A 1153433-nucleotide genomic window follows, 5' to 3' on the forward strand; every position below is an offset into this window, starting at 1 on the left:
ATTTGCTACCTGGCCGGACATACCCTACAGCACTGACCCCAGAGGTGAAGGTGATGGCAGCCCTGCACTTCTTTGCTACTGGTACCTTCCAGCCCACCGTGGCTACAGTAGGTGGTATGTCGCAAACTATGTTTAGTCGTGTGCTACGTGATGTCTTGGAGGGGATGTTGCATTTCCTAGACCTGTACATCAAGTTCCCTAGCCCAGCTGAACTCCCTGAAATAAAGGATGCCTTTTATACACTGGGGAGGATGCCGAACGTCATCGGATGCTCTGGTGGTATGTCTTGCAGACATGTGTATCACACATGTCTGTGCGCAGTTCCCTGGTTCTGCGCACAATGCCTACATAATGAGGAGTAGTCGCATTGCAACGCTGATGTCACAGATGCCAGATCAGCGTGCCTGGCTTGTCGGTGTGTACTGACTTTTTATCATTGTGTGTGTTTGGCAATGTTGTATTCCGCACTCCTACAAAACTCAGCTACTTGTTCATTTTTTTGCGTGTAGGTGACTCTGGATACCCCAACATGCCGTGGTTGCTGACACCCCTCAGGAACTCTGTGACACCAGCCGAGATGCGCTACAATGAGGCACATGGTCGGAGCAGGAGGGTGATTGAGCCGACATTTGGCCTCCTGAAAAAGCCGCTTTCGCTGCCTGGACAAGACTGGAGGGGCCCTCCCATATGAGCCTGCAAAGGTGTACAAAATTATCCTTGTATGCTGCATGCTATATAATATGGCAGTGCGGAAGAAGGTGTCTCTCATCCAGGATGACGACAACCAACCTCCGCCACCAGTGGAGGATCCCGGCCTGGGCCACGATGCCAGTGATGATGAGGATGAGGGTGACGTCCACTCACAGCTCATCAACAACTTCTTCACCTGAATGTGAGTTTCCAGGGTTGTTATGTCAATGTATGGAGTTAGCCTGGAATGTGTTGTGGCTGCTCTGTTGCTGTCTGAGTGTGTCTGTGTGCCACTTGACTGGATACGTGCAGTGATGTGTCCATTCAGGTGGTGTGTACTCCACAATAGGGTAGTACTGTTAACTTGTTTCTGTGTAGATTTCTTGTGACATGTTTTTTGCATGTGTATTGCATTTCTCTCCTGTTCTGCTGTGCTTTTGACTGTTTCTTGTGTCTGTCCTTCCCAGGGTAATTTGCCTGTTGTTTGGTCAACACTGACCCCCAACACCCCGAATCCGACACCAGTATGGAAGTAGTCAATTGACATCAAGTGATGTGACACACACCCCTGGACTACAATTCTCAGACACTCTGCTACCGTGTGTCCACCGTAACGTACAATTGCCTTGCAACTATTTTAGAATAAACATGTTGCTGATGTGTAATGAACCTGCGCTATGCTTTGTTAGGTGCGTTGTCTGTCCTCCCACATCTGAGTGACATTTGCATACCTCACCTGTGGACTTGTTACCACTGACTGTGGATAGGTGTTGTGTTTGTGCATACCTATGTGTGTCAGGTCAACATCATTGTGTGGGATGAGTAACATGGCCATGGTGAGTATGTGTTGTGTTGCCATAGTGGTGTGTCTCTCTCACATGTGTCACATCACCATGACTCACCTAACGTTGGTCACATTGTTGCAGTATTTGGCATGCACTGTGTTGTGTAGCAGATCGACATCTCCATGACACATGACAAGTTGGAATTACAACAGAGGCAAGTATGGTGTACTGGAGAGTTTATTTTCGAACATGTGTGAGGAAAATGCACAGGATGGTGGGTGCTGTACATTGGGTTTTGAATCCAAAGTTCACATTAGAGTTGGAAGTGCTGGTAGATGAAATGTGCAGAGTAAAGTCCACAGTCATCTGCTACATTGGACCAACATGAACCCTCCATGTCATGTGGGCGAGTTGTGTGCGATTGAACAAGGTGAACGGGTTGCGCACAAAGAACATTGTCCAGAACAGGTTTAGAGGCCCTGGGGGATGTGCTGGGACATCTGCCTCTCACATGTCCTTCTTCGGATGACCCCTCTTCTTCTGGGGGGGAAACCTCAGGTGCAGGCCTCTGCGGTGCAGGGGACTCTCCGCCAGAGTCCTCCTCCCTCCCTGTGGCGCTGGCAGATGGTGTTGCAACAGATGTTGTGGCCACACAGGGAGGTGTGGACAGGTTTGTGCTGATCTGGCGGAGGCATTGGAGTATGTCCCGATGCACCGCAGTAAGGGCATCCCACTTTGCCTCCATGCGGGCATGGTGGGCAGCCTGCTCCTATTGTATTTCCTTGAGGATCCCCACAACCTGGCCAAATCCTCCGGTGCTATCCTGGTACGCATCTATGATGCGTGCCAGTTGGGGGTCATCATGCAGTCCAGACCCCTCTGCAAAGCACGCCCTCTGCCTCCCACCCCTCCCAGAACCCCTATCCACACTGGCAGGACCAGCAGCGGGACGCACAGGTGACACTGGGACCCCTTGGGTGGTGTTGCTGGTGGTGTTTGCTGTAGCTTCCAGGGGGTCCTGTGTCCCTGTGCTGTGGGTGTTCCAGTGGCCTTGGTCTATCCGTGTTGGCGGGGGTGCCCTGTCAGTTTCCAGATGCTGGAGGCATGGGTACAGGGGGTGCAGATGTTGATGCTGCTGGTGCTGCATGATGACTCACACTGGAGGGGCCAGGTTGGTCGTCGTCATCCGAAGAGGACAGAGACAGAGTCAAACCAGAGAGCTCAGTGTCCACCAGAGTCTGGGACTGGGAATGCTCTTCATTTGGTGCTGGGTTCCCAGCACCACCTGTGTTTGGAAGAGACTCACAATGTAAGTTATGTTTCTACAGGCATCAATGGTTCACAAACATGACATATTCTAATGTACGAATGGATGCCTGCCTGTACACTGCTTTTTTCTGGCTTGTCATGGACAGAGTTTGATATTGTTGTTGCACATTGCCCAGCCATGAAGAAACATTTCAATGTGCATGTCGAAGTGTGTGCAGGCCCAGCTCATGGATAGATTTGTCTGTACATGACCATTGCTACTCAAGGGCCATCACGTTTCTGACACAGGTGTGTCATCCCTGTACACATGTGAGCTTTAACAAAGACATATGTGCTATTCCACTGGGGATATGTTGTACTATTGGGGCATGTGTGGTAGCAGAGTTTGCTAGTCTTTGTGTGCCACATTGGTGTATTGGTACGACATGGTCACAGTCCGGTATGCCTGTGATCTCTTTGGAGGAAGTGTTTTCTTCCAGTGTTCCTAGTTCCCATCTCATTTCATACAAGTGATGATGTCACCACCGTTAATGTTTCTGGTGCTGAGTTTGGTACGTGCATATGTGATTTGACTTGTCAATGTTCCACATGTTGACAAGGATTGGGCAAGGTAGCACTCTGGCTTTTCAATGTTCATGAGAGTGAGGGCCGGTGTTGTGTGTGTTGCAGTTTGGCTGCTGTGAGTAGCATGTCTCCTCCGATGCTGTCCATGTTTGACCTTGTGTCTACAGTGTCTATGTCAGTGAGTGGTGTGTTGTGTGAAGGATGCCTATGTTTCAGCACGATGTAGGGGTGGAATGCAGCTCACAACAGCACCGAGTGTGAATGTGACCATGCTATGGTGTCGGCTATATTGGTGTGTCCATTCCATTCACTGTCAGATGTCCCCTGTCAATGATGTATATGTGAATTCCTGTGTGTTTTGTACAATGTAAAGGCTGTCCACATTGGTCATCTGCAAGACACACCTCCCCTGCCCGGCCAGGGGGCACCGCTGGACACTGCATCTCCAGACAATGATTTAGAACATATGGTTGCAATGGCTGTGTGTACGACCGGGTTTTGTTTGGTCAGTGCATATGTGTGATTGTCAGCCACATCATTTCTCAGGCCCAGTGTCAGACATCTTGTCAGTCCCTTCCCACTCCCTGTGAGGCAAGCATGGTTCAGTGTGAAGTTGCTGGGCCATGTGAGTGGGTGTGGATTGTCTGTGACTGCAACTCCCATAATACTCTTGGCTACACCCTCCTTCCCAGCATGCCCATACTTCCTTCCTTTTGACTCTGCTTCCCTGTGAGGGAGTGTGACAGCAATGGCAAGACGGCTGACTGTGAAATCCTGGTGTTTGTTTGGCTACAAGTCCACAGAGAGTCCCTGTGCCTCACACAACAGCACCCAGTACGGGGTATCTTTTGCTGATATTTCACTGAGGTGTGGGTCAATGCTTTCTATCCGGTGAGTTGTGTGGAGTTTGTGTTGAGGGAGGGGGTGTCTCCACATGCTGGTAAGTATGGTCAAGCTGTCATTCCTCCTTCCCACCTGGCCAGACATCCCACCATGAAACATGCTTTCATTGGAGGGCGTGCAAGTTGTCTTTCAGGATGTCAGTCAGTGGTGTCCTGCTTCTGATTTGCACACAACCCCTGTGGTCCAGGCACTTGTTATATCGCGCCTGGATTACGGCAATGTACTTTATCTGGGGGGCAGTCAGGAACTTTTGAACAAGCTCCAGATGGTTCAAAATTCCGTTGCTCGCCTTCTTTGCCACGTCCCTAGGAAAACTTCCATTTCTCCTTACTTTCGGAATCTGCATTGGCTTCGCATTGGAAGCCGTATCAAATTCAAGACCTTGTGTCACATTTTTAAAATTAAGCAAGGTTCTTCCCCTGCATATTTGCAGGAACCTATTCGTCCTTATGTTCCCTCTCGATCCTTACGTTGTTCCACCTTAGGCAATCTAGAACTACCCAGATTCAAACTAGAATGGGCGGCCGTTCCTTCCCATGTCTTGGGCCTAAACTCTGGAATTCTCTCCCTAACTTCATGAAACATGAATCCTCTTATCTCAGGTTCCGCCGAGATCTTAAAACTTGGCTCTTTTCCCAGTAATTAGCTCAGCTTACTTAGTCTACAGCTGTGGACACGCCTGCGCCGGGAAACCCTGTTAAGGGTAGCTGTGCGCAATATACATTTAATTTATTAATAATAATAATAATAATAATAATACTAGGGCCTTGTGCTCCCCACAGCAGAACCCAGTGTCAGCCATCTTGTCAGTCATTTTCCACTCCCTGTGATGTGGGCATGGTTCAGAGAGGTCTTGATGGGCCAATCAGGAGGGGGAGCATTATCTGTGACTACAAACCCCATCGTGCTTTTGCATACACTCACTTCACCTGCATCCCCACTATTCCTTCCTGTCAGTCAGCTGCACTGTGAGGTAGTGTGTTTGTGGTGGCAAACTGTCTGGCAGTGTTTATTTTGCTTTGTGACACTGCCTTGCTTTATTTGTTTGTAGATTGGTACATGTAATGACACAGTTCCAAGTCACTATGAGATGGCAGGTATTGTGTTTGTCTGACTAGCATACATATCTTGGGATGATTATCTATTGGTTACTGTGGCTTTGCTTGTGGTGCATAGTTTCACTGTCCCCTTGCCACAAAATATTGTGTATGTTGTTTGTGTACTCACCAGGCTCTGGTATGTCTGTTAGACCATGGATGCTCTCTGGTGGTAGGATGTCCCGCACCTTCTCCTCCCTGGTCCTGAAGTAGACTGGTTTGGCAGGAGGGCCACCGCCGGTGCACTGACTCAGGGCGTTATCTTTTTCAATGAGTTTCTTGACCCTCCTGCACACGTCATACCACCTGTTCTGGATATCGTCCTTTGTGCGCCTTGCTGGTGTTTGTGCGTTCACCTTGTCCACAATCCTCGCCCACATTTTGGTTTTCTGTGACATGGGGTCCTTTGGACCAATGTACCAAACAGATGTGGCTCTACTCTATATAATTAGGTTTCACATCCACGTAAACTCAACTCAACCCCAACCCAGAAAGGAACAGAATCTGAGCAGACCGTGGAATAAGATCAGCCTAGATTCTTTTTCTACACATTTTGGACGATATAAGACTGGCCCTTGATCCAAGACAATCCGCCATCCTGATTTTACTTGATCTGTCTGCTGCCTTCGACACCATCTCACATAACATTCTCCTAAAACGCCTAGCTGAGGTCGGTGTCGGGGGCTCAGCCCTACTTTGGATAAAGAGCTACCTGACTGGGCGGCTCTCAAAGGTCCAAATAGGAAAATTCTCCTAAAAAAATCAGGAAATCGATAAGGGTGTCCCCCAAGGATCCATATTAAGTCCAACGCTCTTCAATTTATACGTGTCCCCACTAGCAAAGGTAATCAAACCGTGTCTTATCCAGACGACACACAGCTGCTAATTACCCTAGGACCTGACTCCACCAACATCAAATTTAGATTCCAACAATGTATGCTTGCAATAAAAGATTGGATGACAAACAACTATTTGTTACTCAATGCAGGCAAAACGGAGATACTGCTCTTTGGAAATGCACACAAACACTGGACAGATGAATGTTGGCCGCCGGCCTTAGGCCCCTGCCCCCCACCTAAGTCTGCAGCCCGTAACCTGGGAATAATGTTAGATAACAGACTTTCCATGGCCGACCACATTAACAACGTGGTACGCACCAGTTTCAGGCTCATGCGAAATCTTAAGAAAATCTTCAAATGGATTCCCCTCCCTTCCCGCATGCCCTTGATTCAGGGACTAATCATAAGCCGCCTGGACTACGGCAATGCACTTTTCGCCTCCATAAATGAAGCCCTCCTGACTAAACTCCAGGTCCTGCAAAACACTGCAGCCAAGATGGCTCTCGACCTTCCCCCGTACCCTCTCTGCCCTCTGTCTTAGGTCATTACACTGGCTCCCCATAAAAAAAACGCATTAAGGTCAAACTATGCTGTCTGGTCCATAAGACTCTCAATGGTCAAGGGCCAACATACCTAGCTAAAAAGCTGACAGATTACTGCCCGACTAGAACACTCAGATCTACTAGCAGGCACCTCATTACTGTTCCCAAAGTGCGCACAGTTAGAAACGGTGACAGATCCTTCTCTAAAATAGCCCCAGAGACCTGGAACATTCTACCTTTATTCATCAGGCTAGAACCTAATCACCAGAAGTTCAGAAGAAACCTAAAAACCTGGCTATTCTAGCACTGCCTGACCACGTGTCTACCTAACTGAGTATCTGCAGGCGCTATGAAACCTACGGGTGATTTATGCGCCTTACAAATACCAAAATACATACATACATACTCTGATGATCTCGTCTACCAGCACTTCTAACTCACTATCTGTGAACTTTGGATTCTTCTTTGGGGGCATGGTGATGGGTGGTGGTGGTGGTGATGTGTATGAGGGTGCAAGTGAGGGTGGGCTAGTGTTGGTTTTGCTAGCTGTATGTGTGTGTGCTTTTGGTGAGGTGCTGATGGTGTGTGAGTTGTGTGATGGGTGAGTTGTGAGTGTGTCTGTGGTTGCTATGTGATGGTGTTTGCTGTTGTTTGTGTCTCCTATTTGCAAGGGATCATGGTAGTGATTGAAGTCCTTTATATAGTTGGAGTTGTGGGTGTGTCTTTGTCCCTGGTTTTTTTAATTTGATATTTATTGGCTGTGTCATTGCTTGTTTGGTCCTTTTTTGTCTTTTTTCTTTTGGGTTTTGTTGGGATGAAGGAGACGTTCTTCTGATGGAAACGGACGCTGATGTTGGCTCGTGCGGGCTTCTCCACCTCCTTCACGCTGACTATCTTCTGTGTTTCATACGCGTTGGTCGCGGAGATCTCTATTACTTGTGGGCCTGGTTTTCTGTGCGTGTCGGTCGTGCGGCTTGGTCCCCGTGCGAGTCGGTCTGGTTTTACACGCATTGCATCGCACTGCGCGGGTCGGACATCGCGGGTACGTGTCGGTCGGGTTCATTCCGGGTTCGTGTCGGTCAGTGAAACTCACGTCGGTTTTCCGGCCGGATCACTATTTTCCGTACGGCTCGGTCGTACGGCTTGTATTCCGTACGTGTCGGTTGTGATTCACACGCATTGCATCGTACTGCACAGGTCGTGCGGCGCTGGTCCGTGTCGGTCGGTCTCCGGTCCAGGTCCGTGTCGGTCGGTACGATTTGCGGCCGGAATCGGAATTGGCCCCAGAATAGTTAAATAAGAAAATGCCTAGTTTCTAAAATTGGCATTTTCAAACACACAATTTAAAAACCATCTCCCTAAAAAGATGTGCTATTAAATTTTGAGTTCAGAGACCCAAAACTAGGCCTGGGCTAAATTTCCGTTCCGCTCGTGGAAATTGCGAGAATTTGACATTTTCGTGTTCCGCGGAGAGCGCGAAAATGTAAAAATTTCCGCATTCCGTAGCTTAGCGATAATTTGTTTCTTGCTCGCGCTGTAAAATAATACATTCTTGCGTGCGCGCGATCGCCTTACCTGAATCCCCGCGTTCGCCGACAAGTTTTCCCGATCCGGTCGCGTTCTCCACGAGATGTTGGATTGTTGGTAGCCATTTGCGCTGTCTCGCGACAGTTCGCGCCCGCAGTAATGTCATTGGTCGCGCGATCACGTCTTTCTTCTCGCGATCATGCACCGCGAGAAGAGTGAAAACAAGATGGCCGCGTCCGCGAGCAACCGCATGGGTAAGTTGGCGAGCCGCGACCATGCAGAAATACCGCAAACGGGCAGGAAAAAGACTTCCGCATCTTCGCAATATTTCCGCGTGTTTGCGGAGATATTTAACATTTTCGCGATAATTTGCGAAAGTCACTTTCGCAAATTCGGCCCACCCCTACCCAAAACTTAGTTTCCCTATCTTGTCCTAATGGAAAGTTATGCTTGTAAGATGTTAGAAAGCAACTCGCGTGTTAGCCTATGGGACAGATAGCCTTTCAATAATGAAAAACTAAGGTGCTGATTACGATGGCGTAACGATCGGTGGCGACTGTCACGCCATCGTAACGTGAATTACCTACCACGCTATTACCATGGCGGTGGGTATCGCGGCGGCCGGAAAATTCATCCCGTTGCGGGCCCCTGGGAGGTGGGGGGTGCACTTGGGCGGTGCCTGCCACGTTGTGCATGGAAATGCACAACATGGCATTTTTACCATTGCTGCGGGTGCTGCAGCCAGCAGCACCTGCCGCAATGTTAAAATGCCGGATGCGACTGCTGTGGTGGCGGTCGCATCATGATCATGGGTGCGGGACCGCCGCATGGCAGGAGGGCGGTCCCATTCCCACTAGGATGGCAGGCGGACTCAGGCCTAAATTGGTAGATTTTCACTATCAGGACATGTGACACACACCAGTACATGTCCTACTTTTCACATACACTGCACCCTGCCCATGGGGTTACCTTGGGCTTACCTAAGGGGTGTCTTATATGTTATAAAAGGGTAGGTTAGGGCCTGGCAAGTGGGTGCACTTGCCAGGTCAACATGGCAGTAGAGAATGTGCACAGACACTGCTGTGGCAGGTCTGAGACTCCTTTGAAAGGCTGCGTGTGTTGTTGGCACAATCAGTGCTTCAGACCCAATAGCAGCATTTGTTTTACAGGCCCTTGCACATTTAGTGCACTTTACTAGGGACTTATCAGTAAATCAAATATGCCAATCATGAATAACCAATCATGATACCAAGTTACACAGAGAGCATATGCACTTTAGCACTGATTAGCAGTGGTAAAGTGCCCAGAGTCCTAAAGCCAACAAAACAGGTCAGGAGAAATGGGAGAAAGAAGTGAAATGTTTGGGGATAACCCAGCAAAAAGTACAATTTCCAACAGACAACTACTCCCAATCATGTGACCAGAGGCAGGCTGCAAGCACCAAATGGCACAGGCAAGAAAATGCCTACTTTCTAAAAGTAAAAGACACACAATTGATGGACGGAATGCAGAACAAATCAAAACATTCACCCCCAGTCAAGAGATCTGGGTTAAAACCATCATTCTTTTGCTCACCGTGCCACCCCAGTTTAGACCTGGCCATATGCAAATCAGTCTTTACCCTGTGCCTCATGGGAACAGTCCAGCCCGCACTGCCAAGCCAGGTTCTCTCTGGACTGGAAACAAGCATCTTAGGACCGGTTTTGACAATTGATTTATGCCCAGGTCTCTGTACTTGGGTGAATGTATGACATTGTTCTGCATTCTGTCCATCAACTGTTGTTAGGTCTCGCCTGAGACAGCGCTTTAGCGCTGCTCTGGCGAGACTTATAGTAAGCGAGTTTTGGAAGTGCAAACAGTGCTTTTCAGGCCGCCAACTACAGTGCATGTGCTCCGGGCACGCGCACCATTTGGCAGCCTGAAAAGCACTGCCTGATCACTTCCTTTGATGTCCTCAGTGAGCCGCGCGGCCACGGAGGACATCAAAGTGCACACCATTTGCACTGTGCCCGCCCCCACTCCCTCCTCGTAAACTTCAGTGCGCGCTTGTCATTTTTACACTTTAGCACTCGTGCTTTTGTGGCATTTGAACAGCAGCGTGTTTCCCCTTATGATTTTGTGGCTGCTAAAAAACATTGTGCTTCTCCTTTATAGTTAAATACTTATTTACGTCGGAAAAGGGCAAGTTAGCTTGTGTGCACGTTTAAAAGTTTTACCCACCTCCTCCCTCCCGTCTATGCCTGCTCCGTCCACAAATCACTCCCAGTCCCTCCCCCGTCACTACTGTTAAAACCACCCTTTGGCATTTGATGTCCGCAATTCATTGTCATCGGTGTTTCTAACTGGCCTCCCCCCAGGATCGGCTCAGAGTCTCTGTGCAATGGATTCCACATTTTCCATGCTTGTATTTTCCGCAGTGTTGTTTGCTGTTGTTTCGACTAATGTTCACACATTCACTTACATCTGTTTTTTCTTGAGAGAGTGATTCTCTGTTTCTTTTACCCCTCTTTTAGCTGTTTGATTGACTTTTCACCTGTACATTAGCTTGGCAGCGGTGCATATATGGTGGCCATTCCACTAGGACTAATTGCAGAATATAAGGGATATATTGTTCCTGCAGTACATTTTGCTTCAGCTGCTGATTAGTGGGAAGCCTTCCAATTGGACATTGGCTCATAATATATTTTTTCCCTTTTCACAAATATTTTCCTACGATACGAACTGAAACTTTCTATACTATGAATTAGGTTAAGAAGAATGCACTTTAACACCTACAGCAACACTGATTACTTGTTTAACTTCACACTATTATTCAGCGTGGCGCCTATTTTCTAAGCGCCGTGCTTTCAACTTTTAAGCTCCATCTCCCCGTAGGCAGCCCTCCCTCCCACCACCAAACACAGGCTGCCTATGGAACTCTCCTCCCACCCCTGCTGCCAGGTTGAGGAGTTCATCGGTCGCCCGGTGTAGACTCTTCCGCTATGTTTTGCTTGCAGCTTGGACGCTTTGCATTTCTCCGTAGGGTGCCCTCCCACCACTTCGCACCTCCCTCCCACCTCCCCCGCTCAGCCGGACTCAGCCTCTCCCGGGATCACCTCTTGCTGCAAGAGCCATTGTGATCAGCTGCTGAGCTGATATTGTCTGATATTTTTCTTTATATAGCTGTAAAGAGGTGATTATGCAGCCAGGTATCGCTTTTTTGCACTTCTATGGCGATAATACCTGCAGTATATGGTATGGTACTTAGGGTAACCAGATAACACATAGCTGTTACCATAATAGGGGATATAGAAACTACAACTGCAGTGACTCAACTGCATGAATTCGAAATAAGTCTCTGGGAAGGAAGAAAGGCACATTATGTGCATGTTTTGACCCCCTAGTTCTTTTGAAAGATGCAAGCAGGCCTTGCACACGTCTTCAAGTAAAACTATTTTTTCACGTTTCATTGACTCTCTAAGAAGGTTGCCTAGTGTTGTCTTCACAAAAGACAATTGCATTTTCCTTGTCTCACTGACATGAAGCGGCTTAGCAGGAATGCCAGAGTTTAGATGCACCCGATTTTAAGTTGAGGTACCTAGGTCCGTGCCTCTTAAAAAAACCTTTGCTTTGATTTTTTTCAATCAATGTAGGTTTTGCCAGCTTGGATTTATGTGTGAAAAATGATTGTAAACCTAGATTAACATGAAGTGCCTAATTAGTAATATATATCAGCACTTTACTGTGAAGTGGGCTCGCTGTTTGAGGGTAAGGGGAGGTGAAATTGCAGTGTCTTCCCATACAAACAACGCGTGTGAAATTCACTTGCAGGTGCACATAGTTTGTCATTGTATGTTCACTTCCTTTGATGTCTGAGAACTAACTAGTGGCTGCGGTCAAGCAATAGTGCTCATCAGTCTGAAGCATAACAAAATATACAAAATTCCAGCTATCACCTAAATGTTGCTTCCAGAAAACATTGTGAATATAGTAGGTGTTCAAAAATAAAACAAACCACTATTCTTACTGAAAGAATAATTTATTGTTAACGAATGTTTTTCTTCTGTTAGTGAAGAAAGTGGTACAACTGTATCTTTACTCTGTGAATTTTTACAGCCCTATCTTTGGGAGAAGCACTTAATACATTTTTATATGGTTGCAATAGCACACATTACAGAACAATGTGCACTACATAATTAAGCATATGTCATCAAACGACATCATGATACCAAAATGACCACTGCATCTCAGTATTTTGCTGTGCACCGTTTTTAAACTGTAGTTTACTTTATATTATTGTCTAGTGAGTGTAGGTGTGCGGTGTACAGCTTCCTTACACAGGAGTAATGAGGCAGGTGGCAGGGACATACAAACAGCCTTCTTTATTTTGTAAGCTTCAGTCATAAAGGAAACAGATATGTCCAGCTCCTCTGCCACAGCAACTCCTGCACAGAATGCTGGACAGTGGAACCTCACTGTGTCACCATCTACCACCCTCTACATTCTATGTACGCTCTTATAATGCACATCTCTGTGTCAGTCTTTCATTTCCACAGCTACAATGCTCAATTAGCAAGTGTTAGCTGGGAACAGACAACAGGCGCCACTGTGGCACAAGGCCGACAGAGCCATCCTCTTTGAGTAACCTCTCCTTTCTCCTATAACAGCGCTTGCATCCTGCTTCTCCAGGACTCCAGCCTCTCTGCTGGAAACAGACAGCAGGCGCCACTGGGGCGCAACATAGACAAAGCCATCCTGATTGACGAATGATTTAGGATTTAGACGTATTTAAAAGAAAACAAACACAGAGAGCAAAAGCAACACACAGACATCCGCCTTAATTGATGTTTCCCCTCTAAGGGACTTAATTTACGCCAAACTCACATTTTTCTGATCCACCAAAAACCTGTACTTTTTTAACGGATTCTATCTTGCACAGTATTGTTAACATAAAATATATTTTATCCTAAAGATGTTTGATTATTTGTCGCATTTCACACATTTTAAGTTAGAATCGGGAACACAGCCCATTGCACAGAATGTTTCTATAAGGAAACTGTCATTTCCATTTTGCAGCTTCATCCCGTCACTCACTTACAACAGCACACACTCCACTACCTTATTGTCTCTTCCCTTCTCTCACTCTTCCTTCTCTAATTCTCGGTATGCTGACATAACTTTAATCTAATACTATTTTGGAGCCTTTCTTTCTCTCTCACCCCTTTATCTGCTTTGCTTTCAAAACAATAAATTCACTTTCATTCCACTGATTCCTCTCTGTTACCTACGCTGCTTTTTTCTGTACATAGCGTTTCATATATTGCTCATGTCGCTGCTGCAGTCAAACAGATAACATAACACATACTTTGACATACTCACTTACATACATTCACAGACTTTTACATGCACCTTACCAATAACATCAGAGTGCTCCATGACACCCCTGGCTTCACATGCACCATATCAATCACATCAGAATGAACCAAAGGGTTGCAAAGTGACACACATCACTTTCTGCGGATGCAATCCGCCTTATGGGGAGGACTGCAAAGGGTCCGCTCCCCCGCCTGGAATATGCCCACCCGCCCCCAAGCGCGCGCCCCATGCTCCGCCGGGCTTGTATTTTTTTCCTTATTTTCTAAAACTTTAACCGCGAGGCATGCACAATTAACTCACTCTCACTGAGTCACTCTATCACTAATTAACTCACTCAGTGAGTCACTATCTCACTAATTGACTCACTCTCACTAATTGCCTCTCTCTCACAGACTCACTCTCACAAACTCACTCACTCTCTCACTATTTGACTCACTCACACTGGCTCACTCTCACTGACTCACTCACTATTTGACTCACTCTCAATGACTCACTAATTGACTCACTCTCACTGACTCTCTCCCTTAATAATTGACTCACTCTCACTGGCTCACTTGCTCACAAATTTACTCACTCGCACTGAGTCACTCTCACTAATAGACTCACTCTCACTGACACTCTCTCTCTCATTACTCACTCTCAATAACTCACTGTCACTAATTGACTCACTCTCAATGACTCACTCGCTGATTGACTCAGTCACTGAGTCACTCTCTCACTAATTGACTCACTCTCACTGACTCACTCTCTCATGACTCACTCTCACTGACTCAATCTCACTCGTTGACTCACTCTCACTAACTCACTCAGTCACTAATTGACTCACTCTCAATGACTCACTAATTGACTCACTCCCACTGACTCACTCTCTCTCTCATGCCTCACTCTCACTGACTCACTCTCACTAATTGACTCACTCTCACTGACTCACTCACTAATTGACTCACTCTCACTGGATCAGTCTCACTCACTTACTCTCACGGACTCACTCATTGACTCACTCTCACTGACACACTCTCACTGACACTCTCACTAATTGCCTCACTCTAACTGACACACTCACTAATTGACTCACTCTCAATGACTCACAAATTCACTCACTCTCACTGACTCTCTCTCTCACTATTCTACTCACTCTGACTCTCTCTCACTAATTAACTCACTCTCACTGAGTCACTCACTCACTAATTGACTCAGAGTCACTCTCTCACTAATTGACTCACTCTCACACTAATTGCCTCTCTCTCACAGACTCCCTCATAGACTCGCTCTCACTGACTCACTCACTCTCTCACTAACTGACTCACTCTCACTGGCTCAGTCTCACTGACGTACTCTCAAGGACTCACTAATTGACTCACTGTCACTGACACACTCTCACTGACACACTCTCACTAATTGACTCATTCTCACCGACACACTCACTAATTGACTCACTCTCAATCACTCACAAATTGACTCACTCTCACTGCCTCACTCTCTCTCTCACTAATTGACTCACTCTCACTGACACTCTCACTGGCACACTCTCACTAATTGACTCACTCTCACTGACACACTCACTAATTGACTCACTCTCAATGACTCACAAATTGACTCACTCTCACTCACTCACTCTCTCTCACTAATTGACTCACTCTCACTGACACTCTCACTGGCACACTCACTAATTGACTCACTCTCTATGACTCACAAATTGACTCACTCTCACTCACTCACTCTCTCTCACTATTCGACTCACTCTGACTCTCTCTATCAATAATTTGACTCACTCTCACTGAGTCACTCACTCACTAATTGACTCACTCACTCACTGAGTCACTCTCTCACTAATTGACTCACTCTATCACTAATTGCCTCTCTCTCACAGACTCCCTCATAGACTCACTCTCACTGACTCACTCTCTCACTAATTGACTCACTCTCACTGGCTCAGTCTCACTGACTTACTCTCAAGGACTCACTAATTGACTCACTCTCACTGACACACTCTCACTGACACACTCACTTATTGACTCACTCTCACTAACTCACTGTCACTAATTGACTCACTCTCAATGACTCAGTGCCTACCAAAAAAACCAAGCATTTGCAATGCAATTGGTCTCGCATTTAAGCAAGTTGGAGCGATTTGCATTGTAAATGACAATGTCTTTTATTTATGTTTTGGTTTCTTAAAACAAATAAAAGGCATAGTCATTTGCAATGCTAATAGCTTAAACTCTCACAAATGCGAGACCTATTGCATTGCAAATGCTTGTTGCACTTGTCACCTGAGTGGGACGGGCATGTCTAGACGTGGGTCCCGTGCTCTCCATGCCACTGGACTCAAGCTATCCTGGCTGATGAGGGCTGAAAGCCCGAAACCGGTGTTAGGATGCTTGTTTCCAGTCCAGCGAGGACCTTGCCTGGCAGTTCGGGCTAGACTGTTCCTATTGGGTGCAGGGTCAAGACTGATTTGCATATGGCTGGGTCCAAACTGGAATGGCATGGTGAGCAAAAAAACATGGATTTAGGCTCAGATCTCTTTACTGGGGTGAATGTATGACATTGTTCTGCATTCTGTCCATCAATTGTTGTTTTTGTACTTTCTAAAAGGGGCATTTTCAGAACTGTAATTTAAAATCTGACTTCACCATAAGGTAGGATTTTAAATTTGAATTTCAGAGACACGAACATGAACTGCTTATCTCTTACCATTCAGTAATTAAACATATAAAATGTAAAAAGGCAACTTCAATGTTATTCTATGAAAGAGATACAACTCGCAGCAGTGAAAAATAAATTTAAGAGATTTTCACTACCTGGACATGTAAAACTTAAAGGTGCATGTCCAACTTTTTAAATATACTGCACCCTGGCCTTAGGGCTGTCTAGTGCCTACCTGAGGGGTGACATATGTGTATTCAAAAAGAAGGTTTGGGTCTTGCAGAAGGTTTATTTTACCAGGTCAACATGGCAGATTAAAACTGAACACACAGGTTCTGCAATGGCAGGCGTGAGATGTGTTTCAAGGACTACGTAAGTGGGTGTCACAATCAGTGCTGCAGGCCACTAGTAGCATTTAATTTACCGGCCCGTGGCACATGTAGTGCACTTCACTAGGACTTATAAGTAAATTAAATATCCCAATTGGCTATAAGCCAATATTACTATGTTTTAAGCAGAGAGCACAAGCACTTTAGCACTGGTTGGCAGAGTCCGAAGGCCAACAAAAACAAATTCAGAAAAAGAGGGGGAGGAAGGCAGAAAGGGCCAGGTCCAACACCCAGCATTACTGATTGCATAGCTTCTTCAGGACACATATTGGTTTAGATGCACTGCAAAATAGGGCATTAGAGCCATATGTAATACTGCTTATTATTTGTGTGATAACTGCATAATAAACTGCCTGTCTATCTTAACCCAATATGTCTACAATGTTTCACTGACACAACATCGATGTAAGCAATATCGATATTAAAAAAATTGAGTAAAAAATATAGACAACAGGAATATTGACTCCTATACTTAAACAAGTAAGTACAAAAAAATCGACTAAAAAATAAATATTGATTAAAAAAACTAAAGATGTATAAAATATCGACTTTTATATAAATATAAAATAAAATTATATATATTAAATATTTTAAATGTTAAATATAATTTTAGCAAAATAAAAAATTTACATATATTTTAAAGAGATATAACAAACTTAATAAAAAAAGACAAACACACAAACATAATCATTTATACACATATATTTACTTTACAAACAACTAATAAACTATTATTTTTAATTTATGCTAACATTTTAAAATAATATAAAAATGAAAAATATATATTAATGATTTAAAATATAAAAAAAACAAAAATCTATAATACATTAAAACATCTGGGTGCCGATTCCGATCCTGTAAAACCCGGGTACGATTCGGCGTACGGAGCGTATTCTCCACGATTCGTCCGGGGAAATCCACCGAACAATCCAGCAAGTACGATTCGTACAGAAATACCATTTCCGTACGAATCGTACAAAACACCGTACGGCTAAAAAATACCTACGAGTCTGAACCTGGACAGCGCGTACGCGACGTCCGTACGGAGTCAGGCAGCGTTTTACGGACCAGCAAGTACGATTCGTCCCTACGTCCCTCCGCACAGCTATTTTTTTTACGGTAGCCAAAAAAAGCCGGAAAACTGAGTCCGACGTGAAAACGGAGCCCCGGTACACGACGGACAGCCATGAACCCCATCCTATGTGTCATCCCGGCCCTCTTAGCCTACGACCTAGTGCACCGAACCCGACGCACATGCCACAGAAGGTGAGAACAACACCCAGGGGCCAAGGGGGGGTGAGGGGCAGGAAACATACCCCCTACCCAAATTAAAACCTACAATATTGAGGACATACATTACCTCAAGGGTCTGGTCACTCTGGGTGGTGTGTCCACCAATCCCTGCGTCATGCAACAATGGAAGTGTACATGTATGTGTACCCCTATGGCAACACTACAATAGTGATACGCACCGTACTCACACATACATAGCGTGGGTACGGTCCGTAGAACTATATCAGTGGTGCCGTGGGGGTACGCGTGGTACGGACCGTACACACGCCCTCAGAGCGTGTGTACGGTCCGTATCACCATTGTAGTGGTACCGTAGGGGTACGCGTAGTACGGACTGTACACACGCCCTCAGAGCGTGTGTACGGTCCGTAACACCATTGTAGTGGTGCCGTAGGGGTACGTGTGGTACGGACCATACACACACCCTCAGAGCGTGTCTACGGTCCGTATCACCATTGTAGTGGTGACGTAGGGGTACGCGTGGTACAGACCGTACACACGCCCTCAGAGGGTGTGTATGGTCCGTAACACCATTGTAGTGGTGCCGTAGGGGTACGCGTGGAACGGACCGTACACACGCCCTCAGAGCGTGTGTACGGGCTGTACCACGCGTACTCCTATGGCATCACTACTATATTGATAAGGACCGTACCCACACATACATAGCGTGGGTACGGGCCGTATCACCATTGTATTTGGGCCGTAGGGGTACGCGTGGTACGAACCGTACACACCCCATGAATGCGGGGGTACGGTCCGTATCACACGTACCCCTACGGCACCAGTACATTTGGGATACAAGGCGTACACACGCCACGAATGTTGGCCTACGGCCTGGTGCAGCATATTACCTCTATATTGGTGTGTGTGTAGGCCCAGGACAGCAGTGTATTGCACCAAGGGGTGGGTGGCTGCATAGGATTCCCAGCAGTGGACAGACATGTGAGGGGTGGGACAGAGGACTCCCAGCAGTGGACAGAGACATGGGGGTGGGTGCATATCACTCCCAGCAATGGACAGACATGTGAGGGGTGGGTGCAGAGGACTCCCAGCAGTGGCCTGCAATATGAGGGGTGGGTGCATATCACTCCCAGCAGTGGACAGACATGTGAGGGGTGGGTGCAGAGGACTCCCAGCAGTGGACAGAGACATGGGGGTGGGTGCATATCACTCCCAGCAGTGGACAGACATGTGAGGGGTGGGTGCAGAGGACTCCCAGCATTGCCCTGCAATATAAGGGGTGTGTGCATATCACTCCCAGCAGTGGACAGACATGTGAGGGGTGGGTGCAGAGGACTCCCAGCAGTGGACAGAGACATGCAGGTGGGTGCAAATCACTCCCAGCACTGGACAGACATGTGTGGGGTGGGTGCAGAGGACTCCCAGCAGTGGACAGAGACATGGGGGTGGGTGCATATCACTCTCAGGAGTGGACAGACATGTGAGGGGTGGGTGCAGAGGACTCCCAGCAGTGGCCTGCAATATGAGGGGTGTGTGCATATCACTCCGAGCAGTGGACAGACATGTGAGGGGTGGGTGCAGAGGACTCCCAGCAGTGGCCTGCAATATGACGAGTGGGTGCATATCACTCCCAGCAGTGGACAGACATGTGAGGGGTGGGTGCAGAGGACTCCCAGCAGTGGACAGAGACATGGGGGTGGGTGCATATCACTCCCAGCAGTGGACAGACATGTGAGGGGTGGTGCAGAGGACTCCCAGCAGGGCCTGCAATATGAGGGGTGTGTGCATATCACTCCCAGCAGGGGACAGACATGTGAGGGGTGGGTGCAGAGGACTCCCAGCAGTGGACAGAGACATGGGGGTGGGTGCATATCACTCCCAGCAGTGGACAGACATGTGAGGGGTGGGTGCAGAGGACTCCCAGCAGTGGACAGAGACATGGGGGTGGGTGCATATCACTCCCAGCAGTGGACAGACATGTGAGAGGTGGGTGCAGAGGACTCCCAGCAGTGGACAGAGACATGGGGGTGGGTGCAGAGGACTCCCAGCAGTGGCCTGCAATATGAGGGGTGGGTGCATATCACTCCCAGCAGTGGACATACATGTGAGGGGTGGGTGCATATCTCTCCCAGCAGTAGACAGACATATGAGGGGTGGGTGCAGAGGACTCCCAGCAGTGGCCTGCAATATGAGGGGTGGGTGCATATCACTCCCAGCAGTGGATAGACATGTGAGGGGTGGGTGCAGAGGACTCCCAGCAGTGGACAGAGACATGGGGGTGGGTGCATATCACTCCCAGCAGTGGACAGACATGTGAGGGGTGGGTGCAGAGGACTCCCAGCAGTGGACAGATACATGGGGGTGGGTGCAGAGGACTCCCAGCAGTGGCCTGCAATATGAGGGGTGGGTGCATATCACTCCAGCAGTGGACATACATGTGAGGGGTGGGTGCAGAGGACTCCCAGCAGTGGACAGAGACATGGGGGTGGGTGCATATCACTCCCAGCAATGGACAGACATGTGAGGGGTGGGTGCAGAGGACTCCCAGCAGTGGCCTGCAATATGAGGGGTGGGTGCATATCACTCCCAGCAGTGGACAGACATGTGAGGGGTGGGTGCAGAGGACTCCCAGCAGTGGACAGAGACATGGGGGTGGGTGCATATCACTCCCAGCAGTGGACAGACATGTGAGGGGTGGGTGCAGAGGACTCCCAGCATTGGCCTGCAATATGAGGGGTGTGTGCATATCACTCCCAGCAGTGGACAGACATGTGAGGGGTGCGTGCAGAGGACTCCCAGCAGTGGACAGAGACATGCAGGTGGGTGCAAATCACTCCCAGCAGTGGACAGACATGTGTGGGGTGGGTGCAGAGGACTCCCAGCAGTGGACAGAGACATGGGGGTGGGTGCATATCACTCTCAGGAGTGGACAGACATGTGAGGGGTGGGTGCAGAGGACTCCCAGCAGTGGCCTGCAATATGAGGGGTGTGTGCATATCACTCCGAGCAGTGGACAGACATGTGAGGGGTGGGTGCAGAGGACTCCCAGCAGTGGCCTGCAATATGAGGATTGGGTGCATATCACTCCCAGCAGTGGACAGACATGTGAGGGGTGGGTGCACAGGACTCCCAGCAGTGGACAGAGACATGGGGGTGGGTGCATATCACTCCCAGCAGTGGACAGACATGTGAGGGGTGGGTGCAGAGGACTCTCAGCAGGGCCTGCAATATGAGGGGTGTGTGCATATCACTCCCAGCAGGGGACAGACATGTGAGGGGTGGGTGCAGAGGACTCCCAGCAGTGGACAGAGACATGGGGGTGGGTGCATATCACTCCCAGCAGTGGACAGACATGTGAGGGGTGGGTGCAGAGGACTCCCAGCAGTGGACAGAGACATGGGGGTGGGCGCATATCACTCCCAGCAGTGGACAGACATGTAAGGGGTGGGTGCAGAGGACTCCCAGCAGTAGCCAGAGACATGGGGGTGGGTGCAGAGGACTCCCAGCAGTGGCCTGCAATATGAGGGGTGGGTATATATCACTCCCAGCAGTGAACATACATGTGAAGGGTGGGTGCAGAGGACTCCCAGCAGTGGACAGAGACATGGGGGTGGGTGCATATCACTCCCAGCAGTGGACAGACATGTGAGCGGTGGGTGCAGAGGACTCCCAGCAGTGGACAGAGACATGGGGGTGGGTGCAGAGGACTCCCAGCAGTGGCCTGCAATATGAGGGGTGGGTGCATATCACTCCCAGCAGTGGACATACATGTGAGGGGTGGGTGCATATCACTCCCAGCAGTAGACAGACATATGAGGGGTGGGTGCAGAGGACTCCCAGCAGTGGCCTGCAATATGAGGGGTGGGTGCATATCACTCCCAGCAGTGGATAGACATGTGAGGGGTGGGTGCAGAGGACTCCCAGCAGTGGACAGAGACATGGGGGTGGGTGCATATCACTCCCAGCAGTGGACAGACATGTGAGGGGTGGGTGCAGAGGACTCCCAGCAGTGGACAGATACATGGGGGTGGGTGCAGAGGACTCCCAGCAGTGGCCTGCAATATGAGGGGTGGGTGCATATCACTCCAGCAGTGGACATACATGTGAGGGGTGGGTGCAGAGGACTCCCAGCAGTGGACAGAGACATGGGGGTGGGTGCAGAGGACTCCCAGCAGTGGCCTGCAATATGAGGGGTGGGTGTATATCACTCCAGCAGTGGACATACATGTGAGGGGTGGGTGCAGAGGACTCCCAGCAGTGGACAGAGACATGGGGGTGGGTGCATATCACTTCCAGCAGTGGACAGACATGTGAGGGGTGGGTGCAGAGGACTCCCAGCATTGGCCTGCAATATGAGATGTGTGTGCATATCACTCCCAGCAGTGGACAGACATGTGAGGGGTGGGTGCAAAGGACTCCCAGCAGTGGCCTGCAATATGAGGGGTGGGTGCATATCACTCCCAGCAGTGGACAGACATGTGAGGGGTGGGTGCACAGGACTCCCAGCAGTGGACAGAGACATGGGGGTGGGTGCAGAGGACTCCCAGCAGTGGCCTGCAATATGAGGGGTGGGTATATATCACTCCCAGCAGTGAACATACATGTGAAGGGTGGGTGCAGAGGACTCCCAGCAGTGGACAGAGACATGGGGGTGGGTGCATATCACTCCCAGCAGTGGACAGACATGTGAGGGGTGGGTGCAGAGGACTCCCAGCAGTGGACAGAGACATGGGGGTGGGTGCAGAGGACTCCCAGAAGTGGCCTGCAATATGAGGGGTGGGTGCATATCACTCCCAGCAGTGGACATACATGTGAGGGGTGGGTGCATATCACTCCCAGCAGTAGACAGACATATGAGGGGTGGGTGCAGAGGACTCCCAGCAGTGGCCTGCAATATGAGGGGTGGGTGCATATCACTCCCAGCAGTGGATAGACATGTGAGGGGTGGGTGCAGAGGACTCCCAGCAGTGGACAGAGACATGGGGGTGGGTGCATATCACTCCCAGCAGTGGACAGACATGTGAGGGGTGGGTGCAGAGGACTCCCAGCAGTGGACAGATACATGGGGGTGGGTGCAGAGGACTCCCAGCAGTGGCCTGCAATATGAGGGGTGGGTGCATATCACTCCAGCAGTGGACATACATGTGAGAGGTGGGTGCAGAGGACTCCCAGCAGTGGACAGAGACATGGGGGTGGGTGCAGAGGACTCCCAGCAGTGGCCTGCAATATGAGGGGTGGGTGTATATCACTCCAGCAGTGGACATACATGTGAGGGGTGGGTGCAGAGGACTCCCAGCAGTGGACAGAGACATGGGGGTGGGTGCATATCACTTCCAGCAGTGGGCAGACATGTGAGGGGTGGGTGCAGAGGACTCCCAGCATTGGCCTGCAATATGAGATGTGTGTGCATATCACTCCCAGCAGTGGACAGACATGTGAGGGGTGGGTGCAAAGGACTCCCAGCAGTGGCCTGCAATATGAGGGGTGGGTGCATATCACTCCCAGCTGTGGACAGACATGTGAGGGGTGGGTGCACAGGACTCCCAGCAGTGGCCTGCAATATGAGGGGTGGGTGCATATCACTCCCAGCAGTGGACAGACATGTATGGGGTGGGTGCAGAGGACTCCCAGCAGTGGACAGAGACATGGGGGTGGGTGCATATCACTCCCAGCAGTGGACAGACATGTGAGGGGTGGGTGCAGAGGACTCCCAGCAGTGGACAGAGACATGGGGGTGGGTGCATATCACTCCCAGCAGCGGACAGACATGTGAGGGGTGGGTGCAGAGGACTCCCAGCAGTGGACAGAGACATGGGGGTGGGTGCATATGACTCCCAGCAGTGGACAGACATGTGAGGGGTGGGTGCACAGGACTCCCAGCAGTGGACAGAGACATGGGGGTGGGTGCAGAGGACTCCCAGCAGTGGCCTGCAATATGAGGGGTGGGTATATATCACTCCCAGCAGTGAACATACATGTGAAGGGTGGGTGCAGAGGACTCCCAGCAGTGGACAGAGACATGGGGGTGGGTGCATATCACTCCCAGCAGTGGACAGACATGTGAGGGGTGGGTGCAGAGGACTCCCAGCAGTGGACAGAGACATGGGGGTGGGTGCAGAGGACTCCCAGCAGTGGCCTGCAATATGAGGGGTGGGTGCATATCACTCCCAGCAGTGGACATACATGTGAGGGGTGGGTGCATATCACTCCCAGCAGTAGACAGACATATGAGGGGTGGGTGCAGAGGACTCCCAGCAGTGGCCTGCAATATGAGGGGTGGGTGCATATCACTCCCAGCAGTGGATAGACATGTGAGGGGTGGGTGCAGAGGACTCCCAGCAGTGGACAGAGACATGGGGGTGGGTGCATATCACTCCCAGCAGTGGACAGACATGTGAGGGGTGGGTGCAGAGGACTCCCAGCAGTGGACAGATACATGGGGGTGGGTGCAGAGGACTCCCAGCAGTGGCCTGCAATATGAGGGGTGGGTGCATATCACTCCAGCAGTGGACATACATGTGAGGGGTGGGTGCAGAGGACTCCCAGCAGTGGACAGAGACATGGGGGTGGGTGCAGAGGACTCCCAGCAGTGGCCTGCAATATGAGGGGTGGGTGTATATCACTCCAGCAGTGGACATACATGTGAGGGGTGGGTGCAGAGGACTCCCAGCAGTGGACAGAGACATGGGGGTGGGTGCATATCACTTCCAGCAGTGGACAGACATGTGAGGGGTGGGTGCAGAGGACTCCCAGCATTGGCCTGCAATATGAGATGTGTGTGCATATCACTCCCAGCAGTGGACAGACATGTGAGGGGTGGGTGCAAAGGACTCCCAGCAGTGGCCTGCAATATGAGGGGTGGGTGCATATCACTCCCAGCAGTGGACAGACATGTGAGGGGTGGGTGCACAGGACTCCCAGCAGTGGACAGAGACATGGGGGTGGGTGCAGAGGACTCCCAGCAGTGGCCTGCAATATGAGGGGTGGGTATATATCACTCCCAGCAGTGAACATACATGTGAAGGGTGGGTGCAGAGGACTCCCAGCAGTGGACAGAGACATGGGGGTGGGTGCATATCACTCCCAGCAGTGGACAGACATGTGAGGGGTGGGTGCAGAGGACTCCCAGCAGTGGACAGAGACATGGGGGTGGGTGCAGAGGACTCCCAGCAGTGGCCTGCAATATGAGGGGTGGGTGCATATCACTCCCAGCAGTGGACATACATGTGAGGGGTGGGTGCATATCACTCCCAGCAGTAGACAGACATATGAGGGGTGGGTGCAGAGGACTCCCAGCAGTGGCCTGCAATATGAGGGGTGGGTGCATATCACTCCCAGCAGTGGATAGACATGTGAGGGGTGGGTGCAGAGGACTCCCAGCAGTGGACAGAGACATGGGGGTGGGTGCATATCACTCCCAGCAGTGGACAGACATGTGAGGGGTGGGTGCAGAGGACTCCCAGCAGTGGACAGATACATGGGGGTGGGTGCAGAGGACTCCCAGCAGTGGCCTGCAATATGAGGGGTGGGTGCATATCACTCCAGCAGTGGACATACATGTGAGGGGTGGGTGCAGAGGACTCCCAGCAGTGGACAGAGACATGGGGGTGGGTGCAGAGGACTCCCAGCAGTGGCCTGCAATATGAGGGGTGGGTGTATATCACTCCAGCAGTGGACATACATGTGAGGGGTGGGTGCAGAGGACTCCCAGCAGTGGACAGAGACATGGGGGTGGGTGCATATCACTTCCAGCAGTGGACAGACATGTGAGGGGTGAGTGCAGAGGACTCCCGGCATTGGCCTGCAATATGAGATGTGTGTGCATATCACTCCCAGCAGTGGACAGACATGTGAGGGGTGGGTGCAAAGGACTCCCAGCAGTGGCCTGTAATATGAGGGGTGGGTGCATATCACTCCCAGCTGTGGACAGACATGTGAGGGGTGGGTGCACACGACTCCCAGCAGTGGCCTGCAATATGAGGGGTGGGTGCATATCACTCCCAGCAGTGGACAGACATGTATGAGGTGGGTGCAGAGGACTCCCAGCAGTGGACAGAGACATGGGGGTGGGTGCATATCACTCCCAGCAGTGGACATACATGTGAGGGGTGGGTACATATCACTTCCAGCAGTGGACAAACATGTGAGGGGTGGGTGCAGTGGACTCCCAGCAGTGGCCTGCAATATGAGTGGTGTGTGCATATCACTGCCAGCAGTGGACAGACATGTGAGGGGTGGGTGCACAGGACTCCCAGCAGTGGCCTGCAATATGAGGGGTGGGTGCATATCACTCCCAGCAGTGGACATACATGTGAGGGGTGGGTGCAGAGGACTCCCAGCAGTGGACAGAGACATGGGGGTGGGTGCAGAGGACTACCAGCAGTGGCCTGCAATATGAGGGGTGGGTGCATATCACTCCCAGCAGTGGACATACATGTGAGGGGTGGGTGCAGAGGACTCCCAGCAGTGGACAGAGACATGGGGGTGGGTGCAGAGGACTACCAGCAGTGGCCTGCAATATGAGGGGTGGGTGCATATCACTCCCAGCAGTGGACATACATGTGAGGGGTGGGTGCAGAGGACTCCCAGCAGTGGACAGAGACATGGGGGGGTGTACATCATTATCACATGACCACAACCCCATGGGTGTATGTAAGCATCACTAACTGTGGACAATGATGATAGTGCCATAAGAACACATCACTGACAGCAGTGTCCCACTTCCAGGAGGATGGATGTCACTCCACCACTGCATGACACACCACATGAGGGTGTGAGGACAAATAACACATGCATACCCACCCCTGGCGGATGCAGCACAATACACACACTGAGATCATGCCAAAAGACTGTATAGTCAGTCAGTCAAAAATAGCTTTATTCTGTTAATAGTTAAAACCATCAAAGCATACAACAAAATTTCATTGGCAAATAGTTACAATCAAAATAATCTACAAAATCTATTCAGACAAACACACGATTAACAATATTTCATAAATACAAATTTTAAACAAATAATTGGCGAACAATCACATTAAAAAGTATGTCAGCCCTAAAATTATAAAATTGTTATATTTTCAAGAAAGAAGAGCAAAACCCAAATCTCCAACTATCGAACAGACTTAAAAATGTGGGAAGGATTTACAAAGCTACATTCGATTTCTACATCTAATAGCCCCAGTAAGATAGCTGGCTACTCCGAAACATACCAATGGAGAACCTAGCATTTGTAGATAGACCAATGCGGGCCTCACTTGCTCAAAATGGCAGTTCTTGAAGATAGGGCAAATGAATTTCTTATGTTGTAAAGTATAAAATGTACAAAAGAAAACCATATGCAGCGTATTTTGTTCTGAGGCATTATCACAAGGACAGGGACCCAAGGTACCCTCTTTAAAGAAACCCTTCGGGTGAGCTAAAAGCCAAGGTAGCATGCCGTGTTTAAACCTTGTCAACAAAAACAGATGGAATGAATTATTTATATAGGTCAAGTATGGCTGAATCTCTCTGCCAATACTTAACATGACAAAACTCCTAACAGACGGCTTGCCCACTTCCCCATCTTCCCTCAGCAACCTTGCCCTACACATGAACTGCGACTTAAAGGCTTTTATTTCTAGTTTGCTCATCGCGCTTGGACTATCAAATAAATCCAAATAGCCAAGTATCTCTAAATTGGATTTAATGTATCGCAGCCAAGGAATACACAAGGCTTTATCGAGGGCCAGACAATCTTGAATAATGAGCTGGTTTAGGCTTGGTGGATGCTGAGCCCAAACTCTTAACCAACCCATTAATGGGGCAACAGAGATCTGATCAGTTAAGTACCCAGCCCCCAAATCTTCATGGATATTAAAAACTGGAGCAGATGCGGGTAATGACAGCAATTTCCGGAAGAAGGCATTTTCTACTAATTGAATCTCTACCGACGCCTTATAACCCCAGACCTCACTGCCATATAGGGCCATAGGCACGCACATGGCGTTATAAATCTTCATAATCGCGGGCAAGGGTTTACAACCCAGCCGTTTTGCAAAGCCCAACAGGGCTCCTGTTGCCCTAGCGAGAATATTCTTTTTCTGGGCACGTTGCATGACCCAGGATCTCCTATCATCAAAGATGATCCCCAAATATGGAAAGGTCTGCACTTTAGTAAGCTCCTGCCCATTACAGAAGAATTTTGCCTTTTTTGCCCCCCCACAGCCAATTGTCATAGAATGTGATTTTTTAAAATTTGTTACTAAATCCAAAGAAACCATAAAATCGTTAAATCCATTTAAAAGGGTTTGTAGGCCTCTCGCAGTTCTTGCCAGCAAAACCGTGTCATCCGCATACAATAAAGCAGGAATCAATGTTGTACCTGCTCTTGGTATATCTTTACAGAGTGAGGACAAGACATCCCCTAGTTTATTAATATAGAGCGAGAAAAGCAAGGGCGCAAGCATACACCCTTGTCTTACCCCACGCTTCACCTGCCAAGCTTCTGATAGATTCCCATCCACGCTATAGCGGACGGCAGCAGTAGTATCCTCGTGCATAAGTGCCAAAAACGCAATCAGCACAGGATCAAGCCCCATCACTACCAGGGAAGCCCATAGTTTTTGCCGATATACAAGGTCAAAAGCAGTAGACAGGTCCATAAATGCTAAATGTAAGACCCCCTGCTTCGCGACCGTGTACTTCCCAATTATAAGGTGCAGATTGAGGCATTGACCCACAGTACTCCTTCCTTTTCTAAACCCAAATTGTAGGTCCGAGATAATGGAATTATCCTCCAGCCAAGTTGTTAGTCTGGCGAGAACAACTTTGCCCATTATCTTCATAGCGGAATCTAAAAGAGAAATAGGCCGATAACATGCCGGATCCTCTCTTAAGCCTTTTTTAAATAATGGCACTATCACAGCTTTACCCCAAGAATGGGGAGCACCCGCCTTCGATACAGCATTAAAAACTGAGGTTAAAAGCTTCGCCCAATACTTTGAATCTGCCTTATACAAATCTGCAGGAACACCGTCGGGGCCAGGTGCTTTGCCCTTTGCCATAAACTCGATGGCGTCCTGGACTTCTACCTCATTAAAATTGAGTTTCGATGCCAGATTAATATCCCCATAATTTACTGGATTTTGGTCTGGAATTTCAGAATAAAGCCCACTGAAATGAGCCACCCATTTATCTGGGGGAATAAAGCAGTCATTATTTGTGTTCTCCAATTCATTAAAAAGTGGACTGTTAATCACTTTCCAGAATTGGGTACTACTTTTTAAAACACTAGCGTTTGACAATTCCTCCCACGCCATATTTTTTAATTGAATTTTCCTTGCCTTTATTGTTTTTTTATAGGATCTTCTTGCCTCCACAATCCTACTGGCATCTTTCCCACTATCTTTTAATGCCAATAAGAGAGCGGAATGCGCACTACAACATGCCTGGTCAAACCAGTTTTTAAACTTCTTAGGTCTTGGTTTCCCATCGAGGGTTAAATTATCCGCTACCTGTTTAGTTATTCTCTCGAAGGCACCAAGAATATCCACTGGATTAGACTCTATTGCCAAGCATATATTTAAATCCACCAAATTACTATGATACAATTTCTCAAGAAAATCAATCGGAGTAATAACATCCCATCTCAGACGTCTTCCCTGTTTAATAGGGACTAAATTTAAATTAGAGATGGCAGACAGAGGATTTGACCTAGTCACAGCATTAATATTGATTTCCATAGACAGAGGATTATGATCGCTTAAGGCATTTGGAGTAACACGAAAAAAACCTATCCGATCCTTCAAAAGACAGGAAATAAAGATATAGTCAATAATACTATTGTGGCCCTGACCAGTAAATGTGGGAACAGGAGACAAAGAATCCTGCATCGGAACAAATAAATGAAAGGCAGATACAATACTCTCTAGGAACATCCCACCCTTAGAATGATCAAAGTGGGCTTCCTCCTGAGGGCAATAGACATGATTAAAATTTCCAAAACAATTGAGTTGGCATACATGAATATTAAAATCGCCAAAAAGTAACAAAAGATAAGGTGTAACATTATTTGCATCAAACTCATCCAAAAAAGTGGATAGTGCTTTTAAGTGTTCCAATTCATCCAACCTGGTGAATGAGTTATAGAAATTCACAACTAGTAGTGTCGGGAGATTATCACCTACTAATTTAACCGCCAATATATTAGGTGAACTAGTCACTACGAGTTCTGCACTATACAGTAACTTAAGACTAAATAGTAACAAAAGACCACCCCGAGGTCTCCACGACGACGAAGACACAGCATATTTATTAAAAGACTGATACCCATCTAAGTAATAAGGGTCTTTAGCCTCCCACGTCTCTTGCAAGGCAATTATATGAAAAGTAGAAAGAAAAGACTTCCAACATATATCACCTCTTTTCGCTCTCAGCCCAGCTATATTCCATGACAAAGTCGTGACCTTATTTACTGGTGAAGTTGCCCCCCCCAATCCCCTATCTTGTAACACAATGTTTCCTGTAAATAATGGCTGGGAGAAGGGTTCCACGGTCTCACCAGTTACGGAGACCCTAACAGTCGCATAACTAGATACACCAGAAGGAACCATTTCACTCTCATCTACTCGAGCACTCTTAGTTGTTATCTGATTAATGCCATCACCCTGAAATGTCATTCGAGATAAGGGACTATCACCAGGACCATAAAGATCAATATTATGATTAACAGTCGTCACAATCCCCACTTCTTCAGTGAGCGACCGACTAGGCTCACTAACAGGGGCCTGGATATGGGCTACACTAAGTCAGTCATTAGCATCCAGAGAACTGAGGACCTCATATCTATTACTAAGGGTCAGAGTCCTATTCACAGGGACAGAGTGAGAAGTAAAACCACTATTTCCAATCCACCTCTGAGTATAAGGTGGATAAAAAAAAACCAGCGGAAGGACATTGACATAGTCCTGATGTAGTCTGGTCGACCCTGCCTGTCTAAAAATGTTGGCTACCAAATCAGGGGAACTAAAGCTCACAACAACACAGTCACCCTTCAGTATCTTATTGGACTTCCCAACCCAGGGAACCTTTCTAACCATCTTAAAACACTCAAATAGGTGACTCCCCAAAACTGTCTTTCCTGCTAAAAAGTGGAGGGCTTTATTTCTTAAAGAGGACCAATTCTCTTCCTTCCCATCAGTAAGTGTCGGAACATTTGCCAGGATGACAGTATACGGGCAAGCCTCCGGTGGCAAATGCAAAGGGCGTTCTCTAAATACCTGAGTAGGGGATGAGCTTACTCTCCTTGTCATATCCCCAGATCTCAAATTAGCGCAACCAGGGGGGCCCACAAATACTGAGGGTGGATTAGTGGGGCCTGCAGCAGTGGTTACCATGGACTCAGCTAGGTCGGAAACTCTGGATATTACTCCACTTAAGGTGGGCCTCTCCAGTAAATTGCGATTTAGCAATAATGTTTCTTGGCCAGCTATGTGCCGCTCAATCAAAGTGAGTCTATCATCAATGTTATTAAGTCTATTCATAACTGGCAACAGAGTTGCTTATAATCGCTCACCCATAAGCTGTAATAAATCAGCCAGATTAAATCCAGCGGTATTTAAGGACCCCTGTTCAATATTTGCATCCAACCCATGGAGCTCATCACCCGGGGCCTGGGAGACCACAGTACATTCCTGGGGGACTAACCCATGAACAGACTTTAAGTTCCTTGGTTGTTTTGCTTTTTGGAGATTTCCATTAGGGCCTTTAATCGCTTTTCTTTTACCCTTGTTTATTTTGGTGGTAGTAACAAGAGAGGCTCGTGATTGCCCAGATCGTGTAGCTGGAGGTGAGAGAAAGAGACTAGGAGTGTTTTCAGATGCCAGTGGGACAACAACACTAGCTTCTGACGCAGACTCCACAGAGGAGGAACGACCAACCTGTCTCACATCAGTGTCTGTAATAGGTGCACCAGGTTGAAATTCAAAATTAGGCAGTGATAATGGTTCCAAAGAAATCCTCCTCTCTACAATTTCAATTTCTCTAGCAACAACAGTTTCAGCTTTCTTCAAAAATGCATCCAAAGTCCCAGAGCCCCCTTTTGCCGAACACTTATTGTTACTTTTAGCCATAACAAATACGAATTTACACAAATATATACAAGCGTGGCAGTCCAAATTTTGAAAGAGAGCAACCACTTTGGGCACAGCTACACACTAGCGTGCTAAATAACTCCTCCCAGAAACCTTAGTTGCTATACCAGCGTAACAAGGCTCCCAATGACCTGGAACACAATATACAGACTATACAAAAGCAAAACACTAACACCAAATACCGTATTGTGACCCCAAGCCGTTAGGGGGTAGCCCAGCCCAGCCTCTGCCAGCCCCAGACGGCCACAGACGGCCCGCCCTTTGCCCGGGTTTAGCCCGGCGCCGCCCGCGCGCGGTCCCACGATGCGGGGGGCGGAGTTATTTTAAAGCGCCTTCGGGCGTGAAATGCAGGGTGTCTGGTTCCGGGAGTATTAGCAAAGGAGCCTGGGTATTGTAGTCTGGTGAACCCTCCACACAGCGGTCGCCGTATATCCCAGTGCGACGGCGGGAGGGGAAAGATCTGCACCACAACAAGGACTCGCCAGCCCCCTGGAAAGAGCAACAGGTAAAGGAAACACCACCGTCAGTATAGTGCGAGCGAGCAGGGAAACCCGCTCTGCCGGGGGCGGAGTTATTTTAAAGCGCCTTCGGGCGCGAAATGCAGGGTGTCCGGTTCCGGGAGTATTAGCAAAGGAGCCTGGGTATTGTAGTCTGGTGAACCCTCCACACAGCGGTCGCCGTATATCCCAGTGCGACGGCGGGAGGGGAAAGATCTGCACCACAACAAGGACTCGCCAGCCCCCTAGAAAGAGCAACAGGTAAAGGAAACACCACCGTCAGTATAGTGCGAGCGAGCAGGGAAACCCGCTCTGCCGGGGGCGGAGTTATTTTAAAGCGCCTTCGGGGGCGAAAAGCAGGGTGTCCGGTTCCGGGAGTATTAGCAAAGGAGCCTGGGTATTGTAGTCTGGTGAACCCTCCACACAGCGGTCGCCGTATATCCCAGTGCGACGGCGGGAGGGGAAAGATCTGCACCACAACAAGGACTCGCCAGCCCCCTGGAAAGAGCAACAGGTAAAGGAAACACCACCGTCAGTATAGTGCGAGCGAGCAGTCATGTCACTGCCTACTAAACTAAGAGAGCCAAAGGGAACACACACTGTCAGGCACATCCCAGGACTGATAGGAATGTTCAGGTGCTGGGCCAGCCACCAAGATGTTGTCTCTCATGGAAGGACTAGGGTGGAGTTCCCACAGATACAATGCCCACAATTGTGAGTCAGGTGCCCAAATACCCTGCAGAAAAAGTACCATTTGTGTGCTAGGCCGCGAGTACAAACATGCATAGTGCTGAAAAGGGAGAATTTCTCCATGAAGGCATTTCAACATACTCATTACACAAGTACAGTGACTAGCAAGGATGGCACAGATGATGCAGCCGGAGACATTGCTGAGCAGACATGGCCATAGTTGAAGGGATCCGTCACCAACAAAGGCAATGTAGACACAGGTCAGCACAACAATTGTGCAACTCTTTGCAGGGAAGATGTCAGGTGCCACAGAGGAAGGAACACTCCTTGGGACAATGTCTCAAAACCAAAATAACACACACTACCAATGATTCTTTGCAGAGACCTTGTGATGGCACGCAGAAACCATAGTCCACCTCATGACCATCAGAGTAGAACATTTCTCAGAACCATAACACATTACCACAACACCAACTCCAGGAGCCTCAGCACCAACATCAATACCTGAAATGCAATAGTGTGCAAAGTAAAAATAAAATGCTTTATTCAGCATTAAAAGAAATAATGAATTGACACTATATACAAAGGCCAATGGCCAGTCCACAATAGAAGTCCTTGGGGGGACACATGGGCACACGTCTCCCCTAGCTTGCCTGCACATTGGAACCCTCAGGTTCGTCGACCGGGGGGAAGGGCATCATGTGGGGAAGGACCAGGCACCGCAGGGACAGGAGGGTGAAGGGCAGGTGTGGTGGGTGCAGGGGTGGACGTCTTCAACGCAGGGGGTGGGCAGCGGCAAAGGTGGATGTGAGCACATCGCTGCACACTGCTGCCAGGGCATCCAGGGTAAGCCCTGCACCGGAAGAAACCCCAGGGCCAACGGAGGGGGGGTGGCCGAGGGATGGGGTGCAGCACTCGTGGGGGAGGTGGTGGACAGGGGGGGGACTTGACTACCCTGCCCGGGGACTTCCTCGCCCGCTTGCAGGGTGGTGTCACAGTGAGGGTGATGGGCAGATCTTCGGATGTCAGTTTGGCAGGGGAGCCAAGGGGAGTGCTTTTGGAGGGACTGGGTTGTGAGGCCTGCAGACTCAGACTGTGGCTGCGTGTATGTCTTTTTGCCCGTGACCCAGTGGGTGTGCCTATATCCCCCTAAGTGTGCGTGACAGGAGGTGTGCGCTTGCCCTTACTTGGTGGTGTGCTGCCTGTGTCTGGTGGGGTGCGTGCTTGGGAATGTCTGGGTGTGCATGGGACAGGTATGGGAGAGGGAAGTATGGATGGGGCTGAGGTAGGGAGGGGACGAAGCGCTGCAGGAGACTCACTGCTGCCGTCAGTGAAGAGTCCATGGACCGCAGAAACCTGCGTTGTTCAGACATCGATGCTGACATGCCCTCCATGAATGACACCATCTGTGTTAGCAGTGTGGTGTGGCCATGGAGGACAGTCAACACCGATGCCTGCCCAACCTGCAACTGCCGCAGTATGTCCACAGACTCTGCACTGAGGGCAGCAGGGGTGACAGGGGCAGGGGGTGTGGTGCCTGTCCCGAAGGAAACATGGTGGTGCCCTGCACGGACAGAAGGGACCGGAGCAACTGGGAGGGCGGTGCTGGGAATGGAGGAGGCGGGGACAGATGTTGGGCTGCTGCCAGGTGTTTTAGCAGCCTCCGCCCCCTTGATGAGGTCAGCCTTGGACCTGTCTGCGTCGTAGTTGGAATCGCCACCAGACAGGTCCTCTGACTGACTCCCCTCGCCCTCCGTGCCACTGGCTCCCACAGACTCGCCAGCACTGGTGGCACTGGTGCTGGGTCCCTCATCCAGGTCCGTGCAGGTGTCTCCCTCGGTTTCCAATGATGATGCTGTGGGCAAGGTGAAGATACAGAAAAACATCAGTCACCTGCATACATCTGACACATGAGTACAAAAACAATAGGTCACAGTGCATATCAGGCAATGCATCATGAGTAACAGCTAGATTACTCCGCACATATGTAAGCCCTGTACTCCCCAGTTGGTAGACCCACCATGGCACTTGGACACAAGGAACAATAGGACACACCAACCCAAAACTTGAATGAGAAAACACTGAGTAGCTAGTGTCTGGGAACAGGTGAGCACAGCAATACAATGAAGTCATGCCACCTCTTGTTTACCCTGAAAGAAACAGTAGTGGTGCACCCAAGGCAAAGTAACACACCTCAATACCAATTGTGTCCCCACACTCAGAGACCTGTAAGTACTTTGGAACACAAAACGAAAAAAAGTTGGTCCCTTGGGAATCACAATACTTGACACAATCGACATGGTCAGAATGTGGGAATGTGCCATTTTGTGAACAGAACACACATGTGCCTTCATAACAGATGGCTCCCAAGGAGGTGCACACAAATCTACATTTACCCAGTCATTGAAGAAGCTGGCAGCCTTCTTTAAAGAAGCCACTGTTATAAAGAAATATTGTTGCAGAAAGTACATATACATGGGCCCACGGAGGGCTTGATGACTTGACACTCGTAAGTTGGTATCACCAACAACCAAGGACTTACCCAATTTCCACAACACTGGGGGAACATGTATATGTATAATCTGAAAAACAGCCTCATTAGAACAGTGCCTTCTTTTAAATTGTGCCAGCGTGTTCCCTGAAAGTGTAAAGGTGGTTTGGTGTGCACTTCCTTGGGAGACATCTGTCATGCAGGCACATTATTGTTCTTAACAACAAAACATCAAACTAAAGCATAGAAAACATGAAGACCTGTTGACAAGTGTTGTGAGTGCCAAGGTACAATACCTTGTGAGTGGCACACATGTCCAAACCCAGGACAATGCATGAGCTAATGGGCCGCTATTGTGTTGTAAAAAGGCATACCTGCACTGAGGAGACACCCCCATGGCAAGCCAGAATGTCCACACAGATGTCAGCACACAAAGACCAAACTACGTAGCATCTTGACCACACACTGGTGCAAAAAATGAATGAGCAGGAATCATGTATTTAAACAACTGACACATGCTGCAAAGCACAAACATTAAACCCTGCACAACATCACTGGGACACTGCATGTTGAGTCTCTGTCCAGCCAATTATCACACACAGGTCAGACCTGGCAAGGAGACATAAGGTCTGGCCATGTAGGCCTTGCCCGCACAAATCCCCCATACCTGAGACAATGTGATTGAGACAGATCAAGAAGTGACACCTCTTAATCAGGCTTTACTAAAATGTGCAGCAAGAATTCCCAAATGTACTCCACATCACCTCCTGAGGCTGCCAACACATATTTGTGACTAACAACCATCGACAGATAGTTGTGAATAGACACACAGGCACTGCCCAGTGTGAGTATGCACAAGCCAAATGGGGTCTCCCTGTCCAGTGGACACATGTAGCACACTTTGGATAAATACAAATGAAGCCAGGGAACAATGCCACAGAGGCAAACATATGCTGAACACACTGAGAATGGACACAGTGTTGGATGACATACATGATTACGAGGCAAGGGTGTCTCAGAGGACTGTAGTGGGCACACTGCTCCTTGTTCCTGGAATGATCTGACTGTAACATGAGCATCCGTCCTGGCACTATGCATATCTCCCACTCATGCACATCATGTCTGAGGCCACAACATTGGTCATGCATGCTGCAAGGGTGTTCATTTGAAACCTCACACTCCCATGTTGAGACTCATCATCAGTACCAACAAATATGGACCCCCAACAGAGTGAACAGGACAGAGCACAGGCAAGGTAACAACACATGTCACAGACCACCCTCCCACATGATGCAGAAAGCAATGTGCAATTGGATCAACTGGCAGGCTAGATGACCATGTGCAATTGTGATTACACACAGACCAGGGAACACATGTCAAGCAGGGGAAGGGACGAATAAGAGCACCGGTTGACTTTGGGGAACAGAATATGCACTGCACATATAAACCCTGGCAGTGTTTCCAGCCTACAGAGCACTTCCAAAAGCTGGGGACACACAACACAACAAACAGTCAGGTACCTACCCCCTCCTTGCTGCTGTCCCTCCTGTAACTGCCTATCCAGGTCAGGGAACACCACCGCCAGGACACGCATCATGTGGGTGGCCAGGCGTCGGCGCCTGCCATGGGGGCGTGGAGGTGAGAGCTCCAGCTGGACCCGGGCGATCCGCCGGGTCCAGCACCGGATGTCCTGCCACCGCTTTCTGACTTGGGCTAGGCACCGACTGCGACCCCCCGCCACTCTCACGGCCCTGACGATCCACTTCCAGATCCCCCCTTCTCGTAGGCAGTTACCTGTGAGGATGACAGAGTAAGACAACATCACTACACCTGCTCCATGTCACACAGACACACATTTGAACATCGATGATATGTTGAAAAGGGCATAGGATGCTGCCAAGGAATCCCATCTTACTCATATCGACATTGGCCTCTGTGATAGCCCCAATGCACTACATGGCATTGAAACTACACAGGTGGCAGGAGTGGTGCGACACACTCCCTGATCATGGCACACACTGTGCATCACATGCAACACCAGGCTGATGGACAGCACCTCAAAGAAGTTACATGCCCCAGCCCACTGACGCAACCTCAGCAGAGTTCACAGACACACACAGGTACAGATCAATCACCTGCCATTGGCAACAGCGGATACATACCTCACTCTGCACATGTGCCACTTGCTTGTGGGGTGTCACAGGTGTCGGTCTAGCTCAGCAAGTCAGACACACAGCACGGCATACTTCTCACATCAGATGGGTAGAGCTGTTGCCTCCTCCATGCAGCTGTGGTGCAACACTTCACATAGACACTCACCCACATGACAAGGAACCTTCACATATCAATGTTCAGGAGGGCGTACACATCACTTGGACACTCTCACCACAGCTCCCCTCAACTCATACACATCTGTGGGTACAGTCACCTGTCACACCGGGGGGACCACTGAATCACCTCAGGACAATAGCCAAAAAATGCCACCAAGGATTTGCCAGGCTGAATGTGTCATGCACTATGCAGTGAATGTCACAGTAAGCACAATGCAAGTGAGGAGTGCACACAGGAATTACTTCATGCTCTGCATGACAGACATAAGCCTTTCCCTCCCCAGGACCCACTCTAAACCTCATTGCATGTCTGTCACACCTGGACACAATACCAGAAGTGACAGCCACGAAAAAGGTGCACAGTCAAAGGTAGTGGGGTCAGCACTCACCTGCTCCCCTGGTCTCCCATACAGGCTGGGGTACTGTGGGAGGAGGACATTCAGCAAGGCCTCATTATCCTCAAGTGTGAATGGTTGGGCCCTCTCCACAGTCCGCGACATGGTGCCAGAGGAAGCACAGACAGCAGCAGTGTGGTTGACAGGAAAGTTGTGCAGGCAAGAGCCCTTTCATGGGTTCTGGCTAACTTATATCTGTCTTGCTGGGGGCTTTCATTTACAGGAGTACAGAGTGATTGGTCAGACTCATTTGCATCCTACGTTTCCTCCAATCCCTTTAAACATACACCAATGACACGAATTTGCATGGTTCAAATTTTGAGCATCATAGCAAGGCAAACACCACTTTGCAACATTGTAATTTTTGGGCCAACTTACTTTTCAAGCCCACACGATGGCCACATTGCAACTGAAATCTCTGTATCCATGACAACCAGCATGCATTTTGGGCCTAATACTTGTCCCCTATGTAATTTTTGATAAAAAAAAACATGTACGGTGCGTTTCACATGTACCCGTACATGTACGGCACCACTACAATAGTGATACGGACCGTACACATGCTCTGAGAGCCTGTGTACGGTCCGTATCACTTTAGTAGTGGTGCCGTAGGAGTACGCGTGTGTGTACGGTCCGTAACACACGTACTCCTTCGGCACCACTATTATAGTGATACGGACCGTACATACACTCTGAGAGCGTGTGTACGGTCCGTACCACACGTACTCCTACGGCACCACTACTATAGTGATACGGACCGTACATACGCTCTGAGAGCGTGTGTACGGTCCGTACCATGCGTACTCCTACGGCACCACTATTATAGTGAGATGGACCGTACACACGACGTGTGTACAGTCCGTAACACGCGTACTCCTACGGCACCACTACAATAGTGATACGGACCGTGCACACGCTCTCAGAGCGTGTGTATGGTGCGTTTCACACGCTTACACTGGTGATAGAAGGCGCACACGAAAGGAATGGAGGTCTCCGACTCGCACAAGGCTGTACATCAAGTCATTGTCATTGCAGACTTTCATGTGCAGGGCCTAGGTGTGTCAGGCAGTGAAATTGCACATGTCTCCTCATGTAGTTGCACAATTGATGTGTGATGACCTGTGTACACATGTCATGTGTGATGGGGCACTATGTGGCACACTTCCCCTTCACACTTTGCACATGTGTGCCTGTGGTACAAACGCGTCAAGCACATCATCACTGGTATGGCACAGTCACCACCACCCGCAACTGTCCCCTGATGCCAGGGACAGGGACACTAACAACTGACATTTCACAATCAGCGTTCCCTGATGTGACTATGTCATGTGTGTGTCATGTGTTCCCATGAGCTTACTGTTACTGTTCCGTCAACTACATCTGCTGTTGCTGCATCCAACGTGTGTCTGTGTGGAGATGGGCATGGCACACATCTACGCACACCATGCCACATGTGGATTCCCACGTAAGCAGGGTCTGTATGCATCGGACATGATACTTTCACATGAGGACATATCTGCGTCGTCTCAAAGTCTGTGTTTTCTGTTTTCACGTGTACCCCTTCATCGCAATGTGTGTGATTTGTACATTTGACATTCCATGTGACCTGTGCGTCTAGCTTGCCGTCAGCTCTCTGTATGAGATGACATCCTTTAAATGCAGCTATGTGGATGTATGTCACTCCTGTGATGTCTCTGGCTGTTCACTCAGACTGGACTCAAGCTCGTTTCAGGGCATGTCATGTAGACTTGCCAATCAACGGGTGTATCTGGCTTTTCGTAGGAGTATCACCAAGCTAGCATACGTGTCCTGGATGTATTGCACACACCAGACTCTGTATTTAGCAGATGTGTAGTAGCAGTTGAGCATGTGCTCTGTTCATTGACATTGATGTTGTTATGCTCTCAATCTTTGTCATTCATCACAATTTTCTGCAGGGCACCGCCTGTCCCCCGACCAATGCCAGACTTGGGTGCCATGAGGGAACGTGCCTGCATCCGACGTTACAGATTCACTCAACAGTTGATTGAGGACTTGACCGCCAAGGTGGCACCACACCTCCAACCGCGACACAGGTATCCCACTGCGCTGACCCCCAAGATGAAGGTGATGGCAGCCCTAAATTTTTTTGCCACAGGTACGTTTCAATTCACCATAGCTGATGTTGGTGGCATGTCACAGACAATGTTCAGCCGTGTCCTGCGTGATGTTTTGGCAGCCATGATGAATTCATCCATTTTCCGACTCCTGAGGAGTTGACAGGTGTCAAGGGTGATTTCTATGCCCTGGGAGGGATGCCCCATGTCATTGGGTCCATTGATGGGACACATGTGGCTTTGGTACCACCACAGGCACAGGAGGTAGCCTATCTAAACCGTAAACATTACCACTCTAAATGCCCTTGTGGTGTGTCTTGCTAACATGCTTATTTCCCATGTCTGTGCATGTTTTCCAGGGTCAGCACACGATGCCTACATCATGAGGCGTAGCAGGGTGCCACAAATGATGCTGCTGCTGCACAACGAATGAGCATGTCTTTTTGGTGGGTATACTCTGTTTGTCCTGTGTGTTGCGGTATCTCTGGCTCTTACGGCATCTCCTGACCCACTTATTTACATGATGTTTCCATGTAGGGGACTCTGGCTATCCCAACATGCCATGGCTGATGACGCCTCTCCGCAACCCAAGATTAGCTGCAGATCACCGGTACAACAATGCACATGGGCAGACCAGGCGAGTGATTGAGAGGACGTTTGGCCTCCTGAAGAGCCGATTCCGGTGCCTTCACAAGACAGGCGGGTCCCTCCCATATGCACCGGCGAAGGTCTGCAAAATCTTCCTCGTGTGCTTCATGCTGCACAACATGGCAGTGGAGAAGGCAGTGCCACTCATCCTGGAGCAGGATGAGCAGGAACATCCACCCGTGGAGGATGAAGGGCTTGGTCACGAGGCAAGTGAAGAGGAGGAGGAGGAGGAGGATATCCGGAGTCAGCTCATACGCAACTTCTTCTCATAATGGTGAGTCACTGGGTCTGAGTGTGCACGCTTGTAGCCTTGGGTGGCATGTGTTGCAATGTGTGTGTCCAGCTGACTGTATGCTAAGTGACTTAGATGTGTGTTCTGATGTGTCACTCGAGTGATGATGTCATTCCACACATTTTAACAGGGACACTTTCCTTTAAATTTGCATGGGGACAACATTGTTCCTGTTTAGTAAATGACCATGTATGTGGAGAAAAATCTTTTTAGCTGACTTCTTGTGTGTCTGTCATTCCCAGGTTCTTGCGCATGTTGTCTGCTCGTGTCATCGTTGTCCTCCTGCTATTCCTCATGAGTATTGCAACGTGTGCTGAATCAGCGTTCCATGCACGGACATGGGGAAATTTCATTTTGGGTAAGGATTGCAGCAAGGCATTTTGGGGGTGGTACGTGTTTGGAATGTGTGGGGACTGCTTCTGTGCATGTTGTGTTACCATGCATACATGTTGACTCACCATGGGGCACATAACATGTAGCATGACTCCCATGAATTGACAGTCACTCTTCGTGACAGTCATCTGTAATGGTTTTTGGACTCTGATGAAGGCATCAATGTGTGTAAAAATTCCCTCTGAAACATACGGGATGCTACGGGTGGACATAGTGTGGGACATCCCCATGACGGGTTCAATGGGGAATTGCAGCCTCTCCGTGTGCAGCAGGAGGTGTTTGGGTCATCCCCTTAACGTGTGTGCCAGTTCATTTGGATTTACAACATCCCTGTTGTGAAGGGGGTGTCCAGCGTAGGTCCCACATGTTCAGTCAAATGACCTGTGAGTCTGTTCATATTGATGCATTTCCCTCAGTGTGAGCTTGAGTAATAAAGGTGTTCCTCACCCTCCGAAGTGCCTCATCTCTGTCAATGCAGGACTCTTGCCACTTTGCATGCGTCACCTCTGGCATAGTTGTCAAAGATTGTGCATATGGGTGTATGTGTAGTTCGGCAACATGCATGCAGTTCTTAATGGATAATAATCTCTATTGTGCATGAAGTCCATGGTTGTGTATGTATTTGGGCAGGTTGCTCCCACCAACGGGCCGTCAACGCCTGTTGAGGGTGTGTCTCCTGTGCGCAGCTCGGCCTTCTGTTTCCTGATCCTGTGTCAGTCATCTTTGGTGATTGTTCATCCATTTTCTCTGGGTGAGCCATGAGTAACCTGACACTCCTTCCTTTACATGCACCTGTTGCAGTTGTCCTTTCTGATATCCTTGTCTTTGTGTGCTACTTTTGGCCTAGTTTCCAGTACATGCCGCCTGCTGCTGCGTGCCCTGCGGCAAGGGCCCACCAAGTTCCCCGATTCTGCAACCCACACGCCTCCAAGATGCTCCTCCCTTCCTCCCTCCACCCATTAATTAGGCTGTCATCAGCTTGTCTGTGCCACTGTTGCAGCCAGGCGGTGCCAAAGGCAGGACCGTCAGCGCACGCAACGTGCACATTGCACGACCCTCATGTCCTTGCATGACCCACATCACACAACAGTCTCATGTTGCAGCCACCCTCCAAGCAATGTCCAAGCGAAAATCAACCGCCTGCTCTCAGGCATAGCCTAAGCGCACACACCACACCTTTGCATGCTGAGTGTGCAACTCCAACTGCCTACACAGAGCTGCCCCGCCTTCCAGGCCCTGTCACTCCAACCAGGTCATGTCCCTCCTACTCCACACCAGCTCCGTCCAACAGCACGCCATTGGACTCTATTGCCTCCTCAACACAACAGGCCCACACATCACCATCATGACAGTGACCTGGATGAAAGCATCCTCAGCACACAACTTCTTCATTGCCATCTCAGACGGATACAAGAGCACCCGCAGGGACGGCACTTAACAATCCCGGAGGATGAATTGATATCTATTCCCAAGTACGCACTCAGGGTCACAAATCCGGTTTGGCACAAAACCCCTGCAAACCCTCAGAGTAACACTCATCTACAGATCTCCAGGCCTACATCCTCAATTCCGCAAAGCCATCAACACGTCCATCGTCATGCACGCCCTCACATCCACAGGATACATGTGGCTGTGGGCCAGGAACTTCTGGCTGGATGAGAACAACACCAGCATCCATCATGGGTCCATCCACATTAGCATCCACATCTCCGACGGGCAACACACTGCCACACCCCCCCACTACCATTCCCACAAAGATGCTTGATGTAAGTCAACACAGACATGCTGTGTGGGACACTGGAACCAACTCCACCGCCACACCCTGCAACCTCACACACTGGATCAGCAACTGATCCAACAATATAGCCACGTTGACGGACTTTCCTGTGACGCACATCAACAATTAAGCCACATGGGACAAGGCAGACCAACTGGACTCATACAAGTGAAGCAGGACTCCTGTGCACAGCTTGCAACAAAAATAACCATCAGTGGCCTTAAAACCCTGGAAAACAGCACACACAGCCATCACCATATCATCAGCAAGAACAATTGGAGATCCTTCAGATGGGGACGAGGCCAAAAAACGGCACGACATCAAGGAGCTCATCAGCATCGTGAGAGCACTGACATAAGCTCTCCATCCAAAAGACACCCCACTCTTGCAAGACTGAGCCAATCCCTTGCAACTTTCTACCACTGCAAGCTCATGGACATACACGCAAGCCTTGGCACACAGAGGCAGAACGCACTATTATACGCGTGACCAACCACCCTCAGGTTTTGGACTTCCATCATCAGCAGATACAACCCCCTGCTCATGTGCAACATCCCCTGGGGATCTCCATCAGGACCCTTCCCACACAACATCTCAACCACATAATTCCCCATCCTTGTAGCCCCGTCCAGCACGTCATGTATGTATCTTTGGAGTTAGCCACATTCCATGGTAGATAGAGGCATGCAGTGACCCAGGCCCTTCTTAGACAATGGACGGCAGGAACGCTGGCTCTCAAGGAACCTCACCGTGCTTCCCTAGCCAGCAAATGTCATCAGGAAGACAGTCAACGAGCAACTGACAAACTTTCTCCATGCAAAGAGCTCCAGGCAACCTGCACAAGACCGTCTTCCACAGTAATCACCCCACTGCAACCGTCATCATTGCCACCAACACCGACAACTTTGCCCTGCTCAACAATGGTGAGGCCACCCCCCTTGACCTCTCCACAGCATTATGCATGATGTGCTCACACACTTTCAGCTCACACATCTCCAACACTGGTATCCAGGGGATGGACCAGGATGAAATCACCAAGTGGCTCACAAGCAAGGCCATGAGAGTGGGATTCAAGCCTTCAGCATGTAGTACAGTGGCGTCATCTGGCACATGGCCCAGGGCTCATCTATCAGCGTGTCAATCTTCAATGTGTCCATGACCCCCCTCTCCACCATCACATGTGCACACAACCTCATCATCATCTCGTATGCCATTGACAGCCAGCTGCTCCTCACCACACAGCCGATGCCAGTTCCAACCTTCAAGAAGGCATGAGGTCCGTTGATGAATGGCTGAACATCAGCCACCTGAGGCTGGACTTGTACAGGACTGAGGTAATCATCTGAGGATTGTCCCCTTACAGCTGGGTCAACTCCTTGTGTCCCACCCACCAGGGCACTGCACCAGAACCCAGTGGCCACGCACACAAGATGGTGTGCATCATGGACTCGTCGCTCACAATTGCCATGCAACTCACCAGCATCTATTACTCATGCTGCAACACCCTCCGTATGATGCACATGACCCACAGATAGATCCACTCCAGGGCAAGACAGACCATCCCCCAGGTCCACGACACCAGCCGTGTCAACTACAGCCCCGCCCTCTACGGAGCAAGTACAGCCAAACTCCCGGAAATCTTGTCCACATCCAGGGTGCATCTGCACACCTCAGCTTCAACATCCCGCGCCCCAGCCACATCACCTTCCACCTGAGATAGCTGCAATGGATCACTGTCTGCTGCAGGATGATCTTCACACTCCTCACCCACACTCAGGAGGCAGTCCACAACCCCAGACCCCAAACCAACCTTGGACGTCTGTCATCCAAGACCCCGTTGGGCCAACTCCGTGCATCCAACCTTGCCCTGGCCAACATTCTTCACATCCACCGAAGTCCAGCATGCAGGACATAGTTCTCCCACCTGGCTAAACATACCTGGGACTCCCTCCCCGGGCACCTCCACATGAGCCATGACCTCTACACCTTAATGATGCTGTTCCAAATTGGTCTGTCCGCACAGCATTGCAAGTCCCCCCTCTGCAGCTTGAGGCCATCACAGGTGAGTATTGTGCTCCATGTCTGTATTGGATGATACATTGTGACCCATGTGTGTCCTGTACCGGACTCAGGTCCCAGGGTATGGATGGCTGGAGTTAGTTCAACACTCAGGCATAGTTTGACATTTCCCCACACATATGTTGTGGACTTATGCAAAATCACTGCAACATCTGATTAAAGAAATTTAGTTTTATTCTCGGTGGGGGGCGTCTATTGTGGGTAAAAATAGGTGCTATACAGTGTGCCTAGAATCCAAAGTTCACAGGGGGAGATGGGATCCTTTGCATTTGAAGTCATCAGAGTCCAGAACACAGTGTTTGTCATCATTGGTCAGACTGTGACCAGCAAGTCCATGTGGCAGAGAATGTCAGTGAATGAGGTGCTGCTGTTGCGCATGAAGGCCAAGTGCCAGGCCAGGTGACCTGGGAGATGTGGATGGTCCGCTGCCTCTCACGGTCTTCTCCGTGGATGACCCACCTTCCTCGTGGGACCCTCAGAAGCAGGCCTTGACGATGTTTGGGACGCTCCGTCGGACGAATCCTCCTCCTCCTCCCTCCCTGTGTCTGGTGTTGGTCTTCGCCTGGTGGCACAGGGAGGGTTGGCCATGTTGTCAGCGATCCGACGGAGTGAACGGCTTTTGTCCGTTTGCACCGCCAGGAGCTCAGCCAGTCTTGCCTCCATCCGTCCTTGGTGTTGTTGTTGACTGGTGTGTTGCTCGGCCTGCTGGTTCCTAATCTCTGTGAGGGTCTCCACTACCTGGCTGATGGCCCTTGTGTCACGCCGGTATGCCTCCATGATGTTGCGTATGTGTGACATACCGGTCCCTTCAGCTGGCTGGTCAGGTTCTCACCTCCGCCTGCCTCCACTCCCACCACCCCTGCCCACATGAGCCTGGCCTGCCGTTGTGGGCACATCGGGTCTATGGGACCCCTGAGGGATGGCAGTTGCGGGGTTGTCTGCCTCCTCTTGGGTGCCCGGCGAACCTTGTCCCTCCAGGTCAGACTGGCTCAGTTGTTCAGTGCGGGCAGGCCTCCCGGGTGTCTCCTGGGATGTGGCAGGAATGGTGGTGGTGGTTGGCACAGATGTACTTGAGGCAGATGCTGCAGGGGCTTGGACACCAGAGTGTCCAGGTGGGTTGGGGTCATCCGCGGAGTGTTGAGAGGCGTCGCTGCCAGTGGGATCAGGTTCCTCCCGAGCCTGGGACTGTGATTCTTCCCCCCCATTGTTGGGGGGAGATCCATGACGTTGCCCTGTGTGTGAGAGAGAGACAATGTTAATGCTGTTTCATGCGACATCCATGTTTCATACATATTCAAGTTGGCACAGTTCCTCCAGGTAGTTGTATGTGCCTAGCATTCCCCTCACTGTTCACTTGTGGATGGGTATGTTGCGTGGGACAGATTGATATGTTCTCCTGAGTGTTTGACATGTAGATTTTTGGCTTGGATGCTTCTTTGGTTATGGATTGATCTTGTTGTGTCACATGTCCATTGTGAGAGTGGGTAAATCCATTGCCTGCCCCGGGGGTGTGTGCTTGTGTAAGGGGTGTGTGTGAGAGAGAGACAATGTTAATGCTGTTTCATGCGACATCCATGTTTCATACATATTCAAGTTGGCACAGTTCCTCCAGGTAGTTGTATGTGCCTAGCATTCCCCTCACTGTTTGTTGGAAGGCGGGCCTCGGGGGGTCGGAGAGACCACCCAGAGGGGCCCCCACACTGCACGAAGTAGCCGAGCGCTGCTGAGAAGCCTCCGGGGAGAGGTCCTTCTCCTATAACGTACTAGCACAGTAACACCACCACACAGGACTCAAGGGGATTCAGCAAGACGAGCAATTCTTTATCAGTACTTATGAAGTTACGATTATCAATATTTACAAGGGGGGGATCGAGAGATCCACAAGAGTCTCAAAGTCTTTGGTAGGGACGGGGTAGTGGGGCAGTCTTTAGCAGCAGCTTGGTACGAGGGTACCTGGGGCCCAGTTCTTATCCCCACGCCGGAGGGCCTCCGGATCTCGGAGGGGTCGAGCCGCGACGGCGTCAGCAGGGCTCTGGTGTTCAGTCCGTGGAGTTTGAGTCGCGACCAGGTCAGCAGGGCTCTTACAGTGTCTTGGTTCAGCTCGAGCCGCGACGACGTCAGCAGGGCTCCGAGGGAGGTTTCAGCGAGGTTGGGCCGCGACAGCGTCAGCAGGGCTCCGATGTTCCGTGAGGCTTCGTGACCTCAATAAGGTGGAGCCGCGACGCAGTCAGCAGGGCTCGTGGTAGAGTTTCAAGCAAGAGTTCTTCTCCGTTGGGTCGGCCGCGATTCAATCAGCAGGGCTCTCGACTCCGGGAAACAACTGCTGTCCTGTTGCAGGGTCGCTCCAGATATAGGTCTGGAGCCCTTTGATGTCCGGACCCTTGCGCCCGGGGGGGAGGAGAGGCCGGGCCGGGAGAGGCCAGACGCCCAGCGGGAGAGGCGCCAGGCCCAGGAGAGCTGTGGGGCGATCGCACCTAGGTGTGGGAGGACGGTTGGGGGTCCCATCGATACTGCCCTCCGCCGGGAGTGGGGAAGTGTTCACGTGGTACCCCCTGGCCAGTCGGTGGTGCCTGGATGTCGGGGCTTGCTGGGGCCGAGGCCGGGTTGAGCGGAGTCACGTAGGCTGGCGCGCAGAGTCACGTACAATCCAAAATGGAGGAGCCCCGAGGTGCAGGGGACCTCGTGCGGCTTGGCGAGGGGGAACAGGACCACGCCACGAGGCCGGCTCCAACAAGCGTCCCCCCCAGCTGAAGGCAGGGAGAGTCACCCATCTCCTTGGGGATTCTCCTCGTCGAGGCGGAAGAAGCGGGATAGGCCGTCGGCGTTGGCGTGGTCATTGCCGGGCCGGTGTTCGACGGAAAAGTCCATCCCTTGCAGCGAGATGGACCACCGCAGCAGCTTGGGGTTCTCGCCTCTCATCTGCATTAACCACCGCAAGGGCCGGTGGTCGGTTTGAACCCGGAAGTGGGTGCCGAAGAGATAGGGCCGGAGCTTCTTGAGGGCCCACACGACAGCGAAGGCCTCTCGCTCGATGGTGCTCCACCGCTGTTCCCGGGGCAATAGCCGTCGGCTGATGAAGGCCACGGGTCTGTCGAGTCCCTCCGCGTCTGCCTGGGACAGGACGGCCCCAATTCCATATTCGGAGGCGTCCGTCTGCACAACGAACTCCTTGCTGTAGTCAGGGGCCTGTAGCACGGGGGCAGTGCACATCGCCGTCTTGAAAGTCTCGAAGGCCGACTGGCAGCGGGGTGTCCAGTGCACCTTCTTGGGCTGCTTTTTGGACGTGAGCTCTGTGAGGGGGCCAACAATGCTCCCATAGTCTTTGATGAATCGCCGGTAGTACCCGGTGAGGCCCAGGAAGGCCCGGACAGCTGTCTGGGTGGTGGGGGGTTCCCAGGCCTGGATGGCATCAACTTTTGGTTGGAGGGGAGCCTCCTGATCGCTCCCCACCTGATGGCCCAGATAGGTCACCGATCCTTGACCTATCTGGCACTTGCTGGCCTTGATCGTGAGCCCGGCCCTTTGGAGGGCGGCCAGGACTGCCTTGAGGTGCCCCAGGTGCTCAGCCCAGTGGTTGCTGTACACGGCAATGTCATCCAAATAAGCCGCGCTGAAGGCCTCTAGCCCGGCCAGAACCTTGTTCACCAGTCTCTGGAAGGTGGCCGGGGCGTTCTTCATGCCGAAGGGCATCACCCGAAAGTGGTAGTGCCCATCAGGGGTGGAGAAAGCGGATCTCTCTCGGGCGCCGGGGGTGAGCTGGATCTGCCAGTACCCGGCAGTGAGGTCAAAAGTACTCAGGTAGCAGGCTGCTCCTAAACGGTCGATGAGCTCGTCGGCCCGGGGAAGGGGATAAGCATCGGTCTTGGTAACAGCATTCAGACCCCGGTAGTCCACACAAAATCGTAGCTCCTGGGGATTGCCTGGGGCGGCGGCCTTCGGTACCAGGACAATGGGACTGGCCCACGGGCTGTCGGAGGGCTCGATGACCCCGAGGGCCAGCATCTTTGCCACCTCGCCCTGGATGCAGGCCCGCACCCGGTCGGGTACTCTGTAGGCTCGGTGTCGCACGGGGGGACTATCCCCAGTGTCGACGTCGTGGACGCACCATGGGGTCACCCCCGGAGTGAGGGAGAAGAGGGCTGCAAAGGGCTGCAACAGCTGCTGACAGTCGTGGCGCTGCTCCGGGGTCAGGGAGGAGGCGATTTGGACGCCTTCGATGGACCCATCGTGGTCGCTGATCCGCAGGAGGTCGGGTAGGGGTTCGGAGTCGTCTTCGCCCCCATCGTCGGTTGCCAGTAGCAGGCTCAGTTTGGTCCGGGCAAAGTGGGGTTTGAGCCGGTTAGCATGTAGGACCCGGAGGGGGTTCCGGGGGGACTCTAGGTCGATTAGGTAGGTGACGGGGCTCTTCTTCTCCACCACCTTGAAGGGCCCAGTCCATTTGTACTGGAGGGCGCAGGGGTCAACCGGGGCCATGACCCAGACTTGCTGGCCTGGCTCAAACTCAATGGTAGAGGCGTTCCGATCATACCATCGCTTCATGTCCTCCTGGCTGGCCTCGAGGTTGGCTTCGGCCAGGGCTCGGAACCTGTGGGTCTGGTTTCGTAGGGTCAGGAGGTATCGGTATACGTCGGGAGGGGCATCTTGGGGCTTCGTCTCCCAGCCCTCCTTGACCAGGCTGAGGGGTCCGCGGACCGTATGCCCATACAACAGTTCGAAAGGGCTGAACCCCAGGGACTTCTGCGGGACCTCCCGATAGGCAAACAGGAGGCACGGCAGCAGGACATCCCATCTCCGCCTTAGGGGCTCTTCCAGGCCCTGGATCATTCCCTTTAAGGTCCTGTTGAACCGCTCGACCAGTCCGTTCCCCTGAGGGTGGTATGGGTTGGTGAATTTGTACGTGACCCCGCACTGCTGCCACAGGGACCGCATGTATTTAGAGATGAAGTTCTTACCCCGGTCGCCCACCACTTCTCGGGGGAATCCCACTCTCGAGAAGATCCCCATTAGGGCCCGGCCCACTACGGGGGCCGTCACAGTCCGAAGCGGGATAGCCTCAGGGTACCTGGTTGCGTGGTCCACGAGGACCAGGATGAAGCGGTGACTCAGGGCGGTCCGGGGGTCCAGGGGCCCTACAATGTCTATCCCGACCCGTTCGAACGGGGTGTTGAACGTTGGAAAGGGCTGGAGGGGGGCTTTGACCCGCCCCCCCGCCTTCCCGCTGGCTTGGCAGGTCTGGCAGGACCGGCAGTGGTTGTCCACGTCTCTCCGCATCCGGGGCCAGTAGAAGTGGGTCACCAGGCGGCTGTAGGTTTTGTCCTGCCCCAGGTGCCCGTCGAGGGGCACATCATGCGCTAGGTTAAGGAGGAACTCCCGGAATCGGAGGGGGACCACCAGCACGCGACTGGCCCCCAGTTCTGCAATCTTCTGTTCGCTGTACAGTAGGCCCTCTGCCCAATAGACCCAGTGCGTTCCGGTCTGGTCACCGTTGGCCTGCGAGGACGCCTGCTGTCGGACCCCTTCGAGGGAGGGGCAGGTCTTCTGTTCCTGCTGGAACTGCTCTCGGGTGGGACCCCCGTCATGGCGCCATTGGGCAAGCGCTGGGAGCGCTTCGTGAGAGGCGATTTCGTCTGGGGAGGGTTCGGTGGATCCGGTATCAGCGTCCGCTTCTCCCTCGCTGGAGGCGGGTGGTGGCGCGGGCCCCTCGGGCCTGGTGGGGTCGGATGCTATGGGCGAGCGTGGGGCCTGGGTGGCCATGGACCGGGAAGTGGCGCAGGCCCATTCGGGTAGCCCCAACATTCGGAGGTGCTCTCGCCGCTCCACCTGAGCCCAGGGAGAACTCTCTAGGTCGTTCCCCAGGAGGCAGTCCACCGGGGCGTCGTCGCGGACAGTCACCTTTAGTATGCCCGTCACCCCTCCCCATTCGAAGGGGACCTAGGCCATCTGGCACATGCTTTCGCTGTTGTCGGCCGTCCGGACGGGGCATAGTACATTGGGCAGGATCTGTTCGGGGGTCACCAGGTGGCAGCGGACAGCGGTGACACTGGCTCCGGTGTCACGGAGGGCCTCGGCCCGTTGTCCATTGATAGTGACCCACTGCTGGTACTTCTGGGTGTTGCTCGGGATGGGTGTTCGGGGCACCATTTCTCGGCTGCCCAGGCAGACCAGGGACATGGCCGCCGGCTCTCACTGAGTGGTTCCTCTGTTGAGGGGTTCTTCCTCTTCCTCCCCTTCCCCCAGGGCGGCAGCCGCCAGCTCTCGGGGCGGGGGCCCGCCGGCCCCACTTCTTCGGTTCATGGGGCAGGCCGGGTCGCAGGCATAGTGTCCGGTTTGTTGGCAGCCGTAGCAGGTTATCGAGGGCCGGGGTCCGGCCCGGGCTGGTGCCGTCCCTCTTCAGGCCAGGCTCGGGGAGAGGTGTTGCTGAGGCGGCCCTCGAGGCGGACTTCGGGGTGGCCCGGCGGGGATGTCCCGATTCCGGTTCGACCCTCCTCCTCCGCCGCGCTCGCGGGGAGGTCCGGTGGTGTTTCTCTGGTACTCCCCCATCGAGTTCCGGGGGACTCGGGTGTTGACCCATCGATCGGCCTCGGCGGCGAGCTTCCGCGGTTCGGTCAGCTTGCTGTCGAGGAGGTGTTGTCTTAGCTCCACGAAGCAGTTATTGGAGAGGTGTTCCCAAATAATGAGGTCGACCAGCTGCCCGTAGGTGGTGACCTTGCTACCCTTGATCCATCCTTCTAGGGCCCTGCTGAAGAAGTCCACATATTCTACCCACGTGGTACCGGGGATTTTTTTGCAGTCTCTGAAACGTTGGCGGTACATTTCCGCGGTTAGTCCGTAGCGGGTGAGCAGGGCCTACTTCATATGGTCGTAGGAGGTCACCACCTCTTCTGGTAGCTGGAGCAGGGTGTCTCGGCCCTCGCTAAGGAACCGCCCCCACAGGCCAGCACCCCAATCCTTCCGGGGCACCCGATGGGAGGTCATGGCCACCTCGTACGCCTTGAACCACTGCTGGATGTCGTCGTTTTTATAGTATTCTTTGACGACATCTTTGGGGATAAGCACCTTGGCTTCGGCGGGGGGTGGAGCGTCTCTATTACTGGGGGTGCCGGTCTCCCCCTTCTGGGCCTTGAGTTCGAGTTCTTTGAGGCCCCGCTCGTGTTCAAGGGTCAACCTTTTTTCTTCCAATTCTCAATGCCGCTTTTTCTCCTCTATCTCTTCCTGCAGCCGTAGCTGTTCTAGGGCCATTTTCTTTTCGGCCAGCCGGAGTTCGCCGTCCAGCCGAAGTCGTGCAAGCTCTAGTTCGTGGGTCCGGACCTTCTCCCGCTCTTGTATTTCCTCCACAGAGAGGCCGGTTCCCAGGCTGTCTCTCCCTCCGTTCGCCGGGGTCGGTGCGGGTGGTGTGGCTGCATTTAGGGGCAGGGGCCCTTCGTTCTGGGAGGGGTCCGCCTCGGACTCTATCCAGGTTCTCAGGGCTTTCTGCATCTCTTCCTTGGTACCTAGGCCGGTGGTTGCAATGCCCTTGTCTTTGCAGAACTGTTTTAACTCTTTGTGAGTATACTCTTCCAACCGTTCTGGTTGGAACTCCATGGTCGCGGTGGTTTCCTGGTTGCTCATGGTCTCTGTTCGTCTGGATGGATAGCGAGTGGGTTACTTGCTTGTACGAACTGCGTTCGGCTCGTATCCCGTCGCTGGCCACCAAATGTTGGAAGGCGGGCCTCGGGGGGTCGGAGAGACCACCCAGAGGGGCCCCCACACTGCACGAAGTAGCGGAGCGCTGCTGAGAAGCCTCCGGGGAGAGGTCCTTCTCCTATAACGTACTAGCACAGTAACACCACCACACAGGACTCAAGGGGATTCAGCAAGACGAGCAGTTCTTCATCAGTACTTATGAAGTTACGATTATCAATATTTACAAGGGGGGGATCGAGGGATCCACAAGAGTCTCAAAGTCTTTGGTAGGGACGGGGTAGCGGGGCAGTCTTTAGCAGCAGCTTGGTACGAGGGTACCTGGGGCCCAGTTCTTATCCCCACGCCGGAGGGCCTCCAGATCTCGGAGGGGTCGAGCCGCGACGGCGTCAGCAGGGCTCTGGTGTTCAGTCCGTGGAGTTCGAGCCGCGACCAGGTCAGCAGGGCTCTTACAGTGTCTTGGTTCAGCTTGAGCAGCGACGACGTCAGCAGGGCTCCGAGGGAGGTTTCAGCGAGGTTGGGCCGCGACAGCGTCAGCAGGGCTCCGATGTTCCGTGAGGCTTCGTGACCTCAATAAGGTGGAGCCGCGACGCAGTCAGCAGGGCTCGTGGTAGAGTTTCAAGCAAGAGTTCTTCTCCGTTGGGTCGGCCGCGATTCAATCAGCAGTGCTCTCGACTACGGGATACAACTGCTGTCCTGTTGCAGGGTCGCTCCAGATATAGGTCTGGAGCCCTTTGATGTCCGGACCCTTGCGCCTGGGGGGGCGGAGAGGCCAGGCTGGGAGAGGCCAGACGCCCAGCGGGAGAGGCGCCAGGCCCAGGAGAGCTGTGGGGCGATCGCACCTAGGTGTGGGAGGACGGTTGGGGGTCCCATCGATACTGCCCTCCGCCGGGAGTGGGGAAGTGTTCACGTGGTACCCCCTGGCCAGTCGGTGGTGCCTGGATGTCGGGGCTTGCTGGGGCCGAGGCCGGGTTGAGCGGGGTCACGCAGGCTGGCGCGCAGAGTCACGTACAATCCAAAATGGAGGAGCCCCGAGGTGCAGGGGACCTCGTGCGGCTTGGCGAGGGGGAACAGGACCACGCCACGAGGCCGGCTCCAACACTGTTCACTTGTGGATGGGTATGTTGCGGGGGACAGATTGATATGTTCTCCTGAGTGTTTGACATGTAGATTTTTGGCTTGGATGCTTCCTTGGTTATGGATTGATCTTGTTGTGTCACATGTCCATTGTGAGAGTGGATAAATCCATTGCCTGCCCCGGTGGTGTGTGCTTGTGTAAGGGGTGTGTGTGACAGGGCCTGCTCATGGGTGTAGTGTGATTTGGCTGTGGGTCTCCCAGGTGATGTATCTGTCCCCTCATGGTGCATGCTGCCATGACAGTGAGTGTGAGTTCCTGTCCTAGATATCTGAGCTTGTGGTGTTGGTGTTTGAGTTTACAGTGGTCACAGGAGGGCCTTGTGCTGCCTACAGCAGGCCAAGTGTCAGCTACCTTGTCAGTACTTTGCCAGTCCCTGTGCATTGAGGATGGTGCATCGGTATGTACCTGGGCCATATGGGCTGAGGGCAATGGTGTCTGATTCAGAGTTGAACAATGTGTTTGGTGAGACCCACCCTCCCAGCATCCAGGACATCCAGTCTTGGGTTTGTGCTTCGTGTAGCCTGGGATATGGCATGGCCTTGCTTTGTGGATGGGGCATACACATGTTAGTGATATGAGCGTTTTTTTTTAGTGTGGTGCTGTCCGGTGAGGGCTTGGGGGTAGTTGCGTGCATGTGGTATAGTTGGGGTGTGGATGCCATTACCCCCATGTTACGTAAGTTGTTTGTGTACTCACCAGGCTCTGCAACTCCTCGACTTTGTGTACTCCCACGGAAGCAGGGCCATCACCTTCTCCTCCCAGGGATGGTAATGTACTGGTCTGCGGGGCAGCCCACCTCCAGTGATGTTGCTCTGGGCGTAGTCCTCGTTCATTTTGCGCTTGACTGCCCTCCGCAGATCGTACCACCTGGCTTGGCATTCATTCCTGGTCCTTCTGATGGGCGCAACATCATTCACCCTATCGACGATCCTCTGCCACAGGCGTGATTTTTCGGCTATGCTGGACTGTCTGACCAATGTTCCGAAGAGCTGTGGCTCGACTCTGATGACTTCGTTGAGAAGGATGTCCAGCTCCTCCCTTGTGAACTTTGGATTCTTGTCTGTGGGCATGGTGTGGGGTGAAGGTGTGGATGGTTGTGGGTGTGTGGGTGTGAATGTGAAGGTGTGTGTGGGAATGTGGAGAGGGGGTTTGTGTGAAGGAGTGTGTGTGAAGGTGTATATGTTAAGGTGTATGTGTGCAGTTGTTGTGTGGAAATGTGGATTTTCCTGATCAGTTATGTCCCCTATCTTGGACCCCAACGGTTCTATATGCATGTTACAAGTACATGTATGTTCCCTCCAGTTCCAGTTTCTAAGACGCAAACATATGTGTGTCTACGGTCGACATGTTCTCTGTCAGATCCGCCATCGATGGGCTGGATATTCGATTCCTAAGTATGAAAGGCCACCGACTTTATATGGCTAAGTTACTCCATTTTTACAGTTCAGGCAAGTAGGCCCGATTCTGTCCTCAAAGCCTTTCCCTGCTCTCTGTCTCTGACAGCTTCAGCTTGAGCTCGCATCTGTATCCATGAACTTTGTCCTACTCCCTGTGCAGCTAACGGTGCCTGCCTCGGCCAGTTTTCGCCTGCCTGCCAAGAAGCTGTATTTCACCTTCGAATTATCTATTTTGCTCTTCTGCCGATGCATTCCTGTCTAGTGATTTAGGTAAACATTTCCTTTAGCTCACAAGCAAAGGACTCAGCCTTTCCGTCCTCCTGCAAGTGATTCATAGCCCTGCTGCCATGGAAAGTTTTCTGCCCCTCGCATCTCATATAGACACTTAGACGCTTGTACACGCACACACAGTTAGTATAGAATAGATTCTGTCCGAGAGTCCTTCCTTGTGGATAACATAGTTCTCTAAACATAGGATGTTAGATATGATTTGGGATTAGGTTGACTTGACCCCCCAGACTTCTCGTCTCCACATGTAGAGCTAAATGTCAAGTCCCTTCACCCCCTAGTTGCACGTCACTCACACGTCATGCTGCTGCGCGCGCATCTATACCAAGTATTATCTTATAGATCCACCTATGTCTGATAATCCTAACCAATCATGTTTCTTTTATTCCTTATTACGCCTAGTTTCGATTACGTACCTGTTATGTCACTTTTCTTATCAAATGTTACGCCTTCTACATTCGTTTCATTGTAATGTACTTATTATAAAAATGCATGTCTGTCAATAAAGTATTGTACTTCACTTCCTGAACCCTCGTGGTGATGGAACCTGAAGGCCGCGACTCGAGTCGGCCATTTTTGATGGAATAAAGCCCATTTAGAAAACCTCTTATACCACGGATTCTGCCTCTTGTTATTTTGAGCTATTTTACTTTATTTTAAGATTCCGTATGAAATTCAGTCCGGTAAAGAAGATTTTATTTACCACATAATGGCGCCCGAATAGGGACACTTTCTCATCTCACGCGCCGGCGGTGCGTTGCAGGCCCGGTCTCCTGCCACAGCTGGACGGACCATAAACGCGTACCAGCAGGATTTCCTGTAAGCTCCCTCCGGTCAAGCGGGGGCGACTGAGGCTGCGATCAACCCAGACGAGGCGGTGAGAAGTGCGAAGTATCCCGACCAGAGCCTAGCTGAGAGAGCAAGATCCGAGGTATACAGAGGCCCACCAGGTTTCTCGTAATCCCGATGTCCAGAGGGTCCGCTGTCCGCAGTCATCGAGTCCTGTCCATTCTCTGAGGCCTTCCGTTTCAAGGAGCTACTCGGTGAGTACCATCGCCGGGGAGGCGTGTTGACGCGCACATAGGTTGTGCCGGTCAAGACGGATTTGGGTACACAAATCCGGTCTGCACTGTTTAGCAGTGTATATGTACTGTTTAGCAGTATATCAAGTATTCCGAAGTATGCAGTTATTGTCAAGAATTCAGCGTGGTGATTAGTTAGGCAGACTGTCATCATTGTCGGTCATTGTTAAAATATTTAATGTTCAATATTTAAAGTGTTTAAATGTCTTGCATATTGTGGTATGAATGATTGTTCATTGTTCACTGTTCATTATTGTGTTTTTCGTATTAAGTAAATTCAAGAGTAAGTATCAGATCAGTTGTCAATATGCCGCTTTTCTCGAAGTTAAGACAGATTACTACCAGAAAAGGGGTGCTTGAAGAAGCGGTTCCTATTCCTCCTAGGGACACTCCAGGGCATTTCATGTACCATAAGCATGGCTTAGATGCCATATTGTTTCTTGATCTATGGGTAGATTATACCAAGGGATTGCCGGAAAGTCAAAGGTGGCCCGTAGCGGGAACCTGGGATGCAGAGTGCATCATGAAAGTGGAGGAAGAGTTATGGAAAAGAAAGGTCAGACAATCACAGAAAGACGCTGTTGAGTTATGGCGTAAAGAATCTCATAGACGAACAGAAAAAGCACGTAGACAAGAAGAGAGGAGTAAAGAAAGTTCAAATAAAGCTCAAGAAAATCTATTAATTGAGGAAGGTATCCGAGTGAAATCAGAACAAGTAAATAGACAAAGAAATGCTCTTATGAATGGTATGTATCCCCTTCTAGCCGAAGGACTACCTAAGGCTGCTCCAGAGATGCCAAAAGACTTGCCACCCCCATTATTTCCAATTAAGGTACATCCAAAAGGGCATCCCAGAACCGCAGAAGATGTTTTTCTTTCCTCATATCTAGACGACGCAGCTCCCGAGTATGCTAACGCCGCACCACATAGACCGTCTGGTGTAGGGGTTCAACGTCAGGATCAGGTATCTGTCCCCGTGCAACAGCAAGTCCCGACACAAGCTTCGGCAAGCACATCTGTTTCCGCATCTGTCTCCGCAGTCGACTCTACAGAGGTATCGACACCCATAGTTGCTGTGTCACGTTCAACGAACCCATTCACACCCGACGCCCCAGATGGGGCCACGGGAGGTGCTAGCAGTACCTTTACACCACCCAGAATAAATAAACTTGTCTTTCAAGAGTCAGCACATTCACGTACACCTAAATTCGTAAGTGAACGTACGCTTAAAGAACTCCTTGTAAATTGTAGATATGACCCGGTGGTTGGTAAAGAGGATGAAATGGTCCTGGCATCATTACGTATCAGGCGAGCCGCAGAGTATTTAGCGAGGTTACCAGGGATGATTACGCATCTAGATAACATATATCATTTTGTTCAAACAGGACGAGATCCAGGATGTATTAACAGAGCTATGGAATTCCAGAAAGTAGAGATACAGGGGGAACTGTTACGTTTCCTCATAAACTGTGTGATCAGAAATCAAGACCGTCCGGGGGTAGACCCGAATGCAATGCTTATTCTTACAAAATGGAGTCAGAATATATCAGAAGGGAGACACGATAAGCAAAATTGTATAATAGCCATGTGCCGAAAAATCCGTAAAGAAATAGAGCGTATTCATGAAGAGAGATTGGGAACAGACGAGTTTGAGCAAGATGAAGTGTCCGAATCAGGGAATTCCGCAAGACAGTCAGAGACCATAGCCTATGTAGGCAGAGGAAGATCCTGTGAAAATACTAGATGTTTTTCTGATCCCATACACTCTGTATGTCCAAATAATAGCAGAACGTATCCGACACCTGTAATAAATCTGAAGTCTCCTGAACATTCGTTTCAAGCTGCAGATAAACTACTACGAGAACGAAGGGGTTACCACCTCCTCGATTCCATGGATGAGCAAGAATTAGCCAGATCAGCCGTTCACTGGATTGACAGTCCTGAAAAATACGGTGATGAGACCGTAGCACACACGTTTTTTAATCTCAGTACAGATGAACAACGTTTAGCTGGAATCTATATGATTCAGCAACTCCTCATATTATATAAGAGCCAACATGCTGACCCTGGTCCTTTACCTGATATATTAACGGAACTACTCACGAACAGATGGAGAGGTTCTAGTAACAAGCTAATTAAAGAGATATTAGTGTCACGTAAACAGTATGTCCTTTTTGTAAGTCCGGATTCTCTCTCGCTGCCCCGCAGGGAAAGAGCGCCGTACTATATGGATAGACAAAATCCCTTACGAGAAGTGCACCCAATAAAAGGCGAAGACAATGAGTTTCACCGTGTATTTGTTTACACACCCATATCAAAAATGGAATTATTAGAAATGAAGAAAGTAGTACCTAGTCATGATAAAGACCCAGCGGGTTTCCACCGAGAAATTAAAGACATGTTACTGATGGGAGAGTACACCTTTCCTGATATTATGACGATATTAAAGGTGCTTTTGCCTGCTGGCATTTATGAAAAATTGAAAGAAAAAGAGTGGGAAGTGGGAGACCAAAAGATAGACTGGACAGCATTAGCAGAGGAAGAAAGGGGCCGAACTGCAGGTTCAGGGCTCGGGGATAAAGTTAAACTGTTACCAGGTTTACTAGTACAGGTACTGCCACGTTTATTAACTACAAAAAAGGAAGATTGGGGTGCAATCACAGCCTGCAAACAAAAGCAAGATGAAGACACAAGCGATTATTATGCTCGATTTGAAAAATGTTTTGGTATAAATAGTGGTATAAAAGCAAGTAGTGACTCATATCCACATTTATTTGTGACAAAATTAGTGGAAAATGCATTGCCTCCAGTAAAGAATAGAATATTGAAATTCGAGAGTACCTGGCAAAGTAACACTCCGTCGCAAATGCTACAAATGTTACAGTATCATCACAATAGAATTAGGGATGAACAAGAACACGAGCATAGACGCATGAAGGATACAAAAATGAAAATGCTAGTTTCTCAGACAGTACCAGCAGATGGTCACAAAAAGGGTGTGACACATTCTGGTGATTCTGCAGTTCCTGTAAAGGGAACCTGCAATTACTGTAAACAACTAGGCCATTATGTACACGATTGTCCAGTCCTGAAACGTAATATAGCTACAGGTATTGCAAAGGAGAGACCACGATTAGTTAGACAAGATCAGAATGAACAAGGAGCTATGCAGCATGGACAGTCCATGCCAGCCTCACAGCAACCCATACAGTTTGTGCCAGCTGCACCACCGTTGCCTGCTACTGCCACACAAACCACAACACGACAAATGTATCAGACTGCACAGTATGAATACCCTGAGTATCAGCGTTACGCATGAACCAGCCTAGAGAGGGAAGTTGACTTACCGCTTATCGAGATCCCTGTAGATCAAGAAGGACCTTATGTACATAGTGAATTATTAGGTCAAGATAGAAAATTCTTACTCGATACAGGGGCAAGTCGAACAACCATAAAACGTAGTGAAGTTCCAGGGGCACCCCTCTCAGGCTCTCAAAATGTTTCCCTTGGTTTTTCAGGAAAACCTATTGTTAATGAAGTATCACAGCCTCTACCACTTACGATAGGACCTTTGACACGAACTACAGATTTATTGCTTACTAAATCATGCCCAGAAAATCTGTTAGGAATTAAAACTCTGAAAGCACTAGGATCCATAATATGTTGTTCTCCGGAAGGAGTAAGGTTGTTTTTACGTGATTTTAAAGGTCACTATGTGTCTAGAGACATGGATCCCCGACTACAGACTTTACCAGTACATCTATGGGCACAAGGCCCTACGGATGTTGGCTGCATGAACATTACACCCTATCGAGTCACACTGAAAGCAGGAGTGGTACTACCACGAATGCGACAATACAAGTTACCGCATGATGCTGTAGTGGCTTTGCTGAAAATCATTGATGAGCTGATTGTCCAGGGAGTAGTTGTAGAAACAGACTCCAATGTATGTAATTCACCGATAATTCCGATTCTTAAACGAACTGATCCTACTGCCCCACCAGTGTACCGATTGGTTATTGATTTGCGTGAACTAAACAAGTGTATTGTACCACAATTCCCTGTGGTCCCTGATATATCATCATTGTTGACAGCAATTGATTCCGAAGCAACATTCTTTACTGTAATTGATCTCAAGAATGCCTTTTTCAGCGTCCCAATAGATCCGGAAAGCCAATACTTGTTCGGATTCAGTTTAAATGGGCGCAGTTTTAAATTCTCACGCGCTCCCCAAGGATTCACAGAAAGCCCCAGCATCTACAGCCAAGCACTGAAACGAGAACTTGACAGTATCCACATGCCAGTCAATACTGCACTGCTTCAATATGTCGATGATCTGCTGATCACCGCGAGAAGCGGACCTGAATGTGAAAAGGCTTCTCTGACAGTTTTACATTTTCTAGCCGACAAGGGGCACAAGGTGTCTCCTTCTAAGCTGCAATTCTGTGTCCAGCGAGTTATTTATCTTGGTCACTCGCTGTCCAAGGAGGGAAGGCAGCTTACACCAGATCGCATCCAGTTAATTGCTAACATGTCAATACCCCAGACACAAAAGGAGGTGCGGGCTTTCATAGGCCTCACTTCATATTGTAGGCAGTGGATCCCTCAGTACGCATTTCTAGCAAAACCACTCATTCAGTTAACCACACAGGAGGCAGCCACATCGACTGTTCTCCCTTGGACTCAGGAACATACACAAGCTTTTGAAAGCTTAAAGAAAGCTTTATGTCAAGCACCGGTTTTAGCAACACCATGTTATAGCAAACATTTTACACTCTTTGTTACAGAACGCGAAGGTACTGCCTTGTCAGTACTCACTCAGGATCAAGCAGGATCACGCAAGCCATGTGCTTATTTTTCCAGTACATTAGATCCCGTAGCTCAGGCTTTGCCTGCATGCCTGAAATCAGTGGCAGCGACAGCTTTAGCAATCAGACAAAGCGATGCCATAGTGTTAGGACATCCATTGACAGTACAAGTACCACATGCAGTAGAGGTTCTTGTGAACCGAACACAAACACAACACTTGACCATAGCAAGACTTACCGGTTATGAACTGACATTGTTTCAACCACACATAGAGATCCGACGGTGTAATACATTGAATCCTGCTACACTATTACCTGTAATTGGAACAGACCCACTAGCTCATGATTGTGTTGAAATCATTGAAATAAAGACGAAACCTAGACAAGACTTGACAGACGTTCCATTGTTAGATCCAGACCTGACGTTGTATGTAGACGGATCGTGCATGAGAACAAGTACAGGAAATTTAGTGGCCGCGTATGCAGTCACAACAGACACTAAAGTTATTGAGACAAATTGTATAGATACTTTGTCAGCCCAAGCAGCAGAACTTATTGCTCTAACACAAGCCTGTATTCAAGCCACAAATAAGAAAGTTAATGTATACACTGACTCACGTTATGCATTCGGAGTTGTACACGACTTCGGCGTGCTGTGGCGAGAGAGAGGTTATTTAACTTCCCATGGTGCCCACATTCAGCACGGACCCCTCATTCATGCTTTGTTAGACGCAATACATCTACCCACTGCTATATCGATTATGAAATGTAAAGCACACACGAAGGTTACTGATACCATTTCTCAAGGCAATGATTTAGCTGACAGAACAGCTAAACAGACTGCTCAGAATCGCACATTAGACATGACAAAGCCAATAGTTCAGACACCAACACAGTGTATGACAATTAAGGATCCCGCACTTGACGTAATTGACATACAGACACATGCCACAGCAGAAGAAATAAAGAAGTGGACTGAACTAGGAGGGATCCAGACAGATCAAGGATGGATGACGAAGGAGAAATCTGTATGGTTTCTCCCTGATTCCATGGTTCAAGCCATTATAGCTACAGTTCACAGTCCAGCACATTTAGGAGAGAAGGCTATGCTAGACAGCATTCAGCACATTTGGTTCAACAAACATTTACGAGCAGCAGCTAAACAAAAAGTTCGTACCTGTATGATATGTTGTCAGTTTAATCCAGGAAAGAGTGTTCCCGTAGAGCAGGGTGGATTTCAGCCTCCTGACCATCCTTTTGAAGTCCTCCAGATGGATTATATTCAGATGGAACGTTGTCGAGGATTCAAATATGTTCTCGTAGTTGTCTGCGCTCTCTCCCGTTGGACAGAGGCGTATCCCGTATCAGATTACACTGCCCCGACTACTGCCAAGCAGCTAGTTCGAGAATTCTTCCCACGGTACGGTTTACCACGTGTTGTATATTCAGATAACGGTCAACCTTTCTCATCCGAATTAATGAAACATGTCTCACTTTTGTTGGGATATCAGTGGAAATTCCACTGTGTCCGACACCCCGAGGCAGCAGGTCTCGTGGAACGACATAATCAACTTTTAAAAATCAGACTGTCTAAAATATGTCAGGAAAAAGGTGTGGACTGGATAGTAGCTTTACCAGTTGCGCTATTTTACATGAGGATGGTAGCACACTCTCGAACAGGGCTATCCCCTTATGAGGTGATCTTTGGTAGACCACCGAATATGTGGGGGACGCCTATACCCCGTAAAATAACTGATGTTGACTGTAATATGCTGACAGATTACCTGGCTTCCTTGATGTCTGCACTACAATCTTGTCGTTCACAGGTAGTCGCAGCTTTTCCCGACAACACCGAGGTGAAACCTCATGATGTAATTCCCGGCGATTATGTTCTCGTCAGGAATTTCGATCGGAAAACCCAACTGGAGCCAAGGTGGAGGCTTCCTAAGTTGGTCCTGCTGACGACCAGAACAGCTGTGAAGATCGAAGGGAGAAAAGGCTGGGTGCATTCCAGCCATATCAAGAAATTTCATGGACTTCCTCCTGACACAAACAGTACTCCCCGTGTGTCTTCCCCCATTGACTCAAAGCTACCCTTGGCTGAGGCCAGTAGCACCGAACTCTATAAGCAGAAACTCAGGTCCAGATCCAAACTGTCGGACGATTTGATTGTTTAAGTCCTCTCCAAGGTGAAGCGGTTGAATCTGTCCCGACATGTATCCCTTAGGTCTGAATGATGTAGAGTCCAGAATCATAATGAAACGACATGCTTATTGTAAATTACTGCGTAGCCACTGTATTGTGACTTTATTAATTTTGTTTTCCTTGAGTTTTTTAATAGTTACTGCAAGTATATTGTTGCATGTGTATTATCCTGTTTCTAAACGTGCTTTCAATATAACTGATGAACATTCTTTTAGTGACCTACCCCCACATGAGTTGTCCTATAGACTTGCGCTGCGCAATAACACATTCATTAGTATGTTACATCATTCCCATCAGACTAGTAATGCCACCAATTGTTGGGTGTGTGGCCGACTCCCTCCCTATCAGAATAACAAAGGAGTTATGCCTTTCTTTCCACATCCGTTCACACACAATGGCTCCTGTGGAGCATGGTTTAGTTTATTAAATTCCATAGACCCAGACACAGCAGTTTATCAACAACATTGGATATGGGGAAATCTGAATCTAGTTTTATTCAAAGTCTGTCACCCCAATAAGGAGGGTCACCCCAGTAGAACAGGAACTGATTTAGAAAATGAAGTGTATAAATTAGGTAATTTTACGCCTAATCTTATGATTTTGAATGTCAAATCCGAAGTTGAACTAATTCTGCCCACTATGTCAGTATTTCCAGTTAAGGGTGAATTATGTGTAAGAAAAGTTGGTTCCATACATATGGGCCATAGCCAATGCGTTACTACAGTAGAATATAGTGATCAAGGTAAATCTTCATTTAGAGCTTCTCGCCATTCTTACTTTATATGTGGTCAGACTGCATATATGCGTCTGCCTCTAGATTGGGATGGTACCTGTTACATAGCATTCCTTTTGCCACCTGTTTTCCTAGCCCCCCCTGATTATTATCGAAATGTTCATTTAGTACACAATAGAGAGCGAAGAGATCTCCCAGTTGTCGATTATACTGAGACGGCATGGGACAAGTATGTAGATTTCAATAAAGGTATCTTTCCCTATATAGGTACAATATCAAATAGTAAGCTGATACGCAGACTAACCAAGACTCTTGAAGCTGTAGTAAACGAGACTATAGCCGCCCTAGGCAATCTGACAGAAGAACAATCAGTGATGAGAATTGTTGTTCTCCAGAATCGTCTTGTCCTTGACGTCATCCTGGCCGATAGGGGCGGAGCTTGCAGGGTCATCGGATCCAGCTGCTGCATATTCATACCAGAAAATTCGCCATCTGTATATAAAGCTATAACACGCCTTCATAAGATTGTAAGCCAGATACACGAAAATCCAGGCACTTGGACGTGGTCCGGGTGGTTTTGGAGTGTGATATCAGCCTGGGGATGGAGAGTTCTATCCTTCCTAGGTATTGGCCTTCTTATGCTCTTCAGTTGTTGTTTATGCCTGCAATGTGGACCAGCGATTTGTGGTCTGTGTGCCACATCATGCATTCCATATCACAGTTCTCGTTCAAAATGCTGGAAGAAGAAGGAAGAAGAAATGATGCTCCATGAGCAAATCGATGGAATGATGAAGATTGATATCTCTTGAAGGGCAAGTAGGGGACAAGGAGGGAATGTGGAAATGTGGATTTTCCTGATCAGTTATGTCCCCTATCTTGGACCCCAACGGTTCTATATGCATGTTACAAGTACATGTATGTTCCCTCCAGTTCCAGTTTCTAAGACGCAAACATATGTGTGTCTACCGTCGACATGTTCTCTGTCAGATCCGCCATCGATGGGCTGGATATTCGATTCCTAAGTATGAAAGGCCACCGACTTTATATGGCTAAGTTACTCCATTTTTACAGTTCAGGCAAGTAGGCCCGATTCTGTCCTCAAAGCCTTTCCCTGCTCTCTGTCTCTGACAGCTTCAGCTTGAGCTCGCATCTGTATCCATGAACTTTGTCCTACTCCCTGTGCAGCTAACGGTGCCTGCCTCGGCCAGTTTTCGCCTGCCTGCCAAGAAGCTGTATTTCACCTTCGAATTATCTATTTTGCTCTTCTGCCGATGCATTCCTGTCTAGTGATTTAGGTAAACATTTCCTTTAGCTCACAAGCAAAGGACTCAGCCTTTCCGTCCTCCTGCAAGTGATTCATAGCCCTGCTGCCATGGAAAGTTTTCTGCCCCTCGCATCTCATATAGACACTTAGACGCTTGTACACGCACACACAGTTAGTATAGAATAGATTCTGTCCGAGAGTCCTTCCTTGTGGATAACATAGTTCTCTAAACATAGGATGTTAGATATGATTTGGGATTAGGTTGACTTGACCCCCCAGACTTCTCGTCTCCACATGTAGAGCTAAATGTCAAGTCCCTTCACCCCCTAGTTGCACGTCACTCACACGTCATGCTGCTGCGCGCGCATCTATACCAAGTATTATCTTATAGATCCACCTATGTCTGATAATCCTAACCAATCATGTTTCTTTTATTCCTTATTACGCCTAGTTTCGATTACGTACCTGTTATGTCACTTTTCTTATCAAATGTTACGCCTTCTACATTCGTTTCATTGTAATGTACTTATTATAAAAATGCATGTCTGTCAATAAAGTATTGTACTTCACTTCCTGAACCCTCGTGGTGACGGAACCTGAAGGCCGCGACTCGAGTCGGCCATTTTTGATGGAATAAAGCCCATTTAGAAAACCTCTTATACCACGGATTCTGCCTCTTGTTATTTTGAGCTATTTTACTTTATTTTAAGATTCCGTATGAAATTCAGTCCGGTAAAGAAGATTTTATTTACCACAGTTGGGGTGTGCTCTGTAGCTGCAGTGAGTCTGTTGCAAAGGCTCATGGTTTGTGTGTGTGGGCCCTTTTTATTGGTCCATTTGTGGGTGGGCCTGAGTTTGAATTTTTGGTGGGTGTGTCATAAGAGGTGGTTGTAAGTTTGGGCCTCTGTTTACCTGTTTGGATGTGCCAGGTCAGTCATTTGGATGTTTTTTGTACTGTAGACGTGTTTTGTGGTGTTGTGCGAGTCGAATTGACCCTCCTTGTGCTATTATACAGTGTCCTGGTTCAGTACGAGTCGTTTTCGCGTATATAAGGTGGGTCCATATGTGAGGTTGTTGTACCGTGCTCGCATACGCAATGTCATTGTAAAGTCCGCACATACGCGATGCTGGGGGGACGGTGCTGGGGTACGGTGCGTAAAAGTACGGTGCTGGGGTACGGTGCGTCCAAGTACGGGGCTGGAGTACGGTGCTGGGGTACGGTGCGTCCAAGTATGGGGCTGGGGTACGGTGCTGGGGTACGGTGCGTCCAAGTATGGGGCTGGGGTACAGTGCGTCCAAGTACGGGGCTGGGGTACGGTGCGTCCAAGTACAGGGCTGGGGTACGGTGCTGGAGTATGGTGCGTCCAGGTACGGGGCTGGGGTACGGTGCTGGGGTACGGTGCGTACAAGTACGGGGCTTGGGTACAGTGCGTCCAAGTACGGGGCTGGGGTACGGTGCTGGGGTAAGGTGCGTCCAAGTATGGGGCTGGGGTACGGTGCTGGGGTACGGTGCGTACAGGTATGGTGCTGGGGTATGGTGCGTCCAAGTACGGGGCTGGGGTACGGTGCGTCCAAGTACGGGGCTGGGGTACGGTGCTGGGGTACAGTGCATACAAGTACGGGGCTGGGGTACGGTGCTGGGGTACGGTGCGTCCAAGTACGGGGCTGGGGTACGGTGCTGGGGTACGATGCGTACAAGTACGGGGCTGGGGTACAGTGAGGACATGGGGGTACGGTGCTGATATACGGGGGGTACGGTGCTGACATACGGGGGGACGTGCAGACATACGCGGCGGAAGGGGGGGGGGGCTGTACGACTCGTATCCCAGGCACAAGTTTACCCAGGATACGAGTGGTACAGAGTTCCCTCCGTACGGGACGTTTTACATACGCTTGTATATGCGGAAGGGCGTTACGGATCGTACTTGTGCGCTCGGACTTCAGTTTTACTATTTGTATGTAAAACTGTCCGGGTACGTCTCGTAGACCTTTTCCCGAAGTGATTCGTATGTATTTTTCATGTACGAATCGTACTTCACCAGTGGGACGGGACTTGTACGATTCGTACGTAAAAATATACGGATACGAGTCGTACGGGAAATAATTTTACCCGATCGGAATCGGCACCTAAACTATTAAAAAATATTTAAACTTACATTTCAAAATACAATCAATGCAACAGTAGAGGAAAAGTTGGATAGCAAAAGTGTATAAATAACTATTCCCACTCCATTGAGTGCAACAGTAGGGTACGTGTTGGATAGCGGAGGAATTAAATTTACTATTCCAACTCCAGTGACTGCAACAGTAGGGAAAGTGTTGGATAGCAGAGGAGTACAAATTACTATTCCCACTCCACTGAGAGCAACAATAGTGAAAGTGTTAGACGATGGGCAAAAATTACTATTCCCACTCCAACTAGTGCAACAGTAAGGAAAGTGTTGAATAGCGGCGGGGTAAAAATGACTATCCTCACTCCAAAAAGTTCAACAGTAGTGAAAGTGTTGGATAGCAGAAGTGTAAAAATTATTATTCCCACTCCACTGAATGCAACAGTAGGATAAGTGTTGGATAGCGGAGGGGTAGAACATTTTATTCCCATTCCGGTGAGTAGAACAGTAGGGAAAGCGTTGGATAGCCGAGGGGTAAAAATGTCTATTCCCACTCCAAAAAGTGCAACAGTAATGAAAGTGTTGGATAGCAGAGGGGTAAAAAATACTATTCCCACTCCACTGCATGCAACAGTAGGATAAGTGTTGGACAGCGGAGGGGTAAAACATTTTATTCCCACTCCGGTGAGTTGAACAGTAGGGAAAGTGTTGGATAGCCAAGGGGTAAAAATTACTATTCCAACTCCAGTGAGTGCAACATTAGGGAAAGTATTAGCTAGTGGAGAGACAAAAATTACTATTCACACTAAAACAGTTACAAAAATATGTATATTGAAATTAAAAAAACAAAAAAAAAACTATATTTAAACAATGAAAAATAAAATATATTAAATATATTTAAAAAACATATTATAATATTAATTACATATAAAAAAACAATAAATATTATATAAAATAAAATAATTTAAAACAATTAAAAAATGATTCTTTTAGAGTAGAAAATATTTACAAACAAAAAAATTAATCAATACATAAATATATTTATTTAATTTCCTACCCTATAACACCACACCAAAAACAAAACACTTCAACATTTTACATTAAATTAACTTCCAAAATTAACATGATTAATAATCAATTACAAAATATTATTATTAAACAAAAAAAATATTAAACATTAATTGACTAAACACACTTTAACACTATAATATCCACAACACACCTAAATTAAACTATAAAATAATAAAACACAATTAAAAGTTATATTTAAATTAAAAAACATTACTATTAACAACTAATGATAAAGTAATTAAAATGTATTTATTACCCACCCGTTACCACTTCAAAAGTAAAAACAACACACAAAAAATAAACTACCCAAAATAAGTATCAAATAATTAACATCAATTAACAACTATTTATTAATTAACTAAACACAAATGAATTCCCACCCTTTTCTCCTATAACTCCACAACACACACCTAAAATGAATTACACAATTACCATAAAAACATTTAAATTCATTTAATTATTATCAATTAACAAAATATTAATAATAAAAAATAAATAAACTACTTAACACCCTTTACTCCTATAAACCCCAAATCACACACCTAAAATTAATTACACAATTTCCATAACTATTTACAAATTAATTAATTCAAATTAATCAACAACCAATTCTTAATTCACAAATTAAAAATACATTACTTCCCACTCTTTACACCTATAACCTCCACAACACACGACTTAAATTATTTACAAAATTACCATAACTAATTACCAATTAATTAATTAAAATTAATTACCAGCCAATAATTAATTAGTAAATTAAAAATAAATTACTTCCAACACAATACTCATATAATCACCACAACAAACACCTAAAATATTTACACAATTATCATAATTAATTGCCAATTAATTAATTAAAATTAATTAACAACCAATTATTAATTCATAAATTAAATATAAATTACTTCCCAGCCATTACACCTATAAACACCACGACACACACCTACAAATAATTACTTAATTACCATAATTAATTACCGTTTAATCAATTAAAAAATAACAATTTTCACTTGATTAATTATACATTATTTTATGCATTTAAAACTCTAAGATCTCAATCAAACAAATATTAATTAAATAAAAATTAATCAATTTATTTAAATGTAAATACATTACTTCCCACCCTATTCCCCTATAAACTCACAACCCACTACGGAACTATACATGTAAAATTGAAAATGTAACACATATATTAAATTTACATACAATTTTTATACAAAAAACATACATCACATACATATAAAATATATACTAAAATACATAACATTAATTTAAAAAATGAAATTTTTAACAACAGAGGGGGTGATTAGGATGGCGGCCGGACTTTAGTCCGCCCGCCATCCTCGCGGTGCTGGGACCGACCGTCAGATGTGCGGCGGTCCCGCACCGCTAATTAAGAAGTGACCGCCACCCTGGCGGACGCATTCCGCATTGTTGACATTGTTGCCAAAGTGCCATGTTGTGCATTTCCATGCACAACGTGGCAGGCACCGCGCGGTGCCTGCCACCTTGTGCATGGGAATGGAGGGGGGTACCATGGGCAAGTTCACCCCCCTGGGGCCCGCACCGGGCCCTCATTGCAAATCCCTGCCAGCATTTCCATGGCGGCACAGCCGCCATGGAAAGGCCTTTGAGACCCAGCATCCTAATATGGATGGCAGTGCCTGCTAGGCACCGCCACCATATTGAGGCCCAAGTCCGCCTGGCCGGCAATCGGAACGATTGCCGACCGGCATAAAAGACGCAGACGCACTTTGCATCCGCCGCGATACCCCCGCCATTATAATATGGCAGGGGGTAAACCAGGTTGGGATGGCGGGCAGATAAATCTGCCCGCCATCCTAATGACCCCCTAATTTTTGCAAACGATATTAAACACTTTGATATTTTTGAAGTCGGTATTACTTACCTTAAGTCGATATTCTTAACCACGATATTCTTGCTGTCGATATTTCTGAACCATAATATGTTTTACTCAATATTTGTGCAACTCAATGTTTTTTATTCAATATTCTGTCTGCATACCATCTACAATGTCTAAATATTTTACAGAGTAGCATGCTACCTGCCTGCAAAGTATTTCAGAGTCTCCTCAGGGGTAGACCAATCTATATAAATGGTACTATAGTACATGAGGACTACAGTGCGTGCACAGGATTGGCAGCCACCTTGTGATGTATTTTCTTAAAAACCAATCAAGACGCATTAAAAGATGGCTAGTAGGCATGCTTGCACATGCAGGGCATCCATTTTAGAATGCATTTTGTAAAAAAAAAAAATATGGCTTTTTGGTTTGCTCATATCTTTGACGTTGTTTGACAAATCTGAAAAAGTCCTTTTTGTTTGTCAGCTCCTTCAGGGGAAGTTTGGGAATGATTTGTCATGTGAGGGCTGAGAAAATTGTGGAATCCCAAAAACGTAAACACAACTTCCCGATGTAATTTCTATAGGGATTTTTGAAATGCGCTACTGCCAAAAGGGCTGAATGGAATTATTCCAATTTTGACAAGAAGCTATATCTTGGTCTAGAAAGTGTGCTTTTTGTGATTTGGTGTAATTCCATTTAGCAATTTTTGAGAAATTAAGGCAAAAAAATATTTTCATATGTGGCTGGTCCTGTGAGCACAACTTAAAAAAATAGTCCCGATTGGCCGAGGGAGCATTTTTTCCTTTCAGCCACCTCGCTCTGGCAGGAGTGAGAGTCCAGTGGGAGCAAGGGCTCCGATTAGCTGGTGGCAGCATGAAAACAAATGTTGCCTCAGCCATTACAGGACTTAGGGGCTGATAGCCTGTCGGTGGCAGTCTCCCCGCCATTGTAGTCAGTGGTGGTCCCCCCGCTATCGTAACCATCGTAACCAACTTTACCGCCCACCATATCATAATGGCAGATGGACATGTGGTGATTGTAAAGACTGACCGCAATGCATCCGACGGGCACCTTGAGCCCGCTGGTGTGGGGGAGGGGGGGAGTAGTCCCTACAATGCTGGCGCTGCCTACCAGGCACTGCTATAGGGATTACGATGTCCCTTTCCGCCAGCTGTTTCATGGTGGGTTACCCGCCATTAAAAAGCTGGCAGAAAGGGACATTGGGGGCCCATAGCGGGCCCCCCTTCCACCCTAGCCCTTGGATGTGGGTGTTGGGGGGCACCTATGGTGCCCTCCTACATATCCCTGTACCATGTGGCAGGCACTGCATGGTGCCTGCCATGTAGTGCAGGGTATATGTAACATGTTTCGTTTTTACATTGTGGCGGGTGCTGCAGCCAGCAGCACCTGCAGCAATGTAAAATATAGGCATTTTGACTGCCGTGGTGGCAGTTGCATTGTAATGCCTACTATGGGACTGCTGACAGCATGTGGGGCGTCCCAATCCCGATACGATGGCGGACGGACTGAAGTCTGTCCACCATCGTAATCAGCTTCTTAGTCACCTGTACTGAATTGTTTTAAAAAATACAATATAAGGGGTCAGGGTATGGACACACTGACCCCCTAGCCCTTGCAGAGGGGGATCCAGGGCCATAGACTGATAATATATATTTTTTCTCAATGCTGCGGTTCGTGGTTAAAAAAAAGGAATGGCGCCTACAACGATTTTAAAAATTAAAATGACCCCCGCTGTGGGCCAGGGCCCGGAGGACAAAACATATTTTATATCATTTATTATTTGGGGTGGGGGTTATGCGTGGGACCCCTCTCTCAAGCAAAGTCTATCCCATGGGATCCCAACCCTCAGAGTCCGTGATATTATTCAAACGGGAGGGGTGTGCAAGGCCCCCCAAGACTTGCAAGGCCATGGCAATCCCATTCCCTGAGCTGATGTTTTAAATAAGGGGATGGGACATGCACCCCACTCCCCGAGACTGTCTGAGGCCCCAGGGACCCTAACCCCCAGGGCCATTAATAAAAAAGGTAGATGGGGGTGTGTGGCATTCCTCACCTAACCTGCCAAGGCCCCAGCATCCCTATCCCCTGGGGGCCAACAGATATATTTGAGGAGGAGAGAGAGTGTGGCCCACTCCACAAGCCTCGTAATGTCCTGGGGGCCCCATCTCCTGCGGCCCCCTACATTACTCTGTCCTGGATTGCCAAAATTCTCTTGCTGCTTGGGAGCACATGTTTGTTTCCTGCTGACGCTCTTGTAGGCAGGTAAATAGAGGATGCTTCTTTTCAGCATAAAAATAATTGCTCTGCCGGGACAGGAGCAATGCCGGCTCGTGATTCACGTTGTTTATTGTGGGTCCCTTGGATTGGCACCAGGGCACCCACCCAGGGCACAGGGTGATGGGGTCCATATGCCAGTATTGGCTCAGGAAGGTAGGCAGTGAGCCTACCTCCCCTTAATAAATGTATATGGCCCGAGGGATTGGGTCACCAGATCCTGTAAAGGCCTAGGGAGGGGTCAAGCCCATCCCATACCTTTAAAGAAAAAAGAAATGCTGGCACCCAAGATGGTCACAGTCAGGGGAGCCTGTGGGATTGCACCGGGAGCACAGGAAGGTTCACCTGTGACCCACAAGGTGAAAAACAGATCTTGCCCCGAGTGAGCACCAGACACCCAAAATACACTACTGAAAAAAGCAAGAGATGCTCGTTTATTATTCACTGCTCCTAGCAAGAAGTGCCCAATAATGTCCTATGGCATTTTAACAAAATATATGTTCATGCTTGTGGAGCCCTAGAAGAGTCAGGTCCCCACCAAAACCGTTCTTAATGTTCTGTGGGGGCTGCAGAAAGGGCAGTAGCCCCCAGAAACATAAAACAGCAATGAAAATAAGTCTCCTGGGTCACTAAATCCATGACCAAGGAGAGCTTCCCAATGTGTTAAAAGCAGTCCTTACAGGATCTCTATGCTCTTCAATGAAGAGCCCTTTTGTGGACATTTCTGTAGTTGCACTTTGTGGCTTACAAAATGTTAAAAAGGACAAAAGGTATGTTGATTTTTTTAATAAAGCTTTATTACATTTTTTAATGACAATCACTTTTATTAAACAGTGTGAATTATTAAAAAAAGCATCCAGTATAATTCTTGGTAACTCTCCGACACAAAACAATACCAGTGCTTTATATATTTTGATATACTGACCCCTTCATAAAACCAATAGACCAACTTTGTATATATTGGTTTTATGACCATTTAACAAGTCAGTAGCTCTGCGTTACTTAAAATAGCACACCTTGTATTCAGCCATGTGTGCCCACAGGAGTTTGGGAAGCAGGTCCTGCGCCCAACCCCGTGGTGCATGGCTTGTACACAGAGGAGAGGGGTTGGGCACCAGCAGGGTTGGGCACAGATCCTTGACTCTGACCAATTGCATCCCACATATGGCCTAACGCTGTTCACAACATGGGGTTCGCTGTCCACAGCTGTGCGCGGAGTGGGCTTGGCGTTATGTATGGTAACAAAATATAACTTTACATTTTGAGAAAAACTAGAAATTCACTGAAAAAAGGTTAAAGTGTTGTTATAGTTAGCAATGGTAATAATATCCTACTGTCCATTCAGAAAAACCTTGGAAATTCACAGAAAAGGCCAAACGTTAAAGGTACAATATAGTTAAGTGAAAACATCAGCAAAAAGCATATTGTTTTAAACTAACCAAACCACTGAAATGCACCAGTTATAACCATCGCAAGTAATTATAACTAATAGCCTAAGGTAACTAGAACTCAAACCCTCGCCATGCATTGCTATGTCCTATATATATATATATTCACTGAAAAACCATAGGTTTCAGGCACGTTATAGTTAGGAATTAGCATTTAAAAAACCTTAGAAATTCACTGAAAAAACCATAGGTTTCAGGGGCGTTAAAGTTAGCTGGACTTTTCACTCGTACAAAACCATTGAAATTCCCCCGTTATAGTTAGTTCAGCTAACTATAACTCGTGCGCCCGCAACGCACTGCTGATGACATCACATATTACATCACTCATGACATGGTCAGTGACATCACTCATGACATCACTGATGACATCTCAAATGACATCACTGATGACATCACTGATGACATCATCCAGTGAATGTGTGTTTTTCTGAAAATTACATATGTTTTATATATGTATATCTCAAGGTCGATGGAAGAATAAATGGGTATATAAGTGTCTAAATGGATGATTTGTTTATGAAAAATTGATTGTATAACTGACTGATTAAGTGTATCTTAGTGAATACATGGCTTAGTGAGTAATGTTTAAATATGTAAATATCTGTATCAGTCTCTCACTTTGTGTATAAGTGGCTGCATGGGTTGGTGAGTAGCTACATGAGTGTCTATATAGGTTATTAGTTGGTTTTTTGAGTATCAGTATGAGTGTCTGAGTGTCTGTATGGTTCAGTGGGGGTATTACGTAGTGCATAGTTGCATGAATGAGTGACTCACTGTTTGTATGTGTTGAAGACAGCATGTGTGCAGGACTGTATGGGTGGATGAGTGTGTGCATGGGTGTATTAGTGAGTGAAAGACTGTCTCAATAGTGTCTTTATGAGTAAATACATATGTTTTAAACTAGTATATGTGACTATTGGTGTATATAAGTGAGTATATGTGAGAGTGAGAGATTGGAAGAGTTCCAGTATGAATAAGTATGTGTTTCTATAAGTGATTGTTTAAAAGACTAAGGTGCCGATTACGATCCTGTAAAAACCGGGTACGAACCGTCGGACGGAGCATATTCTCCGTCCGACGCGTACCCGGTCGTAACAATATACAAACATGTAAGTACGATTCGCACGGAAATCCTATTTCCGTACGAATCGTACAAAACCCCGACCGACGAAAATAAACATACAAATGTGATCCGGGAAAGCGCCGACGTGACGTCGGGACGCACGCAGCCTGCCATTCACGAACCAGGAAGTACGATTCGCACCGACGTCATCCCGCACGCAGAATATTTTCCGGCAGCCAAAAACTGCCGGGAAATCAGGATGACGCGAACAAGGAGTACCTGCACGCGACGGACAGACATGGACCCGAACCTACGTGTCATCCCGGCCCTCATAGCAGTCGACCTCCTCTACAGGTTGCGACGCAGACGCCGCAGAAGGTCAGAACAACAAAGGGAGGGGGGAGAGGGGGGGGGGGCAGGAGCAGGGGCAGGCCACAAAACCCTTACCAAAGTCACAGAGCACACATGCCCTGGACATACCTGACCCCCAGGCCCTGGTCACTACGAGGGGGTGGGGGCGTGTCCAGCAAAGCCAGCGTCCACCACAACGGAAGTGGTTGACGACGCGAACCGGCAACACAACAATACAGGTACGTCCCGTACCCACACCTTAAGAGCGTGGGTACGAGTCGTACCACGCCCACACCTACGTCACCCCAACAATGGCGGGACGGCTGTACCCACGTGGCAAAGGCCTGGGTACGGCCCGCACAAGCATTCCACAGCGTGGGTACGGATATGTACGGACCGTACCCCCGCCCCCGTATGCATGGAGCGTACCCCCCACCCCAACAGTGTAAGTACGACCCATACCCTCACCCGCGTATGTATGGAGCGTACCCCCACCCCAACCGTGTATGTACGACCCGTACCCTCACACGCGTACGTATGGAGCATACCCCCCATGCCAACAGTGTACGTACGGACCGTACCCCCACCCCGTATGCTTGGAGCGTACCCCCACCCCAACCATGTATGTATGACCCGTACCCTCACCCGCGTACGTATGGAGCGTACCCTCCATGCCAACAGTGTACGTACGGACCGTACCCCCACCCCGTATGCATGGAGCGTACCCCCACCCCAACCGTGTATTTATGACCCGTACCCTCACCCGCGTATGCATGGAGCGTACCTCCACCCCAACCGTGTATGTACGACCCGTACCCTCACCCGCGTACGTATGGAGCGTACCCCCACCCCAACAGTGTATGTACGACCCGTACCCTCACCCGCGTATGTATGGAGCGTACCCCCACCCCAACCGTGTATGTACGACCCGTACCCTCACCCGCGTACGTATGGAGCGTACCCCCATGCCAACAGTGTACGTACGGACCGTACCCCCACCCCATATGCATGGAGCGTACCCCCACCCCAACCGTGTATGTACGACCCGTACCCTCACCCACGTATGCATGGAGCGTACCTCCACCCCAACTGTGTATGTGCGACCTGTACCCTCACCCGCGTACGTATGGAGTGTACCCCCACCCCAACAGTGTATGTATGACCCGTACCCTCACCCGCGCATGTATGGAGCGTACCCCCACCCCAACCGTGTATGTACGACCCGTACCCTCACCCGCGTGCGTATGGAGCGTACCCCCATACCAACAGTATACTTACGGACCGTACCCCCACCCCGTATGCATGGAGCGTACCCCCACCCCAACCGTGTACGTACGGACCGTACCCCCACCCCGTATGCATGGAGCGTACCCCCACCCCAACCGTGTATGTACGGACCGTACCCCCACCTGCGTATGCATGGAGCGAATCCACACCCGTGTATGTTCTAAGCATACATATCCTGAAATAGGAGGGTTGGGTGCAGAGTCCTCCCAGCAGTGCCCAGTCATAAGAGGGGTGTGTGCAGAGTCCTCCCAGCAGTGCCCAGACACAGGAGGGGTGGGTGCCTAACACTCCCAGCAGTGCCCAGACACAGGAGGGGTGGGTGCAGAGTCCACCCAGCAGTGCCCAGACACAGGAGGGGTGTGTGCAGAGTCCTCCCAGCAGTGCCCAGACACAGGAGTGGTGGGTGCCTAACACTCCCAGCAGTGCCCAGACACAGGAGGGGTGTGTGCAGAGTCCTCCCAGCAGTGCCCAGACACAGGAGGGGTGGGTGCCTAACACTCCCAGCAGTGCCCAGGCACAGGAGGGGTGTGTGCAGAGGCCTCCCAGCAGTGCCCAATCACAAGAGGGGTGTGTGCAGAGTCCTCCCAGCAGTGCCCAGACACAGGAGGGGTGGGTGCCTAACACTCCCAGCAGTGCCCAGACACAGGAGGTGTGTGTGCAGAGGCCTCCCAGCAGTGCCCATTCACAAGAGGGGTGTGTGCAGAGTCCTCCCAGAAGTGCCCAGACATAGGAGGGGTGGGTGCAGAGTCCACCCAGCAGTGCCCAGACACAGGAGGGGTGTGTGCAGAGTCCTCCCAGCAGTGCCCAGACACAGGAGGGGTGTGTGCAGAGTCCTCCCAGCAGTGCCCAGACACAGGAGGGGTGGGTGCAGAGTCCACCCAGCAGTGCCCAGACACAGGAGGGGTGTGTGCAGAGTCCTCCCAGCAGTGCCCAGACACAGGAGGGGTGGGTGCCTAACACTCCCAGCAGTGCCCAGACACAGGAGGGGTGTGTGCAGAGGCCTCCCAGCAGTGCCCAGTCACAAGAGGGGTGTGTGCAGAGTCCTCCCAGCAGTGCCCAGACACAGGAGGGGTGGGTGCCTAACACTCCCAGCAGTGCCCAGACACAGGAGGGGTGTGTGCAGAGGCCTCCCAGCAGTGCCCAGACACAGGAGGGGTGTGTGCAGAGTCCTCCCAGCAGTGCCCAGACACAGGAGGGGTGTGTGCAGAGTCCTCCCAGCAGTGCCCAGACACAGGAGGGGTGGGTGCAGAGTCCACCCAGCAGTGCCCAGACACAGGAGGGGTGTGTGCAGAGTCCACCCAGCAGTGCCCAGACACAGGAGGGGTGTGTGCAGAGTCCTCCCAGCAGTGCCCAGACACAGGAGGGGTGTGTGCAGAGTCCTCCCAGCAGTGCCCAGACACAGGAGGGGTGTGTGCAGAGTCCACCCAGCAGTGCCCAGACACAGGAGGGGTGTGTGCAGAGTCCTCCCAGCAGTGCCCAGACACAGGAGGGGTGGGTGCCTAACACTCCCAGCAGTGCCCAGACACAGGAGGGGTGTGTGCAGAGGCCTCCCAGCAGTGCCCAGTCACAAGAGGGGTGTGTGCAGAGTCCTCCCAGCAGTGCCCAGACACAGGAGGGGTGGGTGCAGAGTCCACCCAGCAGTGCCCAGACACAGGAGGGGTGTGTGCAGAGTCCTCCCAGCAGTGCCCATACACAGGAGGGGTGGGTGCCTAACACTCCCAGCAGTGCCCAGACACAGGAGGGGTGTGTGCAGAGTCCTCCCAGCAGTGCCCAGACACAGGAGGGGTGGGTAACTAACAATCCCAGCAGTGTCCAGACACAGGAGGGGTGTGTGCAGAGGCCTCGCAGCAGTGCCCAGTCACAAGAGGGGTGTGTGCAGAGTCCTCCCAGCAGTGCCCAGACACAGGAGGGGTGGGTGCAGAGTCCACCCAGCAGTGCCCAGACACAGGAGGGGTGTGTGCAGAGTCCTCCCAGCAGTGCCCAGACACAGGAGGGGTGTGTGCAGAGTCCTCCCAGCAGTGCCCATACACAGGAGGGGTGGGTGCCTAACACTCCCAGCAGTGCCCAGACACAGGAGGGGTGTGTGCAGAGTCCTCCCAGCAGTGCCCAGACACAGGAGGGGTGGGTGCCTAACACTCACAGCAGTGCCCCTGCAAAGAAAAGGGTGGAGTACCCACAGATCCAATGCCCACAAATGTCAGTCAGGTGCACAAAGATCCTGCAGTACATGTACCACATATGTGCGAGGCTGGGAGTATACACATGCATAGCGCCGAAAAGAAAACATGTCCACATGAAGTCATGACAACAGTCTACATACACAAGTACAGTGACCACCAAGGACGCCACAAATGATGCAGGTGTAGACATCGCTCAGCATGCATGGCCCAAGTCTAACGAGTCCGTCACACACCCAGCCAATGTAGACACAGCTCAGCACCACAAATTGGAAAGACCCTGCAGGGAAGATGTCAGGATACACAGAGGAAGGAACACACCTTGGGACGATGTCACCATGCAGTAACTGCTTACATGAACAAAGTTATGTAGCCAACAGCTTGTGATGGCACACAGATACCAGGATCCACCCTATGACCAGCACAAGACTACAATTTCCACACACCCAACACATAATCACCACCCAAAATAATGGGACAGGTCCACCAACAGCAATACCAGACAGACAGTAGTGTACTAAGGAAAAATAAAATTCAGCATCCAAAAATCTGCTTGTCCCCTGAAAGTTCAAAATGTACAATGCCCATAGGGCAATCCAAAGTTCAAATCCAGGTGGGGGACACAGTGGGACGCGTGTCCCCTAGCTTGCCTGCACAGTCAGACTCCTTTGTCTTCCAGAGGGGGGAGGGCATCATGTGGGGGGGAAGGACCAGGCACCGCAGGGACATGAGGGCGAAGGGTAGGCGTCGTGGGTGCAGGGATGGAGGACTCCACCACAGGGGGTGGGGCAGGGCCAAAGGCGGAGGCCAGGATGGCGCTGCACACCTTAGCAAGGTCCTCCAGCGACTCCCCTGCACCCGAAGGAACCACAGGCCCCAAGGAGGGGGGGGGTCAGAGGGATGGGTCGCAGCGCCACTGGGGGAGGGTGTGGACAGGGGGGGGGACTCAACCACCCTGACCGGGGACTCCCTTGACCACTTGCGAGGTGGTGTCACTGTGGGGCTCAGGGACAGATCGGCCATGAAGGAGTCTTTGCCGGATATGTGGCCAGGAGAGCTGAGGGGAGGGGATTTGGAGGGAGTGGATTTGATGGAATGCGGACTCCCACTCTGGCTGCGTGTCTTACGTTTGCCCCCCGACCCAGTGGGTGTGCCTACTTCACCCTGTGTGTGCGTGCCAGGAGGTGTGCGTTTGACCTTCCCTGCTGGTGTGGTGCCTGTGTCTGTTGTGGTGGGTGCATGCTGACGTCTGGGTGTACGTGGGACAGGCATGGGAGTGGGAAGTGTGGATGGGTCAGGGGTAGGGGGTTGGACGAAGCGCTGCAGGCGACCCACTGCTGCAGTCAGTGTCGAGTCAATGGACCTCAGCAAGTTGCGTTGGTCAGCCTGCGATGAGAAAATGCCCTCCAAGTATGCCTCCATGTTGTTCAGCACATGGCTGTGGCCATGGAGGACATTAAGCATCGCAGCCTGTCCAACCTGCAACTGCCGCTGGATGTCCACAGACTCGGCATTGGCGGCAGCAGTGGAGACAGGGGCAGGGGGTGCGGTGCCTGGCAGGAAGGAGACATGTGGTGACTGGGCACGCTGGGAAGGGACACGAGCAAGTGGGAGGCGGCTGATGGCAATGGAGGGGGCGGGGAGAGATGTTGTGCCGCTGTCAGCTGCTGGTGCAGCCTCCGCACACTCGGAGAGCTCATCCTCGGACCCGTCAGCTTCATATTCTGTGGTGGCACTGGACAGGTCCTCGGCCTCACTCTCCTCCGCCTCAGTTCCACTCGATGTGCCAGCCACGATGTCACCGCTGGCACTGGTGCTCGGTCCCTCCGCTCCGTCTGTGCTGATGTCTCCCTCCTTGTCCCATGACGATGCTGTGGGCAAGGTGAAGAGACAGCAATTAATCATACACCTGTATACATATGTCACATGAGTCCAATCTACATAGGTTACAGTGCATAGCCTGAAAAGAAAGATGAGTAACATCTACAAAACAAGGTACATATGTAGGGCATGCAACACACAGTTGGTTGACCCACCATGCCACTGAAAAACTATGGAGAGCATGGCACAATAGCAAATGACATGAAATGAATGTTGACAGAGGAGCCAGGCCCTGGGGACAATCCAGCACTGCATCTGCACCACACAGCGTTGCCAAAAATAGGGATGAGCAGGGACCATATCCATGAACTTGAGGCACATGCTGCATAGGTAATACTGAAAACATGCCCACCATGACTGGCTCACTGCACCTTGAGTGTATGTCCAGACAAACATCACACACTGGCCAGACCTAGCAAGGAGATATCAGGTTTTGACATGTAGGCTTTGCCCGCACCAACCACCCCCTACATGAGACAATTAGTTGAGACACAGGAAGCACTTACATCTCTTAGTCTGGGTGAAATACACATGGGCTGCATAAATGCAAGATTGGACACCAAATACCCAAGGTGCGCATGTCCAAATAATCATGTACAAATGGTCATCATCAGATGATTGTAACAAGACACACAGGCACTGTCCACCGTGAGTATGAACAAGGAAAATCAGGTCAGGCTGTACAGTGGACACTTGTACTACATTTTACGTCACTATACATGGTGCCAGGGGACAATGGCACAGAGCACAACCTATGCTGTAGACACTGAGAGTGTCCACATTTTGTGATGACACACATGACACCTATGAAAATATGCCCCACGGGACAGTAGTGGCTACACAACTCCATGGTCCTGAATGGGAATGACTGCAACACACGCCACCATCCCTGCACCATGCGTATCGCACACTTGTGCACATCATGTCACAGGCCACAACATAGGACATGCGTGCTGTAAGGCATGACACTTGAGAGACTAACTCCCATGTCTGGACTCAGCATCAGTGCCAACTGACATGGAACCCACAAGTACTGAACTGGACAGGGCACAGGCAAGGTCCCAAAACCTGTTACACACCACCCCCACACATGATGCTACAGGCATTGTTCACATGGATAAAGTGCCAGCCTAGATAACCTTGTGAAGGAGTGACTACACACAGACCAGGGAACACATTGCAAGGAGGGGAAGGGAGGCAGGAGAGCACCGCTATACTGTGGGTAACAGGATCTGCACAGCACCTTTAAACCCTGGCAGTGTATCCATGCAACTGTGCACTTACAAATGCTGGTGACACACAACAAACACACATGTACCTACCCCCTTCCTGCTGCTGCTTCTCCTGTAAGCGCCTGTCCAAGTCTGGAAAGACCACTGCCAGCACACGCTTGTGGATGTGGGTCAGACGGCGGCGCCCGCGGTTCTTATGGGTCTCAGGTGAGTCCCCCAGCAGGACCCGTGCGATCCTCCGCATCCAGCACCGGATATCCTGCCAGCGTTTTCTCACCTGGGCCAGGCGCCGCTTGCGACCCTCCGTCCTCCTCACGGCACTGACGGCATTCATCCAGATCTGCTTCTTGGCAGAGGCGCCTACCTGTGAGGATGAACAAGTGACACTACATCAATACACCTGTCACATGTCACAGAGACACATATTAGAACTAATTTGCTGTTTACAACAAGGCATAGTATGCATCCAACGCATTGCACCTTTGTCATAGGGACATGATCCTCTGGGGAAGGGCAAAAGCAGTACGTGCCATTGAAAGTACACAGGTGGAATGAGGGCAACGACACAATCAATGATCCAGGCTCACACTGTGCATCACAAGCTACACCAGGATTATGTGCAGCACCTCTAAGCAGTCACATGCCACAGGCCACTGACGCTACCTCAGCAGAGTACACAGACACACACAGGCACAGGACATTCACCTGCCATTGCCAAATGCAGCGACAAACCTCACTCTGCACATGTGCCACTAGACGGGGGGCTCACAGGTGTGGGGCTGGCTCTGCACATCAGACACACAGCACTGCTCCCTGCTCACATCAGATGGGCAGGGTATAACCATCCCTCATGCAGCCCGGGGACTTACACACACACCGATGTCCAGGGTACGAACACATCATGTGGACACTCACTACAGGTACACAGAACTAACACACATCTGTGGGTACAGTCACCTGTCACACTGGGCTGACCACATAATCAAATGAGGACTGTAGAGGCTACATTCCCAGGAGGACAAGACAGGCAGAATGTGGCATGCACCATGCAGTGATTGTCACAGTAAACACAATGCAAGTGAGGACGGCGACATGCACCACAGCATGCTCTGGCTGGGAGACATCAGGCATTCCCCCCCCTGGGACCCCCCCTACAGTACATAGCATGTGTGTCACACCTGGACACAATGCCAGAAGTCACAGTCACAAAAAAGGGACACAGTCTGTGCTAGTTGACTCTGCACTCACCTGATACCCTGGTCGCCCATACAACAGGGGGTACTGTGGGAGGATCACATCCAGCAATGCCAGGTTCTCCTCCAGGGTGAAAGGCTGTGCCCTCTCCACAGACCTTGACATGGCTCCAGGGAATCAGGAGCGGCAGCTGGGTCGTAGAATCCAAAGATGTGCAGGCAAGTGCTCCCTCATGGGACCTGGCTGCCTTATATCTGCCTTGCTGGCCTGTTTCATGCACAGGAGTACAGAGTGATTGGTCACTCACATGTGCATCCTATGTTTCCTCCAATCCCTTCAAACCTAGCACAGTCAGTGGGTTTTTATTGTTTTTTTTCTTGAGCATGATGTCAACTCCAGAACCACATTGCAACAAAGTAGATTCATTCAAACTGACTTCTGCTGTGCACCTGCAGAAAAAAATTCATACTTTAAACTTGGTCTCCATGACAACCAGCATGCATGTAGGCCTTTATACTTGTCCCTCATGTGTCCCCTATGTAATTTGGAGTTTCACACACAGGTACGGTGCGTACCGGGGCCCTAGGGCACCCCAAATGCATAGCAACGGCCCGTACAGGCATGTGTACGGTCCTTATCACTATGGGTGTGCTCGCGTATGCGTACCCATAGTGATAGTGAGCGTACAGGCGTGTGTACGGTCCGTATCACTATGGGTGTGCTCGCGTATGTGTACCCATAGTGATAGTGAGCGTACAGGCGTGTGTACGGTCCGTATCACTATGGGTGTGCTCGCGTATGCGTACCCATAGTGATAGTGAGCGTACAGGCGTGTGTACGGTCCGTATCACTATGGGTGTGCTCGCGTATGCGTACCCATAGTGATAGTGAGCGTACAGGCGTGTGTACGGTCCGTATCACTATGGGTGTGCACGCGCATGCGCACCCATAGTGATAGTGAGCGTACAGGCGTGTGTACGGTCCATATCACTATGGGTACGCATACGCGAGCACACCCATAGTGATAGTGAGCGTACAGGCGTGTGTACGGTCCGTATCACTATGGGTGTGCTCGCGTCTGCGTACCCATAGTGATAGTGAGCGTACAGGCGTGTGTACGGTCCGTATCACTATGGGTACGCATACGCGAGCACACCCATAGTGATAGTGAGCGTACAGGCGTGTGTACGGTCCGTATCACTATGGGTGTGCTCGCGTATGCGTACCCATAGTGATAGTGAGCGTACAGGCGTGTGTACGGTCCGTATCACAATGGGTACTGTTGGAGGGAGGACCACCGGGGAGTCGGAGGGACTACTCCGGCACCTTCCTACCGCCAAGTTATAGCCGAGCGCCGCTGAGAAGCCTCCGAGGAGAGGTCCTTCTCCTATAATCGTACTAGTCCCAGTAACACCACCACACCGGACTCCGTATCAGTTGCTTATCTTGGTTCTTTATATAAAAGGAGTAAGTTTCAATATTTACAATGGGATCGAGTGATCCGGTAAGAGTCTCAATGTTCTTGGAGGGATAGGGTAGCGGGACAGTCTTGGTACCGGTCAGGTACGGGGAGGCTCTGCGCCAGACCTTGGGTGCTGGCCTCAGAGCGGCTCGGACGTGGAGAGCCGCGACGGCGTCTGCAGGGCTCAGGTGGTAGTTCCGCTTGGATCGAGCCGCGACACAGTCAGCAGGGCTCCGGTAGTAGGTCCGCTTCGGTCGAGCCGCGACGAGGTCAGCTGGGCTCTGATGGTCTGTTGCAACAAGGTAGGGCCGCGACGGCGTCAGCAGGGCCCCAAGGGTTCGTGAAGGTCTTGTAAGCACGATGGAGCCGCGACGTCGTCAGCAGGGCTCAGCAGGTAGTTTCAGGCAGAGTCTTTCTCCGTAGGGTCAGCCGCGATCCGATCAGCAGGGCTCTTGACTCCAGGATACAACTGTCCTCTCGTTGTCGAGTCTCCCCAGATATAGGTCGTGAGCCCTTTGATGTCCGGACCCTTGCGCCCAGGAGGGCGGAAAGGCCGGGTAGGGCGCGGCCAGACGCCCAGCAGGAGAGGCGCCAGGCCCCAGAGAGCTGTGAGGCGGTCGCACCTAGGTGTGGTAGGACGGTTGGGGGTCCCATCGATACTGCCCTCCGCCGGGAGTGGAAAGGGCTCACATGGTATCCCCCGGGCCAGGGGTGGGCGCCTCGATGTCGGGCCTCGCTGGGACCGCGGTCGGGTAGCGCAGGGTCACGGAGGTGGTCACGTGGAGTGACGTGTAATCCAAGATGGAGGGGCCCGAGGTGCATGGGACCTCGTGCAGCTGAGCGAGGAGGAACAGGACCACGCCACGAGGCCGGCTCCAACACGCGTCCCCCCCAGCTGAAGGCAGGGAGAGTCACCCATCTTCTTGGGGGTTCTCCTCGCCGAGGCGGAAGAATCTGGACAGGCCGTCAGCATTGGCGTGGTCGTTGCCGGGCCGGTGCTCCACGGTGAAGTCCATCCCTTGCAACGAGATGGACCATCGCAACAGTTTGGGGTTCTCGGCCCGCATTTGCATGAGCCACCGCAAGGGCCGGTGGTCAGTCTGGACCCTGAAGTGGGTGCCGAAAAGGTAGGGCCGGAGCTTCTTGAGAGCCCATACCACAGCGAAGGCCTCCCGCTCGATGGTGCTCCACCTCTGTTCTCGAGGCAGCAGTCGGCGGCTGATAAAGGCCACAGGTCGGTCGAGGCCCTCTGCGTCCATCTGGGAGAGGACCGCCCCGACCCCGTACTCGGATGCGTCGGTCTGCACCACAAATTCCTTGCTGTAGTCAGGGGCCTGTAGCACCGGGGCAGCACACATGGCCGCCTTGAGGGCTTCAAAAGCGGTCTGGCAGCGGGGCGTCCAGTGCACCACCTTGGGCTGTTTCTTGGAAGTGAGCTCCGTAAGGGGCCCCACAATGCTGCCATAATCCTTAATGAATCGCCGGTAGTAGCCTGTGAGGCCTAAGAAGGCCCGGACAGCGGTCTGTGTTGCGGGGGGCTCCCACGCCCGGATGGCATCGACCTTCAACTGGAGGGGCGCTACCTGACCACTCCCCACCTGGTGGCCCAGATAGGTCACAGATCCTTGACCGATCTGGCATTTGCTGGCCTTAATTGTGAGCCCGGCTTTTTGGAGAGCGGCCAGGACTTTGCCGAGGTGTCCCAAGTGCGCCTCCCAATGGTCGCTGAAGACCGCAATGTCGTCGAGGTAGGCCGCGCTGAAGGTCTCTAGCCCGGCCAGGACTTTGTTTACCAGTCTCTGAAAGGTTGCTGGGGCGTTCTTCATGCCGAAGGGCATTACCCGAAAGTGGTAGTGCCCATCGGGGGTGGAAAAGGCGGATCGTTCCTGGGCGCCGGGAGTGAGCTTGATCTGCCAGTACCCAGCGGTGAGATCAAAGGTGCTTAGGTAGCGGGCGGCCCCTAAGCGATCGATCAGCTCGTCTGCCCGGGGCAGGGGGTGGGCGTCGGTCTTGGTGACTGCGTTCAGGCCCCGGTAGTCTACACAAAATCGGAGTTCCGGAGAAGTACCGGGGGCGGCAGCCTTCGGCACCAAGACCACCGGGCTGGCCCACGGGCTGTCGGAGGGCTCAATGACTCCGAGGGCGAGCATCTTGGTGACCTCGGTCTGTATGCAGGCCCGGTCCCGGTCGGGTACCCTGTAGGCGTGATGTCGCACAGGGGGGCTGTCCCCGGTGTCCACGTCGTGTACGCACCAGGGGGTCACCCCGGGCGTGAGAGAGAAGAGGGCAGCGAAGGGTTGTAGCAGCCTCCGGCAGTCATGGCGCTGTTCTGGGGTCAGCGTGTCGGAGAGGTGGACTCCCTCTAAGGAACCGTCTTGGCTCGAGGACCCCAGGAGGTCGGGCAGGGGCTCGGAGTCGCTTTCGCCCCCATCATCAGTAGCCAGCAACAGGCTTAGTTCAGTTCGGGCAAAGTGGGGCTTGAGCCGGTTGGCGTGTAGGACCCGGAGGGGGTTCCTCGGGGACTCCATGTCGACTAAGTAGGTGACGGGGCTCTTCCTCTCAACCACCTTGAAGGGCCCGGTCCATTTGTCCTGCAGGGCGCAGGGGTCCACGGGTGACATGACCCAGACTTGCTGGCCTGGCTCTAACTCGATGGTCGAGGCGTTTGCGTCATACCAGCGCTTCATGTCTTCTTGGCTGGCTTCGAGGTTGGCTTCTGCCAGGGCCCGGAACTTCCGAGTCTAGTTCCGCAGGGTCAGGAGGTACCGGTAGACGTCGGGGGGGGCATCTTGGGCGTTCGTCTCCCAGCTCTCCTTGACCAGGCTGAGGGGCCCTCGGACGGGGTGCCCATACAACAGCTCGAAGGGGCTGAAGCCCAGGGATTTCTGCGGTACCTCTCGATAGGCGAACAGGAGGCAGGGCAGCAGGACATCCCACCTCCTCCGCAGGGGCTCTTCCAGACCTTGGATCATCCCTTTTAGGGTCCTGTTGAACCGCTCGACCAGTCCGTTCCCCTGGGGGTGGTAAGGGGTAGTGAATCTGTAGGTGACCCCACATTGTTGCCAGAGGGATTTCATGTACTTTGAAATAAAGTTCGTACCCCTGTCGCTCACCACTTCTCGGGGGAACCCCACCCTGGAGAAGATGCCCATCAGGGCCCGGTCCACCACTGGAGCTGTCACGGTGCGGAGTGGGATGGCCTCCGGGTATCGGGTGGCGTGGTCGACCAGTACCAGGATGAAGCGGTGTCCCAGGGCGGTTCGGGGGTCGAGGGGCCCCACGATGTCGATCCCCACTCGCTCGAACGGGGTGTGGACGGCTGGAAAGGGTTGGAGGGGGGCTTTAACTCGACCCCCAGTCTTCCCACTAGCCTGGCAGGTCTGGCAGGACCGGCAGTGGTGGTCCACGTCTCTCCGCATCCGGGGCCAATAGAAATGGGTCACTAGACGGCTGTAAGTCTTGTCCCTCCCGAGGTGTCCGGCGAGGGGCACGTCATGCGCCAGGCTCAGGAGGAACTCCCGGAACCGGAGGGGAACCACCAACACTCGGCCGGCTCCCAGCTCGGCGACCTTCTGCTCGCTGTATAGTAAGTCATTGTCCCAATAGACCCAGTGGGTTCCCGTGGGGTCCCCCGAGGCCTGGGCGGCCGCTTGCTGTCGGGCCCCCTCGAGGGACGGGCAGGCCTTCTGTTCCTGCTGGAATTGTTCGCGGGTGGGGCCCCCATCGTGGCGCCACTGAGCCAGCTCGGGGATCTCGCTGAGGGAGGCGGCCTCGTCGGGAGACAGTCCGGATGGCCCGGCCTCATCGTCGGGTTCCTCCGTGCCGGAGGAGGGTGATAGTTCTGGGCCCGTAGGCTGGTCGGTGGCCGCGGCAGCGGCGGGTTGGGCGGTCATGGACCGGGTGGTGGCGCAGGCCCACTCAGGCAGCCCTAGCATCCCCAGATGTTCTCGGCGCTCCACCTGGGCCCAGGGGGAGCTCTCTAGGTCATTCCCCAGGAGGCAGTCCACGGGGGCGTCGTCGCGGACAGTCACTTTTAGGGTGCCGGACACTCCTCCCCACTTGAAGGGGATCCTGGCCATCCGGCACATACTTTCGGTGTTGTCCGCGGTCCGGACCGGGCATAGGACATGGGGCAGGATTTGTTCGGGGTCACCAGGTGGCAGCGGACAGCAGTCACGCTAGCCCCAGTGTCTCGGAGGGCTTCGGCCCGTTGTCCGTTGATGGTGACCCACTGCTGGTACTTCTGGGTGTTGCTGGGGATGGCCGCTCGGGGCACCATTTCTCGGGAGCCCAGGCAGACGAGCGACATGACAGCCGGTTCCCACTCGGGGGACCCGTCCTCGCGGTTTTCCTCCTCTTCTCCTCCTTCCCCCAGGGCAGCGGCGGCTATTTGTCGGGGAGGGGGCCCAGCGGTCCCGTTTCGTCGGCTCACGGGGCAGGCCGGGTCGCTCGCATAGTGGCCAGTCTGCTGGCATCCGAAGCAGGTTACGGTTGGTCGGGGTCCCGGTCGGGCGATGGGGGTCCCCCTTCGGCCCATGGTCGGGGACGTGGGGTTGGCGGCTTGGCCTCGTGGCGGGCTTCTGGGCGGTCCAGTCGGGAAGTCTCGGCTGCGGTGGGACCCCCCCCTCCGCCCCGCTGGCGAGGGGGTCCCGTGGTACTCCGTTGGTAGTCCCCCACGGGGTTCCGGGGGACCCGGGTGTTGACCCATCGGTCTGCTTCCGCGGCGAGCTTCCGGGGCTCGGTCAACTTACTGTCCAGGAGGTGTTGCCTTAGTTCTACAAAGCAGTTGTTGGCGAGGTGCTCCCAGACAATGAGGTCGAACAGCTCATTGTACGAGGTGACCTTGCTTCCTTTTATCCACCCTTCAAAAGCCCGGCTGAAGAAGTCCACGTACTCGACCCAGGTGGTACCGGGGAGCTTCTTGCAGTCCCGGAAGCGCTGCCGGTACATCTCGGCGGATAGTCCGTAGCGGGTGAGTAGGGCTTCCTTCATGTGATCGTAGGAGGTCATTTCTGCGTCGGGGAGTTGCAGCAGGGTATCACGGCCCTCGCTGAGGAACCTCCCCCACAGGCCGGCACCCCAATGCTTCCGGGGTACCCGATGGGAGATCATGGCTACCTCGTAGGCTCGGAACCACTGCTGGATGTCGTCGTTCTTGTAGTACTCTTTGACGACATCCTTGGGGATATGAACTTTTGGCTCAGTCAGGGGCAGGGCGTTCTGGGCCCCGGGGGTGCTGGTCTTCCCCGTTTTGGATTTCAGTTCGAGTTCTTTGAGGCTCCTCTCGTGCTCGAGGGTCAGCCGTCTCTCTTCGAGCTCCCGATGCCGTTTCTTCTCCTCGATTTCCTCTTGCAGCCGTAGTTGTTCCAGGGCTATTTTCTTCTCCGCTAGCTGGAGCTCGCCATCCAGCCGGAGTCGTGCGAGGTCCATTTCGTGTGCCCGGACCCTCTCCCGTTCTCGTATTTCTTCGTGGGATAGGCGGGCTTCGGGGATGCCTTGCCCCCCATCTGTCGGGGTTATGGTCGGTAGGTTTTCGTCCCGGGCCGAGGTCCCTTCGGTGCGGGGTGGAGTGGCCTCGGCTTCGGCCCAGGCTTTCAGGGCTTTCTGCATTTCTTCCTTGGTGCCCAATCCTGTGGTTGGGATCCCTTTGTCTTTGCAGAATTGTTTTAGTTCTTTGTGGGTGTATTCCTCCAGCTTTTCCAGCTGGAAGGTTGCGGCCACGGTTGCTTCTTGACCGTCCATGGTTAGGTAGTGGGTGCGTTACTTGCTTGTACGATTGCGTCTGGCTCGGATCCCGTCGCTGGCCACTAAATGTTGGAGGGAGGACCACCGGGGAGTCAGAGGGACTACTCCGGCACCTTCCTACCGCCAAGTTATAGCCGAGCGCCGCTGAGAAGCCTCCGAGGAGAGGTCCTTCTCCTATAATCGTACTAGTCCCAGTAACACCACCACACCGGACTCCGTATCAGTTGCTTATCTTGGTTCTTTATATAAAAGGAGTACATTTCAATATTTACAATGGGATCGAGTGATCCGGTAAGAGTCTCAATGTTCTTGGAGGGATAGGGTAGCGGGACAGTCTTGGTACCGGTCAGGTACGGGAAGGCTCTGCGCCAGACCTTGGGTGCTGGCCTCAGAGCGGCTCGGACGTGGAGAGCCGCGACGGCGTCTGCAGGGCTCAGGTGGTAGTTCCGCTTGGATCGAGCCGCGACACAGTCAGCAGGGCTCCGGTAGTAGGTCCGCTTCGGTCGAGCCGCGACGAGGTCAGCTGGGCTCTGATGGTCTGTTGCAACAAGGTCGGGCCGCGACGGCGTCAGCAGGGCCCCAAGGGTTCGTGAAGGTCTTGTAAGCACGATGGAGCCGTGACGTCGTCAGCAGGGCTCAGCAGGTAGTTTCAGGCAGAGTCTTTCTCCGTAGGGTCAGCCGCGATCCGATCAGCAGGGCTCTTGACTCCAGGATACAACTGTCCTCTCGTTGTCGAGTCGCCCCAGATATAGGTCGTGAGCCCTTTGATGTCCGGACCCTTGCGCCCAGGAGGGCGGAGAGGCCGGGTAGGGCGCGGCCAGACGCCCAGCAGGAGAGACGCCAGGCCCCAGAGAGCTGTGAGGCGGTCGCACCTAGGTGTGGAAGGATGGTTGGGGGTCCCATCGATACTGCCCTCCGCCGGGAGTGGAAAGGGCTCACGTGGTATCCCCCGGGCCAGGGGTGGGCACCTCGATGTCGGGCCTCGCTGGGACCGCGGTCGGGTAGCGCAGGGTCACGGAGGTGGTCACGTGGAGTGACGTGTAATCCAAGATGGAGGGGCCCCGAGGTGCATGGGACCTCGTGCAGCTGAGCGAGGAGGAACAGGACCACGCCACGAGGCCGGCTCCAACAGGTACGCTTACGCGAGCACACCCATAGTGATAGTGAGCGTACAGGCGTGTGTACGGTCCGTATCACTATGGGTGTGCTCGCGTATGCGTACCCATAGTGATACGGACCGTACACACGCCTGTACGCTCACTATCACTATGGGTGTGCTCGCGTATGCGTACCCATAGTGATACGGACCGTACACACGCCTGTACGCTCACTATCACTATGGGTGTGCTCGCGTATGCATACCCATAGTGAGACGGACCGTACACACGCCTGTACGCTCACTATCACTATGGGTGTGCTTGCGTATGCGTACCCATAGTGATACGGACCGTACACGCGTGCGTACGCTCACTATCACTATGGGTACGCATATGGCAGCACTCCCATAGTGATAGGGAACGTACACAGGCCCTCTCAGCGAATTTACGGTGCCTTTCACACATCACAGTGGTGACAGGCAGCACACAGGAAGGAATAGAGCTGACATACTTGTCCATGGATGGACATCAAGGCATTGTCTGGGCAGTACTACATGTGTGGGGCACAGATGTGAAAGGCTGTGATGTGGCACATTACTCCTGAGTCGAGAAGGCAACAGATGTATGATGAGATGTGTACAGATGTTATGTGTGACGGTGCAATGTGTGCCAGGCATGCCCTTAACTCCTTTGACATGTGTGCATGTCGTACTGCACACTTGGGATGAGCGTCACTGGCATGGCACAGTCAACAACACACGCAAGTGTCCCCTGATGCCCGCTACAGGGGTTACCACACCAGACATGTGACTACCCACGGTGCACGATGTGTCTATGTCATGTATGTGTGGTGTGTTCCCATTTGCTTGATGTTGGTGCTCCCTCAAAAGCATCAGCTGTTGCAGCAACCAACATGTGTCTGTGTGTAGATGGACATGGCACACTGTTACGCACACCAGGCCACATGTGGTATCGGATGTGAGGTGCGTATGTATGCATGGGACACGGAGTAGCGTAACAAGGACATGTCTGCATCCTCTCAATGTATGTGTGGTGAGTCATTACATGTACACCTTATTGGCAAGGTGTGTGGGCTGTCCTAGTGTAATGTCATGTGACCTGTGGCTCTAGTGTTCCGCTACCTGTCTCTGAAATCGACATCCTACTTCTGCTGATGTGTTGATGTATGTCACTCCTGTGTTGCGTCTGGCTGTTCACTTACACTGGGACACAGCTAATCCCATGCCATGGCATGTGGAGGTTCACAATCTCCGTGTGTAGCTGGGTCTTGGTAGGAGTGTCACCTGGCAGCCATACCTGTCCAGGGCATGTGGCACATACCTGACTCCGTATGTAGCATATGTGTATTGACAGATTAACATGTGCTCAGTACAAATCAATTGTTGTTGTAGTGCACTCACTCTTCCTTGTCACTTCCAAATTACTGCAGAGCGCCGCCTCTTCCCCGACCAATTCCGGACTTGGCTGACATGCGGGAGAATGACTGTATACGGTGCTACCGCTTTCCCCAACCGTTGATTGAGGAGTTGAAGGCAAGGCTGGCACCACACCTGCAACTGCTGCACAGGTATCCTACGGCACTGACACCCAAGCTGAAGGTAATGGCAGCCCTACATTTTCTTGCCACGGGTACCTTTCAATATACCATAGCTCATGTTGGTGGCATGTCCCAGAGCATGTTCAGCCGTGTGCTGCATGATTTCTTAGAGGCCATGTTGCTTCACCTGGATGAGTTCATCCATTTCCCAACCCCTGAAATGTTGACTGGGGTCAAGCGTGGATTCTATGCCCTGGGAGGGATGCCCCATGTCATTGGGTCCAAAGATGGGACACATGTGGCTTTGGTACCACCACAGGCACAGGAGGTAGCGTACAGGAATCGCAAACACTACCACTCCATCAATGCCCTTGTGGTGTGTCTGTCCAACATGGTGATTTCACATGTCTGTGCTCGTTTTCCAGGATCAGCACACGATGCCTACATCATGAGGCGTAGCAGGGTGCCTGAAATGATGACGCAGCTGCGCAACGAACAAGCATGTGTTGTTGGTGGGTACACTCTGTCTGCCCTGTATTTTGCGTAGACTTCCAGCACGACCGCTTCTCCTGTCCTACTTATGTCCATGTGGTTTCCATGTAGGGGACGCTGGCTATCCCAACATGCCATGGCTGATCACACCTCTCCGCAACCCCATCACGCCGGCCCAGCTCCGCTACAACACCGCCCATGGCCGGACAAGGCGAGTGATAGAGAGGACATTTGGCCTCCTGAAGAGCCGATTCAGATGCCTCCACAAGACCGGCGGCGCCCTCCCATATGCCCCGGCGAAGGTCTGCAAAATCTTCATGGTCTGCTGCATGCTGCACAACATGGCAGTTGAGAAAGCTGTGCCACTCATCCTGGATCAAGATGATCAGGACCATCCACCCGTGGAGGACGAAGGGCTTGGCAATGGGGCTAGTGATGTGGAGGATGTGGTTCCGCAAGAGGACATCCGGAGTCGGCTCATACGCGACTTCTTTGCTTAGTGGTGAGTACCAGTGTCTGTGTGTGCACGCATTGGTCCCCGTGTGGCATGTGTTGTGTCACTGGAGTGATGGTGCCAGTGATGAGTGTATTTCCCCAGTCATAATTGTGACCTAGCATGTTGTCATCCTTACATGTGTCGAGTACATGCACATGCAAGTGGCTGTGCTTTTTGTGGCTGACTTCTTGTGTGTCTCTCATCCCCAGGTACTTGCGCATGCCGTCTGCTAGTTGCATTGTTGTGGCACTGCTATTCCTCATGGACACGTCATCGTGTGCTGACTCAGCGTTACACGCACGGACAAGTTTGGAAGTCTCCTTAGGGTAAGGGATGCATCAGGGGTGTATTGGGTGTGGCAGTTGTTTACGATGTGTGCACACTGCCCCTGTCGATGTTTGGTTCCTCTGCAGACATGTCGCATCACCATGGGACACATGACATGTAGCTGGGTACACCTGAATAGATGGTCAGACTTGTTGACAGTCATCTGTGATGGGAGAGTGGATTGTGATGATGGCATCAATGTGTGTAACACTGCCCTCGGACACATACGGTTTGCATTGGCTTGACATGGTGTGGGACCTCCACATCAGAGGATCAATGGTGTATGGCAGCCTCTCCGTGAGCAGCAGGGGCTGTTTAGCTGTTAGCCGACACTTGTGTGCCAGTTCCATGGCTATCACGCATTTGTGCTGCAGAAGGGGGTTCCAGTGTTGGACCCACATGTTACTCCACACGACCTGTTTATGTGTAGTCCGAGTTGCCTCTGCATTCCCGAATACATGAATATTAAAGGTGTCCCTATTCCTCCAAGGTGCCTATTCTCAGTCAATGCTGGTGTGTTGCCACGGTGCATACGGCATGTCTGGCATGGTTTTCCGTGATAGTGGCTATGTGTCTATGTGTCGAGTAGCAAGATGCAAGCTGTTTGTGTGGGATTAGACTGTGTATTGTGCATGATGTCCATGACTGTGTGGGTATTGTGACATGTGCCATCCCCATGCATCCAACGTTGGCCAGGCCACCATTCTCTGCATCCACCTGACTCAAGCTTGCAGGACATGGTTCTGCCACCTGTCCACACATACCTGGGTGCCCCCAGGACACTCCACATGATCCCTGACCTCTGCGCATGGCTGTCGCTGTACTCAATATGTCTGTGGCACGGTTGTGCGGCCACCCCCTCAGCTGGTTGGGCCCATCACGGGTGTGTATGGTGCTCCATGTCTGTGTTGCCTAATACATTGTGACCCATGTGTGTCCTGTGCCAGACTCAGGCCCCAGGGTGTGGATGGTTGAAGTCATATGAGAACTCAGGCATGGTTAGACTTAACAAGACACATGTAAGGTAATAATGCAAAATGTAGGCATCATCTCTTTATCGTGTAAATTTTTATTTTTGTTTGGGTACGTGGGGGGGGGGGGGGGGGGGTATGACATGAGGGGCTTTCCGGGTGTGTGGAATCCAAAGTTCACTAGGGGAGTTGGTGACCTTGCCATTGGAAATCCTCAGAGTCCATGCCACAGTCTTTGTCAACATTGGTCAGACAGTGACCAGCAAGTCCATGTGGCAGGGAATGTCTTTTGCTGATGTGCTGCTGTTGGTCCAGTGGGCCAGGTGCCAGGCCAGGTGTCCTGGGAGATGGTGCTGTTGCGCCGACCCTCACGGTCTTTTCCGTGGATGACCCGCCCTCCTGCGGGAACCCTCGGAAGCAGGCCGTGACGATGTTTGGGATGCTCCGTCGGATGTCTCCTCCTCCTCCTGATCCCTCCCTGTGGGTGGTGATGTTCTACGCCTGGTGGCACAGGGAGGGTTGCCCATGTTGTCGGCTATCCGACGGAGTGTACTGTGAATTCCCGTGAACACCGTCACGAGCTCAGCCTGTCTGTCCTCCATCCGCCCTTGGTGTCGCAGTAGACAGGCATGTTGCTCCGCATGTTGCTGGGCCTGCTGGGTCTTGATCTCCTCGAGGATGGACACAACCTGGGCCATGCCCGTGGTGTCCTGCCGGTATGTGTCCAGGATGTTTCTGACATGGGAATATACCGGTTCCGCAGCCAACTGGTCAGGCTCGCGCCTCTGCCGTCCTCCACTCCCACCACCCCTGCCCACTTGTACCTGGCCTGCCCTTGTGGGCACATCGGGTCTCCGGGACCCCTGAGGGGTGGCATTAGCGTTGTCGCCTGCCTCCTCCTGGGTGCCCGGTACACCGTGTTCCTCCTGGTCAGCCTGGCTGCGTCGTGGTGGTGGGGCAGGGATCCTGGTTGTCTCCTGGGATGTGGCAGGAGTGGGGGTGGTGGTTGGCCCAGTTGTACCTGACGCAGGTGCTGCAGGTGGTTGGACACCAGAGGGGCCAGGTTGGTCGGGGTCTTCCACAGAGTGGTGAGAGTCGTCGCTGCCGGTGGGTCCGTCATCCCGCAGAGCCGGGTCCTGTGAGTCTTCCCCCCCAGTGTTGGGGGGTGATCCACGATGTTGACCTGTGTGTGAGAGAGACAATGTTAATTTTGTTCCATGCAACATCCATGTTTAATTCGTTTCTAAGTTGGCACATTTCCTCTGGGAATTTGGATATGTCTTGCATTCCACTCACAGTGCACTTGTGCATGGGTATGTCCCTTGGCCACAGCTTTTGAGACTTTACCTATGTGTGGCACAGTCTTACTTGCTGCGTCAATTGTGACTGCAGTCAGCAGTGGAGTGAGCAGGTGTGGCGAGCCATGCATTGGCGCCTTCCGTGTTGCACTGTACGTGGGCACATGGAGTTGTTCCACACACTTATATAATGCAGGTAGCTGGCGTTGTGCTCGTGCACAGGTTGAGACATGGCCCTGTGTTTTGCCATGGAGAAGAGAGGGGGATTCAGGCACTGGCCACCCTTGTCTACATGCACGCAGTCCACCTGCTGACAAGCAGACATTCCCACACCCCACAAGGCTGAATTGGTCTCCCTGTGTGTCCCTTTCTCACTCCCTCTCTGTCCCCCTCTCCCTCCCTCCCTCTGTCAGCCTCCTCCCTCTGTCCGTCTCCCTGTGTCTCCCTCCCTCTCTCTCCCCCTCTCCCTCCCTCTGTGTGTCACCCTCTGTCACCTCAGCCCAGCTTCCTAGGCACACACTTTTAGCAGATCTTTGAATGGCCCTTGGCTTGTTCATGTGAGTTTGTTTCTGATCTCCAGGCACCCATTGGGTGTAGTGTCTGTGTCTGCGCTGCTGCTGTGGTGGTGTGTGCTGCCACTCTTTCACAGTGTTGGCTGTTCATTAGCTGCTGTCATGTGCAAAAACGTACCTTCACCCCCATGTCTTAATGCAAGGCGTCCGCCATTTGCTGGCAAGTCTTTCCTGTGTGGGGACACACTGTTTGTCTGGCTGTGAACTAGGCCATATGGGCAGAGGGCATTGTTGTCTGCTTCTGAGTTGCACTATGTGATTTTTGGGGCCCACACTCCCGCCATCCGGCTTACCGTGTCTTGTGTTGGTGTTTTCTGTGGCCTGTGACTTGGCATTGTCCAGCTGGGTGCATGGGGCATGGTGGCGCTAGTGGCATGTGCGTGTTCATGAAGTGTGGTTGAGTCATGCGATAGCTTGGGGTGGTTGCGTGACTGATTGTGAGTTTGGTTGTGGATGACGTTCCCTCCATGTGAGGTGAGTTGTTTGTGTACTCACCCGGGTCTCAGAGTCCTTCTAATCCGTCCACTGACACCACCGGCAGTATGGCCATCACCCTCTCCTCCCAGGGATGGTATTGTATGGGTCTGCGGGGCGGCCCTCCTCCAGTGATGTTGGCCTGGTTGTGGTCGTCGGTCATTTTGGCTCGGACCCTCCTCCGCAGATCGTACCACCTGGCTTGGCATTCATGCCTGGTCCTTCTGGTGGACGCAACAGCATTCACAGCATCGACAATCCTCTGCCACATGGCTGTTTTTTCGGAAATGCTGGTCTGTCTGACCAATGTTCCAAAGAGGTGTGGATCGACTCTGAGGATTTCGTCGACAAGGACCTCCAACTCTTGGCTAGTGAACTTTGGATTCTTGTTAGTGGGCATGGTGAGGGGTGTGGGTGTGGATGGTTGTGGGGGGTGTGGGTGTGGATGGTTGTGGGTGTGTGGGTGTGGTTGTGCAGGTGTGTGTGTGAATGTGATGAGGGGGTGTTTGTGAAGGTGGGTGTGTGAAGGTGTGCAAGTGTAAGGTGTAGTAAAGGTTCAAGTATGGTGCTGTAGGTTGTCTGTGGGGTCTGGCAGCAGTGAGTCTGTTGCAAGGGCTCATGGTTTGTGTGTGTGGGCCCTTTTTATTGGTCCATTGGTGGGTGTGGCTGTGTTTGAACTTTGGGTGGGTGTGTTATAAGGAGTGGTTGTATTTTGGGCCTCTGTTTGGGATTTTGGCAGTTGCAGGTCAGTGAATGTGTTGTATTTGTGCTTGTTGGACATGTTTTGTGGCTTTGTGCCATTCGAATAGTGTATTCTTGTGTTGTTGTGCTTTGTCCTGGTTGTGTACGTGCATTTTTAGCGTGTGTATGGTGTGTACTTCGGCAATTTTGTTGTACAGTGCTGTCCTTGGGCCCGATTCACAGAACTAACTTAAGACAAAATCCTAAACTTACTACCATTTTGGTATTCACAGAAGGCACTTACTCATTTTGGTATTCACAGAAGGCACTTACTCATTTCGGTATTCACAGAAGTTAGGAGTCCTAACTTTAGGACTCCTAAATGCCTTCTGAGAATACCGAAAGCCTTAAAATTAGGATTTTTCTCAGTTTAGTAGTAGTATAGTTAGGACTCCTAACTTTAGGACTCCTAAATGCCTTCTGTGAATACCGAAAGCCTTAAAATTAGGATTTTTCTCAATTTAGTAGTCCTAAGTTTAGATTTAAACTTGGCAGTTTGTACGGCACTTGTACGATTCGTACGGTAAAAAGACCGGATACGAGTCGTACGGGGAAATTTTTTACAGGATCGTAATCGGCACCTAAGTATGTGTACGTTTCTGTAGAAGTAAGTGTGGTGGTGTGTGTATAACTGTATATGCAAGTAAATGGATGTTTGATTCTTTATTAGCATAAGTGACTATGTGTGTGAGTAATTCTATGGATGAGTGGCGTTGTGTAACAGGATGTATAGGTGTATGTGTACATATGATGAGTGACTGTATAGGACTGTTGGTGAAGGAGTGGATGTGTATGTGGATCTTAGAATTACTTAATAGGTTGTTGTAACTGGTATTGGTATGTCCACTGTTTTGAAAATGTTAGTTTCTATTTTTGAATGTGTTTATCAAAGGTTATATTAGGGGGAGAGGAGGTCTGCCACTCTATCACAAGGATGATGTCATCAGTGATGTCATTTGAGATGTCATCAGTGATGTCATGAGTGAGGTCACTGACCATGTCATGTGTGATGTAATATGGGACGTCATCAGCAGTGCATTGCGGGCGTGCGAGTTATAGTTAGCTGAACTAACTATAACAGGGGAATTTCAATGGTTTTGTACAAGTGAAAAGTCCAGCTAACTATAACGCCCCTGAAACCTATGGTTTTTTCACTGAATTTCTAAGGTTTTTTAAATGCTAATTCCTAACTATAACGTGCCTGAAACCTATGGTTTTTTCAGTGAATTTCAAAGGTTTTTTAAATGCTAATTTCTAACTATGCCTACAGAGATAGGACATGTGAAGAAAGAAGATAAAACACACAGAAAGAAAAAAGAAGAAATGCAGAAAGAAGCAACAGAAGTCCTCAAATACGAAGAAAAGTGCAGGAAGAAGGATAACGTGCAGAAAGAACAAACAGAATATCAGAAAGAAGCCTTGTTGCAAAATCATCCTGTACCCTCAACTTTTTCAGATGGATACTGGTGGTAACTGAGTCTGACTAACCAGTCCTAGAGCCAGTGCTATGTTAAAAGACACTCAGAATACAGTGAACACACCTACATACACTAGGGAACACTATGCGTTGGGGTTCCCCTGTGATTAGCATGACCTCCTCTGTAAGCCCCTAGTATATAATAAGGCAGGGGATTAAAACTACCTCTTAAAACGCACCATAGGGCGTGTTTGCACACGTCACCTCAGACCCCGTCCCCTCCCTTCCCCACTGTGTAAACACGCCCTGTGGCCGTTTTTTAAATTGGGAGATTAAGTCCCCTTGAATCCTGAGGGTCCCTAGGGGCAAAATAGCCCACTAGGTACATCCAGTAAGCGCTATTGCAGAGAGGTGTAAATAGGGGCACGGCCTGCACCACCTCTCTGCAACGCAGAGCAGTGGCGCTTACTGGAAGCACCTGGTGGGCTAGTTGGCCCCCAGGGTCCCTCAGGATTGAAAGGGAATTATTTCCCCAACTTAAAACACGCCACAGGACGTGTTTGCACACGTCACCTCAGGCCCCGTCCCTACCCTTCACCACTGTGTAAACGCGCCCTGTGGCCATTCTAAGTTGAGAGATTAAGTCCCCTTGAATCCTAAGGGTCCCTAGGGTCAAACTAGCCCACTAGGTACCTCCAGTAAGCGCCACAGAGCTGCGTTGCATAGAGGTGTAAAAAGGGGCGTGGCCTCAGAACACCTGTCTGCAACGCAGCTCCCTGGTGCATACTGGAGATACCTGTTGGGCTAGTTGGACCTCAGGGACCCTCAGTATTGAAGGGTAATTAATTCCCCAACTTACAACTGGCCAGGGGGCGCATTTGCAGAGTGCTGCAAGGAGGGGGCATGGCCTCCGGCGCAATGCCGGTCTTTTATTTATTTCATTTTTTGAAGAAGTAGGGCTGTGTGGCCCCCCTTCTTTTTCTAATTTATTGGCCCTGGGGACCCCATCCCCCAGGGCCTGCACCCTAATTGTTTTTGTTGAAAAAAATTAATTTGGCCCTCCCAAGGCCTTAATCGGCCCCAGGGACCCCAACACGGCCTTTTTTTTTTTTTATTCTTTAGGAGGGGGGCTGCGTTGCACCCCTCCTCAGGCCACTTATGGCCCCGGGGACCCCATCCCCGGGGCCGGCCTTTGTTTTTTATTATTTAAAAAAAATATATATTTATAGAAACACCTAGGACATGCTGGACAAACCGTATGTACCTATCACCATGACGATTTGCGTGATATTCATTAAAAGGCGACTATGCATACAATGAATCCATGTGGAATGTATTTACACCGCTAGCGAACCTCTGACGTGTCTGACGCCCTACCGTGCCTAATCCCGGAGCCCCCGCCGGTGGGAACTCTCCAAGTAGACACCCTTGTCATTTATTTATACAAACATGGGTAGCTATTGACGGGCACATTTAATACACAGGCACACCAAGCCATTCAGAGGGGATTCGACAAAAATTCGACCAAACTATGCAAGAAACCCCCTCACAGTTAATAAAACACACATCCACCACCAAATGTCTAATACTTTTTATTTTACTCTCTGGAAAGGAGACAAACCTCACTTGAGAGTCACAGCGTGCTCCTGGCTGAGCCCAATGCTGTGTTACACCCACCAGTGCCTGCCGAGTGCCTCACACCTCTGTGTTGTATTCCACCCACTAGTACGTATGCTATGACACTCTCTAGCCCATGTGCACTGTAACACCACCCCGTGAATATGTCATGCCACACTTGCCTTCGCACAGGTTATATTGCCCCATCTAACGTGCCTTCCTCGATGCCTATGTTATAACGCACAGCGCTATGCCATACATATTACAATCTGGGATCCATATCTTTGTCACAGTGCATATGCAACGTTACACTCCCCAACACATATTTTATATTACAACTTTAGAGACTAGTTTGGTTACACAACACTGCCCTGTGCATATTACACTCCAAGGCGCATATCGCATAGCACGCTCTAGTGCCTGTGCTATCTCGCGCTCTCCAATGAATCTGTCATTGCGCACAATGTATTGCATATTATATTTCACGCTCCGGTTCATCTTATATCACACTTTCTGGTGCATAATTTATACCATATACTATATCTAGCTTTCATTTTCAATCGTGCTCTCAGGACTATGTTCTATATAACACTGCGTCCACCTATCCTTTTCACAGCATTACATTTTTGCGATGGGGGTAGAGGGTCAGGGTTTTTTTCTGCCAAGTGAGCCCAGAGTCACAGTCACAAACGTCCTCTTCTTCCTGAATAAAAGTGAGATTATGCTGCATACTTGTTCATATTTTAAGTAATTCGCACAGACACACATTTTAAAAACAATAAAGTTCCTAACACCCACCTTCTCTGAACAGTTAGCTTGCTGCCCCATCCACCTCCTCCCTATCCTCTGTTGTCTGAATCCATGGACTAGCCTCCTCCCTCCTGCCATGCATGGTCTTATCTGCTGCCACTGCCCTCCATTTAGCATGATATACCAGTCCACACCTCCTGCCCTCCATTTCCCAATTCTATGGCCCATCAGTGACCTCCTGCTTAGCCTCTGTGCTTAGCTTGCTGCCCCTATTCTCCTTCCCCCTGCCCTCCGATGTCTTTGTGTATGCCCCTGCTGCATCCTTTTTGCCCACCATGTTCCATGGACCTGCCACTCCTATCTACTCTGAGTGTTCTGTTGAGCTGCCACTCCCCTCCCACCTGCCTAGCATTGTCAGATGACTGTAACCTGTCCCTGCCACCTCCACCCTGCCTGTCCACATGCCATGCTCCTATCCCCTTCCTCCTCTCCTCCATGGTCCATTTTACTGCCACACCCTTCTGCCCTCCCTGGTCTGTTGTGCTGCAACTGCTCCTCCTGCCTGCCCCGCGCGGTCTGTTGTGAGGTCCCTTCCCCTGAACTCTCTTGTCTGTGCCCAGGTCCTGACCCTCCCTTCTATCCTCCATGGTCCTTTGTGCATGCCCCTGCACCCTCCTTCTTGCCCATCATAGCCATTGTGCTGCCACTAACCCTCCCGCTTGCCATGCATGGTCTTCTGTGCTGCCATGACCCCTCCCACCTTCCCTGTGTGGTCAGCTAGCTGCCCCTGACCCCCTCCCACCGTCCCTCCATGGTCTGTGTGTATGCCATCATAGTCAAGTCAAGTCAAGTCAAAAAGCACTTTATTCGATTATTTAAAAATCATAAAAGTATACTATACAGATACATAATGTTAAAAATTTCCAGAGCATATTATACAAATAAAATTTAAATATATAAAAGGTCTATGACATATACATATAAATCCACACAAATATACACTTAAAATTTATAGTAGCAGATGTTTCATGATTCATAACCCCAAATGTTCATATATTACAAGAGAATTGATTTAAATTATGTTATTTGATCTCGAGTAAACATTTACTGAACCAGCTCCTACATTCATCTGGAGTCTCTTCCTTCTAGCACGGATTGAAGCAATCAGAAAATTGGCTACACCAAACATCACTAAAGGGGTCTCCATTAATTGAAGATAATACAGTGCGGGTTTAAACTGTACAAACCCCTTTTCCCTTAACAGTGGTCTAATAAACTTTTTCCTACTTTCTGCAAAGAAAGAACAGAAAAACACAAAATGTGTCTGATCCTGGTCGGAAAAATTATCACAATCACAAGGTATATTTTCCTTTGGGTTACACCATTTATCGTAAGTACCCAACAGAAAATGGGCTTGATTAAATCTAAATTTTGTTAGAAGCCACCGGTGATAGGGTCTGGTAACAATAGACAAGTAGGGTTGGATTGACAAGGACGAGATCAACAAATAGTGTGACCTAACTGTTGGCTTAGTGATTTCCTTTGCCTCTCGTTCTAATTCTCGTGATTTTATTAATTGAGTTTTTACCCAAGTAATATCTTCCTTGGTAAGATTTTCCGGATTCAAATATAATTCAGGGCGACCCAGAAGTACTGCAGATGCTTTAATAAAAGTCAACCACAAAATGTCCGCCACTCTATCCCTCCCCATACAATCACTAATAATCTTGTGGTTTAGTGTAAGGTTGGGGTTCAGCCAGGTTCTGATCCATAGTAAAAGGGGAGCCAAATTTAGCATATCTGTAATGTACCCTATCCCTAGCTCCATATGAGCTGCAAAGGATGATGTAGATTGGGGGAGACCCAAGACAGATCGAAGAAATTTATTTTCTTCTCTCTGTATCGGGGCTAGATCTTTATAGCCCCAAATTGCTGCCCCATACCTTGCTATGGCTAGGGTTTTTGATCTATAGATCGTTATTATGGCCTCAGCTGGTTTGCCACCCAATCTTTTCGCAAAGCCTAATATAGCCGCCGATGATCTTTTCACGGCTGCTACTTTATTAGCAACTTGGGGTGCCCAAGACCCTGTGTCATCAAACACTACGCCAAGATAGGTGAACACTTTCACTCTCGTTATTACTAAGCCATTACAAGAGAAGGTTTTCATGTTCTTCCTACCTTTCCCTATGGCCATGACATGCGATTTCTCTACATTTGTCACGAGGTCCAGATTTTGCATAAAATCCCCAAAAGAATTTAGCAGATGTTGTAGACCTACAGGGGTCCTTGACAGCAGCACCGTGTCGTCAGTGTATAATAAGACCGGCACTGGGGTTCCCCCCATGCGTGGGACATCAACGGATGCAGCCGCCAAGGTAGAATCCAGTGAGTTTATATATAGAGAAAATAGCATTGGGGCCAGGATACACCCCTGGCGGACTCCCCTGCCGGACTTGAGACCAGCGGTACACTTCCCGTCTTGTGTCATACGAATGACCGCAGTTAAATCTCTGTGGAGCTCTGCCAGGAAGTTCACCAAGGCCCGATCTAAACCCAGCTCCAGGAGCATTGTCCACAGTTTCGACCTATTAACTAGGTCAAAAGCCGTGGACAAGTCCATAAAAGCTAGGTAGATTGCCCCTTTTGTCGCTACAGTATATTTGCTGACTATTAGATGTAAATTCAGGCACTGGTCTTCGGTGCCTCGTCCAGTTCTTAAGCCGTACTGTGCATTACACATGATGTCATTATTAGTAACCCAAGAGGAGATCTTAGACAGGATGACCTTCCCTAGTATTTTAAATGACGAGTCCAATAATGATATGGGCCGATAGCATCTAGGGTCCCCCCTCTGGCCCTTCTTAAAAATCGGGACAATAATAGCCCGTGACCAGGAAGTAGGCAATCTACTATTATCAGTGCAAGCTATATTAAAGAGCTATATTAAAGACATTAGTGAGAACTACAGACCATATATTAGGTGCTTTAAACATGTCAGCTGGTACCCCGTCTGGGCCAGGGGCCTTATGAGCAACCGTGTCCTCTATGGCCTTTTGTGTTTCTTTAATTGTAAACCTCAGTGGGGGCTCCAATTGGTCGCTCACTATCGGAACAAAAACATCTGCTGGGAGGCCACTACCATAGATTTTCCCAAAATGGTCTAGCCATTCACGTTCAGATATATTTAGTTCAAGCGGGGTATTTTCCTTATCATTAAAAAGTGGAAAATTGACGATTTCCCAGAATTTGGAACTATTCCTAAGACTGGCCTTATCATACAAGGAGTCCCAAGCGTTTTTTTTTATATCATTCTTCCTGGACTCAACAGTCATTTTATAATGTTTTCTTAACCTGGCCACTTCCTCGTTATCTCTGGGTCTCTTTTTTAGTTCCACCAGTAGGTCTCTATGGGCTTTTGAACACTTTGAGTCAAACCACCCATGTGGTTTTTGCTCCTTATGTGATGTCTTACATGTTAGGTCCACAGCCACTTGCTGGCATATTAAGTCAAATGGGGAGATAATATCCCCACCCAGCCTTAGCGGATCCAAACAGATATTAATTTCCTTGCCCACCTTATCACTTAGTGTAGTATAAAAAGCCTCTGGGATTATTTTACTCCATTTTAGCCGTCTCCCCTGATCCTGAATGGTTAATTCCAAGGGAGGTACTATATTTATATTTTCAATAAGTAAATATGGATTGTTATTACGTAATTCCAATAACACTGGGTTATGATCACTAAATGTAGCGTGTATTGCATTGTAAAAGATGACATTTTGCAGCAAGCCTGGAGAGACAAATATAAAATCTATAATAGTGTTACTGTTCCTAGCACTATATGTTGCTACCCGGTCATTGATGTCAGAAAACTCCGGTTCGGCTAGATCAACATCGGACAGTAATTCTTCTAGAGCAGCCCCCTTTGTTGAGTGTTCAAAATGTGAGTAGGGCAAGAAATCAATATCTGTTATATCCCTATACTGGCAGTTTAGCTGGCACAAGTGTATGTTAAAATCCCCGAGGAGGATTAAATGAACAAAAGTGTTTTGACCTTTCTTATAATTCGTTAAAAACTTTGCCAATGCATTAATGTTTTCATTACAATGCGTACCACATGGGGCATTATAAAAGTTAACATACAAGATTTTATGTTTGTTTGGTAAAGTAAATTCCAGAGCTAGAAAATTAGGGGATGTGGAGCTTAGAAATTTTGCGGTACCCATATGTTTCACAGAAATTAGGAACAAAAGCCCCCCTCTGTCTCTCCCTGAACTTGTTGCTAGGGCTGCTTCGGAATACGATAAATATCCATCTATCCAAAAGTTGCATTCCCTATCCCAGGTTTCCTGGAGTGCCACTACTTCATACTCCTTAATTTGTTCCAACCATATGCTGTCGGCCCTCTTAGAACGAAGCCCTGCAATATTCCAGCTTATGATTTTAACTGATTTCCCAGCTCCCCTGTCTACAATAGGGAAGTCATACATCTGTGACTTAGGGTCAGCGTAGCAGGTCAGTCAATCATTTTCATCCAGATGAGATAAGGCTGTGTATCTATTTGTTAAATCGAAGGTGGCCCTATTAGTTGGTCTGTTGACATCAGTATGTCTTGGGATGGAACCTGGTGTCTGCAGGGCCCAAGATGATAAATCAGTTGGGCATCTCGGGGCTTCTTGTTGACCACCATCACACAAGAATGATTTGGGAGGGTTTGGCCGAGGATAAAAATAACCTAAAGGAACCACACGAACCCCTCCTGCCTTGATAATAGTAGCATCCCAAAACAGGCGAGCAGCCACATGGGGTCTATTAAAATTTACAATGATACAGTCTCCCGGTAACTTTTTTAACGTGTGGCCCAACCAGTTGACTCGTCTCGCCGTCATGATGTGAGTAGATATATTTTTTGGGCCTGTACAGTTTTCATCACACCATAACTTGATATTCTCTAATAGTGTACCCTGTGACTCTTCCTCCTCTGGGCTTAAAGGTGGGATATTTACTAGGACGGCGACGAACGGAGTTGCCTCAGGTGGTAGATCAACACGGGGCTTTATACGTAACCTTGTTACTCCCTGTGGGGTTCCGCCTTTATTCGCAACAGTATTTGCCAAGGAGGCATTGGGGCTGCCCTCTTCATGGCCCAGTTCCCTAAGATCCTTATTCTTAGTTAGAAAAGTAACTATTTTAGGTGGTTTTGGGCGTGTTTGAGTGTGTGGAGGTGAGGGCCGACTTAAGACTAGAGGCTTGTCGTTCCCTGTCACTTCCATAGGTGGATCATGGTCAACGGAAATCCCTAATATTTTAGGTTGCGGGCAATCCGGTGTTATTAGTGGTACCAGCTTATTTATCTGATCACATTTCCCTAATATTTCCGACACACATTCTCTCAAGGTCTCAATGATATCGTTTGCAATGTGGACAAGGGTAGTTTCTAACTTGTCCGTAAGTACTTTTTCCACCATATCCTTCAAGCGTATTTCAAAGTTACTTATATCTGGGCGCGATTTTGAGAAATAGTGCACATTCTTCTTTAATGGTCTCCTTGGCAGCCTTTTAGCGCGCTTAATGGCTGTGCCGGTGGCCTCTCGTGTGGGGCTTGGGACAGTGTCTGTACACGATGGAATGAGCACCCCGTGGGTTGTTGTAGTACATTGGTCCTGAGGTAATATATCCCTAGCAGGAACGATTTGAATCACCGGTTCCAGAGGTATGACTTGTCTGCTGGGCAATGGGGACACAAGGGAGTCCAAACATGTTTTTTCCAACCCTAGTTCCCGTTCTTTCTCCGCAATCTCTTGATTGAGTTTCCCCACGGCAGAGGTAAGGTACGACATGATGTTATTTGATGTAGTAGTTATACGAGGTACCTTCACTTTCCCCGTCCCCCCGAGGGTTGATGATGGCAGTTTGCGCTTACCCATGGTATGGCGTTGTGCTCAGGGGGTGAGCCCGTCCCGTCCCTTGTCGTCCACTGATGGCCACAGATGGTTCCGCCCTTGTCCCGGGCTTTGCCTGGCGCGTCCCGTGTGCGTCCCGCGACGCGGGCCTCAGCTGTTCTTATGGGCAACTCCTGGCGCTGCGTTCAATGTGTGCGCCGCCGCTAGTGCTACCAGGAAATGGAGTCCCGGGGCAGCGAGGCTGACTCTGGCACCCTTTGACTCTCGGCGGTGGCGGTAGTGGCGTGGATCGATTCTGTGCAGGTTGTACAGGTAAGTGTCTCTGCTCCCCCCCGCTCTGCCGCCCTCAGCTGTTCTTATGGGCGCCTCCTGGTGCAGGCGCTGCGTTCAATGTGTGCGCCGCCGCTAGTGCTACCGGGAAATGGAGTCCCGGGGCGGCGATGCTGACTCTGGCACCCTTTGACTCTCGGCGTGGCGGTAGTGGCATTGATCGATTCTGTGCAGGCTGTACAGGTAAGTGTCTCTGCTCCCCCCCGCTCTGCCACCCTCAGCTGTTCTTATGGGCGCCTCCTGGCGCAGGCGCTGCGTTCAATGTGTGCGCCGCCGCTAGTGCTACTGGGAAATGGAGTCCCGGGGCGGCGACGCTGACTCTGGCACCCTTTGACTCTCGGCGGTGGCGGTAGTGGCGTGGATCGATTCTGTGCAGGCTGTACAGGTAAGTGTCTCTGCTCCCCCCCGCTCTGCCGCCCTCAGCTGTTCTTATGGGCGCCTCCTGGCGCAGGCGCTGCGTTCAATGTGTGCGCCGCCGCTAGTGCTACCGGGAAATGGAGTCCCGGGGCGGCGACGCTGACTCTGGCACCCTTTGACTCTCGGCGGTGGCGGTAGTGGCGTGGATCGATTCTGTGCAGGCTGTACAGGTAAGTGTCTCTGCTCCCCCCCGCTCTGCCACCCTCAGCTGTTCTTATGGGCGCCTCCTGGCGCAGGCGCTGCGTTCAATGTGTGCGCCGCCGCTAGTGCTACCGGCAAATGGAGTCCCGGGGCGGCGACGCTGACTCTGGCACCCTTTGACTCTCGGCGGTGGCGGTAGTGGCGTGGATCAATTCTGTGCAGGCTGTACAGGTAAGTGTCTCTGCTCCCCATCATAGTCTCATTGTTGTTCTCCATGGTGTGTCTTGTTTCTAGTGCCCATCCTGCCTGACCTCCATGGCCATATTGCTGCTCCTGCCCTGACCCTTGCCCCCAGCCCTCTGTTTCCATGTGCAGACCCCTATTCCCTCCCTCCTGGCTTGTCTGTTCCATTGTAATGCCCCTGATCCGTCCCTCCTGCCCTTTATGGTCTGTTATGCTGTAGCTTTCTCTCCTGTCTGTCCATTATGGTCAGCTAGATACCATTGCCTCTTTCCCCTCTGTTCTCTGTTGTCCATGTGCATGGTCCTGTCCCCTCCCTATTGCTTTATATGGATTGTTGTGCTGCACTCCCGTCCCGCATGCCCTGTGTGGTGTATTGTGCTGCTGCAAACCCTGATGCCTGCCCTGTAGGGTCAGGTTGGTGCACCTCTCCATGTCCCTCCTGTCCTCTGTTATCCGAGTCCATGTCCCTACCCCAATTCCTCCTGCCTACCATGATCCAATGTACCATACCATACTTGCGAACATTTTGAAATTGGTAAGAGGGAGATTTTGTAAAAAAAACTGGGGTATTGATTTTCCCCTTTGAGTTACATTGAAAAAGAGGAGACAGATCAAATAAAGCCCATTTGAGCTAAAAAACATTGGACGTTTCCTGGCTGAAACGGGTCTGTTGGCATGTATGGTTGTACTACCACTGCCTCTTCCTTCTGCCCACAATGGTCTATTATATTGCCACAGCCTCTCTTGCCAGTCCTGTATTGTTGGTGTGTTGCCCCTGCCCCCCTTCCCACTGCCCTCCATAGTCTGTTGTGCTGCCACTGCCCTTCTTGCCTGCCCAGTGTGGTCAAATTGTTGCCTCTGCACTCTCCTACCTGCCTTCAATTTTCAGAGTCCGTGCCCCTGGCCTCTGCCTCTCAACAGTATCCCAATGAACAACTAGATTGCTAACATTCTATATTTATTACAAAAGTGTGGAACGCCTGATATCATCTTGATGTAATCAAAACTGTAATACCTAGAGTATTTCCTTTTGAAATTACATATATGAGAGGGTTTTATTTGCATCAAAATTATGGTTAGTGCTCTAAAGAACTAAAATGAGGACATATTTTCTGAGTTTTCAAATAGCGACAAAGAACTTTTAAATTATTTGTAATCTTTATGTTTTTTTATCCAGTTGACCACTTGATTAAATGTTGCACCTAGGGGAGAGGATGTGGTGTTACTTCTAGAGCTGCAGACTTTGCAACTGGGGAACCAGGTTGGAGTTTTTGCTTCAGCTCGACATTCTGTGAATCTGGTCAAATCACTTAATCTCCCCATGTCTACAACCAAAATGAATTTGATCTCGTGTGATGTAACCAATGCTCATGTAAAGCACTCCAATACCTGACAAGTCTGCACTATATAAAACTGCAAATACACAAAAAATAAGTGTTTTGCACACTTCTGTCATTGGGCTACATGTGGGCTACATCTGGGTGATATTTGTGCTGCATTTGGGCTCTTTTGTCTCTGGTGGCCATCTTGGGAGATTTATTTGTTATGAAGTTTCCTAATTTCCTCATTTACTGCAGTCTCCTCAGTAGGAAATGCTTTCAGTTTTTTACTTTGATTCCATCAATAAGGTATTCAGATATGTCAGACATTTGCCATACATTCTGAATGTTAGCACTCTAGTTGCTCATTAGATCACTGTAGTAAAGCTACTGCTCACCACGGAAGTCTGCTGCTGGTATTAAAAGTGCATGTTTCAGTCTGCATATCAGAATTTTTTAATGAAATAGAAGAGGATTTGAGAAGTCACTTAAAATGTGCCCTAATTTTTCTTTCTTCAGCACTAATCATAATTTTTATGGCAAAATGAACACCCTCATTGTGTTCCTTTTTAAATTAAAAGTTTTAAGTGTTACCAGTTTATTCCAATCAAGATGGCTTCAGGTGTGCCATACTTTTGTCTTAAGTAAAACAGTAAGCGCTCTAGTTGTTCTTAAGAACACTCTGGGACATTCTGTCATTGGGCTATACTTGGGCTACATCTGGGTGATATTTGGGCTACATTTGGGCTCTTTTGTCTCTGGTGGCCATCTTGGGAGATTTATTTGTTATGAAGTTTCCTAATTTCCTCATTTACTGCAGTCTCCTCAGTAGGAAATACTTTCAGTTTTTTATTTTGGTTCCATCAAGAAGGCATTCAGATGTGTCACACATTTGCCATAAATTCTGAATGTTAGCTCTCTAGTTGCTCATTAGATCACTGTAGTAAAACTACTGCTCACCAGGGAAGTCTGCTGCTGGTATTCAAAGTGCATGTTTCAGTATGCATGTCAGAATTTGTTTACGAAATAGAAGAGGATTTGAGAAGTAAAAATGTGCCCTAATTTTTCTTTCTGCAGCACTAATCATAATTTCTATGGCAAAATGAACGCCCTCATTTTGTTCCTTTGTAAATTAAATGTTTTAAGTGTTACCACTTTATTCCAATCAAGATGGCTTCAGGTGTGACATACGTTTGTCATAAGTAAGACTGTTAGCGCTCTAGTTGTTCGTCAGAACACTCTGGGACATTCTGACATTGGGCTATACTTGGGCTACATCTGGGTGATATTTGGGCTACATTTGGGCTCTTTTGTCTCTGGTGGCCATTTTAGGAGACTTATTTGTTTTGAAGTTTCCTATTTTCCTCATTTACTACAGTCTCCTCAGTTGGAAATACTTAAATTCAGAATGTTAGCACTCTAGTTGCTTATTAGATCACTGTAGTGAAGCTACTGCTCACCAGGGAAGTCTGCTGCTGGTATTGAAAGTGCATGTTTCAGTCTGCATGTCAGAATTTTTTAATGAAATAGAAGAGGATTTGAGAAGTCACTCAAAATGTGCCCTAATTTTTCTTTTTGCAGCATTAATCATACTTTCTATGGCAAAATGAACCCCCTCATTTTGTTCCTTTTTAAATTAAATGTTTTAAGAGTTACCACTTTATTACAATCAAGATGGCTTCAGGTGTGCAATACGTTTGTCATAAGTAGGACTGTTAGCGCTCTAGTTGTTCTTTAGAACACTCTGGGAAGCTGCAGTAGAACACAAAGGAATCAACTGACAGTCTCTGCCCTTGCTGGGTGTACATGTTTTACTGAGAATGTCAGACTTCATTCTCACATGACTGAGAAAGATAATGTCAATTTACAGAAAATATGCTCTCAGTTTAGCTTATAGATCACCTTCCAAACCTCTGTGGGAAAAGCATGAGAAAATAGTTTTCTCTCAAACATGATTCATGATATAACAGCAGAAGGCTTTTTCACATAGTAAAATCATGAGTGATGTAATATGTGACGTCATCAGCAGTGCATTGCGGGCGCGCAAGTTATAGTTAGCTGAACTAACTATAACGGGGGAATTTCAATGGTTTTGTACAAGTGAAATGTCCAGCTAACTATAACACCCCTAAAACCTATGGTTTTTTCAGTGAATTTCTAAGGTTTTTTAAAATGCTAATTCCTAACTATATCAGGCCTGAAACCTATGGTTTTTTCAGTGAATTTCAAAGGTTTTGTAAATGACAATTTTTAATGTATTAATTGTTATACTGATTATTTTGATACTGATTTCCTACATTTTTTTAAACTTTATTTTTAGATTTTTTATTTTTTAAATTACATTATAATTACATTATACATTACATTACAAAATATACTTTCTCAGAGCAAATTACTTTAGTATAAATACTTTGCAAATAGGCAATAGACTTCTAAGTACAGTAGTTACAGTTGTTGCAATGGGCAACACAATTTCAAACACAATGCAACATTGAGCTCAATGTGAATTATTAGTCAAATGCAATTAGTTACTTTATGGATTACTTTTCTAACCACAGGACTGGATCCTAGATTCAGTCCTTGGACATCTCCTGTAAACAGTTGAGCAAAAGCGTTTTGGTTACAGTAGTTATTTTTAAGGAATATTATTGTATTTTAAAAGTTGACACTTAGAAAATGTTTCGCATAGAATCACCAATGTTATCCTATGGCTGAAAATTCACTTAGCAGGTAAGTAGTGTTATCGTTACTTTTTCTTACTCAGTGGTGGATCCTGGATCCAGCACTGGCCAATCTCCTGTAAACAGTTGAAAGAATGTGTTTAAGTCATACAGACGATTTTTTAGGAATATTTTTAATTTGTGAAAATAGACACTTAGAAACTTTTCTGCTCAAAACCACACACTGGATTCCTATGGAATGAAATAAAAGTTACTGGTAAGTACGCTTTGAATAACTTTTCAGAGTCAGTGCTAGTCTAAAAGATGCAGCACTGGGTTCTTTCCTGATGAAAGGTGAGTAAATCGGAATTCGTAGTTCAGCTAATTTTAGAGGAATATTTGTATGTTTCAACAAGCATTTGCAATGCAATAGGTCTCGCATTTACGCGAGTTTAAGCTATTTGCATTGTAAATGACACTGCCTTTTATTTAAGTTTTAAAAAAGAAAACAAAAATAAAAGGCATTGTTATTTTTAATGTGAATAGCTCAAACTTGCGTAAATGCGAGACCTATTGCATTGCAAATGCTTGTTCTGCAAATGTAGAGGGGAGTAGAATTACGTGGTGTCAAGTAGAGTGGAAATATGCAGAGTGAAATTATGATGTGTGGGGTGAAATTATGTGGCATGAAAGTATGTTGAGTGGCTTGGAACTGTGTGGCATGGAGCTGAATTGTGAGATGTGGAATTGATTGGCGTGGTGTGGCATAGACTGCAATTGTATGGAAATTAATTATGTTACCTGGAGTTAAATTATGTGGCATGGTGTGGAATTAAGGGATGTGGTGTGGAATTAGTTGGCATGGCGTGGAGTAGGATTATATGGTGTGGTGTGGAATTGTGTGGAGTGGAATTGTGTGGCATGGAATTGTGTGGCATGGAATTGTGTTGAGAGGAATGGAAGTATGTGTCATGGAATGGAGTGGAAATATGTGGCATGGAATGAAATTATGTGGTGGAGTTGAATTATGTGCCGCTTAGTGGAATTATGTTATTGAGTGGATTCATTAATAGTGGAGTGGAATTATGTGGCATGGAATTACGTGCCATGGAGTGGAATTATGTGGTATGGCATGGAATTAATTGGTGTGGATTTGTGTGGTGTGGCCTAGAATTGTGGGGTGTTGAGGGAAATTGTGAGACATGGAATTGTGTGGCGTGGTATGCAATTGTGTGACATGGAGTGCAATTCTGCGGAGAGGAAGTATGGGGATGGAGTGGAATTATGTGATGTGGTGTGGAATTATGGGGTGTGGTATGGAATTATGTGGCATGGAATTGTGTGCCATGGAATGGAATTATGTGGTGTGGATTTATGAGAAGTGGAGAGCACTTTATGTGGCATGGAATTATGTGGAGTGGAATTATTTTGCATTCACTGAGATAGACATGTTACTGTGTGGCGTGAACTACAATTATGTGACGTGGTGTGCAATTGTGTGGAGAGGAATTCAGTGGCATGAAGTGGAATTATGAGACATGGTGTGAAATCAAGTGGTGTGGCATAGAATTAGGTGGCAAGGAGTGGAATTATGCTCCGTGGAGTAGAATTATGAGATGTGACATGGAATGGTCTGGCATGGAATTGTGTGGTGTGGAATTGTGTGGTGTGAAATTATGTTGGTTTGGGGAGATTAAATTTAGGTGGTACAGTGTGGTACAATGTGGAATTATGTGGTATGGAGTGGAATTATGTCTCATGGAGTGGAGTTATGTAGCATGATGTGGAGTCATGTGATGTTGCATGGAGTGAATTTATGTGGCATGGAGTTGAATTGTGTGGCATGGAATTGTGGGGTGTTGACTAGTGGAATTATGTGGTGTAGAGTAGAATTAGGTGGCGTGAAATTATGTGGAGAAGAATTGTGTTGCATGGAATTGTTTGGCATGGTATTGTGCGGCATTGAGAGGATTGGAATTATGCGACATGGAGTGGAATTATGTGGCTTGGATTGGAAATATGAGGGTGGAGTGCAATTAGGTGGCATGGAGTTGAATTGTGTGGTGCAGAATTGTGTTGCACGGAGTGTAATTGTGTTGACTGGAGTGGAATTGTGCAACGTGGAATTGTGTGGCGTGAAATGCAATTGTGTGATGTGGAGTGCAATTGGGTGACATGGAGTGTCACTGAGTGGAGTGGAAATCATATAGCATGGAGTGGAATTATGTGACATGGTAATGAATTGTGTGGTGTTGAGTGGAATTGCGTGCCGTGGAATTATGTGGCATGGAGCCGAATTACATTACATGGATTGGATTTAAGTGGCGCAGAATTATTTGGCATGGAATTGTGTGGCATGGAATTGTGTGGTGTGAAATTGTATGGCGTGCAATTGTGTGCCATGGAGTGAAATTTTGAGACATGGAATTGTGAGGAGTGCCACTGTGTGACATGGAGTGCAATTGTGTGGAGTGGGATTAAGTGATGGGGAGTGGAATTATGTGACGTGGTGTGGAATTATGTGGTGTGGAGTGAAAGTGTGTGGCATATAGTAGAATTATGTGGCATGGATTTATGTGATGTGCAATTGTGTCGCATGGCAAGGAATTGTGTTGAGTTGAGTGGAAATATGTTGAGCTGAATTATGTGGCGCGAAAGGGAAGAGGCATTATGTGACACAGAGTGGAATTATGTTGTAGGGAGTGAAATTGTGTGGCATAGTATGTGGCATGATGTGTAATTATATGTTGTGCACTGAAGTGGAAATATGTGGTATGGAGTAGAATTATGTGGCATGGAATTGTGTGAGTGGAAATTTGTGGCATGAGTGGAATTATGAGATGTGGAATTGTGTGGCATGGAACTGCGAGGCCTTGAGTGGTGTGGAATTATGTGGCATGGGGTGAAATGATGTGGTATGAATTGGATTGAAAATATGTGGAGTGGAATTATGTGACTTGGAGGGGTAATATATGGCATGAAATTATGTGGTGTGGAGTTGAATTACGTTGCGTGGAACTTGGTTGCGTGGGATTCTGTGGCGTGGAGTCGAATTGTGAGACATGGAATTGTGCAGCATGGAGAGCAATTGTGTGGCATGAAGGGCAGATGTGTAACTTGGAGTGCAATTGTGTGATGTGGAATGCCATTGTGTGGAGTGGAGTCATGTAGGGAGGAGTGGAATTATGTTACACTTTGTGGAATTATGTGGTGTTCTGTCAAATTATGTGGCATGATGTGGAGTGGCATTATGTGATATGGAGTAGAATTATGTGACATAGAATTGTGTAGCATGGCGTGGAATTGTGTTGCATTGAGTGGTGTAAAATTATGTGACATATAATAAAGCGTAATTATGTATAGAGGATTTGAATTATGTGGCATGGAGTGGAGTGGAATAATGTGGCATTCAGTGAAGTTCTGTGGCATGCAAGGGAATTATGTGGCATGGAGTGGAGTCGAATTATGTGCAGTGGAGTGAAATTGGGATGCGTAGAGTGAAATCATGTGGCGTGGAACTGTGAGACATGGAATTGTGTGTTGTATAATTTTTGGGCGTGTAGAGGAACAGTGTGTTGTGGTGTGGAATTGTGTGGTGTGGATTTGTGTAGCGTGGAATTGTGTGGCATGTAATTGTGGGATGTGGAATTGAGTGGTGTGGGATTGTAAGGCATGGAATGGCATGGAGTAGAATTGTGTGAGATCGAGCAATAAATATAGGTAGTCAAATCAAACAGCAGATGGTGAAAATACGAGTGTTTGTTTATAAAGAAAACGTGTTGGTGGAAGGTGGCTTCGACACTGAAAATAAAGGGAGTGCCATGTGTTGTGTGAAATATACTTCAATAAAGGTATCCTGGCTATTACAAATAAGAAGAGAGGAATATAAACACGTATATGCTTTCAAAATATATGCATTGTAAATATCAGTAAAAGTACATTATTTTTTAAATGGGGTACCAGGTTGCATTTTATATCATAGTGGCCTTGCAAGTACGTTTCCTACAATCGTGTAACAACAGTTGGATAAATGAGTCACCCGGCCAAGTGTGCCTGCTCATGTTTAAAGTATAGACTGGGAGGGGTGGGATGAAGCTATAGGGCCAGTGAATCGAACAAGCCCAACTACGAAGACTAAGAGATCGCACACGGTGGCAGACCAGACAAGCTGTGCAAGACCCATTTAATGCCACAGGGACCTACTTTATACAACTCACACGAAGAAAACACATGGGTGAAATATCAATATCTTGTTTTCTGTGTAAACCAGCAGCTCCTGTATTCGGTTTTGTAGCGCTGCGGTAATAGGCGCTACCAACGGACACGAATCGCTCCCTTTGAAAAATGATTATAAAGTACGGCATAGCGAAGGAACGTAAAATACACATTCGTTCTTCGTTGTATTAGGAGAGGGGGGTACTGGAATCCCGGCGGGATTATAAAGTCACTCTGACGGTTTCTGGTAGTTGTGCACTAGAAGAAGCTGTTTTTCACACTACTGGCATGAAGCTGGTTCCCTGCCAGCTTTTAAATGCTGCACCACGGTTTTTGCACAGCGTGCTCTGCCTCCAGATCAATATTGACAAGTAATGGAGCACACATCTGGCACTGTGAAACATTTAGTCACAGACGGACAATAGGCCAGGGGACACATCTGAACTATTTACAGCCACAGCCAGTTTAACAATTTCTTAGCGAAGGCAATCCATCCTGTCACGATTACCACCCATTTACGGCAATAAGCTTTATCAGGTCTTATTAGAAGTAAGAAACCAAAAATCACACCAGTCAAAAACGAGGCCACCAAGTTAGAAACCAAGGACAATGTTGACGCTGCTGCTAGTGGATGCCAATGTCAATTTAATGAACACTTATGCAAAGTTTATTTTGAATGGAACCAGGCTTTGAAGATGAAGATCATCCTGAAGGCCACGGATTTATGAGGAAAGTTGCGAAAGGAAACGCAAAATAGTTGCTCAAGTGCTGACCTTCACATCATACCTGGGTGCAAGTAGAAAACTCATGGGTCTACGGTAGTCCAAAGGACACCAAAAGGCCAAATTAAAGGCTGCTCTTCAACATACAATAAATATAAAACACGAATGTGTTGCCCACCTGCTCTTCTTGGTTTTATACTGGAAATATTCTTAAAATGAGTTTAATGCAAACTCATATACTATGATCACTGTGGAAACCTCTTATATAAGCAAACATTAATTAAATGGAACAGAAATAAGAATTGCAAATAATCTCACATATGCGCAAGTGAAAATTGCATGCACAGCTCCCGTGGTCAGAAATAAGGGAACAGAACACTACAGACTTTAGCGAGTGCACTGCATATCCTTAAAGCAGCGGAGACTCCTCGGCTAAGGCGGTTGGGTGGCACTCCTCTACAGTTTGAGCAGCAGAAATAGGAAAAATAAAATGATAACTAGGTTATTTTATTTTTCTGTTGTCAGGTAGGTTTACTGGGCGGGGCTTGGCTGTGTCACAGTCAGCAGGGGGTGAGGGTGAAGAGTGGTGGCCACTTCAGTGCGCATGAATGTTTAGCCACCAGGCTGTAATGCACAGCCTGGTGAGGCTCCCACTGACTGAGCGCAGAACCATGGCGCTCAGACCAATCAAAACGCAGCGTTGTAATTGGCTTTGGGGAGCCTGGGCCTGTTTCCTGCTTCAAGCATGAACAGAAGCGGATGACGTTAAGCAAGGCGGCAGTCCTGGAGCAAGGTAATTTTATTTATTTATTTTCCCCAACCCTACCCATGCTACTCGGTGGCAGCCACCACTAAAATGCACAATTAAACTTGAAAGCCACCGAGGTCTTATTTATGTATTGAAACATTGTTTTTAAACTGTCAACACAATGTCCATTTATTCCCAATATAATATTCACATATCACCTAAATACGGGAAACGAAAAAACAGAGCATCGTGAAAACAACTTCCAGGGTGTCAAGTCACTTTAGACTATTACACTGCAGACGGGCGATTTTAAAATGCACCTACCACTTGGTCAAACCATGTTAAGCCATGAAACTCGTTCGCAGCAACAAAGGGAAACAGCCAATTAACACACTGTTTTGATAAGATCCGCAAGCTAACCATTGTAAGGCCTTCAGACACAAGCAAGTCTTTGTGGCAATAAAAAGCTCCTTGGTAGCAAGGAAAATTGGAGGCGAGCCAAAATATCCACATGTGCAAACAACTTCTCTCTGCATGTGGCTCGTTTCCAACTGGCAGAGATGAGCCAGGGCTACATTTCATTATGGGAGTGGGGGTAAACAATTGCTATTCAACCAGCTACTTGGACGTTAGATAAAAAAAGGCACCAATTGTTTGCGGGCAAGTGCAGCAACACGGAAAACGTTTTCTTAGCATTATGTATCATGGTGTTTCAAGTGCCACATTTAAAAGTGTGTATCATGGTGTTTCAAGTGCCACATTTAAAAGTGTCCGCGGCAGATTGTCAGGTTCTCAATACAATGTTGAAAGCGAAACGACGCAGATCTAACCTGCTTTGTATTTATTTCAGTGATGCGGGCGCTACTGATAGCTACCTTTCCATTAGGCTGGGTCATTAATTGCCATGCAGCAGGCCTTCATTTTAGATAAAAATAGGAGAAAACACGGCACTTGACTGAAAATAGAGGACTGAATCTCCAAACATGTCTGCCAAGATCTACTTAGTCTCCATGGGAACATGTGAAAAGTACCTACAAGAACTCTGTAAGTGTGTCAACACCACCACCTGAATACGGAACCGTACATCATTCCGTTAACAGATTCGCGCCAAAAACTAGAAAGCAGCTCATCTTCATGTCACCTACACAGACTCTTCACATCACAATACTAAACAACTTAAGCTAATTCTACAGGTCAATGTTTTTATGTTGCCAACGCGGCCGCGAAAGTGAAAGTGATCGCAATCGCGATTACGATCGCGTGCAGCGGAGGGCGCGCGTGCACGTTCACGTGCACTGTAGCTTTAGGCCACGGCAGCACTTTGAAAAAGCCCGTTTACAAAATGTCTCGGCCAGATCAGCGCAAGCGCTGAATCAGGCGAGACCTAAAAATGGACACTTAGAAACTTTTCTGGTAAAAACCACACACTGGATTCCTATGGAAGGAAATAGAAATTACCGGTAAGTACGCTTAGAATTACTTTCCAGGGTCAGTGCTGGGCTAAAAGATGCAGCACTGGGTTCTCTCCTGAGAACAGATGAGTAAATTGGAATTTGTAGTTCAGCTGATTTTAGAAGAATATTTGTACGTTTCAAAAATGAATACTTAGAAACTTTTCTGCTGAAAACCACGCAATGGATTCCTATGGAAGGCAATACAAGTTACTGGTAAGTACGCTTAGAATTACTTTTCAGGGTCAGTGCTGGGCTAAAAGATGCAGCACTGGGTTCTCTCCTGATAACAGGTGAGTAAATCGGAATTCGTAGTTCGGCTGATTTTAGAGGAATATTTGTACGTTTCATAAATGGACACTTAGAAACTTTTCTGCTGAAAACCACTCAATGGATTCCTATGGAAGGAAATACAAGTTACCGGTAAGTACGCTTAGAATTACTTTTCAGGGTCAGTGCTAGTCTAAAAGATGCGGCACTGGGTTCTCTCCTGATAACAGGTGAGTAAATCGGAATTCGTAGTTCAGCTGAATTTAGAGGAATATTTGTACGTTTCAAAATTGGACACTTAGAAACTTTTCTGGTGAAAACCACACAATGGATTCCTATGGAAGGAAATACAAGTTACTGGTAAGTACGCTTAGAATTACTTTTTAGAGTCAGTGCTAGTCTAAAAGATGCAGCACTGGGTTCTCTCCTGATAACAGGTGAGTAAATCGGAATTCGTAGTTCGGCTGATTTTAGAGGAACATTTGTACGTTTCAAAAATGGACACATAGGAACTTTTCTGCTGAAAACCACACAATGGATTCCTATGGAAGGAAATACAAGTTACCGGTAAGTACGCTTAGAATTACTTTTCAGGGTCAGTGCTAGTCTAAAAGATGCGGCACTGGGTTCTCTCCTGATAACAGGTGAGTAAATCAGAATTCGTAGTTCAGCTGAATTTAGAGGAATATTTGTACGTTTCAAAATTGGACACTTAGAAACTTTTCTGGTGAAAACCACACAATGGATTCCTATGGAAGGAAATACAAGTTACTGGTAAGTACGCTTAGAATTACTTTTTAGAGTCAGTGCTAGTCTAAAAGATGCAGCACTGGGTTCTCTCCTGATAACAGGTGAGTAAATCGGAATTCGAAGTTTGGCTGATTTTAGAGGAATATTTGTACGTTTCAAAAATGGACACATAGGAACTTTTCTGCTGAAAACCACACAATGGATTCCTATGGAAGGAAATACAAGTTACTGGTAAGTACGCTTAGAATTACTTTTCAGGGTCAGTGCTGGTCTAAAAGATGCAGCCCTGGGTTCTCTCCTGATAACAGGTGAGTAAATCGGAATTCGTAGTTCGGCTGATTTTAGAGGAATATTTGTAGAATGGTGAAGGAAGGGGGCGTGGCCTGAGGTGACGTGTTCAAACACGCCCTGTGGCACGTTTTAAGTTGGGGAATTAATTCCTCTTCAATCCTGAGGTCCCCTGGGGCCAACTAGCCCACCAGGTACCTCCAGTATGCGCCAGGGAGCTGCATTGCAGAGAAGTGTTCAGAGGCCACGCCCCTTTTTACAACACTCTGCAACGCAGCTCCGTGGTGCTTATTGGAGGTACCTGGTGGGCTAGTTGGCCCCTAGGGGACCTCTGGATTGAAGAGGAATGAATTCCCCAACTTAAAACGCGCCACAGGGCGTGTTTGCACACATATCACCTCAGGCCCCGCCCTCTACCTTTACCACTGTGCAAGCGCGCCCCGTGGGGTGTTTTAAGTTGGGGTATTAAGTCCCCTTGAATCCTGAGGTCCCCTGGCGACCAACTAGCCCACCAGGTATCTCCAGTATGCGCCAGGGAGCTGCGTTGCAGAGAGGTGTAAAAAGGGGCGTGGCCTCATTACACCTCTCTGCAACGCAGCCCCTTGGTGCATACTGGAGGTTCCTGGTGGGCTAGTTGGCCCCCAAGGACCCCCAGTATTCAAGGGGAATTAGATCCCCCTCTGCAAACACGCCCCGAGTGGTGCAAGTAGGGGGCGTGGCCTCCGGCCTGATTCCTTCTTTTTTTTCTTCTTTTTTTAGAAGGGGGGCTGTGTAGCTCCCCTTCTTTTTCTAATTTATTGGCCCTGGGGACCCCATCCCCCAGGGCCTGCCCCGAATTTTTTTTTTTATAAAAAAAACCCAAAAATCGGGAAGGGGGCCGCGTGGCCCCCCTCCCGAGGCCATAATTTGCCCCGGGGCATGGCCCTTTTTTTTAATAATTTTAGTTTTTTGGAGAGGGGCTGCCTTGCCCCCCTCCTATGGCCCCTTTTGGCCCCGGGGACCCCATCCCCCGGGCCGTTTTTTTTTTTTAGTTTTAAGGATGGGGGCCATGTGGCCCCCCTCCTGGGCCACTACTGGCCCCAGGGACCCCATACCCCGGGGCCTGGCCACCTCGTTGGGGACCATGGGGGGGTCCACAATCCCCCACGGTTCCAGCCGGCTCCCCGCCTCCTGCGGGAGCCGGCATTGCTTTTCCACATGGGGAGCAGCTAACATGCTGCTCCCCATGTGGAAAAGCAATCTGCTTTGCTTCATTGAAGCGAGAGCAGGTTTCCCTGCTCTCGCTTCAATGAAGCAAAGCAGTTTGCAATGGCAGGGTGGGAGCTGCGAGGCTCCTGCCCTGCCATTGCAAACAGCAGTGTCCCGGGGGTGGGCCCCCCGGGACACTGCAGGAGCCGGCCCTGGGGGGTGGCGGTCCCCAGGGCCATCATTGGCTCCAGGGGGGGTGCGCAGCCCCCTCCCACTTAATTTAAAGCCCCGGGAGGTAGTGGTCCCCGGGGCTTGGGGGTCCATAAAGGACCCCTTATGTTAAATGATTAGTGCCCCGGGGAGGTGGCGGTCCCTGGGGCGTGTGGGGGGGCTCGAGTCCCGCACACAGGGTTTTTTTTTTTTTTTTTTAAAACAAGCCCCGGGAGGTGGCGGTCCCCGGGGCTGCGGGGGGGCCATGAGCCCCCTGCATACATTGACATACAGCCCCGGGGGTGGCAGTCCCTGGGGTTTGGGGGGGCCTTTGAGCCCCCCTACCCATGTATAATAAAGCCTCGGGGGTGGTGGTCCCTGGGGCTGGGGGGGCTGAGAGCCCCCCCCATTATTCAGATAAGCCCCAGGGGGTGGCGGTCCCCGAGGCTGAGGGGCCCCTCTAGGCCCCCCATTATAACATACATATTGCCCCCGGGACTTGGCCCCCCCGGGGGCTAAATAAAACGAAGCACGGGAGTTCGCGCTTCGTTTTTTTTTCGTAAGCGGGATGCGCGGATCCTAAGCGCATCCCGCAATTTTTTAAACCAGGCCTAGGAGGTCAGGGTATTTCTACCCTGCCCCCTTGTCGCGTTTTGCGCCTTTTTTGGGGGGTTTTAAGATGGCTGCCAACACTTCCTGATTCAGAGTGTTGCAGCCAATTCGCATTCAGCTCGTGCTCGGGAGGGTGCGGGGAGGGTGCACGGATCCTCCGACGCCATAGATATATCTATCTATTTAACTCTAATTTTCTCAGGAACTACTGAACGGATTTACACCATTTAAGCAAAAGGCACGAGTCTGAACTGAGGACTACCTCTTTGCCAAATTTGGTGTATTTCCGTTCAGCAGTTCGGGCTGTAGCTGCATCAACAGGTCCTATGGGAAAATGCATGGGGAAAACATGTTTTGGGACCCCCCTTTTTGCTCGGCCCCCACTTGACGAATCACCGTGAAATTTTCAGGATAGGAGCGGACGGGAGCTGGCCAAAAGTTTGGAAAATTTCGTGAAGATTCGTCAATCGGCACCAACGTTATTCCAAATAGAATGTTGCGGATTTCCTATGGAAAATAGGTCCTAACTATATCTACCTACTGGCGACTGCCAGTAGGTAATATATATATATATATATTCACTTAAAAAACCATAGGTTTCACACATGTTATAGTTAGGTGGACATTTCACTCATAAAAAACCAATGAAATTGCCCCGTTATAGTTAGTTCAGATAACTATAACTCGCGCGCCCGCAATCCACTGCTGATGACTTCACATATTACATCACTCATAACATGGTCAGTGGCATCACTCATGACATCACTGATGACATCATCCTTGTGATAGAGTGGCGGTCGCACGAGTTATAGTTATCAGATTTTTCACCGTGCGCGCACCCCGCGATTTTTAAAAAAAAAATTACAATGTTTTTTTTCACCCTTTGGGGTCCTTCAGGGACCCCCTGACAAAGGCTAGGGGGTCAGGAACTCTCTACCTTGCCCCCTTTTCACGTTCGCCACCTCTCTTTTTCAGTGTCGCACCCAAAACAAACAAAATGGCGGCCGACACTTCCTGATTTCGACCGATTCGAACGTTGACTGACATGTAACCACCAATCAGAATTACGCTCGCAAGGGTGCGCGCACGGTGCGCGCTTATAGATATTTATGTACTTTTAACTGCAATTTTCTCAGGAACTACTGAACAGATTGACTCCATATATGCAAAAGGCACATGCCTGACCTGAGGACTACCTCTCTGCCAAATTTCAAGTAATTCTGTTCATCCGTTCGGGCTGTAACTTCGACTAAAGGTCCTATGGGAATATGCATGGAGAAAACGCGTTTTGGGACCCCCCTTTTTTCTCGGCCCCCGCTTGACGAATCACCCCGAGACTTTCAGGGTAGGAGCTGAGCGGAGCGCCCCATTAGTTTTGAAAATTTCGCGAGGATTCATCATCCGGCGCCAAAGTTATTCAAAATAGAATTTTGAGATTTCCTATGGAAACTCGGTCCTAACTATAACTATCTACTGGCGACCGCCAGTAGATAATATATATATTTATATATATATATATATATATATATATATATATATATATATATATATCACAAAAGGATCCCAGAGCTACAACCATCCACACGAACGGCGTAACAACAGGAAACAGACTCCGCAGGCAAAGTTGATAGTTAGTGATGATTATTCCAGCATCAAATCTCCAAATGATGCGTTTCGGCCGCCAGACATGCGGCCTTGATCACATAGCGCTGTAATGGTGAGTGAGTGCAATATATACAAGCGGTGGTGGCAGTATTTTCACTATGTTCATCGTAATGACTGCACTGTTTTGCAACGTGTGGTGACTATGGGTAAATGCAGTAAGTCAACTGTATTGCATCACAAAATTTTACTACAGTGAGTAAGGCCAGTGTATTTTTACTATGTTCATCGTAATGACTGCACTGTTTTGCAACGTGTGGTGACTATGGGTAAGCGCAGTAAACCAACTATATTGCATCACAGAATTTTTACTACAGTGAGTGCAGCCAGTGTAAACAGACTATATAATGCCATCTGTCTAACCAAGCCAGTGATTGCCTGAATCATACTGCAAATACAGCATGGTTACCTATGTGGGGGCTACCGGTATCTACAGCTAACAAACAGAAATTTGCGCGTGTTACTGCTGTTACGGACACATTGTCACACGTGAGTACCAGTGTGTGTAGTGCGAGCTGCTGTATTCGATGTTAACTGCTATGTCGCTCTAAGAAGTACACGATTAAAATTAAAAGACCGCAACTTAGAGTTACCCTTGATGGCAGGGCATCAAGTAAATCAAAGTGTAATCATGTACATGAAGAGACACTGGCTAGTCGTGAATTGTGCATGTCCTACTGCGAGATAATGCATGCTGCGAAACAGGCTACATAACAGCATAAATGCAAAGCTATCTGCCACTAAAATAACACTGATTAGGGGTGTGAGAGAGGGTGGAGTGTGCCTGTAGGCGTGTATATACGAAATGAGGAAGGTGTATGTGCAGTTAAAACATATACAGTGCGTTTTACAGTTGTGATTGTACCTCCTCATAAGCATTTGTTAGACATCTAAATGCAAAGTGTGATATGTGTTAAATACATGTGCAGAAAAAAAACTTTATGTTGCCTACCAAAATTGTACATAGCATAGTTCACATAGAGTTCATAGGTATGTAACATGATGTATTCTGAAAAAGTTACTAACTGATTCATGTTCATACGTCTGCATGGCATGTGTAAATATATTGACCATCCTTTCGCAGCATGTGATAAGTGTTGATACTGCAAGTGCTCGCATTCCTACATATAAGCCAATGATGAGGCATGCACAATCAGGCCTATTGAATGGAAAACCTGCAGTATGTAAAAGTACCCTACACTAGGGGGGTCATTACCATGGCGGTCAGATGGCTGTGGTAGTGGGACCGGCCACCTATGAGGCGACCTACCCACCAGCTGCATTACGATGCGACTGCCACTGCAGCGGTCGCACCGGCCACACTTTACATGCACCCGCTGCAATGGTAATAGGGCACTGTTTACATTTTCCTGCACTATGTGGCAGGCACCATGCATGGAAATGTTGAGGCCCCTCAACCCCCTAGAGAAAGTGCTCAGGCCGAAGGGGGACCTGCTACGGGCCCCTAAGGCCCCTTTCGCCAACTTGTTCATGGCGGGTTAACTGCCATGAACATGCAGGTGAAAAGGGATATCATAATACCAATGGTGGTGCTTGGCAGGCACCGCCGCAATGCTGCCCAATGTTGCTGCTCTGACAGGCGGTCGGAAAAGGACCGCCTGTCGGAACAGTGGCGGTCAGTCTTTCTGACCGTCATGCTTCACCAATGCTTCTCCCCGCCATCGTCATTATATGGCAGCCGGAAAAGCGTTATGCGACGGTGGAGGGCCCGCCACTGACAAGCTGTCAGTGGCGGGCCTTCTGCCATCGTAATCAGGCCCTTAGTCTTCAAATTAGCAGAGTGGTGTACATTATTTAACAATGCAAACAATCATGCTGTTACTTGAACCCTCTGTGAGTCACCCATAGATTATACATTCTATAACAATATATAATGTCACAGAACGTTTAGAAATAAACATCTGCACTTCATAAGTCACCAGTTTACATAGAAATTGTTGATAGCACTACCTGAGAACTCATTAACCTTAGTTTGTGTACAGAAATCCACAGACTTATAGGTATTGTGAGAAGTTTCAGAGTTTTCCATGTTTTGTCAACAGGACTTTGAATTAACCCACAACCTATTTGAAACGTGTGCCTTCAACTCATGCAATTTCTGATCAATCTCTACCTTGTTTAAAGGAAGTACTGCTTCCACTTAGTTAAGTGTGCACTGTTTAACTTCAATCGTATTGAATCAGACTTGTTTCCAGTACTACATTGTTTCTTTTTCGTACAAGTATGTAAAGTCAATTTATGCTGTATTTTTTATGGGTCCTTTACTACCTAACTTGTTATTTTCAAATAATCAAGTCTTTTATAGAGCTATTGGACATCTCAAATGACATCATTGAAGACAACCTACTGCTGTTTGATTTACTCTACTGTTAGAAATGGGGATTCTGGTTGTCAGAGTATGCACCCTGCACAAGCAGGTACCACCACTCTAGTCAGGGTAAGCTAGATACACACTAAACGATACACTGAGCCTACCCTCTGATAGCTTGGTACAGAGCAATCAGTCTTATCTTGAGAGGCTATGTGTAACTATTTGTGCAACAAACTCACACAGTAACACAATGAAAACACCACAAAAATATTCCACACAGGTTTAGAAAAATCGACAATATTTTTTTGAATAAAACAAGACCATAACGTCCAAAAATCTAATAAGTAGAACTGTAGTTCTGAATTTTTTAAAGAATAAATCAGCAAGTAGTGCTTAGAAGCAAATAGAGCTTAGGGGTTACTTGAGGTTGTGCTGGACCGCGGTGAATCCAAAGTTCAGGCCAACTGTGATGGAGAGCAGGCCGGCTACAGGACTCACCCAGGTCCTGCTGAAAAAAGACCTTGGCTAGAGCAAGGATCAACATCGATGGCTCAATGCATCAGTTCCAGTCCACACAGGTGATGAAAGCTTAGTCGACAACCCCCTTTACAATGCAAGTGCTGTGTCATTATCAAGCCTCGCTGTCTGTCATCGTTGAGCCATGCAGTCCGTTTTGGTGGTGTCATCAATCGGTTCCTGCATCAAAGGGAAATTCTATGGTTCTGATTGGTGCAAAATCGTCACTGCGTTGACTCTGTACACAAATGTTCACAGAGACCTCACTCACTCTACAGAGCCAAGCCCCTTTTCATGGGCAAGCTCCTTCTATGCACCAACTTCACCCTGTTCACAGCTCTTCATGGAGAGCCCACTTCCTCCATGCACCCAAGCCCCATTATGTGGCCAAGCACCTACTATGCAAAGCCTTTGCCCTGTGTACAACTGTTCACAGAGACTGACTCCCTCCAGATACACTAAGCACAGTCTGCACCCTGTACTGAACTATTCGCAGTTATTCTACCTCTTGTGAGCAACCAACCACACATGGGTGGGCTAGTAGCTGCCACACACTGTATTCATCCTGTGTACAACCCTTCACAGAGAGCTCACTCCCTACAGACACCCAAGCCCCAATTGGTGGCCAAGCTTCTACTATGCGCAACCTTTGCTCTGTACCAAACTCACCATTGGTAACCACCTTTTTTTGGGCAATCATCAAGTCACTAGTTGCAATTCCTGTTGTGCACAGTCTTCACCCTGTGCTCAACTGTTCAAAGAGAGCTCACTCCCTTCAGACACACAAAACCCATTTTAAGGCCAAGCATGTTGCTTGCTCTCATTAGCGGTAAAGAGCTTTCCTGCTTTGACTCAATCAAGATAGCTTCAGGTTTGCCACAGGTTTGGCATGATTTTTTAATGTTAGCGCACTAATTGTAGTGGTAGAACACTAGGGAAGGCTGCAGTAGAACATTGGGGAATCAACTGTACATATGTGACATAGAATATCAGACTTTATTCTCTTTTGAAAAATTTAATTTATCTGAAAAATGCAGCATAATAGTGTCTATAATTCATTAAGACATTTTTAAAAAATGTATTCATATTTTACAAATTCATATTCAGGATAAAGCTTAGAAACATATATACTGACATTACGTGTGAATGGAATTATCCCAGTTAAAAAATGTAAACAACATCGCTAAAATCTGAACAATACATTTTCTCCTATCTCTACTTTTGGCAGATAGAGCTCATAACCCCCCTAGTTCCAGCTCTCCCTCCTCTTTCCCAATTCAACCAGATTTTGTTATAGCGCTCGATAGTGCCCACTCTTTTTGCATTTAGATTCTCATGGTTTTTGACCTTGCACATCTTATTACTCCATTGAGGCAATGGGGAAACCTCTGACAACTTCAAATTTGCTAATATCAACGACTTTGCTACTAATGTAGCTATGAAACAGAACTGATTTAATTGGATAGGACGATTATTAATACCAGAAGGGGTGCCAAAATGGGCCCCCAGCGAATAGGGTGGTAGCACTCGACCTACCCGGTTGGTAATTTCGTTGAAAATGCTAGTCCAGAATCCATTCAATCTAGGACAAGAAAATGAATATCATGTATAGCCAATTGCCTGGCTGAGATCTGCATCTAAAACAACAGGCATCAGCATCTCGGTACATCCTTTCCAATTTAACTGGAGTGTAATTGACATCCATTTACAGAAAAAAGCCATGTGTTTAAAATTGGCCACCCGAATGACTTTCCTACTGAGCCGTAATCCCAATGTGCCATCGTAATGTCACAACCTGTATCAATGGTTATTTTGCTAATTTGAGTCAGAATAAACTTGGGTCTGAAATTTTGAAGCAAGATTCTCTACCAATTGCCGGTCCCATTAAGCCCCAAAATAAAGAAAAGGCTCAACATATTTTCTCCCCTACTTCATTTTCGTCAACTGTGTTGCTTGAGCATGAATGCTGTATTTTGGAATAACTGAAAAAAAATGGACTAACTGATGTATTTTTTTGTGGTTAAGCATTTGCCATGTAATACAATGATTATTCTGAAAGAAATCAGCTAATCTATGAAAGCATTATACAGTAGCATTAATATTTTGGTTGGGAATAAAATCAAATGGGAAGTGCTCTTTGCAATCCTCTATAAATTTGCATTTCCAGTAAACTTTCCGCATTTGCTGAGAACATTGTGCACTGGGTCTAAGGCTACCATTATTATTAATAATCTGCCAGCTGCTGACAAAATCACTAAACGTGCACCCGCTAAGGGATCCCTATGTCTCCTATCTTGTTTGCGCTATTTATTGAGCCATTAGCCTGTGCTATTCAACAGGAACAAACAATTGTACAATGTGTCACATGTAGAATGTGTCAACATACATGGAACACACTGTTAAAATTGTGTACAACATACATGGAAAACACTGTTAAAATTGTGTACAATTGAATTTTTGTATTTACATTTCTTTTTGAAAGCATATGGTGCAACGATTAGGTGGCACGGTTGTTTATTTTATGCGACCCCCAGCGCTCTCTTCTTTTTAGCTTGAATATATATTATTAATAAGACATCACGAGATTCTTGGCTTTCATGATTTCACATTCGCAGATTGCTTTGCAGATCTTCGTGATCTGATGCACAAGTGAGTGCTACTTATATGAATATTTTCTTTAATAGACCCTTAGTGGGTTGATGAGCTATTGTTTCCAACCGTCATAATCACCTTCAGTACTGCTGTACTTCAAATCATAGGAAGTACATAATTGCCTACTTTTTCAGGTATTATAAATGGGACGTAGAATACCTTATCTCTTTTTGGACCATAATTTTTTTTTGATCTGGATGTCCACTTTTTTCTCCTTTGATACTCCTATATACAGATCATGTCTGAACTGAGAGCATTTGTAATACTAATGAGGATTATATGTTGTGAAACTTGTCCGATGATTCTTTGGATGATATATAGGCTGCTTTTCCATATGAAAAACACAATACCATAACCTATTGGAAATAAATGTTAGGAATGGATATAGGCAGGGAGCATCTTAATACAGGATAATAATTCCAGTATTGAGAGAAATTGTCATCATTAGAGGTAGAATTGCCTCATTATCTTTTTATCATGTTTATGTCTATCTGGCCTTTCTTATTTTATATTGTATAATATAGGGCTTTTTCGAAAGACCTTGTGTAAATATATACATATAATTTTTGAATAATTTCTATAATTTTTTTTCTAACTGTTTTACAGCCCTGATGACGTCCATCTATTGGACGAAACGCATTGGCTGGGCTTTATGCTTCTGATTGGAAATGAAAATAAATATTATATGAAGAAAATACATTTCAAGACTCCTCGCACTTTAATTTAGTTTCAAATCGCATGAATTTGATATTGTTTATAAACTATAAATGTACTATATTTGATTATATGCTCCTTTTCATTATTTCTTTATTCTAAGAGATGTTTTCTTCTTGTATAGTGTGACTTCTATGCAGTGGGGAGCTGGCGTCTGGATGGGGCAGGTTGCCAGAGCCGACACCTGAGTAATCCCCTGAGAAGGTGTGGGCGTCCAACGCTGCTAGACTCATGGAGTAACTTTTGCTCTGCAGTTAGGTCGTGGTCAAGGGGGGCATTACTGACTCCACAGCCACACACAATCTGTGTAGGAGGCACCCCCCACCCCCCTCTTTTTGATCGGTGAGAGGGCTAATGGTACCCTTCTCTCGTCAATAAGTTTGTGTACTCACCCCACATCACCATCACCCCTGGTCCTGATGAAACGACAAGGATATTACTGACCACTCAAGGCGTGAAACATGTCGACCTTAGCCTAGTTACCCAGACACATTACGTCTCTATTGGTAACTGTTAACCTACGGGTTTTTTACTGTACCAAGGGCACCTCTTTATTAAATAACTCCTCTGTGTTTGGTAACCCTTAGGTATTTTTAACTTAAACTGCACGCACTACCATCACTTCTCACTTGGTACTTATTTCCACATACCCACATGCACCCATCGTCAGTTCTCTAAAAGATCTCCGCTAAAGAAACGAGGAGCAACTGCCCGATGATGAAGCATGACATCCTTTGGGGTGTGTGAGGGCAACAAGAGACAACTTATGCCTCCCCCCACCTCAAGTACCAAGTCTCTGACCTAACTTCTCCCTCTTTTTCCCACCCCTGACCCTTTTGCATGTGTAGGTTGTCCTTCGACCACACTCACCACGGAACAGTGCCTCCTGTGTGATTACCTCATTGATTTTTCGGAGCATAGGCACTGGACCATTAACTAGCTCCTGGTCCCCCCTCTCCTTTATATTTTAGTTATGAAAAGTGGAGCATTACAGTTTAAACACTCATGGGTACTAATATACTGGTGCAGCCATTTAAGCCTACACTGCGGTTTCTCTAAAAAATAGTACATTTACAGTTATATTCGAAAAGTCCCACAAAGGATCTCAACTGATCCTTGTTTCTGGGAGAAGGTGCAAACTCTATGTCACTAACCAAACTCTTCAGTGGCTGATGCTCAAGGCTGAGATGTTGTACCCTAAGTATTCTACCTGCTCTATTAAAAACACACATTTTTCCTTCCGCAAAGTGAGACTCACATCAGCAAATTTCCTCAAAACAGTTCTCAAAACACAGTTATGTTCTTCAACAGACTTCCCAAAAACTAAGATGTTGTCCTGAAAATATACTACATTCTCTACTCCCTTAAAAATGTGTGACACCATCCATTGAAAGATGCTTGCCGCTGACGACAGTCCAAAGGCAACCACATGAACTGGAATGTCCCTTCCGTGGTGATGAAGGACGTGAAATGTTTGGACTCATCATGCAACCGTATCTGATGATAAGCACTCTTGAGGTCAAGTTTTGAAAAAAACTTTTCCCATTTGAGTGGAGACACCAACTCTCCTATATTAGGCAAAGGAAATGTATCAGCAGTCACACACCGGTTGAGAGACCTCAAGTCTAAACAGAAGCTGAGCCTTCAGTCAGAGTTCTTGGTGATAACCACTGGAGCAACCCACTTGGATGCCTCGACCAGTTAAATCACTCCTGCACCCAACATCTCACGTATGAGATCTTTAACACCATCACGCATGACCAGAGGTAATCTCCTCAATTCATGCTGTACTAGCACAGCACCTTTCTTCAACTTGATTTTATGTACATAGCCCTTGAGCTGTCCCAATTCCTCTCTAAACACATTACTAGCATCATGCAGAACGTTTCCTATATATTTATCTTCAACCACCATAACTTGTGTGGGGACCCTGGGATTCACTATGATGTGGGGGACATATTTGTGAACCTATCCAAGACTGGGAGGCCCCTATATAGCCACATAGATTTTACCTTGTGTTGATCCGTTAAAAAATGAGATATTAGATGTAAAATACCCAATTATGTCAATTGACTCCCCTTGATATCCACCTGGGGAAATTTTCTTGGGCAACAAGGTCCTATATTCCCACAGGGTCTCATACAAGTTCCTCAGGATGATGGTATATTTAGACCCTGTATCCACCATTAGATAAATATCTTTACCATCTAGTCGAAACATAACTTTATGCCTGTTGAGCCTTTTACTTTCTACTGATGCATCATTCCCATCATCAATGCTCAAAATTCTATCTTTACACTCAACATTACTGCTAGCATGAAACAACACCACTGCAACCACACCACATGTTTTGCCTTTGCACATTCTGGCATAGTGCCCCATGCGTCCACATTTTAAACACTCCTTGTTAATGGCAAAACAGAATTTCCAGTCCGCAGAGTGGTTGACACTACCATATCTGTAGCACGCCCTGGAAATAGATGGTCTGGATTGAATAGTACGCTTGGTGTTCTAGTTCTTGTTCTTGACCACAGCTACAGAGCTCATCACTTCACCAGTCACCATATTTTCCAGTTCCTTGCAGGATCCCTTGTCTGATATTTCTGGTATTTCTGATCCACAATTGCATTTTTCTAACTCTTTAATGCAACTTTCAGATTGCTCTACAACTTTGGACAGTTCAATGGCATTTTTCAGAGACGGATTCTTGCCAGCCCAGAGTCTTTCTTGAACCTTCTTATTATTACCTTGCACAATGAACTGATCCCTGATCAGTTTATCAGTCATAATGCCAAACTTACACTTGATAGATAATTCTCTCAACCTTGCTATGAATTCGTCAATAGACTCCTCCGACCTTTGGTGTTGTGTATTAAACTTATATCGATTCATGACCAGATTTTCTTTCTTGGCTTATCTGACTTCTAACCTAAAGACAGCTTCTTTGTATTCATTAGGCAGGGGTTGGCCATTGATTTGTAAAGCCTGAGGTAAATACCTGAAAATCCGATGACCTTCTTTGCCTAAAGTACTTAAAAGGTGCGTTTTTTTCTTTTTTAAGCTAAACTCTTGTCCCTCCAGAGCATCAAGGTAAGTAAAAAAAATTAAGATCCAATCTTCCCATGGTATAGGTGGAGACCCTGACTGTGACCAAAAGGTTGGTGGTAGCACTACTGCAGATTGTGATGTTGCCATTGAAATCCCAAAAAGGAATATATATCACAAACAAAGTATGGAGCACCAGTAACCATATATGCACCAGGACCACAACAGAAAATTCTTGAAGAGAAACAGAAGTAACCAGCGTTCCAATTGTAAACTTGAAAGACTCACCACGATGAAAAACTGATTTGCCCAATTATCGGTGTACACATTGGAAGTCTGTGGTATGCATACAGTTTCCAGGGGCCATATTATCAAGGAATGGTGATAATATTACCGCCGCTTTAGCGGCAGGAAACTGCCGCTAAAGCGGCGATAATGGGCTTGATAATATGCCCTTGTGAATTCCCATAGAAGCCCAGGTTCACACCAGAACATGGGCTTCTTGGGAATTCACAAGGGCATATTATATCAAGCCTCAAGGAACGCTAGGTGGTAGGAAATTTGTGTCAGTCCGGTGATGCCACAACTTTCCCACACAAAAATGTGTGTGAAAAGTGATTTTTTCAGCAAAATTTCAGGATTACAGGGGATTCTGGGTAAGAAAACTTTAGGGGATCCACGCAAGCCATACCTCCCTGGAATTCTCCGGGTGTCTAGTTTTCAGAAATGTATGGGTTTGGTAGGTTTCCCTAGGTGGCCGCCGAGCCCCAGGCCAAAAAGACATGGGACCCCCCTTGCAAAACCAGTTCGTTTTGTGATAGGCAATTTTGATGTCGCCTCAATATGTTTTGGGCCCTTGCCTATCGTGGGTACTTGGGCCTCCCACACAAGTGAGGTACCAGTTTTATAGGGAGACCTGGGGGAACGCTGGGTGGTAGGACATTTGTGTCAGCCCGGTGATGCCACAACTTTCCCACACAAAAATGCGTGAAAAACTTGATTTCATCTGCTAAATTTCAGGTTTGCAGGGGATTCTGGGTAAAAAAACGTTAGGGGATCCACGCAAGCAATACCTCCCTGGAATCCCCCGGGTGTCTAGTTTTCAGAAATGTGTGGTTTTGGTAGGTTTCCCTAGGAGGCCGCCGAGCCCCGGGCCAAAAACTCATGGGACCCCCCTTGCAAAACCAGGTCGTTTTGTGATAGGCAATTTTGATGTCCCCTCAATAAATTTTGGGCCCTTGCCTGTTGCGGGTACTTGGGCCTCCCACACAAGTGAGGCACCATTTTTATGGGGAGACCTGGAGGAACACTGGGTGGTAGGAAATTTGTGTCAGCCCGGTGATGCCACAATTTTCCCACACACAAATGTGTGAAAAAAGTGATTTTTTTCAGCAAAATTTCAGGTTTGCTGGGGATTCTGGGTAAGAAAACGTTGGGGGATCCATACAAGCCATACCTCCATGGAATCCCCCGGTTGTCTAGTTTTCACAAATGTGTGGATTTGGTAGGTTTTCCTAGGAGGCCGCCGAGCCCCGGGCCAAAAACTCATGGGACCCACCCTTGCAAAACCAGGTCATTTTGTGATAGGCAATTTTGATGTCGCCTCAATACGTTTTGGGCCCTTGCCTGTTGCGGGTACTTGGGCCCTCCACACGAGTGAGGCACCATTTTTATCGGGAGACCTGGGGGAGCACTGGGTGGTAGGAAATTTGTGTCAGCCCGGGGATGCCACAACTTTCCCACACAAAAATGTGTGAAAAAAGTGATTATTTCAGCTAAATTTCAAATTTGCAGGGGATTCTGGGCAAGAAAACATAGGGGGATCCACACAAGTCATACCTCCCTGTAATCCCCCAGGTATCTAGTTTTCAGAAATGTGTGGGTTTGGTAGGTTTCCCTAGGTGGCCGCCGAGCCCCGGGCCAAAAAGTCATGGGACCGCCCTTGCAAAACAAGGTCGTTTTGTGATCGGGAATTTTGATGTCGCCTCAATACGTTTTGGGCCCTTGCCTGACGCGGGTACTTGGGCCCCCCACATGAGTGAGGCACCATTTTTATCGGAAGACCTGGGGGAGCACTGGGTGGTAGGAAATTTGTGTCAGCCCGGGGATGCCACAACTTTCCCACACAAAAATGTTTGAAAAAAGTGATTGTTTTAGCTAAATTTCAGGTTTTCTGGGGATTCTGGGTAAGAAAACGTTGAGCGATCCACGCAAGCCATACCTCCCTGGAATTCCCCAGGTGTTTAGTTTTCATAGATGTATGGTTTTGGTAGGTTTCCCAAGGAGGCCGCCAAGCCCCGGGCCAAAAACTCATGGGACCCCCCTTGCAAAACCAGGTTGTTTTGTGATAGGCAATTTTGATGTCCCCTCAATAAATTTTGGGCCCTTGCCTGTTGCGGGTACTTGGGCCCCCCACACGAGTGAGGCACCATTTTTATCGGGAGACCTGGGGGAGCACTGGGTGGTAGGAAATTTGTGTCAGCCCGGTGATGCCACAATTTTCCCACACACACATGTGTGAAAAAAGTGATTATTTCAGCTAAATTTCAAGTTTGCTGGGGATTCTGGGTAAGAAAACGTTGGAGGATCCACACAAGCCATACCTCCCTGGAATCCCCCGGTTGTCTAGTTTTCACAAATGTGTGGATTTGGTAGGTTTTCCTAGGAGGCCGCCGAGCCCCGGGCCAAAAACTCATGGGACCCACCCTTGCAAAACCAGGTCATTTTGTGATAGGCAATTTTGATGTCGCCTCAATACGTTTTGGGCCCTTGCCTGTTGCGGGTACTTGGGCCCCCCACACGAGTGAGGCACCATTTTTATCGGGAGACCTGGGGGAGCACTGGGTGGTAGGAAATTTGTGTCAGCCCGGGGATGCCACAACTTTCCCACACAAAAATGTGTGAAAAAAGTGATTATTTCAGCTAAATTTCAAGTTTGCAGGGGATTCTGGGTAAGAAAACATAGGGGGATCCACGCAAGTCATAACTCCCTGGAATCCCCCAGGTATCTAGTTTTCAGAAATATGTGGGTTTGGTAGGTTTCCCTAGGTGGCCGCCGAGCCCCGGGCCAAAAAGTCATGGGACCTCCCTCGCAAAACAAGGTCGTTTTGTGATCAGGAATTTTGATGTCGCCTCAATACGTTTTGGGCCCTTGCCTGACGCGGGTACTTGTGCCCCCCACATGAGTGAGGCACCATTTTTATCGGAAGACCTGGGGGAGCACTGGGTGGTAGGAGATTTGTGTCAGCCCGGGAATGCCACACCTTTCCCACACAAAAATGTTTGAAAAAAGTGATTGTTTTAGCTAAATTTCAGGTTTGCTGGGGATTCTGGGTAAGAAAACGTTGAGCGATCCACGCAAGCCATACCTCTCTGGAATTCCTCAGGTGTTTAGTTTTCAGAGATGTATGGGTTTGGTAGGTTTCCTTAGGTGGCCGCCGATCCCTGGGCAAAAAAGTCATGAGACCCCCCTTGCAAAACCAGGTCGTTTTGGGATCGGCAATTTTGATGTCGCCTCAATACGTTTTGGGCCCTTGTCTGTCGCGGGTACTTGGGCCTCCCACACGAGTGAGACACCATTTTAATCGGGAGACCTGGGTGAACACTGGGTGGTAGGAAATTTGTGTCAGCCCGGTGATGCCACAATTTTCCCACACATAAATGTGTGAAAAAGGGGATGTTTTCAGCAAAATTTCAAGTTTGCTGGGGATTCTGGGTAAGAAAACGTTGGGGGACATGCAAGCCATACCTCCCTGGAATCCCCCGGGTGTCTAGTTTTCAGAAATGTGTGGGTTTGGTAGGTTTCTCTAGGTGGCCAACGAGCTCAACCAGGTTGGTTTGTGATAGGTAAATTTGATGTTGCCTCAATAGGTTTTGGGCCCTTGCCTGTTGCGGGTACTTGACCCACCCATGCAAGTAAGGTACCATTTTTCTCAAAAGACTTTAGGGAAACTCGTGGTTGGTGTAAAGTTGTGGATCCACGCAGATTCCAGAACTTTCCACCACAGAAATGTGAGGAAAATGTGGTTTTTTGACTTTTTTTTAGGTTTACAAGGGATTCTGGGTAACAGAATCTGGTGAGAGCCAGTCAAGTCACCCCATCCTGGATTCCCCTGGGTGTCTAGTTTTCAAAAATGTATAGGTTTACTAGGTTTCCCTAGGTGCCGGCACAGCTACGGTTCAAAAACTACAGCTAGGCACTTTGTCAAAAAAGGCTCATTCTTCACTGTGAAATTGTGGTGTGTCCACAATGCGTTTTGCGCCGTTTCCTGTTGCGGGCACTAGGCCTACCCACACAAGTGAGGTACCATTTTTCTTTGAAGACTTTCGAGAATGTGGGGTGGGTGGAAATTTGTGGATCCACGCAGATTCAAGAACTTTCTACCACAGAAATGTGAGGAAAATGTTTTTTTTTTACTTTTTGTAGTTTGCAAGGGATTCTGGGTAACAGAATCTGGTGACAGGCAGTCAAGTTACCCCATCCTGGATTCCCCTGGAAGTCTAGTTTTTAAAAATGTATAGGTTTTCTAGGTTTCCATAGGTGCCGACAGAGCTAGTGTTAAAAAACTACAGCTAGGCGCTTTTCCAAAAAAGGGTCATTTTTCACTGTGAAATTGTGGTGTGTCCACGTTGCGTTTTGCGCCGTTGCCTGTCACGGGCACTAGGCCTACCCACACAAGTGAGGTACCATTTTTCTTGGAAGACTTTGGGGAACGCGGGGTGGGTGGAAAGTTGTGGATCCATGCAGATTCCAGAACTTTCCACCACACAAATGTGAGGAAAATGTGTTTTTTAACATCTTTTTAGGTTTGCAAGGGATTCTGGGTAACAGAACCTGGTGAGAGGCAGTCAAGTCACCCCATCCTGAATTCTCCTAGGTGTCTAGTTTTCAATAATTTATAATTGTGCTAGGTTTCAATAGGTGCTGGCAGAGCTAGGGTTAAAAAACTACAGCTAGGCACTTTGGAAAAAAAGGGTAATTTTTCATTGTGAAAATGTGGTGTGTTCACATTGCGTTTTGAGCCGATTCCTGTTGTGGGCACTATGCCTACCCACACCAGTGAGGTGCCATTTTTATCGGGACCCTTAGGGTAATTCAGATTTGTAAAGCAACTGTTATTAACTATTGACTTTCGATGCATTTCTGCCTTCCTAATGAAAGACAATGTGTAAAAAAGAAGTAATTTTGAAAAATGATCGATAATTCTAATGCTAGTATGAGTATTCCCAATTTTGGAAATGTGCAAATATCTACTATTTCTAAACTCTGTGGGCCATATGTATGAAATACGCGTTTTGCGATTCTCAAATTGCGATTTTTAGGGAATCGCAATTAGAGAATCGCAAAATGCAATGTATGTAGGATTTGCTAAATATTTTGTGAATCCTACATATTCCTTATTTGCAAATCGCAAATTGAGATTCTCAAATAAGGAATACCTTTCCATTCATTCCTATGGGCTAGAAGGCCCATAGGAATGAATGGGAAGACATTCTCAATTTGTGACTCCCAATTAGAGAATCGCAAATTGAGAATGCAATTTCAAAGTTGCAAGGGTGTCAATAGGACACCCTGTTGCACCCCCGAAATAAGCATGTGTGCACATGCGGCGCACATATATGCCATAAGGGCATGTATGTGCGCCACATGGCACTTTAAAAAATGCGAAAAAGTGAATTTTTCAAAGAAATCGCAAATTACCACCTACCTGAAGTTGGTGGTAATTTGCAATTCCTTAAGCCAAAATCACACAACTTGGGTGCTTCCTACATTGCATTTAAGGAATCGCAATTTGGGATTCCTTAAATGCATTCGCAAAATAGGGAATCGCAAAATTTGCGATTCCTTATTTTGCGAGAGGGTTTTTGTGTGGTACATTGCACACCGCCTAAATTGTGATCGCAAACGTGAGCAAAATTTGGCTTCATACATATGGCCCTATATTTTGTTCCCATTTCAGAAATACATAGGTGTCTTAATACCGATTTCTCCATGTATACATTTTCCCACAATAATTGCTATATACCTGGTACATTATAAAAAACCATTGCAAGTCGCTGCTCAGTTTTTGGCTCTGGGTTCGTCTGGTCCTTGGTGAACCTACAAGTCCTATATATCCCCACAACCAGTAAGGTCCAGCGGATGTAACGGTATATTGCTTTCAAAGAGCTGTCATAATTAGAAGTTACAGGTGCAAATGTTGACACAAAAGGCTGGTTTTTTCATCTAACTTTCAATTTTTCCTATATTTAACTGTTAGTTTCTATAAAGAAACCTTGAAGGATCTACACAAATGACCTCTTGCTGAATTCAGAATTTTTTCTTCTTTTCAAAAATGTATAGCTTTCCAGGATCCATTATTGCTTTCATACCCATGTCTACCATTAAAAGGAAAGAGGTTGAAAGCACAAAAAATAACACAAAATAGGCTATGTCCCAGAAAAATGCCAAAACTATGCAAAAATGTTTGGATTTCTGATAAAAGTCTGCCATTCCCTAAAAGCTGGGAAAATGGTGATTTCAGCCCCACAAACTTTTGTGATACCATTTGTAGGGAAAAACCCAGACACTTTTCATTTGCAGCACTTTTTTCCCATTTTCCCCCCAAAATACAGAATTTAGCTGTTTTTTGGCTAATTTCTGGGTCCCCTCCAGGGAAGTCCACAAACCCTGGGTACCTTTAGAATCCCCTGGATGTTGGAAGAAAAGGACGCAAATTTGGCGTGGATACCTTATGTGGTCAAAACGTTACAGGGGCCTAAGTGCGAACTCCCCCAAATAGCCAAAAAAAGGCTTAGCACAGGGGTGGGGTGGGGGGGAGGCCTAGCAGCGAAGGGGTTAAAAGTGTGTGTGTTTTGGAGCTGCATGCATCCTTGTTAGTAATATCTTGATCCAATGCAAAGGCTAGAAGCACTGAGTGACCTGCAGCATCTTGTGTAGATTTCTCATCCCCCTATAACTTAGGACAGTGCCTTGGAGTAAGATATTTTTAAAGTTCCTCTTGAGAGAGGTTATATTTGCATTTTTATTCTCTGAAGGAGAGGATTTTTTATTACTGAAAAAAGTCTTGCTGTTTCGAGACTGTCGCAGATTATCCAAGATTTCATGTAGAGCAGCATGGTTTTCATGGAAGTAAAATGATTAACTCATATAGAAACCTCAAATGACGTATAGAATTTAATTTGACTTGTGAGTGCTTGTTTGGGGAAGGCCATTGTGCCTATAAGCTCGAGATTTAAGGGCAATATTAGCAAGGGCTGGTGATATAATTATCGCCGCTTTAGCATCCGTTTTTGGGCGAAAAGCGGCGATAATTATATCGCAGTATCATCAAGGACACACTAGCGCGTGTTATCTTGATGTAGAGTTTGTTTTTTCACAGCCTCGCATCGCTAATGAGATGCAAAGAAGGCGTGGCTGTGAAAACAACACATGTTAATATCATGAAGGCAGTTTTGCGATATTAACAAGGAGGTGGAGCGATAAAAAAAATCACGCTTCCTCAGCCTTAACTCAGGAATTTGACATCTGTTTAAATTCCTGACTAAGGCATACTTTTAATGGGAGATGGATTATGCTGATAGGACCACAGGGTCGTATAAGCAATGTTATCGCTGTTTTCAATGGAACATCGCTGGAAAACCAGCGATGTTCCATTCAAAACACCGCGATCGCTGAAATATTATCGCCATAGTGCTATGCGTTGTAAATATAGCGTTATCATGGCGATAATATTCAGTGAAAGCCGGCAATAATATTTCTATCGCTATGTACGGCCAGCGATAATTATCGCTGGCCGTTGATAATATGCCCCTAAGTCTTTCCTCACATAGTAATATAAGTACGAAAAGGTGTATTTTGTATGGCCTCCTGATTCAATACTCCCCCGTTTTGAAGATGAAATACTGCTTGTTTAAAACTGTGTCCATCTGCAGAAATATAAACGCATGTGAGATTCTTTGAAGTTAGGAAAGTATTACTCTCCTTTCCTAACAATAATGTGTAGTTCACCTATGGATAGCGAAGAGATGCAAATAATGAAATGAGTGGATGTTCAAGTTTAATGTACAAGAAATCTTGCCTGACTCACACGCATTTTGAAAATAGAACCTTGGCATGAGGTATTTTTATTTTATTAATCTGACCCTTAAATACCCACGCTGAGTTTCCGCCACTGCTCAGCCTGTTTTCAAGGACCTCTTGAGATAGTCATTGTTTACTCGTGATTTAAGTTGCACTTCTGGGAATTATTATTCCTAAATATGTCAGTTGCTTTAAATTCTCATTGTGGGCACAATTATACATACTAATTTCTATTCACCGTTTTGATATTTCACAGTGGACTAATTATTACTGTTATTTGGAAGCTGCATACCACACCCATTTTGTATTTCCTTTGAAAAATATCTAAAGCACAGTGCGCTGTTCCTCGTGGTTTGTCCATTTTCCCGTGGCATGAAACACCTTGTTAAATGTAATTTTTGAGATTTCTGGGTCCTAGCATTGTTCTTGTGTCACGTCCTGCTCCACGTTTCTCCTTCGCATGTATTCCACTGTGCTCGTTCATTAGCCATTGCATGTTGTTTTTTGTTATGTTAGTTATAGATATGTTTTTAAATTACATTTGCATGACATAATGCCACTTTTGCTTGTCATAACAGTGGGTGGACACATAAACATAATGTCACTTTTGGTTGTCTTAGCAGTGGGTGGACAATCTATCGCGGGTTACTCTAGAAGGTGATGGGGTGTGCTTCACAGAAAGGCTTAGGAGTTTTTTGACATTCCCAGCCTCAATCTCTACACCCTCACCTATAAGACAAGTCTCTTGAACTCCCTGCCCATGGCTGCTGTCCCAAGCCATCACAATTGATTACCCCGTAACCTTCTTCTACGCCGGCCGCCACAAGTGCTTACCACCATGACCACAGTCTCAGTGAGTGTCCAAGCTCCCGGCACTGCTGGATTCAGGACTTACCATGGTGTGAGCTGTACTGTATGCTCATATCTCTTTGAAGATTTTACACAATTATTTTTCCGAAAAACCGAATAATTCCTGCTTTTTTCAGTTTGCTCTTTTCTGCTGCTGTTTTAAATTGGATCTTTTTTAATGCACGAGTGAATGGACAGATTATGACCATCACTGACCTGCCCCTGAAATCCCTGTCACATGTAGTTCACTAAGGTTGGATACAAGTGCCTGATTGATTTCGTCTTGTGTCTTTTTTCTCCGAGCTTACACCCAGGTTTACTCATGTGAATGAAGTGTGTGCTGTCTAAATATCCTTTGTGTTCCACTCTCAAACAGCAGCGCTGTTAGAATCTATTCATTTTAGTTTAAGGGTCACAATGACACTTGGTGGTTAATGCTTACATTGGGTAGCCCCACCCACCCCCCAGCGTTGCTTGCCCACTCCATCTGCCTCCTACACAGAACAAGGACAAAGTGCACACTCTCATGGAATGGGCCACTTTGTTTGTTCCACCACTCTGGGATGGGGGGGGGTTGCTGCTTGTGCATGCTCCTCCCACCTCCATTTCGGGTCCCAATGCATGGCTGCGGACAAATACAGCCCCTTTGTGGAGCTACACATATAGCCCCCAGAACAAGGTGCAATGGGGACACATCAGACACCACATCAGGCTTAAAGACCCAGAAATATCCCTCTGGAAATAGTGGGTCCCTCAAGAGCATTGCAGGGGACTCTTTCTACAGTATAGTCACAGGGTCGCCATCAAACAATCCTGAGTCGGTCTTGCTAAGTCCACCCAATACAGTGAGACCCGTTAGACCCTCATATATTTATATATGCATGTGGGGCTAGAGGGAGGTATCTCAGGCTTGGGGATTTTTTTTTCTCCTTAACCCCCAGGAATGGAATAGACAGCCAAGTGATTCAATTTGTGGGTCCGTGGCAGGATAGCAGGATTATGGGCACATACCTTATGTGTATGCCCCCCCAGCAGAGAGTATCCTGGTAAGGGGATTTGGAGATCCTGAACCCTTGTGGTGTCTCTCCCACTCAGCCATCCAAGGTGGTTCCTGTATCCGCTGAGGTAGGCAATGAAGCACCCAGCTCTAGCTTGGCTTCAGTAGCAAGAGTTTGGTGATGCTTTTAGAGTGAGGTTGTTGCTTAAGACGTGCCCCTTACTAAGTGCTGTGATCTTTTTAGCCTGCTGCCACTGAGCTAAGGAGGCCTGAAGAAACACTGGCTTATCGTTAGCCAACAGTGTGGCACTCGTCACTGTCCCATCGAGAGTCTATGAACTAGAATGCCTCTGAAACCCAAAATGAATTTCCATTGCCTGCTCCATTTGAACCTAGCCTAAAGCAGCTGTTATAAATGCTAAAAACTCTAAGAGGACATCAAATTTTACCACTCCCTTTGGGAGACATTTTGGTCCATCAGGTATGATGTATGCAGTGAGGAGTCCTAACAGAAATAGACCATCCAACAAGGATGCGGAGGCAGTGACTCCTACCTCAAAATACTGTTTTTATTTTCTCATCATTGGTCGACCATCTGTTTCCTGGGTTAATCATCCCAGCGAGTTGTTGTTTAGGACTGTTGTTTCTCTCGATCCAGCGAGCTACCAGAACACCCAGAGATGGATAACGACAACAATTTCCAGCCCCCAAACAATTTTCCTTTCATACTAGAAGGCCATTGGGAAATACTGTTTCATTTTGCCTTGCACCCTTTCCAAATCCATCCTTTACCTTCCTAATAATGTCACCAGTTTGGGATTGAGGAGGGTGCTCCATCCCTAAAATTACTGCCACTGCAATGTCCACCATCTTAGCTATGATGTGGCTCACTTGCCTTATAAGCCAACTGACATCTAAAAAAGCAAGTGTGTATCTATCCTATAGGAGAGTAGTGCATTCAACCTGCTCTGCCTGTACCATATTGACAGCATGTTCTCCACGCTCCACCATTGGTTAGTAAGTGCACTGGTGGTCTAAATCATTCAGGGTCAGGGCCTGACTGGGAACCTAAAGCAATCAAAAAATCAAAGGAGGGAGTGAAGAGGAAAAAGGTAGAATCATCCTCCTCTTGATACTGTTATCCAACATAGGGATTCTACCATGTATTATGTGAATATATATGCACCCATGTGTGTGCTGCTATTTTTATTTTTATTTGAAGTGTTTAGTCATACGTGAAAAATGGTGCAAAAGGATCAGAGCTCTTTCTCTCAATTTGTGGGAAGGGCAATGTTTAAAACAATTGTAAAATACCCCTCACACACTGAAACCTGATTCAGTGTCATGCTTCATCATTGGGGTCTTCCCGCCCTTCTACGGGATGGGGCATGCTACGACTTACGTAGACGCAGGAACACTTTATTCAGTGACTGGTGAGTATGTGTAGTGCGTGGGATCGTGAATGAAAATGTGAGATGGATAAACATTCTCTGGCTAGTGGAACGAAAATACTTTATTGTCTTCCCTGGCTGAGAATCGTAAAAGTGGGGAGGTGTAGATGGTGTCACCTCCTACAAGGTCGACATGTTTCAGAAGCCATCCCTTTGGCTTTCTTCCTGAGGACCAAAAATACTATCCCTGTTACACCTCAATGGGTGATAGAATAAATGTATATATGCCTGGTAGTCACAAACATTGTCCTTTGTTCCCTGTTATGGGAGTAGAAAAATATACCACTTGTATATCTTAAGAATCTGAAAAGAAAAATATTTTGGATGAATTATGGCTTTCATCATTTATCTTTATCTATTCACATCACCATCACGTGGAAAGTTTTAAGCTTTTTTGTGATATATTTCTCTTGTGCAACTCTGTTGTAGGTAATGGTACCATTTGGTAAATATCCTCTACTCATAAATCATATGAAAGAACTCTCCTTGTGATTTCTAGTGCCCAGTATCACATTTATTCAACATTCTTTCAGACATATGTATCTCCTAGCAAGATACATCTTATGTTACAATACATTCATACATAAAGGAAGTATTTGTACACTACTGTTGTGCCCCAAAAGGTTACAGATTGATGTTCACAGCAAACGAGCACTCACATTCATACTCCCATGACGAGCCGTGGAAAAAATGGGAGATGTTTGGCAAAAGTCTGTGCACTCGTCCTTTTAAACTGTGATCTCATGGTGTGTCTTTTTAAAAAAAAAAATGGTATTCATGCTCTCAAAAGGACGTGCCATAATAATACATACTTTAGAATTTTATCGTTATCGCTCCATGAGCTCACACGCGCGGTGTAGGGCGCCTTCAAATAGACACTGTGGGTATTTTAAAAGAACAGAAGGAAAAACAAGGTTTTAACGCCAGAGTGGTTTTTAAACAAACAAGCGTGGTCTCTTTGGCTTTTTTAAGGACATGCCATTGTCCTACTTACATGCTGGAAGGAGCGCGATCACCAAAGAAAGTACCTTCTCGTGGCTCGTCGGAACCTAACTGAGGTTTGCCAGAGCCCGGTCTTTTAAAGTGCAAGGAGGCATACTTGATAGGAAACAGGTGTGGCTGGAAACACTAGACCTTGAAATTTTAAAGCTGGCCGCCGGTAAATGGACCCAAAACAGGGTTCATTTTGATCCACTTCCTGTTGGAACGATTAACACTGAATCGGTTTGAGGCTTATTTTCGAGGAGTTTCAAAAGGCAGCCAAATGGAGGTTGAATTCAAAGGAATTATTAAACAAAAAAGAAAAACTAATTGTTGTGCTAGAGATGCACGATGGAGTCATCGCAGATGTGCGTTCATGTATGTGGGTTTTTTGAAAAATGGAAAACCTAATGGAAAAAAAGGTAGAGAATAAATCCCAGCAGTAGAACGCTCGAGGCTGGAAAAATATTAACTGGAAACATTTTCCTGTCAGAGGATAAGGATTTAAAAGCAAAAACCATGTATATTTAAAAATAGAGTGTGTGTACACTCAGGTTTAAAAAATTATAGTTTCTCTAAAAAAGAAAGAAAAAGGAAGAAACCCAGTTTCCAAGGGCATAAACCTGCTATTTGTTCAGTATTAGTTATGGCAGTGATTGTAGTACTGTATAATCCTTATGAGTCTGGCAACTTTTTGGTTGCTCATTAGTTACCAGCTTAAAACTTTCCACGTCATGGTGATGTGAATAGATAAAGATAAATGATGAAAAGCCATTAATCCAAAATATTTTTCTTTTCAGGTTCTTAAGATATGCAAGAGGTATATTGTTCTACTCCCATAACAGGGAACAAAGGACAGTGTTTGCGACTATCAGGCATATGTACATGTATTCTATCACCCATTGAGGTGTAACAGGGATCGTTTTTTTGGTCCTGAGGAAGAAAGCCAAGGGGATGGCTTCTGAAACATGTCGACCTTGTAGGAGGTGACTCATTATAGTACACTATCTACACCTCCCCACTTTTACTATTCTCAGCCAGGGAAGACAATAAAGTATTTTCGTTCCACTAGCCAGAGAATTCTTAGCCATCTCACATTTTCTTTTCACGATCCCACGCACTACACATATTCACCAATCACTGAATAAAGTGCTCCTGCGTCTACGTGAGTCGTAGCATGTCCCGTCCCGTAGAGGGGCGGGAAGATCCCAATGATGAAGCATAACACTGAATCAGGTTTCAGTGTGTGAGGGGTATTTTACCAGTTTTTGAAACATTGCTCTTCCCACAAATTGAGAGAAGGAGCTCTGATCCTTTTGCACCACTTTTCACGTATGACTAAACACTTCAAAGGAAAATAAAAATAGCAGCACACACATGGGTGCATATATATTCCCATAATACATGGTAGAATCCCTATGTTGGATAAAAATGGGAACCTAAAGCAGCCCTGGTGAATTTTGTCAGACCAGCCCCGATACAATATATAGCGAGCAAGTCCAGAGAGCGAGGCTGACCACTAAAAGAGGTTTGGGGTGGGGGGGGAGTTCTATCCCAAGAAAATTTGAGAAAAATTATGCATTTTACAATACAGTGCACAGTGCACCAGGATACGGCAATCTTTACTGTGGCTCTTCAATGATTCCCTCACTATCACCCTCCAACAGTGCCTCTCATCTCTTCCATAGCCCCTCTCTCACATGTATTTCATTTGTTTTATAGTGCCTCTCATACCAGTTTACGGTATCGAATCATTTTACCTCACACACACACATACAGACACAATTAATCATAAGTGTATAAATTAGAGTATAGAAAATGTTACGTACAACAAAGGGGACTACAAGGTATAGGATTCACATCCATACAGGTAGGCATTTTTTAAGTGCTTGATCTGGGGAAGCACAAACTCAGTATTCAGAACGTACCACAGTGGTTAGGGTTAACGTTACTAATGCGACTTTTCTACCTAAACTAACCCTTTTTAGCAAAAGTAGGATACTGAAAGACTGGGAAAAAAACATTGCTTTCTAATCCAGATTATGAATATGATTTATGAACTGCACAGCAACAAAATGATCTCAGTGACAAAAGCAGTAACCCACTGAGCTATGCACATAAAATACTGTTCTTTGATCTGCATGGTACACATTCTTTGCAACAGGTATATTAACCCTCTGTGCTACTTTAGATGAGCCAACATTGTCAGTAGGCTAGGCAAAACCATGGGTAAGCTTCATGTGTGGAAATAATATCACCAATATAAATTATATTTTTCTGTGGAAGTACAATACAAAAGGGGAAAAGAAAGTCTTTTTACGTCATTGTGAGTAAAGATGTATATTTTATTCAATTCATTCAATTATTTTGTTTAACTCATACCATCTTTACCATAACAAACATTAAGAACAATAATTAATTACAAATAAAAGCATAACAATACCTATCCCCACATTTCTTCAGCTCAGCAAGTACTGCCCAATAGTTATCTATTTTAAAATACAATTGGAAATCTTTACAATCCATCACATTCATTGGATCCATCACACAATCCTACACATAAGGTAAAAATCCCTCCACTCTAGGAATTTGAAATACTCATACATAGTAGTTAAACAATGTACTAATTAAACAAAGATCAGTTCTTAAGGCCATTCCTGGAGATATTTTTGAGACATAATTTGTTTTCTAAATGTTCTTCTCTGCCTGTTTACATTTACACAGAGCTTTAGATTTTAATAGTTCGTAGTTATACAACAAGCTCATGTTTTTTCAATCATGTTTGCAACAGCATTTCCATTAATTGATAATCTGGGGTTGCATCTACGTTAGATATGTTTTACAGCAAACAAATGATGGACGGAATGCTGACAATGCAAACATTCTGCCCCAGTCAAAAGATCTGGGTTAAATCCATTGTTCTTTTGCCCACTACACCACCCCAGTTTGGACCCAGCCATATGCAAATCAGTCTTGACCCTTTGCACCATGGGAACAGTCCAGACCGAACTGCCAGGCCAGGTCCTCCCTAGACCAGAAACAAGCACCCTGGGACCAGTTTCAGGGTATGTCACCCTTCTCCAGCCAGGTTAGCTTCCAGAGGCACAGTGAGCAAGGGACCCACATCTGGGCATACCCATCCCACTTAGGGCGAAAAGTGTTACAGCAAACAAATGATGGACGGAATGCTGGCAATGCAAAACATTCTTCCCCAGTCAAAAGATCTGGGTTAAATCCATTGTTCTTTTGCCCACTACACCACCCCAGTTTGGACCCAGCCATATGCAAATCAATCTTGACCCTGTGCCCCATGGGAACAGTCCAGACTGAACTTGTTTGCGGTCCTCTCTGGACCGCAAACAAGCATCCTGGGACCAGTTTCAGGGTATGTCACCCTTCTTCAGCCAGGCTAGCTTGAATCCAGTGGCAAAGTGAGCAAGGGACCCACGTCTGGGCATACCCATCCCACTTAGGGCGAAAAGTGTTACAGCAAACAAATGATGGACGCAATGCTGACAATGCAATCATTCTCCCCAGTCAAAAGATCTGGGTTAAATCCATCGTTCTTTTGCCCACTACACGACCCCAGTTTGGACCCAGCCATATGCAAATCAGTCTTGTCCCTGTGCCCCATAGGAACAGTTCAGACCGAACTGCAAGGCCAGGTCCTCCCTGGACCGGACACAAGAATCATGGGACCGGTTTCAGGGTATGTCACCCTTCTTCAGCCAGGCTAGCTTGAATCCAGAGGAACAGTGAGCAAGGGACCCACGTCTGGGCATACCCATCCCACTTAGGGTGAAAAGTGTTACAGCAAACAAATGATGGACGGAACGCTGACAATGCAAACATTCTCCCCCAGTCAAAAGATCTGGGTTAGATCCATTGTTCTTTTGCCCACTAAATGACCCCAGTTTGGACCCAGCCATATGCAAATCAGTCTTGACCCTGTGCCCCATGGGAACAGTCCAGACCGAACTGCCAGGCCAGGTCCACCCTAAACCGGAAACAAGCATCCTGGGACCGGTTTCAGGGTATGTCACCCTTCTACACTAGACATGGCATCAGTCCACATGCTACTTAAAAGGCATGTTATATGTAAAGGTCACTCATATGCATCAGTATTTACTTACTATTGCCTACTGCCCGTCTTGGGGTATAGGCCATCGACCTGGACTCTCCAGCCATCTCTTTCCTGTGCTTTTTTTTCAATCTCCAGGTCTAGCCCATCTTCTTGCTGTCAGTTTTGAGGATCGGCATCTGGTGTTTCTTGGCCTTCCTCGATTCCTTTTCCCTTGAGGGTTCCAGGTCAATGCTTGCTTGTGGTGTTTGATGCGGGCTTGAGGAGGGTGTGACCTATCCTACGCCTTTTCATGATATGTCCTATACCATGGAGTTGGAAAGTCTGCTGCCATAGGTCGTTATTGCTGATTGCAGAATTTTCCTCAGACAGGTGTTGATGAAGGTCTGGACTTTGTTGGTGGTGGTCTCTGTTGTCCTCAAAGTTTCTGCTCCATACAGAATGACCAATTTTAATGTTGGTGTTAAAAAGCCTAATCTTGGTTTGCAGCGTTAGGTCCTTGGAGCTCCAGATCTTCTTTAGCTAAATGAAGGCAGCCCATGCTTTGCTGATTGTTGCCTTGGTATCGGTGTCTGTGTTGCTCTGCTTGTCAATGGCTCTGCCCAGGTAGGTGAAGGCCTCAACCTCTTCCAGTTTATCGCCTGCAAGAGTGAATGCCGTTTTGCTGGATGGGTTAGCCTTCAGGATCTTGGTTTTTCCTCTGTGGATATTGAGGCCAAGTTGTGCTGATGTGGCTGCCACATTGTTGGTCTTCTCTTGTATCCACAGATGGGTATGGGAAAGTAGGTCAAGTTCATCTGCAAAGGCAACAGTTGTAAAGGCCAATCTCTAATATTCTTTGATGCAACTTCCATGTAAAATGTCTTTTGTTGCTTCTTTTTGTGAAACTATCACTTTAGTTCTCAGTATTTTAATCTTTAAAAATGCATTCACTGTATGAAGAAAAACTATCCAGAGCATGCTGTAAACCTATCTGATTAAATAAAGTAAGGTGGTATCATCTGGGTGATAGATGCTTTCTACAGACTCTATGCAAGATTAGGAAGAGAAACAATGAGCCTTGTTAAGCACGGTCGGGGAATCAGTTAAATGAATTGCAAATAATAAGGCTAAGATAGCTGTAGCACATTTAGTATTTTTATTTTCAGCAGCAAGAATTAATTTTCCACAGAAAGAATCCCTGTCCTGGAATCTTTACAAAGTTCAAATATTAAAGAAAATAATAACATAGAGATACCCTTTGCAACACCTTGCTCCATATAGATTTCTGTAGCCTGAATCAAATCCTGTGGTCAGTCAATCTAAGTTTCTTAAAGAGGCCTTTTTGTTTATAAGACCTTTTTTCTATCAGCAGTTTCAATAGCAAACAATGATCATCCTCGAATGATTCTTCTTGAACTCAATTTCCAAATTTCAGCAGCATAGCATCTTTAATTAACTGTAATTACTGACTGATCAGTAGATGATTAGCAATCATTTTCCTCAGGTATCCATGAGAGTAATCATGGTATCATTTTCAAGTTTTAGCTTGTCACCTTTCTAATAGATTAGGATTCAAATGCTAACCTTCCCAAACTTAGGGACAGTACAGTGCTTCATAACTTGTCTCATAAGAGGCTCAAAAAGTGATGCCCAAAATTAATGTTGCTGTTTGAATGTGTGTACAGTAATTCCAACAGGACCCTTAGTCATAGAAAGCTAGAGTGCTTTAATCATGGCTTCCATTGTAGTTTTCAAAGGGGGACAAAAGCTCTGGCTCAATCAAATACACCTAATTCACTTCATCCACACAAACATTCTGGTCCAGATCTTTACTATTATTGCTATGGGATATCAGATATTTTCAATATATGTGTTATTAAAAAGGGTATTCAATCCAAAAGGTTTTTGGAGAATTGCCCTCAACCACTATAATGGCATGCCTTATGATAGGGTCATCACTCCTACTGTTGGTAATACTATGACAGCACTAACTCTATTAGTCTGATTAAATAAAGTAAGGTGGTATCATCTGGGTGATAGATGCTTTCTACAGACTCCATGCAAGATTAGGAAGAGAAACAATGAGCCTTGTTAAGCATGGTCGGGGAATCAGTTAAATGAATTGCAAATAATAAGGCTAAGATAGCTGTAGCACATTTAGTATTTTTATTTTCAGCAGCAAGAATTAATTTTCCACAGAAAGAATCCCTGTCCTGGAATCTTTACAAAGTTCAAATATTAAAGAAAATAATAACATAGAGATACCCTTTGCAACACCTTGCTCCATATAGATTTCTGTAGCCTGAATCAAATCCTGTGGTCAGTCAATCTAAGTTTCTTAAAGAGGCCTTTTTGTTTATAAGACCTTTTTTCTATCAGCAGTTTCAATAGCAAACAATGATCATCCTCGAATGATTCTTTTTGAACTCATTTTACAAATTTCAGCAGCATAGCATCTTTAATTAACTGTAATTACTGACTGATCAGTAGATGATTAGCAATCATTTTCCTCAGGTATCCATGAGAGTAATCATGGTATCATTTTCAAGTTTTAGCTTGTCACCTTTCTAATAGATTAGGATTCAAATGCTAACCTACCACCCCATCTACCACATCGCTGCACTCGCGCTGATACTAGCACAGAGTATTTTAATGCTGCCTGGTTTTTGTATTTAGGTTCGTTTTTCTGTTTGATTTTTCCCTGCTTTTAGCCTGCTTGCCTGTAGCCTGCGCCCCTCTCTCCCCTTACCCGCATTTAAAAAACGGCATTTTCTGCCTGCTAAGCACCACCATTTCGGTGGGTCCGGGTCCTGGGGGTCATTTTGGGCGCCATCTTTGTTTGGGACACCTCAGCCAGCGGCGGCCGCCATCTTGGAGCGGACTCGCATGCTCAGGGCTGATTGGAGAGCCTATTTAAAGTCGCTCCCTCACGCGCAGCGTGACGCGCAGGTGGACGCCTTCGCTTAGCCTGAGTCATGCCGGAGTCCTGCCCGTCTGCGCCCGTCAGCGTCCCGGAGGCGACGGGGCGGCGGGGGAAGCTGGTCCGGTGACACACTGGCTGAGATGATCTGTTATACCTCTGCGAGGTTGCGGGATTTGCGGGGCCTCTCTAGCTCCTGCCGTTCCGTTTTCCCGGGGCGATTTAAGGGTAAACGCCGTTGTCCGTGTTGTGGCTGGACGCCTTTCTGGACCCATGTTAATGTTCCTCGCCCTGCAACGGCTGGCGCACAGCATCTTTGTTTGCTGTTGAATACAAGGTCGGTAGGCTGCCATGCCCTGCATATTTACGATCTCCTTGTTAGGGAAAATCCCCTTTGCCTGCTACTTACCGAAACCTGGTTGGGAGAGGCTTCCAATCCGGATGTCTTCTCAGCCATTCCTCCGGCGTACAATATCTTCCGGCAGGATAGAGTGAAGGGTAGAGGCGGGGGAGTGGCGGTAGTGGTGAAAAAGAGCGTTTCCTGCTCAGTTCTTCCTCTTAATTCCATCTTGAGCGCTGAGTCGCTCGCCTTCACGCTCAGACTGTCCCCGGGCCAGGCCCTGAAGGGGTTGTTGGTCTACAGGCCACCAGGCCCTTTGGGTTCCTTCCTGGAAGATCTGCAGACAGCTGTCTCTGAGTTGGTGCTGACCTCACAGCACTGCGTCATGGCTGGTGATTTCAACCTCCACCTTGACGTAGCGGATGACTCGGATGCGGTCAAACTGTTGGATATTACATCTCCACTGGGATTGTTACCGTTCGTGTCGGGGCCAACCCATGAGAAGGGGCATACCCTGGATCAGGTGTTTTCATCTGTCCCTCTTACGGAGGTTGACACCCTGCCGGTGCTCTGGTCCGATCACAGGCTGATCAGATTTTCGGTGCTGGAGAGTGCGCGGCCGGATAACAGTGCCTCAGTCTTGTCTAGACCGACCTCGAGAGCGCTGCACAGAGTGACACCTGACATGCTGGAACAGGCGCTTCTGGATCACCCATGCCATCTTTCGGGCGATCTGGATAGCGACACTGAGGCTCTGCAGCGGTGGCTCATTGATAGGCTGGACGATCTGGCCCCCAAGGTAGCCCTCCGATCCACGGTGGCACGGCAATCTGCACCATGGTTTACGGAGGCTCTTCGTGTGGCTCGCAGCCAATGTAAGGTGGCCGAGAGGGCCTGGCGACGTTTGTATGATGGGGAGGCTAAACTCGCCTACAAGGCGGTGGTGAAGGCCTACCATCGGGACATTCTGGGAGCTAAGAGGGACTATTTGGCTAGGAGGATCGAGGCTTCCGTGAACTCCTGTAAGGAGATCTTCACCATTGTGAAGGAGTTCACGACCCCTAGTTCCTAATCGCCCCCTCTAGTTTCTTCAGATACGTGGGCAGGTGATCTGGCCGGCTTCTTCACTAATAAGATCAAGGCGATTCAGGCCTCCTTTGTGGAAGGACCGGAGGATGGAAGCGGCGTCACCGGGGCTGGGTGCGGATTTCCGCACACACCGACGGCGGTGCTGTCTGATTTTCCTGCTGTTTCCAGCGATGTGTCCAGGCAGCTGTTGGCCAATTTGAAATCTGGCTCGCCACTTGACCCCTGCCCCGCCAAATTTTTGGCTGGGATGGCGGAGGTGGTGAATCCGCTGGTTAATCCCATCCTCAACGCCTCGCTGAGGGAGGGGAGGGTCCCCAGCTCTTGGAAGAGAGCGATGGTGATCCCCCTCCTAAAGAAACCGGGTCTCGACGTCGAGGTTCTGGCCAATTATAGGCCAATTTCACTTCTTCCGGCCCTCACGAAGATCACGGAAAAACACGTCCACGGTGTCCTGTCGCGCTTTCTGGAAGCTAACAATCTGCTCCATCCATCTCAATCCGGTTTCCGTCCTAATTTTAGTACGGAAACGGCATTGCTAGAGGTCACTGAGATCATCAGGGAGACTCTTGATGTCGGCGGGAGGGCGATGCTGGTCATGTTAGATCTATCGGCGGCCTTCGACACCGTCCCCCACAGGGCGCTCTTAGCGAGGCTTTATGACATCGGCCTTAGGGGGACGGCGCTCAGGTGGTTTACATCCTTCCTTGAAGGCCGCCGCCAGACGGTCTGGGTTTCCCAGAGCTCTGCCGAGATGCCGCCATTGGGAGTTGGGGTTCCACAGGGATCTGTGTTGAGCCCCACGTTGTTTAACATCTTTATGTCCCCTTTGGCGGCCTTGGTGGAAGCATATGGGGCCCAGATCATCTCTTACGCCGACGACACGCAACTCCTCTTCACATGCGGGAAAGACCAGGAGTTTGATGGAGGGAGAATTCGGGACTGTCTTACATTGGTCTTTGACTGGTTCCAACGGAACAGTCTAAGGGCCAACTCGAGCAAGTCCGAGGTTCTGTTTTTTGGTTGCGGTGTCGATCCTGAGTGGCAGCATTGGTGGCCGTCCGACATGAGCCCTCCTGCACAGTCTTCCTTGGTGGCTAAAAACCTGGGTGTCAAGCTGGACAACCAGCTATCGCTGCGAACACACTTTCTGGGTCTGGCTGGCACCTGTTATGGAATTTTGAAAATGCTCCGTAAATTCCTGCCCCTGCTGTCTGAGGAGCACAGGCGTATTACTGTGCAGGCTCTCGTCGGTTCGAGGCTTGATTATGCTAATGCCCTCTTCCTTGGCCTCCCTGATTACCTAGTTCAGCGCCTACAGGTGGTACAGAACTCTGCCGCCCGGGCTATCTTTGGCCTGCGTAGACGAGCCCGAGCTTCCGGGCTGCTTCAGGCGCTACATTGGCTGCCTGTCCGGAAGCGGATCCAGTTTAAATCCCTGACTCTGATGCACAAAGCCCTGTTTGGATCAGGGGCTGGATACCTGCGGCGGAGACTAGCCTTCTATCGACCAGTCCGCTCCTTGCGCTCGGAATCCCTTTACAAAGCGGTGGTCCCTCGGGTGAGGAAGGCCCGCACGGGAGGGCGCTCTTTCAGCTGCAAAGCCCCACAGCTGTGGAACTCGCTTCCTCTTTCGCTGCGCAGCACTGTCAATTTGTTCCAGTTCAGGAAGAGCCTGAAGACCTGGCTTTTTAATCTTTAGGCTGTTCTTATTGCTTCAGTTTCAGTTCTTTTTCTCATTTTTTTGCTGTGTTGTGTTATTTTTATTCTGAGATGCAGGTGGAAAGCGCCGGGACACTCTTTTCGAGTAGCCGTGCGCTATAAAAGAACGCTGTAACATAACATAACAACATAACCTTCCCAAACTTAGGGACAGTACAGTGCTTCATAACTTGTCTCATAAGAGGCTCAAAAAGTGATTCCCAAAATTAATGTTGCTGTTTGAATGTCTGTACAGTAATTCCAACAGGACCCTCAGTCATAGAAAGCTAGAGTGCTTTAATCATGGCTTCCATTGTAGTTTTCAAAGGGGGACAAAAGCTCTGGCTCAATCAAATACACCTAATTCACTTCATCCACACAAACATTCTGGTCCAGATCTTTACTATTATTGCTATGGGATATCAGATATTTTCAATATATGTGTTATTAAAAAGGGTATTCAATCCAAAAGGTTTTTGGAGAATTGCCCTCAACCACTATAATGGCATGCCTTATGATAGGGTCATCACTCCTACTGTTGGTAATACTATGACAGCACTAACTCTATTAGTCTGTTTTCATTCCATCAGCTGTCAACCTTTCTTTATTTTTATCACTATCTTGAAACTCTTAGATCACATGCAAAAATGCTGATATAGTCATGGCCGATATATCTGTAAGATGATGTTTGTTTTTTATGTTATTGGGTACAACCATTACAATATGGCACCTTACAGTACTAGCTTATTGTTTAAAAAATGGATGCTTAATTTGAACATGTGGGTTGAGCTTACACATTTTGTGCTTTGTTCGTTTAATGTGATGGTATGCTTAGTGTCTCCAAACCCTGTTTTATTATGTATGTAAATATAAGGTAAAATCAGTGGTAAAGTAGTATTAAAATAAACTAGGATTTGATCATTTGTTAGAAGAGGACTTTGAACCATAATTATCAAGAGAAGTCACACCAGATTGCATAACCCCTTGAACACAGTCGGAGAGTGGATATCAGAATATGTACTGAAGGAGTCCTTCACATGGAGCACATAGGTCACTTCGGCGGAAGAGCTCTGTAAAAGAATATCTGCAGCCAATTATTCAGAGTTATGCTGTGTGATCCATCCTATGAAACTCGCAGAGCAGGTTTTGCTATTTAATGCTTTTGCTGAATTAACATAGTGTTTAGAAATAACATTTGGGAAGTATGATGTCAGAAACAAATCAACAATGTTAGAAACATTTAGTTTGTTTTTGTTGACTGTTCCATGCTTAACCGCTTTTGATTTCACATTTTGTGTGGTTACCATACATATTTTATGAACTAGACTGAGGATTTTCAAATAAACTTGTCTCCTTTCCTTAGTGGTAGCTTTGAATGTGTTATTTATAAACAAAAGATTATTTGGATTGCCACTGTCTTTGAACTAATTTATAGGGACTGGCAGTAACATCAGATAATATCCTGCACAAGATTTCTCAGCAGACTAGCATCATCGCTGAGGTCTTACTCACTTTCTAATTCATTGTTGGTGCTTTGAGCTAAGGGCCGGATTTAGATCTTGGCAGACAGGTTACTTCGTTACAACGGTGATGGATATCCCATCCACAGAAATATACATTCAATTATATCCTCCGGGATACATTTTTTAGGGACGTGATATCTGTCACTATTTTGACAGAGTAACCCGTCCGCCAAGATCTAAATTAGGCCTCAACTCCTTGCTTCAGAGGGCTGGACATCCATCTCCTGCAGCTCTGGGAACCCCCAGATTTCATATTATTTGGCTCCCAATGTGGGGGCCTCTAATTTGTATTGATGTTTGAGTAGTTTTGGATGACAGTCTAAAAAAGCAATTATTACAAATATAGAGAGATGTCTGTAGTAATATTAATACCTCCTTCAAAATGAATAGGAAACTCCTATTTCTGCACATTATAGGGCATATCAGTACTTAGAATTTCCTTTGACCTACCAGGAGCACTAACATTGGTTTGGTGGTCAGTTATCACACAATGCCAGACTAGATCCCCTTAGTAGTAAAGAGACCACCTGGCCTGTATTGGTTGGGTACACACCTTATCCTATTCCACAGCAATTACAGACTGTTGAAGATGTAAGATTATAATATCAAATAGAATCTGTGTACAGACAACTCAGACAGTTTGTACAATAGAAACTAACAGGCAGAACAGTTCCTGTAGGACCTGAACCACAGGGGCAAGTTGCAATACATAGTCCATAGACCATCAATGCTATTATGAGCAAGTTGCCTGAAACACACAATGAAATTGCCATCTGGATTGCTTGCAAGACCAATCAGTTGAAAGCAGTCTATCCTCACACGAATCCCCATCACAAGCATAAAATCCTGATAATTTGTCTTCCTCTTGAGATGGTGCCATGTGTAGAGGAGTGCAACACCTGGGGAAGCTCCTTTTTGTGTATTTTCACTACTATGCATAGCACACTCTCATTAGCGGTTCTTCCTGATGTATTAAGACAAGTACACAATGAGCAAGGATTTGCTGTAAACACTAGGTAATTTTGAAACTGTTTCCTCTAACATTCTTAGCAACATCAACACAGAAGAAGTGGCTTTGGCCAAATGCCAAAAACTTACAGCTGTTTCTGTTCAAGAGCATGAATGTGAGTTATCAAAAATCATGTTGGAAGCATATACATATGTGAGCTAAGACACCCTCGGATCATGAGCAGTTAAACTTCACCTAAAAACAAAGGACACGGTTGGTCATTCAGGCAAATCCAAACTATGACTCAAACTAAAAAGAAGCAAAGAGTGACACAGAAGAAATGGACTAGATTCCAACCCAAGAATTTAGTAGGGGTGGTTACAATTTTAGGGGCCTTGATAACACTACAAAGCCAGATCGGGATCAGTATTCTGATCACCATTCGTTCCTTTCTTTTCAGGACTCTGAGAATAAAAGGGCAGAGAGAACTGGATGGACTGAATATGTGGCTTAGGCACATATGGTGGTAACTTTCTGATCCAGTACCTCCCACACCACATGGACCATGGACACACTCCTCCTGGAGCCCCAGGACCCGGGTAAGGCCACACAGCCATTGGGGACCCAGGGGAATACAGTGGCCTCACTTGAGGGGCTGTTGAGCATGTTTTGGGACTCCACTAGGAGCATACTTTCAAGCGCTGCCAAAACAGCTAGATGGTGGCCACCTAAGAGGGCCCGGCCCTATGCAAGCAGTGCGATAGAAGAGAGGAGGCTCGGCTGGGTTTATGAGCCCTTGTGCTGCCTCTCTGCCCCCTGTGGAGCTTGAAGGTACTCGGGCTGAGGGGGGGACAGAGATCTTTGGGGCCAAGTTGGAAAGGGGCCCTGCATCACCTGCTGGATTAGAGATGGCTGTGGTGCCCAAAGATATTGAAGGCAGGTGCCCAGAACTTGTAGTGGGGCTCCCTGTGCAAAAGGTGGAGTGAGTGGCTGGGTGGCTTTCTGGTGACCCCTGCACTCGATTGAAGGTACATGAGTGAGGTGTGAGGGGTGCTCCTGACAAAAGGGCTTCTGCCATGTCCTCTGGGTTTGGGGGCCAGCAGCAGTGTCGGGGGGATGGCAGTCCCAATGGGACACAGACATGCGCTATTGGCCCTAAACAATTCCCACATTGTGTGAGTAGGAGGTCTGAAGTGGACAGCGACCCCAAGGTTTGGGGATGCCCACAATGGCCTGGACCAAGGCCTCTGAACAGCTTTGTCCTGAAGGCTCTGCCCAGAGTGGGAATGGAGACAGAGGCCCTATGAGGGACAGCATGGTCCATGATCTGGGGACTCACACAGTCATAATATCGGCAGCCATAATTGAGACCAAAACTGTCCTGGATCACAAAATTGACTCTGTGGCCCAAGATGTAGGACTTTTGAGAGCTGACCATGGGAAACTGGTGGATAGGGTCACCGAAATGGAATCTACCTTGGCTCAAATTAGACCTACGGTTACAGAGGGCAACATCTGCCTCTGGGCACTAGAGAAGGCTGTAGCTAATCTGGTGGGTAACATTGACGACCCCAAAGGATTCACTCGCTGTAACAACGTTCTCCTGGTGGTAGTCCTAGAGAAAGCAGAAGATCCAAGCATGGACCTGTTCCTCTAAGAGTGACTGTCCTCAGTGATGTTGGGGGAGAACATCCAAATAGTTCACAGCGGAATGGGCCCATATGCTTCATGGATGCCCATTTGCACAAGAGACAAAACCATGGCCGAAAGAGAAAATATCCTACATGTGGCGAGAACTCATTATACATGGCGCATCAAGGGGTAATCATGAATGTTTACCCTGACAATGCCACGGCGGTGTAAAGACATTAGGAGTCTTTCCTCTAGGTCGAATTGCATCTGCAACAGTTGAATCTTAAATATGCGCTCTTGGTTTTGGCAAAACTTAGGATAGTGGACCAAGACGTGTCTCACTTTTTCACGTCAGTGGCAGAGATGTGGGCCTGGCTCGAAGCTGGTGGGTACCCATAGCCAGAGAAGAGGAAGGATGTGCATGAAACAAGGCTGACAGGAAGTCTAACACGCCACTGACTGCGCATGTGCCCCAGTGATGGCTCCTACTTGAGAACAGGTTTAGTTCAAGAGATAGAAGATAGTGGCCAATCTACACCACAGATCAACCCTGGTGGTTACTAACAGGTGGGAGGCACTGGATGTGGAGAAAGAGGGTTCAGATTATGAGCAGTAACCCAGGTGGAGAATGAAGAGACTCTATCACCACCAATTGTGACGCTCATGGCACAAAGGAGATTATTTGACTTGGAACGGTGAGCTCGATAGTGTTTTTGGAGTGGCCCACCTGGGCACGTGAGTGCTTCTACAGATGCCACATATGGACTTTTTACTACCATTCCACGGATGACTCCCCGCGATTGACTACCTCTGTGTTGTTGCTGTTGTTTTTGTTCATGTGTCAAATGTTTGAAGTGACGGGGCAACAGACACCTCAACAATTGAGAGTAATTCTAGGATTGTAGTGTAAGGTTGAAGGGAGAGGGGTGTTTGCGGGGGGGTTTGAACATGAAGTGATAGGTATCTACCACCACATTTACCACGCAACCATTACAGGGGAATATATCCAAGACACCCATGGCTGGTACCCTGACACAATGTAATTTGCAGGGTTAATACTTAGAGTACTGTCCTGGAAAGTTAACAGTGTTGGGTAACAGGCTGAAATGCGAAATTGTGGCCAAATACTTGATTAGGAATGACCCAGACCTGGTCCTGTTGCAAGAAACACACCTGGTGGGCAATACATGCAGTTTTCTTACCCAGGGACATTACCGACTGTTGGTACATGCTGGCTTTTCAATGGCGTCAAGGGGGTGGGAATCCTGGAGTGTAGATCACTGCCTTTTTTATGACATTAAAACCTGGGCAGATGCACATGACTGCTACGCAGCTGTGAGGGCAGCTGGTTTGTCTTGCTCCTTGCGGTGTCATCCTGGTACTTTCCCTATGGGCCTCCTGCAGCTAGGCACCTCGATAATGGAGGTCCCTGATGCTTTGCTAATAGCCAAGGTGATCTCAACTTGATGCTGCAGGGTGACACAGACAGGACAAACAAATCTGGGATTCCCCCCAGGGCAGACACACATGTTAAAGGAGTTCTTGGATGCCACAGGAATGGCTGACATTTGGAAGGAACAAAACACAAAGAGGAGGCAGTACTCTTAACCCTCCAACTCAATGCAGACAATGTCTCAGCTGGATTGTCTGCTGGTGCCAAGCCATTGTCTGGGGGACTTTTGGGGAACAGACTTCCTGTCCAGGGGTATTTGAGACTAGGCCTGGGCTAAAATTTCGTTCCGTTCGCGGAAATTGCGATAATTTGACATTTTTGCGTTCCGCGGAGAGCGCGAAAATGTCAAAAATTCCGGTTTCCGCAGCTTGGCGATAATTTGTTTCTTGCTCGCGCTGTAAAATGATACATTCTCGCGCGCGCGCGATCGCCTTACCTGAATCCCTGCGTTCGCCGACAAGTTTTCTTGATCCGGTCGCGTTCTCCATGAGATGTTGTATTGTTTTTAGCCATTTGCGCTGTCTCGCGACAGTTCGCGCCCGCAGTGACGTCATGCGTCGCGCGATCACGTCTTTCTTCTCGCGATCATGCACCGCGAGAACAACTCAAAACAAGATGGCCGCGCCCGCAAGCAACCACATGGGTAAGTTGGCGACCCGCAACCATGCAGAAAATCTCGCGAACATGCCGGAAAAAAACTTCCGCATCTTTGCGATATTTCTGCTTGTTTGCGATAATTTTAAACATTCTCGCGATAATTTGCGAAGGTTAATTCCGCAAATTCCGCCCACCCCTATTTGAGACCACCCCCCCATGGTGACAATGCTCCAGATGGTACTGCCCCAATTGAGTGGGGGATGGAGGCTAGACCCCTGGGAGCAGACAGACTGGAGCACACGCAATTCAACAATACAAGCCACTGACCACTACTTTGAGATGAATACAAGCATAGTGGATTTCACAATTACTGTTTGGGAAGCCTGAGGGGACACCTGATAGCACACGTCACAGGGAAGAGGTGGGAGAGGGAGAAAGAATGTAGGGAACTCGAGACCAAGTTGATGCAGGGCTAGGCAATATATATGGCACACACCACCGGGGAACAGGCACAGCAACTGGTGACATTAAGCGAGGACTAGAGAAGGCGAGGCCACGGAGGTGAGGCGCCAGTAGTGGAACACTAGGCAAAATTGGGCAGGCTTTCTCGGGCTAGTTAGGTGGGGTCTACCGTTCAAGGGAAGACCTGGGGGGCTTTGTGGGTCTCATTGGGGACCTCCCCATTCCATGACTGGGGGAGGTGACCTGTAAATTGGTGGATATTGAAATTACAAAGTGTGAAATCTTTGATGCTCTAATCCAACTTAAGGGTATGAAGTTCATGAGCCCAAATGGGTTTCCCAACAGAATTCTTTAAATATATAATATCTCGCATCACGGCCAGCTTTGTATGACATTTTTAGAGAGACCAAGGAGAGAATTATTTAGGCAGACATTGTCCTCATACACAAAGAGGGAAACCACCAGAAGACTTTGCTTCATATAGGCCAATCTCCTTTCTTAATATAGACACCAAATTTCTGGAAAAGGTATTGGAGAACAGATTGATGAGAGTGGTGGATTCTACTATAGCCCCTGACCAGTCAGGGTTTATGTAGTACAGAGCAACAGATACAAGTTGAAGAGCTTATTTGACTGCCTAGCACGAAGATGTCATATAGGGGAACTGGCGATAGTGTTGATGCTGGCGCCAAAAGGGTGTTTGACTCAGTAGAGTGGCAGTGCCTGATGGTGGTCTTGCAGTGAATGGGCTTTGCTCCATCATTCTGAGTTACTATACCGGAACCACTAGCCCAGGTCAAGATCAAGGGTATGAAGTCAAGGGAGTTCAGGATGTGCAAAGGTTCACAGCAGGGATGCCCCCTACCCTCACTTTTATTCACTGTAGCGATAGATCCCCTGGTGATGTAGATGCATAAGTCAGGAGCTTGAAATGGGATCCAGACTGCAAAGATGTGACCTTGCAGTATGCGGATGATGTACTGATTTACCTAGCTGACCTGGAGGTCTCATTTCCATGCATTCTTTAGATCCTTGATGTGTTTAGTACGTACACTGGGATAGACATTCTTTGCGTTTACACTGATGTACTGGACCCCATCAAGTAGCTTGGGTAGTCCCTCTGAAATAGGAAACAATTGGTTTTAAATATCTCGGCATTATGTCACTGCGAAATGAGAACTATTCCTCTGGTAATATCTGGAGTAGATATTAGACAATTTTAAGGGGGCAGTGGTACACTGGCTAAAGCTCCCTATCTCCATGTTGAGCTAGAGTGCCCTGTATAAGGTGATTTATTCTTACACATATTACAAAACACCTCATTGGAAGTCCTGGACAAGTTCTTTTGAGACGTAGTCACAGTGACTAGACTGCTGCTGTGGGATGGGGCCTTCCAAGGATAACTTCTCTTTGTCTTGACAAGGAAGCCAGTAGATGGGGGGGGGTGTCCTTCCCTAACCTGAGGCTGTATTACTGGGCAGCCCAGTTGCTGACAATCAATGGTTGGACATCCATGACGCAACAGTAACCACACACATACACGGACAGGAGAGCCATTGATCCAGGAGGGTACCACTGTTAACTCAATGGGATGGGCAAGAAAAACTGATTGTCAGTTCTTGCCACTGTAGTGGTCAAGATTTAGCAATAGGCAATGAGGGTACTGGAAAGAAAGGACCGAGTAATGCTTGAAACACTACCCTGAGAGTCTGCTATATTGGCACAACTGCAACAGGACCTGCAAGAAATGAGACCTGCTGGGAATTTCCAAAATGGGTGATGTTTGTGAGATGGAGAGATTAAACTATACCCACGTACACCGTCCAACCCCAGCAAGATTGGCGGTCCGAACGCCATTTTTCAAGATTGTCAGATTGCCTTTGCAAGAAGCACTGGTGAACCGCAGACACCGCCAGCCAACTCAGACTGTGGTGGCCGCTGAATAGGCCAGTGAGGCTGTTCAACTTTTCCGTTTTGCTACTGTGAGGAGTATGCTGGACTTGAGAACCAAAAATTTGGGTCTCTACTCTAATGATTTTATCCACTATGACTGTCAACTCTAGTTTAGTGATGCATGTTTTTTTTGCCAGGCATGATGAGAAAAATAGTTGTGAGTGAATATATGAAATCTAAAACAAACAAGTTATACAGGGAAAAAGGTACCAAAAAATTCAGGTAGTGGAGAGTGCTGAATGGGAAGTTGAAAATGAGTAGTTGAGAAAATGGCTGCCTGTCTTGTGGGTTGCAGTTGGAAAGCAAAAGGATGCAGGTCAGGGATAGGATGTGTTTCATAGTGGGATTTGCAGGTGTGTTCACTTGACATAGCACATCAGCTGTGCTGTTTTTAAATCCATCCAATGATTACTGTTGTGATATTTGTTTTTACACTTACCATGGTGGTCTAATGCTGTTGGATAACTGCTGTTTGTTAACCACCACTGGGAGACTCCGAGTATGACTGGGTAGTCATAATATGCTCAGAAAGTGGACCACAGACCCGAAGGCATGAAAAACGCACCACCAACATTGCAGACCGCCGTGGTCCCAGCATGAAGACCGCCGCAGCCGGCGTTTCAGACAGCACAACTCGTAATATGGCGGGAGGTAGACTGCCGGGACAGGGGTGTATTAGAGGATGCGGACCCGGCAGTCGGACCACTAAACTCGTAATCAGGGCCTAGATCTAATTTCTTCATAACAGTCTCTCAAAAATTATAAAATATTACAGTTGAGTTGTTATGTCACAGTGCTTGCTGCGAGGCACGAGCAACTATGGTGAACGACAGGTCAAAGAGAATAATTACAGCTGCAGTTTAAATTATGAAAATAATTTTTTTTTTTTTTCTTGTGAACTGTTTTTCGAAAACAAAGAGTGATCAGCACAAAGGAGAGAATTATGGCAACATGTTTATTTTTTGCCCACTTAAGATTGTCACAAAAAAGGCAAAATGTGTCTACTGGTTTCTACACATTCTGGGTTAGAGCATTTTTTAAATCTGACTTACATTAAACTGATTCTAACAACTTTTTTGCAGCAAATTACTACAAGATTTTTAAATATATTAAATTGTACATTAGTTTCTGCTTTTATTTGTCATGTCTCCAACCATGCAATTTCTTTCACATGAAAGACCAAGACACCATGGATTTAAGCAGCTTGTGGAATGGAATAAAGGGCCAAATGTACTGAGGATTTTAATGTTTGGAAATGCTCTAATTTGGCATCTGTAACCATGTAAAATGTGTTCTGTTCTGTATTTACCCCATTTTAGAAGTTGGAAAGGTTTTTCCTACTTCAAAAATGCTATTCCGAATGAATACTGACTTGGTATATGGAAGGGAAATGTTGTAGGTGCCTCTTCCAAATACTGCATCAGTATTTTATGTATTAATGCTTTGCGAGCAACATCTGGTTGCAAACCATTGATATTTTACCATCACCTCAATGCAGGTGGTAATACATCCATAAAAAGTAAGGGGAACTCATGGGATCCTGTGCCCTTTGTGAATGTAAAAAACAGTGTCCCTTTTCCTTTAAGGAAAACGGGCTGCAGTTATTAACAAGCATTGGCAAAGCCAATTTGTTTCATCGATGCGATTTTTATTCGCGTTGTCAATGTTTTATGAAAGATGTTGCACAGCAGTGTGGGCTGCTGTGCAACATGCCTCAAAGTAAATAAATATAAAGTACTATGGTGTGCCCAGCGCTGACCACTTCATGGCGCTTTTTTTGTTTACTTTAAGCCATTTTGCACATCAGCCTGCCTGCAGTGTAACATTATTACAAACCATCCAAAAAGTCAAATAACTCTGTGCAAAGTAAAGTTTTATCTGTTTAGAGAATATCCAGACAAAGGTCCAAATCAAATTGTCTCTCGTTCTATTGTTAGTAATGCTGTTACAGGAACATATGTAAATAAAGCAACATCATCTTCATATGTGACCATCTTTCTTATTTAACCATTTAGAGAAACTTGACATGTGTCGCCAGATTGACTCCGTTGTTGGCATCCCATTGTGGTATAAAAAAAACATGTTGCAGGAAGTCAACCCAATTAACGATCCATGGGGAAATCATATTCGCTATGGTTTGTGTGTATGCATTGGTGTAAACATTTATCAATGATATTGAGCAAAGGTGACTCAAAATTATTTTTCTTTACAAATATTGCGATATGGGTCTCCTTCCATGGTAGTGGTACTGGATGGCTATTCTCTATTAATTTAGTCAAATACATGAACAAGGGAATTATAATTGTTAAAAAGGTTTTATAAAACTCCAGAAGGATCAAGTCTGGACTGACTCCTTAATTGTCATGTGAAACTCCTCTTCTAGAAATGGAGTCTTCAGAATATTAAGTTGCGTAAATCTTATTGGTTGAATTTGAGAATCTTCTAGTGATTGGTCATCTCTATAGAGTTGTTCATTATATTTTCGAAAATTAGAGATTATGTTTGCACTCCCCTGAACAATATTCTCCAAAGAGTTTCGAATACCTTGTATACAGTTCTTACTTAGGGTCTCAATAAATTTCAAAGCTAGATATTACCCATGCTTTCACCGTTTTCAAAATGTTTCAATTTATTTGTCTGGTACTGATTAGTTGCCATATCACATATTTGATTTTAATTAACATTTTTAACACCTTACATGTATTTAGAATTAGTTCTTGAGTGGAGAGATTATTTTGCATACTCAGACAATATGCATGCTATAATTCTAATCTTTGGAGTGTGTCTCTTAGTTCATTGGTTCTTTGTCGCTCCATTTATCTCTTGAAGTGCTGTATGTAACGGTAGTGCCTCTAATGATAGCTTTCATACAATCTAATACCATACAAGTTGATGCAGTGTATAAATTCATATTGATATAATATTCTAAGGTATTAGATATATATGTTCAATAAATTGTGTCATTAAGAATGATTCTGTAAAGAGTCAATCGCATAGACCGTGATACTAAGTATAGGTTATCTCTTTTCATATTTAGTACAAGTGGATTCTGATCAGATGTTTTTACATATATGCATATCGTATTAAACTTGTGAAATTAAACATGGCATGATTTGTAGATTGAAGAGTGTTAGACCTAGCATCCTTGGTGTGGTTTCCCCTAACGTTTTGCCTTCATATCTCCTGTTGTTGCTAACTTTGTTTTTGCTGGCCCTAGGAGACTGCACATTTTGCCACTGCTAACAAGTGCTAAAGCACTTGTGCTCTTTCCCTAAAATATGGTAACATTGGTTAATTCCCAACTTACATATTTAATTTACTTATAAGTCTCAGTAATGTGCCTACCTTGACCTCTGTATGTACAAAGGAACCCTTACCATACCAGCCATCCCATACCATGCAGCAAGAAAGAAGTACCCACCACCAGTGTAGCTTTCATCGGGGAGAGATTAACCTTGTTTAGAAGATATAGAAAAAGAAAGGCTAATCCATGTCCTGATAAAGAGAGTGAATAGAAAAGAAAACAAGCAGAACATATCTTCATAGCTCCTCATTGCTGAGTGTTTACATGGTAGACGTTTTAGACGCATTATGCAAACTCAGTCTAGGTTAAATGCTCAGCCATTATCTGAGAGTCGCTCCTAGACCATTTTTTCAACAGCATCTCCACCTGCTGAGGATGAGTACAGAATTGGATGCAGGATTTATATATACTCTTAAAACAAGTGGGCTCCTATAAAAATATCTGTGCTCCAACAAACTGGAATTTGGGAAATATTTTTCTGCGCTGCTATGATCATAGAAGTCCAACCTGATGAAGAACATATATATGCCATCCTTAGCAGGCTTTTCAAGTTCTGGAGCCTGGTAGAGTAGTTGTCAAGCAAATCCCTAGGAGCTAAGTTCCTTTGATCCCTCTTTGGTCTTTTGAAGGAGAAGCGATTAGCCATCTAAACCTGACAGTCAATGTCCAACTTCTCGAATTCAATGAAAACCGTTTGAAACAGGTGTACAAAAAATCTTCTAGGGTCATCCCCCTCTGCACCCTTCTCAATATCTAGAGCTCACAAGTTATTTCACTGCATGTGATTGTTAATGTCCTCTACTTTATCCATAAGACTTTGTGTTTATTTTTGTTGGTGTTCCATCAATTCCTTGATAGTACTTGCAGCTTCTTCATGTTTATGTGCTCTTTCTTCCCGTTTAAGTAGGCGCTCGTCAAATACAGACATTTGTTTCAATAATAAACAATATCCATATCACTGCTTGGGTTCAGAATTATTTGCGATTCAAGATGGCGCTTACATGCTAGGGAAGGGCTGTCTCAGGAAAAAGATGCAGTAGTTGAAACTTTTAAATACCACGAAAATTCATGCCCCGAGTGGATTGACACTAGTGCTGAAAGTGCTGCTACCTGTGGTTTTGAAGAAGGGAACGAGGATCCCCTCACAATGAATCCTTTCAGGGCCAGACTGGTAACCAAAACTAGCCCTGGCAAAGTGCTCGACAGGCCCCCTCGGGGGTTGGGGGTGTCGCCGAGCTCTTTGCCAGGGCCGGTTTTCGGCCGATTTTGTTACAGGGCCGATTTTGCAGCTATGCTGCAAAAACGGCCCTGTAACAAAAACGGCCCCCACCCGTGCGGCCCACCGGGGGATTGCCCGGTGCCCACTATGGCCAGTCTGGCCCTGATTCCTTTGGATGTTCTGGACCCTAATGAGCCTTTTGGCGCCATGTGGTGTGGTGCCTTTGTGGTGAGGCAGCTGATTTCTGATTTGTGCGCTTTCCTGGTGTTTGTGTGTGTGTGTGTGTGTGTGTGTGTGCATGTGTGTGTGTGACCTTATGTCTTACGTACTGAGACAGCTCTGGATGTTCCTCACTGGCATGACTGACTGGAGGTTACTGTAGTACAAGAGATCTCAGCAGGAAAGAGAGCACAAATGCTATGGCTGTGATCTCCTCAAAAATGACTCAAGCGACAGTAGAAGAGTCTGCAGAGCAGAGGTTGGCTCAAAAGCCATCACAAAAATGTGGAGCATGCTCATCTGGCAAGGTGGAAATCTCTTGCTGTTTTTTTTACCCGGGGAAAACACAGGCAAAGTTGAGGTTTGTGAATCCAGCAGCTATGCAAGTGGTGCATGGGTACCCGAGTTAGGACGGCACTTAGGAAGCGGCTAGAGCCAGGAAGCTCGGAAGGCTGATCAGATGAAGAGGAGCTGCTCACATTTGGAGACTTTGCTGCAAATAGTTGATGCAGCACCCATCCTTCAAGTAACACCAACAAACCTACTAAAGGGCCCTAGAGAAGTTGACTGTGAATCTAACATTAAAAGTAGTGAGTGTACTATGGTAACAACTGTGACTCCTGCCAATGATGCCCTTGATTCTTCTTCAGATATTTCAGGTCATATCTCTCAGCTCTTAGTTACTTGGGTGGGCATCACTATCACTCTTGCTATTGCTCACCCTTGTAAGTGAACGCTGACAGATCCCTCTGAATCTGCTCTGATGCAACTATTGGTCTTAACACCCACCATAAGCCCTTCTTTATCTGATAGCCTTGGTCTCAATAGGCAGCTCCAATAATCCAATTTACCTACTGACAGTTCATTAGACAACTTTAAGAATGACATATGCTGTCAGTGCCTAAAAATAATAATGGCCATTTAACACAAAGTAATATGGATGTGGTGACACAAGCTAAGACTGTAGTGGTTCAGACACAGATAACAGATTTTCACAGAGCCAACTTAATTGAACAGAAATGATTGAAAAGCACTCAGGAAGCTTTTTTTCATTGTCAGAAATATCCAACTTAAGTTCTGAGTCAAATTAAGAATTTGACCTCTACTAATCTCCAGGGCCAGACTGGCCATAGCGGGCATCGGGCATTTCCCTGGTGGACCGCTAGGGTGGGGGCCGGTTTTGGCCCCCCTGGGGGCTGTTTTTCTTACCGGGGACCGGCAATATCGGCCTATGTAACAAAATCGTCCGAAACCGCTCGCCCGCATCCCCCCCTTCCTCTTGGGGGCCAAACGAGCAGTTTGCCAGGGTCGGTTTCGGTTCCCAGTCCAGCCCTGCTAATCTCTGTCAAAAATCAGTGGTAGCCTGTGACTTATTAGGGGATATTATGGAGGAAATATTGCTTGCAGCAGAGGGCTATGACAAGGTTGACCAAATGATGGATACTTCTAAAAAAAGCGGCAGATTTCTTACTGGAAGCTCAGAAGAGGACAAGGAGGAGTAGAATAATTTGGTTTGGACAGCGCAGCTTAGCATTTGACACCCACCTCCAGGTCACATTATTTTCAAAATCAATCTGTAGGGGTTCTCCAAGGCTTAAAAAGGTTATTGAATCCCAAACAGATTTTCCAAAGATTGCCAATCACAAATAACCAATATATGGTTTAAAGTAAGAGAAGAAGAGCATAAGTAAAGCAACTTGCATGTCACAAGTAGCAAAAACCACTCTCAATTACGATATTTGTAACTGTGTAGTCACATGCCTCTGTTGGTGTATGTGCAACAAGCATTGTGTAAAATAAAGAAAAACAACACCTTCAAGCAAACATGTGATGACAGATAGCATACACTGTGCCCAGAAGGGTTAACTAACCCTATTTGGGTCTCAGTAATGCACCCTCAAGAGAAGGCAGATCAAACACTAATTAGCGTACTATGAGAAACAAGTGGAAAGATATCAAAAACGGAAGCAGGCACCTCACCGTAGGAGCACTCAAAGTGGCATTTTGAGTCCTGTTGAGGGAACTCAAATGCCAAAACTTACAGGAAATCCATGCTGTTTGTTTGAAGGTGTTGCTTTACCCATGCTGTTCTTCTCTGTTATCGGTCCATTTTTATATACATCAAGGTATTACTTTATACCGCAAATTGGTTATTTTTGACTGGTAATCCTTGGAAACACATAATTTAAGATTCCAACCACTGTGTCGATTAGGGAAAAACTGGTCCTAAAGAATTGCCACTTGATCATTAGTGAATTTAATCGTCAAGAAACATTTTGACCTGCTGAGCTATCAAAGGTCATTGTATCCTTTGATAGCGAACACCATTTTAATTAGCCAAGTGGACTCATTTATTAAACTCCCCTAGAGGACCACTGTCTATTTTAATATACACTTCTCCTTCACATATGTACATCTTCAAACACTAATCTACATTACTAGCCCCACACCCACACTTCATATACAGCATTTGTATACAAAAGATGTCTGGCAGAGAGCCCCTTTGTGGGTCCCCATCAGGCATTGCAGTGATGGCCTAATGATGAGCATGCCCTATGATGAAGCATGACACCCTTCTGGAGGCCTGAGGGCTTTTGCCCATGAGGGATCAGTCACCGATCTGATTCCTCAGTTGATAACCATACCTATTTCCTCTAACTAATTCTTCTTTAAAAAAAGAACTGCATACCCTTGTTGTGAAATCCTACAGAAGTGGCAGCACTGTCTTCAATCTACGAGTTGCTTTACACACATCGTGAAGAATGTAAAAAAGATGCAGCCGTATTTTGTCTCCGGGCATATCTCATGAGCATCGACACTCCTTACCTACACCCTTCCAGAGTTCCTAACTGAAGGTACCATTGACTGCGAAATAGATGATGGAAACAATGGACTAAATAGCCTGGAATAAAACTCCAAATGTAGATGGTTTCCTTTCTTACTTTATAGATCCCCCTTGACCCTAGACTTTCCAAAGTGTATGAAGCTTCCAAACAGCTACGTAGCTTGCAGGGTTTCCTGCATGAGACACGGATAGTGGTCCTTCCTAAACAAAGCAGAGACACTTTAGACGTACAAACATATCGTCCTCTGGCAATGTTGAACAGGGACTACAAGGGCTATATTTATCAAACATTCATGCAATGCAGCAAGCCACATTGCTTCGCTGTCCTGTGAGAAAGGACTGAAATGCACTGTATTCACCATTATGCAGCACATTACCGTTCTTCACTTGGGCTGGCACACTTTTGGCTGCTTAGCACCAATGCAGACACCCTTGCATCATGTTGCAAGCAGGCAGGATTTTTTTGTACAGGAAGGGACACAAAAACAATCCTCAGAGGCATTTCATCTGTCTAAGTGTTCTGCAGAAGAGGAAACATCGAGCAGAATTAAAGATATTTCTTCTTGTTGCACCTGTCATGGGCAGACGTACCATTCAGATGTATTCCCAGGTCTACCAATGTTCGTAAATCTGGGAATGTGTGAGAATCCATTGGTGGATGTGTAGGAACACCCATGCTCCACCAATGGCATGCCTCCCTGCCGCAGAGTAAAGCAAGGCAGCAATTTGCTCCACCTTGCCTCACTCTAAATGTATCAAGACAGTCAGGGCCATGCAAGGTGGCCTTGCATGGCTTGATAAATCTTATTTAGGTTTAGGTTCACCCTTGCGCCCCCTTGCATGGTGCAAGGGCAATGCAAAGCCTTGATAAACATGCCCCCAAGATCTTAGGGAATATGCTTGAAAATAGACTCCTCACAGTCACAGCCTCATTAGTACACCTAGATCAAAAAAACTTGCCATGGAGAAGCACGTTCCTCAATCTGACAGACTACACCTGAGAAAACAACACCTGGAGTATGGTGCTTTCTCTTGAAATTGTGAAGGACCTTGACACCCTTCTGAGTCCTTATCTTAAGTTGATACTAGAAACCCAGGTGATAGGTCCCTCCCTCTAGCAATTGCTTCAGTAACTGTATACAAAACTAGTAACACAGGTGCAAAAAAGCCAGGTGATATCTGAACAATTTTCAACAGATGGAGGCATTAGGCATGGGTGCCCTCCATCGCCATTATCTTTGTGATTGCCGTGGATCTGCTGGCTAGTCTTCTGCACAGCAGAAAGGCAAAGTGGGGAATACGCCTTTGAGGAAACTGGCAGATTTTTTCCCTATATGTGGACAATGCCCTTGTTTATTTCAAAAGGCCTGTATCCTCTCCCAGAAGTGATAGACATTTTAAACAAATCCAGAGATAATTTTGGTTGAGGATCAATTGGAGCAAATTTTGTCTGTTTCCCCTCCAACATGGCTGGAGCAAGAGCACATTGTGCTTCCATTAGGAGGGATAAAGTTGAAATCTCATTCCTTTAAGTAACTGGGGGTATTTGTCTACCAACCCGGTGCTGATCTAATAGACTGGAACTTGGCAGATCGATCATGGTGCCAATCAGGAATGTTTTGGGTGTCTTTGCTGCTGTTCCCCAAGAGAAGGATAGAGGTTTCCAACATGGTGGTCCTTCCCAGATTACTTTACTTTTTGTCAACCCTCCCGGTCTAATTGCTCACGCAGATTGTTTTGTTGACTTAGACAGGATCCTCTCTGAATTGATAAGGGGAACTGGTGGGAAGCAAGCAGCTCTGCACAAATTGCAGAATCTAATTGATACTTGATGGCTGGAGGCTAGCAACTACGAATCATAGTATGCAGCAGCTCAGTTGCAGTGGGTGGCTGGATGGCGACATTGATGAACTGGACCTGGGGAGGGAATGTGTATTTGGGACACTACATATCCCGGAGATATTTCATTGGCTTATGCCACCAGGGGCGGGGGAACATGGGGTTCACTAATTGGGGGAGATAGCAGACATTGTTGGCATTGCTATATACACCCCAGGCATCATGCACATCCAAATGCATTAGATATCATGCTTTGGTTCGTCCCTCCTTTTCGGTCTTTAACAACCACTCACGAAAACCATCCTTGAGGCTGACTTATTGACAATGGGCATCCTCTTTATACATAGGACTCTCCACACCCTCCAAGATGTCAAGGATGAGTACAGGCAGGGACCAAGTCAATGTATCACTTACAATGTCTTGGTACACATGTTTGGATGTTCAGGTAGAAACCTTCACAACCCCCACCCTTCAGTAACTCCTCACGCATGGCCGAATGGAAAAGGTGATCATCACATTATATGACTCCTTAACTACCCTGCCTGCAATCCCAACATCGTCATTTAAGGCCAAATGGGAACAAGACACAGGTATAGAAATAGCTCACAGGAACTGGTCCCACACCCTGGAATTTGCTCTCAGCCTCTTACATTGCCCACCTGAAGTACACCCAATTTAACTTTCATGCTTATCTGACCTCCAAAAGCATAGCTCATATGTACGAGGGAGCAGACGCCAGATGCCCCCATTGAGACCATCTGCAGGCAGGGTCATATGGTAGTACAATGTACTGTTATATTGTTGCACTGGGAGAAGACACTTATGGCACTTGTAAAATTGACAGGAAATACAGCACACCTGGAAACCGCACTGCGTCTGCTGGGCCTACTGTTCAGATCAAAGGGAACCAAATACCTCAAGAGATTCATAGAGCGGAAATACCCTAAAGTCCCCAATGTGTGTCTGCGGCTGAGGAATGTGTTGAGGCGGGTCATGGCTGAGTCCAACACTCTATTCACCTTGAAAAAGGGAGAGTCAGGAAGGCAGGTAGGTATGGTATGGAACACATTTATATTAGCACTGGAAGCTAAGTCAGATGAACGTCCTTCTTAAGGTACCCTTGGATGTCACCAAGCACAGCTGACAGGTTACAATGTGGGCAAGATTGCAAAGGACCTCTTCACCATCTACATGTATTATTTACATGCAGGCCCGAATCTTAGTCTGAATACATAGGTCAGGTCTACAGGTTATCCCATAGTTTGAAGGATCATGGAGACATGAGAGTTGGTTGGAGAGGCCTCTGATAAACAATGAAGTACATCGGAAGTGCAACAAATTGCAGCCTAGTTTTTAGTTTCGTGTTTTTATTAATCAAGTGTGGTTTTCCCCACCTCTCTTTTTGTTGTTCTTGCTCCTGCACATACCAGAGATGTGTCCAGCCAACTTTCCCCCTTACACCTACATTATGTGCTAACCACCATTTGAACCAGTCCTAAGGGGCATATTGTAAAGGCTGCATCCATGTTGGCTGATAGCTACTGGTTTTCTCACTGAGTTCTGTTAAAAACCTGTATTGTTTATTGTGTTAAATAAACTGAATAAAAAACAACTAAGGAAATCAATGATCGTTAATATGACTAGATTGTAGAGATTTAATCGCATTACGCTTCTTCATGTTCTCCTTTATGTCATTGGGTTCTTCTTTATTATGTTTTTTATTTGGATGGGGGATGGATTCGTGGTAACCTTGCTATCATGTGGAGCTCCTCCTTCTTTCTCATTGCTGGGAGTTTTTAAACATATTTTAATAAAAGTTATTACAAAATAATTTACAAATAACTCAGATTAAATTGTCAAGTTAGTAAATTAGATGCAGTATTTTTCTAATATAGTAAGCAAGTATATTTCATTACACTAGTCTCTTGTTAGCTACTTTGTTTACCCTTTGAATTACAAGATACAGCAGCGTAGCTTTTCCATGCAGCCAAACTCTATAGGGTGGGTTAGGGCATCATGCTAATTAACCCTGGGCGTAGTTCACGAAGTAGCACTACGCGAAGCTACGCAAAGTGCACTTTGCACTACGCGAGCTACGCGTAGCACTTCGCGAACTGCGTAGTACCCTGTTCGCATTGTGCAAGATGTCGTTTTCAATGATTGCACAGTGCGGACAAGCAACCGGCACTGTGCAATCATTGAAAACGGCATCTTGCACAGTGCGAGCTGTAGTTTTCTGCCACTCAAGTAGATTTTTACTCGAGCGGCAGCTTTCTCAACGCGGACTGGTAGTTTCTCATCGCGAGCAGTCGCGAGCATACGCGACCACTCGCAAAGAGAAACCTGACCTCCTCGCATTGAGAATCTCGCCGGGAGGTTTAATTTCCACGCTCGCGATCGCCAACTTGATGTTGCTGATCGCGAACGAGGAAAAAGTGTCGCCGGGATGTCATTTTGCTTGCTCGCGGTCGCCAACTTGACGTTGAGGACTGCGAGCAAGCAAAAAATGACCGCTGCACTATGCAACACTACGCTACGCGTGTTCGCACTGTGCTACGTGCAATTCGCGTAGTGCGAAGTAGCGTAGTGCTTTGCCCAGGCTTAATGCTAATGCACATCAAGCAAACAAAAATCATAGTTTAGCCCGTAAGATTAATATTGTTTTTGTTCTTTTGCCGCCTAATCAAAAAAAGAATTTGAACCAGCGTGCTATCATGTTAAGTTAGACTTTTTATTTTTAGCTGTGCATTGACTCTTCAAGAATTCTAAGGTTCTAGAAGACGAACAGAAAGTAATTATCCTATTCATAAATCCAAACAGTACACAAATAATTTGTGATGAGTCAATTTAGGTTTTTAAGATGTCATTAATTTGATATGTGGCCAGGGCCCTTTATGAGTTTGTTACTTTACAATGCTGTCGGTGTAACAACATTGTTCATGATTTAAGAATTAATTATTCTCTCCTAAACCTTCGACCAATACCTTCTCCTACTTAGCCCCCGCTCCTGCCTGTCCAGCAATAAAGAAGGGGCAGCCTTCTTTAGTAAATAATGTATGCTTAGGTTGCCAACCTTGATTAGTCTTCCACTTCTTTACTCGTTCATGAGGTGTGTACGTCACTACCACACTAACCACTGCAACAGAGCACTGTACATCTCAAGCACAACATGCTAACCATTACAATGCATTCTTATAATGTGTATGGTATGTATAATTACAAAACAAGTCAACATAAATATTTTAAATGTATTGAAATCTAACATTTTACGTTGGACTAAATTCAGCATAATAGAACAAAATACAATTTGCTTTTTCTCCAACAGGTACTTAGGGAAACACACAAATATTAACATGATGCCAAATGGGAAAGAATAGGAGTTGGTGACATCATTTTACTCATATAACCACATCTTCGCTTTGCACATGTTGTGATATATAAATTGCTTGGTATTCTCTGGTTACCCTCTTTTTTTGGTGTCCACACAGACAGTGCCCTGCTACCCCTCTGACAAGACTGGTGCTATGTAGCTGACCTAGACTCTCATTATGAGTGGCCTCCTAATTCCAATGATGCTGGTAACAGCAGGTACTGACCAAATCGGAATTATGAGTTTTTTAATTTATTTCCATCTATGCACCCAGGGTCTGGAACAACATCTTCATATCCATCAGGATCGCCACAACATTGCTTCAACATATGAAAGAGTTGAAGATTCACCTCTTTAAAGAGCAATACATCACAATGCGTTACCCGTCCACAACTCAGCTTCCTCTCCTTTTACTCACTGACTCTAAGCTTGCTTTTTTAATTTTTTTTATTTTTAAGAGTTTTATATAGTGCAAACTAGACCCGAGGATATCGGGTATCAGAGCGCTTTACATGAGCACCAGTTTCGTTACAGATGGACGCATTCATTTTTGTTAGGCACGGGGAGATTAAGTGATTTGCCCAGAATCACAGGATGTTGAGCATCGTTGCTGAGACTCAAACCCAGTTCGTCAGCGTTGAGGTCAACTGCTCTAGCCATACGGCTACATCCTCTCCCATGTATATCTGAAAGCCCCAACAGGAGAAATAAAAGCAGTAATGTGACAATACTCTGGTGTCTATTCAATCTGATGACATGCCTTGTAAAATCAATGGTCAAAAAAGACTTTGTACCATCCAATTTCGCCAATAATTCTGGAATACGTGGAAGGGGATGCCAATAAACCAAAATCTGTTTATTAAATGAACGAAGACACCCATTCAGCCACATTAGCTGTCGTCCGTGTACTGCACTTTGGTGCATTTTGACTAGATTCTCGCTATAGAAATACCATTTAAATACATGCATTTTACCTGGTGATTTAGCTGCTGAAAGCAGCCAAAAACACCAAGTGAACGTCCAGCCCACAATGAGGAATTACTGGGGAAATCAGACCCAGAAAAATTCAATTCTCGAGTAAATCCTCATTTCTTACTGGAGCCTCAAGTTCCAACTCATAGTGGGCTAGATTTCTCCCTACTACCAAAATTACCCTCGGTATCTGTAACTCCAGGTGTTTTGGAAATCCGGCCCATTTCCTGGGTCACTCATAGTGAGGGACAATATTCTTTGTTCTAAGTATTATTATAGTTTGTGCACCTATCTCTCATATGTCCTTTTCCATCACACATGTAGGTGCTGTGCCCCACGGCAAGATAAGAGCCTCTATCTCGTCAGTCAAGCCCAACCCTAAAACACTTCACAGATAGGACCACACAAATACAAAACTCTAACAACCAGGCACTTCAGAAGAGTATAGCATGCCACTGGTTGGAAAAAACCCTTCAGAGTTCAACATGGGAGTAAGAAGTGCTCTATAAATGCTATTATACAATACAGAAATTACCTTCTACCCTTGAGGTACACATACAAGGAGTGCCTGAGTATTATATATGCTGTCTTCCTCAGACCAGTGTTTGGCTTGCAAGTTAATTTTTGGATGGTTGTAAAAGTCCAAGTAATAAATACAGATGCCCTTATTTCTGTATTTATCTTGGCACATTTTGTTCCCTTCAGAAACTGAGGTCAAACATCAGGTCGTATGTCTGAAAAATGAATTCTTATTTTTTTAACACGGGGATTGGTGTTTACAAACTCAGCTTACTTTGCAGTCAAGTAAAGAAAAGTAAAGTGAATTATGTGAGAAACTTGCTGGGTTACAGGGAGAGTGAATGCAAAGACTGTAGGGTGTCATCATTTGTAAAACACAATAAAATGTAAACACCTGTAAATAAGCTGTACACATTCAGAAGTTAGGAAAGCAAAAGTGAAGCACATTTTATTGTAATTTCGATGTGTGATCGAAACAAAGATTTGTTTTGTAATTTTATTAGCTTAAAAAAATCAAGACACAATTTTAGCAAATGATAAATATTCACTGAAACCCGATTTCCACACAATATCATTTGTGCACAATATAGTTTTATCAGTAACATTGTATGTCTGTGCAAACTTAGTGGCCATTTCAACTTTAAAATGTTCTATCTGTGATTGACAGTGCACTACCACATGATGCTCTAGTTACAGAAAAAATTTCCCACCTCATGGCCATTAAAGCTTGGTCGTGAAAGTTTGTTGTTCTAAAAATTGGGTGGTGGATCTAAAATGTTTAGGAATTGCTGCCTCAGAGAGAAACGCTTCTTGCTTTTTAATACATGATTGACAGACTACTTCAGTGTGAAGTATAGAATCAGAGAAAGAAGAAAGTGCAAACAAAAGAGTGCCTTTGACATTGCTTTTCACTGCTCTTGTTCGAGGGCCAGCCATTTGAGTAAAAAGGTCAGCAATCATTTTTGTGAGCAATTGATGTTTTGTTTTCTTTCTGCAGTAGGCTCTAGTGCTCTGAAAACGTTCCTTCGCAATTAAAATGCTTACACTTGAGTAGCAACTGGCAAGCACACAGAGACGCGCATAAGAAAGCCCCAGTGAACAGAATGTGCTGGAAATTCATCAATAGATTTACAGCTCCAATACATCAACTGGGCCAGATCTTTCTATCAATGGGAAATATGAAACACATAGTTTTTTCCTCATTTTTGAGTGATGAGTGGTGGGCTATTAAGTTGTTGAACCATTATCCATGTACTCTTTTCCTTGAAATGCCATCAAAGAATTTTATTGTAGATTTTTTATATTTTTGCCTTTTAATTGTATGTATTTATTTATGTATCTTTTATGATCTACTTTTAGAAGATCGAATAAAGAAAGATTTGATTTGATTGATTGAGTGCTGAGTGTTGTGCCTAACCGTCGGGTTTTAATTTGCATCAAAAGGTTTGCATGCATACATAATACCAGTTGAAAGACAATTCCTCTTTTACTGCTTGGTCTCCTGGATTGTTCGCAATGTTTGGAGAATTATTTTGCTGGTGTTAAGGCTCTGTGCAATATGTCACTGCTATAATGTTTAACAGTATGTGATTTGTGTGGCTGAGCATGCCTTGTGAAATTGGTTATACATAATTGCCTTATTTAACTTTCCACTGAGAGCAGGGTAATTTGCATAGGAAATACCCAACGTTGTGGAAGTTAAATATGATATGTGGGCTGAAGCGCATATATAGACGACCCTAATTTATCATTTTAAGTCTATGGTTCCAGAAAATACAATTGTGCACTGCTTCTTCTATTTTTACATGCATTTATTGCACACTTGGACTAGAGGTGGTTAGGGCTGTTATGTTTCATGTGGGTACCCTAATATAGGGCCCGGATATTATCATACACTGAGGTTCTGTAGCGATCCGAACCCGTGAATTCGGTATCATAGTACTGACACGATTTTGGTATCAATGAACCGCAAATGATCCATTATATACATGACAGTGTTTTCGCTGCGCAACTAGCATGAATTCACTGGAAAATAGGGCATTCTGTCAGTAAAGTCATGGCACCCATTTTTAGTTACGGCATCCATTTTGTTTCTTGCCCTCACATAGCCAATGAACGGACGATGACCCCGGCAGGATCACCTTGTTAAGGACACGTAAGCTCGAGCCCCGAGAAAGGCTGACGCTACATGACTAGGCAGAATCAAGCTGCCTCCCTTGCCTGAGGCCAGTCCTGCTATACTGGTTCTCGTGTCCGTTGTCCTGACTGAAGGCCGAAGACGATTGCCCTGCCCGTTTATGATCCATAAACACCTCTTATCCTACATTTCAATCCTTTGCACCTGGCTCTGCTCCTTTCTTTCTGGGCTTTTACAATGGGGAGGTTACGATTTTTATGATGGGGAGGATCAAGTAGAGAATGAAGAACTGACAAGAGAGCCTGATCGAATACCGAAAACCTACAACTAATCATTGTTTGATATTTATTTATTATCTGTTTGGGATACCGGGTTGGAGATGAGAAATATTCGTGTAATGTTGCCCCAAGACATTTTTCTTGTATTTAAGAAACAACCCACTTAATGCAATTCGAACAGTCTCCTAGATTCTGCCTCTGTGTGGTTCCTATGATTTCTGTATCCCTGCAGTAAATAAACCTTGGTCTTTGACGCCGCCATCGAGAAGCCCGTGTCTCTGTTTGTTTGTGCACCGGGACAGGGGGAACTCAGGGGTCTTCGGGTGTTGTTTCCCTGACACCTCTGGACTCTTAAAAGTCCAGAACCTCAACACCTTCACCTATATTGTCTCCCTTATACTGCACAGTAACAAGCCTTTAGGATTGAACGTTTACCTAGTCCTAGTCCTGGGTGCAGAAGGAGGGCTTTTCCTGAACAATAGCGTCCTATAACTTCATCAATGGACTCATCCAGTATGAATGAATATTCATGAGGGTTCTTGGAAACCAGGCAGGGGCTACACACCACTTGCATAATATCTACGTACAAGGTTCATCCCATACGTCATACTCAAATCCAACAGTGACTAATACAAGAAACAAGGGACACAGAAATCCTAGATACTTTTAGTATAAATACAGCACATCTTGCTAGGGTTGGCAGAGGGAACCGATACTTCCAGGCCAACACACTGACCAGAGACGCTGGGGCTCCTGCATGCAGACGCTCAAGCTGACAGTGGTCTAACACATCCCTTGTGGGGTGTCCAACTCGAGGCCAGGACGGGATCCCACACTCTCTCACTTCAAGTAATGGGGTTATACTAAATCCTAGAGGGATTCTTGGCTTCACACCTACTCACATGCTAGGTACACTTAGGTATATCTAGATAGGCATCATAGGAGTACTCACACTTTTATCCTGCATTTTATATTCATATATGTATTCATGATTATTGCAAGATGGTAGAACTGTACTATCCTTTTATATTCACTGTACTGCTAAGCATATATATCTGATCCTGTCTAACGGTTGTTGAAGCACATCTATTATACACTAGAAGAACAACTGTGCAATAAATTCTTATTGTAACATGCTTAACTGTTTCTTCTGTGCAACTCTCTGAGACCGAATAAGTGAGCACGAGTGACTGAGCGAAAAGTAGTATATTGTTTCCATAATCCTGAAGGATCAGGGTTGTCATGTTCTGAAGTTGCCAGAAACTATTCTCTCCCCGATAAGAGGAGACTCTAGTGGCAGTGTCAGATAGCTAATGCAAACAGGCTAATATTCTTTGTGGGGGTGCACGGAACCAGCCTGCCACCAATCCCACAGTTTATGTTATTCAAACGCTCAGGTCCTGCATGGGTAATATAGGAACTACACGACATGGCACCACCAACGTTGGTTGGGTACTTATTTAACAGTGGAATCTGAGTAGTTCGGTCATGCTATTCTCAGAGGCCCCTACTCACAAAACGCCAGAGACATCTGGAGCGGGTGGGCACAAAACTCCGCCACAGCTGAGTTGGCGAGATATCCTATTTATTGGCTGTTGGTTATTCAAGCTTGAAAGACACAGTGTTTCAAAAATTGTGCAAATAAAACCTTATATTAAGCTCCCTTGAACAAACTTCTTCTTTACAAAATGACTAAGGACAGAGATAACGCAAGAGTAGATCTACTAAATTTAGACATACAGTCACCATGAAACTGTAAGAAAATGGTTTAACTTCCAGGAGTTGCTTAGTAGGTTTCGTGATTAAGGCACATGCATCAAATAAAACTGAGGTATTTTATTCGTGGGTTACATTCCCAGCAGCAGATGCAAGAACACAGACATTTCAATTTACACAGACGGAGATGCACCATTGGAATATGGCCTGTTTGAGGACATAGAGATTCCACTCACGTACCAGGAACATTTAAACTAGTTTAAAGCATCCTACCCCACATAAGAAGTAAAGAAAGATTAGGCTTGCTCGGAGGAAAAGGGGCAACATGCCCCACTTTAGAGGCCTACATACCACATCCTAACATTGACACAATGCCACAGGCAGACTTACTCATACAACACAATGATTTAATTAAAATCCTTAGAAACTTGACCCAATTCGTCATGAGGACTTTCACAGTCCAGCCAATAACAGTTGCAACAATTGGAACAAAATTTCAGGGTACAGCAACTAAAATTACACCACAAACTTTACAAGCGGTAATGGGCAAAATGCACACAAAACGTGAACAAATGCCATTCTGGGTAGCTCAGAAAATAACTCCGCTCAAGGCAGTATTCCTCAATGCTACCCCGTATAAAAAACACAGAATGCTCACAATCTGCTTGCCCATGGGGATAACACCACAAGCAGAGGATTGTACCACTTGGGGTACAGTCTTTGCTGCCATATATACCATAACTCATGGTATTCCTTCATTAGCGTTGATATCAGATGTATTAAGACAAATACAAAACAAGTACGGAGCAGAACCTGCTTTGAACTTAGGGATGAAGTTACTAAATAACTATGACCAGGTCTCAGCCATAATACTAGCTAATACTAAAGGGGAAGCAGCTTCAGTGGCAATAATCCAACGCCTAGGGGAGTTCAGTCCATTAGATCAACAACACGAACTACCCAAAATAATTGAAATTGCATATGCAGAATTAGGCAGAGATAGTCTAGATGGGAAAGCTTTAAAACCACAACTGATGGGAAGTCCTGAAAAGGACACTTCCAAGCAGACACAGGCTTCTTCTAAAAAGAAGTGGGATAATAAAAAACAACAAAACTTTAAAGGAAACAGATCTCAATCCCGAGGCAGATCTCCTCAACAGGAGCCCTCTGAAAAGAAGTATAATCTCAGGAATAGGGAAAATATTAGGAAACCTGACAGGTATCAAGATACTGATACACGTCCCTCTCGTGCCTTTCAGGGTTCATCGAAAAACTCTGAGAGAGAAGGACGGTCAGAACACAAGGAAGAGCATACAGAGACAAACAGCACGCTCAAGACCATACTTCGAAAAAAGAAGAATAGCCCAAATCAAAACCTCAGTTTAAGAAGAAGAAAGCTGCAGGCCTGAAGATCAGACATGCCCAGAATTCTGAGGACACAACTTCTGAACGGGGAATGAGCTCTGATGATGCTAGACAGTGCGGCAGAAGTAACAATAGCTCACCAGAACCTGAAGGAATTTCTGGTGACAGTGGACTTGAATAATTACATGACGGTGGAAACACCAGATACGAGGGTGAGCGTCCCACATAAGTTACCTGAAATAACACTCCGGATGGAGGGGGACATGCCCAGGAAAGTAAAAGGTCTCTTCTGGAAGAACCTGTCATCTGGTTATTGCATCCTATGAGCCGAACAAGATTGGGAGCCAGCATTCGTTATGGAGTGCCCTTGGGGAGAAACGATAATTTTTCCAGCCTTCTTCAACCTCATTCCCATTCATCTTAAGCACACATATGCATGGGAGTGGGCAGTTTCCCTAGCTCCAGCATTGCACAAAAATCACGCCAGATGGGATGAGGATTCATGCCACCACGTGATCCCGTTAAAAGTTTCACTAAATTCACAGAAACAATATCCAATAAAGCAAGAAGCTAAAAAACAGGTCAGGGAGATCTTAGATCAACTTGAATATCAAGGGGTCATAGAAACATGCACCTTCTCCTATGAACAATCCTTTGTTTCCAGTCATGAAACCCGACAATACATATCGTCTAGTTTTAGATTACAGACATTTAAACACATGCACAAAGACTCTCGCTGTCCAAAATGCAGATAGTGCCGCATAAATGAATAACATTGTGGGGAAAAAATACAAAACAACACTTGATATCTCAAATGGATTTTTCGGCAAAAATATAGTGTCTGAAAGTGGGTATTTGACTGCATTCTCAGCGTTAGGGTCCCATCGGCAATATTGTCATCTCCCCCAGGGTTATAAGAACAGCCCGGGGTTATTTTCAGCAAGAGTAACTGAGTTACTACAAAATTTGGAAGCATTGTCCTATGTGGATTATATTTATCTGACGGACGATGTCTTAAAAAGGCACTTTACCAGGGGGAGTACCATAATTATGGGATTCGCCTCTGAGGGCTACAAATGTAATTTAAAAAAACCAAAAATAGCCCACCTCAATGTCTTGTTTTTAGGATATGAGCTTTCAAGTGAAGGGAAAAGTCTGGCAGCTAACTTTTTAGAAAAGTGTGCTCTGATCTAACCGCAAAAATCATTAAAAAATCTACAATCAGTACTGGGATTCCTAAATTTCAGCAGAACATACATTTTGGATTACGCAGAAAGAGTAAAACCTTTCTACAACTTAATAAAACCTGACTTTTCATTTAGACAATGGACACAGGAACACACAAACATCCTACGTTCACTACAGGAAGACATGATAGCTTCAAAATACTTACAGACATGTGTAAACGTATGCAACTTAGTGATCCGTGTACTTAATCTTCAATGAAGGCGAAACAGTACTAATTGCTTACAAATCACACCTGTACACAAATGCAGACATGCGTTTCTCCTCAACAGAAAAAATCCTGACAGCTGTTCAGACCGCTGTAGCAAGAGAAAGAGCACTGGCTCAGGGAAAACGCATAATTGTCGTAACCCCGGTACTGGCTTTAGAAGCCGTTACAAAGGCTAGCATTCAAAATGCAAAAGCCTTACATCCGAGATGGATACAATGGGCCAAATCTCTTACTGCAACGGATGTTGAATACAGATTTGATCCAAGTCTAAAAGCACAAGCATTCCTACAATACGAACAAGAATATCCTCTACCTGATGAAATAATGCCTCTAGATCAGTATGAATATATTATTTACACTGATGGATCTGCTCAACCGGCCATAGGGAGTAAGCAACAATACAGCGCAGCATGTGCTATCGTTAAAGTTTGCATGTGGGATGGAAAGATTCATCCAAGTTGCACTAAAATGCAATCTCTAAGAGACTGCATGGCACAGTTGGCAGAGTTAAAAGCACTAATTCTGGCACTTGTAAATACGGATCTCAAATTCCCCACACTATTTGTGTGTGATTCCTTTTACTGTGAGCAGTCATACAATGAATATTTACAACTTTGGGAACAAAACGGGTTCAAAGATGCAAAAGGTGGCATAATCAAGCATAAAATGCCATGGGAACAGGTAGTTGAGTTGAAAAACGAACTACCACGGACTCACGTGATACACACACTGAGTCATCAACGTTATGACGTTCACGTTGAAGGGAGTTCATTGGCTGATGAAGCCGCGAAGGGGTCTGTATGCACAGCTTCCGTAGCTGCAATCAATTTTTCAAAAAAGAGGACGAAACCATCAGAGTCCTGGGTGAGGCACTCGATGGTATTAATTGGGACTACCTGACACCTAAGGAATTTATCTTGGAATGTGCCACTTTAGCACTTAAACAAAACTTTTTTGAGTACAAGGGAAACATCTATTTACAGTCAACCGAGACTTTCATGGGCAGTACATTTGCCCCTAGTGTAGCGGGTCTCTACGTTCATGATTTTGAACGTAGATACATTCAAAGTGTCACCAATCCGTATTCCTCTTCCATTATTTTTTGGAAGAGATACATTGACGACATCCTCCTTGTTTGGAAAGGTACACAGAGCAACCTCCTGACTTTCCTACAATGGTTAAATACCTTGAATCCTAACTTAAGATTCACTTACACCTGCAGCTCACAATCCGTCGTGTTCCTGGACGTCGTGATTTCTAAATCCAATGGGTGCCTAACAACTAAAACCCACTATAAACCTACAGCCAATAACAACCTTCTTGACTTCTCCAGTTTCCACCCTAGACCCTTACGAGAAAACCCACCCTATGGCCAATATCTCAGGATCAGGAGAAATTGTAGCAATTTGGAAGACTTCCGAAAACAGTCCACGGACCTCACCACCAAACTGAAACATAGAGGATACCCAGAGGATAAGAGAGCGCGGAACCAACCAAGAGAGGCGCTTCTGGAAGATAACCCTAAGGAAAACAAAGAACTGCCTTTGACATGCGTAACAACCTACAACAGCGCATCAAACTGTGTCAAAAAAGCTGTCAACAAACATTGGGGAATCCTCACCAGTCACAATCGAAATTGGGACAAACCGCTTTTCTCCTTTAAAAAAGGACGCAGCCTAAAAGATACCCTAGTCCATACACGTCTCAACGATAACCCTACAAGAGATCTAACAATAACGGAGGCATGGGGTCTACCCAAAATCATGGGTCATTTCCCATGCACCAACTGCAGCATCTGTCATTTGACTAAGCATACTAAGGTTCTAAATTTGGAACATGGAAAAATATGGACACAAAAAGCCCACACTAACTGTAACTCCACTAACGTGGTCTATTTGATAACATGCCCGTGTGAGTTACGTTATGTGGGCATTACAACGAGAAAAGTGAAACTACGAATTGGAGAACATCGCAGCAACATTCGTTGTAGTAGAATCACCACCAAATTAAGTGAACATTTCATACAGTGTAACCACACTGCCAATGACCTCAGATGGACAGTTATCGAACATGTGCAAACAGAACGCAACTCCCAGAAAATATTTTTCGAAAAAGAAAAGAGGTGGGTGTACCGGCTGGGCACTCACAACAAAGGGTTAAATGATAACATCCCCTGGGCGTCAGTTCAAAAACACTAGTCACACCACAGACTCTGAGCCTTATTAAGTTATAACAATCATCTGTTCCTTCCCCCATTTTTTCTCCTGGGAATTAAATAGAAAGGACGTCAATCTTCCTGGGCAGGGGCGCTTCTGCATGATACAGGGTAATAGTCCTTTAAACATTAAATTTACAAGAAGCCTCCTATCCCTTTATGAGCAATACGTGCCTTTCATTTTATGGTGCATTAAAGTTTTATAGGTCTTTATGACTCTTACTGACCAAACACACATGCACAGCGATGTCTCCTTACGAGCTCGCGTATATATCTGCGCTTAATCAATTTGCAATTTTTCTTGAAACATACCCCCCTTTTTTCTCTGACAACCATGTCCACCTTATTGTAGTGTTTATGATCTACCCACTCCAAGTTTGTCATAACTGTTGGCCCCATTTGGGGACTTCACTCGTTTGAAGTATCCTCCACAGAGATACTCAGCAGTACACACCTGCTTTTTTATCTCCCAGTAAGGATTGTTTAAAGATTGAATAAAGTTGTATCCTGCTCTGATGTCAAACTCAATTTTTTTGACAATTAGATTCACTTTACTGTGATCTCTTTCACTGTGGTCTACCCACTCCATGTTGCCATCAGTGCCCCCCATTAGAGACCACATTTGCTTTGTTAGTATCATCTACAATGACAATCAGCAATAAACACTTGCTTTTCTGCCCCCCTGTAATGATTGAATATGTTGTACTCTGTTTTGATGTCAAAATACACCTTCTGTCATTACGACGCTAACATCGAGCGCGCTGTTTCCCTGGCAACCACACATTTGTCACTAACCGTCCGATTGGTCCAGGGTTGAAGGTCTGAGCAATCTGATTCAGGATTGGCTTTTGTACTCTACCACCATTGGCACCCACGTGATCACGTCACTCGTGACGTGACTCCGCCTACCTGGCAGCCTCCGGTAACTCAGTTCAAAACAGGAGCTGCTTTCCCCGTTACTCTGTCATCGGGGTCCGGTTCAAGAGGGTACTTGTAGGCACTAAGCGGGTGTCAAGCACTGAAGGCGTGAGTCCTCCTCCTCCACCTGACCAGATAAGTAACGCGGCACTTTGTTTCTTCCTGTAATAACCGCGCTGTTGTTTCTCTCTCTTTCTTTTCAAACCCTTAGGGTGTGCCATTGTTGCTACCACCCCCCTCCCGAGACCCATGATGCAGTTAGTGACTGCATCTTATGTGAGACTTCTTCTTCTTTCATCTTTTTTATTAACACTCAGTGCCCAAATACGCTATACTTATAAAGCTTTACGCTCAGTGTTTCTCACATAATTTTTGGCTTATCGATGCTACTCACGATGGGCATATTCCTCGACTTTTTTCTGTGAGTTTCTTCCACCGAATTGATTTTGGTTGACCACCTATAGTGCACATTGATCCTGATAAGCAGCACGTATTGTTAAGTGTTACTGCTTATGTGCACTGCGTAGAGCATCAATATTTATATTTTCATCTGTGATTTGCGGATTGAATTACGCCTAACGACTATGTTTGTCTTCTTTTTTATGTGTGTCTGTGTTTGTTATGTCCAACTAGAATAAACTCTGTTCCTCCCACGCACGAGGGATACCAGGTGACACGTGTATATAATTTGTTTACACTTTTTACCCCTTTTTTTCACACTTAGCACCTCAGGTCAGGGTGGGCCTTAGCGCGCCCATTCCTCCGGGGTCTACACTTATTGGTCCTGAAGAATGCCCATTTAAATTACAAACACATAGACAGAAACATGTTGACCACCTCATAAGTGGACTCTGCTGAACAATTTATTCAGCGTTTTGTCCTCCACCTTGTTTTTAATGTGTCCGATTGGCTACTAATAAAATTTAACCTATTTTTGACACAATCATGATACTTTTAATACTAACTCCCTCACTATTCACCATACACGAATAACCAGCTCCGCAGTAATTCTGGCATTGTAGCACACCAGGGTGGCACTCGGCCTCTCCTGGTTGTGCCCAATGATGAAGCATGTCACCAACCAGGTTGGTGAGTGAGGGCTTTATAAAGATCCAATTCGGATTCTTCTGTCGTGCTCTACAATTTTTGTTTGCAAGGCATACTCTTTTGTTGATATGATATTATTTTTCAAAAAAGAGGATAGACAGTAAGATTATGGTTTCTGTCATTGCTTCACGCAACAGCAGCTCAGAAGTACCAAATAAATTTCCACTCAAGTACTCCTACAAGTTAGATGCAAACAACATTCCATATGCTCAGATTCCTGAAGTGGGGGACAGAGTAATACCAAATATGGATCATAGACAAGGTTTAATTATTGCAGCACACAAGGGTTTGGGCTCTGCGCATACAGGCGTTACAGTGACTATTTCATTATTGAAACAGCGCTATTGGTGGCCAGGACTTACAAAACAAACTAAAAACTATGTCTTGAAATGTGACATCTGCCAGCAGATGAAAGGCTCCACAATAACACGCCCGGCACCGACACCATTATTAAAATCAGACAAATCTCTCGCTAGTGTGTATCTGGACCACTGCGGCCCCTTACAATCTGATGGGGCTTACAAGTATATCTTGGTGGCAGTGGATTCATGCTCCATATTCCTATGGGTGTGGTCTCAGCGCTTGGCTGATGCTCGAACTGTTATCAAAGATTTGCAAGTCTTTATAGGGACATACGGAGTTGGTACGTTACATTCTGACCGTGGCCCTGCGTTTAGCTCTTGGGCTTACAAAGAGGCAATGGAAAGTATTGGCATAGCATTGTGGTACTCCTCTACATACCATCCGGAGGGAAATTCGGTTGTGGAGAGGAAAAACTGGGACTAAAGCAAGCTTTAATAGCTAGGGTATTAGGCAAGGACGGTATTTGGGTCAATCATTTATATGGGGTACAGCGAGCTCTCAACAACCAGCCAAGAAGTTCTCTAGGGGGTGTCACTCCTTACGAGGTCCCATTTGGGACGAGAATGTGGGTACCTGATCTTGATTGTGAAGTCACAGTGGCAGATGAGAAACAATTTGATATCCATGATCGTTTGTCTGTTTTACTGGATCTAAATGAATCCAGGACACAACAAAGTAACGTCCACCTGAAACAGAATGCCACTGGAGAAGTCAAGGCAGTCACTGCAAGACCTGTCTGGATCCCAAACTTCGGGGATCTGGTCAGAGAGAAAATTGAGGATAAAAAAGAATTTGGGCCATCCTACAGAAAGCCTGTACCGGTCCTAGCAGTACAAGGAACAAGAACTGTACTTCTGCCACCTCTTGCCAGGAAAAAGGAGAAAATATTTGTCTCAATTGACTTAATCATACCACGCTATGTGGCCGATACTAAGCAGTAGGCCTCGTGGACTCCACAGTAGCAGACGCCCTCCTTGAGCTGCAATCCAAGAAGTTCGAACAGAGAGACTCATCACGTTCGAAGAGCCTCCTGTAGGGAATGAAGCACTATGCAACAATGCTATGGAACTCGTTCCCCTTGAACCTGAAGTTCAACTTCAAAACCAAACTCAAAATAATTCACAAGTTGCAATAAGACCAAATACAGATATCTACATCAACATGCCTCGAAGGATTTCAACAAATCCTGATGCAATTCCTACAATTGATCGAACTGCTTCTGGCCACTTCATGAACTTTGATATGTTTTCTTTGGATCCAAGTGAACCTGAAACGATGCCAGCCCAAAAATCATGCAGGCAGCAAGTTAAAGACTTTTTGAACTTTCTTAGGAAGACTTACCTGGTATCGCCTTGGGTAGAACTCCGGGTAATGATTGGGATACCGTTCTTTCTTTTCTGCCTGGGTTCAGTTATAACTTTTAGTATGCTAATTAATGGACGATACCTTCAACAAAGCTCTACAGCCCGAAAAGTTAATTTGATTTTGAAACCACATCAGTCCTCACATCGGGAACAAAGAAACTTGTCATCAGTGAACATTACAGCAGTTCCTATACCGAACGGTATAGTATGGGACAAGGTTGATTTTGATATATTCGGTGCAACCGAACTTTTAAAACTTTCTCATGTATTTAAAATTTCATAAAGTGATATCATTACCTCCAGTACACTGTCTGATGATTGGGACTCTAAACTGTTAACAACATGTTGTCTGATTTAGAGAAAACTGCTGCATTTCCTAATGCTGAAATGTTAGAAAGTTCTTCAGATTATGACACTTTGTACTGTTCGCAGCATTATGGTCCCCATTTCTTACACAAGTCTATAACACCTAGAAATGTTTTTGAGCACCACCAGTGGGAACATTGCCCTACACCACCAAAACGTAGTTTGCAAACATTTGCACAGAAATTCTCATACTTTTCAAGATTTAACACTTCTGACCCGACGTCATTGTATTATAAAGTTACACTGACATCGGCACTGAAAATTATGCTGACAAACACCAAACAGATTTACTCTGCTTCCTTTATCGCCCAATTGTCTGAACAGGGTTTTGACCCATGGAAGGACACAATAGACTTAAAATCAGTCTAGGGTTCTAGAGACAGGCAAGTCTAGGGAACAGAAGCGCTATTTAGAGCATGCCTCATTCCACAGCAGGTGATATTTCTAATGATACTTTGCAACAGACATCCTGTCTTGGACTAGCCAAGAACAAGGACCTGAACACACCTCGGTTTTCAACACCATCACAGATGGAGGGGTGGCAAAATTCAACCTCACAGGAAGTGGCAAGAGTAGGTGCATTTTACTGTACAATAGATCAGACCCTAATTGGAAAGACTGGTTGGTTTGGCCCTTAGACACAAACAGATTTCAGCAAAGATTCTGGGGTACCACCGAAGGGTTCAGTATCCTTAGACCAGACCCACGCTATGTACAAAGAGAACACCCAGGGGTAGTGACATCCTACAATGTTGGGAAGTTGTGCCTTGATTGGCTAGAAACCTCAACACTCACAGAGGTGAAACAACACTTATCTTTACTCATACATGATATGGATCTTAGGGATTTGTTTTTAGGTCCCAGGAAACTACGTCAGAAACGTTTCATATATGCTGGCATTAATGCTGCCTACAACTAAATCTGGAAAATATCCCAGCAAGAGGCCGCAGAGAGACTACGGGAAATAGACCATATAAATCTAGAAAAATCTCTAGCAGTGGTAGACAATGGGTTAACAACTTTAACCTCCAGGATATATTCATTAGGCAACATTGTCTGCGATAGACATCCTGGAACAAGATTTGGCCATATTACAACACGGGCAATCTCAGTTACGTTATATTATGTTGTTAAGCTGGACGCTGCAATCTTTGTGTGCAGGCTATGTGCTGTGGCGTTTTATCAACAGTACGCTTTTGTTTTCTGAATACAATCTAACAGATAAACAGGTAGAAATGGCAAAAGGGGAGCTAAATATACAATGCTGCATATTGAAAAACTGGATAGATTACCATTCACAGTGGCAGAATCTCCACACACAGAATGGCTAATCCATGGCCACATAACTCTACCGGTCACTACTTTTCAGTTTCAATATTGCCTTGAGCAAAGGCAGGCAGGCAAATATGAACAAATGGGTAAGAAATACATTAAGGAATCTTGGGAGCTACCATACAGATTTCAATGCCAGTGTGGGGATCGAGAAGTATTTCTAAGTGGTACAATCTGCAAGAAAGCTTTAAGCGGTTCTCTCATGTGCCAGGATATTTCCCTGCACGGATCATGTAATGGTTCAGTAGTGAACCTGTCCTGCCACATGAAAGGGACTCCAGCTGCCCTGATTACCCCGGTATTCTAGCTGTTCTCAAAGGGGAGTTACTTGATGCTGAATGATCAAGGTTGCTGTGGGATACTTCCTGGCATTGCCTATCTGGTCGCTGTGAACTCCAGGGTTACTTGCTGTATCCAAGTATTGTTTTCCCCAATAAACACAGTCAGGGAGGAGCCATTATGGCCTTCGTTGAATGTTTCCTTTATATAGTTTGATACTTTGAAAAGACTGAAAGCCATGCTTTTACAGCAAACCGTACCCTTACCTCCACCCGAGAGACCTTTGATCTTCAAATCGCAAGGACCTCGACTGAGATACAGGCACTTATACGTACAAACTGCCCCTTTCATTTTGCAGAAATGGTGGGGCGTATCTTTAATATGTCTGATACGAGTGGTATGGTACACCTATTTAAGACCATAGGGGCAGGATTTCTAAGCACCTTTCAGACAGTCCACGGAGTTATTCCAAATTTTATGCACTCTGTATAAGGAAACATTTTGGAGGTCTTCCACTGATCCTGCTCTAAATTGCAGGAATCCTGATTGTCATTTTTTTGCTACGCAATGGACGGCCCAATCATCAACAAGATGGTGAAAGTGCTCCTGAAGCGCAAATAGCATGAATGCATGGTACAACATCTGGGCACACCTCGCCTACGGGAACTGGGCGCTTCTTGGTTCCTATCATTTACACCAGTCTGGATGGACTGCATCTTACCTGTTCTTAGATGTCTGTTTTGTATAGAAGAATACGTGTTGGATCTTTTTTCTGACTCTTGCATCGGATGCGCCTACAGACTTGAATACCAGACTGGAACCCGTAAGTCTCATGCTCTGCAAGGTCCCCAGCGTATTCCTGTCCTGATGGCTGCATTTCTCGAGAACCCGCAGGTGCCTTTTGCTACAACTTGGTTGAGCATCAGCTCTTCCACTAGCCCTCAGGTATCGACTACAGCACCAACTGCCTCTACACCAGCTATTGGCAGTACTGAATATCATCTAGGCTCCATTGATGTACTCTGCGAGGTGTTACAGAGGCCATCCTCTGCAGCAGCAGACAACAACGAAGTTGCGTCTTCCATCCAGGACACTTAATCTATAATTGGCTCGTTGTGTGCTGGGAAAGAATTAGGATTCTTCCTTTTTGTTTCAAAACTCGACTAAATTTGTAACATTTCCTCAGAATTGACACATGTAGCTGGCAAAGCATGGCCTTCTGACGCTTGTAGTGGTTCAACTTATATAAACAAACTCAACTAGAACTTTGGCTTAGAGTGACATTTTCAATAATAACTTATGGAAATAGCCCCCCCCCCCCCATTGGACTTTTTGAATGGTTTTAAAGACATTATTTTATTAAACTCACTCACTCAGTTTTTATGCGCTGCTATCTAGTACAAAGAATAGTTCGCTACCATTTTTATCATTATTGTCTGTTCGGAAGAGGAGTAGGTGTTATGTTTCATTTAGGTACGCTAATATAGGCCCTTGAAATATCATACACCTTCAACTACATTGTTTCCCTTATACTACACAGTAACAAGCCTTTAGGATTGAACCTTTGCCTAGTTCTAGTCCTGGGGCGAGAAGGAGGGCTATTCCTGAACAGTAGAGTCCTATAACTTCATCAATGGACTCATACAGTATGAATGAATATTCATGAGGGTTCTTGGAAACCAGGCAGGGGCTACACACCACCTGCATCATATCTACGTACAAGGTTCATCCCATATGTCATCCTCAAATCCAACAATAGCTGATACAAGAAACAAGAGACAAAGAAACACTTGATACTTTCAGTATAAATACACCACATCTTGCTAGGGTTGGTAGAGGGAACCGAGACTTCCAGGCCGACACACTGACCAGAAACTCTGAGGCTCCTGCATGCAGACTCTCAAGCTGACAGTGGTCTGACAACATCCCTTGCGGAGTGTCCAACTCGAGACCAGGATGGTGTCCCACACTCTCTCACATCAGGTAATGGGGTTAGACTAAATCCTAGAGGGATTCTTGGCTTCACAACTACTCACATGCTAGGTACACTTAGGTACATCTAGATAGGCATCATAGGAGTATGCGCACTTTTATCCTGCATTTTATATTCATGTATGTATTCATGATTATTGCAAGATGGTAGAACTGTACTATCCTTTTACATTCACTGTACTGCTAATCATATATATCTGCTCCTGTCTAACTGTTGTTGCAGCACATCTATTATACACTAGAAGGACAACTGTGCAATAAATTCTTATTGTAAACCGCCCAACTGTTTCTTCTGTGTAACTCTCTGAGACCGAATAAGTGAGCACGAGTTACTGAGCGAAAAGTAATATATTGTTTCCACTATCCTGAAGGATCAGGGTTGTCATGTTCTGAGGTTGCCAGAAACTATGTTCTCCCCGATAAGAGGAGACTCCAGTGGCAGTGTGAGCTAGCTAATGCAAACAGGCTAACATTCTCGGTGGGGGTGCATTGAAGCAGTCTGCCACCAATCCCACAGTTTATGCTATCCAAACCGCAGGTCCTGGATGGGTAATATAGGAACTACACAACAGGGTGCTTCACACAGGATAAGAATTATACACTGGAAGTCATCTGTATGATAAACTGAATGAAACTGAAACCCTTACAAAATGGAAGTGAGTCTGAGATGGGTTTTTGCCTAAGTGGTGGATACATATTATTGTTTGGCCAGAAATTGACTGTTACCATAGGGCAGTAATAGTTATCGTTGTTCTTAGTTTAGTTGGTGCTTATTTCCATATGGATCAGGTAGCTCTGGAGAATGTTTGTTTAGAACAGTGGAGGTCCTGAAATTTTGACCTTCCAAAAGGGCTCCAGCTCCTCAGGCCTCATGAGTCTCCTGAGATGTTAAGTAGTTTGACAGAAGAAGGTAGACTGCCATTGTGGATGGCTTTGTGGACCATACAGAAGTTTTTTTTTTATTCATGCTGCAATGAGGTGCAAGTCGAGGTCACTCAGGATAGGGGTCTTGTGGTTGAATATACCCACTGACTGGGTCAGCCTGATGGGCGACTGCTATACATATTCAAGACCAGAGACGGAGGTTGAGAACCAGTGAATGGCTATATTTTAAGCTAGCCCTAAGTTTGCCTTGTAAACCGGGGCGTATGAAAATCATTTAATTTGCATTTGCATAATTAGAATACATTTCTCAAAGAATGTGTGAAATTATGTGTAATTATACAAAATGCACACCAGCAATTAGCACAATATTTTGGTGTGCAATGCACTCTCATGTGGGGCAGTGCTTCATGCACACCTGGAATCTAGTAATTGTCTTTTACCCTTACTTTTGAATTCGTAAAGTTGTGCGTGCAGATCAGGTATCGGTCACTGATCCATGAGCGTGTGGGTGAACAACTAAAAATGACACCCCCCTTGGGGGGTGTCACCTCAATGCACAGCGTTATGTCAGTTGATGTACTTTAAATCAGTTTAAGGTAGATTAGTCTGTTTTCATAAATTGTATTTTATTCACTTTAAATGTTGTTTATAATCCACATTAATTGGAACTGAAAATTGTGGAGCTGAAAACTCTAAGTTATTTTCCAAATTATTCCAAATTAGTAATCCTAATGCATTTTGTGCTGCTGGGAGCCCTACATCAGGGGGATATTAAACTCCGGTATGCCGACTCGTGCTGTTAAAATGTCGTCTTCTCGGTGTTAATGAATGCAAAGGTTACATGATCATTCCTCTCGCCCGGGAAGGTGTAGAACCTTCCCGGGCTCCCAGCAGCCCGAAATGCATTGGGACTACTAATTTGGAACAATTTGGAATATAACTTTGAGTTTTCAGTTCAAATTAATGTGGATTATAAACAACATTTAAAGTGAATAAAATACAATTCATGAAAACAGACTAATCTGCCTTCAACTGATTGAAAGTAAATCAACGGAAATTATGCTGTGTATTGAGGGGACCCCCCCCCCCCCAAGGGGCGTGCCATGCTTAGAAATGCACTCTCATGTCCTTGTTCGACTGAAGGATTCATCTTACACAAAATAAAGCATAAAACATAAAATTGCCTCAAATATGAGCTACTTGCGTTCTGATCATTTGAATGAAGCTGAATTATTGCGGTGAACAGCATGTAGTTACATGAAATGGCAAAAATGCTTAATGTCGGTAAATTTGCATAACAAGCATAATACAAAAATACTTAAAATGTGCAGGATTACATCAGCATAATGGAAAATTCCATTCAGACCTACTTGTATGCCAGCATGGATTGGGGCTTAATGTATAAATGAGGGACAATGTGGATGGGTGCCACTATTCCAGTGACTCTAATTATCATGCCACATTAGACATGCATCAATCAATCAATCAATCAATCAATCAATCAATCATTTGTAAAGCGCACTACATACCCGCGAGGGTCTCAAGGCGCTGGGGGGGCCGCTACTGATCGAACAGCCAGGTCTTGAGTATCCTCCTGAAGGTCAGCAGGTCTTGGGTCTGTCGTAGGCTCAGTGGGAGGGTGTTCCATGTCTTGGCGGCGAGGTGGGAGAAGGATCTCCCGCCGGTGGTTGTTCTTCGGATGCGCGGGACGGTGGCAAGTGAGAGGTCGGCAGAGCGTAGCTGGCGGTTGGGGATGTAGAAGGAGAGCCGTCTGTTGAGGTTGGCTGGGCCGGTCTAGTGGAGTGCTTTGTGTGCGTGGATGAGGAGCTTGAAGGATATCCTCTTGTTGATGGGAAACCAGTGCAGGTTTCTCAAGTGGGGGGTGATGTGGCTGTGTCATGGTACGTCGAGGATCAAGTCGTGTCGAGGCGCTTTGGATGCGTTGTAGTCGTTTGATGAGCTTGGTCGGGGCACCCGCATAGAGGGCGTTTCCGTAGTCGAGTCTGCTGCTGACAAGGGCCTGGGTGACTGTCTTTCTTGTATCTGTCAGGATCCATCTGTAGATCTTGCGGAGCATGCAGAGGGTGTTGAAGCAGGAGGAGGAGACCGCGTTGACTTGCTTGGTCATTGAGAGCTCTGAGTCGAGGATGATTCACAGGTTGCGTGCGTGTTCGGTGGGTGTCGGGGCTGCCCCCAGTGCCGTCGGCCACCAGGAGTCGTCCCAGGGTTGGAGCCGAGGATGAGGACCTTCGTCTTGTCCGAGTTCAGCTTCAGACGGCTGATCTTCATCCAGTCGGCGACGGCCTTCCTTCCTTCGTGGAGGTCGACTTTGGCGGTGATGGGGTTCTTGGTGAGGGAGAGGATCAGTTGAGTGTCGTCAGCATAGGAGATTATGTTGCGGTCGTGCTGTCAGGCGACGTGTGCGAGCGGGGCCATGTAAATGTTGAACAGTTTCAGGCTGAGGGAGGATCCCTGGGGTATGCCGCAGATGATCTCGGAGGCTTTGGAACGGAATGGGGGGAGGCGGACACTCTGGGTTCTACTGGAGAGGAAGGAGGTGGTCCATTCCAGAGCCTTGTCTCAGATCCCTGCGGCGTGGAGGTGTGCACGTAGTGTGCGGTGGCAGACGGTGTCGAATGCAGCGGAGAGGTCTAGGAGGATGAGTGCTGCGGCCTCACCGTTGTCCAGCAGGGTCCTGATGTTGTCGGTGGCGGCGATGAGGGCAGTCTCGGTGCTGTGGTTGCTGCAGAACCCTGACTGGGAAGGGTCCAGGATTCTGTTTTCTTCGAGGTATCGGGCTAGCTGTCTGTTGACGATTTTCTCGATGACCTTGGCCGGGAAGGGGAGCAGAGAGATGGACCAGAAGTTCTTGAGGTCTCTTGCGTCTGCCTTAGGTTTTTTGAGTAGGGCGTTTATCTCGGCAGGTTTCCAGCTCTCTGGGAAGGTCGCGGTCTCGAGGGAGAGTTTGATGACATTGCGCAGGTGGGGTGCGATGGAGCTGCTTGCTTTGTTGAAGACGTGGTGTGGGAATGGGTCTGACGGAGAGCCGGAGTGGATTGTGCTCATGGTCTTGATGGTGTCATCGATGCTCACGCTGGCCCAGGCTAGCAGGGGGTCGTGGTCGATGGTGTGCGGAGGGTCTGTTGTGTTGCTGTCTGTTGGGGCTATCTGGGTGTTGAAGCTGTTGTGGATGTCTGCTATCTTGTGGTGGAAGAAGGTGGCGAGGGAGTCGCACAGGGCTTGCGGCGGCGGGATTATGTTGGTGTTGGAGCTGGGGTTGGAGAGTTCCTTCACGATGTTGAAGAGCTCCTTGCTATTGTGTGCGTTGTTGTCGAGGCGGTCTTTGAAGGAGGTCCTCTTGGCCGCCCTGATGAGGTGGTGGTGGTTGCGGATGGCGTCCTTGTGTGCTGCGTGGCTGTCCGGAATTTGTTCACTGTGCCATTCCTTCCCAAGTTTCCAGCAGGCTTGCTTGGAGGCAAGAAGTTCTGGGGTGAACCAGCTGGCCCTCTTGCTGGTGTCTCTGTGGGGGGGTTTCTTCAGCGGAGCGAGGGTGTTGGTGCAGTCCCCGATCCAGCGTCTGAGGCTGTGGGCAGCGTCGTCAGTGTTGGAGGTTTCGGTGGGTGGGCTGAGAGCGAGGTTTGCATGTAGTTGGTCTTCAGTGATTTTGCTCAAGCAGCAGTGGGGGATCTGTTGGGTGCGTTGGTGTGTGGTGGTTTTCTGGAAGGCGAAGTGGATGAAGCAGTGGCCGGTCTAGAGGAGTTCGGTGGTGTGGCTGACAGAGATGTGCGGGCTTGAGGAGAAGACGGGGTCGAGCTTGTGGCCGGCCGAGTGGGTGGGCGTTGTGATGAGTTACTTCAGTCCGAGGTTGGTGAGGTTATTGATCAGGGTTGTGGAGTTGTTGTTGTTGTTGTTGTTCTCAAGGTGAAAGTTCAGGTCTCCGAGGAGGATGTAGTCGGTGGAGGTCAGGGTGTGCGTGCTGATGAAGTCGGCGATGGAGTCGCTGAACTGGGGACGGGGTCCGCGGGGTTGGTAGACGAAGGTGCCTCTGAGGGTGGAGATAGGGTCTGTGTGGATCTGGAAGTGCATGAGTTCGGCGGTTCTGAGCACGTCGTCGGTGCTAGTCGAGACCCTGATGCTGTTCTTGCGGACGATGGCGATTCCTCCTCCGACTCTGTTGGTGCGGTCTCTTCTCGTAGCCGTCTAGGATGGGTATGGCGATGTCGGGTGCGGAGGAGTCGTTCAGTCAGGTCTCTGTCAGGAAGGCGACGTCCGAGGATGTTGTGTCGAGCAGGTCCCAGAGCTCGACGGTGTGTTTGCGTGCGGAGCGGGTGTTCAGTAGTATGAATCGGAGGTGGTTGGGGTCTTTCTTGGCGGGTGGTTCGTCGGCTCTGAGGCTAGTGTAGCTGCAGTTGCGGCAGGTGAAGGGACCGTGTGTGTGTTTCGGGGCGGCCTTGAAGCAGGTGTGGGTCCATCCGGAGTTGAGAGCGTACAGAGTGCTGGCGTCGTAGTGGCGGCGGTCGTCGTGGCGGGTACAGGGGCCAGGGGTTCCTGCGCTGGGCGCGGTCCAGGCATGACTTGTCTCACGGATGTCAATGCACCTGCTTCGGGGAGCAGGAACACTAACGTGTTTTAAATAATAACCACTCTGCTGAGATGTGTAATCTGGGTGGTGACAATGACACATGGCCCCACAAAAGACTGATCCTTACCTTTTGAGTGGAAATTCAAAATGTCTATTCCTGGAACAGAAACCTAGTAAATCATAGAACCCTCTCAAACATTATTTTTCGCAGCAGGATGGAAAGGGAACACAATGAGATTGTATGTTCTCTCATTTGTTAATTTGTATGAGGCACTAATCACCTGAGAGGATACCCAGGCACTTGGGCAAGCTGTGTAAATGTATAATACCAAGGAGCTTATATGAAGAGCCAGGTCTCCAACTTCTTGCAGAACTCAAGGAGTGAGGAGGAAGTTCTGATGTGTTGAGGGCGGTAGATCCATGCCTTGGGTGCGATGTAGGAGAATAAGCGACTTCCAGGTTTGCCTTTGGGGATGCAGGAAGTGTGTGTAGAGCTTAGGGTCTGGTGGGTTGGTGAAAGTGTATGTGGCAGTTTACTTATTCTGGTCCTGTGCTGCGTAGGCCCTTGTATGTGTGTGCGAGAGAAGCTGGAATTGGCTGCACTTGTGAATGGGGAGCCAGTGAAGCTTTCTGGGGTGTGGTGTGATGTCGGAGGGGCATGGGAGGTCGAGTCTGAGTCTTGCAGCTGCATTGATGATGGTCTGGAGTTTGTGTAGGAGTTGTTTGGAGATTCCGGCATGGTGATGAGTGTTTGCGTGACAGTCCGCCTGGTGTTCTGAGGCAACCATTTGAAGATCTTTTGCAGCATGCATAGAGTGTGGAATCAGGAGGTGCACACTGTTTTAACTTGAGCCATCATGTTGAGGTTGTCATTGAGGATGATCCCTATATTTCCTATGAGATCTGACAGTGTTGGTCCTATCTCCGATAGCCACCGCCAGGTGGAAACCCATGGGGAAGATTTGATGCCAAAGGTCGGTAATTCTGTATTGTTGGATTGAGCTTCAGGCAGTTGGTTTGCATCTAGTCTGCTACCATGTTCATGCAGTTGGTGAAGTTGATTCTTCTGGTGTTTGTCTTGTCCGTCAGGGAGAGGATGAGTTGAGTTTCATCGGCATAGGTGATGACGGTGATGTCTTGTGATCGGCTGATGTTTGTGATCGGATGATGTTGGCAAGTGATGTCATGTAAATGTTGAAAAAAGAGGGGCTGAGGGACAATTCCTGTGGTACACAGCATATCAGTTTCTTGGTGTCTGATGTGAAGGATGGCAGCCTGACTCTTTGGTTTCTTCCCATATGGAAGGAACAGATCTATTTAAGAATAGATCCTTGTACGCCAATCTCTTGGAGTCTTCTGATGAGGGTGATGTGGGAGACAGTGTAGAAGGCCACAGAGTGGTCGAGCAGGATGAGGGACACTGTTTCTGCTCAGTCCACGATGTTTTAAATGTCGTTGGTGGCTGCAATGAGTGCTGTTTTGGTGCTGTGGTCTTCTCTGAATCCTGATTGTGTGTTGTCTAGAAGATGGTGAAGTTCGAGGTGGATTTGTGAGTTGCTTGTTAATGGCCGTATCAATCTCTGAGACTGGATAGGGGAGCAGGGAGGTGAGTCAGAAGTTGCTCAGTAGATTCAGGATAGCTGTTGCCTTCTTGAGGACGGTATTGATTTCTGCAAGTTTTCACTCATCCGGGAAAGTGGTGGACATGATGGAGGTATTGATGATGTGGGTCAGGGTTGTGCTGATTGGTGATGTTCCTAGGTTGTAGATGTGCTGGGGGCAGGGGTCTGTTGAGGCCCCTTAGTGGATGATTGGCATGATTGTCACTGCATATTTTCTGGTGAGGGTTGTCCATTTGGTCAGGTGGCTGTCTTAGGTGTTGGTGGGTATATTAGCAATGAGTTCTCTGGGGGGGAGTTGGTGTGCACAGTTGCTGTAGCTGGTTGCAATTTTTCTGTGGAAGAAGTTGGATAGGTTGTATCAGAGTTGTTAGGTGGCAGCAATGTTGTTGACAAAGGCTGAGGGCGAGGTGAAATCCTTGACGATCGAGAAGATCTCCTTGCAGCTGTTGAAGCTTCCTTTGATGTAGTACACTAATGCTTTTTTCTTGATGTCTCTTATTGTTTGGTGATAGAGTCTGAGTGCAGACTTGTTGGTAGTTCTGTCGGTGGTGTTGTGGCTGGCTCTCTATTTTCTTTCTAGCTGTTCACAGTGTTGTTTGGTGTCTCAGAGGTCTTCTGTGTACCAACTGCCTGCTTGTTAGATCTACCATGCTTTTGGGTTTGATGGGTGCAAAGGAGTCCATGCAGTTCTTGATCCAGTTGTTGAAATTGTTGATGTTCCTGACGAGGTTGTCTGTGGGGCTAGACTGATCAGTGCTGAGGGCGCTGTGCCAGTCTGCTTCTGTGATTTTGCCTCAGCTATGGCATGGAATGCTGAACCTGGTAGGGGTGTTGATTTGAGGTGTGTTAATTTGGAAGTGGATGATGGAATGGGAAGTCAAAATGAGCTGTGTGGTGGAATTGTATTTGATGCTGTTGCCTGCAGTGAAGAAGGGATCCAGTGTGTATCTTGCAGCATGTGATGCTATGTGATAAGCTGTGTGGGTCCTATGTTGCTCAAGCTTTGGAGGAATGCTGTGGAGCAGGGGTCACTTCAATCTCCCAGGAGAAAGTTGAGGTCTGTTGTAGGCTCTGCAGTCGATGGTGAGCAGAGAGACAAATTCGGTGATGAGGTTGGTAAAGGTGGCTCATAGTCTGGGTGGTTGGTAGATGAGGGTTCCTTTCAGGGTGAATTTTTCAGAGATTTGCAGCATGAAGTGCAGGTGTTCCATGCATGGGGTGGTGTTCTCTGTGGATGTTGTGCATTTGATGGATTTCTTGTAGAAGAAAGCAAGTCCTCCTCCTTGCTTGTGAAGGTGATCCTGTTGAGCGATCTTGTAGCGCACTGGCATTGCCGTAGTGATGTTGGAAGCTGATGAGGGGATGAGTTGCGTCTCTGTGAAGAAGAGGATTTTGGGTGCATAGTTGCTCAGAAGGTCCCATACTTCGGTTGTGTGTTTGCTGAGTGATCGCTTGCTGAGAAGCATGTATGCAAGTGGATGTTGATGTGAGTGTTTGCTGTGGCCTATGGTGTAGGGTGGGTGTGTAGGCATTGTTGGTGCTTGTGTGGTGTGCGTGTTGGGAGGGGGTATTGAAGGCATTGTTAGCATTTGTGTGAGAGGTGTGGATGGCTGCTGAAGATCTAGCAGTGGGTACAGGTGAAAGTTCTAACTGTGGTGTGAGGTGCAGCACAGTTCGGTCAACAGCAGTGCCTGAACTGGAATACCAGGCTCGTGGAAGCAGACTACAATCATCTTGAACGAGTGATTTTGGGAAGGTGTACAGTAAAGTGAAGGGGAAGTGCTTTAAATGGAAGCTGGGTTTCTTTGAGAAAGATTCCAGGATTGCCTATGGAACATTTTTCAATCATTGGCTAGGGCACAGAATAAGAATGACACTGCACCACCATCTCCTCAGATATTTCTGGATATTTCTGGATATTGGAAGGACACATTTTCTATCTGACTGCTGGTGAAAGATGGCAAAAAGATTTGTGACTCTTGCGGACACACATGGACTAGAACTGCTTTCCATGGGTCATCCAAGTGCAATTGTATTGCTGCTACAAGGAAGCAAGAGATTGAAGCACTCCCTGTTCTGAAGAAAATCCAGCTGGCTGGTTGTCTGTGGTCCTTGAGGGAACCCTGGCTAAAGAAATACCTGGGGGCATATCCATGAGGGCCTTGCATCATGCAAGCAGTACGCAAATCAGCATATGCACAATGCACAGCACAAAGTCATATTTATGAAGCCCAACAAAACCACCTTGTGTTGCTTTGAATGGATTCACAAATTTGGAGTAATGCAATGATTTATGATTTATGATTTATAAAGCGCACGATTATCCGGAGGCGTCTTGGCACTAGACGGAACTGTAGGGAGCAAATGAGGGCAAAGTACGAATGATCATTGATTAAATAACCAGGTTTTGAGATTTCTCCTCAGAGCATGAGTGAGGGTGCAGTTTTCAGAGTTAGTGGTAAACGATTCCAATGACTGACTGTGAGCCTAAAAGAGCTTCTACCACCAAAGTAGCATGCTTAAAGGGGCTGACTTTCAATAGATTAGCTGAACCAGAGCGTAAAGTTTTGCCAAGAATATACAACTCAAAACTTTTAGTAAAGAAAGAAGGGCTTTTCCATAGAGAGCTTTATAGGCTAAACAAAGAGCCTTAAAGATGATCCGATGAAGTTGTCTAATAGAGGCCCTGGCTGATTGATGTTTAAGAATTCCCAGAATGCAATTATTTTTTAAGCGGGCTCTTTGAAAGGGTAATAAAAAGGCTGTGGCAGTAGTCCAATTGTGACAGAACTAGGGTGATAACCGCCCCTTTCAGTAGGTCAGCCGGAATAAATTTAGCAATTTTCTTTAACATTTTAAGACGAAAAAAAGAAGAAGAGGTGATTTGATTGATTTGAACTTTATAATTTAGTTCACTGTCAAGGATGAAGCCTACATTTTTTACTTTGTGCATTGGCTTGTGAGCAATACCCAGGTCCGCAGGCCACCAGAGAGGAGACAGAATGGCTGGATAGTTCCCGAATTGGAAGACTTATTTTTTGGAAGAATTAAGCCTTAGGTAATGGTTAGCCATCCAATTCCACACAGCCTTCATGCAGTTATTAAACATGGCACCAGCAGCACTCACATCATTAGCCAGTGGCATTATGATCTGAGTAAGATGCCGATGACAATCTGAAACATTTAATCTGAGACACAAGTGGGCTGACATAAAGACAATCCCTGACAGGGACAATCCCTGAGGAACCCCACACGGGTGACTAAAAGAACCTGAAACAATGTCGCCAAGGAATACCACTTGTTGCCATCCTGAGAGGAATGATTTAAGCAGCGCACATGCCAGGTCTCCTATCCCTAATTCCCTCAAATGGTTGATCAGTAGTTAATGGTTGACCGTATCGAAGGCTTCAGAGGAATCCAGCAGAATCAAAACTGCATTGCCTCCATGGTCGAAAGATGAACACATTTCCACTGTGGCTGTAAGCAGTGCAGATTCAGTGCTATGATTTTCCCTGAAGCCAAACTGAGATGGTTGTCCTCTAAAAAGGAGGAAAATTGATGGTTCATGACTTTATCATCTACTTTCACCAGAAAAGGGAGTCTAGCAATCGGTCGATAGTTGTTGGGATCAATAGGATTGATCATGGTACTGATGCTGCTTTCCAGGTAGTAGGAAAAATCCCAGTATCAATCATTGAAGAGAAGACCAGAAAAAGGTATTGTGCAATGACTTCAGGAGCCAAAGGAATAATCTTGGGGGGCACGGGTCAGCAGAAGATCCAGCTTTCACCTGTGGAATGAGTTCAATAATCAGTGATACTGAAGGGGTGTTGTTGTGCTTGATGCTAATTAGATTGTGACTAGGATGGGGTGCTCCCATTGAACGGTTATGGTTTGTAAAATTCTAGTAAATATTGAGCACTTTATCCTGGAACGTGCTAGCTAAAGAATTGCAAAAACCTTGATTGAGACATGCCGTGTCTGTTCGTCTAATAGTGGTCAGCTGTTTTATGGTCTGGAACAGAGTTTTGGAGACATTACTAGCAACTTTTATGTGTGAAGTGTAGTAATCGCTTTTGACCTCCAGAATAGATTGTTTATAACTACTCAGATATGATTTGTATTCATCTTTCTCTTCCCTCCTATATTTAGTTTGCCACTTGCGATCATGTCTGCAACATTCTCGTTTATTTAATTTATGCGAGTCATTATACCAAGGCTAGGAGGATTTTTTATCAGTTGTATTGACACTTCTGATTGGCGCAATGATATTAAGGGCTGAGATAATGCAGCACAAATTGCTGTGTTGCCTTACTCTGCACAAGGGAGGTGTTCCATGGTCATTGCAGTGGGTGTTCTCACGCAACTTCTATGGTTTTTGATGTATTCCCAAATTTATAAGGACCTGCAAACCTGGGAATGCATTAAAATCTTATGCCTCCACAGGTGAGGAGCACAAGTAGAAATGTCTTAATTTCTCCTTGTTTTTTCCTCTTTTTATATGTGCTGCATTCTGCAGCACAAATAGAAAGAAGAAAATGCCTTTATGGATTATTTTTGTCCTGGAAGGAGCCCCTTCCCGCACAAAAAACATTCTGCCATAAACACAGGCACCGTTGCACCATGGTTCTAGCACAGGTGGAAAGGATAGGAATGCACCATATTAGATAAATATGGTGCACTACTGCCCTTTCACTGTGGCGCAGGGCAGTGCAGCCAGGTAAATTCTACACTGCCCTGCACCACCAGTTGCATAAATATATTCCCTGGTGCCTTTCAGCTTAATCTGATGACCTGGGAGAGGATCATTGACATAATATCAATGCATGCAAAATCAAAACACAAAAATATTGGAAATTAAATATTGATAACAAAAATATTGATTGCCAATGCAAAACCTCAAATATCAAGAACACAAATATCGATGCTGTTAAAAGTATTAATTTTAACCTATAACGAAAACGAAAATATTGGAAACCAAAATATTGTTACCTTTAAATAAACATATAATATGAAATATCGATTCACACAATGACAACTGCAATATTATCGTCAAAATAAATAAATAATCATTTATGAATATATATAAAAAACATTTCATACACATATACAAATTAAATAAAAATATGTTAGATGAACAAAATATTTACCATTCACTCCCAAAAATGTTATAACTAAAATATTAACGTAACCGAGAACAAAATTAGCATTAAGTACAAATATTTAAACACTAACCTAAATGTTGATAAATGTGTATATATAAATGTATAAAAAAAAAAAATATATATATACACACACATATATATATTCACTGAAAAAACCATAGGTTTCAGGGGTATAACACCCCTGAAACCTATGGTTTTTTCAGTTAGCTGGACATTTCACTCGTACAAAACCATTGAAATTCCTCCGTTATAGTTAGTTCTACTAACTATAACTCGCGCGCCCGCAATCCACAGCTGATGACGTCACAAATTACATCTACTAGATGATGTCATCAGTGATGTCATCAGTGATGTCATTTGAGATGTCATCAGTGATGTCATCAGTGATGTCACTGACCATGTCATGAATGATTTAATATGTGACATCATCAGCAGTGGATTGCGGGTGCACGAGCTATAGTTAGTAGAACTAACCATAACGGAGAAATTTCAATGGTTTTGTACGAGTGAAATGTCCAGCTAACTATAACACCCCTGGAACCTATGGTTTTTTCAGTGAATTTCTAAGGTTTTTTAAATGCTAATTCCTAACTATAACATGTCTGAAACCTATGGTTTTTTCAGTGAATTTCTAAGGTATTTTAAATGCTAATTGCTAACTCTAACATGTCTAAAACCTATGGTTTTTTCAGTGAATTTCAAAGATTTCTTAAATGACAATTTTTAAATGTATTAATAGTTATATTTATTTTTTGATACTGATTTTCTACATTTTTTTAACTATATATTTTTACATATTTTATTTTTTAAATTACATTATATATTTTTAATATAAATGGGAAAAACCCTTTTTTTCAAATATTGAAACTCTAATTTTTGTTGTTGTTTTATATATTTGTTTTAATATATTTATATTATTTTCTTTATTGTTATTTTTTAAAATTTTTTGGGGGAGTCGCGCACCCAAAGCACACCTTTCTCGATCGCTGCGTGGAATCTAGCCACCATTTTAGGAAAGTTGTGTAGGATCCGCGATGGGTGCGTATTTTCCTGCGCAATTGCTATGTGACTGGTACGTGACTCCAGGCGCATACGCTACACAAACGTACTACTTTACGCGATGCTCGCGTGCTTGTGCGTGACGTCATATACGTGTTCGACGAGTTAGGAGTCGCGCACCCAGCGCGTGCAAGCCAGGGGGCCGTGCTGAGCGCCGCACTGGGAGCGCAACTCCTAATTTGCCCGTAAAAAAAAAAATTAGCACCTATCACTAATTTCTATTCTCCCCGGGGACCCCATCCCCCGGGGCCTAAATACAACATTCGGGACCATTTTGCACACTTCTGTCATTGGGCTACATGTGGGCTACATCTGGGTGATATTTCTGCTGCATTTGGGCTCTTTTGTCTCTGGTGGCCATCTTGGGAGATTTATTTGTTATGAAGTTTCCTAATTTCCTTTCAGTTTTTTACTTTGATTCCATCAAGAATGTATTCAGTTTGTTCACACATTTGCCATAAATTCTGAATGTTAGCACTCTAGTTGCTCATTAGATCACTGTAGTAAAGCTACTGCTCACCACGGAAGTCTGCTGCTGGTATTAAAAGTTCATGTTTCAGTCTGCATGTCAGAATTTTTTAATGAAATAGAAGAGGATTTGAGAAGTCAAAATGTGCCCTAATTTTTCTTTCTGCAGCACTAATCATAATTTCTATGGCAAAATGAACCCCCTCATTTTGTTCTTTTTTAAATTAAATGTTTTAAGAGTTACCACTTTATTCCAATCAAGATGGCTTCAGGTGTGCAATACATTTGTCATAAGTAGGACTGTTAGCGCTCTAGTTGTTCTTTAGAACACTCTGGGAAGTTGCAGTAGAACACAAAGGAATCAACTGACAGTCTCTGTCCTTGTTGGCTGTACATGTTTTACTGAGAATGTCAGACTTCATTCTCACATGACTGAGAAAGATAATGTGAATTTACAGAAAACATGCTGTCAGTTTAGCTTATAGATCACCTTCCAAACCTCTGTGGGAAAAGCATGAGAAAATAGTTTTCACTCAAACATGATTCATGATATCCCAGCAGAAGGCTTTTTCACATAGTAAAATCACCTTAGAACACACCACAATTCCTAAAATGAGTATGGTACCATCAACAAATAATTTATAATGTAACTAAAGTTTTAAAACCGTCTATCAATGCTTTTTAATGAGGTGCTATCATGTATATTGGTCCCAAGATGGCTGCCAACACTTCTTGGATGAAGTGCTGACAGCCAATCAGATCTCACGATGAGATGTGTGGTTAGGCTCCGCCCAGATATATATGTGAATTTACTTTTGATTTTCTCAGGAACTACTGAACAGATTTACACTATTCAACCAAAAGGCACAAGTGTGAACCAAGGGCTACCTCTTTGCCAAATTTGGTGTAATTCCGTTCAGCAGTTCGGGCTGTAGCTGCGATGAAAGGTTCCTATGGAAAATTGCAAGGGGAAAACACGTTTTGGGACCCTCTTCTTTCTTGGCCCCCACTTGACAAATCACCCCGAGACTATCAGGTTTGGAGCGGACCGGAGCACCCCACCAGTTTTGAAAATTTTGCGAAGATTCGTGAACCGGCGCCAAAGTTATTCCAAATAGAATGCTGCGGATTTCCTATGGATAATAGGTCCTAACTATAACTACCTACTGGCCTACCACCAGTAGGTCAAATAAACAAATATATATATATATATATATATATATATATATATATATATATATATATATTACCTACTGGCGGTCGCCAGTAGGTAGTTATAGTTAGGACCACGTTTCCATAGGAAAACCGCAACATTCTATTTTGAATAACTTTGGTGCCGGACGACGAATCCTCGCGAAATTTTCAAAATCGGTGGGGCGCTACGCTCCGCTCCTACCCTGAAAGTCTCGGGGGGATTCGTCAAGCGGGGGCTGAGATAAAAGGGGGTCCCAAAACGCATTTTTCCCATGCATTTTTCCATAGGACCTTTAGACACAGCTACAGCCCGAACGGCTGAACAGAGTTCCTTGAAATTTGGCAGAGAGGTAGTCCTCAGGTCAAGGAAGTGCCTTTTGTAGGTTTGGTGTAAATCTGTTCAGTAGATTCTGAGAAAATAGCCTTTAAATCAATATATATATCTGAGCCAGCTTACGGTGCGCTTACGGTGCGCTTACCGTACGCGTACAGTGACGTGCGCGAGCGCGATTCTGATTGGCCGTTAGATCTTAGTAAACATTCGAATCGGTCGAAACCAGGAAGCGGCGGCCGCCATTTTCTCTCTCGCACTCTGACAGGGGGTTGAAAAGCAAAGGGCAAAAACATGTAAAGGGGCTGTTTAGTCAGCTCCCAAGCACCTAGCCATGTTGAGGGAGTCCCCAACGATCCCCCAAAGCAAAAAAGGCAATTTTATTTTTTTGGAAAATTTCGCCGATTACGCTTACCGTACGCGTACGGTAAAAAAAAATAAAAAATAAAAATAATTATCCACACTCTCCTCACCCCATGTGCAAATGGTGCCCGAAGGGCACCATTTGTGCATGCCATATCACAACAACGAAAAACTAATATATAACCTGTCACAACGATGCTCATCATATGTCCTCCATGTGCGCACGGTGCGCGAAGCGCATCGTGCGTTCATGGCCATCTAGCGTAACGTGGGCACGTGGTGCGCGAAGCGCACCGCCTGCTCACTGTGCGCGCACGGTGCGCGAAGCGCACCGTGCGCACACGGAACGAACTGCGTTAAGTGGGCGCGCACGCCACGAATGGCGTAAAGTAACTTAGCATTTAAAAAAACGTACAAATTCACTGAAAAAACCATAGGTTTCACACACGTTATAGTTAGGAATTAGCATTTAAAAAACCTTGCAAATTCACTGAAAAAACCATAGGTTTCACACATGTTATAGTTAGCTGGACATTTTATTGATAAAAACCAATGATATTCCCCCGTTATAGTTAATGCAGGCAACTATAACTCACGCGACCGCAATCCTCTGCTGATGACATATGTGTCTTTATGAAAAAAAAATATTTGTAATATATGTATAGCTAAAATTTAATGGAAGAAGACATGGGCAAATAAGTGTCTAAATACAGTATTAGCATCAGCAGAGGATTGCGGTCGCGTGAGTTATAGTTGCCTGCATTATCTATAACGGGGGAATTTCATTGGTTTTTTATCAATAAAATGTCCAGCTAACTATAACATGTGTGAAACCTATGGTTTTTTCAGTGAATATATATATATATATATATATAATATATATATATATATATATATATATATATATATATATATATATTCACTGAAAAAACCATAGGTTTCAGGGGTGTTATAGTTAGCTGGACTTTTCACTTGTACAAAACCATTGAAATTCCCCCGTTATAGTTAGTTCAGCTAACTATAACTCGCGCGCCCGCAATGCACTGCTGATGATGTCACATATTACATCACTCATGACATGGTCAGTGACATCACTTATGACATCACTTATGACATCTCAAATGACATCACCGATGACATCATCCAGTGAATGTGTGTTTTTCTGAAAATTAAATATGTTTTATATATGTATATCTCAAGTTCGATGGAAGAATAAATGGGTATATAAGTGTCTAAATGGATGATTTGTTTTTGAAAAATTGATTGTGTAACTGACTGATTAAGTGTATCATAGTGAATACATGGCTTAGTGAGTAATGTTTAAATATGTAAATATCTGTATCAGTCTCTCACTTTGTGTATAAGTGGCTGCATGGGTTGGTGAGTAGCTACATGGGTGTCTATATAGGTTATTAGTTGGTTTTTTGAGTATAAGTCTGAGTGTCTGCATGGTTCGGTGGGGGGGGTATTACGTAGTGCATAGGTGCATGAATGAGTGACTCACTCTTTGTATGTTTTGAAGACAGCATGTGTGCAGGACTGTATGGGTGGATGAGTGTGTGTATGGGTGTGTTAGTGAGTGAATGACTGTCTCAATAGTGTCTTTATGAGTAACTACATATGTTTTAAACTAGTATATGTGACTATTGGTGTATATAAGTGAGTATATGTGAGAGTGAGAGATTGAAAGAGTTCCTGTATGAATAAGTATGTGTTTCTATAAGTGATTGTTTAAAAGACTAAGTATGTGTAAGTTTTCGTAGAAGTAAGTGTGGTGGTGTGTGTATAACTGTATATGCAAGTAAATGTATGTTTGATTCTTTATTAGCATGAGTGACTATGTGTGTGAGTAACTCTATGGATGAGTGGCATTGTGTAACAGGATGTATAGGTGTATGAGTACATATGATGAGTGAGTACATGTATGAGTGACTGTATAGGACTGTTGGTGAATGAGTGGATGTGTATGTGGATCTTAGAATTACTGAAGAGGTTGTTGTAACTGGTATTGGTATGTCCATTGTTTTGAAAATTTTAGTTTCTATTTTTGAATGTGTGTATCAAAGGTTATATTAGGGGGAGAGGAGGTCTGCCACTCTATCACAAGGATGATGTCATCAGTGATGTCATTTGATATGTCATCAGTGATGTCATGAGTGATGTCACTGACCATGTCATGAGTGAGGTAATATGTGACGTCATCAGCAGTGCATTGCGGGCGCGCCAGTTATAGTTAGCTGAACTAACTATAACGGGGGAATATCAATGGTTTTGTACGAGTGAAAAGTCCAGCTAACTATAACGCCCCTGAAACCTATGGTATTTTCAGTGAATTTTTAAGGTTTTTTAAATGACAATTGCTAACTATAACGTGCCTGAAACCTATGTTTTTTTCAGTGAATTTCAAAGGTTTTTTAAATGCTAATTTCTAACTATGCCTACAGAGATAGGACATGTGAAGAAAGAAGAAAAAACTCACAGAAAGAAAATAAAGAAATGCAGAAAGAAGCAACAGAAGTCCTCAAAGACGAAGAAAAGTGCAGGAAGAAGGATAATGTGCAGAAAGAACAAACAGAAGAGCAGAAAGAAGCCTTGTTGCAAAATCATCCTGTACCCTCAACTTTTTCAGACGGATACTGGTGGTAATTGAGTCTGACTAACCAGTCCTAGAGCCAGTGCTATGTTAAAAGACACTCAGAATACAGTGAAAACACCTACATACACTAGGGAACACTATGCGTTGGGGTCCCCCTGTCATTAGCATGACCTCCTCTGTAAGCCCCTAGTATATAATAGGGCAGGGGATTAAAACTACCTCTTAAAATGCGCCACAGGGCGTGTTTGCACACATCACCTCAGGCCCCGTCCCCTCCCTTCCCCACTGTGTAAACACGCCCTGTGGCCGTTTTAAGTTGGGAGATTAAGTCCCCTTGAATCCTGAGGGTCCCTAGTGTCCAACTAGACCACTAGGTACCTCCAGTAAGTGCCACAGAGCTGCGTTGCAGAGAGATGGAAAAAGGGACACGGCCTAGACCACCTCTCTGCAACGCAGCGCAGTGGTGCTTGCTGGAAGCACCTGGTGGGCTAGTTGGCCCCCAGGGTCCCTCAGGATTGAAGGGAAATTATTTCTCCAACTTAAAACGCGCCATAGGGCGTTTGCACACGTCACCTCAGGGCCCTGTCCCCTCCCTTCCCCACTGTGTAAACACGCCCTGTGGCCGTTTTTAGTTGGGAGAATAAGTGCATTTGAATCCTGAGGGAAACTAGGGTCCAACTAGCCCACTAGGTACTTCCAGAAAGCGCCACAGAGCTGCGTTGCAGAGAGGTGTAAAAAGTAGCACGGCCTGCATCACCTCTCTGCAACGCAGAGCAGTGCCGCTTACTGGAAGCACCTGGTGGGCTAGTTGGCCCCCAGGTTCCCTCAGGATTGAAAGGGAATTATTTCTCCAACTTAAAATGCGCCACAGGGCGTGTTTGCACACGTCACCTCAGGACCCGTCCCCTCCCTTCACCACTGTGTAAAAGCGCCCTCTGGCCGTTCTAAGTTGAGAGATTAAGTCCCCTTGAATCCTAAGGGTCCCTAGGGTCAAACTATCCCACTAGGTACCTCCAGTAAGCGCCACAGAGCTGCGTTGCATAGAAGTGTAAAAAGGGGCGTGGCCTCAGAACACCTGTCTGCAACACAGCACTCTGGCGCATACTGGAGATATCTGTTGGGCTAGTTGGCCCTCAGGGACACTCAGTATTGAAGGGGAATTAATTCCCCAACTGACAATCGGCCAGGGGGCGCGTTTGCAGAGTGCTGCAAGGAGAGGGCATGGCCTCCGACACGATGCCGGTCTTTTATTTATTTTATTTTTTTAAGAAGGAGGGCTGTGTGGCCCCCCTTCTTTTCCTAATTTATTGGCCCTGGGGACCCCATCTCCCAGGGCCTGCACCCTAATTTTTTGTTGTTGAAAAAAATAAATTTGGATGGGGGCCGCGTTGCCCCCCTCCCAAGGCCTTAATTTGCCCTGGGGACCCCAACCCCCATTTCCTGGCCTTTTTTTTTTTATTCTTTAGGAAGGGGGCTGCGTTGCCCCCCTCCTCAGGTCACTTATGGCCCCAGGGACACCATCCCCCGGGGCCGGCCTTTGTTTTTTATTATTTAAAAAATATATATATTTATAGAAACACCTAGGACATGCTGGACAAACCGTATGTACCTATCACCATGACGATTTGCGTGATATTCATTAAAAGGCGACTATGCATACAATGAATCCACGTGGAATGTATTTACACCGCTAGTGAAGCTCTGACGTGTCTGACGCCCTACCGTGCCTAATCCCTGCGCCCCCACCGGTGGGTACTCTCCAAGTAGACACCCTTGTCGTTTATTTATACAAACATGAGTAGCTATTGACGGGCACATTTAATACACACGCACACCAAGCCATTCAAAGGGGATTTGACAAAAATTCGACCAAACTATGCAAGAAACCCCCCTCACGGTTAATAAAACACACATCCACAGCCGGATGTGTAATACTTTTTATTTTACTCTCTGGAAAGGAGATGAACCTCACTTGAGAGTCACAGCGTGCTCCTGGCTGAGCCCAATGCTGTGTTACACCCACCAGTGCCCGCCGAGTGCCACACACCTCTGTGTTGTGTTCCACCAGCTAGTGCATATGCTATGACACTCTCTAGCCCATGTGCACTGTAACACCACCCCGTGAATATGTCATGCCACACTTGCCTTCACACGGGTTATATTGATCCATTTAACGTGCCTTCCTCGATGCCTATGTTATAACGCACAGCGCTATGCCATACATATAACAATCTGGGATCCATATCTTTGTCACAGTGCATATGCAACGTTACAGTCCCCAGCACATATTTTATATTACAACTTTAGAGACTAGTTAGGATACACAACACTGCCCTGTGCATATTACACTCCAAGGCACATATCGCATAGCACGCGCTAGTGCCTGTGCTATCTCGCGCTCTCCAATGAATCTGTCATTGCGCACAATGTATTGCATATTATATTTCACGCCCCGGTTCATCTCATATCACACTTTTTGGTGCATAGTTTATACCATATACTATATCTAGTTTTCATTTTCAATTGTGCTCTCAGGACTATGTTCTATATAACACTGCGTCCACCTACCCTTTTCACGGGCATTAGATTTTGTGATGGGGGGTGGAGGGTCAGGGGGTGTTTCTGCCAAGTGAGCCCAGAGTCACAGTCACAAACGTCCTCTTCTTCCTGAATAAAAGTGAGATTATGCTGCATACTTGTTCATATTTTAAGTAGTTCGCACAGACACACATTTTAAAAACAATAAAGTTCCTAATACCCACCATCTCTGAACAGTTAGATTGCTGCCCCATCCACCTCCTCCCTATCCTCTGCTGTCTGAATCCATGGACTAGCCTCCTCCCTCCTGCCATGCATGGTCTGATGTGCTGCCACTGCCCTCCATTTAGCATGATGTACCAGTCCACTACTCCTGCCCTCCATGGCCCAATTCTATGTCCCATCATTGACCTCCTGCTTCGCCTCTGTGCTTAGATTGCTGCCCCTATTCTCCTTCCCCCTGCTTTCCGATGTCTTTGTGCATGCCCCTGCTCCATCCTTTTTGCCCACCATGTTCCATGGACCTGCCACTCCTATCTACTATGAGTGTTCTGTTGAGCTGCCACTCCCCTCCCACCTGCCTAGCATTGTCAGATGACTGTAACATGTCCCTGCCACCTTCACCCTGCCTGTCCACATGCCATGCCCCTATCCCCTTCCTCCTGTCCTACATGGTCCATTTTACTGCAAAACACCCTTCTGCCCTCCCTGGTCTGTTGTGCTGCAACTGCTCCTCCTGCCTGCCCCATGCGGTCTGTTGTAAGGCCCCTTCCCCTGAACTCTCTTGTCTGTGCCCAGGTCCTGACCCTCCCTTCTATCCTCCATGGTCCTTTGTGCATGCATGCCCCTGCACCCTCCTTCTTGCCCATCATAGCCATTGTGCTGCCACTAACCCTCACGCTTGCAATGCATGGTCTTCTGTGCTGCCATGGTCCCTCCCACCTTCCCTGTGTGGTCAGATAGCTGCCCCTGACCCCCTCCCACCTTCCATCCATGGTCTATGTGTATGCCATCATAGTCTCACTGTTGCTCTCCATGGTGTGTCTTGTTTCTAGTGCCCATCCTGCCTGACCTCCATGGTCATCTTGCTGCTCCTGCCCTGTCCCCTTGCCCCCAGCCCTCTGTTTCCATGTGCAGACCCCTATTCCCTCCCGCCTGGCTTGTCTGTTCCATTGTAATGCCCCTGATCCGTCCCTCCTGCCCTTTATGGTCTGTTATGCTGCAGCTTTCTCTCCTGTCTGTCCATTATGGTCAGCTAGCTACCATTGCCTCTTTCCCCTCTGTTCTCTGTTGTCCATGTGCATGGTTCTGTCCCCTCCCTATTGCTTTCTATGGATTGTTGTGCTGCACTCCCATCCCGCATGCCCTGTGTGGTGTATTGTGCTGCTGCAAACCCTGATGCCTGCACTGTAGGGTCAGTTTGGTGCACCTCTCCATGTCCCTCCTGTCCTCTGTTATCCGAGTCCATGTCCCTACCCCAATTCCTCCTGCCTACCATGATCCAATGTACCATACTTGCGAACATTTTGAACTTGGTAAGAGGGAGATTTTGAAAGAAAACTGGGGTATTGATTTTCCCCTTTGAGTTACATTGAAAAAGAGGAGATTGTAGACAGGAGACAGATCAAATAAAGCCCATTTGAGCTTAAAAACATTGGACGTTTCCTGGCTGAATCGGGTCTGTTGGCATGTATGGTTGTACTACCATTGCCTCTTCCTTCTGCCCACAATGGTCTATTACATTGCCACTGCCTCTCTTGCAAGTCCTGTATTGTTGGTTTGTTGCCCCTGCCCCACTTTCCACTGCCCTCCATAGTCTGTTGTGCTGCCACGGCCCTTCCTGCCTGCTCAGTGTGGTTAAATTGTTGCATTTGCACCCTCCTACCTGCCTTCAATTTTCAGAGTCCGTGCCCCTGGCCTCTGCCTCTCAACAGTATCCTAATGAACAACTAGATTGCTAACATTCTATATTTATTACAAAAGTGTGGAACGCCTGACGTCATCTTGATGTAATCAAAACTGTAATACCTAGAGCATTTCCTTTAGAAGTTACATATATGAGAGGGTCTTATTGGCATCAAAATTATGGTTAGTGCTCTAAAAGACTAAAATAAGGACATATTTTCTGAGTTTTCAAATAGCGACAAAGCACTTTTAAATTATTTGTTACCTTTATGTTTTTTTATCCAGTTGACCACTTGATTAAATGTTGCACTTAGGGGAGAGGATGTGGTGTTACTTCCAGAACTGCAGACTTTGCAACTGGGGAACCAGGTTGGAGTTTCTGCTTCAGCTCGACATTCTGTGATTCTGGTCAAATCACTTAGTCTCCCCATGTCTACAACCAAAATGAATTTGTTCTTGTGTGATGTAACCAATGCTCATGTAAAGCACTCCAATACCTGACAAGTCTGCACTATATAACACTGCAAAAACACAAAATAATAAGTGTTTTGCACACTTCTGACATTGGGCTATATTTGGGCTACATCTGGGTGATTTTGGGCTACATTTGGGCTCTTTTGTCTCCGGTGGCCATCTTGGGAGATTTATTTGTTATGAAGTTTCCTAATTTCCTCATGTACTGCAGTCTCCTCAGTAGGAAATGCTTTCAGTTTTTTACTTTGATTCCATCATGAAGGTATTCAGATATGTCACACATTTGCCATAAATTCTGAATGCTAGCACTCTAGTTGCTCATTAGATCACTGTAGTAAAACTACTGTTCACCATGGAAGTCTGCTCCTGGTATTAAAAGTGCATGTTTCAGTCTGCATGTCAGAATTTTTTTTTTTTTTTTTTTTTTTTTTTTTTTTTGTTTTTTGAAAAAGTTTTATTAAGCAATAATTCGGTTACAAGTACGGGCCTACAACCACCCGGGCCGGCCGCTAGGTACAGAAGGAATTCTACACATATCAAAGCTACAATCAGTTCCCAGGGCACTGCCCTGCAGTGGCTCCAGATAGTTCTCGAGGAACAGGAAGCGTAAGTCCAACAATCACAAAAACAAAAGGACAAACAATACACAACAAAAGGCGAGTTATGAGGGAAACCAGTGCGGGTCAGGCTCCCCCCGGGAAACTCCAGTCAGGACAATTGAGCAAACCGCTAAAGAGAGGAGTACCGGGAGGCCGGGGACGGAGGGGGGGGGGGGGAGGGGGTCAAGGAAGATGAACGTCCATATGTAGTTGTTCCAGAAGGCGCCAGGAGCCATCAAGGGTCAGGGGGACATGGCGATATCAGTATCTACCAGGGGGGGTGTACAGATGCCTCCGCGATACGCGTTCCATTGCCCCCAAATTCTACCCCATGCCCCCGGCTTGCCACGGGCCACATACACAGTCTTCTCCCTAAACATACACCAGTCCATATTCTCCTTCCATACTGACACGGTGGGCGGCCGTTGAGCGCCCCAAAGTTGCGCTATGTCCCTCTTGGCAATCATGTTCCCTAGGGCCGCCCACCGAGTCTGAGCCGCGCTGTAGTCATTGGGCTCCCACACATTCAGGACACAGCGACGCACCTCCGGCAGCAGCACAACCCCGGTGACCTGTCCCATAACCGTGTGGACCCGGCGCCAGTAGTCCGCCACCTCGCGGCACTCCCAAAGGATATGAAGAAAGGTGGCGCTGAGCCCACAGCCTCGCTTACAGAGCCCGTCGCCGGAAAATCCCATCGAGACCAAGCGCGGACCCGTCACATACACCCGGTGGAGAATCTTGAGCTGTACCAACCGAAGACGAGCCGGAATGGCAACCTCCTTGGGGGACGACAGTGCAGACTGCCAATCTTCGTCGTCCAATTCCACCCCGTCCCCAGTCCAAGCCTCCCGAAGGCGAACAAGAAGGTCCGCCCGGTGATTAATTAATTTTTTATAAATTAAAGAAATAGTACTATCAGGGACATGTCCATCAAGTATGCGGTCCTCGAGGGGCGAGGAAACAGGGATCTTGGTCCCCTCCCCGAAGACCGAGAGCAGGGCGTGTCGAACCTGGGCGTAGCGGAAAAACTCCCTGTCGGTCAGCTCGTATTCGGCCTGGAGCACCGCGAAAGTCTTTACCGCGCCCTTGTGCCACAGGTCTCCCACTTTGCTGATACCAATCGTGTCCCACTGGTCAAACCCCTTCGTGGTCCACAAGCTACCCAGGCGGTCGGAAGCAAACAAGGGAGTAGCACATGTTAATCGCTCACTCCAGCCCATGGCCGCAGTGGCGGCCCTCCAGGTCTGCACCGCAATCTTAGTAGGACCCGTAAGGGTCCGGCCAGCCAGGCGGGAATAAAGTGCCCTGTTGTAGTTCCCGCCGGGAAGCAGGAACTTGTCCATCTCATACGCCGGATTCAAGCCGGGCGCATACGTGGCGTGGTTAATGGCAGATAGCTGCGAGGCCCAATAGTACCTGCGAATGTCAGGAAGCGCGATGCCCCCGTCATACCAGGGGAGAGTGAGCTTGGCAAGAGCAATACGCGCCCGCCCGTCCCACACCAGTCTCCTCTGCAGGCTCTCCACCTCCCGAAAGTAGACCACTGGGATAACATCGAAGGAGTTCTGGAGTGCATAGAGGAACCTGGGAAGGGACATCATTTTAAACAGCGCGGCCCGACCCAGCGGGGACAGGGGGAGCCTGCACCACCGGGCCGTGTCCTCCCGCAGCCGCCGAAGTGGACGCAGGAGATTCTGCTCATAGCGAGCCACCGGGTCCAGCGAAACGTATATCCCCAGGTACTTAAAGCCGCTCAGAGATATCTGAATCGGGAGCCGAGGCGGCAGGAGAGGAGGACCACCAGAGATGGGATAAACGCAGGATTTGGACCAATTGATCGTGAGACCCGAATTGTTCCCAAAGGAGGTCAGAACGTCAAAGAGGACGTTGAGTGACTGCCGCGGTGAGGTGAGATACAGGAGAATGTCGTCCGCATACAGCGAGACCCGATCTTCGAAGCCCGGGCCCCACCGGATCCCTCTAAGCGAGGGCTCCCAACGGAGCCAGGCAGCGAGTGGCTCCAGGGCGAGAGCAAAAAGCAACGGGGACAACGGGCACCCCTGCCTCGTGCCCCTGCCGAGGGCAAAGGGCCGAGAGACCCGCCCATTCACCACCACTTGAGCCATGGGTCCCGTGTAAAGGAGCCTCACCCAGCCAATAAATCCCTCTCCAAAGCCGAATTTATCCAAGACGGCCCAGAGGAATGGCCACTCAATAGTATCAAAGGCCATCGTGGCATCCAAAGAAACCAGCACGGCCGGTTCGGAGAGGAGCTCCGCCCTGGCAAGAGCACCGTGAAGACGCCGCAAGTTAAGAGCGGTGTTGCGGTGCGGGATAAAGCCGCATTGGTCCGGATGAATAAGGTCGCACACGACACTCAACAGTCGATTGGCCAGGACTTTCGCCAGGATTTTGGGCTCCGCATTGAGCAGTGAAATGGGCCGGTAAGAAGTACAGCGGTCTCGCGGCTTGCCCTCCTTGGGGATAACGACTATAGTGGCCAAGCGCTGGTCGGCCGGAAGGGAACCCGCCGCGAGAGAGTCGCGGAACATGCGGCTGAGGAAGGGCGCAAGCTTATCGGGACGCAATTTGTATAGTTCAATGGGCAAACCGTTAGGACCCATAGCCTTGCCCGAGCGAAGGGAACGGATCGCGGTCGCTATTTCATCCGACGACAAGGGAGCGTCCAGCCGCTCCCGGTCCTCAACGGACAGGCCGGGCAGAGCAATATCTCTCAGTAGGAGGCGAGAGTCAGCCTCATCCCTGTCAGTCACCGGGGAGTACACCACCCGGAGGTGGTCAGCGAAACATTCCACAATCTCATCCGGCTCAGTCACACACACACCGTCAGCAGCACGCAACTCGGGGACCACACGATTCACTCTCTCCTTTTTGTCCAGCCACGCGATCAACTTTCCCGCCTTGTCCCCCGCGTCATACAACCGGCCCTGCTGCTCCCTATACATAGTTTTGGCCGCGTCAGTGACCAGGGACCTATATTCGAACTGTTTCAGGCTAAGGGCATGTAGCCCGTCCGGAGTAACCTTCGCCTCCAGGGCCGACTCCAACCCCGAGATGTCAGTCTCCAGCTTCACCACCGCCTCGCTCCTAACCTTCTTGGCCACCACTATCTGGGCGAGGGCGTGTCCGCGTATCACAGTTTTAAAGGCTTCCCAAAGGGACAACGCAGACGACACCGACCCCTCGTTTTCACTGAAGTATTGGTCCATGGCCCTAACCAGGCTGTCACGAGTCGCAGGGTCCCGCAGGTACCAAGGGTTAATAGGAGCTACCCGCCCTGCAGACCGCGACCCGGTGTCAAAGAGAAGCCACAGCGGAGAATGGTCGGAGATACCACGCGCCAAGTGTCTGACCTCTCGAATCCGACCAGTCTGCGCCGCGGGCATAAGGAAGTAGTCCAGCCTAGAGAGACTCCCATGCGCCCCCGAATGAAAGGTGAACTGACACTGGGTCGGATGCATTAGTCTCCAACTGTCCACCAAGCCGAAGGTCTCCAACATCCCACCCAGCCACGACTGGGCAGCGGGGAGGGTCCTCGGTGGGTGACGATCCAGTTCACCCGAAACCACAGAGTTAAAGTCCCCGCCCATGAGCAGGAGGCCGTCCGGAAGGTCAAGCAGCATTCGACCCAAGTCAGTAAAGGTGGAGTTCTGGAGACCCGGGGGGACGTAGACCGAAACCAGGGTAAGGGGCTGCCCCTCCCACCTCCCAATCAAACACACATAGCGCCCTCTGTCATCCGAGACTATCCTCGTGATCTCCACCGGAAGGGAGGTTCGCAGGAGAATGCCCACCCCCCTGGAGCCTGTTGTGAAACCAGAATGGGCTACAAGGCGGTATCCCCCCCTGTTCATCGCATGGCAGACATTGCCGACCAAGTGCGTCTCCTGGAGAAACACCACATCAGGAGTCACACGACGCAAACATTGCAGTACAACACCCCGCTTAATACGATCCCCCAACCCATTGACGTTCCATGACATAAGCCTCAACCCGTCTCCCCCCATCCCCCCCAATAGATCAAGAGGCCCCCAGCCCGCAGCACGGTTCCCAAATATGGACAAAAATCAATACCTCGCCCTGTAAACAAAAAACACACAACAAAACAACCCCCCTTCCCCCCCAACCCCACCCCAAGTCCAACTCCCCCCACCCTGCACCCCTGCGGGCCAATGACCCCCCCCAACTTGCAGTGTGCCTGTCGCCCCCCTAACCCCATTCTACAAAAAGACCCCGGAGGAGGAAAGGGACCCGAACCCGCCCGCGCCCCTCACGGGTCCTGGTAAAACACAGTATGCAAAAGAAGTAAGACCCAACTGTACAGTGCAAAACCGCAAAAGCAAGGACCAAGTGTCAGTCTAAGGGGACCCGTCACCTGCGGTGCCCCCAGAGGGCCCGGGCCGGCCACCCCCGTCCGGCAGCGAGTCCAGCCAGTCACTTGCGGCCACAGGAGAGTCAAAAAAGGCTGTCCGCTCTCCATGCTCCACTCGGAGTTTCGCCGGGTAGATCATCGAATACTTCAGGCCCAGCCCGCGGAGACGGCGCTTCACCCCTTGGAATCCCATCCGCTGTTTCTGGACCAGTTGCGTGAAGTCCGGATAAAAATTGATGGTCGAGTTCTCGTAGCGGACCGGGCCACGGGTCCGTGAAGCCTGCAGAATAGCGTCGCGGTCCCTGTAGTGGAACAGTTTAGCCACGATAGGCCTCGGGGGGGCCCCCGGCCGCGGCCGGCCGCCCGGAACTCGATGGGCCCGCTCCACGGTGAAGAATTTACTTAGGCCAGCCGGGGACAGCTGTTGCAGGATAAGTTCCTCGACCACGAGGTCCACCGGGCGGCCGTCTGAGGACTCCGGTACACCAATGATGCGGATGTTGTTGCGTCTGGCCCGTCCCTCGAAGTCCTCAAGCCGCCGGGCCATATGGTCGTTGACCACTCTAATGTCCCCAAGCGCGGCCCGCAGATCCGACACCTCAGCACCCAGGGTGGAGGTCCGTGTATCAAGGGCCTGGACCTTCTCGTTGGTTTTGGAGAGGTCGGCCCGAATCAGGGTGACATCGATTGCGACAGTGTCGATCTTACGGGCCAGGGCCTCATATTGCGTCGCGATGGTTTCCCTGATGCCCTCGATGGCGCCCATAATGTCCTGCAGGGAAAGTTCCGCAGAGATGGTCGTGCCTCCCCCCGCAGCATCCGGGGAGAGGCCAGTAGCGCCAGGGGGCCCCCTGCCCTGGGTGTAGCGGTCCATGTTGTTGCTCTGGACCGCTCCCCCGCGCAGAGAAGCCTTGGTCTTGCGCCCCTCCGGACCCCCCTTGCCCGCCATGCGAGCGCAGTCTCTCAATGGGACCTCCGATCAAAAGGTTTGCGGGCGCCAGCAAAAGGACCACAAACTGCCGATGTGGGGGTCGGAGGCGTCAGGCCCACCAGTAGCAAATGGAAGCAAGCCTCGGGCAGAGGCCCAGGAGGCACCTCGCCACCTTGAGCACGCACGCCAGCCGATCTCCTGAAGGCCAAAATCGAAACCGAAAGCGCTGACTCGGCAACTGGCACCGCGCTGAGGCCGCTGTTGTTCAATCGCAGCCCGGCCCCACGGGTCACCGTCACCCCGGCCACCTCCGCCGGGTGGGTCCCAAAAGTTCCGACGACGACAACTCAGGATTCCCAGGTCCAATTAGAGTTTTAAAAAGAGATATAAGATCAGCTGGTCTTCATCTCCCAAATTCCATAAACCAAATCAGGATAATCTCAGGATATATTCCGAGGAGCAGAAAGGGTCCGGGGAGCCCTGTGCTCACGCGACCATCTTAGATGCGCGCTAGGCTCCTCCCCATGTCAGAATTTTTTAATGAAATAGAAGAGGGTTTGAGAAGTCACTCAAAATGTGCCCTCATTTTCTTTCTTCAGCATTAATCATAATTTATATGGCAAAATGAACCCCCTCATTGTGTTCCTTTTTAAATTAAATGTTTTAAGTGTTACCAGTTTATTCCAATCAAGATGGCTTCAGGTGTGCCATACATTTGTCATAATGAAGACAGTAAGCGCTCTAGTTGTTTTTAAGAACACTCTGGGACATTCTGTCATTGGGCTTTACTTGGGCTGCATCTGGGTGATATTTGGGCTACATTTGGGCTCTTTTGTCTCTGGTGGCCATCTTGGGAGACTTATTTGTTATGAAGTTTCCTAATTTCCTCATTTACTGCAGTCTCCTCAGTAGGAAATACTTTCAGTTTTTTACTTTGATTCCATCAAGAAGGCATTCAGATGTGTCACACATTTGCCATAAATTCAGAATGTTAGCACTCTTTTTGCTCATTAGATCACTGTAGTAAAGCTACTGCTCACCAGGAAAAACTGCTGCTGGTATTGAAAGTGCATGTTTCAGTCTGCATGTCAGAATTTTTTCATGAAATAGAAGAGGATTTGACAAGTCACTCAAAATGTGCCCTAATTTTTCTTTCTGCAGCACTAATCATACTTTTTATAGGTAAATGAACCCCCTAATTTTGTTGCTTTTTAAATTAAATGTTTTAAGAGTTACCACTTTAATCCAAGCAAGATGGCTTCAGGTGTGCCATACGTTTATCATAAGTAGGACTGTTAGCGCTCTAGTTGTTCTTTGGAACACTCTGGGAAGCTGCAGTAGAACACAAAGGAATCAACTGACAGTCTCTGCCCTTGTTGGATGTACATGTTTTACTGAGAATGTCAGACTTCATTCTCACATGACTGAGAAAGATAATGTGAATTTACAGAAAATAATCTCTCAGTTTAGCTTATAGATCACCTTCCAAACCTCTGTGGGAAAAGCATGAGAAAATATTTTTCTCTCCATCATGATATCCCAGCAGAAGGCTTTTTCACATGGTGAAATCACCTTAGAACATACCACAATTCCTAAAATGAGTATGGTACCATCAACAAATGATTTATAATGTAACTAAAGTCTTAAAACCTTCTATTAACTGCAATGCTTTTTAATGAGGTGCTATCATGTATATTGGTCCCAAGATGGCTGCCAACACTTCTTGGATGAAGTGCTGACAGCCAGTAGATAATATGTATATATATATATATATATATATATATATATATATATATATATATATATATATATATATATATATATATATATATATATATATATATTACCTACTGGCGGTCGCCAGTAGGTAGTTATAGTTAGGACCACGTTTCCATAGGAAATCCGCAACATTCTATTTTGAATAACTTTGGTGCCGGTCGACGAATCCTCGCGAATTTTTCAAAATCGGTGGGGCGCTACGCTCCGCTCCTTCCCTGAAAGTCTCGGGGGGATTCGTCAAGCGGGGGCTGAGATAAAAGGGGGGTCCCAAAACGCGTTTTTCCCATGCATTTTTCCATAGGACCTTTAGACAGGGCTACAGCCCGAACGGCTGAACAGAATTACTAGAAATTTGGCAGAGAGGTAGTCCTCAGGTCAAGGAAGTGCCTTTTGTAGGTTTGGTGTAAATCTGTTCAGTAGATTCTGAGAAAATAGCCTTTAAATCAATATATATATCTGAGCTAGCTTACGGTGCGCTTACGGTACGCTTACCGTACGTGTACGGTGGCGTGCGCGAGCGCGATTCTGATTGGCTCTTAGATCTTAGTAAACATTCGAATCGGCCGAAACCAGGAAGCGGCGACCGCCATTTTCTCTCTCGCACTGAGAGTGATGTTTAAAATATAAAGCACAAAAACATGTAAAGGGGCTGTTTAGACAGCTCCCACACACATAGCAATGTTGAGGGAGTCCCCAAAGATCCCCCAAGGCCAAAAACGGAATTTTTATTTTTTCGCTAATTTCGCCGATTACGCTTACCGTACGCGTACGGTAAAAAATTATTAAAAAAAAAAAATTATCCACACTCTCTCCACCCCGTGTGCAAATGGTGCCCGAAGGGCACCATTTGTGCATGGCTTATAACATATACGAAAAATTAAAACATTACCTTTCAAAACGAAGTGCATCATGTGTCCTCCATGTGCGCACGGTGCGCGAAGCGCATCGTGCGTACATGGCCCATCTAGCGTAAAGTGGGCGCCGGTTGACGAATCCTCGCAAAATTCTTAAAATAGGTGGGGCGCTCCGCTCCGCTCCTTCCCTGAAAGTCTCGGGGGGATTCGTCAAGCGGGGGCTGAGAAAAAGGGGGGGTCCCAAAATGCGTTTTCCCCATGCATTTTTCCATAGGACCTTTAGTCCGAGCTACAGCCCGAACGGCTGAACAGAATTACTTGAAATTTGGCAGAGAGGTAGCCCTCAGGTCAGGGATGTGCCTTTTGAAGGTCTCGTGTAAATCTGTTCAGAATTTCCTGAGAAAATAGCATTTAAATCAATATATATATCTATAGGCACGCTCCGAGCGCGTACCGTAAGCTTACCGTACGCGCACGCCACCGTGCGCGAGCGCGATTCTGATTGGTTGTTAGATCTTAGTAAACATTCGAATCGGTCGAAACCAGGAAGTGTCGCCGCCATTTTGTCTCTCGCAGTCTGAGGGGGTGAAAAACAAAGGTGGATAACGTGTAAAGGGGGCAGGCTGGACAGTTCCTGACCCCCTAGCCTTGGTCTGGGGGTCCCAGAAGGACCCCCTAGGGCAAAAATGTATTTGAAATTTTTTATGAAAAATCGCGGAGTGTGCGTAGCGTACGCGCACGGTAGAAACGGAAAAATTCCGCGAACTACGTAACGTGGGCGCTCGGTTTTGTACGAGGGAAATGTCCAGCTAACTATAACGCCCCTGAAACCTGTGGTTTTTTCAGTGAATTTCTAAGGCTTTTTAAAGGCTAATTCCCAACTATACCGTGCCTGAAACCTATGGTTTTTTCAGTGAATTTCAAAGGTTTTTTAAATGCCAATTCCTAACTATAACGTGCATGAAACCTATGGTTTTTTCAGTGAATATATGTATATATATATATATTCACTGAGAAAAACAGAGAAATTCCCCCGTTATAGTTAGTTGAGCTAACTATAACTCGCGTGCCTGCAATGCACTGGTGATGATGTCACATATTACATCACTCATGACATGGTCAGTGACATCACTGATTACATCACTGATGACATCTCAAATGACATCACTGATGACATCACTGATGACATCATGCAGTGAATGTCTATTTCTGTAAAGTTTAAATATTTTTCATATATATCTATGCCAAGGTGTATTGAAGAATGAGTGGATTTACAAGTGCCTGAAATTATTATTTAGTAGGTGCGTGACTGACTGTATAAGTGAGTGATTGAACATGTGTTACTGAATGTATGCGTTAGTGACTAAACTGTGTGAAAGTCTGTATTAGTGTCTCAGTTGGTGTATAAGCGGCTGCATGGGTTGGTGTGTAGCTACATGAGTGTCTATATGGGTTATTGATTTGTTATCTGAGTATCTGTATGAGTGCCTGAGTGTCTGTGTGGGTGGGGGGTGTGTGACTCTGTGCATACATGTCTGAGTGGGTGATTCACTAGTTGTATAGATTCAAAAGTACATCTGGGAAGGGCTGTATAGGTGAGTTAGTGTGTGTATGGGTGTGTTGGTGAGTGAATGAATGTCTCACTGGTATACGTGTGAGTAACTACACATGTTTTAAGGCAGTATATGTGAGTGTTGCAGTATATAAATGACTATACGTGAGAGTAAGTTATTTGAAGAGTGGGTGTATAAAAGAGTGTCTGCTTGTATCAGTGATTGTATAAGACAGTAAGTATGTGTTAGTATCTGCATAAATAAGCGATGTGGTGTGTGTATAAATAACGCAGTTGCTGTGTATAACTGTATACATAAGTAAATGGGTATGTGATTGATTCTTTGCATGACTGACTAGGTGTGTGAGTAACTCTATGGATGAGTGGCAGACTGTGACTGTATGTATAGATGTATGAGTGCATATTATTGTACTGTATTGATGAATAACTGCATGTATAAGTGAGTGGATGTGAGTGTAGACCGAGGAAATAGTGGGTGGTATGTAGTATCTGGCATTGTTGTGTGTATGGTTTCAAAAATAGTAGTCTGTATTTTAGAGTGCATGTATCAAAGTTTTTATTAGGTCATCAGTATGTGCATAAGATTATCACATGGATGATGTCATCAGTGATGTCATCAGTGATGTCATTTGAGATGTCATCAGTGATGTCACTGACCATGTTTTGAGTGATGTAATATGTGACGTCATCACCAGGGCATTGCGGGCGCGCGAGTTATAGTTAGCTCAACTAACTATAACGCCCTGGGGCTTGAAATAATTTGGGGGGGCTCTCAGGCCCCCCCAGCCCCGGGGACCGCCACCCCCCGGAGCAACTTGTAAATGTGTACTTACTTGCACCCATTGGGGTGAACCACTCAAGAACTCCATGTACCAGCTTCCCCAGGGGCGACCCGGAGGAGGGGCTAGCGGAGTGCGGTCCATTGCGATTGTTTCTACAAATATGGCTCCCTTGGGCTTTGAGCTGACGAGCTCCTGGACGACGCACCTGCGTGCCTGTGCGGGCAACAAGGCCTTTGACGGTTGTTTGGCGGCCCTCTTTTCCACCCCTAACTATTTTCTCTACTGAGGAGGGAAGTTATCCCGAAACCCGAGCCATGTCTCGGGCGATATTCTAAAACCCGGGACATGTATCGGGTCTAGAGATCATCAGTCCAACAAGTACTTACTTGCACCCACTGGGGTGAACCACTCAAGAACTTCGTGTTAGAGATCATCAGTTCAACAAGTACTTACTTGCACCCATTGGGGTGAACCACTCAAGAACTCCATGTACCAGCTTCCCCAGGGGCGACCCGGAGGGGCTAGCGGAGTGCGGTCCATTGCGATTGTTTCTACAAACTTGTAAATGTGTGCCCACCCACGGGACACTGTAGTTTGCAATGACAGGGTGGGAGCCTCGCGGCTCCCGCTCTGTCATTGCAAACTGCTTTGCTTCATTGAAGCAAGAGCAGGGAAAGCATGTTAGCTGCTCCCCATGTGGAAAAGCAATGCCGGCTCCTGCAGGATGCGGGGAGCAGGCTGGGACCGTGGGGGGATTGGGGACCCCCCACGGCCCCCAACGAGAGGCCAGGCCCCCGGGGATGGGGTCCCCGGGGCCATAATTGGCCTGGGAGGGGGGCCACGCGGCCCCCCTCCACCATTATTTTTTTATTTTTTTTTTAAACAATGGCTGGCCCCAGGGGATGGGGTCCCCGGGGCCTTAAAGTGGCCAGAGGAGGGGAGCTACGTAGACCCCCTCCATAAAAATATTCACTAATTAAAAAAAAAGGGCCATGCCCCGGGGCATGGGGTCCCTGGGGCAAATTATGGCCTCAGGAGGGGGGACACGCGGCCCCCTTCCTGATTTAAAAAAAAAAAAAAGAAATTGGGGACTGGCCCTGGGGGATGGGGTGCCCACGGCCAATAAATTAGAAAAAGAAGGGGGGACCCCCTTCTAAAACAAAACAAGAAAAAAAAGACGGGATCAGGCCAGAGGCCACGCCCCCTCCTTACACCACTCTGCAAACGCACCAGGGCGCGCCCCCTGGCGCGTTTTCAGAGGGGGAACTAATTCCCCTTGAATAATGCGGGTCCATGGGGGCCAAATAGCCCACCAGGAACCTCCAGTATGCGCCAGGGGGCTGCGTTGCAGAGAGGTGTACTGAGGCCACGCCCCTTTTTACACCTCTCTGCAGCGCAGGTCCATGGCAATTACTGGAGGTACCTGGTGGCCTAGTTGGCCGCCAGGGGACCTCAGGATTCAAGGGTACTTAATCCCCCAACTTAAAATGCGCCACGGGGTGCATTTGCACAGTGGTGAAGGTAGGGTGTGGGGCCTGAGGTGATATGTCTGTAAACACCACCTGTGGTGCGTTTTAAGTTGGGGAATTCATTCATCTTCAATCCAGAGGTACCCTAGGGGCCAACTAGCCCACCAGGTACCTCCACTAAGCGCCATGGAGCTGCGTTGCAGAGTGTTGTAAAAAGGGGCATGGTCTCTGAACACCTCTCTGCAACGCAGCTCCCTGGCGCATACTGGAGGTACCTGGTGGGCTAGTTGGCCGTCAGGGGACCTCAGTATTCAAGGGGACTTAATCCCCCAACTTAAAACACACCACGGGACGCGTTTGCACAGTGGTGAAGGTAGGGGGTGGGCCTGAGGTGATATGTGTGCAAACACGCCCTGTGGCGCGTTTTAAGTTGGGGAATTAATTCCTCTTCAATCCAGAAGTCCACTAGGGGACAACTAGCCCACCAGGTACCTCCAGTAAGCACCACGGAACTGCGTTGCAGAGTGTTGTAAAAAGGGGCGTGGCCTCTGAACACCTCTCTGCAATGCAGCTCCCTGGCACATACTGGAGGTACCTGGTGGGCTATTTGGTACCCAGGGGACCACAGGATTGAAGAGGAATTAATTCCCCAACTTAAAATGCGCCACAGGGCGTGTTTGCACACGTCACCTCAGGCCCCGCCCCTTCCTTCACCATTGTACAAATATTCCTCTAACATCAGCCGAACTACGAATTCCGATTTACTCACCTGTTATCAGGAGAGAACCCAGGGCTGCATCTTTTAGCCCAGTACTGACCCTGAAAAGTAATTCTAAGCGTACTTACCAGTAACTTGTATTTCCTTCCATAGGAATCCATTGTGTGGTTTTCGCCAGAAAACTTTCTACGTGTCCAATTTTGAAACGTACAAATATTCCTCTAAAATCAGCCGAACTACGATTTCCGATTTACTCACCTGTTATCAGGAGAGAACCCAGTGCTGCATATTTTAGCCCAGCACTGACCCTGAAAAGTAATTCTAAGCGTACTTACCAGTAACTTGTATTTCCTTCCCTAGGAATCCATTGTGTGGTTTTCACCAGACAAGTTTCTAAGTGTCTATTTTCACAAACTAAAAATATTCCTAAAAAATCATCTGTATGACTTAAACACATTCTTTCAATTGTTTACAGGAGATTCACCAGTGCTGGATCCAGGATCCACCACTGAGTAAGAAAAAGTAACGATAATACTACTTACCTGCTAAGTGAATTTCCTGCCATAGGATAACATTGGTGATTCTATGTGAAAAAGTTTCTGTCAACTTTTAAAATACAATAATAATCCTTAAAAATCACTACTGTAACCAAAAGGCTTTAACTCAACTGTTTACAGGAGATGTCCAACGACTGAATCTAGGATCCAGCCCTGTGGTTAGCAAAGTAATCCATAAAGTAACTAATTGCATTTGACTAGAAATTCACATTGAGCTCAATGTTGCATTGTGTTTGAAATTGTGTTGCCCATTGCAACAACTGTAACTACTGTACTTAAAAGTCTATTGCCTATTTGCAAAGTATTTAAACTAAAGTAATTCATTCTGAGAAAGTATATTTTGTATTGTAATGTATAATGTAATTAAAAAAATAAAATATCTAAAAATAAACAGTTTACAAAATGTAGTAAATCAGTATAAAAAAACCCGTATAACAATTAATACATTAAAAATTGTCATTTACAAAACCTTTGAAATTCACTGAAAAAACCATAGGTTTCAGGCCTGATATAGTTAGGAATTAGCATTTAAAAAAACCTTTGAAATTCACTGAAAAAACCATAGGTTTCAGGCCTGATACAGTTAGGAATTAGCATTTAAAAAACCTTTGAAATTCACTGAAAAAACCATAGGGTTCAGGCCTGATATAGTTAGGAATTAGCATTTAAAAATCCTTAGAAATTCACTGAAAAAACAATAGGTTTTAGGGGTGTTATAGTTATCTAGACATTTCGCTCGAACAAAACCATTGAAATTCCTCCGATATAGTTAGTTGTACTAACTACATCTTCCGCGCCCGCAATCCACTGCTGATGATGTCACATATTACATCATTCATGACATGGTCAGTGACATCACTGATGACATCTCAAATGACATCACTGATGACAGCACTGATTACATCATCCACTTGACACTCAGACACACCTCATCATACACTAGTATAACGTTTCATCACTCACTGTAAAATAGAGAGTGCCAGATTTAAAACCATTGACACACCAATACAAGTTTTTAAAAACCCACTCAGTGATTCCTAGATCTATAAACACATCTAATCACTTACCTATAGATTCACTCATACATGCTGTCAATGATCAAGAGAACACTATCAAATATACTTATACACCTATATCGACATTACACACCAGCACACATCCTAATCACTTATGAAGTCATCCTACTCACTTATGCAAACAATGGATCATACTTACTTTTACTTAGCTATACACTTATAAAAACACCAGTTCATCTATTCATATAGATAATAACTCATACTTACTGTGTTATAAAAACACTATTACAAGTAAACAGTTATCCATACAGTCACTCATACAATCAGTCTTATGTATACTTATTTATATACAACAACTGACACATACACTGGTTTTTATTTTTCTAGTTTGTTGGACATGTACCATTGCGACATATATTTGCTCATCGCCACACCCATAAAGATATTCACTCACCCAAACAACTGTTATAACATGTAGTTTTAACTTCATATACCTACTGAATCAACTATTCACACATCTTTGGGCAGTCACACCCCCCCACCGAACCACACACACATTCACTCTCCCATACAAATACTCAGTTAACTAATCAATGAATAATATAGACTTTCACGTAGCTAGTAACCAACTAGTGCAGCAGTTTACACAACAACTGACAAAGTGATACAGATATTCACACAGTTTAGTCACTATCCAATATATTTAGTGAGACACTATAAATTAGTCAAGTAAACAGTCAATCACACTGCTACTAAATCCTCCATCCAGATATTTATATTTATATATCCACTCATTCTTCAATGCAAATTGATATATATATAATACATATTTAAATAACGAACCAAACCACATTCACTGGATGATGTAATCAGTGATGTCATCAATGATGTCATTTGAGATGTCATCAGTAATGTCACTGACCATGTCATGAATGATGTAATATGTGACATCATCAGCAGTGGATTGTGGGCGCGCGAGATGTAGTTAGTACAACTAACTATATCGGAGGAATTTCAATGGTTTTGTTCGAGTGAAATGTCCAGCTAACTATAACACCCCTAAAACCTATTGTTTTTTCTGTGAATTTCTAAGGTTTTTTAAATGCTAAGTCCTAACTATATCAGGCCTGAAACCTATGGTTTTTTCTGTGAATATATAGATAGATAGATAGATAGATAGATAGATAGATAGATAGATAGATAGATAGATAGATAGATAGATAGATAGATAGATAGATAGATAGATAGATAGATAGATAGATAGATAGATAGATAGATAGATAGATAGATAGATAGATAGATAGATAGATAGATAGATAGATAGATAGATAGATAGATAATATATATGTATGCCCTACTACCAAATAAACAAAGCAGCACAACCTCTTAAACCATATAAAACATAGAACATATAACTACTACCCCAAAAAATAACCATAGACTTTGAGCAAGCCATGATTCAAACCGTTCTGAAAATGTACCCTCACACAGCCATACATGATTGTTCTCATCATTTCAATCAAAATATTTGGAGACACCTCCAGAAATCTACACTAAGTGTAGAATCTTCTACAAACAGCTAATTTGTCTTTGAAATTACAAATTTATAGCTCTAGCCTATGTCCCTGTCACAGAGTTAGCCAACCACTATATTTTACTAATAGAAAGCCCGTTATGCCAACAAAAGGAAGACAGTATTTGTCCCCTAATGGACTATTTGAGAGACATTTGGGTTGGCAGACTGAATCGCTCCGGGCACAGATGCCAACCCAAATTCCAAAAACCATGGGAGAATTTCTATGACAGCACCTTGTCACAGGAAGCCAAAACAAACAACACAGTGGAGGGATGGCACAGTGGCATCCAGTCCACACTAGGCAGAACCCAACCTACACTCTATAAATTTATAGAAGCATTACAAAAAGAGCAAAGCTACTAAAAACTATGAATGGAGCAATTTGATAGCCAAATCGGTACTAAACTTAGCAAAAAAACAAATGTACGAGATGCTACAATTTAAAGTCAAACTTTTCATAAATAATAAAGGAGTACATTATGTAGAAATCATAATCAAACTGCCAAATTCCTTAAAAACTATGGCAAATTTTAAACCAACATATCAATCTTTTTTATTTAAAATAATATATCATTTTAGTACATCAATCAAAATACGATTAAACTTCCAATGCCAATAAAGACTGCTATAATAAAATTGATTATCAAATTCTTTTTTAAATGTAACCATCACCAACCAATAATTACAACACATAAACCAAACAACTCCACATAATAATCACACAATATTTACACAAAAAATATAGTATCACATTTCCCAAGCAAATGAAAATAAATAAATGAAACTTTCTGTTTTGTAGCTGCAGATCTTTATTTGTATCCACGTAATAAAAAAAAGAAATGGGAATAATATTGGGCCAGATTACAAGTTTTGGCTGTCTGACCACCATACTGCCACGTGGGCGATGCCATGAAAACCGCTGACGCGGTGGTCTCCCACCCACCTCATTACGATGCATGCAGCCTGAACCGCTGACTGCTGTTGACTGAGTGGTTCCCGCCTGTGCTGAAGCAGACTGTATTGTTGGCTATGCGTACTCCGACACAGTTGTAAACACAGTTGTACCGGGGTCCGCAGCAGTGGTTCCCCAACAGCTGTAGACCGCTGTGGTACGCTTGAAGCAAAGCACCACAACAGTGCCCTTTGGCTGGATTAAAAAACTACACAGGAGAAGGCCTTTGGCCAAGTGGACACACCTGCAAATCACATAATAAAACACACCCCATCTCAGACCATGATCCTTTGCCTCACTGTAGCACATTAAGACAGAGCAGCAAGGTTCATCACATAAGGCTTCCCTTTTTTGCCACTCTCCCATTTAACACCTCCACACACTTTTTTTTTATTTTTCAGGAATATCCCTTGGTGTTTTTTGTTAGTCATTGTCACCCACTTTCATTTCTGGTTATGTTACGCACAAAAAATAGACGTTTTTCAGAGGCTGTGTTGTCAGTCATGGTGGATGAAATCATAAGAGCAGAGTCCCAATTGTTTGGAGCCCAAATCCAACATACTCCTCTCAGAAGGAAAATAGAAATGTGGACAAGCATAGTTGACAAAGTGAATGATGTACGTACCAGCCTGCACACATAGCAGGAAATTAGGATGATGTAGCACGACCTGAGGGTGAAGGTCCGTTCCCTGGCCTCCAAGCATCACCTGGAGTCCCAAAAGACTGTCCACCCAGTGCCTCATTACATCTCTTTCCTTGGGAGAACAAGATCTATGCCACTCTGTATTCTGAGGACTTGACAGGAATAGCTGGGGGAGTGGAGTCTGGTAAGTTACACCTCACTAACTCTCACAACACTTCAATGTGCTGTATGCTCTCTTCTCAGTTTTTGCTATGCTTTTCTCTATCCACTTTCCTAGCATGCAATACTCAAAGTGTCAGAGATATTTGATTGTCAGTTTCAATGTGTATTGTTGCATATACAATCACATGTATCAATCTCCATTACATGCCACATGTTGCAATGCTGTCTGTAAGTGTATTAATATTAAATTATCATCTCAGGATCCATGATATGTGTCAATATATAAATGTGTGGGTCAGCCCAACTGCATTTTGACAATAGGTATGATACACTAACGATTTGTGATGTGTTAGGAAGCAGATCTAGAAATTAATACAGCTACCGTGCAGCCCTGTTTCTGTAACTCTAAACAAGATGCAGTAGTGTTGCTTGCCCATTCTCACTTGTCAGCAATGATACAACTGATGTTCACGTCTCATGGAGTTAACTATTTGTCAAGTATGGGGAATTAGAGATTGAAATGACTACAACTACAACTACTATGAGGGCCTGTTTCTGTAACCCTACACAAGATGCAATAGTGTTATTTGCCAATTCTCACTTATCAGCCATGTTACAACTGATGTTCACCTCTCATGCGGTTAACCATTTGTCAAGTGTGGGGAAGTAGAGATTGAAATGACTGCAACTACTATGAGGGCCTGTTTCAGTAACAGAAAACAAGATGCAACAGTGAGTTTGCCCATACTCACTTGTCAGCCATGTTACAACCGTTTTCCACCTCTCAATATACTTACAATGCTCAGACTCAGAGACATGCCTGCTTACTTAGCTTGATGTTGTCCTGGTCTCCTCAACTTAAACTACTGAGGCATGATTGACACCATAGCAAGTGTGTACCACAAATATATAGAAGGCATGAAGGTAACTCAACTGATTAGAAGTGTCAGGTGACCCATTGACTCTGGACTGCTCACTTGATGACTAATCCTAAATAAACAACCAAGTTGTGTGTTCACCTGCAATGTATATAACTAGGCCTTGCAATGGTCAAATACACATATTATTTCTACACCGTCTGGGCTTAAATGTTTGGGAGATGTCATTTCATTCCTCAATCCAAAATGCAACATATCAGCAAAGCAAATTAGCTGCTCAATTTTGCTGGATGTATTGAATGTCACCAAATGTCTTGTAAACAACTTCAATACCAAGGAAATAGATCACAATATTACTCTCTGCCAATTTTGTATTTAACTAGGTCTCTAGTTACTCTGACACAAACGATATGGATGTACACACCACACCTCCACCAATAACAATGGTCTCTATTTTTCAACAGGTCAATCTAGCACAGCACCTGGCCAGAGCTAGGCCACCGAACAGACTCCCACTCCACCCCAGGATCAAGCCCTCAGTGATGACAACACTCCTGGAGATGTGGACATGGATGTCCTTCCTGGCACATCTGGTCAGCATTAGCGGAAGGCAATACCAGGTCTTGCTGTGTCCTCAACAACCCCTCCCACTCCAGCTGCAATGCTTAAGCCAACCCCTGCCCCCCAACCTGAGTACCTAGCACAATCACTAACCTCTTGCACCCCAGTCCTAGATTCTGAGGTGACAATCACCAACCCAGTCACTTAGGACCCAGGATCCAGTGTAAGGGTGCAGCCTGGGCCAAGGGCACAGGCCCATGTGGGTAGGGTGCATGTGAAGGTAAATGGGCTCACTGAGTGAGGCCACTGGGGATACTTACACCCAGGTGACCATTGACCTAGTCTTTGGAGCCTATCAGGACACCCAAGGCGTGATTGACCAGTTACTAATGGAAATCTGTGGGATGAAGCAGCTGCAGAGGGACACACTCCAGGAGCTGAATACCCACAACGCCAACATGGGCCAACTCATTGGGGGGCTGCAGGACATCAACACCACCCTCTACAGAGCTTTTCCACCACCATCTACCCCTTCCTGTGGACCAACTACATCTGGGCCATCTACATTTGTGGCAGCCAGAGAAAGGGACACCCTGTCAGATGCAGACACATCTGCAGACTCCTCTGTCTCAGCAGCAGTGGATCCTCCTCCCCCGCAGGAGGGGACATTCATCCAAAAATCCAGGAGGTATGGATGGCAAAACACCCACCACCACCAGTGAGATTACTCCTTCCTAATTTCCTCAAATACGTGCAACACATTCAAATTGTGGACTATTTCTGGACACTTTTCCATTTCTGATAGGAATAGTATTTTAATTTTTGGACTTCAGACAATTTGGCATCTACAACTATGGTCTCATTCACCATGACTGACATCTTTACTTTTGGATTTCCTTGCTTGGTTTTGCACAGTGGTTGTTTTCTCCTTGTTCATTGCAATAAATGCACTACTCACAAACTCATTGCCTCCTGTAGTATTTTTCACATTTAGCAATGTATATATGTACTCCCATGTCAACATTACAATGCCAAATCAAGCTACTTGTGTAAGAATGGATATGTCGAATGTATACAATGTTTACCTCAGGATCACAAGCATGTCACACCAACACATACATACAAGTGTCTGGTCTTAGTTCCAATCATAGCCGGACATGATGTCAGAAACATAGCAAATCACACATGACTCAAATCTTCTGTGTTAGTGATAAGATTTTTCAGATGTAGACCATAACAACAAGGAAGGAGGAGATTCATCAGACAATTTCATATTGAATTTTCAAAATAAAATTATTCCATGTCATCAGCTGGAGACATATCACCTACCTCACAAAAGGAATGCCATATCATTTAAACTAACAAACAGACACCCAGGCAGCACAACAGCTTCTGATCACCAATCAAGTGTTGCACCATCTGATGGAATGTCCTAAACAAATAAGCACTTTGGCCTACGATGAGGAGACACGTCAACAGCTACATACAGTTTATACACAATGAGGAATTAGCCAAAGCGAAGGGAGACTAGCATGATGTGGGCTCACAACATTTTGTTGGAGCACATGAAGGCACACATATTGCATTAGTACCACCGCATGACAAGGAGCAAGTCCAAAGGATTCCTCATTACTTCCATCCTATCGCTGTGTCAGCTGTCTTGGTAAAGCTTTTACAACCCAAAGTCTGTGAAAGACATTCCCGGGAACAATCCATGTCCATTTCGCACATCCAAACAGTATCATATACCTGATAATGTCGCAACTCTGAAATATCCAAATGAAGCTGACAGGGTGAAGGTACCTAAAACAGACCAAACTCAAGGAATCAGCCATTAAACCATACATATGACACAAATCACATTGTCAACTTCTGGAGTGCACAGTCCATGACAAAAGTCTAAGCTAAACAAAGCAACACCAACAAAGTGAGCATGTATAAAAACCTTGTTTCACAAACACCTTTCAGCAGATTTTCCCAGAGCTTTAGATTCCTAATATGTTCCCTAACATCCTCCTCACATCATCACAGCAAGATTTGCTTTAATAGTCAGAGTCATGACATATCACAACATACATACACGAAGAAATTGTCGATGAGATCTTGACACAAGTCAGCTCCTACCTCTTCATCACTTTCATCATCATTTGGCATTTCAGGATCCTTGCCCAGTGGCACCTCATGGTCTTCATCCTCTGCGATATAAGCGATGTTCCGTTGCAGGGTGATGTTATGGAGTATGCAGCAGGTCACAGTGATTTGACACACCTTCATGGATGAGTAGAGGAGCGCTCCCTAGTCTTGTCCAGACATCTGAATCTGGCCATCAGGAGACCAAAAACCCAATCCACAGGCTGCTGTGCTCTTCCATGGGATTTCTTTAAGCGGTCTTCCCCTGGCATAGTTGGATTCGTCAGCGGAGCAAACAACCATGGACGGTTAGGGTATGCTTAGTCTCCTAGATGGAAGACAGACAAAAGTGTAACAATAAGTTACACATTTTCTGATGATACACCCTGACATCACCCACACAAAGTTAGGACACATCATACTTACCAACAAGCCAGGCTCTCTCCAGTAGTAGTTGTGACATCACCTGGGGTATGTTGCTGTTCCACAGTACGGAGGCATCATGGGCTGATCCTGGGAACTGCGTACAGAAGTTTGAGATGTACAAATCAGGCAAACAGACAACTTGCACATTGATAGAATGGAATTGTTTCCAATTATGGTACACTTGTTCCTTGGCTTGTGGTGGCACTAAAACAATATGGGTGCCATCAATGGTTCTAACCACATGTGGGATGCAAATAAATCCATAGAAATACACCTTCATATTGACTAAATCCTCATTTCTCTGGAACTGGGTGTAGCTGTCAATGTGATTCATCATTGCTGAAAGCACATCTTGTAGTACACCACTGAACATTGGCTGTGAAATACCAGCAGATATAGCCACAGTGTACTGGAAAGAACCTGTGGCCAGAAAATTAAATACTGCCATAAGTCTCACAATAGGAAGAATACATTTGGGATTAGGGTTTTGAGGAAGGAGGTCAGGCTCCAAATAATGACAAATCCTGCAGGTTTTGCCTATTTAAACAAAACTTCTTGATGACATGCCTTTCTTTCAAGGTTTGAAGGTCTGGAAATGGGTGGTACACTGAAGTCTGACATCTCCTCCCTCTTGCAGGGTACCTATGTGTGGGGTGGAGACAATGTAGAACAATGATCGCAGTGTCCAGAGAAACATATATATTTAGTTAGCCAACAGCAATGTGACAAGACATTACTGGTTCAGAAAACATTAAACATAATTCCCATTGTGCCCTTCACATGTGTCTGTAACATAAATGTGGACATTAGACAATCAAAAATGTGATATTATCTCAATAATATGTTTAGGTCAAAAACCGTCAACTGCGGTGTAGTGTGCACAGCGCACATTTTGCCTTTATGCACAGTAATGCACTACAAAGATGATTTGTGTTCTGGAAATTACATGGTAATGGGGTAGTCCAAATATAAACATGTTAGCCTTCATTTGGTGTGGTGATGACACACATAACAGTCACCAATATTGTAGTTGCAACCCCTAAAATGGAAATGCCTGGCCTCGCATATAGGACATTTGGAAGGTACCACCGCTGGCGGAAGTCAGCTGCGCAGTGGACAGTTTCATCCACAGCCGACACACAACCTTCAAAGGTGTTTTGGCAATTAGGAATGCAATCTATGAATGGCATTATCACCTGCACCAAGCAGGCTTGTATATGTTCAAATGTCTATATGAAGTCTTATGCTATATGAATTTGGAGTACCTATCTCCTAAAACGTTGTCCCTCAATGTTTCATGGCTACTTTTCTATGCAACATGTGATACATAACTAAACTACCCCAGTACAGTTTTCATTAGACTTTTCAGGTAGTGGACATATGATGAAGTTTCAAGTCGTCGACATGGATTGCATAACGGAGGCTGAGACAAAGGTCTCAGGGGTGGAAGACACCATACCCATGCTCCAAAATAAAGTCGCCTCCCTGGAGCAACAAACCAAGGGCCTGGCCTTGTGGGTCGAAGACGCAGAAGTGCGGGCGAGACAAAGCAACCTCCGTTTTGTGAGCTTCCCCAAGAACTGCGAGGGGGATGACATCTGAAAGTTTCCCACATGATGGCTCATCTCCTGGATCCCAGAAAATGCACACTCTGCGTGTTTTGTGCTCGAATGCTCACAGGGCCCTGCAGCAGCAACCTCCACCTGGAGCTAGACCATGTTCCATGATTGCATGAGTCCATAATTTTCACGACCAGTATATCATCTTGCAGCAGGCAAGGCTTAGATCGGACCTATGTTATGATTCCCATCCAATCATGATCTTCCCGGATTACACAAAAATGGTCTAGCAGCAGCATCAGTCCTTTACTGCCACAAAAGCCAAGCTCCGTGACCGCAAAATTCCATATATGCTACTATACCCACCTACCAGCGGGTGGTCCTGAACTCCTGTACCATCTTCTTCGACACCCCGGAGGAAATTGTCACATGGACTGGTGAACAACGGACCTTGAAATCCCACACTCCAAAGAAATTCTGACTCTTCGATGGGAGAATTCAGCAGTTCACAGTCAAAACCTGCAGATAAATGAAGACAACGCTCCAGATCCATGTGGCGCTCCAAAAATACCAATAACCCTGGAAATACGCTGCCCAAAAAGAGGTGACACTCACAGTCCTGCAGACTGATCTCCCTGGGAGTGCAGCCCTGGTTCCCTTAATACAAATATGATTGCATTCAGGACAAGCAAGGGCCAATTGCCTTGGAGTGCTCTGGACCCTCACAGAACTTGGGACACTATGGGGACTTTGGGGTCCATTGGAGAGACCATACTCTGCCTCCCCATTGGTGGTGGGGTGCGGCACTTCCCGCAATAGATACTTCAGTTGTTTTGAGGTATTGGGGTGGGATGGGAGGAGGTGGGGCAGTTACAGAGGTTTTTGTTTGTAGTTTTAAGACACAAGTTCACTGCGTAGGTTTAGGGTCACTGAAATTGCGCTGCCTTGAACGTCCTGTGATCGCGGTTCAATTCCATATAGCACGATGGGGGCAGATATTGTAGCACACTCCGCCGGGCAGTTATATGTGGTGAGCTGAAACACAAGGGGCATGTTGAACAAAATTAAGCGAGGCACAGTGCTTCGTCAGGCCAAGCATATTGGTGCAGATGTCCTCCTATTGCAAGAGACACACATGCAAAGCACAATTACTCCCTGTCTGCTCAGATACGGGTAAGTACACACATTCCATGCAGGCTTTATGTGGGGCTCACGGGGAGGAGCTATCCTGATACACCGAAGGGTTGCGCTTACGCTGATGCAAAAGTGGGTGGACATCCATGGTAGATACAAATTTGTGCATGGGATTGTCGCCGGGGGACATAGAGGTGCCAATTACGATCCTGGAAAAAATGTCCCCGTACGACTCGTATCCGGTCTTTTTACCGTACGAATCGTCCAAGTGCCGTACAAACTGCCAAGTACGATTCGCATGGGAAAAAATCCATACGAATCGCATTGGGAATAATTCCCCACACGTCCTCGGGTCGGAAAATGTGCCGACACGTCCCCGGACGATTTACCGTACAAATGTGAAAAGTGAAGTCCGACCGCGGAAGTACGATCCATCCCGTGCGTCCGATGTTACAACCGGATGGAAAAAACACCGTCCGCACCGAACTCCTATAGCAACCATGGAGACATGTGCCCGCATACGCGCCCAACACCCCCCCAGCCCCGTATGTACGTGCCCAACCCCCCCCAGCCCTCGTATGTATGTGCCGAACCCCCACCCGTGCATGTACACCCCCGTACGTACGGACCGTACACCCACCCGTGTATGTATACCCGTGTATGTATGAGTCAAACCCCCACCCATGCATAAACACCCGTGTACGTACGAGTCGAACCCCCACCCGTGTACGTACACCCGTGTACGTGCGGCCCGTAACCCCACCCGTGTATGTACACCCGTGTACATACGAGTCGAACCCCCACCCGTGTATGAACACCCGTGTACGTACGAGTCGAACCCCCACCCGTGTATGAACACTCGTGTACGTACGAGTCGAACCCCCACCCATGTATGAGCACCCGTGTACGTACGAGTCGAACCCCCACCCGTGTATGAACACTCGTGTACGTACGAGTCGAACCCCCACCCGTGTATGAACACCCGTGTACGTACGAGTCGAATCCCCACCCGTGTATGCACACCCGTGTACGTACGAGTCGAACCCCCACCCGTGTATGTACACCCCCGTACGTACGCCCCGTACCCCCACCCGCGTATGTATGCAGCGTACCCCCACCCCAACCGTGTATGTACGGACCGTACCCCCACCCGTGTATGTATGGAGCGTACCCCCACCCCAACCGTGTATGTACGGACCGTACCCCCACCCGCGTATGTATGGAGCGTACCCCGACCCCAACAGTCTAAGTACGGAGTGCACCCCAGGCCCCAACACCAGCACCTTCACCCAACATCGCGCATGTACGAGTCGTACCAAGCCAGAGACAAGGACAGCACTGTACAACAAAATGGCCGATGTACACACCGTACACACGCTAAAAACACACGTACACAACCAGGACAAAGCAAAACAATACAAGAAGACTCCATTCGAATCGCACAAAGCCATAAAACATGTCCAACAAGCACAAATACAACACATTCACTGACCTGCAACTGCCAAACTCCCAAACAGAGGCCCAAAACACAACCACTCCTTATAACACACCCACACAAAGTTCAAACACAGCCACACCCACCAATTGACCAATAAAAAGGCCCAACACACACAAACCATGATCCTTTGCAACAGACCCACTGCTGCCAGACCACACCGAGAAACAACTGCACCATACTACAACCTCCACTACACCTTACACCTGCACACCTTCACACAACCACCTTCACAAACACCCCCTCATCACATTCACACACACACCTGCACAACCACACCCACACACCCACAACCATCCACACCCACACCCCCCACAACCATCCACACCCACACCCCTCACCATGCCCACTAACAAGAATCCAAAGTTCACTAGCCAAGAGTTGGAGGTCCTTGTCGACGAAATCCTCAGAGTCGAGCCACACCTCTTTGGAACATTGGTCAGACAGACCAGCATTTCCGAAAAAACAGCCATGTGGCAGAGGGTTGTCGATGCTGTGAATGCTGTTGCGGCCACCAGAAGGACCAGGCATGAATGCCAAGCCAGGTGGTACGATCTGCGGAGGACGGTCTGCCGCAAAATGACCGACGACCACAACAAGGCCAACATCACTGGAGGAGGGCCGCCCCGCAGACGCGTACAATACCATCCCTGGGAGGAGAAGGTGATAGCCATACTGCCGGTGGTGGCAGTGGAGGGAGTAGAAGGACTCCGAGAGCCTGGTGAGTACACAAACAACTCACCTCACATGGGGGGAACGTCATCCACAACCAAACTCACAATCATGCACACAACCACCCCAAAGCTATCGCATGACTCCACCACACTCCATAAACACACACATGCCACTAGCGCCACCATGCCCCATGCACCCAGCTGGACTATGCCAAGTCACAGGCCACAGAAAACACCAACACAAGACACGGTAACCCGGATGGCGGGAGTGTGGGCCTCAAAAATCACATAGTGCAACTCAGAAGCAGACAACAATGCCCTCTGCCCATATGGCCTAGGTCACAGCCAGACAAACAGTGTGCCCCCACACAGGAAAGACTTGCCTGCAAATGGCGGACGCCTTGCATTAAGACATGGGGTTGAAGGCACCGTTTTGCACATGACAGCAGCCAATGAACAGCCAACACTGTGAAAGAGTGGCAGCACACACCACCACTGCAGCAGCGCAGACACAGACACAACACTGAATGGGTGCCTGGAGAACAGAAACAAACTCACATAAACAAGCCAAGGGCCATTCAATTATCTGCAACAAGTGTGTGCCTAGGAAGCTGGGCTGAGGTGACAGAGGGTGACACACAGAGGGAGAGAGAGGGCGAGAGAGAGGGAGGGAGACACAGGGAGACGGACAGAGGGAGGAGGCTGACACAGGGAGGGAGGGAGAGGGGGACAGAGAGGGAGTGAGAAAGGGATACACAGGGAGACCAATTCAGCCTTGGGTGGCGTGGGAATGTCTGCTCGTCAGCAGGTGGACTGCGTGCATGTAGACAAGGGTGGCCAGTGCCTGAATCCCCCTCTCTTCTCCATGGCAAAACACTGGGCCATGTCTCAACCTGTGCACGAGCACAATGACAGCTACCTGCATTATATAAGTGTGTGGAACAACTCCATGTGCCCACGTACAGTGCAACACGGAGGGCGCCAATGCATGGCTCGCCACACCTGCTCACTCCACAGCTGACTGAAGTCACAATTGACGCAGCAAGTAAGACTGTGTCACACATAGGTAAAGTCTCAAAAGCTGTGGACAAGGGACATACTCATGCACAAGTGCACTGTGAGTGGAATGCAAGACATATCCAAATACCCAGAGGAAATGTGCAAACTTTGAAACTAATTAAACATGGATGTTGCATGGAACAATAATAACATTGTCTCTCACACACACAGGTCAACGTCGTGGATCACCCCCCAACACTGGGGGGGAAGACTCAAAGGACCCGGCTCTGCGGGATGACGATACCACCGGCAGTGATGACTCTCACCACTCTGTGGACGACCCCGACCAACCTGGCCCCTCTGGTGTCCAACCACCTGCAGCACCTGCGTCAGGTACAACTGGGCCAACCACCACTCCCACTCCTGCCACATCCCAGGAGACACCCAGGATACCTGCCCCACCACCACAACGCAGCCAGGCTGACCAGGAGGAACACGGTGTACCGGGCACCCAGGAGGAGGCAGGCGACAACGCAAATGCCACCCTTAGGGGTCCCGGAGACCCGATGTGCCGACAAGGGCAGGCCAGGTGCAAGTGGGCAGGGGTGGTGGGAGTGGAGGACGGCGGAGGCGCGAGCCTGACCAGTTGGCTGCGGAACCGGTATATTCCCATGTAAGGAACATCCTGGACACATACCGGCAGGACACCACGGGCATGAGCCAGGTTGTGTCCACCCTCAACGAGATGAAGGAGACCCTCGAGGAGATCAAGACCCAGCAGGCCCAGCAACATGCGGAGCAACATGCATGTCAACTGCGACACCAAGGGCGGATGGAGGACAGACAGGCTGAGCTCGTGACGGTGCTCACGGGAATTGACCGTTCACTCCGTCGGATGGCCGACAACATGGGCAACCCTCCCTGTGCCACCAGGCGAAGAACATCACCACCCACAGGGAGGGATCAGGAGGAGGAGGATACATCCGACGGAGCATCCCAAACATCGTCACGGCCTGCTTCTGAGGGTTCCCGCAGGAGGGCGGGTCGTCCACGGAAAAGACGGTGAGGGTCGGTGCAACAGCACCATCTCCCAGGACACCTGGCCTGGCACCTGGCCCACTGGCCCGACAGCAGCACATCAGCAAATGACATTCTCTGCCACATGGACTTGCTGGTCACTGTCTGACCAATGTTGACAAAGACTGTGGCATGGACTCTGATGATTTCCAATGGCAAGGACACCAACTCCCCCAGTGAACTTTGGATTCCACACACCCGGAAAGCCCCTCTTGTCATACCCCCCCCAACACGTACCCCAACACAAATAAAAACTTACACGATAAAGAGATGATGCCTACATTTTGCATTATTACCTTACATGTGTCTTGTAAAGTCTAACCATGTCTGAGTTCTCATATGACTTCAACCATCCACACCCTGGGGCCTGAGTCTGGCACAGGACACACATGGGTCACAATGTATTAGGCAAGACAGACATGGAGCACTATACACACCCGTGATGGGCCCAACCAGCTGAGGGGGTGACCGCACAACCGTGCCGACAGACATATTGAGTACAGCAACAGTCATGCGCAGAGGTCAGGGATCATGTGGAGTGTCCTGGGGGGCACCCAGGTAAGTGTAGACAGGTGGCAGAACCATGTCCTGCAAGCTTGAGTCAGGTGGATGCAGAGAATGGTGGCCTGGCCAACGTTGGATGCATGGGGATGGCACATGTCACAATACCCACACAGTCATGGACATCATGCACAATACAGAGTCTAATACCACACAAACAGCTTGCATTTTGCTTCTCTACACATAGACACATAGCCACTATCACTGAAAACCATGCCAGACATGCCGTATGCACCGTGGCAACACACCGGCATTGACTGAGAAGAGGCACCTTGGAGGCATAGGGACACCTTTATTAGTCATGTATTCCGGAATGCAGAGGCAACTCGGAGTACACATACACAGGTCATGTGGATTAACATGTGGGTCCAACACTGGCACCCCCCTTCTGCACCACAGATGCGTGATATCCATGGAACTGGCACACAAGTGTTGGTTAACAGCTAAACACCCCTGCTGCTCACGGAGAGGCTGCCATACACCATTGATCCTCTGATGTGGAAGTCCCACACCATGTCAAGCCAATGCAAACGGTATGTGTCCGAGGGCAGTGTTACACACATTGATGCATTCATCACAATCCACTATCCCATTACAGATGACTGTCAACAAGTCTGACCATCCATTCAGGTTTATCCAGCTACATGTAATGTGTCCCATGGTGATGCGACATGTCTGCAGAGGAACCAAACATCGACAGGGGCAGTGTGCACACATCGTAAACAACTGCCACACCCAATACACCCCTGATGCATCCCTTACCCTAAGAAGACTTCCAAACTTGTCCGTGCGTGTAACGCTGAGTCAGCACACGATAACGTGTCCATGAGGAATAGCAGTGCCACAACAATGCAGCCAGCAGACGGCATGCGCAAGTACCTGGGGATGAGAGACACACAAGAAGTCAGCCACAAAAAGCACAGCCACTTGCATGTGCATGTACTCGACACATGTAAGGATGACAACATGCTAGGTCACAATTATGACTGGGGAAATACACTCATCACTGGCACCATCACTCGAGTGACACATCCACACACACCTCTGACTCACGTGGCATACATGCAGATGGACACACACATCGCAACACATGCCACACGGGGACCAATGCGTGCACACTCAGACACTGGTACTCACCACTAAGCAAAGAAGTTGCGTATGAGCCGACTCCGGATGTCCTCTTGCGGAACCACATCGTCCACATCACTAGCCCCATTGCCAAGCCCTTCGTCCTCCACGGGTGGATGGTCCTGATCATCTTGATCCAGGATGAGTGGCACAGCTTTCTCAACTGCCATGTTGTGCAGCATGCAGCAGACCATGAAGATTTTGCAGACCTTCAACGGGGCATATGGGAGGGCGCCGCCGGTCTTGTGTAGGCACCTGAATCGGCTCTTCAGGAGGCCAAATGTCCTCTCTATCACTCGCCTTGTCCGGCCATGGGCGGTGTTGTAGCGGAGTTGGGCCGGCGTGCTGGGGTTGTGGAGAGGTGTGATCAGCCATGGCATGTTGGGATAGCCAGCGTCCCCTACATGGAAACCAAATGGACATAAGTAGGACAGGAGAAGCGGTCGGGCTGGAAGTCTACGCTAAATACAGGACAGACAGAGTGTACCCACCAACAACACATGCTCGTTCGTTGCGCAGCTGCGTCATCATTTCAGGCACCCTGCTACGCCTCATGATGTAGGCATCGTGTGCTGATCCTGGAAAACGAGTACAGACATGTGAAATCACCATGTTGGACAGACACACCACAAGGGCATTGATGGAGTGGTAGTGCTTGCGATTCCTGTACGCTACCTCCTGTGCCTGTGGTGGTACCAAAGCCACATGTGTTCCATCTATGGACCCAATGACATGGGGCATCCCTCCCAGAGCATAGAATCCACGCTTGACACCAGTCAACAGTTCAGGAGTTGGGAAATGGATGAACTCATCCAGGTGAAGCAACATGGCCTCTAAAAAATCATGCAACACATGGCTGAACATGCTCTGGGACATGCCACCAACATGAGCTATGGTATATTGAAAGGTACCCGTGGCAAGAAAATGTAGGGCTGCCATTACCTTCAGCTTTGGTGTCAGTGCCGTAGGATACCTGTGCAGCGGTTGCAGGTGTGGTGCCAGCCTTGCTGTCAACTCTACAATCAACGGTTGGGGGAAGCGGTAGCAGCGTATACAGTCATTCTCCCGCATGTCAGCCAAGTCCGGAATTGGTCGGGGAAGAGGCGGCGCTCTGCAGTAATTTGGAAGTGACAAGGAAGAGTGAGTGCACTATAAGCGCCATGAAACCGCATGGTATAAGTGCGCTCAATAAATGTTTTTAAATTCAAATTCAAAATTCAAATTCAAATTCAAATTCACTACAACAACCATTTATATGTACTGAGCACATGTTAATCTGTCAATACACATATGCTACATAGGGAGTCAGGTATGTGCTACATGCCCTGGACACGTATGGCTCTTCAGGAGGCCAAATGTCCTCTCTATCACTCGCCTTGTCCGGCCATGGGCGGTGTTGTAGCGGAGTTGGGCCGGCGTGCTGGGGTTGCGGAGAGGTGTGATCAGCCATGGCATGTTGGGATAGCCAGCGTCCCCTACATGGAAACCAAATGGACATAAGTAGGACAGGAGAAGCGGTCGGGCTGGAAGTCTACGCTAAATACAGGACAGACAGAGTGTACCCACCAACAACACATGCTCGTTCGTTGCGCAGCTGCGTCATCATTTCAGGCACCCTGCTACGCCTCATGATGTAGGCATCGTGTGCTGATCCTGGAAAACGAGTACAGACATGTGAAATCACCATGTTGGACAGACACACCACAAGGGCATTGATGGAGTGGTAGTGCTTGCGATTCCTGTACGCTACCTCCTGTGCCTGTGGTGGTACCAAAGCCACATGTGTTCCATCTATGGACCCAATGACATGGGGCATCCCTCCCAGGGCATAGAATCCACGCTTGACACCAGTCAACAGTTCAGGAGTTGGGAAATGGATGAACTCATCCAGGTGAAGCAACATGGCCTCTAAAAAATCATGCAGCACACGGCTGAACATGCTCTGGGACATGCCACCAACATGAGCTATGGTATATTGAAAGGTACCCGTGGCAAGAAAATGTAGGGCTGCCATTACCTTCAGCTTTGGTGTCAGTGCCGTAGGATACCTGTGCAGCGGTTGCAGGTGTGGTGCCAGCCTTGCTGTCAACTCTACAATCAACGGTTGGGGGAAGCGGTAGCAGCGTATACAGTCATTCTCCCGCATGTCAGCCAAGTCCGGAATTGGTCGGGGAAGAGGCGGCGCTCTGCAGTAATTTGGAAGTGACAAGGAAGAGTGAGTGCACTATAAGCGCCATGAAACCGCATGGTATAAGTGCGCTCAATAAATGTTTTTAAATTCAAATTCAAAATTCAAATTCAAATTCAAATTCAAATTCACTACAACAACCATTTATATGTACTGAGCACATGTTAATCTGTCAATACACATATGCTACATAGGGAGTCAGGTATGTGCTACATGCCCTGGACACGTATGGCTCTTCAGAAGGCCAAATGTCCTCTCTATCACTCGCCTTGTCCGGCCATGGGCGGTGTTGTAGCGGAGTTGGGCCGGCGTGCTGGGGTTGCGGAGAGGTGTGATCAGCCATGGCATGTTGGGATAGCCAGCGTCCCCTACATGGAAACCAAATGGACATAAGTAGGACAGGAGAAGCGGTCGGGCTGGAAGTCTACGCTAAATACAGGACAGACAGAGTGTACCCACCAACAACACATGCTCGTTCGTTGCGCAGCTGCGTCATCATTTCAGGCACCCTGCTACGCCTCATGATGTAGGCATCGTGTGCTGATCCTGGAAAACGAGCACAGACATGTGAAATCACCATGTTGGACAGACACACCACAAGGGCATTGATGGAGTGGTAGTGCTTGCGATTCCTGTACGCTACCTCCTGTGCCTGTGGTGGTACCAAAGCCACATGTGTTCCATCTATGGACCCAATGACATGGGGCATCCCTCCCAGGGCATAGAATCCATGCTTGACACCAGTCAACAGTTCAGGAGTTGGGAAATGGATGAACTCATCCAGGTGAAGCAACATGGCCTCTAAAAAATCATGCAGCACACGGCTGAACATGCTCTGGGACATGTCACCAACATGAGCTATGGTATATTGAAAGGTACCCATGGCAAGAAAATGTAGGGCTGCCATTACCTTCAGCTTGGGTGTCAGTGCCGTAGGAAACCTGTGCAGCGGTTGCAGGTGTGGTGCCAGCCTTGCCGTCAACTCTACAATCAACGGTTGGGGGAAGCGGTAGCAGCGTATACAGTCATTCTCCCGCATGTCAGCCAAGTCCGGAATTGTTCGGGGAAGAGGCGGCGCTCTGCAGTAATTTGGAAGTGACAAGGAAGAGTGAGTGCACTACAACAACCATTTATATGTACTGAGCACATGTTAATCTGTCAATACACATATGCTACATAAGGAGTCAGGTATGTGCTACATGCCCTGGACACGTATGGCTGCCAGGTGACACTCCTACCAAGACCCATCTACACACGGAGATTGTGAACCTCCACATCCCATGGCATAGGACTAGCTGTGTCCCAGTGTAAGTGAACAGCCAGACGCAATACAGGAGTGACATACATCAACATATCAGCAGAAGTAGGATGTTGATTGCAGAGACAGGTAGCGGAACACTAGAGCCACAGGTCACATGACATTACACTAGGACAGCCCACACGCCTTGCCATGAAGGTGTACATGTCATCACTGACCACACATACATTGAGAGGATGCAGACAGGTCCTTGTTACGCTACTCCGTGTCCCATGCATACATACACACCTTACATCCGATACCACATGTGGCCTGGTGTGCGTAACAGTGTGCCATGCCCATCTACACACAGACACATGTTGGTTGCAGCAACAGCAGATGCTTTTGAGGGAACACCAACATCAAGCTAATGTGAACACACCACACATACATGACATAGTCACATCGTGCACCGTGGGTAGTCACATGTCTGGTGTGGTAACCCCTGTAGCGGGCATCAGGGGACACTTGCGTGTGTTGTTGACTGTGCCATGCCAGTGACGCTCATCTCAAGTGTGCTGTACGACATGCACACATGTCAAAGGAGTGAAGGGCATGTCTGGCACATATAGCACCATCACACATAACATCTGTACACTTCTCATCATACATCTATTGCCTTCACAACTCAGGAGTAATATGCCACCTCACAGCCTTTCACACCTGTGCCCCACACATGTAGTACTGGCCAGACAATGCCTTGATGTCCATCCATGGACAAGTATGTCAGCTCTATTCCTTTCTGTGTGCTGCCTGTCACCACTGTTATGTGTGTAAGGCAGCGTACATTCGCCCTGAGGGCGTGTGTACATTCCCCATCACTATGGGAGTGCTGCCGTAGGCCTACCCATAGTGATAGTGAGCGTACGCGCGGGTGTACGGTCCGTATCACTATGGGTACGCATACGCGAGCACTCCCATGGTGATAGTGAGCGTACGCGCGGATGTACGGGCCGTATCACTATGGGTACGCATACGCGAGCACACCCATGATGATAGTGAGCGCACGCGCGGATGTACGGTCCGTATCACTATGGGTACGCATACGCAAGCACACCCATGGTGATAGTGAGCGTACGCGCGGATGTACGGGCCGTATCACTATGGGTACGCATACGCGAGCACACCCATGGTGATAGTGAGTGTACGCGCGGATGTACGGGCCGTATCACTATGGGTACGCATACGCGAGCACACCCATAGTGATAGTGAGCGTACGCGCGGATGTACGGTCCGTATCACTATGGGTACGCATACGCGAGCACGCCCATGGTGATAGTGAGCGTACGCGCGGATGTACGGTCCGTATCACTATGGGTACGCATACGCGAGCACACCCATAGTTATAGTGAGCGTACGCGCGGATGTACGGTCCGTATCACTATGGGTACGCATACGCGAGCACACCCATGGTGATAGTGAGCGTACGCGCGTATGTACGGTCCGTATCACTATGGGTACGCATACGCAAGCACACCCATGGTGATAGTGAATGTACGCGCGGATGTACCGGCCGTATCACCATGGGTACGCATACGTGAGCACACCCATGGTGATGGTGACCATACGCGCGGATGTACGGGCCGTATCACTATGGGTACGCATACGCGAGCACACCCATAGTGATAGTGAGCGTACGCGCGGATGTACGGTCCGTATCACTATGGGTACGCATACGCGAGCACGGCCATGGAGATAGTGAGCGTACGCGCGGGTGTACGGTCCGTATCACTATGGGTACGCTACGCGAGCACACCCATTAGTTATAGTGAGCGTACGCGCGGATGTACGGTCCGTATCACTATGGGTACGCATACGCGAGCACACCCATGGTGATAGTGAGCGTATGCACGAATGTACGGTCCGTATCACTATGGGTACGCATACGCGAGCACACCCGTGGTGATAGTGAACGTACGCGCGGATGTACCGGCCGTATCACTATGGGTACGCATACGCGAGCACACCCATGGTGATAGTGAGCGTACGCGCAGATGTACGGTCCCTTTTTTGTGACTGTCACTTCTGGCATTGTGTCCAGGTGTGACACACATGCATTGTACTGTAGAGTGGGTCCCAGGGGGGGGATGCCTGATGTCTCCCAGCCAGAACATGCTGTGGTGCATGTCTGCTGTCCTCACTTGCATTGTGTTCACAGTGACAATCACTGCATGGTGCATGCCACATTCTGCCTCTCTAATCCTCCTGGGAATGTTGTTTCTACAGTCCTCATGTGATTCTGTGTTCACCCCAGTGTGACAGGTGACTGCACCCACAGATGTGTGTTTGTGTCGTGCAGCTGTGCTGAGAGTGTCCACATGATGTGTTTGTACCCTGGACATCGGTGTGTGTGTAAGTCCCCTGTCATGTGGGTGGGTGCATATGTGGAGGGTAGCACCCCAGCTGCATGAGGGATGGGTATACCCTGGCCATCTGCTGTGAGCAGGGAACAGTGATGTGTGTCTGCCGTGATGAGCCATCCCCACACCTGTTACCCCACCCAGTCTAGTGGCACATGTGCAGAGTGAGGTTTGTAGCTGCAGTTGCCAATGGCAGGTGAATGTCCTGTGCCTGTGTGTGTCTGTGTACTCTGCTGAGGTAGCGTCAGTGGCCTGTGGCATGTGACTGCTCTGAGGTGCTGCACATAATCCTGGTGTAGCTTGTGATGCACAGTGTGAGCCTGGATCATTGATTGTGTCGTTGCCCTCATTCCACCTGTGTACTTTCAATGGCACGTACTGCTTTTGCCCTTCCCCAGAAGACAATGTCCCTATGACAAAGGTGCAATGCATTGGCTGCATACTATGCCTTGTTGTAACCAGCAAATTTGTTCAAATATGTGTCTCTGTGACATGTGCCAGGAGTATTGATGTAGTGTCACTTGTTCATCCTCACAGGTAGGCGCCTCTGCCAAGAAGCAGATCTGGATGAACGCCGTCAGTGCCGTGAGGAGGACGGAGGGTCTCAAGCGGCGCCTGGCCCAGGTGAGAAACCGCTGGCAGGATATCCGGTGCTGGACGCGGAGGATCGCACGGGTCCTGCTGGGGGACTCACCAGAGACCCATAAGAACCGTGGGTGCCGCCGTCTGACCCACATCCACAAGCGTGTGCTGGCGGTGGTCTTTCCAGACTTGGACAGGCGCTTACGGGAGAAGCAGCAGCAGGAAGGGGGTAGGTACATGTGTGTTTGTTGTGTGTCACCAGCATTTGTAAGTGCGCAGTTGCATGGATACACTGCCAGGGTTTAAATGTGCTGTGCAGATCCTGTTACCCACAGTATAGCGGTGCTCTCCTGCCTCCCTTCCCCTCCTTGCAATGTGTTCCCTGGTCTGTGTGTAGTCACTCCTTCACAGGGTTATCTAGGCTGGCAGTTTATCCACGTGAACAATGCCTGTAGCATCATGTGTGGGGGGGGTGTGTAACAGGTTTTGGGACCTTGCCTGTGCCCTGTCCAGTTGAGTACTTGTGGGTTCCATGTCAGTTGGCACTGATGCTGAGTCCAGACATGGGAGTTAGTCTCTCAAGTGTAATGCCTTACAGCACGCATGTCCTATGTTGTGGCCTGTGACATGATGTGCATGAGTGTGCGATACGCATAGTGCAGGGATGGTGGCGTGTGTTGCAGTCAATCCCATTCAGGACCATGGAGTTGTGTGGCCACTACTGTCCCCTGGGGCATATTTTCCTAGGTGTCATGTGTGTCATCACAAAATGTGGACACTCGCAGTGTCTACAGCATAGGTTGGGTTGTGCTCTGTGCCATTGTCCCCTGGCACCATGTATATTGACGTAAAATGCAGTACAAGTGTCCACTATACAGCCTGACCTCATTTTCCTTGTTCATACTCACGGTGGCCAGTGCCTGTGTGTCTTGTTACAATCATCTGATGATGCCCATTTGTACATGATTATTTGGACAGGCGCACCTTGGGTATTTTGGGTCCAATCTAGATTTTTTCCAGCCCATGTGTATTTCACCCAGACTAAGAGATGTAAGTGCTTCCTGTGTCTCACCAAATTGTCTCATGTAGGCGGTGGTTGGTGCGGGCAAGGCCTACATGTCAAAACATGAACTCTCCTTGCTAGGTCTGGCCAGTGTGTGATGTTTGTCTGGACATACACTCAAGGTGCAGTGAGCCAGTCATGGTGGGCATGTTTTCAGTATTACCTATGCAGCATGTGCCTCAAGTTCATGGATATGGCCCCTGCTCAACCCTATTTTCGCCAACGCTGTGTGGTGCAGATGCTGTGCTGGATTGTCCCCAGAGCCTGGCTCCTCTGTCAAAATCCATTTCATGTAATTTGCAATTGTGTCATGCTCTCCATAGTTTTTCAGTGGCATGGTGGGTCAACCAACTGTGTGTTGCAGGGCCTACATATGTACCTTGTATTGTAGATGTTACTCATCTTTCTTTTCAGGCTATGCACTGTAACCTATGTAGATTGTACTCATGTGACATATGTATACAGGTGTATGATTAATTCCTGTCTCTTCACCTTGCCCACAGCATCGTCGAGGGACACGGATGAAGACATCAGCACAGACCGTGCGGAGGGACCGAGCACCAGTGCCAGCAGTGACATCTTGGCTGGCACATCGAGTGGAACTGAGGCGGAGGGGAGTGAGGCGGAGGACCTGTCCAGTGCCACCACAGAATATGAAGCTGACGGGTCCGAGGCTGAGCTCTCCGAGTGGGCGGAGGCTGCACCACCAGCTGACAGTGGCACAACGTCTCTCCCCGCCCCCTCCATTGCCATCAGCCACCTCCCACTTGCTCGTGTCCCTTCCCAGCATGCCCGGTCACCACATGTCTCCTTCCTGCCAGGCACCGCACCCCCTGCCCCTGTCTCCACTGCTGCCGTCAATGCCGAGTCTGTGGACATCCAGCGGCAGTTGCAGGTTGGTCAGGCTGCAATGCTTAATGTCCTCCACGGCCACAGCCAAGTGCTAAACAACATGGAGGCATACTTGGAGGGCATTTTCTCATCGCAGGCTGACCAACGCAACTTGCTGAGGTCCATTGACTTGACACTGACTGCAGCAGTGGGTCTCCTGCAGCGCTTCGTCCAACCCCCTACCCCTGCCCCATCCACACTTCCCACTCCCATGCCTGTCCCATGTACACCCAGACGTCAGCATGCACCCACCACAACAGACACAGGCACCACACCAGCAGGGAAGGTCAAACGCACACCTCCTGGCATGCACACACAGGGTGAAGTAGGCACACCCACTGGGTCGGGGGGCAAACGTAAGCCACGCAGCCAGAGTGGGAGTCCGCATTCCACAAAATCCACTCCCTCCAAATCCCCTCCCCTCAGCTCTCCTGGCCAAGAGTCGGATACAGGGTCAGTCATGCCCAGTCTGTCCATCAGCCCCAGTGTGGCACCACCCTGCAAGCGGTGGAGGCAGGACACCGGCAGGGGAGTTGAGTCCCCCCCTGTCCACACCCTCCCCCAGTGGCGCTGCGACCCATCCCTCCGACCCCCCCCCCTCCTTGGGGCCTGTGGTTCCTTCGGGTGCAGGGGAGACGCTGGGGGACCTTGCTAAGGTGTGCAGCGCCATCCTGACCTCCACCTTTGGCGCTGCTCCACCCCCTGTGGTGGAGTCCTCCGTCCCTGCACCCACGACGCCTACCCTTCGCCCTCATGTCCCTGCGGTGACTGGTCCTTCCCCCCCACATGATGCCCCCCCCTCTGGAAGACAAAGGAGTCTGACTGTGCAGGCAAGCTAGGGGACACGCGTCCCACTGTGTCCCCCATCCGGATTGGAGTCATGGACTGCCCTATGGGTCTTGTATATATAGACATTTATAAGTATTATTACTTAGATCCTACTGAATAAAGCATTTTTTTTTAAATAGTACACTACTGTTTATCTGGTATTGCTGTTGGTGGACCTGCTCCATTATTTTGGGTGGTGGTAATGTGTTGGGTGTGTGGGAATTGTAGTCTTGTGCTGGTCATAGGGTGGACCCTGGTATCTGTGTGCCATCACAAGCTGTTGGCTACATAACTTTGTTCATGTAAGCAGTTACTGCATGGTGACATCGTCCCAAGGTGTGTTCCTTCCTCTGTGTAACCTGACATCTTCCCTTACGGGTCATTCCAATATGTGGTGCTGAGCTGTGTCTACATTGGCTGGGTGTGTGACGGACTCGTTAGACTTTGGCCATGCATGCTGAGCGATGTCTCCACCCGCATCAGTCGTGGCATCCTTGGTGGTCACTGTACTTGTGTATGTAGACTGTTGACATGACTTCATGTGGACATGTTTTCTTTTCGGCGCTATGCATGTGTATACTCCCAGCCTCACACACATGTGGTACATGTACTGCAGGGTCTTTGTGCACCTGACTGACATTTGTGGCCATTGGATCTGTGGGTACTCCACCCTTTTCTTTCCAGGGGCACTGCTGTGAGTGTTAGGCACCCACCCCTCTTATGTCCGGGCACTGCTGGGAGTGTTAGGCACCCACCCCTCATGTGTCTGGGCACTGCTGGGAAGAATCTGCACCTACCCCTCCTGTGTCTGGGCACTGCTGGGAGGGCTCTGCACACACCCCTCTTATGTCTGGGCACTGCTGGGAGTGTTAGGCACCCACCCCTCTTATGTCCGGGCACTGCTGGGAGTGTTAGGCACCCACCCCTCCTGTGTCTGGGCACTGCTGGGAGGAATCTGCACCCACCCCTCCTGCATCTGGGCACTGCTGGGGGGACTCTGCACACACCCCTCTTATGTATGGGCACTGCTGGGAGTGTTAGGCACCCACCCCTCCTGTGTCTGGGCACTGCTGGGAGGAATCTGCACCCACCCCTCTTATGTCCGGGCACTGCTGGGAGGACTCTGCACCCAACCCTCCTATATCAGGATATGTACGCTTAGAACATACACGGGTGTGGGTTCGCTCCATGCATATGCGGGTGGGGGTACGGTCCGTACATACACTGTTGGGGTGGGGGGTACGCTCCATGCATACGCGGGTGGGGGTACGGTCAGTACGTACACTGTTGGGGTGGGGGGTACGCTCCATAAATACGGGGGTGGTGTTATGGTCCGTACGTACACTGTTGGGGTGGGGGGTACGCTCCATACATACGGGGGTGGTGTTACGGTCCGTACATACACTGTTCGGGTGGGGGGTATGCTCCATACATACGGGGGTGGTGTTACGGTCCGTACGTACACAGTTGGGGTGTGGGGTACGCTCCATACATACGGGGGTGGTGTTACGGTCCGTACGTACACTGTTGGGGTGGGGGGTATGCTCCATACATACGGGGGTGGTGTTACGGTCCGTACGTACACTGTTGGGGTGGGGGGTACGCTCCATACATACGGGGGGTGGTACGGTCCGTACATATGCTGTTGTGGTGGGGGTACGCTCCATGCATACGCGGGTGGGGGTACGGTCCGTACGTACACTGTTGGGGTGGGGGTATGCTCCATACATACGGGGGTGGTGTTACGGTCCGTACGTACACTGTTGGGGTGGGGGGTACGCTCCATACATAGGGGGGTGGTATGGTCTGTACATACGCTGTTGTGGTGGGGGTACGCTCCATGCATACGCGGGTGGGGGTACGGTCCGTACGTACACTGTTGGGGTGGGGGTTACGCTCCATACATACGGGGGTGGTGTTACGGTCCGTACGTACACTGTTGGGGTGGGGGGTACGCTCCATGCATACGCGGGTGGGGGTACGGTCCGTATGTACACTGTTGGGGTGGGGGGTACGCTCCATACATATGGGGGGTGGTACGGTCCGTACATACACTGTATCCGTACCCACGCTGTGGAATGCTTGTGCGGGCCGTACCCAGGCCTTTGCCATGTGGGTACGAGCCGTCCCGCCATTGTTGGGGTGACGTAGGTGTGGGTGTGGTACGACTCGTACCCACGCTCTTAAGGCGTGGGTACGGGACGTACCTGTATTGTTGTGTTACCGGTTCGCATCGTCAACCACTTCCATTGTGGCGGACGCTGGCTTTGCTGGACATGCCCCCACCCCCTCGTGGTGACCAGGGCTTGGGGGTCAGGTATGTCCAGGGCATGTGTGCTGTGTGACTTGGGTGGGGGTTTTGTGGCCTGCCCCTGCTCCTGCCCCCCACCCCCCTTTCCCCCCTCCCTTTGTTGTTCTGACCTTCTGCGGCATCTGCGTCGGAGCCTGTAGAGGAGGTCGACTGCTATGAGGGCCGGGATGACACGTAGGTCCGGGTCCATGTCTGTCCGTCGCGTGCAGGTACTCCTTGTTCGCGTCGTCCTGATTTCCCGGCAGTTTTTGGCTGCCGGAAAATATTCTCCGTGCGGGATGACGTCGGTGCGAATCCTACTTCCTGGTTCGTGAAAGGCAGGCTGCGTGCGTTCCGACGTCACGTCGGCGCTTTCCCGGATCACATTTGTATGTATATTTTCGTCGGTCGGTGTTTTGTACGATTCGTACGGAAATAGTATTTCCGTGCGAATCGTACTTCCATGTTTGTATATTGTTCCGACCGGGTACGCGTCGGACGGAGAATATGCTCCGTCCGACGGTTCGTACCCGGTTTTTCCAGGATCGGAATTGGCACCATAGTGTTCAGCAGCATCTATGCCCCACCGTCCCTTGTCCAGACCTTTCTAGACCACCTGGTGGGTATCTAGGTCGCCTTGCCCGATGGGCTTGCAGTGGTTGGTGGAAATTGAAATTATACGATGTGCCCTGACATGGACAGGTGGCGCCCTGCTGGTATCACCACGAGATCCTCTGAGTCTAAGTTACAGACTATGGTTGACATGGTGGGATGGGTGGACACTTGGAGGGTACATAACCCCACAGATATCAGCTACACATTCTACTCAAACTCTCACTCCTCGTATTCCAGGATAGACTACATATTCGTTCCCTGCACTTTTCTACACAGAGTACCGATGGCGACAATCCTTCCCAGAGGTCTCTCAGATCATTCTCCTGTGGCAATCCAGCTATTGATAGGTCTGAGTCGACCTCCTTTCAGATGGTAGCTATCCGTGTGGCACCTACAAAGTTCGGCGTACCGCACACATAGTCACAAAGCGCTCCAAGAGAACATGGCACACAACGAGGACTCAGCGACTTGCCTTCTGTATCCTATGGGAGGCAATGAAGCCCACAATGCGGGGAGTAGATATGAGCTTCTGTGTGGCAGAGCCCAAGTGACGGAGACAGTCGCTCATTCAGTAAGAGGCACAACTCATGACATTGGAACATAGGGCTTGAGGCTAGGATAGGGATGTGGTGCTTCGGCAGCTGTGCTTGACACAGCAGCAATATCATAGTGAGCTGATGGTTGAGGCACGGGGAGCATGGCTAGCTACGCAGAGTAGGATCTATCATTGGGGAATAAGTCTGGGAGACTCCTCTATAGGTAATGCCAACAGGCGCAGGAATACATTCCCCTTCCAGAAATTTGTGATTCTCCCCGGGTCTCCCCCTCTCCCTATACGGCCACTCAACTATTAACAAGATGATATATCTTCCACGGCTCCTATATTAGCTACAGAACCAACCCTATCCCATTCCACAGACATGGTTTAGGCAGATCAATTCCATGCTGAATGGGTTTCTGTGGGCAGGGGGGCGGTCAGACTGGAGCTTCGCACCTACTTTCTCTCCACTTACTGTGGGGGCATCGTGGCCGCAGACAAACAGTAGTACTTTGCGGCCTCTCACTTGCAAGTACTAAACGTCTGGTGGTATGGTTGGCAAGCTGGACCTGCGTATGCCATGGAGATATGGCTGCTAGGGGACCCCTCGCTATACAAATTTCTGTACGGACGTCCATACATTCAGGCTCTTCCACCGGCCACTAAAGTAGCGATGACAACATGGAGACAGTCCCTTCGCCACATAGGTTGGCAGAACTGTCTCACGCGTGAGGCCCAGCTATGGTGCAACCGCCTCTTTCCACACTTACAACATCTACAGGGCTTCCAGTAGTGGGACCGGATTGGGATTTCCTCTCTGCGTGACGCCCTCCAGGGAATTGTTCTTAAATCCTTCTCTTAATTACAAGAGGAATTTTCCATGCCACGCACCCAATTTTAAAAATATTTACAATTTTGTCATGTCCTAGCGCCATATCTTAGGAACCTCACGTCCCTCCCTGGGTTTAGCCCACTGGAAGGGAAACTCCTAATGGGAGACCTTCAGGACTATGAAATCTCCAAAATATACCAGACGCTAGTCTACATTAGAGACTCTGAGAGAGACCTGGCAGGGGGACATAGGTCCCATTGATGATGACCTTTGGAGAGAGGCCCTGGAGTCCAGGGGGGTGCAGTCTCCTTTCACTTACGGTTGATCCAGCTAAAATACCTACACAGAAAATATTACACACGCCTGAGGTTGTGGAAAACGTGTTTCACAGTATTCCCGGCGTGCCTGCTGTGTAGTGCAGAAGAAGCCACATTCTTACACACGGTATGGACGTGTTCAGACTTAGACAGGTTCTGGAAGGGGGTATTCTTGTGCCTGACTGAGTGGTTTGGATGGCCCCTGCATAGTAAACCATGGCTTGCTCTACTGATCTTTACTGAAGACGTCGGGTAATAGGTACAAACGTCACTTGCTGTTTCTAGGGTTGACCTTGGCTAAACACGACATAGCATGCTCTTGGGAAGCAGAATCCCTGCCCTTACTGGGAGTTTGGAAGAGGGGATTGGACTTCTGCATGGGGCTGGAGGAGCCTGGTGTTATGGCTAGGCGGTACCCCCAGAAAACATACATGCATATGGAAGGGCTGGGCAGACTTTAGAGGTATTGTCTTGGGTCCACCAACACCACAGCCCACATCATCAGACTTAGAAGTACTGCCCTCAGGCTAATATATCGATTTTGCTTACTGTTAACCAAAAGATGACAGGGACAGATTACCAGGGTAGCAACACAGGGACATGGTCAACTGATAGCGAGAGTATTTCTGTTTCCTTTCCTTCCATCGCAGCATTTATTTGTCATGTTATAAAATGCTATGTGGTACATAAATGCCTATGCTTTATACTAGCATGTATATGTATAATATGGCTCTTCGGGCACAATACTGGCAAAAACTAATAAAAAGTATTATTTAAAAAAACAAATTGTCATCAGTGTGCAATTGGGACTTGCATGTGGCATGATTTCTACTACAGCGCAAATTGATGGTACATTGCTCTTTAACTTGGCCTTCATGACATCATGATCTGTTATAAGGAAAATGTATATATTTTTTAATCTGGGCCTAGTGTGAACTTTGTGTAAATGTGAAAATTGTATCCATCCTATTTGGTAACATTTTACTATGGAATACTATAAGTTCCAAAGTGAACAAGGTGATCAACTATCCTAGTATGGACATAAGGATGGAGTCCATCAATGCATTTCGATCTGTCTGGGGTCATGACATAAGTGGAACCAACTGTTTGCACGTTATGTAGAATGCATGCATGTGCTCATGCTAATTTTGAGGCCTATATAGTGACCCATGAAGCTGGTATGATATGTGCACTTAATAAAGATTTTCTGTTGACATGTGATGGCCAGGTGTGGAGACACAGTTGCAATAAACCTATTTTACATGTCATTTCAGATTTATAAAGGGCAAGTGAAGGGGAAGGGACCGACATCATTGGGGATGCTGCTGGTCACAGTGGTTCCGGATGTGACAGCACAGACACAGAGGGACCCAGTGAGCAGGAGGGTGTGGTGAGTGCCAACGAGGACGCAAGCTAAAGTTCTTCATCATCTGAGTCATCCTCCCATGGACACTCTGAGTGGTGACAGACCCCACAGGATGAGCTCCACCTTCATCCTTGTTTGCCACTCCTAGCTCCATCGCCACCCTCACTGTTGCTCCCCAACCAGTTGGCCGGGTCCATTCCCCTAGGAGGGAAGCCGTCTCCTTTGCTCCAAGCAGAGCAGCCCCTGCCCCTGCTACCCTCGGCCCTGAGTGAGGAGCCTATGGAACTTCTGAGGAACATATCCGTGGGTCAGATTGCACTCCTGAATGCCATCCAAGGGCAAGGCAGCCAGCTGGCACAGATGTTGGCCTACCTAGAAGCCATCCACAGTGCTATGTCTGCCTACAGAGGATTTTTCAGGCTCTGGCCTCCTCCCTCATTGCAGCCTTCCACCCATCCCAACCTTCCACCTCACCTCCTGCCCCTTCCTTATCAAATTTCCTATTCCCATGCCTGTCCCGAGCACACTCACACATCCACAGGCACACACTTCATACGACCCAAGCACAACACACAAACAAAAACAGCAGAAAAGATGCAGCATGCAACCACTCAACAGACACTCACCCCCTCACTACCACAACCCCCAAAATACATCCAGACAGCACACTCACACCCACAGACCTAGCTCCAACCACCATCATTCCTGCAGACACCACACCAAAGCCCCATCCCCATCCCCAACCACCAGCATTCCCTCCGACACCACACCAACACCCACAGTCCCATCCCCAACTACCAGCATTCACACCAACCCCACAACAACACCCACAGACCCATCACAACACCTAACATACTATGTATGTCCACATCACACACACTCAAAAAATGCAAACGCTGACAGTCAACCACATAACAGACACCTACAGAACACACAGAAGATACAGCACACACACCTCTCACTTCCACGCCCTCTGCCTTTGAAACCCAGCTCCCTCCCTAACATCCTGCCCATTCCCTGGTGTAAATATCTTATTTACCCTTGCCCTTAACCCCATGAAATCTGCCTCCCCTCCCAAAGTCAAAAAAACCTCTTACAAAACCTAACCCATCCCTCACACATACAAATCCACTTCAGAAAACATGATTACTACCCACTAAACCCAGGCATACCCCTTAGAAGTCCAAGAAAACCACTTCCACAACCAAACCCACTTCTCCCTAAACCGCCCCAGTACCATATTCGAGGTGCCTGCCATGCCAAATAGATGCCTGTTTGTGAATAGGTTCCCTGGCAGTGTCAGTAAGGTCAAGTTTAGTGGCACAGCAGTGTGCTGTGGCACAGATTGAACAAAAGGACTGTCCATTGGCCTTTGTTTTACTTGATGCTTTGTCATACAATCATTAAAGTTTTGCTTAGTTTGGAAGACATTAGTCTTGCCATTACTTTTCAAATTATTTGATGTTATTGGATAGTTAGTGATGTGTGATTATAGTTGTGTTTGCTTCATCACTGATTGCTGATCCAGTTGAAGTGGTTAGTATGATCTGACCATGGAACCAGTGCTGGAGTTACACAGGACAAGGGGAAATGCAGAATGTATAGATATGTGGGATGAAATTCAATTGGGGCTGACATTGAATTAGGTGTTATATTATATGGAAAGTATTTCAGATTGGCCTGGCCAATGTCAACATCATTTATGTTGCGCTTCTCCCTATGATGTAGGTTGGATATGTGTTTGATAGTGCTCAAGTTAGATATTTGCTTATTCAGACATGGAGAGTGTTCAATTGTTATACCTTTGTAGACATTTGCATGGACATGTCCATTTTCCTGTGTGTACTTTACACCTATTTTATCTAAATGTGCGATAAATGCTGTTAGTGCCATGCTTGCTTTCATGACTTGCACTTACTTACACATGCATGGCACTTGGGTATACTATTGGTTGTCCCTGATAGACTTCAATCAACGGGTTCTGTGTATATAGAGGTTTTAAGGCATGTGAAAAGTGGACTGTGGCCCAGGGCCCCAGCCTTTCAGGATTCCCCCTGGTAGAGGCATAACTATGTGCAGAGAGTGCTTCCATTGTGCCCTTTGAATGCTTCTCACATTGATTATTTGTAATCCCATTTACTGAAATTACCTTTTAATCTGGCTGATGTGTGAAAGTTCCATACAGAGATTTAGCAGAAAAGGTGTGTTTCAGTTTCATGACACATTCATACAGATGTGTTTTGATATCACAACAGGACCTAGGATGTGGGCAATGTGAGGGTGCCAAAGAGATTAATAGTTGTGATATTGATGAGGAGATGCTGTAGTGTGCCATTTTTTAATGCCCACATCAACATTACTGATAATGAGATATAAACACATGTCTATTTGTGTATAGTGTGCCTGTGCAGTGTTAGTGACCTTACTAAAGAGGGCATCATAGAGCTGTAATTGGGTCCTACATTGAAAACAATTCCGAACATGGGTCCGAAGACAAATATTCCGAACATGGGCCCACAAAATATGTTTGACCCAGGTACCCCAACCCCTTGCCAGGCAAGCCAACTATTTGCTTAGGAGTCGATGGAGACAGGTAAAGGTATAGCTTTCCGTCGGTTGCATCCATGACGGTGTCATTCTTTGATGCCATCAAGCAGGGACAGCAGAGGAAGGATGTGTAAGATTGGCTCCACGATGGCACAGAACATGTGGAGGTGAATACAGGTGAGTATTGACATTATATATCTCCCTGTCCGCCAGCTTAGATGTGGTGGTTGGACCGCCCCATTCAAGTTGGCTGGAAGGCACCTCGTAATTGGGTCGGCGGTTGCACTGGCAGTCCGCCCCCCCGACAGGCTCATTGGCCTATCCCGCCGCAGCGACGGTCAAGATTTCCTGGCAGTGGGACCATGGCACTCTTTTGTCTATGCATCTTAATATGGCAGTCGGACCACCAATGGTGCGGCGGTTAATCCGCTACCACAGCAGTACCAAGACCACCAAACTTGTAATCAGGCCCATTGTCTAAATAGACCACGCCAAACATTTCTAAAACAAAACAAATCCAACAGAAAACCCTCAGAGCAATCTGAAGTGCCAAGAAACCATAAAAAACCTGAAAAAGTATTTGAAAAAAGAAACACCCCAGGAAACCAGAATAAAAGAAGTAACACGCCTTGGTTTATTATAATCCCATAAAGATTTCCTTAAAAAAAATGTAAACTTGCAAAGCCCATAGGACACGCTTAGTTGACAAAAACCTGTAAAGTAAATTAAAGAACCAACCTGCAAAACACCTTGCAGTTCCAAAATTACATATACGTAACAGTTTTCAAAATATATCTACAATAACACAATTTAACATAATATAGCAATACATTACTAAAACAGTGTACAAAAAAACTAAACTACAAACTAGTGAAAAACAGTAACACTGATACATATAAATATAAATATACAAAGCCCCCACAAACAACACTATAACTAACTTGTAGACTCCCGCCCTACACCCTCACCCTCAAAACTTTTACAAAATTGTTCAAAAATAACTGACCCGTTCTGACAAACAGCAGCACTTTACCATGATTTGGTTTGAGGAAAATAGATTAAAATGATCACAAATAGGTTACAAAATGAAAGGTAGTGTTAAAAAGAAAATGCCCACTTAATGAAACAAACAAAGAAGACTATTTCTCAGAGAAATAAATGGCAAATATTGTATAAATGTTGAATAAATGTATAAAAAATTGCAGAAATTATTAAACATGTAAAACATGTTAAAGAATGTTGTGATAAAATGTAGAATATTCGTAAAATATAAATTAAATGATAGTATACAATATATACAATTATTCAATATATACTAATAAATCGTGTTAAAATAATGTTGCAAAAATGTATATAAAAGAAGTCAAGAAATGTTAAAAATCTGTTAAACAATGAAAAATGAGAGTTGTTTATTTGCAGCATACAATAGTAGTGAAATATAATTTTAACCTGGTTTTAGTCATTAGTAAATTTGATTAAAAATTAAAAATTAAACAATCAATAAACATTGGAAAATATGTCACGTATATATTATACAAAATATGTAATTAGTAATATAATGGGTTAAAAACGTACAACAAATTTTTAAAGCATATTTTGATTCAACAATAGTGCTAAAATAACACAATGTATGTCAAAGTAAAGTTAAATATAATATTTCAGAATAAAAATCTTAACTTAAAGAATCACACTCCAACATAAATAATAAAAAAAACGTTGGGTGACATTTACTACTCCCATTCTAATCTAACCATATTTGAGGGAAGGGTTTGGACACTATAGGGGTGACACTTACTATTCCTGCTTCAATGTAAACCTATTTGGAGAGGTTGTAGCACACTAAAGGGGTGACCTTTACTACTCCCATTCCACTACTCCCACTCCAATATAAAAACATTTGGGGCAGATGTTGGACACTAAAGGGGTGACATTTACTATTCCACTCTACTCTAAATCATACTGGGAGAAAGCGTTGGAGACCTAAATGGTGACATTTTCTATGTGTACTCCAATCTAAGGCTATCTTAAGAAGGTGTTGGACACGAAAGATGTGACATTTACTATATCCACTTCAAAATATAACATTTTACACAGAATAATACAAATGAATCATTTTAAATACAAAATCAATACTCCATTTTCACACACATTTTCTTTATTGTAAAATAAAATAAAACATTAACTCTTAATAAATTATATATATTTTTCAAAATATTTGCTACTTTTCATGAAGTTTAAACCATAAAAGAACAAACAAAATCATAATAAAAAATCAACAATCATTGCCACAAAAGTATTAAATACATTTTTTATAAATTACAAAAATGTAAAATATTCTTTAAAAAAGGATTTAAATATTACAATGAAAAAATGTAAAATATTTCTATAATTATATAAAATTTGTTACAAAATATTTAAATGAAAACATTTTACAGAAAATATTTCCAGATATTTGCCTTTATTAAAAGTTGTGTTATATATTTGTAAATGTTATACCATGTTTTTATTGATATTTCATACCAATAATATATATCATAATTAATTTGAAATTAATATTGAAATTAAAATGTTTAAAACATATTAGTATAACAAAATAAATATTAAAATTCAGCATTATTACTTTGCATCTCTTTAAATTATAAATATATAATTTAACTTAAAATATAAATGTTTTAACAATTTCTCAACCCTTATCCCCTAAATCCCAATATCCCGCCACTAAAGAAAAATTAATACAACTTAAAAGAATAAAAACAATGTCATAACTAAAACTGTGTATCACTAAAAACACAAATAAATAAAAATAATCAAGATATACAATCAAACCGGCTACAATAAATTATATACTAATTAACACAAGCAATATTACATACAAAAATATTTTCTACATCTATATTTATTACAACGATATTAAAAACAACACTAAAATTATATTTTTTCCATCAGTATTCCTATGTACAACATTTTTAACAGCCCAATATTCTTGACACAATATTTTTGTATCACAATATTTTTTTCCAATATTTTGTTCAAATACCCTGGGAGCTGTAGGAGAGACAAAGAATTATTTTCCGAGCATCAAGAGGTTTTTCAGACCCTGTCATTTTTTCGATCTCCAAAGGTGGTGGATAAGGTACTACGGTTAACACATGAAGGGTGCAACCTTGGCAGGTAAGATTTCCAGGTTTGTCCCACTCAGAGGATGGTGCTGTAAAGAAAATAGCTTAATTGTGACAATTCAATGTCAGGATCCGGCATTACGAAGCACTTCCCAACTACAGAGTTAGACTTGCTCTACTCTACTTTATGAAACAAGACATTAGCAAAGTGCTAATGTAAAATCTTTGACTGGTGTGGCCCAGTAGGCTTACCCAACCCATGTTTAATTATGCCTGGGTACCGGTCTACCACAAACATTAATTTGCATTTGCACTTGACCTTTTCTTGGTGATTTGTATATAACACTTTTGAATTGTCTACCACCACTTCCCTTTTTGTGTTAATTTGATCATTTTTAGATCTGATTGACAGTGTAGCTGTTTCAAGATCGTATTGTCCTGATTATGACTTTGGCAGTGCAGCGCCGGATCTGCTCTGCTCTGCTATTGCACCACCAAAGCTATGGTCGGGCCGCTTGCCAGATTAGGAGTTGTCTCCTGCCTGGCGGGCTTTTTTTGGCATTCCCACTGCGGTGCCTCTAAAAATGGGCACTGCAATGGGAACGCCAAAAACAGTTCATGCACAACATGGACTGAAAAGACCATGCCATGCAGGAACTGGTGTGCATGCAAACCGAGGAGCACATGTTGTGCCCCCTGTGTGCATCAATAGGGCATAAGGCAGCAGGGTGGAGGAACCACAATGAAAACCCTGGTGGAGAGGAAACTCTTTATATGTTTGGCACGACCGCAGTGTTCCCGCCAAGCATATTGATGTCTATACATCACCAGAGAAAGGTGGGTCACTGGTGGCTGCAGTGGGACAATGGCGGTCCGACTGTCCTTATTGAAATAGGGCGGTCAAGAGAATGCCACTGCCGCGCCCCCACATGTCTGGTGGCCCGTGGACCACATACTTTTATTTAAGCCCTATGTGATCAACAGTAAAAGAGACTAAAGAGCACATTTCAGAGAGGGACTTTGGCTGCACCAACATGTTGATTTTCTTTCCTGGATTTGATTGGACACAAGTTGTGTGCTTCCACTGAAAACATGTGAACGTTTGTCAGAACTGACATCCTTGGTGTGTTATTCACCCAAACCTTTTGCCTTCATCCCTCCTTTTTTGCTGAATTCCTTTCTGTTGGCTTTATGGCTCTCCACACTGCTAACCAGTGCTAGAGTGCATGTGCGCACTTGTTCAAACATGATAACATCGCCCCACAGCGTATTAGCACAATTAATTTACTTGTAAGTCCCTAGTAAATGGTAGTACATGTACCCAGGGCCTGTAAATTAAATGCTACTGCACCATTGATTGTGCCTCCTACTAAAGTAGCCGTTTAAAACATGTCTCAGGCCTGCAACTGCAGCCTTTAGTGCATTTTTAAACTGCCATTTGGATCTGGCAAAATAAAGGTAGGGCCTAAAGGCTCATGGGGCAGGGTACGTTGTATTTCAAAAGTATGACATGTGTCCGTAGGTTTTACATATCCTGGCATTGAAATACTCCTAAAGTCATTTTTCACTGTGTAAGGTCTATCTCTTCGATTGATTAACACTGAATTATCTTATTACAATTAATAAATGATTTCATTGAATTGGGAGCGGATAGAAACATACAGTTTACTCTCAAGTCAATTGTAATTTAAAATCCTCTTTAATGGCAAAATCGAATTTTAAGTCACAATTCTGAAAATGCCACTCATACAAAGTTGTCATTTTCATATCCTAACCATTTGTGCCTTATGAATGGCTCTGTTGTTTGGGTTTGTGTATTCCTTCTAGACAGTGACACGAAGGCAACTAGTTGTGGGCAGAATAGGCCATTCTACCAGGATGCCTGTGGTTGGAGCTTAACCCTGCCCTATTAGCACCTCCAAGGGCCTCCCTTCAGCACACACAGATGAACCTGACACCAGCCTTTTGTCACCCCAGACTTCTTGGATCCTTAACAGGGGAAAGGAAGAACTCTACAGAACCATATGTGGGGGATAGTAGAGGGTGTTCCCCACACACAAAGGCTTGCACCAGGTATAAATATTGGACCCTCAGGCCAACTCTTTTGAACATTCATGGACCTGTGGATATTACAAAACAAGGATTGCATTGCTGCCAAAGGACTGTACTGCTGCTCGTGGACTGCCTTGTTGTCTGAAAAGGAGGACTGTACCTGCTTACCTTCATTCCAGGCGGACATGAGTGACTCTAAGGGGCATATTTACAAGCCCCTATCACCACCACCACGTGACTTTCTTTGACATTGTGTTGGCGATAGGGGCCTCGCCTTATTTACACGGCAGCGTTAAGTCACTTAACGTGGCTTAACGATGTCTTGTAAATAAGGCACCCTTTCACGCTGTATTTATAGTGAAATGGGAGGGCAATGGTTGTTGCGGTGGGCGTTCCACCGCAACACACATTGATTTTGACGCTGCCTCCTATTTGAAAGGGCAGCGTAAATAGGAGGTAATGCCAAAATTAAGACCAGGGAAAACCTGGTCTTAAACACGCAAAACGAGGAGAAATGTTTATTTCTCCTCGCTTTTGCTATTTCTATGTGTGCTGCCTTGTGCAGCACATACAGAAACAGCAAATTGCCTATGATTGTTTATGTGCAGGAATATCCTCCTTCATGCACATAAACAATAATTTTCAAACAAATTCCATTTTGCAACTTCTATGTGTGCTGCATTAAGCAGCACACATAGAAGTTGCACAAAACAGCATTTAAAGATTGTTTATGTGCAGGAAGGAGGACCTTCCTGCACATAAACAATCTTCCCCTCAGCACATGCACCTAGCTGGTGTTAAGCAGCTAAGGTTAGCACCAGCGCAGAGGGAAATGCAGGGCTGCACCATATCCTAGCAAATATGGTGCAGCCCTGCATTTCTAAAGTGACGAATCGTGTTGTTAGCCTTCTTGGTTTAACAACACACTTCGCCACTTTATTGTAAATATGCCCCTAAGAGTCAGTTGACTGACCTCCTGTGTGAGCTACAGGGACACAACAAGCTCCAGAGAGCTTTGTGCAATCGCCCAAATAACCAACTGCAACTGACTTGACCTGCAACTATACCTGCATGAGCCCTGCAGGCCTCTGCTGGTGTGAGTGCCTGATCCCCAAGGAGTGATTTCCTAAGTCTTGTATTCTTTGCTGGCATCAGAGTACACTCCTCTACAAGAAAAGGAAAAATCTCTCAAGTTTGGTATCTTTGCGACCGCAAACGAGCCTCTTCATGCTGAGACTCAGCTGCCTTGGATGACCACTAAAGCAAAGCTCGTGTGGAATCTCCACTTTGCGCTACAGTGACTGCCAACGACTACCGTCAACACACAATCTGCACTCTGGCAATGCTCATTTCAGACACCCGACACCCTCTTCACACTACAATAATGACAGCCTGCGATGTCCGGCCTGCTCTTCGTGTTACAGCAATGGCCATCGGTGATGCGCTCCCTGCTCTTCTCAGTCTCCTCCACCGTGAATGTACCTCTTTGTGTAGGACTTTGAGTGGGACTATTCTTATTCCAGGATCTGACCCTCACTCCATCATGATCAGCCTGCGCTTGTGACTGTGCTCGGTCTCAAATGACTAGATGACCACAGATGGAGCTTTGTGCTTTTAGGTATCATTTACAGTAAATACTTGTATATACACGGTCCATTCATTGGGTTTTTGTTGCTCTGGTACCATTTTATTTATTAAAATGTATTCTATTTTTCTTGTGTTATGTTTTTACTTTAGAACGGTTTGTATGCCTCATTAATACAGTATACATTGTCTCCAAGTTAAATCTGACTACTTTGTGACAAGTACCAGAGGGTTAAGCAAAGGCTAATTGAGTGACTTTTTGTTGTTTACTCTGACAATGATTCTGGTTGTTGTCTGAGTGGAGCTTCCACCTCCCTCAACCAATAACCCAACTTCTTTCAACATTCTTCCTATTGTAGTTGTCACACTGTTCACAAACTCCCTTCCTGGTGTTTTTGCCAATGAGTTGACAGTATAAAACCTAACCTTCAGGGTACTGAAGTAGAAAAACAAAGGCTGCATCAGGGTGATGTGTTGGGCCCAGAACTGAGCACCCCAAAAATATAATATTCAATAAATCAATGTCCAACCAATGCATTTTCTTTAAAGGCAAAAACACTTAATGCACACACAATTAAATACTATACTCCCCAAAAATATTTTGAAATGATGCCAGGTACAAGTAGAAATTGCAACACATCCCATATCATAGTGGGAAATGAACCTTGGAAATATCTGCTCATGATATGTGTGAGTTTACATGTGGCAATTTGGGATTCGTCAATCCTAATAACAGTAATGCTATTGAAAAAAATGAGGCTATTTACAATAAAAAAGTTAATCTTGCAGGCTTGCTTAAGGCATTCAAAGTATAAAAGGAGAGGGCTTCTGCCTTGTAATATCAGATCAGATCAGAAAATGTGTTTATTTAGACTGTGTTCTATGAAACATTCCCATAAAAACATCCTAAAATAATATTACAATAAAAGGGTTAAAAAGAGACACATCCAAAAATAATGTATACAATGAGATACGAGGAATATATTGTGATTAGGAAAATCTCTGAGAAACCTGCTTGTTTCCTTACATATTACCTGACAAACCTTTGAAATTCCCTGTATCACAAAATCTTCCAATTGCACACGTAACGACCAAGAACCTCATCTTAACCAGCAAACTGCGGGCCAGGTCACAGTTTGTAATTCCATATTTAATAAATAGTGGTTTTAAAAATGCTTTCTGCTTATCTAAAAACCTTAAACAATCCAATAAAATGGGTACCCCATTTAATTTTTTCTCCACCCAATATGTGCACATAAACTGCTCATTTCGTATTACTTCTATTGCCTTCCTATCTACATAACATGGGTTTAACCCAACTCCCTGGTCCTTTTGTCAGTGAGTTGACAGTAGAAAACCTGACTTTCAGGGTACCGAGGCAGAGAAACAAAAGCTGCCTCAGGGTGATGTTGTGGGCTCAGAGCTGAGGACCCCACAAAAGTAATATTCAATGAATCAATTTCCAACCAATGCTTTTTCTTCAAAGGGGAAAACACTTTAATGCACACACAACTAAATACTAGGCTCAAAATAATAAATATTCAAATGATACCAGGTACGATTAGAAATTGCAACTCTTCCTTTAGGGGCTTAGAAGGCTAACCAGGGAGCAAATCACATGCCATAAAGAAATATCACAGTGGGTAATTCACCCTGTAAATGTCTGCCCATTTTATGTGTGAGTTACTATGTGGCGATTTGGGCATCGTCAGGCTTCAATCCTGAAAACAGTAATTCTATTGGAAATCATAAGGCTATTTACAATAAAAATGGGTAAGCTTGTGGCCTTGCTTAAGGCATTCAAAATATAAAATGAGAGGGCTTCTGCATTTCTCACGCATGCAATATCAATAAAGCAAGCTTGTTGACTTTGAGGCAAAAATATATAAATATGAGCAGGGACCAGGTTGTCTTTCTTTAGAGAGATCCATAAACATTTCAGAAAGACTCAAAGTATATATTAACATGAAGTTTGTATCTCTGTCTCCATATTGCAAGCTTTTCAGGTGCCCGACTAATAAAATGGACAAAAGTATGAAAAGTATAAAGAAAAATCTTCTTACTTCATTTGACACAGATTTCACAATGTAACTCCGCTTCCTATTGTTTTTTTTCTGATTGTTAACCATGTAAAGCCCCTTCCTATTGTATTTGTCCTGCAGGTGACAATGTATAACCTATTCATATTTTATTTGCTAGAGAATTCATCATGTAGAACATCTTTCCATTGCATGTGTCAAAGTGCACAATGTAATTCTGATTCAAATTATATTTGTCAGAGAGTTCACAATGTAAAAGCCCTTCTCTTGTATTTGTCACCAGTGGCGGCTGGTGACATTTGAAAGTGGTAATTGAAAGTGGTGAGGTGTAAAACAATTGTCGTACTTCACTGTGGCGAGCGAGCATAGCAAGCGAGCCTGAACCCCCAATGGGGGTTCATGGAAAATTTTGAAAAAAGAGTGGGCAAATTGTGCCGTTTTAAGCAATAAGCAACTCCAATATGCACCAACCTCAAATGGGCCTAGAGCCCCAGACCCCGGGAAACCTACTAAATCTCAAGCCTAAACCCTACAAAACTAGCCTCAGTCTTTTCTATTTTCTGGCTTTGCTACCGTTCCAGAACTCTATATATGACGACTCCCCATTGCAATAGATTGAGACAAATGGGTGGTAACACAAAATAAAGAGGTGCACAAATCAACTCCAACATATAGTTACCACCTAGATGGAACAGGCGCTGCCTTCAACATGTGGGTAAAATAAAATTTGAATTTGCTAAAGCAAACAGCCTTTTATCATTTGGAGGACGATATGGTTGAGTAAAAATAATTATGGAAAACTAACACCTCTTTTTTACAGCTCTTAGGAGCAACAAAACAGTAACATGAAGCACTCTACTTGTTATTATAAATCTACTGAGCAAATTAATGATATATGATGCCTCTAAGAGATACACAAATGTCTCTTTAAAGTCTTAATAGAACGTGGAATCCTCCCTTGACTCCCACCACCCACCTGTTGCCAATTGCCAATTCTGTAAGCTTGTATAGCCATGGTCCGAACACCAAAAGAGATGACCACGTGGAAAGCTGATTCTAGGCTTATGGGACCAGAAACAGCGGCCATTTCAAACGCTTTCATAAACCGCTGACAGCTCGAAAGCGACATACCTCTGGATTAAGTTGTGCAAAAAACAATAAATGTACAGAAACATTCATCAGCAGTGCTCCTCATCATGCGCAGCATTCTGTAAGATCGTTCTTGAATGCCAGAGCCAGTATTTCATATAAGTGTTAGGCTAGTGAGAGCCTGCCAGTCAGGTCTCGTGTCTCTTTAAACTGGAAGTCTGCCTCACAGGCAGTCTCCCTTCAGACACTGTCCAAACCGGCCAGTTAGCCTCAAGTGCGCACATTGCGTGCTGCATCCTGCCAACTTGGTGCCTTCATCCCCAACACTAAACCCAGGTCCGTTCAGACGGCAACCGGCTCCTGGCACCAGATCTCAACAAGCCCCATCATAGATGGAAAGCGGGTTTTCCGGTCCAGTTCCTTGCACTGCATTCTGGTACTTGCAGTCCTGGGTTTGTAGCAGGGCAAACAGATCTAGTAGTACTGACGGCACTCGCATTTCCTAGGTCCATGTGAGTAGCCCATCCAGGCCAGATTTGTTTCTTTGCATTGTGGGATTTGCAGTCCCAGTATAATGGGGTGAAGAGCACTACAAACACCAGAATAAAAATATCAAACCTCAAACTCGTGGAACTGGGAACCTCGAGAGCTCTGCAACGCAAACATACTAAACGCAACTGATTAAATCATTTTGAACCGCCTGCAGCTCAAATTCAAAATATCTACAGGGATCTAGCTTTACCATGTGAGTCAACAGGAGTGTAAGCTCAGTAAATAAACACAGGTGCCTCTGCTAGATGCTGCAAGGCTTACCACAATCAGTGCATTTCAATACATCTGCAATTACTGGAGGTGATTTCACCACCGGCTCATCTGCCTCGTTCAGCTCTGCTAGCAAGCAATTGACTGCTGCAATGACATTCACAGCAACTCTGCCTTAAACTAGCGACTTTCGAATAGATCTCTTAAAGACGAACAGCCCTGTTCCAGCTTTACTGCAAGGAAGGAAGTGGTTATTTATCCGGCTGCCTGACAACCAGTAGATGATCGCTGCTCTTTCGGCGGCCTGCTAAATAGCGGAAAACGTCAGTCAGTATCTGTCACTTTATTATACAGTATTGTATTTACATAGCACGCGGACATGGTTAGAGATCAGCTAGCTTCACAAACTGGCAAATTGTTATCATGTGTGGACCTTCAGCTTGTCCTAGCTCTTTTTTTTAACTCAATATGTTGCATTCTGGTACTTGTAGTTTCTTGTTTAACATAGTAAGTACCAGCCCAAAAATCACAGCATGCAAAGTGCTATTGGCTAAAAAGAAAAGCCAGGACTGTGCAGTGGCGTCACCCTGTTGCAGGGATTCTGCTCATGCACAGAACTATGCGCAGGAAACCAGGACCTCAGTGAATTGCGGTGTACCAAAAACTCACCTTAGTACCCAGAACCCCAATCCGACTAGCATCAGTGTCCCATTCGTTATCGGTATCCTCTCGGAGCTCCCAATGTATAGACAACCCAGAACAAGCGACTTAGAGTACTCTCAGGAATGGTGGGAATCAGAAATATCTGTTTGTTATTATTCTCATATCAGTCCACAACAAGAGTAATCAGAGACACGGTAAAGTTTAAAATGTTTATTTTATAAACTACGTTTCCTAAGATGCAGTACTTTGGCTAACATAAGCAGACAAATGATTAAAATTAAAACCATCAGCATTGTTACAATACCATAGAAAATGAAGGGAGAAATCATATTACAAATGACAGTGGAATACAACCACCCTCCCTTCGCTAGTGAGCTAGTATTATTATACTAATAGAAGGTCTCTAGGTTTGAATGGGGAACCCCATACCGTAAAGATCAGCTTAGGTGAATCACATCACAGGATCAGCTTTGCTCTGCGCCTGGAAAAGTTCTTCTCCAGAATGTGTGTCTAATGCATGCAAACTGCAATATTAAAGGCTCTCGACTTTCAGATATTTGCAGCTGAGTGCGTGTTATGGCTAGAGCGTGGGCCGATCAACCTGAACTCAAAACATACATTGTTTGGTGGCTCAGACTGTTTCTGCACAGAATGTTCAGACCAAGGTTGCAGTGCATGTCTAGGGATGTGAACAACAGACAGTTCTCATGTGAAGAAAAGGCAAGCAAGCAGTTTTCAAATAATAACATGTACCTGCAGTATCGTGTGCAAAAGCAGCAAAAGTGGCAAGATGGCGTTTCTAACATCTAAGGCGCTTATGCTAACATAGCAATATATGTATCTAAAACGCAGCCTCCACTACAACCCACGTAGTGCGCCGAGGTCCTGCCCCCAAAACACTTTGGTGCCGATCACGATCCGGCAAAAAATTCCCCCGTGCGACTCGTATCGGGTCTTTTTACCGTACGAATCGTACAAGTGCCGTACGAACTGGCAATCACGATTCGCATGGTAAAAAGTCCATACGAACCGCACTGGGAATCATTCCCCACACGTCCTCGGGTCGGAAAATGTGTCCGACACGTCCTCGGACGATTTACCTTACAAACGTGAAAATCCAAGTCCGACCGAGGAATCACGATCCATCCCGTGCGTCCGAGCGTACAACCGTATGGAAAAAACACCGTCTGCACCGAACACCTATAGCAACCATGGAGACATGTGCCCGCATACGCGCCCAACACTCCCCCCAGCCCCCGTACGTCTGACACGTACCCCCCCGTATATGTATACCCCCACCCGTCTAGGTACACCCCAGTACGTTCCAGTCGTACCCCCACCCCAGTACGTGTCGTACCACCGTCAATGTACACCCCCCCACCCCTGTACGTGTCGTACCACCGTCAATGTACACCCCTCCACCCCTGTACGTGTCGTACCACCGTCTATGTACACCCCAGTACGTTCCAGTCGCACCCCCACCCCAGTACGTGTCGTACCCCCCGTGTACCTACACCCCAGTACGTTCGAGCCCCACCCCCACCCCAGTACGTGTCATAGCCCCGTCTACCTACACCCCAGTACGTTCCAGTCGTACCCCCACCCCAGTACGTGTCGTACCCCCCGTGTACCTACACCCCAGTACGTTCGAGCCACACCCCCACCCCAGTACGTGTCATAGCCCCGTCTACCCACACCCCAGTACGTTCCAGTCGTACCCCCACCCCAGTACGTGTCGTACCCCCCGTGTACCTACACCCCAGTACGTTCGAGCCACACCCCCACCCCAGTACGTGTCATAGCCCCGTCTACCCACACCCCAGTACGTTCCAGTCGTACCCCCACCACAGTACGTGTCGTACCACCGTGTACCTACACCCCAGTACGTTCCAGTCGTACCCCCATCCCAGTACGTGTCGTACCACCGTCAATGTACACCCCCCCACCCCTGTACGTGTCGTACCACCGTCAATGTACACCCCCCCACCCCTGTACGTGTCGTACCACCGTCAATGTACACCCCCCCACCGTTGTACGTGTCGTACCACCGTAAATGTACACCCCCCCACCCCTGTACGTGTCGTACCACCGTCAATGTACACCCCCCCACCCCAGTACGTGTCGTACCACCGTCAATGTACACCCCCCCACCCCTGTACGTGTCGTACCATCGTCAATGTACACCCCCCCACCCCTGTACGTGTCGTACCACCGTCAATGTACACCCCCCCACCCCAGTACGTGTCGTACCACCGTCAATGTACACCCCCCCACCCCTGTACATGTCGTACCACCGTCTATGTACACCCCAGTACGTTCCAGTCGTACCCCCACCCCAGTACGTGTCGTACCACCGTCAATGTACACCCCCCCACCCCTGTACGTGTCGTACCACCGTCAATGTACACCCCCCCACCCCTGTACGTGTCGTACCACCGTCAATGTACACCCCCCACCCCAGTACGTGTCGTACCACCGTCAATGTACACCCCCCCACCCCTGTACATGTCGTACCACCGTCTATGTACACCCCAGTACGTTCCAGTCGTACCCCCACCCCAGTACGTGTCGTACCACCGTCAATGTACACCCCCCCACCCCTCTACGTGTCGTACCACCGTCAATGTATACCCCCCCACCCCTGTACGTGTCGTACCACCGTCTATGTACACCCCAGTACGTTCCAGTCGTACCCCCACCCCAGTACGTGTCGTACCACCGTCAATGTACACCCCCCCACCCCTGTACGTGTCGTACCACCGTCAATGTACACCCCCCCACCCCTGTACGTGTCGTACCACCGTCAATGTACACCCCCCCACCCCTGTACGTGTCGTACCACCGTCAATGTACACCCCCCCACCCCAGTACGTGTCGTACTGAGGAAATATGAATTTTGTGATCAGTTATGTCCCCTATCGTAGACCCCAACGGCTCCATGTGCATGAACACAAGTTGGTCGCACACTGCTCGTCACACCAGCAAGTTGCCCCAAAGGACTGTGGTGAATGTAGTGGCGACGGCGGGTACGCCTATGCCACGATGTGTAAAAAGAAAACAGTATGTGTTGCATTTAGCCATCCCTGGACACGTGTTTCGAGGTAGTTGCCTCTCGTCAGCAGGGAGCAGGACAATGTAAAGGGGTGCCGAGTGGACTGCCAAAATGTAATTAAAACAGGTCAAATACCTCTCATGGCGCGCAGGTGCAGAACCAGGGCTCGTCAGCCCGTTAGCTCACGGGAGCCGTAATAATTTGAACACAAGTTGGTCGCACACTGCTCGTCACACCAGCAAGTTGCCCCAAAGGACTGTGGTGAATGTAGTGGCGACGGCGGGTACGCCTATGCCACGATGTGTAAAAAGAAAACAGTATGTGTTGCATTTAGCCATCCCTGGACACGTGTTTCGAGGTAGTTGCCTCTCGTCAGCAGGGAGCAGGACAATGTAAAGGGGTGCCGAGTGGACTGCCAAAATGTAATTAAAACAGGTCAAATACCTCTCATGGCGCGCAGGTGCAGAACCAGGGCTCGTCAGCCCGTTAGCTCACGGGAGCCGTAATAATTTGAACACAAGTTGGTCGCACACTGCTCGTCACACCAGCAAGTTGCCCCAAAGGACTGTGGTGAATGTAGTGGCGACGGCGGGTACGCCTATGCCACGATGTGTAAAAAGAAAACAGTATGTGTTGCATTTAGCCATCCCTGGACACGTGTTTCGAGGTAGTTGCCTCTCATCAGCAGGGAGCAGGACAATGTAAAGGGGTGCCGAGTGGACTGCCAAAATGTAATTAAAACAGGTCAAATACCTCTCATGGCGCGCAGGTGCAGAACCAGGGCTCGTCAGCCCGTTAGCTCACGGGAGCCGTAATAATTTGAACACAAGTTGGTCGCACACTGCTCGTCACACCAGCAAGTTGCCCCAAAGGACTGTGGTGAATGTAGTGGCGACGGCGGGTACGCCTATGCCACGATGTGTAAAAAGAAAACAGTATGTGTTGCATTTAGCCATCCCTGGACACGTGTTTCGAGGTAGTTGCCTCTCGTCAGCAGGGAGCAGGACAATGTAAAGGGGTGCCGAGTGGACTGCCAAAATGTAATTAAAACAGGTCAAATACCTCTCATGGCGCGCAGGTGCAGAACCAGGGCTCGTCAGCCCGTTAGCTCACGGGAGCCGTAATAATTTGAACACAAGTTGGTCGCACACTGCTCGTCACACCAGCAAGTTGCCCCAAAGGACTGTGGTGAATGTAGTGGCGACGGCGGGTACGCCTATGCCACGATGTGTAAAAAGAAAACAGTATGTGTTGCATTTAGCCATCCCTGGACACGTGTTTCGAGGTAGTTGCCTCTCGTCAGCAGGGAGCAGGACAATGTAAAGGGGTGCCGAGTGGACTGCCAAAATGTAATTAAAACAGGTCAAATACCTCTCATGGCGCACAGGTGCAGAACCAGGGCTCGTCAGCCCGTTAGCTCACGGGAGCCGTAATAATTTGAACACAAGTTGGTCGCACACTGCTCGTCACACCAGCAAGTTGCCCCAAAGGACTGTGGTGAATGTAGTGGCGACGGCGGGTACGCCTATGCCACGATGTGTAAAAAGAAAACAGTATGTGTTGCATTTAGCCATCCCTGGACACGTGTTTCGAGGTAGTTGCCTCTCGTCAGCAGGGAGCAGGACAATGTAAAGGGGTGCCGAGTGGACTGCCAAAATGTAATTAAAACAGGTCAAATACCTCTCATGGCGCGCAGGTGCAGAACCAGGGCTCGTCAGCCCGTTAGCTCACGGGAGCCGTAATAATTTGAACACAAGTTGGTCGCACACTGCTCGTCACACCAGCAAGTTGCCCCAAAGGACTGTGGTGAATGTAGTGGCGACGGCGGGTACGCCTATGCCACGATGTGTAAAAAGAAAACAGTATGTGTTGCATTTAGCCATCCCTGGACACGTGTTTCGAGGTAGTTGCCTCTCGTCAGCAGGGAGCAGGACAATGTAAAGGGGTGCCGAGTGGACTGCCAAAATGTAATTAAAACAGGTCAAATACCTCTCATGGCGCGCAGGTGCAGAACCAGGGCTCGTCAGCCCGTTAGCTCACGGGAGCCGTAATAATTTGAACACAAGTTGGTCGCACACTGCTCGTCACACCAGCAAGTTGCCCCAAAGGACTGTGGTGAATGTAGTGGCGACGGCGGGTACGCCTATGCCACGATGTGTAAAAAGAAAACAGTATGTGTTGCATTTAGCCATCCCTGGACACGTGTTTCGAGGTAGTTGCCTCTCGTCAGCAGGGAGCAGGACAATGTAAAGGGGTGCCGAGTGGACTGCCAAAATGTAATTAAAACAGGTCAAATACCTCTCATGGCGCGCAGGTGCAGAACCAGGGCTCGTCAGCCCGTTAGCTCACGGGAGCCGTAATAATTTGAACACAAGTTGGTCGCACACTGCTCGTCACACCAGCAAGTTGCCCCAAAGGACTGTGGTGAATGTAGTGGCGACGGCGGGTACGCCTATGCCACGATGTGTAAAAAGAAAACAGTATGTGTTGCATTTAGCCATCCCTGGACACGTGTTTCGAGGTAGTTGCCTCTCGTCAGCAGGGAGCAGGACAATGTAAAGGGGTGCCGAGTGGACTGCCAAAATGTAATTAAAACAGGTCAAATACCTCTCATGGCGCGCAGGTGCAGAACCAGGGCTCGTCAGCCCGTTAGCTCACGGGAGCCGTAATAATTTGAACACAAGTTGGTCGCACACTGCTCGTCACACCAGCAAGTTGCCCCAAAGGACTGTGGTGAATGTAGTGGCGACGGCGGGTACGCCTATGCCACGATGTGTAAAAAGAAAACAGTATGTGTTGCATTTAGCCATCCCTGGACACGTGTTTCGAGGTAGTTGCCTCTCGTCAGCAGGGAGCAGGACAATGTAAAGGGGTGCCGAGTGGACTGCCAAAATGTAATTAAAACAGGTCAAATACCTCTCATGGCGCGCAGGTGCAGAACCAGGGCTCGTCAGCCCGTTAGCTCACGGGAGCCGTAATAATTTGAACACAAGTTGGTCGCACACTGCTCGTCACACCAGCAAGTTGCCCCAAAGGACTGTGGTGAATGTAGTGGCGACGGCGGGTACGCCTATGCCACGATGTGTAAAAAGAAAACAGTATGTGTTGCATTTAGCCATCCCTGGACACGTGTTTCGCGGTAGTTGCCTCTCGTCAGCAGGGAGCAGGACAATGTAAAGGGGTGCCGAGTGGACTGCCAAAATGTAATTAAAACAGGTCAAATACCTCTCATGGCGCGCAGGTGCAGAACCAGGGCTCGTCAGCCCGTTAGATCACGGGAGCCGTAATAATTTGAACACAAGTTGGTCGCACACTGCTCGTCACACCAGCAAGTTGCCCCAAAGGACTGTGGTGAATGTAGTGGCGACGGCGGGTACGCCTATGCCACGATGTGTAAAAAGAAAACAGTATGTGTTGCATTTAGCCATCCCTGGACACGTGTTTCGAGGTAGTTGCCTCTCGTCAGCAGGGAGCAGGACAATGTAAAGGGGTGCCGAGTGGACTGCCAAAATGTAATTAAAACAGGTCAAATACCTCTCATGGCGCACAGGTGCAGAACCAGGGCTCGTCAGCCCGTTAGCTCACGGGAGCCGTAATAATTTGAACACAAGTTGGTCGCACACTGCTCGTCACACCAGCAAGTTGCCCCAAAGGACTGTGGTGAATGTAGTGGCGACGGCGGGTACGCCTATGCCACGATGTGTAAAAAGAAAACAGTATGTGTTGCATTTAGCCATCCCTGGACACGTGTTTCGAGGTAGTTGCCTCTCGTCAGCAGGGAGCAGGACAATGTAAAGGGGTGCCGAGTGGACTGCCAAAATGTAATTAAAACAGGTCAAATACCTCTCATGGCGCGCAGGTGCAGAACCAGGGCTCGTCAGCCCGTTAGCTCACGGGAGCCGTAATAATTTGAACACAAGTTGGTCGCACACTGCTCGTCACACCAGCAAGTTGCCCCAAAGGACTGTGGTGAATGTAGTGGCGACGGCGGGTACGCCTATGCCACGATGTGTAAAAAGAAAACAGTATGTGTTGCATTTAGCCATCCCTGGACACGTGTTTCGAGGTAGTTGCCTCTCGTCAGCAGGGAGCAGGACAATGTAAAGGGGTGCCGAGTGGACTGCCAAAATGTAATTAAAACAGGTCAAATACCTCTCATGGCGCGCAGGTGCAGAACCAGGGCTCGTCAGCCCGTTAGCTCACGGGAGCCGTAATAATTTGAACACAAGTTGGTCGCACACTGCTCGTCACACCAGCAAGTTGCCCCAAAGGACTGTGGTGAATGTAGTGGCGACGGCGGGTACGCCTATGCCACGATGTGTAAAAAGAAAACAGTATGTGTTGCATTTAGCCATCCCTGGACACGTGTTTCGAGGTAGTTGCCTCTCGTCAGCAGGGAGCAGGACAATGTAAAGGGGTGCCGAGTGGACTGCCAAAATGTAATTAAAACAGGTCAAATACCTCTCATGGCGCGCAGGTGCAGAACCAGGGCTCGTCAGCCCGTTAGCTCACGGGAGCCGTAATAATTTGAACACAAGTTGGTCGCACACTGCTCGTCACACCAGCAAGTTGCCCCAAAGGACTGTGGTGAATGTAGTGGCGACGGCGGGTACGCCTATGCCACGATGTGTAAAAAGAAAACAGTATGTGTTGCATTTAGCCATCCCTGGACACGTGTTTCGAGGTAGTTGCCTCTCGTCAGCAGGGAGCAGGACAATGTAAAGGGGTGCCGAGTGGACTGCCAAAATGTAATTAAAACAGGTCAAATACCTCTCATGGCGCGCAGGTGCAGAACCAGGGCTCGTCAGCCCGTTAGCTCACGGGAGCCGTAATAATTTGAACACAAGTTGGTCGCACACTGCTCGTCACACCAGCAAGTTGCCCCAAAGGACTGTGGTGAATGTAGTGGCGACGGTGGGTACGCCTATGCCACGATGTGTAAAAAGAAAACAGTATGTGTTGCATTTAGCCATCCCTGGACACGTGTTTCGAGGTAGTTGCCTCTCGTCAGCAGGGAGCAGGACAATGTAAAGGGGTGCCGAGTGGACTGCCAAAATGTAATTAAAACAGGTCAAATACCTCTCATGGCGCGCAGGTGCAGAACCAGGGCTCGTCAGCCCGTTAGCTCACGGGAGCCGTAATAATTTGAACACAAGTTGGTCGCACACTGCTCGTCACACCAGCAAGTTGCCCCAAAGGACTGTGGTGAATGTAGTGGCGACGGCGGGTACGCCTATGCCACGATGTGTAAAAAGAAAACAGTATGTGTTGCATTTAGCCATCCCTGGACACGTGTTTCGAGGTAGTTGCCTCTCGTCAGCAGGGAGCAGGACAATGTAAAGGGGTGCCGAGTGGACTGCCAAAATGTAATTAAAACAGGTCAAATACCTCTCATGGCGCGCAGGTGCAGAACCAGGGCTCGTCAGCCCGTTAGCTCACGGGAGCCGTAATAATTTGAACACAAGTTGGTCGCACACTGCTCGTCACACCAGCAAGTTGCCCCAAAGGACTGTGGTGAATGTAGTGGCGACGGCGGGTACGCCTATGCCACGATGTGTAAAAAGAAAACAGTATGTGTTGCATTTAGCCATCCCTGGACACGTGTTTCGAGGTAGTTGCCTCTCGTCAGCAGGGAGCAGGACAATGTAAAGGGGTGCCGAGTGGACTGCCAAAATGTAATTAAAACAGGTCAAATACCTCTCATGGCGCGCAGGTGCAGAACCAGGGCTCGTCAGCCCGTTAGCTCACGGGAGCCGTAATAATTTGAACACAAGTTGGTCGCACACTGCTCGTCACACCAGCAAGTTGCCCCAAAGGACTGTGGTGAATGTAGTGGCGACGGCGGGTACGCCTATGCCACGATGTGTAAAAAGAAAACAGTATGTGTTGCATTTAGCCATCCCTGGACACGTGTTTCGAGGTAGTTGCCTCTCGTCAGCAGGGAGCAGGACAATGTAAAGGGGTGCCGAGTGGACTGCCAAAATGTAATTAAAACAGGTCAAATACCTCTCATGGCGCGCAGGTGCAGAACCAGGGCTCGTCAGCCCGTTAGCTCACGGGAGCCGTAATAATTTGAACACAAGTTGGTCGCACACTGCTCGTCACACCAGCAAGTTGCCCCAAAGGACTGTGGTGAATGTAGTGGCGACGGCGGGTACGCCTATGCCACGATGTGTAAAAAGAAAACAGTATGTGTTGCATTTAGCCATCCCTGGACACGTGTTTCGAGGTAGTTGCCTCTCGTCAGCAGGGAGCAGGACAATGTAAAGGGGTGCCGAGTGGACTGCCAAAATGTAATTAAAACAGGTCAAATACCTCTCATGGCGCGCAGGTGCAGAACCAGGGCTCGTCAGCCCGTTAGCTCACGGGAGCCGTAATAATTTGAACACAAGTTGGTCGCACACTGCTCGTCACACCAGCAAGTTGCCCCAAAGGACTGTGGTGAATGTAGTGGCGACGGCGGGTACGCCTATGCCACGATGTGTAAAAAGAAAACAGTATGTGTTGCATTTAGCCATCCCTGGACACGTGTTTCGAGGTAGTTGCCTCTCGTCAGCAGGGAGCAGGACAATGTAAAGGGGTGCCGAGTGGACTGCCAAAATGTAATTAAAACAGGTCAAATACCTCTCATGGCGCGCAGGTGCAGAACCAGGGCTCGTCAGCCCGTTAGCTCACGGGAGCCGTAATAATTTGAACACAAGTTGGTCGCACACTGCTCGTCACACCAGCAAGTTGCCCCAAAGGACTGTGGTGAATGTAGTGGCGACGGCGGGTACGCCTATGCCACGATGTGTAAAAAGAAAACAGTATGTGTTGCATTTAGCCATCCCTGGACACGTGTTTCGAGGTAGTTGCCTCTCGTCAGCAGGGAGCAGGACAATGTAAAGGGGTGCCGAGTGGACTGCCAAAATGTAATTAAAACAGGTCAAATACCTCTCATGGCGCGCAGGTGCAGAACCAGAGCTCGTCAGCCCGTTAGCTCACGGGAGCCGTAATAATTTGAACACAAGTTGGTCGCACACTGCTCGTCACACCAGCAAGTTGCCCCAAAGGACTGTGGTGAATGTAGTGGCGACGGCGGGTACGCCTATGCCACGATGTGTAAAAAGAAAACAGTATGTGTTGCATTTAGCCATCCCTGGACACGTGTTTCGAGGTAGTTGCCTCTCGTCAGCAGGGAGCAGGACAATGTAAAGGGGTGCCGAGTGGACTGCCAAAATGTAATTAAAACAGGTCAAATACCTCTCATGGCACGCAGGTGCAGAACCAGGGCTCGTCAGCCCGTTAGCTCACGGGAGCCGTAATAATTTGAACACAAGTTGGTCGCACACTGCTCGTCACACCAGCAAGTTGCCCCAAAGGACTGTGGTGAATGTAGTGGCGACGGCGGGTACGCCTATGCCACGATGTGTAAAAAGAAAACAGTATGTGTTGCATTTAGCCATCCCTGGACACGTGTTTCGAGGTAGTTGCCTCTCGTCAGCAGGGAGCAGGACAATGTAAAGGGGTGCCGAGTGGACTGCCAAAATGTAATTAAAACAGGTCAAATACCTCTCATGGCGCGCAGGTGCAGAACCAGGGCTCGTCAGCCCGTTAGCTCACGGGAGCCGTAATAATTTGAACACAAGTTGGTCGCACACTGCTCGTCACACCAGCAAGTTGCCCCAAAGGACTGTGGTGAATGTAGTGGCGACGGCGGGTACGCCTATGCCACGATGTGTAAAAAGAAAACAGTATGTGTTGCATTTAGCCATCCCTGGACACGTGTTTCGAGGTAGTTGCCTCTCGTCAGCAGGGAGCAGGACAATGTAAAGGGGTGCCGAGTGGACTGCCAAAATGTAATTAAAACAGGTCAAATACCTCTCATGGCGCGCAGGTGCAGAACCAGGGCTCGTCAGCCCGTTAGCTCACGGGAGCCGTAATAATTTGAACACAAGTTGGTCGCACACTGCTCGTCACACCAGCAAGTTGCCCCAAAGGACTGTGGTGAATGTAGTGGCGACGGCGGGTACGCCTATGCCACGATGTGTAAAAAGAAAACAGTATGTGTTGCATTTAGCCATCCCTGGACACGTGTTTCGAGGTAGTTGCCTCTCGTCAGCAGGGAGCAGGACAATGTAAAGGGGTGCCGAGTGGACTGCCAAAATGTAATTAAAACAGGTCAAATACCTCTCATGGCGCGCAGGTGCAGAACCAGGGCTCGTCAGCCCGTTAGCTCACGGGAGCCGTAATAATTTGAACACAAGTTGGTCGCACACTGCTCGTCACACCAGCAAGTTGCCCCAAAGGACTGTGGTGAATGTAGTGGCGACGGCGGGTACGCCTATGCCACGATGTGTAAAAAGAAAACAGTATGTGTTGCATTTAGCCATCCCTGGACACGTGTTTCGAGGTAGTTGCCTCTCGTCAGCAGGGAGCAGGACAATGTAAAGGGGTGCCGAGTGGACTGCCAAAATGTAATTAAAACAGGTCAAATACCTCTCATGGCGCGCAGGTGCAGAACCAGGGCTCGTCAGCCCGTTAGCTCACGGGAGCCGTAATAATTTGAACACAAGTTGGTCGCACACTGCTCGTCACACCAGCAAGTTGCCCCAAAGGACTGTGGTGAATGTAGTGGCGACGGCGGGTACGCCTATGCCACGATGTGTAAAAAGAAAACAGTATGTGTTGCATTTAGCCATCCCTGGACACGTGTTTCGAGGTAGTTGCCTCTCGTCAGCAGGGAGCAGGACAATGTAAAGGGGTGCCGAGTGGACTGCCAAAATGTAATTAAAACAGGTCAAATACCTCTCATGGCGCGCAGGTGCAGAACCAGGGCTCGTCAGCCCGTTAGCTCACGGGAGCCGTAATAATTTGAACACAAGTTGGTCGCACACTGCTCGTCACACCAGCAAGTTGCCCCAAAGGACTGTGGTGAATGTAGCGGCGACGGCGGGTACGCCTATGCCACGATGTGTAAAAAGAAAACAGTATGTGTTGCATTTAGCCATCCCTGGACACGTGTTTCGAGGTAGTTGCCTCTCGTCAGCAGGGAGCAGGACAATGTAAAGGGGTGCCGAGTGGACTGCCAAAATGTAATTAAAACAGGTCAAATACCTCTTATGGCGCGCAGGTGCAGAACCAGGGCTCGTCAGCCCGTTAGCTCACGGGAGCCGTAATAATTTGAACACAAGTTGGTCGCACACTGCTCGTCACACCAGCAAGTTGCCCCAAAGGACTGTGGTGAATGTAGTGGCGACGGCGGGTACGCCTATGCCACGATGTGTAAAAAGAAAACAGTATGTGTTGCATTTAGCCATCCCTGGACACGTGTTTCGAGGTAGTTGCCTCTCGTCAGCAGGGAGCAGGACAATGTAAAGGGGTGCCGAGTGGACTGCCAAAATGTAATTAAAACAGGTCAAATACCTCTCATGGTGCGCAGGTGCAGAACCAGGGCTCGTCAGCCCGTTAGCTCACGGGAGCCGTAATAATTTGAACACAAGTTGGTCGCACACTGCTCGTCACACCAGCAAGTTGCCCCAAAGGACTGTGGTGAATGTAGTGGCGACGGCGGGTACGCCTATGCCACGATGTGTAAAAAGAAAACAGTATGTGTTGCATTTAGCCATCCCTGGACACGTGTTTCGAGGTAGTTGCCTCTCGTCAGCAGGGAGCAGGACAATGTAAAGGGGTGCCGAGTGGACTGCCAAAATGTAATTAAAACAGGTCAAATACCTCTCATGGCGCGCAGGTGCAGAACCAGGGCTCGTCAGCCCGTTAGCTCACGGGAGCCGTAATATTTTGAACACAAGTTGGTCGCACACTGCTCGTCACACCAGCAAGTTGCCCCAAAGGACTGTGGTGAATGTAGTGGCGACGGCGGGTACGCCTATGCCACGATGTGTAAAAAGAAAACAGTATGTGTTGCATTTAGCCATCCCTGGACACGTGTTTCGAGGTAGTTGCCTCTCGTCAGCAGGGAGCAGGACAATGTAAAGGGGTGCCGAGTGGACTGCCAAAATGTAATTAAAACAGGTCAAATACCTCTCATGGCGCGCAGGTGCAGAACCAGGGCTCGTCAGCCCGTTAGCTCACGGGAGCCGTAATAATTTGAACACAAGTTGGTCGCACACTGCTCGTCACACCAGCAAGTTGCCCCAAAGGACTGTGGTGAATGTAGTGGCGACGGCGGGTACGCCTATGCCACGATGTGTAAAAAGAAAACAGTATGTGTTGCATTTAGCCATCCCTGGACACGTGTTTCGAGGTAGTTGCCTCTCGTCAGCAGGGAGCAGGACAATGTAAAGGGGTGCCGAGTGGACTGCCAAAATGTAATTAAAACAGGTCAAATACCTCTCATGGCGCGCAGGTGCAGAACCAGGGCTCGTCAGCCCGTTAGCTCACGGGAGCTGTAATAATTTGAACACAAGTTGGTCGCACACTGCTCGTCACACCAGCAAGTTGCCCCAAAGGACTGTGGTGAATGTAGTGGCGACGGCGGGTACGCCTATGCCACGATGTGTAAAAAGAAAACAGTATGTGTTGCATTTAGCCATCCCTGGACACGTGTTTCGAGGTAGTTGCCTCTCGTCAGCAGGGAGCAGGACAATGTAAAGGGGTGCCGAGTGGACTGCCAAAATGTAATTAAAACAGGTCAAATACCTCTCATGGCGCGCAGGTGCAGAACCAGGGCTCGTCAGCCCGTTAGCTCACGGGAGCCGTAATAATTTGAACACAAGTTGGTCGCACACTGCTCGTCACACCAGCAAGTTGCCCCAAAGGACTGTGGTGAATGTAGTGGCGACGGCGGGTACGCCTATGCCACGATGTGTAAAAAGAAAACAGTATGTGTTGCATTTAGCCATCCCTGGACACGTGTTTCGAGGTAGTTGCCTCTCGTCAGCAGGGAGCAGGACAATGTAAAGGGGTGCCGAGTGGACTGCCAAAATGTAATTAAAACAGGTCAAATACCTCTCATGGCGCGCAGGTGCAGAACCAGGGCTCGTCAGCCCGTTAGCTCACGGGAGCCGTAATAATTTGAACACAAGTTGGTCGCACACTGCTCGTCACACCAGCAAGTTGCCCCAAAGGACTGTGGTGAATGTAGTGGCGACGGCGGGTACGCCTATGCCACGATGTGTAAAAAGAAAACAGTATGTGTTGCATTTAGCCATCCCTGGACACGTGTTTCGAGGTAGTTGCCTCTCGTCAGCAGGGAGCAGGACAATGTAAAGGGGTGCCGAGTGGACTGCCAAAATGTAATTAAAACAGGTCAAATACCTCTTATGGCGCGCAGGTGCAGAACCAGGGCTCGTCAGCCCGTTAGCTCACGGGAGCCGTAATAATTTGAACACAAGTTGGTCGCACACTGCTCGTCACACCAGCAAGTTGCCCCAAAGGACTGTGGTGAATGTAGTGGCGACGGCGGGTACGCCTATGCCACGATGTGTAAAAAGAAAACAGTATGTGTTGCATTTAGCCATCCCTGGACACGTGTTTCGAGGTAGTTGCCTCTCGTCAGCAGGGAGCAGGACAATGTAAAGGGGTGCCGAGTGGACTGCCAAAATGTAATTAAAACAGGTCAAATACCTCTCATGGTGCGCAGGTGCAGAACCAGGGCTCGTCAGCCCGTTAGCTCACGGGAGCCGTAATAATTTGAACACAAGTTGGTCGCACACTGCTCGTCACACCAGCAAGTTGCCCCAAAGGACTGTGGTGAATGTAGTGGCGACGGCGGGTACGCCTATGCCACGATGTGTAAAAAGAAAACAGTATGTGTTGCATTTAGCCATCCCTGGACACGTGTTTCGAGGTAGTTGCCTCTCGTCAGCAGGGAGCAGGACAATGTAAAGGGGTGCCGAGTGGACTGCCAAAATGTAATTAAAACAGGTCAAATACCTCTCATGGCGCGCAGGTGCAGAACCAGGGCTCGTCAGCCCGTTAGCTCACGGGAGCCGTAATATTTTGAACACAAGTTGGTCGCACACTGCTCGTCACACCAGCAAGTTGCCCCAAAGGACTGTGGTGAATGTAGTGGCGACGGCGGGTACGCCTATGCCACGATGTGTAAAAAGAAAACAGTATGTGTTGCATTTAGCCATCCCTGGACACGTGTTTCGAGGTAGTTGCCTCTCGTCAGCAGGGAGCAGGACAATGTAAAGGGGTGCCGAGTGGACTGCCAAAATGTAATTAAAACAGGTCAAATACCTCTCATGGCGCGCAGGTGCAGAACCAGGGCTCGTCAGCCCGTTAGCTCACGGGAGCCGTAATAATTTGAACACAAGTTGGTCGCACACTGCTCGTCACACCAGCAAGTTGCCCCAAAGGACTGTGGTGAATGTAGTGGCGACGGCGGGTACGCCTATGCCACGATGTGTAAAAAGAAAACAGTATGTGTTGCATTTAGCCATCCCTGGACACGTGTTTCGAGGTAGTTGCCTCTCGTCAGCAGGGAGCAGGACAATGTAAAGGGGTGCCGAGTGGACTGCCAAAATGTAATTAAAACAGGTCAAATACCTCTCATGGCGCGCAGGTGCAGAACCAGGGCTCGTCAGCCCGTTAGCTCACGGGAGCCTGTAATAATTTGAACACAAGTTGGTCGCACACTGCTCGTCACACCAGCAAGTTGCCCCAAAGGACTGTGGTGAATGTAGTGGCGACGGCGGGTACGCCTATGCCACGATGTGTAAAAAGAAAACAGTATGTGTTGCATTTAGCCATCCCTGGACACGTGTTTCGAGGTAGTTGCCTCTCGTCAGCAGGGAGCAGGACAATGTAAAGGGGTGCCGAGTGGACTGCCAAAATGTAATTAAAACAGGTCAAATACCTCTCATGGCGCGCAGGTGCAGAACCAGGGCTCGTCAGCCCGTTAGCTCACGGGAGCCGTAATAATTTGAACACAAGTTGGTCGCACACTGCTCGTCACACCAGCAAGTTGCCCCAAAGGACTGTGGTGAATGTAGTGGCGACGGCGGGTACGCCTATGCCACGATGTGTAAAAAGAAAACAGTATGTGTTGCATTTAGCCATCCCTGGACACGTGTTTCGAGGTAGTTGCCTCTCGTCAGCAGAGAGCAGGACAATGTAAAGGGGTGCCGAGTGGACTGCCAAAATGTAATTAAAACAGGTCAAATACCTCTCATGGCGCACAGGTGCAGAACCAGGGCTCGTCAGCCCGTTAGCTCACGGGAGCCGTAATAATTTGAACACAAGTTGGTCGCACACTGCTCGTCACACCAGCAAGTTGCCCCAAAGGACTGTGGTGAATGTAGTGGCGACGGCGGGTACGCCTATGCCACGATGTGTAAAAAGAAAACAGTATGTGTTGCATTTAGCCATCCCTGGACACGTGTTTCGAGGTAGTTGCCTCTCGTCAGCAGGGAGCAGGACAATGTAAAGGGGTGCCGAGTGGACTGCCAAAATGTAATTAAAACAGGTCAAATACCTCTCATGGCGCGCAGGTGCAGAACCAGGGCTCGTCAGCCCGTTAGCTCACGGGAGCCGTAATAATTTGAACACAAGTTGGTCGCACACTGCTCGTCACACCAGCAAGTTGCCCCAAAGGACTGTGGTGAATGTAGTGGCGACGGCGGGTACGCCTATGCCACGATGTGGTAAAAAGAAAACAGTATGTGTTGCATTTAGCCATCCCTGGACACGTGTTTCGAGGTAGTTGCCTCTCGTCAGCAGGGAGCAGGACAATGTAAAGGGGTGCCGAGTGGACTGCCAAAATGTAATTAAAACAGGTCAAATACCTCTCATGGCGCGCAGGTGCAGAACCAGGGCTCGTCAGCCCGTTAGCTCACGGGAGCCGTAATAATTTGAACACAAGTTGGTCGCACACTGCTCGTCACACCAGCAAGTTGCCCCAAAGGACTGTGGTGAATGTAGTGGCGACGGCGGGTACGCCTATGCCACGATGTGTAAAAAGAAAACAGTATGTGTTGCATTTAGCCATCCCTGGACACGTGTTTCGAGGTAGTTGCCTCTCGTCAGCAGGGAGCAGGACAATGTAAAGGGGTGCCGAGTGGACTGCCAAAATGTAATTAAAACAGGTCAAATACCTCTCATGGCGCGCAGGTGCAGAACCAGGGCTCGTCAGCCCGTTAGCTCACGGGAGCCGTAATAATTTGAACACAAGTTGGTCGCACACTGCTCGTCACACCAGCAAGTTGCCCCAAAGGACTGTGGTGAATGTAGTGGCGACGGCGGGTACGCCTATGCCACGATGTGTAAAAAGAAAACAGTATGTGTTGCATTTAGCCATCCCTGGACACGTGTTTCGAGGTAGTTACCTCTCGTCAGCAGGGAGCAGGACAATGTAAAGGGGTGCCGAGTGGACTGCCAAAATGTAATTAAAACAGGTCAAATACCTCTCATGGCGCGCAGGTGCAGAACCAGGGCTCGTCAGCCCGTTAGCTCACGGGAGCCGTAATAATTTGAACACAAGTTGGTCGCACACTGCTCGTCACACCAGCAAGTTGCCCCAAAGGACTGTGGTGAATGTAGTGGCGACGGCGGGTACGCCTATGCCACGATGTGTAAAAAGAAAACAGTATGTGTTGCATTTAGCCATCCCTGGACACGTGTTTCGAGGTAGTTGCCTCTCGTCAGCAGGGAGCAGGACAATGTAAAGGGGTGCCGAGTGGACTGCCAAAATGTAATTAAAACAGGTCAAATACCTCTCATGGCGCGCAGGTGCAGAACCAGGGCTCGTCAGCCCGTTAGCTCACGGGAGCCGTAATAATTTGAACACAAGTTGGTCGCACACTGCTCGTCACCCCAGCAAGTTGCCCCAAAGGACTGTGGTGAATGTAGTGGCGACGGCGGGTACGCCTATGCCACGATGTGTAAAAAGAAAACAGTATGTGTTGCATTTAGCCATCCCTGGACACGTGTTTCGAGGTAGTTGCCTCTCGTCAGCAGGGAGCAGGACAATGTAAAGGGGTGCCGAGTGGACTGCCAAAATGTAATTAAAACAGGTCAAATACCTCTCATGGCGCGCAGGTGCAGAACCAGGGCTCGTCAGCCCGTTAGCTCACGGGAGCCGTAATAATTTGAACACAAGTTGGTCGCACACTGCTCGTCACACCAGCAAGTTGCCCCAAAGGACTGTGGTGAATGTAGTGGCGACGGCGGGTACGCCTATGCCACGATGTGTAAAAAGAAAACAGTATGTGTTGCATTTAGCCATCCCTGGACACGTGTTTCGAGGTAGTTGCCTCTCGTCAGCAGGGAGCAGGACAATGTAAAGGGGTGCCGAGTGGATGCCAAAATGTAATTAAAACAGGTCAAATACCTCTCATGGCGCGCAGGTGCAGAACCAGGGCTCGTCAGCCCGTTAGCTCACGGGAGCCGTAATAATTTGAACACAAGTTGGTCGCACACTGCTCGTCACCCCAGCAAGTTGCCCCAAAGGACTGTGGTGAATGTAGTGGCGACGGCGGGTACGCCTATGCCACGATGTGTAAAAAGAAAACAGTATGTGTTGCATTTAGCCATCCCTGGACACGTGTTTCGAGGTAGTTGCCTCTCGTCAGCAGGGAGCAGGACAATGTAAAGGGGTGCCGAGTGGACTGCCAAAATGTAATTAAAACAGGTCAAATACCTCTCATGGCGCGCAGGTGCAGAACCAGGGCTCGTCAGCCCGTTAGCTCACGGGAGCCGTAATAATTTGAACACAAGTTGGTCGCACACTGCTCGTCACACCAGCAAGTTGCCCCAAAGGACTGTGGTGAATGTAGTGGCGACGGCGGGTACGCCTATGCCACGATGTGTAAAAAGAAAACAGTATGTGTTGCATTTAGCCATCCCTGGACACGTGTTTCGAGGTAGTTGCCTCTCGTCAGCAGGGAGCAGGACAATGTAAAGGGGTGCCGAGTGGACTGCCAAAATGTAATTAAAACAGGTCAAATACCTCTCATGGCGCGCAGGTGCAGAACCAGGGCTCGTCAGCCCGTTAGCTCACGGGAGCCGTAATAATTTGAACACAAGTTGGTCGCACACTGCTCGTCACACCAGCAAGTTGCCCCAAAGGACTGTGGTGAATGTAGTGGCGACGGCGGGTACGCCTATGCCACGATGTGTAAAAAGAAAACAGTATGTGTTGCATTTAGCCATCCCTGGACACGTGTTTCGAGGTAGTTGCCTCTCGTCAGCAGGGAGCAGGACAATGTAAAGGGGTGCCGAGTGGACTGCCAAAATGTAATTAAAACAGGTCAAATACCTCTCATGGCGCGCAGGTGCAGAACCAGGGCTCGTCAGCCCGTTAGCTCACGGGAGCCGTAATAATTTGAACACAAGTTGGTCGCACACTGCTCGTCACACCAGCAAGTTGCCCCAAAGGACTGTGGTGAATGTAGTGGCGACGGCGGGTACGCCTATGCCACGATGTGTAAAAAGAAAACAGTATGTGTTGCATTTAGCCATCCCTGGACACGTGTTTCGAGGTAGTTGCCTCTCGTCAGCAGGGAGCAGGACAATGTAAAGGGGTGCCGAGTGGACTGCCAAAATGTAATTAAAACAGGTCAAATACCTCTCATGGCGCGCAGGTGCAGAACCAGGGCTCGTCAGCCCGTTAGCTCACGGGAGCCGTAATAATTTGAACACAAGTTGGTCGCACACTGCTCGTCACACCAGCAAGTTGCCCCAAAGGACTGTGGTGAATGTAGTGGCGACGGCGGGTACGCCTATGCCACGATGTGTAAAAAGAAAACAGTATGTGTTGCATTTAGCCATCCCTGGACACGTGTTTCGAGGTAGTTGCCTCTCGTCAGCAGGGAGCAGGACAATGTAAAGGGGTGCCGAGTGGACTGCCAAAATGTAATTAAAACAGGTCAAATACCTCTCATGGCGCGCAGGTGCAGAACCAGGGCTCGTCAGCCCGTTAGCTCACGGGAGCCGTAATAATTTGAACACAAGTTGGTCGCACACTGCTCGTCACACCAGCAAGTTGCCCCAAAGGACTGTGGTGAATGTAGTGGCGACGGCGGGTACGCCTATGCCACGATGTGTAAAAAGAAAACAGTATGTGTTGCATTTAGCCATCCCTGGACACGTGTTTCGAGGTAGTTGCCTCTCGTCAGCAGGGAGCAGGACAATGTAAAGGGGTGCCGAGTGGACTGCCAAAATGTAATTAAAACAGGTCAAATACCTCTCATGGCGCGCAGGTGCAGAACCAGGGCTCGTCAGCCCGTTAGCTCACGGGAGCCGTAATAATTTGAACACAAGTTGGTCGCACACTGCTCGTCACACCAGCAAGTTGCCCCAAAGGACTGTGGTGAATGTAGTGGCGACGGCGGGTACGCCTATGCCACGATGTGTAAAAAGAAAACAGTATGTGTTGCATTTAGCCATCCCTGGACACGTGTTTCGAGGTAGTTGCCTCTCGTCAGCAGGGAGCAGGACAATGTAAAGGGGTGCCGAGTGGACTGCCAAAAAGTAATTAAAACAGGTCAAATACCTCTCATGGCGCACAGGTGCAGAACCAGGGCTCGTCAGCCCGTTAGCTCACGGGAGCCGTAATAATTTGAACACAAGTTGGTCGCACACTGCTCGTCACACCAGCAAGTTGCCCCAAAGGACTGTGGTGAATGTAGTGGCGACGGCGGGTACGCCTATGCCACGATGTGTAAAAAGAAAACAGTATGTGTTGCATTTAGCCATCCCTGGACACGTGTTTCGAGGTAGTTGCCTCTCGTCAGCAGGGAGCAGGACAATGTAAAGGGGTGCCGAGTGGACTGCCAAAATGTAATTAAAACAGGTCAAATACCTCTCATGGCGCGCAGGTGCAGAACCAGGGCTCGTCAGCCCGTTAGCTCACGGGAGCCGTAATAATTTGAACACAAGTTGGTCGCACACTGCTCGTCACACCAGCAAGTTGCCCCAAAGGACTGTGGTGAATGTAGTGGCGACGGCGGGTACGCCTATGCCACGATGTGTAAAAAGAAAACAGTATGTGTTGCATTTAGCCATCCCTGGACACGTGTTTCGAGGTAGTTGCCTCTCGTCAGCAGGGAGCAGGACAATGTAAAGGGGTGCCGAGTGGACTGCCAAAATGTAATTAAAACAGGTCAAATACCTCTCATGGCGCGCAGGTGCAGAACCAGGGCTCGTCAGCCCGTTAGCTCACGGGAGCCGTAATAATTTGAACACAAGTTGGTCGCACACTGCTCGTCACACCAGCAAGTTGCCCCAAAGGACTGTGGTGAATGTAGTGGCGACGGCGGGTACGCCTATGCCACGATGTGTAAAAAGAAAACAGTATGTGTTGCATTTAGCCATCCCTGGACACGTGTTTCGAGGTAGTTGCCTCTCGTCAGCAGGGAGCAGGACAATGTAAAGGGGTGCCGAGTGGACTGCCAAAATGTAATTAAAACAGGTCAAATACCTCTCATGGCGCGCAGGTGCAGAACCAGGGCTCGTCAGCCCGTTAGCTCACGGGAGCCGTAATAATTTGAACACAAGTTGGTCGCACACTGCTCGTCACACCAGCAAGTTGCCCCAAAGGACTGTGGTGAATGTAGTGGCGACGGCGGGTACGCCTATGCCACGATGTGTAAAAAGAAAACAGTATGTGTTGCATTTAGCCATCCCTGGACACGTGTTTCGAGGTAGTTGCCTCTCGTCAGCAGGGAGCAGGACAATGTAAAGGGGTGCCGAGTGGACTGCCAAAATGTAATTAAAACAGGTCAAATACCTCTCATGGCGCGCAGGTGCAGAACCAGGGCTCGTCAGCCCGTTAGCTCACGGGAGCCGTAATAATTTGAACACAAGTTGGTCGCACACTGCTCGTCACACCAGCAAGTTGCCCCAAAGGACTGTGGTGAATGTAGTGGCGACGGCGGGTACGCCTATGCCACGATGTGTAAAAAGAAAACAGTATGTGTTGCATTTAGCCATCCCTGGACACGTGTTTCGAGGTAGTTGCCTCTCGTCAGCAGGGAGCAGGACAATGTAAAGGGGTGCCGAGTGGACTGCCAAAATGTAATTAAAACAGGTCAAATACCTCTCATGGCGCGCAGGTGCAGAACCAGGGCTCGTCAGCCCGTTAGCTCACGGGAGCCGTAATAATTTGAACACAAGTTGGTCGCACACTGCTCGTCACACCAGCAAGTTGCCCCAAAGGACTGTGGTGAATGTAGTGGCGACGGCGGGTACGCCTATGCCACGATGTGTAAAAAGAAAACAGTATGTGTTGCATTTAGCCATCCCTGGACACGTGTTTCGAGGTAGTTGCCTCTCGTCAGCAGGGAGCAGGACAATGTAAAGGGGTGCCGAGTGGACTGCCAAAATGTAATTAAAACAGGTCAAATACCTCTCATGGCGCGCAGGTGCAGAACCAGGGCTCGTCAGCCCGTTAGCTCACGGGAGCCGTAATAATTTGAACACAAGTTGGTCGCACACTGCTCGTCACACCAGCAAGTTGCCCCAAAGGACTGTGGTGAATGTAGTGGCGACGGCGGGTACGCCTATGCCACGATGTGTAAAAAGAAAACAGTATGTGTTGCATTTAGCCATCCCTGGACACGTGTTTCGAGGTAGTTGCCTCTCGTCAGCAGGGAGCAGGACAATGTAAAGGGGTGCCGAGTGGACTGCCAAAATGTAATTAAAACAGGTCAAATACCTCTCATGGCGCGCAGGTGCAGAACCAGGGCTCGTCAGCCCGTTAGCTCACGGGAGCCGTAATAATTTGAACACAAGTTGGTCGCACACTGCTCGTCACACCAGCAAGTTGCCCCAAAGGACTGTGGTGAATGTAGTGGCGACGGCGGGTACGCCTATGCCACGATGTGTAAAAAGAAAACAGTATGTGTTGCATTTAGCCATCCCTGGACACGTGTTTCGAGGTAGTTGCCTCTCGTCAGCAGGGAGCAGGACAATGTAAAGGGGTGCCGAGTGGACTGCCAAAATGTAATTAAAACAGGTCAAATACCTCTCATGGCGCGCAGGTGCAGAACCAGGGCTCGTCAGCCCGTTAGCTCACGGGAGCCGTAATAATTTGAACACAAGTTGGTCGCACACTGCTCGTCACACCAGCAAGTTGCCCCAAAGGACTGTGGTGAATGTAGTGGCGACGGCGGGTACGCCTATGCCACGATGTGTAAAAAGAAAACAGTATGTGTTGCATTTAGCCATCCCTGGACACGTGTTTCGAGGTAGTTGCCTCTCGTCAGCAGGGAGCAGGACAATGTAAAGGGGTGCCGAGTGGACTGCCAAAATGTAATTAAAACAGGTCAAATACCTCTCATGGCGTGCAGGTGCAGAACCAGGGCTCGTCAGCCCGTTAGCTCATGGGAGCCGTAATAATTTGAACACAAGTTGGTCGCACACTGCTCGTCACACCAGCAAGTTGCCCCAAAGGACTGTGGTGAATGTAGTGGCGACGGCGGGTACGCCTATGCCACGATGTGTAAAAAGAAAACAGTATGTGTTGCATTTAGCCATCCCTGGACACGTGTTTCGAGGTAGTTGCCTCTCGTCAGCAGGGAGCAGGACAATGTAAAGGGGTGCCGAGTGGACTGCCAAAATGTAATTAAAACAGGTCAAATACCTCTCATGGCGCGCAGGTGCAGAACCAGGGCTCGTCAGCCCGTTAGCTCACGGGAGCCGTAATAATTTGAACACAAGTTGGTCGCACACTGCTCGTCACACCAGCAAGTTGCCCCAAAGGACTGTGGTGAATGTAGTGGCGACGGCGGGTACGCCTATGCCACGATGTGTAAAAAGAAAACAGTATGTGTTGCATTTAGCCATCCCTGGACACGTGTTTCGAGGTAGTTGCCTCTCGTCAGCAGGGAGCAGGACAATGTAAAGGGGTGCCGAGTGGACTGCCAAAATGTAATTAAAACAGGTCAAATACCTCTCATGGCGCGCAGGTGCAGAACCAGGGCTCGTCAGCCCGTTAGCTCACGGGAGCCGTAATAATTTGAACACAAGTTGGTCGCACACTGCTCGTCACACCAGCAAGTTGCCCCAAAGGACTGTGGTGAATGTAGTGGCGACGGCGGGTACGCCTATGCCACGATGTGTAAAAAGAAAACAGTATGTGTTGCATTTAGCCATCCCTGGACACGTGTTTCGAGGTAGTTGCCTCTCGTCAGCAGGGAGCAGGACAATGTAAAGGGGTGCCGAGTGGACTGCCAAAATGTAATTAAAACAGGTCAAATACCTCTCATGGCGCGCAGGTGCAGAACCAGGGCTCGTCAGCCCGTTAGCTCACGGGAGCCGTAATAATTTGAACACAAGTTGGTCGCACACTGCTCGTCACACCAGCAAGTTGCCCCATGTGCATGCTATAAGTACATGTATGTTCCCTCCTGCTCCAGTTCTGAAGACGCAAATATATGAGCATCCACCGTCAACATGTCCTCTTTCAGATCCGCCATGAATGGGTCAGATATTCCATTCCTAAGTATGAAAGGCCACCGACTTTATGTGGTTCACTTTCCACATTTTACAGATTCAGGCGAGTAGGCCCGAATTCTGTCATCAAGCCTTTTCCTGCCTTCTGCCTCTGAAAGCTCCAGTCTGAGCCTGCATCCGTGACCATGAACTTTGTCCTACTCCCTGCGCGGCTAACGGTGCCTGATCCACCATATTGCCTGCCAAAAAACTGTATTTCACCTTCGAGATTTTCTCCTTCGCTCCCCATCCGATGCATTCCTGTCTAGTAGTTTAGGTAAACATTCTTCCAGCTCCCGTGCAAAGGGTCAGGCCTCGCTGCCCTCATGCAAGTAATTCATAGCCCCGTTACCATAGAATATTCCTACCCCCTCGCATCTAGTGTAGACACTTAGACGCTTGTACACGCACTAACAGTCAGTATAGTCAGTATAGAATAAGATTCTATCCTAAGAGACCTTTCCTTTTGGATAACACAGTTCTTTAAACATAGGATATTAGATATGATTTGGAATTAGGTTGACATAACCCCAGACTTCTGTCTCCACATGTAGAGCTAAATGTCAAGTCTCCTTCACCCTCTAGTTGCACGTCAATCACACGTCATGCAGCTGCGCGCGCATCTCTGCCACATATTTCTGCTGACATTGCAGGATTCTTTTATGGATCCACCCACTTGTAACATCATGTTTAAATGACGTATTTTAGTTACACCCATGTTTAGTTACGTATGTACAGTTTATCTGAAGTTATCAGCTGTCACGCCTCTTGCATCTGTTTCACTGTAATGCATTTTTCTATAAAACCGCTTAACTGTCAATAATATATGTTCCTTCCTTCTTGACCTTTCGTGGTGATGGAATAGAAGGCCCACAATTCGAATTGTGTTCCTTTTTATAGGAATAAAGCCCTTTTAAACCCTCTAATACCACGGATTCTGCCTCTCATTTTACTGAGTTATTCTTAGACAGACTTTACCGCATAAAAAATAGTACCGGTAACGAAATATTTACCACATAAATTGGCGCCCGAACAGGGACACTTTCTCATCTCACACGCCGGCGGTGCGTTGCAGGCCCGGTCTCCTGCCACAGCTGAACGGACAACAAAAACGCGTATCTGCAGGATTTCCTGTGTCTCCTTCCGGCCAAGCGGGGACGACTGAGGCTGCGATCAACACCCAGACGAGGCGGTGAGAAGTGCGAAGTATCCCGACCAGAGCCTAGCTGAGAGAGCAAGATCCGAGGTATACAGAGACCCGCCAGGTTCCGAAGTTCCGAGTCCAGTCGAGTCGAATCCAGTCCGGTCCAGTTTCAAGTTCAGTTCCGAGGCCTTCCGTTCCGAGCTACCCGGTGAGTACCATTACCGGGGAGGCATTTAACGTGCACATAGTCTGTGCCGGTCAAGACGGGTTTGGGTACACAAATCCGGTCTGCACTGTTTTAGCAGTGTATCTGTACTGTTTAGCAGTATATATAGTATGTTGTGCATATAAATAAATATTATCCAGTGTCAGTATAATGTCAGTAACTAGTTTCTTATTAGTTTTCATTGTTCGTAAAACTGTTAAGCGTTAAATGTTTTAAATACGTTCTAGATATTGTGGTATGAATGACTGTTCATTATTGTGTTTTCTCGTATAAAGTGTGTTCTAGAAACAAGATCTAAAAATGCCGCTCTTTTCGAAACTAAGACAGATCAAAACTAGAAAAGGTGTACTTGAAGAAGCTGTTCCCATTCCACCTAGGGATACTCCAGGATACTTTATGTATCATAAGCATGGCCTAGATGCCGAATTATTTCTTGATTTATGGGTAGATTATACCAAAGAATTACCAGAGAGTCAGAGATGGCCCGCAGCGGGGACCTGGGATGCAGATTGCATCATGAGAGTAGAAGAAGAATTATGGAAAAAGAAAGCCAGACAGTCACAGAAAGATGCCATTGAATTATGGCGTAAAGAATCATATAGACGTACAGAAAAAGCACACCGACAGGAAGAGAAAGGTAAGGAGAATTCAAATAAAGTCCGAGAAAATCTATTACTTGAGGAAGGTACCCGAGTAAAATCAGAACAAGTAGATAGACAAAGAAACGCCCTTATGAATGGTATGTATCCACTTCTGGCCGAAGGGTTACCTAAGGCTACTCCGGAAATACCAAAAGACTTGCCACCCCCATTGTTTGCGATAAAAGCACATCCCAAGGGGCATCCCAGAACCGCAGAAGATGTTTTCCTCTCCCGCTATTTAGATGACGCAGCTCCCGAGTATGCTAATACCGCACCACATAGACCGCTTGCCGATGATGCTCATCGCCAAGAACATTCGTCTGTACCTCCGCAACAACACGCTTCGACACACATTCCGACAAACACATCTGTTTCTACAGCTTTTCCCACAACGACGGTTGCTGTCTCACCCTCAACAAATCCTTTCACGTCCAGCACCCCAGACGGTGCTACAGGAGGTACGACAGACATTTTTTCTACACCACCCAGAGGAAATACATTTTCCCTTAGAGATTTAGCCCTCCAACGTACGCCCAAACTAGCCACTCCCGACATGCTTAAGGAACTTCTAGTAGATTGTAGATATGATCCTGTGCCCGGTAAACGGGACGAAATGCTGCTGTCATCATTACGTATTAGACGAGCTGCCATATATTTAACGAAGTTACCAGGAATGAATACACATTTAGAAAATATATATCACTTTGTCCAGTCAGGGCGAGGTCCTGAAAGTATTAGCAGAGCCATGGAGTACCAGAAAGCGGAGGTACAGGGACAACTGTTACGTTTCCTCATAAACTGTGTAATTAGAAATCAGGACCGGCCTGGGGTAAATCCGGAAGAAATGCAAACACTTGTCACTTGGGGTCGGAATATATCAGAAGGAAGACATGATAAACAGTTATGTATAGTAGCTATGTACCGAAAGATCCGCAAAGAGGTAGAACGAATACACGAAGAAAGATTAGAGGTAGACGCCGCTGATCTAAACAGAGAGGAGGAGGAGCAAGAATCAGAGCAAGTAGACACGATAGCTTATGTAGGTAAAGGAAGACCCCATAATAATACCAGAGGTTTTAACGACCCAATACGTCCAATACGTCCAAAATATAATAGACATTGTCCAAACCCTATGCTAAATACAAAATCCCCTGAACACTTATTCCAAGCCGCTGATAAATTACTCCGAGATCAAAGGGGGTACCACGTGCTCGATTCCATGGACGAACAAGAATTAGCCAGGTCAGCAGTACAGTGGGCTGACAGTCCCGGCGAATACAATGATGATGTACTTGCACACACGTTTCTGAATCTAGACCCATATGAACAGCGTTTAGCTAGTATATACATGATTCAACACCTCCTTATATTATATAAAGGCCAACACTCCGATTCAGGACCCTTACCTGACATATTGACAGAACTGCTCACGAACATATGGAGAGGGTCAGGTACTGATTTAATTAAGGAAATACTAGAATCCCGAAACCAATATTTAAATTTCGTATGCCCAGAACACGTCTCAGTTCCCATAATGGGAAGAAAAATGTATCACATAGATAGACAGAACCCGTTACGCGAAGTGCACCCGATCAGAGGTGCCGACGATAATTTCACACGTGTGTTTGTATACACACCTATAACTAAACTGGAATTATTAGAAATGAAGAAAGTAGTACCCAGTCATGACAAAGATCCAGCAGGTTTCCACCGTGAGATAAAAGACATGTTACTCATGGGAGAGTATACCTACCCCGACATTATGAAAATATTAAAAGTCCTATTACCCGCAGGTGTTTATGAAAAACTCAAAGAAAAAGAGTGGGAGGTAGGAGACCAAAAGATAGATTGGACAGCATTAGAAAACGAAGAAAAGGCCCGAGCTGCAGGAGCAGGGCTTGGGGATAAGACTACAGCACTAGCAGGATTACTAATACAGGTATTGCCACGTTTATTAACTACGAAAAAGGAAGACTGGGGTGCAATCTCAGCCTGTAAACAAAAACCAGATGAAGACACTAGTGATTTCTATTCCCGATTTGAAAAATGTTTTAGTATAAATAGTGGCATAAAAGCCAGTAGTGAGTCATATCCACATCTGTTTGTGACAAAATTAGTTGAAAATTCTCTGCTACAAGTCAAGAATAGAGTATTGAAATTCGAAAGTACCTGGCAAGGTAATACCCCATCACAGATGTTACAGATGTTACAATATCATCACAATAGAATTAGAGAAGAACAAGAACACGAACAACGACGTATGAAAGATACGAAAATGAAAATGCTTGTTGCACAGTCAGTTCCAGCTGATAGTCATCAAAAGGGTGATTCCACAGGTCCTGCAAAAGGGACATGCAACTATTGCAAACAACCAGGTCATTATATACACGATTGTCCAGTCCTGAAACATAATATAGCCACAGGTAGAACACATGAGAGACCACGTCCCCCCAGACAGGATCAGAATCAACAACAGACGCCTCAGCAGGCACAACCTAGGTTAGCTCCGCAACAGCTGGCTCCGCAACAGGCAGCTCCACAACAAATTGTAGTACCACCACAAGCGCAGCCTATTGCTGCAACTCAAGCAACAACACAACAAATGTATCAGTATGCACAAACAGATTATCCCGATTATCAGCGATACTCATGAGATAGCCTAGAGAGGGAAGTTGGCTTACCCCTTATTGAGGTTCCTGTAGACCAAGAGGGACCTTATGTACATAGTGAACTATTAGGGGAAGACAGAAAGTTTTTACTTGATACAGGGGCAAGCAGAACAACTATAAGACGTAGTGAAGTTCCAGGGGCACCCCTCTCAGGCTCACAGAATATTTCCCTTGGATTTTCAGGAAAACCTATAATTAATGATGTAACACAACCTCTTCCACTTACAGTAGGTCCATTGACACGTACTACAGATTTATTGCTTACTAAATCATGTCCAGAAAACTTGTTAGGTATAAAAACATTGAAAGCTCTAGGAGCCATAATATGTTGTTCTCCGGAAGGAGTACGACTATTTTTACGTGACTTTAAAGGTCACTACGTATCCAGAGACATGGATCACCGACTGCAGAATTTACCTACACATTTATGGGCACAAGGCCCCACTGATGTTGGTTGCATGAGCATTACACCATATCGAGTTACACTGAAATCAGGAATAGTACTACCACGAATGCGACAATACAAGTTACCACCAGATGCTGTAGTGGCTTTACTGCAAATCATTGACGAGCTCATTGCACAAGGAGTGGTTGTCGAAACAGACTCCAATGTATGTAATTCTCCGATAATTCCGATTCTTAAAAGAACGGATCCAAAAGCTCCACCTGTATATCGATTAGTTATTGATCTGCGCGAATTAAATAAATGTATTGTGCCACAATACCCCGTGGTCCCAGATATCTCTTCATTACTCACAGCTATTGACTCAGAAGCAACGTTCTTCACTGTAATTGATCTCAAGAATGCTTTCTTTAGTGTCCCAATTGATCCGGAAAGTCAATATTTATTCGGATTTAGTTTAAATGGACGAAGTTTTAAATTCACACGCGCACCTCAAGGATTTACAGAAAGCCCCAGCATCTATAGCCAAGCACTGAAACGAGAACTTGACAGTATCCACATGCCAGTTAACACTGCCTTGCTTCAATATGTCGATGATCTGCTGATCACCGCCCGAAGCGAACATAAATGTGAAACCGCGTCACTTACGGTTCTAAAATTTCTGGCCGACAAGGGGCACAAGGTGTCCCCTTCTAAGCTGCAATTCTGTGTCCAGCGAGTTGTTTACCTTGGGCACTCGCTGTCCAAGGAGGGAAGGCAGCTTACATCCGACCGCATCCAGTTAATCGCTAACATGCCACCACCCAAGACACAAAAAGAGGTACGGGCTTTTATAGGCCTCACTTCATACTGTAGGCAGTGGATCCCTCAATATGCATTTCTAGCAAAACCACTCATCCAGTTGACAACACAGGAGGCAGCCACATCGACTGTCCTCCCTTGGACTCAAGAACATACACACGCCTTTGAAAGCTTAAAGAAAGCTTTATGCCAAGCACCTGTCCTAGCAACACCATGTTACAGTAAACAGTTTACACTCTTCGTTACAGAACGCGAAGGTACTGCCTTGTCAGTACTCACTCAGGAACAAGCAGGATCACACAAACCATGTGCTTATTTCTCTAGTACATTAGATCCAGTAGCTCAGGCTCTTCCTGCGTGCCTGAAATCGGTGGCAGCAACAGCTTTAGCAATCAGACAAAGCGATGCCATAGTGTTAGGACATCAATTGACAGTACAAGTACCACACGCAGTAGAGGTTCTTTTGAATCGCACACAAACACAACACTTGACTATAGCGAGACTCACCGGTTACGAATTAACACTGTTTCAGCCACATATAGAAATCAGACGTTGCAATACGTTAAATCCTGCCACACTGCTACCAGTGAGCGGAACAGATCCATTAGCACATGATTGTGTCGAAGTCATTACTATCACGACGAAACCCAGACAAGACTTGACAGATATCCCTTTGACAGATCCGGACTTGACATTGTATGTAGATGGGTCATGTATGAGAACAAGTACAGGAGAGTTAGTGGCCGCTTACGCAGTCACAACAGACACTGAGGTCATTGAAACAAATTGTATTAACACTTTGTCAGCCCAAGCAGCAGAGCTCACCGCTCTGACACAAGCCTGTATTCAAGCCACAAATAAAAAAGTCAACATATACACAGATTCACGTTATGCATTCGGAGTCGTCCATGACTTCGGCGTACTGTGGCGAGAGAGAGGTTATTTAACTTCTCACGGTGCCCACATTCAACACGGACCCCTCATTCAAGCCCTATTAGATGCGATTCATCTACCTACTACAATATCGATTATGAAATGCAAAGCCCATACAAAAGTTACCGATATCATTTCTCAGGGTAATGACCTAGCTGACAGAACAGCTAAACAGACTGCTCAGAATCAGACTCTCACAACTGACATGACAAAGACAATAGTTCCGACACCAACACATTGCATGACAGTTAAGGATCCCGCCCTTGATGTAATTGACATACAGACACACGCTACACCAGAAGAAATAAAGAAATGGACTGAATTAGGAGGGATCCAAACAGATCAAGGATGGATGACGAAGGAAAAATCTATATGGTTTCTTCCCGACTCAATGGTCCAAGTTATCATTAACACTATATATAGTCCAGCGCACCTAGGAGAAAAAGCTATGCTAGACAGCATTCAACACATTTGGTTCAACAAACATTTACGAGCCGCAGCTAAACAAAAGGTTCGTACCTGTATGATATGTTGTCAGTTTAATCCAGGTAAAAGCATCCCCGTAGAACAGGGTGGATTCCAAACTCCCGATCATGCTTTTGAAGTCCTCCAGATGGATTATATCCAGATGGAACGATGTCGAGGATTCAAATATGTTCTCGTAGTTGTCTGTGCTCTTTCCTGTTGGACAGAAGCATACCCGGTTTCAGATTACACTGCCCCGACTACTGCCAAACAGTTAGTTCGAGAATTCTTCCCACGGTACGGTTTACCACGTGTTGTCTACTCAGATAACGGCCAGCCGTTCTCATCCGAACTAATGAAACACGTTTCCCTTCTATTAGGATATCAATGGAAATTTCACTGTGTCCGACATCCCGAGGCAGCAGGTCTCGTAGAACGCCATAATCAAACTTTGAAAATTAGATTGTCCAAAATATGTAGAGAAAAAGGAGTCGATTGGATAGTAGCCTTACCAGTTGCGCTCTTTTACATGAGAATGGTAGCACATTCTCGAACAGGGCTATCCCCGTATGAGGTGATCTTCGGTAGACCACCAAATATGTGGGGGACGCCTATACCTCGTAAAATCCCTGACGTTGACTGTAATATGCTGACAGATTACCTGGCTTCTTTGATGTCTGCACTACAATCTTGTCGTTCACAGGTATCCGCAGCTTTTCCCGATAACACTGAGGTGAAGCCCCATGACGTGGTTCCTGGGGATCTGGTGCTGGTCAGGAACTTTGACCGGAAGCCCCAACTGGATCCTAGGTGGAAGTCACCGAAGTTAGTTTTACTTACCACAAGGACAGCCGTGAAAATCGAGGGAAGAAAAGGATGGTTGCACTCGAGTCATATCAAAAAAATTTATGGACTACCATCCAATATAGAGACTAAACCCTGTATTTCCTCAAAGACAGACTCAAAGCTCCCCTTGGTTGAGCAATCGAACTCAGAAATCTATAAACTAAAATTGAGGTCTAATAAGTCAGACAATTTGATTGTTTAAGTCCTCTCCAAGGTGAATCGGTTGAATTTGTCTCTGACATGTATCCTCTGGACCGGAATAGAGAAAGAAATAATCAAATGCTGCTCAAGAAGCAAGCGTATTGTAAATCATTTCGTAGTCATTGTACAGTAACATTATTAATTTTGTTTTTTCTAAGTCTTTTGATCATCATTGTCAGCATCCTATTGCACATGTATTACCCTATTCCTAAGCATGCTTATAATATAACTGCAGAACATTCTTTTAGCGAATTTCCTCCGCATGAGTTGTCCTATAGATTTGCGCTGCGCAACAACACTTTTATTAGTATGTTACATCATTCCCATCAAACCAGCAATGCCACAAATTGTTGGATATGTGGCCGACTCCCTCCCTATCAGAACTATAAGGGAGTCTTGCCCCTCTTTTCCTATCCGTTCACACACAATGGCTCCTGTGGAGCATGGTTTAGTTTGATTAATACCCTAGATTCAAATTCCACAGTTTATCAAGACAACTGGGTATGGGGAAACCTGAACCTAGCTTTACTTAAAGTCTGCTACCCTAACAAGGAGGGACTTCCCAAAAGAACAGGAACTGATCTAGAAAATGAAGTATATGGATTAGGTAATTTTACACTTAACCTCATGATCCTGAACGTTGAATCTGAAGCTACACCAATCTTGCCCGCCATGTCAGTATTCCCAGTAAAAGGGGAATTATGTATAAGAAAGAATGGTTCCATACATATGGGCCATAGTAAATGCACCACTGTAATAAAATTCAGTGATCAAGGCAAGTCTACATTTAGAGCTTCCCATCATTCCTACTTCATATGTGGCCAGACCGCATATATATGTCTACCTTTAGATTGGGATGGTACCTGTTACATAGCATTCCTTCTACCACCTGTTTTCCTAGCTCCTCCTGATTATCATAGAAATACCCATTTAGTACACAATAGACAGCAGAGAGATCTCCCAATTGTCGATTACACTGAAACAGCATGGGAGAAATACACAGATTTCAATAAAGGTTTCTTTCCCTATATAGGTACAGTCACTAATAGTAAGCTGATACGTAGATTAACCAGAACCCTTGAAGCAGTAGTGAACGAAACTATTTCCGCCCTAGGCAATTTAACAGAAGAGCAGTCTGCTATGCGGATTGTTGTGCTTCAAAATCGTCTTGTCCTTGACGTCATCCTGGCCGATAGGGGTGGAGCTTGTAGGGTCATCGGATCAAGTTGTTGCATTTTCATACCAGAAAATTCACCGTCAGTATATAAAGCCATAACCCGCCTTCATAAGATTGTAAGCCAGATACACCAGAGTCCAGGCACCTGGACTTGGTCCGGTTGGTTCTGGGGCGTGTTGTCAGCCTGGGGATGGAGAATACTATCCTTCCTAGGTATTGGCTTTCTCATACTATTCAGTTGCTGCTTATGTCTACAATGTGGGCCAGCGATTTGTGGTCTGTGTGCCACCTCGTGTATCCCACATCCAAGTTTTCGCTCGAGATCCCGGAAGAAGAAAGAAGAACAAATGATGCTATATGAACAGATCGATGGATTGATGAAGATCGATATCTCCTAAGGGTCCGAAGGGGACAAGGAGGGAATGAGGAAATATGAATTTTGTGATCAGTTATGTCCCCTATCGTAGACCCCAACGGCTCCATGTGCATGCTATAAGTACATGTATGTTCCCTCCTGCTCCAGTTCTGAAGACGCAAATATATGAGCATCCACCGTCAACATGTCCTCTTTCAGATCCGCCATGAATGGGTCAGATATTCCATTCCTAAGTATGAAAGGCCACCGACTTTATGTGGTTCACTTTCCACATTTTACAGATTCAGGCGAGTAGGCCCGAATTCTGTCATCAAGCCTTTTCCTGCCTTCTGCCTCTGAAAGCTCCAGTCTGAGCCTGCATCCGTGACCATGAACTTTGTCCCACTCCCTGCGCGGCTAACGGTGCCTGATCCACCATATTGCCTGCCAAAAAACTGTATTTCACCTTCGAGATTATCTCCTTCGCTCCCCATCCGATGCATTCCTGTCTAGTAGTTTAGGTAAACATTCTTCCAGCTCCCGTGCAAAGGGTCAGGCCTCGCTGCCCTCATGCAAGTAATTCATAGCCCCGTTACCATAGAATATTCCTACCCCCTCGCATCTAGTGTAGACACTTAGACGCTTGTACACGCACTAACAGTCAGTATAGTCAGTATAGAATAAGATTCTATCCTAAGAGACCTTTCCTTTTGGATAACACAGTTCTTTAAACATAGGATATTAGATATGATTTGGAATTAGGTTGACATAACCCCAGACTTCTGTCTCCACATGTAGAGCTAAATGTCAAGTCTCCTTCACCCTCTAGTTGCACGTCAATCACACGTCATGCAGCTGCGCGCGCATCTCTGCCACATATTTCTGCTGACATTGCAGGATTCTTTTATGGATCCACCCACTTGTAACATCATGTTTAAATGACGTATTTTAGTTACACCCATGTTTAGTTACGTATGTACAGTTTATCTGAAGTTATCAGCTGTCACGCCTCTTGCATCTGTTTCACTGTAATGCATTTTTCTATAAAACCGCTTAACTGTCAATAATATATGTTCCTTCCTTCCTGACCTTTCGTGGTGATGGAATACAAGGCCCACAATTCGAATTGTGTTCCTTTTTATAGGAATAAAGCCCTTTTAAACCCTCTAATACCACGGATTCTGCCTCTCATTTTACTGAGTTATTCTTAGACAGACTTTACCGCATAAAAAATAGTACCGGTAACGAAATATTTACCACAGTACCACCGTCAATGTACACCCCCCCACCCCTGTACGTGTCGTACCACCGTCCATGTACACCCCAGTAGTTCCTGGCGCACCCCCAACACAACCTCCTAAGTACGGAGCGCACCCCATGCCCCAACATCACAACCGCATGTACGAGTCGTACAAAGCCACACACAAGGACATAATCGTACAACCACATGGCCCATGTACACACCGTACACACGCTCAAAACGCACGTACACAACAAGGACAAAACAAAACAACACAAGAATACACCATTCGAAAGGCACACAGCCACTAAACATGGCCAACAACCACTAAAATAACACAATCACTGACCTGCAACTGTCAAAAACAAACAGAGGCCCAATACACCACCACTCCTTATAACACACCCACCCAAAATTCAAACACTGCCACACCCACCCATGGACCAATAAAAAGGGCCCACACACACAAACCATGAGCCTTTGCAACAGACTCACTGCTGCCAGACACCACAGAACCAGACTACAAGCTACACCACACCTTACACTTGCACACCTTCACACGACCACCCTCACAAACACCCTCTCATCACATTCACACACACACACAACCATCCACACCCCCCCCAACATCCACACACCCCCCCCACCCACACCATCCCCACCCACACCCCTCACCATGCCCACTACCAAGAATCCAAAGTTCAGTCACCGAGAGTTGGAGGTCCTTGTTGATCAAATCCTCAGAGTTGAGCCACAGATCTTTGGAACATTGGTCAGAAGCACCAGCCAGGCAGCCAAAACAGCCATGTGGCAGACCATCGTCGATGCTGTGAATGCCGTTGCGGACACCAGGAGGACCAAGCAGGATTGCCAGAACAGGTGGTACGATCTGCGGAGGAGGGTCAGAGCCAAGAGGCAGGAGGAACACGACCAGGCCAACGCCACCGGAGGAGGGCCCTCCCGCAGACCCGTACAGTACCATCCCTGGGAGGAGAGGGTGATGGCCATACTGCCGGTGGAGGCAGTTGAAGGAGTAGAAGGACTCCGAGACCCGGGTGAGTACACAAACAACGCACCTCACATGGGGGGAACTGCAACCACAACCAAAATTACTAACAGGCACGCAACCACCACAAGCCATCGCATGACTCAACCACACTCCATGAGCAGGCACATGCCACTGCTGCCACCATGCCCCATGCTCCCAGCTGGACAATGTCAAGTCACAGGCCACAGAAGACAACAACACATGACACGGCAACCCGGATGGCGGGAGGCTGGGCACAAAAAATCACATAGTGCGACTCCAAAGCAGACAACAATGCCCTCTGCCCATATGGCCTAGGTCACAGCCAGACAAACACTGTGTCCCAACACAGGAATGACTTGCCAGCAAATGGCGGACGCCTTGCATCAACACATGGGGGTGAAGGCACTGTTTTGCACATGACAGCAGCTAATGAACAGCCAACATTGTGAAAGAGTGGCAGCACACACCACCACAGCAGCAGCGCACAGACACACAGCAGACAAAATGGGTGCCTGGAGATCAGAAACAAACTCACATCAACAGGCCAAGGGCCACTCAAAGATCTGCCAACAGTGTGTGCCCAGGAAGCTGGGCCAAGGTGACAGAGGGTGACACACGGAGGGAGGGAGAGGGGGACAGAGAGGGAGGGAGAGGGGGACAGAGGGAGGGAGAGGGGGACAGAGATGGAGGGAGAGGGGGAAAGAGAGGGAGGGAGAGGGGGACAGAGAGGGAGGGAGAGGGGGACAGAGAGGGAGGGAGACGGACAGAGGGAGGAGGCTGACACACGGAGGGAGGGAGAGGGGGACAGAGAGGGAGGGAGAGGGGGACAGAGAGGGAGGGAGAGGGGGACAGAGAGGGAGGGAGAGGGGGACAGAGAAGGAGGGAGACACAGGGAGAGCAAATCAGTCCTTTGGTGTGTGGGAATGTCTGCTCGTCAGCAGGTGGACTGCGTGCATGTAGACAAGGGTGGCCAGTGCCAGAACCCCCCCTCTTCATCATGGCAAAACGCAGGGCCATGTCCCAACCTGTACACGAGCACAAGGACAGCCACCTGCATCATATAAGTGTGTGGATCCACTCCATGTGCACATGTACAGTGCTACAAGGAAGGCGCAAATGCATGGCTCGCCACACCTGCACACTCCACTGCTGACTGCAGTCACACTTGACGCAGCAAGTAAGACTGTGCCACACATAGTTAAAGGGGCCAAATTGGTGCCCAAGGGACACACCCATGCACAAGTGCACTGTGAGTGGAATGCAAGACAGATCCTAATTCCAAGAGGAAATGTGCCAACTTTGAAACGGATGAAACATGGATGTTGCATGGACCAAAATTAACATTTTCTCTCTCACACACAGGTCAACGTCGTGCTGCACCCCCCAACACTGGGGGGGAACACTCACAGGACCCGGATCTGCAGGAGACCGATCCCACCGGCAGCGACCACTCTCACCACTCTGCGGACGACCCCGACCGACCTGGCCCCTCTGGTGTCCAACCACCTGCAGCACCTGCGTCAGGTACAACCGTGCCAACCACCACCCCCACTCCTGCCACATCCCAGGAGACACCCAGGATCCCTGCCCCAACACCACAATGCAGCCAGGCTCGCCAGGAGGGACACGTGTCCCGGGCACCCAGGAGGAGGCAGGCGACAACGCCAATGCCACCCCCCAGGGGTCCCGGAGACCCGATGTGCCCACAAGTGCAGGCCAGACGCAAGTGGGCAGGGGTGGTGGGAGTGGAGGACGGCGGAGGCGCGAGCCTGACCAGTTGGCTGGGGATCCGGTATTTTCCCATGTCCGTAACATCCTGGACTCATACCGGCAGGACACCACGGGCATGGCCCAGGTTGTGTCCGTCCTCGAGGGGATCAAGGTCCAGCAGGCCCAGCAACATGCGGAGCTAATAGCCTGTCTACAGGTACACCAACTGAGGATGGAGGACAGACAGGCTGAGCAAGTGACGGCGTCCCAGGGGATTCACGCTACACTCCGTCGGATGGCCGACACCATGGCCGACCCTCCCTGTGCCAGAAGGCGGAGAACATCACCACCCACAGGGAGGGATCAGGAGGAGGAGGAGGAAACATCCGACGGAGCATCCCAGACGTCGTCACGGCCTGCTGCTGAGGTTCCCCGCAGGAAGCCGGGTCGTCCACGGAAAGGACCGTGAGGGTGGCTGCTACATCACCATCTCCCAGGACACCTGGCCTGGCACCTGGCCCATTTGAGCAACAGCATCACAGCATCAAGAGACATTCTCTGCCACATGGCCCTGCTGGTCACTGGCTGACCAATGTTGACAAAGACTGTGGCATGGACTCTGAGTATTTCCAATGGCAAGGACACCAACTCCCCTACTGAACTTTGGATTCCCTAATCCCGGAAAGCCCCTCACTTTGTCCCCCCCCCCCCAATAATAAATCACACTATTAAGAGTAGATGCCTGCTGGTAGCATTATTACCTAACATGTGTCTTGTACAGTCTAAACATGCCTGAGTCATCTGTTCACTTCAACCATCCACACCCTGGGGCCTGAGTCTGGCACAGGACACATGGGTCACAGTTTATTAGGCAAGACAGACATGGAGCACCATACACACCCGTGATGGTCAGAACCAGCTGAGGGGGTGGCCGAACAACCGTGCTGACAGACACATTGAGTACAGCAACAGTCATGCGCAGAGGTCAGGGATCCTGGCCAGTGTCCTGGGGGGCACCCAGGTATGTGTAGACAGGTGGCAGAACCATGTCCTGCAAGCTTGAGTCCGGTGGATGCAGAGAATGGGGTCATGGACAACGTTGGATGCATGGGGATGGCACATGTCACAATACCCACACAGTCATGGACATCATGCCCAATACACAGTCTCAGCACACACACACAGCTTGCATCTTGCCACTCGACACATTGACACATAGCCACAATCAGGGAATACCATGCCAGACATGCAGGATGCACCGTGCCAACACACCAGCATTGACTGAGAAGAGGCACCTTGGAGGCATAGGGACACCTTTATTAGTCATGTTTTTGGGATTGCAGAGGCAACTTGAAGTACACATGAACACATCATGTGGAGTAACATGTGGGTCCAACACTGGCACCCCCCTTCTGCAGCACAAATGCGTGATAGCCATGGAACTGGCACACAAGCGTCGGCTAACAGCTAAACACCCACAGCTGCTCACGGAGAGCCTGCCATACACCATAGATCCGCTGATGTGGAAGTCCCACGCCATGTAAAGACAATGTTAACCGTATGTGTCCGAGGGCAGTGTCACACACATTGATGCCATCATCACAATCCACTGTCCCATCACTGATGACTGACAACCAGGCAGCCCATCTATTCAGGTGTACCCAGCTGCATGTCGTGTCCCATGGGGATGCCACATGTCTGCAGAGGAACCAAACCCCGACCGGGGCAGTGTGCACACATCGTGAACAACTGCCACACCCAATACACCCCAGATGCATCCCTTACCCCATGGAGACTTCCAAACGTGTCCGTGCCTGTAACGCTGAGTCAGCCCACGATGTCATGTCCATGAGGAATAGCAGTGCCACAACAATGCAACCAGCAAACGGCATGCGCAGGTACCTGGGGAAGAGAGACACACAAGAAGTCAGCCACAAAAAGCACAGCCACTTGCATGTGCATTTACTCGACACATGTATGGATGACAACATGCTAGGTCACAATTATGACTGGGGAAATACTACCATCACTGCCACCATCACTCCAGTGACACACCCACACACACCTCTGACCCACGTGCCATACATGCAGGTGGAGACACACATCACAACGCATGCCACACGGGGACCAATGCGTGCACACTCAGACCCTGGTACTCACCACTAAGCAAAGAAGTCGCGTATGAGCCGAGTCCGGATGTCCTCTTGCGGCTCCACATCCTCCACATCACTAGCCCCATTGCCAAGCCCTTCGTCCTCCACGGGTGGATGGTCCTCGTCATGTTGATTCAGGATGAGTGGCACAGCTCTTTCAACTGCCATGTTGTGCAGCATGCAGCAGACCATGAAGATCTTGCAGACCTTCGCCGGGGCATAAGGGAGTGCACCGCCGGTCTTGTGGAGGCACCGGAATCGGCTCTTCAGCATGCCAAACGTCCTCTCTATCACTCGCCTTGTCCGGCCATGGGCGGTGTTATAGCGGAGCTGGGCCGGCGTGATGGGGTTGCGGAGAGGTGTCAGCAGCCAAGGCATGTTGGGATAGCCAGCGTCCCCTACATGGGAAGCACATGGACATCGTTAGAACTGGTGAAGCGGTCGTGCTGGTCGGCTATACAGAATACAGGACAGACAGACTGTACCCACCAACAACACATGCCCGTTCGTTGCGCAGCTGCATCATCATATCAGGCATCCCGCTACGCCTCATGATGTAGGCATCGTGTGCTGATCCTGGGAAACGAGCACAGACATGTGAAATCACCATATTGGACAGACACACCACAAGGGCATTGATGGAGTGGTAGTGCTTCCGATTGCGGTACGCCACCTCCCGTGCATGTGGTGGTACCAAACCTACATGTGTCCCATCTATGGACCCAATGACATGGGGCATCCCTCCCAGGGCATAGAATCCACGCTTGACCTCAGTCATCTGTTCAGGGGTTGGGAACTTGATGAAGTCATCCAGGTGAATCAACATGGCCTCCAAGAAATCATGCAGCACACCGCTGAACATGCTCTGGGACATGCCACCAACATGAGCTATGGTATTTTGGAAGGTACCCGTGGCAAGAAAATGTAGGGCAGCCATTACCTTCAGCTGGGGTGTCAGTGCCGTAGGATACCTGTGCTGCGGTTGCAGGTGTGGTGCCAGTCTCGCCGTCAGCTCCAGAATCAACGGTTGGGTGAAGCGGTAGAGCCGGATCCTGTCATTCTCCTGCATGGTAGCCAAGTCTGGAATTCTTCGGGCAAGAGGAGGCGCTCTGCAGTAATTTGGAAGTGACAAGGAAGAGTGAGTGCACTACGAGAACAACTCATGTCTACTGAGCACATGTAAATCTGGCAATACACACATGCTACATAGGGAGTCAGGCATGTGCTACATGCCCAGGACACGTATGGATGCAAGGTGACACTCCTTCCAAGACCCAGCTACACACGGTGATTGAGAACCTCCCCATGCCACGCCATGTTAATAGCTGTGTCCCAGTGCAAGTGCACAGCCCGACGCAAGACAGGAGTGACATACGCCCACACATCAGCAGAAGTAGGATGCCGATTGCAGAGACTGGTAGCGGAACACTGGAGCCACAGGTCACATGACATTACACTAGTCCAGCCCACACACCTTGCCATGAAGGTGCACATGTCATGACTCACCACACATTCCTTGTGAGGATGCTGACATGGCCTTGTCACGCTACTCCGTGTCCCATGCATACATGTGCACCTCACATCCGATAACACATGTGGCATGGTGTGCGGAACAGTGTGCAATGACAATCTACACACAGCCACATGTTGGTTGCTGCAACGGCTGCAGCTTTTGAGGGTGCTACAACATCAACCTGATGTAAATCCCGGACACATATATGACATAGTCACATTGTGCACTGTGGGTAGTGACAAGTCATGTGTCATGACCCCTGTACCGGGCATCATGGGACACTTCCGTGTGTTGGTGTCCGTGCCATGCCAGTGACGCTCACCCCAAGTGCGCAGTCCCACATGCACACATGTCAAAGGAGTCAAGTGCATGCCTGGCACACATTGCACCCTCACACAGTACACATGTACACATCTCATCATACATTTGGTGCCTTCTCCACTCAGGAGGCATGTTCCACATCACAGCCTGTGACACCTGTGCCCCACACATGTAGTAATGCACAGACGATGCCTTGATGTCCATTCCTGGACAAGTATGTCCATCCATGGACAAGTATGTCCGCCCTATTCCTACCTGTGTGTCGCCTATCACCACAGTGATGTGTAAAAACCGCCGTACTGCTGCTGAGAGGGCCTGTGCATGTTCCCAAATCACTGTGGGAGTGCTGCCGTATGTGTACCCATCGTGATGGCGAGCGTACAGGCATTTGTACGGTCCGTACCACTACGGGTACGCATACGCGTGCAGACCCATAGTGATAGGGCCGTACACACGCATGTACGCTCACTATCACTATGGGTCTGCACGCGTATGCGTACCCGTAGTGGTACGGACCGTACACTCGCATGTACGCTCACTATCACTATGGGTCTGCACGCGTATGCGTACTCGTAGTGGTACGGACCGTACACTCGCATGTACGCTCACTATCACTATGGGTCTGCACGCGTATGCGTACTCGTAGTGGTACGGACCGTACACTCGCATGTACGCTCACTATCACTATGGGTCTGCACGCGTATGCGTACTCGTAGTGGTACGGACCGTACACTCGCATGTACGCTCACTATCACTACGAGTACGCATACGCGTGCAGACCCATAGTGATAGAGAGCGTACATGCGTGTGTACGGTCCGTAACACTACGGGTACGCATACGCGTGCAGACCCATAGTGATAGTGAACGTAGGCATGCATGTACGGGCCGTTGCCATGCATTTGGGGTGCCCTAGGGCCCCGAAACGCACCGTACCTGTGTGTGATGCTCAAAATTACATAGGGGACAAGTATTAAGGCCTACATGCATGCTGGTTGTCATGGAGACCAAGTTCAAATTTCGAAATTGTTCTGGAAGGTGCACAGCAGAAGTCAGTTGGAATTCTTCTACTTTGTTGCAATGTGTTTGTGGGGCTGACATCATGCAGGAGAATGAAACCGATAGAGAACCCACAGACTGCTAGGTTTGAAGGGATTGGTGGAAACATAGGATGCAAATGTGAGTGACCAATCACTCTGTACTCCTGTGCATGAGACTGGGCAGAAGGGCACATATAAGGCAGCCAGGTCCCATGAGGGAGCACTTGCCTGCACATCTTTGCATTCGTCGACCCAGCTGCTGCTACTGATTCCCTGGAACCATGTCAAGGGCTGTGGAGAGGACACAGCCATTCACCCTGGAGGAGAACATGGCTCTGCTGGATGTGATCCTCCCACAGTACTCCATGCTGTATGGGCGACCAGGGTATCAGGTGAGTGCATAGGCCACTGCCACAGACTGTCCCTATGTTGTGACTGTGACTTCTGCCATTGCGTCCAGGTGTAACACACATGCCATGTACTGTCGGGGGGTCCCAGGGGGGGTGTGCCAGATGTCTCCCAGCAGTGCCCTGAGACAGGAGGGGTGGGGGCCTATCACTCACAGCAGTGCCCTGAGACAGGAGGGGTGGGGACCTATCACTCACAGCAGTGCCCTGAGACAGGAGGGGTGGGGGCCTATCACTCACAGCAGTGCCCTGAGACAGGAGGGGTGGGGACCTATCACTCACAGCAGTGCCCTGAGACAGGAGGGGTGGGGGCCTATCACTCACAGCAGTGCCCTGAGACAGGAGGGGTGGGGGCCTTTCACTCACCGCAGTGCCCTGAGACAGGAGGGGTGGGTGTGATGCACAGTGTGAGCCTTGATCATTGATTGTGACATTGCCATCATTCCACCTGTGTACCCACTGTGGCACGTAATGCTTTTTCCCTCACCAGGGGATGATGTCCCTATGACAAAGGTGCAATGCGTTGGCTGCATGACATGCCTTGTTGTAACCAGCTAGTTTGTACCCATATGTCTCCCTGTGACATGTGGCTGGTGTATTGATGTGGTGTCACTTGTTCCTCCTTACAGGTAGGCGCCACTGCCAAGGAGCAGATCTGGCTGACCGCCGTCAGTGCCGTGAGGGGTGTGGATGGTCGGAGGCGGAGCCTGCCCCAGGTGAGGAAACGCTGGCAGGATATCCGGTGCTGGACGCGGAGGATTGCACGGCTCCTGCTGGGGGACTCACCTGAGAGCCACAAGAACCGCGGCCGCCGCCGTCTGAGCCACCTCCACAGGCGTGTGCTGCCGGTGGTCTTTCCAGACCTGGAGAGGCGCTTACAGGCGATGCAGCAGCCGGAAGGGGGTAGGTACATGTGTGTTTGTTGTGTGTCACCGGCATTTGTAAGGGCACAGTAGCATGAATTCACTGGCAGGGTTTAAAGGTGCTGTGCAGATCCTGTTTGCCCCAGTATAGCGCTGTGCCCCTGCCACCCTTACCCTCCTTGCAATGTGTTCCCTGGTCTGTGTGTAGTCACTCCTTCACAAGGTAATGTAGGCTGGCGCTTTGTCCACGAGAGCAATGACTGTAGCATCATGTGTGGGGGTGGTGTGTAACAGGTTGTGGGACCTTGCCTGTGCACTGTCAAGTTCACTGCATGTGGGTTCCATGTCAGTTGGCACTGATGCTGACTCCAGACATGGGAGTTGGTCTCTCATGTGTCATGCCTTACAGCGCGCATGTCCTATGTAGTGGCCTGTGACATGATGTGCATGAGTGTGCGATACACATAGTGCAGGGATGGTGACGTGTGTTGCAGTCATTACCATTCAGTAGCATGTAGTTGCGTGCCCACTACTGTCCCCTGGGGCACCTTTTCCTCAGTGGTGTATGTGTCATCATTAACGTGGCCAATCTCAGTGTCTACAGCGTAGGTTGTGCTCTGTGCCATTGTCCCCTGTCACCATGTATATAGACGTGCTATTTTGTACAGGTGTCCACTGTGCAGCCTGACCTGATTGTCCTTCTTCATACTCACAGTTGCCAGTGCCTGTGTGTCTTGTTATACTCATCTGAGGATGGGCACTGGTACCTCATTATTTGTACAGGCGCACCTTGGCTGTTTGGCGTACACTCTTGCTTTTTGCCTGCCCCTGTGTGTATCACCCAGACTATGAGATGTTGGTGCCACCTGTGTCTCAACAATTTGCCTCGTGTAGGGTCTTGTTGGGGCGGGCAATGCCTATGTGTCAAATCCTGATTTCTACTTGCTGGGTCTGGGCAGTGTGTGATGTGTCTGGACACACACGCAATGTGCAGTGACCGAGTCATGTTGGGCATGTTTTCAGCATTACCTATGCAGCATCTGTCTCAAGTTCATGGATATGGTCCCTGGTCATCGGTATTTTCGCCAACGCTGTGTGGTGCAGATGCAGTGCTGGATTGTCCCCAGGGCCTGGGTGCTATGTCAGACTCCGTTTCCTGTGTTTAGCTATTGTCTCATGCTCTCCATGGTATTTCAGTGGCATGGTGGCTCAACCAACTGTGTGTTTCATGCCCTACATCGGTACCTTGTTCAGTAGATGTTAGGGATCTTCCTTTTCAGGCTATGCAATGTTACCTATGTAGATTGGACTCATGTGACAGATGTGTACAGGTGTCTGATTAATTTCTGTCTCTCCACCCTGCCCACAGCATCGTCGGGGGACACAGAGGGAGACATGGACACAGACCAGGCGGAGGGACCGAGCACCAGTGCCAGCCGTGACATCGGGTCTGGCACATCGAGTGGGACAGAGGCGGAGGAGAGTGTGGCCGAGGACCTGTCGACTGGCACATCAGACTACGAAGCTGACAGGTCCGAGGAGGATGTCTCCGAGTGGGCGGAGGCTGCACCAGCAGCTGACAGCGGAACAACACCTCGCCCCACCCCCTCAGTTTCCATCAGCCGCCTCCCACTTGCTCGTGTCCCTTCCCAGCGTGCCCGGTCACAGCATGTCTCCTTCCTGCCAGGCACCGCACCCCCTGCCCCTGTCTCCACTGCTGCCGCCAATGCAGAGTCTGTGGACATCCAGCGGCAACTGCAGGTTGGTCAGGCTGCGATCCTTAATGTCCTCCATGCCCACGGCAAAACCCTCACCAACATCGAGGCTTTCTTGGAGGGCATTCATTCATCGCAGGCTGACCAACGCAACTTGCTGAGGTCCATCGACTCCACACTGACTGCAGCAGTGGGTCTCCTGCAGCGCGACCTCCCCCCACCTACCCCTGCCCCATCCACACTTCCCACTCCCATGCCTGTCCCACGTACACCCAGACGTCGGCATGCACCCACATCAACGGACACGGGCACCACACCAGCAGGGAAGGTCCACCGCACTCCTCCTGACACGCACACACAGGGTGAGGTAGGCACACCCACTGGGTCGGGGGGCAAACGTGTGACACGCAGCCATAGTGGGAGTCCGCATTCCACCCAGTCCACTCCCTCCAAATCCCCTCCCCTCAGCTCTCCTGGCCACATCTCCCCCAAGGACACCTTCATGGCCGCTCTGTCCCTGAGCCCCACAGTTACACCACCACGCAAGCGGTCAAGGAGGTCCCCGGTCAGGGTGGTTGAGTCTCCCCCCCGTCTCCACCCTCCCCCGGTGGCGCTGCGACCCATCCCTCTGACCCCCCCCCTCCTTGGGGCATGAGGTCCCTTCGGGTGCAGGGGACTCCCTGGAGGACCTTGCAAAGGTGTGTAGTGCCATCCTGGCCTCCGCCTTTGGCACTGACACACCCCCTGTGGTGGAGTCCTCCATCCCTGCACCCACAACGCCGCCCCTTTGCCCTGATGTCCCTGCGGTGCCTGTTGCTTCCCCCCCCCTGATGCCCTCACCAGTGTGGAAGACGATGCCATTTGACTGTGCAGGCAAGGTAGGGGACACGCATCCCACTGTGTCCCCCATCCAGCTGAGAATCATTGACTGCCCTATGGGCTTTGGGAAGATTGAACTGCCTGCGATCCACGGACATTGTGCTCATGCTGATTAAAGCTTAATTTTGTTTTCATTATCACACTACTGCTATGCTGGTATTGGTGTTGGTGGGGCTGCTACATGGTTTTTGGTGGTGTGTAAGGGTTTGGGTGTGTGGGATATGTAGTAGTGTACTGCTCATTGGTGGGACCCTGTGATCTGTGTGCCATCACAAGGTGTTGGCTAACTTTCTTTGTTCATGTAAGCAGTTACTGCATGGTGCACTTGTCCCAGGGTGTATTCCTTCCTCTGTGTACCCAGCTTTCTTCCCTGCAGGGTGTTCCCAATGTTTAGCGCAGAGCTGTGTCTACATGAGCTGTGTGTGTGACGGAGCCCTTCTACTTTGGCCATGCATGCAGGGCCATGTCTCCACCTGCAACAATCGTGGCATCCTTGGTGATCACTGTACTTGTGTGTGGAGTCTGTTGACATGAGTTCATGGGGACATGTTCCCTTGTAGCCAGTATGCATGTGGATAATTCTGGCCTCACATACATGTGTTACACCCCTCCTGTCTCAGGGCACTGGTGGGAGGACTCCACACCCACCCCTCCTGTCTCAGGGCACTGCTGGGAGGACTCCACACCCACCCCTCCTGTCTCAGGGCACTGCTGGGAGGACTCCACACCCACCCCTCCTGTCTCAGGGCACTGCTGGGAGGACTCCACACCCACCCCTCCTGTCTCAGGGCACTGCTGGGAGGACTCTGCACACACCCCTCCTGTCTCAGGGCACAGCTGGGAGGACTCCACACCCACCCCTCCTGTCTCAGGGCACTGCTGGGAGGACTCCACACCCACCCCTCCTGTCTCAGGGCACTGCTGGGAGGACTCTGCACACACCCCTCCTGTCTCAGGGCACTGCTGGGAGTGATGGGCACCCACCCCTCCTGTCTCAGGGCACTGCTGGGAGGACTCCACACCCACCCCTCCTGTCTCAGGGCACTGCTGGGAGGACTCCACACCCACCCCTCCTGTCTCAGGGCACTGCTGGGAGGACTCCACACCCACCCCTCCTGTCTCAGGGCACTGCTGGGAGGACTCTGCACACACCCCTCCTGTCTCAGGGCACTGCTGGGAGTGATAGGCACCCACCCCTCCTGTCTCAGGGCACTGCTGGGAGGACTCTGCACACACCCCTCCTGTCTCAGGGCACAGCTGGGAGGACTCCACACCCACCCCTCCTGTCTCAGGGCACTGCTGGGTAGACTCTGCACACACACCTCCGATTTCAGGATATGTACGCTTGGCACATACACGGTGGGGGTACGCTCAATGCATTCGAGGTGAGGGTACGAGTCTACTTGCACTGGTGTGGTGGGGGTACGCTCCATGCATACGCGGGTGAGGGTACGGGTCGAACTTACACTGTTGGGGTGGGGGTACGCTCCGTACGTCCGCGGGTGGGGGTACGGGTCGTACTTACACTGTTGGGCTGGGGGGTACGCTCCTTGCATTCGCGGGTGGGGGTACGGGTCGTACTTACACTGTTGGGCTGGGGGGTACGCTCCATGCATACGCGGGTGGGGGTACGGGTCGTACTTACACTGTTGGGCTGGGGGGTACGCTCCATGCATACGCGGGTGGGGGTGCGGGTCGTACTTACACTGTTGGCATGGGGGGTACGCTCCATGCATACGCGGGTGGGGGTACGGGTCGTACTTACACTGTTGGGCTGGGGGGTACGCTCCTTGCATACGCGGGTGAGGGTTCGAGTCGTACTTGCACTGTTGGCATGGGGGGTACGCTCCATGCATACGCGGGTGGGGGTACGGGTCATACTTACACTGTTGGGCTGGGGGGTACGCTCCATGCATACGCGGGTGAGGGTACGGGTCAAACTTACACTGTTGGGGTGGGGGTACGCTCCGTACGTCCGCGGGTGGGGGTACGGGTCGTACTTACACTGTTGGGCTGGGGGGTACGCTCCTTGCATTCGCGGGTGGGGGTACGGGTCGTACTTACACTGTTGGGCTGGGGGGTACGCTCCATGCATACGCGGGTGGGGGTACGGGTCGTACTTACACTGTTGGGCTGGGGGGTACGCTCCATGCATACGCGGGTGGGGGTGCGGGTCGTACTTACACTGTTGGCATGGGGGGTACGCTCCATGCATACGCGGGTGGGGGTACGGGTCGTACTTACACTGTTGGGCTGGGGGGTACGCTCCTTGCATACGCGGGTGAGGGTTCGAGTCGTACTTGCACTGTTGGCATGGGGGGTACGCTCCATGCATACGCGGGTGGGGGTACGGGTCATACTTACACTGTTGGGCTGGGGGGTACGCTCCATGCATACGCGGGTGGGGGTACGGGTCGTACTTACACTGTTGGGCTGGGGGGTACGCTCCTTGCATACGCGGGTGAGGGTTCGAGTCGTACTTGCACTGTTGGCATGGGGGGTACGCTCCATGCATACGCGGGTGGGGGTACGGGTCGTACTTACACTGTTGGGCTGGGGGGTACGCTCCATGCATACGCGGGTGGGGGTACGGGTCGTACTTACACTGTTGGGCTGGGGGGTACGCTCCTTGCATACGCGGGTGAGGGTTCGAGTCGTACTTACACTGTTGGGCTGAGGGGTACGCTCCTTGCATACGCGGGTGAGGGTTCGAGTCGTACTTACACTGTTGGGCTGGGGGGTACGCTCCATGCATACGCGGGTGGGGGTAGGGTCCGTACATATCCGTCCCCACGCTATGTGATGTTTGTGCGGCCCGTACCCAGGCCTTTGCCACGTGGGTGCGATCTGTCCCGCCATTGTTGGGGTGACGTGTGTGGGCGTGGTCCGACTCGTACCCACGCTCTTCAGGCGTGGGTACGGGACGTACCTGTCTGGTTGTGTTGCCGGTTCGCGTGGTGACGGACTTCCGTTGTGGCGGTCGCTGGCTTATCAGGACACGCCCCCACCCCCTCGTGGTGACCAGGGCATGGGAGTCAGGTATGTCCAGGCCATGTGTGGTGTGTGACTTATGTGGTTGTTTTGTGGCCTGCCCTGGTCCTGCCACCCCCACCCCACCCCACTTTCCCCCCTCCCTTAGTTATTCTGACCTTCTGCGGCGTCTGCGTCGTAACCTGTAGAGGAGGTGGACTGCTATGAGGGCAGGGATGACTCGTAGGTTCGGGTCCATGTCTGTCCGTCGCGTACTGGTACTCCTTGCTCGCGTCGTCCTGTCGCGTACGGGTCCTCCTTGATCGCGTCGTCCTGTCGCGTACGGGTCCTCCTTGGTGGCGTCGTCCTGTGTGTCCGTCACGTACTGGTCCTCCTTGTTCGCGTCGTCGTCTGTCCGTCGCGTAATGGTGGTCCTTGTTCGCGTCGTCCTGATTTCACGGCAGTTTTTGGCTGCCGCAAAATATTCACCGTGCGGGGTGACGTCGGTAAGAAATCGTGATTCCTGGGTCGTGAATGGCTGGCTGCGAGCGTCCCGACGTCAGGTCGGCGCTTTCCCGGATCGCATTGGTAGGTGTTTTTTTGTTCGGTCGGGCTTTTTTACGATTCGTACGGTAATGGTGTACCCGTGCGAATCGTAATTCCTTGTTTGTGAAAATTGACGACCGGGTACGCGTCGGGCGGAGATTGTGCTCCGTCCGACGGTTCGTACCCGGTTTTTGCAGGATCGTGATCGGCACCTTTGTTCGTCGATGCCAGGATTCTATGCTGATGTTGGACGCAGTAATTTCAGAATGGCTTTTTGGCTTTTTGTTTTTTTCTAAATTTGTCCTACCGCATCACTCTGTAGAAGAACGAAGCTTGGCTTGAGTTTAAAAAAAAATTAACATCTGTTTGAAAACGAAACAATTTTTCCTTAGCAATATTTTACCGAAGCGTGCCAGCAGAGACAGCAGGGCTGAGACACATTCTGTGCACTGGGTCGGGCGTGGGGAGAGGATGGGTGAAGATGAAGTCTTACTCACAAACAGTCGCGGCTCGCGCTCCAATACTCACGGGGGGTGTTGGGGGTCGCGCGCGGCGAGGGGGAGATTAAAATAAAGCACCCTTCTTAAGCAAACTAAACTTACCGGATCTGCGCCACCTCTGCGAGTCCTCCTGGGCCGGTGTCCGACTCCCGCGTTGGCGCCTTGGCAAGTACAGCTTTCTTTCAGCCAATCCAGACGCTGCTCCAGCAGCAGAGCCAGGATTGGCTTGAGTAGTAGTGCGCATGTTCTGTTTAGGGCTTAACAATTTTTGCGACCAGCACAAACATGCGCACTAGGCTGCTCATTAGAAGAGCAGCATGGAGCAACCCTTGCTCTTCTAATGAGAAGCCTAGTGTGCGCATGTTCAGGGCTGGTCGCAAAATGTTTAAGCTCTAAACAGAACATGCGCACTCGTGCTGTGCGCTCTGCCGACCACCTGTGATGTTATGGTGGTAGTTAATCACTTGCAGCTGAACTCTGTCCTGTAGTGCTGCCCCGTCCCCTTCTAAGCCAACTGCCTCCGGCTCTGGCTGGGATACAGGGATTGCATTGTTTGAGTGAGAGAGTCCCGTCCGAGTTAGAGAGGGACGGCAACGCTCAGTGGGGCAACGCCCAAGCGCCCTAATGGACGCACCGCCCCTGTTTGTCACAGTTCACAACAAAACATTCCTTAGTATTGAAGTTGCCAGAGTGTTTACATTTTAAATGTCTTCCTATTGTGATAATCATAGTTCACAACTCATTTCTTATTACATTTGTCAGAGAGTTCGCGAGGTACACCCCCTTGTGCAGTTTATGAGCTTAAACAGTGTTTAATAGTTTATGAGCAGTTAAAGAGCTCTCCAGTTTAACTTTGTATCGAAGCACATGCCTAGGTATTTATATTTTTCAACCACACCCACTCTATTCCCACTGAGGTCCAATTAAACCCTCCCTTACCTTCACCTTTCACCAGTATTTTAGTCTTGTCTAGATTAACAGTGAGCCTTTTATTCAAATAATAATCATGGAAAACGTCCAGTTTTTTTTTAACCCCCTTTCTGTCATGTCAACTATCACCAAATCATCAGCGTATACTAGACATGGGATGTGGGTACCGTTCACCTTGGGAAAAAGACCACATACTTAACTTAATGTTTTAGGTAAGTCAGCCGGAAACAGGGAGAATGTTAGGGGGGCCAGGACACAACCCTACCATAGGCCATTATTTATCTATATTTTCTTTGACACGTTTCCTCCGGTATCTAAAATCACTTGGGCCTAATTCTGATTATGTAGTTCCTGCCATAATAAGATGAGCTCCTTGTGAATACCGAGCTTCTTCAACATTGCCCACAGTAAGTTTCGGTCCACTGGGTCGAAGGCAGCACGGAAGTCAACAAAACAACAAAATAATAGACCCCTTAATTCTATTGACTTCCTTGCCATTACCCAAAGACCAAAACAGTGATTGATTGTAGGGCGGCCTTCCATAAAACTATCCTGCTTGACTGGAATGATGTTGCTTTCCTCCACCCAGGACTTCATTAGGCCTAATAACACTTTGAGTTTAAAGAAAAGTTTATTGGATATAAGTATAAGATACAACAGTAATATAATACAGTATATAGTAATAATAAAGAATAGAAAATATGTTGTATACAATAAAGAAAGAAGAAATAGGAAGGAGAAAAGGAAAAAGGGGGGGGAGGGAAAGTAAAAAGATATATATATCCTATAGTAATACAACTGAAAATATTGTTCAAAAATATAACATGTATATCATATTGATCTCACTACTACAAACTTAATTATATATTGAGAATAAGCACAGAATATAATAATATTTAATTAACCTTCATTTAAGGAGGTTTGGAGACTTCTTCTATGGCTGGAATATGTGATGGCAGTGATTGAGCAGACATATCTAGAAAATTGGTAACGGGTAGCTATAATAAGTCACGTTTAATGGCCAGTGTAATCGGGTGAACATGAGCTCTATCCAATCGGTGGTTATAACAAACACCATGCCACCAGGCCTGAAAAGAAACATTTGAAGCATTTTTCCACGATTTAGTGATTTGCTGAAAAGCAACAGCTATAAGTAAATCAATAATGAGGGTATTAAGGGAGGTGGAAGAGGACCAAATTTCTGCAACACTACCTAGAAAAATATGAGAAAAAGAAAAAGGGATATGTGTGTGAAATATTTTGTTAATTTGCTGCCAAACCCTAGTCCAAAATTGTTGAATAATTGGACTTGTAAATAACATAAATTTAAGATCTGCAACAGGGGCTGGACATGACCAACAGGTAGAGGGAGAGAGAGGGTTAATCTGATGCAATTTGGCTGGAGTAATTAAAAGTCTATTGTTAGATCTGGGGGTCTCTAGTTGGCAGAGGTATACACCTTAGACCAAATAGGGACCCTTGCTTCTAGTCAGGGTACAGGGACACACACGGTAGATAACCCCTGCTCACCCTCTAGGTAGCTTGGCTCGAGCAGACAGGCTTATCCCCAAGGCAATGTGTAAGGTATTTGCACGTAGACACCACAATGATCCCCCCTCCGCACACCACAAACTTAGACCACACAGGTGAGTTATATCAAAAATGATATATCTTTATCTAGTTTCCGCAGTTGAAATCAAGCATCACAGGTTTACACCATATTCGCTTTCTGGGTTGGCCGGGATCGTGAGACGATAGTCTCTAGTCTCTTGCATGATTCGATACTCACTGAGAATGAATCAGTTTGTAGGCTCTTGTTGTTTAGGCAGCTACGTTGCTCCGTCGGCGTCACTGCGCTCGTTATACAAAGCGCTCCTCTGGCTGTTCGGTGCAAGGTTTCCACAACTCCCTCGACGAGCCCTCAGTGACGATGTCGACGTCACCGGAGTCAGCCACTCACAGCGCGGCTTCGTAGAGCAGGGAAGTACGACTCTTGGTCTGCTTTAGGCCTCAGGGTCGCGGCAAGGCACGTGCCGATGAGCACGTCGGTCTTCTTGATGCGGCAACCAGTGTCAGGCCCGGATCAGCGCGGTACTCTCCAACAAGGCAGAGAGCAGCCCGCCCACTTCACCGGCAGATGTTGAGAAGCTTGGTAGAACAGTCCACGGTCCCTGCAGCACACAGCAGCGCAGGGGGGGGACACAGCAGAGTCTTGGGTTCAGGGCAACCTTTCTATCCCTGGGTTGCGAAACAGGAGGCCAGCTCTTCTCAGGCCCTTGGAGATTTGGTTCAAGACACAGCACACAGCAAAGTCTTGTTTGGTCAAGTGGGTAGAGTCAGCACACAGCAAGACCCCTTCTCCTCCTCGGCGTCAGTTGTACAGCAGAACAGGTCAGCCCTTAGAGCACACAGCAAGGCAATCTTCCTTTAGTTCTTCAGCGGTCCGTCTTTCAGCAGAGGTTCCTCTTGATGGTAGAATCTAAAAATCTGTTGTCAGGGGTCTTGTACTTATACCCCTAAAAGTCTTTGAAGTCTTTGTGCAAGTGGGTCCTGAGCCCGGTCTGATCCAGTTCTGGGTGTTGCTGGAGCACTTTGTTTTCCTGGCTTCTCCATTCTTTTCAGAGTGAGGGGCAGAGTCATCAGCCGCCCAGCAGGAGGTGGAGCCAGCAGTGTGGCAGGCAGGCACAGCCCTATTCACTCCCAGGTGCTATCTCCTCCCTCCGCTCTCCTTGCAAATGTCGCCATTCAGCAGAGGGCTGACTCAGCCAACCTCCTGGGGGATCCCCAGCCCCTGTCACTCTCAAGCCAAACAGTCAATCCACAAGCACGCCCAGGCACACAGAAGGGTCAGACAAGAGAACAGCTACTTCTCTAAAAAGTACTATTCTCCAACTCAGGATTTAAAAACAACCTCTCCTAAAAGATGTGTTATTAAATGCTGAGCTCAGGGATATCAAACACTCATGTCTTATCTTGTTCCTATGAGAAGATAGGCGGATAGCCATTGGCACCAGCCTCCCCCATGTTAGCCTATGGAGCAAGATAACCTTGCAGCAGTGAACACACAAAATGGCCGTTGTTCACTACCAGAACATGTTACCTGCACTAGTACATGCTCTACCTTTTACATACACTGCACCTTGCCCAGGGGGGTACCTTGGGCCTTCCATAGGGATGACTGACATGTATAAAAAGGGAAGGGTTAGGCCCGGTCAGTGTGGACACTGGCCAGGAGGACATGGAAGTCCGGGGACTGCAGGCAGGCCTGCGGTGGCAGGCCTGAGACACCATTTTAGGGCTACACAGGTGGGTGGAGCAATCAGCGCTGCAGACCCACTAGTAGCATCTGTCATCACCAGCCCTGGCACACACAGTGCACTTTACTAGGGACTTCATGGTGATACAGATATGCCAATCAGGTATATCCAATCAATATGATATTTTACACAGGGAGCACTTACACTCTGGCACTGATTAGCAGTGGCAGAGTGTCCAAAGCATCTAAACCAGCAAAAACGAAATCCATCACAGCATCAAAAATCCAGGTAGCAGAGGCAAAGGATAGGGGAAAAACTCACGCCAAGGATGTCAGGTCTAACATCTATTATATATGAAAAATAGTGTTTGTGTAGTATTTGCTGCCCTAGAAGATTTCCTTAATTTAGTCCAAATTTTATCCCATACTGAAGTGGAAAAGGAAGTGTTTAAATCAGATTCCCAACTAGATTCAACTGCAGATTTATCCCGAGTCTGAGCAATGTGTCTCAATTTATTATAAATTTGAGAAGCTGAAGTGTTCAATTTTAAGAACGAAATTTGAATCGGAGAAGGAGTGATCTGTGTGGAAGAAGTCATGAGTTTATCATAAGAACTTTGAGCTGCTAGGGTCAATAATATATATTTAGAATGATATGAAGAGGGAAGGGAATAACGCGTTTGCAATATAGAATAGGATATGCAGGTATCACCTAGAAAAAGCTGATGACTCCATTTAAGACCTAGATTGAACCAGTCTTTCCAAAAAAGAGTCCGATTTTTAATCTTAATGTGATTGTTATACCAAATTGGAGATTGCAAGAAACGGTTTCGGTCATCTAAACCATCTAGCATAAGAGAAGAATTTTACGAGTATGTTTAAGAATGGGAAGAGAACATTTTTGGGGGGTAGTAGATAAGGATAAAAACTCATCAAATGAGAAAGGATAAATGAAGTAAGATTCAATTTCTACCCACAAAGGTAAAGATAACAAATCAGTCGCATTCTGAGATAATAATGAAGAAGAATTCTTAAGAAAGAAGGAAGTATGATATGATGCAAAATCAGGGAAATTAACTCCACCTAAATGTTTAGGTTGTTTAAGTTTGGAAAAAGACATCCTAGATTTTTTGTTCTGCCACAGAAATTGTGATAAAATAGTATATATTTTTTTGTACCAGGATTTAGGAATGTTAACAGGAAGATTAGATTAAAAAAAAAAATTATAGGGACCAACATCATTTTTACAGAGTCTAGTCTACCCCACCAAGATAAAAACAAGGGGTACCATTGCGCTGTGGAGTTGGTTAAAGTTGACTGGAGATTCTTAAGATTGAGTGATACAGTATCTTTAATAGAAGGAGTGAACCATAGACCTAAGTATTTAATCTTAGTAGGACTCCAGTGAAAAGAAGAAGATACAAAATCAGCATGGAAACAGTATTTATTTAACGAAGAATTTCACATTTGTCTACATTGAGTTTGTATCCTGAAACTGAAGAAAAAGTAGAGACTTCTGAAAGAAAAGCCGGTAAAGAGGACTGAGGATTAGATATAAATAAAAGAATATCACCGGCATATTCCGAGATTTTTAAATGTTTATCGCCATAAGGAAAACCAGTAATATTTTTGTTCATCCGGATTTTAGATAAGAAGGGTTCTAAAGTCAAAATAAATAAAAGGGGAGAAAGAGGACAACCTTGCCTGACACCTCTGAGAAGTGGGAAAGAAGAAGAAACAAGTCTATTAGCTAAAATAAATGATCTTGGAAAAGAGTAAAGCAGCAAAATATAGGAAAGAAATTTAGGACCAAAACCAAACCAAGTAAGAGTCGAAAAGATAAACTGCCAATTAACTCTGTCAAAGGCTTTCTCAGCATCTAAAGCCATGGCTGCTAACATAGATTTATGGGAATGAGACTTACTAAGTACATTGAAAAAGAGACGGGTGTTGTCAGAGAGGTGGCGACCTTTAATGAAACCACATTGTTCTTTACCGATTAAGTGAGGAAGAATATTATCCAGATGAAGCGCAAGAATCTTCGCAAAAATTTTATAGTCCAAATTGATTAAAGAAATAGGTCTGTAATTTTTACATAATGAATGATCTTTACCGTCTTTAGGAAGGAGACAAATCAAAGCCTCTTGAAATGAACCTTCAGAACTCCGGGAAGTAATAAAAAACAAGAATAATCTGAGTAATTTGGGAATAAGTAAATTGGAAAAGTGAGTGTAAAACTCTATAGTAAAGCCATCAGGACCCGGAGCTTTCCCCTTTTTAAGTGACTGAATAGCGTTGAGAATATCTTTAGTGTGTATATCAGACTCTACAGAGGAGAAATCTACATCCAAAGAAGGAGGAGGAGGAATGGAAGCTAAATATTGATCAATGTCAGATAAGAGGGGTGGAGATTCAGGAGTGTATAGCGATTTGTAAAAATTGGAGAATTCCAAAAGAATGTCTTCGTCTTTATGGAGCACGGTATTAGATGAAGATGTGATAGATTCAATTTTAGTACGTTCTTTTTTAATTTTGAGATATTTAGCAAGAAGATTACAAGATTTGTTTTGTGCACTATAGTATTTAGCACTAGATTTAAGTAAATATAGATTTGCAGAATCAGTAGAAACTTTATTAAAAGAAAGTTTGGCGCTAATGAGTTCCTTTCAGGTAGACTGGCTTTTTGACAAGTAATAAAGGTGTTCCCGTTTTTTAATTTGTAAATTAAGTGCCTGAGATGAGAGAGAAGCTGCACGTCGCTTTTGGGCAACAAAGGATATGATAAAGTCCCTAGAAGCAGCTTTAAAGGAATCCCATACAAGTTGAGGAGATAACTGAGGGGATTCATTGTCTTCGAAAAATAAGGAGGCAAACTCGAGAAAGGCTGGTGTGAACTTAGGATCTAATAAAAGAGAGTTATTAAATCTCCAGCGTCTAGTACCTTTAATGGGAGAAAGTAGATCTAAACTTAAGGAAACCGGGGCATGATCAGAAATTAGTATAGAACCTATGTCTGAATGAGAAATGTGCTGAAGTAGAGCCCTGAAAATAAAGAGGTAATCTATTCAGGATTGCGAAGAGTGAGCAGGTGAATAATAAGTATATTCTTGTAGTGTGGGATGACAGAGTCTCCAAGAGTCTACATGAGCTCTTTGAGAAATAGTGGAAGTGAATTGAGAATGTATAAAAGAAGGGACAAATCTGGAGCTGGAGTTCCTGTCAATAAAGGGATCAACAACCATATTACAATCCCCACCAAAAATCAAATACTCATCAGTGCATTGCATGAAAAGGGAAAGAATTTGGGGCCAAAACAAGTTATCCTGCGAAGAGGGAGCATAAACATTAAAAATAGTGAGAGGAATCTTGTTAATCAGTAAGGAAATCACAACCCATCTACCATCAGAATCATTATCCTGTCTTATGAGCTGGACATCTAAGCGTTTATGACAGAGAATAGCAACGCCATTGCGTTTTCCTGAGCCCGGTGATGCAAAAACATGGCCTACCCTGTTCCGTCGTAATTTAGTTATTTCAGTATCCTGTATATGAATTTCCTGTAGAAGAGCAATATCTCCCTTTAAATTTGCAATATGTGACAAAACTCGTTGACGTTTGATAGGAGAACCCAAACCTTTAACATTCCAAGATATAATGTTTAACGACATTTAAATCTTATATAAACTTAGTCAAAACAGTTACAACAATTCAAAACAATTCGTAAAAGAATTTGCCATGCATAAAAGCAAAAACAATGTGAAGAGTGCAGCAAAATACGAAAAAAGATCATTATTATAAAAAGATAGCAGTGAGAAATACAGAAGATCATGAAACAGCAGAAAAAATTAGGATAAGGAAAGAGATGAGTTAAATGAGAAGCATAAAAGAAAAGCTGAAAATAGAGATGAAACAGAGGAATGAGGAGAGAAAGAGGGAAAGAGTGAAGATAACAGGAAACAAAAAGACAAAACAAGATTAACAGCTGGTAAAACAATACAATAATAGAAAGACATACCACAAAAGAACAAGAATGACGGGGTAGGTGGAGCCACATGGGGAGGGCCAAACGCCAGACGAGAGGTCGCAGGACGCGAAGCACACAAAGAACACCATCCAGGCGAAGTGAAGAACATTGAGAATAAGGGTGCACAGAAACCACAGCCTGGTGAAAAAGGGAAAAAATATAAGATAATAATTAAAATGAAAAATTATAATAACACCGAAACTTACGAACATGACTGAAACAAAAGAAATGCACACTTGCGGACAAATACATAACAAACATTAAACCATTGAGAGAAGGATATTCACGACATATTATGGTTTAGAGATGTCCATAGAAACTCCTTTACAAGAGTCCAAAAAGTGTGGAAGTACAGCAGGGTCTTCATAGTTGGTTGTTCTGTTGTTGTAAGTCACTTTGAAAAGACAGGGGTGAAATAAGCCATAACGAGCGTTCAAGCTGCGAAGAGCTGGTCTCATATCTAAAAACTTCTTCCGACGGTCAGCAGTTATTTTGGCATAATCCTGAGCAAAAAACAGATTGGAACCATTCCAAGAAATCTTTCCTCTCTGTTTGGCTGCCTGTAAGACTTTAAGTAAATCTGTATATTCTAGGAAATACAAAATTACTCCTCTGGGTTTCGTTGAGGAAGATGGAGAACGGGGGTTTTGGCCCAAACGGTGTGCACGTTGGATATTTAAAGGTGGAGAATCTGGAAGACCAAGGAGAGTTGGAAGAAAGGACTGAAAGTAGGATATTGCGTTAGTACCTTCAAGTCCCTCAGCCAGACCATAAATGCGCAGGTTATTGCGCTTATTACGGTTTTCTAACTGTTCAACTTGCTGTTTAAGATGATCAACCTCCCTATGAAGAAGAGGAACTTGCACCGCAAAGTTTTGCACAGAGTCAACTCTTTTCTCCAGAACATCAACTCGCTGCTCAGTGTGAGACCAATTATCTTCCAGGCTCTGCAGACGAATGTTAGTCTCTTCCATATAGGGTTTGAGGGCGCGAATCTCTTCAAGAAGAAGCTCCATCGACAGAGGCGAAGAAGAGTTAGTAGGAGAAGGAGGATTCGCTTTCCCTCGTTTTCTAGGCGCGAAGGGAACTGAAGATGGTATTTTGGACCCCTGTTTGGAGCTTAGTCGAGTCGTAGAAGAAGAGGGACCTGGTGTAGCCACACAGTCATTGGGGAGATCATCAGCATTTTCTTGTAAAATATTAAAAGGATTGAAGTCTTCCAGCGATGCACCACTGGGCTGCGGAGCTTCTTTACGGTTAGGTCGGGATGCTGCCATGGTCTAAACTGAAAGAAGATGGTAACCAGAACATTTTCAGAGAGTAAAATAAAGCTGTATGAAGCTACCAGACGTAGGACAGCACACATCGCCCCTATATGAGGAAAAAATGCTGGCGGCAAGTCCAAAAATTCTGAAACCAGAGAGCACTGACCCCCAAAGTGACCTGACAGCAGTGTATGGCAAGAGGGTAACAATCCTGTCCTGTCAGACTGAGTTTATGACGAACATTACACTGCCCCAATGTAAAAATAGCAAGCCATGGAATGTAAAAATGAAGGAGCTCATGGAAAGCATAATAAAAAACAGATTAGGGACTTATCTCCACAAAAACTGACATCCTCTGAGGTAAAAAGGCAGCAAGCATGAGAAACGCCTCATGAAGAAAAAACAAAATGGCGGCCGCGAGAGCATTACAGCAGTTATAAAGCCAAAAACGGAATCCTGAAGCTCACCATGTGTCGACGGCTATAGCGCATTCCATGGAGCCACACTTCCGACGATATCGGAAGCGGTTTCTGTGCGTTGAAATTGGGGGAAAATAGCCTGTAACGAGTCCTTCGCCTCACGCCACCGCAGAGCTCTCGGACACTGCTGCCATCCCCGAAGGCGCCTAAGCCACGCCCCCCTAATAACACTTTGGAGAAGACTCACATCAAGTTGGCTAATTTGCCTGTAATTATTGGGCAGTGTGGCATCATCCTTCCTGTAAATCCGCCTGATTATCATGCCTTTCCAGCTCTCAGGGAAACTCCCCGAGGCCAAGGCGTTTTGGAAGAAGATGCAATAAAAGCACGCCCCACAATTAAAGTTGTTTTCTTTTATTATTGCCAGGAGGTTATCTGGACCCACTGCTTTAGTTAGTTTGAGGGCCCGGATACTTTCTTTTATCTTCTTAAAGGAGAAGTACATCCCAATTTCATCATGAACCATGCCTTTATTATTCGGACCTAACCTTAAGAAGGGTTAAGTAAGAGTCAGTCATGTGTCGGGCTATACCTCACTCCAGAGTGACTCTGTCTTGGCCCTTCCAGTCTTTTTGAAGCGCTGTTTTGCCAGAAAGACTCCCAGTCCTGCACAGTTCGGCTCACTGATACTTCTGGTCGCAGGGATTATGCAACAGGAAATTTGCTTTCTGTCCTTTATAGTCCTTGCCCTTTCCTTTGCCCTTCGTGTGCTAGTATAAGTTTGTTTAGGGGCTAAGGGGGAGGGGGGCATTGACTCCGCCCCATAGTCAGTGCTTTATTTGAGACGGTGCTTTCCGTCTCAAATAAAGCAGCACCGGGGCTATGACAGTCTGCCACATGGTGGCGCTATCCTGCAAATTTAGGTATGAACACAACAACAGAGGGTTATTTATTCAATTTGCATTAATAATGACCAATATTTGCCTCCCAAGCCATTCTTCTGGCTTTGGGGGCCTGTAATAGTCTGACTTGTCACACTTGTAGGAGTGTGCAGGTTAGTAGCTGTGTATGTACTGTCGTTGGCAGCGCTGGCATGGGTTATGTGAGGTGCAAGCTGCAGTGGCCTCCCGACGAGAGCCCCGGCACTTATCCTTTTACAAATTAAGCACTGCCCATAGTGCCCAAAGTTGTCTGTGATCGGGGCGATTAACGATAACTTGAGTTTTTATGAATCGAAGATCTTTGTTTCTGATTTCTCTGCACTCCTGTCTTCTCAAAGCTTGTGCTGCTTCCATCTTGTTCCTAACCTTTGCTACCTCATTTATAAAGCAAATTACTTTGAACTGTGAGGTGGTAGTTTGCGTGGCGTTCCTCCCAGGGGTGTAAATCCACCGCAGCAGAGGCCTGAACTTGCCTGTGGGCTGACGGCTCCCAACACCTATAAACCACCGCTTCAGTCCATTCCCACTGCAGTATAAATTAATACATTGCTGATCGTTTCATATTTCTGCTTACTTTGCCTGCATTGCTGTTACATTTCACTGACTCTACCAAATTGAATACTAAGGATTTATACTATGTAATTTGTGTGTATCTACCATAAAATGTGGCTGGAATAATGTTTAGGAATACGATCTCCTGCAGTCATTTTTATTATGACTTGTCAAGCTGATTTATGAATGTATGTACATGCCGATTCCGACGAGTTGTAATCAGCATGATTGCCAACGCGGGTCTGCTGTATGGAAGCAGTTTCAAGCATGCTCAGCTGAGAGGCAAATGTAATCGGAATGACTGGTGCAAAAAAAGCAATTACGTCTTTCCCAGATCTTCCTGAACCTATTCTGCTCTTAGGGGCTGATAATGACCTGACAGGTCGTTCCGAGCTGCATAATTATTACTGCACCCCTCTGTTTTCCCCAGCAGAATTCAGGAGATCAAACCTACTGAAGTGTATTTGGGAAAAGGTCATGGAAAACACGAACCTAGCAAAATGTGGTGCCTGCAACGCAAATTCTACACTTTGTGACTTTTTTCCAAGTGATGAAATTGAATGATAAGCACCTGGTAAACATTTCACCCCGGGGTGATAATATTTATCATGTTCAATAAATACATCACGTTTTTCAACCTTCTTCGAGTCAGGTCTTTAGTTGAGCTGATGTGACTTATTCTGGTAGAGTTCCGGTAACTTAGAATGACATCAAGTCACCACCTCTGTGCACACCACTCACCACCTATAAACCAAGGGGCATATTTATGGGCCGCTTTGCGTGGGTCTTGCACCATGCAACTTGCCGAGCAACTTAATAAAAAGATTTATGAAGTCATGCAGGACCAACTTGCGTGGCCCCGATTGGCTTCATAAATCTCGAGTAATGCAATGCAGCACAAATCGCCCAGATTTGCCAGATTCCCAGATACACCAAAAACCTACGCCACCCCAGGTGAGGTGTAAGAAGGCTAAATAGCTTTATTTCTCCTCGTTTTTTTCCTCTTTCTCTGTGTGTATAGAAAGAGGAAAAAGCCTCAAGGGATTGTTTTTGTGCAGGAAGGTGCGTCTTCCTGCACAAAAACAATCCTACATGCAACAGAGTCATGATGCAAGGGTACCTGCTTTGGCCCTACAAAGCCAAAAGGGCACCAGGGTAGGGGAAAACACAGGAGTACACCGTATTGGATTAAATATGGTGCATTCCTGCCCTTTCCCTATCACACAGTGCAGCAAGGTGACTTGCTGCACTGCACTGTGTGTCTTGGCCATAAATATTGAACAAAGCATCGTGTTAGCAGATGTTAAAAAACACCTTTACGGCTACAAACCATTAAGGCATGTTTCTAGGGGTGTACCACACAAATCTTGATTCCGTACAATCTCGCTTTGCCACGTGCAGTACGTTTGACACTATTCATCCATGATATAAATATGTTGCCTGGCACAAGTCATTTTGATGTTCACAATTAGCCTCAGTATTTGAGTCCTCAGTGCAATGCACCTTTAGTGTCAATTCACCAAAAATACCTAAGGTAGTGGAAGTGGCATTGTGCATGTCTTAACCCATATAAGGTCTCTTGGTTGACTCTGTGTCCTTCCCATATTCCCTATCAGCCTCCTGTCTGTGCTGAGGTCGGGGAAAGAGCAAGGAGCAGAAATAAAACTGAGAAAAGAGCACATTGTTAGCCATGTTAACTCTCTGTTAAAGCTACTGCCTTCATTTTCCCTAAAACCAGGAAAATCAAAACAAGTCAGGGGTATTAGGGAAGTCAGAGGTAACAGCTGCTACCCCTGGCTGTCTCAAGATATGCCGCTGAATCAAAGCTTGTTGCGGCGGTGGTCCATGAGCTTCTGTGAGTCTTGGACCAAGGTGGTTGTGCTGCGTTGATCCTTTTGGACCCTTTAGACAATTTTGACATCCTATTCCATGATGTCATTAAAGCTAGGTTTCCTGCGAAAGGTGTCAGAGGAAGGGCTTTGAAATTGCATTCCTCCTGACCTCCTATCTTCAGAAAGAAATACAAGAGGTCAAAATTGCCTCCTCTTTTTCAGATGTTTTTCCCATTAATCATGTACTAACACTTTTCAATATTTATGTTGCTCCACTTCCATAACTTATTCAAACCTTTGGCCACTTCATGAAGTTTGCTGATGATACTAAGCTCATCATTCATTCAGACAGACCAAAGGCACTTTCTTAGGCCTCTTTTAAACCATGTCAGTCAGCCTTTGCTTGTTGGGGGAGCTGTAAGGCCTTAAAGCCAGATAAGGCTGATCTTTTTTTTAGCAGTTTTGTATAGCACAAACTTGACCCGAAGGTATTGGAGCACTTTACATGAGCATTAGTTACATTGCACAAGGTCACTTTCATTTTTTATTTTTAGGTAGAGCCTGCCAGTGCATGCTCTGCCAGTGCATGCTGTATTCGGAATATGGGCTATTGGGGACTTTGGACATGCCCACAGCTTTTGGTTGGTTAGTAGGTCTGCCTTTTAAAATTCCTTTTCTCTAGTTGGTTAATATTGTGCATATGTCCTGCCTTTCATGCTTGGTTTCCATCCAGCGGACATCACCAATTGATTCTTTTGGTTGGCCATCTCTTGACTCCTCGCTCGCACACCCTACCCCCCTCCCGTCTCACACAAATGCAGCATCCATCTATGTCCTTATCTGGAGGGGGAACACTTGGGCCCTTTTCTACAATCCACTGGCCGGCTGAAGAACGTCATGAGATCCTGGCTCAAGATCAAACAAGCATTTGCAATGCAATAGGTTTTGCAGTACTGAAAGTTTGAACTATAGGCATTGCAAATAATAATGCAACGCCAATAGCTCAAAATGTCAGTAATGCAAGACCTATTGCATTGCAAATGTTTGTTTTTTGCAGGCACAGGGATATTTAGTTATTTGCCTAGAGTCACAGAATGTTGTGCTTTTCTATGGCCGAAGTAACACCATATGGTGTGACAGCTGATGGCCCTCACTCTTGGGCCACCTCTGTCAACCGCAGAATGATGTTGAAAATCTCGTCTTTTACCTTGATGATAAGCTGTTTTTGTCTACTTAGATCAAAAACTATGTTTTTACATGTTTCTTCCAGCTCAAAATATTGAAGAAAATGTACTCTTGGTTGTCACGAGAGTCCTGAAAATGAGTTTCGCAAGCTCTTATTTTTTCTAGGATTGATTATTGTAATGCGTTTTACATTTGGTTTGATTAAAACATTTGTTCCAATTTTGGCCATCCATGCAATCTTTGGTCTTGGTAGGGAACATATATTACCCCTTATAAGTGGGCTCTCCACTGGCTTTTAGTAGAGAGGAGGCTATCCTTCAAGCCTCAATCTCTGCACTACACCACCTGGGACCCTCCTCACTACCCGGGAAGTTTAATAAATTCCTACCAACTCTCTCTCTCTCTCTTTGTTCAGTGCTAGATAACAATTTAATGTTGCCTTGCTTTAGGTAGCCCTGATTTGGAGGTGGTGGTTATAATTTCTTGGCAGCCACGCAAAGGATTTCACTCCCTTGTCCTCGTTAAGGCATTAATCGACATCGTTCTTTTAGAAAAATAATGTATAACTCTCCTTTTTCATTAGCTTTTGTCAGTCTTAATTGCGTCCTTAAACACCAGGACAGGGTTCTGAGTAGAAATTTGAACAATATAAAATCCCATAACATAACATGGCTTAGCATAAAGTAACATAACATAACATGTTCATGTTCTGTACTGTATTCTCCTGGTTTCCAATATACTGCTTGTGAGAAGCTGGCCAGGTATATGATGTCCATTATTGTAAGTGGGCACCTTGCACCACTCCAGACAACCCTTATGGTGATTTAAGAGGTCTCAGACAACCTTAGAAAGTTATCCAAGTGGTAGCTGTGGAGAGCAGCCTTCAGGATTAGTCTTGAAGAAGTGTAAGCAGCTTGTTTTACCAGAATGCAGCCTTATAGTACAAATTAAATGAAAGAGAACAACACAAGGTATTTATAAAAATATATATTTATTATATAATACTCTCTAGTACATTCCAGTATCTCCCACACAGAGATATACACAAAGTACGCAATACTATAGCAAATAAATTACAGTAAATAGCACTAATACACAGTGGGCCCCGGGGGGGGGGGGCGGGACCAAACCATATACTAAGAAAGTGGTATAAGAAGCACGACTCGAGTCAGGACAATGTCGAGAGGATGCAGAATTGCTGGGACCTCAAAGAACCACCCAAGGGGAGTAGATAGGGACCCCACGGAGAGCATGTGCAGTGTAAATACACGACAGAGTGCTCTGTGCAAGTCTATGTGCAAGTCGCTGTTGGATTTTTAAAGGTTAAAGACCCTTCCCAGTGGACCCTGAAGAAACCCTGTGGAAGACAGAAGGTTGGAGAGCCACCCCACCAGTAGATACTGTGATACCCAAGTTACATATCCCAGGGAAGCCGGGTGCATAGGTGTGAATTGGCGTCGGAAACCCCGTCAAACCCAATAGAGAACTTCAGGAAAGTGCCACTGCTGGAAGAGGAGAAAGTGTCAGTGGGAATCCGAACGTGGATTCTTGATGAAGAGTACATCAAAGCAGAGGGGACAGAGTCTGGGTTACTTGAGAGTGACCAGGGGCTTGGTAGACAAATGCCCACCGATGTCGGGTGCTTCAGGATAGAAATCGATTTCCTTGACTCTGCAGTTGTGGGGACCAGGCGATGCTGAGGATGACCAGGAGCTGGATACAAGCTGTCCCACGAAGGATATTGAGTGCTGAGTCGTCAGTGTCCTGCAGGAGCACCAACAGGCCTTGGTAAAAGCAACTCACACAGGAAGTCAAGAAGTTGCAGGAAGAGGACCAGCAAGGTCCAGGAGGCTCATTACATGCAGGGGAGTCAGGGCAAGCCCAGAGCAGTCAGAGGAGCCTAAAGAAGATATAGTTGACCCTCCGCAGGACCCACAGGGAGACCTCGGGCAGCTTTACAAAGCAGCAGGCCACGGATCACACGGTGCAATGTGATTGAAGATCTTTGCAGGAGAAGTTGCAAAGGGTTGGGGCTACTTGGAACCCAGTGCACTTGCTGCAGAATTGCCAACAAGCATTGGCACTTGCAAAAGTACGCGGTGCACAGAGGTTCGGGTATTGCAGCCTCCACGAGGGATTCTGACCTCAAACTGGGTGAGAGGGCAGCTCGGGCCTCGAGGGACGTAGAAACCCATCTCCTGTGTTGTTGAACCCTTCGGAGTCCGTAGGAGCTCAGGGTCAGCAGACTGGTCAGCAGTGCTGCGGTGCCTGCAAATGCTGGGGAGTGACTCCTTCACACCAGGGAAGATTATCTTCAGGTATCTTGGATGCTCCACAGGCTCAACTCGGATCCTGTATTGCACAGGCACAGACGAGGCAGCAGATTGAGTGGGAGACTAAGTCAGCCCCAACCAAAGTTCAGCGAAGTCCAGAGTGCCCAGACAGTCGAAGTGCAGTAAGTCAGTTCTGAATCTACAATGAATCTAGGGACCTACACCCATGTAATCCTTCAAGTACCCTAAGCAAAGGGTTGGGAAGATCCGGGGATCCTCCAAGGGGAGGGTCTGGACAGAGGGAAGGTTACTCCAATGTCCTTTGTCCAGTTTTCGCCAGAGCGGGGAGCCAACGGCTCCCAGGACTGGTTTGAACTGAACTATGCACAGGGACACCAAATGTGCCCCCAAGGCAGACTTTCAGGTGCTTTGCAAGCGCACCCACCCAGCCCTAATACACTCAATCTTGTCTGAGAGGTGGTCACACCTCCCTGTGACAGGATGCCTACTGTTCTGCCTCCCCCTACTCGAGCTTGGCTCAACAGCAGGAGGACAGAAATGTGTCTCTGATCGACAGCAACCATTTTGTACTGTCCGGGTCAATAAGGCTGGCACCGGGAACATTGAGTGCTTAACAGAGGGCTCTCCCGATAGGTGAAATAATACCTCCCACACCAGTTACCGGTGTGGGGGTATGATTCCTACATGTTTGACACCAAACATGATAGGGTTTGCTGCAGCCATTTTCGAGATGGTCATTGCGCGATCGTGTAATGCCTCTCTACAATAGTATATGGCTGCTTCACTGACAACCCAGGAGAATCGATTCCGTAACCTGCGGGGATTTTCTGCTCATGCAAGGACACCCTTTCACTTAGAACCAAGCACACCCCCTTCAGGATTGTAAAGGTCTGCTATAGGAGTGACTAATAGTTTTTTCTGCAGTGACCCTTAGATATAGTAAACCTATATCTTTAATAAATGGTGCATGCACCAACTTACACAGGCTGCAATGGCAGGCCTGTGGTTCCACTTTGCATGGTCTCTCATGGGTGGCATAATACATGCTTCAGGCCATGGGAGACCTCTGGGGTACCTATGTCCTGGGTACATGTGTACCATATACTAGGGACTGACAAGGGTACCCCAGTATCCAACCTGGAGTGTACAAAAGTACATAACATAGCAGTTTAGGGAGAAATCAGATAGACTGGGGTCCTGATTAGCAGGATCTCAGTCAGATGAGTCAAAAACAGCAGCACACGAAGCAAAAAGTGGGTGTAGCCATAAGAAGTAGATACTACTTTCCTACAGGGACCCTTAGCTTTGGATTGACAACACAGGGGGAGACTATGTATTCAACAGACTGAAAGCGGATATAGCTGTGTTTGTGGGAAAAAGCAAGTGGGATCATACATTTTTGGTCCATGGAAGATGTTTGTAGACTACATGGCACATATTATCCCAGGAGTCTACTTTGTGTTTGGGAAAAAGGCATATTAGAGATTGGCTGGCAAATGGCATGGTACATGTTATTTAGCTGTAGTGTTTCCCAAAATATTCCACTTGGAGGATTTGAAGGAGAAGTGAAAGTTGGACAGAAATGTGCATTGTGTGCTGGAGAGGTTGTGGGGGACATTTTTGGAGCTATGATACCAAGCTAAGGAGTAGTGTTGAGTGACATTAAGATTAGGAAGTTGACTACCATAGTTGATAAGCTATCTACCATTACTGCTATATCCCTATTGCTTATAGATGGTGTAATAGTTTCGATCAGGGCTATGGTGATGCAGAATCGACTTGCTTTCGTTGTTTTACTCGATGAAGAAGGCAGTGTCTGTTGATGCTGAAGGTCTAACAGTGTTCCTGACAGGAGCAAGAATTTACAGAAGTATATCAGCAACATTACTGATTTACATTAGGAATTGAATGACTTAGCTGCCAAAGGTGTTTGGGATAAACTTGGTGCAATTGGGAAGTGGTTTGCAAATTTAGGAAGTGGATTGTTTGGTTATATTGTGAGACCAATATTGATTGTTGCTATCTGCTTCATTGTTTTGATCGGAATGGTGAGAGGATATAATTGATACAGAACAAGGGAAAGGGAAAGCGCTCAGAGGGAAAAAGACAGGAAGATAGAAATGTTGCAAGACTACTTACAATTTTCGGAGGCATATGGAGGAATTTAGACCAAGAGAAATGGCAATAACATCTGTTTAGATCAGTCCTTCTGATTAAGATCTAATTGATTATCTGATAGGCTTATCTGATTAAATAAATGGGTGAATATTGTGATGACTCAATGTCACCAGATGAGAGGACTGATAGGGTGGAAACTTTACCCTGCATGGGGTACCTGTTTGGAGTGCGATGTAATCTCTTGTAGTACGCACTCACATATTATTCAGTGTTTTGGGTGAGACTAAATGTTAGAAGAAACGTGAATCAATTAACATGGCCATGAGAAATTAGTACAATTCAGTGTGAAGCTTAACAAATGATTTATAGAATTGTATCATAGCATACAAATGATGTAACACACTTATATAGGGCTCATTAGTGGTGTAACACACTGACATATTAAATGTATCCCGAATATTTCTTAGGCTAATGATGTAGTTGAAATAAACATATTAATATAGTTTAGAGAATGCTCCTACTTAACATGCTAATGGTTTTATGGAATTGCTAGCGTAAATAACATGATGCATTCATTATTTTAGCCTAAGTTGTAGGCTTGAATCTGCAGTACATTTTGAATGTTCTTGTTTCTGAAACTAATGCTCGGATTCTCTTGTGAAATTTATAGAATGTTGCTTGCTTCGTGCTATGCATTTCAGGTAGACAACGCTTGTTAGTAAAGCGTAAGGGTACTGTTCCATTAGATAGTTGCAGAACAAAGGAGTTACAGTTAGCTTGGCCTGGCGAAGATAAGGTGGAGGGAGGTGTGTTCACATGGAAAGGAGAAAAGACCAAGGACAAAATGTCGCAGAGGAGTGTACATGGAGGAGTGAAAGGAATCGTCATCATGGAAAATTTCATGACTGAGCCTACTGTAGAGGACGTGTGAGAAAAGCAGTATGTGACAACTTTGAGTATATGATGCATCGTAGAGAGTGTCAGTTACCCCATTCCTCTTTGCCTTCTCGACAGAGAGCACCTGAGTGCTAGCTTGCTCCTTTCCCACCCGTGACTTCATGTTGCTGACCCATCTTATGGTGGAGTGACTTTTCAGGAAAGCTCCAATTGCTGACACCTTTTCTCTTTCAAGCCTGTTGCTTATTTACTAATTTAGGGATGCCATATCTAGAGTTAGCGTAGGGATAGATAGAATTAAATACTGTACACAGACGAAGTGACGAAGCAGGGCAACCTTAACTTTTGCTTCCTGATTTCATGTATAATAGTCATAGAACTTTCTGTTCTTTTCATGTTGTATTGACTAAATCTTTCTAGGAAATTTGGATTTCATTTGTTCCTGCTGTATGTTTACACTCTTGTGCTGAGATTCATATATATCCAACTATTTTTGAATCTGTAATACATTTTGACTAACCTTCATTTGGTTGTCGATCTAAGTTATTGTGCAGCCAGAGCGAGTTACACTGTTTCTTAAATTGATATAAAAAAAGTTCTCACCTTTACAATTTCATGTTGCTAAAAAGAGCCATTGAAGGATTGACATCGGAGGAAAATGGAACAAATGGGCTCAGGCCCTTTCATATGAGGAGTAGGTGATGGTAAATGTGGTGGTCATGGAGGTGGTTGTAATGGTGGTAGCGGTAACAGAAGTGGCACTGGTAAGGATGGTTTTGGTAGAGGTGGTGTAATAATGCTGATATTGTAATAGTGGTGGTAATGGTGATGGTAATAATGGTGGTGGTGTCGTTGTAGTTGTGAAAGTGGCAGTAATGGATGTGATATTAATGGTGGTGGTTGCAATGGCAGTGGTAGTGGTGGTGGTAGTAGGTGTTGTGTTTTGTGGTGATGGTTATTGTGGTGATAATGGTGGGGCTTCCAGTAATGTTAGCGGTAATGGGTTAATGTTGGTGGTTGTGGTAAAGGCAGTGGTAACCGTGAAGGAGATGATATTCTCCTTGTTTATGCTTTGTTCGCCCGGAGATTATATTGGTGGTGTTAGTATAAGTAATGGAAGTGGGAAAGTTGTTAATGGTACTGTAACAATAGTATTATTAATAGAGATGGTGGTGGTGGTAATGGCAGTGGAAGTGATGGTGTTAATGATGGCAGTGGTGATAACGATAATGGTGATGGTGAGAATCAGTTCCGTCACAGCTTTCTGCTTCCACACTCAGAACTTCATATAGCTCCCAAGTAACACCAGAAAAATCATCACTCATGCCCTCATTCCAGCAGGCTGGATTATGGAAACACCCTCTACTCACCAAACAACGCAACAGAAAACTACAAAATATCCAGATTACCACAGCCAGGCTCAGTCTTAAACTTCTGCACAGGATTCACATTATACGACACCTCACGGATCTCCCCTAGCCCTAAATAAACAGGCATGCTCAGTTTAACCATTTACCCACACATTGAAAGCACTACAGAACACAGATTGCCTGGAAAGTCAAATCTTCTTTACTCAACCTGCTAGACTACTGCATGCCCACATCCCACTCACACACAGAAACAAAGTTGGAGGTTAAGGCTTCTCATATATCACTTCTAAAGCATGGTATGACCTCCCTCTACACATCACAACCTCCTCCTCTCCCTTTGTGTTCAGCAGGAAGCTGAAAACTTGGTTCTGTGAGTAACCCTTACCCACACCTTAGAGGTTGGCTAGTATACCTGCTGAGCATCAGGATACGCCGCAGATGATAGCACACTCTACAAGTATGCATAACACAACATAACAAAATGGTTGTAGTGGAAATGGCAGTGGTGGTAAAAGTAACGGTATTGCTGGTGGTGATAAAGGTAAGACTGCTGGTGATAGTAGGAATGCATTGTTTTCAAGATCTCAAAAGATTTTTGTGGAGTTGTCTTAGTTTCCTAGGCATGGAATTTAGAACCATGTTGGTGGGTAGCATGTTGTTCCTTGAAGGTGAAGGGAGGTTGGAGCTCAGGAGCTGGGAGAACAAGCTGGAGATAACTGTGAATGTATCTTGGACCAATAAAGATCATATTCCTTTCTACACTGCGTCAGAGTGGATCTTTACATTGGTGATGAGTTGAACCTGGTCTGCCCAGGGGGCAGAAAATTACTACCTCCAGCCCTGGATTTTGATCTACAGAGTAAAGTGGCAAAAAACGACAACAATTATTTATTCTGAGTGTCATCCTGCTACACAGTGTTACCAAAGGACTGTGAGTATCTTGGGTTTGGGCATCAGAGCGCAAACTTTTTGCTTTCTCTGCATGTACTTTTATCGCAATTAACTGTAGCTCCTGCCCGATGTTGATGTGCTGGGGTAGAGTGGTGTGCATCTGGTGACTGTGTGGCTGTGCTCTGTCCCAGTTTTTCAGTTTGGTTGTACATGTGCAAAAGCGGGATGGCAGCACCCATCGTTACGATAAATTGGTTACATATGATAGATTTGTCAAAGAACTGATGGCAACTTACTTTGAAACTCTGTCTCACGGTCCGTGGCTCCATCTACGTTCCACGCGACTCTGTATTGCTCCGTCTTCTGGTGGCCAGTTCCTCTAGAGACAGCACGTACCAACACGTACGGCGGTGGCCAATTTAGGAATTGGGTAAAACTTCCTTGTGGTCTATTGGCGCTGTGGAGTTCTCAGCAACATCCCTTCGGTTCGAGTAACCTGTTGCCACCTACTTCCTGCACAAAGTAACACGTCGAGCTTTGTACGGCACCGGAATTGGGTGTACTTCGTTTTATCACCAGCTCTCTAAAACTGATACTTACCTATGTTTGATTCCTTGATTGACGGACTTTCTCGGATTGTTCTACCAAGTGCATGCCACCTACACCAAGCTTACCCATGAAGTGTTGGTTTGTTGCTTTGATGTTCTTATTTTAATTTGTTGTATTAGTTTGATATTTATTTTAAACAACTTCTTTTACAGGTGGAACTTTTTAATAGACTGTGGTTTAACCATGTTATGTGATACTATATGTGCACTATCTGTAGTATATTTAGGCTATTCACATATATAGTAGGTATTTATTGTCATTATGGCTGACCAGGGTTTGTCTGTGCCACCCACCCTTCTTGCCACTCCTGGTAAGTCTCCCATTCCTTGAAAAATGGAAAAAGTAATTTCTCACCTATGTCTTAGGCTTAGCGCCCGCAGCTGACATATATGGTCCTGTTCGTAGGCAAGCTATCTTACTCCATCACTTAGGAGTTAAGGGGCAGGGTCTATATGAAGATCTCCCAGAGATTTCCTTGGGTATGGGAGATGATCAGCCAAATAATGTTTACGAGATGATAATGAAAACGTTGTATATGCGCGTCACTACAAAAGTTAATATTGTTTTGGAGAGACACACATTTTTCTGTTGTGTGCAAAAGATGGATGAGGATATTGCGACGTATGAAGTCGTGTTAAGGGGACTTTCCCTAACATGCCAATTTGAGGGGTTGGGAGATTCCCTTATTCGGGAACAGATTGTAAGGTGCACCAATAATAAGAGAGGAAGGGAAAAATTGCTTAAAAAAGACCCTACATTGGAGGAGGCAATTCAGATCGCTAAGGGGTTAGAGCACAATGACTTATGGATCAAGGAGATGGACAAATGTGCTAGTGCCATATCCTCAAAGGAACATGTCTCTAAAGTGCTGGAGGTGCATGCATCTATTTATGTGACAAAAAAGGTAAAGCCTAACATGAAACTACCTACTTCTAACAAACCTAGCGATACCTGGCGAGCTGCTTCTATCACCGCAGGATTCAATACAAGGGTAATCAAATGGTACCTTTGTGGTGCTCTTGGCCACATCGCTTCCAGTACCAAGTGCATGGCCAGGAATGTTACAATGTGATCATGTGGTAGGAAGGGACATCTTGCCAATGTTTTTAGGGCAATCCTCCATTCAGTCAAGTACAAGAAGCAGATGACACGTGTGAGAGTATCCAAGAATTGATGTTGAATGTGGAAGGCTGCGGTGTTGAGGGAGAATCTTGTGGTAGCCCTTGTGTACTAGATACCGATACTGTCATAGAGAGTACACACAAATTAGAGACGTTATAGGTTTGAATAAGTGTGATGTCAAGATGTTAGTCGCCTCTGGTAGTCTCTACACATTACTATCTAGGGAAATGTATTGCAAGACATGGAGTGATGAGGAGTTTTTGTGGGACAAGTCCGACATTAAGGCTGTTGGATACTGTGGGAACACTCAAGAGACTCTGGGGTGGAGGTGGAGGGTGATCAGCTTTAATGGGAAGAAGGTATACGGTTGAGTGTACTTAACGAAACTAGGCTCAGACTTACTAGGCTGGCGCCATCAAAAGGACCACAGCATCATCTTCAATCCTAATGCCACTGATCCAGTCATGACCACTGTTGTGCACAATATTGATACTTACGAGACAACCATAATGCAGAGATATCCTGAAGTATTCTCTGACACATTAGGGAAGTTTAAGGGTTACTCCTACAAAATATTTATAAAGAAAAATGCCATGCCAGTTGTGTTGTGCACAAAGTTAGGAACGTGCCACACTCAACGAAAGAACCCCTTCAAGAGGAACTCAAGAAGTTATTGGTACAAGGAATATTAGAAACCATTGAGGCCTCAGAGTGGCTGGCTCCCATCATAGTCGCACCAAAAGATGAGGGCAAAATTTGTCTATGTGTTGACTTGCGTGACCTGAACAGAAATATTTGAGTTGTTAGGCAACCCCTACCCAATATCTCTGAAATGCTAACGGCCATGGGTGGAGTGGACGTGTTTAGTGTGATTGACATGTCTGCAGCATACCACCAGGTTGTTCTCCATGAGGATTCTAGACTTCTCATGTTGTTTGTGACACCTCTGGGGGCATTCCATTACTGTAGGATGCCGTTTGGCTTGGCATCTGCCTCAGCGGTGTTCCAGAGTGTGACGCAGCAGATATTCGTGGGTTTGAGGGATGTTCCCTTGTTTCCAAGATGACGTATTGATTGTTGGAAGAGCTAGCGCGCATCATGATGAGGTGATGAAAGAGGTGTTGGGGCGAATGGAGAGTCATGGTCTAACAATATGGAAGGAAAAGTGCCAAATGAAAAAGAGTTACATGACTTATTTGGGGCACAAAATATCAAAGGCTGGAATCAAACCTAAGAAGAGGATTGTTTCTGCTGTGAAGGACACCCCTAATCCCCTAAGCAAGGATCAGTTAAAATCTTTCCTTGATCTTGCAGAATATTGGTCCAAATTTGTGGGTGGGTTATCTGAAATTGTTGAACCTTTGAGATTACTGATGAAGAAGGGCACTGTGTTTGATTGGGATGAGGCCTGCAAAGAGGTGTTCAATAAGGTGGAGCCCTGTATACTCCATGCCCTGACCCTAGGTCACTTTGAAGTCAGAGCCAAAACTTTTATATCCACTAATGCTAGTGTAGTTGGGGTTGGAGCTGTGATCACCATGTATGAAGGTCTCAAGAGGATTATAGAGTTTGCACCCAGAAGACTTTGGGATGCAGAGGTGTCCTAGTCAGTGGTTGAGAAGGAGGCTTTGGCATGTTGTTGGGGCATAACACATTTCAGGTACTTTGTTTGGGGTCTACCTTTCAAGGTCTGCACTGATCATAAGCCCCTTATTCATTTGTTTAAGGGTGGTAGGGGTTGAGAAGGAAGTGTGACTCCCAGGAACCCCAGATGTATGCTATCCGTTCTGGAATACAACTTTGAGGTGGAATATGTGAAAAGTTTGAAGAATGTAGTGGCTGATTATTTATCTAGGATGCCAGTAGATGAAGTTGGATTGGAAGTGGATGATGAGATTGAAGTGATGAGGGGCGGGATAGAGGAACTGGCCCTTGATAAAATGGAGTGGGCAACTGCCATGTTGGAGGACGATGTCTTACAGCATGTGATGAGGTACATGTCTGAAGTTTGGGAAGGGAGTCTTATGGAGGATGGTCGCTTCAAGGGCTTTTGCAACATGGAAGCTGAGTTAAGCATATGTAATGGAAGGTTGTTGAGGAGTAGTCAGTTTGTGTCACCGTTGGGACTCAGGAAGAAAATTGTTAACATAGCGCATGAGGGACATCTGGGTAGGAATATGACTAAGAGATGGCTATGGTAATCTTTTTGGTGGCCTGGCATGTATGGTGACATCGAAGACGTTGTGAGGGAAGGCTGCACACGTGCGAGCAGTGACTGGACTAAAATCGTGCAACAAACCCCCCTGGCCTGTGTGGCTCAGCCCAAATGGTCTTGGTAGAAGGTGGTGATTGATTTCTTGGGTCCAATATCCACACTTGTGTCAATTACTAAATTTGTGATGGTTCTGGTGGATTATCACTCCAAGTGATTTTTATTGAAACCACTGATTGCATTGACAATGGGAAGGTAGTAGGGTTTTTGGAGAGGGTGTTTATGAATGAAGGCATTCCAAAGACCCTAGTATCCGACAATGGTGTACAATTTGTGTCGAGGAAGATGTGAGAATTCCTGTGCAACCTGGGGGTCAAGCATGAAAATGTGCTTCGTTCAGGCCTCAAGCCAAAGGATTGGTTGAGAGAATCAACCGTTTGATTATGGAAAACATACAACTTTCACTCTCCAATGGGTTATCCTGGTTTGAAGAATTGAAGAAGTTGGTGTGGTCATATAGGGTGATGCCACACTCAGTGACTGGAGTGTCTCCCTTCATCTCTCTCAAGGGGCGAGAGCCTGGTGTGAAAGAGGTTCCAGGCTGACTAAAGGACAAAGACTGTGTGTGGGTCGATCGCGCTGCTATGGAGAGTGAAGTGACTATGAAGCAATTTGTTGCAATTGAGTATTATAATGCCAGGAAAGGTGTCAAGGTGCCTGGCATAAATGAGGGTGATTGGGTTGCAGTTAAAAGAAGCGGTATTGTCACCAAGGGTGAGAGCAAGTTTTCTGTACCCGTACAAGTAAAAGCTGTGAAAAAGAATATTCTCATTTTAGCTGATGGTTCTGCTTGGAGTGTGGGGAATGTCTCCACATGTCATGTTCTCCAGCCAATTCCTGGTGACTGGTGTTTTGTTCTAGTGACTAATGTCTTGTTTCCCAGCCTATTCCTCATTTACCACTTTTAACATGCCAGTCCATGCATTGTTTAGGGATTGACAATTTTGTTTATTGTGTATAACAAGGAAGATGTATGGAGCTGTCTTAGCTTCCTAGGGATGGAATTTAGAACCATGTTGGTGGGTAGAATGTTGTTCTTTGAAGGTGAAGGGAAGTTGGAGCTCAGGAGCTGGGAAAACAAGCAGGAGGTAGCTGTGAATGTACTTTGGACTAATAAAGATCATATTCCTTTCTACACTACACCAGAGTGGATCTTTACAATTATGTATAGGAACTATGTAACCTTCTGATAAACATTACCATCTGATGTGGCTGCTGTGCCATCTGTATCCCAAATACGCAGCCCAGCAAGAAATTTGAAAATAAAGGAGCAGAGGAGTAGTCAGAGGAGCTACCAGGCACATGCAGGAAAGAACAGAAACCAAGAGGGCTGCAAGCTGCTTTGAAGCTGTTACAAAGAGGGCAAGAAGCTGGGACCACCACAAGCCTAGGTAACAAGCAGGGTGAGATAGAGGAGATGCCAGGATTGCTGAGCTGCAGCAAAGCAGTGCCATGGAGAGTGAGGCATAGAAGAAACCAAGACCACATTGAGTCATGGTAACAAGGAATGAAGGAGCGGAGATCTTGAAAGATATTGGGTTAGCCATTTTGGGGTCAGTCTTTCCCTATCAGCAAAAACAAAAATAAAATTAGAAATTTGTCTTAATTTCAGGCTCGCACTCGAGCCTTGACAAAATCCGTTTAAAAGATGCTGCAATGAATAAATAAGGAAATAGGATTGTTTCTGTATACAATGCATGTATGAGACAAAAAAATGAATGTGAGATGAATAAATGTTCTTTTCGGATTTACAATAGTTTCTCAAGTATTGCAATGAAGTCATGTCGAAGGAGGTGCAATGATACTTTAAACATCCGCGTCAGAGATGTATACTCAAGGATTTTAAGAGATTTCAGTGACAAAGTTTGAAAGTAATGTTTGAAGAGGGCTGTTCCAAGCAATTATCGGCTGAAGGGGGATGACCCAAGGTCCACTCTCCACGCACTAGAAACAATGGGGCAGATTTATGAGCCCCTTGCGCCACTTTTGCGTCACTTTTCCCATGTTAAAAGTGACGCAAAAGTGGCGCAAGGGGCTCATAAATCTGCCCCAATAAGTCTTAAAGAAAACTGAGCTTTAACAGCAAACCTAAAAATGTGTTTGGTTAAGAAGCAGAAAAGGTATTGGTTACAAATTAACGCTCTTGAAGGTATTACACTTTCCACAGCACATTAGAAAACCTAAAGAATCTCAATTTCCCTCACAAAGACCTGATCCTCACTTCCTTAGTCAATTCACCATGGTGACAGCTGATGTTCTGTCCTCAAGGCATTCCGTTTCCCATGTCACATTTTTCCTCACTTTTTCTTGCACTAGGACAGCCTTATGTAATCAATGTCTGATACAAATACAGCATCATAACATACTACAATCTCACAAAACAAAACAGTTTTTAAACACCAATGGACTCTCCAATTTTACTCGTATCTTTTTACATCTTGCTCCTAATCATGTGGAATATTATAGCAAAATGTTATAAAATGTTGAGAAAAATTGCATGCACGTTCTCAATTTAAAATTTCACAAGTGAATTCCTGGCATACAAATGGCAGATGAGATCCTGGTTTGAAACTGGTTTGAGTAAAACATGTCTCCCGAGTGAGACATTTTCTGCATGAACCAGACTCTTCTAATCGAAAATTACACAAAATTGAGTTAAGCAAATTTTCAGAAAATTTTACAAGATGTTAAATTTTCACAAATTTCGCCGGCATAATTAAAGAATTTGCACAGGCTAATGTGACAGATCTCTATGTAAGAGTACTCAAACTATGTCAATTTTATGGTCAAATGTAAATTTTTCAATGCCTGACAGGAATTCACAAAGACTTTCCGGGCAGGTGTAAGCATTTTTGTGGGGTAGGAGATCTCTGTCACAATTGCGGAGTTCTTTGAGAATACCAAGGACCCCCTGTAAGGTATATAAGGTGATTCCTAGGACAGGGTAACAACCATTGTGAGTAATAAATTCCTAGGCAATCAAATAAGGATAAATATCACAGTAAATGTATTTTTTGAAGTAAACAAACAGTTTATCTAATAAAGCACAGTGTACCAACTCACAATTGTAATAATTGATGTATTGAAAATCATTTTTTATTTATGCGTTATTGGCCTTATGTTTTTTAAAAAAAGATTAGCTTTCTTTTTATAATAAAGAAAAAAAGTTTTTTACAATTGTGAGTTGGTAAACTGTGCTTTATTAGATAAAGTGTTTGTTTGATTCAAAAAATAAATTTACTGTGATATTTATCCTTATTTGATTGCCTAGGAATGTATTACTCACAACAATTGGGGAGTTCTCCACAGCTTAAATATTACTCATGTGGAAAGGGTGTGTTTCAAATCGTTGTTTGCCTTTAACGTTTTGGAGCACCCACAAACATGGAAGTTCATCAGCATTTCCAGACTACAATCCAACCACTTTCCATTACCCCTTATAGGGTGGAAAAGAGAACCGTTCACACTCCTATTTGTTGGGGGTCTGGGTGAAGGAGTTTGTTCATAGGGGAAAACAAACAAACAAAAAATGTGCATTTGGACTGGGGAATCCATTCCCCCTATGCAGGGTTCTCTTCCCTGGAGAACCCTGTACAGAAGGAATATATTGCCAAGTTGCAGATACTGTGATTTTTCTACAAATCCACAAGGACAGCTGAGGAAAACAAAACTTTTCGTACAGATTCTCTGAGAAAATGGTGAATTCCAAAAAGTTGTAAATGTGCACCTGCACCTAGAAGTCAATCTGGGGGTGCACACTGTGAATAGTGTCCTAAATTTCTTTGTTATTTCTCTTGCATAACTTCACTAAGCGAGTGCAGCCTACCTTGTACAACAAACTGAAATGTGGGCCTTCAGCCATATTTGGGGGATTGCTACCATTGTATTTGTGGGTTTACAGAAACAACTCCCCAGGGTCGAGGTTTATTGTTTCAAAACAAAAAAGAGTAGCCCTGAGTCACTGAGATGTCGCTCTCACCTCGTAGAGGCCATTTTTGTGGTTTCCTGTTTGGGACTGCAGACACATGGGGAACGGCACTGACACACAGAGGAAGGGAAATTGTTCAGACGTTTTCCCTGGAAGAACTACAAATAAGGAGGAAGACCGCATGACCTAATCTATTTCCCTAACTTAACCAGTCCAATCACAGGTAACTGTTTGATGTTTAAAAAGAACCCTCTCCCACACTAAACTTGTGTGGCATGCTTTATTATTAGGTCAGTTTCCGGTATTCCTAATGCTCCCGGATCGGCTCAACCACACCTTAAGCCAATGGGGAGGGGAGCTGTTAAATTTTTTTGTTTTTTAGTGATCCTGATAAAATAATTTAAAATAGCCTCTTAATCTCCTCCATGTTCCTTTATTTCTAAGGGTATCGGGGCTAAATTAAAAACAATAAATTACATGTTTGTAAATACGTATTGTCCATACGTCTGTTTAGGTCACCATGTTTCAAAATGTTCTCTTTCTGTCCTTTGGATCACTCAGCTTTTTTCAGGACCAAGTGGACCCCTTACTCCATCTAATCTTATTTGTGGGGCCCTTTTTAAGTCATCTACATTCACTTTTCCCACAGCACACTCATGCTTACAAACCGATTTGTTTGGTTGTTGTTTGTCCTTTTCTGATTGCTTGGGGATTACCTGGTGTGTCCACCTACAAACATAAGAAATTGTAAACTCCTTGTCAATAATTATGGGTGCAATCTTAAGAAATATAGACATCATGCACAGCTTGCATTTTACATACTTATCAACCCAATGTCTCATAGATATACTAGACCATTCTATCCCCATTTATTGCCAAGTCCAAAGGGATAGTTATCTATATGCAAAAATACACCTCTGTGCAATCTTGTGATTGTGATAAGCGTATACTTCCATCTCAAATGTGCCTACTCAGCCTCTTGTGTTCATAAATCACATTCATATCTTTAGATGTTTTTGTGGGGTGAGTGTTCACTAACATGCATTTACGCCCCTAGTCAATATTGTCCAATAAGCTAGGTTTGTGAGGTAAATACCTCATAGGAGAAAGAAGGAAGTAAAGCCTTTTGTCACACTCTTATTATGTTGTAGTGTCTGCCCATACAAGTTCATGATGTTGTACGTTTGTATTTCTCTTTTTACGAAAATGCATTTTTATAGCTTCATGACATCTTTTGTCGAATAAAGCTTATACAAATACATATTCTTAGGGTCAGAGGGGGAAAAACATTCACCGCATTAGTTTAAATGGAAGCTCCCCATTTTGTATGTCAGAACGAAAGAGAAAAAGATAAAGACCAGAGTTCTACTCATTACTCCACAGGTTCCACTGGCAATTGCACCTAGTCAAGACCTGCCTTCCCCCGAATGTTCCATCCCCATTCAGGGTCAGAATATTTACAGAGGTGCCTCGGTCCCAAGGATGCTTGTGATGGCACTACATCCTGTCACGTCAGTTCTTGTATGTCCATGGTAACAACTGTCAACCCTAGTGATCATGGGAAGTGTAGTCCCCTATTTTCCTTGGCTTTTCGGGACCCTTTACAACCTTGATGATCATTGGAAGTGTAGTCCTCACTTTTACTAGCATTTCATGACCTTTTATATTACAGCTCCCTCCTAGATTGAGATAATCGTAGGCCATGTTTTTACATATTTCTCCAATGCTCAAACTACCTATTTACTTGGTGTCGTCTCTACTCTTACTCCAGTTACTGCTTCACTGGTCCTCTGTAAATTCACATACTGATACGTTTACATCATGGTTACTTCCTAAATCAAGACAACCATGGGAAATGTAATCATATACTTCCCCAATAATGGAACCGACCCAGAAATATACAGACTCTTAATTAACATGACAGTATGGAGGAGGAGGGTCTGGATATCTGTTCTATTTATTTTATTTTGTCTTTTTTTCTCTTCATATTGCTTTGCTGGCACCCTATAGGTTTATTCAGGGGTCTTAGGGAAAATGATCATCTCTGGTCACCCATTTTTGTCCATGGTATCTCATCATTCAGACCGCAGACATTGGTGGATCTTTGTTCCTTCTCAAAGAAGACTCTCATTATGACCACTCATGACTCTTCAGTGATAGGTGTCTAACACATTCCATTTGAAATCATACTCAGTGTAGCCCAGTCTCAAAGAAGATTCTCATCATGACCACTTCTTGACTTTTCCTTGATAGGTGTCTAACACAGTCCATCGGAAATCATTCTCAGTGTGGCCCAATTCTATATGGTGGCTAGCCATTCTCTTTACTTTTTGTCATCTCAGGTTACTTCTGTGTTCCGCTATTCTCAGTTTTCAATTTTCCGCAGGTCATCCCAACATATCTGAGGCCACATGGACACATTATTAGATGGACCACATGGCTATAATTACAGTTGGTATTGTTGTGCACCCATACCCATATCAGCCCCAAATACAGGCTTTTTGCCTGTCTCATCAAGCAGTTTCCTGGTGATTGGGTTGGTGCGGTTAGGGAATTAGATTAGGTTATGTGGTTATCTTCCTCCTAGTTTGATTGTTATTTGGGGAAAACAAGACAGCTGTCCTCTAAGGACATTCTTCTTTCCCTTTTATTTGAATAATATTTTCCCTGGAAGAGCCAAGTTGATGCTGTGCCTCCAGATTCATGGAAGTTCTTTAATCTCTAAATAAAACAGCAGAGCCGCAAGTTTGGTGGACAGGGCATCCACCATTTTTGGTATATTCCCTGCATCTGCCAGACCTGTTTTATTTCCAACCTTCGTCTTTCATTTAATAATGCAGTCAATAGCGAGTGCTGTAGTCTGCAATGGAACCAGCTGAATAATGTGCCTTCTTATTGGCTTAGAACAGAGCTGAACAACTGTTTCTATGCAACTGTAGGGTCTAAAGTGCACATATTTAACTTAGAATGTTTCCTGTTAGTGCATGACCTGTAGATAGCACATCTTGGAAAAAAGTAAGTAGTGGCTTCCTCTCTGGCTTCCTCTCTGGTTCTGACCTATCCTCTCTACATTCCATGGGCTAACTTTGAGAAATTCTGATTTAAATGTATGCATTTAGAAAGTGGATTAGCACAAAAAAGATGCACAGCTATGTTCTACACGTATGCACACATTAACCATACGGCCCCAGAAATAAAATCATGCTGTCATGCTGACATCTAGTATCCCTACCAGGCAGTCTCATGAAAAAGTAGGTCTGTAACACATTTTAAAGCACAGGAAACAGACAGCGTTCTCAAACAAAACTACAAATTGTACGGCACAGCTACATAAAAATATTTACATCGTAGGGTCTCCATAAGGCAGCAGTATTGGTAAAAGATAAGAAATCAGGTTGAAAAATAATCCTGCAGAGGCTCTGTAAATCAAAAGTAGCATTTCACTTTAATGGTTTTGGCACTCCCATCACCTTTGCCCTCTTAACTGTAAATGCCAGTGGTGGTCCTTCCTTAGGGACGAAGGGGCCCGCCTCCCCACCTTTTTCCCTAACATGAAGAGTGTCTGTCAAGTTGAGCAAAGGTCTGTCTGACAGACACTTTTCTTTTTCAGGTCAGGCAGCCAGGCGCTCTACATGCTCTAAATACACAGGCCCCTGGCAGCCTGAGTTGACTTTTGCCAGGCTTAAGGTGCCACAGTCCTATGAGTATGACCTCCTCTGCCCTGCATAGAGCTGCAAGCTTTTCCCCTCATGACAAGCGGTGTCACTGATAGCCATAGACCTTTGCGCTTCAGGTTTAAGCCCTGAAGTTACCACGGCTGAGGGTCTATCACTGATTCCTCACCACAGAGTGGGGTGGTGTCAGCAAGTCTCACTGACCTTATCCCACTCTGTGAAGAGTAAGGGACTGCCGTCTCCTCTCATTGGCTGATCGTAGAGGAGGTGGCAGTCCCATCAGGACCTAGGCTTCCCTCTCACCACTCAAGACTCTGCAGGCAATACATTTTATGTTTTTAATGTTTGATTTGTGAGTCTGTGTGTGCATGTATGAGTATTTGTGAGTTTGTGCTGTTAATGGGTTTGGGCATTTGTGTGTGCATGTGAATTCAAGGGTGTGAGCACGCGTGCATGTGTGCGTGTGGCCCGATCGGCTCCCCGTCTGCTCAGTTACCGGCTGCCACTGGTAAACGGCCACCCTTAATGCTGCATCCTCCTCTCTCCTCCTCTTCGTCCCCTTATTCAGCATTACCCATTTTAAATCCCTGCACTTGTATCAATTGGTTGCTTCACAACTAGATTTGTGCCATGCAAGTTACAGACATACATCAATTCAACAGATACATATCAACATGGAACTCCTGCAGGAGCGAAATGAAAAAAGGCTGCAGGAAAAAGTGGCAGAAATTCATGAAAATTCCCTTCAAGAGTCCCTTCATGATGGTTTTTCGTCATATCTCAGAGGGGGTACCTTAATCTTCCATCAGGAATAAGCAATCATGAGGAAAAGATTAAAAAGTAAATTCCATTCTGAAATCACATTTCAACGTATTATGAACAGCTGAGCTGGCTCAGTGCAGAACTCCACGTCTGTTTGTATGCATTGAAATGTCTAAAACACACATGCATAACTCAGAATTCCTCTTTCAGAAAGCTCAACCTGAAATAGAAGGAGGCAAACCCTTCTCACGGTTGAAGTTCTAATAAATAGAAATATCCGAATTGAATGAATGCACTTCACTGCATGAACATAAAAATAGATACTAGAAATTAATCCACTGTAGCTGGTCATTGTACAGACTCAGCACTTTTAACAGCAACTGAAGTTTACTTTAAAAAAAAAAAGAAAAAATTAGGTGTTATTATACTAGGAAGGAAAATTCATAATACAATACATCAATCCAAACACGTATGGGGTGGAGAACACAACAAATACCACATAAATATGCCACGAATTGTGCAATCCTAAACTTATAGGGTCTAACCCAACAGAATCCTAATCTTTTTGCTCTTCCTCCAAATGCTTATAATGATAGCAGTAGTTCCATTCATTACCCGTTTGTTATGAATTCTGAGCTATTAAATACCACAAACATGTGTCCATGTTCTCTTTAAGTGTAATTGTTCCTTTGAGGAAAAATGTTTCTCCCTAAATATTGCCTACGTAATAGCAGTACTTTACATCAATCTCCAATTATCCCCAATTATATCACATTCTAAAGAGCTATATGTTATAAAATGCATGTGTGATCTTAAAGTGCAATTATTCTGGGCAGAGTAGATTCCTCCCAGAAATACCTCAAACATGGTTTTTGCATGTGTGATCCTAAACTGCAATTATTCTGGGCAGAGTAGATTCCTCCCAGAAATACCTCAAACATGGTTGCTGAACTTCACTTCAGTCCCTGATTATTACATATCCTAAAGTATATTAGTCTCAAGAAGTGACAGTGCTCCCTTAAAGGGCCAATGTCATGAATAAAAAAAAATCCCTAAGCAGACAGAACACTCATCGTTAAAGTGCCTTGACCTCTATAAATAGATCTATAAACAGCTGTACTGGAAACCTGACCCTACTCCTTCCAGTCCAATGTCCTCTATTCTTTTTACATCAGAAGTACGTCCGTAGGACTGCATGCACATGCGCAGTCCTACCATGATGTTTGTCTGACATAGAGGATTCTGCAGGACCACGGCGAGGAGGAGGAAGGCAGCCTGGAGTCGCCGCAATAAAGGTAAGTTAGTTTTATTTACCTTCATTTTCATTTTGATTTAGAAAAATATTTATTGAGGGCGTGAGGGTCCGGGGCTGAACTCCGCTCCGCTGCGGAATCGGACGTTTTGCATGAACTTCGCGTTCTACGCGGACCGCGGAGTATGCAAAAATCCGCAAGCTCCGCCAGTGGAGTGGAGTTCCTGCCCAGGGCTAGTTCTGACTTTATCACTTTTGTGGAGCTCAGATTCTACTAGTGGAGCAAGGCTGCAGGCTGTAGCTAAAGAGGACGCCATAAGACTGGACAACATTTCTGTGAGATCCTGCTGGATCAGATTTCCTGCTGCAGAAAAGAACACAGCAGGAGCAAAGTGGATGTTTGATCTGGCAATTCACCTTCATCAGATCAGCTTGATGGTTAGTCCTGGTTCCTTGTCAGTTCTCAGAGCAAAAAGTTGGCAACATTTCCAAGTCCAATGTTTTAGGAAGCTTCAGGAGGAGTACACTGGAAAAAGGTCCAGGACCTTTGGGGACAGTATCTGGGGGTCAAGACTCACTCAAGCAGAAGCCAGTAGCAGGATCCTGAGTAGGTTCAGTTGGAACTAGGCAACTAGGAATGCAGGTAAAGGCCTCTTAGTACTTGTTGTGTCCCTGTAGCCAAAAGAGGAGGTCAACTTTATGACCATCAGAGACCATGTCTTTGTTTTGGAAACAAGGTGGGGAACAGGTCCTGTCTTCAAGGCTCATCTCAGGTCAGATACAATCCTCTTCTGTTCTTCCACTAGTCGAAAATGGGACTGCGGAGGGTACTTGATATGCTACATTAATGCCCAGTGCCAGCCTGTGGTTAGGATAAACTCCAGGCCACCCCTTAATCAATGGGACAAAAGCTTTCAGAGGTAGCCCTACCACATTTTGCAGCACTTCCGGTGTGCTTTACTGTAAACTATCCCGCAATAGCTTTCTCTACATAAATACAACATTGTTCTCTTGTCAGAACTCCCTGTGCCCACCCAGATGCAAGGCTACAGTAATGGACAAACCCTCCCTTGTGGTCATTCAAGAACAGTTCTGGGGCAGCTCCCCCTTCCAATGGGCTCAGAGCCACAATGACTTGAAAGACAAAGTGAGACAGGCCGAGGTGCAAGATACATCCGGTAGTGACAGTGCAAGCATTTTTTCAAGCTCAGGAAGTGCTTGGTAGAACCACCCAGTAATTTCTAAGTCCTCAGCACACGTAATTAGTATAAACCTTCAATCTATATATTGTAAGGAAACATCAATACAATGAGAACAGAACACAAATTTTATATGAAAAGTCTTCTTCTTGTCTTCTTTATCGTTTAGGATTGTTCAAGCGAAACATCAAAGTCACAGCCAACACGTGTTTCGTCGCAATGGGAATGTAGTCCCACGACTTTCTCAAGGCTGTGTAAATGAAAATTATATATCACCTAGTGACATAAACCGATAAGGGTACATCAACAATAACCAATAGATACTTTTGCAAGAAAGAGAAACTGTAGAAAAATTTGGTGTTTGACGTCGGAATTCTTACATGTCTATGTAAATTGAAAATTAAAAGTAAAAGTAAGAATTAGCGTCTTGTAATACAGGACCCAAATGAATGGAGAGAGAAGAAGACGTAACCGTGAGTTTTACGTCTGGGGCCTACGCGTTTTTTGACGTCAAGTGAAATGGCACCAATGATCAAACTAGTCGTGAGAGAGTGAACCTTAAACCGCATGCCAACCGGTGCAGATTCCCATCGCAAAATAGGCATCAAGGCCTAATATTTACCTATCTTCTCACTAGAAGAATTCTGTTAAGTGGAAAAAGGAGCGAAATTATCACAATCACATATTGTGCCTCTGACTGTAAATTATCCATGCTACTGTCACACGTCTAAGCGGGAAAAACCTACTTGAAATGTGGTTGTAATTCCGTCCCACATGGGGGTCTGACGTCTAGGCGAGGAGCGGGGAAATTTATATTCCTGTAACCACAAGGCTCATGTGTGGCAAAATTCTGAAATAATAAAATGTACATGCATCAGTACTCCTCCAAGGTATCCGTAGCCTCAAAACGGCTCATACACTAAAACATATGTCAATGGGTTAATATCTCGTGGCGGGGCTAAAGTAAATGTTTCCAAATAAACTGGAATCCAACATCCTAACTGATTCAATTGCAAAATCAAGTCCTCAATCCGTGTCCACTCATTACACCTCTGTCATTAGACATAACCGACCGTCCCCTTACCTCCGATATCAGCCCGTATCCCGTGCCCTCGTCCTCGTGTATCCGGAGCGGTGCGGGTTCGCCGAGTACAGCAGCCCGTTGCTCGAGTGTGAATCGAGTCCAATCTGCGCTACGTGGTAATAGACTTCCGGGTGGCGTGTCACGTGGTGCGTTACGTTCCTGAACATAGAAACAGGACTCCACGGTGTCTCCCTACTATCTAATCATTACTGTGCACATATTCCTATATTATGTATACCAATTTGATTGAGAGCTCCCGAAACAATTGTAAAGACTCCTAACATACAATTAAATATTATACATATTCCGTTATGAATTCGTCAAATCTGTGCATTCGGTCTTCCGCACATGCCAAGCCATAATAGGTGCCTCCTATCCAATCTATAATCGTCTCTTATGTTCAAAAAAGAGCCTCCTGATAGCTACTAACACCAAATATATATAGAGTTGGCTTTTGGGTTATTACGTTTGCAAGCCGATTTTCGATTATTGAGATATAGGTAAAAGCGTATATATCTCAGATTAGTCGAGCCAGTAAGTAGGTGACTATGTCGTGAAATCGACGACTATAAATATCGGATGCATTCATTCAGATCATTGCCTCCTGATAAAAGTGCCTATAGTGTATCCTCAAGTCTCTCCATTAGTTAGGTCAAAGTACCGAGCGGCCAAAATATCACCCTAATCATAATAATCTGTATATGAGGTTTTAGACAGTCAAACAACCTAGCATTATAGACATACATTCGCTATATAATATTATGCAATTCAAGGACATATACATTTGAGTCATATATGATACATATAGTACCCACATTCTTAGATGCCAAAGTAAAGGTCAATCCGTCCATCAATACATACAAAGATCCACATTAGAGTCAATGTATTATTTACAATAGATACAGTTCTCATTTCGCAGGTGGGGCAACATAAAATTTATCTACCTAGAAAGTAGTGCAGCTCGTGATCAATATTTAAGCCACATTCTGTGCTCCTCAATTTCAAAATCCATAGTGCCTCTTTGCGTCTCAAAGTCAATTCACGGTTTCCACCCCTAGGGTGTCTAGGCATATGGTCAATTCCGTAGAATTGGAAACATTTGTTGGTGGTTTGTTCTGTGCAGATAGATATGTGTGCTGCTATAGGGTATCTCATATCCACATTTCGGACTGCTCGTATGTGTTCCCTGATCCTGTCTCGTAGTGGCCTGATAGTACTGCCAATATATCTCCTCCGGCATTTGCACTCTATAGCATAAATTACAAATTTGGTGAGACATGTAATGTTAGTCCTGATCTTGTAAGTTCTCCCACCTGGACCTTGAAATTCTGTAATTCTAGGGTGTGCCCACTTACATGCCGTGCATTGTCCACAGCCAGAGAAGCCGCAAGAGTGTAGAGTTAACCAATTTTCTCTATTCTTAGGTGTGGGATAGCTTGGACTAAGAATATTCTTCAGTGAGATCCCTCGTCTGAAGGTGATATCTGGTTTGTCATTGATAAACTCACTAAGGGATTTATCTGCCTTTAATAGGTGCCAATGTTTATTGAGGCTTCGTCTTAGAATACCAGACCAGTCGCTAAAGCTAGTAACTAGTCTTATCTTATTATCATCTTGGATAGTCACTGTTCTCTCTTTCAGAGTGTCTGCCCTTGTGACTGCATCAATCCTCCTCTCAGCTCTCCTCAGGGTCTCGCAACTATAACCTCTGTTCCTGAATCTGTTGAGGGTGCTCCTCTTGTGCAATTCAAAGTCACTGTTCGTACTACAATTGCGTCTCACCCTAACTAGTTCTCCATAGGGGATGGACCTAATCTGATGTTGTGGGTGTGAGCTGGATGCGTGTAGTAGAGAATTACAAGCTGTTTCCTTCCTAAACAATCTGCTCTGTAGACATCTGTTCTGTACATAAAATTCCACGTCCAGAAATGAGATTTTATCTTTACTCTGCTCAGTGGTAAAGTGAATATTCTGATCATTAGAATTAAGATGTGTGATGAATTCAGTGAGTTTGGTTTGGGATCCTGTCCATATCATAAAACAATCATCTATGTACCTCCCCCAGTATAATATCGAGTCATTCCACTTCGTGCCAGACGGGCCCCAGATCCTCGTCGCCTCGAACCATCCCATAAAGAGATTAGCGTACGAGGGAGAAAATCTGGAGCCCATCGCGACACCTTGTTTTTGTCTGTACCATTCTCCCTGAAATAGGAATACATTGTTGTCAAGTAGTAAGGTTACCATTTCCATTAGCATCTCAGTATGTTCCCAGGTGTCTGCTGGTCTCTTATATAACATCCTTCTAACCGCCAGAATTCCTGCCTCTCTCTTGATGCTAGTATAAAGTGCCGTAACATCAAGGGTCACCATAATCATGTCATCTTCCCAGGTGAAATCCGCCAAGGTGCTGAGAATATGTTTCGTGTCTCTGATATAAGATGGAAGGTTAACTACCATGGGTTTTAAGAATGTGTCTACGTATTCTGAAATTTTTTCAGTAGGACCCCCAATGCCCGATATAATGGGTCTTCCAGGGGGAAAGGGTAATCCTTTGTGGATTTTAGGCAATGTATATAGGCATGGGAACTTAGGCCTGTCTACTCTCAGAAATGTCAGTTCGTCTCCATCAATCAGGCCCTGTCCATGCCAACGCTTGAGGTGTGTGTTCATGTGGTCTGTAAGGACCCAGATTGGATTAGTATGTAGTGGCTCATAGCATTCCAGGTTAGCAAGTTGTGACCGGATTTCGTTGTTATAGTCTATACTTCGCATAATCACCATATTGCCCCCCTTATCCGCATCACGTATAATGAGGTCATTGTTGTTACTTAGGTCTTTCAGAGCCGTGCGTTCCCTCATAGATCAATTGTCTAACTTGGGTTTAGAGAAAGTGTTCTTATCCTCGTGTCTTTCTAAGTCTGCTAGTACTAATCTGTGGAATACATCAACATTGTTACCAGCAATCAGTGTCGGAGTCCACTTGGACTTGTCCTTTAAATTGCTAGATATATTGTAATCAGTGGTGATGCCTAAATCCCTCATGATAGCATCTGCGGTCACTGCTTCGTCTTCACAATCAGTTATTGACAAAAGCAGTCTAGTGTCTAAGATGTCTTGTATAGAATTTTCACTCAGTGGAGACATACCCAAATGCTTATTCATACTTTTATTGGCAGTATTCGTAGATTCAAAATGTTTCTTCAATTTCATGCGTCTCACGAATTTAAACAAATCGATCTTTACATCACATACATTACCCACAGTTTTTGGACAGAAGCTCATACCTCTGGTTAACACTGAGATGGCATCATTAGACAATTGTGTGTCACTTATGTTGATTATATTTATGTTATCTATTTCCTCCGGTCCCAGGACCTGGTCCTGACCCCTGGTGTGTCCTGTGCTCGTGCCTCCTCTCTTACCCCTCCTAGTTTTTCTCCTTGTGGCGGTCGTCTGTATTCCTTGTTGCCTTTCTTGATCCTTGCCACCTCCAATAAAAAACTACTCCCAGTATTGAGGGTATTGCTATCTTCCTCTACCTCGCTACTGCTTGTATGTGTTGTGTTTAAGGAGGTGGAACTAGAACCCAGTGAGCCACTGTCAGTTTGAATTAGTTGTTTAGACTTTGGTATAAGATGATCGTACTTTCTGGCGAAGGTGAAGATACGCCCTTCGCTATAGTCACGTTCATCCCTTCTCAGTTTGCGTGCCTTACGTATCTTTATCTCCGATACGTGGCGTTCAATTATATCGTTAAGAATAGAACCACCCAGGCCATCCTGCTCAAGTGAGCTTGGTGACATTCTGGCTTAATTTTTATCATGAACATGGTTGCTCAAGGCTGCTTAGAATTCCACATTTGAGAGGTTGCATGGCATTAACCAGGCATTTATGTGACATATTTCTAGAATAGGATTGTTACATTTAATCCAGGAAAGAAAGGAAACTCTTGAACAACTAGAAGAAGCCCTGTGGTAGAAACACCTCCTAGGAAAATCAGTAATGATTCCAGTATTGCTGAAAGTGGCCTAACTGAATAGGAGTCCCTATTTATTAGGGACTACCTGTGGCATTTCTTGTCAAGTGTCTTTTTCATTCATAATGGATCTGCTAACACTACCAAATACTTTACACCAGATTTCCTGTAAGGGCACACTAAGAAAAATTTCTAATTTGTAAAAAAATAAAATGAAAATAAGTGTAGTGGCCAAAGGTTTTTCAGAGGAGTCTGCACACTTGTTGGCAAATGCCAGGACTTTCTGAATACTGAACGATCCTAGTCTTGATTTGACCTATGCCTCTTTTTTCTACCAACATACACTACCTGTTTCTTTAACTTAGTCATGCAGGCTCGTTTTCATCCATGCTTATTCCCTTCTTCACTCTGTTCTTATCTTACTTATACCACCCAACACAGTTAACATGGGCCATTTCAAAGGAATTCAGATACACTTGCTCCTGCCTATGTTACCTATCCTCTAGTTGTTTCACACATCTCTCAGACACTATGGACTTCATTAAGAATGGCTGTAGGAGAGTAGGGTCTTCACATTATGTTGCCCCCACTTTTTACTGATGTTTACACTGGTTTCTGGCTATAGTCTGGCTGGGACCCTACTAATCAGGGCCCCAGCCTCTCTGTTCTCTCTAAACAACTTGGAGTGCATATTAGGTGCACTAGTGATTGCATACTGTGGTACCTTATGAGCCCCTAGTATACGGTACCTTAGGTACCAAGGGCATAGGTACTTCACAGGCCTACCAGGGGCTGAAGCATGTATTTTGCCACCTCTGGGAAGCAGACTAAATCTGACACCACAGGCCTGCTACTGCAGCCTGGGTGAGGTAGTGTTAGCACTCCTCACTGAGATATAGGTTCCCTATATCTCTCCCTGCACACACATTTAAACGTATCAGTCACCCCTAAGGCAGGCCCTATCAATCCTGAGGGCAGGGTGCTTGGTTTCCATGTGAGGGGTGCCTCTGCCTGAGCAGGGCCCCTCTGCAGCTCTCAGAATCCATTCTCTGGGGCTGTTTGTGAATGTGGTTAAACCATATACTCTTAAGTGCATTAAAACCTCGCAGTAAATGCTAACTCTGGGATGGCTGCATCAAAACATTGTCGTGTTTTGTGTCAAATGCTTTGGAATCATACCCCCACACCAGTAACTGGTGTGGGAGTATGATCCCACCCTTCTAGAGGGATAGACATGTACCTACTGTGGAAACACGGTAGAATCCTGAAGAGCCCTGCAATCACAAAATGGACGCCACCAGTCATACACACTGGGCTGCCCTCCTGATGATGACCGAAACTCGCAGTGGAGGAGGCCCAACAATAGGCATCCTGTCACAGGGAGGTGGGGTCACCTCCCAGACAGGGTTTAGTGTATTGAGGCTGGGTGGGTGCACTCCTAGAGTGCTTTGAAGTCCTGCAATGGGGGAGCAGTAGGCTCCTCTGTGCATGCACCAGTACAAACTGGCTCAGGGGCTACCTGCCCCTGCTCTGGCATGAAACTGGACAAAGGGAAGTGGGTGTAGCCACCCACTCCCCTGACCCTCCCATAGGTGGGGTCATAGAGCTAGTCCCTCCTTTCCTTTCAGTATAAGATAGGGAACCCTTGCCATTGCAAACTAGATATCCCTGGACGATGCTCTGAGGAAGAATCCTGGACCTTCGATGTTCCACTACCTCTGGAAAACTGAAGAATCTCCCTTGGAGTCAAGGAGTAACTCCCCTGCTTGGCAGGCACCCAATCTTGCAATCAACGGTCGCAAACTTTCCCACTCCCACCGGAGTTCGAAGTCACTGCATCCTAGAAAGAGGATTTCCTGGCTTCTCCAAGGCCATTTTGAGTCCCCAGTGACGCTGAGGCAAGTGGACCCCACGAGTGATGAGGAACAGCAATCCCTAGGTGCCGTGCACTATTTTAGAGTTCAACCCCTTCACGACATTCTATGAACTTGTGCTTTGGACAACGTGTTGTCCAAGCCTCCAGCAGGATTTCCACTGAAGATCAGAGGCCTACCCCATCCCGAGTGACTGTGGGCCCCTGTTGAGTGAATCCTCCCGAGGCGTCTTTGCGATCCCTTGCTGGTTGGCTTGTGTGTCCCCAGAAGACTTTTCTACAATTCCAAAGGGCTCCCCTGGTTGCACAGGCCTGCCTTGACTTACCCTTGCTCGGTGAGTCCCTCAGACCTTGCTGGTCTGCACCGCTGACTTTATACACTTTCCACAAGACTTGCTGTTGCCAAGGTTTGTTGGCTCCAATCTGGTCGCTGACACCACAGTAAGCTGCAGACTTTGGGGACATGCCGAATCCAGTTCCTGGTTGTCTTTGACACCTGCTGAACCTCGTGGCTGAAGAGTCAAGAGACCCGTGGATCACCTGAAATCACCCGACGACTGTGGGCATCCATCTTCCTTGCCCCGGGTCACTGGCAAGTGAGTTTGAACACTGTCCCCTCTGATTTCAGGTCTTCCTTCTTCTGAACCCAGCCTTGGTTTCCACCAGACACTTCTCCCGTCTTCACAAGCAGCAAGTCTTCTTTGGCTCCCATGAAAACGGCGCCGCGACCCGACACCAAAAGACACCTATGCACCCGGCTTCCCTGGGTGAGGTAACTCAAGCACTATGGTGCTCCTGTGGGTGTTGACTCTAGAACTACTTACCCTGTAAGTGACTTGCTTGTAGACTCTCCCAAAGTATCCTAAAACTCTAAATTTCCAATCGCGACTTGCTCCATTGAAGTCAGTTGGGATCCGCGGCTGTGTTCTCACACTGCATGCGTCTCCCGTGGGTCCTTTACTTACCTGCCTTGGGTGGATTAGTGAGGCCCCAGCACTTCTGAAGGCCCTAGACCTTGTCCCCTTGCAAGTCGTTATCTCTAAGTCTCTTTTTTAGTATATGGTCTGGTACGCCCCTAGGGCCCCAGCCATATTTGTGCTTAACTTGTTGTGAAATGTTGATTTGTGCATATGTCCTTGACTTCTAATCTCATAAATAGATTAGCAGAGAGTTGTTATTAATAAATACATAAATATTTGATATATATACCTGTGTGGTGTCCTTTCATTTAGTGATTCAAGAGATTATAAGGTAAAACAAGCTGCTTTACATTCCTCTAAAGACTTAGCCTGAAGGCTGCTCTCCACAGCTACCACTAGGATAGCTTTCTTAAAAGGTTGTCTTAAACCTACTTCCATAAGAGTCGAATTGTACTGGTGCAAGGTGTCCACTTTAACTATTGAACAGCATATACCAGGCCAACTTCTCACATTATTGGGCAGCGTGTGGGATTACAGCTTGCCATTGTTTTACCAGAAAATCTCTATTTGAATTACTAACTGAAAACCACTTTGGTTTTTGTTTTGTTTTGTATATTTGTACATGTGGAATATCAAAAATAAGTTTAAAAAAAAAAAAGAGATATAGGTTCCCAGAGTCTCTCCCTGCACACACATTTAAACCTATCAGTCACCCCTAAGGCAGGCCCTATCAATCCTGAGGGCAGGGTGCTTGTTTTCCATGTGAGGGGGTGCCTCTGCCTGAGCAGGGCTGCTCTGCAGCTCTCAGAGTCCATTCTCTGGGGCTGTTTGTGAATGCGGTCAAACCATATACTCTTATGTGCATTGTAACCTCGCGGTAAATGCTAACTCTGCGATGGCTGCATCAAAACATGGTGTGTTTCGTGTAAAACGTTTTGGAATCATACACCCACACCAGTAACTGGTGTGGGAGTATGATCCCACCCTTCTAGAGGGATAGAGATACCTACTGTGGAAACATGATAGAATCCTGAAGAGACCTGGCATCACAAAATGGATGCCACCAGTCACAGACACTGGGCTGCCCTCCTGCTGATGACCGAAACTCGCAGTGGAGGAGGCCCAACAATAGGCATCCTGTCATAGGGAGGTGTGGTCGCCTCCCAGACAGGGTTTAGTGTATTGGGGCTGTTTGGGTGCACTCCTAAAGTGCTTTGAAGTCCTGAACTGGGGGAGCAGTAGGCTCCTCTGTGCATGCACCAGTTCAAACAGGCTCAGGGGCTACCTGCCCCTGCTCTGGCGTGAAACTGGACAAAGGGAAGTGGGTGTAGCCACCCACTCCCCTGACCCTCTCATAGGTGGGGTCATAGAGCTAGTCCCTCCCTTCCTTTCAGTATATGTTAGGGAACCCTTGCCATTGCAAACTAGATATCCCTGGATGACGCTCTGAAGAAGAATCCTGGACCTTCGACGTTCCACTACCTCTGGAAGACTGAAGAATCTCCCTTGGAGTCAAGGAGTGACTGCCCTGCTTGGCAGGCACCCAATCTTGCAATCAACGGTCGCAAACTGTCCAGCTCCCTCCGGAGTTCGAAGTCCCTGCATCCTAGGAAGAGGATTTTCTGAGTTCTCCAAGGCCATCGTGAGTCCCCAGTGATGCTGAGGCAAGTGGACCCCACGAGTGATGAGGAACCGCAATCTCTGGGTACCATGCACTATTTTCAAGTGCAACCCCTTCACGACGTTCTACTAACTTGTGCTTTAGACCACGTGTGTTCCAAGCCTCCAGCAGGATTTCCACCGAAGATCAGTGGCCTACCCCATCCGAGTGACCATGTGCCCCTGTTGAGTGAATCCTCCGAGGCGTCTTCGCGATCTCTTGCCGGTTGGTTTGTGGGTCCCCAGAAGACTTTTCTACAAATCCAAAGGTCTCCCTGGTTGCTCCAGGCCTGCCCTGACTTACCCTTGCTGGGTGAGTCCCTCAGACCTTGCTGGTCTGCACTGCTGACTTTTTACACTTTCCACGAGACTTGCTGTTACCAAGGCTTGTTGGCTCCAATCTGGTCGCTGACACCGCAGTAAGCTGCAGACTTTGAGGGACACGCCGAATCCAGCTCCTGGTCATTGTTGACACCTCTTGGACCTCGTGGCTGAAGAGTCAAGACACCCGTGGATCACCTAAAATCACCTGACAACTGTGGGCATCCATCTTCCTTGCCACGGGTCACTGCCAAGTGACTTTGAACACTGTCCCCTCTGCTTTCAGGTCTTCCTTCTTCTGAATCCAGCCTTGGATTCCACAGGACACTTCTCCCGTCTTCACAAGCAGCAAGTCTTCTTTGGCTCCCATTGAAAATGACGCCGCGACTCGACACCAAAAGACACCTATGCGTCCGGCTTCCCTGGGTGAGGTAACTCAAGCACTACCATGCTCCTGTGGGTGTTAGCTCTAGAACTACTTACCCTGTAAGTGACTTGCTTGTAGACTCTCCCGAAGTATCCTAAAACTCTAAATTTCCAATCGCGACTTGCTCCATTGAAGTCAATTGGGATCCGCGGCTGTGTTCTCACACTGCATGCGTCTGCCGTGGGTCCTTTACTTACCTGCCTTGGGTGGATTAGGGAGGCCCCAGCACTTCTGAAGGCCCTTGGCCTTGTCCCCTTGCAAGTCGGTATCTCTAAGTCTCTTTTTTAGTATATGGTCTGGTACGCCCCTAGGGCCCCAGCCATATTTGTGCTTAACTTGTTGTGAAATGTTGATTTGTGCATATGTCCTTGACTTCTAATCTCATAAATAGATTAGCAGAGAGTTGTTATTAATAAATACATATATATTTGATATATATACCTGTGTGGTGTCCTTTCATTTAGTGATTCAAGAGATTATAAGGTAAAACAAGCTGCTTTACATTCCTCTAAAGACGTAGCCTGAAGGCTGCTCTCCACAGCTACTACTAGGATAAGTTTCTTAAAAGGTTGTCTTAAACCTAGTACCATAAGAGTCGAATTGTACTGGTGCAAGGTGTCCACTTTAACTAGTGAACAGCATATACCAGGTCAACTTCTCACAATGGCTCAGTCTGTGTGTGGGCTGATATATATCAGTTCTCACAAGATTCAATTCAGTTGGATTGGAATTTATTGAGTCCAGTAAATAGTTCCCAAGTAGGTGTTTGTCCTGGAGAAAGGGTAATAACATGGATTTTGTTACTTAATCCTCAAAAATCTGCATGTTCTGTTATAGTCAGACATTTTTCACCCGATAACATTGAACAGGTATGACCTGCCAACATTTATTGGGGGAAAACTGCAGGAGTGCATGGTAGCCAAATTCCTAATTGCGATATGTGCTGTAACAGGACAAGTGTAGTCACAATTTACTAGGCAACTTGTAATGAAGGCCTAAGACAAGAGAAACATTGAAATAGTGGTACATAGACCTTCAGCTGTAAGAAGTTTATTCTTTGGACTAAAGTTCATTATCCCCTCATCCCTCCCTCACTTTTAACCATGACAAAATTAGGTAGGCCTGTCTCCACACCCACCGATCACCACACTAAAGACACAAATCCGCAATCCACAAACTAAATTGGAATCATGGGCAAAACTACCATGATGGGTGGGGAGGAGCTGTTCCCTGCCCATTCACATTTCAAAGGACTGCCTCCAGCACACTGATGAAGGAGCTTTACACTGGCCTATTGTCACCCTATACCAATTGGAGCCTGGGCAGGGGAAGGAAGGGACTTTCCAGAACCCAGATGGTGGGTAGCCTAGATGTTTTCCTCACTTCAAAGTCTAGTATCAGGTATACATATTGGACCCTCAGGCCTCTACAGTACACTCCTGGACCTATGGAGGACCCACAGAAGGACTGCCTTGTATGCCAGAGGGCTGTTTTGCTGCTACCAGAGGACTTCTCTGCTGCTTGATACTTGCCTTGTATGCGGCGAGGACTACTCTGCTGCTTGAGGCTTGACTTGCTGCTTTAACTCAGGATTACCAACGGGCTAGTTGGCTGGCCTCTTGTGTGAGCCACTGGGACATAACAAGCTCCAGATACCTTGAACCCTACACATGGCCTCTGCTGGAGTGAGTCCTGAACGCCCCTCCCCCCAAGTGGTGCCAATTCAGTCTTGGACCCTTGGTTGTGATGTGGAAAGTGCTCCTTCTGACTAACCCTAAAAATTGAAACTTAAAACATTTTTCAGCAAAAAGTGGCCTGATAAACCGACAGATAACTGGGACCTACCTACACGCTGATCTGCCTGGGGTGTTTCGCAAGTCGACCTGACTTTTAGGTAGCTCATGCTACATTCTTCTCTGCAGCACCAAATCCTGTTCAGTGGCATCTTCGAGCAATGGTATCTGGCCTCATGGAGCATTAATCAGCTACAGCCTACAGCTTAGTACCGCTGGAGATTTTCGACTTCCCAAAAAGTGACATAGCCCAAACATGGAAATATTCACCTCCACTTTGTCTAGCGGCACCCCAGTGATGATGCCTCCTCCTCAGACATTGCAGTCTGCGTAGCCCTGCTGAATTTTACTACCGCAGGAACTTTTCTTTAAAATGTCTTCTAAGTCAGAAGGTAAGCAGAGATCGGGCTCAATCCTCCTTGTATTTCTGAACTACGCTCCTTTGGTGTTGGCCTTAACTTTTACTTTGCACAACCAAACACCTGCAGTTGAGGCTTTGATCTTTTAGGCACAAATGTTCACTCAAAACATTTTAAAACTCATATCTCCGGTTCCACTGATTGGATTTAATTAATTTTGGTGTCATTTTATTTATTAAAATCTATTCCATTCTTCGAAATTGGTGCAGTATTTTTCTTGTGCTGTGTTTTCATTTTATTACTGTGAGGTGTGGTGCAGGGGCCAGAGCAACTGACTCCGGAGTGTGGGGACGTTGGTTCGATCACCAGCAGCAGCTCAGCATCATGTGACTCTGGGCAATACCTCACTTGTTCTCGCCAACGGCCCCCAGTGCCTTAAAACCCTTTGTGGTGTTCTATTGTCATGGTTCTATGGCAACAGAGTGCCATGTTGTTTTGGTTCTGTTAGAATGTTAGGATTGTTAGTTGGAGTTTGCGGTCCTCTGCTTAGGACCTGTTCCTGTACTCTCCCACTGGTGTCCTTTAAATAAAAAAATAAGTATTAATTTACCCACTTGCCTTCCTGCCCTTCTTTACATTTTGGCGATGACCTGATGAACCTGCAGCGATTCTTCTACAGCTGGATGTTTCCTGCGTTATATCCTTGTTCCTGTTTCATCGGAGAACAGCTTCCCTGCTGTGGCGGTAAGGTGTGTCGGCCAGAAGAGCACAGCGTTACACTCACTTCTCTACTGCTACTGCTGCCAGGGTTAAAAGATTTTCCGACCGCCAAGTACCACCCAACCTCCAACAGGTACAGTGCACAAGTGTTTTACTTTGTGCACGCGCAGGTATTCAGCTTGAGGAGCCGCTCTGTACTCTGCGCGAGGAGCCGTTTCGGACTGAGTCAACCTAACCTCATCACACTTTTCCACGTGACTTCCTTGTGCCATCAATGACTTCTTTCTGTTTCAGTGGTTACCAGCCCATGCAGTTATGGGCTGCGCTGTTGTTCCGTCTCCTTGGTTACCATACCAAGGGATTGCTGTGTGTGCACCTTCTTCGCCTTGCACATCATTCCAGCTGACTATCAGTGATACGCACACCCACTGGCACATTTCTGCTTTCATTTACAACCTTCACCGGTGCTTTATTTCGCCTTTTTGTGCCAAATTTCATTTGTGTGTGCACCTACTATTGCACGGTGACACGCACACCTTCGTAAAATGTATTTCTTCTACTTGTGTGTCACTTCATAGCATGGTGATGCACACAATGTTTAACAAGTATCGTCTTCCTTGCACAGGGACACGCACACCTACTTACAATTTATACTTTCTACTTTGCATGTCACTTCCAAGTACAGTGATGTGCACAACCTTTTAATGTGTGCTACTTTCTACTTTTGCGTGTCATTTACAAGTACAGTGATACACACACCTCCAAGCAATTACTTCTCTACTTCCAGCAAGTCATTTTCTTCACGCAGTGATACACACACCTTTTATTAACTGTGTGATACTTTTGCCTTGTCCCTTGTCACCTTTTTATTACAAATCTTCCGTGTTCTCATTTTTTTTATTCTCTTCTTTCTTTCTTCTACAAAATGTGTGCACAAACCTTTTCTTTAAGTCCACCCTTACCATTTTTACCCACTCGGGTGGAACCACCCATGAAATGGCCAGAGTGGAAGGAGTACGTTCTTAACTATATTAGTGCCATTGAGGAAGATGGAGCCGATGAGTTTTCACCAGAAAGGAAGAAGAAAACACTTCTACATAATTTGGGACCAGGAGGAATACGAGTCTTAAATCAAATGGAAAAAAACCGAGAGTTGGTATAGAGCAAAATTTATTTTTAAATGCTTTAGAAGATTTAGACAACTATTACCATCCAACAGTTTGTGCAGCAATAGACAGATTTATTTATTTCCAAAGGAAACAAGGCAAGTCAGAGCCTATTGATGACTATGTTTCAGCTCTTTAAAAAAATTGCCATTTCCTACAAATTTGGTGTTCTTAATGACGATCTTGTAAGAGACCAAATTATCATGCACACCAATGACCCGAATCTTTAGGAGCGACTTTGGGTTAATGGCGATTCACCTCTTAAGAATGTTATTGCTCTTGCTAAAAAAAAGTGAAATGTCTAGGAGGTGTGCCAAGGCTATAGTAAATTCCTCCACCTCTTCTGATTTAGGAAGCAGGTGCTGTTTGTAAAATTACCTATAAGAGCAAAAATAAGGATGCAGACCCTCTCAAGAAGAAATCAAAAGCTTTGTTAAAAGGAAAAAACTTGTATTGTTACAAATGTGGTAGTAAGGAGCACCTTGCCAAGGATGAGAGATGCACTGCTTTACAAGCTAAATGCCTTTATTGTGGCATCACTGGCCATTTTGCTAAGGTGTGTAGACGTAAAACAAAAAAAAACGGTGTGTGGTAAAATTAGTTGTTGACTAATCCGAATCCGAACACTCGGATTAAGATGACCATGTATCTGGAAGTGTATTTTACATTGATGCACCTGTGCTTAATTTAGAGGGTTGTTCCAAATCAAAACCTATTTCTGAAATGCGAATTGGTGGTGTTAGAATTGCCATTGTTGCGGACTGTGGTTCCAAGTACACCATTATTAATGAAAACTTATGGCAAAAGGATTTTGTGCCAACCTTTTACTGTTTCTGACATACACCTCATCATCGTTACAGGACAGAAAATATCTATGTTGGGTTTCAGAGATCTTAATTTTGAATTTAAGGGCAGAGGTACTTGAAGCAAATTGTTCGTATCTGAAGTTGGACCGTCGGTCCTGGGTTGGGTAGACCAAGAAGCCCTGGGAATAATTATTAATCCTAATGAAATTGACCAAGTCCTTTTGCTAGACACATTTGAATGCATTACGGTGGAAGAGTTAAAACACATGTATCCCAGTGTGTTCTCAGGCACTGTTGGCAAACTTAAAGACTATGTGCATCGTATTGTGGTCAAAAAAGGAGTAGAACCTGTTTGTCACAAGGCTCGGAACATACCTCCTAGTGTGAAACAAGAAGTAGCTGATAAACTAGAAGGGTTATTAAGGAAAGGTTTTATTGAATCAGTGGAATGCTCAGAATGGCTTGCTCCCCTGGTAGTGGCTCGCAAAGCTAATTGCAAGATCAGGCTTTGCATTGATTTAAGAGACTTAAATAAAAGGATTGTGGTGGACAAGTTTCCCCTGCCTAAAATAAATGAGTTACTGAGTATTACCAAGGAAGTCAAATGGTTTTCTACCTTAGACTTGTCTTCAACATACCATCAAATAGAACTGCACCTGATAGCAAAAATCTCACTGCCTTAGTAACACCCATGGGATGTTTTAGGTTCAATCGCATGTAGTTTGGAGTCGCATCCGCCACAGCCATATTCCAAAGGTTGATGCACCATGTGACCTACTTCCAGGACGATATCCTGATTATGGGTAAAAGTAAGAAAGAACATGATGCCACTTTGAATTCAGTCTTGATTAAGTTGAGAGATAGTGGGCTCACAGCTGAACTGGAAAAAGGCACATTTTGCAGGCACTCTGTCTCTTATCTTGGGCACAAAGTGAGTGACAAGGATGTGTTTCCCAAAAGCAATACTATTAAGGCCATCGAGGAAGCTCCAGCTCCTACCACTAAAGACGATGTAGAATCCTTTCTAGGGTTGGCTGAGTCCTACTCAAAATTATTCAGGGACTTTGCTGAAAAAACCTTTGATATGAGACAATGGCTTAAAGTGCATCAAGAATTTGTTTGGAATGAGGGATTGCAGAATGAGGTCTTGGGCATTAAAAAAGACATTTGTAATGCTGTTTCCTTGCAAGGTTTTGCCACCAAATCCCACACCTTTCTTACCACTGGTGCTAGTGGCAAGGGCCTGGGTGCTGTTTTATCTCAGGTGTCATCAGATGGTAAATAAAGTACTATTTGTTTGCTCGAGATCTCTCACTGAAGCTGAATACTCAGTGATCAAGAAAGAAATATTAGCGTGTGTTTGGGCCACAAGGAAATTCAGGCAGTACTTGTGGGGGCCAAATTTACCATTCGCACGGACTACAAGCCATTAGTCAAGGTGCTTACCACTGGAGGTGCTGGAAGAGCCAAGCCACGCTTAGCTAGGATGTCACTTAATCTGTTAGATTATGCTTATGAAGTTACTTATTTGCCCGGCAGGAAGAATGTTGTAGCAGACTTCTTGAGCAGATCTCCTATTAATTGTTTAGAAGTTGATAGCAGTGGGGATGTTTGGGATAGTTGCAGTGTTGCTAGCATCGAACCTGATTTTGGTGAACAAGCTATTGGGCTAGAAGAGTAGCAATCTGCTTGTGCTGATGATGACATTTTGGACAAGGTTAAGGAATACATTTTGCTTGGATGGCCTAGGAAATGTGAAGTTAATGAAGCATGTATAAATTTCTGGGAGTTGAGAGATGAGTTATCGGTGTCAGATTTAGGATTTATTACATGTGGCAATAGAGTTGTTCCTCCCATTAAATTGCGCACAAGGATCTTAGAGTTAAATCATGAAGGACATTCTGGCATTGTGAAATCCAAGCAAAGGGTCAAGTCTGGTTAATGGTGGCCTGGCATTGACGCAGAGATGGAAACATTTGTACGGAATTGTGTCCATTGTGCTTCTGCCGATAAATCTCTGCAAACATTTACACCACCCATAGGTGATGTTGAACTACCATCTGGTCCGTGGTATAATTTGTACATTGATTTTCTGGGTCCCATCTTAGATAAGGAAGGTACCACCAAATGTATTGTAGTTTTGTTTGACCTATTCTCGAAATGGCTGGAACTAATGTTTTGGAGAAAGTTGACTCTTCAAGTATTGTGAAGTTTTTAGAGAAAACCTTCTTGAGAGAAGGGATTCCTAAATCTCTTTTGAGCAACAATGGTCCACAATTTACTGCTAAATTGTTTAGTGATTTTTTGTGTAGGAATGGTATTAATGAAAGGAAAACTACTGTTTACCACCCGTCTTGCAATGCAGCTGTTGAACGATTCAACAGGGTCATTATGGGTAGTGTCCATGGCGCTATCAATGCTGGCAAGAATTGGGAAGTTGATTTAAGCAAAATGATTTGGACTTACATGGTTTCAGTCCCTTTACAATTCTGAGCGGGAGAGACCCTTATTCTAAAGACAAAGTTGTTTGGATGTCTCAAAAGTATCAAACTAAATGATCTCCTGTTGTAGCCAGAAATAATGTGGAGAAAGCACAAGAACTCTACAAGACTTATTATGACCAAAGGAACAAGTTAAAGGGTTGTGTTCTCAAAAAAGAGGATTTATGAGTGTTAAGCTGTCTGGCAAAGTGTGCAAGGGGGACAGTCATTTTTCTCCTCCATTTAAGGTTTTGGAGGTGTTTAGGTGCTCAGCTAATCTGAGCGATGGAAAGGTATGGCATCTCAGCAAACTTGCTAAGTGTAATAGTTTATTGTCTGGGTACAATAACATTGTTGGATCTTCCAATTCTTGGTTGTTAGATGACTTGAATGAGGTGTCTGCTCCACTTGATTCCTCCCCTGTAGTTTCAGTTGATGGATCACCTGGGGGTTCCCATTTTCCAGCCTCTCTGGATACGTCCGCTGGGATGAACACACCAGCTTCTCAAGGTATGTCTGCTGAGATGAACATACCGCTCGATGTTGGCAGTAGTTGGGTTCCCAGGTTTGGTAGAGTGGTAACCATGCAAACCAAACTTAAGGATTTTGTTACTAAGCCTTAAGGTTTTGCTTACTTTGCTCTACCTTTTATCTCTTTTGTTTTGGTGTGTTTTTGTCACGGCGGCCGGGGAATTCTCTCCTCAGGATGACGCTGATGCTTAAAGGGGGTCCACCTCCCATCCGCCCCCAGTCCGGAAAGCGTGTAACACACACGGACTATGGAGACAGGTGGGTGAGGGAAGGAAGGGAAGGAGCAGCTGGGAGAGGGACCTGGAACGAAACAAGCACACCATAAGACACACGTCAGTAGTGGCCCTCCCGTTGCCTCCCCTCCATTCTGTAGTGAGTTCTCACCTGCTACCTTCCCACCCGTGTGACGGAGGGTTCTCCGGCCTGGGCGGTGTGAAGCTCAGTTGAATGCAAGCACTGACTTACAGCCGCAGTGCCAGGGCGGACCCTTGAGACGGGTTCGGAAGGGCAATGGGGCGCGGCCTCTCTGGGAGCAAAGACCAGCACTTAGACGGCAGTGCTTAATGCCCCAGAGCGCGTCCCGGATCAAGGTCACTCACGAAGAACAAGGAAAGCAGCCTCCCTGAAGGCTGAAGAAAAGAACAGTACTCACAGTTGCGTAGCACTGAGAATGGAGCGGGCGCTGCCACTCTGAACCCGGAACTCCGTGGGCAGAGGAGCGCCCTTGTTCGCGCTTCTACTCTGGACCCGGCACTCCGTGGGCAGAGGAGCGCACCTGTTCGTGCTGCCACTCTGAACCCGGAACTCCGTGGGCAGCGGAGCGCGTGAGTTGTCTTCAGGAACAAAACTGGAACGTTGAGGGCTTTCAGACGCGTACCAGCGTCGGGGCTCACCGGCGAGGTTTTCCCCTTCGCGCTACTACTCTGGACCCGGTGATCCGTGGGCAGAGGAGCGCCGGTGGTGGCTTCCGGGAGTCTGGGACGCTGAGGCTTGAGAGCTCCCTGAGGTCTTCCTCGCGTCGGAGGTGGCGGCGAGGTTGCACCGCTGGAGCAGGGGAGTCTGGATTCGAAGGACGAGGGTGAGGCCGAGGACACAGGACTGGAACGTTGCTTCCGGACCAAGAGTGCAAACTGGACAGGCAGGAATCATCGGCACCACTCGTTGTTCGTCGGCGGCTTTAACCGCTGTCGCGCTCGACGCAGGACACGTGGGGCGTGTTCCACCGGGCGTTCTGGGAAATGTAGTTCCCCCGGAGTTCGTTCGGCCGGGAAGGCGTTGCGGTGCTGCGAGCGGCGCGTTACCGGTTCTCGCCACCTGACAGTTTTACTTTTCTTCTAGCTACACCTTTTCTTTCCAATCGTTCTTTTCTCCCTTCCTTCCTTCCTTCCTCGTCTTTCCTTATCTGCATTTTGCTCCGCTTTAATGCTGTCAGAATTGTTATTACCACATTGTTATAATTAAGGGGGAAGGTGTGTGGTGTTCTGTTGTCATGGTTCTATGGCAACAGAGTGCCACCTTTTTTGGGTTCTGTTAGAATGTTAGGATTGTCGGTTGGAGTGTGCGGTCCTCGGAGTAGGACTGGTTCTGTGCTCTCCCACTTGTATCCTTTGAATAAAAAAAGAAGTATTAATTTACCCACCTGCCTTCTGGCCCTACTATACACCCTTGAGTGGTGATATGTTTGCGCTTTACAAATATGAAATAATTAATAAATTCTTAACACAGTGTCTCTGAGTTAATCCTGACTGCTTTTGTGCTAAGCTACCAGAGGATGAAGCACAGGTTAATTTAGTGACTTTTGTGGCCCAACCTGACAAGGATTGTGGTTGCTGCTTGTGAGGGGTCTCCACCCCCTTAATCAAAATGCCAATTACTTACAATCCCAAATCCTCAAATGTTTGAGGGAGGTGTGATGGTGTGGGACAATGCTGAATTGTGATCTGTATATATCAGTCAAGGAGGTTTTGGCAATAGGCGAACAGCTAAGAGTTTGGTCAATACATTATAATTTATATTTATTATTGTTATTCGACGATAAAAGGGCAAGTCCAATGGATCCTTATACATTTTTACCATAGTGGAGATAATGGCTGCGTTTAGAGATGAGGGAAGGAAACCCAGGGGTCATATCTACAATGACGGCGATAAATAAACGCAAAGCGCGCTTAGCGCTTTGTTATTTATCGCCGTCTATCTCTGGAATATCTCACCCTGGTAACGCGTTATTACCAATGCGTTACTCCAGGGCGATAAAAATTTCAGAGATAGTGGGGAAATCACCGTTTTGCAGGGAACATCGCTGGTTTTCCAGCGATGTTCCCTGCAAAACGGCGATAACCTTGCTGATACGACCCACAGGGTCGTATCAGCATAATTCACCCCAATGTTAGGGATAGGTAAGTCTGCTTTTTAGCAGATGTTAGTTTTTGGAGAAAACAGCGGTTTTCTCCAAAAACTAACGTGTGCTAAAATGCTGGGGCAGCCTTGTAAATATCGCGTTGTGAACATCAGCGATATTTACAAGGTTGTCCTGCCCAGTGATGCCCACTTTGTATCTCATTAGAGATGCAAAGGGAGGCGCTGGGTAAAAGGGTGCTAACATGCGCTAATGCATGTTAGCACCCTCTTGTTAACAGGGCGATAGTTTTATCTCTGCTTTTTTGGCTTTAAAAGCCAAAAAAGCGGAGATAAAGCCCTCGTAAATAAGCCCCTCAGTTCGAAGGATGCATCATATAGTATTGTTAATCCAGGGGCTAGTTGTTAAAAGCACATCGTGACAATCTCAGACAAAATTTGTCAGTCCAGCCTGATGTTTTTCCAGGCTGAAGGTTTTGTAGGGCCACCTTAATTTTCTGTTGTGTAAGAGGCATGCCCAGATTATGTCTAGTTTACCGCACCAGGGCGTGTAATCGGATTGGAATCTGAAATTCGTCTGTAATGGAAATAGGGACCACTGCCGGTGCTAGATATAATGTACAATAATAAAGTAAAAAAGCGTCATTAATGTCATATTGAGTAGAAATCACTGCCTCACTGGCCAAAGTTATATGAAGAGGAGCACTCCTTGCTGCATGTGGGTTAATCAAATGAGCAAGTGGACGACCAGTTTTGTTCATTATGTTCCTAGCCCGAAATGAAGAGCACTCATTGCATCTAAGCATTTCCAATCTATGAAAGTAGGTACATCTCTAGGAAATCAGGTCTTCAATATTGTCAGGGTTAGTGAGGATGAGTTATTTTAGATATCACATTGTAGATTCAAGAAGCAGAATATTTCTGGAAAGAGTCTGTCAGACACCCACTGTGTTTTGAATTTGTAGGCCTCCTGTAACCACTTTCAAACGAAGAGCAAGCCCCTGTTTTCACTGAAGAATGTATCTATATATTCCTGAGGTGTATGACATAAGATTGTGTCCTCCAATGTGCTAGTTTGTAAGCAATATATCGGTAGAGGAGTAAGCATCCTCCTGCAATTTAAAATAATACACATCGAGTTATGAAGTGTTTTAGGGTGTTAAGAAATAAGGATGGGCGTAACTTGTGTAAATTGTTGTAGGATAAGTACAGGAAATGAAAGCAAAATGATGTGAGATTATGCAAGATTACACTAAATTACACAAGGAGTTTACCTGAGCATATAGCGCTATTTTCTTAGAACTAAATGCAACAGAACAGCAGCAGCCAGCAGACACTCCCACTTGCTTAATGTTTTGTTTCTGTGCTCCTGCGGTAGGATTGTTTTGCCAAATTACTCAGAATTACGCAAACAGGCGTAGTCACAAAATTTGGGCTAATTTCATGTCAAAAGAGCAAAATGAAATTACCAAAGTTGCTCTGATTACTTCGGTACAGTTAAAATTTGGTGCAAGTCTATTTTGTAAAAGTAGATATGCGGGTAGGAAGATATGATGTTCAAACATATCTGTCCAGTTCAGAATTATATTGTGTACAAGAGAGTGGCAGGAAAATGCATGGTGGGTGGGGCAGCGTATACGCCAAGCATCACCCAAAGCCCAATGATGTAGCCATTGTTGAAAACCTTTGACATTTTGCACTGCTGGGGAGTGAGGGAGAGGGGCAGTGACCAATCCCAAAAGGTGTTAATCCCATACTAAATTAAAAGTCCCCTCCAGTAATCCAAAGGATAAAGATCCAATCTGAAAGGCGAGTCCACATTAAGGGTGGGCGTAGTTCGCGAAGTAGCACTTCGCGAAGCTACGCAAAGTGAAGTTCGCACTACGCGAGCTACGCGTAGCACTTCGCGAACTGCGAAGTAACATGTTCGCACTGTGCAAGATGTTGTTTTCAATGATTGCACAGTGCGGACAAGCAACCGGCACTGTGCAATCATTGAAAATGGCATCTTGCACAGTGCGAGCTGTAGTTTTCTGCTGCTCGAGTAGATTTTTACTCGAGCTGCAGCTTTCTCAACGCGAACTGGTAGTTTCTCATCGCGAGCGGTCGCGAGCATACGCGACCCCTCGCAATGAGAAACCTGACCTTCTCGCGTTGGGAATCTCGCCGGGAGGTTTATTTTCCATGCTCGCGATCGCGAACAAGGAAAAAGTCTCGCCAGGATGTCATTTTGCTTGCTCGCGGTCGCCAACTTGACGTTGAGGACCGCGAGCAAGCAAAAAATGACCGCAGCACTACGCAACACTACGCTACGCGTGTTCGCACTGTGCTACGTGCAGTTCGCGTAGTGCGAAGTAGCGCGAACTTCGCAAACTACGCGAGCGTAGCGTAGTGCTTCGCCCAGGCCTAGTCCACATACAACACCAAAGAGTGATTTGGTCAACAGTAGGCGCAAAAAAAGCAAGCGGTCGCCCAACAAGACAACCCTTAACTAGCACAAACCATCCATCTCTATCAATATGAATGGTATAGGCATTAAAGTGGATACCAGCTTTAGTAATCATCATCATAATAACTTTAATCCACAGTAGAACACCCCGTACATATGCAGAAAATCATGTACCAAATACTTGCCACCTAGCTTGGAGCTTGGAAACCTCTGAGGAAGGAGGCGAGTGAGTCTCCAGGTGAAACCAAATTTGAGCCTTCCAGCAGATCAACACAGAGTTCAGCTTTTAACGTTTTTGCAAGGAGTTTTTCCATCTGACATTCCAAGTGACTAATTAATATGGAATTGCGTACAAGAAAAGGTAATGCATGGTGGGAACAACACAACTAGGTACGACCCACTAGAAGGAAAATGTACATTTTGGAGGGGCGATGTGTAGAAGAGGGAACAGATTCAGACTGCTGGTTTAACAATGCAACCACACATTTCACAAAGAACCTCCAACTGACAGATTCCTCAACATGACCATTCATTGAAAAATTGAGGGTGAAGAATAAAGGCCAGTCTCGTGGCTAAAAAGTGCAAAGGGACATAAGGCTAGGTTGGCAGAGAGGGGACAGGGTTCACTGATGAGTATCGAGGAGTGGGTGCTCTAACACTACCAAGTAAAAGTGAACTTCAATCGACTTCTGGCAATGGGTTTTAAGGCTGTGAATCAAAGGTTGTGGGTGTTGATGAGTCAGATGCATGGATAGTCACTGCTTGTGTTTGCAAAGGCTGCATAGATCCTTTCTTAAAAACAGGCTTGCTAGTGTCTCGTAATGTGCCCATTTGGAACAGGCAGCTAGAGGTGGACTCAACATGAGCCCACAGAGAAGGAAACAGGTCAGGTGTGTGCAAATGAGAGAGCAGTGCAGAAAAAGGAGAAGACTGCTGTACCCACGGTGTAGGAAAGCATATCAAGAGTCAACTGGGCAACGAATCAGTGGGCACAAACAGGCCTGGCACTGAACGCCATCCAGCGACAACAGGAGGTTCCCAATCCAAAGTGCTGTGGTAAGTAGCAAAGGAACTATGATCAAGTGGCTCATCTCAAGGTGAGTTGGGGTAAATAATGTCGAGACTGACCAGATGTATATGCCTCCTGCACAGCCATGGCCACCTGGCAAGTCTAAGAGTGGCACAGAGGAGGCTCCATAGTCAGGTGGAAGGCGGCTGCGACTGGTGCATGCAGGGCCACTGTGGAGCACAATACCAAAAAGGCTAGAGGGTCAGGGTTAAAGTAGTCCAAGATCAGTCCTTCCACTAATCTGTCATGCAGTCCTACCTGCATGGATGACCGTCCCAGGCCCTGCACAAATATGAATCATCAACGTCCTGGGGAAGCAATTGAAGAGGCTGATCTTTTCAAGGCTCGACTGGCAGCCCAATATAAGACCCTATAGAAGCACAGCAGTTAAGCCAAGCAAACAATCCTTGTGCGTTTAAGCACAGATGCCAACAGCTGCTTATCGGGATTCACATAGGGTCCCTCGTTTGGAGGCACACTCCACTCCTTATGTCTTGCGGCAGTGCCAGCGGGGATGTGCGACCACGTTTTGCTGGCAATAATGTCCAGCTGGAGCCAAAGACTATGGGCTCTGGGTCCAGCTGTAGGAGCAGCGCAGGTCCCCATTTATTGAATTTGTTGCACTTTAGGGGCAGCAGCAGCAGCTCCTCCTCTAAGGCAGGGCTGCATCGCCCCACTGCTTTTAAGCAGTGTAAAAAAAGAAAAAAAGAAGTGATACTAACTTGACATTATTATCAATGTATTTGTTCCTGCTGAGGCAGCTTTGCAGGGAGGGGCTGCTCTGCTCTCAGAGCAGGGGGAGGAGTGGAGGCACTCTTTAAGAGCGCATGCCTGTTTGGCCAGCCCTCTTGGGCCGGCTAAACAGGCATGCGCACTTTGCTTGTACTCCACCCAGGCTGCATTACAGCCTTGGTGGAGAACATGCCCAGGCTCCCTGTCCCCATCTGAGTGCTGAACCACGGTGCTCAGACCAATAAAAATGCTGCATTGGAGCATTGTGGGAGCCTGGGTGCCTCCTGTTTCTGGCCCGATGGGAGAGATGGCAGAGGAGGGATGCGGCGATAACGTAAGTTATTTTTTTTACTCTGTCCCACTACCTGCGATCCATGCCAGCCACCACTGTTTAGGGGTCTCTGCAACTACAACATGGTTAGGAAAGGCCAGGCAAGCCAAACTACGGTAGCAATATGTGTGGCTAACATGGGTCTCATGGAGCCTGCCTAAGCCACGGCCATCCTATATTGTGTGTTCAAGCCATGATCCTGCGGAGTAGAAAAAAGGTAATGATTCAATTGCTTACTAGTAATTGCATTACCCTGAGTCCTAATCCTAAATGTAATTCATTACTTTCCTCCCTCCCTCCCAACCGGTTATTTCCAGGTTATCTAGTTTTTTATTGTGCAAGATGTTTTGTGCAACTAGAATGAGCGAAGTGGGGGGGGGCTCTTTTTAACTGTGGATGATATGGTGATTAGTGTCTGTAGAGGCAGGACTGCGTCATAAAGTCATTAATTAAAGGGAGAGAGTTGGACTCAGAGTAATGCAATTACTGGTGAGTAATTGAAGCATTCGCACATATGCTGGGGTAAAGAAGGTTTTAGAAGTCCACAGAAACAATGTCTCAGTATCTGCAGTAATCATAAAACATCTTTGACTGGCTGGATGCCGAGAGGTAGATAAGGGAGTCATTTTTTCTAAGACACTGCCTATGTATTCTTCCCACGGTATCAATAATTTATTTCCAGGACACAGATTATGTTGGCTTCCAGCACACTTTCTGTCACTAGTTGGGCAGAATCATTTCTTTTGAACAGAATCCAAGCGCACAAAATCGTTGACGAAAAATCTGTACGATGCCTGGATGTATTTCTTCCACAAAAGCCATTACAAATAACAATACCTTCCCTTATATTGCTAGCTACTCTGCTATGTATGGATTTATGACTTGTCTCTCGAGGGATTATCCAGTAACTCTTACAAATACAAAAAGATTGTACTTTTTCATCCACACAATCGTGGGAGCTTACCCTTCTGTCTCCGACTCGGCCCTGCCCTGATAAAATGAACTGTCTGGAGCTATCAAATGCCCCAGCCGCAGGTCTGGATGAAAACAATGTAGTGATGCTGGCTAAAGAGAGGAGTGGTAATAGCCCCCTGTAGCTTTATCATGGCAGGCGAGATATGGCGCTATTCGATTGTACACAGGATTGCAGCTAAATCAAGCGTGGTCACAGTAAATAAAACGATTCATTTCATAGTGCTATACACTTTAATGGCAGTCTATTCCACCTTCAGATCTTAGGCAAGGGCCACTCTAATATCAGTGTCCAAGAATAATATATCATGCAGCAACTGGAAATGATAGCTGTTAAGCATGGGACAGGAGCTATAGCAAATATATCAGGCAAGAAAAAAGCCCTCTTTCCAAGAGGGCTATGCCCCTTTGATGCAGTAAGTGTGAAGTTTAGGTTTTAAAAAAATGATGAACAGCTTCGCGGAAGCAGTAAATATCAAACTCCTGCAATGGCCAAAATAGGGTGGTAGGGGTTACTGAACTGCCCCACCCAATGCTCAAAGAAACTTCTCTTCACATGGTAAAGTCTGGGGCACTGACTCTCCAGTCCACTCCCACAAGACTTCTCGACCACTCAGTTTAGCCCCATGTCGCGCCCGCGCCGTCATACTGTCCTTGGCCACCTCTTTGCCAGCCAGCCGTATCTCCTGTGCCCCGGTACCGCATATCTGGGGACAATGTGAGGCACAGGACTGCAGGATGCCACAATGACTTGATGCTGCTGGATGTCCTTCTCAGAGAAATTAAATTTGAACCAACTTTTTCCATTTCAATGTTTGTCTCCTTGAATTAACTAAGTAGGGATAAAAAAAACTTCACCTCTCCTTAATGGAACCACACCCAATACAGTGGAGACAAGACCACTGTTTGGAGCATGTGGTTTTGAGAGAGGAAGGCAGGCAAAAGTGAAAGGGTGGGAGAGATGGAACAGGGGTGTCCCAAGGGAGAAGGTCAGTGCCATAGAACACCGCCACAAGAGATGAAGGCAGAAGGGAGAGTTGGGTGAAGGCTAGACCAGGAGAGTAGATGGAACCATGGCTAGACACATCAGCAGAAGAGCAGAGGGGCACCATGAGGTGATCTCTTAGGTGAAAATTGGTGACTTCCTTGAAAAGAGTAAGGCCGAACAGTGTCCACAGGCTAACACCATGAAAATATAAAAACAGCAGAAAGAAAGGGAAGAGAAGTGATTTGGAGTGATGCTGCAGTGTAGAAACTGTCACAGCAGAAGCACCGAAGCACCTTCTACCCAAAAGGTTTCAATTGTCTGGATAGAGATGAATAGGAGCTGAACACGTTGGCTGCTCATATTAATTAATATTCAAACACAGTGCATGAAAGACTGATTTTAACTGTCCATCTTTACATTACTGCCTTATGAATTTCAACATTGTACTGCTGGCACAAGGCATGGTATATAGTGCTAGGGAGAAACTCTTGAACACTATCTTTGAAAATACTAAGAGTAGGACCAAAATGAGCACACTTGTGTTGTCATAGAAATATTAATTAAAGGGGGAGGATTAGAATGGATTCCTTCAGGCCCTTCTCATTGAAAAATCAAACCCTGAGGGGAAATCCTGCATGTATAGTGAACAGAGGGATTTTTAACGCTTGCCACTGAAGGAAGCGGTTCTCAGCTGATCACAAGCTTGAAGCCTGCAAACCCGACACAGCCTTCCATCAAATTGGGTATTGGTAACATGTGCTATTTAGAAATTTCAGAAGTGTGGTGTGAAGATCTGAATATAAAAGCAAGTTCATATTATATTCCAGCCATCAATAATACCAAGCCTACGTTTGAGAAGCTTCACGTATTCCAAGACTTGCAGCCTGCACAATTTTAACTATGAAAGGAACTTCGAGCCCTCAGGAAGGGCGCCTCATAGGTCTGGCAGTAAAGATCTCTATTTGTCGCTAGAAGAGGCCTCTGGTCAAATATAGGAGAAAGGGTTTTTGATGTCCCAAGTGGGCACTGTCAACACCTTTACTGAGAATTTCAGGAAAGCAGTGTGAATATACTGATTAGTCTGCGCTTTATGCAGTAATATGTAGACATACTAAGTCAATTCAGGACAACAATGTACAAGGGGCCTCATTTAAAGAAATTATGCATTGTTGCCTCAGTGCAGCGATACTTCAAAATGACTTATGAAGCGCAGAGTGATTATTTTCCAACATGGAAGTGCCATATTTACGTTATTGCAAACCATGTCGCAAGCGGAGAGCAACGCAAAATAAAATGACGTTAGTGCCAGCGTAGTGGTGCAACAAAAAATGATGCATCTGCTGCAAAGTGTTGTGAGGCAGATTAGCGCCACGTAACGTCACCCAAACAGACACTGCAGCACGGCGTGAAAATGTGAAACATAAAAAAACTTTAAAACTTTACTAAAATGAAAAAAACTCAAAATAAAATACACTGAAGGCAGCCATGAAGCTGGGAGAAGATACCAGCGTCCAGGACAACAACGTCAGCACCAGCCAGGATGTCACGGCTGACTTGCTGGGGAAGAGGAAGAGTAGATCAAACTTCAGTGAAGAGGAAAATGAGATTCTGATAACGGAGCTGACAGACCACCAACACCAGCTGTTTGTCAACTCTAAATTGCCATTAGAAAAGAAAGAAGCCATATGGCAGGTCATATTGACCAAGATCAACAGTGTGGGCCAATCAAGTGGACAGTGACTGACTTGAAGAAACGGTGGAATGACATAAAGCGCAGGAAGAAGGCGAAAATGGCTAACTACCTGAAGGCAGCAGTGTAGACTGGAGGAGGGAGCCAGTTCCCCAGGAGAAGCTGTATGACCCAGAGGAGCGGGTGACAGCTGTCATTCCAGAGGAGTTGGTGGCAGGACTTCCAGGACAAGACAGTTCAGCCTCTGTGGAACAGCAAGATGTACAGGGTAAGTCGCAAAAAGGGCTAAAGTGGGCGAAAAGCACATGTTGGTAAGTCCAGCTAGCTCAGCATCAGCCCTGTTTGCGCTGTGTGCTGGGCAAATGGCATGTATTTGGGATCATGTACTGGTAATTATCAATGGCCTCATTTACTATATCTTGACGCATGGCAGTGCAGCAAGGCTTCCTGCTGCCGCTGCCATGCCTCAAAATTAAAAGGAAGGAATGTGCTGTATCTACAAGAAATGGTGCATTCCTGTCCTCTTATTGGATTTGGCCTTATTTGCAGGGCTGTCCCCAAACTTTTTTTCTGATTTTTTACTGACCTGTTGTTGTTGGCTATAGGACTCTGGGCACTAAACCACTGCTAATCAGTGCTAAAGTGAATATGCTCTCTGTGTAAATTGTGATTACAATTGGTTCTCCCTGATTGGCATATTTGATTTAATGGTAAGTCCCTAGTAAAGTGCACTGAGTGTGCCAGGGCCTGTAAATCAAATGCTGCTAGCGGGCCTGCAGCACTGATTGTGCCACCTGCATGAGTAGCCCTGAAAAGGTGTCTCAGAATGCCACTGCCTTGTCTGTGCGCAGTTTGCTAACTTGCATGTCGACTTGGCAAGTGCACTCACTCGCCAGGCCCTAATCTTCCCTTTTCTTACATGTAAGGCACCCTTATGGTTGGCCCAAGGTACCCCCCTGGGCAGGGTGCAGTGTATGTGAAAGGTAGGACATGTACTGGTGAGTGTGACATGTCCTGATGGTGAAATACTGCCAATTTCGATTTTCACTATTGAAAGGCTATCTTGCCCCATAGGATAGAATGGGAAATGCTTTGTAACATCTTACAGGTATAACTTCCCATTGGGACAAGATGGGGAAATAAAGTTTAGGCTCTCTGAACTCAGAAATTAATAATGCATGTTTTAGTAAAGATGTTTTTTAAATTGGGTGTTTGAAAATGCCACTTTTAGAAAGTAATAACAAGAAAGTGGGGAACCCAATCTACCCTTGGAGGCTTTGGCAAAACAACTAGTAGAAGGAAGGTAAAGGTGCCTTCAATGGATTTCATTAGATACTCTCAGGGATTATTATTGTTCTGCAGGAAGGGACACCTTTCTGCATAAAAACAATCATACCCGCAATGCAGGCACCCTTGCAAAATGAAGCAAGGGTGCCTGAACTGGCGCATGACAGCCATTTGTGTGCCAGCACAGGGAAAGTACAGGAAAGAGTTGTATCCCATACATAGTGCACATTCATGCACTGTTTGTTTTGCTGCAGGGCAGTGCTGCAAAAATGTTTGCAGTGCAGCCCTGTGTCAATACCTCATTGATGGGGCCTACTGCCCCCGGGGGTCATTTGGTACTGCAGCACATTGTAGGTGCTGGCTGGGTAGATACAACTGCCAGTGCGTGTGGATGTGAAAAATTGCATAGGAAGGATGTGAGAAGGCACATGTGCGAAGCAAAGTTGGCTCACAATTACACATGCCCTGCCGGGTCTGACAGTGTTATGCATGTTTTGTAGCTTGGTAGGCATGATGAAGAGAAGGCTATTGGGGCACAACATACCTGCATGTGATGTAGTACTGGTTGAAGATTGAGTATGTAGCATGGCCATGCACATATGGCAAAAAAGTCAAAGTCAGAGGATATGAAACAGGGATCAGTCAAGTTAAGAAAAACATTGTATGCCACCACAAAGCCCTTGAGTAGGGGATGGTGTGAGAATGAGGTGCATTGGCCCAGCTGTGTGGGAAACTGGGCCAGGTACATGTCACCATTACCAGCCCTACTGCCATGTGGGGTTCCAGTTAAGCCTCAGCCAACAAATACAGGCTGCCATGTCAGTCAATTGGATATGGGCACACAAACTGTTGGTGTTTTAGGCACACAAGGCTCAATGTAATATCAGGGTGACACCAGGATGTGGCAGAAAGGTGCATCCCGGTCCAAAACAAGAAGTGGCAAAGGAGACATGTACATGTCGAGGTGAGGGGGTCCCAGTCAAACTATGTGTTATAGTCAGAAGATGGAGTACTCACCCACTGATGATTTCTTGTGAGTGTCTGTGCTGGCAATCTAAATGGTTCCACTGGGCACATCCCCTTAGAGCTGCTACACTGTGCCCACTGCCTACTAATATGGAGCTGTGTGTGTGTGTGCACTTAAATCACATCAGAATCTACCTCTCAGAAAACCATCCTAAGACTGTGGCCTTACACAATCCTGCTGTGTATCAAGGTGTGCAGCTCGGTAGAGGACATGTGTGAAGTACAGACCCCCTGGCAACATGAATGTACATTGTGCATGCAGGACACCACAATAAGCCACAGTGCTGTGGTGTACTGTGAAAAATGTGGACTTCAGGTGTATAAATAAATATTTTCCCAACCCACATCACTTCCACATGAGCAAAGGGCACAGTAATGGTCACAGGGTATGCTGGTTCCACGGGGAATAATTTAGCGATGTGCATAGTAGTTTTGTCAAGATGCCCAATAACTGGGGGCATATACACAAGGCCAGTGCACCGCAGGAGTTTCACTTATAAGGCTGTTGTTGCTGTGCCCTGTGCCTATACATATCTACAAGGCCTGATATAGCCATCTTTTGTGGCTGTTCATGACTGTCTAGACATGGAGAGAGCCAATGCTGTGGAATTAGCAAAGTGCCTCACACTACGATGGATAGGTGTGCCATGGGGCTCATGGTGGGTGTACCCTGGTAACTGACATGGCATGTAAGACATTCCCAAAATCATGAAGAGCTGTACACCTGGAAATGCCTCAATATTAGACGCCTCACCAGAGGAGGTGTAGAGGAGGAACAAAAAGGAGCTATCACATCATTAATCCACAAATGTGTCTCTTGCTATGTATGCTGCATTTGGCAGCACAAGCAGAAACAGGAAACAACCTCCTTTTCCAGTTTCAGGTCAGGATGGTGCCCCTACCTGCAAATAATGAACAAACCCAACAACTCAGACACCCAAGCACCATGGTGCAAGGGTGCTTGCATTGGTGCATGGCAACCCTTTGTACACCTGCCCCATGGAAGAGGACAGGAATGCACAGTATGTCATAGATATGGGGCGGCAATGCCCTGTTCTGTTTGATGTAGGTATGTACGTCAGGATGCTGGTAATGCTTACCTATGCCATTAACTACTAAATGAGGCTATGATTGACAAGCCTTTGACTCTTGTGAGCAACTGACAAGGATCACCATGAACATACATATTTTCCTTTCCAGAGGAAGGAGCACCTGCTCCTGACCAGCTGCCTGACCTGGAAGTGAATCCTGCAGAGGATAACAGACTGCTAAGGCTTGATCAAGACACCCTCCAGGAAATCCTCGACTCCATCCAAATACCCTCTCCGGTCATGAGAAGGTTCAACAGCATTGCAGGGTCTCCAGATGAATTGCTTCTCACACACCAAACACCACCTGCCAGCCCATCCCAGCACAAAACTCTGAGGACCCTCAAACAGTTTTCCAATGTTGTGTGGTAGGTGTTCAGTGTGAGTTGGTAGATGAGGTGTGGGTCGGGATGGAGACTGTGGCTGCCACCATAGGATGCTGTAAGAGGCACCTACTCTCTGCTTCATGGCATGGACCAGTCCCTGGCTGTCTACGCTGGTGTCATAAGGCAGAACCATGAGAAAATGCCCTGCCAAAGTGGCACCTGCTAGGTTGACAACAGGTTGGGGGCTATCCATAACATCCTGGAGTCCATGGAGCATAAGCAGGACTCCTACATCACTACAATGGTTGGCTACCACTGCAATGTAGCTGCTGTGCTGTACAAAAGGGGGTGGTGATGGACGGAGCATCAGAACCAATCAAACACTCACACCCAGTCAACAGATCCGGGTTTGATCCATCACCGTTCTTCAGCCTACTCTGCCACCCCAGTTCAGACATGGCCATATGCAAATCAGTCTGACCCTGTGCCTCATGGGAACAGTCCAGCCCGAACTGCCAAGCCATGCCTTCCTTGGACCGGAAACAAGCTTCCTAGGACCGGTTACTGGCATTTCAGCCGTCTTCAGCCAGGCTTGCTTGAATCCAGTGGCAAAGTGAGCAAGGGACTCACGTCTGAGCATACCCTGCCAACTTATAGCGAGCAAAGCGGTACAAAAGGGGGTGGTGATGGACGGAGCATCAGAACCAATCAAACACTCACACCCAGTCAACAGATCCGGGTTTGATCCATCACCATTCTTTAGCCCAATCTGCCACCCCAGTTCAGACTGGCAAACCAGCTGATCCTTCTCAGTGCTTTGCTGCCTTACTTGTTGGCATAGGGAAAACCTGCTGTGAATCATGGGTCAACATCTTCAGCACCTGATGTGTGTGTGTCTCCGTCGGATCTGGGACCATCAAAAACAACTGCACAAGAGGCAACACACACACATCAGAGGAGGAAGATGTGGGCGTCTTTACTTTGCAAAGGAAAACAGCCCAGTAGCATATCTCTGTGCCACATGGACACTTTTTCCTATGCCCGTGATAATAGCCATGCCAGTGTACCTCTCAGCAGGTACTGTCCTCCATTAGCTTGCCCACCTGTTCCCCTTATCCCTGTGTGGACTTTCTTTCCTAATGGCAATTGAATTTTCCTCAATAAACAAGGAGGGACTATAGGGCTTTCCTCGTCGGAAGTAGGGTCCTCACACACCCAGCAAGCTAGGTGTCATGCTTCATCATATGGACCTTCTCCTCATCGGGTCGGCACTGCAATACCCGACGGGCACCCACAAAGGGGCTCTTTAGCGGAGATCTTTTGTTCCTGGCCGTATGGTGCAGTGCGTGTGAGGGGCCTAGTTGTGTAGATGTAGGAAAATGAAGGTGGTTTGAAACAGGTTGGATAGTCCAAAAGGCTGGCTATCCACCTGATTAAAAACAAAATAAGAGTGTCAGCTTCCTGACTAAGGGTTCAGTTCAGCTATGCTCAACTCTGACGGTCAACATGTTTCCTTGGCAATTCTTCAGGACCTAGTGCAAAAAAACTATCTACACAATGTGGTGGGTGCAGTTGCTACCTACCACGCCTAGTACTTTGGAAAACAGTCTCTCCACAAATGTTGGGTGACCTAACTCAGTACTGAAACATACTCCAATACGTGTCCGATGCGGTACCGGGACACCTATAGCCGGGTGTCGATTTTGGGTGCCGGAGTGGGCTGGAAAACCTACCCCTCGCCACTCGAACGAGGAAGGATTGGAATTGAATTTTCCTCCTCACTGGAACATACCTCTCCTCAACATGTCCCATGACATGTATCACACTTAAACTGAATTTGGACATCCAATGGCTCACAAAGTATGTTGGGGTTGTTGCCCTAAACACTGGCAGTTGCACCTTACTCCTTGGCTGGCATGTAAATAAATATAGTTTCACTTATCAGCATGTTGGATTTCTGGTTATGAGCGAAGTAACTAGTCCATGGTGGTAGTGCTGACCTTGAAGGCACTATGTGACATCTAGAATATGTAGGGGCATATTATCAATGGCCTCATCTCCGCTTTTTTGGCTTTAAAATCCAAAAAAGCTGAGATAATTTGTTCGCCCTATTTACAAGGCAGTGCTAACATGCATTAGCGCATGTTAGCAGCCTTTTTCCCGATGCCTCGCTTTGCATCTCTAATGAGATGCAAAGTGGGCGTCACTGGGCGTATCGTCACTGCATTACATGTAAATTATCGCCATGAGTACATCGCAATATTTACAATGCAACCCACAACACGGTTAGCGATTTAAAAAAACACGCTAACCATGCTTTTCTCCAAAAAGTAACTTCTGGTAAAATACTGACTAACCCTCTTTGTCCTATGGCAGGTGGATCGTGCGGCTGGGTGCACCTTCGCCTATTTACAAGGTTTACGCCATCTCTGTGGTTGTATCGCTGGATTTCCAGCGATATTCCTCTCACAACGCCGCTATCGCTGGAAATATTATCGCCCTGGTGATAGGTGTTGTTAATAACGCGCTATCCCGGCGATAACACCCAGTGATAGACGGCGATAATTAAAAGTGCTCTAAGCGCGCTTGGCGATATTGATCGCCATCTGTTGGTAATATGCCCCGTAGTGAGTCTGAGAGTCTGGCATAAATGTGTGCAGTGCATGCTAAATATACATGTGATCTATAACTACAACAAAACTATCAAGTAAGAATCCAAGGTCAAAATCGTGAAGTGCAACAATAGTCGATCAGTCAGTGTTAAGAGTAAATGTTGGTTTGGTGCAGGTGGCTGATACAACCATGCATATTAGCCTGGAAAAAAACTGTGAAGCTAAAATAAATTGGTGCTAGGGATAATGTGTAAGTGTGGCACCAAGCACTGCCTACATTAGTCACAATGGTCTTACTTCATTCATCCATACAATATATTTTGCATCACTTACATACACAGTGCTACTTCACATTAATACATGTTATGGGCTATGTGTCAATTCACAGCGATTGTCACTTACCGTGACCATTGACATTTTAATATTTCTAAAGTGACTCCATAGCAAACTAACAAGTTGTGACACCTTAGGTGCTCCACAGACAAACACACATATCTGAAAACTGGCAGCAACCCACACACCATGTGCATAACACAAGCTAAGCAGATGTCACAACTGACTAACATTAATGAGTAAGCTGTTGTGAAACACTTACACAGGGTTTATTAAATAATTTGAGTATATATAGTTGCCAGTAGGTAGTTATATTTCGGACCTTGTTTCTATTCAAAAATCGTTTTTTCTTTTGCCAATATCTTTGACGCCGTGGACGAATTATAGCAAAATTTTCCAAACTAATGACCAGCTCAGGTCAGCTCCTGTCTTGAGAGTTTGGGTGTGATTCATCAAGCATGGTCTGAGAAAAAAGGGGAGTCTCAAAACAAGTTTTCCCCATGTTAATACTGCTGATCCGAATTACATCAAATCAGGCAAAATGGTAGCTCTTGGGTCAGAAAGCGACCTTTTTTCTAAATGGTGTAAATCCGTTCAGAAGTTCCTGAAATATTCAAAAAATAAAAATAGCAATTCTGAGCACCAAGGAGGATTCACAAATCCTCCCAAGCACAAGCTTAATTCTGATTGGTTGCCAACACTCCATGCCAGAAACTGTTGGCAGCCATCTTGTGACTCAGTAACCCAGTCACATGAAAAAGGGAAAACAAGTTAAAAATGACGAATAAGGGGCAGGGTAGAAACACCCTAACCCCCTTGGCCTGCTCAGGGAGTCCCACAGGGACCCCCAGGCCCCAAAAAACATTTTTTTTAAATAAAATTTGGCAGGAGTCGCACTGGGTTTTCTTAAAGCTCCAGTGTGGGCCAGGTCCCAGGGCCAATATTTAATAATGGTGCGGGGAGCCGTAGGGCCCCCGCAGCCCCTGGGACTGCCACCTCCCCGGGGCTTTATCATTAATACATTTATTTAAAGTGTGGGGGGCTCTTGCCCTCCACACAGCCTCGGGACCGCCACCTCCCTGGGGCTTTTTTAAAATTAATGGTGTGGCAGGGTGTTCACCACCTCCCCGGGGCACACTTTATGCTAATGCGGGGGTCCGTTACGGACCCCCAGGGACCACCACCTCCCCGGGGCAAAGTACACGTTGGAAGGGGGGCCATGCAGCCCCCCTCCTGGAGCCCTAGATGGCCCTGGGGACCGCCACCCCCCAGGGCTGGCTCCTGCAATGTCCCGGGGTGCCCACCCCAGGACCATTGGCGTTTGCTGTGGCAGGGCGGGAGCCGTACAAACTCTGCTTTGCTTTTTGGAAGCAAGAGCAGGTTTAAACTAGGGGTGGGCGGAATTTGCGGAAGCCACTTTCTCAAATTATCGCGAAAATGTTAAAAATCTCCGCAAACAAGCGGAAATATCGCGAAGATGCGGAAGTTTTTTTCCCGCCCGTTCGCGATATTTTCTGCATGGTTGCGGGTCGCTAACTTACCCCTGCGGTTGCTCGCGGGCGCGGCCATCTTGTTTTCAGTTGTCTCGCGGTGCATGATCACGAGAAGAAAGACATGATCGCACGACGCATGACGTCACTGCGGACGCGAACTGTCGCGAGACAGCGCAAATGGCTAAAACAATACAACATCTCATGGAGAACGCGACCGGATCGGGAAAACTCGTCGGCGAACGCGGGGATTCAGGTAAGGCGATCGCGCGCGCGAGAATGTATTATTTTACAGCGTGAGCAAGAACCAAATTATCGCAAAGCTGCGGAATGCGGAAATTTTGACATTTCCGCGCTCTCCGCGGAGCACGGAAATGCCAAATTATCGCAAATTCCGCGAACGGAACGGAAATTTTGCCCAGGCCTAGTTTAAACCTGCTCTCGCTTCCACGAAGCAAAGCAGAATTGCTTCTGGGCAAGGGGAGTTCCATGTTAGCAGCTCCCCTTGCCCAAAAGCAATGCCAGCTCCCGCACGAGGTGTGGAGTCAGGTGGGACTGTGGGGAAATTAGGGCTTTCCCCACGGTCCCCAACTTGAGGGCAGGCTCTGGGTGATGCGGTCCCCAGGACCAAAAGTGGCCCGGGAGGGGGGCCACTCGGCACCCATCCCCTTTAATTTTTTATTTTTTTTAAACGGAACGCTGGCCCCTCTAAAATTTAAAATAAAGGCTGGCCAGGCCCCAAAGAATCGGGTCCCCAGGGTCCAGAAGTGGCCTAGGGAAGGGGGGCCACGCAGCCCCCCTCCCATAATGAAATAAAAAACTAGGCCAGGCCCCTGGGGATGGGGTCCCCGGGGCCAGAAGTGGCCTAGGGAAGGGGGGCCACGCAGCCCCTCTTCCGTAATGAAATTAAAAACTAGGCCAGGCCCCTGGGGATGGGGTCCCCGGGGTCGAAATTGGCCTCGGGAGGGGGCTGTGTGGCCCCCTTCCTGTTTTTTGTTTTTTTAAAATGGGTCAGGCCCTGTGGTATGGGGTCCCCAGGGCCATCAATATATTAAGAGAAGCTACACAGCCCCCCTTCTAACAAAAAAAAGCAAAGCCGCATCTCCCCAGACCCTGCCCCCTCCCTTTACCACTCTGCAAACGCACCTCCTGGCACGTTCTCAGTTGGGGGATTAAGTCCCCTTGAATCCTGAGGGCCCCTGGCGGCCAACTAGCCCACCAGGTACCACCAATAACGACGAATGTGTGACTATAGGTGCCCTCTACTCCCATGCCATTTCTAGAACTCTACTCAATAAACTTGATCTCATACATGAGTAAGTGTACTGGTCTACACCATATTAACAGGTGGAGTAACATTTAGTACAGTGGTAATACTAGGGGTATATGTGACAGCAAGGAAATTCAGCATAGGGGTCCATTTGTACTTATGAATGCTGGTAGAGAGACGGGATCCAGCAGAAACATGTTGACCTCTATGCAGAACGGAGGGGTGTAGAGTGCATAACTCACTCACACCACCACCATCTGAGGGTACTTCTTACCCTTTTTTCTAATCCTGACAAGGGAATCCAGAAATAAAATTGTTATGAGGGTATCCCTTTGTTAGTTTTAACATTTATTGTCTGCACCTATTCAGGATCCTTTTCTTTTCCTTTTTTATTTGTTTGTATTGTCAACCCCTCCCTATTGCTCCGCCTCTAGCATTGGTCTGCACTGAGGCATTTTGTAGCAGCTCTATGATGAAGCATGCCACAACTTCTTGTGGGTGAGGGCAGTTTTTACAAAGTGAATGTGCTCCTGATTCATGGTTTCATTTATTTCAAACTTATTTGAAATAACTGCAACTTGTATTTAGCTTACTTTCTTGTGTGTATGTGTATTGACTTGGAGGAGGGCAAAGTAAGGTGTACTCCTTCTTTCCCTTAACTTGTTTACAGTATCTCCAGTAAGCCCCACAGAGTGGGATTGCTGAGAGGTGGTCTGAGGCCACGCCCCTTTTTACACCACTCTGCAAACGTGCCTCTTGGTGCATTGCTGATGGAGCGATGAGGTCCTCTTGTGTCCTGGGGACCGAGGGACTAAAGTGGACTTCTTTCCCCGAGCAGCAGTGCACCAGGAGCCACATTTGCAGAGTGGTGTAAAAAGGGGCATGGCCTTTGAGCACTCTCAGCAAACAAGCTGCATGCGGCTTACTGGAGGTAACAGGAGGGCTAGTTGGCACCCAGGGACCCTCAGGAGGAAAGGGGACTTCATCCCCCAACCAAGAGCGTGCCAGGAGGCATGTTGGCAGAGCGGTGGAGAAAGAGGGCGTGGCCTCTGTCCACCTCTCAGCAAACCAACTGTGTGGGGCTCACTGGAGGTAGGAGGTAGGCTAGTTGGCCCCTAACCACCACCAGCAGCGAAGGGGACTTCAATCCCAATCCAAGAGCATGCTAGGGAGCGCGTTTGCAGAGTGGTGGGCAAAGGGGGTGTGGCCTGCTATGAGAACTTGGCAATCCTGCTGTGTGGGACTTACTAGAGGTAATAGGAGGGGTAGTTGGCACCCAAGGATGTCCTTTAGGGGCCAACTACCCCTCTTATTACCTAAAGTAAGTCCCACACAGTGGGACTACTAACACGTCTTCAGAGGCATGCCCCTTTTCTCCACCACTTTGCAAATGCACCTCCTTGCAGACTATGGGATGGGGGTTGAAGTCCTCTTCACTCCTGAGGGACTTTAGGGGCTCAGAAGCCCTCCTGGTACCTCCTGTAAGTCCTACGCAGCTGAATTCCTGAGCACTGGTCGGAGGCCCAGCACCCTTTTTTCACCACTCTGCAAACGTGACTACTAGTTAAAGAAGCATTTGCAATGTAATAGGTTTCGCATTCACGAGAGTAAGAGCTATTTGCGTTGTAAATGTAAAATTGTTTTAATAATGTTTCTTGGAGTAGAGCGGATGTACGTTGTGTGTAGTGGAATTATGTGGTAGTTGTACAGTGAAATTATGTGGATAGAAAGTATGTGGTATTTAGTGTGTAGGAATTATGTAGAGTGGGATTATGTGTTATGGAGATTAATTGTGTGGTATGATAGTCTGTGTTGTGGAGTTGTAACCTCTGGTTTAGTCTTCCTCGTTTCCATAGAAGCTAAACTATGAACTCAATGAGACAAAAAAAAAAGAATGAACCACTGAGGCGCACTTCTGGACCTAGTCAGAGGTATGAGCAGGGCCACTGGAATTTTGTGACTGGTTGGCTGCACCTACTTTTGCACAATTATACATTTACCACATTTGCCACATAATCCATCATCAGCTGCATAATCTGCCGATTTGAACAAAAAAAACAAATTTCTAGCTCAAACATTACCAAAAATGCAGCAACAAGTGTTACAGCATGATAAAAAGCCCTGTGCAAACCTAGTATGGTCACCTGTTCTTTATTGGTAAATGGGTGTATTACATTGGTACTAATAGTGTGTAAACCACTCTTGCTTCTTTCTGCACCTCTCTTGCCTCTTCTGCATCTTTGTTGCTTCTTGCTGCAACCCTCATGCCTCTTTCACACCACTATTCCCTCTTTCTGCACCCCTCTTGTTTCTTTCTGTATGCCTCTTGCCTCCTACTCCACCCCACTTCGCCCTAACTACATCTGTGTTGCTTCTGTATGCACTTCTCTTACTTGTTTCTGCACCTCTCTTGCGTATTTATGCACCCCTCCTGCCTCTTTCTGTACCTCTCACCATTTTGCGCACCTGTTCTACCCTTTTCTGCACCCGTCTTGCCTCTTTTTGCACCTCTGTTGGTTTTTTCTGCACTGCTCTTGCTTCTTTCTGCACCTCTCTTGCCTCTTTCTGCACTTCTCTTGCTTCTTTCTACACATCTGTTGCTTCTTTTAGCAATTCTCTTGCCTCTTTCTGCACTTCCCTTGCTTGTTTCATTACCTCTCTTGTGTCTTTCTGCACCTCTGTTGCCTCTTACTGTACCTCACTTGCCTCTTTCTGCTCCTCTCTAGCCTCTTTGTGCATTTCTCTTACCTGTTTCTGCACTTCCCTTGCGTCTTTCTGAACCTCTCTTGCCTCTTTCTGTACCTCTCTTGCCTCTTACTGCACTTCTCTTTCTTCTTTCTGTATCTCTCTTGCTTCTTGATGCATCATTCTTCCCTTTTTTGCATCCCTCTTGCCCTTTCTGCTGTTCTTTTGCCATTTTCTGCACCTCTCTTGCTCCTTTCTGAACCTCACTTGCCTCTTTCTGCACTCCTCTTGCGTCTTTCCACACCTCTGTTGCTTCTTCCAGCAATTCTCTTGCCTCTTTCTGTACTTGTTTTGCTTGTTTCTGCACCTCTCTTGTGTCTTTATGCATCTGTGTTGCGTCTTTCTATACCTCACTTGCTTCTTTCTGCACCCCACTTGCCTCTTTCTGCCCCCCTCTTTTCTCTTTCTGCACCTTTCTTGCCTGTTTCTGCACCTCTCTTGCCTTTTTCTGTAACCGGGTTGGTTCTTTATGCACTTCTCTTGCTCTTTCTGCACCCTTTGTGACTCTTTGAGCGCCTCTGTTGCTTCTTTGTGCACCCTTCCTCCTTCTTTCTGCACCCCCTCCTTCCTCTTTCTGTACCTCGCTTGCCTCTTTGTGCACCTCTTCTACCTTTTTCTGTACCGCTCTTGCTTCTTTTTGCACCTCTGTCGGTTCTTTCTGTACTGCTCTTGGTTCTTTCTACACCTCTGTTGCTTCTTTCAGCAATTCTTTTGCTTCTTTCTGTACCTCTCATGTCTCGTTGTACACCTCTCCTACCTCTTTCTGCACTCCTTCTGCCTCTTTCAGCACCTCTCTTGCTTCTTTTTGCTCCCCTGTTCCCTCTTTCTGTACCTTTCCTGCCTGTTTCTGTACCTCTCTTGCCTTTTTCTGTACCTCTGTTGGTTCTTTCTGTACTTCTCTTGCTCTTTCTGCATCCCTCCTGCCACTTTCTGTACCTCTCTTACCTTTTTTCGAACTCCTTCTACCTTTTACTGCACCACTCTTGCCTCGTTTTGAACCTCTGTTGGTTCTTTCTGCACTTTTCTTGCTTCTTTCTACACCTCTGTTGTTTCTTTCAGCAGTTCTCTTGCCTCTTTCTCCACTTCCTTTGCTTGTTTCTGCACCTCTCTTGCGTCTTTCTGCACCTCTGTTGCCTCTTACTGTACCTCACTTGCTTCTTTCTGCACTGTTCCTGCCTCTTTCTGCAATTCTCTTGCTTCTTTCTGAACCTCTCTTGCCTCTTTCTGCACCTCTCTTGCCTCTTATTGCACTTCTATTTCTTCTTTCTGTACCTCTTGTGCTTCTTTCTGTACCCTTCTTCCCTTTTTTGCATCCCTCTTTCCTCTTTCTGCTGTTCTCTTGCCATTTTCTGCACCTCTCTTGCCTATTTCTGCACCTCACTTGCCTCTTTCTGCACTTCTCTTGCTTCTATCCACACCTCTGTTGCATATTTCAGCAATTCTCTTGCCTCTTTATGTATTTGTTTTTCTTGTTTCTGCACCTCTCTTGCATCTTTATGGACCTTTGTTGCCTCTTTCTACACCTCATTTGCTTCTTTCTGCACCCCTCTTGCCTCTTTCTGCACCCATCTTTCCTCTTTCTGTACCTTTCCTGCCTGTTTCTTCACCTCTCTTGCCTCTTTCTGTACCTCTGGGGAAAGCTTGTAACGCGGATTATACTTACTTGCTGGGGGTGTTGGCGGACGCTTTGCTGGCCGGTCCTGTGGTCGCTGTCTCCCGGCTCTTCTGGGCTGCGTGTCTCCCCCGCCGCCGCCACAGCATCTCGCGGCTCGCAGCGGGGGGAGACTACAGCCCCCAGACTCCCTTGGGCCACCAAGGTCACCCAGGCGCCCGGAGGCGCTTAAAAACCATCCGCTTCCACTGGGGAGCGGGAAAGCTTGTAACGCGGATTATACTTACTTGCTGGGGGTGTTGGCGGACGCTTTGCTGGCCGGTCCTGTGGTCGCTGTCTCCCGGCTCTTCTGGGCTGCGTGTCTCCCCCGCCGCCGCCACATCATCTCGCGGCTCGGAGCGGGGGGAGACTACAGCCCCCGGACTCCCTTGGGCCACCGACGTCACCCAGGCGCCCGGAGGCGCTTAAAAACTATCCGCTTCCACTGGGGAGCGGGAAAGCTTGTAACGCGGATTATACTTACTTGCTGGGGGTGTTGGCGGACGCTTTGCTGGCCGGTCCTGTGGTCGCTGTCTCCCGGCTCTTCTGGGCTGCGTGTCTCCCCCGCCGCCGCCACAGCATCTCGCGGCTCGGAGCGGGGGGAGACTACAGCCCCCAGACTCCCTTGGGCCACCGACGTCACCAAGGCGCCCGGAGGCGCTTAAAAACCATCCGCTTCCACTGGGGAGCGGGAAAGCTTGTAACGCGGATTATACTTACTTGCTGGGGGTGTTGGCGGACGCTTTGCTGGCCGGTCCTGTGGTCGCTGTCTCCCGGCTCTTCTGGGCTGCGTGTCTCCCCTGCCGCCACCACAGCATCTCGCGGCTCGGAGCGGGGGGAGACTACAGCCCCCAGACTCCCTTGGGCCACCGACGTCACCCAGGCGCCCGGAGGCGCTTGAAAACCATCCGCTACCTCCTCGTCGCGGGACGCGCGCGGGCGTCGCCGGGCTAAGCCCGGGCATAGGGCGGGCCGTCTGAGGCCGTCAGAGGACGAAGGAGGTCGGGTTGGGACTACCCCTTAACAGTGTGTTACATTTGTCACATCTACTGGATCTACTGGAACTGGGGTGAGTCCTGTAAAGTACTTTAAGCAGTGTCGTCACATACCCATATGTGAGATGACGAAGCGGGCTTCCAAATCAAGCACAAGGGCAGCGGGCATGGGGACTTTGGACAATTTCTTAAAACAGGCTGAAACTGCTGTAGTTAATGAAATCGCCTTGGTTGAACGGCGACTGTCTCTTGACCCCATTGGACACCCAAATATTCCGCTACCTTCGGTAGATACTCCCTATTCTAGTGCACCCCCAGCTGCATTGTATCCCCGTGTGATTCCTAATGGGTCAATTGTGGAAGATTGTCAACCGATTGCTACTGCCCCCTTACACATAGAAAGCGCAGCCCCCTCACCTGTGGCCATACACACCAGACTGTCCAGGGCTAATAGCGATTTGCTGAGTAAAGGGGGGAAAATTGTCACGGGGAAAAGAAAGGCTAACAAAAATCCAGAGGGCAATCGGAAACAGGCGAAACAACCAAGGACTAATACTATCGCCTCAGGGTTGGATCGAACTAATAGTAGTTTTTCTCATCTAGATAGAGTGGAGCTGGATGAGAGAAGGTGTGATTGCTTTAATTCAGGCACGGACAAGAGTAGGGAGTCACTCATGTCGAGCCTTGTTACAATTATGGATGCTCACCTTAGGTCATTTACCCAGCCCTTAATGGATACTTTGAAGCGCATTGAGGACCGTATTAGTATTATTGAATCTCACTTTAGTACCAAGGTGCCCAAGACAGGCCCAAGTACCTTGGTAGGGGACACACTCAGTACAGTTACGGCCTCAGTTGATAGCTTGTTGAATTCAATGATTACTCCATTACAACAACCAGTTCTTCCTGCTGTGACTAACAGTTTGGGATCTAATATTCCCCCATCATCAAAAGACACCCTGGGAAATACACATGGAAAGGAAGGGCAAACACAGATTAAGGGGGGGGGGGCACACTCTTTAGCACCCCAACGTGGAGGGGATTTGTCATTACATTTACCGGTAGAGGCATGCCCTTACACTATAATCCTAGCTAACATTCCTAAATTAGAGCCCGAAAAAAAAGAACATTGGACCTCCCTGAAAAATAAGGCTCTCCACTATTTGTCAAATAAAACGGTCCTGGGCCACCATCTTGACAATCATTTTATGATGATTAGAAGGGTTCCATGGGTGGGCAAGACTGCTAAACACCTGGAGGGAGACTGTATAGTTGTAAGTTTCAGATCCCCAGGGCTGGTGAATGATATACTGAGACAGGCAGGGTCAGTGAGAATCCATAAAGAGTTTGTGAATGTTCTCCCCTTGGGTTTTTTCTACCCCCCATTTTATACTAGACCGATGGTTTTTGACCAACCCAATAGACTTGGCCCTAATAATTTTGTTGTCCCAGTCTCGAATAGATTTGATGTCTTTTCCAATTTGGAAGAAAACGAGTGACTAGGAACACGTGAACAAAGTATTACCCCTGACATACGGGCTGTTGTCCCTGAAGCCGTGATATCGCCAAATAATGTCCCCACTTTAGTAAGTCTGAATCAGGGATTACTGGGCCCCTCATCTAAACTGATTACCTGGAACATAGCAGGCTTAAAAAGTAAATTAGATGACCCTGCTTGGAGAGATCTAATCGGCCTGGGTGATATCATTGGCTTGCAAGAAACATGGGACACAGAGGATACGCTGAGTATTGATGGGTATGTTAGCTTTTTTGCATCTGCTACCCCGACTAGTATGGGGAGGGCGAAGGGTGGGTTGGTCACATTAATTTCGGCAAGTATTCCCGGGTCATTGACTCAATTAGAAACAGGCTCGCCAAATTGTTTGGCAATCCAAATTTCGACGATCGAGGGATCTGATGTTAATTTTTACAACTCCTATGACAGAGTTGCCACGACTGATCACCTGGCCGCGTTAAACTGTTTTTTGGTTAATCACAAGGAGAACAACAAAAATAATAGCAAGAATTGTCTCACCGTAATAATGGGTGATTTTAATATCCATGGTTGTTCTCTTAAGTGCTCTTCCTCGGATCCCTTGGGTCCGACTGAGTTAGGGGATGCACACTTCGAACACACAGTGGCGGGAGATTTTCTCGAAACCATACTGGCAGACCACGGTCTGCTACTCCCTTTTATGGAAGATGATAATATACCCACTTTTAAAGGAAATGGGAAAAATTCAGTTATTGATTATATTTTTGTTAGTTCAGTTTTTGGGGTTAGTATCAACAGCTACATGGCGACTTGGACCCATTTCAGTGACCATAACCCCGTGATCCTTAGTATTTTGAACCTCTTTAAAAAACCTGTTAAATCCCAAGTTAGCGTGGATAAATCTGATATCCGTCCTACAGATCAGGATCGCAGAATCAGATGGAACAAAGTTATTCCAGGCGATTTTTACAATAATTTAAAAAGTAAAGTAGGACCTGAGCTAAATACGTGCCTGGACTTTGACGCAGGGAATGATGAGGTTCTGGTGGCATACTCTGTAATCTGCTCACAGATCCTTGCAGACCTGAGTTGCCCAGGTAAACACAAGGATAAGGCCGAGCTGGGGTGGTTTGACAAAAACTGCTCAAATGCAAATAGAAAGCTGAAGGCCGCCCTGAAATCCAAGCCAGTGAATAGGGTTATTGTTGCTGGGTTGAGGAAAGAATATAATAAAATCCTGGATATTAGGAAAAAGAAGATTAGGGAGGACGCGTGGGAAGAACTCTCTTGCGTGGATGTCCTCAGAAATAGCGCCAAGTTTTGGTCAGTGGTAAATAAATCCTTCTTTCGTGACACATGTAATGACCAATTAGATTGCGGTATTGGGAAACAATCATGGCACTCTCATTTTAAATCAGTCTATGAAATGGGCACCTGTGGGGAACCGAGTATTTCTTCCCCTATTGTGAACCCATATACTTTATTAGTCTCTAAGACAGAGGTGGCTGAGGCCATTGGGAAAATGACAAGCAACAAGGCTCCAGGTCCCGATGGTGTCCCAGCGGACCTCTTTAAATCTGATCTTGAGACCTGGTCCATAGTATTAACAAATGTTTTTAATAGGGTATGTATCGCAGGAATTCCGGACACTTGGTCCGAATCTGTGATCATACCTATTTTTAAGAAAGGTAACAGGGGGGATCCTAGCTGTTATCGGCCTATTTCCCTTATTGATTCAGCAGTGAAGGTTCTGGGGCGTGTGGTCCTGGGCAGACTAACAGACTGGTTAGAAGACACGGATACCCTCTCGTGCCTACAATATGGGTTCCGTAAGGGTCGCAGGACCATAGACCAAAGCCTGAACCTTCACCTTTTAATAGGTAAATATACCATTGCTAAAAAAGGGACGTTATATCTAGCATTCATGGACTTGTCCTCGGCGTTCGATCGAGTGAACCGTTCGAAACTATGGGGGCTACTCCTTAAATGTGGCATAGATGCAAATATTGTGTATTTCCTTGCGGATCTACATAGAGATCTCACTGCCACTGTCAGATATGATCGCCTTGGTAACTGCACGGATAAGATCGGAATCACTAATGGCGTTAGGCAAGGTTGTATTTTAGCCCCCCTGCTTTTTACACTTTATATTAATGATTTGGGCTCTGTATTAACTGAGTCATGCAAGGATATCCCTAGGGCGGGTAAATACCTCATCCCGGCATTATTATATGCAGATGATGCCGCCCTTTTAGCACGAACAGCAGTAGGGCTTCAAAATCTTTTAGATTCCTTTGCAAAATTTATGATTGCAGTTGATCTTGGCGTGAATTTTTCCAAATCCCATGTGATGATCGTGGGTACTAAACCAAAGAAATTAAAGACTATGTTTTGTGAAGGCCATGTTCTATCCCGGGTTACGAGATTCCCTTATTTGGGGGTCATCTTTGATGATAAGTCTACTTGGGCCCCACAACTAGCAGCTAAACGTAATGCTTTTGCCAGGGCAACACTCGCTGTCCTAGAGTTTGTACGTACATTGGGGGTGAAACCTATGCAAGCTATGTTGAACATCTATGTAGCTAAATGTACCTCGATTGCATTGTATGGCGCTGATTTGTGGGGAATTAAAAACGCTTTAGAATTACAGGTCGTAGAAGACAAATTTTTAAAATCTTTATTATCCCTCCCCTGTTCAACCTCGGGCTATATTGTTCACCAAGAATGTGGGATAGACCATCTAGCGGACCGTATAGCTATAGCCCCATTTTTTAAATGGATTTCAATTTGGCTAAACCCTGAACTAGAGTTGAACCATGCGATCATAAAAGATTGCCTATCGCTAGAGTATGGTAAAACTATTCCCTGGTTGAACTATATCAAGAACTTAGCCAGGGAATTGGGTCGGCCAGATATATTTGATTATCCAAGTAACATATTAAAGGGGGACCTAAAATGGGCTAAAGATATCCATAAACAGAGGGCAATGCTAATAAGGGAAGAAAAGGAGTTACTTAAACCCACTGTAAGGGCTCATCAGTTGATCGTTACATCTAATAGTCTAGAGCCCTACCTGGGTATTGTTAACAACATGAATCATCGTTTTTTATTGATTAGGTTCAGAATGAACAAGTTCCATCTTCTACTTACTGATTCTCCTGGGTGGACGAAGGAGAGAGATCTGGAGATCTGTTCCTGTGACAGATTTTCCATCAAAGACACTACGCACTTTATCTTCTTTTGTAGCCACCTGTCTTTAATTCGTAAAAAATTTATTATCCCCCTTATAAAAAATAAAGGATTCAGACAGGTCAAACCAGCACTTTTGTATCTTCAGATGTTGGGTTCTCCTTGGGAGATTTTTAACATAGCTAATTTCTTAGTACTCTCAATGAGGTTAAGGAAAAAAATCACGTGGTCGTAGTGTCATTAATTTCTGAATTGTGACTAATTTTTATTAAATTATCTTTTAACATGTATGTAATACTATTTTAAATGTTTTTATAATGTTTGTATTGTCTTATGTTCATTGTACTTTTATGGTTTTTGCTATGAACCGAATAAAGTAATTTTGACTGACTGACTGACTGTACCTCTGTTGGTTCTTTCTGCACTTCTCTTGTCCTTTCTGCACCCTTTGTGACTCTTTCAGTGCCTCTGTTGCTTCTTTCTGCACCTTCCTTCCTTCTTTCTGTACCCCTCCTGCCTCTTTCTGTACCTCTCTTGCCTCTTTGTGCACCTCTTCTACCTTTTTCTGTATCGCTTTTGCTTCTTTTTGCACCTCTGTTGGTTCTTTCTGCACTGCTCTTGGTTCTTTCTACACCTCTGTTGCTTCTTTCAGCAATTCTTTTGCCTCTTTCTGTACTTCTCTTCCTTCTTTCTGCACCCCTCCTGCCTCTTTCTGTACCTCTCATGTCTCGTTGTACACCTCTCCTACCTCTTTCTGCACTCCTGCCTCTTTCAGCACCGCACTTGCTTGTTTCTGTACTTCTCTTTCTTCTTTCTGCACCCCTCCTGCCTCTTTCTGTACCTCTCATGTCTCGTTGTACACCTCTCCTACCTCTTTCTGCACTCCTTCTGCTTCTTTCAGCACCGCACTTGCTTCTTTCTGCACTTCTCTTTCTTCTTTCTGCACCCCTTCTGCCTCTTTCTGTACCTCTCTGCCTCTTTGTGCACCTGTTCTACCTTTTTCTGTACCGCTCTTGCTTCTTTTTCACCTCGGTTGGTAATTTCTGCACTGCTCTTGCTTCTTTCTGCACCACACTTGCCTCTTTCTGCACTTCTCTTGCTTCTTTCTACACCTCTGTTGCTTCTTTCAGCAATTCTTTTGCCTCTTTCTGCACTTCTTTTACTTCTTTCAGCACCTCTGTTGCCTCTTTCTGCACCTCACTTGCTTCTTTCTGCACCCCTCTTGCCTCTTTCTGCACCTTCTTTCTGCACCTTTCCTGCCTCTTTCTGCACCTCTCTTGTCTCTTTCTGTACCTCTGTTGCTTCTTTCTGCACTTCTCTTGCCTCTTTCTACACCCTTCGAGCCTCTTTCAGCACCTCTGTTGCTTCTTTCTGCACTTGTCTTTCTTTCTTTCTGCGTCCCTCCTGCATCTTTATGTACCTCTCTTGCATCTTTCTGTACCTCTCTTACCTCTTTGTGCACCTGTCCTACCTCTTTCTGCACCCTCTTGCCTCTTTTTGAACCTCTGTTAGTTCTTTCTGCACTGCTTTTGCTTCTTTCTGCACCTCTTTTACAGATTTCTGTATACCTCTTGCCTCTTTCTGCACCCCTCGTTCCTATTTTTCCACCTCTCTTGCTTCTTTCTGCACTTCTCTTGCTTCTTTCTGCACTGCTCTTGCTTCTTACTGTACCTCTCTTGCACATTTCTGTATCTCTCTTACCTCTTTCTGCATCCCTGTTCCCTCTTTCTGTACCTTTCTTGCCTGTTTCTGCAACTCTCTTGCCTCTTTCTGCACCTCTGACTTAGAGGTAGTTTTAATCCCCCTGCCTTATTATGTATTTGGGCCTTACAGGGGAGGTCATACAAATCACAGGGGTACCCCAACCCATAGTGTACCCTAGTATATGTAGGTGTTTTCACTGTATTCTAAGTGTCTTTAAGCATAGCACTGGCTCTGGGCCTGGTTAGTCAGAATCAGTTACCACCAGTACCAGTCAGCAAAATGTTGGGGGCACAAGATGATTTTGCAACAAGGCCTCTTTCTGCACCTTTGTTGGTTCCTTCTGCATATCTCTTGTTTCTTTCTGCACCTTTCTTCCTCTTTCTGGACTTCTGTTGCCTGTTTCTGCATTTTTCTTGCATCTTTCTGCAACTTTCTTCCTCTTTCTGCATATGTCCTACCTCTTTAGGCATCGTTAGAAATTAGCATTTAAAAAATCTTAGAAATTCACTGAAAAAACCATAGGATTCAGGGACGTTATAGTTAGAAATTAGCATTTGAAAAACCTTTGAAATTCACTGAAAAAAAACATAGGTTTCAGGGACGTTATAGTTAGAAATTAGCATTTAAAAAACCTAAGAAATCCACTGAAAAAACCACAGGTGTCAGGGATGGTTTAATTAGTTGGATATTTCACTCTTACAAAACCAGAGAAATTCAGCCGTTATAGTTAGTTGAGCTAACTGTAACTCACGCCCCCGCAATCCACTGTTGATGATGTCACATAATACATCATTCATGACATGGTCAGTGACATCACTGATGACATCACTGATGAATATTTATATAGGTAATCCTATGTACTATCACCTATACTAGTCTAACCAATATAAACTATCCCTATCCTGTCCTAACCTAATTTAACTGCACTATCCTAAACTAATAGTAATCTAACCTAATTTATCCTACTCTGAACAAAAACACAACAGACACATTGAACATCTACCCACTCCCCCTTATGACACAATTGCACATGGGACTAACAACAAATACAGCTATACACAAACATTAAGAGCTAAATAAATATATATTTTTTGTGTTTTTTCAAATTTATTGTAATTTGTTTTTTAGAACACAGACTAAACATCAACCCCCCAACTACTTATCACAATACCCACCCATATCCTCAACTAACACCGAACACGAGTAATACGGATATAACACACTAAACCTAAACTAGCCTACAACTATACTAATTACTAAACTAATCTAAGCAAAGAGTCACTAATATTGTACTAACACAAAACTGGGGAGGGCACGGACACTAGCGAAGGCCCTATATCTGCTGGTAGATGTGGTCCACAGCCTGCTCCAGGTGACTGACCTTCTTCAGCACTGTAGCCAGCTGCAACTGCACTCCTGACAACTGAAATCACATGTTTACCATGTCCAGAAGTTGTTGTGTTGGAGGAATACCACCCGGCTGTGCTGCCACTGCTGGTGAGCCAGAGCAGGGTCCAGATAGTGGGCCAGATGAGAGCCCAGTTAGTGAGGCAGAGGAGGGCCCGGGTAGTGGGAAAGAGGAGGGTCCAGTTAGTGGGGCAGATGAGGGTCCTGCTAGTGGGGCGGAGGAGTTGTCTTCTTCATGATGTCACGTCCCTGAGCTGGCAACATCCAGCTCCCTGCTGTCTTGGCACTCGGGTGCGTTTACCCCATCTTACTGTATGCCTTTACCGCCTTCCGGATATGGCAAAATCTCTCCAGCCTGATCCGGAAACCCTACTGCTCCTCTGAGGTTATGTTGGCTGTTGTAGAGGAAGGACACATGAATCAGACAAATCTTAATTGTCACACTGGAGCATGCACACATGCATCTTTCACTATTAGCACCACAAGTAGCATGTGCTGCCTTCCACACTGACATCTACGTAACATATTATGTACAGACATCATGACAAGTATGTAATTCCCCTAGGATAATAATAGTCAATCATTCTGGTCATGACCGTATGGGTACAGGAAAGGCCAGTGACAGGCCTCTTTGCCATGTTGCCATTTGCATGTGAGGCCAGATATCGGTATATGCTGTAATGTTCACTTGGAATTGTACACATAGTCCATCAATGTGCCCCCTTGGAGTTGCTTAGATACATGGCAGAGGGTACAATCTAGGCCCAGCAGATGAGTGAGATGTGTGATGTGTAGCAAGTACATGTATTGTGAGCCAGCATTTCTTCATTGTCATGGCATATACACAGGCCACACGCATAGCAGCATAGATTTTGTCATTGCCAGCTTTTATGAACATTGATAGGCTGTTGTGATCAATCTCACATGCAACTGACCTGCTGTTAACGTATTTCTTGGGATAGATAAATGACCATGCCAATGCCACTATGCCATAGTACACCTAGTTAAAATACCAAAATGAACAAGTACTCCATTATATACCCAATAGTGTGTTACAACATTCATGTACGGATTGCAACCAACATACACATCAACACAGACTTTGTCCATGTGATGATTGTGTTCATGCATGCCATAGAGTGCATATCTGAATCTGTCTGGAGCTGTATCTGTCAGGTATTTAGCAACTGTTGTTTAATAAAGAGGAATCTAGGTGATGACATATATACGAATTGATCAATTCCCTCAATCCCTTTTTAAAATGTACTAAAACAGTCTCTGACAGCACAGTTACTTTTTGGATGTCATGAGCATGGCAAACAAGGGACACCAGACCACTACTACTTTAAGAAAAGAAAGAGGTTGCAACAACCTTTTACTCTATGACAGCCACCACCCAAAAGCTCTCCATGACAATCTCCCCTTTGGAAAGTTCTCATGCTTACGACGCAACTGCAGTTCGACCAGAGACTATGAAAGAGAAGAAACCACACTAAGCAAGAATTTAGGAGCTTGCAACTATCCCACTTTGATAATAAAAAGAACACTGAACAGGGCAAAAAACAACCATAGGGAGGCTCTGCTCGAGCCTTGGACTAAACAGGAGGAGGACACAATTACACTCATCACCACTTTTACACCCAACTCTAACTCAAGAAAATTGTATGCAAACATTGGCGCATTCTCAGATCTGGATCTCTGAACATTCCGACACCTTGGTTTGCATTTAAATGTATGAGCAATTTCTGAAACCAGCTGGTATATCCAAGACCACGTGAAAATCCAAACAGGAACTAAGGACTCTTTGGCATATTCCAACGGTCTCAGGACACTTTCCATGTGGGCAATGGGGGTCTGTAACTAACAGGACCCTCAAAGGAAATACATCTGGATAATACTCAAACCTGGACCCGAAAGATACATACATATAGCAATACAAAAAATTGCATTTATTTGATCAAATGCTCATGCCAACTTCGAAATATTGTCATGACTACCAGAACTGTAAAAATACTCTTTACCGAACATCTCAGCAATATTTGCTGCAAAAGAGGCGCTACAAAAATTAGTTCTCTTTTTGTAGATAAACATCATACTCTTGAGGATCTGAGGTGGACAGCCTTGGAGGCTAACAACCAGTGGAACAAAAAGATAAAGTTTCAGAAGGAACAACGTCGGATATTCCGTCTATCCAGAATATGGTGGATTAAATGAGGAAATTCCCTGGAATTAACGTGATTAGTGACCAATACGATTTCCACCCATCCATGTATGAACACCTTAATACTGGCAGGAGATAAGATACAATTCTATATATACACAAGCCAGAATATCATCGGAAATTGGGTGTCCCTTTGACCACAGGGAAGGTCGATCATTGTCACACCTTACACACTTTACCCTGTCTATCAACAGGGATGTAGGCTGCTACCATGATGATCAAATTAGACTTAATAATTTCTCTTGACAAATGTCCTAATTATAAGACATTATAATCTTAAAATACACATAATACATCTTCTACTTTGTCAAATTTGAGTTGCTTCATTATAATGTATTGACGTGGTACCTATAATCAACAGGTACAAATATATATCTAGCCCAACAAAACAACCCCTCTAAGATGGCCACCATCATTCTGATAAACTTCAGCAACCTAGCCAGTAAAAGAATCTGAACGGCAAGACACACCGACCGTAGAGCCAGTGTGTACCCTCTGACTACACACCGTATCGGGAACAACGAGTATTGTATAGACATCTTGTGTCCAGTCCCAGCCATTCAGAATAGAACTTCAAATTGAAACATGAGCACACAAATAAAAATACGAGCCATGCATGTGACCCGCTCGTCCGTACTGAAACCACTCCACAGATTTTAATTTGCTTAAATACTCCTAATTGCCACACTCTCGCCGGAATTGATGAACCAGCTGAGTACAATTCAGATACAGCGGAAGAACATTAGATGGGAGTGCCCTACTTTAAAACCGTACCTTCACTCAACACCTACAGGCTGGCAGAGGAGGGTAGGTTTAGGGCAAAGCTCCCGCGAGGATCATGTGAGTTTTCATCTAAACTGTGTTTGTACTTTATATACTTACTTTACAAAATATTTTATGCTGGGTCTGTATTCACTGGCACTATTTGGTTTGGTTTGTACCAGTCTTTCTGCAGCTGAGTTGCGGACCTCTGCCTCACCTAAGGGGAATTTCTTCCCAGAACCCTGGGTAAGTTCTTAAGAATACCCTCCACATGCTTGCAAAACATTTACATTTTATCATGTGATGTCCTCAGATAAATATGAATGCATATACTGTGATGGTGTACACCTAACCGATTATGATCCCGTGCACATAGCCTGCTATATAGGAATGACTGTGCATTACAACTGATGTGTGTTTCATTGTCTTTTCTTAAGAAATACGTGCTTCCCTATTGCGTATTATCATATAATGGAGCACAACATAAAAACGGACCATAAAAAAATGTTTCAGTATATATCTAGGTCTGAAGGTAATTCCCTCATGGACACTATTCCCTTTTTCTAATATTCTAGGTGGAATCAACCTCACTGCATCAAAGCAGGTGCCGTGTTTTTTATTTTAGTGGGCACCCAATGCTTAATGCTGGCGCCCGTAACCTTACCATAAAGGGTAGGTAATATTCTGGTGCTGAAGAAATGCCAATTGACCCTCCAGGCAACTATGGCATGAAACATGCTTAACCCACTATTTCTTTCACATGATAGCTATTAGGGTACTTTATTACCTCAAGATAGCACCGTTGTTTTTATCCTGTCAAGGGACCCTTACCTGATTAAAAAATCCCTGGGTTCCCCTAGACTCTTTTATATCACCCCGGTCACCACTCTTTCTCTGACCCCTCACACACACTCATCTCACAGCATTCACATATCAAAAGATCTCCGCTAAAGAGCCCTTGGCGAGGAGCACTCTATGATGAAGCATGACACCATACCAGGTGAGTGAGGGCACTATAATCCCACCACACAGATCCCCTTGATCTACGTGGTTGGACATGTCTGATTCCACTTTAAATAAGGTCTACTTTGTCCCCTCAGAGGAACTACACCTATTGTTGTTTTGAGACATGTGGATACCTGCAGCATTAGAGTTGTGTGTAAGGGCCTGTATCCTGACAATACAGTGCACAGGTGCTTGTGCTACTTCACACATTGAACTTATGTGTCACCAGCACCTACAAAGCTATTGATAACTCCGCAAGCTGCCAGCATCCAGCTCCCTGCTGCCCTGGAGTTTTGGAAGTTTTTGTGGGATATGTGTTGATGCCTGGCTTTGATGACCATTCAAATAGTTCAATTTGATTGGCCACAATCTGCATATTATGACAGTGCTTGAGTCTTCACAAGTACATACGTAAACTTGGCCAGCCTGCACACATCCGACTATAGCCATGCTTGGTTGTCTCCTTCACTCAGCTACTTACATGTGACTGGTGCACTGTAAATAAACAGTGTTCATTCAAGGCCCATAAAGGCTCATTAAGTAAGGAGGATGCAGATATGCAACCAACACATATGTATGACTGTTTCTGGTTGATACACACACCATGTCCTACCTGTGGCCTGTTGACATGCAAGTGCACACCAATGCATCAGATATGTGAGGTGGGCCACACAGTTCAGAGTCAGTAATGACCTGGCAGGCGGGGTGATACTACTCCCAGCACAGTGCATCACCAATGGATCTCCCCTGCACTGCATGCTCAGCTCTGCTCATTATGAACCCCATGTTTGGCCCCTCTGTCATAAGCATGGCCTATTTTACGATATTGAGAAGCACTGCAGTGCATCAAGCCTTTTTCCAGCTTGGCCTAGCATTACTTTATTAGAGCAGGGATGTGCTGTATATGCAAAACATATAGCACATTCCTGTCCTTTTCCCCTGGCGTGGCACACCATGGGCATTCCAAAGCAGGCACCCTTGTTCCATGGTGTAAGGGTGTCTGCGTTGTAGTAGTGAATTCTTTTGTGCAGGAAGAGTCACCTTCCTGCACAAGCGGTGTTTTCCTCTTTTCATGTGTGCTGAATGAGACCAAAGGCCGATCTCCAATAGAGTTTCCTATGTCTGGGTCTTTTTTGAGTACATTCCAGTATTTGGTTATTCTTTTTTGGATTTCATAGCTTTCTTTGCTATAGGTGAGTATTAGTCGTGGTTGATTGTCATTGGATTTTGTAATGCTCTTTTGGCTCTCTGAGTTGTCATCTGTGTCTGTGCTGTTCTCTTGGCTTCTACTTTGCTCTTTTTTGGTCAGTAGTGTATCCGCTCTTGTTTTTTGTCTTGCTTTCATTTCGCCTCGTTTTATGTCTGCATATATATATCCACGTTGTTTGAAGCGTTCTTTTGTTTCTTCAAATTTCTCTTCCATTTCCTGCTCCTCCGAGCAGTTTCTTTTCATCCGCAGAAGTTCACCATTAGGTATGCTTCTTTTCAGTGCCTGGGGATGGAAGCTTAGTCCATGGAGCAGACTATTTGTTGCTGTTTTTTTGCGATAAACTGTGGTATGCAGTTGATTGTCTTTGACGTATACCTTTGTATCTAGGAATTCGATTTCTTTCGGGCTTATGTTGTAAGTGAGTTTCAGACCAACATCATTCTCGTTGAGCTCCGCAAAGAAATCTTGGAATTGTTTTTCAGTTCCTCTCCATAGTACAAATAAATCGTCTATAAATCGTAGCCAAAGGGCTACATTTGACATGTGATGGTCGTTTTCCTCTCTCCAAGCTATGTTCCTCTCCCACCACCCCATCATGAGATTCGCATAGCTTGGAGAGAAAGAAACTCCCATTGCGGTACCGCAGCATTGGGCATACATTTTTTTGTTAAATAAGAATATATTGTTGTACAGGCACATGGTAATCATTTCAATCAACATCTTGGAGTGCTCTAATTCATTCATAGGCCTCTGTTTGAGAAAGTAATGGATCGCGTTCAGTCCCTTTTGATGATCAATTGAGGTGTATAGTGACACCACATCAATGGTTACCAGTAGGTAGGTTGGTTGCCATTCAGTATTCGCAGAAAATCCCCAGTGTCCTTTATATAGGAGCTCAAAGTTGTTACAAGGGGTGCTAGATAGTAGTCTACATAAGTTGATATGTTTTCGTACAGGCTTCCACAGCTCGAGATGATTGGACGACCTGGTGGTTTGTTGAGTGTTTTGTGCACCAAGGGTGAAATATCCCCTTTTTTATCGTTTAAACATTCACTATCAGCGGTTTTATTTGAACATTCACCATCACTGATTTATTCGTGGTAAATCACCATCACTTTTTCACGTTACCTTGAAAACACGACCAACCGTTAAGTTCAGTAATATTGTTCATTTAGCGAACATTGATACATGGTGATCTGTTTAGCGTCAACTTACCTGTATTAGGCGTAGTCCTTTTTTCTTTTGTTTGACAGGTTGATTCCTCATTTTACAACTTATTGATATGTACATATTACTTTGCCACTTAGATTCCCCTGATGAAGGGCCAGAGGGGCCCGAAATGCATTGGGACTGAGTTTAACCTACGAATTGGGATTTAACACTGTGATGTCAGCCTATGAATGCAATTTCCAGCACTTGATTACATGAACTGATCTTAACTTCCATGAATTAAAGCTTGAAATTGAAGATTGACCTCTATGTTTCGTTAACCTTAAACAAATATTCCATTCGCTCCCAGCGAAGTATTTACGGCGCGCCCAGAGGGACGTTGACTGTTGTCAGCCAACGCATGTGATTCCCGAACTTCTGCGGATGAAAAGAAACTGCTCGGAGGAGCAGGAAATGGAAGAGAAATTTGAAGAAACAAAAGAACGCTTCAAACAACGCGGATATAAATATGCAGACATAAAACGAGGCGAAATGAAAGCAAGACAAAAAACAAGAGCGGATACACTACTGACCAAAAAAGAGCAAAGTAGAAGCCAAGAGAACAGCACAGACACAGATGATAACTCAGAGAGCCAAAAGAGCATTACAAAATCCAATGACAATCAACCACGACTAATACTCACCTATAGCAAAGAAAGCTATGAAATCCAAAAAAGAATAACCAAATACTGGAATGTACTCAAAAAAGACCCAGACATAGGAAACTCTATTGGAGATCGGCCTTTGGTCTCATTCAGGAGAGCGCCTAACCTCACTGACCACTTGATCAGAAGCCATTTCGAAAACAAAAAACCGGAAACTTGGCTACAGATGAGATCTAAGGGGTTCACAAAATGTACATCCTGCAAGGCATGCAAAATTGGTAAAAATCTGAAAAACTTGACTGACCCAACGGGCAAAGCTTTTGAAATAAAGGAAACCATTACATGTGAATCTACACATGTAGTATACATTCTCCAATGCTATTGTGGAAAACAATATATAGGAAGTACGATCTGTCCCCTCAAGAAACGTATATTGGAACATATCCGAGCGATATAAAATATGGACAATGCATATGCAATCGCGAAACACATGACTATGCACAAGGACAAAACATGGCTAGATATTAAATACTCAGGATTAATAACAGTTCCAACAAATGAACGTGGAGGAAACCGAGTACAAAAACTACGCCGTTTAGAGTCCCGTATGATCATGAGGTTCAGAACAAAACATCCGCTGGGACTTAATGGGGATGAGGAGATGTATGTCCATCTCTGAAAAGTGAAGGAGAGAGAAGAAACAAAAAAGATCAAAAAGCCTAAATTGCACTCAGCTGCTTGAAACCAAAAGTGCTCTGTTGACGAATTTTTAAACCATGCTTGCAGTTAAATCTCTTGTACACATCTAGACTGTGTTGATGAAGTGGGAAATACTCACACAGCAGTTGCATGAACAACAATGATGCTCGCACATTCTCTGTCTGACTGGTGACATGAGTAATCGAAAGCAGAGGAAGGGGCACTCAGCCCATTCATATTTGAACACTTAGTTTTCATTCTCACCCCATGTGTGATCATTTAAAATATATTGGACAAATCACCAATATCGGCACTTCCACTACTACAAGTGGATTCAGCCTATAACAACATGGAGGTTGATCGATAAAAATTAGATTTAATCTACTCTGCTTTCTGATGCTCAAACTCGCCATTTAAGTAAGAGAATCACTAGCGCGATATACAATAAAGCTTTGTGAATAATGTGTAAAAACTACCCAACCCAGAATGCACTAGTAAGAGCCTAAGCGTTTTTAAGAGGAAATTGAAAAAGGACTAAAATAACACTCTACCGTGATCAGGAACTACGGTTCGAAACGCGTGGGAGACAGTCACAAACTGAATAAACAACTCTAAATCATCAAGAGGTGTGCCGTGTATTTCATCTTTGAGCAAGATTTTTTACGAGACCCTGTCCTGGTCTCGACGCGGGCACCAGCTGGCTAAGGTGCTCTCACTGTCAATTGGACACTTTGCTAAAGGATATATATATATATATATATATATATATATATATATATATATATATATATATATATATATATATATATATATATATATATATATATATATAATATATATACATCTATATTTATTTATTTTGATCTACAAAAACATGAAATTACCTTAACTACTTCAATACCCATACCCCCATAAAGTTTCAAAATTACCCTTGCTACCCCAGGAACCCATACCCCCCAAACCCTAAAATTACCCTGGGCACCCCCAAACCCACCCTGAACCCTAAAATTACCCCTAAAATCCCAAAACACTCCCTGAACCCTACAATTACCCCTTGCACCCCAAAACCACCCTGAAACCTAAAATTAACCCTTACACCCCAAAATCGAAACACAAGCTGAACCCTAAAAATAACCCTGGCACCCCAAAACCCAAACACACCCTAAACCCTAAAATTATCCCTTGCACCCCAAAACCCAAACCCTAAAATTAACCCTTGCACCCCAAAACCCAAACACGCCCTAAACCCTAAAATTAACCCTGGCACCCCAAAACCTATACCCATCCTGAACCCTAAAATTAACCCTGGCACCCCAAAACCCATACCCACCCTGAACCCTAAAATTACCCATGGCACCTTAAAAAACCAATACCCACCCTATATCTTAAAATGACCCTTGCTACCCCAACACCCATACCCATCCTAAAACTTTAAATTACACTTGGCACCCCAAAACCAAAATCCTGCCTGAACCCTAAAATAAACCTTTGCACCCCAAAACCTATACCCCAAAACCCCAAAACCCAAACCCACCCTAAACCCTATACTTACCTTATACTTACATGTAAAACACATATGCCTTTACCAATCATGCCTTTACAACAAAATTCATTGTTTAGGCATGTGTGGTAAAAGTATATGCATTGTAATGCCATGTGTTGTAATGGCATTGCAATGTAATGGTAGTTGCGTTGTAACAAACGTGTTGTAATGTCAACGCATTGTTACATCCGCGTTGTAAAGTTTGTCTATCTTTCACTTCCCTTTTGAAGTGGAAATGCACCTGACTGCTTTAAATTAGGCCTGGAAGTGGGTTTCAGAGCTTGGTGACTTGTATTGAGAAAGAAGAGTTGCCAATGAATTTCTTGTAGTAAGGTGGTAGGATGGTCCATATGGGAAGCCTGGAGAGCAGTGTCCTGTTTTGTTTGTATTGCTTGAATTAACTTGTAAGAATAGTAAGCCTTAAGAAACCTTGTATGTCTTTACATAAACTTAATCGACCAAAACAGTTGGGCGGTGTCAATTTCCAGATTTTCAAGCCTATCATGCAGCGTTCTCTCTTAAACAATCACCTCTATTACTCCAAGATGATAATGAGGGTTCATCATTACCGTATGGATTTCCATTGAAAACAATTTTCTTCAACCTTTCTCCTTCCAATAATTTTTATCCTTTACACAATGCCCGGGAAACTGATCTCCAACTGTCCCTCGCCATTCCTACCTGGAACAGTTTTTGGATTAAGATTAGGAAATCTTCCAGGGTTGCTAATACTACCCAAACTTTATTTTACATTTATAACAGACTTTTACTGACTCCTGTCTCATTACATAAAATAAACCCTACTCTCTCTCCCTCATGCTGATCCTGTAATGCATCCCCAGCAGATTTACAACACATGTTATATGCATGTCCCCATGTTCATAACTTCTGGAAACAAGTTTGGAGACAAATCAATATCACACACAAATCCCGTTCACTTTTGTTAATATATTTCTAGGTAGTGTATCTTCTGAATGGGAATCACACTCAAATAATTTTCATATTATCGACCTACTCCTTGCATTTGCTTTCCAACAGATTACCAGGGCATGGAAGAATGCCACCAATATTTCTTATCAAGCCTGGTGGTATGGGATTTGTTTTAACCACAGGCTAGATAGAACGTATGTCTACCCCATTTCCCTTGCAATGAAAGGAGAATACCTAAGGTCACCTATTACTCATTTTCTAGATATATCTGCAAATACAGCACAAATCCATAATCCCCGAATTTAAGAAGTACCTAAATCCCCATGATTTCCATATGTCAAAAATATTTCCTTTTTATTCATCTTTCTTTCATTATGCAATTCAGTAGATATTAATAATTATATAAGTGGTTATGTTAAAAAAGAATATTATATGAATGTAATTTCCTACCCTCTTCCTTTTCCCTCTTTTCTCTCCCACTCCCTTCCCATATTACCATAACAGATTATACAGTTAAGATTGTATTTCCTATTTCTGTATTTTATTGTGATTTGTTATATTATATCAATACACTTCCTTTTCAAACTAAAAGAATAGTAATCCTTTTCCTTGTGAGTATCTGTGGATAATGCAGAGTGCCTTGAGCATTGCTCATCTAGCTTGAGATAGCCAGAAGAGTTTTTGCGGGATCTGAGTCATGGGTCCTCTTGGATGGAGGTGGAAAAGGAGTCTTACAGCAGCAGTTATGATCAGTTCTATTTTGCAGATGATGAAACTTATGGCTCCGAGAAATAGGCCATTGACATAGTCAGATTTTGAGATTACAAATGTGAGGAAAGCTTTTTGGTATTTTTGGCATCCAAGTTATGGGAAGATGTGTCACTGTGTTCTCAATCATGATGTAGTAGCTACTCTTTGTAATCGTGTTGACCTATAGCATGAAGGAGAGCTCTGAATCAATGATTCTTCCTAGGTTTCTGACTTTCCTTGATGAAATTGTAGGACCTCAAGTTCCTTAAGCCATAAGGTGATAGGTCGGTGTTTTTCCCTGGGTCATGATCTCTGTGTTTGCGGTGTTGAGCATCAGGTGGTTACTCATAATCCATGCTCTGATGGTGTTAAGGCAGTCATCATGTTTCAAATCACATAGGGTCTTATGGACCATCTATTTTTAGATTGATTTGTCTGTTATATGCATTGTTGTAACAGATGAGGTTGAATGATCTAATAAGGTCCGGTAAGGCGGTTAGGTAGACGTGAATAACAGTAGAGATATGATGGACCCCTGTTGGATATCACAGTGTTGGTTGTGTATGGCTAATGTAAAAGGTGGTAGGTATACAATGCTTTGCCTGTCTTTGAAGTAACAGGCAATCTGCTTTAGAGCATTTTTGCTGTATCGGAGATGAAAGAGTCTTTGCTGTAGTGTGTGGTGGTGGACAGGGTCAAATGCAGCTAATACATCTAGAAGCAAGAAGGCAGCCACTCCATTCTTGTCTTCTGTAAGCTTTTGGTCATTGCAAAAGGAAATGAGGGCTGAAATTGTACCTCTAGCTAGTCTGATTTGGGACTGTTTGTCTGCCACCAAGTAATTGTACCTCCATAAGTTTTATAAGTTGAGTAAAACTGCTCTTTGAAATGCTTTACAGGCCATTAGATACCGATCTGTAGTTTTCTGGGTCATTGGGGTAGAGGTTTTTCATTTGGAGGAGTGAAATAATGTAGAAGATTTTCAATTCAGGTGGTAAAGAACCTAGCACAAAGGACGTTTTAATAAGTTTTAGCCACCTCCCCTGCACAGATTGTGTAAACAATATATTTTTGGATGTGCTGGGTCTGACGGCAGTCCTGATAAACTAATAATATTGTGGAAAACTTTTTCTAGAAGGGTACTGAAAGTGTTAAGTAGGTGATGGAGGATTGCTTTTGTCTGGCATCATGGTGGTTGAGTTATACGTCCGGGAAGTGTTAGCTGTGTTTTCCTTAAGACAATTTTCTATCTTTTTAATTACTGAAACCCATCTAATGGAGCTTTGGTTAAAGAAAGCTTGCAATTGTGATGTTTCTGTGTTATGACACGCTGAATTGTAGAATTCTGCTGGAATATTGAGGAGTTCATTAGAAAGGGAAATCAGCTTCAATTTAGTGTGTGATATAGTGTTATCTTTCTGTTGTTCTGATGGCTCTTCTGAAGGTTCCGCGAGAGGCGTTGTATAATTGTTTCTCTTGATTTTCTCCATTTGCATTGTAGTATATTGATTGTTTTTCTTTTTTAAATGTTGTCATTATTCCATGTATTATTCCATGTAGTTTTTTTGTGTGGCTAAACCCAGATGTGCTCTTGATAAGTCTCTGGTTGCTTAATGCAGTGAAGTTCCAAATGCAAAAGGTGTGTATTTCTTGAATTGGAACATTTATTGGGGCTCATTTAAGATTGGTGATGCTTTTTTTTGAGGCGTAGTTTTTTTCCATTGTCTGTATGTATGTTTATTGTTGGTGCTTGTTGCTGTCTTTGAAGTGTTGTTATTAGCAGCTATGTTGTTAATGGAGGCAATTATGTTGTGATCTCTCCTGGTTACAGGGTAGTTGTCATTCACTGTGGCTTATCCCACTGGGCAAATATGACATCAAGAGTATGCTTGGCGGGCTGAGCTATAATAGGATCAATTTGTAAAATATTGAAGGCTTCAAGGTTGTCTGTGATGGCTGTGGTATCAGTTATCTTCTTCTTGTCAAACAGATGTTGAAGTCTTGTAGGATGTAATAGTTGGAGTGGCACAGAGGAGCCTTGCTCACAGTAAGTAGTAAGACCTTCTCTAATTTGTAATCAGTCACTGTAGCAATACACATATTCTAGCTAATGATGCTTGACTAACATGAAAATTAGGCGTTGCATCACAACTTTCTCAGCCAGATCCTCCCACTCCTAAACCAACCTAAACTTGGCCCTGATGACTTCACTTACTACCAAATATCACTCACATACCATTCATTGGCAAGATCATTGAAAAAGCAGTCTCTGTTCAACCTCAAGTTCACATTAATGTAAGTCATCTCCTGCATGGCTACCAGGCTGCATTCAGATCATTATGCAGTATTCAGGCCGCTATCTCAGACATCACAGATGATGCCCTCCTGAAGCCAGATGAAGATGACCTCTACCTCCTCATATTGCTTTACATCTTAACTGTCTTTGACACTGTTGTCCGTCTTACCCTCCTATGCACGCCGGAGTCTCAAATGGGATTCACCAGCATTTCTTTCATTGGGTCCCCTACCTTTCCAACTAGTTCCAATTTGTTCACATGGACACACACAGGTCTCAACAGAACCTTGTCACCTGAGGATTCCCACATCGGTTCCATAATGTTGTCATATAAAATGATGCTGATGCTCCAGACTTTACTTGCCGTCTTATGGTAAAAGAAAAAACTAAAACAGATTTAAAAACACCTTAAAAACTTGCAGATTTTTAAACAAACAAATTCATTCTTTGTGAACAGGAGAAACTCACGAGCAGTAGCTACAGTTTTGATATTATTCTGTATAAACAGGGATGTAACAGACATAAGCGATGAGGTAGTAGGGCTGGGTATACAAACAGAACATGATCATTATTTTGGTGCACAGATTACAGTATCTCCCTGCGCTTGGAGGGGGGGGTGGAGGACCAACTTGTCATTTAAAGGTAAAAGGTTCATGCAGAATAAAATCAACAAATGTCGAACCCCATGATCTAGATTTCAGGATAAATATTTCTGGGAAGCTCTTGGGTTACAGGAGTTATCTATTGTCATCACTCTTTACTTCATATTGTCTTCAATCTTTCCATCAGTCAGCAATGCTTGAGATCTCTTTGATAACTGATAGTGCAGCTAGTGCTTTTTATAAAAACTTTGAGTTCCATGGGTGAAAGAGAGAGCACTAGGTCCACTTGTGTGCAAATGACAATTACAATAATCAAATTATTTAAAAAAAATAAAAAATTGTATAAGTTAAAATATAATTAAAGTCAAACACTACTCACCCATGCTCACAATAAACCCAATAACCCCCAAAACATTCAATCGAAAACAAGTGTATGATTATATAACAAGAATTTGACATTCATTTATATGTACATATTTCCAAATATAGCTTAATAATATAATGCATAAAACATTATACACAGAACATTATAAACAGAAATGTTTTATTATTCTCTACTTTAAATATCATTACTATTCACAAACATTAAACAACATATACTTATCCTCTTTATTCTGTCTGCCAATATGTTTGCTCTGGTGATATTTTGACTACTGTATTATGATACAGCAGTATTTTACACATGCATTATATCCTATGGCATTTGTAACACAGCCATCAGGATATCCATCACGTTTGTGTTGGAGTATCTCATTCACTCGGATCTAAATCAGGCCCTAATTCCTTCTAGGGCAGTTCACTCTTAAGTCTTCATAATTTTTTCCCACAAAACTAATTCAAGCCAAATTTGCATCCTTTTTCCCCACATGTTTGGATTCTAAAGGTACACAGTGTTTATAGATTCTCTTGTAGGGAGCTGAGAAAATATCAGAAACGCATCAAAATTCTAGCTATTTTATCAGCAAATCACCAGCAACATGGCCTCCAAATGCAATGAGGAGATATCAAGATTTTTCTTTTGGATTTCATTCTTTGTGTTGATGTGGTAGTTAGTGAACTGCCCTAGAAGGAATTAGGGCCTGATTTAGATCCGAGTGAATGAGATACTCCAACACAAACGTGATGGATATCCTGATGGCTGTGTTACAAATGCCATAGGATATAATGCATGTGTAATACAGTGGACCGGATATCCATCAGCTTTACGACATAGTCCCGTCCACCGAGATCTAAATGAGGTCCTAATTGTTTTTGGTTGTTGTTTTATTTAAAATGGTGTTCTGACAATGTATTATGATACAGCAGTTTTTTTAAGTCAATATTCAGGTGCTATCCATTGTTAGAACACCATTTTAAATGAAACAACAACCAAAAACAATTAGGACCTCATTTAGATCTCGGTGGATGGGACTATGTCGTAAAGCTGATGGATATCCGGTCCGCTGTATTACACATGCATTATATCCTATGGCATTTGTAACACAGCCATCAGGATATCCATCACGTTTGTGTTGGAGTATCTCATTCACTCGGATCTAAATCAGGCCCTAATTCCTTCTAGGGCAGTTCACGCTTAAGTCTTCATAATTTTTTCCCACAAAACTAATTCAAGCCAAATTTGCATCCTTTTTCCCCACATGTTTGGATTCTAAATGTACACAGTGTTTATAGATTCTCTTGTAGGGAGCTGAGAAAATAGCAGAAACGCATCAAAATTCGAGCTATTTTATCAGAAAATCAAAATCACCAGCAACATGGCCTCCAAATGCAATGAGGAGATATCAAGATTTTTCTTTTGGATTTCATTCTTTGTGTTGATGTGGTAGTTTAGGAATTTGAATGCAGAATCAGCCAGCACCTATGGAAACCCGCAAACCGCAGACATTTATGAAATGGAAATACCCTGGGAATACCCGGCTAGCCTGGCTTGCATGAATCCCGTTATTTTTTTACCCAGAGTACCCTGCAAATCTCAAATTTTGGGGACAGTGACAGATTCTACTCAAGTTTCCATACAATAAAAGTTCTCTGGAAACTGACAAAAGTCGTACTATTGAATGTTCCCACATTTCTAATAAAAAGAGTACCCCACTTGTGTGGGTGGGCCTATTTCCTGTGACAGGAACCCGCTTAAAGTGCATTTGAAGTCAATGTAGTGTCAACGTGGATTTCACTTAGTAACAGTTTTTGTATATTTCCATGTGTGTGTTAAGTCCACCTACACACGGGGGGCACGTTTATATCAGGAAAGTCTTGGAATGGAGGCTGGTAAGACTTTGGCAATTGGCTGTAAAAGTCTAAGATTTCTGTCACTTACATATGTGAAAAACACTGTTTTTGACCCATTACACACCACCCTAAGCTCCAATGGGTTTCTGTGTTTCAGAAATGCTCAAGATTGGTAGGGTTCCATGGGTACAGTCTGACCTTGGACATTTTGTTGTCGCTCATCCAGACAACTCACACCACCCTGGATTCCCCTGGGTCTCTAGATTTCAGAAATGCTCAGGTTTGGATGGGTTTCCAGTGTGCCAGCTGACCCAGAGCCCAAATACTGAAGCCATTCATCATGGCAAACAAGAGGACATTGGCATTTATTTGGGAGTAATTTTGAAAACATGGGCTAGAAGAGGGGAGTAAACCTCTCTGCCATCATTTGGGGGCAGAAATATTCTCTGGTGCCTAGAAGTGGGGCCCAATGTAACATGGTCCAGCACTCACTTAATTCCTTGTCTCATATTTTCCATAGTAGTTTGGTGGGCAGATTGAGGTGTGAACCACCTGTTTACCCAGCCCAAGAGAGGGGGGGTCAAAAAGACCACCAGAACTCCCAGGGAAAAAAATGGAAAACAGAATAGGGTGTGGATCTTGTCTAGCCTGGCATTGAATGTATTTCAGGCCCTTAGGGGAAGATTGATGTTTCCCCTACTTTCTTCCCACCTCAGGGGCCAAAAAGTCCACTAGAAGCCAGGAATGCATGTCTGGTGGGTGGCACCAGCTCACTCAGGTTACATCCTTTGGGTACATGATACATTTTCTGCCATCCAGGGATGGCAGAATTGGGGGTTTACCCTCTCCCTGCTGACTCCCCCTATCAAAACGACACCAAAGGTATTGCTAATTTCCTCTCGCTTACCATGGGGATTTCTACAGTATTTGGGCTGAGGTACCAGGGAGCAAAAAAACTGGTGGGGCTCCAGGGATGGTGGTGTGACAAGATGTCATGACGGACAGGCCCTAATTCCATGTAAAAAAAAAAAAATCCTCGGCCTAAATTATACATCAGTTGCACCACCTCTTTTTGTTCTGTGGTGCACCCTTAGTTAGGTGTACCTGACATGGAACAGAACAGTGCGCTCCATTACAAAAATGTGAACATCTCGTTCTGTGCATAAATACATTAAAGATGTTAAATCATTTGAAGTTTACCCGATTTCAAATTTTCGTAGTTTAAAATTCAACAATAGAAGGACATGTGTATTTTAGAACTCATTACTAATAAATTACAAGTTAGCATTTGTAGAAAATTAGAAAATTCAGTGGGCTGTACAATGAGAAGCATATGTGTTTAAATAGATAGATGTAAATATAGATATGTCTATCTATATCTACTAATATAAATATATCCATATATCTAGCTATAGCTCTATAGATATACCAATATAAATATATCTATTGTACAGACAGTAATAGCATCTGTGTAGTTATGTTCAGGTATGAATTTCTATTGAAAAGCCTTTACATAACATGGTACACCTATCACTGCTTTGGAAATAATGAAAATAAATTCGAGCATAAGGAGGGGGGATGAGCATACCTTAACTTCCCACGGCCATGTTTGAGGGCATAGAAAACCTTGTTAACATTATTATTTCATGTGGCTTTTGGTTCAGGATTCATGGATTCTGGAGAGGATTTGTGAATCTTGGATTCTCCCTGGACATTGCAGATCATCCAGTGGGGTCTCAGGATATGAAAATGACACCTATAATTGAGGGCTGGTATGTGAACAGGGATTGGGTGCACAAAACAGCTTGGTGCATGGAGTGTCCCTGTAGCCAACCCCTGCTGCACAAGGCCAAAGAGCATGCAGGTGATTGCGTTTGGAGCCTGCAGCCACCCTCCCTTTCGCACTGCTGAAGGCTGTCCACGGCTGAGGTGGGGCATGACCGGGCATGAGACACGAGTGGTGGCTTGGTACATGACCCAACAAAGTCCTGCTGCCTGCCTCTGCTGCAAGCATTAGGCATGCACACAGGTTGGGAGCAATAATTGAGTCCAGGGCCATTAGCCAACATGGACTGCTTGGGGCCGAATGTTGTGCACAATGGGCATGTGCAAAGGTTGGGCATGTGCAAGGAGATAGGGGGACATCTCCCCCAATCTGAGTTTGGACAACTCAATTCTCTGCGAAGTGAAGTTGACAAATAGGTATGCATTATAGCATCAAAAAAGCCAAACATTCAAGTAAAAATCATAGTTAAATTGAAGTTATGTTTTAAATTCACTCTTAATATATCTTGAAAATTCACATGAAAAACATCAAAGTACAGTTAAAGTACAGTGATGCTTTTGAAGTAAAAATTAAACGCCCTGAAATTCCTCAATTGTATTTAATCCTGCAGTCCATAATTCGCAAGCCAAATGAAGTTCCTATGACCTCACACAATTTATTCCAGTAAGTAAGAACACCCGAGAGCACAGCATCTAAAATATCAATACAGCAAACCAAAGAAGTAATTGAAAATGTTAATAACATTAATGCATTTTTTTAAACATTTGGACTTTTGGAATAGTGTTTGGATATCATCAAACCACTGAATCACAGAGTCCTAAAATGTGTCTTGTGCAAAATGTGCCCTGGTTATAAAATGTCTCCTTATAGTGTGTCTGTGAATGCCATAGCCTTTGTCATATAACAGAGTACACTAAGGTCATGTGTACATCAAGAGAGCCGCATTGCTAACCCTAAATAAGGGCATCAAATCTCCGAGGGTACATCTTCTTTTGTCATTGCTGGGGGCTTATTATTTTCCATATTAGATATGTCTGATAATAAGCCCATATAAATGCATTGGTTTAAGATTTAGGCTCATTTAAAAATAAATGATAGACAATGCCAGGGAAAGCTTAAATATATAAACTAGAGCAGAAAAATCATTACACTTGTGTGTCTCCAACCAATCATTACTAATGGTTTATTATTTCTGCAAACCAGTCCTTGTTTACTTGTTTTCTGTAATGCTAAGTAAAGACCATGAAACCATTTTTCATTAAAGAGAATACTTTTGTGTTCGTGAACACTGTTTGAAAATATATATCCTAAATTCGCTCTTGATAATGTCCATTATTTCCAAAATGCATATGTAATTAGATACCATAGAGACCATTTTGCGGGCAAATATTTCAGGATTTGATTTCTGCCCGTTGGATAAATTTATTTAACCCTAGTTTTTTCCTTCAATGTATATTTGGACAAAATTAATGTACCTTAGGATTCTGTATTATGACAATTATGAAATGTAAGAATATAACCCACAAAAAAAGGATTGTTGAAGGGATTTATGTTCTGATACACCCCCAAAAGCCTCAAAATGTGCTTTTAATGTTAGCTACAAAGATTTAATCCCCCAGTGAACTGCTCATGGTCTCACATGTCATGGCACATGACGTTACCAATAGCATCAGAGATGTGTATTTCTTAAAACGTGGATACCGCTTTTAGCATCTTTTCTGCGAGTGTTTCCCTGCACGGAAAATTATACTACACCTGGGGCATTGTCTCTCACGATCCTATCAGCAGGCACATGTGCAAGGGCATAGCGCAGGCCTCTGTGGTGCATAGGCGCCTCTGTACTTCGGGGCCTCAAAATCACTCTAATGCTTTCATCTGCGAGATATGTGTATTTCAGGGGGTCTCTCATCAAATTCTACAGGGGACACCCCAGTATTTTACGTAAAGCCCTGCACCTGTGGGCCAGTGGTAGATCTGAAGACCAGGTGGAATAGATGTGGAGTGCATGTGTGATGCACGGTCACCATGTTGCCTTATGTGAATGCATCGCGTGCCCCTGGTTAAGCTGTTGTACGAGGGCTATGAGGTAGGAATCTTGGACTGAATATATTTTTATGTAACAAAGTGGGGATTCACATACAAGACGTTTCACTTTCAACAAAGTCAGTGGCAACACAGAAGGTAATTTTTGTATGACATTGCTGTCAGCTATATTGCAAGTTGAATTGACTCCGTAGGGGCTTCGCCTTTGTCTTTGCGCCACCCTTTCCGTGGTGTAGCAAGGGTGCCATGGGCCCAGTGCAGGCAATGAAAATGGACTCTAACTGTTGGTTGGGTAGTAAAATATAAGATTAATCAGGGGTTCATTGGCACCTCAGGCCTCTGCGCCCTGGTGCCACTGCACGCACTGCGCCACTGGTAGCTACGCTCCTGTACCCTTTCTTCCCTTTCCATCTGGCTGAGTGGACTTCTTTCTTCTCAAGTACCTTTTCTCCGAACTAAAACTGGTTCCCTCACCTTGGGTGCCTGTGCATCCTGGGTCTTTCTGAATCGGTAATCTGATCTGTTGGCTTTAGGGAGGTTTGAATGTACATATTTGAAGCTATTGTGTGCATGTCCTTATGTTATTCTTTATTTCCATTTAGCGTTCAATCCTCTTCCCTACCACCCATTCTTCCACCAAGATCTGCCATGGAGACAGAATATTAATAGCAAAAGAATGGTAGTTACAAACGGTAATACTTCTGTAAAAGAAATCGCATTAGCACTGTTAAATAAGTTGTCACAGCTAAATTTGTGCTGGTGGCTGCAGGTGCTAGGAGGAGGAAGTGAAGAAAAAGGTACGAGGTGAAATTAGTACTAATCAGGGTTAATTTTTGGAAAACATGGTATTCAAGAGGATTCAAGTGGGCTCCCAGGAAAAACCTCTGGTCCCTTAACTACACTAATAATATCAAGCAGCAATGTTATTATAATCCCAGACTTTTAAAGTGCGATTTATCACCTCTAAGGGTATCCAGGCACTGGGGGCCATCAGGGAAATTCAGTGAGCTATTTTCCAGAGTCAATTGATGCTGAGCTGCGATGACAGCGTTTACAACACAGTCATTGCCTCGCAGTTCATTTACAATGCGGTCGTTATAACAACCGCATTGTTAGAACGCAATGCCGTTACAGCGAAAGTCATTACATCGACTTGCAGTAGAGGGCGCTCTAACATAAGGAATAGTATAATTTACTACTCCAACATTTTCCCTACTGTTGCGTAGGCTGGAGTTGGAATAGCAAATTATACTATTCCTAATGTTAGAGCGCCATCTACTGCAAGTCAATGTAATGACTTGCGTTGTAATGGCATCGCGTTCTAACAACACGGTCGTTGTAACGATCGCAATGTAAAAGAACGTGATGTCATAGCATGCGTTGTAGCATGCTATATTTGTTGAACTGAGCTGCTGCAAACCGTGAGCCCCACGCTCTGTAGTCATCCGCTCTGGTCGCTGCACGACACCTCTCCCTTACCATTCACAAACTGCTTTTTGTAGTATGTTTTGTAGTAATAAAGCAGTGCTACAAATGCACTACACAATAATATTCACAAACATACGTGCAGCAGTTCTGCCTCAGCCTCTCCAATCCTGTTTCTCTGTGCAGACAACTCCTCCCGGAATGCAGAGTCTCCCCCCATGTCAGATATGGGGAGACCGGAAGGAGTGGCTAGAAAAGGGTTAATACCTACTCCCCTGGCACATAGGGCAAAATGAAATATGGCTCCACCAAGTAATTTGCACAAATGAAATATATACAAATGTGAAATCACTGTTAACTTAGTGATCCAATTTATAAGCACACATAGGGGTCGATTCCGATCCGGGTCGGACAGCTCTCCGAGAGCTGTTGGTAGCCTTACCTTGTGACCGACTAGTAACCAGAGCCAGTCTGTCCGGGCGAGGAAGTGCGATGAGCATATCTGACACAAATCCGACCGACACGTAGGCTGTGATTCAAGCTTCATTCTCCGTCCGAGCCTCCGAACGCCGAACCGAATCGCCCGGAAGCAGTATCCACAGCAGTTTCCAGCTGGACAAGTACGATGCGCAAATCATACGCGCGGATGGGTCGCCACATACAGCACATCACAGTATCCGGAAAAGAAGCATATCAGGTAGGATTCGCACCAGAACACAATCCACGGCTACGAGACAGACCAGGTAGCAACGGGTACGAGACGGAGCAACAAGCAGCGTGTACGAGATGAACACATCATGAATCCCATCGCGCAGGTCATACCAGTACTGTACATCTATGACCGGATCAGGGACAGACGCGGACGGCGCAGACGGTAAGTCAGACACCCACCACACAAACGACACGTACCCGCAAAATGTCACACACATCCAGGGGATCCATATCCTGGCCACTAGCAACAGGCCACCATAGGGGTTGCATGCCCAGCACCACTACTCATAGGGGACCTGTTGCCCATCACTCCTGCCACCCCTACCCATAGGGCTTATGTTGCCCATCACTACTGCCACCCCCACCCATAGGGCTCATGTTGCACATCACTACTGCCACTCCCACCCATAGGGCTTATGTTGCCTATCACTCCTGCCACCCCCACCCATAGGGGACCTGTTGCCCAGCACTACTGCCACCCCCACCCATAGGGCTTATGTTGCCCATCACTCCTGCCACCCCCACCCATAGGGCTTATGTTGCCCATCACTCCTGTCGCCCCCACCCATAGCGGACCTGTTGCCCAGCACTACTGCCACCCCCACCCATAGGGCTTATGTTGCCCATCACTACTGCCACCCCCACCCATAGGGATAATGTTGACCATCACTACTGCCACCCCCACTCATAGGGCTTATGTTGCCCAGCACTACTGCCACCCCCACCCATAGGGCTAATGTTGCCCATCACTACTGCCACTCCCACTCATAGGGCTTATGTTGCCCAGCACTACTGCCACCCCCACCCATAGGGGACCTGTTGCCCATCACCACTGCAATCCCCACCCATAGGGGACCTGTTGCCCATCACCACTGCCACCCCCACTCATAGGGAACCTGTCGCCCATCACTCCTGCCACCCCCACCCATAGGGGACCTGTTTCCCAGCACTACTGCCACCCCCACCCATAGGGGACCTGTTGCCCATCACTACTGCCACCCCCACCCATAGGGCTTATGTTGCCCATCACTACTGCCGCCCCCACCCATAGGGGACCTGTTGCCCATCACCACTGCCACGCCCACTGATAGGGCTGATGTTGCCCAGCACTACTGCCACCCCCACCCATAGGGGACCTGTCGCCCATCACTACTGCCACCCTCACTCATAGGGCTTATGTTGCCCAGCACTACTGCCACCCCCACTCATAGGGCTTATGTTGCCCATCACTACTGCCACCCCCACCCATAGGGGACCTGTCGCCCATCACCACTGCCACCCCCACTCATAGGGCTTATGTTGCCCATCACTACTGCCACCCCCACCCATAGGGCTTATGTTGCCCATCACTACTGCCACCTCCACTCATAGGGCTTATGTTGGCCATCACCCCTGCCACCCCCACCCATAGGATGGGTGATGCGCCACACATCCATCGTACACCAACATTAGGTATGTCAGCAAAATACATCCCCCCTAACATCATGACAACAGTGTTTAGTCTGTGACAAATGCCCACAACAGTGATTATGACTTCGAACATACAATGTAACTACCATCACATGTGTGACCAAAAACTGAGTGTGGCCTACACAAGGCAAGCATCACTATAGCACTGTTTCAATGTAAAACCAACACCCCCTCACTGTATAGAACAAAAGTTAAATGTGTGTTTCCAAACTGCAGCAAATGTTGAGCATTGTGGTGATGGGGTCTAAAACGCCCCTCATCACAGTGACCAAAAGGTAAGTTTCATCATGGTCAAAGCTGCAAATGCATGTATGATTCCTGGTCCCAACACATGAAACACTTTTGTGGCAAAGTAGTGGTTGTGTCCCATACCCACATAGATGTGGTGAGGCTAACAGTGCTGTGAAACCCTAACATACTCTCGGCCATGTGCAGAGAAGCAACATCCATGGGGGCTGACATTGCATACAGTGTACAATGACACGAAAGCAGAAGTGACCATCACAATGCATACACACATCTCGAAAATAGACACACAAATCAAAACATCCTGTGTAGACTGTAGGGGCCCGATTCACAGAACTAACTTAAGACAAAATCCTAAACTTACTACCATTTTGGTATTCACAGAAGGCACTTACTCATTTTGGTATTCACAGAAGGCACTTACTCATTTCGGTATTCACAGAAATTAGGAGTCCTAACTTTAGGACTCCTAAATGCCTTCTGTGAATACCGAAAGTTTTAAAATTAGGATTTTTCTCAGTTTAGTAGTAGTATAGTTAGGACTCCTAACTTTAGGACTCCTAAATGCCTTCTGTGAATACCGAAAGTCTTAAAATTAGGATTTTTCTCAATTTAGTAGTAGTAAAGTTAGGACTCCTAACTTTAGGACTCCTAAATACCTTCTGTGAATACCGAAAGCCTTAAAATTAGGATTGTTCTCAGTTTAGTAGTAGTATAGTTAGGACTCCTAACTTTAGGACTCCTAAACTGAGAAAAATCCTAACTTTAAGACTTTCGGTATTCACAGAAGGCATTTAGGAGTCCTAAAGTTAGGACTCCTAACTTCTGTGAATACCGAAATGAGTAAGTGCCTTCTGTGAATACCAAAATGAGTAAGTGCCTTCTGTGAATACCAAAATGGTAGTAAGTTTAGGATTTTGTCTTAAGTTAGTTCTGTGAATCGGGCCCTAGGTGTCAGGTCACAAACTCCCATTCCATGGCAGCAATGGGATCTAACAACCAGGATGAACGTGCAGAATGATGTGATATGACTCACAGGGACAGCAGGGAAAATCACAAAATCAACATCCAGACAATGGCCCACAACAGCAATACCATTGCACTGGTGTAGATGCACAAACACAAATAGGCAACCTCACACTGCACATATGACACAACATGTGTGTGTGAGTCTCAGTATCCCCAGGCAACTATACAACACATGAGGGGGCTGAACCACAGTGAGACAGATGTGGACACAGTGCCATACAAAAGTAACCCATCATTGGACCCCCCTTAGTGGGCAATTAGGCATTGTGAGATGAGAGGGAGCACAACAGACACATGTGACACAAGCTGGAATGAACAGCAACTAACACAGCAAGAGACTGACACAACAGCACTACCCCCATGGACCATACAGTGGGGTGACACAAGCATGCATGACATGTCCACTGTGATGACAAAGGTAGATGTTGTACAAACTGTGAAACCCAGACATGTGTCCTGTGCCACAAACGTACATCACACCTACACAAACACAAATCACTCAGCATGGCCCGTCATTCATGGACAAACTGGAGCTATGGGCCAACCATGCAAACATTTACATCAGTCCACCTTCAACACCACACACCCTGAACCGCACCAATGTGCATCTGTCAAGCCCACATGGACATGTGACATTGCACATGCACCCATGACAAACACAGTAATGTTGGGAGGAACTAAGATGCACAGACTCATTACACAAGGAGAGTCTACAACCCTGGTGAATGACAGACATACTGCACAGTATATGGTACATGACCATGACGTCAAAGCTCCCGTAACCTTCGGAATACCTGCCACAGTCCCAGGACAATGCAGAAGCCAAGGAGAACCACAAGGCACACATGCTGACACCTGCCAACATTGCAGCCCTGAACCGGACAAGTGGGAGCAGTCACACGCACATACACATGTCTCAATCACTGAAAGGTACCACCTAGGGACAACTACATGAACACATCATCACCACTCAGAACTGACAAATCCCAATGATGAAACACCAATTAACAGTAGTGTGTCATGCACCCACACATCTGGTAGCCCATGGCAAAGATGTGGGATGAACACAGTACAACTCAGCAAGCATCAACATCAGGAACATATCAAGGAAACACTGTCTGTGTATGAAAAGGGATGTGGACACACACACACATGCTCACACAACACACACCATGGGCCCAGGCAATGTCACGGAACAACACACTTACTTGAGGGGACTCAACTCCTGTGGAAGCTCAGCTGTGCCAAACATAGTCCCAGCAGGTTTCAGTCATGTCAGCAGAACACTTGGTCAGTCAGCCATCAGTTACCACACAATGAAGGCTCTGGTCACAACAGCCTGGGTACGGGAGTGTCCCTTAAGTCATCTGCACATACTCAATACATATGTCCAGCAAGTTGCACAGAGGACCCAGTTGCTCCTGCACCAATGATGCCCCCACAACTACATGTCCACTGGAGATGCGCCCACAGTCAGGGAAATAGACAAATTGGACAATGGGAAGCACATCATATGTGCATGTGTGCAAGCCACAGATGTGACCATGCAAATGAAATGTTCACAAATTCTTAATCATGACACACCCTGTTAGCTGCAAAGGATGACATAGCTACCAACCAGAATAGGATACATATCTCATGGACTACATGGAGTACCTCACATCAACACCTCAGTATTCAACATTGGAAATCCAGCATTACAACTACAAGGTCATGCTAAACATCATCAACATAATGTACAGCTAAATCAAATTCACAAGGATAAAGAAACAAGCTTTATTCAGCAATTTTTAAATGCAAAGTCCTTTCCAAACAAAGGCCAATGGCCAGGCCATATCCAAACGTCAACAATGTGATTTGAGTGACAACTGTCACACGTTGCATGCCTGCACTGGTAAGGACAGGGGACATCCCCTCGGAGGGGCATATATGGGGGCAGGCCAGGCACCGCAGGGACAGGATCAGGGCTCAGCAGAAGGAGGCAGTGAAGGTGTGGTGGATGCATGAGAGTCACTGGCAACTGCAGTGGAACTGACTGAAGTAGTGGGTGCAGTCACAACTGTGGGGCACAAGTCAGATGGGGTCGGGCAATGGGCAGGTCAGATGGAGTGGACTGGGTCCCCACTGCAGTGCCCAAGTCAGACGGGGTGGTCGTGGACTCCACTGCAGTGCCTAACTCAATGGAAGCGGAATGGGGTTCAGGTGAGGTCGGCAGGACAGAGGGGGGACACGGTCCCCACATCAGTGGCACAAACTGTCTGACTGGGGGTGGTGGGGGTGGAAGAGCAAGTGGTGGGGGGAGGGCCTGAGCATTTTGGGGATGGTGTATCTGTGGGTGGGGAAACCTGGGGCAGGGTGAGGTGGGGGAACCTATGGAGTGGTGGCCTGGGGGATGGAGGACGGAGACTTTGTCATGGAGCTGTGGGGCGGGGTGAGGTCTTGCTCTTCCAGCTCCGGGGGGACTTGCGGGTGGGGGCCTCAGTCTGACTGCGCCTGGTGGAGAGTGTCTGGGTGTGAGGGGCACTCCTCTCTGTGTGTGGGAACTTCCTCTTCCCCTTGTAAGCTGGATCAGCAGGGTTGGTGGGGAAGAGGTCAAGGTCACAGAGGAAGAGCTTCTGGGGAGATGGGGTTGCAGGTGAGTCAAGGGAATGGGTCTAGGAGGGAGAGGTATCGGAGGACTGCAGAGTGGTTATGGATGACTGTGTGTGTGTCTGCAAACCATCCCCTGTGAGTGTGGTATCAGTCCCCTGAGGTTGCTTGTGTGCACGTCTAGCCCTTGGTTTGGGTGTTTGTGTCCTGCCCATGTCTGTGGGTTTGTGTGAATGTGCTGGTGTGTGTGTGCTTGGGACAGGTAGGGTGCTAGGAATCGTGGGAGGTGCAGGGGTAGGGGGGGTGCGGGACTGTTGGAGGAGGGACACAGCTGCCATCAGGGAGGAGGCCACTGATTGATTGGTCCTCTGTAGGGCAGACATTCCCGATGAAATGCCCTCCATGAACGACACCAGTTGTGTCAACAGACTGGTGTGTGCATGGAGGACACTCAGCATTGATGTCTGCCCTACATGGATCTGTCGAAGCAAGTCCACAGACTCCTCACTCAGGGCAAGAGGGGACACAGGGGCAGGGGGTGCAGTGGCTGGCACAAAGGAGACATACTCCCGAACACGGGAGCCTCCACGGACCTCTGGGATGGGAGCCGATGGGAGGGGGGTGATGGTGGTGGTGGGGGTGGTGGCGGGGACAGCCTCACTAGCTGGGGTTTGGTGGCTGCTGACACCCGCCTCCATAAGGGAGTCATCCTCCGAGCTGCTGTGGCCCTCAGCTGGGGTGGATGGTGCTGAGGACTCCTCGGTGTGGCTCCACTCCCCCTCCGTGCCACTGGGTCCCTCCAACTCCTTGCCTTCTGTCCCAGTCAGGCTCCGTGGCTCCTCCTGGTCCATGGAGCTGTCCCCTCCTGTGGCCGTGGATGTATCTGGATAGAATTAGGAAAAAAGAACAACATCAGTCACCTGCACTGACTGCACACACCACAGTGATTACAGCACATCACAGGGCAAGCCCTGGCATCATCAGCTGAACACTGCTCCAAGTGCTCACACTGTTTAGAATAAGCCAATTGTCAGTCTCACCATCAACCATGGCTCTCATATCCCTCCTGGACTTGAGCCCATATGTCTGTTGCATGTTGGATGCTAATACCCCAATGTGCCGGCATGCACCACCTACACATTTGTTGGACATGCAAGTGAACATGTAGGAGTATGTCACTATACACACATCACATCTCTTGCCACTGACTCAGTACAGGTGTCAGGATGAAGGGATGGCCAGAGTCTCATTTCACATGCTTGTGATGCATACCAGCAACACACACTATGATGTTCTCATGTCCTGATAGTCAATGCCACAATGTGGTGCAAGGAGCACATTTGACCACAACGCAGGATCACTCATAGCAAGTTAAATGCCATGGCACTGGCATGCCTGGAAAGTCAGTTAACACTGTCTCCTGTCACAGGGGCAGGGCATCCAGACAACAACAGTATGCACCGTGTCACAATCATAGCTCATGGGTAAAGCAAACTCTGCAGCTGACAAGTGCACTTGTCCATCCCCTGCAAACAACATATCCCGGACCCAGAAGACCTCACATCATACAAAACAGACATACGAGTCTGCGAACACAACTCCCTGTACATGAGCACATCACAGTCTGCTGTGCATGAAACACAACTGCCTGAAGTTCACAGTTGCATACACCATTGTGCACTGTCAAGTGATCCCACACCTATATGTCACACAGGTCTTGTCTCTCATTGTCATATCTCAGATGTCCTGCTGACCCTCAAACTCATGAACACCCCAGTTGTCCGGAAAAGGAAGCCACACCACAATGACAAAGAGGCAGACACTTGAAGGCACATGTCACTAAGCACAACCTGTATGTTGATACACAGGAGTGGGATTACAGAGTGTTTCTAAATGCCCTTGAGTAGGCATGACTGCCCAGGTCTACGTGAAACAGTGTATAGCCCTGGACAGATGTCAGGTGGCTAAGCAAGTGTGACACACTTCATATACATACTCCTGAGGCCCACAAATTGGAGTCCCCTGCTGCATGGGTGTGTTTCAAATATCCCAGGTACATGTGGCGAGTCAGATCAGCAATTGGAACAGATATCAAGGGCACACACAGATCACATGTCAGATATCAGGCATTGTGTAAACAATTGACCCACCCATGAAACCCACAACAGAGTCACGGTAACAGATGCTGTCCGGAACCTGAAGCATAGCTGACTGCAGGGACTCTGTGCCCTAGTGACACAAGCCACAGACTGTAGGGTCCACACCTGTGGATCAGATGAGGAGGGTGCATCACACAATTGAGGGACATGAGTACTGGACTAAAAGACCTACATAATGTGGAAGTGTGACCAGGCCAAAAGACTGCAAATAGCATGTCAGACATAGTACACAGATTAGGCATGGCCTTACCCCCTCCTTGCTGCTGTCTGGCCTTCAGCTGCCCATCCAGGTCCGGTAAGACAACTGCCAGGATCCTGGGCATGTGGGGGGTCAGGGTCCGGTGTCTGCCCCACCTGCGAGGAGGCGACAGCTTCAGCTGGACCCTTGCGATCCTCCGGGTCCAGCCCCGAAGGTCCTGCCACCTCTTCTGGCAGTTGCGGATCTGGCGCTTGTAGACCCCCACCGATCGAACTGCCCAGGCGATGGTCAGCCATATCTCCTGCTTCTGGTGGGCATCAACCTGTGACAGTGACAAAGTTAAAAGTCCATTGACACACATGGCCCATATTTGTGCTGCACACAGTTGGATATACATGTCGTCATCACAAATGAAAATGAGTTACACAGGTAGTGCACCCATGGAAATGGACAGCTGCCCTGCATGTCTGACATGCTAACAATGCATGCTAGCATGGACAGCTGCCCTGCATGTCTGACATGCTAACAAGTGGGTGCTATATTTTAAAGCTTGTATTATATTTTAAAAACGCTTTTTAAACTGTTCTAGTTTTACCCCCACATTTTCGCATACCCGCACCTAAATCGAATTGATCACCTTGCCGTTTGAGCAGGGCTCTCTCTTTTCCTCGCCTCATTGAGCGCCATCTTGGGGGGCAGCAGAGACACATTTCAGGCGCCATATTGGTGAGCACTCTAGTGCTCAGGAATACGACGGACGCCTATTTTAGGCAGGAAATGCAAGCGCGCAGCGGGCGCGCCGTAGGCGCGCCAGAGGCGCGCCAGAGGCAAGCCCGTCTGCGCCCGTCCGCGCTCCGGATGCGCTCTTCGAGGTACACGCTGCCCGATTACCCAGCGAGGTACGTCGCATTTTCACCAGAGAACAGCTTGTGGATATAGGCAACAGTTTAGGTACCCACTGTGGGTAAAAGGGGCACTACAACGCCCAGTAGTTTAATCTGCGGGCTGATTAATTGTAGGTCGTTGGTAAAACACCACACGGAAATTGCTCTGCTGATTGACAATATGAAGCTTGATGCCCTGTTCCTCACGGAAACATGGATCAGGGCAGAATCGATAGTAGAGATAGGCCTCGCTTGCCACGAAGGTTTCAAAATCTTACATAACCCAAGGAAAGGAGGCAGAGGGGGAGGGGTGGGAGTGATATTTAGGGAAGAATTTAAATTCACCCTTCTACAGGTGGACGAGGTAGACGGCATTGAACTGATGGGACTCTCGCTGCAGGAAGCCAAGGGTAATCTATTTCAGGCTTGATCTGTTATCGTCCTCCAGGGAGTACCACTATGTATCAGTCCTTCCTGGATACCATTACCAACCTATCCCTAACACACTCTAATCTAATCATTCTGGGCGATTTTAACTTGTGGGAGAATGCAAATATGGGTAGCTATTTGAGAGATTTGAAATGCACTTGTACTAATTTTAATCTCCAACAATTAGTCTCCTCCCCGACCCACCAGGGAGGGCACAGTCTCGATCTCCTGTTTGCAAATGAGCTGAAAGTTGAAATACTAAACATTGTACCTCAAAACTGGACAGATCATTACCTAATTCATTTTAAAATGTTGCTAGCTGGCCGACGGGACCAAGTTAAAACCTCTGCGACTTCTCGAAGAGGTAGAAACTGGGCTCAGTTGGCCAAGACCGGTGCCCTCCTGATACCTCCTATAGGGAACCCCTTCCGTGCATCTAGCACAGTGGAGGAAAACTACACTATTTATCAGGAGTTCATTACGGATGCCCTGGACCAATTAATCCCTCTGAGGAATATAAAAACCAGAAATAAAATTTCTGCGCCCTGGTAAAATGAGGAACTGAAACAGTTACGCCTCCGGTGCAAGCAGGCAGAAAGAAAATGGAGGAAGGGGTACTTGGAGGAGGATAAGTTAGTGCTAAAGACGGCACAGACTAAGTACAAGATGCTTATTCTAGAAAGTAAAGCCACCTTCTACGCCAAAACTATTGTACAAGCAACAAATGGAACCAGAGAACTCTTTAAGATTGTTAGAGACCTCTCAGCTCCAACTTGCCTAGAAAACAAAGTGGAGGCTTCACAGAAGTTATGCGATGAGATCGCCACCCACTTTGAGGAAAAAGTGGCAAAGATTGTGGGCTCCTTCAAGGATAACGAAACTGCCACTCGGGTCCATGGGTCAGAGGTAACTGAAGGGGTCCCGGGTCAGCAATGCACCTTGGATAGGTTTCCTACCCTTTCAGACCCTGTCTTCAATTCTACGGTGCAAAGCATATCCTCGGGCTCACCACTCGACCCCTTGCCCCAGAAGGTGTGGAGATCATATGGCCGCCTGACCTTTCCTTGGTTGCGACAGATATGTAACCACTCTCTGGAAGAAGGTACAGTCCCAAAGGGCTGGAAGAAGGCGGTGGTGTCACCTCTGATTAAGAAGCCCTCTTTGGACCCGAATAACCCGGCCAACTTTCGGCCAATCTCCCTCCTTCCTTTTCCAATTAAAATTTTGGAAAGGGTCGTGAGCAGATCGCTCTCAGATTACTTGGAAGAGCATAACTTGTTGGATAGGGACCAGTTTGGCTTCCGACCCGGACATGGGACAGAGTCAGCACTGACAACTATGATGGATAATCTACGGATGCGGGCGGACAACGGGAGCACAGCGGTCTTTGTGCTCCTGGATATGTCGGCCGCATTCGACACGGTGAGTCATCCAATTCTGCTCGAGAGATTGGAGGGCATTGGGATAAAGGGACGGGCACTGCAGTGGTTCCGTTCTTATCTGACAGGGAGACAGCAGATGGTAACCTTGGGACCATTTACATCTAGGACTTCTTCTATAGCCCACGGAGTACCGCAGGGCTCCAGTATCAGCCCCATTCTTTTCAACATTTACTTACAACCACTCTTCTCTATTATTAAAGCATTCGGGGTTGAACTGGTCAACTATGCTGACGACACGCAATTGGTATTCTCCATGGAGGGTAAACATGCTGTCCCCACGGAACGATTCCATGAGTGCATGCGGCTGACCACAAACTGGCTGCAGCGTAACTCTCTACAGTTCAATGGAGGAAAGACTGAGATATTGTATTACTCACCAGCAAGAGTACCTCTACTTTCACCGGTGGAGTTCAGGCTTGCCCCAGAGGAAGATTCGTTGACCCCGACTAAGACAATACGCAACCTGGGGGTCCTTATAGATAACAACCTCCAAATGGAATCTCAGGCAGGCAAGACAGCCAGTGTGTGCTTTGGGCTACTGCGTTTGCTGCGCCAGATCTTACCGACTCTACCGAATGAGATGCGCTCCCTGGTCGTGAGCAGCACAGTGTTGAGTAGGATGGACTACTGTAACTCCCTGTATTTGGGGGCCCCTCAATATATCATTCAGGGGCTGCAAAGAGTCCAATCAGCTGCAGCCAAATTAGTGTTAAACCGTAGACGTGCTTCATCCTCTACTCAGGCTCTGAGAGAGCTTCACTGGCTGCCAATCAAAGAACGGATCCAATTTAAATCCCTCTGTTTGGTATATAGAGCAACACATGGGATGGGCCCAATACCCCCCCGGGAAAAGTTCACCTGGTACCTCCCACAGAGACAGCTTCGCTCTTCCAGTGCTAACCTGTTGGTAGTTCCTAGATTCAAACGGTCTAGGATGGGCGGGAGGGCTTTCAGCGTGGCAGGAGCCTTGCTGTGGAATGAGCTACCACAGAAGATTAGACAACTTGACTCATTAACCGACTTCAGAAAGAGCCTAAAAACATGGCTGTTTCCGAAAGCCTAATCCCCCGTCTGTTTATTATCTCGAACCGGTAATAGTTGTGCTATATCAGAGCGCCAGGATACCCGTAGGGTCACAGCAGCGCTATATAAGAATAAATACAATACAATACAATACAATGCCTGGGAAGTTTAAGCTTGCACAAATGCACTTTAGCTGCAGAACACCTGTTCATTACATGTACCTACACACTTTGGGGGATAAAAGTACTCAGTGAGTACGCTTGCCACTGGTGTACACACTGCTAGTACTGCTAGTCAGACAACATGCACAATTATGAAGGCAGTGGACTGCACACTCAGCTGCTCCCCTGGTTTCCCATACAGCTTGCTATACTGTGGAAGAAGCCCGTCCAGCAGGGCCTGGTTCTCCTCCTCACTGAAGGCTGGGGCCCTCTCCAGAGTATGTGCAATAACAGTAGCCAGAGGATGCAGAGACAGCAGCAGTGGTAGCAGAGATGTGGTCCAGTAGCATGTAGTGCAGGCAAGTGTGCTCCCTGGGGGCCATCCAGCCTTATATCTGTGCTGCAGAGGCAGAATCTGTGCCATGGGTCTCAAGTGATAGGTCCAACACGGTTGCATTCTATGAATCTGGCCAATCCATGGAATTGTACGACTCGTGCACGTCTTCCGCATCGTTCAAATCTTCACCTTCTAAAAAACCCTAGTAATTTGCCACATTGTTGTAGGCATCCAACTGAATTTCCAGCGCACGACTCGTACAAGTTTTTAATCCGCATCCGTATCCATGACAGTCCAGAGTCAATGGGTGCGCACGGCTCGGTCAACTGACTGTACAATGCGTAGTTTGAAAATACACACGCACCCATTTCCATACGATTCAATGGCCAAGGCGTACGCAGGTCTCGGTCCATGCCTGCACGACGCGTATGCATGATAGTCACCCGTGTCAGTTCTCATTGCAGTCAATGGCTAAGCGTATGCACGGCTCGGTCCTGAACTGTGCAATGCGTACGCATAGTCACTCGCTTCGGTTCTCATTGCAGTCAATGGCTAAGTGTACGCACGGCTCGGTCCTGAACTGTGCAATGTGTATGCATAGTCACCGGCGTTGGTTCTCATTGCAGTCAATGGCTAAGCGTACCCACGGCTCGGTCCTGAACTGTGCAATGCGTGCGCATAGTCACCACGTCAGTTCTCATTGCAGTCAATGGCTAAGCGTAAGGCACGGCTCGGTTCTGAACTGTGCAATGCGTACACATAGTCATCCCACGTTTGTTCTCAGTGCAGTCAATGGCTAAGCTTACGCACGGCTTGGTTCTCAACTGTGCAATGCACATGCATGATAGTCACCCGCGTCAGTTCTCATTGCAGTCAATGGCTAAGCGTACGCACGGCTCGGTCCTGAACTGTGCAATGCATACGCATAGTCACCCGCATCGGTTCTCATTGCGGTCAATGGCAAAGCGTACGCACAGCTCAGTCCTGAACTGTGCAATGCGTACACATGATAGTCACCCGCATTGGTTCTCATTGCAGTCAATGGCTAAGCATACGCACGACTCGGTCCTGAACTGTGCAATGCGTACACATAGTCACCCGCGTCGGTTCTCATTGCAGTCAATAGCTAACTGTACGCATGGCTCGGTCCTGGACTGTGCAATGCGTACGCATGATAGTCACCTGCGTCGGTTGACATTGGTGTTACTTTTTGACGGCTTCCACACCCAATTACTTGCCAGGGACTCAGGTGCACACCTACCACACTGCAGCATGTGCCACACTGTGTCCCATGGCATGTTAGGCTGCATTACCTGTGTGTTTTGGTGGGCAAAAATTTGGTTGGTTGTGTGGCACTCTTGTGCAGCCACTCCCAGGCTGTGCACGTGTTCATGGGGACAGAATCCTTTGTGTGTTTTGCACATTACCACTGTGATGTGCAACTGTGCAGTTATGGTCTTGAGTCATGGACACAGTTGCAGGTTGGATATGTCTAGGACATGTCACATGCACCCTGAATCCTGGGTGTGATGGTATGTATGTAACAGTGAGACCTATAGCCCCAATTCTGATGTATACCCACAGTCTGTGTGCATGTTGTGTCTCAGATGTGGATGATCAAATGTGCATGTGGTTTGTGCATCAACATTGATGGTGTGTGTGTGTCTACGAGATGTCCATGTAGGGCCTGCAGAGACAACAGTGGCCACTACCTGTGGCACTCACGGTTGTTTTGTGACGTGTACATGATACGCCATGTCATGCCAGTGTCCATGTGGCAATACAGGGACCCTGGGTATCTGCATGTCAAAGAGCTGTGATGCCTGGGAGACATCAGGCCTCACTTGTCACTGTGGTGTGTGTTTGTAACGTGACAGCAGTACATAGGTACTGTGACACAGCCTAATGATTGGCCATTGCACTACATGGAACTTATGTAGACATGTAGACTTGAGATGTGAGGTGATGTGCATGTATGTGACATATATATCTCAACCCTACAGCACACACCTCAGTACATTGTGTATTGTCACGATGTATCATGTGATATTTTGCTTGGCCATAGCCACATCGGTGGATGAATCGACAATCTTCCTTTGTTCATCTCTGTACTGCAGGGCACCAGCTGTCCATAGACCGTTCCCAGAACTTGAGACCATGCAGGAACACGACTGCATCCGACGGTACCGCTTCACCAGGCCACTGATTGAGGAGCTGGCGGAGCAGTTGGCGCCACATCTGCTACCTGGCCGGACATACCCTACAGCACTGACCCCAGAGGTGAAGGTGATGTCAGCCCTGCACTTCTTTGATACTGGTACCTTCCAGTACACTGTGGCTACTGCTGCTGGTATGTTGTAAACTATGTTCAGTCGTGTGCTACGCGATATTTTGGAGGGGATGTTGCTTTTCCTTGACCTGTACATCAAGTTTCCTAGCCCATGTCAACTCACTGAAATAAAGGATGCTTTTCATACACTAGGGAGGATTCCGAACATCATCGGATCTATTGATGTTACACATGTGGCCCTGGTGCCACCACAGGCACATGAGCAGGCATACCGGAACAGGAAACATTTCCACTCCATCAATGCTCTGGTGGTATGTCTTGCAGACATGTGTATCACATATGTGTGTGCACGTTTCCCCAGTTCTGCGCACGATGCCTACATCCTGAGGAGTATTCGCATTGCAACGCTGATGTCAAAGATGCCAAACCAGCGTGCCTGGCTTGTCGGTGTGTACTGACTGTTTACCATTGTGTGTGTTTGGCAATGTTGTATTCCACCCTCTTTTAAAACTCAGCTAATTGTTCAATTGTTTGTGTGTAGGTGACTCCGGATACCCCAACATGCCGTGGTTGCTGACACCCCTCAGGAACCCTGTGACACCAGCCGAGATGCGCTACAATGAGGCACATGGTTGGAGCAGGAAGGTGATTGAGCGGACATTTGGTCTCCTGTAAAGCTGCTTCCGCTGCCTGGACAAGACCGGAGGAGCCCTCCCATATGGCCCTGCAAAAGTGTGAAAAATTATCCTTGTATGCTGCATGCTACACAACATGGCAGTGCGGAAGAAGTTGCCTCTCATCCAGGATGACGATGACCTACCTCCGCCACCTGTGGAGGATCCAGGCCTGGGCCATGATGCCAGTGATGATGATGATGAGGGTGACGTCCACACACAGCTCATCAACAACTTCTTCACCTGAATGTGAGTTTACAGGGTTGTTATGTCAATGTACTGAGTTAGCCTGAAATGTGTTGTGGCTGCTCTGTTGCTGTTTGAGTGTGTCTGTGTGCCACTTGACTGGATGCGTGCGGTGATGTGTCCTTTCATGTGGTCTGTACTCCACAATAGTGTCGAACTGCTAACTTGTTTCTGTGTAGGTTTATTTTGACATTTTTTCTGCATGTGTATTGCATTTCTCTCCTGTTCTGCTGTGCTTTTGACTGTGTCTTGTGTCTGTCCTTCCCAGCGTACTTTGGCTGTTGTTTGGTCAACAATGACCACCAACACCGGGAATCCAACACCAGTGTGGAAGTTGTCAATTCCCATCAAGTAATGTGCCACACACCCCTGGACTTCAATTCTCCGACACTTTGTGACCGTGTGTCCCCTGTAGTGTACAATTACCTTGCAACTATTGTGGAATAAACATGTTGCTGATGTGTAATGAACTTGTGCTATGCTTTGTTAGGTGTGTTGTCTGTCTTCCCACATCTGACTGACATTTGCTTACCTCCCCTGTGGGATTGTTACCACTAACAGTGGATAGGTGTGGTGTCTGTGCATTCCAATATATTTCAGGTCAACATCAATGTGTGGGATGAGTTACATGGCCATGGTGAGTATGTGTTGTGTTGCCATAGTGGTGTGCCTCCCTCACATGTGTCACATCACCATGACTCACATAACGGTGATCACATTGTTGTAGTATTTGGCATGCACTGTGTTGTTTAGCAGATCAACATCTCCATGACACATGACGAGTTGGAATCACAACAGAGGCAAGTGTAGTGTACTGGTGAGTTTATTCACAAACATGTGTGAGGATAGTGCACAGGATGGTGAGTGCTGTACATAGGGTTTTGAATCCAAAGTTCACAGTAGAGTTGGAAGTGTTGGTAGCTGAAATGTCCAGAGTAAAGTCCACAGTCATCTGCTACATTGGACCAACATGAACCATCTATGATGCGTGCCAGTTAGGGATCATCATGCAGTCCAGACCCCTCTGCAAGGCGCACCCTCTGCCTATGACCCCTCCCAGCACCCCTATCCACACGGGCAGGACCTGCGGCGGCACGCACAGGTGACACTGGGCCCCCTTGGGTGTTGTTGCTGGTGGTGTTGTCCGTAGCTTCCTGAGGGTCCTGTGTCCCTGTGCTGTCGGTGTTCTGTGGCTTTGGTCTGTCCTTGTTGGCTGGGGTGCCCTGTCTGTTGCCAGATGCTGGAGGCATGGGTACAGGGGGTGCAGATGTTGGTACTGCTGGTGCTGCATGATGACTTACACTGGAGGTGCCAGGTTGTTCGTCGTCATCTGAAGAGGACAGAGACGGATCCACAACAGAGAGCTGAGGGTCCACCAGAGTCTGGGACAGGGACTCCTTTTCATTTGGTGCTGTGTCCCCAGCACCACCTGTGTTTGGAAGAGACACACAATGTAAGTTATGTTTCTACAGGCATCAATGGTTCACATACATGGCATTTTCTACTGTACGTCAGGATGCCTGCCTGTACACTGCTTTGTCCAAGGTTGTCACGGACAGAGATTGATATTGTTATGGCACATTGCCCAGCCAAAATGAAACATTTCAATGTGCATGTCAAAGTGTGTGCATGCCCAACTAATGTATAGATTTGGCTGTACATGGCCATTACTACTCAATGGCCATCACATTGTTGACACAGGTGTGTCATCCCTGTACACTTTTGAGCTTTAACAAGGACATACATGCAATTCCACTGAGGAGATGTAGTAAGATTGGGGCATGTGTGGTAGCAGATTTTGCTTGTCTTTGTGTGTCACATTGGTGTATTGGTATGCCTGTGATCACTTGGGAGAAAGTGTTTTTTTACAGTGTTCCTAGTTCCCATCTCATTTCATACAAGTGATGATGTCACCATTGTTAATGAGTTTGGTGCTGAGTTTTGTACGTTCATATGTGATTTGACTTGTCAATGTTCTCCATGGTGACATGGATTGGGCAAGGTAGCACTCTAGCTTTTCAATGCTCATGACAGTGAGAGCCGGTGGTGTGTGTGTTGCGGTTTGGCTGCTGTGAGTAACATGTCTACTCCAATGCAGTCCATGGTAGGCCTTGTGTCTACAGTGTCTATGTCAGTGAGTGGTGTGTTGTGTGAAGGATGCATATGTTTCAGCACTATGTAGGAGTGGAATGCAGCTCACAACAGCACCGAGTGTGAATGAGACCATGCTATGGTGCCGGCTATATTGGTGTGTCCATTCCATTCACTGTCAGATGTCCCCTGTCAATGATTTATATGTGAGTTACTGTGTGTTTTGTGCGATGTACTATATATGGCTCTCTACACTTGTCATCTGCAAGACACACCTCCACAGCGAGGCCAGGGGGCACCCCTGGACACTGCATCCCCAGACAGTGAGTTTTAACATATGGTTGCAATGGCTGTGTGTGCGGCCGTGTTTGGTTTGGCCAGTGCATATGTGTGATTTTCAGCCACATCATTTATCAGGGCCATGTGTCAGACATCTTGACCGGGCATCATCTTTGTGAGTGACTGGTACCACGTGTGGAATGTGTTTTAGCATAGTAGGTGTGTGTATGGCCAGCATCGGTGTTATTTGTTTTCAAGTCAGGACCTCCTTCTCCCCCAGGCCAGTTATCACATCAAGAAGCATGCCACCATTGCAGTGGGTGCAGGTTAACTTTCAGGATGTCAGTCAGTGCAGTCCTGGGGTTTGTTGTTGCCCAGTTCCCAGCATGGCCTTGTGCTCCCCACAACAGAGCCCAGTGTCAGACATCTTGTCAGTCCATTCCCACTCCCTGTGAGGCGAACATGGTTCAGTGTGAGCTTGCTGGGCCATGTGGGTGGGTGGGGAATGTCTGTGACTGCAACTCCCATCATGCTTTTGGCTACACCCCCCTTCCCAGCATGCCCATACTTCCTTCCTTTTGACTCTGCTTCCCTATGAGGGGGTGTGACAGCAGTGGCAAGATGGCTGACTGTGCAGTCCTGGTGTTTGTTGGTGCCCAGTTCCCAGCACGGCCTTGTGCTCCCCACAACAGAGCCCAGTGTCAGACATCTTGTCAGTCCATTCCCACTCCCTGTGAGGTGAACATGGTTCAGTGTGAGCTTGCTGGGCCATGTGGGTGGGTGGAGAATGTCTGTGACTGCAACTTCCATCATGATTTTGGCTACACCCCCTTCCCAGCATGCCCATACTTCCTTCCTTTTGACTCCGCTTCCTTCCCTGTGAGGGAGTGTGACAGCAATGGCAAGATGTCTGACTGTGAAGTCCTGGTGGTTGTTTGGCTACAAGTCCAAAGAGAGCCCCTGTGCTTCCCACAGCAGCACCCAGTGTGGTATATCTTTGGGTGATATTTCACTACAGTGTGAGTCAATGCATTCTACCCGGTTAGTTGTGTGGAGTTTGTGTTGAGGGATGTGTGTGCCTCCACATGCTGGTAAGTATGGTCAGAGCTGTCAGTCCTTCTTCCCACCCAGCCAGACTTCCCACCATGAAACGTGCTTCCATTGGAAGGCGAGCAAATTGTCTTTCAGGATGTCAGGCAGTGGTGACCTGCATCTGATTTGCGCACAAGCGCTACCAGGGCCTTGTGCTCCCCACAGCAGGACCCAGTGTCAGCCATCTTGTCAGTCATTTTCCACTCGCTGTGATGTGGGCATGGTTCAGAGAGGTCTTGATGGGCCAATTTTGAGGGGGAGCATTATCTGTGACTACAAACCCCATCATGCTTTTGGATACACCATCGCTTCACCTGCATACCCACTATTCATTCCTGTCAGTCAGCGTCACTGTGAGGTAGTGTGTTTGTGGTGGCAAACTGTCTGACAGTGTTTATTTGGGTTTGTGCCACTGCCTTGCTCGATTTGTTGGTAGGTTTGTACATGTCATGACACAGTTACACATCACTATGAGATGGCAGGTATTGTGTTTGTCTGACTAGCATACACATCTTGGGATGATTATCTATTGGTTACTGTGGCTTTGCTAACAGTGCATGGTTTCACTGTCCCCTTGCCACAAAATATTGAGTATGTTGGTTGTGTACTCACCAGGCTCTGGTATGTCTGCTAGACCATGGACGCTCTCTGGTGGTAGGATGTCCCACACCTTCTCCTCCCAGGACCTGAAGTATAGTGGTTTGGCAGGAGGGCCACCACCAGTGCGCTGACTCAAGGCGTGATCTTTCTCGATGAGTTTCTTGACCCTCCTGCACACATCATACCACCTGTTCTGGATATTGTCCTTTGTGCGCAACATTGGTGCTTGTGCGTTCACCTAGTCCACAATCCTCACCCACATCTTTGTTTTCTGTGACATGGGGGTCCTTTGGACCAAAGTACCACACAAACTCTGATGATATCGTCTACCAGCAATTCTAACTCACTATCTGTGAACTTTGGATTCTTCTTTGGGGGTATGGTGATGGGTGGTGGTGGTGAGTGATGTGTGTGTGAGGGTGCAAGTGAGGATGGGTGAGTCTCGGTTTTTCTAGCTGTATGTGTGGGTGATTTTGGTGAGGTGCTAATGGTGTGAAAGTTGTGTGATGGGTGAGTTGTGGGTGTGTCTGTGGTTGCTGTGTGATGGTGTTTTCTGCTGGCTGTTGTACTCTATTTGCAAGGATCATGGTAGTGATTGATGTCCTTTATATAGGTGCAGTTGTGGGTGTGTCTTTGTTCCAAGTTTTTTTTAAATATATGTATTGACTTTGTCATTGCTTGTTTGGTCCTTTTTTTGTATTTTTTCCTTTGGGTTTTCTAGGCATGAAGGAGACGTTCTTCTGACCGAGACGGACGCTGATGTTGTTTCGTGCGGGTTTCTCCGGGTCTTTCACGCTGACTTTCTTCTGTGTTTCCTACACGTCGGTCGTGGAGATCTCTATTGCTTCAGGTCCCTGTTTTCTGTGTGTGTCGGTCATGCGGCTTGGGCTCCGTGCGAGTCAGTCTGGGTTTACACGCATTGCATCGTACTGCATGGATCAGACATCGCGGGTACGTGTCGGTCGAGTTCATTCCTGGTACATGTCGATCGGTGCACATCGCGTCCTTTTTCCGGGCGAATCACTGTTTTCCCTACGGCTCAGTCGTGCGGCTTGTATTCTGTACGTGTAGGTTGTAATTCACACACGTTGCATCGTACTGCACGGGTCGTACGGCGCCGGTCCATGTTGGTCGGTCTCCGTTCCGGGTTCGTGTCGGTCGGTACATTTTGCGGCCGGAATCGGAATCGGCCCCAATATGCTTGCACATGTTTCAGCAATGCTGCATGTTGTGTACAAAAACAATATTAGTCACACAACAAAGATTCATATAGTGCAAAGATGGACTTAAGTATGGGCAATACATTACTCTGTCCAGGGTGAGAACACTCTAGTGATAAGTGGTAAATGTTTAAAATAAAAAAAATCGCCTTTTCTGGATTTATAAAGCTGAGTTCAACAGGTTATTTTTGTTTCACAGGAGTAGCTTATTCATCATCCTACTTTGTCCTTGTGAGGCTCACTTGTGCTGTTGAAATTTGAATGCATCTGAGCTGCTCAAATGGTAATCATCGTAACAAGGACACCAGTCAAAAATCTAGCGAGGTGGGTGCTGTGAAAAATAAATAATTTTTGGCAAACCCACCATATATTGCCTTATATGTAAAGGCAAGTGCCAAGCTATGTACTTTGCCTGTACTTTTTTTTATAAAGCATTGTTAAAAAAAATGTAATATCTATATGTCCATCGCTGAGTCTTTATTCATACATACACACTGGAGGTGTACTTAAATGCTTTTTGTTTGAGAAATCCTATTCCATGATTGATGACACTGCATCAGGATGTATTAAAGGTCATCTTGGAAGGGTTGTTTTGTTTTCTGAAACCAAAAGTATTCCACAATCGACACCAGGGCATATGCATTCATTGCAACATAAGGCATGAGCATGCATTGTGAGGCACCAGGGTCCATTTTGGCTTTATTATTATTCAGTTTCATTTAGCATTCAAAGATGGACAATGGCAATTTTTGAGCAGTAAACTAATTTAAATAACTGCAAGGGAGCATTAAAAAGTTAAGGGGCAAGTGTCTGGAAGCAATATATTGATATGCAACTGACAGGCCTGTGGGGAAAAACATATTTCTTAATAAAAGGAAAATTATAAAGAAAAAGTGGAGAGAAGTTGAGGACCGATGTGCAAGGGGAGGTGATGTGGAAATGGGGATGTGAGAGGGAGTGATGGGATGGAGAGGGGAGAGACTGTACAAATCAAACAGAAGTAAGTGGTTTGATAGCAGTGTGAAGCTGCTGTGAACTCAACAATGCATTTTTTAAAGTATTTAAAAAAACAATGAAGTAGGGACAGGGAGGAATGAGGGAGCAATTAATAAGCAGAGATGTATGAGAGGGTGATGCAAAACATACACCAAGATGTGGAGAGAGAGAAGAAAGTCATGTGATCCCATTAGTTACAACAAGGCGAATGAAAGAAGAGTTTCCGTAGTTAAAGGAATGCAGGTGTTAGAAATGGGGGTCTCTTTAGTTGGCAGAAGTAGGTACCTTTGTGCAAATAGGGATCCTTGCTTCCTGTCAGAGTAAAGGGGAAACACACTTTAGATAACCCCTGCTCAGCTCCTTGGTAGCTTGGCAGGAGGAGACAGGCTTATCCCAAAGGCAATGTGTAAAGTATTTGTACTCAAAACACAGTAATACATTGATAGCACCACAAATGGACACCACACCAGTTAAAAAAAAAAGTATCCTTATCTAAACTCAACAAGACCAAAATGACAAAAATCTAACATACAGGTAATAAGAATATGACCTTTAAAAGGTTTCATGCAACTGAGTCCATAGGAAACTATAGATGCGTGACTTCATATAAAGTACCTGTAAATACGACAAAATTCACAAGACCAAACAACTGCAGAGGAAGGGAAGCGTCGAGAAACAAAAGGGATCCGTCAGTTCCTGAGTCCTTTGGGTGGTGTTGAGACAGTTCTGCTGCACGCAGAAGAACCGATGCGTTGAATCGGGACTGTAGGAGTAAGTGATGAATCAACTCTAAGACGGTTTTGGTCCGTGGGTGATGTGCCAGAAAAACTTGTCGCCCAGGTACGATGCATGGGAATCGGGGATGCACTGGCGATTGATGCGTCGGCAGTTTCTTTAGCCACAATCCCACAATTCGTCGGTTCTTCCCCCACAGCGGTGCTGCATCAGAAAAACAGCCACAAGAAGGGCAATGAGTTGATTTCTTCAATTTCTTCAGGTTATTCCAGCTCCCAACAGCAGTATCAACCTCCAGAGGCCCAAACCTGGGATAGGTTCCTCCTGGCAGGTCAGAACTCTCAGCAGTAAAGTTCAGGGGAGCTGGGGGTGAGGTCCTTGTGTCCCTGAGACATCACAACAGAAGGCCAACACACACAGGCTCTGGGTGATTCTTCTTCAAGCAGGTTCACAGCAAAGTTCCAGTCTTTGTCCTTTCCTTTTCAGAAACAGCTGCTGCAGGCCAAACCCACACAGCACAAGGACAGTACTCCTCCTCACAGCTCTCCAGCTCTTCTCCTTGGCAAAGGTTCCTCTTGAGTCCAGAAGTTATCTAAAGTTCTGGGGATAAAGGTCCACTACTTATACCCCATTTTGTCTTTGTTCTCTTTGTGCAAAGGTCTCTGAGCCCAGTCTAAACCAGTTCTGTCCTCACTGGTGCAGTATGACAACAGGGGTGGAGACAGCATTTTGCAAGGGAGACAGGCCCTATTTAGGTGCAAGGAAACTTCTCCTACCACTTTAAATGCAGCCTATTCAGCTCAGCTCTGAGTCATCCAGGAAGGGCCAGGCATTCAACCACCCCCCCCAGTGGCTGTCTACAGATAATGCACATCCCCAGCCCTTGTCACTCCAAAACCAGGCAGTCAATCAACAAACAGGCAGAGGCACACAAAATGGTTAAAGAAGAAAATGCCTACTTTCTGGAAGTGGCATTTTCAAACACATAATTTTAAAGCAATCTTTACTAAAAGATGTGTTATTAAATTCTGAGTTCAGAGAGTCTAAACTTTATTTCTCTATCTTGTCCCAATGGTTAGAAATACTTGTGAGATGTTACAAAATATCTCCCATTCTATCCTATGGGGAAAATAGCCTTTCAATAGTGAAAAACAAACTCGGCTGTATTTCACTATCAGGACATGTAACACACACCAGTACATGTTCTGCCTTTCACATACACTGAACCTTGCCCATCGGGGTACGTTGGGCCCACCATATTGGTGCCTTACATGTAAGAAAAGGGGAGGTTAGGGCCTGGAAAATCGGTGCACTTGCCAGATCGATATGGCAGTTTGAAACTGCGCACAGACAATGCAGTGGCAGGTTTGAGAAACCTTTCAGGGCTACTCATGTTGGTGGCACAATCAGTGCTGCGGGGCCACTTGTAGCATTTGATTTACAGGCCCTGGCGCACTCAGTGCTCTTTACTAGGGGCTTACCAGTAAATCAGATATGCCAATTAGGGAGAACCAATTGTAATAACAATTTACACAGAGCATGCACTTTAGCACTGATTAGCAGTGGTAAAAGTGCCCAGAGTCTTAAAGCCAACAACAACAGGTCAGGATAAATAGGAGGAAGAAGCAACATTTTTGGGGATAACTCTGCAAAAAGGTCCAAGTCCAACAGTAAGTATACAATTCATTTAATGAGAATCATCATAAAACAGCTCTGCTCCTGATGATGGGAAACCACAAGACGAGGAAGGAAAGTCATTGAATAACAAGCAAGCAAAAGATAATGCCAAAAATAGCCAACCAAAGACCAATGAACCGATCCAAAGCCCACTCTAAGAGGCCCATTAGAATGTCAGACGGATCGCCACCGCCCGCATGGAGGTGGCGATCCGCCCGACATTCTTTCCCGCCTGCATGCCATTCTCCCCCCACCATATTACTATGGCGGGGGGACCCCGGCGGACGGAAAGACCGTCCGCCGGTTTTCTGCCGGTAGGCAATCCACCCAATTGCCTACCAGGCGTAAAAGCTGTTAATATGGTGGTGGGGTCTGGTAAACACTGCCATCCATATTAGAATGCAGGCAGGGACATGACTTTCCGTGGCGGCAACGCCACCACGGAAAGGCATGCGGTCTTCAACTTTCTGGGGGGTGCACATGGGGGGTACCTATGGTACCCCCCTGCATTTCAATGTACAGCATGGAAGGCACCGCGCGGTGCCTGTCACGTTGTGCATTGAAAGGCACAACTTGCTTTTGTGGCATTGCGGTGGGCGATGCTTTCAGCACAGCCCGCCGCAATGTTACAAATGGGGGATGCGCCCGCCAGTGCGGCGGGCGCATCCCAATTGTAGTTGCGGGACCGCTGCATGCATTGCGGGCGGTTCCGTTTCCCGGGGGTATGGCGGGCGCCCAAAGTCCGCCCACCATACTAATAACCCTCTTGGTATTGTACACAATAGGTCTTTCTACATTATACAGCTAAAGCTATCTATAGGTGACATGTAAAAAAGAAAAATGTACTATCAAGAGGGTGGTGAAATTATGAGAAGTCGTAGCAGACTTGTTTGAAGAAAATTTTCAGAAACTTCTAATTCAGGAAAAGGGCCAACAAGCGATCCATACATTTAAACAATTTATGATCTAAATGAGAAACAACAATTGGTTATGTTACTCTAGATAATGATGTGAAAGTAACAGAATGAGCAAAGTATATATTTACGATAAGCACAAAACTTGGAAAACAAACTTACCTGCATCCCACAAAAGATTAGCTGAATCAAGGGTGAGAACAGCAGGGCATCCGACCCTGTCTGTGAGATGCTTAGAGTGGGGCGCCTGCGCCACAGGCCTTTTAAAAATTGCTGTCATCATGTGAATGTGCCTGAGCAAGGTATGTGTCTACCATACATTATTACTCACTTCTCCAAAATGAGTTTTGCAGATTTAATTACAGTTCCTTGAATACATCCTGGTAGATCAACAAGCACATTCAGGTATCTCGATCCAACCTGATGTGAGGGTTGGACTTGGATTGTGAATCAGAAACAGCAGTCTATGCATTACATAGATGTTTTGACATATTCTCTGAAGACTTTGTCAAAAAGTGCTAAAGAGATTTGCAGTTAAAAAAAAAGGTTGTGCTCTACTGCGACATATGACTGCATGCCAAATTTGTTTTTGAAATGTGCAATGTTGTTTCTACTATCAGTGAGCTAAAGTATCAAAAGTTACTCAGGGAAAACTTCACTTAAACCCTTTTCGTGAGGACTCCTCCTACAATATGATTGCTATCATGTGCACTCTTTGCCAAATTCGGCATACTGTTTGTAAGTTGCATAACCATTTAGTTTGGAAGTCTTCATGTAGATTATTATTATTTTTTTGTTTAAAGGTTCTACTTTATTTTATTTTGCTTCTGTTGTGAAGTGATAATATTGAAGAATAAAATCAGGCTTTGCCTCTGGATACTACTATGAGCATACTGTGGTGGAAACTTCCACTGTTTTTTTTTTGTTTTTTTTTTTATTGAGACGAGCTTAGGATACATAAATTCATGGTTACATAATCTGAGAAGGAAAAAAGTAAAGAATCCAGTAATACATAATCAATTTGATAGCTTTCATTTTCAAAAATAAAACTTCGAATATAAGAAAGATTAGTATTTGGTGGCAACAGCAAATTTCATCATCCCCCAGTATTGATCTGGTGCAAATCATTTAAGATAAAGTACAATAATCAATACAGTTGCAAGTGTAAATAAATTTAGATAAAATGCAGCAGTATAAAGTGCAAGATATTTCTAAAGTACAATACGAATCGTCTAGAACATTTATATAAAAAGTGAGTACTGAAGTCCCTCTCTGAATTTTTCTAAAGTAAAATAAGCAATAAGCTTACAGATGTTCCTAAAATACGAAAAAAGTGCAACTATATAAAGTGCAAATGCTACTACAGTGCAATACAATATAACTAGAACATTAGTGTATAAAGTAAGTACTACAGTCCCTCTTCAAACTTTTCTAGAGTGCAATAACCACTGAACTTGCAAATGTTCCTGAAAAATATCCATAAAGTACAACAATATAAAGTGCAAGTGCTTCTACAGTACAATATAATACAGCTACAGCATCGATATAAAAATTGAATACTACAATCCCGCCTTCGATTTTTCTAAATCAATAAAAAAACTTACAATTCTTTTCAAATTTCCTGGATGCTCCAACCTGTCTGGCATAAGCTTTTTCAAATACCCGGGTCCTTTTCATTTTGTTAAACCATTTCAAATGCGAGGGGACTTCACTAGATTTTCAATTCTGGAGAATTAATGAATGAGCTATAGTAGAAGAAATAAATAGAAAACTTCAAATGGAGCATGCTTACCGATTGATGACTCAATATCAGCAAAAATTTCCTCCCAAAAGGGTCTCAGCTGGGGGCACCCGAAAAAAATATGGTGCCACCCACCTACCCCATATGCCTGGCAAGGAAAACAGTTATTCTCAGCTCCTGGAAATCTTTTTTCTAGAACGGCCGGAGTTAAATAGGAGAGCCATCGCGAAAGGAAGGCCATCCTTTTAAAATTCGCCACACGCAAAGATTTATTTCCTAGATGGCATATCGTATCCCAGTCCTTCGGGGAAAGGGTACACCCGGTCTCGTGATCTATTTTAGCTAAATGACTCACCGACACGGACATTTGGCCCTGTTTGTATATTAGCCGGTACCAATTCCCCACCCCGCTCACTCTGGCCCCATATAAAGCTACCATCAATGATCAGGGGTGTCAAAGACCGCATTCATTTTTTTTTTTTTAAAGTGGACGATTTGTAGATTTAAAAAAAAAGGGGGTTTTCGATGGCTTTCTGCCCGGGCCATTACCTCTTGCCAAGATATCACCCGATTTTGAATTATAAAATGTCTTAACTCGAGTAATCCACAACTTTCCCAATTTCTGGTATGTCGATATCGAAGTTGGAGACCACAGCTGGAAATTTCTCTCAATGTTAAGTATTGGAAACCCGAGGAACCCGTCTTTTAAAAAAATAACTGGAGTCTTAAAGCCACACCCTCCAAAGTCTTATATCTGGTTTTTTTTGGAAGCTTAGAGGTTTTTAAAAATACTGGAATTTGCGAGTCACTTTCTTGAATCATTTTATCTAAAAAAAAGCTATCTTTAATACGTTTAGATCCCATGAGTCCCGAAATTAAATCTATGAAGGCTGCCTCGTAATACGTTCTTAAATGAGGCAAGGCTTAGCCCCCTTGTGCAGTAGATAGTTAACCCGCTGTCATTTTGACCCTTGGTACTTTCTTTCCCAAAACAAATTCTGTAAATAGACTTTCTAGTTCTTTAAAAAAGGACATATTTATCCTAATTGGAACATTAGTAAAAAGAAATATGAGTAACGGGAGTATAGACATTTTAATTAACAAAACTCTTCCTACTATCGATAAGGGAAATAAAAGCCATTGTTCCAAGAGTTTCTTAATTTTCTCCTTCATCCTTAAATAGTTCAATCCAAATAGCAGATGATATTGGCTAGAAACATATATCCCGAGATATCTAATTGGGTCTGATTTAATTGCTTGCCTCCTCAAGCAAGGTGGAAGAGAACTTAAGTCTGCGTTGAGGGCAAGAACTTCCGTTTTATTAGCGTTTATTTTATAGCCACCGATTAACTCAAACCTTTTAAATTAAATTAAAAAACCAAATCGAAATTGTCTTTATCTGGGGTCAAGTATAAAATGACATCGTCTGCAAAGAGTTTCAGTTTAGCCATGCCAGAAATTGGAGGTTTAATCGCCATATTATTACGTATTTTAATTGCAAGTGGCTCGATAAAAAAAGTGAAAAGCAAAGGCGAAATCGGGCAGCCCCGTCTAGTCCTGCGATTTATTTTTGTAGTCCCAACTTGTTTTAAATTAATGACTACCTGGGCCGTGGCTCCCTGGTCTATATTGCGAAGCATATTGACCAACTGGACCGGGAAACCAAATCGCTCAAGAATGAAAAACAAGGTTCTCCAGTTCACGAGGTCAAACGCTTTCTCTGCATCGATCATAACGATGCAGGCCGGGGTTGAATTCATATTAAAGAAATCCAAAGCCTGTATTGGGAGCTGGGTATTCACCGTAATTAATCTGCCCGCTATAAACCTGGTCTGATCACTACCAATAGTCTCTTGAGCTGCAGATAAAAAACGCTCAGCCCAGACTTTCATGAGTATTTTATAATCTGAATTCAGAAGACTAATGGGCCTATATGAATTAACATCCGCCGGGTTTTTATCTTTTTTAACAAAAGATACAATAATTGATTCCTTAAAGCTTGTTGGAACTAGGCCACCTCCTTTTACGTAGTTAAATAATTTTTTCAAAGGAGTGATCAGCTCCCTAAAGAAAACCTTATAGAATTCAATAGGGAATCCGTCCTGTCCACATGCTTTAGCCCCCGCTGTTGCTTTGATGACTGTCGAAATCTCATCTGATTCCACATCTGATCCAACTAAAACCTTCCTGTTTTCTGATAATTTAGGAATATCCATATTTAAGAAATACTCCTGGATCTTCTCCTCCTCTACCAGATATTCAGTAGAGTAGAATTGGCGGAAGTGTTTCAGGAATATCTGGGGAATCTCACTACTATTGGCTACATCCAGACCTGTCAAGGGATCGGACATTTTTGATATTATGGCAGCTTCTTGTTTTTATCTGGCTGAGTTAGCCAGGAATTTACCTATTAACTGGCTTTCCTTATACACCCTTTGTTGGAACATTTGTGAGCTACAGATCTCCTCCAAAACAAAAAAAATCCCTCAGTGCTATTCTTGCTGGTTCTAGACGGTTAGGAAGCAACTGAAGTTGAAGAGCATATTCCTTTTCCACCTCTAGTTGTAGTTCAGCTATTTTTAGCCTCCGGGTTTTAGCTTGAGCGGCCGTAAAAGCAATTATTTGACCGCGGGCAGCTGCCTTGAACCCATCCCAGACTGCAAAGGGCTCTGCTGTGTTCTCATTGATATCAAATTATTCAAATATCCACTTTCTGAATTCCTTTACCCAGTCCTGATCCTGTAGGAGGAGACGGTCCAGCTGCCACCTGGGCCGCTCACTACGTTCACTCCAAAGTACCATTTCCAAGCCAACATATGCGTGATCTGAAAAAGGATTACACCCAATATCTGCCTTAAGAACTTGAAAAGATCTAGACATAAGAAAAAAATCAATCTCCGATGCTGTTCAAAAACGGTGCGAATAACAAGTGAAATATTCTTTATCAAGATTCATTTCCCGCCATGGATTTACCAATTGATACTCTGTTCAAATGGCTTCCACTATTTTTTAGTATTAGGTTTCAATTGTTTTTTATTTTTATCAGAGGTGTATTTTCTCAGGTCCTGTATGAAGTTGAAGTCCCCACCAAAAATAAACTGCCCAGGAGCCCCTAACATAAGCTCTTTTTTCTTGACCAATGCTGAGGTATCATCAGAGACAGGACCGTAATAATTTATAAAATTTAAAATGTTTCCTGCAGCCTTACTTCTACCCAAATCCATCTGCCATGAGTGTCCCAATGTATTTGTAAAAATTCCCAAGGAAGTTGTTTAGAAAAATAAATAGCGTCTCCTTTCATAGCAAGACCTGCAGATGCAAAAAAAACATTAGAGAAAACCCTGGGAACAAATAATTTAGGAGAATTAGATTTTAAATGTGTCTCCTGGAAAAATAGAACTTGAGGGTTAAAAGATGTCAACCATTTTATCAGAGCAGCATACTTCTTTTTGTTCAAAATTCCGTTTACATTCACTGATAGGATCTTACATTTACTGGTTTCCATTATTATATTTTTCTACCGACGTTTTCAATAGTACATTCTCAGTATCTTCTGCTCTTGCTCTTTTTTCTTTTTCCCCTGCAATGAACCCTATGTCCCCCCACCCTTCCACCGTGAAAAAAAAAAAATCCCCACCCCGAAATGTTGAGAAACCCCTTCCAACCACGCTAACCACATTTCGCCCCACCCAGCTACCCTCATGGGTGTCATGAAATTACACCCTAAGTGACCCCCGCCGACCCAAGAACCCCCCCCCACAAAAACGTTTCAAGGTAATCAAAAAGAGATTTTTTTTTTTTTTTAAATATCCCATCTGACTTCCTACGTCTGTAAAAAGAGTATCAGAGAGACCCCTCTATAATTTCCGAAAGTATTTATCTTAATACGAACTAACAGTAAAATATTCTTCTTTCAATTAATAATGAAAGTTATATTTTCCCTATCCAGCCCACTTTGTATCTTTTGGGGAAGGGAACCCTACATATTATCATTAGTTCTAGTAGCTCCACATACATTTCTATATTCAGTCGCCAGACCCTGCTTAAATTTCTTTTAACAGAGCCTGAGCCTCTTCGAGGTCTGAAAACATAAAGTACTTTCCCTTGACTAGAACTCTGAGTTTTGACTGCTGTGCAATTGAAGCTTGCGCGCTGTGAGCTTTAAACAAGTGCAACATTTTTACGAATTCTTTTCTCCTGCGTGCAGCAACAGCAGTCATATCGGAGAATATGCGACACTTATTAGTTTCATTCACAGAAACTGTCTCTGCTGGATAGCTTTTGATAAAATCCTCTCCTTTATTCGGAAATCCGCAAAGTTCAGCAAGATGGTTCTTGATATCGTAGAATTTGGGAAGGGTTGCACTGGGACTCTGTGGGCTCTTGTAATCGTAAGGTCCCCTTCAAACTCGGGAAGGACATGCCGTTTAATGAATGAATTTACCCATAGAATGGGTTGGGAGCCTTCAATCCCCTCTGGAACTCCAACGATCCAGAGGTTGGACCTCCGCGAGTGGTTTTCAAGCTCCTCCAGTTTATTCTCAAGGTAGTTCTTCCTTTTGGCTACTTCCTTTACCTCTCCCATGGCCATGGTCATCTGATCCTCCAATACCGATATTCTAGCTTCTGCTTCCTGCAGCTTGGCAGGAAATCCCAGCATCACTTTTTCAATTTTCCCCAGTCTCTGATGCAGAGCAGCGATTTCCATGTGTTGCGTTTTTTTTCATTTCGCGGACCTCTTCCAAGATTAAATTCAGCATTTCTTTGATATCTAACTGAAGAACCCCCCCAGTCTCCGCATCCAAACCATGATTGCTCAGTCGGCCGTCAGCTCTTCCGCCCTTACATCGAGCAGAGCCGGTACAGCTTCTGGCGGCAATTGCCCCGGAGATCTCAACTGAGATTGAAGTTGAGATTGAAGTTGAGGTTGGAATTGAGCCTGGGAGGAACTTTACCTTGGCGTGGTTTTTCCCGTTGAATTCATGGGGCTTGAAGATGTTGAAGATGTTGAGAGTACTGCCAATGTTTGTGCTGGAATTAAAACTTGCTGTGGATGCCGGACTCCCATGAGATCCAATTCCAAATTTCGTTGAGTTATAGTTATGTTCTGATCCTTGGGAGTCAGCTCTTCTTGTGGTCCTATTAAAGCCAGTCCTGACTCCAACACCAGAGCACTTGATGGTTTGGGAACTGAAGTCGCAGTTGGTGAGGGGGATTGTGACATTTGTAGAGTGGATTTCTTTATAAACAGCGGAAAATCCCTCACTCCTTTTGCACTATTTCTTAAGCCATCCTGTGTGGTTTCCCTTTTCTTTCTCCTTATTGGCCGGAAGTGCAGCTTTTTTTGCCCGAGCCTGACGTGTTTTGATTTTGAGGCAGGCCTCTGCCACAGTGCCTACTTTACTGGATTTATTTGCCATACCTACATCTTTCTGGGGTTTGCCCATTGTTGCTCCTTCCTCTTTTTTTTTTAAGTAGCTTTTTTTTTGCTTATTGTTTTCTCACTCTACTTTTTTTTTCCCTCCCCTCTTAGCCAAACATAATGGAAGTCCTGATAGAAACCCTCTCCTCTCTTCCTTCTTTTTTTTTCCACAAAAAAAAAAAATAGCCAGCAAAGTCTCTTTAGCGCTTTGAAGCCGGGCTCATAATGATCTTCCTACACATTTCTTGATTGTCCTGGCCATTGCTAGAAGGCGCACACCCCCTCCTCACCTCAATGACCCTCAATGAGCCCTCGCCGTCTACTTCTCTTCTGGCATTGGAGAGAGATCCTCCTCCTCATCTGATAATTACCCTTTAAATCTTCTGATCCATCAGATGTGCCCTTCCGCAAAAAAGGCTCCACAAAGCGTTCTATTTAAGTCTATTTGTTCCCCCGATATATTCAACAGCCATCCCTGCAGATGCCCCCATCAACTAATATGTTCCTTCTATTTCACTGGCGGCCTCACAACCCGAGATGGAAGGCAATTAGCAGCAGTCCTCCTCAGTCCATTACCGCAGCCAAGCAAATCAGGCCACAAGCGGGGAAATCACAAGAGTCAGCAGCAAGACAACTGCCAGAAAAAAACACAATTTTAGGAAGCTAATGTCTGCCTCCCCCTCACCTCCTCCGCGCCGCCGCCAGGACAGCAGAAAACATCATTCACTGCTCCGGAGGGCTCTCCACAAAATCCAAGGATTTCCCTAAGCTTCATGCGGCATCAGCACTCCGAAGCTTTAAGCGGACATACCTCGCCGTCTGACTCCGAAATCAGCTTCCACTTCCACTATCCCCGCACCTCGGGCGCTGTAGGGGAAGCGCTTTCAGCAATTAAAATGTCCGTAACCATGACGCTTTGCCTTATCGTGTACCCCAGACCACAACCTTCACCAAGACGCTGGCCAGGTATGTGCCGCCATTACCGGGGGTGGGGCCGCGGGTCACCTATGGCTATCCGGAGGCGTGGTTCTCCGTAGCCATCCTCCCATCTTCATGTAGATTGTTGAAGGGAAATAACATTATAAGCCATTAAACGTTTACATTTGTTGAAGCCTGAAGTTTTTCAAAGGTGCCACTATCACGAACAAAATGATGTCAGTTAACGTTAAAGCAGCACTGGACTGCAATAGACACATTTAGAAAATTCAGAAAATAAAATAGTACAAAGCTTAATTGTATAATTGCTGATTATGTGAAAAAACTGTTTTCATTCATATAAAATGAATAGCTCTGGAATAGATGTATGTTGATTGGAATGAAGAAATGCCTCAAGTCGGCTCAGGGCGATGCGACCGGTACTGCGGCATCCACCGACAAGGTCAAGGGGCCACATTTGCGTGACCGGCGAAATAAGAACAGCCACTTGAGACCTTTATGTGCTCCACATTTTCAGGGGATAATAACAATGGCATAGTAACTCTGGTGGTTAATGCACTTGATGGAGAGATCTGTGACTTGTCTAGTCACAGTTCTGACTCATGATAAAGCAGCATAGAGAGTTAAAGTTCCAGTTGCAAAGCACTATGTGAAACATGCCAGCACAGATTTGTTTTTTATGTTCATAGTTCAGTGGGTTACTGCTGTTGTCACAGAGAACCTCTTGTTACTTGAAGTTCATAATTTACAGTCCTAATATAGCATACTGAGCTCTGAATTGGCATCAAAACACTTCAAGCAAACTGCAAGTCATACGTTAAGAGCCTTATTGTCTTTTTCCCAATATTTCAAAGTTGCTAAATAAGGTACCTTTGTAAAGCAATACATTCTTCCTACAACATACACCCCCAATCATTGTGTTACATTTAAAATCCCCAGTTTGCACCTGGGTGAAAAGTGTTGTTGATTGTTTTACTTTCCAGCACAAATCATGAATTGCGTTGGAAAGTATCACTAAAGTAACGCATAGTAGCACTATGCCCTACTTTGCGTCAAATAGGCGTAACATTGCTGATACATTGATGTTCCCATGCACATGGCCATGGACTTTGTTTGTAGTCCATATCTACTAACTGTGGTAGAAAGGGATTTGAATGAAAAAAATTATGCCTCTTAGAAGCAGGTGTAAAGTTGGAGAAAAGACTTTGGATGTGTTGCACCATACAGCAAACATACAAAGTGACAAAATGTTAAAATTTGTCAAAGCATAGATCTGTGTCCTCAAATTGCCCTCTTCTAATGTAAACCCTATGCTTGGCATCACACACATACCCTTTCACTATGGTACATGGGTGTGTGAATTAGTGAAAAGCAGCCTAAGGTATGCCAGCACTAGGGGAGAGAGGAGCAGATAAATTGTCTTAGTAAATATGATGCTGTCGTGTCCTCTCCTTTTCATGCAATGCAAAGCAGTGCATCAAGAATGGATGACATATGCCTTCTACACATTGAATCCCTCATTGTCTTTAGAAATATTTCCTACACATCAATTTACCAAATTTGATCAGCAGCGCAGCTATTCCACAGCGCCTGGGGGCAGCCTTCATAACTGATGGACTGGGGGTGGTTATGGTTGAACTATTCTGGCCCCTAGAGGAGCGCCGAGCTACCGGTCGCCTGAGGTGGCTTCAAGAGGTGTAACTGTCCTGAACACTGGCTTAGGCCCTGCTGGAGGGCATTGCGGCTAATGACGGATATCTACTGGATCACCTCCATAATGATGTTGGCGAACAGAGCAAAGGCCCCAGCTCCTCCTCAATTCAAGACATGCTCCAAAAACCTGATTTCCTAGCCCATTGAAGGGGTAACCCCTGGCATTGCCTTCTGGTCTTGGGGGCAGAACAGACTCTTATACCACTCAGTGGTTAATTTGTAAAATGATAAGTGCTGGGGCTCTGGTCAGGAGGCAGCTTGCACCAGCCCATTCCTCATTTTAGCTCCGCCTAAAACGAAACCAACTACTAACTGGGTCTGGTGGCTTAGTGTGATAATGCGTCCACTGAAGGGGCTTGTGTTTGACCTCATGGTCACAGGTTCAAATACCGGCAGGTCCACTCAGTCTTTCATCCTTCTGAGGTTGATAAAGTGAGTACCATTGAATTGGGTAACAATAAACATCTGTTATTCAGCACCAAGATACCCTTCTAGGCGAATGTTTGCTTTGCAAATGCACATGTTAACCTTGAAAGTGGGGCGAGGATGTGGTGTATTGGCCAGAGCTGCAGACTTCAGAGCTGGGGAACCAGGTTCGAACCTTAGCGTCAGCTCAATATCCTGTGGTGCTGGGAAAATCACTTAATCTCCCCGTAAATGATTGTGTCCTTTTGCTCACTGAATTCTGGAAGGATCTCACCTTGCTTCGGCAAGAATTTACCAGGACCCACACTGAATTGGATCAGTCCTTGTGTCAAACTGACAATGGCGGAATCGACAGTGGTGGACCACACTCTTGAGAATATAGATTGTACGTCCCACATAGAGAAGCTGGAATAGGTGCAATCAGAGCTCCATGACAAGATCGAAGATCTTGAAAATCGCTCAAGATGCAAAAACATTCGGACCAGGGGACTGGCATCCACTATTCCTAAGGCAGATCTAGAGGCCCATGTCCAGGCTCTTTTTCCACATCTCTTGCAGCTGCCTGATGCCCAGCCACTGCTACTCGACCGCAATCAGAGGGTGTTCCCTAGCTTTCAGCAACAGAAGAACCTGTCACCTGAAACTCTTACCAGAGCACAATATTTCCACCGGAAAGAACAGATTCTATGAGCCACTGACAACAAGAACAGCTAGTATTTCGAGGCAATGCAATTTACCTGTATCAGGACATATCTGTACACACATTGGCCTGCCAGAAAGATTTCAAAAACATTACGCAGCAACCCAAGATTATGTATCACTGGGGCTGCCGCTCCACTCCACTTCACCTTCCACGACAAGAGGACTACTGCCCACTCATCTCAGGAGGCTCGCAAGGCCCTTGGACTGTCTCCCCCTTCCGACATAGAGCCTCTTCATGAGTCTAGAGACCGTGCATTGGTGGATGGGGGGGCAGTTGGTGTTTCTAACCTTCCCAAGAAGGCACATAATCAGTTGCCACAAGTAGACATGGACCATCTACACCTTGCTTGGATGAAAATACTCTGCCCTGAGCTTATTCTTGGTGCATGTAGGTCCATGGACAGCCAGCCTTATTGGCAATCAGTTGGCATATTTTCTCTCTTCTGCCGAACATTGATTCCTTTAATTGAAACTGACTGTGTGTACTAAGGGGGGGGGATACTCTACTGTGCTATTTCTAGTGTGAAGACCTATAGCCCTCATCGATGTCCGGTAGCCAGTTTGACGACTTGGTGCTTGGCTCCCAGCCTATGTTATTATTGTTATTTTGTTTGTTTTTCTTGACACACATGTTCCCTCGAATCAGATTGATGAAGTGGGGCCACACCCGGCATACTACAGCATCTACATGACCTGGGATTACTTACATGCATTCCCATGACCACTCTTCACATCATTTCCCCCACTCTGCAAGGCATGACTACCTCGCTCAAATGCAGGGCATTGACGAATTGCTTACGCCACAAGGAGGTGGATGTGGTATACCTTCACTAGATACACCTCCTCCTCACCAATACAAAACTTTCCCACTCCTATTGGTACCCCATGCAGTTCCACTCATCTTATGTCCATAAGCCCGGGGGTGGCTATTCTACTCCAACTTTACCTCTCATTTAAACTGGACAGTCCATACAGAGATCGGGAGGGGTGGCAGGTGGACCTGCATGTCATGTTTGGATCTACCCAGATGACTATCACTTCTATATATGCCCCTAACAGGGACATAGAGGAGTTCTACTCCGACTTTTTTCGGAGTCTCTCTCATTTTGCAAAGGGTGAGGTAGTAATAGGCAGGGACTTTAATATCCCACTGAACTCATGATTAGATTGCTCCCACCCCTGACAGGATGAACCTCAGACACCTACAGCTCTCCAGGGGATCCTGAACATGGCCCTCATAGATGCTTGGTTACACCACCACCCTCCGAACCATGATCACACATTTTATCTAATGTTCATAAGACATATTCCCGACTGAATTGTTGCTTGGTCTCTACTTGGTCTCTACTTCCCAGACTTGTGGACACTAAAATAGATGTTTGAGTCTTGTCTGACCACGCCCCAGTGTGGTTAACACTAGGTCCCGTTGTTCCTCAGCGAACATTTCAAAGGCCATGGATGCTCATTGAAGTTGAGCTTTGGGACCCAACCATTCGTGGCACATTAAAGATGTTATCAAGCATTACTTTCCCGAAAATTACGCTGGCGAAGTGTTTCCTGTGATCCTATGGGACGCTGTGAAAATGGTCTTCATAGGAGAGCCATAGAGCAACATTTTAACAAGCAGCTAAACTATAAAAGGAGAAACTGTAAATACAGACACAACATGCAGAGGTGAGATACAGAGAGAGAGAGGCTTCAATAGAACCCTATGGGCTTGTGGCAACTTCAGGGAAAACTTGAGCACATTTTGATGAAGGAAGCAGATAAAAGGCTGTTTTACATTAACCAAAATGAGTCCGAATGGGAGGATAAGGCAGACAGGCTCTTGGCCCATAAATTACGCATCAGCTCCACACGCAATCACATCAGGAAGATTGAGGATGATAAGGGCCACCAGAACCAGGAGACAGATTATATCATATGGGTCTTTCATCACTACTATTCCACTATCTATCAGGCCCAATACCTCAATGACCAACATCAAGATGTTTACCTCTTTAGTTACATGGTCCCTGATAAAGAAGAGGAGTAGCGCCTCCATTAAGACGACATTACCCCAGACGAGGTCTGGGCAGCAATTAGTAATCTCCCCTCATGAAAAGCACCAGGCCCGGTTGGGTAGTCGGCTACATTTTATAAATCTTACACCTCCGTTTTGACCGACCATCTGTTGACGGTGTTTAATTCTTTCCTAACATCCAGAGTGGTTACTAATACCATGCTAGAATCTCACATTACGTTCCTCCTGAAGCCAGGTAAACCCGCTACACACTGCTCCTCATACTGGCCCATAGCTCTGCTAAATTGTGATGTGAAATTGTTCGCTTCAATCCTTGTGGCCCGTCTCCATCACATATGGCTTTCTCTTATAGCTCCACCACGATTCAGTTTCATCCACAATAGACATGCAAATGACAACACATGCCTAACGGTGGCACTCATTGAGGTGGCTGAACGGCAGAAGCAACCAATGGCTCTCCTCTCCCTCAATACCGAGAAGGCGTCTGATGGGGTTGAATAGGTATACTTGTCCAAGGTTCTTGATAAGATCCACCTAGGGCCCAAGATGAAAACCTTAATTCATGCCAACTTTAAGAAGCCTGCTGCTAAGCTCAAAATGAGTGCCTCCTTTCCCTCACTGATTATGCTCACCAGGGGAACACGCCAGGGGTGTCCTTTATGCCCGCTAGTCTTAGCCTTCACAATGGAACTCATGATGATAGATGGCAGAGAGCATAAGGTGACTCGCTTTGCTTTATCACTGACCCAGACACCACCATGCCAGCACTGATGAGGGAGTTATATTTCTTTTCTCAAGCATCAGGGTTCAAAAGTAATTTTTCCAAATCACGGGGCATGGGAGTAGCAGACCCACTGAACAGCCTCGGGACCCCCATCCAGAGAGGCAGCTTACAATGGGAGACATCAACGATCACCTACCTGGGGATTCAGCTCCTACCATATAAGAGCGACATCTATAACAGCAATATCCCTCCTCTTCTTACTTCCCTTTTCAAAGACCTCTATAGGTGGGGTAAGCTAGAGGTATTCTGGCTAGACTGGCTTAATAGCCTGAAAATTAATTTCATGTCTCTCCTTTTGTATGTTCTCCAGACCCTCCCTCTTGCTTCCCCAAAGTGACTTGTAGACAGATTGCATTAAAATGCTTGACCTTGTGTTGTTAGCATGTCCCCGAGAGTAATGAGAGCATCCCTATGTCGATCCTGGTGGAGGCCTGTGTTTCCCACAGGATTGTGGGAGGCCTGGTTTTCACAGACTTATCCTTTTCCGCTAACCCCCTTGACTCACAATCCAGACTTTCCCCAGGGTACGGACAACCATGCCTCCTTTAAATGGGATCAGGGCCGCTCACTGGCCTTGTGAGACTTCTATGATGATGGGGATTTGCGGACACGGGGGGACTTGATTGATTAATTTGCAATGCCCAGATGAGACACCTATAGGTTAAGTTAGAATCCTAACAAGGGTTCAAGGTGACAGTACATACATCAAACATTGAACTACATACAGTTTTGTCTTGAACTCCTTATTTATGTATAATTCCTTCCCTCAGCCACTTGTTCAATTACACATTGTATTGTTGATCATTTTTGTGGTTTGTGTACTGTGTTGAGGGCCATTGTCCTACATGCTTCAGTATTTAAAGAAGTTTGTTAATACATTTTCAATGAGCTGTATTTACTTGTACATGGGTTACTTCTCTCTTTTTCCTCTGTCCTTTTTACTCACCCTTTTTCCTTTTTTCTATATTGACCTTTTTAACTGACAGATTCTTTGAGGTTTAGTGTGTAGTTTGATGTTTGATGTATGTATTTTCACCTTGAACCCTTGTTAGGATTTTAGTATTTGCCCCTGGTTCAGATTTTCAGAGTTGCCCCTGTTGTTCATAACCCCTACAGATTAAGTTAGGCACTACACTGGGCAGGTAGTCCTCCGGCACGCCTAGCTCTACAACAGGATGACACTCCAATCAAGACCCTGTATCTTAATAAATCTGCCACAGGGGAATATCATGGTTGTACCAATATATCTTGAACCTTGCTCTACCCAAAAAACATACCAATGTGCGGCAATGGAAGAGGGAATTAGCCACTGAGACGTCTGATGACACATGGGGTACAATATGGCAAAGAACAGCTAAATCTTGAATATGGCTTCATCACAAAGAGAACGCATATACAATACTGGCACGTTGGTACCTTACATCAGTTAGACTCACAAAGATGTTTGGTGGTTGCCACTTGTGTTGGAAGGTATGAGGCAAGCGCGGCACGTTTTTACACACTTGGTGGTCTTGTTTGGTAATCCAAACAGTCTGAGTCAAAGTCCTCTGAATGATACAAGCCATCATGAATGTCTCATTACCACACGATCCCACCTGGTGAACATAGGGCAGATGGACTCCTCCCCACGACGACTCCTGAGGGGTACTTATTCTTCCAGCAGTTATTAGCAGCTCGGTTCTTTTTTTTTTTTTTTATTGATTTTCACAGCAGCAAGTGAAAGTTGACCGAACACATTATTGTCCATTGGATTATACAAGAACATAGATACAACATACCAGGAAAATCAGGTTAATTACAAATTATAATTTAGCATTGTAACCATTCGTAAATTGGAGCCCAAAGTTTAAAGCCAAAATTCCTCTTTTTCGTCCCCTTTAAGCGATACACAGCATTCTCTAATTGATACACATTCAACAATTTAGTTTGCCATTGAGAGAATAAAGGGGGATCTGCATCGAGCCAGTGCGAGGTGATACAGTATCTGAAGATAGACATTGATATAAATAGAAAGCCCTCTTCAGCACGTGTGTACGGCCGAGCTGGATTAGATTGAATGCCAAGTATTACGAGATCAGCAGACAGTACTAGGGGAATATTCATTATTTGATTTAGAAACACTTGAACTTCAGACATAAATTGAGATAATTTAGGACATAAGAAGAACATGTGAATAGAGTTTGCACCTATACATCCAAAACGGTTACACTTGTCTCCAGCATTCCCTTTCCATTTTAATAACTTGGCAGGAGTATAATATAAATCGAAAGTACTCATAAAACTCTGGCTCTTTAGCGATCCGTTAATTAATACTTGATCAGACAGTACTAAGGTATCCAATACATCTATATTTTCAATATCCATCTCTTTTTGCCATTTTGCATTATAAGATACAAGATTGTCTTCTAAAACTTTAATCATTGCTTTATATATCACCCCAATTCTTTTTTGTTTCAAACAACATTCTAATACCTCATGTTTCTTAATTTTGTTAGAATTCACTAAATTTTTTGAATTTAAGAAACTACGTATTTGAAGGTATTTAAAAAAGTCTGCTTTAGGTAAATTATACAGTTGTTGAAGATGAGAAAATGTTATAAATTGTTCATTAGGAAAAAGATCCCCAAGTTGACGGATATTACAGTTTTGCCAGCGCTGCATAATATAATCGGAAAAAATTAATGGCAACGATGGGTTATCAAATAGAGGCGTATAAAAATTAAAGTTACTATCTAGATGAAGTCTTCGTTTGCACATTTTCCATAATTGGAAGACTGTTTCCATTATCTTGAACCTTTTTTTCTTATAGTAACTTGGTTCTAGAAAACGGACCAAACATCTTTGTGCTTGACTACCAAGAATCATTGTGTAAATTGAAGGATGTAAAAAATCATCCAGAACTATCCCCTCAAAAATTAAGCTGCTCATTAGTCTAAGTGATATCGCCATGTAGTATAAACGAAAATTAGGGATTCCCCAACCACCTCGAAGCGGGGGTAGAGTACAACTAATTAAAGACTTCCTTGCTCTTTTATATCCCCATAGAAATCTAGACGTTATCCTATCTAATTTAATAAAAAAACTGGATGGAAAAAGTAATGGTATAGTCCGAAAAAAATAAAGAAATTTAGGAAAAAAAAGCATCTTAACGACATTAGCACGACCATACAGAGAGAGGTGTAGATTATCTAACCTCTCGAGGGACCTATTCGTAGCGACGAGTACTGGGTCAAGATTAAGCCCGACAATATCTTCTACTTTAGGTGACAGAATCACACCTAGATACAAAGCCGTCTTAGATAATGGCAAACCAATTGGCGTGCCAGCAGCGGAGTGAATCATCTGTGTTTTTGAAGCAGCTCGGTTCAGTGGAAAAAATAACGGCACTTGTTCATGATCTTGTGGCCAAATTTGATGTAACATGGCGCCCTTTCATTACTTACATTTGGTGTCTACAAAGGACTGGGGGCTCGATATGACGATGTCTAGGACTCTGAGGGCATCTGAGATATATCATGAGCTCCTCAGGCACAGACAGTAGATCACAAGAAGCTGAAAGCCTGAATTGATTGCTACAGCTCATTAGGGCTGGATGGAGAACCCAGTGTTTTTCCTGTGTCCTCATTGGGCGGGGTTACACTAAATGCATAGTTATTGCTATTAATAAGAGTGTAAGGATTGTGTTACCCATGCTTTATTTTTTACACTGCTTCATCCGGAAATGTACTATGTGCCATGGTATTTTATTCAAAATCCCCCCAAAAATTTTAAATCAAAAAATTCTTTAATGAATTTAAAAAATGAAAATCACAAGTTTTGCGACCTTCTAAGTGAGTAGCAATTCAATCCTCTTTTTCTCTTCCCTAAAACGTAATCAGAACACAGGAGGCTGTTGAGGGACTTTGGATCAAATATGTTATGTCAGCAGGTGTAAAAAGGTTTGTGATCTCTAATCAATGTCAGTCAGCCTGTTCCTAGTGAGGAAAGGTCTGTTGCAGCACTTCGTATGATATTGAAATCAATGCTTGAAAACAATTACATGACAATGCTTGAATACACTTAGGACCTGATTCACAAACTACACTTTTGTAGTGACTTACTGTGAGAAATTGGGTCGTCATTTGAATGGGGGGTGACCCTGTTCAAGGAACAGCCACAATTTCTGTCCTGGTGAACCACAAAAGTCACTAAAATAACCTATGCCTAACCCTCGGGTAACTTGGCACAAAAGCAGTCAGATTTAATTTAAAGGAAATCTGTCAAGTTTTTATGCAGCACACAACCAGTAATAAAGTGAAAACACAACACAAGAAAGATCCCACACAAATTTAGAACTACACACTAAGAAAAATCCAATCAGTAGAACCTGAGTTATGAGTTTTTAAAGTTTAAGGTAGAAAATAGTACCTAGAAGATCAAAGCACCAACCGCGTTATCTAGTCGCGTGACACCTGGTCAAAGTCGAAAAACATATAGATGGTGAGTTGAATACAAGAAGTTTATTGGGTCTGGTTGATGCTTGCCTTCGGACTTAGAAGACATTTTAAACACAATGTTCTGAGAAGGTAAATTCAGAGGGGCAAGGGTGCAGGTGGTATCCATGGAAGTGGTGCCATCATCGGGGATCCGGTGGACGAAGTTGTAGTGAAGATTTCTACGTTGAGACTTTTTTCTATCTTAGATGTTGAAAATCTCCATTGGGATGAGGCAGGAGGCTGTAGCTATCAAGATTTTAATGAAGTAAAATACCCCTCAGACCAAGGACCCTCGAACAGGATTTGCTGCTGCGGAGAAGAATGCAGCGGGAACTGCCGCAAAGTCAGGCTGACTGGTGATGCAACTTGAGTGGATCGACTTTCAGGTTGGACCCAGTCTTCTCTCGGTCCACAGCGCAGTTTTTAGCCCAAAATTACCTACGTCCCACGTTTGGCCTTTGGCTATCTAGGCACATTTAGCACCACCACCAACACTCCAGGCCTGGAGGGACACCACTTGGGGGTTTCGAACTCACTCAGGCTGGATCCAGGTGCGGGTTCAAGATGGTTGGAGACTTTTCTGCCCTTGAGACTCTGTACAGGAGACCAGCCAACTAGCCCTTGGAGTTACTTTGACAGACCTGGGTTCAAGTGATAAAAGTCGGCTCAATTAGCAGGGAAATCCTCTGAGGGTGTAAAGCAGGCTCCAGGGAGCATAACAGTTGTTCGAGGTGCGGCAAATAAGTTTTGTGTTTTACACAGCTGGCCACAGTAGCAGGCACTCCATGGAGAGTACTTCCGCAGGTCCAGAAAGTGATGCCAGAGCACTGCAGGTGGAAGAGTGATGGGCACACTCTCTGAATGCGCATGACACTTTGGCATGTTCTCCAGTCAGGCTGCATTATAGCCTGAGTGGAGAACATGCCCAGGCTCCCACTGCCTGCCTGACCGCTGAACCACAGCGCTCAGACCAATCACAAGGCTGCATTGTGATTGGCTGTGGGGAGCCCGGGTGATTCCTGTTGCCGGACTTCAGATGAAGAGGATGGAGGGGAGGCAGCGGCCGGCTGGAGATAAAGAGGAGGGAAGAGAGGTTATGGCCGGCCAGCGGTAACCAGGTAAGTGTGTGTTAAAAAAAAAATCTTTTTCATTCCCCTCCTCCTCCCCTCCCACCACTTTCGTCAGGTAGCAGTCACTACTACTAAAGAGGGGGCCTGAGGGTCCTATTATTATACTGGATACTTTCTTTGAATTAGAAGTGTCTACTGAATTCCCTTTGAAGGGCTTGAAGTTTCCTGACTCCCCTTCCTTGGCTCCCAATTGGCTGCATGAACAATGCAGAGGTGATGGCAGAGCACAGCCTATTCTGTTGCAAATGAGTCTGTGTCCAGCTCCACCCCCCCCCTCCATCTTGCCAGTGAATGGCTCATTCAGGCACACCTAATCCCTCTATTGTGTGGCTGTCTAGGAGGAATTAACAAAGTATAACTGCCAACTACACCCAGTCATGTGGCTAGGACAGGCTGGAAGCACCAAATAGCTAGGGCAAGAAAATGCCAACTCTCTAAAAGTATAAACCAAAACTGGGTTCTGGCTCAAAAAAACTCAGCTGGACTGAGCCCAATTAACAAAAACAACGAAACATATTGTCCATACTGAGAATCACTAAACACAATCCCTTTTATAACTCCTATCATGAGAGGTAAAACGTGAAAGGAGGGCTTTAAGAATTGCCTTTTACTCAGAAAAACATTTATTGTTTATTTCTCATTTTTCTCATTTGTGCGCTCAACAATTATTCATTGCGCATTTACATTTTACAAAATACATCAAAATATAAATAGGTGAGGGGAAAAAAGATCCACATCTCTTACTAATCATATAATAAGCATATATCGTTCTTGTGCTGTTTCTAGCCCAGAAACAGGGGGAGAGGCCCCTATCCCTCTAGAGTGAAGTAAGATGAGTTCAGTGTGTCCGGGCAAGAGTATAGATTTGTTGGTCGATTGGGATAAAATATCCAATTGATGCAAGTATATCAAAAGAAAATGGTGACAAATTAGTGCTTTTATTTGTCTTTAAGGAAAGAACAAAGATGGTACAGCCAACACGTGTTTCGCCCTCTAAATGGCCATCCGGCCTAGGGCTTCTTCAGGGCGGGTAGTCAATTACTAGGATATCATAATGAGCGGGAGGGTTTGTCGACCCGAAGATTCTACTGTCTCGGCTAATGCCAGGTTGCGATGGGTTTCTGCGGACAAATAAGACAAATAAAAGCACTAATTTGTCACCATTTTTTTTGATATACTTGCATCAATTGGATATTTTATCCCAATCGACCAACAAATCTATACTCTTGCCCGGACACACTGAACTCATCAAAATATAAATACAAATACACTGAACAGCACAAAACAATAGTATTGATCCCCTATATAGAGGTTTTGAACTACATTCATTCATCAAACATTCTTGGCCTATCCATCCATACATACAATCGACATACACTAGACAAAGCGGTCCTAATGACACCTCTCCTTTTGAAATGAATTATTTTCCAAACTCTATATATGTTCTGACATTTTCTCTTTTTTTTATATACAATGAAAGAACAAAAAGAACGTTTTGAACAGAGCCTCTCAAATGGATGTAAAAAGGACCGAACTGGTCGACGCGTTTCGAACCTCTATCTTTTTGAGGTTCTCCTCAGGACCAACCAATTTCTGTCACAAAAAACAAAACCCTCTTTAGGAGGGAACAGCTTAGGAACTCTAGCAAGCCACCAGCGACTGAGCAAACCCACCTTAGAAAAGTATGTCAATGTGGAACCTTAACCTTCAATAACCTTCAATAACTCAAACAGCTTGCACTGGGGCTGCAAAAAACAAACGCTGTATCAGTGGAGAAATCTCGGTGAGCGGGCAATATTTTCTTTTTGACATCTTCGCAAACTCCATGGATATTACAAGCCGAATATAACTAATGGCGATATTTTACGCCTCTTGTTTCAGTTGCCGGCACGGGACTCCAACGAGGCACGACTACGCATCCAGTAAACTTACATAGGTAAGCGACCGCTTCCGGGATGCAATGGCTTAATTTACCCGCGGTATGATCAGACTATAAGAGGATATCAAAAAGTGTTCCCTTTCGTCCTTAGGAAGAAAAGAGGTTTGTTCACCGAGGGAGCCGGCTAAGGAGACAGCCGTCTCCTAATTGGGTAAGCCAATATTGGATGCATTTAAAGAGTTAGTTTGTAGTGATCCATTTATATTTCGGCTGATGCAATTCTATAACTTTTTATAGGACTCGGCTGTCCCATTAAGACAACAGATTCACTTCGAAGGGTGAGCAACATGGACATCTAAGTTGTTTCTATGTTTGTCATTTTAAACGTCTTTAACAGAAAGAAGGATGATATGAGTGGGAATTATTTGTTTGTTTTTTGCAGCCCCAGTGCAAGCTGTTTGAGTTATTGAAGGTTATTGAAGGTTAAGGTTCCACATTGACATACTTTTCTAAGGTGGGTTTGCTCAGTCGCTGGTGGCTTGCTAGAGTTCCTAAGCTGTTCCAATTATCTAAAGAGGGTTTTGTTTTTTGTTACAGAAATTGGTTGGTCCTGAGGAGAACCTCAAAAAGATAGAGGTTCGAAACGCGTCGACCAGTTCGGTCCTTTTTACATCCATTTGAGAGGCTCTGTTCAAAACGTTCTTTTTGTTCTTTCATTGTATATAAAAAAAAGAGAAAATGTCAGAACATATATAGAGTTTGGAAAATAATTCATTTCAAAAGGAGAGGTGTCATTAGGACCGCTTTGTCTAGTGTATGTCGATTGTATGTATGGATGGATAGGCCAAGAATGTTTGATGAATGAATGTAGTTCAAAACCTCTACATAGGGGATCAATACTATTGTTTTGTGCTGTTCAGTGTATTTGTATTTATATTTTGATGTATTTTGTAAAATGTAAATGCGCAATGAATAATTGTTGAGCGCACAAATGAGAAAAATGAGAAATAAACAATAAATGTTTTTCTGAGTAAAAGGCAATTCTTAAAGCCCTCCTTTCACGTTTTACCTCTCATGATAGGAGTTATAAAAGGGATTGTGTTTAGTAACTCTCTAAAAGTGGCATTTTCAAAACTGCAACTTAAAATCATTAAAGATGATTATTAATTATAACTTCTCAGTCACCAAACATGAAATGTTTACCTGTTCCCAATCAAAAGGTAGCACCTATTAAATGTAATAAGGCAACCCAATCTTACCGTATGGGAGAGGTAGGCCTCACAGTAGTGAAAAACAAATTTAGGAGCTTTTCACTACCAGGACATGTGAACTTAAAAGTGCATGTCCGATCTTTAAATTGCAATGCATCCTGCCCTATGGGCTACCTGGGGCCTACCTTAGGGTAACTTATATGCATTAAAAGGGGTGTTTAATGCTTGTCTAGGGGGTTATATTGCCAAGTCGAAGTTGGCTGCAATGGCAGGCCCGGTACACATTTTAAGGGGTTATTTAAGTGTGTGGCTATATAAGTGCTGCAGACTCACTAATAACATTTAATTCATGGGCCATGGTTATAAGTATACCACTCTGCAAAGGACTTATAGGAAAATTAAATTTCCAATCAGGTGTAAGCCAATGTTAACATGTTTTGGAGAGTGGGCACAAGCTCTTTATCACTAGTTAGCAGCGGCAAAGTGCACAGAGTCCTAAGGCCAACATAAATGAATTTCAGCAAAAAGTGGAGGGCAACGGCAATATGTTTGGGGGAAGACCCACTCTAAAGCTGACAGATCTAACACTTACACCATTGTAGTAAATCTAGCACTACACAAGGCCAACCACTGATAATTAACACCCTCCTATACAAAATAATGAAGGCAGTGACTTAAAATAAAATCCCAGCAGAAATATTGTTAAATTAAATTTAAGTTTTCAACATAGTTACAAATATAAATAAAGATAAAGTAATGATAAAAATATACATAAAATAGTATATATTTATTATTTATTTATAAAATATTTATAATTTTATAAATTATAGTTATAACTAAATAATAAATATATACTATTTCCATTACCTTCTTTCTATGGAGGGGATGTTGCAGTACCAGTAGTTGGCCATATGTAGTGCTGGGCTTACTACAAAAGTGTAGTTTGTGAATACAGAAAAGTAGTAAACTTACTCAACAGTGTAAACTTACTCAACAGTGCAAGTTACCTTCGTGAATCAGGTCCATTGATCTCTGAATGCTACAGATGGATGGAAAAGAGCCTCTTCATTCATTCTAACATATGGCTATGTCATGAGAGTTCTCATAGGTAGCCCAGTGCCGTAGTCCATAGATGTTACATTCTTGTTTTACTTTAGATGAATTTAAATCTGTAGAAGTTTAAAATAAAATATGCCTTAATCTCAATTAAAATCTAATTTGAATTCAAAATACTAAGGGGCAGATTTACAAGAAAGTGACGCATCTATAGAGATGCGTCACTTTCCTTGCACCACCCTAAAAAATGCTTGCGCCACGATGGATGCGCCCTATTTACAAAACGGCGCACCATGGCGGAAGGATTGACAGATGCGTCAGAAATTCTGACGCATTAGTTTGGGCAAAAGTCACGCATTGCTGGAGTCGAGTCGCAAGCACAACGCAACTCCAGCAATGCATTTTATGGCCTAGTCCCACTACACAGTGTCACTCCTCACGCCTGCTTCAAGCAGGCGTAAGGTTTTGACGCAGTAGCGTCCTAAAAGTGATGAAGTGAAATCTTGAAGACTTTTACGAGGCATTCCTGCATGGGAACGCCCCTCTGCATACATTATACCTGACGCAGGTATAATGTACGCAGGGCTTTACAACGTGACGCATCTCCTTACATGTGTCATGTTGTAAATTGGGTTCATTGTTAGCGCCGCCATTGCGTCAAAAAAAATGACGCAAAGAGGCGCAAGGGGCTTCTAAATCTGCCCCTCAGCGCGATTTACACTACAATGTTTATAAATTATGACTTCTGTCTTATGACAGATTGTGCAATCACATATAAAAAGACCGAGTCAAGTGCACACAAGAGATAATGAAGATGCCAAACATGTGCATTTTACCCAAAAGTATCAGAAATCATGTTTTAGTAAATGAGCAGATGAAAATTCAAGCTTACAAGCAAATGCTATGTGCTGTATGGCAGCAAAAGAGAAAGATCTGAGAGTGATGGCTTTAAATGAAAAAGCCAGACACCTCAGCCCTCCAGGGACTCTGTGTACATGAACGAAATGGGAAATGGTCTGCCCCGAGCTGCTATTGATTCAAAATCTGCTAAGGGATTCAGAGGAAGCCTTGATAGTTCTTGGGTTAACATGATTAATGTGCCAAAAAAGGGCTATGGGAAGTGATGACTGAGCAGGGAATTGTTAACCAGGGCCAGAGTCTCCGCACTGTAAGCGGTAATTTGAAATTACTGTTCTCAATGCAGTAGCCAGAAACCCCCCAACACACACTTGGAATCATCCATCTAATGGCACCATGCAAGCAAAGTTCGACCCTCCCTGGAAGAGATCCTATCCATCTTTCATCCACACTTTCAATCATCCATCTAACCTCTGTGCCTCCATCCACTTTCCTGTCAGCATTCCTCCTTCCTTCATTACACTCTTCCTTCTTACACCCTTCCTTTCACCCCTTCTTCTTTCAAGCCGTTGTTCCATTCACCCTTCCTCGCTCCCCCTTTGTTCATCTTCATCTTTATTATTTACCAACTTAATTTTGTATTGCTCTCTCGCCATCTCTTTCTAGTTGCTTCTCTCATTCCTTTTTTATCTCTTTGCATCCCTTCTCTTTTTCTCTCACTGTATATGGCAGCCCTCGGTCCCCATGCCTCAGCATTATACTTACAGTATTTTTTTATCAGCTTTTGTCTGGAAACACGCACAAACTGCTCAGCATTTAGTGTTACCCGAAATCTGTATTTATTACTGGTGGATTATAATTGTACTCAAACATGGAAAATTGAGCCCTCCATTGAAGACAATGGAGCAGCAGTAGTTTGTATAAAGTGGTATAGGCCCCTTGCTCTCAACATGACAATGTCCTAAAACATTAACTCAGCCTCACTCTTTCCCTTGCCTCTCCAAATTATATGAATGGGGCAGGGGAAAGTGAAAGGCAGACACACCTCAGCCCCCATCCACCCCTCCTCCCATATCTCACAGTGTCACTGTAGCCTCAGAAGGAGGGAGGGGACAATGCTGCTCAGCCCCTGAGTCTCCCTGGCTAGGTTGAATGAGGAAAAGCAGTTTAGCAGAGCCCAGTAAGTACCAGGCTCTGCTTGCGACTGTTATCTATTGGACATTCACAGCAACAGCTGTGAAACAAAGGGTTTGGTGCCCCTGGGCTGGGAGGCAGTTTCAATCCTCTCTGTCTCATATAGGCCTTTGTTTTTTTAATTAGAACATTCTGCCCTCGCGGGGCAGAATGTTCTCATAGCCTTACAGCGCTCCATAGCAGGCCATACAGACTATTAAAGGCCCTCTCACTTAAAGCACCTCACCTACGGGTCAAGTCATTAATGCTGGGGTGTGCCTTTAATGGCTGGTATAGCCCTCTATGGTGGGCTATAAGGTTATAGTAACATTGGTTACTGAAATCCTTACCTACGGTGCAAGCTTGAACTGTGACTGCCAATATTTAAATGAGCATTAACTTTTTATGTCTGGCTGACCTTATGAGATCAACCTTAAAAAGAGCTTTGAGAAGTACTACAGACACACAGGCTTTAGCTCCACCCACATTTAGGTAGACATGAGTACGCTTTGATTGAGCAGACGCTGTGTGCTTCCACAGAAAAAGTGCTTCTCTTCCACACAGTTGGGATTATTTTGTTTGTTTAGACAGCAGCAATATGGTCATCTAGTGAAGGCTCACTGAGATGTATAAAGTATCAAGTTTAAAATGGAATGGACTTGACCTTTCAGGGGCACAAACATGGTGCTGTAATTCTGTCAAAGTGTCTTGGATAAGTATATGATTCATGGTGTTTCTTTTTCTCTGGCAGAGGCACAGATGAGATGACGGCAGTCATGAGGAATACATTCATATTTTGCATTGCCAGCACCCTTCCCTTCCCTTTCTATTAGTAGCTGGCAGCACATATGTTGCCAGACCTTTTGTGATCACTTTCAGAGTACTACTGAGAGAGGGGCTTAGGCTCGACTCACTCTGATTCATGTTAGGCCCTACTGAGAGGGGGTTGCTACTGTTTTGACAACTCTAATTTGGTACATATTTGTAAATGTATAACTGTATGCATGATGGATGCCAGCTTATGCACACTCCAGTAGTCCTATGTTGGTTGTAGTGTTAAGCCAAAGGCAAAGGCTATCAGCCTTATTGGTTCACAGGGGAAAGTTATGTCAGATTCCACAGGTGTTATCTGTTCATAATGAGAAGTTATAACAAAGCAATGAGGCCTGAAATACTTGTTATAAAAAGTGTGTTTTATAGGCAATAGGCTTTTAAGGGTAGATTGTTATTACACTGCGCCAAAATCTCTAGGCAGTAATATTGTTTCATCAAATCTTATAAATTACTCTGGTAGGCAGGAGTTTTGTGGCCACATGAATTAAGCATTTTTGCGGTCGTAAACAGCTGATTGGTCCATTTCCGACCGCAAAAATGCTTTTACATATGTATGAAATACAAAGTGCAATTGGGTCACAAGTTACCGAATCGCAATTTGTATTTGAGTTTTGATATTTGGAAGGGGCGTGTTTAGGGCGTCCCTTCCAAATACCGAATCTGAATGGGATGTATGAATCTTTCGCGTCCGAATTATGGTAACAAAACATTACAGACTCCTCGAAGAAGGTGGTAACCGCTTCGCAAATGAGAAGGAGTCCCAGGGGCCCCTTCCCCTTTGAGAATGGAAAATAAATATTTTTAAGAGTAGGCACTGGTCCCATGGACCACTGCCTACTCTTAAAAAATGAAACTGCAAAGTTTCCTTTTTACTTTTTAAATGCATCTCCTTTTCCTTTAGGGAAACCGGCTGCATTTTAAAAAAAATACCATTTTATTTAAAAGCAATGACAGACATGATGGTCTACTGACCTCAGCAGGTCACCACCCCTGTGATGGCATCGATTCCTAATGGGTCGCAAATTGCGACTTACCTCATTAATGTGCATGAAGTAGGTAGACCCATTAGGAATCGCTAATGAAATTCAAAAGCGTTTCATACATAGGGAAGAGCGATTACCTAATTGCGAATAGTAGAAAATCGAAATTAGGTAATCGCTACTTGAAATAATGATACATGTGGCCCTTGGTTTTGAAAACCCACCCAAACAAACCATGAGAATAGAAGATTTGCAATATGATAATCCATATTAGGGTCTATTAGGAATGGTTTTATCTTGTTTTGACAACTGTCAATATGTACATGTTTTTTTTTTAATTAAAGTATACCTGATGGTGCCTTGTAGGAAAGCCTATGCCCAGCACATTAGATCTGACTTGGTTATGGTGACAAACCAATTCTAAAAGCTGTAAGCTTGATTGTTTGCTATGAACAGTTATGATAAAGGCAGTAGACCCCAAATATTATAGTCAACCAGCATATATGGCTAGATTGTTATTACTCTGTTTTAAAGCCTACAGGTGAGGGTTTTAGTAGATTGAATCTCACCTTTTACTGTAGTAGGCAAGGGTGATGGTGTTGTTTACTCCCCTGATATACCGTGGGTATAGAAGATTTGGCTGTGAGAATTCTTGTTAGAACCTCTTAAGAGAGATAGTATTTGCTATGCCAATTATAATTGTGAATATGTTTGTAATTGCATGACTTTTTGTCTGATGGTTGCCTTATGGAAAGCTAAGCTCAATACAGTAGGGCCTAGTTAATCATTGTGATGCCAAGGTTGTGTACTTGCCCCCATTCTTTTCCTACATTATCTACTGCACATTGATAAAAAAAAGCTGTGCCTGCTTTATTATATGAGGGCAACACAGTGCATCTGGCCAGGACTGCCAACGGCCTACAGAAACTGATTTCTAGCTTTGTGGCATTTATGAAGAGGCTTCATCTGGAAACTAACCTTTCCAAAACATTCATAATGGTGAATGACCCTAGAAATACTAAACGGACACCATATATATAGGAGGAAGAAAATTAGCCAGGGTTAGTTCTTTTTCATATCTTGGCTTGGATTTTGATGATGCCTGTACCTGGACTTAGAGGCAGAGGGGGACAATTTTCGCATGCTGTGGGAACCACTTTTGCCCTTGCTGCTGGCAATGTTTTTCCAATCTTGGAAATTTACAAAAGGAAATGTCTCCTTACTGTGACTTATGGCATGGGGGTCCAGGGCTGTAGAGACACAGGGGCTATTCAAGTGGAAGAAAATATATTTGTCGGCATCTGTGGGGGGTTTACCCTTCGACTCCTCATTTTAATTTACATCCAGGAATTAGGCCTGAATACATCCATGACCTTATTAATATAGCCCCATTGGTACTTCGGTGCTCAATGTGGGCGAATAAGGAAGCAGAGTGAACCGGGTTGTCATTAAAGATTGTCTTTCCTGTAACCATGGGTTGACCATCCCCTGGCTAAAATATATGAGACACCACTCTAGCCTTGGGCTGTGCCTACCCATTCGAGAAACCGGAGTGCATCACAAAAAAACACAAAACCTGGTTCCAGTTCTTTTTTAAGCATAAGCAGGCCACAATGGAGTCTGTGGAGGTGGTGAAGTCTGCAGTGTGAGAATATTGCATGATTCAGACAGCAGCTGGGATTACTCCTTATCTGCTCTTTGCACAGAATGTTTATTAACGAATATTATTGACCCTGTTTACATTAGGGTCGATCCGTTGGATGATATGCTTTCCAAAAGGGCAATACTTTCCTGCAGATATATGTATTTACCCATGCGATGAGCAATCAGCCCAGACAGTCCTAATTGCCCTTTGTTTTCTTCTACAATATTATCGTCCATGTACAAGGAGATTTTTATTGCCCTTGGTGTGTAGATACAAGTTTACCAAGTGTAAAGCTGCTTTGCTCTTCCTCCAACAACTCAATGACTATGATACCTGTTATTCAGTTGGTTCCTTCCTGAAAAGTAGCTTAAGACAGAGGAAAACCATATTGTTTTAATTGATGGTTTGTTATCCTATATTGTATTTTACATCTTTGCTTTTATTGCTTCCAGTTCTTGCCAACAAATGTAATATTGCATCTTTTGGAATAAGCCTTTTTAAAACAAGAAAAGGTGTTATAGTGTGATATCTTTTAAAATAAAAAAAGTATTGTCTATTTATTATTCTTTGTTAATCTGTCTGTAATTTGAAATATGTTAATCTTTTATGGCTTATCTTCTGATGAACGCATAAAGATTATATTGTGACAAACCAATTATAACAATGGGCCTGATTGGTTGACCAGAAAAAGTATTTCAGATGCCATAAGTTTGACCGATTTATTATGAAAAATAATAAAAAAAGCAGTATGCCTGATTTACTTTTTATTTAACATGAATGTTAAAGCCAATGGGCCTATAGGGGCGGATTGTTTTCGCCCTGTGTTAAAGCCTGCAGTCAGGTATTTGGCTACATGAAATCTGATAGATTACATTTTTAAGGAAGGGTTTTGGTATTAGTTATCTCTTTACAAAACCTAGGGCGAGACAATTTGCACTATAATATGTTTAGATAGACTCTCCTCTGAAATCCTGTTAAGCCTAACTGTCTGCCACTATGTGCCAATAAAACAATCAATCAATAATGCATATATCGCTAGAGATAAGATTTTCAATATAGATATATAGAGGGAATGTGAGTCAGTCCTCTTCCCCACTCATCCCACATAGACTTGATGTACGCTAACATGAAGTTAGTGCCTCTGCCAGACACGGCCTCTTTGGGGAACCCCACATGGGTAAAAATCCCCATTAGGACCCAGGCAACCGCAAGGGCCATCACCGACCTCATAGGGAGGGCCTGTGGTAGCTGGTGACATGGTCCAACAAGACCAGGATGAACCCGTTGCCTAAAGCTGTCTGTGGGTCCAAGGGACCAACAATGTCGATGCCCACCCTCCGAAAAGGGAGTGTCAATGACAGGGAATAGGTTTAGGGGAGCCTTGAGCTTTTTTCCTGACTTCCCACTGGTCTGGTAGAAGGCGTCTGAGGCCATCTTCTTCAATGGCCAATAAAAGTGGGTGACAAGCCTGGTGAAGGTCTTGTCTTGTCCCAGATGTCCTGCCAACGGGATATCATGAGTCAACCTCAATAGGAAGGCCCTGTAACACTGAGGGACCAACGCAACATGGCTGCTCTAGGTGCAGGAACCTGAGGTTCACTATAAATGAGGTCATTCTCCCAATAAATAGATAAGGTGATCTCCAAAGGTATCACCTGCAGCCCAGCCTGGCCTCATCTTGCCACCTGTTTCTGGACTTTTCAGAATTCTTCTCTGGTGGGCCCACCCTCAATCTGCCATTTAGCAAGCTCAGCCATGCATCCAGGGTGGCGGGGTCCTCCCAGTAGGCTCAGGAGCATCAACCTCAGGTACTCCATCATCCTGAACTGTTGGAGCTTCAGGGACTGGTTTCTCACGTCCTTTGCCCTTACTCTTCTTTGAAGCTGCCTGTGCCATTTTCCAGGCTCCCTTGAGTCCATTTCCAGGGAGTCATGGACCTTGTTGCCATATAGAACCATTCAGGCAATCCCAACATCTCCAAATGTGACTTGAGATCAAACTCTTTATTGATAGTGTGCTGCAGGTAATTGCCCAACAGACAATTTACAGGCATGCCTGGGCTCACACCTACTTTAAGAGAACCTGAGATCCCCCTCACTCAAAGGGAACCAGAGCCACTGGTAAATGACTCTTGCGGCTGTCTGTGACTATGACTTGGTGGAATGTGTTAGGGAGGTCCTCCTCTGAGGACACCAGCCGACACAACTAACAGTAGTCATGCTGGATCTATTGTCCCTCAGAGCCGCCACCCATTGCCCATTGATGGTGACTCACTGCCTACAATTACTTGCAGACAAATGGCCTTTTGGAAACATCTCCTTATCCCAAGGAACTCTAGGGCCTTTGCGAATTCCCCAAAGCTAACTGAGACCATCTCCTCTAACTGAGACCAGACTCACTAACCCTGATGTCTGCCCACTGGTGGGGGACTGTGCCCTGATTGTACATTCGGTGTCCCCCTTGGAGTTTCCATACTTCTAACACTCAGTACAGTGGTGAGCAAACCTCTCTGACTGTTTATCAAAGCACCCTTCCTTCTTGACTCAGGTTGGGACTGGGTACTGCTGTTCCCTTAGGAATTATATTGGGGCCTATGAGAGCTCCTTACTTTTTAAGTTTTTCTCCCCCTTTTTCTTCACGGGGAACCCCTATCCAACCTTTTGGGAGTCCCCCAAAGAAGCCTTTTTGCATACTCTGGTACTGGTCCAGTGGTCTACCTCCTCCACAACCTGTTGAGGTCAGTCAGCTTGCTGTCCACTAGGTGTTGACACAGCTCTGTAAAACAAATACTCAGCATGTGCTCCTTGAGAATCAAGTTGTCCAGCCCATTGTAATCATTAACCTTGCTGCCTTTCTCCCAGCCATACAGTGCCTTGCTAGAGTAGTCTGAGAAATCCATTCAAGACTGGTTTGGAAGCTCGTGGCTGTACCTCAACCTCTGGCAGTACTTTCATGGGTGTTTACCTGGTTTGGTTCTTTACTTTCAGAGTAAGAAGGGTACCCTTCCACACTGTAGGCATATGTTTCCACAAGTCACTCCCATGCTCCCCTCGGATCTTGGGTACCCTCAGGGTCACCTCAAAGGTGGAAAACCATTCGTCTATGTCATCTCCCACCACATATTTGGGCACCAGGTCTTTAGGAATGTAGACATTTTGTCTCCTACAGACAGTGTGCATATACTGCCACCCATTGCTGCAGGAATCTGATTGTTTTGCCTTAAGTTCCAGGTCTTTGGGCTCCTTTCATCAGAAAATCGCTCCAAAGCAGATTTTTCCTCCAAATTGAGCTTGGCCTTCTGTAGCCTGACCTTCCTCACTGCCTTCCTGTCTGCCAGCTCTTCTGGGGACAAGTCATGCAAGGATAGACTACTTCCTGTTCTGTCAGGGAGTTCCAAATCAGAAGATGGGTCATCTCCTTCATCTGAAGGCTGTATTTCAGTGCTGATATCCAGGTCCTGATCCTGCTCATCCACATCATTCTCATCATCCTGCTCCTCTGCTCCTGTTAGTGACTGGTGAACGTCCGACCAGGCCCTCAGAGCTGTCAACAGCTCCAACCTCTTGGTACCCTTATTGGTGAGGAGTTCCCTTTCCTTGCAGAACTACTTGACCTCAACCACAGTGTAATCTTTCAAGTTGGTCAGGTTGAATTCCCTTACTGCAGGTATGGTCACAGACAGTCAGTTAGTAGTAATGAGATAAGATTTGGAAAAAGCAAAAGAAGCCAATCGAGGATTCTTTTTTTTTTAAACTCAAAATGTTCTCTAATTATTTATAAGGGCTGGTCGTGTAACATAAAATTACTGTATAGCATTGCACAAACAAACATCCAAATCTAACCGCTGCCAACCAGCAGTCAGGCTTATCTTAGAGGCAGTGTGTAAAGCATTTGCACATAACCAACAGTAATACAGTGTAAGCACAACAAAAGGACACCACACCAATTTAGAAAAATATCCAATATTTTTAAATACTTAAGACAAGACCAAAAATGATAAAAATCCCCAATACAGTACTTAAAAATCTTTAGTTATCAAAATATGCTTCAAAAACAGTTCCTTGATGTCAATAGCTCCGTCTGGGGCTATCACGGCGTCGTGAGCTAACAAATCCAAACAGTTCTGGCTGACCGTGGCGTCGTGGGCCAGCTATGGTGTCGGGAAGACCCGCAAACAGTACCTTTCAGAAATGTAGGGCCTTAGCGACCTCTCCTTGAGCTTCCGAAAACACGGCATCCGCAGGCGTCGGTTCTGCAGGTCGGTGCGGGAGTCGTCGGGGCCCTTGAAGTCACATGCGTTGCAGGTCGCAGTGCGAGCAGCGGCTCGGTTGCAGCATCAGATGGCGTCGTTGGTGAGAACAGGGCCGCGGTGCGAAGTGAATGCGGCACTCGTCGTGATGCTGGCAGGTCGCGGTGCATGCAGCGTCATCGTTGCTGAAGCGCTGTCATTGGCTGACGAACTGGAGTCAATGGCATTGGCTTCAGTAGGCCAAGGCTGTGGTGTGGGATGATGGCGGTGCATCGTGTAACTATACGAGCGGTGCCCTCGAACCACGGTGCAAGCAACGGTGTCGAATTCGGCATGGAGCAGCATCGTCGGGGAGGCCAAGGCAGCGTCTTGAAGCGAGGCGGTGCAGAGTGCGGTGCCCAGAGGTTGCGGTGCAAGCAGCGGCTCGGTGGGGGCGTCAGCAGGCATCGTCGGTGAGACCAAGGTCACGGTGCTGCGTTGCGGCGGTGCCCTCTGCGCTACCTTCAGGACACGAAGTTGGCAGCGGTGTCTTAGGCGGCATTGGGTTACTTTTTCCTCTGTTGCAGCACAAAACACACAGTCCCCAGTGCTGAGGGCAGAAGAGCATGAAGTCTTTGCTGTTCCTGAGACTTCTTGAACAGGCGGCAAGCTCTACCTCATGCCCTTCGAGAAACTCACAAAGTAGATTGCAGAAAGTTCAGTCAAGTCCTTTCACTGCCCAAGACAGAAGCAGCCACTGCAGGCCAACACAGCAAAGCACACACAATATGGTAGTTCCTCTTCACAGCTTCTCCAGCTCTTCTTCTTGGCAGTCTTCTTAGTCCAAAAGAGGTCTAAAGTTCAGGGGTCTGGGTCCCAATATTTATATCCCAAAATCCTTTGATCTCTTAGGCAGAGAGTGCCTGTGCCCAGCCAGAACCAGTTCTGTCTTCTCTGGTGTGACTTCCTGGCAGGTGGTGGAGACGGGATTGTCAGAGGCAGACCAGGCCCTTTGAGGTGCAAGGAAATCTCCTCCCCCTTCCCCCATTGCACCCCAGGTCTATTCAGCCAATTCCTGACCCACCTAGACTATCTGGAGCCACTCCTGCTCCCCAGCTTTCTGTCATCCAAAACCCAGACAAGCAATCCACATTTCAAAAGAGGCACACGGGATGACTGAGCAAGAAAATAACTACTTTCTAAAAGTGGTATTTTCAAACACAGAATGTAAAACTCACCTTCACTAAAAGATGCATCTTTAGATTCTGAGTTCAGGCATACTAAACTTCATTTTCTTAGCTAATTCCCTGGGCCAGTTATGTTTATAAGATGTTATAAACAAACTTCCAATTCTGTCCTATGGGGAACAGATAGCCATGCACTAGTGAAAAACAAAATGGGCCATAATTCGCTACCAGGTCATGCCACACACAGCAGGGCATGTCCTACCTTTTACATACACTGCATCCTGCCCACAGGGATACCTTGGACCTACGTTAGGGGTGGCTGACATGTAAGAAAAAGGAAGGTTGGAGACTGGCCAGTGTGTGCACTGGCCAAGTCGACATAGCAGTTACAAACTGCGCACCGAGTCTGCATTGGCAGGTCTCAGTTACCTTTTCAGGGCTACGCACGTGGGTGGCACAATCAGTGCTGCAGGCCCACTTGTAGCATTTGGTTTACAGGTCCTGGCACACTCAGTGCACTTTACTAGGGACTAACAAGTAAATCAAACATCCAATCATGGAAACACCAATCCATAACAACATTTACCATAAGAGCACTTGCACTTTACCACTGATCAGCAGTGATCAAAGGGCGCAGAAACGCTAAGCCAACACAAACAGAGCCAAGAACCGGGAGGTGTGAAAGCAAAAACTCAGGGAAAACACGTCAAAAGATGCCAAGTCTAACACTGGGAAATGATTTATTTTCCCAGGTCAAAATGGCAGTTTAATACCTCACACTCAGGCTGCCAGGCCAGGCCTTAGACATGTTTAAAGGGCTACTTAAGTGAGTGGCAAAATCAGTGCTGCAGCCCATTAATAGCATTTAATTTACAGGCCCTGGGTACACGTAGTACAATTTTATTAGGGACTTATAAGTAAATTCAATATGCTAGCTGGGGATAAGCCAATGATACCATGTTCTAAGGACTGAGCACATATATATTAGCACTAGTTAGCAGTGGCAAAACCAGCAGAGTCCTACAGCCAACAAAAACGAGACCAGAAAAACATGGAGTAATGCAAAACGTCTGTGGGAAGACCATCCTAAGGCTGACAAGGTCAAACAGTACTGTATGGGAGAATGGTTTAGTCCACAACAGTCATTGGTTCTCTTGCCCTGTATAGGTCAGCATTTTCTGATCTCATTTGCGCATCCACCTTAAAATTAGTGGTAGGACGAGTTCTCCAGTTCTTTTATTTTCAATATTCTCCTTTTATATTTCCCCTTTCATTTATTTGCTTCTCCTCTTGTATTATAATGTTTCTCTAGAGAATACTACAGCTCTTCAAGCAGGGCTAACAGGCCACTTGCGTTCCACTCAAATTATCTGCAGTTCACTGCATCCTGCATGTTCAATTCCTCTAAACCAGGCAACCATTATGGAATGCTGTTGTCAATAGTGTATCATTGTTTTACCATTCCAAATTGGCAAATGTGTTGGTTCCAAATGTAGCAGCGATGTTGTTCAATACTACTGCAAGACAGACAACCACTGCTATTATGGGTGGGTTATTGCAAGGATACGCCTGCTGTGTTTAGACAGAAGCATATTTTTCCTTTTTTTACTTATGTTCTTTTAATATCTTGCAGTGGCTGTTGAGTTTGTGTTTCATTGTGGTTATGTCAGAGGATGAATGCGTGAATGAGTCAGTGGATGGGTGAATGGATGCATGAATGCAAATATGATTGACAATATATTGAGTGCCTAAAACAATCAATGACACAAAAGGCCTTTTCATTCATAAACCAGACCTATTGGCATTACAAATTCATGTTTTAATGGTTAGCAATTGTTTTAGAAATTGCTCCTGTTTGATGAATTTTGCATGCATGTGTGTAAGTGGACCAATTGAGGACACCATGCTCAAAATATTGATAATATTGATCATGCCATCTATGCTATATTACCTTTGTTCTTCCAAAATGCAGAAGAAGTCAACTTCTGCCTAACAATAATGCATTACTGGTGAAGTCCATCATCAACATTCACCTTTTAAATGCAGCAGTGCAAGTTAACCTGGCCCCAGGTTCCATGCTATAGGGAAATACTAAACAGTCCAGATTACAGCTTTAGCAAGCAGGTCCAGAGAGTTACTCTCTCTAGAATCCATTAATGCCTGTAACTAAAAACACTAGAATGCATCTGGGGCCCCATGCAGCTCCTATCATGCTCCATTGTGGAATCCACTTCCAGGGCAGTAAGCAGCGAGACATGCACGGAGTTGGCGGGCGTATTGGGCGACGTAGATCGTAGTGGTGCAAACTGAGATCAGCTTCAGGGAGGTAATGCTGAGGTAGTGGGGCTGATTGCTTAACTCTGTCTCGCAATCACCTCGTTAGTGGAATCCCGGATGTTAAATCGAGCGACCATTCGGATGACAAGCTGCGATCAGTCAAATCCCCCACCTCCCTCTGGTCAGTTAAGGACTGGTTCTGCATTTTTTCGCTTCAGGGTTAATATTGCGTTAATTGATTGCAGGCTCACTAGTGAAGGTTAGATTCTGGTAGAGGGGGCACATTGCTAGTTAAGCTGGCTTCACAGAACTGCAGTGAAGGGGCAAAAGCTTGAAAAAGAAAGAAGCCTCAGAATTCGCTTAAACCACTTCAAAGCTATTACAACTTGAAGCCATTGTAAAGTCATTGCGCATTCAGGATCCCTCAACAGGAAATAAAGTCGAGTTAGAGTGGAGAGTGGAAAGTGGAGTATTGGAAGGAGCTGAAGCAACCTATACGGGGTACTCTAGGTCCTGCTGCAGGGTGAGCATTAGCCAAGGAACTGCTGAAGCAGTCTGTGTAGCACAGATGCTACTTGTAGTTCTCCGGTGGCACCCTCCCCTCCCGATTTAGTGAATTTAGTGAAAGGAACTCACAGAGTTATCAATGAAATGCATTTCAAGGGACACATCAATGAGAACTCGTGCCATCAAGAACACAAAAGGCAATAACGGCCACATCAAGCCTGTTGGAAGTCTAGAGATTGAGGACCGACAACAAACAGAAATGCAGCGGACACCCTCCCCAGACGCACTCTTCCTGGAAACACCTATCCTAACAGGGTCAATTAGTGATCAGTGCTCAAGTCCTGATGACACTGAGTCTGCTATGTCGGCAACTGCAGCACAATTGCTGTTTCAATCTCCTTCCACCACCATTATGTCATCCATTAATGAAGCTAAACCGGCGTACCTCTGTTTTCAATTGAATGCCCTAAAGTGGTTCAAAGGGAGAGCAGGCTGGCTGATCAAGCGTTAAATAAGGGTGGAGAACAATGCAACATGACTTGGTCAGTTCCGGATGAGACAGTAAACCCCTCTCTAGCAAGTCCAAGCATGAACCAAACCATGACTTCTCCTACAACGACTATGTTTTATTTCCAGATGCCCTAATGGAGATAACACTGAAACAGATCTTTAGAGAAATGCGTGAGATGAAACTGTCCCAAGACGAGGCCAATAGAAAACTAATCAGTAGTTGTAGCAGATCAATGCCAGTTTTCAACAGCTGTCTTATCGCATGACCCAGGTGGAGCAAAGGGTCTGAGTCTTGGAAGACACGAGTAATGAGCAGCAAGGAGTAAATACCAAAATCCTATTGGAGCTTGAGGAACTTCAATTTAAGCTGGACGATGTGGAAAATAGGTCTTGACTTTAAGATTTGTGGGAACGCCGGAAGACCACGAGGCTGGTCGGACAAGTACAGCACTAATATCAGACCTTATTTTCAGGTATATACTCCCAAATAATGCAACAGAAGGAATAGATTTTAAATCTCCCAGGCACATAGGGTTCCAGCAGTTCAACCTAGCAATGCAAAGTATCCTAGAACGATCAAACCAACTTCAGAGATTTTGGGATCAAGGAGCAAATTTTGTCACATGCGATTAAGAACAAATCCTTCACTACCACAGACAACTTCACATTTTGAGTTTTTTCTGGCATGTTGATTTTGGCTGCATGACGCTGTAAGGAATTTGTGGGTCTAATAGACTTATTTAAGCGCCACAGAGCTCCGGCAGGCATCATCCAGCAATCCAAACGTAAAGTCTTTTTAAAGGGCCGTGTACATATTTTTTTAATCTGTTAAGCTGGCCAGACATGACTTGTATTCAATCAAGAGGGAGGCGGGAAAGTGGGGAGGTAAGAAATAGTACTCCTTGAAATAGCAGGTTTGTTGTAGGCAGTAGGCTGCTGTGAATGATTATTAGGGGAGAACTGTCTCTTTCTTCTTGGGGCTGGTGGGATAGGTTGTTAATTTGGGGGCCCAGGAAGGGTCGAGCTCCAGGGCAGGGAGGGGGAGCGGTGTGGCCACGGGGGTGTTTGAAGGGAAAAAAAAGAAAATTCAGGTAGCCAGATCAGGATGTGGCGATACTTTTTAAAAATTGGGTCTAAATACTGTATTAATAGGAAAGATCTTAGTAGGGTGAATTTGGGAATGAGGAGATACCAACAGGCTAGTACCAAGAAGGGTGACAAAAAGGAAAAGCATGTAGCCAGGTTGGGTCAAGGCTGTTGGTCAAATAGAGAGGGTCCTTTGACTTTTTATACAGGGAGGCTCAAGGGTATTGGGGTCAAAATGGAATTATGCCAGATGCAGAAGTAGAGAAGCTACAGAAATAGGGCAGGCTAAAGGGGTCAGAACACTATTAGGTATTTCCCAATGATTAGGAGGTTCACAAAAATTGCTTTGTGCAATATTAATGGGGTCAGTAATCAGGTCAAGGTTAGATCTGCACTTCAATTGCTAGTGTCAGTCCAATTTCATGTTATTATGTTCTAGGAAACCCATCTCAAATGGAAAGCGAAGATGCCAAAATGCCCAATTTTATTTCTCAATCGTTCTTCGCTTCAGCTGGAGCTGCGGCAATGGGGGTGGGTATATTGATCACCCAACGTTTTAGGGGGGAAGGCTTACAGGTCCTCAGAGATCCAAATAGGAGGTGGATAATTCTCAGAATAAAACTCAAAAATCAGTTGTTCAACCTTAGTCAGTTTCTATGGCCCTATTGAGGACGATATAGCTTCTCTTAAGGATCTATATGAGGCCCTTCTTTTTTTCTGGGCTTGTGGTGATAGGGGGTGATTTTAACATTTTGTAGGAAGTATGGTTGCACTCTTCTCATAAGAACAAACTTCAGACTAAACCCAGGGCTTTGAGGTTTGTCACCAAAATGATGAAGGACCTAGCGTTAGTTGGCCCCTGGCCGTTGGAGTAGCCGCAAACATGGGAATTTACTTGCTTTTTAAAAAGGTTGAACTCTGCTTTGAGGTTAGACTTTTTTTTTATTCCATATCAATGGGTCAGGAGGAACTCTGATATACTGTCAAATCATTTTTCAGATCATTCAGTCCTTTCCATCGAAATAAACATTGGTGAGGATCTGCTAGAAAGACCACGCTGGTCACCTGACAAGTCAATATTAATTGATATAGGCTGGGTTACGGTGGCATGGTTTGGGAGGCATGCACGGCATATAACAGAGACAAAGCAATTGCCTTTAAAGCCCAAGTATCCAGGTTAGGAAGGGAAAAAGTTCAAACACTACAACTTGATCTGGCTCAAGCAACACAGTATCATCAGTCAGGCCTCTCTCAAAGTTCAGGCCTTAGATTGATAAAGCTAGGCAGGCCTTGAAAGATCACTTTTCAGGTCAGACTGTAATTAATCAAAACTCAAGCTTCCAGCATCATTACAAAGAGAGTGAGCACACCGGCCAATGCCATGCATGGTCTGTCAAAAAAAAAGGCACAATAACGCGGTTATCGAATCAATTTATTATAAGGCTTGGGGTAGGACGGTTTACTCGCTGGATGATATTGATAGAGTTTTTTTAACACACTATACTAGTTTGTATAATCCTCTTCTACAGTGCCGTTAAATGCAGTAAATAAATATTTAGGGGCTATCAATCTTCACTCTTTGAGCAGAGAGATGAAAACAACAGTTGTCGCCCCATTACGTTTACTGAGGATCAGGATGCCATCAGGACATCTCCCAATGGTGAAGCTTGTGGGAATGATGGGCTGCCGGACGAGATGTATAAAATCTTCATGGGACAGATTATGGCATTTCTGGTTAAACTATTTAATGTAAAATTGGAGGGGTGCAAAGTACCCAGTTCATTTACCAAGGCGGTTATTGTTGGCTTTTTGAAAAATGCCAGATAGACCTGGTTCATATAGGCCTATCAGTCTTTCGCACAGCGATCATAAATTATGTATCAAGATTATTGCTGCTAGAATACTTCCGTTAGCTCAAGGGGTGGTCCATAGGGACCAATCTGGATTTCTACCTGGGAGAACTATCTTGGCAAAAACTAATTTCTTATTGCAGGCCATCAACTTCTTTTCTAATAACAAAGTTAAAGCAGCTATCATTATAATTGTTGCTGAGAAGACTTTTGACCTGGTTCAGTGGGAGATTCTCTTTGCCATTTTATCTAAGTTTAGTGTTCCTTCAAAGCTAGTAGGGCTTTTACAAAATCTCTATTGAGGAGCTCAAGCCAAAATTATGGCTAATTCACATTATGAAGGGACTCTTTCGGTCAGTAGTGGAACTTGCCAGGGCTGCCCCATGCCCCCGGTGTTATTTGCACTCTTCATCAAGCCTCTGGCCTCAGCTCTCCAGCAGGATCCTTTAATAAAAGCGCCTCTCCAGGGTGCACCCAAACTGAAATTATTTGCCAATGATTTGATCCTCTATTTGACGGCAGAGGAGGATAGTATCTCTAGAACATTCGACAATATCAAATCTTTTTCTGAAATGGGGGGGTTTTAGCATGAATCACTCTAAGTCATAAGTTCTTTTGTTTAGCTGCTCTGAACTAATACTACCAATTAAAATGTGATCTCAATTTCAGTCTTCAAACTCCTGTAGGTACTTGGGCATGTTTGATTCAAATGATTTCTCCGACCTTTATCAGCTTAACTATCTTCCAATTCTAATTAAAGCCCAGAACCAGCTGCATCAGTGGCAGTCATATCTGCTATCATCGAAGAGCAGTATTAATCAAGATGATGATTATGACCCTTTTTCTCTTTATCTTCTCCAACATCATAATCAAGGTGCCTCAGAGATTTTTTAATGAGCTTGACCAGACGCTGCGTCATTTTATCCGGTCTGGGAAAAAGCTCCATACCAAATTAGAAACTCTGCAATCACCTATTGAAGATGGTGGGCTAGCCCTTCCAAACTTTAAAAAATACTATTACACCTCATTTTAAGATTGGAACCTTCATGCGGTGAATCCCCTGAATTGTTGCGACTACTTTTATCCTGAGCAAATGTTTTGAGAAAGGGAAATGCACCTTTCCCCTTCTTAAAAGTCCTTAGGCTTCCGAAACGTTTTCATTATAAGTTCCATTTTATTGTCCTCTCAAGGTAGGTTCAATTGATGGAAGAGTATCTTTTCACGAATTTCATTCAGCTATACGATTGAAAAAGTGCGACCTTTTAGGTCTCCAGGTAGATAAGGAGCTCATTCATGACTGGGAAAAGCTAGGATCCTCCACTTTAAGGATTTTTATGCATCTGGAGCTCTGACATCCTGGAGCCAGGTGCAAATAAGTTATCCAGCGGATTATTGTTTCCTTGTTTTTCTCATATCTCAAGCTTCATCATTTTCTATAAAAATTGCAGCCCCTAAGTGACTCCTTAACTTTGAGCTATTAGCTAGACTTATTATGTTAGCGAACAGATTGTAGTGGGAAACGGGTATTGTACTTTGATGCATCAACTACAGGTCAAACTGGTACTGACTGCCCTCAATAAGATCAAGGTTCCTACATGGTGTATGATTGAACCATCTACCTGGAAACAATACAATCTGTGGGTCCGCAAAGCAATTAGAGGGGCACATTTTAAAAGAATGGCCATTTTCTCCAAATGGATGCTCTACTATATACCGGACGGCCTCCACTAAATGTTCCCTTCAGCAGCCAGGGGTGTTTTAGATGTAGGCTCCATATAGGAGATTGGCTTCATGTTTGTTTCACATGTCCTGCACTAGCTGACTTTTGGACCAAGATCTTTCAGTAGCTCACCACAACACTCCAAGGTCCTATCACACCTGATCCCTTTGGGAGCTCTTTGTGGGATTTGCAATTCTATGAATCTTTCTGTTCAGCAAAGGCAACTGTTTTTATAGCATCTCTTGTGGTAAAATCTCTTATTCTTCAAAACTGGGATTCAAGAGAAACTCCATATGATTCTTGGGTTTTCAAGATGTGACAGGTAAAAGCAGGGGAAAACTGTATGCTTTGAGAGTAGGGGCAGAACGGAAATTCCCCAAAATATGGGAAGGGGAGGATTAGTACCCTACTGTATCTTTCCAGTTTGAATGAATTTAGTATTTGTAAAAGTCACCTTCTAGTGATAGAACCTCATTTATCAATGACAGCTGTGGATTAGCCTTATCCTTTGAATGCTTTGTACTATATCCATGTTTTTTGTATCTACCTGTACTACTAAATATGATTCTTCAAACAAACACACTAGAAAGAGTTTGATGTAGTGCCCTAAGTGACAAGGGTATGCCTAGACATGTCCCATGCTCACTGTGCCACTGGAACTAAGTCACACCCAACTGACAAGTCATGTGACTCCCAATCAGGGTGAAACTGGTCTTGGGGGCTTGTGTTCCAGTTCAGGGAGAACTTGGCCTGGCTGGATTGTTCTTATTAGATCAGGGTCAAAACTAATTTGAATATGGATTGGTCCAATTGTGATGTGTTAGAACCCTGTTCAGAGGGCCACTGGGCATTCATGGGCTGCTCAGTCCAACCATGGTGGTTGAGGCTTTTTTCTCCTGATGTTCCAGAGCCCGGCCTCCTTTGGATTCTGAGCAACTGGGCCAAGTACCCCTTCTGCTCTTGACTTTCAGCGGTCAGCATGGTTGAGCAATCCAAGGCTCTCTTGGGGCAGGTGGATACAGGACAGTAAACATAGGCTCACAACTCAAAATGTCCACAGCAGCAGAAATAAATCATTGTCCAGCCAAATACTCACTTTTGTGAAAAAAAGAAGTATTTTATTTTTTCACTATTCCAAAACATAGGAAATATATGACATAGACAACTACACAATCCCCCCTTGAGGTCGAAGCTCTAGTGTGGAGATTCCCCATCTCACATCCTCATCAGGTTAGTGGTAGTAATTATTCACCATTCACTATTGGTAACATCAAGGGTATGGCCTCCTAGTAGTCCAAGTCTCAAGAGTTTACTACGACTCTGATGTAAAGTCAATAGTGTTCTAGCGTAAACACGTTCAAATTAGCAGCAAGTTCTCCCAGGGCCTCCAGTCCCAAAACTAGTCCTACCCACACCGAGAGGTGTTGATGAGTGACTTAAGTTCCAAAGTGCCCCCTGGACGCTGGCGCTCACAGTGGCTTAAGGCAAGTTCAAGTAAGTCATCCACATGCAGCCCAGACAGCTGTACTCAGCAGGTGCAGATTCTCTCACCCCAGGTCATGCTCCTGAAGCAATCGTCGGTGTCCTGCAGCTCCTCTTGCAGAGTAAATGTTCCTTTGGCTGCCGACCATGTGTGGCTGTGACAATCCTGTCTCGGGTGCCTTGCCTAGGTGAAGGTGTCCAGGTGCTCCCATGGCATCTTCACTGTACTGGTAGTCCCAGTGACCCTCTTTGATGTACAGGGTTACTGCAACTCATTGTCCACCGGCTCCACTGCACTACTAATGCATAAGGTTTTGGGCCATACCGCACAGCAGTCTTTTCTTCTTCAGCCCCTTCTGCCATACAGCATCACTGCAATGCTATCACACAAGACTTCCGCCCTTACCACACTGCAATCTTTTCCTCTGTGACTCCTCATGGCATATGATGTCACCGCACCTCTACCACACAAGGCTTCTGCTCTTACTGCATGGCAGTCTTTTCCTTTGCAGCCCCATCTGGCATACTAGGTTGCAGCACCGCTACTGCTCAAGGCCTCTACCCATACAGCAGAGCAGTCTGGCATATGGGGTTTGCCGTCTCAGTCCTGCACAAGGGCAATGACCTGATCAGTATAGCAGCCATTTCCCCATACCTTAAAACGGAAGTCCACTCAACAGGGCTCCCCTCTGGAATTCACTCCCTCCAACGCTCTCCTGTTTCTCACAGGGCCCACTGGTCTTGTCAAGAAGGCAGACTCTGGTGCTCCAGGTCCTGGGCAGTGGATTTGGATTGCCTGGCAGATGGGCCCTCAGCCAGCAGGGAGACTAGCAGGTCTTGGTCCCCAGTCCTGGTCACAGGCAGAAGTCTTATAGAGCTTCCCCTCATCCATCATGCAGCCCATCTGTCTGTTTGGCAGATGACAATGTTTGGGATCTTATCTTCCCCTCCTCATAGTCCATTTCCAAAGAGCAAATGGGATTTAGGGACTGAGTCTTTGAAGAATTATGTTGGGATTCTGCTTTTTTTGAAGTACATACTCCTTTGCTCCTTCTTAAAAAGCAATTTGTTACAGCAGGAGTGTCTCTAAAGCTGACAGTACCATAACACAAGCAAAGGGAGTGACTAGAGTTCACACCTGACTATCAGTTATAGTGACATGTGGATCAAAAGGTAACCCTCTGCCCCCAGCTCTACTCTTTATGATTCTCTCATCAGCCCCATCTCCTTTCTGAGATGTGCCCAGGCCTCTTCCTTGTGACCTCTCACTGAATCAAAGAGCACCCTTTGACATTTGTAAGGGGGCTGTCCCCCCTCCCCAGTGTGTGTCCTACCCAGCTTCCAGGAATGCAGCAATCCACAAATCGGTCTTGGGGAGTTTCTCTACCTCCTCGCCACATTTTACCAGGGAAACCTGGGTCTCCCAAAACCGAACGAAAGGGACCTCCATGTATTATACCGTTCACAGGCACACATATAGACAAAACAATCCCCAGCACACAAAAATGTCTTTTATAACAGAAATTGTATCCACAGTCATGTCCCTTTCTGTCTTATTCTTTTTATTGCAGACCCACCAATCTCAGCTGCCAACATGTGTTTCGTGGCTTGTCAGGTATCAGATCCCACGACTTCTTCAGGACTAAGAGATTATATATAACAAAAAATCTCTGCTGTAACTCTGTTACTTATCCTGTCTCCATTTACATCACCCTCATGACTTTAGTGCAATTCTCAAACCGTTTCACATATTCAAAACCATAATGTGACGTCGGTTGTGGAAATTCATGCATAATAGTAGCAACTCTTCATGCTTGATCATGTCAGAAATTCTAAATCTTTCTGTCAGGTGAGACTTGAAGACGTACCGCCCAAAGCACCCCTCATATCTTGCACTGAAGCCGCAGCCTCCCGAACCCGGAACCACCGGGGACCTACACTGTTTAACCCATGGTTCAGGAACTGTTCCCTGCAGGAAAACGGAGGCGTTCCCAAAGAAGGGGACCAATCGAACATCCATCAGGCCGAAGAAAAGGCGGGACAGGAAGAAGAGGGACGTCAAGAAGAGGAGACCGGAAGGCGGAACTCGGGAGAGTTGTTGAATGCCGAGACCAAGGAAACTAAGAAAACGCTGAGGAGAAGAAGTGAGGAAGCCAAAGAAGACGGGGGCAGTGATGAAGGAGACAAGGAGTGGTTCAAGGAGTGGTGGATTCCCCCCAGATGTGGTGGCGGATCCTGAACAAACTACTAAGTGTAAATATACTTCATACAGGTTACTTACCGTCCTCTCTCTTTTCCCTTTGAGCTTCATGGGGGACGGATGGCTGATCGAAGAGCCAACCAAACAAGACAAGAGAGAAAAGGGCCAGGGGACGACGCCCAGTGACCAGTCCCATTCTCGGAAAGACCAATTTGTGACAAGAACTGTCAATAAAACATAACCATTGACAAACCAATCATGTCTCATAGCTTCTATTTCTGCCCATCCCTCCCACAATTTCCAGATGACAGTATCATGATACACATAGTTCTGTTACATTGTCAATCATTTGTGATTAACCTCACTGAGCCTTTCCTATTATCTCATGAATCAATCCTCTCGGTGCTCCCTGCCACTCAAACCAGTATCTACATAAGGTGTGCCACCTATACCATGCCCATTTAAATTGTAGCATTCTTTCTATAAAAGAACAAATGAGAGAAATACCTTAATGTACAATAATTTGTGCCTAAATAAAAATTTCAAAAAGGAGAGAAATCATGTAAGGGACATTTATCCATTACCTCATCTATCATGGCTATTTTCAAAATATGGAGCCTTTATGAAAATCAGTGGAATACCTACTTTACTTCCAGTATTCAATCCAACCCAATGGCTACCATATCTGTTGCTTCTCTGTCTTGTCATCTCCTATTACGTCAGTATTCCTACAAAACGCAGAAGGCCCTCTGTTATAAAATAATATTATTTACGTCCCTCAGTATACAAACACAAACCTGTCACTGAAGTAAATCTGTTACAATCACGGCTAAATAGTTTAACAATGTATAAATCCTTACCCAAATATCTATCATGGGTGTCCGCCAAGGTTCCCTATGGCCACAAACATCCAAAGTGTACACTTCAAAATTCATCAGTCCATCCAATAATCCTCATCTGCTAGCAGAAGAAAATAAAGCACATTATGAGCCTAAGTTCAAAGGAAATAACCAACTGAGTCAAGGTGGTCTGCCCCCCCCCCCCCCCCCCCCCTGTCTGCGTGATACATTACTCACCGCAGTCGTGTCCAAACTGCTCATGGAAGCGAGTACGCACCGTGTCCTCGTTCAGGCGTGCTCCCGAACGTAATTCAAATGGAACTAACCGCGGTGTCGCCCGGAAATAGAAAGAGTAGACGGACCCATGATACTGGGTCTGCGTTAGGGTCCATCTCTATGTGTGGAGAATAGACTGTGCAAAACTAATTCAAGAGTCCAATAATCACCTGCATACATTTTGTGCAGTTATTACAAAAGATTAGGCAGTTAAGATAGATGCTAGGCACACTGCCCGGGTCCAAAGTTAGTACATGGCAAGTTCCCGCAGAATACCTGTCAATACACTATATAATGCTACACGGATCAAGTTGAACCCTAGTGTAAACAATGAAAAAATATCTTTTATAAATATAACTAGTGAGGACTTGAATATACGAAAAATATCAAAAAATATAAAAGCGCACATATACTTAGTGTTTGCATCCAGCGTACATGCTCTGCACCATACTGTATCCTCCATGTACTGTACCATTCAGAGGCACACATACATCCAGTGCTTGTATCAAACAGTCATGCACTACCCAGCACAGTAGCCTTTATGTATTGTACCACTCATAGGCACATATACATCCAGCATATGCATTTTATGTGCACACACTGTGCCCTTCATGTCTTGTACAACTCACAGGTACACACACACCCAGCACATGCATTTATCCTGCACGCAATGAACAGCACTACATCTCTCGGGTGGTACTGTACACTCATAGGCACATGTATGTCCTGCACATGCATACACCATATAAGCACCACTCACTACTGCATTATCCTTGCATTGCATACTTCTCAGGCACACATACACCCAGCGAAGATTCACTTCTGCGACCTTAGACACCAAAGGGGGCTGCAGACACAATGCCGCTATTTCCTGAGGCACTCTCAGAAAGGCCAGTAGAAACATCTACAATGGTATTCTTATGATTCAGGCCAAGAATCTCCAGGCCTTCTAGGAGATTTTCAGCATTTAAAAAAAGTCCTACAATATCCAAAATATCCGTTACTAAAGTCTGACCCTCTCAACAGACCTTTCCCTTCCCCCTTGCCACCAATCCAGGACCCACTTTTGTTCAGGAGTATACACTGCCAAGGGGCTTTTCAGGTCCCACAAGAAGAGAAACCAGTGATAACATCCCTCAAAGTTACCGTCAGGGGAGCTAAAAGAGAGATGGTGTATAAATCCATAGATGTGCCTGCCTTGTGCCTTGAATCCCTCCTCCCATTTGCTTTTAAAACATGTTTTACATAACACAAAAATGATAATGAGCTCTGGTGTCAGAGGGGTATTTGTGGTATTTCAAGTGGAACAGATTAGGGGAAAAACACCAATCTGCTCTCCCAAGGAAAGGGGTCAATCGAGAGACCCGTTTTGAGCCAGCATAAATGACTTTCCGCTCTGTTTCTATGTATTTGCTTTATAAAAGTGGTAACTGGTACTCTCGGTCAATTTCAGGTCTCCCAGGGGGAGCAGTTGTGGGTTTAACACCTCTAATCCGCTCCTTGAGGCGAGCTAAATATGTCCATGACGTAGGAGGAGGTTGGGGAAGATTCGAGCCCTACACATGGCATTTCCAGGCCTACGTTTGAATCTATAAAAGTCTTTATTTTCGTTCCCAGATCTCACTGAGTAAGCAAGTCACTGGTCAACACTGCGCTTGGCGAGGCTCTCAACCCTACAACATTTTGGAACAAAATCTCACTGTTCATTTCGCAAGACACATTTCAAAATCCATTTACTGAAAATAAATGGCTTCTACAAGTAGTTCATAGCTCATTAAATAAAAGGCATAGCAGCAACTGTAGCATTATATATACACCTGGCTCCAACTGAACATGAAGTGTAATTCAATCACAATTACATATGTTTATTACACCAAAGGACATAGAACGATCTTTTTCAAATATTAATGAAAATGTACGATCCTCAAGTTTAAGGTTACAACAACTCAGAACGAGCTGTATGTTATATTACACTCCAAAATTAATTTCCAGGTGGTCCTCTAATAATTCTTTAAATGATCGTACAAAATGCCCTAAATGCTCCGCTCACGCAGTAGACTTGGATCATATGTTGTTTTCTTGCCCCACTTTTGTAGATTACTGGAGGGATATTCAGAAGGTTCTTGAAATTAAACATATTCAGTTGCCTCCATTTTCTGCTGGATCGGTCCTATTAGATATATATCCTATTTCTCTCCCACAGCCTGCTCTGGCCTCAATTCTTATGTCCTGTGCTAAATTAACTCTGGCCAGAGCCTGGATTCGCCCTGACCCACCAACTGTGTGGGATTGGTGGGTGCTGGTAACCGAGATTCACTCGATGGAGTTAGCATTAGCTAATCTTAGGGGGACACGCTCTCTGATGAAATATAAAAAGAATTGGGGTACGTTTATGGAATAGTGTGATTTTTTCCCTCTGTTCTGGATTGTTTTTTATTCTCTCTTCTCCATTTGTCTTGTTTGCTTTTTCTTTTTTTTTAATGTATTGATTGTTAAAATAAATACATGTTTTAATGTATGCTCTATCCTTCAGCCTGTACTCAAATAAAAAAAATTAAAAAAAAAAAAAAAAAACACAATTACATATGTTATGTGGAAGAAACACTTTTGTCTCGACACATCAAATTGACATTTTCAGAAAACATCATACATTATCTTACAAAACACGTCTTCTATTTTTCACAAAAAAGTTCAATTCGGCTCCATTCTCTCTCCCCCCGCCCCCTTTTTTTAGTTACTAAATAACCAGACCCTACAAATAACAGCGCTCCAGTTAATTAAACCACAGCAACCTTCAAATAGTAAAAGTCATCATGTACTCACATACAGTACTGTTCTAGATGCAATAAATCTGACTCATAAACCTATGTAGACTAATCAATTACAGAGATACCTTACATATGCTACTGGTACCCATCAAGTGCGAGCGATGCCCACAGAATACCTGGATGCCCATCAAAAGCCATGTTTTTTAGCATATGCTGGGGTAAGCACAATGTCTAAGAATAGAATACAATAATATAGGACCACTGTTGGACTTGGCCCTTCTGGCAGGTTCACCCCTGAACTTTTTGCTTTTTATTGGTGACTTGGTGTGGTGATTTTCTTGGTTTCTGCGCACTTTCCCTGTGTCCCAGGGTAAAGTGCGTGCGTGCTCTGAGTGCATGTGGTGAGATAGGCCTGCCCTCCCATAGGAATGCATGGGGAATGTATGTGTCCCTAGTAGTTCCTGATGCGTGGGGTGTGCAGGTCCGAGTTTGGTATGTGCGGACTCGTGGGAGTGAATGCTGCGCGATGATGTGTGCGGCGTGCATGTACCTAGTGTGGAAGTGTCACTTCTACAAGTGGGCACTTCTGTGTGCAGTGTGTCTGTCGCGTGATTGGCTGGGCATGTCATGTGACGGGCTAGGGATTCCCCAGAGTCAGGATGAGTCACCCAGTGGTGAATGGGGAGATCAGCAGCTAGATGGGTGGGAGGAGTACACCTGGGTCCTGAATAGGACAGGGTTTTCCACACACAATGCTGGCCCCGCCAACTGCGGTGCGACTGACGACCCTAGCCCTGCCAATGAATAGAGTGAGGGGCTGAGCATATCAAGGGTGCTCCCCAACCAGCTGCGACTGGTTTTCCCCCTCTCCCTGAACCCAGAACAAAGGGGCTTGCTGTATAAAAATGGGGCTGTGTCCCCACAGAAACTGTTCTCTTCTTGGAGCCTGACAGAGGGGGGCTGGCTGCTGGTGGGGCCCAGGAGGGACCGCCATGGGGGCTACCTCCCTGCTGGAGGGCCCTGTGTGCTGGCCCCTGGGCCCTACCTTGCCCCCTGGATGCCCTCAGGACCGTGGGGACCTTTTTGCTGGTCCTTTTGCTTTACCAAGGCTTGGTGCAGCCTTCTAGCGCCCTGGAAGCGCTACCTTGCTTTATGTTGCCCGTAGGAGGAGCTGGGGCTGTGCAGAGTCGCGCTGCTGAGAGCAGGAGAGAGGGAATCCCCAGCTTAGGGATTCTCCCCATGTTGCGTGCTTTCGCGGGTGCCCACCCCGCTTATTTGGTCGTTAATAGCGGGAGCCTACTCCGCTTTATGTTGTTAAATATATGCAGGTGCCCACCCTGCGTCTTCGTCTCGACTTCCTAATTCATGCGGGTGCCCACCCCGCGACTTTGCCGTGATCAATGCGGGAGCCCACCCCGCTTATGTCCGCTTCATCTTTATTCTACGTTGCGGGTGCCTACCCCGCGATTCGCCTGTTGAAAATCACCGCTGCGGCCCGAGTCGCGGCAAAAACGGAAGTCAGGCGAGAAGGTGCCTGGCGGCGGGCGGGACTTCCGGTTTTGCAGAGGAAGTCCCGCGCACGCCCCGGCAGCCGGAGGAGACGTCCGGAGCCCCGTAGGCTCCATGCCGAAGTCCCGGTCCCAGAAGAGGGACCGGGCGATGAGCAGAGTGCCAGCGCCAGGAGTGAGGCGGGGCTCCCCAGAGCGAGGGAGAGCCCCGCGTTGCCGGCAGGAGGGAGAGGAGACAGAAGGAGTCCGATCACACAGCCCCGGTGAGTAGGGGCTATCTTCCATGTTGTGGGTGCCGGTCCCAGACCGGCCTATGTCCTGAGCGCCCCCCCCCCCCGATAGGGGGGGCGCGCTCCAACGACGGGGCACATCGTTGAAGAGCCTGTGAGGCTCCACCGAGGCCATCCTTATTTCAGAGCGCGAGTACGCTCCAAAGTCGGGGGCATGAGTGTTTTGAGCGCTAGGCGCTCCAACCTGGGGGCCATGTGATATTTAGAAGTCCCAGGGGGACTTGGGGGCCAATTGTTCTAGAGCCACGAGGCTCCAACGCTTGGGCACGATTGTTTCTCGAGCCTACCTGGCTCCCACAAGCCTAATTGTTTCTTGAGCCCACGAGGCTCCAACGGAGGGCGCCTGTATGTCGATTTAGAGCCCCAGACGGCTCCAACGCTGGGGCATAATGATTTCAGGAGCCAGTGTGCTCCAGGGGGACATGTCGTTTTAGAGCCTAGGTGGCTCCAACGTTTGGACAGTATTCCAAGAGCCTAGAGGGCTCCAAGGATTGGCGCAGTTTGTTCTGAAGGGCTGATGAGAGCCCTGCTTCATTTGCCTTCCCAGCTGCGCAGCACTTAGTGCCAGCTGCAGCGTTTAGGCCCTGTTCTTGTCCCCAGCTGCCCAGCAAGTAGTGGGCAGCTGCTACGTTTAGGTTTTGGCGCAACCTGGACTATAATGTTATTTTGGTGCTAGGAAATGTACGGTGTATAGTATATTTTGCGCTCCCTGTATTTCATACCTCTAAATGTGGTTAGTTCTGCCTAGGAGGTTGTTTTACCTTTTCAGGTTGATGGTAGGGAGAATGTACTTCCCTGTGTTATGTACGCCCCTAGAGTAGTTATACTTAGGTGGTTAGGTCTAATGCGTTAGACTACTGAGAATGTGCATAATGTATTTATGCCCCTGTGATAGATGCAGGATAGGTTTTACACCTGATGCTAGTGTGATGACGCTGAGGTCATTAGTGCGCCAGTAGTTACTGGTTGTGCTCTACAGTTACTTTGTGTTATGTTCTACGTTTACTATTGGTGATTTGTGCTATGTTCTAAGTGCTAATTCCTGACAGTGGTCCATGTGGCCCTGTCCCCTGTATATATGATCCCTTGTAAATTCTGCCCGTGCCTGTTGGCACATTGTAGAGTGTGTGTTTTTATCTAATGTGTTGTGTATAATACAAAGGCTATTTTTATAGAATACCTTGTGTGGAGTTTCCTTTGTGGTGGGCCTTGGGTGTTGTTGCTGGGTGCGCGCGCAAACGCTTTACACATCGCCTCAGGGATAAGCCTGACTGCTCGTGCCAAGCTACCAAGGGGGTGAACAGGGGTTATCTTTGGCGTGTAACTCCCCAGCCCTGACTAGAGTGGTGGTTTCTGTCTGGCTTTGGCACAAGCCCTAGCCAACCAGAAATCGCCATTTCTAACATTGGTGATCAGCGGTGGGATTTGGACTTGCGTTTGCGCTGTACCGCAGCAGCAACTGGCCGCACTACAAAACTCTGCATTTAGACAAATCACATGGTATAGGGATTATTGTTTTAAAGTTTGCTTTTAAATGTAATTTCTTTGGAAATGTGTTTCTTGTGCACTGTGAGTTAGGTGTCCCTAGCTCGGGAGGGTAGATCATCCCCCTTAGTGCGTTGTGTTTTCTGGATTCACCAGAGGGTGGGATCCAGTGGTGGCAGCAGATGTGTGTCCAGTGCATGTATTCCCATTCCCAGTTCCCGGGGTAGTGGTACCTGTGTCACGTGGTGGTCAGGTTGAGAAATCAGGGGCGGTAGAAACTGTCTTACCAGTCTTGGGAGGGGTTTGGGGATGAATGTGTAATGCGCTGGATGGATGTGAATGTCCCATTCCCAGTTCCCAGAGTAATAGTACCTGTGTCACGTGGTGGTCAGGTTGAGAAATCAGGGGCGGTAGAAACTGTCTTACTAGTCTGGGGGGTGTGTGTATGTGGATGAATGATGTGAGTTCTCTGAAATAAGGAGCTTGCTGGTTGATTGGGTGTGAGTTCTCTGGGATAGGGAGCTTGCATTGGGGAGTGATTCCAAAAGTAGTGGCTGAGGTGTCTTCCAGCCCAGCGTGGTGGAAGAGGTTCAGAGTAGCCCAGCTAGGTCTCGGTGTAGGGGCTCACGGCCTGTCTCTGCGGAGAAGGAGTGGGTGGGACTGCGTGTCTCCAGGTGCCCGAAACCCAGTGTCAGGGCCTGGATGGTTTCTTTAGGGAACATCAGGTCGGGGGCCTAGGCTGTACCAATAGGTCACTTGAGGAGGATCTCTCAGTGTCTAGAGGACGTGGAGCGTCTGTAATCAGAGCTCCAGTAGTCCTGGTGTCTGGCGGTACCGCTCCAGTTGGGAGGGTGCAGAAGTCCAGAGGGAGGGGTGAGAGGGGGAGGGATTCCCCAGTGGGAACCAGTAGGTCAGGGACCAGCCGGGAGGGCTGTGTCGCCACTGAGTGACCGTGGTGTCGCCACTTCTGTCCTGGGGGGTCTGCACGCACTGTCAGATGGACAGGAGGTAGTGAGATCAGCGCCAGGCAGACTGTCACACGACCCATTAGTTATGTGTCACCCTCGTTAAGTCCTGGTTCGCCAGGCATCTGACCAAAGGGTACGTCCCTCGGTTGGGGAGCCAGTAGTCGGTGTTTCCGGATCTGGACGTAAGGGCAGCTGTAGTCCTGAGGGCAGGTGGGGCTCATCTTAGGTGAAGAGACCCTACTCTACAGTGGAAGGGGGTGCAGAGGGAGGGAGTCCTTGCCTCTGACCCCTTGGATCCCAGGTGGTAGACCAGTTGGTGGAGAGAGGTCCTGAACTGGTGGGAGAGTTGTGTTCTGGTGGGTGCTTCCCTGGGAGGGTGCGGAACCCCAGAAGTAGAGGTAGGGTGGGGCATTCTTGCCCGTGACCTCTGGTCAGCCTGAGGGTGCGGACCCTAGGTTGAAGGATCAGTGGTAGTTGGGAACTACACTGAGAGGGAGAGTGGAGAATGGCTTGTATACCAGGGGTTACTACCCCCCACTCTGGGTTTGGCAAGGACCAGTGGTATCTGGGTGGCCTAGGGCCTGGTCCTGGCCGTGGACAACTAGGTAGTACCAGTGGGGTAGCCTAGTTGGGCCTGAGTTCTTTTCGGTTGTTTTTTTTTTCAGATGGAACCATGTTGATGGAGAACGGCGTAGAACAGGAGAGTGTCCCTGCAGAGCGGGCCTGCGTCCGTGTTCTATCGCCCCAAGCAGGGAAGACCATCACGGTGGTGATTGGTCTGCCCTGCGTTTTGGCTGGAAGGGGGTTGTGTTGGACTTGGCCCTTCTGGCAGGTTCACCCCTGAACTTTTTGCTTTTTATTGGTGACTTGGTGTTGTGATTTTCTTGGTTTCTGCGCACTTTCCCTGTGTCCCAGGGTAAAGTGCGTGCGTGCTCTGAGTGCATGTGGTGAGATAGGCCTGCCCTCCCATAGGAATGCATGGGGAATGTATGTGTCCCTAGTAGTTCCTGATGCGTGGGGTGTGCAGGCCCGAGTTTGGTATGTGCGGACTCGTGGGAGTGAATGCTGCGCGATGATGTGTGCGGCGTGCATGTACCTAGTGTGGAAGTGTCACTTCTAGAAGTGGGCACTTCTGTGTGCAGTGTGTCTGTCGCGTGATTGGCTGGGCATGTCATGTGACGGGCTAGGGATTCCCCAGAGTCAGGATGAGTCACCCAGTGGTGAATGGGGAGATCAGCAGCTAGATGGGTGGGAGGAGTACACCTGGGTCCTGAATAGGACAGGGTTTTCCACACACAATGCTGGCCCCGCCCCCTGCGGTGCGACTGACGACCCTAGCCCTGCCAATGAATAGAGTGAGGGGCTGAGCATATCAAGGGTGCTCCCCAACCAGCTGCGACTGGTTTTCCCCCTCACCCTGAACCCAGAACAAAGGGGCTTGCTGTATAAAAATGGGGCTGTGTCCCCACAGAAACTGTTCTCTTCTTGGAGCCTGACAGAGGGGGGCTGGCTGCTGGTGGGGCCCAGGAGGGACCGCCATGGGGGCTACCTCCCTGCTGGAGGGCCCTGTGTGCTGGCCCCTGGGCCCTACCTTGCCCCCTGGATGCCCTCAGGACCGTGGGGACCTTTTTGCTGGTCCTTTTGCTTTACCAAGGCTTGGTGCAGCCTTCTAGCGCCCTGGAAGCGCTACCTTGCTTTATGTTGCCCGTAGGAGGAGCTGGGGCTGTGCAGAGTCGCGCTGCTGAGAGCAGGAGAGAGGGAATCCCCAGCTTAGGGATTCTCCCCATGTTGCGTGCTTTTGCGGGTGCCCACCCCGCTTATTTGGTCGTTAATAGCGGGAGCCTGCTCCGCTTTATGTTGTTAAATATATGCAGGTGCCCACCCTGCGTCTTCGTCTCGACTTCCTAATTCATGCGGGTGCCCACCCCGCGACTTTGCCGTGATCAATGCGGGAGCCCACCCCGCTTATGTCCGCTTCATCTTTATTCTACGTTGCGGGTGCCTACCCCGCGATTCGCCTGTTGAAAATCACCGCTGCGGCCCGAGTCGCGGCAAAAACGGAAGTCAGGCGAGAAGGTGCCTGGCGGCGGGCGGGACTTCCGGTTTTGCAGAGGAAGTCCCGCGCACGCCCCGGCAGCCGGAGGAGACGTCCGGAGCCCCGTAGGCTCCATGCCGAAGTCCCGGTCCCAGAAGAGGGACCGGGCGATGAGCAGAGTGCCGGCGCCAGGAGTGAGGCGGGGCTCCCCAGAGCGAGGGAGAGCCCCGCGTTGCCGGCAGGAGGGAGAGGAGACAGAAGGAGTCCGATCACACAGCCCCGGTGAGTAGGGGCTATCTTCCATGTTGTGGGTGCCGGTCCCAGACCGGCCTATGTCCTGAGCGCCCCACCCCCGATAGGGGGGGCGCGCTCCAACGACGGGGCACATCGTTGAAGAGCCTGTGAGGCTCCACCGAGGCCATCCTTATTTCAGAGCGCGAGTACGCTCCAAAGTCGGGGGCATGAGTGTTTTGAGCGCTAGGCGCTCCAACCTGGGGGCCATGTGATATTTAGAAGTCCCAGGGGGACTTGGGGGCCAATTGTTCTAGAGCCACGAGGCTCCAACGCTTGGACACGATTGTTTCTCGAGCCTACCTGGCTCCCACAAGCCTAATTGTTTCTTGAGCCCACGAGGCTCCAACGGAGGACGCCTGTATGTCGATTTAGAGCCCCAGACGGCTCCAACGCTGGGGCATAATGATTTCAGGAGCCAGTGTGCTCCAGGGGGACATGTCGTTTTAGAGCCTAGGTGGCTCCAACGTTTGGACAGTATTCCAAGAGCCTAGAGGGCTCCAAGGATTGGCGCAGTTTGTTCTGAAGGGCTGATGAGAGCCCTGCTTCATTTGCCTTCCCAGCTGCGCAGCACTTAGTGCCAGCTGCAGCGTTTAGGCCCTGTTCTTGTCCCCAGCTGCCCAGCAAGTAGTGGGCAGCTGCTACGTTTAGGTTTTGGCGCAACCTGGACTATAATGTTATTTTGGTGCTAGGAAATGTACGGTGTATAGTATATTTTGCGCTCCCTGTATTTCATACCTCTAAATGTGGTTAGTTCTGCCTAGGAGGTTGTTTTACCTTTTCAGGTTGATGGTAGGGAGAATGTACTTCCCTGTGTTATGTACGCCCCTAGAGTAGTTATACTTAGGTGGTTAGGTCTAATGTGTTAGACTACTGAGAATGTGCATAATGTATTTATGCCCCTGTGATAGATGCAGGATAGGTTTTACACCTGATGCTAGTGTGATGACGCTGAGGTCATTAGTGCGCCAGTAGTTACTGGTTGTGCTCTACAGTTACTTTGTGTTATGTTCTACGTTTACTATTGGTGATTTGTGCTATGTTCTAAGTGCTAATTCCTGACAGTGGTCCATGTGGCCCTGTCCCCTGTATATATGATCCCTTGTAAATTCTGCCCGTGCCTGTTGGCACATTGTAGAGTGTGTGTTTTTATCTAATGTGTTGTGTATAATACAAAGGCTATTTTTATAGAATACCTTGTGTGGAGTTTCCTTTGTGGTGGGCCTTGGGTGTTGTTGCTGGGTGCGCGCGCAAACGCTTTACACATTGCCTCAGGGATAAGCCTGACTGCTCGTGCCAAGCTACCAAGGGGGTGAGCAGGGGTTATCTTTGGCGTGTAACTCCCCAGCCCTGACTAGAGTGGTGGTTTCTGTCTGGCTTTGGCACAAGCCCTAGCCAACCAGAAATCGCCATTTCTAACAACCACCTTATACAAAGGCAGACTACTCGGGGCTGAGAGCCAAATGGTTTTAACATGCTTGGGAGTGACAGACACTGTTTTACAGGGTACAGACAGAAACATGCATGCAAGAAGATATAACTATGCATGTACACAGAAACGCACATTATGACTCACAGATCTATTTGCTCTCTCAGCCAATCCTGTCCAGTCAGGTAATTGCAGGTCCTGTGACATGTACAGGAAATTAAGTGTCACTTCCTCCTTACACCAAGTAAGTGAGGGCTTGGGGAAATGCTGTTCCATAAAAGAGCTGCATCCACTTTCACCAGACTCCACAGCAGGTCAGAGCAGCAGAAATGGCTTTGAAAAGTGTGTAAAACGAGTAGATTTCAGAAGAGGCCAGCTGTCCACTACACAACACCCTTTATGACACCCAAAATGGTGTCCACTAGCAGGCCATTCTTTCCAAAAGTGGAGGGGTGGTGCAGTAGTGAGAACGCTCCTAACCTGTGGCAGATCTTTTAGCTAAGGAGATGGTTGGGTGCATCTCGATGCCAGGAGGGACTCAACATACCTCCATATATATTTTTTACATTTGTAAAAAAAATCTCTGGCATCTAGTAAGGCTTTTGGTTCACTTGACAGACAGATGGGGAAACAAGTTAATCAAATCCGCCCCTGTGTGGGCAGGAATGTCTTTCTATCAAAGGCGATGAGGGGTTGCAACTAAAAGACGGCCCCCATCACTCCTTTGATCTTTCATTTTTGTAAACCTCCCGCAAATCTAGTGGTATCCCTTTGCACCCCTGGATAGACAACTGTGGATAACCCTCCCAATCTGCTCTCCTCTGGGAGAAAGGCTTGCCATGCTTTGGAGGTGTGATCCTGTGCCAGAACGGTCAGACCCCTCCCACCATCCGCAATGTTTACAATCCCTGATGTCTAGTGATAGGAAGATAGATAAAGTTTATTGCATTAATCTTAACATGATTGCAATAAATGCACATAAGATAAAAATAACTAAATAAAAAAAAAATAGTTACTTGGATCCATAAAAGGTTATAAGGTTAATCTAGAATCTCATTACTTCGCTAATAAAAGTTGGAGCTTGATTAGTAAAACAATGACTAATTTCTTTTTTGGTGGCCCAAAGGGTTGCCTCATTAAACCATTTCTAAAGTTATTGTTTCCACAGACAATTTAGAACAAATGCAAAGAATATGTTCTATAGTTTCCCGTTTACAGCCACATGTAGTGACAGGATCCGTCGTTCTTGAATTGAGAATTCTAGGGTTTCTCAGCCTGAGCCAGAGGAATGCAAAATAATCTAAATCCCAAGTATTTCCTTTTCTAAAGAGACTCTAACTTGAGTCCCGGTACGGTTTCTTGTAATTTAAATTAATTTTAATATAAAGTTATAAAATAGATCAATCTGCTTATAATTCGATAAATGTTTCAAGATCTTCATTGCGGTAAATATGCCTCACGGTTTTTTTAACAGCTATTTCCGTTCAGTAGGAGGCAGGTATGAAAGGGTTCTCAGGTCTGGAGGATTGTTATGCCTAATTAAGTCTTTGATGTCATCTGAGTTGTGGCCAAAATATTTACATGTGTTTCGTTTTAGATCCTCGAAAAATAACCCTTTCACTGTGAGGCTGTTGGCGCTGATGCAGTCACACATATAGTTTATTACTGAGGTTTTATATTTAATTCTAACCTTATTTTACTTTGAGGAGTGGCAGTTTGTAGTTTTAGTAGTTGCCCGATATTGTACATAGAGATGCTTCCCAGCTCCATTATCATTTTGCGGTTAAATACCAAAGGTGCATAAAGCAGAGAGGCGGGTAAGCTTTGATGTTAATGCTGTCATAGATTGGTTTAGTTGCTCTTTCTCCAGACTGATTTGACAATCTCCTCAATGCTTTTCTAATTATATTCGACAATTGCTTCTTAATTTCCATGTGGGCTGACAAGGAAAACTTTGAATCGACACTCTCAAGTAAACATAGCTGTCGGTTTGTTCTAGAATTGCTCTTCCAAGTTCCTCCGAAATAAGTTTAGCTTTTTTTGTTTTTGAAAAGTTATTATCCAAGTAATTTTTTAGGTTGTAGACATTAAGGCCCTCATTATGATGTCAGGTGAACTGCCACCGACAGACCGTCTATACCGGTCCCCTTGACATACAGAGCATCGGTCCGACTGGAACCAAGATCCCGTTGGGGCGGCAGTTGAGCTCCAACCCTACAATGGAGGCAGTACCTTTCCGACGGCAGACGGAAAGGGACTTAGAGGGCCCCAAGCAAGCCCTCCCCTGCCCCTAGACCACTTTTCAGTGGCTCTGGAGGCACATGTAGTGCCCCCACACACATTTATGCATCGCTATGAGGAGCCTGGCACATGGTGAAGGGATGTTTGTAAACATGCCTTTTTGCCATTGGAGCTTGTGCTCCGGCCCTTTTCCGGGCCACAGCTCAAGCCTCAGTGGCAAAAGGCATGTTTGGCGGGCAGGACCACCGACTACCTGTTCTCCAGTCCCGTTCCTGCACCAATGGCGATCAGACACTCGTCCAACCGTCATCGTAATCAGAGACTACGTTTTGGTGGGCAAACCCTGAACTACATCCACGGTAACTTGGTAGGTCGCCGGAATACAGTGAAACAATAAAGGGGCTAAACTACATCAATTGAGACCTTTTGAAGTGTACACTTTTGTTGACAGGGTATTTCTTGAAGTTCATTTTACTCCTACCCATGAGTCTTTATGTAATTAAATCACGAAATGAATCAGGAAAGGATCAATGCTCCATTTAAAACATTTATTCCATGTCTTCCCCTGTTGATTTTATCAAAGAAAGAATTGTGATCGATAAAACAAGCATAAAGGGTGTTATGTTTGTGTTCTTGCTTTCTACGCTGAAATTGGTCAAAGCTGTAATGTCATCAATTGCCGTGCAGCCAGCTTGGAGTCCTGTTTAGGTGTATGGGATCAGGTGTTTCTCATTCGCCCAGTCAGGAAATTAAGTATATATTTGGCAAATCATTTTCCCTCACAGTTTAACAAGACTATTAAACTGCAATTTTAGGGTTAGACTTTTGTCCTTTTTTAAAGATAGAATGAATATTAGAACCTTTCACCTTTCCAGTACGCAGTAATAGACCCTCCAGCAATCACCTGGTCAAAAATAATGTGAATAAGATAATGTTCCATAGGATGGGGTCTGTTTCTGACACATCTCTTAGTAGCACATTTCAGACCCTCTGCTCTGAAAGGAAAGATTTTCTTATCAGTGAGATCATTTCTTTTACGGTAATTGTAAACATTGTAGGGCATATTTACAAGAGAATGTCGGAGGGCGGAGTTGTGCCAAATTTGACAGCGCTGCACTCCGACATTTTCAAAATGCTGGGATGCACCGTATTCACAAGAATACGGCACACTCCTGTGTTTCCTCTAGCACTGGTGCAAAAAAAGCTGCCTAGAGCCAGCATAGAGACCCTTCCATCATGTTGCAAGGTTGCCGACGCTGCAGGGACAATTGTTTTTGTGCCGGAAGGGACACCTTCCTTATCATAAACAATCAATAACTGCGATTTGCACCTTCTAGGTGTGCTGCAGCACTCATGAAAAGAGCAAAGAACGAGGAGAAATTAATTATTTCTCCTCGTTGCACCATTCTAACACCAAGTATTCCTTAGCGCTGCCTCAGCCATGTAAATTTGGGGCAGCATCAAAAAGCAATGGGGATTTTGGTGAAACATCCACAGCAACACCCATTGCATGCCCCTTTGCCGCAGAGGACTGAGGCGGAAAGGGGCATATTTACAAGGTGACGTTAAGCCATGCAAAGTGGCTTAGGGCCACCTTGTAAATGTAGATGATGGCACTGTGCCACAGGAGCATAAAAAAAGTGATGCTCCGGTGGCGGTGATGGCTTGTAAATATGCCCCTTTATTTTCATAATAAAAACATAGACATTTAACCCTAGCAGGTCATGAGAATAATGTTCCAATATAGGATACCCAGATGTCATTTGAGATAAAATACTTATTCACTGGTCTATATGCTCCTACCCCTTGTCCAATTAGTGCCCAGAATTGTGTAGCATTGTTTGCTCATATAGCATCACCAATTGTATACTAGCAAGTTCCTGTGAGTTCCTGATTATATATTTTATTGGAAATTTCATTGCTGGCTTCGCAGTCTTTATCATGTTATTACTGTCCACTGTACAAGTTCTTTTCAATAGAGCCCTAGAATGTGTCCAACATTGCTTTTTTACATTCGCTATTGAACTACTGATATTATTAGGAAAACAATTTGCTGTACTTAGCATTAGTCAAGTATACTGGTTCCTTTCATAAATTGACATGTCTGTTTAGTAGTTTGATCAGTTATACATCTACCATTTAAGGATCAATATCCTAAGTTGTTGAGTAGGTACATGTATGGTTCCTTATTGGCATACTTGTACTTTTAGATATATGGGCAGTATTTATAACCAGAGATTGTATTCCAAAACAAGCATTTGAAATGCAGTAGGTCTTGCATTTGAGAGAGTTAGAGCTATTTGCGTTTTAAATGACAATGACTCTTACTCATGTATTTTGGTTTGGAGTGGAGTGGGCGTATAAACAAGCATTTGCAATGCAATTGGTTTAGCATTTGTGAAAATTAGAGCTCTTGGTGTTGAAAATCACAATGCTTTTTATTGTTTTTATTATGCAGTTGAGGGATGATATTTGCATAGGGCTATTGCCATTTTATGACCTCCCGCGGCGCTGGAGAACCAGAAAATGTGAAATAGGTTATGAGGGAAGGGAGACGTGTAATATGCTGGCTGAAATTAAAAAAGTAACAACATCCTGGAAATATTAAACACTCGTAGGCGATGCAAGATTAAGTAAAGCATGTGAAATGTAAGCAGGAACGACATAGTTCCCTCGATGCTTTCACACTTATTATTTAGAAATCATTGAGTGTTTTTGCCTGAAAAGTTAGGAACATGACTACATTGACCTGTTTCAATGTCCATTGCTTAAATCCTTACAAAATATGGTTTAAAAAGACTATATCCCTGAGCACAAGGCCGCTGTACACATTTTATAAACTAAAATAAAAATAAACACTGATAAGGATCATATTTAAACGTTTACCACTTTAGGCATCAACCAGGTATTGCAGTACCTACAGGTATGGTGTATTTCCCCACCCAGAAAAACAATGTTGTTTAAAGAAAGAGGAGAAAAAGTAGTGCTTCACTAGCAAACTCTGTAAAGTGGAACTAATGTGTGTGGTTGTGAATAAAACCAATCTGACCATTGTGCGACCTCTCGGAAAAAAACTGAATACTTCAGGAGATTTTGAGAAACTGTGTATGAAACATGAAGCACCTCTGTGAAATGGGCTATGATACGCAAGCCTGAGGCAGACCCCAAGCAGTGTTGTGGGAGGGGCATGGGGACGGGACAGGAGATTAAGTGACAAACAGCTTCCCAAACAGAAAGTGCCTCTGTGAAATGGGCGCCAACACACAAGCCTGAGGCAGACCCTAAGCAGTGTTGTGGGAGGGGCATGAAGGACAGCACAGGAGATTAGGTGAGAAACGGCGTCCCAAACATGAAGCGCCTCTGTGAAATAGGCGCCGACACACAAGCTGCGAAGAGGTCAGTGTAATTAAAAGATCAGTCGAAAATGTAAGAGCGGCTGGAAAAGCAGTGGTGCTTATTATAATTGAAAGAAAATGTTTACTTTAAAAACAAGCACGGCGTCTGCGCAGTGGGCGCCGTGCTGATACATATGCCGAAGACAGACCCCCTCCCAAAAAATAGTGCGAACGAATAAACACTTGCCGAACCCGTGCTCCATTCTGTATGTCTTTGTCCACTGGGGCAACAATGCAGGAGAAAAAAAAAACAATTAAATAAACACTTGCCGAACTCGCGCTCCTCTCCGTAAGTCTTCTTTGTCCACTGGGACAATGCAGGAGACAAAATAAACAAGCATGGCGTCTGCGTAGTGGGCGCCGTGCTGATACATAAGCCAAAGACAGACCCCCTCCATAAAAAATAGTGCGAATGAAGGAATGTTAATGAATGTTAATTAAACAAGCATTGTCCCGGCTGCGCAAGTCATCCTGCCTGCAGTAGGAATCAAGCACGCCGCGCAAAAGTGAAAGCATTTTTGTAACGTGAGCCACACCTGCAACTCAGCATGCTGGCCTGCCAAAAACGTAAAACTAAGTTCCCCTGAAACACACATCAAACAGAATATTGGATGAAAACAGTACTTAGGCGCTGCTACTTCCGGACTAAACGGAAGTCAGTATCGGATCAACAACCAGTAAAAACCCACCTAACAAAAAGCATGCCAATGTTAAACAAATGGTGAGCAGCAGGACATATTAGCCTGAGTTTCACTCAACTTATGGATTACTTTAAGTCTCGGAGAGAAAGCACATGCGCTGCCTAGGCGAGACCTAAACATGTCTCGTGAATCTCCTATTTCAGAACAGTTACTTATAGGGAACAGATAGAGATTATAATTTCCTGTACACAAAATTTAACTCTGCGCATGGTGGTCGAGGATATGGTCTAATTGATCCAGAGTAGGCAGAGACTGAGATTTGTCTTTTAAAATGTATGAGGAAAATATATATGTACAATTACAATTTTGTTCTCATAAGATTCTTATAAGAGTCTTCAAGTGAAACTACCAAGATGTAATCCTATCCTAGTGTATTTCATAGCTAAGTTGTTACTAGTTAGAGTTATAAGACCTCCAGTCGAATGACCAGATGTATTTTTTGTTGCTATAATGTCATGTGTAGTGAAGCTAGATAGATTAAATGCTGAGTTTGTTCAGGATTCTTGATAACAAATCACTTGCTGAGTATATAAAAATGCAAGTAAGTCATCCCAGTATATATGAAAGTTTAATTCAATGCCTGAGATGTTTCAAGAGCAGATTGTGAATTCTAGATCTCGGTCTTAATAGAATTGTGTAATAGGTGAGAAGTCCTGTGTAAAATTAAGGTTGATCGGTGGGTAACATTAATTAAAGATGGAGTAACAACTCTCTAATCAGTTAACAGAGACTTATTTGCTGAGATGTGAACAATTCACATAGTCATGTGAGAATTCTGCTCCTTTCAAGTTATGGATTCTTTTTTTATATTGGCAACATAGATCCTTATTATTTGAGTGATATGGTTTAAGAATTGGTGAATATTTTTATTTAATTACTAATGATCCATTGCACCAAATCAGTAATCCTTGCCCATAATTTTGAAACTATAGATGCAACATCCCACATTTTGTGAGTGGTGTCTACCTCGTATTTCTGGCTATCCATACATTAAAGGCTGGTTAAACTGGTCAAGGTTACGGTCTGAAATTCAGGTAAGTGGTTTATTATTTTCAGCATATTGTGACAATTCAGTATGCTATGTGGGCCTTCAGACCTATTTGTTGGGCATAGGTCTAACTCCGTGGATTCATAGTTATCCCTGTAATCAGGCTGAAACATTGCATTTGAATTCTCATTATTGCCAGTATTAATTGGATTACTGATTTCAGAATTATTTGTCTGTAGATTGTATTTTTTATTTGAGCATGGAAATATGGAATCCCCTTGTGAAGTCTCAAATTGAACATCAGAAGATGGGCAGTTGAGCTCATACTACAATGAGGTGGCAGGGTGGTAAATGTAGTGTGCATTGGTTGGGGATTAGCCTGATAGGAAGCAGTAAGTTTTTTGGCTAGGAAAAAGAAACCATTAGCTTAGTTTGATTGCAGGCCTCTCTCCACTATTTTGCTGTACGTTGGATTTGGGGAAATCTGGGCATGACATGTCTGCAATTTTGTCAAGGGTTCTTTTGGGTACGCTCCAAGAACAAGATTTCTAAGTGATTCAATATTTTTTATAAGATTGAATAGAGCTTAATAGGTACATCAAGCGATGTTGATGGATTAGATTAACTGATTGTACTATGCTTAGCATCAGAAGTAGCTGCCTTTTTGGCTGAGCTTCTTCATCTTCTTCAATCTTCTATTACTTATATCCTCCTGAAAACGATTAGTTCTATCATCAACAACTGAGGTGCACAGAGGTTCTGAAGTGTCAACCTGGATTAGTGGTATGAAGTTTTCATTGATCTGCTGGTACAGAACAATTTAACCCCGCATCTTCTATCATAGTTTTCACTTCCTGGTAGATGCTTTTACCACTGAGATATTCTGAGAGGCATTATTAAGGTGAGCATTAACAGAGGTTTGTGCAATATGTTGCTGAGCTGAATCTTGGGTGGTTACTAACTGATTTTTAATTAGTAAAGGCAACAGTTGTAAGAAGTCAATAATATCATTGATGCAAAAAATAGTAGACCTACTTGATTCCACTTTAATAAATAGATTCTTAATTTTCTTTTGTGATTTAGATGAATCATGTTGAGTTTTCATATCCAGGTTTATGTTTTTTAAAATAGACACTTGCTCAGTAAGTATTTGTGATTGAGTTGTAAGAATGTCTGACATTTGCAAAAGGGTAGTACTGACAGCTTCTATAGCAGTTAGAATTGGATAGGTAAGAGGGGTTAATTCAATGTCCGGCTTTGGTAATATTGTGTGATCAAGCAGCCTACGAGGCTCCGTATCTTGGAGAAGAGTTGGCCAGATTTGAGATTAAACTGTTAGACCATCTTGCTCAGAGAGCAAAGATATGTTTTCAAAGAAGCTAACCAGATCATATGAAGTCTCCATGGATTCCACAGGTTCCATGTTCTCATCTATTCCATACATAGAATCTGTTCCACTCTAGTTGTCTGGGTTACTACCCTAAGTGCTACTGAAAAATAGAATTATATTTATCCCAGCTGTTGTTACTCCAGTGGTAGTTTGTGACAAATTGTGTGGCAAATTGACGGATTCAGCAGTTGATCCTAAATTTGGTGCTTCAGTGGTGAGTCAAAATCCTGAAGGCCCACAGTAGATTTTAGCACTGAAGTTGTTGGGATGGTTACGGTGGATAAGGGCGTGTTTAAACATTCACGTATTATTCACTGTGTAAAACCTGCTGGTGCTGTAGTAACTGATATTGAATGGGGTCTCTATCCAGACCAGTAGTTGGTTGAACATTTTAGATGTGGTGGCTGATGTAACTTGGTTCTTGCCGAGTTTGCATCAGGTGAGTTTAAAGGTGGTCTTCTGAACCTTTCTCATCCAAGATAATATATGTGTTTATGGAATTCTTGAGAATTTGTGGTTTTATGACTTTTTGGTCAGACAAAAGGATTGGCATTTACCGGATGTTTGTGTTCTTTCAGGAATTTGCTGCTTTCTGAGGTTGGATTTTCATAGTGCTAAAATCTAAGTGGTAAAAGAAAATGACATTTCCTGAAAAGTTGAATGTTTGTAGTACGTCATAGTGCTTAGTAGTTAACAGTAGAGAGAGAGCAAGAAGCTGAGAGGTTCCAAAAAGGCAGTCAAGAAATACAAGAGAACAAATCGTGCTGCAATTCTGATGCTAGGCTCCAGAGGATTCATAGGCAGAGCTCACGCTTGCCTGAATACATAAGTACTCATCAAGAATTGGACAGTGCAATGTGGACAAGCACTCAGCACCTGGGCCTACATCCAACCTAGTGACTCAGAAGACCCTACAGACCCAACAAAAGCAATCACTTATTCACCTACCTCCAGCTGCCTAATGGAAGGCAATAAGTCTGATCCGCCTGGTCTACCAGGCCTCAAAAGCTCTGAGATCCCGAGACACTGAGGTACCAGGACTCTGAAACGCCGTTCTGAGAGACCACATCAGGTTGCATGTTCTAGCCAAAGTGTAGTGAAACATCTGCATGCTTCTGCAAGGGCTCCAACCAAAGCTCTAACCCAAGTTCAGTGCTCAAGCTGCAGGTGTGTTACAAGCAAGCAAGTGGTGTCTGCAACAAGTGACAGAAAGCAACAGAGGCAGATGGGTGAGCAAGAAATTGGCTTAAGCCAACTAACCAACAGCCACCTACCAGCAGCACCAAATCTGAGTGAACTAAAACCAGTGAATGTCTTCCTTCTTGGTGAGTGCATATTGTGGGCAAACACCCCACGTATATATGATTCTTTGTACAGACATTTTGATGACACTATGGGCTGGAACAAGTGGGGAGTGCAACCTCATACCAAGAGAGGCAGTCTCCATCACTATTGCTAAGTAAGTAAGTAAGTAATAAGTTTATTGTACAGTTAATTAAAACCATTACAAAAATTGACCATCTCTTATTAACATGATAAAAAAAGGAAAGATAATCAGTTTAAAAAAAAAAAAAAAAAAAAGAACTCACATTTTAGAATTGCACGGAATATCCACTCCCCCTGCATTGGTGGCCCATAGTCTTAATTCTTCAGTTCTATTGAAAATATTAGCAGCAATTTGTTGGGTAACATTTCCCCCCCATTCAGAGTCTTAGCTGCAGAATGATATCAGGCCATGGCGTGCAGGATTAAACATACATGTATAAAGTGCAGAGTGCCGCCACAAGTATCAGAGTTGGCCATTTAGATGTCCTTTTGGTGATTTACTTAGGGCATTTTACTTGTGCTAAAAAGCATGAGATAATAAACTTAAAACACTGTTGCAGTACACTTATTTTTAAAACGAAGGTCAGCTACAGATAAGAACTTTACTAGGCGACAGCTTAGCTGAATGTCTTCACCAGAGAAGCTTGCAAGCACCGCTTGTCTGCACGACCGTAATTGTTTTTTGTTAAAAATAGGCCTAAGTAGTAACCGGCGTTCTCGCATCAGCTCACGGAAAATCGTTAGGATATGAACTATGTCCTCCTCTCCTTTACCACAAAGACGACACATTGCAGGTTTAGGAGGGCGCAGCCAGGGAGGCAGATGGTATGCCGTCGGTAATAAACCTAGCCGAAATTTCAGAAACTTTTCTTTAATGGTTCTAGAGAAGTTAGAAAGGAGATAGGCTTGAGGAGTCGCTTTCCCATAGGTTTGTATCGTGAGCCAGCCGTGTGAGCGTTTTGTCAAGGTCGCTTTATCTTGTAAAATGGACTCTTTTTTGACTATCTTGTTTACAATTTTCTTGAAGCTAGCCATGGTCCCAGGCAATGCCCAGAGTTGCCGTAGCCCCAGCTGGTCCAGTGCAGTATTCAAGTAATGTCTGGCTGGGCAAGAACCTGTTGTTTCCACTTCTCTCCACAAGTAAAAATTCAGCGTTCCTGGTTGCCCTTTTTTTATCTTAAACCAGGTTTTGACAAAGGCTCCTTTTCTGGCTAACTCCTGCCCTTGTATCCCAAATTCCAACCTCATTTGTGCCGGAGAGGTAAATCCAGGCAATCCAAAAATTATTCTCAATGCTCTTGTGATGGTGCCATTTAGAATTTCCGCATCCCTCCCTCTCATGGCTTCACTTCCGTAGGTGATTGATGGTATCAGTTTTGCCTGAATCACCTTGGTCAGTGGGAGATAACTTGGTCCAGCGGTTATATTCTTCAAATTTCTTAAAGCTACTTCTGTTATTAACCCCCTCTTTTTTATTGCATCGAGCTGAGCTTTGTAATTGCCTCTGCTGTCTAGCATAACCCCCAGATATTTATAGTCATGAACAACTTCAAGCTTGTGTTTTGCCAGATGCCAGTTGTATTTTGTTTTTATTTTCTGGTAATTTACACACATGACTTTTGTCTTATCTTGGTTAATAGTTAATTTGTTGTTTTCTGAGTATTGGGATGTGATGTCCAGCAGGCGTTGTAATCCTATGGGTGTCCGACTGATGAGAACTAAGTCATCTGCATATAGGAGGTTAGATAACTGGCAACCTCCCAGCTTCGGGGCATGCGCATTGCTTCCATTAAGTTTGATTGAGAGCTCGGCCATAAATAAGTTGAATAATGTCAGGTCTTATACACACCCTTGTTTTAATCCAGAGCTTGTATTCATCTTTTTTGATAGATGGTCTCCAGCCCCCAGCTTTACTTGTACCCAGGTGTTGCTGTGCAGAAGGATTAATTGTGTTAATAGCAATGGTGGAATACCTAGTTTTTTTAGTTTTTGCTACAGAATATTTCTATTGATATGGTCGAATGCGGAGCTGTAGTCGATAAAACAGATGTATAAAGGTTGTTTGATTAGAAGTGCAGCGTCCATCATTAGTGAGAGGGCAGAGATGTTGGTAACAGTACCCATGTCTCTTCAGAAGCCGGTTTGGTTGTAAGGAATTGCTTTAATTTCTGTAGACCATGTTATTAATTCTTGGAGGAGCACCTCGGCATAATATTTTGCGTCATTGTCCAAAAGAGCTACCAATCGGTAGCTCCTTGGATCATTCCTGTTGCCTTTTTTGTAAATAGGAGAGATTATCGAGCCTCTCCATGATGTTGGTATTATCGACGTCTGCAGGATTCTATCAAAAACCGGTTTTAGGGCAGTAGCCCAAAATTCAGGGTCTTGTTTGTATAATATCGGCGGAATCCCATTAGGCCCGGGAGCTCCTTCAAGTCTACCTTTCAAGATTCTTTTGTAAATTTGTGTGATTGTTGTTGTGATTGTACAGTTATGCACGTTTTCTGTGATCAGATTCAGCTGGGACGGTTGGGGTTCCATACTGGACACAGGAGTATTTGAGCCAGTTTGGGGGATCTGATTTTTATTAAAATGTGGTTCAAGGAAAGTAGTCCAAGCTTCTTTTGTGACGTTAGAACTGATACACTGTCCTTGAGGATTAGATAGGGCATTCATTTTCTTCCAGAATTGGGCGCTGTTGTTGTTCTTAATATCATGCAGGAGCTTGGCCCAAAGGGTTTCTTCTGCTTCCTTTTTATTTTGCCAGATGATTTTTTTCCGAGTCTCTTTCAACTGCCTCAGTTCTTGCAGTGCCGAAGGATCTTTCTTCAGTCTCCGCAATGTGGAGTTTATCCGTGTTTTTAGCTTTTTTAATTTGATGTTATTCCGTGTAGTAGGGCCTGGGCGGGGATTTTGCTGTTGTTTTTTACTCCCGTTTGAAGGATTACCCTTTGTAGCGCCATAGCTATTGCGTAGGGCGTTTATGAATGCCTCCCAGCATCCAATGATATCGGGGGTGGCTGCCTTCCCTTCTTCCCAGAGTTGTTTCGCTCGAGAGAGTAGACCTTCAGGGTCTTTAGTACTACATTTTACTCTTCTCTCATTGTTGGTAAATTCTGAGCAGAGTGTTTTTGCTGAGGTCACCTTACATAGTGTTGGCTCTTCTACCGTGATTTCCTGAGGTAGATGGTCGCTAAAATCTTCGCTCCCAATGCAAAAGTTTTTTATATTAGTGAACATGCTGCAAGAGCAGAATGTGTAGTCAATTGTTGACCTTGTTACAGTGTTATTGAACGTTGCTGTTTGCGGGCGATCTCCCGGGAATCTGCCATTTAATGCACGTACACCCAATTGCTCTAAAAACGATAGTAGATTTTTCGAGGTGTTAGTGGTTCTTCCAGCTGTGCTTACATCTTGGGGCATTTCCTCCCACGCAAATGGGTCCTCCTCTGGATAGATGTCGTTAGCTCGTCTCCTCAGCATGTTTAAATTGAAGTCTCCGGTGATTATCCAATTGTTTGTCTTCTCTCCTGTTATCATTTTCACCAACTCCTCCTTTAGTTGTTGGCTCCCTTTATTTGTGTCACGTGGGTGTAGGTAGAGATTTACAAGTATTATATATTCTTTACTTGTCTTCCCCTGTAGGGTAATTCGGTTTACTTGCATTTCATTTGGTGGCGCCAGATTGTGTGATAGAGGTTCTATTGCGTAAATGCTGTTTATGGAAGTATATGTGACAAGGCCTCCCTTGTTATGACCGAATTTTGCATTTCTAGTTGCCGGTAAATGGAGCATATTATAGCCATGCAGAGCCACAGGTAGTTCGCTCCATGTTTCCTGGAGCGTAATTATATCAAATTTCTGTAGATAGGCTAGCAGTTCTGGGTCAGAGGTTTTGTCTCCCAGCCCGTTGATATTCCAGGAACAGATTTTCAATGAGCTCTTGTGTGGGGGTTCATTATGTTTAATGTGTCATGGTCTTCCAGTTTTGGTGTTTATTGTCCTGGAGACCCTGCTCCATTCCAGTGTGGACCTGCTTCTGTCCACGGGTACCCTCAGTACATTGTGTTGTCCGTTTGCCCTATGTTCTATGCTTTTACTGCGTGCCCCTCGCAGAACTGAGAAAATTCGTGGGCTCAGAAGTTCATGACCGAGGTTTTCTTCTTGGTACATTAAATCGGCCAATAGGGGGTCGGGATACCTTGGTTTTGGTAGTGGTTGAAGTTTGATGCCCCATTCATTGAACCTGTTTTGTTCCTTTAAGACCCTCTCGGCTAAGTCTGGTGAGGCCCATACTGTTTTTGTTAACTCTGATCCTGGACAGTCAGGTGACTCTATAAACTCAACTGACTCCAGGTCAGTGGTTTTTATGTTCTCGAGAGTGTTAATGGACCTCAGTAAACGCAGGATGTTACCCCTGTTTAGTATGTCGACCCGACCCCTTGATGTGTACTCAGGGTGAAACATGATTGCTGTCATAGCGTCTGAGCGCCCTGTTTGTTGAGCCATGATGGGCTCTGCCGCTGTTGAGGTGTCTGTTGGCAGTGAAAGTCCACGTGTTGTCATAGTCAAGCCTAATGACTGGCTATCGCTTACTGAAGCTTTCTCCAAATTCAGTGCTGATGTATTAGTTATCACCTCCTCCATGCCAATGCTGCTCTGTGGGGCTGTTTTTTCTCCTACTAATTCCCTCGAGCCATTAGTTGATGGTGAAGCTGGGCCTTGCATTACCCTATTGAGAGTACAGTCCATTGTCTTTAGTATTGGAGGTTCCCCTGTAGAACTCTCGCTGTTGTTTCCTGGTTTCTGCCCCAGTCCATCACTAATCAAATCAATGGCAATGGTTTGTGCAATAGTTTCTAGTCCGTTTTCCTGTCTTAGGCTCTTTTTTTCCTCCCGCCCCAGGGCCATATCTTCTCCCTCGCTGCACATATGCACTGGTTGGGCTTCCCTTGGTTTGACCCGGGTCCTATCGGTTCTGTCCTTTTTGTGTGGCGATGCCTGCATTGGATTTTGGTTTCTCCCCTTCCTTCTGTTTTCTTTCCTGTTTAGCGGATAGTTGTGCCCCCTCGATTGGTGCCCGTTTTTCCAGAGAGTCGCTGGATTGGGCAGTGTTACTCTTCGGTGCTGCTGTTGCTCCTTCAGATAATGCGCTAGCGTTTGGCACTAGTATGGATGAGTCCCCATCCTCGCAATGCTGGTTACCATCTGATGTTGATGCCGCGCTTGCGGTTTGCTTAACCTGTGCCTTGCGTTTTTGAGGTTTGCTTAACTTGGTCATTTCTTGGCCAATAACGCTGGAGGGGATCTCTCCTTGCAATGATTGGGCAGGTACTGCTTTCCTAATGTCAGCATGGAGATTATCCAGTGCCGATGGTAATGTTGCTAGCTTATCTACAATTGTTATACAGGTGCAGCTGGCTTGGGTGAATTTTGTCTCTGACTGTGCCCTCTTGATCAAATTGTTGAGGTCAGCCAGCTTGTCATCAATACCAGCGACAAATATGGAGAGTGAGTTGAGGACTGACAGCTGGAGGTCCATCTTGTCTGAGTGGTACTGCAGTGCATTCACAGACATTTGCATTGTGTGCAGTAGTGTGGGCCAGATGTCGTCCTTATCCAATGATGTGTCTTTCCCGATGTGGGATTTTGGAGAATTGATGTTACTTCTTTCTGATTCGCCTCCGTTAGCAGCAGAATAGGACGCGACTAATCCCTCCCATTCTTCGGGTGTAAGATATGATGTTTCTAGTTCAATTTCCTGTGATATTGGTGGTCGTTCTATAATACCCTCAAGGTGTGGAGTGACAGGGCTGAGTTGGGTATTGGATTTTGCCCGGGGTAGTTGAGTGTGCACGACTTGTGAAGTTGGTGATATTTCGGCCTCTGTTTGTTTGATCGCATTGTGAGAGTCTATGTTATCGGCTTTGCTCATGTTAGACGTGGTCGTCTTAGCTTTGCACTCCTCCGGGTACTTGCATAATCCAAGTCTATCCAGTGCGTCCGATGAGTCCTGTACAGAGAAAAAACCCAGATTGGGACAGTTATCCTTGGGGTCATCTTCAGTATTGGCCCACGATGGCATATCCGGTTGCTGTAACGAGCCGTGAGCCACAGGGCTATGTTTCTGATTCCCAGGAGCCTTCGCCTCCCCTCCCAATTGCGATGGTAACATTTTGGACAGAGTTCCATCCTTATCTTGTTTGTAGTGGGTGGTGTTTTTAGTGCTTTCCCCCTTTTTTCCCTCTCTGCCTTCAATTCCTCCCACTGCGATGTCATCAAGTCCCAGGTAATTATCTTCCTTGAATACCTGGGTCCTTGCCTCCTTGGTTATGGCTTGTATGTATTTTCTCTCTTTAAGGCTTACATCGCAGATGCCCATGTCGCAGCTTTTTCCAGTAGCTGAGAGGTCTCTCCCGTCTGACCCCTGCTCCCATGCATTGAGAGGTTGAAGTGGGACCGGGAGGTTGGTTACTTTGCTACTGTTTAAGCACAGCACCGGCCCGGCATCTTTTAAAAAGGAGAATTTTGTGTATATTTTTGGTTGATATGTTAACTTGGGCCATCTGGAATCACAGCTTGCGCTGCTTGTCATTCCGCTTGATGAAGGTACGGGGCTGGTAAGGAGCGGGGAGATTAGATGCTGGGCTTCATCTATAGGTCTCATGAGTGCTTCGGTACTGCTCTTGTTTATGGACTTCTTGTTTGCCCTCCTGGTTCTTTTGGTAGGGTTAGCAGGTTCCTGTTGTCTTATCCTTCCGGATCGCATTTTGTGAGGGATACTGAGCACCGGTTTTAAGTTGAAACTACTATAAAAGTTCCTTTTGCTGTGTCTTTCATAAATTAATGTCCCCTCTTGATAGGTTGCATTTGACGCGCCTCGCAGCAATTAGGGGGGAGGAGGGAACGTGAATGACGTTTCTGCGTTTTGCGAGTTTATACTATGAGCCAGCGGATCAGTAACCAGTAGAGGCAGTAAGGTAGTAAGATAGTAAGTTAAAGTGCCTCACCATACAGTCCGCTGTAACTTACGCGCTGTTCTCCGTTTTCCTCCTCCACCGACTCCACCTTTGTTGATCCCTCTAAGGTCCTCAGGTCCACGGGTCTCGAATATCCCAGCCCCCTGGAGGCTGCCACAGCCTTTCAGCCTTTCCAGCCTTCCTCCGCTCCTTTCCAGCCACTGTTCCAAACACGGCACAGCACAGCGACTCTTACGGCTAACAGAAAAGATGAGAGCGAGAGAGTGAGAGAGCTCCAGCTCCAGTTCAAGCTCCAGTCAAGCAGTCAAAGCCGTCAAAGCCTAAGTTCCGGTTCCGAGCTTCCGTGCGGTGCGCTGCACTCAGTCTCTGGCTCCTCAAACTCCGTGAGCGGTCCCCCCCCTCTGGCAGCCTGCTGGCTCAGGATCAGGCGTCCCAGGCGCTTTTTCCAAAGCCCCGTGCTGCCACCCGGGCTCCGCTCTGCTCGCCTCAGCTCACCTCAACCCTGCCACTGCCGCCTGGATTCACAGCTCTGCCCCACTCTCACCAGCAGCTCCAGCGCTGCTCCAGCGCTTAGCTCCGTGCGCTTCTCTCCATGTCGTGAAGTTCGATTACGGTCTGCTCTCCGCAGTCTGCTCTCTGCCTCACTTGGCACTTGACTAATTACCTCCGTGGCCCGGTCTGACCCAACGGTCGTCCAGAGGCAGAAAAGTCAGCGGAGGCCAAGGGGCCAAGGGGCCAAGGGGCCAGGGGGCCAGGGGGCCAAGGAGCCAAGGAGTGAGAGCCGATAACCGGCAGCTGAGTGCTGGGAGCTGGGAGCTGGGAGCCGCCGCCGTCCTCACCTACACGCCGGACTGCTCGGCTCGTCTCGTCTGGATGGTGAAAACACGGACTGGAGTCACTGACAAGGAACTCAGGATTTTCTATGGGCTGGAACAAGTGGGGAGTGCAACCTCATACCAGGAGAGGCAGTCTCCATCACTATTGCTAAGTGATTCCATAAATCCACCTCCCCCTGTGAATACGCAGAATGTGTGTAAACTACCTAATCCGAGGGGAGCAGAGAAACTGGTAGTGGCATGGATGCAAGGAAAGTGTGCCCAAAACAAGATGTTTCTGGCCCCTCACCCTAACTAGTACTTCCATTCTTGGTGTGTAGTGATACTTTCCTATCCCTGTGGCAGGCAGATTGAGGGTATAACTGATGATACCTTGGGTAATGGGGGAAGCCAAGTACTGTGCTGAAGGGACACTTCCTTGCTTATGAATTTCAGCTCCATCAACAATCCCCTATCAGGAGGCAATTTTGGAGAGGTACCAACAGAAATAGGAGAGCCTCCTCTTTTAAAAAGTATAATGATACTGTGGTCAGAGTGCTAATCTATGCCTCTAAGAACTGATGTACTGCCACTGTCACCGAATAGTTCTAGAGGCATCCAGGAACATGATAAAGGATGTCAGCACACTGTAGACATAGTGTGTCATACAAGGAAAAAATCAATACAAGCCAGTGAGAGTGGAAGCAATTTTGATTCCACCCAGTAAGGAGGATCATAGGAGACGCCATACAGTGAACAAAGAACAAACAAGAAGATGTTCCCAACTGAATGTGAGCACATGAACTCCTCTGCCTCTGAATTCTAGATATGTGTAGCGGATATGGAGCTTAGACCACTGAAGGAGGCAACAAAATAGATCCAAGAGTGCATAGAAATAAACCATCCTCTCAACCACCACCATTTTGGGGTTTGACCTGTGAGGGGCACCAAAATATTTTTTGTTGATATGAGGGAGGAGATTACCTCTCACTGAATGAAGAAAAGAAAGCAGCCCTTATATTTCTTGATCTTCCCACAGTATTGGCCACTGTTGCCTATACAATATTGTAAAAGCAGCTAAAAATGGATGGGAATAGTAGGCCCTACTCCCCCGTGAATGAGCCCCGTGGGCTCATTCATTCCCCTCCAACAACTGTCAAAATTTCAGCCATAGGACAGATGATTTGACTCTCAAGAATCATGCCTACCCTGCCTCTCATTCATCGTCTAAGTAGGTCTATGGCACAACGCCTCATGCAGTAATGAGTACAATTCCAAATGTACGCAGATGAAATGCAAATCCATCTATAGCTAGATAACAGCCTCAAAGGATAATGTTACCTCATGCTCAGACAGTGCCCTTTAGTAGAAGAGCAGCTGTTTCCCATGCATGAATAGAACCGAGACTGAGATCAACTTATTGGAAGAGAGAGACCCTGTCTCACTCCCCTTCAATGATCCTACAATAGAATGGAACCCTACACAAATCACCTCAAAGCTAGAAAATAGAACTGCTATTTGTGACAATTCAGTGCTCAAAGGGATCAAGGGCATTAATCTTGAGCTCTCACCATTCTGAAAAATCCTCCTGCTACTTCAAATTGGCAGCTGGGTGGAGATGACCAGGCCTGCCAATCTCTGCCAGGACTATTGAAACATCATTTACATTGGCTTCCCCAAAACAAAGATTATAAAACCAGACAGCCTAAATATTCTTTCATCTTTGATAATGAGACCACATCAGGCTTGCTAAGAAAGTTCTTCACTTACCATACAAGTGCTTAAAAAGTTACAAAGGGCAAAAGGGAGGGTATTGCGGAGAGGACAATATGAAAAGATATGTAAAACATGGTCAAGATGGCTTCTACTCAAATTGCTTGCACTTAAACAATATTACAGTTCACAGAGATTCATTAAACTGCAGTAAAGATTCCATCCCCGCCAGGAAATGATAAATAACTCTCAACTTGAGAAAGATGTTGAAGGGTTTCTGGGCTCTAAACCTACATACTACGCATTGCCGAGATCTTAGGATGACCTAGTCAACAGCTACTATCTGAAATGTCTTTTTGGGGAAACATTACGTTATGTCCACTCATGCAATACCAAGTCAAAACAATGCCAGTTTAGGTTTTGTCAAGCTAGATTAGCTAGCATATCTCAATGCAGATTTTTGCAATAAGGTCTTTCTTGTTTGAGTTTGTATGCTCCCAAAGATTATGGATTGTAGTCCTAATCTCCTCAAAGGGTACTGTCTCTTCTTGCCTCCCTGACCTTTGGCCTGAGCTCAACCTTACTGCTCCTGTAAAACGAAGGCAACTCATTCTACTTGTAGTGATATCTTAAGCCCCCTGAGTCTGTATATAACATCTGCTCTGGGTTATGGTAGCCCCCCACAACCCACTTGACATATAAACCAGTGTGGTGTCTGTGCTTTCTGAGTTACTAACAGTCCTGTAAAGGAGTCATGGAGGCAGTGGTAATTCAAACCCAATTTTGTTCTTAAGAATATCACACACAAATACTATACTAAGAAAATACACTATGTTTAATAGTGTTTATTTCAACATTCTTATCCAGTTGTTTAGTACCACACAGAATAATTGGACCAGCACTAATGCATGGTACTAACAACGAAAATAATATGAATATTTCTAACATGACTGGAACGTTCCTAGTAACATAGCAATCTAAAGACTACTTCTGTGAGCTACACTATGAGAACATGGAGTAGTTAACTTGTCACTAGAGTTTCCTAGTAATCAGTACACGGCATACCTGTTCACAGTGGAGAACTGTGATTATCAGAGTTCAGCTCAGAGAGAGTGTCTCTTCAGAAGGAAAACACAGATGATCTGGGCTCAGCTCTGCTACTCTCTGTATTAGCTCTTAGCATAGGAATGGGTGTTGCGGCAGTCAATCAGCACCTCTTAAGATAACCAGATGTGAATACCTCTCTACCGCAGTGATAAATTCATGAGATATATGTGTGGATGACTACTGACACTTACCCTACATTGAGAGACTTTTAATTATTCTGAGACATAACCAGCATGAAACCGCATAATGACAATACTTCAATTAGGATTAAATGTTCACTCTCCACAATTTTTGCCAAACATTGGAAAGCAGATATCAAACAGCTTGTATCAGACTTATGTTACTTTGTGTGTTAGCAAAGTCATTATTTGGATAAATTAACAATTTCTCAAGTTCTGAAAAAGATAATGGCATGCTGCAAATGGGCCAAAGGCAGAGAGGGTATCTTATTGTGCCCAAAATGGAGTCTGGGTCAGGGATTTTACAACACAGCCAAAGGTGTTCTTCCAATTAGTCTTGCTAGTACTTCTTGAAAAATGTCTTGGATTCTTTTCTCCCAGCAAGAAATCAGCTTTCTCACCCTGAGAGTAGCATTTGGAGTCCAAGATTTAAGAGAAAGTAAGAACAGGCCTTTTGTGGCTGAGAGGAATTCTTTCAACAGTGGTCTTCTTCATCCTCCCTCCTCAGATTTCAGCATTCCTCCGAACTGTTACTGAAGGGAGCAGAGATTTTTAGAATTGAACTCTTTAGCAAATGAATGAATTTCCAGAAAAAAATTCAGAATGCACACTCACCCCAGCCTTCTTTATTAACAGTGTAATCCACTTCCTGTGACTTAAGTCGGGAACCTTTTTCCCAAATTATTATTTCACACCTTTTCAAAATGATGACAATGACCATTGTCTAGTTTCCCCTCTCCCAACTTCCTAGCTCTATCCAGAGACCATAATTTACCACTACAATGACAATAATGTATTTCAATTACAAACCAAATCTCAGGTATAGGATGTGGTACAACGTGGCTTTTTCTGAGCCAATGTGCTACGCTTTTGCCCCACGTGTGGGTGGTCCAAGCCTAGCTTCAGCCCACAAACGGCACGTGACTAATACAACACATATGAAGTTTTTGTGGACCCATGGAAAAGTCAAATATGCCAATTGCTTTGACTAAAATGGATAATTTCTGCTGTCACATTTCCTTTGTCCTTTAGCACCATAAGCAATATGAAATGCTCCGGGATTCTGTTTCAAGGAAGCGCAATAGGGCAGCTCTTCCTCTCTATCCCGTGTATATAAAAACATTGGATGATTGCATGCTAAGTCACAATAAAGAAAATAAGTAATCTCTGTTTTCGCTTCCTAGGTGCAATCTGGATCAGGTATATCCTCCCATGAGTGAGGCTAAAGTGGTTGCGTGCATCAAAGCAAAGTCGCTCAGAATCCTTTGATGACTTATGTAGGAAGGAGACAGCTGACAGCCCCTAACCTGCTTTTATAAGAGCATTCTCTGTCCCTGATTTTAGGTTCTTGGACATACTGTATCATACATGATTTGTACATTTGCATCCATTGATTATCATAGTCGACCAGCGTTCTTGTATCCAGTGCCACTCAGAAGACAGAAATTGACTCCACTCTGATCTTTCAGTGTTCACTGTTACCTTTCAACCATATTTGTTTAAGGTTATAAGTCCTCTCCAAGAGACTTCTTTGAAGGTTGAATAAAAACCAAAATTTAGATAATCCTTTCAAAATGGAATATGAAATTTGAGATCATAAAATGAGTTTCCAGAACTGGGTGATATTTCAATTGAAGTCTCTTATGAAGAAAGTAAAATGAGAAGATCATACTTAATGGGCAGCCATTTCAAATGTATGGCCCATGAATACCAAATTGTATTTCTCAATCTACAAGCACACTTTCTCAGATTTATTGAGTTGCTTGTGATCACAGACTCCATTACTGTCAGTCCATATTTGTTTCTTGGGGTGGTGACTGGTGTTTGTCGTAGGTAAATTAAAAAGAAATATGCAGTTGAGTAAAGTATACAAAAGAAATTCTAAAAACACTGAAAAATGAAAATACAGTTACAGTTTTGCATTTTCTAAATAAAGTAGACTAATGTGTCATAATATGGCATTGAGAATTAAGACCTCCTAGCACTGTCACATTTGCACTAAGGAAATATTGCAACTAAGCAATATTGTATTTTACATAAATAACTCTCAGCTAGCAGGCCACATCAACATAAAACAGGGAACTGTAAGCCAGATCTTGATAAAGAGGTGTAAACACTTTGGTCATATAAGTATAATGGCACTAACCCAGGAAACCTCTGAGCACAAAATGAATGGTTAAGGTCCATGCTGCCTAGCCCCTTTCAGTCTCTTCTTTAATCAGAAACACTATATGGTGTCCAGCCTTCAGGTTACTCAAAAGAAGATTGTAAATAGGGCACATATATCATTGAAATATGATCATAAATAATTAAAAATATTGAAATGTTTTAATTTGTAGTCAATTTGCAAAAACTACTAATATGTAAATTCATGAGCAACATAGTGTAGTGCTAGTGGCACTCTTATGGTTTGACACCACGTGATGACTTTTGACTACCATCATTTTAATTGACTTTTGGTGTTTTACTTTACCCTAGCCTGAATGTATGACATCCTGCATATGCCTTTTTCCCTTGAAGATTCAATCTTGCAGTCTTAAAGTGTGAGCTTTCACAGAATAGAGCAGCTTGCCAAGAACAGAACGTGTGGGATGTGCATATGAAGGCATGAGAGAGAGAAGTACAGTGTTATGAGCAGTGGGGTTCAAATGTGCAGTGTGTTGTATATTGAGAGATGAAGTATGTGATGCTATAGGCAGTGGTGCACAAATGTGTATGGTGTTGTACATTGGGAAGTATTATGACGTTCTTTCTATTGGCTTTGACATGGCCTCATGTCATCCTGAATTCTGACTCTGCCTTGCTCTGCATGCACAGGCAGGCCCCCAGATTGCTCAAGTTGTTTATCCACGTTCAAGGTTGTTTTGTTTTCTGCTGGATGGAGGCTTTCATAAGCTTTGCTGGGATAATGTGTGGGAAGGGTGCTTGGTACCTTTCAGAGCAGAGATTGTTGTTGCCAGACCAGTAAGGTCAGCTCAGTTTTTCGTAACAGAAGAAAGGGGGCGAGGTTTCTAGAACCTTCGCCTTACATTGAGTAAAAGGTTTTTAAAGCCGGAGAATGTTGACAGACAGCTTAGGAGCTCATTTGTGGGGCAGATGTATTGTCACAAAAGAATGGCACTTGAGTCCTAGTCACGAATCCATGCCTTGCTGTCAACGGGCTCCTCCAGCTCGAGTTGGCAAGGATGTTGAGTGAACGACCGATGAGGTGATTTGTTTCTGACTAGTGCCGTTGTGATGCATGGCTGTTTGTGCGTGCATGTTTCCAGTGGCTATGGTCATTTGAGGTGTTTTCTTTGTGATGTGTGAGTGAATGAGTCAGAGTGCACATCCAAAGTAATAATTTGATGTATTTAGTATATATATTGATATATCTTTCGGTTTTTTTTGCAGTATGGACAGTATTATTTGCTGATTGTGTATTGTATTATTATTATTCATGCATTTAACTTTTATATTAACCAAGTGTGTTAATATTGCTTGCATATAAATATATATCCCTATATATATTTGAATGTTACATCAGGGAAAACCTTTCTGTTAGAGAGCATTGCATAAATAAAACCCCAAGCCTTATTCTATATCTCCTGCCTTGTCGTACTTGTGCATATTACAAAATACTATAAAAATGCTACAGTGATAATACAAATGACACATTGCGATAAATGTGGGAAAGCATCATGTGGTAGAAAGATTTCAACCCTACCCATCTCTACATTTGTGGTCACTCATTTTAAGACTTGCAGTCTTGCTACTTATAATGGTTAATAGTGGAAATAGTATATTCTTTTCTTACTCAACAACCATGGTTAACAAATTATCATCAAGTAAGTAGTCTGGTGAAGTGTTTTAAAAGTTATTTATATTTATTTGCTCTACAACATCTATGTGTGCTCATTTGCTAAGATCCTAAAGATATATCAGGTGCGCATCCAAATGTATGCCAATTGTTAAAGCTGTCAGCCTTGGGGTGGTCTTCCCCCAGTTTTTGGCCTTCCTCCCCCATTCTTACTGACCTTGTGTTCACTGCCATTAGGACTCTGTGTACTTTGCCACTGCTACCCAGTGCTAAAGTGCTTGTGCTCTCCCCTTTAAACATAGTAACATTGGATAATACCCAATTGGCATATGTAATTTACTTATACGTCCCCAGTAAAGTGGCACAGCATGTGCCCAGGGCCTGTAAATTAAATGCTAGTAGAAGGTTTGCAGCACTGATTGTGCCACCCATTTAACTAGCTCCTTAAACACGTCTCAGACTTGACAGTGCAGCCTGTGCGCGCGCAGTTTTAAACTGCCATTTTGACCTGTCAAAGTAAACCTTTTGCCAGGCCTTAGGATAACATTGAAGTTACCTATTCACATTTTATAGGTGTAATTTCCAAATGGGTATAGGTAACCAGTTCGTGCTTGGTGTCTCTGGAATCACAAAATAAAATCCTCATTTATAGTGATGTCTGATCTTAAATTTTAATTCTGAAAATGCCACTTTACAAAAGTTATACCAAAGGGGATGATGGACGGAGCATTTGAGCAAATTAAACACTCAGAACGGTGATGGATCAAACCCAGATCTGTTGACTGTTTGATTGGTTCTGATTCTCCGTCCATCACCACCCCATTTTGTACCGCTTTGTTCGCCATAAGTTGGCAGAGTATGCTCAGACGTGAGTCCCTTGCTCACTTTGTCACTGGATTCAAGCAAGCCTGGCTGAAGACGGCTGAAATGCCAGAAACCGGTCCTAGGAAGCTTGTTTCCGGTCCAGGGAAGGCATGGCATGGCTTGGCAGTTCGGGTTGGACTGTTCCCATGAGGAACAGGGTCAGACTGATTTGCATATGGCAATGTCTGAACTGGGGTGGCAGAGTGGGCTAAAGAACGGTGATGGATCAAACCCAGATCTGTTGACTGGGTGTGAGTGTTTGATTGGTTCTGATGCTCCGTTCATCACCACCCCATTTTGTACCACTTTATAAAAGTTGGCATTTTTCTGCCTTAGCCATTTAGTGCCTGGAGCTTGTACCTGGGTCCCATGCCTGGGGGTAGCTGAACGATGTGCTTTGTACATTTCTCCTAGACAGCCACCACAATAGGGAGCTTAGGTGTGTCTTAATGGGCCATCACTGGCAGGGTTGGAGGGAGAAGCTGGGCACAGACCCACATACACTTGAATATTCTGTGTCCTGCCTCCACACAAAGGGCTGCATGTCCCCTGTAGTTAGTCTGGAGCCAGTACATGGGGAGGCAGGATGCCTGGGGACTTCAAAGGGAAACCTCTAGAAGCTTCTCCCCCACTTTCAAAAGCACAACTGGGTATAAATACTGGACCTTAGACACCAACTCTCCAGTACACTTCTGGACCTGTGGATACCCTGCCAGGAAGAAGGACTGCTGTGCAGCTACAAGGACTGTCCCTTTACTGGGCTGCTGCACTCAAGGAACTGTTGCCTTGATGTGCTGACCTGTTGCTTGCTGTCCTTTTCCCTGGAAAGAAGAACTGGACCTGCAACTCGATCTTGAACCCAGGATCCCAGAGTGACTCCAAGAGCTAGTCTGCAGACCTCCTGATCTAAGCCTTTGGGGAGATAAAAGGGTGCACAACCAGCACCTGGACCCAGCATCAGAGAGTTCCTGAACCCAAGTGGTGCCCCTCCATTCCAGGAACCTTGGTGTGTCTCAGTGAGTGTAAATCAAGCTTTTGGTCTCTTTGTGACCACGAACAGACCAGTTCACACCAAGACAGTGCAACTAGCACCGAAATTCAGCGCAATCCACCACCAGCCCGTCTCTCCACACAGGTGGATCAACCACTCACGGTGGCCCACCAATGTAAAGTTCCAGCCCGCCCTTCCTCGATGCCCGGCCGGCTCTTTGTACCCCGATCACAGCATCCCACAATGCTCTTCTTACTGCTCGCAGTCCTCTCCAAAGTGAACGGTACCCTAGGCACAAAACTTGAGAAGGTGAAACTTCAGTTGAACTAATCTGGGACTGTATCCGACCTACGCTCCAATAGGTCTGCCTGAACTTTTGACTTTGACCCGGTCTAGTTTGACCAGATTGCTGCTGTTGGAGCTTTGTGCTTTTAGGTGCTATTTTACAGTTTATTCTTTAAAAATGAATAACCTAGATTTGGCAGATTGGATTTATCTTGGGTTGGTCTTATTTCATTGAATGAATTCTGCTCTATTCTTTTAACATAGTGTGGGATCTTTTTGTGTGGGGTTTTTACAGTTTTACTGTTTCACGTCTTGTAAGTACGTAACAGACATTTATAAAGTGCAAACGTTCACCTTACAGGTATCTTTGGACTATAATGTATTTCCCCATCCCACTCCTCCATACAGTCCTAAAACTGATGCCCTAGGAAACTTCTTGATGGCCCCTGGCTATTTTGGGCAGAGGCATGTTTTTACATTTTGATCTAAAACCATTTAGATTTCCACTGGCCCTAATTGGTGCCAGGGTTGTATTCCACAGCTGAGCAGCCTTAGTCTGGAAGGTCCTACCATCAGTCCTGACTTTCCTATATTTTTGTACACAGACCAGATTGGCAGTAGCTGACCGTAAATTTCTCAATGGCCTGTAATATCTGAATTTCTTTTGTAGCCACACTGGACCAGTTCCTTTTAGTGCCTTATAGACTATGCACATTAGATTTAAAGATAATCCTCTATTTCAATGGCAACAAGTGTAGCTCTCTCAGCGTAGCTGTGGAGGAGGCATATCTTGATTTATTCATTTCTAATTTTGCTGCAATTGTTTGGAGCATATACAGTCTTTTTGAATCAAGTACTCTGGGGTTTCCAGGAGGAGAGCATTACAATAGTCTAGTCTACTCAACCTGTACTATTACTTTTCTAGCAATAGCACTTTTTTCCTGAGATTCCTTAAGATACCAAAGCATGTGGCAGCTGTTCTGTTGACATGAGTCGCTAAGGATAATCTCTCATCCATATAAACCCCAAAGTTTCACACTACTTGTGACATCTCCAAATTCTCTGAATCGGACCAAGGCCAAAAATCCAACAGGAATGAGCAAGAATGTTTAGATGGTGGAGAACATAAAAGTTCAGTTTTTCCTTCCTTGAATTTCAGAAAATTCTTTTTAAGCCAGCTAGCCATTGTCAAGTAGAACATAATGAAGTACTGCTACAGAGTTGTGGCTGTTGTTCTTAAGGTACATAATTATGTGTGTATCAGCAGCATAATTCACAAAGGAGATCCCATAAGATCTGATCAGAGTCAGCAAAGGGGTTAGGTATATGTTAAAGAGAATGAGGGCGGAGCTCTGGTGTACTCCCTGTTTTATTTTTTTTAACTCTACCTGGAATGGAGGGAGTTAGATAGCCTGATTTCTCTCCAACAGGTAGGACTCAATCCAGTTAAAAAAAGGTGCCTTCAATTCCTATCTCTTTGAGCCTGCGCATTAGCATTTGGAGGTTGACAGTGTAAAACGCATTTGAGAGATCTAACAATATATGAACTGCTGTTTGACCTCTGTCAACCGCCCAACTTCATTCCTCCATAGTCATGATCAAGGCTGATTCTCTTCCTTGTGCTGGTCTAAAGCCATTCTGTTCAACCTCTAAAATCTCATTTTTTCCCCGGGTAGTTCACCAGTACTTTGCTGATGTACTTGTCCATGTTTTCAGCTGGGTAGGGGAGTAATTATATTGGGCGATAATCATGTGGGTCATTTACATCTACATTTGGCTTCTTTAGTAGTGGGGTAGCCAGGGCGTTCTTCCAGGCTTCTGTGTTGCACACATACTTTACACATTGCCTCTAAGTTAAGCCTGACTGCTCTGTGCCAAGCTATCAGGGGGTTGAGCACAGGTTGATTTGGTGTTTGCTTGTGCCATATCCTGACAAGGATTGCGGTTGCTGCTTGACCATGGCTCACACCCTAATCAACCAACAACCCAATTTCTCACACAGATGATAGGCAAATAGATCTGGAAAATTGGCAACAAATAGCCTCACCTGTATCAATTATGTGGTTTTATTGAATGAAGGAAGGATTTGTGTGCAAAATCACAAGATTTAAATTGAGGTGCTAGGTGAAACAGTAACTAGTTTACAAGCAAAAAGAAACAGCAATGTTTACTTCATACTTGTTTGAGGGGATCAGATTGGTATGGAATCAACCTGGGATATTGTCCCCTTCCCTAGATGTTGAAGACATGAGGCTTGGCATTCAGGAGCTCACTTGTTTCCAAGATATTCTGAATGTTAAATGAGGTTTATCTTGCACGGTTCCAGACTTAGAAGTCAAAACATACAGTACTCTTTTATCACCAGTTTACAAACTAAAATCTGCATGGTGTAAACCTAATATTTTTGCCAACTTCTCTGCATGCCACAAACATGCATATTGGCACAAGGAGTCATTTTAACCCCTACTTTTCTGCAGTTTGAAGGAAGTTTCTATCTTATAATGTTAAAGAAGTATAAGCCAAGATATGCAATGCTCTTTCCTCACAGGTTCGCAACATTGAAAAATATAGTTGGAGTAAAACTAATTTTTCACATTTCTCTGCATGCCATAGGTGTAAAAATTAGGATAAGAAGCAGACTGATTTCCACAAACAAATCGTTTGAATTACATCTCTGTGAGCTACGGTTCATGACTTACAAGCAAAAACATGCCGTTATTTTCCTTCACATTTGATCGAAATGTGAGAGCATGGATTTTCAATCTAAAATGCTGAGCCCTTTCCTTTAATGCTATAGGCATGGAACTTGGCATGAGAATTAGTACACAGAAGGTGAATTATCTCCTTAGCATACTGTATTTTAAATAAAGTCTCTGTCTTTTATGGATCAAGAACTATAAGCTGATATATATGGTGCCATTTGTCAAGTGATTAAAATGCAAGATATTCAAGGAGTCAATCAAATATGAATTAGAAGTCAAAACAAACAGGGCCCAATTCATAAAGGGAAAATTCGACTTTTGGTCTAAGTTTAGACTATAAGTCTAACTTACTACTTTTCGGTATTCACAAAGGTAAGTTAAGAGTAGTATCTTTACGACTGTGGAGTTTCTGCCTTGGGGCGGAGTAGAAAAGCAAATAAAAGTATTGGGGTCTCAAGTTTGCAGGTTGTTACCCTGTCCAAGTAGACACTCTTCTTCCTAGTCAGGGTAAGGGGGATACACTTCTAAATGAACCCCTGCTCCCCCCCTTGGTAGTTTGGACTTTAAAAACTGTTTTGTGAAGTTGACAGCTCCATCCGGAGTATCACTGCGTTGTGAAGAACAAATCCAAACAGTTTTTCCTCACCGCTGCATAGTGGGCCAGGTACGGTGTCGGGAAGACCCGCAAACAGTTGGTGGCAACATCGGGCGTTGAGAAGACCAGGGTTGCGGTGTTGCAGTTCCCTCTGCAGTGCCTTCAGAACACAGAGCCAGCGGTGTTGTTGACGGCATCAGTTTGCTTTTTCTTCTGTTGCAGCACAAAACACACAGTTCCCCGTGCTGGTAGCAGATGAACTTGAAGTCCTTGTTGTTCCTGAGACTTTTTGAAAAGGGGGCAAGCTCTACCTCAAGCCCTTGGAGAAACTCAAACAAAGAAGTAGCAGAAAGTACAGTTCAGTCCTTTCTTTGCCCAAGACAGAAGCAGCTTCTGCAGGCCAACACATCAAAGCACTCAGCAAAGTGGTAGTCTCTCCTCACAGCTTCTCCAGCTCTTCTTCTTGGCAGGTTCCTTGATCCAAAAGAGATCTAAAGTCCTGGGTTCAGGTCCTCAATATTGATACCATAGTTTATCTTTGTTCTCTTTCTGGCAAGGGTCTCTGAGCCCAGTCTAAACCAGTTCTGCCCTCTCTGGCCCAGCTTCACTACAGGAGGTGGAGACAGCATTGTACTGCGGAGACACTGCCTATTCAGGTGCTAGTGAAAAGACCGCCCACCACTCTAAATACAGACCAGGCCTATGCAGTCCAACTATGAGTCACCCAGGAAAGACGGGACACACTTACACCCCCTTTATAACTGTCTATAGTGAAAGCACATCCCCAGCCCCTGTCATTCCAAAACCAGACAGTCAATACAAAAACCAACCGAGGCACACAGAATGGTTAAACAAGAAAATGTCTATTTTTTAAAAATGGCATTTTAAAATGCACAATTTAAAAACCATCTCCCTAAAAAGATGTGTTATAAAATTCTGAGTTCGGAGATCCTAAACTCAATTGTCCTATCTTGTCCCAATGTAAAGTTATACTTGGAAGATGGTACAAAGCAATTCCCATGTTAGCCTATGAGACAGGTAGCGTTTCAATAGTGAAAAACAAAATTGACAGTATTTCGCTATCAGGACATGTCACACACACCAGGACATGTCCTACCTTTCCTATACACTGCAACCTGCCCATGGGGGTACCCTGGGCCTACTTGAGGGGTGTTTTACATGTACAAAAAGGGAAGGTTAGGGCCTGGCAAGTTGATGTACTTGCCAGATCGACATGGCAGTATAAACTGTGCGCAGACACTGCAGTGGCAGGTCTGAGACACCTTTGAAAGGCTGCTTTTGTGGGTGGCACAATCAGTGCTGCAGGCCCACTAGCAGCGTTTGATTTACAAGCCCTGGGCACACAAAGTGCACTGTACTGGGGACTTAGTAGTAAAAATAATAATCCAGACATGGAAACACCAGTCCTTAAACACAGTTTACAGTAGGAGCACTTGCACTTCAACACTGAACAGCAGTGAGAAAGTCCACAGAGGCACTAAACCAGCGAAACAAAGTCAAACGTGCCATTACAAACAGGAGGCCAGAAAGCAAAAAGACAGGGTAAACAAGCAAAAAGATGCCAGGTCTAACAGCCATTCCAACACCTGCTTTTTCATGGCATTCGTTTTTGGCGCTGCCTCAAATTTACACCTCCTTGTATATCTGGGGTAGTGTCAAAAAGCAATGGGTGTTTCGGGTGGAATGGCCACAGCAGCACCCACCGCACACCCCTTTCACGCAATTACCTGCATGAAAGAGTAGCATATTTACAAAGCGGCGTTAAGCCACAAAATGTAGCTTAACGCCACTTTGTAAATATGGTGCAGGGGGCATACCGTCACCGGATCATCAAAAAAAGTGATACTCTGGTGGCGCTAAGGGCTTGTACATATGCCCCATAGTCTTCATCCAGAACGTGATAGCTATCATATGATAACATTACTAGATGTGGAAGGTAAATGTTTTTCTAAAAGTTTATTCAAAAAACTGGCAGATTGAGCAGCAAACAAGGAAATAATTGATTTCCATCAAATGTTTCGACACTGGCTGATAAACCTTGAGCAACATTGTTGCAGTCAACTGTCTTGTAAAAAACATATCACATGTGAAAAACAAAAAGTTATCAGCATTATTTTTATTGATTCTTCGAATCCATTTGGCAGAGTTGACTGCAACAAACTTTGGTCAAAACCCACACTCTGGGGGGATAGGAAAAATGCTTTGAAAATTGATCATTGAAATTAACTCAGAAATATGGATCCAGGTTTAACTGGATGATGGAAGACGCTTGACACCCTGAATTCAAACATGTACCGGCTTAAAACAAGGCTCAATAGTTGCACCACTTCTGTTCTCTCTATGTTTAATTGATCTTTATGAAACACCAAACAATAATGAAGGTGACTGCCCAAAACTTGGCCATGAAACAATACCATTCCTTGCAATGCAGATGACCTGGTTTTGTTTTCCAAGACCCAAATAGGATTATAATGTCAATTATCAGTTTTAAGAATATAATACTATCAATCCACTCACAGAATAACAAAAATCTTTTGAATCATATATGCAATGGTTCACTGACAAAATATTGAAACCACAAATATCGTGGGACATAAATTCTGCAACAAAAATATTACGTACAAAAATGTCATTCTCCTATACTCATAACGCAAATAACAAAAATATCAAAAACAAAATTATCGTTATACAGTAATATCAAACACAAAAATAACGTTTTTTCATATAAACAAAGTCAACATTAAATATTATTAACATTAAATAGTAACATAATGTAAATTAAATATATTTGAATCATTTCAAATTATATATGAATATTATACTTATTTTTAAAAACTCATATATATCTGTGCATCTGTATTCAAACATATATAATTTAAAATTATTATTCAAATAATAATTATAATGTATGTTACAATTTACAATAACGAATAACAAATGTTTATATATATATATATATTACCCACTGGCGGTTGCCAGTAGGTAGTTATAGTTAGGACCTATTTTCCATAGGCAATCCGCAACATTCTATTCCCAATAACTTTGGTGCCGGATGACGAATCTTCGCAAAATTTTCAAAACTTTTGGCCAGCTCCGGTCCGCTCCTATTCTGAAAGTCTCGGGGTGATTCGTCAAGCGGGGGCTGAGAAAAAAGGGGCTCCCAAAACATGTTTTCCCCATGCAATTTTCCATAGGAACATTTAGTCGCAGCTACAGCCCGAACTGCTCAACGGAATTACACCAAATTTGGCAAAAAGGTAGCCCTTGGTTCAGAGTCATGCCTTTTGGTTAAATGGTGTAAACCCGTTAAGTAGTTTTTAAAATATTAATGGAAAAAGAGATATATATTCGCAAAAATATATTTAAAATTAATATAAGTTTATTATAAGTACAAATATATTATTTTTATGAATATCTTAGATAGTCTCTTGCCCTAATATGTATATTAAACACACATATATATCATTTTAAACCTTTAAAAAAAATCGCGGGAGTCGCACACCCAGCGCGCCCCAGCACGTATATGGCATCACACGGGACCCGCCACCGCGCAAGCATCGTATACCATAATGTGCATGTGTCTTGAATGCGCGGGAGCAGGAGTCGCGGACTGGTCGCATACCAATCGCGCACATCACGTAATATTAAATGTATATGATGTAACTGAAAAACACGCAGCCGTCGCACACACTACGCGGATCCTTCACGACGTTTCTAAAATGGCGGCTAGAATCCACGCACCCACCGTGATGTGTACGCTTTGAGTTTTCAACTCCAAAAACATTTTGGAAAAAAAACAATTTAAAAAGAAAATAATATAAATATATTAAAATAAAAAAAGAAAACAAAAAAATTAAACATTATTTCAGTTTTAATTTTTTTTGCAATTTTCAGAAAAATATATAATGGTATTTAATGAATAAAATATTTATAAATAAACAGTTAAAAAACAGTAGAAAATCAGTACAAAAAAAATAGGTATAACTACTATTACACTTAAAAATTAGCATTTAAAAAAGCTTTGAAATTCACTGAAAAAACCATAGGTTTCAGAGACGTTATAGTTAGAAATTAGCATTTAAAAAAGCTTAGAAATTCACAGAAAAAACCATAGGTTTCAGGGGTGTTATAGTTAGATGGACATTTCAAACCATAGAAATTCCTCCGTTATAGTTAGTTCTGCTAACTATAACTCACGCGCCCGCAATGCACTGCTGATGATGTCACATATTACATCATTCATGACATGGTCAGTCACATCACTGATGACATCTCAAATGACATCACTGATGACATTACTGAGGACATCATCCACGTGACAATCTGATACACCTCATCATACACTAGTGTAACCTTTCATCAATCACTGTAAAATACAGAGTACCATATTTGAAACCATTGACACACCAATACCAGTTATTACATACCCACTCACTGATTCCTAAGTCTACACACACAACTACCCATTCAACAACAGAATCACTTATACATGCAGTCACTAATTAATAGAACACTATCAAATGCACTTATACACATATATAGACATTGACACATCAGCAGTCATCTTAGTTGGTTATGCAGTCATCCTACTCACTCATGAAAAAAATTAATCACACTTACATTTACTCACTTACACAATTATACACACAAAACCTCATTTATTCAAACACATAGTAACTCATAGTTAATATGTTAAAAAATCACCATTGCAATTATACACTCATTCATATAGTTACTCTCACAATCACTGGCTCTTATATATACTTATTTATATACACCAACTCTCACATACAATGCATTTTATTTTTTTACTTTGTTGAAGATGTACAACTAAAACATATATTCGCTCACCACACACAAATAAATACACTCAGTCACCCAAACAACTGTTTCCACATGCACTCTTAAACCTATACACCTAGTCAATCAACCATTCACACATCTATGCATAGAGTTACACACACCCCATCCAACCACACACAAACTCAGTGTCCCATACAAATACTCACCCAACTAATCAATAACTAATATACACACTCATGTAGTTAGTGACCAACTGATGCAGCATGTTATACAACAACAGAGACAGTGACGCACACATTCACATAGTTTAGTTACTAATCCATGTATTAAGTGAGACACTTTTAATTACTCACTTAAACAGACAGTCAGACAGCTACTAAATCCTCCATCCAGACAGGTATATATCCACTCAATCTTCAATATAGATTGGTATATATATAATACATATTTAAATTCAAACTAAACCACATTCACTGGATGATGTCATCAGTGATGTCATCAGTGATGTCATTTGAGATATCATCAGTGATGTCATCAGTGATGTCACTGACCATGTCATGAATGATGTAATATGTGACATCATCAGCAGTGTATTGCAGGCGCGCGAGTTACAGTTGGCAGAACTAACTAAAACTGAGGAATTTCTATGGTTTTGTACGAGTGAAATGTCCAGCTAACTATAACACCCCTGAAACCTATTTTTTTTTTCTGTGAATATATATATATATGTAGCACAAATCATTTGTAGTTACAGGAAAAGACACGGACGCCCAGTAAGATGCAGATAATATATTTAATGGCTGCACACACAATGCGTTTCAGCTTTTGACTTGATCACGCTCCAATATTCTGTAGTTACAGGAGAAGACACGGACGCCCAGAAAGATGCAGATAATATATTTAATGGCTGCACACACAACGCGTTTCAGCTTCCGCCTTGATCACGCTCCCATATATATATTCACAGAGGAAACCATAGGTTTAAGGGACGTTATAATTAGAAATTATCATTTAAAACACCGTTGAAATTCACTGAAAAGGTGCAGAAAGAGGGTACAGGGGTGCGGAAAGAGGCAAGAGAATTGCTGAAAGAAGCAACAGAGGTGTAGAAAGAAGCAAGAGAAGTGCAGAAAGAGGCAAGTGAGGTGCTGAAAGAAGCAAGAGCAGTGCATTAAGAACCAACAGAGATGCAAAAAGAGGCAAGAGAGGTGCAGAAAGAAGGAAGAGTAGTACAGAAAGAGGCAAGAGAATTGCTGAAAGAAGCAACAGAAGGGTAGAAGGAAGCAAGGAAAGTGCAGAAAGAGATAAGTGAGGTGCAGAAAGAAGTAAAAACAGTGCAGAAAGAAGCAAGAGAAGTGTAGAAAGATGCAAAAGAAATGGAGAAATTGGGAAGAGGGTGCAGAAAGAGGCAAGAGGGATACAGAAATTTGTAAAAGAGATGCAGAAACAAGCAAGAGAAGTGCAGAAAGAGGCAAGAGAATTGCTGAAAGAAGCAACAGAGGTGTAGAAAGAAGCAAGAGAAGTGGATAAAGAGGCAAGTGAGGTGCAGAAAGAAGTAAGCAGTGCAGAATGAACCAACAGAGGTGCAAAAAGAGGCAAGAGGGGTGTAAAAAGAAGGAAGAGAAGTGCAGAAAGAGGCAAGAGAATTGGTAAAAGATGCAACAGAGGTGCAGAAAGAGGCAAGAAGGGTGCAGAAAAAGGTAGGAGGGGTGCAGAAAGAGGCAAGAGGGAGACAGAAAGAGGCCAGAGTGGTGCACAAAGAAGGAAGAGAAGTGCAGAAAGAGTCAAGAGAATTGCTCAAAGAAGCAACAGAGGTGTAGAAAGAAGCAACAGAAGTGCAGAAAGAGGCAACCAATGTGCATAAAGAAGCAAGAGCAGTGCAGAAAGAACCAGCAGAGGTGCAAAATGAGGCAAGAGGGGTGCAAAACATAAGGAAGATAAGTACAGAAAGAGGGAAGAGAATTGCTGAAAGAAACAACAGAGGTGTCGAAAGAAGCAAGAGAAGTGCAGAAAGAGACAAGTGAGCTGCAGAAAGAAGCAAGGGCAGTGCAGAATGAACCACCAGAGGTACAAAAAGAGGCAAGAGATGTACAGAAAAAGGTAGAAGGGGTGCAGAAAGAGGCAAGAGAGGTACAGAAAGAGACATGAAAGGTGCAGAAAGAGGCAAGAGAGTTGCGCGAAGAGGGAAGAGGAGTGCGGAAAGAGGCAACAGGGATGCAGAAAGAAGCAAGTGAGGTGTAGAAAGAAGCAAGAGAAGTGCAGAAAGAGGCAAGTGAGATGCAGAAACAGGCAAGAAAGTTACAGAAGGAGGGAAGACGAACGCAGAAAGAGGCAACAGGGGGGCAGATAAAAGCAAAACAGGTGTAGAAAGAAGCATGGGAAGTGCAGAAAGAAGCAACAGAGGTGCCGAAGGAAGCAAGAGAACTGCAGAAAGATACAAGAGAGTTGCGGAAACAGGCAAAAGATGTACAGAAAGATGTAACAGAGGTGCAGACAGAGGCAAGAGAGGTGCAAAACAGGTAAACGGGATGCAGAAAGAGGCAAGAGGGGTTCAGTAATTTGCAAGAGGTGCAGAAGGAAGCAAGAGTGGCTTCCACACCATTAGTACCAATTTAACACCCACATTTAGCAATAAGTAACAGGTGACCATTCTAGGTTTACAAAGGGCCTTCCAACATGCTGTCACACTTGTCGCTGCATTTTTGGTAACTTTTGAGCCGTTAGAGCTAGAAACAAGGCTTTTTTTATTCAAATCAACAGATTAGGGAGCAGATGATGAATTATGTGGCTAATGGGGAAAATGTATAGTTTTGCAAAAGTCGGTGCAGCCAAACAGTCACATAATTCCAGTGGCCCTGCTCATACCTCTGACTAGGTCCAGAAGTGCTCCTCAGTGATTCCTTCTTTTTTTTGTCTCATTGAGTTCATAGTTGAGCTTCTATGGAAACGAGGAAGACTAAACCTGACATTACCACTCCACAACACAGACTACCATACCACATAATTACTCTCCATAACACATAATTCCACTCTACATAATTGCTATAGAATAAATACCACATACTTTCTATCCACATAATTTCAAGGCACAAATTACCACATAATGCCACTACACACAACATATATCCACACACTACATTTACATTGCCAATAGCTCTCACTCTCGCAAATGTGAAACATATGACATTACAAACACTTCTTTAATTGGTAGTCGTGTTTGCAGAGTGGTGGAGAAAGGGTGCTGGGCCTCCGACCAGCACTCAGGAATTCCGCTGTGTAGGACTCACAGGAGGTACCAGGAGGGCTTCTTGGCCCCCAAAGTCTCTCAGGAGTAAATTGGACTTTTTCCCCATCCCATAGTCTGCCAGGAGGCGCGTTTTCAGAGTGGTGGAGAAAGGAGGGGATGGCCTCCGAAGACGTTTTAGCTGGAGGTAACAAGAGGGGTAGTTGGCTCCCAAGGACATCCTAGGGAGGCAACTACCCTCCTATTACCTCCAGTAAGTCCCACATAGCAGGATTGCTAAGTTCTCAGAGGTGGCCATGCCCCCTTTGCCCACCACTCTACAAACGCGCTCCCTGGCACGCTCTTGGATGGTGATTGAAGTCCCCTTCACTTCGGGGGGTTCTTTAGGGGCCAACTAGCCTACCTCTTACCTCCAGTAAGCCCCACACAGTGGAATTGCTGAGAGGTGGACAAAGGCCATGCCCTCTTTCTCCACCACTCTGCAAATGCGCCCCCTGGTGAATTCTAAGTTGGGGGATTATGTCCCCTTGATTACTGAGGGTCCATGGGTGCCAACTAGCCCACCAGGTACCTCCAGTAAGTGCCACACAGCTGGAATGCAGAGAGGTGGTCCAAGGCCAGGCCCCTTTTTTTACACCACTTTGCAAATGGGCCTCTTGGCGCACTGCTGCTCGGGGGATGAAGTCCACTTGTGTTCTGCGGTCCTCAGGACACAAGAGGACCTCATCGCCCCACCACCAGTGTGCCAAGAGGAGCGTTTACAGAGTGGTGTAAAAAGGGGCATTGCCTCGGACCCCCATCCCCCGGGGCTGGCCCTTTGCATTGGGGACCGTGGGGAAAGCCCCAATGCCCCCACTGTCCTGCCAGCTCCCCGCGTCCTGCAGGAGCCGGTATTGCTTTTGAACAAGGGGAGCTGCTGACATGCAGCTCCCCATGCTCAAAAGCAATCCTGCTTTGCTTCTTTGAAGCGAGAGCAGAGCCGTGCTCCAACCCTTTCATAGCAAACAGCAATGTCCCGGAGGTGGGCACCCCAGGACATTGCAGGAGCCGGCCCTAGAGGGTGGTGGTCCTTAGGGTTATCAAGGGCTCCAAGAGGTGGGCCACATAGTACAAAGCCGCAGGGAGGTGGTTGACCCCCGAATTGTTCATTTAGTGCCCCGGGGAGGTGGCGGTACCCAGGGCTGGGGGGCTTGTGCCCCACGCATTTAATTTGAAAAGCCCCGGGGAGGTGTTGGTCCCCGGGGCATGTGGGGGTCTCAAGCCCCCTCACACACCTGTTTTTTTAAATAAAGAGAGCCCCGGGGAAGTAGCGGTCTCCGGGGCTGCAGGGGGGCCACGTGCCCCCACTTTTCATTTGGAAAGCCGGTGGCGGGTACCAAGTCACAAGATGGCTGCCAACACTGCCAGGTTTGGAGTGTTGACAGCCAATCAGAATGAAGCTCATGCTTGGAAGGGTTCGCAAACCCTCCTCGGTGCTCAGATATTGAAACTTTTCTTTTTCTAATTTCTCTGGAACTACTGTACGGATTTACACCATTTAAAACGAGCATTTGCAATGCAATAGGTCTCGCATTTGCGCGAGTTAGAGCTATTGGCATTGTAAATGGTAATATCTTTTACCCCTGTGCTTTGTTTGGGGTGCATTACGGAAGGTTTGAGCTATTGGTGTTGCAAGTAATAATGCAACGCTAATAGCCCAAACTCTCACCAATGCGAGACCTCTTGCATTGCATATGCTTTTTTTGTCTGGGATTACCAGGGAATCCCTGGCAGTCCCAAGCAGAAGCACAAATAAAAGACTTTACAGTTTTGGAGAAAACTACTGCTTTTTGAGTTTGTGTTTGAAAAACTGTTGCTGTAAGGGTGTGTTGTACTTGTCCCAGCAGAGCAAAGCCTCAGGGCCTGGCACGCGCAGATCTCTCATTATGGGGGGTTGAAGTCCCCGCAGCAGGGGGGCACATCCTCCCACTGCCCTGGCCAGAGAAGGCAGAGGGCTCTGTCCCTGGGCACCTGTGCATGGATGAATGGATGAGTGTAATCAACATGCAACCAGGTCAGGGAGTGCAATATAGAGCGTCACACTACAGTGACACCACTACTCTCTGAAGGTGAAAGGTAGCCATTAGGGTGCAGTGAAAGAACTAACAGGTAATGGAATGTAAACAGGTTTCTTTGTCAGCAATAAACTTTCCATGACTTTGAGAGAAGCACAAACTGCCCTTCTGGACTGACACCTTCTCTAGACATCCGATGCCCCCCACACACACACAGACACACACACACACTGTCTCTCACAGCGCCCTGCCGTCCCCACCATACATGTCAGACGTTGGAAGAAAGTCATCACAGCTATGCGGCCTGCGCTGCCACCTGCTGAAATCTGAGCCTGGGACCCGCTTCTTGTTGCCTCGGGGTAAATGATTCATGGAGCCGTCTCTCTCTTAACCCCTTCCACGGATGTCACCTGTGCAGAGCAGAGGCAGCCGCTGACCAGTGAAGCAACGCTCTTTGATCTTCCCCATGCCAGCCCTCGCCTGTCACCCACGCAGAGTTGTGTGGAGCTGTGCAGAGAGCTGTGCTGCCGGGCTGTAGCGGGCTGTGCCGCCGGCTCCTGTGAAGGAACTTCCCATCAGAGCAGTGCAGAGCTGTGTAGAGAGAGCTGTGCCGCCGGCTCCTGTAAACGGACACCCTATCAGAGCTGTGCTGAGCTGTTCCACCGGGCTGTGCGGAGCTGTGCCGCCGGGATCCTGTGAAGGAACTCCCTATCAGAGCTGTGTGAAGTCATTGTAAGTACCGAGAGCTCTCCAGAGATGGCTCCTGCTTCCATGTCCCATCCCAGGCAACAACCTCCCCTGCTCTCTCACTGTCCTCTTTCTCGGGTGGCTCTTTCACAGGGGCGCTGTCTCTTGAACAGCAATTTTGATGCTGCCTGTAAATGTGTAAACGTGTTGGGTTCTGCCTCTCGCTATGTGCAACAGGTAAACAAGGAAGCAGTGGGGGCAGGCAGGGTTGAGTCCAGGACTGCGTTTGGCAGCCGGGATGCACGTGCATGTTACTGCGCACTATTTTTAACATAAACAGGGTGCTCGGTAAACAAGGGAGCAGTGGGTGCGGGGAGGGGTGAGTCCGGGACTGCGTTCGGCAGCCGGGATGAGTGCGCAAAAAAAGCAGTATGCTCCGAGCATTATAGCCGGATACTGCATTGGGGGATGATACTGCATTGGGGGGGTGGTGCACATGAAGGAAGCACACAGCCATGGCTGGGATGCTCACAGGAGGGAGGGGGCACGGGTGGGGAATTAAAATAAACAAGCAGCATGCGCTGCCCACCCCTCGCGCACACCGGCTCCTTGCGCATGCGCCACTGCCATGTTTACATCAGGCAGAGACAAAGAAAAAGTGCAACAAGTGCAGACAAAAACTGTAGTTGGTGACCGCTGCTTCCGGACTACACGGAAGTCAGTTTGACATCAACAGCCAGTCAAAACCAAGCTAACAAAAGCTATACCAACATTCAGCAAATGGCAAGCGGCAGGAGAAAATAACGGCCCCTTGCAAACACATAGAGATTACTTTATGTCTCGCTGAGACAGCACATGCAGCGCATGCGCTGCCAAGGCAAGACCTAAAAAAGGCTCTTTCTAAACCAAGGCCTACCTTTTTGACAAATTTGGTGTAATTCCATTCAGCAGTTCGGGCTGTAGCTTTATCTAAAGTTCCTATGAAAATTAACATGGGGAAACGCTTTTTGGGACATCCCTTTTTTCCCGGCCCCCGCTTGATGAATCACCCCAAAACTTTTAAGAAAGGAGCTGACCGGAGCGCCCCATTAGTTTTGTAAATTTCACAAAGATTCGTCAACCGGCGCCCAAGATCTTGGCAAAAGAAAAAATATTTTTTGAATAGAAACAACGTCCTAACTATAACTACCTACTGGCGACCGCCAGGAGGTAAGATATATATATATATATATATAAAACAGTAAATCACAAACGGTAACAAATACATTGTGAAACATTCTAAAAAAAACATACCAATTTAATTACACAAAATGTACACAAAATAAAAAATTGCATTTTAATAATAATATATTACATATTGCAAACATTAATAAATACAATTATTTTAATGTTAAATGCACAGAAACATCATAATAATATAAATGCAAACAGTACAAACAAAACTTTAAAATTGTAGAAATAATACGTATACTATTCCCCCTCCAATCTCTGTAACAGTAGGGAAATTGTTGGACTCAGAAGGGGTAAAATTTTCTATTTCCACTTCAGTCAGGGCAACAGTAGGGAAAGCGTTGGACTCAGGAGGGTAAAATTTATTATTACTACTCCAGTAAACGCAACAGTAGGGAAAGTATGGATTGCTGTGGGGTAAAATGTACTATTCCCACTCCAGTCGGTGCAACTGTAGGGAAAGCATTAGACTCAGGAAGGGTACAAATTACTATTCCCACTCCAGTCAGTGCAAAAGTAGGGAAAGTGTTGGAATGTGGAGTGGGAAAATATACTATTCCCACTCCAGTTAGTGTAACAGTAGGGAAAGCATTGGACTCAGGAGGGGTAATGTTTACTAATCCCCCTTCGGTTTGTGCAACAGTAGGGAAAGTGTTGGATAGTGGAGGGGTAAAATGTACTATTCCCACTTCAGTCAGTACAGCAGTGTGGAAAGGGTGAGACTCAGGAGGGGTAACAATTTTTCTATTCCCACTCCAGTCAGTGTAACAGTAGGTAAAGTGTTTGGAATGTGGAGAGGGAAAATTTACTATTCCCACTCCAGTTAGTGCAACACTAGGGAAATTGTTGGATTGCGGAGGCATACCATTTACTGTTCCTACTCCAGTCTGTGCAACAGTAGAGAGAGAATAGTTCACTTAAAAAAACATTATTTTTACCAGCTACATTAAATAACAGCATATGTGAATATTTAAATTTCAAATATAGAATTTTTATGTTAAATGAAAAAATCAAATATGTATTGCAATATTTAATAAGTATTTTAAATTAAACAAATAATAATAATAATAATGTGATTAAAATACCACACTATATTTTCACAATTATAATATCCAACTTTAATGTTATTTACAATTAAAAAGTGTGACACAATTAACACATAACATAAGAAATAGCAAATTTTTTAAACAATAAATATCTATTTTTACTTTTATTATTACTTAAATGCCTTCCTACCCTATACCTCCAAAAAGTAAACAAAACACAACAAAAAAGTATATTATGTTTTAGTACAGAAGTAAGTTTATTGAAAAAAGTTTAAAATAACTATACATAATATAATAAGGTCATAAATATTCACAGGAGTTAGATTAAAAAGTAAGCAGAATAGTTGGGTGAACAAGTCAGGCTAACATGACTTAAGAAGAGAATAAAAGAAGGTAAATTAAATCGGTGTATACATGAAAGAATTACATTTCATACAAGGAATACGTTAATAAAATTGAAATGAACAAATTAATATATACTAATATGAGGAAGGTCATGGAGGTTTAGAAACTTCTTAACGAAGAGGGAAAAGGGGCATCTAGCACTAGCATCTATAAACAGTGTAATAGGTGACCATAAATTCATGTGTTTCGGAGCCATATGAATAGGGCGTACAAAGGCTCTATCTAATCTGTGATTATGACAGACGGCATACCATCAGGCTTGATAGGATCGTTTAGTAAGTTTTTGGTTATTTGTTGAAAGTCAACCGCTAACAATAGGTCTATAATCTTTGTGTTAGAATTGCTATAGTTCCGAACAGGAGCTAGACTCCCCAAAAACACATGAGTAATGGAAAAGAGAAATCTGGAACAAAAGATTAAGTTAATTTGAGACCAAACACTCTTGGGGAGTAACATGTCCAGCAAGTATCCGAAAGATGAGAGTGCCTTTTGTTTAAAGTAGCTGGGCATAATAGAAGTCTATTGTATATAAAAAAAAAAAGAGTGTTTGTGTAGTGTTCACTGCCCTAGAGGATTTCCTGAGTTTAGTCAAAATGTTATTCCATAAAGACGTTGACCAAGGTACCTCAAGATCCTGCTGTCAGGAAAGCTCAACTTTGGTTTTGCTTCATGCATTGTATGAGGTGCGTAAGTGATTGTAAATAATAGAGGCTTTGGGATTGATGTGAAGAAGAGTATGAAGCTTGTTAACCGTTGCAGGTGTATCAGCTCTAGGGGATCTAAATTGGGCATATGAATTATGAAGGGCTTGCTTCAGAAGGTTATATTTGGACGGAAATTAGTTAGGGAGGTCAAAAAGTTTAATAACTTGTGAAAAAGGCAGGAACTCATCTTGTATAAATAGTTGATGTACCCGGATTAAACCTTTCTGTCTCCAGGATCTCCAATGCAAAGGTTTACCGCATATCAATATCGCCTTATTAGAGTCTTAAACTGTAGGAAGTGGCGATGAATTGTATTCCAAGATTTTGCATGTGTATTTAAGTATATGGGTAGACAAAGATTGTGGTTTACGGGTGAAGGATACATATTCTTGAAATGAGAAGGGGGAAAGAAACAAATGTTCAAGTTCAACCCACAGAGGACAACCATCAAAAGATTTAGAGAGCCATCTCGGGGATTGACGGAGTAAAAAAGATTTTTGATAGGTAGGGAAATCAGGAAAATTAACACCTCCTTCCGATTTTGGGCGTGTCAGATTTAATAGTGACATGCGTGATCTTCTGTTATTCCATGAAAATGAGGATGGTACAGAGTTTATCATCGTAAAATATTTTGGGGGAATGGGTACTGGAATGTTTGAAATTGTATAAAGTATTATGAGGATTAGCATCATCTTTATAGTGTCTAAACGGCCCCACCAAGATTAATATTAGGGGTGCCATTTAGTAGTCCATGTGGTGATTCTTTTAATACAATTATCCATACATAGGGAAAGTTTATCTGGGATACAAGGAGTAAATTGTAAACCTAAATATTTTATATGATGAGGGTTCCATGTGAAGTTAGAAGCAACAAAATAGTTTTTAAAAAGTATATTTAGTTAAGGGTACTATTTCACATTTGTCCTTATTCAGTTTATATCCGGAGACAAAGGCAAATAATTCAACTTCTTATAAGAATGCGGGAATAGAGGACTGAGGTTGAGAGATAAATAATAATATGTCGTCAGCATACACTGCCAATTTAATTTGTGTACTTTTGAACTCTAATCCATGTATGTCCTGATTTTGACGTATTCTGGACCAAAAATGTTCTAAGTGTAAATTAAAGAGAAACTGGGATAAAGAACAACCTTGATGACCACCTCTACCTAGGTCAAAGTATGAAGACGTGTTGCCATTTGCACTTACTGCTGCTCATGGGCGTGAATAAAGAATTGATATAAAAAATATTTTGGGACCAAAACCAAACCATTTGAGTGTGTGAAAAAGGTAGGGCCATTCAACTCTATTGAATGCATTTCTGCGTCTAAAGCCTCTGCTGCCAGGGATTGGGTCAAATGAGGGGATTTAGACAGGATGTAAATAAATAAACGAGCATTATCTGTAATGAGGCGGCATTTAACAAATCCAGATTGCTCCGTGCCTAACAATTGGGATAAGTAGGACACCAAAAGTAAGGCCAAGTCCTTTGAATTATTTTTACAGTCAATATTAACTAGTGAGATAGGTCGATAGTTTTTACAGTATCTTGAGTCCTTCCCTTCCTTAGGGATAAGGCAAATTAGGGTGTCTGAAAAAGAACAAGAAGATCCTTTAGAGTGTAGATACAAATCTAGGAGATTATGTAATTTGGGAAGTAGCAATTGTGAGAAATGTAAAAAAAAAAACTCAGCAGTGAATCCATCTGGACCTGGGGCTTTATCTTTCTTGAGTGATTGTAAGGCAATGAGGAGTTTCCTTTGTGATAGATCGGATTCCAGCATTGTAAAATCTTGTCGATTGTCAGAGGATTGCTGAATATCAGAAAAATATGAAGCTTTGAGGGAGGATTTTCTGACGTGTGAAGTGTTTTATAAAAGAGATGGAATTCATTAAAAAATGTTGAGTCCTTAAATTTCAGTGTTTATTGCTCGTCCGCAATCGATTATATATTAAGTTTATTGTGTTTGACTTTCAAATAATTAGCTAATATTTTCCCAGCTTTGTTTTGGCCATTGTAAAATTTTGCACTAGACTTTAATAGATATGTTGAGGCATTGTCTGTTGATTCCTTATTAAAATGAAATTCACCATTTATAAGTTCAGATAAACAATCTTTTGATTTTGAATAATAATAGAAATGCTTCAATCTCTTTATCTTAGATAAAATGTCTTTGGTTAGTTCACGCAAAACTTTGCGTTTTTTGGAGACAAATCCAATGATAAAGTCTTGAGCTGCTGCTTTGAAAGTGTCCCAAATAACTGAAAAGGGCAAGGAATCAGTTTGATTAAGCAAAATATATTCATTAAAATTGGAAACAAAAGAGGAGGTACATTTTAGATCCAAAAGGAGAGCATTATTAAAACGCCACCTCCTAGGAGTATTAGGTTTCTGTAAAATATCAAGTTGGATGAAGGTGGCAGCATGATCGGATATTAGAATGGAGCCAATATCCACAGCTTTTAGGGATTAGGAAATAATATGGGATATAAAAAAATTATCTATTTGTCATTGGGTCTGATGAGCCGGAGAATAGTAAGTGTATTCTCTAGTGGTGGGATTACAAAGCCTCCAAGCATCAATGAGCTTGTACTGTTTAATAGTTCGAACAAATAATTTATGGGCCTTATGTGAGATAAAGGAAATCATTGAATTATGATCTATGAAGGGGTCTATACCTTGGTTGCAATCACCTGCAAAGATAAATTTATCATCATTGCAATATGTGATTTGTTGAGCCAGGAATGTCCAAAAAGAGGAATCTCCGGAGGTGGGAACATAGATATTGAGTAAAGAGATCAGAGCACTCCCAACCAACAATTTGGTGTATAACCATCGACCATCATTATCCGAGCTTTGAGAAAGCAATTTAACAGAAAACATTTTACGACAGAGAGTCAAACCCCATTTTGTTTCCATCTCCTGGTGAAAAATAGATCTCCCCTACTGATCCTTTCTTGATTCCCTTGCCGTAAGATGAGATTCTTGTATGCAAGCTATATCAGCCTCTAATTTAGCCAGGTGTGTTAAAACTCTTTGTTTTTTAATGGGAGAGTTCAAACCTCTGTGGTTCCAAGAGTCAAATTTCTAAGATATGAAAAAAAATAGACACCAAGGTGCCGATTACGATCCGGTAAAAAAATTCCCTGTGCGACTCGTATCCGGTCTTTTTACCGTACGAATCGTACAAGTGCCGTACGAACTGGCAATCACGATTCGCATGGTAAAAAGTCCATACGAACCGCATCGGGAATGATTACCCACACGTCCACGGGTCGGAAAATGTGTCCGACACGTCCTCGGACGATTTACCGTACAAATGGGAAAGGTGAAGTCCGACCGAGGAATCACGATCCATCCCGTGCGTCTGATGTTACAACCGTATGGAAAAAACACCGTCCGTACCGAACTCCCATAGCAACCATGGAGACATGTGCCCGCATACGCGCCCAACACTCCCCCCGCCCCCGTACGTCCGAGACGTACCCCGTGTATGTACACCCCCAACCGTGTATGTACACCCCAGTACGTTCGAGTCGAACCCCCACCCCTGTACGTGTCGTACCACCGTCAATGTACATCCCAGTACGTTCGAGTCGAACCCCCACCCCTGTACGTGTCGTACCACCGTCTATGTACACCCCAGTACGTTCGAGTCGTACCCCCACCCCTGTACGTGTCGTACCACCGTCTATGTACACCCCAGTACGTTCGAGTCGTACCCCCACCCCTGTACGTGTCGTACCACCGTCTATGTACACCCCAGTACGTTCGAGTCGTACCCCCACCCCTGTACGTGTCGTACCACCGTGCATGTACACCCCAGTACGTTCGAGTCCTACCCCTACCCCTGTACGTGTCGTACCACCGTCTATGTACACCCCAGTACGTTTGAGTCGAACCCCCACCCCTGTACGTGTCGTACCACCGTCTATGTACACCCCAGTACGTTCGAGTCGAACCCCCACCCCTGTACGTGTCGTACCACCGTCAATGTACGCGCCCAACAGTCCCCCCCGCCCCCGTACGTCCGAGACGTACCCCCGTGTATGTACACCCCCACCCGTGTATGTACACCCCAGTACGTTCGAGTCGAACCCCCACCCCTGTACGTGTCGTACCACTGTCAATGTACACCCCAGTACGTTCGAGTCGAACCCCCACCCCTGTACGTGTCATACCACCGTCAATGTACACCCCAGTACGTTCGAGTCATACCCCCACCCCTGTACGTGTCGTACCACCGTCTATGTACACCCCAGTACGTTCGAGTCGTACCCCCACCCCTGTACGTGTCGTACCACCGTCTATGTACACCCCAGTATGTTCGAGTCGTACCCCCACCCCTGTACGTGTCGTACCACCGTCTATGTACACCCCAGGACGTTCTAGTCCTACCCCCACCCCTGTACGTGTCGTACCACCGTCTATGTACACCCCAGTACGTACGAGTCGTACCCCCACCCCTGTACGTGTCGTACCACCGTCTATGTACACCCCAGTACGTTCGAGTCCTACCCCCACCCCTGTACGTGTCGTACCACCGTGCATGCACACCCCAGTACATTCGAGTCCTACCCCCACCCCTGTACGTGTCGTACCACCGTCTATGTACACCCCAGTACGTTCGAGTCCTACCCCCACCCCTGTACGTGTCGTACCACCGTCTATGTACACCCCAGTATGTTCGAGTCCTACCCCCACCCCTGTACGTGTCGTACCACCGTCTATGTACACCCCAGTACGTTCGAGTCGAACCCCCACCCCTGTACGTGTCGTACCACCGTCTATGTACACCCCAGTACGTTCGAGTCGAACCCCCACCCCTGTACGTGTCGTACCACCGTCAATGTACGCGCCCAACACTCCCCCCCGCCCCGTATGTCCGAGACGTACCCCCGTGTATGTACACCCCCACCCGTGTATGTACACCCCAGTACGTTCGAGTCGAACCCCCACCCCTGTACGTGTCGTACCACCGTCAATGTACACCCCAGTACGTTCAAGTCGAACCCCCACCCCTGTATGTGTCGTACCACCGTCAATGTACACCCCAGTACGTTCGAGTCGTACCCCCACCCCTGTACATGTCGTACCACCGTCTATGTACACCCCAGTACGTTCGAGTCGTACCCCCACCCCTGTACGTGTCATACCACCGTCTATGTACACCCCAGTATGTTCGAGTCGTACCCCCACCCCTGTACGTGTCGTACCACCGTCTATGTACACCCCAGTACGTTCGAGTCCTACCCCACCCCTGTACGTGTCGTACCACCGTGCATGTACACCCCAGTACGTTCGAGTCGAACCCCCACCCCTGTACGTGTCGTACCACCGTCAATGTACACCCCAGTACGTTCGAGTCGAACCCCCACCCCTGTACATGTCGTACCACCGTCTATGTACACCCCAGTACGTACGAGTCGTACCCCCACCCCTGTACGTGTCGTACCACCGTCTATGTACACCCCAGTACGTTCGAGTCCTACCCCCACCCCTGTACGTGTCGTACCACCGTCTATGTACACCCCAGTACGTTCAAGTCGAACCCCCACCCCTGTACGTGTCGTACCACCGTCAATGTACACCCCAGTACGTTCGAGTCGAACCCCCACCCCTGTACGTGTCATACCACCGTCTATGTACACCCCAGTACGTACGAGTCGTACCCCCACCCCTGTAGGTGTCGTACCACCATCTATGTACACCCCAGTACGTTCGAGTCGAACCCCCACCCCTGTACGTGTCGTACCACCATCTATGTACACCCCAGTACGTTCGAGTCGAACCCCCACCCCTGTACGTGTCGTACCACCGTCTATGTACACCCCAGTACGTTTGAGTCCTACCCCCACCCCTGTACGTGTCGTACCACCGTCTATGTACACCCCAGTACGTTCGAGTCAAACCCCCACCCCTGTACGTGTCGTACCACCGTCAATGTACACCCCAGTACGTTTGAGTCGAACCCCCACCCCTGTACGTGTCGTACCACCGTCAATGTACACCCCAGTACGTTCGAGTCAAACCCCCACCCCTGTACGTGTCGTACCACCGTCAATGTACACCCCAGTACGTTTGAGTCGAACCCCCACCCCTGTACGTGTCGTACCACCGTCAATGTACACCCCAGTACGTTCGAGTCGAACCCCCACCCCTGTACGTGTTGTACCACCGTCAATGTACACCCCAGTACGTTCGAGTCGAACCCCCACCCCTGTACGTGTCGTACCACCGTCAATGTACACCCCAGTACGTTCGAGTCGTACCCCCACCCCTGTACGTGTCGTACCACCGTCTATGTACACCCCAGTACGTTCGAGTCGTACCCCCACCCCTGTACGTGTCGTACCACCGTCTATGTACACCCCAGTACGTTCGAGTCGTACCCCCACCCCTGTACGTGTCGTACCACCGTGCATGTACACCCCAGTACGTTCGAGTCCTACCCCCACCCCTGTACGTGTCGTACCACCATCTATGTACACCCCAGTACGTTCGAGTCGAACCCCCACCCCTGTACGTGTCGTACCACCGTCTATGTACACCCCAGTACGTTCGAGTCGTACCCCCACCCCTGTACGTGTCGTACCACCGTCAATGTACACCCCAGTACGTTCCCGTCGCACCCCCAACACAACCTCCTAAGTACGGAGCGCACCCCAGGCCCCAACATCACAACCGCATGTACGAGTCGTACCAAGCCACACACAAGGACAGCACCGTACAACCAAATGGCCCATGTACACACCGTACACACACTAAAAACGCACGTACACAACCAGGACAAAACAAAACTACACAAGAATACACTATACGAATGGCACAAAGCCACTAAACATGGCCAACAAACACTACAAAAACACCTTCACTGACCTGCAACTGCCAAAAACAAACAGAGGCCCAAAACACCACCACTCCTTATAACACACCCACCCAAACTTCAAACACAGCCACACCCACCAATGGACCAATAAAAAGGGCCCACACACACAAACCATGAGCCTTTGCAACAGACTCACTGCTGCCAGACACCACAGAACCATACTACAAGCTTCACCACACCTTACACTTGCACACCTTCACACAACCACCTTCACAAACACCCCCTCATCACATTCACACACACACACCTGCACAACCACACCCACACACCCACAACCATCCACACACCCCCCCACCATCCACACCCACACCCCTCACCATGCCCACTAACAAGAATCCAAAGTTCAGTAACCGAGAGTTGGAGGTCCTTGTTGATGAAATCCTCAGAGTCGAGCCACAGCTCTTTGGAACATTGGTCAGACAGACCAGCATTGCAGCAAAAACAGCCATGTGGCAGACCATCGTCGATACTGTGAATGCTGTTGCGGACACCAGAAGGACCAGGCAGGAATGCCAAGCCAAGTGGTACGATCTGCGGAGGAGGGTCCGAGCCAAGATGCTGGAGGAACACAACCAGGCCAACGCCATTGGAGGAGGGCCCTCCCGCAGACCCGTACACTGCCAGCCCTGGGAGGAGAGGGTGATGGCCATACAGCCGGTGGAGGCAGTCGAAGGATTAGGAGGACTCCGAGACCCGGGTGAGTACACAAACAACGCACCTCACATGGGGGGAACGTCATCCACAACCAAACTCACAAACAGGCACGCAACCACCCCAAGCTATCGCATGACTCACCCACACTCCATGAACATGCACATGCCACTGCCGCCACCATGCCCCATGCACCCAGCTGGAGAATGTCAAGTCACAGGCCACAGCAGACACCAACACATGACACGGTAACCCGGATGGCGGGAGGGTGGGCCCCAAAAATCACATCGTGCAACTCAGAAGCAGACAACAATGCCCACTGCCCATATGGCCCAGGTCACAGCCAGACAAACAGTGTGTCCCCACACAGGAAAGACTCGCCAGCAAATGGCGGACGCCTTGCATCAACACATGGGGGTGAAGGCACTGTTTTGCACATGACAGCAGCTAATGAACAGCCAACACTGTGAAAGAGTGGCAGCACACACAACCACAGCAGCAGCGCACACACAGACACTACACCCAATGGGTGCCTGGAGATCAGAAACAAACTCACAGCAACAAGCCAAGGGCCATTCAAAGGACTGGAAAAAGTGTGTGTCTAGGAAGCTGGGCTGAGGTGACAGAGGGTGACACACAGAGGGAGGGAGAGGGGGACAGAGAGGGAGAGAGACACAGGGACACGGACAGAGGGAGGAGGCTGACACACGGAGGGAGGGAGAGGGGGACAGAGAGGGAGGGAGACACAGGGACACGGACAGAGGGAGGAGGCTGACACACGGAGGGAGGGAGAGGGGGACAGAGAGGGAGGGAGACACAGGGACACGGACAGAGGGAGGAGGCTGACACACGGAGGGAGGGAGAGGGGGACAGAGAGGGAGGGAGACACAGGGACACGGACAGAGGGAGGAGGCTGACACACGGAGGGAGGGAGAGGGGGACAGAGAGGGAGGGAGACACAGGGACACGGACAGAGGGAGGAGGCTGACACACGGAGGGAGGGAGAGGGGGACAGAGAGGGAGGGAGAGGGGGACAGAGAGGGAGGGAGACACAGGGACACGGACAGAGGGAGGAGGCAGACACACGGAGGGAGGGAGAGGGGGACAGAGAGGGAGGGAGAGGGGGACAGAGAAGGAGGGAGAGGGGGACAGAGAGGGAGGGAGACACAGGGACACGGACAGAGGGAGGAGGCAGACACACGGAGGGAGGGAGAGGGGGACAGAGAGGGAGGGAGAGGGGGACAGAGAGGGAGGGAGAGGGGGACAGGGAGGGGGACAGAGAGGGAGGGAGACACAGGGACACGGACAGAGGGAGGAGGCTGACACACGGAGGGAGGGAGAGGGGGACAGAGAGGGAGGGAGACACAGGGACACGGACAGAGGGAGGAGGCAGACACACGGAGGGAGAGAGAGGGGGACAGAGAGGGAGGGAGACACAGGGACACGGACAGAGGGAGGAGGCAGACACACGGAGGGAGGGAGAGGGGGACAGAGAGGGAGGGAGACACAGGGACACGGACAGAGGGAGGAGGCTGACACACGGAGGGAGGGAGAGGGGGACAGAGAGGGAGGGAGACACAGGGACACAGACAGAGGGAGGAGGCTGACACACGGAGGGATGGAGAGGGGGACAGAGAGGGAGGGAGACACAGGGACACGGACAGAGGGAGGAGGCTGACACACGGAGGGAGGGAGAGGGGGACAGAGAGGGAGGGAGAGGGGGACAGAGAGGGAGAGGGAGGGGGACAGAGAGGGAGGGAGACACAGGGACACGGACAGAGGGAGGAGGCAGACACACGGAGGGAGGGAGAGGGGGACAGAGAGGGAGGGAGAGGGGGACAGAGAGGGAGGGAGAGGGGGACAGAGAGGGAGGGAGACACAGGGACACGGACAGAGGGAGGAGGCTGACACACGGAGGGAGGGAGAGGGGGACAGAGAGGGAGGGAGAGACAGGGAGAGCAAATCAGCCGTGTGGTGTGTGGGAATGTCTGCTCGTCAGCAGGTAGACTGCGTGCATGTAGCCAAGGGTGGCCAGTGCCAGAACCCCCCCTCTTCCCCATGGCAAAACACAGGCCCATGTCACAACCTGTTCATGAGCACAACGACAGCTACCTGCATTATATAAGTGTGTGGATCCACTCCATGTGCACATGTACAGTGCTACACGGAAGGCGCCAATGCATGGCTCGCCACACCTGCCCACTCCACTGCTGACTGCAGTCACACTTGACGCAGCAAGTAAGACTGTGCCACACATATTTAAAGGGGCCAAAGTGGTGTCCAAGGGACACACCCATGCACAAGTGCACTGTGAGTGGAATGCAAGACAGATCCTAATTCCCAGAGGAAAAGTGCCAACTTTGAAACTGATGAAACATGGATGTTGCATGGACCAAAATTAACATTGTCTCTCTCACACACAGGTCAACGTCGTGGTTCACCCCCCAACACTGGGGGGGAAGACTCACAGGACCCGGATCTGCGGGAGCCCGATCCCACCGGCAGCGACGACTCTCACCACTCTGTGGACGACCCCGACCGACCTGGCACCTCTGGTGTCCAACCACCTGCAGCACCTGCGTCAGGTGCAAGTGTGCCAACCACCACCCCCACTCCTGCCACATCCCAGGAGACACCCAGGATCCCTGCCCCACCACCACAATGCAGCCAGGCTGGCCAGGAGGGACACGGTGTCCCGGGCACCCAGGAGGAGGCAGGCGACAACGCCAATGACACCCCTCAGGGGTCCCGGAGACCCGATGTACCCACAAGGGCAGGCCAGGTGCAAGTGGGCAGGGGTGGTGGGAGTGGAGGACGGCGGAGGCGCGAGCCTGACCAGTTGGCTGGGGAACCGGTATTTTCCCATGTCCGTAACATCCTGGACACATACCAGCAGGACACCACGGGCCTGGCCCAGGTTGTGTCTGTCCTCGAGGGGATCAAGACCCAGCAGGCCCAGCAACATGCGGAGCTACATGCCTGTCTACTGCAACACCAACGGAGGATGGAGGACGGACAGGCTGAGCTCGTGACGGCGTACACGGGAATTCACGATACACTCCGTCGGATGGCCGACAACATGGCCGACCCTCCCTGTGCCAGAAGGCGGAGAACATCACCACCCACAGGGAGGGAGCAGGAGGAGGAGGAGGAAACATCCGATGGAGCATCCCAGACGTCGTCACGGCCTGCTTCTGAGGGTCCCCGCAGGAGGGCGGGTCGTCCACGTAAAAGACCGTGAGGGTCGGCGCAACATCACCATCTCCCAGGACACCTAGCCTGGCACCTGGCCCACTGGAGCAACAGCATCACAGCATCAAGAGACATTCTCTGCCACATGGCCCTGCTGGACACTGTCTGACCAATGTTGACAAAGACTGTGGCATGGACTCTGAGGATTTCAAATGGCAAGGACACCAACTCCCCTACTGAACTTTGGATTCCAAACTCCCGGAAAGCCCCTCACTTTATCCCCCCCCCCAAATAAAAATTCACACCATGAAGAGAATATGCCTGCTGGTTGCATTATTACCTTACATGTGTGTTGTAAAGTCTAAACATGCCTGAGCTCTCTTTTGACTCCAACCATCCACACCCTGGGGCCTGAGTCTGGCACAGGACACACGGGTCACAGTGTATTAGTCAAGACAGACATGGAGCACCATACACACCCGTGATGGGCCCAACCAACTGAGGGGGTGGCCGCACAACCGTGCTGACAGACACATTGAGTACAGCAACAGTCATGCGCAGAGGTCAGGGATCATGTCCAGGGTCCTGGGGGGCACCCAGGTATGTGTAGACAGGTGGCAGAACCATGTCCTGCAAGCTTGAGTCCGGTGGATGCAGAGAATGGGGGCCTGGCCAACGTTGGATGCATGGGGATGGCACATGTCACAATACCCACACAGTCATGGACATCATGCCCAATACACAGTCTCAGCCCACACACACAGCTTGCATCTTGCTACTCGACACATCGACACATAGCCACTATCAGGGAGACCATGCCAGACATGCTGGATGCACCGTGGCAACACACCAGCATTGACGGAGAAGAGGCACCTTGGAGGCATAGGGACACCTTTATTAGTCATGTATTCGGGATTGCTGAGGCAACTTGAAGCACACATGAACACATCTTGTGGAATAACATGTGGGTCCAACACTGGCACCCCCCTTCTGCAGCACAAATGCGTGTTAGCCATGGAACTGGCACACAATTGTCGGCTAACAGCTAAACACCCACAGCTGCTCACGGAGAGGCTGCCATACACCATTGATCAGCTGATGTGGAAGTCCCACAGCATGTCAACCCAATGCTAACCGCATGTGTCCGAGGGCAGTGTTACACACATTGATGCCATCATCACAATCCACTATCCCATTACAGATGACTGTCAACAAGTCTGAACATCTATTCAGGTGTACCCAGCTGCATGTCATGTGCACCATGGTGATGCGACATGTCTGCAGAGGAACCAAACATCGACAGGGGCAGTGTGCATACATCGTGAACAACTGCCACACCCAATACACCCCTGATGCATCCCTTACCCTATGGAGACTTCCAAACGTGTCCGTGCCTGTAACGCTGAGTCAGCCCACGATGACGTGTCCATGAGGAATAGCAGTGCCACAACAATGCAAGCAGCAGACGGCATGCGCAAGTACCTGGGGAAGAGAGACACACAAGAAGTCAGCCACAAACAGCACAGCCACTTGCATGTGCATTTACTCGACACATGTATGGATGACAACATGCTAGGTCACAATTATGACTGGGGAAATACAACCATCACTGCCACCATCACTCCAGTGACACACCCACACACACCTCTGACTCACGTGCCATACATGCAGGTGGAGACACACATCACAACACATGCCACACGGGGACCAATGCGTGCACACTCAGACACTGGTACTCACCACTAAGCAAAGAAGTCGCGTATGAGCCGAGTCCGGATGTCCTCTTGCGGCTCCACATCCTCCACATCACTAGCCCCATTGCCAAGCCCTTCGTCCTCCACGGGTGGATGGTCCTCGTCATGTTGATCCAGGATGAGTGGCACAGCTCTCTCAACTGCCATGTTGTGCAGCATGCAGCAGACCATGAAGATTTTGCAGACCTTCGCAGGGGCATATGGGAGCGTGCCGCCGGTCTTGTGGAGGCACCGAAATCGGCTCTTCAGCAGGCCAAACGTCCTCTCTATCACTCGCCTTGTCCGGCCATGGGCGGTGTTGTAGCGGAGCTGGGCCGGCGTGATGGGGTTGCGGAGAGGTGTGAGCAGCCATGGCATGTTGGGATAGCCAGCGTCCCCTACATGGGAAGCACATTGACATCGTTAGAAGTGGTGCAGCGGTCGTGCTGGTAGGCTATGCAAAATACAGGACAGACAGACTGTACCCACCAACAACACATGCTCTTTCGTTGCGCAGCTGCATCATCATTTCAGGCATCCTGCTACGCCTCATGATGTAGGCATCGTGTGCTGATCCTGGAAAACGAGCACAGACATGTGAAATCAACATGTTGGACTGACACACCACAAGGGCATTGATGGAGTGGTAGTGCTTCCGATTGCGGTACGCCACCTCCCGTGCGTGTGGTGGTACCAAAGCTACATGTGTCCCATCTATGGACCCAATGACATGGGGCATCCCTCCCAGGGCATAGAATCCACGCTTGACCGCAGTCAACTGTTCAGGGGTTGGGAACTTGATGAAGTCATCCAGGTGAATCAACATGGCCTCTAAGAAATCATGCAGCACACGGCAGAACATGCTCTGGGACATGCCACCAACATGAGCTATGGTATATTGAAAGGTACCCGTGGCAAGAAAATGTAGGGCAGCCATTACCTTCAGCTGGGGTGTCAGTGCCGTAGGATACCTGTGCTGCGGTTGCAGGTGTGGTGCCAGTCTCGCCGTCAACTCCAGAATCAACGGTTGGGGGAAGCGGTAGAGCCGGATGCTGTCATTCTCGCGCATGTCAGCCAAGTCCGGAATTGCTCGGGCAAGAGGCGGCGCTCTGCAGTAATTTGGAAGTGACAAGATAGAGTGAGTGCACTACGACAACAATTCATATGTACTGAGCACATGTTAATCTGTCAATACACATATGCTACATAGGGAGTCAGGTATGTGCTACATGCCCAGGACACGTATGGATGCAAGGTGACACACCTACCAGGACCCAGCTACACACGGAGATTGAGAACCTCCCCATGCCATGCCATGGGAATAGCTGTGTCCCAGTGCAAGTGAACAGCCAGACGCAAGACAGGAGTGACATACGCCCACACATCAGCAGAAGTAGGATGCCGATTGCAGAGACTGGTAGCGGAACACTAGAGCCACAGGTCACATGACATTACACTAGGACAGCCCACACACCTTGCCATGAAGGTGCACATGTCATGATTCACCACACATTCATTGTGAGGATGCAGACATGTCCTTGTCACAGTACTCCGTGTCCCATGCATACATGTGCACCTCACATCCGCTACCACATGTGGCATGGTGTGCGGAACAGTGTGCAATCTGCACACAGACACATGTTGGTTGCTGCAACGGCTGCAGCTTTTGAGGGTGCTCCAACATCAACCTGATGGGAAGCCCCCACACATACATGACATAGTCACATTGTGCACCGTGGGTAGTGACAAGTCAGGTGTGGTAACCCCTGTACCGGGCATCAGGGGACACTTCCGTGTGTTGGTGTCCGTGCCATGCCAGTGACACTCACCCCAAGTGTGCAGTACAACATGCACACATGTCAAAGGAGTCAAGGGCATGCCTGGCACACATTGCACCATCACACAGTACATCTGTAGACATCTCATCATACATCTGGTGCCTTCTCGACTCAGGAGTAATGTTCCACATCACAGGCCGTCACACCTGTGCCCCACACATGTAGTAATGCACAGACGATGCCTTGATGTCCATTAATGGACAAGTATGTCCATTAATGGACAAGTATGTCCATCCATGGACAAGTATGTCCATCCATGGACAAGTATGTCCGCCCTATCCCTACCTGTGTGCCGCCTGTCACCACTGTAATGTGTGAAAACCGCTGTACTGCTGCGAAGAGGGCCTGTGTACGTTCCCATATCACTATGGGAGTGCTGCCGTATGTGTACCCATCGTGATGGCGAGCATACAGGCATGTGTACGGCCCATACCACTACGAGTACGCATACGCAAGAACACCCATAGTGGTAGGGCCGTACGCACGCCTGTACGCTCCCTATCACTATGGGTGGCCTCGCGTATGCGTACTCGTAGTGGTACGGGCCGTACACACGCCTGTACGCTCCCTATCACTATGGGTGGCCTCGCGTATGCGTACTCGTAGTGGTACGGTACGCTCCCTATCACTATGGGTGGCCTCGCGTATGCGTACTCGTAGTGGTACGGGCCGTACACACGCCTGTACGCTCCCTATCACAACGTGTACGCATACGCGAGAACACCCATAGTGATAGTGAGCGTACAGGCGTGTGTACGGCCCGTACCAATACGAGTACGCATACGCGAGGCCACCCATAGTGATAGGGAGCGTACAGGCGTGTGTACGGCCCGTACCACTACGAGTACGCATACGCGAGGCCACCCATAGTGATAGTGAACGTAGGCACGCGTGTACGGGCCGTTGCAATGCATTTGGGGTGCCCTAGGGCCCCGGAACGCACCGTACCTGTGTGTGAAGCTCCAAATTACATAGGGGACACATGAGGGACAAGTATTAAGGCCTACATGCATGCTGGTTGGCATGGAGACCAAGTTCAAAATTTGAATTTGTTCTGGAAGGTGCACAGCAGAAGTCAGTTGGAATTAATCTACTTTGTTGCAATGTGTTTGTGGGGCTGACATCATGCAGGAAAATGAAACCGATAGAGAACACACAGACTGCTAGGTTTGAAGGGATTGGAGGAAACATAGGATGCAAATGTGAGTGACCAATCACTCTGTACTCCTGTGCATGAGATTGGCCAGCAAGGCAGATATAAGGCAGCCAGGTCCCATGCGGGAGCACTTGCCTGCACATCTTTGTATTCCACGACCCAGCTGCTGCTACTGATTCCCTGGAACCATGTCAAGGGCTGTGGAGAGGTCACACCCATTCACCCTGGATGAGAACATGGCTTTGGTGGATGTGATCCTCCCACGGTACCCCATGCTGTATGGGCGACCAGGTTATCAGGTGAGTTCAGTGTCCACTGGCACAGACTGTGTCCCTTTTTAGTGACTGTGACTTCTGCCATTGTGTCCAGGTGTGACACACATGCTATGTACTGTAGGGGGGACCCAGAAGCGGTGGGGGCCTATCACTCCCAGCAGTGCCCTGAGACATGAGGGGTGTGTGCAGAGTCCTCCCAGCAGTGCCCTGAGACAGGAGGGGTGGGGGCCTATCACTCCCAGCAGTGCCCTGAGACAGGAGGGGTGGGGGCCTATCACTCCCAGCAGTGCCCTGAGACAGGAGGGGTGGGGTCCTATCACTCCCAGCAGTGCCCTGAGACAGGAGGGGTGTGAGCAGAGTCCTCCCAGCAGTGCCCTGAGACAGGAGGGGTGGGGGCCTATCACTCCCAGCAGTGCCCTGAGTCAGGAGGGGTGGGGGCCTATCACTCCCAGCAGTGCCCTGAGACAGGAGGGGTGGGGGCCTATCACTCCCAGCAGTGCCCTGAGACATGAGGGGTGTGTGCAGAGTCCTCCCAGCAGTGCCCTGAGACAGGAGGGGTGGGGGCCAATCACTCCCAGCAGTGCCCTGAGACAGGAGGGGTGGGGGCCTATCACTCCCAGCAGTGCCCTGAGACAGGAGGGGTGTGTGCAGAGTCCTCCCAGCAGTGCCCTGAGACAGGAGGGGTGGGGGCCTATCACTCCCAGCAGTGCCCTGAGACAGAAGGGGTGGGGGCCTATCACTCCCAGCAGTGCCCTGAGACAGGAGGGGTGGGGGCCTATCACTCCCAGCAGTGCCCTGAGACAGGAGGGGTGTGTGCAGAGTCCTCCCAGCAGTGCCCTGAGACAGGAGGGGTGGGGGCCTATCACTCCCAGCAGTGCCCTGAGACAGGAGGGGTGGGGGCCTATCACTCCCAGCAGTGCCCTGAGACATGAGGGGTGTGTGCAGAGTCCTCCCAGCAGTGCCCTGAGACAGGAGGGGTGGGGGCCAATAACTCCCAGCAGTGCCCTGAGACAGGAGGGGTGGGGGCCTATCACTCCCAGCAGTGCCCTGAGACATGAGGGGTGTGTGCAGAGTCCTCCCAGCAGTGCCCTGAGACAGGAGGGGTGGGGGCCTATCACTCCCAGCAGTGCCCTGAGACATGAGGGGTGTGTGCAGAGTCCTCCCAGCAGTGCCCTGAGACAGGAGGGGTGGGGGCCTATCACTCCCAGCAGTGCCCTGAGACATGAGGGGTGTGTGCAGAGTCCTCCCAGCAGTGCCCTGAGACAGGAGGGGTGGGGGCCTATCACTCCCAGTAGTGCCCTGAGACAGGAGGGGTGGGTGTGATGCACAGTGTGAGCCTGGATCATTGATTGTGTAGTTGCCCTCATTCCACCTGTGTCCTTTCAATGGCACGTACTGCTTTTGGCCTTCCCCCACAGGATCATGTCCCTATGACAAAGGTGCAATGCGTTGGATGCATACTATGCCTTGTTGTAAACAGCAAATGTGTTCTAATCTGTGTCCCCGTGACATGTGCAAGGTGTATTGATGTAGTGTCACTTGTTCATCCTCACAGGTAGACGCCTCTGCCAAGGAGCAGATATGGCTGGACGCCGTCAGCGCCGTGAGGAGTGCGGATGGTCGGAGGCGGCACCTGTCCCAGGTGAGGAAACGCTGGCAGGATATCCGGTGCTGGACGCGGAGGATCGCACGGCTCCTGCTGGGGGACTCACCTGAGAGCCACAAGAACCGCGGGCGCCGCCGTCTCTCCCACATCCAGAAACGTGTGCTGGCGGTGGTCTTTCCTGACTTGGACAGGCGTCTACAGGCCATGCAGCAGCCGGAAGGGGGTAGGTACATGTGTGTGTTTGTTGTGTTTCACCAGCATTTGTAAGTGCACTGTTCCATGGATACACTTCCAGGGTTTATGGTGCTGTGCAGATCCTGTTACCCACAGTGTTGCAGGCCTCTCCTGCCTCCCTTCCCCACCTTGCAATGTGTTCCCTGGTCTCTGTGTAGTCACTCCATCACAAAGTTATGTAGCCTGACACCTTCTCCAAGTGTACAATGCCTGCAGCATCATGTGTGGGGGTGGTGTGTAACAGGTTTAGTGGCCTTGCCTGTGCCCTGTCCAGTTCTGGACTTGTGGGTTCCATGTCAGTTGGCACTAATGCTGATTTCAGACATGGGAGTTAATCTCTTGAGTGCGAGGCCTTCCAGCAGGCATGTCCCATGTGGTGGCCTGTGACATGATGTGCATGAGTGTGCGTTACGCATAGTGCAGGGATGTTAGCGTGTGTTGCAGTCATTTCCATTCAGGAGCATGGAGTTGTGTGGCCACTACTGTCCCCAGGGGCATCTTTTTCTAGGTATCATGTGTGTAATCCGAGAATGTCGACAATCTCTGTGTCTACAGCATAGGTTGTGCTCTGTGCCATTGTCCCCTGGCACCATGTTTCTTGACGTGAGATGTATTACAAGTGTCCACTGTCCAGCCTGACCTGATTTTCCAAGTACATACTCACGGTGGCCATTGCCTGTGTGTCTTGTAGCAATCATCTGATAATGCCCATTTGTACATGATTCTTTGGACAGGCGCACCTTGGGTATTTGGTGTGCAATCTTGAATTATTGCATCCCATGTGTATTTCACCCAGACTAAGAGATGTAAGTGCTTCCTGTGTCTGCACAGATTTGTCTCATGTAGGGGGTGGGTGGGGCGGCCATGGCCTACATGTCAAGACCTGTCATCTCCTTGCTTGGACTGGCCAGTGTGTGATGTTTGTCTGGACATACACTCAAGGTGCAGCGTGCCAGTCAGGGTGGGCATGTTCTCAGTATTAGCTATGCTGCATGTGCCTCTAGTTCCTGGATTTGGTCCCTGCTCATCCCAATTTCCTGCCACGCTGTGTGGTGCAGATGCAGTGCTGTATTGTCCCCAGGGCCTTGCTCCTCAGTCAGAATAGCATGTCATCTCATTTGCTATTGTGTCATGCTCTCCATAGTTTTTCCATGGCATGGTGGGTCACACAACTGTGTCTTGCAGGGCCTACGTATGTACCTTGTTTTGTAGTTGTAACTCATCCTTCGTTTCAGGCTATGCACTGTAACCTACGTAGATTGTACTCATGTGACATATGTATACAGGTGTATGATTACTTTCTGTCTCTTCACCCTGCCCACAGCATTGTCGGGGGACACGGAGGGAGACATGGACACAGACGGCGCGGAGGGACCGAGCACCAGTGCCAGTGGTGACATCGGGGCTGGCACTTCGAGTGGGACAGATGCGGAGGAGAGTGAACCCGGGGACCTGTCGACTGGCACAACAGAGTATGAAGCTGACGGGTCCGAGGATGATCTCTCCGAGTGGGCGGTGGCTGCACCACCATCTGACAGCAGCCCTACATCTGGCACCGCCCCCTCCATTGGCATCAGCCGCCTCCCACGTGCTCGTGTCCCTTCCCAACGTGCTCGGTCACCACATGTCTCCTTCCTGCCAGGCACCGCACCCCCTGCCCCTGTCTCCACTGCTGCCGCCAATGCTGAGTCTGTGGACATCCAGCGGCAGTTGCAGATTGGTCAGACTGCGATCCTTAATGTCCTCCATGGCCACAGCCAGGTCCTCAACAACATGGAGGCATACTTGGAGGGCATTCATTCATCGCAGGCTGACCAACGCAACTTGCTGAGGTCCATAGACTCCACACTGACTGCAGCAGTGGGTCTCCTGCAGCGCTACGTCCCACCCCCTACCCCTGCTCCTTCCACAATTCCCACTCCCATGCCTGTCCCACATACACCCAGACGTAAGCATGCACCCACCACAACAGACACAGGCACCACACCAGCAGGGAAGGTCCGCCGCACACCTCCTGACACGCACACACAGGGTGCAGTAGGCACACCCACTGGGTCGGGGGGCAAACGTGTGACACGCAGCCAGAGTGGGAGTCCGCATTCCACCCAATCCACTCCCTGCAAATCCCCTCCCCTCAGCTCTCCTGGCCACATCTCCCCCAAAGACTCCTTCATGGCCGCTCTGTCCCTGAGCCCCACAGTGACGCCACCACGCAAGCGGTCAAGGAAGTCCTTGGTCAGGGTGGTTGAGTCCCCCCCTGTCCACACCCTCCCCCAGTGGCGCTGCGACCCATCCCTCTGACCCCCCCCTCCTTGGGGCCTGTGGTTCCTTCGGGTGCAGGGGAGTCCCTGGAGGACCTTGCTAAGGTGTGCAGCGAGATCCTGGCCTCCGCCTTTGGCCCTGCCCCACCCCCTGTGGTGGAGTCCTCCATCCCTGCACCCACAACGCCTACCCTTCACCCTCCTGTCCCTGCGGTGCCTGTTTCTTCCCCCCCACATGATGCCCTCACCCCTGTGGAAGACAACGGATTGTAACTGTGCAGGCAAGCTAGGGGACACGCATCCCACTGTGTCCCCATCCAGCTGGGACTCCTGGACTGCCCTATGGCCTTTGTTAATCTTGGACTTACGTCATACTAGTTTTTTGGTCATGCTGAATAAAGCTATTTATTTTTTGGCCTTGGAACACTCCTGCATTGCTGGCATTGCTGTTGGTGGGGCTGCTACATGGTTGTGGGTGTTGGTCATGTGTTGGGTGTGTGGGTAATGTAGTGGTGTGCTGCTCATAGGGGGGACCCTGGGATCTGTGTGCCATCACACGGTGTTAGCTAGCTTTCTCCATTCATGTAAGCAGTTGCTGCATGTTGCAATTGTCCCAAGGTGTATTCCTTCCTCTGTGTACCCTGACTTCTTCCCTGCAGGGTGTCCCCTGACTTTAGCACAGAGCTGTGTGTCCATTAGATGGGTGTGTGACGTAGTCCTTCACCTTTGCACATGCATGCTGAGCGATGTCTCCAACTGCATCATTCGTGGCATCCTTGGTAGTCATTGTACTTGTGTATGTGGCCTATTGACATGACTTCATGTGTACATGTTTTCTTTTCTGCGCTATGCATGCGTATACTCCCAGCCTCGCACACATGTGGTACATGTACTGCAGGGTCTTTGTGCATCTGACTGACATTTGTGGGCATGGTATCTGTGACTACTCCACCCTTTGCGTTCCATGGGCACTGCTGGGAGTGATGGGCACCCACCCCTCCTGCGTCTGGGCACTGCTGGGAGGACTCTGCACCCACCCCTCCTGTCTCAGGGCACTGCTGGGAGTGATAGGCCCCCACCCCTCCTGTGTCTGGGCACTGCTGGGAGGACTCTGCACCCACCCCTCCTGTCTCAGGGCACTGCTGGGAGGACTCTGCACCCACCCCTCCTGTCTCAGGGCACTGCTGGGAGGACTCTGCACCCACCCCTCCTGTGTCTGGGCACTGCTGGGAGGACTCTGCACCCACCCCTCCTGTCTCAGGGCACTGCTGGGAGGACTCTGCACCCACCCCTCCTGTCTCAGGGCACTGCTGGGAGTGATAGGCACCCACCCCTCCTGTGTCTGGGCACTGCTGGGAGGACTCTGCACTCATCCCTCCTGTCTCAGGTCACTGCTGGGAGTGATAGGCACCCACCCCTCCTGTCTCAGGGCACTGCTGGGAGTGATAGGCACCCACCCCTCCTGTGTCTGGGCACTGCTGGGAGGACTCTGCACCCACCCCTCCTGTCTCAGGACACTGCTGGGAGTGATAGGCACCCACCCCTCCTGTCTCAGGGCACTGCTGGGAGTGATAGGCACCCACCCCTCCTGTGTCTGGGCACTGCTGGGAGGACTCTGCACCCACCCCTCCTGTCTCAGGGCACTGCTGGGAGTGATAGGCCCCCACCCCTCCTGTGTCTGGGCACTGCTGGGAGGACTCTGCACCCACCCCTCCTGTCTCAGGACACTGCTGGGAGTGATAGGCACCCACCCCTCCTGTCTCAGGACACTGCTGGGAGTGATAGGCACCCACCCCTCATGTCTCAGGGCACTGCTGGGAGGACTCTGCACCCACCCCTCCTGTGTCTGGGCACTGCTGGGAGGACTCTGCACCCACCCCTCCTGTCTCAGGACACTGCTGGGAGTGATAGGCCCCCACCCCTCCTGTCTCAGGGCACTGCTGGGAGTGATAGGCCCCCACCCCTCCTGTCTCAGGGCACTGCTGGGAGTTATAGGCCCCCACCCCTCCTGTCTCAGGACACTGCTGGGAGTGATAGGCACCCACCCCTCCTGTCTCAGGGCACTGCTGGGAGGACTCTGCACCCACCCCTCCTGTCTCAGGACACTGCTGGGAGTGATAGGCCCCCACCCCTCCTGTCTCAGGGCACTGCTGGGAGTGATAGGCCCCCACCCCTCCTGTCTCAGGACACTGCTGGGAGTAATAGGCACCCACACCTCCTGTCTCGGGACACTGCTGGGAGTGATAGGCACCCACCCCTTCTGTCTCAGGGCACTGCTGGGAGTGATAGGCACCCACCCCTCCTGTGTCTGGGCACTGCTGGGAGGACTCTGCACCCACCCCTCCTGTCTCAGGACACTGCTGGGAGTGATAGGCACCCACCCCTCCTGTCTCAGGGCACTGCTGGGAGTGATAGGCCCCCACCCCTCCTGTTTCAGGACACTGCTGGGAGTGATAGGCACCCACCCCTCATGTCTCAGGGCACTGCTGGGAGGACTCAGCACCCACCCCTCCTGTGTCTGGGCACTGCTGGGAGGACTCTGCACCCACCCCTCCTGTCTCAGGACACTGCTGGGAGTGATAGGCACCCACCCCTCCTGTCTCAGGACACTGCTGGGAGTGATAGGCACCCACCCCTCATGTCTCAGGGCACTGCTGGGAGTGATAGGCCCCCACCCCTCCTGTCTCAGGGCACTGCTGGGAGTGATAGGCACCCACCCCTCCTGTCTCAGGACACTGCTGGGAGTGATAGGCACCCACCCCTCCTGTCTCAGGGCACTGCTGGGAGTGATAGGCCCCCACCCCTCCTGTCTCAGGGCACTGCTGGGAGTGATAGGCCCCCACCCCTCCTGTCTCAGGACACTGCAGGGAGTGATAGGCACCCACCCCTCCTGTCTCAGGGCACTGCTGGGAGGACTCTGCACCCACCCCTCCTGTGTCTGGGCACTGCTGGGGGGACTCTGCACCCACCCCTCCTGTCTCAGGGCACTGCTGGGAGGACTCTGCACCCACCCCTCCTGTCTCAGGACACTGCTGGGAGTGATAGGCACCCACCCCTCCTGTCTCGGGACACTGCTGGGAGTGATAGGCACCCACCCCTTCTGTCTCAGGGCACTGCTGGGAGTGATAGGCACCCACCCCTCCTGTGTCTGGGCACTGCTGGGAGGACTCTGCACCCACCCCTCCTGTCTCAGGACACTGCTGGGAGTGATAGGCACCCACCCCTCCTGTCTCAGGACACTGCTGGGAGTGATAGGCCCCCACCCCTCCTGTCTCAGGGCACTGCTGGGAGTGATAGGCCCCCACCCCTCCTGTCTCAGGACACTGCTGGGAGTGATAGGCTCCCACCCCTCATGTCTCAGGGCACTGCTGGGAGGACTCTGCACCCACCCCTCCTGTGTCTGGGCACTGCTGGGAGGACTCTGCACCCACCCCTCCTGTCTCAGGACACTGCTGGGAGTGATAGGCACCCACCCCTCCTGTTTCAGGACACTGCTGGGAGTGATAGGCGCCCACCCCTCCTGTCTCAGGGCACTGCTGGGAGTGATAGGCCCCCACCCCTCCTGTCTCAGGGCACTGCTGGGAGTGAAAGGCCCCCACCCCTCCTGTCTCAGGGCACTGCTGGGAGTGATAGGCACCCACCCCTCCTGTGTCTGGGCACTGCTGGGAGGACTCTGCACCCACCCCTCCTGTGTCTGGGCACTGCTGGGAGGACTCTGCACCCACCCCTCCTGTCTCAGGACACTGCTGGGAGTGATAGGCACCCACCCCTCCTGTCTCAGGACACTGCTGGGAGTGATAGGCACCCACCCCTCATGTCTCAGGGCACTGCTGGGAGGACTCTGCACCCACCCCTCCTGTGTCTGGGCACTGCTGGGAGGACTCTGCACCCACCCCTCCTGTCTCAGGACACTGCTGGGAGTGATAGGCACCCACCCCTCCTGTCTCAGGGCACTGCTGGGAGTGATAGGCCCCCACACCTCCTGTGTCTGGGCACTGCTGGGAGGACTCTGCACCCACCCCTCCTGTCTCAGGACACTGCTGGGAGTGATAGGCACCCACCCCTCCTGTCTCAGGACACTGCTGGGAGTGATAGGCACCTACCCCTCCTGTCTCAGGGCACTGCTGGGAGTGATAGGCACCCACCCCTCCTGTGTCTGGGCACTGCTGGGAGGACTCTGCACCCACCCCTCCTGTCTCAGGACACTGCTGGGAGTGATAGGCACCCACCCCTCCTGTCTCAGGGCACTGCTGGGAGTGATAGGCACCCACCCCTCATGTCTCAGGGCACTGCTGGGAGGACTCTGCACCCACCCCTCCTGTGTCTGGGCACTGCTGGGAGGACTCTGCACCCACCCCTCCTGTCTCAGGACACTGCTGAGAGTGATAGGCACCCACCCCTCCTGTCTCAGGGCACTGCTGGGAGGACTCTGCACCCACCCCTCCTGTGTCTGGGCACTGCTGGGAGGACTCTGCACCCACCCCTCCTGTCTCAGGGCACTGCTGGGAGGACTCTGCACCCACCCCTCCTGTCTCAGGACACTGCTGGGAGTGATAGGCACCCACCCCTCCTGTCTCAGGACACTGCTGGGAGTGATAGGCACCCACCCCTCCTGTCTCAGGGCACTGCTGGGAGTGATAGGCACCCACCCCTCCTGTGTCTGGGCACTGTTGGGAGGACTCTGCACCCACCCCTCCTGTCTCAGGACACTGCTGGGAGTGATAGGCACCCACCCCTCCTGTCTCAGGGCACTGCTGGGAGTGATAGGCACCCACCCCTCCTGTGTCTGGGCACTGCTGGGAGGACTCTGCACCCACCCCTCCTGTCTCAGGGCACTGCTGGGAGTGATAGGCCCCCACCCCTCCTGTGTCTGGGCACTGCTGGGAGGACTCTGCACCCACCCCTCCTGTCTCAGGACACTGCTGGGAGTGATAGGCACCCACCCCTCCTGTCTCAGGACACTGCTGGGAGTGATAGGCACCCACCCCTCATGTCTCAGGGCACTGCTGGGAGGACTCTGCACCCACCCCTCCTGTGTCTGGGCACTGCTGGGAGGACTCTGCACCCACCCCTCCTGTCTCAGGACACTGCTGGGAGTGATAGGCACCCGCCCCTCATGTCTCAGGGCACTGCTGGGAGGACTCTGCACCCACCCCTACTGTTTCTGGGCACTGCTGGGAGGACTCTGCACCCACCCCTCCTGTCTCAGGACACTGCTGGGAGTGATAGGCACCCACCCCTCATGTCTCAGGGCACTGCTGGGAGGACTCTGCACCCACCCCTCCTGTGTCTGGGCACTGCTGGGAGGACTCTGCACCCACCCCTCCTGTCTCAGGGCACTGCTGGGAGGACTCTGCACCCACCCCTCCTGTCTCAGGACACTGCTGGGAGTGATAGGCACCCACCCCTCCTGTCTCAGGGCACTGCTGGGAGTGATAGGCAACCACCCCTCCTGTGTCAGGGCACTGCTGGAAGGACTCTGCACCCACCCCTCCTGTCTCAGGGCGCTGCTGGGAGTGATAGGCCCCCACCCCTCCTGTGTCTGGGCACTGCTGGGAGGACTCTGCACCCACCCCTCCTGTCTCAGGGCACTGCTGGGAGGACTCTGCACCCACCTCTCCAATTTCACAATATGTACGCTCATGACATACACGGATGTGGGCACGCTCCATGCATTCGAGGTGGGGGTACGTGTCGTACTTACACTGTTGGGGTGGAGGTACGCTCCATATGTACGCGGGTGGGGGTACGGGTCGTATTTACACTGTTGGGGTGGGGGTACGCTCCATACGTACGCGGGTGGGGGTACGAGTTGTACTTACACTGTTGGGGTGGGGGTACGCTCCATACGTACGCGGGTGGGGGTACGAGTCGTACTTACACTGTTGGGGTGGGGGTACGCTCCATACGTACGCGGGTGTGGGTACGGGTCGTACTTACACTGTTGGGGTGGGGGTACGCTCCATACGTACGCGGGTGTTGGTACGGGTCGTACTTACACTGTTGGGGTGGGGGTACGCTCCATACGTACGCGGGTGGGGGTACGGGTCGTACTTACACTGTTGGGGTGGGGGTACGCTCCATACATACGCGGGTGGGGGTACGGGTCGTACTTACACTGTTGGGGTGGGGGTACGCTCCATACGTACGCGGGTGTGGGTACGGGTCGTACTTACACTGTTGGGGTTGGGGTACGCTCCATACGTACGCGGATGTGGGTACGGGTCGTACTTACACTGTTGGGGTGGGGGTACGCTCCATACGTACGCGGGTGGGGGTACGGGTCGTACTTACACTGTTGGGGTGGGGGTATGCTCCATACGTACGCGGGTGGGGGTACGGGTCGTACTTACACTGTTGGGGTGGGGGTACGCTCCATACGTACGCGGGTGGGGGTACGAGTCGTACTTACATTGTTGGGGTGGGGGTACGCTCCATACGTACGCGGGTGTGGGTACGGGTCGTACTTACGCTGTTGGGGTGGGGGTACGCTCCATACGTACGCGGGTGGGGGTACGAGTCGTACTTACATTGTTGGGGTGGGGGTAGGCTCCATACGTACGCGGGTGTGGGTACGGGTCGTACTTACACTGTTGGGGTGGGGGTACGCTCCATGCATACGGGGTGGGGGTAGGGTCCGTACATATCCATCCCCACGCTATGTGATGCTTGTGCGGCCCGTACCCAGGCCTTTGCCACGTGGGTACGAGCCGTCCCGCCATTGTTGGGGTGACGTGGGTGTGGGCGTGGTACGACTCGTATCCACGCTCTTCAGGCGTGGGTACGGGACGTACCTGTCTGGTTGTGTTGCCGGTTCGCGTCGTGACGGACTTCCGTTGTGGCGGTCGCTGACTTAGCTGGACACGCCCCCACCCCCTCGTAGTGACCAGGGCATGGGAGTCAGGTATGTCCTGGGCATGTGGGCTGTGTGACTTTGTTGGGGGGTTTGTGGCCTGCCCTGGTCCTGCCACCCCCACCCCACCCCACTTTCCCCCCTCCCTTAGTTGTTCTGACCTTCTGCGGCGTCTGCGTCGGAACCTGTAGAGGAGGTCGAATGCTATGAGGGCCGGGATGACACGTAGGTTCGGGTCCATGTCTGTCCATCGCGTACGGGTCCTCCTTGTTCGCGTCGTCCTGTCTGTCCGTCGCGTACTGGTCCTCCTTGATCGCGTCGTCCTGTCTGTCCGTCGCGTATTGGTACTCCTTGTTCGCGTCATCCTGTCGCGTACTGGTCCTCCTTGTTCGCGTCGTCCTGTCTGTCCGTCGCGTACTGGTGGTCCTTGTTCGCGTCGTCCTGATTTCCCGGCAGTTTTTGGCAGCCGGAAAATATTCACCGTGCGGGATGATGTTGGTGCGAATCGTAATTCCTGGTTCGTGAATGGCAGGCTGCGAGCGTCCCGACGTCAGGTCGGCGCTTTCCCGGATCGCATTTGTAGGTTTATTTTGTTTGGTCGGGGTTTTTTACGATTCGTACGGAAATGGTGTTCCCGTGCGAATCGTAATTCCATGTTTGTAAATTTTGACGACCGGGTACGCGTCGGACGGAGAATATGCCCAGTCCGACGGTTCGTACCCGGTTTTTGCTGGATCGTAATCGGCACCATAATCTAAACAAGTCACCAGGCAACAATAGAATTATAGCGAAAACCCAACCATATAAAAAGTTAACCAAACAGTACATGAGAGATGAGAGATGAATATAAATACAAATGTGAAAAACTGAGCAGATGACAGAAAAAGAAGGTAAAGAAAGTAGAAGAGAAAAAGGATAAAAATAGAAGAAAAAAGGACAAAAGAGAGAAGGCTATAGGGATCGACAAGGTGAAACATACCTAGAAATACCAAACAAGGGTGGGGGGGTGAAACCACATGGATCAGATGGCACGCCCAAGCTCAACGGGACGAAGGGCGAGGAAGGACTGCACCACACATGATGAGGTACCAACGTGGATACATACATCAACAAACCTGTGAGGAAGGAGAGAACAAAACAGAAATTATTATAAATGGAAGCTGCAATAACATGCTTGAGTAAATTGTAACAACAACATTAAACTAATCAAACATAAACTGAAATTCCAGCATAATAATAAGGGAAAGGAAAGGAAATTATATTAAATGTTTGTTGATATTAGGTGGTCTGAGACGCCGAGGCTGCAGAGAAGTCCATAGATTCAGTTTTGCAGGAATTGATGAAGCTCTGACGTTTGGCTGGGTCTTCATAAGTTGTAGCTTTGTTCTTATAAATGACCTTAAACAGGCAAGGATGGAGAAGTCCATAACAGGCCCCTAAAGAATGTAGATCAGGTCTCATGTTGAGGAACTCCTTGTGTCTGTTTGATGTAGCTTTGGCGTAGTCTTGTGAAAAGAATAAAGTTGTACCAGACCAAGAAACACGTTGAATTTAACAGCTGTAAGAACTTTAATCGGGTTCGTGAATTCGAGGAAATATAGGATGACACCTCTCGGTCTTCGTGCATTTGATATCCCAGTCAGTCGACGTCCAAGCCTGTAAGCACATTGTGAGGAATTGCAGTTTGGTATTTGTTTCCTCCAAAAAAGGACAAAGAGTGCATATCGCTTCCAACAGCAAGTGCAAGGAGGGAAGAGATGGGGATTTCGGTGGAGAAGGTGGATCTTTTTACAAGCGTTTTGCAGTAGCTTTGCCTGCTGTTAGAGGGATAGGATTCAAAGATTTAGGTCCTTTAGACAAAGACAACAAAGAGTCCTCCATTTTGAAAAATTCTGTAAAGATCTTAGATTTTTTAATAAAGGACTGTGTGGAGCGTGAAGCGGGTAAGCTTAGCTTTTTCAGTCTTCTCATAGGAGATGTTGAGACAGTAAGGAATAGTACTCAAATATACAATATTGCTGCCAAGAAGGGTGCCCACAGTAGACTGAAAGCGATCATTGACAAGAAGGTGCACAATTTTCCCTTCTAGCAGAAAGGAGAAAAAGAAAAAAAACAGGTGAGAATTGAGAGGAAGAGGCCTCAAAGGTTTACAAGTGAGACCGTCGTGTCTGCAGAATGTTTCGACTTGACTTGACACTCAGTGAAAAATGTCGGAATATAGAAGCATAGAAACAGCAGTCATTAATATATCGGTAGAGCTAAAAGGAAGCTGTATGGCCAAACAGGTAAAACAGACATGTAGCTCTTCATAATATGGGGAAAATGGTGTAGAGTATTCCACATTGGGTATTGTTGAAAAGCGACGACATCTGTGATATAAGCATCTGTGAGGCAGCAGCTCAACAAGGAGAATCCATAATCAAAATGGCAGCCGTAATCATCGCCACACTGAGGCCGGAACTTCCTCCATCCGAAACAAGATTCAAGGGCCAAGAAAGCCGCTGCAAAGAATACGACGACATCAGCAGTCCAGGACGCCCCGTCTGCCTTGTGTACACGTCCGTCTGTCGTGGTCTAACGGCGCCACTCCGAGGAGTCTCACTTGGGCGCCTCTATCTTCGGCAGGTGTCAAGCCACACCCCCCACCGAAAATATGTCTTGAAATTATAATAATTACAAATTTTACATATTTAATGATCAAATAATAGTAATTAACTAATAGTAAAATCATTATATTTAATTAACTTCCCACCCTTTATCCCTTGAAACCCAACAACCTGCACCTAATATATATTTTAAAATTAAATCTTAATTACATAATTTACATAATTCATTATTTATGAAACAATTAATAACAATTAACTATGAATACATTCATTATATTTATGGAACGTTCTACCCTTTACCCCTACAAACACAACAACCACACCTCATATATAAATGTAAACAAAAATTCAATTACACAATTTACATAATTAATAATCAATTAAATATTATTAATTAACTATAAGTAACATAATTAATTTCCCTCACAGCCTTTATCCCTACAAAAACCAGAGCCAACACCAAAAACAGTAATAAAAAAGTAAATTAATTACACACTTTATACAATTAATAATAATTAAAAATAATTATGAAATAATTAGAATTACATTATTTCCCACCCTATACCCCCACAAACTCCAAAACCCACTCCTAAAACTTTACATAATTAAAACAAATAATTACACAATTAACATCATGATTTATTAATTACATATTTAATATTTAATAACTAAATATAATTTATTTACTTCCAACCCTGTACCCCTATAAACCCCACAACCCGCTATGGCACTAAAAATGCAAAGAAACTATTCAATTAAATTTAAAAGCAACTAAAATGGACAAACTATATTTAAAAATATTAACAATAATTATACAAACAATTTATAATGTATACAACTAAAATATATACCAAAATACATCTAAATAATTTTAAAATGATATTATTAACAGCAAAGTTTTTGTAATATATACTCATATGCCGAGGCATACAAAAATCAGTCCATCCTGTTTCAAAGGCAGTAACCAAATCAGTTATCACGGAGAGTCAATTTCACGTTTTCTTTTCTCTTTATTTTCTCATTCCTTTCTTCTCAATGTAGTATAAAAAACACTGGCAGCCGACACGTGTTTCGTCCTATGGACTTTTTTAAGGCCAAAGAGGTATGGAAGAAAGACCGGCAGGTCTGGACATAATGAGCCGGCAAATATAGCGAAAAAAGTACTCCATATGGGAGAAGCTTACAATGAATCTGGATGTCCTAACTGGACGTGGGATCTTGCAAACATATATTCTGCTTGCGCGTAGCCCCAATAAACAAGTACTTTGACACAGTGTGCCTGAGACAGTAGTAAGACCGCAAAAGAAGACCAAAATGTGGTCTGTAGTCCAAGTGATGGCTTAGATGCACTTGTGCGTGCTCATATGGAACCGGCTCATTATGTCCAGACCTGCCGGTGTTTCTTCCATACCTACTGCCCCTCTATCTGGGCTTTCCTACTCCCCTTTTGGGAGTAGTGCCCCAAGAAGCCTGAACTTTCGTGGCACCCAGGTGGCCGGTGCTGAATACTAAGAGAGGGGTGTGTCTTGCAATGAAGGCCAAGTTACAAGCATGGGCCGATGTTTACTGAACTAGAGCAGTCAAACACATTCATGTTCAGATAGACTAAGTTCACTTTCAAAACACGACAGAGAAATAAAAGATATTTTCTATACCAGTTTGAAAGAGCAAACAAAATTTACTTTTTAATAACAGCTTTGTATATGTTGTATTTACATAGCACTTTCTATTGCAATTTAACCATTTTGTAGCACTCCAATTAACCGATGTTAGCATTACCCAAATCAACAATACCATTTTATCAACCACGGAAGAAATGAAAGGCAGAGTTGTTCCTGTAATGATTCTACCTTGGGACCTGCAAACGTTAGCAGCACCCATTTAAGTCTATGGGCCATCATGGGTTAAAATAGCACCCCGGAAGAAATGACAGACAGTATTCTTCTTGTGACGATGTGAAGATAGATCTTGGGACCTGCAGACGTTAGCAACAAGCGCTTAACTCAATGAGCCATCGTGGTGGCAAAGTAGAGACCCAGAGGCACAGTAAAGTACTCTAGGATGCAGTACTTTATATGGAGAGTATAATCTCAGAGAGCTGGATCAGAGTTAATAGGAGGTTCAACGTGAGATAAGTTACTGTCGTAATAGTTTATCGTGCACTATGGAATCAGTTCTATTCAGGCGAGCACCCTAAGATTGTTCATATATGTCTTACCGACCTTATGCCTTGGCCCAGTAACATTCTTTGGCACCTTGTTTTAATCATTTTTAACTGCCAAGGAATTGCTTAATCTGTTGGATGCGGTATCCCAATACTTTCCTCACCTGAATAGAACTGATTCGATGGTGCACGTTAAACTATTACGACAGTAACTTATCTCACTTTGAACCTCCTATTAACTCTGTATGGAAGGTCAACTGTTTTCACAATAATAATGTTCCTTCGCCCTAATGGAATATTTAACGATGCACTTTCATGCACTGTTTTACTGTACTATGCTCTCACATCTAATCACAATCTTGGCCCCAGTGCTACAATGATTAGCCACACAGTCGATGACAGCCGCTTACTGGTTACCTCTGCAATACCCTTCACAAAACCTCCATAGAAACCTTGTGGCTCACACCAACCGATCACGCATGATTCCTATAACACATATTCATGCTTGTCAATCAGAATGACCTCACTTCCTCAATCTGCTGCGTTGTCATCACTCATTCCTGGTGCAATTGCGTACTTTCTCCTAATTTTTCGCTTGTGTATTTTCCTTCCACACCTTGCTCCCCCAGGCTAATAAGGCTCTACCTAACAGGCATGAATTGAATGTCCTGATGATGATCCGCCTATTTTCTCAATGGATCGAAACGCCGTCGACACTTTAATACTCCTTATACGCCAAAAACGTTTGTATATTTCGCTGTAAAAGTGTTCCTTGCGATTTGTTTTTCATGACACTGTGTATTGTCTATGTGTAACAAACCAAAAAGCTTTGCCTGAGCCCCCGTTGTTCTTTTGTCCCCTGTTGTGTACTCTACTGGCAAAGTAGGACACAGGCTTGTGTCCCATTTTATGTATTACTGTGTAACTATTGTCTTTATTGCTTACAAGTAAATATCAGACCTCTGTTGGACATGTCCACTTAATATAGCAACGATTGAGTCTATATTCATTGCTTGGTTTCCTATTTTTTACCTTTCTAGGGACCACTGCTGCCTAACAAACAGCAACAACTGCAGCCACGTGGGTGCTGATGTATGTGGTTGTGAATAAATCAATGTGACCGCTTTTTGTATTTTGAAACCTTTTTCTCTCTCCATGCCAGGGCTGCACCAAGTATTGCAGTACCTCCAGGAATAGTGCACTTCCTCACCCGGGGAAAACAATGGGGGATATTCACAAGGACTTATCTCCGATTTATCTCCACCTTATCGCATCAAAAGTGGAGATAGATTTAACACCCCATTCACAAGCTGGTGCAAACTGAAGACATCACCAGTATTCGCGCGATAACTGCCCCAAAATGTTTCTCCATGGTGGACACTACCAACTAACCCTAATGAGATGCAGAGTAAATACACGAAAAAACCACAACACCACTTTCACAACAAACTGCCAGTTCTGCAAAGCGAACCAAAAACAGGCGATAAGCCGCGGTAGCCGCAGGTATTTAACACCTGCCTCAAGCAGGTGTAAAGACGGATGACTACCTGCAGTGGGCAACGGAGCCCCGCACACAGCCACACCCAAAGAAAAAATGACGCCATGGAGCTACTCATCATGCAGCTCGGAGCCCCAACAGGGTCACAACACCCACTGCCAACACCCCCAGGACCGCCACCACCCCCAGGACCCGGACCACCACATAGGCAGCGCAGAGCAAGATAGCGGACCTACCGAAAACGCACCACTCTCACAGACCTAACGCCCGAGTAAGTCATTGCCCACTACAGGCTCAAAAGGACAACCATCCTCCACATCATGACCCACATCGCCCACAGGCTGACGGTCCTAACACAGCGGAGAACCAACATCCCTCCGCAGACAAAACTGCTGGCTGTGCTGCACCTGTTGGCCTCTGGTACCTTCCAACCAACAACTGCCAGAGTCGGAGGAGTCTCACAGCCAACACTATCAAAGTTCATCACACCTGTCGTGGATGCCATCCTCAGCTTCATACCCCAGTACCTTCACTTCCCCAACGCTGCGCAGGAACAGCTGGAGACAAAGCAAGGTTTCAACGCCATAGTCGGATTCCTGGTCATATTGGGGGCAATCGACTGCACACATGTCCCACTTGTGCCCCCTGCGGATACTGCACACCACTACCGCAACAGAAATCACACGCATTCCATCAATGTGCAGGCAATAGTGGCCCACCGGGGACTCTATACCAATGTCGTCACCAACTACCCAGGCAGTATGCTTGATTCCTTCATCTTCCAACAGTCCATCATCAACCAGCACTTCCAGGATGGCACATATGGAACTGGACTGCTCGTTGGTAAGTGCCAAATCAACACATCACACACCCCAAAGCCACCATCACACAATGCACAACTATGGGAATGCACAAGTGACCAAACCACATACAACATGTCAAACTAAATGACCACCTACCAGACACGACAACACATCCTGGGCTACCCCTGCACCCAATACAGACATATCATGGCACCACAGCCACACAACAGCTGAACGTGTGGAGATGCGGAATGCAGCCATGTGCGAAGGATGCAAGTGACCCGTGAATGGGAATGTACACAACGAGAAGTGAGGCATGGATGTGCAGGACAGACATGGGTGTGCAAACCACAGACACGTCCATGCAGACCACAACTGCTGGTAACTGGAGAGTAGTGAGCAGTGGACGCAACCATGTTCCCCCAGGCCGTGGGTCAGATAGCAGATGTGTTGCATGCTGCATCCCCCCTGTGTGCGTGAGCGTAGTGGGTTGGCCCTGTGTATGCCAGGGCTGCGCAGGGGTGTGGTCAAAAACCCTGTTGCGCAGAGCGTGGTTCACTCCTGGGTAGGCCAACGTCACTGACAGTGCGGCGCCGCGTGGCCTGCCACGAGGCAGACGCCGTGAGCAGCGGGGCCTGCGACCTTGTGCGGCTGCTGCACTCCAGGACGCTGATGCACAGACCAGGCCTGCCCTCCCCAGCACACCAGGGCCTCACTGCTCACCTGCCGACACCATTGTGTGTCAAAGAGAGCCCACCACGTGCCAGCGCAAGCTCCAAGCCCCAGTCCCGCCACCTCTGCAGCATCCGCAGACCATCGCTGCTCCCCCCGACGCTGGCCCACATCACTCTTTACTTATTAACATACTCCACGGAGTCCTGAATGGCAGTGACCCCAAGTCCATGGCAGCGGCCACAGCACTAAACTCCCTTTGATCAGTGAGGCATAATTCCATATCGCAGGCCTGCGACACGCGGTGCACTAACCCTGTTCAACGCAAGCGAGTGACACGTGTGATGCAGCGGAGTTTAGCAGCTCTACACACTCATACTCACAACACTCATTTGGGCCCATATACATTCATACACGCAATGAGCTGGCAAATATCCACTGGTCATCAATTTTATTTTACCCTAGGAAACCTTTACACCAGTATTCTTACCATTCCTGTCTCCTGAGTAAATGAGCGTTCGATAAGATCTAGTAGTAGATTAGAACAGGGAGGAAGGACAATAATACATTTAACTTTAATTTAAAGAACCACAGACTCAGAGGGAGTTTTAAAAGTTTATCTGAATTAATGATTTTGTGAGTCAAATCAAAATACACATGAATATACCAGAAATCTCTATCAGGAAAATAGTACAGTTAGCTTATAATCAGTTTGCATTAATAAATTCTTGCAATGACAGCACCTGAGGAGAGAAAGGACAGAGAGCAAGTACAGAGCATTTACCCTACAGATATATTTACCTAGAATGGTGTGAGGACCCCGACATCAAAGAGTCAAGAATTCAGGACAGGTTCGGGACAGGGAAAGGTGACCTCATCCAGTGCAACACAAGCGTTACACCCCCCTCTGGCGCTACTCTCTCCAGTTCGGGCACGTCCAGACCCCTTCCTAAATGTGCCCCCTTGATTGTTCCAAAAATTTTCCCTAGCGTTGGATTCTTCAGTCAGATTGCAGCAAAATCGGGCAGCATCTCAGCATAGCATCAGCATCTCAGCATCAAGTGTGTCTAACTATTTTGAACTTACCTCTATTATACCAGTTTAAATGTATGATCCACCCCCAAATGTTTCAATTCCATGTTCAACCACAATTTTGATTGGGCCAAGCAGTGGGGTGAGGACATCACACCATACCAAGTGCAATAATTTTCTTTAGCCTATTGTCTAATTCCCCGCCCCTTAATTTTAATACCCACAAGCTTTATTCCCACAGATATTTCACATGTGAATCGGTAAGTTTAATTTACAATGTTTCTGCTCCTTCTCTTGTAGGGTTAAAAAATTGGTTTTCCATGTCCTTGCTGGGCTTGAGTTGGGCAGCCAATCAATTTCAGTTCACTTGTTCAGAGCAAGCAGACATTTTGCGCATGTGTAGAAGTCACATGGAAACAGAGACGCGGTCACCTCCAAGGCCCAAATGGGAACTATTAATAAAGTCAAAGAAGAACACATTAGAATACAAACTTAAATGAATTCAGTGTATACCACTTACTTCTACTCTAACCCCATTTACTTAATAAATCTTTTGCGTTAATTGCTTAGAAGAACTTGCATGGGTAAATTTTAGCTCGGCATGCACGTTAATGCTTTACTTTCAAGCGGCCATTTTAGAAGCTATTTCGCAGCTGCAAAGTTTCCCTAAAAGCGACAGAAATTGTCATACTACATAGATGTAGTAGGCGCATGCACAGAAGAATTCCAGCGTTTTAGCGCCCATTTTAGGACACTCGGATTACTTATTAGTGACAGCACATAGAAAAGCTTCCCCTAGATACGATTATGTAAATTGTGGTGCACTGTTAGTACTTACGGACAGTTTGATTATAGTATTACAGGTTATTCGAGAAGATTGTATACGAGCAAGTTTCTTTTGATGCGAAACCTTGCTCCATCACGTGGTGCCACTAACCCTGTTCAAGGCAAGCCGACGACATGTGGTGCCACTAACCATCTGCGCCATGAGTGACCGTCATCCTCCTGCGGAACATCGTTGGTGTCTGAGCCTGTGGCCTGTGGGTTGTCATCAGCAATGGGCAGTTACGGACTTGGTGTCTGGCATGGGTCTGTGGCATTCATATCCGCCATGTTGTAGGACACAGCTGGCATGTGCCCTCTGCATCATGCCCTGGGGACAGACCTCCCATTCTCCCCCGTGACACTCCGTGGAAGGCACCTATGACACATGTGAAGCCCTGCTCTGCCCTCATGACCCTACCCCAGTCTCCCGCAGGTCAGCGTCCCGTGGCGGTGGGCCCGTGTCGGCCGCTGTGGATCCGGGGCCACTAGCCCTGTGCGACTTGAGTCATTCCTCCTTGTTGTCCTGACATTGCATTTCTGAGTGCCTGATGACTGTTGGAGTTGTTGAAAGCACCAGCTACTCCCTGAGGGCTGGCTTACACTCACCCCACACACAGCCAGCACAGGCGTCACTGGATTAGTGAGCCTGCCATCACATCCTGCCGAACCAAGTATTTACTCTTTTCTCCCTGCACTGTCACAGGTGATCAAGGATATGCACTCTGCCCTTGGATGATGACACCCCTCCGAGACCCGGACACACCCACCCAGAGGCAGTACAATGCGGCCCACATACACACCAGGGGCATCGTTGAACGCACATGTGGCATGTTGAAGTCACGTTTCAGGTGCCTGGATGGCACAGGTGGAAAGCTCCTGTACAGCCCGGACATCGTGTGCAAGATGATCATTGCATGTTGTGTGTTGCACAACATCTGTGTTTTCACCAATGCCCCATGGATCCCAGTTTCAGAGGTACCAGACGATGATGGTGACAATGGGGCAGGTGGCCCACATCCCACTGCAGCTGCGTCAGAAATGGCCCATAGGAACACTATCATTGACACTTACTTCTCATGAGCGCGTCACATTGTGGCCATCCATGGCAATCATGGGACAATACAAGATGTCCAATTGCACAGCATGTGTGATTAAAACATATTTGCAGGTTACAGGTTGTACATTGTCATGTAAAATTTCCTGCTGTTTCAGATGTGACTTGCCATGTTGGGCACATTTGCGGAACCAGTTGTGTCCTGTGTCCTGTTGTAGAGGTGTTGCTGTTTGGACCGGGATATTGTCAACGTCGAGGTGCAGTTATGATGTGCGTATGCTGCACGGTGGACGAGTCGCTCCTACGGCTCTGATTTGTCTGCCACTGGTCTCTTTCATGCGGTGTGCCTGTCGGTTCTGTTCTTCCACGGTGCTTGGATGTTGTGGGGTACATGTTGTCCTCTGCAGTCGGTCAGGTTGCATCCGTGGTACTCCGCAGTTGATGTATGTTTTTCTGTGGCATTTTCCGTATGCTGTTCTTGTGCTTTTTCCCGCATTACGCATGAGTATTAATGCCCTCACACTGCTTGTCAGTGTTTTCTTATCGCGCTTTGGCCCATCGCAGGTTTTTTTGTGTTGTGGTTTGTGTTTTATCTCCATGGAGGTGGTTGTATCGTGGACATTGTCCGCGGTTTCGGCAGACTATCGCACGGTACCGCCTTGTTGTGAATTCCACGTTGACACAGAATTATTTTCCCGTGATAGACTGTGATGTGTAAAGTTGCGTTAACATTTTTTGGTGATGTTTAGCACACGTTCTTGTGAATATACTCTAATGTTGTTTGAAGAAAGAAGAGAAAACGAAAGTAGCACTACACTGGCAAACTATGTAAAGTGGCACTAATGTAGGGTTGTGAATAAAACCAATCTGGCCACTTTGCGACCACTGGGGAGGAGCGAGACAGAGAAAGAAGGAGAGGGAATACGTGGAAGAAAGAGAGAGGGTAGAGAGGCAGCAGCCCGTGGCAGAGCAGAAGTGAACACTGTTGTTTAAAGAAACATGAGAAAATGAAATGAAAGTAGCGCTTCACTGGGAAACTCTGTCAAGTGGTGCTAATGTATGTGGTTGTGAATAAAATCAATCCGGCAGCTTTTCGTATTTTGACCCTTTTTTGTGTCCGTCCCGAGTCTGGACCATCTATTACAGAGTACCTCCAGGAAATGTGCACTTTGTCACACAATCTCAAATCAATCTGGGCACTTTCCGACTACTTAAAATGAGCGAGACAGAGACAGGAGAGGGAAGAAGAGGAAGAAAGAGAGAGGGGGAGAGAGGGGCAACTGTCAGCGCCAGAGCAGGAGAAGCCAAAGTGTTTCATTTCAGTAAGTGAGGATGAGGAGACAAAAAGAGAGGGAATAAGAGGAAGAAAGAGAGAGAGAGGGAAGGGCAGTTGCGTCCACTGCGCCATTTGTAAAGGTAAGGATAAAGCGTTGTGTAACGCACTGCAACCATTTAATAACAAGGATAAATAACATTTAAAAACAGAGCCATACTCACCGCATCCACGGCACAGCACCCAGCTGACTGACCTTTTTAGGTCTCGCCTGAGCCAGCGCTTTAGCGCTGCTCTGGCGAGAGTTTTAGTAAGTGGCATTTGGAAGTGCAAACTAGTGCTTCTTTGAGGCCTCCACCTACAGTGCATGTGCGCCGGGCGCGCGCACCATTTGTCGTCCATCGTGATCACTTTCGCGGCTGCTTTGATGTTCTCAGTGAGCCGCGCGGCCACTGAGAACATCAAAGCGGCCGCAAAAGTGCACACCATGCTACCCCCCTCCCTTATCCCACTTCCTGCTACACACACTCACGCACCACTTACGGGCGATCGCTGCGAAAGCGGCCAACGCTTGTGGTAACATGGTGCCCGCCTAGGCAATTTCTTTTATGTGCACTAATGCCCAGCGACAATTACTTATCTACTAACATGGAGCCAGCTCCGGGTGCAAATTACTTATTTACCAGCATGCTGCTTTACTCGCAGACAAGCAATATCATTTATGGCCACGGGCGCCGCGCTTTGTTTCACGGCACCCGCTTTCATGTAATGTCTCTTGGTTCACGTTTAAAAAGCAGCAGCGGCGCTGCTGATCAACTTTTGCTGCTACTGATCAAACTGCATGTTTTAAGAGGTGGGTGGGGTGGGAGGGAGCCCAGCAAGACCGAGCCTCTGCCCCCCCCCATTGCAACTGAACATGCTGTAAGAACTCCTCGCAGACGTCTCTTCCCACTTACTAAAGGAGACAATTACCTATTTGCTAACATGGCGCTAGCGCCGGGCGCCAATTACTTATTTACTAGCATGCTCCTTTGCTCGCAAACATGCAATACATTTATAGGCACGGGCGCCACACTTTGTTTCACGGCACCCGCTTTCATACAATCTCAATTTTTCCACTTTAAACAAGCATTGGCATAGCCAATAGGTCTCGCTTTTGGGACCTGATAAGTATTTAGTTTTGCAGCACAATATCCTTGGTGCAACAACATCAGGTGCATGGCTGAACCTTGTACCTTATAAGTGTTTAGCCATGCAACAGTTGATGTTGTTGCACCAAGGATATTGTGCTGCATAACTAAAGACTTAAAAGGTCCCAAAAGCAAGACCTATTGGCTATGCCAATGCTTGTTCAGATTGCGGCCACTTTACAGTGGTGGGAAGGAGGCCCGAAAACTTTGGATCTGCTGAAGTCTGGTGACAGACCTGGCGGGGTACTTCCTGCAAGCCCGGGGTGCTTTTAACAATGCGTGGGAGGTAGTGGGGGTAGGGAGGGCACACCCCAGGCAGATGCAGCGCTGAAACTGCATACTTAATCAAACGCATTGGCATAGCCAATAGGTCTCGCCTTTGGGACCTTATAAGTGTTTAGCCATGCCACAGGATATTGTGCTGCTTAACGAAACACTTATAAGATCCCAAAGGCGAGACCAATTGGCTATGCCAATGCTTGTTTCTATAGTGCTTTACCCCTTCTCAACTCTGCTTTAAAGCCCTGAGTGGGAAAAGAAGACATAAGGCAGAGAAGGACATGAGAGGGCAGCAGGCACTAGACATAGAGCTAGTGTACCGCCCTTGGAGGTGTGTACATGCTATTATGTACAGGTGAGTATTTGTACAGCGCTTAAACGCCCTAAAGTTGTGTCAAAGTACTACAGAGGGGCAGAAAGAAATGATGGTTGAGGGTGAGGATGGGAGAGAGAGCCACCGGTGACAAATGAAAGGCGATCGGCTAAGCCTGGGAGTAAGAGATGCTGTGGATATATAGGCATGAAATGACACAACACAGTAATATTTGAATTGAAGATGAGGGCGACTCCTTCAAAAAGGGAGAACTGGCCAGTATGGCTGGGGCCACACGGAGGCAGTGTGCCCCTCCTCCCATCACCCCCCCCACACACACACACACAAAGAGTCATCTTTAAACTCTCCCGCACAGTGTGATTACAAAGGCTGCGCAGGAGCTTCGGCTGAGCTCTGGTGTACACAAAGAAGATGCACAGACTGATGGGCCTTGTCTGGCCTCATTAGACGTGTTTACACACTTCCCCCGGATGCAAGACTTCAGCGTGACACTGTTGATTCAGAACACCTGCTCGGCTGATCAGGCCGATGCCAGCACACAGGGTACCAAGGCATTATAAAGTGTACCAACAAACGGTATGCCAGAAACACTCCACTTCCTGGGGCTGAAACTCACGGCTTGGTACTCAGTGTTAAATGTATACTCATGGCCTATGAACGGTAAGATTTTGGGGGAGTGAGTACATTAATAATTTTAGTGGCATATTATCAAGACAGGCGATAAAATTATCGCCGCTTTGGCGGCAGAAACGGCGATAATGAGGGGCGTGGCCAAGATGGCGGGGTAAGCGGACGTCTCCTCGACCGGCTCCCGATCCTCTGAGCCTCCGGACCTGGTTCTACCGCAGATTCTCCCCCCAATTCTTCGGGAGAACAGGCAGAGGAGCCGTCGGAGCACGAAGGGAGGCTGTTTGCTGAACCAGAGGGCGCGACACATGCCAGCGGCACCCTCCGGACCGCTGGGAAGGAAACACCGAGAGGAGGCGGAGCATCAGGCCGGGCCCCGGGAGAGCGTGCTCGGCCGCAAGACTACGTGAGCCCAGCGATGAGGCCCGCAGCTTCGTGACGGGGCCTGCCGATACCAGACAGAGGAGGGCAGCATTGGCCGGGCGGAGAGAGCACACCAACAGCGGCATACCGAGGGAAGAGCAGACCCTGATGGACACGCGCCCAGCTCCGGGCCTGCCACGAGGTATATCGCACGTGGAGTGGCGGCCGGAACACGGGGCCCCAAGGTCGCCGCGGAGCCCGGGAGACAGTGAGGTGAACCGGAGTGGTGTGGCGCAGCAACGGCCGACGCCCGGGAGGAGGAAGGCACGTAGATTCCCGGACGGCGGCCTTACACGGGGCGGACTGTGGCCCCGGCAGAGCGGAGCTACCGGGAGGGTGCTCCTCCACACAGGCGGCGGCGGCGGCGGCAGAAGGACCGTGACACGGTGCCTTACGGGGGATGGGCTGGAGTGGACTGGTGGCGCCTGGAGGCGGTAGAGGCCGGATGTCCCCTCCGTTTTCTTCCCCCCCCCCACCAGCCTCAGTCGGACAGAGCCGGGACACGGCGGGAACAGAGGAACACTGACGGGGGACCGGCGGCTTACAGCTCCGGAGTTTTTGGAGTGGAGCACGAGCCGGGGCGGCCTGGTGGCACAAGTAAGACGGGCAGGGTAGAGGGAATAGACCCAGCCACAGCCAGGCTCCCCCAAGCGCCGGGTCGGGAGGCTGTAACCGAGGGGGAGCTGGTCCACAGCATATAGCACCTCCAATGGCCGGGTGACAGGGCCTGAGGCGCAGCACTCACGCTAGGAGGAGGAGAAGGCCACGAAGAAGGAGGAGTAGGGGTGTGAGGAGAGCGCAAAGAAGCGCGGAGCCCGAGCAGGGGACACGGCGGAGGCCCAGCGAAACGGACATGGCAGGCAGTAAAGGAGGGAAGAAAGGAGAACGCACCCTCCCCGACCTATTGGGTCGCCACCCGCAGAGAGTGGACAGGGGGCAGCAGTCGCCCCATGCCTCCGGTAGTGCCCCGGATCCCAACGGGGGAGAACCCCCGCTCACCAGGTCCTTTATGGAGTCCCTCTTCGGATCCCTTAGGGAGGATTTTCAAACTCTAAAGAAAGAAGTAGCCGGCGAAGTGCGGGAGATCCGCCGAGAGGTGGATGGCCTGGGCGAACGGGTGGCCACGGCGGAAGAGGCAGGCCAACGGAGGGATGAGAAGATTGAACAACTCCAACAGGAGGTACTGAGACTCAGAGACCAGCAGATTGACCTTCAGGCACATGCCGAGGACCTTGAGAAAAGGTCTCGGCGAAACAACGTACGGGTTCGCGGAGTCCCATCTGCAGAGGAAGGAACGGACGTAGCAGGTTACCTGAGAGGCCTGTTCCGAGAGGTTCTGGGGGAGCCGGAGGAATTTCCCATCCGCATAGACAGGGCGCACAGAGTAGGGGCACCGCGGAGAGCATCCATGCCTCCCCCGGACATTCTGGCTTACCTTCCTGACTACCCGCTCAAGGAGCGTATCATGGCGGAAGCACGGAAGCGGCAGCCCCTGACTTTCCGGGGACACCCGGTGGCCTTATATCAGGACCTGTCGGCTATCACGCTCCAGAAACGAAAGACATTTAAAATAGCCACCGACTTCCTGAGAGAACACCGAATGCCCTACGCCTGGGGCCACCCCTTCAGACTTATTTTCAGATGGAATGGAACCCTGCATCAATTACGCTCCCTACAGGAAACGTGCGGAGTCTTGGGCCTCACAGCTGTGGAGGATGACATTGTTTCTCAGCGCCGGGGGCGCTCTGGAGAGGACGGATGGCGGCGGGTGACCGGGCGGCGATCCCGGGATCGGCGAGCCCGGCCGGACTCTCCCACACGGGGGGCAGGTATGGCCGACGCAGTATCGGCGGTGGCCGAGACCACTGGCTCCAGCGATGTTGCGCTGACGGCGTAAGAATGCTCCGGGGGGAGATCACCACAGCCAACTTCTACAGCAGGTTTGGGGGCTGGGGGGGTGGGGGGTCGCGGGGAGGGGGCAGTGGCTGGACGTCCACTTCGGAACTTTTCCATTGACTAGTTCCCTCGGGAACTTGACTTGGACTATTGAGGGATGGGGTTTGGAGCAGGGGGAGGAGGGAGAGGGGAGGGGGACTCAGGGGAGTCGGAGGGTTGTTGGGGTTTGGGTTTGGGGGTAGTTTCAGGGTGTTTTGAGGGGGGATGGAGGGAGGGAGGGAAGGGGGTCCGGGGGTAGGGTGGAAGGGGGGGGGACCCAGGGAGAGAAGGGGGGGCGTCCAGTGCATTAGCAGATTTCGAGCCGCAGCGAGGGCTTCTGCAGCGTGGCTGCTTGGCCTACAGGTGACCTATGCTAACCCTATAGTCTCTCAACATGCCACCAGTGTCCCTTAAGATTGTAACGCTTAACGTCAGGGGCCTCAATAACCCAGTTAAACGGCGCGCGGTACTGTCCCTGTTAGAAGGCACCCAGGCTGATATATGTCTCCTCCAGGAGACTCACCTCTTACCCAGGGATTGCCACAGACTGCGCTCACACAAATTCCCGACACAATTCTTTTCGTCAGGCAACACTAAGACGGCGGGGGTTGCGATCCTGGTAGCTAGAAATTTTAGGGGAGAGGTCCTCCACAAATTAGCGGAACAAAAAGGCCGACTGTTGGTACACCGGTTTAAAGTGGGGGATCTTCCCTTTACGATAGGATCCCTCTACAGCCCGAATGATCAACAGGAGCGCTTTCTCCGCGCGGCACTGGGGGAGATCACGGCCACACCGGACAGGCACATTATAATCTTGGGGGACTTCAATATGGTCTTTAGCTCGGTGTTTGACAGATCGGCACACCGCTCACCTCAGGCCAGTGAATTCTCGGCCGGGTGCAAGGCACACCTGACCGACATGGACCTTCATGACCTATGGCGTAGCCAGCACCCTACGGCGTGGGAATACTCATACTATTCTCACGCACACAAAACTTACGCAAGACTGGACCACCTACTGGTCACTGGGCCAGTGTGCACCCTGGCCACCGGGTCGGAGATGGGAGTGGTCTCCTTGTCGGATCACGCCCCAGTTAGCGCTACGCTTAGCCTACCGCCGGTTTCCCGCCCCCCTCGGGTGTGGCATCTGCGAGACGCTTTACTACACAAGCGAGCGGTCGTCTCGGGTATATCTAACAAGATCCTGGAATATCAATCCCACAATGACGAATCGGACACATCTCGAGCGACCCACTGGGCCGCTCTGAAGGCGGTACTCTGGGGGGAATTTATTGCTATCTCGTCGGCGGATAATAAGGACCGGCGGCATAAGCGGGAGGAACTCACTCAAAGGGTACGGGAGCTAGAACAGATGCATTGTAGAACAGGCGCTCCCCGGATCTGGCGCCAGCTTAAGGAGGAGAGGAAACTCTTGACAGCCTTAGATATGGACCGCGCAGAATACGCGGCCTTGCGTTTATGGCACGCCTATTACACGGGGGGGGACAAATGCGGTCGGCTGTTGGCGAATAGGCTTCGGGTGGCCCGACAAAAACAGATAGTGAAGGAAATCTCCGACCCTACGGGTCGGTTGATCACGGAGGATGCTCATATAGCAAATACTTTTTGGAGGTTTTACGCAGACCTCTACGCCGGGGACCCCCTGGACGAATCCGCAATGATGAGGTACCTAGACTCAGTTTCATTGCCTTCCTTGTCCCCTACACAAGCGGCGGATCTGGAAAGGGACATACGGGTGGAGGAAGTGATATCCGCTATTGCCAACCTCAAGCACGGCAAATCTCCTGGGCCGGACGGCTATACACCCCTCTTCTATAAAACGTTTTGTGGGTTGTTGGCCCCACTCCTCACGCGCCTTTTTAACTCGTTCTCCGAGCCGGGTGCCATCTCACCGGACCTGCTGCGGGCCTCCCTCGCGGTCATTCCCAAGCCAGGGAAGGATCGGGCGCAGTGTGGGTCTTATCGGCCAATATCTCTTTTAAATATAGATCTCAAACTGTATACCGGGATCCTAGCGTCCCAATTGGCCCCTCACTTACCGGGACTCATAGACCCGGACCAGGCAGGCTTTGTCCCGGGACGGCAGACGGTGGACAATACCAAGAGGATTGTTCATCTCATAGAGAAGGCGTCACGGATTCCGGGTGAGAGAATGCTTCTCTCGATAGACACCGAAAAGGCGTTCGATCGAGTTCACTGGCCGTATCTGGAGCGGGTGTTACTGAAGGTGGGGCTGGGGGACAGGTTCCGATGTCAGATCCTCAATTGCTATAAATTCCCGATGGCAGTGGTTCGGGTGAACGGTTACAGCTCCAGGAGCTTTGCCATCGAGAGAGGCACGAGGCAGGGATGCCCGTTGTCCCCTCTCCTCTTCGCTCTGTACATGGAGCCTTTCGCTCAACGGATACATGACAATCCAGCTGTGAGAGGGGTGAAGTTTGGTGGCTTTACTCACGCTATTAGCCTATATGCTGACGACGTAATCTTGTCCCTAGAGGACCCAATCCTGGCCCTTCCAGCCAGTATTGCAGAGCTGACCGCCTTCGCGGAGGTCGCAGGCTTTAAGATGAACATGGGGAAATCGGTGGCATTGGATCTATCTCTTAAACCGGCAACCCGCACCCACTTGCAGGCCCGGTTCCCGATAGTCTGGTCAGCGGACCTGGTACCCTATTTGGGGATCCAACTGGCCCCCACGGTCCCCGCTATGGTGGCAGCTAATTACCTCGCCTTGGGCAGGAAAATTCGGGACGAGATAGGCCGATGGGATCGTGGCACCCTCTCGTTGCTGGGTAAAATAGCGGCCGTCTAAATGACGATCTTGCCCCAGATACTGTACCTGTTCCGAGCGCTCCTAGTGCAGCCACCAGTTGGCTGGATTCAGCAGATGCAATCAGACCTGGCACGTTTTATTTGGCAGGGCAAGAAGCCTAGGATGAGGAGAGCTCTCTCAGTGCTGGCGCCGGAGGCACGGGGTCTGGGGATTCCGGATCTCCGTAAATACTATCAAGCGACACAACTACGTTACCTGGTAGAATGGAGCAGATGGGAATCGGACAAGCACTGGCTCTTCCAGGATCAGGCGGTGGCGGGCCGACCGCTACAAGAAATACCGTTCTTGCATAGGGTTCACCGACCGGCGAACCTTTACGCCTCCTATATTACAAGGGTGCCTCTGCGGGTGTGGGATGCCACCAATGCCATACACGGTCTGACGACCTTCCCATCGCCGCTAACACCCTTGATAGATAACCCCGACTTCACCCCGGGAATAGACGGAAGAGCCTTTGGTCATTGGCGCGAGGCGGGCTGTAGGGCCCTATGCCACATGTATGATTCGGAGGGGGTTATCCCCTTCACGCACTTCCGACAGGAATAAACATTCCCGGAGACCGAAAGGCTGCACTATTTGCAGGTTCGCCACTGGGCCATGAATCCTCAGGTGCGGGAAACGGCGAATCGGAGACTCCTTCCCTACGAACGCTGGCTCCTATCCCGCACGACCGATGCAAAGCTCATAACTGACCTGTATCAATTCCTCCAGCTTCCCGCCTCGCACTTTCACAACCCAGGGAGAGAACGCTGGGAGAGAGAGTTGGGTAGGCCCCTGAGCACTAAAGAGTGGGAACAAGTAGCATATAGAGCCAGACACTCGGCATATCACACAGGCCTCACTGAAACTCTCACGAAAGTCTCCACATATTGGTATTACACCCCGGAACGCATACACGACATGGACCACAGTAAAGACGCCAGCTGTTGGAGGGGATGTGGACGGGTGGGTACATTGACACACATTCTGTGGCACTGTCCACTCCTGGGTTCCTACTGGAAAGAGGTGATAGACGACGTTGACTTTCATTTCGGTATTGAACTGCCACGCCTCCCAGCCTATGTCTTACTAGGCCTCCCGAACAGCCTGATGTACCCGTTAAAATCCCGCAGAGGTAGGCAGATAGCCCATTGCGTTGGGATCGGCGATACAGAACATCTTAGCACACTGGCGCACCACGACACTACCCACGGTTACGGGATGGCTCCACAGACTGTGGCATGTATTGGGCATGGAGAAGATGTCACTTACGGTGGCGGGGGACGGGGAGCAGTTCCTTGATCTTTGGCAACCGTTTCAGTCTCTACTGGTTACGGAATTCCGGGAACTGACATGCCCGAGATACCTCCGACTCCTGCGGCTTACCTCACAGGAAGATTAGGCCTCCTGAATAGACGCAGAGCGGGGACCTGGGGGTGGGAGGTGACAGAGGAGGACGGGGAGATCTGATATACGCACTGGACGGAGGGAGGGTTAGGGAGGGGGGGTGTGGGAGTTGGGGTTCTTTCTTCTCTATTTGAGTGTCAAGAGTGGCTGATGTCCTGGGGGACTGAGGCGCCGTAGAGCCTCCTACCCCGCATAGAGCACTGGCCTTCTAGCGTTGCAACCTTCTGGGCCAATGACTTCAGGTGGGGTGCTTCCCTTATCCTATAATACAAAGCTTTCCATGAAGGAACAGTCCTCCGGCAGAGGCTACGTGGGAGTGGGTGTGTCCTTATCCTCCTGTTAGAGACGCGGCCGGCCCAGAAGGGTTGTAGGCGACATGCTGTGTTAGAGCTCACGCTGTTCGATATGTCCCCAACGCTGCTAACATGCTGCAATTACTTTGTGACATTCGCTGGCCCGCTGGGTTGTAGGCGATAAATGCTGATGCCATTATTGATACTCTTCAATAAAAAAGACCTAAACCTAAAACAGCGATAATGGGCTTGATAATATGCTCTATATAATTCCAATTGAAGCCCATGTTAGATGTGAAGGACATCTAACCTGAGCTTCCATTGGAATTCCATAGAGCATATTATCAAGCCTATTATCGCCGTTTTAGCGGCAGTTTTCTGTCACTAAAGCAGCGATAATTGTATCGCCTGGCTTGATAATATGCCCCTTAGTGAGTGTACTTTGTGTATTCGAACGATAATTCTGTTCCGGCAGAGAGAGATCTCACTCAGTTTCATGCCAAGCGTGACAAATGAATCTTGCACTGCATTCTGATACTTAAAGTGTTTGTAGAATGTGTGAATTGGGGCACAAGAAACAAAGGCAAAACGTCACTGGCATGGGGCAGCTCCAGGCCTCAATGCCAAGGACACAGAATGTAATCACCTCAGGGGCCCCTCTGGGTACTCACCAACCTCATCTTCCAAGTGGGCCGCAAGCCCTGGACGCTCAACCAGCAGCTTGGCCAGCTGAAACTCTTTTTTGTAAACTAATCCCACTTTTCAGTCACAGGAGAGCTTTTTCTACTGTACATTCAATACAATAAGCATATTTGGGCATACCTACAAATATACCTGTTTAGCCACAGCGCTTGGAAGCCACAAGCTGTGGCATACAGCGCTATAGTCACAGCAAGTTACACAAAACATCTAACATTGGGGCATAATAACAAGGTGCAGCGATAATAGTATCGCCAATTTGGAGCCCGTTTTCGGGCAAAAAGCGGCGATAATATTATCGCATTATCAACAAGGACACGCTAGCGCGTGTATCCTTACATTAGCGCCCCTTGTCAGCACGCCTCCCATCGCATCGCTAATGAGATGCAAAGGAGGCGTGCCTGACCAGACTCCCTTGGGTAAATATCGCTAACCCAGCTTCCTCATATTAACAACGAGGGTCAGCGATATTTAAAATCACGTTAAGTATGTCTTAACGCAGGAATTTAACATCTGTTAAATTCCTGACTAAGGCATACCTAACATGGGGGGTGGATTGTGTGGCTAAGACCACAGGCCCTGTCCCCAAGGTTATCGCCGTTTTCCATGAAACATCGCTGGAAAACCAGCGATGTTCCATGGAAAACATCGCTATCACAGGAATAATTATCGCCATTGCGCCATGTGTTGTTAATACAGCGCTAGCATGGCGATAATTATCTGCGATAGCCGGCGATAAAATTCCTCACGCTAAGAGCGGCCAGCGATAATTATCGCTGCCGCTTGTTGATATGCCCCATTGTTTCTGGTGATGGGCTTTGTCCGGCGAGGGAAAGACAACTCTTCAGGTTAAGCGACTGCTCCAGAGCTTTCAGTGTTACCAGGGCAACACGTGTTCGAATGAGTGCCTCCTACTTTCATCTATGTGAGCAGATAAAATGAGTGCCACTAACTTAGATATTAGCTACAGTTATTATTTAACCACCAAAAGGCATTTCCGTCTGTAGCACGGCACGTGGAGTTTGTGTTACATAGATAACACTATTATTATAAAATTCACAGCACCTGCTGTTCTTAAACTCTTAAACTGTTTTTGATGATGCTTGAAATAGTAGCATTTGACTACATGTACTTTGGCAACAGTGACGGTTACATAGTAACGCATACATGCTCTCTTCCTGCAATGCTGTCTCGGGGTTCCGGTGAGAGTCACGAGCCACTTGCTGCCACCTTGGGGTGAGTTTAAGTGCCCCCCCCCGCAACCAAACCCATGGGGAGAGGCGCCCCAATAAATCCGAGCAGTTCCTTCATTTAACTCTTTCAATACTGTGACATAGAAAACAGTTCCTGTTTTCCCCAAAACACTAAAATGCGCCCACCACACTCCTTCACCAAGGCCCCTACACCCTTTCATGCAGATAGTTCACCCCAAAAGGGATCATAATCAGAGCTGGGAAGACACATATTGTCAGACAGGTACCCTGCTGGAAAAAGCATGAAAGGCGGCGGTAGTAGTGTCATCTCAGTGTTTTAGGGGGCCTCGGGCAAGAAATTTTGGGGGCACCTGTCCGGAAAAAAAATTGAATTTTATAAACCATTTCCCGAAAATTGCCAAAAAGCGCTTCGACGCCTCGCCAGGGGTAGTAAGCACTATATAAATGCAATCAAAATAATTTATACCTTCTGTGATGCCAAACAATACTAAATTATATTAAACTTTAACAGGGTACAACAGTTGATATTTGTTATGACCTGGACCCCAAAGTTTACTAAGATTACACTGAGTAGAGAGACTGACTGGGGTAGAGTTCGGCAGAGAGAGAGAGAGAGCAGGCAGAGTTCAAACAGAGAAAGTTCACTTTCACAGGGGGACCCCTTGGAAGGTGGGGACACTGGGCAATTGCCCACTTTGATCATGCCTCATAAACGTCCCTGACTGGTAGACGGTGTAATATCACATGGAACTCAGTCACAGCTCAGAGAGTTCAATGCATAATTAAACATTTCCAACCACTATACAGCGTAAACCTAGTGTACACGTCATTTTGTGTACGTAATATGCGCATTACAAGCAAGAACAGCAGAGCGAAAACTTACCCCAAACAATTAGTGAAAGTGGGACGAAGAGAACGGTCCGGTGTCGGCGGGTAGAAACTCCCAGCCAATTCATGGAGCAGTCGGGGTCAAACAGTCCTTGAGGTTTCCAAGAAGATTCTGAATCTGTGGGCGGAAAAATCCGGTTTCTGTGGCCCACTTTTCAGAAAGTTGCTTAGAAGTAGGGTGAAAAGGGGCCCGAGGCGCTGCACTGGTTGTGGACTTGCAAGCAGCACCTGGGCTGTGGACAGTCACTGTCCACTCCGAAAGTGCTCGCCCCATTTGAGGGGGCTGGTAAACCATGGTCTGGATCACTGGAGTGAGCGGACTGGAAGAGATGACGATGCATAGAGCGTACAACGGGACATGCAGAAGGCGATCTCTAGGGCATGAGTAAAGGGCGCACAAGACAGCCTAGCTCACTGAAGCTGTGTTCCAGCACTGCAGGCTCAGACCACAAACTAGTATCACTTGATTATAGCGCTTCAAAACATCAGACGTGCGTTACAAAGCGCTATATACAAATCCTTTATTTTGTTTCAACATAGATTGTAGAGCATTTCACTGATTTTTATTATTTATATGAGGAGGTTTCACTGTCTCACAGCACAAACAAGCAGACCTCGACAACCCCAGACCACTTTGAAAGATTTTTCCCACCTTGCTGGGTCTACAGACCAGCTTTCTAGTAGTCTGTGTTAACAAAAGAAGTTGCCCTCAAGCTGCGTCCCATTGTTGGCCTTGTCCAGTTCCCCCTACTTTTTAATCTATCGCTGAACACCGGGACAGGAGGGGGTCTACCTGTTACCAAAAGGGTGGGGTAAGGGGAGGCTGCTAGTGGGGGGGACCTGTCCCCGCAGTCCTGCAGCTGTGTGGTCACAAAAGACACCGATAGCTGAAAACAAGACTATCACGTAGTTGTATTAATTTATGGAACCCCTATAGTCACTATCTTAAACAAGCGCGGTGTGTGCGCACTGCAAGGAATGCGAGGTATGCAGCTGGCACCCGGCCGCGCTGCTGCTCGCTCCTGAGCTCCCTAGGCCAGGGGAGAGAGAAGGCGGCACATGCACCCGCCTTTAGCCAATTTCTTAGAAAGACGCACGCAAATGCCAATAGCGTGTGAGCAACAAAAAAGCACATACACAAGCGTGTGCTCCGATTTAAAAGTCCTTACTAGAAGCCTCGCAGAGCAGCGCATGCGCGCTGGCTCAGGCGAGAACTAAAAAGGCATGGTGTGCCATGCTGGAACAGTTACAAATAAACAAATTAAGAGATATGGCGCACTGCAACAATTATAATAAAAATGGTTTCCGGCATGCAAAGAAAGATTTCTCCAACCAGCACAAAAGCAATCTAATAGTAAGTATACTGTACATGGCGAGTGCTACTGGACGAAGAAACTGAAGTAAGGTATGGACTTTAGAACCAATTAGAAAGCAGAAAAGAAGACCAACAGTGGACTCAGCCTATGGGAAGCAGCTGGAGGGCTTACACTATCTATAGTCAATACAAAAGTCTTGCGCACTGCAACTCGACCTAAAAATGGCTAGCTCATCCACTTTGCAGAAAGTGAGAATGATCTAGCAAGGTGTCTGTACGTGTACGCACAGCTTCTATAATTTTGCCTCACGACTCACAGGACATAGGGAAAGCTATACAAGGTTAAATATGTACAAACCGTTAGGCATAAATCAAGATTTTATATTGAAAGGCATTATGAGATCCCAATTTTATGGTTGATGCCAAATTTTGTTCAGGACACTTAATTTTTGTTTGCATTATGCATATTTGAGGAGACCAAATTATGGGACAGATTAACTAATTTTTGGAGCAAGGCAGTAGGGCAACCAAAGTTGCTTCGCTGTTTTGTGTCAAAGGGAGAGAAAAAAACACTGGCATATTGATTACGATATGGCACTGTTTTTCTCTCTCCCTTCAATAGTGCACATTTGGCTGCTTTGCACAAACGGACACATCTTTGCACCATAGTTTGACGATGTGTGCCTTCTATCAAACACAGGCTCTGTACTTCCAGCACAAATCTATGCTTCAAAACTCTTGCCACATTGTTTATGTGCTGTAAAGTGCAGCACACATTTCAAGTATGAAAAATGTGGTGAGTTTTCACATTTGCTCCTCCATTATCCCTGCTTCAAGGAGGCATAGGACTTTGGTTCAAATCTTTGTCTTCTAATGTTAGTATATAGGGATTTGCATAATGACAGATGAATGGTTGCATGGGAATACCCATGTACCACCCATGGAACCGCCTCTTGGCAAAAAGTAGCACAAAGTAACGCAAAATACTGCTTTGCGTAACGTTATGCAACTTTCCAATGCACATCAGGATTTACATTAGAAAATAAATCCCATTACAACATTTCCTTCTGGGTTTGCATCGCTGTTAGGACATAAATCAGCCGAACTGTTAGTAAATCTGGGCCTACAGGATTTGACCCAGGTCTCCTTTCAGTCAATTTTGTAAAATTTGAAAGCCTTCATGCTGAGCAGGTTTCTTTATCTCTGCTTAGGGCGGGTGGGATTCAGGTCTGCTGTATCTGGTTTTATTAAACTGGCTTTAATTGCAACTCATTTAGGTCCTATTCTTTATTGAGGATGGAAAGGGTTTTCCATTAGAGACAATTCTAAATCTTTGCAAATGTTTTGATTGGTTCTTAACGTGAGTGTATTACTTATTGTATTGCTTTTATAATTGTCATGGCATATATGCTAAAACAATAAATAAATCTGGTTGAGCATCAGGGACAGGTTTAACACCAAACCACTAATTGACTGCTTCTTGCTTGAATCTTAAGTAAATTTCACCCATTGAATTTGGGCTTTTGCATTTTTCATGTTCAATTTATTTGACTTGCAGTTTGTAATGTAAGATCACCTCTGCCAAAGGCAAGTGTAGAAATTGAAAATAAGGCATATGTTTGCATCTCGTGAAGGTCATGGGTGAGATGCATGGGCAAAGAAGTGAAAGTTTGTCTGTTATGCTGGTGAAGGTGGTTTCAAGGAAATGATGTGGTTTGAAGCCCTGCTGAGTTATTGCTGTCCTGTGACATCCACAAACCCGGCAATTGACAAGCCTATGTTGATGGCATTTCTTTTCTTTATTCTGTAGGATTCTCTTTAGACAGATGTTTTCAATTAGAGAACAGCTAACCAGCAGCATGGTTGCATGTTTTAGGTTCACTTTTCCATATGTCCAGTGAAAAATCTCAATGGGTTAATGCATCTAATCCAGAAGAAAAGTTAACGAGCTCCCAATATTTGAAGCTCCAGAGCCTTTTATCATTCAAAAGAAATTAAAAAAAGATTTTGGTAATATTATTTTCCATTAATCAAGAGAAAATTCTATTTGTGACGCATGTTACACATTCTAAATTAGTATATAGTAACTCAGTAAAGACATGCTTTGTTCTATGCAATTAGAAATAAAAGTTACAAAATAGGAGGAAAAAAACTAAGCAAAAAACAGTCAACAGATTGGGTGAAATGGGGCAGCAAAAATAGACTCGTAATTTGGTGTGGAAAAGGCTGCTGTATTGAAAACAAGTGGGCATCACAAATTAAACCTTAGGTCTTTCCTTTTACAAAACTAAACCTCACTATACACAAAAACCTCCTATCATCATTTATCTCCCACCCCTAAGGTACCCATCCCCCCTTTACATTTTTATCCTGTAACTGCCTAATTCCTACGCAGCTATTAATATTTTGACCTTTTATACTCCTACCTCTTAACCTACATCTATTAAGATCTAACTATCTACATTCCTACAATGTAACTTTTGATTCCTTGTTTCATCCAGGTTTAACATTTGATGGACACCTTCCAATTCTCCTATTCACCTATTGCAACAACAATAACCTTGCTCTAGAATCATGCCAACTTGATGGCCCACTTCCACTCAGAAAAGCCCACTAGTTTTTCTGGGCCCCCCACCAGGATTCCCCCTTTCATCTGCACATGTTCAAAATCTTATCCAGTACTTCCCGTGCTTGCATAAGGTACAATTTTATCCAGAAGCGAGACAAAATGCCCCCTATCCCTCTGAAAGACTGCAACCGCATCGTAACTCAACTTGTTGTGCTCCACACTACTGAGACCTTTCTCTCCGCAGAAGGAACGCATCTCCCTGCATATCTTCCTCCTAGCATTGTCAATCCCTGATGGCTGCATTGCACCCTTCCATTCCCTCCTCAGAACAAACTGTCTAAATGGCATCAGCTCCTTTTTCATCTCTTTGAGCAAGGGTGATCTCTTGCACACCACAATGTCATACTCCCTGAGGTGAAGCAACAAAACATCCAGATAGCTATATCGTCTCAAATAGCTGTTTGAACAGTTCAACAATTTTTTCCAGCGCATTCCTCTTCTACCGTGTCATGACACTGTATACAGTCCTTCGATAAGTCCCAAATTTGATTTGTGACCTCACTGAGCTTCGAGTCTCTCTGCCCATTTGGTAAATGAATATCTTACAATCCAGATTAACAGCCTCCGGGCCCACCACAGCTACTGAAAAAACAAAATATGCGAGCAACACAAAAAGGGTCTCATGACAGCCAGCATTCCCCCCCTCCAAACGAGCATAGCATTGATAGCAAACAAAGGACCATCACTCCAAACTCATGAGCTTGTTTATGCTCCCCAGCCCTGACTTGCTACCTCAGTGGCCACCCTGATACTGCAGGAGTGTGTTCTGAAAGCCCCCAGGTCCTCACCAACATGAGCCAAGGCCTTACGCAATACTGCCAAAAGCTGAAATGATGCACCATGCCCCACTAGCATGGCAGAAAACACTCCAATCATCCCCCCCAAGAGTCCCTGCAACCGCGTCCCGGCACCCGTTTGCCCCACAAAACAGGACATAGTCCTCGAACCGGAAATCCCTGTAACACCACCATCTTCCACTGTGATCTCCGATTAGTCTTGGACTTGCACAAGTAAAGTACCACTGACCCTGCACTGCTGGAGACCTAATCCCACTGTATCCCACATGGACCCTTTCCACCTATCAATTCCGAAACCCTAAAGGCCCTGTAAAAAAAAATACAACATCAACGTGGAGAACAAGATAGTCTCATCCACCCTGTCACAAATGAATAGCAAAGATTCCACCACTTTCCCAAACAAACCCCTCGTTAGTGGTCTTCTCCTTCTACTCCCACTGCCCCTCTTCCTGGCCCAACCCGTCTTTATCCTCCAGTCCAGCTTCCTCGCAAACAGTGCATAACCCCACACAGCTTACCCATGAATGCAATTCCCGCCCGTTTACCTGTGATTGTAACTCTAGATAAACCCTTTTCAATCATTGTCAGAATGAACTGGACTACGTCCTATTCCCTGCTTCAGCCTGACTTTCCTACGAGCTCCCTGATGGATAAATTCCTCCCATACCTGTGCATAAGGACACCCAGTAGACTCTGCGAAAGGCTCTACCACCAACTGGAGCATCCTTTGTCTACTATCTTCCGAATTTACCTGGGATAGGCGTCTTGAACCTGTCCGCTTCCCTGGCCAGCCCATGGAACCTCTCCCACTGCGAACAAAGATAATGGCATTGTTTGCCTCTGGTACATGTGTGGCCTTTAACACTACATCATGCTTCGTACAACCCAAAATGAACACCCACAGAAGCTTGAGGACCTGTGGATCTTTGGGGGACTGTCTGTTGACAATGATTACCATGGCCATGTTATTGATCCAAAACAGGACCTTACGGTGTGACAGCTCTTGGTCCCACAGAGTCACTCCTACCACCAGAGGAAAGAATTCATGAAAAGCAATGCTCCGCCCTCTGTCCTGCCCACCCTCACAACTCTGCAAGCAAAATTCAGGTGTCCAAGCAAGATCTGCATCTCTTTTACCTTTACTTTTCCTCTAGCCAACACTGCCTTCAGCAAAAGTAGCATATGGACCTTCTTTTCCATGGGTAACTGTGCCTCCATTGCAGTTGAATCTAATTCAATACCCCAAAAAAATAGAGCTGTGCTGGGGCCCAACTGTCTTTTCCAGTGCAAGGGGCACTCCCAGGTCACCTCTGAGCTCTTGGAACTGTACCAATTGGCTTTGTCAGTCCATTGAACTGGGTTGAAACACGAAAAAGAAGTCATCCATGTAGTGTGGCACTGTACTCAGGCCTGTGTGCCGTGTGAAGACCCACTGAAGAAAAGAGCTAAACTGCTCAAACAGGGCGCATGAAATGGAATCCCGTGCTCACTACGCCACTGTAGTCAAGCTAGCCTGGCTGAAGAGGGGTGAAACTCCAAAACCGGTCCTAGGATGCTTGATTCCGGTCCAGGGAAGACATGGCTTGGCAGTTCGGGTTGGACTGTTCCCATGAGGCACAGGGTCAAGACTGATTTGCATATGGCCATGTCTGAACAGGGGTGGCGTGGTGAGCAAAATAACGATGGATTAAACCCAGATCTGTGACTGGGGTGAATGTTTTGCCAATGTGCAACATTCCATCCATCATCTTGTGTGTTTTGCTGTTCGCCCTATGTGGGAAGGGTATGCCCAGACGTGGACCCCGTGCTCACTACGCCACTGTAGTCAAGCTATCCTGGCTGAAGAGGGGTGAAAACCCGAAACCGGTCCTAGGATTCTTGATTCCGGTCTAGGGACGACATGGCTTGGCAGTTCGGGCTGGACTGTTCCCATGAGGCACAGGGTCAAGACTGATTTGCATATGGCCATGTATGAACTGGGGTGGCGTGGTGAGAAAAATAACGATGGATTAAACCCAGATCTGTGACTGGGGTGAATGTTTTGCCAATGTGCAACATTCCATCCATCATCTTTTGTGTGTTTTGCTGTTCGCCCTATGTGGGAAGGGTATGCACGGATGTGGATCCCGTGCTCACTACGCCACTGGAGTCAATCTATCCTGACTGAAGAGTGGTGAAACCCCGAAACCGGTCCTAGGATGCTTGATTCTGGTCCAGGGAAGACATGGCTTGGTAGTTCGGGCTAGACTGTTCCCATGAGGCACAGGGTCAAGACTGATTTGCATATTGCCATGTCCGAACTGATGTGGCGTGGTCAGCAAAATAACGATGGATTAAACCCAGATCTGTGACTGGGGGTGAATGTTTTGCCAATGTGCAACATTCCGTCTATCATCTTGTGTGTTTCGCATGAAATGGAATACCTAAGGGCAGCGCCTTGTCCACATACCACTGCCGCTCAAACTGCATTCCCAGCAGTCTGAAATCCTCAGGGTGCATGGGCAATAGCCTAAAAGCAGACTTTATATCACATTTGGCCATGTGACCCCCTTTCCTACCTATTCAATAATTGGCATGGCTACATCCACTGAAGAATATGACACAGAAGCTACTTCATCTGCAATTAATTAATTTACTGAATGTCCCTCTAGCCAGGACAGGTGTTCGATTAGCCTAAACTGACCCTTTTCTTTCTTAGGAACCATCTCGATTGGCAACACAATCAAGTCATGCATTGGGCATTCGTTGAAAGGACCTGATATCCTCCCTTCTTGAATTTCTCTGTGCACTTTAATGGCTCCCACCTATTTATGTGACTTTGCAGATTTTAAATTATTTGCCCATCTGTACACCCTTGGGCCTTTATAATCCAGTTTGAATACCCAGCGAAAGCCCTAACTTTACAGCTTAATGTCTTCCTTGTATGGGTATTAGGCCAGCCATAAATCCAGGCGTCTTATGTCAATTGGTGTATGAGCCTTGGAAGCCTCTACCTATGCGGAATCCCCTTGTATATTGCCTTCATATAGAGTCCACTGATCCCCTTTTTGACCCTGTCCACTCCCTTCGCCCCATAACACCGAATGAGAGCGTGCTTACCCAGCCAAATGGAGCATTTCTGTTTGAATTTGCAATACTCCCTTGGGCATAGTCCTTTATTAAACTCCCAGCACGCCCATGCACAGTCAAGGCGGAGTGGGAGACGGACTCAGGTATCACTATAACAGACAAACAGTGGCACTACTGCTGCTCGCAGCTAGAACAACTCTCGCCTAACTATAGACTGAGGCTAACTCACTTCAACTACCTGCACAGATTATATCGTATGCCATCGCAATTACATCGTATGGGTATATACCCAGATACAAACTGTTGGAGGTGTGGGGCATGGGATTGTGATCCAATAGGAAGGTACTGGGAGGCAGTGTTCCGACATATCCGGCAAATTACAGGACATCAGTTGTCGTTCACTCCGTCAACGGCGCTTTTGGGTTTCGTAGCTGAAGTCCCAAAGAAAACTCGCAAGCTCACGGCCATGTTGTTATTGCAGGTGAAGAGACAGGTTGCGATCTATTGGGGAAAAAAACACCCCCCTACCATTGCGGAATGGCTGAACGCAGTGGTATATTGTAAAGATCAACTGTCCCACTATTGGGAGTTAATGCCCAACAGATCCAGACCGAAAGACATCTGGGCGCCGTTGGTGGCCTGGCTGGCCGAGGGGGGTTCCGACCTTATGAAGCGTTTTGCAGATAGACAATGAAGGGTGAGACACGACATGGGTGCCAGAACTAGTCCATGAAATATGTGCAATTCCATCTCAGGCAGCGCAGAGAGAGACTCTTTGAAACCCTTGGAGACACTTTGAGAATCCTGGGGCTAGTCAGACAGTAAAGTTTAAAAGATTCCCTTTGAACTGTCTAACATCAATAATAAGGGCACTACTAGGGTGTCCTGTCCAAGAGAATTATCACCTATGGAAATGTCTACCAAGACCAGATATGTGGACCTATGGGGTTCAGAACTCCCAAAAATACAAAAATAAGTGCAGGGAATTGAAATAAATATTTTTCAACAAATTATCACAAGGATGATCAAGTACACAGCAATAGAAATAACATACGTAAAATAAATTCAATCGATCAATACAAATTTTATTAAAACAATTTTTTTTTAAAAAGCGCATCACAAATACACACAATAAAAATAATTACATAGATCTATAAAAAAATACACATAGTGAAAAAGCAATCTATCTCACAAATCTAATGGAAGGACAAATTATACAGTAAAGCACCACAATCGTGCTTTAGCAGTGTTGGTTTGTGTTCCCTATGAACCAATTACCACCGGGCTCTCTATACCCAAGTACTTGGCAACCTTGGTCCCAGGACAAAAACAACTCGAATTTTGAGCCTCGACGCGTTTCGGTGGAAAAATTTATAGAGCCACCTTCTTCAGGACGGGTAATAGAAATCCTTCCTTCTGTAGAACGTACATCTATCGATTCCTTGATATGTGCGATTGATAAAATGCTCGTAGTCTATAACAGTTAGTTGAAGACTCGCAGTCTACCCATAGTAGTTCGGCTAGTCCACAAGAGATAAAAGATAAAAGAATCAATGTGGGTGTATTTTGTTAAACTTCCCCACACATCGCTCAACTATGGTTTTATTTAACCAGTCTATTTATTGGCTGAGGTTAAAACTCTGTTGGCTTTCAATCTATCAACAGCAGGTTTGTTCCTAAACGGTAGTACAGGGGGATGGTAGTTGGTAGTTGGTAGTCTGTATCCACTTACTCACCAACGCCCCAGAATTGAATCTCTTCTGTTTAAAAACTGGTAGGCTGTATAGCTCTACAGATCCGGGGTTCAAATACGCCACTTAGTTCATCGCGGACAGCGACAACCAAGATACTGGCGGGACATGCTGGACAGCGTCACAATATACTAGAAGTAGGCAGAAGGGGGGGGGCGAGGATGTTGGGTTGTTTAGTTATTAAATAAACACATTTGCGTAACCAGCTGTTATAAGAACACGTAGGGAATAAGTGGATATTTTACAATAGATCTGATATAACGCTGCCGGCCCGCTGAGTTTTAGGCACATAAGCTGTGTTATGCCGTCAAGACTGATGTTAGTAATACACTGCTGGCCTCCGGGATCTCGGCAAAAAAAAAGCTGTGTTAACAACTTGTGGTTTGTATATCTTTTGAAAAATAAAAAAATAAAAATAAAATAAATAAAAACTCCCAGCACGCCCCAAGCATTCCTCCCTGACTCTTGTTTGCTGGTCCCACTTTGCCTCCAGTGGGATGGCCCTGAAAGGGCGAAATACTTGCAGAAGGCCGCTGGCCATAAAAATGGCCTTCCAACAATTACCCGTTCCCATTGTCTGTTGCCAGAGGTCATTGACCATCTCCCCCACTTTGATTCCAAGTCCCATGCCAGTCGTGCCCGAAACACATAATTGTATTGTGTCCATGCACACCCCTCGTATGTGATCTAGACTCTTCGGACCATATCCATATACTTGAACAGGGCTATGGATCTCTCTGGGCATTTTCCGTAGTGGACACTAGCGAATACCAAAAATTTGGCCAACCTGTTCCCAGTGGTCATAGGCACCTTGGGACATTTTGACAGCTCATATTACTCCTCCTTGTTATGTTATGTTATGTTAGGGACACTTCTAAAGCGCACAACTCACCCTGGGGCATCTCGGCGCTGTACCTAGTAGTCTGCTGAGGGGGGGTATGAGAGGGAAAACACGACAGCAGAAATAGAACCCTAAGTGATCAGAACAAAAAGGTTTTCAGTTGTTTCCTGAAAGTAGTGAGGGAGGGGCAAGTACGTATGGAAATAGGAACGCATGTTCCAATAGCGTGGCGCAAGATATGAGAAGGCCCTCCCCCCAGAGCGGGTGAGGCGAATTCAGGGGTCTTCAGGAGCTCAAGAGAATTGGACCTTAGGTTGAGAGTGGTGGTCTGTTTAGTGAGTCTATTTGCCAGATATTTGGGACCTTTACCGTTTAAGGCCTTATAAGTAAGGCAACAGGTCTTAAAGTGTGCTTGTTTCGAAACCGGGAGCCAATGAAGGTCTAGAAGCAGAGGGGCTGAAGGAGAGCCTGCTGGACGATTTAGGATCATTCGCGCAGCGGTATTTTGCATGACCTGTAGCTTCTTTAGCAGCGTCAGGCCAAGTTCTGCCAGCAGAGCATTGCCGTAATCGAGGCGACAGATCACCATGGCCTGGACTAGCGTTCTGCGGTACTTAATAGGCAGATAGGGGAGGATCTTCCGTAGAAGCAGAAGGCTAAAATAGCAGGAGCTGGAGATTGCTGCTACATGTTCCTTCATAGAGAGTGCTTGGTCAAGTTTAAACCCCTAGTTTTTCACAACTTGTTTAAGAGCAGGTGCGGTACCCAGCTCTCGCGGCCACCACTCCTGGGACCAAAAAAGAGGAGCTTTCCCAATTAACAGGATTTCCTTTTTACTTGGGTTCAATTGGAGATAATTCTCGGTCATCCAATTGGAAATGGTAAGCATTCCAGCTGCGAAGCGTAGATGTTCTGAGGTTGCTTTTGGGTTAATTTTGAAGATAAGCTGGGTATCATCTGCATATGAGATTATCTCAAACCCGCATGACTCTGCTATTTTAGCTAAAGGGGACATGTACAGATTAAACAAGGTGGGGCTGAGACATGAGCCCTGGGGAACGCCTTTGTCCAAACAGCATTTGTCTGAGCGATACGGTCCCAGCATGATTGTTTGGTTTCTGTCAGACAGATCATTTTGTAACCATTTTAGGGCTTGATCTTGAATGCCGCATGAACGCAATCTCTCCGACAGCTTAGAGTGGGCAATAGTGTCAAATGCTGCGGAGAGATCCAGGAGAACCAGAATAGCTGAACCTCCGGCGTCCATTTCTTGCCTCAGTGAGTCGGTCACTGCCAGGATTGCAGTTTCGGTACTGAATCCTGGGCGAAAACCCGATTGCGAAGGGTTTAAAAAATTGTTGGATTCAAGGCAGTGACTCAGCTGTCTATTTATGGCTGATTCGAGTAATTTGCCCAACAAGGGCAGTAGCGATATGGGGCGGTAATTACCGAGTACTTGGGGATCCGCCGTCGTTTTTTTCAGGATAGGGCGGACAAAAGCTTCCTTCCAGATGGAGGGAATTATGCCCGAACTGATGGAACTGTTGAAGATTCCTTGGATTTCCGGAGCACAACATGAGGCTATGCGGGCCATAGTTCTAGGGGGCACATGTCACTAGGGGAACCAGATTTAGCCGAGGAGAGCAAAGTATTGACTTCCGTTATAGAGAGGGGTTCAAATTGTTTGAGGTTACCAAGGGTCTTCTGGTTAGTTACTGCGGAACTCGTGAGGGAGGTTGTGATCTGGGCTGTTGGGGGGGAAATTAGCATATATCAAGTTAATTTTATCCTGAAAGTGGGTCGCAAGGGAATTACAGAGTTCCTGTGACTCCATTTGAGGCAATCTACAGGCTTGGGGGGAAACAAAGTATTTGACTATGTTGAATAGAGTTTTGGAAGAGTTAGGGGCTTGATCAATTTGTTTTACAATAAAAGATTTCCTTGCTATTTTTATGTTTAGATGATATTTAGATAAAGATTGTTTATAGGTGTCTGTCCATAGGGGTTTTACTGGTTCTCCAGCGTCTCTCCAAGACTTTACACCTGGATTTCTCCGCACTAAGCTCCCCTGTAAACCTGGGGGCTGATTGTCGCTGTTTGGAGGGACGGAATTTTTTCGCGGATATTAGGGAATCAAAAACCGAAGTTAGTCTGGTGGTAAAGTTCTTCAGCCGTCCCGAGCCATTTAGGTCTGCCAATGTAGCTGCCTGTGGCTGTGAGTTGTAGGCAGCCTCGAAGGCTTCTAAGGATAGGTTGTTCCAAGGTCTGCGTAACTAAATTGAACGTGCTTCAGTTCCCGGTAGTACATTGGTATATTGCCGTCGTGTGGAGAAGGGGACCATGAAGTGATCAGACCATGTTAAGGGGGGGGGGGCAACTCGAATAAGTGCCCAATATTGGTGAAGATTAGGTCTAGAGCGTGGCCTGCCCTATGCGTGGGGGCCGTTGAAAGTAGGGAGAGCCTGATTTGGTTTAGGCTATTTAAGAGGTTGCTCATCTCTGGGTTCACTAGATCTTCGCCGTGGAAATTGAAGTCCTCGAGCAAAATAAAATTGCTGGATGCTAGAGCTTGCAGGGCGATCAGCTCGACTAGTTCATTTGAAAAGTGGATCCTGGGCCCAGGGGGGTGATAAATCAGGGCCCCGTTGCAGCTGTCAGATGATGATCTAGTGAGCTTAAAAAAGCCTAGTTCAAAGCTGGCCAAGCTATGTGTGGCAGTCCATTGGACGTTTAGGTGGTTTTTAAAGGCTATTGCGATCCCGCCCCCCTGTTTCCCCTGTCTATCCAAGTGGATGAATTTATAGCCATCAGGGATTGCTAGATTAATCTTGGGATGATTCGAGGAATTTAGCCAGGTTTCTGTAAGAAAACACAATTCCGGGGAATAAGAGCTGATCATGTCCCAGATTTCAATGGGGTGCTTGGCTAGGGATCTAACATTGCAAAGGATAAAATTTGGGCTGAGTTGGCCTGAGTCCGACAGGTCCTCCCCCTTTGGCCCGTCCAGAGTGTTTAGCTTGCAATGAAAGGAACAAGTCTTACATGCCACAGGTCCTTCGAGATTATGAGGAAAAGTATTAGGGCAGTTAGACATGGTAGTGGACAGTGGGGTTTTTCCCGTTCTAAAATCCAGTAACGCCTTGGGGGGGTAAGTAATCCGTGTCGGGAGAGGAGTGGAACATCTGATTTGGGCAGCACTTCCGGGCTCGGGGCTTGTACGGGCTTGTACGGGCGCAGACGGGCTTGCCTTGTGCGCGCCTTCGGCGCGTCCGCTGCGCGTGCGCTCAGGGGTAGGCATTTATGTCAGATGAGTCTTAACAACTAGCCCGCCGCCCGCTTGTACCACCAAGATGGCGGCCGTCCCAAGCAGGAAGTCGGGTCTCTGCCCCCGGTGCCCAGGAGCGTGCCACCCGGGAGGCAACACAGTGAAGCGACAGCGTAAGTGCAAAATAGCAAATGTAAAAAAATTAAAAGGAATTAGCAACAGTAAGCGATAGAACACAGCGAAAATACCAGCTCTGGCGCGCGTTCCCCAGCTTCCGCCTCAGGAAATACTAGGTACTGCACGTGCTCTCAGGCGTAGGCATTTATGTCGGATGAGTCTTAACAACTAGCCCGCCGCCCGCTTGTACCAACAAGATGGCGGCCGTCCCAAGCAGGAAGTCGGGTCTCTGCCCCCGGTGACCAGGAGCGTGGCACCCGGGAGGCAACACAGTGAAGCGACAGAGTAAGTGCAAAATAGCAAATGTTAAAAAATTAAAAGGAATTAGCAAGAGTAAGCGATAGAACACAGCGAAAATACCAGCTCTGGCGCGCGTTTCCCGGCTTCCGCCTCAGGAAATACTAGGTGACCCTTCTTTTGATCCAAGTTCCCTATGCAAAAGCTTAAACATCTCCACATACCGCCCTCATCTTGCCCTGCCCGGTCACTCCCTGTCATGTCCATCTTGGTGCGCACATCAGTGACTTCCTGCCTCAGTTCTTCTGTGCCCACTTCGGTGTACTTGACATAAAAACCTTTGTTCAGCCGCAGCTTTCCACTGCCCCAGTCACCTCATGCATCTACCCCAGTAGACACCATTGCTATGCTGCCCCTACAGCTCCTGCTAACCACACTAGGCATCAAGGTGGGCCTCCTTTACAGATCCAGCTGCCTAACTACTCACGAAGGTCCACCATTACCACCATTAGTGAGGTGCTTCTTCCGAGTGGCGGGTTCCTCCTGCATGAGTCTAGGAACAACCACCTCACACTTGCGCTGTAAGCCCTGCTCTTGCACCACCTGTGCTCCTCCCCCATGTGATTGTCATTATCCACAAATTCGCCTTCAAGGCTCCCTTCTTCATAATCCAACTGTGTATCCTCACCCACTGCAAGCAACCCCAGTGTACCTTCACCCAACCTTCCTCCTGTAAGGTAGTTCTGCACAGTTGAACACTCCTGCTCACAGTAGCTTGCCATGGGGCCATACTTCACCCTTTGGCTGCTGTACTGGTTCCTGAGTTGTTTCACGCTCTCGCGTACCAGGGGTTGTACTGCACCATCCGGTTTGATGCACTGCTGAGGCCACTCCAGACCTTCTTGGGGCAGCGTCAAGTACACCTCAAATTGCCATCTGGCTGGTCACACAGCGCCCTGCCATCACTTCACCTAGGGTCCATACAGCTGTACTAAGCTCTCCTGAGTCTGCTTGACCACTTATCTGTCGATCCTGCAAAAGAAATGGGAGGATAGGCGCGCCGGCTTTAGTCATCCTAACTTCTAAGTACGACTCTGTTTCAGGTATCCACAATCACTTTTCCTGACTGTTCCGCTCTTTTGCCCCTCACCCATTCCCTACACCCGGACGTTACAGGGCCCAAATGGTTCCCATTAGTGTGATATCCTTCTCAGCTCCCAAGGTGATGTGCCATCCCGAGCCTCTACCTTTAGAAGACCGAATGACATCTGTTCCCACGCAACTCCACCTCAGTCTCAAGGGCTGACCCAACCCCCTCTTCCTCCCCAGCCCTCCATTCTATCATAGCTGTGACGAATGAAGAAGCAGGTCCTTTGAGGACCCCACTAGGTGTTTCCATGCCTCGTCCCCTCTCCCCTACCACTACTGTAGCATCAAAGTGTGACTGGAGGGCTGCTGTGCACACAACCTGGCTCCTCTTTGCAAGCGGCCCTGATACCCTGTGGTGCTCCGTCCAACCATCCATCCGTGTACAAAGATGCAGGGGCCATTGGTTCATGGCCCGGCCTCTGCCCCCCTTCTTGCCCCCCATGCTGCTGCATGTACCTAAATGCCCTACCCATCTACAGGAACCGGCAAGTGCCTTTCCCCTCCCCCATCACACCAGGGCCCTGAGACTCCTGGGCCATGCCCATCAACACCTGTTGCATGGCCCACCTTTTCCTCCCCCCACCTCTACAGCGCTGTGGCTCCCACTCGAGTCCCCCATCTCCCCTCGCGCTTCTCCTCGCACTTAGGCGGACAGCCTGACTTAGGCCCAACACTTTGGCAGCATACCTCGGATCCCAGGGGCCTCTCATGTCCTCTTGCCCGCTGCAGACTTTCAGCAGACGGTGGCAAAGGGTCAACTGGGATGCCTACATCCTGCTGTATCCCCACTGCCACTCCACTCCTTCCCTACACTACTCACACTGACTGCTTTATTTGTGGCACGTGTACATTGCCTCAGGACCACCTGCTTTAATCTGGCATGCTGGCTCTCCCCTTGCCCCATCCTTCCGCCTCTCGACAAATAACAGTGCGGGCCATTGTGCTGTACTATTTGTGTTGCGCATGCCGCGCAATGAACTGGAGGCCACTAATCTAGCATGGCAGTAGCCTGGTCCCCTACGTGGATCATTGGGTCCTTCCAGTTGCTGCACAGTGGCGAGCACGCCAGAACTGCAACTGCAACCACGCCGCAAGCCTGGCTGGGTGCACCGCGCCCGGCATCACCAGGTCCAGTCTACTGGCCTGCTCTAATAGGCGTATGGCTGTGCGAACACGGTCGTCCTTCATTTCAAGGAAGGCTAACTGACCACTCTTATTTTACATAAAATGCATGCCTGAATACTGCAAAATTACTAGCTTCGACCACCGGGAACACCTCTCCTAAAGGGAAAAGAGGAGGACAGCCACAAGATGGCTGACTATATACCTGGCCTATAAATGATCATGAAGTAAACCCAAAAATAGCCCTCCTGTAGCGTGGGCTGAACCATTTCCCCATTCCTCCCTTGGGCAGATCTCCCTCCCATCGGCTGCCCATTGTTCCACCGCATTATGAAAGCTTGAATTTTCAAACGTAATGTTCAGCGAGCATAATGGAGAGTTGGGGAAAATCAAAAACTCTGTTTTTACTGTCTCCTTATGACAAAGCATAAATTGAAGCAATTTTCCATTTGAAGGCATAACAGTGTCTGCAACTTTAAAATAATATCCAAATGTAGAACATTCGCTATGAAAATAAAGTATGCTGAAAGCAATGAGATGATTGCACAATTACGCTTTTACTAGGAGGTCATTTAAAGGTGATTTGCGTCAACAGAGAAGCCATTCCTTTATTCTGAATCTCTGTAATGTTCACAGTTTCATAAATATTGTGACATGTAATTGTCTGCGCAGCATGAAAGTTGCGATAACAGAGCTGCTGAGTAAAACTGTGGTGATTTTAGATCTACCTACAGACACCTTCAGCAGTCAACTAGCACTTATGTTATCAACAAAATGAACACAAGAAATACACATAGGAAGCCTTTCAGTTAGTGCTCCTTCAGATATTCCATTGTGTAGGTGAGCTTTTTTTTGTCCAATTTGCATTTTGAATCTGTCCAAAGAGTTTTGCAGATGTTCAGATATTACAAGAGCGGCACCCTTACCAGCCTAAACATTTATAAAAATATACACCTGGGGCATATTTACTTACATTTCATTCAACAAGGGCAACAAGCAAATGTTGCTGCACTGCATTGCGTGAAAGAGAGATGGCAGAAATGCACTATATCACTAAGATTTGGTGCATTTCTGCTGTCTACTAGCACTGTCACACGTTGTGCTGCCTGGTGCCTATGCAGACACCCTTGCACCATCAATGCAAGCACCCTTGCACCACATTACAGGCAGAATTGTTTTTGTGCAGGATCGGATACCTTCCTGCACAAAAACAATCTTTAAAAGCATGTTTCTCTTTCTATGCGTGATGCAGAATGCAGCATACACAGAAACAGGTGGTAACAGGGAGAAATAAAGATAATTCCCATTGTTGCGTGTGGTTCTGGCAGGTGTAGCATTTTGATGCATTCCCAGGCCCACTAGCTTTAGTAAATTAGAGAAGGAACCAAAACCCACGAGTTGATGCATGGGAATACACACCCTCCACCCATGGACTGATGACCCCTACTCCAAAGTAACCAAGGGCAGAGGTATGGACTGGCTTACGTTACTTTTTGTGAAAAAACCCTTGCAAAGCCAAGCAAATCTGATTTGTGTGGCTTTGTAAATCACAACTAACATTTTGTTTCATGGCTGCACTTACAAAATAGTGCATTCATGATGCAAAATGTTCATAAATCTGCCCCCTGGTTTTCTGTCAACTTTTCCCATTTTGCCAAATAATTTTTTTTATCACAACACCTGCCATGGCATCCTAACACCAAGTGTAATAGCCCCTTAGACCTTTACTCCATTCCGAACCACAATACTCTGTACTCGAAAGAATTGATTACCAGCATCCATGCTGACGGTGGCTCACAGTGAACCATGTAAAAAACAATGGAAGAGGAAGGGAGAAACAACTAAGGAGCACTCTCCCTCCCCTCAGTAAATATAGGCGAATCAACAAAAGAGTGTTCCTTATTATAAACGAAGAACAAGCATGTAGACATAACCATTAGGTTTGTCGGAGTATAGTATGACCCATTAGGTTCTTTAGAAAGTCCTCACTCACCAACCTAGTTGGTGACATGCTTCATCATCGGGCCCCATCACACCAGGGTGGCACTCATCCTCTCCTGGTGGGGCCCGATGATGAAGCATGTCACCAACTAAGTTGGTGAGTGAGGGCTTTCTAAAGAACCTAATGGGTCATACTATACTCCGACAAACCTAATGGTTATGTCTACATGCTTGTTCTCAGTGAACCATGCCTGCAAATAGTGACATTCTTAGGTGCGCCACAGTTTTGCGCAGACCCCATGCTGACAATCAGTGCAGCTGCTGGTGACGCATGTGTGCCACTATCTTTCCAATCCCATACTGAGGTTGTGATAAGACTACCTATCATCAGCCTTTTCTCCCAGATCTTTGACATTTGGGTAAGTGGGGGTGGGGTGACTATGAAACCCAGCGCTGCCCTCTGATTTATCACAAAAGTCATGAACAAGTTTTTATTTCCATGATTGTGACAGTATACCAGTGACTAAGCAATTACACTAATTAATGATAACAATTAAGAGACACTAAACAACCCTTACCATTTGCAACCCCCACCTCAGTCCTAGGTATTATAGGAGGAATTCTTCCCACAACATCACATCCGCCTAGAAGTGTTGGAAATGCTGCTCAGAGCACATAACTCTGGTCTTTTACTATAGGCAGAGCTGCATAAGACCCCAGCAGGGTCACCCTGGTGCAGAGTGTAGTCCTTACCAGGCTGCCACATGATGGAAACATGAGTGGGAGGGGTTAGTGCACAAAAATGTGAATGTGGCCATTTCTACTAATGTAGTGGTGGCATGCTCCCTTTGGGAATCTATTCACCATTGCCAAAAAACAGGAAAGAACAAAATACAAAAAAATAAAAAATAAAAAGAAGGAATAGAAAAGGAATTTATTAGCAGCAAGTTGGGATGGTGTACCAGTCGCAGCTTCCACCTCAATCCTGAGATGCTATAGAAGGCCATCAAATCTGATTTGCATTGTTGAAACTATTGCTAAGAGCATGCAACTCTGGGTTTTCACTGCATTCGGGGAGGCACATGACTCCAGAAGAGTTACCTTATTGAAGACGATAGTCCTTGAAAACCTTGCAACCTGATACCAACATGAGGGGAATGCCAATAGGTCTCGCATTTTCGAGAGTTAGAGCTATTGGCATTGTAAATGACAATGTCTTTTACCCATGTGTTATGGAGTGGAGTGGATGTATGTGGTGTGGAGTGGAATTATGTAGGTTGGATTGGAATTCTTACTTATGGAATTCTGAGGCGTGGAATTGTATGATGTGTAGTGGATGTGTGGAGTGAATTAACTGGCATGGTGTGCAGTGGAATTATGTAGATAGTAATTATGTGGTTGTTAGTGTTCTGGATTATATAGAGTATGATTGGGTGTCATGGAATATAATTATGTGGAATGGTATTTTATGTTGTGGAGTTTAATTATGTGGTGTGTTGTTGAATTTTTGTGGCATAATGTGGTATTCTGTGGTCAAGATTGCTAGGGTGACAATGGAACCAGCTTGTTTTAAGAAACATTGATCCTCTCTGAGAAAATCTCTCAAAGAAATATGTGTCAGAACTTGTATAATTCCTACCTAGCTGAGGAGAAATGAAGCGTTCCATGTAACAATAAGGTGAGGCTATGTTGATTAAATTTCTGTTGCCTGCAGATATCTGATAGCTGCTTTAGAAATCGCTGAATCTGACGCACTTCTGGGTATATATGACAGCAGTCACTAACAACCACATCTGAACTCCGGCTAGATAACAGAATGATTCATGACACCCTTCTCAGGAGGAAAACCCTTGATTTGTCTTCTGATTTCATGATACATTAGTGCATTTTGTATCTAGTGTTGTAATGTGTGACGTGCAGCTTTGTGCTTCTGATCACCCTTAATGTGAAAAAGGTAATTAGTGGTCTGGAAGCGATGTGCTTGCACACCCCAATAGGCCTGTGCATTGTGATATTAATTAGAGAGTCAATTGCCTAGGATATAATGGTATATTGCCCGTTCTCGCTTTTTGTGACAATGGTCGGTAGGTGGTCATTGCCAAAACATCGTGAAATTGTAACGTTTTCTTGTTTTAAATTTAAGAATAATGTTTCCTTGTCTGCACTGCAGCCAAGATGCATGTGTCCTTGCTAAAGTAACTTTCTTGTACGGTGAAATGCAGAGCTACCTACAACAGAGGAGAACCCTGGGCGGAGGAGAAGAAAAGGGTGGACCAGTGGTGGGGAGAAAGCCAAAACATAGCAGAAAAGAGGCAGATAGGGAGAAAGGAAGAGGCAGTCAATGAAAAACAAAACATCCGCTTGATTTGGAAGCGAGAAAGGTGCAACAGTGAGAAAGGGACTGGCATAGAAAGGTGGGAGGAAATAAATATATGGGGGAAAAGGGGGTGGAAAGTTATCGGGTGGAGAAAAGACAAAAGTGTGTGAAGAACATGAGGCAAAAAAAGGATGCTGAGGGAGAAATTAGAAAGCTTACAGATATAAGACAGACTAGAGAAAAATATGGAAAGAGGCAGAAAAATAATATTAGGAAAGGATAGGATAAGGAAAGGCATGGAGGAGAAAAAAGATGGCACAAGTGAATAGAAGTCAAAGAATAAAATAATAGAGACCTCATATGGGAAGGCTTGTGAGGCATGCCATGAGTGATTGGTGGTGGGTTTTGGGCAGTGCTATAGTCTAGTGTGACCAGAGCTGTTATATTTAGAGCTGTAACACACCATCTCTATAGGCGTCAGCTGCTGCTTAGCACAAATAGGAGGAGCCCATCATGCTGGTCTCTCCCAAACAGAAAGGGGCATATTCTGGGGGGGAGGGGTGAGCTTCATCAATGACGAAAGGGAAGACCTACAAGAAGAAGTGGGAAACAGACTGAAGAGACATACAACAACAAGCATTGGCATAGCCAATAGGTCTCGCCTTTGGGACCTTATAAGTGTTTAGCCATGCAACAGTTGCATAACTAAACACTTATAAGGTCCCAAAAGCGAGACCTATTGGCTATGCCAATGCTTGTTTTAACTGCTGCAATCTATTGAAGCCTCACGGAGATCATCAAAGCGGCCGTGCGGCCGCGAAAGTGATCGCGATCAAACATCAGAGCGGCCGCGAAAGTGAAAGTAATTGCGGTAAAGTGCGACGCGCGCACCCGCGCACATGCACTGTAGCTCTAGGCTGGCCTGGTAGCACTTTTTGGAGCCCTAACAAAATGTCTCGCCAGACCAGCGCATGCGCTGGGTCATGCGAGACCTAAAAAGAGCATGCGCACAAAGGGGCAACTGTTACAAACAAGTAGTGGGAGGGCTCCCAGCCCACCAAGAGTAAACAAAATGTCTTGAACAAACGTTGTATGCCCTGTCTACGCAAGACCTAAAAAGAAAGGTTTCAGGCTTGGCAGGATTTTATCCTGCCAAGTCGACATGATAGCATCAAAACTACATTGCAGGCTATAGGACTGCAGGCCTGGGCATTCGCTTAGAGCTACCGGAGTGGGAAGCAAGCCCATTACTAGCATTTAATTTACAGGCCTCGGGAACCCCTTACCAAGGACTTACCAGTAAATTAAATGTGCCAAACAGGTATATACAAATAGCATCATGTTTAGGAGAGAGTACACATGCACTTTGTCACTGCTTAGCAGTGAAAAAGTGTGCATAGTTGTAAAGCCAACAAAAACATTCTCAGCAAGAAGAGGGCCAATAGGCAAAATGCCTGGGGAGTGAACACCCAAATGGTTTTTGATCCAACAAATTGGAATATATGAAACCCAGGAACCAAATTGCACACTTTTCTAAAGAGGGCTTTTCACGTTTGTAGTTTAGATTTACAATAATGGAGATATTTCTAATATATAATTTATTTTTAATGGTTTTTTATGTTTTATTTCCAAATCGTATTTTATAATTGTTATTTTTTGTATGGCCTAAATTTGCATACTAGCAAACAAATTAACTTGATTTGTGTCAAACTTGAAACGTCTACTTTTCAGCACAAAAAGTTCCCAATCACGATTAGGCCGAAAATGTCACTTTGGGGGCAATCTCCAGGTTATGCCCAAAACGACATTATGCTTGGTCTGCAAGACGCCAGTGTTTGCTTGCGCGATTTGCACAAGGTTTCCCCAGCCGAAATCAAGGGAGCCAATACTACAATAACGTCATTTGCTCCCGCAGACATAGTCAATAATATGCAAAACGCACTTTTAATTGCAACTGCTAATTTGTGAACCCAGCCCTATCGCATTGGTGCGTAAACACTAGTGACTTGGCCGTGATACAGCCCAAAAGCCACAGCTAGCGAAACAAGCACAGCTGTTTCACATACACAATTAACATTGTACTAATCTGGCTATTAAGACATTTCACAACGCTCGTACGAAGTTAAGAACAATGGTATTTGCGGATGCTCTCGCATTAGCACATTTAAGGTAATTAACTTAAATTTACATCTGGACGTGAATTTGGCGCAAACAGTATTTGCATCCTTGTGCAAAGAGGGAGGTGGCAGATTTCAGTTACAATTTAAAAAGCTGAAAATACACGATAATACACAGCTTTGCTCAATTTTCAAAGCTTTAAGTATAATATATACGAGGACCATCCCTACAAGCAGTGGAGAGCAAATAAAGTGCAAGAAACTATGATTTTATGTCAAAGTGCTGTGATGACTGACTAGTTTGTCCTATTTTGAAACAATCAGATGTTTGAAAGAAATGCACATATGCATAACCAATATTTAACTAATTTTGCAGATTTGTTGCGGTCAGTTGATCATTTGATACTTCCAGCCCATGCATGATTTTTTAGGCCAACACTGCTCTGCATTTTGGGACTAGTAGTTTCCTTTGTACCAGAATTAGAATTGACTTAAAAATACCAGCATGAGAAAAGCTGTTTGCTCAAAAAGCAGGAGGGTTTAAAGGTGCTAAGTAAGACATGGAGTCACATGGGAACTGAAGAGCAAACTACATTTAATGCTAAACCAAATATCGGTATGTGTTGTAAATCGCGTAACAGCGTGTGCTTAATTCACAAAACGTAAGCAGGTATGTCTTCTTCAGAATGAACACTGGACATGTTAAAGGGCTTCATTGTGTGAGGAGAGATGTGTGGGCACGTAGAGGACCAAACCATATGGACAAAACTGACCAAACGTCACACTGAATTATTAACCAAGGGATCCCGGTTTTTACTTAATTCAGTTCGCTCTTTGAAAGCACCAATAAGGTTGATCAAATGTGAAAACACACTGGGCCATATTATCAAGAACGGCGATAACATTATCGCAGCTGTATCGGCAGGAAACTGCCGCTAAAGCGGCGATAATGGGCTTGATAATATGCCCTTGTGAATTCCCATAGAAGCTCAGGTTCTGGTGTGAATGTTATCGCCGTTCCTTGATAATATGGCCCACTCTCTCCTCAGTCGGTCTCTCCGAGACCTGCGTCCACTTGCGGTCATACACTTAAGACCATCCACTTCTATTAGGTTATACACTTCTTTGGAGCACACACATGATATAGGCAGTCATAAACAAATATTTTAAATAATAAGGAGTCCCCTTTTATAGTAAACATACAAATAAATAATTTCAATCCTTTACACGTTGACTTATCAAATATTGAGGGAAACTGTGTTTGTAAACTAAAAATGCCATGCCTGGGTGCACCACAGAGATTAGCACAAACGTATTTAGTTTCAGATCGCAGGCAGCAGTCAACAGGTCACTGCATGCTGTGAATGTCACCAGCAGAAGGGGAGAGAGAGAATTTACAGCCGTTTTGGCCTGACCAATCTATTTGCGTAGACATGAAGGGGCATATTATCAAGCGGCAGCAATAATTATCGCTGGCCGCTCTTAGCGTGAGGATTTTTATCGCAGGTTATCGCTGGAAATTATCGCCAAGTTAGCGCTGTATAAACAACGCATTACAAAAGGGGGTGGTGATGGACGGAGCATCAGAACCAATCAAACACTCACACCCAGTCAAAAGATCTGGGTTTGATCCATCGCCGTTCTTTAGCCCACTCTGCCACCCCAGTTCAGACATGGCCATATGCAAATCAGTCTGACCCTGTGCCTCATGGGAACAGTCCAGCCCGAACTGCCAAGCCATGCCTTCCCTGGACCGGAAACAAGCTTCCCAGGACCGGTTTCTGGCATTCCAGCCGTCTTCAGCCAGGCTTGCTTGAATCCAGTGGCAAAGTGAGCAAGGGACTCACGTCTGAGCATACCCTGCCAACTTATGGCGAACAAAGCGGTACAAAAGGGGGTGGTGATGGACGGAGCATCAGAACCAATCAAACACTCACACCCAGTCAAAAGATCTGGGTTTGATCCATCACCGTTCTTTAGCCCACTCTGCCACCCCAGTTTAGACATGGCCATATGCAAATCAGTCTGACCCTGTGCCTCATGGGAACAGTCCAGCCCGAACTGCCAAGCCATGCCTTCCCTGGACCGGAAACAAGCTTCCCAGGACCGGTTTCTGGCATTTCAGCCGTCTTCAGCCAGGCTTGCTTGAATCCAGTGGCAAAGTGAGCAAGGGACTCACGTCTGAGCATACCCTGCCAACTTATGGCGAACAAAGCGGTACAAAAGGGGGTGGTGATGGACGGAGCATCAGAACCAATCAAACACTCACACCCAGTCAAAAGATCTGGGTTTGATCCATCACCATTCTTTAGCCCACTCTGGGTGCGCTCCTCGTAGCCCCACTACGCGCCGCCCGCCTCCCACCCACCCTCCTTTTAAAATAATATAATGCATGATAAAATAATTAAAAGTAAAGACTTACCTGCAGCGCGGCGTCTCCGGGGCTCCCTCTTCCTCGTTTCCAACTTCTTATGACAAATGCGCATGCGCGGATGCCCGCGCATGCGCATTTCTTGAAATGCGCGTGCCCGGGTGTCCGCGAAGAAGAAGAAGAGGGAGCCCCGGAGACGCCGCACTGCAGGTAAGTCTTTACTTTTAATTATTTTATCATGCATTATATTATTTGAAAAGGAGGGTGGGCGGGAGGCGGGTGGCGGGTGGCAGGCAGCTACGCTTCGCCCTGACGTGTCCGTAGCGCTGCCTGCTTCGCCTACTTCGAAAACTGAGAAGCAGGCAGCGCTACGTACACTACGTGGGCGAAGCGTAGTATAACGCCCAGGGTTATGGAAAACCAGTGATGTTCCATGGAAAATGGCGATATGCTTGGTGATAGGGCCTGTGGTCTTAGCCACACAATCCACCCCCCATGTTAGGTATGCCTTAGTCAGGAATTTAACAGACGTTAAATTCCTGCGTTAAGGCATACTTAACGCGATTTCAAATATCGCTAACCCTCGTTGTTAATATGGCAAAGCTGGGTTAGCGATATTTTCCCATGGTGTTTTGTCAGGCACGCCTCCTTTGCATCTCATTAGCGATGCGATGGGAGGCGTGATGACAAGGGGTGCTAATGCAAGGAAACATGCGCTAGCGTGTCCTTGTTGATAATGCGATAATATTATCGCCGCTTTTCGCCAGAAGACGGGCTCTAAAGCAGCAATAATATTATCGTCGCCCCTTGTTGATATGCCCTGAAGTGCTTGAAGCACTGCTTATTCCACCTCTCAGAAACTGATGCCTCAAGCTGATGAGATAGCCTAGGAAGCTAACATCCACTAAAAAGCTGTGTGCAATCTGAAAACTATGGGACATATTATCAAGGGCCTATCGCCGCTTTAGCTGCACTTTTTTGCCGCTAAAGAGGGGATAATTTTATTGCCCTATTAGCAAGCTGCAGCTAACGTCATTAGCGATATTTATCGCTAATGACATGCTAAGTAGGTGTTCCCGTGCAAAAAGGCAAGCAAACACCACTACTCCATATTATCAAGGGGCTCCTTGAAATTCTGAAGAGCCAACAAACTGGCTCTTACTGTAGTTAGAGCCAGTTACTTAAGACCAGAAAATAGCGCTTTCCTGTGTCACAGTCATGAAAAGTGTTGCTGCGCTGCGACAAGACAGCGTTGCAACATTTCTCAAAACACCCTTCTTGCGACAGCATGGATGCGCTGTAATCACTGGACAGCACTCCATGATGCAAGTAATGAAAGATACGTCAGGAATCCTGATGTATCTGCATACGCTAAAGTCACGCGTTGCTGCAGTCGTGTCACAACCATGACGCAACTCCATCAATGCATGGGGTCAACCTATCCCTGTGGCACTTCCTCACCCTCATGCCTGCCATCAGGCAGGCGGAAGGTACTGACGCAGTGATGTTCATGAGGGATGCCCGAATGTCGGCACTGTTGGAAATCCATCGGTGGTGGTTGCGCGCTGCTGTGTCATCGTTTGGAAGCATTGGTGGAGTGTTGGTGCGGAGGGAGTTGACGAGATGTTCTTCGCTGGCCTTGATTTAGCTGCAAGGGGCTGCGATGATGGCGGTGGCGTCCGGTGGGCAAGCTGAAGATGTGATGTTACCAATGATGGTCGGTCCAGGAGAGTTCGGTGTTTTGGCTGTAGTTGAAGTACCCGCTGGCAGAGGTGACGTGCTCGACCGTGTGGTGTGTCCTGCAAAGTGGCCTGCTGAGGTGACTTGCTGCTTGCGTCCGATGTCGGTGACCCTCCCCAGGAAGGGGTGGTGCTCTGGTCACTGGGGTTGTCCAGGTGGAACTTGAGTTCACCGAGTTGAATGTCGTCGGTGGATGGGAGACCCTGGGGTGCAATGAGGTCTACAATGGTATTTGAGAATGGGGGGCCATGGCCCGGGGGGCCTTCACATGAGGGTGCCACAGAGGATCTTCTTGGGCTTGGTCCGGAACTGGGAGTTGACATGGTCCATGGTCACCCTTGGCACATTAGAGTGCATTGTCAGTCGTAGTGCACCTCTGTAGGTGACGGCAATGCCTCCTCCTTGACGGTCGGGGTGCTCCTTGCGGGTGATACTGCAGCCGTCAGTGATGGCGAAGGCGATATCCGGCATGGAACAGAGGTTGGTCCTGGCAGGCGAGGTGGCGTCCAGGGTTGATGGCGAGGAGGACGCTGGCATCGTAGCGGTGGAGTGTCCAAGAGGAATGCTCCTTGGTGCTGAGCGAGGTCCAGGGGCAGACGGACGCAAACGGCGTAGCCTATGGGTTGCCTTTGGCACCGGAGACAACCATTACAGGCAATACATCGTTAACAGCACAACTCCGACAACGCAGGTACCTTAACATCGCATTTGTTCACAATGCATTGTGAGGTCAGTAATGGGGTAACTTAAAATTTCTCAGGTGTGTAAGTGTTTTGGGATAAAATTTGAAAAGGTACGTTTGTCTTGAGGTAAAATATGAAAAATGGGGTGTTTGTTGGGGTAAAATATGAAAAATGGGGTGTGCATTTGTCTCAAATGTGATTTTTGTGTGTGTATTGGGGGCTTCAAAAAGGAATTCCAGGGTTCACGGTTGGGTTTGTGGAGCAAAGGTTAGTTTTGGATTGCACTCACTGAAGTGTGAACAGTGATCTTTATGTCTCTGCTATGCAACACCCACTCTACTGTTGCAATGTGCCAAGTATTAGTATGCATTGGAATAGAATGCGAGGTGGTGGCATGCGTCGCAACTACGTATGTGCCTTTAGCACACGAGTGATACGCCCGCTGTGCATGGGCGCACAGTGGCCACCATTGAAAAGTGCGGTGTGTGCTGGACAGCTGTGAGGTGGTAAATGCCAGAAATAACACTGGATGGTGCATAGACGCGGGGATGTGTGTGTGAGCGTGTGTTGTTAAAAATTTATTGAGGGAAGTCTTACCTCGAAGCTGTGTCCTGTGTCTTTGTAGCTTCTGCTCTCCTGCATCTGCTTCCAGGAAAAGGAAGTAGGCAGTTGGGCTCCCTCCCCTGAGTCAATCACAACGCTGCGATGCAGAGGTGGGATAGGTAATCGTCAATGGGACAAGTCATGCAGCCAGGGGCCGGAGGCGTGGCCATGTTCTCCATGCAGGCTGTAATGTAGCCTGCATTGCGAACAGGGAAGTGCGCATGACTGCTTTGGACGGCCTGAGTGGGCCGACCAAACAGTCATTGCGCATTTGAGTGGGCATGTCGATCTGCCCATGCCCTGCTCTGTGTTTGGAGCCGTCCTACCCACCCTCCCACCCCCTTAGGATACATAGCATGATAATATCAGTTAGTTATCCCTTGTTTTTAACTTGTGATCTGTTTTTTTGGCTTCTCGGAGCCCGCACTTTCCGCTTCCTGCCGCTGCTGCCCCTGTGACCCCGCACTCCTGTCTTCGCCCATTGCCGCATCCCAGCTGATCGTTCCTCCCTCCTCCTAAATGGCGGACGCTGTGTGGTTGGGCAGCAGACATGTACCGCTGGCGCGCAGAAGGGGCGCCTAAGCCAAGCCCGTCTGCGTCCGCCTGTGACCTGACCGCGACCAGCGCCAGGAGCCCTGGATCTCGAGCCAGCCACTGCTACAGCTCAGCCACCCTCCATGCACTCAACCACGGAAAACTCAGTGACTGGCAACAGGCCCCGCCAAACACGACCCATGGCCAGTTCTCCTGCCTACACTGCCGCCAGACCTTAACCACCACCCCGGCCTCCAACACATCCAATGCCAGCGTTGCAGCCAGAGAACTCCACACATGGATCTCCAACTGCACGTACAAGCTCGCCCCGCTACACAAGTGCAACAAGCAGCGCCCCAGGAAAACCGCCTGGTTCACCACTGATCTCCAAGAAGCAAGATGCACCTGCAGATGCCTGGAGAAGAGCTGGAGAAACACCAAGACACCCGAAATCTACACCACCTACAAGGACACCATGACGGACTACCACAACCAAATCCTCAACAACTCCACCAACTACAAGCAACTCTTCAAGGTCATTCATGAATTCACCAACCCACGCAGCAAAGCCACAGACATCACCCCGTCCCAAGACCTCTGCAATAAGCGTGAAACCTACTTCCACCTCAAGATCAAAAATCTCGCCGACCATCCACCAGATGCCAATGCCGGCCCCCTGCCCCCGACACACCAGCCAGTCCTACATCTCCACCTGGACGCCGGTCACAGCCGAATACACCGCCTTGACCTTGAAAGGCATCCACTAGAGGGCCCCCACCGACCCCTGCCCTCCACACATCTACCACAGCACCGAGATCGTTCTACTCGCCACCACAGACGACATCCGCACCCTCCTGGACCAAGGTCACTCTACAGCCCTCATCCTACTCAACCTTTCAGCAGCCTTCAACACTGTCTTCCACCACACACTAGTCACCAGACTACATGACGCCGGCATGCAAGGAACAGCCCTAGATTGGATCCGATCATTCCTCACCGGAAGAAGCCAAAGGATCATACTGCCACCCTTTCTCTCCAATCACACGTAATTCACCTGCGGAGTCCCACAGGGGTCATCTCTGAGCCCAACCCTCTTCAACATCTACATGGCCTCCCTTGCCGCCATCGTCTTGGCAGTTCGTGCTGGACTTTTCCCATGAGGCACAGGGTCAGACTGATTTGCATATGGCCATGTCTGAACTGGGGTGGTGGAGTGAGCTAAAGAATGATGATGGATTAAACCCAGATCAGTTGACTGGGGGTGAGTGTTTGATTTGCTCAAACGCTCCGTCCATCATCCCCTTTGGTATCGCTTTGTTCTCCCTAAATTGGCAGGGTATGCCCAGACGTGGGTCCTTTGCTCATTTTGCCACTGGATTCAAGATAGCCTGGCTGATGAGTGTTATGAACCCGAAACCGGTCCCAGGGTGCTTGTTTTCGGTCCAGGGAAGACATGGCTTGGCAGTTCGGGCTGGACTGTTCCCATGAGGCACAGGGTCAGACTGATTTGCATATGGCCATGTCTGAACTGGGGTGGTGGAGTGAGCGAAAGAATGATGATGGATTAAACCCAGATCAGTTGACTGGGGGTACAATAAAATTTCAACCTGGGCAGAGGAAAATAATATCTTAGAGCACTGTCAGCTAGGCTTCCATAGCATATTGGGTACCAATGAGCAATGTCTCAATCTTAACTTGGTTATTGGGAAATACACCATTGCACGGAAATCCCCGGTCTACATGGCCTTTATGGACTTGTCCTCAGCGTTCGACCTCGTCAATAGGTCGAAGCTCTGGGCAATTCTTTTGGCACATGGTTTGGATGAACCTCTGGTACATTTCTTAGCTTATCTCCATAATGATCTCCAGGCGCAGGTGCGGATTGGCATGAGTGGTGAGGTTTTGGGGACAATTAAGGTAGGAAGGGGGGTCAGACAGGGATGTGTCTTGGCCCCCCTCCTTTTTAATATTTATATCAATGGGCTGAACGATTTGCTCAAAACCTCGACCCATGACGTCCCCATGATCAATGGTAAATCTCTTCCTGTACTATTATACGCAGATGATGCGGTCCTCATAGCCCGCACTCTGAATTCCCTGCGTAGGCTAGTACGGACTTTTGTTGAGTACATGGATAGCCTGGATCTATGTGTTAATTTAAAAAAATCATTCCTAATGTCCTGTGGCCCTGGGAAGCGACAGTTAAGTTCCATTGCATTGGGTAGTCAGAAATTGACAAGTACTTGTACATTTCCATATCTTGGTTTGGTCTTTGCTGCGAACGGCTCCTGGACTGAGCATCTCGCTCACTCCAGGAGAAAGTTCTCAAAGGCCACCAACTCAATTCTTAGTCTTCCCCGCCCAAAGACCACTGGCGCTATATCAGCCATTTTTAATTTTTTTAAACTACAGTGTGTCCCTGCTGCGACTTACGGGGCTGAGATCTGGGGTACTGTAAACTGTCCCGGCATTCAGCAGGAAGAAAATAGATTTTATAGAAAACTCTTGGGTATCCCAATCTCTACCCCACAATACATCTGCCACAGAGAACTCAATCTTAATTATATATCGGATTTTATACGCACCCATCCTGCCCTTTTTTGGCTATCAGTATGGAAGAACCAGGCTGCCTCCCTCACCAGAGAGATTATTAATAATTGTCTCTTGTGTGACAAAGAGATGGAAATCCCTTGGCTTAGTGGAGTATACCAAAGCCTGTGCAGTGTCAATAAAGGAAATATTTTCCTAAAACCAAACATAGCTGACACTGTGCCAAAAAAGGAGCTTAGAGATGCGCTTTACTTTTTATATAATGAAGAAAGGATTGGCCTGGAATCTAAGAACTCTTCTGTTCTCAGTTACATGTCCATTGAACAGGACTATCACTTCCTACCCACATATCTCACCCTACGCATGAGCCATTGGGAAAGGAGCTTATTATTCCGCCTTAGAGCAGGAACTGTTAGATTTGCATTGTGCTTCCCTCTCGGCTATCACCATAATCTGGACCATGTACCATGCCCTTGCAATGGGGTGAGTGGCCAATCAATTTTACACTTTTTATTTTTTTGTAAGTATTGTACTAAATATACAAAGTGGCTTTTAAATCCATTTTTTAAAAAGAGAAGGCCTATCAGTCTGGTTAATGCTTATACATGCTTGGTTTCCTTGGCCGATGAAGAGCTGATCCTTCGCACAAGCACTTTTCTAAGAATTGCCATTAGAGCACGTAAGACTATGCCCGACCCCTGAGCCCCCATCTGACTGACTATCTTTGTATTATTGTTAGTTGGCACATTGTTTTATTAACAGAATATCACTTATTTTTCACCAATGAAGTTCCCTTTTAATACGTCATCAAATTTATTGTTATAGCCATATTATTATAAATGTTTGATCATTGTGCACTGTCAATCTTCCATTTTGATATTTATATTTTTCGTTAAGATGTTGTGCTTTTATGGGTATTAAGCTACCCGAATAAAGTCTACTGAACTGAACTGAACTGACTGGGGGTGAGTGTTTGATTTGCTCAAACACTCCCTCCATCATCCCCTTTGGTATCGCTTTATTCGCCCTAAGTTGGCAGGGTATGCCCAGACGTGGGTCCCTTGCTCACTTTGCCACTGGATTCAAGTTAGCCTGGCTGATGAGGGTTATGAAGCCAAAACCGGTCCCAGGATGCTTGTTTCCGGTCCAGGGAAGACATGGCTTGGCAGTTCGGGCTGGACTGTTCCCACGAGGCACAAGGTCAGACTGATTTGCATATGGCCATGTCTGAACTGGGGTGGTGGAGTGAGCTAAAGAATGATGATGGATTAAACCCAGATCAGTTGACTGGGGGTGAGTGTTTGATTTGCTCAAACGCTCCGTCCATCATCCCCTTTGGTATCGCTTTGTACGCCCTAAGTTGGAAGGGTATGCCCAGACGTGGGTCCCTTGCTCACTTTGCCACTGGATTCAAGATAGCCTGGCTGATGAGGGCTATGAAGCCAAAACCGGTCCCAGGATGCTTGTTTCCGGTCCAGGGAAGACATGGCTTGGCAGTTCGGGCTGGACTGTTCCCACGAGGCACAGGGTCAGACTGATTTGCATATGGCCATGTCTGAACTGGGGTGGTGGAGTGAGCTAAAGAATGATGATGGATTAAACCCAGATCAGTTGACTGGGGGTGAGTGTTTGATTTGCTCAAACGCTCTGTCCATCATCCCCTTTGGTATCGCTTTGTACGCCCTAAGTTGGCAGGGTATGCCCAGACGTGGGTCCCTTGCTCACTTTGCCACTGGATTCAAGATAGCCTGGCTGATGAGGGTTATGAACCCGTAACCCGTCCCAGGATACTTGTTTCTGGTCCAGGGAAGACATGGCTTGGCAGTTCGGGCTGGACTGTTCCCATGAGGCCCAGGGTCAGACTGATTTGCATATGGCCATTTCTGAACTGGGGTGGTGGAGTGAGCTAAAGAATGATGATGGATTAAACCCAGATCAGTTAACTGGGAATGAGTGTTTGATTTGCTCAAACGCTCCGTCCATCATCCCCTTTGGTATCGCTTCATCCGACAATACGGCCTCAATATCGTATCCTATGCTGATGACACCCAGCTCATCCTCTCCCTCACCAAAGACCCCACCACCGCCGGACTCAACTTCCAGAAAGGAATGCATGACGTTGAAGTCTGGATGACCAACAGCTGCCTGTAGCTCAACGCCGAGAAGACAGTTGTCCTAACAGCATGGGACAACAACTGGTGGCCCTTGGAAGCTCACCCACCCCCTCGGACCATGCCAAAAACCTCGGCATCGTACTCAACTCATCCCTCACCATGAACCAAAAGGTCTACACTGTCACCTCCAGCTGCTTCAACACCCTCCGCATCCTCCGCAAGACCTTCAAATGGAGCCCACGGAGTCAAGGAAGACAGTCACCCATGCACTCATCACCAGCAGACTGGACTAATGAATCGCATACTACCCCGGCATTTACAAGTCCCTACTCCGCAAACTCCAGACATTACAGAACACCGCCGCCAGACTCATCCTCAGCATCCCCTGGAACCAACACATCAGCCAACGCCTACGTAGACTCCACTGGCTCCCCGTGGAGAAAAGAGTCACCTTCAAAATCCTCACTCACGCCGACAAAGGCCTACACAACAATGGACCCAAATACCTCAACGACAGAATCAACTTCCAGGTACCCAAAAGAGACATCCGATCTTCCAAACTCGCACTGGCCAAAACCCCACGCATCCACAGAGCCAGAGCAGGTGGCAGATCCTGCTCCCACATTGCATCCAAGACCTGGAATGAGCTGCCGGCAGACATCAGACGCGCCCCCTCCCTGAAAACCTTCAGGAAGACCCTCAAGACCTGGCTCTTCAGCTAACAGTTCTGCACCCCCCCCCCCCCCCCCAGCACCTTGACACCCTCATGGGTGAGTAGCGCGCTTACAATTCCCCTGATTGATTCATTGATTGAGTTATCATTATGTGATGTGATGCACTGCTTGAGGCGGTGAGGCAACGCTCTTCCGCCATAGTGGAAGAGCCGCGACTGGGGGTGTGTCATCTACGTGTGTTAGGTGTGTTCGACTCACCCCCCAGCCCTCTTGCTCTATGCGTCCCACCTTCTCCTTACCTGGACATTGACAGCGTGGCACAATCCACTGCACTCTCTCCAAATCTGTGACTCAGCCAGCAGGAGCCTCAGCCAGGTGTGATTTCACTCGGCTGGGTACAGCAGTCGCCACCTAGTACGCTGGTGGACCTCCCGATGCAGTTGATGCAGCAGGGTCCCCTTAGCCATGAAGGCACAGCGCTCATGCCACACAAGTTCACTGTAGCACAAGGGCCTCAGCCTCCACAGAGTACGGCCAGCCCAACATCATCCGGCCTGTGATGCAGGGAGATGGCACACACTGTTGGTAATACCTCCGTGCACCCCTGTGTAGTGGTGGATTGTAGTATGCAACGCGGACCTCACTACGTTGGTGAACAGGAGCACCTCTACCATTAACTGCTCCAAGGGTCGCAAGGTGGTCTTCTCACACAGGTAATTTATGTGGCTCCATGCGACCTGCCAGACTTCACCACCTGGTACTGGCGATCGTCATGCATCAATGTCTCCCGTCACAGCTCATTGACTCCACAGCTCCTCCACATCCCACTCCAGGTTCCAGACGCAGGTCCAGCGAGGCATCCAGGCTCATGACGCAGGTCCAGCGGGGCATCCAGGCTCTGGATGCAGGTCCAGGAGGCATCCAGGCTCAAGACACAGGTCCAGAGGGGCATCCAGGCTCCTGACGCAGGCTCAGCAGGGCATCCACGCTCCAGATGCAGGTCCAGGGAGGCATCCAGGCTCAAGACGCAGGTCCAGCAGGGCATCCAGGCTCCTGACGCTGGCCCAGCAGGGCATCCAGGCTCCAGATGCAGGTCCAGAGAGGCATTCAGGCTCAAGACGCAGGTCCAGCGAGGCATCCAGGCTCCAGACGCAGGTCCAGCGGGGCATCCAGGCTCCAGACGCAGGTCCAGTGAGGCATCCAGGCTCAAGACACAGGTCCAGCGGGGCATCCAGGCTCTTGATGCAGGTCCAGGAGGCATCCAGGCTCAAGACACAGGTCCAGAGGGGCATCCAGGCTCCTGACGCAGGCTCAGCAGGGCATCCACGCTCCAGATGCAGGTCCAGGGAGGCATCCAGGCTCAAGACGCAGGTCCAGCAGGGCATCCAGGCTCCTGACGCTGGCCCAGCAGGGCATCCAGGCTCCAGATGCAGGTCCAGAGAGGCATTCAGGCTCAAGACGCAGGTCCAGCGAGGCATCCAGGCTCCAGACGCAGGTCCAGCGGGGCATCCAGGCTCCAGACGCAGGTCCAGTGAGGCATCCAGGCTCAAGACACAGGTCCAGCGGGGCATCCAGGCTCCAGGAGCAGGTCCGAGAGGCATCCAGGCTCCAGACGCAGGTCCAGGGAGGCATCCAGGCTCAAGACCCCGGTCCAGCGGGGCATCCAGGCTCTCATCTTGGTCATCCTGGATGTTGGGTGGCTTAAGGGGGTTGTTGATGCATGTTGCACTTGGCCCTGGCTGCTCCAATCTGCATTAAACTTTTTTTGGGGCCTCTTTTCTATGGGAGATGGACTGTTAGGCTATTTTTTAAGTTAGAGGGAAGAATCACTCACGTTGGGCTGTCTAACGTGTGTTTTTTTTTATCGCTAATGGGCTTATCACCACTTTGTTAAAGCTAGCGCCAGGATTTTTATCGCCGTCCCGCTAATTTTATCACCGGACATTTCAGCCGGTAAGAGAAACTATCGCCTGTTAGCGGCGTGATGTTAATACGCCGCTAACACGACGATAATTTCCCGTGGTAGACGGCGATAAAAAAAGTCACGCTAATGACGGTTAGCGATAATTATCGCCACTTCTTGATAATATCCCCCAATGGCTTTAGGAGTGGATAGAAAGTACATTTTACTTGCAGTGTTACTTGCATTTTGTGATGGCATGGAAAAACCCAAAGTGCAATAGTACAAACAATAGAAAGTTGATGTTAAAAGCAATGAGGCCAGCCTGTGACCCATGAGTTCATGACTTGTTTAGAGGTAAGTGCTAAAGTAAAGTTTACACAGCCTCAAAGCAGTGCACTGCACTTATACCTCGTCTGCTCATGTTGATGTACATAGATCGCTCCCTCTGAACATGACATTACCTTGTCTAATGCATGGCATGTTGATGTTGTGAGGGCTGGTAGGGAGGGGCACCCGGAAGAGAGACTCAGGATGCAAGGAGCTGTAAATTTAAAGTGAAAGCGCTTGTTCTGTTGCTGGCGTGGATGCCTTTGCAACATGACTAGATTTACTACAGACTCAGAAATTATGTTAAACAAAGCAGTATTTATGAAGCTAATACCTTACTGATATGCTCTGAATTTAGGGCAGGGCTTTCCTCACCTTTGGGCCTTAACATGGAGTAAAACGCTATACACATCACCTGCGCCCACCTCCTAACAGAATATTTCTGTGTAATGAAGGGAACGACCTTCCCATGTGCTTACGGGGGTGCTCAGGGAAACAAAATGGAGGAAGGGCTTAAGGGCGGGTGCATGAAGGGAGGGTGAGTCAGTGAGAAAAATTGAGATAAAACCCCCCAAAAATGCTGATTGTCTTGGGTAGAGTATGAAGAATGACATTGAGAGCTGACGAATTTGGAACTGGGAAACCGGGTTCGAGTCTTGGTATCAGCTCTCCTTGTGCCTCGTGCCTTAAAAAAAATAGATAAGTTAAGTTTCAATCCAAGGAGCAGTTAATAAAAAAGTACAATTACATGAAGCACCACTGGCACCGTGCTGATAAAGCGCAAGCTGTATGGCCTCCAAAAGCATATCATTAATTAAAGTTGATTTACACAGGCATACACACTGTACATTCTGGATAAAAAATGCAAATGCCAGCTTGAAAAGCACATAAACACCACATTCCAAAAACACGAGTGGAGAAGAAAAGAAATATTGCACCAAAACTAACATAAACAGATGGGAGGGAAGGAGTACATGTAATGGGGCCAGTAGCCGAGGGAGGGAACCAAACACCAAAAGGAAGGACAAATCCAGCCACTGAACCACTGAAAAGTCAAGATTTCAGAAGGGCACAAAAAAGAATAAATGGAAAACGATTGGCGTGCTTGAAGCCCATAGAATAGATACAGCATTTCTCGAAGAGACAGAGCATACCCTGCCTAGGCAAGACCAAATTACTGTGGCCAACTTGGCTAATGATGTGGGGCAGGTTCCTTGTGGCACGCTTTTCATCATTGTCAAAAACGAATAATTAAGAAAATATGAGAACAAAAATATAAACACCAAAAGAAGAAAATGGAAGGAAGTAATAAGAAGGTAAATCAATAAGCTGGCAGAGCAGATGTACCAATAAAAGACAGAGCCAGCACAAAAAAGGGGTAGTGGCATATATATCGAAGGCAGGATCAAGGCTGTGGTAACTTCTAGCGCCACTACCAAGATAAAAAAAATTGTTAACTCTCCTACTTTGCAGAAGATAATGATCTGGGCGGTTTTCTGTATGCGACTGCACAGCTTATGCAATTGTGCCTCACTTCTAAAAGAACATAGTGAAAAATATACAAGTTAAATACCTACAAGAATGGTAGGTAAAAGCTAAAGCGGCGGAAATGGGCTTGATAATATGCCTTTGAGAATTCCCATAGAAGCCCATGTTCTGGTGTTAACATGAGCTTCTATTGGAATTCTCTGCAGCATATTATCAAGCCCATTATCGCCGCTTTAGCTGCAGTTTTCTGCCGCTAAAGTGGCGATAATGTTAACGTCGTGCTTGATAATATGCCCCATAGTCCTTATTTTCTCTCTATCTACGCTGGCCCTTGTACTGTTTTGAAAGGGTGTTTGCCTCCTGTCAAGCATAGGTTTTGTTCTGAATGGTGAAAGGTGCCCTTCTAGCACAAAAGCTATGATTTTTCCGCACTTTGTAAGTGTGCTGCACAGTGCAGCACAAAGGCAAAGTTAGAAAAATGTGGTGAGTTTTAAAACTTGCTCTACCGTTATGCTTGCCTCAAGGAGGCGTAGGTATTTGATGCAAATTCCTGTCTACCAATTTCAGGAGTTAGGGATTTGCAGTAAAACTCATGGATGGTTGCAAGGGAATGCCCATGTACCACTCATGGAAAGCCCCTTGATGCAAAGTGGTGCATAGCCCTAATTTGTGCGACCTTAGTCAACTTTACAACGCAAATCAGGATTTGCATCACTTTTGTGATGTATACATGTCGCATAATGTTAGTAAATCTAGGGCTAAGTGATTTGGCAATGGTCTCTTTTTGACTACTTTGCACATTGTGGGCCTCATCTACAAGAAAATGATGCAGCGCGGCACTGCAAACCATGTAGCTGTGCCGTGCTACGTCATTTTCAGAGCACAGGGATGCGTCATATTAACAACAATACAACGCATCCCTTGCTTTCCCCTGGGCTGGGGCACAATTGTCTGCCATGTGGAAGCCCAGGCACCCTTGCGTCATTTTGCAAAGGGTGCATGTGCTACAGGGATGATTGTTTTTGTGCGTAATGGACACCTTCGCGCACAAAAACAATCATTAATGGCATTTGACTCTTTCTATGCATGCTGCACAAGGCAGCACGCATGGAAAGATGAAAAGCCATTCGAGGCAAAGGATGCTGACGCATTCCCAGTTTGACAAAATATTGTATATCTGGGAATGTGTCAAGTTCCATAGATGTTGCATGGGAACACCCAGAGCAACACCCATGGAACATCCCTTTCACACTGAGTAATGCATGAAAACGGGCAATATTTACAGGGCCTTGTAAATATGGGTAAGCCAATTGCACTGCCGGTGAATCAAAAAGAGTTATCCACTGGCAGTGCAATGGGTTTGTAAATAAGCCCCTCAGAATCCAGTTCCTGAACTACTTAGTCCATCTCTGCTTAGGGTGGTCATGATGCAGGCCTGCTGTGCCTGGTTTTAGTCAATGGGCTTTAATTGCAGCTCACTTTGACCAGGTTCTTTCTTGCCGATAAGAGGGTTTTCCAACAGAGTCAGGTTTGACAAAGAACCCCCTTTTGAACTGATTTTGCTCCATTTTTCTTGATATTTCTACACTTGAATGTGGGTCTTTGCATTGTTCACATTCAATTTAAATTACAGCAGATAATGTAAGGTTGAGAAACACAACTTGGACAGTGGACCGACAGAAAAGCACCTGTGGCACCAATCTCAAACAATTTTGCCAATGCAATCTAAATTATGAACTATCTTGTGTGCACGGTCCTAAAAGTGCCCCCTGTCCAAGAGCACCCCCTTATTTTTTATCGTAAGGCAATTGTACAAATAAACTAAATCAGAGCTGCACCACTTCAAAGTAAACAAGTCAATACAAATAATTATGGTTCAATGAACCTCAAGTCGAGAGAATTTCTTCTTTATTGTTTTGTTCCTAAAAAGCCACAGCCAACGCGTTTCGTCCTGTAACGCAGGACTTCTTCAGGGCTGTAAGTTAAAACCACATATAAAAATAACATTTACAATACATAAACTGTACATAACATATATGACATTAATACATACATACGTATACAAATATTTCAAAAAGAACAAAACACCTGAACACAACAACTATTACATACAATAAAAGTAGACACTGAAAGATGTACATATAAATTTAAGACCATGCCCCAAGTCTGACACATATACATAAAGATTTTCCTAATCCAACAGAATAAGTTACAAAATGAATCAGATAACGAATATTGAAACATTATTAACATATAACATTGTTAACAAAACAAATAGAGAGAAAGAATGAATTGTAACTGGCAAGATTGTTATTTATTTATTTAGAAAGTTTTATAGAGTGCGAACAAGACCCTTGCGGGTATCAGAGTGCTGTACATATGGCGAAAGCATAAATAAACTTCATACAATAGAAGTCAGTAAAGTGACGTCACAAGGAGTACACAGTCAAGATCAGGGACCAGGTAGTGGGCCACATTAGATCCATTTCTCCTATGGCATAAAGTTTTTCCTGTAACAATTAGTAGAACAAACAAAAGTGAACTTGACGGCAAAGACATGATTAAAACTTCATACAGAAGAAGTCCGTAAAGTGACAACACAAGGAGTACACAGTCAAGATCAGGGACCTGGTAGTGGGCCACACTAGATCCATTTCTTCTAGGGTGTAACATGAAACCTGTAACATTTAGCAAAACAAGCAAAAGTGAACTTGACCCAACATAGTAAAATAATTACCAACCCTGATGGATGAGGGCCCTCAGGAAAAAAAACAATTAACAACCAAACCTAAAATAAATGGAGAACAATAAATTGGGAGAGATGTCTGTCAGCAAGGGGACATGTAAAAAATAACACGATGATGCAGTTAATGAACATTCAGTAAAAACGATTTGGCCTGTTTCTTGAAATAGGCCGTGGAGGGATTGGCTCTAAACTCCGAAGGAAGAGTGTTCCAAATGTTGGGTGCCAGACCGGAGAAAGCACGTTTGTTTGCAATTTCCTTCTTGAATTTTGGTGGTTTCAAGAGAAGTGTGGCCGTACTTCTTAAGTTCCGATTGAAGCCAGAAAAAACGAGCTTGTTCACTAGATATGCCAGAGTGTTGTAATGCAAGGCTTTATGGTTGAGGCAAGCGATTTTAAAACAAATCCTCACTTCAATAGGCAACCAGTTAAGCTGCACAAGGTCAGGTGTAATGTAATCATGTTTTTTGCATCCTGTGATGAGCCTGGCCGATGCGTTGAGAGTGGCTCTGAGAGGGACCAAGCTCGATTTAGGAAGCCCCACAAAGGTCACCAGACCATATTCAAGACGTGAGATCACCAGGGATTGTACTGCAGGTTGTAAGTCTTCGTTCAGCAGAAAAGGTTTAATTTTCTTGATGGTGTTAAGATGAAAGTTGGCACCCCTAATAGTGACACTGATGTGTGCTTGCATGTTAAGTAGTTTATCTAAGGTAATGCCTAATGATTTAGCGGAATCAGCCACGAGAGAGGTGCAGTTAAGGGCTGTGAGTTGCTTTAGCCAGTCCAGGGTAGGTGCAGAGTGATTGTAGGGGGCAATGAGCAGGTATTCAGTTTTGAGTGTGTTCAATAACAGATTACATTTTGTGAAAGAGCGTCATTTATAATTGTAATGTCATCTAGAGAGGAGATCTTCAAGTAAAGTTGTGTGTCATCCACATACATGTGGTAAAAAATGTTAGACTGGTTCAGAATGACCGTTAGAGGTTCCATAAATAGGTTGAAGAGCGTTGGTGAGAGTGCGTATCCTTGCGGAACTCCAATCCTGACTTGGGTACTGGAAGCAAGGGACTGGTTGAGTTTAATCCTTTGCGTGCGGTTGTGTAAGAAGGAAGTAAACCCCTTTAGGACCGGTCCCGCTAGACCCATCGTCTGTAGTAGACGATTAATCAAGGTTTTGTGTTTGATGGTGTCAAAAGGAGAAGATAGGTCTAGAAGGATCAGAAGACAAGGGACATTCTGGTCAAAAGATTTCAGTGCGTCATCCACAATGTGTGTTAGTGCAATTTCCGTACTATGCCCTGCTCTGAAACTGGATTGATAGAGGTCCAGTAGTTGAAATTTCTCAATATGGTTGCAGTGCAGCTTGTGGACACATTTCTAGAGAAGTTTGGCTAACGTCATGAAGTTAGTGATAGGTCTGAAGTTGTTGGGATCAGAAAAATCCGAGTTGGGCTTCTTGGGGATGGGAGTGACTTGTCCAATTTTGAGGCAATCCGGGATGCTCCCCTGCAGAAGGGATTCATGAATAATCCGCGACCAAAGAGGTAGAATGGCCAAGTTGAGATCTTTAAAAAATTTAGCAGGAAGTGGATCATTGAAGTGGTTGGCCTGTTTTAGAGTTGCCATCTCGTGGAGTAATTCTGTGTGATCTGGCAGGATAAAGGAATTCCAAGAGACGTCATTTTTGGGAGAGCATCCGAGAGAAAAGGAGACCGTCTCGGGGTCCACCAGTTCCTCTGGAGATGTTATGAGGATTAGGGTCGGCAACATGGGCGTGCAACGTTGGAGCTCCCGTTCGATTTTCCTAGTTTTTCTGAGAAGTGCACTGTGAATGCCTCCCCGTTGGGAAGTGGCGTCGCATAGGACAGGTTTGGGTTTGAAATGTGGTTTGTTTGCTGATTGATGATTTCAAAAAGCATCTTGGGTCTGTTTGTTGCCCCGTCCATTTGCGCTCTGAAATGGTCAGATTTAGCAATGCGGATTTTTTTATTGTATGCACTTCTCATTTTCCTTAGCTGAAAGAGACTGGTGGTGGAAAGCTCATTTCTCCAAGACCTCTCTAAATGTCTAAGTTTGCGGCATTCGTCATTTAGGGAACCATTAAATCAAGGTTTGGATTGTTTAAGGGGAATCCTTTTAAGTTGTTTCGGCATCAAAGAGTCAAAGATACAAGTCATAGTGATAATGTAATGGTCAGAAAGATCGACACGGTTAGTCATGTTAGGTGGAGGCTGAAGACTATTCCTGGTGATGGAAGTAAGAGCATTGATGTTTACATCTCTCATGTTGCTAGTCCATTATTTCGCTTTAAGAGGTTAACCCTTTCTGCTCTATGACTTTTCCAGTATGTGGAGGGCAATTTGATGGTGGTCCGACCAGTCGCATGGTAGGATGTCCTTCAGTTAAATGATATTGTCTCTAGCACTAATGAGGTCCAGGGTGGCGCCTTTGATGTGGGTGGGTCCTTTACAGAGCTGAGAGAAGTTGAAATTGGAGAGGAAAGTCTTAAAGGAGCTGACTGAAAGATCATTGGTGTCATTCCAGTGGAGGTTAAAGTCTCCAAGGAAGATATGGTATGGTTGATCAGACCATGAGCTAATGAGCTCCATGAATTGCTCTATGAAGATCAAATTGTCACCAGGAGGATGGTAAATCATGCGGAGCACACAGACAATCTTGCCCTTATTCCAAATTTCTGTCAGGAGTAGTTCACAAGAAGATGGATGAACCTTCTGAGATTGCTTAATTAATTGCTTATTAATGTCATGTATGTTATGTACAGTTTATGTATTGTAAATGGTATTTTTATATTTGTTTTTAACTTACAGCCCTGAAGAAGTCCTGCGTTACAGGACGAAACACGCTGGCTGTGGCTTTTTAGGAACAAAACAATAAAGAGGAAATTCTCTCGACTTGAGGCTCATTGAACCATAATTATTTGTATTGACCTGTTTACTTTGAAGTGGTGCAGCCCTGATTTAGATAATGCAAGGTTATCTCTGCCAAAGACAAATGTAGATATTGAAGTTGAAGCTTATGGTGGCATTCTTGGGGAGGCCACTGGTGAGATACATTGACAAAGAGGAGGTTTTTCAATATCTGTTGACAAGAAGAAGCACAACTTATTTTAGGCAATTCCATTAAGATAGCAAATTTCCAAAACATTTATCTGGGTTTCAGCTTCACAATGGCATATGCTACCAAAAGGTGGAGAAGGGCTAGTACTTCCTAAGCAAATTTATCAGACTAGGTTGTCTTATATTGGTGAGGGGGGCCTCAGTGACATGAGATTTCAAGCCCTGCAGACTATTTACGGTTTTGTAACATCCAATCAACCAACCGACAATTTACCAGCCTGTGTTGGTGAAATTCCCATTCTGTCAAATTGTCTTAGATGTACATTAGCCACTAAAGAGCAGCTAACCAGCACTATGACTAAGGGCATGATTACGATGCAGTCGGAAACGGCTCCGACCATCGGTCAGAGCCGTTCCTACCGCATCGTAATCAGCTGGTCGGATTCGTTTCCGACTGACCCATTATGATGAAGTCGGTCGCAAAGGAATGTAACCGGAAATTCCGATTGGCTTCCGATGGACTCGGAAAGCCCGTCGGCCAGTCAAAATGCTTTCAGTAATTCCAAGGGTGGCTCTTTCCACCCGAGGGATTATCATGTCGGGTGGAGACAGCCTTTCTGACACAAAAAGGCTGTTGGAACTCGACTTTGGGGGCCCCCATCACTGCCCCATTTGGTTGATGGCCTCGGTTGGAGGCCGAGGGTTACCTATGATGCCCACATGTTGATCCCTGTACCTTGTAGCAGGCACCTTGAGGTACCTGCCACGGGGTGCAGGGATGAACTGCACCTCACATTTTTACAATGGGAGCATGCATTCTGGTCAGAATGCATGATCCCATTGTAAAGTACAGGAGTGCTTGTTCGGTCACATCCTAATTAGTCAGTCAGGACCGCCGACCGGCTGTTGGTCAGTCCCTTGGTCGAGGCGATGTCGGGCAGAGTTTCCTCCACCAGACATCTTAATTAGGCCCTAAGTGTTTTAGGGCCATCTTACCATATAGCTAGTGAAACAGTGCAATGGGTTTGAACAGTTGAACAAAGAGTGACAGCACCTTCTTCGCCCGCTGCTCATTGCAAATGGAGTAAGGACCTGCAGGGAGGCTTCGGCTTTGTGTTTCTCAGACTCAATGGCAAGAAACTTAGCAAGACTGGGGAAATTTACGCACATAATTAGGAATGCCATAAAGGAGGTGTCACAGGGAGAGCGCTAGTTTGATGGTTCTCTTTCACTTATTTGGGTCTCACAAAGGGGTGATTGTGGCCACAGGGGACCCTGTGTGGCATCACTAGGGTTAATATCTTTACTCAAAGCTTGTTTTTTTAAATAATTTTCGAATTGCCCTAGTTCCTAAATTATTTTTACATAAATCCCAGAGAGCATGTTCAAATGAATTGAGGAACCCAAGCCCTCGTAAGGATGATGGCACCGAAGGACTGGTGTGCGGGCAAGGGTCTAAGGCGTAATTGTTCTTAACAATTGTTGTATTTTAATAGATGTTATTTATTTTATTTTATTTATCTCTTTTTCTCTTCTTTTTTTCTTTTCTTTGCTGTAATGATTTTAATTAATCGAACAGTTAATAATAAATTCACTGTGGCACGGTGTAGAAGCCTGCTATCAGGCCCCCGTTGAGCAGTGCAATGGGTTAATTTAGATACTGTATTAAAACAAAGCTTATGAGCTCCGAATTTATTTGATTAATTAAAAAAGATTTTCGGTAATGTAGCTTTCCATTAATTAAGAAAACTCACTTGGTGCTGCATGCTATACTTACTCTAAAATAGTATATATTTATAACTAATGACACACTTTGTTCTTTTCCCCTCAAAATAAAAGTTTCAATGTAATAAAAAACTGCACTAAGTAATACGTAGGCAACAATGTTTCACAGCATTATGAAAGCTTGAATTCTCAAATGTAATGTTCAGCGAGCCAGTGCGAGAGTTGAGCAAAACCAAATGACTCTACTGTTTTTACTGCCTCCTTATGACAACGCATAAATTGAAGCAATTTTCCATTTAAAGGTATAACACTGTGTGCAACTTTAAAATAATATCCAAATGTAGAACATTCGCTATGAAAAGAAATTAATCTAAACTGAAAGCAATGCGATGATACCATAATTATGCTTTCACCAGGAGATCACCTATAAGGTGGTTTACGTCAATAGAAAAGTCACTCCTTTATTTTGAACCTCGTTGCTCCTCACAGTTTCATAAATCTTGTGATGCAATTCTCTGCAGCAGCATGAGAAAAAGTTACTATAACTGTCTAGTTAACTCAACTGTTGAGCAAAACTGTAGCGTTTTTAGATCTACCTACTGACACCTCAGCAGTCTTCCAGCAGTCATGAACAAAATGTACACAAGAAATACACACATGGATCCTTTGGGTCAGTGCCCTTTCAGTTATTCAATTGTGTCAATGAGCCATTTTTTGGCCATTACATTTTGAATCTGTCCAAAGAAATTTGCTGGTGATTAGCTTTTCAATAAGCACAGACCTCACCAGGCTAACCATTATTTAAAAAATATACCTGTAAATATTGAATTTGGGGCATATGGTGTCAGCCTTGGGAAGGCTACAGGTGAGATGCATGGAAAAGAAGGAGTTTTTTCCCTTTTTGTGGACAATAAAATGCAGAGTGATGCATCTAACTTTTGGTTTCTTACATCACACACAGAGGCTGGAAAATCTCTACAGACACAGATACAAAATGAGGTGCCTTATAAACATCAGGATTGAAAGACTGGGACAAAACATAACTTTTTAACCTGTACCCTGCACCTTGCATGCAGCTCATAGCTTACTTTGCTAAATTAGGAATGTAACTTATGAACTGCACAGTAACAACAAAGTCTCTGTGGCAAAAGCATTAACCTACTGAGTTATCCACATAAAATATTGTTGTTTGATATGCATGGTACATGTTCTCTGCAGCAGGCTTATTAACCCTATGCGCTAACTCAGGTAAGTGAAAACTACCACTAGACAAATCTCTCTCCAGCAGGTACATTATTAAATCACCAGAGTAAACTTAACACTTCTATTGTTTCCCAAAAACTGCTGAATACACAAGGAATTTTGCAGTGTCTTTAAAACTGCTGCATTGCTACAAAGCCACCCCCATTAACAAAGCCTGCTCCCACTTCTAGCCTCCGGGGGAAACGCCAATTCGTCACCTATTGCCCGGTATCGCCATTCCGGCCTTGGTGGTGTTCAAAACAGACAATGTCTTATGGGGCAGTCCACCAGCTCTGTACATCATAAATTAGATCCAAACAATGGCCACGATTACAGTGCCAACCTGAAGCCTTGGCAGCTCCCATTCACATACATTTAAATAGCTTTAAATACTTTTACTCCTTAGCATGTCTGAAGCATTTAGAGCAGGGTAAAATGTCCAAAACTATCACCACCGGACTAATTGATACATACCAGTCTGTGGCAGTTTACTCTTCATTCATTCATTCATTCATTTGTTCATTAATGAATTCATTTGTGTGTCTCTTCACTATTCATGAACATTGATAGAAGTACCCTCCGGGCTCTTCTGGAAGATTCTGCACAAGTAACTGTGGAATGACCAGGGCACCAATGACGTGTGTCTCCGGAAGCAGTTAGAATGCTAGACTTCAGGCCTGTCCCAGAGTCCAGACATGGCTGGAAGGGGGCTGGGGGGACCAACAGCAGCTGTAGATGTCATTTTGATATCCTCCCCTTACAACAGACACCTAGGGGCATATCAACAACAACCGGCGATAATTTTCTCTAAGCGCACTTAGCGCTAGGATAATTATCGCCGGCTAGCGTGAATTTTTATCGCTGAGATAGCATGCTATTAGCAAGGCTTATCTCAATAGCGATAAAAATCCTCACGCTAACAGGCTAACGTGAGATTATCGCTGGAAACCCAGCGACAATCTCACGTTACCTTGTTGATAGGGACAGGCAAACTTAGCCATGATATCCTCCTTCCATAGGATATCATGGCTAAGTCTGAAAAATACCAGACGTAAAATAGCAGCGTTAACCGCGGTTAGCGCTGCTTTTTTTGTCTCTAACAGGGTTAGCGACATTCTTGATAATAGGAGAAATGTCGCTTAGCGACATTTCTCCTATTATTTTACTCTGGAACGCCCCCTTTGCATCTCATTAGAGATGCAAGGGGAAGCGTAGAGTAAAAGGGTGCTAACATGCAAATTTGCATGTTAGCACCCTGTTGTTGATAGGGCGCTAGTTTTATCTCTCCTTTTTTGGCTTTCTAAAGCCAAAAAAGGAGAGATAAAGCCCTTGTTGATATGCCCCCAAGTGCAGTAACTCCCGCCGGCACCTTCGCTCTGGACTACCAGCGTCTCAGGGTACAGAGCTCTCATGTTGGTCCTGGAAGAGGAGGTGCTGGCAATCTGATAATGTTTCATATCAAGGACTGTGCATGCCAGCCGGCCCGGCTGACGTCACCGTAGCACCGAGTAAGACATGTTCTTTCTCCCCAACTATGCCCAGCTTACAGGCCATCATTTCTTCCTGCGGGCTGAGCTTCAGCACAGCTGCAGAGACAAACTGCGGCTGGTTTTATGCCACAAGAGCACTTGCCAAGGCTGACAAACAGTCAGGGGTCGCAAGCAAGGTGGCAGGGATCGCAACAGGTTTCTTGGGGGTCTCGAATGCGACCCCTAATTGACGTTCATGCTATAATTACGATGAAATGCACTTAGTGCAGCATAGTACACTTATTTTAATGTAGTATATTTTCACTCAGTAAAGGCATACTTTCCTCTATTCAACTCACAATAAAAGTTACACAATAGGAAAAAATAACACTAAGATAAATACATTCAACAAATTGTTCAAGGACATTATGAAAGCCTGGATTCTCAAACATAATGTTCAGCGAGCAAGTGCAAGAGGTGAGCGAAATCATATAACTCTACAGTTTTTACTGTCTCCTTATGACAAAGCCTAAATTGAAGCAATTTTCCATTTGGAGGCATAACAGTGTGTACAACTTTAAAATAATATCCAAATGTAGACCATTCACTGTGAAAATAAAGTTAACTGAAAGCAATGAGATAATATCGCAATTACGCTTTTACTAGGAGGTCGTTTAAAGGTGGCTTGTGTCAATAGAGAAGCCATTCCTTTATTCTGAATATCTGTACTGTTCACTATTCTATCAATTTTATGACAAGTAATTCTCTGCAGCAGCATGAGGGAAAATTACGATAAATGTCTAGTTACTTCGGAACTCAATAAAACTGTAGTGTGTTCTTTGATGTAGCTGCAGACACCTTTGGAAGTGAACTGTTGTGCCCCGCTCCACCTCCCGAATTTCCTGCACCCTACATGGTTTATGGGCTGCAAGACTTTGGCACATGAAGACTGACTCCCAGACCATTCTCACCACCACCTCCTGCCAGCCCATGATGACTTCAAATGAATAGCTGCCACAGCATGCTGGCGTTCGATGTGATGTAGCGCCTAAATGTATTGAAAATTGTAGGGGTGCATCATATTCACTGTTAGTTGGCACCCGCATATAATGAACGTATCTTTAGTTGTGCTGTGCGAAATGTATCAAGAAAATGTATCAGCTATGTCGCAATGTAGAAGCATTAGGAGATGCGGAAAACATATAATGCATGTATTTAAGGAGATGTAAAACGATAAGTTTCTGTTTAATGCAATGACTAAATGTGTAATTTGATTGGATTAAATCATGTATGGCGTTTATTCATGTATGTGAAAGTAAAAGCACGAACGTTAGAATGTAATATAATAGTGTATTTAACCCAGTAGAGGCCCGAAGTCACATATATCGTGGACGAGAAAGGCCTGGTATTTCTTATGTTAGCTGTATGCGGTAGGCCGCAAGTGATTTATTTTAGCAGAGGTTTTAGGCTGCAGTAAATTGTAGAAGTAAGGGATGCGAAGTATTTCTTCACTCTGTGATCTCACCGCAGGTGCAAGGACAGTTGGTTCGTTAGTAAAAAGGTCTTTGTTTAGCAGTTGAATTATGGAGAAAGCCAGACATGGGAGTGCATTGGAATGTGCCAATCGTAACTCCTAGTGCCGACGGTGTCTGGGACTCAAGGCCAAGCTGATGGATGAGGGAAGATGGACGGAGCGGAATGGAAAATTACTGGAAGAAGACCTGGTCGAGGAGGTGTGCCAGAAGGCGTGTTCTATGTTTTGGGGGTTTCGTATTAGGGACAGCGCCCCGAGGGTTGAGCAGAGAGGAGATAGGCGAGGAGCTAGAAGGAGCGTTTTAGATCGAGCTCTCCAAGTGAAGACTTCTTAGGAAGTTCACTTCTGACACCTTTTCACGAGTTCTTGGGTCTCAAGGGAATGGTAAGCAGGGATGTCATCCAGCATAGAGTAGGGACAGAAATGCTTTGGTTTAATGATTCCTAATATCGACATTAGCTTGGTAGTTATCTACCTCATGCTTTTAGAAGCTGTGCTTTTGTTCATATTCAGTCGTATGCGGATTCTTCGTAGAGTGGCATTTGTATTAGTACCCATTTATTTGCTGAACCTTGTGCTAAGGTGCTTGTATCTGCAGATGTTTTTCCTGATAATAAAATTCGGAAAGGAATAGAAATTGACCTCCGAGTCTTCAATTATGTCAAATTGTGGAAGGTATTCTTTGATAATTGTGTTTGCTCCCTCCACGCTATTGGGCAAGTAAAAAGGTTCATTCGACCAGAGTGGGTTCTTGAGATAAATGATTCAAGAAAATTGGGCCCCAGCAGATGCCTCACTTAGGGGGTGATTATAATGGCGGGCGGATCGCCACTGCAGGGCCAGCGGCGGTGATCCGCCCGCCATCCCAACTTGATTTACCCCGCCATATTATTATGGCGGGGGGTATCGCGGTGGACGGAAAGTCCGTATGCAGCTTTTCCGCCGGTTGGCACTCATTACAATTGTTGGCCGGGCGGAGCTGGGGCTTAATTTGGTGGCGGTCCCTGGAAGGCACCGCCTTCCATATTATGATGCCTGGTTGAAAAGTCCTTTCCATGGTGGCGATGCTGCCATGGAAAGGCTGGCGGCGATGTGCTTTGGGGGCCTGTTGCGTGCCCCCAGGGGGGATGGGAGGATGGGGGCTGCACTCAGGGAGTACCCATGGTACCCCCCTGCATTCCCATGCACAAGGTGGCAGCCACCGCGCGGTGCCTGCCACGTTGTGCAACGGAATGCACAACATGTCAATTTGGCATTGCGGCGGGTGCTGCTTACAGCAGCACCCGCCGCAATGTCAAATATGCGGACTGAGACTGCCATTACTTACCTCCAATTATCCATATTCCGGTTTTTAGTACCCCCCAACCTGCCCCTCCCCCGCCCCGCCTTTCCGCCCCACGGAACTCCCTCCACGGGCCACGGCTGACTGTTCGTGAGGGGCAAAAAGTTGGAGAGCCTTGGCCCCTCAGCCCCAATGGACTGGCTGCCGCTGCCTGCTTGTCAGTAGTTGACTCGATGGGGTGAAAAAGATTCCTGAGACGTTAGATTTGATCATTAGTTAATTGGTTTGACTTTTTGACACATTTGCATAACAGTGGCATAGCAAGGGGGTGGGGGAATCTTTCTGACCCGGGTGGCACGAGTTTAGGGCCATCGCAGGCAGCAAACGCTGGAATTGCCAGAACCCCTCCCCCGCTCTTACTCGCGGCCACCACGAGGCCACAAAAGCAGAGACCTCCACGGGTGTAGCTATGCCACTCTGCCTAAAAACTATTTTCTTTGCACTTCTTTATCACTCTGACATTTCCCTTTCCTCCTTATAGAAATTTCATTTTGGCGCCTGGAAGATAAACATGAGAGGAGGAAACTTTTAAAATAACCCACTTTATCACTAGAAATTGCTAAAAGAATTGCTGATAAAGATTCTAATACATGATCAGAGTTGGAAGTAGTTTTTTCCAATAGTTTTAAAATTAGGGCTCCTGGGGGTGGCATTCATAGAATGTCCACCCCCGGGCAGCTTCGGGTGGTAGCACAGTCCAGGACAGGAGGTGGTCCTGTATGGCTGGCTACCGGCGAGAGCCACGCTGAGCTCAATTTTCAAGTGTGCAGCCAACCGGTGCCTGGGAGGAGGTAGCAGCCAATACTTGTGGCCCTGTGTCATTCTGCAGAGTTTATATATAAGTTATATTTTACATCTTAAATTTGTAGTTTGCATACAAAAAAAAAAAGCTATACTTTAATAGCCGAATACATTATACTGTATGCCATTAGAAGCAAAACTCCATTGAAAGTAAGAAAAAAAAAGATACAGTCTTATGTCCTACAAGTTTTCGCATATCGTTCTTTCATGCACATTTTTATGACTTTTTACCCTCCACCCTTCCCTCCCTCCACTCCCCCAGGGTTGGCCGTCCATTCACCTTTCAAGCCATCTGGTCAGCGGTTCCCATATCTTTAAACCTTTTGCTCGAGATTGGATCCCTCTTTTTTCATATATAGCTTTTTCAAAGTTGTAGTTCGAGACTAGTCGAGTTAGCCATTGATGAAATCCAGGGGGAGTTGGATCTAGCCAGGCTGAGGTTAGAGTGAGTCTATATATGGCCATGCCTATGAAAATCAGATGTTCTCCTAGTTTTCCTTGGACCTCCCGATCTACCCCTAGACAGATCAAGGCAGAAGAAAGACTTACATCCCTACCTAATATTTCTTTGAAGAATTTAGTTATGTCGAATTTTAAAACATTAAGTGTGACGCAGGAAGCTAGCATATGATCCAGATCCGCCTGAGACGTAGAACAGCGTGGGCATAAAGTTCCCTTTCCATTTCCCCATTTAGCAATCTTTTTCGGCGTATAATAAAGTGAGAAGCAAGTTTTATAGTACTGCGCCTGAAGCCGTGCTGGTATAAGTATTTTCTGTGCTAATTCGGTTGCATGTAAAAATAGATCTTCTGTGATACCAATTTCCTCTTTCCATTTAGAAGCCCGCTGTCCCAAGTCATCAATCATTAGGGAATTGAGGGAATTGTATATAATTCCTATAGATGAATGGTTCTTTCTCAGCTTGTCTATGATAGGATTATCGACGAAACCTGATGGGCCACCACATTTCCTACCTAAGAAGTCGCGGAGTTGCAGATATTTGAAAAAATCCCTCCAGTCTAGTGCATATTGTTCTTTGAGTGTCTCAAAAGAAACTAAACCAGTGAGGGAATAAAAATCACCAAGTTTGGACAAGCCATTGTCTAACCGTTTCTTGATTACTGAATCTTTAAAAATTTCGGGTAAATTGGGGTTTTTATCGATCGGAGTGTAATAATTCAAGCGTCCAAGTCCTATCAGTTTCCTAACTGCTTTCATGTGTTTATATCCAGCGGCCAGTGTCTTAAACCGTACTTTTTTGTAATGAGAATCATTTAAAAATCTCCAAGCCCAGCCCCAGGCATCTTTGCCCATTATAAGTTCAATAGGTGTGGGAATACTTTCTGGAAGGTCATCGATTGGTTTATCGGATAAAAGGGTGTAATTATACAAGAGAGTAGTTACCCAATAATACAGTCTAATATTTGGCAGAGCCAAACCTCCCCTGTCCTTTGGTAAGGAGAGGAACTTATATGCTCTCCTAGATTTTGCGTAGGACCAGATAAACCCAGAATACAGATCCTCAATCTTTTTTAAGCAATTGTTGCTGAATTCTAGCGGGATAGCCCTCATAAGGTAGAGAAATTTGGGAAAAAAGAGCATTTTAATGATATTGCATCTCCCGATTATAGAAAGATGTAAGTTATTTAATCGCCTTAACTCAGGTTTAATTTTATCTATCAGGGGGTCGATATTAGACTCGACAAATTTTTCAACATTAGTCATAATATCAATTCCCAGATATGTGGCTCTCTCCACCTGTCTAATATCATCCCCCATACTAATATTTTTACAAACGATCTGGGTTTTAGCTCTATTGAGGGAGTAGCCTGACAGACGTCCAAATTTCTTCGCCTCTAGCTCAACTTCCGCCATTGACATTACGGGATTTGGCGTTACAAGCGCAATATCGTCTGCGTAAGCCAATACTTTTGTTTCCCAGCCTTGGGTAATGATTGGGCTAATCCTTTGATTACCTTCCAATACTCGTAAGAAGGGGTCAATGTATACCGCAAATAAAAGAGGTGAACTAGGACATCCTTGACGTGTGCCTCGAGTTATTTTAAATGTCTCAGTAAATGTTCCATTTATAAATAGCTTTGCGGTAGGTTGGAAATATAGCATCTTAAATGCCTGAATGAGTCGGGGACCTAGCCCTACCCTTGACAGAGACTCCCAAAGAAAAGGCCAGGAGACTCTGTCAAAGGCCTTCTCGGCGTCAAGTAGAATAAGTGCTATGGGGTCCCTAGATATATGCGCTGCATCTAAAAGTGAGATGGTTCTCCTGATATGATCTGTGGTGCTGCGTCCTGGAATAAATCTGTGTTGCCTTGGTGATATAACCTTATGAATTACCCCAGATAATCGTACCGCTAGCATTTTGGAATAGATTTTGTTATCCGAGTTTATTAATGTAATCGGGCGATAGGATGCGGGATCCTGAGCTGGTTTGTGTTTTTTCAAAAAAACAACAATTTTTGCTTGGGACCATGATGCAGGTGGGTTCCCTCCCTTAAAAACATGCATAAATAAGGGAAACATTGCCTCTTTTAACTCTACAGCGAATTTTTTATAATATTCTGCTGGAATATTATCTAATTCAGTAGCTTTACCATTGGGGAGACTATTAATGCATAGCAGAGCCTCTACCCATTGGGGGGGCTCCTCTAGTTGAATCTGGTCATCTTGTGATAACTGTTCAAATAAGATCCGATTAAGATAGTTCGTAATATCTGTTGTGGAGGTTTTGGTAGTTTCCTGATACAAATCCTGATAATACGACAAGAACACTTTCCAAATGCCTGCAGGATCTGAGATTATGGTCTGGGTGGCATCAAACACTGAATTGATAATATTTCTTGTGGTTTTTAATCTGGCCCTGACTGCAAGGTGATGTCCGACCTGTTCGCTACACTCATATGCCTCCTTTCTCCAAATTTCGAGTCTTTCTACAGCTTTTTTGGCTATTACTTCCATAACTGCCGATTTGGCTGTCATTAATTTGGCCAAGACATCAGTAGGGTCGATGCCATCTCTATGTGCCGTAATTAAATTTTCTTCTGCGGCTGCCAGTTGAGTTTGTAGGGTTTCTAGTATTTGGCGTTTTTTCCTATTTAAGGCAAGTGAGAAACTCAGTGTCTCTCCCCTAATTGCAGCTTTCAATGCATCCCAGACCACTTCAATCTTAGTACTGCCGAGATTTTCCCTAATAAATTGGGGGAGCCATTGCCTCATATGTTTACAGTAATCCTCATTTAGCAATAGAGACCTTTCAAATGTCCAACTAGCCATATCCCGATTAACTATAGTTTCACCTCTAATCTCTAGAACTAAGGGGTTATGATCCGAGATGATGCGTGGGGTCTTTTCTACAGTGCATTTGTGAAGAATGGAATGTGATGTGAAGAAATAATCCAATCTCACCAATTTATTATGAGGGAAGGAATAGAAAGTGTGACCTGGATCCGTAGGATGTTGTGAGTGCCAAATATCCGTTAGTGCCTGTTCTTGGCATAAAGCCCTCAAGGCTTTAAAGACCTTGGGTCCAATTTTTATCTGCGAATATATCTTGATTTGCCGGAAGATTTATATTAAAGTCTCCGCAGATAATGCTTGGTAGAGGCCACTCGGCCAACTCATTATTCAAATAGTCAAAAATGTGAGGGTCATCATTTACATTACCGTAGATCACACAAATGGTGATGGATTCGCCATTTTCCCTGCGACATTCTGTGATAACCCACCTTCCGTTTTGATCAGTAGACGTGCGTGTAAATTGAAGTGATCCTTTAGCACTAAGTATTGCCAACCCCCGTGTCTTGGTATTTTGTGTTGTAGCCCCAATTACTGTATGCCAAGTGTTCCTAATAAGTGTATCTGTGTCCTATCAATGTGTGTCTCCTGGAGGCATACGATATCTGCTTTAAGAAATCTAAGCGCAATTGTAGTGTCACGACGCTTCTTTGAATCGTTTAGGCCGCAGATATTAATGGTTGCTATACGTAATTTACTCATTCAAACCTCTAGATTGCTCGACTTCACTTGATCCCCTGACTAAAACAAAAAGCAAAGAATAATAAAAAATAAAAAAAACACGTTGGAGAAAAAAAAAAAAAAAAAGAGCGGAAAATACAATACGACCACAGAACAAAGCTCTTGGTACCAACCCCCTCCCCTTGCCCTTCCCCCCCATTTACAACCCATTGGAGACCCTCCCCCCCACCCTCCGCCTACCAATGGAACTACCTGGCTCGGCAGAGCCAGGATGAGGGCGTCTGAGCAATTAGGACCCATGGACCCCACCGATCGGATCCCCTTCCCCAAGCTGACCACCCCATTTGTGCTGGCTTCCTCTTTTTTTTTTTTTTTTTTTTTTTTAAATGCCTTGCTAATTCCATCACCTTGGATTGACCCCTTTCCCATTAAATTATCCTAAGGGATTTTAAAGACATTCTAGTAAAGTTTCCTGAAGGTCTCAGTCCTTCCCAGCTCCCTATTAATGTCGGTTTATGTCTCTGGTAGATTCAGTAATCTCCTGGAGGTAGGATTGGGCCTGGATTTCAGAAGTGAAGCTGCGTGTAACACCCTTGAAGATAATTTTAAGGCGTGCCGGATTTTGTAAATATACTGTTGCTCCTGCTTGTTGAAAAGGGGTGAAGAGTTGTCTTAGCCTCCACCTACGTTCCACTGTAGCATGGGAAAAATCGGGTCTGGTAAAAAATGTGACTCCATTGAATTCCCTCTTACTTGTTGGCCTTGCTAGATCAAAAAGTATCTGGCGTAGTAGAAAGTTCCCAAAAAAGACTAGCATGGTGCGAGGGTATTGACTTGGAGCTTGTGGGCGTTTGGGTATTGATAGTGGGAAGCGATGTACTCTCTGTATCTCTTTCTCCAAGTCCCAGTGCTGAATCTCGGGAAATGTGGCTTTCAATAACGAGATCATATAGGACCTAGGATCATTCCCTTCGACTCCTTCCGTAATCCCGAGAAAGCGTAGGTTATTGCGCCGCATTCTGTTTTCTTGTTCCTCGAGCTTCATCATTAAATCTTTGACTATTCCTTCATGTTCTTCCCCCTGAGTTTTCAGAGAGGAAACGTCTTTCTCAAGATTTTCTGTGCGTGCTTCGAGGGACGTCATTCTGTCAGCGATCTCGGCACAAGTACGACCCACTTTCCTAATTGCGCCTTGTATTTTTTGTGTGGCTTGCCTATTTCTTCTATTGTCTGTTTTAACTTCTTCTTGGAAGCTCTTGATGGAATGTAGAATTTCTGCCAAGGTGGGATCACCCTTGCCTCTGACATTATTGGCCCCAGTTACCCCTTTTAGTGAAGAATTTACGCCAGAGCATACGGTGCCTTCCGAGGGAGTCGTTAATTGAGACGATGAGTAGTCCCACCTGAGTTCAGGATTGCTTCCGTGATCTGAATTTCCCCCACTCCTGCGTCTACTTAGTCTTTTCTTTTTGTCCCATGATTTCCCCTTTTGCGCGGCAGTTTCCCAAACTGCCTCAGAATCCGTACTGTGTCCCCACTCATTTCCTGAGCCATCACTGGATGTAGAGAGGCCGGTCTCATATAGCTCGGATTCATCGGTCACAGACATAGTTTTATCCTTCTTCCCCGATGACTTTGACTGTAGATCTGGCCCATCCTCTGAGTTCCCTTGTGATATGTCATCCGATTTTGGAGGTTCTTTAGCAATAGGTTCTGTTTCGGTTGTTCTTATATCTGGGTCTTGTAAATCTGCTAGAAGCAGGTTCTCTATTTGCCCAGATCCACCCTCAAGAGTTTCTAAGACCACTCCCCCAGCTCCTCTGTCTGCCTCTGAATTTTCTAATGGTGTAGAGTTTGTTGTGGTTGGATCGATGTCTAGAGCTAATATTGCTGTTGAGTCTCCCAGAGGGTTCTGCAAACTTTCTTGGGGGTCCTGCGAGCTCTCTGATATCAGTCCCCCAGCGCTACTTTCTTTCCCTGCACTAGAGCAAAAGATATTGGAGATTAGAGACTGAGAGCCATGCCCATGCCCTTGCTTAACATTGTGGTGCCTCAGTTTTTGACTAGTGTTTTTTTTTAATTGGTTGAGGGCAGGGTCAGTCGTGTCAGGAGATTTAATTTTCCTATCTCATCAGAACCTCTCCAGCAGGTAGGACTCCTGTTCTGATTACCCCTATGGAGGGATCAGCATGTAGCTATTTTCATAGCTGTTTCAAAACTGGCCACATTGCGGGCTGTGTTTTTTGCTCCGTAATAAATTCCTTCCCAGTCTTTTTGTGTAAGGTCCCAGTTCTCTCTCCCACCTCTTCTGACTCGGTGTGGCATATGGCTGTGGACAGTGCTGGATCATGTCATACTTTTCTGAAATCAACCCTTTATCATTTTGTTTAGTGAGTAGCCAGCCATTTTTCATAACGGGTTAGTCAAAGGCTTGCCTGGTCCCTCATCCCCGTTGGAAGTACCCAGTGCCTTAGTTGCAAATATCACAGCCGTTCCAACTCTGGGATCCCATACTCTAGTTTTAGTTGAGGGAATGAGAGTATTCCTGATAGTTCAAAGAGATGACCCACCGAGCGACAAGGAGTGTCCCGCCTTGCGTGCCAACCCCGGGGCGAATTCACTGTTTCCGAACAGGGGAGTTAAAGGAGACAGAAATGTTGTGAGTTTCCTGGCAGTTGCCACCCCATCCCAGACTTTCATCACTGACTTGGTGATCGGCGAACCCATTAAGCTACGTGGATATTGAGCTTTTTTCAGGAAGGGGACATTCCATAGAGGGATTCCCGCAAGTGCTCTGTCCATTGGGTTGCTTTCTAGTAGCCTAGGAGGTCCAGAATCCCTAGGCCTCAGTTTTCTGGTCTCATGTATCCTATAGTCTTGCACATTCGTGGCCTTGTCCCTGCCCACACAAAGTGGTTGATGGCGCATTGTAGAGAGCCGATCACTCCCTTAGGTGGTAGTGCCGGTAGAGTTTGAAACAAATACAGTGCCTTCGGTAGAAGGGACATTTTGACCGCCACTACTCTCCCCAGTAAGGAAAGGCGATATTTACTCCAGTTTCATAAATCTATTTTCCCCTGCCGCGCTAGCGTAGCATAGTTCAGTTTAACTGTTTTGCAGACTGTAGCCGCCAATTCCAACCCCAGATAAGGAATAGTATCAATCACCTGTATCCCCGAAAACCAATCTTCCCTGGGGCTGAATGTGGGAGTTGTGGGGTTTAAATTTAGGATCAGTGATTTACTCACGTTTACCCAGAAGTCTGAGACCTGTCCATATGCTTCTAGCTCTCCTAAAAAGGCGGGAAGTGAGTCCTTTGGTTCCGTCAGGGCTGCTATCACATCATCTGCATATAAGCTGATTGGATGTAGTTCTCCTCCGAACGGTATCCCTCTTATATCAGGGTTGTCCCGTATTCTCTGTGCCAGAGGTTCAATGTATAGAGCGAACAGTAATGGGGATAACGGGCAGCCTTGCCTAGTTCCCCTTTGAATATTAAAGGGTCGTGAAGAGATGCCATTAGCTCTCATAGCAGCAGCCCACCCATTCTAAATCTCGACATTGTGTGCATCAAAAACCTCCATTCTACCCGGTCAAATGCTTTTTCGACGTTGACCATCAACAGAAGCGCGTCCATTTGTGTTTGGTGGACCTTGTCTATGAGGTGGACTAAATAGCTTTGGACCTACCCTTGACTGAGTCCATAACCATATTCAGGTCCCCCTACTAATGTCATGCGATTTTGTGGAGCCATAGTGTCCGCTAAAGCTGCTTTGAGGAATCCCTCCTGACCCAAATTGGGAGCATAAATTGAACCTATCACTATGAATTGGGTGCCAAACTGCATAATTTACACCAGTAACCTTCCTTTTATTCCTGCCACTTTCTCTTTCACTTCCCCTCTGCATCATTTGGATATGAGACTGGCCACCCCTGCCTTTTTTTCCCTTGTGGAAGAGAAGTATTGCTGGGGGAATCCCCTTGAGCGCATGCGGTGACAATCTTTAGTGAGGAGATGTCTCTCCTGTAAGAGACATATATCTTCCTCTGCGTTTTCCAAATAAGACAGGATTTCCCTCCTTTTAATAGGATTGTTGAGCCCTTTTACGTTAAGCGTAATTACTTTCATTACTTCCTTCGTCAATGTAGGTGGATACGGGCTATAATGGGATGATTCCTAGGCCGATTCTGTTCCCTCCAATATATATGATTTTCCGCCGGTCAGGACGGGTCTGTCTTTACCTGTGTGAAACCTCTTGTGTATATATGCTGTGGACATCGGTAACTTTTTGTACATGTAAACTGTGGACACTGGACCCTACCCCACCCTAACCCCAACAAGTAAAACGATGACTACCCCCAGTACAGTCCAGGAGCCGCAAAGTGCGACCACGTCTCCTTGGTGGAATAGTTTGTTGGGTGCATCACAAAGCCATCATGTCCCCCCTGCACCACGGGCGTCCACCCACCTTCCCCAAGCGCTGCATTTTACCACTTGTCTGATCCCTGAGTTAGCTCAATCGCGCTCCCTGGATCCGGATTCAGCAGACAAGGAGTCCAACAGCGCTTGACGTTCCTGTGCTATGGTCTCTGGGTTCAGCTTCAACGTTGCCTCCGACAACCTCCGTCCCCCCACTCGACGCCACCACTCCTGTTGTCTCTTTTGATCTCCATTTGCGGGTTCGACTCGCTGAAGGTTCTCAATGCACAAAACATGGCATGCTTCCTCTAGTGATTTGATTTGCTGCAGTTTGCTGTCCCATTTGAAGATGATGCGGAAGGGATGGCCACAGGAGAGGAGATTCCCTGGTTGCGCAAGTGGGTCGTGACTGGGCGGAAGTCTCAGCGCTTCTGCAGAGTTATCGCTGCCAGGTCATGGTATAGGGCGAATGCGTGCCCTGGGTACGTTAGTGGTTGTGCATCCCTTGCACATCTTAGAATGCGTTCCTTGAGTTGAAAGTCTGGTAGGTATGCCAATATGTCTGGGGAGGATCCGCTGCCCTCCTCTGCAAGCCTACTCTGTTCGCTCTGTCGATTTTAATGTCAATGTCCTGAGACCCTGCAATATATGCCAAAAGAGGCCTTGAAGATACTGAGTGATGTTAGTGCCTTCTTCTTTGGGAGGTACTTCTTTCACTTGTATGTTGTTTCTACTGGAGCGATTTTCTAAATCTTCTGTGTGGGCCTGAATCTCTATATGTTGTGCCTGTAGGCGGATCACTTCTTGCTGTAGTTGCTCCTCTTCTTCATCCTGAGTCTGTTCGTGTTCTTCCAGTGTAGCCACTCCCACCCCGTCCACATCTCGCTGCACCTCTTTTATCTCATTAGAGAAGTCTTTTCTGAGGACTTTTAAGTCTTCCTGCAGGGTTGAGAATAATTGTGTTAAGAATGCCCGCGTGACCGGTTCCTCCAGACTCTCCATCTCTTGCCCTCCTGGTGTAGTCGGTGAGGCGCGGCAATCTCTGCCGCTTGCCCTAGCCATCCTGGTGAACATATCCTTCACATTTCTGTCCTTCTTCCCCCGCATTGTAGACTTTGCCAGGCTACAGATAGGTATCTGGGGCTGTGGCGCAAACTCGTGGGCCTTCCTGCAATACACGTGTGGTAATCTGAAGTCCTGACTCTCTCAGCCTGGAGAGTATACCTGAGCGGCTGCTCCTCCTCAGGTCTTCTAGCACAGGCTTTGTCGTTGGCTCTATATGCGCTGGTGTGCCTAGTCACATGTGGTGGCCTACCTCCATGCTGTTCCTTGTTAAGTTGTGCCGGACTACCACTCACCCAGTGAATCGTGGTCCATGCAGTCCCCACTCCGTTGTGCCAGGCCGGTGATAATTCAGTGTATACCCCTGCTGAGTGCTCAGTTATGAGCTCACCATCTCCGGTGACCGTGTTGCACTCTCTTCGGCCTCCCTATTTTGCGCCTAGATTTGTACAGTTAATGGGCCCTTTATCCGGGTCTGTGGGAGTTTTAAATTCAGCGCCTTGGATAACCCTTGCCACCTCCTCGCTGTATGCCTACTCAGCCTTGCTCACTTCTGGGAGCCAAGTTCCATTCAGGCTGAGCCTTGTGTGTCATATCGCTTCTACTGCGGTGCTGGATAGCCTTTTGTTACCTGGCAGCTGCCCACTCGACTCGTTCCTCCTGCTCTCACACTCCGTGGCTCTCCAGTCTCACCGTCGTTTGCTGTGCGGCTGTATTATTACGTACCTCCTGCTGCTGAGCGGGGCCCCTCCAGGGCCTCAGTTATCGCTGGAGCTCTCTTCGCTAGGCACGGCCTTGAAAGGCGCGCAGCTCCTAGTGCGGGCCTTCCGATCGTCTCGAGCGCCTGTTGGAATGCCGGGACTCTCACACTTGTCTTTGCGTGTCCCTGTGCGGTTGTAGCGCCACTCGCTGCCAGCTGCTGTGCGGGCCCTCGGTCTGATCTCCCTCCTGTGCCCTTGTTGTTGCCGGGTCCCCCTACACCAGGTGCGGCACTGAGCAAGGCACCGTTCTGGATAAGGGCAGCCAGTTAAACAGTCGGTTGGAGGACCGACGGGGCTCTCACCTTCGTCTTAACGAGAACCAGGACCCCCTAGCCTCGCTGTCTTCAGGTGCATGATCTTGACCTCTCGCACCACCTGTAGAGTGATGAGGCATATGCTCCGGTCCTCCCTCAGTTCCGTTCTGTTGCCGGATCTTCCGCCTCAGCCCGCAAGCACGGGGGGCTGGCTGTCCGATGTGTGTCTTACGGACCAGTCCGCTGTCTAGGGTGATACCGGATCTCTCAGCTCCTCATTGCTGATCTCTGCCTTGGCCCGAGCTCAGCCCTCCAAACCTGCGCCGCCATTTTGGCTCACGGGACTCCGTCGCTGAATCTTGCTGAATCGGACCTCTTCGTCATTCGTGTTCTGCACCAAAGCTCTCTTGTTGTGTGTAGATTTATATTCCGTATTTAGGTTTCCCGATTTATGCCCTTATATAGATACAATTCATATTGCCCCTATTTAGGCATAGAAAATCCAGCCCTTATTTAGGCATTGTCCATGCTAACCAAATACAAGCATGGTCTCCTACATCTGTCAATCCACGTCACAACAAGTTCTTGGAAAACCAGACTCTTCAGCCTTTAGGAATTTCCCTTGCTTGGATATTGATTTCTCCAAGAACTCATTTATTATGCATGAACATCTATTCCTTAGGGGTTCATTCATGACGTTCCGATGCCCAACTTTTACGTCAATACAGGCATTCCTAAACACCTTCAAGGTATAAATATACCTGCACTTGCCCTGGCAAACCACGGTTCCGGTACAGTCCAGTTTGACTGCCTACTTGCGGTTCGCCATGACAAGTTCGGAAGGAGATCAAGTTCCCGCCTGATGCACTGACCAGACGCTGTCATCCTCCTCGCAGAAAATCCAGCTCCAGTGTTTCTGACTCCCCTTGCGAGGTGTTAGATATTGAGTCCCGGAAAGGGATTCCAACCTCACACATTCTAAGGTATGGAGCAGACAAGAACTTAGAGAAACTTTTGGCAACTCTTGGCAAAACTAAAACTATAGCTAGCTATACTTTAGAAAACAGCACCTACTTCTTACCTCATACTAGACTTAGGATAGGTACACTGGGGTAGAACTATTTAGAAGCATCAGATGAGTATTCACATTTTAGCCTGTGTTATTTATGTATGTATTTTATGAATATATGTCATAGCTACAAACCATGCTATTGCAGTATTATTTTATCTTACTGCTAACTCTGTACGTATTGTACTTCACATCCTGTCTTACGATTGTAGCAGTTCATATCTCTTCCTTGAGAAATAAGACTGTTCAATAAACCCCTTTTAATTGAAACGCCCATCTCTCCATCTCTGTGCAACTCTGTAGAAACGAAGCATGCACGATTGACTGAGTGAAACTGTTATCTATTCTTTCCACGGTGCAGTTGTCAGAAACTAATCCCTTCTTGTATATTCAAGAAGTTTCTAGTGACCTCTGAGTTAGCTGGCACACACAAGTAATTAAGTTTAATGTACTCGATACAGACATACTGACCTCAGTCCTATGGTAAAACTATAGTGTATATTATTCCAATGCGCAGAGCCTATCAGGGATATAGGGACTACACTAAATGGCACCCAATGGTTTGGTAAAGCACTAATTTAACGCTAGATACTCAAGTAACACAGTCGTGCTTCTCTCAGAGACCCTTACTCATAATACTCCATAAGACGTCTGGAGTGGGTAGGGATAATATCCGCCATAGTAGAGTAGGACAAAAATCCTATGTATTAGCTGTTTGGTTTGTTCAACGTTGAAGGATACAGTGTTCCAAAATATTGGGCACCTTATCTTTGTTCCCTTGAAACTTGCTCTGAAACTTTCATTAAACAATGACTGAAAACGGCACAAACACCGATACTGGTGGAGCTGTACTCGACGAAGTCGCAGCAGCTATTGATTATACAGGTTTTGATGAAACCGATGAAAATGCGAAAATCATCGCTCCAAATTTAAGGGGAGCCATCACTCTAAAACTTATAAAACATGGCCTAACACCAAGAGGTGGTAGGGCAGTTTTTTTGATAGAGGCACATGAATCTCACCAGACAGAGGTATTCTATCCATGGATAGTATTCCCAGAATCAAATCCAGTAACTAAACCGTTTCACTTCTACAAAGAATATGAACCACCTGAGGAATATATTCCTTTCGAGGATATTGAAATTCCACTCACATACCAGGAGCATGATCTCCTTAAAGGTGCCCTAAAACATTACAATCACATTACCAGGCTCGGTCCACTAGGTAGACCAGGAGCAACATGGCCAATTTTAGCCGGCTACACACCTCATCCTGACATTGAAGAAATGACAGATAGAGAATTATTTGCTCAACTCAAAGAATTGATCAAAATTATTTATAGACAATTGGTTCAATATGTCATGAGGACTTTCACAGTCCAACCAACAATAGCAATTCCAAGACAAACCTCTCACCAGGGGAATGCGCTAAAAATCACTCCACAGACTTTACACGCAGTCATGGGTAAAATGCCCACAAAACGTGAACAAATTCCATTCTGGATAGCTCAAAAAATACTTACATCGAAGCAGTATTTCCCAATACTAGCCCTTGTGAGAAACACAGAATTCTAACAATCTGTTTACCAATGGGGATCACACCACATCTGGACGACTGCACCACTTGGGGCACAGTCTTTGCTGCAATCTGCACAAAAACACATGGTGTTCCGCCTATGGCAGTAATACCTGATGTCCTGAAACAGATTCAAAACGAATACGGGGCAGAGCCTACTCTTAATTTAGGTATGAAGTACTTAAAAATTTTGACCAGGTCTCAACAATAATATTATCTAATATTAAAGGAGAAGCAGCATCAGTAGCAATCCGCCAGAAATTAAGGGAATTTGATGTAACAGAACAACCACAAGAACTAGCCAGAATAATTGAAAAATCCTATGAAGAATTAGGCAGAGACAGTTTGGGAGGGAAACCAGTTAAACCACAACTGTCTGAAAGTCCTGATAAGGTCTTTCCTAAAAACACTCCTACCTCATCTAAAAAGAAGTGGGAAAATAACAAACAACATTCAAAAGAGAAAGATTCTCAATCCCGAGGTAGATCTCCTCAAAAGGAGCCCTCTGAAAGGAGGTATAACCTCAGGAATAGGGATAATTTGAGAAAATCTTACAGGTATCAAGATACTGATAAACGTTCCTCTTGTACCTTTCAGATATCATCACAGACATCCGAAAGAAGAGGACGGTCAGAGAACAAAGAAGAACGCGTAAAGTCCAAAGACGATCAACACGTTCAGAAAAACAAACCAAGAACTCAATTCTCCAAAAAGAAGGTAGCAGGTCTGAAGATCAGACATGCCGAGGATTCTGAGAACACAACTCAAGAATGGAGAATGGGCACAGACAATGTTGGACAGCGCAGCAGAAGTTACAGTAGCTCGCCAGAACCTGAAGGGGCTTCTGGAAACAGTGGATTTGAATGAGGACATTCATGTCGAAACTGCAGATACCAGGGTTAGTTCTCCGCATAGGTTGTATGAAATAACACTCCGGATGGAGGGAGACATACCAAGAAAAATGAAAGCACTCTTTTGGGAGCGACTTTCAAAGGGTTATGATATACGTCTAGCAGAACAAGACTGGCCACCAGAATTTGTCAGAGAGTGCCCACATGGCGAAGACATCATTATGCCAGCCTTCTCCAACAATGTTCCAGTACACTTTAAATATACTTTTGCCAGGAAATGGGCAGTGGCCCAGGCCCCAGCATTATATAAGAATCATGTAGGATGGGATGAGGACTCACCTCACCACAAAATCCAGTTAAAAAATCAACCAACTGCACAAAGGCAGTACCCGGTTAAGCAAGAAGCTAAAAAACAAGTCAGGGAGAGCTTAGATCAACTTGAATACCAAGGGGTGATTGAAACATGCACCTCATCAATGAACAATCCTTTGTTTCCTGTCTCCAAACCAGACAATACATATTGTCTAGTTTTGGATTACAGACACCTAAAATCTTGTTGTAAAACATTTGCAGTGCAAAATGCACACAGTACAACATTAATGAATAACATTGTGTGTAAAAAGTACAAAACCACATTAGAAATCTCAAATGGTTTCTTTTGTCAAAATATTGCACCTGATAGTAGATATTTGACCGCTTTCTCAATAATGGGGACTCGCGTCAATTTTGTCGACTCCCACAGGGGTTCAAAAACAGCCCAGGGTCATTCTCAGCAAGAGTAACAGAGTTACTACAAATTTATGATGACGAGGCATTGTCATAAGTCGATGATATATATCTGACAGACGATGACCTGGACAGACACTTGAACAGGGTGAACACCATTATATTGGGCTTCGCCTCTGAGGGTTACAAATTCAATTTTAAAAAGTCCAGAATTGCCAATCTCAACGTCCTTTTCCTAGGATATGAACTTTCAAGTGAAGGCAAAAGCCTGGCTGCCAACTTTTTAGAAAAGTATGTGCTGCTCCAACCTACAAAAACGCAGAAAAACTTACAGTCTATTCTAGGTTTCCTGAATTTTGGAAGAACATACATTCTAAACTACGCAGAGAGGGTTAAACCTCTCTATGAATTAATCAAACCTGATTTCAAAGCCACAACTTGGACACAAGAGCACACAGAAATTCTGCGATCACTTCAAATAGACATGTTAGCAACTAAACACTTGCAAACACGCCTAAATGTACGCAACTTAGTGATCCGAATCATTCCGGGTCAATGCGGATTCACCTACTTATTTTTTAATGAAGGTGAAAAAGTACCAATTGCATACAAATCACATTTGTATACGCAAGCAGAAATAAATTTCACATCGACAGAAAAAATTCTGACAGCAGTTCAAACCGCTGTAGCAAAAGAAAGAGCCCTAGCACAGGGGAAACGCATTATGGTTGTGACTCCTGTACCAGCCTTAGAGGCAGTTACTAAAGCTAGCATTCTGAATGCAAAAGCTTTACATCAAAGATGGATACAATGGGTTAATTCTCTTGCTGCAACTGATGTTGAATATGTTTTTGATCCTTATTTAAAAACACAAGCATTCCTGCAATACGAACACGAATGTCCTCTGCCTACTGAAATTCTCCCTCTTGATCAGTACGAATTTATAATTTATACTGACGGATCTGCACAACCCACTACGGAGAGTAAACAAGCTTACAGTGCAGCATGCGTGATCGTTAAAGGTCGTATGAGCCATGGCAAATTCAGACCAATGGTCACAAAAACGCAATCTCTAGGAGATTGTACAGCTCAGCGAGCTGAACTACAAGCATTCAAGATGGCACTTGAAAACACAGATCGCGAGTTCCCCACACTCATAGTGTGCAATTCTTTTTACTGTGTTCAATCTTACAATGAATATTTACAGAATTGGCTTCAAAATGGTTTCAAAGATGCAAAAGGTGGCACAATCAAGCATAAAATGCTTTGGGAACAAGTAGTTCAGTTGCGAAACGGACTACAAAACACTCACGTGATACACACGTTGAGTCATCAACGTGATGCCGTTCACGTTGAAGGGAATTCATTGGCTGATTAGGCCGCGAAAGGGGCTGTGCAAACGGCTTCCGTAGCTGCAATCACTCGTTCAAAAATGAAAATAGACAGTGAAATAATGCTGGCTGTCAATGCTTCAAGCAAAGGCAGTGGTGCAGCGTTACCTAAAAAAATTCCACTCATATATAATTGATGCGAACAATGTTCAGTTTGCTCGAATCCCTGGAGTGGGGGATAGGGTAATACCAAACATGGAACGAAGAGCAGCTTTGATTTATGAAGCACATCTGGGAGAGGGTCTGACACATCAGGGGATCTCTAAACAGTTTTAAAATTAAAAGAGATGTACTGGTGGCCAGGAATGAGTACACTGATTCACATCTTCATCAATAACTGCATAGACTGCAATAGAGATCGCAGTACAGAAGGCCACCAGATACCTGACTACAACATAGCCAGCCCAGTTCAGACACCAGTATTAGACAGCATTAGACTATCTACGTGCAGGTGTCCTATTGGACAAATGCAATCCCACGAGCACTAAATCTAGGTTCCTATGGATGTGGCCTCAGCGCTAGGCTGACGCTCAAACTGTTATAAAAGATTTGCGAGTCTTTACCGGCACATATGCAATTGGCACACTACATTCTGACCAGGGTCCTGCATTTAGCTCTCCAGCTTACAAAGAAGCCATGGCCAGTTTGGGCGTAGCATTGCGGTATTCTTCTCCATTCCATCCTGAGGGAAATTATGTTGTGGAAAGAAAAGAACGGGACATAAAGCAGTCTTTAACAGCTAGGGTATTAGGTGCGGGTGATGGGTGGGTCAAACACCTTTATGGGGTCCAGCGTGCACTTAATAACTTGCCAAGAAGTTCTCTAGGGGGTGTCACTCCATATGTAGTTCTATTTGGAACTAGAATGTTGGTACCGGACCTTGATATGCAAGGCACAGTGATGGAAAATAAGAAATTTGATATCAAAGATCGTTTGGCTGTTTTACAGGACTTAAATGAACTAAGAACAAATCAAAGCAACGTGCGCCTGAAGCCAACCATCACTGGGGAAAAAGCGTCCGTCCCAGCAAGGCCTGTCTGAATCCCAAAGTTTGGTGATCTAGTCAGAGAAAAGATCGCAGACAAGAAGGAATTTGGGCCTTCTTACAGACAACCAGTACCTGTCCTAGCAGTCCACGGATCAAGAACAGTACTTTTGCCACCTCTTGCTGGTAAAAAGGAGAAAAGATTTGTGTCCATCGACCTGATCAAACCACACTATGTGGCCGATACTATGCAGTAGGCCAAGTGGACTCCGCCAAAGTAGCAGACGCACTCCTCTAGCTATAATCCAAGAGGTTCAAACTGAGAGACTCATCACCTTTGAAGATTCTGCAGTGAGAAATGAAGGACTAAGCAACAGAGTTATGGAACTCGTCCCTCTTGAAACCCAAATAACAGTTCATCCTGATACTCCTGTCTACAACGAAGTAACAAGTTATCAACTGGTTCCAGCGAATTCAACAAATCCTGATGCAATTCCAACCATTGACAGAACTGCCGCTGGCTATTTCATGAACTTTGATACGTTTTCTGAGGATCCCAGCGAACCTGAAACGACGCCAGCACAAAGAACTTTCAAAGAACAAGCAACATACTTTTTTCATCTCCTGAAAAAGACTTATCTGGTTTCACCATGGATTGAACTATGGATTGTTTTGGGAATAATCTTCTTTCTACTATGGTTAGCTCTGGTAATAACTCTGGGTATGCTGATAAGTGGAAAATATATTCAAATGGACACAGCAAGTAAAAGAGTGAACTTACTTCGTCAGCCACACATATCATCCCATCGTGAAGCAAGAGACTTGTCAGCAGTGAACATCACAGCCGTTCCTATACATGATGGTATAGTTTAGGACCAAACTGAATATGAGATTTTTGGCCCGTCGGAGCTTTTGAAGATTCCACATTTATTTAAGATTTCATTGGGTGACTTTATTACCTCTAGTACCTTCTCTGATGATTGGGACTTCGAGACTGTTAATAACATGATGTCTGATCTAGAGATGTCTACAGTATTCACAAATCATGAATATTTAGAGGGTTCATCAGACTATGAACAAATGCATTGTTACAACCACTATGGTCATCATTTCATGCATAAATCTGCAACACCTAGAAATGTATTTAGGTATAACCAATGGGAACATTCTCCTACACCTACAAAGGGTAGTTCAAAAACTTTAGCAATTAAATTTCCATATCTTTCAGGCTACAATTTGTCTAATCCAGAAACGTTTTACTTTAAAAATGTGAACAAGACAGGAATGAAAAATATGTTAACCAATACAAAACAGATTTATTCTGCAGCCTTTATTACCCAACTGTCTAGATAGGGTTTCGACTTTTGGAAAGACAACATTGAGACAAAATCTGTCTGGGGTACAAAAGATTGGCAAGTGCAGGGGGTAGAAGCTTTGTTTAGAGCCTGTATCATTCCTGAGAAAATTATGTTTTTGAATGACACTGTCCAGCAAACGTCTTACCTTGTATTAGCCAAGATCAAAGACATGAACACACCGACCATACCTATACCTGCAAGTAATAGCACCACACGGGGGGAGGTTGACGTACATAATATTTTGCATCACAACAGATCAGATGCAGAATGGAAAAAATGGTTGCTCTGGCCCACAGACACGAATAACTGTCAAGATTGATTCCTGAACAAAACACAGGGTTTCACTATCAATAGGCCAGACCCACACTATGTTCAAAGACAGCATCCAGGGGTAGTAACAACATACAGTGTAGGGAAACTTTGCCTTGATTGGCTACAGATAGCTACACTGAAGGATGTAAAACAACACTTAACTTTACTTCAAGAAGTTGCAGACCTTACGGAATGCTTGCTAGGACCAAGAAAACCGCATCAAAAATGTTTCATATATGCCGGTATCTTTGCTGATTATAATGTAGCATGGAAGGTTAACCAAGCAGAGACTGCAGAACGAATACGAGAAATTGATAGTATTAATTTAGAGAAAACACTCTCTGTAGTAGACAATGGGTTAACGACTCTGTCGTCCAGAATATATTCATTGGACAGCATTGTGTCTTCTGTCATAGACATCATGGAACAAGACTTGGTCATGTTGCAACATGGTCAGTCTCAGCTACTTTCTATCATGCTATTGGGCTGGACGCTACAAAACTTGCGTACAGGCTACGTGCCTTGGCGTTTAATCAACCCTACGTCACTATTTTCATAATTCAATCTCCCTGATAAACAGATCAATCTGGCACAAAGGGGAGCAGACTACACTGTGCTGAGCATTGAAAAACTGGAAAAATTACCATTCACAGTGGCAGGAAAACCAGCTACTGAATGGCTCATACATGGTAAAATTACTCTGCCTGTTACAACTTTCCATTTTCAGTATTGCCTAAAACATATACCAGTAGGCAAATATGAAAGGTTGGGTAAAGGATACATCAAGACAACCTGGGATTTAACTTACACACATAGATGTTAGAGTGGGCAACGTGAAGTGTTTCTTAGCGGTGAAAACTGTGAACACGCACCAAGTGGTTCTCTCCTTTGTCAGGGTATTAACTTACACGGGCCTGTGATGGTTCCAATACAAACTTATCCTGTCACCTGCAAGGTTCACCGGCTGCAGTGATGAATCTGATTTTTGGCCAACTTTCTAATGGGAGTTACATTATGTTGAATGATCACAGCTGCTGTGGCATGTTGCCAGGTATTCCATATCTAGTTACGGTTACATCCAGGGTCACTTGTTGTATGCAAGTCTTGTTTCCACAAATAGAGACAGTCAGGGAGTCGCCTTTATGGCCTTCACTGAACATCTCTTCTATACGAATTGATACTCTAAGCAGAATGAAAGCCATTATTTTACAGAAAACAGTGCCACTGACCTCGGCCAGAGAAACCTATGATCTCCAAGTCGCAAGGACTTCTGCCGAGATACATACCCTTTTGTATACAAACTGCCCTGTACATTTCTCAGAAATGTTAGGTTGTATCTTAAACATGTCTGATATGTGCGGTATTATACATGTATTTAAGAACGTATGTGCAAGATTGTTAGCACCTTTACAAGCAGTCCTCGGCATATTTCCAAACTTCGTGCACTCTGTGTTTGGCGGACTGCCGCTCCTTTTAGCACTTGTTGCAGGGATCCTATTTTTGCTCCTACTGCTACGATATGGCAAGCCAAATCACCAGCGACACCCAAATCACCATGGAGAGAGCTCTATTGGAGATGAAGTGTCGTGAGCGCATCGTCCAAATTTTGGGTTTACCTCGTCTACGAGAGTTAAACACCACATGGTTTCTGTCATTCAGACCAATCTGGCAAGATTGCATCTTACCTGTTCTACGCTGCCTGCTCTGCGGTGAAGAATGCGTGCTAGACATCTGTCTAACGCTCCCATCAGTCATGCCTACGGATATCGATACTCTGCTGGACCCGGTAACGGCCCATGCTCTGTGTTGTCCCCAGCGGCTACCAATCCTGATGACGGCATTCATTGAGATCTCACAGACGCAAATTGCTACTGCTGAGGTACGAAAAGAAACATCAGGCACGCAGGTAACATTCAATTCGAACATTGCTGATGCAACCAATGCTGAAGGCGATAGTTCACATCTATGTGCAGTTAATCTTCTAATCGAGGTATTCCAACTTTCACCTACAACGGTAGACAACTTTTTGTCTACAGGATTAGAAGATTTCATGTTTTCTCCAGGCCCACACACTGACTTTTGATTCAGGCACACAGTGTTCCGATGAGACTGTGAATTTGGCCTTCATTCTTTTCAGACAAGGGACTAACTTTGGATCTTTTTTCCTATGATTCATTTTTTTTTCTCCAAATTTGTATTTTTTTCATTTTTTGGCACAGTAATCTGCTTATAGTAGAACTATTCATAGAGAACAGAATTCTTTCAAAATCTTCCAGGGACATTATGCCACCTTGTCACATCAACAATTGATTTGTGTTACCTGATATGAAATGGTTTCGGACCCTTTTCTTCTGTATTAATGAGCTATTTCATCATGTGTATATATTTCTGGTTCATTCTTTTTAGCATTTCCAATGCACACATATGCTTAGAATAAAATATTGCTTTTAATATGTACAGCACCTTATGCATAGCAATGGTTTTGTAATACATTTTAGGACATATGTTTTTAGATATGTTTTAGCATGTTTTAGCTAATCATGCATTACTCTCTTTTAGATATGTTAAGTATGTTTAGGATTTAGTAATGTCGTTCATACGAAACTGGAGTGGGTGTTGTGTGTAGATTTAGATTCCGTATATAGGTTTCCCGATTTATGCCCTTATATAGGTACAATTCATATTGCCCTTATTAGGCATAGAAAATCCAGCCCTTATTTAGGCATTGTCTATGCTAACCAAATACAGGCATGGTCTCCTACATCTGTCAATCCACGTCACAACGAGTTTTTGGAAAACCAGACTCTTAAGCCTTTAGGAATTTCCCTTGCTTGGTTATTGATTTCTCCAAGAACTCATTTATTATGCATGAACATCTATTTCTTAGGGGTTCATTCATGACTTTCCGATGCCCGACTTTTACATCAATACAGGCATTCCTAAAAACCTTCAAGGTATAAATATACCTGCACGTGCCCTGGTAAACCATGGTTCCGGTACGGTTCAGTTCGACTGCCTACTTGCGGTTCGCCACGACAAGTTCGGAAGGAGATCGAGTTCCCACCTGATGCACTGACCAGACGCTGTCTTCCTCCTCGCAGAGAATCCAGCTCCAGTGTTTGTGATTCCCCTTGCGGTGTATTAGATATCGAGTCCCGGAAAGAGATTCCAACCTCACACATTCTAAGGTATGGAGCAGACTAGAACTTGGAGAAACTTTTGGCAGCTCTTGGCAAAACTAAAACTATAGCTAGCTATACTTTAGAAAACAGCACCTACTTCTTACCTCGTACTGCACTTAGGTTAGGTACACTGGGGTAGGACTATTTAGAAACATCAGATAAGTATTCACATTTTAGCCTGTGTTATTTATGTATGCATTTTATGAATATATGTCATAGCTACAAACCATGCTATTGCAGTATTATTTTATCTTACTGCTAACTCTGTACATATTGTACTTCGCATCCTGTCTTACGATTGTAGCAGTTCATATCTCTTGCATGAGAAATAAGACTGTTCAATAAACCCCTTTTTATTGAAATGCCCGTCTCTCTATCTCTGTGCAACTCTGTAGAAACAAAGCATGCACGATTGACTGAGTGAAACTGTTATCTATTGTTTCCACGGTTCTGAGATTGTTCCGACTCTAAGGGAAACAAAGTTGTCATATTTATGTGGTTGTCAAAAACGAATCCCTTCTTGTATATTCGAGAAGTTTCTAGTGACCTCTGAGTTAGCTGGCACACACAAGTAATTAAGTTTAATGTACTTGATAGAGACATACTGACCTCAGGCCTTTGTCAAAACTATAGTGTATATTATTCCAATGCGCAGAGCCTATCAGGGATATAGGAACTACACTACACTCTCCCGGATTCCCACTCAGTCACTTCCCTTTCGCTGTCAGGGGTCTACAGCTCTTCAACGGCGCTGGGAAGATACTCGTTGGGCGGACGGGAGCGGGCAGACGAACGAGTCACGTCTTATCCACTCGCCATCTTGGCCATGCCCCCATCATGAGAGCCCATTTTGAAGTTTGGCTGATGTTCTTCCAAACTTTTAATGGCGTCCCAATTTGGTCAATAGATGATAATTTTGTTTGGTAGATGCAATTATGTTATGATGCTTCTGGTGCAAATGGATTTGGTCTTTTTTGGGATGGGAAATGGTGTGCGGAACAGTGGCCATCTAATTGGGTAGAAGAGAAGAAATGTATTGCCTTTTTGGAATTTTTTCCATTGATAGTTGCATTGGCAGTTTGGGGGAAGAGCCTCGCAAACAGAACAGTGTTGTTTGATGTGGATAATAGAACAGTAGTGGATTTGGCAAATGTTCAGAGAGCAAAAGACAAACAATTATTGAAGCTTCTACAAAGATTCATGCTGGGCTGTGAGGAACTTCGATTTTCGATCACGATCGAATCGATCCGCCATTTTGTAACCCGCCGCCATTTTGTGTTGCCATCACTCAGGCAGCACGGCGAACGAAGTCTATTCTGCTTTTCCCGTACATTGGTGTCGAAATCCGTCCTCGGCCTTGTTTGTGAAGCTGATGTTTGGACTAGCCGAGTACACTAATCAGTGTCTGGCATTCCTAATCCCTGTTTCAACTATCTGTAGGCTCACACCATTCTTTCCCGATCATATCTTATCGACTGGCCTTCACTGTCTCCTGCTAGCATTCTCTTGTGTCATGCCTGTCCTCCAATACACACAAACGTATCTCACCACCTGCAAGTCAGTTGTAATCTGTTAATAAATTAGTTCGGGGGTGGGATGACAAACACAGTTGGAGGAGAGGTCTCTTCGAGTCATCTGATCTTTCTGTTTTCGAACCCTTCTTACTGGTTCCGCTTTGTTTTCCACTTACCCTACTGGCTCTTTTCTTCTTTGCTTGGGGCGTGTGTTTTGTTAATAATTCTGTATTGTATGGTATTTAATCTGATGCGCCACAGAGTGAAGTGGCAGTCTCCTGAGAACCTACTTTGTGTACTTCTAGGATAACTGTACTAGCTGCAGCTAAATAAATCCAATCTTCTAACGCCGACAGAGTGTCCCGTGTCTCTGTGTAACGAAGCAGGTGAACCCAGAAGACGGAGGACGTACCCTGCACCGCCAGGTCCAAAAGGTTCTGGTTCTTCAGCTGCTTAATGTTTAACATAGTTTTTAAAGTAAAGCACATACCCGGAGCTGACAATAACATTGCAGATGCGCTATCTCATTTTCAGTGGCAGAGATTCTGTGGTTTGGCGCCCGTAGAGGATCTGCAGAAGACTCAGGTTCCCAAGGAGGTATGGGATTTAGCAAATTGAAAGTTAAGCAACTTGTTGAGAAACCTTTGGCAAGAAGCACCAAATTGGCTTACAGGAGAGCTTGGTTAGAATTTTTAGAATCTGGCACTTCTTATAGAACTAGAAGCCCCAAAGGGATAGAAGAACGCAGGGATGACATAACTAATTTCATAATGTCGAACATAGACAGGAATATTTCTTCAACAACAATAGCAGGTAAATTAGCAGCTGTGTCCTTCTATGGGAAGTTCTTTTGGGAATATGCACCATCAGCGGGTGAAATGGATAGACGAATATTGAAAGGATGGGCAAAAGTAAAAAAGAGAGGTCAAATGTGGCAAGAGACAATTTCTCTGAAGCTGTTATATGATAGAACAAGAAGTTGCAATGTGTTTGTTTTTCTGAATTCGAATGCAGTTTATTCAAGTTATGCATGATCTGTTTTTTGGGAGGGGGGGCATTCAGAATATCTGAATTGCTGGAAAAGCAAAAAACGATTATCTTAAAGTTAATAATGTTTTTCTGTTTAAAAAATCAGTAGTTATTTTTCTTGAAAGTTCCAAAACAGATCAAGTTGGTAAGGGATAAAAAATAATTTTGCAAAGATTAGGAGGTCCGTTATGCCCTATAAAAGCTTGGTTGGAATTCTCAGAGGTGGGAGGCGCCTCTTTCCAATTTGTTTTTAGGCACCAGGATGGCTCTCGGCTCACGGTTCCCCAAATTCTAGCAGTTTCGTGAAAGATTCTAAAAAACGTAGGCAGAAATCCTCTGAATGTTGGTACCCATTCATTTAGAATCGGATCGGAGTCAGAAGCTGCCAGGTGGGGATTTTCAATCAACGATGTGAAAAAATTGGGGCCTTGGTCTTCAGACTGTTGCTTCAGATACATTAGAGAATTAGATGCATATTTTTTTTTCCAATCATATTAATTGTTATTTCTTTTCAGGTGTGACAGCGGGTCCCTCACTTCCGCATAAAGCAGTTTGGATAGTTGACCAATCTTTTGTTAAGTGGGCTGCAAAGCAAGCAGAAAATAGACATTTTGGGAAAAATTTGGGTTTTCGTCCGGATGAAGTTTCGTTTTTTTGGTTGGGGTAAAGTGGCATGAAATCGGGTCAGCTGATGCCTTTGTTGAGTGAACTGTCATCTAAGAATCGCCCTGAAGTTATATTGATTCACATGGGGGAAAATGATCTTGTGCAGCTATCGGGTCTGGGGTTACTTATAGAAATAAAGGCTGATTTGGAATTGCTAGCAAAGTTATGGCAAAAACAAATGTTATCATGACAGCATTGATGCCGAAAAGAGTTTGGAGGGGCGCAGAGAGATTCACTGCTGTAGAAAGAGTAAGGAGGAAAGTGAACAGGGATCTACACCGTTTTTCTTCCATTAATAGTATTTATTGGTTGGCACTCAGGGACATTACGAAAGAGGATTATCAATTTTTTCATCACGATGGGGTGCACCTTTCTTTCATAGGTAATGAGATTTACATTTTGAATATAAAAGAGATGATTGCAAAAATCCTTGTATTAAAAGTTCGGTGTTAACAAAGCTGTTTTTGCGACAGCTTTCTTCTTTTTTATATATCCATTTTCTCTCAGCCTTTCCCACCCCCCCTTTTTTGCCAGGAATCATCCCCCCTCCTGCAATCCGTTCATTGCTTTGATCAAATTCTCTTTGAAATGCTTGTTGCATTATACATAAGAATGTTTTAACATGGCTTGTTTAGCCAATTTAATTAAGAGTTATTTACCTGTTTTGGCGACAGTGTGTTTTTTCTAAAATTAAAATGTTTCATAAATTTTGGATTTCAAGTTGAAAAGGGGGGACAGGAAAAACACCTTTGGCAGGGTTTTTCCTGGTGGCAGAGTTCAAGACAGGCAGGAAGGGTTGGGGGCATTCAGACTAGCTTCGGACAGAGGGAAATAGGGAGGAGAGGAAGAGGTAGGCAGGTGACGGATATAGAGGTTGGGGAGGAGGATTAGTTAGTACAATGTTGGGGTAGTTTGTTGTGGGGAATTGTTTATGGGCGGGGGTTGATAGAATATGGAAATGTAGGCCTTATTTGCATATCTGTATTAAATGTAAACTGCTTACCTGTCCAATGACGCGGCCTTTTACCCCATGTTGGGCCTGTGGGCATGCTTATTGCCCGATGAGGGTTCCTGGGGGTGGCATTCATAGAATGTCCACCCAGGGGCAGCTTCGGACGGTAGCACAGTCCAGGACAGGAGGTGGTCCTGATTGGCCGGCTACCCACGCGAGCAGCGCCGAGCGCCATTTTCAAGTGTCCAGTCAACCGGAGCCTGGGAGGAGGTAGGTGCCAATTCTTGTGGGCCCACCCTCCCACCCATAGAGGATTCATTATTTGGTGGGTATTTTGTGCAAATCACTGATTTAGGTCCTTATCGTCGTTGGCCAGGTGGGGGATTGGAAGAGATCAAGACAGGCAGGAAGGGATGGGGGCATTCAGACTAGGTTCGGACAGAGGGAAATAGCGGAGGAATGCAAACAAACAGAGCTTACATCGCTGCTTTATTGACTTAAAAGTCACTTTCGACAGCATGGACAGGAAGCTATTGTGGGCCAAATTACGATCATGGAACATTCCAGGAAGAATTTTAAAAGGTATACTCCTATTTTACACTAACACATGGGTTAGCGTGAAACTTGGAGACGGATCAAGAGTCTCAAGAAAATGGGACACAAACAGGAGCTTGAAGCAGGGCTGCGTGCTGGCTCCTCACTTATTTACCTTATTTATATCAGACTTATTGGTAAAACTCAACAGAATCAACTCACTCTCTGAACCTGGGTACCTTTGCCCTTTCGCAACTTGCATACGCGGACAACATCGTTCTACTCAGCTTGACTAAGACTGGCCTTACTAGGCTAATATCGGGTCTTGTGGAATTCCTAACAGCAAATAAGCTAGAAATTAACATAGCAAAAACAAAAACTATGCTCATTAGCAATGGCTAGCTCGTCCGTATAACATCTGGCTGAAGGGTAAACCCTTGCAGAATGTGTCAAGCTATAAATACCTGGGATTCTACATCGACAGTAAATTACATTTTCGAGAGCAGAAAAATTGCATTGCTCAACGGGCTAGTGCACTATCTTTTGCCTATAAGACACTGGCATCAAAATTGTAGGGCCCCTCATGTAAATGTAAACCACTGTTGGGGGTAATAACAGCAAAAACACTTCCAACTTTAACATACGTCAGCAAGGAAAAGATGCAACTCTCCTTAATAATCTAATGTCTAGCATCTTTAACATGGTCTTTCAGCTTCCTCAAATGACTTCTCCAGCACAACTACGTCTGGAGTTTGGCTTACTGAATGAGACAGTGGGTAGATCATACTCATCAATAAAAGTTTGGTACAGCATAAAACAAAACTCGACGGACTCAAGACTAAACAAGGCTCTGTGGCTAGAATTAGAAAAAGGGACTAAATTATCATACATGCTATATTTGCACAACGCACTAAAATAAACTTGCACTTTGGATCTCTGGAATAAGAACCTGTCCTTTTCAATGTTTAGGTCAACAATTAACAAAGCCGCAAAACTGCACTCTCTTGTACTAGACAACAAAAACATTTTCAGCCAGCGATCCCACTCCTAGACAGTACTCAACAACTACAAAGCCCTCAAACCGGCAGCTTAATTAGACTTAACATTCTCAGCCCACTGAAAAAACAGCTAATTTCCTTGCACTTTGAAAAATATCCATCACTGGCAGATGCCCCTAGGTGGCAAAATATTGAATCAAAAATGTGTCGCCTGGGCGGATGCCCAAAAGAAGATCTTATCCACCTGACATGCATCTGCAAAAAACTACATTCAGCACAAGTCACTTTATTAAGAAAAGCATTTCTAGACAGAGGAATACAAACTTACTAGATGGCTATTATTAAAGGGCTTGAGCCATTGGTTCCTCAAATGAATTGCAAACTGGTTAAGTTCCTCCATACACATGACCAAACAGTGAAGACAATGCATAAATGAGAGGGTCCACTCTCAGAAAACTTGAGGCCGGCACTTAAAGCACCAAGCAAGTGGTCATGGCCAGTCCGGACACAGATTATTCAAACCTCATCTATAACAAACCCTTCGCTGGAAATGAAGCCATTAATTTTGACATCTGATAATTTTTGGCTTACGATCCCTCGTCCTGTACAAAACAGGAGTATATCTGTTCTATCCTATTTTGCACTGATTTTAGAGTGTTCTTATTGCTAACAGTAGATCTTAAAATTGTATTATATCCCACTCCCACTGTTGACACACTGAACTGACGAATGATTTAAAAAAAATGTAGGGCCATATTCACAAGGAGCTATCGCCGAATTAACGGCAATTTATCGCAGCCAAAGTCATGATAAATTTACCTCCCCATTCACAAGCTGGTGCTAACAGCCCACAGCACCAGTTTACCCGCGATAGCAGGCGCAAAAAACATCGCCACAGAAGACCCCCGTAACTATCGCTAATGAGATGCAGAGTGGGCGTTCCCGTGCCAAAAGCCGCGACCACACCACTCCTCACCATTCTCAACAACCAGACAGATCGGCGATAAAAAAACAAAACAGGCAATAAGGTGTTAAGTCGGACGGCAGTCAGCACCACATTGGGAGCACAGCCCAGGGCCACATCAGAAGGGCAACAGATGTCAAGGAGCCACTCATCATGCAGCCCGGACACCCAAGAGGGCCACAACACCCACCGACACCAACCCAGGACCCCACCCCACACCCGGAAAACCCCCCCAGACAACCACAGAGGCAGCGCAGACAAAGACAGCGGACCCCCAGGAAGTGTACCAGCCACGCAGACCCACCCTCTGACAATGTCACCGTCCACCACAGGCTGAAAGGGACAACCACCCCACCTTGCCAGCAGCAAAACAACAACTTCAGACCCGGAAGTTGTTGTTTTGCTGCTGGCAAGGAGGCCATCTTGCTCGTTTTAGGATTTTGACCAACCAGTTTGGTTGATGATCATGACGGTGTTATAATCAGAAAAGCCTCCTCATCGTCAAAACATATAAAATAAACGGCTAAACTTGGGAACATAATTATAGTGCATGGTATCACGGCCTATCAGCCTTTGGCACTATTTAATCTTTCATCTTTTTCCTTGCCTGCTGAGTCTATGGACCTCTTTGAAGAATAATATTAAATAATGGTGGTCACAGCAAACACAACTTCCTTAATCTGGCCTCTAATACAATAGAGGTTTTATTATTTTTAAAAAGTGGCACATTCTCAGCCCTTAATCACAAGAAGATTACAAATCAAAAACCTAACTACTATTTAGAAAACTGTCCTGAAGAAGGTGACAAATCAAAGTCTCACCGAAACGCAGCGTCGACTTCTCCTGTTTTCTAACGATATTGCAAAACGTGTCCTTTTATAATGAAATGTTTTTCTTTTTAAATTTGAATTGTGTATTGTGATTTTATGAATTATTTTTTATTGTATAATATCATTGAATACATTCTATATTGATTTTAATAAGGTTGTTATTTGCTCTTTGTGTTGCACTGGCCAATTGTTGTTGGTTTATGAACTGTATATTTATATCTATATGATTTTTTGGGTTTATTACGGTCATTACTCTAGTGTATAACATTATAGATGAAAACTATATAGGGACTCTTGTGTGTTTTCTGTCTATACTTCACCTGTCCCTATCAACAATTTTAGGGTACCTCCCTTTTTTGTTTCGACTTCAAATACACAGCCAGTGTGCATGATTCCTCCATCCTCTGACAGTGCATCAGCAACCAACGTCCCCAGGATGGCACCAAGGGAAATGCACAGCCCCTTGGCAAGTTCCAAATGAACACCCCACTCACCTCAACTCCACAACCATGCAAATCACAACTCTGGCAATGCACACGTCACAAAATCACAACCAACATGCACAACAACATGCCCACCCACCAGACATGACACAACAACTCACAGTGGCTACCTGGCCAAGCCATGAACATGAGTCGTCAACGGGATGGCACCTCAGCCACACAACAGCCGAATGTGGGGAGAGGGGGCAAACAGGCATGTTGAAGGATGCAGTAGTACCATGATTGGGAAAGTACACAATGCCAAGAGTGGCGGAGATGTGCTGGACAGACCGCAGTATGCAGCACACACCCATATCCATGGCGACATACACCTCTGGTATATGGAGTGTAGTGGACAGTGGACGCAACCATGTCACCACAGCCAGTGGGGGACCTCAAGGAAATCTTGCCTGTTATGCCCCCCCCTAAGCATGACCAGAGTGGGATGGCCTGGAGTACGCCACACCAGCGTAGGAGTGTGAATAAGTAGCACGTAGACCTGGGCATGGTTCCCTTTTGGAAAGCTCAACGTCTCTGCCAGGGCGGCGCCTCTCACGCCGCAATGAGGCCGACGCCATCCTCTAGAGCGGAGTTGCCTGTGACGCTGTGTGCCTACCGGACCACGAATCTGTCAGGCCCGCCCCTGCACAGCCAGGCATCACTGAACGCCTGACGACACCGGTGTGTGTCAAGGAGGGCCCACCACATTCTGGCTCAAGCTCCAGGCCCGAGTCCCACAACCTTGGCAGCCTCCTCAGACCATCACGGCCTCCACGACACGGGCCCGCTTGAGTCCTTTTTCATTGACGTACTCTACTGCTGCTTCAGGCCTACTCCTTGCCCCAGTAGGTCCCATGTGTGAAACTATGTCCTGAGCCATGAATGGCACTGACCCCAAATCAGGGCCACCAGCAACAGCACCAGACTCCCTTCGATCAGTGAGGCATAGTTCCATATGGGCTTCTTGCGCGACGTGGTGCCACTAACCCTGTTCAACGCCAGCCAGCTACACGTGGTGCCACTAACCCTGTTCAATGCCAGCCGGTGAAATGTGGTGCCACTAACCCTGTTCAACGCCAGCCGGCGACACGTGGTGCCACTAACCCTGTTTAATGCCAGCCGGCGACACGTGGTGCCACTAACCCTGTTCAACGCCAGCAGGCGATACGTGGATGAAGGACCAGGGCTACCCTGCGGACCAGTCGGTCCCACATCCAGCACCTAGGCATAAATCACGAATGGCAGAGTCAACATCAGTGGTCACATGGAGAGGAGTAAGAGTAAGATGCGGCTGAGTCTGGACGAAAGCCGGGTCACATACATGGAGGTGTCCCAACAAGTGGTGCCACTGAACCTGAACTACGCAGGCTGGTGGGGCCATCCAACCTATGCCGGTGACATTCTTGATGAATGGGCCGTGCTGACCGCTGCCTCAGGCCTACACTACGGTCAGATAGGTCACAGATTTGGAACTGAACATCGGTTATTCAAAAGGCAGAATACATGTCATTGCACGCATGGAGAGGCGTAAGAGGATGACGCGTTGCAGTCCGGAGGGAACAAGATCATCGTTACGGAGGTGATTGAAAACAACTGACAACTGCCCTTGTGTCACTAACTCTGTGATTTGCCAGCCAAAGACGCGTGGCTGTGGGCCACTGCTGACCGCTGCCTCCGGCCTACACTGTGGTCTGGTAGGTCACAGAGTCTTTATTTTGCAATGACTGAGTTCATATCAGCTTTCCGGCATCATCACAGACAGCAATGCCTCTCAGCCCCGGTGCCACTAAGTCTGTTTCCCGACAATCATGAACACTCTCTGATCGAACTTTGGTGGCATCTGAGTCTATAGACTAGGGGGCAGTTTTCATCCTCATGTAGCTGATACTGAATTGGTGGTGGCAACGAGGCTGTCGCATTCCACTCCTCCATTTGCTGATTCCGGATAAAATCAAACCGTTCGGCGTCATGCCCTGGCAACGCCATGTGTCTGTGGCCCTGCGCTGTCCGCATCCTCCGGCCTCAACTGCATGTCACCAGGGCCCACACATACATTTGGGTCCTGACCGGCCTGGATGTCGCATCTCCGCAGGAGGCACACGCCACCACCGCAAAGACCACCTCCAACCGCCATCTGCCAGAGTTGATACGGTGGTCCTGACAGACCTACGGAGTTGCTCAGACCTGTTGTGGATGCCATCATCGGCCTGATACCCTGCTCAGCACTCCAGGTGCCAGTGACTCAGTGCACCGCAAGCCATTGTCTGTTACTGATTGACATTTGTGCTGTGGAGATGTTGCGCAGCAATGTCACCTCATGCAGTGGGGAAGAGCTGGGACTATGATGAGGAAGATGAGTCAAGTGTGCGGATGAGAGATGGCACAGAGAATGGGAGGGCAGGAGGCAACACCCCCAAGGCAGGAATGCAGACTGGAGGTGGTAGTCGAGCCGCACACCCGGAACCATTACTGGGTATTGCGCTGTGAAATGCGCATGCAACTGTCACCTCAGACAGTGTGGGAGACCTGGGACATTGATGAGGAAGTTGATGCAGGTGTAACACACCCCACTGCTTCTGCATCAGGACTAACACGAAGGGACACAATCCTAGCATTACCTTCACATGAGCACGCTCATCTGTAGTGCCCCTACTTCAGTGCACTGCAGCTCACGGAACCTCCTGACTGAATTTTGGGTGACCTCTGTCCTAACTCCGGCTTCCTCCATGTTGCTGTACAGTTGACTCTGTTATGCATGTGTTTTCTGTTTCCGTTGCACTGGTGTCCAATGTTCAAGTTGTTGCCAGCAGCAAGCATTCCATGCGTGCTGGCTTACACTCACCCCACACACATCCAGCACAGGCGTCATTGTACATGTGGCCCTGCCAATAAGGGGGCCGGGCGCATGTGCCCGTAGCCAGTTCAACATGATATCGGCATGTGTCCCTGTGGTCTTGTTGTATGCATGAGGGCCCTGGGCCCTACGACATTACCTCCTTTTGGCGAGCAGGTACATGGCATTGAGGTGCGATGTGTGGGTGTGTGAAGTGTTGTGAGCCAGCTGTGCATCCGGGTGCTTCCTGCTGTGTGGTCTGGTGCAGGCTGGGTGTTCTCCTCTGAGTAGCTTGGCTGTCCGGGTCCTGGTAGGGGGTTGCGTGGGATATTCATGTACTGTTGTAGGGCATCAGTGTCGACGGTGTGGTGGTCATCTTGTGCATCACTGATGTGTTGTATTCTGTGCTCTGCTGAATGTGTTGTGTGCCCCTCTGCGATGTGAAGGGGAGGTGCGTATTGACTTTATGTTTACATTTATGTTGGTGCATTGTGCGGGTTTGCATGCAGACTGTATGGCAATGTACATTGTGACTGTTTGGGGGTGCAGGATTCTTCTGCGGGACAGTGTACATTTGGTGACGGATGTGAGGTCGTACGCGTACATTTCCATTTCACAGTTTTCGGCTCCGTCAGATGTAGTAGGCATGTTTCTGTGCATATGCGGAGCCAGTTGTGTCCTTTGTTCTGCAGTGTCGGCTATTCGCGTTGTTCCTCGTTGTCGTCAATGTGGGTGTGCTGTTTGTGCTATGTGTGTGTGCTGCAGTGTGTCAAGGGGATCTGGGCCATGGACCTGGGTGATTGTGGGTGTGCAGTGTGGTACGCCTCGTTGTGCATGTATGCCATTGTGCCCACTCGCCCCGTCCCCCCAGTCCCTGTTCGTTGCACTCCCTGTTGATGTTGTGTAAGGTCCTCTCGAGCTGTGTCCATACTCCGTACTCCTTGCACAATCTCCACACTGATGACTGTGGCCTGGGTTTCCTTCAGCTCCTCCTCTGGCGCTGGACTGCCACCTCCTGTCGCCGTTGCTGCCTTCCTTTTGGCAGCGGGTTTGTGCCTGGTTTAGGTAGTCACGTCATGCCGGTGCCTATTGGCCTCCTGGATTGGCCTCCTCGGCATTCAGCCTACAATCCAGGTGGTCTGCTTGTGGGTCAGTTGCTGGTAGTGTTCTGTCACCTCCGTTACGCTGGTCATGTTTTCCTGCGGTCTGCACTCCGTCTTCCACTCGCTCTTCTCCTTGGCCTTCCCCGGCCCTGTTGTTCCTTGCTGGTTATCTGTGGGGGTTGTGGGGTTCGGGTTGGCCCCTGTGCTGTGTCAGGGTGCATCCATGTTGCTACTCACATTGGATGGTTTTTGGTGTATTTTTTCTGTGGTTTTTATAGTGCATTGTTCCGCCAGACACGTGGGATCAGCAGACCTGTGGCTGGTTTTCGCAATTGTTTTTACCGCAGTTGGCCTCATCGCATTTTTTTGCATTTGCGTATCGCATTTATGCGGCGTGGCGTTGGTTTTGACACGGACATTTGGCGCGTTATCTGGTGACTATCGCATGCTACCGCCTTGTTGTGAATCCCACGTTGTCACGGGGTTATTTTCCCGCGATGGGCTGCGATATTGAAAGTTGCATTACGCTACTCTTGCGGTAGTTATCACACGTTCTTGTGAATATACTCCTTAGATTTTAATTATGGCTGTGACAAATAGTAAAATTGTTAAGGCTTTAAATAACTAAACAATAAACTTTACCTTACCTTACTACTAGTAGCATTTAATGTACAGGTCCCGGGTCTATTTAGTACCAATTTACTAGGGATTCATAAGTAAATTAAATTTTGCAATGCGGTGTAAGCCAATTTTTATCATGAAGGAGGGAGCACAGGCACTTTAGCATTGGTTAGTAGTGGAAAAGTGTGCAAAGTCCTAAAGCCAATAAAAACAAATTCAGTTGAACAGGAGGAGTGAAGGTATAATCATTGGGAGTGACTCTGCAGCACATATTGTGCCATCCGCTTAATAGCATTGTTATACATGTCTCAGGTCTGTTGTTGCAGCCTGCATGCAGGTTTAAACTGCCATTTCAATATGGTCAAATAAAACGCTTTTCCAAGCTTAAACCTTCCCTTGTAATATAAGTCACCCTAAGCACTCCATAGAGCAGGATGCAGTGTATTTAAAATGTTTTTTTTAAGTTTTACATGCCCTGGTAGTGAAAACACCTAAATTCGTTTTTCACTGCTTTGAGGCCTACCTCTCCCATAGGATAACATTTGGTTACCTTATTTGGGAGCAGGTAGAAATGCCATGTTTGGTGTCTAAAAAGTTGTAATTTGAACCAATCTTTAATGGTAAAGTTGGATTTGACATCACAATTCTGAAAATGCCACTTTTAGAAAGTTGTCATTTTCTTGTGCTAAACATTTGGTTCCAATTTCCTATTCCCTGGCCCACATGACTAGGTGTAGTTGGGAAATGGCCTTCATGCATTCCTCCCAGACAGCCACACAATAAAATTCAGCCCAGAATTCATCACAGTCAGCCTGAAATTGTGACTTTCACCAGGCCCCACACTACCAGGTAACCATGAGTGCCACGGTGCCCTTTTAGACACCATACTTACCATAAACTTTTGAAATTGCTTATCTCTGATTCTACTGATTGGATTATTTTCATTTCGATGTCAAATAATTTATTATATTTTACTCTATTTTTCTAAATTGGCGCAGGATTATTCTTGTGTTGTATTTTTACTTTATTGCACTTTGAGTGCTCCATAAATACTTTTCAAATTGTCTCTAAATTAAGCCTGATTGCTTTTGTGCTAGGTTACCAGAAGGTTAAGCACAGGTTAGTTTAGTGACTTTTGTGGTTCATTTTCACAAGAATTCTGTCTGTTGCTTGAGAAGTGGTCACACCCTCATCAACCAACAACCCAATTTCTCACAAGGTCAATAAGAACGCTGGTTCCTGCAGGGCCCATGGCCATGCCAGACAACAGAATAGCCACCATAGATTATGATGGGTGTATCGCATAGAATGAATCTCAACTAGTCAGCGGTGATAAATTTGTTAATCACCTGCATTAAACAATTACTCAGTACTTTAGCCAGGAGTTTCACCACAATGTTCAATAAAGTGATGGGTCTGTAGGAGGCACAATGGTCTGGGGCTTGATTTCCTAACAAATGAGTACAATAGTGGCCATTCTAAGATCCCTCCAACCTGGTCTTGTACATCATGTTGGGCAATGGTTCCCCCACAAGTCTTCCTGTACATTTAATAATCTGGCTAAGAAGCCGTTAGTTCTAGTGGCCTTCCCCCTCTTGAGGGATTGTATGGCCTTCCTAATTTCTTCAATACTGATCACCTTATCTAATGCAATCGAATCATCCTGTTAAAGCATATGGATTGGCATATCCCCCACTAATTTTCAGAGATCATCCCTCCTCGTTCCAGCCCCACAGCTATATAGATCAGCAAGGTGGGCTGTAAAAGCATGGGCAATATCCTCATACATACATACCTTCTCCCCCACACTATATACTCCCTGATGTCTCCAACATTTTACTTCCTACAACCTTGCTAACCACACAAGTAATGTGCTGTCTTTATTACCAATCCCGTACAGACTGTATTGTCTAGACCTAAACTGCAGGCATGACTCATCTTCAAGCACATGCTTGTACTCTTCTCTAGCGATAGATACTTGGTGTAGTAGTTCTGGACAAGGTTGTTCGGCATACAACCCTTCCAAGTCTGTCAATTTGGATTCTAGTTCTGTTGCCTCTCTCATTTTCAACTTTCTTTTGCCTTTTATGTAGGATAGCAAACATTCCCCGATAACAGCCTTGTATGCCTCCCGTATCACCACCATGGACATCGCCAAACCCAGGTTCTCCTTAAATGTTGTGTTTTTGTAGTGGTTGTCAGTTGCTTCCTGGTAACCCAGTCGATCAGCTCCTAAAGATCTAGTCTACATTCTGCTCACCCCTGAGAGATGCCACCCCAGGCTGATGTACATCAGGGAATGGACTGGAATGGCCCTGGTACTGTCCCCCCGGTGTCTGCAGAACCAGAAATTAGCCGAATCTTTACAATGATCCAGTGGAACCTAAGGCTTATGAGTACTGTTGTTCTGTGGGATGAGTGTTTCCATATATCGATTAGCCCAAGAATCGCTGCAAAATTTTACATCTGAGTGATTCCCCCAGGTTCCTGGACACCCCTAGTAAGTCTGTCAAGCTACCCTATCATAGTTAGGTTTAGGTTCCCACCCATTATCGTGATCACATTTGAGACCTGCCAGTCACCCATTTTCTGGAGCATTAGGGGTTGAAGCCTGGGTAGAAAGTAGCATGTGGCAACTAAAATGTGTTACCCATTCCATTCCCCCTGTATTTCTGCATAGCCCATCCCGGGTCAATCCATGTCCTATAAACCAGGAGTGGGAGGGATCTGCGGACCCCTATACCCATACCCCTGGAAGTGAATCTGATCTCTGGGTGTACTAGGACTTGGTCCCGGCCTCTTCCCAGGAAGGCAAAGTTATTTCCACCCAAGCGGGTATCTTTCAACAGTACCAGGTCAGGCCTGTGTGGTAGCAGAAATCATGATACCACCCCTCGCTACAATTTGCTCATACGTTCAGTGACATTTCAGGAGAGGATAGATAGCACCGGTTGTTGGATGTTAAGTCCCATTCCCATACTCATCATTGAGGGTTGGTATATGGCCCCTGGATTATCTGTGTCTGCACTCCCACAAACAAGTTTGCTGTGGTGTCAAAGTTCTCTTTTAAAACTCCCCCACCCTACTGCCCCAGACTGCTAGTGTGTAGCTGCCCACATCCACAGTGCCTTTGATGTCTACTGCCCTCCTAATCCAACATCAAACCTGAATGCGTTTACGTGATCACCAGTCTTGATTCCCTGTTCAAAGAAAGTGTAATGACACCTCTAAGTCCTGGCTGTAGCACATAGTCTCAACAATTGCCTGCCTCCTATTACTGTGGCATCCGAACCCTTAGTTGGTTGCCTTGGAAAAAGTTGTCTCCCTGGCTCATGTGACGATTATGGTGGGCACCTGGACTAACTCTTTGATCATGGGACCCTGATTTTCGGCATCCATGCTATTCTCCACAGGTGGACAGTCACTGCTGCTGGCCTGTGTGGCGTGTCTAAAAGCAAACTTGTCAATGCAGGTAATTTGCACCATCTTGTATCCTTTATCTCAGACCATGGTGGTAGTACTGCACTGGATTTCGATCTCCTCTGTGGTCAGACTACGGGCCACCATGGGTTGTGCCTCAGTTTTTCCTGAGAGCCCCTGAGGGGCAGATAGGCAACCCCCCTGAAGTTCAGGACTCAGGTGAGGAGGGGAGGGTCAGCATACGTCAGCTCATTCCTGCGATCTTCCCCAGTTCTCAACTCCAAGCCCACCACCACAGTCTCAATGTAGGGGCACGTGGGGGCAGTGGAGGAGGAGGGTTGTCTCCAGTGCCCATCACCTTAGAGACATTTAGACAATTGTCTCTTCCTTCTTTCTCCATTTGGCAGTAGTCGGCTCTAGGCAGGCCCCTCACAGCACCCACCACACCTCCGACATGCACCCCCAGTAGTTGCATGGGGATGGGAGAAAGGCAGCCGTTCTGGACCCAAAGGTGTTGTTTCTGCAGGGGGTGAGTCTCTCTCCACTCGCAGGTGCTCGGGCGGCTTGATAGACTTATGGGCCATGTCTGGCCACCATTCTTTGATGCTCAGCCCACTGCGGTCGGCAGCCAAAAACAGAATAACCGGGCAGCACTACAGGGTTGCTTGCCCTACCAATCACCATGACTCTGTTTTCATGACTGACAGGCATTTGTTGCAACCCTAGGGGCACAGGATGAATGCCATAGGTGATTGTCATCAGCATGAGAATACATGCCGGGTACCATGTTCCTTTGGTGTCTTACCCCCGTCCCCTTCTTCACAGTTGTGACAGAATACCAGTGATTAGACAATTACATTCATTAAAAATCACAATTAAGAAATACAAAACATCCATTACCAGTTGCATCATTCACCTCACTCCTCAGATGCTGTAGAAGGCCCTCTTCTTATGCAACCACATCTGCCTAGCAGTTTTGCAACTGTTGCACAGAACATGCAACTTTCAATCAATCAGTCAAATATGATTTGTAAAGCACGGCTAATCAGCTATGACAGTATCCAGGAGGTGAGAACCCTGCTGCTGAGGGAGGGTTCAGTTGAACAGCTAGCTCTTTAGTCCTTTCCGGAATTCCAGAAGGGAGGGTGAGGTCCAGAGTGGAGGTTGTTCCAGGACTTCGCAGCGAGGTAGGAGGAGGAGCATTCTCCACTGTTGCTTTGGCGGATGAGGGGGTGTGAGCAAGGGAGGTGGAGCACAAGTGTCTGAAGGGTTGGTGGAAGTTCAGGTGGCTGTTGATGTATGCTGGACTTTGGTTGTGTAAGTTTTTGTAGGTGTGGATCAGCATCTTGAATGGACACCTCTTCTGGATAGGGAGCCAGGTGGGGGTGATGTGGGTCCACTTTAGCAGTTCGAGGATGAGTCTGGCTGCCAAATTCTGTATGGTCTGCACTCTTCATGTCGTGGAAGATGATTCCTGCATAAAGTGTGCTGCTGTAGTCCCACAAGCTGGTGACCAAGGCTTAAGTGGTGGTTTGTCTGGTGTTGACTGGGATCCACTTGAAGATCTGACGTAGCACGTGAAGAGTGAGGAAGCAGGCAGTGGAGACTGCAATGATCTGGCTTTTAATGGTGAGCTTGCTGTCCAGGATGATGCCAAGGTTGTGGGCCCAGTCTGTTAGGTTGGGTCAGGGTCCCAGTGTGGAAAGCCACCAGGAGTCGTTCTGTGGGGATGTGTTATTTCTGAAGATCAGTACTTCCATTTTGTCTGTGTTGAGCTTAAGGTAGCTGTCATTCATCCAGTTTGCGACACTCATCATGCACCTGCAGAAGTTGCCCATCGTGGTGGAGGGGTCTTCTGATAGCGAGAGGATGAGCTGGGTGTCATCTGCGTAGGATATGATACTTAGTCCATAGATTTTGATGATATTGGTTAAGCGGGTCAGGTAGGTGTTGAACAGTGTAGGACTGATGTAGGAGAGTAGGATCTGCTTCACATGGGTACCCCAATTTTTGCTGGTGTTTCACTGTTTTTCGACCTTAGTCTGGCTGTGGGCCTGCTAATCAGGACCACAGCCTAGCTGCTTCCTCTCTAAAATGGTTTCCATGTACATTGGATTCTGGAGTGCCTTATAAGCCCCTAGTATATGGTATACTATGTACCCAGGGCATAGGTACCTCAGAGGCCTACCAGGGGCTGAAGCATGTATTATGCTACACCTGGGAAGCACTCCAAAATGGCACCACAGGTCTGCTACTGCAGCCTGGGTAAGGGTGTGCTTGCACCCCTTACAGTGGTTTAGGCTACCTATATCACTACCATATACAGACACATATCAACCTATAAGCCACTCCTATGGCAGGCCTTGACAATCCTGAAGGCAGAGTGCTTGGTTTTGTGTGAGTGAGTGCCCAAGCATGAGCTGAGTCCCTCTGAAGCTTTCGGAAATACTTCCTTATGGCTGTTCTGTGATACAGCCATACCATATACTCTTAAGTGCATTATAACCTCGCGGTAAATGCTAACTTTGGGATGGCTGCATCAAAACATGTCGTGTTTGGCATCAAACGCTTTGGAATACTACACCCCCCTGCCAATTCTGGCAGCGGGGGTAGCATTCCACCCTTCTAGAGGGAGAGACATGTTCACACTGGCTAACCCCGGTAGGACTTTCCTGAGCCCTGACATCACAAAATGGATGCCTCTGCCATAGACACGGGTCTGGCCTCCTGCTGCTGACCGAAACTCCGGCAGGGGAAGCTTGGACAATAGGTTTTCTGACAAGGGGAGGTGTCCCCACCTCCCCAGACAGGCTGATGTGTATTGGGGCTGGGCGGAAGCACTCCTGGTGCTTTGAAGTCCTGCACTGGGGGCACGTTTGGTGTCCCTGTGCATAGCCCAGTTCAAACTGGTTGCAGGGGCTACCTGCCCCTGCTCTGGTGCAAAACTGGGCAAAGGAAATGGGTGCATCCTCCCCTCTTTCCTGGCCCCCCCGTAGGTGGGGCCTTACAGTTAGTCCATCCCCTAAACTTACTATAAATATAGTAATCCAGTCCGCAGGACTTTAGATTACCCTGGACGAAACACTGCAACATATATCCTGGACCTTCGACGTTCTACTTTAACTAGAAGACTGACAAAATCTCCCTTGGGGTGAAGGAGTGACTCCCCTGCTTGGCAGGCACCAAAGAAGCATCTGACCGGTCTGCATCGCTGAAGCTCCCGCCGGATGCCGAAGTCTTTGCATCACCAGTGGTGGATTTCCAGACTTCGCCGAGGCTACCCTGAGTCCACAGCAAAGCTGAGGCCTGTGGCTATCGTGAGTAATGTGGAACCGTGACACCCTGGACACAGTAAACTTATGCAGCAACACTACCTTCCTGGCCCTCCTCGAAGTTGTGCTTTGGGTGCTGAGTAGCCCCAGCCTTGAGCACCTCCTGCACCGAAGATTGTTGGCCTCCACTCCACGAGTGACCCGTGGGCCAGCTTCAAGTGTGACCGCTTGATGCTCCTTCGCGATCACTAGCCTGTTGGCTAGCAGGTCCCCACGAAGGCAACTCCTCTTCTGCTTGAGCTTTCCTGGTTGCTCCAGACGTGTCCTGACTTACCCTTGCTGAGTGAGTCCCTCAGACCTTGCTGTTCTGCACCGCAGTCCTTTCTCTAAATTCCAGTGACTTGCAGATGCCAAGGCTTGTTGGGTCCTTTCTGGTCGGCAACAACGCAGCACTCGACAGACTTTGTGGGACAGCTTGAATATGGCTCATGGACTTTGTCAATGCCTCCTGGACCTCGTGGCTGTAGAGTCAAGACACCCATCAACTCACCTGAAGCACCCGACATCTGTGGGCATTGGTTCATCCTGCCCTCGGTCACTGGCTAGTGACCCAGACTCTGTCCCCTCTGCTTTCAGGTTCCTTACATCCTAGATCCATGCTTGGATCTCTTTGGACACTTCTCCTCTTCACGGCAGCAGCAGTTCTTTCCAGGCTTCCATTGAAATCAACGACGCGACCCGACACCAAAAGACACCTATGCACCCAGCTTTCCTGGGTGAGGTAACTCGAGTACTCTGGTTTCTCACGTGGGTGCTAGCCCTGGAACTTCTTAAGTCCAAAAGGGTTTGGTCCAGACTCGATTAGAAGTGTCCCTAATCTTTACATTTCCAACTGCGACATTGCCCATGGAAGATAATAGGAACCCGCGGTTGTGTTTACACACTGCATACATGTGTCACTACCTTGGGTGGTTCCTTGGGGCCCTAGCAATTCTAGAGGCAATAGGTCTTGTGCCTGTTCCAGTCATGGTTCTTATACCACTTTTTTGGTATATGGTTTGGTACGCCCCTAGGGCCCAAACGTGTATTTGTGCTTTTACTGATGATTGCTATCTTGTAACTTAAGTACTTCGAACTCCAGTCTCATAAAGAGACTAGAGGGGTGTGTGTTAACCTAAATACATATATTTTAAATATATACCTGGTGAGGTTGTCCTTTCATTTGATCATTCAAGAGATTATAGACTGGTAAAACAAGCTGCTTTACATTCCTTCAAGACTTAGCCTGAAGGCTGCTCTCCATAGCTACCACTAGGATAGCTTTCAATAAAGGTTGTCTTTAACCTATCACCATAAGGGGTTGTTTGGACTGATACACGGTGCCCACTAGAACTAGTGGACAGCATATATCAGGCCACCTTCTCACAACTGAGGGACGTATCTTGATAGGTGCTGCTGATGATGTTCTTAGGTTACGAGTTGAAAGGTGGTACGCTGATTCTCTGGGTTCTTCCGATGTAGAAGGAGGCAATCTATTTCAGGGCATCTCCTTGTATTCCATGTTGTGAAGCCTTTTGATAAGGGTGTGGTGGGACGAGGTGTTGAATGCTGCTGAGAGGTCAACGAGGATCAGGGCAGCTGTTTCTCCTCGGTCAAGGAGTGTTTTAATGTCATCAGTGGCAGTGATCAGGTCAGTTTCTTTGATCTGGTTGGTGCGGAATCTGGATTGAGAGGTGTCCTGAAGATTGTTCTTCTCCAGGTGTTTGATGAGTTGGCTGTTGATGGCCTTTTCAAAGAACTTTGGTGGGAAAGGGGAGCAGAGAGATGGGACGGTAGATCTTGAGGCCACTGGGGCAGAAGGGCAGTTTTTTGAGAGCATGTATGAGTTCTGCATTTTCCATTCTTCACCAAAGGTGGCGGTGGTGATTGATGCATTGAAAATGGCAGTGAGCTCATTGTTGATCATCCTGCTCCCAAGGTTGAAAATGTGGTGAGGACAGGAGTCTGTGGGTGCTCCGGAGTTCATGATGGCTGTGGTGTTTTGAGTGGTGAGCTGGTCCCAGGTGGTAAGCAGGTGGTCAGAGTTTACATTTGTGGGAGCCCATCAGAAGTGGAGCAGAATCCCTCTGGGGGTTTCCTTCCGACTGTCAGTATTGTAATAAGGTGGTCAGACAGAAACCATTGAAGTCGGGCGGAAAGCCTCCAACTAGCTGTCGGATGGCTTTCTGCCTGACATCGTAATCGTGCCCTATATTGTGATGCATTGGTATCTAAAGGCATCCATTTTCCTGAACAACTAGGCTCTACTGCCTCTTCCATATCCTTTTCAAACCTTCAAACACAATATCACTTAGACAACTGGGAATTCTATAACTTCCTCAAACTTAAAATGTCCATCACCAAATACAAATCCCACAACAAGGAGCCATCCCTTCCATCATTCATCAATATTCTCAATAAAATAGGCCTGTCTCCAAATTCTTTAAATTATTACAACCTAAAATATCAGGGTTAAACCAGAAGATAGTGGAAGACTGGGACACTCATTGCTCTCACCCTACAACAGAGACCGAGTGGAACAATATCTGGAAGTCAGTCACAGCCCATAAAATCACACCAGTATAATCCCAGACTAAAATCTGGCTTCTCCACAAACCCTGTTGGACTCCTTCTCGCCTATATAATATGAACATCCCAAATAGCCCCACATGCTGGAACTGTTAGGAAGAGCTTGGAGACCTTGCTCACCTACTCTTCCACTGCAAATCGGTAGTACCATTTTGGGACAATGTATGCTCCTTCATTTCTAATTTTTTTAACATACACCCCAAGAGGGAATTTGCATATCTCACAAGGGCTTCCTTAACTCTTATCGTCCTTTACTCGAACTTTTACTAATGACAGTTGTCAAAATAATACCCTTTGACTGGAAAGACACACACAAAGCCTCATTTACAGCCTTGTTAAACTGGGTGTCACATATCAGGGGTACAGACAACACTACTCTTCAGCATTCTTCATGGAAACCCATAAAACTATCTGGAAGTCTTTAAATGCTTACTTTAAAACCACCAAATCCTCTGAATGCTATGCCCCTTGGCCTGTACCCTTGGTTCTTGTATATGTAGATCTCTAATCTCATCCTCGTGCTGGATATATGAAATCGGAGCAAGATATCTAACCTTCCCACTTTCGAACCTCATCTCCATATCTATCCTCTTCTAATCTTTTTTTCTGAATACATTTCTTGAATGGCTTTTCCACACCAACGTTATGTAAGTGTTGGCCTTTGTATATGTCTGTAATAATGATTTCCCACCCATACAGTGGCCCACGAACAGCTAAATTGGAAATTCTACCTTTTCTGTAACTTCCTCATGAATTTACCATTACCCCCAGGTCCCTCCTGTCCTTGTCCCCTTCATACTAACAAGTGAGAAAATCTATCTCACGACAGAAAAAAGAAAAGCAGGAATGCTGGTACACCCCTCCCCCTCCTCACTGGGAGTACATAAGGGTACAGTACCCAGCATGCCTCCTGTTCTTTTTTCTGTCTTTCGACAGTTTGAAGTGGACCAGGAGCCTGGGGGCTCCTGGGGCTTACCTGTTGCTGGGCTTCGGGTTTGTGCTGGATATTCTTGGTTTCTCCTCCTGCCGGGCTTGAGGGGTGCCATGTGGACGCTTGCTGTCGGGTCGAGACTTCTTCCTTCCGCTGGCGGTGTCCTGGCTGCGTCCTCCGTGTTGCTGGGCATGTCGGAGGCGTAGCGGTTCCTGTTTGTTCCCCGGGAGTGCGGCGGCCTCCGCGTGGCTGGGGCGCTTCCTGCCAGGGTTTGCCTGACTTCCTGGGTTTGGGGCAGGAAGTCAGGCGTTTTCATGATGGCAGCTGGCGGCGGTGGCGCTTGCCGGTCCTCTACGTAAGTACCGCATAGCGGTTATTTTTCTTAGTTCTGCTGCCGTTTCCTGGATTGTCCCTGATGCGACTGCAGGCTTTGGTTTTTGGCAGATTTTGGGAGGGTTATCCTGCTGGCATTCCCTCGCACTTGGTCTGCATCTGCTCCTGCCCGGCTGGGCTGCCTGGTATCTGGCTTGAATGTTCTCCACTGCGGACTCCTGCGGTCTGGTCCTGTGGGGGGCTTGCGGTGCTTGGTGGCTGTTTGGTGAGGATTCTCCGGCTGCCGCCATGGGTAAACACACCCGGAAGAGCAGGCATGCGGAGGTTTCCTCTTCTGCCTTGCCTTCATCTTCCTCTTCTCCTTCTCCTCCGTGTTCCAAGCATCGTTCCCGTGGTGGTGATGTCCGGCTGCGGCGGCTCATTAGGGAAACTCTGCTGGATATGGGGGGTGCTCCCCGGTCCAAGTCTTCTGGTCGGGCTCCGCCTCCTGCTTCTTCGTCTTCTTCTGCATCGGAGGATGAATGGTTGGGGAGCGATGTGCTGAAGGGCAAGTATGTCGACAAGGACATGTTGTCGGACTTGTTGGGACATGTGAAGACTAATATGGGTTTTCCTGCTGATGATGCTCCATGTACTTCTGGGAGTTCCTTGCTTAGGCAGTTCCAGTGCTCTGCTCCTGTGGTCATGCCGGTTCATTCGTGTGTTCGGGAGGTGCTTGACCAGGAGTGGAAGGATCCGGACAGCATTTTCCTCCCTCGCTTCGTGGCGAAGCTCTATCCTCTTCAGGATATGGCTAAGGATTTGCCGGACTCTGTTCCTGTGGATTCTTTTGTGGCCAGTCTCGTTGGGCGCACTTCTTTGGCTGAGGACACTGTTGTGCGGGATCCTGTGGACAAGCGGGTGGACGCTTCCTTGAGGAAGGTGTATTCTGGTTCCCATCTGGTGCTCAGGGCTGGCATTTACGGGACTTATGTGGCTCAATCTCTGCTTTCGGACTTGAAGTCCTTGTATAGTTCTATGGATGATGCCACTGACTGTTCCCGTCTTCTAGCTCGTGTACAGCGGCAGGTTGAATTTCTGTCTGACATTTCATTCGAAGTCGTGCGTGCCTCAGCCCTTTCTGGGGGTGCTTGTTTGGCTGCTCATCGTAACTTGCTTCTCAAGGACTGGAAGACTGATTCTGCCCAGAAGTCTGCTGCTCTGCGATTGCCCTTTCAGGGTTCTATGCTGTTTGGTGAGGAGTTGGAGGGTTGGTTGCATCAGCTGTTTAAGGAGAAGAAGCATTCTTCCTCTTTTAAACAACATTCTACGGTGCCTGCTTTCTCTAAGCCTAAGTCATTCTTCCGTCCTTCCTCTCGCAGAAAATTTACTAGGGGAAGGGGCCATTTTCAGTCTGGGAAGGGTCATGACAAGAGGGCGAAGTCTCCTCCTGCAAAGCCCCGTTCTTGACTATCAGGGGGCGGCCGGCGCAGGATCCTTGGTCGGCGGTCGGCTCCGGTTCTTTCTTCCTGCCTGGATATCCTCCTGTTCAGACTTGTGGGTGCTGGACATTATCCGTTTGGGGTACCTCTTGGAGTTTTCGGCTCCTCCTCCGGACTCGGGGGCCCGTCCGACTCCCTGGCCGTCCTGTCCGTCCAAGCGGGTGGAGCTGTCTCTAGGGGTCAGGTCACTGCTGGACAAGGCGGCGGTTCAGTTGGTTCCTCCGGGTTGTACTGGATCTCAAGGCCCTGAACGTGTATGTGCTGCGGGTTCCGTTCAAGATGGAGACTCTTCAGCGGGTGATTCCCCTGGTTCTCTGGGGTCATTACATGTGCACTCTGGACCTTCAGGATGCCTATTATCATGTTCAGGTCCACCCTCTCTCCAGTCGGTTCCTGAGGTTTTGTCTTCTGGGTGTCCATTATCAGTTCCAGGTTCTGCCTTTCGGCCTGCGGTCTGCCCCCAGGGTGTTTACCAAGGTGGTGGCTCCCTTGGTGGCTTACTTGCATCTTCAGGGGGTGATGGTTTACCCATATCTGGACGATTGGCTCATTCATGCTCCCTCCGCGGTTCAGTTGTTGACGGATTAGGGGTTGGTGTGTGCAGCCTTGGGGGCCCATGGGTTCCTATTGAATCTCCCCAAATGTCAGCTTCTGCCGTCTCAGGATCTGACTTTCATCGGTGCTCGTTTCCGCACGGATCTGCCCGGGCGGTGACCTTGTGTTCCCTGGCTCGTCGGTTTCTGGGGGGTCGGTCCTTCAGGGTATGTCTTTGGTTGTGCCTTCTGGGTCTGATGGCGGCTACGGTGTTCACTGTGCCTTGGGCTCGTTTCCATCTTCGGCCTCTTTGGTCTTACCTGTTGGCCTGGTGGGATCCTTTGTCTCTGTTGGTTCCGGTGTCTCTGTCGATCCTTCCTGCTCTGCGTTGGTGGACCTTGTCGGCCAATCTGGACAGGGGCTTGCCTCTGCAGTCTCCTCTTCCTTTGGTCCTTACCACGGATGCCAGTGCGTTGGGTTGGGGGGCGACTTTGGGGTCCGAGTTCCTTCAGGGTCGTTGGTCTCTGCTGGAGGGTCGCCAGGCCTCGAACTGGCGGAAGTTATCTGCTGTGTCTCGGGCGGTCATGGGGTTTCGGCGCCTCCTGTTGCACCACCATGTGTTGGTTCGGTCGGACAACACTGTGACCGTGGCCTACTTGAATCATCAGGGGGGGATCCGGTCTCGTTCCCTGAACGCGGTGGTTTCCCCGTTGTTTTGCTGGGCGGAGGGCCATCTCTTGTCTCTGGCGGCTGTGCATGTCCGGGGAGTGGACAATGGGGTGGCGGATGCTCTCAGTCGTTTTTTTCCGGCCTCCCTGGAGTTGGCCTTGACTCCGGTGGCCTTTCGTTTGGTGTGCGTGAGGTTTGGTCGTCCCTTTCTGGACCTCTTTGCTTCCCGGCTCAATGCTCTGCTTCCCCGCTTCTTCTCTCGGGTTCCTCAGGAGGGGTCTTGGGGTGTGGATGCCCTGACACTGCCTTGGCCTTCTCGCCTCCTGTATGCCTTTCCTCCCATTGCTCTGATCTCTCGGTTTCTGGCTCGGCTGTTGCTGGAGGATCGGGAGGTGGTGGTGCCTTTCTGGCCCCGCCGGTCGTGGTTTCCCACTCTGCGGTTGTTGGCGGTTCGGGGTCCTTGGTTCTTTCCGTTCCCCCTGTCTCCCTTGCGGTCCTCTCCGATGTTGTCCCTCCGGCGTCTTCGGCTGTCGGTTTGGAGGTTGAGAAGCAGGGGTGGAGGAATAGGGGTCTCCCGGAGCATTTAGCTTTGGCTGTTCAGCGGTCCCGGAGGCCTTCTACTCTTCTGTCCTATGGCAGGCATTGGGGGAACTTTGAGCGTTGGTGTCTCGGTCTGGCGTTGTCTCCCTTGGTCTGTCCTTTGCCTGATGTTCTTCAGTTCCTTTGGGTTGGGTTTGAGAAGGGTTTGTCTGTCTCGACACTGCGGGCCCAGTGGGCTGCTATTCGGGCTTTTCGTGCCCCTTGGGGGAATCTGATTGATGTGGACGACCAGGTTTCTCGTTTGTTGCGTGGTTTTTCGATCTCGCGTCCTGTGGTTTGGCCTTCCTTTCCTCTTTGGGACCTCCCTTTGGTTTTGAGGTCCTTGGTGGCTGCGCCTTTTGAACCTTTGGAGGAGGTTGATTTGAAGTTTGTCACTTTTAAGGTTGTTTTTTTGGTGGCTATTACTTCTGCTCGTCGCCTGGGGGAGCTGGGGGCTCTGATAGCTCTGGAGACTTTTCTTTCTTTTTCTGAGGATGGGGTTGTTCTGTGTTTGGATTCCTCTTTTGTTCCCAAGGTTTCCTCTCAATTTCATCGTTCTCAGGAGTTGGTCTTGCCTGCTCTGTGTTCTGCTCAGGTGGATGAGGACGACCTTCCCTGGTCCTTGCTGGATGTTCGCCGGGCCTTGAGGGTCTATGTGGACCGTACCCGTCCCTTTCGGCGTTCTGACTCCCTGTTTGTGTCCTTTGGGGTTGTCTCCAGGGGTTGCCGTGCTACCACTTCCTCCATTGGTCGTTGGTTGAAGCAAGTTATAATGTTGGCCTATTCCCTTGCGGGTTCTCCTCCTCCGGCTGGGGTTCAGGGGCGTTCTACGCGGGGGGTGGCTGTTTCCTGGGCGGAGGTTCGTGGTGTCTCTTTCTGAGATTTGACGGGCCGCTACTTGTGCCTCTGCTAATACCTTTGTTCGGCATTACCGGATTCAGAATGTTCTGGGGGATGATGCTAACTTTGGTTTGGGGGTCCTTCGGGCTGTGTGCTCCTGATTTCCCCATTTGTTTCTTTGCAACTGTGCTCATTTCTAATAAATTACTGGATTTGCTATGGCTCTGTGTCCTGGTGGTTTGTTGGGAGATGATGGCCGGTTGCTGCATGGGTATTCTCACTTGTTAGTATGAAGGGCACGAGGACAGGCGGGACCTGGGGGTAATGTCCTATTACTTACCGGTAATCTTCATTACTCCGGGTCCTGTTGTCCTCGTCCCCTTCATACCATCCCTCCCTCCCTCCTGGGCTTTCCGGCACTCATCTGGGGCTTGGTTGTTCAGGAGGCATGCTGGGTACTGTACCCTTATGTACTCCCAGTGAGGAGGGGTGTACCAGCATTCCTGCTTTTCTTTTTTCTGTCGTGAGATAGATTATCTCACTTGTTAGTATGAAGGGGACGAGGACAACGGGACCCGGAGTAATGAAGATTACCGGTAAGTAATAGGACATTTCCACCTTCCGCGTTTTTTTTCTTTCTCTTTGTATATTATTGCTTTACAGGTTTGTAACGAAAATCTATAAAGTTTAATTGAAATTTAAAAAATAAACGTGTGGTTGCATGGCAACGCCCATTTACCACCCATACAATGCTCCTTAACTAAAAAAGCACAAGGTATACCATAATGCTACTTTGCGTTACCTTCGTTAACTTTCCATCATAAATCAGGATTTGTGTTACAAAGTAAGTCCCAACACAACAGTTTGCACTGAGTTTCCTTCACTTTTGGGATGCAAACATGGTGCATAATGGTAGTAAATTTGGGACTCCATGATTTGACCCTGGGCTCCTTTCGACCACTTAGCACCTTCAGATTCCAACCTATTGAGCTGCTAGGTCCATCTCTGCCTAGGATGGGTGTGATGCAGGCCTGCTGTGTCTCGTTTTAGTTAGCAGGCTTTAATTGCAGCTCATTTGGGCACGTTTCATTCTGGCGGATGGAAGAGTTTTCCATTAGGGAAAAGTTCGGCACTAAACGCTTTTTTGAACTGATTTTGCTCCAATATTCAGTTCATTTCACAACTGAATGTGAGTTATTGCAGTATTCACAACCAATTTGAATTGTAGTGGGTAATGCAACGCTATCAATGGCAAATTTAGATATTGAAGTTGATGCGTATGTGAGCATTCTTGGAGATCCTCAGGTGAGATGCATGGACAAGGAGGAGTTTTCCCTTGCTGCTGTTAAGAAAAAGCAGAACGTCTTTTAAGCAATTCTATTAAACAATCATTAACAAAAATTCTATTTGTGTTTCATGGTCTACCATTTAATGTGCTACCAAAAGGTTGAGGAGGGCTGGTACTTCTAAATGAAATGAAGAGAGAAGGTGGTCTCTTCTGTTGGCGAGAACGGTCTCAGCGACATTATGTATTTATGCAGCCCTGCTGAGGAATAGCATTCTTTACAATGCTGTATTTTCTAGGCATGCAGTTTCAACGCAAGTCGTTACAACGACTCATTGATACATCGCATGCTATTACAACTCAAGTTATTACAATGACTTGCTGTAGGGGGGGCGCTGGAGTTTAGAATAGTGTAATTTACTATTCCAACTCCAGTGTGTGCAACAGTAGGGAAGGTGTTGGGTTGAAAATCCAACAAATCCAACGTTGTAATGACTTGTGCTGTAATGGCATAAGATGTACCAACGCGTCGTTGTAACGACTTGCGTTGCAATGGAATGCGATGTATCGCATGCGTTGTAAACAATGTTTGCCCTGCTGAGTGATTAAGATCCTTTACCATCCTCAAACCTGGCCATTTACTAGCAAGTTCTGGAAAATTCCTTTAACTTATTCTGTAAGATTCCCTGTAGATTTATATTCTACATTAATGCGCAACTAACCAGCACCATGGCTGAATGTTTTCGGTCCATCTTACCGTTTAGCCAGTGAAGCAGCTCAATGGGTTAATGGATCTACTGCAGTAAAGAACGTTTTTGAACTTTAAAATGTTCATGTCAGCTGTGTCTTTATCTTTCCAAACAAATTACAAATAATGTTGGTAATAATATTTTCCATTTTATAGGAGAATATTAACTTTGTGCGCCTTTTATACTTATTCTCAAATATTATATACACACCCTGTTAGGTAATACTTCCTTATATTCAACTGAAATAAAATTCACAAAATAGGAGAACGATAATGCTATGATAAAAGCAGCCAACAAATTGTTCCACCGCACTATGAAAGCTTGAGTTCTAAAATGTTCTGTTCAGCGAGCAAGTGCGAGAGTTGAGCAAAACCAAATAACCCTTCTGTTTATACTTTCACCACAGAGCATACATTGAAGACATTTTCCATTCGAAGGTATAACAATGTGTGCAACTTTAAAATAGTATTCAATTGTAGAACATTCGCTATGAAAATACATTCATCTAAACTGAAAGCAATGAGATGATAGCATAACTACGCTTTTATAGGGAGGTCTCCTGTAAGGGGGTTTGCCGTCAATGGAAAAGCCATCCCTTTAATTTGAACCTATGTACAACTTGTCGCTTCTTAAAAATATTGTGACATGTAATTGTCGGAGCAGCCAGATAAAAAATTACCTTAACTGTGCAGGTAACTCAGCTGCTGAGCAAAACGGTAGTGTTTTCAGATATACCTACAGATGCCTTCAGCAGTCGACCAGCACTCTAGCCATCAGCAAAATGAGGACGACAAGAAGTAACACACACCTTTGGGTCAGTGCTCCTTTGACTGCAGTCAGTTCAGTTCAAGATTCTTTAGTCAGTTTCATAACCGTCAAAGACACAAAACATGCGTGTGGTACATAAGGCAGTTTTTGCTTCATTCAGTAACCTTGATGCTTAAATATTCTATAAAGAAACAATAAAATGCAATCATAAAACTTAATTTGAGCAACCTCATGCCCTGCTATTTCATTACAGATGTTACTGTCAGGTTATCAAGATAATCTCTCAAATTGATATTCTTATTTTTGCAGTGCCTAAATCATAATTTTAAAATTCTCCTCAAGTTCCAAGTAGGATAAAACTCAGTATGTATTAAAAAGTGCAAAGTTCGGAAAGATCTTTTAAAGAGAATTAGCTGATAAATATTAACTATATAAACACATATACATAATGCCAAGTCAAGAATGCTTTATTGGACAACTTAATGTCATAACAGTAAACATAAAATATAACACTAAATTTCATTTTAAAAAAGCATTCCTAATGTCAGCCAGGTAACTAAGTCTTAAATACGTACAAAGCAAATAATTATGTACGAAACTCAGAGTGCAAATGGGCAAACATATTCGAATACAAAGACTCCGCTTATGGTGTTCCTGTAATCCATCAGAAAAGTGAGCCCTGGGATACGTATAGTACAGGGACTGTTATAAAGTGCAAGGTGCTAAAGAGATATACTCAAGGCAAAATAGTCCACATTCATAGCATTCCGAATAACCATACAAAATACCAAGACCTGCTATACATATAGTACAAAAAACATTGTATAAAGTGCAAAGTGCAATAGGGCAAATTTATGAATTAGGATAATCCCCGTTGATAACACATATTGGGCCTCGTGGGAAAAACAATATAAAAACACAATGACAGTTAAAAAGCCAACTTTTTTCCTACGCCTACGGCTCCTAATGGCTCCTGTTAGAAAACTTGCAACCCCAGAACATAATGCACAAATACATAAAATTGTATCCACAGGCCAACCCTTGCACTAAAAGAAAAAACGCTAAAATGTATGATTATTTCAGGAGTTTCTCCCGCTTAGCACGATGATTTCAGAAGCTCTTCCTGCTTAGTCCAGATGTGGAACAAGAATCGACACAGATAAAACAACCAGACCAGCTGTGTCAGTCATCAATATTCGTTTTGCTACTCTAAAATGTAGTACCCCATGGATAAACAGATCAGGCACAACGATTTTCTACGCCCACCACGATATTCAGGACATGCAAACATAACCGAGGCCCATGTTGAAGAGAAGACGCTTGACTTCCCTCAACCATTGTATCTTAGACCAGCCCGGTGACTCCAACACATCAGTCAGGCCTTCCGCAAAGCAAGACAACTCTGGGACTCTCCAGATTCTTGCCCATAGAAGGAGAGGGCGGAGTCTAGCCTGATCACCAATTGATCTTAACCCCATATCCAAAAGCAGTGGGAGTGTTGGGGTACTATAAGGAAGTCCCATTAAATCTTTCAGAAACGTATTTTCCGAGCGAGTTAGCTGGTCCGCCCTATGTGTACCCCTCTTCTCTTCAACATGGGCCTCGGTAATGCCTGGGTTAATAGAACTGCCCCCCCTAAACCTGTGCTAAAGAAATTATACTGGAATTGGGTAGCCGATAGTAGATCTGGTAATTCCAATTTGTGCAGGACCTCCCTGGACTTCCTATTAGTAAAAGATATGCCCCTTTGCGAACCCTACTTGGACATCATTATAAAGCGCAGTGATAGAGCATTGTACTTTCAATTCAGGATAGGCCTACTTCCTGTAGGGGAACTTACCTCTAGGTGGAAGGCCTCGGCTCAAACCGTCGATATGTGCCCATTTTGTGAGCATAGGATAGAGTCAATCCCACACCTGTTTTTTGAATGTCCGGCCTATGTTCTTCCCCGCAGTAGGTGGTTAAAACCACTATGCAGAGAACTTGGGACAAGGCATTTTAAAGAGGCCTTACGTGTTCTAAAAAATTATCCCCGCCCACTATTTGCTTGTGGTATAGCTAAGTTCCTGGGTTGGGCATGGCGCATTAGATCATCTAGGCGTTCCTATCTTGTTTAATTTGTTCTTAAATGATTTTATTTAATTTATTGGGGTCATTTGTAATATGAATTGCTTGTTAATGTACTGGCTCCTTTTATTCTCTTACTGTTCTGTACTAAATGTTCTGCTTTTTAAGATATTGTCTATATCGAAATAAAGCCTATGATGATGCACACATAACCTGATCAAGGGACTCCAAATACGTGCAACAAGCTGAACATTTATCAGTCAAGGAGTTACTGTTCGATCTTTTACTGAACAATCGAAGAAGCAAACAACCTGTTCTAAAGCTGATAAACAAGCTCTTGCCCAGCGGAGGTGTTATAATGTCCATAAAGCTTTCAAAAGCTGGAATAGGTTTACATGGCGAGAGCTGCTCTGTAAGGTGGCCCAGAGAACTGCAGTTTTCTTACTGATATTTTAAAGGACACAACAATTGACATTGCTGATAGGTCTTGCTTTGATGAACTGGCACATGCAAGAACAGGCAAGCACAAATGTTGATTGCATGCATTAGCATAGTTAAGAAAACCTTTGCTTGAAGAACCTAAAAGAAAGCACTGCTCAACTGATGCATGGCAGTATGATAAGTTAAACTAGAGATACTTCATAAAACATGTCAACTCAGTTTGGACTCAGCCATATGCAAATCAGTCTTAACCCTGATCCAATAGTAAGGGTCCAGCCTGAACTGCATTGCCAGGTCCTTTCTGAACCGGAACAGACGATGGACTGGGATGCAGCCTTGATTAATTACCAGTGGAGGAGATTCATTCAAGCATTCCATTCATCACATTTTTGCATACTTTTGTGTGTTGCCCTAAGTGGGACAGTGCGCCCATATATGGGGACCACACACACTGTGTCAAAGGAATGAAGCTATACCAAGCTGATGAGCCCTAAATAAGGTGAAACCAGTCCTGGGTTCCTTGTATCTCAGTTCAAGGAGGACCAGGCCAACCAGTTTGGGCCGGACTGATCCCAAGGTGGCAGGGTCAAGTCTGATTTGCATATGGGTGGGTCCAAACTGAGTTGGCATGGTGTGCAAAATAACAATTGACTGGGATGCAGTAATTATCAGTGACTGTGATTAATTCAAGCATTCCATCCATCCTTTTTTTGTATACTTTAGTGTATCTCCCTAAGTGGAACGAGTAGGACTAGATGTGGGTCCTGTGCACGCTGTGCTGTGGAATCAATCTTTAACTGGCTGATGAGCCCTAACGAGGACAAAACCGGTTTACTGGGCTGCCTGCACTTCAGTTCAGGGAGGACCTGGCCTAGCAGTTTGGGCTGGACTGTCCCATTGGAGCAGGTTCAATACTGATCTGCATAGGGTTGGGTCCAAAATGAGTTGGCATGGTGGTCTGCCTGTTAGATTCTCTACATATTTAAGACATTTGGGTACAGGTAGTTAGATTGGACATTTTTTTAATCCACAGTAAGCAAATGCAAAACATTGGCAATTCCACTTCTTTTCATATTTGCTTGCCTCAGATTTAAGAAAGGTGGAATACCCTACAGCACGAATAATTCTCCTTCTGCAAAGTGGGGAATGCACGGAACACTTTTCTGGTCTAGCACTTTTGGGACGATGCAGTTTAATTACACTAATGGTAAATTAATTAACTTAATTATTTTAAGAAGCCCCTGAGGGTGCTTGAACGCAGCTTCCTCATCAGTAGAGCTTGTGTGTAGTGACTGTCTTCTAGATTGCTAGGAGTCCCTGCATGCAGTTTTCCATGATGCAGAAACTGCCTTCAATGATCACTCTCCGTGGTCCAGGAAATGTAGATACATTATTGTGCTAATACTTATTTATTTTATTTGAAAACGTTTATAAAGTGCGAACAAGACCCAAAGGGTTCAGAGCATTGCACAAAGTGGCGAAACAACAACATGGATCAAAGGACATACCTTAGCAAACAAAAGGTCAAGGGGGGAACACAAGAGCAAAGGGGATACTGCCTATCAAGTGGGACCTGCTATGGTTCAGCAGAGAAGAAACAACACAAAAATATGGTAAAAAGAGTATCCAGAACGGAGACAGTGGTAGATAGCATTAGTATCAGGGTTAATTGAGTTGCGAGTCATTTAGTTTTAGCCATTTCGCATGTTTTTTGAAAGTGGCAGTAGATGGGTTGGTTCTGATCTCAGGGGGAAGAGTGTTCCATATTTTTGGAGGAAGACCAGAAAAGGAACGATCGTAAGTTCTTTTCTTGTTGAATTTGGGTGGTTTCAATAATAAGGTGTTAGAGCTTCTTAAGTTCAGACTCGATCCCGATAGCTCAAGTTTTTTTGCCAGGTAAGCGGGGGTGTTGTGATGAATAGCTTTGTGTGTCAGGCAAGTTATCTTGAACCTGATCCTCGCTTCAATTGTCAGCCAGTTTATGTTTGGCGTGATGTGGTCATGTTTCCTGGAGCCAGTGATGAGTCTGGCCGAAGTATTTAGGGTGGCTATAAGTGGAGCCAAGCTAGTTTTAGGCAGCCCAGCAAGGGTCACCAAACCATATTCCAGGCGTGAGATAACTAGGGATTGTACATCAGGCTGGATGTCTTCAGGTGAAAGGAAAGGCTTGATTTTCCTAAGGGTGTTGAGCTAAAGATTGGTTTCTCTAATAGTTGCACTGATTTGATCTTGCATATTTAGGTATTTGTCCAAGGTTATACCTAAAGATTCAGATGAGTTGTCAGCATGCGGAGTGCAGTTAAGCACAGTAAGATGTTTGAGCCAGTCCAGGGTAGGTGCAGAATGGTTTCGGGGGGCAATCAGAAGGAATTCAGTTTTGAGGGTATTTAACAGTAGATGGTTAAGATTTACCATTGTTGAGTTTTTAGAAGTGCATCTTTAAGAGATGTAATGTTATCTGGAGAGGTGATCTTCAAATATAGTTGGTTGTCATCAGCATGCATATGGTACTGGATGTTAGAGTGGTTCAGAATATCGAAGAGCGGTTCCATAAAAAGGTTGAAAAGAGTGGACGAAAATGCGGAGCCTTGAGGTAGTCCAATGGTGATTGGGGTACTGGTTACAAGTGATTGGTCAACTTTGATCCTTTGGGTGCGGTTCTGTAAGAAAGAGGCAAACCAGTTTAAGACGGGCTGGAAAATCCCATCCTATATTGAAGAAGAGTAATTAGGTTTTCATGTTTGATGGTGTCAATTGCTGAGGACGGGTCAAGAAAAATCAGAAGACATGGGACGTTTTGATCAAGGGATCTCAAGGCTTCGGCAACTATATGAGCTAGTGCTGTTTCAGTACTGTACCCTGCTCTGAAACCCGACTGGTAGAGGTCAAGGAGCTGAAATTCCTCAATATGGTTGCAGAGCTGTGTGTGGACGCATTTCTCGGACAATTTAGCTAGAGTCAGGATGCTGGTGATCGGACGGAAGTTATTGGTAACAGCTAAGTCCGCATTGGGCTTCTTTGGGATGGGAGTTATTTGACCTGCGTTGATGCTATCTGCAATCCTCCCCTGTAAGAGGGATTCTTGGACGATCTGGGACCACAGAGGGAGGTTGGCTGGATTGAGGTCATTAAAAAACTTGGCCGGTAGTGGATCGCTGAAGGGATTGGAAGGTTTTAAGGATGCCATTGATTGGAGCAGCTCCGAGTCATCTGGTGGAAGAAAAGTATTCCATGATGCATTGTTTTTTAGGAGCGTAACTTATGTGGTAGGAAGGTGCACTCGCTGCAGGCGGTTCTTTAGGTTCATCTGATGATGCATGCATGGGTGTTCAGATGTCGCAGATTAGAAGTGTTAGGTTTCAGCTCAAGTTCAATTTTCCAAGCCTTTTCAGAGAAGTTTGTTGAGAAGTCCTCCTCACTAGGAAAGGAGGTTATGTGTGCCGAGCAAGCATTTGGGAGAGTGGTTAGCTTGCTGTTTGATGATTTCGAAGAGTTACTTGGGTCTATTTTTAGCGCTATCAAGTTGAGCTCTGAAGTGATCAGTTTTACCATTGCGAAAAAGTTTGTTGTATGCGCTTCTCATCTTCCTTAACTGATTAAGGCTGGTAGTAGAGGGAGGGTTTCTCCAAAGTCTCTCTGAAAGCCTAAGTTTGCGACGATCATCAGTTAGGGAGTTATTAAACCAGGGTTTGGATTGTTTGATCGGAATCCTATTGAGTTGCTTTGGAGCAATAGAGTCGAAAATACACGTCATAGAATAAATGTAGTGATCAGTAAGGTCATTCAGATTGGTCATGTTAGGGGGTGGTTTGAGACTATTCTTGCAAATGGATGTTTGATCACTAATGTTGATATCTCTCAGGTCACGAGACAGTTGTTTGGTTTTACGTGGTTGGCCCTGTCTATGGATGACATTTTCCAGAATGCAGAAGGACATTTGGTGATGATCCGACCATTCACAGGGTGAAATGTCATTAAGTTGCATGAAGTTGTCTTTAGGTATGATAAGGTCGGGTGGCACCCTTGTTGTGGGTGGGTTCCTTGCAGACCTGGGTGAAATAGAGCTTGGAGAGGAAGGCCTTAAAAGAGCATATTAAAGGATCATCAGTGTTGTTCCAATGAAGGTTAAAGTCTCTGAGGAAAATATGGTTGAGTTGGGCTGAGCATGAGGTTATGGACTCCATCATTTGCTCAATGAAGAGAAGATTGTCCCCTGGTGGATGATAAATCGTGTGGAGCACACAGACAATCTTTTCGTTGTTCCAAATTGTGGTGACTAGTTGCTCACAGGAGGACATCTGGGAATTTTGAGGTTGTTTCAGCAAGAGATTGGCGCGATGTATGCAAGGAATGCAACACCCCCCCCCAGTTTTAACAGGTTGAGAGCATCAGATAATGTCATAATCAGGAGGGATTAAGATGTCGAGAACTGGAGAGGAGGAGTCATTAAGCCAAGTCTCAGTGAGAATCAAGAGGTCTAATTTTTGCGAGATGATAAGTTCCTAAATATCTGCTGCGTGTTTCACAGCAGATCTGCAGTTGAGAAGTAACGATTCGATGTGTGAGATGGTAGTGACTACTTCACTGTGAGACGTGGAGATCTGAAGAAGGTTATCCCTATTCACAGATCTTAGATTCACACTGGAAATCTCTAACAGGGTCAGGGGAGATAGTTGGGATATTGAAAGTAGAGGCAGAGGGGCCATACCTAGAGCCATTGTATGATATAAGAAGAGCAAGGGTGTTGTCGTCCGACAACTGTGGCAGAAACCTAAGGGGCCAAGACTGGTGGTTTGGAAGAGGCCGGGTTCGCCAGACAAGGCTAAGTGGGTAAATGTGAGAAGACAGCTCATCACCCGTGTTTAGCCCTTAGGGGAGGACTAGGTTGGTAGGCCCCCAGGGAGGGGAGAAGTTTCCAAAGTTTCTCCATCTTCAGGGAGAACTGTAAAAGCGTCTGCAGGTTATCTTTGACAGTAAGGAGATCCTGCTTGAGGTCTGCCATCTTCTCCTCAAGGTAAGGGCGGTTGACGCTGTCAGTGGTCGGCCTAGAGTACGATAAAGGGGAAGTCCCCTTTGGAAGAGGGGTGTTAAATGGCAAAATTAAGAAAGTAGTTTGTGGGTAAGTTGGAGAAGTACTGGGGGGAGAAGCTGGGTGCAGGGCCCTTGAGTTGATAGTAACGGAACCAAGGTGAGGATTAACCTGGTTGTCAAGGTTAGGTATGTGGGTATTACACTCACCTTCCGTGATGGAGGAATAGACAGATCTGCTCATGTGGAATAAGTGGGAAGCAGAGTGGAAGGAGAAATAGGCGGAGGGAACCGAAGTTTCTGCATTAGTGGGGAGACTGATATACTGATGACTGGCAGGGTTCGAGTTATTAAGTGTATTTTTAATCCCCATAAATATTTTGTCAAAGCTCTTGAGATTCCGGTCTGAGGCTTGAATGAGGATGTTACCATTATTGTATAGGGAGGTGGTCAGATCAGCATTATGGACAGGAGAAGGAAGTATAGTTATGCGGAAACCGTGGGGGGTTTTGCACAGTGGTTTGGAACAAAGCGAAGACGTTAGAGCTCTTCTCCACTGGGCTCTTCTGGTAGTGTAGAAAATTAAAATAATTAAGGTAGTTACATTGCCCGACCCCTTCCACTGCTTCTAAAAGCAAATGTTATGGGCTTAATTTTTTGCACCCAAGGAGTGAGCTTAATTCCTGGTCATTTTTGCCTGTTTGGAAATTTTCCCCAAAATTTCACCCATCGCTGTGGTCTGTTAGTCTCTCCCCCATGTGCAAGGACCCATCAATCCTAGCAAAGAATATAAAAGGTGCTTGCTAACCTTGATAACATTATGTCTAGACTGCCCAGCTTTCACTGACAGCACAGTTTTTACATTATAATAATTGGTACCAAACTATGAAGTCTTTATAAGGTAATTTTAAATATTGGGAGATTTACTGCATTCCTGATACTTTTAGCTAATAGTTTGTGGGTAGATACTCCAGCACTTTACTGTAGCCATTAAAATGTAGATATCCACTCATTTTTCCTTGTAAAATATGTTGGATACTGGAAGTTGTAAAGAACAAGTGGGACGTATAATCCTCTTGTGGGTTCTATTCTGTCCCCTTAGAACGTATAGCAGTTTATAATTATTCGTAAGGGAAATACATTTTGGTAGCATTTCCTCACAATGAAGAAGGGTGACCCTATCACCATATTTCAAAAACTGAAGTAATACATAATGTATCTGTCCATATTTATTTTTATGTCAGTCATCTGGAATCCATCTTATGCTTGAAGAGAACCCTATTTATTGTATCAAAATGTGTCTTGTAACATTTGACTTCATCAAAATTCATTACGTAGTTGCATCAAACCCATTTTCTTTCAAGCTTTTTTTTTACTTATATCATGACTGCTTTGTGGAAATAATAATATTTATGCTCGCCTAGTTTTCAATTACATGGCTTCTGTGGTTCCACATTAGTTATGCAATGGCAACATAGTGTTATCATGGGCAAAGACCCCATGATCTGTATTAAGTGTCAGATTTAGTTAAAAATTACACAGTGCACAACAAAAAGACAACTTGTTGCACTGTATGATAGGGAGAGAAGCAGTGCATTGATCCTGGCTGTGTCAATGTAAGAGATGCGGGGTGTAACCGAAGCGATGTGTGATGGAAATGTGCTGGTCCTTATCTGCACAGCAGCAGCGATGCATCTGCTTTGATGAGCAAAGAGCTGTGATGTGGAGATTTGTCAATGTCGCCAAGGATTCCATCAATGGAGATGTGGAGAACTTGTGCAGTGATGGTTCCTGAAGGTGGTGCATCAGGGCCGATCCACGCAGAAGAGGTGATGTGCCGGTTCTGGTGCATGCAACAGGAGCGCTGCACTGGTTTTGATCCACGAAACAGGAACAATACACTGGTTCTGATCCATGCAATAGGAGCGATGCATCAGTTCCTGTCAATGCAACTGCACCAATGCGCCGGTTCAACAGAGGATGCATGGGTTGTGCTGAAGCAAGCTCCTTAGGCTCACTTCCAAGGGTCCAGGACTTGGGTGGCATTCTTGGCAGGGCAGACTAACAGATGGATAGTACAGAAGAAGGTAGGTTGGAAGTCTTTTATGTCCCTAAAAATTCAGATCAGCAGGACAGCCAACTAGCCCTTCTAGTCACTATGAGTTCAAGTGATGTGGGTCCAGTCCTTCTCATCCAGGCAAGGGAGCAGCAGGCAGCTCAGCAAGGCAAGAGTCCAGCAAAGCAGCAGTCAGACAGAAGGATAGTCCTTCAGCAGCACAGCAGTTCTCCTTCCTGGCAGAGTCTTCACAGGCCTATGTGTGTATTGACCCTTGACCCTCGGGTAGGTCACTTCCCCCACCGCTGCAGCTCCGCCTTGCTTCTTCACCTGGCGCCTGATAGCTGAACTGTACCCCGTGTGCCTGTGTGCCCTTTTCCTCTCTGTACCCCATGTGCCTGTGTGCCCCTTTTTTCCCCCTGTACCCCGCGTGCCTGTGCTGCCTGCCCCGGTCAGCGCACTCCTTCCCTGCGCCGTTTTTTCCCCGCCGCTGCCTCCCGTGTGGCCCCGCCCCCCTGCCCCTACTGGTCCTTCCAGTTGACCCCTCCTCCCCTCCCTCCCTCTTATGGTGACCGCTGCGCGGCGGAGTCAGTGACCCTTGACCCTCAGGTAGGTCACTTCCCCCACCGCTGCAGCTCCGCCTTGCTTCTTCACCTGACGCCTGATAGCTGAACTGTACCCCGTGTGCCTGTGTGCCCTTTTCCTCTCTGTACCCCGTGTGCCTGTGTGCCCCTTTTTTCCCCCTGTACCCCGTGTGCCTGTGCTGCCTGCCCCGGTCAGCGCACTCCTTCCCTGCGCCATTTTTTTCCCGCTGCTGCCTCCCGTGCGGCCCCGCCCCCCTGCCCCTACTGGTCCTTCCAGTTGACCCCTCCTCCCCTCCCTCCCTCTTATGGCGACCGCTGCGCGGTAGAGTCAGTGACCCTTGACCCTTGGGTAGGTCACTTCCCCCACCGCTGCAGCTCCGCCTTGCTTCTTTACCTGACGCCTGATAGCTGAACTGTACCCCATTTGCCTGTGTGCCCTTTTCCTCTCTGTACCCCGTGTGCCTGTGTGCCCCTTTTTTCCCCCTCTACCCCGTGTGCCTGTGCTGCCTGCCCCGGTCAGCGCACTCCTTCCCTGTGCCGTTTTTTTCCCACTGCTGCCTCCCATGCGGCCCCACCCCCCTGCCCCTACTGGTCCTTCCAGTTGACCCCTCCTCCCCTCCCTCCCTCTTATGGCGACCGCTGCGCGGTGGAGTCACTGACCCTTGACCCTCGGGTAGGTCACTTCCCCCACCGCTGCAGCTCCGCCTTGCTTCTTCACCTGACGCCTGATAGCTGAACTGTACCCCGTGTGCCTGTGTGCCCTTTTCTTCTCTGTACCCCGTGTGCCTGTGTGCCCCTTTTTTCCCCCTGTACCCCGTGTGCCTGTGCTGCCTGCCCCGGTCAGCGCACTCCTTCCCTGCGCAGTTTTTTTCCCGCCGCTGCCTCCCGTGCGGCCCCGCCCCCCTGCCCCTACTGGTCCTTCCAGTTGACCCCATCTCCCCCCCTCCCTCTTATGGCAACCGCTGCGCGGCGGAGTCAGTGACCCTTGACCCTCGGGTAGGTCACTTCCCCCACCGCTGCAGCTCCGCCTTGCTTCTTCACCTGACGCCTGATAGCTGAACTGTACCCCGTGTGCCTGTGTGCCCTTTTCCTCTCTGTACCCCGTGTGCCTGTGTGCCCCTTTTTTCTCCCTGTACCCCATGTGCCTGTGCTGCCTGCCCCGGTCAGCGCACTCCTTCCCTGCGCCCTTTTTTTCCCGCCGCTGCCTCCCGTGCGGCCCCGCCCCCTGCCCCTACTGGTCCTTCCAGTTGACCCCTCCTCCCCTCCCTCCCTCTTATGGCGACCGCCGCTCGGCCGCGCAGCGGGCGCGCCGCTGGCGCACCGAAGGCGCGCCTGCCGATTCACCTGCCTCCGGACCAGCACCACCCCCGCCAAGTCGAACACCAGCAGCAACCAACTGAAGTGCATCCTGCTGAACACCCGCTCCGTCCACTGGCACGCCGTGGAACTCTGGGACCTGCTCGACGCGACAGCACCTGACATCGCCTTCCTCACCGAAACCTTGATGAACGCCTCCTCAGCACCCGACATCGCCATAGCCATCCCGGACGGATACAAGATCACCCGGAAGGACCGCATCAACCAGACTGGAGGAGGCATCGCCATCGTACACAAGAACACCATCCGCATCTCGACTAACTCCGACAAAACCTTCACCGCCGCCGAACACCTGCACTTCCAGATTCACACTGACCCCAAGACCACCCTCCGAGGCACCCTCATCTACAGACCCCCTGGACCACGCACACAATTCAGCGAAGACATCGCAGACTTCATCAGCCCGCACGCCCTGCCCTCCGCCGACTACATCCTCCTAGGGGACCTCAACTTCCACCTGGAGAACAACAACGACAGAAACACCACCACCCTGCTGGAAAACCTCGACAACCTCGGACTCAAGCAACTGGTGAACACTCCCACCCACTACGCCGGTCACACGCTCGACCCCGTCTTCTCATCCAGCAAGCACATCTCCTTCAGCCACGCCACCGGACTCCACTGGACCAGCCACAGCTGCGTCCACTTCAGCTTCAGAAAAACTACAACCCACTACCACCCGCAACAGGATCCCCGCCGGAGCTGGAGCAAGATCACCGCCGAGCAGCTCACAGCCTCCCTCAGCCAGAACACTCCCACCAACACAACGGACCCCAACGAAGCAGCCAGCAACCTCACCAAGTGGTTGACCGCCTGCGCCAATGACCTCGCACCACTAAAGAACCCTCCCAGCAGACCCGGCAGCAAGAAAACCCCCTGGTTCACCGAAGAACTCAAGGAATCCAAGAAGAACTGCCGCACCCTCGAGAAAGCCTGGTGGCTCGACCAGACCATAGACAACAGGACCGCCCTCAAGCACGCCACCCGCAAACACCATCAGCTGATCCGCGCCACCAAGAAATCGGCACTCAAAGAAAGACTGGACAACAATGCCCACGACAGCAAGGAACTCTTCAGCATCGTCAAAGAGTTCTCCAACCCCAGCACCGGAAACAACGACATCACGCCCTCGCAAGACCTGTGCAACTCACTCGCCGCATTCTTCCACCGCAAGATCACCGACATACACAACAGCTTCAACACACAGACCACGCACCCTATCACCGAACCAACGCCCGCCACCACCACCCTTTGCAACTGGACCCCGATCAGCACCGAAGACACCACCCGCACGATGAACTCCGTCCACTCCGGATCACCAACCGACCCCTGCCCACACCACGTCTTCAACAAAGCAGACGCCATCATCGCACCCCATCTCCGGGACATCATCAACTCCTCCTTCCACACCGCCACCTTCCCGGAGAGCTGGAAGCACGCCGAGCTTACCGCCCTCCTGAAGAAACCAACGGCGGACCCCACCGACCTCAAGAAATACCGTCCCATCTCGCTTCTTCCTTTTCCCGCCAAAGTCATCGAGAAGACCCATCAACAGACAGCTTGCCACCTTCCTCGAGACGACCGAATCCCTCGACCCCTCGCAGTCCGGGTTTCGGGCCAACCACAGCACCGAGACCGCCCTCATCGCAGCCACCGACAACATCAGAACCCTGATCGACAACGGGGAAACAGCGGCCCTCATCCTCTTGGACCTCTCTGCGGCGTTCGACACCATCTGCCACCGCACCCTTGTGAAGCGCCTCAGCAACATCGGAATCTGAGAGAAAGCACTGGAGTGGATCATCTCGTTCCTCGCCGGAAGAACTCAGAGAGTCCGCCTCCCCCCGTTCAGATCCGAGGCCACCGAAGTCATCTGCGGCGTACCAGAAGGATCTTCACTCAGTCCAACCCTCTTCAACGTCTACATGAGCCCCCTCGCAGCCATCGCACGCCAACACAACCTCAACATCATCTCCTACGCCGACGACACCCAGCTGATCCTCTCCCTCACCAATGACCCCACCACCGCCAGAGCCAACCTACACGAAGGGATGAAAGACGTCGCCGACTGGATGAGGAACAGCCGCCTTAAACTGAACTCAGACAAGACGGAAGTCCTCATCCTGGGATCATCACCCTCTGCCTGGGATGACTTCTGGTGGCCCCCAGCCCTGGGCACCACCCCCAAACCAACGGACCACGCAAGCAACCTGGGCTTCATCCTGGACTCCTCCCTGTCGATGACCAGACAAGTCAACGCCGTCTCATCTTCATGCTTCAACGCCCTGCGCATGCTCCGCAAGATCCTCAGATGGATCCCCACCGAAACCAGGAAGACCATTACCCAGGCACTCGTCACCAGCCGATTGGACTACGGGAACACCCTCTACGCCGGAACCACAGCCAAACTTAAAAAAAGACTCCAACGCATCCAGAACGCCTCCGCACGACTCATCCTGGACCTCCCCCGACACAGCCACATCCCCGGACACCTGAGAGACCTGCACTGGCTCCCCGTCAGCAAGAGAATCACGTTCAGACTCCTCACCCACGCACACAAGGCTCTCCACGACCTGGGCCCCAAGTACCTCAACGACCGCATGACCTTCTACACGCCCACCCGCCAGCTATGATCGACCAGCCACGCCCTCGCCACTGTACCACGCATCCGCAGAGCCACCGCCGGAGGAAGATCCTTCTCCTACCTGGCTGCCAAGACCTGGAACTCACTCTCCACCCACCTTCAGCGAACCCAGGACCATCTCTCCTTCAGAAAGCAGCTCAAGACATGGCTGTTCGAGCAGTAACATACCCCCACCCCCAGCGCCTTGAGACCCTCCCGGGTGAGTAGCGCGCTTTATAAATGCCTTTGATTGATTGATTGATTGATTATTGAAGTGGTGATGTCAGAGGTCCAGTACTTATTCTCAGTTGTGCCTTTAAAGTGGGGGAGACTTCAAAAAGATGCCTTTGAAGTGCACATAGGTCCTCCTTTCCTTCCTTGGCTCCAAACTCACTACAGGGGCGGTATGCAGCCCTTTGTGTGGGGACAGGACACAACCTATTAAGGTGTAAGCGAGACTGGATCCAGCTTCTCCCTCCCATCCTGTCAAGATGGCCCATCAAGTCACACCGAAGCTCCCATTGTGTGTGGTTGTATATGGGGAATATACAAAGTCCTGCAGCAGGCACCAAATGGCTAAAGTAAGAAAATGACAACTTTCTAAAGATGGCATTTGGCAGTGCACAGCAGAGGGTGAACACAGGGCCTGATGCCCAAACACCCATGGACGCGCACAGCTGACTATTTGATAAATGGAGTCATTTAGTAAGGCAGACCGATTGACTTTATCAAAGGGTCAGAATTCCAAAATATAAAAAGAGGGCCTTTGAGCTTTATGAAACAGTAAGCGTATTAACAAATACTTAGTAGACCTAATAACTTTATCAAAAGTCACAAATAATTATAATCAAATGCATATTATATAAATGTACACATTGCAACATTTAATAAAAGTATCTGTCATATTATTTTTCAATAAAGCCTTAATAAAATAAAACATCAACATATTGTTGAGTCATTTGTTAAACAGTTTTCCGGTCACAAAGTCCATCAATAGAACCAACCGCTAGAGGTCCTGTACTCCATCTGAAGAGCAGACAGCTCCAACTCTGACTGCTTTAAGGAAATATGGAGAGTTCTCCTGTGGTCATGGATTTAATGACCCAAGATACTTACTGTGTTTGTGTTATGTTGCTGAGGAGGCTCTGCCCTCCCTGCAGCCCCCCACAACATAAAAACAGTGCTAAGCGGTGCCCATCCTCCTAGGGGTACCATCACACTACAAAACATATAATCAAAAAGCCATCACAGGGCATTGTGGGGAGCTACTTTTCTGGTGCAGTAAATAATTAATTAGTTAATAGGTATTTAATTATGTCAAACGTTTGCTGTGAAAGGATTGGCAGACAAAGGATTACTTGGTTTTAGAAAGATAGATTTTATAGGGCCTTCATGGAATTCTCATGAGCCACAGTTGTCAGGTTAAGCTAAAAGAAAGCACTGCTCAACTGATGCATGGCAGTATGATAATAAGTTAAACTAGAGATACTTCATAAAACATGTCAACTCAGTTTGGACTCAGCCATATGCAAATCAGTATTAACCCTGATCCAATAGGAAGGGTCCAGCCTGAACTGCATTGCCAGGTCCTTTCTGAACCAGAACAGACGATGGACTGGGATGCAGCCTTGAGTAATTACCAGTGGAGGAGATTCATTCAAGCATTCCATTTATCACATTTTTGCATACTTCAGTGTGTTGCCCTAAGTGGGACAGTGTGCCCAGATATGGGGACCACACACACTGTGCCAAAGGAATGAAGCTATACCAAGCTGATGAGCCCTAAATAAGGTGAAACCAGTCCTGGGTTCCTTGTATCTCAGTTCAAGGAGGACCAGGCCAACCAGTTTGGGCTGGACTGATCCCAACGTGGCAGGGTCAAGTGTGATTTGCATATGGGTGGGTCCAAACTGTATTGGCATGGTGTGCAAAATACCAATTGACTGGGATGCAGTAATTATCGGTGGCTGTGATAAATTCAAGCATTCCATCCATCCTTTTTTTGTATACTTTAGTGTCTCTCCCTAAGTGGAACGAGTAGGACTAGATGTGGGTTCTGTGCACGCTGTGCGGTGGAATCAATCTTTAACTGGCTGATGAGCCCTAACGAGGACAAAACCGGTTTACTGGGCTGCCTGCACTTCAGTTCAGGGAGGACCTGGCCTAGCAGTTTGGGCTGGACTGTCCCATTGGAGCAGGTTCAGTACTGATCTGCATAGGGTTGGGTCCAAAATGAGTTGGCATGGTGGTCTGCATGTTAGATTCTCTACATATTTAACACATTTGGGTACAGGTAGTTAGATTGGACATTTTTTTAATCCACAGTAAGCAAATGCAAAACATTGGCAATTCCACTTCTTTTCATATTTGCTTGCCTCAGATTTAAGAAAGGTGGAATACCCTACAGCACGAATAATTCTCCTTCTGCAAAGTGGGGAATGCACGGAACACTTTTCTGGTCTAGCACTTTTGGGACGATGCAGTTTAATTACACTAATGGTAAATTAATTAACTTAATTATTTTAAGAAGCCCCTGAGGGTGCTTGAACGCAGCTTCCTCATCAGTAGAGCTTGTGTGTAGTAACTGTCTTCTAGATTGCTAGGAGTCCCTGCATGCAGTTTTCCATGATGCAGAAACTGCCTTCAATGATCACTCTCCGTGGTCCAGGAAATGTAGATACATTATTGTGCTCATAATTATGTATTTTATTTATTTTATTTGAAAACGTTTAAAAGCGCGAACAAGACCCAAAGGGTTCAGAGCATTGTACAAAGTGGCGAAACAACAAAATGGATCAAAGGACATAACTTAGCAAACAAAAGGTCAAGGGGGGAATACAAGAGCAGAGGGGATACTGCCTATCAAGTGGGACCTGCTATGGTTCAGCAGAGAAGCAACAGCACAAAAATATAGTAAAAAGAGTATCCAGAACGGAGACAGTGGTAGATAGCATTAGTATCAGGGTTAATGGAGTTGCAAGTCATTTAGGAGTAGCCATTTTGCATGTTTTTTGAAAGAGGCAGTAGATATGTTGGTTCTGATCTCAGGGGGAAGAGTGTTCCATATTCTTGGAGGAAGACCAGAAAAGGCACGATTGTAAGTTCTTTTCTTGTTGAATTTGGGTGGCTTCAATAATAAGGTGTTAGAGCTTCTTAAGTTCCGACTCGATCCCGATAGCTCAAGTTTTTTTGCTAGGTAAGCGGGGGTGTTGTGATGAAAAGCTTTGCGCGTCAGGCAAGTTATCTTGAACCTGATCCTCGCTTCAATGGTCAGCCAGTTTATGTTTGGTGTGATGTGGTCATGTTTCCTGGAGCCAGTGATGAGTCTGGCCGAAGTGTTCAGGGTGGCTATAAGTGGATCCAAGCTAGTTTTAGGTAGCCCAGCAAGGGTCACCAAACCATATTCCAGGCGTGAGATAACTAGGGATTGTACAGCAGGCTGGATGTCTTCAGGTGAAAGGAAAGGCTTGATTTTCCTAAAGGTGTTGATCTAAAGATTGGCTTCTCTAATAGTTGCACTGATTTGATCTTGCATATTTAGGTATTTGTCCAAGGTTATACCTAAAGATTCAGCTGAGTTGTCAGCATGCGGAGTGCAGTTAAGCGCAGTAAGATGTTTGAGCCAGTCCAGGGTAGGTGCAGAATGGTTTTGGGGGGAAATCAATAGGAATTCAGTTTTGAGAGTATTTAACAGTAGATGGTTAAGATTTACCATTGTTGAGTTTTTAGAAGTGCATCTTTAAGAGATGTACTTTTATCTGGAGAGGCGATCTTCAAATATAGTTGGTTGTTATCAGCATACATATCGTACTAGGTGTTAGAGTGGTTCAGAATATCGAAGAGCGGTTCCATAAAGAGGTTGAAAAGAGTGGACGAAAATGCGGAGCCTTGAGGTAGTCCAATGGTGATTGGGGTACTGGTTACAAGTGATTGGTCAACTTTGATCCTTTGGGTGCGGTTCTGTAAGAAAGAGGCAAACCAGTTTAAATTGGGACGGAAAATCCCATCCTATATTGAAGAAGAGTAATTAGGTTTTCATGTTTGATGGTGTCAAATGCTGAGGACGGGTCAAGAAAAATCAGAAGACATGGGACGTTTTGATCAAGGGATCTCAAGGCTTCGGCAACTATATGAGTTAGTGCGGTTTCAGTTCTGTACCCTGCTCTGAAACCCGACTGGTAGAGGTCAAGGAGCTGAAATTCCTCAATATGGTTGCAGAGCTGTGTGTGGACGCATTTCTCGGACAATTTAGCTAGAGTCAGGATGCTGGTGATTGGACGGAAGTTATTGGTAACAGCTAAGTCCGCATTGGGCTTCTTTGGGATGGGAGTGACTTGACCTGCGTTGAGGCTATCTGCAATCCTCCCCTGTAAGAGGGATTCTTGGACAATCTGGGACCACAGAGGGAGGTTGGCTGGATTGAGGTTATTAAAAAACTTGGCCGGTAGTGGATCGCTGAAGTGATTGGAAGGTTTTAAGGATGCCACAGATTGGAGCAGCTCCGAGTCATCTGGTGGAAGAAAAGCATTCCATGATGCATTGTTTTTGGGAGCGCAACATATGTGGTAGGAAGGTGCACTCGCTGCAGGCGGTTCCTTAGGTTCATCTGGTGATGCATGCATGGGTGTTCAGATGTCGCAGATTAGGAGTGTTAGGTTGCAGCTCAAGTTCAATTTTCCAAGCCTTTTCAGAGAAGTTTGTTGGGAAGTCCTCCTCACTAGGAAAGGAGGTTATGTGTGCCGAGCAAGCATTTGGGAGAGTGGTTAGCTTGCTCTTTGATGATTTCGAAGAGTTTCTTGGGTTTATTTTTAGCGCTATCAAGTTGAGCCCTGAAGTTTTCAGTTTTAGCATTGCGAATAAGTTTGTTGTATGCGCTTCTCATCTTCCTTAACTGATTAAGGCTGGTAGTAGAGGGAGGGTTTCTCCACAGTCTCTCTGAAAGCCTAAGTTTGCGACGATCATCAGTTAGGGAGTTATTAAACCAGGGTTTGGATTGTTTGATCGGAATCCTATTGAGTTGCTTTGGAGCAATAGAGTCGAAAATACTCATCATAGAATAAATGTAGTGATCAGTAAGGTCATCCAGATTGGTCATGTTAGGGGGTGGTTTGAGACTATTCTTGCAAATGGATGTTAGATCACTAATGTTGATATCTCTCAGGTTACGAGACAGTTGTATGGTTTTACGTGGTTGGCCCTGTCTATGGATGACATTTTCCAGAATGCAGAAGGACATTTAGTGATGATCCGACCATTCACAGGGTGAAATGTTATTAAGTTGTATGATGTTGTCTTTAGCTATGATAAGGTCGGGTGGCACCCTTGTTGTGGGTGGGTTCCTTGCAGACCTGGGTAAAATAGAGCTTGGAGAGGAAGGCCTTAAAAGAGCATATTAAAGGATCACAGTGTCGTTCCAATGGAGGTTAAAGTCTCCGAGGAAGATATGGTTGAGTTGGGCTGAGCATGAGGTTATGGACTCCATCATTTGCTCAATGAAGAGAAGATTGTTCTCTGGTGGATGATAAATCGTGTGGAGCACACAGACAATCTTTTCGTTGTTCCAAATTGCGGTGACTAGTTGCTCACCGGAGGACATCTGGGAATTTTGAGGTTGTTTCAGCAAGAGATTGGCGCGATGTATGCAAGCAATGCCCCCCCCCCCAGTTTTAACAGGTTGATCGCATCAGATACTGTCATATTCAGGAGGGATTAAGATGTCGAGAACTGGAGAGGAGGAGTCATTAAGCCAAGTCTCAGTGAGAATCAAGAGGTCTAATTTTTGCGAGATGATAAGTTCCTAAATATCTGCTGCGTGTTTCACAGCAGATCTGCAGTTCAGAAGTAACGATTCGATATGTGAGATGGTAATGACTACTTCACTCTGAGACGTGGAGATCTGAAGAAGGTTATCCCTATTCACAGATCTTAGATTCACACTGGGAATCTCTACCAGGGTAGGGGAGATAGTTGGGATGTTGAAGGTAGAGGCAGAGGGGCCATACCTAGAGCCATTGTATGATATAAGAAGAGCAAGGGTGTTGTCGTCCGACAACGGTGGCAGAAACCTAAGGGGCCAAGACTGGTGGTTTGGAAGAGGCCGGGTTCGCCAGGCAAGGCTAAGTGGGTAAATGTGAGAAGACAGCTTATCACCCGTGTTTAGCCCTTAGGGGAGGACTAGGTTGGTAGGCCCCCCGGGAGGGGAGAAGTTTCCAAAGTTTCTCCATCTTCAGGGAGAACTGTAAAAGCGTCTGCAGGTTATCTTTGACAGTAAGGAGATCCTGCTTGAGGTCTGCCATCTTCTCCTCAAGGTAAGGGCGGTTGACGCTGTCAGTGGTCGGCCTAGAGTACGATAAAGGGGAAGTCCCCTGTGGAAGAGGGGTGTTAAATGGCAAAATTAAGAAAGTAGTTTGTGGGTAAGTTGGAGAAGTACTGGGGGTAGAAGCTTGGTGCAGGGCCCCTGAGTTGATAGTAACGGAACCAAGGTGAGGATTAACCTGGTTGTCAAGGTTAGGTATGTGGGTATTACACTCACCTTCCGTGATGGAGGAATAGACAGATCTGCTCATGTGGAATAAGTGGGAAGCAGAGTGGAAGGAGAAATAGGCGGAGGGAACCGAAGGTTCTACATTAGTGAGGAGACTGATATACTGATGATTGGCAGGGTTTGAGTTATTAAGTGTATTTTTAATCCCCATAAATATTCTGTCAAAGCTCTTGAGATTCCGGTCTGAGGCTTGAATGAGGATGTTACCATTATTGTATAGGGAGGTGGTCAGATCAACATTATGGACAGGAGAAGGAAGTATATTTATGCGGAAACCGTGGGGGTTTTGCTCAGTGGTTTGGAACAAAGCGAAGACGTTAGAGCTCTTCTCCACTGGGCTCTTCTGGTAGTGTAGAAAATTAAAATAATTAAGGTAGTTACATTGCCCGACCCCTTCCACTGCTTCTAAAAGCAAATGTTATGGGCTTAATTTTTTGCACCCAAGGAGTGAGCTTAATTCCTGGTCATTTTTGCCTGTTTGGAAATTTTCCCCAAAATTTCACCCATCGCTGTGGTCTGTTAGTCTCTCCCCCATGTGCAAGGACCCATCAATCCTAGGAAAGAATATAAAAGGTGCTTGCTAACCTTGATAACATTATGTCTAGACTGCCCAGCTTTCACTGACAGCACAGTTTTTACATTATAATAATTGGTACCAAACTATGAAGTCTTTATAAGGTAATTTTAAATATTGGGAGATTTACTGCATTCCTGATACTTTTAGCTAATCGTTTGTGGGTAGATACTCCAGCACATTACTGTAGCCATTAAAATGTAGATATCCACTCTTTTTTCCTTGTAAAATATGTTGGATACTGGAAGTTGTAAAGAACAAGTGGGGCGTATAATCCTCTTGTGGGTTCTATTCTGTCCCCTTAGAACATATAGCAGTTCATAATTATTCATCACGGAAATACATTTTGGTAGCATTTCCTCACAATGAAGAAGGGTGACCCTATCACCATATTTCAAAAACTGAAGTAATACATAATGTATCTGTCCATGTTTCTTTTTATGTCAGTCATCTGGAATCCATCTTATTCTTGAAGAGAACCCTATTTATTGTATCAAAATGTATCTTGTAACATTTGACTTCATCAAAATTCATTACGTAGTTGCATCAAACCCATCTTCTTCCAAGCTTTTTTTTTACTTATATCATGACTGCTTTGTGGAAATAATAATGTTTATGCTCGCCTAGTTTTCAATTACATGGCTTCTGTGGTTCCACATTAGTTATGCAATGGCAACATAGTGTTATCATGGGCAAAGACCCCATGATCTTTATTAAGTGTCAGATTTAGTTAAAAATTACACAGTGCACAACAGAAAGACAACTTGTTGCACTGTATGATAGGGAGAGAAGCAGTGCATTGATCCTGGCTGTGTCAATGTAAAAGATGCAGGGTGTAACCGAAGCGATGTGTGATGGAAATGTGCTGGTCCTTATCTGCACAGCAGCAGCGATGCATCTGCTTTGATGAGCAAAGAGCTGTGATGTGGAGATTTGTCAATGTCGTCAAGGATTCCATCAATGGAGATGTGGAGACCTTGTGCAGTGATGGTTCCTGAAGGTGGTGCATCAGGGCCGATCCACGCAGAAGAGATGATGTGCCGGTTCTGGTGCATGCAACAGGAGCGCTGCACTGGTTTTTGATCCACGAAACAGGAGCAATACACTGGTTCTGATCCATGCAATAGGAGCAATGCATCAGTTCCTGTCCATTCAACTGCACCAATGCGCCGGTTCAACAGAGGATGCATGGGTTGTGCTGAAGCAAGCTCCTTAGACTCACTTCCAAGGGTCCAGGACTTGGGTGGAATTCTTGGCAGATCAGACTAACAGATGGATAGTACAGAAGAAGGTAGGTTGGAAGTCTTTTATGTCCCTGAATATTCAGATCAGCAGGCCAGCCAACTAGCCCTTCTAGTCACTATGAGTTCAAGTGATGTGCGTCCAGTCCTTCTCATCCAGGCAAGGGAGCAGAAGGCAGCTCAGCAAGGCAAGAGTCCAGCAAAGCAGCAGTCAGGCAGAGGGATAGTCCTTCAGCAGCACAGCAGTTCTCCTTCCTGGCAGAGTCTTCACAGGCCTATGTGTGTATTGAAGTGGTGATGTCAGAGGTCCAGTACTTATACTCAGTTGTGCCTTTAAAGTGGGGGAGACTTCAAAAAGGTGCCTTTGAAGTGCACATAGGTCCTCCTTTCCTTCCTTGGCTCCAAACTCACTACAGGGGCGGTATGCAGCCCTTTGTGTGGGGACAGGACACAACCTATTAAGGTGTGAGCGAGACTGGATCCAGCTTCTCCCTCCCATCCTGTCAAAATGGACCATCAAGTCACACCGAAGCTCCCATTGTGTGTGGTTGTATATGGGGAATATACAAAGCCCTGCAGCAGGCAGCAGGCACCAAATGGCTAAAGTAAGAAAATGACAACTTTCTAAAGGTGGCATTTGGCAGTGCACAGCAGAGGGTGAACACAGGGCCTGATGCCCAAACACCCATGGACGCACACAGCTGACTAATTGATAAATGGAGTCATTTAGTAAGGCAGACCGACTGACTTTATCAAAGGGTCAGAGTTCCAAAATATAAAAAGTGGCCCTTTGAGCTTTATGAAACAGTAAGCGTATTAACAAATACTTAGTAGACCTAATATCTTTATCAAAAGTCACGAATAATTATAATCAAATGCATAATATATAAATGTACACATTGCAACATTTAATAAAAGTAACTGTCATATTATTTTTCAATAAAGCCTTAATAAAATAAAACATCAACATATTGTTGAGTCATTTGTTAAACAGTTTTCCGGTCACAAAGTCCATCAATAGAACCAACCGCTAGAGGTCCTGTACTCCATCTGAAGAGCAGACAGCTCCAACTCTGACTGCTTTACAGAAATATGGAAAGTTCTCCTGTGGTCATGGATTTAATGACCCAAGATACTTACTGTGTTTGTTTTATGTTGCTGAGGAGGCTCTGCCCTCCCTGCAGCCCCCCACAACATAAAAACAGTGCTAAGCGGTGCCCATCCTCCTAGGGGCACCATCACACCACAAAACATATAATCAAAAAGCCATCACAGGGCATTGTGGGGAGCTACTTTTCTGGTGCAGTAAATAATTAATTAGTTAATGGGTAATTAATTATGTCAAACGTTTGCTGTGGAAGGATTGGCAGACAAAGGATTACTTGGTTTTAGAAAGATAGATTTTATGGGGCCTTCATGGAATTCTCATGAGCCACATTTGTCAGGTTAAAATATTTTGTTAAGGTGGCCAGCCCTTCTAATTTTTGTTGATTGAGGTTGAATTCAAGCCGGATCAAGGTGTTTCTTGTGCAAGTGGGCAAGCAAAAAACATTTTTGTACACTGGGCAGTGTATTTTTTCCAGGTTGAGTTCGATCATTCCCGGAAATACCTGTTGTGCATAATTGAGTGATGGTAGTAGGTTAACCCGCAATACCCTTTGAGTTGCTGTTGTTGTTGGGATATCTAATGTGGCATATAGTTTGCAGAGGGCGTGTGTGACCATCTTCCCTTTCTGCCGCAATTTTTGTAGGTGGAGCAGTGGGCGGCCGGTCTCACTGAGCCAAGCACCAAGATAGTTATAACTTTGTGCAGAGTCCAGGATCAAGGGGCCCAGGTGCCACTAAGTATGTTTTTTCTTTGGGTGGCAGCCTCAGATCACAAATTTGGACTTACTCGCATTAGCGACCAGCTTGCTTTTGGTGTTATATTCAGACAGGCAAGTGTGAGCTTTTTGGAGGCCTGTTTTAGTGTCATTCAAAAGAATGAGGTCATCAGCATACTGCATCAGGTGGATCTTTGAGTTACCAATTTTTAGAGTGCGGAGAGAGTCTCCGTGCAGTGTTAAGCCCAAGTCGGCAGTGTGCAAGTTAAATGGAAGCAGCGCCAGGATGCATCCCTGCATTAGCCCCTGATCAGTGGCGATTTTTTCCATGGCGGATTCCCTAGAGAGTTTAACCCTTACCCAGGTTCCCGAGTACAGAAATCTAATGGATCGTAGTAAGTTCGGGCAGATGTTCCACCATGGCAGTTTCTACCAAAGCATGCTGCGGACTACCCCAACCTAGGCTGCTCAGGCGAAGAGCAGGGAGAGCAACGGGCTACTGCTTGTTGGTCTAAGTATGTCAAAACTGTAATATTGTCCTCAGTTGAGCCCCCTGGTCTGAACCTCATCTGGCAGAATGGCAGCAGGCCTTCAGTATGTACCCAGCCTGCTAGCTCCTGCAAGAGTATACTCATGTAATCCTTTCCCTCGATGTCCTGCAGGGCAATCATCCGATAGTTTTTTGGAACGATGTTTGTCCCTTTTTTCAAAATTGGTTGCAAGAGTGAGCCCCTCCAGGAGTCTGGGACGTGCTCCAGAAACCTGCATTCTGCAGATAGAAATGGAAGATTTGTGGACCAGAAATGTATGTCCTCCCTGAAAAGGGAGTCGGGCAGCCCATTGGGGCCTGGGGCTCCATTTTGCTGGATCCTTTTTAAGATGATGCGGACTACTGCCTCGCTTGGAACAGTAGAATCTGCTGGTGGCCCAGGAAGGCTCCACTCTGATGTTTTTTACTTCCTCAGTGAGGTGTGACCGCTTGGGCAAATAGATTTCTGGGCATCCGTGTACCTAGACTTCACGTGGGCTACCCAGGTCTTCGCGGAGACCGAGTTCCCTCTGCTGGAGGACCCATGAAAAATAAGTCCTGCATGGCGCCAACAACTCGAAGATCTTTAACCATTTCGCCTCAGTTGCTTCCCGTTTTAGTTTCCAAACGAGAAGCATGTGAGTCTTTGCTGCTGATTTCAGCTGCTTTTTTGCGGCTTCTGTTCCTATTTTTTTATATGCCCTTTGTTTTATTTTTAGTTGCTGCGCGCTTTGCTTGATCACTGGAACTCGGCCTAAGGTGTAAATTATTGTGCTTGTTTAGCTGTGAGTGGTGCTCCCCCGGAGCAGTGTGCCCAGTTCATGTGCAAGTTTTTCCTATTCGCCTAGATTGGCCAGCATATTACGACCAGCCGGCCAGCCAGGCCATGTGGATTTCTATGAGACTAATTTATTGATGGTAGTCTGCCCCCATTTGAGTCTCCTCAGGAGCCTGTGTTGTTCTTCACCATTGAACTCTCCAAGGCTGCAGAGAATATGACGGCTTTCCGCTGTGGTCATTAAGTGCAGCAGCAAGGCAGCATGATTGCTTTCACTCCTTGGGAGCACTACATAGCTTAGCATTTTATTTCGTAGCCGCTTGCTCAGTAAAATGCAGTCTATAGATGTCCGGTTATTGTAAGGGCGTGCGTTGGTTATTCCTGACTCAGACGCTGTGGCTTATAAGTTTGCTGTTTCCAAGTTTTACGTCCGAAGGAGGGCGTTGAGTCTCCCTGTGCTCCCAAAGAAGCTGACGTCAGACTCCCATTCCCCTAGATGATGTGTGTTAAAGTCACCAAGGATGATGATTTTCATGGATACATGTTGTATTGTCAGAGTTTCGATCTGCTTGATCAGTCAAGTGAGCTTGTCCTTGGGTCCATGACCCTGGGGGTTGTAAAATACATTAATTAAGAGTATGGATAGTGGACTGTCCGCAGACTTGAGGCCTTTCAGAATGCCAGCTAAGACCATGTCGGGGGGATTTTTTATCTCTGTGAAGCACAGCTTTAGGGTACACTTGATATATATGGAGATGCCCCCGGAGGGTATCCCAAATAGATTGATTTAATTGCAAGTTTGTAACATTCCGCGTAACCTGTTAGGGGATGGGTGTTGTTGCCCTCCTTTCTTGGACGCAGATAAGATCAGCTCCTTTGAGGAATGTGGTTACCATTGGGCTTTGCAAAATCGTGTGCATCCCTGCGAGATTCCATGCTATGATTTTTAATGTATGGATGCTTCCCACTAGGCTGCTATAATGGAAAGGCTTCTTGCTAGGAGTGGGTCTGAATTTTGTCTGCCAAGTTGGAAGTGACCCAATCCCAATAGGCCAAATTTGGGGACGGTGGGCACGGGGGGGATGAAGGCTTTGATGGTGGTAATGACCTGTCTGCCCACATGCTGGCAGTCTACTCTGCACTTAATATTCGAGTTTGCTTGATCTATGGATCTTCCCCTCAGCTGGTCCCTCTCAGGACACAAATAGTGGGAGTGGTCTTTCCGGATGTTTGTAGAATGATGGATACATTTCATTTTCAAACATCCGGATATCAATCCCCCATTCTGTGAATTGATCTTTTTTCTTGTGCACTCTTGCTGCTGTGCTCGAGTTTCCCCAAGTTATAATGGTTTGTTCCTGCCCTGGCTGCGAGGTCAAAGCGACAAATTGCGCCCTGACAATGTCCCTGCTGGTGAAATGAGACAGCGGCTGGATGTGTTTGAGAAGTTTCAGGATGCTTGGTCTGTTGAGGGTGTCTATAGTACCTTTCAAAGTGTATAGCAGAGTCATAACCATGTTTGCTGACTGGCCCCCCCATGGAGCTAAGATGTCTGACCTAAAGCTGGAATAGTTATGAAGAAGCCTTCATGTTGTCAGAGTTCTATCAGCATGTGTAAGCGTGTTTACTGGATCTTGCAGATGGCCTTGGGAGCCAGCTTCAGTCCCTTGGGCTGGTCTTATGGGTTCTATTTTCCTGAGGTCAGTGTGAGCCTGATGAGGCAGTACTATTGACCATTTATTATTGATAGGACTTCTTTGTAGGTTTGTTTCTCACACTGGGGCACTAGAAGCTCTGTTGGAGATTGAAGCCCAATTTGTGGCACTTTTCCAGTTCGAGGGGGCTCTCCCTATTTCGATGGCCACCACACAGGCTTCCTTGGATTTGATTGATGGTGGGCTTGTGTACGTGCTGGGGCAGAACCAATTGAACGTTGGATAGGGTCCCACGGCATGCTGACTTTTGACGGCCGTGCCTGGATTGCTGGGCAGCGTGCGCTGTTTATTGTCTTGGGCATTTGTGTCCAGGAGATGGGCATTTTGAAAGGTGGATGTCTCAGGCTTTATGATCTGGGCCTGTGTTGCTATATCCCCATGTGTAACGATCACCATCTGAGTGGAAGAGGCCCCATAATGGCCTGCACATTTGGGTGCACAGTGGTTGTTTGTGATGCCAAGAGGCCCGATTCTTATGAGGCCTGAGTGTGTGCATTCCTTCAAAATATGGGGAAGAGAGGTGGACTATTTTCTGCTTCAGTGGTCCGCAATGGTAGTTCTTTTTGCCTACCAGATTGGTTGGATTGTGCCGGGATCTTCTGACTGGTAGTTGCCTTAAATGCTTTTGTTGTTTTTTGATTTGTTTCTTCTCTCTCCCTGTCCTTGTGGTGCTGTCTGAAGTGCGTTCTGTGAGCCTATGGCCCCTAAATTGTTAATGTAGGGATCCGCTGTATGATTGCTGCGTCCTGTCATTGGCTAGGGGTGTAGAGGCCAAGTTACTTTAATTGTTGTCGGATGGTGAAATTGGGTGGGAACAAGATCTGCGTCCCTACCAGCTTCTATGAGGTCAGTTGTGCCATTCACTGGGCTCCCGAGGTCTGTGCAGGTTTTGATTTTAAGTTTTAACTCCTCTACCAGCGAAGTCAGTACCGTTTGGAGGGATGCCAGTTTGTCCACTATCTCTGGGTACCGACATTCCAAAGGAGGGATTGCGGTGCTACTGACTGCTGCCATCCTATCATCCTATCAACTTTCTTGTACATGTCAGCCATTGCTATTGCCATGACTTGGAGGGTTTCCATTTGTATTTCAAGTTTCTCCGATTGCCATGTTAAAGCATTTAATGATGTAGACAAGGAAGTGCTGACTGACCTTAGCAGGTTGTCGGTGTGCATGTTCAAAAGGTAGTAACGAGGGAGATCTGTGGAGGGAATAGCTTAGCTCTGGCTCGGTAGAGGAGTCTAAGATGATGCATGAACCCTCCTTGCGCTTGTGAATATTTAAGTCATGAAGAGGCACTGCCTTTGTGTTTGACCCTGGTGTGCACAGGTTGTCGGGAATGGTTTTTGAAATATTTTGTAAGCTAGCTATCTCATCCAGTGATTACCAAACAGTGGCAGCAGGGGGGCTTTCTCGAAAGTTTGTTTCCTGCCTTGATGCGCACTCACTCGATGGTTGGTGCTGGAAAAGCTCCCAGGTTGTGGCAAGATTGGGACCTTTTCTTCTCCCAAGCGTGACTTATTTCCATGAGGTGGCTGGGCATTGTAAGTGTGATGGATAGGTGGAGTGATTCAAACCCTGTGGTTGCGAAGTCTGGACTTGTCTCGTTCTCTCTGCCTACGCCAGTGTCAGTCTTTTGACATCCCATGTTTATAGTTGTAGTTGAGAAGACTTCAGGCCAAGTGCCTTTAAGGTCCTAGGTATCATGGCTTGTACCGTCAGGGCTGCTGTCTTAAAGAGTGGGGTTATGGGTCCGTACCCAGCTGCTCAGGTCATACGTCTTGACAACATTTGTCTGGACGGGTGCTCTCCTAAAGGCGTCTCTGCCTAATGGCGAGTCTCCTGCGGCAGATTTTGATTTCTGCTTTGGCCTTGACAGGCGAGTGGTTTTCTTTATAATTGCGGCAAAGGTGCCCTTTTTCAAGCACCTGCGGTTGTGCTCAGAAATGTGGGGATAGTTAGAAAGATTTCTGGTTCCCAAGTGTTGGCCCTGGCTCCCCCTCACAAGTTGAGAGCTCCAACTCCTCTTGTGCATCTCTGACTTGCTTTAGCCTAGGAGTTCTCCTAATTCTGCTGGTAGCCTGATAGCGTGAGGAAGGGGAGGTAGGCAAGGCCGCAGGGCTCATGGGCAAGGTGGATGAGGCCGCAGAGCTCCTGAACGGTTTTACAACTACACACTTAGTTACGGCAAGTATCCAGCGGCCCTTAGAGATATAAGAGGCAATTGTGCTTTATACTATCCTTTGTGCCCCTTGGGTTGTGGATAAACCTGCCGGATAATCCCAGATGCCTGCTGTTCCACTGCGGTATTTCTGTCAATCGGGGTGAGCAGGATGGATGGCTGTCTAGGTCCAGGCTGGGTTGGTCTGCTTTGTGTTGGGTTGGTCCCCTTGGTGTTGGGTTGGTCCCCTTGCTGTTGCCAGTAGACCTTCAGACAAAGCTGGCAGGGTGGGGGGAGGAGGTGGACTGCGATTTGAGTGGTGGGTTCATGCAGTAGAGGCTCGGTGGGACTGGCAGAAGGCAGGAGGCAAACAAACAATCAAAGCGGAGGGCTGCTTTTATGCCCTCTGACCCACACTCCTCACACCACCCAGGCCACACACTTGCTGAGCCCAGGGGAAGAAAAGCTGCATGAAGAGCAGCCCAAGGTGCAGGCACCACCACCAGGATCAGGAGTAAAGAAGGTGGAGGGAGGCGGAGTGGAAGCTGAGCTAAGTGGTGAGGAGGCAGATGGAGCGGTCGCACTGACTTGCAAGCAGCACCGGCCTGCCCCCGGCCGCCTCCGCGAGGACGGGCAAACCTGCATCTCTGAGCTCTGAACAGGGTGTGCTCACCTCACTGCACTGCTGAAAGTTGAAGGCTCCGTTCCTGAGCACCGTTGCGTGCACCTTTGTGTGCACCCTACCTGTTCCAGGCCCATGTAAGCAGGGGGAAGCAGGTGGGTGCAGTGCTTTGCTTACTCGTGGCTCCTGTCTCTCCTGTCTCGCTCACTCTCTCCAGGAACCAGAAATTAGCACTGGGCCTACTGCCTGGAATGCTCATTGGCAGATTGGGCCACATAGTGAATTAAAACAAGTGTATAAAAATTTGAGAAAATGTAGAGAACTGTGCAACATTTTTGCTTTCTAAAAGAAGAAAAATGACATGCAACAAAATAACTAGTCCCCTACTGACACGACAGGAAATCGATTAAAAGTACAAATAAATCCAGGTGCATGGACCCAATCAAACAAACAACACCAGTTTTTCAACTTACTTGTGAAATCTCAAATACAAAATCCTTAAATCCAAAGGTATATGCAGCAGACACAAAGAAAGATCCTTCCAGCTCCAAATCTATATGAAAAGTGATATTGACCAAAAGGGGGTATTAATTCACACAGGAAATATGGCGCCTGCAATGTATCGTACTACAACTCAATGCAATAAAGTCAAACAGTGCAACAGGTGAGGGAAAAAACCCTCTGATTGGGACCATAGGTCCAAAATGAATAAAATCCAATCCTGTGCACATGTTGCAGCGCGGAACATCAAATTCCCCCTTCGTCACAGACCTAATACCTCAGCATCAAATTCACTCATATACATTCATTGGTGGGGCCCATAACTCCAATACTTACACTCCGTTGATCTGCTTTCCTAGGGAAATAAGCTTCCAAACGCTGACATGAAAGGAATACCTTTACCTTACCCTAAACACATTGACTTTCAAACCTAAGATATCCCTCTCATAAGGAGATGGATCATTTAGTTGTTTGTAGGTTTAGCTTCACAATCATTTATCTAGTCCTTAAATCCCACTAAATTCTCTTATTAAAATAATCGACACAACACATTTGTCAATTAATCAAATATTCTTTATATAAGAAATATTGCAAGGAACATTACAAATCATCATCAGCATTTCAGAGTATCATATTTACCTATTCTGGCAAAAGTCGTCCTCTAAGTCAATCAGTCAAGAAGAATTTTATTCAGCAAAGTTAGACCGCAGTTCAGTCTCTCAAAGATTCAGGATAACAGCTGTCCAGCAGTGTCACCGTCCTCTCCGTCAGCATAACGTCAGGAAATCGGGTTCATCAAAGAAGAGCAAGCGAAGCGATAGATAGTTCTTTGTTCAATTCCCTACCTACTTTTATAATGAAAATAATGTCAAAAAGTATCAAGATCGGGGTTTAGAAAGTCCTGATTGGTCCACTTGGGGTCGTGAGATGCAGTTCTCAGGGTGTCAAACGATGAACTCATCAAACTTGCTAGTTCCGGATTTTAAATCGAGCATTGTCTTTGGTATTGGCTAGGTTCCCGGAGCGTCCTTGAAGGGTACATGTTCTTCCGGGGTCAGGTCCAGGCTACTGCTGCTGGCGGTGACGCCTGCGCACTTCACCCAGAACCTTGTGTTGTCGGGCAGTCACGTTTAACGTCTCATTCAGCCATCTTGTCGAGGCCGAAATAGTCAACTTAAGCAAAAGAAACACAAAAATGTAATTAAAACATAGAAATGGCTAATAAAATGTTATCCCCTTGCTAATACCCATATGTGTGTGTATTTATCTAGCAGAAGCAACACTCAGAGCGGTTTATACTCACTGAATAAAGCACAAATCACAAATACATCACCAAAGCAACATATAACATGCAATATTCTAATTTCCTACTATTAATATGCGTACTCAAGTTAGTTTACAATTAATATAGCCATGCAAGGTGCAATTCCCACGTGTAATTCTTTCGTTAGTATGATTGATTAATGTTTTCACTGCAAACCAATTAATATGATTATTATTAGTTAATTATTCAGATTAATATAAACATGCAGAATGGGGGGGTTATACAAAATGTTGTACTACCCGCTCCAGCAATCCCCCCTTTGGTGATTATATCACCACATTAATCAAAAATGTTGTATCCCTTTTACGAAAATTTAAATTGATTTCTTGTTTCGTTCATATTTCAGTTTCCCCTGTTTCTTCTCTTTTTGCTGTTTTATACATGCTATCCTTTAACTCTTCTAGTTCTATTTCTTCAAATTCTCTTTCTTGTTTCTTATCCCTTCTCCTTAAGATTTCTCTTTTTATTCTTTTCTGATTTTTACTCTTTCTACAAAAAATACAACCTAGTCTTATCATTAATACTAAGGTAATCACACATGTTAATGGAAATAATATCTTAGCTATAAATGTACTACCTAATTTTACTACAAAGTCTTTAATAGCTGATATTTTCTTACCAATCTTCTCCCAGACACCTTCAACCTCCAGTGGTACAATTTCATCATGCAGTTCTGTAATATTTTTGATAATTTTCAAATCTCTACTTTCGTCAGGAATGTCAGTACAACAATGTTGAACTTTCAGCATTCCACAGACTCCACCCTCTTTTGCCAATAAAATATCAAGGGCAAGTCGATTTTGCATTACCATAGAACGCATGGCAACCATTTCAGTATTTACCAATAAGAATCCTCCACGACAAGCGATCCACTACAGTTGAAAGTTTTCTAATTTTATTTGCATTCAGAGATATTCTCACTGCGGGTATCAGTGCTCCAAAAATGTCACCCACAATTTCAGTCCAAGATTCTCTCTTACTACGTGCTAAATAATTACCTAAACTATGTACACCATCTTCTCCTCTATCCATGTGAAAAATCTTTGGAAAAACCAGGCCAACATAACATGTGCCATACCAATGGTCTGGCAAACGATAATATGCCCTGTTCCCACAAATGAAATACAGTCCTGAAAAGACTGGATCTCTTCCACCTTTAAATCCTCATCCTCCCATGAATGTATGTATCATGGCACTCAGTATTCCATAGAAAATAATTGTCATACGCCGTCTAATTCCTTCTTATACACAATTTCCCTTTCTGAGGCCAATCTAAAGCCATAGTTGGACTCATTTCCCCTCTTAAGTGTTTCTCCGTTTCTACATCCCAAACCGTTTTCTCCACTTTCCCTTCTAAAGCCTTTCTTTGCATTTTCAATCTCCTTTCTTCAACCATATCCAAAAATTTCTTCTCTTCTTTCTTTAAACTGCAAGTCAAGTTATTTCTAAATATATATTCTAAGGTTAGTTCTTTAGTCTCTAAGAAAAATTCACCTAATACCTTTGCAGGCTTTACCTTGTTTAGTTTGTTAATTGCTGGTACTTGTGAAAATATAGTATCTACATCTAAAAAATAATACTCTAATTTACCTGTTTGATAAAATAAACTAGCTATTACACTACATGTTATTCCATATGTTACAGGAAGGTGATGATAAGTCACTCCTTCAGATACAGATGCAGGTAATTGCATATATACGTAGCAATCCCTTACGTCCATTGTTTTTACATATTCATACAACAACTTTGAAAACACATTGTTAGAAAAATCTTTTAGTGACCTGTCTTTATGTAAATAGTTTTTATCTATTCTAGTTGGAACAACCTTTTGAACTTTCCCTATATTAGTTATGTTATCACTATGTCCTTCTAATGTATCTACAGTAACTTTAAATGAAATTAGTAGAGCAAGAATTCTCCAAAGAAGCATTAATAATCCTGTACAACAACAACACATTTTGCACCATCTTCTAAGGAAGGTACATCTACTTTTGCTACTTTCTATGTTTGCCATCTTTTCTAAAATGAGCCGTGTCTTTTGACTTAGCCTCTTCTACTTCATAACTAGTTTCTAACCCAAGGCTTCTAAGCACCTACGTGGTTCTACCAGTTTTTGTCGTTTTCAGTATTTTATTGTTTTTCCACCGGTAACTTCCTTATTTCATTCAGTTTGGCATCTCATCATCTTTCACTTTCCTCTCGTTTTCAGCATACAGGTTGTCCTGAACATTCGCTTCTTCTCCAATATCGGACAAGATAACTCTCAGGATTTCCGAATCTTCGTCTTCCCCCACCACATCCGGTACAACCACCTCTGGATTTCCTTGGCTAGCCGCCTCTTCCTTCACTTCAGGCAGGGCCACATATGTCCATTCCGGTGATTTATACTTCTGGTTAGGTTTTCTTGTTTGTTTGTTTTCTTTGACTACTGTTTGTTCTTCTTCTTTCGATTTTTCCTGACTCGTTACTTCATTCACCTGTTCAGCTCTTGGTGAATTTACACGTGTCAGTCAATATCTCAGTCTCTTTATTTTGTTTGGCCACACCTCGTCTTTTGCTGCTCTTTTCAATTTACTCCCTTTATCATTCTTTTCAGTTCTCCAAGCTCTCTTTCTCAGAACTCGGCCTTCTGGTATTTCATCTTCTCTTCCCTCAGACTCTGTTTCAACTTGCTTTTTACCTTCAACGAGTTCTTTTTCCACTTCTTTTGTTTTCCCTACTTCTGTCCCTTCTCGAATCTCCGTCACGCAATCTTCCTGCTGACTAATTGTCCCTGCTTTTAACTGGATGTTGGAGTTCCCTACACCTCCTCGGGGGTCTTCCGCGATAATCTTTCCCTCACTCTCTGTATCTGGCACCTGTCCATCTAAAGGTGTTGTTTCAGGTGGAATTTCTCTCAATCTTTCATCTGGCACTTGCTTTTCACGGATTTCTTTTAGTGTCTCTCCACTGTTTTTTTCTTTGTTCTTCTTATGTTGTTTCTTGGACGAATGTGCTCTTGGTTCTGTCTCTGAGTCTGAACTGGTATCAGAAATCTGTAACCTTTTCCTCAGGGAATTACTTCTGGGGACCAAAGTTAACCTTGGCTCTGCCTCCCCCCTTTCAGAGTTTTCTCCTTCTTTATCTTTTGGCTCTCCGTCATCTGACTCAGTACTGGATTCTGACTCATCAAAGTACTCCTTTTCTTTACAGTCAAATGGATTTGGAATTCTCAAAGTATGACTTGCATGGATCCAGTTCTTCAATCAAGCACACTTCACAGCTGTTGCTGTGGTCAAGATGACTTGCCTTGGTTTTTCCCACCTGGGAACCAAACAGTTTTGTCTTCTGTGTACTTTTATCCTTACCCAGTCCCCTGGGCTTAGATCATGAGCTGGCTTCTTTTCAAGAGTGGTGGCATCCGCTCCAACCTGATGAAACACAGAATGAACTGCGTCAGCCAGGCTTTTACAGTATTCCAATACCATGTCATCAGTTATTGTCATCAGCTTGTTGACTGATATAAATACATGTCTCATTGCGCGTCCCATGAGGATCTCATGCGGACTCAAACCAGTAGTTCTGTCTGGTTTTGATCTAATAGTCATGAGTACTAGAGGCAAAGACATCGGGCCATTTCATACCTGTGGTGAAACACATTTTCCCTATTCTGTTTTTGATAGTACCATTCATTTGTTCGACTACACCAGAAGCCTCTGGTCGGTAGGCACAATGCAATTTTTGTCGTACATTCAATGCTTCAGAAATCAGTTTTATAATCTCATTATGAAAATGTCCTCCTCTGTCTGATTCAATTGTTACTGGGAACCCAAACCTAGGTATAAATTCCCTCAACAGTAACTTTGCCACTGTCATTCCATCATTTCTTCTTTTTGGGAATGCCTCTACCCACCTGGAGAATAGGCACACCAGCACCAAAACATTCCTCAACCTGTTACAAGGAGGCATTTCAATGAAATCTACTTGCATTCTGGTGAAAGGCCCTCCCTCTCGACCTATTGTTCCTAGACTCACCACTGTCTTTCTTCCTGGATTGTATTGTTGACAAATTAGGCATCTTTGACAAATACTTTCTGCCACAAGCCTGAACTTGACATTATACCAAGTTTGTTTAAAAGACCTAATCATGGCATCTCTCCCCATATGTCCCTGTCCATGATACATCCGTGCCATGGCAGACATCATGCTATCAGGCATAACTGGTCTTCCATCTCAATAGACCCACACATTATCATTCTCTCTTGGTGCACATCCTGCTTTTACCCACTGTTTTACTTCTTCCTCTCCTGCTTCTTCCTGCAATTGTCTTACCTCATCCCATGTTCCCACAGTGTTAGTAAACGTTGGGAAACAAGAAATCAACTCTTTTTCCTTTGCCCGATTGATTGAATTCTGATTTCGTGCACAATATTGCGCCATGTCGTTTGCAAACTTGTTTCCAGTGGCAATGTAATCACCACTGCGACTATGAGCAGCACATTTTACCACAGCCAATTGCCTAGGCAGCTGTATTGCCTCAAGCAACTTTCCAACCACTTCAGCATTCTTAATGGGAGTTCCACTTGACGTTAGGAAACCTCTGTGCAGCCAAATTTGGCCGAAATCATGGACCACCCCGTAACCATACTGGCTATCAGTTATCACAGTCACTCTTACACTTTTCCCAATCTTGCATGCTCTGGTCAGGGGAATAAGTTCAGCTACTTGGGCCGACCTTACTCCTTTCAAATAGGATGCTTCCGTCACTGCTGCAACTGTACATACCGCATATGCTGCACTCAGCACTCCATCATCTGTTCTCAAACAAGATCCATCAACAAACATGACATAATCACTTTCTGGCAAAGGTTCATCTTTTATGTCAGGTCTTGGTTTTGTACAGAAATCAAGTACATCCAAACAATCATGATCTGCTTCATCTCTTACCTCCACATGCTCTACATCAGGCAACAATGTAGAAGTATTCACATTCACACATCTCACAAGACTCACATTTGTTGCACCCAAAATGACCTTTTCATACTTAGTCAGTCGGCTGTGCGTCATATACTGAGTACGGCTCCTTGTCAAAAGAATCGCCATATCATGAGGCACAAACACTTTTACAGGGTATCCCATCACAATTCCTTCACTCTGTTCCAAACTTCGACATGTAGCAGCTACTGCTTTCAGACACCCAGGAAGGGGTACAGCTACTGGGTCCAACATGGATGAAAAGTATGCAATTGGTTTCCTCAGTATTCCATGCTTCCGTACTAGAACAGAGAGCGCACATCCATTTCTCTCACTGCAATACAACTCAAACTCCTTATCGTAGTCAGGCATACCTAATGCAGGCACTACACACAATCCTTCTCTCAACTTCTTGAATGCTGCCAACTCCTCTTTGTTCAAATCAATAGGATCTCTCACATCACTTCTTGTCAATCGCACCAAAGGTTTTGAAATCAATGAAAAGTTTCCTATCCACTTACGACAATATCCAACCATTCCCAGAAACATTCTCACTTCTCTTTGGGTCATTGGTGGACTCATTCTTTTTATGATCCTGATTCTGTCTATGTTATTTTCCTGTGTCCTTTCTCAATGCTGTGTCCTAAATATTGGACTTCTTTCTTGCAAAATTGTAATTTCGATGGTGACACTTTTAATCCTCCATCTGCCAAATGATTCAGCAAAGCTACCGTGTCTACTTCACGAGCTTCACGAGTTTTCGATGCCACAAGTAGGTCATCGATACTAGTACTGAATTTTCAGGCATTTCTAAACTCTCCAAAGACTTTTTCAATAGCTGATTAAATATTGAGGGGCTTTCTGTATACCCCGGTGGAATTCGGCACCACGCCAAAATACGCTCACCGAAACGAAATGCAAACATTTGCTGACTGTCATGGTGTAATGGGATGGAAAAGAAAGCATGGCACAGATCAATCACTGTGTACCATTCTGCGTCATGAGCGATCTGATATAAAATCATAGATGGATTCGGTACAATGGGACAACATGGTACAACAATTGTGTTCATCTTTCTCAGATCTTGCACTATTCTGAACTTCCCACTAGGCTTTTTCAGTCCCATTATTGGTGAATTACATGGGCTACTCATTATTTCTCTCAAAATTCCTTGTTTTATCATTTTCTCAATCACAGGAGTAATTCCTTCAATTATTTCAGGTGTCAATTTATATTGTGGGACATTTGGGTAACATACTCTTTCTTTTACAGTCATTTTTACTGGATCTACATTTCTCATCAATCCTACGTCGTCTCCTGTAAATTCCCAAACTTCTGCTTTTACTGATTGTTTTAATTCTTTTGGTAATTCATCATGGTTAAATACAGCATAGGTTCCTGTAACCTCTTTCTCTCTGTTTGCCATTGTCAATTTATACAACACATCATCATCTGGTGTTGCAAAGGCTATTGCATCTGGAGTACAAAATACAGTGCAATTCATCTTGCACAATAAATCTCTACCTAACAAATTCACAGGACTGTCATCACACACTACGAATCTGTGCATTTCAGAAAATTTCCCTATACTAACTTTCACTGGTTGTGTAAGATAAGTTTTAATCTGTCTGTTGGATAGACCAACTACTTGGATCGTTTCATCCGAGAGAGGAAGATTCTTGACATCAGCTGATCTAACTGTTGATCGAGTAGCACCAGTATCAACTAGGAAAGTAATATTTTCATTATTAACTTTTCCATCTACAAATGGGCCTGTCTGGTCTACTTCTAGAGTTGCGCCAAGTACGCACTCTTCTTCCTCCCTTCGGCACCGTCAATAACCCTCTCCTGAATTGCTTTCATCGCGTTGCAGCCAATACTGCGAAGCAGCGCTGGCGTGTTGCGGCTTATTTACCTGTTCTTCGTTGTAGAATCCATTCTCCTTACTATACTTCTGGCAATTTTTGTTCTGTGGAAAAGGTGGTTTTGGCACCTGATTCTGTTGTGTTACACTCTGCTGTTGTCGTTACTGTTGACCACTCACCTCATTCTGCACCTATGGATTCAAGGATGAATTTTCATCGTTAGTACTTGGTGGATTCTTACACGCGGATTTCCAATGCCCTATCCTACCGCAATTATGACACGGGAATTTCTTCTTAGCTTCCTCAATATTCCCTTTATTTTTCCCAGGATTAAATCTCTGTTTTGATCCAACTTGTTCTGCTATTTGTGCTTCCAGTCTCTCTGCTACTTTTACTTGTGCCCACATAGCCTTCTCTTTTAGTGTTCGCTGTTTTGCTTCAATTTCATCACTGAAATATTTAGCATGCCTCAATACTTCGTCTATTTTCTTATTTTGCCAATCAAACGTACGCTGTTTTATCATTTCACTAATTTCTGGACGAAGACCATATACAAATCTGTATACGAAATGGCTCAAATTCTTGTCACTCAAATCTTCATCTCCACTGAATTGTTTAAAGGCTAAAATTAACCTCTCATGATAGGCAGGTACCTTGTTCTTCAAAAATGCCATAACCTGTTCGTTTTTCTTCATTACCTCGGGGTCTGGAGCGCCTGTCTTTGGATCCCTTGGGTATTCCTGTGTCGGCCAATCTTTTACTATTTTGCATTCTGTCCATAGATCTGCTGGTACTATTATGTCAAACAAGCTATTCAGATCAATCCACAATACTTTGGATAGCTTCACAAATCTGTCCACCTGTCTATACCACTCGACGGGTTTTCCATGCAGTCGAGGGAAGTCATTCGCAAATGACAAAATATCCTGTCTGGTCCATGGGACATGTACATATCCTCCTCCCGGAATCTCTCTCATAGGGTACTCTGTCACAACCTTCTCTTTTTCTTTCATAGGATAGGCTGAAAACGTTTTATCTGAAACTTCGTCTCGCTTACGATACCATCTGCTCTTCCATTTGTCCACATCTCCCCATTTTCTCAACAAAATAATTATTTCCTTAATCTGACCTGTTTGTCCTGTGGTATTTATATTTTCAATATATTTTTCGGTAAAATCTACTCAATAGGGTTTCTGTAGGGCTTTTACCTTTTCAATATCAATACCGATCTCATTTGCCACTTCTTCTAATCTTTCATGAAGACTCTTCGCTCTCCATGTTACGCTTTTGCACAGAAATAACAACTCCTCATCTTGGTAAGTTTTTAACTTCTCTGTCGGGATAGTTCCCACTATTAATTCTTCAAGTACCATTCGTACTTTAGCTACAACTATTGACTGGGATTCCTTGTCTTTCTTTTGCAAGCTTCTCAACCATTCACTCAACTCCTCTGTAGATGGTCTTACTGGCTTCTCTACATTTCCTTGTCCAAAAACTTTTTGAGTTTCTGACATTGTCTCTATCATTGTCATATGTTTCTCTGCACAGTTTTGACCTATAAACAGGTTATTTGAAAAATTCGATTCAATCATACTCATAGTCTGTCTCCATGGATTCTCACGCTGACCTGTTCAACCAGTTTATTACTTTTATAAGGAACTGTCAAACAATGTTCACTGTCTTTCTGCTTGTCAAAAATAGGCATTACTGGACCTATCGTTACTGGTACAGTTACCGCTTCCAAATTCTTAGTCAATTCTCTTATTTTCTCGGTTAATTCTAGGGTTGTTTTTGCTAATTCTGCTGAATTTTCTCCATCCAATTTTCCTCCAGACTTCTTTTCTACCTCTCTAATGGAATTTTTTTCTTCCCAAATCTTGGAACTCTGGTTCCGATTTTATGATTCGTACTGTTTCTTCCATTGGGGCACTTGGAGTTAAAAATTCTGGTTCTGGTCGGTATGGTGGTGGATTCTTATAGAACACATCATCAAGTACATCATCCTCTTATTCATTCATTCCATACCCTCTTGATTCCACATTATGCCTCTTTTCTATACACTTTCGTCCTTCATTCTCTCCTGCAGTTCTTCCGGGAAACAACCCCTCAGTCATACTCGCATTCCGCCACCTTCTCATTCGATCATCATGAGTCTCATGTCCGTATGATCTGCCAAACAGGTACCTATATCCTCTACCATTTCTCTGGCTTTCTCGGTCGTACATCTCATCTTCCCACTCCGTCAAAGCCTCGAAATGAGTCGGTCTAGGTCTCGGTTCTAAATTCATCATTTTCTCTCTCAAATTTCTCAAAACAGCCAAATTAAATGAACCATGCTCTGGAAAAGCCAACACTCTGTCCTTCTCGGTATCTTTGACCCAATTATCTAACCAAATGCAGGTGTGATATCCATATATCGCAACCATGAAGGATGCAGGGGTTTTCGGTGGAGGAAGTAACTGTCCTTCCCTAGTTATGATCGGTTTGTCCTTCTTAAACCACTTCTTAATTTTACCAAACCATGACTTTTTCTCTTTTTCTGGTGGATCGTAATACATTTTCTTTTCTTTCATGTCTCACTAGTCTCCCTTACGACTGTACCACTTTTCTATCCAATCGCAGCACGACTCATACTAACGCACCAATCCGGAGCGTCTATGTCACTGTCACAATTCTCAAATCCCAGCGCGACTCACACTAACGCACCAATAGGGAGCGTTTACATCACCTTGTATTTCTCCACTCCTAGTGCGGCATACACTAACGCACCAATCCGGAGCGTTTTACATTTCTGACCATCTGTCCAATCCCAGCGCGGCCGTTCTGACGTCAGCAGCCGCTGCGGCAGCTCCTGCTCCTGTCTACCCCTCTTGTACAAATCTGCTCAGTACGTTTTTTTTTAAATTTCTACAATTCTGTTAGTAACAACATGAAAACGCCACCATTGTCCACTTCGCTAACCAAGGAATAGCAATAGACCTTTCTCACGAGAATTCCGTCTTTCCCGAGAGCAGCGCCTACCTCTGCCCTACAACAGAATCGTTACTTCCATTGATAAAGTAGCACATCCCTCTACTTCACCCTTCTAACAAGCATTAGCTAACCGTTTCTCCAGAAATAAGACACATAGTTGGAGACCCAATGCTCCTGAGAAATAAAACCAGTTTCACAATTAACCTGAATGCTATTTCATTCACGCACTTTCACACAAGAAAAAGTAGTACATTCACACAGAATCCTGTCTTTCCCGAGAACAGCAAACAGTCTGTCCTTCTACAGAATTATGACATACGTTAACAAAGCAGCGCTTACCTCTCCTTTGTCCTTCTAACAAGCTCAGAGAGTACCTATTACCTGTCCAGTGATAAGCGTTATTGGAATGCAGTTGGATCCCTGGTACCTAAGACCAGAATTTCACAGGTAACCTTCGCTATCATACACACTTCGCTCACACAGAAAATGTCTCTAATGGCAACACACGGTGATGTCACCGAATCAAACCCAGACAATGCGTTGTGCAACTTCAATCGTCACACGTTTTCTCCTGTGTACCTACAGGATAACAACAATTCCGTCTTTCCCGAGAACAGCGCTTACCTCTGCTCTACTACGGAACCGTTACAAACTTCCGACTTCCTACATCCCAGAAGCCGTGCAAACAACATAAAACTCAACGCGACTCACCATAGAGTGTTAGTACATAAACCAATATCAATAACCAATAATCAATAAGCTATTTACACGCAATAATCACCAAACCAAAACAATAAAAACCATCGTCTTGCTACCACAAAAACTGTTGCAGCGTGGAACATCAAATTCCCCCTTCGTCACAGACCAAATACCTCAGCATCAAATTCACTCATATACAGTCATTGGTGGGGCCCATAACACCAATACTTACACTCCGTTGATCTGCTTTCCTAGGGAAATAAGCTTCCAAACGCTGACATGAAAGGAATACCTTTACCTTACCCTAAACACATTGACTTTCAAACCTACGATATCCCTCTCATAAGGAGATGGATCATTTAGTTGTTTGTAGGTTTAGCTTCACAATCATTTATCTAGTCCTTAAATCCCACTAAATTCTCTTATTAAAATAATCGACACAACACATTTGTCAATTAATCAAATATTCTTTATCTTAGAAATATTGCAAGGAACGTTAGAAATCATCATCAGCATTTCAGAGTATCATATTTACCTATTCTGGCTAAAGTCGTCCTCTAAGTCAATCAGTCAAGAAGAATTTTATTCAGCAAAGTTAGGCCGCAGTTCAGACTTTCAAAGATTCAGGATAACAGCTGTCCAGCAGTGTCACCGTCCTCTCCGTCAGCATAATGTCAGGAAATCATGTTCGTCAAAGAAGAGCAAGCGATGTGATAGATAGCTCTTTGTTCAATTCCCTACCTACTTTTATAATGAAAATAATGTCAAAAAGTATCAAGATCGGGGTTTAGAAAGTCCTGATTGGTCCACTTGGGGTCGTGAGATGCAGTTCTCAGGGTGTCAAACGATGAACTCATCGAACTTGCTAGTTCCGGATTTTAAATCGAGCATTGTCTTTGGTATTGGCTAGGTTCCCGGAGCGTCCTTGAAGGGTACATGTTCTCCCGGGGTCAGGTCCAGGCCACTGCTGCTGGCGGTGACGCCTGCGCACTTCACCCAGAACCTCGTGTTGTCGGGCAGTCACGTTTAACTTCTTGTTCAGCCATCTTATCTAGGCCGAAATGGTCAACTTAAGCAAAAGAAACACAAAAACGTAATTAAAACATAGAAATGGCTAATAAAATGTTATCCCCTTGCTAATACCCATATGTGTGTGTATTTATCTAGCAGAAGCAACACTCAGAGCGGTTTATACTCACTGAATAAAGCACAAATCACAAATACATCACCAAAGCAACATATAACATGCAATATTCTAATTTCCTACTATTAATATGCGTACTCAAGTTAGTTTACAATTAATATAGCCATGCAAGGTGCAATTCCCACGTGTAATTCTTTCATTAGTATGATTGATTAATGTTTTCACTGCAAACCAATTAATATAATTACTATTAGTTAATTATTCAGATTAATATAAACATGCAGAATGGGGGGGTATACAAAATCTTGTACTACCCGCTCCAGCACACACATTTTTGTGTAGTTTGAAACTTTTATCCAAAGTTGAAATCAAAGCCAATATAGTCGTGTTGTAAGTATTCTTATTCTTTATTCCTGAGAACACCACACGGTGCAGCCAACACATGTACCTATTACCTTTCCAGTGATAAGCGTTATTGGAATGCCAGTTGGATCCCTGGTACCTAAGACCAGAATTTCACAGGTAACCTTTGCTATCATACACACTTCGCTCACACAGAAAATGACTCTAATGGCAACACACGGTGATGTCACCGAATCAAACCCAGACAATGCGTTGTGCAACTTCAATCGTCACACGTTTTCTCCTGTGTACCTACAGGATAACAACAATTCCGTCTTTCCCGAGAACAGCGCTTACCTCTGCTCTACTACGGAACCGTTACAAACTTCCGACTTCCTACATCCCAGAAGCCGTGCAAACAACATAAAACTCAACGCGACTCACCATAGAGTGTTAGTACATAAACCAATATCAATAACCAATAATCAATAAGCTATTTACACGCAATAATCACCAAACCAAAACAATAAAAAGCATCGTCTTGCTACCACAAAAACTGTTGCAGCGCGGAACATCAAATTCCCCCTTTGTCACAGACCAAATACCTCAGCATCAAATTCACTCATATACAGTCATTGGTGGAGCCCATAACACCAATACTTACACTCCGTTGATCTGCTTTCCTAGGGAAATAAGCTTCCAAACGCTGACATGAAAGGAATACCTTTAACTTACCCTAAACACATTGACTTTCAAACATAAGATATCCCTCTCATAAGGAGATGGATCATTTAGTTGTTTGTAGGTTTAGCTTCACAATCATTTATCTAGTCCTTAAATCCCACTAAATTCTCTTATTAAAATAATCGACACAACACATTTGTCAATTAATCAAATATTCTTTATCTTAGAAATATTGCAAGGAATGTTAGAAATCATCATCAGCATTTCAGAGTATCATATTTACCTATTCTGGCTAAAGTCGTCCTCTGAGTCAATCAGTCGAGAAGAATTTTATTCAGCAAAGTTAGGCCGCAGTTCAGACTTTCAAAGATTCAGGATAACAGCTGTCCAGCAGTGTCACCGTCCTCTCCGTCAGCATAACGTCAGGAAATCATGTTCGTCAAAGAAGAGCAAGCGATGTGATAGATAGCTCTTTGTTCAATTCCCTACCTACTTTTATAATGAAAATAATGTCAAAAAGTATCAAGATCGGGGTTTAGAAAGTCCTTTTTGGTCCACTTGGGGTCGTGAGATGCAGTTCTCAGGGTGTCAAACGATGAACTCATCGAACTTGCTAGTTCCGGATTTTAAATCGAGCATTGTCTTTGGTATTGGCTAGGTTCCCGGAGCGTCCTTGAAGGGTACATGTTCTCCCGGGGTCAGGTCCAGGCCACTGCTGCTGGCGGTGACGCCTGCGCACTTCACCCAGAACCTCGTGTTGTCGGGCAGTCACGTTTAACTTCTTGTTCAGCCATCTTGTCTAGGCCGAAATGGTCAATTTAAGCAAAAGAAACACAAAAACGTAATTAAAACATAGAAATGGCTAATAAAATGTTATCCCCTTGCTAATACCCATATGTGTGTGTATTTATCTAGCAGAAGCAACACTCAGAGCGGTTTATACTCACTGAATAAAGCACAAATCACAAATACATCACCAAAGCAACACATAACATGCAATATTCTAATTTCCTACTATTAATATGCGTACTCAAGTTAGTTTACAATTAATATAGCCATGCAAGGTGCAATTCCCACGTGTAATTCTTTCGTTAGTATGATTGATTAATGTTTTCACTGCAAACCAATTAATATAATTACTATTAGTTAATTATTCAGATTAATATAAACATGCAGAATGGGGGGGTATACAAAATGTTGTACTACCCGCTCCAGCACACACATTTTTGTGTAGTTTGAAACTTTTATCCAAAGTTGAAATCAAAGCCAATATAGTCGTGTTGTAAGCATTCTTATTCTTTATTCCTGAGAACACCACACGGTGCAGCCAACACATGTTTCGTCCTTGGGTTGATAACCCTTGACCTCTTCAGGGCTGGAAATAAAAGAAACTGGACTCATATCATATGAGTGTATTTCAATTTTCACAAAAAAGGGTGCACAGAGTGAACCCTTGTGATCCAGAGTTATTACACTTAACCTCTAGATGTGCTCACATGACGTACAGTTAAAATAATATGAGAATCCTCATCTAAAAAGGTGGGAATCAAACAAGGAGTTTGCCCAGGGGTGTAGGGAAAGCAAATTCATGTAGGTGCTGCAGAGCCAAGTGAGTGAAGACGTATAGTCAATTCTCTATGGGTTGGGAACATAAACAAGTGAAAATCGCGTGATGGCCATCATTTGCAAACCTCTTCATGGGTAGCTTAGAGGAAGAGTGAATTTGGGGGCGTAAAGGAAGTTCAATTTAATGACTCCATCATTTTTTGCGGTCTTTATATTGATGACTGCCTGCTTATTTCGTCAGGATCACAAGACAAACTAGATCATTTTTTTTCATATCTCAACACTAACACCTTTGAGATCAAGTTCACACAACATGTTAGCGAGTCCAGCCTCACATTTTTAGATTAAAAGTGACCAGGAGATGGACAAAGCACTAGGAGGAGCCTGCTGGACAGTAACAGGAAGTTGGAGACTCTGGGGCACTTCCTTCCTGTTGGAAAAAAAGTTTTAAAAAAGGACCCCTCACACACAAAAAATCAATGCCAGTGGTCTGTTTGAGGAGGTTTTTGGCTCCAAATTGTCATTTTGGGAAGATTTTGATGCTTCTCAAGGAGAGAATCTTCCCCAGATTGCAGTCGCTGTAGATCCTGTGTGTTTAGGATTGCGTATGTCACTAAAACATCAGCCGGAAGTTGATGGCAATCCGGAATGACGTGTTGGCAACTGCAAAAGCTAGCATTCCCTTAAGAACGGCTAGCAAATCTCGTGGCGCTCCCGAACTGCTCTGAAAATCTTGTAGGCGGTCATGAGCACCAGACAAGTCTCTCCCGCATGTTCAAAAGTACATTTCAAGCACGCTAACCATAAAAAAACTCTGCTCCATTGCGGAGTTTATCGGTGATGCCACGTTCAATGCGTAACAAGGAGTTACTGAACTCAGTAAACTCTGTGAGCGGAGCAGAGTTTTACGCCCAGGCCTATTTATAACCTGGGAAATTCGATTCTCGATTTCATGTCTTTAAAACCTTGTAATATATGCTTTTATTAGTGTTACAGAATGACTGTCCTTAGGTTCCAACAAAGCTTTGATAACAGATTTGAGGTTGTTTTTAGTGAATATTTGTTTATTGCGCAATTCAAACATTTTAAATGGAATATTATATCTTTAAAAGTAAGAGAATGTGAAAATCTATTTTGAGAACGAGATGGTATATGAATAAAAATACCGCCACCAAGTACCAGCTTAATTTCCTTATGATAAAATGATTGGAAATATTTGCGAGTAATTGTGTGAGGCTAGATGAAAGGGGTGTCAATGTGCGCATGCATACACAGGTAAGGGAAAGGCGCAGGTGTGCCTAGGGAGCAAAAACTTGAGAACCCCAACTCTGGAGCATGAATACTCTTGGTATCCTATTAGAAGGCCCTTCCCTCGGTTGAGAGATAGGGGGCAGTTAGAGCTACCCGTTTCCTTCTGAAAGGGCAATCTCAGGGGGTCCATTATACATTCACCTACTCATGAGCTGCACACATGTGGTGTGCCCACATCTGTAACATGATGCGCTCACAAACAAAAATACATTCTCTCACTTAGGGACTAAACTGACAACTGTATATCACTAAGGATCAAACTTTGTGATCACTAAAGGAGTGCTAAGGATAGGGTCACCTAAAAATTAGGTCTCATGTACCATTTTCCTTATGCCTCCATATTCTTGCATCATTTTCAGCATTTCGCATTATGATTGTTTTACAAAATTCCTGAAATTATGCCATTACGCTATGTATAAAAACCTTACTGCAGGAACACAAGAAAAATGCAAACAAACAAAATGCAAACCAGCTGTTGCTTCGAGTAGTTTTTTGTAACATTGTTATAGTACAACATGTCAGCTCACATCTAAAATGGACATGAGGACTCATTTCGCATGAAAATATAGCACTAAATGCCCCATTCCCATTTTGCATTATTTAATGTAATTTACCCAAATTTCACATAATTCTACAAAAGGAAATTACGCAAACTTTACACATCCCTATCAAAAATTTGTAATCACTTCCGTAGGACCAAATTCCTCCAGGAGCATAGAAATGGTTCAATCACCTGTTGCACTCCACAGGCAGTTCCCATAAAGCACCTCAAAGACACAGTGAACCTCACAGTGGTGGCCGTTATGATTTTCAAAATCGGCTAGAACCACTTCTTGGAGACGAATTGGAGAGCTGATTTTTTTTTTAAAGGTAATAACCATGAAAAAATGCCCAACCTTTAAGTAACTGGCTGACTGAACTCCTCTTTAGAACTCTCTGCTTTCAGGGAGCTACTGAAGGTGGACTGTGATGGTCCACCTTCAGTAGCTCCCTGAAAACAGAGGGTTCTAAGAGGAGATCAGCCAGCCAGTTACCTAAAGGTTGGTAATTTTTTCATGGTTATTACCTTTAACAAATAATTAAAATGAGCATCAGAACACATATCACCAGTATTTATCTTTTTTAAAAAGACAGAGCCTATCACATTTCATCTTGGTGAGCTGAAATCAAAAACTTGGACCCTCTTTGTGCACAGTGTTCTCCATCGGCCAGCCTTTACAACACGGCAGTAGCGGCCCGTGGAGGGAGTGCCGCGGGGAGGTGAGGCGGGGTGGGGGGGCAGGGTGGGGGGTAGTAAACTCCGGCTCACGGCCAACTGGAGTAATGTAAATAAATAAATAAATAAAACGCATCTGGCATTTCAGCGCATGCAATGAAATTAGTTTTATTTATTTATTTATATTACTGCGGTTGGCTGTGAGCCGGACTACCCGACCCCCGCCCCTCCCTCGCCCCGCCTCACCGCCTCATGGCACTCCCTCCACGGGCCGCTACTGCTACACGGCATTTAACACGTTGTAAAGGCATGCTTGGTAAAGGCATATGTGTGGTAAAGACTTGCGTGGTAAAGGCACTGTGCGGTAAAGGCATTGTCTTGTAAAGACTGCGAGGAAAAGGCAAGCGTCATCGGCCAGGTATCTTGTCATTTCCCACATGATATTCCCTAAACATCTGCACACATCAAAAAGCATGCCTACTGCCATGAGGAAGGCACGCAGTTGCATTTAAATCAAGTCTAGTCCCAGGTTTTACACTGCAATTTTGAATTATGTGCTCCCCAGATTTGTAATTAAAATCCAGAACAGATGGCTGAGGTTTCATGTAAATGGATTTTTCCATTTAAATAATTTAGCCTGTCAAACGGTGACTCTGTGAAGCTGTTTTTCTCCTTTCTGGCGACTCATTTGAAGTGCAATGGAAATATTTGAAATTGCATTAATTTATTTATGTACTACTAGCACGTGAGCCTGGATGAGTGCGTCAGAGATGGTGGAAAAGACGGAAAGACCCTCCCATCCAGTGGTGCTGAAACATTTTTTCATTGCTGTGGTGCTGGAAAGTGGCGTTAGTTCATAAAATCACAAGGCTGAAATACACATCTGAGTGTTACTGAAAGAGAACGTTTGAGCATTGTTATAAACTCGTTTAAGTGCAAGCTTTTCTGTCTCTGGGAAGGGAGAAGTGGAGAGTGTATGTGGATATTGTTTATATAGGATATTTAATGATACATTTGCAAACATGTCCAATGTTGCATTTACAATCATATGTTCCTAACTATATCAGTAGATTATGGTAAATTGTGGTTTGTTAGTGTATGGTCACTTATAATAAGCATAATCTCCATTGAAAGTGTGCCTTTGGTAATGATAATAAATCATAATAAACAGAAGCATCACAGTCATCTCTCAATCTTACTTGGGGAAGAGCCAGGGGCGGGGCTATCTGAAGTGCAGCAGGTGAAGTTGCACCCCGGACCTTCAAGGCTAGCGGCCACACCCACACCCACACACACACACACACTTGCTTGCATCTTAGTTCATAGCATCCTTGGTACACCACTACAAACAGCCAGGTCATAGTGGTTTTCACAAATGATGTTGGCCACTTTTTAGATTCTACTTGTGCAGCGTATTATAATTCAGTAGCTCATTCAGAGTCGTGTTCTTAAACTTGCTTCGAATCACTCAATGTCTGCTATTCATAATTCCCCAGAAAGAGTGAGATGCCACTCAATCAGAGCCCTCTTACCAATAATACCCACTCAAAACTCTTTTCTTGATAATAGACTGAGTCGCAGCTTTGCTCCTTAGAATACCAAATTCAACTCTGAGCATTTTGTTAGACAATATAGACTTACTCAAAGGTCTACTTTTTATAATGGCAAACCTCACTCAGACTTCTGCTCCTGACAATACCTATAGTCTCTTAGAGTTCAGTTCTAATAATTTCCCGTGATATTATAGTTCTACTTGTGATAATTCAGACATACTGATTGCTTTGTTTTTAATAATGAGACTCAGAGTGCAGCTCCTGACCATATATAGATCCCCTCAGAGCTCTGATGTTATTGAAACAAACTCACTCAGAGTTATAGCAAGACTCACTCAAAGGGGGAAGGTTTGGATAGTGGGACCTTATACTCCCTGTTGGAAAAGAGATGCTGGTGCCAACGAAGCTGCGTATGCATCCCTTTGCCGCTCAATAATAACAATTATGAACAACGCCTACCTTGGTCCATTCTCTCACAGAAAGTCACACAAAGAAAGGCCATGCAACAGTCGATACCTACAGTGCTAGAGTATGTTTATACAGCAGTGGAAGGACACCTGCTGTGTGAAGAAATAAATGCAACCGGTCCTTTAGCAGCCAAAGGTCCATTAACCTCACTCTCTATAGAACACCCAATTTAAATGGATTGCGAGAAAAACAGTTTGATGAATTTGAGTAACTGTGTGCCATATATCTAGGGGCTTATTTATGAGCCCCTTGCGCCAGTTTTGCCCCGCCGTTGCGTCACTTTTAGTGACGCAGCGGTGGCGTAAATAATGCGCCATGCTGCGCCATATTTACGAAGTGACGCATCTAGGCAGATCCGTCACTTCGTAAGCCCCTGCGCTACATTATACCTGCTTCTGGTATACTGTATGCCGGGTAGGCGTTCCCCCGCAAGAAAGGGTCGTGGGAGTGGCGCAGCAAAATCTATGAGATTTCGCTGAGCCACTTCTAGGACGCCAATACTGTTAAATGGTAGCGGCAGTTTCAGTCGATAACCTTTCAAGTATTTGCCCGGCGGTAATCGCCTCTCATACCACTCGATGATTTTACCAATAAAAGAGGCAGGCGCCGGAGACTGGAAGGCAGGAAACAAAGTTTTATTCCGTCGGAGCAGAACACATCAGATCAGACAGCAAGGTATCGTCACGAGGTGCTCTAACTGCATCTCTGAGACCTGGTCTCTTATACACTGGTTTATTGCTTTATTATACATAGTACATTCTTGAGGTTCCCTTGATGCGCGGGGGAAATATCCCCTGAAGCCCCGGCTCAGATCCGATCCCACACATGGTTACAGTAGAGGTTCCCACCCTACCCGCAGTGGGAGATGGCTATCGCGCAGCAGGGAATTCCGCTAATTCCCGGGGGTGTGTGCAACCGGCCGGGTCTCAGGGGGTAGGGGCTTTGATCTACTGTAATCCCTTTGATGCGGGGTGTTTCCCTTACAGTAGGGGCAATAAACTGCATCCGCAGGGCTAGGTGATGGCCTGGGACCAGTTCGGACAATGGGGCGCAGAGGAAGGGGGTTATCAAAGGGGAGGCATGACCATGTATGGGTTGTCGGTCGGAAGTGGTTCCGTAGCAGGGTCGCGCAGAAGGAGAGGGTTTATGGCCTGTATGAGAGAGCGGGGGTGGCCGGCGCGCGGGGGATGCTCGCAGCGCCGGGGGAAAGCGCTGGCGATCGAGAGTGAGCGGGGAGAGAGAGTGGGGTGCCTAAAATGGCGACCGTACATTTGCTATGCGTGGCGCTGGGGAGAGGCAAGATGGCGCAGATAATGTTCAGTTTGCAAGCTAAATTTCCACAGTCCTCCCTTTTAACATATCTCGCCAGCTTGTCCGGCCAATATTCACCTTCGTTAGCCTTTCAGTTACAGTATCGTCAATGTTCGTCATACATTTAAAGATACAGAGTCTTAAGGGTAGGCAGGAGTAATCTGACACATTTGTACATTGTCTCATACAGTTTGATAAAGTAGGCGAGGAGGAAGTACATTCAAAGTTGCAGTATAGTCGTGTACATGGCTGGTGTTGTATGAATGTTACTATACAAAGTTACATTTTCTTAACTTCTCAGTGTACAGTCGGAAGTGATTGATGCAACATCATGAAGAAGATAGTTAATATAATAAGGTGGTTGGGAGAGGATTTTCAACTTTGACATGGGTCTTTCTTTCCAGTGTCCTTGTTTTATAAAGAGCTATCACTGGTAAGCTCTCATTGTTGTCCTTCTTTCGTTGGCACTGTTGAGCACCGGCGGTGGAGCTAAGGTCCAGCTCAAATCTGATTTCTCACGTGGCAGGGTGTGACCACTCACTGTTCTTTGATCACAGTCCTGTTCCTTAACACAGTTCACCACAGGCACTTTGAGACAGGGTGCCGGCCTTTTGTTCCTCGGTAGTAGGTCAAAGTCATAGTTCAAATGAAAGAGGAAGAGAGAATGGGGTGGCGTGGGATCGGATCAAAAATGCGGACCAAGGAGAGCAGAATCTTTCAGCACTGGGCCCATCAATCGGGCCCGACGGGTTGAGACTTCAGGCACGCTGGTCAGTGAGCAGGGGCCTCGATGTAGCCCTTCGCGCTTATCGTTCTGATAATGGTGTCTCGTCTCACACCCTTTTTGCTTCGTCGCTTCCCCCTTGGTCGATGTCATAGATGCTTTATGATCCGCAGCCAGACTGTGCGTCACGTCCGACCCCTCTCTTCCGATGGCTGCGGGTTATCCTTGAATAGGTTATAAGAAACGAAAGTCTTAGGGATTTTGGCAGGGAAGACATTTACATACTTCATTCTCTCTCCCAACCACTGAGTAGTTGCGGAAATGCTCTTATCTGTTACTATATGATTGGTGTCTATTAACTCTGATGTTAAGGTGCGTGTTACTAATCTATTAATTACTGCTGTGGTGCAGGGTTCTGTGGGTGTCCCTGCCCATCGTCTGGCCTTCTAGGTGTCAGTTTCTGCGCCCTATAATACAAGGTTTGGTAATACCCGTAAGTGCGAGGTGCTACGGTCATGCGTTCACGAGTATCCTTTTCATACAGTAGGTGACCCTTTATCAGTTTAAAACAGGGCCATCAGCTGTTTCGTTCGGGATACTCTGAGACGGCTAGTATAGGGCTGGAGTTATCTTTGGGAGAACAGGGTGCTTTAGACATTCTATTTCGGGCTAATTGGTCAGGGGTAATTCTGGGCGGTGGAGATGGTGTCCCTTAAGAACAAAAACCACTGACATATAGTCCCCGTGTTGAGGGTCAGATTGGGAGACATCAGTCGTCTTACCTGTCCTTTCCTTCTCAGCCGATTAGGCTTAACGTTTGTAAAAAGGAGAGGTAGTAACGTGGTAAAGTATGGTCGTTTTTGTTTCTGTCAATTTGTTCGAACACCACTGTGTTCAGGCCAATTATACACTTACCAAAGAGGTGTATGTCGTTAATTTATTCAAGAAGAAAAGAGGGCAAGAAAGAGCCTTTTGCGAGGGAGGGGGAGAGAGAGTGAGAGAGAGAGAGAGAGAGAGAGAGAGAGAGGGAGAGGGAGAGAGAGAGAGAGAGAGAGAGAGAGAGACGTGTGCATCAAGTAGGCTATTTTGGCATACATACGACACAAAACGAGAGAGGGAGAGATGGGTAAGATAATAGGCCACTTGGTGCACACACAACATGGAGTAGCATGGGTCTGTTCCATGTAAGAAAACACAAGCGGGGAAAAGACATAAATTCGGTGACCACGTACACACAAATGCCGGATAGGGTGTGACAGTACATGCATCAGGACGGAGACTCAGGGCTGCGTCGAGCACGGGGACCTCTCCTTTCCTGTCCTCTATTCCTATGCATGCTGCGTACCTTTAGTATTTTGTAGTTTATCTTATGGGTTGTCTGACCCTTTATTCTCCTCCCTTTGATCGGTGGACGAGCACTTCAATCATACAATGACGCTTTCTTCAAGTGACCCGAACATGAAATGCATACACATTCATATCGTATAATCGTAGTACACACGCACAATCATATCATACAGTTTTTCATGTTCCCAATGGTGGTCTGTAATTTTACGCACTATCTCACAACGTTTGTCTATGTTTTCCCTGATATTGAACTTGGTGCAGTCCGTGTCCACTCCACTCTTCAGTCGGAACTTCGTCGTGACCTATAGAGGGGAAAATAAGAGGGGAGGGGAGGTGCAGTATTCAAAATACCCCAGCGCGCGCAGACACAAAAAGTTCTACCTACCATGTACCAGGCTAGCCGCAGGGGTGGGTAATACCACGGACCTATTATTCTTTAGTTCGAGGCAAAGATGCTCTAGTCCATTCATCTCCTAAATTCGGGTTCCCTGGTCGTGCATGTATTTCTCAATTGGTCGTGTATTATGGTGCAGGATACCATACCTTGCGTGCGACATATACCTTAAGTTATAGTTCATTATTGATTTGACAATTCCTGGAAAAAGGGGGGGCAGGCGTGATGGGTACAAATTCCGTTAAACAAAAATATTTTAGGCAAATTGAGTCCGTATTATCTGTATGCTTTCGCTTAGGAGTGACAATCTTTTATTTAAAAGAGAAACCTTCAACAACCCAGATGATTAGTCATGACACTGATTCCGTAATTCCTTTTGAAGAAGCCCTTTATTTAAAACAATGTCAGTGTAGAAATACGGGCCTACAGCCGCTATAGGCCGGCCACGGTGCGAGAGGCGTCGAGCAACATGAGCAACACTAGATTAACATAAAAATCGGTTCCCCCCCTCCTCTCCCCCACCATCATGTGTGAAAGCATCGCATACATATATTTATATATCTCTTTTTAACACAAATGTCACGTGGCTGGAACGCCACAAGGAGTTGTAGGCCACTCCTACATCAGCGCCATCTTGGGGCGGGGTCGGGCCAGTGCACAGTCTAAGTCTTTCCATGAATTAGCTGTTGAACCAGAATTCCTTTCGGTAGTTCGAGAACTTTCGTTAGCGTCAATTTTGCGTCAGTATGGCGTCACTGCAACCTTGTAGCAATGCCACGGTTTGTTCTTAGGGCGGGGCAGCAGGCGGGTTCTTCCGCCGACGCTTTACTGTCTCACTGCACCAAGCGGAGGCAAGGTGGCTGCCGCCCAGGGGCAAAAAGAGCAATGGTGGTGGTTTTGTCCTTATCGGAAGTCCGCAGGAGTCGAATGTCAAACAAGCTTTCGAGTCCAGAATAGTCTCACGGTGGGACAGGCCTGGAACCGGAGGGGTCAACCGCCGGAGTTCAAGGGCAGCAGTAGCAGCAGCTCTTCGGTACAGTCACCGGAGAGGAGCCAGCAGCAGTAACAGCGGCAGTCCGAATGGTACTGCCACCGGGGTGATTCCAGTAGCAGTGACGACAGCAGTTTGGATGGTATCACCACCGGGGTGGGTCCCCGATTACCTTGCTGCGGGGGCCCATTCCTCACGTCGGGTGCTCGCGGCAGTCCTGGTGAACCCGGTGCTTGGGTGGTTGCCTGGCGGCCGCGTGCAGGGGTGCCGGCTCAGCCGAACGGCGAATGAAGTGGCAGGGCGCAACTCAGCTGGCTGACGTGTGAAAGATGCGGTTTGGGGTGCCCTCATCTGCTGGCGAGCCTCCACCTGGGGAGGTGGGGGAGGCCCGTCCGCGTCGCCTCCCCCCGCCAGGGCACCCTCCGTTATTGAAGGAAGAAGTGACTGGGAAGATCCGCACAGCGTGCCAGGGTGAAATTCAGCAGGCCGATGAAAAAGATGGCTGGGTGCAGCTTAGCTGGTCGGCGAGTTAAAGACGGTTGGGGTGCCCGGCGAGCCTCCACCTGGGGAGGTGGGGGAGGCCCGTCCGCGTCGCCTCCCCCCGCCAGGGCACCAGCCCTCATTAAAGAAAGAAGAAGAGAAAGCGGAAAGGCCCGCACAGCGTGGCGGGCTCCGCCTTGGTGTTGCCAGAACTTCGGCGCTTCGTATAGCCTCCGGCCTATTCGCACAATCGCCCGCCACTGATGTCAAGGGATTTTTGCATGGCTTTTATAGCCCAAAGTCAACTAAGAGGGACCGCCCAAAACAGGCCAATGTTGCGATTTCGAGGAAGGAGAGGCGAGGACGGTGTCACGTGGACGTTAAGGCTTTGGGATGGAGGTTGCAGCAGACTGTCATGTAAATAGTTGTTTTAAAACGTGTTTTAACCTGTTTACCCTGTTGGTGTGTTTGTTATATCCTATAAGTTATTAAAATGTTATAACTACATTACTTCGTTGGAGTGTTTGTACATATTTGTAGTTTGATGACGAGCACAAGGAGGTTACTGTGCAATCGGAAAAATAACATAGCCCAATTGTGCGCGATCTAGCCCTAGTTTGGTGACGTCGATGGTGGGTGTCAGCAGGCTTCCGTTTGTGCGGGATTTTGTCATGCTTATTGGGCGGGGTGGGCAGTAGGGCAGACATGTTTAGGTAGCGAGAGTAATGGAGTCGGGCTACCTCGCGGTCGTCTCGACCGTGAGCTTGACTCCTTCCCTTGGTTTCATATGTCCCACAAAGGGCTAACTCCTAGCGTTATTTTAGTTTTTGTAAGGTCAAAAAGGATCCTACCAGTGCCTTTACTATCTTGTCGATTCCTGTTCGTTCATCCTTAGTTAATCGATTCATTCTGGTGGACTCTTTCTTTCCTATCTCATGGTCGTTTAGCGTCGTAGTCGACGTTGGGTTCGGCACAAGAGGCTCAGCCGGCGTGGAGGCCGTGAGGGCCGAGGCCCCTGTACTGCTTTCGCTCGTGTTCGGGGGTTGTGGGTGTTGCACTATTGATTGGGAGGGTGCATACGGAGGGGGCATGTAAATGATCGGGGGACCTAACAGTAACTCGTCATTCGTTCGCTGCTTGGAGGACAACTCAGGGTAGAGCAAAGAAGGGGTCCTAACAGCGTACTGGCCTGAGGTTTCGGGCTCCTGTCTTAGTTTAGTTTCCCTTCTCTCCTTTATGTCTTCTTCTAACTTTCTAGCGGCAAGGTGAGCTGCCTTTCGTAATTCCTTTTCTGCTTTTACTTCTTCCCTCTTTTTCCGTTGCGTCGCTTCTTTGCGCCACATGCCGATACTGTCAAGCATAGTAGGCGTCGTCTTATTGCTACGCAGAGCTATTTCTAGCGCTTCTATCTTATGGTCGTCGAAGGATCCCATCAGTGGCCACTGACTCTCGGGGTCCTTCTTTGTATATTTATGCCATAGCTTGGTATAAGCTACGGCGACTAGTCCATATTTAGTGAACATGTCCTTATTAGGGGTGCCTCTAATAAGCGGTCCGGGCAGAACCAACTACCAATCAGTGGGGAGAAGATAGGCATGACGGGTTTCAACGGGGACAAAAGTCAGCACTACCTATCTTTTCACTGCTTGCAAAGACTAGACAGAATATCTCTATTCTTCCTTATTTGTAAGCAGAGAATACCTCCAAAGAACAAATATCGAACAACTAGTGTTCGGACAATCAATCAATCAATCAATGGGGAGATAAAGATAGGCATGACGGGTTTCAACGGGGACAAAAGTCAGCATTACCTACCCTTCACTATTTGCAAAGACTAGACAGAATATTCCTATTCTACGTTATTTGCAAACAGAGAATATCTCAAAAAGCACTATTCTCCAAAACAATCAATGTTCGGACAATCAATCAATGGGGAGATAAAGATAGGCACGACGGGTTTCAATGGGGACAAAAGTCTGCGTTACCTACCCTTCACTATCTGCAAAGGGAGAGAGAGAGAGTATTTCTACTCCTCCCCGTTTGTAGACAGCGAATATCTCAAAGAGAACAATCAATGAGCACAATCAATGAGCAATACTAGTATTTCCAAAGCATCAAACAATCAATCAATTATTTCTCAATTTGTCGTGTATCACGACCTTACCCGGACCGCGTGGACAGTTTCTCGTCTTCCGCCTCCAGCGCCCGATCGTCCTCTACTCTCCGTATTTGCCGCGGCACTCCTGATGGTTCCCAGTCAGGACCGTAGATCACTCGAGAGAGGTCTGCTCGGAACCAGTGAAGTTCGGATGATCGGCTGCCAGACGAGGGTCTATTGGGCAGGAGCTCTCCCGATCGTTGCAGTCGTTCACTCTGTCGTCGGGACCTCTCCCACTGGATCCACGTGTCGCTGATGGGCCCCACGTTTGGGACGCCAATTGTTAAATGGTAGCGGCAGTTTCAGTCGATAACCTTTCAAGTATTTGCCCAATACGTCACAACCTTATTACTGCCTTATGGCAGGCGTAAGAGTGACGCAGGCCCTTTCACATGGGGCTTGCCCCATGTGGAAGGAAGATTGCTGGAGTTGCGTCGGACTTCAGACACAACTCCAGCAATGCGCCACTTTTTGCGCTAACAGATACGTCAGTTATACTGACGTATCTGTCCTTCCTTACGACATGATGCGTCATATTGTAAATATGACGCATAATTGGTGTCGCAAGGAGGACACACTGAGAAGTGGTGCATCGCTGCTTTCACGCAGCGATGCACCACTTCTCGAAAATGAGGCCCCTAGTCTTTAGCATTTATTGTTAGTTATTTATAGTAAAACTGGTAACCAGTGGTTGTCTTTCGAAACTAAGGGCCTGGTTTAGAACTTGGTAGACAGGATACTCTGTCACAAATGTGAGGAGGTACCTTGTCTGCCAAACCCTTGGTATGCCTGCTTAAATAGTAGATGGGTAGACCATCAGAATTCTGATGGTGATGCATCTGCTGTTGAAAACCTTAGTCCTATGGGCCAAAGTTGTATGAGCAGTCAGGTATGGGTGTCAGATCGCCCCCGTTATTTAGAGTGAGGGGTCTGATGTCCCTTTTTTCCTGTCCATCAGTGCCAGTCACAAACAGAAATAAAATATTGAGCCCCACACCCTGGGATAAATCTCCAATAGTTTTGGGGGATATTACGTTTTTAGTTTTGAGAAACAAAATCCTCCTATGGCAGTTTGTTTCTGAAAAATAAAAAATTTGGTGCGTGGCTGCCTTAAAGACGGCACCTGCACAGCAAACTTTTGCTGCCTTCACAGGAGTTGCCACGGCAGTGGCTCCTGTGAAGGCACAGAAATCACTGCTGTACTGGTGATGATCTCTTAATTTGATAGGCGACTGTCCGTCCAAGGTGGCTGAAGAAATTACTCAGCTGCCCATTCAGACAGTGAGAAGACCGCCAAGGTCTAAATCAGCCAAATGTTCCTGAACCCTCAAGCATTTGTTCTTCTAAGGCCCATTTTTATAATTTTTTCATGCAGGGCAACACAGCAAGCCACCTTGCTGCACTGGTCTGCACTGCGTGAAAGGTAAAGGGCCGGAATGCACCATATTAAACATTATACGGTGCACTCCTGTCCTTTCAGAGCAGTGGCGCACTATTGGCTGCCTAGCTCCAATGAAGTCACCCTTGAGTTGTGGTGCAAGGGTGCCTGCGTTGTAGGCAGGATTGTTTTTGTGCACCATTATCACATCTACGCTAACCTCACATACAATCATTCCCTTACATACCAAACACACACATACACACATCACATTTATTGCTTTTCCAGCTTGAAGTGGCTTGCAACAAAAAACTCATGGCGAAAGTTGTTCAATATTATCCATGGTTATGCCGCCAGTTGGAAGATAATCAGGCCAACAAACGTTTCAGTGGATAAAAATACTTGAATCCACCTTGCTCAGGACTGCTTGCTTTCTTTAATTCATGCAGCGGTGGTTGGATGGGGAATCGATCAATCTGAAACTGGTCGATTTGGACTACACAATGGCAGGCCCGTGTAAGCGATGAAAATGCATCTGGGGTTTTTTCCAATTGGTGAGAGTGTTTCCCTTAATATTAGTGGCTCCAACTTGAATATTCACTTTTAGGTCATTGGTGCACCTTCCCTATTGGTGACTCATTGATGATAATGGTGCGACCAGCTTGGACTGAAAGTGCCAGTATGTTTTGAGGCGGCTATGCAGGGTCCAGTTTTGTAGCTAAGATCCAATTCTTTACACTGTTGTAAGACTTTCCTTTCCTCACCGAACACCCGAACTGCCGCCAGCCCGCCAAATGGAGAAAGGGCCAGAATGGAGGCCAGGCTTTGGGACCAATCCCCAGCACTGGTTTGACTGCCCATTGGGGTTTGGGGGGAGGGCCTGGCAGGTGGCTGGGCAGAGCCACGAGTTGGCCGCCCATGGTGAGGTGAGTGCTAGGCCTCAACATAGGCCGGGCCCTGCTGCCAACATCCAGCTGCACATGGCCAAAGGCCATGCACAGCTGGGGACTTCCTGTGGGGTTTTGGGCACAGTGCACAAGACTGGCCGCAGGCCCTGTGTGGAGGCCAGGTACTGCAGGCAGCCTCTTCCGCAGAGCGGGAGTTGGCTGAAGATGATAAAAAAAAAACCTCAGAAATGCAATAAAAAAAAAACCATCAAAGAGGCATTATAGTTATGTATGGTAATGAGACCTTCCCTGACAATAAAAAAACAGAAATTCCCTGAAAAAAAACAAACGTTAAAGTGACGTGACGGTTAGGTATGGTAACATGATCTTACCTAACATTTATAAAGAAAACTAGACATTTACTAAACAGAAACAAAGGTTAACGTAACGTTAATTTTCGGTGTTAAAATGAAATAAAAACGAACATTTAAAAATGAAAAAACACATGACATCTCTGATGACATTATTGTAGTAAGTGTTCTATATTATGTAATTACATTACATATCTGTGGTAACTTTAAGATGTCGAATTAGTGTGAGTGTTCTGCGTGACTCTGTATGATTCTGGAATGTTGCTTTGACATCCAGATGAAGACTGAGTCACGGATAGAGCACGTCGTGGGTCATCTGTTACTGGAAATAAACTTCTCCACATTTTAACCTATCTGGAGTATCGGAAGCTATTATGATCCTCTAGAGAAGGAAACGATTTACTACAATTATGCAATCATTGTGACACCATCCTCTAGGGTTTGTGGACTTAAAATAATTCAACATGCTACATCTGTGGACAATTGTCTATTCATTTGAATTAGACGACCCTCTTTTAAAGGTTTTGCAGGACCTGCAATTTTTAGTCAAGTGGTTGACAGGTCTATATTTGTTACTGAAAAAATACCTTCTGTGAGGCTCTATGGACAACCCTCACTAATTTAGTAAAATACACTACACATGTTCCTTTAATGGGCACAACGGCGTACAATCTTTGATCAGAGTAGAACCTTCTTTACGGTGCACCATAATAACCTAAGAGAGCATTTATCCTCAGTCAACAGCGCCACTTGTAACTCTCTGTGGTTTAGCCATTTGCTTTCTAATGCACCCCAAAAGACAAAGTTAGGACCATTCCTCTATTTATCACAACCATGATCTGTGGTGTTCCATATAACTTCATTACTTCTCTAGTGTTGTTTGATATCTACCTCACCTCTTTTACCATTAACTACAATTCACTGTGAGAATTCACTTGTAAGTCAACAACACTTAAATCTCCTCGCAGAACAGCCCTTTTGTATCCAAGAGTGAAGGAACAATAGTTTCCTCCAAATTAACAGCAGCAGGCACAAGGTCATCAAGACTGATAGATCCTGTGGGGTAACCTCCCTACATCACTTTTAGTTTACAGCTTGCGACTTCAGCAGATCATGGCATTATTCCTGATGCTTCAGATGTCATTGGCCTCTCAAGCAAGCACATTAGTCATCAGCATATTCTTCCAACTGAGAAGACTAAAATGTGTTCTTCTGTGACTTTCCCCATCACACCACAATCTAGTACTGGCCTCTATGATCAACTATTGCCTCAACCACTGAAACTCGCTTAATGCAGGCCTCCTCACAAAACCTATTAACAATCTTCAGGTGGCCCATAGCACCACATTCTGCTTGCCTGACCTTCTGTACATGTGAACAAGACCTTGTGGTACTCATGGATGTGCACTGGCTTCCTGTCAAGGTCTGGGTACACTTTATTATCACTTCTCTGGCATACAAATTCTGATGTCCCATCTAATCATTTTATTGAACACCTTATTCATATGCACATATCTTCAGAAGCAGTGACCAATTGCTTATTGCCTAGCCATGAACTATGCCTAAAATAAATAGGAGCTTATTTACAAGTCTCTTGCGCCACCGGGGCATCACTTTTAATATGGGAAAAAGAGACGTACCGAAGGCACAAGTGGCTTGTAAATAAGCACCATTGAGTTAGGCACTTCTCAGTTCGGACAAAGAACACTTGGAATTCACGCCCTCTTGAGCTCTGCAACTTCTACACCTTGACAGTCTTCAAGAAATCTCTGAAGACTTTGTAGGTGATATATCTCAAAGTTGGACATAGTTTTCTTTTTTAACGGGTTTAACATAACATTGCATAAAGGTGGTGGAATGATATTCTCATGTGTCAATCCTTCTGAGGTATGTTTCACAAGGCCAAGCACTCAGATTGGTGACTTCAGAGAGCTAATCATTTTTAATTATTATGGAGCAAATTAGGAGAATGAGTTCACATGCAGAAAACAAACTTTAAGGGCCTGATTTAGAGTGAACGATATCCAGTCCGCTTTATTATAAGTGACATAACATAGAATCCACTTGTAATAAGATATATCTGTCACATTTGTGATATAGTAACCTGTCTGCCAAACTCTAAATCTTTCCCTTATAAGAGCACTTTCCTCTCTACCAAGTGGAATAATGTGCAGTTATGTGTAACCAGTTTGTTCTCAATCTGTTCTTCTTTATTGGTTGTCTTTTGTTAGGAAGTTATTAGTTTGATCTTTAGCAATGTTCATTTAGAATTGAAATACTTAATGGGAAGGTGTACCTACCAGGGACATTGTGATACTCGCATGGAAATGGGTGGAACATAGTTATGCTGGCAACGTAAATTTGGCTAAATGGAGCAAGGTGATAATGGAATAGAACCAGATTATTACAATATGCAAGGAATTATGAACCTAAATAGGGCATAGTTATGCGTCTCAGTTACACATACCTAAAGGGAAGCTTAAATAAATAATAAATCTGGCATTTGCAAAGCACAAACTAATCACCCCTATGGGTCTTAAGGCTCTGGGGCCGTCAGGGAGCTTAAGTGAGCTGTTGCCCAGAGTCACATGATGCTGAGCTGAGCTGCCGCCGGTGCTGGGGATCGAACCACAAGCCCAGTGCTCCAGAATCTGCTGCTCTGGCCGCTACACCACACATCTCCCATACTGTATAAAAATGTGTACCTAATTTGGTCATTGTGCGTATGGCATCGACATGCGTGCCTTCAAACTGTAAATGTAGTTTGAAATGTGTGCTTAACTGGGGAATTTGTATACTCGAAGTAAATATGTGCATCCCAGTGGTCTTGTCATACAGCATGGAAACAAGTGCCTAACTAGGGCATTGTGAAACTTCCTTCGAAATATGCGCCCGACCCGTTCAGTCTGACACTAGCACCTGGAAACTGTAAAGATGACAGTCCCCAGGTATATCTGATCAACACTGTTGTCCAGCAGATATGTTAAGCATCATACTAATAGCGCCACAAATTATTCTTTGAGCACTTCCAAATATTTAAAAAATGCCCACTTCTCTATGTTTCAATGGAATTGCTCCTATTGTTTGTTGCCACCATTGTTGTCAGCTGGAGCTTGGGACATTAAGGGGCATATTATCAAGAACGGCGTTAAAATAATCACCGCTTTAGCTCTGGTGAGAACCTGGGCTTCTATTGGAATTCTCAAGGGCATATTCTCAAGCCCATTATCGCTGTTTTAGCGGCAGTTTCCTGCCGCTAAAGCGGTGATAATTTTAACGCCGTTCTTGATAACATGCCCCCAAGTATTTTCTGTTATGGGCAGAAGGCATGACTGTCATGTGCACTACGCTAGCTTTGCTCCCAGTGTCAACAGTTGCACTACCGTTCTGTATCTGCTTTGTGCACTACGAGAAATTTGAATTGCTCCTGCCTTTGCTGAGCACCACATTGTGAGAAAGCCCATGATGTTCTTGATCTTTGTACCTGAAGGAATCTTCCAATTGCAGCTGTGCATGGGCAGTTGGTGTTGTGCCCGTTTTTAAGGGCTGTGATTTAGCATATTTGGCAATACTTGTACGGAGCATGCATGGCTTTCTGGCATATGATGCCTTCCCTTGGTTATGTTATTACTGCAACCAGGCATAGTACGGTCGAAGTTTAGTTTGCATATACTCGGTAACAATCATTTACTGCACCTGCTCTGGCAATTTGTTTTTATTAAATGAATTCATTTTAGATTTATTGTTTATGGTTGTACTTATTTTACTTCTTTAACTTCAGTGGTGTCACTTCTTGTGATGCTGTCAGAGTTGAAGATCATGTGACATCACTTCCTCTGATGCTTCCAAGAACAGGGTTATATGAAGTAATTTCCTATGAAATCATCACAGGCCAATGGCCTCATGATGTCACTTACCCTACCTCTGACATTTTGATGAATAGACGTCCAAGGGAGGTGGGATTACAACAGCTGGTGTTGGGCAACTTCTTGAGCACAATCTCCTAGCACTCCATCATTCTGCCTTTGCACCATTCACTCTTTAATGGTGATTCTTGGACACAACTGCTATGGAGGCATTTCCCCCTAAGCAACAGGTTTAGTACAACCAGGATATGATCCCGTTATTTTAGGCTGGGTTTCTTCTTACAGCCATGATACTTCTTCATCTGCTGGCCTTCTCCCTTCTGTATTCTTCATCTCCCACACACCTATGACGAATGCACGCCATTCAGTTATGCCTCTGTTTTTATGGCCGGTAATGGGGAATTCTTTTGGACAGGAGCCAGATTTCTCTGAAAACATCAGAGAAACTACGGTGACGGCTGGTGCATGGCCATCCACCCTACTGAAAGCTTTCTATTCATCACCAGCTGACTTTTGGATGTGGGGAGTCATATGGATGTAATCTAGAGGCAACCAAGGTCACCTGGAGGTATGTTGTATGCGATAGAGATCATCTGGATGAAATGACAATTTGAGGGCTCCTGTGGAGCATAAATGCCACATTAATCTGCTTGAGCTGCAGAAGATTCTCTTGGCCTTCAAAACATTCCAGTTTGAGGTCAGGAACTTCATGTCCTAACAGAGTGCATGGAAACAGACAACATGGCTGTGGTAGGTAAATAAACTGGGCAATTTAAGCTTTCATCCCTTTCCCTGATATCACAGAGGCTTTTACTCTGGGCTTCAGACCATGATGCTTTGCTGTCTGTGAGTCATCTGGCTACCTCTCTCAACAGGAGGGCAGACTGTCTGAGCAGGCGTTATCTTGCAAACTATGAGTGGTATCTCTATCTAGAGGTGGCTCAGTCCATCTTTGCCTTATTAGCTAATTGGAAGAACTCTCAGTGCTTGCAGTTTTGTTGAATGCCAAGGGGGTGTATTTTACTTGAGTGATGACTTTCAACTGCATTAGGCACTTCCTCCTATTTTGTTGATACTTCATCTTCTGAGGAAGCTGCAACAACATGGTGAACAGGTGATACTGATTGCACCAGATTTGGCAATGAGAGGCTTGGTGTTGGAGCTGCTCCAAGGTGTGTGTCAGCATATCATATGGGAATAGGCTGTCCATTATTACCTCCAATAGGGTGAATATTTTATAGGTGACCTGCAACTTGCCTGTGGCCCCCAAGACCTACTTAATGCATGCTGCAGTGGTACCACACTAATAGGCACCTGGGCACCTAGCCTGCCACTTGCTTGTGGCCTCCAGTTCCTCCTTGTTCCAGCCTGATCCAGTAACACCGCTGCTGCCTGGGTTTTCCTGCTCACCTTTCTTCCCATCAACAGAAGCCCCACCCGCCCCAGGACCTACTTAATTCAAGCCACAGCACGACCACGATACAGACTCATGCAGCAGATGCCGCAAAGGCACACAAAGGGTGCTCCAAAGACAAGCCTGTCTGCACCGCTCCATGCCTGGACCATCAACCCTTGTGATAGGACCCTTGGCCCCCCTGCCCTGCAGCTACACCACTGCTGAGCTCTACACCCTCAACACCGGGCACTGCAACAAACCCTGCTACTTCGCCAGCCCATGCTCCATGGTAAGACTTTTCACCTGCACCCACTGCCACTTCACATGCTACAGCACACAGACCAGCTCACCGACCAACCCCAGCACAAACACACCACAGACACACCCTGAGCAAAAACACCAACTCACATGCTCCCTTCTCAAAAAATGCTCATTATGCAAACACACCACCAAGATTTGGGAGCTCATCTCCACCCTCACCCCTGATGTCCTTTCCCTCACCGAGACCTGGCTCAGCCCCATTTCCATGCCCGACATCGCCACAGCAATAAGCGAAGGATACAAAATCTCCCACCACAACCACTTCAACAAGCCTGGTGGAGGGAACTCCATCATACACAAGGAATCCATCCAATGCATCACCACAAATGACGACATCACCCCAACCATGGAACACATCAACTTTAAAATCCAAACAGACAGCAAAACCACCATCAGGGGCACCCTCACCTACCATTGTCCAAGACCACATCCAGCCTTCTGTAACTTCTTCGCCGACTTTATCACCCCCCTGGCCATAGACTCCAATACCTTCATTTTCCTCTGCAACTTCAATTTCCATCTTGACAACAACAATGACTTCAACCTCCACAACAGCTTGAACAACATCAGACTCATCCAACTCATCCACAACCTCATGCACCCCACTGGGCACTCGCTAGACCTCATATTCACCTCCACCGACTGCATCAGGTACAGCCACACCATGGAACTCACCTGCACCGACCACTCCATCGTCCACTTCAACATCATCAGTTCGGGGTCCTCTGCCCCCAGTCTGCCCTGCACCCCCACCACAGCTGGAGCAATGGCTCAAAGGAAACATGGATCAAAGCCCTCCATACCATCCACCCACCTCCTCCAACAACCTAGACCAGAACATGAGAAACTTCACCAACAGCACAGATACCATCACTCCCATCGAAATCAACACCCAAAGAAGGTCCAGCAAGCAGGCTAGCTGGTACACCGAAGACCTCAGAAACACTAAATGACACTGCAAACAACTGGAATAGAGATGGTGCACCAGCAAGGACATGACCAACAAGACCACCTTCAAAACAGCCCTCAACCTCTACCACAGACAGATGAGAGAATCAAAGAATAAGGCCTTAGCTTCACATATCGAATCAAGCTCCAATAACAGCAAAGAACTATTTAACATTGTCAAAGAATTCTCCAACCCCCTCAGGTGCAACAAACAACATTACCCCCTCACAGGACCTCTGCGACAACCTTAGAAACTTCTTCCATGACAAGATCGTCAACAGCTACAGAAACTTCAACCCAAGCCCAAGGCCGTGGACTTCTTCAAGGAACACAACAACCCTGCTACGACCACAGACATTCGATTAACCGAATGGAGCCAGGTCTTCCCACTGGACTCCGTTTCCATCATGAACAGACCCATGCCCTCACCACACCTTCAATCTAGGCAAAGCCTGAATCAGCCACATTCTCACCACCTTGTTCAACACCTCAATTGCCACGTCTATCTTCCCTGAGGACTGAAAATTCACAGAAGTCAATGTCCTACTGAAGAAACCATTGGTAGACCCCAGACAACTCAGCAACTACTAACAGATCGCAATGCTCCTGTCCAAAATATTAGAAAAGGCCATCAACGAACAACTCTCCTCATATCTGGAATGGAACCTCCTACTCAACGTCTACCAATACAGATTCTGCAGCAACCACAGCACCGAGAAAGATCTCATTGCTGCTACCAATGACATCCAAGCCCTACTTGACTGGGGAGAGAATGCGCTTTGATCCTCCTAGACCTCTTGGCAGCCTTCAATAAGGTCTCCCACCACAGAATCATCATAAAGCTACACAACATAGGCATCCAAGGAGCTGCTCTCAGATGGATTGACTCTTTCCTCACTGGAAGAATGCAAAAGGTCTGCCTTCCTCCCTTCACCTCCAAACCCAAGGAAATTATCAGTGGAGTATCAATATGATCCTCTCTCAGCCCCACCCTCTGGCCAGCATCACTAAAACCCATGGACTTAACATCATATCCTAGGCCAACGACACACAGCTCATCCTCTCTCTGCACCACCAATACCAAGACCAAATTCCACAACTGCATGACAGACTCCACCAACTGGATGAATAACAACTGCCTGAAACTCAACACAGAGTTACTGAATTTCAGAAACAAAGCTCCCCATGGGACGTTTCTTGGTGGCAATCAGAACTTGAACCTACTCCTACCCCCACTGACCACACTAGGAACCTAGGCATCATTCTGGACAACAAGCTAACTATGATGACTCAGGTAAATTCCGTCTCGCCCTCCTGCTTCTTCATCTTCAGCATGCTTCGTAAAATATTCAAATTGATACCCCAAGCCTCAAGACGCACCATCACCGCCAGGCCCTCATCTCCAGCCGACTGGACTACAGCAAGGCTCTATGGACAAGAAGTGCAGCTCACCTCCTCCTACCACTACAGACCATACAGATCACCACAGCCAGACTCGTCCTGGAACTCCCTAGATAAAGCTACATCACCCCCTTCCCCTGGAAAGTCCACTGGCTTCCAGTTGCAAGTTAAAGTTCCTGATCCATGCATACAAGGCCCTACACAACTGCAGACCAACCTACTTGAACCACCGAGTGAACTTCCATCAGCCCACCAGACCTCCCTGCTCTCTGTCCCTTTTTCTAACCCTCACCTCCGCATCCGACGTAGCAGATGAGGAGGTCGCTCCTTCTCCTACCTAGCAGCAAATACATGGAACAAGGTACTCTTTCATCTACAAACCTCCCCATTTCTTCCAGAGTTTCAAGAGCCCTTTCAGCTAATCTATTGGACCTTTCCAGTGCCTGGATATCCTCATGGGTGGCAAGAAGCAATATCCAAATCTACTGATTGATTGGTACCATACATGTTCAGCTTCAGTGTTTGCCCTCCACTTCATCTTCCACTGAGGGGAGATCACCTCTTGTAGTGGGGAAGAAAAATGGTCCACCAGAACCTTCCCAGCCAACAGATAGATACTCTGCCACTGTGGCAGAGATCTCCGTACAGAAAAGATAGGAAAGGCAGATATCTCCAGTTGGAGATTTGCAAATTGCATTTTGGAGTTTGTAATGTAGGTCCACTTTCTGCACTCTAAGAAAATAGTTCAGTGAATATTTTAGTGAATAGGCTCTGCCATGTTTTTGGTGCTAGTAGGAACAGCACGTTTCTGAAACTGTCAACATACCATTATTCTGAAGCCAGTGAATATTCAATTTTTTTTTAATTAGTGGACACACAGTGTTACTGATGGACACATCATAATTCTGAAAGCTTTCGACAGAGTATGTTTGATCAGTCGGTTGAAATACCATTTCTTATGAAAATGTGGCATGATTCATAATCTGTTATATATACCATGTTTCTAAAACTGTTGGGCATGATATGTTTCTGAATAGGGTGGTCTTGCCAAACCACTGAAACTGGTGAGCATGCCATGATTCTGAAACTGGGTGCTGTGCCCTGTTTTTCAAACTAATCTGCATGCTGTTTTTGAAATTAGTAGCCACCTCCTGATTCTGACCCAGATGTACAGAGTATGATTTTGAAATTGTTGGATATATGGAAATGAATGGACACATGGGCCTTATTCACAAACTATTTTGGAGTACGTAAGAAATTACTACTTTACAGACTCCTAATTATGGTTCACAAATCTATGAATAAGAGATCACCACCTCTCCTATCCAGGGTTGCATACATGCCAAAAGACCTGATTCAGGTGCGAGACACACAATTTTTGAAGTCACAAATGTCTTTATTTTAGCTCTCTCCCACCTAAATTTTCCTCTGTGTTGTATTTTTTTAGTGTTATATTATCTGTACTTGTACATCAATTCATTAACACTTATATTAGTTGCCACCCCTATATCTTCCTCTCTCCTTCTACCATTACTTCTCCTTATCCATCCTTTTGCTTTTACTGCAAAACATTAGGCTAGCATCATGCGTTATCCTTTTATGCGCCACTTCTGAGCAGCAAAACTTCAAAGAACCTCTGAATAATCTTTAAAACACCAAACAATTGAAATAGAACTCGTGTGTGTATATGAACTTCTTCCTTTTTACCTTTATAATAGGAATAATGTATTTTAACATGTTTTCTTCTTTAGTAATTTTGCTGCAACCCTTGTATTTTAAGCTTATTGCAATAATGACAAATGTTTTATTGTAGTATTCTTTTTATACCATCATTGTGTTGGCGAAATAAAGTTATTTCTGACTGACTGACTGAAATAGAACTCCAAAGTCCCTTATAAACCTCTGTCTGACATTGTTGTCCTCTTTTGTTTGCTGCTTCTGAGCAGATAAGTACTCTTTTTTCTTTAATATTTGCATATGAATGATTGCTGTGGTTTGTCAGACTTAGGTCCAATTTCTTGACCTGTATGGTAACGGTTGACTGGGGTTATAGTTATAAGCTATTTTATTTGGTATTGTATGTTACATTAGGAAGAATATTGTGCAACATAGTCCTTATTTAACAGATAGTTTAATGTAAATGGTCGAAATATACATTGAGAATATCAAATACAAATATTTTTTTTAAAATAGCAGTTCTAACTAGTTCTAAGGTAAAGGTTTAGGCAGACAAATGCTTTCCCATTTTTGTGCTTGCTAAATAACCTGATTCAGGCTGTGAGCATACTGTTGAGATCGCACAGCGTGGGGTTTAAATAATAATGCAGCGTGAAACGGCGCACAGCTGTCTCGTGAGTCAGCAGCCATCTTAAAAGTAAACACATGCACGTTGAAGCGTAAGGTCAATTGGAGTGTTTATAAACGTGTATAAGCAATTGGCATTTTAATAATATGCGTGCATGCGCATTTGAAGTGTGAAGTCAAAAGAGATTTGGCAGCCATCTTAGTAATAGTCTTGTATATGCATCAGTTTAATGCAAGCGCCATTTTGAATAGAAGGCATGCACCCATGTTAAATACTAAAGAGACCACATGTTGATTTGGGCACACAATGTGCTGTACATGCTTGTTTTTCTAAAGAAAATTGGTCATGTTACTTTCGGAATGGAAATGGTTGCTAGGTAACGCATTTTTCTGTTGTTATCAACAAACTATGTCATGGAATCTGAGCAGCTGAGAGGGGTAACAAAGGAGTTTGGTCACTGTAGAGAGGTTTCATTGATTAAGAATGTTTATTTTATTACAGTTTCTCCACATTTTGGTGGTATTTTGAATTGAGAAGAGAGTAGAAATGGCTGAGCAAAGCAAAAGTGGAGATAGTCAAGAGATGTGGATTAAAAAATGATTTTCTCAGGAAATCAAAGAATTGGTCCAAGAAACAGTAAGATCTGTTATGAGTGATAGTCTTGTTGATGAGTATTTTTCTATTTCAGAAGGAGAAGAAAGAGCATAGAGAGGTCCAGAAGGCAAATGTTCCATTAAAAGGAAACATTTAGAAAATAAAAAAAGATGGAAAAGGAGTCCAATGGGGATCACAAAGAGTGGGTGCCCAACATGACACTTTAGATGGGCAGGAAAACCCTGCAGGAGGAGATGATAATGACATCAATGAATATATTTTTGACCTTAATTCCAAAGATGATCTGGAGGATGAGTTTAGGGATAGTGTTAATAGCAAGAACAAGGGTGAGAGATCTGTGATTGATCCATTAGTACAAAACTTATTTGATCGTTAAGATATTAGACATCCTCGAGGGTCAGATTGGTGGCCATTGAGTCATGTGACAGAGTGCATTAAGCACTTGATCAGGAGACCATTGGAAAAAGAGGAAAGAAACATAATGAGGGCTGAATGCTCGTGCTCTTTTATTGGGGAGAAAGATTCAATGACTCCTAACTTGGATACGGAGTTGATCACCTATATGTTTAAATTAGAGAGTGATCCTAGAAAAGGATTAGAGAGATCGCTCAAGCAGTGTGAGGACAAACTGTTGGATACACTGGGACCTCTTGCCAGAATGTTTGCTATGATTGAGAAAGCGTACTTAAAAGGTAGTGATTTGGACAGTTATTTCTTGAGAGGATAGTGCCAATGTGCACTATGTTTTTTAGGTAATGTGTGGTATTCTGCAGTTCTTGGGTGGAATCTGGAACACAGCATGTGTGGTCCAGATTCCACAGAAGGACAGTTGGCTCAGGCTTGTTCAGACGACTTAATGCTGATCTCCTAATTTCAATAAATTAAGGAAACTTACCGCTGCATGTTGTACTTATTGAAGAGGATTCTCCACTGGCGACGAGGATGGGATACTGAATCCTGAAGATTTCATGCCTGAAGCCTGCATCGTATGCAGATCGTGAGGCGGTTGACATTCGTGAGTTATATATTCACTTCAAAATATGACCGCTAGATGGCCTCGTAATCACAGAAGTTGCGCTGAAAATCCCAGCATTGTGCTGCTTATGGTGAGATTTTGAGCAATTATTCTTTGAAATTGTATTTATTGACTGTGCCTCGCACTCAAGAATTGAATCAGCATTTCATACACATGCACGTGCTGCGACTCGCGCTCAAGAGTTGATTCGGCATTTCTTCACGCGCACGGTGTCTTGCGCTCTGGAACTCTGCTGGCATTCCTATCACGCACTGATGCATGAGCGTTTCTAGGCAAATCAATCATCTTTATGACGCTACTCTTGCCGGCAAAAGATTTGCATATTGCCTAGCATTTACATCACAATCAGGGTTGCTTAGCACCCTGCTTCCTGTCGGCTGCAGCTCCAGTCTTCGCTGACACACACAGCTTTATTAATTTAGAACGACGTGTGTCACTATGTATTCAAGTCTACGCTGATACACATAGCTAAATGTTGCTTGTTGAATTTATGTTTTTGCTGACACACACAGCTTTATGATTTTAAAACGTGTGTCACTAAGTATTCAAGCCTACGCTGATACACACAGCCTTCATTTCTAAGTATATCATTGATACACACAACAAAAGTATTGAGTTATTTGTGTGTCAAGTTCATATCGTTATTTGGAGTATATTTCATCGCTGACACACACAGCATATTGGTTTTGTTAAATCTGTTGATTTATTAAACATACTTGGTGGTCAGGTAATAGCAATATTTTTTTTTTTTTTTTTTTTCATTTAATTTTTCCTGTTCATTCTTCTTTTGCTTTTAGGTAATTGGAGCTCATGTGTAAGATGCTATAAATGTTAATCTGCATTTGGTGTTTATTGAATCTTTCAAATGTTTTGTGAAGATGGGAGATGTGTGGTATCCTGCGGTTCTTGGGTGGAATCTGGAACACAGCATGTGTGGTACAGATTCCACAGAAGGACAGTTGGCTCAGGCTTGTTCAGACGACTTAATGCTGATCTCCTAATTTCAATAAATTAAGGAAATTTACCGCTGCATGTTGTACTTATTGAAAAGGATTCTTCATAATGCCAATGCAGAGTTAATTATGGAAATACTTAAAGCAATTCTCCCATAGATAAATCCTAAGTTGGGAGAGTTGGCTAAGAAAGAGCCTAGTGAAGACGCTAAGGGGCTGTTGTTTGGAAAAGGAATGATTAAGGCCTTAGGGAAGTATGTCCAACCTTTATGGCTTTGGATAAAGTGCAGTTTTCAATGTGTAAAGTATTTAGAGGTGCCAGTAGTTTTTATGGCAGGTTTGGGAGGAGAAGGAAACCTCCTGGCAGTAATTACTACAAATCCCAAGGATCTGGTAGAGAATTTTATAGATGATCCCAAAGTAGTTATGGATTTTACCTACAAAGAGGAAGAGAGTCCAGAACATGACCGTCTGGAGGATGGGGACACGCTCTCTCCACAGGAACTGGTGAGTATGAGAATTACTTTTGGTTTTATCCAGGAAAAAGTGGAAGGAAGGTTGAGATTCCATATGGAACAATGGAAAAAGCTCAAGAATGAACCTTGGGTGCTGGAGACGGTTTCAGGTTACCAAATAGAGTTCAATTCAGAACCTCATCACTTACAGGAACCAAGAGAACTTTCTTTCAAAAAAGATTTGGAGGAAGTGGTTTTGAAGGAAAAAGATGCAGTCATTAAAATAAACAACAATCAGATTGGGTTTGTAAGCACACTGTTTCTAGTGGAGAAGAAGGACAAGGGTTGGCGGCCTGTGATCAGTTTGCAGGAACTGAATTATTATGTGACATACAGACATTTCAAAATGGTGGGAGTACATCTTTTGAGAGATGGGTTACAGGAATCATATTAGTTGGTAAAGAGGGATCTGAAGGATGCATACTTCCCTATACCGATTGAAGTAGAAAGCCAACAGTAATTGCAGTTCAAATGGAAAAGTCAGTTATACCAATTTCTGTGTCTACCATTCGGGCTGTTATCAGCCCCTTGGTGTTTCACAACGGAAATGAGGTCAGTAACTACAATTTTTGAGAGACAGGTATTTGATTAATTATTTATCTGGACGATTTGCTGCTTATGAATCAGAGTGCAACTATGTTAAAATCTCAGATTAAAATAGTGAAGGACTTATTGGAGTCCTTAGGTCTTCTAGTAAATCTGGAGAAGTTGAGGGATTTGCCCTGGGTGATAGGTCGTTTGTCATCATCAATTTAAGTGGTGCTCCCAGGTCCTTTACATTACAGAGCGTTGCAGTGTTTGAAGTTCTCTGGTCTTGCAAAAGGATTATAGTTTGGAGATTATGTGATTATTTTGGAAGAGACAAGAGAGAAATTGGTATGATGGTAAGAAAATTTGGAGGCTTAGAATAGTTGAGCGATTTTTGGATCAAAACCAGATTTTGTAACAGAAACTGATGCGAGCAATATGTATGAGGAGCAATGTGTTCAACACAAGTGATGGGTGGTGTTTGGAGTTTTGAAGGACGAATGGAACGTATAAACTGTTTGGAAATGAAAGCAGGGAGTTTAAAGATGGACAATACTACAGCAGTATCATATTTAAACAAATTGGGAAGTAGCAGATCAAAGAGGTTGACAGAGGTGGAGAAAGAGGTTTAGGAATTTTGTCTAGAACACAAAATTGGTTTGCAGGCCCAATACGTACAGGGATATAAAATTTTGTAGCAGACTGGAATTCAAGAAACATACTACATTACAGCAATTGAAAGTTAGACAAGGGATTGTTTCAGGAAATTCAGGAGTGTCTAAGGCCATTGAAGATAGATCTGTTTGCCTGGAGGTTAACTGATTAGTTAGAGAATTACATCAATTGGAGGCCAGGCCCAATAGCCATGGCTGTGGATGCTTTACTCAGAATTGGGAGGAGATTGAAGGTTAGACGTTTCCTCCATTTGTTGTGATCCAAAGAGTGTTGATTCATGTTAGGAGACAGGGCTTTCAGATAGTGTTAGTGACTCCGTTTTGGAATTCACAAACATGGTTCCCTTCAGTGATGGATATGGTGATAGAGGTTCTATATTTAATCAGAGCCTGCAAAGGGTTGTTGGCAAGAGAAGAAGGAAGAGAGCATCCTCCGGTAGAGGCAGGTTCACTCAATCTTCTAGTCTGGAGAATATCAGGAGATTCAATAGATTCTAAGATCTTTCAGGAGCAGCTTCAGAACTGGTCAATGAGTCATGGGCTCCAGGAACATGAAACATATATAGAAGTGCATAGAGTATCTGGTTACATTTGGTCCACAGCAAGAGATTTGGACTCCGTGGAGACTGAGGAGGTAATGGTGGCAAATTGTTTTGTGGACTTATTTCAGAAAGGTTTTTCATACAGAACAGTAAATTGTTACAGATCAGCTTTTGCTGCTGGATAATCTTTGGTTCAAGTATTGTCAATAGGCAAAAGTCCTTTAGTGTGTAGAGCAATGGGAGGCATCAGGTTGAAGAGACCTCCTAAAGCAATGTAAAACTCTGTTTGGGATATAGAATTGGTTTTAAATTATTTGAGAGATGGCCGGGAAATAAGTATCTTGGCATAAGGGAACTGACATGACACTTTATTGTGCATGGTTACTTTTAAAAGGGTTTTGAATATTAGAGTTCTTGATTGACCAGGAGTTCTGTTTAAGATTTGAAGGAGAACAAAGACTATGTCAGAGTCTGTTTTTCATCCAAGGTTTGATGCTTGTCCTGAGTTATGCATCGTCAGATGTCTGAAAGAATATGGATCTAGAGAAGTGGAGAATAGGAGCTATGGAGTGGACCAATTGTTGATTTCATATATGAAACCATACAGGAGTGTTTCGTCAGCTAGTATAGCTAGTTGGGTGAGATCTGTGATGAAAAAGGCAGGTGTGGATTTAACTCAATTTGTAGCGCATTCAGTCAGAGGTGCTAAGGCTAGTACGGTTTACATAAATGGTGGAAGACTAAATGAAATTTTGAAAGCAGCCGATTGGTCTAATGTGAAGGTGTTTAGGAGATGTTAGTTCAAACCAATAGAGGCTGCTTCAAATAGTGTTGAAAAGCTTTAAACGTGCATAATGCTAACCTCCTGTATTACCATAAAATGTGAATTCTCATAGGTTCTGCTCATAAGGAATCATGATTTTATTAAAGACAAGGAGATTAGCACTATCCCTCACTCCCACCCTGGAAGTGGGGGAAGAGGAAACTTGCTTCAATAAATGTTAATAGTTTTAAAGGATGAAAAATGAAGATTAAAGATAGTGCTCAATACAGTTTTTAATAAAGTTTGTTTCTTTGAAATCTTTGCAGTGAATAAGGAACCGGATTGGACATGAATAATGAAGAAGGATGTTGTAAGAAGAATGCAACAAAAGAGGAAGAAGATGGTCGATGGAAGGCTTGTGGAGTTCCATTTCAATTGTTTGGTGTTTGAAAGTTCTATTCAGAGGTTCTTTTAAGTGTTGCTGCTCTGAAGTGGTGAATACAATGATAATGAATAATGCTAGTGATAGAGCAGGGATATTTCCTTTCATTAATATACGAGAATTTACACAAAAATGATTTATGACATTATTTTACATGGAAATGACAAAACTCGTATTAGTTTCCACGTTTCAAGAAAACTACAAAAATAGTGCTGATTTAGATACTGCTTCGTAAAAGCATGCAGAATGTTAGAAGTAGTCTTTGTTATGTTCAACATTCAATAAGTAGATGTGAAATTTAACACTTTAATGACATATGATCTTGTGGTTTGATAGCAGAGAAAGTTCGGTTTCACATGTTAGAGATGAATAGCAATGTTAGAATGTGTAATGTGGGCACTGAAAATGACAAAAGAAAAGTAGGTGCTGCACTTGTCTATGTGAAAATTTTCATTTTGTAAATCTTATCTTTGATGTGCCTTTAAACATGTATGCCTTAATAAGATGTAATGCGCAAAAGAAACTTACAAAATTATAAGTGAGTGAAAGTGATATATTAAAAAATGTTTGAGTACCCTATACTTACATGAATTAATTGCAATCCTATTGAAGTGATATTCATACGTTAATTGAATGATTATTCTATGTAATTATTCTATGTTATTATTCTATGTAATTTTTCTATGTAATGCGAGGTTCATATTTCAGCACAATTTCATCGTGTATGAGCTGAATTTCATGAATGCCTCAACTTTGCCTCTTTTCCCAATAGGAACTTATGAACTGAACAGTCTGAAGCCTATGGAAACTTTTTTTAAAGTTACCACTTGTGTTCTAACTTCCAATTACTTCTTTGACATTTCTAGCACACAGGATTAGACTCACAACAAAAGTGCTACTTCCTAGAGCAAATGCTTGAGAAGCTGACAGACAAGGGATGAGAGCATAACATCGTCAACTTTCTGAATGCAACATTGATCGTATGACTGAATTACAATGGTTCTAAGAAACTCTTGGGTAAAGGATTACTTATTTTTTCTGGATCTGTATACTTTTTACTTACCACATCATTTTTATTGGGCCATTTTTATCTGTAAACAAATGAAGGACTGGTAAGCATAATATTGTATGTGAGCAATTTTCTTATTCCCGTCCTCATTTGATAATTGCTCAACCTCTAAGTATTCCAGTCCCTTCCAGCACAGAACAAGATCCATTGGAAGTTTATGGAGATTTGGTAAGGTAGCTAAAACTAATCTAAGATAGGAGAAATTTAGACAAATGATAGTCAATCAAAAGGGGCCAAACATGTTAACGTTACAACAATTTTTCTGGTAGCATATTGGATGGTTAGCTGTCTGACAAAACTGTGATTTTCCCAAAACCCAAGTTCAGTGACATTTGACCGAGTGCCAGTTCTGAAGAGAAGATGACGAGACGATGAGACAAGGGGTTTGAGAATTAATAGGGTTGTGTAATATTGCTGCTTAAATGTGTAACGAAAGAGAATCGGTAAAGCAATGTTTTAGTGCTTAATACAGGCCTAGGTGGAGCTTGCAGATTTTCACTCTCCGAAATTCTGTTAAGTTACCAAAAAATTCTGCCAAATTCCATGGAGTTCCGCAAGCAGGGGGAGTAATGCTGGGAGGCCACCTAAGGAGGATATGCCAGTAAACTGCTGATTCCGCAACAAAGGTAAGATGGTTAGTTATTAGAGGCATTGTTCAATTAGACTTATTGCAGAAATAGAGGCACAATCTTGTGGTAGGGAATCGGGATGTGGCCACCACCAGACAGTAACTTGTGGTACCTGACGCAAGATATGCGAGGGCACATTCTTTCTCTCACACGTGTGCACATGAGCACTACTGCCAGCACTTGACCACAAAGAGAGATACCTGGAGATCGGGTAAAGTGTTGTGGATAGCTGGTTGGACAGCACATCGCCATCTGTGCTCTTGTCATCAGGTCCTTTGCGATTCTTGCTGCCTGTCCTTTTTTCACCCAGGGCACCAGCCTTACACACTTCTCTCACCTTGGGTGTCAAAACCCCATTTCGTCACTAGCAGAGACACAGGTCAATGTGTTGAATGTAGGGTCTCAGCTCCTCCTCTCCCCAATCTCCCGCAGGTGGCAGGAGAGCGGATAAGTGGCCACCCAGGAAAACAGCATATAGGTGATAGAGCACGTCCAAATCTAGGAGTGCTGCTAACACACCCACGCCCAGTGACGACCGGCAGATGATCAAGGGGCCATGGTGGGGTCTTGGCAAATCCGCAACGGTGTGACATAACTGCAGAGTGCAGAGAGCTGCCAAACGCCCGGCACCATTCACCAGCGAACTTGGTGGTGACATTGTGAGAAGCAAGTAGGGTGGGCAACTGAGGAATTTACCCTCACATGAGATGGCCTCCGCTGGCTGTTTGTTCATGCCATCCTAGCTCATATTTAAGTCTTTCTTCTTTCTCTATAGTACTCCAGAATCAGACGCTCTAGCTTATAGTCTCAATGGCTGGAAAACTGTGGTATGCATTACTATATTTGCAGACAGAGAGTCAGAGTCTCCCAGGGAGTCGTGTACAGTGAATTAGTCCACTGAGCCAATTTAAATGCATAATCAAAATCCCACTTCTGCAGGCAAAGGTTCACCAAAGTCTCTCCAACTTTACTTAACCCAGCTCCTAAATCCCCAAACATCATCTATGATGATGTGCGCGCCAATAGGCTCCACTCCGCAGGCGGGCAGCTGAGTTTTTTTGCTGTACTCAGCGCTCCAAGCGGAGTGTGGAGTTAGAAAACTCTGCAAACTTCGCAGGCGGAGCTGAGTTTGCCGCCCACTCCTAACTTAATGTTGAACAAAGTTGTTGTTGAATTGAAGTTGTTATGAGGTCCGAAGCAGCCTAAGATCCCGGGATATGCACATAAGGGTAGTCTCAGTGTGGCATGCACTGATTACATTTGTCTGCTGTTTCGAAGGTGCTGTGCGTAAGACGTAATCAGCAGTTCCACCAGAGAAGGGAACTGTGAGAGAGTGTGAAAGTTAAAATCGTTAGGATTCTTCTCAAGTGCACGGAGATTCATCATAAGGATTTTTAGATGGAATCGCGCTGGTCGAGATTTTGCTTAGGTTGTGTGAATAAATTATGGTTGTATGCAGAGCTATAATTTCTTTTAGCGGAGCAGACAAGAGTTTATTTGTGTTCAGCAAATTGTTTAAAATCAGAGTTTGAACAGGTCAGATTGCAAAGGAGGGGTTAGCTGCTGCAAGGAGTTGCTCTGTCGTCATAGAGTGACATGCTGTGATAGGACGGTTGGTGTGAAACCGTGCATGGATTGGGTGGAAGTGTCATAGAGAACCGCACAGCGATTGGGGGTTTGGATAATAACATGGAAATATCTCTTGGAAAGAAGATTGGGATAATTTGTAAAGGACATTATTCTGAGTCATAAACATTTTAAAGAGTACATAAACATTGATACATATAGATGTGCCTGTACCTACTAGAGACGGAGTACCGAGACCACCTTAAGGCACTCCTGCTTTGTATATGACTTTAGAGAAAGGCTATCATACATGTACATGGTTAGAAAATTGGATGAAGTATACTGTGAAGGATGGACCTTTAGCTATCCCTCAATATGGTACCTTTAATGTATAAATTCTTGAAAATGTAAGGAGACAGATTAATGATATTCGACCACCACCAAGACCTATACAAGGTCTTGGAGAATGGGAGCATGTGGCCCATCAAAAGGAGAAACAGAAATATCAGGGAATGTATAAGAACACTTTAAATGGGTATGTAGAGGCTAAGTGGAATGTTCAAAATAAAATGTGGAGAGGGGATGTTGCAGAGGCAGGACAAATGTATTCGTATTAGTCGCAGAAAAGAGTGAAGGGGGAAAAGTGTTAAGAAAAAAAAAATCTTGAAAACTCTCATGCCCTTACGTTAATTTATGAGATTGGTGATTAGATTGACAACCAGTTTCTGAGAGAGTCGTTGATGAATCAACCTCCACCATATAACAAAGAGCAGTCACAGACAAGGTCAAATCCATTTGTGGGAACTCAACCAGATGCACCTTCATTGCCAAATAGTTTAAATCCCACAAATCCTTTACTGGTTGAAGAGCAAACGCCTAGAGTAGCAAGGTTTAATAACCCCATTATACCATTGCTCCAGATGCTCTTTCAGTTCCAGTGACCATAGGACCTGCGATTCCTTTGTATCGACCAGGTATTGGAGGACATCAAATACATGCCTTAACTGTTCCCACTGGATGGGGGGAGAAAATATTATTCCACATGGATTGAGTAGAGATCAAATACATTCCAATTTGACACTTCCGAATGTTGATACCTCACATCAAGGGAATTAATCTGGATTTAGTGATGGGACAATTCAAACTAACGTATCACATAATCAAGTGAGACCGACCCCCTTATCTAGTACTGTAGAGGGAATCACAAAGACTACCAATAAAGGATCGCAATCAACGGCAGGAAAAACTTTACAAATAGGAACTCGAGGTTCTGAAACCCTTGTCATGGAGGGAGCTAGTGGAGGGTCCCAAGAGGGTGTACTATATCAACCAATAGGGCCTACCCCATGAGAACTTGATGATTGGATTAAGGATATAGCTCCTTCTACTTTTGACAAGGGTACGGAAAATCAGGGAACATCAGTTATGAAAAACTTAAATGAAAACCCACTTGATGTAGCGAAACCTAAAATGGAGTTGGAAGAAATTATCTTGGGAACAATTAGTCCTGGTAGGATCGTTAGCTATCAGGATGATGAATTATTATTCATATGCAAAGACATTACCAGGAGAGCTAGAAATACTCATGAAAAATTGCCTGAAGTTTGCAAAAATACATGCTGGATATACAAAAATCAAAAACATTACAAAAGAATTATCGATTGGACTTCATTAATAAGGATCTCAAGAGTCTAAAACCCTCAAGCAAAAGATTACAGATTAAAAAATTACTGTCAACTCTTAGGAAATGGGGTGAGTTAGAAAGATGGGAAGGCAGATGGGCTAAAAAGAAGGAAACAAAAAAAGCAACTATGCCTATGTATCCAATGTTTGAAGGTGAAACAGAAAATGCGAAAACAAAAATATTTCCAAGGACGGAAGTGCCAGGAGGAGGTTATGTTCATGTTCCATGGACTAGACCTGATATACTGTCATTTACAAATGATTTCCCAAAACTGAGAGAAAACCCAGTTGAATGGTATAGGCAAGTTGAGAGGTTTGTGAATGTTTTGTTAAAGGATTTGGATACCTTGTTTGACATTTTGGTTCCAAGTGATTTATGGCCCGAATTTAAGATTGCTGTAGACTGGCCAGAAACAGAACCTTCGAGAAATTCAAGAACTGGTACACCATCATCTGAAATAATGAAAAAATACAATCATGTAATTACTTATTTGAAGGGAAACATTTCTCCAAAAGAAACTAATTGGGTAAAGACTGACAGAACAACAGAAGAATTGAGGGAGACAGTGCATGCGTACTATGAGTAACTTTTACCGGCATTTAAGCAGTAGAGTGGAATGGAAAACATGTCAGGAACGGATATGGGACATTTCGTATACCGATTTGTGAATGGAGTAAGACCTAAAATAAGTGCTATGATATAACTGGATTTGATTTGTTGCAAGAGCAAACCCATAGATGAGATTCTTTGGTATGGAAAGTATTGCTGAGATTAAGTGAATTACAATTATAAGAGAATAAAGGAAAAGCTGATGTTGGCTCAGATGAGGGCGGCAAAGAAAGGTTATGCAGGAGTTGGTGCTAATTGTTCTGTTGTTGTGCAGGGAAATGGTCAAACGAATACTGGTATGCGAGGAGTAGCAGGAGGGTAAAAACAAAATGCAACAACTCAAGACAGAGGATTAAATAGAAATATTGAAAAAGACCAGCCCATATCATATTTGCCTCAAGTTCAGGCATGGGAAGCACAAGTGTAGGTTTAATCCACTGAATCAGATGAATGGACAGATGTCTCGGAATTAAATCATGAAAGGCTCAAGCAGGTGAAATGAGACATAATCAGCAGACCCTAAGGCAGAAAAATGTGAATCTAACTATGTCACAACCTCCCATGCTCCACATGAATGGTCAGATTCAAAAATATAATGTGAACATGGAATTCCATACTAATGACCAAGTTGACGCAAACCCAATTGTTACTTAGCAATACCTGATACAGATTGATGACAGTGATTCTGATTTGTCCCAATGACTGTGCCTGAGAGAGGAGAAGGAATGCTTGCTTGGTGCATCCTTAGAGGTAGACCAGAGTGGTACTTATGGGGAAGGCAAGGTAAATGGAACACATATTTTGTTGACACTGGTGCTACCCGTTCCACTGTGAGAATAGCAGAAGTTCCCAACCTGCCCCTCTCAGGAGAAAGAATCCAAGTTGTAGGAGTTTCTAACCGATTAATGTCAAGCCCTGTAACAGAGCCTGTTAAAGTACAAATTGGATCGTTTGAGGATTTGCACAACTTTGTGAGATGTGATTTCAGTCCAGGGAATCTTTTGGGCCAAGATCTGTTGTGCAAACTGAACTGTTCCATCTATTATACTCCAAAGGGAATGGAGTTTCATACCAATTACGAAGATATTGTATTAAACAAAAGACAGAAGCTGTAGGGTTATTTCCTTTATTAGCAGGTGATGATTTGCCCTTAGAAGTGAGAGACACAATGTTACATGAAGTTTGGGAATTCACAAGAAAAGAGATTGGTTTGATCAAAGTAGTGGCTCCAATACGGATTACTTTGAAGCCAAATACAGAATTTCCTTGAATTCCACTATATAATTTGAGCCCCAATACCATTGCAGGTATAACAACATTGATTGAGTGAATGATTGAACAAGGGATTTTTAGGGAGACTATGGGGAGCCTATGCAATTCACATATTATGAGAATTCAGAAACCAAATGGGAAATATCGAATTGTGCAGGATTTGCGCAAGGATAATCAGATTGTGATTCCATGCTGTCCAATTGTGTCAAATCTTTGGTTGAAAGGGTTTGCATCAAAGCAGCTGTGGCAGTGACACTGCAGTGTTGGAGAGAGTGTTGGATAGAGGAAGATATTCTGTCTTAATGAACTGAAACTGGTCATTCGGAACTTACTGAACACTCCTTAAGGGTTGGTATGAGACACAATTTATTTCCTTTGTTGATCAAACTTTAAGATAATAATCTCCCTGGGCTGAAGAAGATCACATTTCTTTGTATTTGGGTCTTACAGAGCCTTGTTAATGCTTTATTAAATCTGATCTAATTAAATTTTGGGTTGTATGCCATTCATTGAATATAATACAAAATTAAGACTTAATTAACTCAGCTGATTCTGACTCATTATTTGTTTGTGATTAAAATTCATTTTCATTTGGTGGTTTTCATCTGAAAACAGATGAAGGACTTTTCAGTGGTATGCATAATATTGTAAGTTAGCAACTATCTTATTTCCAGTTCTCATTTGACAATTGCTCACTCTGTAAGTATTCCAGTCCCTTCCAGCACAGGACAAGATCCATCAGAGGACCGTAGACATTTGGTAAGGTAGCTAAAATTAATCTGATAAAAAAAATTCAGACAAATGATAGTCAATCAAAAGGGGCCCACCACTTTAACGCTACAACAGTAGCCTCCTTGTCTTTAATAAAATCATGATTCTCGTTGCAGTTGAACCTATGAGAATTGATATTCCCCTTGTTCCCCCTTCCCCTTAGCGTACTATTGGTTCTAGCCTTGGCATGTTGGTGAGTCAAGCTGGCTTCGGTAGCTTCTAAATTCAAGTGCATGATGTACGATATCTTCATAGATATGGATGACAATGTCAGGTGTTTTCAAGATGGTGTTTTAGTTTTCACCAAGGACATTGAGAAATATGTTGCCTTCTTGGAAGACATTTGTAAGAGACTGTCTCAAGAAGGTCTTGTTGTTGTCCTGATAAATTTCAGTTGTTTGAAAGACAAGTTGACTATCCGGGACATACAGTGTAGGAGAAGGTTATAGCTCTGAAAGAGTCACTTGTTGAGGACATAACGTAGGCTCCCATGCCAGATGACTGAATAAAGTTGAGGTCATTCAATGGACTCTGAAAATACTGTAGCAAAAGTAAGCTTTTCAATGTATAAAAAAGCAGGTAATCAACTGACCCACATTGCACAGTTTGTAAGTGGTAGACACTGTATTATATCGGATGATGCCAGTGAATATGGTTTGGGTGCTGTACGTTCACAACAATCTGTTATGAGCAATTGGACTGTGTCTTATACCTCAAAACATTGAGTGACACTGAAAGATGGTACTCCGCCATTGAACAGATTTTGCTGGCTGGTGTGTGGGCAATTGATCACTTTAGGCACTATAGGGCGTATTTACAAGGCCCTTGCGCCGCTTTAGCTTCATTTTTAACATGGGAAAAGTGACGCAAGGGGCTTGTAAATCTGCCCCTATGTCTGGAGAAGTAGGTTCACCATGCACACTGAGCATAAGCCACTTACCTAGATTTTGCTTCCAGGTAGAGGTTTAAGTAGACGGTTTGTGTTTCTAGGCTTCGTTCAAAACTACAAGAATACTACTTTGATGCTGTATATGTTCCAGTTTGTATTAACCAATCCGCTGATTGCTTGACAAGGCTGCCTTCTTCTATACCTGAATTTAAATCCCTTGAAGATGAGCACTTAATGTTGTCGCAAATGTTTGGGACATATGTGTCATTAGAAGAGAAGGTGTAAGTGAAGAAAAATGGTATACCAAGGATGGAAAGGACAAACTGTTATTCCAAGTATATAAAATGTCAGTGAAGGGTGATCGATATCTACAAACTTAAAATACCCTCTTCATTCCTTTAATTAAGTTTCCCAAGAGTTGAATGCTGTTGGTGAGTTTGTATTCTGTACAGACAACTATGTTCCCCCAGTAGACATGAGAGGAATCTTCATCAATGAATGGCATAAGAGGCAAATGTGTATGTCATATTTTTAGAATATTCCAAGAAAGTATTTTTGGTGGCCTGGCATGGATGCTCAGGCAAAGCACTATATGAAAGTCTGTTCCACTTGCTCCTCAACTGATAAATGTAAAAATAATGCTTCTTTCCTGTGTAGCATTCCCTGGCCAAATGCATCTTGGTAAAATGTAAGACTTGAGAAATCAGGACCCCTTAAAGAATGACCTTTTAACATGCAATATGCTGTACTTTTAATTATCATTCTAAGAGGTTTGGGGTGATGTTCACGGATAGAGTTTCTACAACAGTCGTTTTAGATTTTCTTAGGATATATTCAGCTGTGAAGGTTATCCCGAGCATCGTGTTGCTGAAAATAAGGTCCAACTCACTTCCTTCCTGATTTCTGAATTTCCATCTACCCATAAAATCAAGCACATACCTATAGCACTCTATGACTCTTAATGCAATGGCCTTGTGGAATCCTTTACCAGTCCTCTCAGACAGCATACACCTTTCCTTAGCTGAGGAGGTTTCTTTTGCAGTTGCCATCAGTAGAAGACATTGGGCCTATAGAATATTTCCTAATTCACAGGGAAATTTTACTCACTCATCTTGACATTGCCCTACCTTTGCTTGTCATTGACCGGATTTCTAGAGCCGGATCTGTGCCCTCCCTCATCTGCCACTCCCATTACTCCTGTGAATACCACAGAATTTCCCAGTTCTTCTGAATCTTAAGGTCCGCAAGAGCAGTTTGGTTCAGTTGCTGAATGTGTGAAATATTCACCTCCTGTGAGACTTCCATCTTGGAGTGTTAGTCATAATAATCGATTGTTTTTTATTTTTGACAAAGAAGGATGCGTTGTATTTTAATTATCATTATTGATGAATTATGGCATTCTGCGATGCCGGTCATTATGTAATGATTTGAAAAATAAGTGCTCTCGCTACTTCACACTTTGAGCATTCTTCAACACTCTGGGGCATATCTACAAGGAAATGGCTGAGCGCAGAGCTGCTGCAAATTTTGCAGCACCACGCTCTGCCATTTCCAAACCGCAGGGGTGCGCTGTATTTACAATAATACGGCGCACCCTTGTGTTTTCCCTAGCGCCAGCGCTAAAAATAGCTGCCTAGCGCCAACGCAGATACCCTTGTTTCATAGTGCAAGGGTGCCTGCATTGCAGGGAATGATTGTGGCCTGGCATGGATGCTCAGGCCAAGCACTGTCCCTTCCTGCATATAAACAATCAAAAATGACGATGTGTTACTTGTATGTGTGCTGCATTCTGCAACACACATAAAAGCAGCAAATCGTCATTATTTAATGATTGTTTGTGTGCAGGAAGGTGCCCATAGACAATCATTAATGGCATAGAAAAAGCAAAAACGAGGAAAAATAAAAGTATTTCTCCTTGTTGCGCCATTCTAACGTCTGCTTTTAAATACATTCGTTTTTGGCGCTGCCCCAGATTTACACCTGCTTGTAAATCTAAGGTAGCGTCAAAAAGCAATTGGTGTAGTTGTGGAACGCCCACAGCAACACCCATTGAACACCCCTTTCTGAAGGTACCTGCATGAAAGGGTACCATATTTACAAAGCATGTTAAGCCACAAAAAGTGGCTTAACGCCACTTTGTAAATGGGGTGCAAGGTATAGCGCCACATGAACGTCACAAAAAGTGATGTTCCGGTGGTGTTATCCCCTTGTAAATATGACCCTCTGTCTCAATATAAGTCATTAGGGAAAGTACATTCCCCTGATCTTTTTCTCCAAATCTTCTGCTTCTGAAAGTGCCAGCTAGCCCTTTTTTACCCGTCTGTTCTGTATTTTTAAGTCCAGACCTGTAAAAATACTGTGAGAAATGGTGATATTCGGTATTTTTTCTCGTCTGAAACATGAACCTAGAACAACAATAACATAAAGAAATGTTAAAACGCACTTCAGACCTGTCTAAATCATTTAGAACGATTATTAAAGGTAACGGATGGCTAATTACCATGTTACAAAGCACCCTGCTAATTTTACAAGAATTCGTTTTCACATACAAGCCACTGGCGGTTCCAGAAGATCAACATGTAATCAAATAGACGGTAGTTTTCTCTAAGAATGGTGACAACCCTACTCTTTCCTGAAAGGCGAAATCCGTGCCTTTGACAGAGAGTGCTGCTCCCATAAGCACAGGATATAGTAATAAATATGGAAAGGGTCTGGTAAATATGTGTTATCAATCACTGACCCGAATTGCACAACACGCGCCGAAAATACGAGCAAAAACTGATCATTCTGAATCGTGTACTGCAACTCCCAATCACGCCCAGTTTCATTTCTTTGCCTGGTAGTGGGGTTTTTACCAGCTATTTCAGTGTAGCAGAGAGTGCAGTACGGGGGTTATGAACTCTGAGTTAATGAAGACTTTGCTAACAGTGACAGAAAAGACGCAGGGAACTGTAAAAGATTCATAAAACTACCAAAGAAAGAGGATGAATGTCTGTCATTAAGGAAGGATGTACCGGCGACCTCTACAGCAAGGCACAGCAAGGTCATCGTGATTTACTTCCTGTTCTCTAAGGGATTTCCCTGCTGCGGCTGTCAGACGTGCCAGGCGCTGTTTAAAGTGAAGTTTAGAACATCATAAAAAATGGAGACCTAGACGACTGATATGGATGATGTTTCTACAAGCTCGTTTTTTTCAACATCAGTTTGAAACGCATCTGCGGCCTTGACGTGCGCCATCTTCCTCTCTCGGTGGAGGCAGCAGAGCGCGAAAAGTCATTTGTAAGTCGTGAAATGGGAGAATTACTGGAGTTCAGTATTTGAAGAGGTCAAACATGAGATCCTCGTGGGAACAATTAGACTGGCAGATCCTTCATTCGAAAACGTGGTTTCATTCTCCTTAGGAAGACATACAATGTGTGGGAAGGAGGCAGCGCTATATGCAGCTCGGCTTGACATTATTTCTGTGATCCAAGCAGGTCATATAAGAATAAATACAATCGTGTTCTGAGGGTTGTTTTTACTCACTATAACAGCTTCATCTGTTTTCATGTTGCTGCAACATGATTTCGTCTCTTACTTATCATGCATACATTTTATTGAGTAAATTATTAGCGGATTTAATATAGGCTGCTGCCCCTCTTAAAAAAAATGTCAGTTAAATATTGTATTGCTTTTTGGTAAAGGAGTTTGTTAGCACACATGCAGGGTGCCTTCTGGCCACGTCAGTGCGCTTGTTACGTACAGTGTATCGTCCACCACGTACATCCCGCCGGGCACTAGTTCAAGGGCTGTGGCTGGCAGCCATCGCTCAATTGTTTGCAGTTATCTGTGACATTTTCAGGGTAAAAACCTAGGGAAGGTACAATAAGGGAGTTCATCTTTTTTTTTTTTTTAATTTTTTTATTTTTTAGTCCTCATTTGGAAGTAGCATGCTCCAAGAAAAAGAAACAAGAAAAGCGAATCTCTAACCCAAGTTGGAGTCTGAAGGAATACACCTGTAATTACCGGCTTAAGGGCACCCCTCCGAAAAACCGAACCTTCAGCTCCTTATGTGGGTTTGCGTCTTTGTCTTGAGTCTACATTGGCCCATAATGCACGTTGCCCATATAAAGAGGCCTGCTCAGCCCATACGCCTGGGCTTTACCTTGGGCATACTGGGTAATCATCGGACCGAGAAAAAAAAAAAAAAAAAAAAAAAGAGGGAAGATCAACAAGCTAAACAATTTAGACTCACTTCTCTTTCGAGTCTCCTCACCCCCTTCCCTTTCCCCTTAAGTGTACCTGGTCCCTAACTCTACCGAGTTATCCCATATTTCCCACATTCTGGCTTTTTTCTTATGAGTCCCCTAGAAAGATCTTGGTCAATTTCAAAACATACACCATAAAGGACAAGATCTTATCAGAGGGACTGAAAGCAGGAGAGTATAAGAGACCGGATTGGTCCTTGCGAATCAGATCGGATATATCCCACTTTACCCAGGAAAAACAATGGGAGCTGGGGAAATCGCTGCAGGAATTAAAAACCCTGGGTGTCACAGCGTCCCTACGTTTCCCAGCATCGTTGAAGGTAATGTGGGATAACAAGATGTACATTTTCAAAGATCCCGATGAAGCAAATGCTTTAATTAATCGAATTAAGAGCTCCTCAGCGAAATAAAATAAAATAAACACTTATATGCCCTGATCCGAGTCTGAGCCTGAAAACAGAGGAATTCCTCTAGTAGTTGAAAGGGAGGTTCCCCTAATGGGTGGGGGGGGGGGAGCCCACTCACAATTTAGAAATATTGTTAAGGTTTAATTTGCACTGGGTGGGGAGCATAGGGGAAAAAAATAAAAAAATGTCCTCGGATGAAGCAGCAATCTCCAAAAAACATTTTGTTCATCTCTATCCTAATCAAAACACTGAAAAGTACAATTTAGTTTGTAGTCAAGAATGAGGAATTTGGATATAGAAATAATGACTTGGAACGTAAATGGTTTAAGGGTACCCAGAAGGAGAAACAAAATATTGGAATATTTAAGATTGTCGGAGTGTAAGATCTTTCTTCTACAAGAATCCCACCTACTGAGGGAAGAATGGGAGATAATCATAAAGCAGCACAGGTAGATCGAACACTGCATATGTACAAACCAACCTTACACTTCTAAAGGCTCCGCAATTTTAATTAAAAAATCAGCATCGGCAGCGCTGATAGAAAGTGTGGTGGATCCTGTAGGCAGATGGGCGGTCCCAAAAATAAAAATAAAGGGTCATGGAATGTCGCTGGCAAGTTACTATGGCCCCAATTGGGACGATCCGAACCCCCTTCTCTCATTGATACCCCATTTATTAGAAGTAGATGATGACATAATCTTAGGAGGGGACTTTAACTTGGTCTTAAATCCAGGCAGAGATTCGACCTCCTCCAGAGCCATATCTTCCACAGCGAAAATGAGAAGAGCAGTAAGACAATTAATGATGGATATAAACCTAATAGACATATGGAGCGAGATGCTGGCTAAATCCAAAACGAAAGGTAGTAAATTCACTTTCCATAACAAAAAATGCGGTCATAGATCAAGGATTGATTTTTTCTTAGTTAGTACATTCTTTTTTCGCAATACGGTCCTAGTATCACACGCCCCCCAACACCTGTCAGATCACTCTGCAGTCATGATTAAAGCAGTTTTATGTAAGACTCAGTCATCTCGAAGGTGCACCATAAATAGAACATTACTGTTGGAACAATCTATTATTCAAAAACTAAAAGTAGAAACCAACGAATTTTTTGAAAATAATTTAGATTCTGCAGCAATTCAATCAGTGTGGGATGCATATAAAGCTTTCTTGAGGGGGGTTTTATTAAGCATTAATTGCAACCAAGCCAAGAAACAAAAAGAGATATCAGGAAAGTTAGAAACTGAGCTACAAAAACTGTATGAAATCCTGGAATTGGATGAAGATAATGAGAATATCTTAAACAGCATAAAACTAACTAAGTCTAAATTGAATAATCATCTAGAAGCTATATTAAAAAAAAAATGGGAGGCCAGCAAATTAGCTCACCACGAATATGGGGAAGGCTGTGGCAAGCTTCTGGCTTGGAAAACAAAAACAGACCAAACGAGAAACATGATAAAAGATATACGTTCCCATAAAAACGGGCTCATAGTCACAGAAGAAGCAGAAATTGAGGAATCCTTTGTTCATTTTTTTGAATGTCTATATGGAGGGGAGGGCAACCTGGATGTGGGAGCCATGGAGGATTACTCGAGGGGCCTAGACCTCCCACTACTTCAACAAGAAGATAACGATTTTTTAAATGCTCCAGTAGTATTAGACGAGATAATGCAAGTAATAAACTCCCTAAAAAAAGGAAAAGCTGCTGGCCCCGATTCTATCCCCAATGAGATTTATAATTTACTTAAAGATGAATTAGCCCCAGTTCTCCTTCAGTTATTTAATGCATCTTTTTTTAATGGTGATAATACTCCCTCTTCATGGGATGAAGCAACTATCATACTCCTTTTAAAACCGAATAAAAATCCACGTGAGTGCGATTCATATCGCCCAATATCACTTTTAAACTGTGACCATAAAATTTATTCACAGATTATCACAAAAAGATTAAACAAAGTGTTAGATCCACTTATCCATCAGGACCAAAAGGGCTTCATGAAAGGGAGGCAGCTGAGCCAATTAACCCATGATCTTATTGGGGCAGTCGACCTGGCGCAGACATATAAGGTTCCCTTGGCGGTTATGACATTCGATGCCGCCAAGGCTTTTGACCGGGTCGACTGGTCATTCCTATTCAAAACTCTACAACGTTTTGATCTTGGGGACAGATGTATAACAGCAATAAAGGCATTATATAAGAACCCCTCAGCTAAAATATTTATCAATGGGAACCTGACTAGAGCAATACATATTGGGAGAGGAACGAGACAGGGTTGTCCCCTGTCTCCGTTGCTCTTTAATATGTATATCGAACCGCTAGCCCACAATCTAAGATTATCTCAGAACATCATTCCCTTCAACTGTAATGGGTGGGAAAAAAGATTGGGTCTGTATGCGGACGACTTAATTATATTCACCGGCAATCTGGAAAAATCATACGGAGGGATATGGCAGGAATTAGAGAACTTCGGAAAGGTCTCGGGCTATCTTCTCAATCAACAAAAAACAGAACTTATGAAGTGGCACATGGATTTTGAGAGCCCCTTCGAAAAAAAAGAGATAAGATACTTAGGAATTCAGATCGTGCAAGACATCAATAAAATACCAAAAGTTAATTTTGATAAAACAACTAAAGAAATAGGCTCCCAGCTACAATCATGGAGAGTGCTCTCTCTCTCTTTTTTGGGTAAATCCAATATTGTAAAAATGTCTATAATCCCAAAATGCACTTTTTTGTTCAACGCTATCCCTCTAGAATTCCCAAAAAAGTGGTTTGGGAAAGTTCAGGGGCTCCTCTCAAGGTTTATATGGGCTGATAAATGTCCGAGGATTGCACGAAACAAACTTAGGAAAAAAAAGGAGTACGGAGGAATCGCAAGTCCTGATCTCTATTTATACATGTGTGCATTCCAATTAAAAAAATTTCGTCAACTAATGCTAGAGGACTGTATGTTCTCTCCTCTATTTAAAGCCCTTACAAAAGATTTCTCTAAAAAAGCTGGAAAGTTTCTTTTCAAATTTGGGAACCCCAAATTTTTCAAAAAGGTAAAGCTTAAGATTTTAAGCGCGGCAATAAAAATTTGGACGCAAGTAAGACGTTTGCTAAAAATCCCATACTATAATGAAGCTGCGCCAATTTGGGATTCTCCTGGTACTCCGGAATGCTTAATGGACAGCTTGGCAGTTCCGTTAAGAAGAGCGGGGATCAACACTTGGGGACAAATTCTATATGAAGGCGATATAATTTCCTGGCCTCATTTATCATCTTTAACTGGAAGGTCGATTTCTAAGTTTAAATACTATCAGCTGTCTAGTTGGATAAGATCTGCCGGCAATGACGTGAATGGCAACTCAAATTTGGCGCACAAGATATGCACTCGCAGTGGTAAAGAAAAAGAAGTGGCTGCCTGGTACTGGCTACTTGTTCAAGGTGGTGAGGATGACCAGCCTGCCTTTATGGAAATTTGGAAAAAAGATCTTCCGGATGAAGACCTTGAAAACATCGGGCAAGTATCTATGTTCTACCTATGGTCCTATGTAAATGCTGCTTCTTTAAAAAAGAATCACATCTTTACAGTGCATAAGGCGTACTGGACGCCTCAGAAAATCTCAAAGATGGGAAGTCGAGCCATTAAGAAGTGCCCCAAGTGCGGAGACGAATTGGCCAATGAGGTACACATGTTTTGGAGTTGCCTGGCCTTAACCCCCTTCTGGGATAAAATTGGTAAGACCCTTTCTAATATTATGGGTTTTGAAATAAAGCTGTCAATAGTCTCGGTTCTTTTCGGGCTAATACCTAGTGCGTTTGAAGAGCGAAGATTAACCAGAAACCATAAAGCGTTATTTTTTGTTTTGATATTGCTAGCCCGAAGGGAAATATGTATTAACTGGATACTTCCATCTTCTCCCACGGAAGTAGGTTGGGTACATTCCATTCAAAGGATAGCTATGTTAGACCAAGTAGGGACTCATAAGAAGGGAGTTCATCTTGCTGCCACTGGATAAAGCAAGATCACCTTTGCTCCTTTAGGATTATCCCACTGTTTAATTCAGAGTCCACCTATAGGACACCTTTATTGGGAGATGCTGATTTTCGTACACGTATAAAATGCTGTTTAAGTTTGGTTGATATTGATTGGAATACTGACTTGTTTTTACACCATCTCCCTTTGACTGGTCTAAGCTAGTGGTTGAAGTGGGTAAAAAAAAGTAGGGGAACTGTGGGTGGAGAATCAGAGGGCGGGAATATCCCGAGGATTGGGTCAGTGGGTGGAGTCAGAGGTGTGGTCAGTAAGAGCAAAACATCCCAATTTTTTGTAATTGTTTCCATTTCCCTGATCAGTTACAGCTTATTATGTTAATTCAACCAAATGGATAGACATGTTTATTTAAGGTTTAATATGAGTTATTGACATTAAAATACATTCACAAAGTGGGATACGTTTCCAATGACAGAATGTCTCAAATATACTTAAAAGTGGACTCACAAGCCATTTGTCTCCGAGCCATGCAGTTTCTGTCATCAACACTTCTCTCTTTTTCCACAAGAGCAGTTCAAGTGTTAATGGCAAAATATCCTAGTTTGCAAACGTTTTCCACATAAATATGGCTCTGCCATATTTGCAATATAATACATCATCTGCTGCATAATCTGACAAATGTAACAACAAAACTTGTTTGCAGCTGAAATGGATCAAAAGTTACTAAAAAATGTGACTTGTGTTGTTGCAAAGTGGAGGGCCCTTTGCAATGGTTGACTGGTCACCTGCCTCACTGCTACATTTGTATGTTACACTGGTACTAATTAGGCAAAGTATTTGCAGAGGCTGTTAGTATGTGTAAAAATGTCAAAATAATAAAGTATCAGAAAATGTACAGCATTATGCTGCAGCCTTTTTTTGCTGCATAATTTAGTCAACACTGCAACATAATTTTGACCCCCTTTGCTGCATAATTCAAGTGGCCACAAAGCAAGCAGCACATGTTAAAAGTGTTTGTGCATGGAGCAGACAGACCGTGAGTTTAGCAAACTTAGTTTGGGGTGCTTGCAAACCCTGCATTGCCGATCCCTGGGAAGTTGCAATACTGCTGCTGAAACAAGGGCAATGGAGGGTCCAATGGGTGAGGCGGACTGGTCTCAAGGGTCCTGTGACCTCGGTGACAGAGTCACTGTTGCTCTAGGGTGTGCTTCTTAGTAGGCCTGCCTGCAAGACTGGAGGTGAACTTCAGTATGGATTGTGGTGGACAGGCCTTCATGGTTAACTCTCACTTGACACCGCTAGGGTTCACCTGCTGGTGCTAAGACACCACAGCTTCTAAGGTCTATTGGGGCCTTCTAAGGTCTAGCATGAGAATGTGCTCTCTCAGGAGAGTGGTCTGGTCATGAAGGCTGAGCCTCTTTCCCCAGTTTCAAATTCTGCAGCTCTGGCCATAGTGCCACATCCTCACCCTTCCTGAACAACATACTGCCCCACTAAGAGAAACCAGCACTGCCTTCAGCTACAACCCAATTGTGCCCCACTATAAACACCTGGATGCGACTCAAATCAGATTATGCACAGTTGTATGATGTTACAACGCAATACGTTGCAACACATGCCTTTACCACGCATGCGTTACAACTCGAATGCATTTCCCACGCATAACCTTTACCATGAATATTCCTTTACCACGCATACTTTTACAACGCTTTTTGTTGTAAATTCATGCATGGTAAGGGCACACTCTTGGTAACGGTTATTCCCCCACCCCTAAACCCTTCTTACAAATACCCCTCCCCTGCCCTTAACCCTAATATCGGACCCCTGTTTTTTTTTTTTAAATCTAAAATTCCCCTTACCTCTCCACGTCGTCTCTTCTCAATCTTCTTCCGTGTTGACGTTGCACGTCGTTAAGAGGAAACTGAAGTGTCTTTCCGTTTCCTCTAACGACGCCGATTGCCTCCCGATTGCCTCCACATAGAAACTTCAACAGGTGCGTTTTTTTTTTGGGGGGGGGGGAACCCCCCAAGCCCCCTGTTTTTTTCACGCTTTTTTGGTGGGGGGAGACCCCCCAAGCTCCCTTTTTTATTTTTAGCCTTTAACACACATGCCTTTACTATGTATCTCATAGTAAAGGTATGCGTGGTAAAGACCATTCGTTGTAACCACGCATGCGTTGTAATGCATGCGTGGTTAAGTTATGCGTGGAAAGGGCCGCGTTTCCCATTATGCACTAGACGAGTAATACGTTGCCTGAAAAGAAAAGTACCAACATCCTGGAAAAAGCAAACACTCATAGGGAATGCAAGATTAAGTAAAGCATGTGAACTGTAAGCAGGAACAACATGGTTACCTTAATGCTTTCACACTCATTAGTCAGAAACCAATGAGTGTTTTTTGCCTGAAAAGTTTAAGGACATGGATGCAGGGCCTGGAAGGGGACCAGTTTCAAGGTTCATTGCATATATCCTTACAAAACGTAAACAGTATGGTTTAAAAAGGTCACATCCCTGAACACAGAGCCGCAGTACACTTCTAAACTAAATTAAGGAAAACAGATGATGAAGTATGACATTGAACGTTTTCCAATTTGCGACCACTCTGTTTTGTATATTTGGTTAATTATTTATTTTTCGTATTTTGGGCCTTTTTTTACTCTCCGTCCTCAGACGGCACTTTAGAATAGAAAAATGACAGAAAAAGACAACAATTCCAGCGAAAGTGTTTCTTCTTTTTTGGATCCATTTCACAGGTGAACAAATGAAGGAAATGAGAGGAAAGAGAGGGTAAGAGCTGTTTCTTGAAGTTATGGTTTTTTAGCAAGTGAGGAGGAGCAAGACAGAGACACAAAGAGGGGGAATAAGAGGAAGAGGAAGAAAGAGAGGGGAGGGCAGCTGACAGCGACAGAGCAAGAGAAGTGGACACTCTTTGTGTTTTCTCTGGGCAGGAAAAGGCAGGGTCCTTTTCCTTCTCTGCCCACCCCATTCTTCTCCGAATGGCCACAAACGGCCGAGCCCTATCAATACGCCATGGCTATTTCTGCCGTCCTGGGACGCATTTTTACAATAGAAAAGTAGGGGAACGCATTCTATTAAATTTAAAAAGTAGGGGCACGCTGTGCCCTGCCGATTCTGCCCACTTCGCCCACTTGTCTAAGTTTAGTTGATCATTCATGCTTACCTTCTCGTCCCTCTTCTCCGTCATATTATTCAGACCCTCAGCTTTTCGCGATTTTGCGAGTTGTGATTTTCCCACAATATCCAATGACTCCTGTGATGCCCGCGAATTAAGAAAAGTTGCCGCAAAACAAAAACAAACTGGCTCTCCTGTTGTGTTTGTCTATTTTTATTGCTTCCTAGTGTCATAAAAACATTGCTTTGACACACGAGAGCAGGATAAACAAACACCAAATAGACACCCTTTCTTTTGATTTTAGCCTAGAGCATAACATCAGTACTGCTCCATTCCATTTGACCTCTCACCTACCCCGAGACCCAGTGCCTTCTTAACGCATGGGAACACTGGGCAGTTACCTGGGGATCCCACTAGCATAGGGGCCCGTGCCTACCAGAATTTAACACTAATTTTCTGTTAAACATTTTTAGGTCTCGGCTCGAAGGCTGCGCTTGCGCAGTCTCGCTCCGAGATTTAATGATTTGGAGAAGAGGGGCTTGAACCCGCCCCTCTTCTCTCCTCTTCTACATTGGCTGGCCTCTTGAATGCTGGCCAGCCATTGGAGAAGAGGCTTGTCTCGCAAAACAGGCCCCGTCCTTTTCGGATTCGGGGGCGTGTTTTTTCGTTGCAATTCGCTGGGCGTGTTTTTCTCTCCTCCAGCCAATGGCAAGAGGAGAGAAAAAGAAACACGCCCCCGAATCCGAAAACGCCACTGCGTTTCTCCGAGGCATTTCTGCTTCGCCTCGGAGAAAGGCGGTGGTGTTAATGGCGTCCTCTCCCCCTGGAAGCAAGTTCAGCATGGACCTTGCCCCCGCGGCGCTGTGAGCGTCTGAATAACAGACTTTAGAACTGAACCTTTTTTTCCTTTAATGCCCCCGTGTGTCATCAGCTCCAGTAACTGTATCGGATACATTATGGTGACGTATATCAGATACTGTGAGGTTAAATCTGTTGACGTCTGGGGCATACATACGGCTAAATGTACCTGTTGTTTAAATATACTTATTGTCTTATTACTGTCAAATGAATTGGTGGAAGTAAGGTTACGCGTATAATGGTGTCTTTTTAACTAATTGATTAATGCGGGACTAGGCCACAGATTACAATATACAGTATTTCGGATTCAGCCAGTGACGCACAGACGTCAGAAGGTAGCTCAGGCGGTTCATGTCAACGACCCCCCTCCTCCCCCGCACCACCACTACTCGCCTCCCAGGAGTTGTTCCTGAGAGCTCACAGAATCGCGGAGGTACAGAGCCCCTGTCCCAGGCACACAGCGCTTTATGTCTGCCATAACCCCGGCGCATCTCTTGTCTTGGAAGGCGGAATAGCTCAGCGGGGCACTGCGCCTGCTGCGGCAGCCTGCCCGCAGTTGTAAATCGCGGCCTCGGATGACCCGCTTTGAGGGACAGGTTGGCGGACGTGACTGGGTTAAATATGAGGTATCCGATATGCTCATTAAAATGCTCAGCCCCGGGGTTTTTTTCAGGACAGTTTACAAAAGAACTGTGTCTGGAAACGCGCAGGAAAGGAGGACATGGTCTCCCAGTAAATTGGTGCTGGCATAGAGAGACATACCAGGTGGTAGGGAGGGGGCGGTGAGGTAAAACACCAACGCTGGCTCAGGGCAGTAGGCACCCCAGGCATGCCCTGGCCTCCACCCCAACCCCACCGGCCTCCAGATACCCTCTTGTTCCGTACACACCAGTTGCTGCTCCCGGTTTTCCCACGGGTTCAGGCCCGCAGCCTCGCGCCTCTGTCCATTCACCCTCAATAATCCCGACACAGACCCCGGGGGTGGGGGGAGGGGCACCTCCCAGCTACTGCCAGTTAAACACCCGCTGACACGAGCAGTGCATGTCCCCGAGGCCCTGCTTAATGCACAGCAATGCTCCTCTTCCCAACCCCTGGCCCCCTCTTCAGCTGCCCCTCCCTCCTCGCCCCTTTCTCACCAGCTGAATATTTTACTCTCGGTCCTGGGTTTCTCCAATGACGCGCCCCCCTCTCTGCTGTGTCACTCGTGGGGTGTCCACTAAACCTCAGCATTGTCTTGATAGTAATGAGTCTCGGAGTATAGCGCCTACTCCCTGTGTGCCATTCTACAGCGCTGTTAAGAATAGGTGTAACTAGCACCCTATTTAATGACACTCGGTGTAGCGACCTAGTTGGCACGATCAAGATTCAAATCCGTGGCTGCTGACGTTAGCAGTCAAAGCGCCTAGAAGCAGCCAGAAGGTGCTATGTTAGTGTTGAAAGTAACACACAAGCACAATAACCCTGAAATGACCTGCTCGTCCCTGAGTAATGCGCCCCCATCTCTTCTGCTACTCCCAGAGGAGGCGGAAAAGCAGGGTACACACGAGTCTAAGGCGGCTGAGGCGCACGACCCACTGAGCTGCTTTACAATCTTGCCCCTGAGCAGCACAAATCTCTAAGGATGTGGTCCGTTGGCTAGACTGCCGACATTGGTGCTGGAAACCAGGGTTCGAGCCTCGGGGTCGCGTCCACATCCTGTGATTCTGGGCAAATCACTTAATCTCCCCGTGCCTGAATGTGTAATGTAAATACGGTGCTCATGTAAAGCGCTCCAATACCTTAGGGTCGAATTCGCGCTATATAAATATGCAACAAAAAAATAAATAAACACGCTTTGAATGGGCACTCCTGCCCTCTTGGGTCAAGGGATGCATGCCCCGACACAGTGACCCCTGCTGCACCCCCTCATTGACACCACATTTTTCGGTCTCGGCTCGAAGGCTGCGCTTGCGCAGTCTCGCTCCGAGATTTAACGTTTAGGAGTGGGGCTTTAACCCGCCCCTTTTTTTTACCTATTCTCCATTGGCTGGCCTCTTAAATGCAGGTCAGCCATTGGAGAAGAGGTTTGTCTCTCCAAAGAAGCCCCGTCCTTCGGATTCGGGGCGTGTTTTTTCGATTCTTTCTCTCCTCTGGAATGTAAACATTCCAGCCAATGGCAAGAAGAGAGAAAGAAAAACACGCCCCCGAATCCGAAAACGCCACTGCATTTCTCCGAGGCATTTCTGCTTGACCTCGGAGAAAGGCGGTGGTGTTAATGGCATCCTCTCCCCCTGGAAGCAAGTTCAGCATGGACCTTGCAGCGGGTGCTTAACCCACTGAGCTACTTTGCCCGCGCAATAGCTACTAGTTGCCAGTGGAGTTGTGTGGTATATTTCCAACGGCTCGCATGTCACACAGTAATCTTTGCACTTCGACACGGAAGCCTTACATTTAAAGCAGTTCGGACTGTTTCATATGATAACCATCGAAGTCGCTTGACTTTGTTACACACCTTCGTCTTCACGTAAACCATGTTAAACTAAAAACTGCGCTCCAGGCGGCGCAGTCTGCAAAAAAAAATAAAAGAATGTTTTGATTTTCGCTCCCTCCGCCTCCGAATGCTGGGACGGGGATGGCCGGGCAGACCTCCGCTGTTTATGAGGGGGCAAAACGCCTTTGTATAATCGGCTCCCTTTACTCCCAATCGCCTGTGTTTGAGTGTAAACTTTGGGCGATCTAAGAGTTTATGGAAGGTGATCTAAACACTATTTCTAAACATTCTGTAGCGTTCTTGGTTTGCATTTAATAAATATCCTTAATAGATGCATCGGTGCCCATACTTGACGTGGAAATATGTAAGTGCAGGTACTCCTTATCCCAGAGCATCCGTCTGCTGCTAAGTTCTATTCTTCCATTAAAAGCACTGGAGCAGTGCCGGTACTACCCCTTCCAAATAAAAGAAGCGCAGTTACTGTGTACCTGTCTATTTAAAGCACTAGTAGAAATCGACCACCCGAAGGAATCTGCGCGCTTTACATGAACAGTTGCATTGCAGACGGACACTTTCATTTTTATTAGGCACGAGTAGGTGAAGTGATTTGCCCAGAGTCACAGCCGCAGGATGTTGAGCGTACTTGCCGAGACTCGAGTCAGGTTCTCCAGCTACGAGGGCGGCCGCACTAGCCGTTAGGCCACACCCTCTTCCTGTTTTACCTCCATTCAAGCTCCTTTCCCATCCTGTGATGTCTGGACTCTTCCAGGTATCTCCGATATCACCCCATTCCCCCATCCTTCGCGCCTTGTGCAGACAACCGCACAGCTCTTCGTTTTCGGGTGGTGAGAGCGGGGTGGAGGAGATCCAAGGACGGCTGAGTTTGTGAAACCGGCATTGGTCCCACTCCTGCGCTCTGAAGGGGTCGCTGAATAACACACCCACTACATGGAGCACCACCCTCTCTTACTCTAAGAAGCCGCCTTGAGAGGCCTGGCGCCCCTCTGCGGGTGAGCGCCTTGTAATTTTCAATGCCACGAGGTATGCGTGTTCTACAGAAAGGAATGTACAGCTCGAGGGGGCAGAGCTGGATGTGCGCTTCCAGCAGGCCCCCTGCCAACAGGGCGCCTTTATCCCGGCCTGGCACCGGAAGCAGCGGCGTTTGTCACGTTGGGCATCAAACATTTACAACTTTCAAATGTGAAGACCTACAAGTCCCACTGGTGCGCGGGCCACAAGCCTGTCTGAGGGGACCCTGCCAGGGCTCAGGGGCTCCTGGAAATTTTCTGCAGGTCTTATACCTGTAACTCCCTCTGCAGGTACTAAAACAGCTCAAACAAGTGGCGCACAGCCACACACGTGGTTTCAATTATCGCGCCCGTGTCTGGGCACGATAATTGAAAATACATGGCCTATTGGTGTCTATTACATGCCCCAAGCGCGTAATAGACCCCAATAGGCCATGGGCGGAGCAATGCGCCCGCCTTTGGCCAATTGCATGCAGTCTTTCATGAAAAGACACACGCAAAGGCCAATCGTGGTGTGGGTAACTGTGTGTGTGTAGGTGGCTCTATGGGTGGCTCTATTTGTGTGTGGGTTGCTCTGTGTGGGTGGCTCTGTGTGTGTGGGTGGCTTTGGGTGTGTGGCTCTGTGTGTGGGTGCAAATGCAATAGGTCTCGCATTTGAGAGTGATTAAGCTATTGGCATTGTAAATAACAATGCAGTTTCTTTAAATGTTTTAAAAACAAAAACATAAACAAAAATAATGTCATGAGCAATGCCAATAGCTTTAACTTTAACAATGCCGAGACCATTGCATTGTAAATGCTTGTTATTCCTGTGAGTGGTTGTGTAGGCAGGGCCCAGTGCACTGCTTTGCCTGGGGGCCTATGATGCTGTTAAAACAGCCTAGCCAAGACATCCTTGCTGGCATAGTTAGCACAGCATGTATTGTCACGGGGCTGCCAGGGATGACACAGCCAGATAAGCCCTGTAATTTCCCTTCTCCTCACTGCTGGCTGTTCCTCTGTAATGTAAGACGGGAACTCTACTTGATAAAAGGGAGCTTAGGAACTGGCAAATAAGGTTCGAGGCCCGGTGTCTGCTCATTATCTTCTGATTCTGGACACATCACTTTAAAGCAGACCTTTGGCATTACTGAATATTTCCAATGCTGTGATTAAAATGCAGAGAAAAAAATGAATAGTCACGTGATAGCTTTGCAGCAAATTTTCTTCCTCCTTCCCTGTACAGAAACTTCAAAAATAGCCCTTCCAGGCAATACCCACTTGAAAATGTGTGCTATATTAACATGTCCAGCTTCACACAGAAGCAAAAAGGTGGCGGCGTACATTGCTTTGCCTGCACAAAAACCTCCCTCATAGACGACCTCTTTCTCTCTGCAACATACAGACCTAACACGAAACATTTTTGATATTTACATTACAGCTGCCAATTTCAATAGTTTCCTAGGGGTGATCATTAAAGCAATAAAAAGGTTTAAGACACCAGTCCTCGCTTTCTGCCTCTCTGTTGCGGAAAGAGTGACTCATCTCTGAGCCTTGGAATAGGGCTAAGGATATGTCCAAAATATCTTGCAATTTGGTCAAGTAATGCACCAGATTAGGTAACACCAGAGTTTGCACAAGATTACACAGTGAACCTGCAACTCCAAATTCAAGCTTCTAGGAGTGCGCTTACCCCCGGGACCCCAAGGACACCACATAGGAGCTGGGCACATCCCCTCAGGAGCAACACACGGAAGTAGAGAAGGGGTGAGCAACCGACTGAGTGTGTGCTCACAACTAATCTTAGTCTGAGGAGGGACGCAAGAGAGGATATAGGAAGTGATTAGGGTGTGCTAATGTCATTCCATTTCAAAAGGGATCTCTTGCTCTGCTCTGTATAAGAGTCTGTATAAGAGTCAGGCAGGAGCCAAGATGACAGAGTGGAAAACTCAGGTTAGACTAATTCAATTATTCTTTCCCTTACTCTTTTATGACACCAGTTATGCCTCTTTTTTGTGGACTAGAGAAAAATGTTATCTTTGTAAGCATATGTAAACAGCTCACTGTGCTATAGATTTTCACAATAAAAACCAGTCCTGGGCGAGGTTTGTGAAATTTCCTTTGTGTAAATGCAGCAATATGCACAAAACATACATGAAATAACGTGCCATTAATAGAAATGGTAGAACAGATTTTTGCGCTATTTTTTTGAGATGCAAGAATGCATTTCACTCTATATGATATCCCAAAATTGCACATGCTGCGAGCATCAGCCACTCACATTCCGTTCGTTCAATTTGTTATCATGCTTTCAAAAACTACAACGAAATCTCAAGTACGCAATGTGGCATATTCTTGGGTATTTTGTGTAACAAACATTAAGTGAAATGGCAGAAATTACGTAAGATTAGGCTGGCATAAACAAAATTTGGCTGGGGGAAATAAATATGTGGCTGTCTGATAATCTCTCTGAAAGTCTTAGTGTGGGTGTGACTTGTGCACTTCGCTCTGTTAGCGGAAATAATGGTGCCATAGGCTGTTTCACAGCCCTAGCAAAATGACCAGGTTTGTGGCCACCTCTGATGCTGGTTATACTGACCACATCCACAGTGCCACGGTGCCATGGACCACTTTAAAACATCCCCAGTCAAAGCAGAAGTAGAACAATTCACAGGTAGCTTCCAAAGAACCTAGGGGTATATTATAAAAAACGAGCGATAAATATCGCTAAACGCGTCTAGCGCATTTCTCATTATCGCCGTACATCGCCGGATCACATCGCCATGTTAGCGGCGTATTTGCAACAATTTGCTATCAAGCGATGTGAAATCCGGCGATATACGGCGATTGTCATCAACATCGCATGGAAACCAGCGATGTTTGAACAGCGCTTAGGAAAATGTTGTTAATAGGGAGAAGTGGATGCAACCTTACAATCCACCTCCCATTATGTACATGGCGAAGTCGAGAATTTAGCAGACGTTAGTATTAGGCGATATCCGCGCTTAGGGCGGATTTTTACATCGCTAAGCTTTTACAAGGCCGGCTTGTAAATACAACGATGTGCGGTCAGCATTCATTTTCCTTTTGTTTCCTGAAGGTACGCCTAGTTTGCATCTCATTAGCGATGCAAAGCGAGGCGTTACTAAAAAGGCAGCAAACATGCGCTAATGCATGTTTGCGCTGCCTTGTTAATAGGGCGATGGCATTATCTCCGCTTTAGCGGTGAAAAGTGCCGCTAAAGCAGAGATAAAGCCCTTGATAATATGCCCCCTAGATGGAAAAACAAAGTACAGACCCAGGAAAATCACTTGCTGGGTCCTTAAATCTCGTCTGTCATGACCGGTGGATCATCTTAAAATCCTCATTTCTTCTCTGTTGTGACACAGGCCTATGAAAGAAAGCCCTCTGCCATGTCCAGGATTTTAAGATTCTGATACTGCTCATCTAAAGATATTTCATCATTTATGTTTTTGCTCTGTGTTTACATTGACCGATGTGTGCTCTAATTCTTAAGTGATTTCCTAATTATTAGGTCTCAGTCTGTACGTCAGTAGACATTAGACACTATTTAGTGAAAAGAGCACCTTTTGTAAAAAAAAAGAGTGACCTACACTGTGGTCCCCCCCCAAAAAATAGCAGAAAAGTATTTTTACTGAAAACTAAATAGAATTTGACTGATGCATCACTGTCCACCCAAGGACAGTAACTTTTACCATGCAGCTGTACGCTACTCGCTGAACAGGCCGTCCCTTGCTTTTCCGCCATTTCTACTGTGCTATTAGATTTGAACAAGGAATCTAGAGAAACTTCAGGAGTCCAAAGAGGTGCGCCCACGTATTCTGTGAAGCCCATAGCATGGGATACTATCAGGGCCGGACTGGGAACTGAAACCGGCCCTAGAAAACTGGTGGAGGGAGGGAGGTGTGGCTGAGCTGTTTTCTAGGGTCAGTGTTGGCCGATTTTGTTACAGGGGGCCGATATTGCCGCCCCCGGTAACAAAACCAACCAGCCCCAGAGGCCCAAAACCGTCCCTCACCCTGGCGGCTCACCGGGGAAACGCCCGGTGCCTGTTACAGCCATTCGGGCCCTGGATACTATGGTCCTTATCTTCGGCTATAAACTCAGCAGAAACTTGCAAAGTCCAATTCTCACCACCACTTCAAGCCACATGTGATGCAAGACACTGTACAATTTCAACACACAAATTGCTTTTGCCTAAAAAGCCAGAGCTGAATGAAGGTGTCATTAGTGAGAACTTGGTAGGTATTTAGATTGGAGACCATTCACTTAAATCTAAATCATAACTTATAAATATGAATAACTCATAGTTGCCAAAAAATAAAGGGGGATATTCTCAAGAACGTGTGATAACCATCGCAAAAGTAACATAACGCAACCTCCAACATCGCAGTCAATCGCGGTAAATTTACGCCGTGTTAACCAAGTATTCACAACATGGTGGCACCATGCGATAGTCCTGAGATAGCGTGTCGAATGACCGCGATAAAACCAACGCCACGCCGCAAAAATGCGAAACACGAATGCAAAAAATGTTGCGATGAGGCCAATCGCGATACAAAAAGCAGTGAAAACCAGCGACACGCCTGCAAATCCCACGCGTCTGGTGGGAAAATGCACTATAAAAGCTACAAAACAACACACCAGAAACAATCCAAAGTGCGTAGCAACATGGATGCACCGAGCGCAGAGGCCAACACGAACCCCACAAGCCCCACAGACCACCAGCAAGGAACAACGGGGTCGGGGAAGGCCAAGGAGAAGAGGGAGAGGAAGACGGGGTGCAGTCCGCAGGAAAACAAGATCAGCGCCACGGAGGTGACAGAACTCTACCAGCAACTGACCCACAATCAGACTATCTTGAATGCAGCCGGAGTGTCAAGGAGGCCAATGGAGGAGGCCAAGAGGCGCTGGCATGATGTGAAAACCTAAACCAGGCACAATGCCGCTGCCAACAGGAAGGCAGCAACGGCGACAGGAGGTGGGAGTCCTGCGTCACAGGCGGAGCTGGAGGAAATGGAGGCCAGTCATCAGTGTGGAGAAGGTGCAAGGAGGTGGGAGTACGGACACAGCTCGAGAGGACCTGACACAACAACAACAGTGTGAGTAATGACCAGGGACTGGAGGGACGGTGGGAGATGGGCACAATGGCACACATGCACAATTAAGTATAGCACACTGTACACCCACAATGACCCAGGATCATGTCCCTCATCCCCGTGGCACACTGCAGCACACACACATAGCAATCACAGCACATCCCATGACAATGTGGCCCAAAGTGCAACACCGACACTGCAGAACAGGGGACACAACTGGGTCCGCTCATGCGCAGAAACAGGCCAATCACATTTGACAGAGCAGGGAACTGTGAGATGCATATGTACGGGTACAACCTCACATCCGTCATGTAGTCCAAATGTCCACTGTCCCCCCTCAAATTGCCAGCACCGCCCAAACAGTCCAAATGGACATTGTCACGCAGTCTGCATGTCTACAAGTACAATGCGCCAACATAAATGTCAACACAATGTCAACATGCATCTCCCCTTCACATCGCAGAGGGAAAAACAACAACTCCAGCAGGTCAGACCAGACAACCCATCAGTGATGCATGACAACAGCTCATGCACATCTCAGGCAACCCACCCGCAGGAGCAGGGCAGCCAAGCTACATAGAGGAGATCCCAGCCCCTGCACAGACCACACAGCAGGAAGCACCTGCCAACACGGCTGGCTCCCAATACTTCACCGAGGCACACATCGCATTCCAATGCCAGGTGTCAGAATGCCAAAAGGTGGTGGCCGAACAGGTGTGGGTGGGGTCAGAGCTCATGGAAGCCAAACTACATCACATAAGGGGTGTCGAAGTCCCATTAGGGACCACCTACACCCCACAAAGGAGACCCACACTGCGACAGAGACACATGTATTTGCACATTTCCTGTACTGAACTATGCCCAGAGCCCTGTAATTACCATCCACACACCCACGCTGGTCCTCCGTACGATGGCCCAGTACACCCCTCTTACGTATCGAGTGGCTGACGACAAAGCTACATCTCCAAGCTCTAACCCACTGTCTGCGATGACATGGTTGCGTCCACTGTCCACTACACTCCATACACCAGCGGTGTATGTCAACATGGTTATGTGTGTTGTTTGCATACTGTAGTCTGGCCATCACATCCATGCCACACTTGGCAATGGGTACCTTCTCATTCATGGGTCACTAGCCTCCTTCGCACATGTCTGGTTCCCACCTCTCCCAACATTCAGCTATTGTGTGGCTGAAGTGCCATGACGTTGATGGCTCATGTACATGGCTGGCCCAGGTTTGCACAGTAAGTGGTGCTGTCGTGTCTGGTTGGTGAGCATGTTGTTTTGCATGTTGTATGTGAGTTTGTAATGTGTGCATTCCCAGTGGTGTGCGTTGCATGATTGTGAAGTTGAGGTGTGTGTTGTGTTCCATTGGTACTTGCCAACGAGCAGTGCATTTCCTTAGGTGCCATCCTGGTAGCGCTGGTTGGTGATGGACTGTCGGGAGACTGCCTGGGTGGTTGTCGTTGACGTTTGTGGAGATTTCCCGGGGGACCGCTATTGCATGCACATTGATGGGATGCTTGTGCTTTCTGTTGCGGTTATTGTGTGCAGTGTTGCCAGGGGGCACCAGTAGGACACGGATCACTGACAAAATATCGAGAAGGAGAATATCGACCTGCCAAAATATCGAGGAAAAAATATAGAATGCTAAAATATCGAATCCCTATCTACAAACAGGTAAGTACAAAAATATAGAATCCAAAATATCGTTGGAAAAAATATAGTTGGTCAAAATATCGAATTTTTTTTAATGTAAAATTAATGAAATAATACATATGATCAACTAAAACATACTTAAAAATACTTAAATAACTTTAAAATTAATAAATAATTTATGTAAGTAAAAAAAAAAAATGGATACATATATTAACGTAATATTAATTAAAAATATTCAATATTTTTTGCGTAGGATAGCAGGCGGGTAAAATTTACTAATACCACTCCAGTAAGTGCAATAGTAGGGAAAGCGTTGGATAGCGGGAGGGTAAAAATGACTATTCCCACTCCAGAGAGTGCAAGAGTAGGGAAATCGTTGGATAGCGGGAGGGTAAAAATTACTATTCCCACTCCAGAGAGTGCAATAATAGGGAAAGCATTGGATAGCGTAGGGGTAAAAATTACTATTCCCACTCCAGAGAGTGCAACAGTAGGGAAAGCGTTGGATAACGGGAGGGTAAAATGTACTATTCCCACTCCAGTGAGTGCAACAGTAGGGAAAGCGTTGGATAGCGTAGGGGTAAAAATTACTATTCCCACTCCAGTGAGTGCAATAGTAGGGAAAGCGTTGGGAAGATAATAATTGAATATTTCATTTAAAATCAATTAATTATTAATGCCAACAAAAAAAAAGTATTACAATGAATTACCAAGCACACAATATTTAATAATTAATTAATTATAATTACCAATAAATTAATTTTTTAATTAATTACCTATTAATAATTAATTAACAACCAATTAATTTTCAATACCAAAAATTTATAAATACAAATAATACCAATTAATAACTAATTAATAATACATTAATTATCAATATACAAAAATTATTTAAATAATTAATTATTTACAATTAAATTACTTCCCACCCTATTCCCCTATAAACCCACAACCCGCTACAGAAGTAAAACGCAAAATTAAATAAAAATAATTAATAATTCCTAAAAATTATTATTTAATGTACTATTATTAAATTACTTCCCACCCTAATCCCCTATAAAACCACAACCCACTACGGAATTAAATTACACAAAAATTAAATAAGATAACATTCATTACTTTAAAAATATTCAAACATACATTCCAAAATTAATACATACTTTTAACACATATATTAACACTTAAAACACTATAAAAAAATTCGATATTTTTAACAACTATATTATGACTGTCAATATTACTTACCTCTATATTATGTAAATCAATATTTCTTACCTGATTTTCGATATTCTTCACCACTATATTTTGGCAATTCGATATTCTGTCCATTCTATATTAAAAACTCGATATTCTGTCCAGTCAATATATTTTTTCTCGATATTATGACTGTTTACCCTAGGACACGTGTGCAGTCAGTTGCTCCCACAATGTGCGGGAAGTTTGGTCCTGGGGGTGGTGGCGGTGGGTGTTGTGTCCGGGCCGCATGATCAGTGGCTCCAATGCATCTGTTGGTCTTCAGGTGTGGCTGTGGGCTGGGCTCCCTTTTGTGGTGCAGGCTGTCGTCCAACTTTGCACCAGGTCAGAGCAGTTGTTAATTTCCTGCTGCTAACACACAATATCGCATGTTTTGTGGATCTGGCTGGTCGTTGAGAATGTTGCGGTGTTGTGTTGACACGGCTTTTTGCACGGGAACACCTACTCATCTCATTAGTGATAGTTGCCGGGGTCATCTGTGGCGATTTGTTTGCGGCTGCTATCACAGGTAAACTGGTGCTATGGGCTGTTAGCACCGGCTTGTGAATGGGGTGATACAATTATCGTGACTCTGGCTGCGATAAAGTGCCGATAACTCGACGATGACTCCTTGAGAATATGCCCCAAAATGTCATAAAATTGCCAGAAAAAGTGCTTCAAAATTTAAATTTTGGTGCCTCAAAATATACAAATCCATGCCGCAATATCCTGTGGTGTCTGATTAATGAGCTATAGCTCCTGCAATCAGCCATATCATCAAGAACAACAAGCATTGGCAGTGCCAATAGGTCGTGGCAATGCCCGTGCTATTGGCCTTTTCAATGAGAATGTATTTTAGCCATGTTATCTAGCAACATATCTGCTGTTCAGCATGGCTAAAAGTCACTGAAAGTCCAGAAGCACAAGATATTTATCGTCCTGGCCCTCCTAACACAAAAAAGCGATATGACAGGGACTGTGCCGGCTGCATAATAGCACTTTGTTAAGTGACTTTCAGCCATACTGAACAGCAGATGTGCTGCTAGACAGCATGGCTAATAGAAATTCACATTGATAAGGCCAATAGCTTGGGCATTGCCAAATGTGGAAGTGATAGTGAGAAACAATTGAGGAGCATAACGGCCAGTGCGGCTAACAAGGGACATGGGGAATCATGTTGGAATTTTGTGGTCGGTTGAACAGTTTGTGTTCCTGGTCAAATCACTTACGGTTCCTCCAGCGTACGACAATGAATGTGTCATTGTGTAATGTATCGGGAGAGCACTTCCATGCTCCAATTTCATCGACTGGCGTTAGCACTTTGGAAAGATGAAGGATGGAACAAGCACTACAATACCATTGCATCGAGCAAAAATAATAATAAAAGCCGTAGTGACGAGGGAGGTAGTGGTGGGACAAGTCAAGCAGGGAAGCAGAAGGGGATGGGGAGATGGGCAAGCAACGACGGGTGAGGGCGAGAGGAAGCAACAACGAAGGGGGAAAAATACCTTACCTGAAGCAGGATCAGTAACAAAAATTAATGGGTCATTGTTGGAATGTAACTGGTGAGTACTTAAAGCGCTCCAGTACCATCGGCGTGTGTTTATGCTATGGCAAGACAGAGGATAGAGTGAGCGCTCCAATACCATTAAATCGTGCAAAAAAAAGTGTTGTTTATGTTTTAACAACTTTTAAAGAAATGCATTTGTTTATGTACATGCGCATGCATTCTAGTGGTGCATGTGTATGCGTACAAGGAAGACTATGGCAAGATGGAGAATGGAACAAGCTCTCCAATTTCAATCGGATCGTACAAAAAATAGAAGCAGCAGCGACGAGGGAGGTAGTGGGGAGCAGGTCAAGCAGGTAAGCAGGAGGGGAGGGGCAGAAGGCAAGCAATGACAGGAGAGAGCAGTAGGAAGCATTACGGAAGGGGTAAAAAAATACCTTAATTAAAACAGGATCAGCATAAAAAATGAATGTGTCATTGTGGAATTTAACTGGTGAGCACTTAAAGTGCTCTTATCCCATCGGCTCGTGTTTGCACTAAGGCAAGACGGAGGATAGAGCGAGTGCTCCAATACCATTGGATCATGCAAAGAAAATTAATAAATAAGTGCTGTTTGTATTTTAACAACTTTTTAAGAAATGCACTAGTTTATGGACATGTGCATGCATTTTAGTGGAATGTGTGTATGTGTACAAGGGAGATGGCCTGAAAGCACAAGTACTCCTATGGAGTGCTTAAAGCAAAGAAAAAAATTACTCCGCAAAACAAGAGCAGTGTACAAAGACATGTACTTGGTCCATGCACTATGGAATGGCCAAACACAAGAGGGCATTACACCCACATGCCATGACGAATGGCATCAAAGAAAATGACAGTGACACTGAAGTTTACCAATGGTTTTATATGCCTGTAAGCCCACAGATAAAACACAACGGGGCATATTATCAAGGGGCGCAATAAAATTATCACCGCTTTAGCGTCCGTTTTTGGGGGAAAAGCGGTGATAATCTTATCGCATTATCATCAAAGACACGCTAGCGCGAGATTCCATGCCTCACTGCCCGTTTTCTAAACGCCCAGCATCGCAACGCTAATGATATGCAAAGGAGGCGTGCCTGACAAAACTACATGGAAGCATATCGCTAACCGGGCTTCGCGATATTTACAACAATGCCCTGGCCGCCGTTGTAATACACAAAATCGCACTAACTGCCCATTAACACTGGATTTTAACGTCTGCTAATATCCAGACTTGGGCATACTTTGCATGGGAGGTGGATTCTTGGGTTACGAGCACAGGGTCGTATCAGCAAGGTGTTTTTAGGTGAACATCGCTGGATTTCCAGCAATGTTTGCCCTTTTTCCCACCATCGCTGGAATTTTTATCGCCAATGCGCTGAGCGTTGTTAATACAGCGCTAGGTTGGTTATAAGTTCCAGTGATAGGCGGCGATAAAAAAAACGCGCTAAGCGTGGTCAGCGATAATTATCGCTGCCTCTTGTTAATATGACCCAACGTGTCTCTTCGAGACTGTACATGTGCTGTCTAGCCGAGCAGCGAATGCACAGTCTGGCCGAGACCTAAAAACAATAGATTTCGCACAGGTTAAACGTACTGGCTTTGCCAATACTTGTGTGTAGAAACCAGGAGAATAAGTGATTCATCCATAATCACAAAATGTGAGACGGAGGCTGAGGCTAAGGAGATGATATGACATCCTTTTGGGGGAGGATGTGGTGTAGGGGCCAGAGCTGCCGACTATGGAGCTGGGAAACTGGGTTCTAGTTTTGGCGTTGCCATAACATCCTTGATTTTGGGCAAATCACTTAATCTCGCCGTGCCTGCAAAAATGAATGTGTCCATGTGTAAAGTAATTGGTGCTAATGTAAAACATTCCAATACCTTCAAGTGGTGTTGGCGATATCTCAAACTGCACAAAAAAATCAAATGTGAAAAGCAGAGTTGGGCGAGGAGGGGATATGAGGGAAGATGGGATCTTTGAAAGGGAGTTCAGCGTGTGCAAGCAGCAACGGGCAGGAGATGGACGGGCGACAAACAGCAAATGCAGGCTGTCACGGAGAGATAAAGGGGCATTTGTATGAAGCGCATTTACCGTTCGCAAACGGGCCGATTCTCAGAATCGGCCTGTTTGTGAACGGGAAAAAGCATTGTGGGATGTATCATCCCAAAAGGCCCTCGCAAAAGAGGGAATCACAAAATTTGCGATTCCTTATTTTGCGAAAGCATTTAAGGAATCGCAAATTGCGATTCCTTAAATGCGATGTTAAAAACACCCAAGTTGTGCAATTTCTCCTTAAAAATTTGCTAATTTCCACCAACTTCAAGTTGGTGGTAATTTGCGATTTCTTTGAAAAATGCACTTTTTTGCGTTTTTCAAAGTGCGATGTGGCGCACATACATGCCCTTAGGGCATGTATGTGTGCCACATGTGCACACATGTACATTTCAGGGGTGCAACAGGGTGTCCTTTTGACACCCTGGCACCCTTGAAATTGCATTCTCAATTTGAGATTCTCTAATTGAGAATCGCAAATTGAGAATGTCTTCCCATTCATTTCTATGGGCCTCTAGGCCCATAGGTATGAATGGGGAGGTATGCCTTAATTGCGAATCGCAATTTGTGATTCGCAATCAAGGAATATGAAGGATTTGCAAAATTATTTGCAAATCCTACATACATAGCATTTTGCAATTCTCAAATTGCGATTCTCTAAAAATCGCTATTTGAGAATCGCAAATGTATCCTTTGATACATATGCCCCTAAGCGATTTGCCTAAGTTTACGGTGTCCTCGTGAAAAGTAACTGGTGTTAGCTTAAAGCACTCTAATACTTTCGGGTGGTGTTGCCGTTATACAAAACTGCACAAGAAACAAAAGTGAAAAGCAGAATCGAGGGACGAGAGGATCTGTGCAATGGAGTTCAGTGGCACAGGCAGCGACAGACAGGAGGTGGACGGGCAACCAATAGAAAATGCTGGCTGCCATGGGGCGATTAAGTGATTTGGCTGTAATCATGAAATGAGGAACTGAGGACAAGGCTAGGGAGATGATGATGCGTCTTTTTGGGAGAGGATGTGGGGTAAAGGCCACAAATGCCAACTATGGAACTGGGAAACTGGGTTCAAGTTTCGGTGTCGGCTTAACATCCTTGATTATGGACAAATCACTTAATCTTGCCGTGCCTACAAAAATTAATGTGTCCTTGTGTAAAGTAACTGTTGCTAGTGTAAAGTGCTCCTATACCTTTGGGTGGTGCTGGTGCTATATAAAACTGCACAAAAAAGTAGACACTGCTAATGTAAAGCACTCCACTACCTTTGGGTGATGTTGGTGCAATGTAAAACTACACAAAAAATGAAAGAATCACAGTGTTAGGCTGGTTTGCTGTAGTACACATGAGGAAATAAACTGCATCAGCAACCACATTAAAAGGAATACTTTTGCCATAGACACTGAGGGACAGGCAGAACTTGATGACATCAAGACCCAGCCTGGCTCCTTTGTAGAGAATTAAAAAAAAGTAAGAAAGTGTTCTGATGGGAGAAATATGAAGAAATAGAGTCCCACTCTATGAAATGAGAGGCAACAAGTTGAGACACGAAAAGTTCAAACATTTTGTACAGGAGAAACGTGGATTTACAATTACAGCGGAACACACTAGAATGAAACCGACTACAATTGGGGTTTAAATCAGTTACGGGGTCGTGGGAGGGGGTGATTTGTGAATGAAGCAAGCACTGGAAGGTGTGAGAGAGCAAGCAGAGACGGGAGGGAGGAGGTGCGAGAAACTGAAATCAGCAACAAAGGGAAAAGCAGTGACCGGGGAGGGGGTGATCTGTGGAGCAAGCAGCAATGGATGGGAGGAAGTGGGGGAAACGAAAAGCAGCAACAAAGGGAAAAGCAGTGACGGAGGCTTATCTATGAACAGGGCATGAGGGCAGGTGGGAGGAGATGGAGCTGGTAAAAGCATGAGCACTGTGTAGAGTGCTTAAATGGAAAGAAAAAAGTAGGTCCTAAAATGGACGCAAAATGGAAGAAGTGGATGTTTACAAGTACTAGGTCAATGCTCTGTGGGGAGGGCTAAACACAAGAAGAGGCATGAACATGTATGACAGGGACAAGTGGTGACAAAGAATATGAGATAGATGATGGAGCTAGAAAATGCGAAGCCTGTGGGCAGGCTGAAGCTCACAGATTAAACACAACATGTCTCTTCGAGACAGCATATGTGCTGTCGAGCCAAGACCTAAAAAACATAAGTTTCTATCCCTCCACATGGCTTACCTTCAAGCCCTGCTATGCTGTAGAAAAGGGAACCACGCCCATCTTACTCCCTGTTTGATTTCTTCTTCCGAGCAAGTCACCAAAGACGCGGTTGCCTTTCAGATACGCTTATTTATTAATAAGATGGTCTACCATATTGGCCCTATGTGTAGAGTAAGGTCTCTGAGGTCCTGCTGTATCAGACTCTGTGGCAAGCATATTGACACGTAAGAGCTTCAGTGTAGGGGGGCCTGCATTTAGAATTGCTTCTTGCACTGATCTTTAGGATGTGCAGCTGTGTTAGTTGCTTTGGAACTAGTGGCATGCGTTACTCTGAGTGAAAGGAAATGCCAATCGTCAATCAGTGAGTTGCCTGTAGTATGTACTATTGACCATTCTTAGCATTAGATGTATGTGGAGCTTTAAGTAGAGTTTATCGCTCGTTGTTATAGATTCTAGGTATAAATGTTGGGGTTAGAATATCAATGGATTTCTTGGCTTCGTGGTCTTGTATTGCCATCTGAGGTGCCCTGGGGGCTGATAAATAATAATGATTCCTGCTTGACCTTCATCTTGTCCTCGTTTTATTGTGGTTGGAGGTTACAAGATGGCTTCTTATGCAGGAGGGCTCATCTTCTAGCAGCCTAATAGTTGGTAAGTGATGGTTGCTGGAAGTAGAGTGCGGATCTCTGTTTATGAGTGAGGCATTTTATTGGTTTGGGTCCCAAAACATTTTGTTACTGGAGAGGTTGTATTTAAATTTTGTCTCATGACTTTCTATTCACCCATTAGGTCCATAGAATTGCTATATAACAAATTCTGCAGACCAGTAGGGGTGTGCTTTACACTACCTGTGGTCATGATGGAGTCACAGAAGTGTGCTGAAAAGAGCCTATTTAATTTTTCACTACTATGAAGCCTACCCCTCTCATAGGTCAGCATTGGGATTCCTTAAGCTATAATTCCTGATCAGAAAACAGTAGCTTTTGGTTTTTGATTTGTTTGGAATGGTAAGGATAAATCCTCCTTACTGGAGAAATGTTATTTTACCGTTTAGAAATGCCACTTTTAGAAAGTGGACATTTCTCTGTACATGCTGCTCTTCGTGTCTGACAGCCTGTCTACAATACACGTGTCGGTTGGGTGACAACTACACTTAGTGCATTCCCTCTAGACAGCCACAAACACAGGACAGTGAGGTTCATCTTCATTCTGACTACTCAACTGCATTCATCTGCATTCTGAAGAGTCTTCCTGGGCAGGGAGGAATGGGTGGGGCTGACAGTTACTCTTTATTAGATAGTGTCCTGCCACACACAAAAAACACTGATATAACCCCCAGGGTTAGCCTGGGCGACAGGACTGGGTTGAAAGGGATCCTTGTGCCCTTCAGAGAGTTCCTTTGAAGGCACCCCCTACATCAAAGGCACTTTTGGGTATAAGTACTGGGTCCCTAAAATCAGACACTTCTGGATCTTGAACCAAACCTCTGTCTGCTGTGCTGCTTAAAGGACTCAACTGGACAGGTTTTCTGGAAGGTCTGCTTTACTGCTTGTTACCCTGCTACCTGCTGCTCCCTGACTGTGCTGAAGGAGAGCTGGACTCTGCCTTTACTCCAAGTGATCTCCAAGAGCTTGCTGGCTTCCCTCCTGCATTCTGAAGTCTCAAAGACACAAACGACTTCTTGCAATTCTGCTGGTGCTGCTGGAGTCAGCTGTCTGTGAGTCCCACCTTTGCCTGAGGTGCCCTCTCCAGTTCTGAGCCTCGGAAGTGGGTTCTGTAGCTGTTTTGCTACACAATCGACACATTGTCACAACTGAGCCAGTCAGAACTGACTCAGTACCCTTTGACGCAGAACTGATCCGGACGATGCAGCACCGATCCGAGGTCCCAACTACGAGACTCACCTGCGACGCATCAACCGGACCGCGTGAAACAGAACTGACGCATTACTTTCACAGCATATATAAGATCAATGGATTTTGTTGCTTGTGACCAGGAAAGGTACCTTGTTCACCAAGGCCTGCAAGGGTCCTGTAGCCGGCCTGTGCTTGCACAAGGTCACCCAAACTTTCATTTTGCCCCAGTCCAGTGCGACCTAATGTAACCTTTTGAGCGCTACTTGCATCTAGCACGTTACTGCATTTTTTCCTTCATAATTCAATATTTCAACATTTCAACTTCTATACATTGGAAATTTGTCATTTTGGTCTTGATTTGTTCAGAATATAATACTGTCTTTATGTAAACCTGTGTGGAGTCCTTTTGTGACATATTCATTGACTTACTGTGTGTGTGTTTTGCACAAATAGTTTACACATTGCCTCTTTAGACAAGCCTGACTGCTCTCTGCCAAGCTACGAAAGGGTTAGCACAGTTTATTTTTTAGTGTGTATCTACATAAATCTGCCTAGCCTGGGTGCATACCTCAACCAACCAGGAATCCCAGTTCAATAATTGGTGATCAGCGGAGAGGATAGGACTTGTGTTTGTGCAATACCATATAGAAACTCATTGTTCAATACAAGTCTATACAATGACAATTACACATTTCAAATGCTTCTATTCTCTCCATTGGTAATTTTTCTAAATTCATCTTCATCAACATGGTACTCTGTTTGTTGCTGTACCAGCGAAACCTTGTCAGAATGGAAATGGATCTCAGCTGCCTGTCATCCTGCAGTATGAGGGAGCTGAGGAGGTTCTGCAAGGAGAGGGGGCTGCCTGTGAAGAGAGGTTCCAACAATCTGAACCTCAAACTGGACCTACATACATTTCAGTTCAAATGCGGGGGGGGGGGAGCAACAACATGAAAATCTATGGGGGAGGACCCCCATGGAATTCTTGAAAATGAGTCTCCACCAGATGCCCAAGAGGGCGGTTTCAATGAGAAGGAAGAGGAGACGAGAAATAACTGGGCAAAGGCTCTGGAAGAGAGATGGGAGTCCTTAGAGAGGAAGTCCCATGCTGGATTCTATGCTGGGAGCAGCGTCTCTTCCCAAACCCCGTCCCCTGAGGATCTCAAGGGCAGACAGGCTGAGAGAGCCCTGAAGCTACATCTTGCCCAGCTGGCTGCAGCAGAGAGAAAAGTTGAGCATGACAAATCCCTAGGTGAGGAGAGGATGGCTGAGGCTGAAAGAGCCTTAACCAGAAATAAAATTGCAATGGAGGCAGCAGAGGCCGAGAGAGCCATGAAAAAGAGAAAGGCCTTGGGGGCTCAAGAACTGAGTTTCAAGGAGCTGGAAATCATAGCCCTGCAGATAGGGTCAAATAACAACAATATTATTGGCAGTAAAACTACTGTGTCCAGTGCTGAAGACAAAGCTCACATACACAGAGACTTGGTACCTAGCTTCAAGGAGGGGATGCCATACACCAGTGGTTACAGGCATATAAGGTGCTCTAGAGGTGTACAGGATCCCTGAGGAGGATTGGGGATCTGGCCTATGGAGTCATATTCCTACTTGTGGAAGGGACACCCCACTGGCCCTAGAAGAGAGGACAGGTTGAGGTATACCCTATGAAGGAGACCCTGGTTAAGAAGTATGAATTCACCCTAGAAGTGTGTGGGTTGAGATTTAGGGGCAGTCAGAAATTCTCTCAGCAGTCCTGGGAGGATTTTGTGGAGTAATGTTGTGGAGCACTGGATGGTTGGGTGAAGGGTACCATGGTAAACACTTTTAAAGGGCAGTGCAATGTGATAGCCAGAGAGCACATGTTCAGTATTTGTTTTCCAGGGCCATGCTAACACCTGGTTGAGTGTGAACTCTCTGACCCCAGCAAACATACAGAGGAAGAGGACCTCTCAATGAGCACCAGAGTGTTTGTAAAGGCATTTGAGAGTGATCCTAAGGGGATTGGCCCTGGCTCCCCCCAACTGGCACGGGGAGGTTCACAGTAATTCAGACAGGTCCCAGTATAGTGGGGTGGAGGGTCCCATGTCCCATCTAAGAGTAGGAAGGGAGGTGGGGGTGAGAAGAGACCCATGGTGTCCTATTTACCAAACCAGAACTTGTATAGTAACCCAGAGGGACCACCAGCAGTAGAGCTTAATCTGCACCAAGGGACCATCCATTGAGGGGGCCCCCACAGTGTCAGGAGATTTAGGGGGGCTGCCACAAGCGTCCAACCAGTTCTAGCTTCTGGCAGCACCACTCCACAGAGGAGGTTGCAGAAGCCCAGATGGAAGGGTAAGAGGGGGAGACAGTCCCTAGTTGGAGGACCCGTGGGTCAGGGGTTGCCAACTCTGAGATCAGAGCACCCCAAGACTGACCCTGGTGAGGCTTGGGTGATGAGGGCTCCATGCTCTGTCACAAGGAAAGGCTAGAGACATTTTCCTTTGGGCTCAGGACTGGGTTCTGGGTTTGAGTGCTCTCTACATTCAGGGGGTCAGGAAAGACCAAGTGGATCCTTAAGCAGGGATATTCCCTTGTCCACAGATTTCTCCTTGCTTCCCTTTTTGATTCAACTGTTTGTTGGTCGATGGGGCCTTCCAGTGGTGGACCTATTTGCGGGTCCAGGGAATGCCAAGGTGAAGTGATTTTGTCTTCAGGGTCGGTGTCCCCGGGCTTGGGGTATAGTAAGGCTTGATGTGCCATTGGCCTGGGGTCTGCTCTACACCTTTCCTCCGTTCCAGCTGGTCAGGGCGTTTCAGGAATCGGGTCCTGAGGGAGCAGGATCAGGTGGTGTGGATCGCACCCTGGTGGCTTCATGCAAACTAGTTGCCTCTGCTCGTGTTGTTGAAGTGTTACTGGGATTGGGTTCTTCCTGTGGTTCCATCTCCACAGGTTTTTCCTGCTCTTTTCCTGTGCACCTTGAAAGAAGTTGCAGTTTACAGCTTGGAGGTTGAGCTGAGGGGCTTAGCCGGTTAATGGGTCCCTGAGCATTTGGCTGTGACCTTTTGCCTTCTCGTAGGTCTTCTACACTGCTTTCATAAACCATGCATATAAGTTGGTTTTGATTTGATTGTATTTAATTTTATTGAAAGATGTGTTCATAGAAATATAAATATAAGGTGTATATGCATAGACAGATGTGATTTAAAAGTGCATAGTTTTTGTCATGACACTGTTGAATAAGGAAAAATGCATTGAAAAGTGTGAAATGTTTGCCAAATAATTGGTAGAACCAAGAAAATAATAGATTGGTTCTTAGTCTGCTTTAAATAAATAGCAGCAATTAAAAAAGTGGTCAGATAATTCTTTAAATGTTCCAAGTTTTACCACGCCCTATCTGGCCACGTTTTGGCATAACCTCTACTATGGCTAGATTTCATATACCAAGCATTGGGGAGCGTTTTCGGCCTGGTGTGATAGGAGGCTAGTAGATCCTACTATGGCTGATCTCTTTTTAGTTATGCAATCCCTGCGGGATGGTGCCCAATTGGGTTTGTCTGTTGCTACACTGAGGGTGCAGTGGGCAGCCATTCTGGCATTTAGGGGTTCCTGGTGAAATTTGCAGGATGTTGGTGGTCGGATGCCTTGGTTTTTCAGGGTCTTTTGAACCTTTTTCCTTGGCCTGTTCGTCCTTTTACTTGTTGGAACTTGCAGTTGGTCTTGGATGTGTTGACGAGTCCTCCGTTTGAACCCCTTGATGGAATAGGGGAGTTGTGTTGTGATCTGTGCACTGTATTTAAGCGTGTTCTTCTTCACTCAGTTCTCCGTCTCTATTTTGCTTGCTATTTCCTCATTGGTTAAGAAAGAAGGCAATGGAGGGACGGGTGGTAATGCCAGCGGTGGCTCCTCCATTGGGGTGTGGGGGCGTTGTCCCTCTGCTTTCTCGCAGTCCGAGAAGCAGAAACATAAAATGATAAAACTACCATTTTATGTTTCTGCTTCTCACGCTTTGAGAAAGCAGAAGTGCTTGGTTGGGGGCGGGCAGTTAGGCGGGCCTGCTCGAGGGCAGGGGGGGAGTGGCTTGCCACTGTTGTGGGCCCTGACTGTTTGGTCAGCTCTCTGTGGCCGACCAAACCAGTCATGCGCACTCTCCCTTTTTTTGTATGTAGGCTGCATGCAACCTACATAGTGAAAATGGCCTTGCTACAGGTGCCCAGTTGGGCGTCGTCCGCACCAATCACAACTCTGCCATTGCAGCGTTGTGACTGGCTATGGGGAGGGAAGGGAGGCTGCCCAGCTAAAACGCAGACCCGGCCAGGAGCAGCAGGAGCTGAGGCAGCGGCGTGAGCCCGTGCTCCCTCCCGACCCGCCCGTCATGCCAGCCTCGACTGGGTAATGCGTCCATTACTTACTTATAATGGCATTACTACCAGTCCTACTCACTTGCGTTCCTTCAGGATTTTTCCCGCCCTCCTGGTGTGGTCAAACTGAGTTCTGACTCCGCTTGTTTATGTACAGGAGGTGGTGGGGGAGGGGGATGTCTTTATAGGTTAAGGGTAGGTCTATGGGAGGCAAGGCATGGAATATTATATTGTGACTGAATCTGAGAAAAGCACAGTGGTCCCATGTGGTCAAAAAAATCACCTATTCTTTTGCAGTTGGCTTGTTGTCATTGTGTGCAGCTGGAGTTTTGATATGCTGGGTGGAAGTCCGGGTTTCCAATGATTGGTGTTAGTATGGAGATGCGAGTGGATAACTGGTTAGAGATCTGCACCCTGTCCTAGGTCCCTATTTTAGCCCTAAGAGCGGGCAAGATAAATACCCCTGATCGTCTGTGGTGTTTGGGCAGCCAGGGCACCTTCCAAATATGATTGCCAGTTACTGCTTGGTCAATAAAGCACCAGGGCTTCTCCGAGAGGGACCTTTTCCATTCCACTACATACAGAAGTTGTGCCGCTTCATAATACCATGTGAGGTGGGGGATCCCGAGGCCTGATGTTTAGCTATGCATGCTTTCTTACTTGCCCAAATGAAGTCTTCTAAAAGATGTTGCAATTTATTCAACACCTGTGGGTGGGTTGTAAAGGTAATGTCTGCATTTCATATAGGCCCAGATATTCAAAGCCATTTAGCATTTCTTACCTGGCAAATCGCTATTTCGTACCGTTAAGAAAGGCTAAATGGCATTTTCAACTGCACAAATGGCCAAAACTGGTCACAATTTGCTATTTCTACCTGGTAGAAATTGCAAATTGCAACTTGCAAATTGCAACAGTGATTTATGAATCACAAATTACCTATTTGCGATTTCTAAGGCACAAGTAGGCAGCATTTCCTTAATGCGAATTGGCCATTTAGGCAATGCTTTTACCATCGAGTTAAAGTCGATGGTAACCATGTGCAAAATTAAAAAATGCATTAAAAATGCATTTTTTAATGTGTCATGAAGTGCAGATATGCCACTATGGCTCTATGGCATATGTGCATTTACATATGCACTAGAAAATGTAGGTGCCTCCAGGGGGGCCTTAAGCCCAGAGAAACCCCTAGCTTTGCATTTCTTAAATTATGAGTTCCTATTAGAAAAACACAATTTAGGAAATGCAAACCATTTCCTATTTTTCCCATAGGCGGGAATGCAATGACATTTCCTATTTCCTATTTGTAATTACCTAATAGTGATTCCTACTTTGGTAATCGCTATTAGAGAATCGAAAAATTAGTGCATATCCTTTTGAACTTCTTAAATAGCGATCCCTACAGAGTCGCTATTTAAGAAATGCAAACGGGAAGCTTTGTACATCAGGGCCATAAAAACTTAGGCAGTAGAGTCTAAGGATTCTATTCAAAGTTACACTATTATCTGATGTCTATATTTTAGATGACTCAGGGTAAAGCAAATGTGGTGAACATCTGTAGGCTCTAAATGCACATTTAATAATGTAAGTAGTTAAACCAGAGCATTGTGCTTTTGCTATAAAGACTAGCTTCCCTTTAATTACGAATCTATCAATAATAAAAGTACTACTACTACTACAACTGTTATTATTAATAATAATAATAACAATAATAATAATAATAATAATAATAATAATAATAATAATAATAATCATGATATAATAGTAACCATTGTTTTTTTGTTAGGCCTTATGAAGACTTTATACATTGACAGCATCATGTATCACATTTCCATTCTGGATAAAGAATTTAGTTAAAAATCTGCATGATTGATAACAGATATAAATAAAGTCGACAGAGGATGGACATATTATATGAAAGTAGTGGTCCAAGCAATGTCCTCCTAAATTCAGTCAAGGGTTAACCGGGTTCTTGGGCTGCAGCTTTGCCCCAGCCTTACAACAGTTAACGTAGTCTCGTGTCAGGTATGCTCTTTTCCAACAATTATTAAAAACAAACTCAGGGGCATATCAACAACAACCGGCGATAATTATCGCTAGGCGCACTTAGCGCTAGGATAATTATCGCCGGCTAGCGTGGATTTTTATCGCTGAAATAGCGTGCTATTAGCAACGCTTATCTCAAAAGCGATAAAAATCCTAGCGCTAACTGCCTAACGTGAGATTATCGCTGGAAACCCAGCGATAATCTCACGAAATGTGGCGTTAGCTTGTTGATAGGGCCTCACAAACTTAGCCATGATATCCACCCTCCATAGGATATCATGGCTAAGTCAGTTTCAAAGCAGGCGTAAGGAAAGTAGCGATAACAGGGGTTATCGCTACTTTTCCTGCCGCCATGCTTCATAGCGTGGGGCTTGATGATAGGAGAAATGTCGCTTAGCGACATTTCTCCTGTCATGTTAGGTCAGGAACGCCCACTTTGCATCTCATTAGAGATGCAAAGCTGGGCGTTAAGATTTCGTACGCTAAAGCAAGGTTTCACGCGTTATCGTGACCTTGCTAATTAGGCGATAAAATTATCGCCGTTTTCGGCCGAAAACGACCGCAAAAGCGGCGATAATTTTCTATCGCCTCGTTGCTGATATGCCCCTTAAAGTTAAAAATACGTTCCTCTATTTTCAGGATCAGTAACCCTTGTCTATTAAACGTGTTTGTATTAATTCAGAATCCACCTTCTGAGAATTTTTTGTGCAAGATTCAGAATCTCAAAACTTGCCAATGCAGAACTTTAATTCAACAGCGATTCGCAACTTGCTTTCCAGCTGTACTGTTCGACATGTTTCAAGGGTTACAAGTTTCACATAACTGAAAAAGAATGTTTTAAAGCCGCCCACATTACATTTTGGAGATGCACAAATAGATTATACTGCTGCTTTAAGTTTTGAAATTGTATCCTGCAAAAAAGAAAGCAAACACTTGCTCTGCTCCATCCATGTGTGAAAAGCAATTCATTACAATTTTAATGGTTTCAATTTGCTGTCTCCACGAGCGATTCCGTGTCTCTGTTATCTTTTTGGGTACAGAATGCTGTTTCACTTAATGAGATCATTTCTGGCCTCGCTCCAGGCACACAGTAAAAAAAAAACACAATTTCCCATACTGATGACATGCCACTTCTATGCTAGATTTCACAGTGACTTGCTTGACTGATAGTTGCCGCCCTCCCCTCCCCACACACAGTTTGGCCTAGACTGTCAACTAGGATGCAAAGTCCTGTAGCCATCGAGCTCTCTTGACTGTTGTCGCTTTCACAAACATACTCCCCTGCTTTTAAAATATTCTAATCAAATCGCATACATCAAACTGGTCGCATCGTTCTCGGAAGAGGAGGCCAAGCGATCCTTTTCTTGGCCTCATCCCATGTGTGTCACGCATCTGAATATGTTTGTTGGGGGTGTGAATTGAACCTTGGACAGGACCTTCCACCAGGTTCTTTCTCCAGGTCTCAGGAATCAAGACGCAATAGTCTATGTGCTTCACTGGGATGTTTATTAGCACAAACATGGTCGCTGATACAGTGGGGACCGGACCAGGCCCTCTGGCTGGATACGGAGAGACGATCAACCCCAAGATATATTTATTCACTGATAAAACGTTCCTAAAGTAGTGTTAGTTCTAATCACAAAATAAATAACATAAAATTAAAAATTAGAAATGTCATTAAAAAAACATCAGTTGGCAGAACTTTATTAGTAAGATGCACAACTTAAAAATCGCTAGGGGTCAGATTTCATACTTGCCAACTCGAACAACAGTCTCACCTTGTGAAGAGGGGGCAGGGCCTTGAAGGGGGCGGGGCCTCCTGCCAAGAAGTACCTACTAGGCACTTTTGAACCCCCCCAGCCCCATTCCTCCCCCACACACAAAAAAGCTTGCTGAGTCTGTTTTTTTTTCGCACCACTTAATGGACCTCGGCAGTTCAAAGCCACAGAAAGCGAGCTGGGAAACCACTATTTACATTGGTTTGTAGGTCGTTTTCCCTGCCGCTGTGTGATATCGGCTCCTCACTGGAGACCTGTGATGGAAGCTGATATCGTGTGCCACGCGGTAGTTTGGTGTGAGCCGTCATCAGCCAGGATAGCTTGACTCCAGTGGCGTAGTGAGCACGGGACCCACGTCTGGGCATACCCACCCACTTAGGGCGAAAAGCGTTACAACAAACAAATGATGGACGGAATGCTGACAATGCAGACATTCTCCCCCAGTCAAGAGATCTGGGTTAAATCCATCGTTCTTTTGCCCACTACGCCACCCCAGTTCAGACATGGCCATATGCAAATCAGTCTTGACCCTGTGCCTCATGGGAACAGTCCAGCCCGAACTGCCAAGCCATGTCTTCCCTGGACCGGAATCAAGCATCCTAGGACCGGTTTCTGGCTATCAGCACTCATTGTGCCACCCATCAAATTGACTTTTTAAAACATCTCAGGCATGCCACTGCAGCCTGCAAAGGAGTTTTAAACTGTCATTTAAATTTGGAAATATAAACCTTTTTCCAGGCCTAAACCTTCCTCTTTAATACACATCTGTCACTCCTAAGGTAGGCCCTAAATGCTCACAGGGCAGGGTGCATTGTATTTAAAAAGTAAGACATGTGGGTTTAAGTTTTCCATGTCCTTGTAGTGAACAACTCCCAAAGTTCTTTTTCACTATTGCAAGGCCTATCTCTCCAATAAGATAGCATTAGGATACCTTATTACGCTACGTAAGTGATAACTTAAGTTAGGAAGCAGATAGAAAAATGATGTTTAAACTCAAATTAATTGTAATTTAAAACCCTCTTTAACGGTAGAGCCTGATTGGAAGTTACCATTCTGAAAATGCCACTTTTATAAAGTTGTCGCTTTCTTTTCCTGACCGTTTGATGCCTGCTGCGTATGTCCTGGGTCACATGACTGTGTATTGTTGGCAGTTGATCTTTGTGTATTCCTCAAAGACTGTGAGACAAAGAGGAATGGATGGATGGATGGATGGATGGATGGATGGATGGATGGATGGATGGATGGATGGATGGTTGGGACGGAACTCTTCTCTGCCACACTTATGATTGAAAAGGCTGACTCCAGCACACGCACAAAGGAACTTGACACCAGCCTTTTATGGCCATCGACTACTCAGAGCCTTGACATGGACGGGATAAACGTTTGAGAACCAGAAGGGGGCAGTGTGAGGAATGCCCCCACTTCATAATCTGACACCAGGTATAAATGTTCGACCTCTCTAGTCACTCATCAGATCACTAATGGATATGTGGAAGACTCAGATGAAGGACTGCTATGCTGCCTTACTGCTGGAGGGACTGCCCTGCTGCTGGAAAGACTTTCCTGAGGAAGGAAACTTTGACCTGCTCCTTCAACCCACATCCACCACAGTGACTAAGAGGGCTAGCTGGCTTGCCTCCTGTGTAAGCTACAGGTATATAATAAAGTCCAGAGACCTGTCCTGTATCTCCCCCGATTGACCAGACTGACCTGAACCTGCCTGTGCCCTGCTGCTGGCCTCTGCTGGAGTGATTCCTGATCCCCAAGAGGTGCTCCTCGGGTTCTGGATTCTCGGCTAGCATCAGAATGTGTTCCTCCTTCTCCAACTGAGGGTTCTTTCCGTGGAACCAATACAGCGTTACAGATCTCAATGCAGGATCTCGCATTGAAGCACCTCGCAACTTCTGATTGGCAGGTCTTATCAGGACTGATGCAGCGCAATGCAACTTGACGCAGGACAACATATTGCAGCACCTCATAGGTCATGATATGCAGCCTCATGGGAACCAATGCAGGGTGACGCAACTTGATGAAACAAACTCACCGCTCCCGATTGACGGCCTCAACGAAACTGCCATAACGTGATGCAGCACAATGGAGGACCTCGCATCTCAGCCCAAGAACAGCCAGGTACCCTGTCCACTACCTGGTCTACGCTTCATTGCAGTCAGCCTGAACTTGTGACTTTGACCTGGTACAGTGTGACCAGATAACCATAATTTGTGCTTTGCGCTTTTTAGCACTACTTTTACCTAAGACTTTGAAACTGCATGTCTCTAGAATGGAATTTTTGCCATTCTGATATCTTTTTTCTAAGTACGTATTACTGTAGTTTTCTAGATTGGTGTAGGATTTTTTTTGCATTGGGTTTTTACTTTATTACTGGTTGTGTGTTGCATTAATACTTTACACATTGCCTCTAGGTTAAGCCTGACTGCTTTTGTGCAAGCTCCCAGAGGGTTAAGCACAGGTTAAGTAACTGTTTATAGTTCACCCTGGCAAGTATTGTGGTCATTGCTTCAGAAGGGTTTTAACCCACTCAGCCAACAACCCAATTTCCTACAATGAGGAAATCTCATTAGACAAATGAAGAGTAAAAAGAGATAAGGAAATTTGCTTTATATAGCAAATGTTTTTAGGCTTGTACACTGCTGTGGCTCATGATTTACTGAGTGTGTCTTTCCTTCCAACAATGGTTACAATAGTTTGTATAAAAATGCCAAAAAACTTTGTTCTTTTTCTTAAGTATATGCCATACACACAGTTTACTCATCCACAGCAGCCAAGCAGACAATCTGCCTTCTGCTCACACACCCCCTGCAACTCAACACCTACAGCACCCAGGCACACACACACACTTCTCCTTCACATACACCCACTGCAACTCTTCACCCACAGAAGCCTGGCACACACAGCTCCTACCTGCACATACACCCTCAACAAAGATCTCAAGGTTACTAAGTGGTAGCAGTGGTTACCAAGATCGCATATTGTACGAAACAATAAATTTACTTGGGTAATTGAGAATAGCAGTCAGTAACCGGAAAGCAGCATGTGCTAATTGATGTCACACCCTGCTACCAATGGTGTCAAAAAAGAGTGAAGGATCAAAAAGGCAACCACTCAGTAACCCGCAGCAAAGCTCTCAAGGTTACAAAACGGTAGTAGTGGTTACCAAGTTCGCACATCCGACGAAACAGCTAATCTACATCTGTAATTGAGAAGAGCAGTTAGTAACAGGAAAGCGACCCTACTACAAATGGTGTCGAAAAATAGTGATGTATCCAAAAGGCCACCACTCATGACAGATATAAAAAAGATATCACAGCACTCAAGAATGTAATATGTTAATTAAAATTTTAGTCCAATAGGTCGAGGTCAGGAAATGCTCATGCCAGGTTGTGTTTATTGCCAAAGCTCTTCGTGTGATAGAAGTAACATCAGAATGTACCGCCACCATGTGTTTCGTCACTAGCGTGACTTTTCAAGGCTGCAAAATTTATATAACACAAAAGGAAACAATCAAAATCTGAAAATAGTTCCTATATTCACATTAATTTCAAAAGTCTATCTCTAATGGCAGGAACTGACACATTCGTTGAGGCATAACACTACTGTCTTTTTACAATAATACTAAGTACAATGTAGCTCGGATTCTGTCTTCATCTTACTTTAAGATAACTCCAGGAGAGTCACAGTGGGTTTTGGAACTGAGTGAATGTTTTAAATATGGCCACGTCTTTTTTGTCTTTTTTTACTACACTTCTGATGACTTTCACAGTCCTCTTAATATTACTTGACTTTTTCAAACACACTGCACACACCTCCTGGGCCTCGGACACAAGACACCACTTTTGTGGACAGTTTCATGCCAACACTAGGTGAACCTTTGTATCACATTTGAGTTTAGTGTCCACTATCTTGTAGCTTTACCTTATTAGTGTATCTCTAGCTCATTTGCAAGAAGGTTCCAAAGATTTTTTGAGGATCACTGACTCATGGTACATTATTTCATTTGTTTGCTTTGCAGGAACTTATCATATCTTCTACAGCTCAGGTATGGTTGACTTCGCCGATTTTTCTAGTTAACGCATAGGTGTTGACACGTTATCTAATTACAGCCCTTATGATATTGTTTGCCCTGTTGGGCAACATGTGCTTTGACTCTATTTCTCATTTGTATTTCACTAACTTACTAGACCTTGCCCTTTTTTATATATTTAATACATTATTTAGCTTATTCGCTGTAGCTTGTGGTTTGTTTTTAGGTCGATCATTCGAGAACTCTTGTATATACTTTAGTATATACTTATTATATACTTATATGTGTATGTACTATGTGGGCACTGGAGATCAGCCCTAGGACTTGTCTGCTTCGGCTTAAGGACTTTTTTTTCTGTTCAACTGCCTCTATTTGTCTTGATAGAAAACAACCAGCAGAGGTCAGTAAAATACCAGAATCACTTTAGCATTCTCTAGAGTCCAGTCCATAGAAATTGTCTTCCACGAGCACCCGTAAACAAAAATATTTTTTTCAAATCTTGTATTTTCAGTGATATGACCACCGAAGGCCCTGATTTTATATTAAAAATAGAGTTTTGGACTATACCATTTCACGCTGAAAGGCAATATTTCTCCCCATGTGTTCCCATACCTGGCGTGTCACGCAGTTTGGTGCTTACTCTCCCTCCATTTTAAAGAACAGTAGATGTTCAGCACCCAGGCTAATGTGCTGTATAGCTAAATACAGATAGCTTCCCAAAGGCGAGACCGATTGCATTGCAAATGCTTGTTTGGATGTAACTATAGATTTAGTTTCACAACAGAGAGACCAATAGACCAGGGGCTCTGCACGTTCTTTGAATATGACTTGCATGAAGGGAATACTTTGTTTGGTCTGCCATTTTTTAGTGTTGTGATTGTTACTATGGTAGCAGATCATGCATAATAGATGAGGACAGTTTTCATGTGACAGAAATGAGATACTCTTCTATTTTTTATTTGTCTCCCATCCCCTTTCCTCTACTTACGTAAAGCAGTTAAATTACGGCCCCTTTTTAACATGCCATCCGAGATGAATATTGCCGTCTTTTAACTGCCTTTTTATACTTTTATACTTTGAGGACCTCCCCCGTCTCCTTCCTTTTGCTCACAACTTGTATAAAAGGTCAAGCTGTATATGGGATCCTAAGATCAGAACTTTACATGTACTCCTACAGGTGAGCAATTGTGCAGATGGCTAATGGATTTAGTGGCTTCAATCTCAACAACTTGCCCCCCTTTTTTCCGTTACTAAACTCAATATTCATATTCCACTCCAGTCCTATTCGACAACACTAGATTCAAATATTGAATATACCAAAATTATGGGAAGCATTACACACTGAAGCTTTTAATTGTTACGTCTCTTTCTTTTCTCTGACTATGCAGACTGGCCCGGAGTTCTTCCAGACTATTGAATGATAAATGGATTCATCTTTGGTGAATTAGCTGTTCATTCTTGGGGCTAGCAACTGATCTAGCAGGTGGTTGTTTTCCCTTGGGGAAACCTATGGAATTGGAGGTAGGGGTTGACTACGTTCATCCTTACGAACATCTATGGTTTTACCTGTTCTTCCTCAGACATTTTCCTCCTTTTAGACTAAATCAGGAACTTGTATTCCATTGACATTTGATCAAACTCACCTGAATCTCTTTGTTGATATTTACCACAATTAGAGGTTTGGGCTCTACAGAAACAAATACTCTTCCTTTTTTTTGGGGGGGGTGGTTTTGGGTATCTGACACATCTTCAGCTTCACAGCATATTGCAGATTTGACTGGCAAGGATGGTTCCTACTTTTTGGGCTGGTAACACACAGGAACTTTTGCACCAAACCTTACTTTCAATCTTCACTATTTATTCTTTGATCTTAATAACAAATACACATTAGGGTGTTATAATCACAGATATACTTTAAAGGGATTTGGGACTTTCTGTCTCTTTTCTCGGCTTATATTCCTTATGCCTCAATGAATATCTCAGTTCCTGCCATTAGACATAGACTTTTGCAAATACTGTGAATATGGGAATTTTTTTCAGATTCTGATTACTTGCTATTTTATTATATACATTTTGCAGCCTTGAAGAAGTCAAGCAAGTGACAAAAAACATGTTGGATGTACCTTTTGATGTGACTTCTATCACACAAAGAGCATTGACAATAAAGAAATCCTGGATTGAACATTTCCTGACCTTGATTTATTAGACTAAAATTTTACTTAACAGATTACAATCTTGAGTGCTGTGCTATCTTTTATATATAAAGTTCTCAAGGTTCGCAGATCCACAGATGAGTAGCTTATAATGTCCTTGTGTTTTTTGATTGCATGTTGGGATACGTAGTCATCTTTATCCCATTATAAGGAGTACTAATCTCAGATTGCAACGTAAAAACATTGATTCATTGCGCTAATAATTCTTGCACCTGGGCAACACGAGAACCTTGCCTCAACATCTGCAGCTCCCTCTTGCACATACACTCTCATCACTAGGACACACATAGCTCCCTCCTGCAGATACTTCCTTAGCAACTAAGTACATTCACAACACCCTTCTGCACAAACTTCCTCTGCAACGCACCTGTATGCCGCAACTCTCTTCTGCAGGAGCCCAATATACACACTTCCCTCTTTCCAAACACATAGGTACAATAGCTCCAATGGTAGAGATTCCTATCTGTTACATATTAGTGTTCCACCTCCGTTGTCATGATCTAAAATGTCACTGGTGAGCTTGCTATAGGATATGCAGCTAAAGAATGATGATAGCATATAAGGTAGAAAGGCCAAGCATATATGTTGGCTGGTCTGACAGCTTCTCAGGTGGGGCAAAGAAAGGAGTTTGAACGGCAACCCACGACAGTCCCAGGAATGCAAAGCAAAAATAAAATGTAACTTACCTCCTCTCCTCGCCGCGTCTCCCTCACTGGGTCCTCGTCGTCGCACCATCAGAAAAACAGTAAGCACCAATGCTGAGGCTTCTCTGAGCCAATCCCAATGCTGCATTGCAGCGTTGCGATTGGTAAGCAACCAGGCTCCCCTGACTAATCACAACGCTGCAATGCAGCGTTGGGATTGGTCTGAGCACCGAGGTTTGGCGCTCAGCCAGGGAATGGGGGCCTGGGCATGATCTCCACATAGGCTGTAATGCAGCCGGCATGGAGAACAGGGAAAGTGTGCATGAATTTTTGGCCGGCCCCGTTAAACATTCATGCACACTTAGGGCCATATGTAGGTAAATATATTTTACCGATTCTTAAATACCGAACTTTACCGAATCGGTATTTATGAATCGGTAAGTTATATGTAGGTAATAATTCAGTAATAATTACCGGTTCGGTAACATTCGGTATTCAAGAATCGGAATTTACCGAATCGGTAAATACCGAGGTGGTATTTACCAAATCGGTAAATTTCAAAGTGGTATTTACCGAATCAGTAAATACCGATTCGGTATTTACAGAATCAGAAAAACGAAAACACATGACTGGATGAAACAGCCAATCCTGTGCAACCAAACCCCACCCAACCAGGAAGTGGCCACACCCAGGCAGGTGCACACAATCAACAGACTCTGGAGAGGCTGGGAGTGCAGAGGAGAGGCAGGGAGCCAGTGCCTGATTGTGCATCTCAAACTCACAATGTCCAGCCAGGAGACACTGAGAGATGGAGGGGAAAGGAGGAGAAAGCAGAAATTTAGCCCCAAGGAACTCCAGGTACTAGTGGAGGAGGTGGTGAAGCAGCACCAGAAGCTGTTTGGGAGGCAGTCCCTGCAAGTGCCAGAGTCGGAGAAGCGGAATATATGGCTGGGAATCCAGGCGCAGGTCAATGCTGTTGGAGTGACCCCCAGGGACATTGAGGTACTTAAAAAGCGCTGGTACGACCTGACTATCGTCACAAAGAGGAAGATGGGGGAACTGCAGAAGGAGGCCAGCCGGACAGGAGGTGGAAGGAACAGGGCACCTGCCCTTACCGAACTGGAGGAGCTGGTGGAGTCCACAATAGAGCACGAGAGTGTTGTGGGGCTTGGGGATGCCGACAGCTCTGCCAGAGCCGCCACCCAACAAGGTAAGACAAACGCACAGCAATGTAGCCCCCCCTACCCCTATCCCACATCCCCCATTGTGAAATGAGTATCCCACTCCAGTCCATGTGTTAGTGCAGACTGGCAATGTATTATGGGAGATGTAGTCTGGGAAACCCCAACCATGAACTGAATAGCACAGAACAACAAGGCATGGTACACACATTAGCCAAAAGCAGGCAGAGGACAATGTGAGAGTGTTACAGAAATGTATTGTGATGCTTGCAATGCAGGCCTTCAGGTACACTGAGCTGATGTTGCATTTCTGTCCACAGATGTAACATCGCGCAGGACTGCACATGCAACAGGAGAGAGGGCACACCGGCAAGACAGTTCAGGGCTGGCCAGCACAAGTTCTGCCCAGAGATCATTGCCACAGCCAGCATCACCACTACCACAGCCAGCATCACCACCACAGCCCGAATCAGCACCACAGCCAGCATCACCACTCATGCTTGAGTCACCTGCCACATCACCGCCTGCATTTGTGAAGTCGAGGAGGCGTGCTGCTGCCAGGTTGCGAGTGTTAGAGACCTCATCTGACGACAGCAGGGGCCCGGAGCCAAACACTATGCCCCAGGATGGGAGCCATGCCACTGTGCCCTCCACCTCAGAGGGAGCACACACGGGTGCCAGACGGCGCCGCAGGTCTCGGGTGCAGAGTCCACCAGCACACGTTGACAGCCATGGGGTGTTCTCGGGGCTCGAGGGCAACATGTTGAAAATACAGCTCCTACAAATAAAGGCAGTGATGTCAGTTCAGCGGCAAATGTGGGGACTGAATGCTACTTTTGACAACATGGACAGGGGCATCAGCGCTATGGCGGTGGGGATGAGTGACATGGCAGCGGGCATGCGGGACATGTCCCAGTCCATCAAGCTGTTGTGCAGCAAGTATGATGCAGACAGAGCTGCACGGCGCCGGGAACGGCAGAGGAGAGACAGTCATACCAGGGCACTCAACCGGCTGGCAACTGCCACTTCACTGCTCTGCAGGCGCTCTGTGGCTATGCAGGAGGGCCTGACACACTGCAGCAGCGACGTTTCTAGGGGGATGGTGCAGGTCACCAGTGCACTGGAAGTGCTATTGACAAGCCAGGCGGCCACAACTGGTGCTGGGGATGCTGTGGAAAGCATTGAAACCAGCAGCAGGAGCAGCATAACCCCCCCGGTCCCAGATACACGCAGGAGCAGCAGGCGGCATGGGGCTGCCACTAGTGAGGAGGCACAATCCGTGGCATCCCACACTGTAGCGCGTGGCCGCAAACAGTAATGCTGCAAGGCATAGCCTAAGACAATTGGGTGACGTAACCCTGGACTTGCTAGTAGTCATTACGCAATGTTGCCAGAATGGCATTTTCTTGGTGTTGTGGCGTAGTGCCGCATTATTAAACTACGTCATGACATCCAACAACTGGCTGTGTCCCCTTACTTACTCAGAAATAGTTGCATGTGATCTCTGCCCGTCTCTCTCTCCCATCTGTTGCTGTTGGCACTACAGCTGCGTTGGCCTCTGGCTGACCTGACTCATCCTCATTGTCCGCAAAATCTGTTAGTTCCACCTCTGTACCTCTCTTCGTGGCAAGGTTGTGCAGCATTGCACAAGTGGCAATGATCTTGCAACAGATGATGGGTGTGTACTGGCGTGCGCCTCCGCTTTTGTGGAGGCAGCGGAACCTGCTTTTCAATAGTCCAAACGTGTGCTCCACCACGTTGCGTGTAGATTTGTGTGCCACGTTATATCGTCTCTCACTCTGGGTTGATGGGTGTAGGTAGGGAGTGAGGATGAATGACCGCACGGCATATGCACTGTCGCCTAGGTGAGTATGAGAGAACCATCAGTCACATGCCTCAATACACGATGATTTGCACTTAGTATAATGGAGCGTCACTGTTACTTACCTAGCAGGTATCCTTCTCCAAATTCTCCGGCAAGCAGTCGTGTGTAGATCCCACTGTTCTGGAAGATGCAGGAGTCGTGGGTGCTCCCAGGAAACTTAGCTACGATATCAGTGATGATGTTCCCTGCATCGCAGATCACCTGCACGTTTATGGAGTGGGTGGACTTTCTGTTCCTGTAGATGTGCTCAGTGGCAGCTGGTGGGCAGATTGGAATGTGTGTGCAATCAATACAGCCTATGACATGGGGGAACTGTGCCATGTGATAAAAGTCTGTTTTGGTTTTCTGCAGTTCAGCCTGTGTGTTTGGGAAGCTGATGTAGTGGTGCATTCTCTGCATCATGGCATCCAGGAACTTCCTGAAGAAACGGGACAGGCAACTCTGGGATACACCACCCACCGCAGCTATCACCCCCTGGTAACTGCCAGATGCGAGTAGATGTAGGCTGCAGAGCACCTGCACATGTGGTGGTATGGCATGCGCCCTTCTTGTTGGCTGGTCCAGGAGTGGGTGCAGGTCCCTTATCAGGTCCATGATGGTTTGGGGGTGTAGCCTGTACCTTTCATGTATCTCAGCCTCAGTCTGTTGAAAGAGTGTGATGCGCTGTCTGTAAATGCATTTCTCCCGTCTCCAAATCCTCAGACCTGCTGCCTGTAGACGTAGGCGCCTTGCAATGACATACAGAGCGGCCATGTTGTCCATGCTCTTGCATTTTGGGATTGCTTATATGCACTGTTGATGCTTACCACCTGCTTTCAATCTGTGTTAATTACCGACTCTTAATTACCGAATTTCATGGATTTCTTAATTACCGAATTTACCTACATGTCTTTTCAATTTTTACCAGTTCTTATTTACCGATTCGGTAAATATGTATTCGGTAAATATGAATCGGTATTTTAGAATTCGGTAATCATGAATCGGTATTTACCGATTCATATTTACCGAAAACTGGTTTTTAGCCTCCTACATCTCACTTGACTAAATACCGGTCGGTAACGGGATATTTACCGAATTTCGGCCGTTACCGACTGGTATTTAGCTACCTACATATGGCCCTAAGTGAGTGAAAAACACCCCTCCCCTGCTCTGTCAGTAGAGCAGCCCTGGCCTGCACTGCCTGGCAAAGCTGCTGTGTCCACAAACAGTTATAATAATTTTAAATGTCTATACACTGCTGAAAAGCAGTGGGGCAATGCCGCTCCGCCTTAGCGGAGGAGCCTCCACTGCTTGTGCTTATGTTTTTATGTAAAATTTCGGATGGCAGGAGATTGGTTTGAGCAAAAACGTTCTTGACGGCTTTGCAAAACTGAGGTGCTTATTAACAAGGAGTTAATGCCAGCAGAACGTCACTTTTTCTGACGTTCTGGTGGCGTTAACTACACTTTATTTACAAGCCGGTTCCAACGTGGCTTAATGTTGTCTTGTGAATAATGCCCCTATTCACGCAGCACTTAGTGTGAAAGGGGCATGCAATGGGTGTTGCAGTGGGTGTTCTGCTGCAACACCCACAGCTTTTTGACACTGCCCCATATTTGCAAGGTATGAGGCAGCGCCAAAAATACTGCTAGAGAACACCTGGTCTTAAGCAGGCAATCCGAGGAGATATGTTTTATTTTCTGCAGCACACATAGATAGAGCAATTTGACCCTACAGATTGTCTATGTGTAGGAAGGTGTCCCTTCCTGCACATAAGCAATTAGCCCTGCAGCACAGGCACATTCACAAAATGGCACTAGGGTGCCTGCACTTGCCCTAGGCAGCTTTTCTAGCACCAGGGCAAGGGGTAACGCAGGGTATTCCTGTGAATACGGCGTATCCCTGAGTTTTGAAACTATCAGAGTGCGGCATTACCAATTTTGGGGTAACATTGCGCTTAGCCAGTTTCCTGTAAATATGCCCCTGTGTGTGTACTACATGATCTGTACTGGGAAGGTTTACAGTGTGTATGGAAAATATATTGAGCATGTATATTCCACGACTTCTGTATGGGAAGTCATAAATCAAACAGATGACCACTGAAGTCTATGTTGTGTAAAATTGATAATTTACGTGTAAATTATGCACATTGCATGTAGAGAAAAATGTCCTCACAACACCAATTTTTTTTTATAGATAATAATAAAATGATTTTATAATTTGCTTTCGCACCTTCACATAATTTGAAGGTTAGTTGCCATGGCGATCATAAAGCCCTTGCTGGAAAGAATCAAACTCACAAGTCAATTAGCACCAACTAAAGCAGTTTTTCAAAAGGGACTCTTATTCAAAGCACTGATTTATTTTAAGACAAATTGATAATAAAATAATTAAGATAATGACTTGGTCGTTAATAGGCTGGTTGTGTAGACTTCAGCAATGCATTCAATATAAAGCCCCTATGAAGATACTGTTTAATAAACTGGGTTTGTTCTCGGACTGCACTTAGATAATTTGGTGCCAGTTGAATTCGAAGGGGATTTGTTGTCATTTTCCATTTTGGCTAATTGCATTGTGTCTTAGTGATTTGTACCTGGACTGAGTGGGAGTACCTGATCCTTGGAATGAGGGCAGGGAATGAATGTGTTGCGAGAATTATATCCCAGAGTGTTGCTGCAAATATACAGATTAGACCTCAATGGACTCGCTATCTAAGTTTCACAAAGCCTGCAGGAACAAGCCCTTTCACCTTAACTTAAAGTGTATAAGCTTAAAGTGGTGCATCGCTTTCTCCTTGGTGGGAAGTTATGGGAGAATACACATTTTCAAATGGCTGATATTGCAAGGAGTGCCATTGGCTGCCAAAAATACGTCAATGTATGATCTTAATAATAAGGTTATGTTGGTTCCTACTGGGTTTAGAAGTCTTAGTTTAACTCGTAGAGAATTGAAAGAGTTACAAAACATATGATTTTGTGCATATCCTGGGCAGATAATGTTCGTCATATGGTATTATAAAGACGCAGAGCCCTATTTAGCGTTTGGCAGGCAGGGTACTCTGACAAAAATAGTGGCGGATGTCTCATCGGCCGCCTTACAAGTACAATATATAATAAATGACATTCTAAAGACAGCAGAATTGGATTGTACCCTGTTCACCAAAATCTAAGGAATACCCTTAGCTTTACCACATGTGCCCAAAAAGTCATTCAACTATTTTAAAGGAGGTTTTCAAGTTAGCACTAGCATAAAAATAAAGTTAGATTATTAGCAAAACGCATTTATCTACATTACTAGTAATGAAATGCATAATGTGGCACTCAAACAATATTTCATATAAATAAAATCCAATGTTTAGCGTGTCTGTTTGTAAATTTAACCTCATATGAAATATCTTCTGGTAGTGCTATAAAAGGAGTAAAATATTTTAAGTGTAAATGGCATAGGGCAAGAAAGTACTTTCTTGCATATCTTGGGGGCATATTATCAAGGACGACGATAAAATTATCGCCGCTTTAGCGGCAGGAAACTGCCGCTAAAGCGGCGATAATGGGCTTGATAATACGCCGCAGATAATTCCAATAGAAGCCCATGTTCACACCAGAACATGGACTTCTATTGGAATTCTCTGCGGCATATTATCAAGCCCATTATCGCCACTTTAGCGGCAGTTTCCTGCCGCTAAAGCGGCAATAATTTTAACGCCGTCCTTGATAATATGCCCCTTAGTTGGGCAAGCCTTAATTACACTAACGGTTACTAGTGGCCCGGGGTGGTGTCCCAGTGTGGATACCATTCCATGCCTTTTTGAGAAGGCTGTTGTTTACCAGTCTTGGGTTAGTAGGTCCAGAAATAAAGGGCCCTGCAATCCTTGATTCAGAGACAACAGACCCGATTTATTGTGTGGAACTGTGGTGTTGACTGTTTCAGTTGCTGCACCCTTCCCCTACCTGCCCTCTTGTTGCACAACTGGGAGAGAAATAAATGCTCTCACCCCAACTCTCTCCTCTCTAACCTGCCCTCACTCCTGCCACCCGCGCCATAGCCCTGAAATATTGCTGCACTATTTACCACCTGCCCAAAGCAGGTGATCATGAGGGTCAACTTGGGAACATAATTTCCCTTGGGAGGGAGACAATATGTAGAATTGGACCTGGTATTCCTGGTTCTACTTGTTATTCCCCATTCATGGAAAAATAAATTGTACTGGGCAGATTTACAAGCCTCTTGCGACAGCTTTACGCCGCCGTTGCATCACTTCTGTGCTGCAGCGGCGTCGTAAACACTGGCCATGTTGCAACATATTTACAATGTGACTGATCTAGGAAGATGCGTCACGTTATAAAGCCCTGCGCTACATTATACCTGCCTCAGGTATAATGTATGCAGGGTGGGTGTCCCGACACAAGAAAGCCTCGTAAAAGTGACGCAGTGAAATCTACAAGATTTCCCTGAGTCACTTTTATGACGCCACTGCTTCAAAACCTTGCACATGCTTGAAGCAGGCGTAAGGATTGACGCAGTGTAGTGGGAATAGGCATTTCTGAATATTGCTGGAGTTGCGTCGTACTTGCGACATTACTCCATCAATACGCTGTCCTTACGCCAAAAGATGCGGCGCGCATCTGTCTATCCTTCCGCCACTGTGCGCCGCATTGTATATGCGACGCATCCATTTTGGAGCAAGGTTTTTTTTTACATGTCGCAAATTAACTGGCTCATCCCTGCTAATATGCAGTGATGCGCCAGTTCTTCTGCATCTGCCCCTAAAGCCCCAAATTAGGTGCAGGGATATCATCCAGAAGCGGAAATTCCGGATCCTGGTTTCCGCGCAATTAAATTCAGGAAGCTCACAATGAGGTCCGAGTCTTTTCAAACTCTGTCAGCCCAAGTAATCACTTCGAATGTTGTATCATTTTGTTATTGTTAGTTGAGAATAGTAAACTTACTAAGCAGAAGTCAACAGTTGGCCGTTTTCTTAGGACTTTTTGAGCCATGGATAAGTGCAAAAAGAAATATTTGTTGTATTAATAACATATATTGTTAACAAGGGTTGAATTGTGATTTTGTTGTGCGCTCAGGTGACATGTTTTGAATTATAAATATAGTTAATTATTATTCTATTTACTTCAAGCAAGTGTACAATCCTTTAGGCTGAAATTATATTAGGAACATGCACATCTGAATTATATTAGGAACATGCACATCTGAATTATATTAGGAACATATAATTAAGTGCTTTTACAACTGAAATAAGGTTAGAATAGCATTAGCTTTTTATGCAACACATAACATTGGTTATCTCGTACCTTACAAGGAGCATGCAGGAATTTCTTGTACAGCAGAAATATATCTCCATTTAAACGCAGTTCATGGCCATGCCTTACAGGCTAAAAAATATGTACAGATTGGGGCCTCATGTAAGAGAACTATTTCCCTGGTGACCCAAGGTGACTCTAGGTCGGTGCGATCGGTGCCACTGCACCGGGCGATGACTTTGGGTAGGGGTGTCGTGTTTATTGTTTTTAAAGCAACTGCCACATTCCTTGCCCCAGAAATTCTCAAGCATCATTAAAAATATCAAGATAACTCTGGAGATTAATGTTCTTCTTCCTGGAGGAAGACCGGAGCTTTGTCTCATAGTGGACGTTTTGATTCATCCTAGTGCAGAGGGTTAATAGGCCTGCTGCAAAGAACTGTCCCATTCAGATCCCAAAGTGCATACACTATAAGTAGGTCAATCGGTTTTTGCATTTGAGAGAGATCCTTTTGTTACTTGCAGTTTAAAAGTTAATATCCTAATATAGAGCAGTGAGCTATTAACTGTCAAAAAAGTGCTGCATACAAACTACGAAGAATATATTACAGCTCCATGTTTTTTGCCCAGTCTTTAGTTATCTTAATATTGTGAAAAGGGTTAATTTGGGTAGAAATCAATTCTTATTATTAAAGAAAGAAAACTCCTAACAATGGTGTTAAATTAACATTTTGAATTTGTACTTTTCCAGGCCAAGGACTCTTAAACTATGCAGCCTACCAGGATGCATGACATGTGACTCCTACACCTTGTAGGCTTGTGTCTTATGTAACAATATCTATACACTGATTTGCACACCTATGATTGTCTCTGTGCAATGTATGTGTGATGTAAAGTGTTCTGACACCTTAAACTGGTATGAGTGGCGCTATAAAACTAAATGAATCTAAGAGACAGTGGTTATGGAGACTTGGGGGGCACTGTCAAATGGTGGTAGTTAGGGAGTCCGTGGCGAGGTGGTCATTGGGAGGGCGACAACAAACATTGTCGCATAGGGCACCCTCAGTACTAAAGCCAGCTGGCCTCACACTGGAGGGCTACCCCTCAGCTTACTCTGCTCCAGATCATGCAATTGAAGTGCAAATGATCACACATTGAGCCCACAAGAAGCGGGTAACTTCTGACTTTTTGCTTCCCTCTACATTTACTATCAGCTGTGGATTCCACACTCGAGCTGAGCGGTTGGATGGGTGTATGCACCTAAGGCAACTAGCCAAGGACAGATGTGGTATAATACCTGAAGTTTGCAGGGCTTATCGGTGAATCTGCTGAACTGCCGGATCACTGGTGTAGTATTACTCATATACACACTGACGCTCCTTATTTCTTCACTTAATTTTTTTTTTTCACTCACGTGTAGCAGTAGCTAGAGTAAGTGATCCTGATTAAAGCCATGACACTCATGTAAGTCAACAGGCTGAAACATGTCAATCCCTTTCTAGTGCAACAGCCTCTAATTTTGGCAGTTACAATATCGACTACTTGTTTTTAACCCTAGCACAAGGAAGCAACAATAAACTGTGTCTGGCTAACCTGGTAGCTAGTTTTAACCACTGTTTAGGTAGAACTGCTCTCCCTCCATCACACACTACACTCACATTGGGTTTTATGAATACCCCTCTTCTCTGAAAACATCCCTAAGCTCCTCCCTCGCAGCGAGGTAGTTGTAGCTCGCGTCACAACTAGCTTCGTGACGCGAGGAGGTATCCCTATGATGAAGCATAGCACCTCTGGTGTGTGAGGGGAACCGTCCGTAAAAAGGACTCACCCCACCCCCTTTCCTAGCATAGTTGTTCCCACTCATACAATCGCCTGCTGCGACTCCGGACCCAAGGGCTCATTGTGTGTTAGATACCCTGGTTTAATCTCTACCAATAAAAAAATACTTGCTTGTTTGTGGATTGATCTTTTCTGATGGAGGGAGTCTTGCTATACTCAATAAATACAAGGAAAACGAAAGACAGATAGACACATGTCTAGTCCAGATTTTTTTTTTTTTTAACATAAACAATTATTGAAATTTGTTTTCAAATTAACCAAACAACCTCTACTCCCATTCTTATATAAACAAAAAAATAAGGACCATCTTCATTTTTTTAATTTAGATTTTCTCAAGATTTATTAGTTCGAAACTTAGTAACTTCTGAGGTGTCATGCGATTCTTGAAATTCTTAATAAACTATAACATTAAGGTCCCAATTACCATCAGCTCAATTAATTGCGCCATAGGATGTAATCTTGTTACCACAGAATTTCGAGAATCCTCAACATAAATTCACATGGGCAAAAACGACTGATAAAAACGGTGCATGCTGATTTTGGGTGTAATACGCGCCAAAATCTGAATGTATGCCCGATTTCAATGGCAGTAATCATAGTTGAGGGATGATTATCTCACCCGATGTATTTCAATTCCAGAGGTAGCGACAATGTGTATGTCTGCAGAAAACTGTGATGTGACAGATAAGTACAAATAAAATTGTACAATGATAAAAATGCCATAGGATATTTTATCAGCATGACTATGTAAAGAACAAGCATTTGCAATGCAATTTGTTTTACCTTTGTGACCTTACATGTAGTTAGCTATGCAGCACATTAGCCTGGGCGCTGAAACAACTACTATTCTTTAACATAGAGGGAAAATAAGCACCAAACTGCGTGACACACCAGGTATGGAAACACATGGAGAGAAATATTGCCTTTCAGCAGGAAATTGTATAGTCCAAACCTCTGTTTTTAATGTAAAATTAGGGCCTTCCGTGGTCATATCACTGAAAATACAAGATTTGAAAAAAATATTATTGTCTACAAGTGCTCATTGAAGACAATTTCTATGGACTGGAATCTAGAGAATGCTAAAGTGATTCTGGTATTTTACTGACCTCTGCTGGTCGTTTTTTATCAAGAAAGTTAAATAGAGGCAGTTGGCAGAAAAATTAAAAATATAAAGTCCATAAGTAGAAAGCAATTCTGGTAATTTACTGACCTCTGCTGGTCGTTTTTTATTAACACAGTTAAATAGAGGCAGATGAACAGAAAAAAAAGTCCCTAAGGGGAAGCAGACATGTCCTAGGGCTGATCTCCAGAGCCCACAAAGTACATACACATATAAGTATATACTAAAGTATACGCAAAATGTCTTGAATGCTCGACCTAAAAATGCAAAGAACTATGGATGGATAACTAATAATATGCATATTTTGCACCTCAGGTTTCAGCATGACATCAAGTAGAGAATGAGAGTGAAGCCTCACTTGCTTATGCAGTCACTCACAAACCTGAGGTGCAAAAATTCCTTTAATCGCAGCCAACCACGTGCAATGTTTTGTTATGTGTAGCCTGCATTTCCCTCTTTCCTGCTCAGGTGAGCTGTCGTCATCTGGGAGCCATGAATAACCATATGTGTTGTCACCCAACCCACACTTCTCTGTACAGGCCTTCCTTCTCATAAAAATAAGGAAAAACACTGGGCAAATAAAGAAAAACACTTTTTGTGACATTCCGTGACGCAGAAACCTGCACAATATTTATCAGGCAGCACTTAGTAACTTTTTTTGGCTTAATGCAGCCTGATAAATATTGTTCGCTTTAACGCAGTTTTCTGCATTAAATGGGCGTGCAATGGGTGTTGCTGGGGGCATTCCAAGCAACATCCATGCCTTTTTGGCACTGCCCAGGGAGGCGTAAGGGAGGTAAAATGAAGAGAAATTTCTTTATTTCTCCTCGTCCTTCCTTTTTCTATCTGTGCTGCATTATACAGCACACATGGAAAGAGGAAAAAGCTTTTTGTGATTGTTTTTGTGCAGGAAGGTTTCCCTTCCTGCATAAAAACTATCATCCCCGCAACGCAGGCACCCATGCACCATGGTGAAAAGGTGCCTGAATTGGTGCACGGCAGCCCAATGTGTTCCTGTGCAGGGTTAAAGGACGGCAATCTCCCATTACAATGCACCCACTTGTACGAGTTTACATTTCTCCGCATATTTTACTTCGCATGAACTGTTATATCGCATGCTTTTACTTTGCAGCTACTGTTATTTAGCATCCTCTTACTTTGCATGTCGTTACTTCGCAAATATATTGAGAGAGAAAAGTTATTGAGTGTTATGCTGAAAAATACGTAGGTATTATTTGAGATGGCGCATATACATTGGCCAGCTAAAATGTATGATGATCATGAACTTAGTATTTATTACACACTACAGGTAGAGGGGCTGCGCCATACCCGGACCGCACAGTACAGCAGGGGTGCAAAATAAAACGATTCGGCCCTCGGCAAGCGAAGGAAAGTGAAACTAAGAATGGGAGAGCGAAGCTCATGAGCGAAATCAACAATCAGCTTCACAGGGTGGCGCGAAATACAATGTGCAAATACATGGCGAGAAACAAGTTATTGAGTATTATGCAGAAAAATACTTAGGTATTATTTGAGATGGCGCAAACACATTGAGAGAATCATGTAATAGAGTATTATGAATATAAATACTTGGGTATTAATTCAGATGGAGGATGATGCGGGGACGAGCGTGTGAATCCGGAAGGACGAGCCCAGTGACTGCTGACGCGTGCCTGTGCAGAGACCTCCGGGTTTGACTGGTGGTGAGGGCAGAACGTGTGAGAAAAGATTAAACCCTGCTGTCGGATTTTGGATGCGATGAGATTACCACTGTCTGTGAGCAATAATTATTTTTACACGGTTTTACATTTGTATCAATTGAAAGAGTTGGCCGTTTTCAATTTCTATGTAAGATACAAACGTACACGCATCAAAGCCCAAAACCCCTATTTCCCTGGCATCCCGTGCAAGGGGATAGGTTACTATTTGTAATAATTTATAATTAAAATGAACAAAAAACAAGTTGCAGTGGTATGCGTATTAATTTTGGGCGTACTAAAAGCATTTTAAATAGATTGCTATGCATTTGCGAAGTAAAAGCATTCTCACTAACAACATGCGAAGTAATAGCTCGCTTAGTAATGACATACATTCTAAAGGACAGGAATGTGCTGTATCTTATATATAAGGCGTATTCCTGCCCTTTTCTTTTGCCGTAGGGCAGCGCAACAGGAAGGCATTCGGGGATGTCCTATGGCAAGAGCTAACACATGAGGCCCTGGGTGTTCTGCCACCCCCACTACTGCCCTTGATATTACACAGCCCTCCCCAACCAAAAATCAGATACCTGGCATCCTGCCTCCTTGCCCATCTGCTGTCTGGAATACCCTCCTGTTGTGCTTAGCTGGCCATTTCCATATCAAAGTAGGTCTACAGAGACTAGTGCTGACATAGGAGACAGCGGATGATGGTGCATTAGCGCCACCCAAAGGAGGTAACAGATCACTGCTAAAGAGAGATCACAGGCTGGGACTCATTTTCCACTGCTCTAGCAATAAAAAAGTGAGAAACAAAACTTGTTATTGAATTATCTGACCTCAGATCATGGACTAATTGGATTCCGAACCTGGGGTCCTAATACGTATAGGCTGCACTTTCCCTGTTTGTGCCACAGTGCACCATCAAACAGGTGCGCCGGGCACAAACAGAGAAAGTGTGCCCTATAAGGTTGAATTCGGTGCTCTCAGGGCAGCTGTGAACTTGCGCTGCCCTTGGGCCAGCACATTCAAGTGAAATACTGAGCGGCATTTTCAAAGCTGCTTTCTGCTTCTCTGTGCAGGTGGCACATGCCTGCCTTTTAAAGAGGGGAGAAAGATCCCCTCGCAGGCAGGTGCAGTGAGTGACTACACCCACCTGCAAGGGAATGTCTGGGGGGTCAATAGGTCCCACTTGAACCTCTTCAGAGGGCTGCGATCGGGGTCCCACTGACAGTGTACCACCTTTTTGAGGTACACCGTCAGTGATCCTCCTGACAGCTTTTGCACCTCTGAACCTGCATACATAATATGGTGTGGGTGCAGAGGTTAAGAGATTCCCTCATTAGATGGGGTCACGTCCCAATGCAAATGAAGAAACGCCCTCTTGAGATGGTGCTGGCGCAACATATGCACCAACACTATCTGTATTACAGAAGGGGCCACACAAGCTTCTGCAGCCCCTTCTCTAATACCAAAGTACCCTGGAGGTGAACAAAGTGGGCGCAAATGGTCGTTGCAATAGTGTTACTATATATATGTCACATTCTGAGGCAAGAATTAAACTCTCCAAACTTTTCATGGAAAATGAAAATACAGGTCATCATTACATCTGGGATGTTAATTCTGGCGGGTACTGTAATGCTGTAACTGGAGTTACTGGTCCCATTAGAATTACAAGTACAAAACATCATAGCTTGTGAATTATTGACCCGGAGACTACACTGCTGAAATTAAGGGAAATCTCTATGTTAAATACTGCTCAAAAATATGTGAGAATCTGGAAGGGGTGTGGGACAGAGAATGGTGTAGCCATTTTCTGACTACATATAATGTGAACAATAGTCATCAGCCTTGTAAAAACATTCTTCCCCATGCTAGTCAATGATGGGGGACTAGAGGCCCCTGGAAGAAAGAGGCATTCAGGAATTCCTCAGGCATGCCTGAGAGAACTTGTTTACATGTGTGGAAGAGATGCCCAGGGTGCACGGTGCACATGGTACATGAGTGCATGGCCACATGGTTTCCATCCATTTTGTATGCTACAAAATTCAACTGGAGGCAAGTATTAAGAAGATATTGGGAGAGCCCGACTGCAGGTGTGAATTGCAAGACTCTTCACAGGTATTGCAGGAATCTTCTCTGGCTACAGAGATGTTTGTGATGGGCCTGAATGAAGAGTATTAAGTAGAAGATACAGTGGGTCCATTTGAATCTAGAGAGTTTCACCCTGCTCTTTCCTGACCCATTATCTTTGGAAACACTGCGCCCCACTGGTTGACAGGTATTTAAGCAGAACAGACTGAATATCCTTTGTGCCCTTGTTTTAGGTGGCTCCTAGCTCAAGCCTCCCTACTCCACCCTACCTTCCTGCTAACACTTTGAACAAAATCATGGCCGGACCAGTCGGTGTGGTAAAAAAGAAAAGTGCAGAACTGCCAAGAACCAATGGCAGAATTAAACTACTGTATTACACAAAGTCTGTCTGCAGCTTGCATTTGAAAATAGATCAGAAACTTTCAGTTAGTGTGCCAAGATTTTCTGGCCAGAAGCTTGGAGCCCCACAGCATTGGAGACAAGGAGATTCCTTAGACTACCAGGTTTGAGGTCCTTACTGCCAGCTCCCCTTTTCCAGGTCCAGGACTAGTAACCCGGGAGGCAGAGATCAGTCCTCCAACTGGGGTAGTCTGGACCCTGGTGTAAGCAAGAGAGATGATCAACTGATTAGGAGAGGGGCTTGAGGAGCCCTTGCAAAGGCTGCAAAGACAAGGCAAATCAGCAGCTTCTATAGTGGGTGAGATATTCATCATAGTGCTATAGATGAGGCTTCATTGACACCTGAATCTGAGGGTGCCCCAGAACCCAAACAGATAGGTGTTCCACTGTGTTTCTCCGTGCCAAGGAGTGTCCGAAGTTCTAAGAAGATTCGACCGGAGTCCACGGTCAAGATAAGCAGCTGCAAGGACCCAAAGAAGATCAAGGAGCACTGAGGACTGTTTATCATTCTGGACAAAAGGGATCCACGCCAACCCTGGGTTCTGTGTAGGACAAAAAGGGCCATTACACAGCCTGGGAGAAAGGGGGCTCTGACTTGACCCCTTAGGTCAATGGATCTAGTCTGCAACTTGCCACCCAGGTACTGGACCGCTGCACTGGTCAAGACTCAGAGAGCAATAAGAAATCGACAATTAATATTACAAGATGTGTACTCGCTAGGATGAGGCTCCACACTCTCACCGCCCCTTAAAATAGTCAAACTTACTGGAAATCCACCTCTGTAACTGCTATGCAATACCAGGAGCTCAACAGATGGTTGGAAACATCAGTAGTTAGCTAGGTCAATTTGTTTGCAGCCATCTCCATCCCTTGGTGTGGGGGTACTGAATGTACCGATCTTAAAAGTGACTCAGGATTGCTTGGGTTGTTCGGAGCTTCCCAAAAGCTCGAGCTCAGCTCAGCTCAAGCAGCAGTAGCAGCACCAAGACAGGCTGTCAGAATTTCAGCAAGTCTCTCAGCTTAGTCACAAATTATTGGCGTAGTCCTAGTCAGGAGGAAGAGAGCAGCATAGCAGCTCCACACAGCAACAAAGTTCTGCACAAGTCCGAATCTAAGAGTTGATTTGTGAGTTGTTTCACATCTTGAGGTTTTCTACACAAAGCTGGCTGAATCAAAACTGTCAGTTAGGACCTGAATAATATACTGGCAGAGAGGATACTCCATCCCAATGGTGACTGAGGTTTCTCCTCGCAAATATAGTAGTCCACTTGCCAAATTTAGCAGCGTGTGGACCTTCAGTTTGACGATGGCGGAGACTGTAATGTGTCTCTGCAGAGGCCAAACTTCTCTGGTGCCACTGAGGGGTAAGGGCTGTTGGAGAAACAGCTACATGTCCACCAGTCCAACGTAGAAGGGCAGACATGTAGTCACTTTTTATTGTTCCTTACCGTCGGGTAAAACAATTATAATGCTCCCTAATCAACGGGAGAATGCACCCATGGTGAGGAAAGCATTACTTTTTTTCTTTAAAAAAAAAAATCCTGTTTTGGGAATTTATTTTTGAAAATTAAAAAAGAATACTGTTTGCTACAGGCTGTGTCCTTCTGACACAGCCAAGCAGCAAGCAGTAAAATGCATTGACAGGAACCACTGTCAAGGCGATTCCTGCCAATGCCTTTGAAAAGGACCACCTGCTTGGTGGTCATTTAAAATTAGGAGAGCGGCCTCATGACCATGAGCACAAAGTAATTTACTCCATCCCCATGGTGAAGTGGCGGGCCACCCACCTAAATATGAATCAGGCCATTAATACTCTATGCATCAGCATGTGCCACTGTCCTGGGGCTCAAGTGAACCTACTGAATGACATCTCTTCTGACTTGTGTATTGTTTTCAGGAAAGCCAACGCAAAGAAAAGAAGTGGGGAATAGATTTTCCTCTGTGAGCAGCACTCTTCCCCATCTTGAAATGGCATTCATACAGGAAAGTAAAAATTCACGATTAATTACAGATAACACTGCACCAGTAATGTTCATGAAGCCATTATTCACATTAATGTTTGCGCAGTGGTATGGTAGTGATACCTGCACCTATTGTTCGTGAACATCACATTTCTTTTAACAGAATAAATACAAAGGGGTCCTTGTTCATCTCGAGCATCTGGATTTATGTCTAAAATGACAAAAGGGTCAGTAACTCTTAAGGGTGTGACTAGACACTCAAGCAAACTATCAAACAACTGCCATCATCTATGCTTGGTCTGATGGGGGAGAGCCCTTTAGGCTTAAGGGTAGGTAGAACAATGTGCTCCGATGATGTACCACCACAGGTTCTTCAGGACACCTTCGGACCACCCACATGCAGGTTGGAGGATCCTATGGCTTAGGGGACCATCAGAGCATTAGCAAAAAGAAACAAGCATTTGCAATGCAATAGGTCTCGCTTTTACGCGAGTTTGAGCTATTGACATTGTAAATGACAATGCCTTTTATTTATGTGTTTTGATAATTGACACATAAAGGGCACTGCCATTTACAATGCCAATAGCTCAAACTCTTATGAATGCAAGACCTCGGCCACCATTGTACCGGCTTGCTTGTAAAGAGGGTCCCTATTGGTATAGGGATATCTAATATATGTGTTGGTACACTGTACCTGTCTACGTTTATGTTGTAGTTGTGTGTGTGTGTGTGTGTGTGTGTGTGTGTATATATATATATATTACCTACTGGCGGTCGCCAGTAGGTAGTTATAGTTAGGACCACGTTTCCATAGGAAATCCGCAACATTCTATTTTGAATAACTTTGGCACCGGTCGACGAATCCTCGCGAATTTTTCAAAATAGGTTGGGCGCTACGCTCCGCTCCTACCCTGAAAGTCTCGGGGGGATTCGTCAAGCGGGGGCTGAGATAAAAGGGGGGTCCCAAAACGCGTTTTTCCCATGCATTTTTCCATAGGACCTTTAGACAGGGCTACAGCCCGAACGGCTGAACAGAATTACTAGAAATTTGGCAGAGAGGTAGTCCTCAGGTCAAGGAAGTGCCTTTTGTAGGTTTGGTGTAAATCTGTTCAGTAGATTCTGAGAAAATAGCCTTTAAATCAACGCGTACGGTGGCGTGCGCGAGCGCGATTCTGATTGGCTCTTAGATCTTAGTAAACATTCGAATCGGTCGAAACCAGGAAGCGGTGGCCGCCATTTCGTGTGTTTCACTCAGAAAAAAAAGAGTGATAACAAGAAAAGGGGGCAAGGAGGAGAGTTACAGACCCCCTAACATTTGTAAGGGGGTCAAAGAAGGACAGAAAAGTACAAAGAAAACATTTATTGATTTTAAAAAAATACACGGGGTACGCGTACGGTAAGCGTACGGTAAAAAAAAAAAAAAAAAAAAGAAATGAAAATCAGATTTAAGTGTTTAGATATTAGGGGGCTCTAAAAAGAGCCGTTGTGTTTATGAAGTGATTTTTTTCTGGTACCTACAAGTAAGTACCGATGCAGAGTCTAAGGTTCAAGAGGAAGACTCTGTTCCCTTCATCATTGAAGTGTACACCATCTCCTCTATAAATGTCTTGCATGTCATAACGCAAGTTGTTGTGGTAAATGGAACCCATACCATAGACACGGAGGAAAGCAGAAACAGATTTGTTGACGTGCTTTCTTGCTTTGTCAATCTGCGGACAGAAATGATTGGACCAGTTCCATTTTTGCCTTTGGCATATGTTAGAAAACACAAAGGCAGTTTTAGGGAAAAGTGAAAACAGTTGTGCAAAGGTCTCCTTCATAAGCATTTCCAGACCTACCCCAGTCAAAGTGCCTAGGTCATTGCCACCACAGTGCACTATTATGAGGTCAGGGTGTTGGATGTGCATGAAGGATTTCACCAATGGCATTAATTGGTGCCACTTTAACCCTCTCTGACCAATCCATTTAATGTCTACATTTGGCAAAGCAAGGTCTCTCACCATATCTGTTTTCTCTGCATACTTTTCACTCCAGAAGACATAGCTGTGCCCTACAATCCACACTGTGAACATCTTCAAAGGAGAACTGGATGCACTCAGGAGGTGTCTTTCAGTAGAATGGCAATATGAAAAGAAAAACAGTTTGGAAATGGAGGCATACATATTTTTTTCAAAAAAAAAAGAACTGATTGGCTGTTTCATACCATTCTAGAATAAAAACTAGGCTGTATGTGTAAATTAATAGAAGCATGTTTTGTATTGGTACAGAAAAATGTGTTACCAAAGAACAGTACTATGGATTTGCTGTTAGGTTTGAAAAGTCAAGCACTCTTGCTCTGTGGAATTGAAACATTGTTTGGCGAACTTCTGACCTGACTCCACACAGCAGTGTTCCATGAGCTGTTGCTATGGTAGCAGGCAGAAGTCAAGTTGGGGGAAGGGTACTAGGCAGAAGTCAAGTTGGGGGAAGGGTACTTTTGGAAAAGGGTTGGTTTTTAACCAATAGAAATGTGTGATTACATTTGAAAAAAAGGGGCAAGCACTGAGATTTAAAACTAACATGTATATGTGTGGAAAAAGAGAGGGAAAGTTTGCCATTATCTGGTTCTGCTGAGAGGAGAGAGGTGTAGAGAACAGAGATCCTGGCTCTGATAATCTGCTGTTTGAGTGCCACATTTCTTTCACAACTAACTAATTTTAAAGGTGAGTTTAGAGTCTGAGAGGGGATGTATATGGTAAATTAAGAAATGAATAATAGAAATGCAATTCTTTTTGTTGAAGTTGTGTTTATTATTTTCTGTTTTGGGAGAAATTTAAATGTGAGGAACATGTAAAATAATATGGACTATGTTTTCACAATAAATTAAGGTGTACTGGTATAATAAAAGAATAGTTTAAGGGTTTGAGGTTGGACTCAGTAATGCAAATACATTCAGCATCACTAAGGCTGGTTGCCCTTGCTGGAGTGTAGGCAGACACCCAGGTTACAAATGATGCTGGTCTGAAAAAGCAGTTTGGACATGTGCTTTGTAAAAAATCTGAAAAGTGGATTCATAATGTGTCAGTCTGTAAAAGTGTTTATCACTTGCCAAAAAAAAGAGCAGTAAGTGTGCTTTCAAATTGGCAAAGAAATTTCGTTTTGTGACTAATGTGAAAACATGACTCTGTGTGCAAATAGGAATTACAGGCAGAGATTTATTGCGTATTGCTCTGGTGATTTCACAGTTGCATTAGATGGAAAGGGGGAGACATTTTTTGGTGCAGAAGCAGACTCTTAGCACACAGGTAGCTGCTTACCATGTGGAATCATGCACAGTATTCACAAGCGAGTGGGGTTTGAGGTTTCAGTCAGTAATGCAAATACATTCAGCATTACTAAGGCTGGTTGCCCTTGCTGGAGTGTAGGCAGACACCCAGGTTACAAATGATGCTGGTCTGAAAAAGCAGTTTGGACATGTGCTTTGTAAAAAATCTGAAAAGTGGATTCATAATGTGTCAGTCTGTAAAAGTGTTTATTACTTGCCAAAAAAAAGAGCAGTAAGTGTGCTTTCAAATTGGCAAAGAAATTTCGTTTTGTGACTAATGTGAAAACATGACTCTGTGTGCAAATAGGAATTACAGGCAGAGATTTATTGCGTATTGCTCTGGTGATTTCACAGTTGCATTAGATGGAAAGGGGGAGACATTTTTTGGTGCAGAAGCAGACTCTTAGCACACAGGTAGCTGCTTACCATGTGGAATCATGCACAGTATTCACAAGCGAGTGGGGTTTGAGGTTTCAGTCAGTAATGCAAATACATTCAGCATCACTAAGGCTGGTTGCCCTTGCTGGAGTGTAGGCAGACACCCAGGTTACAAATGATGCTGGTCTGAAAAAGCAGTTTGGACATGTGCTTTGTAAAAAATCTGAAAAGTGGATTCATAATGTGTCAGTCTGTAAAAGTGTTTATTACTTGCCAAAAAAAAGAGCAGTAAGTGTGCTTTCAAATTGGCAAAGAAATTTCGTTTTGTGACTAATGTGAAAACATGACTCTGTGTGCAAATAGGAATTACAGGCAGAGATTTATTGCGTATTGCTCTGGTGATTTCACAGTTGCATTAGATGGAAAGGGGGAGACATTTTTTGGTGCAGAAGCTGACTCTTAGCACACAGGTAGCTGCTTACCATGTGGAATCATGCACAGTATTCACAAGCGAGTGGGGTTTGAGGTTTCAGTCAGTAATGCAAATACATTCAGCATCACTAAGGCTGGTTGCCCTTGCTGGAGTGTAGGCAGACACCCAGGTTACAAATGATGCTGGTCTGAAAAAGCAGTTTGGACATGTGCTTTGTAAAAAATCAGAAAAGTGGATTCATAATGTGTCAGTCTGTAAAAGTGTTTATTACTTGCCAAAAAAAAGAGCAGTAAGTGTGCTTTCAAATTGGCAAAGAAATTTCGTTTTGTGACTAATGTGAAAACATGACTCCGTGTGCAAATAGGAATTACAGGCAGAGATTTATTGCGTATTGCTCTGGTGATTTCACAGTTGCATTAGATGGAAAGGGGGAGACATTTTTTGGTGCAGAAGCAGACTCTTAGCACACAGGTAGCTGCTTACCATGTGGAATCATGCACAGTATTCACAAGCGAGTGGGGTTTGAGGTTTCAGTCAGTAATGCAAATACATTCAGCATCACTAAGGCTGGTTGCCCTTGCTGGAGTGTAGGCAGACACCCAGGTTACAAATGATGCTGGTCTGAAAAAGCAGTTTGGACATGTGCTTTGTAAAAAATCAGAAAAGTGGATTCATAATGTGTCAGTCTGTAAAAGTGTTTATTACTTGCCAAAAAAAAGAGCAGTAAGTGTGCTTTCAAATTGGCAAAGAAATTTCGTTTTGTGACTAATGTGAAAACATGACTCTGTGTGCAAATAGGAATTACAGGCAGAGATTTATTGCGTATTGCTCTGGTGATTTCACAGTTGCATTAGAAGGAAAGGGGGAGCCTTTTTTTGGTGCAGAAGCTGACTCTTAGCACACAGGTAGCTGCTTACCATGTGGAATCATGCACAGTATTCACAAGCGAGTGGGGTTTGAGGTTTCAGTCAGTAATGCAAATACATTCAGCATCACTAAGGCTGGTTGCCCTTGCTGGAGTGTAGGCAGACACCCAGGTTACAAATGATGCTGGTCTGAAAAAGCAGTTTGGACATGTGCTTTGTAAAAAATCTGAAAAGTGGATTCATAATGTGTCAGTCTGTAAAAGTGTTTATTACTTGCCAAAAAAAAGAGCAGTAAGTGTGCTTTCAAATTGGCAAAGAAATTTCGTTTTGTGACTAATGTGAAAACATGACTCTGTGTGCAAATAGGAATTACAGGCAGAGATTTATTGCGTATTGCTCTGGTGATTTCACAGTTGCATTAGATGGAAAGGGGGAGCCTTTTTTTGGTGCAGAAGCTGACTCTTAGCACACAGGTAGCTGCTTACCATGTGGAATCATGCACAGTATTCACAAGCGAGTGGGGTTTGAGGTTTCAGTCAGTAATGCAAATACATTCAGCATCACTAAGGCTGGTTGCCCTTGCTGGAGTGTAGGCAGACACCCAGGTTACAAATGATGCTGGTCTGAAAAAGCAGTTTGGACATGTGCTTTGTAAAAAATCTGAAAAGTGGATTCATAATGTGTCAGTCTGTAAAAGTGTTTATTACTTGCCAAAAAAAAGAGCAGTAAGTGTGCTTTCAAATTGGCAAAGAAATTTCGTTTTGTGACTAATGTGAAAACATGACTCTGTGTGCAAATAGGAATTACAGGCAGAGATTTATTGCGTATTGCTCTGGTGATTTCAAAGTTGCATTAGAAGGAAAGGGGGAGCCTTTTTTTGGTGGAGAAGCTGACTCTTAGCACACAGGTAGCTGCTTACCATGTGGAATCATGCACAGTATTCACAAGCGAGTGGGGTTTGAGGTTTCAGTCAGTAATGCAAATACATTCAGCATCACTAAGGCTGGTTGCCCTTGCTGGAGTGTAGGCAGACACCCAGGTTACAAATGATGCTGGTCTGAAAAAGCAGTTTGGACATGTGCTTTGTAAAAAATCTGAAAAGTGGATTCATAATGTGTCAGTCTGTAAAAGTGTTTATTACTTGCCAAAAAAAAGAGCAGTAAGTGTGCTTTCAAATTGGCAAAGAAATTTCGTTTTGTGACTAATGTGAAAACATGACTCTGTGTGCAAATAGGAATTACAGGCAGAGATTTATTGCGTATTGCTCTGGTGATTTCACAGTTGCATTAGAAGGAAAGGGGGAGCCTTTTTTTGGTGCAGAAGCTGACTCTTAGCACACAGGTAGCTGCTTACCATGTGGAATCATGCACAGTATTCACAAGCGAGTGGGGTTTGAGGTTTCAGTCAGTAATGCAAATACATTCAGCATCACTAAGGCTGGTTGCCCTTGCTGGAGTGTAGGCAGACACCCAGGTTACAAATGATGCTGGTCTGAAAAAGCAGTTTGGACATGTGCTTTGTAAAAAATCTGAAAAGTGGATTCATAATGTGTCAGTCTGTAAAAGTGTTTATTACTTGCCAAAAAAAAGAGCAGTAAGTGTGCTTTCAAATTGGCAAAGAAATTTCGTTTTGTGACTAATGTGAAAACATGACTCTGTGTCCAAATAGGAATTACAGGCAGAGATTTATTGCGTATTGCTCTGGTGATTTCACAGTTGCATTAGATGGAAAGGGGGAGCCATTTTTTGGTGCAGAAGCAGACTCTTAGCACACAGCCAGCTACTTACCATGTGGAATCATGCACAGTATTCACAAGCGAGTGGGGTTTGAGGTTTCAGTCAGTAATGCAAATACATTCAGCATCACTAAGGCTGGTTGCCCTTGCTGGAGTGTAGGCAGACACCCAGGTTACAAATGGTGCTGGTCTGAAAAAGCAGTTTGGACATGTGCTTTTTAAAAAATCTGAAAAGTGGATTCATAATGTGTCAGTCTGTAAAAGTGTTTATCACTTGCCAAAAAAAAGAGCAGTAAGTGTGCTTTCAAATTGGCAAAGAAATTTCGTTTTGTGACTAATGTGAAAACATGACTCTGTGTGCAAATAGGAATTACAGGCAGAGATTTATTGCGTATTGCTCTGGTGATTTCACAGTTGCATTAGATGGAAAGGGGGAGCCATTTTTTGGTGCAGAAGCAGACTCTTAGCACACAGGTAGCTGCTTACCATGTGGAATCATGCACAGTATTCACAAGCGAGTGGGGTTTGAGGTTTCAGTCAGTAATGCAAATACATTCAGCATCACTAAGGCTGGTTGCCCTTGCTGGAGTGTAGGCAGACACCCAGGTTACAAATGATGCTGGTCTGAAAAAGCAGGTTGGACATGTGCTTTTTAAAAAATCTGAAAAGTGGATTCATAATGTGTCAGTCTGTAAAAGTGTTTATCACTTGCCAAAAAAAAGAGCAGTAAGTGTGCTTTCAAATTGGCAAAGAAATTTCGTTTTGTGACTAATGTGAAAACAAATGTAGTAATATATTTAAATAAAATAAAGGAATTTTTTTTTAGTTTTTTTCAGGTATTGCTGAAGAGCAGTGAACAAAATTTAAGATGCCTACAAAATCCAGAGTAAAAAAAGAGCAAAAAAAAAACCTATATTTGAAGACAACTGGAGGACCTAAGTTAGTTGAAGATGCTCATGTTGGCAAGAAGAAAAAATCTTCTGGTAAGCAAACAAAAGATTTTCTAAGGAACATATTCAAAAAAAGGAAAAATGTACAAAATGTCTGTACTGGAAAGAATGATTTCAATCGAAAAGGACAGGAAAAAATTGAGAATTTAGTTAATGCAAATATACCTTCTGCAACTAAAAAGATAAACTTAAACAGAAAAACAGCGTTTAAAGAGATACGTAGAAAAATGTTTCAGAGGAGAGTTATGTCCAATTTGATAAAGGATGTGAAGAAATATAAGCAAAAGGCAAAGTTTTATAAGAGAAAAAAAGAAATTGAAGCCATTGCAGCAAAGGCATTAGAATTAAAAAGGAAACTATTCATTTTAATTTTGAATAGGATACTTACATTAGACAAAATGGTTAATGTACTGAAATCACATAGCAAAAGGAAAAGAGTAGTGAACAGAACAAACTTTTGTAAAGTGTTTTTAGGAAAATGGATGCATAGTTCAAGTAGTGAACCTTTTTTTAATGAAGAGAGTTATTTTCAAAGTAATAGTTTGCTGCATGCAGTTGACACCAGAGGTCGTGCTTATGAAGTGAAAAATGGTTGCATAATGGAGAAGGAGATAATGGTTCCAAGAGATGAGGTACAAGTGATGGCGGATGAGGCTATGGGGAGACGTCCTAAAGCCCCAGTGTACACTTGGAATTGTAGTAGTATTTGCACTGTGCGTCAGGAATCTATTGATAAATTTCGTGAGTTTCTAAGAGAATATAGCAAAAAAAGTGTGAAACAGAAGATTAAGGTTCTTCAAAGTCTAGATCCATGCAGAGTGAGAGAGAATACTGGTTTGCAGGGTCATTCTCTGGCTTGTCTATCTAGAAAAGTGTGTAATAGTGTTTTCCATCATTTTAGGATGCTGGCTGTTCATCATACTGAAATGAGAAAGTTTGTGAGACGGTTGTATTTTGCTAAAAGTCCAGCAATAAAGTTAGATGAATTGAATAGGGCTCTGTTCCGTGGAACGGTATCAGATGTAGAGAAGGTTGTTGATGAAATTCAGTTTTGTTACTTTGGTCCTGAACAAAACAGTGCAGAGAAGGACACAGTAAATGAGGAAGAAGTGGAAGAAAATGTAGAACCCTCTGTAAGTAAGACATTTAATGATCACATAACAAAATTTGCAATAATCTCTAATGAAAGACCAAATATTACTTGTATTTGTTGCCGCAGAACTCATTATAGAAAACAAACCAAGTATGTTGATCTCTACAGAAAGAGTGAAAATGAAGATAATTATAAGTGGAAGGATTTTGCCACCTATATATTTCTTGAAAATTGTTTTGAATTGGGTGAAGTTCAGCGTATTTGTAAATACTGTTACAACAAGTTAGAGGAAAATAGAATGCCGACCAGAGCTGTACATAATAATTTAGAATTGGATGCTATTCCTGCTGAACTTTCTGAATTAAATACATATGAGTCTATACTCATTCAATGTGTTCATCCGTTCCAGACCATAGTACGTATGGAGCCCAAAACTGGTAAATTACCTCCTTCAGATTTACTGAAAGGTTTAAAAGGTAGAGTGGTGTATTTGCCCTTGGATTTGAAAAAAAAATATGGAAACTATTGATGCGGATACTTTGGAAACTGAACCATTAATTATTCTGGTTAATGGTGTACCTACAAAGAATAAGAAGATTTGGCAGGAGCTGGTAGATGTACGGAAAGTACAAAGAGCAAATTTGTATTTGAAAAGGAATAACAAATGGTATGAATCAATTTATATAGAAGAAGAAGAAGAAGAAGATTTACAAGAAGACACAGAAACACCAACTGGACAAATTGAAAAAGTGGACAAGTCAAAGGAAGAAGAAATTTATGAACATTTTAGCATACATCCTCTTCATTCAAAAGAAGTTATGGGAGACAATATTGATCTATTTCAGATGAAGAAAGCAAAAGGAACTCCCGTGAGTGTATGGGAGGAGAGCTTGGAAGCTCGATGTTTTCCCCAGCTGTTTCCTAAAGGAAAAGGAGGACGATACGATGAACGTCCGGAACAGATTCCAGCTTCTGAGTATCGGACTACAAGACTATATGCTGAAGATCCCAGATTTCGACAAAGTATTCCTTATTTGTTCCATCTTTTATTTGAAAGCGACTTGTCTGCACTGTCTTATGCAGTAAATCACATTTTAAAAAGTGGAGTACATTTACAAAATGTGTCTGCTAAGGATTTTATGGAGAAAGTGCAGCACCGAGATGATCATTTGGAAACACAACTGATCAATCTGATGGCTTGTCAGCGTGGGACAAATGAATATTGGTACCAACGCCATGGTGAATTAAAATGTATGTTACGGAATTTAGGAACTGGTTCCTTACCCTAAGCTGTGCCGAGTACGCTTGGGATGATTTACTGGATTTTCTACGAGAGGCAAATTCAAACATTAAAAACATCGAATACAAGACAGCAGGAGAACTGTGCTCATTGGATCCGGTTAATGTTTGCAGATATTTCAATCATAGATTTGAGGCTATGATGTCCTTCATCTGCAATAAAAAAAATCCACCTCTAGGAGAAGTAGTGGATTTCTTTTGGAGAAAAGAGTACCAGGCAAGAGGTGCTCCTCATATTCATATGCTGTTGTGGATCAAGGATGCCCCAAAGTTTGGAACAGATACTGATGAAGCAGTGTTATCTTACATTGAAGAATATGCAACATGTGCTATACCAAAAAGCACAGAAGAGAAAAAGTTAAAGGAGCAAGTTTTACGTTTCCAAAGTCATCGGTGTGGAAAATACTGTCGACGGAAATACAAGAGCAAAGATAAATACTACACTAAATGTCGATTTGGATTTCCTAGACCTGTTCTTTCAAATGGAAGAGTTAACAGTTTTATGTCATCTGTGAGACATACTATCACAAGAAAATCACCTAAGAATACCTACAACCTTAAAAGAAAAGAAGAATCAAAAAATATAAATGATTACAACCCAGTGATTTTATCCATGTGGAACGCTAACATGGATATACAGTATGTAGCTGACAATTCCATTGCTGTTGCTCGATATGTAACGTCTTACATTACGAAATCAGAAAAAACAGAATTGAAGGAAATGTGGGAAGAGATTTCTCACGAGAAAACTGTCAGTAAGAAGCTGTACAGTTTCAGTTTGAAGATGTTATCGCATCGAGAAATTGGATCCTACGAATGTTCAGATAGGTTATCTTCTGCAAGTCTCTACTCGAAATCAAGAAGAATAATTTGGGCAAGTTTAGGCCTTGCAGCAATGAGAAATCGGGTACTGAAATCTGTTGGAGAAATTGAATATTTGGCCGAGAATGACCCAGAAAGTACAGATATTTTTAAATCAAACATGTTGGATACATATTACCCAAAGAGAAGTCATCATCTGGAGAACATGTGTCTCTATGAAGTGCTGCAGAACTACATTTATTCACGGAAAGCCGCAGAAGACATCAACAATGGAAAATATAAAGTCATTGGTGAGGAAGGATGTTTGGTGAAGCAAACAAAAGGAAGTTTGATAAATCACCGGAAGCTGAGTTGCGACACTACTGACAAAAAGGAATTTTACTACTTGGCTCTTTTACAGCTGTTTAAACCATGGCGTACAGAGGATGAACTACTGGGAGAATTTCAAAGCTATGAAGATTCATTTAATGCTTGCAAAGACAGCATACAATGCAGAACATTCACAACTTATCTGCAAATGTTAAATGAAGAAATTGAACAGGAAACTACAATTGCAGCAGAAATAGCTAGAGACAGTTCTCAGGACAGCCAAAGTTCAGGAACACTCAGTCAAGATCCCCTAGGACAACCAATCGTTGAAAATGAAGCTGCAATAGCCATGAATGAAGTGGAAACGGCTATGAATCAAGCTCAAGAAGAATTTATAGACTTACAAAATTTGGAAAGACAACTGAACGAAGAGCAGCAACAAATTTATGAAGAGATCAGAAACAAAATTGATCACGGATTACTACATGAAAAAAAAGAGTGCTCATGCACATCATTTCATCCAATCAGGATGTATGTAAGCGGACAAGCTGGAACTGGAAAAAGTTTCCTAATAAAAGTCATCAGAAGCTACCTACAGCAAAAAACGGATTCTACTTTGTCTTGTGTGGTTACTGCTCCAACTGGGTTAGCAGTATATAACATAAAAGGAATCACTTTACATCGTTTGCTAATGTTACCAGTGGAGCATGAGAACAAAATACAATATAACAAGCTAACTGGAGAAGCATGCTTGGAAGTTTCAAGAGTATTGAAGAAGATGCAAGTTCTCATTATTGATGAGGTGAGCATGGTATCGAACTTAATGCTTGCCTTTGTGCATTTAAGAATGCAGCAAATTCTGAAGTCAGACTATGACGTGTTATTTGGAGGAAAACACGTCATAGTTTTTGGAGATCTTTTGCAACTTACTCCAGTTAAAGGACAACCAGTGTTTAATACTGTGACACATGAAGACACGAAGAAGTCATTGGGAAGCATCGGTAATACAAATATTTGGTCCTTCTTTGAGTACAAGGAACTTACAACTAATATGAGGCAAGCAAACGATGAAGAATATGGAAGTATTCTGAAAGATATCAGGATTGGACTACTCACAGAAGCTGGCAAAGAAGCATTACAGACTCGGCTGCTACATAATTTATTTCCAAAGGAAGAAATAGTTGCAGAGAAGATATACAAGAACATTGCAGAAAACAAAAGTGTCATCTGCTTAATGCCAACTCTACGTGAATGCTCAATATTCAATGAGGAGCTTTTGAAATTAGAAAAGGAAGATATCAGGAAATTGGAAGCAGTGGACAAAATTGAGGATGGAAGAATTACTGTCACATTAACAGGCACACTGAAAAATTAATTGGATTCACTAGAGAAGAAGATTTCCAAAACAGCTGGATTAGAAAAAAATCTATATGTTTGCATGAACTGTAGAGTATTTTTAAGGAGAAATTTGGATGTTGAAAAAGGTTTAGTTAATGGAGCTATGGGAAGAGTTGTGGGTTTTATTAATTATCAGAAAAAAGATGGAATTGAATGTTTAAAAATAAAATTTGATCAGATAGAAGAAGTTAAAGATATTTGTCGTTGTACAGTTCGTTTCATGCTTGTGAAAGACTTATATGTACGTAGGAAGCAGTTTCCGTTTTCTCTAGCATATGCTGTAACTATTCACAAGTCTCAAGGATTGACTGTAGATTGTGCATTTGTGAACATTGGTTCAACTGTGTTCAAAGAAGGTATGGCATATGTTGCTTTGTCACGAGTGAAAACATTATCAGGTTTATTCATGATAGACTTTGATGATTCAAAAGTTAGTGCTGATACAAACTGTGTAAAGGAGTATAATAGATTAAGAAGAAGCTATGCTCCTCATTTAGGTCAGTATCCTGTGTTGGAGAAACGTGTAGTTTCTCGTAAAAGGAGAAATGAGAATATCTGTAATGAAGATGTAGAGAGGAGGAAAAAAAAGAGGAGTGATGTAATTGCAAGCAAAAAGAATAAGGAAAATGAAGAACAGGTTGTAGGATGTTATTTTGAAAATAGCTCTGGTGTCAACTGCTACGCTAATGTAGTGCTGAATGTTGCATTTTATCTGGAAAGTTTTCAAGAGCAGATAATAGTAAATCAGGGAAAAAGATTCTGTACTGTGCTGAGTCTCCTTTTTGAAAAGCTGAGTAATGATAAAACTCAAATAGAAAGTGCTACTGAAATTAGAAAAGTTTTAGATGTATGTTCAGGACGAACACAGTTTTCTCAAAATGTACAGCAAGACGCACAGGAATTCTTGATTTATTTTCTTCAGGTACTGGAAGAAGAAGGGGTTAACATTGAAAATTTATTTGGTCTCTCTTATAAATGGGAACATAGTTGTGAAAACTGTTATAATATATGTGGCTCTAATGTTGATTCTGAAAGGTTTATTTATTTAACATTGCCAGAGAGTAAAACAGTCACTTTTGCTAAATTAGTTAAAGATGCTAATCATAGCATGCAATGCAGTGAGTGTAAATCTGACATGTTTTCAACATTAATTTTAAAGGAATACAGACAGTATGTAATTTTAATGATGCAACGATGTAGAGCTGATGGTTCAAAATTGGATACTTTAATAAAGAAGTTTACAGGACAGCAATTATCAATTTCAGGAAAAACTTTTGTAACAGTTGCAATAATTTTCCATGATGGACCTACTGTAACTTCTGGTCATTACACAGTTTATCTTAAATGTGAAAAAGGCTGGACACTGTGTAATGATTCCCAATTGATTTTTAAGCAACGTTTGCCTTTTGATTTAGCAAATTCCTATCTAATCTTCCTGAAACCTAAATTTTAGAGAGATTTGACAACATCTGGAGAAAACAGTTTTACCATTTTATTGGATTACCATTTGGAATTTACAAATAAAAAGATTTAACAAATTATCATTTGGCCTAATGGAAAGGTAACCAATTGTAATGTGGAATTTTTCCATTTTTTAAGGAAACTTTGGAAAACCAAAAATTTAGAAAAAATCGGAAACATCTGCACAATTTAAATTTTGGAATGTTATTGGATTGCCATTGGAAATTGTTTTCAAAAAAGATTTTTAAAATTACTATTTGGCCATGCGGAAAAGTAAACAATTCTATTGTGGACTTATTTAATTATTAATTAATCTTTCGGAAACCAAAATGTTACAGAGAAACGGTGACATCTGTACAATTTAAACTTTTGTTTTTTATTGGATTACCATTGGAAATTAAACAAAAAAAGAATTTTAAAATTACTATTTGGCCTAAAGGAAATGGAACCTGATGTATTGTGGAGTTATTTGACATATATTATTGTGATTATACTTCTGAAACAAAAATATCAGACGGTATTTTAAAGAAATAAGTATAGATATTAGATGATATTTTTTTAGAATATTATGCATTTCTTTAAAGTTATGTTTATGAAAAAAGAGATTCTGGGCTTTTTTAAAAACAATCTTTGAGATTGTTAATTTTTTTTGCCTGCTGTTAAATGATGAATGCAATTGCTTTCACAATTTATAGTGAAATGCAATATTTTCTGAAAACAGCAAAAAAAAAGGCAAAAATATTTTTTGAAAAATATGTAAATATGTGTACTGTATTATTAAATGTTTTATTAAATATTAATACTTTTTTCTTTTTTTTCAGATTGAGATAGAACATTTTCGAAAACTATAACCATTTTAAAAGCAATTAAAAATAAATTAAATGAATAAATCTTTTTTTGAGTGGGTATGGTAAGTCAATAATGTCATGGTCCCTTTTTTCCACTTCTCTACAATCACATTTGCAGTTTTTAATTGTAGTCTCTCAAGGACCTTGTAATGTGATAATTGATTTTTAGTGTTTTTAAAAAAAAAAAAAAAAATTACGCGTACCGTACGCGTACGGTAAAAAATAAAATAAAAAAAGTTTAAAAAAATATATATAAAAAATAGATGAAAGGTAAGGTTGGCTCTTAAAAGAGCCGTTGTGTTCATGCAGGGACAGAGGAAAGAAAGATTGGGAATATTAGACGGTACGACAAGTGTGCTGATCTATTTTACTGTTCACTAGGGAAACACTGGTCTCCCTATAAGTAATTAGATCGTGACAATGGGCGCACCGTACTTCAACCCTCGCAAACCGAGGGTTAATTTCCAGAGGACCAGAAAAAGGAGATGCTCCCCCCACAGATGAAGGGCTCACCTGACCTGCAGAAGAAGGACTCGGCTCTGCAGATGATGGTCCAGGCTGAGCTGCTGTGGATGTGCTTGGTTGATTTACTGAAGGGTTACCTTCAGTAAGTCGAGCATGTGTCCTTCTGTGTACATCCTTAAGGTGTCTCATCATGGTGTGATTCCCAAAGGAATACTTCCTGTCAGGATTACCTCTTGAAAGTACACGCTTACACAGCTTGCAAGTCACTAAGGGTGCATTTACCTTTTGCTGGCCTTCTGGAAAATTAAAATACTCCCATACGTAAGAGGTCTTTTGTTTCCTCGCTCTCTGCCTCAAGGTAGTGCTGCTAGCCTCACTCTCAGAAGGGCTCTGCTGTTCTGCCATCGTATCACAAAGACAACCCAGCTCCTTCTCCTAAGGGATCACAAGCAGAAATGAGGGGAATGGGTGTGGTGTAGGAGAGTTCTAGAACTGAAAGTAGTTTCCACCAATCAAAAGTTGTGTTTCATGATCACATGACCTACCGTACGCTTACGGTACGCTTACGGCAAAAGTACGCATGCGCGTAAAAAAGATACGCGCTTGCGCGCATGCGCATAACAGTCACTCCCCGACACTTCCGCGTAACGTGCGCGTGTAGCGTACAAGCGTACGCGCCCCACGCAGAGTACGCGCGGCTACGCAAATTGCGTAACTATACGCAAACAGCGTAGATAAATTACGGACATTGCGTAAACCGTACGCTTACCGTAAGCTTACGGTACGCGTACTAAAAAAAAAATTTTAAAAAGAGGAAAAAATGTATTGCTAATAAATTTTACCTGTTTATTTTATAAAATATATTTAAAAAAACATATTATAGAATTTTAAAAATTTAACCATAGTCTTTAAAAAAGGATAGAAAATTAAAATAAAAATATGTAAAAAAAAATAGAAGAAAAAAAAAAAAATTAGCATTTAAAAAACCTTGCAAATTCACTGAAAAAAACATGGGTTTCACACACGTTATAGTTAGGAATTAGCATTTAAAAAACCTTTGAAATTCACTGAAAAAACCATGGGTTTCACACACGTTATAGTTAGGAATTAGCATTTAAAAAACCTTAGAAATTCAATGAAAAAACCAAAGGTTTCACACATGTTATAGTTAGCTGGACATTTCACTCGTAAAAAACCAATGAAATTCCCCCGTTATAGTTAGTTCAGCTAACTATAAATCGCGCGCCCGCAATGCACTACTGATGACGTCACATATTACATCACTCATGACATGGTCAGTGACATCACTCATGACATCACTGATGACATCTCAAATGACATCACTGATGACATTATCCTTGTGACAGAGTGGTAGACCTCCTCTCACCCTAATATAACCTTTGATACAAACATTCAAAAATAGACACTAACATTTTCAAAACAATGGACATACCAATAACAGTTACAACAACCTATTCAGTAATTCTAAGATCCACATACACATCCACTCATCCACCAACAATCCTATACAGTCACTCATACATGTACTCACACATCATATGTACTCATACACCTAAACATCCTGTAACACAATCCCACTCATCCATAGAGTTAGTCACACACATAGTCACTCATGCTAATAAAGAATCAAACATCCATTTACTTGCATATACAGTTATACACACACCAGCACACTTACTTTTACAGAAACTTACACATACTTAGTCTTTTTAACAATCACTTATAGAAACACATACTTATTCATACAGGAACTCTTCCAATCTCTCACTCTCACATATACTCACTTATAAACAACAATAGTCACATATACTAGTTTAAGACATATGTAGTTACTTATGAAGACACTATTGAGACAGTCATTCACTCACTAACACACCCATGCACACACGCATCCACCCATACAGTCCTGCACACATGCTGTCTTCAACACATACAAACAGTGAGTCACTCATTCATGCATCTATGCACTACGTAATACCTCCCACCGCACCATGAAGACACTCAGACACTCATACTGATACTCAAAAAACCAACTATTAACCTATATAGACACTCATGTAGCTACTCACCAACCCATGCAGCCACTTATATACAAAGTGAGAGACTGATACAGGTATTTACACATTTAAACATTACTCACTAAGCCATGTATTCAAAAAGATACACTTAATCAGTCAGTTATATTATCAATTTTTCAGAAACAAATCATCAATTTAGACACTTATATACTCATTTATTCTTCCATCGACCTTGAGATATACATATATAAAACATATTTAATTTTCAGAAAAACACACATTCACTGGATGATGTCATCAGTGATGTCATTTGAGATGTCATCAGTGATGTCATGAGTGATGTCACTGACCATGTCATGAGTGATGTAATATGTGACGTCATCAGTAGTGCATTGCGGGCGCGCAAGTTATAGTTAGCTGAACTAACTATAACGGGGGAATTTCATTGGTTTTTTACGAGTGAAATGTCCAGCTAACTATAACATGTGTGAAACCTTTGGTTTTTTCATTGAATATATATATATATATATATATATATATATATATATATACTATCTACTGGCGGTCGCCAGTAGATAGTTATAGTTAGGACCGTGATTCCATAGGAAATCCGCAGCATTCTATTTGGAATAACTTTGGCGCCGGTTGACGAATCCTCGCTAAATTTTCAAAATAGGTGGGGCGCTCCGCTCCGCTCCTACCCTGAAAGTCTCGGGGGGATTCGTCAAGCGGAGGCTGAGAAAAAAGGGGGGTCACAAAACGCGTTTTCCCCATGCAATTTTCCATAGGGACCTTTAGTCCAAGGCACAGCCCGAACGGCTGAACAGAATTACTTGAAATTTGGCAGAGAGGTAGTCCTCAGCTCAGGGATGTGCCTTTTGCAGGTCTGGTGTCAATCTGTTCAGTAGTTCCTGAGAAAATCACAAGTAAAATCATATATATATGTGGGCGGAGCCTAACCACACATCTCATCCTGAGATCTGATTGGCTGTCAGCACTTCATCCAAGAAGTGTTGGCAGCCATCTTGGTACCAATATACATGATAGCACCTCATTACAAAGCATTGCAGTTAATAGAAGGTTTTAAGACTTTAGTTACATTATAAATCATTTGTTGATGGTACCATACTCATTTTAGGAATTGTGGTATGTTCTAAGGTGATTTCACCATGTGAAAAAGCCTTCTGCTGGGATATCATGATTGAGAGAAAAATATTTTCTCATGCTTTTCCCACAGAGGTTTGGAAGGTGATCTATAAGCTAAACTGAGAGCTTATTTTCTGTAAATTCACATTATCTTTCTCAGTCATGTGAGAATGAAGTCTAACATTCTCAGTAAAACATGTACATCCAACAAGGGCAGAGACTGTCAGTTGATTTCTTTGTGTTCTACTGCAGCTTCCCAGAGTGTTCCAAAGAACAACTAGAGCGCTAAGAGTCCTACTTATGATAAACGTATGGCACACCTGAAGCCATCTTGCTTGGATTAAAGTGGTAACTCTTAAAACATTTAATTAAAAAAGGAACACAATGAGGGGGTTCATTTTTCCATGAAAAGTATGATCAGTGCTGCAGAAAGAAAAATTAGGGCACATTTTGAGTGACTTCTCAAATCCTCTTCTATTTCATTAAAAAATACTGACATGCAGACTGAAACATGCACTTTCAATACCAGCAGCAGTTTTCCCTGGTGACCAGTCGCTTTACTACAGTGATCTAATGAGCAAAAAGAGTGCTAACATTCTGAATTTATGGCAAATGTGTGACACATCTGAATGCCTTCTTGATGGAATCAAAGTAAAAAACTGAAAGTATTTCCTACTGAGGAGACTGCAGTAAATGAGGAAATTAGGAAACTTCATAACAAATAAGTCTCCTAAGATGGCCACCAGAAACAAAAGAGCCCAAATGTAGACCAAATATCACCAAGATGTAGCCCAAGTATAGCCCAATGACAGAATGTCCCAGAGTGTTCTTAAAAACAACTAGAGCGCTTACTGTCTTCATTATGACAAAAGTATGGCACACCTGAAGCCATCTTGATTGGAATAAACTGGTAACACTTAAAACATGTAATTTAAAAAGGAACACAATGAGGGGGTTCATTTTGCCATAGAAATTATGATTAATGCTGAAGAAAGAAAATGAGGGCACATTTTGAGTGACTTCTCAAATCCTCTTCTATTTCATTAAAAAATTCTGACATGCAGACTGAAACATGCACTTTTAATATCAGGAGCAAACTTCCATGGTGAACAGTAGTTTTACTACAGTGATCTAATGAGCAACTAGAGTGCTAACATTCAGAATTAATGGCAAATGTGTGACATATCTGAATACCTTCATGATGGAATCAAAGTAAAAAACTGAAAGCATTTCCTACTGAGGAGACTGCAGTACATGAGGAAATTAGGAAACTTCATAACAAATAAATCTCCCAAGATGGCCACCGGAGACAAAAGAGCCCAAATGTAGCCCAAAATCACCCAGATGTAGCCCAAATATAGCCCAATGACAGAAGTGTGCAAAACACTTATTATTTTGTGTTTTTGCAGTGTTATATAGTGCAGACTTGTCAGGTATTGGAGTGCTTTACATGAGCATTGGTTACATCACACAAGAACACATTCATTTTGGTTGTAGACATGGGGAGACTAAGTGATTTGACCAGAATCACAGAGTGTCGAGCTGAAGCAGAAACTCCAACCTGGTTCCCCAGTTGCAAAATCTGCAGTTCTGGAAGTAACACCACATCCTCTCCCCTAAGTGCAACATTTAATCAAGTGGTCAACTGGATAAAAAAACATAAAGATAACAAATAATTTAAAAGTGCTATGTCGCTATTTGAAAACTCAGAAAATATGTCCTTATTTTAGTCTTTTAGAGCACTAACCATAATTTTGATGCCAATAATACGCTCTCATATATGTAATTTCTAAAGGAAATGCTCTAGGTATTACAGTTTTGATTACATCAAGATGACGTCAGGCGTTCCACACTTTTGTAATAAATATAGAATGTTAGCAATCTAGTTGTTCATTAGGATACTGTTGAGAGGCAGAGGCCAGGGGCACGGACTCTGAAAATTGAAGGCAGGTAGGAGGGTGCAAAGGCAACAATTTAACCACACTGAGCAGGCAGGAAGGGCCGTGGCAGCACAACAGACTATGGAGGGCAGTGGAAAGGGGGGCAGGGGCAACACACCAACAATACAGGACTTGCAAGAGAGGCTGTGGCAATGTAAGAGACCATTGTGGGCAGAAGGAAGAGGCAATGGTAGTACAACCATACATGCCAACAGACCCGATTCAGCCAGGAAACGTCCAATGTTTTTAAGCTCAAATGGGCTTTATTTGATCTGTCTCCTGTCTACAATCTCCTCTTCTTCAATGTAACTCAAAGGGGAAAATCAATACCCCAGTTTTTTTTCAAAATCTCCCTCTTACCAAGTTCAAAATGTTCGCAAGTATGGTACATTGGATCATGGAAGGAAATGGGGTAGGGACATGGACTTGGATAACAGAGGACAGGAGGGACATGGAGAGGTGCACCAAACTGAACCTGCAGGGCAGGCATCAGGGTTTGCAGCAGCACAATACACCACACAGGGCATGCGGGACGGGAGTGCAGCACAACAATCCATAGAAAGCAAGAGGGAGAGGACAGGACCATGCACATGGACAACAGAGAACAGAGGGGCAAGAGGCAATGGTAGCTAGCTGACCATAATGGACAGACAGGAGAGAAAGCTGCAGCATAACAGACCATAAAGGGTAGGAGGGACGGATCAGGGGCATTACAATGGAACAGACAAGCCAGGAGGGAGGGAGTAGGGGTCTGCACATTTAAACAGAGGGCTGGGGGCAAGGGGGCAGGGCAGGAGCGGCAAGATAGCCATGGAGGTCAGGCAGGATGGGCACTAGAAGCAAGACACACCATGAAGAGCAACAGTGAGACTGTGATGGAATACACACAGACCATGGAGGGAAGGTGGGAGGGGGTCAGGGGCAGCTAACTGACCACACAGGGAAGGTGGGAGGGGCCATGGCAGCACAGAAGACCATGCATGGCAAGTGGGAGGGTTAGTGGCAGCACAATGGCTATGATGGGCAAGAAGGAGGGTGCAGGGGCATGCACAAAGGACGATGGAGGATAGAAGGGAGGGTCAGGACCTGTGCACAGACAAGAAAGTTCAGGGGAAGGGGCCTCACAACAGACCGCACGGGGCAGGCAGGAGGAGCAGTTGCAGCACAACAGACCAGGGAGGGCAGAAGGGTGTGGCAGTACAATGGACCATGTAGGACAGGAGGAAGAGGATAGGGGCATGGCATGTGGACAGGCAGGGTGGAGGTGGCAGGGACAGGTTACAGTCATTTGACAATGCTAGGCAGGTGGGAGGGGAGTGGCAGCTCAACAGAACACTCAGAGTAGATAGGAGTGGCAGGTCCATGGAACATGGTGGGCAAAAAGGATTGAGCAGGGGCATGCACAAAGACATCGGAGGGCAGGGGGAAGGAGAATAGGGGCAGCAAGCTAAGCACAGAGTTTAAGCAGGAGGTCAATGATGGGGCATAGAATTGGGCAATGGAGGGCAGGAGGAGTGGACTGGTACATCATACTAAATTGAGGGCAGTGGCAGCACATCAGACCATGCATGGCAGGAGGGAGGAGGCTAGTCCATGGATTCACACAACAGAGGATAGGGAGGAGGGGGATGGGGCAGCAAGCTAACTGTTCAGAGAAGGCGGGTATGAGGAACTTTATTGTTTTTAAAACGTGTGTCTGTGTTTACTACTTAAAATATGAACAAGTATGCAGCATAATCTCATTTTTATTCAGGAAGAAGAGGACGTTTGTGACTGTGACTCCGGGCTCACTTGGCAGAAACACCCCCTGACCCTCCACCCCCTATCGCAAAATGTAATGCCCGTGAAAAGGGTAGGTGAACACAGTGTTATATAGAACATAGTCCTGAGAGCACGATTGAAAATGAAAACTAGATATAGTGTATGGTATAAACTATGCACCAAAAAGTGTGATATAAGATGAACCGGGCGTGAAATATAATATGCAATACATTGTGCGCAATGACAGATTCATTGGAGAGCGCGAGATAGCACAGGCACTAGCGCGTGCTATGCGATATGCGCCTTGGAGTGTAATATGCACAGGGCAGTGTTGTGTAACCTAACTAGTCTCTAAAGTTGTAATATAAAATATGTGCTGGGGAGTGTAACGTTGCATATGCACTGTGACAAAGATATGGATCCCAGATTGTAATATGTATGGCATAGCACTGTGCGTTATAACATAGGCATCGAGGAAGGCACGTTAGATGGGGCAATATAACCCGTGCAAAGACAAGTGTGGCATGACATATTCACGGGGTGGTGTTACAGTGCACATGGGCTAGAGAGTGTCATAGCATATGCACTAGCTGGTGGAATACAACACAGAGGTGTGTGGCACTCAGCAGGCAATGGTGGGTGTAACACAGCATTGGGCTCTGCCAGGAGCGCGCTGTGACTCTCAAGTGATGTTCGTCCCCTTTCCAGAGAGTAAAATAAAAAGTATTACACATCCGGCAGTGGATGTGTGTTTTATTAACCGTGAGGGGGGTTTCTTGCATAGTTTTGGTCGAATTTTTGTCGAATCCCCTTTGAATGGCTTGGTGTGCATGTGTATTAAATGTGCCCGTCAATAGCTACCAATGTTTGTATAAATAAACGACAAGGGTGTCTACCGGGATTAGGCACGGTAGGGCATCAGACATGTCAGAGATTCACTAGTGGTGTAAATACATTCCACGTGGATTCATTGTATGCATAGTCGCCTTTTAAAGAATATCACACAAATCGTCATGGTGATAGGTACGTACGGTTTGTCCAGCATGTCCTAGGTGTGTCAATAAATATATATTTTTTAAAAATAATAAAAAACAGTGGCCGGCCCTGGGGATTGGGGTAAAAAAAAAAAATTAGGAGACAGGCCCTGGGGGATGGGGTCATCAGGGCCAATAAATTAGAATAAGAAGGGGAACCACACAGCCCCCCTTCTTAAAAAATTAAAATAAATAAAAGACTGGCATCGTGCCGGAGGCCACGCCCCCTCCTTGCAGCACTCTGTAAACGCGCCCCCTGGCGAGTTGTAGGTTGGGGAATTAATTCCTCTTCAATACTGAGGGTCCCTGAGGGCCAACTAGCCCAACAGGCATCTCCAGTATGCGCCAGGGAGCTGCGCTGCAGATAGGTGTTCTGAGGCCAAGCCCCTTTTTACACCTCTCTGCAACACAGCTCTGTGGCGCTTACTGGAGGTACCTAGTGGTCTAGTTTGACCCTAGGGACCCTTAGGATTCAAGGGGACTTAATCTCTCAACTTAGAACAGCCACAGGGCGCGTTTACACAGTGGTGAAGGGAGGGGACGGGGCCTGAGGTGACGTGTGTAAACACGCACTATGGCACGTTTTAAATTGGGGATATAATTTCCCTTCAATACTGAGGGCCCCTGGGGGCTAACTAGCCCACCAAGTGCTTCCAGTAAGCGCCACTGAGCTGCATTGCAGAGAGGTGGTCCAGGCCGTGCCACTTTTTACACCTCTCTGCAATGCAGCTCTGTGGCACTTACTGGAGGTACCTAGTGGGCTAGTTGGACCCTAGGGACCCTCAGGATTCAAATGAACTTAATCTCCCAACTAAAAACGGACACAGGGCGTGTTTACACAGTGGTGAAGGGAGGGGATGGGGCCTGAGTTAACGTGTGCAAAAACGCCCTGTGGCCTGTTTTAAGAGATAGTTTTAATCCCCCTGCCCTATTATATACTAGGGGCTTATAGAGGAGGTCATGCTAATCACAGGGGGACCCCAACGCATAATGTTCCCTAGTGTATGTAGGTGTTTTCACTGTATTCTAAGTGTCTTTTAACATAGCACTGGCTCTAGGACTGGTTAGTCAGACTCAGTTACCACCAGTATCCGTCTGAAAAAGTTGAGGGTACAGGATGATTTTGCAACAAGGCTTCTTTCTGCTCTTCTTTTTGTTCTTTCTGCACGTTATCCTTCTTCCTGCACTTTTCTTCGTCTTTGAGGACTTCTGTTGCTTCTTTCTGCACTTCTTTTTTTTCTTTCTGTGCATTTTTTCTTCTTTCTTCACATGTCCTATCTCTGTAGGCACAGTTAGAAATTAGCATTTAAAAAACCTTTGAAATTCACAGAAAAAACCATAGGTTTCAGGCAGGTTATAGTTAGGAATTAGCATTTAAAAAACCTCAGAAATTCACTGAAAAAACCATAGGTTTCAGGGGTTTTATAGTTAGCTGGACTTTTCACTTGTACAAAACCATTGAAATTCCCCCGTTATAGTTAGTTCAGCTAACTATAACTCGCGCGCCCGCAATGCACTGCTGATGACGTCACATATTACATCACTCATGACATGGTCAGTGACATCACTCATGACATCACTGATGACATCTCAAATGACATCACTGATGACATCACTGATGACATCATCCTTGTGATAGAGTGGCAGACCTCCTCTCACCCTAATATAAATCTTTGATACACACATTCAAAAATAGAGACAAAAATTTTAAAAACAATGGACATACCAATACCAGTTACAACAACCTCTTCAGTAATTCTAAGATCCACATACACATCCACTCATTCACCAACAGTCCTATACAGTCACTCATACATGTACTCACTCATCATATGTACTCATACACCTATACATCCTGTTACACAATGCCACTCATCCATAGAGTTACTCACACACATAGTCACTCATGCTAATAAAGAATCAAACATACATTTACTTGCATATACAGTTATACGCAGGGCAGGTATCAGGGTTTGCAGCAGCACAATACACCACACAGGGCATGCGGGACGGGAGTGCAGCACAACAATCCATAGAAAGCAAGAGGGAGAGGACAGGACCATGCACATGGACAACAGAGAACAGAGGGGCAAGAGGCAATGGTAGCTAGCTGACCATAATGGACAGACAGGAGAGAAAGCTGCAGCATAACAGACCATAAAGGGTAGGAGGGACGGATCAGGGGCATTACAATGGAACAGACAAGCCAGGAGGGAGGGAGTAGGGGTCTGCACATTTAAACAGAGGGCTGGGGGCAAGGGGGCAGGGCAGGAGCAGCAAGATAGCCATGGAGGTCAGGCAGGATGGGCACTAGAAGCAAGACACACCATGAAGAGCAACAGTGAGACTGTGATGGAATACACACAGACCATGGAGGGAAGGTGGGAGGGGGTCAGGGGCAGCTAACTGACCACACAGGGAAGGTGGGAGGGGCCATGGCAGCACAGAAGACCATGCATGGCAAGTGGAAGGGTTAGTGGCAGCACAATGGCTATGATGGGCAAGAAGGAGGGTGCAGGGGCATGCACAAAGGACGATGGAGGATAGAAGGGAGGGTCAGGACCTGTGCACAGACAAGAAAGTTCAGGGGAAGGGGCCTCACAAAAGACCGCACGGGGCAGGCAGGAGGAGCAGTTGCAGCACAACAGACCAGGGAGGGCAGAAGGGTGTGGCAGTACAATGGACCATGTAGGACAGGAGGAAGAGGATAGGGGCATGGCATGTGGACAGGCAGGGTGGAGGTGGCAGGGACAGGTTACAGTCATTTGACAATGCTAGGCAGGTGGGAGGGGAGTGGCAGCTCAACAGAACACTCAGAGTAGATAGGAGTGGCAGGTCCATGGAACATGGTGGGCAAAAAGGATTGAGCAGGGGCATGCACAAAGACATCGGAGGACAGGGGGAAGGAGAATAGGGGCAGCAAGCTAAGCACAGAGTTTAAGCAGGAGGTCAATGATGGGGCATAGAATTGGGCAATGGAGGGCAGGAGGAGTGGACTGGTACATCATACTAAATTGAGGGCAGTGGCAGCACATCAGACCATGCATGGCAGGAGGGAGGAGGCTAGTCCATGGATTCACACAACAGAGGATAGGGAGGAGGGGGATGGGGCAGCAAGCTAACTGTTCAGAGAAGGCGGGTATTAGGAACGTTATTGTTTTTAAAACGTGTGTCTGTGTTTACTACTTAAAATATGAACAAGTAAGCAGCATAATCTCATTTTTATTCAGGAAGAAGAGGACGTTTGTGACTGTGACTCCGGGATCACTTGGCAGAAACACCCCCTGACCCTCCACCCCCTATCGCAAAATGTAATACCCGTGAAAAGGGTAGGTGAACACAGTGTTATATAGAACATAGTCCTGAGAGCACGATTGAAAATGAAAACTAGATATAGTGTATGGTATAAACTATGCACCAAAAAGTGTGATATAAGATGAACCGGGCGTGAAATATAATATGCAATACATTGTGCGCAATGACAGATTCATTGGAGAGCGCGAGATAGCACAGGCACTAGCGCGTGCTATGCGATATGCGCCTTGGAGTGTAATATGCACAGGGCAGTGTTGTGTAACCTAACTAGTCTCTAAAGTTGTAATATAAAATATGTGCTGGGGAGTGTAACGTTGCATATGCACTGTGACAAAGATATGGATCCCAGATTGTAATATGTATGGCATAGCACTGTGCGTTATAACATAGGCATCGAGGAAGGCACGTTAGATGGGGCAATATAACCCGTGCAAAGACAAGTGTGGCATGACATATTCACGGGGTGGTGTTACAGTGCACATGGGCTAGAGAGTGTCATAGCATATGCACTAGCTGGTGGAATACAACACAGAGGTGTGTGGCACTCAGCAGGCAATGGTGGGTGTAACACAGCATTGGGCTCTGCCAGGAGCGCGCTGTGACTCTCAAGTGATGTTCGTCCCCTTTCCAGAGAGTAAAATAAAAAGTATTACACATCCGGCAGTGGATGTGTGTTTTATTAACCGTGAGGGGGGTTTCTTGCATAGTTTTGGTCGAATTTTTGTTGAATCCCCTTTGAATGGCTTGGTGTGCATGTGTATTAAATGTGCCCGTCAATAGCTACCCATGTTTGTATAAATAAACGACAAGGGTGTCTACCGGGATTAGGCACGGTAGGGCATCAGACATGTCAGAGATTCACTAGTGGTGTAAATACATTCCACGTGGATTCATTGTATGCATAGTCGCCTTTTAATGAATATCACGCAAATCGTCATGATGATAGGTACGTACGGTTTGTCCAGCATGTCCTAGGTGTGTCAATAAATATATATTTTTTTAAAATAATAAAAAACAGTGGCCGGCCCTGGGGATTGGGGTAAAAAAAAAAAAAATTAGGAGACAGGCCCTGGGGGATGGGGTCATCAGGGCCAATAAATTAGAATAAGAAGGGGAACCACACAGCCCCCCTTCTTAAAAAATTAAAATAAATAAAAGACTGGCATCGTGCCGGAGGCCACGCCCCCTCCTTGCAGCACTCTGTAAACGCGCCCCCTGGCGAGTTGTAGGTTGGGGAATTAATTCCTCTTCAATACTGAGGGTCCCTGAGGGCCAACTAGCCCAACAGGCATCTCCAGTATGCGCCAGGGAGCTGCGCTGCAGACAGGTGTTCTGAGGCCAAGCCCCTTTTTACACCTCTCTGCAACGCAGCTCTGTGGCGCTTTCTGGAGGTACCTAGTCGTCTAGTTTGACCCTAGGGACCCTTAGGATTCAAGGGGACTTAATCTCTCAACTTAGAACAGCCACAGGGCGCGTTTACACAGTGGTGAAGGGAGGGGACGGGGCCTGAGGTGACGTGTGTAAACACGCACTATGGCACGTTTTAAATTGGGGATATAATTTCCCTTCAATACTGAGGGCCCCTGGGGGCTAACTAGCCCACCAAGTGCTTCCAGTAAGCGCCACTGAGCTGCATTGCAGAGAGGTGGTCCAGGCCGTGCCACTTTTTACACCTCTCTGCAATGCAGCTCTGTGGCACTTACTGGAGGTACCAAGTGGGCTAGTTGGACCCTAGAGACCCTCAGGATTCAAATGAACTTAATCTCCCAACTAAAAACGGACACAGGGCGTGTTTACACAGTGGTGAAGGGAGGGGATGGGGCCTGAGTTAACGTGTGCAAAAACGCCCTGTGGCCTGTTTTAAGAGGTAGTTTTAATCCCCCTGCCCTATTATATACTAGGGGCTTATAGAGGAGGTCATGCTAATCACAGGGGGACCTCAACGCATAATGTTCCCTAGTGTATGTAGGTGTTTTCACTGTATTCTAAGTGTCTTTTAACATAGCACTGGCTCTAGGACTGGTTAGTCAGACTCAGTTACCACCAGTATCCGTCTGAAAAAGTTGAGGGTACAGGATGATTTTGCAACAAGGCTTCTTTCTGCTCTTCTTTTTGTTCTTTCTGCACGTTATCCTTCTTCCTGCACTTTTCTTCGTCTTTGAGGACTTCTGTTGCTTCTTTCTGCACTTCTTTTTTTTCTTTCTGTGCATTTTTTCTTCTTTCTTCACATGTCCTATCTCTGTAGGCACAGTTAGAAATTAGCATTTAAAAAACCTTTGAAATTCACAGAAAAAACCATAGGTTTCAGGCACGTTATAGTTAGGAATTAGCATTTAAAAAACCTCAGAAATTCACTGAAAAAACCATAGGTTTCAGGGGTTTTATAGTTAGCTGGACTTTTCACTTGTACAAAACCATTGAAATTCCCCCGTTATAGTTAGTTCAGCTAACTATAACTCGCGCGCCCGCAATGCACTGCTGATGACGTCACATATTACATCACTCATGACATGGTCAGTGACATCACTCATGACATCACTGATGACATCTCAAATGACATCACTGATGACATCACTGATGACATCATCCTTGTGATAGAGTGGCAGACCTCCTCTCACCCTAATATAAATCTTTGATACACACATTCAAAAATAGAGACTAAAATTTTAAAAACAATGGACATACCAATACCAGTTACAACAACCTCTTCAGTAATTCTAAGATCCACATACACATCCACTCATTCACCAACAGTCCTATACAGTCACTCATACATGTACTCACTCATCATATGTACTCATACACCTATACATCCTGTTACACAATGCCACTCATCCATAGAGTTACTCACACACATAGTCACTCATGCTAATAAAGAATCAAACATACATTTACTTGCATATACAGTTATACACACACCACCACACTTACTTCTACGGAAACTTACACATACTTAGTCTTTTAAACAATCACTTATAGAAACACATACTTATTCGTACAGGAACTCTTTCAATCTCTCACTCTCACATATACTCACTTATATACAGCAATAGTCACACATACTAGTTTAAAACATATGTAGTTACTCATAAAGACACTATTGAGACAGTCATTCACTCACTAACACACCCATACACACACTCATCCACCCATACAGTCCTGCACACATGCTGTCTTCAACACATACAAACAGTGAGTCACTCATTCATGCACCTATGCACTACGTAATACCCCCCACCGAACCATGCAGACACTCAGACTGATACTCAAAAAACCAACTAATAACCTATATAGACACCCATGTAGCTACTCACCAACACATGCAGCCACTTATACACAAAGTGAGAGACTGATACAGATATTTACATATTTAAACATTACTCACTAAGCCATGTATTCACTATGATACACTTAATCAGTCAGTTACACAATCAATTTTTCAAAAACAAATCATCCATTTAGACACTTATATACCCATTTATTCTTCCATCGACCTTGAGTTATACATATATAAAACATATTTAATTTTCAGAAAAACACACATTCACTGGATGATGTCATCAGTGATGTCATCAGTGATGTCATTTGAGATGTCATCAGTGATGTCATGAGTGATGTCACTGACCATGTCATGAGTGATGTAATATGTGACGTCATCAGCAGTGCATTGCGGGTGCGCGAGTTATAGTTAGCTGAACTAACTATAACGGGGGAATTTCAATGGTTTTGTACAAGTGAAAAGTCCAGCTAACTATAAAACCCCTGAAACCTATGGTTTTTTCTGTGAATTTCTGAGGTTTTTTAAATGCTAATTCCTAACTATAACGTGCCTGAAACCTATGTTTTTTTCTGTGAATATATATATATATATACATATATATATATATATATATATATATATATATATATATATATATATATATATATATATATATATATATATATATATTCTTATAAGTATTGTGAATTTATATTGTGAAAAGTTGCTTTTTTTGTTATGGTTTGGCCCATTAGTTTGGGAATGAGCTAGATGGAATAGGTTTTGAATTATAATTGGTAAGTAAAGACCACACCAGTGACCAATTAAGAAGTTGACTGGCTGAAGACATATCCATTTGTTGCCATAAGAAGACCAACTTTTGTTGCTTCACGTATTTTGTGCCCGGGTCTTATTGGGATGTTTTGGGCAAACCCCTATTTTTGATACACATGCTTGCAAAGTCAAAGCGCGTATGACGTGCTAATGTTGAGCGAAAAAAAGGGGAGGCCTGCAGTAGGTGAAACGCATTAAAGAAAGTAGGGCTTACAGACGAAATAAGACGTACCGTTGAACAACCGAAGTAAAAGGGGCAGTCCTATTCTCACTTCTGCCCCTGCCATTCTGCTATTTATTAACCATTTCTGGATCCATAAACATACAAATGCACTGTAGAAAATCTTGGAGATGTTTTAGTGACTACTACGGTTCATGTGGCTGCTCCCACAATTTGATGAGAAGCATAGCAAAGGCGCACTTTATTTCACTGATTATTACTTTGGCCTAAAAGATTGCAGTCAAAAAGAGTTTCCAAATGTGGCCAGAAGAAACCGTATAGTATTAAACGGGCTTTTAATGAAAAAAGGTAGCCGCTCAACACATGGTAAACAGTTGGTAAACAAGCCAAGTCGGAAACAAAGCCTGCAAGCGCACTTCCCCAACCTAATAAAGTGTCATTCATTGGCAGACACATGTAAAGGAAATCCCCGTGGAGTTTGCTTTCAGAATAAACAGATGATACATGAAAGCCGCTCTCCTGAAAGCGGCCTTCAGTGCCGGATCTTAATAGGGCTCACGTTTCAGGTCGGCCAACATTTTTACTTGTAAGAGACAATAGCGTAATGAAAGCTGGGAACAAATTAATCCAAACGTAAGTGAGAATGGAAACTGCTGAACTGCTTTATCTTTAAACATGTTAATGAAAAGCGTGGGTGCTTTACACAGCAGCTTTCTGCAATAACACTTTTTTTGCATTTTGGTTTCATTTTGGTTAGAACTGTGATCAGTAATTCAAAAGAAAACAAAAGACACAGCGAAAGTGATCGCGATCAAACATCAAAGCGGCCGCGAAAGTGAAAGTAATCGCGGAAAAGCGCGGCACACGCGCCCGCGCACATGTACTATAGCTCTAGGCTGGCCTGGTAGAACTTTTTGGAGCCCTCTCAAAAAGGCTCGCCAGGCCAGCACATGCGCTGGGTCAGGCGAGACCTAAAAAACGAAAGGGAGAATTTCAGGGAAAATATTTCAGGGATGCCCGCTGCAAAAGTTGTTGCTGATTCTCGTCCTTTCAGCTTGTCTATATGTGAGTGAAAAATACCTTATTGCTGACATTATATTAATATGTTACATAATCTGCACAGTGCTTTCTATAAAAGTGTCTAAGAAAAATGGCAAATAAAAATAGATGTCGGTAAATTTTATAATATTGCAAGGGATAAGGCTGGAAACATTGAGATGTAGAAACTTTACATGACAACTACCCATTCTATTAAAATGCATGTTCTGCAATTTTTGTTTGTTGGTTTAGTGATCCTAATCAGATATCACATTTTTGCCCATAAACAGCTTGTTACCAAAGGTTGGATGCTATATGATCAGTTTCCTTGATACAGAGTCGGACTGGCCAGTAGGGCAATCAGGCAGTGCCCAATGGGCTGGTCTGACAGAGCAGTGTTTGGGCCAGCTTTTTAGAAGTTTGTGGGTCTGTTTTATGGCTAGGTGAGATGGTTTTACCGTCGATTTCCATAATTATACCACAAATTGTACCTGCAGTAAACAAAAATACAGACAAAGGAAGAGAGAGGTCACCAAGGAGCCGTAAAAGCAGATAAGAGAGAAGTAGCACCTGACCTGGGGCTGTATTACACACAGTGCCCCGGGTGTGCAACAGGCATTTGCGCCAACTTTGCATGCCTCGGGGCACTTTCGCATTACAGAAGGAGTCGCAGATGCTTGTGCGGCCCCTACTGTAATACTGATACTGCTGGAGCACGCACAGCGCATGCCACATGAAAATGAGGGAATCCCTTTGCCTCTGCATCCGTGCTGTATTACAGACGCGGGTGCAGAGGCAAAGGAGCTCTCAGTGTCAGTGTACCACCTGATGGCAGCCCTCAGGAGGGGGGAAAGGGGGTCCCATGGACCCGCCAGATGTCCCCCTGCAGGTGGGTGCAGGCACTGACTGCACCTGCCTGAAAGGGGATCTCTAATCCCCTTTTAAAGTAAAAACAGGTTGCCCCTGCACTGTGAAAACACAGACCAACTTCAAAGCAACCTCTCCGTTTTTTACAGGAATGCGCTGCCCCCAGTGGAGCGTGAGTTCACAGCAGCCATTCCATGTAATAGGTCGCACTTTCCCTGTTTGCACCTGGCGCCCCAGTTTTAAGGTGCACCTGGTGCAAAAAGGGAACGTGCACCCTTTACATAATTGGACCTCTGATACCAACCCTGCTGGCCTGTCTGCATCCACCACTGAAAACAGTGCCAAAGTTGACCTGTCCTGCAGCTGTGACTCCAGAAACTTGTGAGGACTACCTGCCTTCCAAAAAGACTCAAGACCTCCCGTGAGCAGCAGACCTGTTCCAAAGAATCTCCAAAAGAGAAGGCTCTGAGGTCTCCGGAACCACCAAAACCCAACACCTGAAGCAACCACTGCACCGGTCGCCTCTGACCCGAGATGTAGTGGGCCAATGGTGCCAACAAGGTCCCCCAGCCCTCCAGAGCTCGAGTACATTTCACCCCTCCTGGACTCCCCGAAGTCGCCTGCACCCTCTGCACACCGACCCCTCAGTTGCTTCAGTAAGTAAAAACCTTATGCTTAAGGACACCTCTACTCCCGTCCCCCCTAGGCCTTGTAGAAGAGGACCAAAGGTGTCCCACCATCCCAAGCATCACAAGGCCTGAGCGCACTTGCTGTTTCAGCCCGACTGGCTTCCTAGCCAGAGCTTGCAGAGTCTTTTAACAGTGACCAATCCCCATTGAAATGCATTGGACTCCAAATGTTAATTTGCACACTGCACCCAGCCGCGCTCTTGCGGCTGGTGGTGACTGTTCGTGCTGCCTTGGACCTTACCCACCATTTACCTTAACTCCTGGAGCTTTGTGCTGTAAGTCGATATACTCTACCTGTTTGTAGAACTTTTTCTTCCCTCTATCGGATAACATTGCAAAACTCAGAAATTGCAGTGTCCACTTTTTAAAGTTAAAAGAATTTATATGTAAAAATTTACTCACCTGAATGATTTTTCTATGATGCCTAGACATATATAAAGACACTTGCTATTTTTATAAATTGGTGTGCATCTCCTTCTTGAGTTGTGTTGTCATTTATTAATCGTGTGTATTCTCAAATATCTTGCACTTTTCTGTGTTAAGCCTAAGGCTACTCGACCACACAACGCCCTAATAGAGCACTTTGGAATTGCTCAGCAAGCCCCTGTCCACTCATAAGGGAACCCCTGGACTCTTTACACTCTTCTATCAACTTTTTAATATATCACATAGAGAGCCAGCTTCCTACATTGTTGGCAGCGGTGGGATAGAAGACTGAACAGTTGCTGTACCACTTGGTTGATAAGTGATTCCACAAAGGAATCCAAAATTGTCTCTAGTTAAAAACATTTTTTACGATTTTCGATTTTTCTAAATTGTTTAAAAATAGCTGTTAGAGCCTTGGTTATGTCCCCTAGTAAATCTGTTTAGAATTTGAAAATACTTTGAGTTAGTTGGGCCTTTTTTGAGATTACTCAGCATTTTTTATCACTTTTCTAAAAAAGGTCCCAACTAAATTCAACCATAGAAAATCCTTGGGTCTCTTGTGAAAAACGAGATAACAAAAAACACTGACAAAATCACACAGAACTATCTGTGGGATAATCCCTTTCAGGACGTAATCCTTCACCCACCAGAGGTGGCATGCTTCATCATCTGTGATTCTCCTCTTGGTGGAAACACCATGTTATCTAGTTTTTTCACAAGATACCCAAGGAATTTCTATGGTGGAGTTAAGTAATTGATTGGGGATGCAATCCTTTGCAGGTCTCTAAACTTTTTGCCTAGGACACTCAGAAAAATATTTTTTTCCTGTGAAGCCTAACTGCTTGCTCCTCTTCTAGCCGTCCCAATGACTGAGATTTTGAACACCTCTTTAAGCGAAGGTATTCTGCCTCTTGACTGGAAGTTTGCTCAAGTACTCCCTATTAAAAAGAAAGAGCAATTGCCCGCTGATGTGTTATCTAATTACCGCCCCATTTCACTCCTCCCGTTGATGAGTAAAATGGTGGAGAGTTATATTAACACTCAGCTAGTGGAATACCTCGACAAACATGCCATTCTTGATCCTTCTCTGTCAGGGTTTAGACCCAACCACTCTACTGAGACAACTCTTATTGGGGTTACGGATCATATTAAAATGGCTTTGGATGATAATAAAGCAGTGATACTGGTCTTATTGGACCTGACAGCAGCCTTCGACACGGTCTCTCATCAGCAACTGATTTTGCAATTAAGGAAGGCTGGTCTGCAGGGACAGGCACTTAATTGGATGGTCAGGTTCCTTGACCAACGCACTCAGACGATCAATTTTGGTCCTTTCCATTCCCAAACCTTGAAATTCACTAAGGGGGTGCCCCAGGGCTCTTGCTTGAGCCCAACTTTGTTTAATATCTATGTGGCCCCCCTTGCCAGGGTCATTAGGGAGTACAGTTTCACTCCTTTTTCTTACGCTGATGATACTCAATTGCTCCTGTCCTTTGATAAGGAGATGTCAGCTATTGCAGATTAGATGATGAACCACTGTCTGCAACTAAATGCATCCAAGACAGAAATGTTGTTGTTTGGGTCAGCCCAGAGTTTCTGGTCCCCTGGGTGGTGGCCTGCAACCGTGGTTTCTGCTCCTACTCCTACCTTGGTGGCAAAAAACCTGGGAGTACGCTTAGATGTGTTGTTATCCATGAAGGACCAAGTGATGACTACAGCAGGGACTTGTTACCATACACTAAGCCTTTGTGCAGAGTTTTTCGATGGCTGCCTCTCTCTGTACGAAGAACCCTGATTCAGGCTTTGATCATTAAACGCTTAGATTATTGTAATGCACTGCTGGCATCTGCAAATGAGTCCCTACTAACCAGATTGGTGATTGTACAAAATGTGGCGGCTCGCCTGGCCCTAAAAAAACACCTCGCACCTCCTCAGGTCCATTGCTTCAACAACTTCACTGGCTCCCCATCCGCAAGAGAATTAATTTTAAGCTTTGTTGCCTCACCCATAAAGCTTTATATGGTGCGAGCCCCAGCTACCTGTCAGGTAAATTTAAAATCTACTGTCCGAATCCTCATCTTAGATCGGAAGGTAAAGGGCTGCTGGTGGTTTCCCGATTTAAGAAGTTTAGAACCGGAGGCAAAACCGTTGTTCATCCAGCCTCTAAATTGTGGAATACCCTGCCCAAGGAACTACGCAAATGCTCCAACTTACTCTGTTTTAGGAAACTCCTGAAAACAGTATTGTTCAGAGCTTAAACCTGTCTGCCCATGTTTATCTGACTTACCTGCTTCTCAGAGCGGAGATACCCCTTCGGGGGTAATTCCTGCGCTTTACAAATCCCAATAAAAATACAAATACAACTAAATTCAAACCATGACTAATGCATCATGTTCTTCCCAGGTGCTTAACCTGGGACCCTACAAGAGCCTTAAGTTGGACAGACTTAAGACACTCTGCAAAGCATGGAACCTCATCATGGGCCTAGACCAACAAAATCATATCTTCCAAAATTGCTTACAGATAATGCTAGGGCCATGGTTGAGGGAGAAACCCCCCTTGGATAAGGGAAGGCAGATGCTGATGTGGATGACGTAGATGATAATTTTAGCAGCAATCAAACTGAAGACAAAACCACTGAGAGCACTTCTAGTAGTGTCTCAGAAGAAATAGATACTGAAGATGCAGATCTTCAGGAACTGGCCAAGATGATAGCATAAGAGGCTAAACTCCTGGCCATAGAAAAGGAAAGAGCTGAGATGGGCATTGGACCCATCTCTGGTGGCAGCTAAATTATAATTAGGGAAGATGGTTCTGGTCCTAAAATCCCAAAGGGATTGTCCCAAAATAGACACAGGGTGATGATAACACCACATGGTTTACAGCCTTTGAGACGGCCTGTAAACTGAGACAGCTGAACAAGAAGCATTGGGGCTCTCCTTTTTGGCAACTGATCTCAGGAAAGTGTAGGGATAGACTCCTGACACGGAATGAGACAGGTGCTGAGTCTTACGACCACATGAAGGACACCCGGATTGAGGGCTTTGGACTCACCATTGAGGAATGCAGGATCGGGTTCAGAGAGACTCAAAAAACGCAGAGTCAGTCCTGGGTAGATTTTGTAGACTTTTTAGTAAAAACCCTAGGTGGCTGGTTGAAAGGTAACAATGTGCATGAGTCGGATGGACTTTACAATTTATTGATGAAAGAGCATCTGTTAAGTCCTTGTTATCAAGAGAAATTACATTAGTACCTGGTAGACCTAGGTCCACTTTCTCCTCAAGAGTTGGGGAAGAAAGCAGATCACTGGGTCAAAACAAGGGTGACCAAACTGCCACTGGTGGAGTGACCTACAGAAAGTGGCCAAGAAGCCCCCCAACGGGAAAGATGGTGATCAATCAAAAGATAAAAACAAAAAATCTTCTAAAGCCCCCCAAAAACCTGTTCAGGAAGGTGAGCCCAGAAACTCTACACAGTCTAAGGGTGGGCACCAGGCTAAAAACTGGGATCCCAAAAAAGGCTTGGTGTCATGATGATTGTAAGGCTCTTGATCACCGAACTGGAGACCTTAGCTGTCCCAATGAAAATTATCCCTCTAGTGCACCTGCAGTAAATTCGGTGGTAAGTCTCCAGATGGGATCACAGTTGAGCCCTTACCATTTCAGAGAGCTCACCGAGGTAATTCTAGTCTCAGAGGGTGGGGCAGATATAGCTGCCCTGCCCGTCTGGCCCAGTAGCCTGTAGAGATACAGATAACAGCCACATATCAATGTGGTAACAGTTGAAATACTGAGAGACACTGGTGCTAGTGTCATCGTGGTGGCTGAGCAACTGGTGTCCTCAGAACGAATACCTGACTGGTGAGACCTATACAATCCTCATTGCTGATAATCGGGAGAGGGTGCATTCCATGGTTATGGTATCCTTAGAATGGGGAGGGCTACAGGCTACAAGTGAGTGGTGGTATCTTCTGAAATTCCTTTACAGTGTCTGCTAGGCAATGATCTAGAGTCCTCAGCATGGTCTGAGATCAAAAGTAAGACTCATGCAGCAATGCTGGGTATATCCGAATGGGTGTGTGTGAAAACCAGAGCACAGTGTAGAGCCCAGGGCGAACAAGAAGAGTTGTAGCCTGGTGTAATGGCTGAACCTTCCAATAGAAAGGGCAAGAAAACTGGGAACCCAGCTTCTAAACAGATACCAGTTCAGGTTCCCTCTCCTCACAGAGAATACCTGTCATCCCCAGAGGGAACTGAGCCCCAGGAGCTTGGGTCTTACACTGCAGAGCACTTGTGTCCAGGGGGACCCTGTCGGGAAGATCTGTGCCAGGGGCAAAGGACCTGTCCCACTCTTGAAAGCCTGAGACAGCAAGCTGCTGATCAGGAAAATGGAGATGTCAGTGATTCCCACATGACCTATTGGTAGGGAAATTCCTCCTAAACAAATTCCACCTCGACCATCAGACAATCAAAAGAATCACCTCTTCATGCCCAAGATCCCTAACATACGGGAGCTTAAGAAAGCAATAAACAAAACACTACGCAGGCTTCGGCGAACACACACACAACCTCACTATTCAGAAGGAGCTAACGCAGCTAAAAATGAATAAGAAGAAGGTAATCTGGCAAGCGAAAAGGGAATCGGATGACAAACTGTGGGCCAGGCTATTGTACGACTCAAAGACCAACAACAGCGCAAGATTCTGGCGCACAATAAACAGCTTAGAAAACCCAAACGTACAAAGAGTTAACTCACACCTAACAGAAGAAGCCTGGGCCACTCACCTCCTGTGTAGGAAAGTAGGATCTGCTTCTTATGGTTACCCCCACTTTTTGCTTGATGTTGCACTGTTTTTGACTAGTCTGACTGGGATCCTGCTAATCAGGACCCCATTTACCTGCTTTCTCCCTAAAATGTTATGTCATGTACTTAAGTACACTCCAGATTGGATACTGGGGTACCCTTATAAGTCCCTAGTATATGGTACACATGTGCCAAGGGCATAGGTACCCCAGAGGCCTCCCATGGGTTGAAGCATGTATTATGCCATCCATGAGAGGCCATACAAAATGGAACTACAGGCCTACCATTGCAGCCTGTGTAAAATGGTGCATGCACCACATACTTTAGATACAGGTTTACTATATCTATAGGTCACTACACTTTAAACCTATAAGTCACCCCTATAGTAGGCCTTGACAATCCTGAAGGCAGGGTGCTAAGTTTTACGTGAGAGGGTGCTCCTGCATGAGCAGAGCACCCCTGCAGCCTTCGGAGACCATTCTCCCGGGTTGTCGGTGACGCAGCCAGACATATAGGTAGAGGTGCATTATATGCTCGCGTAAATGCTATCCCGAAAACGGCTGCAATAAACTATGTCGTGTTTGGTATCAAACACCTTGGAATGATACCTCCACACCAGTAACAGGAGTGGGAAGTATGATTTCACCCTTCAGAAGCAAGCTTCATGTGTCCCTGGTCTTCCCGGTACCAGACTTCTCGACCCGGACAGCACAAAATGGATGCTGCCGACCAGAACACATTTCTGCCCTCCTGCTACTGAGCCAAGCTCGATCGGAGGAAGGCAGCACAATAGGCATCCTGTTATAGGGAGGTGTGACAACCTCCCAGACAGGATTTAGTGTATTGGGGCTGGGTGGGTGCACTTCCAAAGTGCCTGAAAGTCTGCACGAGAGGCACATTTGGTGTCCCTGTGCATAGTCCAGTTCAAACCAGTTCTAGGATTCATTGGCACCTGCTCTGGAGCGAAACTGGACAAAGGACATGGGAGTAACCTCCCCACTGTCCTGACCGTCCCCTGGGAGGGTCCCCTGAATCTGTCCAACCCTCTCCAGTGGGTACAAAAGGGCTTACCTGGCTGTAGGACCCTAGATTCGATGTGGATATGATTCTGAAGAAGAAATCACTGACCTTCGACCGTCTGGAAACTCTGGACTTTGCTGGACTTCGACTGGGCCCGAATTCATCTCCCTTTCCGTCCAAAGCATCATCTGTGGCCATGCACCATACAGGATCCGTGCAGGACCTGTGGAGCATTAAGGACAACTGAAGTGTCTCCCTTGGGGTGAAGGAGTCACTCCCCTGCATTTGCAGGCACCGTAACAGAACTGACCGGTTGGCTGATCCTGAGCTCCTGCAGACTCTGAAGGCTCCAGCAACACAGGAGGTGGGTTCCTATGTTTCTTGTGGGGTCCGCATAACCCATGCCCCTGTGCACTGCGTACTTTTGCAAGTGCAAATGCTTGTTGGCGTTCCCCAACTAAGTGCATTGGGCCATCGATAGCCCAAACCTCTGTGCACATTTTGTAGAAAGGACTCTGGCCTCTTCTCACTCTGTACCCTGCAAGCTGTGTCTTTGTGAAACTGCTAGAAGTCCCCTCGCAACTGCTGTGCTTTTGGCCTGTGGGTCCATTTGAGGGACAACACTGCTTTTCTTGGTCTCCCCTGGTTGCTCCAGGCCCGCCCTGACTCCCCTTGCTGTGGTGAGTCCTCTGGTCCTTGCTGGGCCAGACCGTAACCTTCCTTGACCTTCTTTGTGGGTTGCCGCTGCCAAGGCTTGTTGGTTCTCCCACTGGACACTGACCCCTCAGCACTCAACATCCTTCGCGGGACTGCACGTATCCGGCTCCAGGTTGTCCTCGATGTCTCCTGGTCCCTGCAGCTGTAGAGTCAAGGTCTCCTTCTTCACACCTGAAACACCCGACATTGGTAGGCTTTCGTCTATCGAGCCCCTGGTCACCTCTGGGTGACCCAAACTCTGACCCCTCAACTTTCACGTTCCTTCCATCAAGAATCCACCTGTGGATTCTACCGGACACTTTTCTTCTTTCCAGCAGTGGTACTTCTTTGAAGACTCCCATTGAGAACAGCGGCGGTTTCTGACGCCACTTCAGCCTTATGCACCCGGCTTCCCTGGGATAGCTAACTCTTGTACTTCGGTATCCACTGGGAAGGGTCCTTAAACTGTAAAACTGCAACCGCGACTCTCCCATTCAATTGTACGTAGCACACAGTCATGTTCTCACACTGCAGCCATCCTCCGTGGGGTCCCTACTTATTCACCTTGGGTGGTACCTTGGGGTCCCAGCGATTCTACACTCTCTAGACACTGTCTTGACTCGAGTTGTGGTTCTTATACCACTATTTTAGTATATGGTTTGGTCTCCCCCTGGAGCCCACTGTGTATTAGTGCTACTTACAATTGTTTCTGTGCTACAATATTGTGTGGTTTGTGTTTATCTGTGCGTTGCGGACAATGTGAGGTATTTAAGGTGTGTTATAATAATAAATATATATTCTTATAACTACTGTGTGGTTCTCCTTTCATTTAACCAATACAATAAGGTTGCATTCTGGTAAAACAAGCTACTTAACATTCCTTCAAGACTAAGCCTGAAGGCTGCTCTCCACAGCTACCACTTGGATAGCTTTCTAAGGTTATCTTTGACCCCTTAAATCACCATAAGGGTTGTTTAGCCTGGTGCAAGGTGCCCACTTTAATTAGTGGACATCATATACCAGGCCAACTTCTCACATCCTGCAACATTGTAGGATGGTTTTAGGATTAGGAAGCACAGTCGTAGCCACACCCCTCAGGCAACTTCCCTCATCCAAACTAACCCAGCAGTAAATGATCTTCTTTAATTTACAACCAATCAGATCAAGAACAGGATTGCTAAAGGCAAGAAGGAGGGTCCACCGGCCCTAACGGGATTTCTCCGATCCTATTTAACAAAGATTTGGATTACTGAGTGGCTACACTACTACCGCTGTTTGTACAAATGTCAGGAGGAGATAGTATACTGGACTCCTGGAGGGGTCTTTCATAGCCTCAAGTAAGGCGACAAGAACAAAGCAAATAGCTACAGGCTTGTAGCACTAATCGATATTGAGGCCAAGTATTATGCTGGCCTTCTCCTGGATGATCTTAAAGCTTGGGAAATTGAAAAATCCATTATCCCTCTTAACCAGACGGGAACGAAAACAAACATATTCGCCCTGTCTTTACTAACAGATGGTGCCAAAGCAGCAAAACTCCCACTCTTTTTGTGTTTTATCGACTACTCTTCAGCTTTTGACAAGACAGGAACAAACTTTGGGACAAACTTGAGAAAAATAATATACTATCTGCTCTTTTAACCCAGCTAATACTCTTACACACTAACACGTGGGTTCAAGTGAAGCTAGGAGATGGCAATTACCTGTCTAGAAAAATGCCAACCACAAAGGGCTGGAACAGGGGTGTATCCTGGCCCGGATGCTGTTCAATTTGTACATGGCTGATCTATCGATGTGATTGAACATCTATAAATCACATGATGGGAGGGTTTCTACTCTCCAATCTGCTTTAAGCAGATGACCTGTTTTGATCAGCCAAACCCCTATTGGACTCCAGCACCTGCTAGACGTAACCAGCAGCTATTCAGCGAACAACGGTCTAATTATCAATCTTGACAAATTGAAGATAATGCGACTAAACGCAAAAAAGACATCATCCAGTTACCATTGGTACTTGGCTGGTACAACAACAATAGAAGCAGTTGAAGAATATAAGTACTTGGGAATGATAATAGACAACAAAGGCACATTTAAAACACAAAAAGAAGCCATCAAGAGAAGAGGCAATTCAATTGTGGTGGCTTTAAAGTCCATCAAACATGAAACTGCCGGCCCAAGCCACACCCCACTGCTACAGGTCTTACAAGCAAAGCTCATTCCAACTACCCAAATATGTCTCGCCCACTCAAATCGGGCTGAAATTTGCCCCCAGGCCCAAGAAATTGCTTGCAAAGGTGCCTATGTTAAGTGCTGGCACAGGATTAAAAAGGCCAAACCAGGAACACTGAACACTCATCTATGGAATGAAATACATTTAAAGAAGGGATGTGCAGCTATGGTCTATTTGACAGCTTCAATAAATCATCTAGGCCTTGCGGACCTTTGGGTCACCTCAGGGACTGATAAAAGCTTCAAACAACTTGTAAAAAGGACAGTAAAAGGGCTGCCTATAGTGGAAGACAAGGCAGCACTAAAATAAAGGGTCCACGGATGGTTCGTCCTGCAGAGCTACGCCAGGCCTGCCCAATAATCTTATTTAGACACTGGTGATGCAGCGGTAATTTCTTGTTAATTTCTGAATGCAAAACCTCATTACCTCCAATTTACCGCTGTACAGGTACTGGACCCTTGCCACTGTATATTACCGTAAGGAGACTTTACATAAACATGAAAAATCAAAAATGCATTTAATATTTAAGCCAATAAAGAGAGTTGTGGGTATTTTTAAAGGGTTTTATTTTCTTAGGTAAAAGTGAAGTTTTTCTGACCCTTTATTCATTAGTCAAATATCAATCAGGTTACAGAATTTGGAAATTAGGAAAATATAAAATTAATACAGAACATATTACAGTCTGCATATTAAGCATCACACGTAGAAAAGAAAATGTGGTGCAAAATGTCATTCCAATCCAATCCAAAATTTCTTTATTTCGGCCAATTAGGCCATAAAAGATAGAATCACACAAGACATTTAAAACATCACAAAAAGTGCAAACATGATAAAAGCAATAAAATCAATATACAAATGTTACGGGCATCTAGAAAATGGAATTCATTAACCAACACAGTTCTTATTTATGATAGACCTTATGTGCCACATAGCCGTTAAAAATTTTGCAACTGCAAACACTATGTGCGGATCAGTGTTCGTTTTCAGTATTCTGTACACCTGCTGGTGACTCCTAATGCCCAGGTTTCTGCATAGTGGGACTAGCCAATATCTTCTTGGTCTATTGTATGCTGGGCAAAAGAACAGAATGTGGGTTTCTACCTCATCATGGTTGCAACACCCTGGACAGATTTTATCATTCTTTATTGTCCAGTTGTGGGTAAAAGTTTTAATAGGGAGAGTGTCATTCAAAACTCGTAAAGAGTTTCTAAGAAAAGAGTGAGTCTTGCAAGGCTAATCAATAATGAATAAATGGCAAACATCTCCCATAAAGAGAAAAAAATGCATAAGACAAATAAATCTTTTCAAAACGAATTAATTAGTAAAAGCATGAATTTAAAAGTTTTCGCATCTAAATCTGCACCGGTTCTATCCAGCTCCACTCTCTGCCCTGGTCTGATCCTCTGTTTCTCTGTGCTACACAAGGAGTAAGACAGCCCCTCCTTCACAGAGCATCAGAGGAATGTGATCTGCCTTGCCAAAAATATGACATGCAAGGGCTCTCTGAAAAAGGAATGAGCAAAAGGCCCCCACCTCTCTCTGTCTCGCCTGGGACGCAATCTCCACCCAGACTGCACCCGTGACATTTCACGTACCTAACCCATATGATGTCTGGCCTCATCTGCTGCCTCTCCTCTCTCCTCCTCCTAAAAGCAGCCAAGCAGCAAGAGCAAACGCCCCCAAAGAGGTCATTATTTATACTCTAATTCTTGGCAGACTATACTAATAATTGTTTCAAATTCAGAGAAACTCGCACTGTGATTGGTTACCATAGATGACATGAGGGTCTCACCATCTTGTTCTCATTGCAAATTCCAAACCATACTGGTTTTAACAAAAGAAGCGTTAATGATAAATATAATCATATATTTCAGCAACATTTACTAGGAAACAATGTTTCAGTCCAGTTTCCTGCATCCTGTGACATCGCACGCAGGATAAGCACATTCCACAAACACTGGTACATTGGCAGAATAGCAAGAATTTACAGTTCACAGTGGCCTTGAACTAGGTCTTCACTCGAGGCAAGCTGGTATAATCTGCACATGCTCTCAAATTCAGCACCATTCTCAGCCTTGCTGGATTCACAGGCAGCCATTTTATCTTAGGCCCAAAAATAAAACAAACACAAAAACAATATTCATTTACGAAATAGAACCCATTCTGTTTACCTCCCCCATACTAATACTTTGTATTATTTTCCCTAGCAAAACCTATTAGTTTAAAGCAGCTTTTCTATTAATTGTGCACAATATGCAAAAATGTGCAATGTACAACATAGCATAAAACATGCACTAGTGCAAATTTCAAAGCGCACACAGTTAATACACACTCATAGCAACATGCTCTAATGTTTTAGATGGCTTTTCATGCAAAAAGCTTTAGCCCCGTGTAGTGATGGTGCATGGTTAATTAACACACATTAGAAAAAGATGTGTTATGAACTGAATATACATGGTCTAAATATGCAACAAAGCCAAAGTCTCTTAAGACAGGAATAGGGAGTGTAATTTATAAGGGAAAGGAGCTGGGAGGAGAGAACACACATTCTATTTTATCTTCAAAGCTAAAGAGGAGCTTTCTCTACACTGCAAAAACACATTTAATTCAGCGCAAGTATTTCAGACTGAAAGTATTGACCAGGCCTCATTTCATGTCTTTCATTTTGAAAGCACCAAAGTGCACCTTTTAAAAAGCATTTGACTAGGCCTCATTTCATAATCTCATGTGCCATGTGTTTTCCACTTGCATCAAAATCTGAGTCATTTTAAATGCAGTCTGTCTGAAGCACAAAAATAAAGCAATGCCTGACTCCAGATGAAATCTGAGCTACATCACTGGATTCAACAGGAGAACAAAAGAAAAATATCTTCACTTCTGAATGGGCATTTTACCAACTTTGCCTGAACCCCCTCCTTGGAACCGATCACTGACAGCGACTACCTGCCGCTTATGTGGGGAAGCAGAAGAGAGTGTTTTACACCTATTGTGCATCTGTGCGGAACTGCAATCTGAACGCCGATTGCTACTGAAACTCATCTTGAAAATCAAGGGGATAAGATCCTGCAGGTAAGCAGTGAAGGTATGCTTTGGAGGTGGAGACCCACAGTTGTTGTGTCACTTTGCATGATTTATGGAGGTGGCAAGGAAACATTTCTGAGAACAAGCGGCCAATAACCTTTATCACTGAAAGAAACAAAGAAAACACAGCGTTGGTGCTCTGTGAATTACAAGCATGTAGGCCAAGTACCTCTAACTTCAAACTCAACCATATCTTTTTGTCTTGTCCGTTTAAAATGAGAAGCTTTCCCCCACTGTTGCTTGGGACCTCTGAGCCTTATGCTTTTCATATTTGGGTGCCGATGCAGCTACGTGGGATATCGAAATGATCAGGACCCAGCACCAAAAGCAGTAAAACCCCTCCACAGCTGTCTATAAAACAATCGAGCACAGCACTATCTCCTACTTCTTAAGAGATATAAACCTGGACTTTTTACCACTGAATCATGCATTTTTTGTACCCTATCCCTTTTTTATTCCACATTCTTTTATAATGCACAAGGTACTCTACGTGCCAAGCAACAGCAAGCCCCTTGAAAAATGTTTAGAGCCAAGAATAGAGTTTGTATTGACCTTGCTACCACCTGCACATTGAACCAACCCTCAGAGGATGCATTTGTTACGTTGCTATGCAATACAACTTAAGCTAGCAATGCACCTAGGGTCCTAGTCTAATACCCCAGTATCCATGTTACTCTCTTTGCACATTGAATGAACTGTCCAAATTTTGCACATCTAGTTGACCACAGCTGAAAATCTATATATCTAGTTAGTTCAAAATGAATATTTTATGTCCGATCTTAAGATTGAAGTCTTTGCCTTTTTATTGTTCTGACAACAACCAGTGTACATTATTTTGGCTACCTTGACACAAGGAATTAATGTCCTTTACAATATGGAACCCAATCCTTGTAATTATGAAATCTGCTGTATAATGCTTTTATGGGAAAATTGTTAAGGTTTTTATTAACTAAACAATAAACTTACTTTAAAAAAATCTTATTGGTAGGAGGGACTCCTTTACATTGAGACAGAGACCAAAAACTTGGTGCCACTAGGAGAGTGGTAGTGCCTCAGCAGTGTAGAATGTTTCTTCAAACATTGTCCCATGACATCTCCCGAGCTGGCCATTGATGCAGCTTAAAGTTCATTTTATTTGTATGGGTGTTTTATAATCACACGTATAGAGCTCACCCGCTTGTAATCCTTTGTCGTATTAAAGTAAAGTGTTAGAAATATGAAATGTATTAACCCGAAATGTGATGTAGCCTAGGTCATCAAAAAGTAATAATGAGAATTAACGCAGAAAGTTAACGTAACTAGCAGAAAACATTAACATGAAGAATTTGTGTTGTGAACTGACATTTATTCATGAACTAAATGTGTTTGTTAGTTGTGTCATTCTGTAAGAAGGTACATGCATTAATAGAATTATTATTATTATTATTATTCTATGTAATTCGTAAACATTTCTGTGATGTTTCCTTATGTTAGCTAAGTCTTGTAGGCCTGAAATGCTGTTCCCTGAAACTCTTGCTTTAGAATTAACAGTTAATTTCATGTGTGCTGTGAAATTTGTTCTTTCTTACGTTTTGTGTTGCAGGTGAAAGAAGTGTTCTTGTTAGTTAGAATAATATATTTGTATTATAGTCAGGCATGGAGAGAAGAGGTTACATCGTGCGACTTGAATTAATAATGGAAGGATCCGAAATTAATCTTGGGAATGATACCTGCAATATTGTGCTGTTGGGAGTAGGGAAAGTGCCTACTTCTTCTTCTTCCTTCAGAGAGAGAGCATCTTGGAGTAAGCAAGCTCTGTCTCTGTAGCTTTATGCTACATGACCCATTGATGGTGGAGAGACTTATTGAGAAGACTCCACATGCTGACACCTTATATTCTTTTCCCGGGGATGCATAAGTAGGAAATCTCACTTCTGCCAAGTTTGGCTAAAGTTTGTGAGAAGGTGGTCACGAGACAACTCACTGACTATGTGGAAGGCGCTGGCTTGTTGCACCCTGCGCAGTCTGGCTTTCGAGCCTCTTACAGCACAGAGTCTGCGCTGGTGGAGGGTTCAGAGGCAATCCGGGAGTGTTTGCATGCCGGCGGGGGGGAAGCTTTGATTATGCTGGACCTCTCGCGTCATTCGATACGGTGCCTCACTCCCTACTTCTTGCTTGGCTGTCGGAGATCGGCATTGCTGGTTTCGCCTTAGGTTGGCTTACCTCTTTCCTGGCTGACCGGTCACAGCAGGTTTGGCTTCCACCTTGCGCCTCTGTACCTCAGCCAGTGGCCACGGGTGTCCCGCAGGGTTCGTCCCTTTGCCCCCTTCTCTTTAACATCTATGTCACCCTGCTGATACATTTAGCAGATGACCTTGGGGCTAAAGTGTTTGCCTATGCGGACGATACTCAGCTTCTGTTTACCTGGGATGGTGACGATGTCGCGGTCTCCTCTGCCCAACACTGCTTACTCTCAGGCTTTCGCTGGCTGGCTCAGGCCCAGCTGAAGTGTAATGAGGAGAAATCCGAGATACTTTTGTATGGCAAATTCCTGACCAATTTCAGGGAGCTACTGTGGTCTGCAGGGCTTACCTTGCAAGGCTTGTTGGGCATCGCCGTAAAGAATCTCGGTGTATGTATGAGGAGAACCTAACCTTTGGAACCCAGATTAAGAAGTTGGCGGGTTCCTGCTTTGGCATTTTAAAAACGCTGAGGAAGTTTCTCCCTCTCCTGCCAAAGACTGCAAAAGAAACCGTGGTACGGGCTCTTATCCTTTCTCGCCTGGACTACGCTAGTGTGCTGTATGTCGGAACCCCTGGCTATCTGTTGAACAAGCTCCAGGTAGTGCAGAACTCAGCGGATCTCCCCAGAAGGAGTAGTGTGCGCCTCCATCTGCGCTATCTGCATTGGCTTCCTATGGAGGCGCGCATTAAATGTAATATCCTGTCGATCGCCCACAGTGCCCTGTATGGCCAGGGGCCCAGTTATCTACAAAAGAGGTTCTCCTTTTATGTCCCTGCGAGACAGCTGCATTCCTCCTCCCAATTACTGGCTCAGATCCCTCGGTTCTTTCATCAAAGGCTTGGTGGATGCTCCCTTGTCCGGAAAGCCGCTCTGGCATAGAACGCATTGCCATTGGTTCTTCGCAGCATCCAAGATTCCTGAACCTTTAAGAAAAAGCTGAAAACCTTCTTGTTTTAAAACTCTGGCATATGATTCTTTCAGGTTTCGCACCGGGACACTATCTGGTGTAGCCGAGCAAGCTGCAAATGCATATAACAATAACAATGTCACTTTAGTGTTAGTGTAGGGATAGATTACTGCTCTTTATTCATCAACCCTCGATGCAGGGAAACCTGAACTCATGCTTTTTAAAACTCTACATTTTATTTCTTGAACTAATTGTTTGAGTTTATGCCACATCATCTAAATTGGATACGCAGATTTGGCTTTATGCTAATTCCGATGTATTTCTACACTCTCATTTTGAGGTGTCTTTATTTCCAGTTGTTTTTGGCTTTGTAATAAATATCAAACTAACCTTACATAATTGTCTGTGGATACTATGTGTCCAAGTGGGTCCTTGTTTAATTGATTGGCTATATAAGGAATTTTCTCCCCTCTACGTTTTTATGCCATTAAGAAAAACCATTGGATTGTATCTCTATAACAGGTCCCGAATTATGGGTCTGGACCTTTCACCATCTTGGCCAGACCAAAACTTAGAGTAGATTGGTGAACCACTTCTACTTGCCGGTATGTCCCAGAGGTGAAGGTGTTTTGTAGCTCCTGTTCCACTTGTCAAGACAATGGCAAAACAGGTGGCCACCTAAAGGCCCCCTTAATTTCTCTTCCAGTGGTTGGGGTTCCTTTAGAAAGGCTATGGATTGATATTGTTGGTCCCTTTGACCCTCAAACAGCCTCAGGAAACAGATTTATACTGGGAGTAGTGGATCATGCTATCAGGTATCCTGAAGAAATTTCACTAAGGGCCACTACAGCTCCTGCAGTAGCTAGGGACCTCATTGGCATCTTTGCCAGAGAGGGTTTTCCAAAGGAGGTGGTGTCAGACATAGGTACAAACCTCGTGTCTGGTTACCAGAAACACGTATGGGCTGCATGTGGAGTGACTTACAAGTTCACTCCCTCATATCACTCATAAACAAATGGCCTTGGTCAGATATTCAACAAGACCATGAAAGGTATGATTAGTGGACTCCCTGAAAAACTCAGAAGGAGATAGGGTGTCTTGCGACTATGCCTGTTTTTTACCTACAGGAAAGAGCCACACAAGGGAGCAGTGTTTTCCCCTCTGTACTTCTGTTTGGTAATCCTGTAAGGGGACCATTGTGTCTTGCAAAGGGAGGCTGGGAGTGGCCTCTCAAAGAGCCTAAACAGGACATTGTGGATTATGTGCTTGGCCTTTATTTCACAAGGGCTGAGTACATGAAAAAAAGCAACTAAAAACCTTGAGATCAGTGAAGAGCTCCAGAAGGTCTAGTATGACCAAACGGATGCACTGGTGGAGTTTCAAACAGGGTAGAAGGTGTGGGATTTGGAGCCTGGAGATGCTAGGACGCCCCAAGGACAAATGGAGTGGAGCCTACCCTCTCCTGTAGAGTAATAGGGTGGTCACCTATCTGGTGGTCAGTGGGAGATGCAGGAACCCAAAGAGGGTCTTCGATGCTAATCGCCTTAAACCCTCTCATGACAGGGCTAAAGTGACCATGATGATGGTCACAGATGAGGATCAGGAAGCTCCCTGACCTTCTCTCAAATAACCCTAAAGATGGGATAGTTGAAGGTCTGGCCTTTTTTCAGACACCCGTACTGCCCAACTGCAGACTGCAAGTCCTACATCAGTTTGTTGAGCTCTTCTCTTTGACCTTGGTCAGAGCAATTGGTGTACACATGATGTGGACAATGGGGACAGCCTACCTGTCAAAAATTAAATTTACAGGTAGTCTGATCATGTCAAAGAAAGCATCCGAGCTGAAGTAAGCAATATGCTGGAAATGGGAGTCATTGAACCCTCTGTTAGCCCATGGCCCAGCCCAGTGGTCTTAGTTTACACAACTCTCACACCCAGTGTGAAAAGATAGAGTTCAGATTTTGTGTGGTCTATAGGGGCCTCAATGCTGTGACTAAGACTGATGCACACCCTAATCCTAAGGCTGATGAACTAATTGACAGGTTAAGGGCATCCAAATATCTCAGTACTTTTGATTTGACATCAGTTTACTGGCAGATAGGCCTGACCCCTGTGCAAAAGGGAAATCTGCATCCTCAACCCCAGATGGGCATAACCGTTATGCCCTTTGGACTGACAAATGCCTCTGCCACTTTCCAAAGGTTGGGAAATAAAGTCCTTGCGGGGTTGGAATCCTTTAGTGCAGCTTATCTTGAGGATATTGCTGTCTTTAGCTCCACCTGGCAGGATCACCTGATCTGCTTTGGCAAGGTTCTTGACGCTCTGAGAAGTACAGGCCTCACTATCAAGGCAAGCAAGTGCCAGATAGGGCAGGGCTCAGTTGTATACTTGGGCCACCTTGTAGGTGGATGCCAAGTTCAACCCCTACAAGCCAAGATCCAGACAGTTCTGGACTGGGTAGCTTCAACCACCTAGAAACAAGTTAGGGCATTCCTTGACTTTACTGGGTATTACAGGGTGTTTGTGAAGGGATATAGGTCAATTGTGGCCCCCTCACAGAACTGACCTCCAAGATTACGCCAAAGAAAGTTAATTGGACAGTGAGCTGTCAAAAGGCTTTTGACACTCTGAAGGAAGGAATGTGCTCAGCACCCATTCTAAAAGTAAGCTTCAGATTACACCAAGCAGCTCATAGTGCAGATAGATGCCTCTCAACATGAGATAGGAGTGGTCCTATCCTAAACCAATGATGGCCATGGCCAAACTGTTGCTTTCATTATCAGGAGGCTACTCCCCAGAGAGCAGCATTGGAGTGCCATTGAGAGGTAAGCCTTTGCTGTGGTTTGGTCCCTGAAGAAGCTGAGGCCATACTTGTTCAAACTGACTACAGGCCTCTCACATGGCTAATGCAAATGAAAGGTTAAAACCTCAAACTGTTGAGGTGGTCTATATCCCTACAGGGAATGGACATTACAGTGGAACACAGACATGGGACTGGCCAGTGCAGGTGACCTTTCCAGGTTCTTCCACTCTCTTGGGAAAGGTCAATTTCATCTTCTTTCATTGTGGGGACTGTATGTAGGAAAGAGCCCCTTTTTGACATGCTCACCCACACTTTTTGCCTGGTACATACTGTGATTTTGACTGAAAGTGCACTGGGTTCCTGCTAACCAGATCCCCAATGCGAGAGCTCATTCCCAAAACTATACAATCGCTCCCCCAATCGGCAAAACCTTTATCACCCTCTGTAAGTCCCTAGTAAATGATACCCTGGTTCCTAGGTCCTAAGGTACTAAAGAGGGCCTCTAAAGGGTTGCAACATGAATTGTGCCACCCTAAGGGACCCCTCACCAAGCACATGCAAGACTGCCATTGCAGGCTGTGTGTTTTGATGCAGACAAAAGTGAAAACACGACATGTCACACACCCCTGTGTTCCATGTCCCCTACCACTGCATGTCATATTTGTAAGCCACCCCTACAGCAGTCCTAACAGCCCTAAGGCAGGGTGCTTAATATTACATGTGAGGGCACACATGCATGAGAAGATATGCCCCTGTGCTCGTCAGCCCTATTTACTGCCAGTGCAAGTGGACAGGGAAGCTTTTTTAAAACATGTGCTGGGCACTGGTGACAACGAGTTCCCCCGCTTCATGATGACTTCACAAAAAAATAGGGATGTTGGTATCAAACATCTCGTATTGGTAAACCCATACTGACACCAGTGTTGGATTTACCAATATATGCACCCAGGTGGACTCTTAGAGGTGCCCTCTGAAAACTTACCAGCCTCTGGTGTGCTTGCTAACTGGATTCTGCCAGCTTGCCAACTGAGACACTGATCTGACCTCCTATGGTGAAAGCCTTTACTCTCAGGATACCCAGAACAAAAGCGTGTCCGGGAAGAGGGTGTAACACCCCCTCCCACAGGATGACCTGTTGAATAGCCTCCTTGGACCTGCGAGCTTCCAAAAAGCTGTTGCCTTTGTAATGTGAATCTGGCTCCCTTCAAAGGAGAGGAAGCCCCCCACCCCCATCCAGAGCCCCCTTGGCAACTGAATAGGCAGGAAAATTAGTTAGTCAGGTAGGTGTGCCATCTGCAGGCTAGTACCACCCTTAAAGTGGGCTACTGTGAAGTGGACATGATTTTTCAGAAGTAGCCATCTTTGTGATGGCCTACTGAGGAATTCTGGGACTGGGTTATGTCCACTTCCGACATGAAGTAGAAGGAGGTGTAGTGCCCCCAGTGGACAGTAGCCCATTGGCTAACACCCTACACTTCCCTAGCATCCCTAAATTCAGTATTTAGGGGAGTCCTTGGTACAAGAGAAGAGGATCCTGATGAACTACGAAGAGAGAGAACACTGAGGAGCCGAAAAAGCAAAGAGAGAAGAATCAGCTGATCTGGTACCAACCATGCCTGCCTGTCTGCATCCCTCTTTAAAAACTGCACCAAAGTCGACTCCTCCTGCAGCTGTAAACCAGAAGCTTGAGAGGGCTGTCTGCCTTAAAAAAAGACTCAAGACCTCCCATGAGCAGCGGACCTGTTCCAAGGAATTTCCAAAAGAGAAGCTCTGAGGTCTCCAGAAGTGTCAAAACCCAACACCTGAGCAACCACTGTTCCCCGTGCCCTCTGGCCCGAGTTGAAGTGGGCCAATGGTGCCATACGGTTCCCCAGCTCTCCAGGGCTAGGATGCTTGTTCCTAGTCCAGGGAGGACCTGGCTTGGCAGTTCGGGCTGGACTGTTCCCATGAAGCACGGGGTCAAGACTGATTTGCATATGGCCAGGTCTAAACTGGGGTCGCATGGTGAGCAAAAGAATGATGGATTTAACCCAGATCTCTTGACTGGGGGTGTATGTTTTGATTTGTTCTGCATTCCGTCCATCAATTGTGTGTCTTTTGGAACAATATGAGCAAGCAGAATGCGAGTGACTGTTGTTCCCTGCAATTGGGTTTTTTAATGATTTTTTTTAGTGCAAAATGTGTCCTGGTGTCTTTAAAATTGATGCAAGAACGCATGTCACACCAAAATACAGCTCTAAATGACAGATTTGCATTTAGCGTACTTATGCATAATTTGGTACCATTTAACCGAAATTTCATGTAATTATGCAAAAGCGAATTACACAAATTTGGCAAACCTCTACCTAATAGAAGTGTCTGATGGAGTACCTAGCTGAAGCTCCACCTTAGGAGGAAAGTCATTGTCTCCCTTACTTCTAGATGAGATTGGTATAACACAAGGGTGGTGGAGAGGGACATCCACCAGTTTGCAGTGAATGTACAGCAACTGGCAAATTTTAAATGGCCTTCTAGGCACCTTGCTTGAACTGCCAAAGGTCAACACGTTTTTCAGGCTAGAGTGAGTGGTGTGGAAATTTGGTGGACATGGCTGTCAAGGAATTCTGGAACACTGGGAGATTGTAATTTTAAAATCCCTGGACTCCATGTGGTAAAATGGTAAATCTCTGATGCTATTGTGTGTAAGGGGAAGAAAGCCTCCATTACTTTCGGAAATTGTTAGGATTGCTCAATGTTTCGTCCATTAATATGATTTGCACTCATAGCAGTTATCTGTCCCACAGCTAACACTAGGCCATACTACCTGCTTTGGCGTAGCTTTCGACCTATTTCGTATGTTAAGACATTTGCAGTATCTTTTTTTTGTGTTTCACCAGCTGTAAACTGTTAACTTTGTATAGGTTTGTGGGTTAGTGACTCCAGTTAGGCACTATTCAGACCACTACAAGCTCTATATCACTATTTTGAAGACTGCTCTCTATGCATTCCTACAAATGCATTGCTTAGACTTACTACATTCCGCAGACATACATAATAATGTATACATTTGTGCCTGCGCTTATTCCCGCTGGAACAAATCATGTCTCTAGCACACCCACACATTTGTTACAGTGTTTAGACCTACAATACTTCAAAAAGAAGATGGACCCTGACAGACACATCTCTCCTCCCATCCATAGGTTGCTTTATCTGTAAAATCTAGCGGTGCATCACCAGAGCACGTAAATTCAGTTCTGACTGCTGTATTTGAAGCTTTTCTGAAAAGATTTTACTCAACATTCCAAAATAATACTTTCCAGTTTATTACCAATTAAATCGACAGTTTTTGACCTTCTGCAATATAATCAAATTGGGACATTTTAAATTGTGTGATAAAATTCCTCCACACATATTACATTTGTGTAAGTTTGTTTGCTACAAAATAAGTGAAAAACACATTAGTACCTTTCACTTATTTTGCTGAAAAATTAGCATTAATCAATTTAAAGATATATTAACCACCCCAAATCAATTGTTTTGCACACCTCTTTTATTAAAGTAACATTTTGCTAATTCTAGTGAGTTGTTATAGTTCGCAAATAAAGGGCCGCTGTTTTGCATTTTCCATTGAAGGAAACTTAGCTAAAAAAGGTAAAGAGAACAGAAAACGGTGCTGTAGTCGAGCCAGAGAAAACAATAAACTTGCCACATCTGCCATACCATCTACTTCATTGTGCCAGATGTGCTTCAAAAAGAATTTGAGCAGATAAATTCTATTGGTAATCTCATCTGGCTAGAAAGGAGTACCTTCTTTATGCAAAGTTAAGAATGCATGTGCCTGCTAGATGACAGACATGCATGTATACATAGCTGTTATAAAGCGTCGCTGTGAAAATGGAATCAGGACTCATTTCAGCACAACCATTCATACAAACTTCTACCACTGATGAATGGAATTCACACTGCCTGACAGCCCATCCAAAAATATCTTCTTCGAAAAAAGGTCATTTGAAGATCGACCAAAAGGCATCTTGTACATTGTGCCCTGATGAAAGAGGCAGAGATCAATACAAGGTTTCTCGAAGCTTTGAATTTAGGAGATATATTGGAAAAATCAGAGGGATTTTTTGTTGTACTGATGACGTTAGTTTCAGGTGAGCAAAGAAAGAGGCATTGGAAGGCCTGGAGGCTGAGCATTACAATATTTCTTGGAGGGGAGCATGAGAGAAGGCGAGATTCGTGGGGATTAGCTAACAGAAGAAACAATGGTGTCTCAAGATGATTTTTTACTTCAAAACGATTTTTAAAACGTATTTTTAACACTCAAACAAATAGTTTTTTTAGTCAACGTGACATAAAAAGCAATAAAATAAATAAGTGCATTCTACGCACAGATACCCTCTTGTGCATGTTCATTTTTAATAAACACTTTAAAGACACCTATATGGGAGGCCTTGTACTGTGAGCTCATTTCTAGTTTTCAGTAACTTTACTATACTGATACTTTAGTTGTCTCCTACCTCATCCTTCAACTGAAACTATGGGGTGTGTTTGACTTTTCTCCACTCCTTATGTCGGCCCTATGGAAAATAATTTCAAGGCATCTGTCTATGGTACACCACCCCAAGGGCTCTTCTCTACCCTTAAAGGTATCAATTGCCACATTACCTCCTCGTAAGTCTTCCTCGCTACCCGAGTTACGTAGTGAGCTTCAGCTCTACACCAGAACCCACCAAAGCAAATTAGCATACCATGCCTCCCATCCCTCTCCAACATGGCCGACCACCATCACCCCAGACCAAGTATAAGGGGAGGATCGACCAACCACACTTCCTGGTTTTTTGGTTCTGCGCTGCAGATTCTCCAGAGCACATGTCAGGTAAGTTGGGGCGAGGTCCTGCTCTAGCGGGTCCCATGGCCCTGGGGAGGAGGCTCTGCGTTAGCGGGCTAATTTGATGGGTTTCTCCCCACCCCTTGTTACAGCGGCACTTTTTTTTCCGACCCTGCACTAGCGGGCTCACCTGATGTTTGCTCCATCTCTCCCTGATTCCCACTGTGGATCCACTTCTGCCCCTAGTCCGGGGCACAGGCAGGTGTCAGAGGTTCAGTTGATTCACGCTTGTTCTCTCAGGTGGTCCGTTTTTTCCGGCAGACACAGGGCGGAAGACGGTCTCCTGCACATCTCTTATACAGAAGCTGCGGTAGGGCCACTGGAGGATTTAGCGACCTCCGGTCTTCCTGCCTGTCCGGCCTCCAGGAAAGCGGTGCCTCACACAGCTGGCTTCCCACTTAGTTAAGGGTTGCCTGGCAACGTGTTTTTCGGCTGTTTTGGAATTCATGGTTCAAAACATATTTTGTGATATTCAAGGGATAAGTGCAAAAAATCCTCCAACATGTTGCCTGTGTCTCGCTGTATACCCATTATCCACTGCTGTTTTTCTTGTTTTTTGGGTGACCTTACCATGGATCCTGGTGATGATCCTCCGGTGGCGGTTGGGCCCAGCTCCCAGCCCACGACTGATTCCTTTTCACGCCAGGCTATCCAATCAATGATTCAGGCTACTGTGACTGCAGCCTTTAAGAAGTGGGATGGCCATTCGTCTCCCAAGAAACAACGCTTGGATCCTCCCTCCTGTGTTGAGGGTGAGTGTGAAGAGGAGGATGTCCAGGGGAGATATGTGCAGGACCAAGAATTGAAGGAGGTCCTACTGCAAATCAAGGATAACATGACCTTTTCTGTACCTCCAGTGGAGAAGCAGGCGGAGGACTTTTTCATGCAGTACCAGAGACGGGAACCTGAGTCACGCCCTTACATCCTTTGGTCAGGAGGGTAATCAACAATGAATGGCAGGAGGTGGACAAGCAGGCTACCTTTCTAAATGCTACACCATTCAGATTTTGCTAAGGATTTCCCTTCTTCCATTTAGTTTGACTCCCTGATGGCAGGACTGTCCTCTCATGGGTCCATCATTTTGGAGGATGCCTCCCCTCGGATCCTGTCGATAAGAGAGTAGAGGTGGTAGTAAAACGGCTGCTAACTTCTCCATTTGGGCTTCTGCCTAGTTGTCATATACTGTCCAGTCCCTATTGAAGGATTATTTCCAGTATCTGGCCGAGTTGTTGGAGCAGGGGGCTGATGTCCTGCCTACACTGGCTGTCATGGAGCAACAACAGAGACTGTTACCGGATATTTCCTTCAAAACTTTGGGGCCTCGGACGCTGCTGGGGGGGGGGGGCGGCTATTCAGGCTTGCCGTCAGGTGTGGCTACATCAATGGAAGGCAGAATTCACCCAGAGAGCCCTTCTTATGAACATCCCTTTTTCAGGGACAAAATTACTTGGTTCCCCCATGGTGAAGAAGTCAGCAGAGGACAGAAAGCTATTGGCATCCGTCCGTCCTTCTCGAGGAAGATTTTTTGGCCCCAAGAAGGTTTTTGGTCCTGCTTCTACTCCTAGGGGGGATTGCCCTTTCGAGGACCGGATCTCTGCTGGGGCAACCCGTTGTACAACAAATACCGGTCTCAGCAGGCTGATTCTACCCCTGCTTCCAAGTCCTGACTATCCATGGGTACCGGCTGTCTGGGCTCCTGTAGGGGGTCGTCTATTGATTTTCATCAAGACCTGGGAGGACTGAGTCTTGTATCAGTGGGCTCTGCCGATTGTACAAGAGAGCTACTCAATTGTGTTCGACTCCCTTCCTCCGTACGTTTTCATTCACACTCCCCTGCCTTCAGCCACGCCAAAAGGGAGGCGCTTTTTGGAGAAATTCAGGATCTACTTGACAAAAGGGCCATTCGTCCAGTTCTGGCTGGTCAGAGGGGTCTTGGGATTTACTCCATCGTGTTTTTTGGTGAGAAAGGTTTCTGGGGACTTCCGCCCAGTGTTGGATTCCTTTATCTCTCATGTTAAATTTAAGATGCTTTCTTAGCAGGAGATTCTTCCATTACTGGTTATGGGGCAAGTTGTGGCTTTCTTGGATCTGATGGATGCCTACCTCCATGTGCCGATCCACCCATCCTCTCAGCAGTACCTCTGGTTTTACTTGGGGGCAAGCACTTCCAATTTCAGTTACTCCCCTTTGGTTTGTCTTCTGCCTGAGAGTCTTCACGAAGGTGTTAGCCCCCTTGGTCGGGATCCTCCACAGGGTAGAGATTTGGGTATTCCTGTACATTGAGGACTGGCTATTCTCTGCCTCCTGTTTCTCTAAGGGGACTCTTCACATCCAGAGGGTGTGCGAGGTCCTGGCCCAACATGAGTTCCTGATCAACCACAAGAAGTCCCATCTTGATCCTACTCAGGACTTGGTGTTCATCGGGGGGTCACCTGGACATGGTCAAAGGGCTGGTGTTGTTGCCTGCAGGGTAGAGGGCAACCTTGAGGAGGGACCTATGTTGTCTCCTGGCCTTGGATTATGCCCCAGTCCATCAGTGGTTGAGGGTGCAGGGGTAGATGTCTGCAGCTATCAATGTGCTTCCATGGGCACGTCTCCTCCTGTCCTCGTTGGTGAACCTCCTTGTTCCACGGATCTTCCAGCGGTGGTGTCTCCACAAATTCGGGTCCGATCTGGGTTGGTGGATTTCAATATCTCCAAGTAGCTTCAATTTCAGGTGTCCTCGGCTGGGGGGCGACATTTGAATCCCTGCAGGGTCGGTGGAAGCACATGCAGGAGGGTTGCTCGTCTAACTTCCTGGAGCTGAACCGTTCATCTGGCTTGTCTGCAGTTTGCCTGGGCTCTTCGGGGGCATCATGTTGTGGTCCGGACAGACAATCAGGTGGTAATGGGCTACATCAATCACCAGGTGGGTTGCACGGTCTGCTCCCTTTGGCTCTTAGCACAGGAGATTCTGTTCAGGCCGGGCTATCTCCAGTGGAAGGAGAACTGCATGGCGGATCACCTGAGCAGGGTGTTTCCTCCAATGGCTTCCATCTCCCTGATAGATGTGGTGTTTCAACTGTTGCAGAACTGGTTTGGATGCCCAATGGTGGATTTCTTTGCAGACAAGTTCAATGCTCACCTGCCCCACTTCCGCGCACTCCTCCCATACCCGGAGAAGTGGAGGGTGGATGCAATGTCATTCGGTTGGCCAGGCTCCTTGCTTTACCCATTTCCTCCGATACCTTTGATTGCGCAAGCTCTGTGCAAGATTCACCTGGGCAGGGTGTTTGTTCTGCTGATGGGGCCCGGCGGGCTCGCCGCCCTTGGTTTCCCCTGCTGAAGGAGATTGCCGTCCAGGAGTGCTGGGCGATCCCTGATTTTCCTTACCCATTGCGGGGCCCTCCCTTTCCTTTGGGGTTCTGCCTCGTCTTCATCTTCAGGCCTGGCTCTTGAGAAAATAAGCCTTCTGTCTCGGGGTTGCTCGCTGTAGGTGGTGGAGTTGCTATAGGGCTCCTGTCGCCCAGCAACTCTTCTGCTTTATTATCGCCATTGGGGTTCCTTCTCTCGGTGGTGTGTTTCTAAGGACTTGAACTCTGTTTCTGTGGATCCAATGAGGGTACTGGATTTCCTGTCAGATGGCTTTGCATTGGGCCTTGTCCCTTCTACTCTTCGGGCTCAGTGGGTGTCCTTGTGGGCGTTCCGCAGTCCTCAGTTGGATGGTTTGGATCCTTTTGTGGCCAGGTTTCTTTGAAGTTGTTTTCTGCAAAATCCTAGGGCTATTTGTCTTGTGCCTTCCTCGGATCTTCCATTGGTGTTGCGGGTCCTTCTGAAGGTTCTGTTTGAGCCCCTTGGGTCCGTGGATGTCAAGTTACTCACCATGAAGGTGGTGTTTTTGGTGGCCATCGTATCCACTGGTCGGATTGGGAAGCTGGAGTCTTTTCTGCGCTCTCCTCCACTTTTACGGTCCTGCTGGACCTTATTGTGTTGCACCTGTGTCCTAAGTTTCAGCCCAAGGTCCTCTCGGTTGTCAACCGTTCTCAAGAGGTTATTTTGCCTACTTTACCTCCAGTGGCTGAGCCCAGGGTGTGTTCTGCTCACTTGCTGTTGGATGTCACTTTTGGTCCTGTTCGTTCTGGTCATAAGCCTTCTCTCTCCACCCTGAGTAGGTGGATTAAGCATATGATCTTGCTGGCCTATGGTTTCCTGGGTTCTGAGATAACTGCGCGGGTGCAGGGCCGGTCTACCCAGGAACTTTCTATCTCCTGTGCCTCTTTCAAGGGGGTCTCTACTGAGAATATCTGTAGGGCCGCTACCTGGTCCTCCCCACACATGTTCATGGATCACTACTGAGAGGTGTTGGGTAGTCCTTCTGCAGGGGATTTCGCTGAGGCAGTGCTCGGAGCTGGTTCTTCCGGCTCTTGATGATCACACTTTCTGTGGGTTTCTCCTTGGTTATTTTCCATCTGTGCTACTTTTTGGAATAAACCTGCTGATTTGCATGATTCCATTGTCTGTGGTTTCTTGTCAGTTTTCCATGAAGGTGCTGGGCTTGGGTATGTGCTCACTACATAACTCTGGTGGCGAGGAGAACTTACAAGTAGGTAATGCCCCGGTTACTGATCTGTAATCTTCATTACTCTGAGTATTGTCTTCCTCGCCCCATGAGTTCCCATCTCTCCCTCCCTGTTTTGCTATTGGCTTCATGTGGTTGCTTGGGGCTTGGTATTTCTACAGGAAGTAGGGTGGGTCGGCTCTCCCCTTATACTGGGTATGGGGCGATGGTGGTCGGCCATGTTGGGGAGGGATGGTAGGCATGGTATGCTAATTTGCTTTGGAGGGTTCTGGTGTAGAGCTGAAGCTCACTATGTAAATCATGTGGCAAGGAAGACAATACTCGGAGAATTTACCAGTAAGTTACTGGGGCATTACTAGCTTTACTAGGGAATCAGAAGCTTAGGATGGTTGTATGTCAAAATATCATCTGATATAAATACTGTGTCCTAAATACCATTTACTAACATATCATTGCATTTGTGTACATTTTCTGTTATTAACCCCAATGGGGCAATAATTTTGTAAATTATATTTAGTAAACAATATTTAGATCAGACAGCATACTTACGATAATATTCTGGTATCACACCTTTTAGGGTTCCAAACCTTTTTGAATAGCTCTATTCATCTCTCCCGCAAACCGCCAGACCCTTACCGAGTCATTTCACCTCTGTACCATGGTGTGTTGCGCTGAAAAGGTGTACCTATAAATCCATAAATAAAAGATCTAGAAGTGGATCCTGTGAAAAGTACTTGGATCCACTTGCCCTGCTCCCTATCCCTAGTAGAAGAGTCCAGCACAGATATTAGCACCAGCACCATCAGGGTCAGAGCTCTCTATTGATCTATCCCTCGTCCCTTCAACCCCCCAAACTAATGAAACAAAGGTCAATGTACAGATACTAACATAAGCATCATGTATAGGCTTAGGTGTCTTGCTACTTCTCCTATTTGAAACGCATGCATTCTATTTCTGAAAAGGCTAAAAACAAGGGACAATATATTCCCATAAAAATCGTCGAATGCACTAAAGCCACATGCAAGCCTGGTCCGATTCATTGGGCAAACTGTACACATTTTGCATTTAATTAACAATTTTTGATTTGGGAAGATTTAGAATCCTTTGCACGTTTGGACTGAATGTGTGTGGCATAGTTGATAGCCAGGAGAAACATTTTTACAGGACGGAGAAATGTGCACCATCCCAGGTATTTCACTACACTGTGGGATTTAGTACAGCAAACCTTTGGTGTTCTCTGCTCATGCTACTACACGTGGGGCCTTTGGTGACAGTTTCTATGAAGTAGCGTCACTCAAACTTGTTTTGAGATCTGGTGTTTGTTTTGCCCTCTCTGCTTTTCTGATAATGTTGTGATATAATCAGATACCTGTGCTTGAGTGAGGCAGCTAATCCTGTGTGCAGAAGTTAAATATCCTGAACTGGAAGACTGGTGTGCAGTTGAACGTCAGAAACACACCAGTAGTCATCTCCCTTGTTCTTGTCAGTCCAAAATAATAAATAAATGAAAGGGGTGCTCCACTCATCTTCTAAAGGATGGGGGTGGCAGCTGATCATGCAGGACACAGGATAGTCTGTGGGGTTAGAGTGAGATACATCAGCTGATGGACTGCCTCCTACCACTGTGAGGGGTTGAGTAGCCATTATGGGCTAGAAGGCACTAGGGGGCATATTTACAAGGGAAGTGGCGGTGTTAACGCCTCACTTCGCCACTTCAGAAAGGCAGGGCTGCACCATATTTACAAGAATATGGTGCAGACCTGCGTTTCCCCCTGCACTGGTGCTACACTTAGCAGCCTAGCGCCAACGCAAGCTCCCTTGCACCATAGTGCAAGGGTGTCTGCGTGCAGGGGAAGATTGTTTATGTGCAGTAAGGTCCCCCTTCCTGCACATAAACAATCTTTAAATGCCGTTTTGTAACTTCCATGTGTGCTGATTAATGCAGCACAGATTGAATGTGCAAAACGGTATTTAAAACAAATGATTGTTTATGAGTTCCACTGTTCCTTGAAGCTTGATGTACACTATATCAGACACCTAAAATAAATATGGATGGGCAGAGTCCCTAAGAAAGCCATAGCGACAATGAAGTTCCCATAAGACATCTGTTGGCAGGGCGTCATTGTGTCTCAGAGAATGATGGCACGATTGACTCACCTATGAATCTTGCAGCATGGGCAGGTCACTGCTTGGTCTGAACTCACACTGTTGGTGCCCTACAGAACTAACTAGGCACTCCTGGAGGAAAATCACACTGCTGGAATCCTAGAACACTAACAGGGCACTTGAGGAGAAATGTCTGGCTGCTATTGGATTCACAGCAGAGTGTCACTGACCCGAGAATACAGGTGATAATTCACTCTGGAGTCTTACACCATTGACAGAGCACCAAAGCAGAAAGCCCACACTGATAGGCTCTTGTGGCACTGACAGGTCACTGCAGAAGGAAACTGAAACCAGAGGAGTGTTCTAACTCTGACAGACAGAGTAGTGCTTGGATGAAGCTCACACTGCTCCATAGTTACAACTTTGATGACAGGGAGAAGCACATCCTGCTGGAGTCTTGTAACACTGACAAAGCACAGCACGTCTATGCTCACAGTAGCATTGTGCTCCATCACTGACAGAGTATTGAATGGAAGTAGCTAACACTGCTGGAGTCCTAAAAGACAGACAAGTCACTGTAGAAGGGTCAGAGCAAAGGATCCCAATAGAACTGAAAGCAACCTGAATGAAGAAGCTTGTACCACTATATACCTACGGCACTGGGAAGGCACTGCTTGTACTACTGGAGTACTAAAGCCCCGAAAGGGCACTGCAGGAGGACTCTTCTACTGGTGCAGTGGAATAGCCCTGAGAGAGCACTGCAGAAGGATGCTCATATTGCTGGAGTTGTACCTCCAAAGGATGTGTGTCAGAAGCACGAGGAGCTGCACACAGAGCACACAACTCTGCTTATTATTTTAAACCGAGGGTAGTGATGTAAAATGCTCAACTATACGTTGCTTAAAAAATGAGTAGTCGGCTCCTCATGTCAGCTAGGGGTCTTTTTGCATGGAATATCAGTCTCGTCTGATGCTGTCATTCTGCGGCCCACCGTACCAACATTACCAAACAGTAGGCCCTAACCAAATACTCACCCACACAAATGCACACAAAGTACTTGCATCTTAGTGCTGTAGTCTGGTAGTCTGCAAGGGCGCGTTGTCTACTAGTAACGATAAAATAAAGGACACAAATCTCAATTTTTGCCACAGTACTTCCAATGGCTTTCAGTACTCCAGGAGTAAGAGTTCAGCAGGAATACTCACGGACATGCACCTGTGTAACTTTCCATGAATAAAACTGGGAAATGTGCATTCCAAAAAGGCAAAACTCTACTCAAAACTAGGGTATAAACAGATGATAAGCATATAACTAACTTTTCAAAAGCTATTTGAGGATCAGCCTCATGATTTCCAAACAGGGACAATTTTTTTTATTGTTTCTGTGATGTGAATACCTTGCTTCAGAATATACTGCTTACATCCCAATTGATCCCTCAGCTAATAGCTGTAAGCGTGATAAACAGACACCCGCATATGGAAGTGGCAGTAATGGGTTCATGACTGTGAAGGAAAAAATATTGGCCCTCATTTATGAAGGGCTTACGCCACCATTACGTCACTTTTTGTGACGCTGTGGCAGCGTAGAAAATGTGCCACACTTCGCCATAATTAAAAAGCGATGCATCTAGGCAGATGCGTCACTTTGTAAACGCATGCGCTACATTATACCCGCGTCAGGCTTAATGTGTGCTGGGTGGGCGTTCCCCCATAAAAAAGGCTTGTAGAAGTTGAGCAATGAAATCTATGAGATTTCACTGCCCAATTCTACAAGTACACTGCGCCAAATCCTTACCCCTGCTTCACAGCAGGTGTTAAGACTGATGCAGGCCCTTTCACACGGGACTCGCCCATGTGTAATGACCAAATGCTGGAGTTGCATCTGTTTTGCGACACACTCCAACAATATGTCATGATTCCTGCGGCATGGAGCGCCGTACTGTAAATACGGCGCATCCAAGGTGTCACAAAAAGGGCGCAATGAAAAGTGTTGTATCGCTGTTTTCAACCAGCGATACAACACCTTTCATAAATGAAGCCCATAGTCTCTAACTGGTTGCCACCATTTTCATACTACTCAGACACCCCACTCATCTCTGACTAAACCCTCTGACTAAAGTCTAAGACATATAGAAATATGAATCACACAGAACTTTCTACAGATGCATATACAAAGTGTGCTCAAAACTTTAATTAGAACAACCAGAGAAAACATACATTTAATCAGAAAGCATCACATCCTTGTTTGAATAAGGCATGTTCTTGCTCATCGGGTTGAATCATAAAAAACAGCCTTGTACTGGAGGTTATTGTGATTCTCATTGAAAACATTTCGAGAGCTGTGAACATTGCAACCTTGGAGACAATAATGGAATGAATGTGATGTGCAGAACGTCCTTTCTGCCTCTTGAAAGACCTTATTACAGCGAATCGTGCTATGAGCTGCGCGCATTATCCATCAACAATGCATGTTCCTCCTGGGTGCAGCCAGATGCCCTCAGTTACTAAGTAACAACTGTCGTTTTCTTCTTAGGTCGAAGACATTGCTTGCTTCCTATGAAATTCGCGAATTCCACCCAACCGTGTCATATATTTCATCGTCTGTAGGCATAATGCCTCAAGGTTTTTTTGTGAGCACATTTGGGAACATGTTGCAACCCTTAGGTGCCCAGGTTCTGTTGTGGTGAAGAGTTTCGATCAATACACTTCATTTGTAAGTACGTAAATAAACAAACAAATAAATAAAAAGGTGCAGATGCCCCAAGTTTTTCTTAGGAGCCTGACTTTGGTTCTGCCGAATGCCCAGGATGCCCAGTCTTGATTCCAACTCAGGCCTCTCTCTTTTACCTCGCTACATTTCCTTTCGCTTTATCACGCTTTTCATCCCTACTTTCACCCTTAGTCATTGGTTTCCCATCTTTATCTTTCTTTCTCCCTTTTTGCCTTTCTCTGTCTTGCTTTCATTCAAAGTCTGATGACAAAAGTAAGTCCAAGTATCCGAAAATGAGAGTGATTGCCACCACCCACACCCTCCAGAAAAAATAAGCACTCTTTCTATACCAATGAGCTTTACTCTCTGGGGTCAGTGCACCTTGTGTCAGCTTTCAAGACAAAAGCCTATCTACATACACTTCACAGGATATACTGAGCCCGAGATGCCCTGACGCGTCAAACAAATACAACATACATTTCTTACCTAGTATAAGTTCTTCATTAAGATGTATGTCACAATCATGTCCCCCATAGAATATCTAACTACTACAATCAACTGACCACTTTGTCAATCATGGCCATTAAATGACCTACCCATTGCTTCAACTAGGCATTCTTACAAATCTATTCTTGAATCCGGGTGCCAACTCGAGGAAATGGCAAATCGAGGTGGTGGTCATGGAACGTTGGCTTGACGGGTTCCTTCACTGATTACGTCACAGCAAAGCAGAATTGAGCAGGTCAGAAGATGTTAAGGGACCTCGGTCAAAAACGTGTGGGACACCCAATATCATGAGCTGTTTGAAAGTAAAAAAAAAGTCTCAAGTGGAAAGAGAAAACCAGACTGCTCAAGCATCTCTTACCATCTAGTGATATTAGCTATGTTATGTAGAGGGTCGTTATTAAGCACGGTAGGCTTGGTTCAAAATCCATAAATACATTTAGGAGCAAGAGTGCTGGTCCATGCAAAAGTGGTAGGCTGGGGGAATACTGTTCCCTCTGCCCCGCACCCTTTGTGGTGGCTTTTACCAGAAGCATACATTTGGGACCCAATACATGAGTGCAAAGGGTGCTGTTTGGAGATTAGTGGGAGTATTTACAGATTGCTTATTGACTCCAACAGTAAATAGTGTCAAATATGATATGTCCCTTGTTTGCCTGAAACTACTATCTTAACTTAGGCACTGGTAGCAAGCAGGCTATGTGAAAAGCTTTTGACTCCAGCTAAACTCTGGTCTAACAAGATGATGGTGGGTTATATATAAACATCAAACATCTTGGGCCCAATGTATGATCTCAGTTGTCAAATCAGAGCTGTGCAAATTGCACACTTGGGCCCTCATTACAAGTTTGTCGAAATAGGGCGGGGTATTTAGCACATGTCGTAAATTCCTTTACCCCATGGCGAGGTATTTACCATGTGTTGTATAAACCTAATATTCTGAGTTTTTAAAAGGAAAATGAGAGCAATACATGTGGAATCGGATTTTAGCATACCAAATGCCACGTTTGCCTATTTTCACGACTTTTTTCCCGATATATTTCAGCAGGATTGAACTGCTGAAATGAATCAGGGCAATCTTTCAGGGGATGAGAATTATCACACAACTCATAATTCTGAATCCCTGTGCAAGCACATGTTTGCACAAGGATCTGAATGTAGCCCTTAACTTGTAATGCGGGGCAATATGATTTGTGGACCAAGGAGCAATTTCACATGCAACCTATGTATAAATAGGTTTCATTGTATTTTGTCCATTTACAGATGGTCACATAACAAGCTGCTGAATGAATATTGTCAAGGCAGGTCTCAGTTTACGACCACTTGTGATTGATAGCTTATGCCTGCAATGGACAACAGACCCAAACTGGAAAAAAAAATGTAAAGCACTGGTGCCCATTCAAGGGACAGGAGCAACACTGGGGACTGAGTCTGCTCCTCATGAGGCCACCAACACCACCCCTGCTCGTCTTTCTAGGATAACATAAAGTTAGATTGGGTCTCATGGCCCTGAGGAAAGCCCTTGGTGCTTTAATCACCGTCTTTTTAGGATAACATAAAGTCAGATAGAATCTTATGGCCGGGATGAAAGCCCATGGATGATTTAATCTCTGAGTTAGGGCAGAAAGATTTTAAGGTTAACAAGGTACCATAATAATTGCCTATTTGCTTCCACTCCTTTTAGCTATCAATATTGCATAGGAGAGGGCAATAATATAATCAGTCATACAATTGACTTCGACCATGCTACTCCTAATGCACTCTCAACCAACACTTTTGAGACCCTGTGGTCTCTCCACCTTACCATGTAACACATATCAAAAGAGTCTAACATCTCTGGATGACCTCGCTTAGCACCTTGCAGATGCTACCATAGGAGCAACCCCAATGATGAAGCATGCCGCATGGTTTCGGTGAGTGTTTCAATCTATTTTTGAGTCACTTCTCCTCACAACAACATTGTTAGAAATAGGGTTTATGGTTGGCTAGGGTATGCACCTAAGCCAGGCAGAATCCGCCACTCTAGTCAGGACAAGGGAGTTACACACCCAAGATAACCCCTGCTCACCCTCTTGGTAGCTTGGCAGAGCAGTCAGGCTTATCCCAGAGGCAATGTGTAAAGCGTTTGTGCAACACACACACACCAGTGACACACTAGGCACATCACGAAAGGAGATTCCGCAAAAGGTTATATAAAAATATCCTTTGTATTGTTCATAAAATACTTTCGACCATAATCACATAAAATACTGTGCTACTAGTCACTTGTCATGAGGTCACATAGATCATAAAATCACTTTGCCAATCAGGCAATTGTCATAACATCACAAGGTAGTGCAAATACTGGTAGGTTGCACACATTATAAAAAGACCATCACAACGCTGTGCATATTAGGCAGGTCCTCAAGTGATACTCGTTATCGATTTAAGGTCATTTGGGACGCTTTCCAAATTTGGGAGGACATTTATTCCAGATATTCTCTTCCTTCTCTTCACTCTCTTACACCACTGTGGGGGACCCTATCCTTCCATCTATTTCCAGGATTCAGTGTTCATAAATTGGTTTAATTGGGGCATTAAGAATGTGGGTTCGACTTTTGACTCTGACGGGTTTTGTGCTTTTTCTATTCTGCAAACACTTTATGACTTTCCCCAACAGTCCTTTTTTAAATACTTACATATGTGAGGCTTTTTTCTGCACAATCTGCCTTATAAGGCCGAGGATAAGGATGCCAATATCTGGCTTACTTTTTCCCCCTAGATGGCAAGCCATCACTTGAAATCTTATATAGGATTTTGTCTATAGCTAGGGCGGATGATAGGTCTACCCTTGCAGCTAAATGGGGTACCAAGCTTAGTCAAGATAGTTCGGTCTATGACATTTTGGCTGCTTTTGATATTATCAACCGCTCTATCTGTTCTGCTAGCCTAAAACTGCAGCAATTTTGGAAAGTCTTTATGTTATATTATATCCCAAACAGAATATGCAAATGGTCTAAGAGCAGCTTGAACCGTAAGACCTATTGTTTTAAATGTGGACAACATGAGGCTGATACCATCGATGTGCTTGCAGAAAGCCCAGCACTCAAAACATTTTGGTCTGGTGTAGCAAAAGTATTATCAGTAGCCGCCCGTGGTGGGAGTGCTGCCGAGCGCCGACGTGGGGCGGGGGAGGGGCAGGGTGGGGGGTAGTAAACTGTGGAATACGGCCGCACAGAGGTAAGTACACAAACAAATAAATAACAAATAAAATTTCGTTGCGTGCGCTGCATCGCCAAATTGTGTACTTTCCTCTGTGCAGCCGTATTCCACAGTTTACCACTAACCTGCCCCACGTCAGCGCCCGGCAGCACTCCCACCACGGGCCGCTACTAGTTATCCTTTCATCTGGATTACCATATTGAGTGGTGGGTGAAGGATATTACGTTGGCCTTCAACCTGATATTGGTCCTAGATTAACCTCGGTGGTATCACTTGCGATCACTGCTGCCCGGTTGTGTATGGGCAGAGCATGACTTCAGCCTACTCCCCCATGGTTTCTGAATAGTGGTCATTGTTTTTGTTTTCACAGATTTATGAGCTGGAGTCCTCTATCCTTAAGGCCAAAGGCCCCAGGGCTCGTGCGCATCTGAATAACATTTGGGTTCATGTGTTGTTTTCCTGAGGCCATTACTTTTCACAAATACTTATGTCTGATCCTGTGTGCTTACCTGGTTATTTTTTTGTGCTCATGTTGGCTTATAACCAGCAACTTTAACAAAAATATATTTTTTAAAGGAATATCAGGCGTTAAGATGAAAGGTAAGTAAATCTGAGAAGTGGATTATTTCACTAAAAACATGAAATACATTTTGTCAAGGTGCATATTCTTTTGCGCTCCATGCCGTATTATTTAGCAGAGAAGATTCTGGATAATTCTGTAAAGGTAACTACCTGTAAGCAATCGAAAAATTAAAGACTGATTTTTGGAGACCGAAAAGCTTGATTTTCCAAGGCTGGGGAGGATGGCCTGTTTAATATTTACCATATTAAATAAATTCCTAAAGTACTTTCAGATTCTTCCAGTTTAGATCCCCAGAGACAGCCACAGAAAGTTTTGAATGAACTAATACAAGGAGATATCAAAATAAGAGTTATAAAGGCTGTCCTAATGAGGTGAACCTGGTGGTTTAGCATGACTAGAATAACTATTTCATTATTGCACTGCTGGTGATGGTCTTGAAGTGTGGAACTAAGACGTTTGTGGTGCTATCTAGCACTTCCTAAAGAATTCAGTGGCACACATCGAATCCCTGCATTCCCAGAAAGTGCACAGATAGATGCATGAAATCCCTGATCTATAGTCACATGTTTGGGCAATTTAACTACCAGAAATCCATGATCTTACTATTGTTTATTTCACATGCAACCCCATTCTAGCTATGGAGCTGGTAACATTTCTCAGTGGTTTAATCCCTCACCTCTTGTACTCTGCAGGTTAGCAGATCAAGTCACCCAAGGCCAACTCAGCCTTCCATCTTTTCAAGGTTGGTAAGCCGACATGTATTATACTGCATTTTATTTATGTACCACTTAGTACCCCTATGTGGACATTAAAGAGCTCACCCCTACGGGTAGCGTGTGACACCATATGGGTTGTGTGGTTGGAAGTGTGTATGCTTTGTTTTGAGACGACGTTAGAAGTATTTCTATATCATGTTTGTGTGCCCAAAGAGGTGCCTTATCTCGTCTCCATACACTGAACTTAGTGTTCTGATGGACTAATAAGTGTGTGACATAGACATGCTGTTTATGATTAGTAATGTGCTGGTATTTGTGATATGCTCTGCAGGTCACTTTGTTATGTTTACAATTTATTAATATTTTGGGTAAAAATGTATATGCTGACTGTAGGGGAGGTCACTCACGCTGCGATCTTATGGATCTGGATGGAGGGTTGAAGCACACAGATGGAGGTGAGAGAAAGAAGCAAAAGACTGAGATTTGCCAGGATGGACTGGGTTTACAAAGGGCCTTAACTATAAGATATCAAGTAATGATCAGAACATATGGCTGTTTGGGACCTGAAAAAGTGGACTAGCTGAAAGCCCTACAGTGGCCAGCAGTGCAGCAGGAATTTTGAACCATTATTTGCTTCTCCAATCAATATTGATTTTTTAGCTATAGTCAGCAGATTTATTATGTTCCACTCAAATGATTGGATAATTTGCAATGACTGACAGTTATAGTTACTTAAAACTTGAGGGGTGGTGGCAAAGTGTTTCTGCTCTGGTGGGTAACCTGTTTCTGACATTGTGCAGCTGACATCTAGTTCAGACTGTTGGTTGCCGTGAACCATTCATATTCTGGCAGTGGGTTGTGGTTCTAGGCTATTTACAATGACTGGTAGGCTGATGGTTTTCTTGGACACTGCCAGGTTTTTACCTCTCGTCTGAATTTCATGTCTCCTCTATATTTGGTATTTACCTTTGCAAGCAATGTCTGAGTTTTGCCACTTGGATGGAGAATGTGGCACCTCCTATGTGGTTCTTTTTGTAAGTAGGTACGATGATCTGTGGTGCTAATCTCGTACAGAGGGCCTTAATACGATGGTGATCCGTCAGACCGCCAACCCCCATCATTTCTGGCAGGAACTGTCCGACAATGAGTCGGTGGTCCAACCTGCCCTATTAGGACCGTAATGCAGGCAGTCGTAAAATGCTTTTTTCTACCGCACCATTTGCTGCGGTCCAGGAAAAGGGCCAGGGCAGAAGCCGCAGTGGTAAAAGCACTTTGTACACATCCATTCACATGTGGGGCCTGGCACAGGGTGCATGGATGTGTGGGGGGCACTACATGTGCCCCCCGGGCACATAGTGGCCCACGTGGGACAGGTGCCCCACTTGGGGCCTGGGTGAGGCCGCCATGAGCAAGCAGTCAGAAAGGGATATCCTGATTCCTGCAGCGGTGCCTGAGCTTGTACTTCCTCCATTGCAGGGTTATGAATCCGACTGCTGTCCCGACGGGATATTTGATCCTGTCGGATGTGGCGGTCCTACCCCCCGATGTCTGGGGTCTGACCAGCTGCATTGTAATGCAGTGGTCGGACCGAGGCCCTGGATGGCGGGTGGACTGCCAGCGACAGCCTGCCAGTGGCGGTCAGCCCACCATCGTAATGAGGGCCATAGTGTCCTATCTCCGTTTGTTGTTTAAATTTCATTTGTAACTATAATGGTCATTTTCCATGGGAGGCTCTGTAAGTGATGTAGTATCTTGAATATTAACCTAACTCTAGGTAGCTGGTGAAGGGCTTGTAAGTCTGATGTCAGATGTTCTTTGGGATGTAGAAAGAAGAGAAGTCTTGCTGTGGGGTTCTGTATTTGTTGACATTGGCATATAAGGAAGCATTGTGTCACCAAGTGTAGACTCTTAACATAATCAGACAATCCTGACCCACAAGGAAGCAACAAATTCATTTCATTCCAGTATTTTACATTTTGTGCAAGTTACCAAAATGGCAACAAATCTTGGCGCAGCAGAATGCAATACCTTCACATACTGCACTTAAAATCAACAGAAATGTGGCCTGAAGCACATTTATTTTTATAAATTCCACAAACTAGAGCTTACATTTTGTCCCTAAAATGTGATTTGAATTGATTTACTGTACCAAAAGATGTCAACACGTTTTAGAAATGTTTCACTTATTTTGCTGAAAATAGGCTTGCAAAATGGTTATGTGCTAGGTTTTCCCTCTACAAAACCCTTTAAAAATACTTAACTTGTTAAGTTTCCACAAAGGTTGTGCAGATTTTCAGCCACTTTCACCAAGTGCTTAGAAGTGAACTCTGGCAACTTCCCACAACCATCACAAAAGCGTATCACAAGAAAGTAAAGTGCAAATTAAGAGGAACATATCACATTCAACAATGGGAGTGCATAGTATCAAGTGAAGTGTAAAGTGCATCAGAAACATCTGGTGAACATGTTGATGTACTTAAGTATTTCTACGATATAAAACATTCAATAGTGCAATGATAGTATGGCAGGGGAGGTAAGACATATATTAGAAGCATTTTGTTTTCTTTTTGAGTTCAATCTTTAAAACAAAACAAAATTGAAGATACATAGCAAAAGTTGAGTAAGGCGTAGGTGGACAATATCTTCTATTTTAAGATAAACCAACTCTGAGAACAAAGCACATATTTACGGATTTTTCCCCAGTGTTCTATGGATAGGGACAATGCCCCTTGACTAGAGTTTATATTTAATGGTCTTTAGTGCTGTCTAGAACTGCGCATGCATTGAACTCCAGAGTTTGGTGATCTGTTGAGGTTGACAGAGGGGACCACCAGCACTTATCTTTGGGAACCAGCAAGTGAGGGAAAGACAGAGGAAGAGTGTTACAAATGGGGTTTCTGGTTGGCTAGGATATTCACCTAAGCCAGGCAGAACCCAGGCAGTTAGACACCCAAAATAACCTCCGCTCACCCCCTTCGCAGCTTGGCACGAGCAGTCAAGCTTATCCCAGAAGCAATGTGTGAAACATTTGAGCAACTCACTCACACCAGTGACACAATAAACACACAACAAAAGAGACTCCACACAGTAGTTGATAAAAATAAGTTTCTGTATAGCATATAAACATAGACCAAAACAACATGAACCAATAATTACTTGCCAACTAAGCAATTGTCATAACATCACAGTTAGTGCAATAAGATAGAGACTTACAGGTTGCACATGTCATAAAAAACACCATCACTGTGCAAACAAATGCAAATCCTGAAACATTAATTGTTATCCTGACAAGGCAAGGCAAAAACGATATATACCATAGCATCAGGGTATGAACTGCAGCAGTTAGGTAAGGGAGAAAAAACCCATGAATCACCAACCATCATTTTACATAACTACTAAGTAACACCATAAATACAAAGGGTAAATCCCCAAAAACAGCAGAGAACCCTTAGAAACTTCTATTGCATGTTATGAGGTACTTGCGGTGAAAGATGAGCTCTTCTGGGGACAAATGCAGATATGTTTCCTGTTGACTGCAGTAACATCTGCGTGACTACTAGCGACAATATGGTAATGTCAGAAATTCTCTTGTAAGTTGAAGCAGGGGCCTCCATCAAGGACTTACTTGGACTGCCACCAACACAGAACCAGTAAACAAAAAGGATTCCCCAAGATACTGCCAGGCAATGGGGCGCACATACAGCAGTTCCAAGAAGGGAGACCTTGCTGGATCTTCCCCTTGTACAAGAGTACAAGGGCAGCTGCATGCGACCAGGCGGTGCAGCTGTGAGAGGCACAGGGTGCTCACTGCTCTTCTAGCCTACTCTTGTTTAGTCCAAACAGGGGCCCCAACATCGGAATGATACCTGAAGTTTGTGGGGTTACTCAACACCCCCTCCGTATCAGGGCAGTCCTCACCCCCTGGTTGTCTGGGCTATTCGATGAACAGGAATGTGGCTTAGGGGCTCAGGCACACACACCGGCCCTCGGAAATACGGAAAGAGGCTCAGGGTGTGGTCATGGCTTCAAACAGAGACAGGGTCAGCCACTGATCCTTGTAGCGAGTGAGTGCTCAGGACGCTGGGATGTCATATTTCATAACAAGTGCCTGCCCTTAAAAACTGGTGCTGGGTGGAGCCCTCCACCCACGCTGTGGGAGTTGAAGCACCGAATATGTACTGTGAGCACAAAGAAGCACTTCAGTATGCACTGACCTCTGGTCCAGAAAGAGCAGTCACCAGGCAAAAGCAAGGAGCAGACCCCAGTGGTCACCACTCGCTGAGCTCCTGGGAAAGCACTTGGGGGTAAATGAGCAGGTAAACAGGCAGCAGGCCAGCACATCAGGCAGTGCAAGGTGGTAGTCCCTCCTGCACCCCAGCAGGCAGCAGGGCAGCTGGCCACACATCAAAGTGGGCAGTCCAAATGATGGTTCCAGATGACAGCTCCACGGTACCCTGGCAAGTTGCAGCATGTTGACCAAGCAGCATCTGGTTCCAAGTCCCACGCACAACACCCCCATCCAATCCCAGCCCTAGCTCCAGACATCACTAGGTGGTAAACAAGCCATTTGTGTGAGGGCTGAGCCCAGCCTATACAAATGTAAGTGCGCCCCACCTCCCTCACTCCCAGCCCAGGAAGAGCATTCAGTATGCAGATGCAACCCTGTTACACCCAACCCTTTCATTGTGATGGCTGTCTGGAAACTATACACAAAGCCTAGCTGTAACTCTGCCCTAGACATTAATTGGAGTAAAGCTGCAAAGCACGAAGAGTCATATGCACATAGAATTATCCACTTTCTGAAAGTGTCTTTTCTACAATAGTAATAAAAAAATCCACTTCCACCAACAAGCAGGATTTATCTTCACTATTTCAAACATACCAAAGATGTCAACACTACTCCTTTCAGATCAGTAATTACCACTGATAAACATATCAAGGAATTACCAATGCAAATATATGAGAGGAGCAGCACTCACAATAGTGAAAGACAATATAGGGTGTTTGTTACTACCAGGACATGTCACACAATAAAGGCACACCTTTTACCTACACAGCATGCTGTCTATAGGGCTACGTAGTACATTTAAATGGCAAGTCAAAGTGGCAGTAAACTGTGCACGGAGGCCCAGAAGTGGCAGAGGTATGAGGCAGGTTTTAAATGCTACTTCTGTGGGTGGTTCAATCAGTGCGGCAAGGCCCCCTAGTAGCATTTCATTGAAAGGCCCTGGGTTTAGGGGATACCATTGTACAAGGGACTTACATGTAAATTAAATATTCCAAACAGGTGTAAGCCAATCATACTATGTTTAGAGGAGAAAGCACGTGCATTTTAGCACTGAATAGCAGTGGTAATGTGCCCAGAGTCCTAAAGCCAACAAAAACAGATCAGAAAAATACAGGAGGAAGCCAAAATGTTTGAGGATTAACTTTCAAAAAGAGCCAGGTTCAACAAATAGAAAGACCTAAAAAATGTCACAAAGGGAGGAAGGAAGAACCTTCAAAAGAGAGAGATAAAGGGGTGGGGAGTGTCTAGTAGTGGATTAAACAAGCATGATGCGGAGTCAAGGCTACACGGCCTTGGTATTCGAAGCGCTGCCATTTAGTTCCACTGGCCGGGGGGTTCTAAGCAGAGCTTTGGGCCCCAGAACTCTTTCCTTTCCAGATTAAGAACTGGGCAAGGTGCTTTCCCCAGTTGGACATTTTTTATATGGATGTACAGTCAATAATGGGACACACATTGAGTACAGAGATCATGTTTGGGGATTTGCAATGGAGCTTTATGCAAGTGTTACAAGTCCATGCAATACAATTAGTAGGAGAAAGTTAATTGTCTATAGTAATTTCTATTCAAGGGTTTGTAGATGAGGTAATTAAGAGACTATTCCAGTTGTTTCCGGGAAAAGAGTAGATGTGAAAATACAAGAGCAGAGAATGGGTGCAAGAATATATTGATAGACCTCCCAGATAATATGTTCATATACCCCGAGTCACGTTGTATAGATGAGTGTTCCTATTGGACAGTAGAAAATTTAATTGCCCGAGAATTATTTTTACCATGGAGGGTTTGGACTTCTGGATTTAAGAACGCTTACCTGTGTAAAGCAAACCTTAATAAAAGATATGTGAAAGATATAGGGGTATATTCACAAGAACGTGTGATAACTACTGCAAGAGTAGCGTAACGCAACTTTCAATATCGCTGCCCATTGAGGGAAAATAACCACGTGTCAATGTGGAATTCACAACAAGGGGTTAGCATGCGATAAACACCAGATAACGCGTCAAATGTCAGCGTCAAAATCAATGCCACACCGCAAACACGCGAAACGCGAACGTGAAAATTCATGCGATGAGGCCAATCGCAGTACAACAAGTAGCGAAAACCAGCCACAGGCCTGCAAATCCTACAAATCTTACGGGAAAATGCACCATAAAAACCACAGAAACAACACACCAGAAACAAGCCGAAGCACGGAGAAACATGGATGCACACTGACCCAGCGCAGAGGACAACGCAAACCCCACAACCCCCACAGACCACCAGCAAGGAACAACGGGTACGGGGAAGGCCAAGGAGAAAAGGGAGAGGTAGACGGGGTGCAGACCGCAGGAAAACAAAACCAGCATCACAGAGGTGACAGAACACTACCAGCAACTGACCCACAAGCAGACTACCATGAATGCAGCCGGAGTGTCGAGGAGGCCAACGGAGGAGGCCATGAGGCACCGGCAGGATGTGACAACGTAAACCAGGTACAAACCCGCTGCCAACAGGAAGGCAGCAACGGCGACAGGAGGTGGCAGTCCAGCACCACAGGAGGAGCTGGAGGAAACCCAGGCCACAGTCATCAGTGTGGAGACGGTGCAAGGAGTAGGGAGTATGGACACAGCTCGAGAGGACCTGACAACATCAACAGGTAAAGTAACGGACAGGAACTGGGTGGACGGGGGGAGATGGGAACAATGACACACATGCACAACGAGGCGTAGCACACTGCACACCCACAATTACCCTGGATCATTTCACCCCTCCCCTTGACACACTGCAGCACGCACATATAGCAAGAACAGCACACCCACATCGACAACAACGTGGTACAATGAGCATAGCCGACACTGCAGAACAGAGGACACAACTGGCTCCGCGCATGCACAGAAACATGCCTACCACATCTGACAGAGCAGGAAACTGTGAAATGGAAATGTACGTATACCACCTCACATCAGTCATGTAGTCCAAATCTACACTGTCCCACAGAAGAATCCAGCACCTCACAAACAGTCACAATGTACATTGCAAACAGTCTGCATGTAAACCAGAACAATGCGCCAACATACATGTTAACACAATGTCAACATGCATCTCCCCTTCACATTGTAGAGGGGCACACAACTCCTCCAGCAGAGCACAGAAGACAACACATCTGTGATGCCGGAGGACCACCACACCGTCAACACCGACGCACTACAACAGCCCATGGATATCCCATGCAAACCACCACAGGACTAGGGCAGACAAGCTACTCAGTGGAGAACACAGCCCCTGCAACAGACCACACAGCAGGAAGCACGCTCAGGCACAGCTGGCACACAACACTTCACCCACCCACACATGGCACACCAATGCCATGTGTCACGCCAAAAGGAGGTGGGCCAACAGGTGGGAGTGGGAGCCGGACCCATGGAAGGCAAGCTAGAACACATACGTTGGTGTCTATCACCCTCAGGGACCACCCACACCCCACAAAGAAGACCCACACTGCCATAGAGACACATGCAGTTGCACATTCACAGTACAGATCCACACCCAGGGGCGAGCAAATAGCAGTCACACACCCACATTGGCGCAGCGTACACCAGCCCTGGCCACTCCCCTTACGAATTGAGTGGGTGACTACAAAGCTACATGTCCAAGCTCCAACCCGCTGCCTGCGGTGACATGTCGGCATCTGATGTACACAGCCCACTGTAATGTCCTAGGGCCCAGGGCCCTCATGCATACAACAAGACCACAGGGACACACGTAGATATCATGTCGAACTGGCTACGGGCACGTGCGCCCGGCCCCTTTATTGGCAGGGCCACATGTACAGTGACGCCTGTGCTGCATGTGTGTGGGGTGAGTGCAAGCCAGTCCGCACAGAATGCTTGGTGCTGGCAGCAACTTGAACATTGAACACCAGTGCAACAGAAACAGAAAACAGAAAACACATGCATAACAGAGTCAACTGCACAGCAACATGGATGGAGCCGGAGCAAGGACATAGGTCACCCAATATTCAGTCTGGAGGTTCCGTGAGTTGCAGTGCACTGAGATAGGGGCACTAGAGATGAGCGCACTCATGTGAAGGAATTGCTAGGATTGTGTCCCTTCGGGTTAGTCCTGATGCAGATGCAGTTCGGTGTGTTACACCTGCATCAACTTCCTCATCAACGTCCCAGGTCTCCCACACTGCATGAGGTGACAGTTGCGTCCGCAGTCCACAGTGCAATACCCAGTAATGGTTCCGGGTGTGTAGCTTGACTACCACCTCCAGTCTGCATTCTTGCCTTGGGGATGTTGTCTCCTGCCCTCCCATTGTCTGTGCCATCACCCGTACGCACACTTGACACATCTTCCCCATCATAGTCCCAGGTCTTCCACACTGCATGAGGTGACATAGCTGCGCAACATCTCCACAGCACAAAACTCAATCACTAACGGACAATGGCTTGCGGTGCACTGAGTCTCTGGCACCTGGAATGCTGAGCAGGGTATCAGGCCAATGATGGGATCCACGACAGGTCTGAACAAGTCCGTAGGTCTGTCAGGACCACCGTATCAACTATGGCAGATGGCGGATGGAGGTGGTCCTTGCGGTGGTGGCGTGTGCCTCCTGCAGTGATGCGATGTCCGGGCCGGTCAGGACCCTAATCTATGTATGGGCCCTGGTGGCAGGGCCACAGACACATGGCGTTGATGACCTCAAGACCACCGTCACAGAGGTCATCCAATATACCAGTAGCATGGGTCCCAGACCTGAGCAGCACAGAGTTAGTGGCCCCGGATGCACTGCAGCCGGCACAGACACCCAGCCACAGGACGGTGACTTGCGGTGCAGTCAGATGGGCCATGCGACCTGGACGGGTCCCCATCAATGTCAGAGGTGTGTGTTGCAGAGGGTTGTGGGGGACAGTGGAAGGTGTCCTCCAGGGCATGATGCGAAAGGTCTGATGTTATCAGGCAGCAGCAAATAGAGGAGTGGAAAGAGCCAGCCTCGTTTTCACCACCAATTCGGTATCAGCTACATGAGGATGAAAACTAGCCCCTAGTCCATAGACTCAAATGCCACCAATGTACGACCAGGGAGTGTCCATGAATGTCGGGCAACAGACTTAGTGGCACAGGTGCTGAGCGGGCATGCAGTCTGCGATGATGCCGGTACACTGACATGAACTCCACCATTGCCAAATCAAGACTGTGACCTACTGGACCGCAGTGTAGGCCGGAGGCAGTGGTCAGCAGTGGCCCACAGCCATATGTCGTTGGCTGGCGAGGCACAGAGTTAGTGACACAAGGGCTGCTGTCGGTAGTGTTGGATCACCTCCGTAACCGATGATCCTGTTCCCTCCGGACTGCAACGCGTCATCCTCTTACGCCTCTCCATGCGTGTGTTGACATGTATTCTGCCTTATGAATAACCGATGTTCAGTTCCAAATCTGTGACCCACTCGTGCGCAGCTTAGGCCGAGGGCAGTAGTCCGCGTAGGCCCACAGACACGTGTGGTTGTGATGCCATGCACAGACTTGTTGGCACCACATCGAAGGGGGTATAGTGACTTGTCTTATGCCTTAAATGGTGTTCACTGCCATGGTGTAATCAAGACTCAATTCCAAATGTGTGACCTACCTGACCGTGGTGTAGGCCTGGGGCAGTGGTCAGCATGGCCCATTCACCGAGTGTCGCCATCATAGGTTGGATGGCCCCACTGGCCTGCGTAGTTCAGGTTCAGTGACACCACATGTTCGGACACCTCCGTCTATGTGACCCGTGTTTCGTCCAGAGTGAGCCGCATCTTCCTCTTACTACTCTCCGTGCGACCACTGGTGTGGACTCTGCCATTCGTGGTTTACACCCAGGTGCTGGATGAGGGACCTATTGGTCTGCAGGGTAGTCCTAGTCCATCATCCGCATATCGCCGGCTGGCGATGAACAGGGTTAGTGCCACCATGTGTCGCAAGAAGCCCATATGGAACTATTCCTCACTGATCGGGTGGGGCCTGGTGCTGTTGCCGCTGGCCCGGATTTGGGGTCACTGCCATTCATGACTCAGGACACAGTTTCACATATGGGACCTGCTGGGCCGAAGAGTAGGCCTGAGGCAGCAGTAGAGTATGTCAAAGAAAAAGGAGTAAAGCGGGCCTGTTTCGTGGAGGCCGTGCTGGTCTGAGGAGGCTGGCAAGGTCGTGGGACTTGGGCCTGGAGCTTACGCCGGAATGTGGTGGGCCCTCCTTGACTCACGCTGGTGTCGGCAGATGATCAGTGAGGCCTGGCTGCGCAGGGGTAGGTCTGACGGGTTCGTGGTCCAGCGTGCCGTGGTCCAGCAGGCGCACAGCATCACAGGCAACTCTGCTCAAGAGGACGGCGTCAGCGGCGTGGCGGGGTGAGAGGCGCCACCCTGGCAGAGACGTTGGGCTTTCCAGAAGAGGGCCATGCCGAGGGCTTTGTGCTTATTATTTACACCCCTACGCTGGCATGGCATACGCCGGGCCATCCCACTCCGGTCAGGCAAGATTTCTGCGAGGTCCCCTATTGGCTGTGGTGACATGGTTGCGTCCACTGTCCACTACACTCCATACAACAGAGGTGTATGTCGCCATGGATATGGGTGTGTGCTGCATACTGTGGTCTGTCCAGCACATCTCCGCCACTCTTGGCATTGTGTTCTTTCCCATTCATGGTACTACTGCATCCTTCACACATGCCTGTTTGCCACCTCCCCCCACATTCGGCTGTTGTGTGGCTGAGGTGACATGCCGTTGATGGCTCATGTTCACGGCTTGGCCAGGTAACTATTGTGAGTTGTTCTCTCGAGTCTGGTGGGTGGGGGGCATGTTGTTGTGCATGTTGGTTGTGATTTTGTGACGTGTGCATTGCCAGAGTTGTGATTTGCATGGTTGTGGAGTTGAGGTGAGATGGGTGTTTATTTGGAACTTGCCAGGGGGCTGTTCATTTCCCTTCTGGCCATCCTGGGTACGCTGGTTGATGATGGACAGTCGGAGCATGAAGGAATCATGCACACTGGCTGTGTATTTGAAGGGGACATTGTTGGAGGTTCCACGGTGTTATGTTGTTGCCTGCACATTGGGGTGGGACGTGTGCTTTCTGTTGTGGTGATTGTGTGCTGTGCCACCAGGGGGCACAGGTAGGACATGTGTGCTGTGGGTTTCCCCTAACACGTGCGTGCATCCTGCTATCGGGTATGGTCCTTGCTTGGTCTCCAGCGTAACCTGCGTATTATGTTGGACGTATGGGGACTGGGGTACCAGAGTGATGGTGCTGTCCAGGACAGGTGTGGGGGACTTGGGTGTGGCTGGCTGTGAGACTCTTCCGACTCTGGCAGGTGTTGGTTGGGGGGTGTCAGGGGCCAACAGGTGCAGCCAAGCCAGCATCTTGGTGTGGGGTGGGATGTTGGTTGTCCGCTGTGTTGGTGCCGTAGGCCTGTTAGGCGATGATGGTTGGGATGCATGGGATGGTTGTTCCTTTCAGCCTGTGGTGGACGGTGACATTGTCAGAGGTTGGGTCTGTGCGGCTGGTATGCTTCCTGGGGGTCCGCTGTATTTGTCTGCTCTGCATTTGTGGTGGTCCGGGGGGGGGGGTCCGGGTGTGGGTTGTGGTCCTGGGGTGGTGTCCGTGGGTGTTGTGGCCCTCTTGGGTGTCCAGGCCGCATGATGGGTGGCTCCATGTCATCTGTTGCCCTTCCGATGTGGCCCTGGGCTGTGCTCCCTTATGTGGTGCAGGCTGCCGTCTGACTTTACACCAGGTCAGAGCAGGTGTAGATTTCCTGGTGCTAACGCCCTTATTGCCTGTTTTGTGTTTTTATTACAGATCTGGCTGGTCGTTGTGAATGTTGAGGTGTGATGTTGTCACGGCTTTTGCCACAGGAATACCCACTCTGCATCTTATTAGCAATAGTTGCGCAGGTCGTCTGTGGCGATGTTTTTTGCGGCTGCTCTCACAGATTTACTGGTGCTGTGGGCTGTTAGCTCCAGCTTGTGAAGGGGGAGGTAAATGTATCCCGACTTTGGCTGCGATAAAGTGCCGTTAATTCAGCGATAGCTTCTTGTGAATATGCCCTTAAGTATTTGAGTTCCAACAGCAGGGACTGACGGGGAAACCAAAAGCTGCCCCTGCAAAAATGCTCAAACCGGCCCGCTCCCTTTGCAATTGCCTCCTCACTCTATCTCTTTCCATCCATCCTTTCACTCTCCTTCTCGCCTCTCTTTACTGCCTCTTTTATTGCTTTCTCTCTATCTCTCCCTCCCTCTCTGTCTGAAAGCCTCCCCGTGGTTCCTCAATTATTCTCGCATGGACGTGACAGAGGCAAGAAAGGGGCCCTGGTCTTATAAAACTGGCCTGCAAGGGCTCTGGCCTGCAAGGGCTCCAGTCCAGACGCCTGTCTCGACTGGTGCAACAGATGTGGAAATCATCTTTGTTGATAATACCTCCAATACAGATGCTTATTTTAGATATTCATTAAAGTGTCTATCTGCAAAGGGTTAACTGCTCTAATTTCTTAACATGTAGACATCTGCTTGCGAGGGTTGCACGTCTGCTGCAATTTTGCACATATATAATTGAGTTACTTGCTTTGGCTGTGGGTTACATTTTGGTTTTGCTTACTATGTACCCGTTTGTATCTCAGAATTTTCATTTATTTTTAACACCTTATATTTTATGGAGACCCTTGGCTTATTCATGTTGTCTGACGTGAATTTCCACTCAAATTATCCACACGTACTCTCATACCGAATGTTATGCCTTTTTTTCTGTGTATACTTTTAATTAGCTTAAGAGAGCTTGAGTTCTGCAGAATGCTGTGCATGTTATGAAGGTCGTGATGTAGCACTGGCATTTTATTCCAGAAATGTCATTGCAAAGGCTTGTTGTTGTTATGTTGGCATGTTCTGATGTTGCTATTATAAATAATTCTACTTTTATGGCTGCAGAAATCCAAACCTTTGTCCATGCTATTTATTGTCATGAGAAAATACATATGGCACGTCATATTTTATATATATTTGATTAGGTTATTGAAATTCGTAGCCCTTAGTTTGAAAAAAAAATGAAAATATTTAACATCTAGTACTTATTAGTATAGACCGATAAAGGAATGACTTTCGTAGAAATGTTTGTGTACATTTTTGTACTCAATGGGGCATATTCTCAAGGATCTATCGCTGAGTTATCGGCACTTTAGTGCAGCCAAAGTCGCGATAATTTTATCGCCCCATTAACAAGCCGGTGCTAACAGCCCACATCACCAGTTTACCTGTGATAGCAGCCACAAAAACATCACCACAGATGACCCCAGTAACTAACCCTAATGAGATGCAGACTAGGCGTTCCTGTGCAAAAAGCCACAACAACACCACTTCGCAACATTCTCAATGACCAGCCAGATTGGTGATACGATCACAAAACAGGGGATAAGGCGCGTTAGCAGCAGGAAACTAACACCTTCTCTGACCTGGTGTAAAGTCGGATGACAACCGGCACCAGACAAGGGAGCACAGCCCAGAGCCACACATGAAGAACAGATGCTCTGGACCAACTGAACATGCAGCCCGGAGCCCCAATATACTAACAACACTCACCACCACCACCCCAGGACCCCAGGCACCCTCCCCGTCCCCTTTGGACAAAGATATAGCACATCAACTCTGCGAAATCATGAACCAAACAATTTGCCTAGGTCGCACAATCATAACACCTAACATACATATGTGGTCAGAAAAAAGAGAATCATACATTCATCTTAGAATATCCAAATAATCAGTTTATTACATATTAAGCCCAAAATAACAACTCGGAAGAGTCATGTCGGGTCTTCTCAGGACATTCTGTAAGTCACAGCCTGCAAGACAAAAACCTAGATAAGACGGTGTGTCATGCCCTCATCAAAATACAGCGAGAGAGAGCGAAAGAGAGATAGAGATAGAGATAAAGAGAGACAGAGAGAGAGAGGGAGGGAGAGACAAAGAGAGAGAGAGAGGGAGGGAGAGACAAAGAGAGAGAGAGAGAGAGAAAGAGAGAAAGAGAGAGAGGGAGAGACAAAGGGAGGGAGAGAGAGAAAGAGAGAGAGGGAGAGACAGAGAGAGAGAGAGAAGGAGAGAGAGAGAGAGATAGAGAGAGAGGGAGAGACAAAGAGAGGTAGAGAGAGAGAAAGCAAGAGAGATGGAGAGACAAAGAGAGGGAGAGAGAGCGAGAAAGAGAGAGAGAGAAAGGGAGAGACAAAGAGAGAGAGAGAGAGAAAGAGAGAGAGAGAGAGTGAGGGAGAGACAAAGCGAGGGAGAGAGAGAGAGAAAAAGATATAGAGAGAGAGAGTGCCGACACTGCGGACCAAGGCCTCACTGCTCACCAGCTGCCACCGGTGTGTCTCCAACCACATGCCGGTACACACTGCAGTCCCCCAGGTCCCTTATCTGAAACAGTTTCCAGAGACATGAATGGCAGACTCCATACAGTTGCACACGCCATCATCGCTTGCCCTCCCCTGTGCACAAAGGCTGATGCACCCCAGCTTCTCCCGCCACCCAGCGGTGAATGCCTGCCCCTGCGCAACCAGGCCTTACTGCTCACCATCCGCCACCAGCGTGTCTCCAAGAGGGCCCACCACGTGCCGGTGCAATCTCCAAGTCCGGGGCCCACAACCATGGCACCCTCCACATCATGCAGCCCCACACCGTGGGCCACCAGGTCACACACTTGATTCTGGGTCTTGATTTCGCTATGGCAGAGAACATATCAGTGTACACGGCATCATCGCAAGCTGCACACCCGCTCAGCTCTTGAGGTGCCACTAACTCTGTGAACCGCGAGGCGACGCCACGTGTCGGTAGGCCAGCACTGCCCGCTGGCTCAGGCCTACACTGCGGTCTAGCAGGTATCACACTAATCCTACCAGTCCGGACCACCCGGACGGCGCATCATCGCAGGCTGCACACCCGCTCTGCACTTAAGGTGCCACTACCTCATTGCACCGAAAGACACCATCACTTGGCGGTGTGCCTGAGCCTGCCGCTGTGTATCCGGTGCCACCAAGTCTGTGCACCGCAAGCCATGGACCCTTTATTTTTTTTACTTTTTTTATTTTTATTTTGAAGGTTTTAAATAGCATGGAAAAGACCCTTGCGGGTATCGGAGCGCTTTACAACAAATAAAGGAAAAGAGGGAAATAGGCATATACATACGAAAAAATGAATGATTATAATAGGTCAAACAAATGGTAACAGTTCCAGCATAGCACATATCTACAACCCTGCATCCAATAGATCAAGTGACTTTTGTCCGGAGAATTGATTTAACTTCCTTTTTAAAGGATGCCGCATGAGGGTTCTGTTTTGTATTTGGGGGTGAAGCATTCCAAATCCTAGGGACCATTCCTGAGAAGGAGAGGTTATAAGTTTTCTTTTTTTTTTAAATGTTGTGGTTTCAAAAGAAGGTTATGAGAACTCCTGTTAGTTCTGTTGCCGCCCGATGGTGCTAGTTTTTCAGCAAGGTATCGTGGTGTTTTGTGATGCAATGCCTTGTGTGTCATACAGGCGATTTTCAATTGGATTCTGGCCTCAAAGGGAAGCCAGTTAAGGGCACGCAAGTCCGGGGAGATGTGACAGTTTCTTTTGGAACCTGTGATTAGTCTGGCGGCTGCGTTGATTGATGCTCTTAGTGGGGCTGTCGTTGTTCTGGGAAGGCCGCAGAGAGCGACACTCCCATATTCCACTCTGGGGATTACTAGAGTTTGGACTGCCTGTTTAAAGTCATTTGCGGGTATGAAGGGTTTCAGTCTCCTTAGGGTGTTCATTTGAAATGTTGCTCCTTTTGTTGCTGCACTGATGTGCTTCTGCATATTTAGCTTATTGTCCAGAGTTATACCTAGCGATTTGGCAGAATCGATCATGAGCGGTTGGCTGTCTAGTTCTGTTAGGGGCTTCATCCATTACATGATGGTGGTTGTTTGGTTGGGGGGCGCTATTAAGAGGAATTCTGTTTTTAGGGTGTTTAATTTTAAATGGTTATTCGACACCCAGGTCTGCATTTTTTGTAGCGTAGAATTGAGGGACTTGATGTCCTCAAGTGAGTGTACCTTAATGTAGAGTTGCGTGTCATCTGCGTACATGTGATATTGGACCTTTGCAGAGTTGAGAAGCTCTGTGAATGGTTCCATGAACAAGTTGAAGAGCGTCGGGGAGAGAGAGGAACCTTGGGGTACTCCTAAAGTGAAAGGAGTAGGTTGGGATAAAGATTGATTGGTCTTGAAAGTTTGTTAAGGTCAGTCAAGAAAGTTTTGAGGCTGTTGACCTCCGGGTCGTCAGGGTGATTTCAGTGGAGGTTGAAGTCCCCAAGGAATATCTGCTTGTTCTGGAGTCCGGCATTTGTGGCTAGGATAACCATTATGTGTTCAATAAAGGTAAGGTTGTTTCCTGGTGGATGGTAAAGTGAGTGAAGTGAGCATATTGGGTTGTTATTATTAGGGATTTCAAGATGTAAGCATTCACAGAAGGAGAAAACCGGGAAGATGAGACATTTCACGGAGAGGTAGTTCCGGTGTATACAGGCAATACCACCTCCAAGCCTGTCCATTCTATCTAGTCTTGTGATGTGATAGTTGGGTGGGACTAGTATGTCTAGGATGGACGAGGATGAATCGTTTAGCCATGTTTCCGTTAAGATTGTCAGGTTTGTTGTTTAGTATGAGGTCAGCTATACCAGAGGCATGACCAGCAGCCGACCTACAGTTTAGTAGGATACATTTTAGCCGGGCCTTGATAGGTATAGTGTTGTGGTCTTGTAAGATGGGAACTTCCTTGAGGTTTTTTTCAACGATACCTCTGGTAATGTGTCTACTGGCTCTATCAGGGTTGGAAGGAATGGCTTGGATAGAGGACAGTATCAGTGTGTTGCCTGTGTGCGTAGAGAGGGGGGATGGAGTTGGGGGTTCGTAGGAATGAAGTAGAGAGGTAAGCTCTTGCTGTGAGAGTGGATTTTTTATTCTGAATGGGCAGGTTAAGGCATTGGGGTCGGGTATTTTTTTCCATCTCGGGGGTTTCTGTGACGTGGAACTCGCGGAATTTCGCGTTTGGGTTTGGTTGTGTCAGGATAAGGTCATGAAGAGGTTGGATGTCTTCTTTAATTTGAATTAGGGCTAGTAATATCTCCTCGAGTCTAGGGTCAAGCTTTATGATTCGGTCTCGTGGTGCGGATGCCATCATGTCACAATGTAGGTGGCAAGGCCCTAAGCCCTCATGCATAAATGATAACCACACGGAGACACCCAGTTACAGAGTGGAAATGGCAACCAGCACGTGTGCAAGGCCCTTTTTATTGGCAGGGTCACATGTCCGGTGACGGCTGTGGATGGGTGTGGTGTGGGTGTAAATCAGCCATGAGGGAGTGGCTGTGACATGCTGACAACTAGACCTGTGAGCAGCAGATCCCTACAGGGAAGACCTAGCGTTGTCGTCCCTCCCTGTGAAGGTAAGCGGAGTGGGGTGGCCTGGCATTTGTCAGTCCAGCGTAAGGGTGTGAACAATGACCCCGGGGCCCTGAGTGTGGTTCCATCCAGGGTTGGACAAGGAAGTAACCAATCCGTGTGTCTCTGTTGTAGTGTCGGCGCCACCCGGACCGCAATTGGCAATGTGTCACTCTGTGACCCAAGTCCCACAACATGAGCAACATGAACGTAAGGGGGAATCACTGAGCCTACATTCATCCATACTTCCACACTTGCAAGATCATAGACATGACACATCGGTATGAAAATTAATGTTTAATGCACATTCAGTGGAGTGTTGTAGCTGGAGCAGTACAAGGCCATGCACATCCCACTTTACATTGTTGGCTCATGGAGGTCCAGCCAGAGTCCTCCAGGGAATGACAAGTACATCAGATGAGGAGGAGTTCAGTCTGCAGTCTGATAGCTGTGTCATTGGTGACCAAACAGAATATGGCAGTCCATGTCGAGGTTCAAGGTGAGTGTCGCAGAGTACATCAGGGGACATTGGAAGGTGATGATGCAGAGGGCAGAACCAAGCAGAAACAGGCCATATGGCGGAGACGAATACTACTGCGTCCTTCTGACCACGAAGGCAGATTCATCCACATCTTTGTCCTCTGCTGTTTCATGTAACTCACATGTGGGTGGTGGTGTTCTGTCTCCAGCACTGTGTGGCACTGACACTTCAGGGGGCGGAGATGTGGATGGAGTGGTAGCAGCAGCATGCATCAGCGCCAGGGATTGTGACAGCAATGCCATGAGGAGGGTCTTTATGGCATTGAGGGAACCAGCTACCTCTTGCTGGTGTGCATCCGTGGCAGCCGCTCTTTCCGCCCGCGTCCGCTCCATGTCCTCCATGATTCTACGCATGTGTCCCAACTCCCGGGTGACCTCGCTGGAGCTACTCTGACTAGACAGTCATTCTTGTCTCAGAGTCAGGACTCTAGCGATGTCAGTCATGGTTTGTTGGAGAGCATGGAGAGGACTGTGGGTGCCTGTTAGGGACTGTGAGTGGTCCCTGATGGGACTTAGACACCCACATATGGCATCTAGTTTGGCTGCCATGCGTTCGAACCCCACCTGCACCTGTTCAGCCAGCTTCTCCTGGCACGCCAACACACGTTGTTGGAAGGCCATGTGTTCGTCGTGGGGGTCCTGGGAGGCAGCCGTGGTGGTGGGTGCTGCCTGCTGTGTGTTCTGTGCAGGGGGTGGGTTCTCCTCGTAGCAGCTGGGTTGCCCTGCTCCTGGAAGTGGGCTGCGGAGGCTCTCCACAAGCTGTTGGAGGGCGTCGGAGTCGAAGGTGTGGTGGTCCTTTTCATCATTAGAGAAGAGAGGTTTAGCCTGCTCTGCAAGAGGTGTTGGATTTCCCCCTACAATGTGAAGGGGAGATGCAGTTTAACATTTTGTTCACATGTATGTTGACGCTTTGTGCATGTTTACATTCAGACTGCATGACAGTGTACATTGTGACTGTTTGTGAGGAGCTGCCTATTTGATGTGGGACAGTGGACATTCTGACAACATCACAGATGTGTGTTTGTACTTGTACATTGTCAACTCACATTTCCCTGCAATGCCAAATGTGATTGGCCAGTTTCTACACACAAGCGGCACCAGTTGTGTCCTCCGTTCTGTTGTGGACGTGTTGTGGTTTGTACCACATCGTTGTCAATGTTGATGTGCTCTGCATGTAATGTGTGTGAGTCGCCCCTGCAGCTCTGATTTAGCTGGCCCGTATCCCTTACATGCGGTGTGTCTCTGTGCTTATTCAGTGCTGAGATGTTGCATACTTGCGTGCATTGGTGTCTTGGTGGGAGTTGGGGGTCTGGGGCATGGTTTGTCTGCAGAGGTGCTATGCTTAATTGTGCATTTGTGCCATTGTGCCCATCTTCCCCCGTCCCCCCAGTCCCTGGTCGTTACTCACCCTGTTGTTGTTGTGTCCGGTCATGTTGAGCAGTGTCCGGGCCCCCAACTCCTGCAACCGTCTCCCCCCTGATGACTGTGGACACCATTTCCTCCATATCGTCCAGCTCCTCCTGTGGCGCTGGGCTCCCACCTCCAGTCTGCATTGCTGCCTTCCGGTTGTTTGCGAGTTTCTGCTTGGTTTTGCGCTTGGCATCATTCCAGCGCCTCTTGACCTCTTCCATTTTCCTCTTCAGCACTCCGAATGCATTCACCTTGCCCATGATGGTCTGCCATATTCCATTTTCAGTTGCCAGTGACACAGTAAAGGTGACGAACAGTAGTTGATGGTGTTCTATCACCTCTGTTACCAGGATCCTGTTTTCCTATGGACTGAACCGTTTCTTCCTACTCTTCTTGTCCTTGCCCTTCCCTGACCCCGAGGTCCCAGGCTGGTCCTCTGGGGGGCTTGTGGGGACCTGGTTGTCCTCTATACTTGCTCCGGCTCCCTCCATTGTGCTTCGCTGTTGTTTGGCTTTTGTTTGTATGTTTTTTTTCTTCTTTTATAGTGCATTTTTCCGCTAGACGTGTGGGAATTGCAGGCCTGTGGCTGGTTTTCGCTGATTTTTGTATCGCGATTGGCGTCATCGCAACTTTTTGCGCGTTTGTGTTCTGCATTTTTGCGGCGTTGCGTTGATTTTAACGCGGTCATTTCATGCGTTATTGAGGTACTATCGCATGGTGCCACCGTGTTGAGAATACTACGTTAACACAGCATTGTTTTCTCGTGATAGACTGCGATATGCAAAGTTGCGTTAAGCTAATTTTGCGATGATTATCACACATTCTTGAGAATATGCCCCAATGACTTGGAGTGCGAATTAAAATGTTATCATCTATATATTTTAACTGAATAAAAAGATTAATTGATTAATACGTTATGTGGTATGCTGCATTTTTTCTTTCTCCCCTCGCAACGATAGTTAGAATATTCCAAAAACATTGCAAACTCATATAAAAAATAAGATGAAAGAGATAATTTCCATTAGGTATAACGAAAAAGTCACTCTAATATATGGCAGCGGCTACTTTTCTAGTGGCCAGTATATCTGCCCATGTGGATACAACACTGCTCGGAACAAAAAGCTGCTCCCACTCCAGTATGGTTCTACGAAATGAATAGCATATATGTGTCATCTATATAATGCTGATTAAAAGGTGTCAGGGTTTCAGAGACTAATAACATATTTCCACATTCTGCTATATACACCAGCGCTTAAAACACAAGCAGAAAGCAGTGAACGGTCAAAAACGGTAACAAGATGACGGAAGGGATATGCTACAAGGACAGAAACCGGATGGGACCACCTACGCCCTCACAGGCGAACTTCACATGGGCGAACTACAGAACTCCTACAATTGTGCTTGTCTCATCACCTGCTATTAGTGTGGGCCGAGTTCAGTGTTTATACTAAGGCAGATGCTTGGGGATAAAACAATAACATCTTGAAAAACAAAACGGTCACAAGAAATTTGATATGGACAAAATACAGATGAATGGTTTCAACCGTTTCAATGCAAGTTCATGTAAGTACCTGTTAGCACTGGCTCCTCTGATTTGTAAGGTTATTGAATGGGAATTGTTAAGTAAGTGAGAAAAGTGACACTTCCCAGAGACCTGAGAAAGGTTTATGTGGACTCGTGTGTTTACACACGTTGTCTTCTTTGAGGGGTTTATTCTGGTAAAGAAAATGATCTCTGGATGCGGGGCCTCATGCAGAACCCCGCAGATGGCCCTCCGGCTTGACAAATTAACAAAGACCCTCACTTCTGACCACCTGCTGGAGTATGACCACCCACATTTAGAGATCCCATCCTGCCTAACAGGAATCTTTCTGACAGATGACAAGTGTCCATTCCTGCCCAAAAAGGGGGCGTTTATAAAAAGCTGGCATAAGATCAGGGGAGCAGAGCAAGGCTGACTGAATTCACACCGCTGGGCTGAACTCTTCATCCCGGGAAACCTCACCAGCTAGTGAGTACCTTCTAGACTCCCTACTAAAACTAGGCCAGACTAACTTATGGGAGAACCCTGCAACCCATTCGAACTTCAAAAAAGCAGTAGCAAAAGCCACAAAAATAATATCCTTAATCGAAGACAAAGCAACTCTGGCGAAAAAGGCCACATGGCGGGTCCATTCTCAATGATTACACAGTTATCAAACCACAGCCATACCTGAGTGCAGGATTTAATCGAACGACGAAGAAGACATTTTTAAGACACTGCCTGGGCACCCTTCCAATTCTCCATCACCTACCTCCCTGGAAAGGAAACCTGAAGACCACACTTGCCGCCTTGCTGCAAGGGAAGCGAAGATCTTGTGCACATAATCTGCATCTGCTCAAGCCTACTGGACGTCCTACGCTCAATGCTCTGGCCTATCTTTAATTTAAAAAAAGGCATCCTGTCTTTTAGGCAGGCAGTGAAGTCCAGCTTTGATCCAACCGCCACTCAACTAAACTGTCACTTCTCAAGATTCCTCAATGTGGCCAAAAGCAGATTTGCCCAACTGCCACCTTACAATAAAATAACAGGCGAGTAAAACAACTGGGCTACACGTAACTTAACGTCAACTATCCACTCTCCTAATATGAACCAAGACAGGCTAATACAATTATTTTTAAATCCTTGAGAATGCCGTCACTCTATGCAATATGCACATCGCACTTTCACCCAATAATCCACATAATGCTGACAAAAGCAGTAAATCGCACAAGCGTCCATTAATTGCAAAGCCATATAAATATTTAACCAAAGGACTATTTTGCATTGCAAACTTTGCACAACAAATTCTTCACCCCACTTAATGTCACAGTCGATATTCAGCTGCCTGGAAGCTGCAGCCTCTTCCGACTTCCGTTTAAGACCTGACGGCTAAGAAAGTACCAGTAATCCATGACTGACATCCTCTCGCCTGAGAACTGGGTGCAAATGTGTTTGCAATGCACTTTATGACATCACAGCTCCAAACCAACTGCTTGAAAGCTCAAAGGCCTTCCTTAAGCAGCTTGCATTTTATATAAAGGTTTTTAACCCTTTTTTTAATAACTTGCTTTGTGTTATGTAAATGAATTCGTAAAATAATGGATGTATGCAACAGTTTTTAATAATCATGCATAATAAACCTCTTTGTACCTCATTCTCTAGTGCGGCAAATACACTTTCGACAAAGCAGAATGAGTACTTATATCATAAAATCTGCTTGATATTTTAAGCTTTTCAGAAACTATTCCCCAAAGAGAAGGTCTGCGCCTGCAAACCAGAAAAACACGCCCCTGACATGAGAGAATGTTTGTGCAACAGATTGTAAATGTGTTATCGTTTTCTTCCTGGGTGTACCATGCCTTTCATGGCAGTCCCCAGCGGGACAAAATAGTGGTGAATTGAAAAACTATAGAGGACTAGACACTCTCCAATGTGACTGAGCAGCAATGTGGATCTAGGGTCACTGGGCGAACGTGTACAACAGCCAGAAACCCAGTGGTCTCCCCTTTATAAATGGGGTGGGGAAATCCTCCACGACCGTCTTTTGGTGAAGTTCCCGTTGCGCCAAAATAGGAATGGCCACTTGGTCTCTTCGCGACCATTGTTCAATGACTTAATTCGATATAGACTTTACAAGGTGTGACAAGTAGGCTGGGCTGTCATAGTGATGAACCTTGAGAAAACACAAAAACCTTCAAGTGAGAAGTGTCCATTGCTGATGATGGATGTGAAATAGTTGGGTTCTCCTGGAGGATTCCCTCAGTTGATTCTTCTTTTGTGGTGTTGACAGAATTTTCTCTCACAGTGAGCCTTTGGTACAGGTGTAAACTGTAGCCACGCGGTAAGGTAAGTGTTGTGGGAGATTGCTTTGAAATACTTTGCACCAACTCGCATAATCTCAGACGCTGACGTGTTTGTGACGACCAGTGAGAATGCATCTTCCCTAGATGTGTGCTGTTGCTATATTAGAACTAGAATTTGCCAAATTTCTAGGGTCTCAGTTGACAAATAATTTATGCCACAGAGGTACTAGAGTAACTCAAACCAGAAATTGGGTGATGAGATTATGTAGATTTAAATTGTTGAAAATCGGCAGGAAATTTCAGGCATATTTCAAAATCACTCCTACCATACACATTCAGACACAGAACATTGGACAGGTAGTTTCCCAGTTAAAACCACAGGGACAAAATATCTTCACACCATGTGGACCACTGTGACATCTTGTTTTGAATTGTATGGCTGACCCCGCTTATTGCTGCCAATGACCCTGACATCTTTGAATCTACTAGAGGTGCTCCTTTGGGGCATCACAAGTAGAAAGGAAGGTTCTGCCAAGGTACACCTGCCCTGTAATGAAGAGCGACAAACACTCTTGTCACAGACAATATGGAGATCAATAGTTGATGGCAACAAAATGATATAGGTAGTGCTTAGACTGGCCCTCTTGTTAACATATTTTTTAACAAATGTATTTCTAATTTGTATTTGGTGCGGAGTAAAAACAAACATAACGCCCTGTGTAGATCATCAATGGAGGAAGTATTGACTGGTGTTGTACACCCTTAGGGCCTCATTTATAAGATGTGGCACATCGCTGCGTGAAAGCAGTGATGCAACACTTCTCAGTGCGCCCTCCTTGCGACACCAATGATGCAACATATGTACAGTATGACGCATCATGTCACAAGGAATGACAGATACGTCAGTATCACTGACGTATTTGTCGGTGCAAAAGTGGCACATTCCTGGAGTTGTTTCGGAAACGTGATGCAACTCTAGCAATAGGGCCTGCGTCACCCTTACGCTTGTCATGAGGCAGGCGCAAGGTTTTGATGCATTGGCGTCCTAGAAGTGGCGCAACAAAATCTTATAGATTTCACTGCGCCAATTCTACGGCCCTTTACTGCGGGGGAATGCCCACCCTGTGTACACTATATCTGACGCAGGTATAATGTAGTGGAGGGGTTTACTAAGTGACGCATCTGCCTAGATGTGTCACTTGGTAAATATGGTGCAACATGGCGCATTATTTATGCCGCCACTGCGTCACTAAAAGTGACGCAACGGCAGCGCAAAAGTGACGCAGGCCTTCATAAATAAGGCCCAAAGTATAAAAAAAAATACAATTTCTCTGAGAAGTAAGATATCATCACGTAGAGAACACAATACCAAAAAATACTGCAAAGTGTCATAAACTGAAGCCATCATCAAAACAAATTAAGATTGTTTAACTTCTTTACAATCAATGGATGGGGGTACAGGTGATGTACATAGATTTTTGAAACATTTCAGACATACAAATACCAAACATAACCGTTCCCCTTCACGTTGTAAACATGTCTCTTTTTATGTAGGTGATAAAGGGGTCCATTTCTTTTGGATTTGTTCAAAATATTATGGTGCCAATTACAATCCGGTAAAAAAAATTCCCGTACGACTCGTATCCGGTCTTTTTACCGTACGAATCGTACAAGTGCCGTACAAACTTGCAATCACGATTCGCATGGTAAAAAGTCCATACGAACCGCCTTGGGAATTATTCCCCACACGTCCTCGGGTCGGAAAATGTGTCCGACACGTCCTCAGACGATTTACCGTACAAACGTGAAAAGCGAAGTCCGACCGGGGAATCACGATCCGTCCCGGGCGTCCGAATGTACAACCGTATGGTTAAAAGACCATCCGCACCGAACTCCAATAGCAACCATGGAGACGTCCAAACAGGTGCCCGGTACGCGCCGTACCCCCCCCAGCCCCCGCATGTAGGCGCCGTACCCCCCGTGTATGTACACCCGAGTACGTGTCGAACCCCCCCGTGTATGTACACCCGAGTACGTGTCGAACCCCCCGTGTATGTACACCCGAGTAGCGCTGGGGGTACGCACCGTACATACACGGGTGGGGGTACGACTCGAACGTACACGGGTGTACATACACGGGGGGGTTCGACTTGTACTCGGGTGTACATACACGGGGGGGTTTGACACGTACTCGGGTGTACATACACGGGGGGGTTCGACACGTACTCGGGTGTACATACCCGGGGGGGTTCGACACGTACTCGGGTGTACATACACGGGGGGTTCGACACGTACTCGGGTGTACATACACGGGGGGTTCGACACGTACTCGGGTGTACATACACGGGGGGGTACGGCGCGTACATGCGGGGGCTGGGGGGGTACAGCGCGTACATGTGGGGGCTGGGGGGGTACGGCGCGTACATGTGGGGGCTGGGGGGGTACGGCATGTACATTCGGGGGCTGGGGGGGGTACGGTGCGTACATGCGGGGGCTGGGGGGGGGTACGGCGCATACATGTGGGGGCTGGGGGGGGTACGGCGCGTACATGCGGGGGCTGGGGGGGGTACGGCGCGTACATGCGGGGGCTGGGGGGGGTACGGCGCGTACATGCGGGGGCTGGGGGGGTATGGCGCATACATGCGGGGGCTGGGGGGGTACGGCGCGCACATGCGGAGGCTGGGGGGGGTACGGCGCGTACATGCGGGGGCTGGGGGAGGGTACGGCGCGTACATGCGGGGGCTGGGGGGGGTATGGCGCGTACATGCAGGGGCTGGGGGGGTACGGCGCGTACATGCGGGGGCTGGGGGGTACGGCGCGTACATGCGGGGGCTGGGGGGGGTACGGCGTGTACATGCGGGGGCTGGGGGGGTACGGCACGTACATGCGGGGGCTGGGGGGGGGGATGGCGCTTACCGGGCCACCTACTCTGGTCGTTTCGCGCCGTACTTCGCTTTTCCGGCACTTTTTGGGTGCCGTAAAAATATTGCCGTCCGGACTGCTGTCGGTTCGAATCGTAATTCCTGGGTCGTGAAACGCGGGCTGAGAGCGTCCCGACGTCACGTCGGCGCATTCCCCGGATCCCATTTGTATGTATCTTTTCGTCGGTCGGTGTTTTGTACGACTCGTACGGAAATGGTGTTTCCGTGCGAATCGTACTTGCATGTTTGTAAAGTTTTACGACTGGGTACGAGTCGGACGGAAAAAAGCTTCCGTCCGACGGTTCATACCCGGTTTTTGCCGGATCGTAATCGGCACCTATGTGTCCTAGATGTTAGTGTCTCCGTGAATAATGCACTCCTTAACGTGGGCCATCACAGATCATTTGGCAGGGATTGGAGGAGTTCCACGATTAGGGAAAGTAAGCCTGGTTGCTTTGAATGGGTGTAACCTATCATTATCTGTGCCACCTAATAACATTACTGGATCGAGAGTCAAAATCACCAAAGGGAATTTCTTAATAAACTGTATTATCATTTATAAAAAATTGCTTGAATGTGGCTGCCTGATCACCTCATATTCACTATTGTACCCAGAATCCCGCAGACTCTTCTACAGAGTTCAGAGACACCAGGTATAGCTTTCAGTTTGACTTCTGTGAAGTAGTACATCCTTACTACTTTACAGGAAGTCTCTTTATACTGAGAATACAAGACGAATTTTGCTGGCATAGGTCAAATGGTGATTTATGTCACTTTAGATAGCTTTTGCTCTAGGTCGTCTTCTCATGTCATCGTGAAGGTATGTTGATCATCACTCTGGGCTCTGCCTAGCGGTGTGCAATGATTTGAAATACCTTTGTTCATTTGATTCTGAGCAAAATAAAAAACTTAACTGGTGTCTTATATATCCCACTCGTCACTTTACATTCATCAGACCATTCCAGAGTAAGAGTTGCATTAAGCAAAAATGATCTCTGGGCGAAAGATCAACATCTTCTTCACATGATTCGCCTTCCTTGACTTCCACTTTTTCATCAAGAAGACCATTCCACACTTTGAGAATCAGAAGAGTGTTCTTCACTCTTCCTCCCTGGTGGTGCCCTCCAGCAGTTGCGCCCCTCTTGCATCACCTTAAGCCTCTCTCAGCCTAGCAGCTGATCCAACAATCATGCAGGAAGCTAGATTACAGAGGAGCCGGCCTGTAGCAAGTGGAAGGATGGGGTAGCCCAGCAGCATGAGAGGACGGTGTACAGCACGGCTTGCCCTCATACCCAGCCAGGCTTCAGAATGCCCATTTTCCCCTTGTCTTCTAATTCAGTTGCGCCCCTCTTGCATCACCTTAAGCCTCTCTCAGCCTAGCAGCTGATCCAACAATCATGCAGGAAGCTAGATTACAGAGGAGCCGGCCTGTAGCAAGTGGAAGGATGGGGTAGCCCAGCAGCATGAGAGGACGGTGTACAGCACGGCTTGCCCTCATACCCAGCCAGGCTTCAGAATGCCCATTTTCCCCTTGTCTTCTAATTCTCTTGACTTTCAGTGAACTGCAGGTGGACAGAAGTTTGAAAGTAGAGGCAGAGGCGGTGGGGGAGAAGTGGACCTGGGATCACTAAATTGCACCGAATGTTGTATGTCTTCCGTTGCTGGAGATTCAATTTAAAGTCCGTTGGGCTGGTTTGCAAAGTCGTTTAGTGACCTGGCTGACATTGGGTCATTTGCTGTCATTGAGTATAATCAATTTAATGAATAGGCATTTTATAACATCAGTTTAATCAAGTTCAGTAACCAATTTCACAGTTGTGGTACTCTATTTATCCTGAATTAGCACTCTACCACCACTCAATCAATTCATTGCTTAAGCACTTTGGACTGTACAATTGTTTCTTTGGGCTTAAACCTAAAAGCTATAATGATATGGGCATCATTTTGGAAGGGTTTTCGCAAGCTCGTTCTACCTCTGATACATTACTGATAAAAAAAAACAATTACTGCATGTTTTCCAACATTGTTAAGAGAAAACTGTCATCTCCCAGTACATCTGATATTCTAGGCAGAATGGAAAACACTCTTACTAATGCATCAGTCAGGTCTACTCCTATACATCAGTCTCCTTACAATTCTCTGATTGAGTCTGATTCAATCTATGTCCAGAATTCCTATAATGCTCCTCAATGTGGTCAAGATGATGATTCTATTTTTGGTTTGAATGACTCCCTTGACAATTTAACAATGTTGGGATAAGTGGGTGCATTCTCATCGATAGAGGCTGAAAAGATTGTTTTATTCCTGGACTAGGGGTAATAAAACCAGCCCTTTAAAATCTCCCGGTCAAGAAAATACACTCGCACCCTACCCTATTTTATCAGCCATGGATGCAATTTCATGCATTTTATCAAAAATGTCTGATGTTCTGTCACATCATCTCATTTTAGTAACTGAACAAGTATTAACGGAGTAATGACCTGGAGTTTTTTTTATCATCTGAGACTGGCTCAATAGGCACTACAGGTGGACCTGGATTCTCTGATTATTGACACCGATAACGAAGGGTGTCACCCTTACATAAGTAAACAAAAATGTAAAAACTTAACGCACTTAAATAAAAAATTGTGAAACAATCAATATTGCTCAGTGAAAATATTGTCTCTCACACACATATATTAAAGTCTTTCCTCTTTTTAAAATCACATGAAGGGGGAAATAAAGGCATTTTAGTTTCTAACAAAGGAGTCAGCCGCACCACTATTGATGCAGTTATAGGAGATCAAACCAATAAACAATTGTCAATTTTTGATCTGACTACAATATTGACCTGCTAATTAGTGCTTTCATGCTAAGGCGAAGCTAAGTCTACTAAGAAAAAGATGAACGTTTGCAACAATGGTGTCGGTAAAAGAAACCGAGTAGGCCAACTACTAATTCTATTGTGACATGAAATTCTCATCAATAAACTTGGTTAACTCTGAAGTTCAGTTGGCAGGGAGGGGGATGAATGTGGAATCCACCCTCTCAAGGCAACGCATCAACACTGGAGCAGTATGTTGGATATAACTCAAATAAATCAAATTGAGATAGGTTAGTTAGAGAGATGCTGGAAAGTGTTTCCAATGTGTTAAATATTTTTGTACAACTGGTCCAAAAACTTTAGGTAATAGTTCAGTCTTTACAATCAAAGGGTCCTAAGAATTATTATAATACAAAAGATCATAGGGGAGGGGGAAAGCCGGAGTCTCGGTCCGATAACACTGTGGCCCTGATTACGAGTTAATATTACACCCACATTTCCAATTACCAGGTAGCAAAATTGACCATGGGCTATGTAAAATCGCTCAATAACAAGTATTCAACGTGTCTTGCAGAATCAGTTTTGCTGGGTGCGAATTTACCACACTTAATTTTATTGAATGAGTATTTGCCATATTTTTTTCTGACAGTAAAATCCCATGAAAAGTGAACAACACACACACACGGAAACACTGTGTCAACAGGAAATAACTTCAAAAAAAAATTGCTGCTTCCTAACTCCTTGCCAGGGGAGAGGAGAAACATTGATTCGAGGAAACCAATTATATCTTTGTAACTGAGAGCAAGCTTTATGCCTTACACCATCTGGCAACCATTTTGTGAATTTAGAATCATTTCACTGACACATTAACCTCAAACAAATTGATGTAAAAAATATTGATTAAAAAACTAGAGAATACCAAAATATCGACTCCCTATACAGGTAAGTACAAAAATATTGAAAAGAAATATCGATGTGAAAAATCTAGTTGTACAAAATATCGATTTTGATATATATATATAAAATAAAATAATAAACATTAAATATATTAAATACAATTATTTTTAGCAAAAGAAATTAGATTTAATATACATTTTAACACATATAACAAATAAACTTAATTTAAAAAAGTTAAACACACATACAGAATAATTAATTTATATATATATATTTACTTTAAAACATTTAATAAACAACTAATTTTATTGTATTTTATAATTTAAAATTATATAAAAATTTACATATATATATATATATATATATATCCAAAAGACCAGTGTTGCTCCTTCCAGGATGCTGGGACCCGAGAAGGGTGGCGTACATGCCGGTGGAGCGTGCCGGTAATTTAAATATCCAAATTCCATAAAAGAAATAACGTACGCTCTCAGGAAAGCAGGCAAAACACCAGGTATAAAGGTCCAAGTATTTAATTCACACAACGCGTTTCGGCAGAAAGCATTGATCAAGTGATCAAGGCTTTCTGCCGAAACGCGTTGTGTGAATTAAATACTTGGACCTTTATACCTGGTGTTTTGCCTGCTTTCCTGAGAGCGTACGTTATTTCTTTTATGGAATTTGGATATATATATTACCTACTGGCGGTCGCCAGTAGGTAGTTATAGTTAGGACCGTGTTTCCATAGGAAATCTCAAAATTCTATTTTGAATAACTTTGGCTCCGGTTGACGAATCTTTGCGAAATTTTCAAAACTAATGGAGCACTCCGCTCAGCTCCTACCCTGAAAGTTTCGGGGTTATTCGTCAAGCGGGGGCCAAGAAAAAAGGGGGGTCCCAAAACGCGTTTTCCCCATGCATTATTCCATAGGGACTTTAGTCGCAGCTACAGCCCGAACGGCTGAACAGAATTATGTGAAATTTGGCAGAGGTAGCCATAAAGTCCATGAAGTGCCTTTTGCAGGTTTGGTGTAAATCTGTTCAGTATTTCCTGAGATATTAGCATTTAAATCAATATATATATTTGTACGCGCGCAGCGTGCGCGCACTGAGCAAGTACTGTGCGCGCACCTTGGCGTGCGCGAGCGCACTTCTGATTGGTTGTTAGATGTCAGTAAACATTCGAATCGGTGGAAATCAGGAAGCGGCGGCCGCCATTTTGTCTCTCGCATAAAGAGGGGGTGATAAACAAAGGGGGAGAACGTGAAAAGGGGGCAGAGTGGGGAGATATTGACCCACTAGGCATTGTAGGGGGGTCACAGTAGGACCTTGTAGGGCAAAAAAAAAGATTTATATTTTGAAAAAAAAGTATCGCCGAGTGTGCGCACCCAGCGCGCACCCGAAATTTTTTTTAAGAAAAAAAATAATAAAAATTCACAATTAAGTGAAAAGATATAAGGTGGCTCTAAAAAGAGCCCTTGTGTTTATTGTGTGTTTTTTTGTACCTACAAGTAAGTACCGATGCAGAGTCTAAAGTTCAAGAGGAAGACTCTGTTCCCTTCATCAGTAAAGTGTACACCATCTCCTCTATAAATGTCTTGCATGTTGTAACGCAAGTTGTTGTGGTATATAGAACCCATACCAAAGTCTCTGAGGAAAGCAGAAATAGATTTGTTGACGTGCTTCCTTGCTTTGTCAATCTGCGGACAATGTTGGTTGGACCAGTTCCACTTTTGCCTTTGGCATATGTTAGAATATACAAAGGCAGTTTGTGGAAAAAGTGACATCAATTGCACAAAGGTGTCCTTAATAAGCATTTCCAGACCTACCCCAGTTAAAGTGCCTAGGTCATTTCCACCACAGTGCACAATAATAAGGTTAGGCTGTGGGAGATGTAGAAAGGTTTTCACCAAAGGCATTAATTGGTGCCACTTTAACCCTCTCTGACCAATCCATTTAATGTCTACATTTGGAAAAGCAAGCTCTCTCACCATACCTCTTTTTTCTGCAAATTTTTCACTCCAGAAGACATAGCTGTGACCTACAATCCACACTGTGAACATCTTCCAAGGAGATCTGGATGCACTCAGGAGGTGTCTTTCAGTAGAAAGGCAATATGAAATGAAAGACAGTTGAAAAATGGGGGCACACATAGTTTTTTTTATAAAAAGAACTCATTGGCTGTTTGAAACCATTCTACACTAAAAACTAGGCTGTATGTTTAAATTTTAAAAAGCATGTTTTGTATTGGTACAGAAAAATGTGTTACCAAAGGACATTACTATGGATTGGCTGTTAGGTTTGAAAAGTCAAGCACTCTTGCTCTTTGGATATGAAACATTGTCTGCTGAACTTCTGACCTCTCTCCTCACAGCAGTGTTCCATGACCTGTTGCTATGGTAGCAGGCAGGAGACAAGTTGGGGGAAGGGTACATTTGGAAAGGGGTTCAAGTTTTCAACCAATAGAAATGTGTGATTTCATTTGAAAAAAAGTGGGAAGCACTGAGATTTGAAATTAACATGTATATGTGTGAAAAAAGAGAGGGAAACATTGCCATTTACTGGTTCTGCAGAGAGGAGAGAGGTGTAGAGCTCTGATATTCTGACTCTGATAGTCTGCTGTTTGAGTGGCACATTTCTTAAACAACTAACTAATTTTAAAGGTGAGTTATGAGTTTGAGAGGGAAAGTATGTGGTGATTTTTGAGATAAATATTAGAATTGTGAATCTTCTTCAAAAGTTATGTTTTACATTTTGAGGTTTGGGAGATATTTAACTGTCTTGAACTTGTAAGATATTAAGGACTATTGGGCATATTTATAATAACTGACGCATCCCTGCATATCAGCAGGGATGCGCCAGTTAGTTTGCGCCCCAGCTCCGCCACCATGGATGCGCCGCATTTATAATGCGGCGCACCATGGCGTCACGCATCTGTGCCGTAAAAGTGGCGCATTGCTGGAGTTGCGTCGCAAGCGCGACTCAGCTCCAGCAATGCTCTGGGGGGCCCTATCTTCACAATGCTGCGTCAATCCTTACGCCTGCTTCAAGCCTTGCAGACTTGCAGTTGAAAGAAAAGGACAGCTTGTTTTTAATTGTGATGGTTAGGATTTAGCAGAAATCACTTTGAAAGAAAAGAGAGGAAAATGGCAGCACATTTGAAATTAGCATTAGTTCTGTAAGAATTGGTGACCCAGGAAAGGGGCAGCCTGTGTTTTTTGCCTACCAACACAGCATGAGTCTGTGTGCATATAGGAATTGTTGTCTGAGATTTAATTTGTGAAGTTGTTGTTCTGTAAGGATTGCAGACCCAGGAAAGGGGCAGCCTGTGTTTTGTGCCTACCAACACAGCATGAGTCTGTGTGAATATAGGAATTGTGGCCAGAGATGTATTTTGTGTTGCAGTTGTTTTGTAAAACATGCACTTGCAGGAAAGGGACAGCTTGTTTTCTTCAAATGTGGTGGTTAGCACTCAGCAGAAATCACTTAATCGCAAATTGGAGGCAAAAGCTAAAAAATTTGAAACCAAAAGGGTAGATTTCCCTTTCAAAATAGCAAAGGCACATGTAGATGCCATATGTTCAAAACTGAAAATAACCCTTAGCACACATGCACTGTTACATACATCCCTGCAGTCTTCATGCAGTTCTGGAAGTCTCTTTGCTCATCTGTCTTGCACCAGACAATACACAGTGTCTAGAAACACAGTCTTGGCACACACGCAGCAGCTTCTCCAACACTCTCATGTGTAGTACTCAGCTCTGTGTGCTGTTTCAGAAAGCACTGTGTAATGCAAACACATTCAACGTCACCAAGGCCTCATTTAAATTGATCTAGTCTAATCACTCACCCTGTAACACATGGTCATGGTCTTAAGGAGCTGTTAGGACATGTGCTGTTTTCTGCTTCTGTAAATGATAAGGGAAATGTGTCAGGCTGTAACAGTAATTTGGTACTATTCAGGAACACTGTTTTGTTCCAAAAAACATAGCATGAGTCTGTGTGTATACAGGAATTGTGGGCAGAGATTTAATTTATGAAGTTGTTGTTCTGAAAGAAATGCAGTCCTAGGAAAGGGGCAGCCTGTGTTATGTGCCTAAAATGATGATATGACTCTGTGTGCACACAGGACTTGTGGGCAGAGATTTAATTTATGAAGTTGTTGTTCAGTAAGAATTGCAGTCCCAGGAAAGGGGCAGCCTGTGTTATGTGCCTAAAATGATGGCATGAGTCTGTGTGCGCACAGGAATTGTGGGCAGAGATTTAATTTGTGAAGATGTTGTTCAGTAAGAAATGCAGTCCCAGGAAAGGGGCAGCCTCTGTTATGTGCCTAAAATGATGGCATGAGTCTGTGTGCGCACAGGAATTGTGGGCAGAGATTTAATTTGTGAAGTTGTTGTTCAGTAAGAATTGCAGTCCCAGGAAAGGGGCAGCCTGTTGTGTTTACACAAATTATCCCTTAGCACACATGCATTGTTACATACATCCCTGCAGTCTTCATGCAGTTTTGGAAGTCTCTTTGCTCATCTGTCTTGCACCAGACAATACACAGTGTCTAGAAACACACTCTTGGCACACACGCAGCAGCTTCTCCAACACTCTCATGTGTAGTACTCAGCTCTGTGTGCTGTTTCAGATAGCACTGTGTAATGCAAACACATTCAACGTCACCAAGGCCTCATTTAAATTGATCTAGTCTAATAACTCACCCTGTAACACATGGTCATGGTCTTAAGGAGCTGTTAGGACATGTGCTGTTTTCTGCTTCTGTAAATGATAAGGGGAATGTGTCAGGCTGTAACAGTAATTTGGTACTATTCAGGAACACTGTTTTGTTCCAAAAAACATAGCATGAGTCTGTGTGTATACAGGAATTGTGGGCAGAGATTTAATTTATGAAGTTGTTGTTCTGAAAGAAATGCAGTCCTAGGAAAGGGGCAGCCTGTGTTATGTGCCTAAAATGATGATATGACTCTGTGCACACAGGAATTGTGGGCAGAGATTTAATTTATGAAGTTGTTGTTCAGTAAGAATTGCAGTCCCAGGAAAGGGGCAGCCTGTGTTATGTGCCTAAAATGATGGCATGAATCTGTGTGCGCACAGGAATTGTGGGCAGAGATTTAATTTGTGAAGTTGTTGTTCAGTAAGAAATGCAGTCCCAGGAAAGGGGCAGCCTGTGTTATGTGCCTAAAATGATGGCATGAGTCTGTGTGCGCACAGGAATTGTGGGCAGAGATTTAATTTGTGAAGATGTTGTTCAGTAAGAATTGCAGTCCCAGGAAAGGAGCAGCCTGTTGTGTTTACACAAATTATCCCTTAGCACACATGCATTGTTACATACATCCCTGCAGTCTTCATGCAGTTTTGGAAGTCTCTTTGCTCATCTGTCTTGCACCAGACAATACACAGTGTCTAGAAACACACTCTTGGCACACACGCAGCAGCTTCTCCAACACTCTCATGTGTAGTACTCAGCTCTGTGTGCTGTTTCAGATAGCACTGTGTAATGCAAACACATTCAACGTCACCAAGGCCTCATTTAAATTGATCTAGTCTAATAACTCACCCTGTAACACATGGTCATGGTCTTAAGGAGCTGTTAGGACATGTGCTGTTTTCTGCTTCTGTAAATGATAAGGGAAATGTGTCAGGCTGTAACAGTAATTTGGTACTATTCAGGAACACTGTTTTGTTCCAAAAAACATAGCATGAGTCTGTGTGTATACAGGAATTGTGGGCAGAGATTTAATTTATGAAGTTGTTGTTCTGAAAAAAATGCAGTCCTAGGAAAGGGGCAGCCTGTGTTATGTGCCTAAAATGATGATATGACTCTGTGTGCACACAGGAATTGTGGGCAGAGATTTAATTTATGAAGTTGTTGTTCAGTAAGAATTGCAGTCCCAGGAAAGGGGCAGCCTGTGTTATGTGCCTAAAATGATGGCATGAGTCTGTGTGCGCACAGGAATTGTGGGCAGAGATTTAATTTGTGAAGATGTTGTTCAGTAAGAAATGCAGTCCCAGGAAAGGGGCAGCCTGTGTTATGTGCTTAAAATGATGGCATGAGTCTGTGTGCGCACAGGAATTGTGGGCAGAGATTTAATTTGTGAAGTTGTTGTTCAGTAAGAATTGCAGTCCCAGGAAAGGGGCAGCCTGTTGTGTTTACACAAATTATCCCTTAGCACACATGCACTGTTACATACATCCCTGCAGTCTTCATGCAGTTTTGGAAGTCTCTTTGCTCATCTGTCTGGCACCAGACAATACACAGTGTCTAGAAACACACTCTTGGCACACACGCAGCAGCTTCGCCAATACTCTCATGTGTAGTACTCAGCTCTGTGTGCTGTTTCAGATAGCACTGTGTAATGCAAACACATTCAACGTCACCAAGGCCTCAAATTGATGTAGTCTAATAACTCACCCTGTAACACATGGTCATGGTCTTAAGGAGCAGTTAGGACATGTGCTGTTTTCTGCTTCTGTAAATGATAAGGGAAATGTGTCAGGCTGTAACAGTAATTTGGTACTATTCAGGAACACTGTTTTGTTCCAAAAAACATAGCATGAGTCTGTGTGTATACAGGAATTGTGGGCAGAGATTTAATTTATGAAGTTGTTGTTCTGAAAGAAATGCAGTCCTAGGAAAGGGGCAGCCTGTGTTATGTGCCTAAAATGATGATATGACTCTGTGTGCACACAGGAATTGTGGGCAGAGATTTAATTTATGAAGCTGTTGTTCAGTAAGAATTGCAGTCCCAGGAAAGGGGCAGCCTGTGTTATGTGCCTAAAATGATTGCATGAGTCTGTGTGCGCACAGGAATTGTGGGCAGAGATTTAATTTGTGAAGATGTTGTTCAGTGAGAAATGCAGTCCCAGGAAAGGGGCAGCCTGTGTTATGTGCTTAAAATGATGGCATGAGTCTGTGTGCGCACAGGAATTGTGGGCAGAGATTTAATTTGTGAAGTTGTTGTTCAGTAAGAATTGCAGTCCCAGGAAAGGGGCAGCCTGTTGTGTTTACACAAATTATACCTTAGCACACATGCACTGTTACATACATCCCTGCAGTCTTCATGCAGTTCTGGAAATCTCCTTGCTCATCTCTCTTGCAGCTGACAATACATAGTCTGCAGAAACACACTCTTGGCACACACGCAGCAGCTTCTCCAACACTCCCATGCGTACTACTCAGGTCTGTGTGTAATGCAAACACATTCAACGTCACCAAGGCCTCATTTTCTTTGCTCTACTCTAAACACTCACCCAGGTTGCAGATGCTTATGGTATGAAGTAGCTGTTAGGAAATGTGCTCTTTTCTGTCTCTGTGATCTACAAGGAAAATGTGTAAGGCTGTAACAGCAATTATCACTTGATCTACCAGAGTAGTAAATGTGCTTTGAATTTGCAAATCAAATTCTGTTTTCTGCTTAGAAGCACACCATGAGGCAGTGTGCGCACAGGAATTGTGGCCACAGATATAATTTGTGTTGCAGTTGTTCTGTAAAACATGCACTTGCAGGAAAGGGGCAGCTTGTTTTTTTTCAACTGTGGTGGTTAGCACTGTGCACAAATTAGTAAATCACAAATGAGAGGCAAATGGAAAAACATTTGAAATTAATGAAAAGTAAAAAAAAATATTTTAATGAATTATAATTACAAAAAGGATTTTTTTTAAAGTTTCTTGCAGGTATTGCTGAGCAACAGTGAAAAAAAATGCCTTTAAGGACAAGAAAGAGGAAAGAAAATCAACAACAAGTATATCTGGACAAAACTGGGGAAAAAAAAATAGGAGGAGAAGCTGGTGATGGCAAAAAGAAAAAGTCTACTGGTAAGCAGAGCAGAGATTTCTTAAAAAAGATTTTCAAAAAACAAAAAAATGGCAAAAATAACTGTAAAACAAACAGTGTTTTATGTACAACGCAACAACACAGTCAACAGCAAAAAAATAAGCTAATGTACAATCAGAAGTATGTCAAACTGATTTAACACGAAAATTAGATTTTAAAAACATTCGTCGAAAAATGTTTCAGAGAAGAGTGATGTTAAATTTGCTAAAAGATGTGAAAAAATATAAGAAAAAAACAAAATTTATAAAGAATTTTTTTTTTATAGAAAATATTGTAAGTAAGGCTTTGGAAATAAAAAGAAAACTTTTTATTCTAATTTTGAATAGGATGCGTAGATTAGATAAATTAGTGAATGCAATGAAGTCACAAAGCAAAAGGAAAAGAGAAGTGAAAAAAAGTAACTTTTGTAAAGTGTTCTTGGGAGAATGGAAACACAGTTCAAGTACTGAACCATTTTGTAATGAAGAGAGTTATCTTCAAAGTAATAGTTTGTTGCATGCAGTTGACACCAATGGTAGAGCATATGAAGTTAAGGATGGTTGTGTGATGGAAAAAGAGAAAATGGTCCCAAGAAATGAGGAAGAAGTAATGGCTGCTGAGGCTATGGGGAGACGTCCAAAAGCCCCAGTGTACACTTGGAACTGTAGTAGTATTTGTACTGTGCGTCAGGAATCTATTGATAAATTACGTGACTTTCTAAGAGAATATAGTAAAAAGAGTGTAAAACAGAAGATGAAGGTGCTTCAAACACTAGATCCATGCAGAGTGAGAGAAAATACTGGTTTGCAGGGACATTCTCTGGCTTGTTTATCTAGAAAAGTGTGTAAAAGTGTTTTTCATCATTTTAGGATGCTGGCTGTTCATCATACTGAAATGAGAAAGTTTGTGAGAACATTGTATTTTGCTAAAAGTCCAGCAGTAAAGTTGAATGAGTTGAATAATGCTCTGTTCCGTGGATCTGTTTCAGATGTAGTGAAGGTTACTGATGAGATTCAGTTTTGTTACTTTGGTCCAGAACAAGAAAGTGCAGAAAAGGACACAGTAAATGAGGAAAATGAGGAACAGAATGTAGAACTCATTATTACTAAAAATTTTGAGGATGAAATGACAAAATTTACTATCACCTCTAATGAAAGACCAAATATTACTTGTATTTTTTGCTGCAGAAGTCATTATAAAATTCAAACAAGGAATGTTGATCTGTATAAAAAAAAGTGAAAATGAAGATAATTATAAGTGGAAGGATTTTGCAACATATATATTTCTTGAAAATCTTTTTGAATTGGGTGAAGATCAGCGTATTTGTAAATACTGTTATAACAAGTTAGAAGAAAATAGAATGCCGACCAGAGCTGTACATAATAATTTAGAATTGGATGCTATTCCTGCCGAACTTTCTGAATTAAATACATATGAGTCTATACTCATTCAATGTGTTCATCCGTTCCAGACCATAGTACGTATGGAGCCCAAAACTGGTAAATTACCTCCTTCTGATTTACTGAGAGGTTTAAAAGGAAGAGTGGTGTATTTGCCCTTGGATTTGAAAAAAAATATGGAAACTATTGATGCAGATACTTTGGAAACTGAACCATTAGTAATTCTGGTTAATGGTGTACCTACAAAGAATAAGAAGATTTGGCAGGAGCTGGTAGATGAACGGAAAGTACAAAGAGCAAATTTATATTTGAAAAGGAATAATAAATGGTATGAATCAATTTATATAGATGAAGAAGAAGAAGATGTACGTTGTTTTAGTTTGTTTATCACTGATGGTGATTTTTGTTTCGCTAGTGGATCCTGGGAGTTGCATTGTAGAAGGTGGGATTAGGGAGTGGTTTTAGCCAGGTGTTAAACAGATATACGTAATTGGGGGTGGAGGGTTGAATTTAAATGGAAGGTTCGTGAGGGCGAGGTTACATTTGTTTGCTGGAGGATGGGAAGAGCGTAACGGTTTTTTGGCAGGTATGTGTCGAGCACAAAGACGGGAGAGCATTTGTTAGTCTACATCGGGAAGCGTGAAGAAACAAGGGTATGCTAACAGAAGCGTGGTGAATGCGATGATGCAAATTAATGAAAGTATTGAGGGTGTGCATGATCGTGACAACAGAGATTTTAGATATATGTAAAATCAACGAGAGGTTTGGGACACATGGGGCGCCCAAAATAGAGGTTTTACAAGTGTAACAGCGCGAACACAAGAAGGCGGGACTGGGGAGAGGATGATTGGGTAAGACGCTTGTTAGTTAGAACGGGTGAAACAACACACGGTTTATGGAGTGGTTAGGTATAGTAAGAAGAAGTTCAACCCTGATTTTGTTTAATTATTGTTTCATTCACAAGCACGGGGTATTGGGCTCTAAAGTTTCAAAAAGATTTAAGAAATGTAACAAGAAGAAAAGTACAAAGAAATGTTTGAAGAATTAAGCAGTAATAATATGTGTCGTAATAATGTTTTAATTGCAGCTACCCCTGACGAAGGGCTACTACACAGCCCGAAATGCATTGGGTGTCAATAAAGAGATGCTGCCTTGGATGAATCTTGTGTTCTGGTCGCATCCTTAAAAGAGGCCCGGATGGGCACATTTTGAGTATGGGAAACACTCAAAATGCAGGATATACACGTATGTGGATTACAAATAGAAAATTTGGAATATATGGTTGATTAACTTGGTTTGAAAATGGATGAAAACTTGAGTAAAGCTACACGTGAATTTTGGAAGTAGGATGAAATATCCTTCAACGCAGAGCACAATGAGGTTCCCCACTTTCGTGTTTAATCGTTCGTGCCATATAGGGCAAGGCATATGCCCAGCTTACGCACGCAGTACATTGATGAATGACAAAACTGGATTAAAGTGAAAAACACGGTGTGCACACCACCTCGTTGAAGATTGTAATTTATTGCCCTATCGTTGGCAGTGCACCCGGAACAAGTGAAAACTAGGAGCAAGAAGAAATACCACGTATGTGACTATACAGCATGCTTTAAATGAACATTAGCCGAATTCTGAAAAGGTGGCTTCGACTACGAAACGAACATATGAACTGTTTAGATTCGTGAAAACACCTGTGTCACACAGTCTTTGATTTTGGTTTTACGTCGTTTTAGTTTGTTTATCACTGATGGTGATTTTTGTTTCGCTAGTGGATCCTGGGAGTTGTAGTGTAGAAGGTGGGATTAGGGAGTGGTTTTAGCCAGGTGTTAAACAGATATACGTAATTGGGGGTGGAGGGTTGAATTTAAATGGAAGGTTCGTGAGGGCGAGGTTACATTTGTTTGCTGGAGGATGGGAAGAGTGTAACGGTTTTTTGGCAGGTATGTGTCGAGCACAAAGACGGGAGAGCATTTGATAGTCTACATAGGGAAGCGTGAAGAAACAAGGGTATGCTAACAGAAGCGTGGTGAATGCGATGATGCAAATTAATGAAAGTATTGAGGGTGTGCATGATCGTGACAACAGAGATTTTAGATATATGTAAAATCAACGAGAGGTTTGGGACACATGGGGCGCCCAAAATAGAGGTTTTACAAGTGTAACAGCGCGAACACAAGAAGGCGGGACTGGGGAGAGGATGATTGGGTAAGACGCTTGTTAGTTAGAACGGGTGAAACAACACACGGTTTATGGAGTGGTTAGGTATAGTAAGAAGAAGTTCAACCCTGATTTTGTTTAATTATTGTTTCATTCACAAGCATGGGGTATTGGGCTCTAAAGTTTCAAAAAGATTTAAGAAATGTAACAAGAAGAAAAGTACAAAGAAATGTTTGAAGAATTAAGCAGTAATAATATGTGTCGTAATAAAGTTTTAATTGCAGTTACCCCTGACGAAGGGCTACTACACAGCCCGAAATGCATTGGGTGTCAATAAAGAGATGCTGCCTTGGATGAATCTTGTGTTCTGGTCGTATCCTTAAAAGAGGCCCGGATGGGCACATTTTGAGTATGGGAAACACTCAAAACGCAGGATATACACGTATGTGGATTACAAATAGAAAATTTGGAATATATGGTTGATTAACTTGGTTTGAAAATGGTTGAAATCTTGAGTAAAGCTACACGTGAATTTTGGAAGTAGGATGAAATATCCTTCAACGCAGTGCGACTGGGAGCGGAGCACAATGAGGTTCCCCACTTTCGTGTTTAATCGTTCGTGCCATATAGGGCAAGGCATATGCCCAGCTTACGCACGCAGTACATTGATGAATGACAAAACTGGATTAAAGTGAAAAACACGGTGTGCACACCACCTCGTTGAAGATTGTAATTTATTGCCCTATCGTTGGCAGTGCACCCGGAACAAGTGAAAACTAGGAGCAAGAAGAAATACCACGTATGTGACTATACAGCATGCTTTAAATGAACATTAGCCGAATTCTGAAAAGGTGGCTTCGACTACGAAACGAACATATGAACTGTTTAGATTTGTGAAAACATCTGTGTCACACAGTCTTTGATTTTGGTTTTACGTCGTCTTAGTTTGTTTATCACTGATGGTGATTTTTGTTTCGCTAGTGGATCCTGGGAGTTGTAGTGTAGAAGGTGGGATTAGGGAGTGGTTTTAGCCAGGTGTTAAACAGATATACGTAATTGGGGGTGGAGGGTTGAATTTAAATGGAAGGTTCGTGAGGGCGAGGTTACATTTGTTTGCTGGAGGATGGGAAGAGCGTAACGGTTTTTTGGCAGGTATGTGTCGAGCACAAAGACGGGAGAGCATTTGTTAGTCTACATCGGGAAGCGTGAAGAAACAAGGGTATGCTAACAGAAGCGTGGTGAGTGCGATGATGCAAATTAATGAAAGTATTGAGGGTGTGCATGATCGTGACAACAGAGATTTTAGATATATGTAAAATCAACGAGAGGTTTGGGACACATGGGGCGCCCAAAATAGAGGTTTTACAAGTGTAACAGCGCGAACACAAGAAGGCGGGACTGGGGAGAGGATGATTGGGTAAGACGCTTGTTAGTTAGAATGGGTGAAACAACACACGGTTTATGGAGTGGTTAGGTATAGTAAGAAGAAGTTCAACCCTGATTTTGTTTAATTATTGTTTCATTCACAACCACGGGGTATTGGGCTCTAAAGTTTCAAAAAGATTTAAGAAATGTAACAAGAAGAAAAGTACAAAGAAATGTTTGAAGAATTAAGCAGTAACAATATGTGTCGTAATAATATTTTAATTGCAGTTACCCCTGACGAAGGGCTACTACACAGCCCGAAATGCATTGGTTGTCAATAAAGGGATGCTGCCTTGGATGAATCTTGTGTTCTGGTCGTATCCTTAAAAGAGGCCCGGATGGGCACATTTTGAGTATGGGAAACACTCAAAACGCAGGATATACACGCATGTGGATTACAAATAGAAAATTTGGAATATATGGTTGATTAACTTGGTTTGAAAATGGATGAAAACTTGAGTAAAGCTACACTTGAATTTTGGAAGTAGGATGAAATATCCTTCAACGAAGTGCGACTGGGAACGGAGCACAATGAGGTTCCCCACTTTCGTGTTCAAGAAGACACAGAAACACCAACTGGTCAAATTGAAAAAGTGGACAAGTCAAAGGAAGAAGAAATTTATGAACATTTTAGCATACATCCTCTTCATTCAAAAGAAGTTATGGGAGACACTATTGATCTGTTTCAGATGAAGAAAGCAAAAGGAACTCCCGTGAGTGTATGGGAGAAGAGCTTGGAAGCTCGATGTTTTCCTCAGCTGTTTCCTACAGGAAAAGGTGGACGATACGATGAACGCCCAGAACAGATTCCAGCTTCTGAGTATCGGACTACAAGACTATATGCTGAAGATTCAAGATTTCGTCAAAGTATTCCTTATTTGGTTCATCTTTTATTTGAAAGCGACTTGTCTGCATTATCTTATGCAGTAAATCACATTTTAAAAAGTGGAGTACATCTACATAATGTGTCTGCTAAGGATTTTATGGAGAAAGTGCAGCACCGAGATGATCATTTGGAAACACAACTGATCAATCTGATGCCTTGTCAGCGTGGGACAAATGAATATTGGTACCGACGCCATGGTGAATTAAAATGCATGTTACGGAATTTAGGAACTCCTACATGGTTTCTAACCCTAAGCTGTGCCGAGTACGCTTGGGATGATTTACTGGATTTTCTACGAGAGGCAAATTCAAACATTAAAAACATTGAATACAAGACAGCTGGAGAACTGTGCTCATTGGATCCAGTTAATGTTTGCAGATATTTCAATCATAGATTTGAGGCTATGATGTCCTTCATCTGCAATAAAAAAAGTCCACCTCTTGGAGAAGTAATGGATTTCTTTTGGAGAAAAGAGTACCAGGCAAGAGGTGCTCCTCATATTCATATGCTGTTGTGGATCAAGGATGCCCCAAAGTTTGGAACAGATGCTGATGAAGCAGTGTTATCTTTCATTGAAGAATATGCAACATGTGCTATACCTAAAAGCACAGAAGAGAAAAAGTTAAAAGAACAAGTTTTACGTTTCCAAAGTCATCGGTGTGGAAAATACTGTTGACGGAAGTACAAGACCAAAGATAAATTCTACACAAAGTGTCGATTTGGATTTCCTAGACCTGTTCTTTCAAAAGGAAGAGTCAACAGTTTTATGTCAGCTGTGCGACATACTATAACCAGAAAATCTCCCAAAAATACATACAACCTAAGAAGAAAAGAAGAGTCAAAATTTATAAATGACTTCAACCCAGTCATTTTATCCATGTGGAATGCTAACATGGATATTCAGTATGTGGCAGACAATTCTATTGCTGTTGCTCGGTATGTCACATCTTACATCACTAAATCTGAGAAAACAGAATTGAAGGAAATGTGGGAAGAGATTTCTCACGAGAAGACTGTCAGTAAGAAGCTGTACAGTTTCAGTTTAAAGATGTTATCGCATCGAGAAATGGGATCCTACGAATGCTCAGATAGGTTATCATCTGCAAGTCTTTACTCGAAATCCAGAAGAATAATTTGGGTAAGCGTAGGCCTTGCAGGAATGAGAAATCGGGTACTGAAATCTGTTGGAGAAATTGAATATTTGGCCAAGAATGACCCAGAAAGTACAGATATTTTGAAAACAAACATGTTGGACACATATTACCCAAAAAGAAGTCATCATCTTGAGAACATGTGTCTCTATGAAGTGCTGCAGAACTACATTTATTCACGGAAAGCCACAGAAGACATCGACAATGGAAAATATAAAGTCATTGATGAGGAAGGATGTTTGGTGAAGCAAACAAAAGGAAGTTTGATAAATCACAGGAAGCTGAGTTGCGACACTACTGACAAAAAGGAATTTTACTACTTGGCTCTTTTACAGCTGTTTAAACCATGGCGTTCAGAGGACGAACTACTGGGAGAATTTCAAAGCTATGAAGATTCTTTTTATGCTAGCAAAGACAGCATAGAATGCAGTACTTTCACAACTTATGTCCAAATGTTAAATGAAGAAAATGAACAGGAAGCAAAAATTGCAGCTGAAGTAGCTAGAGACAGTTCTCAAGACAGCCAAAGTTCAGGAACACTTAGTCAAGATCCCCTAGGGCAACCAATCATAGAAAATGAAGCTGCAGTAGCCATGACTGAAGTAGAAACGGCTATGAATCAAGCACAGGAAGATTCAATCGACTTACTAAATCTGGAACAACAACTGAATGAAGAACAAAAAGAAATTTATGAAGAAGTCACCAAAAAAATTGATCATGGATTACTACATGAAAAGAAAGAGTGCTCATGCACATCATTTGAACCAATCAGGATGTATGTGAGTGGACAAGCTGGAACTGGTAAAAGTTTCTTAATAAAAGTAATCAGAAGCTACCTACAGCAAAAAACAGCTTCAAATTTGTCTTGTGTGGTAACTGCTCCAACTGGGTTAGCAGCCTATAACATAAAAGGAATTACCTTACATCGCTTGCTAATGTTACCAGTGGAGCATGAGAACAAAATAGAATACCACAAGCTAACTGGAGAAGCATGCTTCGAAGTTTCAAGAGTGTTGAAGAAGATGCAAGTTCTCATTATTGAGGTGAGCATGGTTTCAAATTTAATGCTTGCCTTTGTGCATTTAAGAATGCAACAAATTCTTAAGAGAGACTATGACGTGTTATTTGGAGGTAAACACGTCATAGTTTTTGGAGATCTTTTACAGCTCACTCCAGTTAAAGGACAACCAGTGTTTAATACTGTGACACATGAAGACACGAAGAAGTCATTAGGAAGCATTGGTAATGCGAATATTTGGTCGTTCTTTGAGTACAAAGAACTCACTACCAATATGAGACAAGCAAACGACGAAGATTATGCAAGTATTCTGAAAGGTATCAGAATTGGACTACTCACAGAAGTTGGCAAAAAAGCATTACAGAGCCGGTTGCTACATAATTTATTTCCAAATGAAGAAATAGTTGCAGAGAAAATATACCAGAACATTGCAGAAAAAAATACTGTAATCTGCTTAATGCCAACACTACGTGAGTGCTCAATATTCAATGAGGAACTTTTGAAATTGGAAAAGGAAGAGATTCAGAAAATGGAAGCAGAGGACAAAATTCAGCATGAAAGAATTACTTTTACATTAACATGCAAACTGAAAAATAAATTGGATTCACTAGAGAAGAACATTTCCAAAACAGCTGGATTAGAAAAAAATCTATATGTTTGCATTAATTGTCGAGTGATTTTAAGGAGAAATTTGGATGTAGAAAAAGGTTTAGTGAATGGAGCTATGGGAAGAGTTGTGGGTTTTATTAATTATCAGAAAAAAGAAGGAATTGAATGTTTAAAAATAAAATTTGATCAGATCGAAGAAGTTAAAGACATTTGTCGTTGTTCAGTTTGTTTCATGCTTGTGAAAGACTTATATGTACGTAGGAAGCAATTTCCGTTTTCTCTAGCATATGCTGTAACTATTCACAAGTCTCAAGGATTGACTGTAGATAGTGCTTTTGTAAACATTGGTTCTACTGTGTTCAAAGAAGGTATGGGATATGTTGCTTTGTCACGAGTGAAAACATTATCTGGTTTATTTATGATAGACTTTGATGACTCAAAAGTTAGTGCTGATACAAACTGTGTAAAGGAGTATAATAGATTAAGAAGAACCTATGCTCCTCATTTAGGTCAGTATCCTGTGATTGAAAAACATGTTGCTTCTCGGAAAAGGAGTTTTGAAAATATCTGTAATGTGGATGAACAGAACAAAAAAAAAAAAGGACACTGATGTGATAGCAAGGACAAAGAAAAAGGACAGTGTTGAAGAGGTTGTTGGTTGCCATTTTGAAAATAGCTCTGGTGTCAACTGCTATGCAAATGTAGTGCTGAATGTTGTATTTTATCTTGAAAAGTTGCTAGAACAGATAATAGTAAATCATGGAAAAAGATTGTGTTCTCTGCTGAGTATCCTTTTTGAGAAGCTGAGTACTGATAAAACTGAAATAGAAAGTGCTACTGATGTTAGAAATCTTTTAGATGTATGTTGTGGTTCTACACAGTTTAAAGAAAATGTCCAGCAAGATGCACAGGAATTCTTAATATATATTTTGAGTGTACTTGAAGATGAAGGAGTAGAAGTAGAAAACTTATTTGGTGTCTCTTACAAATGGGAACATTGCTGTGAAAACTGTATGAACACATGTAGTAGTCATGTTGAATCAGAAAGGTTCATATTTTTACCATTACCAGAGAGTAAATCAGTGACTTTTAGTAAATTAGTTAAAGATGCCAATCACAACATGGAATGTTCTTAATGCAAATCTGACATGTTTTCCACGTTATTTTTACAGAAATATGGTCAGTATGTAATTTTAATGATGCAACGTTGTAGAGCTGATGGTTCCAAATTGGAAACTTTAATAAAGAAGTTTACAGGACAACAATTATCAATTTCTGGAAAAACTTTTGTTACAGTTGCAATAATTTTTCATGAAGGACCTACTGTAACTTCTGGACATTACACAGTTTATCTTAAATGTGAAAAAGGCTGGACACTGTGTAATGATTCCCAATTGATTTTCAAGCAACGTTTGCCTTATGATTTACCCAATTCTTATTTAATTTTTCTGAAACCTAAATTTTGAAAACTAAAAACTGCATCTGAACAAAGCATTTTTTGTAATTTTAAAGGATTATAATTGAAGATATCACTTAAAAAGGATTTTGAAATTACTATTTGGCCTAAAGGAAGAGTAATAAAAACAATTGTGGACTCCTTTGACAGAAATTATTTTGGCATGTGTGCTTTTGCGACAAGGTTTAAAGACGGTTTGTCTAGAAAATGTTTATTCATCTAGAAAAGTACTTGTAATATATAATCATAAATGACTCCTGGATATTGAATATAGAATCACGGACCCAAGGTTTCGTGGCTGGAACTTTTTTTATTATTTAAGCCTTATGACGCGTTTCGGGTATACAACGTACCCTTGATCACATGCGGAAACGCAGTCCGCTTTCTATTTTTATACTTGAATTTGCAAATCACCTGTGTTAAACATAAAAGAAACACTTACTAACACGATCTCATACCAAAAGTTCTACATCATTGAACTTAACAACTCTTTTTCTTGTCACCTCGGTATTTAAATGGTGACCAAAAGACGAATGCACACTGCATGTGGTCATAAACATACATTTGCATGGATGAAACTTATTTGTATACTTGAATCCCTCATAAACGTTTGAATATGAATAAAAGCTGTCTGTTAGAATTCTGGATGGTTAAAACCCCAAAATTAAATATTATAAATACATATTAATATAAATTTCAAAATATGTAAAAAAACAGATTTGTTAAGATATACTTTTGTGTTTAAAATTGTGTAAACACATAAAGTGCACATTGTGCCTATTGCTGCATAAATGCTTAAAATCTCTATGGATTTTCAATGAGTTACACACAGATCTATACCTAGTATGTTATTCAGTTGCTCATAACAAGGTTTGACCACACCTTAATTGTGCTTGTATGTCGCTAGTTGACATTTGTATACTGTTTTAGTTGGTACGGTCGATAGTGCAATGTAAAGTGCTGAGTGTTCCCATAGTGCTTTTTAAAGTGCTAGTGCTTAAAATCAAGGTTTCTAGGTGCATAATTTATGAAAAAATAGAAAAGAAAATATGTTGAGAAAAAATAAAGGGAAGTTGTGGCTTCGATGAGCTGTTCATACGTATTGTGTCTTCAACGTTATAAATAACCGAAAACAGAATTTTGTAATTGTCTTCTTATCAATTGTTTAGTGAGACAAATAGAAACTATTTTACACAATAATCAGAATAAGGGTAAGTACATTTATCATTGGACTATCTTCATTGCATAATGTCTTGAATTTAGACTTAAAAAACAGGCCAGTTGTTGTGCACACCTGTACAAGACTAGTGAAACTGAGTTGGAAAAATGAGTAAATACCTTTTTTTTATTTGTTTTGTTTTTAATTGCCCTTGCAATAGCCAGACACCTACTTATGCAATGAGTTGTAATTATAGAAAATTGTGAAGATCTTCTGTGTTGTTTAGACCTTTCGGGTATTTGCTATCTAGCTCAATAATAAACCGCGATTCTAATTGGCGCAGTTGTCGTTCTCTGTTGCCGCCTCTGCGGGATTTTAATACTGAGCTGATTACAAAGTAACTTAAACAACTCAAATTGTTGTTATGACATGCTTTGAAGTGTCTGGCGACTGGGTAAGCATCATCGTTGTTCACGATTGCTCGGATATGTTGCAGTATTCTGACGTGCACCTGTAGCTTTGTACTGCCCACATATCTTAAACCACAGGTGCACGCCAAAACATAAACGGCAAACTCAGTCTTACAATTATAGTGGCCCACAATCTGTTTGGATTTAGTGTTGAAAGGAATAACATAGCTACTGGTGTTGATTCCAAATTTACAAGCTCTACAACTTGAGCATTTAAAGAATCCCTGTTTTGGTTGTAACCACATTTTGTTATCTAAGTTGATCTCTGGGCTATTTTTGACCAACTGCGATTTCATGGAAAAACCTTTCCTAAATGTGATTGTGGGATTATCAGACAGTTGTGGTGCCAATACCGCATCTGTCATCAGTGATGTCATTTGAGATGTCATCAGTGATGTCATGAGTGATGTCACTGACCATGTCATGAGTGATGTAATATGTGACGTCATCAGCAGTGCATTGCGGGGGAGCGAGTTATAGTTAGCTGAACTAACTATAACGGGGGAATTTCATTGGTTTTGTATGAGAGAAATGTCCAGCTAACTATAACATGTGTGAAACCTATGGTTTTTTCAGTGAATTTGCAAGGTTTTTTAAATGCTAATTCCTAACTATAACGTGTGTGAAACCTTTGTTTTTTCAGTGAATATATATATATATATATATATATATATCATACCATAAACGACTCCTTCCGGACTTGAGTGGACCCGTGGAGAGTGGCGCGCACGCCGGCGGAGATAGCCGGCTGTTTAAATCCACAATAATAACTTTTTCAATCTGCGCGCTCTCAGGAATCAACGACCCAACGCCAGTGTAAGTAACTGCTGTTTATTCACACAACGCGTTTCACCAAAAGGCTTGATCACGTGTAGACACCGACACTGTGTCGAATAACGTATATATCATAGACAACAATGAACATAGAAAGAGGACATCGTTTTTTGAAAGACAGACACAAATCCATATCAAATATAAATCTTGTGTTAAATGCACATTTGTGTTGTTTATGTTGTCATCATTAGACCCGTGTTGCCAATTGTCTGTTGCAAATAATGAACATTAGTGAACATTGTCATATCTTCCACTGCTCTTGTGCAGTAAACACAAAAAGAGTACAACAAATGACGAGTCTTTCATACCAAATCAATAAATGAATTGCAAAAACGTTTCTACAGCAATGCTATTAACACTGTGGACAACAGTTGTCTTATAAGTGAGTCTTAAAGAGTCTTCTGTAATCATAAAAACAGTATGGTCTTTTATTAAGACTGCGTGTTTTTTCTTATCATCATACCTTCTTTGTCATGGGTATATTATACTTCTTAATTAATTAATATAAAACTCATGAAAACTTAAAAGCATAATCGCATTGCTGTCGCTCGGTTACCGCATTAAGCATACTCGTCGGCAGCCCACTGCGCATGCCCAGAACGAGTCTTTGTAATACTGTCAAGATCGCAAATGTTCTACGTTTGAATGTTAATGTTGGCGTACCATTAAAATCCCACCTTACATTGTAACAAGTGAACAACGTTGGTATTGTCTTACCCAGCCTACGGAATAATGCAATATCCTAATCCAACACGTTATTGTGTATATTGATTGCCAGATATTTATCTTATTGAATGTATATTCAAAAACATTTTTTATGTCTCTGAATATGTCTAAAATATTTCTTAGGAGAATGCCTTCCCTTAATAGACAACATCATTCTTGTATTGACAGAGATATCAGCATTGCTCCTACATTGTAACAGTGTTGTTAATAATGTCATGTTGGTCATATCAAACAACCCTATTGGCATGTGCCAAAGAGCATCCAAATGGACCAGAAGGAAAGAGAAAAACATTGTCTCTACCATATAATAAGCTGTCATATTGCCCACAGTGTCTCGTGCTCGTGCAAAAGACAGAAAAAGAAAAGGAAAAAGGGTTGGGGAGAAGAATAAATGGGAGAAAGAAAGAAAAGGTAGGCGGCCCGTGCAGTTGAACTCAGGTGAATGGGCCCCTTCCTTCCTTCCTAAAAATAAACAAATAACACAAATTAAAACCCTTATTTAAAAACAGATTCTAAAATCTGCTACCAATGTGTAGTATGCAGAATATTTCTTAAACACAATATGCGCACAGTCATGAACATAGAGGATGCATTGCATACGAACGCTAAGATCATATCTCCCAAACATTTCATTCTTTGAGATGTACGGACAATTCTTCTTCCTGATTTAAACCACCCGGAGTCTTGGTCTGAAAATCTAAAATAGATTTGGATTCCCTTTGCCTCAACTTGAGAACTCTCTTACCGCCCCTGGTGTTTCTCTCTATTTGTTCTAGGAGGATTAAACGGAGTTCACTGGTGTTGGAAAAATGTTTGTCCCTGAAATGTCGTGCAACAGGATATTTCAGGGCACTGTCACTCTAGACACAGTTTGATCATAGTATTTTCCTTTCCCATGCTCATGTTTTAAAGTTGCTCAGACCCGAGAGGTTATTTGTGTGTCTTGCGAAGTAGGTAATGGCCCTGCAGTGTTCCAGGATGCGCTTCTTCGCCATGCAAGTGGTGCTACCAATATACCATAGTTTACAAGTGCACTCTATGGCATATATTACAAACTTGGAGCTGCAAGTCAAAAACTGGGTAATGTTTCGACTTATACCATTATATGATACTTTTTTCTGGGATATGCTGTTGTTGCATGCCTTACAGTGGCCACAAGGGTAAAACCCCTCAAGGCCCTGGATGTTGTTGGGTGGGTATATGGTCACGTCACTATGGACAAGCATGTCTCTGATGTTCTTATTCCTACGGTATGTTATACTGGGTCTATCAGGAATACTTCCACCTATCACAGTATCATTTTTGAGGATACCCCAGTTCTGCATGATGATTCTCTTTGTGGCCTTAGAGTCAGAGCCATATGTCATTATTACTCTGGTAGTTCCTTCATCTGTATTGGGCCTAAAAGGTGCATCAGAAATAGTCTGTGCCTTTTCTACACCTGAGGCTCTAACCAATGCCTTCTTCAGTACCCAATTAGGGTACCCTCTTTCCCTGAACCTACCAGTGATGTTGTTGCTTTCCAATTTGTATACCTCCTCAGTGTTATAGTTCCTCTTCACCCTCAGCAGCTCCCCATAAGGGATACTCCATTTGAGAGTGTCTGGGTGGCTGCTGAGGGCGTGCAGGACACTGTTGCCTGCTGTGTTCTTCCGATACAAGGATGTGTGTACTTTGTTGTTTCTTATTTCTAGTTTAACATCCAAGTATTCCACTTGTGTTTTACTAATGGTCCCACTAAGAATGATGTTGAAGTTATTGTCATTGAGTTTCTTAATAAACTCTTGCGCCTCATCTTGTGATCCCTTCCATACAATAAACAGGTCGTCGATGTAGCGTAGCCACATCGACACCAGCTTCCAGTCCTGCTGTAGGGATGGATGGGACCGAATGCTTTCCTCCCAGCTCCCCATGAAAGATTAGCGAAGCTGGGAGCAAAGCATGATCCCATCGCAGTCCTGTTGACCTGTCTGTAAAGAGCACCGTTGAACAAAAAAATATTGTTCATCAAACAGTACTATAACATCGTGAGGAGAATCTGCGTGTGTTCGCGGAATCTGATGGCTCGGCTCTCTAAATAATGTTTGCAAGCTTCTAAACCTTGTTTGCGATTGAAAATCGTATACAAACTGTGTACGTCCAAGGTGATGAACACACTGTCTTTATCCCACTCTAGGCTTTCAATTTTTTTGAGAAAATCTTTAGTGTCTTTAATGTAGCTGTCTAATGTAATCACATAGCCCCTCAAAAAATGATCTATATATTTTGAGACATGTTCCGCAACACTCCCCCTTGACGAAACTATAGGCCTCCCTGGTGGTGTATTGGGGTCTTTGTGTAACTTGGGGAGGAGATATATTTACAACACCAACTTACGAAAAACCTAATCCCAAAATGTTAGAAGAGTGGTCGATGAATTCTGCCCACAGCTCAAGAAGAATGTTGGAAATACTTATACAGTATGCTTCGCTGGACCGAGAGGGGATTTTAGAGGAAATCAAAGAACTAATGGATGACCTAAAGAAGAGTATGGAAAAAGAAAATGTAGAAAAGGCTTTAGTTAACATCAAAGAAAGGTTGGTCAAACATGAAGGTGACATAAAAGCACGTAAAGAGAGAAAGATCAATCGGGACTATGCTGACTATGATACTGGACGTATTCTTACGTTTAGTCACAAATACGACCATCTATACAAACAAGGCGAATGTGAACTTCAAAAGGTGGTCACCTCAAATGACATACCAGAGAATGAAGGGGCCATTACAAGTGAAAGTGAATCTGACGTGTCTGTACGAAGTGAGACCCCCGCAGGACAAAACAAAAAACAGCTGACTTTTTTAGACGAATACAGGACATTGCGGAGAGGCCGCCAGACCACGAGGGAGACCCCAACCCCGAAAATAAGAGGACAAAGGGGACGTGGACGGGGGAGAGGAAGAGGACAAGGCAAAACCGCCGAATACGAAGCAGAGAACGATGGCAGAAGAGGCAGGGGCCGTGGCACAGTGGGAAGAAGCAGAGCATATGCCAGAAAAATGTACTAATGGATGAAACAATGGTAAACAGAACAATTGTTAATTTGTCCAAAAGGTCCATGAATTCAATAGAAAAAAGAACTCTCTGCCTGGGCCTCTCTTTCTGTCCCTCCAACCCTTCCAATTACACTAATGACAGAATTGACCTGTTTAAATATGTTCGGAAGCGAAAATTAAAAAAATGGCACAAAATTAAGGGTGCAAATGCCAGCTATGATAGAGAGACAACGAAAAGTAATTATGATTATGATTTTGACTTAAGGGACATAGATGTACTCAACAAAATTACTGAATTGAGCCTGGCTGATGATGAGGTAGCACAAGACAACACTCCAACACAATTATTGATCGGATTGGATGTGACGACAGATGCGTCTGCAGACACTGATTTCAAACCGAAGTCATGTTTTCTGCCGACGTTACCACATGATAGCATAGATACATTTCATGAGTGTGTAAGCAAGGCACTCAACGAAGCGAGACAGAATAAAAACAAAAACAAACACAGACGGGGAGGGAGTTCCAACTTGACCTTGGAGCAGAGAAAAGCCCTCAAGTCATTGATGGAAGACGACAGGTCATAATCGTCCTTCAGACAAGGGGGGTAGCATTGTAATTTTAGATCGTGAACAATGCTTATGGAGGCAGACAGACAACTTACAGATACCACATTTTACGAAATGGTAGATTTCCAACAATATAATGAGAGTATTACCATCATTTGGGAATTATTAACACAATGGAAAGACAAGGGGATATTGACGTGGGAGGAATATGGATATCTCAAACGAGATTATCCTGTGCTCCCAGTTTTATATCTCCTCCCCAAGTTACACAAAGACCCCAATACACCACCAGGGAGGCCTATAGTTTCGTCAAGGGGGACTGTTGCGGAACATGTCTCAAAATATATAGATCATTTTTTGAGGGGCTATGTGATTACATTAGACAGCTACATTAAAGACACTAAAGATTTTCTCAAAAAAAATTGAAAGCCTAGAGTGGGATAAAAACAGTGTGTTCATCACCTTGGACATACACAGTTTGTATACGATTATCAATCACAAACAAGGTTTAGAAGCTTGCAAACATTATTTAGAGAGCAGAGCCATCAGATTCCGCGAACACACGCAGATGCTCCTCACGATGTTAGAGTACAGTTTGACGAACAATATTTTTTTGTTCAACGGTGCTCTTTACAGACAGGTCAACGGGACTGTGATGGGCTCATGCTTTGCTCCCAGCTTCGCTAATCTTTTAATGGGGAGCTAGGAGGAAAGCATTCGGTCCCATCCATCCCTACAGCAGGACTGGAAGTTGGTGTTGATGTGGCTACGCTACATCGACGACCTGTTTATTGTATGGAAGGGATCACAAGATGAGGCGCAAGAGTTCATTAAGAAACTCAATGACAATAACTTCAACATCATTCTTAGTGGGACCATTAGTAAAACATAAGTGGAATACTTGGATATTAAACTAGAAATAAGAAACAACAAAGTACAGACATCCTTGTATCGGAAGAACACAGCAGGCAACAGTGTCCTGCACGCCCTCAGCAGCCACCCAGACACTCTCAAATGGAGTATCCCTTATGGGGTGCTGCTGAGGGCGAAGAGGAACTGTAACACTGAGGAGGCATACAAATTGGAAAGCAACAACATCACTGGTAGGTTCAGGGAAAGAGGGTACCCTAATTGGGTACTGAAGAAGGCATTGGTTAGAGCCGCAGGTGCAGAAAGGGCACAGACTATTTCTGATGCACCTTTTAGGCCCAATACAGATGAAGTCACTACCAGAGTAATAATGACATATGGCTCTGACTCTAAGGCCACAAAGAGAATCATCAAGCAGAACTGGGGTATCCTCAGAAATGATATTGTGATAGGTGGAAGTATTCCTGATAGACCCAGTATAACATACCGTAGGAATAAGAACATCAGAGACATGCTTGTCCATAGTGACGTGACCATATACCCACCCAACAATATCCAGGGCCTTGAGGGGTTTTACCCCTGTGGCCACTGTAAGGCATGCAACAACAGCATATCCCAGAAAAAAGTATCATATAATGGTATAAGTAGAAACATTACCCAGTTTTTGACTTGCAGCTCCATGTTTGTAATATATGCCATAGAGTGCACTTGTAAACTATGGTATATTGGTAGCACCACTTGCATGGCGAAGAAGCGCATCCTGGAACACTGCAGGGCTATTACCTACTTCGACCAGAAATATCCTGTTGCACGACATTTCAGGGACAAACATTTTTCCAACACCAGTGAACTACGTTTTATCCTCCTAGAACAAATAGAGAGAAACCCCAGGGGCAGTTACAGAGTTCTCAAGTTGAGGCAAAAGGAATCCAAATCTATTATAGATTTTCAGACCAAGACCCAGGGTGGGTTAAATCAGGAAGAAGAATTGTCCATACATCTCAAAGAATGAAATGTTTGGGAAATATGATCTTAGAGTTCGTATGCAATGCATCCTCTATGTTCATGACTGTGTGGATATTGTGTTTAAGAAATATTCTGCGTACTACACATTGGTAGCAGATTTTAGAATCTGTTTTTATATAAGGGTTTTCATTTGTGTTATTTGTTTATTTTTAGGAAGGAAGGAAGGGGCCCATTCACCTGAGTTCACCTCCACGGGCCGCCTACCTTTTTTTTCTTTCTCCCATTTATTCTTCTCCCCAACCCTTTTTCCTTTTCTTTTTCTTTCTTTTGCACGAGCACGAGACACTGTGGGCAATATGACAGCTTATTATACGGTAGAGACAATGTTTTTCTCTTTCCTGCTGGTCCATTTGGATGCTCTTTGGCACTTGCCAATAGGGTTGTTTGATATGACCAACATGACATTATTAACAACACTGTTACAATGGAGGAGCAATGCTGATTTCTCTAGCAATACAAGAATGATGTGGTCTATTAAGGGAAGGCATTCTCCTAAGAAATACTTTAGACATATTCAGAGATATAAAAATTTTTTTTTGAATATACATTCAATAAGATAGATATCTGGCAAGCAATATACACAATAACGTGTTGGATTAGGATATTGCATTATTCCGTAGGCTGGGTAAGACAATACCAACGTTGTTCACTTGTTACAATGTAAGGTGGGATTTTAATGGGGCGCCAACATTAACATTCAAACGTAGAACATTTGCGATCTTGACAGTATTACAAAGACTCGTTCTGGGCATGCGCAGTGGGCTGCCGACGAGTATGCTTAATGCGGTAACCGAGTGACAGCAATGCGATTATACTTTTAAGTTTTCATGAGTTTTATATTCATTAATTAAGAAGTATAATATACCCATGACAAAGAAGGTATGTTGATAAGAAAAAACACGCAGTCTTATTAAAAGACCATACTGTTTTTATGATTATAGAGGACTCGTTAAGACTCACTTATAAGACAACTGTTGTCCACAGCGTTAATAGCATTGCTGTAGAAACGTTTTTGCAATTCATTTATTGATTTGGTATGAAAGACTCGTCATTTGTTGTCCTCTTTTTGTGTTTACTGCACAAGAGCAGTGGAAGATATGACAATGTTCACTAATGTTCATTATTTGCAACAGAGAATTGGCAACACGGGTCTAATGATGACAACATTAACAACACAAATGTGCATTTAACACAAGATTTATATTTGCTATGGATTTGTGTCTGCCTTTCAAAAAACGATGTCCTCTTTCTATATTCATTGTTGTCTACGATATATACGTTGTTCGACACAGTGTCGGTGTCTACACGTGATCAAGCCTTTTGGTGAAACGCGTTGTGTGAATAAACAGCAGTTACTTACACTGGCGTTGGGTCGTTGATTCCTGAGAGCGCGCGGATTGAAAAAGTGATTATTGTGGATATATATATATATATATATATATATATATATATATATATATATATATACATACACAAATACCATAAAATATAATTTACAAAAAAAGTCTATTATAAATTAAAAAGGTATTATTATAAATTAAAGATATTTATTCCCACTCTAAATAGTGCAACAGTAGGGAAAGTGTTGTATAGCAAAGGGGTAAAATTTACAATTCTAACTCCAATGAGTGCAACAGTAGAAAAAGTGTTGAATAGCGAAGGGGTGAAAATTATTATTCCAACTCCAGTGAGTGTAACAGTAGGGAAAGTGTTGGATCGTGGGGGGGGGGGGGGGGGGGTTAAAGTTACTTTTCCCACTCCAGTCAGTGCAACAACAGAGAATGTGTTGGATAGCGTAGGAATAAAATTTACTATTCCAACTACAGTCAGTGCAACAGTAGGGAAAGTGTTGGATAGCGGAGGGGTAAAAATTACTGTCCCCACTCCAGTGAGTGTAGCAGTAGGGAAAGTGTTGGATAGCGGAGGGGTAAAAATAACTATTCCCACTCCAGTGAGTGCAACAGTAGGGAAAGTGTTGGATAGCAGAGATGTAAAAATTACTATTCCCACTCCAAAGAGTGCAACAGTAAGGAAAGTGTTGGATTGCAGATGGGTAAAAAGTACTATTCCCACTCCAGTGAATGCAACAGTAGGGAAAGTGTTGGATAGCGGAGGGGTAAAAATCACTATTCCCACTCCAATGAGTGAAACAGTAGGGAAAGTGTGGGATAGGGGGAGGGGTAAAACTTACTATTCCCACTCCAGACAGTGCAACAGTAGCGAAAGTGTTCGATAGCGGAGGGATAACATTTACTATTCCCACTCCTGTTAGTACAACTGTAGGGAAAGTGTTAGATAGTGGAGGGATAACATTTACTAGTCCCACTCCAATCAGTTCAAAATTAAAAACAAACAAAATATTTTTTAAAAATCCAAAAGAAAATTACTAAAAATAAAAAATAAATACATAAATGTTAAAAATTAAAATGAAATGTATTTCAAAAAAATAAAATATTATAAAGTTAATTACATATCAAAAATATTTACAAATATTATATACAATAAAGTAAAATAAACTTCAAACAAATTAATTTTTTTAACTAGAAAATATTTACAAAAACATTCATCACATAAGTTTTAGTTTTTGTTTATTTCCTACCCTATAACAACATACAAATCACAACCCACATCTAAATGTATAAAAAATGGGCTTGCATAATTAACATAATTAATTAAGAATTAAAGAAATATTATTCAGAAAAAAATCAAACTAATACAAATCAATTAATTTCTCACACTTTAACCCTATAATCCCCACAATCCACAGCAAAAATTAAACTGTAAAACAAATTACAAAATTAGAACTTATTTTCAAATAAAAAACTATTACTATTAAATAACTAATTATACATTAACTAAAATGTATTTAATACCCACGCTTTACCCATCTAAAATTAAAAACCACACACAATAAAATAGACAATTACCCTAATTAAATATCAATTAATGAATTATTAACAACTAATTATTAGTTAATTAAACATAAATTATTTCCCACCCTTTGACACTATATTCCCCACAACAAGCACCTAAAATGTATTACATAATTTCTATATTTAATTTACAACGAATTAATTAATTTTAATTAAAATCTAATTATTAATTATTTAAACATAAATTACTTCCCACCTCTCTATAAACCCCACAACCTGCACCTCAAACTAATTACACAATTCATATGATTAGTTTTCAATAAATTACTTAACATCAATTACCAACTAATTATTAATTAATGAAAAATTAATTGCTTTCACCACTTTACCCCTTTAAACCTCAAAATGTGCACCTAAATGTATTACACAATTACCATAATTCTTTACCAATTAATTAATATTAATTACCAACTAATTATTAATCAATTAATAATAAATTACTTCCCACAATTAACACTAAAAAATCTTAATAAAATAAATATAAAATAATCATTAATTTAATATAATTAAATTACTTCCCATCCTATTCCTCTATAAACCCACAACCCGCTATGGAACTAAAATGCAAAATTCTATCAAAATAAAATGAATAACTACTAGAAATTGAACACATATATTGAAAAAGTTAAACCATTCTTATACAAAAAAATACCTCACATACATTTGAAATATATTCTTAAATACATAACACTAATTAAACAATCGATATTTTAAACAACTATATTTTTGGAAATGATATTAATGACTTCTATATTGTTAGAATCGATATTTATTAACTTAAATCGGTATTCTTGACCACGATATTCTTGCTGTCGATTTTTCTCACTCACGATATTTAGGACTCGATGGGGGATATTCTCAAGAACGTGTGTAATCATCGCAAAATTAGCTTAATGCAACTTTGCATATTGCAGTCTATCGTGACAAAAAAACACCGTGTTAACGTATTCTCAACCTGGTGGCACCACGCGATAGTCTCAAGATAACGAGCCAAATGACCGAGATAAAATCGCGAGGCCAAAAAAATGCAAAACACAAACGCGAAAAAAGTTGCAATGGCCCAAATCGCGATACAAAAATCAGCGATAACCAGTGCCAGGCCTGCAATTCCCACGCGTCATGCTGGAAAATGCACCATAGAAGCAGAACAAAAAAAGCACACCAAAACCAAAATAAACTGCGTAGCACCATGGATGCACCCGGACCGAGTGCAAAGGACAACCCAAACCCCACAAGCCCCACGGAGAACCTGCTAGGAACCCCATGCTCGGGGAAGGGCAAGGATAAGTGGAAGAGGAAAACGGGGTTCAGACCGCAGGCAAACCGGATCATCGGCACGGAGGTGATAGAGCACTACCAACAACTGTTCGTCACCTCCACTGTGTCATCGGCAACACAAACAGAAATATGGCAGTCCATCGTGAATAACGTGAATGCAGTCGGAGTGTCAACAAGGTCAATGGAGGAGGTCAAGAGGCGCTGGCATGATGTGAAAAGCCAAACCATGCAGAAACTTGCTGCCAACAGGAAGGCAGCAACAGCGACTGGAGGTGGAAAGCCTGCACCACAGGAGGAGCTGGATGAGCTGGAGGAAATGGTGGCCACAGTCATCAGTGTGGAGACGTGGAAAAGAGTTGGGAGTCCGTACACAGCTCGATATGACCTGACCCAACAGCAACAGGGTGAGTAACGACCAGGGAGTGGGAGGGCGGGGGAGATGGGCACAATGGCACACATGCACAATTATGTGTAGCACACTGCACACCCACAATGACTCTGGATCATGACCCTGATCCCTGTGGCACACTACAGTACACATACAAACACCAAGTAGGCCCCCGTCCGCCATGTGCCCAAAGGGGTCCCACCCCACACATCACCAATCTCACAACCAACACATGCACACGTGCAAAACCCAGCAAAGATGCGTATTTGTGAGCCACAATGACAATGCAAGTGACACTACATGGCGATTAGCATGGCAGCAGTCCAATCATCATCACATTGTGCATGCCACGAAACTGAAGTGGCTGAGTGTGGACCACATCTGGAAAGGAGCAGGTCACACTCTAACACATCCACGTGCACAAACAACCCCTAAGTCAACAATACATCTGCGGATAAATCATGCCCAAGAGTCCGAAATACGAACAAGAGCCAAAATCCGCCAAGTCTGCCACATCTCAGCACTGTAGAAGCACAGATGTCAAAGGCACACCGCCTCAAAGGGATAAGGGGCAGCAAAATCACAGCTGCAGGGGTAGCTCTCCCACAATACAGCACACACACATAGCAATAACAGCACATCCACACTGCCAACAATGTGGTACAAAGTGCAACACTTTCACCACAGAATATAGGACACAACTGGATTCGCTTCTTCGTAGAAACTGGCCAATCACATCTGGCATAGCAGGAAACAGTGAGATGAAAATTTATGTGTTCAACCTCGTATCCGTGGTGTAGTTCAAATGTTCACTGTCCACATCAAATAGTCAGCTCCTCCCAAACAGTCACAATGCACATTGTCATGCAGTCTGTATGTAAACTTGAACAATGCATCAACATACATGTCAACACAATGTTAAAATGCATCTCCTATTCACATTGCAGAGGGACAATCAACACTTTCTGCAGAGCAGACCAGAAAACTCATCAGTGATGATGAAGAGGACCTCCACACCTTCGACAGCGACGCCCTACAACAGCTCATGGACATCTTAGGCAACCCACCCCCAGGAGCAGCGCAGCCCAGCTGCATCAAGGAGACCCCACCCCTTGCACAGACCACACAGCAGGAAGCACCCACCACCACGGCTAGCTCCCAGCACCTCACCGAAGCACACATCGCAGTCCAAGGCCAGGTGTTAGACTGCCAGAAGGAGGTGGCCAGATGGGTGCGGGGGGTTCGACCTCATGGCAGCCGAACTAGATCACATATGTGGGTGTCTAATTCCCATCAGGGACCACTTACACTCCCCAACGGACACCCACACCCCTAAGCTGAACTTGCACATGCCGGCCCAGTCCACTCCTCTTACGTATTGAGTGGGGGACGACAAAGCTACATGTCCAAGGTTTTACCCCCTGCCTGAGGTGACAGGGTTGCGTCCGCTGTACACAGCACAATATGATGAGGTAGGGCCCGGGTCCTCATGCATACATTATGACCACACGGACACACTGAGATAGTTTGTGGAACTGGCTACAGGCACGTGCGCCCGGCCCCTTTATTGCCAGGGTCACATGTACAGTGACACCTGTGCTGGATGGGTGTGGAGGTGAGTGTAAGCCAGCCCTCATGGAGTGGTTGGTGCTGGCAACAACTTGAACAGTGATCACTATTAAAGCGGAATCAGAAAACACCAACATAACATAAACAACTGCGAAGCATCATGGTGGTAGCTGGATCAAGTACAGAGGTCACCCAAAATGCAATTAGAAGGGTCCGTGAGTTGCAGTGCACTGAGGTAGGGTCACCTGACCTGAGCGTGCTCATGTGTAAAAATTGCCTAGGATTGTGTCCCTTCGGGACATTCCTGCTACAGATGCAGTGGGGTGTGTTACACCTGCATTATCTTCCTCATCATCGTCCCAGGTCTTCCCAACTGCCTGAGGTGACATTGCTGCATGAGCTGTCCACAGCACAAAACTCACCAGAAGGGTCCATGAGTTTTGGTGCACTGATTTAGTGGCACCTGAAGAGCTGAGCAGGTCATCAAGCTGATGATGGCATCCACGACAGGTGTGAGCAACTCTGATAGTCTGGCTGTAAGACTTTTTCGACTTTGGCAGTTGTTGGTTGTAGGTGGTCCTGGCGGTGGTGGCCTGTGCATCCTGCGGTGATGCGTCATCCTGGCAGGTCAGGACTCGATTTGATGTGTCAGCCCTGGTGGACCGTCGTTGAGGCCGGAGGCAGCGGTTAGCGCAGGGCCACAGACACATGGCGTTGATGACCCCCAGCCATCGACCAACAGGCCATCCAATATTCAACCAGATCGTGCCCATGACTTGAGCTGCACAGAGTTAGTGGCCCCGAATGCCCTGTGGCCAGCACAGGCACACCGCCATGGGATGGTGACTTGCGGTGCACTGAGGTAGGGCCACGAGAGCTGAGTGGGTCCTCATCGATGTCCAAGTTGAATGTCGCGGAGTGTTTCGGGGGACAGTGGAAGGTGTTCTTCCAGGGCATGATGCAGAGGGCAGAACCAAGCAGAAACAGGCAATATGGAGGAGATGAATGCTACAGACTCATTCCTAACACCAAGTCAGTATCAGCTACATGGTGATGAAGAGAACCCCCAGGACATATACTCAGATGCCACCAAAGTTCAACCAGAGAGTGTCCGTGAATTTTGCGGCAGAGAGTTAGTAGCACCAGAGCTGGAAGGTGATGCAGTCTGATTTGAGGCCTGTACAATGATATAAACTTTGCCATAAATAAATCAAGGCTCAGTTCCAAATGTGTGACCTACGCGACCACAGTGTAGGTCGAAGGCAATAGTCAGCAAGGGACCACAGGCAGGTGTCTTTGGAATGCTATGCACAGAGTTGGTGGCACCACCTTGAAGGTAGTACAGTGTTATCAAGCTACCCATTAACATATGAACTCAGCCATCATGATATCAAGACTCAGTTCCAAATGTGTGACCTACTAGACCGCAGTGTATGCCGGAGGTAGAGGTCAGCAATGGTCTGAGGAGGCTGCTAAGGTCGTGGGCCTCGGGCTTGGAGCTTGCACCGGCATGTGTTGGGCCCTCTTTGACACACGCTGGTGTCGGCAGGTGAGCAGTGAGGCCTGGGTGCGCAGGGGCAGCCAAGACGGGTCAGGGGACCAGCGGACTGGGGTTCAGCAAGCGCACAGGATCTCAGGCAACACCGCTCATGGTGTCGGCCTCATGGTGGGGTGAGAGGCGCCTCCCTGGCAGACACGTTGGCCATTCTGGAAGAGAACCAAGCCCAGAGCTACGTGCTTTTTGTGCACACCCCTATGCTAGCCTGGTGTACCCTGGGCCAGCCCACTCCGCTCACGCTTACAGGGGGGACGTAACAAGCAACATTTCCGTGATCTTCTGCACTGGCTGAGGTAACATGGTTGCGTCCACTGTCCACTACACTACAAACACCAGCAGTGTATGTCGACATGGATATGTCTGTGGTCTGCATACTGCAGTCTGTCCAGCACATTCACGTCCCACTTGGCATTGTGTACATTCTCATTCATGGGTCACTTGCCTCCTTCGCACATGCCTGGTTCCCACCTCTCCCTACAATATGTTATTGTGTGGCTGAGGTGCCATGCCGTTGAGGGCTATTGTACATGGCTAGCCCAGGTTACCACAGTAAGTTGTGCTGTCGTTTCTGGTAGGTGGGCATGTTGTTTGGCATTTTGTATGTGAGTTTGTAACATGTGCAGACCCAGGGATGTGAGTTGCATGATTGTGGAGTTGAGGTGTGTAGTGTGTTCATTTGGTAATTTTCACCGAGCAATGCATTTCCGTAGGTGCCAGCCTCAAAACGCTGGTTGATGATGGACTGTCAGAAGATGAAGGAATCATGCACACTGCCTGGGTAGTTGGCGACGACATTAGTGAAGAGTACCCGGTGGTCCACTATTGCCTGCACATTGATGGAATGCGTGTGCTTTCTGTTGCGGTAATTGTGTGCAGTGTCAGCAGGGGGCACAAGTAGGACATGTGTGCAGTCGATTGCCCCCAACACATGCGGGAAGCCAGCTATGACGTAGAAGCCTTGCTTGGTCTCCAGATGTTCCTGCACAGTGTGGGGGAAGTGAAGGTGCTGGGGTACTAAGCTGATGATGGCATCCAAGACAGGTGTGAGGAACTTTGATAGGGCTGGCTGTGAGAATCCTTCGATTCTGGCGGTTGTTGGTTGGAAGGTACCAGATGCCAGCAGGTGCAGCATAGCCAGCAAATTTGTCTGTGGAGGGATGTTGGTTGCCCGCTGTGTTGATGACATCAGCCTATGGGCAATGATGGTCAGGATGCGGAGGATGGTTGTCCTTTTGAGCCTGTGGTGGGCAATTACATCCTCCGGCGTTAAGTCTGTGAGGCTGGTGCGTTTTCTGAAGGTCTGGTGTCTTTGCCTGCGCTGTCTCTGTGGAATTCCGGGGGGGCAGGGGGTTCTGGGGTGGTGGCGGGCCTGGGGGTGGTGGCGGTGGGTGTTGTGGCCCTCTTGGGTGTCCGAGCTGTATGATCAGTATCTCCATGGCATCTGTTGTTCTTCAGGTGTGGCTCTGGGCTGGGCTCCCTTCCATGGTGCAGGTTGTTGTCTGACTTAACACCAGGTAGGAGCAGGTGTTAAATTCCTGCTGCTAACGCGCCTTATGGCATGTTTTGAGATCTTATCGCCGATCTGGCTGGTCGTTGAGAATGTTACGAAGTGGTGTTGTGGCGGCTTTTTGCACGAGAACGCCTACTCTGCATCTCAATAGCGTTAGTTGCCGGTGTCATCTGTGGCGATGGTTTTTGGGGCTACTATCGCAGGAAAACTGGTGATATCAGCTGTTAGCACCAGCTTGTGGAAAGGGCGATAATTTTATCACCACTTTGGCTGCGATAAAGTGGCGATAAGTCCTTGAGAATATGCCCCGATATTTCTGTAGGTCGACATTTTAAACTCGATACTTTGTCTGCACAACTTTAGAATCAATTGTAATCCATCAAAGTAAACAGCCATATTCTGTCTTTTTTACTTTCAAGCACGTTTCCTGTGAGGATCAGAAAATATATTTCAGTAAGCCAGACTTACAACTTCTTGTAGAGGAGGTGGTCAAAGAGGAGGCACACCTAATGGGGAATTTGATGTCCAGGACGAGTGCCAAAACAAGAACTAAATTATGACAACACATAACTAATGGGGTCAGTTTTGTGTCTACACATTCGAGGACTGTGGATCAGTGCAAACAATATCCTTGCCAGATCTCAAGTATAGAGGGGCATATCATCAAGAGGGGGCGATAATTATCGCTAAGCGCACTTAGCGCTAGGATAATTATCACCTGCTATCGCTGTATTTTATCGCTGAGATAGCACGCTATCAGCGACGCTTATCTCAAAAGCGATAAAAATACCAGCGATAGCTACAAAAGGTGCGATCCTCGCTGGAAAACCAGCGATATTCACACAAAAAACAAGCGATACCTTGCTGATAGGGCAGGGTGGACTTAGTCATTATATCCACCTTCCATTGGATATAATGGCTAAGTCAACCTGAAAGCAGGCGTAAGGAAAGTAGCGATAACCAAGGTTAGCGCTACTTTTCTTATCGCTATGCTCTTTAGCGTGCAGCTTGTAAATAGGGGAAATGTTGGTTAGCGACATTTCTCCCGTTATTTGGGGGAGGAACGCCCACTTTGCATCTCATTAGAGATGCAAAGCTGGGCGTTAAGAGAAAGGGCGCTGAGGCAAGGATTCACGCAATAGCGTGACCTTGCTAATGGTGCGATACAATTATCGCCGCTTTCCGGCCGAAAACGGCTGATAAAGCTGCGATAATTGTCTTGATGATAGGGCCCAGAGTTTTTTAACTGCTATCCAAGAACAGATGGAAGAGCCTGGACAATGCTGGAGCACCAGCTCCAGAACTCAAATTCCCTCAGATGAAGAGATGAGGTATTATAAAAAATAGCCAGCATTGAGCGAATTGAAATAGCAGAAGGTAGTGGTGAAGAGGAGATGCGAGTGCTGTGCAATATAATACCATATAAGGTATGCATTAATACAACACATAGGGCTGCATGACATGTTGAAAAGGAAAGATTGGTGGTTGCATGCCTTTCAAATAAATGTGAATTCGATTTAATTATAAAATAAATAGAATGTTCTGAGAAAAAGGCAAACACCCCGATTAAGATTTGGAGTATTTCACCCAGAATCTTAACTCTGAATGAAATACCTCAAGTCTGAAGTACATTTCGATTGCGCCTTGACATTTCTGGATCCAATACTTTCTGGACCAGGGACACTGGGCCTGTCCAAAGACCTGTAGGGGCAATAAACATCATCACAATCAGGCCCACGCCAGAACCTAACAATATTCTTGAAGGAGCTAGACAAGCACAAGCTTGGCCTTCACCCCATTTCCCCATATCACAATTTAATCTCACCCAGCTGACATTTCCCAAAATTTCAGGACAGGCAGAAAATGTCAGTGTTTTTTTCTCTGGAATGGACAAATTAAGGATTAGAAAGGACCCCGTATTTCCAATTCCATGCAGCTATTCAACACTTCAGAGAAAGAAACTCGAGAAAAGTCCATGTTTGATGGAGGGATACTGGGTATAATCCAAGGTTCTGGTCCTTTGGTATTCATGTGCCAAAAATGGCACATTGCTAATCAGACCCTAAATATAGATATTAGAGGTATGTTTGAGATTGTCTTTGTCAAAATACTGAATAATATATTACCCTTTTCTTTGTAAGAAACACTTCAGAGTAAGACTCTGAAAAGCCCATTATACGAATCTGATCTGAACCACTACCACTCCTTACACAGCACCCAATAACAAAGTCTGTCAAAGCCCACAGTACCGTTATTGCAACAGCCATCCATATAGTGTCAATTGAACAAACAACAACCACTCGTTCTGAATTCAAAATCACTGTGACTACCACTACAACTGGTACAGTAACAGCAAGCCAGTATGCGTCAAGAATTGTGACCATAGACCTCCTTCAGAGACAAGTACAATTAAAATAGTCACGATTAGCTGATCACTTTTGCCAGCACCCATTCCCCATACTGTGCTAGATGTATCCAAGGCTGAGGTGGAAGAGGAGGAGGAAGATGTGGGCATAAAAAAAGCCCCATAAAGAGACTGCTAAAGAGCACAGCAGCCGAGGAAGACATACAACATATTCCATCTGATGGTACACCACCACCTCTTTAGCACATACCTTGGCACAGAATTCTCAACTAATTGCCACTATAGATGAAGCTCATGCTGCTTTACTGCAAAATGCATGATACTTCACAACTGTAATCATCTAAATGAGCAATTGGATGGACACTCTATGAAACATGAATTAAGTGGTTAGGCGTCACATATATTTGCGAAGCAGCATGTGCTATGCTGAAAGACAACTATTGAAGGACCTTGCTGAACAGAGAACTAATCAATGTGCCATTCAATGAATGCATCATGCAGTTACACAGTTGATATGCATGGTTACTGAAGGACATGTGGCCTTGCTATGGTCACTGGAAGTACGTGCCCCAGCCCTTTAGAAGGGACAATTAAGAAAAATGCCAGGTAGACAAATCTGTCCTTCGAGCACCAGCTCTAGCAGCCATGCATGCCCACCATGCACCTCTTCAACACCTTCAGAACAGGTCTTTTTTTTCATCAGACCTAGCAGAAGGTATTCCTGCACGGCTAACATTTACTGACAACCAATGCATGGATGCTCCATAAACGTTGCTAAAAAGATGGACTCCCAATAATTCTGAGAGGTGTGATGTGTCAATAATTTATTAACTAAATCATGTTTTGTTTCCTTTCCATTGTTTTGTGTATAGTGTGTTAATAACTCATGAAACACAAATCTAAGTATAATTTATTGGTATCTGCAAATATATTTTTTAAATTACGGTGTTTGCGTTTGCAATGAGAAAATGTAGATACATTTATTTTTTGCATGCTATGCTTTGGTTGTTTTAAAGATGTAATATTTATTTTCTTGTGATACATATTTTTCATAGTTAACAAAATGTATTTCAATTTCAATTTGTGTGTCTATGTATTTACTTATTATAACGTTTATTTTTCGTTTGGTCTCGGTTTCCTTCCAGCAGAAGTCATTCAGTGGAACGAAATGACACACCCCATGTAATACTGTTGTGGCTACTATAAACTTTGTAAGGATAAATCTAGGTGTTATTTTGTATGTTCTCAGAGTTACAAATCTGCAAAGAATGCAGCTTTACATTTACCCATGACATTTTTTTTTTTGCCCTGCAAATCTGATTGTGGTTCCCTGTGGGATTTTTTCACATGCAATTCGGAATAACATGTAATAATTTGGAGTGAAATTAACAAATAAAACTATTCTTTTATTTTGCTCTACCTGATTTGTAATCATAGCCTTATTGTTCTTATTTTTGCCTTAATCCTATGGCTTCGGGCTCTGTTCTGGCGCATCATACTAGCACCAATATAACTCCTGGTCCTTCTGTTTTGAATGGTCTAGCAGGTACCATTCCTCAATGGGATAATATTATTATAGCTACAGGCTCTTTCGTTTTAAATGGAACACCAACTTTGTTACATCACTATTTTCCAATAACATTGAAACCAGAGGCATGTTCATTTAATTTTTAGCATTCCCCTGATGAGCTGGAGCCTAATAAAATTGATTTATTCCCTTTGTATCCATCTGAGGGTCCTCATGATATTTTAAATCAATGTAATGTCCTGAAGTAGCCTCATAAGTTTCCAAATTTAGTGGCATTAAGTCTCTAGTTCGTTCAGATACTCAATTTCTTCAGGACAGTACGACAGATAAAGATAATTTTAGTTCCACCTGGTCTGCAATTCTTTGGTAAATAAAATTTGAAACTGATACTCACATTTTCTTGCAATGGGTGTTTGCGTAAAGTTGACCATCAAATTAAGTGCCCTACCATTCATTATCAAATAATGTTTGAGTCGATGTGGGAAGTCATATGGTACAGTTATGCTCTAGCTATTAGTGAAACCAGCATAATCTTCAACAGTCAAATCCATTCTTTTCAAATTAGTTGGATAATTTGTTAGCTACTGTTTCTAATACTGAGCCAATTAGACACGTTTAAAATGAAATGGGATCGCATAAAGGCAGGACCATTTGTGGCAGGGAGAGAAACTAGGTTACTAAATATTTAAGCTTTAGGTATGGGTATGATTTGTGAAACAGTTGGAAAATACAATTTCCTCTTTAATTCTAGGATGTCGCTCTGATCATGAACACAGCGGATGTCAATGACCAGCTCAAGTTGGGGTGATGAATACATTTATCATAACATGTGTTCGTATACAGTATATGTATACATACACAGTAATGATGGAAATTGATTATTTATCACTTTAATAATGTTGTCACTCGTGAAATATTGGTGTTAAAATGTTCTTTAGGTTCCTTGGGTAGACCAGGTGTGGGCCCTCATCACTAAATTAAGTTTTAAAGGAAAAGCACTAATTTTAAATATTTCCTTGTGACTATTGATTGAAACTGATTACACACTTCCTGCCTCTCGACTGTAATTATTGATCAAGATTTATCGCCGTGACTTTAAGACCTGCCTGTTTAATCAGCATAATTTGTATCACTCCTTTCTGAATTCATTAGTTGAGCAATACAATATCCCACATGCTTCTTTTCAAAGTCTAACTTAGCATCAAAGGCCCATGGTTAAGGTCATGTTATCACTTTTTAAGGATCTTGTCCTACGTTCTTTGACTTGAAGACTGGATTACAAACACCTGGAGCAATGCACTCCTTTTTGTCATGGACAAAGAAATGGAATGCATTATTTTTTTCTTTATATTACAGAATTCCATCTGTGCCTTGATTTTGAATAAAAGGTAGAGTTAAAAGTGACTATCGGCCACAGACAGTCTTTTTAAATTGGGGTCACACCTGAACATAAAAACAATATTATCTCTGAATCAGTCAAAATAAAAAACAAAAAAATAATTTAATTGAACCACTCATTACCTACAGTTATCTTCATTGTGGTCACATACCTTTATGGTTGAAGTTTCGGAAAAAACATTTTAGGACTTTGTTCCCTGTACAAACAAATATATATATTTGGAAGGCACTTAAGGCGCAACTCATTAATTAATTGGCATGAATAGGATGAGATCTGGTGTCAGTTAAATGTTTAAAAGCTAGAGACACCTGAATGTTTTGGACTTTAGTGGGACAAGGGAAGAACAGTCATCAAAAGTCAGTTTCCTGTTATATAACAAACAAAGGTAAGCAGTCATTCATCTCTCAATTATGCACTCCACCTATCAACCCAGTTTTTATAACTGGGCAAACAATAACTCTGAATTCACTGATTGTGAAGTTGCAGACCCCTAATTAAGAATAATTGTCCATCTTGCAAGGCTGGGCCAAATGAGAATCCATGGCGGTCATTAAGTCCATCCTATGGAATGGAAATCTGTCCTGGCCCAGCTATTAACTAATGTGTATAATGTGGGTGCAAGTCCATTGTCTTGGAAATGCTCTGTTCTACAGCCACTTCATTAGCAGGGTCTAACCTCTGTTCCTAGAAACTGCTGTTTTCATGTCCTACTGGGTTCAGATGTTCTGGAAACTATCTGTGAACGTCGGAAAAGAAACTACTTAACCTCCCACAATCTGAATGTAAGGTCATTTGTTTGTTTCTTTGCATTTTCTGGTCACTCGAGCTCTAGCAAAAATGAATACAAACATTTCTACCTGCGTTTCTGATTATTTCAAAACATTTGACAAAGTGGACAGAAATCATCTCTGCATCAAATTTCATATATTTATTGAATCAACCATACATTATTGTACTTTATGCTTGAATTACATTCAATTAACCGGGTGCAGAGGCTTTCCTCAAACGTCTATGCTACCAATGGCTTGAAACAAAAGTGTATACTTGTGCCCTTTTAATTTTCTTTATATGAGTTGCCGCTTATCTGGATCAATCTTCTGGGCTTGCACAGAGTTCAGTGATTTTAAGGTTGGTCATTCGGCATATGCTGATGATGTGATAATTTTATCAATGACCCAGTTTGGTATGCAAACCAATCCAGATGTCTTAAGGAATAATCTTAGAAGCCTGAAGATCAACCAATCGAAATTCAGAGTTATATCCCGTGGAAATTCTAAACCAACATTTAGTCGATTGATTTCCCATCAATTGAATATGTTACAAATTATCCTAATTGGGAAGACAAGGTAAATAGTAAATTGACTTGGAATCTTCATTTTCTCAGTTAGTCCACTAGAAGTAAATGCATAGTAAATTCAATGAAGCACTTTTGTAACAAAAACTAGCAGTTGTTCCAGCAAATTAATGCCCACATTCCTAAATGCATCCACTGATTTTTCTACGAAATAAAATCATCTTAAAACTTAGTTTATTCAATCAACTTGTTTATTATTTAATCGGAGATGTTCATTGCAGCTCTTGCATTTGACTTGAACTGGTTCTTTCTTCAGTCATGTCTATGTAACATCCAACTTGCTTATTGTACTTGTTGTTGTCTTGGGGCTTATACTGGGTACTTGAAAGCCATCATTTGGTAGGAGGCGTTTGTTGGCAAATCGAATTCTCAAATATCTACTACAAATCATGTTGATAATATACTAAAGGACTATCAAATTCCTAGATGGGAAATTCTTTAAAGAATGTCTACTGTTTTAGAATCAGCTATAAAAAGAGTCTGCTACCAAAATGATTGTGGTTTATCTCTTGCAGATACAAATTTCAATTATGCTCTGAATAGCTATTCAAATAAGAAGCAGATTTACTTATTCTCCACCCTTCAATCATGAACAAAAAGTAAATATTTTGATTCTAATGCAATTATATATACTTTTCTTTCAAATGAAAACCTCATGGCTGAAGCTAAAAGCTGATTGTTAGACTTGACAGTGTTAGAGTGGCCTTTCCCCAAATCTTGTGCCTGCTTGCCTCCAATTTTGCTGAATTAATTTTCGTTGGCCTTATAACTGTACGCTTTACCACGGCTAACCAGTGCTAAAGTGCTTGTGCTCACGGCTTTCGGTCTGAAGAGACTTTCATATTATCTTGTTTCATGAAGGAGAAGGAGTCTTTCTGAATATCTCCTTTTAACTCTGTTGAATACCTTCACAGTATCCTAGGTGAGAATGTTTGTTCGCTCATTAATCTGTGTGGCAATGTTGATCATGTCGACAGCTACGTGTATGTTGTCCCAGGTTTGCCTATCATTGATAAAAACAGACAAAGTGTAATATGCCACAGAAGCAAGGTCCTGTTTAATAATTTAGAGTCATAATTCAGCAACACTGTTGGACTGTAGGGACAGCATGTTGTCAGACCTTTTTTCTGTTTGAAACCTAAAGTCAGCATGATTCCATCATCAATTCAGTTACCGACTGTGAAGTCAATAAAAAGGTTTGCTAACTGGCCTATGATGAGGCCTGGATACGCTTTGTAGAAGGAAGATAATACACCGCCTGGGCCCAATGCCTTCTTACCAGCAAGATCCTTAGTGGCTGGTCTAACTTCGGCCACTGATAATGGCTCCTTTAGTAGGATTACTGTGTTTGGGTAGACATGAAGAACGTTGAAAGTAATACATTATAAACCTCCTCTAACTGCATTGCATCTTTTTAGAGCCAGGCTGGAATACTATTCTTGGATTACTTTGGCCATGTCGGAGGTTTTAGTTTTCCATTATCGTCTGCTTTGCTGTCAATATAATCGCAGCTTTGAGCTCTCCAAACGTATGGGATGGTACACAAAGCAGCCTTCTCACCTCTCTAATAGTATGTTTACTCGGCAGATAGCATTTTAAATGTTGACTCTCTCACTATAAATTGTTTTAGCACACCTCTACCCTTAATTTGGTCTTTGTACATTTTCTCAAAGCCATACTATTTATGTTACTGTCTTTATAAATATGGGAATCGGGATCATCTTCGCTGACCTGAGGTAGTCTACAAAAGTGTCTGTATAGGAACAATTTTCTCCTTTCATTACTGTTAGGGCTGTTTAAAACACAATAATAATATAAAACTTCCCTATAGAAGCCCTCAAGGTAGGATCACAAAAAGGAATATAGTTACTTTGCCATTGCCTTGCCGGGTTGGGGAGTTGTGGTAGAGTCTCAAGAGTAAGGACACTGCTGAATGATTAGACGTGATCTAATTTTGAACATTGGATATTAAATGGACAAGGGTAAAGACCTGCCCCAAAGAAAGTAATCTATCCTCATATGAGAACTGTGCACGTTTGTAACAAAAAGGAATAATCCCCTTCCCCTAAATGTTTTGTTTGCCATATATCCAGCAGGCTTATATCTTTTTAAGCCAGAAGGGGTCCGTGAACATAGTAGGGTTACAAACCAATCTAAGGTTGTATTAAGTGCTAAATTAACATTGCCTCCAATCCAAAGTTTAACCCTCATAAAATCAGAAATATTAGGAATGATTTTGGTATAGACTTTTTCCCTTCCCTCATTAGGGCCATATACTGTGAACAGAACATGGCCAATCTTTATTTCGTTCTCTAATACCTATTATCATTACTTTTTTAGGTTAAGCCTGAAAACGACCTCTTGAAATCAATCTGTACTTTTCACACGCTTGAGCGTGTGTGTTTTTTTTGTTTCTTGCTTTCTATTGGTCATTGCGTGCGAAGGCAGCACGCAATTGGGCAAAGGCAGGTGCATGTCCCACCTTTGCCAGCAATTGTAGCTGCCCATGGCCTAAGGCTTGCGGTTACGCGCAGCGGCACGCAGTGTGCCATCTGGTTTCCGCGTGCAGCAGCGGGCAGAATCGCGTGCGCGCGCACACCACTCCCAGGTTTGTTTATTAGGTCATTTCCAGGTTTTGACCATCAGTCACTTTTCTCCAATTGGGATGTCTGCCTAGTAGCATTTTAATTTACAACCCAAAAACCGTTTTCTCCTCACTCCTTTTTGTGTAAAAGGCTAAGGAAGAAACCTACATTGTTAATTCCTTCGTTTTTTTGACGGGAACTTAAATTTGAATGTATCAATCCTTCAGATGGGTTTATCAGACCCCACATGTTCCCTCCGTGTACTGTAAGTACTAGAGTTCTTGAACAACTACGTTGCAGTCATTTGGATATTTGAAGAAACCTGAATCTGTCCTCACCAAGAAAGAAGTAAACCATGTTCCAAAAGACTGCAAGCTTTTTTTCCAGACCAAGTTACCTGGATCAACAAGCAACTTATGTTGATCACAAATGTGTTGATGGATTCCTGATGAGGTTAAATGACTGTTTGTGAGGGTCAGCGCACAAAGCCTCGGGGCTTTCTCATTCACATCTGCCTTACAGTGCAGTAATATGCATCTGGGAATGTAGACGAAAGCAAGCAGTCTTCTGGAATCCCTTATCTGAATGGAGAATGCATTCCATGTAAGCATGTAGATGGATTTTTCCCTTTTGACAGGCACTAGGGGATTCCTTCCTCCTATACTTGGCATTGTGCAAGACATTATGCTGGCCAATGTATAAAGCAATGACTCTCCCTTTTCGTGTCAAGAAATCGTCTTATGATCCACCTGTTTCATTAGCTCCTGATCTGCTCCTCTCTAATGCTGACTAATTCAAACTAGTGTGCTACCAACTAAGTTAGTTACCCTGCTTTACTGTTCTATTATTGTTTACCTATATTTTTATATGTTGTCTTGTTTTTGGGGAGATGCCCTACTATCTTATGTTCCATAGTCACAGACATCACCCATCCCAAGACCTCTGCGACAAGCTTGAAACCTCTTTCCACCTCAAGATCAAAAACCTCTGCAACAACTTTATCGACCATCCACCAGGCACCACAGAAGGCCCCCCGCCACCCAGAAACACCAGCCAGCCCACCATCTCCAACTGGACACTGATCGCGACCGAAGACACCGCCTCGACCATGAAAAGCATCCACTCAGGGGCCCCCACTAGAACCTGCCCCCTTCACATCTACCACAGAGCCGTGGCTGCCATCGCACCCGAACTACAACACACCATCAACACCACCCTCAAAACAGGCACCTTCCCAGGTGACTGGAAGCGCACAGAAGTCAGACCCTTGCTCAAGGAGCCCACAGCTGACCCCACCGACCTCAAGAACTATCGGCCCATCTCGCTCCTCCCCTTCGCAGGCAAAATTGCAGAGAAAACAGTCAACAGGAAACTGACATGATTCATTAAAGAGAACGCCGTCCTCGACCCGTCCCAATCCAGATTCCGAAGCAATCACTGCACAGAGACTGCCCTACTCGCCACCACAGACGACATCCGCACCCTTCTGGACCAAGGCCACTCTGCAGCCCTCATCCTACTCGACCTATCAGCGGGCTTCAACACTGTCTCTCACCGCACACTAGTCGCCAGACTACACGACGCAGGCATACAAGGAACAGCCCTGGACTGGATCCGATCATTCCTCACCGGAAGAAGCCAAAGGATCAGACTCCCACCTTCCTCTTCGACCCCACGAAAATCACCTGCGAAGTCCCACAGGGTTCATCACTGAGCCCCACCCTCTTCAACATCTACATGACCCCCCTCGCAGCCATCGTCCTACAACACGGCCTCAACATCGTATCCTACGCCGACGACACCCAGCTCATCCTCTCCCTCACCAAAGACCCCACCACTTTCAAACTCAACTTCCAGAAAGGAATGCAAGATGTTGCAGTCTGGATGACCAACAGCTGCCTGAAGCTCAACATCGAGAAGACAGAAGTCCTCGTCCTCGGTACCACCCCTTCTGCATGGGACAGCACCTGGTGGCCGACTGCCCTTGGAAGCCCACCTACCCCCTTAGACCACACCAAGAACCTTGGCATCATACTAGACTCACCACTCACCATGAACCGACAGGTCAACGCCGTCACCTCAGGCTGCTTCAACACCCTCCACATCCTCCGCAAGACCTTCAAGTGGATCCCCCCTGAGTCAAGGAAGACAGTCACTCATGCACTCACCACCAGCAGACTGGACTATGGAAATGCACTCTACGCCAGCATCAACAAGCCCCTACTCCGCAAACTCCAGACAATACAGAACACTGCCGCCAGACTCGTCCTCGGCATCCCCCGACATGAACACATCAGCCAACACCTACGAAGTCTTCACTGTTTCCCCGTGGAGAAAAGAGCCACTTTCAAAATCCACACTCAAGCCCACAAATGCCTGCACAACAATGGACCCAAATACCTCAACGACAGAATCAACTTCCACGTACCCAAAAGAAACCTCCGATCTTCCAACCTTGCACTGGCCGAAACCCCGCACATACACAGAGCCAGAGCAGGCGGAAGATCCTTCTCTCACATTGCAGCCAAGACCTGGAACGAGCTACCGGCAGACATTAGACATGCCCCCTCCCTGAACACCTTCAGGAAGACCCTCAAGACCTGGCTCTTTGGCTAAACAGATATGCAGACCCCTCCCCACAGCGCTTTGAGAACCTCACGGGTGAGTAGCGTGCTTACAATTCCCTGATTTATTGATTGAGTCAAGTCAAGCAGCAAAAAAAAACTTTCTTTTGTTCTTCCTAACCGTAGAGAGCATTTCATAAATGTTAAAATGTACATTTTGTCACTATATAACATTTTCACTTTCCAAAAGTTCCATAGATGCTGTTGTACAACATTAAATAAATACATTGCGTGGCAATTCTTTCATAGTGGCAGTAGGTAGGCAGAGCCCAGAAAGTTGTGTGTGAGCTATGATCAAAGACAAAAGCGCAGGACCTTTGGAATGCACTTCAGCTGAGCTCAATCAAATTTATTTAATCATCCCTGGGTGATATAAATGCGAATTGTGCTAGGAACTTAGCTTCACTGCTGGCCTCTTCATCCCAGATTACCTCTATGACAAAAATATGGTTTCAGTTGTAATTTCGGACCATAATGTTAAAGTGTATGTTATACAGCTGAATTATGTCCGACAACAGGAGTTTCTATGAATAACAAAGCCACATGCTATGTTTTAGAAGTAGAGGGGAAATGCATTCTTCCTTTTATTCCCCACAGCTGTACTTTGTGCAATTGCACAGGGCCACTGCACACACACAGATGCCGCCAACATTACAGATTCAAATAAAAGTTTATGTCCTTGTAAACAGAGTCCATGGGGCTCGACCTGCTCAGCAATCTACAAACGGTGCTGTGGCTAGATATCACAGATGATCAGAGCTAAACAAATGAGATCATGCAGCAAGCAAAAATTATAATTTTTCTTAAACTATGAATGTCGAGCACAGCTTTAGAAACAAGTGACGGTAGTAGAGGAATGGTGGGGAAGTAGAAAAGGTTCCTATTTCCCTCACCTCCAGCAATTGCTAAACACACACTCTGAAAAGTCCATCAGAGGCCTGCTTAAATGTAATGCCCAAGGGTCACTTGACTCATTGCCAATCATTATGCACAGTGGCCATGGTCCATAGGACTTTGGTGACAATCTGAGAGAGGGGGCAGATGCCCACGATATGAAGAGTTGCATGTGCAGGAGAATGACCCATCCTTAAACAGAAGGTTCACAAAATTTGCTGGAAAACAAAAAATAAATATTTATTATGCCTTTTATTTCATAGTGTCAGGCACTTCCTATTAAATCCATTATTGCTTAATGTTGCCTGTGACAAGGTAATTTGCAATCATTAAGGGTTCCTTCCACTTAGTCATTATTGCATAATGAAAAGTGAATTGGGATGTTTTAGAATATACACAAACGACTGGAGAAAATGAGTTTTAATATATGGTGGCAGAGGTACCCCATACCCTACTGACATGAGCACTCTCTGGTAGGTAGAGGTAGGAAAAACGACCTCCCTTCGCACGGTCATCAGTTCTGAGGTAGAGGCAAGGTCAGGAACTGCAGAAGGAGGAGGAGGCCCTGCATATAGCGTGTGCACGTTTCTTGAGAGGTGGCATCATGATACGGGTGTCGGGGATGAAGATCCTGTAAATCAATGTATGCAATTGTTTAAAATGAGCAGTATAGGCATGAAATGACGAGCGCTGATGAATGAAGCTTAAATATCAGAAAGAAGATTAATTGTCCATTTGCATCTGATTTAAAGTTTTATACCAGAAAAACTGCAAGGGACACTTTTTTGTTGTTTTCTTTTGTTTTTTTAAGGTTAATGTCCTTGAAGAGATTCTGTTTTGTGTCATATATTTTCTATAGCACTCCAACTAGAGGAGATGACTAACACAAGCAAAGAGTATTTTGTCCACAGGATCCGTACCGAGGTCACTGAAGGAAACTTGCTCATGACGAAATGCCATGACAAACACGTTCAGTTCGGAAAGCAACCTTTCACTACGATCTGCAGAGAATAATTAGCCACTTGCTTTTTTCAGCACATTTCCTTGCAGGGTTTGCCCCCCTGAGGGTGTAAACATTTTTGCCCGTCCTCGTTCTCTCCCTGAATACTCTCATGTTAGCAGTGAAAATGATGTAATTATTTCCCATTTCAGCACTTTCTTTGCCGACATTCTGTAAGACACTCAGCTTGTGCCCGCGAAGTTACATAGAAACAAAGTAAGATAAGCATACTCAGAGTAAGATAAGATGGGTACACTTTACAGTTTTATGTGAATCCCAATCTGGCATTTTTTCAATAATTTACAATTTATACTCCTTTTATACGCTTCTTTGTGAGTGCAAACCTGTTTGAAAAAGAAAAAAACTTTGTGGATTGGTATCGATGCACCGCAACACCCATTGATTTTGATGCTGCCCCATATTTACAAGGGTGGTGTAAATATGGGGCAGCATCAAAATTAAGATCACCCTGGCGCAACCAGGATACATTTTCCCTTGTTTTTGCTGTTTCCGTGTGTGCTGCGTTGTGCAGCACACATGGAAACATCAAAACACCATTGATTTTTTTATGTTCAGGAAGGTGTCCCTTCCTGCACATAAACAATAATTTAAAAAAATTACGTTTTGCCACTTCTATGTGTGCTGCATTAAGCATGACACATAGAAGTTTCAAAACGCCATTTCAGATTGTTTATGTGCAGGAATGGACACCTCGATGCACATAAACAATCATTCCCCTCAATGCCGGTACCCTTGCACTCTGGTGCAAGGGTGGTGCAAGGGTGCCTGCATTGGCGCTAGGCAGCTATTAGCGCCAGCGGGGGAAACATGAGGCTGCACCGTATTCTTGTAAATACAGTGCTGCCCTGCGTTTCAGAAGTGGCTAACGCCGCGCTTCGCCACTTCCTTGTAAATATGCCCCTGGGTCTCTAGTCGGCACAGGTATGCACCCAGTCTAATTAGGAACAACAATCCTAGTCAGGGTAAGTCACATACACAACCTAAATTACCCTGTGCTCACCTCTGGTAGCTTGACATAGATCAGTCAGGCTTAACTTAAGAAGCAATGTGTTAAGTCTTTCTGTAAAACATTATACAGTAAAACAGTGAAAACAGCACACAAAAATAAGCCACTCCAGGTTAAAAAAGAGAGCCTAATTTAGTGAACAAAGCAAGACCAAAACAACAAAAATCCAATAAGTAGAACTGGAGGTGTGAATTTTTAAAGATTAAATTGAAATATAGTGCTTAAAAGCATAAAGCGGCAATTAGGGACATCTGGTCAAGCTTTACCAAGGTAAATCAAAAAGCTCAGACCGACCGCAATGGAGTGCAGGTTGGACATTGGGAACAACCTTGTACCGCTGAAAAAGGATCTTTGGATGGAGGATGCATCGTCGTCGAGGACCGGATGCGAGGAGTAGATGAGGGAATAAGTAATTGTTGATCAGGCTGGATGTATGCGATGCATCGATTCCGATCTGAGCAGTCACAGATGAGTCATCGGCAAACCCTTCTTGATGAAGGTAATGTGTCGTCGACGAACTGCACAGGTGATGCGATGCCGCCATCTTCGGCGGCAGTGGCGATGCTTCGGTGTCGATGAGAGATGCATCAGTTTCGACCAGCACAACTGCAGCGATGCCTGGATTTGAACAGTAAACAGTCAGAAAATCCACCTCCAAGGGCCCAGGACTAGATTGGCACCACTTGGCAGGGCGGGACTCACAGTGAGCAGAGTCCAGAGGCTGTAGCAGGGTTGTTGGAAGTATTTGATGTCCTTGAGACTTCAGAACAGAAGTCAAGCCAGCAAGCCCTTGGAGTCACTTTGGTCCTTGTGATATAGAGATGCTGGTCCAGTCCTTCTCACGCCCAGGCAAGAAGGGCAGCAGGAAGCAGGGCAAGCACAGCAACAGAAGAGTGACAGCCTTTCAGCAACACAGCAGTCCTTCTTCCTGGTAGAATGTTCTCAGGTTCAGAAGTGTACTGAGTCGGTGGTGTCAGGGTTCTTGTACTTATACCCAGTTGTGCCTTTGAAGTGTGGGAGACTTCAAAGAGAAGCCATGAACAGCACTAGGTCCCTGCCCTTCCTGCCCTTGCTCCAGACTCACTACAAGGGGTATGCAGCTCTTTGTGTGGGGACATGCAAAAGCCTATTCAGATGCAAGTGTAAGCTCCTCCCTCCCGTCCAGTCCAGGATGGTCCATCAGCTTGGTGATGGCCCATCAGGATGCAAATGGCCCATCAGGCACACCCAAGCTCTCTGTGTGTGGTGGTCGAGAAGGAATGCGCAGCAGCACAACATGGATACAAGTAAGAAAATGGCAACTTTCTAACTTTATATCCACAAACGATCCTGACCGTTAATTTAGTATTGCTATTTAATGATTGAACAGACTGAGGCCACTGTCTAATTCGATTGGTCTTGAAGTAGTTTAATTACTTATTCTTTATGCCATTTTGTAACTCATTCAGACCTTATTAAAACATGTCTTTCAAAAAGACAAACCACATAGAACAATAAACATATATACATACTGTGTTCCACAAAATATTAAACATACATTATGTGCAAAATACAAAACAAAATTGCTCATCAACCTGTCAATTTTTGAAGTCAACAGCCAATAGAGTAACAATTTATAAACAATTCATCATTAACACGTCTAACAGGCACAAATCATTTCAAACATAGTGCTCAACGCAGACCAATATTATTTATATACTATGTTAACCCAGCGGGAGTAAACGCCGACACGTTTCAAGCCCCTAACCAGTTGTCAGGGTTCTCTTTCTAAATTCTGGAATTAATGAAATCCAGAAACATTATTATGATTTTACAACTCTCTTAGTTATTGCTGAATACTACATTTTATTCTCATTATTGTGAAGAGTGGTATCATCTGTTTGGCGAGTCTGTGTGATCAGGTCTTCTTTATGGATTAAAAAGGGTGTACAAATTGGTAGTTTTCCTGTTCTGTGTGAGGACTGAAAACCATGCTTTATATTTATTGCTTTTTACAGGGTTGGAGACTGTTTATTGTCAAACTTACATGAACAAATGTGATGTATGCAAAATAATGTTGCTTAAACTTACATTCTGATTCTTTAAATTGGAAAAAATCTAAACGTGGCATTTTCAAACTTGTAACTTAAAATCCAATTTTACCATCAGTTGTGATTTTGAATTGTGAGCCCAGAGACCCCAAACTCAAAATATCCATCTTTTCCTAATTGGAAATGACACTTATGAAATGTAATAAGGTCATTCTAATGCCAGCCTGTGGGAGAGATAGTCCTTGCAGTAGTGAACAATGAATTTAAGAGTTTTTCATTACCTGGACATGTAAAACTTAAAAGGGCATGTTCAGCTTTTTAAATACACCTCACTCTGCCCTGGGGGGCTGTCCAGGTCCTATCTTCGGGGTCACCTATATGTACTAAAAAGGAAGGTTTGGGCCTGGCAAGAGAGTTAACTTGCCTGGTTGACATGGCAGTTTAAAACTGCTCCCACAGGCTCTGTAGTGAGACATGATTAAAGAGCTACTAAATTGGGTGGCACAATCAGTGCTTCAGGCCCAATAGTAGCATTTAATTTACTGGCCCTGGGCACAGGTAGAGCTTTACCAAGGACTGATGAGTAAATTAAAGATGCCAATTAAGCATAAGCCAATGGTACAATGTTTTAAGGAAAGAGCACATTCCCTTTAGCCCTTGTCAGCACTAGTGCCCAAAATACTGAAGTCAGCAAAACAAGAGGTCAGAAGGCAAAAAAAGTCAGGGGAAACCACGCCAAGGATGCCAGGTCCAGCAGAGGGTCAAATGGCTGGATTGAGAATTCAACAGATTAATTTCTTGTGTGTGGTTGGCTTCATAGGACTTAAACCATATCATAACTATGCCACTAATCTCCCTTTCTTCTTCTAAGAGCTTCAGGAAGAAGGTGTGGTTGACCATGTTGAATACTGAAGACAGGCCACGAAGAATGATAAGGTATTAACCATCTTTACTTAGAATGGGATGTAAGTCATCCACTATGTGTAATACTATCAACATCTATGCACTGCATTCTGATCTAAATATTCACTATGAGATAGTTGAGGAGCATGTTTTCATCAATGTAGATATTTAGTTGTTCAGAGGCAGAGCTTTCAAATATGCTCATTAGGAAAATAATATCGGGTGAATATTTGCGTCCACATCTGAGAAATATGAAAAATGCTTCACATCAGTGAATTATCAAGTGAGCAAGCCCTAGCTCTATGAAGAACTACTATTTTTGCTTGTGGATTTAAGAGGAAAATCTTTTGGGGGGAGATTTAATTTGTGATGCAGAGAGAAAGCTTGGCATTTTTTATATTTTCTTCAAAGCCAAATGGGAATTTTCCACAATTATCTATGGTACTCTGGATATCTAGAGAAGGCTACAGATGAAAAAGAGTTTTCTGGATAGTATTTATTGCAATGTTTATCTCCTTTCTAAAGAAGGTTGCTTTGATGTCACATAACTGTTTCTTATACTCCTTTGACCAAATACACATAAATTCTATGTTCATTCTTGAGTGGTCAAAAGGCAAACTCATTCATACGATTTAATAGTTTGCTTCAGACGCAGGTGAGTGTTAAATACATTGCAGGCATTCTAGAAGCCATTTTGGAGGTACCTGGCTCTGCTGTGTTGTGCGCGGTATATCAGGATTATACAGCCTTTTTGATGTTTTTATTATGTCTGCATTTCCCCCTTGAGTGTCAGTTAAGCTTCAAGTTACCAGTACTTCCCAAAGGCAGGGGAGCCTGCTTGTTGGTAAGGGGATTGCCGGACCCCAGTTTGGCCTCTTTTGTTCTCCACTTCTGGTTTTCTCTCTGAAGCGCGTCTCTGCACCTCGGAGTTCTGCCACACCCCTTGATGCCAGCTGTTAGAAATGGGATTTCTGGTTGGCTAGGGCATGCGCCTAAGGCAAGCAGAAACCACCACTCCAGTCAGGGCAAGGGAGGTACACGCTGAAGATAACCCCTGCTCACCTCCTTGGTAGCTTGGCGTGAACGAGCAGTCAGGCTTATCCCAGAGGTAATGTGTAAAGCATTTGCGCAATACACACACACAGCAGCAACACACTAGGCACACTACAAAAGAAACTCCACACAAGGTTATATAAAAAATAGCCTTTGTATTATCCCAAAACACATTAGAATCATAACCACACATATACACTGTGCCAACTGGCACCTGATAATAATTTACAGGGGATTATATACATGACCGGGCCAATCAGGCAACGGTCAGAACCATCACAAAGCACAAGTAATAAAAAAACAACCAATAACCACTGGCCAAATACTGTACTTAGCACCATATCACATTAGCATTAGGCACCATCCTAAGCATAAACATCATAGTATGACATTAGGCATCATCATCAGCATAACCACATTATGCAACAACCATATTAGGCATAAATCATATTTAGGATTGCACCTGAGTAACACTCCCCAGGTGCATACATAACCATTGGCACAACTGCAGCATGCCTTCCTTTAGGGCCTTGCGCCCTACCGGTACACAGAGGTACCCACAATGACCCCCAAGCCAATTGGCCTTCTCTGGGGCTCAAATGCCCTGTGTCCAAAATGTCAGGGCTCTCACAGGACCTTCCATGGCCCCCCTAGCTGCCTTGGCAGCAAGAATAAGGTGCGTAGCGCACTGGGGCAGGGGGGTGCAACTCACCCCTTCCTCAGCAAGGAAAGAAAATGCCCGCGTGTTGCAACTGCCCACGCTCCTGCGGCGCAGCTGGGGAAAATGGACACCGGTACTTTGATACCCCCAAATAGGCAAAATGACCACCGGTACCAAGGGTGCCCAATTTGAGCACCAACAATGCCCTCAATACAGCCCACACTCAGCGGGGCTTCTTGTAGACACCTCCAGTCTCAGGGTGAAGGCAGGGGAGGCACCGACAATGTGCATTGGCCGGCACCTCTCCTAGGGCCTCTTGGGACCCGCCTCTCTCTCCAAGGGACTGGTTGATGTGGGAATGGAGCTCGCAAGGCTCTGGCTCCTCTTGCCATGCACAGGGCTCTCCCGATCGCTAAGGGAGCCCCGCCTGGAGTCAGGCACAGGATTGCCTGACTTCCTCTCCTCCAGCCGCCCCCCCTAACCAGTCCGCAATCATCGGACTCTTCCTTTTGGGGCCCTGGACGCCCCAGAACGCGGGGTAGGCTCCCCCCTGCAGGACAGCTTCCACTAGACACCAGAAGGTGGGGTGGGCTCCCGCCTCAAGATCGACGGCACCGGCGTCTCTCTCCTCCGGCCCCGCCCACAACAAGGCAGGAATGCCTGGCTTCCTCTTTGGCCACGCTTCTCTTCTCTGGGCAAATGCGGGGTGGGCTCCCGCTCCTCCTCAGAGCACGGGGGAATCCCCACCTGGGGATCCCTCGGAATGCAGCTCAACACTGTCAGACACACAACAGCGGGGTGGGCTCCCGCTTCCTGGAGGCATGGTGGAATCTCCACCCCGGGATTCCATCCACACATCGCAGCCCCGCGCTGCAGGACACCCACGCTTCCTGGAACAAAGATATAGTGCTCTAGAGGCTCTAAGCCCCCAAAAGCTCCAGGGCAAAGGCTGGGCCCAGGCTGGCCAGCTCACTGGGCCCTCCAGCAGGGAGGCAGTCCCTCGTGGCGGTTCCTCCTGGGGCCCAGCAGCAGCAAGTCCCAAATCACAAGGACGCCCACTTTCATGAGGTCACAGCCACAGTACTTATAGGACATTTTCCTTTGTTCTGCCCTTGGCACAGGGCTTGAGGAAACAGTCTCAACAGGTTCTGGGGGGTAGTGGAGCACTTGTGTACAGTGCTCACACCCTCCTTTGTCAGGTGGGGGCTCGGTCATCAGATACTCCACAGGGGGCGGAGCCAGCATTCACCCAGGCAGGCACAGACCTATTCAGGGTCAGGGGACTACTCCTTCCACTACTCCAAATGCAGATCTCCTATTCAGCCTAGCGCTGACGCACCCTGCCCTCCCTGTTGCCATACACCTCACCAGCCCCTGTCACTCCAGAGCCAGACATGCAATACACATCATGCAGGCAGACACATAGCACACAGAAAATGGCATTTCTAAAATAGTGATAATAAATCTGCGCACACCATTGTGCATCATTTAATATTACTATTCCAAACATACCAAACTTGACCATGCTGCTCCTCTCATATCAGGAATTACCACTGAAACACTTATCAGGGAATCCCCAATGAATTCCTGTGAGAGGGCAGCCTCACAGCAGTTACAAACCAAAATGTCTGTTTTTCAATACCAGGACATGTCACACACTTAAGGTATAGGTCCTACCTTTTACCTACAATGTACCCTGCCCATAGGGCTAGCTGGGGCCTACCTTAGGGGTGACTGACATGCAGTAAAATGGGGGTCACAGGCGTGGCACACACTTTAGGTGTTACGCCACAGCTGCAGTTACACTGTGCACACAGGCCCTGCAATGGCAGAGGCCTGAGACAGGTTTGAAAGGCTACTTTGGTGAGTGGCACAATCAGCTCTGCAAGCCCACCAGTAGCATTTAATTTACTGGCCCTTGGTATCTGAGATACCACTTTACAAGGGACTGACAGGTAAATTAAATATGCCAAACAGGTGTAGACCAATCTTACCATGTTTACCATCAGCACACACACTTTACACTGGACAGCAGTGTTAAAGTGCCTAGAGTCCTAAAACCACCAACACCATGTCATAAAAAAAGGCTAGGGGTAAGGCAAAAAGTTCAGGGATGATGCTGCAAAAAGGGCCAAGTCCAACTCCAGCTCTTTTCAAGGACCGGGCAGTGCATTCGCACAGTGGGCGCAGTCAGCAGGCGCACTGATGGCATAACAAAGGCAAGCTCGTCTGCGCCCGTCCGAAACTTGACTGCAGCGTGCTTCAGGACCCCTGGCCATTTCCTCACCTGGTCGTGCTCTAGAGAAGCACTTCTGGAATTTCAAAATGATGGTAAGACTGAGCATTGTTCTATATATGATCCTAATTCCAGTCCGGACCACTACTGTTGTCCGGGCTGCAAGTTTGGCCTGGTACAAAACAACACATACCCTTTTACTCATAACAGGCCACAGACCTCTACTGTTTCAAATATTTGAAAGGAAGGGGCTTCAGCAGACAATCTCCTGCATGCTTTTGAAGAAACGGTCCATAATAAAGAACAAAAATGCATTTGCAGACTTTGTGGACCAGCAGCATTTGATATTATATTCATTACCAAAATTTGGGCCGACGCTATGTCGGACCCAGATCTTAAAATTGCCCTGTAAAGAGGCTTTAATAATGAAAGAGTCAATCGTCAGACTAAAAGAGGTGGTAGAATAAAAAATTAGCTAGCATTCGCGCCAAGAATTTTCAATTCTATTAAGGACACGGAGGCGAGGATTATGCTTCTCTTTCTATTTAATGCCACTCACAGCCGCCAATGAAAACTGTGCATTATTTAAATAAACTACATTTCCCATGATGCACATGTAACACATCACATCCTGCAAGACCCCATAAGACCCACCATAACCGGAAATCATCCTCTTTCTTTGCTCGAACAGTAAAAGTCCTTAAATCCATAGAACTGCCTCCAACGTGGAAGAACCAAAACAACTGGAACATAACGTCTTCTTAACCAGAAGTACTCTCAATCCATCTTCTTCTCAGAACCTGGAAGAATGAAAGACAGGAAAAACCCGTAACTTCTCTTTTTTTACAGAATATAAATACAGAAGGGGGGGAAGCATTACAATACTGTAATCCAACCGGGTGGGATAATCCTCGCCTCCGTGTCCTTAATAGAATTGAAAATTCTTGGCGCGAATGCTAGCTAAGTTTTTTATTCTATTACAGGACCGGAGGCTTCGTATTATGCTAGTTTAATGCCACCGAGGAAATATCACCCACTGGTTTATAATAAAACTGTTTAAAGGTAGACTCAGAAGACCAATCAGCAGAATGCATGATATCCTGAATAGTAGGACCCAACATGAATGTCTTAGAGGCCATGGCGCCCCGAACTGAATGCGCCCCAAATACTTGGATATCAATACCTGCTTCTTGCATAACAGATTTTAACCATTTGGCTATGGTAGCCGCAGTAACAGGTCTGTAAGGTAATTGCACCACACCATCAGGCCGAATAGACCTGGTACATTCTTCGTAAGCCTTGAGACATTGAACTACACAGAGTTTTGTGTTACCAGGAAAAGCATGATATTCCACACTACGTGACATAGTTTTAGTCCTGGAAGTGATGTTAAAAGAAACTCCTTCAGAAGTAAATACTCTACCTGTAATGTCTAGAGCTTTAACATCCGAAGAACGTGACAGACATAACAGCATGCTAATTTGGATGAAAGTTGTTTCCTTGTCAACATATCATTGTGTGGCCATTGATTGAATAAGGAAAGAACTACCGAGACATCCCACAAGGAAGAATACTTCGGCTTGGGCAGATTTGCTACTCTAATACCTTTCAAGAGTTTACATACTAATGGATGCATCCCTATTGGTTTGCCCTCAATTTGGGAATGACCAGCCGAAATGGCAGAACGGAAATTGTTGATAGAACGGTATGCCAAACCCACAGAAGCCTTTTTGGACAAAAAATTTACAACATAGGGTAAGTCTGCCCCCACGGGATCCACGTGTTGTTCCACGCACCAATGAACCCAACACTTCCAGGCTGAAGAATACCTTTTCTTGGTTGAGGGGGCCCAAGCCTGGTTGATAAAGTCTGAAGCTTGTTCCGAAAATCCTGGCATTTGCCAACATTGCCGGAAAGTCTCTAGGCCATCAGGGACAACTGCCCCAATAGTACCATCGGTAGCATCTCTCCATGAGGGCCCTGGAGCATCGTTGAGGACCACGGAATCATCCTGGGGAGTCGCAGCTCGCCTGCAATAATATTGGGAACCAGGGCTGCGAATTCCACAGAGGAGTCACTAGGATCACCTCCGCCCTCTGGCGCATTATCTGTGTGAACACCCGGGGAATCAGAATGAAGGGGGGAAATGCATAATTCAGGTTCAGGGACCAATTCTGGGAGAAAGCATCCGTCACCAGAGCCAACGGATCCGGCCTCCAGCTGAAAAACTTGGTCATTTGACGATTCAATCTGGAGGCAAACAGGTCGATCTCGCAATGTCCCCAGATCGCCTGTAGCCACTGAACTATCCCGGGTTGGAGTTGCCAATCGCTGTAATCCTTGAGATGTCGGGATTTCCAGTCCGCCACTACATTCGACTGACCCGGAATGTACTCGGTTATGACCGAGATCTGGTGACTCAGGCAATAATGCCAAAAGTCTTTCGCTATTTCTACTAGAATGGAGGACCTCGTGCCTCCCAGCTTGTTGATGTATCGAACCGCTGAGATGTTGTCCATCCGCAAGAGGATGCAACACGAGACCTGTTTGGGTGACAGAGTCCGGATCGCGAACGACCCTGCAAGAAATTCTAGGCAACTGATATGGAGGTCTAGTTTGCGTAGGGACCAACGCCCTCCTGTGGAAATATTTCTGCAGCGAGCCCCCAGCCCCAGCGGCTGGCGTCGAACTCTATGACGACCTCCAGCAGGGAGCCGAAAATGGCCCTGCCATTCCATGCCTCCGCGTGGGCAAGCCACCACTGGATCTCCTCCCATACCTCTTGGGAAAGAGGGACTAGGTCTGTGTAAGAGAGGCCCTTCTGCAGGTGCTGAATCTTTAGCCTCTGAAGGGCTCGATAGTGAAGGGGCCCTAGAAAATCACCTGAATGGAGGACGCTAGAAGGCCCACTATCCTGGCAAGCACTCTGAGTGGGACCATCTGTTTGGATAACAGGGAGCACAGCTCCTTTTTGATATCCCGAGGTTTGGAGCATGGAAGACTCAACTGAGCTGTTTGAGAATTTTTGACGAAGCCTAGAAAATCTATCGTCTGGGAAGGACACAGAAACGACTTGGATTCGTTGATCACGAACCCCAGGTGTTGTGATGTAGCAATGGTCATGCGTAAATGTTGAACCGCCAGAGTTGGAGACTGCGCCATGATAAGAATGTCATCCAGGTAAACTATCATGCGAACTCCCTGTTCCCTGAGGTACACTATCACTGGCTTCATCACTTTGGTGAAGCACCACGGTGCAGAGGAAAGTCCGAAAGGAAGGACCAAATATTCGTACGTTTGGTTCCGCCATTGAAATTGCAGGGATCAGCGATGGGGAGGAAAGATGGGAATAGACAGATAGGCGTCTTTCAGGTCCAGATGGACCAGCCAGTCCCCTTGTTTCAGGAGATCCGCCAACAGATGGATGCAATCCATCTTGAAATGTTTGTAGGTCATGTAATGATTGAAATCTTCTAAATTGAGTACCAACCTGTAACCTCCGCCTTTCTTCTGCACCAGAAAAATATTGCTGCAGAAACCGCAAGGGCCCTCGTCGCAATACGCTATTGCGTGTTTCTGCAGCAATTCTTCGAGTTCGGAATCAATAAAATCGCACTCTAGTTGGGAAAAAGAAAGCTGTCTGGGTAGCCTGTCCTGATAAGGGGTCTGAAAGAAATCGAGATGAAAAGCCTGAATTGTCTGCAATATCCAAGCATCCTGAGATAGTTGAACCCAATTGTGATAGAAAAACTGAGTACGACCCCCCAATGGTATTAGGAATTTGTCTGGAGCACTTACCCAAAGATTCAGAGGTCTGGAAGCCTCCACGATACGATCCTCTGTTGAAGCGCCTCTTATTGAAATGCTGTCTGATGGGGTAAAAGGTTCCGCCACGGGTGGAGTCCCACTCTCCCCTGCCTCGACCGAAGTCTCCTCTCTGAGGACCTTGGGAGAACTGTTGGCCAAACAAGCATCCTTGGCCTCGTCTGGCCCTGTTGAAAACACCAACCTGAAAGACTCTTTAATGCTTATCAAGAGTCGTGAAGGAGCCCACATACTTGGCCACGTCTTTGACGAACCGGTCCCCAAACAGGTTCTTGTCCGCCAAGGAACCTGTTCCGCTGCAGCTAATTCTGTGAGATTGGAGTCCATGTGCATAAGGATTGATTTGAGCCGTTCAGTGGAAATGGCACAGTTAGCGTTACCCAAGAGGCATATGGCTCTCTGTGTCCATCCTGCCAGGACATGGGGATCCACTGCAGCACCGGATTCCTGCGCTTCTAAAGCCATTTCCAAGATCTTAGCTAGAGGGCCGACCACATCTAAGAGCTTGTCTTGGCACCCTCGCCAGGCGCGATCAATACCCTTTTTGGGGTCTTTCGCGAACTTTTTTAAGAAGGTTAAGAGACTGGAGTCTATATCTGGGGTTTCTGCCACCTTATCAGAAATATCCGGTCTAGGACACTCTGAGCGAAGTCTGTTCCGCACCTCCTTGTCAAAGCTTTTGCAAAGGTTTTCGTGCAAATATGCAGCAACCTCAGGGGCAGGTAACCAATCAGACGACCTGGGGTGAACTATATCAGCTGGATTCTTTTATTAGGGGGGGACTTGTCCGGGGTGTCAGTTCCCGTAGTATCCATGTCTGTGTCAGTGTCTGGGTTCTTGGATGTGTCTGGGGCAGGCAGTGAAGAGAGAGAGGAAGAATGAGGCCAGGGTTTCGGCTGGGGAGCGTCCTTGGGAGAATCTGCCGGAGCAGTGAAACCATGACGTTTCGCGATTTTTTCAACCTGTTTCGTGATTGGTTTTAACGCAGTAGCTAGCGCCTGCTGCACAGTCCCAGGAACTGCTTTCTCAAGGGCCTGGTTGACCGAATCCTGGACAGAAGCATCCAGGGCCTCAACAATATTGTCTTCCAGGGAAGGGTTTGCAACTTCCTCTTCATACAAAGTATCATCCTCTTCATAAGTGACCCAATCCTCCATTGTGGGGCAGAACTTATAAGTATATTTAACCATGAAGGTGATGTCAAGAGGAGTAATGGGGGAGCCAACCCACAGCACAAGATATATAACGGTACCTAGCTCCTCAGCATCAGCTGTATGGATGTTCTTGCAGCCCCCAGGGCATAAGTAGAGCCAAGAGCAGAAATAAATAGAGCTGTGCACACTCCAGGGCCCAAAACACCACAATTGCAGCCAGCCAGGCATCAGAGAAGTTGCTCGGGAAAGAATGAGGGGATAATGAAAGTACCTAGGCTAATTGAGGAGGTTGCGACGTGCGTAGCCCAAATCCTACTAGGAAGTAGCCCAATTGGGCTACGTACGTGGAACCGGCGAGAGAATGTAAGGATGAAGGCTCTGTGCGCTTAGGCTGATGAGGGAAGCCTCTGCATGCGGTGAAAAACACCTGTAATACCCCTGCCGAAGGCAGCGCGGTACCCAGACTCCAAGCGGGAGTCGAACCTGAGCCTAGCCGAAATGGCCGCAATGCGCGTACTGTCATTCCCGCTGTAGCGGGACTTCTGAAGAGTGCAGACGCGCGCGATGCCCTCAAGACACCGCAGCCTTCCGACTCCAAGCGGGAGCCCGATATAAGCTTTAAAGCGGTCACAGCCCCAACACGAAGCTCTCAAGCACAACGAGAGGCAAAGCAAGCAATAAAACATGAAGTGCGAGTAGCGCTAACACATATTAAAGTAGTGGCGCATGCCTGATTAACTTATGCCATTAAACACATATAGTTATGAGATAATAAGATGATTGCACTTAACTTCCTGCGTGAGCAGCAAAGAAAGAGGATGATTTCCGTTTATGGTGGCTCTTATGGGGTCTTGCAGGATGTGACGTGTTACATGTGCATCATGAGAAATGTAGTTTATTTACATAGCGCAAAGTTTTCATTGGCTGCTGTGAGTGGCAATAAATAGAAAGAGAAGCATAATACAAAGCCTCCGGTCCTGTAATAGAATTGTAATTATGTATCGCAAATATTTTAAGGTGACTTTTAAACCCATCACGCAACTTGATTGTGAAGCCCTCATGTTTAAGTTTAAACATAACTATGCTAATCTTTTTAACAGCATCCTGGTATACTGCTCACCAGGACCTAGAGATAAATGTTTTCAAATTCTGCGTGATTTTACTGAAGCATTCATGGAGTTTACAAATTTCCCTATATTAGATGATTTTAATTTCCATCTAGAGTTATGTAAACACAGCAACACTGAAAGCCTTGTAGACAGTCTCTATTGTTTCGATCTTATACAGATTGTAAATGTACTCACTCATCAGGCAAATCAAACTCTGGTTGGTGTTTTTACCCATAATCTTGCTTGGAGTTTGACAAAAGTTTTGCCTTTGGCATTGACAGACCATGAGGCAATTGTTCTTGCACTTAAAATCCCCACAATTGTTTTTTCAAAATCCACTGCTGCTACTACATGCTAATTTCGTCCTTGGAAGAATATTGACCCCAAGGAATTAAACAATAACCTTCCAAGTCCAAACCTACATCTGGAGGCAATATTGAAGCTGATACTACCAATTATGTAAACCGGATAGATCATAAGTCTCCTCATTCGCTCCTCTAAAAACAAGGACAAAGAACAGGAAAAGACCCTCAGTCCCTTAGTACTCCCAAGAGATTAAAGAGTTTAAACAGAAGTGCAGACTTTAGGAACCCAGATGGAGGACATAGTATTGTCAGGAAGAAAAAATCTAATACAAACTTCTCCTTAATGAAGATAAGAATCTAATTATTTCCACAAAATCTAAATATTTTTGTTAGAAAATCAGCGCGGCAAAAGACTCCACAAGGGAGCTTTTCATAACTTAAATCTATAAACTCTTTACTCTCTATCTGTGTCTGGTGGTTCAGTGGCCTAATGTGTCCCTTGCAGGGGCCTGTGTTCAACCTCCTTGCCACAGGTTCAAATCCCAGCGGGTCCACTCAGCCTTTCAACCATATGAGGTTGATAAAATAATTTCCATTGAGTTGGGTAACATTAAACATCTGTTATTCAGTGCCAAGATACCTACGGGTGAACCTGCGCTTTACAAATACTAATGTTATGTTTAGTGAAGTTAGGCAACACTAGTACTTTTAGTCCTGACCAGTCCTTCTGCAACAAACTGGCTGAATGTTTTCAGGACAAAGTGAATCAGACATTTTTAGTCCCGTCTTTTCATCTATCGGAAAGCAGGATGTTAATAGGGGTAAGCGGCAAGAATTTTTGGGAAAGTCCTCATGAACGTCGCCACAGTTATCCTCTTCACGAAGTCAGAAACCCCTACGGACCCTTGCCCTTCCCCTATTTTACATGAGGTTTCAGACATGGTATCAGTATCTCTTAGGGATTTACTGAATAACATAATGATTGAAGGTCAGTTTCCAGCAGCCTGGAGGAAAGCATCTGTACTCCCGTTGATTAAATAAGCATCCCATGACCCTCAGGATGTTAAAAGTTATCTACCCATCTTGCGCCTCCCACTGCAAGCAAAGATACTGGAAAAGCAATTAATGAGGAGATGTTGACCTTTTCAGACACTAATCATCTTCTGGATTCTTCTCAACATGGCTTCAGGTCAAACAATTGGACGGAGTCAGACATAGTGGCAGCTTCAGAAGAAATAAGAATAGTGGTTGACAAGGGAGGGAAGGCGGTGTTAATTCTTCTCAATCTATCTACCGCCTTTGATACAGTCAACCACTCACTTCTTATTAGTCGATTGGAGACCATCAGCTTCAGAGATACAGCACTTTTCCTTCTCAGCTCTATTTTGTAGCCTAGAGAGCAGTTAGTTGCTTTGGGTGAATTTGTCTCAGATCCCTTCTCCCTTCCATGTGGTGTGCCACAGGGGTCCTCACTCAGCCCTGCCCTCTTTAACATTTATATCACCCCGTTGGCCAACCTTATTCATAGTTATTGCTTTGTAGTCATTTCCTATGCAGATGACACACCCATTTTGGTGTCAATAACATCTAAAGTTGAGCAAGTGGCCAAAGATTTTAGGAAATGTATGGCTCATATTGTAAGCTGGATGGAGAAAAATTATCTGAAACTAAACTAAACTGGGGTATTATTCTTTGGGAATTACTCCACCTTTTGGTATTCTACTTGCTGGCCATCATGTTTAGGCCCACTTTCTTCCTCAGTGCAAAAGGAAAGAAATCTTTGAGTTATTTTTCATATTACATTATCAGAATAATCAAATCACTTTATCCTGCATTTTCCCACAAAATCGTTCTTATCATTTAGTCAGATCTTCAAAAGACTGTCATTGTGACATTAGTCATCACAAAAATTGACTATTGTAATACCTTATATTTAGGCATTCAGCAACCCTTATTCGAAAAACTTCAGTGTCTTCAAAATGCAGCTGCCAGGCTGCTTTTGAAAATTCCAATATTTACATTGGTTTCTCAGTCCATCCAAAGCCTTCATTGACTCCTGGTCCACGAAAGGCTACTTTTTAAGGCACTGTGTGTGGTGCATAAAGCACTCCACCGTACAGGTTCTGAGTAGTTTCAGAAAATGTTTATCAGGCAAACACCAGGCTGTATGCTTAGATCAGGTTCGGCTAAATAGGTAGTCGCTCCTAGAATAAATAAGGCAAGATGGAGCAGCAGGAGCTTTTCACAGTGCGCCTCTAAACTTTGAAATTTGTTGCCCTGGAAGTTGAGATCCCAATCCAATCTACTTTTTTTTACGAAAGGGCTAAAACTTGGTCCTTTTCTCTGGCCTCTTACATAACACCAGCTGTCTTTGTCAGTTCGATGAGAACACTAGCGTGAGGATGCTCTCAGGCATTCGAGCGCCATATAAACTGGTTATTACTTACTCATTATGTAGGTATACACATAAGCTTGGGGGAAATTCTTGCTTCAAAGGCAGACTTATTATTCATGCCTATTGATACCATTGTTGCAATTAGTTTTGAGAAGCAAACTTAAATGAGTAGTCATGCTGAGAGTAAACATAAACAGTCTTTTATAGTGCATGAAACTATGATGCATGTAACATGGAGATACTAAAGTATCTCATTCTAGTACGATATGTAATACATATCTATCAATATATTCAAAAGCAGAAGCAAATGCCTAAGAAATGTGTGGATTCTATTAACCTATGTATGAGGAAATGGCTTTTTGCAGGTTCACTCCTACTTTTTGACTATTAGGTACTAGTATAATGACTCTGTAGTGCACTGGACGCTGCTGACCAGGCTTCAGTACACATGCTCTATCCCTTAAAAGCAAATGTTTAACTAGTTTACCCTCAATTGACATAAGTTCTTAGTATACAATACCAGGGGTACCTACGGTCTGAAATAAATGTCCCTTGTGGACTCCCTCACTTTTGTGCCACCTAAAGTGTGACAAAGCAAAGCATGAGTCTCAGTCTGCCTTTGCAAGCTGGTAGAGCAGTTTTTAAACTACGAACTCAATGTTGTCATTTAACCAATGGCAAAGCCCAAACGTTCCTTTTTAATATTTATATGTCATGCCTAAAGTAGGCTTACTGAGCCCTAAAGGCAGGATGTATTATGTTAAAAAGAAGGACGTGTGTTTTATTAACTTTACATGTACTGATGGTAAAAACCTCACAAGAGGGAACGTTATGTAATTAAGATATATATGCTATCTGAGAGTAGTACGGGATATGTCTATTATTTCAGGGTATAAACAGGTAGGAATCGCACTATTGACCCCCCTAGTTGTCTGTCCACTTTTGAAGTTAGTGAGAAAATTGTGTAGGAACTTGGCATCGGGCTTTATAACAAAAGGCACCATTTATACAAAGATACCTCCGGTATGCAATCCTCTCTAACAATAAAGGTTACCCCAAAGAGCTTGTTTGCAAAAAATATCAGAGGGGACAGTGCAGTGCCTTGTGTAGTGATGTACTTCTAGCTGTGAAATTTTCAGACAGGAGAGATGTGCACATGATGACTTCTATTCATGATGGAAGCACTTCACTTGTGTACACTTTAGACTACAATAAGCACATAGGTGGTGTAGATAGAGTAGATCAGAGGTTGGAACCTTTCACTGCTGATGATGGTAAGGCTTTCTTTTGGTATAAGAAGTTCCCTATCCATTTATTCAGTTTAGCAAACTTCAATGCTTTCATTGTATTTGAGGAGTGTTCTTTGGAGTCAAAGATGACATTTGTTCAGTTTTGACAGTCTGCAATAGGATGCCTTTTTGTAGTGGAACAGGCAAATGTTCCTAGAGTTGGAGTGGTGGAAGGTGTAGCTAGATTGAAAGATTACCACTTTCTTGATCACATTCCTGCTACGCCCAAAAGAGACTTTCCCAGTAAGAGATGTAGAGTCTATATCCGAAGAGGTGTGCGGAAGGAGAGTCATATATACTGCCTCGAGTGTCCTTCTAAACCTGGGCTGTGTGTGCCCACAAGTTTTAAATTGTACCACATGCAACCTGAGGTATTGGGGGCAACCATGAGCGTAAAATTAAACTGACTGGTCTGCATCATTTTATATATTTTGTTCAGATTTCACGGTTGGCATTAGTGTGATGTGTTTAGAGCTGTTGTGTTTGTAGTTATAGTTTTGTATCTACTTCCAAATGGTTTGTGTTTTCTTTTTTGTTAAAACAAAATGTGATGGTAGCATGTGTGGATTGGTGCTTGGTTGGTGGCATGCATGGACTGGCGCTTGGATGATGGTGTGCATGGACTGGCATTTGGCTGGCAGTAAGCATGGACTGGCGCTTGGCTGGTGTTGTGTGTGGACTGGCGTTCAGCTGGTGGTGTGCGTGGACTGGCCCTTGGCTGGTGATGCGCGTGAGCTGGCCCTTGGCTGCCAGTGTGCATGGACTGGCATTTGTCTGGCAGTGTCCGTGGACTGGCGCTTGACTTGGGGTGTGTGTGAGCTGGAAGTGTGTGAGTAGTGACTTGCTGCTGGTCACTACACACACTGCTGGGCAAACGCCAGTCTACACACTCTGTCAGCCACCAGCAGGTGTGATTTCTGTGTCAGTCATGTGGGCGTATGAAAGTGATGGGACCTTGAATGGCACTGTCTGTTGATGGGAGTGTGGTGGGCCTGTGGCTGGCGATGGGAATTGTCTTGTGTGTATCACTCATGAAAGGTGTGTGAATTGCCTATAAAATGGTTTGTGCATTGATGTGACTTTACAGCTCACAAGCTGTGAGTCATTGGTTCCATTTTTGACCTTTCAATTATTAACAACGTATTTCATTTTTGTGAATCTCTTGTTAATAAAATTTACATTTTAAATCTTTTGCTCGTCCTCGTGCCAAATCAAACCAGAATGTGTGCGTACTTGAGGAATAGATGGTTGTGAAATTATAATTTTCTTTTCTGTTTCTACCTGCTAGGGAATACATTGTCTGTAGGGAGCATATACAAACTGTAGATATTTTTGTAAACTAGACACCCAGGGGTGTACAGGGTGGTATTTCTCTCGTCCATCAAGTTTTCTTCCCCACAATGCACTGAGAACCTCAAAATGTGACTAAAATAACATATTTTCCTACCATGTCTGTGCTATATTCTTTGAGAATTAGAAGGAAAGAACAAATTTCCTACCACCCAGCGATCCCCAGGGATCCCCAGGTCTCCTGATAAAAATGCTACCTTACTTGTGTAGGTGGACCAAGTGCCCGCAACACGGAAGTGCCCAAAATGTATTGTGGACACATGAAATTTATCTATCACAAAACAACCTGTTTTTACAAGGGGGCACCTTCGTTTTTGGTCTCGAGCTTGACGGCCATCTTGTTAAACCTACCAAATCCAGACATTTCTGAAAACTAAACACCTAGGGGAGTCCAGCAAGGTATGGTTACAAGGTTTTCTCACCCAGAATCCCCTGAAAAACTCAAACTTAGACAAAAAAATATAATTTTCCTCACATTTCTGTGTGGAAAAGTTGTGGGTTCACTAGGCCGGCACTAATTTTCTACGCCCCAGTGTTCCCCCAGGTCTCTTAATAAAAATACTTACTCACTTGTGTAGACCAAGTGCCCATAACAGGGAAGGGCCCAAAACATAGTGTGGACTCATCAAAAATATCTATCACAAAACAACCTGTTTTTAGACAGTGGGCACCTGAGTTTATGCACTTGGACTATGCGGCTATCTAGAGAAACCTACCAAACCAGACATTTCTGAAAACTAGATAACCAGGGGATTCCAGGAAGGTATAGTTTACACAGATTCTCTAAAGTTTTCTTATCCAGAATCTCCTGCAAACCTAAACTTTTGCAAAAGATCACATTTTTCTCATATTTCTTTGTGGTATAGTTGTGGGATCACTGGGCCAGCACACATTTCCTAGCATCCAGCATTCCTCTTGGTCTCCTGATAAAAATGCTACCACGCTTGTGTAGGTGGGCCAAGTGCCCGCAACAGGGAAGGGCCCAAAAGGTAACATGGACACATTGAAATTATCTATCACAAAACAACCTGTTTTTGAAAGGGGGGAACCTGCGTTTTCGGTCCCAGGCTCAGCAGCCACCTATGGAAACCTACCAATCTTAGGCATTTTTAAAAACTAAACACCCAGGGAGTCCATGGAGGTGTGAGTTACATGGATCACACAATGTTTTCTTACTCAGAATCCCCTGCAAACCTCAAATTTAGTTGAAAAATCCAGTTTCCCTCACACTTCAATGTGGAAAAGTTGTGGGATCACTGGGCCAGCACAGATTTCCTACCACTCAGCATTTCCCCAGGTCTCCTAATAAAAATGTTGCCTCGCTTGTGTGGGTAAGCCTACTGCCCGTACAGGAAAGGGCTCAAACATAATGTGGACATATCAAAAATACTTAGCACTAAACAACCTGTTTTTGCAAGGTGGGCACTTTCTTTTTTGTCCCGGGCTTGGCAGCCATCTAGGGAAACCTACCAAACCCAAACAATTATGAAAATCAACACTCAGGGGAGTCCAGGGAGGTGTGATTTACATTGGATTCCCCAACGTTTTCTTACCCAGAATCCCTTGCAAACCTCAAATTTAGCTAAATAAATCCCATTCTCCTCACATTTCTGTGTGGGAAAGTTGTGGGATCACCTAACCTGTACACATTTCTTACAACCCAGCATCCCCCCAGGTCTCTTAATAAAAATGCTATCTCACTTGTGTGGTTGGGCCAAGTGCCCACAACAGGGAAGGGCCCAAAACATGAAGTGACACATCAAAAATATCAAGCACAAAACAACCTGTTTTTAGAAGGGGGGCACCTGCGTTTATGGTCTTGGGCATAGGGGAATGCGGGGTGGACAGAAGGTTGTGGCTTTCTGCGGATTCCAGAACTTCCCATCATAGAAATATGAGGAAGAAGTGTTTTTTAGTCAACGTTTGAGTTTTGGCTAGGGATTCTGGATAACAAAAATGCAGTGAGAGCCATGCAAGTCAGGCCACCCTAGGTACCCCTAGGTGTCTAGTTTTTAAAAATGTACAGGTCGGATAGGTTTCAATATGTGTCAGCTAAGCTAGGGTCCAAAATCGAGAGATGTCCACATTGGATATAAAGACTCAGTTTTCAAAGGAAAAATGCAGTTTAAGTTTTGGGCCGTTTCCTGTTGCGGGCACTAGGCCTACCTACACAAGTGAGGAAACATTTTTATTGGGAGACATGTGGAGATGCCGGGTGGATGGAACTTTGTGACTCCTCACAAATTCCAGAACATGATATCACAGAAATGTGAGGAAAATATGTTTTTTAGTCAAAGTTTGTGGTTTGCAAGGGATTCTGTGTAAAAGAAATGTGGTGAGAGCAACACAAGTCAGCCCACCCTGGATATCCCTAAGTGTCTAGTTTTAAACAATGTACAGGTTCACTAGGTTTCAATAGGTGTTGGCTGAGCTAGGGTTAAAAATCTAGAGCTGCCCACATTATTAATAAAGGCTTAGTTTTTCAATGGAAAAATGTAATGCGTCCATGATATGTTTTGGCCCGTTTCCTGTCGTGGGTGCTAGGCCTACCCCCAAAAATGAGGTACCATTTTTATTTGGACACTTGGGGAAACGCTGAGCAGATGGAAGTTTGTGACTCCCCGCATATTCCAGAACTTCCTATCACAGAAGTATGAGATAATGTGTTTTTTTATCAAAGTTTAAGGTTTGCAAAGGATTATGGGTGACAAAACCAGGTGGGAGCCATGCAAGTCAGTCCACGTTAAATGCCCATATGTATCTAGTTTTCAAAATTGTAGAGTTTAGCTTTGTTTCCATAGTTGCCGGCTGAGCAATGGTCCAATATCTTGAGCTACCACATTGGGAAAAAAGGCTCAGTTTTCGGGTGAAAAATATGATGCATCCATGTTGCGTTTAGGGCTGTTTCCTGTAGCGGGCACTGTGCCTACCCACACAAGTGAGGCACCATTTTAATTGGGAGACTTGGGGAAATGCCAGGTGAAGGGAAGTCAGTGATGGCCGGTGCAGGTAAGATTGGTGAGGGGGGTGGGGGGTGGGGGGTGAGTCGACAAATGAGGATGAGAGAAAATTACATTTTTAAAAAAGGAAACTACTTTCCTTGTGCTCGCTGCATCGCCGACTCGAATTTGAGGATTGTAAGAGATTCTGGGCAACAGAACCTGGTGAGTGCCACATAAGTCACCCCATCTTGGATATCCCTTGGTGTCTAGTTTTCTAAAAATGCGCAGGTTTGCTAGGTTTCCCTAGATGCCAGCTGAGCTAGGGCTCAAAATCCACAGCTAGGTATATTGCAAAAAAGGGTACATTTTCATTGGTAAAATGTGATGTGTCCATGTTACATTTTGGGCCCTTTCCTGTCAAGGACACTAGGCCCACCCACACAAATAAGGTACCATTTTTATGGAGAGACTTAGGTAAATACAGAATATTAGAACAAGTGCTATTGCCATTTGTCTTTCTCTGCATTTGCTCCCGCCAAATGTAAGACAGTGTGTAGGAAAGAAGTCATTTTGAGAAATTCCCTATAATCCACATGCTAGTATGGATACCCACAAATTCCAAGATGTGCAAATAACCACCGGTTCTAAACCCCATATCTTGTGCCTATTTTGTAAATACATAGGTTTTCTTGATACCTATTTCTCAATCTTTATATTTGACAAAATGTATTGATGTATACCCGGTCACAATGAAAAACCATTGCAAGGTCTAGCTCAGTTATTGTCTCTGTGTACCTTAGCTTCTTGGAGAACCCACAAGCCCTATATGTCCCGAAATCAGATGGGTGCAGCGGACGCAACGGTATATTGCTTTTGAAAATCTCCCATTGTTAGAAGAAATCACTGATGAAAACGTAGACACAAATGACTCTATTTTCAACTCTATTACTTTTTTTTTCTTTCAACTGTTACTTTCTGTAGAAAAACTTTGTAAGATCTACACAAATCACCACCTGCTGAATTTAGAGTTTTGTCTACTTTTCAAAAATGTATAGCTTTCCGGGATCCACCATTGGTTTTACACCCATTTCTACTACTAACTGGAAGGAGGTAGAAAGCACAAAAATAGGAAAAATTAGCTATGTCCCAGTAAAATGCCAAAACTGGGTAGAAAAAATTGCTTTTCTGATTCAAGTTTGTATGCTTGTTTCTGAAAGCTGGGAAGATGGTAATTTTTAGCTCCTTCACTGATGCCAATTACAGGAAAAAACAAACGCTTTCTTCTACAGCACTTTTTTCCCATTTTTCTAAAGAAAAAAAAAAATGTTGCTGTATTTTAGCTTATGTCTCAGTCCCCTAAAGGGAATCCACAAGTTGTTGGAAAAAAAGGTTGCACATTTGGCATGGATACCTTATGTGGACAAAAAGTTATGGGGGCCTAAGCACGAACTAACCCAACCTGACTGGTCCTTGTGACTCGCTCCCTGTCAAGGTTGGAACCCACAAAATTGCCCAAAAAAACGTTTTCAAGTTACTTGTCATGGCTAAACCTATTCTGCAAGTTGTAGTAGATTATAAAGATTTATAGCATTTAGTGAAAAGCTGTGATTTATTATTTCTTTAAAAATTCATATCTCCAGAACCCTCCAGTGGATTTTGTCCTTGAGGTGTTTATTTAAATTAGAAAATACAACCTATTTTTATAAATTGGTTGTAGGAAAGTGGAATATTATGTGGTGTGGCTGGATACCCTTACCATGTAATATTATCGCAGTATCCAAGGATGGTCCTTAAAATCACGCTAAAAAATCCTTAGCTCAGTTCTGGAAGAGTGGCCAAGAGCAGTCAGGCTTTACTAGAGGAACATGGGTTAAGAATTTTACAGTACCATTATGGTTCATAGGTAAGTGACATGACTTGATAGAAATCCGACACCAATTTATAAAAAAGAGTATATTTTATCTTAGTTTAGACACCCAAACAGAACAAACAAAATAGCGCACATATAACTGGAGTTATGAATTTTTAAAGCAATATAAAATCAAGCAGTTAAATACAGTGAGACTTTATCTTTGTGGTCAATGGCAAAATCTACTAGTGATAATCAGCCACTTAGGGGCCGAGTTGCCTTGTACCCCTTGCAGGGAAAGGGTGATGCAGGTCCAAGGACCAGGACACAGCAGTCAGTTCAATTTTACCTGTTTTGTGGAGCCCGGGTGCAGAGTTGCCCTGGCTGTCCCTGGTGTTAAACGGAACCCGAGGTAGAGCTGCTTTTACCACTGAGAAGGTGCTGCTGGAAAAAAATGGAAAAACACAAGAGCGAGGTCATTGTTGATGTCAATCAAAGGTGTTGTGGAATGCCCTCTTAATGCAGCATCTGGTAAAGGGGTCAGTTACCTGACTGGTGACCAATAAACCTTGGTATCAGTAAAAGTAGCAAAAAGTAACTTTGATATCTGGAAGTCCAGGGGAGTGCGGTAGCGACTTGAAACTTTAGGGAAGGCCAGACTACCACACCCACAATGCGTTATACCATCTGGATTTGAGTTATCCATCAGACTGCACGATGGCCAGCGATTCTTTGGTTCCTGAGCGTCATTTTACCAACAATTTGCAGGGGACTAGTTCCACTAATCCAGAGGAGTCTGAGGGTGCTTCTGGCTTCTACAGGGGTCCCTCTGACAGGGATTGTTGATTTTTATGCACAAAACAACAGGAACTGGGGGTCTTATAACGGACAGCACAAAGGTAACAAGTGAAAGATAGACTATAGTGCAACAGACCAAGTCAAACCTGGCCACGAGCAGAGCATGGATGACCATCAATCTTACTCGAAATACAGAGGAAATAGTGAGAGAAAGATGACTCTCATGATCAGTAATATCATTTGGTGATCCAACTGTTTGGCAGAGGTGTGTCCCGTGATCATAGGGACTGCCTCGCTAGTTTGAAGCTCTGTTGTTGTCTCGGTCTGGTAAGTATTAGCCAGCAACACGTAAGGTGTGTGTGGTTGTAAGAAACAAGGATCGTGATCCTATAATGTGCAGTGCAGAAAATCAAGGAAGTGAGAATTAAAAAAGGTTGTGTAGAGAGGACAAATCTTAATGTGCCGAGTTCTCCACGCACCTTATTAAAAAGGTGTAACAAGTTATAGCAGTACTAACAAGTGACTACTATGTAAAGGTCAACATGTTTCAGCCATCCGGGTTTGACTCCCTACGGCTTTCGTCAGGACCTATGTTGCACTGAGACTAGCTACTGCAATAAGTACATAGAGTACATTACTAGGCGTGAGAAAATCACACTTAACTTCAAATAAGGTTGAATATAATTTTAAAGATACAACCTTTAACGCTCAAAATCCTCAGAGACGTAGAGTGTGAACATCACCTAGAAAATAAAGCAACCATTGCACATAGTCCAAAAAACACTAAAACAGAAGTGCTATCATTATAAAGCAAGAATCTTTCTTGACATTATCATCAGCACATCAGCATATCAAAATTGCTTACCCAACGTGCTCTAGGATTGTACCTCACCTACCCTGGAACCATGCTTGGGTGTAGGGGGCCTCCTACACCCGAGCATGGTTCCAGGGTAGGTAAGGTACAATCCTAGAGCACGTTGGGTAAGCAATTTTGATATGCTGATGATAATGTCAAGAAAGATTCTTGATTTATAATGATAGCACTTCTGTTTTAGTGTTTTTTGGACTATGTGCAATGGTTGCTTTATTTTCTAGGTGATGTTCACACTCTACGTCTCTGAAGATTTTGAGCGTTAAAGGTTGTATCTTTAAAATTATATTCAACCTTATTTGAAGTTAAGTGTGATTTTCTCACGCCTAGTAATGTACTCTATGTACTTATTGCAGTAGCTAGTCTCAGTGCAACATAGGTCCTGACGAAAGCCGTAGGGAGTCAAACCCGGATGGCTGAAACATGTTGACCTTTACATAGTAGTCACTTGTTAGTACTGCTATAACTTGTTACACCTTTTTAATAAGGTGCGTGGAGAACTCGGCACATTAAGATTTGTCCTCTCTACACAACCTTTTTTAATTCTCACTTCCTTGATTTTCTGCACTGCACATTATAGGATCACGATCCTTGTTTCTTACAACCACACACACCTTATGTGTTGCTGGCTAATACTTACCAGCCCGAGACAACAACAGAGCTTCAAACTAGCGAGGCAGTCCCTATGATCACGGGACACACCTCTGCCAAACAGTTGGATCACCAAATGATATTACTGATCATGAGAGTCATCTTTCTCTCACTATTTGCTCTGTATTTCGAGTAAGATTGATGGTAATCCATGCTCTGCTCGTGGCCAGGTTTGACTTGGTCTGTTGCACTATAGTCTATCTTTCACTTGTTACCTTTGTGCTGTCCGTTATAAGACCCCCAGTTCCTGTTGTTTTGTGCATAAGTTATTATCAGGGGAGTGGGACTTGGGCAGGTCTATAAACTATTTCCTTAGACCCTTCTTTTCACTAAGTTTATTGATTGTTGATTTTTAGCCAAGGACAAGGGCCGTTTACTCAGTTCCAAGTCTGTTGCCTTAGTGACAAAGTATCCCGCTTTTGTTTTGGTGCTGTAGGCACAATCCTAGTGTGGCAACACAGGTCTCCTCTTGGTCCTTCCTTGATGCATGTTGTACATTATTACGGTTCTGTTGTCAGGGGGTCCCTTAAATACTGGATTTAGGGGAGATAGGTGTGTGGGAGCTAGTAGCCAATGGACGGCTAGTCCCAGCAAGAAATCCACACCTCTGGTGACCACATTTGGGGGTGTAGGTCACCTTTTCTACTCAGAACCCTCGATTTACGCCCTCCTAAAGTTGGTTTGCTCCCATGGTTACGATGACGCCTAGATTTCCGATATGGTGGACGCCCCGGTGCGCACTGATGAGGACTTTGAGTCCTATTTTTATGCCCATGTCCCTGCGACGTAACCGCGCACGTCGAGGAGAGGACATTTTATATGGGGTGGCGGTCAGCGAGTGGAGGCACTGTTGTGGCAGCGGACTGAGGAAGAGTAAGAGAGGTGATTGATTTCCCCAGAATTGACTTAAAGTAAGTCATGTTTTGTCGAGCGCGGGGAGTTACGCGATCCCCTGCGCATACTTGTGCACGTCACTTTGATTTTTTATATAATGGGAGGAGAATCTCATTTGAACCTTATGTGTCTCCTCTACATAGGTTGCGCTTTATTCTTGATAATCCGGCATGGTGAAGTAACACTAACGGTGAATGAGTAGATGTACCCTTAAGGAGGGAGCTTCACCGTATTCTGAGGGAGGTAAGCGCGAGGGTGGTTATATCCATCCAGATTTATCGCATTTTGTTTGTAAGAGAGGCGCTTGGGTTTACATAAGTTTTGCATATTGCTTTTTTAGGCGTATTGTGTCCTGAGTACCGAGAAAGTTATGTATGGCTGCATACCATGAATTTTGGCCTCTTTGACGGTTTGAGAGACGTAAGTTTTAGTGTGTTAAGTACTTTTGACACCTCGTACTATTGATTGACTATTGATTGTGGTAATAGGGACTTTACTTCTATTTTATATTATTGTTTATTTTTATTTTTGAAGTCACTTTGTTGTTGTGATGTAGTGGTAAGATGTCTTTTACCTTTGCCACTGATTGCATGTAGTGAAATAATTTTGAGTAGAATACTACCTCAGAAGTTGGTAATAGGATTGGCACTGGTGGTTGGTCTTTCGTTGGTGTTACAGATGGGCACTTGGGGCAGTCACCGTTCTTAACCAGCTTGCTCTCTACATAGCGGAAGGTTGAAGTAATATTGGTAATGTGTTTTTTTTGTTTTTGCACAGTAATGTATTGACCCTGTCCTGAGGAGGGATAAGAAGTGTAAAGGCTGAAACGTGGTCACGTAGACACTTCTAAGGAGGAGTCGATGGAATCATAGTGATTGTTTGGAATTATAGGGTGTCACACCAGAATGATTGGTACTATTTGATTAGTTTTAAGTGTGCCATCTGGACTACCTCTTAGCGGTCCTTCCAGAACTGTAAGGAGGACACTAGTGAGAATAATTCCTTTAGGGTTATTGTGTTATACATTGATGTCTTTTTGGTTTTTGTATAGAATGTTGTGATTTATGTCATTGTTGTGTTTTTCTTCTTTGATCAGGTGCTATTGTTTATGTAGATTATAAATATGTTTTGATACAATTCATCAAGAAATATTAATTGTAGAGAGGGTAATTAAATGTGCTCTACTCAGAAACTATTGTGTATTTATTCCTTTATACCATTTGTTGTTGTATAAAACTCCTAAAGATGGCAGCATTAGGTGTACATATCGGACTGCTTAACTTGGAGGGGTGGCTAGCCTTCCTGGAGGTGCACAACCCCCCGCATACCTAATTTCTCACTTGTCTGGGTGTAAGTGTGCCTGGGCAAAGGGAGGGCTGTGTCTTCCTCAGGGGAACAGCGCAGATGCATATCAGAGGCGGTCCATCCTTTGAAACTCACCCCTCTGATGTGTTACTGCTGGGGAGGAAAGAGGTGTGACCTCCTTCCTGTAGACAATTTTCGAATTTTATACGAATTTAGAACTACCCCCAACTGAGGGTATTAGTGCAGAAAATAAATCACCTATTATTTCAGAAAAACTTGCTCTCTTACTACGTATTAGTCCCTGCTTTATTTAATTGACACTATGTCTCTTTGGTCTATATGATAGACTTTTGGAAAGACAATCCCAAAGTAACAACTCCCACACCAGTGGGCAGGCAACCTGTAATAGGCTTTTCTACCACATACATAATATATCGCAGGAAAAAACTGGATCAGTTCCACCCTTTAATCCCCAACCTCCAGTAATTTGGAAAGTATGCTCACTTTCACTAGTGCCAATAAAATAATTGTTGTAGTTAATCTTTGTTCTCAACACACATAACCTCCCTTTCTGTGACCAGTCCAGAGACATTGCAGCATAAGTTTCACTCTTTTCATAATTTCCCTCTCTAAATGCCCAAGGTGGTTCTTGTCTTTTTTGTTTAGCAGCTTTCTTTTGGAAACTTTCTCTTCTATGTTCTACCATGTCCAAAAACAGTCTTTCTTCATAATGCAATCCGCAAGTCAAATTATTTTTATAAGCATATTTTAGATCTAATGGTTTAGTAATATGGAAAAATTCACCCATATAACGTGCATGTTTACCACTTTCTACCTTGTTTAGTTCTCTTATAATTGGTACTTTAGAAAATACTAAGTCTACATCTGTATATTGATACTCCAACGTACCTTCCATGTAAAATAGACTACTAAGGACACTACATGAAAAAGCATATGTTAAAGAAAGATGATGGTAGGTTATACCTTCAGAGACAGACAATGGTAATATCATGCAGACATAGCAAACGCTCACATTCATGGTGTTAGTATATTCATACAACAGTTTAGTAAAAACATTTAAACAAAAATCATTATTTGAATCACCATGATGGAAAATACTTCAATCTAATTGTTCTTCATTACTTTTTGTAAATTGTTTAGCAACATCTTTCATACCTTCATTAGAGACATTCTCAGTGTTATTTCTGTTGTTATTCACATAAAAAAATTGGTATGACAACAATTAACAAAATCCACATAAAGGTTAATAGAAAAACGTTACATAAGCAAAGTTTGACACATCTACGTTTTAGTTTAGATTTTGATTGTCTAGTCACTTCAATTCCTGCCATTTTTTACCCACCTTGTCTATTTCTGAGTCTCTGGATGATTTGATCTGACAAAAAAAATTCCACTTCAATTTGTACAGTTAAGGTGGTCTCAATTTGTTCTCATCCTCCTTTTCAGTATCACTACTCTTGTGTTCTTCACTTAGGACTAAAGTTTCCAAACTCCTCGAGGATCAAATAAGTCCATTCAGGGGCTTTGTACTTTCTACAGGGAAGTCTGGTTCTTTTCGATCTTCTTCTTTTAGTTTTGACTAAGTCTTCCTGTTCTGTCTGACTAGATATTTTATTGCTTTGTTCTGGTCTTCTTCTTAATCTTCTTCTCACTATTCTGTATTACCCCACTTGGCCAACAGTCTCCCTTTCTTTGTTTCCTTGCCTGAAATATCTTATCACCTTCTGTGTTTTGTTTGCCATTTCTCTTATTCTGTCTTGTTCCTATCTGTCTTTACTGGCTTTCTTGATGTTCAGTCTCTGTGTGTTCAGTACTTGAATCTGACTCACTAGCTATTTCCCCTTCTTCCAAACTCTTTTGTTAACTCGTTTTCCTCTGAAATGCTCTTTTGAACCTCAGCTGTTTCTTCTTCTGTCTCGACAGTTCTTTCGATTTCTCCTGGTTCAATAGCAGCCTCACCTTCATCTGACTCAACAGCAGTCTCTTCCATCCCAGTATCTGGTGCCCATTCTACTCGACTTGTGCTTGGCTGTTCATTATCAAAATGTTCATCAGAATCTGTCACTCCAGATTCTTCAGCTTCACACACTTCAGCTACTGGTTGTGGATTTCTGTTTCTCAGTTGCTGCTCTTCTGGTCTTTTGATTGGACTTAGAGACTAAATGTGTATGGCTTGCATGTATCTAATTTGGCAAACCAAAACACTTCACTGCTGTGGTCGTTACCAATATGATCTGGTAATGGCCGCTCCAACGGGGTTCTAGACACGTTTTCCTTACATGCTTCTTCACTAGAACCCACTCTCCAGGATTCAGGTCGTGTGCTTGGTCTCGCTGTGTCGGTGTGGCATCTCCTCCAACCTGATGGGACACAGAACGTACCAGATCAGCCATTCCTCTACAATAGTCCAGCACACGATCATCAGAGAGGTTCATCAATTTATTTGCATGTATGTATGCTTGTTTCATTGCTCTTCCCATCAACATCTCGTGGGGACTTAATCCAGTCTTTTTGTCAGGTACACTTCTGAGACTCATCAATACAAAGGGCAAAGCATCTGGCCACTTTAGTGTTGTAGATGCACACACCTTCCCTAATCTGGACTGTATTGTGCCATTAATGTGTTCCACAATACAAGAAGCCTCTGGTCTGTAGGCACAATGCAATTTCTGTTCAATTTGCACAGCAGCACAGATCATTCGGATTATTTCATTATTAAAATTCAATCCTCTATCTGATTCCAAAGTGACTGGAAAACCTAATCTTGGGATCAATTCTCTTAACAACAATTTTGCCACTGTAAGACTGTCATTCCTTCTCGTTGGGTAGGCTTCCACCCAGCAAGAAAACAAACAAACAATTGCCAAGACATACTTTAGTCCATTACATGGAGGTAGTTCGATAAAATCAATTTGCAGTCGGGTGAAAGGTCCTCCTGCTCTCCAAATTACACCCTAACTGACAACAGTCTTTCTTCCTGGGTTTTGTTTCTGGCAGATAACACACCTTTGACACAGACTTTCAGCGATTAGCCTAAACTTGCGATTGTACGAGGACTGCTTGAACATTCTTATCATGCCATCTCGTCCAATGTGCACATATCCATGGTACATCATAACCATGTGAGAAAGCAAAGATCTGGTAACTGGTAATACTGGTCTTTTATCATAGCAAACCCATATCTCTTGATTGTTTTTCCTGCAACCTGCTTTCTTCCATTCTTCCTTTTTCCTGTCACTGACTTCTTCCTGCATTTGTCTCACTTCATCCCAAGTCTCAAATGTGGTGGTGAACATGAGGTGGCATTCGGTATTTCCTCTTTCTACTGATCTGTTTATTGCCAGGGAATTATGAATACAGTAACGTGCTAATTGATCTGCGTATCTGTTACACTTTGCTACATCATCATCTCTCGATTGATGTTCAGCACATTTTACAACTGCAATTCTTTTTGGTAACTGCAAAGTGTCCAATATTTCCTTTACAGTTTTACCATTTCGAATTGGTGAACCAGAGGAGGTCATAACTCCTCCTTGCATCCATGAATGACCAAAGTCATGTACAACACCGAATCCGTACTGACTGTCAGTGAAAATTTTTACTTTTAGACCTTTTGCCAATTTACAAGCTCTAGTGAGAGCAATCAGCTCTGCAACTTGGGCAGAAGTTATGCCTTTCAGACATAATGCTTCTAGGGTTCCAGTCAATGTACAGACAGCATAACCAGCACACAATTCACCCTTTGCATTCCTCATACATGATCCATCTACAAATAATTCACAATCAGATTCTTCCAATGGTTCATCTGTAATGTCTGGGCGGGGCTTAGTACAAAGCTCTGTCACTTCCAAACAATCATGTTCTGCTTCTTCTCTCACTTCCTCACATCTTGAATTTGGTAATAATGTGGCAGGATTCACACTAGTGCATCTTGCCACTGTCACATTTTCAGCAGCTAGGATCACTCAGCTGACTACTTGTCATAGGTTGAGTCAGGGTACCAGTTAAAAGTATCTCAACAGAGTGAGGTACATGACCTTCACTGGGTAACCCATCACAATTGATTCACTCGGTTCCAGGCTTACAAAAGTTGCAGCTACTGTTTTTAAGCAACCTGGCAATGCAGTGGTCACAGAATCTACGGTAGCAGAAAAGTATGCTACTGGACGCCTTGCCATTCCATGTTTTTGAGTTAAGACCACAAGCGCACATCCATCTCTTTCACAACAATACAACGCAAATTCTTTAGAATAATCTGGCATTCCCAAAGCAGGTGCTTGACAAAGACTTTCGTAATCGATTGAAAGACTCCATACTCTCTTCATCCAGCACAATCGGATCGTTCACATCTTTTCATGTTAACCTTTGTAGGGGTTTTGCAATCAACGACAAGCCACATATCCACTGTCTGCAATATCCAACCATTCCCAAAAACATCCTCACTTCTTTCTGATTTTGGGGTGGATACATTTTCTCGATTACACTGATTCTCTCTGGGTTCACTTTCCTCAGTCCCTTTTCAATCTTATGACCTGAGTACTGAACTTCTTGTCTACCGTACTGTAATTTTGATGGTGAAACCTTGTGTCCTCTTTCAGCCAAATGGTTTAGTAAAGCAATGGAGTCTGTTGCACATGCCTCTCATGTTTTTTGATGCCAACAGTAGGTCATCAATGTATTGGACCAAGACAGAATTTCCAGGCAGTTATGGACTTTCCAAACATATTTTTAAAATCTGATTAAAGATTGATGGACTTTCAGTATACCCTTGAGGAACTCGGCAACATGCCAAAACCCGATTTCCGAACCAGAAAGCAAATAAATATTGGCTATCCAGATGCAAGGGGATGGAAAAGAATGCCTGACACACACCAATGACTGTATACCATTCAGCATCGCATGGATTCTGGTATAAAATTACAGCAGGGTTTGGTACCACCGGACAACATGGCACAACAATTTTATTCACCTTTCTCAAATCCTGTACTATTCTATATTTTCCGTTAGGCTTTTTGATACCAATAATGGCCGATTTCCAAGGACTGCTCAATAGCTCTTTTAAAATTCCTTGTTCAATCATTTGATCAATCACAGGCGTGACTCCAGCAAACACTTCTGGACTCATTTTGTTCTGTGGGGTATTGGGATACACTGCTCCATCCTTTACTATCACCTGAATGGGATCCACATTTCTCATTAATCCAATCTCTCTTCCTGTGAAGTCACACACATCTGATCTCACTGTACTCTTTAACTCTCTCGGCAAAACTTCTTCTCACAGTAGTAAATACAATTCCCTTACTTCTCACTCTCTTTGAGCCATCATTATTTTGTATTCAACATCCTCATCTGGTTTCATTATTGCAACACCATCCAGTGTACAATAAATCGTGCAATTCATTTTGCACAACAAATCTCTGCCCAAGAGATTTACCGGACTGGTATCACACACTACAAAGCTATGCATGTCATTAAAATTTCCAATGTGAACTTCTATTGGGGCTGTGACAGGAGTTCTAATATGTTTGTTTGCAAAACCTACAACTTGGATAGTTTCTCCAGAGAGGGGTAGGTTTGGGATTTCCTCTGCTCTCACAGTGAAACTGGTAGCACCAGTGTCCAATAAAAAGGTGATGTATTTTCCTTCTACCTTTCCATCAATAAATGGACCTGACTGATCTACCACTAAAGATGCGCCAACTACGCATTCTTCCTCCCCCTCAGGTACCGTCACTGTGTCGTATCCAACTCATGTTCACTACAACGCACCAAATACTGCGAAACTAATGGATTCTTACCAAACTGCTCTTCTCCTTGAAATCCCGAACTTGCACTGTACATTTGCATGTGAGCATTTACGTTGGGAGGTATAGGTGGTTGTGGTACCTGTAACTGGGGCGTAACTACCTGTTACTGCTGCTGCCTAGTCACGTCAGTTTGCATCTGTGGGTCCAAATTTTGATTTACTCCATTACCCTTTTGTACAGATCTACACTCGTTCTTCCAATGTCCCAACTTCTCACAAGCATGACATGGATATTTCTTTTTAGCCTCTTCTTTACTCATTTTAAACTTTCCTTGATTTTCAATGTTTGCCTGTCCATCCTGACCCTGTTTTCGTGTAAAATTATTAACTTCCTGTTGCTGCTCTGCCAATTTCACTTATGCCCACATAATTTTCTCTTTTAACTTTTTAAGACGAGATTCAATATTATCGCTACAATATTTGACATATCTTATAATCTCATCGATTGATTTACTATGCCAGCACAGCATATGCTGCTGTATCATGGAACTAATTTCAGGTCTTAATCCATATACAAACCGATACACAAAATGTCCCATATCCTTATCTCCAAACATCTCAAACCCACTATACTGTTTAAACACCTGTAACAGTCTCTCATAATAGGCATGGACTGACTCTTTAGGCTCTTGGGGTGTTCTGTCAATTTTAACCCAATCTGTTTCCTATGCACTCATTTTCCCGTTCAAAAAGGTAATGACTTGATGATGTTTTTTCATCACCTCTTCAGCTGGGGCATCCCTAGGATACTCATCCTTTGGCCAATCTACAATAATCTTTCATTCTGTCCACAAATCAGCTGGAACCACTATTTCAAAAAGGCCATCTAAATCTTTCAGCAATACTTTTGAAACTTTTACAAAATGGTCCACCTACTTATACCACTCAACCGGTTTCTCTCGCAATATGGGAAAATCATTGGTAAATGACAATATATCCTGTCTAGTCCAAGGCACATGAACATATCCTCCACCTGGAACTTCCCTCATGGGACAAACTCTCTCGACCTGCTCAGTTTCCTTTAATGGAAACCTAGATGTTCCCTTTCCACTGGTTTCTTCCTACTTTTTCACCCATTTAATTCTCCATTTTTCTGTCGTCGCCCATTTCTTCAAGACATTCATCAATTCTTTTATCTGCAATCTCTTCCCTGACGTATTCAAACTCTCTAAATCTTTGTCAGTGAAAGCCATGCGATGTGTCTTCTGTAACACCTTTGATTTTTCAATATCGACACAAAATTCACTAGCCACTTCTGACAATTTCTCGTGAAAGTTCTTTGCTCTCCAAGTAATGCTCCTACACAAAAACAACAACTCTTCGTAATTATAAGTCTCCAATCTATCTGGACTTATCGTTCCAATAATCATTTCTTCTAGATCTACTTTTAATTGACTCACGTTCACACTCTTAGGCTGTGCATCCATTTTAGTTAACTCTTTTACCCAATTACTGAGCTCTTCTGGAGAGGAACCTGTCAAACTCCCAGCTATTGGAGTGATAATTTGACCTAATTTCCTCAGCTCTAATTGAGTACTTCTCCTTGGGGGTTCAGTCATTAGATCTTCAATCTGTAGATCCAACAGGGTATTATTAAGTCCACCTTGACTCTCATTATTCATTATGTTACTCCTGACACTACTTCTTTGGACCCCTAAGGTAGGTATTTTCTGCAAATTGGCATTTTCCCCAAATAATTGGATCACTGGACCAATAGTCACGGGTACTGTCAGGGCTTCTGCATTCAAATTCAATTGATTCAGTTTCTGTACTTGTTCCATTCTAGCCTTGTTTAACAGACTTACTTCATTCTTTCCTATTTGTTTAGCCAATTCAGTGACTTGAGGAGTTAGTGGGGTTATATTTACTATTTGTGGGGCACTTGGAGTCACCTCCCCTGAATTTTCCTCATATGGCGGAGGTCGTTTTATCATCATTTCTTCTCAAAATTCATCATCAGTTTCATCCAAACCCTCTCTAAATATTTCAATTTTTCCTTGCATTTAGCTCCTGTTTGACCCTCTACTGTCAAAAATGGGTATAACCCTGCAGTTACTACAGATTTTCTCCATCTTTTCATTTGATCCTCTCGCCTCTCAAATGGGTAACCTGCAAAGAAAAATATATTCTTTCTACCACCACGATCCTTTTCTCTCTCAAATGCTTCTGTTTCCCACTCTTCCAATGCTTCATATTATGTGAGTCTAGGATTTGGCTCTAAAGAATTCATTTTGTCTCTCAAATTCTGTAAAATCCTGACATTAAACATACAAAACTCAGGAAAAGCTAACACTCCATCATCTTTTGTATATTTCCTCCAATTTTCTAACCAAACACACGTATTATACCCTCGCTCTATCATCATATAAGATGCAGGCGTTTTTGGGAGCGGAATAGAAATTCCCTCCCTTGGCACAATCAGTCTGTCCTTATAAAAAAATTATTTAATTTCTTCCACAGACCCATTTTCAGATTATTCTATTAGTAACTTTCTATTTGATCAAAACAGCAAAACTTTTTCCGTATTCTTCTTTTCCTAGTCGTCAACTTTTATCCTACCCCAGCGCGTCTCACACTAACTAACCAATCTCAATAAACTACGTATTTTCAGTCGTGTTCAATGTCGGCGTGTCTCACTCTAGTCACCCAATCACCACTCTATTCACCTCCGCTGTCTGACCAATGCCAGCGCAGCTCCTTGTGACGTCAGTATCACTCCAACTACTGACCGTCCCTTTACAATCTGCTCTTTACACACTCACTGTATTCTCCATACCAGCGCGGCTCCTTGTGACGTCAGTATCACTCCTGCTACTGACCCTCGCTTTACAATGGCTTACAGCAATATTTTTCAGAATTTTTCTAAATCAAAATTCTGTTAGTAACAACATAAAAAGACAATGCTACTTCGTCTGTTCCACTAAATAAAGAGATAGTCTTCACTCTTCAAACATATTTTTTATCACTACAAGCAATAATAATGACCAGCATTATCTTACTTCTCTGTCAAGTTCTGGAATAACCTATCTACTCCTCTCAAAATCGCACCGATGTATCACAAGAGGGCCTCTTGACATACAAAGAGGGTTGTCCTGTTATTGTTCTCAGCTTCCCTTACCAGAGTTTAAAAAACGGTGACCCTTCACTGTTACAAACTTTCCCCGTTCTCACGTAAATTTCCCTAAAGATAAATACTGACAGCCCTACCTAGCTTTTCAATATTATCACAACAGACAAAGTACTTCTGCAGTGTGATTTCCTTACCACACTCTTCCAAATACCTTCCCGGGATTCCTCAGGAACCTCTTGTACCTGTACTTCTAGACAACATAAAACGAAAACACTAACTCTTTAGGTTACACATATAACGAATATTCAATAACCATTTCCTAATCAATTAACATTTAAATCATAATTCTGCTACCAAGAAAATGATCCAATGCAAACCCAATAATTTGGACAGGGATAAACACTCAATATTTTTCATCTACTTTGGCCCATACACATACATCCAAGATCCCTGTTGGGCTGGTGTCAAGTTGACGAATTCAATACCAATTCATACATTAGCTGTTCAAATTTCAACAGTTGACAATGTACACAATAACCCTTTTGGTCAAGTTTCCATCTTCTTGGTCGATTGACAAATTAGTTGAAAAATTGAAGGTACAAGTTACTCATGATAATAATCAGACAAAATAATCACAGACTCTTTCTTTGCAATCTGTTAATTTTATCTAACTCAAATGCATTAATCTTAAAAAAAAATTACCTCATGAGAGAAAATACACTATAATCAGTCACTAAAAATCAATCTCAAGAAAACATATGTGGCCTGGAGTGGATAGATAAAGAGACATCAGATATAATGCACAGAACAATTCTCAATTCAGAAAGATAGATGAAGAGACAAACGTACAGGCATAATAAATTCAAATGATCAAAGATACCAACCCAAATAATAAGATGGAAAAAAACAACACCCAGGCCTAGGTAGCAGCAAGGGACCCCCAGACAGAGAGTCAGGGATCAAAGACTCTAAGATCAGGATAAGGATAAGACTTGAACATCTAGGCCTCTCTGCAACCAATCAGCAGTGCACCCTCTCTCTCTTTCCTCGCCTAAGACAGCAGCAACATCTGCCACCCTCACAATCCAACCCCACCCCTAAATCACCTATTCTTTATACCCTTTCCATACATGTCCATCCCACTAAGGTTGCTAAAGTTACTCATTCTAGCTACGGGATTGGTTAAAACAAGGGGCGGATGATCACCCTATTATTAAGTCATGCTTCTTTGACTACCCCATTGTGAAACTTCAGTTCCCACATATTCAGTATGCATCCCTGTTCTCTCATGAGGTTGAAGTAACAAGTTAAGGACAAATGTTACACAATTAACATCTTGTGGATTCTTTCACACAACGACACTGGAGTTGGCCACACGTCAAGCGTCATGTCCTTCACCGTGCCATGCTCTTTCAGCTTATTCAGCATTCCGGCCATCCAGTCACTCGATTTGTACGCGCTGCAAGTTTCATTCATTACAGTTCGGCTAACTTAACACAAAATGGAGACTCGTCCATTTACTAAAAGAAAAGAAAGCAGACATTTATTAATAATGTGATAATGACATTTTTCACTGTTAACCACCCACTGTATTTCTAACCCACATAAACAGTTAACCTAGCATAGCAAAAGTAGAAAAGCTTAATTAATTTTTATAACAAAGCAACACGTCATGCTTTTTACTACATAGACGTGCAATGTACCATGCAATACTTTTATAACACGTTCTCCACACAATATTATTACAATTTTGGTTACTTACGTATTGTTAGCATTCATTTTATGCATATTTCAAAGCAACTTCCCCATGTGTGGAATGATTTTTGCACATTAATATTACTTACAACTTAAAATTAGTACGTATTACAGGGGTACTTGATTCAAGCGGGTTTCTTTTTGTGAATCCCTGCTCCATCAATTAGTGATGCTGGTCAACCAGATGGGCAAACTCTAGGGTGCCACCTGGGTGCATGTCAGCCTTTCCTTGACAGCGGATTCATGTCAGGGGAGAGAAGGCACGTTGTTTGACACCAAATTTGACAAATCTAGGTAGTACCATAAGGAATCTAGCAACCCGGGTCTGCCCGGGTACAAGTCGTATGTTATCTTATGGACCCTATCACTTATAGTGTACTTTAATGGTAAAGACACTATAGAGACATATAAGCTTGCACCTGCATGTCTACACTATTAATATACTGGACCCTGCCTCCTGGATACAGGAGGCCTTACTAGGGGTGACTGGCATATACCAAAGCAGTGCATTTGACTGTGCCAATCAAGGTGAGGGCAAAGGCGTGTTTGAGCAGTTTGCACTGCTCTAGCAGTTTCTAATGCAAAAACAACAGTGGTGGACAGAATGCAGAACAATGTCATACATTCACCCCAGTACAGAGATCTGGGCCTAAATCCATCATTTTTTTGCTCACCATGCCGTTCCAGTTTGAACCCAGCCATATGCAAATCAGTCTTGACTCTGTGCCTCATGGGTACAGTCCAACCCGAACTGCCAAGCCAGGTCCTCCCTGGACTGGAAACAAGCATCCTAGGACTGGTTTCGGGGTTTCACCTCTCTTCAGCCAGGATAGCTTGATTCCAGTCCAGGTTTCTAATGGCAGGCCTGCTGTCAGTAGATTGTTTAGCCCACCCAGGGCTGCACTAAACCGTGCTGCAGCCCTGGTGACCCCTTTACCACCTATACCCTGGGTACATCTGGTACCATATACTAAGGACTTATGAGGCGGTAAAGTCTCTGTCATTAGGGATTGCCAATTCCCACATAACAGTTTTAGGGAAAGATCACTTGCACTGAAGCCTAGTTAGCAGGCTTCAGAGCACCATCAGAGTCGAAAACCAGCATCTAGTAGTACAAATGGGGTCAAAAAGTCGGGGGCATCTGCAAAAAGCCCTGTTTTCTTACATTGGTGTTGCATTTTTAATGTCCTACGTTTTGTTCTTATTCAACTGTTTTGTTACTTCTTAATACCTTACACTTGTTCCTTTGATGAAGCTTGACAGTGCTAAGGTTTTACAAACGAACCTGACTACACCTGATATGGTATTATGACTTTATTACACAGTGATTTCACACAACCACACCATATGATAAAATACTTTCCTTATACTATGTAATATGTAATACATGTTATGTGAAACATATAAACATATCTAATTACATTTATTGATTAACAAAAGCTAACATGAATGTGGGTAAATAAATACACAGATCTAGAAGGCAAATCATGTTTATGTTCAAGCAAACACTAAGTTCATATGAGATGTGAATTAATAATTGTTCGCAAAGCTTATGATTTAAGAAGACTGAACATCATAATCCTAGAAGTCTCTTTTAAGTTTTTTGTCAGAATAATGTTCTGAGCAAGCTGAATAGTAAACTCACATATTCAACAACTTTGTACAAAACTTACCTTTTTGGAAAAACAAAAAGTAGTCTTTCTGCAAACATGGCAGGATGTTGTGGACTCCAGATGCTTGCTCATTAAAAGATCTGATTGTTTTAATTTAACAAGAAGTAGCAAAAATACTGTTGAGTTTGCTTCCTCTCATTAAAAAACACCAGAATGGCTTCCTGGTCAATATCTAGTCTGCTAGAAATAGCTGGTGCATATATCAGCAAAAAGATTCAACTTTTATTTAAGCCTCAGCCTGAATAAGCTCACTATCCGTGTATTGCATGGGAGTGTACTTTTTAGGATACGTCACAAGAGCCTTGTTGCTTGATTAGAAAAAACCACTAGGCCCAAATTGACTAAACTTTCACACAGCACAGTACAGTTGGGGAACTTACAATGCTGCAATGCTTGAAAGAGAGCGATCAAAAATGTTCCGTATTTTCTAAACTATATGGTGCACTTCTGCTCTTTCCTTGCACTTGCGGCAGCTTAGTGTCACAGCAGCCACCTTTGTGTCATGCCTAGAGTGTGCCTGCTTTATAGTTCGTATACTTTTTGTGCAGGAAGGGATATATTCCTGCACAAAAACTATCCTTAGAGGCATATTCCCCTTTGTATGTGTGCTGAAAAATGCAGCACACATGCAAACAGGAAGCAACAAGGAGAAATATTTATATTTCTCCTCGTTATGGCAAGGTTGGGTAGACACACCATTTAGATTCAAACCCAGGTTGATGACTTCATTAAATCTGGGTTTGAGCCAAAAATGATTGGTGGATTCATGGAATGCCTAAGGCTCCCCCATTTAACGCTTAAAGGGCACAGGGTAACTAACGGAAGGCAGTGCAAGGTTCTGCCTTGATCAATCAACAAGAGGTGTGAAATAACCGGATATCGCTCAGCGCTCACCTGACAGTCAACACAATATGTCAAAGTTTAAAATAATCAGAGTGGTGCTCATACGGGAAGAATGTTCACCCCACATCCAAAATTCGGAATCCCTCACAGGGTCCTATACATTTCATATAAACCCAGTTGTCACACAGTAGTCAGTACATAAGCATAATTTGCATTCATAATCTTTCACATTTCCATTGCTGTATTTCTTTAAATTCTGGACCCCACACGTCAATATGTAAATCTTGGACTCCACAAGTCATTTATTGCCAAAATGCCTCAATGGCCAACACGTGTTTCGTCAACAATTTCGACTTCGTCAGGGCTCCAATTCGCTATTTGGGTCAGTAGTTTAGCAGCACAGCCATGATGTGGAAAGCACCACTAGTTTGGGTATGACCTTATCCTGTCGAATTCACACGTGTGCTGTCTATCCTTTTCTTGTGTCAGCACTCCAAAGTTTTAAAACCAGAAAACTAGCCGCTTCTCCGTATTTGGAGCAAGACGTAAATTATTTAAGTCTGCAATTCTTCTTGACTGAATTAAGCCTGATTTCAACTTGTCACTGGACGCCCTGAGAGTACGCAGCGTGATGTGGCATTCGGTGAGGCCCGGTGTTACTCTGCAGGTGAAAAGTGAGGCAAGGTCACGGATATATTGATTTATGTGGATTTGTACATATCCCTTAACCACTTGCTTTGCCAGTGTCAATTTGGGTGACTCAAGGACAACAACATTTCTTAATAAATCTGGCCCAGCTCCCAATCTGATGTCAGAGTGCCCCTAAGGATCTTTGCTAGATGCACATTGTCTACTTAATTCAATATACATTTAAACCACACCCACCTCTGAAGGCAGGGGAGAATTCTAAATTTGTCTGTGGAGCAGGAGATATTCAGGGGATCAAAAGATTGGGCATTTAATGGGATTAGAGATGGATTGGAGAAGGCACTGTATTGAAGAAAGGCAATCAGAGAAATTTGAGAATAGACAGTCAATGGAAGGCTGTGGAGAGAGAGAGAGTCAGGAGAGATTGGAGTGAGAGACATTGATGATTGTGCCAGGACTGAGGGGAAGAAAGGGGTGTTCCCCACAATATGCTGGGTTTGTTTTGAGGCCGTGATTTACATGCTGCTTTTGGAGCTGGACAGAAGGAAATCCCTGCTCTATGGCGTAACTTTATTAGACGATCTCAAACACTTAATTTTTCCAAAGTTTATAAAATTATTCTCTCATTTAAGATATTTTGCTTATCGGTCAAGGCTAGAAAAGTTGTTCATACACTAACCACATATTAACCACATTTTATTTTCCTATGCATTGTATTTGCACATACCTACACATTTCCAACATATTTAAAGTAGGGTTTAAAGGTATTTCATGCACTTGATAATGCAGTAAAGTATTTCAGGGCAAATCCTTGTCCTTGATTCAAGTAAAACAGGGGACGGATTTTGAATTAGATCCCTACATTTGTCCTCACTCCAGCTGGGCATCTATTTTAAACATGATCGTCTGGAGCAACCATGGGACCCAAAATGTGTGAAAGAGATCCTAGAGAATAAGGCTCCTTGCACTGATGAATAAACTGGAACAGTGTCATTTTAAGGATTTTATGGGGCCTGGGACAAAGAATTTTTTGGGGGCCCCTCTTCGGAACAACTTTTATTACACAATTTCTGCTAATTTAAGCCCACGTGATGCCAAACAATATTGAATTATTCGGTCTCAGAAAAGATGCTGAAATATGTCTTGACCGGTGTCCCAAAAATCCTTGGGGCATATCATCAAGGGCATTATTGCCGCTTTAGCGGCACTTTGTGCCATGTTAGCACGGCCTATCAACAAGGCGGTGCTAACATGCATTAGCGCATGTTAGCTGCCGAATTCCCAACGTGTGGGCATCTCTGCGATAAACATCGCTAATTAGATGCAAAGTAGGCGTGGCTGGGAAAGCTACATGGGAAATTATCGCTAAGGCAGCTTCGCCATATCAGCAAAGAGCCTTAGCGATAATAATCATTGCGTTAACTATGCCTTAACACAGGAATTTAACGTCTGTTAAATTCCTGACTAAGGCATACCTAATATGGGAGGTGGATTATGGTGGTACGACCACAGGGTCGTATCACCAAGGCTATCGCCGTTTTGAGTGCGACCATCGCTGGTTTTCCAGCGATGTTGGCCCAGTTCCCTGGATATCGCTGGAATATTATCCCCCTGGAGTAACGCGTTGTTAATAACGCGTTAACCGTGCGATAAATTCCAGCAATAGACGGCGATAAATATAAAAGCGCTAAGCGCGCTTTGCGATATTTATCGCAGTCCGTTGCTGATATGCCCCCTTGAGTTTACAGATGTATGACGTTACAACGCATACTTTTATAACGCATGCACTTACAACGCAATTTTTACAACTCAACATCCACTACAACGCATTCCATTACATCGCATGACACTACAACGCATTTTTAAAAACTACCTTTACAACGCATTCCATTACATCGCATACTACCTTTACAACGCATACCATTACAACGCATAATGTTAAATTGCATTTAAGGTAAGTATTGGATAGTATAGGGGTAAAAATTACTATTCTTACTCCAGGGGGTGCAACAGTAGGGTAAGTGTTGGATAGTGTAGGGGTAAAAATTACTATTCTTACTCCAGGGGGTGCAACAGTAGGGTAAGTGTTGGATAGTATAGGGGTAAAAATTACTATTCTAACTCCAGGGGGTGTAACAGTAGGGTAAGTGTTGGATAGTATAGGGGTAACAATTACTATTCTAACTCCAGGGGGTGCAACAGTAGGGTAAGTGTTGGATAGTATAGGGGTAAAAATTACTATTCTAACTCCAGGGGGTGCAACAGTAGGGTAAGTGTTGGATAGTATAGGGGTAAAAATTACTATTCTAACTCCAGGGGGTGCAACAGTAGGGTAAGTGTTGGATAGTGTAGGGGTAAAAATTACTATTCTAACTCCAGGGGGTGCAACAGTAGGGTAAGTGTTGGATAGTATAGGGGTAAAAATTACTATTCTAACTCCAGGGGGTGCAACAGTAGGGTAAGTGTTGGATAGTGTAACTCCAATGGTATGCATTGTAATGGGATGCATTGTAATGGTATGCGTTGTAATGCCTGCGTTGTAGTGACATGCGATGTAGTGTCTGCGTTGTAAGGGTATGCGTTGTAATGGTATGCGTTGTAGTGTCATGCCTTGTAAAGGATGTTGCGTTGTAATGCTTGCGTTGTAAGTGTAGTGCGATGTAATAGTTGCGTTGTAAAGGTTGTTTCCCTGAGATTACATTGGATAGGTAGAGAGAGAGTGAGTGAGAGAGAGTGATAGGTGAAGGGAGGGAGAGTGGTGGAGAAAAAATAATATACAGCGATGAGATAAAAGAAAGGGAAAAATCACTTACCCATGGGGGCCTTTGGAAGGTGGGGACCCTGAGCAATTGTCCACTTGCACATGCCTTACAAATTCTCTGAACGGGTAAATATAGTTATTGTCTGTGAACGAGAACATGAATCAGGAACAGTGTTAACACTTATGCTTGCACTTGAATAAATTAAACCTTCTAATGCGCTCACACAGTTGGGCTACAACCAAAAGTTTGTCTAGAGCAAATTCAATATATTTGATGGCCCTCCTGTGTCTCTGGAAGTTGTATGTTTTCCGAGTACAGGGCTTCCGGGTGAAATAAGGATTAACATTAGGAGTGTTCTTCGAAAGAGGTTTTGTTCAGCTTTATATGAATACTGCGCATTAGTCATTGTCATTATGAAATGCTGATGTTTCATTGATTTATTCAGACTAAAAAACTCTATGTTGTTGAACGATTCCTGTAGTTATGTAAAGTGAATGAACCTTTATCTATTAGTATGATTCACAAGCTTGATTTGTTCAAATGAATAGAGGCAAGTTGCATTTGCAGGAGAGTGTTCCATGTTCCTGTCAAAATGAATCATCTTTTCCAATGGAGAGCGGATTTTGCTTTTAGTCACAGAGGAATGTGAAAAGGGAGTAATAGGTATTATCAGCAAGGCTTTTGTTGCCAGGCATGCAGTATTTTGTGACATTTGCAAACTATATTTGAGGGCGGTTTTTTATTTGCTTACAGGTGTCGGAATAGACTTAATGTCCTTAATTGAAAACCGTTCTTAGAGGACTGGAGGTCAGAGGCAAGCGTGCTTAATGGTGAAATGTTATTCAATTAAACCATTTTATTGGCATTTTATTGAGCATAAAGAGCAACAAAACCGAAAGTTATATCAGAGTCAGGCATCTTCAAGTAAATACACTTGCACACAAGCATATTGGCAACGTGTTCGAACTAAGGAAGCTTTATAGCTGGTATGCCATAGTACTTCAGCAACATCCCCATATTTCCCCATGCTTCTGCGTGCAATTCGGGCCTCAAAAATAGTTTTTGTAGCATTCTCCTTCGGTTATGTCCTGCTTTTCATTTAATAAACTTCGGTGCTCAAAGCATCTTTCATTGTTTGGTAATATGACATCCCTGTTATGCATGACCCGACCCAGGCCGATGGACACCTTGTTTTACCTGTTCAGGTCATGAATGTTGCTTGCTGGGGAGAGAGGACACTTAATCAACCCATCACCACCGACAGGACTCTCGCTATCGCCCTCTGGAAGCCTCTAAGTTCCATGGTCCCTAAGAGAAGGTCTCTTTATCAACCTGACATCTCTGACAAACCGTGGAGGAATCTTTTCCTAAGTGCCAAAGTCTTTTCCTGGTGTGGTATGTGCGGTGGAGGTAATGCAATTGTACGGGTCTATAATCAGTTGAAAAGGCGATTTCCTTATGGGTCATTAGGGTAATCTTCTAATTTCTGTCATCCATGGAACCAAAGTCTGTCTCCCCAGCCTATCAGAGGGTTGTGTATGTCCTATGTGTGTGTATAATTAGGAAGAGGCAGCTCCTTCACTATGGCAGAGGAGCATCTCCCCTCCCGCCAGCACTTTCGAAAAAAAAAAAGAGAGATAATTTAACGGGTTTGAAGCACATTTTATTGTCATTTTATTTTTCTTGAGCCGAGTCTTGAGGGCGGGGCCATGGTGTTGACAGGCTGGAGGGGGAGTGGCGGGCAATGCCTTCACTGTGGATGTGGGTTTGGCCTCCTGCGCAGTAAAGGTCTCTCCAACCCCAGCTGCATTGCTAGGGTTGGAGAGAGCAGACACAGGTTCCAAGTCTGTCCTGGTTCGCAAACCATCGGCGCTCGGGTCATTATCCTAGAAAAAGACGCATACATTAAAGAAGCATACTCACAATTACAAAACAAAGAATACTATGAGAAACTTAAAACAAACCCCACAAAAAAAGGGAAGGAAGAATTAGATATCAAACTAAATACCTGGAACAAACAAAATCTGTTGAATGATGACGAAGTAAAATATCTCACTATGGAGCATCCCAAAATGGCGACCATATACTTCCTCCCCAAGATATATAAAAATCCGTTACAACCCCCAGGAAGGCCAATAATCTCGGCAAAAGGAGCCCTGTTGGAACCAATGGCCAACTTTCTAGATGTATTTTTACTGCCATATGTAAAGAGTCTGACTTCCTACTTACAGGATACAGGGGATTTATTGAGACATTTACAGGACACACCTTGGCAAGCAAATTACAAATTAGTAACAATGGATGTCATATCATTATATTCCAACATCCAAAATGACATTGGATTAAAAGCATGTAAACATTTCTTGTCAGAAAGAAACATCCAATTTTCTGATCATAATGGCATGTTATTGCAAATGATACAGATGTGCCTGGAACAAAATACATTTATGTTTGGCGAGGAAATCTTCCGCCAAATTAAGGGGACAGCAATGGGATTTTCATTTAGTCCATCGTATGCCTGTTTAACTATGGGCCTATGGGAAAAGACTTGGGCTTGGAGAAATGAACACGATGTCTATGTAAACAAAACCATAGCTTGGTTTAGATACATAGACGATCTGTTGATAATATGGGAAGGAACCTACAAGGAATTTGCTGAATATTTTGAGATTTTGAACACTTCAGAATTCAAATTGAAATTCACGTATAACATCAGTGAAGAAAGAGTTGTATTTCTGGACACTGAGATTTATATTATGGACAATACGGTGCATACAACTCTACATCGCAAAGACACTGCAACAAACGCAGTCTTACATGCTGAGTCGTTCCATCAAAAAAGCTTGATAAAGAATATCCCTTACGGGGAATTTCTCAGGATAAAAAGAATATGCTCAAGGGAAGAAGAATGGTTAAAACATCGTAACCAAGCAATAACACGCTTCAAGAAAAGAAACTACAGCATAAAATCGATCCAGGAATCCTTGCAAAGGACTGTGAGTGTTAACAGAACAGATCTGCTGAAAGATAAACAAAAAGAAAAACAAGAGGACAACCAAATAAGGTTCATAACCACTCACTCCACTGACAATCCACAACTGATGAAAATACTACGCAAGAATTGGCACATCCTGCACATGGACCCAATAACATCAGGTATTGTGGGTGACCATCCCAACATCACGTACAGACGGACAAAAAATCTAAAGGATCAATTGGTTCATAGCCACTTCACGAGCCAAAAAACCCAAGAAAATTGGTTAAAACAAAAAGGCTTCTTTAAATGTACGTGCTGTAAGGTCTGTACCATTGCTCAGAACATGAAGGAAATCAGGATGGCCAACAAACGGATGTGGAAGATCCAACAACTGATTAATTGCAAGAGTCAATTCGTCATTTACATCATTGAATGTCCTTGCTCCTTGAAGTATGTGGGAAGTACGAAGTGCGAGTTAAAAAAACGCATCTTAGAACATGTAAGGGCCACAATAAACACCGACAGAAGTAACGCTGTGGCCAAACACATGGAAAAAGAACATAATGGCAATTGGAAAGATCTAAAATTTTATGCTGTTGAAGCTGTGGGAATGCATCCAAGAGGAGGTGACCGGGAGAAAACTCTCAGGCAAAAAGAGTCGAAACACATCTTGAACTTTAGAACTCTGACTCCACGTGGAATAAATCAAGACGAAGAACTCCATTATCATCTATGAAATGCCTAACAAAAAATGTATATATTTAAGATGAGGTCAAGAAACATAAGGACATTGATATTAGTCTCCTGCACTTTAGGTTTATAATATTGTTTGTCTTTTTTTAATGTATTAGATGAATCACGGGTGATCTTGGCAGCAGCCTAATCTGGTAGAAAACTATCTGTGGTTTAATTGGTTATTTATTACATGGTAGCTCTAAAATTACATGCAAATAACAAGGTTCAGGTTACAATTAGGACATGGCCCACTGGAGGGCCTTATACATTGTACTAAAATCTTTTGTATATTTCCATCACTCCCTCTTTGCTCTTATTCACTGACCCACTGGAGGGTTAAATAACTGAATTGCAATACGGAGAAGAAACAGTAAATTTAGAAGTACGATATTTTTAGTGTTAATCTGACAGCTAGAAAGCGGACTGGCTGCATAAATGTTATAAATTTGAGCATATGTATCACAAACTATACATGTATAAATAAGGGTGAGATAAATACTGTGAGTTAGGTTTAAAACTACAAATACCATAATGCTTAGCTGCACCGTAACAGGATGTGATGTCATCATAAGTTTTTTAGGTGTATTCAAAAAGTGAAAAAAATCCTTGAGTCATTGCTAGTCTCGTGAACAAGACTCAGGGGATGTGAAATGCTTAGAGAGTCTTTGTTTGAACTGGCACGCTGTGATTAAAGGAACTATCACACATATCTAATTGGAAAAGCTGTTTTTTGTCCGTAAGTGCGTGAGGAATCCCCTCGGGGAAAAACGAAGGTGAATTTACAAACGGCTTGGCCCTGCCGCACCTCAATCGCACCGCCATAGAGCGCCTGGGATTCCGAAAGCGGGCCGTGCTGTGGAAAAAAAAAAAAAAATATATATATATATATATATATATATATATATATATATATATATAGATATATTCACTGAAAAAAACAAATGTTTCCAGGGCCATTATAGTTAGGCTAAGGTTTCACTAATATTAAACTTGTGAAATTCAGCAGTTATAGTTAGCTGAGCTCACTATAACTCACGCCCCCCCGCAATGCACTGCTTATGACCTCACATATTACATCACTCATGAAATCTCTAATGACATCACTCATGACATCATCCAGTGACTGACTGTTTTATAGAGTTTGAGTGTTAAATATATATTCCAAGGTGTTTTGGTGAATCGCTGGGTGTATGAGTGCCTGTCTGTATGATTCAGTGGATGGGTGATTGACTGTATAAGTGAGTGATTAGCTGTCTCAAAGAATGTAGGGGTGAGTGACTGGTTGTGTGAATGTCTGTATCAGTCTATCAGTTGGTGTCTAAGTGGTTGTATGTGTGTGTGAGTGGGTACATGAGTGATTGATAGGTTGTCTGAGTACCTGTATGGGTGGCTGGGGGGTCTTCATAGCCCCCCTATATTATTGTAATGAGCCTCGAGCAGGTGGTTGGTGGCACCAAATAAAAAAAGCACAATTTGCATAACAACATCTACCAAGTTTGGTGTAATTCTTTTCAGTTTGGGCTGTAGTAGTATTGACAGGTTCCGATGGGACTTAACATTGCAAACGCCCCCTATAATCCAACCCCATTTTTTCAGCCCCCTCTTTACAAATCCCCCGAAACTTTCCATGTGCAACAAAGAATCACTGGAACACCTTTTTTGGAAAAAGTTTGCGAATATTTATTAAACGGTGCCAAAGTTGTATATATCTAAGTGTGTGTGTGTATATATGCGTGTGTGTATATATGCGCGTATGTGTGAATATATATATATATATGTATATGTGTGTGTATATAAAATACAAGACTTAAAATAAAGCTATGAGTCAGGTAGGCTCCTTGTCTTGTATTTAAATCACATTTGGTGGCAAGGAGACCTATTATTTCACGGGCGCCGTTCTCATTGCAAATGATTCTGCAGTTAAGTTAGGGTACCATATGGTGATTTTTCTTCATTCTTACATTAAAGGTCTGCTATCACCAAAGTATAAATTACTTTTTACACTTTACTTCCTTCTTTTAAGTGCTATATCTTACATTTGTTACTATTACACTCTTTCATATTTCTCCATGTACCAGTCTCAGAAGGAGGGTAGATTAAGTTTGCTCTACAACTCTATGCCAGTCCTCTTCACTTCACCACTCCTCTGTTTTACCACTGGACAACACTAATCCATTACACCACCACTCTGCTACTACTGCTCTCAACACCCCTCAACTCCCCACTCTAGGCCCCAGGACTCCATGCCAATGTATTCTACGCCACTCTACTATATACCACTTCACTCTACAACTGTCTCCCTAAACGCTACTGTGTAACATAGGCTAGTTTTGTGGGTGAAGCCAGAGTATGAAGCACGGACCAGTGACCCCTTATAAATGTGAGCTCTTGTGTCTGGCACAGATCAGTGCTCCACATCTAGTGTATGTAGCATGAATTAAATGTGTTCTATGCAGCTAAGCACTGGTATATTGTATTTGAGCCTATGTTATGCACCTTCGACCAGGGCCCTGCTTTTGCAGCATGGCTGAGAGCCCACATCTTTGTTTGCCTGGTTCTGCCGAGTGGGCAGTGGCCCTTTTTTGTGAACTTAGTTATTCACCTTATGGTAAAAGAAGTTATATGTATAATTGCCAAAAACAATGAGAGGGACTAACCTTAACAAATGCCACTGTAGCACTCAATTAGACCTCAAAAATATACATCCTAGATAATACTAGGCAAAACACATATTTTCCTCGATGGGATGTAATATGAAAAATCTACATAAGTTGCTGGGTCAGATAAGAATATGGCGTCTCCTTAAGAAATCAGGAAACTAACTTGCATCTATTTTCTCTTTATATCCAGCCCGTGTTAAATAAGGGAAACAAAAGAATAACCGTTTTTCCACTCTCCGTGGATCAGATAAATCAGATAAGCAATGATGTCCTTCTAACCATATATAACATCATCATCCTACCATATACCTGATTGACGAGGATTCTTTGGTTAAATATATCTTTCTTCTCTAATTGTATTCTGTACAGGACGAGAGGCTGAAGAAACTCCGGCGCGAAGAAACAGAGCTACACAAGCAGGTACCTCCGGCGAGGGAACATGGATGCGGACAGGTACCCGGAAGAAGAGATCAACGACCTGTAAGAGGAAGACCCGCGTGTCGGAGCCGTAACATGTCAGAGACGTCCAATCAAGGTACCACAAATTCCCGACTGCAGGACAACAGGAACTGAGCAGGTAAGTTGACAACACCAAGGGAGTGCAGGAAATGCTAGGCAGATCTGTGACTGAACGCGAACCACGTTCTTGTCACGGACCGACCAATTTATCCGCACTTGACTGCACCCAGCTCCCTGTCTGCAATAGTAGCGAGCGTGACTGAGAATGCCCCCACCTTGCTCTCCTTGAGCCTTGTTCTGTCTAATGCTGGGTGTTTAGGGCCTTGTTTTTTGTGAACCAGCTTTTGTGTCATAGATTATGGCCATCTTCAGTATTACCTGTTTTAGATGCTGAAAGGAGGATGTAGAATGGATCCTGGTTCAACGAATTTGAAATGCTTTGATAGTTATGGAACAGATAGATCACTGGTATCCTGGAAAGCTATCACTCTGCCCTGATAGTATTTCCAGAGGCATATTTGTTTGAATGGGTGGTTAAGGGGCTTGGTGCCACAGTCATGCAACTGTAAAGGGACAACATTGAATCAGTCAACTGTTAAATGCCAAACTTGTCACTTCCCCAAGCTGGAAAAGAACACACAGGATATCTCTGTCCCGTCTCAGGATGTCTTAGACGTCTGTTTCTGACCTGCACCAACACTTGGCCATGTGAAAGCCACTGAAACCGTGGCTGTGCATTGAGATTCAGTTTTACAAAAATGTTTGAACCCTGGTCAGTATGGTAATTTTTTTGCCTGTTTTCCAAATAAGAATACTGTAGGTAGAGTTCAGGCTCAACATGGCTGCCTCCATGATGGTTTTGTAAATGAAATCTGGTATTGATTGCTTTCTGTTTGCAGAGGAAGCGTTACAGCGTCTGGTGAACAGCGGCGGTTTTTTCACTTGGACAGGTGAGTCTTCTTTCTTAACCTCCTGCCCACCTTTTCATCAATGCCTTGCTCTCACCATTACCTCTTTGACCAAGTAACCTTAATGTTAAACTTATGAGCCCTTGTAACTATATCTCATCGGGTACACTATATGAAATAAAAGGATTGGAACATTTTAAAGGCAACCCAGTCCTACTAAAAACCTAAAATAGTGGTGTTAACATGATACTGATGTATGTTAATTTCTTTTTCCTCCAGACTCTATGAAGTATATGTGCAGGGATGAAGGCTGGCCATCACTGGACAACAGAACTATGAGAAGGAAGCTGGCTATAAAGATTTGCCATACTGGAGGAGGACTAAAGAAAACTCTGAATCTAAAAACAAACACTGAAGTTGCTGGCTTTCATTAAGCCTTTTTGTTCTTGTTGTAGTATTCTGGCATTTTTTTCCCATCTTGAAGAGTGTCCTGGACTTTCTTTATGTTCTCTTGTTCAGTATCCTGGCTCCTATGGGGCCAAAGGTGTGTTTTAGATCAATAAAATTACATGTTAACGCATCCCCTTTGGTGCTTTTTCATTTAACTATTACTTTTTTCAGTCATTTGCCACTGGTCACTACATTAAACAGCTTCAGATAATGCTCTGTACCTCAAAGTAAGGCAAGTCCCAGTGAGTCAGGAGTATGCGAGTAGCTGGACAAGTTGTTAATCTTATCTGAATGCAAAGTATAACATTGTTGAAGCCACTACTTTTGTATGCATATGGTATTTCTACAGCACAAAGCTAGCCAAATGGAATGTTTCTGAGATTTATTTTGTACAGTGCCTGCATCTCACGGCAGAGTTTAAAAAGTAATCTTTCCAGAGTAGGAGAATATTCATCTTATTATTGGGACCAGATTTATGGAAGTTTTATTTTTGGTTTGCTTAAGTTTTATAATGCGGACTTGACGCAAAATCTTTTCAGGATTTATAAACCAGAGCAAATTGGTATTTGTTACAACACTCATCCACAATGGGAAACATTTTCAGGTTTTTCTAGGCATAGCATTTTTTGTACTGCAAGGGGGCCCTTCCAGTACAAAACCAAAGCTAGACTCTCGCAGACACCTTTGCACCATAGTGCAAATGTGTGTGCATGGTGCTCGACTGCCTAATGGTGCAGTGTTGCAAGGGAGAGGGGTAGACATGGCACTTTCCTGCTCTCACCCTGTGATGCAACTCAGCAAATTTGGGTGTTGAGCTGCATTAAGTGACACTTTTATAAATCTAGGTCTTACTTTAGAATTTATGGAATTGCAAATAATTTATGGTATTGTATAAAGGAGGCATATTGCATTCAAGAGGCTTGTTTTTGACAGGAAGGTTCATTGAGGAGGTGATCCTCTAAATATTTCCCTACCAGCACATCCATATTCCTAAACTAATAGTGGGACCCTGCAAGGAAATACTGACAGTCAGCTAATGTGCTTGTAACATGGAAATTTTAAGGTGTAATCCAGCCCGTAATGATTTATTAGTGATCCACAGCCACTCTGATTTATCCATTAAATCACCTGAGAGCTATCTACACTTGGCCTGCCGTTGGCATAAAATCCTGCAAGAGTATTTCATAACCATCTTAAAGACCTTATGTAGTCATTGTCTAGTAATCCACGCTCATTCTGTAGTTGTCCTAATATAATCCTAAATAATCTATGCTAATTTTTGAGTTATCATTAAATCATCCTGGAGTAATCCACACTCATCCTGAAATTATCATGGGATCATTCCAGAGTAATCAACTTCCATCCTAAAGCGGTAATAGGATCATCCAGGAATAATCCACAATCATCCTTAAATTGTCTGGAACCCATCCTGGAGTAATTCACACTCATCCCAAAGTTGTCAATTAGTATTCGTGGAGTTGTAAAAGGTAATCACTCCCTGCCAGTGGAAGTCATCAGAACACCATCCTAGAGTAGTTTTTGTGATTACAGTAAGAGTCATCCCATTTAAATATTTCCCCCTATAGGCATACTTCAGGATGGTTTGGGATGACGTCCCCAGATAATTGCAGGAATAGCCTGGCTGAAGTCATCGAATGAGTTCAGAATGGCTCCAGGATGATCTTCCTTTTTGACCAGGGAGGGCAGGCTGGGAGCCTGCAGCGAAGAGGAGAGGAGCAGAAGAGCGCGACACGATGCTGGAGGGCAGCAGGTAAGTTAATTTTTTTTTTAATTTGTCTCCGTCGTCCCCCATTCCTCCACCTCCCCAAACCCCTCCCCCAACAGACTCTTTTCCCCGACACGAGCTGCTCCTGTAATTATGGTTTTACAAATCCATGAAATATTTTTCTCTGATGGTTCCAACATTGTGAGCATTGCTTCAAGTCAGTTAACTTCAGGGAGGTCACCTATACCTGTCATGTAGGTTGTTAGTGCATGATGGAGTTTTAGGAATCAAAAGAACTGCGATCCAGACTCAAATCCTCCTGCAGGTTTGCAAATCATTTAATGTACTTATGGGTAGTTACACCCCTCAGTGTTGAGATGCTTTGGGCCTCATTTGCGAGTTTTTGGTGCAGGGCAGCACAGCAAGTCACTTGGCTGCACTGCCCGTGTCAAATGGAAAGGACAGGAATGTGCCATCTTTATGATATGCAGCACATTCCTGTCCCTTCCCACTGCACTGGTGCCGTTTAGGCTGCCTTGCGCCAACGCAGGCTCCGTCTGTGTTGTTGGCAAGATTGATTTTGTGCAGGAAGGTGCACCTTCCTGCACAAAAACAATCATGTGAGGCATTTTCCTCATTCTATGTGTGCTGCAGAAAGGAGCACTAATGGAAGAAGTAGAAATCGGGGATAAATTAAAATATTTCTCCTCTACTCCTGCCCTGGGGATGTGTTAGGTTTTGGTGCTACGTTAGGTTTACGTGATTTTGTAAATCTGGGGCAGCATCAAAATCCCAGGGTGTTGCGTGGGAACACCCACCCCAATTCCCATGGAACGCCTCTTAGACGCACCGTAAGGCAACACAGCACTTTGTGCTGCCTTTCCTTACTCCATATCCATGAGGCTATGAAAAGTCATGCAGGGTGGCTTTGCGTTGCCTCGTATATAGGATTGAGAGTCCTGAGCCACCGGAACATCAAAAAAGTGACACCCCGACAGTGCAGGCATCTTGTAAATAAGCCCCTCAGTATGTGCCAGTAGAGTAGCATAATTTTGGCTCCACCCTTTTATGTATGGCTAGGCCACATATATATTTACATTTGGCCTTATGTACTCATGTGACAAAATACTACTAATGACAAATGGTGCATCAAAGGTATAGAAAGTGCATATATTGTGTGACCAAAGGCATTCGTTAGTTAGTGAAAAGCACATTGAATTTCAGAGAGTGAGGCGAGGAAGAGCTGGCAAGGTCAAATAATTTTAATGAAGAACAAGAAAAGTGTTATCAGTTGGTACTATCAAATAAAGTAGGGAATCAAAAGACCCTTTGGAAGTGGAGACTGGAATAATGGGAGTTGTATTCAAGGCACTAAGCTGTTTCTGAGAACTTGGAAAGTATTATAATGTGAATGGGGTCATATTTCTCGAATGTTCTTTGTGCACATTAATTATTAGTGAACCCACTTTGGGGTTACTCAGATTCCTTTACGACTTGTCATCTCTGATTGTTTGGCTTCATGCAATACATGACTCTTTACCCATAGAGCTTCTACAGCGGCTCTGATGTTGACACCTTTCTTGCTTCCTTGATTCAGTATGGTTTTCCCTATCCTTAGTTTAGTGTAGGCTTCAGTAGATGGTGTGGATCTTTTCCATGTATTTGGAAGAGGATCGAAACCATTCGTCCAGTCATTAAATCATTTTCCTTACCTTTTGCTTAGCTACAACAGATATTCTTACATGCTCTTGGCTGTTGATGATCAATATTGTATGCCGTTTTGGTCTTCTTTTGATAATCTTATATTTTTACAGTATGTTTTGAGATTGATTTATATTAGTCTGGCTTTGAGTTTGTAATAAAATATTTAACTTTTAGTTATTGATTCATACTTTTATTGTGTGGTCCTAATGATCACAAGGTACCTTAAGATTTAAATGGTTGTTAACCACTTGACCTCTCTTGTTACTAAAAAGGTCAGTTGACCACAGTGAAGTTGTAAGAAATGGCTCGGAGCATTCTCACCAGCATTTTAAGTTCTTCAGTTCCGGGATTTGAGGCAAGAGTATCCCCATCCAAAGCAGGGCTTACTGTGTTAGTTTCCTGCCTATCAACAGTGTATGTCCATTCATCATCCAAAACTGTCTGCTGCAAGCTGGGTCTGTTTTTCATGACAAAAATCCAATTGTTAATTACAAAGAACTGGCATGCACAATAGTAGATCCGAAAGCCTCCCATACCGAGATCACCAATGTATGTCATTTATTCTGGCTCTTAAAGAACTGGGATGGTATTGTGTAAGGTATACTCTGCATGATGTATCGTACCCTTGGGAGAAGAACCATTTTAACCAATGCCACTTCCCCTGTCCAGGGATAGCAACAATGGTGCCCAGTGCAACAGGTCCTTTTTAATATTCCTTATGATAGGGTTAGATCTCCTGTCCACACCAATAATTCTTTATTGGAAATGAACAGCTCAAGATTTCACAAGCCTTCTGTCATGACTTTCAGGTGTAAGGAAGAAGCCCAGTCTGCCACCTCTCCTACCCCCTCTATCAAAATCTAACCAGAATAAGCCCTGTTCACACAAAGCCCCACATAGGCCCCAAAGACATTTAACATTTACACTATTCACATACTGGATCACTGTGATTCCCTATGCCATATCAGTAGGCTGTCTGTACTTAGTGAGACCCTCTCCTCCACCCCTGAGTCCCATATAAATATCATGATGCCTTCTTCTAAATCTTTTACAAGCCTTTTGCATGCTATGCCCTATGGAGAAGGACTCAGTGTGTTTTACACACACACAATCGCCTGATGCTCTTTATACAATATTAGAGTGCATGAAAGGGTGTAGAATCAGTCTCATACGAAAAATTCCTATTCAGGTCATCAAATGCATATTTGAAGCAGAGTAATAGGATTGCCAGTGATGCGTAAAATCACCCTGATAGTGCCAGTGCAGTAATCAAATGTTGAATGTTGTGTTGCATTGAACGAAGTGGCATAAAGCCACTCTGGTCACCATTATTGAGGGGCGTAGTCTTGATTGTCCGCCGATTGGCCAGGATCTTGGCAAGTATAATTGACTCTATATTTATAAGGAATAACAACCTATAAGAATTGCAACGGAAGACTGGCTAACAGAATTTCAGTACAGCAGTAATTAGTGCCTGACTTAGATCTCTTGTCAGTGACCCATGTCCTTAGACAGGATGTTGTTGGACCTAGCCCTCTCTGCAGGGTCACCCCAGATGTTTGCCTTGCTTTGACTTTCTTTGCTGAACTCATATGTTTTGGCTTTCAGGACTCTGCACTTTTTTCCTGCTAACCAGTAGTAAAGTAATTGTGTTCACACCATAAAACATGGTAAAATTAGCCTACATCTGACTGCAACATTTAATTTAATTGTAAGTCACTAGTATATGGTACTACACATACCGAGGGCCTGGAAATTAAATGCAACTAGTAAACTGCTACACTCATTGTGCCACCCCCAAAGTAGCCTTTCAAAACATGTCTCAGGCCTGTCTCTGCAGCTGTAGTGCAGTTGGAAACTGCCATTTTCAACTAGCAAAATGAACCTATTGAAAGGCCCAAACTTTCCTTTTTAATACTTTTAAGTCACCCTTAAGGTAGGCTCATAGGGCAGGGTGAATGGTGATGGAGCAAGGACTCGTAAAAAAGAGACTTGCTTGGAGACAATCCTCTCATATAACTCATAACGTCATACTAATTGTGTATTGTGTAATTAATATGCACCACATTTCAAATATCACAAATAGAGAAGCTTGTGTACGTGTGTTATTAACAAGTAACTCGAGTGAAATCTAAAATGACCGCTAACGAGAAAAATTGAATTGCTCATGCGCCAAATGCAGTATGACGAGCTTTTGCTTGGAGGGAAATTTCTACACTTGCACATACACCTCTAAAATGGCCGCTTGAAAACTTGCATGCTAAGCAGCTTCTTTGCTGACACTAAATGACACTATTTTACTAATTGCTAATGAGGGGAGAGCATTTAAATATAAATGGGATTAGATTTGAGATAGGTGGTATACAGTGAAATTATTTTATTTTGATATTAATATATATCTTTCTGATTTCCTTATTAGTTCGTATTCGGGCCTTTGTCGAAGTACAAAGTCTGTATCCCATGTGATTCACTGCGCATGTGCTGTCTAAGTGAGCCAGAAGCCGCATTGTCATCCTTGAATGCCATCCAAGAAGAGAAACAGCAACATATCCTGGGAACCAACATGATGTCCTGTGAAAGGAAGAAATATTACACCAAGTGTATACTTTGTGATGATAAAAATGTGAATACAGGTGGGAATAAAGATTTTTGAATAAAAATTAAGTGGAGTGATCATTAGACAATGAACTAAAGAAAATGACGAAAACTTAGCATGGTGTGATGATCATCCCTTTTTGCCTGTCCAGACAGATTTAGGAGTTCTATGAAACTGAAACATTAAGGGGTGGTACATGGCATTAGAAGGGTATAATTGAGGTAGTTTAGTTAATCAGTGAGACCAGAGAAACCGGAATGCTGCAGAGCTTGGGATGCTGTCGGAGTAACGATCGAATGCTGAAGAAGAATCATATTGCAGACTTAGAATTTAAGCCAAATAATTATAAGAAGATCACGGAAGAATCGAGAAGGAAGATAGTGTCAGAGAGGGATGCGATGCAGGCATCGGATCTAGAATAAGTCACCCTATCCTATCCTGAATCCTGTCCTGAAACCTGAAGCCTCTGTCTCCTGTCCTTTCCTGGGAACTTTCCCAACTCCTTGGCTAAGGGGTCCGTTCTCACACCATTCTAGGTAACTATAATGTTCTGTAGAATTTGAATTCTACTTCTCTCTCTATCCTCTCCTTTCCAAGTACTGTCATTGAAGAAAGTTTTATTATTTTGAATCTTTTCTTCCTTCTATGGGTGACGGAGACCATTCTGTACTTTGAATTTGGATCATATGAATTTCATTTAGATAAACATTTAACATTTTCCCGAGTCTGTGGTTATTTCTTTGCAGAGAAAGTATATTTAATTCATGTCATTTCACCATCAACTAATTCAACTAATGGTCCCTTGACCAGAGGAAAGAACTTTTGATCTGTGAAAGGTTGGTTAGAGATGTTAGATAAATACTCTTAGAGAGATAAATATAAAAAATTGACCCCAGTGGATTTGACTGGCCTGTGTGTGTGTTTTCATGGGCCTAAGGTGAGAATGAGGTATTAGAGTATTTGTGGCTGGTTTTACCGCTGGATCAATGGTATGTGGGTTTAGTTTTACATGTCTTAGCACGGAAAAAACATAAAGTCACATTTTCACTGCTGTAAGGGTATCTCTACTATATAGATCTGAGTTATCTTATTGTATTAATATTAAATACTATCATCAGTTTGGGACTAGATAGAGATATGCTGTTTACCATCAAATTAATTGTAATTTAAAATCCTCCTCAATGGCGAAGTCAGATTTTCAGTTATAATTTTAAGAATGCTGCTTCTAGAAAGCTGCCATTTTTCTGCCCAAACTAACTGTGTCTTTCTGCCAGTGTCCTGGGTCACATGAGTCTAAATGGCTCTCCTGTTGTGGGTTATGTATTGCTTCCAGACATTGACTCAAAAGAGGCCTAGGTGTGAGGGGAGAGCATGTTCCTGAAAGGATGTGGGGGAGGATCTGTGCCCTGAACATGATTAACTTTCAAAGCACCCTACATGCAGCAAACACAAAGGAACCTGACACCAGGCTTGCCTTTGTCACCCAGACAGTTTTAAAGCCAAACCCATGGGAGGAGGGAAGAACTTACCTCAACTGGTTTTAGTGGTAGGTTAGGGAATTCCTCCATACAAAGACTGGCACCATGTATAAAAATTGGAAATTCAGAACCTCTCATCAGAACACTCCTGGACCCATGGAAGATTCAAAATAAGGCCTGTCCTCGTGTCTGAGGAAGAGGAACCACCCTGATGAAGAAGGAAGATTGGATTTGCTTCTATTTAAACTAGCCTATCCAGGGTTACTCCAAGGGTAAGTTGGCTGACCTCTTGTGTGACCTACAGGGACAGAACAAGCTTCCAGAGACCTCAACCTGCCTGAGCCCTGCTGTTGGCCTCTGCTGGAGTGAGTCCTTATCACCAATAGGTGCCCTTCCAGCCCCCTCATTTTGGCCCATGCAAACGGGGAATGGAAATCTTTGCGGAGGACTTGAAAAGGTTACTCTTCAGGGCGACTATCTGGGTTCTGTATCCGACCTGCACTCCATTGTGGTCGACCTGAACTTGCGACTTTCCCCCAGCCCAGCTTGACCAGATAACCACAAGTGACGCTTTGTGCTTCTTGGCCCTATATTCACTTTTAAAAATCATATCTCCCATTCTCCTAATTGGGTATTTGTTGTTTTGATGACAGTTTATTTATTAAATATTACTCTATATGTCTAAGTTGGTTTGGGACTTCTCTTGGGTTGTGTTTCCACTTTATTACTGTTTGAGTGCTGCATAAATATTTTTTACTTTACCTGTAAGTTAACCCGACTGCTTTGTGCCAAGTTACCAGAGGGTTAGGCACAAATTAATTTGTTCATTGAAGTGGTTCAGGATGAGTCAAGATTTATCATTCACCATGTCTCATGGAAAAGTAGAAATTCACAACCCTCTTTTCTAGTATATGCTGCTGTATCTACCAGGGCTCACCCCTGTTAGTGGCATTTTGAATTGTGGCCAGTCAGTCCGCACTGCTGAGATCTTGCCTTTGCCACTCCAGGATGATGGCAGGCCTCCAATTTGGTGCAGTCCAAGTCTACACTCTGGATACTTCTCCGGTTATGTATATGTATCTTGTCATCAGCTCTCATGCATTGGTAGGTGTCAGTAAAGCTCTGTACCATGCACCCAAGTGACATATTTCAATCACTTGTAAGTCCCTAGTAAAGAAGTCCCTACTAAAGTGGACCTGTAAATCAAATGCTGCTAGTGGGTATGCAGCACTGAATGTTGCCACTCACTTAAGTAGCGTTTTAAACATGTTCCAGGTGCCTGCCATGGGAGCCTGTGTTTGTGTGTGTACAGTTTGAACTACAATTTAGACCTGGCAGGAAACCTTTTTGCCAAGCCTAAACCATCCTTTTTAATACATATATATCATCCCTAGGGTATACACCGGACAGCCTGAAGGGTAGGATGCAATGTACTTAAAAAGTAGGACATGTACATTTAGGTTTTACATGTCTTGGTAGTGTAAACCCTTAAATTTGTTTTTCACTACTGCATGGACTATCTCTTCCATAGGATAACACTGGAGTTACCTTATTACATTTTATAAGTATTATTTTGAAATGGAAACCGGTGATCAGTTACTGTTTGGTGTCTCTGGAATTGCAATGAAAAATCCTAAACTGCCAATTGGTGTAACACCAGTCCTGGACCATTGGAAGTGGGCATACGGTGCCCTACCAGCCTATGTGGATCCAGCAGAAACAACACATCTCCTCTGCTGTGGGACGCAAACCAGAGCAGAACTGATGCAAAACTGCAGCATGAATTGGACTCATCGAATTAGATTTGTCGCAAAGACCAACATCGTTTCGCATCCCGCTGTGCGACGCATCCTCGGCGCAGGTCTCGATGACAAAGCAGGACTCTGCATCACAGTCTCGTAGCTCCTCAGTACCGATGCATTGCCTCAACTGCATGACGCATCCTCGATGCCGGACTTCGCACTGAAAACCCTCAACAACTGTAACCTCAATGTCAATGCAGGACCTCACACTGCAGACTTACTGCATTTTGGAATCAATGCTTTGCTCCTGCTGCCCAATGCATCTTCAACGCGGATTCTAACAACTCTCTGCGAATTATGATTTAAGGTAATTTGTTTAGCAGGCCTAACTGTGTCCCTGAAGCCAGCCTGTGCTCCATCACAATCTGCCTGAACTTGTGGCTTGTCCTGGTCTGGCGCGACCAGATGTCCACAGTTGGCACTTTGTGCTATTTTCTCTAAAATCTTTAAAATTGCATATGTTCAGTACTACTGATTGGATTTTTGTTGTTCAGGTCTTGTTTTATTTATTAATAATGACTCTATTCTTCTACTCTTGTGTGGAATACTTTTTGTGCAGTATTTTAACTGTCTTACTGTTTGAAGTGTTGCACAAATGCTTTACACATTGCCTCTGAATTACGCTTGACTGTTCTGTGCCAAGACTACCAGAGGGTTAAGCACAAGTTAATTTAGGGTTGGCTTCTGCTTCACCCTGAAAATGATTGTGGTTGCTGCTTGACTAGGACTCACACCCTAGTCAACCAATAACCCAATTTCTCACAGTCATAAACCTTTTTTAATTGATTTATAAGAAGGTTAATCATAAAGGTACAAATAAAACCAAATTCATCAGCATTAAAAATATAATTTCACTGTTTTGATGAGAAATCATATGTTAATTAGGTTTAACTGAAGGACTGTATGGAGATATCACTTGTGGCCTATCACTCGCTTTGTTTATGGTAAGGTGTTTTATCGAATGGGGTGAGGGGCTTTCCCACATCCAGGTACTTTCACAAACACAGTGTGCAATTCCTATTCACATGTCTGCCTCCCATGGTTGGGACCTGGACCTGGATATTGTCACTATCTGTTGATCAATGGATACAAGGTGATGCACCCTCCATGGGCATTATGGTTTATGTTTGAATTACTGGCATGATCTTCTTGAGCCACTCAGCCTGATTGTGCCCCTCATATAAGTCAGGCTATGTTCATCTCCAAGATCACTTTACTGCTAACCATCTACTACATAACTACAATCCAGGATTCAGCACATGCTGCAGCATGGACACCCCTCCCTACACTTCTTAGACAAAGCCCTCCAGACTACAGATGAAGATGACCCCTGCCTCCTGAAATTTTGGACTTCTCAGCTACCTTCAACAGAGTGTACCATCCCACCCTCATATGCCCTCGGATTCTTGAATTAGATTTACCGGCAATGTCCTTTACTGGTACTCCTCCTACCTCTCTAACTCACACCAGTTTGTTCATCTGGGCACCTTCAAGTCGACCAAGATTGCTGTCATCTTCAAAGTCACCCTGAGATTCAATACCATCCACTTTCATCTTCATCATCTAGATGGAGCCACTTGTTTCTCTACACACAGATAACACCATCGAGATTCACCTGTATGCCAATGTACTTGAAATTCTCTTCTGCTTCAGACATCAAATGCCTCAAACACTGCCAGTACATTATGCAGACCCAGATGTCCAGCACTTCCCACAAATTCAACCCAACCAAGACAGATTTCCTGTTATTTCAAAAGGAACGACAAACAACAAATGGTACAAACCTGGCACAATACCAAGTATCTTGATTGCTACCCCTTTCACTGAATGTAAAGGCACATGGGTTTACACCAACCTCACCCTCAAGGAACACGCTGCCAAGAAAACAAAGATGGCCTGGTACCATCTGTCTATTCTAAAACAAAATGAAATGTATCTTCCAGAAAGTGACTTTGGAACCGGTGTTTAAGTCCTCATACTCTCGCACCTTCATGGTGGTAAAAATTTACTCCATGGCCTCCCAGAATCTACACTAGCACCCCTTAGGGGCATCCTACACTCTACAGCATGTCTTATCCGGTGTCTTAAGAAATATGATTACATCACCTCCATCCTGGTGGAACTCCATTTCCTGCCCTTGTCATCCTGCACACGCAACATTGTTTACAAAATCGTCAAAATCAGCACCCCACTCATCCAACAGGCAAGCTCACCATCTCTGATGATTCTCGGCACACAAGCAGCTAGGACACCATCAGACTTCATAACAAGAAGTCTAAAAAAGAAAAAAAAGAAAGCAGGAAGCTCTCACATCCCTGTATCCATCAGGACTGCCTCAACACAGCTACAATTTAGGATAGTTGAAGAAGCACCTCTTTAAAGAACACTACATCACATTGCTTTAATAGGCCACAAACCAGCTACCTCTCCTATCATTCCTTAACTTTATGCTTGTATTGGCCCTCATGCTACGGAGGTATCACATACATTTATACATACAAGAGTGTCTCTCACTCATTCATTGCATCTGTCTATGCTGTTGTGACTGTACTGCTAGGCCTTACCACCATCTTGGATCAACATCTTCCCAATGGGCCCTCTCTTCGTCTCCCTGCTACGAAGCAGTCAGAGGGAACAGTTAGGAGAAAATCTCCCTGCTCCCTTTCTCCCAATCCAATCCCCGGTCAAGCAGCATCAGATCTCAATGAAAGGCCGGGCCCATAAGCTCGTTACCTATTCTAGAATCACAATCAGATGGTTCTTTTTAGCAGCATGTAAGTTTAGAGGGGAGAGGAGTTGTTATTATTACTAGAAAGTTCAATAGGACATTCCCTTAGGTTAGTTAATATATTACAAAGCCAAAAACAGCTGAACATAAAGGGACCTCAAAATGAGACTGTAGAGGATCAGAAAGCAGGAGTTAAAGTTTTCCTGCATTGAGGGTTGATGAATATAGAGCGTTAATCTACTCTAACACTACAATGACATCCCTACTTAAGCATCTTCAGGGACAAGAATTAAAACTGGTCAATCTGTGGTGTCTCCTAAAGAAGGCTCCCCATAATAACGGGTCGTGTAGTGTAAAGCTTCAGAGACAGAGCTCGTCCTAAGATGCTCTCTCTCCAGGCAGAGAAGAAGTGGGCACTTTCCCTACTCTAACATTGCATTATTACAGGGTTTTTTTCCACGTGTCCTTGCAGGTCACGCCATCCACTCTGAACTGGAGCTCAAAGGTAGTTTTCGACGGGATAGGGGTGTTCCTGAACTGTGTAACATGTTGATCTTGATTCCCAGGCCTTCTCCGATGTGAAAACACAACAATTTTCCTTATCGGCTTCAGTTTTCGATGTATCTCCCTCTCTCCTTGCCTAACTAATAACACAAAGACATTATTCTAGCCAACAAGGGCACTTCTTCCACCTGCAACACAAAACGTGAGAAAGAACAAAATCCACAGCATACATGAATTCAGCTATTAATTCTAAAGTGAGAGCCTTCAGGGAAATGCATTTCAGGCCTACAAGATTTAGCTAATAGAAGAAAAATGGCATATGAGCTTCACGAAATTGCATAGGAAATAAGGCACATTTTATTAATATATCACCTATGTATAAAATGACACAATTAATAATGATTTTTAATACATGAATGGATGTTAATACCAGAACACAAGCTCTTCAAGTTAATATTTTCAGCCAGTTCCATTTACCTTCCTACGTTAATTTTCCATGTTATTATTTAATGGCCTAAACACATCACATTCATGTTATTACATTTCGAAATTCTAACATCTTACATTAATACAACAAAGGATTATATGCGGGTGCGCTCTACACATGTGATTATAATACACCCCTACAAATAAAATGCGATTTCTGCTACATCATCGTCATGAGCTGGTCTACCCTGTGTTCATCTTTCTCTGGCTGGACTGCACTCTCTCTGTTTGCAACCACCCATAACTTCCCCTTACAGTTAGGAATCTCGAGCAGCTTGGCATGCACCAAGAGCACCAGTGTGAGAAGTCAGGATTATTGAGCACCACCACAACTTAGGGACTCCCATTGGAATTGGATGCCAAAGTGTGTGTGGGCACCAGCCAGGAGAATCAGTGTATCCACCATGATGGCTGGTTATGCCAGGCCATATAAAAGTTTAGGCAAATTGTTGTTTTATTTTGATCATTTATTTTAAAATTGAAAATCATTCTGTGCATGCTCTCTTCCTTCCAAATATCAGGCTAAGAAATGAAGGGCCACATACATCAAAAAAGCAATTTTCACTAAACCCCTATATGGTAATCGCAAAATTCTATGATGTATAGGCTTATAGGTGTGAATGGTTTTGCATGAGCTAATTTACGATTACCTAATTGGTAATCGCAAATTAGGTAATGCAAAGCCAAGGGTGCCTGGGGGCCTAAGACCCACCCTGAAGAAATTGTGCACATGAAAATGGCACACATGCCCCTTAGAAAAATTTATTTTTGTGCATTTTTCTACATTTGCACTTGGTTATCATCGATTTAGGGTCGATGCTAATAACATTTTCCAAAATCCACAGTTTGCATTTAGTAAATGCTTGGTACATGTGCTAAGGGAATTGCAAATTTTGATTCCCTGTTTGTAATTGCAATTTTAGGTAATGCCTATTTTTGAGATTACCTAAAATTGTGACTACAAAGCCTTTCATACATCTTGAAAGGCTATTTTGCATTCGTAAATGGCAGAATTTTGTGATTCAAACAATTTGCGAATGCAACATTTTTTCATACATTCTTTTTTGCCAGCTTTGGTTGTGATCCTAGGATTATCTCAGCTCAGTGATATAACAGCCAGATATCTCCTAGCATTGTCACATACATTATTCAAGATTCTGGCTGAAAAAAGTAGAGAATATGGTGTTTCAGAAAACAAATATAAATCAAAGCCCCAAACAGACCACATTCATTTGAAAAGCATATTTGAAGTGAAGGCATAAAGGGTTTACTCATTAAAAAGTGTCCCGTTCCTGTGAGCATTTCCCCATTATATCTTCCAAATCTATTAATTCAAATCTTTGAAGTATATTGAGGGCTTGCCCAGGTCCGGGTGATTTTGAGTTTATTTGAAGTTCTGAAGATTTTGCATATTGTATTAATTGTCTCACTAATGCGAATTTGACATAACATTTAGGGGCTTTCTTGTAATTCATAGATTCCCTTTATGTTGCTGAAATCAAATAATCCTACAATATGGCATTGCCTACCACAGTAAATTGCATTATGCTGTACCATCTTCTACAGACTCATAATATCAGTCTTGTATCACCACCAGAGAGTCACACAATATTGAAGTAGAGTGTTTTTGTTCGCGTTTCAAGCCTTACGTACAATTTGATTTCATCCTAAATCTGGAATAGCGAAACAAGTAAAAGCATCACAAGTGATGACAATGTAAAACATATGAGGCAAGAGATTTCTATGTGTTTGGGATGCTCAAATGCAAGGTGAATGTTGGGACTAAATTGTGAACATTCACTACTCGTAGCCAGGTGTCTCAACCGCTGTACTTACTAAATTACAAGAACGTATATAAAGCATGGACGGTGTCATGCATCTTCAGGAGGTACATCTGCCATCATCACTACAACTGCAAACTGTTTCCTCATTGAAATGTGATGATGTAACTGATGCTCAATATGTCGAGTGTATCAGATTTTGATTGATTGCCATTGCCTTTGTGAATTTGTAAGTTTTCCGCAACTATTCAGTCCAAAATATTTTGACTCACAAAAGTACTACTGCCCTTCCACCTTAAAAAATTTGCTTAAGAAAGATAAAGAGTGATGGCTGAAATGCTTGAATCTCAGTCACTGGTAATTAGTGTGGGCCACAATCCAGTCTGTAATTTTTTGCCCACCGTCTCACCTCAGACAGGAACAAACCATATGCAAATCAGTCTTGATCCATCGATTAAGGTGCAAAGATCATGCCAAGACATTGGTCCCATTCACACTGTGCCAAAGTGCTCAATTTGTACCTCCCTGAAGAGGCCTCAGCAGGCCAAAATGTGTCTGAAGTTGCTTATGTTCTCTTCGGATGGGGACCTGTTATGCCAACTTGCATGAACAGTTCCTATTAGAGCAGGGCCAAAATTGATTTACATACAGGTGGTCTCGGTCTAGAGTGGCATACTGGGCAAAACAGGATGGATTGGAATGAGACCCAGAGCAACCACCAGAGGCTGAGATAAATTTTAAGCATACCATCCATCACCATGTTGTTTGTTGCAGCTGACTCCCATAGTGCAACGTGTATCCCCAGACGTGGAACCTGTGCCATCGTAGTCAAGTTCCACCCTAATGATTAGGCCCAAATAGTCTGAAACCATTCTGGGGTTGTTTGTGTTCTCTTCTGGAGCAGACCTTTCCTGGAATTTTGGATGGATTGTTCCGTTAAAGGGCATGAGCAATACTGTTTTGCATAAGGCAGGCCTCTGTCTGAAGAGGCATATTGAAAAATTATCAACTTGAAAGTGGCCCTTTACAAGCACAAGTTGCTTTGATTAATTTGAGCATTGTATCCAACACCTTGTTGTCTGATACTTTAAATAGATGTACAACAATGATAACAGAGTAGGACAGGGACAGAAAAAGGACTCAAGCACCAGAAGAAAAGCGACCCCCATTAGTGAATCAGATGGGTAAAAATGAGTCCCACATTTGTAAATCAGGGCACTGTTAAGCTTGAAAAGATACGTATTATATGTGTTTTGCAAGTTGAGTGCCTTTCTCGTCATTGCTTTAGCAGGACGCTGTTCACTGTAAACCGGAGGAATCCCTGCTGGTATAAGGGTTCCAGGGCTATGCGGTCCATCCAGCACTACCACCTTCACTCTGGGGAGGACTTCAACCCCAAGCGTGCAACACCTACATCGCAGCTGCCGTGGGTGAGGGGGAGGCATGGCCATCGAGCATAGAGTGCTGCCTCTCTTCCCGCGGCGCGGGAGACTTTTGCTGCCTTTCTTGTCATTGCTTTAGCGGAACGCTGTTCACTGTAAACCGGAGGAATCCCTGCTGGTATAAGGGTTCCAGGGCTACGCAGTCCAGCCACCACTGCCACCTTCACTTTGGGGAGGACTGCAACCCCCATAGTGTAACACCTACATCGCAGCTGCCGCGGGTGAGGGGGAGGTGTGGCCATCACGCATATAGCGCTGCCTCTCCACCTGCGGCGCGGGACGACCCCCGGACGAAGCCCGGACCCAAGGGCGGGCCTGTCTGAGCCCGGCGGAGGCTGGAAGAGGTTGGGCAGGGCCACGGTATTGACATTTGAAACCCCGCTTCCTCACATATTAACTCTGATTTGCTATCCACCTGCCAGCCCTCACTATTTGTCTCCCACTTAGGCAAATGGACTAACATAGACTTGGGGACTTATCTATTGATTATTGCTACTTGTTCCTGAAGGGAGGGTAGGATGAATAAGCGGAAATCTATAACAGGGCAGGGGGTGGTGGGGACCCTGGATGCTTTCATACTGAGGGCAGAGTCAGCCTTGATGCATGAAATTGCCCTAAAACAGTGCAGATTGTCACTCGAGCCGCTAATCGGTTTATCCCAACCACAAAATCACACCCCTAACCCACCTAACTCCACTCCAGAAGGAATAACTAACACCCTCTCATTCGACGAGGTTTCTCTGTCCACATTGCCTTTAGGGGGAGATGTTTTGCCGACCACATAAATTTTACCATTGAACTCACAGGAGTTATCAAATTTAGTTAGAACAGCTAAACCAAACGTCCAGACGAGGGGCCAAAAAACGAAGATCCGCCAGGGCAAAGGATCAGCCCCTCCACCTAAAAAAAGGAGAGGGCAGGGGCAAATACTCATAAAACACCACACCAAAGGCAGAATACCATAGATACAGAGGTGGAAAAGGGAGCCACGGTCTCACCTCAGGAGGCCCCTATGCCCACAGTTGTTAACTTCGCAACAGGGGGGATAACCAACATGAATCAAGTGGAATTCTGGGAAAAACTATAGGGTACCATATTAGCCCTAATCAGACCCGTGATTACTAAGCTATCCTCCATTGAAGAAAGGCTACTGGGCCTGGAAGGGTCTGTAAAACGTTCCCTTGTGCCCCCACATCTTGCTGCGCAGAAGGGTGGAGAGGCGGAAAATTCAGGTCCTAGAGGAGACCCCATGGATAATACCCCCAGAGCATATCTGGACCGAGACCTTTGTGTAACATGTCTGCCCCACATAACTTGTCCACAGTCAACTCCATAGCTAATCCCGAGCGGGTAACGGAGACACAGGCCCCCAGTACCCGACCCTCCCGACAATCTTATCAAGTTCTGCCACAAAATGGCTCTTGTGCCAGCAGAAGGGAGGCTTGTCCTGTACGTGCCGCTACACAGGTTAAACAGATAAACCTGGCCAAGAAGCCATCTGGTGTGAATAGTTGGAGAAGGAATGATAGCAATTTAACTGAGGCGAGGTTTTTACATCTCCCCCCAGAGGCCAGACCCTACACTATTGTTTTAACTAACGTACCCACACTCCCACATGGAGAACTCGAACACTGGTCCTCCCTGAAAAATAAGGTGCTACACATATTGTCCACTAAGACAGGTCACTCTCAAGCCCTGTTCACAGAATTTAAGATGGCTCGCTGAATTCCGTGGGTAATATCTTCACCTAAAACACTGGCAGGGGATTGTGTTATCATCACTTTTAGGTCTCCGGACTTGGTTAGAAGTATCCTAGATGCATCTGGATATTATTCGGTCGGCATGAGAGGGGTAAGTGTGTTCCCTTTAGGTTTCTTTTATCAATCCCCCCGGTCCTTCAGCAGGTCCTCTCACGTTGTTACACTAGGGGCTTTGCACAACACAGATATGGTATTCCAACATCTAATTTGTTTGATCCCCTTTATAGCTTGGATGGGGTTGATTGACTGGTGTTACCTGTTGATATGATTAGAGATAGAGGAGAGCAAGGAGCAACCAGAATCCTGGATTCCTCCTTGCAAATAGGCTTACATGTGAGAGAGGAATCAATCAGGACCATAACCCCCGAGTGTATAGGGGATCATACAAGTAGGAAGGGATACCACCGTGCCCCAGTGTCCCCATTGGAGCAACATGAGGACATGTCAGGGTTACTAACGCCATTCTTTCAGGACCCTCCTTATGATGCCGGACAGATTATAAATAAATCCCCATATATATCTGACCCTAACATGACCTCTGTGATCTCATGGAACATTTCAGGATTAAGCACTAAGATACAGTATCCGGTCTGGGATGTTTTCATTGAGAACACAGTTATTTTATGCCTGCAGGAGACTTGGGCAATTGAACCCATTCATATTACTGGTTATAAGACATTTCATACCCAGGCTGTGAAAGGTTTGGGAGGGAGACCAAAAGGTGGTATCACTACTTACATTTCAAACAAGATGCCCACAAGTAATATTGTGTTCCTCGAGGGGGGTACTCATTACCACTTAGTAGAGTTAAATCCAAATGCAAACCATCAGATTCTTTTGATTAATTTATACAATAACGCCTCTCAAAATGGCCTAGACTCAGTGGTCAAGAATATTATAGAGGCTGTCACAAAAATATGTAAAGGGAAAGCCAAAGATACGATGACCCTGTTGTTGGGTGATTTTAACTGTGGCCTATGTAATTACAGTGATGATACACTATGTGGTACCTACATTGAACAGATAATAGTAGCCACTTCAATCACACCAATGTGGGGGATTCATTTAATGAGCTCATTTTTAAACTGGATCTTGGGTTTGCCAACGAACTATTAACTAAACCAGTTGGCATGCCCCCTACCTTCAATGGGAGAGGGTACGCAACCACAATTTATTTTATTTTGACCACACGTTCCCATTCGCACTTGGTATTTTCTTTTGAGGTTGATGACATTGCTATAAGTGATCATTTTCCCCTTCTTATAAAGCTTAAGTTACCTATTCACAGTTTTTGCAAGCCAGAGCAATCTTCCCGACTGCTGGGTAATGTAGAAATGCATAAAACAAATGGCTATTCATTAAAGTGGTCTAAAGTGGATGCAGATCTGTTAATCAAAAAAGTTATAGCGAAATGTAAGCCTGAGCTAGATATTTGCCTGAGCAAGACAGCTTCGGACGCTGCCATTGTGAATTCTTTATCAGGTATCGCGAGGGAGGTTAAAAATTTAGTAACAGTACAATTTAGTAACAAAGTGAAATCTCCAGCCTGGTTTGATGGGAAATGTACTAGGGCATACGCTAATTTAAAAAAGGTGCTGGAGGAGGAGCTTCGCGCGCATCCAAGATGGTCGCGTGAGCACAGGGCTCCCCGGACCCTTGCCGCTCCTCGTAACTTATCCTGACATTATCCTGGATTTGTGGACGGATTCTGGAAGATGAACCTTGGCTGAATCCATAACTCTTTTCAGAACGTAAATCGGACCTGGGAGACCTGAAATACAGCGTCTTGCATTTTGGAGGCCCACCTGGAAGCTGTGCCCGGTGCTTTGGTGAACTGTGGGGCCGGGGAGTAGTTGAACAACAACGGCATCGGAGCCTTGCCAGTGACCGTGCCCCCACTTTCAGTTTCGCTTTTGCACTTCTGCATGGCCTGATCGAGGAGCTACTTCGCGCGGCTGGGGCGTCCTCCGGCCTTTGTACTGGACTGATTTGTGCCTTTTTCTCAACTCTTCCGAGCGGGCTCTCGGACAGTCTGTGTCTGATCTGCTGGCGCCCCTTTGCTATCGGTCCGGGCGGACCCCTCCGGTGAGCATCGTTCAACATGGCGGGCAAGGGGGATCCCGAGAAGCGGAGGACCAAGACATCCCAGCGTGGGGGACCAGTCCAGAGTAACATCATGGATCGTTATACCCAGGGTAAAGGATCCCCCGGGCCAGCTAGTGCCGTCGTGGAGGACTCCGGTGGTGGCCCGTCCGTCCCCACGGAATTGTCGCTGCAGGACGTTATGGGCGCCATCAACGGCATAAGGGAGACCATCGCCCAGCAGTACGAGGCTCTGGCCCGTAAAATTGACACGGTTGCCATTGATGTTACGTTAATTCGGGCAGATCTCTCTAAGACTAACGAGAGGGTTCAGTCGCTGGACTTGAGGACATCCACTCTTGTTACGGATGTATCGGACCTTCAGGCAACTCTTGGCGATCTAAAGTCGGCAAACGACACGATGTCCCGGCGGCTGGAGGATTTCGAAGGCCGGGCACGACGCAACAATATCCGCGTCATAGGTGTGCCGGAGACTTCCGACAATCGTCCGGTGGACCTCATGGTCGAAGATCTCATCCTCACTCATCTTGCTCCTTCAGGCCTGAGCAAGTTCTTCGCCGTGGAGCGTGCCCATCGTGTCCTGGGCGGTAGGCCTCAACCAGGATCTCCCCCGAGGCCTATCATTGCAAAACGTTTTCATTACAGAGACCGGGACGCGATCCTGCAGGCCTCGAGGGTGCACGGCCCAGTTAAATATGAGAATTCCTCCGTTAATTTCTTTCCGGACTTCACCCAACTCGTTCAGAAACAGAGAATGGGCTTTCAGGGGGTGAAGCGCCGTATTCGAGATCTGGAACTCAAATACTCTATGCTTTTCCCTGCCAGGCTTCGTGTGGAATATGAAGATCGGACTATCTTTTTTGAACGCCCTGACACCGTGAGTGACTGGTTGGATTCCCTGCCGGACCGGGGCGAACGCCCTGGGCGTACTGGCGGTGCCGAGGGCGGAGGGCCTCTGCAGGAATGATTCTTGGTCCTCCACTTTGACATTTCCTTCTGTGCCCAGCCAGGTTCTACTTCAATTGTATATTTTGTTTATTAATGTTTCGTTTGGGTGAGGGCGGGGACGGGTCCCTTTCCTCCTCTAGGGTCTTTTTGTAGCATGGGATTGTTAGGGCAACAGGCACACTGCAAGTTGGGGGGGGCTGTATAGTCCGCAGGGGTGCAGGGTGGGGGGAGTTGCAATGGTGTGGGGGTGGGAGGGTAGAAGTGGTTGTTGGGTTGTGTGTTTTTTCTTTTCAAGGCGGTGTGTTGGTTCCTTCTCAGTTTCAGGTGTCTGGCTGCGTGCCCGGGGACTCCAGCTTCTTGTGTTGGGATGGGGGGGGGACGGGTTGAAACTGATGTCTTGGAACGTCAACGGATTGGGGGACCGTATCAAACGTGGGGTTGTGTTGCAATATTTGTGCCGATTGGCCCCAGATGTGGTATTTCTTCAAGAGACGCACTTGGTGGGCAATGTATGTCATGCTATGAACAGGGGGGGCTACCGACTGGTTGCACATTCTGGCTTCACCACTGGATCCAGAGGGGTGGGCATCTTGCTGCGATCTTCCCTCCCGCTTGAGATTGACAAAGTCACTCTTGATGATAGAGGGCGCTATGCGTCCTTGACCGGACGGTGGGAGGGGCTGACCCTTTCATTGGTTTCGGTCTATGTTCCCCCGGGCCTCCAGACCTCCACTTTCTCTGACGTGGGTCGTATGTTACTTGAACTTCCTGATAGTCTCTTGCTTATAGGTGGGGATTTTAATTCCGTGATTTCTGGCGAGTTGGATCGTTACCCTCCCAGAGCCCTCTCTGCCGCCCAGGCGTGGCTCGGCGGGTTCTTGGACACTTTCGGTCTGGTGGACTGCTGGAGGTTGATACATCCGACACATAGTCAGTACACATTCCACTCCGGGGCCCACGGGAGTCTCTCCAGACTAGATGATTTTCTTATGCCCGCGGCCCAGACCACCCGGGTCCTGGAGGTTAAGCACCTGGCCCGGGGCATTTCCGATCATTCCCCATTGTTGCTCCTCTTCGATACCGGGATACGATCCGCCGGGCGGATCGCCCCCATTAACCCCTGGTACCTGCGTGACCCCAAGATTCGCAAGGGTCTCATTAAGTCGCTTGATCAGTATTTTCTTGAGAATGAGGGGTCCGTCTTGTCCTCAGTGTCCTTGTGGGAGGCTTTCAAAACGGTTCTCCGAGGACACGCCCTATCCCTGATCATGGAGGCCAAGAAAGCTAAGAACGGGGAGGTGGTTGCGTTGGAGGCTGAGATATCGGAGTTGGAGGCTGCCTTGGAGACGGGTGTCACTCAGGACGGGCTCCACGCCCTCAGCCTGAAGCAGTTCGAATATAAGTCCCTTGTTACGGATGCTGCTCGGACAATGTATAGGGAACAGCAGGGTAGACTGTATGATGCTGGGGATAAGGCGGGTAAATTGATTGCTTGGCTTGATAAGAAGGAGAGAGTGAATCGAGTGGTCCCCGTGCTTCAGACGTCGGAGGGAGTAAGTGTGACTGACCCTGGTGCGATTGTGGAGTGTTTTGCTGACTACTTCCGTGCTGTGTACTCCCCGGTGTCTGATAGAGATGAGGCTGACTCTCGTCACTTGTTGAAGGATATTGCTTTGCCCTGCCTGTCGGTGGATGAGCGTGAGCAGATAGATGCCCCATTATCGGTCGACGAGATTGCTACCGCGATTCGTTCCCTTCGCTCAGGCAAGGCTATGGGCCCCAACGGACTCCCGATTGAACTCTATAAACTGCAACCGGATAAAATTGCGCCATTTCTCCGTCGTATGTTTTCGGAGTCGCTTGAACTTGGTTCTCTCCCTGATGACCAACGTCTGGCCACTATAGGCGTGATTCCCAAGGACGGTAAGCCTCGGGACCGTTGTGCCTCGTACAAGCCTATTTCTCTGTTGAACGCCGAGCCGAAAATCCTTGCCAAGGTTCTTGCTAATCGCCTGCTTACTGTTATTTGTGATCTGGTGCATCCGGACCAATCCGGTTTTATCCCGCACCGGAATACGGCTCTTAACTTGCGGCGCCTACATGGCGTACTTGCTAGGGCGGAATATCTTTCAGAGCCGGCCATCTTGGTTTCCTTGGACGCCACGATGGCCTTTGATACGATAGAATGGCCGTATCTTTGGGCCGCCCTGGCAAAGTTTGGCTTCGGGGCGGGATTTATTAGTTGGGTTAAACTCTTATACGCTGCTCCGTTGGCACAGGTTGTCGTAAATGGGCGGGTTTCCCGGCCGTTCGTTCTTGGGAGGGGCACTAGGCAGGGGTGTCCGTTGTCTCCCCTGCTCTTCGCTCTGGCTTTGGAACCGCTCGCTGCTTGGCTTCGTTGGGAACCGTCGATAAGAGGGATCCAGTGGGCCCCTGGCTTCGAGGATCGTGTTTCGTTGTACGCGGACGACATTCTTTTGTACCTCACCTCACCACGTAGGTCACTCAATGTGCTCTTTGACATCCTTACTTCCTTCGGCAAGAACTCTGGTTTGATCATTAACTGGTCCAAATCTTGTGTCTATGCTATATCCGGTGGCCTTCCTCTCTTGCCTTCTCGTTTTCCCATCAAGGCGTCTCACTCCGGCTTTACGTACCTGGGGGTGTACGTCTCGTTGGACCCGGCTGTCCGCTACGAGCATAATCTCCTCTCTCCACTTCGGAGATTGAGGTTAGACGTGGCCCGTTGGCGTAAGCTTCCCTTGTCTCCCCTCGGTCGTGCGGCACTTTTCAAAATGATGTCTCTTCCCTGATTCCTTTACGCACTTCAGAACTCCTTTGATATTATTCCGGCGGCCTACTTCCGGGAAGTGGAGAGCTTACAGAGGAGACTTGTTTGGGACGGTCGTGCACGTATTGCTCTTGCAAAACTGACTCTCCCCTGGTATGACGGGGGCATTGCGCTCCCGGACATCAGGAGGTACTATTGGGCTTCCCAGCTATCTGCTATTAACCATGCAACGTACGCACTTGGTCCGAATCCGGCTTTCGAAATGGATAGATTTTTGTTGCCTGGCGGCAACTTTAACAGGGCGCTTTACTCTCGATCGGCTGGGAGGAACTTAACCGGTCCCACTAAGATTGCAGTACGCTTGTGGAAGGCTGCGAATGTGGCCATGGGCTGGAATGATCGTTTGACGGGTGCAACCCCTTTGTTTGCGTCTGAAAGATTGGGAAGCCTCTGGACGACGAAGGGCTTTGAGCGTTGGGACACGATTGGCATCAGCAGAGTAGGTGACCTCTGGGTGAAGGGTGCGGTTAAATCCTTCGCGGCGCTGCAGAGTGAGTGCGAATTGAGTGAGAGGGAGTTCTTTCGGTACGTTCAGGTTCGGCACGCCTTGCTCTCGGTCTTCGGGGCTGAGACTGCAGTCCCTGTGTCTTCGCCACTCGAGGACCGTATACTCGACGGTCACTTGCCCGACAGTACTATTTCCCTTATCTATAAAAAACTAATAAACATTCGGGCGGATCTCCTCGTGCGTCTTCGGGAGGCGTGGATCGGGGATGGTGTGGAACTGGATGATGAGGACTGGCAGTCTGCGCTGTCCTCCCCTAAGGAGATGGCCATACCCGCGCGTCTCCGTCTTGTCCAGCTTAAAATTCTCCACCATGTCTACGTGACGGGCCCTCGTTTGGTTTTGATGGGTTTTTCTGAAGACGGGCTCTGTAAGCGCGGCTGTGCGCTCAGCGCCACTTTTCTCCATGTTCTCTGGGAGTGCTGTGAGGTGGCGGAGTATTGGCGCCGGGTGCATGCTGTCATGGAATGTGTCACTGGGGTCGCTCTGTTGCCTGAGGTTCGCCGATGTTTGCTGAACGTGTGGGAGCCTAATGATTATAATGCGGCTCTTGGGAACATGATTGCTAAGAGGGACATCGCACAGCTTTGGGGTTCCCGGCGGCCTCCCACCGTGTCAGTATGGAAGGAGAACATGGATTGGTGCATGTGCAGAGAGAAGACTGTGTATGTGGCTCGGGGTAAGCCGGGGGCGTGGGGTAGAATCTGGGGTCAGTGGAACGCGTACCGAGGGAATATCTGCACACCCCCCCTCGTAGACACATCTGATGCTGCCTTGTCCCCCTGATCCTGAGGTTCCCGGACTATTACATTTTACCTGTAGATGGTTGTGGCTCTCCCGTTGCCCCCACCTCCCCCTTGATCATCCTCATTGACCACCTGAGGGTGGAGTATGTATTGTGTGGTACCCCGGCTGTGGTTAGACGCCCTTTTTCGATGGTTTCCGCCTTGTTTTTTGGTTTTATTTATTTATTTTTTTTTTTCTCTGTTTGTATTTCTAACATTTATGTATCCTGATAACCTCTGAGGTGCACTCAGTAATTTGTTAATTCGGCTGAGCCCCAGGGGGCCTGTCGCTGCCTTGATGTTGTTGAACATGTATACATTAGCGGCCGGCCCTGGTGGTTGTAGGCCCATGTTTGTATTGAGTTTTTTATGTACAATAAAGGTTTTCACAAAAAAAAAAAAAAAAAGGGCTGCACACACAACCCAGATCATCATCTAACATATGGCAAGCCAGATTATTACAGAAGGGCACTAAAAGAAAGAAAACAAACCCTGCGAAATGAAGCCTGGGATTCTTTACATAGTGTGGCCCAACAGGAAGATAGCATTGCATTCTGGAAGGCCCTGAGAACCCCTCTCCTAGCACCAAGTAACGGCCCCTCAGTGGAAATAGCTATTATAGAAGAAACATGGATTAGCCATTTCTCAAAGCTATACAACGAGCAGGGGAATCCAGGGTGGCAGCACGATGATCGCATTTCAAATAAGCAAAGCCCCTGGACCCGACGGGGTGCTGGTTGACATGTTCAAAAATATTATTTCCCTGTGGGGGCCTATATTGACCCAGGTATTTAATGCGAGTATAATGTCCTCCCTCCCCTAGACTTGGGTGCAATCGATAATAATTCCAATTTTAAAAAGGGTAACCGTGAAGACCCGGGGTGTTACAGACCTATTTCCCTCCTGGACTCTATGGTCAAAGTGCTAGGGAGAGTGATTCTGGAGCGCCTTTCAGACTGGGCAGAGGACAGCCAGATAATATCTGACTTGCAGGATGGATTCCGTGAGGGTCTTGGAACCATCGAACAGTCTTTAAACCTCTCTATTTTAATAGGCAAGTACACTAGAGCAAAAAAAGGAAGTTTATATTTGGCCTTTGTTGACCTCACCGCACCCTTTGATTCAGTTAAGCACAACAGGCTTTGGGTGATACTTGAAAGGGTAGGGGTGGATTCACAAATTATTATGCTCCTAAAGCGGTTGTACAGCGGAGCTTCTGCAAGCGTCCGGTTTGGTCAGAAGGGTGAATGCACTGAAGCCTTCCCAATGCGGATGATGCCCTTCTGTTGGCACGCACTCAAAACGGGCTTCAGAGAGCCCTTGATAGTTTTAGCATATTCATGAGCAACCTCGGTCTCACAACCAACATAACCAAGATGTACGTCATGAGATGTAGGCAAGGGACTCAGAAGACCCGCGAAATGTACACAGATGGAAGAGGTTGTCATCCATAAAAAACGTCTCCTATCTAGGCGGCACGACTCCTGGGCCGCAACTATATCTGCTAAAAAACTGGCATTTTCAAGATCTACTGCGGCACTAGCAACTTTTGCTAAAAAATTAGGTAGGAAACCCCCTGAGAACTGTTTCAAATATATATGGCAAAATGTGTCACCATAGCAACTTACGGAGCTGGGGTGTGGGGCTTCGTAGATACTACCCCGCTACAAACAGTTGAAAATTCTTTTATAAGGTATATTCTCTCTGTTCCCCTTAGCACTTCAATTTTTATCTGCCACGAGAAATTAGCTCTCCACCACATAACAGATCTGGTAAAACTTGAGCCTATACTCCTGTGGCATAGAGTCTGGTTTAAGGATCAGACAAGACTAAACAGGGAGATTGTAAAAGATACCTTGAGATTAGAGGGGGCCCTATCAATCCCTTGGATTACATTTGTGCATGATTTCATGAATGATCTGGGTCATCCAGAATATTTTTTAAATCCCACATCGAGGACGGAGATCTCGAGAAAGGCCTTAAGGAAAGAGGGTCTGCAGATATTAGAAGCAAACAGAATGGTTGGGGAAATATCAGCAAAAACTACAGTGAGGAGCCACCAGCTGATATGTACCACACTGGGGATGGAGCCTTACTTATCATTCATACCAGGTACCTTTGATAGATTTCTTTTAACCAGGCTTAGAATGGGCAACATTCATAGACTGCTGTCTTTCCCGAAATAGAATGACTGGTCGCGCAACCTAATAGCCTGCCCATGCGATAATACCTCCGCCCAGTCTACTATGCACTTAGTCCTGTTTTGCAAATTTTATCAAGAACCAAGGAAAGTTTGGATCGTTCCATTTTTAAGAAATGTAGGGCTTAGGCAGTGCTGTCAAGCTATGCTCCTACTCCTATTATTGGATAACGAGCATATTGCCTTGAGATTAGCTCAGTTTTTAAAAGTAACGTTTTATATGAGGAAAATAATCATTTTGGAGCGGTAATGGCTGCATCAGGTTTTTAACTGTAAATGAATCCTATTTTATATTTTGTTGTATATAAAATGAAATGTCATTTTTTATATTGTATTGTGCTTTTATGTCTGTTTTAAATAGCAGCCGAATAACGCTTTCCTTGAACTTGAACTTGAGTGCGACTGCATGCATTTGTGTTCGGCACAGGCAGTGGTTTGGTAATACCAGAGAACAAAATCGGCCCACCAGAACATAAAATAGGCCTACAAACAGTCAAAAGTCTTGCCCACACACTGACCTGTCAGACCAGCCCTTTGGATACTGCCAGATTACCCATTTATTTCAGGTTGTTTATCCCCGTACAAATGCCCAAAGAATAGATTAGAACCACTAGGAGTGAGCAAAGTGTCCAAAAGTGGCATATTTTGACTAGATCATTGTCATCGCTTATTAAATTCAAACCTTCCCTATGGAGAAAACAGTATTTATAGTTCATACCTCACAAACAAAGTCACATATTTCTTTTGGCACCAGTTGTGGTCTTGAAATGCTAACATGCTAAAGTAGTCACAGCATGAGATTTACAGGAAACATTCTGGCCATAACTGGTGTCGGAATATATGATTTTTCTCAACATAATTGTATATTTTGTTTTATTTACTCTTGTACAGACTTCATAATACCCCTCCAACATGTAAAGAACTCAGTTGTTCCCCAGAGTCAATAATTTGTCACGGTTTGCTCCTTGAGCTCCTGTGCCCACCACCAGGAAGCTTAACCGTTGGCCCTTCCACTGTATGCATATACTGATTTCCAGGCTCTTAGACACCATTTGGAAATTCCAGTTCATTCTTGATCCACGCCAGGTTTTGTGTAAGCTAGTCTGCTCCTGCTCTCCAACTCCAAAACCTGTTTCTGTGCTTGGTGCTTCTTCATCACCACCCCTGCAGGTCAAGGATGGGTAAAGGAGTTCAGCACACCTGTTGCTGGCATGTGTCAGCCTGCTGACTCCTGATGCATATGATCACAGTGAGCTCTTTTAGGCCCCAATTTACTTCAATCCAGCATTGGTATTTGAGGCAGAGTTCCAGTTTGACTGACTTCTTGTTTCCAGAGATACTAAGCTCTAGTTAATTCTTGGCTCCTGAACAATCCTGATTCCTGAGCTGTAGCGGAATTATAGTTCCTTGAACAACTACTGCCTATACTGCTATCTTGTCTCTTGATTTCTGAGCTACCAGTATTTAGATCATCCTTGATCCTCAAACTTTCACTCCATCTGTAGTCACCTGTTTTCCATTGCCTGCCTTCCCATTTACCTTAGTTTCAGTTTCTAGTTTGCTAGTTTCATGTTCCTGTTGTCTTAGTTTTCAGTTCCCATGTGTGGTTTGTTTCTTGCTGTCTGTTAAATGTGCTCTTCGTTTCCTCTTCTTTCCTGTTATGCACTCCTCCTTGCTAGCCCCTTGTCTATCATGGCTATGGATTTTAGTTATACATCCTTGTTGTTTCCACCTTGCCTGGTACTGTTCGGTACAGCTGCCCATTTAGGTGGTGTTTCTTGTCCACCGTGAGTTTTGTCTTTGAGGTACCTTTATAATATCACCAAAGGTATCAGCTCCACAAACCCTGTTTTGCATGAATATCCGACATGTGGGTAATTACAGTAATTGTGGGTGAGGATTTTATAGAGCTTCAGTCTTAACATGTGGCGCTCCCAAGTGCTTTACCCCACATTCCCTTCATTGTTAATGTTGTTATTTGTTTGTCTTGCACATCCATCCTGAGTGTTAGTTATTCTGAATGCCAAATTGCTTCTTGCGTGCCGGTTGTTTCAGAGCCTTGACTTCCCTGTTCCCTTCGAATAGAGCTTACTTCTTGAATCATTTTTCTCCTCTGACCTCTGTATGATCTTGGGTGACTGTGCCCAATATTCTGTTTACTTTGTCTACACTGCCATCAGATTTCCTGATATAATACTCTATAGAAAAACTTTAGGCAAATAAATAAGTAAAAAATTAAATGCGTTCAATGTTGCTATGCCTTATGCTCGGTTCGGCAGTGTGTCAGATTCCCTTCACACCACTGATCTCAATTTATCTATTCTGCTGCAGACAACCTCTGAATGTGCTGTTCATGTAAAGGACACTTTGATTGGTATGGCTTCATTTAACTATATTTACTGCTTTGTTTTTTTTTTAACCCCCCACCTTTTATTTATCACATCAACTTGTTTTCTCTTGAAATGCGTACAATTATTCTTTCTGCAGTTCTTAGAAACGCTTAAAAGTGCTCAGCATACTAGTATAGTAACAGAGCATTTGTGAATTCCAATGTATTTTTGTTTTACATTTCACAGAGACACACAATTCCTCCTTGTTTAGTAACCTTATATTTAGTGTCCTAGTTTCACCTATAAACTGTTCCACAACAATTGTCCTCTTAACTCACGCACAAAATGTGGAGCGCTTGAACACAAACAGGACTCTATGACACTAATATCAAGTGGTGATATCATACCTGAAGAGCAAAATCTAGAGGGGTGGGTGGTATTTCTGCAAGTAGCCCGATGTCTCCAGCCTTGATAATGTTGAGTTAATAGGCACAAGTTCCAGTTTCACCACGGACTGCCACTTCAAGAACTGGGGTAGAGACAGGAGCACAGTCAAGCCTCTGTCTGACTCCTGTAGCGCCATGGGGGGAGCATCCAACACTCCCTCTGAGCTAACCCAACCGTGCTTTGATCCCGACTGTTAGAAATGGGGGTCTCTAGTTGGCAGAGGTAGGTACCTTTGTCCAAATAGGGCCCTTGCTTCTAGTCAGGATAATGGGGATACACTCCTAAGATAACCCCTGCTCACCCCATTGGTAGCTTGACACAAGCAGACAGGCTTATCTCAGAGGCAGTGTGTAAAGCATTTGTGAACACATACAGTAACACAGTGAAGCACTACACATGGACACCAAACCATCCTTGAAAAATAAGTAATCTTTAACTAAACCAAAACATGACCAAACAACAAAAATCCACAATACGGTATCATAAATAAGGCTCTTAAAAGGTAAAAATAGTTCCGTTCAATGCAAGTTGTAAATGCGACACTTTTCCCACAAGGTACCTTAGATGCGTCACTCAAAACAAACAAAAGGGTAGCAGAGAAGGTGATGCGTCATTTCCTTGCTTCTGGAAGGTGATGCGTCTATTCCTTACTGCAGCACAGGGGAGGGGATGCGTCTGTTCCTTACCGGAGAGGAGGGGATGCGTCTGTTTCTTACTGCATTCCTTTTACGATGCAACAAGATGGTGCCTCGATGTGTTGCGACGGTCCGGTGCAATGCGACAAAATAGTGGCTCGATGCTATGCGACGATCTGGTACGATGCATGAACTTTTGCAGCTGCACGGCAGGGGCTGCAACGGTTTTCTCGGCGATGCGCTGGGACCCGGCGTGGATGCGCCGTGCTTCTCCCTGGTTGCGTGGCGAGGCGTCAGAACCCGGTGCGACTGTGGCAAACTTCTTCCGCGTGGCTCGGCGATGCTTTGGAAACAGGTGCGGATGCGACACACTTCTTCCTCGTTACATCGATCTTCCAGCTCCCAGCGACAATCAGTCTCTAGAGGTCCTAAACAGCAGCAGGCACCTCTTTGCAGGTTGGAATTCCCAGCATGGAAATTCAGGGGAGCTGGTGATGAAGTCTTTTTGTACCTGAGACTTCAGAACAGGAGGCAAGCTCAGTTTCAAGCCCTTGGAGATCTTTTCTTCAAGCCGGTGACAAAGCAAACAGCAAAGTCACTTTTCACCTTCTCTTGGCAGCAAGCAGCCACTGCAGGCCAACCCCAGACAGAAAACCGCACAGGGGCAGTATTTCTCCTCAGCTTCTCCGGCTCTTCTCCTTGGCAAAGGATTCTCTTGATTACCAGAAGTGATCTAAAAATCTGGGGTCTGAGTCCCACTTTTTATGCACAAAACTCCTTTGTTCTCTGAAGGCAGAGAGTGTCTGTACCCAGCCAAAACCAGTTCTGCCCTCTCTGGTGCAACTTTCTGGCAGGAGGTGGAAACAGCATTGCTGGAAGCAGACCTGGCCCAGGCAGGTAAAAGGAAATCTCCTCCCTCTACTCTAAATTCAACCCAGGTCCATTCAGCCCAGCCCTGACTCATCACAGTGCCAGAGCCACTGTCCTCCTCCAGAACCCGTCATTCAAAAGACAGACATGCAATACACAAACCTAGCAGAGGCACACTGGATGGTTAGGCAAGAAAATACCTACTTTCTAAAAGTGGTATTTTCAAACACAGAATGTAAAAATCACCCACACTAAAAGATGCACGTTAACATTCTGAGTTTAGGCATACTAACTTTATTTTCCTATCTAGTTCCCAGAGTCAATTGTGTTTATAAGATGTTATAAAAAAACTGCCCATTCTGGCCTATGGGAACAGATAGCCTTGCAATAGTGAAAAACGAAATTGGCAGGATTTCACTATGAGGACATGCCACACACACCAGTGCATGTCCTACCCTTCACATACAATGCATCCTGCCCACAGGGGTACCTTGGGCCTACCTTAGGGGTGACTAACATGCAGAAAAGGGAAGATTTGGGGACTGGCAAGTATGTGCACGTGCTAAGTCGACATGGCAATGCCAGACTGCACACAGGCTCTGCAATGGCAGACCCGAGTCCCATTTTACAGGCTGCTTCTGTGGGTGGCACAATCGGTGCTGCAAGCCCACCAGCAGCATTTGATTTACAGGCCCTGGGCACACATGGTGCACTGTACTAGGGTCTGACAAGTAAATCAAATAACCAATAATGGAATCACTAATCCATAACAACAATTTACAAAAGGGAGCACTTGTACATCGGCACTGAACAGCAGTGGCAAAGTGCCCAAAGCATCTAGACCAGCAAAAACACAAGAGGCAACAGCAGAAAAATGGAACGGAGACCCACGCCAATGGTGCCACGTCTAACACGTGTCCCTTCCAGCTGAAATGTGGTGAGAACTACCCACCCTCTTGGGAGTTCTCTTCACTAAGGCGGAAAAATCCGGACAGACCATCAGAATTGGGGTGTTCTGTACCAGGGCGGTGTTCCACTGTAAAGTCCATCCCCTGTAGGGAAATGGACCCCCTCAACAGTTTTGGATTCTCACCCTTCATCTGCATCAACCATCTGATGGGCCTGTGGTCTGTCTGAACCTGGATGTGAGTCCCAAACAAGTATGGTCTCAACTTCTTCAGGGCTCAGACCTCAGCAAATGCCTCACGCTCAATCGTACTCCACCTCTGTTCCCGTGGAAGTAACCTCCTACTAATGAAGGCTACAGGTTGGTCTAGGCCCTCTTCATTGAACTTTAAGAGCACAGCCCCCACACCATGCTCTGAAGCATCTGCCTGCACAATGAATTCCTTTGAGAAGTTGGGCGCCTGAAGCACGGGCGCTGTGCACATGGAAGATTTCAGGGCATCAAAAGCTTTCTGGCAGGCATCAGTCCAGTTCAATTTCTTGGGCTGCTTCCTGGAAGTCAGCTCTGTCAAGGGGGCAACAATGCTGCCATACCCCTTGACAAACCTCCTGTGATACCTGGTGAGTCCTAAAAAGGCTCTCACCTCTGTCTGGGTCTTGGGGGGTTCCCAAGTGAGAATGGTATCAATCTTTGTCTGTAGGGGCGCCACCTGGACGCTCCCAACCTGGTGCCCCAAGCACATCACGGAACCCTGCCCGATCTGGCACTTACTCACCTTGATCATGAGGCCTGCCCTCCGCAGCACCTTCAACATGTTCCAGAGGTGGTGCAGATATTACTCCCAAGTGGCACTGAACACTGCAATGTCATCCAGGTAGGTGGCACTGAAATCTTCCAGTCCAGCCAACACCTGGTTGACCAACCTCTGAAAGGTGGCAGGGGCATTCTTCATCCCAAAGGGCATCACCCAGAATTGGTAGTGCCCATCTGGTGTGGAGAATGCTGACCTCTCTCTTGCATCATCAGTTAAGGCGATCTGCTAGTACCCAGACGTTAAGTAAAACGTACTGAGGTACCAGGCAGCCCCCAACAGATCAATGAGCTCATCTGCTCTGGGGATGGGGTGCACGTCAGTCCAGGTGACTGAATTGAGCCCTCGGTAGTCCACACAGAACTGGAGTTCTGGTGTGGCTCCGGGTGCGGCAGCCTTTGGGACCAAGACCACTGGGCTGGCCCAAGGGCTGTTTGAGGACTCAATCACCCCTAGCGTTAACATCTTGGAGACCTCCTCCTTGATTCAAGCTATGACCCTGTCAGTCACTTATGTTTTACTGGAGGACTGTCCCCAGTGTCCACATCATGGACCCACCACTGAGTGACACCGGGAGTCAGGGAGAAAAGATTGGGAAATTGCTCCAACAGTTGGTGGCAGTCATTCTGTTGCTCAGGGGTCAGGGCGGTAGAGAGGTTCACACCGTCTACTGACCCATCTTGCTCCTGGGAAGACAGGAGGTCAGGAAGAGGCTCAGTCTCCTCTTCCATCCCAGCATCTGTTGCTAGGAGCATGCCCACTTCAGACCTCTCCAAGTGGGGCTTCAGGCAGTTCACATGCAGGACCCGCAAAGGGTTCCTATGAGACTGCAAGTCCACTAAGTAGGTGATGTTACTCTTGCGCTCCACCACCTCAAATGGTCTGGTCCACTTATCCTGGAGCACACAAGGCTCCACTGTGGCCATGACCCAAACTTTTTGTCCTGGATGAAACTCGATCAGAGTGGCATTCTGATCATACCAATGTTTCATCTCCTCCTGGCTGGCTTCCGGATTCGCCTGAACGAGTTGTCTGAAGCGCCTAGTCTGGTTTCTGAAGGCCAGCATGTAGCTATATACATTCTGGGGAGGTTTACAGGGAGCTTTCTCCCAGCCTTCTTTCACCAGACTCAGAGGTCCTCTCACATGGTGGCTGTACCGCAGCTCAAAGGGACTGAACCCTAAGGACTTCTGTGACACCTCCCTGTAAGCAAACAGAAGGCATGTAAAGAGGACGTCCCACTTACGCCTCATGGGATCCTCAAGACCCATAATCATGCCCTTCAGGGTCCGGTTGAATCTCTCTACCAGCCCAATACCTTGGGGATGATACGGACTGGTGAACTCATAGGTTACACCGCACTCCTGCCACAGGGACTTCATATACTTCGATATGAAGTTGGTATCACGGTCTGACACCACCTCTCTGGGGAACCCCACACAGGAGAAAATCCCCATCAACGCACAACCCACCATGGGGGCCATTACAGTTCAGAGAGGGATGGCTTCCGGGTACCGGGTGGCATGGTCCACCAGGACCAGGATGAGCCTGTTGCCCATGGCTCCATGATTGGGATCCAGGGGCCCCACAATGTCAATACCCACCCTCTCAAAGGGGGTGCTGACAACAGGGAAAGGTTGGAGAGGAGCCTTGTGCTTCCTCCCACTCTTACCACTTGCCTGGCAAGTCTGATAAGTCCTGCAATGTGTTAGATGAGATTCCAGCCACTCACCTGAATTTCAGGAACGTTTGCAGGGGCGATGCTAGATCTCCAGCCCTCTTGGAACAACTCTCAGTGCTACTGAATGGCAACAGGAGCTCTGGCAGATATTCCAGGAGGGAAGGGGATTGGGATGACAAAGAGAGAGAGAAGAGAAGACACTGCAACCTTCTGCCACCTGGACCAGCCAGGATCTGTGTACTTAAGTGGAAGCGTTGCGACTTAACTTCAACCTGTGTAATTAAAGAATGAATTTAACAACTTAAACTTACTAATTTATGTCTAAAGCATGTATCTATTTTTCTTTCAAATCTTTAGATTTACCTCTATAGTGTTGCTGTTGCTGCACTGATGTCACACTGGGGTTGATTGTCTAATTTGCATGTACAACCTACCAAGAAATAACTACCAAAGGAAAGAAAACAGGACATAGATACATTAATCAGATATGCCTTTTTTTCAATAGTATGACTAATGTGCCTAATTTTGGATTTAGTACCTTTCTTTCGTATCAGTTTGTGCTAAATTAATTCTACACACCTCTGTTTAACATATTAAAAAAGTCTCAGAATGTTTATAATCAAATGTCTCGAGGTATCTTCACACATTAAGTCTATTCACCATCAAGGTCAAAGTTCTTTCTAAAATGAAGATCTTTACCCTGATTAAACCTTAAAACTATACAAAATAAAAGCACACATACAAAGCGTGTGTCTCAAATTGTTCAGTTTAAAAATACTCAAACAATGTATGCCAAGTGAAAGTCCTTTGTAAAAGCTTGTGCTGGTGTCAATAATTCAAAATGTCAAGGCACACAGGAGAAGCGTGAGTTTCAAAACATTAATAAAATAAAGCATGCCAAAGGAAGTCTTCTTCAAAGCCACGCAGTTATTTCCACACGCGCGCATTGAAAAGAAAGCTAATTCTGTACTTAGCTTTGTGACCTTGCTGCATCAGCTGTGTGGGCTCATCAAGCTGGGCTCTTGCAATTCTGAATCGGTCTTCTGGGAAACTGGAAAGAATCTGGGGGTCCCAGAGGCTCCAAGGAAGTCTGTTCTTTTTGGCAAAGGAACGAAAAGCCAAGCAATCGTGACGTCTTGGGTGCAGATATTTAAACACAAAATGAGGGCGGTTGTCCTTGCGTCATGTATGCTTGTTCTAGAAAGTTTCCTTGTTTTGAAACAACTCTCATGAAGACCATCATAAGTAAACCAACAAGCATTGGCAATGCAACAAACAACCATTGGCAATGCGAGAGAAATAGGAGCAAGACTGTGACTTTTGTTTATAAAGTAAAATCAGTACACAGCATTATCATACACAGTCTTTTCCATGTCTCTTATTTATACATCCTTAATTGAGAACTGACACATGATTCATATGTAAACCAAACGGGTGACAACAAATGAGACATGCATGATCATTCCTAACACAATGAGTATCTGAACTCTTGTGCATTTGGGGCCAGTAAAAGTGGGTGATATGCCTTTCAAAGGTCTTGTCTTGCCCCAAATGTCCTGCTAAAGGCACATCATGAGCCAGACCCAGCAGGAAGGCTCTGAAGCGCTGGGGTACAACCAGGACACGGGCTGACCCAGGCTCAGCAACCTTAAGCTCGATATACAGTAGACCTTTCTCCCAGTATATCCAATGTGATCACCTGTTGCCTGGTTTGCAGCCTGTTGCTGCACACCCACAAGAGAAGGGCTCTTCTTCTGCTCCTCACAGAACTGTTCCCTGGAGGGGCCTCCTTCCTGCTGCCAATGGGTCAGCTCAGGCAGGTCCCCCAGTTCAGCCACTTGTTCACCTGTAGGCTCCAGGGCATCCCCTCAAGGTTTGCCTTCCCCTGGACCGTGGGAAATTGGGGGGCCGGTTTCACGCACCCCCTGCCTCTTCTCTTTAAGGCAGGCACCTGGGTCATTCTTTCAGGCTCCAGGTCCTCGAATACCTTCACCGGCTGTCATTGACCGAGAGGTCACACACACCCACTCAGGCAGACCCAACATCTCCAAATGAGACCTTCTCACCACCTTGGCCCAAGGGGAGCTCTCCAAATAATTGCCTTGCAGACAGTCAATAGGCATGGCTGGCCTCACAGCTACTTGAAAGGTACCTGAGACCCCCACTCAAAGGGAACCTGTGTCACCTTGCAGTGGCACTCTGAAGAGACCAGGGACATCTCTGCAGGACCCCACCCACCTTGGGCACCCAACTCCTCCCCCAAGGCTACACTAGCCAGTTCCCGGGGTGGTGCACCAGTGGGTGCAGTGGTCACTCTGTTGGGACACTTGGGACTTCCTTGAAAGTGACCCACCTGACCACAACTAAAACATGTCTTGAGACCCCTCTGAACAGTTTTACCTGTCAGGACCCATGGTCTCTTCTCAGTGGGAGGCTGGGAACCTTTGCCTTGGTACCCTTGGGGATTACTTTGGGGCCCTTTTTGGAACTCCTTCTGTTTACCCTTGTTCCCCCACTCTTCTGCTGGGGACCCTACCCACCTTTGGCCGAGTCTCCCATATGACCCTTGTGGATCCTGGTACTGACCCAGCGGTCCGTCTCCACAGCAAGCTACCTGGGCTCAGTCAGCTTACTGTCAATCAGGTGCTGGTGTAGCTCTAGAAAACTATTACTGGACAAGTGCTCCCATGCAACCAAATCATAGAGCGCCTGAAAATCATTCACTTTGCTACCCTTCACCCAACCATCCAATGCTCTGCAAAACAAAGACACATACTCCACCCAGGTACTAGACTTCAGCTTCTTGCAATTTCTGAATTTCTGCCAGAAAGCTCTGGGGTCAATCCATACTTGGCTACTAAGGCTTCCTTCATGGGGGCATAGGACATCTGATCCTCAGTGGGCAGGTCTAACAAGGTGTCCCTCCCATCACTGACAAAGCAGCTGCACAACCCCGCTCCCCAGTCACTCTCAGGGATTTATGGGACATCATGGCTACCTCATAAGCCTAAAACCACTACCCAATGACCTTATGCTTCATAAAGTCCTTAATCACATCTTTGGGAATGTATACTTTTCCTTCTACAGGCAGTGATGGTGTGCTGCCACCAGAGGGAGTGATCTCTAAGCTCTTTGCTTTCAGCTCCAGCTCCCTCAACACTCTCTCATGCTCTAAAAGCATCTTCGTCTCCTCCATGGCTAACCTCTTATTCTCTAACTCCAATTTCTTACTTTCTATGTTATACTGACTGAGGATAGCTTGGCTAGCTCCATCTCATGCACTCTGCTCTTCTCCCTGCCCTTCAACTCTTCTGGGGACGGCCCTTTGAAGAAACACTGCTGCCCACCCTGGAAGGCACTTCCCCCCAGTTAGGCCCAACGGACCCTTCGGCTACTCATTTAAATCCTTTGCCTCCTCCCTAGGTTCTTCAGGATGCTCACTTGCATTTTTAGATTCCAAACAGGCCCTCAGTGCCTTTTGGTATTCCTCCTTCCTGGTGAGGCCTCATATTGAGATTTAAAATTTCTTGCAAACAGCTCTGAGGTGTGGCACAGTGTAAGTATCACCCCTCTCTTCTTCAAACTCAATATCCACAGATGCAATGGATGCTACTTTGCTCATGGTGAAAAAATGATCAGTTCTCCAAAACATAGAAGTTCCATGGAAAGGTTCTACCAAAATGTATGTGGTTGCGTAATGGTCTGCACTCACCAATCACTGTATGTAAATCACAAATGCTAGTCCAAATCCTCAGCGCTGACCACCAATGTTATAAATGGGGGTCTCTAGTTGACAGAGGTAGGTACCTTTGTCCAAATAGGGGCCCTTGCTTCTAGTCAAGATAAGGGGGATACTCTCCTAAAATAACCCCTGCTCATCCCCTTGGTAGCTTGGCACGAGCAGACAGGCTTATCTCAGAGGCAATGTGTAAAGCATTTGTGAACCCATACAGTAACACAGTAAAGCACTATTTCACAGCACCACACCAGTCTAGAAAAATAAGTAATCTTTATATAAACCAAAACAAGACCAAACGACGAAAATCCACAATACAGTATCAAAAATAAGGCTCTTAAATGGTAGAAATAGTTCAGTTCAATGCAAGTTGTAAATGCGACACTATTCCCACAAAGTACTTAGATGCGTCACTCAAAACAAACAAAAGGGTCACAGGAAAGGTGATGCATCATTTCCTTGCTTCGGGTGAGGCTGAGGAAGGGATGTGTCTGTTTCTTACTGCGTTCCTTTTACAATACAACAAGATGGCCCCTCGATGCGTTGCGACAATCCAGTGCGATGCGACAAAAAGGGCGGCGCGATGCGACAATCCGGTACGATGCATGAAATTTTGCAGCCTCACAACAGGTGCTGCCACGGTTTTCTCGCCGATGTGTCGGGACGCAGCGTGGATGTGGCCCACTTCTCCCTGGTTGCGAGGCGTCGGAACCAGGTGCGGATGCGACACGCTTCTTCCTCGTTGCGTCAATCTTCCAGCTCCCAGCGACAAACAGTCTCTAGAGGTCCTAAACAGCAGCAGGCACCTCTCTGCAGGTTGAAATTCCCAGCAAGGAAATTCAGGGGAGCTGATGGTGAAGTCTTTGTGTCCCTGAGACTACAGAACAGGAGGCATGCTTAGTTTCAAGCCCTTGGAGATCTTTTCTTCAAGCAGGTGACAAAGTAAACAGCAAAGTCCTTTTTCTCCTTTCCTTGGCAGCAAGCAGCCATTGCAGGCCAACCCCAGAAAGCAAACAGCACAGGGGCAGTATTCCTCCTCAGCTTCTCCGGATCTTATCCTTGGCAAACATTCCTCTTGATTCCCAGAAGTGATCTAAAAATCTGGGGTCTGGGTCCCACTTTTTATGCAGAAAACTCCTTTGTTCTCTGAAGGCAGAGAGTGTCTGTACCCAGCCAAAACCAGTTCTGTCCTCTCTGGTGCAGCTTCCTGGTAGGAGGTGGAGACAGCATTGTTGAAAGCAGACCTGGCCCAGGCAAGTGAAATGAAATCACCTCCACTTACTCTAAATTCAACCCAGGTCCATTCAGCCAAGCCCTGACTCATCAGACTGCCGGAGCCGCTGTCCTCCTCCAGCCCCTGTCATTCAAAAGCCAGACATGCAATACACAAGCCTAGCAGAGGCACACTGAATGGTTAGGCAAGAAAATACCTACTTTCTAAAAGTGGTATTTTCAAACACAGAATGTAAAAATCACCCACACTAAAAGATGCACTTTAACATTTTGAGCTCAAGCATACGAAACTGTATTTTCCTATCTGGTTCCCAGGGTCAGTTATGTTTATAAGATGTTAAAAAACAAACTGCTTATTCTGGCCTATGGAAACAGATAGCCTTGCAATAGTGAAAATCAAAATTGTCTGGATTTCACTATCAGGACATGCCACACACATCACTGCATGTCCTACCTTTCACATACAATACACCATGCCCACATGAGTACCTTGGGCCTACCTTAGGAGTGACTAACATATAGAAAAGGGAAGGTTTGGGGACTGGCAAGTGCGTGCACTTGCCAAGTCAACATGGCAGTCGCAAACTGTACACAGGCTCTAAAATGGCAGAACTGAGTCCCATTCTCCAGGCTGCTTCTGTGGGTGGCACAATCAGTGCTGCAAGCCCACCAGCAGCATTTGATTTACAGGCTCTGGGCACACATGGTGCACTGTACTAGGGTCTGACAAGTATATTAAATAGCCAATCATGGAATCACTAATCTATAACAACAATTTACAAAAGAGAGCACTTGCACTTTGGCACTGAACAGCAGTGGCAAAGTGCCCAAAGCATCTAGACCAGCAGAAATACAGGAGGCAACAGCAAAAAAATGGAAGGGAGATCCACGCCAATGGTGCCAAGTCTAACACCGACCCACAGACATATTCTGCTTATTTTGAGCAAGTGGAAAATGAGAGACGATTTGTCCCCAGAATTGTGGAAAAACACACATGACTAGACATGGCATTCTAGGGGCGTGTGTTTACTACCAGTTCTTGGAACAATAATTGTAGTTGGTGGACTTCAGTGTAGGGACACTGACTGGAATCAAAAATTCCTGCTCCCCAGTCTCCCTGTAGGAAAATCTGACAATTTCATAATGAAAGCCTGAGAAGCAAATATACACTCATTTTAAAAAAACAAAAGAAAAAGATCTCCACTCTCAAACCGACCTTTTCATGGAATGCCCCAGAATATGGAAGGCACTTCCCATTGACATTTGACTTTCACCCTTTCTACAAATCTTCACAGCAAGGCTTGAAAACCAACTACTGAACTTGAATTAATCTTTCCAAACTTAATTTTGCTTAGATTCACTACTCACTGAATCCCATGTTTATTGTATCTATACTACTGTATTATGCTCACTTACTCTCACTCTGCACCCACATTACTATAGTACCTGCCTTTTTGCCTCAAACGTCTGTCTCAATCTGACACCATTGTCATTTGATTTATGCATTGTCGTGTCTGCAACACATTACCCTGAATAAGAGCACCATCTTTGTTCACTACTGGCTTATTTCTGATTTTATCTGTTGCATTGAGACTTCTTTCAATTCTGGTACTATGCCTTGATATCTTTATAAATATTACTTTATTACACACCACTCTGTCACAATAGTGGTGTTTAGCTTCACTATAGAAAAAACTACACAATGATAAAAGGATGAATTGCATAGGATTTTAATATGATTTTAACAGTAATTTTTGATCGCGCAAGTAAAGGCTTGGGTGTGATCTTGCATGCCAGAGAACCAGAGATGTAATTGATAAAAGTACGAAGTTAATCAGTCTCAATTTAGCACTGTGATATATAAAACTTCAGACAGTTAGGTGTAGCAATAGCCGAGTATTCACCAGATTTCATCCTTTCCTTATTGCTTTGATAGCTCACTGAACTGGAGACAGCATCACATGAATCCAAGTAAAAAAATGCAGTTAAAGGGAGATTAAATTATCCACTAGGAAGGTAGTAGATGGGTTACCACTGTTAGGCCATCAACTAATGTGGCTAATAATATACTTTTGACCAAAACACTGGCTAAGGGTTACCGCTACCCCACCCCCCTGTTTTTTAACTACTGCTGATCATAGAATATGTGTGCCTTTTTTTGGGGGGGGGGGTAACAATTGATGCATTGAGGGGCATCTTTATGAAGGTTTTGAGTCTCTATTGCGCCATACAAGGGGGCGCAAGAGCAATGCAGCCTAAGTTGGATTAATCAAGTCATGCAAGACCAACTTTCATGGCCCTCCATGGCTTGATAAATCAAGAGTAATGCAATGCAGCACAAATCTTGGTGTTGATTTTCTCTGACCCAGGGGGGCATTCCATGGATGCGGCGTGAATGTTTCCATGCATCCTTCCATGGATTTTGGTGCATTCCCAAATTTACCAACACTGGTCAACCTGGGAATGTGTCAAAATGGTATGCCTCCCCAGGGAAGGCATAACGAGGAGAAATATCTTTATTTCTCATCGTTTTTTCCGCTTTCGTTCTGCAGCACACATAGAAAGATGAAAAAACCTCAGAGGATTCTCTTTGTGCAAGAAGGTGTCCCTTTCTGCACCAAAACAATCCTGTCTGCAATGGGGCACCCTTGCACCACGGTGAAAGGGTGCTAGGCAGAAAAAAGGGTGCCAAAAGATGCACATTCCTTCCCTTTCACGCACCGCAGTAAGGTAGAGCTTCATAAATATGCCCCTCAGTATTTGTATAAATGTTTTCATAGCCCAGATGCTTCAGATGCTTATTACCCTGTGCCATGTGAGACTTTTCTGAAATACGTCTGCCTGGCTAGAGACAGCTTTAAAGGTCCATCAAAGCAGACATCAGCACAAATACAAAGCGAAAGCGGGTTTTGTGTCACCTCGTTCTCGTTTATAGTATTCTTTTAATTTAGTTTTTCTGTTATACATTGTGCAATGGGGATTTGAAAAGGAGACGACTCCAGCATTACCCGCACACAAAGCAAACGGTACTAAGTAGAAATTGTACAGTCTGCTAGTTAAAGCTGTATTCTCAAAATATTTCAAACATGGCGGCATGGTGAATAGAAGATGCACTTCCGATGCCAGTTACCCCGTCCACGTGCCTCTTTCAAATATATTATTTGTGAGTAAAAATGAAAGCTGAAAGGAAGAAAATAAAACCACTCTGTGATCTGAATGCTGTTCCAACAGTGCTGGATTAGGACTACTCACAGAAATGAAACTAAGATCCAAGTGTTGTTACACTGGCAAAAGGTCTCATTAGTAGCCAAAACACTTTAAACATAAATAAGCTCCATAACTACCACTTAATCATTTTTATACTTTTTTTGATAGGCAGATTTTGGTCCTCTGTACATAAGGTAACTCTTCAGTAATTCTGAACCCCTTTAGCACTCCAACAAGGACAGTGTCAAACCAGGGTAAACACTATATGTAACCTTTTCTTCCTGATGATGGAAGGCAAAGTACACTGTTATTCTCATAGTAGGACCCCCTTAATGACAGAGGGGCAGATTTACAAGCCCCTTGTGCCTCTTTTACGCCACCATTGTTTCACTTTTTTAAAACACTGCGCCAGAAGTAGGTGTTTCTGTGCAGGGGGAGGGGGCGTCCCATGCTGCATCAAAACCCTGCGCCTGCTTGAAGCAGGCGTAAGGATTGACGTAGCATTGTAAAGATAGGGCACCCCAGAGCCTTGCTGGAGCTGCGTCGCGCTTGCGACGCAACTCCAGCAATGCGCTGCCTTTACGGCACACATGCGTCACGCATCTGTCCATTTTTGCCCCATGGTGCGCCGCATTGTAATGCGGCGCATCCATGGTGGTGGAGCCGTGACACACAATAACTGGCGCATCCCTGCTGATATGCAGGGATGCGGCAGTTATTGTAAATCTGCCCCAGAGTGTATTGGTCCAGTGAATTAAACCACACTTAATATGGCAAACAGACTATCTGCGCAACAAATCTGCAAAACATAATGCCCCGCGGCGCTGCCCAGTAATCTGCATAACGGTGCCGGCAGTGCTCGGTGACACAGGCCACCGGGACAAAGCAGAAGAGGTCGAGGGAGCTGAAGATCGCTAGTGCGGAAAACATTCCAGAGAGGGTAATTACGAATTAAGAGGTGGTTTTCGCTCGTGTTACAAATGGTGATGTGAAACAACTGCTAGTGAAGACCGAATCCGAGATAACACTTGCACTTACAGAAACCCCTTTGCTTGGGAACCGTGGAAACACCCTGGTTTCACGGAATAAAACAGCTTCTTGCCCGAGATTTGTAAGATGGCCGGGGCCTCACTGCGGGTGCTTGAGCCAGGAGGGAGACCTGACTTGGTGGCACAGTTCCGCCTGCCCTTGAGCACCCTCCTCTATCCACAAGATGGAGCCCAGCATGACCTCAAGATCAGCCCGGGGATCCAGCATGCTGCTTCCCCCACCACCATCCTGCCTTCTACCCCTATGGACATCTCCAACTCGGGGATCCCTCCAGACCCAAGACCACCACCCTTGAGTGCAAAACCACCTGAACACCTGGCTGAATAATGGCAAGAATGTCCTGCTCTGTAAATATGTAATATATAATTGTCCAAGCCTAATCGCTGTTAAAATGTAATCCGGAGTGAATTTGCAATATGTATATATATAACTCTAACCACTAGTATATGTAGTTGACCTTTGTACTTACTACCATTCCTATGTGATTTTAGAGTTTATCTGTTTGTATCTTTTCCTTGAGTGACTTTACAACTTGTACAGTTGCAATTTTTCCCTCCTTTCACTCCACTTGTATATATATCTCTAACCACTAGTATATGTAGTAGACCTTTGTACTTACTACCACTATTATGTGATTTTAGAGTTTATCTGTTTGTATCTCTTTCTTGAGAGACTTTACCACTTGTACATTTACAATTTTTCCCTCCCTTCACTCCACTTGTACATTTGCAATTGTTTTTTCTGTTTGAATCTCTTATGTAACTCATGTAATCCAAAGTCCTTATGTAACGCAACTGGTTGTTTTGTAAAGCGCTCTGACACCTTTGGATAATATTCGCGCTATATAAAATCACATTAAATAAAATAAATCTGAAATATTGTTTGCTGTTCTAATAAAACAAGCTTGAAGGGCTCATGATAGTGCCTCCGGATTGGGTGTATGCAGGCTTCACACATAGGATTATGGTCATGGGTTCCTGCCTGCACTTGTCCTCCCCACTCACATCTACCACTCCCTCTCTGCCCACTCTCAGGCTTACCCATGCTTTTTTTTCAGTTTGAAACTTGATCCTTCAGAAAGTATTATGAACATACCTAAGCCGTGCCTGCTGTGTTCTTGCAGGCACAGGTTGTCTTAGTGCTACTGTGGCCTTGCATGTGTTCTTTCTGTTTATGGAAAGTGCAAAAGATTGTGGGCCTTATTTACAAGGAATCAACGCAGCATGGTGCCGCTCGCCATTTGGCAGCGCCATGCTGCATTATCTCCGAAGCAAAGGGATGCGTCATCTCTATAACAATTTGCAAATCCCTTTGCACTCCCTTGCACTGGCGCTTAAAATTAGCTGCAATGCGCCGACGCAGGCACCCTTGCACAAAGGTGCAAAGGTGCTGCGTCACAGGAATGACAGTTTTTGTGCAGGAAGGAACACCTTCCTGCACAAAATAATCAAAAGAGGTGATTTCCTCTTCCTATGGGTGCTGCACAATGCAGTACGCATAGAAAGAGGAAAAAACGAGGAGAAATTAAAACATTTTTCCTCGTTGCGCTTCACTATGCCTCACCCGGGTAGGCGTAGCATTCTGTCGCATTTCCAGGTTTACGATTTCCCGTAAATCTGGAAATACGACAGAAGCCGTGGATGTTAGCATAGGAACACACACAGCAACACCCATTGCATGCCCCTTTCCCGCAAAGTGTTGCGTGTAAATGGGCTATATTTACAAGGACACAAAAAGCTATTTAGGGTGGCCTCATGTGTCCTTATAAATATAGGGCAGCAGGTTGAGCTGCCGGTGCGTCACAAAAAGTGACCGGCGGCGCTTGGGGCTTGTAAATAAGACCATGTATACTTATAAAACTTATATGAAGCACAATCTCAAGCCCTAAATACATATTATGTTAGATCATTGGGTCCAATTTCTGCAAAGAACCTACCCCTGCTACAACGGGATGCGCTTTCTATCAGTTAATCTGGCCGCGGCAGCTACCCTGCTGGTTTCGTCCTGTGTAAGCATTGTGTGATCAGATATTGAATGTTTTCTTGAAGCGTTGGGCACAGAATGCCGAAGACACAAATTATTTTCGTTGCAGGATTGGGTTCATGGTGCAGGACTGCATTTAACTTTTTACAATACAGCATTGAAAAAAGAAATCATATTATTATTTTTCCTAAATAGGGGTAAGAGTTTTCTTCTGGGTGCATAGGACGTCTGGTTATCAGCTTTTCGATTGTGACATTTCTGCTGACTTAAGAGGGATACCTGGCAAGGACCTGGGATACTGCACCCTTGCACAGCTGGCAGAATAAGAAGAAAGAAACAGATAACTAAATCACTGCTGGGGAAGGATAGAAAATGATGTAGAGACATCAGCATAAACCCTAGGGGCCTCATTTATGGGGTGTTTGCAGTAGGGCAGCACGCCAGACTTTGCTGCTGCGCTGCCTGCTTTCCTGTCATTTTCCCCAGCGTTGGGGGATGATTATTTTTGTGCAGGTAGGGAAACCTTCCTGAACAAAAACAATTACAAGAGGCGTTTATCTCTAGCACACATAGAAAGATGAAAAACAAGGAGCAATAAAGATATTTCTCCTTGTTATGCCTCCCTTACTCTTCCCTGAGGCGTATGTTTTAGGCGCTGCCTCAGACTTATGATTTATCGTATATCTGGGGCAGTGTCAAAAAGCCATGAATGTTGCTGGGAACACCCTCAGCAACACCCATGGAACGCCCCTTTCACGCAGTTTTCTGTGTGAAAGGGGCACGTATTTATAAGGCCATGAAAAGCCACATAACGTGTCTTTATGAGGATTTATTAATATGCCAGTGGCACATGACGCCACCGGAACATCAAAGAAGTGACGTTCCGGTGGCTCAAATGTGCAGGTTATTTAAATATAAAAGTGGAATATGCTAATATTAGTAAAAATTGAGTGAATAGAATGTGGCAGCCTTCCTAAATAGAGCTGCAAAATGAGTATGCACTGAGAAATAATGAGCGATTGTGAAAATCTCCACATGCACTAATTATCACCGATTTATGTTGAAAAAGTAAACATTTGTTAGTATTAATGAGCGATAATTTAACTGTGCACATTTAGCAATGTCTTCTAAGTAATTATACAAATTTGGCTCAACACTTAAGGTTTCTGAGAACACATCTGAAAAAGAAATCAGGACAAATAATTGATAGTACAAATCTGACCAACTTGCTAAGTGACAGGGCAAAATTAAATATGCACTAAGGATTATTAGAACATTGGAATGTTGAGCACTACATTCAAGACAATGGAGTGCTGCGGGCTTCTAATAGCTGGTAGAAGCCCGGAGCAACTTCAGCCCCCTCGGGCTCCGTGAGGCCTTTGTTTTACAAATGAGAAAATTATGCCCCCTAGGGGTGGAATGTTCTAATAGCCTTAGAGCCCTCTGTAGTGGGCTCTACTGGCCATTATGGACCCGCTCCCTTGCTAAAGGCTCGCTGGAGCGGGCCTTTAATGGCCGGTAGAGCCCGCTACGGCTGGCTCTATTGAGAAATGGGGCAAATCTATACATGCAGTTTGGACTCATGAGTGATGGCACACATCTAAACATGCACTAAGGACCATTGGGTAATGGGGAATATCGAAACATACATATTGCTGGGGATTCTTACACATGGTGGGCATTCTTGGCCTGCTGATATCCATTTCTGCATACTGTATCAATTTAAATATCGACGGTGGACCTGCGTGAGGAATTCAACATAAGTGGTTCTTTGGAGTAAGTGTGACTACAAGACCACGGTCCCACAAAGGTCCAGGCTTTAGAGAAATTCTTGTAAACTCTTAAAATTGATCCCTTTCAGAAATTTCCCAGAGTAGATGATATGTGGGCACTGTCCGGCGTGATCAAGTGAGGTAAACACCCAAATAGTGGTGAAGACCAGATAACGAGGGACCAACACCCCGACGAATGCCAGAGCAACCCGGTTGGGCGTGGATAATTGGCAGAAACATGTTGGTATCTGCAGCAGGGCTATAGGGGCTTTTACCTCCCCTGAATATCCCAAACTTTGAGTTTTAATCCTACCAAGGGGTTACAGGAATAAAGAGAGATGATGGTTTCCTCTTAGGTAGATTTAACTGTATATGTCTGCACTTTTTGGTCCCTTCTAAAGAGAATACTCTTTCCTTTTTCATTTTGTATTCTTTGTCGTTTTTGTTTGTTCTTTTACACTTACTGTACCCTCACCACTAATCTTCATACATACAAAAAAACTGCGCTCCGTCCAGTGTGTTGGTCTGCACCTGGATGTTAGATGGGGCCCTATGATGAAGCATGACACTGCAAAGTGTGTGAGGGCAGTATTAAGACAATTGTTGTCTTCCCCTGTCTGTGCTGTCCTCTTGTGGTTGTTCTGTTGTGTTGGCGTTTAGGAGGTGTTGTGCAGTTCAACCCCTTCGCGTCTTGGTTTTAGATCAAGTAGTCTTATTGACTTTAGCACTTCTCTGTTGAGTGAGATTTCATTGATGATAGGGTAGTCAGAGAAGGCTTTTTCCCTTGTCTCTCTTTTGTGATATTGCCAATTTAAATAATGACAATAATTCTTGCCATATTATAAAACTGGAGCTTACTCTTGGTTTAATGTTCGCACTGGCACAATGCGGTAATTCCTTGTACATGTTATAGGAATTCTGGCAGAATGAAGCACAGACCTCAAGTAATGCTTCCACTGGCATAAAATGTGTTATTCTTTGAATTTTTATAGTACTACTGCTCACACGTCAGCCCTGTGGCAGGTGGGATATCAGGTGTAGAGTTTTGACCTAGACTCTACCATCAGAAATCTAGTGATTTCCTTGAAATGGGGTGGTTTTCCAAGACCAGCTGTGAGTTTTTTCTAGAAATTCAGAAGTCACACATTGCGTAGGACTTAGTCACAACGATTAAAGGAAAAATCTTTGTAAGTTATTTTAATCATTATGTGACCATCTCTTTTTATTTCTTTTACCTGTTACTTCTCATTACGTACAATTTACGTGGAACCTCTGCTACTGCAAGGAACTGTTGCAAAGTCTTGTAAAAATGTGAGGAAGCTACTATATTACATTTCATTTTCTGTCCAACTTTACTCATCTAGCTCTTGGAACCTTACCTGTTGCTGCCTGTTGTTGGTGCCGCCATCGCCGCCGCCGCCGCCATTCATTCCGGTGTAAGGAGGCCCACGGGGATCACTGGACTACTTCACCCAGCCGCCCAGCAGCGCGCACGCCACTGACGCTGCCCCAGAGCGCCAGGAGGCGTTCAAAAGATCAACAGGGCTCCCGCAGCGCGGGAGCTCTTGGAACCTTACCTGTTGCTGCCTGTTGTTGGTGCCGCCACTGCCGCCAGAGTCATTTCATCCATTCCGGTGTAAGGAGACCCACGGGGATCACTGGACTACTTTTCCCAGCCGCCCATGTGGCGCGCATGCCGCTGATGCCGCCCCAGAGTGCCAGGAGGCGTTCTAAAGATCAACAGGGCTCCGGCAGTGTGGGACGCGCGCGGGCGTGCCCAGGCTGTGCCCAGGCCAAGGGTGGGCCCGTCTGCGCCCGTCAGGGGCCAGAAGAGGCCTGGCTGGGCCACCCCACCATCACTGACCATCAGGCATTTACTCTATCAACCCAGCCTTAAGGTAACGTGAAGTTGCTCGTTACCTATTGTTTACCATTGCATTGTTTTGCGGCTTTGTAGTTGGGCCACCTGAAAATCGTTACTATAAAATGAGTAAAAGTAGAGGAGTAGCTGGGACCCTAGACGCATTTATTGTGAGGGCCGAGTCCTTGTTAACGCACCAAATTGAAATGACCGAGAGAGGGCCGTCCCTGGACCCTGCTACGCTGCAGTCCCATTTATCATTAGGTGATCCTATTTCTGTCAGCGCAATATACCCAAACCCACAAACTATATCCCCAGTGAAGACATGTCCTGTCTCAACAATTTCATCTCCGTTAAGCTTGGCTTCGTCAAATACGACTGCCCCAGGTGTGTCCTATATTAATACTAGAGCACAGGTTGCTAAGTCTCAAAGGAATGTTAAATTAAATGTTCAACCCATTAAAAGGAAGAGAAATGTCAGAACATCTAAGACCAAAATAAAAAACACAAAAGGTTGCCAATCTGTTAGCAGTACAAATGACCATGTGGCTGTTACTACTAACTCTGTAGCCGCTCAGACAGACACTATTCCAGAACTTTTGTGTAATGAGGTCAATACAGATATTGCTGGGGAAGCCGTATTTGCAGGGTCTGCAATGAAAGTTTTTGAAACCACATTGGCTAACATCAAGGAGGTGATCGACACAAACTTTAATTTACTATGGGGGAAATTAAAGGACTTGGACTCTGCAATGGACAATTTAAGCGGTAGTAAGGTGAACCATGTTGCCAATGATGCTGGGGGTGGGGGAACCCTATAATATCTGTGGCCAACAAACATAGGTCTGATCTACAATTGATGAGCACTGTCCCTTATATGGACACTCCCCTTGTTAACCCTCGTATATCTTGTCATAACCCAAATGAACCCCTGTGCTGAATTCCATTTTTGAGCAGAGGAATAGTCAAGATGTGCCCCGAGTGCACAATGTAAATAATCCAAATTTAGACCCAGGTAGTAGTTACTACAATCAGTCACAGTCCAGAACCACTGCAAATGACCCAAGCAGGGATAATACGGACTGCTTTAGGGGTATACGTTTGAGCCCAAATACCGATGTCCTGAGTCTACCCCCGGCTTCAAGCCCCTATGTGTTAGTCCTGGCCGGCGTTCCCAATCTTGTTGGGGGTCCGAGGGAGTCTTGGGCAGACCTCCGTAACAAATCTGTAGATTGGCTATGCAAACATAAAGGTTTTCACCACTCTCATATGAATGAAATCCTCATGGCCAGAAGAATAGGGTGGGTTGGCCATTCGGATAAGAATATAAATGGGGACTGTATTGTTCTTAATTTTCGTATACCCCAAATGGTTTGTCGCCGACTAAGTATTCGTGAGCAATTATTCACACAAAGCACTGGCATCTGTGCACTCCCTTTAGGATACTTTTACAAAACACCATCTACACCGATTAGGGATGCTCACGCATTGCCTCTGGCAACCAATAGGTTTCATGCACTTTCCAGTTTAGATGCCCAGGACTGACAACCACCATTGATGGCCAACTCACAGGTCCATTTGGAGGACCTCTCAGGCATTATATCCACATTTTATAATGATAAGCCAATTTGAACTAGGGCCAATGTGCGAACCGACCTGAGTATTTTAAGTTGGAATGTAGCAGGGCTATAGTCTAGGCTTGGCGACCAGGACTGGCTGCGATTAATAAAGGAACAAGATGTAGTCATGTTCGAGGAGGCTTAGGCCACTCATGATTTACATATTGAAGGGTTCCATTGTTTTAGCGTAGCAACCTCTTAGCCCCAAATCAGGCCGACCATCGGGGGGCCTATTCATTGGGATTAACGTTGCTGCTGGAGGGAGCTTTAAGGTTTTATTACTAATAGTCGCAATTAACAAGTTGTGCTTTATAAAAGGAGAGTTTCTTTTTATTTGGTAAATTTTTATAATAATGATTTTCAGTCTGTTCCCAATTGTAACTTTTTTTGAGCTTTTTAATTTTATTTCTAATCTAGATTGCCAGAAAGCTCGGATGGGTCTATTGGGATTCTCTTGGGTGAAGACTTTAATGCAAAACTCACTGATATAGAGCATGATGTGGGGACATGTAGTCTAGGTCCCCCCTTCCGCAGGGGTGCAGAGCTGGCCGTGTTTTTGAGCTCATATAATCTGGCCAATGTTATGGATTTGGTGGGTTCTATAAATGCCAACAACCACCAACTACCAACATTTAGGGGAAGGGGTTTTTCTTCAACCATAGATTTTATCTTTATTTCCCCTTCTCTTGAGGATCAACTAATGGCCGCAGAGGTCATTGCTATGAATTATGGGGACCATAACCCTATTAAAATAGTATTGAGACTGGCACCCCAGTCCGTGTTTTCCTGTGAATGCGGGGCCAAAAATATTATGCCTTCAACTGACAACCTAAGGCTAATATGGAGGGGTGCTGATAGTGGCGAACTGTTTAAGACACTAGTGAAGGACAATATGCATCTTATTAATTCTTGTCTGTCATTACAAACCGCACATACAGAGGTAATTCATGATTTTTCTAAACTCTGTTTGGCCACTAAAACCCTCCTGTCGAAACCTGTTCCCCTGGTAGAAAATGGCCCCAGATGATTCGACCGTGAGTGTTCAGAGGCCAATAGGAACCTGCGCAGGGCATTGTCATCTAACCCAAGGTGCGCTTCAGACGTGCAATTGGCAAGGCGGAAGTATAACATAGCGATCCTTAATCGGAAAGGAGTTCTCTTAAACGAACGCTGGGAAGCCTTAACACAGGCTGCCACTATTAAAAAGGGCAATATTTTTTGGTCTGCTGTAAGGGACCTTCAATCCATGGGTCAGCTACTAACCCCTATTAGCTGCACTATCTCTAGTGAGTCTTGGGAAAACCACTTTTCAAAAATCTATGCCACCCCCTCACCAGAGATAGATCAGCATGAATTTGGGTCCACTGACCAATATACAGATAACTATATTCAAAGTAGAAGAGGCTATCCACCAGAGTATTGGGAACAAAGCTCCAGGCCCTGATGGGCTACCAATTGATTTAATAAAATGGAAACCAGAATTTTGGGCCCGCTTCTTTTGAATGTTTGTAACAATTTAACCCATGCCTTGCTACCCGATACATGGGCTAAGAGTATTATAGTTCCAATTTTTAAAAAGGGGGACCGGTCTCAGCCTAGTAACTATAGGCCGATCTCATTGATTGACCATACTTTAAAAATATTGGTAAGAATTTTATACAATAAGAGTTTCGGCTGGTCAGAGGAAATGGTATTTTAGAGCCCTGCCAGCTAGGCTTCCGTAGCAAGGTTGGTACAAACGAACAATGTTTAAATCTCAATTTGGTAATTGGGAAATACACCATTGCGCGGAAGTCCCCAGTCTATCTGGCTTTTATGGATTTGTCCTCGGCATTTGACCTTGTCAATTGGTCAAAGCTCTGGACTATCCTTCTGGCCTATGGGCTGGACGAGCCTTTGGTAAATTATTTAGCGGAGCTCCATAAAGATCTCCAGGCACAGGTGAGGATTGGTATGGGTGGAGAGGTTTCGGGAGCCATTAAGGTAGGAAGGGGGGTCAGACAGGGTTGTGTCTTGGCCCCCCTCCTTTTTATTATTTATATTAATGGGCTGAATAAATTGTTAAAAACCTCGACCCATGATGTCCCCACAATCAATGAGAAAACTCTTCCTGTGTTATTATACGCAGATGATGCGGTTCTTATAGGCCGCACTCCAAATTCCCTGCGTATTTTAGTACAGACTTTTGTCAAGCACATGGATAGTTTGGACCTATGTGTTAATTTAAAAAAATCATTTTTAATGTCCTGTGGCCCTGGGAAATGTCAGCTAAGTTCTATTGCTGTGGGTAGCCAGAAATTGACAAGCCCCCGCACATTTCCCTATCTTGGGCTGTCACACACCCCCCACCGAACCACACATTCACTCTCTCATACAAATACTCAGTTAACTAATCAATAACTAATATAGACTTTCACGTAGCTAGTAACCAACTGGTGCAGCAGTTTACACAACAACTGACAAAGTGATACAGATATTCACACAGTTTAGTCACTATCCAATATATTTAGTGAGACACTATAAATTAGTCAAGTAAACAGTCAATCACACTGCTACTAAATCCTCTATCCTGATATTTATATTTATATATCCACTCATTCTTCAATGCAGATTGCTATATATATAATACATATTTAAATAACAAACCAAACCACATTCACTGGATGATGTCATCAGTGATGTCATCAGTGATGTAATTTGAGATATCATCAGTGATGTCATCAGTGATGTCACTGACCATGTCATGAATGATGTAATATGTGACATCATCAGCAGTGGATTGCGGGCTCGCTAGTTATAGTTAGCAGAGCTAACTATAACGGAGGAATTTCAGTGGTTTACTATGAGTGAAATGTCCAGCTAACTATAACAGCCCTGAAACCTATGTTTTTTTCAGTGAATTTCTAAGGTTTTTTATATATATGATGTGATCAAGGCCGTGGCAACACGGCCGAAACGCTTCATGGCGATCCATATGGAATAATCCTACACTAATACCTATTCTCAGTGTGTTGAGGTCTGTACCTGTGTTCCTGCAGAAGCTGGGTTTATGGGAATTTGTTTTTCATATATATATATATATATTAGCAGATACAACCTCCTCGAGACAACGAAGCACGGACCCCACTTTAAAGTGACAGTGCAAAGAAAAATAACAAATAATAAAGGTAAACGAACACTTTAAAATAAGTATTAAAAGCATACAAATCACATGTCCTTATTAAAGATTGCCTAAATACAAATAAAATATTGATAAGATATTTGTAAATTATTTATAAAATATTGTACTTGACTTAGTTACATCTCAAAGAGAAATTTGTATCATCTGGCATTTTTTGTAAATCATCACTTATCTTAGTTAATACTAATTAAGCTATACTCATTTAGTTGATGTGCCTATGTATTGAAATTGAAATAAAATTCATACATTGCATAAAGGTCTGTCCATGGTCTGAATACCTTAATTATTTCAACTGAAAAATTGCAATGAAATGTACACATTGTCAATTAAATGCAAATTGCGTATTCGACAGTGTGTTTGTCTCCTATATCTTTAATTTGCTATGTTCAGTTCCCTATAGGTTGTGAATTAAAGTGCAAGTGCCATATAATTTGTAAAATTTGACTAAGCTTACTAAAACCCAATGTTAAAATATCGTGTAAAATACCTATGTAAAAAACCTATTGACCCACCCTATGTGTTAAAACTATGTTATATAAAGTAATATGTTGGTTAGGCGGCTGGCATATTAAGTTAGCTAGTATGTAGTACAGAATGCTATTGTCTATATCAATGTTGTGGAACACTAGTCATCAAAATGAATTTATTCAAATAATAAGGAATATTGAGACCTGGGACATTCATAAACATGTATAAAGTTCTTCAGTGGCATTCAGACCTTTTGGATGCTTAGTATCTAGGTTCATAATGTACCTAGCTTACATAAGCCTGAGTGCTTTTTCCCTGTCCCCTCCCCTCTTGTTTAATGGGACTGAATCAATCAAGAAATAGCTCAGGCCTGTGGGATCTGCATTGTGTGCCTCACTGAACTGTCTGGCCACTGGGTATGTCTGATCTTTGTTCTTGATCGCTCTAATGTGTTGGAGTACCCTCTTATGTCCTTGAAGGATCGTGCTACCCACGTAGCTTAACCCACATGGGCACTCCAGCACATAGGCGACATGGTCAGATTTACAATTGACGGCCATAGTAATGGGATTTTCTTTATTGCTGAAAGGGGTTTTGTATGATGTGTGATTGCTGCCATTTTTGCATGCTTTGCACACCTTACATTTGAAAAAGCCCTTTCTTTGTGCTAGCCATGTACTCTTGTTGAGACTAGACGGGTCATTCTGGATTAAAATATGCTTCATAGACATAGCCCTGCTGTATGTAATCGCTGTTTTTTTTGGCAGCAGATGACCGATGGTAGGGTCACTTAAAACCAGGGGCCAGTTTTTTTTTATCAACTTTCTAATTTGTCTTTCTTGTTTTTTGAATTGAAGTATAAATCTAAACACATTATCCTGATCTTGTTTGTTTGAATTTTCTGTTTCTTTGTCATTAGGGTCTGAGGTTTTGTTGAGAAGGGCTTCCCTAGTTTTAACCCTACTTTTGAGGATGGCAGCTTCTAAGCACTTTGTAGTGTACCCCCTTTCCCGAAATCTTCTTTTGCTGTTTTCTTGCTCTACAATAAGATCTTTATCACAGCTGCAAATGCGTCTCAGTCTAAGCATCTCACCATATTGTATACCATATATGAGATGTTTGGGGTGTGAACTGCCTGCATGTAGTACAGTATTAACTGCCGTCTGCTTTCTGTGTAGCTTAGTTTCTATTTTGCCATCCTTAACAAACATTTCAACATCTAAAAAGTTGACACGTGTATCACTAATAGATGCTGTAAAATGTAAATTCAATGAATTTTTGTTTAACCGTTTTATAAATTCTTCTGCCTCTATGGTTGACCCATCCCATATTACAAAAAGGTCATCAATATATCTCCACCAAGCTTTGATATTTTTAGCTACGTAGGTGGTATGTTCCTTAAGTAGAACCAGCTCCTCCCACCAGCCCATGTGGAGACAGGCGTAGCTAGGGGAGAAGCTGGCCCCCATCGCTACTCCTCGCAGCTGTTGGTAAAGGGTGTTTTGAAACAAAAAATAGTTGTTGTTTAAACAAAATTCTACCATATTTAAAATCATAGCACTGTGTTGAGCATATTGCAATCCTCTTTTAGTCAAATAAAATTCAAGAGCCCTTAATCCATCTCTATGGTTGATTGACATGTATAGAGATGTCACATCCAGTGTCATTAATGAGTAAACTTGTCGCAATGGATATTTCATCAGTTTCGCTAGAAAGTCACTTGTGTCTCTAATGTAGGATGTTAGACTCTGGACATGTTCCTGTAGTAAATAATCCACATATTTAGAAGTATTTTTAAGTAAACTGTTTCGTGCTGAAATAATTGGTCTGCCAGGTGGTTGTTGTGCATTTTTGTGGATCTTTGGAATACAATACAAAATGGGGACTACTGGTTTATCATTCTTCATGAATTTAAATTCATCCACTGTTAACAGTCCCGTATTTTTCCACCCAATTAGTTTCATGTTGAAATCATTTGTTACTTTGTGCAAAGTTGGGTAATCGCTGCGCCGATAACATTCATTGTCTTTGAGTTGTTTCATGGCTTCTGTAATGTATTCACTCTTTTTCCAAAGAACAACATTACCGCCTTTGTCAGCGTTACGCACTACAATGTCTGAGTTCTTTTTTAGTTTAGTCATTAGAGCATGGAATTGAATTTCTTGTTTTTTGGTTCTTGATTTTGTGATCTTTTGAATTTTGTTATTTAAATCTTTTAATCCAGCTACCACATTGTCGTGAAAATTATCAATCGAATCTTTGATCATTAGTGGATGGAATGTAGAACAAGGTTTGAAAGGTGTTTAAGGTTTTCATTTGTATATCACAGTCATTGCCTTTGTCACTTGTTGATATCTGAGGACTGGAGATCTGATTTTCTTCCAATAGTTCTTCCATATCAGTAAGTAGACCCCTGTCTGATTGAGTGAGACTGTTTGGAGTGTCCCCTTGGTCGATATGAACAGTTTGGATATTTGTAATTCCATTCCTTAATTTTTCTTGCTGTAGATTTGCATGTTGAAAATGTTTTTTTAATTTTAATTTTCTAATACTTTTATAAACATCAAATCGCATAGTGACATAGTTAAAGGAACTTAGAGGGAAAAAGAGAGTCCCAAAGAGAGAAGTTGTTCTGCTTTGCTAAGTACTACTTCTGTGAGGTTTAAGACTGTGGGGTTTGTATTGCTTTTGTGCTCTCCTACCATATCCAATTCCTCTTTTGTTGTGCTTTGCTGTTGGTAGAGTCTTTTCCTTGCCCACCTTCTTTCCCGACGTTTGGTTGTTCTGTTTGCACGTTGCTTTGTTGTGGTCTTGGGTGCAGGGTCTGCCTGCGCTCTTCCACTAAAAAATCGACCTCATCTGCCAATGAAAGTGATACTGGAATCTGTCGAAGCGTTTGATTGCGGGATTCAATTTCAGTCTCACTCTCTAGTGCCGAATTGAGCTCAGAGTTCGATGATGCCCCATCTGTATTGGATCTGGTGGCATGAGTTCTTTTGTCGGTCTGACCACCCTAGTGTTTGGAAACTTTCAACGTGTCATTTTTTTTGGGAAATGTAAAGATTCGTCCACTTTCATAGTCGGGACGATCTCTGTGGAATTTATAGGCTTTCCTTCCCCTTATTATGTCCTCTTCTCTCTTTAACCTCTTTTTCATTTCATCTTTTAGTTTTGCAATTTCTTCTTTTTGGCCCATGCCTTCTATCTCTATGTTAAGAATCTCAATTTGTTCCAACAGCTTGACTCTGTCCTTTTCAGCATATTTGACCAGAATTAGCAGGAGCCGGCGCGATGAGTCCAGGTTGGCCTCAGCCCACTCCTTCATCATGTCTCTATCAGGATCTTCGTAGCTTGGGGCTAAAAGAATTCTTAAACCGCGAGGTACCCTTCCAACGTCTACATACCGTTGGAGGGATTTAGCCTCCCACCACTTTTTTTGTTCGGTCATCATTAATTTTTCCAACGCCTTAAATTTGTCCTTTAAACTAGTGTTGCGGAGCCCCGCAGGTGCATTCTGGGACATTGAGTCCACTGTTGGCCGTTTGGTGTCGTCAAACATATCAGCCGCCACCGCCTCCCGTTCACGGAGCGCGTCGGCTGTCATGGCCTTTTCGGGAAATGTGTAGAGTGTTATTGGCTAGTTTTGGTGCTGGCTATGGGGAGTTTGGCATTCGCACTAACCGCGCAAACATCGCACCCGACTTTAACTAATTGGAACAGCGGTATAGTCCTCGTAGCCTTCTGCAGATTACCGGCAAAGCTTACACGCCGATTTGACTCTTATTCAGTGATGTCATCAGTGATGTCATTTCAGATGTCATCAGTGATGTCACTGACCATGTCATGAATGATGCAATTTGTGACATCATCCGCTGTGCATCGCGGGCGCGCGAGTTATAGATAGCAGAACTAACTATAACGGAGGAATTTCTATGGCTTTGTACGAGTAAAATGGCCAGCTAACTATAACACCCCTGTAACCTATGGTTTTTTCTGTGAATTTCTAAGGTTTTTTAAAAGCTAATTTCTAACGATAACGTCTCTGAAACCTATGGTATTTTCAGTGAATTTCAAAGCTTTTTTAAATGCTAATTTCTAACTATAACGTCTCTGAAACCTATGGTTTTTTTCAGTGAATTTCAAAGGTTTTTTAAATGCTAATTTTTAAGTGTGATAGTAGTTATACCTATTTTTTGTACTGATTTTCTACAGTTTTTTAACTGTTTATTTATAAATATTTTATTCATTAAATAACATTATATATTTTTCTGAAAATTGCAAAAATACATTTTTTTAAACAATTCAATCAGAAATATTGATTACTTTTTTGTTTTGATTTTTTATTTTAATATATTGATATTATTTTCTATAAAAAAAATGTTTTCCAATTTTTTTCGCAGTCGGCACCCAAAGCGTACACATCACGGTGGGTGCGCGGATTCTAGCCGCCATTTTAGAAAAGTCGTGAAGGATCCGCGTACGGTGTGCGACGGCTGCGTGTTTTTCAGTTACGTCATATACATTTAATATTACGTGATGTGCGCGATTGGTATGCGACCAGTCTGCGACTCCTGCTCCCGTGCATTCACGACACATGCGCATTACGGTACGAGACGCTTGTGCGGTGGTGGGACCCGCGTGACGTCATATACGTGCTGGGGCGAGCTGGATGCGCGACTCCCACAAAAAAAATGTATGTTCTAAAATTATATGTATGTGTCTTTAATATACATATTAGGGCAAGAGATTATCTAAGATATTTATAAAAATAATATATTTGTACTTATAATAAACTTATACTATTTCTAAATATATTTTCGCGAAGTCGGGTGCGTGCATTGTGAGCGCAGAGTGCGCGGGTCCCATGTGACCTCCAAAAAAAAAATCATTGTTTCATAACATTTCTCACTGTAACTATTGAAGGACCCCGCCCATTTTAATCATTCTTGTTAGAGCATCTTTAGAGAGACATCTCTTTTCATTCAAGAACCCTTTTTGCTTGTTTTTTTTGGTGTTTTTCAAAAAATATCAAACAAAATGGAATCTGGATAGCAACAGGAGAAAGTATCTTCTGAAGAAGAATTCTTGCAGGCGGCACCACGACCACAGAGGCCGGAATCTGTTGTGTGGAAATTCTTCACTTTTCCACCTGGAGAGAAGAAAGTAAATGCGAGAAAAGTGACGTGCAAAATTTGTGACCGAGTTCTGTCAAGAGGCAGTGAAAAAAAATACTCTTGTGGCACTGCTTCTATGTACAAGCATCTCTGGACCACACATCCTCTCAATCTTGCTCTGGAGGAAATGAGGCGATCTGCTTTGAACCCCTCACCTGCTGTGGCAAGTACGTCTGGAGCGTCCTCAGGAACTCCTGGAATAGACATTAGGCCAGAATTCCCCTTTCTCAAGCAACACTGCGTGGAGTGTAAGAAACATATGCTTCGGTGAGCAGTCGGTGGATGTTTTTTTTGTTTTTGGAATGAGAATTAATTCCAAAAGTTTCCTGTTTTATTCGTTCTTTTTTGTTCATTTTTTGAAAAAAACACCCAAAAAAATTCAAAATGGTTAAAAAAAAGAAGAAAGAAGAAAAAAAAAGTTCTTATCAGAACTACCTTATCTGGTTAAAGAAAGAACTATAATTGCAAGGTAAAGTGAAAAAGTTTGGTTGAATATATGTAAACAGCATGATTGACTGAAAAAATGCATTAGTAGTGTATGGTGAATTTATAGGTGAAGATTTATGAGGAAGTACTGCAGCGTGACACTGCAAGCTCTTTAGTTGCACTGCACTGTGACACTTCCGAAGCACAGGGATGTGACATATGTACATGAATATGTTGCAACTCTGTGCTTCCCTCTGCACTGCTGCACAAACTGCAGCCATGTGGTGACACAGGCACCCTTGCACCATGGTGCAAGGATGTCTGTGTCGTGCGGAGATCGTTTTTGTGCAGGAAGGGACACCTTCCTGCACAAAAACAATCAGTAAAGGAATTTTCCTCTTTCAATGTATGCTGTGGAATGCAGCATGCATTGAAAGAGGAAACAATGAGGAGAAATGAAAACAATTCTCCTCGTTGCTCCTTGCTACACCAACTCTAGGATGGCGCAGCATTCAGACACATCTCCAGATTTACGATTTCTCATAAATCTGGAGATGTGTCTTGTTCTATGGGTGTTGCGTGGGAACACCCACAGCAACACCTATGGTGCGCCCCTTCATCGCAAAGTTCTGTGTATGAAGGGGTCGTATTTACAAGGAGAGGAAAGACCACGCAGGGTGGCTTTTCCTCTCCTTGTAAATATGAAGGAGTGCCTGGCGCCATCACTACATTACAAAAAGTGACGTACTGGTAGCGCAGGGTGCTTGTAAATCTGCCCCATAAGTGCTTAGGTATTGGCAGACTGATACAATAAGAACATAGTGCTGGATGGGTGATTGAAGAATTGCATGAGACTGACAGGAGGTATCCTTCGCTGTATGGGTACTACTTCAGTATTTAATGGAGAGGACCAATAGTATGTATCTGCTTAGAGATTTGTAGGGATTATGCACAGAATACTTTATGTGTACTTGTGTTGGTGCCTAGGTCATTTTATAAGAATACCACAAGTAACTCGAATGATGACAGTGCTGCAAACAGAGTGAACACTTAATTTATAAGTGTGTACGTATTGGTGGAGTGATAAGGATAAGTAGGTAGTGGTAGATAAGTGATTAAAGAAGTGCATGGGACAGACTGGACGATTCCTACACTGCATGAGTACTAACTGGGTATTTAGAAGAGTGTATCAATAGTATGTAGCTAATTAGAGGTCTGCTTGGATAGTGCACAAAATATTATAGCTGTACTTGTGTTAGTAGCTAGGCCATTCCATAAGTTCATGACTACTAACTAGAATAATTACAGTATTACAAACAGAGTGTATAGTGAATTTATAAGTACTTAGGTATTGGTGGAGTAATAGGATAAGTAGATAGTGCTGGATGGGTGATTGGAGAAATGCATGGGACAGACAGGAGAATTCCTACACTGCATAGGTACTAACTGGGTATTTAGAAGAGCGTATCAATAGTTTGTAGCTGGTTAGAGGTGTGCATGCATAGTGTACAAAATATTGTACCTGCACTTGTGTTAGTGACTACGCCATTCCTTAAGTATACGACTAATAACTGGAGTAAGTTCAGTGTTGCAAAGAAAGTGTGTGCTGAATTTATAAGTGCTTAGGTATTGGGGGAGTGATAGGATACGTAGATAGTGCTGGATGGGTGAATGGAGAAGTGCATGGGACAGACAGAAGGATTCCTAGACTGCATAGGTACTAACTGGGTATTTAGAAGAGCGTATCAATAGTATGTAGCTGGTTAGAGGTCTGCATGCCTAGTGTACAAAATATTGTACCTGCACTTGTGTTAGTGGCTAGGCCATTCCTTAAGTATATGTCTAATAACTGGAGTAATTTCAGTGCTGCAAAGAGAGTGCATGCTAAATTTATTAGTGCGTGCGTATTGGCAGAGTGATAGGATACGTAGATAGTGCTGGATGGTTGAATGGAGAAGTGCATAGGACAGACAGAAGGATTCCTAGACTGCATAGGTACCAACTGAGTATTTAAAAGACTGTATCAATGCTATGTAGCTGATTAGAGGTCTGCATGCATAGTGCACAGAATATTGTAGCTGTACTAGTTTTACTGGCTTGGTCATTCCTTAGGTACATGACTGGTAACTAGAATAATTTCAGTGCTGCAAAGAGAGTACATGTTGAATCTATAAGTGCTTAGGTATTGTGGAGTGATAGGATACGTAGATTGTGCTGGATGGGTGATTGGAGAAGTGCATGGGACAAACAGGAGGATTCCTAGGTTGCATGGGTAGTACTTTACTAAGTAGCTGGTTAGAGGTTTATATATATATAGTGCACAGCTGAATGTAGTTGTGCATTGATAGTGTTTGTATTACTTAATCTTACCTTGACAGTAGTACATATCAAAAAAAGCAAAACATTTGGATGGTCAGAGCCTTTAGAGTCAGAGAACTAGGTCAGCAGAGCTGCTTTAGAGCCAGAGAACCAGGTCACAAGAGCTGCTTTAGAGCCTAAGAACTGGGTCAGCAGAGCTGCTCTAGAGGGAGAGAACCAGGGCAGCAGAGCTGCTTTAGCGGAAGAGAACCAGGGCAGCAGAGCTGCTTTTGCGGAAGAGAACCAGGGCAGCAGAGCTGCTCTAGAGCCTAAGAACCAGGTCAGCAGAGCTGTTCTAGAGGCAGAGAAGCAGGTCAGCAGAGATGCTTTAGAGGGAGATAACCAGGGCATCAGAGCTGCTCTAGAACCAGAGAACCAGATCAGCAGAGCTGCTTTAGAGCCTGAGAACCAGGTCAGCAGAGCTACTCTAGAGCCTAAGAACCAGGTCAGCAGAGCTGCCCTAGAGGCAGTGAACCAGGTCAGCAGAGCTGCTTTAGAGCCAGAGAACCAGGTCAGCAGAGCTGCTCTAGAACCAGAGAACTAGGTCAGCAGAGCTGCTCTAGAGCCAGAGAACCAGGTCAGCAGTGCTGCTTTAGAGCCAGAGAACCAGGTCAGCAGAGCTGCTCTAGAGCCTGAGAACCAAGTCAGCAGAGCTGCTCTAGCTGACACTGACTGACTGACTGACTGACACTGACTGACTGACACTGATTGACTGACACTGACACTGACTGACACTGACTGACACTGATTGACTGAAACTGACTGACTGACTGACACTGATTGACTGACACTGACTGACTGACACTGACTGACTGACTGACACTGACTGACACTGATTGACTGACACTGACTGACTGACACTGAATGGCACTGATTGACTGGCACTGACTGACACTGATTGACTGGCACTGACTGACACTGATTGACTGACACTGACTGACTGACTGACACTGACTGACTGACACTGGCACTGACTGACTGACACCGACTGACTGACACTGACTGACAGACACTGACTGACACTGACTGATTACTCTCTACTACTCTACTACTCACTCTACTACTCTCTACTACTCTCTCTCTACTACTCAATCTCTACTACTCACGCTTTACTACTCTCTACTACTCTCTACTACTCTACTACTCACTCTCTACTACTCACTCTCTGCTACTCTCTACTACTCACTCTCTACTACTCACTCTCTACTACTCTCTACTACTCTCTCTCTTTACTACTCACTCTCTACTACTCTCTTTCTACTACTCACTCTACTACTCACTCTCTACTACTCACTCTCTACTACTCTCTACTACTCTCTACTACTGCTCTCTACTACTCTCTACTACTCACTCTACTACTCCCTAGTACTCTCTACCACCCACTCTCTACTACTCACTCTCTACTACTCTCTCTCTAATACTCACTCTCTACTACTCACGCTACCACTCTCTACTACTCACTCTCTACTACTCTCTCTCTACTACTCACTCTCTACTACTCACTCTCTACAATTCACTCGCTACTACTCCCTCTCTACTACTCACTCTACTACTCTCTACTACTCATTCTCTACTTCTCATTCTCTACTACTAACTCTCTACTACTCACTCTCTACTACTCACTCTCTACCACTCGCTCTCTACTACTCGCTCTCTACTACTCTCTACTACACACTTTCCACTACTCGCTCTCTACTACACACCCTCTACTACTCACTCTCTACTACTCACTCTCTACTACTCTCTCTCCACTACTCACTCTCTACTACTCTCTGCTACTCACTCTCTACTACTCTCTACTACTCACTCTACTACTCACTCTCTACTACTTGCTCTTTACTACTCTCTACTACTCACTCTACTGCTCACTCTCTATTACTCTCTACTACTCACTCTACTACTCCCACTCTACCACTCTCTACTACTCTTTCTCTACTACTAATCTCTACTACTCACTCTCTACTACTCACTCTCTACTACTCTCTCTCTACTACTCTCTTCTACTCTCTACTACGCACTCTCTACTACTCACTCTACTACTCAATCTACTACTCACTCTCTACTACTCACTCTCTACTACTCTTTCTCTACTACTCTCTACTACTCACTCTCTACTACTCTCTACTATTCCCTCTACTACTCACTCTCTACTACTCTCTACTACTCTCTACTACTCACTCTCTACTACTCTCTACTACTCACACTCTACTACTCACTCTACTACTCTCTACTACTCACTCTCTGCTACTCTCTCTACTACTCTCTACTACTCTCTACTACTCACTCTCTACCCTCTATCACTCACTCTTTACTCGCTACCTCTCTACCTCTCTCTACCTCTCTATTACTCTCTACCTCTCTACCTCTCTACCTATACCTCTCTACTTCTTCCTATCTACCTCTACACCTCTACCTCTACACCTTTACCTCTACACCTCTACCTCTCTATCTCTCTACCTCTCTACCTCTCTCTACTCGCACACATATGCACATATATATGCATATATATGCATACGCATTTATATATATATATGTGTATGTATATATATATATATATATATATATATATATATACATATATAAACATATATATATTCACTTAAAAAACCATAGGTTTCACACATGTTATAGTTAGCTGGACATTTCTCTCGTAAAAAAACAATGAAATTCCCCCGTTATAGTTAGTGCAGGCAACTATAACTCACGCGACCGCAATCCTCTGCTGATGACGTCAGATATTACATCACTGTATTTAGGCACTTATTTACCCATGTCTTCTTCCATTAATCTTTAGCTATACATATATTACAAATATTTATCTTTCATAAAGACACATATGTCATCAGTGATGTGATATCTGACGTCATCAGCAGAGGATTGCGGTCGCGTGAGTTATAGTTGCCTGCACTAACTATAACGGGGGAATTTTATTGTTTTTTTACGAGTGAAATGTCCAGCTAACACTAACGTGTGTGAAATCTATGGTTTTTTCAGTGAAATTGTACGTTTTTTTAAATGCTAAGTTATGTATTTATTAATTATTTTTTTTTTCAGGTTTTTCAGGTTTTTCACCGTGCACGCGCTGTGGTCGCACGGTGCGCTTCGCGCACCGAGCGCCCACGGTTCGCAGTGCGTGCCGTGCACGCGCGGTGCGCGCACCTCGCGATTTAAAAAAACAATATATATTGTTTTTTTCTCCCTTGGGGGTCCTTCTTTGACCCCCTGACCAAGGCTAGGGGGTCAGGAACTGTCCACTCTGCCCCCTTTTCACGTTCTCCACCTTTTTTTTTCATCCCCTCAGACTGCGAGAGACAAATGGCGGCCGACACTTCCTGGTTTCGACCGATTCGAATGTTTACCGACATCTAACAACCAATGCTATTTTCTCAGGAAATACTGAACAGATTTACACCAGACCTGCAAAAGGCACTTCCTTGACCTTATGGCTACCTCTCTGCCAAATTTCACGTAATTCTGTTCAGCCGTTCGGGCTGTAGCTGCGACTAAAGGTCCTATGGAAAAATGCATGGGGAAAACACGTTTTGGGACCCCCCCTTTTTCTCGGCCCCCGCTTGACGAATCACCCCGAGACTTTCAGGGTAGGAGCTGAACGGAGCGCCCCATTTGTTTTGAAAATTTCGGGAGGATTCGTCAACCGGCGCAAAAGTTATTCAAAATAGAATTTTGAGATTTCCTATGGAAACTGGGTTGTAACTATAACTATCTACTGGCGACCGCCAGTAGATAAAAATTCTGTATATATATATATATGAAAGGACAACAAGCAGGGCCTGGGGTAGATGGCGGAGTGAGGCTCTGAGCTGAGCGGCTCGTCCGGAGGATTCTCCCCCCCGTTCTACCCTCCCCGGCGAAAAAGGCATAACGATGTTATTGAAAGGACAACAAGCAGGGCATGGGGTAGATGGCGGAGTGAGGCTCTGAGCTGAGCGGCTCGTCCGGAGGATTCTCCCCCCCGTTCTACCCTCCCCGGCGAAAAAGGCATAACGATGTTATTAATGGTCGGCGTTTTCTTGTGGGCTTAACGACTCTTCGAAGAATCTAACCAGATTCGCAGCGGGATACATTAGCGCAAGACACAGCATTGGTGGCTGAGGCGGAAGAAGCCGGCGATTGCCGCCGCTAATGCAAAACTCCCCGAGGGTTACTCGGCTCTATCAGCAAACCTCAAGAGGACTGTCAAAATACCCGGGAGGCGATCGGCCAAGTAACGGCACTTACACTTACACTGCCTCTATAACCATTTCTCTCACCTGGCAGCTGAGGATGTCCCCGAAGAAGAACTCACAGAGAGTGATGCGGCACAACAAGCAGCCGACAAGACTCATGGCAGCAAGCGGAGCGAACGGAACGAATGGAACATCAACAGCTGAGCTCTTTCACGGCTCAATCAGCACCGAGGAACCTGCGTCAAAGAGTAACAGGCGCCCTCCTCTGGAGACAAGAAAGGCTGATACGGAGTTCTTACAGGCAAAAGGGAGTGCAAGCAAACCAATACTGCGACCGCCGACCCTGCTAGCTGAATCAGTCCGAAAAGGGCCGGACGGAAGCCTAACCATTACAAAAATAACGAAATCTCCGGTAAGAGGGGTCGGGGCCGGGGGAGTACAGCCAGGAGGCAAGATAAACAGCTCTCCACGAAATTTAGAGACTACAACCCAGCATGTCGCCACGAATAGCGGGGAGGGGGCTAAAACTAGCAACCCACACGGGGCAAAACTACAACAGGAGATAGAAGATTTTACATATACTACCCCCTCGCACACAGAGGTCGCCATAACAGATGGTCTAGAAATCTCCTCCCCCGACGCTGATCCAAACTTAGCCCCGACACCATTCTCTCTGGGGGGGGTTTCCCCCGTCCATTCGGACGCACCATTCACTATCGAGCTCATTGACAGCCCGCAAGACACAGGGACACCCGGGGCAGATGCACTTGTCATTGAACCCACTGATGACACGGCGCTGGGTTCTTCTGCGTGCCTGGATATTGCGTACGGAGCAGAAGATGAGACCAATTCAGAAGTTGAGGGTGGCAAGAATCTAATGGAGGGCCATTATACGGATACGGATACGGATCTTAAGACAAAACCTCGAGCAGCAAGAGGCCGAAAATTTAAAAGTAAGCTTCGGGCTAAAAAAGGATCTAAAACCACTATATTAAATCAACCACTTACAAACACTACTCAGAACTTAAAGAAGACACGCGGGGACAAAAGCCCATTAAGAAAGTGGATGGAAGCCAAAAGCATAGTAAAAAACATGACGCAAAGACTGTCAGGGGCAAGCACGATCGGACCTATTATTACAACAGAAACTCTGTTCTCCCCAGATAACCCTGCTACATCAATAGCAGGAAATGACGTCTCGCTTAATCTTTCACCAGATGGCTCCATCATACAAGAACCGCCACTGTCCCAAGTATACGTAGCCAATCCCTTAACGGGTACAGATACTCTCTTGCCGCCTACTGCTACTACAACCTCTGCACCAATAAGCCATATTCTCCCCCCTCCTATCAAGGATCCTATCTCAGTTACAAGTACTCTTTATTTATCTCAAACGGACCCCGTATATGTCCCCAAAAAGGGACAGGGCCAGGCGCTGTCTGACTCTTCCTCAGTAGATACTATTCTCCGGCTACTGAACGATCAAAGAGCCGAAGCTAAAGAACATTATATCCAACTGAGGGAAGACAACAACAAAATGCGAAATTCGCTGGAAGAACTTGCAGCTAAATTGGGGGGGATATCTCAAGATATTGCTGGTCTCCAAGAACGAGTCGTAGCGATCGAAGAATCAAATACAAACATAACCACTACTGTCGCGAAGCATGATACTCAACTGCAGATACTGTCCTCAAAGATAGAAGATTTGGAGAATCGGCAAAGACGCTCCAATCTGAGACTCTTCGGGATACCAGAGGGTCGTGAGGGAGCCGACCCAAGTGCCTATCTTGTTGGATTACTGCAGAAAGCTTTTCCGGACCTAGCAGACTGGGACTGGGACTCTCAAATTCAACGGGCGCACCGTCTCCCTCTGACTATGAGAAAGAGGGATAATCAGTACCCACGCCCTTTCATAATCTGTTTTGGAAACTTTCTACTTCGCCAAGCAGTATGGCAGAGAGCAAGACCTAACGCCCCAATAACTTTAGACGAGCTTTCTTTCTTTGTTCGATCAGATCTTAGCAAAGAAACAATGAATAAACGCTGGCAGTTTCGCAAATTGATTGATCCCATCAAATCTAGCGGTGGCCAGGTATACTTGCAGGAGCCGGCTTGCCTTAAGGTTATCAAGAACGGCCGCACCCATTACTTCAATGATATCAAGGAAGCGGAAGCATATATCTCTAGCTTCAGTACAGGCACAGATAAGACTTAGCGTTGATATATAACTTATAGATGCCGACTTATCACTCACGGGAGGGTGGAGCTGGGGGGAGCCCCTCTGTTGGACCCGCTACATGCGCTGCCCATTTCAGCGGCAGCTTTAACTCCAGGGTGGTTCTTCCCCGGATCGGGGGCGGAACCTGGGTGGATGGGGGAGGGGAGGGCGGGGGGTTTTGGGGAGGGTTAAAATCATTAAAAAAATGCTTACAGGCTGATCGAACAAGTTTCATTTTACACATATTGGTTTTAATATTTCAATTCACAGTTATAAGCAAATGGGAGTGTGCAAGTTATTCGGTAATACGGTTAAGTTCTCAACTACTTACAAATGCATGAGATAAAGCTCTTGGCCTGGAATGTAGCCGGGCTTAATAGCAGAAATAAAAGGTTACTGATCTCAGCAGAACTAAAACTGCATAATCCCCATATCGCCCTTCTTTCAGAAACACACATTGTTGGGAAGGACAAAAAAATACTTAACCAACTTGGCTATGATACTGTGGTGTGTTCCACACTTGATCATCCCATAAGAGGGGTTGCGATCTTAAAGGACAAACGATTTAAAATCGATATACTGCAGACCTTTTCTTGCAAAAATGGCAGATGGGCAGCCGCTCAGTTTAGCTATGAGAACTATAAATTTGTACTATGTGTTGTTTATGGTTCCAATACAGATGAACCGATAATTTTTGATCAGCTGAGCACTAAACTTTTGGATTGGGAGGGAGAACTCATTATTATGGGTGATTTCAACTGCATCATGAACTATAAAATAGACACAACCAACCTCGGTAGCTTTAAAAGGATGCATAAAAGTAGGTCCTCTATTCTTGAAATATGCCGCATCCACAATATCAAAGATGCTTGGCGGTATTTAAATCCAAACCTACCTGGATACACATACTATTCCGCACCCCACAAATCTTGTTCAAGATTGGACAGGGCATTGGCCAGTGATAACCTATTAAAACATAGCACTATGGAGATATGCCCCCGAATCTCATCAGACCATAATGCTATAATCCTGGTCATTGCGATACCACATAGGAGGCCCGTGCCCAGACCGTTCTCCTTCCCTAGGTATTTAGTCACAGACGAGCAATATTTGACTCAGCTTAAATTACATCTGACGGAATTCTTGAAAATCAATATCAACACAGCTTTATGTATCACGGTTTGGGACACCTGCAAGGCTAGTATGAGGGGATTCACTCAAGCATATTTGATTAGACAAAACTCCGAACGTAAAAAAAACAGCGTCCAGATAGTTTCCGAAATAAAGACCCAAGAAGAATTGTTGGTTTCTGCACTACGATCAAAGTCACCAACATTTACAGAAATAGGTCTTAAACTTACCTCACTCAAAAACAAAGCCAAAGCTAAATTTATTCAAAAGAGCAGCGCATATATCCATAAATTTAAAATAACACAATATGAAGGTGGGGATAAAATCGGCAAAATCCTGGCCTATAAAGCTGCGGAGGATAGAGCTCGAACATTGATTACCAACATTCGGGGTAATGGCAACAAAATGTATAGTCAACCGACGGATATAGTGGAACAATTCGCAGACTACTATAGAACTCTATATACTCCTGAAAGCACACCAAATTTAGAAATAATACGGGACTATCTGGACAAATATTCAATAAATTTGCCGACTGATTCAAGAATCGAATCACTCTCGGATGTCATCACCAGGGCAGAACTATGCCAAGCAATAGATCTACTACCGACAGGGAAGTCGGCGGGGGAAGATACAATACCTCTGGAACTGTACAAGGCATGTTTGGATGAACTGGCCCCCCTTCTGTTGAAGGTAATGCAATATGTCGGGCACAATGGCAAAGCCCCAAAGTCATGGAATAAAGCAAAAATAATTTTCTTTCTAAAAAAAGACAAACCAAAGGAGGAGAGAGGGTCATACCGACCTATATCCCTAATTAATACCGACGCCAAAATATTCGCAAAAATTTTGGCTTTAAGAATATCACCTATTCTGCCCCAAATAATTAATCCCCAACAACACGGGTTCATAATCGGGAGGGACACAACCACACACGTGAACACGGCTATTACAGCTTTCGATGTAGCAGAAACAGAATCCACCCCACTCGGTATGATCTTACTGGATGCCGAGAAGGCTTTTGACCGTGTGGGATGGGACTATCTTTGGTGTGTCCTTTCCAAAATGGGGTTTGGGGGGCAATTCTTAAGAGGTATACAGGCTCTGTACGATAACCCTACGGCTTGTACCTGTTACGGGGGTCTGACCTCTACAGACTTTTCAATCTCACGCGGAACCCGTCAGGGATGCCCCCTCTCCCCCCTCCTTTTTGCTCTCACGCTTGAACCATTTTTGTCCGCCCTTCAACTTCAAACTCAAATCCGACCCTTTAGATCAGGTACACAAGAGCTAAAAATAACAGCATATGCCGACGACATCGCGGTTTACTCACAAGACATAGTGGAGGCACTGCGTGGCATCGCTTTTGAGGCCGGGAAATTTGGGATAGTCTCCGGATACAAGCTCAATATCCAAAAGACTCAAATCATAGCTAACTACATACCAGCTGTCGCGGTCCCTGAGATACGTAAAAATGTAACTTACTTAGGAGTCAAATTAACTGCTAAACTCCAAGATATTAATAATATAAACTACAATGAACTAATTAAATCTACTATACTTACACTTAAAAAATGGCATAGGCTTCCTCTGAATATAATCGGCAGAATTAATTTAATTAAAATGAAGGTTCTGCCTAAATTTGTATACTTATTTCGTTCTATTCCACTAATCCTAAACAACGCCTTCTTTAAAAGACTCGATGGGGTATTCAGCAGTTTCATCTGGGGTTACAAAAAACCTAGAAGGTCGGTGAATCTTTTAAAAAATAGCACGAACACCGGTGGACTTAATTTTCCTGATTTCAAGTTATATTTTTGGTCCACATTTGTTTTACGCATACGCTCTCTACTAAACAGAGGAGGGGCTCTTTTTTTTCATTCCTTTATGCTAAAACAAGATTCAAATATGTTTCTACTACGAGCTAATGACCCCAACTATTTTAAAAGAGTCAAATTTAAGACCGCAAGAGACTTAAAAAAAATTTGGGACAATATACTAACCTACTGTAAAACCAGTTTATTTCACTCAAAATTACCTCTATGGGGTAACCCTGGGCTTCCAGCAATTTTCTACGAACAAATCGACAACAGCTGGGCTAGGCTGGGCATCAGAACATTAGGGGACCTATACGGCACGCAAGGGTTTCTAGATTTTAACGCCTTAAAACAGCTCTATGGTCTCCCTGAAACTATGCGATATAAACATCGACAGATGCATGACTATCTGATCAATAAAAAACATCTCGTGGAAAACTCTGATAGCGATATATGGAACCACTTATATTCCACAGAAACTAAATCTGTAATTAGTAACACCTACAGCCTTTTAGTTAATTTTAAATCAAACGACTGCTCCAAACTAGCTGACAAATGGAGCAGGTTATTAGGCTCTAATATTACATTAAAGGATATAGAACGATCTTTTTCAAATATTAATGAAAATGTACGATCCTCAAGCTTAAGGTTACAACAACTCAGAATGAGCTGTATGCTATATTACACTCCCAAACTAATTTCCAGGTGGTCCTCTAATAATTCTTTAAATGACCGTACAAAATGCCCTAAATGTTCTGCCCACGCAGTAGACTTGGATCATATGCTGTTTTCCTGCCCCACTTTTGTAGATTACTGGAGGGATATTCAGAAGGTTCTTGAAATTAAACATATTCAGTTGCCTCCATTTTCTGCTGCTTCGGTCCTATTAGATATATATCCCGTCTCTCTCCCTCAGCCTGCTCTGGCCTCAATTCTTATGTCCTGTGCTAAACTAACTCTGGCCAGAGCCTGGATCCGCCCTGACCCACCAACTGTGTGGGATTGGTGGGCGCTGGTAACCGAGATTCACTCGATGGAGCTAGCATTAGCTAATCTTAGGGGGACACGCTCCCTGTTGAAATATAAAAAGAATTGGGGTACGTTAATGGAATAGTGAGATCTTTTCCCTCTGTTTTGGATTGCTTTTTATTCTCTTTTCTTTTTTTTTTTCTTGTTTGCTTTCTTTTTTTTAATTTATTGATTGTTAAAATAAATACATGTATTAATGTATGCTATATCCTTCAGCCTGTACCCAAATAAAAAATTTAAAAAAAAAAAAAAGAAAATTTCGGGAGGATTCGTCAACCGGCGCAAAAGTTATTCAAAATAGAATTTTGAGATTTCCTATGGAAACTGGGTTGTAACTATAACTATCTACTGGCGACCGCCAGTAGATAAAAATTCTGTATATATATATATATATAAATACAAATATAAATGTAAATGCATGCATACATATACATATACATATATGCATACATATGCATGCTATGTACATGAAAGTTTGAAAAACACTAATACAAGCAAAGCTAAAAAGCCACCTAATTACAAACAGAATTGCTTTAACTTAAACGAGGGCGAGACCTATTGCATTTTCAATGCTTGTTTACTTTGGTTCCATCAAGAAGTCATTCAGATGTGTCACGCATTTGCCATAAATTCTGAATGTTAGCACTGTTAGTTGCTCATTAGATCACTGTAGTAAAGTTACTGCTCACCAGGGAAGTCTGCTGCTGGTATTTAAAGTGCATGTTTCAGTCTGCATGTCAGAATTTTTTAATGAAATAGAAGAGGATTTGAGAAGTCAAAAGGTGCCCTAATTCTTCTTTCTGCAGCACTAATCATAATCTCTATGGCAAAATGAACCCCCTCATTTTGTTCCTTTGCAAATTAAATGTTTTAAGTGTTACCACTTTATTCCAATCAAGATGGCTTCAGGTGTGCCATACGTTTGTCATAAGTAAGACTGTTAGCACTCTAGTTGTTCTTTATATCGCTCTGGGACATTCTGTCATTGGGCTATACTTGGGCTAAATCTGGGTGATATTTGTGCTACATTTGGGCTCTTTTGTCTCTGGTGGCCATCTTGGGAGACTTATTTGTTATGAAGTATCCTAATTTCCTCATTTACTACAGTCTCCTCAGTAGGAAATACTTTCAGTTTTTTACTTTGATTCCATCAAGAAGGCATTCAGATGTGTCACACATTTGCCTTAAATTCAGAATGTTAGCACTCTAGTTGCTTCTTAGATCACTGTAGTAAAGCTACCGCTCACCAGGGAAGTCTGCTGCTGGTATTGAAAGTGCATGTTTCAGTCAGCATGTCAGAATTTCTTAATGATATAGAAGAGGATTTGCGAAGTCACTCAAAATATGCCCTACTTTTTCTTTCTGCAGCACTAATCATACTTTCTATGGCAAAATGAACCCCCTCATTTTGTTCCTTTTTAAATTAAATGTTTTAAGATTTACCAATTTATTCCAATCAAGATGGCTTCAGGTGTGCCATACGTTTGTCATAAGTAGTACAGTTAGCGCTCTAGTTGTTCTTTAGAACACTCTGGGAAGCTGCGGTAGAACACAAAGGAATTAACTGATAGTCTCTGCCCTTGTTGGATGTACATGTTTTACTGAGAATGTCAGACTTCATTCTCACATGACTGAGAAAGATAATGTGAATTTACAGAAAATATGCTCTCAGTTTAGCTTAAAGATAACCTTCCAAACCTCTGTGGGAAAAGCATGAGAAAATAGTTTTCTCTCAAACATGATTCATGATATCCCAGCAGAATGTTTTTTCACATGGTAAAATCACCCTAGAACACACCACAATTCCTAAAATGAGAATGGTACCATCAACAAATGATTTATAATGTAACTAATGTCTTAAAACCTTCTATTAACTGCAATGCTTTTTAATGAGGTGCTATCATGTATCCTGGTCCGAAGATGGCTGCCAACACTTCTTGGATGAAGTGCTGACAGCCAATCAGATCTCATGATGAGATGAGTGGTTAGGCTCCGCCCAGATATATCTATCTTTTTTTCCTTTAATATCTAAAAAACTGCTGAACAGATTTACACTATTTAATGAAAAGGCACGAGTGTGAACCAAGGTCTACCTTTTTGGCCAAATTTGGTGTAATTCCGTTTAGCAGTTCGGGCTGTAGCTGCGCCTAACGGTCCCTATGGAAAATTGCATGGGGAAAACATGTTTTGGGACCCCCCTTTTTTCTCGGCCCCCACTTGAAAAATCACCACGAGACTTTCAAGATAGGAGCGGACCGGAGCGGGCCACAAGTTTTGAAAATTTCGCGAAGATTCGTCAACCGGCGCCAAAGTTATTCTAACTAGAATGTTGTGGATTTCCTATGGATAAAAGGTCCTCACTATAACTACCTATTGGCAACCGCCAGTAGGTAATATATATATATAAGCTCCAAGGTTCCCACCTGTGAAGACGCACTCTGACATCCACTGCAGCAACCTCCATGAGGTAAAAGCCGGATCGGCGAGCGGATTCAGTTTACAGCATGCCTGTCGATTCACGCCTGACGCGTTTCATGCTCATTGCACTCTTCAGATGTATATATATTCACTGAAAAAACCAAAGGTTTCAGGTGCGTTATAGTTAGGAATTGGCATTTAAAAAACCTTAGAAATTCACAGAAAAACCATAGGTTTCAGGGGCGTTATAGTTAGCTGGACATT

The sequence above is a fragment of the Triturus cristatus genome, chromosome 1_2 (genome assembly GCF_964204655.1).
Source record: "Triturus cristatus chromosome 1_2, aTriCri1.1, whole genome shotgun sequence".
Classification (NCBI taxonomy): domain Eukaryota; kingdom Metazoa; phylum Chordata; class Amphibia; order Caudata; family Salamandridae; genus Triturus; species Triturus cristatus.